The 1,123,291-nt window shown below is 46.1% G+C and overlaps 2 protein-coding genes across 4 annotated transcripts; one reads left to right on the top strand and one right to left on the bottom strand.

The window, feature by feature from the left end:
* The first annotated feature begins 15,258 nt into the window (after positions 1-15,258).
* On the top strand, positions 15,259-210,248 carry LOC138287471 (aldo-keto reductase family 1 member C1-like). Of its 3 annotated transcripts, none has more exons than XM_069227913.1 (10): positions 15,259-15,569; positions 103,543-103,657; positions 135,528-135,695; positions 135,832-135,948; positions 138,004-138,081; positions 145,807-145,929; positions 167,320-167,429; positions 200,085-200,250; positions 205,859-205,941; positions 209,654-210,248. In XM_069227913.1, exons 2-10 carry the CDS (start codon positions 103,571-103,573, stop codon positions 209,694-209,696), a joined length of 975 nt encoding a protein of 324 aa, XP_069084014.1. In that variant the 5' UTR covers positions 15,259-15,569; positions 103,543-103,570; the 3' UTR covers positions 209,697-210,248. The 3 variants fall into 3 exon arrangements, with proteins under 3 accessions (XP_069084014.1, XP_069084012.1, XP_069084013.1); XM_069227911.1 differs by having other exon boundaries at positions 103,540-103,657; XM_069227912.1 differs by having other exon boundaries at positions 103,522-103,657.
* Positions 210,249-521,305: 311,057 nt separating this feature from the next.
* TMEM178B (transmembrane protein 178B) lies at positions 521,306-1,088,505 on the bottom strand. The gene is made up of 4 exons (XM_069227910.1): positions 1,086,108-1,088,505; positions 851,047-851,160; positions 570,664-570,801; positions 521,306-528,724 (listed from the first exon to the last, which is right to left on the bottom strand). Exons 1-4 carry the CDS (start codon positions 1,086,487-1,086,489, stop codon positions 528,471-528,473), a joined length of 888 nt encoding a protein of 295 aa, XP_069084011.1. The 5' UTR covers positions 1,086,490-1,088,505; the 3' UTR covers positions 521,306-528,470.
* Positions 1,088,506-1,123,291: the final 34,786 nt, after the last annotated feature.

Genomic DNA, 1,123,291 nt, shown 5'->3' with positions numbered 1-1,123,291 from the left:
ATTTGGCTAACTTTTCTGCACAACAAAACACCGCATGTGTGCAAAATCAAATGGAAGCAATGTTGTTTTACATTTCTCATAGTCTCTACTAGTGACTGCATTTATAGAACATGACAGCTAGTGGTAGAAGTGGAGAATAGAATAAGAGAGAAACCACTTACATTGCCTTTTTCATGAATGATAGGTGTGCCGCACAAGAGGTATGTGATTCACTTGGTCAGCTCAGCTTTTAGTAAAATTACACCTTCTCTGAGATAAATAATAAGAGTAAAGGTCTATGGATAACATGACACACAAAATCACTTGTTCGGGGTAGTATTGCAACCAATCTTTCTTTTGCCTACCATGCCACCTTAGTTTGGAAGGAGCCACCTTTTGTTTGTTTGAAATAAAGCCATAAGTGGCAAGGGGGGCCAGATGTGGGTCCTGTGCTCACAGTACCACTGGAACCAAGCTTCACCTGATTGACGAACCTCAATCAGGGCAAAACCCATCTTGGGTTGGGGAGGACCGGGCCTAGCAGTTCGGGCTGGACTGTTCCTGTTGGAGTAAAGTCAAAACTGAAGTGGCATGCTGGCCAATAGAACAGTGGGTTTGAATGCTACCCCGAGCAATTGCAGGCATTCCTCCTATCGCCTTTTTTGTGTTTGATGTAACACCCTAAGTAGCAAGAATATGCCCAGATGTGGGGCCCGTGTTCACGTTACCACTAGAACCAGACTGCACCCGACTGACGACCCCCCTATCAGGGTGAAACCAGTCTTGAGTTGCTTGTGTTCCAGTGCAGGGAGGGGCTATCCTAGCAGTTCAAGGTAGATTTATAGGGGCAGGGTCAAAACTGATTTGCATATGGCTAGTTCCAAACTGGGATGGCCTGGTGGGCAAAAGAACAATGGGTTGGAATGCAATCCTGAGTGATTATTAATGGTTAGACTTATTGTAAGCATTCCACCCATCACCATTTGTGTTTTTGTGTGTCCTGTGTACAGGATTACTATGTTTATAACACACGTATCTGTGGCATTGCATGAGTGACACTTTGTCACGAGTTGAGCAAAGTGACCCCATTTCTAAAATATTGAGCTCTCTCCATTGACTAATATTTAAGTTCAAAACAATTCTTCACTTAAGCTCTCTCCTCCCATCACTCGGGTATTCACTGTCCACCGTACCCCTCAAGTACGTTCACTTGTGCCATTTCCTCACAGTGTCTACTGCATCCCTCCTCACATAATCCCTGCCCAACCTGTCTCCCATACATCTATCCTCAACTATCCTAAAGTATTGCTGTCACGTATGTTCTGTCCTGCCCATCCCTTGTACTCTCTCCTTCATTCCCTTTAGTCGCCCCGCTCAGGTACACTATCCTCCCTCCCTGATTAAGTCACCTCTGCCTGACCTATCTCCAAGTAACCTTTTGCCATTCTTCCCAGGTACTCTCTCTCTCTCCTCGATCTCCCTCTACCCCCCACACTCACTATAGTCTTTATCTGTTGTCTATCCCTCCTGGTGTCTTCTCAATACTTGTAAGATATTCCTTTCTTCACAGCCCTGCCAAGTGCCATGCATCTTGGGTTAGAGAAACACATGTTAAAGAATTTTGTGAAGCCTTGCGCACTCTTAGACTTTGCATGCTTTAGGAGATCAAGACTGACAATGTGTTTGTTTACAAAATCAATCTTTCTATTTGCCTCAGATGTTCACCCTGTTCTTCCTTGCACAAACAACCAATCGGGAGAGGTCTTACACTCATTACTATGATGCCCCAGCCAGGATCCACCCCACTCTGTGGTCCTGAGTGATCAGTATATAGTTGCAGCTCTTCCTCCATGTCAATGGGACAATCTCAGGATCATTTTCATATTTAAACATCCTTCACCACTGATGCCTAATCTTGTGCCATCAAATGGTGTGTAGGATTGCAAAGAATTGTCACTTTCATGGGTAGCACACTCCAGCCAAACAAACTGCCCACTGAGCTTTAGCTTAGCAGGCTCAGTTCCAAGATGCAACTGCAGTGCTGATGGTGTGCAGTGAACCTTAGTGCCCTTCTTCCACCTTTACTCCTATCCAATATCTTTAGATCAAGACAGGGCTGGTACTGAACCTATCAAAGAGCCCCAGGCCCTGGCATCCTGTGTTCATTATTAGTACTAGAAGGGTAGCTCTTCGTTGAATTCCTGCTCTCCTCGGACACTGTGAAGTCCAGTATACAGAGCTGCAACTCTCCAGACAAGACAGAATTAATTTCAGCTGTGAGTGCTTATGAAGGTGACCCTCTCCCTTTCACTTGCTCCAGCTGATTGTCTCCTCTGAGATAGACCCATGGCATGGTAAACCCAATCACTACCTACTTAGGCCTGCCTATGTACAGCTGTTGTGTTGCACTTAGCAGGTTTTCAGGGTGAGGTTGGCTATTAATACCTCTATCTTAAGCTGGGCCTGGTGGTGCCCCCACCTGCATTCTTCACAGGGCGTTATGTCTGTGTGTAGTCTGGACTCGAAACTGTGCTGGCCTGCTTCTCGCAGTCAAGGACCGGACAGGCAGCTACCAGGCCTCTGGTCCCTTCTACCACAACCCATGCCTACCTGCCACTTTTGGGTGCCAGCTGCTGTCTGTCACCACAGATTCCCCTGAGGTTGGAGGCCAGCTGGTAATAAATGCTGGTACGTCGGCAACACTTCAAGTCATGTGCCTTTCACAAATCACAAACGCCATGCCCAAGGACAGTATGCACAGCTCACTTGTATAATATTCTGAAATTAATATAGAAATGTATGCTAAACCTGCAGCAAGTTAACAAGTTTAGCTAAATATAAAGAACCTGCAAAATACAAAAGTATATATATATATCTATATATATATCCACAAAGAACGCGCTGAATTGCGGCCACTTAGTAGCGATGGGTTCCCGGCAGGGGAGCGACCCCTAAAAACATACCACCTATATCGTCGTCTCGTCGACCCCAGCGATCTCAGAAGAACAAAAACCGACGAGCCGTAACTCCTTGTGTGCACAAGCGCTTTAATTGAAGTGGCAACACACAGACAAAAGGAAAGAAACCTGACGCGTTTCGGAGCAAAAACCTCCTTGATCACAGGTTGACACAGTTGCGTCTTACATGGGTATTTAAATAGCAACTCGAACTATCTTATCCCATGGTAAACATAAACAAAGGACTTTCAAAACTTTACTCCGCTACTGGAAAACTGTCAGCCATCTTACAATGTCACACAGGTATTTTATCTTATTGGAAATACTTCTACTTTATCAACATCCGATGACAATTATCTTAATCTAATAAATTAATAAATTCTATAATTTCAAAACGAAACTACATATTAATATAACAGAATAACAATAATTTTTCTACCCAAATAAATCCTAAATAAATTAAATTAGACAAATACGTCTTAATTAATCAATCCTTGTTATACTAACCCACTTTTTGCCATCAGGTGTCAAAATCAAAAAAACAACTTTACCCATATTTTCATTCAAATTTAAACCATATCTTTCATTATAAATTGTTTAACCCCTTCGCTGCCTTTTCCCCTCCTGTGCCGAGCTTCTTTTTGGCTACTTGGGGCAGTTCACGCTTAGGCCCTCATAACTTTTTGTTCACATAAGCTACCCACGCCAAGTTTGCGTCCTTTTTTCCAACATCCTAGGGATTCTAGAGGTACCCAGACTTTGTGGGTTCCCCTGAAGGAAACCAAGAAATTAGCCAAAATACAGTGAAAATTTTGTTTTTTTCAAAGAAATGGGAAAAAAAGGCTGCAGAAGACGGCCCGTGGTTTTTTCCCTGAAAATGGCATCAACAAAGGGTTTGCGGTGGCAAGATCTCCATCTTCCCAGCTTTCAGGAACAGGCAGACTTGAATTAGAAAACCCAATTTTTCAATACAATTTTGACATTTTACTGGGACATGCCCCATTTTTACTATTTTTTGTGCTTTCAGCCTCCTTCCAGTTAGTGACCAAAATAGGTGAGAAACCAATGCTGGATCCCAGAAAGCTGAACATTTCTGAAAAGTAGACAAAAATCTGAATTCAGCAAGGGGTCATTTGTGTAGATCCTACAAGTGTTTCCTACAGAAAATAACAGCTGAAATAAAACAATATTGAAATTGAGGTGAAAAAAACAGCAATTTTTCTCCACGTTTTACTCTGTAACTTTTTCCTGCTATGTCAGATTTTTGAAAGCAATATACTGTTACATCAGCTGGAGATATATAGGACTTGTAGGTTCATCAAGAACCCTAGGTACCCAGAGCCAATAAATGAGCTGCACCTTGCAATGGGTTTTTATTCTATACCGGGTATACAGCAATTCATTTGCTGAAATATAAAAAGTGAAAAATAGGTATCAAGAAAACCTTTGTATTTCCAAAATGACCACAAGATAAGGTGTTGAGAAGCAGTGGTTATTTGCACATCTCTGAATTCCGGGGTGCCCATACTAGCATGTGAATTATAGGGCATTTCTCAAATAGACGTCTTTTTTATAAACTGTCTTACATTTGGAAGGAAAAAATGTAGAGAAAGACAAGGAGCAATAACACTTGTTTTGCTATTCTGTGTTCCCCCACGTCTCCTGATAAAAATAGTACCTCACTTGCGTGGATAGGCCTAGCACCCGCAACAGGAAATGCCCCAAAACACAACATGGACACATCACATTTTCACAAAGAAAACAGAGCTGTTTTTTGCAAAGTGCCAAGCTGTGGATTTTGGCCTCTAGCTCAGCCGGCACCTGGGGAAACCTAGTAAACCAGCGCATTTTTGAAAACTAGACACCTAGGGGAATCCAAGATGGGGTGACTTGTGGGGCTCTGACCAGGTTCTGTTACCCAGAATCGTTTGCAAACCTCAAAATGTGGCCAAAAAAACACTTTTTCCTCTCATTTCGGTGACATAAAGTTCTGGAATCTGAGAGGAGCCACAAATTTCCTTCCACCCAGCGTTCCCCCAAGTCTCCCGATAAAAATCTTACCTCACTTTTGTGGGTGGGCCTACTGCCCGTAAAAGAAAATGCCCCAAAACACTATCTGGACACATCAAAATTATCAAATACAAAACTACCTGTTTTTGCGGGGGCACCTGAGTTTTTGGTCCTGGGCTCAGCAACTTTCTAGGGAAACCTACCAAACCCAGACATTTCTGAAAACTAGACACCCGAGGGAGTCCAGTGAAGTGTGACTTGCGTGGATCCCCGAATGTTTTCTTACCCAGAATACTCAGCAAACTTCAAATTTAGCTAACAAAATCACATTTTCTCCCACATTTCTGTGTGGGCTCACCGCACTGGGACACATTTCATACCACACAATGTTCCCCTCAGTCTCCCGGTAAAAATGATACCCCATTTGTGTAGGTGGGCCAAGTGCTTGTGAAAGGGAAGAGCCAAAAACATATCGATATTGAGGGGGAACCAAAGGGGGTCCAAAAGGGCAGTTTGCAAAAAAACATTTTTAGGCTGACAAGTGCAGCAGAATTTTTATCGGTATAGATGAGACAATGCTGGGTGGTAAGAATTTTGTGGATTCCTGCAGATTCCGGAAGGCTCCATCACAAAAACGTGGGGAAAATGTGTGATTTCCAGGAAAGTTGGAGGTTTGCAGGGGATTGTGGGTACAAAAATGGTGCGGGTGCATGTGAAACACACCCCCCTGGAATCACCCAGATGTTTAGTTTTCAGATGTGTCTAGGTCTTGTGGATTTTTCTACATGGCAGCGTCCCAAAGTCCATAAAGTGCAGCCCTCACCATTCCAAGTGGTACAATTTTGAGAGTAAGCCAAGCTCTCACGGCCGAACTGTAAAACTAAAACCCAAAATAATCAAATGGCTTCTTGCTTGCTGTGGGATAAGATGTTTTAGAGTGCGGGGGAGAGCTGAAAGACTGTTACACCCTTCAGTTGAGGTGGGAGAGTAACCAGGCCCATACTGGTTGGTAGTCACCACCCCAATGTATATATATATATTTTTTTAATTCCCTGGCATTTAGTAGACTTTCTGCCTCCCGGGGTGTGGATCAGAGGTAATTGCCCCATCTGCCCACTGGTGGGCAGAACAACTTTGGCCCCATTTATTTGGGGTGGGGGTATGGCCATACCCCCACCCTCTTATTTAAAAAAAAAAAAACTTTCCTGGCCTCTGATGGGCTTTCTGCCCCCCCCTTGGGGACAGATGGGCCTTCCAAAAATAGGCCCATCTGCCCCCAATGGGGGGCAGATATGGCCAACAGTAATGTGCCCCCATGGGGAGCGACCCTTACACAAGAGGCTGCCCCCCTAAAGAAAACACACGCATACACACACACCAATCCCTGGTGCCTAAGTGGTTTCTGCTCACATAGGGGCAGATTAGGCCTAACAAAAATTGGCCGAATGTCTAAATACAATTTGCCCCCCAGAGGAGCGACCCTTGACTAAGGGGTCGCTCCCCACCTCTAAAAAACAAACAAAAAAAAAAAAACATATTTTTTTTATCCCTGGCGACTAGAGGCTTCTCTCCCCGCTGGGGGCAGATCGGCCTAATAACAATAGGCTGATCTGCCCTCGGGGCGGGGGGCAGAAATGGCCTAAAATATATTTGCCACCCTACCCCCCGTAAGCCCACTCCCCCGGGGAGTGACCCTTGCCTAAGGGGCCGCTCCCCTTGCGTGACATAGGCGCAAAAAAAAAGATCTCGGATGCCTAGTGGTTTCTGCCCTCCTTGGGGGCAGATTGACCTAAAATCAGCTGATCTGCCCCCAAGGGGAGCAGAAATGGTCTAAATACAATTTGCCCCCCAGGGGAGCGACCCTTGCCTAATGGGTCGCCCCCCATCTCTAAAAAAACAAACAAACAAAAAAAAACACACAAAAAAAATTACCCCTGGCGCCTAGAGGTTTCTGCCCCCGGGGGGGCAGAAATGGCCTAAAATAATTTGCCCCCCACCCCTCCGGGGAGCGACCCTTATCTACGGGGTTGCTCCCCTTGCGTGACATTGGCGCAAAAAATAGATCCCTGGTGCCTAGTGGTTTCTGCCCCCCTTGGGGGCATATTGATCTAAAATCGGCCGATCTGCCCCCAAAGGGAGCAGAAATGGCCTAAATACAATTTGCCCCTCCAGGGGAGCGACCCTTGCCTAAGGGGTCGCTCCCCATCTGTAAAACAACAACAACAAAAAAATAATCCCCGGTGCCTAGTGGTTTCTGCCCCCCTTGGGGGCAGATCGGCCTAATTAAAATAGGCAGATCTGCCCCCCAGGGGGGGCAGAAATGGCCTAAAATAAATTTGCCCCCCAGGGGAGCGACCCTTGCCTAAGGGGTCGCTCCCCTTGCGTGAAATTCACACAAAAAAAAACTCCCTTGTGTCAAGGGGTTTCTGTCCCCTTTGGGGGCAGATTGGCCTCATAAAAATAGGCCAATCTGCTCCCAAGGGGGCAGAAATGGCCTAAATATAATTTGCCTAAGGGGTCGCTCCCCACCTCTAAAAAAAAAAAAAAAAAAAAAAAATGAACCCTGGTGCCTAGAGGTTTCTGACCCCCCAGGGGGCAGATCAGCCTAATAACAATAGGCCGATCTGCCGCCATGGGGGGCAGAAAAGGCTTTAAAAAAAATGCCCCCCTGGGGAGCAACCCTTGCCCAAGGGGTCGCTCCCCTTATGCCAATTTCTTATATAAAATAAATCCCTGGTGTCTAGAGGGCATTTTAGCAGCCGGATCGCTTCGCAATCCGGCTGCTACAATGCTCAGAGAGACTTCAAAGGGAAGGAAATTCATTTCCTTCCCTTTGAAGCCTCTCAGACCTCCTCCACGTGATTGGAAGAGAAATGCTGAGCATTTCTCTTCCGATCGCGCTGGAACCTGAGCGATGTGAGGAGGCCTCTGTGATGGCCAGCGCGCGATCGCGCACTGACCTCACGGGGGGCTGGTGGGTTCAGGGGTGCTGTCGGGGGTGGAAGGGGAAGGGCTTCCCCTTCCATCCTTGCCTTTGGGGGGTGGGAGGGAAGAACGCAGCGCTCCCTCTGGGCTCTGTGCACTGTGCCGCAGGACGTAACCATTACCATTACCATAACGTCCGCGGCACAGAACCGGTTAAGATACACTAACCCAAGTAGACTATAATAGATCTTTTGCTTTTCATGTTATTGTCCAGATGTCGACACATCCGCCTGTAAATCATACAAAAAAAGAAACTTTTATTACAAACTTCACTGCCATGGTACATTATACATCATATATAACACAACTGTGCATTTTTTGAAAAAACAATTATATATACCCCCCATATATTTTCCCATTTTTCAACATGAATAAATACAAGTGTTGTGAAATGACTGAAGGACGCTCTACAATTCAATACTAATCCAATTGTACTGAGAGTTCCTCATAAAGGTTTAAACCTCCAGGAAAAGTTGTTGCATACTTTATTATAAATTTGGATTCTAATCTTCTTAACTCCTGTTCTCTATTACCTCCTCTAATACGGATTGGGATATTATGCAAAACACAAAATGTCAAAAGATTTGCATTCTTCTAGCAACCGGGTAGGTTCTATCCTCCTTAGAGATGGCCCTCATGTGTTCCAAAACACGCTTCTTGGCCTTGTGTATTGTGCTGCCAATATAGAATTTCTTACAAGGACAACTTAAAGCGTAAACACAAAAATCTGTGTTACATGTCAAATGTTTTTTTATAATAAACAGTTGTACCTGTAACGATAATTGAACTTGTTGACAGTTGTTGCTGCCTTTGCAAGCTTTGCACATACCACAGACAAAGAAGCCTTGTATTGATGACTGTCTCATTTTACCTGTAAATTGAATTATGCTTCCACACAAATTATCTTTTAGGGACCTACATCTTCTAAATGTTATTTGTGCTTTGGTCCCAATGGCGTCTGCTAAATGTTCTTCCATTCTTAAGATCCCCCAGTATTTACTTAAGCCTCGTCTTACTTCCCATGTTTTATTATGGAAGCTCGTAATAAATCTTACTGTTTGGTGTTCTTGAATTTTCTCTTTAGGCACTAATAATTTGTCTCGATTAATTGGTAACACTTTTTTACATGCATTGTCAATAAGTTTGCAAGAGTATCCTCATTCCAAAAATCTTTTCCTCATGGTTGCTACTTCCCAAAGGAAATCTTTCTCATCACTACAGTTTCTCTTCGCTCGCAGTAATTCCCCGTAAGGAATACTGAAATTAAGCTACTGGGGTGACAACTGTTTGCATGAAGCAAACTAGTTCCTGCTATTGCCTTACGATATACAGGGAGTGCAGAATTATTAGGCAAGTTGTATTTTTGACGATTAATTTTATTATTGAACAACAACCATGTTCTCAATGAACCCAAAAAACTCATTAATATCAAAGCTGAATATTTTTGGAAGTAGTTTTTAGTTTGTTTTTAGTTTTAGCTATGTTAGGGGGATATCTGTGTGTGCAGGTGACTATTACTGTGCATAATTATTAGGCAACTTAACAAAAAAAAATATATACCCATTTCAATTATTTATTATTACCAGTGAAACCAATATAACATCTCAACATTCACAAATATAGATTTCTGACATTCAAAAACAAAACAAAAACAAATCAGTGACCAATATAGCCACCTTTCTTTGCAAGGACACTCAAAAGCCTGCCATCCATGGATTCTGTCAGTGTTTTGATCTGTTCACCATCAACATTGCGTGCAGCAGCAACCACAGCCTCCCAGACACTGTTCAGAGAGGTGTACTGTTTTCCCTCCTTGTAAATCTCACATTTGATCATGGACCACAGGTTCTCAATGGGGTTCAGATCAGGTGAACAAGGAGGCCATGTCATTAGATTTCCTTCTTTTATACCCTTTCTTGCCAGCCACGCTGTGGAGTACTTGGACGCGTGTGATGGAGCATTGTCCTGCATGAAAACCATGTTTTTCTTGAAGGATGCAGACTTCTTCCTGTACCACTGCTTGAAGAAGGTGTCTTCCAGGAACTGGCAGTAGGACTGGGAGTTGAGCTTGACTCCATCCTCAACCCGAAAAGGCCCCACAAGCTCATCTTTGATGATACCAGCCCAAACCAGTACTCCACCTCCACCTTGCTGGCGTCTGAGTCAGACTGGAGCTCTCTGCCCTTTACCAATCCAGCCACGGGCCCATCCATCTGGCCCATCAAGACTCACTCTCATTTCATCAGTCCATAAAACCTTAGAAAAATCAGTCTTGAGATATTTCTTGGCCCAGTCTTGACGTTTCAGCTTGTGTGTCTTGTTCAGTGGTGGTCGTCTTTCAGCCTTTCTTACCTTGGCCATGTCTCTGAGTATTGCACACCTTGTGCTTTTGGGCACTCCAGTGATGTTGCAGCTCTGAAATATGGCCAAACTGGTGGCAAGTGGCATCGTGGCAGCTGCACGCTTGACTTTTCTCAGTTCATGGGCAGTTATTTTGTGCCTTGGTTTTTCCACACGCTTCTTGCGACCCTGTTGACTATTTTGAATGAAACGCTTGATTGTTCGATGATCACGCTTCAGAAGCTTTGCAATTTTAAGAGCATCCCTCTGCAAGATATCTCACTATTTTTGACTTTTCTGAGCCTGTCAAGTCCTTCTTTTGACCCATTTTGCCAAAGGAAAGGAAGTTGCCTAATAATTATGCACACCTGATATAGGGTGTTGATGTCATTAGACCACACCCCTTCTCATTACAGAGATGCACATCACCTAATATGCTTAATTGGTAGTAGGCTTTCGAGCCTATACAGCTTGGAGTAAGACAACATGCATAAAGAGGATGATGTGGTCAAAATACTCATTTGCCTAATAATTCTGCACTCCCTGTAGTGTGCTAACCAATCTTGTATCTCTGACCTGTAGTTTGAGATCTAGAAATATATACATATATATTTATATATATATATATATATATATATATATATACACTTAGACAACAAGTTGGGTAAGTTTACAAATCTACCAAATAGTTTGATGCACTTGATTTTTGCGGTCATCATTCTTGTTTTACAGACCTGCTAAGTATCTTGCATCTTGTGATAGAGTAATACATTATAGCACTGATGACCGCATCATTGCAGCAAAATGCGATGTCATGCATTACAGAACTAGCTCCGACCATGCCTAATGAGGTGCTTCAGCTGACTGAGTAACAGTGGTCATTCTCAATAGCAAGGTTCAAGTTCCCTTTTGTTGGGGAAACCTGAACCACCCTTGTTGTGGTCATTGTCAGGTACCTTTTTCCACGTCAGTGGGAGCTGGGACCAGGACAAGGAGAGGTGGGTTGCAATGGAGACCATCTCAGTCTGGGCCCTGATAAGTTGTTTACTGTAACAAGTACTACCAACTGAGGTGTTTATCTGAGGTCTCCAGGTCCAGCCTCCCCACTCTCCTCCCTTCAATTAGCTCAAGTGAAGAGAGTGAGGCTGCCTCAGATTCGAAAATTAAGCACTGACATACTTTAGTTGCCACAGGTCAGTGAGAAATTAGAGGGAGAGTCTCCTTTGGAGCCGCATCTTGGGTATTTTTTTCTAGTCAAAAAGGCATACACTACATGTGTGAGTTGGTCTTTTGCACTGCAACACGACTAAGAAATGTTCTTTCAACATTCTTTTTTTTGACTTACCCAACCTGCTTCCCTAGCGCAGTGTAGCAGATATTTGTAGATTTAAACTGCTTGAAAATTCACCTTATGTTAAAAAGAAGGGTTGTATTCTGCTTGAATGTTAGGGCTCTTAAAAGACCCAGATACAAATTGGGTGAATAGTTGAGGGTGGTAAGCACCCATGTTAAAAATGATGAATGTGCGTGTGGTGTCCCCTCAGAGTTTTATCTTCTGTTGCTGAACCTGTTTTTGTTGGCTGTAGGACTCTGCACACTTTACTCTTGCTAACTGTTGTTGAAGTGTTTGCACTCTCCTTTTTAACATGGTAAAATTGACATATCCCCAATTGTTACATTTCATTGACCTATAAATCTCTACTATATGGTACTGCATGTGCCCAGGACCTGTAAATTACATATTAGTGGACATCAGCACTCTTTTTGCCACGCACTACTGTACTACTATCAAATATAGCTCCAGGCCTGCCTCCTGCAGTCTGTGTGTGCAGTTTCTCAGCTGCCATTTCAATCTAGTAATATAAGCCGTTTTGTCAATTCTAGCGCTTCCTTTTTAATACTTATAAGTCACCCCTAAGTTAGGGCTATAGAGCTCATAGGGCAGGGTGCCTTGTATTTAAAAAGTAGGACATGTGTATTTAGATAATACATGTCCTGGTGGTGAAATAATCCTAAGGTCATTTGTCACCTTATTCCAGTTCATAAGTGCTCATTGTAGACTGGGAGCAGATAGAGAAAAGCTGTTTACACTCAAATGAATTGTAATTTAAAACCCTCACATTTTAAGTTGCAATTCTGAGATTTCCACTTTTAGAAAGTTGCCATTTTCTCATTACTACCAACTGTGTATTCTTGCCAGTGTTCTGGGTCACATGGTTGTGGGTGCTCTGCTGTTGGGGTTTGTATGGCTTCCATAAAGTGGCACAAAGGCACTTAGGTGTGCGCAGGATGGACCATTCTCGGTAGATGGCTGGAGCAGGAATTGTACTCAGCACTGTTTACACTTTAAAGAGCTTTGCCTGCAACGCCCACAAAGAAACCTGAGAGCAGGACTGCCCTGCCTTTTGTCACCCCAGAACTTTCCAGAACCAGCATTAGGTGTAGGATTAGGAGTCCTCACACACAAAGGCTGGCACAAGATATAATATTGGACCTCCAGAGCCACTCTTCAAAGCCCTCCTGGACCACTGGAAGATTCAGAAGAAGGACTGCTCTGCGTCTGAAAAATGAAAACTGGGTCTGCCTGCCTTTCCCCTGGCAACCCAGACCGACTCTGTTGTGAGGACCTCTAGGACCCTAGTTGCTCTCCTGTTTTAGCTTTGTTTTACAGCTTATATTTTATTCATTTTAGTAAAGCTCCTTTTAGCGATGATTTTTACATATTTTTATCAGCTTGCTTTTATTCTACGATAGTGAGGAACAAGCCGATTGTTTAGTTAGCCTTTGCACAACATATAACCTGTGCTTTCTGTCCAAGGGTAAAGAACACTGTACAGAATATGCTAGTTTGTGTTGCCCGTTCAGGAGACAGCTTCTAACATCTAGACACCGCATTGCATCGGAACTGTACTTCCAACACAGTATGGTTTGTTATATAAACAGTGCACTGACCAGAGGGGGCAGAGAGCACTCTGGCCACGACTGTTGCGAGACCCATGCTGTGTGACATGCAGCTTGGCAGGCCGACTCCTGACACTGTCTCCAGGGGCTAATCCCTTAGTTTGGGCCAAGCAGAAGGGTACACCCGCCATGCGGTAAGCGTAGATATAGGGTTAGGTAGGAACCTCTATAACATCTAAAACTACATACACCATGGTTGGATTCTTTTACCATGTTTGTAATGCAAATTACTTTGCTTTGTTTCATATTCCTAATTATCACAGCTCACTCTTTATTTGCAAGATTGCGAATGCTTAATTTTTTTTATTGAAAACATAGCTTGCATCTTTTGTTTCTTGCCTTGGCACGCATGAGTAACAACGCGAAAGGTCTGTTTCCACGGCTTCCCTAGGGAGTGTAGTGTAATGTTCAGGTTGCCATAATCACCTTTTACCCCACTGGGTTTGAGGGTTCAGGTGAGATACTGTGAGCTAACCAGTAGTTAGGCTGACAGTTACTAATGGTGTGGATGGACTCTGTCTCCCACACTCTGCTGTCCTAAACTTGCAATCCTATTATCTAAGTAGGAACAGCATACAAACTCCAAGGGTCAGTTGGCCGACCTATTTAGGGAAAGTGGTTTCAGGTACAGTACGGGATGTGGCCCATATCGATAATTACTCAAAAAAGGCATCCTCACATGCACATGGTATACACACCTTTTATAAGGCAACGGGGCGACTGCATTTTATGCTCTTGCTCTCTGTCTTTAAGGGGAAAGTCCCCCGACTTTATTGTATGCTACAGAGTCTGTTAATCAGGATAGATGGGGCTTTCTAGAACAAATGGAGGGTCAAATTCTACGTAAGATTTGTGGTTTTAATTCCGTTTGTTCCTATACCAGCAATCAGGCTGGAATTCGGACTGATATTCTCCTTTGTACAAAGCATGGCCAGGGCGGTTCGGTGACGCTTTTAATTGAAGAATAGTGATAAGGAATCCATGTGAAGCCTCATGAACTGTGAGATCTTTGAGTCAGAGCCTGGGAAATACTTGTTTTTCACGAGATTTTGTCCTGGCATTGAGAAATTTAGACCTACTGGAAGAGATTATGACCTCTCTTTCCCATTCAGGATTTAAATCTTTGCTAAAAAAGCATTACTACTACTGTCAGCAGAGATACTTTATATATTGTGAGAGACAAAATAGGTTACAGGTGTTAACCAGGTACAGGGGGCTGAAAGTGGCCCAGAAGTATTTGTTTTGGAACGTGGACCATGCTCTTCGTCGCTTTCTGGCCTTATTTTGAATGAATTTACTTCCTTTAAATGATTTAATTGCAAATTGGTCTTCGCATGGAGAAATGGGGGATGGGGTTAATATCTGTTTCCACGGCTTCCCTGGGGAGTCAGAGTGTCATGTCAGGTTGCTATAATCACCTTTTACCCCACTGAGATTGGGGGTTCAGGTGAGGTACTGTGAGTTAACCAGGAGTTAGGCCAACAGTTACTAATGGTGTGGATAGACTCAGTCTCCCACACTCTGCCGTCCTGAACATGCAGTCCTATTATCTAAGTAGGAACCGCATAAAACTCCAAAGGTCAGTTGGCCGACGTCCTGTATGAGCTACGGAGGCCTCCCTCCAACTGACCAGCTGCAACGTGACCTGTCTGAGCCCTGCTGTTGGCCTCTGCTGGAGTGAGTCCTGATCCCCTAGAGATGCCCCCCTCCAGGTCCTGGAGCCTTGGCTGGCATCACTGGAAGCTCGCCCAAGAAGGATGGATAACAGTCCTGAGGTTTGGGCTCCTCGTGACTGAGAACAGACTTTCACAACAAAACCCTGTCATCCGTAACGTCGCTTAATATGAAACTTTGGTGATACTTCCTCTTCGTGGTTAAAGGCACATTTTAATTATGTTTGTTTATGCTTTTATTGTAAAACGTATTGTGCCAAGTATGATAGATATTTACATTTCAGGAACTCGGTACAGGAACACAGTATGGTTTGTTATATTAACAGTGCACTGACCAGAGGGGGCAGGGAGCACTCTGGCCACGACTGTTGCAAGACCCATGCTGTGTGACATGCGTGGGTCCCCAGGCGTAAACTCACTTAGCATGAAAGCCTAAACCAGTCATGCAGGCGGGAGGAACTTGTTTCCAGCTATGCCTGCTAGGAACGTGGCTGCAGTGGCAGCGTCTGTGGAAAGGGGCGGGTCTTGAAGAAGCAGAGCCTCCCTCTCCTGCCTCCTTCCACCAGTCCTGGCTGGTCGCTCCTCACAGTGGACAGTTCTTCATTTGAGGCTTTCACACGGGTCCAAGAGAAAGAGACGGAACCCCCTGGTGTGCCAACAGCAGGTAAGTGACTCATCTTCACCATAGTTTGTGTGCTAGATGTGTGCTGCAAGGACAGCTGAAAAGGTTAAAGGCACCTTTTCTGACATCTGTGTACACTGTCAACTTTCAGGGTAAATGACAGCTCCGAATCATCCCGCCCATAAAATGGTGCAGCGGGCCGCACGCGTGAGTAGATTGTTTAGGGGGTCACAGCTCCTTAGAAATGATAAAATAAAGGATGGAAATGTGTTTTGCATGTCGTCCATCTCTCTCACGCACCATCTTTCCTTAAGGACTCCCCATTTGCATGTCTGTCTGTAGAGGCTTTCCTCCCGTTTATCCATATGGGAATCTTCCTGGCTTTCTCCTCACTTTTTGCCAGATGTCACGACTTTCATTTTTGTATACGATGCCTGACACTACTTACCTAGCCAGCTAAGGTCAAATAGGTTGATAACCTACTGTTTGAAACTTTGGGCCACAAACTCTCAAATCCAACAGTTTCCTGTTTCAGAGGCTACAATAATGAGTGATATATCTGCTCAGTTACAGCTGACCAGCAGTTTTCAGTGCAATATGTCAACTCTGTTTACTCTCGTACGTTCTCAAGGCTTATTGTACAGAGCACCTGTCGCGATTACTGGAAAGTGATTTTCACTCAAAGTCTGGTCTTGCGTAAAAAGTTCAAAAGTCGGCGTGGCTTTGAGGCGCTATAGTTAGTGTTCTGAGCTCTGCTGAGACAGTTAGTCTTCTGGAGCCGAAGGAACCTGAAGTCTCCTGCACCAGCAATCCTCTCCACTGCTGATCAGGAGGGGGTCATGAAAGGACAGACAGCTGCGAGTCATAGCCAGTTACAGTGCATGTTGGCTAAGATCCCCGGGGGAGGGGAGGTCAGCATCTACCGTTCTCTGGTTACTGCTGTTGCTTCTGCCCGTGCCTATGCGGGAAGGAGAGATGGAATATAGAAGAATTAATTACCACCATTGGAGCATTTGCAAAATTGCATAGTGAAGCTACAAGCGTAAATAAGATGTACCCAGGTGCACTTTTTGTTTTTAGCATGCAAAGGGGAATTCTAGAAAGCTGGGAGAAAATGAAGGAATGGTGCATGGGAGGGCTGAGCAGCTATGGTGGCACGTTATTATAAAGAAATCACCTTATACAGCAGAGGTTTGGGATATGTGAGAGAAGATAATGGCAGTAAGTGGGCAAAGGCCAAAGGGAGATAAAGAGTAAAATGGAGAGTTTTCTCATACAGATTATGCATGAAGGATTAGTGTCAATCAAGCCCAGAATCAAAAATAGGATTCCACGGCCCCATCTTTTCTGCATAGATATAAAGTTACTGCAACAACTACTTAACCCCTTCGCTGCCAGGCCTTTTCCCCCTCCTGTGCCAGGCCTTTTTTTGGCTATTTGGGGCAGTTCGCGCTTAGGCCCTCATAACTTTTTGTCCACATAAGCTAGCCAAGCCAAATTTGCGTCCTTTTTTTCCAACATCCTATCGATTCTAGAGGTACCCAGACTTTGTGGGTTCCCCTGAAGGAGGCCAAGAAATTAGCCAAAATACAGTGAAAATTTCGTGTTTTTTTTTTAAATGGGAAAAAGTGGCTGCAGATGAAGGCTTGTGGTTTTTCCCCTGAAAATGGCATCAACAAAGGGTTTGTGGTGCTAAAAGCACCAGCTTCCCAGCTTTCAGGAAGAGGCAGACTTGAATCAGAAAACCCAACTTTTCAACACAAATTTGGCATTTTACTGGGACATACCCCATTTTTACAATTTTTTGTGCTTTCAGCCTCCTTCCAGTCAGTGACAGAAATGGGCGTGAAACCAATGCTGGATCCCAGAAACCTAAACATTTCTGAAAAGTAGACAAAATTCTGAATTCAGCAAGGGGTCATTTGTGTAGATCTTACAAGGGCTTCCTACAGAAAATAACAACTGAAAAAGAAAAATATTAAAATTGAGGTAAAAAAACATCAATTTTTCTCTACGTTTTACTCTGTAACTTTTTCCTGCAATGTCAGATTTTCGAAAGCAATATACCGTTACGGCTGCTGGACTCCTCTGGTTGCGGGGATATATAGGGCTTGTAGGTTCATCAAGAACCCTAGGTACCCAGAGCCAATAAATGAGCTGCACCCTGCAGTGCGTTTTCATTCTATACCGGGTATACAGCAATTCATTTGCTGAAATATAATGAGTGAAAAATAGCTATCTTGAAAACCTTTGTATTTCCAAAATGGGCACAAGATAAGGTGTTGAGGAGCAGTGGTTATTTGCACATCTCTGAATTCGGGGTGACCATACTAGCATGTGGATTACAGGGCATTTCTCAAATAGATGTCTTTTTTACACACTCTCTTATATTTGGAAGGAAAAAATGTAGAGAAAGACAAGGGGCAATAACACTTGTTTTGCTAATCTATGTTCCCCCAAGTCTCCCGATAAAAATGATACCTCACTTGTGTGGGTAGGCCTAGCGCCCGCAACAGGAAACGCCCCAAAACGCAACGTGGACACATCACATTTTTTTTAAAGAAAACAGAGGTGTTTTTTGCAAAGTGCCTACCTGTAGATTTTGGCCTCTAGCTCAGCCGGCACCTAGGGAAACCTACCAAACCTCTGCATTTTTGAAAACTAGAGACCTAGGGGAATCCAAGACGGGGTGACTTGTGGGGCTCTGACCAGGTTCTGTTACCCAGAATCCTTTGCAAACCTCAAAATTTAACAAAAAAACACGTTTTCCTAAAATTTTGGTGACAGAAAGTTCTGGCATCAGAGAGGATGTAAGGAAATGCCTCCTCAGCATGGTTACCCCCTGACTTTTTGCCTTTGCTGATGCCAAGTTATGATTTGAAAGTGTGCTGAGGCCCGCTAACCAGGCCCCAGCACCAGTGTTCTTTCCCTAACCTGTACCTTTGTTTCTACAATTGGCACACCCTGGCATCCAGATAAGTCCCTTGTAACTGGTACCCCTGATACCAAGGGCCCTGATGCCAGGGAAGGTCTCTAAGGGCTGCAGCATGTCTTATGCCACCCTGAGGACCCCTCACTCAGCACAGACACACTGCTTGCCAGATTGTGTGTGCTGGTGGGGATAAAATGACTAAGTCGACATGGCACTCCCCTCAGGGTGCCATGCCAACCTCACACTGCCTATGGCATAGATAAGTCACCCTTCTAGTATGCCTTACAACCCTAAGGCAGGGTGCACTATACCATAGGTGAGGGCATAAGTGCATGAGCGCTATGCCCCTACAGTGTCCAAGCAAAACCTTAGACATTGTAAGTGCAGGGTAGCCATAAGAGTATATGGTCTGGGAGTCTGTCATGCACGAACTCCACAGCACCATAATGGCTACACTGAAAACTGTGAAGTTTGGTATCAAACTTCTCAGCACAATAAATGCACACTGATGCCAGTGTACATTTTATTGTAAAATACACCCCAGAGGGCATCTTAGAGATGCCCCCTGAAACCATACCGACTACCAGTGTGGGCTGACTAGTTTTAGCCGCCTGCCACACACCAGACATGTTGCTGGCCACATGGGGAGAGTGCCTTTGTCACTCTGTGGCTAGTAACAAAGCCTGTACTGGGTGGAGGTGCTTCTCACCTCCCCCTGCAGCAACTGTAACACCTGGCGGTGAGCCTCAAAGGCTCACCCCCTTTGTTACAGCACCCCAGGGCACTCCAGCTAGTGGAGTTGCCCGCCCCCTCCGGCCACGGCCCCACTTTTGGCGGCAAGGCCGGAGGAGATAATGAGAAAAACAAGGAGGAGTCACTGGCCAGTCAGAACAGCCCCTAAGGTGTCCTGAGCGGAGGTGACTCTGACTTTTAGAAATCCTCCATCTTGCAGATGGAGGATTCCCCTAATAGGATTAGGGATGTGCCCCTCTCCCCTCAGGGAGGAGGCACAAAGAGGGTGTAGCCACCCTCAGGGCTAGTACCATTGGCTACTAACCCCCCAGACCTAAACCCACCCCTAAATTGAGTATTTAGGGGCTCCCAGAACCAAGCAAGATAGATTCCTGCAATCTAAGACGAAGAAGGACTGCTGAGCTGAAAAACCTGCAGAGAAGACGGAGACACCAACTGCTTTGGCCCCAGCTCTACCGGCCTGTCTCCCCACTTCACAAGAACTGCTCCAGCGACCCGTTCCACAGGGTCCAGCGACCTCTGAAGCCTCAGAGGACTACCCTGCATCTAAAAGGACCAAGAACTCCCGAGGACAGTGGCTCTGCTCCAAGAAAGAAGCATCTTTGCAACAAAGAAGCAACTTTGAAAAAATACACGTTTCCCGCCGGAAGCGTGAGACTTTGCACTCTGCACCCGACGCCCCCGGCTCGACTTGTGGAGAACAAACACTACAGGGAGGACTCCCCGGCGACTGCGAGCCCGTGAGTAGCCAGAGTTGACCCCCCTGAGCCCCTACAGCGACGCCTGCAGAGGGAATCCAGAGGCTCCCCCTGACCGCGACTGCCTGCTTCAAAGACCTGACGCCTGGTAAGGACACTGCACCCGCAGCCCCCAGGACCTGAAGGATCCGACCTCCAGTGCAGGAGTGACCCCCAGGTGGCCCTCTCCCTTGTTCAGGTGGTGGCTACCCCGAGGAGCCCCCCCTTGCCTGCCTGCATCGCTGAACAGACCCCTTGGTCTCCCATTGAACTCCATTGCAAACCCAACGCCTGTTTGCACACTGCACCCAGCTGCCCACGTGCCGCTGAAGGTGTACTTTTTGTGCTGACTTATGTCCCTTCTCGGTGCCCTACAAAACCCCCCTGGTCTGCCCTCCGAAGACGCGGGTACTTACCTGCTGGCAGACTGGAACCGGGGCACCCCCTTCTCCATTGAAGCCTATGCGTTTTGGGCACCACTTTGACCTCTGCACCTGACCGGCTCTGAGCTGCTGATGTGGTAACTTTGGGGTTGCTCTGAACCCCCAACGGTGGGCTACCTTGGACCCAACTTTGAACCCTGTACGTGATTTACTTACCTGCAAAACTAACAAACACTTACCTCTCCCAGGAACTGTTGAAAATTGCAGTGTCCAGTTTTAAAATAGCTTATTGCCATTTGTGTGAAAACTGTTTATGCTATTTTGCTAATTCAAAGTTCCTAAAGTTCCTAAGTGAAGTACTTTTAAATTAAAGTATTGTTTGTAAATCTTGAACCTGTGGTTCTTAAAATAAACTAAGAAAAGATATTTTTCTATATAAAAACCTATTGGCCTGGAATTGGCTTTGAGTGTGTGTTCCTCATTTATTGCCTGTGTGTGTACAACAAATGCTTAACACTACCCTCTGATAAGCCTACCGCTCGACCACACTACCACAAAATAGAGCATTAGAATTATCTCTTTTTGCCACTATCTTACCTCTAAGGGGAACCCTTGGACTCTGTGCATGCTATTGCTTACTTTGTAATAGTACATACAGAGCCAACTTCCTACATTGGTGGATCAGCGGTGGGGTACAAGACTTTGCATTTGCTGGACTACTCAGCCAATACCTGATCACACGACTAAATTCCAAAAATTGTCATTAGAAACAGATTTTTGAAATTAGAGCTATTTTTCTAAATGTTTAAAAGTTCTGCTAGGGCCTTGTGTTAGTCCCTGTCAGCATTTCTTTTAGAGTTTAAAAGTTTTGTAAAAGTTTGAATTAAGTTCTAGAGATAGTTTTAGATTCTTAAAAAGTATTCCAACTTTTAGAAACATAGGGGGTGATTCTGACCCTGGCGGTCGGTGATAAAGCGGCGGCCAAGCCGCCAACAGGCTGGCGTTCGGAAAAATGGAATTCTGACCCTGGCGGGAACCGCCAACAGAGACCGCCAACTTAACACTCCGACCGCCACGGCGGGACAAACAAACAGCGCGGCGGTCACCGCCAACAGGCAGGCGGCAGACAATGTACCGCCCACCCTATCACAACTCACCAATCCGCCACCTTTTCCGGGGCGGGAGCACCGCCGATAAAAACACGGCGGAAACAGACTACGAACGGGAAAACGCTCACCTCTACGCACTCCACGAGGACGGAGGACAGCATGGAACCCGAATTGAACATCATACCTGCTCTCGTCTACCTGCTCATCTACCACGAGTACGAACTCCGCCGCAGACGTCAACGGTGAGTACTGCACCTACGACACACGGGAGGGGAGGAGGAGGAAAGGTTACGGGCACACACATATGCGACCCCCCCCCCCAAGATGTACACACCAATGCAGAGCAACAAGTCACAGTGACACCACCCAAACACCCGTAAAAAATACAATCACATAACCAAATTGCGAATAAATATTTATGAACAAAATAGTCTCAGAAAAGTATTATCATCCATCAAAACGTTCTTCTGATAAACAAATTATTTACACAGCAGTGGATAACTGAAGCAAGTAGTCCTGCACATCTTACGAATCCATCATGTCCGTGGGCCAAAGTGTAGCGAAACAAGGGCAAAGCCCACACAGGAGACCTGAGTCCTTTGGAGTGAACACTGCAGGGGCATCTGGTGACAAAACTACAGGCACCTCAGGGGGAAGGGAAGGGGGGGGCACCACAGCCACATGAGTCCACAACGCCAGATCCACGAGGGGCCCACCATGGCCACTGTGCCATCCTGGGGAGTGCAAAGCCACAGTCTCTCAAGTCTCTACAGTGGGTGGCTTGCCCACTTTGCCATCCTGGGGAGTGCAAAGCCACAGTCCATCAGGTGGATAAATGTCCCCACTGGACAAGGAGGATGCATGGTGGGCACAGTGAACCCTGAACAGTGCCTGACAGGAAGGGCCCAGCGGAGCGGTGCTTGAGACGGCGGGGCCCAGCGGAGCGGTGCTTGAGACGGCGGGGCCCAGCGGAGCGGTGCTTGACAGGAAAGGCCCAGCGGAGCGGTGCTTGAGACGGCGGGGCCCAGCGGAGCGGTCCTTGACAGGAAAGGCCCAGCGGAGCGGTGCTTGACAGGAAGGGCCCAGCGGAGCGGTGCTTGAGACGGCGGGGCCCAGCGGAGCGGTGCTTGAGACGGCGGGGCCCAGCGGAGCAGTGCTTGACAGGAAAGGCCCAGCGGAGCGGTGCTTGAGACGGCGGGGCCCAGCGGAGCGGTGCTTGACAGGAAGGGCCCAGCGGAGCGGTGCTTGAGACGGCGGGGCCCTCTTCAGCGGTGCTCTTCTGCACGGCGGGGCCCTGTTCAGCGGTGCTTGTCTTCACGGCGGGGCCCTGTTCAGCGGTGCTTGTCTTCACGGCGGGGCCCTCTTCAGCGGTGCTCTTCTGCACGGCGGGGCCCTCTTCAGCGGTGCTCTTCTGCACAGCGGGGCCCTGTTCAGCGGTGCTTGTCTTCACGGCGGGGCCCTGTTCAGCGGTGCTTGTCTTCACGGCGGGGCCCTCTTCAGCGGTGCTCTTCTGCACGGCGGGGCCCTCTTCAGCGGTGCTCTTCTGCACGGCGGGGCCCTGTTCAGCGGTGCTTGTCTTCACGGCGGGGCCCTCTTCAGCGGTGCTTGTCTTCACGGCGGGGCCCTGTTCAGCGGTGCTCTTCTGCACGGCGGGGCCCTGTTCAGCGGTGCTTGTCGTCACAGCGGGGCCCTCTTCAGCGGTGCTCTTCTGCACGGCGGGGCCCTGTTCAGCGGTGCTTGTCTTCACGGCGGGGCCCTCTTCAGCGGTGCTTGTCTTCACGGCGGGGCCCTGTTCAGCGGTGCTCTTCTGCACGGCGGGGCCCTGTTCAGCGGTGCTTGTCTTCACGGCGGGGCCCTGTTCAGCGGTGCTTGTCTTCACGGCGGGGCCCTCTTCAGCAGTGATCTTCTGCACGGCGGGGCCCTCTTCAGCGGTGCTCTTCTGCACGGCGGGGCCCTGTTCAGCGGTGCTTGTCTTCACGGCGGGGCCCTCTTCAGCGGTGCTTATCTTCACGGCGGGGCCCTGTTCAGCGGTGCTCTTCTGCACGGCGGGGCCCTGTTCAGCGGTGCTTGTCTTCACGGCGGGGCCCTCTTCAGCGGTGCTTGTCTTCACGGCGGGGCCCTGTTCAGCGGTGCTCTTCTGCACGGCGGGGCCCTGTTCAGCGGTGCTTGTCGTCACGGCGGGGCCCTCTTCAGCGGTGCTCTTCTGCACGGCGGGGCCCTGTTCAGCGGTGCTTGTCTTCACGGCGGGGCCCTCTTCAGCGGTGCTTGTCTTCACGGCGGGGCCCTGTTCAGCGGTGCTCTTCTGCACGGCGGGGCCCTGTTCAGCGGTGCTTGTCTTCACGGCGGGGCCCTGTTCAGCGGTGCTTGTCTTCACGGCGGGGCCCTCTTCAGCAGTGATCTTCTGCACGGCGGGGCCCTCTTCAGCGGTGCTCTTCTGCACGGCGGGGCCCTGTTCAGCGGTGCTTGTCTTCACGGCGGGGCCCTCTTCAGCGGTGCTTATCTTCACGGTGGGGCCCTGTTCAGCGGTGCTCTTCTGCACGGCGGGGCCCTGTTCAGCGGTGCTTGTCTTCACGGCGGGGCCCTCTTCAGCGGTGCTTGTCTTCACGGCGGGGCCCTGTTCAGCGGTGCTCTTCTGCACGGCGGGGCCCTGTTCAGCGGTGCTTGTCGTCACGGCGGGGCCCTCTTCAGCGGTGCTCTTCTGCACGGCGGGGCCCTGTTCAGCGGTGCTTGTCTTCACGGCGGGGCCCTCTTCAGCGGTGCTTGTCTTCACGGCGGGGCCCTTTTCAGCGGTGCTCTTCTGCACGGCGGGGCCCTGTTCAGCGGTGCTTGTCTTCACGGCGGGGCCCTCTTCAGCGGTGCTCTTCTGCACGGCGGGGCCCTGTTCAGCGGTGCTTGTCTTCACGGCGGGCCCTCTTCAGCGGTGCTTGTCTTCACGGCGGGGACCTCTTCAGCGGTGCTCTTCTGCATGGCGGGGCCCTGTTCAGCGGTGCTCTTCCAGTCAGTGTAGGGAGTCAGACCTGGCCTGGACAACCTGCTCACTCGCCCTCCGAACGTGCAGTGTCAGGCCCCTTCGGAGACGGAGTCCTGGGCCCTTTGGTGTCGTCCCTTGCAGCCGGGATGGGGCGTGTGGGGCCCTCCTGCTCCGCGCTCCTGCTGGCTGGCCTCTCCGCCCTGCTGCCCTTCCGCTCCTTAGATGGGGCTCTCGGGCCCTTGCCTCCCCTGGCTGTTGTGGCAGGTGAAGTGGCCTGAGTCACCTCCTTGGGGGCAGCCGTCTCAGTCTGCTCACGGCGGCCCTTCACTTTCCGGGTCCTCTTGCCTGGGGGGGGGCTGCCAGTCCCCTTGCTGCTCAGTGAAGTGTCACTGCCGCCAAAGGGTGGACTCCATATTCCATGCACCACTTGTACCTTGGAAGCTGGGCTGGTGGTGGCTGAGGTGCCTTTGGGACTTTTCCCAGATGGAGGGGGTGGGTCAGGGGAGGGAAAGAGGTCAACATTTGTGAGGTAATATTTCTTTGGACCAGGGTAAAGGGTAGGAGTAGTGGAGATAGAAGTGGAGGAAGAGGATGTGGTTGTAGGAGAGTCAGGTGTGCTGTCCTTGGGTGCAGGTGACTGAGACGTAGGCTGTCGTGAGGTGGTTGGCTGTTGTTTGGGTGTCTGCCTGCGTTTATGTGTCTTGGAAGAGGGGGTGACAGACACAGTGGGAGAGCACACAGGGGACGTGTACATGGCAGTGGGGGTGGTGACTGCACGTGTGAGGACTGTAGTGGAGGGTGTGCTGGTGATGGAAGAACTGGCTGATGTTGGTGTGCATGCAGGTGTGAGTGTAGACGTCACAGGGAGGGAGGAGGGAGACGAGGAGGAGGGGGACACAGAGGTGGCAGTGACTGTTGGTATGTCTGCAACTGGGTGTTGCTTGGGTGAATGCTTGTGTGTTCTGTGGTGCTTATTTTTGGATGAGCTGGCCTTGGGTGTTGAGGTGTGTGCAGGCTGGTCAGATGGTGTGGATGGGATAGGCTGAGGAACAGGAGACAGAGAAAGGCTGGAGGCAGTTAGAAGAGGGAGACTGGAGACAGGGACAATGGCTGCCGTCAGTGCTGAGGCCAGAGAAGTGAAAGCTCGTTGATGGGCAGCCTGACCCGAATGAATGCCCTCCAGGTAGGCATTGCTCTGTTGCACCTCCCTTTGCACCCCCTGGATGGCATTCAAAAGGGTAGTCTGCCCAACAATGAGCGTCCTCACGAGGTCAATGAGCTCCGCACTGAGGGCAGCAGGGGTAACAGAGGCAGGGGCTGAGGTGCCTGGGGCGAAGGAGACGCGCGCCTTCCTGGGCGAACGGGCACGGAGCGAAGACTGAGGGGCTGCTGAGAGGGCGGTGCTGGTGCGCTGGGTGGCGGCTGTACCTGTTGTTGCTGGGGGCACAGATGTTGCCGCCCCCGCTAGGGAGCTCCCAAACGAGGACGTGTCCGTGTCGCTGGTGTCTCCACCGGCCCCCGTTGTGGTGCTCCCCTCGCCCTCCGGATCACTGGTGCCCTCGGTGTCTGTGTCAGTGCCCACCGGGGCCTGGTGACCTGCAGCTCCCTCGTGCTCCGACGCCAATTCTCCTCCGCCTGATGATGCTAATGCACAAGAAACAAAGAATAAGGGTGGGGGGAGAAAGAAAACAAAGTTGAGTGCATGCCTTGTCAATAGCCTTGGCGGAGAGGACAGACACAGGTGCCTCATGCACTAAGCCGCGAACTTGGGGTACACTACTCTGTACTTCTGACTAGGCCAACAGGTCTAGGGACAACAGACGCGCTCATGGGTGATGTTGGACCATGGATAGCTGCACTTGGCACCCTACAGAGGTGGTGGGCGGGGGCACAGGGCCATGTCTAAGAGAGGGGACTACACTACAGAAAGCGCCCTGGCCTACTGTCACCCACAGCCCTCCTCCCCCACCCAGACGCCTCCACTGCGCGTATAGATAGGAGAATGTGCTGATACTCACCCCCTTGTGTCTGCTGTGATGTCCTCAAGCGCCCATTCAAATCAGGGTAGGCCACCGCCAGGATCCGGGACATCAGGGGGGTCAGGGTACGACTGGCACCCCTCCTAGGTCGGGAGGCCATCCCCAGCAGTGACTCGGCGGTCTTTCGGGTTCCGCGGCGGATGTCCTCCCACCTCTTCCGACAGTGGGTGCCCTGTCTGGTGTAGACCCCCAGGGCCCGGACTTCCTTGGCGATGGCACGCCAAATATCGATTTTCTGATGGGCGCTCACCTGTTTGACATGTACAGGGTGGGAAAGAGAAAACGTCACATTTCTGCATGTTTGGAGTACATGCCCCCCCTCCCCACCCTTGCCATGTGGCCCATACTCTCATCATTCGTGCGTTGCATTCCTCATTTTCTCCCCACCCCACCAACTGACAGCCACCCCACTCCACACAGGCATTACCCATTCAATGTGCACTCAGTGTACTCACCTGTTGGTCTGGAGGACCGTAGAGTAGCGCATACTGGGGGAGGACCCCGTCCACGAGTTTCTCCAACTCTTCAGACGTGAAGGCAGGGGCCCTTTCCCCAGTCGCAGCAGCCATTGTCACTTCCAGACCGAGTTCACAGCAGCACTTGCAGTATAGGTCCTCTCCTGTGGATGATCAGGTCTCGAGTGATTAATCAGATAGAAAATGGCGGTCACGCCCGCGGCGGTGCGTACCGCGGCGGTGCGTACCGCGACCGCCGGCGCACATCGTCATTGGCTCCTGAATCCCATAGGGTTCAATGTTAACCAATGCGACTTCGTACAGCGGTCTTCGACCGCCTACCGCCACGGTGTGCCACGCCAGCGCATTGACCTCACATCCCATTGTCCCAGTTTAGAGGTCAGGCTGCTGCCATTTCAAGGGCCCACATGGCTTAAATTCTACTGCATCACACAGGCCTAGGCCTTGCATTTGCACACATACAAACATAGCAGTCAAAACATTTTCGTGTACTGTGCAAGCTGTCTTGTACGTACCTGTGAGTTGATTGACTCAGTGCTCCATGTTGTCCTTCCTAGGCACCGTCCGCAGGGACTTGCGAGGAGAAGGAGGAATCCTCCCGTGTACCGGCCGCTGGTTGACCTGTCGACAATGGAAGAACGCCATATAATACTCCGATACCGACTTGACCGAGCCACTATACATGAACTGTGTGCCCAGCTGGAGCCAGACCTGATGTCACCCATCCGCCAACCCACAGGGATTCCCCCTCTAGTGCAGGTTCTATCAGTCCTCCATTTCTTTGCAAGTGGCTCATTCCAGACAACAGTGGCCATGTCATCTGGAATGTCTCAGCCTATGTTTTCAAAGATTCTGTCCAGAGTGTTGTCTGCCCTGATGAAACTCATGAGGAGCTACATCATATTCCCAGAAGAGGCTGATTTGGCCACAGTGAAGGGTGATTTCTATGCCCTTGGACATATCCCCAACATCATTGGTGCCATTGATGGGACCCATGTGGCATTAGTACCCCCAAATGACGATGAACAGGTGTACAGAAATCGGAAAAATTACCATTCTATGAATGTGCAGGTTGTCTGTTTGGCAGACCAGTACATCTCCCATGTAAATGCCAAGTTCCCTGGGTCAGTGCATGACTCGTATGTTATGCGTAATAGCAGCGTCCCCTATGTGATGGAACAGCTACAGAGACAGCGTGTGTGGCTAATTGGTGACTCTGGTTACCCCAACCTGCCGTGGCTATTGACCCCAGTGAGGAATCCCAGGACCAGGGCAGAGGAACGGTACAATGAGGCCCATGGGCGTACTAGGAGGGTCATTGAAAGGACCTTCGGCCTCCTGAAGGCCAGGTTTAGGTGCCTGCATATGACAGGTGGATCCCTAATGTACTCACCAAAGAAGGTGTGCCACATCATCGTGGCCTGCTGTATGCTTCACAACCTGGCTTTGCGACGCCAGGTGCCTTTCCTGCAGGAGGATGGTCCAGATGGTGGTGTCGTAGAAGCCGTGGAGCCTGTGGAGAGTGAAGAGGAGGAAGACGACGGTGAGGAAACAGACAACAGGGAAGCTGTCATACAACAGTATTTTCAGTAGCACACAGGTAAGATTCAGCCACGCCATTTCCCAGTTACTTAGAGCCTCATGCATCTCAACTTTATGTATTTCCCCCCAGCTCTTTTAAATAACATATTCTTTTTCCCTTCCCTTCTCAGTGCTTAATGACTCATAGCCCGACTTCTGCTTGGTTTGGCCATGTACTACAGCGTATTGACATTGGTATGTTGTCATCACTAACTGACATCACATATTGTGAACTGTTATGTGTTGTACGATTTTTTGAGAATACAGCATGACTCCAAACGGTTTTGTGTGCAATAATTGTTTTATTTTGTGTGCTCAGATAATGGTACATTATATGATGACGGTGATGGGTGGGGGTGGAGTGATGTCCATGGCAGAGTCCAGTTCTCAGTCTGACAGGTCTATTGTCCATATGCCTGTGGAAGGACGGAGCAGGGGCTGTTTGAGTTTGGACAGGGTGGCAATGTGGGACAGTGGGATGACTTCTGGGGGTATCTCATGCTGGCGGTGGTCTTGGCATCCTACTCTGGTTTTTTTTTGGGTCTTAGGCTCCTCTTGCGGGGTGGTTGTTCTTCAGCAGGAGGTGGGGTTCTTGTGGCCTGTCGTTGTGTGTGGGCCTCCTGTCCACTAGCACCGGCGGAGGTGGTAGGCTGTTCCTGGCTAGTGACAGTGGCCCTGTGTGGTGCCACATGGTCCCGCAACGTGTCTTCTATCCTGTTGAGGGCCTGGACCATGCTCCCCATGGCGGTAGCGATGGTGGTGAGTTGGTTGCTGAACCCCATGTAGCGTTCTTCCTGCTGTGCCTGTATCTCGGTGAACCTGGCCAGTACCGTCACCATCGTCTCTTGGGAGTGGTGGTATGCTCCCATGATGGTAGTGAGGGCCTCTTGGAGAGTGGGTTCCCTGGGCCTCTCCTCCACCCCCTGTCGCACGGCAGCCCTCCGAGTTGCCCTGTTTGCCTGGGCCTCTGTCCCCTGGACGGTGTGCCCACTACCACTGCCCCCAGGTCCCTGTTGTTGTTGGGGTGTTGGGTTAGCCTGGGGGCCCTGTAGTGGCAGACACACCGCTGCTTGACCTGTCCTAGAGACAGAGGCATGGGCCCGCTGGGTGGGAGCTGTGCTGTTGTTCCCAGGGGGGTTTGGGTCTGCTGTGGCCTGTGTCTGTGTTTGGGGAACCCACTGCCCAGAGGTCCCCGATGGTCCGGGCTGGTCATCAGGTTCCAGGTCGCCAGAGCTGCTGTCCTCACTGGGGGCCTGTTCCAGGGGTGGGATGGACATTTGAGGACCCTCCTGACCGGTGTGTTGGCGTTCGGGTCCTGCATGGGGTGAGAGAGTATGGTTATTGTTTCTGTGTGTGAAAAAGCGTGCAAATTATGGGTGCCCTTGTCCCCCAGTGCAGGCATTCCCTTGTGGGTGGTGTTGTGAGGGTGGTTTGTGGGGGGGATGGGTATGTGCAGTGGTCATGCTTAGGTAATGGGTGTCCAATGTTTGTGGTGGCATGCAAGGGTTGGTGAGGGGTTGGGTGGGTTGTGCTAGGGATACATTCTCAGGGATGATGTGTGATGGTGGGTTGGGGGTGAGGGTGGGGGTGTGGGTTGGCATGCTGGTGGGGTGGGGGGGATGACGTATATGAGATAGGACTTACCAGAGTCCATTCCTCCGTGTACTCCAGCGAGGCCCTCAGGATGCAGGATGTTTAATACTTCTTGCTCCCATGATGTGAATTCTGGTGGGGTGGGTGGGGGTCCTCCGCCAGTCTTCTGCACCGCGATGTTGTGTCGCGACACCATCGAGCGCACCTTCCCCCGTAGGTCGTTCCATCGTTTGCGGATGTCGTCCCTATTTCTGGGATGCTGTCCCACCACGTTGACCCTGTCCACGATCCGCTGCCATAGCTCCGCCTTCCTTGCTATGGTGGTGTGCTGCACCTGAGAGCCGAAGAGCTGGGGTTCCACTCTTAGGATTTCCTCCACCATCACCCTGAGTTCTTGGTCCGTGAAGCGTGGGTGTCTTTGTGGTGCCATGGGGTGGTGTGGATGAGGTGTGGGGTGGTGTATGTGGTGATGAGTGTGTTGGTGTGTGGTGCTTTGTGCTACTATGTGGTGTGTGTGATGTTGTAGTGTGCCTCTGTGTGTCTGGCTCTCTATTCTCTGATGTGTCTCTCTCTCCTTCGTCTCGGATTTTTGGTCGTAGGGGTTTGTGGGTGATGTGGGTGTGTGTTTTATATTGTATTGGATGTGTGGGAGTGTTGTTTGTATGTGTATCAGGTGTGTGTATTTCAAATTGTCCAATGTGGTAGTGTTTTGTAAAGGTGTGGGTATTTTGACCGCGGCGGTGTGTACCGCCAATAGACTACCGCGTTTGAAAGACCGCCGCGTGGATTTGTGGATCGTAATGGCATGGGCGTATTTCTGTTGGCGTGGCGGTGGAGGTTTGGCCATCTCCAGTTTATCGCGGGCCGCTGATGTGGCGGACTGCAATGGCGGTCGGATTTTTGGAGGTTTGGCAGTTGTGGGTCAGAATGACCGTGGTGGCTGACCGCGGCCGCGGCGGTATTGTGGCGGTCTTCTGACCGGCGGTAAGCGGCTTTTACCGCCGAGGTCAGAATGACCCCCATAATGTCTAATGCAGAAGAGATAGTGATGGAACTCAACGTCACCCCTTACCTGCACTTTAGGATGTCAGAGTTAAGGTCTCTCTGCAAAATCAAAAAGATTAAAACTGGTTCAAACCCTACCAAAGTACAGCTCCAGGAGCTTTTGGCAGAGTTTGCTAAAAACAACCCCTCTGATGATGGCCTCACAGAGGGGGACCCTAGTGACCTGGAGGATTTCCCACCTCCAGTCCTAGATAGGGAGCCCAGGGTCTCTCAAACCCTGACTCCAAATGTGATAGTCAGAGATGCTGCTTCTCTCACAGGAGAGTCCAGGAACTCTGGAAGCATTGAGGGCAGCCTCAATGAAGATGACCTCCTGTTAGCCAGTATGGTCAAAAGATTGGCTTTAGAGAGACAGCTCCTAGCCATAGAAAGGGAAAGACAAGAGATGGGTTTTGGTCCCATCAATGGTGGCAGCAACATAAATAGGGTCAGAGATTCTCCTGACATGTTGAAAATCCCAAAAGGGATTGTAACTAAATATGAAGATGGTGATGACATCACCAAATGGTTCACAGCTTTTGAGAGGGCTTGTGCAACCAGAAAAGTAAACAGATCTCACTGGGGTGCTCTCCTTTGGGAAATGTTCACTGGAAAGTGTAGGGATTGACTCCTCACACTCTCTGGAAAAGATGCAGAATCCTATGACCTCATGAAGGCTACCCTGATTGAGGGCTTTGGATTCTCCACTGAGGAGTATAGAATTAGGTTCAGGAGGGCTCAAAAATCCTCGAGCCAGACCTGGGTTGATTTTGTTGACTACTCAGTAAAAATATTGGATGGTTGGATTCAAGGCAGTGGTGTAAATGATTATGATGGGCTGTACAATGTATTTGTGAAAGAACACCTGTTAAGTAATTGTTTCAGTGATAAACTGCATCAGCATCTGGTAGACCTAGGACCAATTTCTCCCCAAGAATTGGGAAAGAAGGCGGACCCTTGGGTCAAGACTAGGGTGACCAAGACTTCCACAGGGGGTGACCAAAAGAAAGGGGTCACAAAGACTCCCCAGGGGAAGAGTGTTGAGACATCCAAGGGAAAAAGTAAAGAGTCTTCTATAGGGCCCCAAAAACCTGCTCAGGAGGGAGGGTCCAGAGCCTCTTCACAATCCAATTTTGGGTACAAGGGTAAAAACTTTGATCCCAAAAAGGCCTGGTGTCGTAGCTGTAATCAGCAAGGACACCAAACTGGAGACAAGGCCTGTCCCAAGAAAGGTTCCACTTCTAACTCTACTCCAGCTAACACTGGAATGGCCAGTCTCCAAGTGGGATCAACAGTGTGCCCAGAGCAAATCAGGGTTCACACTGAAGCTACACTAGTCTCTGAGGGTGGGGTGGATTTAGCCACACTGGCTGCCTGGCCCCCTAATATGCAAAAATACAGGCAGCAACTCTTAATTAATGGGCAAAGTGTAGAAGGCCTGAGGGATACAGATGCCAGTGTTACCATGGTGACAGAGAAACTGATTTCCCCTGGTCAATACCTGGCTGGACAAACTTATCCAGTCACCAACGCTGACAATCAGACTAAAGTACATCCCATGGCTATGGTAACTTTAGAGTGGGGAGGGGTCAATGGCCTGAAACAGGTGGTGGTCTCCTCAAATATCCCTGTAGACTGTTTGCTTGGAAATGACCTGGAGTGCTCTGCATGGGCTGAGGTAGAACTCAAAACCCATGCAGCCATGCTGGGTATCCCTGAAGTGGTGTATGTCAAGACAAGGGCACAGTGCAAGGCTCAGGGTGAAAAAGTGGCGTTGGAGCCTGGAAAAAGGGCTCAACCCTCCAAGAGAAAAGGAAAGAAAACTGGGGAACCAGTTTCAACACAACAAGAAAAAGAGAACCTCTCTTCCCAGGAAGAAGTTCTGCCCTCTGAGGGAACTGAGCCAATGGAGTTAGAACCTTATCAGGTTGAGCTCCTAGGCCCAAGGGGACCCTCAAGGGAGCAGTTGTGTAAGGGGCAAGAAACCTGTCCCTCTCTTGAAGGCCTAGGCAGCAAGCTGCTGAAGAGTCCAAAGGAAAAGTAACAGGAACACATAGAGTCTATTGGGGAGATGAACTCCTTTACACTGAGGCAAGAGATCCCAAACCTGGTGCCACTAGGAGAGTGGTAGTGCCTCAGGAGTTTAGGAAGTTCATTCTGACCTTAGCTCATGATATTCCTCCTGCTGGGCATTTGGGACAGACCAAGACATGGGAGAGATTAGTCACCCACTTCTATTGGCCCAACATGTCCCAGAAGGTCAAGGAGTTTTGTGTCTCCTGTGCCACCTGTCAAGCCAGTGGTAAGACAGGTGGACACCCAAAGGCCCCCCTCATTCCACTTCCAGTGGTGGGGGTCCCCTTTGAAAGAGTGGGTGTGGACATAGTGGGTCCACTTGAACCTCCCACAGCCTCAGGGAACCAATACATACTAGTAGTAGTGGATCATGCTACTAGATACCCTGAAGCAATTCCCCTTAGGTCGACTACTGCCCCTGAAATAGCCAAAGCACTCATTGGTATTGTTACCAGAATGGGATTTCCTAAGGAGGTGGTGTCTGACAGAGGTACCAACTTCATGTCAGCATACCTGAAACACATGTGGAATGAGTGTGGGGTGACTTATAAATTCACCACACCATACCATCCACAAACCAATGGTCTTGTAGAAAGATTTAACAAGACATTGAAAGGCATGATCATGGGGCTCCCTGAAAAACTCAAAAGGAGATGGGATGTCCTCTTGCCATGTCTGCTTTTCGCCTACAGAGAGGTGCCTCAGAAGGGAGTAGGGTTTTCCCCCTTTGAACTTCTGTTTGGCCATCCTGTAAGGGGACCACTAGCTCTTTTAAAAGAAGGCTGGGAGAGACCTCTTCATGAGCCTAAACAAAATATAGTGGACTATGTACTAGGCCTACGTTCAAGGATGGCAGAGTATATGGAAAAGGCAAGTAAAAAACTTGAGGCCGGCCAACAACTCCAGAAGTTGTGGTATGACCAAAAGGCTGCTATGGTTGAGTTTCAGCCAGGGCAGAAAGTATGGGTTCTGGAGCTTGTGGCTCCCAGGGCACTTCAGGACAGATGGAGTGGCCCTTACCCAGTGCTAGAGAGGAAGAGTCAGGTCACCTACCTGGTAGACCTAGGCACTAGCAGGACCCCCAAAAGGGTGATCCATGTGAACCGCCTCAAACTCTTCCATGACAGGGCAGATGTTAATCTGTTGATGGTAACAGATGAGGACCAGGAAGCTGAGAGTGAACCTCTCCCTGATCTCCTCTCCACAGACCCAAAAGATGGCTCAGTTGGTGGAGTGATCTATTCAGACACCCTCTCTGGCCAACAGCAATCTGACTGTAGGAAAGTCCTGCAACAGTTTGCTGAGCTCTTTTCCCTAACCCCTGGTCAGACACACCTGTGTACCCATGATGTGGACACGGGAGACAGCATGCCTGTCAAAAACTAAATTTTCAGACAGTCTGACCAAGTTAAGGAAAGCATCAAGGTGGAAGTCCACAAGATGCTGGAATTGGGAGTCATTGAGCACTCTGACAGCCCCTGGGCTAGCCCAGTGGTCTTAGTCCCCAAACCTCACACCAAAGATGGAAAGAGAGAGATGAGGTTTTGTGTGGACTACAGAGGACTTAATTCTGTCACCAAGACAGATGCCCATCCCATTCCAAGGGCAGATGAATTGATAGACAAACTAGGTGCTGCCAAATACTTAAGTACCTTTGACTTGACAGCAGGGTACTGGCAAATCAAAATGGCACCAGGAGCAAAAGAAAAGACAGCATTCTCCACACCTGATGGGCATTATCAGTTTACTGTTATGCCCTTTGGTTTAAAGAATGCCCCTGCCACCTTCCAAAGGTTGGTGAATCAAGTCCTTGCTGGCTTGGAGTCCTTTAGTGCAGCTTATATTGACAATATTGCTGTCTTTAGCTCCAGCTGGCAGGATCACCTGGTCCACCTGAACTGGACTGTAGAATGCCAACAGGCCTTTGACACCCTGAAACAAGCTATGTGCACAGCACCAGTTCTCAAAGCTCCAGATTACTCCAAGCAGTTCATTGTGCAGACTGATGCCTCTGAACATGGGATAGGGGCAGTTTTGTCCCAAACAAATGATGATGGCCTTGACCAGCCTGTTGCTTTCATTAGCAGGAGGTTACTCCCCAGGGAGCAGCGTTGGAGTGCCATTGAGAGGGAGGCCTTTGCTGTGGTTTGGTCCCTGAAGAAGCTGAGACCATACCTCTTTGGTACTCACTTTGTAGTTCAGACTCACCACAGACCTCTCAAATGGCTAATGCAAATGAAAGGTGAAAATCCAAAACTGTTGAGGTGGTCCATCTCCCTACAGGGAATGGACTTTATAGTGGAACACAGACCTGGGACTGCCCATGCCAATGCAGATGGCCCTTCCAGGTTCTTCCACTTAGAAAATGAAGACTCTCTTGGGAAAGGTTAGTCTCATCCTCTTTCGTTTGGTGGGGGGGGGGGGTTGTGTAAGGAAATGCCTCCTTGGCATGGTTACCCCCTGACTTTTTGCCTTTGCTGATGCCAAGTTATGATTTGAAAGTGTGCTGAGGCCTGCTAACCAGGCCCCAGCACCAGTGTCCTTTCCCTAACCTGTACTTTTGTTTCCACAATTGGCACACCCTGGCATCCAGATAAGTCCCTTGTAACTGGTACCCCTAGTACCAAGGGCCCTTATGCCAGGGAAGGTCTCTAAGGGCTGCAGCATGTCTTATGCCACCCTGGGGACCCCTCACTCAGCACAGACACACTGCTTGCCAGATTGTGTGTGCTGGTGGGGATAAAATGACTAAGTCGACATGGCACTCCCCTCAGGGTGCCATGCCAACCCCACACTGCCTATGGCATAGATAAGTCACCCCTCTAGTAGGCCTTACAGCCCTAAGGCAGGGTGCACTATACCATAGGTGAGGGCATAAGTGCATGAGCACTATGCCCCTACAGTTTCTAAGCAAAACCTTAGACATTGTAAGTGCCGGGTAGCCATAAGAGTATATGGTCTGGGAGTCTGTCATGCACGAACTCCACAGCACCATAATGGCTACACTGAAAACTGTGAAGTTTGGTATCAAACTTCTCAGCACAATAAATGCACACTGATGCCAGTGTACATTTTATTGTAAAATACACCCCAGAGGGCATCTTAGAGATGCCCCCTGAAACCTTACCGAATACTAGTGTGTGCTGACTAGTTTTAGCCGCCTGCCACACACCAGACATGTTGCTGGCCACATGGGGAGAGTGCCTTTGTCACTCTGTGGCTAGTAACAAAGCCTGTACTGGGTGGAGGTGCTTCTCACCTCCCCCTGCAGGAACTGTAACACCTGGCGGTGAGCCTCAAAGGCTCACCCCCTTTGTTACAGCACCCCAGGGCACTCCAGCTAGTGGAGTTGCCCGCCCCCTCCGGCCACGGCCCCACTTTTGGCGGCAAGGCCGGAGGAGATAATGAGAAAAACAAGGAGGAGTCACTGGCCAGTCAGAACAGCCCCTAAGGTGTCCTGAGCTGAGGTGACTCTGACTTTTAGAAATCCTCCATCTTGCAGATGGAGGATTCCCCCAATAGGATTAGGGATGTGCCCCCCTCCCCTCAGGGAGGAGGCACAAAGAGGGTGTAGCCACCCTCAGGGCTAGTAGCCATTGGCTACTAACCCCCCAGACCTAAACCCACCCCTAAATTGAGTTTTTAGGGGCTCCCAGAACCAAGCAAGATAGATTCCTGCAACCTAAGATGAAGAAGGACTGCTGAGCTGAAAAACCTGCAGAGAAGACAGAGACACCAACTGCTTTGGCCCCAGCTCTACCGGCCTGTCTCTCCACTTCACAAGAACTGCTCCAGCGACACGTTCCACAGGGTCCAGCGACCTCTGAAGCCTCAGAGGACTACCCTGCATCTAAAAGAACCAAGAACTCCCTAGGACAGCGGCTCTGCTCCAAGAAAGAATTATCTTTGCAACAAAGAAGCAACTTTGAAAGAATACACGTTTCCCGCCGGAAGAGTGAGACTTTGCACTCTGCACCCGACGCCCCCGGCTCGGCTTGTGGAGAACAAACACTACAGGGAGGACTCCCCGGCGACTGCGAGCCCGTGAGTATCCAGAGTTGACCCCACTGAGCCCCACAGCGACGCCTGCAGAGGGAATCCAGAGGCTCCCCCTGACCGCGACTGCCTGCTTTAAAGACCCGACGCCTGGTAAGGACACTGCACCCGCAGCCCCCAGGACCTGAAGGATCCTACCTCCAGTGCAGGAGCGACCCCAGGGTGGCCTTCTCCCTTGCCCAGGTGGTGGCTACCCCGAGGAGCCCCCCTCTTGCCTGCCTGCATCGCTGAAGAGACCCCTTGGTCTCCCATTGAACTCCATTGCAAACCCGACGCCTGTTTGCACACTGCACCCGGCCGCCCCCGTGCCGCTGAAGGTGTACTTTTTGTGCTGACTTGTGTCCCCCCGGTGCCCTACAAAACCCCCCTGGTCTGCCCTCCGAAGACGCGGGTACTTACCTGCTGGCAGACTGGAACCAGGGCACCCCCTTCTCCATTGAAGCCTCTGTGTTTTGGGCACCACTTTGACCTCTGCACCTGACCGGCCCTGAGCTGCTGGTGTGGTAACTTTGGGGTTGCTCTGAACCCCCAACGGTGGGCTACCTTGGACCCAACTTTGAACCCTTTAGGTGATTTACCTACCTGCAGAACTAACAAACACTTACCTCCCCCAGGAACTGTTGAAAATTGCACTGTGTCCAGTTTTAAAATAGCTTATTGCCATTTGTGTGAAAACTGTTTATGCTATTTTGCTAATTCAAAGTTCCTAAAGTTCCTAAGTGAAGTACCTTTCACTTAAAGTATTGTTTGTAAATCTTGAACCGTTGGTTCTTAAAATAAACTAAGAAAATATATTTTTCTATATAAAAACCTATTGGCCTGGAATTGTCTTTGAGTGTGTGTTCCTCATTTATTGCCTGTGTGTGTACAACAAATGCTTAATGCTACCCTCTGATAAGCCTACTGCTCGACCACACTACCACAAAATAGAGCATTAGAATTATCTCTTTCTGCCACTATCTTACCTCTAAGGGGAACCCTTGGACTCTGTGCATGCTATTTCTTACTTTGAAATAGCACATACAGAGCCAACTTCCTACAGAGGAGCCACAAATTTCCTTCCAGCCAGCGCTCCCCCAAGTCTCCCGATAAAAATGATACCTCACTTGTGTGGGTAGGCCTAGCGCCCGCGACAGGAAATGCCCCAAAACGCAACGTGGACACATCACATTTTTTTAAAGAAAACAGAGGTGTTTTTTACAATGTGCCTACCTGTAGATTTTGGCCTCTAGCTCAGCCGGCACCGAGGGAAACCTACCAAACCTGTGCATTTTTTGAAACTAGAGACCTAGGGGAATCCAAGATGGGGTGACTTGTGGGGCTCTGACTAGGTTCTGTTACCCAGAATCCTTTGCAAACCTCAAAATCTGGCTAAAAAAACACGTTTTCCTCACATTTCGGTGACAGAAAGTTCTGGAATCTGAGAGGAGCCACAAATTTCCTTCCACCCAGCGTTCCCCCAAGTCTCCCGACAAAAATGATACCTCACTTGTGTGGGTAGGCCTAGCGCCCGTGACAGGAAATGCCCCAAAACGCAACGTGGACACATCACATTTTTTTAAAGAAAACAGAGGTGTTTTTTGCAAAGTGCCTACCTGTAGATTTTGGCCTCTAGCTCAGCCGGCACCTAGGGAAACCTACCAAACCTGCGCATTTTTGAAAAACAGAGACCTAGGGGAATCCAAGATGGGGTGACTTGTGGGGCTCTGACCAGGTTCTGTTACCCAGAATCCTTTGCAAACCTCAAAATTTGGCTAAAAAAACACGTTTTCCTCACATTTCGGTGACAGAAAGTTCTGGAATCTGAGAGGAGCCACAAATTTCCTTCCACCCAGCGTTCCTCCAAGTCTCCCGATAAAAATGATACCTCACTTGTGTGGGTAGGCCTAGCGCCCGTGACAGGATATGCCCCAAAACGCAACGTGGACACATCACATTTTTTTAAAGAAAACAGAGGTGTTTTTTGCAAAGTACCTTCCTGTAGATTTTGGCCTCTAGCTCAGCCGGCACCTAGGGAAACCTACCAAACCTGTGCATTTTTTAAAACTAGAGACCTAGGGGAATCCAAGATGGGGTGAATTGTGGGGCTCTGACCAGGTTCTGTTACCCAGAATCCTTTGCAAACCTCACAATTTGGCTAAAAAAACACATTTTCCTCACAATTTGGTGACAGAAAGTTCTGGAATCAGAGAGGAGCCACAAATTTCCTTCCACCCAGAGTTCCCCCAAGTCTCCCGATAAAAATGATACCTCACTTGTGTGGGTAGGCATAGCGCCCGCGACAGGAAATGCCCCAAAACAGAACGTGGACACATCACGTTTTTTGAAAGAAAACAGAGGTGTTTTTTGCAAAGTTCCTACCTGTAGATTTTGGCCTCTAGCTCAGCCGGCACCTAGGGAAACCTACCAAACCTGTGCATTTTTGAAAACTAGAGACCTTGGGGAATCCAAGATGGGGTGACTTGTGGGGCTCTGACCAGGTTCTGTTACCCAGAATCCTTTGCAAATCTCAAAATTTGGCTAAAAAAACACGTTTTCCTCACATTTGGTGACAGAAAGTTCTGGAATCTGAGAGGAGCAACAAATTTCCTTCCACCCAGCGTTCCCCCAAGTCTCCAGATAAAAATATTACCTCACTTGTGTGGGTAGGCCTAGCGCCCGCATCAGGAAATGCTCCAAAACGCAACGTGGACACATCACATTTTTTGAAAGAAAACAGAGGTGTTTTTTGCTAAGTGCCTATATGTAGATTTTGGTCTCTAGCTCAGCCGGCACCTAGGGAAACCTACCAAACCTGTGCATTTTTGAAAAGTAGAGACCTTGGGGAATCCAGGATGGGGTGACTTCTGGGGCTCTGACCAGGTTCTGTTACCCAGAATCCTTTGCAAACCTCAAAATCTGGCAAAAAAACACGTTTTCCTCATATTTCGGTGACAGAAAGTTCTGGAATCTGAGAGGAGCCACAAATTTCCTTCCACCCAGCGTTCCTCCAAGTCTCCCGATAAAAATGATACCTCACTTGTGTGGGTAGGCATAGCGCCCGCGACAGGAAATGCCCCAAAACAGAACGTGGACACATCACGTTTTTTGAAAGAAAACAGAGGTGTTTTTTGCAAAGTTCCTACCTGTAGATTTTGGCCTCTAGCTCAGCCGGCACCTAGGGAAACCTACCAAACCTGTGCATTTTTGAAAACTAGAGACCTTGGGGAATCCAAGATGGGGTGACTTGTGGGGCTCTGACCAGGTTCTGTTACCCAGAATCCTTTGCAAATCTCAAAATTTGGCTAAAAAAACACGTTTTCCTCACATTTGGTGACAGAAAGTTCTGGAATCTGAGAGGAGCAACAAATTTCCTTCCACCCAGCGTTCCCCCAAGTCTCCAGATAAAAATATTACCTCACTTGTGTGGGTAGGCCTAGCGCCCGCGACAGGAAATGCCCCAAAACACAACGTGGAGACATCACATTTTTTGAAAGAAAACAGGTGTTTTTTGCAAAGTGCCTAGCTGTAGATTTTGGCCTCTAGGTCAGCCAGCACCTAGAGAAACCTACCAAACCTGTGCATTTTTGAAAACTGGAGACCTAGGGGAATCCAGGATGGGGTGACTTGTGGGGATCTGACCAAGTTCTGTTACCCAGAATCCTTTGCAAACCTCAGAATTTGGCTAATAAAACACTTTTTCCTCACATTTGGTGACAGAAAGTTCTGGAATCTGAGAGGAGCCACAAATTTCCTTCCACCCAGCGTTCCCCCAAGTCTCCAGATAAAAATATTACCTCACTTTTGTGGGTAGGCCTAGCGCCCGCATCAGGAAATGCTCCAAAACGCAACGTGGACACATCACATTTTTTGAAAGAAAACAGAGGTGTTTTTTGCTAAGTGCCTACCTGTAGATTTTGGCCTCTAGCTCAGCCGGCACCTAGGGAAACCTAGCAAACCTGTGCATTTTTGAAAAGTAGAGACCTAGGGGAATCCAAGATGGGGTGACTTCTGGGGCTCTGACCAGGTCCTGTTACCCAGAATCCTTTGCAAACCTCAAAATCTGGCTAAAAATACACATTTTCCTCACATTTCGGTGACAGAAAGTTCTGGAATCTGAGAGGAGACACAAATTTCCTTCCACCCAGCGTTCCCCCAAGTCTCCCGATAATAATGATATCTGTGTGGGTAGGCCTAGCGCCCGTGAGAGGAAATGCCCCAAAACACAACGTGGACACATCACATTTTTTGAAAGAAAACAGCAAAGTGCCTACCTGTAGATTTTGGCCTCTAGGTCAGCCGGCAGCTAGGGAAACCTACCAAACCTGTGCATTTTTAAAAACTGGAGACCTAGGGGAATCCAGGATGGGGTGACTTGTGGGGCTCTGACCAGGTTCTGTTACCCAGAATCCTTTGCAAACCTCAAAATTTTGTTAAAAAAACAAGTTTTCCTCACATTTGGTGACAGAAAGTTCTGGAATCTGAGAGGAGCCACAAATTTCCTTCCACCCAGCGTTCCCCCAAGTCTCCAGATAAAAATATTACCTCACTTGTGTGGGTAGGCCTAGCGCCCGCATCAGGAAATGCCCCAAAACGCAACGTGGACACATCACATTTTTTGAAAGAAAACAGAGGTGTTTTTTGCTAAGTGCCTACCTGTAGATTTTGGCCTCTAGCTCAGCCGGCACCTAGGGAAACCTACCAAACCTGTGCATTTTTGAAAAGTAGAGACCTTGGGGAATCCAAGATGGGGTGACTTCTGGGGCTCTGACCAGGTCCTGTTACCCAGAATCCTTTGCAAACCTCAAAATCTGGCTAAAAATACACATTTTCCTCACATTTCGGTGACAGAAAGTTCTGGAATCTGAGAGGAGCCACAAATTTCCTTCCACCCAGCGTTCCCCCAAGTCTCCCGATAAAAATGATACCTGTGTGGGTAGGCCTAGCGCCCGTGACAGGAAATGCCCCAAAACACAACGTGGACACATGACATTTTTTTAAAGAAAACAACAAAGTACCTACCTGTAGATTTTGGCCTCTAGCTCAGCCGGCACCTAGGGAAACCTACCAAACCTGTGCATTTTTGAAAACTAGAGACCAAGGGGAATCTAAGATGGGGTGACTTGTGGGGCTCTGACCAGTTTCTGTTACCCAGAATCCTTTGCAAACCTCAAAATTTGGCTAAAAAAACACGTTTTCCTCACATTTCGGTGACAGAAAGTTCTGGAATCTGAGAGGAGCCACAAATTTCCTTCCACCCAGCGTTCCCCCAAGTCTCCCGACAAAAATGATACCTCACTTGTGTGGGTAGGCCTAGCGCCCGTGACAGGAAATGCCCCAAAATGTAACGTGGACACATCACATTTTTTGAAAGAAAACAGAGGTGTTTTTTGCAAAGTGCCTACCTGTAGATTTTGGCCTCTAGCTCAGCCGGCACCTAGGGAAACCTACCAAACCTGCGCATTTGTGAAAACCAGAGACCTAGGGGAATCCAAGATGGGGTGACTTGTGGGGCTCTGACCAGGTTCTGTTACCCAGAATCCTTTGCAAACCTCAAAATCTGGCTAAAAAAACACGTTTTCCTCACATTTCGGTGACAGAAAGTTCTGGAATCAGAGAGGAGCCACAAATTTCCTTCCACCCAGCGTTCCCCCAAGTCTCCTGATAATAATGATACCTCACTTGTGTGGGTAGGCCTAGCGCCCGCGACAGGAAATGCTCCAAAACGCAACGTGGACACATCACATTTTTTGAAAGAAAACAGAGGTGTTTTTTGCTAAGTGCCTACCTGTAGATTTTGGCCTCTAGCTCAGCCGGCACCTAGGGAAACCTACCAAACCTGTGCATTTTTGAAAAGTAGAGACCTTGGGGAATCCAAGATGGGGTGACTTCTGGGGCTCTGACCAGGTCCTGTTACCCAGAATCCTTTGCAAACCTCAAAATCTGGCTAAAAATACACATTTTCCTCACATTTCGGTGACAGAAAGTTGTGGAATCTGAGAGGAGCCACAAATTTCCTTCCACCCAGCGTTCCCCCAAGTCTCCCGATAAAAATGATACCTGTGTGGGTAGGCCTAGCGCCCGTGACAGGAAATGCCCCAAAACACAACGTGGAGACATCACATTTTTTGAAAGAAAACAGCAAAGTGCCTACCTGTAGATTTTGGCCTCTAGCTCAGCCGGCACCTAGGGAAACCTACCAAACCTGTGCATTTTTGAAAACTAGAGACCAAGGGGAATCTAAGATGGGGTGACATGTGGGGCTCTGACCAGTTTCTGTTACCCAGAATCCTTTGCAAACCTCAAAATTTGGCTAAAAAAACACATTTTTCTCACATTTCGGTGACAGAAAGTTCTAGAATCAGAGAGGAGCCACAAATATCCTTCCACCCAGCGTTCCCCCAAGTCTCCTGATAAAAATGATACCTCACTTGTGTGGGTAGGCCTAGCGCCCGCGACAGGAAATGCCCCAAAACACAACGTGGACACATCACATTTTTTGAAAGAAAACAGGTGTTTTTTGCAAAGTGCCTACCTGTAGATTTTGGCCTCTAGCTCAGCCGGCACCTAGGGAAACCTACCAAACCTGTGCATTTTTGAAAACTAGAGACCTTGGGGAATCCAAGATGGGGTGACTTGTGGGGCTCTGACCAGGTTCTGTTACCCAGAATCCTTTGCAAACCTCAAAATCTGGCTAAAAAAACACGTTTTCCTCACATTTCGGTGACAGAAAGTTCAGGAATCAGAGAGGGGCCACAAATTTCCTTCCACCCAGCGTTCCCCCAAGTCTCCCGACAAAAATGATACCTCACTTGTGTGGGTAGGCCTAGCGCCCGTGACAGGAAATGCCCCAAAACGCAACGTGGACACATCACATTTTTTGAAAGAAAACAGAGGTGTTTTTTGCAAAGTGCCTACCTGTAGATTTTGGCCTCTAGCTCAGCCGGCATCTAGGGAAACCTACCAAACCTGCGCATTTTTGAAAACCAGAGACCTAGGGGAATCCAAGATGGGGTGACTTGTGGGGCTCTGACCAGGTTCTGTTACCCAGAATCCTTTGCAAACCTCAAAATCTGGCTAAAAAAACAAGTTTTCCTCACATTTCGGTGACAGAAAGTTCTGGAATCAGAGAGGAGCCACAAATTTCCTTCCACCCAGTGTTCCCCCAAGTCTCCTGATAATAATGATACCTCACTTGTGTGGGTAGGCCTAGCGCCCGCGACAGGAAATGCCCCAAAACACAACGTGGACACATCACATTTTTTGAAAGAAAACAGGTGTTTTTTGCAAAGTGCCTATATGTAGATTTTGGCCTCTAGCTCAGCCGGCACCTAGGGAAACCTACCAAACCTGTGCAGTTTTGAAAACTGGAGACCTAGGGGAATCCAGGATGGGGTGACTTGTGGGGCTCTGACCAGGTCCTGTTACCCAGAATCCTTTGCAAACCTCAAAATCTGGCTAAAACTACACATTTTCCTCACATTTCGGTGACAGAAAGTTCTGGAATCTGAGAGGAGCCACAAATTTCCTTCCACCCAGCGTTCCCCCAAGTCTCCCGATAAAAATGATACCTGTGTGGGTAGGCCTAGCGCCCGTGACAGGAAATGCCCCAAAACACAACGAGGACACATCACATTTTTTTAAAGAAAACAGCAAAGTGCCTACCTGTAGATTTTGGCCTCTAGCTCAGCCGGCACCTAGGGAAACATACCAAACCTGTGCATTTTTGAAAACTAGAGACCAAGGGGAATCTAAGATGGGGTGACTTGTGGGGCTCTGACCAGTTTCTGTTACCCAGAATCCTTTGCAAACCTCAAAATTTGGCTAAAAAAACACATTTTCCTCACATTTCGGTGACAGAAAGTTCTGGAATCAGAGAGGAGCCACAAATATCCTTCCACCCAGCGTTCCCCCAAGTCTCCTGATAAAAATGATACCTCACTTGTGTGGGTAGGCCTAGCGCCCGCGACAGGAAATGCCCCAAAACACAACGTGGACACATCACATTTTTTGAAAGAAAACAGAGGTGTTTTTTGCAAAGTGCCTACCTGTAGATTTTGGCCTCTAGCTCAGCCGGCATCTAGGGAAACCTACCAAACCTGCGCATTTTTGAAAACCAGAGACCTAGGGGAATCCAAGATGGGGTGACTTGTGGGGCTCTGACCAGGTTCTGTTACCCAGAATCCTTTGCAAACCTCAAAATCTGGCTAAAAATACACATTTTCCTCACATTGCGGTGACAGAAAGTTCAGGAATCTGAGAGGAGCCACAAATTTCCTTCCACCCAGCGTTCCCCCAAGTCTCCCGATAAAAATGATACCTGTGTGGGTAGGCCTAGCGCCCGTGACAGGAAATGCCCCAAAACACAACGTGGACACATCCCATTTTTTGAAAGAAAACAGCAAAGTGCCTACCTGTAGATTTTGGCCTCTAGCTCAGCCGGCACCTAGGGAAACCTACCAAACCTGTGCATTTTTGAAAACTAGAGACCAAGGGGAATTTAAGATGGGGTGACTTGTGGGGCTCTGACCAGTTTCTGTTACCCAGAATCCTTTGCAAACCTCAAAATTTGGCTAAAAAAACACATTTTCCTCACATTTCGGTGACAGAAAGTTCTGGAATCAGAGAGGAGCCACAAATATCCTTCCACCCAGCGTTCCCCCAAGTCTCCCGACAAAAATGATACCTCACTTGTGTGGGTAGGCCTAGCGCCCGTGACAGGAAATGCCCCAAAACGCAACGTGGACACATCACATTTTTTTAAAAGAAAACAGAGGTGTTTTTTGCAAAGTGCCTACCTGTAGATTTTGGCTTCTAGCTCAGCCGGCATCTAGGGAAACCTACCAAACCTGCGCATTTTTGAAAACCAGAGACCTAGGGGAATCCAAGATGGGGTGACTTGTGGGGCTCTGACCAGGTTCTGTTACCCAGAATCCTTTGCAAACCTCAAAATCTGGCTAAAAGAACATGTTTTCCTCACATTTCGGTGACAGAAAGTTCTGGAATCAGAGCGGAGCCACAAATTTCCTTCCACCCAGCTTTCCCCCAAGTCTCCTGATAATAATGATACCTCACTTGTGTGGGTAGGCCTAGCGCCCGCGACAGGAAATGCTCCAAAATGCAACGTGGACACATCACATTTTTTTAAAGAAAACAGAGGTGTTTTTTGCTAAGTGCCTACCTGTAGATTTTGGCCTCTAGCTCAGCCGGCACCTAGGGAAACCTACCAAACCTGTGCATTTTTGAAAAGTAGAGACCTTGGGGAATCCAAGATGGGGTGACTTATGGGGCTCTGACTAGGTCCTGTTACCCAGAATCCTTTGCAAACCTCAAAATCTGGCTAAAAATATACATTTTCCTCACATTTCGGTGACAGAAAGTTCTGGAATCTGAGAGGAGCCACAAATTTCCTTCCACCCAGCGTTCCCCCAAGTCTCCCGATAAAAATGATACCTGTGTGGGTAGGCCTAGCGCCCGTGACAGGAAATGCCCAAAACACAACTTGGACACATCACATTTTTTGAAAGAAAACAGCAAAGTGCCTACCTGTAGATTTTGGCCTCTAGCTCAGCCGGCACCTAGGGAAACCTACCAAACCTGTGCATTTTTGAAAAGTAGAGACCAAGGGGAATCTAAGATGGGGTGACTTGTGGGGCTCTGACCAGTTTCTGTTACCCAGAATCCTTTGCAAACCTCACAATTTGGCTAAAAAAACACATTTTCCTCACATTTCGGTGACAGAAAGTTCTGGAGTCAGAGAGGAGCCACAAATATCCTTCCACCCAGCGTTCCCCCAAGTCTCCTGATAAAAATGATACCTCACTTGTGTGGGTAGTCTTAGCGCCCGCGACAGGAAATGCCCCAAAACACAACGTGGACACATCACATTTTTTGAAAGAAAACAGGTGTTTTTTGCAAAGTGCCTACCTGTGGATTTTGGCCTCTAGCTCAGTCGGCACCTAGGGAAACCTACCAAACCTGTGCATTTTTGAAAACTAGAGACCTTGGCGAATCCAAGATGGGGTGACTTGTGGGGTCTGACCAGGTTCTGTTACCCAGAATCCTTTGCAAACCTCAAAATCTGGCTAAAAAAACACGTTTTCCTCACATTTCGGTGACAGAAAGTTCTGGAATCTGAGAGGAGCCACAAATTTCCTTACACCCAGCGTTCCCCCAAGTCTCCCGACAAAAATGATACCTCACTTGTGTGGGTAGGCCTAGCGCCCGTGACAGGAAATGCCCCAAAACGCAACGTGGACACATCACATTTTTTGAAAGAAAACAGAGGTGTTTTTTGCAAAGTGCCTACCTGTAGATTTTGGCCTCTAGCTCAGCCGGCATCTAGGGAAACCTACCAAACCTGCGCATTTTTGAAAACCAGAGACCTAGGTGAATCCAAGATGGGCTGACTTGTGGGGCTCTGGCCAGGTTCTGTTACCCAGAATCCTTTGCAAACCTCAAAATCTGGCTAAAAAAACAAGTTTTCCTCACATTTCGGTGACAGAAAGTTCTGGAATCAGAGAGGAGCCACAAATTTCCTTCCACCCAGCGTTCCCCCAAGTCTCCTGATAATAATGATACCTCACTTGTGTGGGTAGGCCTATCGCCCGCAACAGGAAATGCCCCAAAACACAACGTGGACACATCACATTTTTTGAAAGAAAACAGGTGTTTTTTTGCAAAGTGCCTACCTGTAGATTTTGGCCTCTAGGTCAGCCGGCACCGAGGGAAACCTACCAAACATGTGCATTTTTTAAAACTGGAGACCTAGGGGAATCCAGGATGGGGTGACTTGTGGGGCTCTGACCAGGTTCTGTTACCCAGAATCCTTTGCAAATCTCAAAATTTGGCTAAAAAAACACGTTTTCCTCACATTTGGTGACAGAAAGTTCTGGAATCAGAGAGGAGCCACAAATATCCTTCCACCCAGCGTTCCCCCAAGTCTCCTGATAAAAATGATACCTCACTTGTGTGGGTAGGCCTAGCGCCCGCGACAGTAAAAGCCCCAAAACACAACGTGGACACATCACATTTTTTGAAAGAAAACAGAGGTGTTTTTTGCAAAGTGCCTACCTGTAGATTTTGGCCTCTAGCTCAGCCGGCATCTAGGGAAACCTACCAAACCTGCGCATTTTTGAAAACCAGAGACCTAGGGGAATCCAAGATGGGGTGACTTGTGGGGCTCTGACCAGGTTCTGTTACCCAGAATCCTTTGCAAACCTCAAAATCTGGCTAAAAATACACATTTTCCTCACATTTCGGTGACAGAAAGTTCAGGAATCTGAGAGGAGCCACAAATTTCCTTCCACCCAGCGTTCCCCCAAGTCTCCCGATAAAAATGATACCTGTGTGGGTAGGCCTAGCGCCCATGACAGGAAATGCCCCAAAACACAACGTGGACACATCACATTTTTTGAAAGAAAACAGCAAAGTGCCTACCTGTAGATTTTGGCCTCTAGCTCAGCCGGCACCTAGGGAAACCTACCAAACCTGTGCATTTTTGAAAACTAGAGACCAAGGGGAATTTAAGATGGGGTGACTTGTGGGGCTCTGACCAGTTTCTGTTACCCAGAATCCTTTGCAAACCTCAAAATTTGGCTAAAAAAACACATTTTCCTCACATTTCGGTGACAGAAAGTTCTGGAATCAGAGAGGAGCCACAAATATCCTTCCACCCAGCGTTCCCCCAAGTCTCCTGATAAAAATGATACCTCACTTGTGTGGGTAGGCCTAGCGCCCGCGACAGGAAATGCCCCAAAACACAACGTGGACACATCACATTTTTTGAAAGAAAACAGGTGTTTTTTGCAAAGTGCCTACCTGTAGATTTTGGCCTCTAGCTCAGCCGGCACCTAGGGAAACCTACCAAACCTGTGCATTTTTGAAAACTAGAGACCTTGGGGAATCCAAGATGGGGTGACTTGTGGGGCTCTGACCAGGTTCTGTTACCCAGAATCCTTTGCAAACCTCAAAATCTGGCTAAAAAAACAAGTTTTCCTCACATTTCGGTGACAGAAAGTTCTGGAATCAGAGCGGAGCCACAAATTTCCTTCCACCCAGCGTTCCCCCAAGTCTCCTGATAATAATGATACCTCACTTGTGTGGGTAGGCCTAGCGCCCGCGACAGGAAATGCTCCAAAACGCAACGTGGACACATCAAATTTTTTTAAAGAAAACAGAGGTGTTTTTTGCTAAGTGCCTACCTGTAGATTTTGGCCTCTAGCTCAGCCGGCACCTAGGGAAACCTACCAAACCTGTGCATTTTTGAAAAGTAGAGACCTTGGGGAATCCAAGATGGGGTGACTTATGGGGCTCTGACTAGGTCCTGTTACCCAGAATCCTTTGCAAACCTCAAAATCTGGCTAAAAATATACATTTTCCTCACATTTCGGTGACAGAAAGTTCTGGAATCTGAGAGGAGCCACAAATTTCCTTCCACCCAGCGTTCCCCCAAGTCTCCCGATAAAAATGATACCTGTGTGGGTAGGCCTAGCGCCCGTGACAGGAAATGCCCAAAACACAACGTGGACACATCACATTTTTTGAAAGAAAACAGCAAAGTGCCTACCTGTAGATTTTGGCCTCTAGCTCAGCCGGCACCTAGGGAAACCTACCAAACCTGTGCATTTTTGAAAAGTAGAGACCAAGGGGAATCTAAGATGGGGTGACTTGTGGGGCTCTGACCAGTTTCTGTTACCCAGAATCCTTTGCAAACCTCAAAATTTGGCTAAAAAAACACATTTTCCTCACATTTCGGTGACAGAAAGTTCTGGAGTCAGAGAGGAGCCACAAATATCCTTCCACCCAGCGTTCCCCCAAGTCTCCTGATAAAAATGATACCTCACTTGTGTGGGTAGTCTTAGCGCCCGCGACAGGAAATGCCCCAAAACACAACGTGGACACATCACATTTTTTGAAAGAAAACAGGTGTTTTTTGCAAAGTGCCTACCTGTGGATTTTGGCCTCTAGCTCAGTCGGCACCTAGGGAAACCTACCAAACCTGTGCATTTTTGAAAACTAGAGACCTTGGCGAATCCAAGATGGGGTGACTTGTGGGGCTCTGACCAGGTTCTGTTACCCAGAATCCTTTGCAAACCTCAAAATCTGGCTAAAAAAACACGTTTTCCTCACATTTCGGTCACAGAAAGTTCTGGAATCTGAGAGGAGCCACAAATTTCCTTACACGCAGCGTTCCCCCAAGTCTCCCGACAAAAATGATACCTCACTTGTGTGGGTAGGCCTAGCGCCCGTGACAGGAAATGCCCCAAAACGCAACATGGACACATCACATTTTTTGAAAGAAAACAGAGGTGTTTTTTGCAAAGTGCCTACCTGTAGATTTTGGCCTCTAGCTCAGCCGGCATCTAGGGAAACCTACCAAACCTGCGCATTTTTGAAAACCAGAGACCTAGGTGAATCCAAGATGGGCTGACTTGTGGGGCTCTGGCCAGGTTCTGTTACCCAGAATCCTTTGCAAACCTCAAAATCTGGCTAAAAAAACAAGTTTTCCTCACATTTCGGTGACAGAAAGTTCTGGAATCAGAGAGGAGCCACAAATTTCCTTCCACCCAGCGTTCCCCCAAGTCTCCTGATAATAATGATACCTCACTTGTGTGGGTAGGCCTATCGCCCGCAACAGGAAATGCCCCAAAACACAACGTGGACACATCACATTTTTTGAAAGAAAACAGGTGTTTTTTTGCAAAGTGCCTACCTGTAGATTTTGGCCTCTAGGTCAGCCGGCACCGAGGGAAACCTACCAAACATGTGCATTTTTTAAAACTGGAGACCTAGGGGAATCCAGGATGGGGTGACTTGTGGGGCTCTGACCAGGTTCTGTTACCCAGAATCCTTTGCAAATCTCAAAATTTGGCTAAAAAAACACGTTTTCCTCACATTTGGTGACAGAAAGTTCTGGAATCAGAGAGGAGCCACAAATATCCTTCCACCCAGCGTTCCCCCAAGTCTCCTGATAAAAATGATACCTCACTTGTGTGGGTAGGCCTAGCGCCCGCGACAGTAAAAGCCCCAAAACACAACGTGGACACATCACATTTTTTGAAAGAAAACAGAGGTGTTTTTTGCAAAGTGCCTACCTGTAGATTTTGGCCTCTAGCTCAGCCGGCATCTAGGGAAACCTACCAAACCTGCGCATTTTTGAAAACCAGAGACCTAGGGGAATCCAAGATGGGGTGACTTGTGGGGCTCTGACCAGGTTCTGTTACCCAGAATCCTTTGCAAACCTCAAAATCTGGCTAAAAATACACATTTTCCTCACATTTCGGTGACAGAAAGTTCAGGAATCTGAGAGGAGCCACAAATTTCCTTCCACCCAGCGTTCCCCCAAGTCTCCCGATAAAAATGATACCTGTGTGGGTAGGCCTAGCGCCCGTGACAGGAAATGCCCCAAAACACAACGTGGACACATCACATTTTTTGAAAGAAAACAGCAAAGTGCCTACCTGTAGATTTTGGCCTCTAGCTCAGCCGGCACCTAGGGAAACCTACCAAACCTGTGCATTTTTTAAAACTAGAGACCTTGGGGAATCCAAGATGGGGTGACTTGTGGGGCTCTGACCAGGTTCTGTTACCCAGAATCCTTTGCAAACCTCAAAATCTGTCTAAAAAAACACGTTTTCCTCACATTTCGGTGACAGAAAGTTCTGGAATCTGAGAGGAGCCACAAATTTCCTTCCACCCAGCGTTCCCCCAAGTCTCCCGACAAAAATGATACCTCACTTGTGTGGGTAGGCCTAGCGCCCGTGACAGGAAATGCCCCAAAACGCAACGTGGACACATCACATTTTTTTAAAAGAAAACAGAGGTGTTTTTTGCAAAGTGCCTACCTGTAGATTTTGGCTTCTAGCTCAGCCGGCATCTAGGGAAACCTACCAAACCTGCGCATTTTTGAAAACCAGAGACCTAGGGGAATCCAAGATGGGGTGACTTGTGGGGCTCTGACCAGGTTCTGTTACCCAGAATCCTTTGCAAACCTCAAAATCTGGCTAAAAGAACATGTTTTCCTCACATTTCGGTGACAGAAAGTTCTGGAATCAGAGCGGAGCCACAAATTTCCTTCCACCCAGCTTTCCCCCAAGTCTCCTGATAATAATGATACCTCACTTGTGTGGGTAGGCCTAGCGCCCGCGACAGGAAATGCTCCAAAATGCAACGTGGACACATCACATTTTTTTAAAGAAAACAGAGGTGTTTTTTGCTAAGTGCCTACCTGTAGATTTTGGCCTCTAGCTCAGCCGGCACCTAGGGAAACCTACCAAACCTGTGCATTTTTGAAAAGTAGAGACCTTGGGGAATCCAAGATGGGGTGACTTATGGGGCTCTGACTAGGTCCTGTTACCCAGAATCCTTTGCAAACCTCAAAATCTGGCTAAAAATATACATTTTCCTCACATTTCGGTGACAGAAAGTTCTGGAATCTGAGAGGAGCCACAAATTTCCTTCCACCCAGCGTTCCCCCAAGTCTCCCGATAAAAATGATACCTGTGTGGGTAGGCCTAGCGCCCGTGACAGGAAATGCCCAAAACACAACGTGGACACATCACATTTTTTGAAAGAAAACAGCAAAGTGCCTACCTGTAGATTTTGGCCTCTAGCTCAGCCGGCACCTAGGGAAACCTACCAAACCTGTGCATTTTTGAAAAGTAGAGACCAAGGGGAATCTAAGATGGGGTGACTTGTGGGGCTCTGACCAGTTTCTGTTACCCAGAATCCTTTGCAAACCTCAAAATTTGGCTAAAAAAACACATTTTCCTCACATTTCGGTGACAGAAAGTTCTGGAGTCAGAGAGGAGCCACAAATATCCTTCCACCCAGCGTTCCCCCAAGTCTCCTGATAAAAATGATACCTCACTTGTGTGGGTAGTCTTAGCGCCCGCGACAGGAAATGCCCCAAAACACAACGTGGACACATCACATTTTTTGAAAGAAAACAGGTGTTTTTTGCAAAGTGCCTACCTGTGGATTTTGGCCTCTAGCTCAGTCGGCACCTAGGGAAACCTACCAAACCTGTGCATTTTTGAAAACTAGAGACCTTGGCGAATCCAAGATGGGGTGACTTGTGGGGTCTGACCAGGTTCTGTTACCCAGAATCCTTTGCAAACCTCAAAATCTGGCTAAAAAAACACGTTTTCCTCACATTTCGGTGACAGAAAGTTCTGGAATCTGAGAGGAGCCACAAATTTCCTTACACCCAGCGTTCCCCCAAGTCTCCCGACAAAAATGATACCTCACTTGTGTGGGTAGGCCTAGCGCCCGTGACAGGAAATGCCCCAAAACGCAACGTGGACACATCACATTTTTTTAAAGAAAACAGAGGTGTTTTTTGCAAAGTGCCTACCTGTAGATTTTGGCCTCTAGCTCAGCCGGCATCTAGGGAAACCTACCAAACCTGCGCATTTTTGAAAACCAGAGACCTAGGTGAATCCAAGATGGGCTGACTTGTGGGGCTCTGGCCAGGTTCTGTTACCCAGAATCCTTTGCAAACCTCAAAATCTGGCTAAAAAAACAAGTTTTCCTCACATTTCGGTGACAGAAAGTTCTGGAATCAGAGAGGAGCCACAAATTTCCTTCCACCCAGCGTTCCCCCAAGTCTCCTGATAATAATGATACCTCACTTGTGTGGGTAGGCCTATCGCCCGCAACAGGAAATGCCCCAAAACACAACGTGGACACATCACATTTTTTGAAAGAAAACAGGTGTTTTTTTGCAAAGTGCCTACCTGTAGATTTTGGCCTCTAGGTCAGCCGGCACCGAGGGAAACCTACCAAACATGTGCATTTTTTAAAACTGGAGACCTAGGGGAATCCAGGATGGGGTGACTTGTGGGGCTCTGACCAGGTTCTGTTACCCAGAATCCTTTGCAAATCTCAAAATTTGGCTAAAAAAACACGTTTTCCTCACATTTGGTGACAGAAAGTTCTGGAATCAGAGAGGAGCCACAAATATCCTTCCACCCAGCGTTCCCCCAAGTCTCCTGATAAAAATGATACCTCACTTGTGTGGGTAGGCCTAGCGCCCGCGACAGTAAAAGCCCCAAAACACAACGTGGACACATCACATTTTTTGAAAGAAAACAGAGGTGTTTTTTGCAAAGTGCCTACCTGTAGATTTTGGCCTCTAGCTCAGCCGGCATCTAGGGAAACCTACCAAACCTGCGCATTTTTGAAAACCAGAGACCTAGGGGAATCCAAGATGGGGTGACTTGTGGGGCTCTGACCAGGTTCTGTTACCCAGAATCCTTTGCAAACCTCAAAATCTGGCTAAAAATACACATTTTCCTCACATTTCGGTGACAGAAAGTTCAGGAATCTGAGAGGAGCCACAAATTTCCTTCCACCCAGCGTTCCCCCAAGTCTCCCGATAAAAATGATACCTGTGTGGGTAGGCCTAGCGCCCGTGACAGGAAATGCCCCAAAACACAACGTGGACACATCACATTTTTTGAAAGAAAACAGCAAAGTGCCTACCTGTAGATTTTGGCCTCTAGCTCAGCCGGCACCTAGGGAAACCTACCAAACCTGTGCATTTTTGAAAACTAGAGACCAAGGGGAATTTAAGATGGGGTGACTTGTGGGGCTCTGACCAGTTTCTGTTACCCAGAATCCTTTGCAAACCTCAAAATTTGGCTAAAAAAACACATTTTCCTCACATTTCGGTGACAGAAAGTTCTGGAATCAGAGAGGAGCCACAAATATCCTTCCACCCAGCGTTCCCCCAAGTCTCCTGATAAAAATGATACCTCACTTGTGTGGGTAGGCCTAGCGCCCGCGACAGGAAATGCCCCAAAACACAACGTGGACACATCACATTTTTTGAAAGAAAACAGGTGTTTTTTGCAAAGTGCCTACCTGTAGAATTTGGCCTCTAGCTCAGCCGGCACCTAGGGAAACCTACCAAACCTGTGCATTTTTGAAAACTAGAGACCTTGGGGAATCCAAGATGGGGTGACTTGTGGGGCTCTGACCAGGTTCTGTTACCCAGAATCCTTTGCAAACCTCAAAATCTGGCTAAAAAAACAAGTTTTCCTCACATTTCGGTGACAGAAAGTTCTGGAATCAGAGCGGAGCCACAAATTTCCTTCCACCCAGCGTTCCCCCAAGTCTCCTGATAATAATGATACCTCACTTGTGTGGGTAGGCCTAGCGCCCGCGACAGGAAATGCTCCAAAACGCAACGTGGACACATCAATTTTTTTTAAAGAAAACAGAGGTGTTTTTTGCTAAGTGCCTACCTGTAGATTTTGGCCTCTAGCTCAGCCGGCACCTAGGGAAACCTACCAAACCTGTGCATTTTTGAAAAGTAGAGACCTTGGGGAATCCAAGATGGGGTGACTTATGGGGCTCTGACTAGGTCCTGTTACCCAGAATCCTTTGCAAACCTCAAAATCTGGCTAAAAATATACATTTTCCTCACATTTCGGTGACAGAAAGTTCTGGAATCTGAGAGGAGCCACAAATTTCCTTCCACCCAGCGTTCCCCCAAGTCTCCCGATAAAAATGATACCTGTGTGGGTAGGCCTAGCGCCCGTGACAGGAAATGCCCAAAACAAAACGTGGACACATCACATTTTTTGAAAGAAAACAGCAAAGTGCCTACCTGTAGATTTTGGCCTCTAGCTCAGCCGGCACCTAGGGAAACCTACAAAACCTGTGCATTTTTGAAAAGTAGAGACCAAGGGGAATCTAAGATGGGGTGACTTGTGGGGCTCTGACCAGTTTCTGTTACCCAGAATCCTTTGCAAACCTCAAAATTTGGCTAAAAAAACACATTTTCCTCACATTTCGGTGACAGAAAGTTCTGGAGTCAGAGAGGAGCCACAAATATCCTTCCACCCAGCGTTCCCCCAAGTCTCCTGATAAAAATGATACCTCACTTGTGTGGGTAGTCTTAGCGCCCGCGACAGGAAATGCCCCAAAACACAACGTGGACACATCACATTTTTTGAAAGAAAACAGGTGTTTTTTGCAAAGTGCCTACCTGTGGATTTTGGCCTCTAGCTCAGTCGGCACCTAGGGAAACCTACCAAACCTGTGCATATTTGAAAACTAGAGACCTTGGCGAATCCAAGATGGGGTGACTTGTGGGGCTCTGACCAGGTTCTGTTACCCAGAATCCTTTGCAAACCTCAAAATCTGGCTAAAAAAACACGTTTTCCTCACATTTCGGTCACAGAAAGTTCTGGAATCTGAGAGGAGCCACAAATTTCCTTACACGCAGCGTTCCCCCAAGTCTCCCGACAAAAATGATACCTCACTTGTGTGGGTAGGCCTAGCGCCCGTGACAGGAAATGCCCCAAAACGCAACATGGACACATCACATTTTTTGAAAGAAAACAGAGGTGTTTTTTGCAAAGTGCCTACCTGTAGATTTTGGCCTCTAGCTCAGCCGGCATCTAGGGAAACCTACCAAACCTGCGCATTTTTGAAAACCAGAGACCTAGGTGAATCCAAGATGGGCTGACTTGTGGGGCTCTGGCCAGGTTCTGTTACCCAGAATCCTTTGCAAACCTCAAAATCTGGCTAAAAAAACAAGTTTTCCTCACATTTCGGTGACAGAAAGTTCTGGAATCAGAGAGGAGCCACAAATTTCCTTCCACCCAGCGTTCCCCCAAGTCTCCTGATAATAATGATACCTCACTTGTGTGGGTAGGCCTATCGCCCGCAACAGGAAATGCCCCAAAACACAACGTGGACACATCACATTTTTTGAAAGAAAACAGGTGTTTTTTTGCAAAGTGCCTACCTGTAGATTTTGGCCTCTAGGTCAGCCGGCACCGAGGGAAACCTACCAAACATGTGCATTTTTTAAAACTGGAGACCTAGGGGAATCCAGGATGGGGTGACTTGTGGGGCTCTGACCAGGTTCTGTTACCCAGAATCCTTTGCAAATCTCAAAATTTGGCTAAAAAAACACGTTTTCCTCACATTTGGTGACAGAAAGTTCTGGAATCAGAGAGGAGCCACAAATATCCTTCCACCCAGCGTTCCCCCAAGTCTCCTGATAAAAATGATACCTCACTTGTGTGGGTAGGCCTAGCGCCCGCGACAGTAAAAGCCCCAAAACACAACGTGGACACATCACATTTTTTGAAAGAAAACAGAGGTGTTTTTTGCAAAGTGCCTACCTGTAGATTTTGGCCTCTAGCTCAGCCGGCATCTAGGGAAACCTACCAAACCTGCGCATTTTTGAAAACCAGAGACCTAGGGGAATCCAAGATGGGGTGACTTGTGGGGCTCTGACCAGGTTCTGTTACCCAGAATCCTTTGCAAACCTCAAAATCTGGCTAAAAATACACATTTTCCTCACATTTCGGTGACAGAAAGTTCAGGAATCTGAGAGGAGACACAAATTTCCTTCCACCCAGCGTTCCCCCAAGTCTCCCGATAAAAATGATACCTGTGTGGGTAGGCCTAGCGCCCGTGACAGGAAATGCCCCAAAACACAACGTGGACACATCACATTTTTTGAAAGAAAACAGCAAAGTGCCTACCTGTAGATTTTGGCCTCTAGCTCAGCCGGCACCTAGGGAAACCTACCAAACCTGTGCATTTTTGAAAACTAGAGACCAAGGGGAATTTAAGATGGGGTGACTTGTGGGGCTCTGACCAGTTTCTGTTACCCAGAATCCTTTGCAAACCTCAAAATTTGGCTAAAAAAACACATTTTCCTCACATTTCGGTGACAGAAAGTTCTGGAATCAGAGAGGAGCCACAAATATCCTTCCACCCAGCGTTCCCCCAAGTCTCCTGATAAAAATGATACCTCACTTGTGTGGGTAGGCCTAGCGCCCGCGACAGGAAATGCCCCAAAACACAACGTGGACACATCACATTTTTTGAAAGAAAACAGGTGTTTTTTGCAAAGTGCCTACCTGTAGATTTTGGCCTCTAGCTCAGCCGGCACCTAGGGAAACCTACCAAACCTGTGCATTTTTGAAAACTAGAGACCTTGGGGAATCCAAGATGGGGTGACTTGTGGGGCTCTGACCAGGTTCTGTTACCCAGAATCCTTTGCAAACCTCAAAATCTGGCTAAAAAAACACGTTTTCCTCACATTTCGGTGACAGAAAGTTCTGGAATCAGAGCGGAGCCACAAATTTCCTTCCACCCAGCGTTCCCCCAAGTCTCCTGATAATAATGATACCTCACTTGTGTGGGTAGGCCTAGCGCCCGCGACAGGAAATGCTCCAAAACGCAACGTGGACACATCACATTTTTTTAAAGAAAACAGAGGTGTTTTTTGCTAAGTGCCTACCTGTAGATTTTGGCCTCTAGCTCAGCCGGCACCTAGGGAAACCTACCAAACCTGTGCATTTTTGAAAAGTAGAGACCTTGGGGAATCCAAGATGGGGTGACTTATGGGGCTCTGACTAGGTCCTGTTACCCAGAATCCTTTGCAAACCTCAAAATCTGGCTAAAAATATTCATTTTCCTCACATTTCGGTGACAGAAAGTTCTGGAATCTGAGAGGAGCCACAAATTTCCTTCCACCCAGCGTTCCCCCAAGTCTCCCGATAAAAATGATACCTGTGTGGGTAGGCCTAGCGCCCGTGACAGGAAATGCCCAAAACACAACGTGGACACATCACATTTTTTGAAAGAAAACAGCAAAGTGCCTACCTGTAGATTTTGGCCTCTAGCTCAGCCGGCACCTAGGGAAACCTACCAAACCTGTGCATTTTTGAAAAGTAGAGACCAAGGGGAATCTAAGATGGGGTGACTTGTGGGGCTCTGACCAGTTTCTGTTACCCAGAATCCTTTGCAAACCTCAAAATTTGGCTAAAAAAACACATTTTCCTCACATTTCGGTGACAGAAAGTTCTGGAGTCAGAGAGGAGCCACAAATATCCTTCCACCCAGCGTTCCCCCAAGTCTCCTGATAAAAATGATACCTCACTTGTGTGGGTAGTCCTAGCGCCCGCGACAGGAAATGCCCCAAAACACAACGTGGACACATCACATTTTTTGAAAGAAAACAGGTGTTTTTTGCAAAGTGCCTACCTGTGGATTTTGGCCTCTAGCTCAGCCGGCACCTAGGGAAACCTACCAAACCTGTGCATTTTTGAAAACTAGAGACCTTGGCGAATCCAAGATGGGGTGACTTGTGGGGCTCTGACCAGGTTCTGTTACCCAGAATCCTTTGCAAACCTCAAAATCTGGCTAAAAAAACACGTTTTCCTCACATTTCGGTCACAGAAAGTTCTGGAATCTGAGAGGAGCCACAAATTTCCTTACACCCAGCGTTCCCCCAAGTCTCCCGACAAAAATGATACCTCACTTGTGTGGGTAGGCCTAGCGCCCGTGACAGGAAATGCCCCAAAACGCAACGTGGACACATCACATTTTTTGAAAGAAAACAGAGGTGTTTTTTGCAAAGTGCCTACCTGTAGATTTTGGCCTCTAGCTCAGCCGGCATCTAGGGAAACCTACCAAACCTGCGCATTTTTGAAAACCAGAGACCTAGGTGAATCCAAGATGGGCTGACTTGTGGGGCTCTGACCAGGTTCTGTTACCCAGAATCCTTTGCAAACCTCAAAATCTGGCTAAAAAAACAAGTTTTCCTCACATTTCGGTGACAGAAAGTTCTGGAATCAGAGAGGAGCCACAAATTTCCTTCCACCCAGCGTTCCCCCAAGTCTCCTGATAATAATGATACCTCACTTGTGTGGGTAGGCCTATCGCCCGCAACAGGAAATGCCCCAAAACACAACGTGGACACATCACATTTTTTTAAAGAAAACAGGTGTTTTTTTGCAAAGTGCCTACCTGTAGATTTTGGCCTCTAGGTCAGCCGGCACCGAGGGAAACCTACCAAACATGTGCATTTTTTAAAACTGGAGACCTAGGGGAATCCAGGATGGGGTGACTTGTGGGGCTCTGACCAGGTTCTGTTACCCAGAATCCTTTGCAAATCTCAAAATTTGGCTAAAAAAACACGTTTTCCTCACATTTGGTGACAGAAAGTTCTGGAATCAGAGAGGAGCCACAAATATCCTTCCACCCAGCGTTCCCCCAAGTCTCCTGATAAAAATGATACCTCACTTGTGTGGGTAGGCCTAGCGCCCGCGACAGTAAAAGCCCCAAAACACAACGTGGACACATCACATTTTTTGAAAGAAAACAGAGGTGTTTTTTGCAAAGTGCCTACCTGTAGATTTTGGCCTCTAGCTCAGCCTGCATCTAGGGAAACCTACCAAACCTGCGCATTTTTGAAAACCAGAGACCTAGGGGAATCCAAGATGGGGTGACTTGTGGGGCTCTGACCAGGTTCTGTTACCCAGAATCCTTTGCAAACCTCAAAATCTGGCTAAAAATACACATTTTCCTCACATTTCGGTGACAGAAAGTTCAGGAATCTGAGAGGAGCCACAAATTTCCTTCCACCCAGCGTTCCCCCAAGTCTCCCGATAAAAATGATACCTGTGTGGGTAGGCCTAGCGCCCGTGACAGGAAATGCCCCAAAACACAACGTGGACACATCACATTTTTTGAAAGAAAACAGCAAAGTGCCTACCTGTAGATTTTGGCCTCTAGCTCAGCCGGCACCTAGGGAAACCTACCAAACCTGTGCATTTTTGAAAACTAGAGACCAAGGGGAATTTAAGATGGGGTGACTTGTGGGGCTCTGACCAGTTTCTGTTACCCAGAATCCTTTGCAAACCTCAAAATTTGGCTAAAAAAACACATTTTCCTCACATTTCGGTGACAGAAAGTTCTGGAATCAGAGAGGAGCCACAAATATCCTTCCACCCAGCGTTCCCCCAAGTCTCCTGATAAAAATGATACCTCACTTGTGTGGGTAGGCCTAGCGCCCGCGACAGGAAATGCCCCAAAACACAACGTGGACACATCACATTTTTTGAAAGAAAACAGGTGTTTTTTGCAAAGTGCCTACCTGTAGATTTTGGCCTCTAGCTCAGCCGGCACCTAGGGAAACCTACCAAACCTGTGCATTTTTGAAAACTAGACACCTTGGGGAATCCAAGATGGGGTGACTTGTGGGGCTCTGACCAGGTTCTGTTACCCAGAATCCTTTGCAAACCTCAAAATCTGGCTAAAAAAACACGTTTTCCTCACATTTCGGTGACAGAAAGTTCTGGAATCAGAGCGGAGCCACAAATTTCCTTCCACCCAGCGTTCCCCCAAGTCTCCTGATAATAATGATACCTCACTTGTGTGGGTAGGCCTAGCGCCCGCGACAGGAAATGCTCCAAAACGCAACGTGGACACATCACATTTTTTTAAAGAAAACAGAGGTGTTTTTTGCTAAGTGCCTACCTGTAGATTTTGGCCTCTAGCTCAGCCGGCACCTAGGGAAACCTACCAAACCTGTGCATTTTTGAAAAGTAGAGACCTTGGGGAATCCAAGATGGGGTGACTTATGGGGCTCTGACTAGGTCCTGTTACCCAGAATCCTTTGCAAACCTCAAAATCTGGCTAAAAATATACATTTTCCTCACATTTCGGTGACAGAAAGTTCTGGAATCTGAGAGGAGCCACAAATTTCCTTCCACCCAGCGTTCCCCCAAGTCTCCCGATAAAAATGATACCTGTGTGGGTAGGCCTAGCGCCCGTGACAGGAAATGCCCAAAACACAACGTGGACACATCACATTTTTTGAAAGAAAACAGAGGTGTTTTTTGCAAAGTGCCTACCTGTAGATTTTGGCCTCTAGCTCAGCCGGCATCTAGGGAAACCTACCAAACCTGTGCATTTTTGAAAACTAGAGACCTTGGCGAATCCAAGATGGGGTGACTTGTGGGGCTCTGACCAGGTTCTGTTACCCAGAATCCTTTGCAAACCTCAAAATCTGGCTAAAAAAACACGTTTTCCTCACATTTCGGTCACAGAAAGTTCTGGAATCTGAGAGGAGCCACAAATTTCCTTACACCCAGCGTTCCCCCAAGTCTCCCGACAAAAATGATACCTCACTTGTGTGGTTAGGCCTAGCGCCCGTGACAGGAAATGCCCCAAAACGCAACGTGGACACATCACATTTTTTGAAAGAAAACAGAGGTGTTTTTTGCAAAGTGCCTACCTGTAGATTTTGGCCTCTAGCTCAGCCGGCATCTAGGGAAACCTACCAAACCTGCGCATTTTTGAAAACCAGAGACCTAGGTGAATCCAAGATGGGCTGACTTGTGGGGCTCTGACCAGGTTCTGTTACCCAGAATCCTTTGCAAACCTCAAAATCTGGCTAAAAAAACAAGTTTTCCTCACATTTCGGTGACAGAAAGTTCTGGAATCAGAGAGGAGCCACAAATTTCCTTCCACCCAGCGTTCCCCCAAGTCTCCTGATAATAATGATACCTCACTTGTGTGGGTAGGCCTATCGCCCGCAACAGGAAATGCCCCAAAACACAACGTGGACACATCACATTTTTTGAAAGAAAACAGGTGTTTTTTTGCAAAGTGCCTACCTGTAGATTTTGGCCTCTAGGTCAGCCGGCACCGAGGGAAACCTACCAAACATGTGCATTTTTTAAAACTGGAGACCTAGGGGAATCCAGGATGGGGTGACTTGTGGGGCTCTGACCAGGTTCTGTTACCCAGAATCCTTTGCAAATCTCAAAATTTGGCTAAAAAAACACGTTTTCCTCACATTTGGTGACAGAAAGTTCTGGAATCAGAGAGGAGCCACAAATATCCTTCCACCCAGCGTTCCCCCAAGTCTCCCGACAAAAATGATACCTCACTTGTGTGGGTAGGCCTAGCGCCCGTGACAGGAAATGCCCCAAAACGCAACGTGGACACATCACATTTTTTTAAAGAAAATAGAGGTGTTTTTTGCAAAGTGCCTACCTGTAGATTTTGGCCTCTAGCTCAGCCGGCATCTAGGGAAACCTACCAAACCTGCGCATTTTTTGAAAACCAGAGACCTAGGGGAATCCAAGATGGGGTGACTTGTGGGGCTCTGACCAGGTTCTGTTACCCAGAATCCTTTGCAAACCTCAAAATCTGGCTAAAAAAACACGTTTTCCTCACATTTCGGTGACAGAAAGTTCTGGAATCAGAGCGGAGCCACAAATTTCCTTCCACCCAGCGTTCCCCCAAGTCTCCTGATAATAATGATACCTCACTTGTGTGGGTAGGCCTAGCGCCCGCGACAGGAAATGCTCCAAAACGCAACGTGGACACATCACATTTTTTTAAAGAAAACAGAGGTGTTTTTTGCTAAGTGCCTACCTGTAGATTTTGGCCTCTAGCTCAGCCGGCACCTAGGGAAACCTACCAAACCTGTGCATTTTTTAAAAGTAGACACCTTGGGGAATCCAAGATGGGGTGACTTATGGGGCTCTGACTAGGTCCTGTTACCCAGAATCCTTTGCAAACCTCAAAATCTGGCTAAAAATATACATTTTCCTCACATTTCGGTGACAGAAAGTTCTGGAATCTGAGAGGAGCCACAAATTTCCTTCCACCCAGCGTTCCCCCAAGTCTCCCGATAAAAATGATGCCTGTGTGGGTAGGCCTAGCGCCCGTGACAGGAAATGCCCAAAACACAACGTGGACACATCACATTTTTTGAAAGAAAACAGCAAAGTGCCTACCTGTAGATTTTGGCCTCTAGCTCAGCCGGCACCTAGGGAAACCTACCAAACCTGTGCATTTTTGAAAAGTAGAGACCAAGGGGAATCTAAGATGGGGTGACTTGTGGGGCTCTGACCAGTTTCTGTTACCCAGAATCCTTTGCAAACCTCAAAATTTTGCTAAAAAAACACATTTTCCTCACATTTCGGTGACAGAAAGTTCTGGAGTCAGAGAGGAGCCACAAATATCCTTCCACCCAGCGTTCCCCCAAGTCTCCTGATAAAAATGATACCTCACTTGTGTGGGTAGTCCTAGCGCCCGCGACAGGAAATGCCCCAAAACACAACGTGGACACATCACATTTTTTGAAAGAAAACAGGTGTTTTTTGCAAAGTGCCTACCTGTGGATTTTGGCCTCTAGCTCAGCCGGCACCTAGGGAAACCTACCAAACCTGTGCATTTGTGAAAACTAGAGACCTTGGGGAATCCAAGATGGGGTGACTTGTGGGGCTCTGACCAGGTTCTGTTACCCAGAATCCTTTGCAAACCTCAAAATCTGGCTAAAAAAACACGTTTTCCTCACATTTCGGTGACAGAAAGTTCTGGAATCTGAGAGGAGCCACAAATTTCCTTACACCCAGCGTTCCCCCAAGTCTCCCGACAAAAATGATACCTTACTTGTGTGGGTAGGCCTAGCGCCCGTGACAGGAAATGCTCCAAAACGCAACATGGACACATCACATTTTTTGAAAGAAAACAGAGGTGTTTTTTGCAAAGTGCCTACCTGTAGATTTTGGCCTCTAGCTCAGCCGGCATCTAGGGAAACCTACCAAACCTGCGCATTTTTGAAAACCAGAGACCTAGGTGAATCCAAGATGGGCTGACTTGTGGGGCTCTGACCAGGTTCTGTTACCCAGAATCCTTTGCAAACCTCAAAATCTGGCTAAAAAAACACGTTTTCCTCACATTTCGGTGACAGAAAGTTCTGGAATCAGAGAGGAGCCACAAATTTCCTTCCACCCAGCGTTCCCCCAAGTCTCCTGATAATAATGATACCTCACTTGTGTGGGTAGCCCTACCGCCCGCGACAGGAAATGCTCCAAAACGCAACGTGGACACATCACATTTTTTGAAAGAAAACAGAGGTGTTTTTTGCTAAGTGCCTACCTGTAGATTTTGGCCTCTAGCTCAGCCGGCACCTAGGGAAACCTACCAAACCTGTGCATTTGTGAAAAGTAGAGACCTTGGGGAATCCAAGATGGGGTGACTTCTGGGGCTCTGACCAGGTCCTGTTACCCAGAATCCTTTGCAAACCTCAAAATCTGGCTAAAAATACACATTTTCCTCACATTTGGTGACAGAAAGTTCTGGAATCTGAGAGGAGCAACAAATTTCCTTCCACCCAGCGTTCCCCCAAGTCTCCAGATAAAAATATTACCTCACTTGTGTGGGTAGGCCTAGCGCCCGCATCAGGAAATGCTCCAAAACGCAACGTGGACACATCACATTTTTTGAAAGAAAACAGAGGTGTTTTTTGCTAAGTGCCTATATGTAGATTTTGGCCTCTAGCTCAGCCGGCACCTAGGGAAACCTACCCAACCTGTGCATTTTTGAAAAGTAGAGACCTTGGGGAATCCAAGATGGGGTGACTTCTGGGGCTCTGACCAGGTCCTGTTACCCAGAATCCTTTGCAAACCTCAAAATCTGGCTAAAAATACACATTTTCCTCACATTTCGGTGACAGAAAGTTCTGGAATCTGAGAGGAGCCACAAATTTCCTTCCACCCAGCGTTCCCCCAAGTCTCCCGATAAAAATGATACCTGTGTGGGTAGGCCTAGCGCCCGTGACAGGAAATGCCCCAAAACACAACGTGGACACATCACATTTTTTGAAAGAAAACAGCAAAGTGCCTACCTGTAGATTTTGGCCTCTAGCTCAGCCGGCACCTAGGGAAACCTATCAAACCTGTGCATTTTTGAAATTTAGAGACCAAGGGGAATCTAAGATGGGGTGACTTGTGGGGCTCTGACCAGTTTCAGTTACCCAGAATCCTTTGCAAACCTCAAAATTTGGCTAAAAAAACAAATTTTCCTCACATTTCGGTGACAGAAAGTTCTGGAATCAGAGAGGAGCCACAAATATCCTTCCACCCAGCGTTCCCCCAAGTCTCCTGATAAAAATGATACCTCACTTGTGTGGGTAGGCCTAGCACCCGCGACAGGAAATGCCCCAAAACACAACGTGGACACATCACATTTTTTGAAAGAAAACAGGTGTTTTTTGCAAAGTGCCTACCTGTAGATTTTGGCCTCTAGCTCAGCCGGCACCTAGGGAAACCTACCAAACCTGTGCATTTTTTAAAACTAGAGACCTTGGGGAATCCAAGATGGGGTGACTTGTGGGCCTCTGACCAGGTTCTGTTACCCAGAATCCTTTGCAAACCTCAAAATCTGGCTAAAAAAACACGTTTTCCTCACATTTCGGTGACAGAAAGTTCTGGAATCAGAGAGGAGCCACAAATTTCCTTCCACCCAGCGTTCCCCCAAGTCTCCCGGAAAAAATGATACCTCACTTGTGTGGGTAGGCCTAGCGCCCGTGACAGGAAATGCCCCAAAACGCAACGTGGATACATCACATTTTTTTAAAGAAAACAGAGGTGTTTTTTGCAAAGTGCCTACCTGTAGATTTTGGCCTCTAGCTCAGCCGGCATCTAGGGAAACCTACCAAACCTGCACATTTTTGAAAACCAGAGACCTAGGGGAATCCAAGATGGGGTGACTTGTGGGGCTCTGACCAGGTTCTGTTACCCAGAATCCTTTGCAAACCTCAAAATCTGGCTAAAAAAACACGTTTTCCGCACATTTCGGTGACAGAAAGTTCTGGAATCTGAGAGGAGCCACAAATTTCCTTCCACCCAGCATTCCCCCAAGTCTCCTGATAAAAATGATACCTCACTTGTGTGGGTAGGCCTAGCGCCCGTGACAGGAAATGCCCCAAAACACAAGGTGGACACATCACATTTTTTTAAAGAAAACAGGTGTTTTTTGCAAAGTGCCTACCTGTAGATTTTGGCCTCTAGCTCAGCCGGCACCTAGAGAAACCTACCAAACCTGTGCATTTTTGAAAACTAGAGACCTTGGGGAATCCAAGATGGGGTGACTTGTGGGGCTCTGATCAGGTTCTGTTACCCAGAATCCTTTGCAAACCTCAAAATCTGGCTAAAAAAACACGTTTTCCTCACATTTCGGTGACAAAAAGTTCTGGAATCTGAGAGGAGCCACAAATTTCCTTCCACCCAGCGTTCCCCCAAGTCTCCCGACAAAAATGATACCTCACTTGTGTGGGTAGGCCTAGCGCCCGTGACAGGAAATGCCCCAAAACGCAACGTGGACACATCACATTTTTTGAAAGAAAACAGAGGTGTTTTTTGCAAAGTGCCTACCTGTAGATTTTGGCCTCTAGCTCAGCCGGCATCTAGGGAAACCTACCAAACCTGCGCATTTGTGAAAACCAGAGACCTAGGGGAATCCAGGATGGGGTGACTTGTGGGGCTCTGACCAGGTTCTGTTACCCAGAATCCTTTGCAAACCTCAAAATCTGGCTAAAAAAACACGTTTTCCTCACATTTCGGTGACAGAAAGTTCTGGAATCAGAGAGGAGCCACAAATTTCCTTCCACCCAGCGTTCCCCCAAGTCTCCTGATAATAATGATACCTCACTTGTGTGGGTAGCCCTACCGCCCGCGACAGGAAATGCTCCAAAACGCAACGTGGACACATCACATTTTTTGAAAGAAAACAGAGGTGTTTTTTGCTAAGTGCCTACCTGTAGATTTTGGCCTCTAGCTCAGCCGGCACCTAGGGAAACCTACCAAACCTGTGCATTTTTGAAAAGTAGAGACCTTGGGGAATCCAAGATGGGGTGACTTCTGGGGCTCTGACCAGGTCCTGTTACCCAGAATCCTTTGCAAACCTCAAAATCTGGCTAAAAATACACATTTTCCTCTCATTTCGGTGACAGAAAGTTCTGGAATCTGAGAGGAGCCACAAATTTCCTTCCACCCAGCGTTCCCCCAAGTCTCCCGATAAAAATATTACCTCACTTGTGTGGGTAGGCCTTGCGCCCGCATCAGGAAATGCTCCAAAACGCAACGTGGACACATCACATTTTTTTAAAGAAAACAGAGGTGTTTTTTGCTAAGTGCCTATATGTAGATTTTGGCCTCTAGCTCAGCCGGCACCTAGGGAAACCTACCAAACCTGTGCATTTTTGAAAAGTAGAGACCTAGGGGAATCCAAGATGGGGTGACTTCTGGGGCTCTGACCAGGTCCTGTTACCCAGAATCCTTTGTAAACCTCAAAATCTGGCTAAAAATACACATTTTCCTCACATTTCGGTGACAGAAAGTTCTGGAATCTGAGAGGAGCCACAAATTTCCTTCCACCCAGCGTTCCCCCAAGTCTCCCGATAAAAATGATACCTGTGTGGGTAGGCCTAGCGCCTGTGACAGGAAATGCCCCAAAACACAACGTGGACACATCACATTTTTTTAAAGAAAACAGCAAAGTGCCTACCTGTAGATTTTGGCCTCTAGCTCAGCCGGCACCTAGGGAAACCTACCAAACCTGTGCATTTTTTAAAACTAGAGACCAAGGGGAATCAAAGATGGGGTGACTTCTGGGGCTCTGACCAGTTTCTGTTACCCAGAATCCTTTGTAAACCTCAAAATCTGGCTAAAAATACACATTTTCCTCACATTTCGGTGACAGAAAGTTCTGGAATCTGAGAGGAGCCACAAATTTCCTTCCACCCAGCGTTCCCCCAAGTCTCCCAATAAAAATGATACCTCACTTGTGTGGGTAGGCCTAGCGCCCGCGACAGGAAATGGCCCAAAACACAACGTGGACACATCACATTTTTTCACAGAAAATAGAGGTGTTTTTTGCAAAGTGCCTACCTGTGGATTTTGGCCTCTAGCTCAGCCGTTCCCAGGGGGGGGCAGAAAGGGCCTAAAATAAATGTGTCCCCCCCATGGGAGCGACCCTTGCCTACGGGGTCGCTCCCCCTGCGTGACATTGGCGCCCAAAAAAAAATCCCCGGTGCCTAGTGGTTTCTGCCCCCTTGGGGGCAGATTGACCTAAAATCGGCGAATCTGCCCCCAAGGGGGGCAGAAATGGTCTAAGTACAATTTTCCCCCCAGGGGAGCGACCCTTCCCTAATGGGTCGCTCCCCATCTCTAAAAAAACAAACAAACAAAAAAAAAAAGAAAAAACAAATTTGCCCTGCCGCCTAGAGGTTTTTGCCCCCCCTGGGCCAGATCGGCCTAATAACAATAGGCCGATCTGCCCCCAGGGGGGGCAGAAATGGCCTAAAATAAATTTGCCCCACCACCCCCCCAACTCCCCCCCGGGAGCGACCCTTGCCTACAGGGTCGCTCCCCCTGCGTGACATTGGCGCCAAAAAAGAAATCCCCGGTGCCTAGTGGTTTCTGCCCCCTTGGGGGCAGATTGACCTCAAATCTGGAAATCTGCCCCCAAGGGGGGCAGAAATGGTCTAAATACAATTTCCCCCCCAGGGGAGCGACCCTTGCCTAATGGGTCACTCCCCATCTCTAAAAAAACAAACAAAGAAAAAAAAAACATTTTTTTTTTTTTAGCCCTGGTGCCTAGAGGTTTCTGCCCCCCCTGCGGGCAGATCGGCCTAATAACAATAGGCCGATCTGCCCTGGGGGGGCAGAAATGGTCTAAAATAAATTTGCCCCCCCCCAACCTCCTCTGGGAGCGACCCTTGCCTACGGGGTCGCTCCCCCTGCGTGACATTGGCGCAAAAAAAAAAATCCCCGGTGCCTAGTGGTTTTTGCCCCCTTGGGGGCAGATTGATCTAAAATCGCCCAATCTGCCCCCAAGGGGGGCAGAAATTATCTAAATACAATTTGCCCCCCAGGGGAGCGACCCTTGCCTAATGGGTTGCTCCCCATCTCTAAAAAAACAAACAAAACAAAACACCAAAAAAAAATTTGCCCTGGCGCCTAGAGGTTTCTGCCCCCCGGGGGCAGATCGGCCTAATAACAATAGGCCGATCTGCCCAGGGGGGGCAGAAATGGCCTAAAATAAATTTGCCCCACCACCCCCACAAACCCCCTCCGGGAGCGACCCTTGCCGACGGGGTCGCTCCCCCTGCGTGACATTGGCGCCAAAAAAAAAATCCCCGGTGCCTAGTGGTTTCTGCCCCCCTTGGGGGCAGATTGGCGGAGCAAAAATCGGCCGATCTGCCCCCAAAGGGGGCAGAAATGGCCTAAATACTATTTCCCCCCACCTGGGAGCGACCCTTGCCCAAGGGGTCGCTCCCTTATGACAATTAAAAAAAAAAAAAAACATCCCTGGTGTCTAGTGGGCGTTTTAAAAGCCGGATTGCAAGCAATCCGGCTTTTGAGACGCTTGGAGAGACTTCAACGGGAAGGAAATACATTTCCTTCCTTTGAAGCCTCTCTGGGCCTCCCCTACGTGATCGAAAATCGCACTGGAAGCTGAGCTTCCAGCGTGATGGGGGAGGGTCTGTGATTGTCAGCCCGCGCTCGCGCGCTGACGTCACAGGAGGGGCGGTGGGGTGGGGTGGAAGGGGAAGGGCTTCCCCTTCCATCCCTGACTTGGGGGGTGCGCTAGCGCTCCCTCTGTGCTGTGTGCCTAGGACGTAATGGTAACGTCCTGGGCACAGCAGCACTGTGCCTCAGGACGTAACCATTACGTCCTGGGCACAGAACCGGTTAACCCACCATCTACTGTATAAATTGCATATTTTAAGATGAAACTATTTAAATGGTAATAAACTAGCTCCACAAAGTGTGCAACGTTCCTACAGGTACAATTGTGCCTAGATAACATAAACATCCCCAAGTAATGGATGATGGGAAGCACCCTCACACTTGCAGTAGGAGCTGTGTAACAGGAATATGCCTAAGGGATACATATACTGACTATGGCCTGAGCTTGTAAAGATTTGAGTCACCTAATGAGTAGCTGCACTCTCTGAACTTTGTACCTTAAACATCTAAGTAGACTGAGAGATAACTCTTCTGTCCATTGTCAAGGCTCTATGTCATTTGATGGATCACTCTGGCCTGGGTCACTACATACGTCTTTGCTATTTTCAATTAAAACCTGTGCATTCTATATCATTTCAGGGAAAGCTCTGCTATGCTTGGCCATTTCCCTATACAGAAATAATGAACTGCAAGAGTAGCAGTCATCACTAGATGCAGCACCTGAACACCGCAGCGCTCCAAATTTTGTCAATGATTGCATGATTACTTCATCCAGTCCAGCTTCTTTGTTGCAGTCTGGTATTTATAGACTTGAATTTATATATCTGATAAAATACCCCTGCCATGCATTATAAGGATATTGCAAGTCACTGAGGATTTCTTTGACCACCTAGAGAGGTAAGGCCAAAAGCATAGTTCCTTTATACGATGAGGGATCTTCAAAGTGACTTCCAATATCCTTCTAACAAACGACAGAGGGTATTTTATGCCTTTTAATACACAGTCAGACCATCAATCTTCCCACAAACTGCTTAACTTCTTGGTGGCATGTTCTTTAATATGAATGAGAAAGTATGGTTTCACACTTGAAGAGCAAAAGCGCAGTCTGTAGTGCGAACTTCAACACACCAAAAAGCAGTTCATAATTTGTTGAAAAACATACTAGAATCTGTTAGAAATGGAGTCTCTAGTTGGCAGTCAGTTTGCACACTGTCCAAGTAGGGACCCTCAATCTAGTCAGGATAAGAGAGATACCGGCTCAGATAACCCCTGCTCACTCCCTTGGTAGCTTGGCACGAGCAGTCAGGCTTATCTCAGAAGCAATGTGTAAAGCACTTGCACATAACACACAGTAATACAGTACAAACACTACAAAAGGACACCACACCAGTTTTAGAAAAATAGCCAATATTTATCTGGTAAAACAAGACCAAAACGAGAAAAATCCAACATACAGTGCTAAAGATATTAATTTTGTAAGGTTTAACTAAAAAATACAGTTCCTTGAAGTCAATAGCTCCACCTGGGGCTATCACGGCGTCATAATCAATAAAACCAACCGTTCAGGCGACTGCAGCGTCGCAGGCCAGCTACGGTGTCAGGGAGACCCGCAAACAGTACCTTGGATTTGCGGGGTGTTGTTATCCTCACGGTGAGCTACAGAGAGCGGCCTCACTGGCGTCAAAGTGTAGGACTCGAAGTCGATGCGGGAGTCGTCTGGCCCTTGAAGTCAAATGCGTTGCAGATCGAACGCCAGACTGATGAAGTCAGGAGCGCTGACGTGGATGGCGTTGGGGTTGCGGTGCGAAGCGGGACGGTGTGATGTGCAGTGCCCACAGCTCACGGTGCAGGCAGCGACATCATCGTTGCAAAAGGGCTGTTGTCAGTAGGGCCAAGCCAGCGGTGCAGGACGGGACAGTGCTTCATGACCCTTACGAGCGGTGTCCACAGTCCAAGGTGCAGGCAGGTATGCCTGGTGACGACACTGGAGTCGATGGTGCTGGCACGGTGTCATCAGCAGGAGCGGCATCATCGGGGATGCCCATGCTGTGGTGTGAGCAGACGATGCTGGAGTGCGGGCCCACAGGTCACGGTGCCAGTAGTGGCTCAGTGAAGTCGTCCGATGACGGTGTCGGTGGGACCAGGGTTGCGGTGTGAAGCTGGGCAATGCGACTCCGTGCGGCCTCTGCAGGTCACGATGCAGGCCAGCCGCATCGCAGTGGTTTTTCTTCTTGTACAGCACAGAACACACAGTTCCCAGTGCTGCAGGTCAAGGAAAATGAAATCGTTGGTGTCCCTGAGACTTACAACAGGAGGCAAGCTCTACTCCAAGCCCTTGGAGAACTTTCTCAAGCAGGATATAAATCAATCAATCAATCATAGTATTTGTAAAGCGCACTACTCACCTGGGTGCTGCTTCTGCTCGAACAGCCATGTCTTGAAGTGTCTCCTGAAAGTTAGCAGGTCCTGTGTCTGTCGAAGGTGGATAGGAAGAGTGTTCCACGTCTTGGCGGCGAGGTGGGAGAACAATCTGCCACCGTTGGTCGTTCGGTGGATGTGTGGAATGGAGGTGAAGTCAGCGGAGCAAAGCTGTCAGGTCGGGGTGTAGAAGGAGAGCCGTCTGTTGAGGTACTCTGATCTGGTGTTTATGCATTGCTTTGTGACCGTGGATGAGGAGTTGAACGTGATTCTCTTGTTGACGATACACAGCAAAGTTCCCCCTTTGCACTCTTTTCAGGCAGAAGAAGCAACTGCAGGCCAGTCCAGCAAAGCAACACAGCAAAGGGACAGTACTCCTCCAGCTCTTCAGCTCTTCTCCTTGCAGAGGTTCCTCTTGATTCCAGAAAAATTCTAAAAATCTGGGGTTTTGGGTCTTCTTCTTATACCCCTTTCTGCCTTTGAAGTTGGCAAATTTCAAAGCAAAGTCTCAAGTGTTTGCAAGATCCTCCCTTGTCCAGGCCAGGACGGCCACCAGGAGGTTGGAGTCTGCATTGTGTGAGGGCAGGCACAGTCCTTTCAGGTGCGAATGACCACTCCTCCCTCCCCTCTAGCTCAGATGGCTCATCAGAAAATGCTGGCTACACCCCCACCTTCTTTGTGTCACTGTCTAGAGAGAGGTGCAAAACAGCCCAACTGTCAAACTGACCCAGACAGACAATCCACAAACAGACAGAGTCACAGAATGGTTTAAGCAAGAAAATGCCTACTTTCTAAAATTGGCATTTTCAAACGGACAAGTTAAAAACCAACTTCACTAAAAGATGTATTTTTAAGTTGTGAGTTCAGATACCCTAAAATCCACATTCATATCTGCTCTCAAAGGGAATCTGCGCTTTGAGGATATTCAAAGGCAGTCCCCATGTTCACCTATGAGAGAGATAGGCCTTGCACAGTGAAAACCGAATTTGGCAGTAGTTCACTGTTAGGACATATAAAATGCACTAGTATATGTCCTACCTTTTTTAAATACACTGCACCCTGCCCATGGGGCTACCTACGGCCTATCTTAGGGGTGCCTTACATGTACCAAAAGGGAAGGTTTGGGCCTGGCAAGTGGGTACACTTGCCAGGTCGAATTGGCAGTTTAAAACTGCACACACAGACACTGCAGTGGCTGGTCTGAGCTATGTTTACAGGGCTACTAATGGGGGTGGCACAATCAGCGCTGCAGGCCCACTAGTTGCATTTGATTTACAGGCCCTGGGCACCTCTGGTGCACCTTACTAGGACTTACCAGTAAATCAAATATGTCAATCATGGATAAACCAATCAACAGTACAATTTGCACAGAGAGCATATGCACTTTAGCACTGTTTAGCAGTGGTAAATTGCCCAGAGTCCTAAAGGCAACATAAACTGGTCAGAACAAATAGGAGGAAGGAGCCAAAAGATTGGGGATGAAAGTGCAAAAAGTGCCAGGTGCAACAGAATTAGTTTAACTGAAGTCACATTTAAATAATGTAGTAGCTCAGGATGGGTAGAAACAGACAGAGAGATTGTATCTTTCCTGTAATGTAGCATGCAAAAAATAAACTTGGTTCCATAAGTATCTCCTTTCTGGTGATCATTTTAGAAAAGCAGACAGAAGAAAGGCAAACATTTACAATGCAATGGGTCTCGTGTTTGCTCCAGTTAGAGCTATTGGCGTTGTAAATTCCTAAATGGACTTTTCTTGCCACAAAAAGTGAAAATGAAAAGTACAACAGTTTCATATAAGCGAGCCGACGGCTGCCAGCGCGAAGCAGACACACAAAGGGAAACAGAAGTTTGCTTGCAGTGAAACATATCGGCAAAAGTGCAATTATCCATGTAACCGGCAAAAGTGCAATTATCCATGTAACTGGCAAAAGTGCAATTATCCATGTAACAGGGTCGATGTCATTCAAAGCACTCAACTACTGCCCAGCGAGATCGCGCTGCCTACGAAATATAGAGAAAAAGTAGTCCAGAAATCATACGGAAAACATGGAGCCGCGTATGTTTTCAGTAGTTGGCCAGCGTGCTCGAGGAGGGCTAAACACCATAAAAGGCATGATATATGCATGCCTTTCACCAATTAAACCAAGCTAATTTTTGAAAGGCAAGCCCACGAACCAACCTAACTGATGGGTGTGACATCGCATGCTTAAATGCCCACAGAGAGATTACACCAGGGACAGAGCGCTTTACGCACTCAACCGCAAAATACCGGTCCCTGTTTTCATTGCTTGACCTGCAGATGATATTATGCCCTAGGATCTCTTTCACCTTGGCTGTTGGCTCTGGCAATAAGCATTACAATGTCACTCCTCTAACATATTAGAGATGAGCATCTGTGTCATTTTATTATTACAGGTGACTAGAGAGACCACAACTCGATTGTAATAAGGAAATGAGACAGGCTTTTATACACGGAATACAGGCTCCCTCGTGTAATAATGGGACGAAGAGCACTAGAAGCTAATTATCTATGGAATTATGACTAAGGTATGGAATTATGATTTGTCAAAGCAATGACCTGTGAGAGGATGCTGTGCTGTGATCTGCCACAGCATGCCTTGCTCCAGTGGTCTCATGGACTAGCTGCATTCCTTACTGGTAAAAAGGCACGTTCTACCCATCAAATCAAACTTCAGCTTCTCTGCACTGCTAAGGCATAGTGCAGGACATGAATCTTTAGTTCTCAAGTGCTTGAGCAATAGCGCAATGCAGGAGCAAGCACTCTCACCTTCACCATTCCCCATCAGTAAGTGCTACAGAGCATTTCCTATATCCATTCCCAACCTCACTTACCATTTCAGCACAGGCTGAGGGACCAGCTCTGTGCACAACACCTTGGCATGCTGAACAGGAAAGATTCATTACCATACAGTTGTTCTAGTACAAGCTGAAATCTTAATATCTTTCAGTTTTCCCTAGAAACTATAATCTTTCTTCATTTCTCTGAGGCTCTTCCTTTTCTTTCTCTCCTCTATATCTACCAAAACAGGCTCTCGTTTCTTTTGAGAGTCACCTTATCTGCGGCACCAATATGCAGCCTCCTTTAGCTTCTCTTGACAGGTCAGCAGGTGCTCGTCAGGATGGGTCTGCTGCATGTCTCTGGGTATTATATGTAATTTCCTTACTCCTTCTGGGTAGGAACATACGTGTACCTTGTGTAAGTAGAGCTAGGTGAGTCACTGAAAGCTTGCAAACTTGAAATACATGTCCATCACCAGAGGTTTGCATGGATTCTTGAGCCAATAACCAGCCAAGTTGTTTTTGGCTTCTGCTTGTTTCCCATGATCTCACTTCATTTACCAAGCCAACCTCACCATCCACTCCATTCCTGCTGTACAGAGATGCTCAGCACCACAGGCTTTTGCACAGATTTGTTTACTGTCTGTGGGGCGGGGGAGGGGCAGTTTAAATGGACTGATCATTATGCCCCAGTGGAGCACATGAAAGTGCTCAGAAAGAGACTTTATCACATTGGTTTTCAAACTTTTTAACCACAAAACAGCTACTGCTTTACAACTGCTTCACAGATTGTGTTTTTCACCAATGCAGAAATTCGTCAAGCACGTAAAAAGTTTGGCTTTCTCTGAAATTATTTCCTCAATAGTCATTTGGTAAAACTAAAATTTCAAGCCAAGGTTAAAAAAAATTACAACACAGCATTTATTGACAGTGCTAAACACTGTGGGGTATATTTATCAGAGGCTTGCACCGCCGTTGCGTCACTTTTTATGCTGCATCATGTGGTGCAAAAACAACACAGGAACATTCTTACTTGTTTTCAGTGAATTAATAAAACAAGCTCACTTGATACCAATGATATGTAAAGTAAAGGCCTAGGACAGTGGCGTAACGAAACTTGAGTGGACCCCCTGCAAAGTCCCTGGAGGGGACCCTCTCCCCTCTGGGCCCAATCAGAGGCCTGAAGCCTGTGCACATTGTACTATGCTGAGGGGGACCCCCGCATTGTGGGGGCCTCAGGGGCCTTTGTTACATTACTGGCCTAGGACATGAAACAGGGACTCCAGTGCGGATGTTGGTGGTAACTCTCCCTCTCAAAAGTGAGGGATTGTATTTACAATTATTGCCTCCTCATCCGTCTTCCTCACCACAGTCCCTAAAGAGTAAGGGTTCGCTCCTCTCTGGCGGAAGATTACCAGACAAAAAACTGTCACTCCACCCACGCTTGATAGCTTCCATTTTCAAACTTCTTCACGTGCAATAGGAAAGGAAGTCTTCATATGACCACTTCCTGCTTCTTCTTTCTGGAAGACGCGAGCAAAAACAAGTAAGAATGTTCCTGTGTTTTCTTTCATGTACAAATGCTAAGCTTGCTCATGCGGAAAGGTCTGCTGTAGCACTTTAGAGAAAGGTAGACAGTGCATGATGTCCGCTTAATCGCCCTTTGTGCTTGGCAACATGCAAGGTCCAACTGGAGCAGACTCAGTTCACTATTCATTAAGTCCTGCTAAACTGATGGCTGGCCCCATTGCATTATATTAAGTGTTCCAATCTGATTATCTAGGAGGAGGGTCAGCAACATAATAACATAAACAGCACCTTCCAATCCTTACTAATTCATGATTAAGCTGGAGGGGAATAACTTCCAGTGGGAGCCAGACTGTCTGCTTCCACGGCAAGTGGAGAGAAATGATTTTGAATCGGTGGGTCCTGAGTATTGTTTAACTGGGAAACCAGATTCAATTGCAATCAGATACGGGCAATTATTTTCGAGCAACACCTCTGTTTTATTAGATAGACTACAGGACAGAGCAATATTTCCTGTGCTGCCTTCACAGAGAGGAGAAAGCTTCTACTCTCTCCTCTTTTAGGTTCAGAAGGCATCCGGGAGCTTCAGACAAGTATTAGATCTGAAAACAGTGGACACCTTTATTGCCCATGCCAGAATCAAAATTATATCATTACAGAGATTGGTGCACTATGGGAAACCAGAGACTTATTGGTATCACTGGATCTAATGGACCGCATACCTGCACATTCCGATACATCAGGCATAGCAAAAGTACCATCGTGTTATCATTCAAAAAGATCATTATCAGTTCCAGGTACTACCTTTCGGCTGACCACCTCTCTCCGAGAGTCTTTACCAAGATATTGGCACAGATTGTTGGGATTTTACATGCAAAATGCATTTGGGTATTCCTGTATTTGCATGACTGGCTGATCTGTTCCTCTTGTGTTCTTAGGGCTCAACAACAGGAGGAATACCTGTGATTCTTAACACTGGCTAAGAATCCCCCAGTACAAAGTTCAATTCAGAACAAACCTGGGGAAGTTGTTCTTGCTGATCACCCAGAAACAGAGACTGATGGCAAACATTTCAAATCTGCTAACTCAAACAAACCTGATGGCCACGGACTGGTTAAGACTGTTGACTTTAATGGCACCATCAGTGATAATCCGACAATGGGATCCCAAGTCACAGCAATTCAAGCACAGAGTTCCTGTTTTGACAGAAATATCTTAAGGACTACAGCGGTGGATAAACCCAGGGAACTTGCACAGAGGGTTTTCTCTGGAGTGGTTCCCCCAAAGATCATGATCACAGATGAGAATGGGATGGGATGGGGAGCGATACCGGACAACCAGTTATATAAAAGTAAGGATGAAGTACATAAAACTTAAGGTCCAACTATAATGAAGTATGCTTATTTCTGTAACATAAAGGGTGTTGAAGCCGAGCGATCATCTTTGGTATCATCTCACTGTTTAAGGACTGTGCTAAAGAAGATGGAGAAGGAAGTAATGGCTGGGTTACAAAACTGGTAATCTTCCTTACTCTGAGTCCAGGACTTCTTCGTCACAGTCCAAGTTTTCCTACCTAACCACCATGATGGGTTGATGTTCAGCAAACGGTTCAACAAACAAGGTAAGCTTGGAAGCAACAGGAAGTGGTCATAGGAGGGCTTCCTTTTCTATTGCATGTCAGGAAGTGGAAGGAAGAAAGGCATCCAGGGCAGGTGGAATCTAAGCGGAATATTTACAATGTTTTGGTGCAGGGCAGCACCGCAAGCCATTCCTGTCCTCTTCCACAGCGCTGGCACCCAATTGACTATGCTAGGTATGATTGTTTTTGTGCAGGAAGGGCCACTTTCCAGCACAAGAACAATCCATGGAGGTGATTTCCTCTTACTATGTGTGGTACAATGCAGCACAAAAAACTGTGAGAAATAATGTTATTTCTCCTCGTTGTGCCTCCCTTACGCCTCCCTTGGGGAGGTGTAGGCTTTTGACACATTCCCAGGTTTACAGCATGTTGTAAATCTGGGAATGTGACACATGCCATGGGTGTTACGTCCACACCCACAATAATGCCTCCCTATCACAGTGTGAGGTAACGCAGCTACTTGCGCTGCATTGCCTCACTTCATATCTACAAAGCCATGAAAAGGCTCACATGGTGGGTTCAAGTGGCCTTGTAGATATGGCTCAGCAGTGTGCTCCTCAGAAGTGACAACAAAAATAATGAACTGGTGGCGCACTAGGGCTTGTAAATAAGCCCCTCAGTTTTTTGGCTTGGTGATATTCTGCCAAAGAGGAGCAAACTCTCACTCTTGAATGTCTGTGACGAGGAAGACCTGGACTCAGAGTAAGCACTACTTCAAGAAAGAAACCTTCACATGCACTAGTACTAACCTTGATGCAGCACACCATGATGACCCTTGCAAAATGTATTGTGGCTCGTGTTCCAGCTGCAGACAACCCTAAAGAAAACACACACAGGGCACTAGTTTTACCAGGCCATGCTAACGGCAGATGTCTGCTACATATATGCTGGTAACATCACATGAAACCAGGCTTACTTTTGCTGCTTTATGGGGTGAAATCATTTTTGAAACGTTTAAAAAGCATGTTCCCATCGATTCTGAAAGTGGCAGCAATTAGGTCTGTGGCCTTTACCAGGAACTCACACCACCCAATAAATAACAAGAGTTTGCAAAGCATTGGGAGTGTGGGAGTGGATATCCAAGGCATGAGGAAGGACAGAATCTAGCATGTCAATGAGGGGCATAGAGAAGGCTGGAGGAAGAGGCGAAGGATTGAAGTGTAGAGTGTGAACGTGCTGTGAAACAAGTATTGGAAATGGCAATAGGTCTGGCTTATAAGTGAAGGGCCTTCTACACTCACTATGATTTAGGCAGTAACAAGTGAGCATGTATTTATTTATGCATTAGATTGAGGGGCATAATTATACTCTGTTTGCACCGAATTAACATAATTTTTTGTTACTCTAATGCGGTGCAAAATGAACTCCATATTTATACTTTGGCGCTACACCTGTCTAGTGCCAAATTTATGGAGTTAAAGTCATTTTGGGACGTGGGAACCTACCTTGCCTTAATGAGATGCAAGGTAGGTGTTCCCGTGCAAAAAATGACTCTATGCCCTAAACACCATATTTTTACCCCCATACAAAAATGCTGCATGGGAGGGAGGAGCGGTCAAAAAATGGTGCAAAGCTTGCTTTGCCCCATTTTTTAACGCCAGGGTCACGACAGGTGTTAGGGGACCTGGGGGCCTATTTCCATGGTGGAACACCATGGAATAAGGCCACAGGTGCCCTCCCCATGCCCCAGGAACACCCACACCAGAGGGACAGCGGAGGATGGGGGACCCCATCCCAGGTAAGTACAGGTAAGTATTTTATTTTATTTTTTAAAGTGCCATAGGGGGCCCTCAAATGGGTCCCCATACATGGCCCAGGGTACAATGGCCATGCCCAGGGGACCCTGGTCCCCTGTGCTGGCCATTGGGGTGGTGGGCATGACTCCTGTCTTTTCTAAGACAGGCGTCATGTGGTATGTATGGTTTAGCGTAAGAAAATGACTCTCGGCAGGTTAGACTTATTTTTTTACTTTAACCTGCCTAACGTCATTTTTTGGTGCAAAACCCCTTTCCTCCATTCCGCCTGCCCCACTCGACTAACGTCATTTTTTTTTACGCTAGCCTACCCTTTGCACCGGCTTGCACCATTCCATAAATATGGTGCCCAGCTGGTGCACAGAAATGGTGCAAGCCAGTGCTAAACTTTTTGGTGCAAAACTACGTTAGTGCAGTTTTGCCCCAAAAAGTATAAATCAGGGCCTAATTTTATTTGCAAGGCAAGGCACCTAAAGACCAGAGTCTTTAGGTGCAAGCATAGTAGTGCACATCCATGGAAATGGTGGAGTCCTTAGTAAACTAGCCATGTCTAAAGAGGTTTTGTTAACCTTTTTCATTCATCATTCAAATTTCCTTTTCTTACAGAACTTTCTGAACCTTAGGAACTGTTCCAGCTCTCTCAAGGACTAAGGAAGAGAGTTCCAGAGTTTAGACAGGCGGTAGAGGAGGCTCTACCTCCCCATTTCTCAAGTCTGTATTCGGATATGGAGACATCAAACTTATGAGGGTGGTTTCCCATGATGCATCTTATGTAGCAAGGACGCTGCATTAAATTGAATTTGCCTAGTGATTCGGAGCCAATAAAACTCTCATGTAGCTTGATACATAATACATTTTCTCTGTTTGAAAAGTGTTCTGATAACAGCTGGAGCCAGACAATATTCTTTTTTTGACAGGCTTACGTATATTGAATTTACCCTAGTCTAACTTTACCTGAATGTAAGTGTTAGTCAGGGATACTTTGTGAGTGAAAGTTTGTAAAGGGAAAATATGTTTCAACTTTTTTAATTTAAAAAGTAAGGTGTATCTACAGAGGCAATTTGGACTTTCAGGGTCAAATTAGTGTCCAGAAAAGTGCCCAGGCTGTAAGCTTGAGTGGCCGGCGCTGGGCATGGGCCCACTACAAAGGCCATAGGGAGCTAATCCACTAGAACGTTTGTTATGTATGGGGAGTATTTTAGTTTCATGTTTTGCCAGAGAATTTCTGCAACAGCGATGCCAATGGGCAGAGATAAAGATTAACACGCGTTGGCAAAGTCATAGTTCCCACCTATTGCCTTTGTCAATTTCTGTGGGTGTGGGGATGGAGCGGGTGATGGGGAGAACTGTCAAAGAGGCGAAGGTGCCAGCCAAACATATTAAAAGGCATAAAACAACCAATAATACCCCAAAACATTTCTTTCCAGCCTTTACTTTGCAATCTTTACCATGCAGGGCCTTTAACATGTAGTCTTTACCACTCAGATAAGTATCACACAGACCTTTACCATGCAGTACTTTACCAGGTAGGTAAGTATTTTTTTTTAGATAACATACTTTTTATGTTATTTAAAAAAGTTATCTTAGAGTTCAGGGGTGATTATAGATAAAGGGAGGAAAGGGTGACTGAGGGTTCGGGGTGGGTCGAGGAATGGGAAGGCGAGGATGACTTAAGGGTTCAGAGGTGGGTAAAAGTAAAGGAAGGTGAGGGTAACTGGAGGGCTTAGGCATTGGTAGAGGTAATGGGAGGTGAGGGTGACTTGAAGGTTCAGGGTGTGCAGAGGTAAAAGGAGGTGAGGGTGACTCAATTGCACAGTTTGATATAGCACAACCTGTCATTGGTCATTTTACGGTACTGTACAGTACCGTACGGTATGGTATGCACTGTTATTGTATGGTATGTTAAGGCATGGCCTGTTATTGTATAGTGTGATATAATATGAAATAATATTAGATGATTTGGTATGAACTGTCATTGTATTGTATTGTATGGTATGGCCTGTTAATGTATAGTATGATATGGCATGCCATGGTATGATATGGTTTGTTATTAGATAATATGGTATGTTATGCTTCATTATTTTATAGGATGGAATGGTGTGGTATGTCATGGGCCGTTTTGTATAGTATATTATGGTATGAATGTGGTATGGAGTACAACCTGTGAACTGCTAACAGCACATGGACACATTTAGTAAAGCACCAATATCACCACTTGGCACAATTTGAAAACATGTAACTTATGGTTGCTTTTCCAGATTGGATAGGAAGTTGGCACCCTTAGCGAATGCTGCAACATATAACTTAATTAAAATGTATTAAATTGTGTTGTTATGCGTCTCACAAAAATCTGACTGGAGGAAAGTGGCTTACTGGAAAGTGAAGTTTTGAAAAATCTGGAAAGCAAACAACAAACGAAGGGCTGGTGGGCACAAGGAGAAAAAGCAAACGCCAAGGGACATAAAAGCAACAAAGAAACGTGTAGAGTGGCATAGGAGTGTGTAAAAAGAACATACAAACAATACACACACAAAAAACAAAGTACCACAATCTGAGTGCAAGCAGCGCACAAGAACACCAATCAAAAATTAATTAGTATTTGGTCCATGCTCCAGGGAAGACACAAAAACACGGAGAGAAAGTGGAGGTGGTATGTGTAGACACGCTCACCAGTGAAAAGGACTGAAAAGGAGGGGAGATAAGATGGATCTTTCAAGAGACGTATACTTACACAAGAGCAGCGTGCAACCACTGGGTGCCTGCACTTTGAAACATCTTCTGATTTCTAAATAACACCATCAGACTGTGGCAGTTTGAGGTGGTGGGGAGTTAGGGATGGAGCAGCAGGAATCCAGTTGATTAAAAGAATTGTACCCATCAATCTAGGCAGTCAGATGTCAGTTTCTCTGAAATAACAGGGTGTGAATTCTGATTATTTTTTATACATTAAAGTTGAGATTCATACAATTACTGCTACTTGGCAAAGGCTTTGTCTAATAGTATGTTCCTCTACACCTTTGGAGGTCCACTCCCTGGTAGGAATATCAGGACTTGGTGGTGCTTGAATAGGATGGTAGACAGCCACTTGAAATGATAGCACATTGAATAGTTAGAGGTACATTTTAGATTAGTTTTTTCTAACATCTTACTCTTCAAATAACCTCTCTGTTAAAAAGTACACACATTGATCAAAGGGAATATGGTCTGGTCACTGTTCTCCAAATCATGATCTAAGCCAGTATTTATGGGCTTTGTGGCGGAGGGCAGTGCAGCAAGTCACCTTGCTGTGCCACCCTGCGTCATAAGGAAAGGGCAGGAATGCTCTGTTTTTTATCCAATATGACGCATTCTTGTCCTTTCCCTCTGTACTGGCACCCTTGTGGCAGCCTAGCGCCAATGCACGTACCCTTGCACCATGGTGTAAGCCTGCCTGCGTTCCATGCAGGATTTTTGTGTGCAGGAAGGGGCACTTTTTTGCACAAAACCAATACTGGGAGACTTTCTCCTCTTTCTGTGTGGATGCAGCACACATAGAAGGAGGAAAAACGAGGAGAAATAAACCTATTTCTCCTCGTCACACCTCTCCTGGGGAGGTGTATCTTTTTGGGGCATTCCCAGGTTTACAAGTTCTTGTAAATCTGGAAATATGTCAAAATCCATGGATGTTGAGTGGGAACAACCACGCCTCCCTTGCGCAGGCTAATGTAACACAGTGATTTGCGCTGCATTACATTACTCGAGATTTAAAAAGCCACGCAGGGCAATGCAAGGTGGCTGTGCGTGGTTTCATAAATCTCATCTAAGGTTTGTGTCACTTTTGCACCACATTGTGTGGTGCAAGAGAGCTGCAAACCATGCCATAAATATGGCCCCTAGTCTCACAGCTGTTTCCCTGTTTTGTCAGCGACTGCTCCAACAAGAGTGGTAGGAAATATATGTTCCCCAAAACTTATTGTGTCCAAATGCTCTCTAAGAAAAAGCTTTCACCAAATACCTCTGTGCGTAGTTGCTAATTTAATCTGTCAGGAATCAGAGATGTGCCTTAGAAACAACTGAGAGGGAGCCTTGGTCAAGGGAAAAAATATTTTGAAGTCTTCTTTTAAAAAATAGGTACTTTGTACTAAATATTTGTTATGATTAATGTTCCATACCTGAATTTTGTATTACATAGTTAGGTTATGATTATTGTACATTATATTACTTAACCTGTATTGGCATTGCCCATCAAGTATTCTTTCTTTTGGCACTCTGAAACTCCCACGTAAGGAGGGTTCCAGCAACGGCTTCCAGTGGCAGTTGCTTCGGGACTGTCGTGCTGATGGATGCATTTCAGTGGACTCCTCATTAGAGGCAAAATTAAACTTCTTGAAACCTATCTTCGGTTTCCTGGTAATTCTTATCGTAACACTTTGGGCCTCATTACGAGTTTGGTGGAGCGGATTACTAAATCACAAATATGACAGATATCCCGCCCGCTGTATTACAATTTCCATGATATCCTATGGAACTTGCAATACTGCGGACAGGCGCACAGGATATCCAAACTCGTAATGACGCCCTTTGTCATACAGACTTGCTATGTGATTTAATTTGTAATTATCTCACATGGTTTGAAAGCTGTAATGTGCATTTGGTTATGAAATCTTAACCTTCCAGGCATCTCTTAAATACCGACAAAGCACACATCAAAACCTGAGGTAACTCAAACAGTATTTTATAAAATGCTTGTGTCCCACCTTTGTGTGTCTAGTGTCTTGGTAGTAACTTGCCTCAGAATTTGGGACACCCCTTCCTTGATGGTGGTACTAGGAACTCTTCATGCTGTGTTTCCTCGACAAAATGCTTTTAATAACTGACAACAGCCAGTAGGTGGGTCTGTATTTATGCCTGGACCCTGCCCTGGATGGCCATGAGAACACACAAGATCTTAGCTATTCCTGCGAGATATCCCCAGGCCTTACATCCATAAGCAACAGCATACTAGGGGTCATATTTATACTCTGTTTGCACTGAATTAGTGTCATTTTTTTAATGCTAATTCAGTGCAAACTTAGCGCCATATTTATATTTTGACGCTAGACACGTCTAGCGTAAAAATATTGGAGTTAACATGATTTTTTGGATGCGTGAAACCTCCTTGCATCAATGAGATGCAAGGTAGGCATTCCCATCCAAAAAATGACTCTAAGCCTCTAGCGCCATATTTATCCACCCAGGCAAAAATGGCGTTAACTCCGATTTGCATCACATTTTAACGCCTGGGTCAGACCAGGCGTTAAAATGAGGCAAACTCACCACCACTTAAGGAAAACACACAGAAGCAAAATTACCAACCAATAAGAGAAGATGGAAGTGCTAATGCTCCAGCTTGCGAGACGAAGCAGAGGACAGCAACAACTACAGCAACCACCACAACGCTGCCCACAAAGGCAACGCAGATGGGAGGAGAGGGTATTTAGAAACAGGACAGCCCTCCTTGGCCTCAGGGACCAGGACACCATAAAGACCTACAGACTGAACTGGCAAGCCATACTACACCTGCTGCAACACATTCAGCCACAAATTACAGCCAGCCTGCAGACCACACACAATATTCCACCTGTGACAAAGCTGCTAGCTGTTCTGCACATGCTGGCAAGTGGCTCATTTCAAACAACTGGTGCCCTGGTTGCTGGTGTCTCATAGCCATCATTCTCTGTGTTCCTGTCATAGGTGTTAGACACTATAATCTCCCTGACACCCACCACATCAGCTTCCCCAACACCCAGCAAAAGCAGCAGGAGATAAAACAGGGGTTCTACCAAATCCTTGGCTTTCTGCATGTGCTTGGTGCATTTGACTGCACCCATGTCCGGTTCATTTCACCTACAGCAACAGAGCACTTATACTGGAATCGCAAGGACACACATTCCATTAATGTGCAGGCCATAGTGGACCACCGGGGACTATTCATAAGCATTTTGGCCAAGTATCCTGGGAGTGTCCATGACGCCTTCATATTCCGGCACAGAAGGATCAACGAACACTTCCAGAATGGCCAATATGGAAATGGCCTACTTGTGGGTAAGTCAACAAACCTAGCAATATACACACAACACACCAACCCTGTAGGACACACAAGACATACACCACTACAAAAACACATGGCCAAGGTAACACAGATGTGTTGGTAACAACACATTTGCACCATGCTGCAGTACAGCACAATCAGTGCACAGCACAAACACATACACCCACATGTACGTAGCACACACACAACTAGACAGGCACACCACCTGAAGGACAGGTGCAGATATGTACCCTTTGCTAGCAGAAGCACTACACAGACCACTACAAGTGTCCACAGGTTGCCTACTATGTACACTTCACACACAGTACACCAAACAAAGATTAGCACAGCCAAGTCAATGGCATACACCATGCTCATGTTACGTAAGTCTCACATAGGCAGAGATCCCTCAAATCATGCAGAGCAAGTCACTGCCAGAACAAACATCAAATGCCAGACAACTGGTGCCAATACCAACTACTTCTCATCAACACATACCTGACTTACCTGTAGTGCGCATAGACATCTGCCTGACGCATTGGGTCACACAAATAGCGATACAAAATCAATGCCCTTCACATACCATGTGCCAGATTTGTGAGAAGTGGCACCACACCTACTATAGTGCCACCTCACATGCACCACTCACTGACCCACAACACCATCATGTCTGTACCACGAACAAGAAATGGCCCATCATGGGGCAGAGACAGTGTTAAATAGTGCAGATAATGGATGCCATTGTGGGAACCTGTAGGAGAATGTAGGACATCACTGACCTCACATGCACTGTGCCAAGGGACACATTTGCTAAGTAGCTGAGCACGATCCCATGGCCTGCACTATGCATGTGTTGACAGTATAAATATAGAATCATGGGCCTGATTCCGAGTGAGGCGGGCGGCGGTAGCCGCCCGCCTCGCGGGAACCGCCATATGGCCGCTCCGCGGTCGAAAGACCGCGGAGGCCATTCAGGCTCTCCCGCTGGGCTGGCGGGCGACCGCCAGAAGGCCGCCCGCCAGCCCAGCGGGAAACCCCTCCCCACGAGGAAGCCGGCTCCGAATGGAGCCGGCGGAGTGAGTATGTGCGACGGGTGCAGTTTGCACCCGTCGCGTATTTCAGTGTCTGCATTGTAGACACTGAAATACACAGTGGGGCCCTCTTACGGGGGCCCCTGCAGTGCCCATGCCATTGGCATGGGCACTGCAGGGGCCCCCAGGGGCCCCGCGGCACCCCCTACCGCCATCCTGTTCCTGGCGGGCGAACCGCCAGGAACAGGATGGCGGTAGGGGGTGTCAGAATGAATCCCCCATGGCGGCGCAGCAAGCTGCGCCGCCATGGGGGATTCCAAGGGCAGTGGAAAACCGGCGGGAGACCGCCGGTTTTCCTTGTCTGACCGCGGCCAAACCGCCGCGGTCAGAATGCCCGGCGGGGCACCGCCAGCCTGTTGGCGGTGCTCCCGCATCCCCGGCCCCGGCGGTCCTTGACCGCCGGGGTCGGAATGACCCCCCATGTGTCGGAAGATAGGAGAGACACTGGTAGTAATGTTGATCATCCAGAAACAATGGGATACACACCCTTGGCCACCTGATGGCTGGCACAAACATAAGCTGCCACTCAGGGTCACTATGGGACCTATGTAAGAGCCTCCAGTGCCGTTATCATGGCCTGCACTGTATGTACAACTTGACAGATGACAACTCTTTTGTGACTTGAAGCCACATTGTAAATCGGCCACCCTCCCATGAAGTAAGTAGCGTGGAAGAGGCGTGCAATGTGGGTTGCTGCAGGTCAGTCACCGCAAGATACATAGCATGATGATGCTCACTCAGATGTAGGTGTCACCCATAACTTGAGGCACTGCCAAAATCAAGCACCACCCCAGGGGTGCCGTTTGCGGGTTGCAATAAAGAATTAGACTATGATTTGAACTCATATGAATGTGCCACCATTATGCATGCTGCATACTGCTGAACACACAGAAAGAGCCAATTGTCCAACTAAACAGCATATGTACAGGGAGGTGTCCCTTCCTGCACAGATAAATCCACCTCCACAGGGCAGCTAGCCTAGCACCAAGGTGCAAGGTTGGTAGTGTAGGTGCAGGGCTGCATATTAGCCACTGGCGGTGGGGTCAACAAAGCGTTGCCTAGTAACATGTCACACATGGGGCATTCTTGCATAGTCAAAATGTTGCAGGACAGTGCTGCCAATGTTGGAGACGTGTTGTGCATTGTCACTTCCTCATTTAAATGGGCCTAGGTGTCACACTTCATCTGTAATGACACATGTCAAAATGGATGGGATGTCCAGGCTCTGTAGTGCTACCATGTTGCCACCAATCTGACCCTATTGAGGTGTGAGGATATGTCATGTACCCTATAGTGATAGCACACTGATACAAAGGTGCATTACACAACGCACGGTACATACATACTGACCATCAATTAGGATTCCAAATCATATGTCCCAGGGCCTTGAGCCAATACTCAAGATTGTCATGTCCACCAACACAGTGCTGAGAAAACATTGCACAAGGGCAGGAACTCACACCATACCACAAACATGTATGAGTCACAACCAACTCAAAATATCAACTGCCATGCTTCATGACAAACCTGTTGCAAGCCTTAACAACAACTTACTTCTTTTATCTTTTGCAGCGGATCAGGGTTATGGCATACAGCCATGGATCATGACCCCGTTTTCCAACCCAAGCACAGCAGCATAGTGTGCATATAATGAGGGACATTGGAAGAAATGGAATATCTTGGAGAGGACATTTCGCATCCTGAAGTCAAGATTCAGGTGCCTGGACCTCACAGGAGGCAGCCTCCTATACGCCCCACACATTGTCTGCAAGTTCATCATGACATGTGCTATCCTGCACAAACATATGTGTGCGGATGAACGTCCCTATGTATGAGCAGGTTGATGACCTGCCTGAGGAGGAGGAGGAGGATGGTGGTGAAGAAATGGACGGAGAACAGCACAACACAGGTGCTGGGATACACGGCAGACAGCACATAGTTGATAACGTCTCCACTTAAAAATCACTTAACTCACCTTGTACATTATGTAAATAAACACTTCACTTATTAAACCAATCCTGCTTCGGTCTCTTCAGTCTCCACAACATATACCATAGGATTGTGAGTCTAACCTCAGGGAGCATGTTACAAATATGAATCTGAAAAGTACTATTGCAACATCACATGTGATGCGTAAGATTGTACTGCCATCATCACACACTTCACTAATAGCCTCATCACTGGTATGTGACAACTGAAGGACACGATCTATGTACCACAGCATGTATTTTACAGGCACGTTGCCAACTTGTTCATCAATTCAATACACACAACTACAAGTTGTCCAAATAGGAAGTATGCAAGGGACCCACACCTGAGGTAGTGGATGTCCAAAATTAGAAAGACAGTCATGTTGGAACAGAACACTGTCACTGCTCAGTGTGAGATTTGCAATGGCTACATGGAACATGTGTGACAAGGGGGGGTCATCATTGGCAACAATGGTCATCATGATTAGCCCAGGTATGACAAGCAATGGAAGAAGTTGGGCCTACGCCGTTCATCGATGGTAATCTGTCCTGCCACTGCCATGAGGCCCAATCCTGACACAGGGTACACATGAGCTCACACATTGCACGGACAAGTCTGTGGAATGCACTTCAGTATGGATGAGAACATATGCAGCTAGGGCTGCAGGTACACCACACAAAACCAACAACCATTGCTAAATGTAATGAGTTTAATCAAACATTTGTACTCAAAACATAATTAGGGTGGAATGTAGGCAGAGATTGTCATACACAGTATGTACCAAAGATGTACACTTGTGAGACATATGTGTAGGCCACACACAAGTCACCATAAACTCCAAATCTACATACAGAGACAGTTGTCAGGTAACATTTCCTAGGTTGCATTGGTTCAGCCATCATCAACAATGCCTGAGCCGTGTATGTCGTCTTAAATATTATGCTCTGTATGACAACATCACACATCACATATGAAAACACAATTCACAATCACAAACCAGAACTATTGCATTGTACTGACTGCCATTCATATGTTGATCCACCGTTGTCACACATGCATACATATACACAATGTGTAACTATTTGCAAGCTGTTGACTCTGTAACACTGGTGTAACAGACCAATCACACCCTCATCACACTGTTGCATGGACTACCACATGTGGCCATACACAATATGCCACACTGCAGCACACCCCATGTCATTTGTATGTTGATACAGAGTGCACCTAAAGACAATGGAACAAAAACACGCAATCAGTAATTGAGTCATAAAGATTGACACAAATGCGTCAAAAACATCCGCAAATGCAAAGTATATGACACATGGGCCCTTCGCGTGAATTCCATCTTCGCACTCTTCTCAATGCTGATTTTCAGTGAATTTGATGGCATGACGGTAATGCGTTAATAAAAACAATGCACGTGCGTCACGCGTCTAAAATACCCATGCAAATGTCAAATGCGTCATATAAATACACGCATAACAGAAATCGTGACGCACAGGGACAGGAAGTGATGTAATAGGAAATCCTGTTTACAAGCATGGTACAGTGGGTGTATTTTCACTTTCTCTTTACAGTCTGTGCCTTTTTTGACTGTGTGGTCGTGTTCTGGAGTTGGTGCTTGTGATTTCCTCGCATATTGTATCTAGTGGTGTCCCTCCTATCGTGTTTTGTTAATTATTGTCTGTATTTTGTCCAAGTGTTTGTAAATTTGTGTGTTTTTTGTGTATATTAGTATTTGTACTGTGGGGTGTCTGTTCGGGATAGTTGTTAAATTGGGTTAGGTGGGATTAGGTATTGGGCTTAAGTTTCTGTTATTTTCATTTAATTTTTTTTTTCAAAGTAGGTTTCGTCAACCTTTCCTGTTATAATATGGCTGGTAGGGGAAGGTTGACCAGGATGGGAGGAGAAGAGTTGGGTGGCTTTGTGTGGCCGGTACCCCACTACCTACCGATGATGTTGGAGATGGGGGGGGCCGGGTCATATAGGCAGATCGGACTGAGGAGAGGCGGCTGCGGTGGGGCAAGGTGCTCCACCACCTGAAGAGGGTCTTTCCGTGCACCAGGAATGAGCACCAGCTGAAGGCATCGCTGGGCAGATCTGGTGGCCAGGGAGCAGGATCTGCTCGATCATTTTGGTGTCGAGATCGGTGGCCCTGTTGGTTAGTTTCCCATTGGCATACTATCTACTGTTCATTGCTTTTGAATGACAAAAGCAGATGTGTTGGAGTGCTGCATGCAATGCTTGTGGACAGGTTGCATGCAACCAGAATGAAGTGTAACTGTGCCAGTCTAGACATGGATTTCACATGTCCTACCATTATACCAGTGCAGGTCAGATGTCTGGTGAGTCATGCACAACCATCACTAAGTCACATATTTCAGCGGCCATGGCGGCACCTGTGCCCCGGCATAGTGTAATATATGATACGCCAAGACACCGCCAGCCTACCATATTTACCTGGATTGTGTCAACAAAGTTGGGCAATGCATGTATAGTGCTACTTTGTCATCATTTCATGCACATGCACATGATCCCTGTCATTATGTCAGCAAAGGGGGCTTACCCGCCTTAAGGGGCAATGTAAATGGGGCATTTGATACCATAAGACAACTTTGCCATATCAGTCCTGGGCTACTCAACGCATGATCATTGCAGACTTATAATTGAGCTGCATGTCCATCCCAAAGTGCCTCTGGGTGCCTTGCAGGACAAGCTTGAGTACCTGAGTCAATTGTCTAGCAAAGCACCAAGGTAGTGTCATGTATTTGTTAAACAACTCCCCCTTATACCATGGATATCTATCTTCTATAGATTGCCCACACATGGTTGTTGCAGGGTGCAGCACTACATGAGTCTCTGGCCTAGCTCTTTACCACCTGAGTGTCTATGTCATCGTGTGTTTGTAGTGGTGTGTTTGTTGCACTGTTTTACACTAGGATAACTAGCTCACTCCTCTAAAATAGTACACACTTACATTTGTGGCCATTAGTGGTGACAATGATATGACACTAAGCATGGTTTTCCATTCATATCTTACAGGTGAACCTGCCCCATACACAATTGGCGAAGTGGCGATGTTTGAGGACCCAGATGTTTCCAGTAAGTATGATAATGTGTATCCTGTTAAGTAATCCACAGTTTTATGTGAGTGAGTCATGTGTGTTGCCCACAATGCTAGATGTGATAAGCTGTCAATTGATCAGATATCAAAGTAGACTGGATGGTGATATTGTGTCCCATTGAAAGGTTCCCCATACACCGCTAGAGGGTCATATCTTGTGAGGCTCATGGTGCTCAATGGGCAGCATTGTGTAAACAAGGTGATGACAAACCACTTATAGGGCCATGTGTGACTTAGCTGTGACTAAGTAGTGCAATGCTGTGAGAATATTGGCAGTGGGGCACTCCATCATTCTCACAACAAAGGGATGCATCATTTTGAACCCAATTTGGTGCATCCCTGTATTGTCATGAATATGGAGGACTGGGCTGGCAACTGTCCCCAGCATGGCGCTCCATATTTTGCATTCCATGTATTTAACACTTATGTGGAATGTAATAGGCGTGCATGCAGGTCAAGGCCAAACGTGTGCCGGCATGGAAATGGGTGTGTAAGGAATAGTATTGGCAGATCAGGTATTGATGGGTGTCTACTCCTGGACACGTGAATGTAGATGTGATAGACCTATGGATACCAGCTTCCTAGTTGGCAGCCCTCCTAACATGTAGTCCACTCCCTGTCTCCATGTATGAGTGGGCATGCCTTGGTGGATGACCAGGACAGTTGAGATGATGGATTGCATGGCCATCCTCCCTTAGCCACAGGGGGAGAGGAATACCAAATTTGTAGGTAGATGTGATGCTCACAGTGTAGGTGACAGTCATATTGATCAGGCTTGCATGTGTACCTATCAGCACTGACCCTTTATGGGTACCAACTGCATCGATCCACCCAATAACATGTTCAAGTTACTGGTGAAGTATGGTTGAAAATTGACACAGATGATGAGAAAATATGGGCCTCATCTATGTGAAGCTTACACTGCCTTTGCATGATTATATTTTGCACAAAAGCAATGCACACCTCATTTAGTTTGGTTCCTAATCTTGTTGTGTGTCGCTATGATGTCAATGAAATGATGCTATGGCAGCGTTGTCGTTGCATTTATCAGGGCCATTGTCTTTTCCGGAATGTGAGTTGGAGTGCATGTGTAATAAGATGTAGAGTGTAAGCCAATAATTTGTATATACTCCACACAATGCTGACACTGATGATTGCCTGTCTCAATTTAACAGCTGCCAACATGAGCAATGAGGAACTGCGAGCATTCCAGAAGAGGGCAATCTGCTACCGACATATCCTGGCAGTGGAATCTTTGTTCCGGAGGATGGCTCGCCGCTATCGCTCTGAGAGATCAACCGGGGAAAGGTGGGCATTCACCCAAGGGGGCCCCACACTGGCAGTGGCCACACAGAGGAGACCCAGTTCCACAGCAGTTCAGGGGTGGCACAGCTGCCACCACGACTACAACCCAGCTGCAACACCTTCGACATCTGTGCTTCAGCCCACACCACCTGCTGCCATGGACCGGAAAAACCTGCAGGATCTGCAGAGGGACGTAACACTTGTCTTGAAAAGGTTGGACAGTTTGGAGAAGGAGGTGGCAGCCAACATGAAGAGACTGAAGTACATCAAGAAAAACCCTCAAGAAGGCAAAGCTATGATTATCTTCGGTACTCTCACCTCCATGTTCTGTCCCCTCCCTCCTCATTTGCATTCATGTTTTATAGTGGGTTTTAGGGGGTTGGTGTTAGGTTAGAGTAGGTATGTAGTTTAGTTAGGATAAGTGGGTTTGGGGGTAGGTTTTCTACTTTTTACATGTTACTTTGTTGGGTAATTTTGGGGTAATTATATGTTTTAAAAATACAAAAAATACAAAATAAAATACCAAAATAATATATATTTGTTTAGATATAGTTAGTATATGTGTAGTTTAGTATATGTTGTCCTGCATGTGTCTTGTAACATAAGGGGGGCCAATGTTTAGAGTGTGTTGTTAAATGTGTTAGGTAAGTTTAGCATAGGGTAGTTATGTTTAGTTGTTGGTTAAGTATAGTTAAAATAGATTAGGTTAGGATAGGTTTTCTTGATTTTTTTAGATTAGTTTCATTGTTAATAAAAAAGGTTGGGGTACTCCCTTACTTTATGTTTCATATGTTTGTGTCTCAGTGTCGTCCCATGAGTGCACAGTGAAAATTGTGTGTTGGCCTAGGGATTCTGTCCTGCCTCCAAATCCCTCTCTTGACATGTTCATCACCTGTTTACAACTGAGCTGTCACATTGGCAGCAACAACACATCTACTTGTCTATGCATCTGCCATCCAGTGTACCCACCACTCAAGGTGACTATCTTTACATTGTATTGGACAGGTAGGTGTGGTAATTCAGCTGTCAGTGTTAGGGTCCTGTGTAGGAATGTTGGGCACTGTGGCACATCTGACAACAGCCTACATTTAATATCTATCCTGCAAAACTGACCAGTGGCAATTACGGATGAGGTTAAGTACCTCTGTTTCACACCCATAAGACGATATTGCCAGAGAACTGTTTCACAGCCATTCCTACCGTATGTAGGGGGGGTAGCGTACATGTTTTCTACATTTTTGACATACTCAGTGAATTGCTTGTAGGGGATGAGATCATCATTGTCATTCATCATGTAGGAACCTTGTGTGTAGATATGTGCACCCATATTCCTGCACTCCTGTACTGACACTCTGTGACTAAAGACATGGTTACACAGATCACAATTCCTAAGCATAGTAGATGTATTACACTACACAAAGACATGCTGGTTGTGTAGGAGGGGTTTATTTACAAGTGTTGTAGTACAATATATACAATGTCCAGGTCTGTGACCCCATCAGTGAAATCCATACAATTGTGACACAAGTCCAGGTTTGAAGGACATGTCATGGGACATGCTTGGGGGAAGTGTTAAGTACGGAGGAACATGATTTGCCAGTTTGTAGGTGGGAGACAATGACAGTCCACAGCACACTAGTCAACAGTATGTCTTTGAAAAGTGCACATATCCAACTGTGCTAAAACTGGCATGACCTCAAGCACAGGACAAAGGAAAACACTGCCCATGTGGTACATATTTTCTGTAGTGGCACATTTCTGTTAAACATCAAGATGTGTGGTTCCACACTACACCAGTTTAGTTGGTCTGGGTGGTGGCATGTTTCCAGTGATACAGAACCAGCCTGCTATTCCCCCAGCGCCTGCCCAGATTATTGTTACACCCAACGGGCATCCTCACTGCATGATGGAGTGGTGGCTGCCTTATGTGTTGTCAATATGCAGGGTGGTGGTGCTACCGGCACATGTCTGGGACAGTTGCAATGAATTGTGTGCTATAAGATGCAGCACACATGTGTTGGGGCAAGAAAGCACGGCAGTTGCAAAGTGTTACTGCAAGGGACACCACCATGACGTGACCCCAGGTATAGCATTGACTGACTACCTAGTCTCTGAAGTCTTGGTCATGCTGGTAGGGTTAATATGTATATATGCAAGGGATGGTGTGATGACACAACCAGAGGCACAGTCATTATACCTACCATCCATCCCATGTGCTGCATATGTGCATGTAAGTATTTAGGCCTGGTGATTGACATATGGCCAGGTTGTGTATGTGTTATGGTGCATGGCACTACCAAGGAGTAGGTACATGTGTAGCTTACGTCAGTATGGTGCAAATTTCTTAATGTGCAATGTGTCCCTCTTCGCTCCTTTGGCATGCATTGTGTGAGTCCTATGTGCCTTCCCCTTCCAGCATTTGACAATTTGACATTAATTTCCCCCATCCCCCATGAAACTTACCCTGCATTTGTGGGGGAAGCATCCCGAACAACGAGTCCTGAACCACGAAGTTGTGGAAAACGAAAGCGAAACAACGCTTTCATTTTCCATGACTTCCTTGTTTTAGGGCCTTAACCACGCATGTGTGAACCACGTACATGTGTGGTTAAGGCACAGAAAAAGGGAGTCAACGCGATCAAGGAGGAGGTAAGTTGGGCTGGGACTGGGGCTGTTTTTTTGGGGGTGGAGGGGTCCGGGTGAGTAGGGTTTAAGGGGGGGGGTCAGGGTTTAGGTTTTAGGGGTGAATTGGGGGGTTGTGGTGCTTTAGGTTTTAGGGGCGGGGTGGGGAGTCAGGGTATTTTTTGGTTTTGGGGGTGGGGTGGGGGCTCGGTTGATTAGGGTTTAGGGGCGGGGGAGGGGGGTCAGGGTTTAGGTTTTAGGGGTGGGGTGGGGGCTGGGGTGCTTTAGGTTTTCGGGGAGGGGGGTTGGGGTTGTGGTAATTTTAGAGGTGGGGGGTTGGGGTGGTTGTGGGGGTGGTGGGGTTGCGGTAATTTATAGGGGTGGGGGGCCAGGTGGGACGCATGCTGGAACCATGCATGCTGATCACTAATGCCTTTACCAGGAATGCCTTTACAGTGAAAAATTATTGTTAAGACATTCGTGGTAAAGGCGTTAGTGATAACAACAAGGTTGTTTTCCGATCTCGTTGTTCAGGCATGGGTGGTTGAAGCACTTGTTGTTTCGACATATAACCCATTTGTGGTGTTTACTGGTAGTCTGCACTGTCTTGCGATTTCACTGACCAGTTCTTCCGGGATGACCGCTGCAACCATCTCCTCCATCTCGTACAGGTCCTCTTGTGGTGCTGGACTACCATTTTTAGTTTGCAGTGCTGCCTTCCTGTTCCTTGGCATTTTTTCCTTTGTCCTTCGCGTTACAATCATGCCAGTGTTTCTTGCACTCTGTTATGGTTCTCCTGTACTCTGCCATACTGTTAATCTTGTCTACTGTCTGCTCCCAAATTGCCTCTCTCCTGCCAATTGGCAATTTTGAGGTGATGAAGAGTTGACCTTGGTGGATGGGATACTCCATCACAAATGTGACGAACATCCTCTCCGCATTTTTACAAGTTCCATAGGATATAATATTATGACAATGGACTCCAAAGGATCTTGGGCAGCCGCATCAGTGAAGTAGAGGCGACTCAATTAACTTGAATCCATTCAAATAAACATCCCCCAGTTCAAGACAGCAGAACGAGCAAAAAGCTTACATTCAAAGTGGATCACAACCGTAGAGAGACGTCTCCAGAAGGATGCCACTATGATCTTGCAAGCACAGTGTTTTCACACACAACTACAGTCTTGAGCTCTAATTGTATTCCTACTTCTACTTCCCAGTGATCAAATAACTTACATTGCTAATACCTATACCCTGATTCCTAAGGAAATATCAGATGCAATTTAATTAATTAAATTTGAACTTCAAATACTTTGTGTGACTTTTGAAGGCATACTCAAGCTTTCAATGGCTTGGGAACATAACCAAAAGGATCCATCTTCTTTTCCTACAATCCTCACCTCAGACCTGTCGTACCTATAAGGATACTACTTGTGCAGTGATTGGCCCTCTGCCGTGAAGAGGAGGGCCCAATGCTCCCCAGTGTTTGAGGCAGCACATTCTGGTTGGCTGAGGTAAGGCCCTAGCCAGGCAGAATCTGTCACTCCCATCAGGGGTGGGTGATTAACCTCACTGTATAAACTGCACTCACCCTTGAGTAGCTTGGCACAGAGCAGTCACGCTTATCACTGAGCCAATGTGTTAAGCAGGGCATATCACTTCCACATAAGTACACTGAGCGTCACAAGAGACTTCACACGAGGTGTGTGTCAACAAAATTAGTATTCAACACACACATTATTAACACATCATGATCACCATGTAAATCCGTGCATAGATCACTTTGAGAAATATTACTTACAGTATGACGTACAACTGTGTTAACTACCATAACGAGTATGTACGTGTGAGAAAAATAACACTTTCCCTCCCATTACCCTCATGCAGTGCCAAACATTGTCAGCAAGAGGCCAACCCTAGAGATGACCCCAGTCCAATAACACACTGTTGCAGGGCGTACACAGATTCACAACGTTAACAGCAATTTGTACATACAAAGACTTGCTGCACTTTGAGTTAGCTCTGCGACCTTGGTCGCATAAGTAAAACTCAATGTCAACCATTAGAGACGTGTATGGTAACACAACTTTGTTGTTTCCACAATCACCGCACACACTCCCTGACATTCACTGTGAACCGCTATGCAGTGCCACATATATCAGGCTGATCGTACACACGCACTTGCATGCACTTGATCCTAGCACCCTAGTGTGTTGCACTGATATCCAGCCTGTTAATGTCACGGTGCTCGCAGACCCCTGAGGCCCCAAACCACTCTCTACTCACCAACCGGTTCCTGGTACCCCACCCTGGGAGCTGAAAGTAACCTTTTCCCTGGATACTATGGCGCTCCTGGCTGAAGTCACACTTCTCTGGATCCCGGGTCGGAATAACAGCTGATCAGGCAACAGTTGACATTTGGAGGTTCGGACACCAATCTGGGCGTTCATTCAGAGGTCTGCAAAGCACAGGGGAGGGTCGCTGGGGCCACACACTAGTCACAGCGGTACCCATCCTAGTTAGGCACTCCAAAACACCAATAGTTACCAATTCCACACCTCCCCGGAAGGAGGCACATGTCGGGCTTGATGACTTGGGCCTCTCTGACAATTTTGGTAGTACTCAAACAGTTACGAGGTCCTCATCTCCTGGTAAGGGGGCACAACATCTGGTGTGCAATGACTTGAGTCGCACCAGACGATTACGATCCCACATGCAAAGTGCTAAGTGCCGTGCCTTCCAGGAATGATGCACAACCAGTTGAGGCTTGCAGTGATTCCTGGGGGCGGGGTGGGGCGGCACACAGGGGGAGGCATGGGGGAATTAATAACAATATATTTATTTTTAAAAACTTACCTCTGCTCCTACGCCGCGGCTGCTCCTCCCCTTCGTGCAGGATGCTGCAGGCACAGGCTCCCGGCCTGCCCTGTGCCAATCCTGACGCTACTCAAAGCTCAAAGCAGCATCAGGATTTGCTGGGAGTGCCCAGCCAGGCAGACAGGGAGCCTGTTCAGGGTCTTTCGAGCCCAGCAACTGGGTTGCTGGGCTGGAGAGACCTTCTGCGCATGTGTGTTTGGCCGGCTGTGCACTCACCCTCAGTGTAGGTCACCCCGTTGCCCCCACCCCTTTCAAAGAAAAGGATAATAAACAAAGTTTATTATCCTTTTCTTTGAAATGTTTTGCAGCTGCCGCTGCTGGCGGGGTGGCAACGCTCCACGGCCCTTATGGAGGAGCCACCCCGATGCATAACAACTGGGGCTCAATGATTTGAGTCACCGCAGACAATTCGATCACACACGAAAAAGGTTTCAAATGCAGTACCTCCCCAGAATGAGACACAAGTCTGGTGCGCGATGGCTTGAGTCGCACCAGACAATTACAGACCATCACGAAGAACTCCAGTGCTGTACCTCCCTGGAATGAGGCACAACGCCTGGTGCACAATAACTTGAGTTGCACCAGACAATGTGGTAACACACGAAGAATTCCATTCCTGTATCTCTGTTGAATGGGGCACAACGTATAGTGTGTGATGACTTGAGTCGTACCAGACAATTCGGTCACACACAAAGATGCAAGTTCATTGTTGCCACACTAGGTAGAATGCAGCACTGCTCCAGATGCACCCCCACCTCCGAGGGCCACAACCTATGAGTTGGGTACTGGACACAATGAGCATGCAGTTGGGTGTTGCATGAGAGAAATGCAACACACTCGACAACAGTGGGCCATGCGGGGTCCCGCAAACAGTGACCCTTCTAACAACAAACAAGACGTTAAGGCATGCAGTTGCCCTACGATTAAGGGCTACACTCTGTAACTCCGTAACTCTTGAAGGGTTTGCACTAGGTAATTCCAGTCTCCAGGCGCAATACTTATTCTCCGCTCACACTGCTGCCACCAAGTGGAGTCCGGCAGACTATGTAGGTGTGGAGGAGGGCAACGATCTCCAGATGACACCAGTAGGCAGTGTAGGTCCCTTGCAGAAGGTCTTTGATGTCCCTGAGACCTCTAGACAGAACAGGGGGCAAGCCAACAAGCTCTTGGAGAGCACACTTCATAGTGCCACATAGCAGCAGGCAATCTGCCCAGGCGAGCCACGATGCAGGAAAGGTGTGTGAATTCCTCAGTGTGTACCACATATTCCAGCGGTACTGGTCCTACGTCCCTGCCAGTGTATTTCTAAGTTGCTGAAGTGTGGTACTATCAGTTATGCTCAGGTGTGCCTTTGAAGATGTGGGTGGTTCAAAGGGTTCCCCTTTGAACCAGAGACGTCTCCTCTAAATTTCGGCCCTGTCTGTCATGGGGCCGTGGAATGCAGATCCTTATCTTTAGTGGTGGCATTATCTGGCTTTGAGAGGCCAAGTGTCAGCATCTTTCCAGCCAAGCCCTCAAATGACAGAGTTCTGTCTTTCCAGTTTTATAGCTGTCGCAGGGAAATCCACAGATGTGCTTCCCCCTGCTTCCAGTGGAATGAAGCTAAATAAAAAAACACATCCAAACAGATTTTAGAACACAGGGATGCCCACTTTCTAGAAGTGGCATGTCTAGTGTATTATTGAGAAAACCACCTTTACCATGAGAAGGGGTTTGTCATTGTGAATCCAATGATAGTAAATATCATAAGGCTGCTCCACTGCAATCCACTTTTGCAACCAGGATTAATTATAAACTTTACCCCATGTTAACCTATGGGCAGAGCAGCTCTCATGTGCAGTGAGAACACACATGGGTATTCTGCACTCCCTGGGCACATGTGTCCTGGCGCATGCACAATCCTGCAGGGGCAGGCTGGACACAAGTTTAGGATCACCAAAAGGTGCAAGTGTGCCCATACCGGCCTGCTGTGACAGGCTCAGTGTATATATAAAAACACCATTGCGCAAGTGTGCATATATTGGCTATTGCCAACTACTAGTGGCTGCAGGGCAGGCGTGTGCACTTTCACCCTGTACTTTTATAGTGGGAAAGTGCTCAGTGCCTGTAGGCCATTTAGAGAGAATCAGCAAAACCTCCCAGAAAAAAAACAAAAATGTTTGGGAAACGAATACCTCAGTGTAACACGTCTAACACCCAGCCATAACGATACATGTTCTGTTTGAGAATGGCTTGCACTGGTGATAGCCCAGTTGGTACTTGGTCTGTTTCTTCCATGATGGCTATTCTGTCTAAGCAAGAAAACCTCCATTGCTGCTGGCCTTGCTGATACCTGTTTTCTCTAAGTAGCAGAAGCATACAGAAAAGATATAGGGACAGATTTGCTAACATTTTGCGTCATGGTTGCACCACTTTTGTGGTGCATCCATGACGCAAAATGCTAGTAGATATTTACAAAGGCACGCAAGAGGTGATTTGCGCCGCCATGCATAACTTTGTAAAAAAAAAAGGAAAACAATGCAGCAGCTTCTGCTGCTTCGTGTTACACTTTATTCTGGAAGGCGTTCCATGGGTGGAACATGGGCATTCCCATGCATCCACCCATGGATTTCACACAATATCATATTTACAAAGGTTTGTAAACCTTGGATTGCATGAGATTGCTGCGCCTCCCAAAGCATGGGGTAACAAGGAGAAAAGTATTTTTTTCTCCTTATTTCCTTTTTCTATGTGTGCTGCATTAATGTTTTGTGAACATGTGTATTAGTATGCCCCTCCCCAAACTTAAACCCCTCGTATTTTTTTCTAAACTCCTTCCATTTAGTAGTACTAATTCCCCGTTTTTCTACCACTGCCCCAATCCCTCCCACATATATTTCAAATCCGTATACCTAGGTGTGTGAAGATCTCTGTCTCTTTGGTGTAATTCTCCACAAAGAAAAGATAGGGGAGGTAGAGGCAAAGGGCTCTGACCATAGGTTTGTCAATTACATTTTGTAGTATGTGAGTAGTAATACTTTAAGTACTGTAAAATGTTGTTTGTTCATAAAGCTCTTAGCAAGTTTAGCTCAAGCTTGTTTTTTCTTCACTTATTAAGTTCAATAACCAAGTTATCAAATGTTAGGTGGTTGGATTTGTGTAAATCTATATAATTTCCTTGTGTTCTTTTGTGAACATTAACACTATTCTTTTCACATGTTCTTCTATGGACATAAAACATAGGATGATCTCTGATTTTTATGAAAAACTACTCATGTGTCACACTGTCTGTGGTGTGTCATGAACCTTTGGTTTTCTCTTTCATTCACAATATCAGTGTGTTATACTTCAAATATAAAACGTAACCACCTAAGCTTATGTTGTGTAATTGAATCTGTCTAGATGAATTTATTCATTTGAAAGTAGGATTCTGTATATTCAGCTGTACATCAAGTCCTTCGTTTGATGCAAGTAGAAATGTTTATATGGTTTGTTTTTAAAGTATACTGTATTATTAAAACACATAACGCCAGATGTACTATTACACCGGTCATAAAAATAGATTGCACATTACAACCATTATTTTTGTGATGAGTGAGAAATTTTAAGAACTTTAGGTCCATTCCTAAACTTTTTGAATCAGAGTGGGTCATCATACAACCTGCCTTATTAATATTCATGAGGAAGGTCACAAATTGTGACTCAACACTGAATAGACGCAAACACAGGGATGGTGGCTGGCAAGGGTCAAGAGACCATCATGTCTGTTTAAATGAAGGAAACTGTTTTGTTTTTTTGTACAACCCATTTCCTTAATGGAAACTGGACTGCATTTAAAAATAAAATGTTTAAAAAAAGTTTTATTGAAAGTTTGCAGTTGGCAAATAGTGGTTTAGCTGCCTTTTTATTAAACAGACAGGGTAGTTTGTGTATGGTTTCTTTCACTTTCACGTAAATAAAACGTGTATCACCATTCTTTTCTGTGTCAATGTTTATTAATCAAGCATTGCCACAGCTTCTATTTCTAACCCAGCAGAGCATCCAGGAATCCTGTTGGAGAGACCATGGAGCTCAACAAAGATTCCTGTATCACAATGAATGACGGAAACCGGATACCGGTCCTGGGCTTCGGCACCTATGCCCCGGAAGAGGTAAGTCCTCGTTGTAAAGATGCGACGTAGAGACTTGGTGTATTTCATCTGTATTTATTATATTTGTATAAGGAGACGTGCAGTGCTAGCCAACGGGCTAACTGCCGATCTCTTCATCTAACCGCCGATAACTTCATCCTCGAATGCCACCCCATCATCCTCACATCCGCGAGAAGACCATAGCATGAGGCATTCGAGAATGTGGAAACCGTCACTACATATCTTCCCCTTTTACAATATATAAAAAAAAAAAAACAATACAACCAATAAAACCAAACAAATCATACATATGAAAATACTTCACTTCAAACAATAAAATTAAAGATCATTTGAAACATAAGTTATTAAAACATATCTTTAAGAATAATAATCTTCCAATCTTTTAGGTTTAAAGATTCTTCTGCCAGAACTACTCCATTTCACATTCCTACTAAGAACACCCTGTGATCCACATGCATTATGAGAAGACGTAGACGCAGGCAAGTCGTCTGCATTACTAGGACCACTAGGAACGTTCCTATGTTGATTCAAACATTCCTGCTCACTCCTCTCATCTTGACTCAAACATTCCTCCTCATTCCTCTCATCTTCCAACCATTCCTTACAATTCTGACCATCCCGAACACTCCCTTTTCTCGTGTTGACACTTGTCCTTTTACACAACGACAACACGGCCATGTGCCGTATTTTGCCATTGCTTAACCTTACAGAATTATCATACACTGCCTCTACTCTGAGGGGAGATGAAAATCTACTTTGACATTTACCTGTGTGCTTACCAGTTTTAACCCTCACTACATCTCCCACACATAATTTGATTTCTTTACAATTGTGGACGTCATCAAAATATCTTTTGTATTTATCCTGAGCCCTTTCAATATTCTTCTTCACCTCTTCCGGACTCCATTCCACTCTTTTAGCAACTTTTAGCCATCCCACATTGTCCTTCGACATAGGTGTCCTTCCTCTCATGAGCTCAAATCGACTAACATTATTACTCACACATGTGGTAACCCTAAATGCCCATAAGGTTTTTCACAATTCTGTTTCCCATACTAATTGGTTACAACTAGACAATTGAATCATACCTTTAAGTACTTGGTTGAATCTCTCCACAGACCCATTACCCGCGGGATGATATAACGAGGTAGTTCTATGCTGAAAACCATTCCTTATAATATAATCTTGGAAAATAGAAGATACGAATTGCGAACCATTGTCTGACACAATACATTTCGGTAAGCCTTCTCTCACAAATATTTCATCCATAAATCTAATGATACTAACTGCATCAGCTTTTTGTACAATACTCGCCTCCGGCCATTTTGAAAAATGATCCACCATAACCAGCAGAAACCATTCATTCTCACCAATAGGCCCCATGATATCAATACCTACTCTTTCCCAAGCCATATTGGAACAAGGAATGGGATGTAAAGATGGTCTCAAAACTACTTGCGTCTTATCAACATTCACACAAGCAAGTTAGTTTCTAACAATTTTCTCTGTATCCTTATCTATACCAGGCCACCAGTACCAAAACTTTACCCTGTTCTTAGTTTTTCCTATGCCAAGGTGGCCTTCATGACATATTTCGAGGATTTTCTCTCTTAATGCAACAGGAGGTATAACTTTCCCACTTCTGAGAATCAACCCATCTTCCGTGGACAACTCATCCCTTACTTCCCAGAAAGGTAGCAAGGTTGCCTTAATCATTCTTTTTAATGGCCATCCCTTCGTAATTGCAACACTCAAATCACTTAGCACCTCATCACCCTGTTGTGCTAATTTCCAATCATTGCGTGTAATGCCTCGACACACACCTTCTTCCACAATAGCCACCCACACATCCTCATTTATGTCATCTTCCTTATTTTTGGTTGGTAAAGGCATGCGACTTAGAAAATCTGCAACAATGTTTTTAACACCAGGCAAATATTGTACAATGTAATTATATTCAAACAAACAAACTGATAATCTTGCCAGCCTAGGAGAAGCTTTGTACAACCCCTTCGTGGTTAAAACCTTCACTAACGGATTGTGGTCACAACTTAAAGTGACCGTAGTGCCCCACACATACTGTCTGAAATATTCCAACGCCCACACACAAGCCAGTGCCTCACGCTAAATAACTGAATACTTCTCTTCAGTCGGAGTCAATGAGCGTGACGCAAAAGCATAGTATCTTCATTACCTTCCATGTTTACCTGTGTCAGAACTGCTCCTGTGCCTTTACAGCTAGCATCTGTAGTGATAATACACTTAAGATTCACATCAAAACCTTGTAATGGAGGTGCAGTACAAATATCATTTTTTAACACCTCAAAAGCATTCTGACACACTTCCGTCCACACAAATTTGTTCCTTATTTTGAGCAATTGTCTCAAACAATACGTTTTAGTCAAGAAATTTTTAACAAATTTTGAGTAGAATTCTACTAACCCTAGAAAAGCACGAACCTCATCCTTGTTTTGGGGATTGGGCGCCTTACTTATTGCTGATACTAACGCCTCCTTATGTTTAATGCCGTCAGCAGATACTACATGCCCCAAATAATTGACATGGTCACATGCAAATTTGCACTTGCTGAATTCCGCAGTCAAACCTTTCTCATCTAAAACATTTAAAACCTGTAATAACGTTTGATCATGATTTTCCTTCAATTTTTCCATTATGAGAATATCATCTTGAAACACCATGACATTATCAATTCCTTCCAAAATTGAGCTCATTAGTCTTTGGAACATTGCAGCCGCTGACGCCAAACCAAATGGCACCCGTCTGAACCTATAACACCCGAAGGGTGTAACAAAAGCAGTCAAATTCCTGCTGTTTGGATGCAATGGTACCTGATGATAGGCCGCTTTCAAATCAATGGAAGAAAACCATTTCATGCCCCTTGTGCGAGACAGCATCTCATTAATATGAGGCAAAGGAAATTGATCTACTAGTATATTCTTATTGAGCTCCCTCAAATCTATGCATAGTCGTAAATTTCCATTAGCTTTTCTTACCACCACCAATGGAGCAACCCACTGAGACGATTCTATGGGTTCTATGATTTTCTCTTCCTGTAGTTTATCTAATTGCACCTTAACACTCTCTTTCAGAGGAATAGGGATGTTTCTCACTTTGTGCACCTGTGGCTCAACATTGTCCTTCAAATGAATGAGGTGCATGAACCCCTTCATCTTACCAATTTGCCCAGAAAATACTCTCGGAAATGTTTTCAAAACTAACTTGCTAATATCCACTTCCGTTTGCACAGTTAAAACTGGTTCCGGATTGTTAGGATCTAAAACAATGCCTAATTTACCTTGGTCAATCCAACCCAAAACAGAGGGACCTGTTGCTGCCACATACAATTTCCCTACTGTCACTCTATCTTTGTATTGAAATTTCAACTCCTTGAACCCCAACAATTCAATGACTTCGCTAGTAAATGTCTTAATTGTTATGTCTGGCGCACACAACTGCTCTCCCACAATGTGTTTAAAATTCTTTTCCCAAACATTCCTATTAACAATAGTGTAGGGAGACCCTGAATCTACAACAATACATAAGGTCACCCCCCAAAAATTTATTTCACACTTTGGTCTTTTATTCCTTTTCTTTTCTTCTTCTCTTGTGCACAAAACAGTGTGTTCATTTGTGTGTTCATCAGCAGTGTCTACACATAAAACACACATATTCAAAACTTCTTCATCAGATGAGTTGGAGTCTTCCAATTCTAACACCCTGCTGTTGCTTGCCATTTTCTTCTGACAAACTCTTTGAAAATGTCCAATAACACCGCATCTTGAACACTTCTGCTTCTTAGCTGGGCATAACTTGTCGTTTGCCAAATGGTCATAACTGCTGCATCTGTAACACTTCTTTCTTTCATACGGTTTATGATTCTTCTGTTCTGCTTCTGGTTTCCCTAGCCATTTCTTTTTGTGCTCAAAAGATGTTCTTATCCCCTTCACTCTTGCAACGATACTCTCATCACTCTTATTTTCATTTAGAACTTACTTGGCACACCTTCCAGTCAATTCTGCCCTTTTCACAATATCAATAATTTCTTGCAACAAGCTCTCTCCTTTAGCCCATAGGTTGTCTTGAATACTCGAGTTGGACGCCTGCATGACAATCTGATCTCGAATTAGCTCATTGTGCAAAATACCAAATTTGCAGTTGATTGCTAAATGTTTTAAGGCAGCAACATAATCATCCACAGGTTCGTCCTTCCCTTATTTATGATGGAAGAATTTATAATGATCCACTGCCACGCAGACCCTGGGCCTGTAATAATTATCAAAATCCTCAAGCGCGTTGCTATACAAGTCTCCTTGACCTTCTTGTCTTGGTTTTTTATTGATGTTTTTAAAAACCTTCAGACCTCCAGGCCCTAAACAATGTAAAAGAATTTTGTACTTTTTCTCCGCAGAAAGTTCCTCTTCGTCGTCAATCACAGAAATATAATTCTTGAAGTATTCACACCACTCCTCCCATTTCAAAGTAGGTGTGCCAGAAACAGATATAAATGGTTGGGGAGGTGTAAGATTCCATGGATTGCCCGAAGCCATGTTGTCACTGCACAGTCTCCTTAAAAAAAAAAATATATATATATATATATATATATATATTTATATGGTTTTTTTTTTAGTAGGTACTCAATAATAGAAAATGTCGAGTTTCCAAGATACAGTGTTTGAGATTCACAAATGGCGAATCAACGTGCCTTTTTGCCCTATCCAAAATGGCGGCGCGATGCCCAATCCAAAATGGCGGCGCGATGCACGTCAGATTGACGTAGCAATACTGGGTGTTAAGGAACGCATACACAACAATTCTTGTGAAAAGTTTTCAGGATGTTGTGTTGTCCCAAAGCTCACCACAAGGTGTCCCCACCAGTTGGATTCCCGGTACTTCGGAAGCCTCGTACATCGGAAGCCGATCAACGCCGAAAGCTGATCCTCGTCAGAAGGCGATCTTAAAATCAGCGTCCACATTGTTTCTCCAACGTCGCAGGTGAGTCCAAGCTCGTCGCCAATTCTGTAAAGATGCGAAGTAGAGACTTGGTGTATTTCATCTGTATTTATTACATTTGTATAAGGAGACGCGCAGTGCTAGCCAATGGGCTAACCGCCGATCTCTTCATATAACCGCCGATCTCTTCATCCTCGAATGCCACCCCGTCATCCTCACATCCGCGAGAAGACCATAGCGTGAGGCATTCGAGAATGTGGAAACCGTCACTACACTCATCTCTCCTCCGTTTATTGTCTGTCAGGGCATTTCCTCAGAAATTTAATTTAACATATCAGTCCGAATCAGTGTTGTGAGCAGTAAAACAATGTGAAGGATATACAATTGGATGCAGAGTGTGCAGAGTGCAGATAGAAGTGTAATCAATATGTTCTATGTGCGTCATGACTCCCAGGAAACAAGTGATGATGTTGAGAAAACAAGATAACAGCTACCAAATGACCCATATCACCTGTGACACTTACAGCCAATTCTGATGCTTTAGTAAGGAGAAACGTGGATACTAGAACTTGTATTTGGACCATTTAGATTCTACGCTTGCGCTCAAAAACACCATGATACAAAATGCTGTTGGCCAAAAGGCCAGGACTTGCTGATAGTGCAACGGATGGCCTGGGACCACTTGGCTGCAGTGAAATTCCTATATTTTATAAATGCCTGTATCATGATTCATACCAGAAATGTGTGTACTTGTTGAGATACACCATATTTGTAATTGATGTATGAAAGCATAACTACAAAAGTTCTGCCTGTCTTTAGGCGAGCAGTGCAAGTACTTCAGCACTGATGAGTGTCTAGTGTCCCCAGCTCAGTTACACCAGCACCCAAAGGCTTATCAAGTTTTGTGCCACTGGGAAAAGCAATCTGTCCAGTGCAGGAATCCAGAAGGGATGCCATGCTGTGAGCAGTACAAGGATAATGATTCAGTAGCAGGCAATGCACTTGTACACTTTTAAAGGTCCTGCACATGCTTGCACCATTTGTGATTTGAGGAGGAACCAGCATTTATGACATAAAAGGGTGCCCCTCCCTCTCACACAGTGCCCATGTACTACTTTGCTGTAGATGCTGTATACAGGAAGGCCTTGGTTAGCATTCATGTCCTTGCTCCTGCTGCTTCTACTCGTGCACTCTCTGATTAGCTCGACATTGGCATAAAACAACTGCAGGTCCTGACTCCTTTATTCATTTGATTTATGTAGCGCTACATGGTGTATTAACCACTTCAAAAAAGCTGAAAGAAAGTATTTTGACATCTGTATTTTCTGTAACTTTATATGATGCAATATTTTAGGGCTTGCTCATTGATGAGTCATACATGCTGTTATGGAACGTACTTTGTCATATCATGATCCTAAAACAGTTATTGAGAGCTACCTGGGCTCGTTGAAGCAGCTCCATCTTATCTCAAATTTATCATTAAAGTATTTGTTGGACAACTTCGGGAGTGGATTAATGACTACAATTGTGGTGACAGGATCTAAAGGACAAAGTACTCATTAACTTCAAGTTGAGACAAGGTACTGCACAGTGGCATTTTAATATTTGGGACTTAGGAGTGAGTGTCCCACCCAACATCCCTAAATCTTTCGCTTTCATGGTCCGCCCAAGTTCACCAGACCACCTGCTGCTCTGAAAAAATTAAACTGACACGTTTAATTTTTTCCTTTTGTAATGCATCTCGTTTTCCTTTAAGGAAAACGGGCTGAATTACACCAAAAACCTTTATTTAAAAGCAGTCACAGACATGGTGGTCTGCTGTCTCCAGCAGGCCACCATCCCTGTGAGTGCTGCAAGTCGCAAGGGGGTCGCAAATTGCGATCCACCTCATTATTAATGAGGTGGGCCTTTGCGACCCCCTTGCGACTCGCAGATGGTGTCAGGGACACCATCCTGCATCCTGCATTGCGACTTGCTCCAGCTGGTTCATTTTCCTTTCAGAATCCATGCCAGTGCCATAGACTCGCTGATTGGAATATTTGACCACATGTTCAAGGGGTTAAGCTGCCTAAAAGACCTAGAGGTACATCTAAACATCAACCAATCTGTTCAGCCCATCACTGTACGCCACAGACGGATAGCTTTCTACCTTTGTCCAAAAGTGGAAGCCGAACTTGGCAAGCTGGAAGCGGACGACATTATTGAAAGGGTGGAGGAGCCAACCCTGTGGGTCTCCTCTATTGGTCTCACAAAGGAGCCACAACAGCGAGGGGAAATGTGGATATCCATAGACATGCACCTCCCAAACACCTCAATCAAACAAGAGAGACTTTACCCCCACAGTCAATGACATTGTGGGAGAATTATCAGGCTCCCGTGGTTTTCAAAGATGGACCTGAGGTCAGGCTATCACCAAATCCTCTTGGCACTGGAGTCTCAACACATCACAGCATTCTCAACTCGCTTCTGTTTGTGGAGTTATCAATTCCTCAAATTCAGCATTCCCAGTGTAGCAGAAGTCTTTCCGAGGGGTATTGGCTGGTCTCCATGGGGCTTTGAATGTCAGTGATGACATTTTGGTGCATGGCCTCACTATCGAGGAACACCTCCGTAGGCTAAAAGCAGTGTTCAAGCACCTCCAAGACAGCGGACTCACCCTTCATCTAGAAAAATCTGAGCACCTCAAGGAAGACATCTGTTTCTTTTTTCAGCAAAATGCGTCACTCCAGACCCACTGAGGGTCCAGGACATGCAATCAGCACTGGCCCCCACCACAGTCACTGGAGTCAGGGACTTTTTAGGTATGGTGACCTATGCGGTTGCTTTATACACAATCTTTCACTTAGAAAACTCACTAAAGCATTGGCTCCCTGACAGTGTGGTGTAGAGCAGGACCAGGCATTCCAGGCCATGAAAAAAGCTCTCTTGGAGGAAACTACCCCCACATCCTTTGACTCTACTAAGGACATTGACTCTCCATAGACACCAGCCCTACTGGCCTCGGAGCTGTACTGTCCCAGCAACAGTCATGCGGAGAGTGGGCTCCCATCGCCTTTGCCAGCGGGGCACTAACCCCAACCGAGCATAGATACTCACACATTAAGAAAGAGGCAATTGCGATCCATTGGGGTGCGCCATTTTAATGTGTACGTGTATGGTTACCCGTTCCAGGTGAACACTGAACACATACCACTCATACCCCTGTTCAGAAGGTCTGCGGATTGAGAAATGGATACTCCAGTTACAGGTGTACAACATTTCTATAGAGCACAAGCCAGGTTCCAACAATCCGGCAGACTATCTGTCATGTCATGCCTGCCCCACTACTCTCTAATAAGAGCAAGATGCAGCAGACACAGAAGAGTACATCAAGTTCGTGGTAGAACGATCTTGCTCTGTTCCCATCTCCCTGGCAGACATCTCGGCAATGGCAGGAACTGATGACTGCCTCCAGTTTGCCATTTACTGCAACATGGTCAGGCAAGTGGGCCGATGTCGTGTCCGAGCTGACACAAAACATTTTTTGAGGCCTGTCACATCTTACAGTCCCTACACAATTTGAGAGGTGAATTCTTATTCACCGAAGAGGGTAGCCTTTTAAGGGGACCCCAGCTGGTATTACCCACCCATCTGACATAGCAAATAGTAGACCTCGCCTATGGGTCCCACCAAGGTATTTTCAGGACCAAGAACAGACTACAAGGTAAGGTGTGTTTCCCTGGTCTGGACGAGCTAGCTGAACGCACCAACTGGCTGTACGATTTGTGCCAAGCCACTGGAAACCCAGGCCCCCTGCCTCCCATTATTACTGAGCAGATCCCAGAAGTCCCATAGCACCACACCAGCACAGATTTTGGTAGTCTACCCGAGGGCCGTCACCTATTTGTCATCTTCGGTGATTTCTCCAAGTACCCAGAAGTAGAAATTGTGTGCTGCACGTCAGCAGACGAAACAATACCAAAGCCTGAAAAAGTAATGGCCACCCATGACCTCATTAAAGAATTGCGCACAGACAATGGGCCCTCTTTCAGTGCCCAGGAATTTGTTGGCTACCTGCTGTCACTGAATAGTAAACATCACCGGATCACCCCGCGTTGGTCTCAAGCCAGTGGGGAGGCTGAGAGGTTCATGCGAACCATCAACAAGGTTATTCACATTGCCCAGTTGGAACAACAAAATGTTGAGACAGTGATATACATGTTTCTAAAAGACTACCATTTAACACCTCACACCACAATATGTGTAACCCTCAGCATCCTCTGTTTCGGGAGGAGAGTGAAAGATGCAATACCATACCACTCCCAGTGGGAGAATACCCCAATCCACAACAGCCTGGCCCTGTCCCGAAGGCATGCCCATAACCAAAAGATGTCACAATGCAGACAAGCCGCCGTTCCAAACATCCAAATAGGCGACTGGGTCCTGGTACAAGATGGTCATCCTGGAACCAAGTTTCAGTTGCCTTTAGAGCACTCACCGTGGAAAGTCACTAACAGCAAAGGGACAATGGTGTCAGCAACACAGGGTCTGTAGACTGTCACCAGAAATGTTTCACACTTCAAGAACTTCCAGATGGCACATACAATGTTTCACACTTCAAGAACTTCCAGATGGCACATACAAACGCATGAAGAGGTGATGTCAGTCCTGCTAGATAAGGAGGGAGCCTCTCTCAATCAGAATCAACAAAAGAGGAGTGCAAACTAGTAGAGTGTACCCTCTCTACTCTAGAGGGGCCCCAAGCATTCTGCCACGATCCCAAATTGCAACTGCAAGACTTCCCAGCAGTGGAAGTGTTAAGACAAGGCCTGCCACAATCCAACCTCAGGAAGAATCCCACTCCATTTCAACAGTTCTAGGACTATGTAAGAGACTGACCGCCAAACTGGATTCAACATCAAATTGCCCCTCCAGCGTGACCTTTTTGAGGACTGAATAAAAGTGCATGTTTGGGTGTTTGTGTTTTGCTGAACATGGTTAGTTTTTCCTTTTGTTCTAAGTTAAGGAGGAATGTAATATTTAGGGCTGAGGGGTGTTCTACCCGACACCCCTAACTGTTTCACTTTCATGGTACCTCCCAAGGTCATCTGGCCATGGAAGTATTAATAAAGAGGGTGGGGCCGCAAAACAGGGAGTCCCCACACCAAGGGCCAGATGTACGACGCATTTTACTGGTTGCAAACAGCCCATTGGGCCGTTTGCTACCGGTAAAAAGCATTTTGGCATGTACCAGAGTCAAAATGCGAGTCTGTAACTTGTTACTGACTCACATTTTGCTTTTGCGATTCAGTATTAGGAAGGGGTGTGTAAACAGCGTCCCTTTCAAATAGCGAGTTGCACTGGTATGTATGAATGTTTTGCGACTAGGAATGCAGTTGCAATATATTCATAATTTAGCGACTCCTTGAAGGAGGCGGTAACCCATTTGCAACTGGAAAGGGGTCTGTAGTATTCTTGGACAGGCCACAACAGGAACAAATGTAGAAACAGCAGAGTTGTAATATGATGAAGATTTATTTCAAATATAATCCACCATGAAGATCAAGTGCATCCACTCCACTCCCAGGTCCTCGCTAGACTCAACATTCAACATTCCGAAGAGTCTAAAAGGACAAGAGATAGAAGGGAGAGAGGTGGAAGCAACCAACTAGGGAGAACCTAAAACTAAGGGAGACACAATAATGACATAGATAGATACAACATGTAATAAACATACAAATTACAATAGAGAATATGTATAACACACCACACTATCTTCCCCCTTTAAATTAAAAAGACGAGAGAAGATTTTCATTTACACTTTGACCACTCTGTTCAAATTCCAAATGCGCCCATCATCCACTTTGACAGCCCCCTTAAACACTTTGATAACTTTAAAGATTTTACTGTAGTGAGAGAAACTTGTGTGAATTCCTTTCTGTAGCTTAATCTTGACAGAATCTCCAACTGCAACAATAAGAGGCTTAACAGCTTTACAAAGATCATGTGTTAATTTCCTCTTCTCTTGCAGAATTTTCTCTTTGGCTACAGCTAGTTCCTTAACATTCTCGTGATTCAACTCCTTTCCAATTTACTTATTCACCCAGGGGGGACTTATCTTGGTGTTGGGCACTCTTTTCCTGAACAATACAAAAGGAGACTGACCAGTACTGGTATGTGGTGTGTACCTATAACTTTCAACTTTGGATTTGACTGCGTCCACCCAACTATGCCCTGTCAATTTGGCTACTTGAATGGCTTCCTTTAACGTCCTATTAAATCGCTCAACCATCCCATTGGTTTCAGGATGGTATAGGGCACTTCTCTTATGTACAATATCTCTAGACGCTAAGAACTCACACATGTGCTTTGAGGTAAATTGATCCCCATTGTCTGGTACACTTGGGCTTTCCTTCCCTAGCAAATACCCCTGTAAGGAAGTTTGTTATTGACTGAGATGTTATATCAGAGGTAATCAAGATTTCAGGCCAACGAGACATCATATCCATTAATACAACAATATACTTAGAAGCAGAACCACAGACTACAGGTCCCATAATGTCTAATGCAACGTCCTCCCACACCTCCTTCAGAATTTTCCTAATCACCAAGGGACGGAACTTCCACTTAGGCGTTTTATCAGCAAATCCTCATTCTACACAGTCACGAACAGCTCTCTCTAACGCTAAATCCATTCCCGGCCAACCAATATAATCCTCTTAAACTTTCTTTGGTTTTGCAAATACCATGGTGACCCAAATGTGCAAGGCGTAACAACCTATCTCGTAAGCCAGACAGAGGCACTAGCCTCCCACAACTCACGACAACACCGTTCTCAACAGACAGCTCATTCCAAACACTTTTATACACATTATCCTTGTCACAATTAGCTGGAATGCGATTAGACTGTATCAAATCCTTTGCACGTCCTAAAATTTGATCATTACTTAACTCCATTAACCATTCCTCCTCAGTGATACAACCATCAGTCAACGCGCACACTTTGACATCCTCATCAACCCACCATGTACTACAATCTGTATCTTCACCCCAACAAAGTGATCTCAGCCTTGACAAACAGTCTGCTGTACGGTTCTCACACCCTGGGACATATCTAACAGAGAATTGGAAATCTTGGAGACCAACAATCTACTTGCAGATACGTGTGGAAATGCTGTCTAGCCCTTTTTTATCATGAAGAGGTTTGTGATCGGATTGCACTACAAACTGAGAACCCCAAAGAAATTGTTTAAATTTCTTTATCGCCCAATAAATTGCTAGTGCCACTTTCTGAATGGTGGAATTCCTGGATTCCGCCCCCCCTCAACGCTCTGGAAGCAAATGCAATCGTGACATCCTTACCGTCGTACTTTTGCTTAAGAACGCCTCCTAAACCTTTATCTGATGCATGTGTTATAACACAGCATGGAAACCCTGGACGAAAGCTGCTTAGGCATTGGGCAGAAGATAACGCATTCTTTAAATCTTCAAATTCCTTCTTGCATTTCTCTGACCACACAAATTCAACACCCTTCTTCAGTAACTCTCCAATGCAGCTGGATCTACTAGCAAAATTGGGAACATATTTAGAGTAAAACTCAGCCATACCTAAGAACACTTGCCCATCTTCCCTTCTTACAGGATCAGCTAAGTCAACAATAGTTTTAACCAAATCTTCCTTCGGTTTCACACCATCAGCAGAAATAACATGACCCAAGTAAGTGATCTCTGAACATGCAAACTTACATTTCTCTCCCTTTAGTGTGATACCCTTACTACGGAAAATCTGCAAGACTTCCCTAACTTTAAAGAGATGTTGTTCAAGAGTGTCGGAGAAAATAAGAACATCATCCTGAAAGAAACTTACACCTTTTGTCTTACCAAGGATCTTGTACATAAGTCTTTGAAACACGGAAGCTGCTGAGCACAACCCGAAGGGCATCCTATTAAATTCAAACACACCAAAGAGAGTGATGAATGAAGTAAGCAATTTGGATTCTTCACACAATTGAACCTGGTGGTAGGCTGAACTCAAATCTAATGTTGTGAAGTACTTAGCATCTCCTAGAAGACTGACCATTTCACTGATGTTGGTTACTGGAAATTTGCCTTCAATTACAGCTTTGTTTAGATGCCTAAGGTCCACGCAGAGTCTGATATCACCAGATTTTTTCACAGCAACAACAATGGGGGCAACCCATTGTGCAGCCTCCACCCCCTCAATTATTCCTTCTGATTGTAACCTTTGTAACTCAGACTTTACTTTGTCCTGCAACGTGAAAGGGATTTTCCTGACCTTACACGCAACTGCTTGAACAGCCTCCTTAAGACAAATACGATGTTTGTACCCTGCAAAACATCCAACTTTTGAAGTAAATACATCAGGAAATTCCCCCATAATGTCATCTTTGATACTGCACACATTCTGAACCAACACTTGAGGAATAGAGTTGGGATTCAATATAATGCCCAGCATCTTCTGATGTGGCCAATTTAGAATTGTGTCACCAACCACTGGAACATATATTTTCCCAGTAATTGTGTTCCCTGTGAAAGTTATGGTGGCTTCAAAGTATCCTTTCAGCTCAATGGGTTTGCCGCCATAACTGTAAGGAACGATATCAGGATCCAGTAACAAAACTTTCTCCTTGAAGTGCTTCACAAAATCTGACACTGAGACTAGAGAAAGTTTGGCATCTGAATCCATCATCATTGAGATCGATGTGCCATTGACCTCCACATTATCCGAAGGGTACTGACAACGCTCGTCAGTGACACAATTGACATCGTTAATAATCTGAAGAACAAACTCTCGATCGTCATCACATTCAACTTCCTGAATCTTGACTCTAGATTTAGCTAACGACCTACAGTATTTGGCAAAATGACCTTTCTTGGAACATTTGTTACATGTAGCATGAATTGCAGGACAATCTTTACTATTAGCAAGATGGGTTGTAGAACCACATCTAAAACATGAGAGTCTTGCTCTGTTCCCCCAGAGGTCACCCCTCAAAAAAGGGTTCCTTTCGGAGTTTTCCCCTTTCTCTACTCCTGACCCCGTGAGACCCCTAAATGTTTTGCTTCCCTCCCCAAGTCCGTCCCTTCCACCTCCAAGGCCTCCCTTGCCCCACCTGCAAGGACCCATGCCCCTTCCCGTGCCAAGAAGTCTACTGCTCCCAAACTGAGCCAACCCTCCCCTAAGCCTAAACCTAACACCCTGCAGCCACATCCCACATATTTTGTTGAGTGGTGTTTGTGTTGACATGTGTTTGTTGCTGTGTTGTGTTGCTTGGTGTGTTTTGACAGTGTGTGTGTGCATGCTGTAGGAAAGTACCATCTTGCCTGGCATGTTACCCCCATTTTCACTGTATGTATGTTTGTTTTTGCCCATGTGTCACTGGGATCCTGCCAGGGAGGACCCCAGTGCTCATAATGTATGCCCTGTATGTGTTCCCTGTGTGGTGCCTAACTGTATCACTGAGGCTCTGCTAACCAGAACCACAGTGATTATGCTCTCTCTGCTTTCTAAAATTGTCACTGCAGGCTAGTGACTAATTTTACCAATTCTCATTGGCACACTGGAACACCCATATAATTCCCTTGTATATGGTACATATGTACCCAGGGTATTGGGGGGACAATTCCATGATCCCCTGGGTCTCTAGCACAGAACCCGGGTACTGCCAAACTGCCTTTCCGGGGTTTCCACTGCAGCTGCTGCTGCTGCCAATCCCTCAGACAGGTTTCTGCACCCCTGGGGTCTGGCCAGCCCAGTCCCAGGAAGGCAGAACAAAGGATTTCCTCTGAGAGAGGGTGTTACACCCTCTCCCTTTTGAAATAGTTGTGAAAGGCTGGGGAGGAGTAGCCTCCCCCAGCCTCTGGAAATGCTTTGATGGGCACAGATGGTGCCCATCTCTGAATAAGCCAGTCTACACCAGTTCAGGGATCCCCCAGTCCTGCTCTGGCACGAAACTGGACAAAGGAAAGGGGAGTGACCACTCCCCTGACCTGCACCTCCCAGGGGAGGTGCCCAGAGCTCCTCCAGTGTGTCCCAGACCTCTTGGATTCAGAGGTGTTGGGGGCACAATGGACTGCTCTGAGTGGCCAGTGCCAGCAGGTGACGTTAGAGACCCCTCTTGGTAGCCAAACCTCCATTCTTAGTAGCCAAACCTCCTTTTCTGGCTATTCAGGGTCTCTCCTCTGGGCTATTCCTCAGATAACAAATGCAAGAGCTCACCAGAGTTCCTCTGCACTTCCCTCTTCGACTTCTGCCAAGGATCGAACGCTGACTGCTCCAGGACACCTGCAAAACCGCAACAAAGTAGCAAGGCAACTACCAGCAACATTGTAGCGCTGGGTTTCCCGACTATTTCCTGCTGGTGCATGCTCTGAGGGCTGTCTACCTTAACCCTGCACTGGAAGCCAAGAAGAAATCTCCCGTGGGTCGATGGAATCTTCCCCCTGCTAACGCAGGCACCAAACTTCTGCATCACTGGTCCTCTGGGTCCCCTCTCATCCTGACGAGCGTGGTCCCTGGAACACAGGAGCTGGGTCCCAGTGTTCCCACAGTCCAGTGGCCCTTCTGTCCAAATTTGGTGGAGGTAAGTCCTTGCCTCCCCACGCCAGACAGTAATCCTGTTTACTGCGTGATCTGCAGCTGCTCCGACTTCTGTGCACTTTTCCAAGGATTCCTATGTGCACAGCCTCGCCTGGGTCCCCAGCACTCCATCCTGCATTGCCCAACTCGCTGAGTTGGACTCCGACGTCGTGGGACCCTCCTTTTGTGACTGAGTTCACAGATCTTCTAAGTGCCTGTTCCGGTACTTCTGCGGGGGCTGCCTGCTTCTTCAGGGGCTCTCTGGGTTGCTGAGCGCCACCTCTGTCTCCTCCTTCAAGGGGCGACATCCTGGTCCTTCCTGGTCCCCAGCAGCACCCAAAATCTTCAACTGCGACTCTTGCAGCTAGCAAGGCTTCCTTGCGGTATTTCTGCCTGGAAACACTTCTGCAACCTCCAGCACGCCGTGGGACATCTTCCTTCCAAAGGAGAAGTTCCTAGCCCTTTCGTTGTTGCAGAACCTTCAGCTTCTTCCACCCGGAGGCAGCCCTTTTGCACCTTCATCCGGGGTTTAGTGGGCTCCTGCCCCCCCGGACACTTTTGTGACTCTTGGACTTGGTCCCTTTCATTTACAGGTCCTTAGGTCCAGGAATCCATCTTCAGTGTTTTGCTGGTCCCTGTGGTTCTTGCAGCATTCCCTATCATGACTATTCTGTCTTTCTGGGGTAGTAGGATAACTTTACACCTACTTTTCAGGGTCTTGGGGTGGGGTATCTTGGACACCCTTACTGTTTTCTTACAGTCCCAGCGACCCTCTTCAACCTACACCAGGCCTGGGGTCCATTTGTGGTTCGCATTCCAAATTTGGAGTATATGGTTTGTGTTGCCCCTAGGCCTATTTCTACCTATTGCATCCAATTGTGATTCTACATTGTTTGCACTACTTTTCTTACTGTTACTTACCTGTTTTGGGTTTGTGTACATATAATTTGTGAATATTACTTACCTCCTAAGTGAGGGTATCCTCTGATATGCTTTTGGCATATTGTCACTAAAATAAAGTACCTTTATTTTTAGTAACTCTGAGTATTGTGTTTTTTTATGATATTGTGCTATATGATATAAGTGGTATAGTAGGAGCTTTGCATATCTCCTAGTTCAGCCTAAGCTGCTCTGCTATAGCTACCTCTATCAGCCTAAGCTGCTAGAAACACCTCTATTCTACTAATAAGGGATAACTGGACCTGGCACAAGGTGTAAGTACCACAAGGTACCCACTATAAGCCAGGCCAGCCTCCTACACATGCTTAGTGTATGTCTGATAGTTACGAAGTGCTATGTATGATGTGTTTGTCGATTGGTCAGTTGTGTGTTGTATTGTGTTGTATATGTGATGTGTCCGTGGATAGTGTCTATAGTGAGTGCTTGTCAGCATATTGATGGTGGTATGGTTGTGGTGTTGTTATGTGTAACTGGGACTGTGCTGTGCTTCCATGTGTGTTTGTTTTTGACGTGTATGTGTTGGCCTTGGTGTGTGTACTGTGTATGGCATCCTGAAGATGAGTGTCTCCTTTTATGCAGTTTGTTTCCACCTGGTTTTCCGCGGTGGTGCGACCGCGGTGGAAATGCTGGCGGTGTGCTGCCTCGTAATCTGTCCGGTGGTAAGAGGGTATCCACCGACCTGCAAGTGTCTTCCGTCGTCTGTTGTGGTCTTACCGCAGTGGCCGTGCCGGCGGTGCTTTAGCTGTATTTTGTTGGGAATCCCACCATGGTCATAATTTGGCGGTCTTCTCCACCAGCCTGTTAGCGGTACGACTGCCACCGCCGACATAGCAGTCCTGAGACCGCCAAACTCATAATGAGCCTCTCATTCTTCCTTCGCAGCTGGTGAGCTAGCGATCGGTGTGCCCACGCCTGAGAATGGTACACACTAGCTCGATTTAGCTGTCAGAGCACTGAAAGACCAAGCTCCCCCTAGCGTGACAGTGCCCCCATATGGGTTTCGTGTCTTGCATTTGTTCACTGCAACTCATCTAACCTGGTTACTCTGTTCTGTATTCCGTTCTGATGTTTATTTTGTTAGTCTCTCGATTACTGACACACGTGACATCACTTCTGGAAGTAAGTATTACACATGGTTCTGAAAACTGTAATACAAAAAGCAGTATCTAGTGGATATTTTGATTAAGGCAATTTACTGGCATTTTCTTCAACAATTAGCACACGTGTTAATGAACTCATTAAACATTGGAGCATGTTTTACATACACCACAGAGATCTGCGTGCTTGCACTGATCACACAAGAGATCTCAACCACGATTAGCAGGCTTCTTTCTTTTTAGCATTTTGGTTCCAATTCAATATATAAATATTATTATCGTTGACTACTTGGTGGAATTATGCAAGCAGTAGCCCCTCCTGCCTCTTTTCTTCAAGAAGCGGGAGAACAACCTTTGAAATGGCCTCTTTGATTCTGTTAAATTAACACTTCTCTGGATTGTGTATAGATGGTCTGTGGTTCAAGGCGGACTGTAACAGAATCCTATTTCACTCCTACTTACGAACAGAAGGTCAAAATAATTTTAATCACTTGGCTGAATACAGGCCAACAGGTGATAATCAGGATGTTGTGAAACCATTTGAAATTTATTGTGAAGGAAAGTTACACTTAGTGGTGCATTCATTTTTCAAGAGGGCATAGGGACCAAATGAATCGATTTATTCTTCCGTCACATCATTAAATGTATTAGCTGCATATTGTAAATTTAAAGGGTTCTCATTGCAACTACTTTGTGATCAAGTTGTTTCCACGGGACATTCTCAGAAAGCTCCACAAGTGATTCTGGGTTGTAATAATCCTTCATTAGACTAAGCTGTGGTTTTATCAAAAGTATTGCATCTTCACAAAAAGGTACCAAGCAGTTAGAAAGGTATTATTCTATTTTGCATATGGCTATAGTAGGTGCTAACATCAAAGCTCAGCCATGGAACGGAAGCAAAGGAAGAGGTGCTGTACGCGTCTCAGCCAGAACACAGTGTTATAGGTGTGAATCCTTTTCTCATGTGTCCAATTTTCCCGCTATAGCTAATGAATGTTAGAAGTGCAGTAAATAAAAACATTTCAGTAAAGTTTGCAGAGGGACAAGCATGTTATTGTCAAGAATAATCAAAAACCAGGGCTTTCTGAAGAATCTGACATGGTAGAAAGCAAAATAAATGAATTGGTACTTCCCATAGAGGTTGTGGAAGTAGGATGTGTTCAGAACAATAGATAGTACAGTGATTGGAATTCTTGTGGGTCTAGATATTCAACTACTTTTATATTCTGGTGAAAGCATCATAATTATTTTTATAGAAAAGTACAAAGAACATTGGTCTAAAAAAATATTATTACATCCTTATGTAGTGACTACTGCATTGAAAGGTGGCAACATTTTTCTTTTAGGTAAGTATATGTGGCTCACAAGAAAAGCAATATGTTAGGATGCTGACATGAACATCAGACCTGGAGAAAAATATCCTGTTTTAATAGTAAATACTGATATTGACCACAACTGGATAGAACAGTGTAGCTAGGTTTTCCATGAGAAAAGATGTGGAAGTAAGACATTTTTTTCACTATCAAAGTAAGATTTGGGTGTGTTCTAGTTAAACACAGAGACCCTCATTACGACTTTGGCTGTCTTTTCGTGATACCGCTGAAGCCGCGGGTGCCGAAAAACCACCAGTCCTGGTGGTTTTAAGACCGCCCTATTACGACTGATTTCAGAATTTTGCCCGAAATCGGGTGCAATTTCGACACCAGTAGTGCTGGTGGTTGGCGGTGAAGAGGCGGTTCCACTGCCGGCACTGCCACACCAAATGATGCTGCACGCCCTATTACAACCCGTAATACAGCGTGGCGGTGTCCTCGTGGCAGGGCGCTACTGGCGGTGGAAGCGCGAGGACCCGTCCCCTCCCAGACGACCTCCTCGATGGACAAGGTAAGTGGATCGTCCGACAGGGGAGAGGGGGGTGTTTTTGAGTGTGTGAGTGCATGTGTGAATGTTGTGAATGCGGGGAGAGGGGGAGTGTTTGTGGGTGCGTGTCTCCTTGTGTGAGTGATTGTTTGTGAATGGGGTGAAGGGGGTGTGAGTGTTTGTGGTTGGGGTGAGGGTGTGTGACTGAGTGCGGGTGTGAGCGATTGAGTGCTTGAGTGTGATTGAGCGGATGGAAGGGGTGAGTGAGTGTGCATGTGTATGTAAGTGGACGGCGGAGGGGGATGCGTGTTTGTGTGAGTGAACAGGGAAAGTCAGTGCGTGTGTGTCAGTGGATGGGGTCAGCAGGTGAGTGCGTGAATGCGGTGAAGGGGGAAGAGAGTGTGAATGTATGTATGCGCTGGAGGGGGGAGTGAATGCGTGCGTGAGTGCAGTGTTTGGGTATGTATTTTAGTGTGAATGGAGGTGTATGACGCGAGTGCGTAGGTGAGTGGGGATGTGTTTGTGTGTGGGAGTATGTGGGTTCATGTGTGAAGGTATGTGGACGTGTGTGCAAGTGTATCTGGCAACATGAATGCTTATTTGTGTCGCCAGGATGCAAGACTGCCAGAAAATGCTGGTGGTCTCCCGTGTCGTAATACCGCTAGCAGTATTACGGCGTCTGCCATGCTGGAGGTGTTGACCTCCAGCCTGGCGGACCATCGAAAAGTGCTGGGACAGGCAGAGTATCAGCGGTTTGGTTTCCACCAAACTCGTAATTTGTCAGTCTTCACCGCCGACCCGTCTTCGGACCGCCAGGTTTGTAATGAGGGAGAGAGTCCCACAGAGTGTAAGGGGGCAATTGTCCCTTATTCTCTAGAAAAATTCAAGAACACAGTATAATTATGCCATTGGAAGCTACACTTTGGCTTTCTATGGTAATTTTGGCAAAAAAAGAAATCAGGGCTACTGGAATTATACGATTGTGTGGCCGTGTTGATTTTCGCTTAGTTATAGATTTGCCACATTTGCCACATAATCCATCATGTCCCTCATAATCTGTAGATATTAACAGAAAAATGTGTTTCCAGCTCCAATGGTTCAAAAGTTACAAAACATGTTCTGACATGTGTTGTTCCGCTTTGGAAGGCCCTTTAGAAAGCTGGACTGGTCACCCTTTTGCTGCTTATTGCTATATCTGGGTGTTAAGTAGGCACTAATGAGATGCAACCACCACCCAGACAGTGTTACCAAGTCTAAAAATGATAAAATAATGAAGAAATACTATTTCAAACTGTGCTGCATTATGCCACAACATTTTCCCTTTCTTGGCACATAAATTACTCAACCCTGCCACATAATTTGGTCCTCTCCTGCCACATAATTCCAGTGGCCCTGAATATGCCTCAATAATGTTATTTAAGCAGAGAACCATCTGGTAGAGTACTTTCTAACTATGGGAAAGTTCAAATGGTTTGCCATATTAGGTTTTTGAGCAATATACCACCATGTGGAACTAGATCTTTTGTAACACACAAAGGTACTTTTCAGTTCTGCCATTTGCCATTCGGACTGTCCTCCACAGCTTCTGTCACTACAGAAGGTTATGTCTGGAATGCTTAAAGGTGTATCAAATGTGGTCATATTTCAGGATAATATATTGAAATTTGCTGAAACGAAAGTTGAACATGAGACAATTCTTGATAACCTACTCAGAAATTTGCAAGGACATGGAGACATGTTAAAAAGAGACAAGTGCATTTTTTGGATGAACAAGGTGGAATACTTAGGTCATCTGCTATCTAGTAAAGGGTTAGTTGATGGAATTTTAAAGGTTCCTCATCCTTGTGATAGAGATCAACTACGCTTAGTCTTTAGCTTAAATTAATTTTAATCGAAGTTCATAAGACATTATTTTAATTTTACAGAATGTTTCAGAAACTTACTGAAACTAAACACTGAATTAATATGGTCTCCATTATGTCAGGAGAATTTTGAGATGATTAAGTGGGGCATTTTTTTAGTTCCTGCTCTGCAACCATACCTTGAGAGTCATGAAACATTTGTGACATTCGATGTAAGTGCGTATGGAATAGGGTCTGTTTTATCTCAATTGGATGAGACTAAAAAGGACACAATAGGTTTTCATCAAGAAGAGCAGTTGTATGAGCCTGTACTGTCTTAACTGGATGAGGCTAAATAGGTTCATGATGGTGTTTGCATCAAGAAGAATGAGAGATGTGGAAAGTCATTATTCTCTCAAGGGAAAATGAGATGTTAGGCTGAAGTTCTTGTGGTCTCTCGTCTAAAGATTGTAAAATTTGCAAACACCCAATTGGCTCATTTCACTTACTTCTGTCTCTAGTAAAGTTGTACTACATTTACCCAGGCCCTGTAAAGTAAATGCCTCTTGTAGGCCTACACTAGTAGCCCTGCAGATCACTTATAGACCTGTGGATACTACAGAAGGGCACCCTGCTGCCCTGTTGGTTAAGGCCTGCTTTGCTTACTGAGAAGAGTGACTGAACCTGCTCTCTTCCTCCCATGCTGAGTGACTCCAAGGGTCTGCTGACTGGCCTCCTGTTCTGAGCTACAGGGTCACAACGAGCTCCAGAGGCTTGCCTGCAACTATCTAGCTGGTCCAGTTCTAGCTGACCTGCTGCACCTGGACCTACCTGAGCCCTGCTGGTCTCCGCTAGACTGTGTTCCTGATCCTCAAGAGGGGCCTCCCAGGTCCTGACCCTTAGTGTGGCATTAGTTGAGTTCCTCCATAAAGAAGCAATTCTGAACTTTTGAGCTGTCTGTGATCACAAATGGGCCTGTTCTTGCCAAGCTCTTGAAAACTGGTGCTGACTGCAAATGCAAAGCTCTGGTGAACCTGACTCTTCAAGCTACAACGACAACCAGTGATGACCGCCAACGCGAGATCTGTGCTACGGCATCAACAACCCGCAGTGGCTGCCAACGCAAATCTCCAGCAACGACCATCTGCAACGCCTGACAGGGTCTTCGCTGGTGTGATGACTGTCTGGAACACTCTCCCTGCTCCTTTGGCCCTCTCACCATGCACGGAACCCTGCTTGATGGACTTTATAAAGTAACTTTAACAGCTGGACTACGCTATTCCGTGCATCAGGCCCATACTCCATCTCACTCAGCCTGAACTTTCACCCTGTCTCACACGACCAAATAACTGTGAGTGGTGCTTGGTAGTTTTAGAGACTGTAGTTACCTTTAATATTTGAAATTGCATACCTCCCGTTCTACTGATTGGAGTTTTTTTCATTTTGGTGTCAAATAACTTACTACATTTTACTTTACTTTTCTACATTTTTTATGGGATTTTTCTTGTGTTGTGTTTTAACTTAATTGCTGTTTGTGTGCTGCATAAATACTCTACACATTGCCTCTGTTAGCGCATCTGACCTTAATAAGTAAACTTCCAAGGGGACGCAAACAGGTCGATGAACCTTTGGACTCACAGTTAAGATGATCCCACCATAACCCCAGTACATGCAGACCAATAATCAATAATTAATCAAAAATAACATCAATAATCAATTACATTAGTAATCAATAGAGTCAGTAATTGTCACACACCATGACCTGTCAGTCATGAATAACCACACCTTTTAGTAAAGGTTAGAATATTTATTCCCCTGTATTAACAATGCTAATGCCAAGTAAGTTAATCGCAAAATCAAATGATACACATACATAAACCATCTTAATCACAAAGAGAGAGGAGGGGAGTGAAAAAAAAAGAACACCCATATAGTGTCTCCTCTGGAAACAGAAACAAATACATAAGAAGTATGGGATATCTTATAGGTGCAAAGTACATTTAATTTTCCCTATGCTATTTAAGTCTCCCGAACTACGGGACCTCTTCGTGTGACGGGGATGGTGAGGAGAATTTTTCTTTACGGACCAGGTGGTCTCACACACTATATAGTGTCATGCTTCATCATATGACCACCTAGCCCCATCCAGGTAGGATAATACCACCTGGACGGACTCAACCTTGTAGTTAAAAGAACTTAGAGGGAGTGCAGAGATAAAGATTATCTGGATAGTGATGGGATCCAGTTGTGCTAAAGACAGACTAAAACATCTAATCAATCACCTGTGATTGGAGGGTAAGTGGCCCCTGGTCTAGGGGAGAGGGAGTGTCCCCTTATAGTCACACTTCCGTCAAAGGGTGGCGCTCACTGGCGCACCTAGTTCGATCCCTCCCCGGCCGTCAATGAAATCACAGGGCCACCCGTGTTTAGTACACCACAGGTAGGCCCATCTTCATTATATCATTCAAGCCACCTCCTACTGAGGTAGGCCACATTTTCTTCTTTTTAGTACATGATCCTTTAGTGCATGACTCTAGGGATCCTGAGGCCCTGACGGATGCCCCGAGACCTCCATTAGCTTGAGTTTAGTGGGCAGAAACATGTTGGCCGTATAAATAGTAGGTGACTCTTCGAGCCATTACTCTCTAGAAGCGTCCCACTTTGTCTTTTTAATCTCACCAGCAATCACCTTTAATAAAGGTGAGCTATCACACATGTGACACAAACTCTAATCAAAGCTTGAACTATTACACATTCTAAGGTTACGGTGTAAATTAATTACAAGAACAATTGCGCAGATGAGATCACATGCATTTAAATTCAGCAGAGAAATTCATCAAGCATTATTCCCTGTTTCAGTTGTTGTGTTCCTGCAGTGCCATAGAGTGATTTGTGTAACACAAAAATCCCATTATAAATAATTTGATATGTTTCAACCTCCTTTTAAATTCTCCTTTTTCTCTCACGTTGGCCATTTTTCCCAATTTAATTCTTATCTTACCTTCATACACTTGGGACTTTTTTCTGTTGATATACCTGTGATACCTTGCCAGAAAGGAAATGGATCCCAACTTCCTACCAGACTACAACATGAGGGAGCTGGTCCAGATTGATAACTTTAGCAAGGCAGAGACGAAGAAGTTCTGCAAGGGGAGGGGACTGGTCGTGAAGAAGGAGTCCACTAAGCAGGACCTTCGGCATGCACTGTATGATTTCGAGGTAGCACACTGGTGAAAGACTTCCATATATGGCCATGAGAGTGATGGCCTGAGAAGGATAATGAGGAGGAAGAGGGCAATTACATGGCAATGTCCTCAGGGGGAAGATGAGATTCCACAGAGATGGAGTTCAATGCTGGATCCAGTGCAGGAAGCAGTGTATCCTACCACACCATGTATCATAAAGAGTTGAAGGACAGACAGGCTGACAGGGACCTGAAGCTGCAGCTAGCCAGACTCTCTGTAGAAAAGAGAAAAACTGAAACAGAAAGGGCCTTACATAGGAGAGGACTGAGGCTGAAAGGGCCTTGTCTGAAAAAATGAATGTTGTGGGCTCATGAACTGAGTTTAAAAGAGCTGGAATTGAAGGCCAAACAGCTGTCACAGTCCACCTGAAATGGCAGCAACATCACAGTGCCCAGTGGAGACCAAGACGTCCACATACTCAAAGACCTGGTGACCAGCTTTGCGCTGGGAGATGACATTGATAGGTTGTTTGCAGCCTGTGAGGTAGCCCTGAGAATACATATGGCCCCAGAGGAATTTTGGTAGGCCATTCGGTGGAGGCACATGCAAACAGTAGGTAGGGATACCCGGTTGGCATTGGAGTTGACTGACCAGATATCCTACACCTCCATGAAAGCAGCCCTTTTCACTAAATTTAGTCTCACCCCAGGGGGATACAGCTTAAGGTTTAAGAACTGACCAGCCAGTCTTTGGTAGATTTTCTGGGCTTCTCCAGTAAGACACAGAATGGTTGGGTGAAGGGCAGCCAAGTGAGTAGTTATGAAGGGCTGTATGAACTAATTTTGAGAGAGCATATGCTCAGTAACTGTTTCACAGAGTTGCGCCAACAACTGGTTTACTACAAGCTCACTGATCCTAGGGAGCTTGCATATAAGGCAGACTTCTGGGTTAGTACCAGAGTGTCTTGAAAGGTACCTCGGAGTGATCCTGAGGAGGGTGGATCAGGTCCCCCCCAGCAGAGTGAGGGTGAGGTACACCGTGAACCAGGTCTAAAAATAGTGTGTGGGAGGGAAGGGTTTTGTGCCCCTTCCTGGGATAGGAGGGGAGCTTTTTATGGATGATGGCCCAGGGCACCCCCTTTGCAAACCTGGTGCTTTGATTGCTAACTCCTGGGGCACAAGCGAGGGGATCTGGTCTGTACCAAAAGACCACCCACCTGTAGGAGCTTTTCAGGGGTAGGGCGTCCCCAGGTGCCCATTGACCTCATTCTGGGTACTACATTACCACCTATGTTAAGAGAGCTGGGAGAGGGGCCTCTCCGCGTGCCCGGAAAGCTCATTTTACTAGGAATACTACTCTCACTGAAAAAGTACTCATCTGTAGTGAGTTCCTGATTCCTCCTGGGTCCTGCACCCTTGGGGTGGCATCAGTTGATCTCCTCCTTGAGGAAAAGGAGATATCCTGAAGTTGGGGGCTCTCCAAGATCACAAATGGGCCTGTTCATACCAAGATCTTGCCACCTGCACTGACTGCCAATGCAAAGCTCCAGTAAACCTGACTCGTTATGCTACAGCTAACCAGCGACGACCACCAACGCAAGGTCTGCACTTCACGCTACAGTAATAAGAGCCCATGTTGACCACCAATGTGAATCTCGAGCAAGGACTGTCGATGATACTAGGCAGGATCTCTGCGCTACAGTGATAACCGTCTGCGATGCCTTGCCTGCTCTTCGCTCTACAGCGACGATCCACTGTGAATGGAACTCTACGCACTGGATTTTATAAGGTAACATATTCAGTGAGAGTAACCTGATCCCTGTATCCGGCCCACACTCTATTACGTTTGGCCTCTAGTTGTGACTTTCACTTGGTCTTACACAACCAGAGAACCGTGAGTGGTGCTTGGTGCTTTTAGGCGCTATACTTACCTTTAATCTTTGAAATTATATATATCTCAAGTTCTAGTCATTGGATTTTTGTCATTTTGGTGCCAAAAAATGTATTACGTTTTACCCTATATTTCTACATTGGTGTGGGAGTTTTCTTGTGCTATGTTTTCACTTTATTCCTGTTTGTGTGCTGCTCAAATAATTTACACGTTGCCTCTAAGTTAAGCTTGACTGCTTTTGTGCCAAGCTACTAGAAGGTCAAGCACAAGTTAATTTGGTGGCTTTTTGTAGTTCACTCAGATGTGGTTGGTGGCTATTCATTGAGAAGGGCTCACACCCCCCTCAACCAATTACCCAATTTCTCACAATGTGCAAAACTGATGAAGGACATGGAATTGAATAAGGTCATGAATTTCATTACAATAGGATGGTGTTAGAAATGAGGGCTTTGGTAGGCAGTCAGGTTACCCCCTAGCCAAGCAAGGACCCTCATACTAGTCAGGGTAAAGGAGAATCACCCTCAGTTAATCCCCGCTCACCCTCTTGGTAGTTTGGCACGAGCAGGCAGGCTTAACTTCAGAAGCAATGTATAAAGTATTTGTACCAACACACACAATAATACAGTGAAAACACAACAAAATGGACACCACACTAGTTTGATAAAATAGGTAATATTTATCTAAATCAAACAAGACCAGAACGACTAAAATCCAACATACACAAGTCAAGATATGAATTTTAAAAAGAATAAGAGTCTTAATCCTTAGAAAACAGTGAGACTGCTGCTGTTACACAAAGTACCTGGTTAGCGTAAAAAATAAAGCCGCACGGGCGAGCGTGCGTCGAAAAAAGGCCCGTGATGCGTCGATTTCTCACTCCAAGTGAGACCGTGTGTCGTTCCTTCTCCGGTCTTGTCAGTGTGCATCGTTTCTTCTCTCCTGCAAGAGAGAGATGCGTTGATTCCCAGACGGGCACCTCGGGTCCGAGCAGGCTTTGCGTTGATTTTTCACACCCAGCGATGTTGCATTCGAAATCCGGTCATACAGTGTCAGGAAACCGTGCTACATGGGGCTTGTGTCGTTATCAGCAACCGCAGGTGTTGTGAGTTGTTTCGCCAGCCGCAATGCATCGATCTCACAGTCACGATGCTGGTGGAGCGTCGATTTTAGCCACGAGGCCGGCAGCGCATCGTTTATCGGCTGCATTGCGGATAGTGCGTCGAAAGTTTTCCCGCAAGGCGGTCTGTGCGTGATTTCTGTCCTTTTCCAGCAGCTTAACCTTTCAAGTGCCCAGAGACAGGTTAGGGCACCATTAGGCAGGGCAAGAGTCTCAGCAGAGAGTCCAGGTGCTGGCAGAGAAAAGTCTTTGATGTCCCTGAGACTTCAACAACAGGAGGCAAGCATAGTTCAAGCCCTTGGAGATTCTTCACCAGCGGGAATTCACACAAAAGTCAATCTTTGTCCTCTTTCAGGCAGAAGCAGCTACTTCAGGCCAACCTAGCAAAGCACAGTCACAGGCAAAGGGGCAGTACTCCTCCTCAGCTCTCCTCCTTGGCAGAGGCTCCTCTTGGTTCCTGAAGTAATCTCATTTTCAGGGGTTTTGGGTCCAATACTTATACCCTTTACTACCTTTGAAGTAGGCCTACTTCAAAGAAAAGTCTTTGTTGTTTAGAAGATCCTGCCTTGTTCTGGCCAGGCACCAGACACACACCAGGGGGTTGGAGACTGCATTGTGTGAGGGCAGGCACAGCCCATTCGGGTGTAAGTGACCACTCTTCCTGTCCCCTCCAGTCCAGATGGCTCATCAGGATATGCAGGCTACACCCCAGCTCCCTTTGTGTCACTGTCTAGAGGAGATTCACAAACAGCCCAACTGTCATACTGACCCAGACAGGCAATCCACAAAGAGGCAGAGTCACAGAATGGTTTAAGCAAGAAAATGCCTACTTTCTAAAAGTGGCATTTCAAACTAACAATCTAAAAGTCAACGTCACTAAAAGATGTATTTTTAAATTGTGAGTTCAGAGACCCTAAACTCCACATTTCTATCTGCTCCCAGAGGGAATCTACACTTTAACAATATTTAAAGGCAGCCTCCATGTTAACCTATGAGAGAGATAGGCCTTGCAACAGTGAAAACTGAATTTAGCAGTATTTCACTGTTAGGAGATGTAAAACACATCAGTACAAGTCCCACATTTAAGATACACTGCACCCTGCCCATGGGGCTACCTAGGGCCTACCTCGGGGTGCCTTACATGTAGAAAAAGGGAAGGTTTAGTCCTGGCAAGTCGAATTGGCAGTTTAAAACCACTCACACAGAGTGTCCAGAGCAAAGAAAAGAGCAAAAACAGAGTCCAGCACACAGAAACAACCTGGGAAGCAGAGCCAAAAGTTAGGGGATACCATGCCAAGGTTGCCAAGTCTAACAGATGGCCTAAAGAAAAGTCTGTAAGCATACATCTTCACTCTTTTTGCAAGAGGGCAGATGAATTATCTTTGAAAAATGGTTTACTTGTGAGAGGTGATATGTTAGTTCTGCCTTCCTGTTTGAGGCAGAATTTTTGAATCTGCACACATGGGGTATGAGTGCTACTAAATGGGATTAGATGTAATTTTTGATGGCCTGGTGGTGATGGAGAGGTGGAAAGATTGGTATGTGGCTGTGTATAATGCAGTTGTAGTGATAACCATTTTGTCACATCAGCTCCCATTCCAATTCCCACTAGATGTAGTAATGTGACAGAGAGTGGCAAATGATTTTCTGAATTAATTAATTGTTTCTCTAAATCACATGAAATGCACGATAGTTATGATGGACGATTTGTCGAGGTGGGTAGAGGGGAAAGGTGTGGCTGAATCCACCACCACTAGGGCCATCATTCTTTCAAGTAGTTTTTACTAGCGAGGGAGTTCTTAATAAAGTGTTGACACTAAGGCGGTCATTCCGACCCTGGCGGTCAAGGACCGCCAGGGCCGGGGACCGCAGGGGCACCGCCAAAAGGCCGGCGGTGCTCCCAAGGGCATTCTGACCGCGGCGGTACAGCCGCAGTCAGAAACGGAAAACCGGCGGTGTACCGCCGGTTTTCCGCTGCCCTGGGGAATCCTTCATGACGGCGCAGCTTGCTGCGCCGCCATGGGGATTCCGACCCCCATACCGCCATCCTGTTCCTGGCGGTTTTGGCCGCCAGGAACAGGATGGCGGTATGGGGTGTCGTGGGGCCCCTGGGGGCCCCTGCAGTGCCCATGCCAATGCACTGCACTGCAGGGGCCCCCGTAACAGGGCCCCACCATGATTTTCAGTGTCTGCCATGCAGACACTGAAAATCGCGACGGGTGCAACTGCACCCGTCGCACCCCTTCCACTCCGCCGGCTCCATTCGGAGCCGGCATCCTTGTGGAAGGGTGTTTCCCGCTGGGCTGGCGGGCGGCCTTCTGGTCTTGTGACCGCGCAGCGGTATTCTGGCGGCTCCCGCCGGCCCTGCGGATACCGCGGCCGGCGGGAGTCAGAATGACCCCCTAAGAGTCTAATTTACGTCATCTGACACTAAAGAGTTTTTTGACAGTTGTGGAATTAAATACCTCCTGCAACATTATATCACTATCACGCCAGTGTAGAGAGTGGATGTGCAGATGTCATTAGTGACCACGTTTGGTCTACAGGACCATACCACATTTGATTACTGTGGAAACTGACCATTCTGGATGGTCAAGGCTCTGAACCAGAAGTGTTATGTGCATGTCTCTAGCTGTTGTGCCAAGCCAAATAATGTAGTCATGCCTTTAATGTGCTGTGATGAAAGAAGGAAGAGGAAGGAAGTGATGCTGAATCCCAAGGTTGTAGCAGGTGATTCAGTTTGATGATCCTTTGTTGCTGAGGTAAGGCTTGTGCAAATTTAGAGGCGCTGTTCAGATATTGAAGGTACGACATAACGCTGTGGAATGGCAGAGCAAAAAATTGATGTGAATGACAGGAGGCATTGTATTGAAATTGATAAGATGAACAAACTTAGTAAGAGTGTGAATGATGATGAGATGACCACGCCAAGCAAATATTTAAACAGTCAGAGACAGAACATACCAAATAAAGGGGGTCATTCTGACCCCGGCGGTCTAAGGCCTGGGCTTAAACCTGAAGCGCCCAGGCCGAAGTCAATGGGTGATGCTTCCCCTCGTCACGGAGGGAAGGGCCTTGAGGCACCTTTGCTGAGCTGAGGAGGTCGCGCCCATAGGAGCTGTGACCTCCTCAGCCCAGCAAAGTTCAGCTCAGGCAGCCAGGAGTGTGCGCAAATCGCGCATGTCTGCTCCTGTCTGCCTGACCTGAACATGAAGAGTGTCTGTCAGGCTGACCTTTTCTCAGCCTGACAGACACTCTTCATGAGGGGCAAAAGGTGGGAGGGCTTGGCCCCTGCGCCCTAAAGGACGGGCCACGGCTGTCTGATTTTTCTTCTAAGGTGCCGAACACAGTAAATGCCCTGTGGGTACTTGAAGTAATGAGTGATATGCATGACCATGTCTTTGCAGCAGTGTATAGCAGTATATATAAGGGGGAATATTGGGTGGTCGGCAACTGTGAGGATAAATACTTTGAAAAAAGCCAGAGCCTTGGCGGCGTAAGAGTGATGCTAAAAACATGCAAACAAATAGCAGACATTTGAAATGAGTGGATTTCATTAGTGTTGTAGTTCTGCTTCATGAAGAACGAACTATACTCCACCTAAAGACAGGAAACAACACAGGGTTCCTTCACCCATGCTGACCATGAGCAAGGTATGTTACCCATTCTAATAACAGTGAGGCAACATTTACTGTTGAACTGAATAATAAGTGGGGCACATTTACAAGCTGGGCAAAGACTGGTAGACACACACATTCATGCATGTCTGTGCTCACGTGTTCTGTTGCTCCTCCTTGCCCCCCCCCCACCTCCCTTCCCAAGATCTCTACACAGAAAATTGAAATGGTAACTAGCCATTCAAGCTCCTGATTTAATTTTTAGGTACCACCCACTTTTTACAACTCACCAGTGCTATGATTTGAATGTTAGTTACTGGCTAGCTCAATAAAATACTAATCAATAGAAAAAGTGGGCACCAGACATGGTGCGTTACTGGTGCCACTACAGGCAACTGTTTAGACACTCAGGACAAGTCCCAGTGTTAGCTTATCACAGTCAGGTATCTCTACCAGGCCAACCCACAGCCACAGAATAGTGATGTTGGAAGGAGATCTACAGACTTTTTTCATACCATGTCCAACACAGCATCTCCTACCTGTTGTAAAATAGCATAGCAAGAGAAACATGTCCTATAGCACATTTTACAAGCATGTTATCCTGAAGTTATCCAACAGCCAGCCTTTCTTAAGGAGTTGTCCATCTGGTAATAAGCATTTTGGTGGGTTTGACACAGTCCCATGTACTGTTTTACTTTCAGTGAATGAAACACAGTCTCACAACCCCAACTTCATTGTTGACTGATGCTTTAGGTGCTGAAAAGTCAAGCCAAGGATGCAACAAAACTGGCCATCGAGCTTGGCTTCCGCCACATTGATTCAGCCCAGTCGTATCAAAATGAGGTAGAGGTTGGCCAAGCCATTCGTGAGATGATCGCAAAAGGCGTGGTGACGAGAGAAGAGATATTCTATACTGGAAAGGTAATGTCTGAAAAAAGAGAACATTCAGATGGGAGTTTCGAGTTACAAGATGTTTGTTTCTAAACGTAAAATGTGACCAGCATATTAATTTACATGAGAATTAGGCTTAATTTATTTTATGGTTTCATTGCTACAGCTGTTGCCAAATAAAAACTCCTCAGAGATGGTCCGCCTGTGCTTGCAGGAATCACTAAAGGATCTTCAACTGGACTATATGGATCTGTTTCTCATTCATTTCCCCGTGCGCCTTCCGGTAAGCTTCACCAGGAGGGACAATAGACAACATTTTGTAATGAACAACATACTTGGTTCAGTTAAGTATTTAGATTGTAGACTAATTTAATAAACAGGCTGTTAGACAGATGGATGAACAGATTATGCAAAATCTATTTCAAAGAAGATAGAGTGACATTTGTAAATTAAACTTCAATAAAGTTTTATAGATTTTGTATGACATTTTTGGGTCTGGCTAAAGTAAGATTTGCAAGTGCTAGTGTGACCAATAGGGCTGCAGCGTGTTGTGGATAGATTTTCTCTGCCACTGATATCACAGTATAGGCTTTTGTAATGTGGAGGAGTAGTGTCTTACTCCATATAGCCACTGTAGATCTGTCAGCAGGAGAAGCACCTTCTCCTCTGTCCCAGTCCTGGCACTTGCTTCACACCAAAGGCTCACAGCCCTGGTATGTGCACTCACCAAGCCCCCTTCTGCTCCCTTTATGGTGACTGTCCATGGCTACCTCTAAAAATATGTTCACACAGTGCTAGCCACAACACGTTGGCCTTGTTGATCCCTTATAAAATTTAACTTGAAAGCACTGCACATTATTTTTTTAAATTCTACGTATGTATGTCTGTATTTGATATTCGTTTTTCTAAATTTGTCATTGATTAATTTATTGAATTTTTAAAAAAAACACTTTGAAGTATTATGGACAACGCTGAAGAAGGAAAGTAACAGAAAAGATATACAAATATTGCTTTCACCAAAACATCTTTGTATGCTGTGCATTCAGTATCCTACTGCTTAGATTTTTTTCTAATCAGAGAAGCAACAGACTCCCTCCAGGTTTCACCTAACAACATGGATATTAAATAGTTTAAAGATTGTCAGTCAATACAATCACAGAAAAATAAATGTCAATATAGACCTAGGTCCAGTACCTAAGCTGTTTATATATAAAAGGTATCAAGAGATGCAAACTCATATACTGTGCGGCAAGGATCAACAATAAACAGCATTGGTGCCTAGTGAAGAAGTGAGCACACAGTGCAAAGAGGTGCAAAAATAGAGCGAAATAGATAAAAGGTGAGCAGATGAGCAAAAGACAATATAGTGGCACACCATTGTTGTTTATTGTTGCTCCTTGTCATATGGTGTATGAATTTTAATCTCTTGATACATTCTATTTATAAAGGACTTATGTACTGGATACAGGTCTATATTGATATTTATTGTAGTGACTGACAATCTGTAAACTATTTAAGGTCCAGGAGGTTAAGTGAAACCTATGGGGAATCTCATATATCAAGTATGTCGTGTCATTTAAGAAGATCTGGCTGTGTCTTCAGTGCCAAGAGAGTCTACTTTGCCTAAACATTCTGGCCAAACAAAAATAGGTGGCGGCTGGAAACTCAATCAAATTAGTCTAGTCACAAGGGCAGGGTCTTCTTTGGAAATCAGACCAAACTGCTGGAAATTGGATTGCTGCTGACTTCAGAAGCAGCATCCATGCTGGACATTGGAAATAATTAAGAACTCAAGAGCAAGTATGATGTAAGGTAGTCTTTAGAATGCACCACCAGAGAAGTTGGGAGCATGGTCTGTTGAGTTAATGGTGATCAGAAATGTGACATGCCTTTGCAAACGTAGGGTCCATCCAAAGGGTGAATTTGCATACTGCCTACGATAATGGCAAGTTGGATTGCTGTTTATTCTGAACGCTTCATGCAGACCACTTCCAGGTCCATACTCAGAGCTTTCATCAATTCTCCTGTAACCATAATCAACATTCTCCATACTAACACAAGGAAACTTCAAACAAACCCCCACGCACAGAGAGCAGATGACAATACATCCTACATGCATGCAGCACAACATAAACAGAACACACACATACACACAGCACAAGACATAACGCACACCTTGAAAACCCAGATGGAGCAGCGGTAGATGGCTACGTTCTGAAATGAAGGATATGTTCACAATTTAGAGAGTTGTGATTTTCTGCACCACTGCGCCTTAAAAACACAAGTGGCATGGATCTGCAGTTGTGCTTTTACCTCATTCTTCTGTTTCTTTTTTCAGCCTAGAGACAGCTTTTCTCCAATGGATGAAGCTGGAAAAACCATGTGCTTGAATACTGACCTGTGCGCCATGTGGGAGGTATGGAATAATGAGATGAGGATTGCAAAGAGGAGCAAGTTTCAGACAGTGGATGGTCTGAGATAGCTCCATCGATGATGGTCTATACCTGTTTCTATAAAACGTAAGGGAAAGCCAGCATTTGATTAAGGCTTGTTATATCTTGGCAGCAGTGACATACCACATAAGAGAAGAAGTGCCTGCTGAGTGTGCTTATGTTTTAAAAAAATATATTCTTTAGAAGATTCCAGGATTACTCAGCAGGAACAGACTAAGGTCCATAGTTATGACAAAATGGCGCAACGCGGTGTTGTGGCAAAAATAGTGGCACCGCGCTGTGCCACTTTTGAAAAGCAAGGATGCGTCCTATTTACAGGAATACGGTGAACCCCTGCGTGTCTCCCAGCGCCGGTGCTGAATCTGGCTGCCTGTTGCAACGCAGGCATCCTTGCACCATAGTGGCCTAAGGCATGCCACTTTAGAATGATGCTCAGGGACTAGCAAGATGACCAATTGGGTATCATCTGTATATTACACAAATGAAAGTCCAAAGGACTGAACTATGTCTGAAAAGGGGCAGATATAAACAATGAATAATGTGGAGCTCAAAGATTAGCACTGGAGATCTCCCTATCCAAGGATACGTTCTGAATAATAAGAATTATACCATACCTGGAAGCTTCGATCCTGAAAAAAGGCCGACTACCATTTCAAAGCCTGGAGTTCCAAACCAGCAAGATAGTATGGGAAACCGTGTCGAAAGCCGAACTGAAGTCTAATAAGATTAAGACTGACTTACTCTGCCCAGACCCAGAGCGCATTTGAGGTCCCCAGTTCCCGCCAGAAGGACTGATTCGGTGCTATGGAAACCTGTCTGGGATGAGTGGAGCAGATGATTAAGTCGTAAAATCTCAGATACATGAGTATTGACATGCTTCTCCAACACTTCTAGTAAGGGAAGGAGTAAGTCCAGCCTCTAATTTTATGAATGGCCGAGGTCAAAGAATGGGTCTTTTAATAGAGGCTACAGACTGTGTCTAGGCCTTAGGTACAATTCCACTCAAAAGAAATTTATTCAAAATCACCCTTACCACAGGGAAAATAGATTATGCTGCAAGGTTGAGAATATAAGTTGGAGCCAGGTCTAATAGAGAACCAGATTTGACTTTCCTGACCAGATCTAAATTGTTCATCTCAATAGGTCAAAAAGCATACAAAGAGGTGCTCATGCCCTCATATTGAGAGACCATGCGATCTAGTAGGAGGCCTTTCTCAGAGTAGGGAAGGAAGCATAAATGTTGAGTATTTTCCTGGGGAAAAAAGCGGCTAAGTCACTGTATCGAGAGTCTGACGGAACTGACACTGGGTTCTTTGCTGCAGGGTCAGTGAAAGACTTCACTATCAGGAACCCTTCTTTTGCTGAGTTGGCATCATTATCAATTTTCATACGGAAAAACTTGCCCGAGCTTTCCTAGTGCCATAGTGATAGGTGTTAATAACCTTTAAAATCCTTCTTATTTTCCTGTTTGTTATCAGCATCATAAGTCTTTCTCTACTTTTGCTCCAAAATGTTGCATTTCTTTTTCAGGTCTTGTAACTGTGAATCGAGATAAGGGGCAGACATCTTTGCCCCAGGACCAGTGCATTCTTGCCAAGGGCCGCTGTTAAGCTCCATGGTAATCTGATCACCCTCAGTCACAGACTCCTTAATTTCTAGTTTTGTAGATGATAGAAGAGAATTCAGTTCTGTTGGATCACATTTAAACCAACATCTGTTCCTACTTATATTCTTAGATGGAGAGCAACAGTTCAAAGGAAAAAAAGCTAGTATTGGAAATACCAAGTGACCGGACCACAGTACTAGAAATGGCAAATTTACTGATAGATCATAGATATTAGAAAACACCGAGCCAAGAAGGTGGCCTTCTTATGTGCAGAGGAATTAGCTAATTGTGTGAGTCGGATTGCAGCTGAGTCCTGTATCAGGTTGTTGGCTTGTGGACAATGCAGCTCCTCGAGATGCATATTAAGGTCACCTTATAGTGTGAAATTTGCTGATTTAAGAGCTTCTATAGCTAATGCTTAAGGTAAAGTTTGTAGGAAGTGAGTAGGAGAGAGAGCAGGGCAATAGATAAGGGGCCTTGAAAGGACATATGTGGCCGAATATTTGATAGAAAAAGGGGCACTTTCACAATCCTGTAGCTCTGGGTGATTTTCATTGAACATAAGTAGCTTTCTACCCACCTGGTCCTATTTGATGATGTCATAGCCTGCGGGGACGATCTGCACTACATCCGGCACTGTACTTTCATCAAGCCATGTTTCATTTAACAATGTTACATCGGGCGCTCTTCATCTGTGAAGACAAATAAATTCAGATGCCTGGTTGCCTTATTGCTATGGTGAGTGCCTTTGCAATGTTCACGAAAAGGTATGATTTTTACAAGTCAGAACAGCTACATTAGTCCTCAGCTGAAGTAGTCGCACAGCTAAGTAAGTAAGAACATCTCTTTGAAAAGATGCAAGGTCCCTGGTCCCCGGCAGCGTAGGGGCAAAGACAGGCTTGCCAGTGGCACCCTTAGTGCACCAGCAGTGTGCCCGCTGTGGGCATCCGTGGCTCAGGCTTCATGAAATAGGTCAGAAGGCAAAAAGACTAGAGCGCCAACAAAGATGGCATCCATATATGTGTAAACCAATATCCACAATTGAAGCATGGTGAGGGAGCGGTGAGGAAGAGAGGCTACTCTTCTAAAAGTGTAGTCTGACAATGATGTGCAATAATAGAATGTTTAAATAAACTCACAATCACAAGTAAAAATCATAATCCCATTGCCTCTGTCTAAAGCAATTCAAATCCAGTGCAGATTCAGTTCATAAGCATGTAACCCAATTCAGATGAAAAACATCTTAAAAGAAGTGGCGTTCAAATCTGTCTTCTTACTTCAGAAAGCCACTTCCTGCAAACCAAGTGGCAGGTCCAGCCCAGGTCTTGTATAATGTCAGCAGAAACTTCCCAAATTCCTTGGTCTTTCCAATTACCCATGAAACCTCCAGGCCATCAGTCTGAGGCAACCCTCTGTAATCCTCTAGAGAGTGAGACTGATCCCTGGAATCCATCAGAATATCTGAGACTACTGAAAGTGCTTTTGGAGTTTACAAAGATAGCTACGTTAGACTTGGGAATAGTGCTTAAATTGAGTCTCTAGTTGCCAGTGAGGGACACCGGCAATTATTTTTACAAATCAGATATTTGCTGAGAGGAAGGGAGGGAAAGACACACTTATCTGAAAGACAGAGGAAGAGAATGACAGTAAAACCATCACAAAGGGAGAAAGGAGGAACCTGCAGTAGCGAGATAAAGGGACAGGGAGTGTCGGGTAGTGGAATAAAGAGGCATGAGTTGGATTCAAGACTACAAACCCTTGGTATTCTGTGCACCATCGTTTATCTACACCCACTGTGGGCTTCTGAGCAGAGCATGAGCGTCAGCACTCTTCCATTCACAAATTAAGCCTGGGACCCATGCTTTTGATATTCAAATGGGAGTGCCCAGTAGCAGATCTGCTAACTGTCATCTCACTTGGGCTGATACTCTGTCAATCATGACAGATTACAAAAATGCATAATTCTGAGTGCCCAACCAATTCGCTCATTGATCCAGTTTCCATCTGAAGTAATCCCGAAGTTGACTGTTTATCCTAGATGTGAAAAGTTCTGTTTTGCAATGTCTTGCCATCAGTGTCTCGAAGACGAAGCTTCAGTTTCCATCCACTTGAGTCCCATCTGTATCTTGAGTTCCCGTCTGTTGCTTCATTTTATTCTCCTGTTAAGAGTTCCACTGTTACTGATATTTTTTACTCTCCCGACAGAAGTGGCAGAAATCTTTAGATAGTTCTGGCAGGTTCCTGGACTTTGATGATGTATCTCATTGCCAACACATTGGCCATTTTCAGGAGTATGCAGCAAGACAAGAAGGCTCTGATTACAAAGTTGGGCGGTTAATTCTGTCCCATGCATGAACCCCTGTTTACGCATGGGATGGAATTACGAGTTTGGTTTTGTTTAACACATTGAATAATTAGCAGATAAGTTAGATAACCCAACATTTGTTAAATTTCAGCAGGTCACACCCGGTGAAATTTAACAGGGGAAATGTTCACAGTATTTACCCTACCATCCAGACTATGGTGTATTAAACACCAAAATATATATGCTATTCCCCAATAACTTGTAATAGGTGCAATTTATTGTACCTGATAAATATTGAACCCCAGGATTTAGTTATTTACCAGGTGTGATAAATAGCACCTTCACTTGTAATCAGGCTCCTTGTCTTTCATGAGGGATTTGATAGTGAACTTGCCTGGCAGAAGCTCCAGGCAATTTATGTGGAATTTCAGCTCGTCTTCCGTCCCTTTTCCTCCCATAGAGATATCTCCACACCTAGTTCTCTAGCCCCATCACCTGCCATCTGATCTGCAAGCATGTCTGGGAAGACTCCGAATATCGCTCTTCTGTTCCACACTTCCCTATGATACAGCCACCACTGGATCTCCATTTGGGCCTTCAACAATAGCTATATGATCTCCAGGAAAGTCATCTCTCTTCTAAGATGATTTGCCTTCAGTCTCTGTAGGGCAGTGTAGTGAAGGCATTCCGGGATGGCCTGAATCAGCACTGACAGAAGACCTGCGACTCTAGCCAGTTGCCTTAAGCACAACCTGTCCCTTTGAATGGCGGTCCACAATTCCTTCTCTATTGTCATCTTCTTCTCTAGAAGACTAAGCAATGTCATTGTTTGATAAAGGGCAGATCTGACTTCTCCTTGTTTATGATGAAGTCCAGAAGCAGAGCAATAGTTGTGTTCGGATTGGACAACAATTTCTGTCTGCAATGATCCATCAGTAGGATATTGTCCTGAAGTATTCTGCCACTTGGTAATGCACTAGGGGCTGAGGACAGTTTAAACAGTAGTGCTCGAAGCTCATACACCTGGCTCAGTCACCAGAATTGAAGAAATATCATCTGATGGTCAAAGATGGGAACCATTAGACAAGGGTCCTCCATAATGAGCCTGACCATCCAGTCCCCTATAATGAGCATATTTCTCATCTTCTTCATCTTGAAGGGGTGGTAATCTAGCAACTCATTGAATTGTTTAGTTTTTTTTACTAGTTGGAAGATTTGCTTAGAAACCCTCTTGGGTGTCATCTCCTTGACCTCTTTGTCAATGAGGCTCATTTTTTGGTTTGAGAATCTCAAGGGTTGGGGCAGAGAAGCCTAAATTGAGGTACCATAACATTCTGCATGGAAACCTTAAATCTTTAATAAGACCTATTGGTTAGTGATTAGCTGCTCCTATCTGTGCCTAAACCACCTTAATCGCCCTCCTATCTCTAGAAAGAAAGAATGTATAATCTTTACCAGAAAATCCCCCTGGGGTATTGGCTCCCATAAACGATCCTTTTCTGCACCTGCTCTAGCCTCATGAAGGGAAAAAGGATCTTGCTTGGCATGTATTTTGCTATCCACTGTTCCTCATCTTAAGCTATCTACAGAAACCTTGATTAACAGGATGGAAGGAGGAGCAGCCCCTGACTTTTTCCACCCCCAGCGAAGGCCTCCAGAGGGAAAATTCTTGTAAATGATGTCTGAGCCTTATCAAGAGCTGAGAAAATTGCCACAAACTTCCCCAGCAGCGAGACTCCAGATTAACATTAAGAGGTTTGACAGGCTTCCGGACTTCAGAAACTTGTTTGTGAAACAGTTTTGCTCAAATCCTTAGGCAGACTCATCCCAGAAGAGGACCACTCCACCTCTGTGCCTTCACAATTTTGTCAGTATTCATGGTCATAAAAAGACCTGCATACTTTGTGTTGATTTAGTGTGAATAATAACTCTCTATAAATAATGTGAAGAAAGTTGCATCTTAAATGCATCCTTTATGTCTTGTTGGGCCACACTGCTCACTGTTACCTCTTAATAATTTCTTCCATTACTGAGCGGGGTTCCCCTACCACCTCCGGAAGTGTTCTGTGAACAGGTGAGGGTAGTTGATGAAGGGCGGCCTAATAGAGCTAATCTATGAAGATGTGTCTTTCCTTACGTCGACAGGCCCCATGGGAGATTTACACCCATCCAGTCAGTCTGAGCACAATTGCTAACAGCGAAAAAGGCTTGACCACATCTGCCGATCACCCTCTAGCTGCAACCTTGGTCATGGGTTTTGAGTCCACTGTGCTCATGGGTCCTGGTTAGGGATGCCTACAGCCCAACATGACAAATGTAAAAAGGCTGCAAGGACAGTCAACAGCCAACAGCGTTTGGCTGTGTGCTGCTTGGGGTTGGCCCCTGGTACTTTCCTGCAGCCAGGCCCTGTCACCAACCCCCCAAAGGCAGGCAGTCCTTGTCAGGGGCACCCAGCCCACAACCCGGGCCAATTTCGCCCCATGGACCCCATCTCCCATTGCCTGCCACCTTTTTTAGGGGAGGGAGATCATGGCCCCTGGTTGTATTTGGCCCTGGGAGCCCATTCCTTGCAACATTGCCATTATGTAAAAAGGATCTCACAATTTTTTCAAAGTCCACCCCCAGAGGACAGGAGCATTTTTACTGCTCCTGCATGCTGGAAGCAGAATTACTATTTACTCTTGCTTGGCAGGACCTTTCAAATGGCTCCCACCAAATTAGAGCAAACAGAAGTTTCCCTGCCTGCACTAGTGCAGGCAGATAAACTACTATGTCCCAGGGTAAGCCCCCTTCCGTTTGAAAGTGCAAGGCCAGGCTCTGGGGGATGGTGTCCATGGGGCCGATCGCAGCCAAGGGAGCAGCCCCTTCCCTATTTGTGAAATTAGTCTTGGCCTGGGGAGGTGGTGGTCCCAAGGCTACATAGACATGACTACAGCCCAAACCGCCAGTGGCAGCTGCCGCAAATCTCAAGGAGAAGGGCAGGCAGGGGTATGGTACGGGGGATAAAATAATAATTTAAAAAAAAACCTTACCATGCCGACTCCGCTGGCCGCCACATCGTTCCTCTTCTCTCCTGATGTCCCAGCAGGCCCTGTGATAACAGGACAGACTCCCCATGCAATCCTGGTGCTGCTCTCATATTATCTCTTGCATGCGAGCAGCATCGGGATTGGTCTGAGTGGCTTCGTATGCCACTTAGACAGTGCACTGGGGTCTCTGGGAAAACTGCTCCTACTTGCTGGGAGTGGAATTTTCATCTGTTTTCCTGCTCACTGTCAGAAGAACAAAAGGCAAGGCGTCTCACTCCTTAGTTCAGTTTCCTCCAAGTCCCACCATTAGTCTATGGAAGGTTCTATTACTTGATTCTCAGAGTAAGCAATATATGTGTAGCCTGGGTATAGAGATGTGGGCAGTTAACTGTTCTCTAACAATACATTGTTGGACAATGTGTACTCTTTGGCTGTGCCTGGAAACGTTTATGTTCATAGTGTTTGGTAGGTTTTGTTCATTTTTAAAACCTTCACATGAGGTGCAGTGAGTCCCTTAACATTATGAATGCAGCACCAGGCAAACTTTACATGAAATCAGAGGGCAGAGTCATATGTAGATTCTTGAAACAGCCTTCTTGTGTGAACTGTCCTAGTGGATTTTTGATGTTCTTTCATACTTTGATTTAATCTATCAAATATTTCACTTTACTGGTATCTTCCTCTGAGTTATAATACTTCAGGCGTATGTAAGTCTTGCTAATAGGTTTCTTGCGTTTTTGCCGAGCAGGTCATGGAGGCTTGCAAGGACGCTGGTCTTGTGAAGTCCATTGGGGTCTCAAATTTCAACCGCAGACAACTGGAGCTCATCCTTAACAAACCAGGACTCAAGTACAAACCAGTCTGTAACCAGGTAAGCAACTGTAATTCCAAACTACACCCCTGTATTCTCTCTGGTTGTAAAACCTTTGGTGGATTCTATTCTGCTTCAGTGTTATCCCCTGTTTAAATTGATTATTGTAATCCAAGTGGTGCAGATTTGTAGAGCACACTATCACCAACGAGGGTATCCTGGCGCTGAGTTGGGCCACACCTATGGACTAGTGGGACTATTCCGAAAGCCATGTCTTCAGCGTCTTGTAAGAAATGGGGGGATGCTCTTATGTGTGGTGGCAGGTCGTTCAATGCATTAGGAGCGATGTAGGAATCTGGTTTTCCATATGCATGGGATGACTGCAAGTAGGGGTCCAGACTAGCGGAGGTGTCTGGTTCTTCTTGTCTTGTCTGAGTCACTGTATCATCCCAGAAGAGTTCTCCATGAAATAGCATTGTTGAGTTGTCAAGAATGAACAATTTATTTGAATAGTGGCATAGTCATCATTCCTTTTCAGGTTGTGTCTGGAAGTGTTCTGGGTCAAATACCAGAAAAGGAAGCTTTGCCGTGGGGTGAAAGTGCATGCATTTGGTCCCATGCAGGATGGAAGAAAACCATTTTGACAAACATGATTATGTCTCATACTGGGCCCTTCCAACAAAGAAACAAACAAAAACCATAGAATTGTTGCAAAGCACTATATTTGTTCAGGCTGGATTGCTAATTCCAATCAAGCTACGAATCACCTCTGAAGATAGCAGTATCCCTTTTGAGACCCTTTAGGAGACAAAGCCTTTCTGAAAATTGTTACAGTGCCTGATCCAAGGGAGTTTACTAAACTAGAAGGCATCTAGGTCTCTGCTTTGCTGTGCCAAACTGGAGGGAGGAATTATGCCTACTTTTAAACAAAGTTAAACATGCATGCCATTGGCCACGTTGGAGAAGTTAGTTAAAAAAGACTAAACGCCTACTGGTGTAATGTGATGGATATGCTTACATGTGTACACATTGGCAGCAAACATGAAATAGCGAATCTGTAAAGCAAACATTCCAAGATAGCAGCTGACTTGCTTGTGCATGTGTCTGGATGACAGATTGTGCTTCAGCACATCATTGCTTGACTTTCACTCTTTAAATTAAAGCTGTTGTTTCTTCTGCCTAGTAGCAATCTGTTGATATATTTTCTTTGTGCCATCGTTTGAGAAAAAGTTGCTTTCACCTCTTATGTGCCGATGCTGGGCAGCACATGTCTAAAAGGAAGAGTGCATTTTGCAGCACAGCACATATCAGCAGGAATTCTAGGAGCATGGTATTAAAACAATGTGATATGTATTCATTGAATTCCAACTACTGTAATAAGCAAAACAATGTATTTACATTTCATTACACACCACTTATCATCAAACTGAGACAGCACTGAGACTGACATGATAAGAAGCTTGTAAATATTATTTATCTAATGTCAACTAGTTCATCTATGAGTATTAAATTGGCACATCCTATACCTGGTTTACCCGTAAGTGTTTGTTCTAGATCTCTTACAAAGACTTTATTACAATACAGTAATATTTTTCCCACCCATTATGCACCTACTTTGTCAGTCCCTACTCTGGAATGTAAGGGTGATCTTAGTCTTCTAGTATTATGCTTGTTGTCACTGGTATTAACAATCCTAACAAGGCTAACACTAGTCTGGAATTGCTTGTGTTCCCAGCTGGTGGGGGCTTGCCTGGCAGGTTGGGATGGACTGTTCCCATGAGGAGCAAACAGTATTGATTTGCATAAGGTGGGCCTTTGTCTAGAATGGCACAGTGGGTGAAAAGCGATGGGCTGGAATGCTACCACAAGAGATTGCTAATGGTTAGTCTTTTTGCAAGCATTTCTCCCACCACCTTGTGTGTGATTGATGGTTACCTTGATTAACTTTTCTGCTGAAAATTTAGCATTCTACTTATGTGTTCTTCATGTGGCCTGAGTGTAAACAAGTCCAAAACTAGGACAGAAACTTTGTCTTTCTGTCTCAAAGACTGAACAAATTGTTGAAGTGTAGCTAGGCTGTTCTTTTTGGCCAAGGTGGGTTGTGACTGCTGTAGGAGTGCCAGTCTTCAGATCTGTATGCTTATACGTAATCTTGTCTGGGTCTGTGTTCTGCGATGTATGTGACTGTTTCTGGAAACCACAATGTCTTCACACACTGGAATATGTAGCAGGCAAGTGCCCTTGAGACACTGACACCTTCTCGGGAGCAAAAAGCCAAAGGCATAAAAAAACTCCTTGCTTGACGAAGAATTCTGAAGGCTGAAGAAACCTAGGAGTCCGGAATCCAATAGGGAAATTCTTCAGGAGCGAACAGTGTGGCAGCCACATCAGCACAACTTGGCCTCAACGTCCATAGGAGAAACACCAAGATTCTGAAGGCTAACACGGCCAGCACAAATGCAGCCGCTCTGGCAGTCGATGCACTGAAGGAGGTTGAGGCCTTCACCTACCTGGGCAGTGCCAATAACAAGCAGGGCAGCACAGATGCCAACATCAATGCAGGAATCAGCAAAGCAAGAGTTTCCTTCATTCAGCTAAAGAAGCTCTGGAGCTCCAAGGACCTAAAGCTGCAAAACAAGATCAGACTTTTTAACACCAGTGTAAAACCAGTCCTGTATGAAGCAGAAACGTGGAGGACAATAGTAATCACCACCAACAAAGTCCAGATCTCCATCAATACCTGTGTGAGAAAAATACTCCTCATGTGCTGGCCAAACACTATCAGCAACACCAACCTATGGCAGCAGACTTTCCAACTCCCTGCTCATGGAGAAATTCTGAATGACGCTGGGGCTAGATGGGTCACACCCTCCGCAAGCCTGCATCAAACACCACCAGGAAAGCCCTGACCTGGAATCCTCAATAGAAAAGGAAAAGAGGAGGCCAAGTAACACCTGCCACTGAGGCTGACTGAGAGTAGATGGTTCACACCTGGAGTCCCATTGAAAGAAAACCCAAGACTGAGATGGCTGGAGAGTCCTGGTTGATGGTCTATACCCAGGAGGGGTAGTCGGCATAAGTCATTAGGTAAGAACAGTCAAGATCAGCAAATGGAGAGTGTGAGAAAATAAGCCAAGGAAAACAGCTTTGTTGCAACACACATTCAATCAAACTAAAGCCTTTGGATGGTTAAAGAACAGGAAAAGGAAATTACATCAAACATGACACTACAGGAAACAGAAACATTTGCGAAAAACCAGAAAGGAATCAAGGAAGAAACAGCCATGATGAAAAATGAAAAGAAAAGACAATGAAAACCTTAAAAATGCAGCTGCACTCTCAGACAAGCAGTTGCCATCTTGGAGCTGGAGGAGCAAGGGGCAATAGCTAAGAGCCCAGGGGCACGAGGGAAGGCCGCTCTAGGTGACTGGAATGCACAGCCAGCAGCTGCTGTCTTCATGTGGTGTCTAGTGAGTCCTGGGAACAACAGTACCATGGGTGGCGGTTGCTGCTGGCTTTTGGGTTTTTTGAAAAGATGAAAGCAAGCGGTGCTGATGGAACTATATGACTCAGAGTTTGAATAGAAGTGATCTGCACTCCATACTCTCCTCTCTAACAATCACTGGTTCATCCTCATCTTCTACCCTTCGAACACTTCAGGGAAACTTCCTTTTCCCTCGTCTCTCATGGTGGGTATTGGTTGGGTTGTCAACTGTGTTAAGATTATCAGAAGGGGGGCTTGGAGAAGATGGGTTAATGCTTTCTTTCCCTTGTCAGTGAATGTGAAGCTAATGTGTCCAGTGGAAGAGCAGGCGTAAGAACATCCTGCTCTGGAGCATGCTTAGTGTCTTGATCTGCTACTACTTCCGGAAGATCAGGGATTGCAGACTGTGATTCTTATTGTTGACTTTACTATGAGGATTGGTTTTTACTGCTAGAACAATTCAATTTCAGACTCACTGCTTTCCATGACTTCAGTCACTGCAGCACTGGGAGGCACAGGCTTTGGTTTGATAGTTGTGCCATTCATCAATGGGTGATCCTTCTCACAGTCCCTTCCTGCCCAGAGGACAGTGTAGCAGGTACATCATGTCTCTGGAAAAAGGATGAGGGCTTGATGCCATTAGCCACTTTCTTGACAGCACCTTCTTTAGGGCCAGCTTCACTACTTCTTGTATGAGTATCACTCAGCATGAGGGGAAGCCCCTAACAGAGGATTCTAGGGTCTCAGTCAGGTAGTTTGCTGCCTTCTCTCTGAACCAGAGTCATGCTTGATGTCTTATGCACTTCCATGCTATATAAATGACGGAGGAAGTCAGAGGGACTTGAGCAATTCAGTCAATGTAATACAAGTCATCATCATTGTCACAAATGCTTAAGAATAGTGTGCCCATGTATAAACTAACTAACTACACATTTCATGGTAAAAGCTAATGTGGTGTCCCTCCAGGGCCCATGGGACAAGGAAGGCAAGGGCAGTCAGGCAAAACTCTAATAAAAAATAAATAATTAAATAAAAATGTAATAAAAAATAAATAATTATATAACAGCCGAAGCCCTTCCGGGTCCAAAGTACCCCTAGGGATGCAAGGGGAGACAGGCAAAATACAAGTAAATTAATTAAATAATAGCTGGCGGACTCATGGGACTCCAATTTGGGGAGGGGAGGTAGGCAAAAATAGCAACCGTGTACTATAGAGTACTACTATCAGCCAGTATACAGATATCAGGAAACTATATTAGGAGAAAAACAAACAACTAGCTGAAATGACATAGACTTCTTCTAATATTGATGTTCCTAAAAAATTGATTAAAATGAAGAATAATCAGAAATATGAAACCAGCCCTATACCAAAAATGAGCACACATTGGCCCTCATTCTGATATTGGCGGGCCGCGGTCGCCGCCTGCCAATATCTGGCCGCCGAATGACCGCCCCGCGGTCAAAAGACCGCGGTGGCCATTCCAAGGAAAGCCCCTGCAACAATGAAGCCGGCTCCGAATGGAGCCGGCGGAGTTGCAGGGGTGCGACGGGTGCAGTGGCACCCGTCGCGATTTTCACTGTCTGCTAAGCAGACAGTGAAAATCTTTGTGGGGCCCTGTTAGGGGGTCCCTGCACTGCCCATGCCAGTGGCATGGGCAGTGCAGGGGCCCCCAGGGGCCCCACGACACCCGTTCCTGCCATCCTGTTCCTGGCGGTAAAAACCGCCAGGAACAGGCTGGCGGGAAGGGGGTCGGAATCCCCATGGCGGCGCTGCAAGCAGCGCCGCCATGGAGGATTCCCTGGGCCAGGGGAAAACCGGCGGGAAACCGCCGGTTCCCCTTTTCTGACCGCGGCTTTACTGCCGCGGTCAGAATGGCCCTGGAAGCACCGCCAGCCTGTTGGCGGTGCTTCCGTGGTCCCCGGCCCTGGCAGTTTGAAACCGCCAGGGTCGGAATGACCCCCATTATCCTTTGAAAATGTAGATCCCACAAAGGCCTCTACTCCAAAACTCATTTTCATCCAGCAACAAACAAAGAGAAAAAAAGGAATCAAAATAGTGGTGCCTGCCCTCTCCCATACATTTTATAATTGACTGCATTGAACGTAGTTGATTTTTCCCTAAAAGTAAAAATTTATGTATTTAAAAAAGTGTAGATGCAGCAGAGATTACAGGCAAAAAGAGAGTGATGCTTCAAAAATCCAAATCCAAAATGAGCAAGGACACAACAAAGCAGAGGGAGGAGCCTTCAGGACAGGAAGAGAAATTTGCTAATGCACTACTGTAGCCTCCCAGTCTGCATGACACCTTTCCTTGGCTAAAAAAAAGAAAGCAAAATGTATTTTCTGCTAAAAGGTTACCTGAACTAGCAAAAGTTCAACCTGAAATGTATGTTTTCCGACTCAGTAAAAAACTGCTTCTTGTGTTTGAAAGCTGCTGTTCACACTAGTGCTGGTCATGGTGTTACTGTGCTTTTTGTGTAAGGATTTGTCTTCAAATAGAATTCTTATTCTGTGACATTCCATAATGGCATAATATTGGGCTTTACATGCAAAGTTGTTACATGACATCACAGAGCATACCCTAAATTACACTGACTGAATGAAAATTATGCCCAGGCTGAGTTCACTTCAACCTCTTTTAAGTCTTGTTCCCTGTGCACATTTTGTGATGAGGGGAAGCATAACAACTGTAGAGGTACAGCAGTGAAAAATATGCTAAAAACAATTCCTATTGTTATTGCCATGCTGGGTACTTTGACAGAGATGAGCTATTAAGACTTTAACAAAAATTATTTTAGTTGCTGTGGTGTTATAAGTTAATTCTGACTGCATAGATATTGTGGAGTGCCGCCTTCATCGCTTTAATTATCAAAATGGGAGTGGTTTCCCTAAGAGGCTGGGCACGAACATTAACAGTTGAGTGTTGCTGTAAAACAAAATGCTTTGTGAATGAAAACATTGTTTCATTGCCTTATGACTTAGGTGCCGTTTGAGGAATCTTCACAAAACTTTCTGAAAAAACGACTCATCCACCTCAGCTACTTCCTGGAAAGTTTTGGGCTGATCCGTTAAACATGGGTTGAGACAATGGTGGTGGGGGGGTCCCAAAACTAATTTTCCAATTCATTTCTTCATGGGAAACTTGGACAGCAAACTGCTCAACAGAATTGCAGCAAACTTGGCAGAAAGCTAGGCCTTGGCTCAGAAAGCATGCTTTGTGTTTTTGGGATATTAAGTCTCAAAAACTTGTATGTTTCATGCCAACAGAGGATCTGTGGAGCCAATAGATATGATATCTGATTGGCTGCCACAAAATCAACAATGATGCCACAGCATTGGCAGGGGTACCTTCAGGGCCGGTATCCCCCTGCAGCACTGAACAAAAGTAAGGATCTTGGTGTCTCAAGTGGTCATTGGGACATTCAAAATAAATTAAAAAATATATAAGTATAGTGAATGAGCACCCCATAATGCTCTTCGAGGGCTCCTCAAAGGTTTGTTTTGTGGAACTTGGTGATGTCTCTAGAAAGGGTAGGATTACCAGAAAGTATTTTTTCTTATGTTATGAGGTGCTGCAGGGAGTGCAGCAGCCCCTCAGCAACATTAAAAAAACAGTAAGTCTCCTGGGTCACTAAATCCATGACCACATGAGAGCTTATTATATTTTTGAAACATTTGTAGCTGGAGCTCCATGCTTTTCAGCTGGAGTGCAGAACCCCCTATGACTGCACTTTGCTGCTTAAAAACTGTTGAAAAAAACATTTTCGTATTTTTTAAATTAGACTTTATTGTATTTTTTATGCCTGTCACTTTTATTAAATATTGCTTTGCGGGAATTCCTAAAATATGCATGGCATTGTAATTATTGGCCATTTGTTTAAATAAAAGACAATATATGGGCTTTATGCATGTTGATATCCTGATCCCTTCATAAAGCAAAATAGGCCTACTTTTTGTATTTTGTTATACTGATCCTTTGGGGAAGTCAGTAGGTCTGCCTTCCTTAAAATGACACATACTCTGCGCTCATCCCCACCAGTTGCCCATGGCTGTGGTGGGGGTGTTTGAGCATTAGATGGGAGTTTGGCACAGGGCCTGGCCTGTGGTCAACCCCATGCTGAGCATGACCGAAGGCCGTGTGCGGTGTGGAGTTGGCTGCCAGTGAGGGGTTGGATATAGGCCAGGACCTGAGTACAACCCCGCGCCGCTTAAAGGCGCTACAGATGGTAATGTCAAAAATATAAGATGCACTGTTCCAAATGGAGAGAAAGGAAACTGTGGCGGGGGTCCTCAAATTTAGGAGCAAGAAACCTCACACATCCAAAAGGATGTCATGCTTCATCATCGGAGTGGTGCCCGTCAGACATTGCAGTGCCGGTCTGACGAGGAGCAACTCCGATGATGCTATCAGCTGATGCAAAGTATTTAATGATTACATAGTCAGTGATGTTTGTATTGATATCAAGAAGCGCAACCGAAACGCATTGATATTCTTTAGAAGGAATGGAGCAGGTGATATGTATGTATGTGTGTGTATATACATGTATCCCCTAGTGGTGGTCGCCACTAGGTAGTTATAGTTAGGACCTAGTTTCTATATAAAAAGTGTTTTTTACTTGCCTATATCTTTGGCATGGCTTGATGAATCTTCACAAAACTTTCTAAAAAAAACTACCAGTCCCATCATTTGCTGCCTGGAAAGTTTCTGGGTGATCCGTCCCAAATCACATTTTCCCATTCATTTTCCATAGGGATTTTGAACAGCAATAGCGCAAAAACTACTAGACGGAATTACACCAAATTTGGCAGGAAAGTAGGTCCTAGTCCATAAAGCAACAATTTTTTTGTTTTGGTATAATTCTGTTCAGTAGTTTTTGAGAAAGTAAGGGGAAAACAAATTTGTATAAATAGGGAAGCGAAGGATTTGCGACCCCTCCCGATCTCGTGCAGAGATCTGATAGGCTGATAACACTTCAGAAGTCGTTGACGTGTTGTCAGCCATCCTGGGACTCGCCTAAAGCGGAGTACCAAAAAAAGAAAAAAAAAGGGGCCAGGGTACGAACACTCTGACCCCTTAGCTCTGGTGGTGGGGTCCCAGAGAGACCCTCCCAGGGCTAAAAAAAATTTTTTTTTTTTTTTACAAGTGGAGACGCGGTGGAGCCATGAATCTACCGTAAAATTTTAAAAAATGAAGCATGGTCTCACGTGCTTCATTACTGTAAAGCCCCCAGGTGGCCCAAGTCCCTGGGGCTGTGTTGCTCTGCTTTAAACTAGGGTGAAACGGTGCCAAAGAATGGAACACTCTTAGTCTGAGTAATGAATTTATTTAGGCACTTCTCAGATATCAAATAAAAGCACACGAAAATATAGAGACATAGCTATTTACTGTGGCTTGGCTGCAGCTCTGCAGATGCAGCCAAGCCACAACAAACACTCCGTTTTTTGACAGCAGTTATCCCATGAGGGGTTTTGATTTATTTAAAAAAAAAAAAAAAACATAGCTCAGTGTGAAGTTCGCAGACCTTCACTCTGAGCTTTGGGAGTTTGAGTCCAGCTGGACTCATTTCCCTCTTTATTTATTTTTTTTATTTTTTTTATGAATTTATTTTTTTAATTTTAAATCAAACACAAATATCTCATTCTAATTATATGAGATATTGAAGCTTAAAAAACTCTGGCCCTCATTACAACATTGGCGGTAAAAGCCGCTTACCGCCGTGCAGAAGACCGCCAACGTACCGCCGCGGCCGCGGAATTCCGCCACAGCTATTATGACCCACAGCACGGAATCTGCCAAAATTCAGACACCCACACAAGTCCGCCACACCAAAGGTCAGTGATAAACTGGCGAAAACAAAACCGACACCGTCACGCCAACAGAAATACGCCCACACTATCACGACACATGAATCCACGCAGCGGTCTTTCAACCGCGGTATTCCATTGGCGGTACACACCGCTGCGCTCAAAATACACACACACATACAAAACACAGCCACATTAGACAAATCAAAATACACACACCTGATACACATACACACACCACTCCCACACACCCATTACAATATAAAACACAAACCCACATCACCCACAAACCCCTACGACCACAATTACTGAGAGAAGGCCAGAGAGAGACACCACCATCAACAAAACTAGCATCCACAGGCACACAACACCATCACCCACATAACTTCTACGCACCTCACACTACACACCACTACATATCAGCACACTTATCACCCCACACACCACCCCACACATCACCTACACCACCCCATGGCATGGCAAAGACACCCCAGGTTCTCTGACAAGGAGCTCAGGGTCATGGTGGAGGAGATCGTCCGGGTAGAGCCACAGCTATTCGGATCACAGATGCAGCACACCTCCATTGCAAGGAAGATGGAGCTATGGTGAAGAATAGTGGACAGGGTCAACGCAGTGGGACAGCACCCAAGAAATCGGGAGGACATCAGGAAGAGGTGGAATGACCTACGGGGGAAGGTGCGTTCCGTGGTCTCAAGATACCACCTTGCAGTTCAGCGGACTGGCGGCAGACCCCACCTCCTCCCCCACAACTAACAACATGGGAGGAGCAGGTGTTGGCAATTCTGCATCCTGACGGCCTCGCAGGAATAGATGGAGGAATGGACTCTGGTAAATTACATCTTAACTATTACATCCCCCACCCTACCTGCATGCCAGCACATACCCCCACCCTCACCCTCACCCCCATCACTCTAACTCCTCACAAATGTCCCAACATCACAAACCACACATCCTAACACCAAGCCCTGCATGCAACAACAAAGCATGGACACCCATCACTAAAGCATGGCCACTGCACATACCCATACTCCCCCAAACCATCATCACACAAGGTCTCACACAGGAATGCAAGCACTGGGGTACACGGTCACCCACCCATTGCACACCACAGCACACACAGATGTAATGAATATCCTTTTATACCCCTGCAGGACCCCTACCCAACGTCACTGGACAGGAGGGTCCACACATGTCCACACCACCAACAGAAGAGGCCCACAATGATGACAGTAGCTCTGTCCAACTAGATCTAGATGACCAGCCCGGCCCATCGGGGACCTCTGGACAGTCGGCTCCCCTCACCCAGTCACAGGCCACTACAGAGCCTCCCCCCTCTGGAAACACCAGCACAGCACCCACCCAGCGGGCCCATACCTCCATCCCCAGGACACGTCAAGCAGCAGTGTGTCCACCACTACAGGGAACCCAGGCTAACCCACCACCCCAACAACAACAGGGACCTGGGGGCAGTGGTAGTGGGCACACGGTCCAGGGGACGGAGGCCCAGGAACACAGGGGAACTGGGAGGGCTGCTGTGCGACAGGGGGAGGACAGGCCCATGGAACCCACTCTCCATGAGGCCCTCTCCAACATCATGGGAGCCTACCACCACTACCAGGAGACGATGGCAACAGTACTGGCCAAGTTTCAGGAGACCCAGCGCCTGCAGGAGGGACACTGTGGCACTACAATGAGCCCCTGACACTAGCCTGGATGATGAACTGCCCACCACCTCCGCCGGCGCTAGTGGACAGGAGGCACCGCCACAGGAGCACCACACCAGCACCCCACCCCCTGCAGAGGGAGAACCACCTCACAAACGGTCCCTGAGATCCAGGACAAAGACAGAGAACAATGCCAAGACCCCCGCCAAGAAATGAGACCACCCTGAATGTCATCCCACTGTCCCACTTTGTCACCATGTCCATCCTTAAACTACCCCAGCTCCACTTCCTATGCCCATTTGGGCAATGCACCTGTGTGACTAATAGACTGGACTCTGCCATGGACATTCCTCCGCCATCACCCCTCACCATTCTGCTACCCCCTCCAATATTGAGCAAAATAAACACCCTTAAAGCACAAAACAATCTGGAGTCAGTCTGTGATTTTGGAATACTGTATTAGCAATTACTGTGGCAAAAAGCTCTTTCATTTGTAATGTCCACATACCTATGTCACACAGCTCTAGTCCATGAGGAATCAAAGGAGATGTCACACATTGGGACCCACATCTTTGAAATCGTAAAGGAAAGTGACAACTCAGTGACCATACACTGGGTGAAAACGACAGACAGTAGAGAGGCAGTAGTGTTTAAGTACATGTATTAGGCAGGTTTGTATTCTTACCTGTGTTTCACTGGAAATATTGCTGGATCACTGAGACCCTATTGTCCGTGTCTTCTTCTTCTGCTTCCTCGTCTTCACTGTTCACAGGCTCCACAGCTGCAACAACACCGCCATCTGGACCATCCTCCTGCAGAAAAGGCACCTGTCGTCGCAAAGCCAGGTTGTGAAGCATACAGCAGGCCACGATGATCTGGCACACCTTCTTTGGTGAGTAGAATAGGGATCCACCTGTCATATGGAGGCACCTGAACCTGGCCTTCAGGAGGCCGAAGGTCCGTTCGATCACCCTCCTAGTTCGCCCATGGGCCTCATTGTAGCGTTCCTCTGCCCTTGTCCTGGGATTCCTCACTGGGGTCAGTAACCAGGACAGGTTGGGGTAACCAGAGTCACCTGCAAATGGCGAGGGACAACTGTTAGACACACACAACCTGTAGGGATATCCCCAGACAACCATTCCCACTGACATGCTTCCAGGTGCTCACCTATTAGCCACACACGGTGCCTGTGTAGTTGCCCCATCACATAAGGGATGCTGCTATTACGCAGGATGTAGGTATCATGCACTGAGCCAGGGAACTTGGCTTTCACATGGGAGATGTACTGGTCGGCCAAACATACCATCTGTACATTCATCGAATGATAACTCTTCCGGTTTCTGTACACCTGTTCACTCCTGTGGGGGGGACCAAAGCCACATGTGTCCTATCAATGGCCCCTATGATGTTGGGGATATGTCCCAGGGCATAGAAATCACCTTTCACTGTAGGCAAATCCTTCACCTGAGGGAAAACGATGTAGCTCCGCATGTGTTTCATCAGGGCAGACAACACTCTGGCATCCCTGCTGCTATGGCCACTGTTGTTTGAAATGACCCACTTGCAAGGAAATGGAGTACTGACAGCACCTGCACTAGAGGGGGGATTCCAGTGGGATGGCGGATAGCTGACATCAGGTCTGGCTCCAGCTGGGTACACAGTTCCTGGATTGTGGCATGGTCAAGCCTGTAGATGATGATCACGTCTTTCCTCCATTGTCGACAGGTCCACCAACGGTCGGTACACCGGAGGATGCCGCCATCTCCTCACATGTCCCAGCGGACGGTGCCTATGAAGGACAACAGCGAGCACAGAGTCAAACAACTCAGAGGTACGTAAACACAGTTTACACAGAACACCAATCATAATCCAAAAAGTGGCCTGTATGTGTGTTGAGTCTAGGCCTAGGTATGTGTGACGCAATTAAAAATGAAGCCATGTGGGCCCCTGAAATGGTGGCTGCCTGACCTGTAAAGTGGGACAATTGGATGTGAGGTAACTGCGCTGGCGTTGTACACCGTCGCAGTAGGCGGTCGAAGACCGCGGCGCAATGCTGCATTGGTTAACATTGGACCCTATGGGTCCCAGGACCCAATGACAATGTACGCCGGCGGTGACGGTACGCACCGCCGCGGACGTGACCGCCATTTTCTATCTGTTCAATCACTCGATACCTGATCTTCGACAGGAGAGGACCTACACTGCAAGTGCTGCTGTGACCTCAGTCTGGAAGAGACAATGGCTCGTGTGTCTGGGGAAAGGGCCCCTGCCTTCACATCGGAGGAGTTGGAGAAACTCGTGGATGGGGTCCTCCCACAGTACACGCTACTCTACGGTCCTCCAGACAAACAGGTAAGTACACTGGGAGCATGCTGTATGGGCTATGCCTGTGTGGAGAGGGGTGGATGTAAGAAGGAAGGGGGGAGAGTGCGGCGTGCATGAAATCACGGTGAGTGCATGTGCCACATGCCAAGGGTAGGGATGGGGGCCAATGACTGTGACGGTGCAGTTGGTAATAAGTTTATCTTCCCCCTGTACAAATCATGTAGGTCAGCGCCCACCAGAAAAAAGATATTTGGCGTGCCATCGCCAAGGACGTCCGGACCCTGGGGGTCTACCACAGACGGAGCACCCACTGCCGGAAAAGATGGGAGGACATTCGCTGCTGGAGCAAGAAGACAGCAGAGGCTCAGCTGGGGATGGCCTCCCAACGTGGGAGGGGTGCCCGTCGCACCATGACCCCCCTGATGTCCAGGATCGTGGCGGTGGCGTACCCGGAGTTGGATGAGCGCTTGAGGGCATCACAGCAGCCACAAGGGGGTGAGTACACTCTCATCCTGCTGAGTTTGCGTGCAGTAGAGGGGTCTGGGTGGGGGAAGTGCGCTGTGGGTTTCCCTAGGCCAGGGCGATTTTAGTAGGCAAGGTCCCTCCGTAAGGCAGGCCATGTGGCACCCCACCTCACCTCTGTAGAGTGCCAAGTACACCTAGTCATGCCCCTGTGTCATCCATGTGTGCAGATGTCATCCATAGCCTAGTAGGCCATTTCCCAGGAATTGAACAGTGGAGCCCAAGAGCGAGGCGTAGTGCAGGGGGCTTCTGTGTCTGTCGTGTCCGCCAACGGTAGCGGTAATGCATGCACTCAACATGTCTTGTCGTTCCCCCCCTTTTTGTGGTCTCCCTGTTCTTGTGTGCATTAGCAGCATCAGGCGGTGGAGCAGTGGCACCGGAGCAGGATGGAGCTGCATCCCACATGGCCCTGGAGTGCGAAACTACGGACTCGGAGTTCACCAGTGGGACGGAGGGCGAGGGGAGCTCCACGGCGGGGACAGGAGCTGAAACCAGCGACACGGACTCGTCGTCTGATGGGAGCTCCCTTGTGGTGGCGGCAACATCTGTGCCCCCCGCATCTACAGGTACCTCAGGCCCTGCCCCAGTCACCCCCGCTGCCCTCAGTGAGGAGGCCATTGACCTCCTCAGGTCCCTCACTGTTGGGCAGTCTACCATTTTGAATGCCATCCAGAGTGTAGAAAGGCAGTTGCAACAAACTAATGCATTCCTGGAGGGCATTCATTCTGGTCAGGCGGCCCTTCAGCGAGCTTTTCAGACTCTGGCCTCAGCACTGATGGCAGCCATTGTCCCCGTCTCTAGCCTCCCCCCTCCAACTTCCTCCACCCAGACCCAATTCCCTGTACCCCAGCATATCCCAAGCACACCTTCAGACCAGCATGCACACACGTCAACACACAAGGGAAGCTCTGGCAAACATAAGCACCACACATCACACAGGCATCACACACATGCAGACACACCAACATCCACTGCCTCCACTGTGTCCCCCTCCTCCTCGTCTCCCTCCTCCCTCCCTGTCTCGTCTCCACTCACACCTGCATGCACTACATCTACAGCCACTACTGCCATCACCAGCACACACACCACCACACCCCGCTCACGTGCAGTCACCACCCCCACTACCATTCACACACCCCCTGTGTCCTCTCCAGTGTGTCTGTGACGCCACCTCCCAAGATACACAAACGCAGGCACACACCCACCCAACAGCCATCCACCTCACGACAGCCTCCAGCGCATGCACCTTCACCCAAAGTCACCAAACGCACACCTCCTACAACCACAACTTCTTCCTCCACTCCCAAACCCCCTCCAGCTACCTGTCCCAGTGTCTCCCAAAAACATTTCCTGTCCAACCTTTGCCTCTTTCCCACACCTCCCCCACCCCGTCCGTCTCCTAGGTCCCGAACTAGCACCTCAGCCACAACATCTCCTGGACCAGTGGTGCCTGTAGTCACCGGAATCTGGAGTGCACCGGCCACCAGGGCAGCCAGTGTGGCACGGAGCCACAGCACAGACAGTCCCCCACCTGTGAAGCATCAGAAGTTGGCCAGTGCCCGGCGGGAGAGGGGGAAGACTCCAGCCACCAAAGCCGCTCCCAGGGGTCCGGTGGGAGTGTGGAGTCAGCTGCAACACCTTCCAAGGTGGGGAAGGGCCACAAGAAAGCAGGAAAGTCTGGAAGAGCAGCACGGCGGAGGAGACCGCCATCATCCCCGCTGCCCAGGAGGCCACAGCCATCATCCACGCTGCCCAGGAGGCCACAGCCATCATCCCCGCTGGGCCAGAGAGGACCGCCAGCACAAGCCCCATTGGGCTAGAGAGGACCGCCAGCACAAGCCCCGCTGGGCCAGAGAGGACCGCCAGCACAAGCCCCGCTGGGCTAGAGAGGACCACCAGCACAAGCCCCGCTGGGCTACAGAGGACCGCCAGCACAAGCCCCGCTGGGCCAGAGAGGACCGCCAGCACAGGCCCCGCTGGGCTAGAGAGGACCGCCAGCAGCTGAGTCACTGCAAAGGAGCCCGCCGCTCCAATCACCGCTGAACAGGGCACCGCCGTGTCAAGCACCTCTGAACAGGGCACCGGCGTCTCAAGCACCGCTGAATAGGGCACCGCCGTCTCAAGCACCGCTGAACAGGGCACCGCCGTCTTAAGCACCGCTGAACAGGGCACCGCCGTCTCAAGCACCGCTGAACAGGGCACCGCCGTCTCAAGCACCGCTGAACAGGGCACCGCCGTCTCACGCACCGCTGAAGAGGGCACCGCCGTCTCACGCACCGCTGAACAGGGCAGCGCTGTCTCAAGCACCGCTAAACAGGGCACCGCTGCTCCAAGCACCGCTGGCCCATGAGCGCCAAGGGCACTGACGCTACTGAGTCCGTCACGGGCAGACTGAAGCACTCTGGGCACAAAGCCCCCTCCAGAACCAGTGGAGAGATCCATCCACTACCTCTGTCCTTAGCAGGATGAAGCACTCTGGGCACAAAGCCCCCTCCAGAACCAGTGGAGAGATCCATCCACTACCTCTGACCTTAGCAGGATGAAGCACTCTGGGCACAAAGCCCCCTCCAGAACCAGTGGAGAGATCCATCCACTACCTCTGTCCTTAGCAGGATGAAGCTCTCTGGGCACAAAGCCCCCTCCAGAACCAGTGGAGACTGTTATCCACTTGAGAGACGGTGGCTTTGCACTCCCCAGGATGGAACAGTGGGCAACCCACCCACTGTAGAGACTTGAGAGACTGTGGCTTTGCACTCCCCAGGATGGAACAGTGGGCAACCCACCCACTGTAGAGACTTGAGAGACTGTGGCTTTGCACTCCCCAGGATGGAACAGTGGGCAACCCACCCACTGCAGAGACTTGAGAAACTGTGGCTTTGCACTCCCCAGGATTGAACAGTGGGCATGTGGCCCTCTCGTGTATTTGGCGTCGTGCACTCAACCGGCTGAGGTGCCCCCCCTTTCCCTCCCCCTGAGGTGCCTGTTTTCTTGCTCTCTGATGCCCCTGCAGTGTTCTCTCCGTCATGGTCGGGGATCTTGTGTGGGCCTCTCCCATACCGTGTGGGCCGAGTGTTTCACAGTCTTGATTGGAGCACTACCTGGACTACTATGCTTGGTGTATATTTTGTTAATGGTGTATATATATATTTTTGCATACTTGATTTTAATATATTTCTATGGTTACACTCATTTCCTTTTGTCTTTGCATTCTTCCAGGGGGTTTGGGGGGTGTAACTATCATGTATAAATATGTATTAGTGTGTGTGTTGTAGTGGGTGGGGGTGTTGCATGTGTGTCCCTGTTTTTTCTCTCCCCCCTCCCCTGTGTCGTAGGTGCAGCACTCACCGTGGTCTTCTCCGCCGGCGTTCGTGCTCCTGGTAGAGGAGCAGGAAGACTATCGCAGGGAGAATTTGGAGTTCCGGATCCATGGTGTCCTAGTTCCTCGTGGGGTGTGTAGAGGTGAGCGTTTTCCCTTCGGAATCCTGTTTCCGCCGCGGTTTTATCCGCGGTGAATCCGCCCAGGAAAAGGTGGCGGATTGGCCTGTTGTGATACTGTGGGCGGTACTTTGTCCTCCGCCTGTCTGTTGGCGGTGACCGCCGCGCTGTTTGTTTGTACCGCCGTGGAGGTCGGAGTGTTAAAGTGGCTGTCTTTGTTGGCGGTTTTCCGCCACGGTCGTAATTGCAAATTGTTTACCGCCGGCCTGTTGTCGGTCTTACCGCCACTTTAACACCGACCGCCAGGGTTGTAATGACCACCTCTATCTCTTTCCCTGTCACTTTCTTTCTCTCTTACTCTCTTTCAATCAATTTCTCTCACTCACACACCCACTCAGACACTTAGGTACCCACTCACAGACCTACTCAGACACTCATGCACCCACTCACAGACCCACTCAGACACTCACGAACCCACTCACAAATCCACTGAGCCCCTCATGCACCCACTCACAGACCCATGCACACACTGATGCGTCCACTAAAACACTGATGAACGCACTTTCACACCTAGACAGACACTCTGACAGCCACTCTCACCCCCAGATACACCCTCTCACACCCAGAGAAGCCGTGGCCAACTTCCACCGCGCAAGACCAAAGGGCTATGCACAGTTTGGGTTTGGGTGGTTAGTAGGTGTTGGCTGCAGGGTTTGGCTGCAGGCTAGGTACTACAGGCAACACCCCCTACGCATGGGTGAAGGCCGTGCACGGTGCAAGGTTGGGCGCTTATAGGGGATTGGCCTCAGGGCCTGGCTGGAGGCCAAACCTTGTGGCCAAGCCATGCGCAGCTGTGGTTGGTTTAACGTATAGTAATTAAAATGACTGTACATAAAAAAAAAATAGAAAATAGACATTCATTGAAAAAACAAAGGTTACAGGGACGTTGTAGTTAGGAAATAGAATTTAAAAAAAACATAGAAATTCACTTAAAAACCAAAGGTTGCAAGGACTTTGTAGTTAGGCTCACATTTTAAACATACAAAACCATCGAAAATCTCCAGTTATAATTAGAGTTCACTCAAGTAATTATAACTCGTACCCTAGGGTAATATTTGCAGTAAAATGTTTGCAGAAAAAAATTGTGCATGGCGGTGGCATGAGCTATAGTTACCTTAGTTTCGGAATGTGAGCTTAACTATAACGTCCCTGTAACCTTTGTTTTTTTTTAAGTGAATTTCTAGGTTTTTTAAATCGTATTTCCTAACTATAACGTCCCTGTAACCTTTGTTTTTTTCAGTGATATTTATATTGTTTTATATATATATATATATATATATATATATATATATATATATATATATATATATATAAAAAACACTCGGCTCAGCATAACTCATCTGCTCCCAAACGAGGGTGGTGCCGATGTCGGACGCACGCCACTGCACCAAAAATCTCCACTCTCCTTCAATATTAAAAAAGGAATGTGGCACTCCACAGCTGCTGAAAAATTATTTATTGACACGCTAAGTAACGCGTTTCGGCGTTTATGCCTTTGTCAACCTTGCGGTCGCCATCTTGGATTCTCTTTTTATACCATACGATCTATTTGACACATCTAATCATTTCTTGAATCTCATTCAATTTTAGTTATTATGTCATAAGGCCAGTACCAATTCATTTCTCACATAATAATATTTCAATAAAAGTGATTTTACCTTATCTCAAATTCTACAATTGTGCTACCTTATAAAAAAATCACTTAATTCTACTAATACAGGTATGATAATTTTTCCTTACAAAATTTAGAAACAGATGCAGCCCAAACTGCTAAACGTATTTTCACCAAATTAGGCAGAAAACTAAATCTTGTTCCAGAAAGTGTGTGTCAAATGGCTTGCATGTAGTCTCAGTTTTGGATTCAACGCCTTAAGTTGACATCTGCTTTCAATGGTAATCTTTTCCACACTTTACTGCATTAATGTCCTGTATGTGAATTTCTGATAGGTCCTGATGCCCCACAGTCTGTACAGCTAGTTCCAGGATCATGCATTTCGGAACACAATGACATTGTTTTGCTTTCTTGCTATGCTCATTAGGAGACACTTCTTTGTAGTTAGACGAAAAGAATGAGCTGCTCTGTGTCTCTCTCACAGTGTGATAAGAATGCTACTTTATTATATAACCCGCTTCATTGCTATGGCTCAGCGAGAAGAACACTTATATGCTGGGATTAACACGGAACCTCTGCGAGCTGTGACTGAGATGCAGTCCTGTTGACTCTGACCTCCATCCTGCCAAGAAGGAAAAACAGCACTGGCTTCATGACACCTAATACCAAGGTTTTGGGGTTAGACTATCCCAACTTATCTGGCAATGGGGTCCCTGCTATGCTCTCTTCAGTATAATATAGTATTAGAAGCATATAGGATTAGGAAAACATTAGCAACAATTACCATTGTTGTTTACCATTCTAATAATGCTGATTACAGTAGTATGTCTAATCTTTCTAATAATCGCAGCACATGCTTTTTTATAGAAGATCTGATTGGCTGCCACCCAGTGCTTAATTTGTGCTTATTGTTTCCGGTGCTGAGCACCGGCACTTATTTTTGAGGGCCGGGGCTTATTCTTCTGCCTCAAGCATTTGCTGGGAGCAAAAGACACATATGGGACAGACGGAGGAAGGGAAATACGAAAAAGCATCACAAATTGAGAAAGTAGAAAGCTGCAAGAGTGAGCTGAAGGGGCAGGGATTTATATGGATTGAAGAGGCCCGAGATAGCTTCAGGATTACGCCGCCTCAGTATTCCGTGTTCAAACATTTAATTGCTGCAGCCGCGAGTTTAAGAGGAGGGCTTTGGGCACCGGCACCAGCACCTTTTTATTTAAAAATTAAGCACTGCTGCCACCACATCAACAACAATGGCGGGCAGCCAAATTAGCACTTAGGGCACAGTCCTGAGTCCTAGACAAAAGGTAAAAAAAGATATAAGGGACCGGGCGGATACCCTGCCCCTCAGGTCTCTGGGCCAATATTTTTTTTTGTCATATTTTGCTGCAAATTTGGGAAGGATCTGTGCTACTAAAAAAGATACCACCCAAGCTGGGCCAGGGCCCAGAGAGTGGCACAGTAACATGTTTTAACCGATAAAAAGCACTGACGTTTACCAAGCGGCCAGAGCTGCCGACCTTGGAGCTGGGGAACAAAGGTTCGAGGCTCTCGGTGTTGACTCAACATCCTGTGATTCTAGGCAAATCACTTAATCTCCCCGTACCTACCAAAAAAAAAAAATGAACGTGTCCTTATGTAATGTAACTGGTGCTCATGTAAAGCGCTCCAAAACCTTTGGGTTGAATTTGCGCTATATAAAACTGCTAAAAAAAAAACTAATCTAACTATAACTTGTACCCTCATCATGCACTGGTTATGACATCCCAAATATTATCACTGATGTCTTCTGAAATTACATTATTGATGACTACACTGTTCATGGAGGGGCATGGTTACAGTTTCTTCAGTTAACCATAATGGGTGAATTTCAGTAGTTTTTATAGTTAAAAATGTTTTGTTTTAAATGACATTTGAAATCCGAAAAACATCTGAAATTCTCCAGCTATAGATTACTGAGCTAACTGATAATTAATAAGACACCCTGGTTGGTTTCATATTATATGGGGAGTTCAACCACCCCACCAACACTCGAAACATGCTCACATCAAATGCCTGCTTTTCCAGCACAATTTTTAAGCATACCATAAGCCTTTTGTATCTTCTGTCTTAGACCCACCATTTGCATAAATGTCGCTTGCGATCCTCTGTATGTTACCATATTGTAAGGAGTCTTCTCTTGCAAATGTTCTAGAGCCCATCATCATTTATGCGAGTGTAATCCATATGATGATCAGGGTGGCTTCACATACCTCTCATGATATGTGACCTCTTCCAGATATTGAAGTGGACAACATCTACTTCTTATGTAGATTGGGGTGCTGTGAAGAAAGGTGGTATATATGCTGTTCCAATTGTAGGTCCAAAGGTAACATTAGTATGATTGTATGCTGTTTTACAAAAGCTTATACATACCAGCACTCATTAATTTATTTTTGTTATTTCCCATTCCTTTTCAGAATTATAATTGTTATTCTTGTATATCTGTTCACTTACATTTGAACTTGTGCTTGGTTCTACAGGTGGAGTGCCACATATATTTGAACCAGAGTAAATTATTGGAATTCTGCAAGTCCAAAGATATTGTGTTGGTGGCGTACGGTGTTCTTGGATCAACTAGAGACAAGGCCTGGTAGGGCGAAAGATACTTGGGATGGCTGAATATATTGGTGGGCAGGTGCATTGGGCTTGCTTCACTAAGTCTAAGGAAATATTTAGAATAGTGTGCTGTGAGGCTCTGCCACTTAGCAGACAACAACAAGCCTTTGCAAAGAGATTTCATTGCTGTTGATGCTTTTGGAGTTTTGTATTTATTTGTGGATGTGAGTCCTAAATGGGTTAAGATGGAGATGAAGGTATGTGCCTTAAATTATATTAGGATCATTAGAAATGACATTTAACGTTCCCACTCCTGACTAAAATTCTGGATGGTCATATGTAATTCCATTTACATTGACCACTAAAGATTTTCTTCATCTTTCAGTAGGTAAAGATTGATCTATCATTAGGGTCAGCTTCATAAGGAAATATTTGAATGTTTGCTTTCCTAGCAATGTCAATTATCACCTCATACTTTGTGGAATTTGGAGTCTGTTGTTTTCATTTGCCCAAATCAACTAACCCTAGTTTTGCATTGTTCTTTAAAGCAGACACTTGTGCTCCAGGCTTTTCCTCTGGAAGGGTCTATTTTATCTCTCACCCAGAACCTTTTTGTGTTTATTTGAAAAATTCAAGGTGGCGAAATGAAATGACAGATTTCATCTTCAGCCCGAGAAGTTAATAAAATCAACACTAAAACACACTGTTGGCAAGTTGCAATGACAACACATTTTGCATGAGGGAGAAGAAAGGTTTGATGCAAACAACATACCTATCCATGTGCAAGTCTTAACCACTAAGAATGCTGCCTCTCGCTGAACTTTTGCTGTATTACAAAGAAATCTTCATCTATCATTTTCAGGGCTTGAAGTACTAAAGTTTGACTGAAAGCTCAGAAAACCGAAAGAACTTCTCAAAACCTGCCTGCTATATTTCATACTTAAGCTACATCTCTGTACCACCGAGGGAGGAAATTTGAGCTTTATTATGAACAATGTAGTGGGAAGTGCTCTTTCTCAAGTGTAGGAAGCTGGCCTGGTGTGTGGTGGGTACCTATGGTACTTCCACCTTATACCAGGTCCAAGTATCCCCTCTTAATGAAGTGCAGGCAGTGTCTAGAAGCCAGGCTCTCTAGAGGCAGCTGTGGATGAGCAGCCAAGGCTTATCTAGGAGACTTGCAACGCTCATGCAATACCACTGTAGTCACACAGCACTTACACACAAGAAAAAAGACACTCTGTTGTACAAGAATAAAGGTACTTTATTTTTGGTCACACACTACCACAAAATACAAGAAGGGCTACCCTTCAATATGAGGTAAGTAATACACTAGATATGTACACAGTACACAGAAATAGGCAGAGAAGATGTTAGAAAACAGTGCAAATGTAGATAACCAATAGTGACCCCAGGGGGAGCCCAAACCATTTACTAAAAAATGGAATGTGAACACAGGACCCCCATCTAGGTAAGTGGAATGTGCAGAGGAGAGCTGGGGGTATTAGAAAACCACAGAGGTAAATAGCACAGTATCACCCAGCGACCAGGAAAGCAGGAGTAAGTCACTGGAATTTCTCAAAACCACCCAAAAGGAGGAAAAAAAAGAAAAGAAGACACCCAGACAAGACTGCAAGAAATCAGCAGTGGATTCCTGGACAGGAAGACCTGTGGAGAGAAGAGACCAAGTCCAAGAGTCATAGTGGAGTCCAGGAGTAGGAGCTACTACCCACCCAGCTGTACTTGCAGGAGTTAGTCGACAGTGATGAAGATCAGGTCAGCACTGGAACGGGAAAAGAGTTCCTGAAGGATGCAGGACATGTCCCATGCTTGATTGAAGATTACAGACGCATGTCGGTGCAGGAATTCCACCAACAAGCCTTGGCAAAGGCAAATTCACGGTTAATGGAAAAGTAGAGCTGCCGGGGACCAGCAAGGCTCAGGAGGACTCAACCCAGCAGGGGGAGCCAGAGGGGACCCTCAGCGATACAGAGAGCCCACAGGAGCAAAGGCAGCACCCACAGGACCCCCACAGGACGGGGACATAGAAGTCGCAGAAGGAGCCCACACAGCACAACAGAAAGGGATCCCGTGTCACAGGAGAATAATGTAGAGGGCTGTGCATCACACGAATGAGTGCTGGGGGCTGGAGCTACATGTTGCCTGAGGATCCCTTGGAGGAGATGCAAACAAGCCTTGGCAGCTGCAGAGATGTGGTGCACGGGGGTACCATCCTGCATGGGAAGGCAAAGGCTTATATCCACCAAAGTTGGACAGCTGGCAAAGAGGACGAAGAGGACTACTCTGGACCACCACCCGTGATGCAGGACCCACGCAGCTCAAGATGAGGGGAGATCCACGCAGCCAGTTGTCGTCGCAGCAGGTGCCTGTGGATGCAGGGGAGTGACTCCAAGGGAGATTCCTTCTTTCTTCTAGTGCAGACTGGCGACACAACACCCTCAGTGGATGCACAGTCAGTGGAAATGTTGCAGTTGGGGCAGGAGCCCTGGAAACAATGTTGCAGAAGAGTTCTTCTTCTTGGAGGCAGATTGTCGAGTCCTGGAGGGTCCAGTCGCAATTCCGGAGGCCAGAAGTCGAAGTGAAGGTTGCAGAGGAATCCTGCTGGAATCCTGCAAGCCGAATGTGAAGACCCACCCGAGAGAGAGACCCATAAAGGGGGATTGGTCACCTAGCCAGGTAAGCACCTATCAGGAGGGAGCTCTGACATCACCTGCGTGGTCTGGCCACTCAGATGCTTCCAGAGTTCCCTGCCAACATTGGAAACAAGACGGCAGAACCCAGGGATGCTCTGGAGGAGCTCTGAGCACCACCCCAGGGGTGGTGATGGTCAGGGGAGTGGTCATTCCCCTTTCTATTGTCCAGTTTCATGCCAGAGCAGGGATTGGGATCCCTGAACTGGTGTGGACTGTTTTATGCATGGAGGGCACCAAATGTGCCCATCAAAGCATACCAGAGGCTTGGGGAGGCTACCCCCCCCCCAAGCCAGTCACACCTAGTTCCAAAGGGAGCAGGTGTTACCTTCCTCTCCCAAAGGAAATCCTTTGTTCTGCCTTACTGGGCTTGATTATATCAAGCAGCAGGAGAGCAGAAACCTGTCTGAAGGGTGGCAGCAGCTTGGGCTGCCTGTAAAACCCTGTAAGACTGGTGGTAGCAATGCTGGGGGTCCTCTAAGGAGCCCCCAGAGTGCATGGAATCATACTTCCAATACTTGCAACTGTATTGGGGTATGATTCTGACATGTTTGATACCAAACATGACCACGTTTGGAGTTACCATTATGTAGCTGGACATATGTAGTGACCGTGTCGCGTAAGTTCTCAGTATCCTAATGAGACTAATGGAGTCGGGTGACAGAATCACCTGTACTGCGGGGGACTGAGTCTGATCCCGCAGCATGTGACACCTGTCGGCCTAATCCTGGTTTGTTCCGGCTAGCTAGCAGTGCCTCATCTCCATCCAAGAGGTGGAATGATTGGGGCAACCGGATGCATGACGTAAATTACTCCTCAGAGGAATTGTGGTCACTCAGATCTCATCCGTTTCTCTCAATTATATTAGTCTCACGTATGCAAGGACAATCAGAGGCAGAGTATAGCTCAATAACGTTTTATTGAAGAAACTTAATTTTAGATAATAAGGCATGTATCGCAATAACTAGGACGATGGAGCACAATAGGATTAAAATTGTGACAAGGAGAGTAAAACACAAGAATAACGCTACCATGTTGTCACTAAGGTTTTTAAGGATAGTTCCTACCTAAGCTATGTTAGAGCACAGCATGTTAAGCTCTAATTCTGCCCTTTAAGTTCCCCCCTAAGAAGACATCATCCCTCATACCTGAGCAAGAGGCCTGTAGTCTACATAGCAGCTGCAGCGAAGCAATCAGCAATCGGCATGCAGTCGTAGTCATCTGGCTGGAATCTCCCTCTAACATACATGGGTCAAAGTAGTGTTTTTATAATAAAACAGCTGATGTTCCAAGAAAGGATCGCCACATAAGAGTCTGTATGTTTCTGTGAACATTGGGAGACAAAGCGTACCACTTTTGCCGGCAACCTAGCTTACTGCAGCCTTGAGAAAATCACAGAGCGAAAGAAATGTCTTGTTTAAGAACATAGTGCTGACCTAGGCAAAGAACAGCTAGATAGAGAAAATGAAACAAGACCGCAAATGTGGCTACTGTTAAAATAATATAACCAAGCTAAAATAAAACATATCTAGATTAAAATGCACAGCAGCAGGCTTGGTTTGCTAACATAATGGCCCGTATTTATACTTTTTGACGCTAAACTGCGCCAACACAGTTTAGCGTCAAAAAAATTAGCGCCGGCTAACGCCATTCTGAAGCGCCATGTGGGCGCCGTATTTATTCAATGACGTTAGCCGGCGTTAGCCGACCGGCGCTGCCTGGTGTGCGTGAAAAAAAACCACATACACCAGGCAGCGCCGGCGTTGGGGAAAATGGCGTATGGGCGTCTTAGAATGGGGCAAGTCAGGTTGAGTCCAAAAAATCGACTTAACCTGATTTGCGCCATTTTTTTACGACGCCCATCCCCCATTAACATGACTCCTGTCTTAGTAAAGACAGGAGTCATGCCCCCTTGCCCAATGGCCATGCCCAGGGGACTTCTGTCCCCTGGGCATGGTCATTGGGCATTGTGGCATGTAGGGGGGCACAAATCAGGCCCCCCTATGCCAAAAAAAAAAAAAAAAAAAAAAAATATATACTTACCTGAATGTCCCTGGGATGGGTCCCTCCATCCTTGGGTGTCCTCCTGGGGTGGGCAAGGGTGGCAGGGGGGGTCCCTGGGGGCATGGGGGGCACCTCTGGGCCCACAGGTCCCTTAACGCCTGCCCTGACCCAGGCGTTAAAATCCGGCGCTAAAGCGGGTTTTTTAGACTTGCCCAATCCCGGGCGTGATTTCTGCCCGGGAGTATAAATCCCACGCACCTGCCTCGGAGTCGATTTTTTAGACGGGAACGCCTCCCTTGCATCTCATTAACGCAAGGAAGGTGTTCACGCCAAAAAATGACGCTAACTCCATGAACTTTGGCGCTAGACGCGTCTAACGCCAAAGTATAAATATGGAGTTAGTTTTGCGTCGAAATTGCGTCGATAAAAACAACGCAATTTCGGCGCAAACGGAGTATAAATATGCCCCAATATGTATAAACTATGGCTAAAATGGCTACACTACAACCTATGGCCAGTAGATGCGTAAAATGGCATCCCCACACTCACGAAGTCCAGGAAAATGGAGCTGGAGTTCGTGGGGCACCTCTGCTAGTGCAGGGGTGCCCTCACACACAGGTTCCTGCACCCTGCCCTCGGGGCTGAGAGGGCCTACCATAGGATGACTTACAATGACCTGGTGCAGTGACTTGTAGTGAAAGCGGGTGCATGCACCTGTTTCACGCAGACTGCAATGGCAGGCCTGCAGAAACTTTTGCATCGGCTCCCTCTGGGTGGTAGAATAACTGCTTCAGCCCATAGGGATCTCCTTGTACCCCAATGCCCTGAGTACCTGGGTACTATATACTAAGGACTTACATGGGGGGACCAGTATGCCAAATGTGGGAAGAAAAAGGTACAGTTACCAAAATTTACAGGAGAGAGCATAACCGCTGGGGTCCTGGTTAGCAGGATCCCTGTGGACACAGTCAAACACACTGACAAATGGGCCAAAAAGTGGGGGTAACCATGCTAGAAAGAGGCTACTGTCTTACATAACCCCTCCCCCCCAAATGAAGGACAATAAGGCTAACCTTTGCCAGTTGAGACTCTATTGTCTAAGTGGTGATAAGTGGAGAGTAGCTCTGCAGTAGAGTGGTTACTTCCATTATCATCCACTATGTGGGGAGGTGGAACATTCTGTTTGGTTACTTTTCCCTGGAGTACATTTAAACTGTGGGCCCTGTAATTCCCTATGTTTAAGGTGCGGAAAAAGGGACAGAGCGGGGCAGGATGACTGTCCCTGGGGCTCTATGTTAGTACAGAGTTGCTGTCCTAGTGGTTGTAAAGCTAGACAGTGGTGCTGTCTTAGCAGGGCTAAAGCAGTACAAAATAAGGGTCCTAGAGGCTGTAAGAGAGGACAAGGTTGCTGTTCTACAGGCTCTACAAAAGGACAGGTTTGCTGTCCTAAGGGGTGGTGCTGGGTTGCTGCAACGAAGTTTTCCCTGGAAGGGCAGGAGGGCTGCTCCAAGTTCTCTAAGACAGGGCAGGTTTACTGTTCTGTTTTAGGTTCCTTCCGGAGGCGTTCCTTTACCCCTGGGAGCTCAGCTGTGATAGCTTTTGGCTTCTGTGGTACAGACTCCAACCTGGGGGTGGTGTCCTCCCTCAGAGGAGTGGGTTTCTTAGTGGGAGAGTGGGCAGGGTATAATTTTGTATCCTGCTTGCCTGTGTTTGTAGGACTGTCCTGTGCCATCATTTTAGGCCCCATTTTGCTCTTTAGTCTGCTTAGGGAGGACAGGAAGCAAATATTTGGGGATGCGCATCATGGCTGCATGGGCAAGAAACTCTACCTCAGCCGAATCTGAGGTCTCCAGGTCATTCCCTAAGAGACACTCAACAGGTAGTTTAGGTGAGACTGCCACCTGTTTAGGGCCAGTATCTCCGCCCCAGCTAAAGTGCACTACAGCCAAGGGTAAGGACTAAGTGGAGTTATTCACATCAGTGACTTGGTACTTGTAACCAGGTAGGTGTTGGCAGGTGACACTAACTTTTCAGTAATTATGGTGACACTGGCACATGTGTCCCTGTAGGCCTCAACCTCAGCCTCAACACCATTTACCTGGATGTGCTGCTTGAACTTACCCATGGTTGAGGAGGTAAGCAGCTTGGGTGGCAAGGCAAGTACCACCCTGGGAGAGCCTGGGAGACAGAAACTGTCTTAGGGGTCTCTACTCCTACCCCAGATTCCACTATGAACCCAAATGTGAACCCAACTACACTTTTGGGTTGACTACTGCCGGTAGTTCCACCACAAACTACTACTACTAGGGCCACTAGGAGTGGAAGTGGATGTGGTAGTGGTGGAAGGCACAGGGCCTTTACCAGGACAGGAGCTGTCCCCTGGCCTATGGCCTTTATTTCTGCACACATAGCACCAAGGATTTTTAATATGTGCAGAAGAGGAAGAGGTTTTAGTCCCACTCGCAGAGGAGTTTTGTAAGCCTAATGGGGAATCCTTACTCTTGTCTTTGTCCCCACCCTTGTCCTGAGACTTTTATCTTTTTTTATTCTTATCTTTGTCACCCCCTGTGTGAGATTTTCTGCTCACCCTTGTTCTGACCCATTTGTCTGCCTTCTTTCCCAATTCTTGGGGAGAGGTCAGATCTGAGTCAACCACGTACTGGTGCAACAAATCCGACACGCAACTGTTAAGTATATGCACTCTCAGAATAAGATTGTATAAGCCCTCATAATCATTGACTTTGCTACCATGTCACCAGCCTTCCAAAGACTTCACAGAACAATCCACAAAATCAACCCAATCTGGAAGGGTTCTTTCCTGGTCTCCCTGAACTTATCCTGTACTGTTTAGTGGTAAGAACAAACCCACCCCAAAGAGCAGACTTCAACACAGTTTAATTATCAGTACCTTCCTCTCTGACAGAAAGGAGTCCCCTTCCCTTGTCAGAGAAGGAGAGCCAAAGGATAGCAGCCCACTGCCTCTGGGTGACCTGCGGTACTTTACAGGCCGTCTCCAGAGCAGAGAACCAATTATGAATGTTGTCCCCACCTTGTATGGGGGAAAAAACCTGACTGAGGTTTCTGGAATCAAAAGAGTCCTCCCTGACCCTAGGCTCCCTCAAACCAAAGTTGCTGCTGCCACCATGGGGTGCTAACCCCAACCCCTGCCTCTCTCCCTCCACTGCCAAGTCTCCTCTGTCTAGGGTTAGCTGTTTCTTCTGCAGCCTCAGCTTGGCCTCCTCCAGTCTCAGTTGCCTGAGTTCCCTATCTAGAGAATCTTCCCCTGGAGTTGTGCAGTGAGTCCCCTCAGATACTGAGGAGATGTAAGAGTGGGCAGAAGAGGATCTATTCCTATTCTGGGGCACCAACTGAACCAGCCCTTTAGGGACAAAGGTGGAACTACTGTTATACCCCCCTTTACACTACTGACAGTGCTCCTAGCAGGACTATGGGTTCACCTAAGCTTTGCCTGATCCTCCCTGAGTATATCCTGACCCACCTCAGTGGCTAAATTCTCTTTTTCTAGCACTGGGGTGTCAGAGTCTACTTCATCTGCCACCTCCTCTAGGCTACCAGCATGATCCTAGTCATCCTGTAGGAGCAGGCCCAGAAGTAGAGTTGGGGATTTCTCCCAGCCTTCAGCTTTCTTTCTGCACACAACTTCTTAAGGTCTTGGAAGGACATTGCTCATAAGGAGACCCCATGACCTGAGTTGTGTGCTCTGCCGAAGACATGCCAGCTAGCTAGAGTGGTGTAGTATCCCTAACTACGCTAACTAAGTCCCCAAAAAGATGTTTGGAGTAAGGGCTATGCCTAGACCCTTCACTTACCCAAACCCAAGAGACTGTTTCCTGAAACTAGGTATAAGTGTAGACCCCGAGCTAGTAAGTGGTCTTTCCTTTGGAAAGTACTAAGTGACAGAGTGATAGAGCAATTGCAAGTGCTTATCCCACCGCTGCCACCAATGTAGGAAGCTGGCCTGGTGTGTGGTGGATACCTAAGGTACTTACACCTTACACCAGGTCCAGATATCCCCTCTTAGTGAAGTATAGGCAGTGTCTAGAAGCCAGGCTCTCTAGAGGCAGCTGTGGATGAGCATCCAAGGCTTAACTAGGAGACATGCAAAGCTCATGCAGTTAGCCCCTAGCTTGGCGGAAATGTACGCGGAGGCAGTGCGGCGCGGAGAGTTACCAGGCACGATGCGCGAGGCACTAGTAGTGCCACTCCCTAAGTCCACTAACAGGGAGGCCTCGGTGACCGACTTCCACCCACTGTCAATGCTGAACAGCGACTTTAAGATCCTTAGTAGGATCCTGGCCAACCGCCTGCTCCCTCATATGCCCACGCTGATACACGCAGATCAAAAGGGTTTCATTCCGGGTCGCAGCACCTCCCTGAACCTTAGGCGTCTTTTCTCTATCATGTATATGCCCCAAGAGTCGATTCCACCGACCAGGCTCCTGTTGGCGTTGGACTTCGAGAAGGCTTTCGATTCAATTAGGTAGGACTACCTGAGGTCGGTGATGATGGGGATGGGCCTGGGTGAGAACTGGGTGAGGTGGGTTGACCTACTATACTCGTCCCCACTGGCAAGAGTGAAGACGGGTAGAACTATATCTAGAACATACCCGGTGTTTCGGGGGACCAGACAGGGATGCCCCCTCTCCCCACTGCTGTTTGCCATGGCGATTGAGCCCCTCGCGAACCGACTGCGGAAGGAGGGAGCGGGAAGGGGGGTAGTATGTGGACCAACTGAACATATTGTCTCCCTGTATGCTGACGACATATTAATATACCTCGGGGACGGCAACAGCAGCCTCCCCTGGGCCCTTAGGGTTTTGGAGAACTTTGGTGAGATTTCCGGACTTCACCTAAACCGTGGCAAAACATATGTGTTCCCTCTGACTCCTGGTAGTGAGCGTCCTGCAACATGCCCGACAGACGTGAACTGGGCCCCTCGAACCTTCAGGTATCTGGGTATCCAGATATTCCACGAGTTGGGAGATCTCAGGGAGGGTAATCTGGGCAATGCGCTGCGATCCCTGAGGTTCTCGGTAGGGTTCTGGCGCTCTCTGAAACTTACAGTAATGGCCAGAGTGGCACTGTCCAAAATGATTATGCTTCCCCGACTCCTCTATTACTTCACAAACCTACCGTTGCTGATCCCCCCCATTGTGGTTTCGCGACCTGAACATGCTGCTAAGAGAACTAATTTGGGACGATGGTCGTAGGCGCACCGCACTTACAACCCTCTGCAGGCCGACTCATATGGGAGGACTGGGCGCCCCCGACTTTGAGGCTTATTACCTGGCATCCCAACTACAATGGGTGTCTGGTTGGATGAAGGGCAGAGGCCTTCTGGACTTGTGCACACCGCAGGGGAGAATAGAAGCAACATGGATTGTGGCACGAATGATAGGTAGGAAGATAGCCCTACCTGGTAGCAACATAATGATGAATGTCGCACTGGCATGCTGGAAGAGGTGCATGAAAAGAGTGGGAGTGGGCCCCCCCTATTCTCCGGCTTTGCCGATCTCAGTGCTGGTTCTGGGAGCTGGGGGCTTGGGCCCGGGAAGCCTTGGACTTGGCCCATGGACAAGAGCAGGGATCGATACTGTGAGCGACCTCTTTAACGGGAGGTACTGAGGGAATTCTCTGCTCTAACGGAAGTTTGTGTTCCGCGGGGCCAGTTCCTACTCTTCGGGAGGCTGATCCACACCCTGAAAGATCATTGGTGCACGATAAATGTAGAGCCCTCAGTCCATGGGGTGCTGCATCTCCTGTTGACATCGGGGTAGGAACCCCACCTGATAGCTAATATTTACCGAGCCCAGGCTGTATTAGACCCATTGCAGTCCCTGAGGGAGCGATGGGGAGGCACTATTGGGCGGGAATTGACTGAATCAGAATGGAACAAAGCACTGGCATACCCCCAGGTGGTCTCACGTAACATGCGATTACGATACATCCAATATAATTACCTACACAGAACGTACCTCACACCACACCGACTATTCCGAATATACGGAGGGACCCCCAGGACATGCCCAAGATGCCGGGGGGGCGAAGCGGATTTTGACCATATGGTGTGGGGGTGCTTGGTGCTTCAAATCGGTTGGAGGGAGGCACTGGCTGCCCTCTCTCGGCTATTCGGAGTGGAGTTACGGCCCACCCCGGACCTGTGCTTGCTGGGACTCAGGCCGACTGAGATAAAGGGGAAAGTAAGAGGTCGTTTCCTAGACCTAACGCTGGCCCTTTACAAAAGGCTGATCTCAAAAGGCTGGAAGGCCTCGGTCCACCCCTCGCTTGCTGATTGGAAAAGAGATGTCACGAAATGGTCCAGGGCTGAACTACAGGTCCTGAAGGCAGAGGAAGCCAAGGGCATCCAACAGGTTCTCACCGCCCCGACCTGGGAAGAACTGGTGAAGACATGGGATGAGCTAACCAAGAGAACATCAAACACCGAAGTAGTGGTGGTAGAGGGTCAGCATACACCAGGGGGTGGTCCTGAGCAGGAAGTTACCCAAGAGATGCCTTGAGGTCCCCGTACTGACACTCGGACCGCATGGAGAAACGGGTAAAAAAAAAAAAAAGCCACACGAATCGCCATCAGCCACAGTGCCACGGGAGCCGGGGGTGGAAGGGACGGAAAGAGTGGATTCCTGCCCCATTCACACACTGGTGCGTCCCATGCATGGCCCTCACATTTGTGTCACTGTGCCCCAGCTCCTTAAAGATTATTAGCCACAAGTCTCACCCACACAATGCTGTAAAGTTGACCTTTTGTTCAGTTTATTTACCCTTCCTACCCCCTCCTAGTCCCCCTTTTTCCTCCTACCTCTCCCTCTCCCTCTCCCTCCTCTTAATTCCGATCTTCACTCCCTATGATCTCTCCTCCAAGTTGCAAATAGGAACGGGCTTTTTCTCCATAAATTTGTTACGTATAATAATGACATAAAGCCAAAACTACAAGATCAACGGTGAGCTCGGCGCAGATGTTCAATGGGCTTAAAGCACTAGAGTCAGGACCCGACAAATGCATAAATAATACTATTAGCGCCATAGGAATATACGATGAAACACAAGTAATGCATGCCATAATTGTGACCAGTTTATATGCTCATGTACAACTAGTGCAAGTGATTACTTTGAACAGACTTACAAATGTATAATAACAAAATGTTAATAAAATATATTTAAAAAAAAAAAAGCTCATGCAATACCACTGTAGTCACACAGCACTTACACACAAGAAAAAAGACACTCTGTTGTACAAAAATAAAGGTACTTTATTTTTGGTCACACACTACCACAAAATACAAGAAGGGCTACCCTCCAATAGGAGGTAAGTAATACACTAGATATATACACAGTACACAGCAATTGGCATAGAAAAGATTAGAAAACAGTGCAAATGTAGATAACCAATAGTGACCCCAGAGGGAGCCCAAACCATATACTAAAAAATGGAATGCGAAGACAGGACCCCCACCTAGGTAAGTGGAATTTGCAGAGGGGAGTTGGGAGTACTGGAAAACCACAGAGGTAAGTAGCACAGTACCCCCCCCCCCCAACGACCAGGAAAGCAGGAGTAAATCACTGGAGTTTCCCAAAAGGAACAAAAAGAAGAAAAGAAGACACCCGCATAAGACTGCAAGAAACCAGCGGTGGATTCCTGGAGAGGAAGACCAGTGGAGAGAGGGGACCAATTCTGAGAGTCACAATGTAGTCCAGGAGGGGCAGGAGCTACTACCCACTCAGCTGTACTTGCAGGAGTTGGTTAACGATGATGAAGATCAGGTCAGCACTGCAACTCTGGAGCCAGAGAAGAGTTCCTGAAGGAAGCAGGAGATATCCCACACTGGAGTGAAGATTGCAGATGGGTGTTGGTGCAGGAATTCCACCAACAAGCCTTGGCAAAGGCAAATTATCATTTAGTGGAAAAGTGGAGCTGCTGGGGACCAGCAAGGCCCAGGAGGACTCAACCCAGGAGATGTAGTCAGAGGGGACCCTCTGCGCCACAGAGAGCCCAAAGGAGCAAAGGCAGCAACCACCGGAGTCCCACAGGACGGGGACACAGAAGTCGCAGAAGGAGCCCACACAGCACTACAGAAAGGGATCATACAGCGCAGGAGAACCACGCAGAGGGCTGTGCATCACAGGAAGAAGTGCTGGGGGCAGGAGCTACACATCGCCTGAAGATCCCTTGGAGGAGATAAAAACAAGCCTTGACAGCTGCAGGAGACGCGGTGCACAGGGGTACTGTCCTGCATGGGAAGGCAAAGGCTTACCTCCACCAAAGATGGACAGCTGGTAGAGAGTACCAAGAGGACTACTCTGGACCACCACCCGTGATGCAGGATCCATGCAGCTCAAGATGAGGGAAGATCCACGCAGCTGGTCGCTAGTGCAGCAGGTGCCTGCAGATGCAGGGGAATCACTCCTTCACTCCAAGGGAGATTCCTTCTTTCTTCTAGTGCAGACTGAAGACACACCACCCTCAGTGGATGCATAGCCAGTGGAAATGTGGCAGTTGCTGGCAGGAGCCCTGGAAACAATGTTGCAGAAGAGTTCTTCTTTTGGAGTCAGATTGTTGGGTCCTGGAGGGTCCAGTCACAGTTCCGGAGGCCAGAAGTCGAAGTGAATGTTGCAGGGGAACCCTGCTGGAATCTTGAAAGCCGAGTCTGAGGACTCACCTGAGAGAGAGTCCCTAAATAGCCCTGAAAGGATGATTGGTCACCTAGCCAGTTAAGCACGTATCAGGAGGGGGCTCTGGCGTCACCTGCCAACCTTGGGAAAAAGATGGCAGAACCCAGAGACCATCTGGAGGAGCTCTGAGAACCACCCCTGGTGTGGTGATGGACATGGGAGTGGTCACTCCCCTTTTAATTGTCCAGTTTTATGCCAGAGCAGTGATTGGGGGTTCCTGAATCGGTGTGGACTAGTTTATGCACGGAGGGCACCAAATGTGACCTTCAAAGCATACCATTGGGTTGGGGAGGCTACCCCTTCCAAGCTAGTAACACCTATTTCCAAAGGGAAATGTTACCTCCCTCTCCCAAAGGAAATCCTTTGTTCTGTCTTCCTTGGCTTGAATAGATCAAGCAGCAGGAGTGCAGAAACCTGTCTGAGGGGTGGAAGCAGCTTGGGCTGCTTCCAAAGCCCTGTAAGACTGATGGTAGCAATGCTGAGGGTCCTCTAAGGAGCCCCCAGAGTGCATGGAATCCTACTTCCAATATTTGCAACAGTATTGGGGTATGATTCCGACATGTTTGATACCAAACATGTCCAGGTTCGGAGTTACCATTATGTAGGTGGATATAGGTAGTGACCTCTGTCCATTACACGCATAAAATGGCGTCCCACACTCGAAGTCCAAAAGAATGGAGCTGAGTTCATGGGGCACCTCTGCTAGTGCAGGAGTCCCCTCACACACAGGTACCTGCACCCTGTCCCCTGGGCTGAGAGGGCCTACCATAGGAGTGACTTACAGTGACCTGGTGCAGAGACTTGTAGTGAAATAACTGCAGCAGCCCATAGAGATGCCCTGGGTACCTTGGTACCATACACTAGGGACTTACATGGGGGGACCAGTATGCCAAATGGTGGAAGAAAAAGGTACAGTTACCAAAATTTACAGAAAAGAGCATAACCACTAAGGTCCTGGTTAGCAGGATCCCAGTGGACACAGTCAAACACACTGACAGGCCAAAAAGTAGGGGTAACCATGCTAGAAAGTGGCTATTTTCCTACATCAAGGTGCTCCTTATGTTTCGTAGGAAGGATCCCATCTCTATGATATCTTTTAAAGAGAGGTTTCACTGATATGGCGAGATGGACCCCACTCAACTACAACTTAAATCCACCAGGGTAATTGGGATTTGATGACCTAGACCTGAATTATGAGATGCAAGGCCATAGCAAAAGAGGCAACCTGCCTGAAAATAATGTCTTAAACCTGTTTGAAAAAAGAACTGAAAGTTGAATTAGAAGATGAGTTCGCATGAGTAGCTAGACCTCCGTTTTTAATCAGTTGCTGCTGTTATTCAAGAGACAACCGTATCCATGAAAGAAGTCAAGGGAAAAACAAAGATTGTGTCTACTTCCTCAGTTGGTATTAAGAGCACCTTTTGAAGAAAGCTGAAAACCCATGTGTTTGGTCCTAGTCTACCTGTCTACCTGTACTCACCGTCGCATGACGTAGATCAGTATCAGAAAGACTTGCAGTCCCGATGCTCATCTATACCATGCTCCACTTGGAACACCAACGCCGATGAAGACGATGACGGTGAGTACAGCCGCCTAGTACACAAGGGAGGGAGGGAGGAAAATGAGAGTGACACACACATACACGACACACAGCAAGCACACACCATACACACAACCAGCTGCAGACAAAAAACAATGGCACACAATACATGGCAGAATAATTCAAGGACAACAAGGATGCAGTAATGAGAATGTATTGATATAAACAGATACCAAATGAACCAACTGTACGAACAGATATGTACAAATGTACACAAAGGGCCAATGCCCAGTCCATTTTACTTAGGGTCCACATGGCCACAGGGCACAGTCCAAGGCCCAACTCGAATCCTCCCTTCATCCGGATAGAACTCTGCAGGGGCATCAGTTTGCAAGTGGGCAGGCACCTCAGGGGGATGGGGTGGGGGGCACCTCAGCCGAATATGGGAACAAGCCCACTGGTTCTGTAGGGGGCTCCATGCCCATTTCTCTTTGCTGGGGAGTGCAAGGCCACAGTCTCTGAGGTGGGTGACTTTCCCACTGGTTCTGGAGGGGGTTCCATGCCCATTTCTCCGTGCTGGGGAGTGGAAGTCCACAGTCGCTCAGTTGGGTGACTTTCCCACTGGTTCTGGAGGGGGCTCCATGCCCATTTCTCTTTACTGGGGAGTGCAAGGCCACAGTTTCTCAGGTGGGGAACATGCCCACTGCTCCTGGAGGGGGCCCCTTGTACAGTAGTCCCTGGAGGGTGGCCTAGTTGGCTACCGCTGGTGGTGATGGCTGCACCGTGTCATCTGGAGGTGAGGGCAGCCCAGTGTCAGCAGGTGAAGGTGCCTCCTGGTCAGCCTCAGCTGGAGGTGAGGGATGCACTTCCTCAGCTGGCGGTGAGGGCATCGTGACCACTGGTGGTGGCAGTGGTGGTGTCACCCTGACAGCCTCCGCTGGAGGTGAGGGTAAACTGTGTTGGCAGGTGGTGGTGCCTCCTGGGCAGCCTGTGCTGCAGGTGAGGGCTGCACAGTGTTGGCAGGTGGAGGTGCCTCCTGGGCAGCCTCTGCTGGAGGTGAGGAATGCACTTCCTCAGCTGGCGGTAGGGGCCCCGTGACCAGTGGTGGTGTCACCCTGACACCCTCCGCTGGAGTCGAGGGCTTCTTCCTCTTGATGGCAGGAGGCGTTGGATCTCTACCCTTCCTGGCAGGGGTTGAGGGCTTCTTCTCCTTCATGGCAGGAGGTGCAGGCTCTTTCCCCTTTATAGCAGGAGGTGCGGGATCCTTAACCTTCCTGGCTGGTGGAGTGAGATCCTTCCTTGACTTGCCACCATGACTAGGTGGTGCCACCACTCTCTGCGTGGACTGTTTGACTGAGGTGCTGGGCTGGGTCATTGGGACCCTGCTCTTATGGGCAGGACTGGGGGAGGGGAAAGGAAGAGGTCAAGTTGGGCAAGGAAAAGCTTCTTAGGGACGGTGGGGCGGGATGAGGGAGGAGGGACGGGAGTAGAGGTTGAGGGAGTGGTTGTTGGAGGTGTATGTCTGCTAGACTTAGGTGCAGGTGCATGGGCAGTGTGCTGATGTGAGGTGGATGGCTGGTGGGTGTGCGAGTGCTTGAGTTTGTGTCCTTTAGGAGGGGGGTACAGACAGGGTGGGAGAGGACACAGGGGAAATGTGCATGGATGTAGTGGAGGTGTCTGCTAGTGAGGTGTGTGTGCTGCTTGGTGTGGTGATGCTTGTGGTGGATTTTGATGCAGTACATGCAGGTGTGAGTGTGGACGAGACTGTGAGGGAGGTAGAGGAGGAGACAGTGGAGGCAGTGGATGCGGTTGTGTCTGCAACTGTCTGGTGTTTGCGTGAGTGCTTGTGGGATGAAGTGTGGTGCCTGTGTTTGACTGTGCCACTCTTGTGTGTTGTCTGGTGTGCATGCTTGTCTGTATGTGTGCATGGGATGGGTTGGGGTTGAGGAGACTGGGACTGGGAAGTGGTAGTTGGAGGGGGGATGGTAGGAACAGGGACAATGGCTGCCATCAGAGAGGAGGCCAGAGCCTGAATCGATCTCTGTTGGGCCACCAATCCACCTTGGATGCCCTCCAGGAATGCATTGCATTGCTGCATCTGGGATGCCAGCCCCTGGATGGCATTCACAATGGTTGACTGCCCTACAGAGATGGATCTCAGGAGGTCAATAGCCTCCTCACTCAGGGCAGCAGGGCTCACTGGGGCAGGGCCTGAGGTGCCTTGGGTGAAGGAGATGCCCAACCTCCTTGGTGAACGGGCACAGGTAACTCGCTGAGGGGCTACTGGGAGTGCGGTGCTGGTACGGGGGTGGAGGCTGTACCTGCAGCTGGGATGGTCACAGAGGTGTCCACCACCACCAGGGAGCTTCTGTCGGAGGAGGTATCTGAATCTGTGTTGTCGCCTGCTGTCTCCGCCGTAGTGCTCCCCTCGTCCTCCGTTCTATTGGTTTCCTCGGCGTCGGTGGACTCTGCATCCAGGGTCCTGTGGGATGCAGCTCCCTCTGTCGCTGGTGCCCCTGCTCCTCCGCCAGATGATGCTAATGCACACATGGACAGGATGACAGAAGAAAAAGGAGGGGGAGAGAAAAAAGTAACACTGGGTACTGCACCAACACTACAGTTGGCATATAGAGCACCGTCACACACAGGGATCAGGCTTGAGCGCTATGCCTTGCACTAGCATTGATTTGGCTAGATGCGACTCCATGATGAGGGCAACACACAGCCAACTGCACCCCTCCTGGTACCCTCAGAGCCCTGACTGACATGGACTGCTAACAAGCTAGGTTTCCTGCATTTGCCATACACCCATTACCCTTGAGCTGGATCATGCTGTAATGTCTGGCCTGGCCTCAGGGACACTCACTAAGTCACACCCACCACCCGGATCCCATGCCACCTGCCAATTATTGTAGTAATGCCCATTGTACTCACCCCCTTGTGGCTGCTGTGATGCCCTCAAGCGCCCATCCAGCTCTGGGGAGGCCACCGCCAGTATGCAGGCCATCAGGGGGGTCAGGTTCCGACGGGCACCCCTTCCTCGTTGGGAGGCCATCCTCAGCTGGGCCTCCTCAGTCTTCCATGCCCAGTGTCTCAGGTCCTCCCACCGTTTCTGATAGTGGATGCTCCATCTGCCATAGACCTCCAGGGTCCGCACGTTGTTAGGTTACCCCCTGTTCAAGCAAGGACCCTCACTCTAGTCAGGGTAAAAGAGAATCACCCTCAGCTAACCCCTGCCTACCCCCTTGGTAGCTTGGCAGAGCAGTAGGCTTAATTTCAGAGTGCTAGGTTTAAAGTATTTGTGCCAACACACACGGTAACTTAATGAAAACACTACAAAATGACACAACAACAGTTTAGAAAAATAGGAAATATTTATCTAAACAAAACAAGACCAAAACGACAAAAATCCAACATAAACAAGTCAAGTTATGAATTTGTAAAGAATAAATTCAAAAATAGCGCTTAGAAACACAAAATGCTTTGATGAGGTGTTAACACGGCGTCGTGACTGAGTTGTTCCCAACAATCCAACACCAGCAGCGCTGGCCACAGAGTCACACGGACCCCCAGGTACAGTACCTTTGTGAAGAGTGAAAACAAGCTGATGCGCGAAGTAGGGGATTGCGGCGTCCGTGCGAAACGTTGAATTCGTGCACTTCGAGCGGCATTGGTCACGACCTGGTGCGGCGACTTCCACGGAGTCGCAGGCTTCGGCGGGTGTGCAGTGGTGTTGGGCCTGTGAAGGTCGTCACGTTCCAGCGAAGATCACGGAGTCGGTTGCAGGCGGCGTCACCAGATTCAGCAGCGGCCAAAGTCGATTTCCTTTGGGTTTTTTCCAGCTTTTACCAGCTTTTCCTTTCAAGGGCCCAGGGACTGGATAGGGCACCACTTGTCAGGGTAGGAGTCTCAGCAGAGAGTCCAGGTGCTGGTAAGGGAGCAGTCTCTGCTGTCCCTGAGACTTCAAACGACAGAAGGCAAGCTCTAAATCAAGCCCTTGGAGATTTCTTCTCAAGATGGAAGGTACACAAAGTCCAGTCTTTGCCCTCTTACTCTGGCAGAAGCAGAACTGCAGGACAGCTCCACAAAGCACAGTCACAGGCAGGGCAGCTCTTTCTCAGCTCTTCAGCTCTTCTCCAAGCAGAGGTTTCCAGAAGTGTTCCTAAATTCTGTGGTTTTGGGTGCCCTTCTTACACCCAATTTCTCCTTTGAAGTAGGCCTACTTCAAAGTGAAGTCTCTTTTGAATGTGAAATCCTGCCTTGCCCAGGCCAGGCCCCAAACACTCACCAGGGGGTTGGAGACTGCATTGTGTGAGCGCAGGCACAGCCCTTTCATGTGTGATTGACCACTCCTACCCTCCCACCTAGCACAGATGGCTCATCAGGATATGCAGGCTACACCCCAGCTCCCTTTGTGTCACTGTCTACTGTGAGGTGCAACCAGCACAACTGTCAAACTGACCCAGACAGGGAATCCACAAACAGGCAGAGTCACAGAAATGGTATAAGCAAGAAAATGCTCACTTTCTAAAAGTGGAATTTTCAAACATACAATCTCAAAATCAACTTTACTAAAAGATGTATTTTTAAATTGTGCGCTCAGAGACACCAAACTCCACATGTCCATCCGCTCCCAAAGGGAATCTACACTTTAATCAGATTTAAAGGTAGCCCCATGTTAACCTATGAGAGGGACAGGCCTTGCAACAGTGAAAAACGAATTTAGCAATATTTCACTGTCAGGACATATAAAACACATTACTATGGCGGTCATTCCAACCCTGGCGTCATGGACCGCCAGGGCCGTGGACCGCGGATGCACCGCCAACAGGCTGGCGGTGCATCCATGGGCATTCTGACCGCGGCGGTACAGCCGCGGTCAGAAACGGGAAACCGGCGGTGTCCCGCCGGTTTCCCGCTGCCCTGGGGAATCCTCCATGGCAGCGCTGCAGGCAGCGCCGCCATGGGGATTCCGACCCCCTTACCACCAGCCTGGTTCTGGCGGTCAACCTGGCTGGCGGTAACGGGTGTCATGGGGCACCCTAACAGGGCCCCACTAAGATTTTCAGTGTCTGCATAGCAGACACTGAAAATCGCGACGGATGCAACTGCACCCGTCGCACCCTTCCCACTCCGCCGGCTCCATTCGGAGCCGGCATCCTCGTGGGAAGGGGTTTCCCGCTGGGCGGGCGGGCGGCCTTCTGGCGGTCGCCCGCCCGCCCAGCGGGAAACTCAGAATAACCGCGGCGGTCTTATGACCGCGCAGCGGTATTCTGGCGGTTCCCGTTTGGCTGGCGGCGCCCGCCGCCAGCAAAACTTGGAATCACCCCCTATATGTCCTACCTTAACCATACCTTAACCATACACTGCACCCTGCCCTTGGGGCTACCTAGGGCCTACCTTAGGGGTGCCTTACATGTAAGAAAAGGGAGGGTTTAGGCCTGGCAAGTGGGTACACTTGCCAAGTCGAATTTACAGTTAAAACTGCACACACAGACACTGCAATGGCAGGTCTGAGACATGTTTACAGTGCTACTTATGTGGGTGGCACAACCAGTGCTGCAGGCCCACTAGTAGCATTTGATGTACAGGCCCTGGCACCTCCAGTGCACTTTACTAGGGACTTACTAGTAAATCAAATATGCCAATCATGGATAAGCCAACTACATACACATTTTGTAAAGGAGTACTTGCACTTTAGCACTGGTTAGCAGTGGTAAAGGTGCCCAGAGTAACAGTAAAATCAGAGTCCAGCACACATCAACAACCTGGGGAACAGACGCAAAAAGTTAAGGGAGACCACGCCAAGGATGAAAAGTCTAACACATGTCCTTGGCGATGGCACGCCATAATCCCTTCTTTTGATGGGCGCTGACCTGCAGAGGTAATACAGACAGGAGGACACCATTACGCATACAATCCAGCCTGTCACACATATGGTCCACCAATCCCGTTTCCGTCACCATTGGCACACACTTCGGCCGGCGCACAACATGTACACCACCACAAGACATTCCCCCCGATGACACGATGCTCGCACACACATCTCCATGCATCCTTCCCACATGCATCGTGCCCAAGGTGTACTCACCTGTTGGCCTGGAGGCCCATACAGCAGTCCGTACTGGGCTAGGACTCCATCCACCAAACGCTTCAACTCCTCCAAAGTGAAGGCAGGGGCCCTTTCCTCGGTCACACGGGCCATGGTAGGTTCCAGACACAGGTCACAGCAGCACACGAAGTGTAGGTGTTCTCCTGTTGAAGGTCAGGAAACAAGTGAGGAATCAGATAGAAAATGGCGGTCACGTCTGTGACGGTGTACACCATCAACGCCGGCGCAGATCCCCATTGGCCACTGTACTCCATAGAGCCCCATATTGTCCACTGAGGAATTGCACGGCGGTGCAAGACTGCTTTCTGCCACGACACACAACGTTGGCGGAGTAACCTCACTTCCACCTATCCCTACATACAGGACAAGAGGTCCCCATTTCATGGTGGGAGACAACAGTCATATAAACCTTAACTGCGTCACAGCCTAGATTAGCACATACCTCGCCATTTCCACTGTCCCATCACATAAATGCACTATCTACACTGAGGTGGTGGTTCCGTTGTTCAAATTGTGACAGCCTACTCACTCTTGTGTCCCTTAGATACCTACCACTGTGGATAAATAGGAGGAGGAGACATACCCCCATATACAGACCCCTCGTGGACTTGGCTACACTGGAGGACAGGCACATTATGCTCACCTATAGACTGGACAGGGCCACAGTCACAGAGCTGTGTGCCAATTGGAGCCTGACCTGATATCTGCTATCCGTCATCCGACTGGGATCCCCCCTCTTGTGAAAGTGCTATCAGTGCTCCATTTCCTGGCAACTGGTTCTTTCCAAGTGACAGTGGGCTTGGCAGCAGGAATGTCACAGCCAGTGTTCTCAATTGTGCTGGCAAGGGTTTTGTTTGCCCTTGGGAAACAGATGTGCAGCTACATAGCTTTCCCCCAGGTGGAAGATCTGGCCACTGTGAAGGCCGGATTATATGCAATGGGACATCTCACCAATATTGTCGGGCAATTGATGGGACATATATTGCGTTATTCCCCCGGCCAGAATGAACAGGTGTTCCGGCATTGGAAGAGTTTCCACTCACTGAATGTGCAAATGGTGTGCCTGGCGGACCAGTATATCTCCCATGTCAATGCTAAGTATCCTGGGTCAGTGCATGATACCTTTGTTCTGAGGAATAGTAGCATCCCAAATGTGATGGCCCAACTACAGAGGCACAGGGTGAGGCTAATAGGTGAGCCATGGTCCCCACCCACTGTATGTTAGTGTATGCCTTCAGGTGTCATCCCCAAATCATTGTGTGAGGCTAAATGTTGTCCCTCAATACTTGCAGGTGACTCTGGCAACCCAACCTATCGTGGCTGCTGACCCCTGCGAGGAATGCCAGGACAGGGGCTGAGGAACGTTATAATGAAGCACATAAGTGAACCAGAGGGATAATCGAGAGGATCTTCGGGCTCCTGAAGGCCAGGTTCAGGTGCCTCCATCTGACAGGTGGATCCCTGTGCTACTGACCCAGGAAGGTCTGCCAGATAGTAGTGGCATGCTACATGTGGCACAACCTGGCCCTCAGACGGTATGTGCCTTTTCTGCAAGTGGAGGATACTCTACATGCCCCTGTGGCAGCAGTGGACCCTGAGGACAGTGAGGATGAGGAGGCAGAGGATGAGGATAAGGACAACAGAACATCAGTTATCCGTCAATACTTCCAGAGACACACAGGTGAGACAGTGCAACTGACCATTCCTCTGACTATTGATGTTTTCTGTGTGGTTGTAGCATGATGGCATTAACGTCTATTGCATCCCAACTTACTGTCACCTATGGCTTGTCATTTTACAGATGTTGGTGAGATCACAACTGTGTACTGATGTGATGACTGCAGACAGCTACAGGTCATTCTTTCTATGCTCTCACAGTGTTCAGATCATTTGCACTAGATGTGACTGTTTCCATTAATACACATTTTCAACACATAAAATACTAGTAGTCAAGTTGTGTTCCAGGGTGCTTATTGTAGTGCTATGAAATTGAGTGAAGTGCTATGGAGGAAAGTCCAGGGCATTGTTCCAGTCTATTTGTAGCACAGGTGCAGTGTCCAAGAGGCCATAGGAAGGGGAGCAAAGGCAGCTCAAAGTGGACAAGGTGACAGGGTGGGACACAAGGGGGACAATCAGGAGAGTCTCATTTCCTGGCAGTGGTCTTGGCAGGTGTCTCTCTTTTCTGTCTGGGTTGCAGGGGGCGTTTGCGAGGTGGTTCACCTTCTGCAGGGGGAAGGGTGCTGGTGGGCTGTGGGTCCTGTGGCGGGCCTCCTGCCCACTAGCTGCAGAGGAAGTGGTGGGCTGGTCAATGGACTGGCTAGTGGTAGGGGCCAGCTGCTGTGCTATTGCTTCCTTCATGATGTTGGCCATATCTGCCAGCACCCCTGCTATGGAGATCAAGGTGGTGTTGATGTCCTCCCTGATCCCTTGATACTGTTCCTCCTGCAGCCGCCTGTTCTCCTCCACGTTGTCAAGGATCTGGCCCATCTTGTCCTGGGAATGTTGGTAGGCTCCCAGGATCTCAGTTAGTGCCTCCTGAAGAGTCGGTTCCCTGGGCCTGTCCTCCTCCTGTCGCACAGCGGTCCTCCTAGTATCCCTGTTGGCCTGTGCCTCTATCCCCTGAACGGTATACCCACTGCCACTGACCCCAGGTCCCTCACTGTCTTGGGTATGAGGTGTGGACTGGGGTCCCTGTACAGGTGGGCACACTGCTGATTGATGTGTCCTGGGGACAGAGGTGTGGGTATGCTGGGTGGGTGCTGTGGTGTTGGATACTGATGGGGGAGGCTCTGTGGTGGACTGTGAGTGGGCTTGGGTGACCAACTGCCCAATGGTCCCTGATGGGCCAGGTTGTTGGTCCAGATCCTGAAGTCCAGAGTTACTGTCATCACTGGGAGCATCTTCTGTTGGGGTACTGGATAGTCGTGGCACCTCCTCTCCGCTGACATTGGCTGGGGCACCTGTAGGGATGTAAGTGATGTATTATGCTTCACGTTTGTGACATATTGTACATCCCTGGCTTCCCCTCTATCATTGCTGCTGCCCTTCCACCTTTGTTTATGTAGGGTGATGTATTGTGTGATTGTTAGTTTCCCTATGCTGTGCATGCTTAAGTGATTGGTGTCCATGCAGGGCTGGGAGGGCTGTCCATGCATTGGTATGGCATGCAGGGCTAAGTACTGGGGTTAATCATATGTGTAGGTACAGTGTGTGGGATGGAGTGGAGTGATGGGAGTGAGGGTGAGGGGGTGTGATGGCATGCAGGTATGGGGGGTGATAAGTGATAAATGTTGACTTACCAGTGTCCAGTCCTCCAGTCCTCTGGCTACTCCAGCGAGTCCCTCAGGATGCAGTATCGCCAAGACTTGCTCCTCCCATGCTGTGAGCTGTGTGTGAGGAGCTGGGGGTCCACCTCCAGTCCTCTGTATAGCGAGCTGGTGCCTTGCTGCTATGGAACGTACCTTCCCCCGTAGGTCGTTCCACCTCTTCCTGATGTCGTCCCTTGTTCTTGGATGCTGTCTCATGGCGTTCACCCTGTCCACGTTTCTCCGCCATAGCTCCATCTTCCTGGCAATGGATATCTGCTGTACCTGTGCTCCAAACAGCTGTGGTTCTACCCTGACTATTTCCTCCACCATGACCCTTAACTCCTCATCAGTGAAATGGGGGTGCCTTTGTGGGGACATGGGTGTTGTGTGGTGTGTGTTGGTGTTGGTGACAGTGTATTGAGTAATATGGTGGGTGTGTGATGTGGGGTGTGTGAGGGATGTATGGGTGTATGTGGTGTGTGTGTCTAGTTGTCTCTGTGCTGTTCTTGTCAATCTCCTGGCAGTAATTGTTGTTTGTAAAAGGTTGTGGGTGATGTGGTTGTGTGTTTTATTGTGCTGTGGATGGGTGTGTGTATGAGTGTCAGGTGTGTGTTTTTGCTATTGGCCAATGTAGTGTTGTTTTGTATGTGGGTGTCCATTCTGAGCGCGGTGGTATGTAACGCCAATGGGTTACTGCCATTGAATGTCCGCCGTGGTGATTTGTGGGTCATAATGGGGTGGGCGTTGTTCTGTTGGCGTAACGGTATAGGTGTTGGGACCGACAGTTTACCACTGACCTTTAGGCTGGCAGATTTGTGTATTTGGCTTTATTCTGTCGGATTGGTGTGTGTGTCATAATATTGCAAACGGATATTTGCCACTACGGCGGTATGCTGGTGCCCGTCACTGTGGCAGTAAGCGGGATTTACCGCCAATGTCATAATGAGGGCCATATTCTTTATCATCTTGGTGATAAAATAATTTTACTATATACCAATTTTACCCCTTCTATCAAAATGCCTACGTTTGGTATCACCACCAGCATTGACGTTGTCTAAACCAGGACAGTATTCCACCGTAAAGTCCATTGCATGTAGGGAGATTTGCCACCTCAACAGTTTGGGATTTTCACTCCTCATTTGCGTGAGGCATCTGAGGAGCCTGTGCTCTGTCTAAATCTACCTGGAAGTAAGTCCCAAATTGGTACAGCTGCTTCAGTGCCCAGACCACAGCAAAGGCCTTCTTTTCAATAGCTCTACTCCTCTGTTCCTGGGGAAGTAACCTCCTACTAATGAAGGCTACAGGTTGGTCTAGGCCCTCCTCATTTAACTGTGCTAAGACAGCCACTATGCCATGTTTTGAAGCGTCTGTCTGCCCAATAGAATCCTAAGAAAACTCAGGGCCCCTGAGTACAGGTGCTGTACACATGGCTTCCTTTGAGGGCGTCAATGGCTTTCTGGCAGGCCTCTGTCCAATTTCCCCTTCTGGGCTGCCTCTTAGAAGTCAGCCTTGTCATGGGGGCAACACTGCTGACATATCCATAAACAAACCTCATGTAGTATCCTGTGAGGCCCAGGAAGGCCCTCACACCAGTCTGTGTTTTAGGGAGTTGCCATGCTAGGTCAGTCTCAATCTTGGCCTGGAGGGTATGCACCTTCTCTTCACTCCCTATGTGCCTTGATAGTCAGGCCGACCTGTTGCAGGGCCTGATGCACCTCCTGGAGATAGTACAGGTGTTCCTCCCAGCTGGGGCTGAATACAGCTATGTGGTCTAGATAGGTGGCATACAATGCCTCCTTCCCAGCTGGGACCCTGTTTACCAACCTCTGAAAGGTAGCAGGGACATTCTTTAAGCCAAAGGGCATCACCCTAAAGTGGAAATGGGCCTCTGGGGTTGAGAATGCAAGACTCTCTTTTGCCCTCTTGGCCAGAACAATATGCCAGTACCCTGATGTGAGATCAGAAGTACTGAGAAACTTGACAGTGCCCAGCCTGTCTATCAACACATCAGCTTTGGGAATGAGGTGTGCGTCAATCTTAGTGACTGAATTGAGTCCTCGGCACTCCACACCGAACCTCAGTTCTGTGGTGGTGCCCAGTGGGGCAGTCTTGGGGACCAGCACCACAGGGCTGGACCACGGACTGTTTGAGGGCTCAGTCATCCCTAATGCCAGCATCTTGGAGACCTCCTCCTTGATACTGGCCCTCACCTTATCTGACAGCCTGTAAATTTTGTTTTTGCCAAGCATACTGTCCTAAGTATCTATGCCATGGGTACTCAAATGTGTTAGTCCAAGGGTGAGGGAGAACAGAGAGGCGAACTGCCCCAATAATTGGTGACATTCACTCTGCTGCTCTGGGATCAGACTATGGCAGAGTTTAACACCCTCTACTGACTCACATTAATCTTGGGTTGACAGGAGGTCAGGGAGAGGTTCCCTTTCCTCTTCCACCCCTTCAAATGCCACCAGGAGCATGTTGACTTCAGACCTCCCAGAGTGGGGTTTGAGGTGGTTTGTTTGGAGCACCCTCAAGGGGTTTCTAGGAGGCTTGAGATCCACTAGGTAGGTGGAATCCCCGTTTCACTCCTTCATCTTGTATGGGCCTGCCCAGCAATCCTGGAGATGTCTGGGCTCCACAGGCTCCATACCCACACCTTTTGGGCAGGCTGAAACTCTACCAGAGTGACCTTCTGGTCCTACCAGAGATTCATCACTTCCTGACTGCCTCAAGATTATCCTTCGTCTTTTCCCCAAAGAGCTGCAACTGGTTTCAGAATGCCAGCACTTAGCTGACCACACTCTGAGGGGGTTTCCTGGAAGTTTGGTCCCACCCCTCTATCATAAGGCTGAAAAGTCCCCTAAAAGAGTGGCCATAGGGGACCTCAATGGGCTAAGCCAATCCTCTTCTGTGGCACATCTCTGTAGGCAAGTAGTAGGTAGGGCAGGAGGACGGTCCACTTATGCCTCATTGGCTCAAGTATGCCCATTATCATGCCTTTCAGGGTCTAGTTCAATCCCTTCACAAGCTTGTTGGTTTGGAGGTGATAGGGTGTGTAGAACTTGTAAGTCACTCCACACTCATTCTACATAGATTCAATGTACACCTCCTGGTTCCAAGTGGTATGGTTCTCTAAAACCAGGATGAACCTGTTGCTTAAAGCTGGCTTGGGGTCCAAGGGACCAACAATGTTGACGCCAAGCCTCTTAAAGGGAGTACCAACAACCAGTAAGGGCCTCAGGAGAGCCTTGAACTTTTTCCCTGATCCCCCTCTGGCCTGGCAGGTGGGACCTAAAGAATACACTAGAGGCCAGATTCACTTATTGCCAATAGAAGTGGGGGACAAGTATGTTGAAGATCCCTTCTTGCTCCAAATGTCCTGCTAGGGAGATATCATGAGCCAACCCCAATAGGAAGGTCCTGTAACACTGAGGGACCGCCAGCACATTGGCTATCCCAGATCCAGGAACCTTAGGCTCACTGAATAGGAGGTCATTCTCCCAATAGATAAGGTGATCTCCAGAGGTACCTGCTGCCTGGGCCTTAGCTTGCTCCCTCAAGCTCTCTAGAGTGGGACACTCCTTTTGTGCTTGGCAAAATTCTTCCCCGGTGGGCCTACCCTCAATTTGACAACCAGCCAGCTCAGGCAGGTCTCCCACTGGTGCAATGTCCTCCCTGGTAGGCTCAAGCGCATCCACCTCAGGTGCCCCATCAACATGTACCATGGGAACTTCAGGTGCTGGTTTACCACACACCTTTCCTTACCCTTCTTGACAGCTGCCTGGGCAGCCATGAACCTTGTGCTCATACAGACCAGTTTAGGCAACCCTCCCCATCTCCAAGTGTGACCTGACTCCAACTCTTTCCAGATAGTGTGCTCTACCTATAGGCACGGCAGGGCTCACAGAGACCTTTAGAGCTCCTGAGACACCCCCACTCAAGGGAAACCAGAGTCACCGATAAGTGACTTTTGCAGTTGTCTGCAACTATAGCTTGGTGGAAGGTGTTAGGGAGAACCTGCTCTAAGGACACCAGCTGACATCTCACAGTAGTGATGCCGGCTATTATGGCCCTCAGAGCCTACTGATGGTGACCCACTACCTATACTTAGAGGTATTTGCCGGCATATGGGCTTGTGGTCACTATCTCCATATCCCTCAGGGACACCAGGGTAACCTCTGTCCCTACTGCTAACTGGGACCACTTCCTGCTCAAGTGCTACACTTGCCAACCCAGGGATCTGCCCACTGGTGGGGGACTATGCCCTCCTCGGCACATGGTGTCTCCCTTGGCGTCCCTATTCTTGTAGCTCTCTACACTGGGGACAAACCTCCCTATTTGTCAAAGAACACTTTTTTCTTTGGCTCAGATTTGGACTGGTTACAGCTGTTCGCTTCGGAATTATATTGGGGGTCTTTTGAGAATTCCTTTAAGTTCATCTCACCCTGCTTTCTTCTGGTGGGACCCTTGACCACCCTTTTGGGAGTCCCTTCCGGATGTCTTTTAGGACACTCTGGTACTGGCCCAGAAGTCCACCTCGTCAGTCATCTTGATCTCCACTAGGTGCTGGCACAGCTCTGTAAAACAAATATTGAACATGTGGTCCCTGAGAATCAAGTTGTACAGCCCATTATAAATATTAACCTTGCTTTCCCGCACCCAGCCCTTCAGTCCCTTGCTGGACTAATCCAAGAAATCCACCTAAGACTGATTGGGGAGCTTCTGGCTATCCCAGAACCCCTGTCAGTACTTCTCAGGTTCTGCCCAAATTTAGGTGGTCATTACGACCCTGGCGGTCAGAGACCGCCAGGGGTAATGTAGCGTCCGTACCGCCAACAGGCTGGCGGTACGGAGGCCCTTATTACGACCGCGGTGGTAGCGCCGCGGTCGCACTGCCGGGGCCGGCAGTTTCCCACCGTTTTAGCCCCGGCGGTGATAATCCGCCAGGGCAGCGCTGCAAGCAGCGCTTCCCTGGGGATTATGACACCCCTGCCGCCAGCCTGTTTCTGGCGGTTTGCACCGCCAGGAAGAGGCTGGCGGTAAGGGGTGTCCTGGGGCCCCTGGGGGCCCCTGCACTGACCATGCCACTGGCATGGGCAGTGCAGGGGCCCCCTAACAGGGCCCCGGCCAGCTTTTCACTGTCTGCATAGACAGCTACTGCACCCGTCGCACGGCTGCAACACCGCCGGCTCCATTAGGAGCCGGCTCCTATGTTGCGGCCTCATCCCCGCTGGGCCGGCAAGCGCAAACTTGGTTTGCGCCCGCGGGCCCAGCGGGGATGTCATAATGGGGGCCACGGGGGTGCGGCCGCATTGGCGGCCGCACGGCGGTTACCGATTGGCGGGCGGCAGTAGCCGCCCGCCAAGGTCGTAATGACCCCCTTAGTGATGTATGGCTTTCACAGGGGTATACCTGGTTTGGCCCTCTACTTCAAGTGTGAGTAAGGTGTCGCTACCCACTGGAGGCAAAGATTTCCACATTAACCCCACCTCCGCCAAGTGCTCCACTGGGATCTTGTGTACCCTCAGGGTCACCTTGTAAGTAGAATACTATTTATCTATGTAATCTCCCACCAAATAATTGGGCATACGGACCTTCTTGTCTCCTTCAGGCACTGTGTGTATGCTGCCACCAGTGTCACTCCCCTGTCCACTTCTGATACTACCTAGTTGACTTTACTATCATTCCTGCCTGAAAGATAAAACTTTGCCAAATGATCTCTCTTGTTGTATATCCTGCACAATATTCAGGGAAGAACTTTCCTTATAGGTGGTTATGTGTCCAGCAAGCCACATATTTATCAAGATTCCTTGAACTTAATATTTAAATGAACGGAATGCGCAATTGATCACAAAATGGCCCCAGATTATGCCCAAAACATCTACGGCAAGCCCAAATAACCAAACAAAACACTCTCAAATGAAGATGGTTGCTCCCAGTTGTCTATAATCAAAATAAAGTACCAACGACCCAACACTCTAGATTTTGTACCATGGCTGTCTGTCTACGACGTGTGAGTATTATCAAACTCAGTGAGTGACGGGGCTACGACACAGGTGATCCGCTCTAACCATCTCCACCTGGCTATGTTGAGTGAGGGTATTCAGCCCGCGAGCATGTCGGAGCCCCCGCTATCTCTAAAGTCAAGCACAGCACCCTAACACATTGAGATTACAGGTGCCCTTGTAAAGGCCTATTTTTCCCATCCTTGTTGCCACTGTGAAATATGAAAGGTAGATCCAATTTGTAGGTTCAGAAGTTGTCCTTACTAATAAAATTCTCTCCACAGTTTGAGAGATGTCTTCTTCAAGCTCCAACTGTTCCCAAGGGAATAGGAGTCCTGCTGTATAATCTAGAGGACACAGGTGGCAGAATATTCCACCAGTTAAATGTACCTGGTGTTACAACAGAGTACATCAGAGACAATAGCACAGTGGGGCTTCTGGACTGTATGTGCTCCTTAAGCCTCTCCCATCTCAAACTATGTTAATCGTACAAAAAAGGCAGTTCTAGAGTCTGCATGTGTTTGCACTGCTGCTGCGCTAGCCTGGCTTCAACAAAGCGCCCTGCAGAGTGAGCGTCATCAAGTGGGCATGGGATGAGATAGAGTCACTTCTCTGGAAGATGGAGCTGGGCAGCTCCATGTCAGTGGTGAATGAACTGTTTCTTTAAGAGATGTGATTGAAGCAAGATACTTGTCTTCCCTTTTTCAAAGCAAAAGACAAACAGACATTTTGAAAAGCCAACATTTTGAAACAGTAACATCTAAAGCACAACATCAAAAATGTATAACAGCAGTACTGTGAATTCGAAAATTACAGATATCTTGAAGCACAGAGTAAACATTTTCCAAAGCCAGGAGCAAGGAGACCACAGCAATGAAAGTAATGTTTTCATATCCAATTCAAATAATATACCAGGAGTTTTCTCAAGAGCAGGGAGGCCTTTATGCTCACTATATTGAGATAGTGGGGACTAAGGGGAGGGGAAAATAAGATTTAAAAAGGTGCTAAGGCAGGAGTTTGCTAGAAATGAAAGGTGATCCACAAATGCATTGAAAGAAGTACAGTTTTGTGCTGGGTGATTCTAGAAAGGCAATGAAGGGGGCAATCCTGGGATAGAAGCGTAGCAAGGAGATGGCTGGAAGCTAGGGTACTGGATCCTACCTCTGCACAGTGTGAATTCTGATGTCTGTCTTGGCGTTTGTGTGTGTGTGTTTTCCATTTTGACAATTCATGAATAGGCCAGTGCTGTTAAAGTAGCATGTTATTGGAGTCCCGGCGCTAGGATTCCAAAACTACAGTAGCCCACACTCTTGACTAAGGCCTAACAAGGTTGTTTGAAAAAAAACAGCTACAAGCAAAACAAAGGCAGGGATCAGCCAGGGCCACTCACAGTAGTTCATCAAGATGAAGCATAACAGCACACCTTGAGGTGAGGTCCTGCATATTTCAGATGTATCACACTAGCAAATGAGTTCCCATGCCTGGTACAAGGGCACCTTAGCTTTTCAATGTTTGTCAGTCAGAAGAACGCACTGCTTCAAGTTCTGTTGACTTCTGTTCTTAGTTGTCCGCTCATGGCAACATCACACGTTCAGTGTGTATTTTTAAGGCAAGTTGAGGCTGTATTCTGTGTTGGCGAGAAGGGCTAGTGTTGGGAGGTTTATAATAGATGGATACCACATAAAAACAAACCCTACCAGAGGAGATACTGTACTCGGAGGGACTGCTACATTGTGGATTCAGTTTACCATACATACAATGTTGTTCGCTAGGTGACACTGTTGTTTGTGGCCGATCTCAGTCTCTCACTCCAAAGCTTGCTTTGTCACAGCAGGGCCTGTGCAAGGATCTTTGGGCCAGATTTAAGAAAAGTGGCGCTACATTACATGTAGCTCCACTTTCCTTTCGGCCCCTTGTGCCCCCCTACCCCCACCATGGGTGCGCCGTATTTAAAATACAGTGCACCATGGCACAGAGTAGGGGGAAATAGTGTCAGAATTTCTGATGCTATTGATGTACTATTCAGGGTTAGCACCAAAAGTTTGGCGCTAAGCCTGAACAGTACATAGGGCCCATTGAAAACAATGGCAGGCCCCCTTTTAACGCCTGCTCTGAGCAAGCGTTAAAAATGACGCAAAAAATGACGCACAGAAATCTTTTAGATTTCTTTGCACCATTTTGTTGGCCCCCTAACACCGGATATAGATCTTGCTCAAGTCATGTTATATTAAAGTTTTTTAAGACGCTATGCATACCAGTCTGTTGCAGCAAGTGGGTATCGATTATTGCGTTTTCTCTTGCAGGATTGATCAAAATTCTCCAGTTCTCCTGGAAGACCCTGTACTTTTGCAGATCGGAAAAAAATACAATAAGTCACCAGCCCAGATCGCCTTGCGCCACCAGCTCCAGAGGGGCATTGTGGCCCTGGCTAAGAGCTTCAATGCAGAGCGCATTAAGCAAAACCTCCAGGTGAGAAACAAAGTGTGGGTTTGGGAAATGTGGACCATTGTGTGTGATTCTGGAAGGTTAGCAGCATAGCAGCTACATGGTAGTCATAAAATAACCATTGTGTATTACTGGCAACTTGTATGAATGAATGAAGAATCTTTATAACTAAAACCATAAACAGTCTTTCATTAAAAATGTTTGAATAATTGACATTCATTTTTATTACAAGAGGCTTGGTAAGTTCTAGTAACCTCCCTGCAGTAGCTTCAGGGCACTTTGGGATAGCACGCTTAAGAGAGAGTGGTGAGCGGCAAAATACAGCATTTGCGAGAATCCATTGGTCGTGACCTGGTTGATCGTCCAGCAGGGATGAACAGTGGTCGGAGATTCTAGCTGCTGTCTGGATCCAACATGATCACAAAGCTTTGAAGAAGAGGAACAGTCCAGGGTCTTGGAGTCCAGGAGAACTTGGGGATCCAGCTGGAGAGGGCAATCAATGGAAGCTATGATTAGCCAAACAGTGTGATGTAAGGCTGGGATTTTTTTTTACTAATCTTATGGATTTGCAGTCTTCATTTTCCAATTTCCAGTTAGAGGTTGGGATTTTCACATTCATTCACCTTAGACCTGATGCAATCCACTGCCATAGGTCTTATATCTAAACAATAATTATCAGGACTGAGGATCCTGGTCAGTTATTGAGGGCCAGTTTTGTAAGATAGTTTGATGAATGAGTTCTACAAGGCAAAGTATTTCAAAGGTTAGTATTTAACTGGGAGCAAATGGTGGGTTTTCAGGGTCAGTATGATGCAATCATGCTTTTTTCAGACCGAACAACTAGCAAGCTGCATAGTTTTCACACTCTGTGGAGCTGTGAAGGAGATATATCCAGGAGATCATTTTATACACTGTTGCAATATACCAAGTATGACAACAACAAGGATTAGGATGTTTCTTTGAGAGCAGTGGAGTATCAGCAGAACCCCTTTTAGTAGACGTAGATTGGGGGAATGCTCCTTTGAGACCCCATTTATTTAGAGAAAATTAATGTTGCATTACTGTCAAAGATCACGCCTAATTTTTGGGCTTATCAATATAGGCTGAAGGAGAGATCAATTCCCTTGGACACACTAGATTGAATGGGGCTGAAATGACTGGGCAGAATTTCATTTTTTGTTGTTTAGGCAGAATACAACACAGTACAATCAAATCTAGAAATCCTATCTATAAATCAAATAAGATATCTGTTTTACTTATAAAAATTGTTCTTTGCGAGATTTAAAGCACAGAATATACAATATTGCTATTCAGTTGAATAGTCGTTCAAAATAAATTCAAGATGCCTAAAATAATCATATGTAATGATTAGCTACTTCACTTAACATTCTCAGAATACGGAGTATTAAAGCTCTTTCATCTCCAGTTATCATGTCACACAAGTCTGCAAATTAGGTATGATTTACACAAACTGAACAGTTAGTCAGTTGGTCCTCTATACAAAAATATGCAACACTTTTAGCAGTATTGTAAAACCAAACGTTACAGTTCAGTAAATACCTTAACCTTCAATGATCTGGCAACACAACAAAGATTATTATTTTGTTCTTTAAATGTATCTCTCTATCAAGGTTGGAGGATTTAGCAACCTTAACAGAACAGTCACTACCTCCAGACAGATGAGTAAAGATTCTGTGACACATTTATTCCATTGACCAGTAAACAAATATTTCTAATGATGGGGTCTATAATTTGCAAAACTGATGCAAGAGGCCTATTACATGAGAGATCCTTCCTTCGTCAGGATTGTTCTGTTGATAGGTTTGGTGTGATATTGGAAAATTGGAATATGTTCCAACTCCTTGTTATACTCAACAAAACAAGGTGATTGTGAGGAAATGGATTGCTGGTTGAGAGGGTGAGCCTTTCTAAAGCAACAGCCACAATCCTTGTCAGGGAGAACCAGAAAAGTCACAAAATTAACCTTTGCTTAACATTTTGGTCACTTGGCACAAACGCAGTCAATGAACAAAGAGGTACAAAGAGGTAATGTGTAAAGTATTATTGCAGCACACAAAGAGTAATAAAGTAAAAAGACAACACAATAAATATCCCACACCAATTAAGAAAAATAGAGTAAACTGCAATTCTTTATTTTACATCAAAACAACAAAAATTCAAACAGTAGAACCAGAGATATGCCATTTTAACGATTGAAGGTAAGCATAGCGCCTATAAGCACAAAGTGCCACTTGCAGTTATCTGGTCGTGGAAGACTGGCTGAAAGTGACAAGTTCAGGCCTACAGCTATGGAGAGCAAGCCAGATACAGGTTAGTTCCATTCAAAAAGTTACCCTTTCAAAGTCCGGCACAAAGAGTCCAGTTCACGGTGAAGGCGGCTGCGAAGAGCAGGAAAAGAAGTAGGGTGAGGAGCATCCCAGGCTTCACGGATGGTCGTCGCTGGAGCAAGAAGATCTTGTTGGGCGTTGCGGAGGGTCAATGCTTGCGCTTCACGTTGCCGGTCACCGCAGGCTGTCGATGCTGTAGCACAAATTGCAATCTTGTGCTGCTGCTCGTTGCTGGGGGTCAATGTAGCGTGAAGAGTCGGAGCTTCGCTTTTATGGTCGTCACGGGCAGCAAGATCTTCGTGCGTACAGACCTTTTTTGTCGCAAAGAGCCCATAACTTTCCCTTTTCTTCTAGGAGGAGCTCAACTGAAGCCACACCAAGGTTCCAGGACCTGGGAGGTACCTCTTGTAGATCAGGAACTCACTCCAGCTGAGGCCAGCAGGACTGAGGCAGGTACAGCCAGGTCAAGTGTAACAGGTCAGCTGGGCAGTGCTGGGAGACCTCTGGAGGCTACTTTGTCCCTGAGCTCAAGACAGGTAGCCTGAGATTTAGGGAGCAGGCCCAGTCTTCCTACTCAGACAGCAGGGCAGTACTTTGGCCGTAGGACACTCCTTCCTCTGTAGTATCCATAGGTACATAAGTACACTGAAGAGTGGGTCTGATAGTCCTAGCTTTAAACCTGGTGCTTGTGGAAGAAACATCTAGAATTTTCCCCTCACAGAGGTGTCTGAAATGTCCTGCTTCCCTGTCCTGGCTCCACTGGGCAAGGGTCACAAAAGGCTAGTGTGACTTTCTTTGTGTGAGTGTTGAGGGGTGCCTTTGAAAAGCAAGTGTGGTAAATGACAGCCCCATCCCTCCCATTAAGTCAGGATGGCCATCCTGCCAACACCCAGTGCCTCTTTTGTGACACTATCTGGGAGGAATACACAAAGTCCAACTGCCAATTACACCTAGTCATGGGCCTAAGGAACAGGCTACAGGGACCAAATGGGTAGGACAAGAGAATGCCAGCTTTCTAAAAGTGGCATTTTCAGAAATTTCAGTTAAAATCTGACTTTACCATCAGGGAGGGTGTTTCAAATTACAATTCATTTCAGTGTAAACGTGACATTTCTACCATTTCCCAATCAAAGGTTACCTCTTGTAAAATGTAATAAGGTAACTCAATCACATCCTACAGGGGAGGTAGGCCATGCAGTAGGGAAAAACAAATTTAAGAGTTTTGTTCTACCAGGACATGTAAAACCTAAAAGTACATGTACAACTTTTCAAATACACTGTACCCTGCCCTATTGGATTTTTAGGGCCTACTATAGGGGTAACATATTATTGGAGTTGCTAGCTTATAATTTACCTTGCACTCAAGCATTGTCAAGGGATATTAGTTTTGACTTTTGATTGAGAGCTCTTTTTAAGTTTGATGCAATGGTGAATGTTCCATGCAATAAAAAATATTGCATACCAAATAGAACAATGGCTCAAGGGACTGGTCTGCAGACCTACTTTGCGATTCTTTTTATTTTTGGATAAACCAATTTTTATTGGTATAATTTATACAAAAACATAAATATCAAGATTGTGACACAGATACACCCCAACATGCCCCTGGAAAGGAAGAGCAATCACTGTTAACCTTCTTATCAAAATGCTCACAATATAACAGCCGTTGATACGTACGATCTCCCACTATCCTCACAACCTTAACCCAGTTGACTCAGCCATTTGCCCCAAATTCTGTCATGTTTCCATGGGCACCCGGGCCTTATTTTGCGATTCTTAAGAGAGAGGTATACAAGCGCTACAGATCAGGAATGGACGAGAGATCTGTTACATGCTAATTCATTATTGGTGCCTCGCTGGTACTGGTAGAAATCTAGTGCCTGATTTATTGTTTGGCAGATGGAGTGCAGTCCTTCAGGGTGGGGAGGCCATTATCTCCACCAAAGTGACGGACCGCCATCACCAAATTTAGAGATAACAGCCGGCCCAGTGGCCCTGCAGTCATGGAGGTTCACTTCATAGTGCAAAAAGTTTGTCGGTTGGCCGCGTTGCTTTTGGCAGCTGACCACAAAGTTTTTAAACTTTTCCTTATTTCTTAAAAACAAAAACAAAAAAAACTAATGACCCTCACACCCTGGGAGTTTTGGGTCTTTATTTGTTTGTTCTATCTGTGACAGACATAAAGATATTACATTACACCGCCCACCCTATTTAGGTAAAAAATTAATGTTTTGCAACTGTAATTCGGTGACAAAACACTCATTCATACCACTGTGATTCTGTATTTGGAAGAGATGCCCTAAAGACATGCCCCTTCCAAATACTGAATCATTAAACACAAATTGTGACACAATTCTGACTGCAAAAATACCTTCTCATATGTACAAATCTCAAATTGCGATTTGATAACGTTACTGAATCGTAATTTATTCATTTTAGATATGATAACGCATTGCTGCAATTAGAAATGGCCTGATTCTGTGATTGGGGCCTTTTCCAAAAGCAAAAATGCTTATAGATATGACCCAAAATGTAGAAATCTAATAATGGAAACTGGAGATATGCATTTTTGAAGAATTATGGAAAAAAGGACCAAGAAAAATATATCACTGAATGTAAGTAAATGGTCGTGATAGACTTGAACTAACGCGCAATTTCACATATACTCACCAGTGCTCTCCCACAGCTAACACTGAAATCCAGTTTGAAGCAGGCCCTGGACCCACAACAAATTCTGCTGCTCTCAGACGGGCCATCTCTGTCCATTCAGGTAGCCCTGTCAATTAAATTGACCTATTGTGTGCTTCCTGGAAGGAATTTCTTGTATCATTAATGGTTGAGTACAGGCTGACCGGCTGTCAGAAACTATTGCTAAATAGACTCCCAAAGGCTAAGGTAAGTAGAGCGTAACCTTGCCAAAGTGACATTCACTTAATATGTATTAAAACACAACTACATCATTGATATGATTTTTAATAATTATAAAAATAGTAGATCAATTATTTGTCTAGCTGGTACCAGTCCCAAGATAGCAATATTAATATTTGGATATGTTTTCAAGTTTTCAACATAGGAGAGTTGGAGCCTGCAACACTGAAATTGGCTTTTGGGGCCTTGTGATAGTACATCTATTAGTTCATGAAGCAGTGGCTCCCCTAGTGGAATGTTTTCATCTATGGTTTTCACTCATTCACTGAAGGATTGATCTTGCACATGTGCTGTACCTTATACTAGTTCTCTTCTGCATTATGTCACTTAGAATTAACTATTTTTTTCCACAACAGATCTTTGACTTCCATTTAGTACCTGAAGATATGAAAATCATTGATCGACTCAACAGAAACATGCGCTATGTTTGTATGAAAATGTAAGTCATTATTTGGGGGCAAATAGTTAATGAATCAATCAAATGGCTCGATGTTTTGATAAGTGGACTGTATTTAACAAATTAGGAAAGACTACATGAAAATAAGGAATGTACCATGAATATCAGTGGTTAGCCTTCCGAACATGTGAGATTCATCTCATGAAATACCTCTTGTTATTGATCTTGTCCAATTTGGGCTTGTACTTTGCTGATTACTCTTGCAGTAGAGTACAACAAAGAAAGCACAGCAAATCAATATGCCACTAATTATGTCTCATGTGCTCAAAATAAAGAAGGTGGTAAGTGCACCAGAGGTCCAGCAAAAGGAACTACTGTCAAGTACCCGAGAAGAGGGATCCATCTGGATCCTCTTTTGCTCTGCAGCATGTCCACTGGTAGGAAATGTGACTAGCACTGGTGTAGCTTGGCCAGTAAGATTGGTGGGGTGTGAGCTTCAGATTTCCCAACAATCACGCTGGCACATAATGTTAAAATTAATTATACGACAAGCAGGGGGCACAAGGAGGACATTAGGGACAGCGGAAAAGGTGAGGAATGTGGATTGGTAAGGGTACTAAGTGAGAGAAAGCTCATTATTTTGTGATGTAACCAACATTTTGTAAGTATTTCCAAACAGAGAGAGGAAGACTGTGTGTGTTTTTGTCTGTGTTTGAAAAAATTCCTGGTGAAATCCGACAGACACCGTACAATACCCAACTGAAAGCACCTGTACCCAACTAATTATAAGAAAATACATTTATTAGGGGGGTATGACACTCCAAACACCCCCTCTGAAGCTATGCCCCTGGTGACTAGCATCCACGTAAGGCCCACCAAGATCAGAGCCTAATCTGTAGTTCTTACTACTCAATCCATCCTCATTCACCAATTGACTACATTTCGTATGAGCAACGTTAGTGGAAACAACTGCCAGTGAGTAGCTGGCCAGTGTATGTTGGGAAATCGGTTCTTCCACGTTCCTCAAGAAATTGAGTTTATTGAGGTCAGTGGGTCAAGCCATCCATGTAGGTTCAGCTAACTCCTTCTTTAGGAGTTATTCAAACCCTGCTAAAAAATCAAATCAAGCACAATTAATGATTTCACTGTGTTTCGACTGAGTTGTTGCTCCAGATCCAACGTTTTGAACAACAAAAGGACAGAATTACATCCTCAACCCATATTTATACTCGTATTGCTACCAAAAGTCCAACACTTTGGGCCTTATTTTGAGTGGGCAGACAGGAAAGCCTGTCTGCCAAACTCCCGACAGGGTGGCTTCGGCCTTAGGGGTGACCTATTAGGAGTTTCCCAGCCTAGCAGTAAACAGGTTACAGCAATCCCCCTGCTCTTACTCGAGCCAGTGGCAGTGCTGTAGCTAGCAGGGTGCACCAGAACCCTTGCAATGTTCACTGTCTGCAAAGACAGACAGTAAACATGGCGAGGGTGCTGGGCAGGGGGACCCATGCACTCCCCATGCCAAGTGCATGGGCAGTGCAGGGACCCCCTCTGGCCCCTTGCACCTGTTCTCCACCAGTCTTTTCATGGCAGTGAACCTTCCATGAAAAGGCTGGCGGAGAACAAGGTCGTAATCCGCAGCGCTGCATGTAGCGCTACCCTGGTGGATTACGAACTCCGCCACCTCCATGGATCCTGGCGGTGCTGGCAGAACCCTGCTTTATGTGGCGGTCGGACTGACACAGCAGCAGTGGTCCTGACCGCCAGCCTTGTAATGAGGCCCTTTGTGTTAACTTTTTTCACCAGTAACATGCTTTTGCTAACATTAAAGGTGAAATCCAGGCAATAGTAATGTGCACTCAGCTCTGAGTTACTGCTAGCGCAAAAATGCGTGCACCCATTTCTGTACGAGCACCATGGTTGCCAAGATCTCCAATTCATCTCATGAGCCAGTCAGGAGACAAAACTCACAGCTGACCAATGCACTGTTTGAGCAGCGTTCTGTCTGGATGTACGTAACCAGTTAGAGAATTTTAAAGCACTTATTTGTTTGCCATGGATGAATGAATGAATAAAAAACAGTTCCAAGGGGCGTCCCAATGCTAGAGACATTGCAAGCTTAACAGTGGAATACTGATTAAAATGAAAAATTCAGGTTTTTATTTTTTTCGGAACATTATAATGGTAAGTGCCGTATGCAGGTCAACTGGGAGAAGATTCTAGTGTTTGGCAGCAGTAAAAAGAAAGGACTCCCACCCACTCATGCTAAGACCGGGTACAGTGAGGAACATATTTCGCATTGACTGTAAAGCTCTCTATGCATTGTACTTCTGTGCTGGCCTTTGGCAGTATTTAGGACCTGTTCAGGTATTGGCCCAGTGAATAGAAGGTTATTAAAAAGAACCCTCTTATGGATGGAGAACCAGTGTACGTCATGTAGGTGACTCTGAACAGAAAGATGGCCCAGTCGTTTTAAGGATTTTACAATTTGAGCCAAAGGTGTTAAGTGCAAACTCAATACGGTAGGGCTAAGGGAAAAGCCCCGAAGAACTCCCCCTCTTTAAGCTGGGAAGGGTTGGATTTGTAAGGGCCGCGGCTGACTTTCTGAGACCGAGTTGGGAGGAAAGAGTGTATCCACCTTGGTGCCGAGTCACAAATACCCTAACTGTCCAATAGAATGGAGTGTGACACGGTGTTAAATGCCGCTGATAGATCTAATAGCATTGAAGGAGCACAACCTCCGTTGTCTAGGGTGGGACAAAGCTGTCCGAGACTGCTAGAGGAGCAGTGTCTGTACTGTTACCAGAAACCCCACTGCGCGTCATCCAGGAGAGAGTTTGCTTCAGGAACGCTTGACGGCAGCCTATTTACTACTTTTGAAAGATTTTAGTTTAGTACATGCAAGGGAGAAACAGGCCTAAAATTCACCAAAATGGCGGGCTTTGTGTCCGGATTCTTTATCACAGGGACTACTGTTACAGATTTCCAGGAGGAGGATGGGTCCTCAGAAAAGGTCACAAGCAGCTCCAGGTCCACTGTCATGAGGCTAGATGAGTAATAACTGATTACTGTAACAAAAACCCTTGTTTATGTCACAGAGAATGTAGGAGTGACTCGGAAGAAAATGAAAAGCATAGGCTTCCTGACGTAAATTCTCAGTAACTTCCTGCAGAGATTGTATGCTGTATTGAACAATTTACAGATGATTAGGCCACTGCCTCGTTCCTTTTCATCTGGAAACTGCTTGCAGTCCCAAGCGTTGTGACGTACATGGCTGAGTCACCCAGAAGTCCATCTTCAGATGTAAGCAGAAATGGCAGCCATTTTGTAAATCGAAATAACTTCAATGGCTGCTATTTTAAAACACTACTGACCGGTGTGATGGGCGTCTGCAGAGCAGCCCCATTGCATATGCAATAAGCTACATGACCTCATTTACCAAAAGGCACATTTTACCACAGACACCTGGGTCTGTGGGGATCGGTGGTTTGGAGACAGAGTTAGTCTGAAGTAGAGCCATTTCTCAAAAATGGTCTTATTGTAAATGTCAATGTTGTTCCCAAGCTCGGGGATTTATATCTGTTGGTGGGTGGCTTAGGTTTAGAGCTGGTCAAAAATGCAGTACTTCAATTACACCCAGTTCCCATATGGATCGACTGTTCCTCGTCTAACCTATTCCTTACTTATATTCAGTTAACACTTTTTTTGCCCAGAATGACCACTGAAAGAATGTAAATACTTGTTTTGTATTTTCTAGGTGCGTTGATCACCCTGAATATCCGTTCCACGATGAATATTAGCAAAACCATGCAGTGATGCGAAAGGTGTCTTGACCTCGGCGATTAACTCTACTAGTGACCACAACTACATAAAACATGAGTGGCAGTGGGAGAATAAATAAGAGAAAAAGGAGAAACATTGCCTTTTTCATGAATGACGTGTGCTGCACAAGAGGGATGAGCTTCCCTTGGTCAATTCAGTTTTTAGTAAACTTACACCTTGCCTAAAATAAACACTAAAGTTAAAGATCTGCATAGATAATCTGGTAAACCAAGGAACAAATGATGAGATTGTACTCAAATGTTTTGCAATTTATTGCCAAACTAAATAAACAAATTTCCATAAACTAGGATCCGTGTTTTAATTGTTTTCTACCATGTGGTAAATGTGGAAAAGAAGCTCTGTGTGGAAATATGTAAAAATTCAACATCACAAAGTACAACATCTCACCTCTCTTGCAGTTCTGAAGCAGAAACAGCATCTTCGTCACCTCCCTCATACATACAACAGGCACAAGCAGATCTGGCCTCCTCTAAATGCATACAAGGTGATTGGTACCAGGGACACAGACAGAATTGTTGCAAGGTCTGTAAATTGCAATGAAGGTGAGAGAGCGTAGTTTAAATATCGTATATTATAGACGTGAAATGTTTACATTAACAAAGCAACATTAATAAATAATAATTAAAATGTATTAATAAACGTAAAGATTTACTCATTTATGAACACTAATGTTGAATAATTAATAATCTTTCAAATATACACATTATTACGATCATAAATGTATGCATTAGAACTTGTATGTCTTAAGTTAGCATGAGTCGCGAACTAGCTGTGTAACTCTCATTTAAAGCGTATTTTTCTGCTTCTTCTGTGTGCGGACTTGCAAATGACCATGACCTAGCTATTGTTCTTTTTTGTATTAGTTCGAAACATGAAGGAATCTTCTCATCCGCATGCTAGCAGCTTTTAGTATAAAGTTATGTGCTTCGAAACATTAATGGACACTCTCAAGGACAATGAGACGAGGGGAAGAGAACTTCTGACCTGAGACGTGTGCCAAGACGGGGAAGTAACCCCGGACGTACCACCTACGAAAATGCTGATTATGAAGACCAATTGAAAGACAAACTAATATCAAGAAATGACACATGCATTACTTAATGTATAATTTGATTGGTTACCAATGATGGGGTGTAGTCACTAACCAATAGAATTTTGGGGGAATGTATTACGAAAAGGGGATAAAAACTCATGACACAAGAGACAAGACGCATTAGGTAGGGAATGATACCGATTGCATCCAGAAACTCTGTCACTCTATTTGGTGATTTGAGACTTAGACAAACTATCCTAGCCCATAGACTGCCCTATTACACTTTCCTCCTTATGAGGAGAGTGTCCCTTGCTTCTAATTTAGATAGATTGACGGTGAACTATCTGATGTCCTGAAGACGAAGACTGATCCTGTAAGCTGACCTAACTCGAGGAGGGTAATTATTAATGCTAACAAAATCTATATGCCTTTCTTTCTAGGTACCAACTGCTGTATGTTTAATTAGGTATCTTAGTTAGATGTTTTCCAAATTGATGTTCTAAATTGTTTTGCATGAAGCCCAACATGCTAATGCTAATTTGAGGTTAGATGAGGTATTCATTTGACGGACGTTACTGACGTGACTGACATGTAGCTATGCTGAACTGATATTCTATTGTTTATCATGCACTATGGTCTATTCTCCATTTTCGTATCTATCCTATGATTCTGATCATCGCATTGTTGAAAGTTCATCATAATTGCCACTTTGTGATTATGCTTTTATGCTTCTTGGTTTTGAGATTAATATGTTTATTATTATTAGATTGTAATCAATAGGGAATAAATTCACAAATCTACCTTTAAGGTGTGGTTATTTGAGTCTAAGAACAACTGAATGCGCCGAAGATTTATTAATGGTTATTGTGAAATATATTTTGATGTTTGGTAATCTCGTTTTACGGAGACTCACCACTGGGTCCAAAGGTTCATCGACCTAAAACGTGTCCTGATGTGTATAAATTGACATAGACGGACGCGTTAACAGTTCTGGTAGCAGAGTTCGGTTTGGCCCTTGGGGGCCCTAGGACGGAGTTTTCATTGTTAATTTTGTTTTCTGTGATAATGAAATTTGGCAAAACGATGAGTGGCTAGGTTCACCATGGGCTCTCCTGGGATCTCGGAGCCTGCCTAAGATGAGTTGGGAATGTTCTCGGCGCCACAGTATGTGTGGTTAGGGTCTTTGCGCTTGCTCAAAGCTTATGCATCTTGCAGGAGATTGTGAGATTGTGTGTATTTAGGCCAAGATAAGTGTCGTTTAGCAGGAGTGGGCGTACTCCACAGTATGAGAGTAGGGAAGTCGGCGTACTTCATGTGAATGCAGCGCTTATTGTTCAAAATTATCCACGTGGTTGGTTAAGGTACGGACCTGTTGAGGTCTAAGACTCCGGAGTAGGATGAGAATTATGGTTTATGTTGTAATCTGTGTGGTTTAATAGGTCAATCGGGCGTGGTTGACAAGTCAAGTTTGAGTCACAACGTATGTAAGAAACCTTCGATGGAGATTTGACAAGCTCTAAAGTGCACTAGAGGGAGTCATTGACAAGTCGAGAGTAGGATTTGCGGGTCGAATTCTGCTTGCGCATGTGGGATCTGAGAAGGAGAGAGTAGCGGCCGAGGCTTCAAGTGAAATCTCTGTAAAGTTCTGAAGCGAATGTGTTACCCTTCCTGTAGTAAATTGGTAGATTTGTGTTGTCATTTTAAATTGTTTGCAATAGATCGCATTAGTTTGTATGAGTTGTAAGGAGTTAGCGAGGTGTGGACAAGCCGCAAGACTTTGTCAGCTGCAGAGTGTGTATGGGTGTGACGTCAGTGGTGCCGCGCTGGGATAGGTCAGATGTTAAGAGGGGTCGCGCACGGATTGGCTGCCGTTCGTGAGAGACAATAGGGTGAGCAAAGGGCAGGTGAAGAGTGTCTTGGGAACTAAGCCGTTTCTTGATTAAATATAAAATAAAATGAATTTTGTTAAGGCATTCAAAAGCGCTTTGAGGGGAGATGTGTACATTGTCGCAACTGACAGGGAACCTACACCGCCTGAGGGTACTCCAGCTTATACAGTTATGGAGGAAAAGGGTGTTGCACCTTGTTTATGGATAAAACAATGGCGCAAGTTGACAGAAAAAGAAGGGTGTCTAGCGTTTCCGGAACATGGGACATTCAATCAAAAGGTATTAGAAAACTTGAGGTGGATTTTAAGTACACAGAAACCACCCCGAGACCGGCACAATATGAGGCTCTAGCGATCTGGGATCTGATGGCTCTTAAACATAGGCAGGAAAGGTTTCACAGGAGATTGACGAGGGCAGAAAAATCCTATGCAGAAGCAAGATGGGACAACGAGAATAAGATGTGGAGACGGGGAATAGTAGATGGGTTAAAGCTGTTTCCAGCGATAACACAGGGAGAAGAGACACAGGGAAAGAAAGCTTCTTGCAAAACTAACAAAGACTCAGGCAAAGATAAAGAACAAAAAAGGTCCTGGGAAGAAGAGGATGATTCAGAGGATGAGGAGTTTATGGATAGATTGCTGCATGATCGACCACCACCTTATGCGGTGAGTGACGATGTTCCGAGCACTAGCTTGGATCCTGGGAACCAGACGCGGGAGAAGGGAGTTACTGATACGGTACAGACTAGCGATACAGCTTTGATACAGAATGGTGACAGTGTACCTACTGCACCAGACGTACCGATACAGTTGCAACCTCCACCACAGATAAAAAGAATTTATCCCGATGTTCCAGTGCTCGAGACTACTACGAACTTGGTGGTGCCGCCAGACCCGATATATGCAAAACCAAGATTGGTTCAGATTGAGTCAACCCCACAGTTAGTGTCACAACCACCACAACTGATACCAGGGTATAACCCAGTAGCGGGTCCTTTGAAAGAACCTGCACCAGGATTATTAGAGCAGACCTATGGTGTTGCAGCTCCTAGAAGCCTGGGATCAGGTCAGACACCTGCCGCAATATCACTACCTATCACTGTTGGTCCCCCAGTACCGTTATATGCCCAAGGCAGAACAAGGACATGTGAACAGGGAGTTATGACTAATGAAATGATAAGAGGAGGGCCTAGTAGAACTCCACAGATAATGGTCCAAGGAGGACAGGTTTCCGAACAATCAAGACCCTTAATGGACCTTAGTCCAATAGGGGCACCTCTTGAGGCAATGCGACAAGCAGGGTTGGGAGTCCTGACTCCCCAAACCATGAGTACAAATACTTCATATACTCCAATGATACATGCAGGGAACATTTCACTGCAGGGTTTTACAGTACAACAGTTAAATGAGTGGTTAGAGAAAACTTGCACATCACAAAAGACTACAGCGACTACAGTATCCGAAGCCAATCCTGAAAAAGAAAAACAAGATGTATACCTGAATCTAGTACGACTAGGAGCAGAAGCTTCTTAGTTGGTGGAAGGAACAATGGGGGTGAACAGGTTAGAATCCTACACTGAGGCAGAACTGAGATACTTATGCCCTAAGATTACCAAAGAAGTAGGGAAAATACACCAGAGATTAACGAATTTGGCAGACAAATACAATATCGACATTGGGAACACGAAACATTTGAAACGAAGCTACAGATTAGACTTCGACACAAAAGATTTTGAACACATGAGATCCGCAGGCATGAAGACACACCTGAAAGAATTGCTGCAGAGTGCGCAAATCTGGGGAGCATTAGAAAAATGGGAAAACCGATGGGCAAAGAAAAAGGACAAAGGGAAGAGGGATAGCCCAGGGTCTATTGAAATAGCGACTACACCTAATCTGGATTCAGTAAAAATCCTGCCCATGAGAGAAACAGCTGGTGGTGTTTTAGTCCATGTGCCATGGTCCAGGGGAGATATTTTGTCCTTTACAAATGATTACCCGAGGTTGAGAGAAAAACCGATCGAGTGGTATCAGCAGACAGACAGATTTGTGAAGCTTGCAAAATGTCTTTGGGAGGACTTAAATACCTTGTTTGAGATTATTGTTCCACCGGATTTGTGGCTTGAGTGCAAAAGAGGGGTAGATTGGCCCACAAAGGAACCGGCAAGGGATAAGGCGACGGGAGCACCTTCTGAAGAGGTGATGAAATATTATCATAAAGTCATTGAGTTTTTTAAACAAAAGGTGTCACCGAAGGTGACCGATTGGCAGAAAATCGACCGGACTTTGCAAGAGGTTAAGGAGTCAATACATGCCTAATATGAGAGATTGTTAAAAGCATTTAAACATTACAGTGGTACTGAAACGATCGAGCCGAAGGACATGAATCATCTTGTGTTCAGATTTGTTGAAGGGCTGAGACCAGAGGTTGGTCAGATGATTAAGAACCATTTGATTTGTTGGCAAGCTAAACCGATTGATGAGGTGTTGCAGTATGCGAAATACTGTAGTGACGAAATTGAGTTAAAACAGAAAAAGCTGAAAGAAAAGGTGATGGTGATGCAGATAAGAGCTGCACAAGCTGGAATTCAGGGAAATGGTGTTCAGCAGATGATGCACCAGCAACCGCAAATGAACGGTGGGTTTCAGGTACAGCCGAAAGGTAGAGGTCGAGGTTTTGTGAATCGTAGTTTGGACATGAATAATGTTGTCGTTCAAAACAATGGGCAAGTGGTGAAGAGGATGTCACCATGCCATGCGTGCGGGGGCATGGGACATTGGAAGCGGGATTGTCCAAATATGGTGCATGATGGTACAGTTCAGCAGAGTATGAGTGTCGGTGCACAGCAGAATCCACGAGGTCCAAGGATGAGACAACAGAATCAGAACTATCAGAATAATTTGGTGCAAATGTCAGGTGTGCAACCCATGCAGCAAATGCAAATGCCACGTTTCCAAAATGTGCCAGTACAACCAATGCAACAGCAGATTCCTATGGTGCCTAGACAGCAAATGCAGTTACCCCTAGCCCCGATGGGTTAGCAACAGGTGATGCTTCCTCAGCAGGTCACAGGTCAGGTGACGAGTCAAAACAATACTGTACAACAATTCCCATTACGAGGTGAAAAAGAGATGAATGACGAATGCTCAGATGACAGTTCAGATAGCGAAGAGTGCAGGCTTGCAGCCTCATTAGAAGTAGATCAGAGAGGCCCATATGTAGAGGGAAAAGTAATGGGCTATAAAGTTTCATTTTTGGTTGACACTGGAGCTACACGCTCTACAGTCCGTAGCGTGGAAGTACCAAGGTTACCCTTATCGGGACGCACCATACGAGTGGTTGGTGTGGCTAATCAGTACTTGACAAATCCAATTACTGACCCAGTACAGGTTGAAATTGGAAACTTCCAAGGCCTGCATAGGTTTGTCGTATGTGACTCAAGTCCAGTATCCCTACTGGGAAGGGACTTATTATGTAAAACTAAATGTTCAATTACCTGTTCCAACGATGGAATAGAAGTTCAGACAAACAGTGATGATGAAGGGGATGAGGGCCAGCTCATAGAAGGAGGGGAGACGAGCGAAGATTACCCTCTAATTACTTTATTCCCAGTGTTCACTCTAATCGACTTACCTGCTGACCTACAAGGGTCCGTAACAGAGAGAGTGTGGGACTTGACAGGAAAGGAAGTTGGATTAATTAAAGGAGTTAAACCAGTCAAGGTGCAGATAAGACCAAATGCAGTATTCCCACAAGTACCACAATATCACATGACTCAAGACGTGCTCATTGAAGTGACACAGATAATTGCAGATTTTCTCAGGCAAGGAGTTTTGAAAGAAGTTTTGAGCAGTCCGTGTAACTCACCTATTATGGGTTTGAAAAAGCCCTGTGGGAAAGTCCGAATTGTGCAAGATTTGAGAAAAATAAACAAAATTGTGATAAAATGTTGCCCTGTGGTACCTAATCCAGCGGTAATAATGTTCCAAGTTCCTTGCGATGCTGAATGGTTTACCGTAGTAGACCTATCACAGGCATTTTTCTCAATACCGCTGCATGAGGATAGCCAATTTTTGTTCAGTTTCAAATTCCTGGATATGGTGTACAATTGGTGCAGAATCCCTCACGGATTTTCTGAGTCGCCATCCATCTTTAATCAGATATTAAAGAAGGATTTGGAACCTCTTGTACTGCCTTTTAATTCAACTCTTGTGCAGTACATTGATGATTTGTTGATTGCATCCAAAACCAGAGACAGTTGCAAATATGATACCATTGCATTGTTGAACCATTTGGGAAAGAATGGGCATAAGGTGTCACCTAAGAAACTGCAATACTGTCAGAAAGAAGTAAAATATTTGGGACATCTAATTGAGAAAGGATCCCGAAGGATATCAAAAGAGAGAATAACAGCTGTCATACAAATGAATCCCCCAACAACAAAAAGAGATGTCAGGATGTTTTTGGGAATGGTGGGTTATTGCCGCCAATGGATACCCAATTTCTCAATCATTGCAAAGCCCCTAATAAAATTGACAGGGAAAGATGTCAAAGATGAACCATATACAATCACTTTGACAAAAGAAGAACTTGAGTCATTCTTAGAGCTGAAGGAATGCATGTGCAGGGCCCCAGCATTAGGAATGCCTGATTATGAGAAACCTTTTCTGTTGTTTTGTCATGAACGTGATGATTGTTCTTTGTCTGTTTTAACACAGGTCCACGGAGATGCAAATCGCCCTGTAGCATATTTTTCAGCTACTTTGGACCCTGTCGCAGCAGCCCTACCGGGTTGTTTGCGAGCAGTTGCAGCAGTTGGTCAAAGCCTTTCCCAATGTGAGGGCATAGTCATGGGATACCCTTTGACAGTTTTGGTTCCACATTCTGTTGAAATTTTGTTGACAAGAACAAAAACACAACACATGACAAATGCACGACTTACCAAATATGAGACGATTATTTTGGGATCACCAAATGTTACACTGAAAAGATGCACAGTACTGAACCCGGCAACTCTACTTCCCAATGAAAATACAGAAATCAAAGAGGGGGAAGAATTTGAGCATGATTGTCTTGAGGTGACTGACCTCTGTACCAAACCTCACCCAGACATACAGGACACCCAATTACAGGAAAACGATTGCATTATGTTCGTGGATGGGTCCTGTTTAAGAGATTCAGCAGGGACATTGAGAGCTGGCTATGCAGTATGTACAATGTCTGGCATAGTTGAGGCCTCTTGGCTTGAAAAGGTATTTTCAGCACAAGTGGCAGAGTTAATAGCTCTTACAAAGGCCTGCCATGCTGCTGTGAATTTGAAAGTTACGATCTATACTGACAGCAGATACGGATTTGGAATTGTACATGATTTTGGTCAGATCTGGTCACAAAGGGGTTTTATGACCTCCTCCGGATCACCTGTGAAAAATGGAGAACAAATAAGAGATTTGTTACATGCAGTTCAGTTACCTCTTGAAATCGCCGTGGTAAATTGCAGTGCTCACACCAGATCACAAGACTTTGTGTCAATGGGGAATGATTATGCAGATCAGGTATCAAGATTTTGTGCATTAAATTGTATATCATTCAAAGAGCAGTGGGAATTTCTACCTCAGCCTGAAAATGACACAACTTTGAATCTAGCATTACAAGTGGTTGATACCTTAGATGAGTTAAAGACACTACAAAGCCGTGCTAACAAAGAAGAAAAACGTTCCTGGCAGAAAATGCAATGTACACAAAGAGCAGATGATATATGGGTCTCAGATGATGGAAAGTTGGTTTTACCTAATAGTCTTCTGTCACAATTTGCCCGATTATATCATGGGCAAGCACATTTAGGAAGAGACGCCATGATCAGATCTTTTAAAGTTGATTGGTTTAATCCAAAATTCAGACATGCCGCAGAAATTACTTGTCACAGATGCATCATCTGTCAACAGATGAATGCTGGAAAAGGAACAGTGGTAAATCTGAGCCACATTGGAAGAGCTGGAGGTCCATTTAATAGAATACAAATGGATTTCATTGAAATGCCTGTTTGTGGAGGATTGAAGTACGTGTTGGTGATTGTGTGTGTTTTCAGTCATTGGATTGAGGCATACCCTACACGTAGAAATGACAGTCTCACAGTTGCAAAACTATTACTGAGGGAATTAATACCACGATTCGGGTTCCCGGTGTCTATAGAATCAGATAGGGGAAGACACTTCGACAATGAGGTGATCAAGCTTCTGTGTGCAGCACTCAACATCGAGCAGAAGTTACACTGTAGCTATCGCCCTGAAGCATCAGGACTAGTTGAACAGATGAATGGTACCTTAAAATCAAGAATAGCGAAAATGTGTGCAGCAACAAACATGAAGTGGCCAGATGCATTACCGCTAGTATTGATGTCCATGAGAAACACACCAGATAAGAAAACAGGATTGTCCCCCCATGAAATCCTCATGGGTAGAGCAATGAGGTTACCAGCGGTACCTGCAAATGCACTAGTGAATATTACAGATGATATGGTGTTGGATTACTGCAAAAGTTTAGCTGACGTGATACGCTCTTTCTCTCACCAGGTGGAAGCTAACACGTTACCACCAATCGGCGAACCAGGACACTCTCTGCAAGCTGGAGATTGGGTGGTTGTCAAGAAGCACGTAAGAAAATCGTGTCTTGAGCCACGTTGGAAAGGGCCATATCAAGTGATATTGACGACCACTACTGCTGTGAAGTGTGCCGGGGTTCCCAACTGGATACATGCCAGCCACACAAAGAAGGTAACGTGTCCTGTTGAAGAGGAACTTGAAAATTCCGGTACATCAACTTCGAGAGGAGAAGTCTCAGAGTCAGAGATCAGTCAAGAAAGATCTGAGACTACAGGAGAGCCCGCTGAGAACAGCCGCGTCCCTCACACTATCAGAGAGTTCGAGAGAGGTGACGGAGTGCCAATCTCAGTGGAGGCAGCAGGAGAACAAAGACAAGGAGAGGTTCTCCCAGAAGCAGACGAATATAATTCAGAACTTGAATACAGTATTGAACAAGAAGGAGAGAGAGACAGAGAAGTGGTAAATTCAAACCAGAACGAGTCAGACTCTTCTGATCAAATTCCAAGCCTATCAAGAGAAAACACCATATCACAAGAGGAGGGTGCTGTCCAGCGTCCTGAAGGAAATCACCGAAACAAGACATATAGAGGTGATACATGGCCAGAAAAGTCGCCTTTTAGAATAAGAAAATTAACAAACGAGACAATAATAGAAGAGTGTGATACCTCACAAGCAGATGATCTGAGTGAAGGGGAACAGCAAGGCGAACGAAGATTAAAAAGAAAGAGAATAGCAAATCGAAGGTACACAGGTCCTGAATGGGCATATGCTACAACCTCTGAATGGCAACAAGAATTCTTAGCATTCTGTTTTGATCGAGAAGTACCTGGCCAATACTACGGTACCTGAAGAAAGACCACAACAGGAAACCTCGGAAAAATATATTAAAAGGAAAGAGACTTTATAAACCCACCGGAAAGAGACAATTAAACCTGGATTTGACATCAAGAAACCTGATTATGACAAGCTGCTAACCTGAACTGACAAAAAGGGTCCTGGAGTGAGAGAAGACGCTGTAAATACGCAGAAAAGAGTTTGCCATCTTAAGTTGATTGTTGATCTGCTATTCTGATTCTATACAAACATGGCTTATAGCAACAAAGGAAGTAAAGTGTGTGGTTGGTTAGGACTTATGATAGGTGTTGTATGTGCAATAATGATCGTGGGAGTGATTGTAGGAATGCCGTGGAGAGAGAGTGAAACTATTAATGCAACTTCAAAACCTGAGACTACCACTGCAACTAATAAATTATCACCGTGGGAGAAATTTGAGCAGGATGCTAGACATCTACATGAGGGAACTAATACAAAAGGGGAACTTTCTACTAATGTCTTCTATCGCTTATTAAATGAGTATGTGGAAACTATGGATACGAAAGATTGTTATGTGTGTACTAAAATTCCTTCATCTGTGCAGGAGGGGGTTACCTATCATAGCCTCCCTCTTACTTATGGGATTAGCTGCAGTTTGCTACTAACAAGATTTTATAATCAAGAGCATGTACAATACTTTTATTCAAATCTGGATGTTGTGTTTTCTTTTGTGCCTGTAATTGAATTCTTAAATAAGCTAGCTAAAGAACATGATATAAAATTAGTTAGAGGATTCTTTGAGCCAACACTAACATTTGGAACTGCTTATGCACACCGCAACAATTTAACATGCTTCCTGTCTCCTGTGGAGAAAAGCTTTTTAGATCACACAGATGATAGACGGAAAGCATTAAAAGAGAAGTTAGAAAAAGGCTTAGAAAAACGTACTTATGCAAATGATTATGCTTACACAGCGATTAAAACACAAGGCAAGTTAGCTATAGATGCATTACACGTAGGTAGGCTATGTATATACAGACCAAAATCCGATCAAGACAATTTGTTTGTGGGTACGAGTGAATGTAGGCATGTGTTCTTGTTTCAGAGTAAATGGACCTTCATGTTAAATGGACAAGACCTAGCGATTCCTGGAATCTATTACATCTGTGGGTTAAATGCATATTATCGTCTCCCAAGGGGATGGTATGGGACATGTTATTTGGGAATAGTCTTCCCAAAGATATACCAGATTGATGACTTAAAACAAATACCTAAATCTTCTGAAATACAACATTCTAGACAAAAACGAGAATCAGTGGCTGCTGTCATTGGTGACATATTTGGAGCAATAATCCCTTCAGTGGGGGTTATCTTAAATTCTATGAAAATTCAAAAGTTGTCTACTATTGTGGATAACATGCTGACAAATTTTACAGGAGCAATATTATTAATGGATACTGAACTTGCTGCAGAAAGAGCTCTGACTCTTCAAAATCGGCTTGCTTTAGACATTCTTTTAGCAAAGAATGGGGGTGTGTGCAAAATGCTTAATGAACGTCACTGCTGCTCATATATACCCGATAACAGTAAGAAAATTAGGAACATGCTTACTAACCTGACTAGAGATAGTACAGATTTGAAGGATCTGAAAGAACCTGGAGTCTGGGAAAAATTTGGAAAAGGAATTGCCCGGGTAGGAAACTAGTTTACCAACATTTGGAATGGGGTGCTTGCTAAAATCATGCTGGGCCTACTAATTGTTTTGATCTGTCTATTAGGATTATGGGGAGCATGCAAAATTAATGACAAAATTAAAAGAAACTTGTCAAAAAGAGCCAGACGGAATGAAGAAAGTGAAAGAGAGAAAATGTTCAATGAAATATGGGAAAGTTCACACAAAGGGCAAGATGTCGAAATGCGCATTAGGCGCAAGGTGAAAAATTGAAGATCAAGAATTGTGTGATGACGTTCGTCATCAGAGGAGGGACTGAGAGAGCGTAGTTTAAATATCGTATATTATAGACGTGAAATGTTTACATTAACAAAGCAACATTAATAAATAATAATTAAAATGTATTAATAAACGTAAAGATTTACTCATTTATGAACACTAATGTTGAATAATTAATAATCTTTCAAATATACACATTATTACGATCATAAATGTATGCATTAGAACTTGTATGTCTTAAGTTAGCATGAGTCGCGAACTAGCTGTGTAACTCTCATTTAAAGCGTATTTTTCTGCTTCTTCTGTGTGCGGACTTGCAAATGACCATGACCCAGCTATTGTTCTTTTTTGTATTAGTTCGAAACATGAAGGAATCTTCTCATCCGCATGCTAGCAGCTTTTAGTATAAAGTTATGTGCTTCGAAACATTAATGGACACTCTCAAGGACAATGAGACGAGGGGAAGAGAACTTCTGACCTGAGACGTGTGCCAAGATGGTGAAGTAACCCCGGACGTACCACCTACGAAAATGCTGATTATGAAGACCAATTGAAAGACAAACTAATATCAAGAAATGACACATGCATTACTTAATGTATAATTTGATTGGTTACCAATGATGGGGTGTAGTTACTAACCAATAGAATTTTGGGGGAATGTATTACGAAAAGGGGATAAAAACTCATGACACAAGAGACAAGACGCATTAGGTAGGGAATGATACCGATTGCATCCAGAAACTCTGTCATTCTATTTGGTGATTTGAGACTTAGACAAACTATCCTAGCCCATAGACTGCCCTATTACACTTTCCTCCTTATGAGGAGAGTGTCCCTTGCTTCTAATTTAGATAGATTGACGGTGAACTATCTGATGTCCTGAAGACGAAGACTGATCCTGTAAGCTGACCTAACTCGAGGAGGGTAATTATTAATGCTAATAAAATCTATATGCCTTTCTTTCTAGGTACCAACTGCTGTATGTTTAATTAGGTATCTTAGTTAGATGTTTTCCAAATTGATGTTCTAAATTGTTTTGCATGAAGCCCAACATGCTAATGCTAATTTGAGGTTAGATGAGGTATTCATTTGACGGACGGAACTGACGTGACTGACATGTAGCTACGCTGAACTGATATTCTATTGTTTATCATGCACTATGGTCTATTCTCCATTTTCGTATCTATCCTATGATTCTGATCATCGCATTGTTGAAAGTTCATCATAATTGCCACTTTGTGATTATGCTTTTATGCTTCTTGGTTTTGAGATTAATACTTTTATTATTATTAGATTGTAATCAATAGGGAATAAATTCACAAATCTACCTTTAAGGTGTGGTTATTTGAGTCTAAGAACAACTGAATGCGCCGAAGATTTATTAATGGTTATTGTGAAATATATTTTGATGTTTGGTAATTTCGTCTTACGGAGACTCACCACTGGGTCCAAAGGTTCATCGACCTAAAACGAGTCCTGATGTGTATAAATTGACATAGACGGACGTGTTAACAAAGGCATCTGAAAGGATGAACGTTCCAAGGTCTGGGAATTCTTAGTTTCATTAATGTGGGCTTAAACACCTGAGAATATTTAAAGGATCAATAAACAGATGCTGCTATTTCTTAGGAGGCGCAGGGAAATGCATTATTTCCAACCTAGTATTATAGGTCCGGTTTCTTATTTGGGTACGCAGGTGAAAATGTTTTGTTACCTATTGATGCAGTTTTGGAAGACAATCCGACAATGACAATCACTAATACAACATTACCTTTGGAAATATATACGTGCATGCGGACATTTAAAAGGAGGGACACAGTTGGCCAAGTAATGGTATTTAAACTAAGTTGGGGATGGCTGCCAAAATTCTAGATCAAGGCAGATTTCAGAATTGATAGCAAGAATATCGAGAAGGAATGTGGGTAGGCTCATCAGGCTGCATTTTAGGTCTGATGTTAGCTAAGTACTTTAAAAAAAAAAAAAACTCTTACAAAATACATACATACATATAGGTGCTCTCACTCAGCCCTATTCATTCATTGGTCTGTTATAGTGCAATTAACATGTTGCTTCCTCCTACTACAGCATGGGGCAGTGGGTCACCCTACTTCACCTCTTGGCTGTCCTCAGAGTGAGTGACAGCATCTGCTTCTTGCACATGTGCACATCCGTCTTAAGCAGTTGGCGCCAGAGAGATGATGTGCCAATGTGACAATTATTTGTGCAGCAGCCAGCATGCAACAGATGATTGTGTAGAGGGTTCAACAACCATTCCATTATTCTTAAATTGTGTGGAATATTTTGTTTTCACTAGCAGCTGCCAATACACCATCGCCAGTACAGATTCTCCCCACTCCTTTGTGTATCTGCCAGCAGGAAACAGATGCTAAAATAAAGCTTCAGCTGAGTGTTTTGCAAGCCTTTCACCTTTTTTTTAACTGAGAGTTATTTTGAATGCATTCATTCCCCTTCATGCGGATGATAACACAGTTCATCATTAAAAATACATCTCTGCATTTCTTTTTGACACACTTTTGGTCTCAGTACTATCTAATACAATTGAGATCTTGTTGTTAAGGGACGAATGCAGAGGCTCCTCACCTTGGCAGGGTTGTGCTGCCCTATATGGCAATCAGGCAGTGCCCGAAGGTCTGTCTGACAGGCCAGTGTGTGAGCCATTATTTTCGGCTGTTTGTGGGACTGTTTTATGGTCTGCTGGGCTGGATTTTACTGCTAATCTACCTGCTATTAATACAAACATTGCCTGCAGCAATCACAAATCTATGCAAGTTAATAACTGCCCCAATTTGCAAACAAGGGCCACTTTTTTAGCTTTCTAATTCACTAATAGGGGCCACTTTTATTTTGATGCCTGGACCTATTTTCCATCCCAGTCCGACACTGTAGCTTGGACTACTGAATCCAAGAGACTCAAGTGAGTGCTCATAAGGTACACGAGCCCCAACTTCAAATGCTCCACTGAGATTAAAAAAAACAACTTCAAAATTAAATCCATATTTTTGGAAATTCCGTTTAAAGGAATGGTGTGGGGCAGAGCCTACAGAAACCTTATGCTCTCTTTTGCCAAGATTTGGAGCAGACAGGCATGCATTCAGAGACCAAAGAAGGGTTTAGTGGGGAAAGGTGTGCACCTAACATAGAATCAAGGAGCAAAGTATGGCATCTGAGTGTAATGTTGAAGAGAACGGTTTGCGGTTAAACCCTGGGTACTTCAGGCTACCGAAGATGCTAAGGGGCGTATTTATACTCCATTTGCTCTGAATTTGCGTCATTTTTTTAACGCAAATTCTGCGCAAAACTAACTCCATATTTATATGTTGATATTAGACACATCTAACGTCAAAATGTTGGAGTTTGCACCATTTTTTCAATGTGTGAACCTACCTTGAGTCAATTAGATGCAAGGTAGGTGTTCCCATCTAAAAAAATTGTGCTAACCCCATAGCCCCATATTTATCCCACCATGCTAAAATGACGCACGGGTGGTAGTAGGGGCTAAATAATGGTGCACAGCTTGCTTTGCACCATTATTTAATGCCTGTGTCAGACCAGGCTTTAGGGAACCTGTGGACCCATTTCCATAGTTGAACACTATGGAAATGGGTCCACAGGTGCCTTCCTCAAGCCCCAAGGAACACCCCCACCCACACAAGATGGACACCGGAGGATGAGCAACCCCATCCCAGGTATGTAGGGTAAGTATAGATAAGTATTATTTTTTTTTGGTGCCATCACAGGGTGCAATGGCCATGCACAGGGGACACTGGTCCATTGGGGTGGTGGGCATGACTCCTGTCTCTTCTGTTTTGCGTCAGAAAATGACACTAGGCTGGTTAGAGACTTTTTTTTTCCTCTAACCAGCCTAACTTAATTTTTTGGTGCAAACCCCCCTTCTCCCATACTGTCACCCCACCCGGCTAAAGTCATTTTTTTACGCTAGCTCACCCTTTGCACTAGCTTTTGCCATTCCATAAATATGGTGCCCAGCTGGCGCTCAGGAATGGTGCCAGCCGGTGCTAAACATTTTGATGCAAAACTGCGTTAGTGCAGTTTTGCCTCAAGAAGTACAAATATGCCCCTTCCTTCAGATGGTGGGTTTATAGGAGGGATATGAGAGGGATTATCAGAGAGTGGCAGAAAAAAAGGTCTTAGAGAAAGCAGGGAACCTGAGCTGAACAATGGAAAAGAATACAGTACTCTAAATATAGAAACGCTCCTTAAAGAGAAGGTGAACAAAAGTGCCTGAGTGGGACAGAAGGAATCGAAGAGTGGTAAAGAATGTCTAAATGCTATGGTTGAAGGGAACCTAGGTGGTGGAGGATGCCTTATTGAGAAGGTATACAAAAAAAAGCCTCATAGACACAATGGTGCCAGAGGGGATGACAAATTGCGTGGCAAGATGGGTGTGAGAGATAGAGTGTGGATAGGGGGCATAAAGCAAAAATATCTGGAAAGAATAGAAGAGATAATCCTGGCATATGGGGTTACCAAATATTACCTGTACATGAATGGATCAGTTGGGAGCTAAGTGAGGATGAAGAAAGGATTACCTGACAAGTATTGAGAAGACACCACGAGGGATAGGCAACAGAAAAAGAATATAGTGGGTGTGGAGGATAGACCAAGGTATTCAGAGAGTACCATTGGAAGAATAGAGGACTTGGAGATAGGCAGGCAGCAGTGACTTTATCATGGATGGAGCAGAGAGTAACTGGAGAAGAAACTATGGGGAATGAAGACAAGAGCTCAAGGGATGGGCAAGAAGGAATGTACCTGAGAGGTATGCTTTGGGATAATGTAGTATAGATTTCTGGGAGATGGGTTAGGCAGGGATTATGCGAGTAGGGATGCAGTAGGCAGCATGAGGACAGACATGAGAGAAAGTGCCTGAGGAGTATGGTGGACAGAAAGTGCCAGAGTGACAGAGGAGGATTTTATTTGATCTTAAATATTATCTCTGGGAGAGGAGTGGTGATAACAGACCTCCCATAATCTGTACATTTGTCAGACTAAGAGCAATCTGTGCTCACCCGGCCATTTTGGTGATGCTAGAAAACCTGGGCTTGATCGCACATCCCTGTGAGTGTGATGATACATTTGGATGTTTGCCTTATCAACTTTCAATGGTACTTTCTGTGCATCTCTTGGTGACCACTGGTAAGGGATCAATGGCAGAGAAGGAGCACGAGAAAGGCTACCATATCCGAAGAAGGCAGCAGGTGCACAAACTCACCCACAACCAACTCGGGGAGGTAGTAACAAAAAATAACATTATGTAGCTCTTTCAAGGCCCTGTAATTGGAATGAGTACATTTTAAATCTTTTAACATGGCTCCATTGGATGGCATGTCTGTTTGCAGCAGCCACAATAAATTCCAGCTTCAATGGTGTATATTAAAGTTGCTGCAGTAAAATAACTCCTGGAACTTGGGATCCAACTGTCGGACCTCCGCTAGGCAAGCTATCACTTACCTCTCAGCACCCTTGATGTTGTTAATTGAGTATCCTGGGGGTACAAAGCGTTTTAAAGAGTTAAAGTGTTCAAAGCAGGCCTGTCACCTGAATACTTCAGCCAGGACTAATGGAATAGGACTACTGTTTTTTGTTGGTTTTCAGAACTGGGGCCATGATTAGGCCGGGTAGCCAGGGGCATTCATATTGTGCTGCTAAAGATGAAATTCTTGGACCGAGCAAGACGAACCAAAAGGAAAGTATTTGCCAAGAATGTTTACATTAATATAGCATGATAGTTGGAGGTTCGAAGATGATCAGGTAATGTTGTATCATCGACCATAAAGAATGCTTGTGTACTTCTTTTCCTCTGCTGCACTCCGTGTGTTGCTCTTTCCCTTCCTTTGTGCTTTTTTCCCCACCCTTGTGATGCCCTTGTCTGCTCACCCTGCTGCATTGCATTTTGCCTGTGTGCTTCTCCCCAGCCTCGTGTTATGCTCTCTTTTGTCTGTTTGCTCCCCTCTCTCTGTTTTCTTCCTTCTAACCGGACCCTCCATGTTGATTTCCCCGACATATGCCCGTGTGCTGCTTCACCCTGCACCCTAATGTTGCCTCCCCAGACCTCTGTGATGTGGCACTACCCCTTGCTATAATTTCACACACCCCCTGTTCTTTTTGCTACCCCCCAACCACGCTTCTTTTTTTTCTTTTTATTTACAGATCCAACTCGGATCAGCAAACAAAAAGAAAAAAAAGCACGTGCATCATTTTGTAGGCATGCACATACTTGGTGCTCATGCCCACAAATGGACACAACAAGCCACATAAACTTTTCTTTACTTTTTAAAAAGCAATGCTGTGAAGTTTCGGGGATGCTGCACATTGTGGCTATAACCATTGGCAATGCCTATGGATCCCAAAGGAGAGATCTATTTACTTTACCAATGCTTGTTTTCACACATCTCGCCACAGTCAACAGTCGTAATAACTTCGACCTATAATATCATTGTTTATTAACAGGTTTTTAGCTTTCTGTTTGTAGAAGGCTATTTTATTGTGTGCTTCTTAATCTGCTGCTTGGTTAAAGGCTCATTTTAATGATGTATGTTATGCTTTTCTTGTAAAACATATCGTGCCAAGTAAGCTGGATATTTCCATTTCAGAAACTCGTGTTGACTGAACGCCCCGGCCTAATCTTGCTTCACATTACAGATTAATATATAAACTGCAACCTCTTGCCAAGCCCATCGTGCAGGCAGGAAATGCTTGTTTTCAGCTTTGCCTGCTATGAATGTGGCTGAAGGGGCAGCATCTGTAGAAAGGGGAGTGAGGAGGACAGTGATGCAGATGTAGCACATCCTTCTCCCTCCTCCTTCCCCCAATCTTGGCTGGTCGCTCCTCGACCGGACGTTTCTTCATTTGAGGCTTTCAACACAATCCAAGAGTAAGTGAAGGAACACACCCAGTGTGCCAGCAGCAAGTAAGTCACTTATCTTCTCCCAATTTAATTTGGTAGATGTGTGTTGTGCGACAGCTCAGCAGGTTAAAGCACCTCTTTCTGACATCCGAGTCAACTCACAGTCAGAATGACAACTCTGGATCACTCTGACCATAAAATGGGCACAGGCGTCGAGTTTGGTGGTGAAGTAATTACCCAACTCATTGGGATTCATTTTATACACCTCAGAAGAAGGAACAGCAGAATCAACCCTGCCTGAATTCAGATATGTGCCCTGCAGGTTTTCTTAAGTCTCAGAAGCATAATCCACAAAGAACCCCATTCACAAAGCAATTTACACATCTCAATTGGATTAAATTGTGGAAATCTCTTGCATGAAGTTTCAGGGGTGTAGCTTGTTCAGTGAGATTCAGAGGGTGAGAATGTTAAATTTCCAAAAAAAAAAAAAAAAAACAATAGCAGTGAGCTGCAGAGTGGAGGGGTGAGATGACCAAGGGTTGGAATGGACTATTTCTACGAGAAACAGGGTCAGTACTGATTTGCATTAGGTGGGAATCTGTCTCGAGTGGCACATTGGGTAAAAAAACGTAGGTTGGGATTCTACCGAGAGTGACTGCCACCGACTAGACTCACCTTTTAGTGCTTAATTGTCAGTAGTATGCCTGGAAACTTGAGACTGCCAATGTTTGTGAATTATAAAAAAAGTAGTAAATTTGCTCCCATCCAGGCAGCACTTCTATAGGTGCATATTTACACCTTTATAGAAAACCGGTCACTATATATATTTAAGATACCAATCCAAAAAATAAACCAGGTAAAACTTTTTAGTAGAATGAGAACAAGAAAAACGGACACAGACATAGCAGACCTGACTTCAGGCCCATAGAGCCAAATAACAAACCAAGAATGCGTTTGAGGGATGTTACACTCCAAGCACCCCCGCTGAAGCTATGCCACTGCTCATCCTACCTGTACCAGGTAGTTCTCCCTGGGATCTCATGACTACTGTGACATACAACACAACTGTCTTAAGTACCTGCCATGGAATCACTTATTTTAAATGTATTTTCACTACACCCACTCTTTATTTGTCTCCACTACAAAAGGCCTTGAGGGTAGATTTGTTAAATCGGAGCCTGTGGGCCGGACGCCATGTTTCATGTCCTCACCTTTTACAAATCATTTTATCAAGTGAGTGACGACCCTGTGTACTAAGCCCAAGTCAAAAATTGAGGAGGGTGCGTGGAGCCACAGCTGAGCAATGCGTTTGTCTTGGCTTTGAGATACTATCTGTGGGCCGGGCCACAAAAACGTTTGGCATGTATATTGTGCAAACATAATGTACAAATATGATAAAATATCTTAAAAATTTTAAAAGTGAATTTTTTTAACACGAGGAAGCATTTGACTTTAGTACATCAGATTATATTACTGCAAAGAGAGACATTTATTAAAAGTAATAGTTTTTAGAAACATTCATTGCTCGCCACCCAAAGACAATGGCATTGGTGAACTAAGAGGCAGGCCAGTAGTCATGTAAACCCTAAATGTGCCCTATCTTTATCTTATAGATGGAGCAACATTATAGTCTACTAAATCAAACATAAGAGGTGCTTGTACAGTGCACATCCTGAACTCAAGTATTTAAAAGTCTGCTCATACGTGATAATAAAGAAAAAGGAAGGTCTGTGGGAAAAAAAATATTTGTGTAGGATCACACAATGTGGACATGGAGGTTAACAGGTATTGATTCCAGGTCACCTAGTTTCACATTTTGAAATACAGCCACCAGAACGGTCTCTCTCTAGCTCTCTTCCTGTTTATATCAAACATCACTGTTTTGTGTTTCATTTTTGACACAGGACAAGAGGCATTGACACAGAGATAGCAAACCTGACTCATGGGGTCCCAAACCCAATTGCCAAACCAATAATTCATTTATTTGGGGGGAATAGGAGGTCACATCTCATACACTCTCTCTGAAGCTATGCCCCTGTGAAGTCTGTGAATTTATAATTTATGTGTCACAAAACATAAATTTACACTTACAGTAAGACATAGGGGGTCATTCCAACCCTGGCGGTCGGTGTTAAAGCGGCGGCTAACCCGCCAAAAGTCTGGCGGTTAAAAAAATTGAATTCTGACCCTGGCGGAAACCGCCAACAGAGACCGCCACATTAACACTCCGCCCGCCACGGCGGGACAAACAAACAGCACGGCGGTCACCGCCAACAGACAGGCGGGAGTCAATGTACCGCCCACCCTATCACAACCCACCAATCCGCCACCTTTTCCGGGGCGGTAGCCCCGCTGATAAAAACACGGTGGAAACAGACATTTCAAATGGAAAACGCTCACCTCCATACACCCCACGAGGAATCTGGACAGCATGGAACCTGAACTACACATCCTACCAGCTATTGTATTCCTGCTCCTCTACCAGGAGCACGAACGCCGGCGCAGAAGACTACGGTGAGTACTGCACCTACGACACAGGGGAGGGGGGAGGAGAAAATATTACGGGCACACATACGCTACACACCCACCACCACCCTCACCCACTACAACACACACATAATGCATAGCAATACATCACTGTTAAAACCCCCAAACCCCCCGGAAGAATGCAAAGACAAAATGAAATGATCATAAACAGTCGAATATATTGTATTATTGGCATATAAAAATATCACACATTTAAAACTAATATATACATAAATATTAAAAGTCCAATACTTTTAGCAATCATTGTCCGTGGATCACTGGGCCCAAATCACATGGGCAAGGCCCACACAGGATACCTGACACCAACGGAGAGAACACTGCAGGGGCATCAGATAGAAAAACTACAGGCACCTCAGGGGGAAGGGAAGGGGGGGCACCTCAGCCACATGAGTACATGACGCCAGATCCACGAGGGGCCTCCATGGCCACTGTCCCATCCTGGGGAGTGCAAAGCCACAGTCTCTCAAGTCCATACAGTGGGTGGATTGCCCACTGTACCATCCTGGGGAGTGCAAAGCTACAGTCTCTCAAGTCCATACACTGGGTGGCTTGCCCACTGTACCATCCTGGGGAGTGCAAAGCCACAGTCTCTCAAGTCCATACAGTGGGTGGCTTGCCCACTGTACCATCCTGGGGAGTGCAAAGCCACAGTCTCTCAAGTGGATGACAGTGTCCACTGGTTCTGGAGGGGGACTGGTGCCCAGAGTGCTTCGTGCAGCCCTGCCTGACACAGATGCGGCACTGCCCCTTCCGCCAATGGGCCAGCGGTGCTTGTGATGAAGGGCCCAGTTCAGCGGTGCTTGAGACGGCGGTGCCCTGTTCAGCGGTGCTTGAGACTGCGGTGCCCAGCGGAGCGGTGCTTGAGATGAAGGGCCCAGTGCAGCGGTGCTTGAGATGAGTGTCCAGTGCAGCGGTTCCGGCCCAGGCATGGATGTCACTCGCCACCTGACATGTGGCTGGCGGGGCCTTCCTGCCCATCTGTCTGTTGGCTTGCAGGGCCCTCCTGGCCTGCCGTTCCGGGCCTCTGGGTGTCCTCCTGCACACCTGGGATGGGGCTGGTGGGGCCCTCCTGGGCAGCTGGCCTGCTGCCGGACTTGTCGGGCGTGCTGCCCTTCCCACCCTTCCCTGGTCGTATGTGGCCCTTTCCCACCTTTGGCGGTGTGCCAGGTGGCACCCCACTTCCAGCCGGAGCCAGGGTAGGGATTTTGGTCCCTGGTGTCCTTGGCCTCTCGCGCCGGGCACTGGTAATCTTTGGGTGTTTTTCCAGGGGTGGGCTGGCCGTGCCTTGGCTCCTAGCAGAACTAGTTGCCCTTGAGGGTGGGGGACTCCACAGTCCTTGGACAACAGTCTTGATAGGTCCTGGTTTGGTGGTGGCTGAGGTGCTGATTGCAGTCTTATGAGATGGACGGGGTGGGGGAGTTGTTGGAAAGAGGTCAAGTTTGGAAAGGAAAATCAATTTGGAAAGAGAGGGACGGCTAGGTGTAGTGGGTATGGGAGTGGAGGAAGAGGATGTGGTTGTTGGAGTGTGAAGTCTGGTGTCTTTGGGTGCAGGTGCTTGGGCTGGAGGCTGTCGTGAGGTGGATGGCTGTTGGGTGGGTGGCTGCCTGCGTTTGTGTGGTTTGGAAGAGGGGGTGACAGACACACTGGGAGAGGACACAGGGGACGTGTAAATGGGAGTGAGGGTGGTGACTGCATGTGTGCAGAGTGTTCTGGTGGGTGTGCTGGTGATGGACATAGTGGCTGAAGATGTTGTGCATGCAAGTGTGAGTGGAGACGTCACAGGGAGGGAGGAGGGAGACGAGGAGGAGGGGGACACAGTGGAGGCAGTGGGTGTTGGTGTGTCTGCATGTGGATGTTGCTTGTGTGAATGCTTGTGTGATGTGTGGTGCTTATGTCTGGATGAGCTTCCCTTGGGTGTTGAGGTGTGTGCAGGCTGGTCTGTAGGTGTGTCTGGGATAGGCAGAGGTACAGGGGATTGGGTCTGGGTGGAGGAAGTTGAAGGGGGGAGGCTAGAGACAGGGACAATTACTGCCGTCAGTGCTGAGGCCAGAGCGTTGAACGATTGCTGATGGGCAGCCTGACCCGAATGAATGCCCTCCAGGTATGCATTACTCCGGTGCACCTCCCTTTCTACACCCTGGATGGCATTCAAAAGGGTAGACTGCCCAACAATGATGGTCCTCAGGAGGTCAATGACCTCCTCACTGAGGGCAGCAGGGGTGACAGGGGCAGGGCCTGAGGTGCCTGGGGCGAAGGAGATGCCCCCCTTCCTGGGTGAGCGGGCACGGGGCAAACGCTGAGGGGCTGCTGGGAGGGCAGTGCTGGTGCGCTGGGTGGCGGCTGTACCTGTTGTTGCGGGGGGCACGGATGTTGCCACCACCACAAGGGAGCTCCCTTCAGAGGACGAGTCGCTGCCACTGACATCAGCACGAGTCCCCGCTGTGGAGCTCCCCTCGCCCTCCGTCCCACTGGTGTACTCAGAGTCCGTTGCATGGCCCTCCAGGGCCATGTGGGATGCAGCTCCCTCGTGCTCTGATGCCACTTCTCCTCCGCCTGATGATGCTAATGCACACATGAACAGGAAGACCACAAAAAAGGGGGGGGGGGAGAAAGAAAGACATGTTGAGTGCATGGATTACCGCTATGGCGGAGAGGACAGACACAGAAGCCCCCTGCACTACGCTGCGCACTTGGGGTCCACTACTCAATCAGTGGGACATGGCCTACAAGCCTATGGACGACAACTGCACACATAGATGACACAGGGCCATGAATAGCTGTACTTGGCACCCTACAGAGGTGGGGGGCGGGGGCACAGGGCCATGCCTTACGGAGGGGCATAGCCTACAGAAATCGCCCTGGCCTAGGGATACCCACAGCCCACCTCCCCCACCCAGACACCTCCACTGCGCGCAAAGTCACCAGAATGAGAGTGTACTCACCCCCTTGTGTCTGCTGTGATGTCCTCACGCGCCCATCCAAATCGGGGTAGGCCAACGCCAGGATCCGGGACATCAGGGGGGTCAATTGATGACTAGCACCCCTCCTACGTTGGGAGGCCATCCCCAGCAGAGCCTCCGCCGTCTTCCTGCTCCCGCGTCGGATGTCCTCCCACCTCTTCCGGCAGTGGGTGCCCCGTCTGTTGTGGACCCCCAGGGTCCGGACGTCCTTGGCGATGGCACGCCAAATAGCGATTTTCTGGTGGGCGCTGACCTATGTGACATGTACAGGGGGAGAAAAAAAATCATCACCTTCTGCATGCTTGATGTGAGTGGCCCCCCATCCCCACCCTTGCCATGTGGCCAATGCTCTCATCTGTCGTCTGATGCATGCCTCAATCGCTCCCCTCCCCACCATCTTTCATCCACCCGACTCAACCCAGGCATTGCCCACAAAGCATGGTCCCAGTGTACTTACCTGTGGGTCTGGAGGACCGTAGAGTAGCGCATACTGGGGGAGGACCCCATCCACGAGTTTCTCCAATTCTTCAGAAGTGAAGGCAGGGGCCCTTTCCCCAGTCGCAGCAGCCATTGTCTCTTCCAGACCGACACAGCACAGGTCACAGCAGCACTTGCAGTGTAGGTCCTCTCCTGTGGAAGATCAGGTATCGAGTGATTAAGTAGATAGAAAATGGCGGTCACGCCCGCGGCGGTGCGTAAAGTGGCGGTGCGTACCGTGACCGCCGGCGCACATCGTCATTGGCTCGTGAAACCCATAGGGTTCTATGTTAACCAATGCGGCTTTGCGCCGCGGTCTTCGACTGCCACGGTGTGCCACGCCAGCGCATTGACCTCACATCCCATTGTCACACTTCACAGGTCAGGCAGCCGCCATTTCAAGGACCCACATGGCTTAATTTCTACTGCGTCACACATACCTAGGCCTTTCCTCAACACTCATACAAACCATTCAATCCATAGTGAATCGTGTTGTGTGCAAGCTGTGGGAACGTACCTGTGGGTTGATTGACTCTGTGCTCGCTGTTGTCCTTCCTAGGCACCGTCCGCTGGGCAATGCGAGGAGATGGAGGAATCTTCCCGTGTACAGACCGCTGGTGGACCTGTCGACAATGGAGGAAAGACATGTCATACTGACATACAGGCTTGACCGAGCCACTATTCATGAACTGTGTGCCCAGCTGGAGGCAGACCTGATGTCACCCATCCGCCAACCCACAGGGATCCCCCCCTCTAGTGCAGGTGCTGTCAGTACTCCATTTCTTAGCAAGTGGGTCATTTCAAACAACAGTGGCCATATCATCAGGGATGTCTCAACCTATGTTTTCCAAGGTGTTGTCCAGAGTGTTGTCTGCCCTGCTGAATCACATGCGGAGCTACATCGTTTTCCCTGAGGTGGGGAATTTGCCTACAGTGAAGGGTGATTTCTAAGCCCTTGGACATATCCCCAACATCATAGGTGCCATTGATGGGACACATGTGGCTTTGGTACCCCCCAGCAGGAGTGAACAGGTGTACAGGAACAGGAAAAGTTATCATTCGATGAATGTACAGATGGTCTGTTTGGCAGACCAGTACATCTCCCATGTTAATGCCAAGTTCCCTGGGTCAGTGCATGACGCCTACATCCTGCGGAATAGCATTATCCTGTATGTGATGGGTCAACTCCAGAGGCACCGGGTGTGGCTATTAGGGGACTCTGGTTACCCCAACCTGTCCTGGCTACTGACCCCAGTGAGGAATCCCAGGACCAGGGCAGAGGAACGCTACAATGAGGCCCATGGGTGGACTAGGAGGGTGATCAAACGCACCTTTGGCCTCCTGAAGGCCAGGTTCAGGTGCCTCCATATGACAGGTGGATCCCTAATGTACTCACCAAAGAAGGTGTGCCAGATCATCGTGGCCTGCTGTATGCTTCACAACCTGGCTTTGCGCCGCCAGGTGCCTTTTCTGCACGAGGATGGTCCAGATGGTGGTGTTGTAGCAGCTGTGGAGCCTGTGGAGAGTGAAGAAGAGGAAGCCGAAGAGGACGACAAAGACAACAGGAACACAGTAATAGAGCAATATTTTCATTGACACACAGGTAAGAGTACACACCGGCATATTACATTTACTTAAAGACTCCTACCTCTCTACTGTCTGACTTTTTCCCCCAGTGTATGGTAACTGTGTTGTGACTTTCCCTTCCGTTTTCAGAGCTGTGGGCCCCACTGCGTGACATCTTCTTTGTTTCCCCATGGCCTACAGCTGTGTGACAGCGGTTTGTTGGCATCACAATGTGAATAAAAAGTTTGGCACTGTCATGTCTAATACATTTGTTAAAATCACAGACAGACTCAAAATGGTTTATGTGCAATAAGTGTGTTTATTCAAATGCTCTAATTTGGATGGGTGGTTGCAAATCAGTGAGTGGTGATGGTGGAGGATTGTCCATGGCAGAGTCCAGACTATCAGGTTCACAGGTGCATTGTCCAAATGCCTGTGGGAAGTGGAGCAGGGGCAGTTTAAGGTTGGACAGGGTGACAATGTGGGACAGTGGGATGACAATCAGGGCGGTATCCTTTGCTGGCGGGGGTCTTGACATGTTACTCTGTCTTCTTCCTGGATCTCAGGGCCCGCTTGCGGGGTGGTTCTCCTTCTGCAGGGGGTGGGGTTCTGGTGGCCTGTTGGTCTTGTGTCAGGGCCTCCTGTCCACTAGCGCCGGCGGAGGTGGTAGCCAGTTCTTGGTCCATGCTAGTGACAGGGGCCCTTTGAGGTGCCACAGTGTTCCGCAATGTGGTGATTAATTCATTCAGGGCCACTATGATGGTACCCATGGCGGAACTGATGTTTCTTAGTTCCTCCCTGAACCCCATATACTGTTGCTCCTGCAGAAGCTGGATTTCCTGAAACCTGTCCAGGACCGTCGCCATCGTTTCCTGGGAGCGGTGGTATGCTCCCATGATGGAGGAGAGGGCCTCGTGGAGAGTGGGTTCCCTTGGCCTGTCCCCCCCCGTCGCACAGCAGCCCTCCCAGTTCCCCTGTTTCCCTGGGCCTCCGTCCCCTGGACCGTGTGCCCACTACCACTGCCCCCAGGTCCCTGTTGTTGTTGGGGTGGTGGGTTACCCTGGGTTCCCTGTAGTGGTGGACACACCGCTGATTGACATGTCCTGGGGACAGAGGTATGGGGCCACTGGGTGGGTGCTGTGCTGGTGTTCCCAGAGGGGGGAAGGTCTGCTGTGGCCTGTGACTGACTGAGGGGAACCGACTGTCCCGAGGTCCCCGATGGACCGGGCTGGTCATCTAGATCCAGGGAGACAGAGCTGCTGTCATCACTGTGGGCCTCTTTTGGGGGTGGAGTGGACATTTGTGGACCCTCCTGCGCGGTGACCTGGCGTTCGGGTCCTGCAGAGGTAAAAGTATGGTTATTGCTTCTGTGTGTGCCAATGGCGTGCAATGGGTGGGTGCCCGTGTACCCCAGTGCTGGCATTCCTTTGTGGGGGCTGTTGTGACGGTGTTTTGGGGGGAAGGGGGTGATGGGTATGTGCATTGGGCATGCTTTGGTGATGGGTGTCCATGCTTTGGGGCCGCATGCAGGGCTACGTTTTGGGATGGGTGGGTTGTGATGGTGAGACATTTGCAAGGGGTAGTTGTGATGGGGGTGGGGGTGAGGGTGGGGGTATGAGTTGGCATGCAGGTGGGGTGGGGGGGATGAAGTAGTGAAGATGAGACTTACCAGAGTCCATTCCTCCACCGACTCCTGCGATGCCCTCAGGATGCAGGATGTTCAAGACTTGCTCCTCCCATGTTGTAAATTCTGGGGGAGGAGGTGGGGGTCCGCCGCCAGTCCGCTGTACCGCGATGTTGTGCCTTGATACCATGGAACGCACCTTCCCCCGTAGGTCGTTCCACCTCTTCCTGATGTCGTCCCTATTTCTTGGGTGCTGTCCCACAGCGTTGACCCTGTCGACTATTCTGCTCCATAGCTCCATCTTCCTGGCAATGGTGGTGTGCTGCACCTGTGTCCGGAACAGCTGGGGCTCTACTTGTACGATTTCCTCCACCATGACCCTGAGTTCATCATCTGAGAACCTGGGGTGTCTTTGAGGTGCCATGGGGTGGTGTGGATGATGTGTGGGGTGGAGTGTGTAGTGATAGGTGGGGTGCTATTTAGTGGTGTGTTGTGTGAGGTGCGTGGAAGTTCTGTGGGTATTGGTATTGTGTGCCTGTGGATGCTTGGTAGTTGACTGTGGTGTCTCTCTCTGGCCTTCTCTCAGAATTTCTTGTCGTAGGGGTTTGTGGGTGATGTGGGTGTGTGTTTTATATTGTATTGGGTGTGTGGGAGTGGTGTGTGTATGTGTATCAGGTGTGTGTATTTCGAATTGGCCAATGTGGTAGTGTTTTGTACGAGTATGTGTATTTCGACCGCGGTGGTGTGTACCGCCAATAGAATACCGCGGTTGAAAGACCGCCGCGTGGATTCGTGGGTCGTAACAGCATGGGCGTATTTCTGTTGGCGTGACGGTGGTGGTTTGGTCATCGCCAGGTTATCGCTGACCTTTGGTGTGGCGGACTTTTGTGGATGTTGGTATTTTGGCGGTTTGCCTGTTGTGGGTCAGAATGACCGTGGCGGTTTATCGCGACCGCGGCGGTGTTATGGCGGTCTTCTGTCTGGCGGTAAGCGCCTTTTACCGCCGAGGTCGGAATGACCCCCATAATCCCTTGCAATATCACACCACTATGGTGCAGTTCTTAATTTGGGCTCACAGGCAATCATTTTTGAGGACCGCAGCTTATTTTTTATCAGATTTTGAGGCAGATCAAAAGACAAAAAGCAGAAATGGGAGAATGAAGGAAAAAAGATAATGATATGAAGATGAATCAAGCTTAGATAGCATTCGAATTTGACAAAGTTAGAACAGCATTAAGCAGTGTGTGTGTCTGCAACTAGTGTTTGACACATGAAGCACTGCTAGAGTTTAATGTTATGGGTTATCAAATCTGCCTATTGAGTCATTGGAAAGTTGATGAACATCCCCACACATATGGACATCCTAAAATCCTGCAATGCACACCCCCACCCTCAAAGTCGTTGAAGACTTTCTCCTGCTAGTGCCAAGAGTAAACTTGCACCCAGAGTTGGAATGGGGAGAGTGCATCCCTAAATTTGTTGAGGTGTAGACCAATGGTTTTCCCCACAGTGAAAGTATTTTCTATACCACTCACAAAACACACAAACAAAAACAAAAGTATTTTATATACCACTCACAAAACATACAACATCATGATAGGGCACCCCAGAAATAAGACACCACAATTCATCACCCATCACAACATCTCTTCTAAGAACACGTAGCCTTATACATTAATAATGGCACACCTTTATGCACTACAGAACACCACACAAACACATAACTATTTATCAGGATTTGCATTAACCTTGTATGGAAGATCCAGTGGAAGCCATGTTGTTTTCCATCTCTCACGGTCTCTACCAGTGACCACAACTACATAAAACATGAGAGCCAGTGGGAAGAGAAAAAGGAGTCACATTGCCTTTTTCATGAATGGTAGGTGTGATGCACAAGAGGGATCTCTTTCTCTTGTTCAATTCAGTTTTTAATAAACTTACACCTTGTTTACAAGAAAGTATAAAGTTGAGTATAAACTTGAAGACGAATAAACTTGAGTATATTTAAAGGGTCAATAAACATATGCTGCTATTTCTTAGGAGCCCTAGGGAAATGCATTATTAGTGTCTGTTTGCTCCCATACACTTTCCTCTCTCTCTGTCTGCTTCTCCCCTTCCCCTAACCGGACCACTCCGTGTTGCCTCCACCCACATTTACCCCCATGCGGTTTCTCCCCGTCGGCCTCCTGTTGCTTCCCCTGATCTGTGTGATTTTTTAGCAACCCTTGTGGTGATTCCAAACACCCCCTGTCTTTGTTGCCTCCCTCCCACGTTTTTATTTTTTTACGATCCAACTCCATACAGGTCCCAAAGGACACATCTATTGGCTTTGTAAATGCTTGTTTTTACAAATCTCGCCACAGTCAATACAATAGTTGTAAATAACTTTTCCATATAATATCTATTTTATTAACAGATTTAGCTTTCTGTTTGTAGAACATTTTATTCTGTGCTTGTTAACCTGCTGCTAGTTAAAGGTATATTTTAAGTATTATTTTATGCTTTTTTTTTTTGGTACCAAGTAAGCCAAATATTTCTGTTTAGGAAACCCAAGTCTATTGAGTGACCCCGGGCCTAATCTCTCCTGGCATTAAAGATGAATATATAACCTATGGTCTCTTCCCAAACCATCATACAGCCAGAAAAAGCTTGATTACGTCTTTGTCTGCTAGGAATGTGTGGCTGAAGGGGCATGAGGAGGCTAGTCTTGCAGAGGTAGAGCTGCCCTCTCCCGCCGCACTTCATGAGTCCTGGCTGGTCACTCCTTACCCTGGGAATTTCTTCATTTAAGGTTTCAACATTGTCTAAGAGCAGGGCCGGACTGGGAGCCCAAAGCAGCCCTGGCAAATGTTTTCAGACCAGCCCCCATGGGGTCATAGCGAACAGGCCTGACCACTACAATAGGACTTAGTTCACCCCACAAGAAAAGTTGGGAAAAAATGGGAAAACAGTGCATTCTACAACACACTTTTATTATTATATATACAAATGTGTTCGTTTTTAAAGCATAGTAAATGATGACCATGCAGTGCACCAGGATACAGTAACCTTTATATGGGTTCTTCAATAATTCCCTCACCAGCTCCCTTTAACAGTGCCTCTCATCTCCCCATGGCCCCTCTCTCACATGGAGCACTTTCCATCAAACACACATACAGAAACAATGAATCATACCTGTTCCAATCAGGGTATAGAAAATGTTACATAAGACAAAGGGGACTACAAGATGTAGTTTTCTCATGTTATCCATATTGAAAGGCATGTTTTAAGAGTGTTCGGTCTGGGGAAGCATAAACTGAGGTTTCAGAATGTAACACAGTGGTTACAGTTGACTTTCCTAATAATTTATTTCTAACCGAACACTTTTCAAGCAAGAATAGGATAATCGAAGACTGAGAAAAAACATAACTTTCTAACCTGTCCCATGCAGTTTACATGTAGCTCTGTGGTGGCAGTTCATAGCTCACTGTGACAGATTATGATTTTAACGTATGAAGTGCACAGAAACAAAAGGATCTTAGCAGTGCTTCCTATAAATCTTTGTGTATACAAGTGGCACATGGTGCTCTCAGAGGACAACAGGGCAACAACACTTCTGTTCCACTAGCCTTCTGCTGACTCAATAATTATATTTAGTTGTTCATTTTTAGATGCAAAGTTCTTGCTATTACAAGAAAGACAACATATCCATAGACCTGCAACTCCATTAAGCATATTGAATTATAATCCATAGTTCACAGGATCTAAAAAAAAGAAGAATTACATTAGAAAACAGAAAATTAACACAGTAGATTTCTGGAAAAGCTAACATTTCAAGCCAAGGTTACGAAAAACTAGCACCACCTAGCATTTATAGAAAGGACTAACCACCCACTTTGTAGCCTAAGGAAAAAACACTTAAATTAGTGAAGTTTGAAAATGCAAATGAGTTATGCCTGAACAACAAATAAACTGCCACATTACATCTTAAGTGACAGACGCTTAGGGACATATTTATACTTTTCAACGCACAACTGCGCCAATGCAGTTGTGCGTCAAAAAATCTAACGCCGGCTACCGCCATTCTGAAGCGCCATGCGGGCGCCGTATTTATTCAATGACGTTAGCCGGCGTTAGCCGGCGGAGCTGCCTGGTGTGCGTAAAAAAAAATGACGTACACCAGGCAGCGCCGGCGTAGGGGAATATGGAGCTTGGGCGCCAAAAAATGGGGCAAGTCAGGCTGAGGCAAAATTTTCGCCTCAACCCGATTTGTGCCATTTTTTTTTACTCCCAACCCCCATTTAAATGACTCCTGTCTTAGCAAAGACAGGAGTCATGCCCCCTTGCCCAATGGCCATGCCCAGGGGACTTATGTCCCCTGGGCATGGTCATTGGTCATAGTGTCATGTCATTTTTGCCCAGGAGTGTAAATACGGAGCACATGCCTCGGAGTCACTTTTTTAGACGGGAACGCCTACCTTGCATATCATTAACGCAAAGTAGGTGTCCACGCTAAAAAATGACGCAAACTCCATGGACTTTGGCGCTAGACGCGTCTAACGCCAGAGTATAAATATGGAGTTCGTTTTGCGTCGAATTTGCGTTAAAAAAAACGACGCAAATCCGGCGCAAACGGAGTATAAATATGCCCCTTAGTTTACATGTACCTAAGTATCCATGTACTGCATTACACACTAGAAAAACAACATAGACAGAGAGGACTGGAACAGACCACCGACAGCCAACTCCTCTAAAACAACAGAATTGACCCTTATCATCCCCAAAGCAGGGTATTTACAAAACCTTTCCTCTACTCAAACATGTCTGCCTCCACCATAAGCACCTTCTGATGGCAGCCATCAGCCACGGGTGATGACTGGTCAGTCTAGAGACGAGGGTAGGCTATGGGTCCTTCTACGAGCTCACCCCTGCACACGTGGCTGTGTGTAATATTGGACCGAGTCACCAAAAACACAGATCATAATGGGTCTTAAACCGAGGATTTACAGTGCAATTCTATGCAGTCACAAATGTGTATGAGATCAAGTGTGCCAAAACACATGTGTGGCATATTTCTTATAATCTGAAAAGTCATCTCTTTATAGCAGGATAGCCACCTCACTCGCTATGACCAGTAAATCAAGCCCTAAAATTTGAAGGATAACTTAATGCAGTCTGTGAGTTGGAGTCTTAGGTGGTCATTACAACCCTGGCGGACGGTGTTAAAGGTGCGGCAATACCGCAAACAGGCCGGCGGACAAAAAAAGGGAATTATGACCCTGGCGGAAACCGCCAACAAAGACAGCCACTTTAACACACCGCCCGCCACGGCGGTACAGACAAGCAGCGCGGCGGTCACCGCCAACAGACAGGCGGAAGACAATGTACCGCCCATAGTATCACAACCCACCACCTTTTCCGGGGCGGATTCACCGTGGATAAAAACACAGCGGAAACAGTTACTGCAATGGGAAAACGCTCACCTCAACACATCCCACGAGGAACGAGGACTCCATGGAGCCCGAATTACACATTCTTCCGGCCCTTGTATTCCTACTCATCTACGAAGACCAACAGCGGCGCGGCCGAAGACAACGGTGAGCACAGCACCTACGACATGGGGAGGGGAGAGGCAAAAGTTAGGGGGACACCTACGAAACACTCCCACCCCACCCCAACCCTCACATATTACAACATACACACCAATGCATCCAAACAAATCACAGTAACAACCCACAATCCCACCGGAAGAATGCAAAGACAAAGCGAAATCTGTTCAAACATTGTAATGTATCAATATACATGTCTGTCAAAAATATACAGATATATAAGAAAATCAGCCAGAAATATATACATTACGAGAAGTAGTGCAGATATGCACATAGCAATGTCCGTGCACCACTAGTCCAAAAAAGCATGGGCGAGGCCCACATAAGATACCTGTCCTCAATCGGAGAGAACACTGCCGGGGCATCAGATAGAAATACTACAGGCACCTCAGGGGGAAGGGAAGGGGGGGCCCCTCAGCCGGATGACTGCAAAGCCAGATCCACGACGGGGCTCCATGCCCATTGATGTATCCTGGGGAGTGCAAAGCCACAGTCTCTCAAGTCTCTACACTGGGTGGGTTGCCCACTGTACCATCCTGGGGAGTGCAAAGCCGCAGTCTTTCAAGTCTCTACAGTGGGTGGGTTGCCCACTGTACCATCCTGGGGAGTGCAAAGCCACAGTCTCTCAAGTCTCTACAGTGGGTGGGTTGCCCACTGCCATATCCTGGGGAGTGCAAAGCCACAGTCTCTCAAGTAGATAACATCCGCCAGTGGCTCTGGAGGGGGACTGGTGGCCAGACTGGATCAGTCTCCCCGTGAAAGCTCCTGTCCCGTCACTGTCCCAGATGCACATGGGATAAGGATGCTTGATGTGGCGGTCTTTACATTCTTACCCGGTGCATGCCCTGTTCAGCGGTGCTTTGCCATGGCGGTGCTTGCCCTGTTCAGCGGTGCTGTGCCATGGCGGTGCTTGCCCTGGTCAGCGGTGCTTTGCCATTGCGGTGCTTGCCCTGTTCAGCGGTGCTTTGCCATGGCGATCTCTGGACTGTTCAGCGGTGCTTTGCCATGGCAGTTCTGGACTGTTCAGCGGTGCTTTGCCATGGCGGTCTCTGGACTGTTCAGCGGTGCTTTGCCATGGCGGTCTCTGGAACGGGCATTGGTGTGTGGCATGACGATCCCTAGACTGGGCATTGGTGTGTGGCATGACGTTCCATGGACTGGGCATTGGTGTGTGGCATGACGATACCCAGACTGGGCATTGGTGTGTGGCATGACGTTCCCTCATAGCGCACCGGGGCTGTGGCAGCCGGGTCCCTCCTGGGCACTGACTCCGGTGGTTGTCTCCTGACCAGTGACGATACTTGGGCCTCCTGGGCACTGACTCCGGCGGTTGTCTCCTGACCAGTGACGATACTTGGGCCCTCCTGGGCAATGACTCCGGCGGTTGTCTCCTGACCAGTGACGATACTTGGGCCCTCCTGGGCAATGACTCCGGCGGTTGTCTCCTGACCAGTGACGATACTTGGGCCCTCCTGGGCAATGACTCCGGCGGTTGTCTCCTGACCAGTGACGATACTTGGGCCCTCCTGGGCAATGACTCCGGCGGTTGTCTCCTGACCAGTGACGATACTTGGGCCCTCCTGGGCAATGACTCCTGCGGTTGTCTCCTGACCAGTGACGATACTTGGGCCCTCCTGGGCACTGACTCCGGCGGTGGTCTCCTGACCAGTGACGATACTTGGGCCCTCCTGGGCAATGACTTGGGCGGTTGTCTCCTGACCAGTGACGATACTTGGGCCCTCCTGGGCACTGACTCCGGCGGTTGTCTCCTGACCAGTGATGATACTTGGGCCCTCCTGGGCACTGACTCCGGTGGTGGTCTCCTGACCAGTGACGATACTTGGGCCCTCCTGGGCACTGACTCCGGCGGTGGCGGTGGTCTCCTGACCAGTGACGATACTTGGGCCCTCCTGGGCAATGACTCCGGCAGTGGTCTCCTGACCAGTGACGATACTTGGGCCCTCCTGGGCAATGACTTGGGCGGTGGTCTCCTGACCAGTGACGATAATTGGGCCCTCCTGGCCACTGACTCCGGCAGTGGTCTCCTGACCAGTGACGACGGTGGTGGCAGTGGCGCCTCGACCGCCGGGAATGATGCCACCCTTCTCCGCCGTGAGACTCACAACAGGGTGGGCAGACTTCCTCTGGCCCTTCCCCACCTTTGGTGGAGTCACAGCTGACTCTCCAATCCCCTTGGGACCCCTGTGAGTTGTTTTCCCACCAGGAGTCTTCACACGGTCCCGTCGTCCACCTTCCAATTTCAGAGCCTTTACAGGGGGTGGGCTGCCAGTGCCTTGGCTCCGGGTCATACTGCCTGCCCTGGTGGCCGGTGCACTCCACATACCTTCAACAGGCACCACTGGTATTGGAGGCTTTTTGACTGAGGCGCTACGACGGGACTGATGAATTGGAGGGGGGGGGGCAAAAAGTTCAACTTTACACAGGGACAGTTTCTGACGAACACTGGGATGGGTAGTTGGAGGGGGTCTGGGAGTGGAGGAAGAGGAGGTGGTTGTAGGAGGTGTCACTTTAGGTGTTTTGGGTGCAGGTGAAGGTACTGGAGGCTGTTGTGAGGTGGATGGATGTTGGGTGTGTGGGTGCCCGCATTTGTGTACTTTGGGAGGGGGCGTCACAGACACACTGGGAGAGGACACAGGGGACGTGTAATTGGCAGTGGAGGTGGTGAGTGCAGGTGAGCGGCTTGTGGTGCTGGGTGTCCTGGTGTGATTCCTGGTGCCTGTAGATGTGGTGCATGCAGGTGTGTGTGTAGACGAGACTGGGAGGGAGAAGAGGAGGAGGAGGACACAGTGGAGGCAGTGGATATTGCTGTGTCTGTATGTGTGTGATGCTTGCGTGAGTGCCTGTGGGTTGTGTGGTGCCTATGTTTGCTTGAGCTACTTGTGTGTGCTGACTTGTGTGCATGCTGGTCTGTAGGTGTGCTTGGGATGGGCTGGGGTACAGGGGATTGGGTCTGGGTGGAGGAGGTTGGAGGGGGGAGGCTAGACACAGGGACAATGGCTGCCATCAGTGCTGAGGCCAGAGATTGCAGGGTTCGCTGAAGGACAGCCTGACCAGAATGAATGCCCTCCAGGAATGCATTACCGTCTTGCAACTCTCGTTCTACACCCTGGATGGCATTCACAATGGTAGACTGCCCAACAGTGAGTGACCTGAGGAGGTCAATGGCCTCCTCACTGAGGGCAGCAGGGGTGACAGGGGCAGGGCCTGAGGTGCCTGGGGCAAAGGTGATGCCCACCCTCCTGGGTGAGCGGGCACGGGGCGAACGCTGAGGGGCTGCTGGGAGGGCGGTGCTGGTAGGGGAGGTGGCGGCTGTACCTGTAGAAGTGGGGCGCACAGATGGTGCCGCCACCACAAGGGAGCCCCCATCAGCGGACGAGTCCGTGTCGCTGCTTGGTGATCCGGTGGCCGACGTGAAGCTCCCCTCGCCCTCCGTCCCACTGGTGCATTCTGAGTCTGTGGTGTGGCCCTCCATGGCCATGTGGGATGCAGCTCCCTCGTGCTCTGGTGCCACTGTACCTCCGCCTGATGATGCTGATGCACAAAAGAACAGGGAGAGCACAAAAAGGGGGGAAAGACAGAAGAAGAACAGGTTGAGTGCATGGCATACCGCTACCGTTGGCGGACAAGACAGACACAGCAGCCCCCTGCATTACGCCGTGCTCCTGGCCTCTGCATATGCAATTCCTGGGATGTGGCCTACATCGCTATGGTGGACATCTGCACACATGGATGCCACAGGGGCAACTATACCTGTACTTGGCACTGTACTGAGGTGGGGTAGAGTGCCACATGGGCTGCATTACAGAGGGGCCTAGTCTACGCATTTCTGGCTGGCCTAGGTACACCCACAGCCCTACTCCCCCACCCAGACCCCTCTACGGCGGGCAAACTCCGCAGAATGAGGTTGTACTCACCCCCTTGTGTCTGCTGTGATGCCCTCAAGCGCCCATCCAACTCCGGGTAGGCCACCGCCAGGATCCGGAACATCAGGGGGGTCATAGTGCGACGGGCACCCCTCCCACGTTGGGAGGCCATCCCCAGCTGAGCCTCCGCCGTCTTCTTGCTGCAGCGGCGAATGTCCTCCCATCTTTTACGGCAGTGGGTGCCCCGTCTCTGGTGGGCCCTCAGGTTCCGGACGTCCTTGGCGATGGCACGCCAAATGTCCCTCTTCTGGTGGGCGCTGACCTACATGACATGCACAAGGGAAGAAGATAAGTCATTACCAACTGCACCGTCGATGTGAGTGGCCCCCCTCCCTACTCTAGCCATGTGGCCCATTCATTGACATGCATTAATGTTCCCTGAACTCTGCACCCTTCCCTCTTCCACCCAGCCCTCTCCACCCAGGCCTAGCCCATACAACGTGCTCCCTGTGTACTAACCTATTGGTCTGGAGGACCGTAGAGTAGCGTGTACTGGGGGAGGACACCGTCTACCAGTTTCTCCAACTCCTGAGCAGTAAAGGCAGGGGCCCTTTCCCCAGACGCAGCAGCCATCGTCGCTTCCAGACCGAGGTCACAGCAGCACTTGCAGTGGAGGTCCTCTCCTGTCGAAGGTCAGGTATCTAGTGATTGAACAGATAGAAAATGGCGGTGACGTCCGCGGCGGTGCGCATCATCACCGCCGGCGCACCTGTTCATTGGCTCCTGGGACCCATAGGGTCCTATGTGAACCAATGCAGCATTGCGCCGCGGTCTACGACCGCCTACCGCGACTGTGTGCAACGCCAGCGCAGTTACCCCACAATCCCATTGTCCCAGTGTAGAGGTCAGGCAGCCGCCATTTCAGGGGCCCACATGACTTCATTTGATTCTGCGTCACACATAGCTAGGCCTACACTCAACACACATACAGGAAGGGTTTTGTGTGTGGTGTCGTGTTCTGTGTAACTGTGGGTACATACCTGGATGAAAATTTACTTTATCTTCGCTCTTGTCCTTCGTAGGCGCCGTCAGCTGGGACATGGGAGAAGATGGCGGAATCCTCTGGTGTACCGACGGCTGGTGGACCTGTTGACAATGGAAGAGCGACATGTCATTGTCACCTACAGGTTTGACCGTGCCACAATCCAGGAACTATGTACCCAGTTGGAGCCAGACCTGACGTCACCAATCCGCCATCCCACTGGAATTCCCCCTGACGTGCAGGTGCTGTAAGTGCTCCATTTCCTTGCAAGTGGCTCTTTTCAGACAACAGTGGCCATGGCATCAGGGATGTCCCAGCCTATGTTTTCCAACGTCTTGTCCAGAGTGTTGTCTGCCCTGCTGAAACACGTAAGGAGATACATCATTTTCCCTGAGGTGGAGGATTTGCCTACAATTAAAGGTGACTTCTATGCCCTTGGACATATCCCCAACGTCATAGGTGCCATTGATGGGACCCATGTAGCTCTGGTCCCCCCCACAGGAGTGAACAGGTGTACAGAAACAGGAAGAGTTATCATTCTATTAATGTACAGATGGTATGTTTGGCAGACCAGTACATCTCCCAGGTTAATGCTATGTTCCCTGGCTCTGTGCATGACGCCTACATCCTGCGGAATAGCAGCATCCCTAATATGATGGGTCAACTCCAGAGGCACCGTGTATGGCTATTAGGGGACTCTGGTTACCCCAACCTTTCCTGGCTACTGACCCCAGTGAGGAATCCCAGGACCAGGGCAGAGGAACGCTACAATAAGGCCCATGGGTGGACTAGGAGGGTGATCGAACGCACCTTTGGCCTCCATAAGGCCAGGTTCAGGTGCCGCCAAATGACAGGTGGTTCCCTATTCTACTCACCGAAGAAGGTGTGCCAGATCATCATCGCCTGCTCGATGCTTCATAATTTGGCTTTACGACGCCAGGTGCCTTTTCTGCAGGAGGATGGTCCAGATGACGGTGTTGCGGCAGCTGTGGAGCCTGTGGAGCCTGGCGACAGTGATGAGGAGGAAGCTGAGGAAGAAGACAACGACAACAGGGAGTCAGTCATACAGCAATATTTCCAGTGACACACAGGTGAGAACATTTTCAGATTTTACATTACATTCACTGTCACACGTCTTCCTCTATCCTGTGTGTAATTACTTGGGATTATTTGGTAATTGAGTTGTTTCTTTACATTACGGTTTCACAGGTGTGGTTATCAACGTGTGTCATCTACTTGCATCCCTCAAGGACTTTTGATGTGTGACATTGGTATGTTGTTTTTACATCTCACGATGCATTTTTACACTGTCATTGATATTACATTTTAACAAATCATAGACTGACTCCAGATTGTTTTGTGTTTCAAGGGTGTTTATTGCAGTGCTCAGAATTGGGAGGGGGTTGTTACATGGTGATGGGTGATGGCGGAGGAATGTCCATGGCAGAGTCCAGTCTATTAGTCTCACAGGTGCACTGCCCATCTGGGCATAGGAAGAGGAGCTGGGGCAGTTCAAGTATGGACAGGGTAACAAAGTGGGGCAGTGGGGGGACAATCAGGGTGGTCTCATTTCCTGGCGGGGTCTTGTCATCTTGCTCTGTCCTGTTCCTGGATCTCAGGGACCGCTTGCGGGGTGGTTGTCCGTCTGCAGGGGGTGGGGTGCTGGTGTGGTGGTCCTGTGGTGGGGCATCCTGTCCACTAGCGCCGGCGGAGGTGGTGGGCAGTTCATCGTCCTGGCTAGTGTCAGGGGCCCCTTGGAGTGCCACGGTGTCCCTCAGGGTCTGCTGTATGTCCTTCAGCACCCCTACGATGGTGCCCAGGGCGGAGCTGATGGTCCTGAGCTCCTCCCTGAACCCCAAATACTGGTCCTCCTTCAGGCGCTGGGTCTCCTGAAACTTGACCAGGACCGTGGCCATTGTCTCCTGGGAGTGGTGATATGCTCCCATGATGGAGGAGAGGGCCTCGTGGAGAGTGGGTTCCCTTGGCCTGTCCGCCCCCTGTCGCACAGCAGCCCTCCCAGTTCCCCTGTGTTCCTGTGCCTCCGTCCCCTGGACCGTGTGCCCACTACCACTGCCCTCAGGTCCCTGTTGTTGTTGGGGTGTTGGGTTAGCCTGGGTTCCCTGTAGTGGTGGACACACCGCTGATTGACCTGTCCTGGGTAGGGAGGTTTGGGTCCGCTTGGTGGGTGCTGTGCTGGTGTTACCAGAGGGTGGAAGGTCAGTGTTGGGCTGTGCCTGTGCGAGGGGAACCGACTGTCCCGAGGCCCACGATGGTCCGGCCTGGTCATCAGGCTCCAGTAGGGCAGAGCTGCTATCGTCACTGTGGGCCTCTTCTGGGGGTGGAGTGGTGTTGTCTGGACGCTCTGGTGTGGCGACGGTCCATCGTGTTCCTGCAGGGGCATAAGAGCATGATTATTGCATGTGTGTGTGTCATGGTGTGCAATGGGTGGGTGACCGTGTACCCCAGTGCTAGCATTCCTGTGTGGGGGCTTGTGTGATGATGGTTAGGGGGTTGTTCTGGGTATGTGCAGTGGGCATGCTTAGGTGATAGGTGTCCATGCTTCCTTGTGTCATGCAGGGCTTGGTGTTGGGATGTGTAGTTTGTGTTATTAGTACATTAGTGAGGATTTGGGGTGATAGGGGAGGGTGTGAGGGTGGGGGTGTGTGATAGCATGCAGGTAGGGTGGGGGATATGTTAGTTAAGATTTGACTTACCAGTGTCCCATCCTCCACCGACTCCTCCGAGGCTCTCTGGATGCATGATGGTCAAGACTTGCTCCTCCCATGTTGTTAGTTGTGGGGGAGGAGGTGGGGGTCCGCCGCCAGTCCGCTGAACCGCGATGTTGTGCCTGGAGACCGTTGAACGCACCTTCCCCGTAGGTCGTTCCACCTCTGCCTGATGTCCTCCCTATTTCTTGGGTGCTGTCCCACAGCGTTGACCCTGTCCACTATTCTTCGCCATAGCTCCATCTTCCTGGCTATTGATGTGTGCTGTACCTGTGAGCCAAATAGCTGTGGCTCTACCCGGACAATTTCCTCCACCATGACCCTGAGCTCCTCCTCGGAAAAGCGGGGGTGTCTTTGGCGTGCCATGGGGTGGTGTGTGTGATGTGTGGGGCAGTGTGAGTGTTGATGTGTCGTGGTGTGTGGTGTTTTGTGCGTGGATGTTGTGTTGGTGATGGTGTTGTGTGCCTCTGCGTGGTGGGATTGTCTGATCTGTGCTGTGTCTCTGGCCTCCGTGATAAGTTTTTGGTCGTAGGGGTTTGTGGGTGATGTGGGTGTGTGTTTTATATTGCGTTGGGTGTGTGGGAGTGTTGTTTGTATGTGTGTCAGGTGTGTGTATTTCGAATTGTCAAATGTGGCGGTGTTTTGGAGATGTGTGTGTATTTTGAGCGCGACGGTGTGTACCGCCAATGGAATACCGCGGTTGAAAGACCGTCGAGTGGATTCGTGGGTCATAATAGCATGGGCGTGTTTCTGTTGGCGTGGAGGTGGAGGTTTTGTGATCTCCAGTTTATCACTGACCTTTGGTGTGGCGGACTTGTGTGGGTGTCTGAATTTCGGCGGTTTCCGAGATGTGTGTCATAATAGCTGTGGCGGAATTCCGCCGCCGCCGCGGTGTATTGGTGGTCTTCTGCACGGCGGTAAGCGCCTTTTACCGCCAATGTTGTAATGACCCCCTTAGTTTGTTTCCAGTGAATTAATTAGGCAAGCTTACCCTATACCCAGGGGTGTAGCTTCGGGGTTCAGGGGTTGCTTGGGGTGCTATATCCCCATAATAAATGTATTGTGTGATAAATATGTAGGTACTGGTGCTTTCAGTTGAGTGTCTGTAGGTTTTTATCAGGACTTTTTACGCACGCAGACAAAAACGCACACACACTCTTTTTCTCTCTCTGTTTGGAAAGACTTAAAAAATGTTGGGTATTTCACTAAATAATTATCTTTCTCTCACTTAGTACTAGCAGTATTGCCCCAGGGAGTGGTGTAATTTTGGAGATCAGTGGTGGACTTGTTTGCGGCCAGGGAGAATGCTCTTCCTCAGTTCTGTGCAAGAGCTCCCTGTCGTAGTTTGGAGGGTTGATCAACTATATTTTCCACTGCCCAGAATGCTCCTTTACACCTTTCCTCCTATTCATCTAGTGTTGAGGGTATTGAAAAAAGTGTAGAAGGATCAGGCAGATGTTATGCTGGTAGTCCCCTTGTTGCTGAAAGCATTGTCCATGGTTCCTCCTGAATCTCCACTTGGCAGTTCGGGGCCCATGGATGTACCCCAGTCCTCTGAGAGGCACCCACATGTGTGAGTTGGCTCTGACCAGGCAACAAATGGGGCTCTGGCAGTTGAAAGTGAGAACCTAAGGAGTATGGAAGGCTCTCTGAAAGTAGCAGAGCTGATACAAAAATCTAGTCTCCCGTCTACACTTAGGCCCGTATTTATACTTTTTTAGTGCCACGTTTGCATCATTTTTTTATGTAAAAGCAGCGCAAACTTGCAAAATTCAATTGTATTTTGTACGTTTGCTCTGCTTTTGCGTCAAAAAGCGGCGCAAATGCAGCACTAAAAAAGTATAAATACGGGCCTTAGATCTTATTTAATGCAATAGTGGAATTTTGGAATGTAGTGTCAACCGGGGATCTGAACCCAGTCTCCTGTGATCCATTCATAGTTGTGGAGTTTTTGAAGGATGGATTTCGGTTTGATCTTGTGGTCTCAGTGCAAAGAGCACAGTCAGCAGCTGTAAGAGCATCCACACCTTGAGGTCTCAAAACCTTTAATATCTAGATTGTTAAGATGTTTTTTCTTACAAGACCAGAAATTCATTCTTCCTCACTATCCTAGGATTTGCAATTAATATTAGAAGCACTCCAGAAAGCACCATTGGGGTCTGTAGACATGAAATATATTATGTTATGTGTATTTGTGTAGTAGATAACTCACCCAGGAGGGTATCCTGGCAGTGAAGCAGGTGCCGTATGGTCAGAGCCAGCGCAGGGACTAGGTGAATAGTCGGTCTGAAATATGAAATATGTCCAAGTTTGCCTACCCACCCACCTTGATGGGTTGGTGGTTGGTTTGGCTTCAACCAACAGGGAAGCTCGGAAGCAGTTGTTGAAATGCTTTATTTTCTGCTGCATTTCAGCAAGTGGAAGAAAGAAAGCTATTCAGGATGTTTCAGGTTTTTCTGTTTGGCGATTTTCTGCAATAGAGGAGCGGACAGTTACTCTTCGATGACTATGACAAGGAAGACCTGGACCCAGAGTAATGAAGATTACCATTAAATAAAGAGGCCACTAATTAGCAAGCTACAGGTTGCTAACAATATTTGTGTGGATCTTCATTTAACAGTTTAAAAGGTTTGTTTTCCTCCTCGTCATAAAAGGATGAGATTGAAGCTAAGTTGAAAGTTCCCTCCAATTTCCTTGTTCCGTAGTTTGAGTTCAAGAAAGAAACCCTCATGTGCACAAGCACCAACCTCAATGCAACTAACCAGGATAACCTTTACAAACTGTATTGTCTCTCATATACGAGCTGCAGACAACCTTAATGAAAACACCTTGCAATGTTAGTTTTACAAGGCTATACTAATAGCAGAAGTCCGCTATTAACTGGTTGAAAACATCTGAAGCATTTAAAAACATGTTCCCTTCAATTCTGTAGGAGGCAGCCTTTAGGTCTGTGTCCTTCAATAAGAACTCAAGCCGCCCAAACATGAATTTGAGTAGCATTGGCAGTGTGAGAAGGGACATCCAAGGCATCAGAAAGGCCACCACTGGGCATATCGATGAGGGACATAAAGATGGCTGGAGGGAAGGAACAGGGGAAGACAGAGAATTGAAGAGTAGAGTGTGAACATGCTATGAAACACGTCTGGCTTATTAGTGAAAGTGCTTCTTCACTCACCAGTCACCACTGAGGTAGGCCCTAAATGCCCTTAGGGCAGAGTGCATGGTAGGAAAAATGTAGAACATATGTACTTCGGTTTTACATCTCCTAGCTGTCAGAAACCTCCAAAGTTGTTTTTCGCTGTGGTAAGACTAGCTCTCCCATAGAAAAGCACTGGGTTACATCTTAACTAGGCCTGGGTGGAAATCGCAGAGTTTCACCCCGCGGAATTGTGTGAAGTTACATAAAAACTCAACGAGATTCTGTGGAGTTCCGCAAGCGGGTTGAATTCAGGAGTGTTGGGCTGCTCAAGCTGATTTTTAGACCGGGAAGCTTGTTTAGCACAAACTGCACCACGCAGCGTGCCAGACGGTGCTGCTTCTTTCTGCCGCTTAAGTACATTATCTGGTGGAGCAGCAGCTTTATCAATGCGAACGGTCACAACCTGCCATCACTGCCTGCGTCAAGAAATCTTGCCAGGATGCGCTCTTGCACCTGAAATTTGTGCTAGGGGATGCAAATTCTTGCTCGCCAACTTTACATTGGTGAGCCGCGTGTGAGAAAAAACTCTGCCACTCGTTTTGCCCGAACTCTGTGCTCCAAGCTGAACGCAGAGTGGACAAAACTCCATGAACTCCGCCAAATTGTTTGCCTGCCCCTAATTTCAACACCTTATAATGCATAACTTCAGGTAGGGAATAGCCAGAACCTTGATTCAATGACTCAAATGAATAGTCATTTAAAATACAAATTAATGGTCATGTTTAATTTTAAAGGACTATTTTAGAAGTGCCACTTTAGAAAGCTGACATTTTCCAACCTAAAGTCTTTAGTGGCTTTTCAGAGTTAATCCCCAACTGTCACCTGGCAGCCTGATGGCCTCCTGTAAGGAGGTGTGAATGGCTCCCAGGAAAGGGAACAAAAGGGCCTTGGCTGGGAGGAAGTATGTCCTCCTCCTGACAGGTTAGCCTGAGGGGGTGTGTCCACCAACTGCGCAAGCTTCAAAAGGGCATCCCCTATCACAGGCAGATGTAACTCACACCTAAAGCTACCCCTGCCATTGTTGAAGTAGCCACAGTGGCACCAATTCCATTTGAAGGAATGCCTGTTTCAGAACTGATTTGCAGGAGGAGTTCTCCATTTTCCTAGTCACACCTTGTGGGAGTCCACAGAGCTTTGTACGGGTGCAAGAAAGTTTCTGCCACATTGATTTTAGGTTTAGAGGGGCCCTGTGCGACAGGTTACAGTAAAACATACAGGAAGTGCTGCACAAGTATGTAGGGGCACCAGGGAAACTTTTACGCCATTGTTTAGGGAGTGGCCAGGAGTTTTGCCCCACCTACAGGTTGGCACTGGGCATAAAAGTGGCACCCTCGGTACCCTCTTCAGAACACCTCCGGACCTGTAGAGGGTAGAAGAAGGATTGCAATTGCTATTGAACCTGTAGAGAGAAACTCTAAGGGCTGGACCTGCTCTGAACTTGTACAGGACAGAAGAATGGAACCCAAGGGCTAATCGCTCGCCTTCTGTTCTGCTCTAAGAATACAATAGCTGCATGAAGCCCAAATCTCTGCTGAGCCCAGCTGCCCGGTTCCAACTGGATTCGCCCTGGACTGCGCACGTGGCTCCTGGGAGAATGAGCCGTAACCCCCAAGTGGTGCCCAAAAGATCCTGGACCCTCAGCTGGTGTTAGGGAGGAGGTGGGTACTCATTCCCCCCCCTCCAAATTTGCAAGACTGGACACTACTTTTATGAACTTTCTGTAAAAGGAACCAGGGGCTACCACTGGACTGCTGCCGAGCCTCAACTGCCAACGTTGAACTTATTCAACTTGCTAGTTTGCCCTTCAGGAAGTGTCCTTAATTTGTGACTTTCACCTGGTCTACCACGGTCAGATAACCGTAGTTGGTGTTTTTTTTTGCTTTTTGGAGCAAGAAACATCTAAAACTTTTTTTTAAATCATATCTACGCTCACTACTTCAGATTTTTGTCATGTTGGTGACTGTTTGTTCATTGAAATGTTCTCTATTTTAATTAGTTGGAGGTGAATTTTTATTGCGTAGCGTTTTCTACTTTTAACTGTTGAGGTTCTAATAAATGTTTTACACATTTCTCCTGATCTAAGCCTGCCTGCTCTGTTCTATTGCTAGCAAGGGCTCAGCTCATGTTTACATTATTGGGGTTCAGCTCAGGTTTAAATTATTGCGACCTTACTGGACCTAATAAGGAATAGTGTCATTATTACTTGACAAGGAGTGTCATCCACTCAGACTAGAGTGTCTAGGTGCAAGCAGACTACTGCACATCCTAGTAAAAAGTGGAATCCTTAATCAAGGAGCCAGGTCTTAAGAAGCTTTCTGAGCCTTTCTGAGTCCTTACGCAAATAGCCTGTTCTTAAAGAACTTTCTGAACATATGGAAATTTTCCAGCTCTCTTAAGGATTAGGAAAAAGATTTCTAAAGAGTAGTCCATATTTGCAAGTGAACAAGTCTAGCTTATTAGTGGGTCTCAACAGCCTTGTAAGGGTGTATTTCCGTAATTTCTGACGGTTGCTCCCCATGATAAATCTAATTTAGTAAGCAAGCCACTTTAAATGGAATTTGCTTAGTGACTGGGAGACAGTAAAGCTGTCTCCTGTAGGTGGATACATTTTCTCAGCTTGAAAAGTGTTCAGATAAATGGGTCCGATTCACAAAGGCAAACCTAGACCTAAAGTCTTACTTTATTTGGTCTAAGTTTGGATTTTTTGTCTTACTTTAGACAAAAAGTCTAAACTTAGACTAAAAGTCTAACTTTACTGCAAGTAAAGTTAGACTTTTGGTTCAAGTTTAGACTTTTTGTTTCAACTTAGGCCAAAAGTGTAAATGTAGCCCAAAAGCCTAACTTTACTACTAGTAACATTGGACTTTTGATCTAAGTTTACACCATTGGTCTAAACTTAGACTTTTGGTCTAAGTTTACCTTTGTGAATCTGACACACAGGGCCTGATTCTGACCTTGGCGGTCGGCGGAGAGGCGGCGGTCGGACCGCGAACAGACCGGCGGTCAAAAAAATGGCATTCTGACCGCGGCGGTCACCGCCGCGACCGACCGCCACTTCCCCACTCCGACCGCCATGGCGGTCATGACCGCCGGGCTGGAGTTTGCGCACTCCGGCCCGGCGGTCGTCCCAAGACCGCCAACGGTATCATGACCCTGCTTACCGCCGCGGTTTCTGGCGGTCGGGAACCGCCATGCGAACCATGGCGGTAGGCACTATCGGGGTCAGGGAATTCCTTCCCTGGCACTGATAGGGGTCTCCCCACCCCCCACTACCCCCCCGAGTCCTCCCCCCACACCCTCCACCCCCCTGCCACCCCCCAGAGGTGGTACGAACCCCCTCCCCACCCCCACCCCGACATGCACATACATGCACCCGACATGCACACACCCCCAACATACACATATACACACCCCCTACACACACACATACACAACGGGGACACATACCCGCACACATACATGCCGACATGCGCACCCGCCGAACTACACACATTGCCCATAGGCACAGCAGCAACCCCCGCCCGCATACACGCACTCACACACCCCCTCTACACACTCACACGCACACCCCCATGCACGCACACATCACACAACACCCCCCCACCCCCTCCCCTCACGGACGGTCAACTTACCTTGTGCGTTGGTCCTCCGGGAGGCGACGGGAGCCATGGGGAGGTGACCGCCAACAGAAGACCGCCAACAGAAGACCGCCACACAGATATGTGGGTCGTAATTCTGTGGGCGGTGTTCTGCTGGCGTGGCGGTGGAGGTTGACCAGTCTCCACTTTCCCGCCGACCGCCAGTGTGGCTGCTGGCGGTTTCCCGGCGGAACGCCCCCAGCGGTCAGAATGCGCACAGCGGCATACCGCCGCGGTCGGCGGTCTTCACCGCGGCGGTAACTCAGCGGTCTTGCGAAAAAACCGCCAAGGTCAGAATGAGGGCCACAGTGTTTTGGACATGCTGGAGCTGGTCTAAGCTCTTTTTGGCAGGTTCGGGTTTGTAGAATTAGCTTAGTCGAACTTTGTTTTGATCAAAGTATTAGCTACAACTACTTTGTGAGTGAAAGTCTAAAATACATTTTAAAGTTTTTAATTTAAAAAGTAAGACGTAGCTACAGAAGCAATTTGGGCTTCCAGGGTGAAATTAATGTTATGTTATACAGGGAGTGCAGAATTATTAGGCAAATGAGTATTTTGACCACATCATCCTCTTTATGCATGTTGTCTTACTCCAAGCTGTATAGGCTCGAAAGCCTACTACCAATTAAGCATATTAGGTGATGTGCATCTCTGTAATGAGAAGGGGTGTGGTCTAATGACATCAACACCCTATATCAGGTGTGCATAATTATTAGGCAACTTCCTTTCCTTTGGCAAAATGGGTCAAAAGAAGGACTTGACAGGCTCAGAAAAGTCAAAAATAGTGAGATATCTTGCAGAGGGATGCAGCACTGTTAAAATTGCAAAGCTTCTGAAGCGTGATCATCGAACAATCAAGCGTTTCATTCAAAATAGTCAACAGGGTCGCAAGAAGCGTGTGGAAAAACCAAGGCGCAAAATAACTGCCCATGAACTGAGAAAAGTCAAGCGTGCAGCTGCCACGATGCCACTTGCCACCAGTTTGGCCATATTTCAGAGCTGCAACATCACTGGAGTGCCCAAAAGCACAAGGTGTGCAATACTCAGAGACATGGCCAAGGTAAGAAAGGCTGAAAGACGACCACCACTGAACAAGACACACAAGCTGAAACGTCAAGACTGGGTCAAGAAATATCTCAAGACTGATTTTTCTAAGGTTTTATGGACTGATGAAATGAGAGTGAGTCTTGATGGGCCAGATGGATGGGCCGTGGCTGGATTGGTAAAGGGCAGAGAGCTCCAGTCCGACTCAGACGCCAGCAAGGTGGAGGTGGAGTACTGGTTTGGGCTGGTATCATCAAAGATGAGCTTGTGGGGCCTTTTCGGGTTGAGGATGGAGTCAAGCTCAACTCCCAGTCCTACTGCCAGTTCCTGGAAGACACCTTCTTCAAGCAGTGGTACAGGAAGAAGTCTGCATCCTTCAAGAAAAACATGATTTTCATGCAGGGCAATGCTCCATCACACGCGTCCAAGTACTCCACAGCGTGGCTGGCAAGAAAGGGTATAAAAGAAGGAAATCTAATGACATGGCCTCCTTGTTCACCTGATCTGAACCCCATTGAGAACCTGTGGTCCATCATCAAATGTGAGATTTACAAGGAGGGAAAACAGTACACCTCTCTGAACAGTGTCTGGGAGGCTGTGGTTGCTGCTGCACGCATTGTTGATGGTGAACAGATCAAAACACTGACAGAATCCATGGATGGCAGGCTTTTGAGTGTCCTTGCAAAGAAAGGTGGCTATATTGGTCACTGATTTGTTTTTGTTTTGTTTTTGAATGTCAGAAATGTATATTTGTGAATGTTGAGATGTTATATTGGTTTCACTGGTAATAATAAATAATTGAAATGGGTATATATTTTTTTTTTGTTAAGTTGCCTAATAATTATGCACAGTAATAGTCACCTGCACACACAGATATCCCCCTAACATAGCTAAAACTAAAAACAAACTAAAAACTACTTCCAAAAATATTCAGCTTTGATATTAATTAGTTTTTTGGGTTCATTGAGAACATGGTTGTTGTTCAATAATAAAATTAATCCTCAAAAATACAACTTGCCTAATAATTCTGCACTCCCTGTATGTGTTTATAAAGTGCACTATCACACCTGAAGACATCCTGGTGCATGCTTCCAGGCTTCGGGAAGATGGCTGTGTTGATGGAGGTGTTAAGTATGTGGAAGAGGGCTTTGTTGATGTGGAGATTCCATTGTTGCAGCCATGATGGGGGCAAGGTTCTGATGATGCCTCAGAGTGGATAGAATACATGATTATGGCACGTTTCATGGTGAATGTGTACATGTGGTCATGGTGCATTCATCGTTCGAGAGTGGCCGACTGGCTGCAAGGTGGCTGGGTCAGCTTTAGCATCAAAGTTGTTGTATATAACTGTGATCTTGTCACTGGAAAAGTTTGAGAGCTTGTTGTACAGATTTTGAGAGGTGGTGATGTTGCTGACGATGGCCGTGAGTGTGGTGAAGTCCTTGTTAATGGGGAAATGTATTTGCTGCTGTTGGAGCTGGCATTCAGGAGGTCTGCTAGAGCCTTCTGTTTGAAGTTCCAGATTTGCTGGTGACAAGGCGGATTTGAAGGTGCTCCTGTGTGTGGCTTCGCAGCTCAGTCTCCATTTGCGTTGTTCTTTCAACAAAACAGGGCCGGGTCTGTAGTGGTTGGTCTTCTTTGGTGTGGGATGCTGATTTTGAAGCTGACAATGGAGTGGTTGGTCCAAGTGATGGTGTTGATTTGCTGATCCTAATGTCTTTAAATGAGGAGAAAATGTGGTCTGGAATTGGATGGGTGTGGTTTAATACATGTTGGGTACGACCGAGGTATTTGAGAAGGGTGGCAAAGTAATGCCTGGGCGTGAGCATGAATGACCAGCTCCAGGCAATATCCCATTACAAGGGGCCATAAGTGCTATTTCATCTAGAAATGTTGTTTTGTGTGTGGAGTATCAAAGTTCATGTCTTAATAGGGAATGTCTGAATTCCTGTAACTGTGAGGTCAATGGGCAGGGATCAATATTTTTTTAAAGTAGGGAGATAAGGTGGATCTGTCAGGACCTGCATAGTTGTTTTTTTTTCAGTTTTCCCAGGATCCACAGATAAGAAAGAAGAAAAAAAATTGGGCATTTTTTTTGCCCATGAGGAGTATCCTATGGGATCAGGATACCTGTATCCTGACCCCTTATGTGTTATTTCCCCACCTCCAGCTGATGCGACAAACAAAATGGTGGCGGCAACGTTTTGTGAGGTCACAGACAGCCAATCAGGGCCATGCTTTTCCCCCGATCCCCGGATTTAAGTCAGGATCCATGAATTCGGATCTGTGGATCCTCTGCGACCCTGGATATCTTTATTTTATGACAAGATCGGAGGCTCCTATTATGCGTTTCTTCTCTTGCTTTATTTATACAGCAGCAGTCAAGAAGAACTACAAATCCCATGAGGCTAAGACAGACAGCCAATGGGATTGAAAAAGTAGTATGCTAATATGACAACCAATAGGAACAACCCCATACCATTATGACGTCACTTGACTGCAAGCAGCCCTCTTTTCTTGCTGCTGCAGTCAAGATAAGTTCAAAAAAATAATTCTCTCATGACCTTACTTTATTTTAACATGTTTATCTATAATTCTTGATGCAATTGTGTTCCGCTATTATATTTTGTTTGACGGCATGTTGCCGCATTGATTTCAGCGCGCTACTTTGCGCTCGCGTACCCTTCCCGGGTTGAACGTCGGTTGCTCCCGGGCCGCGAAGCACAACCGTTCACTGCGCGCCTCGCGCGCGACATTCTAAATGAGCTTCCCTCGCGTCTGGGAATTAACCGTTACTCTGGTTTTTCCCTGACGCGAGGAATAATCCTTCACTTGCCGCTCCTACCTGGACTGCTTTCTCCGACGCCTTCAGCTATTCCCCAGCTTCTGGCAGCCCCGTGCAACTTGTTCCTCGGCCCGCCCTCGAGTAGGAGGAGTTTTTCTGCTCCAACTCGGTTTATTTTTCCATTAACCCCCGGTTGCCTGGGTTTTAACCCTTTTGACTATTTACACATATTCCTTTCTATTTTTTCATTGAGATTTTTTTCCTTACAGTTAAATACTATATTTTCCTTTATAATGGAGCCCAATTCCTCACCAATGGAACACAGTGTTTCCAGTGTAGAGGAAATAAGGAATGAACTGCGTAATTTTATTAAAACTTCTGTTAAGCAGGCAATGGAGTCATCCATTCAAAAACTTGGAATCAAATTTTGCTAACTTATTGTCTAAATCTTCGGCCCAGACTGCGGGGGAATGTAGTCAACGCCTGCCTGTCAACCCCTCGGGTTTGACTCAAAAGGAGAGTGAGTTTAACTCACACATGACAGAGGACGCGGTTCCTCCCACGGCTCCTGCCAAGGAGTATAATAATATGGCTTCCAGACCCTCTTTAAAAAGAAAATCCAAACAACATAATATACTTCCTTCTATTCCCACGGCCTCTGCTCCAGATACTGATGAGGACATGCCAGACGCTGATTCAGACTACTACATTTCTGATAAAGACCATGATGATTCTTTTAACCCTCCCCCTCCAAAGAAACCCAAAGTTTCCTCGGTCCCCCGCCTCTTGGATGCAGAAGGCTTACCTATGTTCGATCCCTCCCACATTTTACATCCCAACTCTACAGAATGGTTTCCAGCTGAACATGTTGGTGGTTATGTGGCTCAAAAGTTATTCTCCCCCCTTGATAAACAAACTAGAGCCAAACTGAAATCAGAATGTCCACGTCCTGTGCTTCCGCACAAGGCAACAACTACCTCTGCCATTGACCAGCAGATGTTAACCTTCTTTACTAAGCAAGGCAAGGACCCTCGCAAAGGGGTAGACAAAGTGTGGTCGTCCTGCCAGGACAAACTCCTCGATGTAATTGGCCCATTAACAAGAATCTTTGACATGGTGGAGGCGGCCAGACTGGAGGGTACCTTTTTAGACCCAGAGGAGCTTTCCTTGTGGGTTCAACGTTGTTTTTGCCTTTTAGGGAATGCTAATTCCACTTTCATTCACGAGAGACGTAAAGGCCTCCTGATCAAATTGGACCCTAAATTAATTAATTTGGCGACTGTACATCCTCAGATCCATACTGAGGGACAACTGTTCGGGGATTCCTTCATAAAGGACCTCGGCAAGTATGTAGCCACTTTTACCTCACTGGATAAAGCCCAACAATCCATGAGGAAGATGTTTAACCAACGGGTTTTTGCCAGGGCCGGTAGAGGCAGGGGCCGCTTTACCGGCCGTGGTTTCTCCAATCAAGGCTCCAGAGCGTACTATAATTCCTACCAACAAGACTTCAGACCTCAATTCTACCCCCAACGTGGCAGAGGTTATCGTGGCAGGTCCTTCAGACATACTAGAGCCTCCAACCCTACAGGTAAGCCCTCAAGTTGCTCTCCTTCCAACAGGGGGTCGTATTTTCCATTTTCTTTCAAATTGGTTAACAATTACAGCAGATGTGTGGGTTCTAAACATGGTACAGGGTTACAGCATAGAGCTTTACTCTACTCCGGTGCAAACATTTTTTCCCCCTCTTCCCCATTTCTCTGCAGAAATGAACGAGTTGATATCTGCCGAGGTAAGCTCTCTCTTACAAAAACAAGCGATTTCAATCACTCGCCCTCATCCCTTGGGATTTACCAGCCCAATTTTCCTAGTACAACAGAAAAACAAAAAGATGCGTCCGGTCATCAACTTAAAACATTTAAATCGGTTTGTGGTATACCGACATTTCAAAATGGAGACAATTCTTCATCTCAGAGATATACTTCTCCAATACGATTGGATGGTCAGACTGGACCTTCAGGACGCTTACCTAGTGGTTCCTGTACATCCAGATTCCAGAAAATGTCTGCAGTTCCTATGGTTAGATCAAACGTATCACTTTACCTCTCTACCCTTCGGTCTATCGTCTGCCCCTTGGTGTTTCACCAAGCTTCTCAAGCCCGTAGTTGCTCATCTAAGGGCTCAGGGTATAAGGCTCCTAATCTACTTAGACGATATCCTCATCATGAATCAGTCTCCCCAAACTCTGCTACTCCATTTGCAGATCACTTGTTCTCTCTTAGAGGACCTCAGTTTCATAATAAACAGAGAAAAATCTCTCCTAACTCCCTTCCAAGTCCTAGAATTCCTGGGTTTCCAGATCAATTCCATTTCCGCTACTCTTCTTCTTCCTACAACGAAAATAAAATCCATAAAGTCGGAAATTCTTCAGATTCTTCGCACTTCTCTCATCTCTCTCAGAACTTTAGCTCGAATAGTAGGTCTGCTTTCCTCTTCCATCCAAGCGATATTTCCAGGTCCCCTCCATTACCGATCACTCCAAAGGCTAAAGATCCAGCACTTAAGGAAAGGGCTGTCTTATTCCGACCTCGTGCCCTTAGATCTCGAATCTCGCACAGAGCTTCAGTGGTGGATAGACCATTTAGATGCTTGGAACGGAAAAAGTATATTTCCGTCAGCCCCAGATCTTGTGTTAGAATCCGATGCAAGCCATCTAGGCTGGGGGGCCCGGTGTGGTCCCATCTCGACTGGGGGTACATGGTCTATCGAGGAGTCCAAATTGCACATCAATTGTTTAGAGATGCTTGCCGGCTCCTTTGCAATCAGAAGCCTGGCAAAACACAAGGTACATTGTGCAATCCTTCTCAGAATGGACAATATATCCACAGTCGGGTACATAAATCATCTCGGAGGCACAAGGTCCAAACCTCTGGCGGATTTGGCCAAGAGTTTTTGGGAATTTTGCCTTACAAACCATCTTTCGGTTCATGCAGAATATCTTCCAGGATCCCTCAATTCAGTGGCAGACTGGCATTCTCGTCATCTTCGAGATTCCAGCGATTGGAAACTTCATCCTTCAGTTTTCCACAGGATACAATCCTTATGGGGTCCGCTCTCCATAGACCTTTTTGCATCCCGTCTCAACACACAGCTTCCTCGATTTTACAGTTGGCGCCCAGATCCATTAGCCTTAGCATCAGATGCTTTCTTGCAAGATTGGTCTCATGCGCTCAATTACGCCTTTCCCCCTTTTATCATGATCAACAGAGTCTTAGCACAAGCCAGACGTCAACAGGCCTCTCTTATTCTCATAGTTCCGTTTTGGCAATCCCAGGTATGGTACCCTATCTTACTGGAACTTTCAGTGGATTTTCCCCTGCTAATCCAGCCCTTCCCAGATTTACTCCTAGACCCTCTTCATCGTCCTCACCCCCTCATTTCGGATAATCTCCTTATTCTATCCGCCTGGAAGATTTCAGGAATTCCCAACCTTTCCCTTTCATTTTGTCAGAAGCTTCTCAATACATCGCAAATTCCTGGGCCCCTGGCACCAAGAAAGCATACAAGGCAGCCTGGTCTTTATGGGACGGCTGGTGTTTGGGAAGGCACATTAATCCCTTTTCAACAGATATAATATTTATAGTCAATTTCTTGGCCGCAGAAGCCAGCAAAGGCAAAGCTTTCCGTACTATCAACCTTTACAGATCAGCTATTTCCTCTAACCATACACACGTCAATGGGAAACCGGTCGGCGAACACCCGCTGGTATGCAGATTACTAAAGGGAGCAAAATTTTCCAAACCTCCTCTACCGAAGTACAATAACTTGTGGGATGTTAATGTTGTTCTAAAGTATTTGAACTCTTTACCAGACAACTCAATCTTATCACTAAAAATGTTATCTGCCAAACTTACAATGTTATTATGTTTAATTTCTATTAAACGTCTATCGGATGTCAAAGCATTGGACGTCTCCAACCGCCAATTCACTCCTTCGGGGGTGTTGTTCTCGGTTGTTCGAGGTACCAAGACCAACTTATCGTCAGTTTTCTATCCTTATTTCCCTCAACATCCGAAGTTATGTGTAGGCCAATGTCTCAAAGTTTATGAACAAAGAACTGCAGAGTTGAGAACATCCTCTTCCCAACTTCTTATTTCTTTCAGGAAACCTCTTAACCCGGTTTCATCAGCCACTTTAGCGCGTTGGGTTAGATTGATCATGTCTTTAGCGGGCATAGATATTTCCAGATTTGGAGCTCACAAGGCCTTCTGGGCAGGTTCTCGTTTGGAGGATATTCTCAAGTCTGCAGACTGGTCCAATGATAATACCTTTCGAGTTTTTTATTGCAAGCCTGTTGATAATGTTTAGTTAAATGTAATTAATATGCTTTAAACCCGCATAATAGGAGCCTCCGGTCTTGTCATAAAATGTAGATTTTCCTAGTTTATGACGGAAAGTCTTAATTTTATTAAAGACACGGAGGCGAGTATTATCCCACCTCTGGATTAACTTCGTTTTCTCTCCCTCCCTTCTTTCCAGCGCCAGCTACAACTACGCAACCAGCATCCTAATTGGACCTCCTGGCATCACGTGGAGCTCCCACTCACTTCAAGTTTGGAATCGTATCCCTCGGATTTAAGGAAACATCCCTTCCTTTACAGGATACTTGACTTTTGTTCTGACGTTTTTGCTTTCCTCATGGCATTGTTTATACTTTGTTCTCTATTCCCATTATTTTTCAATGATTGACTATTCGCAAGAAAAGAGGGCTGCTTGCAGTCAAGTGACGTCATAATGGTATGGGGTCGTTCCTATTGGTTGTCATATTAGCATACTACTTTTTCAATCCCATTGGCTGTCTGTCTTAGCCTCATGGGATTTGTAGTTCTTCTTGACTGCTGCTGTATAAATAAAGCAAGAGAAGAAACGCATAATACTCGCCTCTGTGTCTTTAATAAAATTAAGACTTTCCGTCATAAACTAGGAAAATCTACATTTCTTAACCTTAAATAACCACAGAGCTACTGAACAGATTTACACCAAATCACAAAAAGCACAATCTGTGCACCAAGAACTAGCACCAAGATCCTGCCAATTCTGGTGTCCTTCTGTTCAGAGGGATGGGCTGTGGGCGTGTCTAAAGACCCTATGGAAAATGAATGGAGAACACGTGTTCCAAATCAATATATAAAACTTGTCATATATGACTATTTGTTACAATTATGCAAGAGGTCGCCCCTTGTTAGAAATGGGGTCTTTGGTTGGCAGTCAGGTTTCTACCTGTCCAAGCAAGGACCCTCACTCTAGTCAGGGTTAAGGAGAATCACACTCAGTTAACCCCCTTGGTAGCTTGGCATGAGCAGGCAGGCTTAACTTTAGAAGCAATGTGTAAAGTATTTGTACCAACACACACAGTAATACAGTGAACCACTACAAAATAACACAAAACAGGTTTAAAAAAATAGGTAATATTTATCTGAAGAAAACAAGACCAAAACAACAAAAATCCAACATACACAAGTCGAGATTTGAATTTTCAAATGAATAAGAGTCTTAAGCCCTCATTATGACATTAGTGGTAAATCCCGCTTACCGCCACGCTGACGGCCGCCAACTTATCGCTGCGGCGGCGGATATCCGTTCACCATATTATGACACACACACACCAGTCCGACAGAATTCAGCCACATACACAAATCCGCCAGGTCAAAGGTCAGTGATAAAGTGGCGGTATCAAAACCCACACCGTTACGCCAACAAAACAACGCCCATCACATTATGACCCACGAATCACCACAGCGGATATTCAACGGCGGTAACATTGGTGGTACATACCGCCGCACTCACAATGGACACCCACAGACAAAACAACACCACATTGGACAATTCAAATAACAAACACCTGACAACCATACACAGACCCCCCCTTTTTCTCAGCCCCCTCTTGACAGATCACACTGAAACTTTCAAGACAGCAGCTAAACTGGCGGAAGTATAAGTTGTGAAAAATTCATGAAGATTCGTCCAACAGCACCAAAGTTATTGGCAAAACAAAAAAAAGCTCTTCCTATGGAAACTATGACCTAACTATAACTACCTACTGGCGCCTGCCAGTAGGTAATATATTTATGTGAGTGTATATATATATATATATATACACACACACACACATCATTACAGTTGGTTAAACAATATTCAGCCCTTCCTACTCAGATCTATCAGGATCGTTAAAATGCAGAGCTTCTACTGCAGGGTTTGTTAGAAGGGGAAGCCTGAGGGAATCTATGTAATACACTGCCTGACTACAGGGTTTAACACAGTGTAATAACAACCTACTTGAAGGCCTATTGCCTTCAATATATTTTTCTGACAAAAAGTCAGGGCTATGGTGTCTGTTTAACTTTTCATAATATATTGATTTGACCTATGGCCCCGGGAGAACTTTTTCCAGTGAATCTATCGGCCAATGGCTTTTAGCAATGGCTTGTCACCATAACCACCTCAGGCCTTCTGTATTACGCATAAGCTTACCAACAAAGCAACTGGTATACAGTCATAAAATTTCACACGTACAAAAGTACAGTTTGCCAAACAATATACACCCTAAAATGTGGATTCTCTGATTGTAACTCTTCTACTCCTGCGGTTTGTCATAGATCACAACCAACATCAAACTCTTTATCAACTCTGGGAGTCTGTGAGAGTCCCTGTGACACAATACCTCTCACCCAGTGGGCCTGATGCACAAAGGGAAGCTTACACTTTTGCGTGCGCTTACTACCTTTAGGTATTCACAAACTATGTGCGGAGTTTTACGTCTCTGTACTCCCTATACTTATATGTGCTGTGTTTTCCACTCTGGATGCTGAGTCTCCGGGTGCAATGACAATCATCCCTTTAAAGGCCTATCGGCGTTTACTTATGATTTTTATAATAATTAAAACAAACCGATGCTTTTGTCGTAACTTTTCATAATAAACATATTAGGCCTGCAGCCTTGATCAGTACATGGGATGTATGGAGACAGGCATAAGACCTCATGCACAGCCAGGCAGTGAGAGCTTTGGCGCGGCCACAGGAAGGCACCTCCTCTCGGATTGTTCCTAACTTTATATCGCTGTTTGGTATTAAAAAAAGTGATATTTTTCATAGGAAGTCTAAAAAGTATCACCAAAGCTGAGTGGCCTCTTAAGGATTGGGAGTTATTGTATTATTATTCTAATATTTTTCATTCATATGTGTCTTGTGGTTCAGAGCAAAAGCTAAGATACCATAGTTATTCCTGCTTTGGACACACATTTTGAGTACCCTAAAGGCAGCAGGGTTTTGTTTTCAAGACTTTTCTTTTTTATTGTGTATAATATACAGACCATGAATTGGCAGGAGTACATAAAGTGACTCCACATGCTGAGCACATGATAGGTAGCCTCTCACACCAAGCCTGGGTGTATTATTGAGTCATAGACGAAGGGAACAGCTGATAAACAAACCAGTGCTTAATTTGTGCTTATTGTTTCCGGTGCTGAGCACCGACACTTATGTTTAAAGGCCGGTGCTTATTCTTCTGCCTCGGGCATTTGCTGCGAGCAAAAGACACACATGGGAAAGACGGAGGAAGGGAACAACGAAAACGCGTCACAAAGGGAGAAATCAGAAAGCTGTAAGAGTGAGCAGAAGGGGCAGGGAGTGGCTTTAAATGGATAGAGGAGGCCCGAAATGGGTTCAGGATTAAGCTGCCTCAGTTTTCCGTGCTCATACATTTAAATGGAGCAGCCGCGGGTTTATGAGGAGAGCTTTGGGCACCGGCACGTTTTTTTTTTACAAATGAAGCACTAAAACAAACATGATTAAGGCCCATATTTATACTTTTTGACGCAAAACTGCGCCAACGCAGTTTTGCGTCAAAAAAATTAGCGCCGGCTAACGCCATTCTGAAGCACCATGCGGGCGCCGTATTTATTGAATGACGTTAGCCGGCGTTAGCCGCCGGCGCCGTCTGGTGTGCGTTAAAAAAAATGACGTACACCAGGCAGCGCCGGCGTAGGGGGATATGGAGCTTGGGCGTTAAGAAATGGGGCAAGTCAGGTTGAGGCATGCCCCCTTGCCCAATGGCCATGCCCAGGGGACTTCTGTCCCCTGGGCATGGTCATTGGGCATAGTGGCATGTAGGGGGGCACAAATCAGGCCCCCCTATGCCACAAAAAAAATAAAAAAAAAACACTTACCTGAACTTACCTTAATGTCCCTGGGATGGGTCCCTCCAGCCTTGGGTGTCCTCCTGGGGTGGGCATGGGTGACAGGGGGTGTCCCTGGGGGAATGGGGGGGCACCTCTGGGCTACTTCAGAGCCCACAGGTCCCTTAACGCCTGCCTTTTGCAGGCGCTAAAAAACGGCGCAAAAGCGGCCGTACGTCATTTGTTTTGACCCGCCCACTCCCGGGCGTGATTTTTGCCCGGGAGTATAAATCCCACGCACATGCCTCGGAGTCGATTTTTTAGACGGGAACGCCTACCTTGCATATAATTAACGCAAAGTAGGTGTCCACGCTAAAAAATGACGCTAACTCCATGGACTTTGGCGCTAGACGCGTCTAACGCCAAAGTATAAATATGGAGTTAGTTTTGCGTCGAAATTGCGTCATAAAAAACGACGCAATTTCGGCGCAAACGGAGTATAAATATGCCCCTAAGTGTTCAGTATGAAACAGAATGGGTGTAGCGAGAAAAGGGAATGCACTTTGTATGGATGGAGACGAAGAATGAATCAGGCGTAGTATTTCAGCGCTGGAGCAGGAAAGCTGAGACAAGGATAGATAATCATCTATTCCCAGCAGCATGAAACCGATTTATTAATAGATCTGTCGCCCCAGCAAGGATAAAACGAACTAGTAATGCACAAGCGGTGACTCCAGTGACCCCGTACTGCGTTTGGATATAAATCTAACTAGGAAGACCCCTTCATACAGGGTGAGAAGTACACAGAGTACGGTGAGATCCTGGAGACATTTCGGGGCCCCGGTAAACAAGACCTGCAGGGGGGTCCTGCTAGAAATAGATAAATGTGTACGCAGACCGTGCAAGGAAGCATGCAGACCCATGGCGGGTGATACAGAGCAGGGCCTTAAGTGGGGCGGGTCCCTCTAGGTTGCAGGCCCGGCAGTCATTTAAAACTGGCAATAAAAGAGGTCCCTATATTCTTGGCCTTAACACACGGACTGTAAAAACAGTTACACTAATCTGTATCAGTAATGTAATTCCTGTTTACTTTTCTCATGGTTTACTTAATCTTGTAGTCCCTAACAGTGTTTGCTTTTCCCAGTAACTTGTGTTTTGGTGTTTTTTCCCTGCACCGTGTTACTCTTGTACAGTGCCCTGGTGTGAGTTGAGCTCCTGAGTGACTGTTCATAGTGGGCCACATTTGGGAGCTCTGGAGTTGAGGCTCGATGCAGTGTGAGTTTCTCACAGTGCCCGTCAGTGGATCATAAAAGTGTTTAAAATATGTGCACATCCAATCCTTGGCCTCTCTGCAGTTCTCACAGAGCAATGGTCATGTCTGCCAAATGTAATAGTGATTCTGTGTGAAAGTCAACGAAGGAGGTGGGCAGCTGTCTAAATATTGATGGGCAAAAGTAAAAGACCACGCAGCGCTTTGGAGCAGCATTACATACTCCACAGCAATCTGCCCGCTTCTGCGGATTAAATAAGAGATCTCAGCAGAGATTAGCAGGCTTCTTTTGTTTAGCATTTTCTTCCCAAATCAATATATAAAACTTGTCATATATGACTATTTGTTACAATTATGCAAGAGGTCGCCCCTTGTTAGAAATGGGGTCTTTGGTTGGCAGTCAGGTTTCCACCTGTCCAAGCAAGGACCCTCACTCTAGTCAGGGTTAAGGAGAATCACACTCAGTTAACCCCCTTGGTAGCTTGGCATGAGCAGGCAGGCTTAACTTTAGAAGCAATGTGTAAAGTATTTGTACCAACACACACAGTAATACAGTGAACCACTACAAAATAACACAAAACAGGTTTAGAAAAATAGGTAATATTTATCTGAAGAAAACAAGACCAAAACAACAAAAATCCAACATACACAAGTCGAGATATGAATTTTCAAATGAATAAGAGTCTTAAACCCTCATTATGACATTAGTGGTAAATCCCGCTTACCGCCACGCTGACGGCCGCCAACTTATCGCTGCGGCGGCGGATATCCGTTCACCATATTATGACACACACACACCAGTCCGACAGACTTCAGCCACATACACAAATCCGCCAGCTCAAAGGTCAGTAATAAAGTGGCGGTATCAAAACCCACACCGTTACCCCAACAAAACAACGCCCATCACATTATGACCCACGAATCACCACAGCGGATATTCAACGGCGGTAACATTGGTGGTACATACCGCCGCACTCACAATGGACACCCACAGGCAAAACAACACCACATTGGACAATTCAAATAACAAACACCTGACAACCATACACAGACCACACCCACACCACTTTAAAACACACACCCACATTAACCACAACCCTTTACAATTACAAATCATTGCACCAGATAGACACCAAGACCACTGAGACAACTAGAGCCACACACTACTCAGACCTATACACCCCTCACGCACTACACATCACACACCCAAACACATTACCCAACACACCCTCACCAACACACCTCACATAACACCCATAGCACCACAAAGACACCCCCGTTTCACAGAGGAGGAGCGAAGGGTCATGGTGGAGGAAATTGTCAGGGTAGAGCTGCAGCTATTTGGAGCACAGGTGCAGCAGATATCAATAGCCAGGAAGATGGAGCTATAGTGGAGAATCGTGGACAGGGTCAACGCCGTGGGACAGCACCCCAGAACTAGGGATGACATCAGGAAGAGGTGGAACGACCTACAAGGGAAGGTACATTCCATAGCAGCAAGACACCATCTCGCTATCCAGAGGACTGGCAGTAGACCCCCACTTCCTCCCCCACAACTCACAGCATGGGAGGAGCAAGTCTTGGCAATACTGCATCCTGAGGGCCTGGCCGGAGTCGGAGGAGGACTGGACTCTGGTAAGTCAACTCTGTACTATTATCACCCCCCTACCTGCATGCCATCACATACCCTCACACTCACTCCCATCACTCCACTACATCCCACACACTCCACCATCACATCTCACTTATCCCAATGCCAAGCCCTGCAAGCTGTACCAATGCATGGACACCCCTCACAGCCCTGCATGGACACTCATCACTAAAGCATGCACAGCATAGAGAACTAACAATCCCACCATACACTAACATACAAAAGTGAAAGCTAGCTGGGCAAATCAAACCATAGAGGGGAAGCCAGGGATGTATAATATGTCATACACATCAACCATAACACATCATTTACATCCCCACAGGTACCCCAGCCAATGTCAGTGGAGAGGAGGTGCCAGCATTATACAGGCCCCCAACGGAAGAGGTCCACAGTGATGACAGTAACTCTGGTCTTCAGGATCTGGATGATCTACCTGGCCCATCAGGGACCACTGGACAGCCGGTTACCCAAGCCCAGTCACAGACCACCACAGAGCCTCCCCCATCAGGAAACAGCACCACAGCACCCACCCAGCGTACCCACACCTCTGTCCCCCGAACACATCAATCAGCAGTGTGTCCACCTCTACAGGGACCCCAAGACACACCTCGCACACAAGACAATCAGGGACCTGGGGTCAGTGTCAGTCAGTCAGTCAAAGAACTTTATTCGGCAATTGCCATAAAAGTGCATGCAAAAAACACGTATTATGAATCAATAAATATTATAAAACACAATAAAAGCTATAAAACAAGTTCTAAAAGCACCGTGTAAACATCTGGTCTAAATCCCCTTGGCATGTAACAAATAAATAAACTATAACATAATTAAAAATCGCAAAGCACAGGTTTACAGATATTGTCTCAAAATAGAAATCTCTCACAAACATATAAAGATTAGAATAAAATAGTCCTATTCCTAATACTTAAAGAAACTGTAACAAAATGTAATACAAGGTGACAGGTTTGAATATCTGACAATCTCTGAAAATATAATAGAGCTTCCTTATAGTGGATAGGTCTAAGATGACATAAAATGGGTAAGATAAAAGTCTTTCTAGGAGCAGCATATAAAGAGCAAAATAGAAAAAAATGTAAAGTGCTCTGCTTTGACTTGGAATCACAGGGACAGGGTGGTAGATCCTTTTTCCAGATACATGGTTCGGGAAAGGCTACATTAAAATGAATCAAATTAAATCTAAAAAAAGTTAAGAGAAAGGATTTTTTAGTACTAGAAAACCAGATCAAATAAGGTTCAAGGTTTGGAACAGTTATAATCCGGGTATATGAGTCAAAAGTTTTCAAATTCAGGGAGCTATGAAATCTCAACTCTGATATATGCTCACAATAGATTGACTTCAGGACAGACCTAGAGTTTGTGGTTAACAGATGAGGTTCCTCGAACATATACCTAAGCCCTAGCTTCTCAAAGGAGTTTCGCAAAAACACAAGCCAGGGGATCCTCTTTGAGTTGTCCAAATGTAAATAATCAGAGATACAGTCTTGGACAAGTTTTGCAGCAGGATTCAGCCAGCATCTAATCCAGAGCAGTAGAGGAGCAATAGAGACCCTATCCTCCAAAAAGCGTTGAGCAGTTTCCTCATGGCTGATGATGTTTGCTATACATTTTGGAACCGTCAGTAGTCTACGCAGGAATTTATTTTCGACCCTTTGGAGAGAGGGTATTTTATTGTAGCCCCATACTCCTGCCCCGTATAAGACTGCTGCAGCACACTTGGAATTATAGAGTGTTTTCATCTGTGCAAGGGGTCTGTGACCTAATTTACTGGTAAAGCGAAATATTGCTTCGTTGTTCCTGGTCAACTGTTGGAGATTAAAATTAATGTGTGTCTTCCAGGACAAAGAGGAACTCATATACATACCTAAATAACATAAATCTTTTACCTTATTTAAAGTATGTCCTCCCATAATGAATTGTTTAGACTTTGTATTACTTGGGCCACATGTCATAACAAAAGTCTTAGGGTAGTTTACTTTCAGATCAAGGTTCAACATAAAATTATAAAATAGGTCCAAAAGTCCCTGTAAGCCATTTGCAGTACGGGCGATTAAGACTGCATCATCAGCATATAACAAAACTGGAATCTGTCTCTGGCCCATCTTTGGTACATCCTTTCCATGTTTTACCAGCGAATCGTAAAGCCCATTGATATATATCAGAAAAAGAAATGGCGCTAAGATACATCCCTGTCTTACGCCCCTTTTTGATGGAATAGATGAAGTTCTCTGACCATATGAGCCAGTCTGAACTGAAATCGTTAAATCTGAATGTAGGCTTTTAATAAGCTCCAAAAGGGACGTATCGCAACCTAAAGCTCCCACAATTTGCCATAGCTTGGACCTATTAACCATATCGAAAGCAATAGTAAGATTAATGAATGCCATATGAATAGACTCTTTTTTGGCTGTCACGTATTTACTAAGTATCAGATTCAGATTTAGAACTTGCTCAGTTGTGCCAAAGCCGGGTCTAAAACCAAATTGAATTAGGGATAAGATCTGGGCCTCAGTCACCCAATATTCTAGCCGGGATAAAATCACACTGGGGTCAGTGGCAGTGGGCACACGGTTCAGGGGACAGAGGCACAGGCCAACAGGGAAAATGGGAGGAGTGCTGTGCGCCAGGGGGAGGACAGGCCCAGGGAACCAACTCTCCAAGAGGCACTCTCTGAGATCCTGGGAGCCTACCAACATTCCCAGGACACGATGGGCCAGATCCTGGACAACGTGCAGGAGAACAGGCGGCTGCAGGAGGGACAGAACCAGGGGATCAGGGAGGACTTGCAGGCCATCAACAACACCCTGCTCTCCATAGCAGGGGTGCTGGCAGACATGGCCAACATTATGAGGGAGGCAACAGCACACCAGCGGGCCACTGCCAATAGCCAGACATCTGAACAGCCTTCCACTTCCGCTGACGCTAGTGGCCAGGAGGCCCCTCCACAGGACTCACAGGCCACCAGCACCCCTCCCCCTGCAGAAGTTGAACCACCCTGCAAACATTCCCTGCGATCCAGACAGAAGACAGAGACACATGCCAAGACCCCGCCAGGAAATGAGACTCTCCTGATTGTCCCTCTTGTGTCCCACTCAGTCACCCTGTCCACCTTGAACTGACATTGCTCCCCTTCCTATGTCCCCTTGGACAATGCACCTGTGCTACAAACAGACTGGAACAATACCCTGGACTTTCCTACATCATCACCACATCCCAATGCACTTTCCCCTTATATGTTAGCACTTCAATAAACACTTTTGACAAAAATCCATTTGGAGTATGTCATGTATATCAAATATCTATTTTTTGAAACAGGTACAAACATTGCAAATGAACTGTACATAGAATGAGCATAGATTAATGACCTGTAGCTATCACACCAGGAGTATTTGTCAAATCACCAACATCTGCAAAATGAATTGCCAGAGGGAACAGTAAGTGGGCATAGAAGTGGGAAATATCAGCATGCCATTGCCACACATATCACAACCAAAGTCATTGAAATGTAAAGTTACACTGGCTTACCTGTGTGTCATTGGAAGTACTGACGGATCACAGATGTTCTGTTGTCCTCATCCTCATCCTCTGCCTCATCATCCTCACTGTCCACAGGGTCTACTGCTGCCACAGGGCATCTCCAGTCTCCTCCTCCTGCAGAAAAGGTACATGGCGTCTTAGGGCCAGGTTGTGCAACATGCAGCATGCCACTACTATCTGGCAGACCTTCTTGGGTGAGTAGCACAGGGATCAACCTGTTAGATGGAGGCACTGGAACCTGGCCTTCAGGAGGCCAAAGGTGCTCTCAATTATCCTTCTGGTTTGCCCATATGCCTCATTATAACGTTCTTCTGCCCTTGTCTTGGTATTCCTCACAGGGGTCAGCAGCCATGATAGGTTTGGGTAACCAGAGTCACCTGCAAATATTGAGGGACAACATTTAGCCATACACTATCCTATATGGCCAACACCACAGGCATACACCAACATATACTGGGTGGGAACCAGGGCTCACCTATTAGCCACACCCTGTGCCTCTTTAGATGGCCCATCACATTTGGGATGCTGCTATTCCTTAGGACAAAGGCATCATGCACCGACCCAGGATACTTAGTCTTAGCATTGACATGGGAGATGTACTGGTCCACCAAACACACCATCTGAACATTCATGGAGTGCAAACTCTTACGATTCCTGAACACCTATTCATTCTGCTGGGGGGGAGGGGAACAAATGCAATATGTGTACCATCAATCGCCCCAAGTTTGCATTCTGTAAACCTGTAATGGGTCAGTGTGATTTGTCCAGTATGTGCCTATTTCTCCTGTGATGCAGCATGATTCCATAGGGATGCACCCCCCATGAAATGGCATCCGCCTGTCCTGTGTGGAGGGACAGGAGGAAGTGAGGTAATTCCGCTGACGTTGTGTGCCGTGGCGGGAGGCGGTCGGGAACCGCCGTGCAATTCCTTATTGGCTAAAATTGGGCCCTATGGGGTACAGTGGCCAATGGTGATCTACGCCGGCGGTGACAGTATGCACCGCCGCGGACGTGACTGCCATTTTCTATCTGATTCCTCACTTGCTACCTGACCTTCCATAGGAGAGGACCTACACTGCATGTGCTGCTGTGACCTGTGTCTGGAACCTACCATGGCCCGTGTGACTGGGAAAAGGGCCCCAGCCTTCACTTCAGAGGAGTTGGAGAGACTGGTGGATGGGGTCCTACCCCAGAACGGACTGCTGTATGGGCCTCCAGACCACCAGGTGAGTACACTGTGGGCACAATGCATGTGGCATGAATGCATGGAGTTGTGTGTTTGAAGGCCTCATGTAAGGGGGGTGAGTGGATGTCCTCTTTGCAATGTACACACCTTGTGTGCTGGGCTATGTGTTTGCCAATGGTGATGGAAACGGGTATGGTGGGCCATATGTGTAACTGGCTGGACTGTTTGTCTAATGGTGTTTTCCTGTGTGTATTGCCTCTGCACGTCAGCGCCCATCAAAAGAAGGGTATATGGCGTGCCATCTCCAAGGACGTGCAGACCTTGGGGGTCTATGGTAGGCGGAGCACCCACTGTCGCAAACGGTGGGAGGACCTGAGACGCTGGGCACCGAAGACAGCGGAGGCCCAGCTGGGGATGGCCTCCCAATGAGGAAGGGGTGCCCGTCGGACCCTAACCCCCCCGAATGGCCCGCATACTGGCGGTGACCTATCCAGAGCTCGATGGGTGCTTGAGGGCATCACAGCAGCCACAAGAGGATGAGTACAGTGGCTATCATTACAACTTACGGCTGGTGGGGTGGTATCCGGGTGGTGGTTGTGTGTCAGTGGGTGCCCCTAGGCCAGGCCTGACATAGCAGCATAGGTCATCTGGTGGCTAGAGTTCTGAAGGGATAATCTGCCTACCTAGCTTGTAAGCATCCACTACTGGTCAGTGCTGCATGGGTCCCAGATGTGCTGCAGTTGGCGGTGTGTGCTCCTCCTCATGCCTTGGTGGCTAGCAATATCAGTGGTGGTGCAATGCATAGTGCGTAGGCCTGTTCCCTGCGTGTGAAGGTGCTGTGTACGCCAACTGTGGTGTTGGTGCAGTCATTTACCCTGTGTATCCTTTGTCTCTCTCCCCCCCTTTCTTGTTTTGTCATCCTGTCCTTATGTGCATTAGCATCATCTGGCGGAGGAGCAGAGGCACCGGCGACGGAGGGAACTGCATCCCACAGGACCAAGGAGGCAGAGTCCACCGACACTGAGGGCACCAGTGGGACGGAGGGCGAGGGGAGCACCACGGCAGGGCCTGGAGGGGGCAATTCAGACTTAGATACCCCATCCGATGGAAGTTCCCTGGTGGTGGTGGACACTTCTGTGACCACCCCAGCTACAGGTACAGCTGCCACCCCGTACCAGCACCGCCCTCCCAGCAGCCCCTCAGCGAGTTGCCCGTGCCCGCTCAACCAGGAGGGTGGGCATCTCCTTCGCCCTAGGCACCTCAGGCCCTGCCCCAGTGAGCCCTGCTGCCCTGAGTGAGGAAGCTATTGATCTCCTGAGATTCATCTCTGTAGGGCAGTCAACCATTGTGAATGCCATCCAGGGGCTGGCAGCCCAAATGCAACAATCTAATGCATTCCCGGAGGGCATTCACACTGGGTTGGCGGCCCAACAGAGATCGATCCAGGCTCTGGCCTCCTCTCTGATGGCAGCCATTGTCCCTGTTACTACCGTCCCACCTCCATCTACCACTTCCCAGTCCCATTCCCCTCAACCCCAACCCATCCCAACCACACAGCCAGATGAGCATGCACACAGGATAACACCCAAGAGTGTCACGGGCAAACACAAGCACCACACTACATCCCACAGGCACTCACACAAATACCATCCAGTTGCAGACACAACAACATCTACAATTTCCACTGTCTCCCCATCTTCCTCCTCCTCCACCTCCCACCCAGTTACGTCCACACTCACACCTGCATGCACTACATCATCATTCACTACCTGCATCATCACCACAAACAGAACACACACCTCACTGGCAGACACCTCAACAACAGTCATGCACACGTCCCCTGTATCCTCTCCCACTGTGTCTGTCCCCCCTCCTCTGAAAGTACACAAATGCAAGCACTCAGACACCCAACAGCCATCCACCTCACAACAGCATACAGCCCATGCACCTACACCCAAATCCAGCAGACAGACACCTTGAACGACCACTCCCTCATCCTCCACTCCCATTACTTCTCCCTCTTCCCACCCCAATGTCCCTAAAAAGCTTTTCCTTTCCACCATTGGCCTCTTCCCTATGCCTCCACCCCGTCCTGCCCGTATGGCCAGGGTATCAAGAACCCAGCCAAGCACCTCAGCCACACAGTCCTCAGGCCCAGTTCCATCCGCATTTATTTGTGGTGGAAAGGATTCCAGCCCACATATACTGAAGGGGAAGGAGCCTGCACCAGCCAGCCGAAACGGAAAGGAGCCTGCACCTACTATCCGAAAGGGAAAGGAGCCTGCACCAGCAGGCAAGAAGGGCAAGGAGCCTGCACCTGCCACCCGAAAGGGGAAGAAGCCTGCACCAGCAGGCAAGAAGGGCAAGGAGCCTGCACCAACAGGCAAGAAGGGCAAGGAGCCTGCACCAGCAGATGTCACAGAGCCCCCACCACCAACCGTGGTTGTGCAGCCATCCGAGGGTGCAGGGGCTGTGCAGGAGCCTCCCACCACCACCACCACCACCACCACAGTGCAGCCGTCACCGCCAGTGGACGCAATGTGATCCTGCCTCCATGGGCTGCTGTGCAGCCTGTCCACTCCAGAACCAGTGTGGGAGACACTCATTTGAGAGACTGTGGACTTCCACTCCCCAGGACCGAGCACAGGGCATGTTGCCCCCTCTAGAACCAGTGGGGAAGACACCCACTCGAGAGACTGTGACCTTGCACTCCCCAGGACCAAGCACAGGGCATGTTGCCCCCTCCAGAACCAATGGGGTAGACACCCACTCGAGAGACTGTGGCCTTGCACTCCCCAGGACCAAGCACAGGGCATGTTGCCCCCCTCCAGAACCAGTGTGGAAGACACCCACTCGAGAGACTGTGGCATTGCACTCCCCAGGACCAGGAGGGCATGTTTCCCCCTCCAGAACCAGTGGTCTTGTTTCTGCTTCCGGCTGAGGTGCCATCCCCCCGAGGTGCCTGCCTATTTGCCAATAGATACCCCTGCAGTGTTCTCTCCGTATTGATGCAGGTGACAAGTGGGGCCTTGGACTTTGCCCTGTGGCCATGTGGCCCATGCGAACTGAGGACTGGGCAGTGTCCCTTTTTCTGCTCATTTGTATATATCTGTAGCATTGGCTAAATTATTATTTATACTGTGTTGATCTAATTATAATCACTTTAGTACATTCCTGTTGTCCTTGCATTATTCAGCCAATTTAGTGGGATTAACTTGTTTTCTTGGGCAGCTGGTTGTGTGTATGGTATGTGTGTGTGGGGTATGTATGGTGTGTGTGTGTGTCACTGTCGTTTTCCTCCCCCCCCTTGTGTGCTAGGTGGCTGTATTCACCGTCGTCGTCTTCGCTGGTGTTGGTGTTCGTGGTGGAGCATAACGTAGAATATCATTGTAAATACTAGCAGTTCGGGTTCCATGGCGGCGAGGTTCTTCCCTGTATCTCCAATGGTGAGTCCTTTCACTTCTGTGCAGTGTTTCCGCCAGGCTTTTCATGTCGTTAGTACCGCCCCGGAAAAGGTAGCGGATTGTGTTGTCATAATATGGTGGGCGGAACTTTGTCTTCCGCTTGGCTGTAGGTGGCTACTGCCGTGGTGCCTATCATTTCCACCCTGGCGGTCGGTGTGGTAGATCTTTCCGCCATAGTCATAATTTGGCAGTAGTTAGCGATGGGCTGTTAGCGGTATTACCGCCACTTTATCACTGACCGCCAGGGTCGTAATGAGGGCCTTAATCTTTAGAAAACAGTGAGAATGCTGTTGTTACACAAAGTACCTGGTTAGCGTAAAAAATAAAGCTGCACGAGCGAGCGTGTGTCGGAAAAGAGTAGCGATGCGTCGATTACTTACTCGCAATTGAGGCTGTGCATCGTTTCCTTCTACGGTCGGGTTTCTCCCTTGCAAGAGAGTGATGCATCAATTTTCGGACGGGCACTTCGGATATGCGCAGAGTCGGCTTGACTTGGACGCCCAGGGACCATGCGTGGAAAATCCGGTCGCACGGTACTAGGAAACCGCACTGCGTGGGGTTGAGTTGTTATAAGCCTCCGTTAGGGGGTGTTGCGTGTCATTTCTCCAGCCGTGTTGTGTCGATCCACCAGCCGCGATGCAGGTGGAGAGGTGATTTCAGCTGCGAAGCCGGTGGCGCGTTGTTTATCAGCCGCGTCTCGGAAGGTGCGTCGTAAATTTCCCTGCAGGCCGGTCTGTGCATGGATTTTTGGTTCTTGTCTGCCAACTTCACCTTTAAAGGGCACAGGGACTAGATAGAGCACTACTTGGGAGGGCAGGAGTCTCCACAGAGAGTCCAGGTGCTGGCAGGGAAAGTCTTTGATGGCCCTGAGACTTCAACAACAGGAGGCAAGTTCAGCTCAAGCCCTTGGAGATTCTTCCCAAGCAGGAATGCACAACAAAGTCCAGTATTTGTCCTCTTTCACAGGCAGAAGCAGCAACTGCAGGATAGCCCAACAAAGCACAGTCACGGGCAGGGGCAGCACTTCTCCTCAGCTCTTCAGTTCTTCTCCCTGGCATAGGTTCCCCTTGGTTCCAGAAGTGATCTAATCTTCAGGGGTTTTGGTTGCTCTTCTTATACACCTTTCTGCCTTTGAAGTAGGCCTACTTCAAAGGAAAGTCTCTCTTGTTTGTGAGATCCTGCTTTGCCCAGGTCAGGCCCCAGACACACACCAGGAGGTTGGAGACTGCATTGTGTGAGGGCAGGCACAGCCCTTTCAGGTGTAAGGGACCACTCCTCCCATCCCTCCCAGCACAGATCGCTCATCAGGATATATAGTCTACACCCCAGCTCCCTTTGTGTCACTGTCTAGAGAGAGGTGCAAACAGCCCAACTGTCAAACAGCCCAACTGTCAAACTAACCCAGACAAGGAATCCACAAACAGGCAGAGTCACAGAATGGTTTAAGCAAGAAAATGCCTACTTCCTAAAAGTGGCATTTTTAAACACACAATCTCAAAACCAACTTCACTAAAAGATGTATTTTTAAATTGTGAGTTCAGAGACCCCAAACTTCATATGTCATCTACTCCCAAAGGCAACCTGCACTTTAATAATATTTAAAGGCAGCCCCCATGTTAACCTATGAGAGAGATAGGCCTTGCACAGTGAAAACCGAGTTTGGCAGTATTTCAGGACATATAAAACACATTAGTATATGTCCTACCTTAAACATACACTGCACACTGCCCATGGGGATACCTAGGGCCTACCTTAGTGGTGCCTTACATGTATAAAAATGGAAGGTTTAGGCCTGGCAAGTGTGTACACTTGCCAAGTCGAATTGGCAGTTTAAAACTGCACACACAGACACTGCAGTGGCAGGTCTGAGCCATGTTAATAGGGCTACTCATGTGGGTGGCACAACCAGTGCTGTAGGCCCACTAGTAGCATTTGACTTACAGGCCCTGGGCACCTCTAGTGCACCTTACTAGGGACTTACCAGTAAATCAGATATGCCAATCATGGAAAGCCAATTACGCATGCATTTTACATAGGAGCACTTGCACTATAGCACTGGATAGCAGTGGTAAAGTGCTCAGAGTAACCAAAACAGCAAAAACAACACACATCAACAACCTGGGAAACCAAGGCAAAAAGTTAGAGGAGACCACACCAAGGATGCCAAGTCTAACACCCCTCCTGCCTCTTTTCTCCAAGAACCAAGAGAAGATGGTGTATATATGGTCTGAAGTTCAAAACTTATATTAGTACTTAGGAGTAGAAGGTGAAAATGTTTTAATCACTTGGCTGAATACACGTCAGCAGAAGGTGAAACATTAGATGAAAATCATGATGCTGTTAAACAATTTGAAATTTATTTTGAAGAAAAGATAAACAGTGGTGCATCACAATAAATTTTTCATTAGTGCTCACAGGGCATGAGTTTAGTCCTACACACTTGCGTAATTGATTCTTAGGATCGTATTTGTGTTGTGTCACAGCATTATTGGTATTAGCTAAATATTGTGAATTTGAAGGATTCACGTCACACCTTATTTGTGATCATGTTGTTTCCAGGTGTCATTCTAGAAATCGTCCCAAGGGCTTCTGGGTGGTAAAACCCCTATATTAGAAGATGCTGTGGAAATAACCAAAAGTATTACGTTTCCAGAAGAAGATACCAATCAGTTAGAAACTTCTCATCCTAATATGTTTATGGCTAAAGTCGGTGCCAACAACAAAGATCAACCATCCAATGGAAGTAAATGAAGAAGTGCTGAATGATTCTCTCCCAGAACACAGTGCTATAGGCGAGGATCTTTTTCCCATTTTTCCAATTTTAAGAATTGTCCCAACATAGCTCAAGAATGTTGGAGGTGTGCTAAAGTAGGGCACTTTTGTAAAGTTTATAGAGGACCAATCATGTTATTGTCGGGAGTGTTCAAACCTTGGGTATTTTTGAAGAATCTGACATGGTAGAAAGCAAAATAAATGAATTGGTACTTCCCATAGAGGTTGCGGAAGTAGGATGTGTTCAGAACAATAGCTACCACAGTGATCCTCATGTACCCATAACTCTTGTGGGTATAGATATTCACCTACTTCTAGATTCTGGTGCAAGCATCACAATTATTTTTTTATAGAAAAGTACAATGAACATTGAGCTAAGAAATTATTATTACCTCCGGATGTAATAACTTCTGCATTCAAAGGAAGCAACATCAATCTTCTGGGTTATTTCTGACTTTCTCAACAGAAGGATAAAAGGGTAGGCATATGTGCCTCACAAGGGAATGTGTTAGGATGGTGGCGCCCGGCTGCCATTGATATGGTCATCAGGTCTGGAGAGAAATACCCTGCCTCATCAATAAATACTGTAATGGACCACAATTGGATGTTAACGTTTAGCCAAGTTTTCCATGAGAAAATGGGAAGAGTCAATAACCTTTTTTGTGCATCACCAAAGTAAAATATGCGCGTGTTCGGTTAGACACAGGCTATATCTATACATATTTATATTATATATATATATATATATATATATATATATATATATATATATATATATATATAAATATATATATATATATATTACATAGTTTAAATGGAGGGAATTGTTCCAGATTCTCAAAGAAATTGCAAGAAGATAGTATAATTGAGCAAGTAGAAGGTACACTCTTGCTTTAATCTGAGGAATCAATGAATCAACCTACAGTGCCTCAATAATGCTGTTTAGGTTGAGAATTTTCAGCTGCATTGCATAGAAGATTTGATCATGACTGTAGAGAAGGTCAAATGATTTACCAAATTGAGTCTTCGGGCAGCGTTTCATCAAGTAAAACTAGATGTGAATTCCTGCTATTTTACATTGTTTGTAACACCTGATGGTGCTTTTCATTTCTGCCTCACGACATTTAGACTTGCCTTAGTGGCTTCTGTTACTTCAGAAGGTTATGAACAGAATGCTAAAAGGTATGTCAAATGCAGTCGTATTTCAGGACAATACATTTGTATTTGCTGAAACGATGGTTGAACATGCTGCAATTCTTGATTTTGTACTCAAAGGTCTGCAAGAACATGGAGTCACGTTAATGTGAGACAAACGCATGTTTTGTGAAACTTTTCAATACTTGAGGCATGTGCTGTCTAGTGAGGGGGTAGTTGATAGAATTGTTAAGGCTCCGCTTCCCTCTGACAGATCAACTATGCTCATTCTTTGGCTTTTGTGAATTTTATTTGAAGTTCGTTATACATTTTTCAGACCTCAGAGATTATTTCAGAGGTTCAGAGGTTACTGAAACAATACTTTGAATTTATTGGTTATGTCAGGAGAATTTTTAGATGATGAAGCAGAGCATTGTTTCAGTTCCTGACCTGCAAGCGTACTTGGAGGGTCATGAGACATTTGTGACAGTGGATCTCAGTCCGTGTGTTATGGGGGATTTAGGCCCATATTTATAGGAAAGTGATGGAGCTCAACGCTGCGTCCAAATTGGCAGTGCTGCGCTCCGTCATTTTCACAATGCAGGGATGCGCTGTATTTAACTGAATATGGCTCACCCCTTTATTGTCCCCTGCACTGATGCTAACTTTAGCTGCCAACGTCAACACAGGCATCCTTGCACCATTGTGTAAGGATGTCTGCATTGAGGGTATGATTGTTTATGTGCGAGAAGGTGTCCCTTCCTGCACATAAACAATCACTAATGGCGATTTGGCACTTCTGTGTGTGCTGCAGAATGCAGCACACATACAAAAAGCAAAAAGCGAGGAGGAATAAAAGTATTCCTCCTCATTTCACCCTGCTTACGCCACCCCTAGATTTTGGCACTGCCTCAGGTTTACGAAAACTCGAAAATCTGAGGCATCCTCAAAATCCAATGGGTGTTGCTGTGACACACCCACAGCAACACCCATTGCACGCCCTTTCCACGTAAAGGGCTGCATGTGAAACGCTCGAATTTACATGGTGGCGTTAAGCCACAAAAAGTGTCTTAACGCCACCTTGTAAATACGGCGTAAGGCATAGTGCCACCGGAGCGTCACAAAAAGTGACGCTGCTGTGGTGCTAGAGGCTCATAAATATGCCCCTTAGTGTCACAACTGGATGACGCTAAAGAGGTCATGATTGTGTTTGTTTCATGAAGACTGATGGACTGGGGGCTGCAAGGTTTTAAATGGATGGGGCTAAATAGGTCACGATTGGGTTTTCATTAAGAAGAATGAGAGACGTGGAAATTAATTATTCTCTCACAGAGGAGAGGTTCTCCTGTGTGCAAGAAACTGAAAAATGCAGTCCTTATTTGAGAAAAAGGATGTTTCTGCTGGAGAACAAATAATCATATACTAGTGAACATTAGGAAAAAATTTAACAAAACACAGCAGGCCTGGCAAGATTAGCCACAAAATGACTTAAGTTCAACTTCAAGGTGAAATATATCGCAGGTGGAAAGAATGTTAAGGCAGATTTTTTATTGTAGGTTGCCTCGGAGTGGAGCCATGCAGGAAGATGGCTTGGAAAGAGAAACCGAGGAATGCATTGCTGTTAAAATGGAAGACTGTGTGATTTGGCTGAACATGGGGGAGTGGCGTGCAAAACTGATGGAGTATGCAGAATGTTAAGGTCCCCCGTTGGGGGGCGGGCAGGGCGACGCAGGGAAACTGGTGCATCAGAGCCACTGGCCAGTTCCTTGTAAATATGCCCCTGTGTATGTGGGTCATTTAGGAGCCACTAAGCTGAATTAGATGTAATTGTTGGTGGCTTGATATTGTCATAGAGGTGGAAAGACTGGTACATGCCTGTTTACATTGTAATTGTATCTACAAGCATCTTGTCACATCAGCTTCCATTCCAATTCTTGTTGAATGTCCCAAAAGAGTGTGGCATAGACTAGCCGTTCATTTTCTGAGTCCATTCCATGTTCTTCTGAATCAAATGACATGCATGATAGTTTTGATGGACCATGTGTCAATGTGGGTAGAGGTGAAAGGAGTGTCAAGTTTTTTCAAGAGGTTTTTGCTAATCAAGAAGTTCTTACTGACCTGGAGTCCAATTTATGACATTTGCTGTGAAATAGTTGTTGGACATGTGTGGAATCAAACACCTCTACAAACCACTCTATCACCCTCAAGCCAATGGCAAAGTCAAAAGGTTTAATGGGGTGTTGGTGGAAAGCATCCAGAGTGCTCCAAATCGCGAGTGGATGGTGAAGATGCCATTAGGTACTTACTTGTACTTGTCGCTAGCTGTGCTGTAAAGTCAAACTCTGTAGTCATGCCTTTAATTTTCGTGATGTGAACATGAAAGAAGGATGATGAGGAAGGAGGTGGTGCTGAAGCCCATAAATGTAGCAGGTGATTTGGTTCGCAGCAAAGATTCTTTGTTGTTTAGGTAGGGCTTGTCCGTATTCAGAGGCCCTTTTCAGACAGTGAAGGTATGAGGTAACGCTGTGCATATAGTAAATGGTCAAAGTGGGAATGTGTCTGTGTAGCTAAAGCTTAGTGTGATAGAGCAATAAAACTGATGTGAGTGATATGAAGGCAGTAGGCGTTGTAGTGAGAATGGTAAGATGAATAAACTCAGTAAGCATATGGATGATGATGAGATGCACAAGCAAAGCAAGGATTTGAACAGTGGGAGACAGGACACACTAATTTGAATGAGTTCTTTTGTCAAAAGAATTCCTTGCAAATTCTTGAATTGAATGGGACAACAGTCAGTCAGTGGTAGTTGAATTCTTTGTTAGTTTTTTTACTCAAATGCTGTTCTACTATCTGGTGAAAGGATTCAAGGTGTTTCTTCTAATGTTTTCTTTTCTGGTTGTTTAAGGTGAGCGGAGCATGGCATCTGCATTATCTGTAACTTTATATCAAACTTATGGTGAAATATATTAGGGCTTGTTCATTGGGGGGTCATACGTTCTATTATGGAATTTACTTTTATGATCCAGGACAGTTATAGGGAGCTACCTGGGCTCTTTGCAGCAGCTACTCTATTCTATTGTTGGCACTTATACAGTGTATGACTACCCAACTGGCCTCCCAGCACTAGATCAACCAAACCAAACCTCAGCACTTAGGCGAATAATACTGTCTTAAGCTGTTTCCTGAAGCTTAATTCGTCCTTGTTCTGTCTTAGGGTTACAGGTAAAGTATTCCATAATTTATGAGCTAGATAGGCAAAAGATTGTCCTCCACACCTTGATTTCTTGATCTTAAGAACTTTTAGAAGCCCTAGGGTGGTGCAAAGTAATATTCTTCTTAGACTGTAAGAACAGACCAAATGCTATAGTATCTGGAGGCCTTACTTATGCACCAACTGAAGGGCTATGCATAGATTCTTAAACGGAATCCTTTTGGAAATAGATAACCAATGAAAAGATTCCAATCCACAGGAAACACCACGATGTTTAGGTAATTTCAGCAGTAGCCGTGCGGTTGCACTTTGTATCACTTGTCTTTTGATCACAATTTGAAGACTACCCAGGTAGAGTGCGTTGCCATAGCCCAATCTTGATAAAACAAATCTTTGCACCACCACTCTACGCGTTGAGCTAGGTAACATGTTCAACATTTTTCTGAGTGTCCTTAATAGCCCAAAGCAGCTTGGGCTAATTTATTGGTCTGAAACTTCAATGAAAGCATGCTATTCATCCAGATCCCCAAACTTTTTACAGTTGGTTTAGGGATTGGATGATCTGCTAGTAAGTCCGGCCAGTTTAGTTCAGACCAGATAGTGGGATTGATACGAACTACTAGCACTTCAATTTTATCACCATTTCATTTTAAACAGCCGGCAGACATCCATACTGCTAATCTTTTAGGCATGCATTGCAGACTGCCACCACATCAGGAGTAAGTGAAATGTCAATCTGCTTGTCATCTGAATTTTACACCAGTGAAAGATACAATCTCCGTTAGCGGGCGTACATACAGGTTGACTAGCGTTGGGCTTAGTGCGGATCCCTTTGGCATCCCACACTTTAAAGAGTATGATTTTGAATAGAAAGGTTCCTCGTCAACCTAGAAGATTCTGTCATTCAAAAAAGAGGCAAGTAATTTAAAGGCTGACACGCAATTCCCGCCTCTTCTAATCATTGTAGTAGAATCAGGTGAGACATGGTATGAAACGCTGTGCTGAGATCCAGTAATATAACTGCAGCTGACCCGCCTTAATCAAGGATTTTTTTCCAGCCCTCCCATAACTGCTAGCAATGCAGTTTCCATACTGCATCCAGGATGAAATCCTGTTTGGGTGGGATGTGATATCTTATTTTCCAAAAATAATGAAAGGTGTCTAATAACAATTTGTTTTCAATATTTTACTCAGACCTAGAACTACGGATATTGGTCTGTAATTTTCGGTTAAAGCAGGATCTAACAATATTTATTTTAAATTAGGGGTGTTGTGCCCATGTGTTTCCAGGAAGGTGATATAGTGCCGCTCTTGAGTGACGGATTAAAAATGTCAGTCAGCACAGGGAATATTATATTTTCCCCTTTCATCAGCAAGGCAGGTGAGGCCAGTTCCAGGAGGGAGCCAGATTTTACATTTTGTATGATACCTTGAATATCTTCCTTCTTGGTGTCAGGGAAGGCTGAGAATTCCTTCTTGACGATGAAGTTATTGACATTGACCATACGGACCTGGGGGATACCATTGACCAGGTCACTTAGCTCTACATTTTCTACCAAGGTGGCATAGATATTATTAACTTTTCCAAGAAAGTAGTTGGCCAGCATGTTAAATTGAGATGGCAGGTTTCATAGGAGCATTAACTATTTTAATTAGTTATTTTGCCGAGTTTGACGCACCGTCAATCCTCATTCCAAGGTAGATGGCCCAAGCTTCTCATATAGCATAGTGAAATATCTTCACTGATTTTTTGTAGTATGATTTACTATTGCATCCTAACTTTTTCTCCACTTCCTTTTCATTCATTTGCATTTTTTTAAGTTCTGCTAATTCCATATTGACATAGAGGGCATTCCTCTTTGGTCTACCAATCTTGTGCGATCTCAACGGAATGAGTTAATTGAGCGAGTCCTTTATCCAACCCCCAAACTTTAAGATAATGTCTGGTATTGCATTGTTTACTTTGGGGATGAAGTTTAGGAGGGTGGGTTCCCAACTAGCTTCAGTCACTTTTGACCTACAATGCCCTAATCTTGACAAATTGAACAGGTATATTTTTCAACCTTCTCTATCAAGGGAGAAAGGAATGATGTAATGATCTGAAAAGCATAATGGAATAGGGGCTTCCGACCTTATATTAAAAATGTTAGTGAAAATAAGGCCAATGAGATGCCCTGTTTTGTCTGTGGGACACCTTACAAATTGGGTAAGCTGAGTAGCAAAAATATCCTGAATTAAGTTCCTTATCCTGTATATTGTTTCTTATGCTCCATCATATCTCACTTTTCTTATTAAAAGGATTCGTTTGACAACTTCTGGAGTGGACCCATTACTACAGTCACCTACAACTGGAGTAAAAAGAGGTCCAAGGAGTGGTATTGAGTGGGTGAAATAAAGAAAATGGCAAAGGACAGAAAATTAGATGATTGTTTCAAAGCTTCAGATTTCACAACCTAGACAAGAATAGAGAAGAAAAACAACATAATCAGCAGCTTCTTGCAAGTGTCCAGTGGCACATCTAGCTGAGGGACAGAGTCTTCTAGCCTCAGATGCCTGCACTGAAGTCACTCCGTCTCCAAATCTGCCATTCTCAATATGAGTCTGGTAGACTGAAACAGAGTACTGCTGCTTTCAGCCTGTACCTAGTAGGAGGATTGGTTTGATTTTTCTTCCAAGGTACTGAACAAAGTAAATGCCCAAAGAGTATTTATAGTAATGAATGATGTATATGACCTTGTCTGTCTGACTGTGGTTATTAAGAGGAACGACCGGTAGGCAACAATTGTTAAAAGAAATATTGTGATACAAAGGCAGAACCTTGAAAGCATGGAGTGATGCTTAAATTATGCAAAAATGGCAGACATTTGAAGTGGGTGGATTTAATTAGTGTTGTAGATCTGTTCCATGATAAAGTGCAGCTCTCCATCTAAAGGCAGGACGCAACTCAGAGTTTGCCCATCTGTGGATACTATGAGTTAGATATTTTACCCATTCTAAGAAACGGTGAGGCAAAGGCAGCGCTTGAAAACATGATAAGTGAAGATCATTAACAAGATTGGTTCTTGCTATAAAGCAGGTAGGCAAAGACTGGTAGACACACATACTCAGACATGTGGATGCTCACACACTCTCTCGCTCCGCCTCACCCTCAGTCCCCTCATGAACTCTACACGGAAGCTAGAAATGGTAACTAGCCATTCAAGCACCTACTTATATTCTTAGGTACCAAACTTTTTTAATAACTCACCCTTGTTTTGAAGTGGATCTTAGTCACTAGCTAGCACAAAAAACTAATAAATAAATAGATAAGCACCAGACATGCTGTGTTACTGGTGACAATAATGGCCAGTATTTACGCACGGATAGCTGGAAAAGTACCAGCGTTACTACATCACAGTTAGGTGTCTCTACTAGACCTTCTCACAGCCATAGAGTGGTGGTGGTGGAAGGAATTCTACAGATTTTCTTATTCATGGAATGTGCCCAACACAGCAACCTGTAACTGTTGTATGAGTTTGCAAGAGAAACACATTCCTTTACAGGCATCCTATACTTCTCCTGAAGATACCCAACAATCAGCCTTTTTAAAAATAATCAATATATGAAGGGTAAGAAAGTTTTACAATTTAACACGAACACTTGTAGATTTGCCATCTGGTAATGCACGTCTTGGCGAGTTTGGCACAGACCTATGCACAGGTTTGACTTTCAGTATAGGAGACACATTCCCACAGCCCAAACTTCTTGGTTGACTGATGCCTTAGGTGCCAAAAAGTAACAAGAAGGAGCTATTAAAGTGGCCATTGAGCTTGGCTTCCGTCACATCGATAATGCACACCCGCACAAAATGGAGGTAGAGTTTTGGCGCAGCCATTTGTGAGAAGATCACAGATGGCACGGTTAAGAGAGCAGAGCTATTCTAAACTGGAAAGGTAATGTAGGGGAAAAAGAAGCAGATCAGATTTTCCAGTTATAAGATGTAGGAGTGTTTGTTTCTACTAGTAAAATGTGACCAGCATCTTGAATTCCATGAAAATTAGAACTGATTTTTTTGTGGTTTTATTGCTACCGCTGTCATTAACTTATGAGTCCCCAGAGATGGTTTGACGGTGCCTGGAAATATCACTAAAGGATTTTCAAATGGACTATATGGACCTGTTTATCAAGTACTATCCTATGAGCTTTGTGGTAAGCTCCAGAAGGAGTGGCAATGGGCAGCATTTTATAATGAGCAACCTACTTGATTTAGTAAATTTGTTTAGATTGTTGCTAGTTGGATGAACAGATGATCAAAAATTGACTGGTGGGCAGATTAAAGAGCATCCAGTGGATAGATTGTTTTATTAAACAGTTATTAGAGAACTGTATGCATAAATGCATTGATGAGTGTGGTGATCAATCAACTAATGGGTAGAGTCTAATAAGTAGATTGCCACATATAGGAATGAGGTGACACAACAGTTTTAAATAGCTAACCCAAATGTTGAATGTTAAGAGAATATGTAGTAGATGCATAGATAAATGGATTTGCAGCTTCCTGACTATTGAGTAACAAGGGTAACTAGACTCTGATCATCCGTTTAAGGTCCAGAGATTAAAGTATCAGGAGGCATGCTAAGGAACCTGCAGGGTGATGAGATGTTTCTCGATAAATGCTTGAGAACTAAGGTCTGGCTATCATGTTGCTCACAGAGTAGATTCTAATATATTCCATATTTGTAGACCTGTACTTAGAAGTCCATCTGTAGGGATGTTAAAAGGTCACTTCACTGGCTGGGCTTGGCTCTACAGTAGATCGAAATATTGGCTTCTATGTCACTGCCTAATGGGTTTACTGGCAACAATCCTCTAAGGTTAAAACTAGACCAGTGGCCTTAGTACAGTAATAAGTATTTAATTTTACTAATCTAGAGAACAGTAATCGTTTTACCGAAAGAAACCCCTAACATGCAACTGATGTCCTTCTATGGTGGTTGATGCTGAAGATAGATACCTGTTAAATGAATTCCCAGATTAAACAGGATACCCTTAAAGTAGTTTCATCAAGGTAAAATCTAGGTATTAATAGACAATCAATCTATTATCACTGGCATGGTGCTAGCCAGACCAAGAATTGGAATTAGCTAATTGAAGAGGAGTCTCATATTACAAGGTCAGTGCAACTGGTAAGGTATTCTCCTTTTATAAGGACTGCTACATGTAAAACGCCATGGAGAACTGCTGGAGCTTTGAGAGCAGGTAATGCACTATCCAGGTTTCTGAGTATTCTCCACACAACACCAGTACTGCCCTGAGGTTGTTTCATCAAAGCAGAAACATACACCTGGCATGATCTAAAGGCTTTGTTTCAATATAATATTGGACTGCTGACATATCACCATTATTTGGTCACAGCAGCTCTTCCCAGTACTCTCTTTATGAAAGTGGATCAATGAACAAACCTTTACTCCACAAGGAAGTCTTCTTCCTTACCACAGACTTCCCTGCAAATATAGGTGCCTCAGATATGACTCCACTAATGGGAATCTATTACTGGTGATGGTCTACTGCCCTTTTTCCAGCAAACACGTGAAATCTGGGCTGAGTAATTCCCATATTTATCCTGTTAGTCTATCTCCCGACTTCAGTAAAGAAAAGTCTTGTTTTGGACATTTTCTAAAGTAGACAGCAATCCAGGATGGTTTCTATCATGTCTTATTGAAATTGTGTATTCAGTTGAGATGGCAAATTGATTTAATTTTTTCAGTAAGTTTCTATTGAAATTTTCACAAAATGAAACAAAAAATAGTAATCATGAAACGTATACATTGTGGTACATAATTGGGAATCAGAAGATGAGAAAATATCAACAATTATAACATGAAGTTGAGTAATGCCACTTATATTATGGTTTTGTGTGATGTTATAAACATAGCAATTAGTAACAATGGGTTACTCTTGGGCAATGGGTGAGATTGACCTTAGAAGATAGAGAAAGCAATCAGTGTAAACAAGTACCAATTTTTTGGAAGGGGGGGAATGAAAAGTAGTAGGAGATTAGATTAAGGATGTGCTCAGTAAGGGAAAGTATGTCATTGCCATGTGATCAGATTGAGATATGAAGTTTGAATGATGTGTCAACACCACCTATTGGAGATGTAAAAAGAACTGGCTTGTATATATAAAAGTGTCTGGCATTTTCCACATTTTCTGAGAAATATTAGGCTGTCATGGGAACCTATCTTGATTGCTGCGAGTGCTTCTTAAATAGGTGACCCAAGCCGCCATGGAAAAATAGGAGATTAGCAGACTTCCAGTCTATCAGGATAACTTTGACCAACTTGTCTAACAAGGCAAGATTTGAATCTGATAAGGTTAAGCTGGTACAGGCAACACGTGGCCCTAGTAAAATTGTTGGGAAATCTAAAACTAGCTTTTTGTAATAAATACAACTACGATGGTTTGTCATTTTCTCCCAGAACGGAACAATTCATTTACCCATAAAAGAGATATAATATACATTCCCTCGAGCTTCTTTGCAGGTCCAGCATAGGCCAATATCATTTAGTTTGAATTTAAACAATTTAGCTTGAGTCCAAAACAATAACTTTATTGCAATACATTTGTTTTTTGTAAGCAACAGGACAATCAAGGCCCAAGCTGTTGTCGAATGGGGTCTCTCCCCAAATCCTGACAGTATTTCATCCATTTAATTTGGATGGGGGTTGGGGTTTTGCTGTTTTTTTCCAAATGAAATTAGCATTTTTTGGAACAGTGTGGCTTGCTGGAAGCCACTTTGTCAGAGGGGCCAGCAGGGTGGGGATATTCAAAGGATCTAATTTGGTGAGTTGTGCTTTGCTTTTCAGAAAATCATGAAAGTTTAAATTGGATAATGAGAAGTTAGACTGCAAATTGGCAAAAGTTAGGGATTGGGAGGCTTAATATAAGTCTTTAACAAGGCATGTACCTTTTTAGGCCAAAAAAAATGTGTTGTTAGTTTTGTTTGTGTTGCTCCATAGAGACAAAAATTAGATTTGTGTATGGGAGAAGATAGGTTTTTGTCTATTAGATTTAGGCCCTCATTACAACATTGGCGATAAATCCCGCTTACCGCCACGGTGACGGCCACCAACATACAACCGCGGTGGTGAATATCCGTTCCTCATATTATGAAACACACACCAACTTGACAGAATACTGCCACATACACAAATCCGTCAGCCCAAAGGTCAATGGTAAACTGTTGGTACCAACACCCATACCATTACGCCAACAAAACAACGCCCACCGCATAATGACCCACAAATCACTACGGCGGGCATTCAATGGCGGTAAAACACTGATGGTACATACCGCCGTGCTCAGAATGGACACCCAAATACAAAACACCACCACATTGGCCAATTCCAAAAACACACACCTACTGCACCCTGAGGGACTCGCTGGAGTAGCCGGAGGACTGGACACTGGTTAGTCAATATTTACTACTTATCACCCCCATACCTGCATGCCATCACACCCCCTCACCCTCACTCACATCACTCCACTCCATCCCACACACTGCACCTACACATTTGACTAACCCCAATGCCAAATCCTGCATTCCTTACCAATGCATGGACAGCCCTCCCAGCTCTGCATGAACACCCATCACTAAAGCATACACAGCATAGAGAAACTAACAATCCCACAATACATCACCATACACAAACAAAGGTGGTAGGGCAACGATAGAGGGGAAGCCAGGGATGTACAGTATGTCACAGACATGAATCATAATACATCACTTACATTCCCACAGGTGCCCCAGCCAATCTCAGCGGAGAGGAGGTGCCACGAGTATCCAGTCCCCCAACAGAAGATGCCCCCAGTGATGACGGTAACTCTGGACTTCAGGATCTGGATCAACAACCTGGCCCATCAGGGACCACTGGACAGTCGGTCACCCAAGGCCACTCACAGTCCACCACAGAGCCACCCCCATCAGTATCCATCAACACTGCACCCACCCAGCGTACCCACACCTCTGTCCCCAGGACACATCAATCAGCAGTGTGCTCACCTGTACAGGGACCCCAGTCCACACCTTGCCTCCGACACAATCAGGGACCTGGGGTCAGTGGCAGAGGGCACACCATTCAGGGGACAGAGGCACAGGGAAACAGGGACATCGGGAGGACCGCTCTGTGCCAGGGGGAGGACAGACATAGGGAACCGACTCTCAAGGAGGCACTCACCGAGATCCTGGAAGCCTACCAACATTCCCAGGACACGATGGGCCAGATCCTTGACAATGTGCAGGAGGACAGGCTGCTGCAGGAGAAACAGTATCAGGGGATCAGGGAGGACTTGCAGGCCATCAACACCACCTTAATCTCCATAGCAGGGGTGCTGGCAGACATGGCCAACATCATGAGGGAAGCAACAGCACAGCAGCCGGCCCCTATCACTAGCCAATCCATTGACCAGCCCTCCACTTCCGCTGCAGCTAGTAGGCAGGAAGCCCCGCCACAGGACCCACCGGCCACCAGCACCTCTCCCCCTTCAGAAGGTGAACCACCCCACAAACATTCCCTGTCACCCTGACAGAAGCCAGAGACACTTGCCAAGACCACCACCAGGAAATGAGACTCTACTGATTGTCCCCCGTGTGTCCCACACAGCCACCTTGCATACTTTGAACTGCCTTTTCTCCCCTTCCTACGCCCCTTGGACACCGGACCTGTGCTGCAAGCAGACTGGAACAATTCCCCGGACTTTCCTCCACCATCACCCCATTCCATTGCACTTTTCCCTCAATTCCATAGCACTACAATAAACACCCTTCAACACAACTTGACTACTAGTATTTTATGTGCTGAAAATGTGCATTTATGGAACAGTCGCATCTAGTGCAAATGATCTGAACACTGTGAGAGCATAAAAATAATGACCTGTAGCTGTCTGCAGTCATTGCATCAGTACACAGTTGTTATATTACCAACATCTGTAAAATGACAAGCCATAGGTGACAGTAAGTTGAGATGCAAAGGAAGTTAATGCCTTCATGCTACAGCCACACAGAAAACATCAGTAGTCAGAGGACTGGTCAGTTGAACTGTCTCACCTTTGTGTCATTGGACGTATTGACGTATAACTGCTGTTCTGTTGTCCTCATCCTCAGCCTCCTCATCCTCACTGTCCTAAGGGTTCACTGCTGCCACAGGGGCATCTCCAGTCTTCTCCTCCTGCAGAAAAGGGACAAGCTGTCTGAGGGCCAGGTTGTGCAACATGCAGCACGCCACTACTATCTGGCAGACCTTCCTGGGTGAGTAGCACAGGGATACACCTGTCAGATGGAGGCACCTGAACCTGGCCTTCAGGAGGCCAAAGGTCCTCTTGATGATCCTTCTGGTTCGCCCATGTACCTCATTGTAACGATTACCAGACCCTGTCCTGGCATTCCTCCCAGGGGTCAGGAGCCACAATAGGTTTGGGTAGCCAAAGTCACCTGCAAGTATTGAGGGACAACATTTAGCCTCACACAATGCTATGGGGATGACATGAAGGCATACACTAACATACAGCGGGTGGGGACCCTGGCTCACCTATTAGCCACACCCTGTGCCTCTTCAGTTGGGCCATCTGATTTGGGGTGCTGCTACTGCTCAGGACAAAGGCGTCATGCACCGACCCAGAATACTTGGCAGTGACATGGGAGATGTACTGGTCCGCGAAGGCACACCATTTGCACATTCATTGAGTGGAAACTCTTACAATTCCTGAACACCTGTTCATTCTGGCGAGGGGGGGGGGACAAACACTATGGCGGTCATTCTGACCGCAGCGGGCGGTGGTCGCCGCCCGCCATGCGGTCACCACCGAATGGCCGCTCCGCGGTCAAGAGACCACGGATGCCATTCTGGCTTTCCCGCTGGGCCGGCGGGCCACCGCCAAAAGGCCGCCCGCCGGCCCAGCGGGAAAGCCCCTGCAACGAGGAAGCCGGCTCCGAATGGAGCCGGCGGAGTTGCAGGGGTGCGACGTGTGCAGTGGCACCCGTCGCGATTTTCACTGTCTGCAGAGCAGACAGTGAAAATCTGTATGGGGCCCTGTTAGGGGGCCCCACGACACCCGTTCCCGCCATCCTGGTTCTGGCGGTGAAAACCGCCAGGAACAGGCTGGCGGGAAGGGGGTCGGAATCCCCATGGAGGATTCCCTGGGCCAGGGGAAAACCGGCGGGAAACCACCGGTTCCCCTTTTCTGACCGCGGCTTTACCGCCGCAGTCAGAATAGCCCTGGAAGCACCGCCAGCCTGTTGGCGGTGCTTCCGCTGCCCTCCGCCCTGGCGGTCAGAGACCGCAAGGGTTGGAATGAGGGCCTATATCTGTTCCGTCAATCGCCCAAACAATTTTGGGTATATGTCCTATTGCATAGAATCTGGCCTCCACAGTGGCCAAATCTTCCACCTGGGGGAAAGCTATCTAGCTGCACATGTGTTTCACCAGGGCAGACAAAACTCTGGCAGCATGATTGAAAACATTGGCTGAGACATTCCTACTGTCAAGCCCACTGTCACTTGGAAAGAACCAGTTGCCATGAAATGGAGCACTGATAGCACTTGCACAAGACTGGGGATCCCAGTTGGATGACAGATATCTGAAATCAGGTCAGGCTCCAATTGGGCACACAGCTCTGTGATTGTGGTCCTGTCCAGTCTATAGGTGAGTATAATTTACCTGTCCTCCAGTGTAGCCAAGTCCACAAGGGGTCTGTACACGGGGTTGTCTCCTCCTCCTATTCATCCGCAGCGGTAGGTATCTAAGGGACACAAAAGTGAGTAGGCTGTCACAATTTGAACAATGGAACCACCACCTTAGTGTACATAGTGCATTTATGTGATGCGACAGTGGGAATGGCGAGGTATGTGCAAATCTGGGCTGTGACACAGTTAAGGTTGATATGATCGTTGTCCACCACCATGAAATGGCGACCTCCTGTCCTGTATGTAGGGACAGGTGGAAGTGAGGTAACTCCGCCGACGCTGGGCATCGTGGCAGAAGGCGGTCTTCTACCGCCATGCAATTCCTCATTGGATAATATGGGGCTCTGGGGCCAATGGAGATCAGCGCTGGTGGTGACGGTGTACGCCGCAGCGGACATGACTGCTATTTTCCATCAGATTCCTCACTTGTTTCCTGACCTTAAACAGGAGAACACCTACACTGTGTGTGCTGCTGTGACCTGTGTCTGGAACCTACCATGGCCCATGTGACCGAAGAAAGGGTCCCTGCCCTCACCGTGGAGGAGTTGGAGCGATTGGTGGGTGGGATCCTACCCCATTATGGACTGCTGTATGGGCCTCTAGACCAACAGGTGAGTACACCTTGGACACGATGCATGTGTGTGCAAGCATCATGTCATCGGGGGTGTCTTGTGGTGGTGTACATGGTGTGTGCCGGGCGATCTGTGTGCCAATGGTGATGGTAACGGGATAGTTGGGCCATATGTGTGACAGGCTGGATTGTATGTGTAATGGTGTCCTCCTGTCTGTATTACCTCTGCAGGTTAGCGCCCATCAAAAGAAGGGATTATGGTGTGCCATCGCCAAGGACATGGGACCCTGGGGGTCTATGGCAGGCGGAGCACCCACTGTCGGAAATGGTGGGAGGTCCTGAGACACTGGGCACGGAAGACTGCGGAGGCCCAGCTGGGGATGGCCTACCAACATGGAAGGGGTGCCCGTCGGAACCTGACCCCCCCCTGATGGCTCGCATACTGGCAGTGGTCTACCCAGAGCTGGATGGGCACTTGAGGGCATCACAGCAGCCACAAGGGGGTGAGTACAGTCAGCGTTACAACTATAATTGGTAGGTGGCATGGGATCCGGGTGGTGGGTGTGAGTTAGTGGGTGCCCCTTAATGCCAGGTCAGACATTGCAGCTTGATCCAGCTCAAGGGTAATGGGTGCATGGCAAATGCAGGTAACCTAGCTTGTTAGCATTCCATGTCAGTCAGGGCTTTGTGGGTACCAGGAGGGGTGCAGTTGGCATTGTGTGGCCCTCATCTTGCCTAGCCAAATCACTGGCAGTCCAATGCACAGTGCTCAATCCTGATCCCTGTGCGTGATAGTGCTGTGTATGCCAACTGTGGTGGTGTTGCAGTAATTGACCCAGTGTCCTTTCTCCTCCCCCTTTCTTCTTCTGTCATCCTGTCCATGTGTGCATTAGCATCATCTGGCAGAGGAGCAGGGGCACTGGCAACCGAGGGAGCTGCAGCCCACAGGACCCGGGAGGCAGAGTCCACCGATGCCGGGAGAACCAGTGGGACGCAGGGCGAGGGGTGCACCACGGTGGAGACAGGAGGTGACAACACAGACTCAGATACCTCCTCCGATGGAAGCTTCCTGGTGGTGGTAGACACCTCTGTGACCACCACAGCTGCAGGAACAGCCGCCACCCCCGTACCAGCACCGCCCTCCCAGTAGCCCTTCAGCGAGTTGCCCGTGCCCACTCACCCAGGAGGGTGGCATCTCCTTCCCCCCAGGCACCTCAGACCCTGCCCTGAGTGAGGAGGCTATTGACCTTCTGATATCCATCTCTGTAGGGCAGTCAACCATTGTGAATGCAATCCAGGGGCTGGCATCCCAGATGCAGCAATGCAATACATTCCTGGGGGGCATCCACGGTGGACTGGCGGCCCAACAGAGATCGATTCAGGCTCTGGCCTTCTCTCTGATGGCAGCCATTGTCCCTGTTCCTACCGTCCCCCCTCCAACTACCACTTCCCAGTCCTGTCTCCTCAACCTAAACCCTTCCCATGCACACATACAGACGAGCATGCACACAAGACAGCACACATGAGTGGCACAGTCAAACACAGGCACCACACTTCATCCCACAAGCACTCATGCAAACACAGACAGCTGCAGACACAACCACATCCACTGCCTCCACTGTCTTGCCCTCCTCCCCCTCCTCCATCTCCCTCACTTTCATGTCCACACTCACACTTGCATGCACTACATCAACATCCACCAACAGCATCACTACACCAAGCAGCATACACACCTCACTAACAGACACCTCCACTACATCCATCCACGCGTCCCCTGTGTCCTCTCCCACCCTGTCTGTCCCCCCCTCCTAAAGGACACAAACGCAAGCACTCAGACACCCAACAGCCATCCACCTCACATCAGCACACTGCCCATGCACCCAAGTTCAGCAGACACACACCTCCAACAACCACTCCCTCAACCTCCACTCTCATCCCTCCTCCCTCATCCCTCCCCACCGTCCCTAAGAAGGTTTTCTTTGCCCAACCTGACCTCTTCCCTCTCCCATGTCCTGCCCATTAGAGCAGGGTCCTAACGACCCAGCCCAGCACCTCCGCCAAACTGTCCACGCGGACAGTGGAGGCACCTCCTAGTCGTGGTGGCAAGACAGTGAAGGATCCCTCTCCACCAGCCAGGAAGGTTAAGGAGCCCACACCTCCTGCCATGAATGGGACGAAGCCCTCGACTCCTGCCAGGAAGGCTAAGGGGCCAGCACATCCTGCCATGAAGGGGAAGAAGCCCTCAACCCCTGCCAGGAAGGGTAAGGACCCCACACCTGCTGCCATGAATGGGAAGAAGCTCTTGACTTCAGCAGAGGCTGTCAGGGTGACACCATCCACAACCACCACCAGTGGTCACAGAGCCCTCACCTCCAGCTGAGGAAGTGCAGCCCACTCCTCCTGCCGAGGCTGCCCAGGAGGCACCTTCACCTGCTGACACAGTGCAGCCCTCACCTCCAGCAGCGGCTGCCCAGGAGGCACCTTCACCTGCTGACAAAGTGCAGCCCTCACCTCCAGCAGAGGCTGTCAGGGTGACACCACCACCACCAGTGGTCACAGAGCCTGTCACCGCCAGCTGAGGAAATGCAGCCCACTCCTCCTACAGAGACTGCCAGGAGGCCCCTTCACCTACTGACACTGCAGTCCTCACCTCCAGCAGAGGCTGCCCAGGCGGCACCTTCACCTGCTGAGACAGTGCAGCCCTCACCTCCAGATGACACAGTGCAGCCCTCACCACCAGCGGAGGGCATGTAGGCCACCCTCCAGGGAGTGCAGTACAAGGGCCCCCCTCTAGAAGCAGTGGGCATGTTCCCCACCTGAGGGACTGTGACCTTGCACTCCCCAGCCGAGTGAAATGGGCATGGAGCCCCCTCCAGAAGCAGTGGGCATGTTCTCCACCTGAGAGACTGTGACCTTGCACTCCCCAGCGGAGAGAAACGGGCATGAAGCCCCCTCCAGAAGCAGTAGGCATGTTCCCCACCAGACAGACTGTGACCTAGCACTCCCCAGCAGAGAGAAATGGGCATGGAGCCCCCCCCAGAACCAGTGGGCATGTTCCCGTATTCGGCTGAGGTGCCCCCCACCCTCCATCCCCCTGAGGTGCCTGTCCTCTTGCAAACTGATGTCACTGCAGAGTTCTATCCAGATGATGTCAGGATTCGAGTTGGGCCTTGGACTGTGCCCTGTGGCCATGTGGGCCCTTAGTACTTTGGATTGAGCATAGGCCCTTTGTGTACATTTGTACATATCTGTGTTTTGTATAATTGGTTAATTTGGTAGCTGTTCACAATCAATACATTCTCATTACTGCATTCTTGTTGTCCTTGCATTATTATGATGCGTGTCGTGTGCCATTGTTTTTCGTCTGCAGCTGGTTGTGTGTATGGTGTGTGTGGGTATGGTGTGTGTTGTGCATGTGTGTGTCACTCTCCTTTTCCTCCCTCTCTCCCTTGTGTGCTAGGCAGCTGGACTCCCCATTGTCGTCTTCGTCGGCATTGGTGTTCCAGGTGGAGCATGGCGTACATGAGCATGGGGAAGACTTGCAGTTACGGTTCCATGGCGGCTTTGTCCTTCTCTTTGTCTCTGATGGTGAGTCTTTCGTCTTCTGTGATGTGTTTCCGCCAGGCATTTGATGGCGTTGGTACCACCCCGTAAATCCTGGAGGTTTCTTGTGTCATGATATGGTGGGCGATACTTTGTCTTCCGCCTGGCTGTTGACAGCTACCGCTGTGGAGAGTGCTGTTAACGCCCTGGCGGTTGGTGTGGTACATTAGCTGCCTATTGGAGTTATCTCCGCCATGGTCATAATTTGGCTGTAATTACCACCAGCCTGTTGGCAGTATTACCGCCACTTTATCACTCACCGCCAATGTCATAACAAGGGCCTTAGTGCTTTGGCTGTTTCTAGTAGAATCCACTAAGAGTGGGTAGTATTGCATTGATTCATGGTTAAGACTGGCGTAATAGGAAAAGGAGAGCCGAGGTCTTGTTCAATATGAAACCATGTGGTTTCACCACTGAGTTGTCAGAAAACCAGCACAAGTATGGTAACCTGCATCACAGTAATCCAAAACTTTTTTTGTATGAGTTTCTGACTTTCTTATTATTCCGTAAGAATTCAAAAGTGATCTGTTTAATTGAGGAAAACGTGACTGAGAAAGGTGCATTGGAAGCATACAGGAGAGGAAGTTAACTGGGAGTGGGGGGATCATAATTTTTACTACATCCAATCTACCCCACCAAGATTTAGTTTTGGGAGAGCACAAGGACAAAAGATTTTTAACTTTGCCAATTGCTTGTTGTTTATTACAATTTACTGATTCAAGGTGGTTACTTCAAAACCAAACACCTAAGCATTTCATGTATTTTGTTTGCCAATGAAGGCCTGTCACATTTATATAAGAGGAAAGGCAAATAGGGGTGGGGCAGAAGCCCAGTTTTTCCTTTATCTAAGGTGTACTCAATGATTTGGAAAAATCATGAATGATGTTTATGATTGTTGGGATAGTAAATCAGGTATCTACCAAGAAAACGTAGGCCCAGATTTAAGAGGGCCTAGCGCCTCCTTGAACCCCATTAGTGTCATTTTGTTATGCTACTGTGGCCCAATGAGGCCAAAATCACCGTGCCAGATTTACCCCCGTGGCACAATGCATGCATTGCGCCACTTTGTAACCCCTTGCACCACATTATGCCTTTGCCAGGCATAATGTCTGCAAGGGGGCGTTCCCCTGTTAGGGAGGGGGGCGAGAAAATGGCACAAACAATCTAAAATATTTATTTGCTGCATTTTTGCGGCATTTCTAACACCTGCTCAGAGCAGGCATTAAAAGGGGGCACACCGTTATTTATAATGGGCTCCTATGTACTGTTCAGGGTTAGCGCCAAAACCTGAACAGTACATCAATAGCGTCAAAAGTGTTGACACTATTGCCCCCTACCCTGCGCCATGGTGCACCGTATTTTAAATAGGGCGCACACATGATGGCAGTAGGGGGGGTGCTAAGGAGCACCAGAAAAGAGCCACGTTTCTTAAATCTGCCCCTTAGAATGTCAACAGCATAATCTGCAGTTCTAAGTTGGTTACTGTCATAATGTAATAGTTGTAAGAGTGGGTCTTTTGTGATAGGAAGCAAGGTGGGGTGATAAAGGACAACCCTGCCATTTACTGTGTTGTAAAGGAATTGGATCTGATGTGTCACAGTTAATTTTAGTTCTTGCAGATGGGTTTGCATAAAAGGTCATGGTCATCTTAATGAAAGAATCCCTAAGGCTGTACTGAGGGAGAGCCACTTGCAGGTAACACATGATTAAGCATGATTTTGTGAACTTTTGGGATTCTGAATTTAAAGCCTGATTGTGTATATAAGATTATGTCCATATGTGGACTGTAGTACCCTCCTAAAATAAGCTGAGCTGACTGGGGAAGTAGGGATAATTTTGAGTTCAATGATGACCAGTTTTGAGGTACATCCCTATTTGAGACATAAAGTTAACAGCAACTGCATTGACTTCAGCCTCACCACATTTAAGTCTATTGATCCACCACATTCCCCTCATTGTCCTGCTCAGAGGCAATAATGAAGAGACCAGAGTTTGTCGAGCTTAGGGTGATAACTCCATTGTTTTTGGCTATCACTGAAGAGTAGGTCAAGTCACTGATTCGAGCGCTATGCATCAAAATTATTTGTAACACAAATTTGTTTCTTGAGAAATTCTGAATCACAGAATTTTTTTAATCTTTTCACAAGGTGATTAAGAACTACATTGTTAGGAGAAATTACCATCAAGGTGGTCATGATATTGTGATCAAGGCTTAGTACATCCGGTTGGGCAGACAATGTTGTCTAAATGTATGATAGTACAGGCAAAGATGGGTGGAGCGATACATGTATTGCAAGGCATGGGGCAACATCTGGAGAGAGGGACATATTTAAATGTTAATGATAAGCGATGGACTAAGAAAGAGCACCTTCTGGAATGGGTAGGCTAGGGTAATAACTGTATCTGAACACTACAAAAGGAAGAAATGAAACTTAATTAAAAAACTACCCCATGGCCCAGAGTGGGGCTGTCCTGAAGACATGTGGTTTACAATATAGGACAATGAGGAGACCCATGCAAGGGGATCCAGCCCAATTCCACCAAAGGATACTTCAGAGAAGGTCAAAACATGGTAGATGGGAACATTTCTTCAGATTATCAAGACTAATATGACCTATCTATATGGCATAGTAGATTTTACAATAAAAGCAATGGATGAGTATGACTCCAAAATCTGGTGTCCTGAAGAGTAGGCAAACTTCACATAACATTGGGTACCTGTGTAAGAGCAATATGTCTAAATATGCAGAGATGATTAATGAATGCAAATTACATAAAATCAGATGCAACAGGTGATACAATAAACTTGGTAATGCATAGACCTTTCTATATCCAAAGGACAGACCAAGAGATACACATAAGTCAAACAGATCAATAAAGACAAACTATCCCCATTCAGTTTTAAGAAACCTGTTAGAGAACTTAGTAGAACCAGGGGAATGATTGGTATAGGCGTTTTTTGAATTAAAGCATGTGAAATTAATTTGCTATTGTGATGTGTGTAAAGCAAACAAATGTATGTAGAGTTTGCAACCAATATGAATGAGTGTACAGACAAAAGATGCAAAAAGAAAAGGGTCAAATTTGTCCCCAAAAAGATCAGGACAAACATCTTTAATTGGCAATTTAGTACTGGTTTGGGATATGGGGTCTAAGCAGTGTTTTTAGAAATGGGGTCTTTGGTTGGCAGTCAGGTTACCCCCTGTCCAAGCAAGGACCCTCACTCTAGTCAGGGTAAAGGCGAATCACCTTTAGTTAACCCCCGCTCACCTCCTTGGTAGCTTGGCACAAGCAGGCAGGCTTAACGTCAGAGTCTAGGTATAAAGTATTTGTACCAACACACACATTAACTTAGTGAAAACACTACAAAATGACACAACACAGGTTTAGAAAAATATGTAATATTTATTTTAACAAAACAAGACCAAAATGTCAAAAGTCCAACATACACAAATCAAGTTATTAATTTTAAAAGCAAAAGAGTCTTGAATCCTTTAGTAAACAGTAAAAACACTGTTAGCAGTGAAAAGTACCTGGGTAGCGTCAAAATAACACGCACGGGTGCGGGTGCCTCGAAAAAGGTTAGCGATGCGTCGATTTCTCACCCGCAAGTGAGACCGTGTGTCGTTTCTCCTCCTCATGTCGGGTCGGCTTGCATCGTTTTTCCTCTCCGCAGGAGAGTGATGCGTTGATCCGGGCAAGCACTCGGGTCCGGGCAGGCGTTGCCTCGTTCTTCCTCACCCAGCAGGGTTTACATCGAAAATCCTGCCGCACTGTATCAGCAAAACCGCGCAATGTGGGTTGCGACGTTACCAGTCTCTGTCAGCGGGTGTTGCACGTCATTTCTCCAGCTGCGTGCGTCAATCTTCCAGCTGTGATGCCGGTGGAGCATCGATTTCTGACGCGTAGCCGGTGACGTGTCGTTTTCCAGCCGCGTCTCAGAAGGTCCGCCAATATTTTCCCCGCACGGCGGTCTGTGCATGGATTTTCAGTCCTTGTCTGCCAGCTTCACCTGTGAAGGCCCCAGGAACTGGATAGGGCACCACTTGGCAGGGCAGGAGTCTCAGTAGTGAGTCCAGGTGCTGGCAGGAGAAGTCTTTGATGGCCCTGAGACTTCAACAAAAGGAGGCAAGCTCAGGACAAGCCCTTGGAGATTTATCCACAAGCAGGAATGCACAACAAAGTCCAGTCTTTGTCCCCTTGCACAGGCAGAAGCAGCAACTCCAGGATGCTCCACAAAGCACAGTCACAGGCAGGGCAGCACTTTCCTCAGCTCTTCTACAAGCAGAGGTTCCTCTTGATGTCCAGAAGTGATCTAAAGGCCTTGCAACAGTATTTGGCAGTATTTCACTGTCAGGACATATAAAACACATCAGCATATGTCCTACCTTAAACATACACTGCACCCTGCCCATGGGGCTACCTAGGGTCTACTTTAGGTGTGTCTTACATGTAAGAAAAGGGAAGGTTTATGCCTGGCAAGTGGGTACACTTGCCAAGTCGAATTGGCAGTTAAAATCTGCACACACAGACACTGCAGTGGCAGGTCTCAGCCATGTTTACAGCGCTGCTCATGTGGGTGGCACAACCAGTGCTGCAGGCCCACTAGTAGCATTTGATTTACAGGCCCTGGGCACCTCTAGTGCACTGTACTAGGGACTTACCAGTAAATCAAATATGCCAATCATGGAAAGACAATTGCATACACATTTTATACAGGAGCACTTGCACTTTAGCACTGGATAGCAGTGGTAAAGTTCCCAGTGTAACAAAAACAGCAAAAACAGATTCCAGCACACATCAACAACCTGGGAAACAGAGGCAAAAAGTTAGGGGAGACCACGCCAAGGATGCCAAGTCTAACAAGTGTGTATGAAATGTAGTAAGGATACATGCATTAGAAAGATTGGGTGTGAGTGTGAGCAAGTTATGTTAGGTACTGACATATGTAATCATATGTGAGATCACAGAACATCTTGGAGTATTTTGAAATCTTCTGCTATCCGTGTTTCAGACTTGTTATCTAGAAAGGTCTCTACGTCAGGGGGCTCAGTGAAAACCACTGCCTTGCCCTTAAAAACAAGTTTGGAGTTGGAAGGACCCATAAAGAAATGTTGAATCGATGTCTCAAAGAGACATTCAACCCCCACTCCCCTATCTTTTCTCCCCTCTACCTGACCCCCCCACCCTCCGCTTTCCCGCCGCCACCACCTGCTCGCCCCCGCCCCCCCCGCTCCCATTCGTCACCCCACTCCCGCCCCCCACCCCCAGCTGACCACTCCTCCCCCCCTCCTCCCTCTTATGGCGGCCGCTGCGCGACAGAGTTTGCGACCCTTGACCCAAGGGTAGGTCGCTCCCCCTGCCGCTGCAGCTCCACCAGCCCAGGCTCCTGAACCCTCCAAGCAAGTCCTGCAAAACCACAGTAAGTACTCCCCCCGCCCAGCCCCTCGCCCTGCCCCGCGCTACTCACCTCTTCTCCTGCTTCCCTCTTCATCTTTGATCTTCCTCTTTGCTCTCCATCTGTATTCTTCATCTGTGTTCTTCTTTCTTCCCTGCACCCCGCCCTGCGTGTTCTTTCTTCTGTCTTCATCTGTGTTCTTCTTCTGTGCTCTTCTTTCTTCCCTGCACCCCGTCCTGCTTGTTCTCTCTTCTGTCTTCATCTGTGTTCTTCTTCTGTGCTCTCCTTCTGTGTATTTCATCTGTGTTTCTTCCCTCTCTTCTGCACCGCGACCTGCGTGTGCTTTCTTCTGTCTTCATCTGTTTTCTTCTTCTTTGTACTTCATCTGTGTTTCTTCCTTCTCTTCTGCACCGCAACCTGCGTGTGCTTTCTTCTTCTTTGTCCTTCTTCTGTGTTCTTCATCTGTACTCTTTTTCTGTGTTCTTCTTTACCTTCTCCTTGGCTCTTCTCTCTTCTGCTCCTCGCTCCTCTTCTTCTTTACCTTCTTCTGGGCTCTTCTCTCTTCTGCTCCTCGCTCCTCTTCTTCTTTACCTTCTTCTTGGCTCTTCTCTCTTCTGTTCTTCTGCTCCTCGCTCCTCTTCTTCTTTACCTTCTTCCTGGCTCTTCTCTCCTCTCTCTTCTGCTCTTCTGCTCCTGACTCCTCTCTCTGATCTTCCTCACTCCCCTCCACCTCTGTAACCCCCCTCCCCTATCTTCCTATCTTTTCTTCCTAACTCCCCGCCACCTTTAAACCCCCCCTCCCCTATCTTCCTATCTTTTCTTCCTAACTCCCCGCCACCTTTAAACCCCCCTCCCCTATCTTTTCTCCCCTCTACCTGACCCCCCCACCCTCCGCTTTCCCGCCGCCACCACCTGCTCGCCCCGCCCCCCCTGCTCCCATTCGTCACCCCACTCCCACCCCCCACCCCCAGCTGACCCCTCCTCCCCACCTCCTCCCTCTTATGGCGGCCGCTGCGCGACAGAGTTAGCGACCCTTGACCCAAGGGTAGGTCGCTCCCCCTGCCGCTGCAGCTCCACCAGCCCAGGCTCCTGAACCCTCCAAGCAAGTCCTGCGAAACCACAGTAAGTACTCCCCCCGCCCAGCCCCTCGCCCTGCCCAGCGCTACTCACCTCTTCTCCTGCTTCCCTCTTCATCTTTGATCTTCCTCTTTGCTCTCCATCTGTATTCTTCATCTGTGTTCTTCTTTCTTCCCTGCACCCTGTCCTGCGTGTTCTTTCTTCTGTCTTCATCTGTGTTCTTCTTCTGTGCTCTTTTTTCTTCCCTTCACCCCGTCCTGTGTGTTCTCTCTTCTGTCTTCATCTGTGTTCTTCTTCTGTGCTCTCCTTCTGTGTATTTCATCTGTGTTTCTTCCCTCTCTTCTGCACCGCGATCTGCGTGTGCTTTCTTCTGTCTTCATCTGTATTCTTCTTCTTTGTACTTCATCTGTGTTTCTTCCTTCTCTTCTGCACCGCGACCTGCGTGTGCTTTCTTCTTCTTTGTCCTTCTTCTGTGTTCTTCATCTGTACTCTTCTTCTGTGTTCTTCTTTACCTTCTCCTTGGCTCTTCTCTCTTCTGCTCCTCGCTCCTCTTCTTCTTTACCTTCTTCTGGGCTCTTCTCTCTTCTGCTCCTCGCTCCTCTTCTTCTTTACCTTCTTCTTGGCTCTTCTCTCTTCTGTTCTTCTGCTCCTCGCTCCTCTTCTTCTTTACCTTCTTCCTGGCTCTTCTCTCCTCTCTCTTCTGCTCCTGACTCCTCTCTCTGACCTTCCTCACTCCCCTCCACCTCTGTAACCCCCCCTCCCCTATCTTCCTATCTTTTCTTCCTAACTCCCGCCACCTTTAAACCCCCCCTCCCCTATCTTCCTGTCTTTTCTTCCTAACTCCCCGCCACCTTTAAACCCCCCCTCCCCTATCTTTTCTCCCCTCTACCTGACCCCCCCACCCTCCGCTTTCCCGCCGGCACCACCTGCTCGCCCCCGCCCCCCCTGCTCCCATTCGTCGCCCCACTCCTGCTCCCCGCCCCCAGCTGACCCCTCCTCCCTCTTATGGCGGCCGCTGCGCGACAGAGTTAGCGACCCTTGACCCAAGGGTAGGTCGCTCCCCCTGCCGCTGCAGCTCCACCAGCCCAGGCTCCTGAACCCTCCAAGCAAGTCCTGCGAAACTACAGTAAGTACTCCCCCCCGCCCAGCCCCTCTCCCTGCCCAGCGCTACTCACCTCTTCTCCTGCTTCCCTCTTCATCTTTGATCTTCCTCTTTGCTCTCCATCTGTATTCTTCATCTGTGTTCTTCTTTCTTCCCTGCACCCCGTCCTGCGTGTTCTTTCTTCTGTCTTCATCTGTGTTCTTCTTCTGTGCTCTTCTTTCTTCCCTGCACCCCGTCCTGCGTGTTCTCTCTTCTGTCTTCATCTGTGTTCTTCTTCTGTGCTCTCCTTCTGTGTATTTCATCTGTGTTTCTTCCCTCTCTTCTGAACCGCGACCTGCGTGTGCTTTCTTCTGTCTTCATCTGTATTCTTCTTCTTTGTACCTCATCTGTGTTTCTTCCTTCTCTTCTGCACTGCGACCTAAGTGTGCTTTCTTCTTCTTTGTACTTCTTCTGTGTTCTTCATCTGTACTCTTCTTCTGTGTTCTTCTTTACCTTCTCCTTGGCTCTTCTCTCTTCTGCTCCTCGCTCCTCTTCTTCTTTACCTTCTTCTGGGCTCTTCTCTCTTCTGCTCCTCGCTCCTCTTCTTCTTTACCTTCTTCTTGGCTCTTCTCTCTTCTGTTCTTCTGCTCCTCGCTCGTCTTCTTCTTTACCTTCTTCCTGGCTCTTCTCTCCTCTCTCTTCTGCTCTTCTGCTCCTGACTCCTCTCTCTGACCTTCCTCACTCCCCTCCACCTCTGTAACCCCCCCCTCCCCTATCTTCCTATCTTTTCTTCCTAACTCCCCACCACCTTTAAACCCCCCCTCCCCTATCTTCCTATCTTTTCTTCCTAACTCCCGCCACCTTTAAACCCCCCCTCCTCTATCTTTTCTCCCCTCTACCTGACCCCCCCACCCTCCGCTTTCCCGCCGCCTCCACCTGCTCGCCCCCGCCCCCCCTGCTCCCATTCGTCGCCCCACTCCCGCCCCCCGCCCACAGCTGACCCCTCCTCCCCCCCTCCTCCCTCTTATGGCGGCCGCGCCGCTGGCGCGCCAAAGGCAAGCCCATCTGCGCCTGGACCGCGCCCAGCGCCACGACCCCTGGCCACCAGCACTCCCAAACCCCGCAGCATTGCTACGACCCCGTCACCCTCCACGCCCTCAACCCGGGGCGCCCCAGCACCTGCTTCCAAGCCAACCCGACACGCACCCACGGACCCTTCGTATGTCACACCTGCAAACTCACCTTCCACTGCGAAAACACCACGCCCGCCAACCCACGCGCCAACAACCACCTCAAATGCATCCTGATCAACGCACGCTCCGTCCACAAGCACGCCGTTGAACTATGGGACCTCCTGGACTCCACCGCACCGGACGTCGCCTTCATCACTGAGACCTGGATGAACGCCTCCTCGGCCCCCGACATCACCATAGCCATCCCCGACGGCTACAAGATTTCAAGGAGAGACCGCACCAACCAAGTAGGTGGAGGAATCGCCATCGTCTTCAAGGACTCCATCAACGTCACCACCTCCACCGAAGACACCCCCCTCGCCGCCGAACACCTGCACTTCCAGATCCACACCGACCCCAGGACCACACTCAGAGGAACTCTCATCTACCGACCCCCTGGACCACGTGCCCTCTTCAGCGACTCCATCACTGACTTCATCTCCCCGCACGCCCTTGCCTCGCCGGACTACATCCTCCTCGGTGACCTCAACTTCCACCTGGAACAGAACAACGACCCCAACACCACCGCCCTGCTCGACAACCTCTCCAACCTCGGCCTCAAGCAACTGGTGAACACCCCCACCCACATCGCCGGACACACGCTAGACCCCATCTTCTCCGCCAGCAACCACATATCCTTCAGCCACTCCTCAGCTATACACTGGACCGACCACAGATGTGTCCACTTCACCTACCGACGCGAGACTCGCCACCTCCGCACACAACCCATCCCACGTCGACAGTGGAACAAAATCCCCGAGGAACAGCTTCTCTCCACTCTCAACGACAACCAACCCACCTTCTCCTCCGACCCCAACGACGCAGCCCTCAGCCTCACGAATTGGATCACCACCTGCGCAGACAACCTCGCTCCCCTCAGACGCCTCCCAAGACAGACCAACACCAAAAAACCTCTCTGGTTCACCGACACCCTTAAGGAATCAAAGAAAACCTGCCGCACCCTCGAGAAAGCCTGGCGCAAGGACCATACCGCAGACAACATGACTGCCCTCAAGAACGCTACCCGCGAACACCACCAACTGATCCGCGCCGCCAAAAGAAATTTCTTCACAGAAAGACTGGACAAAAACAGCCACAACAGCAGAGAACTCTTCAACATTGTCAAAGAGCTCTCCAACCCTAACGCCAACGCCATCACGTCAACACAAGACCTCTGCAACTCCCTCGCCACCTTCTTCCATCGTAAGATCACCGACCTACACGACAGCTTCGGACACCAGACCCAGCCAACCACCACAGAACCTACAACCCCAGCCATCACCCTCAACGTCTGGACTCACATCAACACGGAATAGACCAAAGCCACCATGAACTCCATCCACTCCGGTGCCCCCTCGGACCCCTGCCCACACTTCATCTTCAACAAAGCCGACGACATCATCGCCCCGCACCTCCAGACCATCATCAACAGCTCGTTTTCGTCTGCTACCTTCCCCGAGAGCTGGAAACACGCTGAAGTCAACGCCCTACTGAAAAAACCTACGGCGGACCCAAGCGACCTGAAGAACTTCCGCCCCATCTCGCTCCTCCCATTCCCCGCCAAAGTCATAGAGAAGACCGTCAACAAGCAACTTACCAACTTCCTTGAAGACAACAGCCTACTCGACCCCTCTCAGTCCGGATTTCGAGCCAATCACAGAAACCGCCCTCATCTCAGTCACAGACTACATCAGAACCCTGATGGACAACGGAGAATCAGTCACCCTCATCCTCCTCGACCTCTCGGCTGCCTTCGACACCGTCTGCCACCGAACCCTAATATCCCGCCTCTGCTCCACCGGATCCAAGGACAGGCCCTGGACTGGATCACATCCTTCCTCTCCAACCGCTCCCAAAGAGTCTACCTCCCACCTTTTCGCTCAGACCCCACCGAGATCATCTGCGGCGTCCCACAAGGCTCCTCGCTCAGCCCGACACTCTTCAACGTCTACATGAGCCCCCTCGCCGACATCGTACGCAAACACAGCATCATCATCACCTCCTACGCCGACGACACTCAACTGATACTTTCCCTCACCAAGGACCCCACCAGCGCCAAGACCAACCTGCAAGATGGAATGAAAGACGTCGCAGATTGGATGAAACTCAGCCGTCTGAAACTGAACTCAGACAGTCCTCATCCTCGGAAACACCCCGACCGCCTGGGACGACTCCTGGTGGCCCACGGCCCTTGGCACTGCACCGACCCCCTCAGACCACGCATGCAACCTCGGTTTCATCTTGGACCCACTTCTCACCGTGACCAAACAAGTCAACGCCGTATCATCCTCCTGCTTCCTCACCCTCCGCATGCTCCGAAAGATCTTCCGTTGGATTCCCGCCGACACCAGAAAGACCGTGACCCACGCCCTCGTCACGAGCCGCCTGGACTACGGCAACACACTATACGCAGGAACCACCGCTAAACTCCAGAAACGTCTGCAACGAATTCAAAACGCCTACGCCCGCCTCATCCTCAACATACCCCGCAACAGCCACATCTCCGCCCACCTGAGACACCTGCACTGGCTTCCCGTCAACAAAAGGATCACCTTCCGACTCCTCACCCACGCACACAAAGCCCTCCACAACAAGGGACCCGAACTCCTCAACCGCCGCCTCAGCTTCTACACTCCCACCTGTCCTCTTCGCTCCTCCAACCTCGCTCACGCCGCCGTCCCTCCCATCCGCCGCACCACAGCGGGTGGGAGGTCCTTCTCCTACCTGGCGGCCAAGACATGGAACTCCCTCCCCACCATCCTCAGGACCACCCAGGACCACTCTGCTTTCCGGAGACTACTCAAGACCTGGCTCTTCGAGCAGCAGTAACCCCTTCCCCCTGGCGCCTTGAGACCCGCACGGGTGAGTAGCGCGCTTTATAAATATTTATGATTTGATTTGATTTGACATATGGTATGAAAACCTTTCCTTCTGGTGACCATTTCTTTGGGAAATGCATATTCTAGTGCTGTGTCTTCTGATTAATTTGACTTTCCTCATATGTGCTAGAATAAGTTCATAATGTTGGTGTCTCAAGGGATTGAATATTAACATTCTAGGGGAGGTTGATTTCTTGGATGTGAGAGTCAGGGCACGCTGGGTCGTTCAATTTCACAGTCTTTTGTCAAGTTAATGCTCAACAAAGCTGGAATAGCAGTCTCAATGAAATATATCATTTAGAGGGCTCCATCTTCGAAACCCCCTAGAACAGCGGTTCCCAACCTTTTGAATTCTGTGGACCCCCACTTTATCATTACTGGAACACAGGGACCCCCACTGAATCATTAATGGAATCCGGGGCCACCCCACTGAGCCATTACTAAAAGCTGGGGACCTAATCTGTTAAGATTATTTATTTTGTAAGCAGTCGCACACCCCCTGAGGAGGCTTTGCGGCCCCCCAAAGGTCCCCGGACCACAGGTTGGGAACCACTGCCCTAGAAAATCAACAATCCTAGGATTGCGCCTTCTGCTACAAACTTCCAGATATGTAATTTCACATTTAAGCCAAGCAAGCATATTATTGAATTTGTGCATATGTTTTTGTATCTAGATGATTATCTTCTATAGCATGATCCTGCCCTCAACACTGGTAATTCTATTATTAGGGTCTTTCAGGTCTTTTCTGTTTTCGGCCACCTCCACCTATAGCAAATCTGTGTTACTCGTAGTGCTTTGAGCAATATCATGCAGTGTTCAGCTTATTTAAGATAGTGTCCAATGTAGGAGAGCTGTCTTTTCTTTTCAGGTGACTCTGGCATCAGTATTTCTTGTTTTGTTTTTTTCAGGTCACCTTCCATGTCTTTTTCCTTGTGCTCTTTGTAGTCTTTGTGCTTCGTAAGGTCCCTTATGATGAAAAGACAGCCAAAAGAGGAAGCCCAGTGTCCAGTTCATCAAGATCCCAGGAATCAGTATAGCGCTGCAGAATAAGGTGGTAAATATAAAGACAAAGCATATAAGTGTGGCATAGAGTGCAGTAATGGTCGGGATAGGAATTAAAAGAAGAAAAAAAGGTAAGAGGGGATGAGTGGGACATCGGTGCGCCCAAACTGTTAACACGGTTAAGAAAGGTGTCCAGTTCTGTAACACAGGCCCACTCTTGCCGAATTATGGTCAAGGGTCATGTTCAGGTCAAAAGGAGCATCTTTTTTAGGATGCACAGATCGTCAACCACGTAGGTGGCATGCTTCATTATCAGGTTGTCCTCTTCATTGGAGGGGTGCTGCAATACCCAATGAACCCCTCAAGAGGTCGCTTTGTCAGAGATCTTTTTGCTCTAGGTGGTCTGGAAAATCTCTAGACCATAGATTATGGCCCTTACTATTTTTGAGGGTATTCTAGTCAGGAAGATTGGACAGACAAATGGCGATTTAAAATTAACTAAGAGTATCCAAGGTGCCCTTTAATCAGGTTGCGTGTCCCTGTTAAGGGTTAGAAGCAGCAGGAACTCATTGGATAATAATGGTTATTAAATTCATTTAAAGGTAACATATTTCTTGCCATGTGTCCCCTGTAGAGGGCCAGTGGAAATTCTTCAGGACCAATTATAAGGATGCCTAATCTACTCATGTGGGCACTTCACAAGTGTATGATTGGAGTCCAATCTTCCTGACTAATAGGTTTGCTCACTTAGGGCCTCTGCCAAACTATTTTGGATGGAAAACCGCTACTCCGGTTTTCCACCCGCCGGCCCTATTATGAGTTTTCCGCGGGGCCAGCCCTGTTGGCCCAGTGGAATTCTCACCACAACATTGAGGCCAGCTCATAATCAAGCCGGTGGCAATCTTGCAGTGCGTCAGGTGTAGCAGCGATGGGGCTGTCCAGGTTGGCCCCTGCAAAGTGCATGGGCAGTGCAGGGGCCCCCATGGGGCCTCCGGGACCCCCTTTCCACCAGCCTTTGCATAGTGGTGGGACCGCCATTAAAAGGCTGGCGGAAAGGGGACTCGTAATCCGGAGGATTGAGACCGCCGACACCACCAGGCTGTTGGCTGGCGGCAACCTGGCGGTGCCGGCGGTCATACCATGGAGGCTCTGCCACAGTCGGAATGTGGAGGCCGGACCTCTGCTTTGGCGGCGGTCAGACCTCTACCGCGGCCTGTCGTAATGAGGGCCTTAGTCTCGAATTAGGAGGTAGCATTCTACAACTGTATGAACTGAAGGATGAAAATCAACAAACAGGCAAACAACATATTTGTTAAATTGTCCTTGGAACATTTTATCTCATTGGTGTTAATGTAAACAAATCATTTGTGCACCAAAACACTCCTGAACTCATTGTATGCTTGATTATCACGGTGACACACAGTGATACTACACACAGTGATAGAGCAGCAGGTAATATCATAAATAAAATAAGTTGATCTGTTAAGAGGCAGCTCACCCTAGCCCTTAGTTGGTAGGACTTCATAGGAAGTCATGGGAGGGAGATCTGTGAATAGCTATTTAGGAGCACAATTTAACCATTTTTGTGCATTTGTCGACCAATGGCCGACACACCCACACCCTCACCGGGGCATCTGTTGGTCACTGGCCGACACCTGGGAGGGCTCAAAAGGATCACCCAGTTCCTTTTTATTTGTTTAGCTGGGGGAATCCTGGTCAGCCCCCAGGGAAACCCCACATTTAAAAAAAAAAAGTAATGTAGGCAAGGCTGGCTTCAGTGCTGGTGCAGCAATCTTTTTTGGCGACCCCCACCCATGATCTCTTGCATAGATTCTCTCACTAGCACCCAGCAAAGTGCTCTTAATTTCTCCATAACCCTTCTCTCTCATACGTTTCATTTGTTTTAAAGCGCTGGTAAAGGCTGGCTTTACTAACCCACTCAGCTTTCCACATAAAATACATATCTGTTCTTTGCAGCAGGCATATTAACCTTCAGAGCTACTTTATGTGGAGTCAAAACAGCCACTAGGCAAATGATCACTCTCTCTCTAGCAGGAACATTAATCACAGGAGTTATCTTGGGATTGTTATTGCTGCCTAAAAGCTTAATGCACAAGGAACTCTGCAGCAGGTGCATTTAAACCATAAGTAATGCTAAACACAGCGCCCCGCCTGAGGTCAGTGACCCCCTCCAGGTCCGCTCCCAGTGCGGATGCACCGGTCACACTTCCCTAAAGCCATCCCTGAATGTAGGTAGGGGGTTGACCCCCAGCCAATGGGTCGACCCCTTTTGAGGAGGGCCATATTGAATATATTATATATACATATAGATATCTTTTGATCTTGAGATCAAAAGGTAGATTTGGAGTTTTGCATAAGCGATGTTAAAAGTTTGCTGTGATATTGAGTATGTGGCAAGGTGAAGTAATACTGTGGTTTTTTTTGTGTCTTTGAAGAAGCTGCTTATTGTAGGAAAGAAGATAAGGTAAGGTCCCTTTTTCTTTATTAACTGTTGCATACATCTCACACTCACACACCCACCGACTGCTTTAGAACAACGAATCTGCCTTTTACATAGGACAGTGTTTTAGAAGGACTATTTTAGCCAGTAGCAGAGGTGGTGTCTTGTTGGATGGCTGCTGCCCAAGCCCAAACGTGGGTTGTAGAGGACAGTTCTGAGGCAGGATCAGAGATAGATACAGCAGATACTGAGACCGCATTGTAAAGTCTGCTCTATGCAGGGAAAGAGGCAGTAGAGTTGTGTTTACTGTTCCCAGTGCCCTTCTCAACCAGCCATGTGTTTTACTACTTGTTGAATGTTGTTGATACAAGTTAGTAATTGATTTTCACACTTTCAGAGCAAAAGTAGAAGTGTCTGCGAATGAGACTCACAGGACATTTGTTTGGCTTATTACTTTAGGGAACTTAAGCAGTACTCCCCAGCATGTTTGCCTTAGTTTCAATGGTAGATATGCTCACTCAGTTCGAGGATTGAAGCCTCGGAGGGCATACTAGGACAGCCCCAACTAGTAGCCACAAACTGGAATTAGTTGGATTTAGCACACTTTGAGGCAGATTTACAAGCCCATAGCACCACCTAAACACCGCCTTAGCGTCATTAATATGATGCTAAGGTGGCGTTAAAGTGGCCATTCCCCTGTGCCATATTTATAAAGTGATGCAATGCATGCATTGCACCGCTTTGCAACACCTTGCACAACATTATGCCTGCGTCAGGCATAATGTATGCAAGGGGGACGTTCCCATGCAGGGAGGCCCGAAAATATGGCACAGTGAAATTTACTGCACAATTCTTTCCATCATTTTTAACGCCTGCTCAGGGCAGTCGTTAAAGTGATGCACCCATAATAATCTATGGGCCTCCTTGTGTGTTGCTGCACTAGCGTCAACATTTTTGATGCTAGTGCAGCAAAGCGCCACAACAACGTCCAAAGTTTTGACACTGTTGTGGTAACGACTGCCATGGTGTGCCGTATTGTAAATACGATGTAACCATGGTGTTGTTAGGGTGGGCAAAGAGGACGCAAGAAAAGTGGGGCATTAGGACCGATGTGCCACTTTCTTGTAAATCTGCCCCTAAGTGTGCTGAAGGCGCATGAAAGACATGTTTTGTTGAGCTTCAGGTAGCTACAGACGGAAGGCATTAGTATAGGTTCACTTGGCAAGTATAATGGACTAGTCAGGACTCTGATGAGGACAGAGCCATGAATAGGTAAGAAAAGCTTATGGTAGGTGTGCTTTCACAGGTATATTGAATAGGTAGAAGGCAGATAGTAAAGGTAGTACAGATACACATGCCATGAATTCATCTTGACCTACGGATTCAAACCCATTAACAACGCACTCACCCTGATACTGAATTACTATGGCACGTATGGGTAAATGCTTGACTTACTTGCCATGTTCATCCTCCGTCAGAACTAAGTAGCTGTTCAGTTTGCTGTAAAATAAGTGCATTACAGCCACAGCACTGCACATAACGGTGGATGGGACATATGCTACGTTCTAACGGACTACCCGGTGTGCCAAAAACTACCGTTCTTGATAGTTTATGACGTTCATTTTATGGAACTTTGGGAGTAATCCCCAGCATGTTTGCTTTAGTTTCAAAGATAGATGTGCTCACTCACTTTGAGGAATGACGCCTTTGAGGCATACTCGGACGCCCCCAACTTGCATCCACAAACTTGAAGGAGTTGGATCTTCCACACTGAGTGCGCTAAAGACGCATGTAACACATGTCTTCCTGAGCCTCATGTGGCCCTCATGGGAGCCATTAGTAAAGGTTCACTAGGCATGCATTCAGTAATGTTCAGAAAGAAGAAGGTAGCTACTTGACAGGTGGTAAAATGGAGTCAAACTGATTCTGCCCTATGGTGTATGGATGTTATGGGCCCTTGCATGGCGTCAGTATGTTGATGTAAGTGCACTGATCAGTTGGATTAGGCCCATGGCCGATGGTATGAAAGTCTTGTGTGTGTGTGTGTTCGTAAATGGCATATGAATGGACCATAAAGCAGTTGATGCCTTGACGTGGCTTTGTGGCTCACCTTCAGAAGTCTTGGTTTCAGTATTCTGATACTTTGATAAGCATTTGTGCTTTGAAGCCATCATTTCTTGATGTGCTAAAACCAACCAGTGTAAATGATGGATTAACTTTAAAAATTAAAACATTTGTACCAGATTTATATCTGGGGTGGTAAGATGGCTTTTACTAAGAACATTTTTTTCTCATTATGTGTAGCTGTGGATTCCAGGCCCTAGCTCAGCCAGCACCTACGCAAACCTGCATATTTTTGAAAAGTAGGCAACCAGGGAAGTCCAAGTGTGCATGACTTGCGTGGTTCTCACTAGGTAATATTCCCCAGAAGCCCTTGCAAATGTCAAAATTTGGTAAGAAACGTAAATTGTCATCACATTCATGTGATGGAAAGACATGGAATCTGCATGGAGCCACAAGTGTCCTACCCCCCAGAGTTCCCACACATCTCTCCAATAAGAACGGTAGATCACCTGTGTGGATGACGCAAGAGAAAAAAGACACAAAAGACCCTAAATCGCTATGTTGAGAGACAAGCAAAAGGGTTAGGTGTGGTATTTGGGGCTGTGCTGTGATGCCACCTATGCAAACCTAGGAACAAGGGTGTCTGGAGTAGTGTGTCTTCTGTGGATCCCACAAGGTTTACTTACTCACAATGCTCTACAAACCTCAAACTCGGACTGAATTTACAGATTTACCTTCCATTTCTGTGATGGAAAGTTCTGGAATCCACAGGAATCCACAAAATTCCTACCACTCTGCATTACCACACTTGTGCCGATAAAAATGCTGCCCCACCTGTGTAGCTGGAATATGTGACAGAACAACTAGGTCCTAAACAACTACTTGCCTAAACCACTACTGCTAAACAACTAAAAAGTCTCTACAACTAAGTACTGAACAACTACTGTCTAAACAACAATTGTGCCTGAATTACAATTGCCTGAACAACTAATATATATATATATATATATATATATATATATATATATATATTCTAAACAACTAATAAACCATAAAAACCAAAAACCTTATCTTTAAATTAGTTGTTCAGGCAATTGTTATTCAGGCACAATTGTTGTTTAGACAGTAGTTGTTCAGTACTTAGTTGTAGAGACTTTTTAGTTGTTTAGCAGTAGTGGTTCAGGCAAGTAGTGGTTTAGACCTAGTTGTTCAGGATGTTTCCCGTGTAGCTGGGCCTAGTGGCCACTTCAGTAATGGCTCAAACCAAGGTGAATGGGAACCCTCGCCAGGTTACTCCCTTTGACCATGGTTTGATCCGTTTCGGTCACGGCCACTGGGCCTATCCACACAAGTGAGGTAGCATTTTGATCTGGAGACTTAAGGGAATGCCTGGTAGATGGAAGCCTGTGACTCACCACAGGTTCCAGAATGCTCCATCACAGATATTTGAGGAAAATGTGTTTTTTTAGTCAAAGTTTGAGGCTTGCAAGGGAATCTGGGTTGAAACACAACGTGAGACCCATACAAGTCAGCCCAAATTGGATGCCCCTAGGTGTCTAGTTTTCAAAAATGCACTGGTTGGTTAGGTTTCCCTAGGTGCCGGCTGAGCAAGGGTCCAATATCAAGAGCTACCCACATTGGAAAAAAGGTCAGTTTTCAGTGGAAAAATGTGATGCGTACAGGTTGCATTTTGGGCCCTTTCCTGTTGCGGCCACTAGGACTACCCACACAAGTAGGGTCCCATTTTTATTGAGAGACTTTGGGGAGCGCAGAACAGTACAACATTTGTTATTACCAATTGCATTTCACTGCATTTTGCCTTTCAAATGTAAACTATTGCACAAGAAAGATGACATTTTTAAAAATACCCTCCAAATCATAAGCTAACACAGATACCCACAAATTAAGGGATGCACAAATAACCACTGCTCTTAAACTCCAGAGCCCATATTTATGCTTTTTTAGTGCTGCATTTACATAATTTTTTTACTCAAAAGAGGCGCAAACTTACAAAATACAATTATATTTTGTTAGTTTGCGCCGCTTTTGCGTAAAGAAATGACACAAATGCGGCGCTAAAAAAGTATAAATATGGGCCCATATTGTGTGTCCATTTCAGAAATACATAATTTTCTTTGATACCCATTTTCACTCTGCCTATTTCGCTATATGGACTCCACATAAAAACTGATGAACGGTGCTGCTCATCTGTTGGCTCTGGGTACCTGGCATTTTTTGACAACCTACAAACCCTATATATCCCCACCACCAGAAGGGTCTAGTGGAAGTAATGGTGTATTGCTTTTGTTTATTGGTTATTGTGGCAAAAAGTCACACATGAAAAGGTTGTCACAAATGCCAATTTTTTCCTATTCATTTTCAATATTTCAACAATTATTTTCCTTGGTTAAACCTTGAGGGACTTACATATATGACACCTTGCTGAATTCGGATGTTTGTCTAATTGAAAAGCAAGCATCTTTGTTCTTTACCAATATCAGAAATGCTAGCCGTGGTCCCAAGGAGAGCAGAAAGCCAGAATCAGAGATTGTGGGTATCTGCAACACAATTGGAGCAGAATAACAGACGCTCACTCCTACCAAACTCAAGAATTATTATTTTATTGACCTCTGGAGGATAAATGGATGAATGAACCTGCCAGGATTCGAACCAACGACCATAGATTGAAACACAGATCCCTGGAGTGGGGGCATTAGTCCACTCAGCTGTCAGCCCAGTCGATAGGGAAGAGGCTTTGACAGAGCAGATTCCCTTTATAAGTTCACCATTACCATTTTTGGCCCACTCGATCACCCAACCTTGCGCTCTCATTCATCCATCTTCCCACTGATTTTCTTAAATCACATTCATCTACTCACTGTTGCATTTGTATTTAAGAGAAGTTATTGTTGGTTGTGTGTTGCTTTTCAGTCACTTCATAAGGCTTGAACTCACCTTTGCAGACACACCTAGACCCTCCCACATTCACCCACCCAACTACTCGCACTCGCCTACCCACTTCCTATCATTCACCCACATACTGACACCCGCCTGCCTGCATTCACCTATTCACTCATGTGCTGCACTAGTTTACCGTCCCACTCACATGTATGCATCCACATTACGCTTCCCCCTGCCACTCAGCCATTTAATTAACACACCCACTCAGTAAACCATCAATATCACTCACTAACACATTCACACACAAATACAGACAATATGACCCAGCAAGCATCCAATTACGCATTGATTGCCGAAATCTGGTTTTCTTCAGTGCCGCATTTGGATGAGGTTTGAAATTCTCGAGTTTGCGCCAGTCTTTCCCAATCAGTTTGGATTTGCTCCCATCTGCTGTTCAGATGTTGTACTGCACAATGACTCGGTTAGAATGCACATACCCTTTATTAAATACCCAGAAGTGAATCTTGAGCTGATCATCCAAGAGATCATTAGATATGGAACATTACCATCCATAAATATAAACTGGTCTAAATCTGAGATGTTCCCGCTCACAGAGGCTGCCCGACAACCACAAACCACCTACCCATCGCGATGGAGTGAAGGCTTAGTCAATTACCTGGGGATTATGATAAATAGAGATAAACAAATGGGAACATGCAATAATTATGAACTGATAATGAAGAAAGTAAGCGGACAGATTGAGCGTTAGGTAACTCTAAAGCTCTCAATGACAGTCAGAGTCTCATTGATTAAAACGCCCAAATTTCTCTCTCTCTTTAAAACAACCCTTATTCCTATGAATAAATCCTTTTTTTGGCAGACTGAAGACACTGTGGGTGAAATTACAATCCGCAGCAAGTGCCGTGCCCCGCATCTCTGGATCAGAAGTGGCTCAGATTGAGGAGGGAGAGCTAAGTCTCCAGACTATAAGGACTTTACACTGATATTTGTAAAGTGCCTTGTGATAGAGTGATTGACCAATGGAAGGTAGTTCTGGATATCAGTGCTAACAGAGACATTTGGAAATATTGCTGCCATCAGACTAAATTGGTGTCTATGAACTACAGATATAAATTATTATATTATAGGCCCATATTTATACTTTTTTTGCGCCGCATTTGCGTCATTTTTTGACGCAAAAGCGGCGCAAACTTCCAAATACAATTGTATTTCGTAAGTTTGCGCCGTTTTTGCGTCAAAGAGCAGCATAAATGCGGCGCTAAAAAGGTATAAATAGGAGCCTAGGTTTTTAAATAGACCTTAATGCTCACCCAAATTATTGTATAGAATGGACCTCAATAGACCCTTTCACTGCGAGAGACACAGGGTAGACCTGGCGGGCTTCATCCATTTAGTGTGGGAATGTCCACCAATTAAGAAGTATTGGGAGACAGGAGCACAAACATTAAAAGATATGACTGTTGATGTTCACTATAATAGGATTTCTTTGTATATGAACGATATTTTGTATATGAACAATGCATTCTCATACTAAAACGAAATCGCATCGTCACTGATACATTCTACTATTCTGAACTCTCCATCAACCTCAGGACAAAGGTATTTGGTCAAGCAGGCTCTGCAACCCAGGCCTGAAGTTTAATAACGGACAGGTCACAGGTGGGACAACAATTAGCCAACAGCCAAAAACGCACACAGGACAACGTAGATTCAGATCCCACAATAGGCAGCTACACTACAATAGTCCTAGGAGATTGGCTCAATAAGGCAAACATGGCCAGAGTGACACGGGCATTCCAAAACACCATGAAGTTAGATGCCACATGTAGTTAGGTACACCTAGCCAATCAGTAAACACCACACACAGCACACGAGGTGACCACGTGTCCCTCAGGCCGGACATCTGGACAAGAGCCCGCTGACCCACATTGTGTATAGGCCAGGCCAAGGCCCATCTGCATTCTCTCTCTGGAATTTATATCCATGCCTCCATAACAACCATTCCTATTTTATGGTCCTCAAGAATGGTGTAAAATGTGTTCCATAACTAATGTACTCTGAGAGACAGTTTTCAGACCTGATTCTTGAACTGCTCCCCAGGCTGTAATGTTTCATTAAACAAACTGTTTCCTCTCTGCTAGACGTCTCCTGCCTTTTGTGTTAAAGGTAAATCTCATTTCGAGCAACATAATGAATACACAGCTAGAATACAAACCCCCCCATGATGTGGCTAGGACGTCTAAAACAACTTCCCAAGAGAACATGGTGACCGATGGTGATACTGGTATTGCTGGCCAAGCACCTACTTTTATAGACATGGAGGAAAGGCCCAGTTCCAAAAGTTGAAGGACTATGTTAGCAGGGAAATATTTGCAACAGACGATGCAGAGCTACAAGCACAGCAGGCGCATCTGTGGGATATCTTGGGCCTGCTTACACAACAGATAAGGGTACGTGAGAGCCAGAAAGCTGATGGACAATAAGCAACAAAGAAGATCAAAGAGACACTAGTTAGAAACTGATGCATGAAGTATCTCACCCTAATTCTGTATATATAATCGTGATATTATACTATGCATACATTACTCTGATCTGTATGCCACGTTCACTGCACAAACAGGTCTGTAAATGATATATATACATTACAGACTAAAGTCTGTGCATCACTTGCATATGAGTTGGTGTCTATACCTTTTCCAATGTTATGTTTAGATATGAGTTGGTGTCTATACCTTTTCCAATGTTATGATTAGATATGAGTTGGTGTCTATACCTTTTTTAATGCTATGATTAGATTTCTTGTGTATGATATTCCTGTCTATTCCTGTCTGAGAAAGTTTTTATTTGATGTTTAGTATAGCAAAACTAATTACAAATATTAAAATAAAAAGAAAGAAGGAACCTTACCTCTGGCTGCTTGGAATAATAGTCAATAAGAACCCGCAGTACATCTGTGACCAGCTTCTAGAGAATTCATATGACCAACCTACTTTAACCCATTGTCCAGTTGGCAGTTCAATTGATTGCATAGGCGGTACCTGTGTGGTAAATTACTTTTTCACAAATAGCACACATCAAACAATTCTTAACAACATTCTCCACATCTTTATCCATGCCAGGCCATCAGTGATGTCATCCACAATGTTGTTTGAGATGTCACCAGTGAAGTCACCAATGATATCATTTAATATGTCATGAGTGATGTAATATCTGAAATCACAGGCAGTGCCTGCTTGTGACTCGGTATTTAGTTCAGTAAACTACAAAGGGTGAATTTCAGTATTTTTTTCATTTTTAAATGTGAGGTGTATATGTTTATAAGTATTCTGATCACTGATGCCGTGTATGTAGGGATGTAGAAGACACTACATTTTTTGGGGGACAGCCTTGGAGGCTTTTCATTGACCCTATGGAAAGTGCCCATCGTCTGAGTGCCTGCAGGCTTCGATAAATGTATACAGCTGCATAGTTCTGAAGTGAAATAGCAAGAAAGGAGTCTATGTTGTCACAGTCTATAATTTATGCTTTGATAAAATTCTGTATAGCAATTAGAAAATCTTAATGCACCAGACCAATCAAAGGTGGGAGAGAAAAAATTAAAATTAAACAAAATCTTCTTAGCGACATTTAAAAACCTTGAAAAGCAAGTGGACTAATCAGGAACCATTCTTTTTACTGCAGGTATTTAAAATAAAATCCTGAACTTTTGTTTGAAAAAAACAAATATTTTCATGCGCCGTTCAGTGTGGAGGACAAATTGCTATTGTCGGTATGTCAAATGATTCCATCGTCTCTTTATATGTGTTGCATATCTCTTCTGTGACATCATTGACCTTAACCACATTTTCAGTTTGTGAAGTTTATCTCAGTCTCAAGGAAGATACTGGTATAACTATTGTAGCTTTTCAACCTATGTAAAAAGCTCTCTCTGTTGGAAGCATTTTTTCTAAGTATGCTTGCAATTTTGACCCTGAAGAGTACGTGAACAAACTTGATAATTCAGTTAACCAAGGTGAGGGTAGCAAATGGTAAACTTCTTGATTTTGAACAATGGTGTCTTCTGTGTGTCTCTGTGCCCAGTTTTGAGGTTTCAGTCCATACCATCATTCTCCACAGTAAGCCCTGAGTCTTTTTCAAAGATAAAGTTGTAATCACTCATTGAAATTTAATGGGTGTCAATGTATCATGTTTATTACTTCGACTAAACCCTGACTGCCCACTGTTGCCACTCTTTGAGAGTTAGTTGTATCAAGGCTTATTGATTTGGAATTTAATGGTATCTTAGGCAATAGTTCACCAATAATAAAAGCAGTATCTTTTGGACTTGGCCCTCTATGCAGGGTCACCCCCAATCTTTTTGCTTTCTCCCCATTTCTGTTCCAGTAGTAAAGTGTTTGTGCTCTCTCCTTTAAACATGGTAAAATTGACTTATATCCAATCAGCACATTTAAATTACTTCTAAGTCCCAAGTAAAGTGGTACTACATGTCCCCAGGGCCCTGTAAAGGAAATGCTACCAGTGGGCCTGCAGCATGTATTGTGCCATCCCCTAAAGTAGCCCGTTAGAACATGTCTAACGCCTGCCATTGTAGACTATAGTGCCGTTGTTAAACTGCCATTTCGACCTGGCAAAATAAATGTTTTGCCAGGCTTAAACCTTCCTTTCTAATTCAAACAGGTCACCCCTAGGGCAGGCCCTAAACAGCCCATAGAACAGGCCCAGTGTATTTAAAAAGGTGGCCATGTGCTTTTAAATTGTACATGTCCTGGTAGTGAAAAACTCTAAAATTCATTTTTCACTACTGCAAGGCCTGACTTTACCATAATAACACTGGGTTGCCTTGTTTCATTTATATGTGATGACTTTCAATTGAGAACAAGTAGGAAGGTTGAGTTTACTGTCTAAAGATTTGTATTTTAAAACCTTTGTTAATGGTAAAGTTGAATTTTAAGTCACAATTCTGAGAATACCACTTTTAGAAAGTTAGAATTATCTTGTCCTAACAATTCGGTGCCTGTGTCCTTGGTCACATGACTAGCTGTAGGTGGAAGTTGGCCATTGTGTATTCCTCCCAGACACTGAGACAAAGTGGGGTTAGGTTTTGGAATGATGGGAGGAGCGGAGCTGTTCCCTGGCCCGATTACAGTGAAAAGGGGCTGCTTTAGCACACTTACAAAGAACTTTACAGCAGTCTATTGTCACCCCAGATCCCTTGGAGGCTGGGAAGGGGAGAAAGAAAATCACATAACCAGATGTGGGGGAGGTCTACAAGTTTTTCCCACTTCAAAGGCTAGCACCAGGTCTCAATATTGGAAACTCGGACCAGCTCTTCAGTACACTCCTGAACCCGTGGAAGACTATAGAATAACTGCCTTGTACTCCAGGGCACTACTCTGCTGCGTGAGGCCTACCTTGTTTCTCAGAGGACTTCCCTGCTGCTATCAGAGGAATACTCTGCTGCTTGAGGCCTGGCTTGTTCTCCAGAGGCCTGGCATGTTGCTTGAGGCTGCCTCGTTCTTTGAAGAACTGACCTGCTTCTTAAGGCCTGACTTGTTGCTTCAAAGAGAGAGGACAATCTCTTTGAACCTATGACTACCAGAGTGACTCTAAGGGGCAGGTGACTGACCTCTTGTTCTGAACTCGAGGGACACAGCAAACTCCAGAAGCCTCCTTGCAACTGCCCAGCTGACCTGCTGCAACTGGCCTGCCTGGACCACAACTGGACCTGCCTGAAACCGTAACTGGACCTGCCTGAGCCCTGCTGGCCTTTACTGGAGTGAGTTCCTAAACCCCAAGAGGTGCCTCCCCAAGTCGTGACCCTTGGCTGGCATCAGTTGAGCTCCTCTTATGAAACCCTGAAGTTTTGAGCTCCGTGTGCAGGACTTTGAGAAGGTAATCTTTTTCAGGTGGACTAACCTGGTCTCTGAGTCTGGCCAGCACTCCTTCATGGTTGGCCTGAACTTAGGTCTGGAGACCAGGTACCCACTGTTATAGATTTCTGCTTCTTGGTGCTGTTTTTCTTAAACCTTTAACATTGCTTTTTCCTGATTCTACCAATTGGATTTTTGACATTTTGGTCTCATTTTATTTATTTATAACATTTTACTCTATTTTTTGAAGTAGTGTGTGATTTTTTTCTGTGTTATGTTTTCACTTTATTAATGTTTGTGTGCTGCATATATACTTACCACAGTGCCTACACGTTTAGCCTGACTGCTGTTATGCCATGCCAACAGAGGGTTAGGCACAGATTAATTTATAGGGGTGGGCATAGTTCACGGAGTTTCGCTCCACGAATTCTGCAGAGTTAATTAAAATCTCTGTGGGATTCCTCAGAGTTCCGCCTACTCCTAATTATAATACTTAACAACAACAAAAAAGTGATTTAATAGGAACACCATCAGAGCTGTAAACAATCCACGCTGAAATAACCTCCTCTTTACGTCAATGTTGTGACAATGTGGAAGTGGCGGATTCCGATGCAAAGCATTTTTTTAGTGAAAGAAATGGAAAGTGTCAGAGTAGGCCCTAGGACTCCCCCACCAGTTCACTTTTGCCTTCCTGTGTCTGTAAAGGAGTCTTTCAGTTAGAGAAAATGTTTACCCCTTACAGCAGCTGGCACAGCTGGTATCTCACTCTGTGGAAGGAAAGGGTCCTATTGTCACTGTTTCAACTTTACCATCTGTTTGTCACAATAGCCAAGCATCATGAAGCTGCCTGACAGAGGCACTATCAACAATCTGCCGCTCATTCAATACACCACGGAGTCAACAAAACCACCTACCAGTGATGTTTTTAGGTCGAGCGTTAGCGTTTGACCTCTTGTATACTTTTAGTATACTTATACTGTGGTTCAAAGCTATTTGATTTGTTAGTTGCAGTGTCCTTCAAAAATCCTTGCTTGCTAGTGGCCAGTTCTGTCTCTTTGTCCTGCCTTTTTCTCTTTGGGAGCAGCACCAAGTACTGTATAATTACGCAATGTTCTGTTTATCTCTTCTGTAAGGGACTTTTTTTTAGCATTTGCCTGTTTCTGTACACTGTGGGTGCTTGTTCAGTCCCTCCTCCCCACCAGCTCCCTCTGCAAACATAAGAAAAACAGAGGGGGGCTTTTCCAGGGCCAGCTTGCACTCCCTCCGCTTTTTATTTTGTGTAAACATGATTCCATTTCGCATGCATATTTTTTAAAGGTGTAAGTTTGAATTTTTTCAAGATGGCTTGCCCGTAAATGATTTTCTGTGCTCTCAGCTTTGACTTAAAATATGTGTATGATTGATCTTGCGAATCAGCACAGTGTTCGTTTTTTAGGAGCAGGATTATAGCTAGTGTTATCCAGTTCGTAATGAAAACATTATAATGATCCATCCTTTAAAAGCTGTAAAGCTGCTCGTAAATGTACCAAATGCTTTTTTTTCGTGCATTCCTTTGCTCTGATCGAGCGTGCACTTTACAGTGCCCCCGGAGCACAAGCATGGACTGACTATAGTGTTTGTTTATTATTGGCAAAACCCATGTGCTGAGGGGTTTTCCAGAGATCGGCGTGCCTCTTAGAGGACTCAGGCTGTACAGATGGTTAGGGCTAAGTCCTCCAAGCTGCCCCCTGCTCTGACATCAGTGCTGCATCAGAGAAAAGGTATTTCCCCGATCCGAGTGGTGAGGATGCCCCCTAGTTTTTGTATTGCTAAGGATACTAATGACTCTCTGCTGATAAGTAACTCTCAGAGCTGGAGAGCCTGTCACCCTTCATGCCAAATAAGCAGCAGCCTTTCCACGACATTTTCATCCTTTTTTATTTTAAAATTATTAAGAGTCACATCAGAATGATTTGTTGGCAAAGATAATAGTTTTGGTTAAATTTAGATGTGAGTTGTTTGTTGTAAGCCCTACGATGACATATGCTGCAGATACTAGGCCTAATTCGGTGATCTAATGTTGCACCAATGTAAAGATTCTACGTAGGATCATGTCACGCGAGGCATCGTCAGCCAGTTGTTTCAAACATGCACGGTCACCTCACCGGCCATAGATTGCAGTGGAAGCACTGCCCCAGCGAACACATACTCCTAATCGAACAATGTATGTTTTTAACGAGGACATGCTCCATTTATCATGAAAGGAAGTTACAACAAATGATGCCTGCAATGTTTGCTCATTAAACTCACAACAACCTGTAGACGAGGGCCTCTCTCTTTGCGATTCTCTTTGTATTGTTGGTGTAAGCCAAGCAAGAAACCTAAAGTAACATGTTTGCAGCGTTTAAAATAGTTCTCTGTTAGTAAAGACATTGCTTTAGTGATTTCAAGTACTGCTGAGATCAGTAAGAGCATTAAAGATCCTGTTTCATTGTAACTATTGTTTTCTGGTCCCCACACAGTACATGTGTTAATTAGCTGAATATCGGGTATTAGCGGCCAGACAGTGCAAACATCAGTGACCTAAGAAGGAGTGTTAGTGGCTCCACACAGTCCATGCATCAATAAGCTAATAAGGAGTGTATGTGACCCTGCACTGTGCATGCATCAATGACCTAATAATGAGTGTTAGTGCCCCTGCACTGTGCATGCATCAATGACCTAATAATGAGTGTTAGTGCCCCTGCACTGTGCATGCATGAATGACCTAATAATGAGTGTTAGTGGCCCTGCACGGTGCATGCATGAATGACCTAATAAGGAGTGTTAGTGGCCCTGCACTGTGCATGCATGAATGACCTAATAATGAGTGTTAGTGGCCCTACACTGTGCATGCATGAATAACCTAATAATGAGTGTTAGTGGCCCTACACTGTGCATGCATGAATGACCTAATAATGAGTGTTAGTGGCCCTACACTGTGCATGCATGAATGACCTAATAAAGAGTGTATATAGACCTAAACACTACCTGCATCAATAGGCTTACTAAGGAGTGTAAGTGGCCCCGTCAGTGCCTCTGGGTGAAAAGCTGCAGAGGCCCCACACAGGACTTATGTCAGTGGACCTGTGAACCAGCATCAGTAGCCCCACACAGTGAATGCACCAGAGGGCCTACTTAGAATAATCAGTAGCCTGACAATTTGTACATACAAAAAATGACCTAATAATACGTATTTATAGCTTCACAGGGTGCATGCATCAATGGGCTTAGTAATTAGCAGTAGTGTCTCAACAAAGTGCATGAAACAATGAGCCTTACAACTCACATCAGTAACCCTGCGCAGAACATGCATCAATAGGTCTTCTAAAGAACATCAGTGGCCCCTCACAATGCATGCATTAGTGAGCCTGGTAATGAGGGTCATTGGCATCATACATTACAAGCATCAGTGGGCATAGTAACTAATGTCAGTGCCCTGCACAGTAAATGTGCAACGTAGCTGAATAATGAGCGTCAGTGGCATTACACAGTACATGCATCAATGAACCCAGCAAAGGGAGACAGTGGCTCCACACAATCCATGCAGTAAAGGGTCTATTAACAAGAGTCAGTGCCTTAGACCTGTGCATGTAATAAATTCTATTTTCTTAGTACAATTTAGTTATGACAATATTAAACAATTGTAATAAGAATGCACTACAGCTCTACAGTAAAAATGATGCAGTAGAGTAGTGTCATTATAATGTCAGTTACTAGAGACAATAAACAAGCGCAAAAGACAGACCATTGATCAGAATTATAACTGATCAAACTATGAAAAATATCAAAATGTTCAGCTTTTTCTTCTGAACTATTTTCTGTGAAAAGCTGTCATGAGCTAACAAGGACACATTATCCTCTGTCGTTTATTAGTGCACTGCAGGAATTCATTATAAGAGATTAAGAATTTACCCACAAGTTAGTCTCCATTCTTAACTTTAAGTAACATTTAAACTCCTTAATATGCAACTGGAAGTTGGATATTGATGTGTCAGTTTCATAGTACAGAGCTACACACAGGCAAATATAGGATATCTTTCAAAACAGGGAGGAAGAGAACAAGGATATAAAACAGGTCTTAAGTATTCTAGTTGGTGTGCAAGTTTGTTTTGTTTTGTACTGTATGTCTGTTGAGCATGTTCTGCACTGAGGTCTCTCTCTATTACAATCATGACCATAATTCAGGCCAATTTAACATCCGTATTACACTATGAGTGTTTCAACACTCTTGATATGTTTTGGTGACCCTTCTAGTTTATTTCTCCTCTGTGGCCGTCTTGTGTCTTTTTTGGTGGAACCAGCAACTCTGAGGGTGGGGTGGTGAAAGTGGTATTTTATTGGAATTAGCATGGCATATTTAAATTAGGATGCTCAATGGCAACATTTTCAAATTTTGCTGCAGAAGGAAGAAGGTAAATGGAAGTGCTTTAGTCATATGCGGGGACACTGGAATAATATGGCAGGAAAAGACAACATTATGAAGCAGTGTTGACGAATTCATGTGGCAAGAAAAGTCCAGTTATGAATCCACAATGCAAATGGCTCTAACTCAAGCAAATGCGAGACCTATTGCATTGCAAATGCTTGTTTATTCTGGAGCAGTGAAATCCCAGTGCACTAGTGAGGCACACACGTGATACTGAATTTCACAGCTGGGAAACACATCTCCAATAAAGGCGCCAATTAAAGATATTAGCATCCAGTGTCTTGTTACCCTTCTTTACATCACACATGCCCACACATTTTCATTTCTCTTCTGCTCCAAAAAGAAAAATGATCAAATAAAAATATGCACATTTATATTGCTTGCTGTAAGTTGTTTTTGCGCAGGTGTGTTTACATAAATCCTCAAATAATAATATCTAGAAGCAATTAATTTTGTTGTAAAATATCGACAATTATATATGTCTAATCGGACAGCCGAGCGGAATGTGAACATTAGAAGCATTGTTAATACTCTTTACTCGCTAGATTTCTTAAACACATTGACGGTCCTGTTTCCAGTTTCGCAAAGCTCAGACTGTGTGTGGGTTGCGTAATTGCCCGATTAAAAATTCTCTGCTCTAGTGGTATTTTAGAACAAAATAAATATTACGGTCTTTACTCGTCATAACAAATTAGGGCATATTTTTTCATATTTCAGTCCTCAGAAGCAATAAGTTTGAGATAATAGATCAGGACCAGTGCTTAATTTGTAAATAAAAACGTGCCGGTGCCCAAAACCCTCCTCTTAAATGAGCGGCTGCTGCAATTAAATGTACGAGCACAGAATACTGAGGCAGGGTAATCCTGAAGCCATCTCGGGCCTCTTCAATCCATTTACAGCCACTTCCTGGCTCTTCAGATCACTCTTGCAGCTTTCTACTTTCTCCCTTTGTGACGCTTTTTTTGTTTTTCTCTTCCTACGTCTTTCCTATATGTGTCTTTTGCTCGCAGCAAATGCTTGAGGCAGAAGAGTAAGCGCCGGCCCTCAAAAATAAGTGCCTGTGCTCAGCACCGGAAACAACAAGCACAAATTAAGCACTGCATAAGGTGGAACTAGAGGGTGCACTGGAAGTAAAATCAGAAATGTTTAAAGATCAGGGGGTAGGCTGCACAGTGTGCAAAATAGAAGTCAGGCGGTGCACACTCATGAACAAGCTAAGTAGGGAATTGGAGGGTGCAAGAGTGACGGTGCATGTGACGGACTGTGTGGAGATTAGGATAGTCTTAACTTTCTGTGGAGCTCAGGTGTGGCTAGACTATTTCGGGCTCACACCCCAGGATCTCTGCTCCCCACCTCGTCCTGCATGCTCAGCTCATGGGGAGGAAGAACTGGTAGGTGGGCACAGAGGGCTTGGAATCGTCCCTTCATCAGGGCCCCTATTCAGCAACGGAACTCGCAAAGCCAGACGGGATACAAAGTCTACTGTCCCTTGGCTCCACATTGAATAGGAAGACCAGAAACTTCAGTGGAGGATGAATAACTTTTGTAGAGCAATTGACTGAACGGTTGTCGCCACAATGTTGGAACAGGTCAGCTAGTCCTTACTTTTACCCACATAACCAACGCTGAATAATGAATTCCACCGGTGGAGCAGAGCCACGGAATTTATAAGTAATTCTGCTTTACAAGAGTAATGCGGAATTACTAAATTCCTCTGATTCCGTTGGCGGAATTTGGTAGAATTAAGAAATTCCACCCACCCCTATTAATTTAGTGACTATTGTGGTTCACCCTGACCAGGAATGTGGTTTTTGCTTGAGAAGGGTTTAACCTCAGTCAATCAAAAACCCAGTTTCTTACAGTATCCATCATTCAGTAACCACCTACTACCCCAGGCCTCTAGAAGAAGTTAAACAAACTGCTTGTCAAAGAATGGAAGTGCTTAGAAAGAATGCTGTTAAAAAAACCTTGGCCAGACCTCCAGTTGGCAATTCATTGGCATTAGCAGACAGCACCACTCATGGTCCTGTTTGTAAGTTTTAGTCAAAAAACTATACATTTCTAATCCCAGCTTCTTCTTTTTTAATAAAAGTATGATGTAATAAGCACTGCATTAAAATCTTCACAGGGCTCCCAACAGTGGCATTTGTCCATGAGGACAACCTCTGGGCGTTTTCATCAGAACCTACCCCACCTTAACTGCAATGCTGTGGACAATGTGGAACAGGGAAAATGATTATTATTTCCAGCCTCCCCGTTCTACTATGTACTCATGGTGAAATATATGGTCAAATATATTTTCAACATATAACTCTGCTGCCATTTGCTATAGCATTGCACAGGAGGGGGAGAGGGAGTGAGGATACTACCACAGACAGTAGAAGTGTAGTGCATGCTCTCCTGTGGCTGGAAGGTCAATGAATCAGGATTTACAAAGCACTGCTAATCACCCGATAGGGTGTCCAGGCACTTGCAGGTCACAGAGGCTTATTCGAACAGCCAGGTCTTGAGGGCCATTTGGAATTCCAGAAGTGAGGTGATGGTCCAGAGGTGCGTTGGAAAGCTGTTCCAGGTTTTTGCTGTGTTGTGAGAGAAGGAGCGTCTTCCACTTTTGCTCCAGTAGATGCGAGGAGCATGAGCAAGTGAAAGGGAGGCAGAGCATAGTCTTCTCAATGGTTAGTGGAAGTTCAGGTGGTGTTAATGTATGAGGGTCCTTGGTTGTGTAGAGCCTTGTGTGCGTGGGTCAGCAGCTTGAATTGGCATCTCTTCTGTATGGGGAGACAGTGGAGTTGCCTGAGGTGGGGTGTGATGTGGGTTCATCAAGAAAGGCCAAGGATGAGTCCTGCTGCAGCGTTCTGTATGGTCTAAAGTCTCTCTAGGAGGTGTGCAGCAATTCCTACATAGAGGGCATTGCCATAGTCCAGTCAGCTGCCGATGAGGTCCTGTGTCACAGTGTGTTCTGTGTGCAGGGGCAGCCACTTGAAGATCTTACGTAGCATGCGCAAAGTGAGGAAGCAGGTGGAGGAGACAGCATTGATCTGTGATTTCTTGGTGAGTGTTGGACTTTTTGCCTTACGCAGGGTCATCCCCAGTCTTTTTGCCTCCTTCCTCCTGGTTTTTCTGACCTCTCGCTGTTGGCTCTAGGACTCTGAGCACTTTATCACTGCTGACCAGTGCTAAAGTGCAGGTGCTCTCCCATCTAAAGTTGGTATGATTAGTTTATACCTAATTGGCATATTTAATTTACCTATAAGTCCCTTATACAGTGGTATCTCTATACCCAGGGCCTGTAAATTAAATACTACTAGTGGGCCTGCAGCGCTGCTTGCACCACCCAGTGAAGTAGACTTTCAAACCTGTCTCAGGCCTGCTAGCGCAGGGCCTGTGTGCGCAGTTCCTGCCACAGGGACCTGGCATCTAAACTTACTTGCCAGGCCCAGAACTCCCCTTTTACTACATGTAAGTCACCCCTAAGGTACGCCCTAGCTAGCCCTATGGGCAGGGTGCCATGTATGTAGAAAGGCAGGACATGTGCCATATTGCATGGCCTGTCCTAGTAGTGACAAACAGCCTAACTTGGTGTCTCACTGCTGTGAGTGCTGCCTTCTCATAGGATTGCATTAGAAATGCCCTGCCTTATGTGTAAAGGGTATTGTCTGATTTATGAGGGGTAGCGTAGGCGTGTTTGGTATGGTTGTGATGGTGATAATAAATGCTGCTTACTGGTGTGGGTGTATTTTTTATTACTATCACAGAAATGCCACTTCTAGAAAGTGCGCATTTATCTGTGCTTATGACTGGTGTTTTGCAGCTTGACTCCAATCCACGTCTGGGCAGAGTGACAGTTGGGGCTTTGTGCATACTTTTGAGACAGCCTGTACACAGGGAGGGTGGAGGTGTCACAGAGGTTCATCTGCATACTGAATAGTCTTCCTGGGCTGAGAGAAGGGAGAGGCGGGGCACACCTGCATTTGTAAAGACTGTGCCCTGGCCTCACACAATAGGGTCGTTAACCCCCCACTGATGTTTGGAGACTGTGCTGAAAGGAGAGAGGGGGCACTCCCAGAACCAGTTGTAACTGGCTGGAACCTCTTCTCCCTACCATTGTAAAACACTGTAAGAACTGACTATAAGTACAGGGGAATTTTCCCCACAATTTGGAGACTCTTGGAATCATCTTGGAACTGGACACCAAAGGCTGAAAGGACTCACCAGGAACCGACATGGACTGCTGCTGCTGTGCTGACCTGTGACCTGCCTGGTCACTGTGAAGGACTTGCCACTTGCTGCCTTTCCCTTGTGCTGGCCTGTAGCTGGGCCCTCCACCTGAGGACCTTGTCTTAAGATTCTGCTCCCCAGGGGCCGGGTGCTGTGGCCCCTGACCCCTGCATCCATTTCTTCACGAGGGGTGCTTCTCCGTGGTTGAGGCTGCCATAGCGCTGATTGCAGCGCGCTTATGGAGCCTTGGGAGCTCGTAGGCTCCTTGCTGCATTGTGCCCCTTTAAATAAGATCACCGCAGCGGCCCGGGAAGCTGGAAGAATACTCGCGCACCACATCAGGTGCAGGCGAGTGTCTGCTCGGGCCCCAGGAGGGGTCTGATCTTCTTGTGGCTTCACGGCAGGACCAGGGGAAGGCGCGGGGAGTGCCCCCTTCCCCCTGGCCTCTGCGTTAGGAGCAGGACGCTCCTTTTCTGCTGTTAGGTAAAACGGGCATTATTGTGCCCCCCCCTTGGTGGAAGGGCCAGTGGAGGCCCGGGGGGGCCCCCAGAAATCGCGGGTCCAGGGAGGGGCCTGTCATTAAACCAGAGGGGGTGCGTGGTGCCCCCCTCCTGCCCTAAGTTGTTTTTGCTGGCTTTGGCCCCCCTCGTGAGGGCCGTTTAAGGCCCTGGGGGGCCCCCAGTAATCACGGTCCCCGGAGGGGCCTGTCTATAAAAGAGAGGAGGTGCATGTCGCCCTCCTCTGACCCCAGAGTATAAGGGAGGCCCACGTTTTGCGCATAGGAGCGCCGGGGGCCCCATTGTTCGCCTTCTAGGCACTGGAGGTGCCTTCATCCAACCAGGTACTGTTTAAAGGACCAATATAGTTGCAATCCAAAGTTCTTTCTACAGACTTTTGTTTGATTCATATATTACCTACCTGCGTTTGATGTTTTTACATATGTGTATGCAAATGTTCCTTTTATGGACATGCTTGCTAATATGTTTTTCTAACTTGCCATATGTTTTCTAATGTTCCTACTATGGGCATTTTATGATATTCTTATGACAAGTGCAGTGATGTAATAACGTGTTTTCCTGACTACTGCTTATGTTGCAGAATACTGAGTAACCTGTGTGTTATGTGTGACTACTGCTAGGTTGCAGAGTAACTAATGTGTAACGTTCTGACAACTGCTAAGGTAGCAGGATAGTACTGATATGTGATGTTTGGTCTGATAATTGCCTTGTGTACAATACAGTATATTTTCATATAATGTGGTGTTGTGTTTCCTTTGTGGTGGGGATATTGCGTCACATGTGTGTGTGTGTTGTGCAAACGCTTTACACATTGCCTCTGGGTTAAGCCTGACTGCTCGTGCCAAGCTACCAAGGGGGTGAGCAGGGGTTATCTTGGACGTGTAACTCCCTCGCCCTGACTAGAGTGGGTAAGTTCTGCCTGGCTGAGGTGCATACCCTAGCCAACCAGAAACCCAGTTTCTAACAGTGAGCTGTTTGTGAATGATGATTCTGAGGTTTCTGATATGGTCGGAGGGAGTGGGTGCAGGTCCTAAGTCTGATGGCCACCAGGAGTTGGTCCATGTGTTGCTGCTGTTGCCAAAGATCAGTACTTTTGGCTTGTCTGTTGTCATCTGCAGGAAGTTGTTCTTCATCCAATCAATGATGCTTGTCATGCATCTGTGGAAGTTGGTTTTGTTGATGGAGGGGTCATTGGTGAGTGAGAGGATGAGGTGGAGATTGAGGCACTGTATGCACTCAACACAGCACAAAATATAAAACACAATAAAAAACTTTAAACTTTTGCTGTGTAATCTGTGGCAAGAATTAGTGCAGATAGAAAATTACATGAAATATGCCTTCTGTATAAGATGCTTGCAGAATGAGATGCACTTTGTGTGTGTACTGGAGACAGATGCTTTGCAAGTGTGAAAAACCTGATGTGAAAGAAACAGATACATAAAGCCTAGTATGTGAGATACCTTAAAACAACAAGTTGTATGTGTGTGTGTATGTGTGTGTGTGTGTGTAAAATGTTAGCAATAACAAAATACAATGTGCATGAACGTCAATTCAATTAAATGCCGGGGGTAGTGGAGGTGACATAACATGCCATTTAGCCTTTACAACATACATGAAAAGCCATTCTTACTTACTTCAGCTGCAAGGGGTGGTCATATTCCAGCTAATTGTAATACATTCTTAATTACACTAATAGTGAATAATAAAATATTATTCATGATTAGTGTTATAAAAAATTGACAGAAAAAAAGAAAGTGGAACCCCAACTGATGTCCATAAGATGAAGCTGTCCTCGAGTTCCTGGCACTGATTTTACAACCTCTGAGCCCAGGGGTTGCACAGGCAGTGCCAGGGGTTGCAATGGGAAAGCCAGGGCCTACTGCTGCGACCCTTGGCAACCCCTAAATGACTTCCATGAGAGTGTGTGTGAGAGACAGTTCATTCAAAACCATAAAGCTTGCTCTGTGAGACACAGAGTACCTACGTTGTGAGATGCTTGAAGCAATGAGAAATGTTTGACCGGCTTGTGAGATGGTCACAGAAATTCAATATAGTGAAATATGCTAAATGAGATGAGTGTAGGTGATGCTTGGTTAATTAGAAAATCTAAGGTCTTCTTCAGAGACAGTACAGTCTAATTCACAGAATCATTTGAAGCTTCCCAGAGTCAGAGAGTTATTCTTTTTTTGAAAGGCATTCTAATGTAGTTACCAGTCCTAGAAAGGATTGCAATGGGTACTAACCAAACAAAACAAAATTGAAAGCAATGTAAGCATTTAAACATTGAGGGCTAATTTGTAACTTTTGATAGAACGTAGCACAGTAGCCAACCAAAGTTGCTTTCCTGTATCAATAGGAGAGATTAGAACAGCACCAAATCTACTAAGGTGTGACGTCGGTTTTGTCTCTCCCTGCGCTGGTGCACATTTGGTTGCCCTTCACTAATGCCCAAAGCCATGCACTTTAGTGCATGGGTGTGTGTGTGTGTGTGTGATGTCAAGCATGAGTTTTTGTAGTGGAAAGACACTCTTCGGTACAAAAACTATGCTTTAACATAGTTTAATATTTGTACCACTCTATGCATGCTGTAAAGTGCTGTACACGTGTGAAGGTTCACAAGTTTCTTGAAAAGAAAACTTTACTAATTTTTTATGCCTGTCTTGTTGAGGTGTACATTTTCACCTTTTTTTGTTAGGAAATAAGGCTTTGCATCAAAAACCGTGGATGGGTGTATGTGATTTAGAGGTGGAGAAGCCACTGAAAGCTTGAGCCAGGCTTGTGTTTGAAGCCTGACTCTGGCTCAGCTCGAGGTCCTGTTAGAACCTCAAGTCCGTAATGAGCTGAGCTTTGGCCTCTGCCTGCCACCCTCCCTCTATCCAGGATGCAGAGTCATGGTCAAAGCTGCTGACTGTGGAACTGGGGAACGAGGTTTGAGTCTCAACTCAACATCCTGTGATTCTGGGCCAATCACAGAGTGTATCCATGCCAATGAACAATGCATGTGATATTGTGTAATGTAACTGGTGCTCATACAAAGCGCTCCAATACCTTCGGGTTGAGTTTGCGCCATACTTCAAAAACTGTAGAAACATGCACTAAGAGGTAAAAATAAAGCTTTAACATAAGGAAAGACCAATAGATATCCTTTTACTGGCTAATTTGTGCAAAGGGAAAGCAGAAAACCTGAATAAATTGTGGCTTCTCCGCTTAAATTGTGTGGTCTTTGGCAAATATTTTATTTCAGCAAAACTCTTTTTGCTTCATTATTGTCAATGAAATACATTAAAATGTGAGTTCAGACTACCAGTGGTAGAAAACTATCACTTTTAACACGTGTTTCTTGGTGGAGTGCTATAATGGGCCCTGTTAATGTCAAAGCTTCAACATCTTAATGAATTACAATTTTTTTTTATTTTGAAGAGACTTTATCAAATTTTATGTGATGATTGTTGTATGATTTACAAAGTAAATATTTTCGGGCTTGGCTTGTGCATGGGATCTAACATTCAAGCCAGACCCTTCACTCAGCTCTGACTCGGCTCCCCCTGTTAATTTGTTGGCTGGCCCACCTCTAATTGGAATACCCGTATACAACCCATGGAATGTACTGTTGCCCCAAAGTAGTGCTTAGCTCTGCTTTACATTATGTTAGGTAACTTTCCAATGCACATCAGGATGTAAGTTGGAAAGTAAATTCCAGCACACCACTTTGTCCAGGATTTGAGACATTTATTTTGTGACGGAAAACCGGGGAAAAATGTTTCCCCTTGAGTCTTTCTGCACATTTTCTGGCAGTCAGTCTTATACTGCTTGCAGTCTGTAATACATTTTAAATTGTCACAGTGCTTTCACTCCCAGGCTGGGAACTCATAGTTCTATAAACATACAAGTCACTAGTCCCCAGAGCACCAACCAGGTATACATACAGATATCAGAAGTAATCATATTAACCTAGAGGTGGAGGAACCTCTGAAATCTCAAGCAAGCTCAAGCCTGAAGCCTGGCCCTGGCTCGGGTTTGTATCCTGTTGGAACCTCAAGCCCATAATAAGCTGAGCTTTCACTTGGCATCGGCCTGCCTTACTCACTCTACCCTCATGCACAAAAAGATAAAAACAAAACATTAACATTTGAGGGAAAAGGAGAGACAAATAAATACCAATTTAGTGGCTAAATTGTACAAAGTTAAACCAGAAAACGTGGATAAATCATGGCTTCCCCGCTTAACCAAATTGTGTGATCTTGGGCAAATATTTTATTTTACCCATCTTCCTTTTTCTTCACTATTGCAAATGAAAGTACCTTAAAATACATGAGTTCAGAACTGTACAAAAGCTACTGTGTTTCATTGAATAGGCTATAATGTTGCTCCGTTTGTAAGAATGTGGACTGCAAAAAGGATTCACATGACAACTGTCAAGAGATGATAGGAATGGTTCTAAGTTCAAGTTTAAAAACTATCGCTTTTAATAAATACTTCTCAGTGCAGTGCTATACTGTGAAGTATTAATGTCAAAACGTCCACATGTTAAAGAAAAACACTTTTTTCATTTTGAAGAGACTTTATCATATATTAAGTGATGTTTGGTGTATGATTTTCATGACAAACATTTTCTGGGCTCAGTTCATGCGCAGGCTCTAAGAGCTGAGCCCTACCTTTGGCTCGTTTCTGACTCAGCTCGCCCTGCTAATTTGTTGACTCGCCTACCTCCAATGGATTTGCAACAGATCAATGAGAACCAAATTATGTGACAGCATTGACTAAATTATACAGCAGTAAAATAAAAATCATGCTGCATAATGTAACACCTTTTGATGGATTACTTCATTATATAGCCATTTTTACAAATCCTTACACTGTATGAGCAAAGGTTTCAGCTTTTTAGTACTGTTTTAACACCCAAAGTTTGCATATATGTTGTATGTGGTGATCAGAGTTGTATCCCTACCATGTGGTTTTACAGCTCTTATGCATGATTTTGAGGTGAAAAGGAGTGAGAGACAGGTGGCTCTCGACTTATTCTAACATTGTGGCCTATGTTTTGACTTTTTTGGCATGAGGTGACGGGTACCAACCTTCAGAGGTGCAAACCCTGTGTTTCAGCAGGTAAAAAGGGCCATAGATTCACCCAATCACCGTCAAAGCAGGTTTCCATAGAAGGAAAATGCGACATCCACTTTGCAGTCAAACTTGAAATTTTGCTAAACGCACCAATGACCTAGAATGAGAAGAATAAATGAGCATGGAAGGCTGGGTCATTAAATGAAATCATTTATAGAACCTGATGACAAAATATACAATTTTCCTTAATTGAAGATTCTGTTTGATTAGTGTCTTATGTTAAGAATAGTTTCAAGGTCTAAGAAAATAAAAAGAGTCATTAACATTTATATTCTATCATAGATATTTATGTTACAGCTCCCTGGGACTCACAAGGGTTAGGAAAGTGCTATAGAAATGCCAATATAACACATAGTAGCTGTTTTGCTCATTTATATTTTAAAGGAAACTCGCATAACCTCTCCTTTGCAGCAGAGTGTGACAAGGTACAACTGCAGTGTATTTGTTAATGGGGAGAGAGATGCTAATGGAGCCTTCTGTTTATCTGACCCCACCAAGTCTTTAATTGACACCTTGCAAGTGGGCTGAAGAGAGCACAGGGAGCACAACAAGCAATTAAAACAAAGCCTCCATTACTTTTAAAAGGCTTTTGAATGATCTGTAAAGTAGTAGAGTCCAGCACACACATCAGATGAGAATCCCCTGTGTCATGGAAGCTCTCCATCCCGGCTGCAGCACACCTTTTAGTGCAATGGGCATTGCTGCTTGGACTCAGGAAAAGAGACATGCTGAATTTAAGTCAGCAGCCTGAATAAACAACATTTGTGTTTCAGTCCCCATGCTTTTAATGCACTGAAAAATGAATTAAGTTTAAAAAGGGACTGCATCGCTGTCTCTTTTTAAACTTCATGATCGTGTGTCCCCCTCGTTCCTCCTACCTTCGTCCCCTGTTTCCCCCACCTCCAGGATCTGGGTGGGGGACTAAATCTCCTCTGTGCACTTCAGTTCCTGCACCCATGCGACGTATAGTAATTTAATGAGACCCAAATTATTAAGGCTAAATTCCCACTCCTCAGAGTATGTCCACTCCAGGGAGTCAAAAGCCGGCTAGGCATCCAAAAAACTGCAGGGCATCAACCTCAGGTCACATGTGGTGCATTGTGCCAAATAGCGTTGTTAAGTTATAATATGCCACTCTTTCAAGGATAAAGCCGGACGTTTCAATAGGACTAAACTTTTCATCAACGAGCATAATCGGCTTGCAACAATCCGCACAAGTATTACATTTCCAAGGGTTGATGAATATAGGGCTACAGGAATAGCTTTGTCTGCCACTTTTGGCATGACTATTGCCATAAAGGTTTAATAGAACTCGTCAGTCAGGTCATCAGAGCAGGGGCCGTGCTTACAGCCAACCCCTCTAGGGCTAATATGAACCATCTGTCGGTTCCTGTACGTATCTCCTAGGGCCACCTTCAACCCAGGCTAGCGCTATCCCATTTTGATATTCTTTAATATGGGCAGGTGTGTGTCAATCATTCTGCTGGACTTTACCGTCTTATAATGTGTATGAAATTCTCATAGGATGCTAGCTTTCCCTCCAGATATTTCCCCAGTGTCTGATTTGAGTGAATGTATCATATTATTTGAATGTGCTTTCTTCAGTAACCAGGATAGTGTTTTGCTGGGCCTCTCCCCTAACCGAGAGCCCTCATATCTTTATCCAGGTGGTGACTCTCCCTACTGATAATTTCTTTATATTCTTGTAATGTTTCATGTAGCTCAAGGAGTGTCTGTGAGCTTTGGTGCAGTTCATATGTCTTTTCCAATTCATCAAGCTCCTTTTCTTTCATTTGTAGGTGCCTACCAATGGATTGAAGGACACTTACATGTTTACCCATAACATACCCTCTAACACACACTTTGAAGGCTTTCCATACTGTGGTGAATTATTTCTCAGCCGACTTATCATTTATATGACAGCATTCAGTGACAGCCGCCTGCAAGTCACACAGGCCCTCATTACAACCCTGGCGGTCGGTGTTAAAGCGGCGGTAATACCGCAAACAGTCCAGCGTAAAAAAAAATGGCATCATGACCATGGTGGAAACCGCCACTTTAACACTCGGTAGAAACAAACACCGCAGTGGTAACCGCCAACAGACAGGTGGAAGACAAAGTACCGCCCACCGTATCACAACAGGCCTATCCGCCACCTTTTCCGGGGCGGAACCAACGCGAACAAAAACACGGTGGAAACAGTACACAGAAGGGAAAACACTCACCTCTCCACACCCCACGAGGAACCAGGATACCATGGAGCCCGAATTGCAGATACTGCCGATGCTGGTCTTCCTTCTCTTCTATCAGGAGCACCAAAGACGGCGGCGACGACCACGGTGAGTACTGCACCTACAACACAGGGGAGGTGGGAGGGAAAAGAGAGTGACAAACACACGCAACATGCAACACCCCCACCCTCACCCACAACACCATACACACAAATATATGCGTAAAAAAAAATGGAATCATGACCATGGCGGAAACCGCCACTTTAACACTCGGTAGAAACAAACACAGCAGTGGTAACCGCCAACAGACAGGTGGAAGACAAAGTACCGCCCACCGTATCACAACAGGCCTATCCGCCACCTTTTCCGGGGCGGAACCAACGCGAACAAAAACACGGTGGAAACAGTACACAGAAGGGAAAACACTCACCTCTCCACACCCCACGAGGAACCAGGACGCCATGGAGCCCGAATTGCAGATACTGCCGATGCTGGTCTTCCTTCTCTTCTATCAGGAGCACCAAAGACGGCGGCGATGACCACGGTGACTACTGCACCTACAACACAGGGGAGGGGGAGGGAAAAGAGAGTGACAAACACACGCAACATGCAACACCCTCACCCTCACCCACAACACCATACACACAAATATATGCAGCAACATTACATATACACCCCCCCTGCTCCTGGAAGAATGCAAGGACAAAAGAAAATGATTTGAACGAATGTAATCATGTGAAAGCTCATTATCAAAGTTCAAAATCCAGTAACTACAATCATGTACACCAACTACATAAGTCCGGATAGTGCACCAATCATTGTCCGTGGACCACTGGGCCCAAAATGCATGGGCGAAGCCCACACTAGATACCAGACTGGAAACAGAGAGAACACTGCAGGGGCATCAGATCAAAATGAAACAGGCACCTCAAGGGGGGGGGGGGGGCACCTCAGCCAGATGAACGCATGACGCCACTGCTGAACGAGGGGGCTCTATGCCCATTGCTGTATCCTGGGGAGTGCAAAGCCACAGTCTCTCAAGTCTCTCCAGTGGGTGGTTTGCCCACTGCTTTATCCTGGGGAGTGCAAAGCCACAGTCTCTCAAGTCTCTCCAGTGGGTGGGTTGCCCACTGCTTTATCCTGGGGAGTGCAAAGCCACAGTCTCTCAAGTCTCTCCAGTGGGTGGTTTGCCCACTGCTTTTTCCTGTGGAGTGCAAAGCCACAGTCTCTCAAGTCTCTCCAGTGGGTGGGTTGCCCACTGCTTTATCCTGGGGAGTGCAAAGTCTCTCAAGTGGATAACAGTCTCCACTGGTTCTGGAGGAGGCCTGGTGCCCAGAGTGCTTCATCCTGCCAAGGACTGAAGTAGTGGATGTGATATTCCACTGGTTCTGGAGGGGGTCTGGTGCCCAGAGTGCTTCATCCTGCCAAGGACTGAGGTAGTGGATGCGATACTCCACTGGTTCTGGAGGGGGCATGGTGCCCAGAGTGCTCCACGTGCAGTGTGGCCGGTACAATTCCCTCACCTGGGTGTGCGTGCCACGACATTGGCGAGGTACAGGTAGCATGATACGCCATGGAGGCAGCAACATTCCCCACACTGCTGTGGCTTCGCCTTCCACCTGCAGGTGCCAACAGTGATGACAGTAATGCGTCATGGAAGCTGCCCTCCAGCCTCGGACGACTGACAACTGGGGATGGTAGGCATGTCAGCAGTGGTGCCACTGTCCGAGGACGTCGCGGGGCTGCTGGCGGTGCTGGCAGCAGTGTTTGTGGTGGTGGTGCTTGCGGCGGTGCTGGCGGCGGGGTCTGTGGCGGCGGGGCTGGCAGCGGTGCATGGGTCAGCACCTGCTGTGGGAAAAAACAGGATGTCTCCTGCAGCCTCGGATGGCTGCCCACCGGAGAAGAGGCTGGGGACTGTTGCAGAGGCTGCAGAAGTGCCGGAGGCGATACAGGTGGCGGTGCAGGTGGCGGTGCAGCTCGCGGCGTTCGCCGCCGTACAGGTTGGCATGGACTTGGACAGAAGGTGGGACACTGGTCCCTCAGTCGGTGCCAACATGCCCTCTCCTGACCTGCCCTTCTGTTTTTGGCCCTTCCCCACCTTTGATGGTGGTGCAGTTGTCTTGCCACTATCCCCTTTCGTTTTCGCTGAGCCTTTGGTGGCTGTCAGTTTCGGCTTCTCCCTCCGGGATGTGGGCACCTTTTTCACCTTGGCAGGTGGCGGAATGTCCTTGCCCTCGCTACGTGGCACACTGGCAGCCCTGATGGGTGGTGCACTCCATGATCCCGCAGTTGCTGGCACCACTGTGCCTGGGGATGTGGTGGCTGAGGTGCTGGCCTGGGACCTGGAAAGCCTGGCCCTAGGGGAAGGACAGGGGGGGAGGTGAAGGGAAGAGTTCAAGGTTTGCCAGGAAAAGTTTTTTAGACACACTGGGACGGGTAGATGGAGGGGGTTTGGGAGTGGAGGAAGAAGTAGTGGTTGTAGGAGGTGTACGTCTGCTGAATTTGGGTGAAGGTGCATGGGCTGGAGGCTGTTGTGAGGTGGATGGCTGTTGGGTGGGTGGGTGTCTGCGTTTGTGTACTTTGGGAGGAGGGCTCACAGACATACTGGTAGAGGACACTGGGGATGTGTGAATGGTAATGGGGGTGGTGATTGCACGTGAGCGGTGTGTGGTGGTGGGCGTGCTGGTGATGGAGGTAGTGGCTGAGTATGTAGTGCATGCAGGTGTGAGTGGAGACGAGACTGGGAGGGAGGAGGGAGACGTGGAGGAGGGGGACGCAGTGGAGGAAGTGGATGTTGGTATGTGTGCATGGGTGTGAGTGCCTGTGGGATGGGTTGTGCTTATGTTTGCCTGAGCTACTCTTCTCTGTTGATGTGTGTGCATGCTGGTCTAATGGTGTGCTTGTTATAGGCAGAGGTACAGGGGATTGGGTCTCGGTGGAGGAGGTTGAAGGGGGGAGGCTGGACACAGGGACAATGGCTGCCCTCAGTGCTGAGGCCAGAGCCTGAAATGCTCTCTGTTGGGCTGCTGGCCAGAATGAATGCCCTCCAGGTATGCATTTGTTTGTTGCAAATGCCTCTCAACACCCTGGATGGCATTCACAATGGTAGACTGCCCAACAGTGAGGGATCTCAGGAGGTCAATAGCCTCCTCACGGAGGGTAGCAGGGCTGACTGGGACAGGGCCTGAGGTGCCTGGGGCAAAGTAGATTCCCACCCTCCCGGGTGAGCGGGCACGGGACACACGCTGAGGGGCTGCTGGGAGGGCGGTGCTGGTAGGGTGGGTGGCGTCTGTCCCTGTTGATGCGGTGTTTCGCTGTTGCTGGTCTCTGCTCCTGTCCCCGTCGTGGAGCTCCCCTCGCCCTCCGTCCCACTGGTGACTTCAGACTCCGTAGCTTCATCCTCTAGGGCCAAGAGGGATGCAGCTCCCTCCTGCCCGGTGCCAATGCTCCTCCACCTGATGATGCTATTGCACACAAGAACAGGGAGACAACAAAAAGGGGGGGGGAGACAGAAGAAAGACATGTTCAGTGCATGCAACACCACTACCGTTGGCGGACACAACAGACAGTGAGCAGCCCTCTGCACTACGCCATGCACTTATAATTCCTAGATTTTTCACATGGCCATGGGGTACGAGGCCTAAGCCCAATTGCTGCACACCTGCAAGTCACAGGAGCCTGACTAGGTGTAGATGGCTCTTACCACTAGTGGGATTGGGGTGCCACATAGCCTGCCTCACAAGGGACCTTGCCTACCAAGATCGCCCTGGCCTAGGAGAACCCACTGCCCACCTCCCCGTCCAGACACCTCATAATGCGCGCAGAGTCAGTTGAAGGAGAGTGTACTCACCCCCTTGTGGCAGCTGTGATGCCCTCAAGCGCCCATCCAACTCCGGATAGGCCCCTGACAGGATCCTGAACATCAGGGGGGTTATGGTGCGACGGGCACCCCTTCCACATTGGGAGGCCATCCCCAGCTGGGCCTCCGCTGTCTTCTTGCTCCAGCGGCGCAGGTCCTCCCATCTTTTACGGCAGTGGGTGCTCCGTCTGTGGTAGACCCCCAGGGTCCGGACATCCTTGGCAATGGCACGCCAAATAGCCTTCTTCTGGTGGGTGCTGACATAGAGGAATGGTACAGGGGGAAAGGACATTACTCACCCGGCCGGACCATCATACTCATTGCCCACCAGTTTCCACCCATGCCATGACCCAGATACACTCAGCATCCGCACATGCAGGCCTCAGCCTCCCCCATGTTACTTCCAGCCACACCACTCAAAGCAGACATTGCCCATTCAGCATGCTCACAGTGTACTCACCTGTTTGTCTGGACAACCGTACAGTTGCGTGTACTGGGGGAGGACCCATCCACTAGTTTCTCCAACTCCTCTGAAGTGAAGGCAGGGGCCCTTTACCCAGAGACTGTAGCCATCGTCGCTTCCAGACACAGGTCACAGCAGAACTTGCAGTGTAGGTCCTCTCCTGTTGAAGGTCAGGTATCAAGTGAGTGAACAGACAGAAAATGGCGGTCACGTCCGCGGCGGTGCGTACTGTCACCGCCAGCGTACATCGTCATTGGCTATTCGGACCCATAGGGCCCAATGTTAACCAATGCTTAATTGCGCCACGGTCTTCGACCGCCCACCTCGACGGTGTACAACACCAGCACAGTTACCTCATATCCCCTTGTCCCACCTTACAGGTCAGGCAGCCACCATTTCAGGGGGCCACATGGCATTATTAATAACTGTGTCACACCTATCTAGGCCTGGAATACACACAGTTACAGGCACATTGCGGATTAATATATTTTGTGATACCTCAGTGTTGGCTGACTCTCTGCTCACTGTTCTCCTCCGTAGGGCACGTCTGCTGGGGCAGGTGATGAGATGGCGGCATCCTCCGGTGTACAGACCCCTGGTGGACCTGTCGACAATGGAAGAGAGACACATCATAGTCACATACAGACTTGATCGTGCAACAATCCAGGAACTGTGTGCCCAGTTGGAGCCAGACCTGATGTCAGCTATCCGCCATCCCACAGGGATACCCCCTCTAGTGCAGGTCCTGTCAGTACTCCATTTCCTGGCAAGTGGTTCCTTTCAAACAACAGTGGCCATTGCATCAGGGATGTCCCAGCCAATGTTCTCTAACGTGTTGTCCAGAGTGTTGTCTGCCCTGCTGAAACACATGTGCAGCTACATCGTGTTCCCTCCGGTGGAGGATTTGCCCACAGTGAAAGGTGACTTCTATGCCCTGGGACATATACCCAACATCATTGGTGCCATTGATGGGACACATGTGGCATTAGTACCCCCACGCAGGAGTGAACAGGTGTACAGAATCCAGAAGAGCTACCATTCGATGAATGTGCAGATGGTGTGTTTGGCAGACCAGTACATCTCCCATGTGAACACCAAGTTTCCTGGCTCAGTGCATGACGCTTACATTTTGAGGAATAGCAGCATCCCTTATGTGATGGGGCAACTCCAGCGGCACCGTGTGTGGCTAATAGGTGAGGCCAAGGACCCAATACAGTGTGAATAGGTGTCTGGGTCTGGGGTTGTCCCTACGGGTTAGTGTGTGTCTAACAGTTGTCCCTCGATATTTGCAGGTGACTGGTTACCTCAACCTGTCATGGCTACTGACCCCAGTGAGGAATCCCAGGACAAGGGCAGAGGAACGCTACAATGAGGCACATGGGCGAACTAGGAGGGTGATCGAACGCACCTTCGGCCTCCTGAAGGCCAGATTCCGGTGCCTCCATATGACAGGTGGTTCCTTATACTACTCCCCAAAGAAGGTGTGCCAGATCATCGTGGCCTGCTGTATGCTGCACAACCTGGCTTTGTGACGGCAGGTGCCTTTTTTGCAGGAGGATGGGCCAGATGGTGGTCTTGTGGACAGTGAAGAAGAGGAGGCAGAAGAAGAGGATATCGACAACCGAACCAACATAATCATGCAATACTTCCAGTGAGACACAGGTAAGAAGATGTCACTGCCTCCCACATCTCATACTAATGATTGAGCTAGCATAAGTCTGTAATTTTCACTCAGTGTATGGACCCTGACTTGTCACTTTGCCTTTCCATTTCATAGATGTGGCTCACACTTTGTGCCCTCTGCTATGTTTCCTCCTGGCCTACAGCTGTGTTACATTGGTATGTGCACAAGTAAATTGACATTACTATATTCCATGGTTATTGCAATAACACATTTGTGAAAGCACAGACTGACTCCAGATTGTTTTGTGATTGAAGTGTGTTTATTTCTGTGCTAATAAGTGGAGGGGGTATTAAAATGGGCTGGGGGGATGGTGGAGGAATGTCCATGGCAGAGAACAGTCTATTTGTTTCACATATGCATTGTCCAAAGGGGCATAGGAAGTGGAGCAATGGCAGTTGAAGGATGGACAGGGTGACAAAGTGGGACAGAAGGGTGACATTCAGGGGGGTCTCATTTCCTGGTGGGGGTCTTGGCAATGTTCTCTGTTTTGTTCCTGGATCTCAGGGACCGTTTGCGGGGTGGTTCTCCATCTGCAGGGGATGGGGTGCTGGTGTCGTGTTCCTGTGGTGGTGCCTCCTGTCCACTAGCGCCGGCAGAGGTGGAGGGCTGTTCATCATCCAGGCTAATGTCAGGGGCCCCTTGTTGTGCCACTGTGTCCCTCCTGGTGTTGATAAGGTCTTGCAGCACCCCTGCAATGGGGACCAGGGTGTTGTTAATGGACTTCAAGTACTCCCTGATCCCAAGGTAGTGTTCCTCCTGCAGCCGCTGGGTCTCCTGAAACTTGGCCAGTACCGTTGCCATAGTCTCCTGGGAATGATGGTAAGCTCCTATGGTGTTGGAGAGGGCCTCATGGAGAGTGGGTTCCCTGGGCCTGTCCTCCCCCTGTCGCACAGCAGTCCTCCCAGCTTCCCTGTTGTCCTGTGCCTCTGTCCCCTGAACCGTGTGCTCACTGCCACTGCCCCCAGGTCCCTGATCGTCCTGTGTTAGTGGGGTTGCCTGGGTTCCCTGTAGTGGTGGACACACTGCTGATTGACGTGTCCTGGAGACAGAGGGATGGGCCCGCTGGGTGGGTGCTGTGCTGGTGTTTCCTGAGGGGGGAGGCTCTGTGGTGGCTTGTGACTGTGTCAGGGGAACCGACTGTCCTGAGGTCCCTGATGGATCGGGCTGGTCATCTTGATCCAGGCGTGCAGAGCTGCTGTCATCACTGTGGGTCTCTTCTGTGGGGGGACTGGATATGTCTGGCAATTCCTGTCCCGTGACCGGTGACGTTGGCTAGTGGTCCCGTAGGGGTGTAAAAGCATATTTATTGCATCTGTGTGTGCCATTGTGTGCAATGGGTGAGTGACCCTCTACTCCAGTGCTTGCATTCTTGGCTTGGTCCTTGTGTGATAGTTGGTTTGGGGTCTGTGTGGGTATCTGTACTGGACATGCTTTGGTGATATGTGCCCATGCATTGGTGTTACATGCAGGGCTTGTTTTGGGGATGTGTGGGTTGTGTTGGTGGGGTATCTGTGGGTTGTTTGGGTGATGGGTGTGAGGGTAAGGGTGGGGTATGTGATGGCATGCAGGTAGGGTGGGGGATGAAGTAGTAAAGATTTGCCTTACCAGAGTCCAGTCCTCCTGCTACTCCTGCGAGGCCCTCAGGATGCAGAATTGTCAAGACTTGCTCCTCCCATGTTGTTAGTTGTGGGGGAGGAGATGGGGGTCCACCGCCAGTCCTCTGTACTGCAATCTGGTGTCTGGAGACCACGGAACGCACCTTCCCCCGTAGGGCGTTACACCTCTTCCGGATGTCATCCCTAGTTCTTGGATGCTGTCCCACTGCGTTGATCCTGTCGACAATTATCCACCATAGCTCCATCTTTCTTGCAATGGAGGTCTGCTGCACCTGTAATCCGAATAGCTGTGGCTCTACCCGGACGATTTCCTCCACCATGACCCTGAGCTCCTCCTCAGAGAACCTGGGGCGTTGAGGTGTCATGATGTGGTGTAGGTGATGTGTGAGGTGGTGCCTGTTGTGATGTGTGAGGGGATGTGTTAGTGTGTGTTGTTTGAGGTGAGTGGATGTTGTGTAAGTGATGGTGTTGTGTGTCTGTGGATGCTGCTGTTGTTTAAGGTAGTGTATCTCTCTGGCCTGCTTTAAATTTCTGGTTGTAAGGGTATGTGGGTAGTGTGGGTGTGTGTTTTATATTGGATTGGGTGTGTGGGTGTGGTGTGTGCATGTGTATCAGGTGTGTGTATTTCGAATTGACCAATGTGGTGTAGTTTTGTAAGTGTATGTGTATTTTGAGCACGACAGTGTGTACCGCCAATAGTTTACTGCAGTTGAAAGTCCACTGCGTTGATTCGTGGGTCATGATAGTGTGGGCGTATTCTTGTTGGCGTGACAGTGTCGGTTTTGTTATCGCCAGTTTATCACTGACATTTGGTGTGGCGGACTTGTGTTGGTGTCTGTCTTGTGGCGGATTCCGAGCTGTGGGTCGTAATACCTGTAGCGGAATTCCGCGGCTGCAGCGGTATGTTGGTGGTCTTCTGCTTGGCAGTAAGCTGGATTTACCGCCAGGGTTGTAATGAGGGCCAGAGTCTCTAAGGCAGATGTCTCCAACGAGTAGCTCGTGAGTTACCAGTAGCTCTCCAGCTCCCTCTGAGTAACTCTTCTGTGTGCACCCAGGCTGCAACCATAGAAACTGTTTGCTTGGGCAAAGTTGTATATGTATGCATACATTAAAAAACATATATTGTATATGCAAATGTTTGTATTTTCAGTACCCAAAAGGTGTTGTTTAGAGAAAAGTATCAGAATTTTCAAAATATATTGAAGGCCTTTATTTGAGTAAGAGAGATGTATTTCTTACATTATCAGCTTGATGCCAGGGGAGTTGCAGTGGGCTGTTGTATTTTACACATTTAAAGGCATTCCAAAATGAAAATGCTTTTTTTAGTTTACCGCTGGCAACTCAGCCTAATGCCCCGATGTGATCAATGCTGACAATCTTGGATAGGGTGATTACTATTACATCACTAATTGTAATAGCTGGATGATTTTCATTGAACATAAGTAGCTATTGTTGCAGAAAAGGTTGGGGAACCCTGTTCTAGAGATCCCATTGGAAAATGACAATTTTGTTGTGTCATGCCTATATCTGGAATCTCAATTATAAGGACCACTGGTGAATGATCCTAGAATGTTGTGGGTAAGTGAACAATGTCAATAATTCAGCACACTACTACTTATTATTATTAATATTATTATTGTTATTATTACTATTAAATAGATGTATATAGCGCATGGCTACCCAAAAAGCTTTCCCAGCACTAAGCTACACTATGGAACCCAGAGTTTCATCAAAGGTTACTCCCATTGCCAGAGTTAAAATAAGCAGGTTCTTAGGTTCTTGCGGAAGACTGATAGCCAGGGACAAGCTCTCAGATCACGGGGTAGGGAATTCCACAACTTCTGGCCTAAAAAGGAAAAGGCACAGCCTCCTTGCTGGGATCTCCTAATGTTAGGAATTGCAGCAGGATCCAGGTTACTTTAGCACAAGGACCGGATGTGATTGCATGATGACATCAGAGAACTAAGATAGATGGGGCGAAGTTGGAAAGAGGTTTATGCAAAGACAAAGGTCGGAATATCATCAGCATATTAGAGGAGGGTACAGCCACAGTTTTCCGTAAGTGGCCTTAAGTACAGGTTGAACAGGGTTGGACTGAGAGTGGATCCTTGAGGGACCCCAGAACCTAAAAAGTGTGGATTTTGATGATTGTGGACTTGAAAAACCCAATCTTGCAAGAAGGAACACAACCAAGACAGGGCCATGTCCTTCACATCCATGACCTCTAGTCTTTGAAATAGAGTGTTGTGGTTTACTGTGTCAAAGCAGCACTGAGGTCTAAAAGTATCAGTGCGGCAGGGCCACCATTGTCTAATTGTTGCCTTAGATATTCCGTCATGGCAAAGAGAGCGGACTCCTTGCTATGACCTGCTCTGAAGCCTGATTGGGAGTGGTGGAGCAGACCATTAACTTTCTGTGTACATCGTGAGCTGTTTATTAACATGCTTTTCCAGAAATCTAGGTAGAGTAGGGAAGAGAGAATTGACCTCTAGTTTGACCAGTTAAAGGGATCTAGATTATATTTTTTAATAAAGGCATGACTATTGCATGTTTCAATGCCTTTGGAACAATGCCATCCAAAAGTGAAGCATTTAGGAGCTGAGCGAGTAAGTCCATAGATTTTGATTCAAGTTTCCCAAAAACCAAGGGAGGACATGGATCACGAAGTGAACCTTACTTGATCGTGAGGAGACATAAGTACGTTGGAAGATCTGGGAGATGAGATGTGCTCAGTGAGCAGGGTCGAACAAGGTGTCACTGTTGAGAAATACATTTTGGTGTGGGGGTAAAAGAGGCCTGAATATCTGCCACTTTTTTTGAGGAACAAAGTAGCTACTCCTCACATTGAGTTTGTGAGTGAGGGACACCTGAGGTCGTATTTGCAGGGTCAGATAATGTCTTTACAACTTGAAAGAGAGTTTTTGAACAGTTTTTGGCTGAGCTGATTTGCAACGAAGGAGGCTCTAGCTGTTCAACATTTTTTTTGATAATCTTTTAAGGCCAACTTATATTTGGCTTTGTCCTGGGTCCAGTATGATTTGCTGCATATCCTTTCAATAGATTTTTTTTTATTTTTTTCTGCAGAGTATCATTGAACCAGGGGGCCGGTGGGAGGGTCCTTTGATGCTTTCTGATTCTGACGGGAGACAGTAGAGTGCAGACCTAATCCAACTATCAAGTGATGGGTGCATCCGAAGCTACCGAGTTACAGATGTGGTAAGCCAAAAATCTATTCGGGAGTGTTTATCATGTACAGAGGAGTAATAAGCAAGTGTACTCCCTTTCAGAGCCTCTCTTTTCTCTCCATGTATCTTTCAGCTCATCCATCCTCAATATGTAGCATAAAGGTAGGGCAGACCTAGGGAGGTTAATCCTTCTGGAATTGTCACTCTCTAACTGCAAGATGCATAGTTAGATTAAAATCTGCCCCAGATCACCCGCAACGCAAAGGCAGAGCATGTTGCGACCGTGGCAAGATCGCGGCCCAACTCAGGGTCCGACCCCGCCACCGCGCACGAGTTGGACACTGTGGGCGAACAGATGTCCTGTGGCAGGCCCGACGTGCAGAATGAAAATGGGACATCGCAGGCGGATTACCGACCCATGACGTAACAGTAGGTCCCCCTTCCACCCCAGAGCCCCAGGCGTAGCAGAAAAAACCCATAATTCTTTTCCAAATAAGAAGGGGAGCATGAACAGAAGAAGCATCTTCCCAAGAACAGTCACAAAGAGGGTAACCCTTCCAATGTATAAAAAATTGAAGACGGTTCCGAAAAAACGTGAATCACATATTTCTTGTACCTCATACTCAGGCTCATTATCCACTAACAGCGAAGGGAGACAAGCATGGTGTCAATGAAAAGGATCAGAATCATATGGTTTCAGTTGTAAAACATGAAATACTGAGTGTACCTTCCATGTCCGAGGCAACTGCAGACGGAAGGACACCGGATTCACCATATGTACTATCTTTAAAAGGGCCATAATATTGAGGTTTAAATTTGTTTGTGGACAAACAAAAAGGCAAAAATTTAGATGAAAGCAGATCTTATCCTGAACCTGATACAAGGGAGAAGGACTTCGTCTTACATCAGTAGCTTTCTTCATAAGTTGTTTGGCAGCCAGCAAATTAGAACGTATCTTTTTTAAGACACTACAAAGACAACGGGAAAAAGAGGTCACAGCTGTAACAGAGGAAGACTCGATATTCTCTGTAGGAAAGGCCCAGGGATGATATCCATACATACAAAAAAAGGAGTGGCCTTCGATGCAGTATGCAACATATTGTTGTATGAAAACTCTGCCCAAGATAGATATTGGACCCGTCGCTTTGAGTTGCACTACAAAAACAACGGAGATACTGCTTAAGTCCCTGATTTAAACATTCTGTCTGTCCATTCGATTGAGGATAGAACCCAGAGGATAAGGTTACCTCAATGTGCAATAATTTACAAAATTGTTTCCAAAAATGTGAAACATACTCGGCCTTGGTCTGAAATAATGACTTGCGGGAGACCGTGAAGATGAAAAATCTCCTGTAAAAAGATGTGGCTCAACTTTTGAGCAGCAGGTAATTTCTTTAAAGCTGTAAAGTAAGCCATCTTTGAAAAAGAATCTACAGTAACCATGATCACAGTATTCCCTACAGAGGATAGTAGTGAACATAAACAATCAGCAGATGTTGTATTCCATGGGAATGGTGGAACAGGCAAAGGTTGTAATAATCCCGCAAATTTGGTACAAGGTATCTTACCTTGTGCACACACTGGACAAGAATAAACATAGGTCTTAACGTCTTTTACAACTGTGGGCCACCAAAAAGATCGAAGAATTAATTCTTGTTTTGCCTTGACTCCACGGTGACCCGCAACAGGTGAATCGTGACACATCTGTAATGCTTCTATTTGCACTTTTTTGGAAGGAAGGAATAATGTTTTTTCATGATGATAATATCCCTTGATTTTCCTCAATTGGGGATTCAATGTCTACCATTCCTCTTCTTTTGTAAGTACAGCGTATTCAGATAACATCCGATCCATAAAGGATTGTACCACTCCAATGATCTGGTGGGGTTCTATAATATGCTGTTAAGGAATAGTCCCACCCTCCAGATAGCGTTGGGATAAAACATGTGCTACGATATTCTGTGATCCAGGGATGTAAGTAATGAAAAAATCATATTGACTGAAGAAGAAAGGCCCTCTTGCCTGTCGACTATTCCGACATTGAAAATGCCAAAGGCATAGTAGATTCTGATGATCAGTTCTGACCTCAAAAGGTTCTTTGGTTCCCATTAGGAATTTTCTCCATTCAGTTCAAGCCTCCTTTAAAGCAAGTAATTCTCACTCCAGTACAGAGCAGTTACATTCACAATCTATCCAAATATGGGATAGATAGAAAACTGGGTGTTCTAATCCATCTTCATCATGTCTTTGTAGAATTACAGCCCCTATTGCTCTATCAGATGTATCAGTTTCAACTATAAATGTTTTCATGGTATCAGGATGCCGTCAAATTGGAGCCTGTGTAAAAGTTTGTTTCAGATCCTGAAAGGCTGTCTCAGCAGATTCAGTCCAACAGAATCCATTCCAAAGATTTTCTTTCTTTAAAGTGTCTGTGAGAAAACTTGTTTGCTAAGCAAAGTCTTTAACGAATTGCCAATACAAATTGGCTAATCCTATGAAACACCTTGTCTCTTTAATCATGGAAGGAGATGGCCAATCCAGGATGGCTTGAACATTTCCAGGATCCATGGCAATACCAGTCCTGTTAGTACGATAACCCAGATACTCCACTTCAGCCTTATCAAACTCATACTTTTCAGGTTTACAAAATAACTGATGCCTCCGGAGTCTTTCAAGGACTTGAATGACATGTGACATATGTTGTTCTGGTTGCATGGAATACACTAAGATGTCATCTAGAGATTTAAAAGATCTGAAAATACAGAATCCATGACTCTTTGAAATATAGAAGGAGCGTTCATTAGGCCAAAAGGCATCACTCAATATTCAAAATAGCCTAAGGGGGTCCTAAAAGCCGTCTTCCACTCATCTTCTTACTTTATTCGGAGAAGGTGATAAGCACCCCGTAAATCCAACTTAGTGAATCTCTCTGCTCCTTTGATGGCTTCCAATATATCCTTTTTAAGGGGTAAAGGAGATTTATCTTTTATAGTTATCTTATTGAGACCACGAAAGTCTATGCAGGGATGTAAATCTTTAGTCTTCTTTGATACAAAGAAAAGAGGAGCCCCTGCAGGTGAAGAAAACCGTGTTTCTTTTTCAGGTTCAGAAAGAGAATACATTCACCCAAAAGGAACAACTGTTCGGGGGTCCAGTGGAATGGCACAATCATATTCTGGATGTCGTGGTAAAACTGGACTTATTGGCTTTTGGAATACATCTATATATGCAGTATATTGTTTGGGTACCCCTTGAATGAAATTATTAGAACAACCTGCCTCTTTGTTTTCAAATGGTATGGATCTAGGAGACCAATACGTATCTGAAGAATAACAGTTATGTTCACAAAACTGAGAAGATAAGGAAATGGTTCTAGTTACCCAATTAATGTAAGGATTGTGTCGTCTCAGCCAAGGTATGCCTAATATGATCGCATGATTAGGAGAAGCAATCAGATCAAAAATAAGATATTCCTGGTGTTTTCTAAACTTAAAACACAAAGAAGGAGTAGTTTCTGTTACAGGTCCTGATGAAAGAAGTGTACCATCTACAGTATGAACCTGTTCAGGCGCTTCCTTGAGTACCCCAGGTATCTTATTTTCCTTGGCCCATTCCTTATCAAGATAGATACCACTGGCACCACAATCCAATAAGGCAAGGACTCTTTCTTTGCTTCTATCCGTTAATTGTAACAACTTGGGCATTAGAAAAAGAGATGATGTGTCCATCTTAGAAGTACATATAGAAGGGATCTCTAACCGTCCCGTCCTCTCCCTTCCCACAGATTATGTGAATTGGCATTGGTTCTTTTCCAGAGACAATGGGTGCAGCAGCTTGGGTATCCTCTATACATTGAGTCACTGTACGTTAAGTTACCATTTAGGATTGAATACAACCTTTCCGTTTTACCAAACGACATTCCAGAAGGCGGCATTCTATAGCTAATGCTATATCCATAAGTTCTTACATGTTGTAAATTCGAGCAGAATGCACCAATGAATCCTTTATTTCATCACTTAACCCTCTACGAAAAAGGGTAACAAGGGTGCGTTCTACGCAAGTAGTCTTTGCCGCAAAATTACGAAACCTGGTTATATATTGAAAGACATCCTGATTACCCTGCTGAATATTACATAAGGCTTCCTCTGCTGAAGACTCTAATCCAGGATGCTCAAACATTTGTTTAAAGGCTTCACGAATTCAGGATAATTAGACAACAGGGAATCATTTACGGTCACCAGTGGAGTCTCCTATGCTAAAGCCAGACCTGACCAGGCACTTATAGAGTAACCAAACTTGGTCTTCTCCTGAAGAAATTGTGATGGACAAAATGCAAAAAATGCTGTCAAGGAATCAAGGAATTCTTTCAACATTATTGGCATCCCCAAAAAAAAGTGGAGTAGTAATGGAAACGGAAGGAACATCCTTTTTCTTAGAGGACAAGGCTTGTGGTAATGTTGTATTTTCAAAACCTAATTGTTGCAGCACTTGAGCCTGTTGTTGCATAGAATGTACTAATGATTGAGATGTCTCTACCATCCCACCCAGACAATCCTCCATTATCTTTTGGCCACAACAGGTTTTTGGGTGTTGCAATCTGTCATGATTTGCTTTTCCCTTACTGCCTCTGTTGGATGTAGATGGAGTATGGCTTTGAATCTTGTACGCCCTGGTCTGGCCAAAATAAGGACGACCCCTCCCAGTAGCTACGGTGCTGCTGTCAAGATGAAAGACCAAGCAGTCTGTGCCCTCCAGAAGGAGCTCCAGAGGAAAAACCACCAAGGGAAAAAACTCCAGAAAGGAGCTCCAGAAAATCAGAAAAGGCACAGTAGAACTCAGGACTCCAATAACTGGAACATCAGGAAGCTGCAAGGAAAACCAAGCAGAAAGCAATCCACAGCAGAAACAAACAGGAGCCAGGATCACAAAACCAGAGTGTTGCAACACAAAGAAGAAAGAAACTCGAGCCCCTTATATACCAGTAAAACAGGAAGTGAACAAACAAGAAAGGGAAAAATGCCATATGAAGTTGGGAAAGTATCATAAGACAAAATAGGAGAAACACCATCTTGGAAAGGTACTAGTAAAAGGAAAGAGCAGTGCATATTGGAATTGACAAGCATTCTGGGACGAAGAAAGCATGGGCCCCTTGACCAAAAGGGCGAACAGCCAAAAGTGAAGAAAACAGATAAGTATTATATATGCGTTGCGGGGTCACCCATGATGCAAAGGCAGAGCATGCTGCAATCACTGCAAGATCCGCGGCCCAACCCGGGGCCGGCTGACCCCGCTGCTGCGCAAGAGTTGGACACTGAGGGCAAGCAAACATCCCGCGACTGGCCCGATGTGCCAAAAAGTGGACCACGGGCCTCCCCACAGGACAAAAATGGGGCGCCGCGGGTCAGTAACTTGCCCATTTCCGTCCTGCGGGGAGGCCAGTGGTCCACTTTTCAGCACGTCGGCGTAACAGGTATATGTACTTGAATAAAGCCATTGTTTTGGAGTTCCAGTGATGTCCTTGGCTCATGTTCTTTGATGGGACACCATACATGTCACCTGGTTTCCTCTAGTTACCCTTTTCTGTTCCCAATCCAGTGATATTTTTAGTAGTGTGGTCATGTCTGCCTGACGTAGTTCACTTCTCAAACAGGTATGCCAGAGTGTTGTGTTAACAGGACTTGTAAATTATGCAACTATTGCTGAAGATGATGTAGGATTGGAGGGGGAGCCATTGTAGGTACATCAGGGTCAGGATGAGATGGTCAAAACTATTTAGCCTCTGATAAAACATGTTACAACCAGCAGAGTGCCTTTCGGGGAAAAGGAGAGAGGTGAACACGGAGACATTATGACATGGTGTTGCCTCCTACCTGTGAAAGGGCTAGTGCTTGGACTCTGAAGTCAGCTTCGGGGATGGAGTTGTATATCTTGCTAGTCTTACTTGACTATTAATCCAGATGATTTTGCATTGGGTGCCAGCTGAGGCTTGAAGTTATCCAGTGCAATTTTGTATAGCCAGTTAGTTGTTGCCTAGAACAGCAGTATTCTTTATTAGCTCGACTGAGTTTTAGCGATGGACGGCTATCCCTATCTCTATGGCATGGAGGGAGGATTAGTGTACTTGAATTTCATGAGAAGTGGATATTTTCAAGCAGAATTGCAAGTAAAAAAATTGATGGGTTTTGATGCTGCTGTTGGCAAGTAGCATCTTCAAGGAGTTTTAGATAGAGGTTGAAAATGGTGTAGAGCAGAGTAAAGTGCTTGGAAACTCTGCAGACCCATGCTGGAGTAGCCCAAGTATGTTTCCACTGTATGGATCGGTGCTTGGTGGACGATTGTGTCAACCGTGATGGAGAGATAAAGTAGGATCTGAAGGCATGGGTGAATCTTGTCAGTGATCAGGAGGGTGTAAATGGCTATCTGAAGTGGAGTGGTCTTTGTTCTGCAGCACGCTCCATAGCTAGATTTTTCGACTTGAAGAAAGTTGATCTTACTGATCTGTTTTTCCGTCAATCAAGCCCACTTTCTCAATAATTTTCCTAGTGAATGAAAAGTGGGTGATGGGGTGAAATTGTATGGGCCAAGGGTGGACCTATTGCCCTCAGATCTATTCTGTTTTGAGGCCATATATGAAGGTTCCCTGTTTGAGAAAGCATTGAGGCAGAGTTTCAGGGCATTTCCTTGTAGGGTATTTTAATGGATGAGGATAGGATGTCACCTTCATTTGTAATCACTTAGAGGGAGTTAAGGATGTCTCTGATTTGTGAGAGGTATTTATAAGCTCACCATCTGCAATCGGTTGAGTGAGGATGATGGATGTCTGGTTAGTGTTGATGATATGGGTTCTGCTATTACCTGCTTGAAAAATAAGTGATTAATGGTGTTGAAGTTGTCAACTGTGTGTAGGTCTGTATGGTCTGGAAAGGGACTGATGTGATGTTTGATTTCCACAAATAAAGATTTGCTTTTACTGGAGGCTTTGTTGATTGTGGCTTTGAGCAGGACCCATGTGAACTGAACTTTTGTGATGGCAGTGAAATTGCCAGGGGCTTTGATTTGTCTCAAGGTGTGGACAGCCTAAGTTTGATCATGTTTTTAGTGGTTCTTCTGTGTTCAATACTTGTTCAGGGCAGTGTTGTATACACAGAGGAGTATTTTGAAGTATGCTGTTGATTGGCGGCTGGTTCAGGGTCAACTGAGCTTGGTGTAATCTTCAAAGTTAGCAGTGGAAGGTGGACCTTCATATGTTGGTGAGATAGAAAGGAGGAAGAAGGAGATGGTGAGATGGCCTGTTCAGTCCAAGGGTAATGGGACAATGTGCGGGATTATTGCAGTGGTCTTTATGATTAAAGAGAGGACATGGCCTTTGGGAGTGGTTAGACTCAGTGTTGCATTGCTTAGGGTGTTGATGAGTGTGGTTAGGGAGTCTTTCAATGTTATGGTGTTTGAACCTCTAGGAGGTGAAGTCTCCAAGCAAAATGGGTTTAGTGTGTTGAATGAAAGCAGTTGTGTTGAGGTTTGAGTTTTTAGTCAGTGAAGTCCTCGCTCTGTCTGAGAAAACTGCGGATCACGTTGAAGGTGACTGAGTGGGCTGGTGAGAATGGGATGTGACTTAAATATTGCAGAACTGTTTAGCATACATGCAAGATAGACTTGTGGCTGATGGCAGGTCCTCTTGTCTTGAATGTGAAGTCTACATATTAGAGACTGCTGGAGTGAAGACATCTAGCATGTTTAATGATGTAATTTTGAGCCATGTCTTAATGATGAAGAGTTCATCCAAGTTGAATTGTACAATAATGTCTGTCATCTTGTGCTGAAGACAGACAGCAGTCTATGTGTCATTGAGCACGAAGTGAAAGATGTGTTCTTTGTAGGAATGACTGTGTTAGTGAGAGGGATATGCATAGGATTCTTGGTGTTTTCTGTGCAGATGTGGTAAAAGTGAATGAGTGTGTGGTCTGGGTACAAATAGAGGCTAACAGGTGTGGTATTGGGAATGTGAGCCACATTGTGTGGATGGCTTACCTCAGAGGCAGCGGTCATGGCCCTCTACCCTGCCTAGCCTTAGCAGATGCAAAAAGATGAAACCTTTGTCCACTTTTGTGTGTATCCTGGATGATGAGACACCCCAAAGAAGGTGGGGAAAAGGTTACTACTGCTAAACTGAAGCCCTCTGGGCTTCCGTTAGGCTAGGACAGATGGTGACATTAGGACACATGATCGTGGTGAGGCCTTCAGTAATTCAGTGTGGCAGGGGAACATAGGTCTGTCAGTTTAAGTTGCTTCAGTGGTAGGAACAAAATCCTCCTCAAAGAATCTTATAGGCTAGATCCAGGGCATGTGTTGAGTACACAAAGTGATGGGTGGAGTGCTTGAAATATTCTCAGCCACAGGTAATTACTCTGGGCTGCATTCCAGTCCATTGTATTTTGCCTACCATGCCACTTCAGACAGGAACCAGCCATGTGGAAAGCAGTCTTGATCCTCTTTCTACTGGAACAGTCCAGCCAAAGTGCCAGGCCACGCCTCCTCTGAACAAGAATACAAAGAAACCAAGATCAGTTTTGACCTATTTGTGGACGGGGTGACTTGGGATCATTTTGCCCAGGTTCTCAATTGGAAGTCATTTTCTTGCTGTGCTATTTACATTATGTTTTGATTTCATTGCAGTTTTGCAATGTTCTTTTGATACGCTGTAGTCTGATGAGATGTTTTGCTGTGCTAGTGCTGTACTGCTGTCTTTTGTGTTGTTGGTGCTGTTCTTTTGCTTTGGTGTGTTATGTCATGTTGTGTTGTGCTTTTGCTGAGTTGGTGTTAATGTTAAAGTTTATGTAGGGTTTTAATACCCTTACTCCTACCCAGTCAGAGACCAGGGAAATTTCTAAGGGCTAATTAAACCCATACATTTTTCTAGTTTTTGAAGTATACCTCGTTCATAAATCTTTTCATCTTTCAGTCAATTTGTGAATTAAGCATAGTATATCATTATAGGGATGTTACAGCATCCACAAATGGGTGGAGTGCTTGAAATATTCTCACCGGAACTTGCGACTGACCCATCCCCCCAGAACCTGCCCAGACCATCCACACCTGGTCCACACTCACCACAGAGGAAACAGTCAACAGCATGAACAGCACCCACTCTGGAGCCCCCTCAGACTGCTGCCCGCACCACATATACATCAGAGCCAGCGCATCCATCGCCCACGAGCTTCATAACACTATCAACTGCTCCATCAGGAAACTAATGTCCTATATAAATTTCAATCCTGTTTTAGGCCTTCATTTAGCTCAGAAACAGTGCTTATGGCTTCTGTTTATGGTATATGTATGATCTTGGATTGTGAGAGCTCTGCGGCTGTCATCTTTCTTGATCTGTTGCCAGCTTTTGACACAGTCATGCACACCATTCTCTTGGAAAGACCAAGGGCCTAAAGGCCTGATTACGACCTTGGCAGAGGGGATTACTCTGTCACAAACGTGATGGATAGCCCGTCCACCATATTACAAGTTCCATAGGATATAATGAAACTTGTAGAATGGTGGGCGGGATGTCATCACGTTTGTGACGGAGGAATCCCCTCCGCCAAGGTCGTAATCAGGCCCTAAGTGTTATTGGTTTACAGGGCAGGTGGTTCAGATGGCTTCGCTCTGCTCTGTTTTTAAAGATATTCCTTTTGGGGTCCCTCTGGGATCTGCTCTTAATCCTAATCTTTTTAATATATATGTTGCCTCACTGGTGGACCTGATTTCTTCGTTTCGGTTTCAGTTTTATGGCTATGCGGATGACACTCAGATTATCCTTTGATCAGAAGGCAATTTTAGCCAACTACAAGGCCAGCTTAAAAGCTGCCTGGTGAAGGTGATCAGTTGGATGAATGTCAGTTCCCTATGGCTAAATTCTGACAAAACTGAGGTGTTGGTGTTTGGCAGTAGTTCAGATTCGCCCTCTTCATGGTGGCCTCAGGGACTAGGATCCTGTCTTAAATTGACAGATACCGTCCACAATCTGGGTGTCCTTGTTGACACTAAGGGGGTCATTCTGACCCTGGCGGCCGGTGATAAATCGGCGGCCAACCCGCCAACAGGCAGGCGGTCAAAAAAAAGGTATTCTGATCCCGGCGGGAACCGCCAACACAGCCCGCCACTTTAACACTCCGACCGCCACGGCGGGACAGACAAACAGCTCGGCGGTCACTGCCAACAGCCAGGCGGCAGACAATGTACCGCCCACCCTATCACGACCCACCAATCCGCCACCTTTTCCGGGGCGGGAGCCCCGCCGATAAAAACACGGCGGAAACAGACTACGAACGGGAAAACGCTCACCTATACACACTCCACGAGGAAGGAGGACAGCATGGAGCCCGAATTACACATCCTACCGGCTATTGTCTACCTGCTCATCTACCACGAGTACGAACGCCGGCGCAGATGACAACGGTGAGTACTGCACCTACGACACAGGGGAGGGGGGAGGAGGAAAGCTTACGGGCACACACATATGCGACCCCACCCCCAACTATCTACACACCAATGCAGAGCACCAAGTCACAGTGACACCACCCAAACCTACCGGAATAATGCAAAGACATAATTAAAGTGAGAAACAACATTTATGTATATAAGAGGTTCTTTGAAGTCATGGTAAAATAGCAATATGAATAGTAAAAAAACAAGTAAGAAAATAACGAAATCGATATACATAGGCAATAAGTCCTGCACAGTCACCTAAATTTCCACTGTCCGTGGGCCAAAGTGGATCAACACATGGGCAAAGCCCACACAGGAGACCTGAGTCCGTTGGAGAGAACACTGCTGGGGCATCAGATGACAAAACAACAGGCACCTCAGGGGGAAGAGAAGGGGGGGCACCTCAGCCACATGAGTCCACGACGCCAGATCCACGAAGGCTCCACCATGCCCACTGTGCCATCCTGGGGAGTGCAAAGCCACAGTCTCACAAGTCTCTACAGTGGGTGGGTTGCCCACCGTGCCATCCTGGGGAGTGCAAAGCCACAGCCTCACAAGTCTCTACAGTGGGTGGGTTGCCCACCGTGCCATCCTGGGGAGTGCCAAGCCACAGTCTCACAAGTCTCTACAGTGGGTGGGTTGCCCACCGTGCCATCCTGGGGAGTGCCAAGCCACAGTCTCACAAGTCTCTACAGTGGGTGGGTTGCCCACCGTGCCATCCTGGGGAGTGCCAAGCCACAGTCTCACAAGTCTCTACAGTGGGTGGGTTGCCCACCGTGCCATCCTGGGGAGTGCAAAGCCACAGTCCATCAGGTGGATTACAGAGACCACTGGTCATGGAGGAGCCATGGTGGGCAGAGTGCGGCGTGAAGGCCTGCCCGACACAGAACCGGGACTGCCAATGGGCCAGCGGTGCTTGAGACGGCGGGCCCAGCGGAGCGGTGCTTGACAGGAAGGGCCCAGCGGAGCGGTGCTTGACAGGAAGGGCCCAACGGAGCGGTGCCTGAGACGGCGGGGCCCAGCGGAGCGGTGCTTGACAGGAAGGGCCCAGCGGAGCGGTGCTTGAGACGGCGGGGCCCAGCGGAGCGGTGCTTGACAGGAAGGGCCCAGCGGAGCGGTGCCTGAGACGGCGGGGCCCAGCGGAGCGGTGCTTGACAGGAAGGGCCTAGCGGAGCGGTGCTTGAGACGGCGGCGCCCAGCGGAGCGGTGCTTGACAGGAAGGGCCCAGCGGAGCGGTGCTTGAGACGGCGGGGCCCAGCGGAGCGGTGCTTGAGACGGCGGGGCCCAGCGGAGCGGTGCTTGACAGGAAGGGCCCAGCGGAGCGGTGCCTGAGACGGCGGGGCCCAGCGGAGCGGTGCTTGACAGGAAGGGCCCAGCGGAGCGGTGCCTGAGACGGCGGGGCCCAGCGGAGCGGTGCTTGACAGGAAGGGCCCAGCGGAGCGGTGCTTGACAGGAAGGGCCCAGCGGAGCGGTCCCTGAGACGGCGGGGCCCAGGGAAGCGGTGCTTGACAGGAAGGGCCCAGCGGAGCGGTGCTTGACAGGAAGGGCCCAGCGGAGCGGTGCTTGAGACGGCGGGGCCCAGCGGAGCGGTGCTTGAGACGGCGTGGCCCAGCGGAGCGATGTCTTTCTGCACGGCGGGGCCCTCTTCAGCGGTGTCTTTCTGCACGGCGGGGCCCTCTTCAGCGGTGTCTTTCTGCACGGCGGGGCCCTCTTCAGCGGTGTCTTTCTGCACGGCGGGGCCCTCTTCAGCGGTGCCTTTCTGCACGGCGGGGCCCTCTTCAGCGGTGTCTTTCTGCACGGCGGGGCCCTCTTCAGCGGTGTCTTTCTGCACGGCGGGGCCCTCTTCAGCGGTGTCTTTCTGCACGGCGGGCCCTCTTCAGCGGTGTCTTTCTGCACGGCGGGGCCCTCTTCAGCGGTGCCTCTCTGCACGGCAGGGCCCTCTTCAGCGGTGTCTTTCTGCACGGCGGGGCCCTCTTCAGCAGTGCCTCTCTGCACGGCGGGGCCCTCTTCAGCGGTGCTTGTCCAGTCATCCAAGGGAGCCAGACCTGGCCAGGACTCCCTGCTTAGTCGCCCTCCGACCGTGCAGTTGCTGGACCCTTCTGTGACAGAGTCCTGGGCCCGTGGGTGTCCTCCCTCACACCTGGAATGGGGCTTGTGGGGCCCTCCTGGTCCGCGCCCCTGCTGGCTGACCTCTCCGCCCTGCTGCCCTTGCCCTCCTTGGATGCGGCTCTCTGGCCCTTGCCTCCCCTGGATGTTGTGGCAGGTGAGGGCCCAGGACTTCGCTCCTTGGGGGCACCCGTGTCAGTCTTCTCGCGGCGGCCCCTGATTTTACGGGTCCTCTTCCCAGGGGGGGGCTGGCTGTTCCCTTGCTGCTGGCCGACGTATCTGTGCTGGGGAAGGGTGGACTCCAAAACCCCTGCACAACGGTGACACTTGAAGCAGGGCTGGTGGTGGCTGAGGTGCTCTTGGGACTCTTAGCAGATGGAGGGGGTGGGTCAGGTGGGGCAAAGAGGTTAAGTTTGGAGAGGTAAAGTTTTTTAGGACCAATGTAAAGGGTAGGTGTAGTGGGTATGGGAGTGGAGGAAGAGGATGTGGTTGTAGGAGAGTCAGGTGTGCTGTCTTTGGGTGCAGGTGCTTGTGACATAGGCTGTCGTGAGGTGGTTGGCTGTTGGGTGGGTGGCTGCCTGCGTTTGTGTGTCTTGGAAGAGGGGGTGACAGACACAGTGGGAGAGGACACAGGGGACGTGTAAATGGCAGTGTGGGTGGTGACTGCACGTGTGCGGACTGTATTGGAGGGTGTGCTGGTGATGGAAGTACTGGCTGATGGTGGTGTGCATGCAGGTGTGAGTGGAGACGTCACAGGGAGGGAGGAGGGAGACGAGGAGGTGGGGGACACAGGGGTGGTAGTGACTGTTGGCATGTCTGCATCTGGGTGTTGCTTGGGTGAATGCTTGTGTGATCTGTGGTGCTTATGTCTGGATGAGCTGCCCTTGGGTGTTGAGGTGTGTGCAGGCTGGTCTGATGGTGTGGAGGGGATAGGCTGAGGAACAGGAGACAGAGACAGGGTGGAGGCAGATAGTAGAGGGAGGCTGGAAACAGGGACAATGGCTGCCGTCAGTGCTGAGGCCAGAGCATTGAACGATCGTTGATGGGCAGCCTGACCCGAATGAATGCCCTCCAGGTATGCATTGCTCCGATGCACCTCCCTCTCTACCCCCTGGATGGCATTCAAAAGGGTAGACTGCCCAACAATGAGCGTCCTGAGGAGGTCAATGACCTCCGCACTGAGGGCAGCAGGGGTAACGGGGGCAGGGCCTTAGGTGCCTGGGGCGAAGGAGATGCCCGCCTTCTTGGGCGAGCGGGCACGGAGCGAAGGCTGAGGGGCTGCTGGGAGGGCGGAGCTGGTGCGCTGGGTGGCGGATGTTGCCGCCACCGCTAGGGAGCTCCCTTCCGTGGACGTGTCGGTGTCGCTGGTGTCACCACGGGTCCCCGTTGTGGTGCTCCCCTCGCCCTCCGTATCACTGGTGACCTCGGTGTCTGTACCATGCCCACCGGGGCCTTGTGAGTTGCAGCTCCCTCGTGCTCCGATGCCAATTCTCCTCCGCCTGATGATGCTAATGCACACATGCACAAGAAGACAAAGAAAAAGGGTGGGGGGAGAAATAAAAACAGGTTTAGTGCATGCATTGTCAACACCGTTGGCGGAGAGGACAGACACAGGAGCCTCCAGCACTACGCCGCGCAATCGGGGTACACTACTCAGTACTTGTGACTAGGCCAACAGGTCTGTGGACAACATATGCGCACATGGGTGATGCAGGACCATGGATTGCTGTACTTGGCACCCTACAGAGGTGGGGGGCGGGGGCACAGGGCCATGCCTAAAGGAGGGGACTACACTACAGAAAGCGCCCTGGCCTAATGTCACCCACAGCCCTCCTCCCCCACCCAGAAACCTCCACTGCGCGTAAAGATAGCAGTATGTGCTGGTACTCACCCCCTTGTGTCTGCTGTGATGTCCTCACGCGCCCATCCAAATCGGGGTAGGCCACCGCCAGGATCCGGGACATCAGGGGGGTCAAGGTACGACTGGCACCCCTCCTACGTTGGGAGGCCATCCCCAGCAGTGACTCGGCGGTCTTCCTGGTCCCGCGGCGGATGTCCTCCCACCTCTTTCGGCAGTGGGTGCCCCATCTTGTGTGGACCCCCAGGGCCCAGACTTCCTTGGCGATGGCACGCCAAATGTCGACTTTCTGATGGGCGCTGACCTAGTTGACATGTACGGGGTGGGAAAGGAATTTTCAACATTTTCCTGGATGTTACATGTGATTGCCCTCCCCTCCCCAACCCTGCCATGTGGCACATGCTCTCATCTGTCGTGCCTTGCACTCCTCATTCGCTCCCCACCCCACCATCTTACATCCACCATACACGACCCAGGCATAGCCCATTCAACGTGCACCTAGTGTACTTACCTGTTGGTCTGGAGGACCGTAGAGTAACGCATACTGGGGTAGGACCCCGTCCACAAGTTTCTCCAACTCTTCTGAAGTGAAGGCAGGGGCCCTTTCCCCAGTCGCAGCAGCCATTGTCTCTTCCAGACCGAGGTCACAGCAGCACTTGCAGTATAGGTCCTCTCCTGTGGATGATCAGGTCTCGAGTGATTAAGCAGATAGAAAATGGCGGTCACGCCCGCGGCGGTGCGTACCGCGGCGGTGCGTACCGCGACCGCCGGCGCACATCGTCATTGGCTCCTGAGACAGATAGGGTTCAATGTTAACCAATGCTGCTTTGCGCCGCGGTCTTCGACCGCCTACCGCCACGGTGAGCCACGCCAGCGCAGTGACCTCACATCCCACTGTCACACTTCACAGGTCAGGCAGCCGCCATTTCAAGGGCCCACATGGCCTGATTTCTACTGCGTCACACAGGCCTAGGCCTTGCATTACCACTCATACAAGCCATTCAATGCATAGCGAATCGTGTAATGTGCAAGCTGTGGGAACGAACCTGAGGGTTGCTTGACTCTGTGCTCCATGTTGTCCTTCCTAGGCACCGTCCGCTGGGACTTGCGAGGAGAAGGATGAATCCTCCCGTGTATCGACCGCTGGTGGACCTGTCGACAATGGAAGAACGACATATTATACTTCGATACCGACTTGACCGAGCCACTATACATGAACTGTGTGTCCAGCTGGAGCCAGACCTGATGTCCCCCATCCGCCAACCCACAGGGATTCCCCCTCTGGTGCAGGTTCTGTCAGTACTCCATTTTTTGGCTAGTGGCTCTTTTCAGACAACAGTGGCCATGTCATCAGGGATGTCTCAGCCTATGTTTTCTAAGGTTTTGTCCAGAGTGTTGTCTGCCCTGATGAAATACATGCGGAGATACATTGTTTTCCCTGAGGAGGCTGATTTGGCCACTGTGAAGGGTGATTTCTATGCCCTTGGACATATCCCCAACATCATTGGTGCCATTGATGGGACCCATGTGGCTTTAGTACCCCCAAAAGACAATGAGCAGGTGTACAGAAATAGAAAAAGTTACCATTCGATGAATGTCCAGGTGGTCTGTTTGGCTGACCAGTACATCTCCCATGTAAATGCCAAGTTCCCTGGGTCAGTGCATGACGCGTATGTCATGCGAAATAGCAGCATCCCTTATGTGATGGAACAGCTACAGAGACACCGTGTGTGGCTAATAGGTGACTCTGGTTACCCCAACCTGCCTTGGCTATTGACCCCAGTGAGGAATCCCCGGACCAGGGCAGAGGAACGGTACAATGAGGCCCATGGGCGAACTAGGAGGATCATAGAAAGGACCTTCGGGGTCCTGAAGGCCAGGTTTAGGTGCCTGCATATGACAGGGGGATCCCTCATGTACTCACCAAAGAAGGTGTGTCATATCGTCGTGGCCTGCTGTATGCTTCACAATCTTGCATTGCGACGCCAGGTGCCTTTCCTGCAGGAGGATGGTCCAGATGGTGGTGTTGTAGCAGCTGTGGAGCCTGTGGAGAGTGAAGAAGAGGAAGACGACGGGGACGACACGGACAACAGGGACACAGTTATACAACAGTATTTTCAGTAGCACCCAGGTAAGAATCACCCACGCCATTTTACATTTACTTCTGGCCTCCTGCATCTCTACTTTCTGTGTTTCCCCCCAGTTCCTTTTAACTGATTCTTGACTTTCCCTTCCCTTTTCAGAGCTGTATGACCCACAGCGTGACTTCTGCTTTGTTTGCCCATGGACTAATGCTTCTTGACACTGGTATGTTGTCATCACAATGTAAAAGAACATTATTGCACCGTTATGTGTAATACATTTGTAAAGAATACAAGCAGACTCCTGACATTTGAAGTGCAATTGGTGATTTATTTTAAGTGCTGCGTATAGGTCTGTGATAGTAAAACGGTGATGGGTGGGGGTGGAGTCATGTCCATGGCAGAGTCCAGTTCTCAGTAGCACAGGTGCGATGTCCATATGCCTGTGGAAGGATGGAGCAGGGGCAGTTCAAGGTTGGACAGGGTGCCAATGTGGGACAGTGGGATGACATCAGGGGGTATCTTAGGCTGGCGGGGGTCTTGGCATCCTACTCTGTCTTCTTGTGTGATCTCAGGTTCCGCTTGCGGGGTGGTTGATCTTCAGCAGGAGGTGGGGTTCTGGTGGCCTGTCGGGGTGTAGGGGCCTTCTGTCCACTTGCGCCGGCGGAGGTGGTAGGCTGTTCGTCGTCCGGGCTGGTGACAGGGGCCCTTTGGGGTGCCACATGGTCCCGCAATGTGGTGACTATCTGGTTGAGGGCCAGGACGATGGTCCCCATTGCGGTCCCGATGTGCCGGAGTTCTTCTCTGAACCCCATGTACCGTTCCTCCTGCTGTGCCTGGATCTCCTGGAACCTGGCCAGTACCGTCGCCATCGTCTCCTGGGAGCGGTGGTATGCTCCCATGATGGTGGTGAGGGCCTCTTGGAGAGTGGGTTCCCTGGGCCGGTCAACCCCCTCTGGCACAGCAGCCCTCCCAGTTGCCCTGTTTCCCCGGGCCTCTGTCCCCTGGACGGTGTGCCCACTACCACTGCCCCCAGGTCCCTGTTGTTGTTGGGGTGGTGGGTCAGCCTGGGTGCCCTGTAGTGGCGGACACACCGCTGATTGACGCGTCCTGGAGACAGTGGCATGGGCCCGCTGGGTGGGAGCTGTGCTGGTATTCCCAGAGGGGGTTGGGTCTGCTGCGGCCTGTGTCTGTGTGTGGGGAACCGACTGTCCAGAGGTCCCCGATGGTCCGGGCTGGTCATCAGGTTCCAGGTCGACAGAGCTGCTGTCATCACTGGGGGCCTGTTCTGGGGGCGGGATGGACAAATCTGGACCCTCCTGGCCGGTGTGTTGGCGTTCGGGCCCTGCAGGGGTAAAAGAGTATGGTTATTGCTTCTGTGTGTGCCATGGCGTGCGATTTGTGGGTGCCCTTGTCCCCCAGTGCTGGCATTCCCTTGTGGGAGGAGTTGTGAGGGTAGTTTGGGGGGGGGGTTGGGTCTGTGCAGTGGTCATGCTTGGGTGATGGGTGTCCATGGTTTGTGTTGGCATTCAGGGATTGGGGTTGTGTTGGGTGGGTTGTGCTGGTGAGACATTGGCAGGGTGGAAGTGTGCTGGGGGGTTGGGGGTGAGGGTGGGGGTGCGGGTTGGCATGCTGGTGGTTGGGGGGGGTGAAGTATTTGGGATTAGACTTACCAGAGTCCATTCCTCCGCCTACTCCAGTGAGGCCCGCAGGATGCAGGATGTTCAAGACCTCTTGCTCCCATGATGTGAATTCGGGTGGAGTGGGTGGGGGTCCGCCGCCAGTCTTCTGCACAGCGATGTTGTGTCTTGACACCATCGACCGCACCTTCCCCCGTAGGTCGTTCCACCGCTTTCGGATGTCTTCCCGGTTTCTGGGATGCTGTCCCACAGCGTTGACCCTGTCGACGATCCTTTGCCATAGCTCAGCCTTCCTGGCTATTGTGGTGTGCTGCACCTGTGTGCCGAATAGCTGGGGCTCTACCCTGATTATTTCCTCCACCATTACCCTGAGTTCTTGGTCCGAGAACCTGGGGTGTCTTTGGGGTGCCATGGGGTGGTGTTTGTGGTGATGAGTGTGGTGTGTGTGGTGGTGTGTGGTGTTTTGTGCGTGGATGTGGTGTGGGTGATGATGTTGTGTTCCTCTGTGTGTTGGGGTTTGCGTTAGCTGTGCTCTCTCTCTCTCTCTCTCTCTCTCTCTCGCCTTCTCTCCGAATTTCTAGTAGTGGGGGTTTGTGGGTGATGTGGGTGTGTGTTTTATAGTTGATTGGATGTGTGGGTGTGGTGTGTGTATGTGTATCAGGTGTGTGTATTTCGAATTGTCCAATGTGGCTGTGTTTTGTAAAGGTGTGTGTATTTTGACCGCGGCAGTGTGTACCGCCAATGGAATACCACGGTTGAAAGACCGCCGCGTGGATTCGTGGGTCGTAATGGCATGGGCGTGTTCGTGTTGGCGTGACGGTGGAGGTTTGGTCATCTCCAGTTTATCGCTGACCGCTGATGAGGCGGCCTTCCGTGGATGTCGGGTTTTTGGCGCTTTTGAAGTTGTGGGTCAGAATGAAAGTGGCGGTTTGCCGCGGCCGCGGCGGTAGAATGGCAGACTTCTGACCGGCGGTAAGGGCCTTTTACCGCCAGGGTCAGAATGACCCCCTAACTGTCTAACTGACTGTAATTTGAATCTCACAGAGGAAAGATAATTACTACTTGCTTCTTAATCATGCAAGACTGAAAAAATATGTTGTTGTTTATTCCTCAAAACTCTAGGCAGCTATCAAGGCAAGCCTTGATTATTAGCAGGCTTGACTATTGTAATGATCTGTGCCTCCCTGCCTAAAGATTGCAGTTAATCCAGCTGCAGCTGTCAGATTGATATTTGGTGTTTGAAAATTTGACAGTGTTTCCACTCAACTTGGAAAACTTCATTGGCCCTCTGCACAAAAGAAATGTTGGTTTAAGGCCCTCTGTTTGTGCCACAAGGCCTTCTATCCAATGTCCTGGAGCAACTACATTTCTAGTATATTCAAAAAGTACAACCCGTCCGGATTGCTTCATTCTGTCTCCACCTATTTAATAACTCCATCTAAGTTCTGCAGGTCAGGGTTGGAAGGATGTGCCCTTTCAATGGGCACAAGCATGGAATAAACTGCTTATTAAGTTATGCTCTACATCAATATCTGAATATTTTTCAGTTCTCTAAAAAGTACCTTTCCACTGAATATCATATTTAGACTATTTAGACACTTACAGGCTCCAACTCATCATTAGGACATTTTTTGTTACTGCACTAAAAAGTAAGATGCCTTAACTTAATGCCAGGACACTTTCAGGTAATTGCACACTCTATAAACTAATACATATGTAAAATGTCCATCTCTCCATGAGAACACATACTGCAGCATCACTAACAATACTACTATAGACTGTGATACAAAGTCAGCCACTCACACAGCCTCAGACATTCAAATCCCACTTCATAGCCAACTTAACACATAACTAAATAAGAGAGGTGTCGTGGTTCAACAATTGCCTCTCCAAAAACGTATGCAGGCAAGATATACCTGCACCCTAACCATTGATGGAAGATCCCATAGCTCAACAAAAAAAAGCTAATGAGAGACACCAGGACAAAGATGGATACAAAATGAATCAACCATGATGAGAAGCGTTTCACTAATCCTACAGCAGGTGCTACCAATCATCCATCAAGAAGGTAAAAAGGATCCACTGTTCTTGGCAAATGTCCAAAGTCAACAGACCTTCCTTCTAAGGGACTATTGTACAAAGGATCCTCTCAGAATTCTTCATCCTAGGATGCACCTGTTTCACGATCCCACCCTAGAAAAGCTTCTGTGATGCCATGACAAATTACCTTGTGTCAAAAATAAATATCCTGAAACAACATCTTAGGAACAAGGTCCCATCAATCCACCTACAAAGACCATCAACAAGAAAACTTCAAGAGGCAGATATGTGCCTTGCATCCTTCACACAACTCTCCAACTCCCAAGACATGGAACTGGTCAGTTGAATGATCCAACTGAACCCCCATTAGAACCCCTGCCCTACTGGAGGCTTCATGACATTTAACTTTTCAAACTGTTATCAGTCCAGCTAGACCCATTGTAAACATGGCTCTGTCCTCAGAGACGTAGGCCTCTGTTATAAGCAGTGAATGTCAAGAGAACATCGTCTGCCAATGTAAATATGTATATAATTACGTGTATATCAGCTTAACATAGGAACATAGAGTATAGGTTAAATTTGTACATAATTTATGTCTCAAGTAGTAACAGTAGTACATTCCGTTCACCCTAGAATGTTGAGACTTTGGAATTACCGGGAGCTTGCTATAGAATGTTGAAGTGGATTGTGTTTGAGTGGCTTGTGAGGAGTTGAGAAATAAACATCTTTCCTTGAGTTATCTGCGTGATTACTACAGATAACTTAAATTGGCAACGAGGATGGGATGCCTTGACTACAAGTAAGAACTGCGCAGTGGCAGTGTGACTCCTCACCCCTGTACCTGTTAGTTGACCACTCTTCCCCCCGGGTGATGGTGTATCGAGATGCCCACATGTGAGCAGATGAATCATCTTCCTTCAATCAACAGTCAATGTGGGGTAAATCCTAGATCGTCTCACCGTAGTGAAGGTTTTGAAGTAGACCAGTCTCCAAGTTACTGGACGTGCACCGTCAGGACTATTGCTTGTGAAGGGTAAGGAAGGCGATCATCGCAGCAGCACGACTGGAGCAGCGTTTCCTTGCCGATAATCGCAAGTAAAAGGAAGAGAAGCAATAAGTGCGGTAGCGCCTCTTTATAGCTAGCAAATAAGTTGGCGCTAATTAGGCGTTCCTGGTTCAGCGGGAGGCGTTCTACCTGAGAGAAAAAAAAAAAAAAGAAGAAGGGCGTGGAGACGCGGCTGAACCGGAGCACCTCCAAGTGCTTAGGAGGCGCTCCTTTGCGCATAGGAAGTCCGTCCGGGCAGAACGGTAGACCACAGCACTTCACAAGACCGAACTGCAGTTCGGAGATAGTGAACTAGTCTGGAAGTTTTCCTGTTGGCGCTTTGAGGGCGTCATTTGGAGGAGTTCCTGAACGGCCAGAGACGCGTCGAATCGTAGTTCAAAGTCTCGGCAGGAAAACACGTCAGGAAGCTTTCGGACGTGGCGCGACTTGAGGGCGTCATTGGAAGGCAGTTCCTAAGCGGCCAACACCTCGGCAGCATCTTGTTCCTTTGTTTTTGTGTATGTTAGCAAAGCTTCCGGATCGCGGCAAGAACTGAAAACTAAAACTCCCAGTAGGTTTTGATGTGTTATCTAATGTCATTAGGAAACGAGTCATATGCTGTCAGCATCTCAGTCGTTTTATTATCTTAGTGTTGTGGGAACTTCATATTTTCCAAGTGTTGTCGGAAGAATTCATTAGTTCTTCAAGAGGATATAATGTACTTCTCAACAGAACAGCGTTGTAGTTAAGCAATATTTAACTAACTGTTTATAATCTATTGAGAACACAAAGTAAAATATTGCGATAGGTGTGAATGATATGTGCTCATAAGACTTAATGTTACAATCCCTGCAAGTATAATACACTGTGAGGACATTGAGGCAAATAGAGAAAAAAAAAAGAAAAGAAAATCTGAGGGAACATGGCTGCAGCTAGCATGACTCAACCTCCTCCTTTCCTAAATGATGCAGGAGAACCAAGCCTATTGTGGAAGGACTGGAGAAGATTATTTGAATCCTACTTAATAGCGATCAGTGGAGAAAAGTTTTCCCCACTAAGGAAACAGCATATTTTACTGCACAATTTAGGTGTACATGGGCGTAAAGTGTATGACAATTTAACAGATTTTGGGGAGGAGGAGGAGGAGGATGAGGATGAAGAACTTCATGTATACGATAAGACTCTTAAAAAATTAGAAGGACATTTTGGAGTAAAAGTAAATATCGTATTAGAAAGACATAAGTTTTTCAGTAGAGTCCAAGGGAGGGAAGAGAGAGTCTCGAGTTACATAGCTTGTCTGAGAGGTCTGGCTGCGACCTGTGACTTTGGACACCTTGAAGACTCTCTTATTAGAGACCAACTAGTGAGATGCACTAATAATAGTAAAGTACAGGAAAGACTATTAACTACAAGCCCTTCCTTGAAGGAAGCTATTGAGGTAGCTAAGAGCATTGAGCAAACAGCAGAATGTATAAAGCCTTTTAAAAATTCTTCCATTAAGGAGGAAGTAATGGAAGTGAAACCTACACCCAACCAAGATAGTAACGAACATAGTGGATTTGAGGAACACAAGATTCAAGAAATCACTAATAAGAAAAGTATAGTGGGGAACTGTAGGAATAAGTGTTTCAGGTGTGGTAGTGTGAAACACTTGGCTAACAGCCCGGAGTGCCAAGCTCAAAATTGTATATGCAGGAAGTGTGGAAACAAGGGGCACTATGCAAGAGCTTGTAAGGGAGAGAAAAATTAGAATTATGGTAGAAAAATTGTACATAAAGTGGAAGAGACCCAAGATAATCATAACAAATTCGTACTGCAAGTGATAGAGAGTAAGGAGATCACAGGCATGAGGACCAGGTATCCATCAAAATAGATCTCGATGGAGAACGAATAAAAGTGTATGCGGATTCGTGCTCACCATACACGTTTATAAACTTTGACACTTACGTGAGTAAATTCAAAGATAAAGGGTATGAGTTGCAACCGGCGGACCTCAGTCCAGGAGGGTACAATAGTGATCCAATACCCCTGAAGGGAATGATGTCTATGCAGATAACTTTTAAGGGTAGTTCGACTAAGGGTAAAGTGTACTTCACCAGCAAGGGCTCTAATTTATTAGGATGGGAACACCAACGTGATCTAAGGATACGTTTAGACCCTAACAGGAAAGAACCAGTTTGGTTAGTGGGAAATTCAGAGAATGATTACATTGTATGTGATGAATTTCCTAGTCTCTTCAAAGATAAACTGGGCCGATTAATAAATTATCAGCACAAAATCATATTTAAAGAAGGTGCAGTCCCCGTCGCACATAGGGCCAGGCCGGTGCCACTAATGATGAGAGAGCCTCTTAAACAAGAGCTGATTCGGTTAGAACGGTTAGGAGTCATAGAACCAATTGACAGTGCATTATGGGTTGCTCCAGTCGTGATCACCAAGAAATCAGGTGGTCATGGATTGCATGTGTGCATCGATCTCAGGGATTTAAATGCAAACATTTGGGTAGAGAGGTTTCCACTGCCAAAAATTAATGAAATGCTAAGCACAATGGGTCCAGCCAAAATTTTTAGCGTGCTGGATCTTTCGTCAGCGTATCATCAAGTGGAGCTTCATCCATCATCACGCTCCCTCACTTCATTTATTACACCTTTTGGAGCTTACTGGTATCGCAGGATGCCTTTTGGGTTGGCCTCGGCGGCAGCGGTATTTCAACGCATCATGCAAAATATTTGGAGAAATGTGGAACATGTGCTGTGCTTCCAAGATGATGTGTTGATCTATGGGAATAGCAAATCTGAGCATGACAACACTCTAAGGAGTGTCCTCCAAGCTTTAGATAAGGCTGGTATGACAATTAAGAAAGATAAATGTCGGTTGGGGGTGTCATCAGTAGAATACCTGGGTCATGATATTTCGGAGGAAGAGATCAAACCTAAAAATGATCTGGTGAGAGCAGTCAAGGAAGCCTTAGCCCCCTCAAACAAACAGGAACTCAGATCCTTTTTAGGCCTAGCTGAGTACATGGCGAAATTTGTAAGGAACTTTGCTATGATTACTACCCCTCTGAGATCACTTTTGAAAAAAAACACTCAATTTGAATGGAATGATGAATGTCAACAAGCATTCTGTGATATAAAAGAAGCCATAATTAATTCACCTCATCTTGGAAAATTTGATCCTAAACTAAAAACTTATGTATCAACAGATGCTAGCGGACAAGGGTTGGGGGCCATGATATGTCAGAAGGCTAATGGGCAAGAAAGAATTGTAGCCTTTGCATCAAAAGCATTAAATGATGCAGAAAAAAAATACTCAACCATCGAGAGGGAAACATTAGCTTGTTTCTGGGCCATAACACATTTTAAATTCTTTTTATGGGGTCTACCCTTTGTAATCAAAACTGACCACAAACCCTTAATTAATGTATTCACTACACAAGGCAGAGAACGTGCCACCCCACGTATAGCCAAATGGTTATTAGGCTTGGAGGGGTATAATTTTAGTGTGGAATATGTACCAGGAAATAAAAACAACATAGCTGATTTTTTGTCCAGATCCACAGGAGATAACAAAATAGAGGGGAAGGTAGAGGAACAGGAAGAGGATTTACAAGCAGCTGAATCCATATTTTGGGTAGATCTCTCTTGTCTCACTAAGAAGGAATGGATTGAAGAAACAGGGAAAGATCAAATATTGCAATTAATCAAGAGCAAGATTACAAATGGTTGGCCTGATAGGGCAAGGGAAATAGAAGAACATTTAAAAAGTTACTGGAATGTCAGATTTGAACTTCACATTTCAAATGATTTAGTTATGAGAGGCGAAAGGATAATACCTCCTAGTGCACTGAGGACCAAACTAGTTGAATTGGCACATGAGGGACATTTAGGGCGCAGTCTCACAAAAAATAAATTGCGTGCTACGTACTGGTTCCCCCAGATGGATAACGAAGTAGAAAGAGTAGTGAAGGATTGTTGGGCATGTGCGGCAAGTGATAAGTCTCATGCAATACGTAGAGTTCCACTGTCTCCAGTGGAAATTCCTTTGAAGCCATGGGATAAACTTGGTCTTGACATCTTGGGTCCTATGAATCATCTGGGGAACAAAGGTCAGTATGTGTTCGTACTAGTGGACTATCACTCACGCTGGACTATGTTCAAGATAGTTAACCAAATAACCACAAGTGAAACCATTAAATTCCTGACAGAAGCTTTCATGAGAGAGGGTATCCCAAGTACCTTGGTGACGGACAATGGAGTTCAGTTCACATCGGATAACATGAAGGAATTCCTTAAGAATTGGGGAGTACAACATTTCAGAACAGCATTATACAATCTGAAAGCTAATGGGTTAGTGGAAGAATGAATAGAGTAATAAAAGAATGTGTTCAAAGGGCTAAAATATCAGGTGTGCAAGGAGATCAAGCACTCAATGAGATGCTTTGGTCATATCATAACACACCGAACTTGGTCACGGGTCTGTCACCTTTCCAATCGTTGAAGGGCAGGCAGCCCGGTACTAAATTGAATCCCAATTGGCTGAAAGGTGGAGAACAAGTACGTGAACAAAGAAATGTATCTGCAGATTGCTTCAAGCGTAAACAGAGCAAGTATGCAGAGTGGTACAATAGGAAATTTGGAGTCAAGGACAAACAATTGTGTGCAGGTCAATGGATAAGAATCCGACTCCCCAGATACAATCAAAGTGACGGAAGCAAATTTTCTGATCCCATTAAAATAAAGGAAGTGTATCGGAACGTAGTTAGACTACAGAACGGTAAAGTATGGAGCATGGATCGTATTGTACCTTGCTATGAAGGAGAAAACAGGCCTGAAGAAGAGACCGGAACCATGAACAATGTTGGACAAGCTCCAAATACTCCTCGAAGAAGGATAAGCTCACGTGACTGAAGAGTTCCAAGGTGGCAAAGAGACTATGTTTTCTTTCCGTGAGGAAAGGAGATATGTGTTATAAGCAGTGAATGTCAAGAGAACATCGTCTGCCAATGTAAATATGTATATAATTACGTGTATATCAGCTTAACATGGGAACATAGAGTATAGGTTAAATTTGTACATAGTTTATGTCTCAAGTAGTAACAGTAGTACATTCCGTTCACCCTAGAATGTTGAGACTTTGGAATTACCGGGAGCTTGCTATAGAATGTTGAAGTGGATTGTGAGGAGTTGAGAAATAAACATCTTTCCTTGAGTTATCTGCGTGATTACTACAGCCTCTCACTTCAAGGTCTGTTACATCAGACTGACCAACAAGAACTTCTATCCAGCAGGTCCATCCAGCTACTGACTGATTTTCAATGGCCCATTCTTACGAATTTCAATAAAAGATCTCCCTTCACTTTACTGAGATCTCAACATTCATGAAAAAAGAAACCTATTATCTATCCATCAAATAAGTTCCACTCTGACATAGGTACTGGATTTATCCTGATCTCTATCTTGGATGAAGTAAAGCCTTCGGTGAAATGGAGTTGCTACACTAGTTCTGATGGACCTAGCAATCTCTCTCTTGAGACAATCCACCACTATGCCCTCCTGCTAGAACAAGTAAGCATTCAAGGAACCATCCTAAAATGGATATCCTATATATCCTATTACCTTTCTGATAGGTCTACTATCATCTCACTCATCTTTTCACATCTTCTCCCCCTGCACTGACATTGTGTAGAAGAGAACCTGTTTCTGAACACATTTATTTAAAATGCAAATAGTTTGTGAATCACAGAGCAATGCAAGGAGAGTATCACCTAATGAGTATAAATGCTAAATGCTCACATGTACAAAGAACAATTCATTTTTTTAACCCCAAAATGATATGGAAATCAGATGGGCGAAAATATAACAATACGATAATTGCACGTGGAGACAGAAAACATGGGACAAGACATTTTTAACTTTTCGGATGATACCAAAATGTAAACACTTGCAGCGCTTAGCAAGCTACTTTCTTGCTTACTCTTGCAAGAGAAAGAGTGAGGCTGTACAAGTGAGAAGTGGCACAGTCTGATCCTACAGTTAGCGCTGTGAAGTGAAATGGCAGCGGTGACCACAGTAGCACTAAGGCAAATCAAAACAATTTCACCATCCATCCCTTCTGTTTCATCTTGTTCAGTCTTGTTCAATCCTTCACATGAAATCAATCGACACAAGTCCGGTTATTTCATGGGTCGTTTTGTCCTCAGCACACTTCAAAGATCCATATTCAGAGGTATTGTCAGCACCGTCTTCGCTCTCTGGCAATCTAAAGGGAAAGAATAGAGAAGAATGTTTAATTCTGCTGAGGCGATGAGTGGTTGATATACACATTTTTTATATAACCAATTTTATTGCGTTCAACAGCAATAACGTAAACCACTTAGATAGCACAAAAGGGTACACCTCGGATACATGACATGACAAACAAGAACTTCACACATCGGTCGAGGGCTGTTGATCAAAAGGAGACAGTGACGGCGAGACCTGGACGCTCACTGCAGTCAGCGGATCATTCCTCGTGCCCCAACCATCTTCCTTGTAGTGTCGCGCTTGTGACGCAACAAGCGCGGGCACTACCAGTGACAAGTAAACGCGAGGGGTTAAGGAGCGTGCACCCCTACCATATTCTGTCATGTGTAAGTGACCCTCGGGTCACGTGAGTTAACCAAATAAAAAGGGCGTGGACGGCGGGCGCGGTCTCTGGGGAACACGAGTGATATGCAGAGAGCGCGACGGCCATCATCGCCCCAAACCATCAGCGTGTTTCAGAGTCTTTAATGCGTGCACATGCAGAATGAATAGCGTGACATTACATTCCCCACACATGCTCATGCTTTGAAGGGCATCCTCTAGCCTCATATACAGGTTTCTCCTGCATTGCACACCAGTCCACTCCTTTTTGCCACTATGTTATCGTTGGAAAAGTAGGATTTTTCCATTTGACTCCTAAATCTCGTTTTGACACCATTGTGGCTGTGTCAGGAAGGTCTTGTCCACTTGAAAACCCCTGGATCCCTCCACAACCCTCAGCAGCAACACTAGAGGTGAGAGTAGGACCTCCCAACCCAGCACATCAGTGAGTTCTCTCATTAGGTTTGTATCTGTGGATCACGGGACACACCCACGACACATGGTAGAACTCGGTCAGGGCATCGGAGCAGCGGGGGCAAGTAGGGTCCGGGAGGAAGCCTGCTTGGTGCAGTCTCGCCAGTGTGAGATAGTAGACACAGTAGAGGTGGTAGGTTTGAATCAAGCGCAGCTTGAAGGAGATGGTTATGACCCAGGGCCCATCATAGCATCCTGTCAATCATTGTCTTCCAGGGGGCCCACCATCAGGAGGTCGATGGGGTTGTGTTTTTTAGATGACCACAATCATGGCCGTATCGATGTAGAAAATCCATCAAGGCAAGTAGTTTTGCCAGAGGCCACAGCGATATGGCCGCTCCCACCTCCTCAATTGATAGTGGTTGGTCCAGCTGTTGGATTTCGGGTTGGGACAATCATGGAAGGGGCACTTCTTGTGAGAAGTGTGGGTCTGACTCTGCTTTCTCAGTTGAGGTTGTCATTTTGAGGTGGCAGTAATAATCGATGAAAGTCTGTGCAATACCTTGGAGAGTGCGGTGACTACATCCTTGGGCATCTCTAATCTCTGGTATTATTCGGTTTGCCAGAGGGTGGAAGACAAGCCAATAAAGCAATTTGCTGTTTTTGTCTCCCCATCTATAAATTCTGGCCATTGAGGCTCGCCATAGCTGCTTTGCAGTTTCAAGCAACAAAAGATGGATTTTTTTGCTTATGAGCCTAAGTTGCCGGGAGACATCATCCTGGTGTTGTGATGCTATTTCTTCTTCTAGTCGAAGGGCACAGGCCTCCAGCTGAGTGAGGTGTTGGGACTGGGCTCGCTCCTTCTCTCTTAGATATCCCTTGGGATGCCCTCTAAAGGTGGCTTTTCCATAAACTAACCCGACCACCAGACCCCTGCCCTGAGCCCTAAAACTGAGTCTTACCCCTGAAAACTGCTCCTTCATTCCTTGAGCCCTAAATCCCTGCCCCAGCTCTTAAAACTACTCCTACACCGAGCCCTGAAACCGACCCCACCCTGCCCTTAAAACTACCTCTTCCCCGCCCCTCATCCTGAGGCCTAAAACCCTGTCCCCTGAAAAAAATTACCCGGACCCAAAACCCCCCACCCCTCCAGCCTGAGCCCTAAAACTGGCCCCCACCCCTAAAAAACTGTCTCTCCCCCCCACCCTGGCCACGTCCAGAGCTTTCTCTCCCAATCCTTCCTGTTCCTCCTCCCGCCCATCTGCACAGCTAGACCGCTGTCTGCCTTAACCACCCATATGTGTGGTTAAGGCATATGTGTGGTTTAGGTAAGCGTTGTTCTGCTTGTGTGAAAATGACACAAGTGGCTCAGCCCACATTGTAAAGGCCGTTTCCTACCTTCATTGAATTGGAAATAGGCTTTAAGTTCTCTGTTCAATGCCTGTTTGTAGGTCTTGTCCTGGAGAAACCAGGCATTGAGATGCAACGAGGATCCCTTGTGGAAGAGCCAAGATGAAGGAGAAGAGGTGCGTGATCAGATATACCAGAGGAGAGAATCTGGATTTGTGAGACCGCTCAACAATCTGGGACGGGCATGAATATAAGGTCTCTGCAGGAATGGGTGTGATGTGCTGCAGAATTATGGGCGTATTGACGTTGTCAGGGGTTCCATGTCTTCCATATGTCACAGAGACCAAGAGAAGGGGTCCAGTCCGAAAGGCGTTGGCGCCTGCCCAACAAGAAGTGTACGGGGCACCCGTGGCGTCCAATTACCGGACCTGCAGCTGCATTGAAATTGCCTCTGATCACCATCAGCCCTTGGAGAAGGGCCAATAACATTTTAGAGAGGTCTCCAAGGAGGGCTTCCAGGGCAGCTGGGGGCACATAAGTAGACACAAGATTAACAGTGCATCTTCCCATCATCCCCATGAGGGCGAGGAAGCAGCCCTGATGGTCTCTGATTTCCCAAGTCACCGTGAGAGGGAAGGAGCGTCAAAGAGGGATCGGGCTCTTCGAGAGCCACGGACATACCCAGAATTGAAAACTCTGTTGTATCCCTGGCATGGTATAAATGGCCAGTGGTTCCCCAATAGGTGTGTCTCCTGCAACAACAAGGCGGCAGGGAGAAATCCATGTGTGTGTATTTGAGGACTGTTGGGCGCTTCACCCGGTCCAGAAGCCCATTGACATTCCAGGAGAGCACTCGCATGGGCTCTAATTCAGTGGGTGTGGAGGTCATACTGGTGGGTAAAAGAAGGAGCAGCCAAGTCTATATGTGACGCATACCATGGCATCCATTTATCGTGTGTAGAGAGTGTACCCAGTGGGTAGGTAGTGCTGGATCGGAGCAGTACTGAGTATAGCCCAGAACGGACATTTACATGAAAACACAAAGAAAAACAACAACAACATAACTGTTTCCCTCCCCTTTTTCCCAACAATTCCCCATCCCCTACTTCAACCCCAGAAGCATCTGTCACCCAGAAATTGAGAAAAAAAATTCAACACAACTTGGACACGGGAGTGGAGTGGTGGACTCCTCTATTTTGTAGGATCAAGGGCAAATCTCAGGGCATAGGGTAGATAAGTCGGTCATTACATCACCCGGGCAATGCCAGTGATTGGATGGTTCATCCGGTCAGATTGTGGGACTTTGTAACAGTCTCTGCCTGGGCAGATGAAGGTGTAAAAGTCAGCGCACAGGGAGTGTCATGTTCCAGAGAGGAGCCTGTCACGGTAGGAGGTAAGGAGGAAGGTTGAATCTGCACAGTCAAGTCTCATGTCGCCGGAGTCAGTGACTGTGAAGTTGCTCGCTTCGTGCCATGTCCCCTGCGCGAGCGAATGTGAGTTGTCTTTGGGTTGGGAGCTGCATCTGGCCTGGCCAGTCCAGAGGGCCCTGAACAAACTTTTATTAAAACATATAGGAGAATCAGTATAACATTTTTGCATTTTATATATATATAATGCAAAAATGTTATACTGATTCTCCTATATGTGTATATACATTCACTTAAAAGCAAAGGTTAAAAGTTAAAATACCAATATAGTTATGTGCTGAAATAAGAAAGAAAACTAACATTTAAGAACCAAAAAACACTGAAATTCACAAATTGATTGCAATAACTTGCCCCTCTGTCATGCACTGCTTATGGCCTCACATATTACGTCACTCATGACATGTTAAATTATATCACAGATGACATGTCATATAACGTAACTTGTGATGTAACATACCCTAAGATCTTATTACCATACCTAACAATAATTTTACATTCACCTTTGTGTTTTTTTCAGTGGAGGTCTGTTTTTTTTTTTTACATAAGGTAAGATCTTATTACCATACCTAATTATAACTGCACTTTAAACTTTGTTTTTTCAATTAACTTGTTTTTTTTTTAAATTATATTCAGGCAACTTTGGTTTAATTCTGTTCAGCCATATTTGTTTTTTTTTTTGTATCGGAAATCAAAGTTTCCTATGGGAGTTAACACAGGAATTCAGCGTTTTTGGTCCTCCCCATTTTCTTGGTCCCTACTTGAAGGAGCGGCATGAAAATTTCAAGAAAAGAGCTGAGGTGAATAAATTGTTTAGCTGGTTTTGTGCAGATTTGTCAAATAGCGCCGAAGTTATTAGCAAAATGAAAACACTATTCCTATGCAAACTCTGACCTAACTGTAACTACACAGTAGCAACTGCCATTTGTATACATGTGTGTGTATCTATATATATCTATACATATATATATATATATATATATATATATATATATATATATATATATATATATATATATATATATATATATATGTATAGATATATATACATACATACTTAAAAAAACAAAGGTTACAGGGACATTATAGTTAGGCTCACATTTAAAACGTACATAACCATAGAAATTCACCTGTTATTGTTAGAGTTATCTCAGGTAACTATAACTCGTGCCCTAAGGTAACTATAGCTGGAGCCCCCACCAGGCACAATTTTTTCGTCAAACATTTTACTGCAAATATCACATTGATATTATTAATGATGTTATCAAAGATGTCATGAGTGCCGTAATTTGTGGGGTAATTAGCAGTGCATGGCGAGGGTGCGATTTATAGTTATAATTTCTATGGTTTTCTACGTTTCAAATGTGAGTCTAAACGTCCCTGTAACCTTTAGTTTTTTTATGTGAATTTGTATGTTTTTCCAATTCTACTTCCTAACTATTATGCCCCCGTAACCTTTGTTTTTTTTCAGTGAATTTGTATGTTGTTTTTACCTAAAGTAATTTTCATTAGTAATCATTATTCCGACCACTGTCAAGCCTGGCGTTCGTCCGTGTCCTGTGGCCAAGCTCTGCAGTCAACCCCTTATAACCACCCAACCTTGCACTGCAGGGCCTCCCCCATAACCACCCAATCCCATGCTGCACACGGCCTTTGTTCATGCACAGCTGGAGTTGGCCACAGGTCCTTGTGCCCCCCCCCACATCTGATTTCAGACCCGGGGATCCCATCCTCTTGGGCCTAGCCTTCTAAATTATTTTTGGGGAGGGGGAGGGCACATGGCCATGGGCACCCCATCCCCTGGAGCCTGGTGTTAATATATGTACTTTTTGTTTTAGGGAGGGTGCCTGAATAGACCCCTCCCCCTGGGGACTCCATCCCCCAGAGCCCGGCCTTCGAAAAAACAATTTCGGGGGCGGGAGAGGCAGGCCACGTGCCCCCCCCCCCCCCGGCCAATATTGGCCCGGGGACCCCATCCCCAGGGCTCTGCGTTAATATTTTTGTTTTTTGGCTAGGGGTGCCACGTAGCCCCTCTACCTGGGCCAATCTTGGCCCTGGGAACCCCATCCCCTGGGGCTCGGACTAAACATTTTTTCTTTTTTTTTTGGGAGGGGGGCCTTGTGGCCCCTCTCCCCACACCGATGTCAACCCCAGAGACCCCATTCTGGGGGCCAGGCCATGTCACCCGGGTGCCCACCATCCACTCAGTCACCACCGTTGGAGACCACGGGGGAGCCGAAAGGCCCCTGTGGTCCCAGCCAGCTCACTGCCTCCTGTGGGAGCCAGCATTTCTGTAACAGACAGGGAGTGGGCGGCCCCCCGTATTTCATCACAGATTGTGTCCCAGGGAGGTAACGGTCCCCGAGGCTGGCGGACCAGGTGCCCCTCACTCATTATGAATAAAGCCCTGGGGAGGAAGCGGTTCCCGGGCCTGTGGGTGGGGGCCGCGTGGACCTTTGGACTCATTATGAATAAAGCCCCAAGGCTGCTGGGGAGCCCCCCTGCATTTTATCTCAAATTGTGCCCTGAGGTGGTGGTCCCCGGGGCTGTGGGTGGGCCGGACAGCCTCACTGAATTTCATCTCAAATTGTGCCACAGGGAAGTGATGGTCCCCGGGTCTATGGGGGGGCGGACGCCCCCCCCCACATTTAATCTCAAATTGTGCCTCAGGAAGGTGGTAGTCCCTGTGGCTGCAGGGGGGCCAGGTGGCCCCCCCCATGTCATCTCAAATTATGCCCCGGGGAGGTGGTGAGCCCTTGGGCTGCGGGGGGCAGGCAGCCCCTCCACATTTCTTCACAAATGGTGCCCAGGGGAGACTGCATTCAAAGTTTCAATGACCCCGGGGCCTGGCCCACCAACACATCTCCCTCCAAAACTTAAAAAAAAATGCTATTTTGCTCTGGGGAGACCCCAGCACCACAGCTAAGGGGTCAGGGTGTCTCTACCCTGGCCCCTTTTCTTTTTTAAATATTTTTTTCTGGAACTTAGCTGAAGCTACACCCCAACATGGCTGCCAACACTTTCTTGTTGAATTGATGGCAGCCAATTAGATCTCAGCACGAGATCAGGAGGTTTCACGGAGTCCTTGCATCACTATCTATGCGAATATGGTTTGTCTTTCATTTCTCAAAATCTACTGAACAGATTTACACCAAATAACAGAAAGGGCTCTTTCTGGACTAAGAGCTACCTTTCTGGCAAATTTGATGTAATCCCCTTCAGTGGTTCAGGCGCTATTCCTGTTGAAAATCCCTATGGGAAAATGCATGGGGAAAAAGCGTTTTGGGACCTCCCCTTTTTCTCAGCCCCCACTTCAGAAAGATACTGAAGTGAGCATCATATTTTTGGGGGAAATTTCATAGATTCATCAAATGGTACCAAAGTTATTAGCAAAACAAAAAAACGCTTTTTCTATAGAAACTAGGTCCTAACTATAGCGACTGCCACTAATTAATTTAGATATGCATATAATAATACTGAAAAAAATCAAAGGCTAAAGTAAAGTTATAGTTAGGTGTGATGAAAAGATCATTTTTTTTTTTTTTTTTTAAAGCTTAAAAGAAACTAATGTTTTAATTAGGTAAATATGTTGGTGACAACATTAACGTTTTGAGCTAAAAAAAACACACAGAAATTCACTTGTTATAGTTACCAGAATGCCCTCATGACATGTTCTATGACATCATTCATTACATCAATAATGACATCTCAAATTACATCATTGATGACGTCACTGATGACATAATCCAAGCTTCTTTAGCACACATTGCTTATTAAACTAGTATCGCATTAGAGGCCTGAAAGTAAGTGCAAAATAGCTCAGCAGGGGCAGAGAATAAAGGGGTGTAAAAAAAAGCAAATTTCCCAATACATTTTCCGTAGACTTCTTTAGGCAGCGCTATCACAAAAACTGCTGAATGGAATTTACTTAAATTTGGCAGGAAGATAGATTACAGATTGTGCTTTTTGTGATTAGGTGTAAATCCCTTAAGTAGCTTTTGAGAATGTAAGTTAAATATATATTTGTATATCTGAACAGTTTGATTCAAGAGACTCTTGCAAGAGTCCCTTCAAACCAATTTTAACAAATAGGGCATTCTGATTAGACCAGGTAGCTTTTTTCCTTTGGGTCACTTTGAGCCCACAGAAGACACGCTCCCCCAGGAGTGAGCACTCTAATTGGCTGCCAGCAATATTATCATTGTAATTGTATTTATACAGCACTTACTATCATTGACGAGGCATTGAAATGTTTTATGGCGAGTAGCACGTGACTCCGGAACCCAAGTTTAGAAGTTAATACAGTAGTTAAATATTGGTTATTGTGATTAGTCATGCGCTCTCAAGAAAAAAATAAAATTGAATGCATTTTACTCCAGTTATTTTGTGATAGATTACATTGATACCAGTTAGGTGTGATCATTAGTGTGAGCTATGTGGTTTCAGGTGAACGGCTGGTTAGAAAGGCAGGCTGGTGGAGATTAGGTAATGTTAGATTGCAGGGAGGAGGTTTTAAAACAGGAGAGGTTGTGATCTATCAAATGAGGTGAAGCCTTTTGAAAATTACAATAAGAGATTAAGACTGACAGGCATGAGACTGAGAGGAGACTATATTCAGAAATAGCAGTCATGCAGAGGATCATGGATCCTCCCTAGGTCCCATGGAGGGGACCTAGAAGGACCCCGCCTGGGGCCAATCTTTAAAAAATCTGCAAATTTTGCCACAATCCTGCAGGATAGCAGCATATATATAGAGGAGCGCATGAGTAGGGCCCTCTTGGCCAGACCAGTTAGGGGCCTGGGAACACGATCCCCTGGGGCTGGTTATATTTAAGAGGTGGGGGACAAAAAGCCCCCCTCCCCTGGCCAATGGTAGTCTTGGAGACCCCAACCCCCAAGGACAATTTTATAAGAGCCTGTGAAAGCCCCAGTAACCCCATCCCCCAGAGACATTTGTTTTTAAAATATGGGTGGGGGGGGCACACAGCCCCCCTCACTGAGCCTAGTAGGCCCTGGGCACCACATCTCCTGGGGCTGAAATGTAAAAAAAGGGGGTAGTGTGCGGCCCGAGCCTTAAAAGGCACAGGGTCCCCATCCCCCAAGGTGGTAATTTCAATCAAAAGAAATTGTCCAGTCGGCCCCCTTACTTAAGCCTTTCATGGCCCCATGGACAACCTCCTGCGGTCTGGCTCACTTACTGTGTCCTGAGGAGCCCACCCCAGGACAAAGTAGTTTCCCTGGCCACATTACTGTGGGCAGAGAAACATGTGTTTGCTCCAGTCTGGCGGGAGCATTTTTAAATCTCCTGCCAAAAGGAGCAAACACTAAGAGCCTGATTATGATTTCAGTGGACGGAAAAGCCAATCTGCCGAAATTCAGACGGGTAGGTTGCTGCCATTGTGGCAGCCTCTCTGCCGGGCCCATTATGAGTTTCCCGCTGGGTCAGCAGGTGGAAACCTCAGTTTCTGTCCGCTGGCCCAGCGGGAAACAGTGTACAGCATTGTCACTGTCTCGTAATAGAGCCAGCTGCAATGCTGTAGTGTGCAGGGTGCACCAGCACCTTTGCAATGTTTTCCTTCTAAGTCTTATGTAATAATGCTTCTCTGTTGATCTTTTGTACTTTCTCTATCAAGCGTGATACCACTACTTCTGGATATCCTCGTTTTTGATATTTTTCTCTGCACAATAGAGTTTTGGCAGATAGACGACCGGAAGGACGACTGTACGACGGGGGACATTGGTGGAAGCCATGTGCAGTCCAGATGAATGTGCAGCTTTGGGCTATATCTGTTGAAGGATGTAGCCCAAGGACTTTATAGGGGGCCATTTTGTTCTGCCTGCCACCACTCTGTGCTGGGTACACCTGGTGGCAGCATGTTAGTTAGTCGTTAGCGAGCTTTTCGCTTTGGGTGGTAAACGTTATTATGAATTTAGTGGAACCAGTTTAGTGAGCGAGCTACCAGTGTCCGCTTTCTGCAGTTATTCCTGTCCGCTTAGCTTCAACGATGCCAGAAGAGAGGGGTTGGCAGGCGATCTGACTTCTAGAGGAAGCCAGATGTCTAGATTTATTGGTGCAAGAAGGTGTGCATGCCTGGCGGTCTCGCCCCATGGCATAGGTACGTGCATGGAGCTGCACGCGAAAATGCAGATGAATGTGCGAGAGGGACTGAGGTTTATGAGTGGCATGGAGGGGAGTTTTAATGGAAAGGCCCCCATTAAGAATGCAGCCAGAGGGCGGGGCACTAGAGGTGGCCATGCTCGCCATGTGAGAAGGCCTGTGGCTGAAGGGGAGGGACCCACAGTGCATCTGGGAGGCATGATTTACCAGGATAAGGCGGGGAACCAAGAGGGGAGTAGCAACAGCATTAGCTGTGTGGCAGGGGGGTGCCTTGCTAGCCCCACACAGGACATGCATGAGGGTTCCTTCGGGGAGAGGGAGGTGTCTGGAAGGGGAGGTCTAAGTGGGCCTGATTAATGCAGGGGGATCAGGTTTGGCGGCAGCATTGGTCAGAGAGGCCCTGGGTGTCACAGGGAGCTTCGGACTGGCTCCAGACAGCGCCCAAAGGAATGCAGGAGAGCAAGGTTTATCCAGGTAGATAAGGACCAGAAGGAGTTGGGGGTTTGAGGGAGGGGCACGCCTTCGCCCCTAGACATTGCAGAGGCAGTGCAGAGGGGCCTAGAATCAGCATTCTTAGCCGAGATGATGGTATGGAGGGATGATGAAGGTCAGGATCAGGAGGAAGAATTACAGTTTTCCAGGCATAGGCCCCTTTGAGTTTACGCTAGGTAGGTGAGGAGTACACAGGCACAGGTGGTAGGGGGCCCAGGGGCTGGGAGGAGCATGGGAGGTTTCCCTCCCCTCTCTGTGGTGAGGAAGAGTCTACAGTTAAAGGTAAAGCCCCAGGAGTTTCTAGGCGCTGCACACTGGGCCTATCCTCTGTTTTCCATGCAGCAGGTTCCCATCAGGCAGCAGATTCGGAAGAGCACAATGCGTCTCATCACCCCGAGGTGAAGAGAAGGCATTGTGCAGAACAGCCGTCCAGACAGCATTGTGGAATCCTGCCACAATGGATGCACAAAAGTCCAGTGAGGACTTGTCCAGGCGATCAGCAGATGAGTGGAGAGTATCGTTAACTGGATGGATTCATGGGTCACCACTGCCTGCATTAGGAGAGCCCCAGGAAACGTTTGGTATGGTCCCCAAGGGTGAGGTACACGGTGTGCCATGTAGTGGCTGGAGTTAAACGTGGTGTGACGGAGGACATATGGTCCAACTATGTGGTATTGGACAATGAGGAGGACAGTCTCGAAGAGTGAAAGACTGTGCATAGTGATGTGCTGGGTGACATGGAACACAGGTGGTGGCCCAATGGTGCTGAGAGAGCGGACAAGGGTCCCTCTAATTAATGTTCCAGTAATATTTTTCAGGCACCACAGGAGGCCCAGCAAAACACGTTGCTAAATGTATGGAGACACGGAGGCTTTCACTGACAAGGTGGCAGGCTTTGGAACGGGTACCAACTTTAGCCCAAGGTAAGAGTGGGCAGGCTGCAAGGACGACCCCAGTGATGGTATCCACAGGCATGGACGCTGGGTACGAGAGGGGACGCGATGAAGCGAGGTTGCAGAAGGGCATGTATGTGAGGGACACAGGAGTGGGGATACACAACAAAGGGCTACATGCAACACAGGCAATAAAAAAGACAGAGATAAATTGCACAGAGGGTGAGACCTCAGCAGGGATACTGTCAGACGAACTCATTAAGGCCCCCAGTGTTCGTAGCAAGCATTTAAAGATGAAGAGTGCAACAAAACAGAGGGGGCAGAAGGTGAGGAGAGCAAGAAATTTAAAATAAAGACACTTTACTGACACAGGCATCACCAAACTGTTGGGGGCATATCTGATGTCCTCTACACAAGAGGAAATGTGGAAAGGGGAGTGCATAGAAATGTTTAAGCTTTTACATAGAGAATTGAGGGCTAAGGAGGGATCCAAAGAGAAGGAATACAAATTGGCCAAATGCCTACATGTGAAAATGAATATAGAGAAGTGGACAGCGGGCTTTTTAATTTATACCAGGGTATACTGTGAAAAATACCCTGAGCAGAGTGTGGTCCTCTTCAAATACATAGATGTCATACATAAGGCGCAAATATAATTTGGGCAACGCTTAGGCATAGTATGATGATGAATTTCATGCCCTGATAGCTCCAGATCTGGAGCCAAAATGGGGGGAAATCAATGCTGACCCTGTCAGCATGCAATGGGTCCTGCAAAGTTTGGGAAGGCTATTTTTACTGGAAGTGGTTTGCCAATAGTTTACAGGCCCTTTCAGGCCTGTCCCACTGGGGGAGGGGTGGGTACAACAGTCAAGAGCCAGGAAGGAATGAGTGGGGCTTGTTGGAATTTCAATAAAGGATTATGCACAAGAGATTATTGTAAGTTTAGACACACACGTTCCACATGCTTGGGAATGGATGCATTTGTGCATTGCTATAGTAACACCGGAGGAACGCAGGGCAGCTACAAAGGGCCAACTCCAATCAGTGGAAACAGACATGGGGAGGCTCGGGTGGGGCAAATGCCATGTCAGGCAACTACAGGGGAGGGTGGGGCACATGGACTTGGGGGAAAGGTTTGTACGCTGGTTAAGTTGGACAGGCTTATATTTTGGTTGCAGTCCTACCTGAATAGAGAAGATGCAGTGATACTAAAAAAAGGGTTTTCAAAGGGGTTTTCATCTAGGGTACAAAGGAAAATCTGAAGTCAATCAAGGCACACCCACAGGTTGCACAGGAAAAGTTGATGAAAGAAGTTAGTGAGGGTCGGATTGCTGGCACATTTGATCAATGACCTATTAGGAATTTGATTGTCTCCCTAATAGGGGTAGTTTCCAAGAAGGAATGTGGTCAGTTCCAATTGATCCAGCACTTATCCTGACCAGAAGGTCAATCGGTGAATTACTTTATTGCCGATGAGCTGTTGTCAGTGTCATATTCATCACTGGACATGACAATGGCATTTGTTGAAAAAGCTGGGATAGGCACTCAAATGGCAAAATGTCATTAAATTGGCTTTCTGATTTCTACCCTTGCATGGAGAGGATTTTCAGTTACTGGGTATTCAATTTTCATCAGCTTTTGCTGGTAAGTTTTCAGGAGCTCATGGAGGATGTGGAGGTCTCCTTGGCACCTGAAAAGATGGTGGGACCACAGACAATGCTGTCATTCTTCAGAATTGAACTGGACTCTAAAGTCATGGAGGCTCACTTGCCTCAAGACAAAAAATTGGGGATGCTGCTGCTGCTGGACATGGTGCTGAAAAAACCTAAGGTCTGGGCAGGAAGGTCCAAGTATTTCTGGGACATCTCAACTTTGCATGGTAGGTAGTACGAGCAGGTAGATTATTTTGTAGGAGACGTGGACTGGCACTCTCAGGGCTCTCATTGCCACACCATCACATGCGCCTCGTGGCGAAGGTATGGGAGGATTTGCAAATGAGGCAATTCTTTTTAGAATCCTTCAATGGCATCCCAGTTGCTGTGCCAGAGGAGTTTGAATGGGATGTACAGACCTAGCCAGATGCTGCAGGGGGTAGTGGTTTTGGATTGTACTGGCAGGGTCGTTGTTGTGCCGGGGAATGGCTGTAAAGTTGTAAGAACGAGGGACGCAGTATTGCCTTCCTCTAGTTATTCCCATTGGTGGTGGCAGTCACTATGTGGGGAGAGATGTTGGCACACAGGAAGGTGCTGTTTCAAGTGGACAAAATGACACTGGTACAGGTGGTCAAAAGACAGCAAAGGAAACACAGGTAATAAAATTGCTCCAGTGGGGAGTCGGTACAATGGTTTTTAGGGCAGGGTGGAGGTAGGGGTTATTTTGTTTTTAGTGGGGGAGTGGAGGGTTGTGGTAAATTTGTATTAGGTGGTGGGGGGGTCGGATTTTTAGTGGCGGGGGTCGGGTAATTTTGTATATAGGGGATGGGGGAGTCAGGTTTTTAGGGGCGGAGTGGGGGTCAGGGTAATTTTGTATTTGGGGGTTGGGGTAATGTTTATAGGGCGGTTGGGGAACAGGTGTTTTTAGGGGTGGGGTCAGGGTAACTTTGTATTTAGGGTGGGTAGGAGGTCGGGTTTTTAGGGGCGAGGGTGGGAGGTTGGGGTAATTTTATATTTAGGGAGGGTGGAGGCGGGCTTTTAGGGGTGAGGGGTCGGGTCATTTTGTATTTAGGGCAGGTGGTAGGGTTGGGGTAGTTTTGTATTTAGGGCAGGTGGAGAGTTGGGTTTTTAGGGGCAGGGTGGGGGGTTGGGGTAATTTTGCATTCAGGGCAGGTGGGGTCGTTTTTAGGGGCAGGGTGGGGGATTAAGGTAATTTTGTATTCAGGGCAGGTGGGGCGGCTTATTAGGGGTGGGGTAGGGGGTCGGGGTAATTTTGTTTTTAGGGGTTGGGTTGTTTTATTTTTGGGGGTGAGGGTCGGTTTTAAGGCTCAGGGTGGGTGGAGGGTATTGGGGTAATTTTTAAGGGTGGGGGGCAGGGTACTTCTGTTTTTAGGGCGGGGTGGCATGTAACAACTACACATGCCGTTTCCACACATGCCTTTACTAGGCATGCCTTTACAACGAAAAATCATTGTAAAGGCATGCGTGGAAACAACACAGTCGCTGTTCCGACCGCGTTGTTCAGGCATGCGTGGTTGCCGCATGCATGGTTCCATCATACAACCCTTATGGACAGTAGGAGATAAAGGATGTTCCAGTTGGTGGTAGGGTATAGAGTTTACGGCTTCAGGGGCTCACCGGAGAGAGACAGAATGGGAACGAGTCGAGGATGTGGTGCAGTTTATCTTGCCATTGATTGAAAAGGGCTTCCTTGGGTCACGATTGCTGGGAAATTGGCCGGTATAGCTTTCATGGGCAAGGTGTTCTGGGGTTACGCACCATTGGCAGGAGAATTAGACAGGAGGATTTTGAGGTTTGGGTAAGGGAGCATGGTTCGGCAGCGAGGAAGTGGAAACCTCTAATGTTGCAGGTTTTTTACAAGGTTGTTGCTATTTTGCCATATGTTTGTTTGAATGCACATCAAACAACCTTGTTCAGCACACTGATGACATGGATGGATTTTGGAGCATTTAGGGTGTCACAATCGGTGGGAGGCAGAGGTTGCAGGAGGGTACTGTGGGAAGACAATAGCTTTCAACAGACAGATGTAGCATTCGTCTACGCAGTCCCGAGACACATCAGGGATCGAGAGAAGCAAAAGTACTTCTTACACCCATCTATTGGTGGTTTTTGCCTGCTAGCATGGGGTGCGAAACTTTGAGGGAGGTGGCTAGCCCCTACAGGTGCAGTTTTTAAGCGCACGCAAGGTGATTCAGTAACAGTGTTTCAGTTCTGTAGCTTGGCGTGGCAAAGGGGGATGTGGTGGAAAGAACTTTACCTACGTTGAACAAGTTGTGGAGGGGAAAAGTGTGTCCTGACATTTTGGTGATTCATTTGGGCGTAAATTATATGGTTGTTTAGAGGAGGCAGTCTTTACTACGAACAATGAAGAAAAATCTCAGGGCGATAAAGGATCAGTGGGCATAGTGTTTTGTAGCTTGGACTGCTTTCATCCCTCGAAAATGTTGGAGAGGTGCTAGCAAGCCGGCAGCAATGGACAAAGCAAGGAGAAAGGTGAAGAGGGAGATGAGGCGTTTTTGCAGGGATGAAGAAATAGGTCGAGTGGAACATTGTGACTTGTCATGAGGAGGTTGAGTTTTTTGGAGATCGAGTGAATTTGTCCCAGTTCGGGATGGAACTATATCTGTTAGACATGAAGGAGTTCTTTTCCCAAATACTGAGATTACAAGGGTGAGTTGATCCAGAGCAGGCGAAGAGAAATGTGGGGGAGAAGGGAGAGAAAAAGTCAAGCTAGTGCCTTTTTCTGGTGGTAGTTGTCTCACACGTTTGCAGGGCTTTAGATAAGGTTATTGTTGTGGCCATAGGCGAATCAGGTTGAGAGAGAGGGTGTGAACAAGCTCCCACCGGAACCAGGCAGGAAATTAAAGGGGATGTAGTAGATGTTAAGAGATTCACTGTTAAATGGGAGGGGACGTTAAAGGGTTACAATAGCAGGAGTTCAGGAGGTCATGATGTAGAAAATTGCAGAAAATGCTATGTGAGGGGTGGGACTTTAAGGTTGGGAAGAGTAGGTGACAAAATTGTATAGTGATGTTTTAGTTTTGTAAGTCGGTGTTCCACGCTAGGTTTTTGTGATGCGCATCGGATTCAATAAAGCAGCCTTTTTCACATGCACTTGAGCGTCAGTGTCTGCGTCTCCTTTCATCGGAATGAAAGATGTGCATTTGTTTATGTTTTTCATGTCTCGTAATACAGAGCTGAGTTTTCGTAAGCGGTTGGTTTTGCAAGTCGAAATCCAGGTATTGGAAGTTTTTCAAACTTTGCAAGCAGATTGAATGGGCATTTCAGAGTTTTAGTGGCTTCAGTACAACAGGATGGGTTGAGCACAGTACTTCAGCTAGATTGATGGAGTGGGATGTTGGTGTTTGGAGGCACTCATGCAGGCGTGCATGTTTTGTTGTAATGCATGGATTTTTGTTTGCTTTGTTTAAATGCATGAATTTTGGCACCCTAGAAACTGACTATTATTGGTGTGAAGTAAAGAGGTCTAGTGTGTTAACAGTGGTCAACTCACATCATCACCTTTGTAAATGGAGATTAATCATATTGCATATCTTTTTTCAATAAGTTTTAAAGGCAAATTTATTTGTTTTACAGTTTGTGCCTAATGAAGTGTCCGCGACCCAAAATGCATGGGTTTCCATGTAAAGATTCATATGATTGCAGTATTCCTGACTGTGTATATTTATGGCATTTAATGATCTAACACATACATACACATCAATCAACGGACAATAATGAACTTTTCATTAAAAAGAATATAAAAAAAACATGAAAAAGTATCAAGTAGGAAAAGTGAGATAAAAAAATGTATGAAATTGTGAAAGAGTGATTAAGTCTATGGGTGAATTAAAAATGTCAGTGCGCCTTAGAATTTATAGGCATGTATTGCTATCAGCAAGTTGAATTAATTGTTTCTTTTGTTCAGGGGACAGAGGGCACACCAAGACAGCACGGCATGGTTTAATCTGATTTTTTTAACTTATTCTTTTATTTTCATTATTTGCATTTCAACAAATACAACATTACGCTTTGACAACCATCCATCCCCTTCCAACGTCTTATGTTGTACCTCTAACTAAGGAATTGCTATTTCTCCCTCCTGCACAAAAAGTATATTCGATGCCTCCCCAATGTTCATTTCCCTCCCCCCCCATATTTTTTCAAATGTCTTCATGCTCCCTCTGTCTTTGTAGATGTATTTTTCCATTATTCTACTGAATTCTATTCCCATTTCCCAATGTTGGTGTGTAGAAAGATTCCCAGACCCCCATCAATTTGCAATGTCTCATTTTGCTACTATACATCCCAGGTTCACTAGTAGCTTTTGATACCATGAGTGATCCCATATGCCCAATATTGTCAATTTAGGCTGTAAATCCAGTGGTAGCCCTGTTACCTTCTCCAATGAGTTCCTCACCACTTCCCAGAAAATACGCATGTGAGAACAGTCCCTTATTGTATACATAAGAGTACCCTCCAAACCACACACCCTCAGACAATTCGCATCTCCTGTCCTAGCAATCCCATAAAGTAGGGTGCGTGTGTAGTATGCTGTGTACATATTCTTGAGCTGAATCAATCCGAAGCTATCTTTTATTGCTTCCAATAGCAGATAATTCCACTGCTTCTTGCGAATCTTCTTCATCTAGCTCGCCTAAGCCTTGCTCCCATTTATCCTGTAGCCGTTGCAAGGGGGTCTGTGTGTTCCTCATCACTGTACCATATGTGAGGGATCTTAGGGCCTGATTAATACTTTTTTAGTGCCGAATTTGCGTCATTTTTTACACAAAAGCAGCGCAAACTTACAAAATTCAATTATATTTTGTACATTTGCACCGTTTTTGCGTCAAAAAATGACGCAAATGCGGCGCTAAAAGAGTATAAATCAGGCCCTTCATTTTTTATTTATCCTTCCATTCAGTAATCTAGTTTCGAACTGGATTTCTCTTGCGTTTCTTCTTCTAAGGCTATACATTCACTTGGTGCATGTGACACCTGGCCATAGCGTAACCATTGCTTTCATGACATTTGGTCTTCTTGTTGAAGGTATGAGAAAGGGACCACCCCATTTGCATCCGATATATCTATTCCAATCATATGCTTTCCCACAGATCCCAATCTGGATCCATCCCATAATGGAGTTTTGGGAGTCAATCGGCTACTCCCTCCCATTTCTTTGGTCAGTTTCCTCCAAGTTTTCACTTCCGTCTTTGTCACCAGGCATGCTTCGGGTATCACTTTCCCCCCATACAACACATGCAGATAGCTGTTCCTCTCAGTTTGTGTATGCCCATTCATTCACCACACTTATCTGTGCTGCTTCATAGTATTTCCGTGCGTTTGGTAATGCAGTTCTGTATTTCGACCTCTGAAGGAATCTCATAGCTATCCAAGGTTGTTTCCCCGCCCACGGTAGTGTTTGCACCAGTGCGTCGACCTTAGCAAAAAATCCATCCGCAACTTTCTAGTGGCTGTTCTGAAGTATATACAGGAATCATGATAGTGTCACCAATTTAAACATTGCATCCTTTCCTGACAGAGAGAGTGGCAGAACATCTCGCACCAGACGTCGAAGCAAAGGTGTGAGGTTTGCCTCGTGGTATAAGTCTGGATGATTTGTTATTCACATCCCTAGGTATTCAAACTTTATTTCCTCTATCCTAGGTGGAAGTGCAGCTGTTTCTCCCTGTTTACATTCTTCCAATTGGAATAACAACGACTTGTCCCAGTTTATGGCAAAGCCTGAATGGTCTCCGAACACGCCGGAAGATATCCTTCAGTCTGCCCAGTGATGGAGCTACATTTGACAAGTATAATTAGATATAATCCGCGTATAGTGATATGCATTCTTCTTCACCTCTGCCATTGGACCAGCCCCACACCTCTGCACCCACCCGTATCCATGCTGCCAGTAACTCTAATCTTATGTATTTTTTATTTAAAAGTTTGAAAAGAGGTGTGCACAGTCTGGACAATTACTTTTTTGTATTGGTATAGATGACATAATATACACACACTTAATATATCAGCTGTGGATTAATGACAGTTCTGCTTTGTCAAATGCTGCCATCAAAAAAATATCCATGCATTAGAATCAGTCTCTGTAGTCAGCATTTTTGGGTTCATAAAGAGCATAGGTGCATCGTATATTTATAGGTGTATATGTTATATATAGAACATAAATGTGAGTCCAAGGTAACCATGTGCCGTACAAGGATTCCGAGTCAGGGACGATTTGAAATTGTGCACAATAGAAGGGGGTGGGGATTTTTCCTCCTCTTTAAATTCTGCCAATGTCACGAGCAAAATACCACTGACAGTATTTTCAGAATGAGTTTAGCCTCGCTAGGGTTTGGTTATGTCCACCCAATGAGATCAGTTGGTGTTTGCACACTCAACACACATGCTGGATAACTTATTTTTTCTGTTCTGCTCATTGCCTCTCACGTATTCCAAAGCAGGGATGAGTTTTGCACAAATAGGTTCCTGGGTGAAACCACCTGTCATGAAAAACTATTCCACACCTACTCTACATTTGGAAGGTGAGACTTCTATACATCTTCCTTACTACCCAAATCTTCAGTGCTGTGCTGTTTCATCCACAAATGACTGCCAGCCACAGTGCACAGACTGTAAAGCAGTCTACCAGCAAATAATATCCTTTTCTAGGGGCATCTGACATTGACTGCACTGGTGTGGTTGCCGTATAAAGCAAGCCTCTGTCTGTAGTGACCTAGTAGGAGAAAAACGAATAGTTTGCAGGTGGTTTACACTATTTCATCCCTCCCATCACCTTTTGTGTCTTTGATGTAATCCCCTAAGTGGCCAAAGGCATGCCAGGGTATACTGATGAGGCCTGATGAAGCCTGACAAGACCAAAACGTGACTAAGGTTGATTGAGTTCCCTTACGAAAGGTTACATATTATTGTTATCCTTCAAAAAACACTGCACCTTTCGACCAACTAACAGGCTTTTCCTTCACCTTAAGGGACTTCTGTTTCATCAGCTGCAATGTATATTATATAGTATTAGCAATGACTAGCCCAATGCTGTTGTAGGCATCTGCAACACCAGTGAATTAACCAATTAACTGCTTTAGATGTAAGATCTTAACATTTTCGTAGTTTTATTATGTTCCAGTACTTGATTGTTTACATTCTGATGCCTTACTTTTCCAAGCAAGGTACACTATCTTGTGATTGGGTGTCAAAGGTGTTGCAGTCTCACTTTCAGTTGTATCATCTTGGGTCAAAGGCTACATGATGTCATTTCCACTACTACACCCATAATGTAGCTCTGGCGCTTCTAGGACCGGACCTGCTGGTTATGGAGTATATGGCAAGTTTAAGTGTTTCTCTGAATATTGGTCCTCGAAATTTATGAAGATTTCTTCAAAACTCATAAAGTTTACATCTTGAGAAATTGATTCTGCAAAATTTACTTTTGTGAAACAAAAAAACACATATAAACGTTCTTTTATTGGTAATTTATATTACAAAAATAGGCTTTGCAGAGAACACTCGCGCAACTGAAGTTTTACGTAGTATGCAAAACTGTGTAATCTTTGCAGAGTGAAAAGTTTGTAAAATTCTCATGTGAAAGTTAAATTACTTCATCTCCTTCAAATTGGATAATATTACTCCTATAGATACATGAGAGAGCAAGAGAGAGGGAGATTGTGAGGGCGAGATGGAAACAGGCTTTTCAGAAGCTTTTGTAGGGCCCGGATCCATGATACCATGTGGTGCTCTTGCAGGGCCTCTCTCTGGTGCATGAAGGCCTCCTTCAAAAGGAAAACAAGCCCCTTGCAAATTTTTCAAGTCAATGCTAGTATATGTTGCCATCTAGTGGCAGCTGTTGTAACCTGCCTCTTTATTAATATATCAGAAAAGCCGACAAATAAACATATTTAGCACTGGCAGAGTTGGTTGGGCATTCCAAAGAAGTTGGTAGGTGTGGGGCAGAGACCTTGTGAGGCCCTGGAGGGAGGGGGTGCCAGCTAAGAGTCTGAAGAGTGTTAATCTGCTGTTCACAAGTTTGAATTCGGAAAGGGCTGATTCAACCTTTCACCCCAAGTTTTTTTTTTTTTTTAAGAACTAGCGTGGCAAAGCCAGTAACCCTCCGCTGGCCACCAGCCGCTTTGCTTTTTCTTTTCTTGTTTGCTTTGTCATGGTTTTTGCAAAACTTTGTTGAGGAAGCTGCTAGGCTCTCATCGATCTAAAAATAAAAATGGCTAAAAGCAAAAATATGCTTTGTTTTCAAAATGCACACCTTGCCATAGTAACCCTTTTTCACTAAGGGGGCCTATTCTGGTGTGATTGTGCCCTCGGATAGGGCATAATGCCTTCACTTGAGTGAAGTTAGCCAATGGTTGAAGTGGGCTGAACCACTGCCCCATGCCGCGGTAGGCTAAAGAAAATTGCGAATGACACAAAAAAAAGACGAATGGGTGTGGAAGACTAGCTGAAAGCCCCTTATGTAAATATAATAGACTTTTAATTTTAATAAAAATCAAAAGGCCATGTCCACGCCAGACCTAATTAAATTTGTATGCCTGAGCTGGATAGTAGGAAGACCTATTTTTGGAATACCCAGTCCGAGATATTTGGAGGTGTAATATGTATTCTACTATTATTATTATTATTATTATTATTATAATGATATGAGGAGATGAATAGGTAAAAAGGGCCAGTAAATAAAATGGTGAAATAAGGAGAGGAGGAAAGAAGAACAGAGAGAAAGGGAAACCGGAGTGAGAAATATGAAATGATAAAGAGAAGGCTACATAGAAGGAAGGTTAAGGTACGATACAGAAAATAAAAGTGATGACAAGTGGGGGACACAGAATGGCCGGCGCCGAGGAGGGAGGCGGAAGAGCACTACGGAAGTGCACTACGGGCTGAATGGAAACAAGCGTTGTGAGCTCCTATTGGCTACCTTAGGAACAGCGTGGTTGTTACTACCCGTGCGCAGGGTTCCGATTGGCTATCCACGGGGCAGCAGCCCTGGAAGATACGGCTGCAGCTCCTGTACAGTGCCCTGTCTTTTTTTTCGCCTCTCTCTCAGTGACACCCCCCTTCCCTGCCTCTTATTTGCTTACATTATCGCACCTTTATTCACTTCTCGCCTCTACACCCTCCCGTTTTTCTCCCGCCCCACTTCCCATCTCTCCCTTTCAACTGTCACTGCTTATACTCGCTTTCGCCGCCGTCTGCCTTTCTCAGTTTCCACCTTGTCTCCCTCTTTTTCCTAATTTTCTGTTACTCCCTTATTTATTTAACCACTGATCTCTTCCCATATTTCCTATTTGTTTCTCCTCTTTTCTGCCCAGCCCCATCCATTCCCCGCTTAATCTCTCTTTTTTTATGCCAACCCTTCACTTCGTTCGCTTCCCATCTGTTTCCATCTCACACCCACGACACCTCTTTCCTGTAACATCTGATTCACCCCCACCGCTGTGCCTCAGCCTGTTTGCTCCTCACTCAGAATCTTTCTTCCTCGCCCCCTTTCTCTTCCCTTCTCCCCACAGTACATCACTGTGTTTCTTACTTTTCATTTCGTTCCTCTCCACCCTGCATCTCTGTCCTCCTCATTGCCTATGTATTTCCTTCTCACTCCCATGTAGTTCTAACTTACTTCACCATCTATTTCCTCTTCAACCCTAACTCTTCCTGCCTCAGCCACTCTGCCCTTCTTTCGCTCCTGACTCATGATTTTCCTCTGCCCTATTTTTCACCTTTTTTTCACCTCTGAAATGTACTTCCTGGGGGTGGGGGCAGCTTCAGGGGGAAGGGGGTGTTAAGGCACCCCTAATAAATGCATTTTGGATAAGTAGTTGGGCGCAGGTGCTTCCAGTCGGGTATGGTGAGCTGTCTATCAGTATTTAGCAGAAATATTTACTTACACACAGACGAAAATATTCACACACACTTCCTCTCTCTGTTTTGAAAATGCTCAAGAATGTTGGTTATTTTACAAAATATTGTGTTTTCTCTCACTTGGTTACTAATGCGCATTCCCCTCCCTGTCTGCTGCCTTTTAAGCCTCTCTCATGTACCCTGCTTGTTGTATAAGGTGTTTTAACATTATGTGCCACCATGATTGTTAGAAAATTGGAAGCTCACACTCCCCTAATCTTTCTGACCAAGCTATGCTCCTGTTTCTTCCCACTCTCCTATCTCTTTCCATTTCACCTCATATTTATGCCTTTGGCCCACTTCTTTCCACTTCATCTTTTCCTTTTTCTCTCGTTTCTTATCTGTTTCTTCCTCACTTCTCCAAAAGTTTCTTTTTGACCAACTATTTTTCTTTCTCCCCCCCAAACTCTACTTCTTTGATCCTCACTCCCCCTCTCTTTCTTACACATTTACTATCTTTCTTTTCCACTTCCTTTTAGTCATTGAGTCTCCCAGGTCTTTCTTACGAGTCATTCTCCTCCTCGCCCCCTCTTCTCTTTCCTCCTTACTCCCAGTATTCACCTGTCTACTCCTCTGTCTTTTCTCTCCAGTTCACGCAGTATCTTCCCTCACTACTCCTTCATCTCCTTCTCTTCCCATCTCTTTCTTCCTCGCTCACTGTCTTCCTCACTCCATTGCCTAGTTCGTTCTGAATCCTATCTCCTTCCAACTGTTTAAAATAGCTTACTCCTTGAATCCATTCTTTTCCCTGACACCCTTATCTTTTTCCCACCGACTTCCACATGACTTACCTCATCACACCTCATTTCTTTCCTCCTCACTCCAAAGTTCTTTTCTTCTCTTCTGCTTTCTTTTCCTTTGTTGTTCTCCCTAACATCTCTTTTCTTCTCACCTCCACCACGTCTTTACTTCTTCCATTCCCGCAACAAGGCTCTTGCCCCAACTCATGTTCAAGACTTTGTTCCCACAATATTATTTATCATAATAGGTTCTGATGAAGATCCCAGGAGGTATGGAAGTTGGCTGAAACAGTGAGTCTATGGAGGCCTGTGGATTGATTATTGAATTATGGACAATTGTGCAAACAGTAAATAAAACGTAACTGCTCAAAAACAACCATCAATCACAGCTTTATTTTATGAAACAGATGTTTTGTCACTTGTCATTGGCACACGTTTTTACTTTAAACTGAGCATTCAACTGCTGGTTCACAAATGTTTTTACGTGACTTTACTTGTTTCTAAAGCTGTACTAGCCTCCTATATACACAATGGGATAAGTTATTTCACTGGGAGCAAGTATTCTTTTGCTCTGCTGTTTTCAGTGGAAGAATGTTTTGAATTTCAAAATAACTATTGGAACATTAATATAATTGTTTCATTCCTATTTTCCCAATGATCAGTAATCTTTAATTTCCCTTTAAAATGCGCCACAACATTTGCTGCCCGAGTCTGGCATCCTCTGCTGTATGGCCCTGTCATACACACAGGGCACCGGTGAGGACTGGTACAGTGGGATTCATGACTGATGCCAGCCTCTTGGCTTGCACAACTTGGCTTGTGGTGCCTGCAGCTGCCCCATTCTGCCCTTACTGGTGACCAGCTGTCCCCACTCACTGATCACACAGAAGGGCAGTCCTCCCAAGGCAAGGATTCCATGTAGGGTCGAGACAAACAGGGGTGCAGAAAACCTGCTGTAGAGCCTCTAGACTGGAATGGTATACTGACACAATGACACATAGAGAACAGATCACAAATGATCTCTGAGGAAGGATAGAGATAAAAGAGTAAGATTACCCGATGACCCCATGTGTCGCCAACGGTGCAGTGCTCCACTCTTGTGGTTCAGTTTAAGAATTTAGGGACTGATTTAGATCTTGGCGGAGCGGAATACTCTGTCACAAATGTGATGAATATCCTGTTCGCCTTATTACAATCCCATGATATCTCACGTTTGTGACGGAGTATTCCCTCCGCCAAGGTCTAAATCAGGCCACTTATGACTATAGCCTTATAAGCTGCAGACAAGGGCTGTACTGGTTGTTAAAGGCCATGAGCCCGAGTTATTGCTACAAGGGCCTATAATGAGGGAGAGGGTCTATAACAACCAGTAATAGCCCAAGGCAGAAGGGCTATGAGGCAATTAGAGCATTCCACCCGCTATAGCTAGAATGTTCTAAAGTAAAAAGAAATAAACATGAAGAAAAACATCGGAATGTTGGAGCTTCTGGTTTATACCAGCCATTCTAAGCCTAGAGCTATTCAATTGTCTTCAATGGAGCTCTGAACATGCCGTTGTCCTTACTATAACATTAACTAGAACATTAGAATGTTGCAAGCATCATTGAAGACAGTGGAGAAGTTCCAGGATTATATCGGCTGGTATGAGCCTGGAGCTCAAACATTCCAATGTTTGTTTTAATGTTTCTCCCTTCTTTATTTAGAACATTTTACCGTTAGTGAGTGGAATGTTCCAATAGCCTTATAGCCCTTCTGCCTCAGCCCATACCAGTTGTTAAAGACACTCTCTCCCTTATAGGCCCTAATCTGTGCCTCAGGTTCAGGGCATTTAACAGCCTGTATAGCCCTCAGCAGTGGGCTCTAGGCTATATTATAGTCCTGAATCACTTCATCTGGTCCAATTCAACTAAGACACCTAGAAAGATATTTTAGAAAGACCAGTCCCAGACTGGACCACTATGAAGTTGTAACCCACAATCATCTGGTAACTATATTCAAGAGGACATTATGGCCCTCATTACAACCCTGGTGATAAATCCCGCTTACCGCCGTGACGATGGCTGCCAACATACCGTGACCGCGGCGGAAATCTGCTACAGGTATTATGACCCACACTGAGAAATCCGCCACTATACAGACACTCACACAAGTCCGCCACTCCAAAGGTCAGTGATAAACTGGTGATAGCAAAACCCACACCGTCACGCCAACAGGAATACGCCCACAGTATCACGACCCACGAATCAACACAGCGGTCTTTCAACCGCGGTAAACCATTGGCGATACACACTGCCGCGCTCAAAATACACACACACTTACAAAACACAATCACATTGGACAATTCAAAATACACACACCTGACACACATACACACACCACACCCTCACACTCACACCACTATAAAACACACACCCACATTACCCACAACCCCTTATGTGCAACAATTTTGAAGAAGCAAAGAGAGAGAAAAGCAAAGACCACACCATCATCCAGAGGCACTGAACACCATCACACATACACCATCCACGCACCTCACACCACACACCCCAACACATCACGCCACACATCAAATCACACATCACCTCACACCACATCATGGCACCTCAAAGACACCCCAGGTTTTCTGAGGAGGAGCTCAGGGTCATGATGGAGGAAATCATCCGGGTAGAGCCACAGCTATTCGGATCACAGGTGCAGCAGACCTCCATTGCAAGGAAGTTGGAGCTATGGCGGAGAATTGTGGACAGGGTCAACGCAGTGGGACAGCATCCAAGAACAAGGGATGACATCAGGAAGTGTTGGAACGACCTACGGGGTAAGGTACGTTCCGTAGTTGCAAGACACCAGGTAGCCGTACAGAGGACTGGCAGTGGACCCACACCTTCTCCCCCACAACTAACAACATGGGAGGAGCAAGGCTTGGCAATCGTGCATCCTGAGGGCCTCGCAGGAGTAGCAGGAGGACTGGACTCTGGTAAGTCAAATCTTTACTACTATATCCCCCCACCCTACCTGCATGCCATCACATACTCCCACCCTCACCCTCACTCCCATGACTCCACCACCTCCCACACACCCCACCATCACAACCCACCACTCCCACAACCAAGCCCTGCATGCAACAACAATGCATGGACACCCATCACAGACATGCATGGACACCCATCTCCAAAGCATGTCCAATCGAGAGACTCACCCAGGCCACAAAATCAACACTCACACAAGGGCCAAGGCGATAGTGCAAGCACATTAAGACAGGGAAACACACCCATTGCACAAGATGGCACGCACAGATGCAATAACAATGCATTTACATCCCAACAGGACCCCTAACCAGCGTCACTGGACAGGAGGTGCCAGCCATATCCAGTCCCCCCCACAGAAGAGGCCCACAGTGATGACAGCAGCTCTGCACGCTTGGATCAAGATAACCAGCCTGGCCCATCAGGGACCTCTGGACAGTCGGTTCCCCTGCCACAGTCCCAAACCACCACAGAACCTCCCCCTCAGGAAACACCACCACAGCACCTACCCAGCGGGCCCATGCCACTGTCCCCAGGACATGTCAATCAGCAGTGTGTCCACCACTACAGGGACCCCAGGCAACCCCACTAACCCAGGACCACCAGGGGTCAGTGGCAGTGGCAGTGGGCACACGGTTCAGGGGGCCAAGGCACAGGACAACAGGGAAGCTAGGAGGACTGCTGTGCGACAGGGGGAGGACAGGCCCAGGGAACCGACCCTCCACAAGGCACGCTCCAACATCATGGGAGTATACCACCATTCCCAGGAGACCATGGGCACGGTACTGGCCAAGTTTCAGGAGACCCAGCGGCTGCAGAAGGGACAATACATGGGCATCAGGGAGGACCTCACCAACATATACACCATCCTGGTCACCATAGCAGGGGTGCTGGCTGCCATAGGCAAGACCATGAGGGAGGCAGTGGCACAACAAAGGGTCCCAGACACTAGCCAAATCGAGGAACAGCCCTCCACCTCTGCCGGCGCTAGTGGACAGGAGGTCTACTACAGGACCAACAGGCCACCAGCACCCCACCCCCTGCAGAAGGAGAACCACCCCGCAAACGGTCCCTGCGATCCAGGCAGAAGACAGAGAACATTCCCAAGACCCCCACCAGGAAATAAGACTCTCCTGATTGTCACCCTTCTGTCCCACTATGTCATCCTGTCCAAACTGAACTGCCATTACTCCCCTTCCTATGCCCCATTGGACACTGCACCTGTGATACCAAGAGGCTGGTCTCTATCCTGGACATTTCTCCACCATCACCCCAGCCCCATGCACATACCCCAATACTCATTAGCCCCTAAATCACCCTTTAAGCACAAATCAATCTGGAGTCTGTCTGATCTTTCACAAATGTATAATGACAACATTAGTAACAAATAGCAATATAAATGTTCATTTACTCATACCAATGTATGACAGTTGTTGGGCAGCAGTACATATAGCAGAAGGCAGAATGGGGTACCCAGATCTGAAAAATGGAAATCCAAAGTGAACTGTCAGTGTCCATTGACAGAGGTTAAGAGGCTGACTTATACAGTGTCCTACAGTATTCTGAAATGTGAGGAGGAGTTACAGTCTCTTACCTGTGTGTCACTGGAAGTACTGCATGATGATGCTGGTTCGGTTGTCAATATCTTTTTCCTCTTCCTCACTGTCCACAGGCTCCACCGCTGCCACATGACCATCACCATGCTCATCCTCCTGCAGAAAAGGCACTTGGCGTTGCAATGCCAGGTTGTGCAACATGCAGCATGCCACGATTATCTGGCACACCTTCTTCAGTGAGTAGTATAGAGAGCCACCTGTTAGATGAAGGCACCGGAATCTGGCCTTTAGGAGGCCGAACGTCCTCTCAATAATACGCCTTGTTTGCCCATGTGCCTCATTGTAGTGGTCCTCTGCCCTTGTCCTGGCATTCCTCACTGGCCAGTGTATGTGCGTCAGGGCATGGGTGGGAACTGGTGAGCAATGAGTCTGGCGGTCCGGACGGGTAAGTAATGTCCTTTCCTCCTGTACCTTTCCTCTAGGTCAGCGCCCACCAGAAGAAGGCTATTTGGTGTGCCATTGCTGAGGAAGTGCAGACCCTGGGGGTCTATCATAGAAGGAGCACCCACTGCCGCAAGAGATGGGAGGACCTGCGCCGCTGGAGCAAGAAGACAGTGGAGGCCCAGCTGGCTGGCCTCCCAACGTGGAAGGGGTGCCCGTCGCACCATGACCCCCCCTGATGTTCCGCATCCTGGCTGTGGCCTATCCGGAATTGGATGGACGCTTGAGGGCATCACAGCAGCCACAAGGGGGTGAGTACAGTGTCATAAAGCTGACTCTGCGTGGTTTGGGAAGTATCTGGGTAGGGGATGTGGGCTGTGGGTGCCCCTAGGCCAGGGCAAACATGGCAGTGTAGGTCCCTTGTTGGGCAGGCTCTGAGGCACTCTAAACCCAATAGTGTTAGTGGGCATCTACTACTGGGCAGGCTCCTGTGGGTTTCAGGTGTGCAGCTAATGGCGTTAGGTATTGTACCCCATGGGCTGTTGACTTTCCTACTAACTGGTAGTGCATGGCCTAGTGCATAGGGCATCTCCCTGTGTGTTGTGTCCGCCAACGGTAGTGGTATTGCTGGCATTGACCATGTGTGTTTTCTGTCTCCCCCCCCCTTCTTGTTTTGTCACCCTGTCCTTGTGTGCATTAGCATCATCTGGCGGAGGAGCAGAGGCACCGGCGACGGAGGGAGCTGCATCCCACATGGCCCAGGAGGGTGAATCCACGGAGGGTGAAGGCACCAGTGGGACGGAGGGCGAGGGGAGCACCACGACGGGGACAGGAGGGGATACCAGCGACAGCGACTCCTCCTCTGATGGAAGCTCCCTGGCGGTGGCGGACACCTCTGTGCCCACCCCAACAACAGGTACAGCTGCCACCCCCCCTACCAGCACCGCCCTCCCAGCAGCCCCTCAGCGAGTTTCCCGTGCCCGCTCACCCAGGAGCGTGGGTATCTCCTTCGCCCCAGGCACCTCAGGCCCTGCCCTAGTCAACCCGCTGCCCTCAGTGAGGAGGCTATTAAGATCCCTCACTGTTGGGCAGTCAACCGTTCTGAATGCCATCCAGGGTATCGAGAGGCATTTGCAACAAACAAATGCTTACCTGGAGGGCATTCACTCTGGCGTGGCGGCCCAACAGAGAGCATTTCAGGCTCTGGCCTCAGCACTGATGGCAGCCATTGTCCCTGTGTCCAGCCTCCCCCTCCAACTTCCACTACCCAGACCCAATCCCCTCTACCTCAGCCTATCCCAAGCACACCATCAGACCAGCATGCACACACATCAACACACAAAAGTGTCTCAGGAAAACATAAGCACCACACATCCCACAGGCACTCACACTAGCACCATACCCATGCACACATACCAACACCCACTTCCTCCACTGTGTCTCCCTCCTCCACGTCCTCCACCTCCCTCCCTGTCTCGTCTCCACTCACACTTGCATGCACTACATCAGCCACTGCCTCCATCACCAGCACGCCCATCACAACACACCGCTCACGTGCAATCACCACCCCCACTACCATTCACACGTCCCCTGTGTCCTCTCCCAGTGTGTCTGTGAGCCCTCCTCCCAAAGTACACAAACTCAGGCACACACCCACTCAACAGCCATCCACCTCACAACAGTCTCCAGCCCATGCACCTTCACCCAAACTCAGCAGACGTACACCTCCTACAACCACTACCTCTTCCTCCACTCCCACACCCCCTCCATCTTCCCGTCCCAGTGTGTCTAAAAAACTTTTCCTAGCTAACATTAACCTCTTCCCTACACCTCCCCCCGTCCTTCCCCTAGGGCCAGGATGTCTAGATCCCAGCATCTCAGCTACCAAATCTGCATCCGCTGTGGTCTCTGCTAGTCCGGTACGATTGAAGGGGGCACCCGTCAGAGCTGCCAGTGTGCTACCGACAGTGATGAAGGACCACCCTATTCCGCCACCTGCAAAGGTAAAAAAGGGGCCAGCTTCCAGCAGGGAAAGTCATACCACCCACCCAGCAAGGCCTCCCCCAAACACAGAGAGGACAGTGCCAAGGTCCCTGCAGCGACTGCCAAGATGGGGAAGGGCCACAAGCCAAAGGGCAAGTCACCTCAGGGCACGATGTCTCCTGGTGAGGGGCTGGTGACCACCATATCATCAGGGATGGCAGCCACCTGCACCACAGTCATCACTGCCGCTCCGACCGCCACCTGCACCGCCACTTGCACCGCCACCTGCACCTCCGCTGCCACAACGTCAGGCTGCAACATCCTCCCCAAGGATCAGCCATCCGAGGCTGCCGGAGGCGGTATGGTGTCTCCATCCACCACGACACTTACACCACGGCCAGCACTGGCAGCATCTATGCCGCAGCCACCGCCACCTGCATCGCCACATGCACAGCCGATACCACTCTGTCAGACGTCAGCACGATCCCCAGTGGGCAGCCGTCGGAGTCTGCAGGTGACGTCCTGGACCCTGGACACGCCACTTGAGACACCACCTCCAGAACTGACACAAATCAGCAATTGGCAGCCTAAGTTGCCGCAAGATGGAGTGTGGCTTTACCTCCTTGGCAGGATGAAGCACTCTGGGCACAAAGCTCCCCCCAGAACCAGTGGAGAAATGCATCCACTCACCCAATCCTTGGCAGGATGAAGCACTCTGGGCACAAAGCCCCCTCCAGAACCAGTGGAGAAATACATCCACTCCCCCAATCCTTGGCAGGATGAAGAACTCTGGGCACAAAGCCCCCTCCAGAGCATGTGGGCAACCTACCCACTTGAGAGACTTGAGATACTGTGGCTTTGCACTCCCCAGGACCAGGCAGAGGGCAACCCACCCACTTGAGAGACTTGAGAGACTGTGGCTTTGCACTCCCCAGGACCAGACAGTGGGCAACCCATCCACTTGAGAGACTTGAGAGACTATGCCTTTGCTCTTCCCAGGACCAGGCAGTGGGCAACCTACCCACTTGAGAGACTTGAGAGACTGGCTTTGCACTCCCCAGGACCAGGCAGTGGGCAACCCACCCACTTGAGAGACTTGAGAGACTGTGGCTTTGCACTCCCCAGGACCAGGCAGTGGGCAACCCACCCACTTGAGAGACTTGAGAGACTGTGGCTTTGCACTCCCCAGGACCAGACAGTGGGCAACCCATCCACTTGAGAGACTTGAGAGACTGTGCCTTTGCATTTCCCAGGACCAGGCAGTGGGTAACCTACCCACTTGAGAGACTTGAGAGACTGTTGCTTTGCACTCCCCAGGACCAGACAGTGGGCAACCCACCCACTTGAGAGACTTGAGAGACTGTGGCTTTGCACTTCCCAGGACCAAGCAGTTGGCATGGAGCCCCCTCGAGAAGCAGTGACGTTGTACCATCATCCGGCTGAGGTGCAACCCCTCCCCTTCCCCCTGAGGTGCCTGTTTTTTTTCCGACCTGATGCCCCTGCAGTGTTCTCCCTGTTTTGAGGCAGGTTTCATGTGTGGGCTTCGCCCATGCTTTTTGGGACCACTGGTCCATGGACATTTACATGGGACAGTGTACGGACTTGTGTACTTGATGTAAATATTTGTGTATACTGATTATTTGGTTTTCTCTTGATCTATCTGATTGTTCCAATATAACACTAGATAAACTCATTTTGTTTTGTCCTTGCGTTCTTCCAGGGGGTAATGGGGTGTTTCTGTGATGTTGCTGGATATGTGTGTGTGTATGTTGTTGTGGGTGGGGGGTGGGGGTGTTGCGTGCCGCGTGTGTGTGTGTCACTCTCTTTTCCCTCCTCCCCTCCCCTGTGTGCTAGGTGCAGTACTCACCGTCACCGCGTTCTTTCTACTTCGTGGTGTATTAGTAGATACACCAACATGGGTAAGATCTGCAATTCGGGCACCATAGCGTCCTGGTTCTTCGTGGAGTGTCGAGAGGTGAGTGGTTCCCCTTCGTTGTTCAGTTTCCGCCGAGCTTTTGATGGCGTTGGCACCGCCCCGGAAAAGCTGGCGGATTGGTGCCTTGTAATAGTGTGGGCGGTACATTTTCTTCCGCCTGTCTGTTGGCGGTTACCGCCGCGGTGTTTGTTGCTACCGCCCTGGCGGTCGGAGTGTTAAAGTGGCTGTCTGTGTTGGCGGTTTCTGCCATGGTCACGATCCCATTTTTTTTTACCGCCGGCCTGTTGCCGGTATTACTGCCACTTTAACACTGACCGCCAAGGTTGTAATGAGGGTCTATATGTTTACACCCGGATCCTCCCAGCACCACCTTCTAGAGGTGAAGGGGGTGGGCCTACAGAGAAAGAAGCCCTGGGGATGCTTTTTGCCACAACAGTAGACTGGTACGATTCATAGATAACTGATGAGAATTTAAGAAACGGAAGAGAAAGTTAGAAGCTTCTGTCATTGTTCCAAAGATACCCGCAGCCCTTGTGAGACTTGAAAGCCATAAGTACATCCACACACTGGGGATAGTCAAGAGTGATACTTTACGCAAAAGTTACATGCAGGGCTGCTCCTGACAAACAACAAAGTAGCATCAACTAGTCTACCTAAGAAAGACAACACTGTAGACAAACTCTGGAAACATTTTAACAGCTGGACTTTTATTCACATGGTGTATTTTAGAGCCAACATGGCAGCTGTCAGTTTATACTGGGTCACATTGGGAAGTTACAATTAGGCAATTCCAGGTTAATTTTAAATGTGGCCCAAAAAGTGAATTTTTGTCATGAAATGGAACATTTCGTTAGAGGTTATTTAACCCATAAAGTATCAAAACTAATTTTAAAAGAGTTGAGGTACAAAACTTATTTTTGCTATGAAGACTGATGCGTGTGCAATGGTTGTGGCCATGGCGAAATATTACAAGTAGTGACAAAGTCAATAAGGCATGGATTCAAAAGGTGAACAATGGCTTGTAAGCTTTACTTTTGCTTTTTTTCTAATGGTGCTCCCATGCAATTTATATTTTATTTTTACTTTACAATTTTGAAATGGCCTTCAGTCATGTTTGAAAAGCAGAGTTAAGCAGCCCAAATCGCTGTTGGTGCATCATGACTCACACGCGTGCGCAAGAAGGTGTACTCCTGCGAGCAGCTTGGAATGCATTTTATTTTAAGAAACAAAAAAATTTGGGGTATAAGAAGAAACATTCATGTGGGCACACCATTGTGACATACACGTGGCCATTTCGGCTTTTTTACTTTACTGATCCAACATGGCTGATTGCCATTTCATATCAGTAAAGTAATAAGAAAAAATTTAATTGTGTGGAATAACCAAAAAGACAAGCGAGCAGCCCCATAGCACTTGCAGTTGATAGGGATCTTGTAAAAAAATAAACAATAAACTGGAAGTGGGATGGGGAGGGGCAGGGAACACCGGGTAGCAATGGGTTAGCAGGGAGAGGGGAGCAGACAAGTGATGGTGAAAGCTTAAAAAGAGAGTGGGGTGTGGTTGTGCGGGCTGGCACCGAACTCAAAAGAATCAGGCGGGAAAGAGAATGAGAAACAAAGGCACGCACTTTCATGGATTGCTGAATAAAAATAAACAAGCATTGGCTATCCCAATTGGTCTGACTTTAAAAGAATGTTTTATGGTAATGTGAAGAATTGCAAGTAAATAGCTTAGGAATGGATATGTATTTGTGTGCAAGCAAATAACTGTACAATAATATAGGTAAGTTTAAAAGGTCGGATGACAGTTGCACTCAAGCCAGACCTGCCCTACTCCCATTTGTGCTGCAGCCAGAGGAAAATTCCTACAATTATCTAGTTATCTAAGACACTTTAATAGCATTACAGTGTCATGTGTGTGCCCCTGAAATTTCAAGCTCAGATAGCTGGTTAAATAAACAAAATGATCACATCTCTGTGGAGGTCAAGCACGTTTTTATGGAAGCAGACAACTTCTGCCCAATCAGAACATGTACTCCTGACTTCTAACATGTGGGCGGGGCCAAAGCACCTCTCTAGTGAGACTGACAAGCACTGTCAAGCCAGACCATAAAAATAGTCCCTAAAAGTTTCTAGTGCAAAGATAGATATCATCCAATCACAAACAAGTAAAGAAAAAAGTGCTCTGCAGGGCGGGGCAAACACAAGAATAGAGAATAAAGTAATCAAGGAAAAGGGAACAGAGATAGACAAGGAAGCCACCCCATCATCAACAAGGCCTGACACAAAGTCCAGTCTATTTATTGCTTTGTGGAAAATAACATTTACAGCAGGTGCCACAACACTTTGGCCAGCTCCATGGGACAGTCAGAACAAATAGCAATTACAATCTACTGGTTTGATATAATTTTTTAATTTGTTTTGTTTCATGAATGCCTCTCACTGAGTGAAACAATTCAAAAGAATGTGTGTACCTTCACTTTTTTCACCTAGTTTATTTACTGCAACTTGCCAAAAATATTTGATAGCTTTGGAAGCAGGAAAAACAAAAATAAAAACTTGTCAGCATGTAGAGACCTGTATTGGTGGTGGAGCAATTAGAAAATGTGTTTTGATCAAGCTATATCAGGGGAAGCAGCTTAAACAACGTCGGCTGTACAACGACAGGCATTGTCCACAAAAGCGGAACAACGCTTTCCTGAACAATGACCCTGTTTTCCTCTGCCTTTACCACGCATGTCTGAACAACAAACATGCGTGGTGAAGGCAGAGGAAAACAGATTTGGGATCGGAGAGGACGCGGTCAGGTAAGTGGGGCTGGGGTAGGGTTGGGGTAGTTTTAGGGGTGGGGATGGGGTAGTTTTAGTTTTTAAGGGTGGGGGTTGGGGTAATTTAAGGTTTTAATGGTGGGGTGGGGGGTCAGGTATTTTTAGTTTTTAGTGGTGGTAGTTTTAGGGGTGGGGTAGTTTTAGGGGCGGGGTGGGGGTTGGGGTAGTTTTAGGTGCAGGGTACCTTTAGGTTTTAGGGGCGGGTGAGGTGTTGGGGTAGTTTAGGTTTTTGGGCCGGGGTGAGGGGGTCGGGGTAGTTTTAGGTTTTGGGGGCAGGGTGAGGGGTTGCGTAGTTTTAGGTTTTAGGGGCGGGGTTGGGGGTCGGGGTAGTTTTAGTGGTGGGGGTTGGGGTAGTTTTGGTTTTAGGGGTGGAGGGTCGGGATAGTTTAGATTTTAGGGGCGGGGTGGGGGTCGGGGTAATTTTAGTTTTTTGGGGCAGGGTGGGGGGTCGGGTAGTTTTAGGGGCAGTGGTGTGGGGTTGGGGTAGTTTAGGTTTTTATGGACGGGGTGGGGGTTGGGGTGATTTTAGTTTTTAGGGGCGGGTGTAGGGGGTTGGGGTAGTTTAGGTTTTGGGGTGGGGTGGTTTTAGGGGCAGGGTGGGGGGGTCGATGTAGTTTTAGGGGTGGGGGATCGGGGTAATTTTAGTTTTTAGGGCGGGGGTCACAATGGTTTTAGGTTTTAGGGGCAGGGTGGGGGTCTGGTAGTTTTGGGGGTGGGGTGGTTTTAGGGGTGGGGGTGGGGGTCAGGGTAGTTTTAGGGGCAGAGGTGGGGAGTCTGGGGGGGTTGCATGCTGGAACCATGCATGCCTTTATCGGGAATGCCTTTACAACAAAAACTCGTTCAGGCATTCGTGGTAGAGGCATTAGTGGTAACAACACAGTTGTTGTTCCGACCGCGTTGTTCAGGCATGCGTGGTTCCAGCATGCATTGTTCTGACGTATATTCTATATCAGTCTATGTCCACTTAAGAGCCTTCTCGAGGCACAGGAAACAATTTGCCGGGGATGGTTCAGATAGGACCTTTTGTGGTGGGGGAGCCCCAGTGAGAGTGTGCCAACCTTTATATAATACAGCTTTGAAGGCATCTATTTAAGGATACTTCTGACTCTACTAGACCCAACACCTCCCTGTGGGGTCCGGTCTCTTTCAGTGGTGATCAGGAATTCATACATCATGTCATCCTAACCAGATCTGTCAGACACTGAAGAAAGATTTTTTTTCTAGTGCTGAATTTGTGCCGGTGTATGCTGGGCAGAGGGCTTCATTTTTATTGAGTCTTGGGACTTAATCCGCATGTTCTGTTCATGTTTATTTATACACAGCATGCACAAATTTGTAGTTTGTTGCATTCAGTTTTGCAAAAGAACACGCCATGCACAAATTTGTACACAGCATGCACAAATGTGTAGTTCGTCGCGTTCAGTTTTGCAAAAGAACCGTGGTGCATGCTGGCACATGTTCCAGGATTATTACTACATGAAGCATTCCAATGGCACCATGTTAGCCTGCAGTCAAGCAAGAAGAGCTGCTTACCCTTGGTTGATTTGAAGCCAGTGGTCAGGCAGTAATCTTTTTCCTATAACCGTGAGTGCCGCACTGGTGTGGTGCTTGCCGTAAAATAGCCATTGGCTCTCAGGGGGTTCCCCAGTGATGCTCTTGCTTGCACCCCTACTAATATCTTAAAGCCTATTGAGAACAGGTAATTATTAGGCCTCGAACATGGCAACAATGGTCTGCTTGCTGCACATCTCGCTTTGTATCAATACTATTATAACAATGGTGCTCAACACACTACAACACACCTGTTGCCTAAATGACCAGGAACATACATCAGTATGATCAATACCAATGTCTAGTATGTGCACTGCAAATAATTAATACAAGGAATCCAAAGATTGTACTAGAAAAACATTCTTTACTTAACTCCCCAATGAACCATGAACATATTTAAATGGTCTTTTTAACAGCATAAACAAAATAACAAACGCGTTGATGATCGAGATCAAATAAAGAATTCAGCCGACACGTGTTTTGTCCCTGCTTGTGTACTTCTTCAAGGCTCCAGACAAACCAAGTAGTAGCAAAATTAAGTCTTTATGTAAGCCAGATGTCAGCCAGAAGTCCATAAAGAGCATCAGCCCAAAGCTAAATCCGAGCAGCTTCAAAATCCACTACTTGTTTGTCCTGTCAGGACCTTTCACAAAATGATCTCCATACTGTTTTAATGATTCACATAGCATCTGGTTTTAATGTTACACGTTTGAGTTGTAAAGTCATCGCAATGATCAAGCTGCAGAGTGCTGGAAATATTACAGCAATCATGATATAGGGTCTCAATACGAGTGTCAGAGTTCCGCCGTCTGGAACGGTGATCCAGATGGGTTGACGGCACGTGGAGGTCCCAATCAGCCAGTGCAGCGCTGCATGCAGCGTCGCCCGCCTGATTATGAACTCGTTCTCCGCCAGCCTTTTTATGGCGGTTTTATGTGCGTACAGTTACATTGCGAAGGTGCTGGTGCACCCTGCAGGCGACAGCATTGCAGTGACTTTACAGCTCAAACGTTTTGAGATGGAGACAATGCTGCACCAGTTTCCCGCTAGGCTGGCAGGCGGTCAGCCGAGCAGGAGGCTTGTAATGGGTCCGACGGGGAGGTAGCCAGTGTGGCAGCAGCCTCCCCATTAGAAGGTCGGCAGACAGGTCTTTCCCTTCACCAAACTCCTAATCAGGCCCATAGTCTGTAGAAGGTAATCAATCTTGATTCATCTTTAAAAAGTATCTTCATCACGGACGTGCCGTCCAGCCACACAAACATATTAAACGTTTCAGCTGTGAGGCAGAGCAACCTTTGTCAGTATCACTGACGTTAAGATCCACCTGAATCACTTATAAGATACAAGATCTGGTTGCAATCCCAAAGTCCAGACCTACTTCAGACCTACTCCCACCTGTACTACTCTGAGCCACTGCCAGCAAGAGATGTTAAAATTCTGGTACTCTGCGTTTAGTTTGAGTCAAAACGTGTTTAATAAAAAATAATTTGGCATCATAGGAAGGTCAGTATAAAATCTCCCTGTTCTTCGTACAGGTGAGTAGCTTCCCAAGGGATGCGTGGCACATACATTTATAACCCACCAGAGAAGTTTCTAGTGTGAGATCACATGGGTCTCATTTTCGTTCTTAAAACGCAGGTGCAAGTTTGATATCACTGGACGAATAGAAACTTAGAAAAACTGAAGAAATGAAATCTGACAAATAAAGCAGATTTAAAAAAAATACAATTTATGCTTTAGGTGCCAAGATTGAAACCCTCTCTCACTATGTAATGACTGCTTCACGGGTAACTGACTAACAGAGATGGCAACATTAAGTACATGTTTGCATGATTACGGTTTGACACCCATAATAAGTGTGGCACAGTTGGGTGGCATGTGGGAGTGATGGCCTTTGTTTCGCACAGGACCGGCTGGCATTATTAGAGGTGGATTTGCAAAACTCTCCATCAGAAAATCGAACCCCTGAGCACCACGTATATGGAATGCCTTAAAGAAATTGAAACAGATGTCACATTCTAGTGATGAGCGCTGGCTGTAACAGATGAGGACTTCAAATTGTAGGTGCTACTTTACGTCTGATAATACCAAAGTTGTGGCTGTGTGTGGACTGGGGGAGAGGCGTTTCAAAGTCTGCACCAGATAAATCACATATGTTGGAATACCTGGTTTGCAATGGAAGTCATGCCGATTCATGTCTAAAATTAAAGCTGTGTTCTTTGTTTCGACTGCATAGTTCTTATTTTTAGGTATTAGCCAGGAGCTGTACACTTATTTGTTATATTCATTATTTACAGCTGCGAATGCTTTTCTTTCAATATATGTGTGTCTGAAAGATATCCTGGAACAGATGGGAAAGGATGGAAGTCTGAGTTGTCCCTGTGAGATGCATCAAAGAAAATCTGCTCACAAGCCAATCGGATTCTGAAAGGGTTTATTGACAAAATAAAAAATAATAATATTGTGAGAGTCCTATTCAGCCAACCAGTTTCCCCGAGGAACAGTTGTGAAACAAGCTCGTAACCAGAAGTCAGGACAAAAATGTACACCCTAAGGTACACCAGTTTCGATTATAGTCACATATAAGTTTCATTTCATAAGCACCAGCAGGCTCTTGTCCTGGGACCATGGCAAAGACAAGAGATGTCCTACAAATAGTAGCCGAAATGTCAACAGTTTTGGCCGAGCAAGTTCTTCTCAGTTTTTCACGCTTGAGAGCCAAGATGGAAGAGCGGTCACAGGAGAGAGGCAGGCACTTCCTGTGGGCAGTGTTATCTTAGCCTGAGTTAGTAAACATGGCTGAAGCAGGTCACGATGACACAAATGAAAATAAATATGAATTTTTGTTTTCACATCTACATGTTACATAGAGATCTCTTCCACAGGCACTCGACCCACTGATCTACTTCCCCGTATTTTGCCAAGTTCCAAGAGTAATCTTATGTTATTCTTTTATTTTTTTATCTGTTTAAATTGTTAATGAGATTTTTAGAAGTATACCAGTGTAAATCATTTATTTTAATGAGAAATCATTGCTTTAAAACGTGCATCAATATAAGTGAAAGTTTCTACTTATATGTTTTGTAGCATAGTCACTTTGGAAACACTAAGAAGAAATTGATTTGAATGAAATCTGTCAGGCTTTTTTGTCAGTTTATGATGTCAGTCTATTATGTCTTATGGGGAAGCATAGCAACATTCTGCACTATAAATAAATCAGTAACATATGTAAACAGAAATCATGGGTCCTCTTCAGCAGATCAAAGTGTGGTTTGAGGTTTCACAAAACTTCCAAGGTGGGAAGAGGAATGGACCACTTGCAAACCTGGATTGGCTGGAGGGGAATGGGTTTCTCTACACGAAAACATGTTCCGTCTGTGGAGAGAAAAAAAAAAAAAAAAGTTCATTGTTTAGCAAGCTACATTTACATTTCTCCAGGACAGAAATGTACAAAAAGTATAATTCTGCATTGGAGACCTGAGAGGCCAGAAACATGCCACATACAATTCTGGGTAGTGTATCTGGAAAGCTGTGACTGGTGTAGATTTCCCACTGTCCTACTGGGAATATCTGTGACAGCCTACAAGTATGAAATCTGCACCTTTTCACAGAACTGCTGCTACAGGTGCAGATTTCCTACTTTTGTTTATGATTCAGGCCCTTTCTGCGTTTGCAGTATTACAATGAGAAGGGCCTGTAAGTACAGGCTCCAAGGGCCGTATTTATACTCCGTTTGCGCCGAATTAGCGTCGTTTTTTTCGACGCAAATTCGGCGCAAAACTAACGCCATATTTATACTTTGGCGTTAGACGCGTCTAGCGCCAAAGTATAGGCAAATAGCGTCATTTTTTTGCGTGAACGCCTTCCTTGCGTTAATGAGATGCAAGGAAGGCGTTCCCGTCTAAAAAAATGACGGCGACGCAAATGCGTCGTATTTATACTCCCGGGCAAAAATCACGCCCGGGAGTTGGCGGGTCAAAAAACCCCGCATTTGCGCCACTATTTAACGCCTGGGTCAGGGTAGGCGTTAAGGGGCCTGTGGGCTCAAAATGAGCCCACAGGTGCCCTCCCCTGCCCCCAGGGACCCCCCCTGCCACCCCTGCCCACCCCAGGAGGACACCCAAGGATGGAGGGACCCACCCCAGGGACATTCAGGTAAGTTCAGGTAAGTATAATTTTGTATATTTTTAAATTTTTTTTGGTGGCATAGGGGGGCCTTATTTGTGCCCCCCTACATGCCACTATGCCCAATGACCATGCCCAGGGGACATAAGTCCCCTGGGCATGGCCATTGGGCAAGGGGGCATGACTCCTGTCTTTACTAAGACAGGAGTCATTTAAATGGCGTCTGGGCGTCGAAAAAAATGGCGCAAATCGGGTTGAGGCGATTTTTTTGCCTCAACCTGACTTGCCCCATTTTTAGACGCCCTAACGCCATTTTCCCCCTACGCCGGCGCTGCCTGGTCTACGTGGTTTTTTTCCACGCACACCAGGCAGCGCCGGTCTGCTAGCGCCGGCTAACGCCATTCCATAAATACGGCACCCGCATGGCGCTTCAGAATGGCGTTAGACGGCGCTAAATTTTTTGACGCTAAACTGCGTTAGCGCAGTTTAGCGTCAAAAAGTATAAATATGGGCCCAAGTACCTTTAGTCACTATGATGCCCAAGGATCTCAATACCCTTACTGTGGCAGGCTCGGCAGCTCTTGGGGAAACATACAGGTTTATTGGGGCACAGCCTGCAGTTGCCTGTAGGGTTACTATAGACTTACACTGGGAAGGCCAGGTATTCTCAGCAGAGCTGGTATATTTGTACAATCACATATGGGTCAAGCCTATAATAAGGGGGACCACATAGTCCCCCCCCCCAGGCTAGAGTACAGAGTGACAAGACAGGGTGCAGCGTCATGACTACTGGTTTGTGATCTCAGTGGCGTAACGAAACTTGAGGGTGCCCCCCTTGCAAAGTACCTGGAGTACCTAGAAGGGGCCACTCCCCCCCGGACTCAGTCGGGGGCATGCCTCCCATGCACAGTGTACTGTGCTGAGGGGGGCCCCACTGGAGCCCGGCCGACCCCCCCCCAGCACCACGGGGGCTGGAGGGGCCTTCGTTACGCCACTGAGTGATCTAGTGGATCTGTTTGGATGCTCTGGTAAGGAGGGTTTTCCTCTGCAGATCCTCTGAGCAGACGCCCCAGAAATAGCAGATGTATATGATGTATATGATAATTTGTGTGTTTATTACACAAACTACTTCACTCTAATTCTCCTCACTGTGTGTCCAGGAAGCCAAAGATTTCATGTGGGATCTCTCCCCATGCGGACACTCTTCTCCTCAAGAGTCACTTTAGCAAAGCCATTAAATCTTGATTGCAATTTGAGTCTTGATTAAAACATTAAAAACAGCCTTTTGCAGTGCAAAAAAAATGCTTCTGTATGCAACACATGTAGGAGATGGCAAATATGATTTGTAATGATTCAAAGTGCGTATGAGAAGTAAAATAATCCCTCATGGTGAGGGGTGATGCTCCTCTGGATTGAGCCAAAGTCCATTCTATGTGTATTTTAATTAATTAATGGCAATAGCTTAAGCAGACAGCTGAGCTGTCAAGCCAGGCCTAACAACATATGTGGAATCCAATAGTCTCTAGTTGCGCACCCAAAGTATGGACCTCCAGACCACCTTCCTTCCGCACCATTCTATCCCTTCCCAAAAAGCTGAAGCAGATGCTTCACAACCTACGTATTCTTACCGCCTCCATTCAGTCACTGTTTGGCCACTCATATCCATGAGTGGCCTCCAAATTGCACATGGATTAGCCCTCAGGTATTGTATCCTGAGAGGTTGTTTTTCTTCCCTCTGATCGCTTTGAAAGTAAAGGAGCTGAAATAAATGCTTCTCAGCCAGCACTGACCTCCTCTCCTGAGCCCCCTGTGCAACTCTGTGAGTTCCTTGAACGGGTTCCAGATTGCACCTGGATAAATCTCTGGCTGTTCACCAGGTTGTTTTTAGGTCTCACCTAAGAGACAGCTTGTAGCTGTCTAGTAGGTGAAATCTTCTTGTGCACCATTACCCAAAACGTACTGTGGGCTTAGAGCACTTAGACCCAATTGTTTACTATTGCTTGGCTTTAGTATGACTTCCCTTTGCTTACTTCCTATTTAGTAGCTCGCCTTCCTCTTCTGTTTGTCCCTCCTCTGGAGCAGAGACTCTTTACTATCCTTTTAATTGGCTGATCCACTGTTCACATCTAGGGCAGTTCTTTTTTCTTTGATCTCTACATGAGAGTGCACATGTTTTCTAGCTCTCTCCCGCATGTGCTGCTCCCCAACACCAAAAGCCACACTGATCCTCCCCAGGTGGCTCTCTGATCGCTCCCCCATGCTGTTCACTGGCCCTTTATTGCTTTTTTTCTGGCCTCCTATGGCCTAGCCTCAAGTGCCTCCTGCCCCCTAGCTCCTGACCCCAGCCCATTGCTTCCCCCTTCCACCAGCTGCCCCTACCCACTTGTTCGTTGCTCCGCAAACCCCTTGTAGTGTCGCTGATTGGTGATGTAACCGATCAGCCGACACCTCTGACTAGGAGGGGTTACCCACGTCTACGAGACTTGAGTAATACCTGGATGTTGGAGGCGGGTTCCCCCCTCCTGGTGTATGTGATTTTGGTTTACCCCGCGGCCTCCGGCCCGGGGGTATCAAAATAAAGGGCGTGGTCATTGCGGCATTGAGGCAGCGGCACGGCGATATGACAAACAGGCGCCGGATCGCCGGTGCACTGTGCAGGGCCGCAGCTGACCACGCGGTCAGAAACACAAAACTGGTGTCTGCATTATTATTAAAGCACGCGCGCTACGCGCTACCGTGTCGGGACCGGCTGCACGCAGTTCTGACACAACACTGGTGACGAGGGAGACGGCTCCACATGTGCAGGATCGCCCCGCAGCAGCCGCACTCCACGCGGTGCTCGTGCCGTTTCCATGGTTCCCTGCCCAGCACACGCTCCAAATATCCCAGTTTAAGCCAGGCAACAGAAGGAATCAAGGACTTTGATAACTGAAGTGGGATCCTGACGTCTAACCACAGGATCCCACCCACAAGACTGCACCTGAAAAAAAAAAAAAATGTGAGTACAATAAACCCCCCCACGCCCTGCACTCACAACAAAAAAAAAAAATCATAAAAGGGGAAAATCAACACCCGCCTGACTTTACAATAGCACCAGGGCCCACCCAGCCACCATGTCTGCCATCCCCCCAGTAGAGCCATTCATAGTTGAAGGGGCCCCCTCTGCTCAAGCCCCTAGGTGGAAGGAGTGGGTGGAAAGAGTACTACTCTTCTTTGAAGCCACCAAAGTAGCAAATGACCAGAAGCGTGCCATGCTCATCCACATAGGAGGGAGAGACATATACAAAATATCCAAGAACCTCGTAGGAGACGCCCCAAAAACGTATACAACGCTAATAGTTGCATTAAACAGGCACTTCGAGCCAATGGTCAACATTGACTACGAGAGGTTCATATTCAGGCAGGCCAGACAACAAACAGAAGAATCACTGGATGCATTCCATATAATCCATAACGGACCTGCTGGCAAAATATTCGGGGATTTTCGAAGGGATTGGCTGCCTCCGAGACCGTGAGATCAAACTCCATATCGACGAGACAGTGCAGCCAGTAGCCCTCCGGCATCGACGAGTCGCTTTTCACCTCCGACCACAGGTAGAAAGAGAACTAGACTACCTCAAAAAAGCAGGCATCATTGAAAAGGTTTCAGGACCCACACCGTGGGTCTCACCCATTGTGGTAGCCCGTAAGCCCAAGCAACCAGGGGAGGTCCGCATATGTGTGGACAGGCACCTGTCCAATGCTGCCATCAAACGAGAAAGACATCTGACCCCCACCATCGATGACATCTTAGGAGAGCTCAGTGAGTCTCTGTGGTTTTCAAAGCTTGATCTCCGGTCAGGGTACCACCAGCTGGTCTTAGCAAAGGACTCCAGATACATCACCACTTTCTCCACGCACGTCGGGCTAAGAAGGTACAAGCGGCTGAATTTTGGGATATCTAGTGCTGCAGAAGTGTTTCAGAATGTCATCCAGGAACTGGTCCCGACCTACCCGGGACCATCAATGTCAGCGGCAATATTCTCGTCCACGCACCCACTATTGCGGAACATCACTCTCGCCTCCAAAGTGTCCTGCAGTGCATCCAGGATTCTGGACTCACCTTACACCGCCATAAGTGCGAATTCCTCAAAGACAGGATACAGTTTTTTGACTACACCTTCTCGGCAGACGGCGTTGCTCCAGATCCGGCCAAGGTAGAGGACATCAAAGACGCGTCTCCTCCCACGAACATCACAGAGGTCCGGAGTTTTCTCGGCATGGTCAATTATTGCGGCCGTTTCATCAAAGACCTGTCTAATCTCTCCCAACCCATACAAAGATTAACAAAAGCTGCTGAACTCTGGAAGTGGGAAGCCGAGGAGCAAGCAGCTTTTGAAGCTATTAAGGCGGCCCTGTCCACCAAGACCACCCTGAGGTACTTTGACCCAAAAAGGAACACGAAGATCGCCGTCGACGCAGGACCAAAAGGGTTAGGTGCCGTGTTACTCCAAGAGCAAACAGAGGGGATGTGGTCCCTGGTCGCATATGCCAGCCGGTCCTTTACCGAGATGGAACAGCGATACTCTCAGATAGAGAAGGAGGCCATTGCTGTGCACTGGGGTTGCAAACACAATCACATCTATGTCTATGGCCATCCGTTCATCGTGACCACCGACCACAAGCCTTTGCCACCCTTTTTTAATGGCACCGCCTCTAAGCCTCCACCGAGAATAGAGAAGTGGATGTTGCAACTGCAAAATTACCGTTGCCAACTAGAATACCGTCCGGGATCTGAGAACCCGGCGGATTACTTGTCAAGGCATCCCGAGCAGTGTCGGATGCCGAGGTTGATGAGGCCCGAGAGACTGAAGAATACGTGAGGTACATCATGGATAGGTCCCGACCAGTGCCCATGTCCATGGACGAAATTGTGCAGGCCACTCAAGACGGCGAATGCCTACAAAAGGTCCTTGCAGCCATGAGAAACAACGAATGGCATGTACTGAAGAAGCAGTTACCGTTGTTGACCCGAGAGTCCCAACGTGTGGTCGGGAGTCTGCACAGCATCAGGAATGAACTCACCGCTGGTGCAGAGAGGTGTTTACTGAGGGGTACTCGACTAGTCATCCCGTCGGCCCTCACAGCCCGGGCCGTCGAGTTGGCACACAACGGCCATCAGGGTATAGTCAAGACCAAAGGACGGCTGCGATCAAAGATGTGGTTCCCCCTCATGGACGAACATGTTAAGAAACTGGTGAGATCGTGTGTGTGGTGTCAGGCCACTGGAGAGCCAAGCCGGCCTGCCCCTATTGAAACTGAACCTTCTCCAGCGGGGCCCTGTGTGTTTGCCAGCCTCGACTTCGGGAGCCTACCTGATGGCCGCCATACAATGGTCCTAATAGATGATTTCTCCAAGTACCCGGAAGTGGAGATCATTCCAACCCTCACGGTGGATGTTGTGGTATCGGGTCTGGAGAAGGCCATGGCCACTCATGGTTTGATATCCGAAATCAAGTCAGACAATGGCCCGCCCTTCCAAAGCCGGGAGTTAGCAGAGTATCTGAACGTTACTGGCACCCGTCATCGACGAATCACTCCCCGGTGGCCTCAGGCCAATGGCGAAGTGGAGAGGTTCACTCTCAACAAGGTAATCCGCATTGCTGTTGCTGGTGGCCAGGCTGTGGACTACGCCATCTTCTCGTTTCTACGCAACTATCGACAAACACCCCATTCCACCACAAACAGAGCACCGAGTCACGCTGCATTTGGGAGGGCCTTTGCAGATACCATCCCTCATCACCCCCTGTGGGGCCCCCCTGAATTGGACTGTGGTCACACTCAAGAAAAGAGGCGTAGAACCAATCAGCGGACCAGCCTGAGGCGGAAGGCTGCTCCGTCTGACCTCGCTGTTGGGGATCAGGTGTTGTTGAAACACATTTTGCCAGGAAGTAAGTTCCGCACACCTTTCGACACTGTCCCATGGACCATCATTCATCGAAAGGGATCTGCTGTTGTAGCTCAGCAGGGAAGTGAGACTGCCGCCGCAATGTATCTTTCTTTAAGAGGTACTGTCAGATAGGCGAGGTTCCCAGGGATGAGATGCATGGCGAGGATGATGATTTGCCGTTGTTGCCGGCAGACGAGGACGGTTGTAATTCATCACCCACTTTTCGCCGAGGCGATTTGCCAGACCAGACGCTGGGCGGCCCGCAGAGCGCCATTTCTGATTTGGGTTCGACTCAGGGCCGATCCGAGGCGACCAGATATAACTTACGTAACAACCCTTGCCCCTCCACTCGTCTGCGTGACCATTTCTGCGAAGTGTAAATTTGTATCAAGCCATAGTTTGTTGTTGTTGTTTATAAATTTTTGGAGGAATGTAGTGTTGCTGATTGGTGATGTAACCGATCAGCCGACACCTCTGACTAGGAGGGGTTCCCCAGGTCTACGAGACTTGGGTAATACCCGGATGTTGGAGGTGGGTTCCCCCCTCCTGGTGTATGTGATTTTGGTTTACCCTGCGGCCTCCGGCCCGGGGCTATAAAAATAAAGGGCGTGGTCATTGCGGCATTGAGGCAGCGGCACATCGATACAACGAACAGGCGCCTGTGCAGGGCCGGGCCGCAGCTGACCACGCGGTCAGAAACACAAAACTGATGTCTGCATTATTATTAAAGCACGTGCGCTACGCGCTACCGTGTCGGGACCGGCTGCACTCAGTTCCGACACAACCCCCTCATGGTCCCTAACACTTCATTTATTTTTGTATTTATTTTTGGAATGGAAGCCGCCATTTGTTGCGAGGCTATTCCACAATGCAGAACTCAATTTTGGTCTAAAAAACATTTCTTTTTTTTCAGATCCGAGCGGCTTCAGCCATCTTGGATCATAAACAAAAAAAAAAACACAACGAAAATGGAACCCTTGTCATTCTTGTGGCACGTGCATGCTCATCCTCTTTTGTTTTTGCAGATGGTGCAGAGCAAGAGGAGAATTGCCACTGAACACTGACCTCAACGGCAATACCTCATAGTGCCTGGAGATGTTTTGTCTGTTTATCCTAGGCGCATATACACTGCTAGAATGCACTCACTCAGGCATATGTTGTGCGATGTACACACAAGTGGGCAAGGAGCGTCAGTGGGTCAGGTCTGCACTGCAGTGCAATGCTCGGAGGGTGGGCTGCCCCCAGTGACTCACAGCGCCTTCCTTGAACGTTTCTTGGCGCGCGGTGAGACACAAGAACCACCACCACTGACAACCATAGAGAAGGCGCGCTGGAAGCGAGAGCACAGACTGTGCTGATAAAGTAAGTTTAACAGAGAATGAAGGGAAACAAGAGAATCAAAGAAAAAATTCCCTTGACTGACGAGTAGGAACAAAAGTTCAGACTATAATAGCATCTTTTTCTGTCACACTCTTCTCACTCCTCCAAGCCATCTGTTCATTCTCCAAACCTTGTTTTCACTCTTTTAATAATGCTCTGTTCTCTTCTTCGTCACTTTCATTCCTACGCATTATCTTTTCACCTCCCTCTCTCACCTTATTTTTAGGTGGAGCGTGCAAGCGCTTTCACCTGCTGTAAGTATTGTGGGCTTTTAACCACACCCACCGCACGCCCACTACTATCACTCGTTCACAGGCTTGCCTTTCAAAAATACTTTGTTATCATTGGTAAATGTTTTGTTTGTCCCTCCTTGGGGCAGCTTTGTTACCTCCTTGGTCATCAAACCAGTTACATGGATAATTGCACATTTGCCAATACGTTTCACTGCGAGCTAACTTCTTTTTCCTTTTGTGTCTCTCCTTCGTGCTCAAGGCGGCCGTGATGCTCTGAATCGACTTGCTTATGTCAACTGTTTTACTTTTCATTTTCAATTTATGTGGCAAGAAAAGTCCAGTTAGGAATTTACAATGCTAATAGCTCTAACTTGAGAAACGGTAGACCCATTGCATTGCAAATGCTTGTTATACTTTCCTCCAGGTGCGGCTCTTCCATTAGGGTGGAGGAGGGTTGCTCCCTGCCATCAGCTGCAAAATCTTTACAAGAAAACAATAATAAACTGTGTTTATTATTGTTTTCTTGTAAAGGGGCAGGGCCATGGGGGTGACGAGCAGTGAGGGGGAGTGCACAGCACTCCCCCTCAGAACACCTGTGTTTTTGGCTGGCCGTCTCCGGAGGGCCAGACACACATGTGCATTAGGCGCTTTCCAGCCCAGCAACACGGTTGCCGGGCTGGAGAGAGCATGCACAGGCTCCCAGTCTGCCTGGGAGCACCCTGGCTGGGCGCTCCCAGCCAATCCTGACGCTGCTCTGAGCAGCGTCAGGATTGGCCACAGTGCAGGCTGGGAGCCTGTGCCTGCAGCGACGAAGCAGAGGAGACAGAGGAGCGGAGCGGTGCTGCAGCATGCAGGTAAGTGTTTAACAAAATAATAATTTCATGTTTAATCCCCCTTCCGCGCGCCGCCCCGCTCCTTCAGCGCCCTGCGAGCCGCAACTGCTTTCCTCCTGTCTGCCTCTCAGCAGTAAATATGGGGTGTGTTCTCATCTCCAACTTATTTTATAGTAGAGTTAACTGACGACAACAGTGGTGTAGGAAACAAGGGTACCTGGGTTCAAATTTGAGGAGAACAGGAACGTTCCACACGTTAAACCCTTAAACTGACCACTCTCTGACAAACTAAGAGAGCGCATCTTGTGATCCTGTGCACAGGTATTCACGGAGAGGTCACTAGTGGTTCAAGATGTGAGAGTAGACTTTCATAATGGGAATTGTTCAGATTAATGTTGTTCTTCTTATAGTGGTATGACGTGTCCCCTGGTGACATATTGTAATTGAACAATGCTACACATGAGTTGTGAACTAAACTCCCATTGAATAAATGAAGCATAGTCTTACAGAGCTGAAGTGGACTTATTACATGACGGCAGGAATGGACAGGTATATTCTCACCCATTCAGGGCTGGAAAAGATGTTTATTCATTTGTGAGGTTGCAGTCACTATTGGATAAAATAGTGGATAATGGTGCAAACGGCTCGTGAGACTACATTCCAGTGCTTGTGAACAGTAATAGGGGAGGCACTAAGAGGATTAATACTGTAATGCACTGTTCTGCAGGAATACTCTGATCAAGGTCTTGAGTACCTGCCCTCACCAAGACACCCTGGCCAGATTCTCCTGTTCAGAAATCTGCTCCCATAAGACCATGCCTGCATTTGGAACAAATTTAGAAATGTATTACAATTGTCAAAACGTTCAGGATCACTGCTAGTAGGGTGTGACAGGAACATCACTTCAAGAACACTGATACACACAAACATACAGATAACTGCAAATGTGCAGTTATCTGTATGTGTAAATGCTGCAGAAAATTGCATTTGCACCTGCTCTTTTTTCCTCGTGTTCACACACCCTGCAATTTTGAGGATTGATCCCTCCATTTCCCCACCTGCGATAAGGATTCACTCTTGTCCTTGGCAGGAGAAAATCTGTGACCCTCTCCAGAATGGGAATAATCCATGAAAAAAAACATTGTAAAAATTCACACACCTGTGGTTTTCTTGTGTTCATCAGCTTTGCTAGATACTCCTGTTGGGGAACTCCCATTGGTCTAACCTTACATGCGAGTAAATCAATTTACCAGAGTCACATTTCGTGAACTGCAAATGCATATTTTCACTCATAAATCCGACTATTTACAGATCTAAACCCAATGGACTATGAAAAGAGTATACACTTCTGACATTATGCAGAAGGATTATTTTCAACTTGAATTATTAATTCTGATATCTTCAGTTTTAGTAAGTAGTTCCTTAAATTCCTGTAAAGGGAATAAAGAACACACTGTCAAGGGTTATCCAGATTTCTCCAGGAAATGGCAAGTTTCCATCTAGTTTTCCCAAAACAGAAGATATACTATATTAAGATACAGCTTATGACACACAACAATAATAGCTCAATAATAACATAGAACAGTGAAGCAATCAAATGTATTGTCCTGCAAAATAATGCTACTGCTATTTGCTATTGCCTGCTTCATGGTGGAATTCTGTCATGATGCCTGACATTTCATTCAAGTAAGGAGACCGAGAAGTCGACATGATTTGTGGATATTGAATAAGTGACACAGTGGTCTCTTCTAAGGTGAAATTTGGAACATAATATATATGTTGACCAACTACTCACATATATTTCATCTTACTGGACCATCTTACGTTGCTGCTTAGATTGCAAATAAAATGTTACTTTATAGTTTTAGTTGTTCTGAAGTAAATTATTGCTTATTAAGTCATATCTTTTATCCACATATCATCCACAATTTGATGAGCACACATATGATGAAACACTTCCTAAATCAATATATTGCATGCTATGTTTAACAATATTATGACTGCTGGGTCCCCTTGTTATGATATTTACAACTACAACTGATCTGAAGCTCATTCTTTTATCTATGCCCCCTCACCCATCTAACTACTTCACCCTCCTATTTCTTATCTTTTTTACACCATTTTTTTGTTCTGATCATTGCTTTGGTGCTCCCTTATCTTCCTTATCACTCCATCACATCATACATTTTTTCATTTACTTCTTGACACAATCTCTTTTTACTTGTTATTACTCTATAATCAATGAATATTTGTAAAGCGCGGCTACTCACCCGTGAGGGTCTCATGGCGCTGGGGGGGAGGGGCCTCATCCGAAGAGCCACGTCTTGAGGTTCTTCCAGAAGATGGTGAGCTACGTGCTTTGTCTGAGGTGCAGGGGGAGGTTGTTCCAGCTCTTTGCTGCAGTGTAGGTGAAAGATCGTCCTTCGGAAGTGGTTTTGCGGATGCGAGGGACAGTGGCCAGGGCCATCTGGGCAAAGCGGAGGGTTCTGGCAGGGGTGTGGAAGGAGACGCGGTGGTTCAGGTAGGCTGGTCCTGCGTTGTGTATGGCCTTGTAAGTGTGGGTGAGAAGTTTGAAGTTGATTCGCTTATCGACCAGTAGCCAGTGGCAGGTCCTCATGTGTTGGGAGATGTGTTCTCAGCGAGGGAGGTCCAGAATGAGTCTGGAGGTGGCGTTCTGGATGAGTTGAAGTTTTTTGATGTTCCTAGTTGAGGTGCCGGCGTAGAGGGCGTTGCTGTAGTCAAGCTTGCTAGTGACTAAGGCGTGGGTGACTGTCCTGCGACAGTCTGCTGGGATCCATCTGAAGATCTTCCGAAGTTTGTGGAGTGTGTGCCAGCAGGAGGAGGCAACAGAGTTAACCTGGCGGGTCATGGATAGGGAGGAGTTGATGATGACTCCTAAGTTGTGGGGGTGCTCGGTCAGTGCAAGGGGGGCGCTGAGGGATGTGGGCCACCATGAGTCGTCCCAAGCTGAGGTGGCGTTTCCAAAGATGATGCGCTCCGTCTTGTCGGAGTTCAGCTTGAGGTAGCTTTCTCTCATCCAGGTGGTGACTGCTTCTATTCCTGATTGAAAGTTCCTTTTGCCCGTGTTTCGGTCTTCGGTGAGGGAAATGATGAGTTGTGTGTCATCGGCATATGACATGATGTTCATACCGTGGCTTCTGATGATGGTAGCAAGAGGGGCCATGTATATGTTGAACAGTGTGGGACTCAGTGAGGATCCTTGGGGGGACTCCGCAGTTGACTCCTATGCGTCTGGAAGTGTAGGGCTAGAGTCTGACCCTCTGCGTCCTCCCGGAGAGAAAGGAGTGAAAGCATTCCAGGGCTCTTCCGCGGATTCCTATGTTGCGGAGTACGGTGCGCAGAGTGCTGTGTGAGACTGTGTCGAAAGCAGCTGAGAGGTCGAGGAGTATGAGTGCTGCAGTCGAGGAGTAATCGGATGTTGTCTGTGGCTGCCAGTAGTGCTGTGATTGCTGCAGGAGCCGAACTGGGTGCTGTCCAGGGAGTTGTTGGTCTCGATGAAATTCTGTAGTTCTGCATTGATTGCTTTCTCTAGTACTTTGGCAGGGTAGGGTAGTAGCGAGATGGGCTGGAAATTCTTTAGTTCTGATGGGTCAGCCAAAGGTTTCTTCAGGAGAGGGCGTGTTTCCAGTCCTCGGGGAAGGTGCCCGTGCTGATGGAGCAGTTCTCCATCAGCATGGGTACATCTCTAGATTTCCCTCCTGTCAGAAAAAATAACTAGGGTTCTGCAAAAGGCGTCTGTGGACAAAAGAGAGAAAGGACTAAGCTGGGCACAGGGGGACACACAGTGAAAGTGCTGAACTGTGAACAGAAGGCTGTAAGAAAGCAATAGATAATGTTTTGAAGGCCATCACCAACAGCAACACAGCTTTGGGTAGAGCAGTAGTTTTTTAATTCACATATTTCTCTAACTGAAACGTTTTCTTTACTGTGTATGGCCACAACAACAGTCTATAAATTTGGAACAGTGCAGGACTTGGAGAGCTCCATGTTTAGCAACTGTTAGGAGAACTCCCCCGTCAGTGAGGCTTCTCATGTATACATTCATATTCGTCCTATACAGAAAAGTACAGAGGTATTTTTATTCAACATTCCCAAACACCCAACAGGAGTTATAGAACACAAAGGTGCACATTTGTTGTATAGTACAATTTCTTGAACTCATTTGATGTGTCCATGGAACACACATACTGCTATTAGAGCCACAGAGTACCCGCACCGCAATAGTAAAAGTCAACATTTGCTTGACCTACTGGCTGTGTGCAGTTCACTCTGCCTCCTCACCAGTGCTTTAAATGGGCAGGTACTGCCCGTTACTGAGTACCTGCACTTCTCAGCACTGTTGCAAAACATTACAATGGATGAGTACCAACACATTTCAGAAGCAGACATCCACTCTAAATAGAGATTATCTGCACTCTGTATTTCCATTTAAAGCATTACTCATCACATAAGTCACTTTACAATATCCTGGCAGAAACCATGATTCTTTCAAGTTCCACTATTGTGGCCTGTATGATAAGAAGAGAAATTGGAAAGAGGTGCCTCCTAGGCGCATTTTACCGCAATTCCTCATGTACATAAAGCATGCCTGTTGTGTTTTAATTCTGCAAGTTATGCGCTGACAGAGTTTTACAGAGAGGCTGGAGGTTCCAGAGCCCTGAAGAAGTGGACGCCCTGTCAATGGTTGGACAGTTGTAACTGAATAGTGGAAATAAATACATTTATTTTCACCAAGTGTACTGGATAACTTCACAAAATTGGTGAAGGAATGGGATTTGTGACTTCTAAAGCAAATCTGTTGATCCAATCCCTTAGGGTTGCCTGTATTTACTTCGCGTCAATGGTCACCATAAAAACTTAAGGGACTAGCAGGTATTGCGGTGTCTATGATTTGGAGGGAATGTGTTTTGACTTGGGTGTTCTCTGGCCAGGTATTCCTTTCCCCTTTTGGGATGAAAAAACATTGAAAGAATATTTGAAATTTACTCTATGTCATGTGACAGAACAACAACACGAGTATGCGTACCTCAAGCATTCTCTGTACGAGCAACAGGCCATACACGTATGTGTGTTTAAGTGTGCCTATGCTGCCATTCATTGGAGAGGTGTTTCTGTTGGTGCACTAGAGGTATCAGTTCCCTTGTAATATCAAAAACTGTACGTCGTTGCCATGGTCTGGAAGCAGGAAGTTCTTACTTCTCCTTCTGACTCCGCCCACTGAATTTGAATTTGAAATCAGGAAGTTCTTATTGAGCCCACTGAAGATGCAAGGTCATAGAAAGAAGACTGAAAAAGCCATGCATGCTCCAGCAAGAGATAAAATGGAAACTGGCCTAGGTTTTATTTGGAGCAATTTTGTACTTGAAACTCTTAGTTGATGCAGTAAATTGAAGTAATCATTCTGGTGCTAGGTGCAACATACCTACAAGATTGGCCTGCACGTTGCCTTTGACAACACTGACTACTTTATTTATTTTAGTCTGTTGTTTTCTAGGATATTCAGTCATGGATGTCATGGATGTTCATTGGATGCCAATTGCAGCACCTCGCATGTTTTTGCACTTCCAATTATTGCATGGGAGGATTGGAGAAAGTCATTTGAAACCTATCTGTAAGCAGTGGTTTAGATGTGTTTGTTGTGAAACATAAACTGATCATGTTAAAACATAATTTGAGGGTTGAGAGGGAAGAAGGTACTAAAAACACTACCTATTCTAGCGAATCAAGATGGTGATAGAGATAATGTGTGAGATGCAGATGAAGTATCTGCTGATGAATATGAATGCTATGAAAGCTTCGGAGGACGTTTTGGCAGAAAAATTAGCATTGTGGTAGAGAGACATAAATTCTTTACCGCATTCCCAGTTACCTGGTGAAAGTATAGTGCAATATGTTTTGATTCTCAGAACTCTGGGAGTGTCATGTAAATTTAAAGATCTACATGGAGAAGTTATAAGGGACCAATAAATTAATACAAGAAATAACATGAGAATTCAAGAAAAACTATTGGAATTAAAAGATCCTTCCCTTGAAAAGACTATTAGTATGCACGTCACATGGAAAGCACTTCTAGGTATGTAAAAGAGCTTAACAAGAGCCAGGGGAAAAAGGGTGATTCAGACAGTGTACAGGTAGTACACAAAACACAAAAAGAAACCAATTCAAAAATGTTAGCAAAAGCTCAATTTGTAAAGTAAAAACATTTGTGCTACACATAACAAAACACATAGTAGAGTCCGGTTCTTGTCCAGCTACAAAGGCAAGATGTTTTAAGCGCAAGAAAGTATACCACTTTTCTAGAGTATGTAAGTCTGAAAGACAGGTGGAAACAAACATGATGTCAATACAGTAAGAGATGTGAAAATGAGTATAGTGAAGATGAAGATCACACAGATAATGAAAGGGTGAAGGATTTGGTTGTGAACGAACTTGAAACTAAGAATGCAAAATGTGATGTGGATGAAATAAGTACGAAGTATCTTCCCCCGAGATGTTTTATAAAGATTAATGGGAGTGAGTTTACGTATGATCTGACTTTTGCTCACCATAAACCTGGTGGATAAATCCATCTGGGGAAAATCGAGGGCTGTGAGTTGAGTACAACAGAAGTGGGGCCTGAAGGTTACTGTGGGATAAAGCTGCCCATAGCAGCTTATTTCAAAGGAACGTTAGAATATAACAATAGGTCAGCAGTAAAGTGTATGTTGTAGAAAAGGTAAAGGCATTGTTAGGATGGAAAGAACAAGGAGCTTTGAGTATAATACTGAGTCTGCATCACCCCGAGTGATAAGAGCAAGTGGAGTTGTAAGTATCCCAAATTGTTTGCAGAGGAGTTGGAATACTTGAAAAAATTTGAACATTGCATTGTATTAAAAAAGGATAGCTCTCCCCAGGTACAGAAAATGAGTAGTGTTCCTTTAGACCTACATGAACAATTGAAGGGAAAACTTGACCGTCTGTGTGCTTCTGGTGTCTAACTGAGTCATCTGAATGGTTTAGTTCAATTGTATTGGCTAGAAAGACTAAAGGGAAAGTACACATGTGTGTGAATCTGAGATATTTAAATTAGTGCATCTGGGTTGACCACCACCCCTCCCGCACATTAATATAATGCTCATTGGTGTAAGAGATGCAAAGTCTTTCACAGCTCTAGATCTGTCAAGTGTGTCCCACCAAGTGCGCTTTCATCCTGAATCTCAACATCTAAAATCTTTCATAATGCCTGAAGGAGCTTTCCAATTTGTGCAAATGCTGTTTGATTTAGCGTCAGCATCTGCAGTTTTCCAGGCAGTAATATAAAGTTTGTTGAAGGATCTTACAAATGTACTGTTGTTCCACAATGGCACTTTGGTGTGGGGTTCTGATAAGGAACAGCATGATTGCACTCTACAGTAAATGTTGAAAAGGTTGAAAAGAGCAGGATTGGTGGTTGCCATTTGAGAAGTACACGTTTGTAATAAGCAAAGTGAAAATGTAGGGTACACATTGCCAGGGGATGGAAATAAAACCCAAAATATAAACAAGAAGAGGCAATCAAAAAAGCACCTTTCCTTAGTGACAAAGATCAACTCTCTTCTTTTCTTGGTCTTCCTGAATACTACTCCAAGTCTGTGGAGCATTTTTTCTGAAAAAGTGGATGTATTGCGTTTGTTAATAAAAAAGGGCCAAAAATATGAGTGATTGAGTGAGTGCCAGTCATCTTTTGAAAGCATCAAACAACCTATTGTTGAAGCTGTGGTCTTAAACCTAAAACCTTTTCATCCCCAAAATAAGATCATAGTTGTAGTGGATGCAAGTGCATATGGTCTGAGAGTGGTGTTGGTGCAAAGGATTAAGAGAGGGTGGTTGCATTTGTGTCACAGATGCTGAAGGGAGATGAAAGCATATACTCTACAATGAAGAAGGAAGTGTTGGTGTGTTGGTGGGGTGTGCAACATTTTAGGACTTCTGTGTGGGGAACTGTATTTGAGTTGCATACTGACCACAACCCACTTATAGAATTACTTTCCATCGAGTGGCAAGAGCAGCTCCTCGAATTGCCAGATGGCTGTATCAATTGCAGGAATACACCTTTGACGTTATGTATGTGCTAGGTATCAAGAATGTAAATGCAGATTGTTTGTCCCATCTACATGTAATTGACGAAGGACGGGCAGACGATGATGAGTGGGTAGTGGCTGTTATTGTGGAATCATGTAAAGGTGCTATTTCTGAGGATAGGTGGAGACAAATGCTGGTGAAGGACAACACTTTGCAAATACTCATGCCATGCTTGTCTTAGACTACTGGGCAAGCAAGACTAGATACATCGAAATTGTGTAGTTATAAAGCGGTGTGGACTGACTTGTCTGTTTTGGAGGGAATTGTCAGGAGATGTGGAAAGTAGTGGTTCCTACAAGTATAGATCAAAGATTATTGGAACTGTTGTATGAGGGAATTGGTAGAATGTCAGCCATGGAGAGGAGAGCCGGTGTAGATTTCTGGTGGCCAGGTATGAACAAAGAAATTGAAAGGTATGTGTGTGATTGTATCATTTGTACATGCAGTGACAAATGTCATGCTGATACTGAGATTCCTATGGGGTTAACAGAATTTCCCAAGAAAGCATGGCAAAGGGTGGGAATTGATATATGTGGGCCATTCATATGTAGAGGTTTGGAAGAAAGGCATGCTGTGATGCTGGTTAATTACACTCTCAAGTGGACAAAAGTGGCTTTCTTGAAAGATATCAAAGAATTGAATATACCTGCCTTTTGTGACAAAAACTTGAGAAGAGTAAGGTGTCCTCAAATGATCATTTCTGACAATGGTCCACAACTTGTCACTGAAGAATTTCAACAGTTCTTGAGGTTATAAAACATCACAGAACTGCAGTTTATCAACTCTGTGAAAATAGTCTGGTTGAGCATTTCAACCATGCTTTAAAAAGGTGTATTCAATTGGCAGCGGAAAGTGATCTTGATTGTAAGAGTGAAGTCAAAAACATGTTTTGGAGCTATAGAAACACACCACATTCTGCCACAGGAGAAACTCCATTTCCAATGCATAAGAGCAATGTAGCTTGCAATAAGCTTACTCCTGCGTGAGTGAATAGACCGATTCATTCAGAAATAGACAGAGGAAAACTGGAAGAAAGAGTGGCAAGGTATCAAAAACATTATGTGAAGAGACGCAATGACAATTTAAACAAGAAACAGCGTGCTTTCAGGATTGTGATTTTGTAGGGGGCGTATATGGGTTGGAATGGAAGAAAGGGTTTTTCCAAGTGGTCAAGTCCAAAAGACAATGGGACAGATTTAAGCAGCGTCACTATCCTTGTGCCCCTTAGCACTCCACTACCACCACCATGTGTGTGCTGTATTTAAAATACGGCGCACCATGGTGCAGGGTAGGGAGCAATAGCATCAGAATTTCTGATGCTATTGATGGACTGTTCAGGGTTAGCCATCATTTTGGCGCTAACCCTGAACACTACATAGGGGCCCATTGTAACCAATGGTTTGCCCTCTTTTAACGCCTGCTCTGAGCAGGCGTTAAAAATGCTAAAAAAAATGACACAAAGAAATCTTTTACATTTCTTTGTGGCATTTTTTCTGTAAATCTGATGCAGCGTTTTTGCCATGATATCGCCACATTAGCATAAAGAAATGATGCTAATGCGGCGATATTATGGCGCAAGGGGCTCTAAAATCTGCCTCAATATGTGAATCGAAGTGGTTGGAAGATGGAAGAAGGTGGAATACGAGGAAGGTGACTAAATGGAATGGCTTAGAAAGTCGCATATGGTTGGAGAAGGGCAATGGAGACACTAATGTGACAATTGATAGTGAAAAGAAAGTTGATGCATCAGTCAGTAATAAGAAATATTTTGAATTACGCATAAGGAGGAGTCCTTATAAATCCAAGGACTATATATATATATATATATAAAAATATTTGAGTGTGACTGTGTGTGCACTAGGTAATTTGTATTAATTTGCATTTTCCTACAGTTGTTGTTTAGTTTAACAACTTTCTTGTCAATTTAAAAAAAGGGGAAAATGTTGTGTTTTAGTACCGTAAATTATATGTTGAAATAATTCCATGAAGACGATTGCCGTTCCAGAAACTTGAGGAAGTGGATGGCCTGCCAGGCATTGGATGGTTGTAATTGAACTGTAGAATTTTCAATAAATGGACTGGATTACTTCACAAGAATGACCATATTCCAGACATGCCTAACAGCATTGAAACTCTAGCAGATGAGAGTGCATACGCTATCAGACCATCTGACCACGGATTGTGACGTTATACCTGGATTCCCAAACCTCAAGGTGTTGCGAGCATGCTAAAACTGGACCACTGGCAGGCAGATTCGGGCACCTACACAAAAGTGGGAAATCTAGGGCTTTAAGTGCTATATATAAACTGGGGGTTCTCTAAACCTTTCAAAGGGGTGTGACCTTTGCAATTAAGGACGTTGCCTAAACTACGTGAACTCAAATGTCTGCCAAATGTATACATTTTAATTAAAAAAAGTATATGGAAATATCAAGCAAGAATACATTTATTCATCATAAGCAATATAACATTTACAAGGGGTATGCAGAAAGGAGTGTTGTAATGCAAATCATTTATATTAATTGTGAGCATGAAAATCCTTAGACATATATTGCTGAATTTCTCAAGACCCTAAGAGCTGTTCACTGTGCTTAATTTGCTCATATTTCTCACAACATTGTTACTCAGCAGTTTGTCTCCCTGTTTTAGCCAACCCTCTACATACATCTTTGTATGAAATGCTTCAAGTGGAGGACCACTGAGTTTTAACCACAATCATGAACAAAATGAACTTACTAGATACCCTTGTTGGAGAAGCAATCCGGTTTATTGTGATGGAAACCCCACTAAGTCTGCATCACTTGCTGGCAGCCTTTCCACCCAAGCAACTATTGTTTTCAGTGCTTCACAGGACCTCTCGCCACTAAGGGGGTCATTCCGACCCTGGCGGTCCATGACCGCCAGGGCCGGGGACCGCGGAAGCACCGCCAACAGGCTGGCGGTGCTTCCTGGGCCATTCTGACCGCGGCGGTAAAGCCGCGGTCAGAAAAGGGGAACCGCGGTTTCCCGCCGGTTTACCCCTGGCCCAGGGAATCCTCCATGGCGGCGCTGCTTGCAGCGCCGCGATGGGGTTTCCGACCCCCTTCCCGCCATCCTGTTCCAAACAGGATGGCGGGAACGGGTGTCGTGGGGCCCCTGGGGGCCCCTGCACTGCCCATGCCACTGCATGGGCAGTGCAGGGGCCCCCTAACAGGGCCTCATAAAGATTTTCAGTGTCTGCTTTGCAGACACTGAAAATCGCGATGGGTGCCACTGCACCCGTCGCACCCCTGCAACTCCGCCGGCTCCATTCGGAGCCGGCATCCTCGTTGCAGGGTCTTTCCCGCTGGGCCGGTGGGCGGCCTTTTGGCGGTCGACCGCCGGCCCAGCGGGAAAGCCAGAATGGCCGCCGCGGTGCGGTCATTCGGCGGTGACCGCATGGCGGGCGGCGACCGCTGCCCGCCGCGGTCAGAATGACCGCCTAAATCTCTGAACAGTTTGAAAGTTTGAATTGTCTCTCTTGCTGGCAGCTGAAACTTTAAACATAGCTTCTGGATTTTTGGTTCATCATGAAGATTACATCCATTACCAGCAGGCAGATTTTGTACATCTACCACAAAGAAGCTGGCTATAAGTTCCTTCTCAGAATGCAAGGCACATATTTGCAGCCATACTGATCAATTGTCTTTGATTGAATGCAACAGGTGCCTCTTCCCTGGGAAAGGGGTATATTCTTCAATTTCAACTGCTCTCTCAGCTGCAGAAGCAAACTTACCTTGTGAATCCTTAATTGATATAAATATTTGTGCTCAAATTAGCAAAATCTGTGGGCATTAGCAACTGTGATGTCCCTCCACCTTAAAGAATGTGATGTTTTTGAATTCCTGCAAGGTATCACACATTACCCTCCAAACATTTATCAAATGGGCAAGATGTGAGTATCTTTAAGAAATACTTACTCTAGTTTCTTATACATCTGGAACTGTCTTTGGAAGCATAATCAAAATGTTTATACAAGGTAGGAAAGGAGTTCCAAACAGCTTTCTGTAACTTGATGCTACCCATCTGCTATCAAGATTTTTCCACATGTTCTGTACCTGTACACCCAGGTCTCTGACAGCTAGCTTAAGCTCCTTTTGTTTTAGGTGGCATGCCGTATGTGGCATACAATGATTCTGAGACTTCTGAAATGGTTGGCCCCTGTCACCTCATCAATTATATCAGCCACAGCAAGTTCTAAACTGTGGGTCAGACAGTGCCATGACAATAGAGGATTTGGAAATTGTGTTTTCAGCATTGCTACTGCTTCTCCTTTTTACCCAAACACTACTGCTGCTCCTTCGCAAAACTGTTGCAACCTCCTAATTTAGGAGGGCAGGGGGAAGCACACCAGGTTACCTCTCATCATCCTCAAGGATTAATGCATATTGCATCCCCTTCAGAGAAATGGAGAACAGACAGGTGTCTCTCACTCTTCTCTGTGACGGGTTATGCTCATCCAGATTAGGACAGTGTTGTGAGTCAGGTAACCCAGGCAGTTAAACTTCTATCCGCAGGGATTATATGTACACGTGTGAATCCTCACCCTGGCTCCTAGAAATAGTAGACACACACAGTTATTAGTATTTTACAGTAAACTTTATCTCAGGAGATGCCTTATAGAATAAGATGTATATTAGGAAAATCCAAAATTATCTTATATCGTACATTCATACATCCCAACTAGTTGTAATAAATCCCTATATAACACCAGAAGGTAGTTACAGATAGGACCTAGTTTCCATTGGAAGAACGTTTTTTGTTTTGCCAATAACTTTAGCGCCACTTGACGAATCATCCTGAACATTTCAAAACTTACACATTGCTCAGTTCAGCTGCTGTTTTGAAAGTTTCGGGGTGATCCATCAAGTTGGGGCCGAGAAAAAGGGGGGGGCCGAAAACACATTTTCATATAGGGATTTTGAACATGACTACAGCACAAACTGCTGGAAGGAATTACACCAAATTTGGCAGAAAGCTAGCCCTTGGTCCAGAAAGCATGCTTTTCATGAGTTGGTGTAAATCAATTCAGTGGTTTAGGAGAAATTAGAGTTTAAAAAATATAGATATCTAAAGATGTGTATTGTCCGCAGGTCCCTGTGCTGATATCTGATTGGCTGCCAACACTTCAAGAAGGTAGTGTTGGCAGCCATCTTGGGAATCTGCTTCAGCCGAGTCTGGGGAAAAAGTAAGAAAAGGGGCCAGGGTAGAGTCACTCTGACCCCTTAGCTCTGGTGCTGGGGTCCTAGAGAGACCTCTCCAGGGCTAGAAAGCTTTTTTTTTTTAAAATCTCTGAAAAATCAGCGGACCTGAATCTGTGGATTTTTTTGGGATTTAAAAAAAAAAGAGAGTGGTCTCCCTCCTTTTTGTTTTAGCTGACCCCTGGGTGGGCCAGGTCCGGGGACATTCAGAAAGGAGGGGGGTGCTCACAGCCCCTCATTGGACTTAAAGTAGCCCCGGGGACCACCACCTCCCTGTGGCGTTTTATGTTACAGATGCGGGGGCCGTGCAGCCCACCTGCGACCCAGAGGCCACCACCTCCCTGGGGAAAATGCTTTATTTCTGTAGGGGAGGTCCGATGGACTCCCCTACAGCCCCAGGGACCACCACCTCCCTGAGGCGATAGATAACATATGTGCGGGGAATTACCACCTCCCTGAGGCAAAAAGCTTTATTTGTGTGGGGGAGGCCTAATGGCCCCATCACAGCCCCAGACACCACCACCTCCCTGGGGTGCTTGATAAAATATGTGCAGGGGCTGTGCAGCCCCCCATGCTCCAAGGACTGTCACCTCCCCAGGGCTTGAACTTAATGTGATGCGGAGGCTGCCCAGCATCCCCACAGCCCCATGACCACCACCTCTCCAGGGCTATTTCTTGTTGGAGAAGGGGCCATTTGCCCCCCCTCAAGGAGCCACTAATAGCCCTGGAGACCACTACCCCCAGGGCTGGTGCCTGCCATGTCCTCGGGTCCCCACCCCCGGGACATAGCTGTTTACTGTGACTAAGTCACCACAAACACTCCACTCTGAGTAAGCGAGAGCTGTCAAACAGCTCCTACTTAGTTAAAGCGGAGGTTACCTCTGTTTCCCTGCCTATGGGCAGTTAAACAGATGAAACAATTGCTTTTGCAGACAGGGAGCTGCATGTTTTCCAGCTTCCTGTGAACAAATGCAATGCCAGCTCCACGGGAAGCGGGGAGCCAGCTGGGACCGTTGGGGCCCTGAGGATCCCCCCATGGTCCTCAGCGCGCACTGGGTGCATTGATGGTGGGGCCCAGGGGATGGGGTCCCTGGGGCCAAAATAGGCTGGGAGAAGGGGCCACCCTCCCAACCCAAAAAATTAATTAGGTTGGCCACAGGAGATTGGTCCCCGGGGGGCATGCAGACCTGCAGCCAGCTACTGCTGTACATGGCCAAAGGCTGTGTGCAGGGTGAGGTTGGGTGGTTTGGGGTGTTTGCCACAGGGACTGATGAACTTCTATGGTTTTGTACATTTAAAATGTGAGCCTAACTATAACGTCCCTGTAACCTTTTTTTCTTAATTGAATATATATATTATATATATTCAATTAAAAAAAAGGTTACAGGGATATATATATATATATATATATATATATATATATATATATACATTTATATATATATATATATATATATATATTTTTTTTTTTTTTTTTTTTTTTAATTGGCTGCATAGTTATTGTATTAGCTGATCAGTAAGTAATCTCCCTAGCTATTTTATACCAAGCCATGAATCTATCCTGGCATCCTAGCATATATTTGAAAACTCTCATGCCTGAAGTCAGATAGTTGCCCTGTGGTATCTCGTCTCCTGCAATCAGCCTCCATGTCTGCTTCTCCCAGATTTTGGGGTTCGCTTTTTACCCTTCTTCTCAGTGATTCTCTGTTGAGATGGGATGTTGAGTAGCTTTGCTGTCTTTCGTATGTGCACTGTGAGGAATAAACAATGTATTAGAGAGATCTTGAAAAGGAAAGCAAATGCATCTAACTGTTCTTCTTTCTTCCAGATTCTTTCTTTCTGAGGCTGTCTGGACTTGTAATGTTATTCACTCACACATAGCTTACTGGACAACAGAATGGAGGATTCCTCTCTGCTGCATTCTGTTATTTTTGTTAGTGCAACTAATGTCACCCCATTGCTAAAATATTATGGAAACTGCACACTCTGTTAGTTACCATGTTTATTAGTTATCTAGGTCCTAATTCTTGTACGTATACACTCTACAAGTAAATTATACAATTAGGCTTGGATTGTAAGGGACATGTATGGATTATCAGGAAAGCCCTGCCACACACATCAACACAGCACAATCAAGATATCATGTAATAATCTTATTGAAATACCCAATTTTAAGCAAGCACTAGCTCAGGAGAGCTGTCTTTACAACATGGCCAGTTGTTTCTTACAACTCAAGAAGACCAAAATGGATTATTACTAGTGTATTTTAATTGTCAGAAATACCACAAAGGAAGCTGAATAATTTTGAGGAATTACTAATGGTTGTGCTCTCATCAAGAAACCCTGCACATTTTGGTTTGTTTTGTCTGATATAACAGGCCAATATTTTTGCATTTCTACTGCAGTGTGTTTAATTATTTCAGTTGCTGTCACATCTCTATGCATCACACAGCACATTGCCTTGCCAGTCTTTGTCTGAAAGTGTATTAAATTATAGTGGACTGTGACTGGGCTATTCTTTTCTCTCAGGTAATAGGCAGTGTCAAATACCCTGCATGTGGTCTCCTGATGTTTGGCATTGCTTTCATGTATTGTTCCCACCAATGCATTGTTCTGTTTTCTTTTAAGAATTTCTTCAACAACCAAGTAAGCAGCACTCACCTTATGCACCATCATCTTCTTCTGGAGCTGTTTCTGTCTCAAAGCTTGACTTTCACCAGAGGAACCAACCTTTTCATTTGCCCGCTTAGGAATCATGACTGGGGTGTTATTGTGCACAGTAGATCAACTGTTATTTATATCCTGAAGAACAACCATCATGGCCTGATGTCAGGTGCAGCCATATATATTCCTCTTGAAAGTAGTGCTACTGTTTTGTGTACCAGGAATTAGGGACTTAGAGAACTTCTGCCCCTCGTACGTGTTAAAATCCTTGTGAATGTGGATAGTTGTCGGCAGGCCCTAGACCTAGAATGTTCTCACTCTGCAGAGTTGTGCTAGCTTCTTCACTAGTTTGCTGACCTGGACAGCCTCCTCTGTAATACATTGTCGCTCCAGTGGTGGTAGGAAGTGAAACACTGAAGACTGTAGACTTAAGTTCTGTTAGAAATGGGGTCTCTGGCTGGCAGTCAGTTTGCACTCTGTCCAAGCAGGGACCCTCACTCTAGTCAGGGCATTGGAGATACACACTTAGATAACCCCTGCTCACCCACTTGGTAGCTTGGCACAAGGAGTCAGGCTTATCCCAAAGGGAATGTGTGAAGTATTTGTATCAACACACAGTAATGGAGGGAAAACACTACAAAATGGACACCACGTCAGTTTAGAATAATTGCCAATATTTCTCTAAATCAAACAAGATCAAAACAACAAAAATCCAACATATACAATTCAAGATATGAATTTTTAAAATAAAAAGAGTCTTATTTCATAGAAAACAATGGCAACGTTTTTTACACAAAGTACCTGGATTGCGTCAAAAATAAAGCTGCATGGGCGAGCGTGCATCGAAAAAGTCAGCAATGCGTTGATTCGCAACTGAGGCCATGCATCGATTCTTCTCTGGTCGGGTAGGTGATGTGTAATTTTTCTCTCCTGCAAGACAGCGATGCGTTGATTTCCGGACGTGGCACCTCGGATCCACACAGGTTCACGATGATGCGTGTGTGGCCGCATGGTGATTGAAAAACCTCGCTGTAAGGGGTTGCGTCGTTTTTACCGCCGCAATGCAGGTGATGCATAGAAATTTTCCGGCCTGTGTGTGGATTTCAGTCCTTTTTCTACCAGGTTCACCTTTCAATGGCCCAGGGACTGTATAGGGCACCACTTGGCAGGCAGGAGTCTCAGCAGAGCGTCCAAGTGCTGGCAGAGGAAGTCTTTGATGGTCTTGAGACTTCAAAACAGGAGGCAAGCTCAGTCTAAGCCCTTTGAGATTCTTCACAAGCAGAAATATACCACAAAGTCCAGTCTTTGTCCTCTTTCAGGCAGAAGCAGCAACTGCAGGCCAACCCAGAAAATCACAGTCACAGGCAAAGGGGCAATACTCCTGGTACTTCTCCTCCAGGTCTTCATCTCTTCTCTTTGGCAGAGGTTCCTCTTGGTTCCAGAAGTAATCTGAAAATCTGGGGTTTTGAGTCCGCTACTTATACCCCTTTATGCCTTTGAAGTAGGCAAACCTCAAAGGAAAGTCTCTGTTGTTCACAAGATCCTGCCTTGCCCAGGCCTGGCTACAGACTCACACCAGGGGGTTGGAGACTGCATTGTGTGAGGGCAGACACAACCCATTCAGGTGTAAGTGACCACTCCTCCCTCCACTCTAGCCCAGATGGCCTATCAGGATATACAGGCTACACCCCAGCTCCCTCTGCCTCACTGTCTAGTGGAGATTCACAAACAGCCAAACTGTCAGTCTGAGCCAGACAGGGAATACACAAGCAGGCAGAGTCACAGAATAGTTTAAGTAAGAAAATGCCCACGTTCTAAGAGTGGCATTTTCAAACTGACAATTTAAACATAAACTTTACCAAAATATGTATTTTTAAAGTGTGAGTTCAGAGACCCTAAACTCCACATCTCTATCTGATCCCAGAGGGAAACTGCACTTAAAAGATATTTAAAGGCAGCCCCCATGTTAACCTATGAGAGAGATAGCGCTTGCAATAGTGAAAACCGAATTTGGCAGTATTTCACTTTTAGGACATGTAAAATACATCAGTACATGTCCCACATTTAACCATACACTGCACCCTGTCCACGAGGCTACCTCGGGCCTACCTTAGGGGTGCCTAACATGTATAAAAAGGGAAGGTTTGGGCCTGGAAAGTGGATACACATGCCAGATCGAATTGGCAGGTTAAACTGCACACACAGACACTGCAGTGGCAGGTCTGAGCCATGTTGACAGGGCTACTCAGGTGGGTGGCACAACCAGTGCCGTTTGATTTACAGGCCCTGGGTACCTCTAGTGCACTTTACTAGGCACTTAAGAGTAAATCACCTTTGCCAATCATGGAAAAGCCAATTACACATACACTTTACACTGGGAGCACATACACTTTAGCACTGGTAAGCAGTGGTAAAGCGCACAGAGTAGCAAAACCAGCAAAAATAGAGTCCAGCACAGTCAAAACATGGGAAGCAGATGCAAAAAAGACAGGGGCGACCACGCCAAGGATGCCAGGTTTAACAAGTTCAATCCAGGAAAATTACTAGAGCCACATTAAATTTAGATATTCCTTCTCGAAGGTTGGGGTGATGTATCTGAAAAGGAAATAAACATCTTCTTCTTTACCAAGACAATCAGGCCTTGCATCTCACACTGAGAAAATGTAGCTTCCTATCTGCAGCCAAAAGGGAATAATATATTCCAGTGATCGATTAAACATGGGTAAGGTAACATATGGCAAGCAGATGTTCCTCTTGATATTGCACTGCTCCTGGAAGGATCTCCCATTTTGCAGTATGTTTTATTACAACATTATTTCACCAATTCAATATTTCAATTTGAAATAATCTCAAGAAAATACTGTTCATCCAGATTTAGGTCTATGTACTGCTCATTGCTATTGTTCCATGGTTTTATGCACTGACAATTGTGGCCCATATGGGAAATGTGGCATAAAGAGATAAAGTAGCTAAGAGGGTTACATACACTTTAAAAGCCCTGCCGAGCAGACAGCACAATTCATCATGGAGCCTTAAACCACACTGCTTATTACAATCTCAAATAATGGCCTGCGGTAACAAGTGTAAAGAAATTACAATTGCAAATTCACAATGGGCCAATGGTAGCATGTTTCCAGTTGAAGCTGCCTATACCTTTTCCTCAGTATCCCAAGCCTGTAAGGAGGACAAGAAAAATACCAGGAAAAGGAATTATGTATAGACATTTATTTATTAATGTTTTGGATCTACTTTACAGGCAAACAAAAGTGAGGAGAAAAGGGAGATTTGGGAGGGGGAAAAGAGAGAAGAGAACTAGGGAGGCAGAGAGAGAGCTAGAGAGAGAAAAATAAGCAGCAGGCTCTGATGACCTGGCCCATACAGGATCTTGAATGGCAACAGGCAGGGACACAGTAACTCGAAGAGGAGGTAGCAGGCATATGTATCCCAATAGGGCCCAGGATGCTGGTCAGCAGGCACAGAAAGTGGTCCTACATCTGTCTGACAATAGAAGCAGCAGGCTAGCAAAGACTGACCCCTACAGGATCTTGAAGAGAGGCAGCAGACAGAGGGCCTGATTTAGATCTTGGCGGTAACGGTCCCACCTTCAAGTTTTCAACTGAAAACCCACCCGCTGTCATGACGGTCCACCCACCACATTTAGATGTTGGCGGTCACATAGGCAAGACCTGCCATCTCTGCCAAGAAAAACTGCCTACGTCAATGGCACTATTGGGAATAGTGGCTGATGGCGGGACTCCAGCCATCTTTCCCACCGTGCAAATTTAGATGTGCCTTAGCGGCAAGCTAAAACTGGCAGTCGGACCGCCAAATGTGAGTTGGCGGATTGGGGATGGGAGGTTGGGGAATGAGGTAGAAACACCTTTTTCCCCAAATCAACTTCCGCTTTTGACTGGACAGGACTAGACAACACCTCCCATCGCTAATTCCCTGGACTCATGGAAAAAACATGACCCTCCTCCTCCCACGTCGACTGACTTGAAGGTAGGGACACCGCATTGCCAGGTTACATTGGGTGGGTACTGCACGAGAGATGAGGACAACTGCAGGCATATACTTGTCACAGTAATTTTTATAAATCACTACGTCATGCATATGTCGAGTACACAATTGGACATACATGGATGGGGACACACTGGCACAACATGCATATTGCACACATACGCAACTGTCATTGTGATGTCACCATTCATTGCCAAATGAATGGTGGCACCACAATGATGGTACAATCACACTTGTCATCTGTGTCCCTGTGTGCGCATTGCAAGGGGACCTGTACTGGTAAGGTTGTGCTACCTGTTGTGTATGTGAGACAGTATGTGTATGTTTGTGTGCGGTTGGATTGGCAGGTTAAGGTGGCGGGAGCTAGAGGGGTAATGTGTTTGTGTCTGTATGTGTGCAACTTGCATGTGCGATCGATGTTGTATATGCTGTGTTGCTGTGTGCAACATTCAGGTGAGTGTTGTGTGGCAGACATTGTCAAGATGTGTGTAGTTGTGCCTTGTGTGAGTGTGTTTGTGTAGCTGAGTGTGTAGTTGTGTTGGTTGCTGTGGTTGTGTCATGTGTGGGTGTAGTGTCAATAGTGTGTGTTGTGTCATGGATGTATGGCAATGTGTTATCTCAGTATATACGGGTTGTGTGGTGTTAGAATTCCACTGTATGATGGTGTGTATATGGTGTGTTGAGTCGTGTGTTGTGCATGGGGACACAAATGGCTGAGGTAGAGTATGTGTATGTGACTTTCCTGTATTCCATAGCCACTGCCATTGTCCATTGAGTCCAGTGAGGGTCTCCCACCATCAGCAATCTGCCGGTATGACACCGCCTGCACAGCTGACACATCTAAATCTGAGGCCGCCTGTCTGACTGCTAGGAAGGGCGCTCCGTTGTGGCGGTTTTCGGCTCAACAGCGGTACATCTCAATTCAATGGGGGAGACACTGTGACTTGATGGTGTTTTTGGGTCCGCCACTGACGCAGCTTGGTGGTAGTACTGTGAAGATCTAAATAAGGCCCAGAGATATAAGCAACAAGCCCTCACAGTGCCTCGAAGAGGGGGCAGCAGACAGAAATAGTGGACCTAGACAGCACCTCCAAGGGGCGGCAGAAAATAAAGTTCAAGTATACATAGAGCCTTTAAGGGGTGCAGCAGAAACATGCAGTGGGTCCCTACAAGGCACACAGCAGGATTAGGAGGCACAGAAAGCACACCTCAGGAGGGTCCAGAATGCTTCTGAATCCTGGACCACATAGAACTTCAAAGGGAGTGGGGTGCAAACAAACAGTGGGCAAACACAACTCCTCCAATAAGGATAGCAGAAACAAACAGCAGGCCCACACTGGGCCTTGACATGGGTCAGCAAAAGCAGACATCAAAACAAAGTCCATCACCCAAGTGCCATCCAACTCTGCAACTCTCTTCACTCCACAGTTGATTCTACTGAACTGTGCACACCCTTGCAAAGCAGGTGTTCCCGGGGAGGAAGGCCTTGCTGCATGGCAGGTACACCCTATGCTGGTGAATTCCAGGTCTGTCGACGTTGCTGAAAGATAGCAAAAAGAGGAGCACCCTAGGCTCTCCTCCTCCTGTTACAGTACCTCTTTCGAGGGGCTTAGGGTGGTTTGATAGTGGCAGAAGTGTAATATTACGTGAGCCAGGAACCCACCTCCTGACCCCCAGGGATGTTTTTTTGCTCGGCCAGTATTGGTTGCTGTGTGTGGAAATGATGGGCAGAGAGCTCAGCTGTTTAATGAAGGTATGAATACAGAGCCTTTTAAGCTGCCTGGTTGCCAAAGGCATATTGTGGGCTTATCAAGAATACTGCAGAGTCTTGCAGCCCTCTCATTGCTTACCATTGCTGACTATTGGTTGGCTTTAATGTTATTCTCATTTTCCTGCTTTTTACTCGTGTCCTAGGTTGACAATTCTGTGTATGACCTTCCCATGGAGCATTTCCTATCTACCATCTCTTTGATTGGCTAGGTCCTATGCTTCCACTGCATGCTTTTAGGGAACTACATTTTAGGTCTCACCTGCAGACAGCACATGCGCTTTCGCTGTGAGTGGTATGGTTTACTATGAGCGGCTTGCCCATTTCTCATTGGTTATTGACCTCTTTGTCACCCTTCTTTGCTGCCTCATACTTGGCAAGCGCATGCCAGTGATAGAGCGGTCCGTACTAATAATTTACCTGTGTCCGGACGCTCTTTAGGCCGATGAATCTTTTGACTAAGTGGGAACTCTCTGTACTCTTAATCAATCAATTTCATTAAAATCAATAATCAATAACGAACATAAGCAATACCTTGTTCGACATAACACTTAACAATTAATCCAGAATACATTTCGGCGAACCCTGACCTTTCAGCCAGGAATAACCACACCAGTTTATTGCAAAGTTAGTGAATTTTATTTCCCTATATTAGCAAAGCTAGCACTATATAAATGTGTCTCAACACCAAATGATAAACATATATGAACATTAATAGCTGTCCATAACGGCGAAACAAGTGCAATCTATGTAGCATTTGAATCACAAGGCATTCGATAATAGCAATGCAAATCACTAATACGATAATCTGTAATGAACTAATCGCATACATTTAGTCAGCATAACAAGATCTCAAATTGCATCGTGCAACATATGGAATCCTCGTCTAACCTCAAATTAGCATCGGCATGTGGGACTTCATGCAAAAACAATTTAGCAACATTAATTTAGAAAACTCCTAGCTAGGGATCTTACCAAAATCAGCAGTTGGTTACCTAAAAGAAACACAATGCAATTTTACAATTTCCTTTCATATTTACCAATTACGATCAGCATACAAGGAAGTCTTCGTCTCACAGGTACCGTACTTCGGTCAGCATGGGTACCGTTTCGATCAGCATAGGACGGGCTAAGGGGCAGGGGTGGACGGGGCAGTTGCCTCACGGCGGCAAGGTAAAACTACTACTTCATGCAAAGGGATCAAATCAAAGTTAAAGTCTCTAGGGCCAGAATCATTTTAAAGTCTCTTTCTCTCGATTAGAGAAAGAATCAAAGTCTCTCAAAATGGCGTCGCAGCAAAGTGGGCCATAATAGCTACGAAGTCAAAATGGCGGGCATGGGCGATGTCCAATAATGGCTGTAGTGGCGCAATGGCTGGTAATGGCGGTAATGAATCTGATTTCTTCTCGTGCACCTGGTTTTTATAGACAACAGTTCGAATCCAGTAGGGTCTCCATTGGAGGGTTCATAGGTTAGCTTCAAATTAACCAATCAAAAACGACAGTTCTCAAGCTTTTACTTAAGCATACATTATCCTTGGAGATGGGTACGCAAGTTGCAACATTGTCTACCAATTAGCTCACTTTCAGAGCCTCCATTGTCCGCACCTGCAAATCGACCTTGAAGTAAGGAGAAAATATGCCAGGCTGGCACGAAACCTTAAGATAAGCATGTGAACAGTTTCTGTGGAAAAGTACAGCTTCAAGCAAAAATACACGTTTATTAGCACAGTGGAAAAATACGAGCACCTAAACCGTGAGACCGGGCAACTAGGCCAGAGCCTCCGCTAAAGTCATGCTAAGCTAAAGCAATTCAAACAAGCAAATCGTAGCACACGTTTATGATTATGTCGGATTAGTGTAATTCGAATACACCACGTTATATAAAGCTCGCGTATAAATGATGGCAAACTACTCTGAGGGCACATTTTGTCCCCGTACAATCTTTATTAGTTCGGTTAAAGTCACACATGATTATTTCACATTACGTTTACGCTTTAATAAATCAAAACCTTCATTTTCTGCTTCATCAATCCCTCCTCTGATGACTACTTGTCATCATACCAAACCATGCCCACAAATTTGATTACATTAAAATTCTGTCAGTTCTCTTTTCCTCTTAGTTCCCCTAGTTTGCGCTTTGTATTCTTCTGCCATTCTTTTCATAATTTTCTCTTCTTTTCTTCTTTTAATTCTTTCCATAATCATTATTATTCCCCTTTTTATTCCCCAAATTCCAAATACACAAATTATTATTATTAATATCCCCTCTATTATTTTTAGCAATATTCCATTCCAAATTCCCCCAATCCAATGACCCACTGAAGCAAGTCCCTTTCCAACCTTCTCCCACACTCCTGGTTCTTTCAATTCCTTTAAATCTGCACTTTCTTTTGTTAGATTAGCAAGCATAGTTGTAATCTTCACACTATTGTCAGGTATATATGTACAACAGTGTCGTGCACCAAGCATTTTGCAAACGCCTCCATCCTTTGCTAAAAGAATGTCTAAAGCAAGCCTATTTTGAAGAGTCATAGCTCTTTCCGCTGCAAGTTCAGCATCTATCAGGATTATAGCACCTGAAAACTTTGTCAACATGTTATCCACTATAGTAGACAACTTTCTTATCTTGATGGAATTCAACACAACTCCCAATGAAGGAATCATGGCTCCAAATATATCTCCTACCACAGCAGCCGCGGTCTCTCTTTTCTGGATACGATGGGATCCAGATGTCTTTTGAATCATCGATACGTCATCCAGCTGATAAACCTTTGGGAATACTATACCCAAATAACATCTCCCCCACCATCCCTTTGGAAGACGATAATAGGCATTATACCCACAAATGTAATATACACCTGGAATGACAGGGTCAAGTCCGTTCATCATGAATGTCCATTTGGCCTTAAAGATAAAGGTATGTTTACACTCACTTGCTCCTACAAAAATATTGTCATAATAGGATTCACCTCGATATATACAAAATTTCCCTACATGCCAAGCATCTAAAGCTATTTTCCCTTGTGTCTTTATCGCAGCAAAATCATAATTATCTACTGAAGTCCTCTCATGTAACTCTTTTTCTAATTTCGCCTTCATTTGTGCCCTTCTATCATCTGTGCGATCTAAAAAGCTTATTTCTACTGCAGAGACTGAGCAAGTTAAGTTCTCCCTATGAGCATGAGCCGTTTCAAAAGGTTGCATTGGCTCGAAAAATTCCCTCATTATCTTAGCATCCCAATCTTTAGCAATCTGGCTTAGCTGCGCTATTATAGGAACATAAGCAAAAGTAACATCATAATTCGAGTAAAAATACTGTATGTTAGTTTGACCATAAAACCTAGACATTACTATACTACATGTAATCCCGTATGTAAGAGGCATGTGGTGATAAGTTACCCCTTCCTTTACTGATGTCGGTATCTGTGTACACACATAACAATCCTTCGCATCCATAGTCTCAACATACTCTGTTAGCAAGCGATAGAAAACGTTATACGAAAGCTCTTTCTTATCGTGCAAGAGCCTCTCATCCAATGCTAGTCTTTTCAATGGTGTTAGTTCAGTGACAGTAACAGGAGCAAAAGTAGAAGTCTCAATATTCTCACTCTCACCCTTTCCATGCATTCCAAGCACGATTGCCATTATTATTAGTACACATGTAATTACCAAGCCTATACACACATATTTACAATATTTCTTTCTATTTTTTTGCGTAGCGTACCTAGTCATGATCTGTATAGAATCAGAGAGCTAGAAGCACCTATAAATGAAACTATTTAGCGATTCAGTTACAAAGCTGAACGAGCGCAAGGTTCACACCGTCTTCTTCAAAAGGTCAGTCACTTATCGGTTAGCAGCATTTGTCTCAATTCGGCAATAACTCAGTCTTTATCTGTTTAGCAAGTCTCATCCGGTTTAGCAATGTCTCAGCTGGTTGTTTCTTTCACGTTAGATTGGAGCAAGCAATATCATTTACTATTCTTTCAATCGACAGAGTCTATGAAATTTTTATTTTCTATTGGTATCTCTTCTTCTTCTTCGTTCTCGATGCTTAGAGATACAAACTCGTCAGTCCAATCGTCATTGACTGCATATGCCCATTCAGGACCGGAATATCTCCTGTTTGGTATCCTTTTCCTTTTCAATTTTGCTTCTCTTTTCGACTCTGCCTCGCTGGCACTTTCCTCTTTTGTCAAGTCTTTTTCCTCACTTGACAATTGTTCCACGACAGTCACTTCCTTTCTTTTCTCTTTCACTTTTGGCCTTCCTCCTTCGTTCAAACTTTCTTTACCCCTGTCTTTTATTGGTGAGATACTTAGTCTTCTCTTTGCACCGTGTCCATTCGATGGACCTGCAGTCTTTTCTGTGGAAGCTTGAACCTTTTCCTTTTGTTCTGCCTCGTTCCCTCCTTCTGGGGAATCAATCACGTTCTCTTTTTCCTTTTCTGTATCGTCTGCTTCTGGGAAAGCCCTCCTCTGACCAGGCTCTCCTGCCTTTTCACCTTTTTCGAGCCCTTCGTCACTGTTATTTTCTTCAGGCTCTTTATCACTCTCAGCTGCTTCAGGCTCCTTGTCACCTTCAGCTGCTTCAGGCTTTTTGCTACCCTCAGCTGCTTCAGGTTCTTTGTCACCTTCAGCTTCTTCGTCGCTGTCTGAACTTTCTCCTTGGTCTTCCCCAAGTGAGTCGGACTCTTCGCCCTCCAATAATATCTCTCTCTCTCCTGCTTCTGCCTGTTCGCCTTCAGTTCGGTTTTGTTCTGTCTCAGCACTCAGCACTGTTTTATCAGGCACTGGCAGTTTCAGCGCTTCAACTTCCTCATCTGTGGGACACAACACCTTCTTTGTGTGACTGGCGTGAATCCAGTTGGGAACCCCCGCACACTTCACAGCGGTAGTTGTCGTCAGGATCACTTGGAAAGGGCCTTTCCAACGGGGTTCCAGACACGACTTTCTCACGTGCTTCTTTACCACGACCCAGTCACCTGCTTTCAGTGCGTGTCCTGGACCATGGATCGGTGGCAAGGTGGTCGCTTCCACCTGGTGAGAGAAAGAGCGAACCACGTCAGCCAGACCCTTGCAGTAGTCTAACACCATATCATCTGTAATATTCAAAAGCGCGTTTGCGGGAACTGCAGGAAGTCTCATAGCCCTGCCCATGAGAATTTCATGCAGAGACAATCCAGTCTTTCTATCAGGGGTGTTTCTCATTGACATTAGCACTAAGGGCAATGCGTCAGGCCATTTCAAATTTGTCGATGCACATATTTTCGCCATTCTTGATTTCAGCGTACCATTCATCTGCTCCACCAGTCCTGATGCTTCAGGGCGATAGCTACAATGCAGCTTTTGCTCAATGTTCAGCGCTTTGCAGAGTAACTTTATCACCTCGTTATTGAAGTGACTTCCCCTATCTGATTCTAAAGAGATCGGGAATCCGAAACGTGGTATCAACTCCCTCAACAATAGCTTCGCAACTGTAAGGCTGTCATTTCTACGTGTGGGGTATGCCTCAATCCAGTGACTAAAAATGCACACAATCACCAACACATATTTCAGACCTCCATGAACAGGCATCTCAATGAAGTCCATCTGCATTCGACTAAAAGGCCCGCTTGCCCTACCAATGTGGCTCGCGTTCACAACTGTTCCCTTTCCTGGGTTCATCTGCTGGCAAGTGACACATCGATGGCAAACTGCTTCTGCAGCTTGACGAAATCTGGGGTTGAACCAATCAGTTTTGAACAATCTTATCATGGCATCTCTCCCTAGGTGAGCCTGCCCATGATAGAACCGTGCAAGCTGTGATAAGAGACCATCTGGCAAAACAAATTGTCCCTCATGTGAAACCCATAACTCGTCTTGTCTCTTTATACATTGTGATTTAATCCAGGAATCTCTTTCATCCTCCCTGACATTATTTTGTAATGCTTTTAATTCATCTATTGTATCTACGACCTTCAAGGCAAATGCTTCAGCTGGTTCGAGTTCTGGCTCATTTATCGTATTCCAATCATCCCTGAGTAATATACAGTTCAAGGCACAAAATCTTGCGACTTGATCCGCATATGCATTTCCCAGAGAAACATAGTCCTGTCCTTTCGTATGAGCACTACACTTTACCACTGCAACTTCGGCTGGCACTTGAATGGCGTGTAACAATTCCCTTATCCTCTCCCCGTTCTTCACTGGGGATCCTGAAGAAGTCAGGAAACCTCTCTGTGACCATAGTTGTCCAAAGTCATGCACAATCCCAAACCCATATTGACTATCAGTGTAAATGGTGACTTTCATCAAGGCAGACAGTTGACATGCTCTGGTAAGGGCTACGAGTTCTGCTACTTGTGCAGAATAGACTCCTTGAAGCCATCCCGCTTCCAAGACACCTGTTACAGTACATACAGCGTATCCTGCTTTCAAAATCCCCATCCCGTCTCTTAGACATGAACCATCAACAAAAAGAATTTGGTCATTTTCATCAAGCTTAGTATCCTTAATGTCCGGTCGGGGTTTTGTGCAAAATTCAGTCACCTGAAGGCAGTCGTGCTCGACGTCTTCAGCGTTCTCAATTTCAGCATTTTCTCCAGGAAGCAAGGTTGCTGGATTCAACGTAGTGCACCTTTTCAGCTGCACGTTCGGTGAGCCCAGAATTATCGTTTCATACCTTGTGAGTCTGGCTCCAGTCATGTGCTGCGTTCGGGAGCGGGTCAAAAGTATCTCAACTGAGTGAGGGACCATGACTGTTACTGGGTGTCCCATCACTATTCCTTCACTCTGAGTGAGGCTGATACCAACTGCTGCTACGGCGCGCAAACACCCTGGAAGTGCTGCTGCGACCGGATCCAAAGTAGCTGAAAAATACGCTACTGGTCTGTTTACGCCACCATGGGCTTGGGTCAGGACAGACAGAGAACATGCATCACGTTCATGACAAAACAATGTGAAAGGCTTCGTGTAATCAGGCATACCTAAAGCTGGAGCCCTGCACATGCATTCTTTCAATGCAACAAAAGCATCCATCTCATCTCCTTTCAACTCAATTTGATCCAAAGCATCCTTCTGGGTCAGTTTCAGTAGAGGCTTCGCTAGAGTCGAGAAGTTGGGAATCCACTGGCGACAGTAACCCACCATTCCCAAAAACTTCCTCACCTCCCTCCTTGTCTTTGGTGGACTCATTTGAAGTACGCTTCTTATTCTTTCCTTCATTATTCTCCGTGACCCTTTCTCTATCTGGTGACCCAAGTATTTCACTTTCTTCTGGCAGAACTGCAATTTGGAAGGAGACACCTTATGTCCATTCCTTCCCAAATGATTCAACAGAGTAATGGTGTCGGCTGTGCAGCCACTTTCTGTCTTTGATGCAACCAATAAATCATCAATGTACTGTACTAGAGTTGACTCGAATGGCAATTCTAATGCTTCCAAATCTTTCTTTAGAATCTGATTGAAGATTGATGGTGACTCAGAAAACCCTTGAGGAATTCGACACCAACTGTATACTCGGTCTAGGAATTTGAAACAAAAGAGGAATTGGCTGTCCTCATGAAGAGGCACAGAAAAGAATGCTTGTGACAAATCGATGACTGAGAACCATTCGGCATCGCAAGGAATTTGAAACATTATCACAGCTGGATTCGGTACGACAGGGCAGCACTTGACTATGATGTCATTTATTTTCCTCAAATCCTGCACGAGTCGGACCTTTCCACTCGGCTTTATTAGTCCCATTATTGGTGAATTACATGGACTGCTTAACACTTCTTTCAGTACCCCCTGCTTTACAAATTCGTCAATGAGTTGAGCAACTTTCATGAGGGTGTCTTGTGGCATGTGGTATTGTGGGGTCTGGGGAAAGATTGCATTGGGCTTTACAGCCACTTTCACTGGTTCCACTCCTTTCATCAATCCCACCTCTTTCCCTGTCATATCCCACACTTCCCTTCCGACTGTTTCCCGTAATTCAGCTGGGATGTCCTCTTCAGTTATCATCGGGAAAAGACAAATCAGAGGATACTCTTCATCGACAGTTTCCACCTCATCCCCCTCTACACTGTCCTCTTCTTCCCCATCACTGCTCGTCTGGATTGTTATTCCTTCGTTCGAACACATGATCGAACAACCCAATTTGCACAATAGGTCTCTCCCTAACAGTGCTATCAGGCTTGAGTCACATACCACAAACTGATGTACCCCTTGATAGTTACCGATGCTGACTGGTACCGGATCTGTAATTGGGTTCGTCAGATGTCTGTTTGCTACTCCCACCACTTGAACTGTCCTCCCTGAGAGTGGCAAATTTGGTACTTCACTGCTCTTAACTGTTGAACGGGTGGCTCCCGTGTCAACCAAGAACGAGACACGATGACCCATTACTCTTCCTTCTACGTACGGACCCCTTTGATCAACTTCCAAGGATGCCGCAAGCACACAATCTCCTTCTTCTCCTGAACTTTCACTCTCCCATACGTTGTTTATTCCACTCTCACTGTGTAATGGGAACTGTTGTACGGTGCCATTTGTGCTCATTACCTGACCCGAGACCTGTGGAGGAACCATCACTTGCTGCTGACTCATTGGTGCCAAGGGTATTTGCATTTGCTGATTAGGTACCATAGGTAACTGCTGTTGTATTGGCTGCATTTGCGTCATCTGCATACGAGGCATCTGCATCTGCTGCGGCTGCATAGGTTGTAATCCCTGCAATTGATTTACGGTCTGAAAATTTGGGCTTGGACCCCTCAGTTTCGGTCCCCTCATTGTCTGAAATGCATTGACATCATTGTTTTGCTGACCAACACCTGCACCTGCACCTTCCTGCACCACCATCGGGCACTCGCGTTTCCAATGACCTACAATTCCGCACACGTGACACGGCATCACCTTCTTCATTGCCTGCACACCCGTCACAACGGTGTTCAAATCCGGACCATTATTCACAAAACCTCCTCTGCCTCTGCCTCTGGCCTGTGGCTGAAACATCATGTTTCCCTGCAACTGCGGCTGCAGTTGCGGTACCTGCTGTTGTAACCCTTGCATCCCTTGCAAACCCTGCAAACCTTGTAAACCTGTTTGAGCTGCCTTAAGCTGCATCATCATCACCTTCTCTTTCAACCTTTTCTGTTTTACTTCAATTTCATCGCTACAGTATTTCGCATAATTCAACACCTCATCAATCGGTTTCGATTGCCAACAAATCAAATGCGACTTTATCATCTGACTTATCTCTGGCCTCAGCCCTTCCACAAATCTGAAGACAAAGTGGAGCATGTCCTTTGCCTCTATTGTTTCCGTGCCACTGTAATTCTTGAACGCCTTCAACAACCTCTCATAGTAACTATGAATCGATTCTTTAGTCTCTTGGGCAGTTCGATCAATCTTCTGCCAATCCACGTTTTTCGCGGGTACCTTCGTCTTCAAATGCTCAATCACCTTATAGTACAAGCTCATCACCATAGGTGATGGTGCGCCCGTCTCCCTGTCTCTCTCTGGTTCACTTGTCGGCCAACCTACAGCTCTTTTGCAATCCTCCCACAAATCTGCCGGAACCACAATCTCAAAGAGAGTGTTCAGGTCCTCCCAGAGACACTTTGCAAGCTTCACAAACCTATCAGTCTGCTGATACCATTCGATCGGCTTCTCTCTCAGTTTGGGAAAATCATCCGTAAAAGACTGAATGTCGCTTCTGTGCCATGGTACATGTACTAATTTTCCCCCTGCTGTCTCCCTCATTGGTAACATAGTTACTGTATCACTACTCTGCGGTCTTTTCTCATTGTGCTCTGTAGCACTGTCCCTCCTCTTTTCCTTTCTCTTTACCCACCTGCTTTCCCATTTGTCTAAGCACCTCCACACTTGTGCACTCTGCAGCAATTCTCTAAGGTGTGTCTTCATGCCTGCTGACCTCATGTGTTCAAAATCTGTGGTCCCAAAATCTAACCTATAGCTTCTGCTCAAGTGTTTTGTCTTGTCTATGTCAACCCCGTTTCTGTCAGCTGCTTCTTGCAGACTCTTATGTACCTTGTTCACTTCCTTCGTAATCCTGGGACATAGATACCTCAGCTCTTCTTCTGTGTAGGACTCTAACCTGTTCACACCCATGGTCCCTTCCACCAATTCTTGTGCTTCCATGTTCAACCTGACCCTATTCATATAGTCTTCTCCTTTCCCACTGGCTGAATTTTGTGTGGAATTCAGACTGTTGAACCACTGTGTCAGCTGTTGCGCATTCAACCCCATCAACGTAGCATTTACATCGACTGCCATCGACGGTTGCGGCAACTTTTCAGTATTCGATGTTAGAGGTATTATCAATGGGGGGCTCGACCTCACCAGTGTTGACTGAGCACATATGGGACTAAACTCCATCAGGGACCCAGACCCAGTTGGCTGAGCCGCTATCGGAGTTATCCCTGGAGTGTTTTCTATGCACCTCCTTTCGGTCCCATTCTGCAGCATTGATCCCTGACTGCTCGGACCCAAGTTAGGCTGACTATACAGAGGTACCGGTGGACCTACAGTAATGGGTAGTGATATCGCATCTGGGTTCTGTCCATTTCCCATGTTCTGTGGCATGTTCATGCCCACACCATGGGTCATCATTGCCGGCATGCCCATCTGACTCCCCGTCATCTGAGCATGTGCAGTTCCTCCCTGCATCTGCTTTTGGGGCATCAAAAACTGAGTTGATTCAGCTTGTCCCATTGTTTGGTTGTAACCATTCTGTCCTCCCATTGCGGCTGGGTCTACAATCATTCCCGTACTATTATCGCTGCTGTAATACCTTGGGACCTGCGGCTGATAATTTTCTGCTGGTTTCAACACGAGCACATCTGGATATATTCTCCTAACCTGCGGTATCTGCGGGGTGAACAATAAACTCGGGTCCTTAGATCCCGAAGACGCTCCTGAACTCTGTGTTTCACTGTTCTGGACCGATGCCGCAGGGCCAGAACTGGTACTTGGACCTTGCCCATTCTCTGCATAAGGCGGTGGACGGTCGTTCAGCAATTGCATTATTAACTCCTCATCCTCTAACTCCTCTTCTCTTCTCAACTTTTCCTCGTCCTCTCTATCCTTGGAACACTTCCTGTCCGTCTTACAGGTAGCTTTCTTCCCTGTCTCCTCTTCTTCCTTAGTAATTGCGGGAAACAGTTTTATCCCCTGCAATACATCTGACCTCCACACCTTCTGTGCATTATCCCACCTAGCGTCCGCTAGTGTCTTTTCTACCTTTCTCATCCTGGTCTCGAACTTCTTCTGCTGTTGCTGTCTGGCCATTAGTTCCCAAATCGCTAGAGCCTCAAACTGGGCTGGCCTTGGAGGCACCTTCATGTCGTACATCGTGAATCTCAAATTCTCTAGAATCCTTATATTGAATGTCCCATGTATCGGGAACGCTACGCTCCCATGTTTCTCTGTCAGTTTGTGCCATTGCTTTAGCCAAAGGCACGGAGCTACTCCCTTCTCTTCAATTACAATGTAAGCTGGTGTACCTTCGGGCGGCGTCTCCTCTCCTACGCTCGCTTTAATGTAAGACTCCCCCTTCATCGCACTCCTAAATGCTTTAAAGAATTTCATTTTCTCGTCTTTTATTTCACAAAGTTTGTAATCAATAGGTGACTTTAATTCCCGGAATACTCTTCGCTTGCCTTTCCCCTTCCAATCCAGTCCCACGGACTGCGTCCAGTCCGTGCGCGACCCTTCTCTACAACCAACCTATCCCAGCGCGGCTCCTAGTGACGTCACACTCACACACACTGCGGCTGACAAAGCCTCGCGGCTAGTCCTCCTTCACTCACCTCTTTTCGTAACAACTTTTTGCATGTATCGCGAGCTACCAAAAAATAAAACAGATCTGTCGGTTTACTACAGGAAGGGTAACACAATCGCTTCAGGACCTTAGGGACCTTTCACTAGCCTCGGCCGCTATTCCGTCTTTCTCAGTCCCCACGTTCGCAAGCAAATCTGACCTGCAGACCTACTCTCAACTTGTCAATGATCTATTCTAGTGCACTTAGAATCTTGTCAAAGCTCGAAGTCGAAGTTCCTTTCACTCCCTAACACACGTACCGACTCGTTGACCACGCCCGATCAACCTACTAAACCGCCCAGACCACAACATAGATCAACATACTCCGGAGTCTCTTGACCTCGCAGGGCCCGTCTCAACAACAACAACCACGTGGACCTTTTTATGCACAAAGCGCCACACGCACATGAAGTTCGACGACTTCCCTACTCTCACACTCGGAGCCGCACCTCCGCTATTTCTATGAAGTTCGACGACTTCTCTACTTCTACACTCGGAGTCGCACCTCCGCTATTCCCTAAAAAGAAAAATCCTCGCAGCCTTTTCACACACCCTGCGGCAATAAGCTGTGCAAGCGCAAAACCCTAACTTCACTCACACCATCACTAGTATCGCCAACGCTGTTTCCACGCCTCCGTTCTCTCCATTCGCAAGCTCCGAGATCCCGGGAAAGTCGCGGTGGACCTAGCCCATCATCATTCCGTCAATCTGTTTTACTCAAGAAAAATCTAATTCAACTTCTCGAATGGGGTCTCAAAATGCGTAACCGTTAATTCAACACCATGTACTTTAAGAGTACAAGGTCCCAAAAGACGAAACCGTCCTCTGCTACCATCTACTGATAGAGCGGTCCGTACTAATAATTTACCTGTGTCCGGACGCTCTTTAGGCCGATGAATCTTTTGACTAAGTGGGAACTCTCTGTACTCTTAATCAATCAATTTCATTAAAATCAATAATCAATAACGAACATAAGCAATACCTTGTTCGACATAACACTTAACAATTAATCCAGAATACATTTCGGCGAACCCTGACCTTTCAGCCAGGAATAACCACACCAGTTTATTGCAAAGTTAGTGAATTTTATTTCCCTATATTAGCAAAGCTAGCACTATATAAATGTGTCTCAACACCAAATGATAAACATATATGAACATTAATAGCTGTCCATAACGGCGAAACAAGTGCAATCTATGTAGCATTTGAATCACAAGGCATTCGATAATAGCAATGCAAATCACTAATACGATAATCTGTAATGAACTAATCGCATACATTTAGTCAGCATAACAAGATCTCAAATTGCATCGTGCAACATATGGAATCCTCGTCTAACCTCAAATTAGCATCGGCATGTGGGACTTCATGCAAAAACTATTTAGCAACATTAATTTAGAAAACTCCTAGCTAGGGATCTTACCAAAATCAGCAGTTGGTTACCTAAAAGAAACACAATGCAATTTTACAATTTCCTTTCATATTTACCAATTACGATCAGCATACAAGGAAGTCTTCGTCTCACAGGTACCGTTCTTCGGTCAGCATGGGTACCGTTTCGATCAGCATAGGACGGGGCTAAGGGGCAGGGGTGGACGGGGCAGTTGCCTCACGGCGGCAAGGTAAAACTACTACTTCATGCAAAGGGATCAAATCAAAGTTAAAGTCTCTAGGGCCAGAATCATTTTAAAGTCTCTTTCTCTCGATTAGAGAAAGAATCAAAGTCTCTCAAAATGGCGTCGCAGCAAAGTGGGCCATAATAGCTACGAAGTCAAAATGGCGGGCATGGGCGATGTCCAATAATGGCTGTAGTGGCGCAATGGCTGGTAATGGCGGTAATGAATCTGATTTCTTCTCGTGCACCTGGTTTTTATAGACAACAGTTCGAATCCAGTAGGGTCTCCATTGGAGGGTTCATAGGTTAGCTTCAAATTAACCAATCAAAAACGACAGTTCTCAAGCTTTTACTTAAGCATACATTATCCTTGGAGATGGGTACGCAAGTTGCAACATTGTCTACCAATTAGCTCACTTTCAGAGCCTCCATTGTCCGCACCTGCAAATCGACCTTGAAGTAAGGAGAAAATATGCCAGGCTGGCACGAAACCTTAAGATAAGCATGTGAACAGTTTCTGTGGAAAAGTACAGCTTCAAGCAAAAATACACGTTTATTAGCACAGTGGAAAAATACGAGCACCTAAACCGTGAGACCGGGCAACTAGGCCAGAGCCTCCGCTAAAGTCATGCTAAGCTAAAGCAATTCAAACAAGCAAATCGTAGCACACGTTTATGATTATGTCGGATTAGTGCAATTCTAATACACCACGTTATATAAAGCTCGCGTATAAATGATGGCAAACTACTCTGAGGGCACATTTTGTCCCCGTACAATCTTTATTAGTTCGGTTAAAGTCACACATGATTATTTTACATTACGTTTACGCTTTAATAAATCAAAACCTTCATTTTCTGCTTCATCACCAGCTTCACTTCCTCCTTTGTGGGGATTCTATCAACCAATGATTGATTTAGCTTGATTAATGTCCTACCACTGTTCATCCACTGCTCATGCTGTGATTCAGGTGATATTTTCTTCCCTTTCCAGCCTCCACTCGTTATCTGTGTTGCTTCTTCCCCTCCCACCCTGTGCTTCTTCTGCCAGAAGAAAAAAAGCCATATGACGTGACCTGTACTGTCTGCGTCACCCTTTTTTAGCCATGATGTACAGCCACGCTGCTGTACAACACGGCTAACAACATGGGAAAGCCAATAGGTCTTGCAAAGGCGAGACCCACTGGCTTTGCCAAAGCCTGTTTCTTTCACTTTCAGCAATCCTTGGGAGAGCATGGGTTTTCCAGCTATCTCTCCCTTGCTTTTCTCCACCTCTCCAGGTTACTCTGCCTCGTCCATGGGCTTCTCTCCCCCCAACTGCACTTGTGTTGGGCTCTCTTGCCTCTGAGTGCTTCTCACTCCTGCAGTCCACGTCGCTCTTTCGCTCATGTTGCTTCTTCTCCTTCTTGTCATGTTGCTTCTCCCCATCACACCATATTACTTCTCCCAGCCTATCCAACCCTCTTCCATAACACGGTCACCCTTTAAAAAAAAATTCAAAAACTTTTGAGCACTTTCTCAATTCATTTCAAAGCAGCACTTTTGCTCTTCTTTTTAATTTCATTTACCAATCCATCTGCACTCAGTAAATAAAGATATGAAGACTATAACATTTTGTAGGCATGCACATGATTGCTGAACATGTGTGCGCCTACAAAATCACCAGAAGGTCATGTCATGGGCCACGTCATTGAACTTTTATTTTTTTTAATTGCCATGCTTCACAGCAGCCATAATCCTGTACAACATGGCTAAAAAAGATTGCCAAAGTCAATAGTTCTAATAGACGATACCTGTTGGCTTTGTCAGTGCTTGTTTAAAACTTCTGGTGCTCAGCACCAGCAGGACCAGGCCCACTTAAGGCACTGGGGATAGCCTTTCCGTATGCACCTCAGTCCTGCTGCAAGATCATTGCATGTTGTGGGAGAGGCCTCTCTGTAGCCCCAGACAAGGAAGGCTCTGACAATGAACATCCCCAGTCCTTTTGTGCTGTGAGAAGCTGTGGATGGAAGGGCAGAGGACTGAATTAACGATCAACACTGCTATAGTAATTGCCATACGCATCATGCACACATAGGGGGTCATTCCGACCCCGGCGGGCGGCGGGCACCGCCCGCCGGGCAGAAACCGCCCAAAGACCGCACCGCGGTCAAATGACCGCGGGGGTCATTTTAACTTTCCCGCTGGGCCGGCGGGCGATCTCCAGAAGATCGCCCGCGGATTTGCAGGGGTGCGACGGGTGCAGTAGCACCCGTCGCGATTTTCACTGTCTGCTAAGCAGACAGTGAAAATCTTTGTGGGGCTCTGTTAGGGGGCCCCTGCACTGCCCATGCCACTGGCATGGGCAGTGCAGGGGCCCCCAGGGGCCCCACGACACCCGTTCCCGCCAGCCTCTTCCTGGCGGTGTAAACCGCCAGGAACAGGCTGGCGGGAAGGGGGGCGGAATCCTCATGGCGGCGCTGCATGGAGGATTCCCTGGGCCAGGGGAAAACCGGCGGGAAACCGCTGGTTCCCCTTTTCTGACCGCGGCTTTACCGCCGCGGTCAGAATGGCCCGGGAAGCACCGCCAGCCTGTTAGCGGTGCTTCCTCTGCCCTCCACCCTGGCGGTTTGAAACCTCCAGGGTCGGAATGAGGGCCATAGTAGTGTACAGTTTATCAGGTACCAACATGAAACCTGTTTCTCTTCACAAGCTGGTACCCAATGATGACTTTTCTGAGTAAACACAAAAAAACACAATGCTTTTTAAATGGCAATGCTAAGGTAGTTCTCAAAACTACCTACTAAGGCCCAAATTTAAGAAGGCCTAGTGCCACATTAGCATCATTGTTTTGACGCTAATGTGGCGATAGGCTTGCAAAATCGCCGCACCATATCTACAAAGTGGCGCAATGCATGCATTGCACTACTTTGCTGCCCTTTTCTCCACATTATGCATGTGCCATGCATAATGTATGCAAAGAGGACGTTCCGGCGCAAAGAGGCCTGCAAAAATGGTGCAATGAAATCTACAAGATTTCATTGCGCCATTTTTGGCGTCATTTTTAACGTCTGATGAAAGCATTGTAATCAACGGGCCTCCTTGTGCTTTGCTCCACTAGTGTCAGAATTTTTGACACTAGTGGAGCAAAGAACCACAATAGCGGCAAAAATGTTGATGCTGTTGTTCCTAATACCACCATGGTGCGCTGTATCTTAATTAGGGGTGTGCAGGGGGGTGCAAAAATAGGGGGCTGCATCCAATGCAGCGTCACTTTTCTTTAATTCGGTCCTAAGTCTCCTCTCCCCTCTGTCTATAATGGTCCTTTCAGATACACAGCCTCGACCACCCCCTTCTGCCTCTGTATCCCAGCTGCGTGTGCAGTGTGTGAAGTGCATCTACAACAGAGCTGAGGCCTGAGGCCTCCTCACTCTCTGTTGGCTGTGCTTGCTCCCTTAAGTGGCCAGTTTCCAAAAGAGAATTTGCAATCTTGTTTGTCAAAACTCCATTGGCACTCATCAACCGACCAACAAACCTATCAAAATCCATTAGGCTGTTTAGAAGATGTCTCTGTGTATGTCTGTGGGTCAGAGATTCCTCATTCAGAAAGGCACATACTACTATAACTGACTCAGTCAGCTCCCGCATCCGTCTAGTCCTGCCTTTCTGGTCTTCACTCCCCCTTTCCTAGGCTTAGAACTATTTTCTCCATGACATGGAATGACTTCAGCATTCCTTGCTGAACCAAAAATTACCCTTGTATCCAGAAATGTATGGGGTTTGGAATGGGGCCCTGTTCTTCTTGGTCTGCTGCCGGCTCTATGCTCTCTCATCTGTTTCATGTACTGCAGATAGATGTCACAAGTGCTGAATGTTTTGTAGGAATGGTAGATGGGGGCGCCTCGGTTGTTGTGGATGAAGATGAAACAGTGTTGGTCTCCCCCAGCTCAGCTCCCTCATCCTTGTGACCTAAGACACACCCCTTCCTCTTCCTCTTGCTATTATGTTATCTCTCAGGCAAAAGACAGGACTCAGTTTGATTTCTGTGTCACATGATTTATCCAATTTTTGGGGTTTGAAGATGCCGGTGCAAAGGTGAGATGGGGAGGCTTATTCTTTTTGGAGCGCTTTATATATATATATATGTATACATATATACAGATTGTCTAGGCCCACTACTGCACCCCATTTTCTACCTTAAGTCATACTATAATTCTCATTATGCACTTCTACCGTGTCATCGAATGCTGATCTAGATTATGTGGTAACAAAGTGGTGTTTGGGCAGTATGGCTGTGTGAAGCCTTTATCCATGGTCCTGCTTTGGGAATGGGACCCTACTTTCAAAAAGCAGAGGTGGGGTCATGCACTGACCAGTGCCTCTAAGATGATGCTCTTACCTATTGATGTTACTGACTTCTCCCAGGCCTCCTGGTGTGAACTCCTCGGTGGATGTTGGTGGTGTTGCATTAGATGGTCTTCCTGTGCCAGCTACTTCTTGAAGCGTTGCAGCTAACTTCTCACTTCTTAATCTCCACTATACTGCAATTGGCCCAACAGGATTTATTTTTTCATGAATCCCCTGTCATATTTTTCTTTTTTGTTGACTCTGACACAGATAGGTATTGCTTCCCAATTATATGGCATTGTTCAGGGCACGTGCCTCTGCCAGGATCTCCAGCTCAACATCATAAAACGTTTCTTTACACTTTGTGCTCTATCCAATTTTTTTGTTTCCTGTGTTTCAGTTCTGCTTTTATTACTCCTGGAGACCTCCTTTCACACCTTTCTAAGCCAGCCATTTGGTCCATGGGTAGGATTCCCTGGCTCTGATGTCATCAATCACTTCTGATGTGACATTTGCAATATGCGACTAAGGATTTGCATTTTGCATCTATTGGCAGTTTCTAATTTGTGAATAGTACATTTGCGAACCCAGCTTCATGTAAATCACTAGCTTGTAAAAAGAAGGCTTCATACATACAGTAAGGGCATGTGATTCAAACACCGTTTTAATACATTCTTTCCTATCATAGGGATCCAGCCTTATTGCTCCCCTGTTGTAAGGCTCAGAGGCTCGAGATTCTGTCTCTGTCACATGTAAAAAGCATCTGGCACCTACAGATGTCCAGTTGGGCTATCCAGTCCTACATCCTTCTGCTTCCTCCCTCCATTCTCTCCATGGACCCCGAATCCCAAACTGCAATTTTATAAATTGTGCAATTTCAGAATCACAATTTTAGATATTCATTCAATAGGACATTAGCTCCCTCTTCCTACCGTTTATTTTATTCTCACTGACCAATCTTGTTTTTATTTCTTTCACCTCATAATGCAACATCTATTTCCACCCCGTCGGTCATTTGTTTCTTCTTGCAACACCAGCAATTTGACCTCCATTCTCCAAACCTTTTGTATTTGCTTTGGACATCTTTTTTATCCACATTTCATATCACTTGTGTCCTCCCTATCACATTGTTTCTTTATTGAATTTTCACCTGGTCACTCTCCAACCCCATTCCCATTCCCTAAAGGGAAACCTCACTTACAACGCAGGAAATACAACGCAACGCATTTACCACAATGCCTTTACCACGCATGTGCGTTCATCATGCATGGTTTTACCACCCATGCCTTTACCAATAATATACCTTTACCACGCATGCAGTAACAACAAATTTCATTGTAAAGGCATGAATGGTAAAGGTGTATGCGTGGTAAAGGTTTTAAGGGTAAGTATATTTTTTAATTTTGTAAAGGTATGAATAGTAAAAGTGGATGCGGGGTAAAGGAAAGGTTTTAAAAGTAAGTACAGGTAAATATTAAGGAGGTCATTACAAGCTTGGCGGGCGGCTACCAGCCGCCCGCCAAGCTGTAACCGCCGTGCGGCCGGCAATGCGGCCGCACTCCCGCGGTCCCCATTACAATATCCCGCTGGCCCGGCGGGCGCAAACCTAGTTTACGCCCGCCGGCCCAGCGGGGATACGGCCGCAACATAGGAGCCGGCTCATGGTGTTGCGGCCGTGAGGCGGGTGCAGTAGCACCCGTCGCGCTTTTCACTGTCTGCTGTGCAAACAGTGAAAAGCTGCACGGGGCCCTGTTAGGGGGCCCCTGCACTGCCCATGCCAGTGGCATTGGCAGTGCAGGGGCCCCCAGGGGCCCCAGGACTCCCCTTACCGCCATCCTCTTCCTGGCGGTGCAAACCGCCAGAAACAGGCTGGCGGTAGGGGAGTCATAATCCCCAGGGCAGCGCTGCCCTGGCAGATTATCACCGCCGGGGCTAAAACGGCGGGAAACCGCCGCGGTCGAAATATGGGTCTCCGTACCGCCAGCCTGTTGGCGGTACGGACGCCACTTTAGCCCTTGAGGGTTTAGGGAGGGTAATGGTTACATTTTTTTAGGTTTTAGGGTGGATATGGGTTTTGGGGTGGTAAGGCCATTTTTAGGTTTTATGGTGGGTTTGACTTTTGGGGTGGTAAGGCCATTTTTAGGGTATATGGTGGGTAGGGTTTTTGGTAGTAAAGGTGTGCATATATATATATATATATATATATATATAGATATATATATATATATATATATATAACATATTTGCTTAAAAAAAACAAAGGTTACAGGGACATTATAATTAGGCTCACATTTTATATGTACAAAACCATAGAAATTCACCAGTTATAGTTAGAGTTACCTCAAGTAACTATAACTTGCGCCGTAAGGTAACTAGAACTCGCACCCCGCCATGCACAGTTTTATTGCCAAAAATGTTACTGTAAACATTATATTGATTTTATCAAAGATGTCATGAGTGCCGAAATTTGTGTGGTAATTAGCAGTGCATGACAAGGGCGCGAGGTATAGTTACCTTAGTGCACAAGTTATAGTTACTTGAGGTAATCTTTGTTTTTTTAAGTGAATTTCTATGGTTTTTTTTAACATATAGTCATTTTCGTTACATTACATCTGGGTCTGACTAGGGCTGTGAGTGGGTGCATGAGGGACTGAGTGGGTCTGTGAGTAGGTGCATGAGTGTCTGAGTGGGTGTGTGAATAGGAGAAAGATTGATAGAGAGAGAGAGAGAAAGAGAGTGACAGGAAAAAATAGTTATTTAGGCTTTGATATATGACATACTTAGAATGAGATATTTCTGGGCAAATTAAAAAGAAAAATGCATTTGTCATTTAAAAAAAGTAAGATTACCTTTTGGTATAATCCTTAAACATTTGTAGTAAAAAAAAAAAAGAGTCTGTGACCTTAACACTGAGCCATTCATTTATTTTTGCCTTTTTCACTCTTTTTTTTAGCCCTTTATGTTCTTTCTGGGACCGCAGGGGAGCCCTCCCCCATGGTCCCTACATGTTCTTTTTTATTATCATTTTTTATTTTTAAGCAAGCCCTTTACAGGCTTTCTGGGACTGCGGGGAAAGCCTCAAGGCACCCCCTGCGGCCTCATTGCATCAGCAACCAAAGAGCTGCTTTGCAGGGGACAGTTTTTGACAGCAGGATCTGCTCAACAGGTCCCGGTGTAAAAAAACTGTGTTTGCTGTGGCTTGGCTGCAGCTTTAAGGCTACAGCCAAGCCACAGCAAACATCTATGTCCCAGGGGTGGGCACTTGCAGGCCCTCCTATGATATTATGATTTAGGTACTATTTTTAAAGCATAATATCACAATCCTACTCTGAGTGTCTCCCGCACACCATTGGGACACTGAGATTATTGCTGCTGGACTTTAGGAGGTTTGGCTGGGAGTTGATACAAATGACAAACAAGAAACATTGTTGACTGTTGTAAACTGTTATTTCTTGCGGGGTGCAGGAACGTTGCTGTGGGATGTGGGGATGCGCTTGAAAGTACAACACAAGGTGTTTAATTGGCAAGTGTAAGGAAATGCCTCTGTTTGCATGTTTACACACACATTTTTGGACTGATGCTGCAGTTTTTTGACACTGAGAGCGCACTGAGACCTGCAAACCAAACTTCAGTGCCAGTTACCCAATTAACAAGTGCTGACTTACTTATAAGTCCTTAGTATATGGTGCTCAGGGTACCCAGAGCATGTAAGCCAGAGTGTCCACCCAGGGCTGCAGCACTGTTTGTACTACCCTGAGTGTGACAAAGGACAAGATGTTTACACTCCTAGTTCGACTTTGCTATTTAAACCAATAGCCAAGCCTCCACTTCCCTAAACCTTACATGTAAGTTTCCCCTAAGGAAGGCCCATGGAGCCCTATGAGAGGGAGTCATATACTTAACAGCAACACTTCTAAATTGTCATTTGCTGGGGAAAAGTTAGTAGCCCCGTTGGCTAACACTGGGTTACCGTCTGGCACCCCAGCCTGGCTAACTCCTGAATGGAACTATGTAAGGTATCACATTAATTGTGGCATTAAAGCCGATCTGAAGCCCAGGTCGAATTTAATGTCACAAATAAACTTTTGCAACATTTAGAAAGTTGCCACTCTGTGCCAGCTTTCTGCCCGCCTGAGGAGACATGTGAATGACTTCCAGGCTTAGGAACACAGGCAGTTGCCACAGAGTGAGGTGTGATCTCCTCTCTCAGGTTTGCCACTCGGTGTGCTAGCCCGAAAAGCGAGCTTCAAAGGGGAAGCCACCTTTGTTGGGCAAATGGTGATAACACTCCTGGGGCAAGCTGCCTTTTATTCTTGTAGACAAGTTGGAAACAGGAGCAGAGGGAAACCCAGTACCCATACCAGTTTTTCCATGGGTGTGTAGGCATCGGATAGCCACACCTCTAGGTTGGGGTAGCAAGCTCCTGATGACCAAAGAGGGGTCCTGACATCTTGAATGTGGCTAGAATAGTGCATTCAGAGATAGCCAGATGCCACATATTGCAGGTAACATCACCAGAAGGGAGGAGACTTAGAAGCCCATTTTCTAGGGACAACATGGTCCCGTCAAGGCACTTTCCTGCCTTAAATATGGCACCCACTGGCACCCTGCCCCTCAGATCATGTTGGATGTGCAGAAAGGGCCAAACAAGAACTGCTAGGCTGCCTTTGAATCTGTATGAAGAAAGGCTATACCATCAGAAGGACTGCACATACTGCACTTTGGGCTAGTGCAGTTTGGACTGTGTATGTGGCTCCTGGCTCTGGAAAATGTTGATTCCCGGCCCCATATCACAGGGGACACCAAGGATCAGTTGGCTGATCCCCTGAACCCAGCTCCAGGGACACAAGAGCTGAAGAAGCCCAAATCAACAAGTTGGGAGCAACCATAGAATTATTGCCACTACCAGTCACCGGGCACGCCAAAGGACAAATCCAATAGCCAAAAGTTGCAGCCAGACCTGGGAGTGCTATCAGAATCCAGATTTGTCACCCACAAGTGATACTAGCCCCCACTTATGGATTTCATTCCGGTGTAAGGAGTCCAGTAGTCCAGCATCGGCCAACCAGCTACTGCAACAAAGAGGACTTCAAGGGACCCTAAACTCCATGGCCAAAGTCTCGCCACTTCACCAAATCAGCCCGTTGACCGCACCTTAACCAAAGCATCCTTGGCCATCTATTCACCTATGTCCCCAGCATCAGGACCACTGAATTGAAGTCTATGGCAGTCGTCCTGTAAAGTTTGGAATTTGCCTTAAAGATACTCTGGTGGCCAGGTAACTGCCCAAAGTATCCTTCCTGGCCCCCTAGACTTCCATCCTGTCAGAATTTGTTGCCTAATCCGGGCCAGAGTAGGCAAACTAACTCTCTCAAACTTTTCAGAAGTATACAAACTTTTTGTTGACCAATGCTTGTTTGCAGTTGCATTTAAAAGTGATAATATCTTCTAAAATCAGTATCTCTGGAATCCTCCTGTATATTTTGTTCACCAGGGTCTCTAAAAATTCATACAATCATACTCTAGTTTTACAAATTGGTGTCCTGATTCGTTCCTGTTGTGTGCCTTTCTTAATTCATTGTTTGGTACTGTTAAATGCTTTACACTAAGGACTGGATATAAAAGAAACTGGCGCAGAGCAGTGCTGTGCCAAAAATAGCAGCACAGCACTGCACCAGTTTTGAAATGCAGGGATTTGCCATATTTACAAGAATACGGTGCACCCCTGCGTTTACCCCTGCGTGGGCTCTATATGAAGCAGCCTGCACCAACGCAGGCATCCTTGCACCATAGTGCAAGGGTGTCTGCTTGAGGAAAGTGATTGTTTATGTGCATGAAGGTATCCCAATGGCAATTTGTCACTTCTATGTGTGCTGCAGAATGCAAATCGTCATTTTTAAATGAGTGTTTATGTGCAGGAAGGGACACCTTCCTGCACATAAACAACCATTCATGGCCTTTTGCTCTTTCTATGTGTGCTGCAGAACGCGGCACACATGGAAAAAGCAAAAAACAAGGAGGAATAAAGTTAGTTTTTGGTGTTGCCACAGATTTACGCCTTCTAGTAAATCTGTAGCAGCATCAAAAGGAATGGGTGTTGCTGTGGAACTTCCACAGCAACACCCATTGCACGCCCCTCTGATGCAGAAAACTGCATCGGAGGGGTCCACATTTACAAGGCGGTGTTAAGCCACAAAAAGTGGCTTAGCGTCACCTTGTAAATGGGCTGCATTGCACACCGCCACCTAAAAGTGACACTACGGTGGTGCTAGGGCCTTGTAAATCTGGCCCTAAGTTCCTTTGTTAAGCCTTGCTGCGTAAATCCACAGATACCCAGGGTTGAGCTAAAGGTGATAACAATGAGCCTGACTAGACCCAAACCCATTTTTGCGAGTGTATACCACAATAACGTCCCACAGCCATATCATATAATGTAGCCAAAGCCTCACAGCAAGGCTTGATAGACGGGTTTGCCGGTGCACAATTGATGGCATGTAAAATTGCACGGGCCTTGATAATTGATGGGCTTAGATGCTATATAAATTGATCTGGATATGTGATTTGAAAGGATGTATGCAACACGCAGTGTCACAGTCCCTCTAGCAGTGATTTCGGTGTCCAGATTGTTTGAGTCTGTGTGGTGTTATGCACTAGCATCTCTTATTGATATGCAGTTGCAGACATGGGTTACAACTCTATGCAGTTTCTGCTGGGTCTCTGACTCTCCTGAGAACTGGTTCTCCAGAGGGACATCAGAAAGGGCTGAGAGAGAAAGATCCTACTGTTCACGTTTCAGAGGACCTTGTTCACAGCCCCGAGGACACCTGAATCACAGCAGTGCTGCAGGGAGTGCACAGAAAGTCCTAGTGCTAGCTCTCCCTGGGCCCCATACCTCAGCCAGATGCAGTGATGCTGATAATATGTATTTATATAGCACCCACAGCTACCCTAATAAGAGAGAGGGCTGAATTCTATTGGTCATGCCAATGAAAAAACAGCCTTCTCATTGCACATGCTGGTTGAGGACAGAGGAGAGGAAATACAACTACATGTTTACTTCCGGTGAATCCAAGGCTGTAGAGCATCTAATTTTATTCAAGCAAGTGATTTTCTGTTTACACAGGCCTCTGCAGAAAGCTCTGATGGCTTGGGAAAGATAAGTGGCTTTGCCTGGCCCATAAATAAACATTTGGAAGGAGGGCTGTATGGGTCATCAGGCTCCTTTTCAGGTTTCACTTTTATATGTATCATCTCTGTCTGGGCCATGCTTTTCTTGGTTTCGTCCACAACTGAAGCCAAAATCTGCAAACTGCAAGGTAAGAAAAAAACAGCTCTCACAGCCAAAGGCAACCTCACACTAAAACATTTTCTTTGTTTAAATTGAAGCCAAAAATGAATTCCCCATGACTTGAATAACCCTGCCCCCAAGTGTTAATTTATGGCTCAAGTGAAGGTCCCTTGTCTTCCCCACATCATCAGAGGTTTATGCAGAGGCCTGTGTAAATAGAAAAGCACGTACATAAAATGAAAAGTTGCCCCTGGAAGCAAACTGCACAGTGTGCAATGAGATGGATGTTTTTTTCAGTGCTAGACCAATAGAATTGAGCTCTCTCTCTCCTTCTGATTGGCTGTTGCCAGCCAAATGGTGTAAAGGTGTATTTCACTGCATTGAAAGTGTGCTGGTATGACTGAAGAATGGGGATTGAGAAGCAAGGGTGATGGATGAGTTATGAGATGTAGGAGTGATGGATGATGGATTAGAAGTGGGGATGAGAAGTGGGGATGATGGATGTTTCATGAGAAGTAGAGTTGAGCAATAGGGATGATGCATGATGGATGAGAAGTAGGGATGAGAAGCAACGATGATGCATGAGAAGTAAGGAAGATGGAAGATAGACAAGAAGGAGAGATGAGAAGTAGGATTGATGGATAAGAAGTAAGGATGGTGGATGAGAAGTAGAGATGAGAGGTGGGGTGATGGATGAGAAGTAGGAATGATGAATGAGAAGCAGGAATGAGAAATAAGGGCGATGGGCAAGAAGTAGGAATGGTAAATAAGAAGTTGGGATGATGGATGAGTAGTTGGGGTGAGAATGTGGGGTGATGGATGAGACATAGAGTTGATAGATGAGAAGAAGGCATGAGCAGTAGAGATGATGGGTGAGAAGTAGGGGTTATGGACGAGAACTAAGAATGATGGATGAGAAGTGGGGATGATGGATGAGAAGGAGGGATGAGAAGCTGGTATGATGGATCAGAAGTAGGGATAAAAAGTAGGATTGATGGATGAGAAATATGGATGATGGATGAAAAGGAGAGATAATGAGTGAGAAGTAGAGATGAGAAGCAAGGATGAGAAATAGGGATGAGAATTAGACATGATTGATAAAAAAGGAAGGATGAGAAGTAGTTCTAATGGGTGAGAAGTAGGAATGAGAAGTCGGAATGATGTATGAGAACTAGGGAAGAGACGTATGGGTAATGTATGAGATGTAGGGATGATGGATGGAAAATAGGGGTGAGAAAAAGGGACGAGGAGTAAGGATTGAGAACATCCTAAAATGGATGTTGTACACCTGGCAAGTCTATAGGCAACAGTACTGCAGGGTGGCAGATGGTAGGTCTCTAGATCCTCTGCTGTGCCTAGCTACTAAAGCCATATTGCCACTTTGTTATCTGTGACTTCAGGTGTGGCCAGCTTCAGGAAGGAAGGATGTCAGTGGCCAGGTTGAAGAAACAGTTCTATAAAACGAGACGTGTAAGGTAGGTCTAGCTGAACAGAAGTGGGGAGGAATGGAGAGGAACCACACCCACAAAGGAGTTAAGATGGCACCACAACTAAACTAAGGCAGTGGATATTGGTGGGGAAGGGATATCAATGTCACTCTTTAGAGAGGGAGAGGATAAAAGGGGGGCCATTACAGAGGATGGAGGTATGCAAAGAGGTGGAGAAACCTGGATTGGGCTATACAAAGCAAGGGTGAAGATGATCAACATGGGGGCAGAGCTTTTTGAAGCTTACCAGAATAGAGGCAGTGGAAGAGAGCATCATCAAAGTAGGAAATCCCAATATAAGGACAGAGGGGAAGGACATTGGCAAGGGACGGATTTTGGTGGTTGGCATGAGGACAGAAGGCTAAGACAGAGGGTACCAGTATGGGAGCAAAGGAATATATTGTCATGGAGGAGACTCCAGTAATGGATATAAGAGGAGGCATCAGCATGGATAGATGTTATAGGATGGAATGGCCTGGGTGAATGGGTACCAGCATGATGGCAGAGTCTGGGCACAATGACAACATAAAAAAACTTTCAGTTGTTTCCTCTTTCCTTCAAATGGCCTCTACTCGCCTTCTATCCTCTACATACTCTACAAGTCGTTCCCAACAAGCCGACACCAGCGGCGCCTGACACGGAGTCATGTAGACTCCCAAGTACAGTACCTTTGGTGAAGAGTGAAAACAAGCCGATGCACAAAGTCGGGGATCGTGGCGTCTGTGCGAAACGTTGAATCCACGCACTTCGAGCGGCGTCGGTCACAACGTGGTGCAGCGACTTCCACGGAGTCGCAGACTTCAGCGGGGCTGCAGAGGCGTCGGGCCTGTGAAGAGCGTTGCGTTCCAGCGAAGGTCACGGCGTCGGGTGCAGGCGGAGTTCCTTGATTCAGCAGCGGCATCGGTCCGGAGTCGTCCGAAGTCGATTTTCTTGGATTTCCACCAGCTTTCCTTTCAAGGGCCCAGGGACTGGATAGGGCACCACTTGTCAGAGCATGAGTCTCTCCAGAGACTCCAGGTGCTGGCAGAGAGAAATCTTTGCTGTCCCTGAGACTTCAAACAACAGGAGGCAAGTTCTAAATCAAGCCCTTGGAGATGTCTTCACAAGATGGAAGGCACACAAATTCCAGTCTTTGCCCTCTTACTCTGGCAGAAGCAGCACTGCAGGAAAGCTCCACAAAGCACAGTCACAGGCAGAGCAGCACTTCTTCCTCAGCTATCAGCTCTTCTCCAGGCAGAGGTTCCTCTTGGTTCCAGAAGTGTTTCTAAAGACTGTAGATTTGGGTGACCTTCTTATACCCATTTTAGTCTTTGAAGTCACCTTTCTTCAAAGGGGACTCACACCTACTTGTGAAATCCTGCCTTGCCCAGGCAAGGCCTCAGACACACACCAGGGGGTTGGAGTCTGCATTGTCAGAGGCAGGCACAGTCCTTTCAGATGAGAGTACCCACTCCACCCCTCCCTCCTAGCAGAGATGGCTAATCAGGAAATGCATGTCACACCCCAGCTCCCTTTGTGTCACTGTGTAGTGTGAGGTGAAAAACAACCCAACTGTCAAACCGACCCAGACAGGGAATCCACAAACAAGGCAGAGTCACAGAATGGTTTAAGCAAGAAAATGCCCACTTTCTAAAATTAGCATTTTCAAACTAACAATCTAAAAACCAACTTCACTAAAATATATATTTTTAAATTGTGAGTTCAGAGACCCCAACTTCCATATTTCTATCTGCTCTCAAGGCAAATTGCACTTTAAGGATGTTAAAGGTCAGTCCCCATGTTAACCTATGAGAGAGATGGGCCTTGCAACAGTGAAAAAAGAAGTTGGCAGTATTTCACTGTTAGGGCATGTAAAACTCATCAGTACATGTCCCACCTTTAACATACACTGCACCCTGCCCTTGGGGCTACCTAGGGCCTGCCTTAGGAGTGCCTTACATGTACTAAAAGGGAAGATTTAGGCCTGCCAAGTGGGTACACTTGCAAGGTCGAATTGGCAGTGCAAGACTGCACACACAGACACTGCAGTGGCAGGTCTGAGACATGTTTACAGGGCTACTGATGTGGGTGGCACAACCAGTGCTGCAGGCCTACTAGTAGTATTTGATTTACAGGTCCTGGGCACACATAATACACTTGAATCATGGACAAACCAATCACCAATACAATTTACATAGGGAGCACTTGCACTTTAGCACTGATCAGCAGTGGTAAAGTGCACAGAGACACTAAAACCAGCAAAAACAGAGTCCAGTATACCAAAAATACAGGAGGTAAAAAGGCAATAAGACAGGGGAGACACGCCAAAAGGTGCCAGGTCTAACACATGTCCCCTCCCGCTAAGAGTGGGGGGAACTACCCAACCCCTGGGGAGTCCTCCTCACTAAGGCGGAAGAACCTGGACAGACCATCAACGTTGGCGTGTTCTGTGCCAGGACAGTATTCCACCGCAAAGTCCATCCCCTGCAGGGAAATGGACCACCTCAACACAAGTGAGACCCAAACAAGTAGGTTTTTAGCTTCTTCAGCACCCTAACCACAGCACAAGCTTCCCTTTCAATTGCACTCCACCTCTGTTCCTCGGGAGTAGTCTCCTGTTAAGGAAGACTGCAGGCTGGTCTAGGCCCTCCTCGTTAAGCTGTGAAAGAACCGCTCCCACACCATGCTCTGAATCATCTTTCTGTACCACAAACTCCTTAGAGAAGTCAGGGACTAGCAGCACGGGCACAGTGCACATGGCCTCCTTCAGGGTGTCAAATGCAGTCTGGCACGCCTCCGTCCAGATCACCTGTCTAGGCTGCTTCTTAGAAGTGAGCTCTGTCAAAGGGGCAACAATGGTACCATACCCCTTGACAAATCTCCTGTTGTACCGGTTCTGGTCTAGGAAGTCTCTCACCTCTGTCTGGGTCTTGGGGGGTGCCCAAGCCCGAATGGCATCAATCTTGGGTTGTGGGGGAGCTACCCAGCCGCTTCCTACCTGGTGTCCCAAGTAAACCACTGACCCCTGCCCTATCTGACACTTACTGGCCTTGATAGTAAGGCCTGCGGCTTGCAATGCCTTCAACACTTTCCAGAGGTGAAACAAGTGGTCCTCTCAACTCAAGCTGATCACAGCAATGTTGTCAAGGAAGGAGGCACTGAAGTTTTCATACCAAACCAGGACCAACCTCTGGAAGGTGGGAGGGGCGTTCTTCAACCCAAAGGGCATGACCTGGAACTGGAAGTGACCCTCTGGTGTTGAGAACGCTGACCTCTCCTTGGCCCCATCAGTTAAGGCAATTTGCCAGGACCCAGGCATTAAATCAAGTGTGCTGAGGAACTTGGCTGCCCCCAACCGTCAATGAGGTCATCAGCTCTGGGGATAGGGTATGTGTCAGACTTGGTGACGGCATTGAGCCTCTGGTAGTCCACATAGAACCGAAGTTCTGGTGTGCCACCAGGTGCAGCAGCCTTTGGTACCAAAACCACTGGGCAGGACCAAGGCATGCTGGAGCGCTCAATCACCCATAAAGCCAACATCTTGGAGACCTCCTCCTTGATGCTGGCCTTCACTCTGTCAGCCAGCCTGTAAACCTTGTTTTTCCCAGGTAGGCTGTCCCCAGTGTCCCCATCATGCATATAGGGTGACACCTAGAGTGAGTGAAAACAGAGTTGCAAAGTGTCCCAGTAACTGGCTACACTCACTCTACTGCTCTAGAGTCCGAGAAGGGAGAGGACCATGCCTTCTACTGACCCATCCTGCTACTTGGCAGACAGGAGGTCAGGAAGAGGTTCACTCTTTGCTTCCGCCCCATCATCTGTAGCCAGAAGCATGGTTAACTCAGACCTATCATAGTGGGGTTTGAGGCAGTTCACATGTAGAACCCTCAAGGGGTTCCTTGGAGTCCTCAAGTCCACAAGTAGGTGACATCACTCTTGCAGTCCTTCACCTCAAATGGCCCTGATCACCAGTCCTACAGAGCACAAGGCTCTACGGGGGCCATGACCCACACTTTCTGGCCAGGCTGAAACCCAGCCAGGGTGGTATTCTGGTCGCACCGGAGTTACGTGTCCTCCTTGCTTGCCTCTAGGTTCTCTTGTGCAAGCTTCCTGAAGCGTGCAGTTTGATTTCTTAATGCTAGCATGTAACTGAATACATTCTAGGGTAGCTTGCTCCCAGCCCTCTTTCACCAGAGTTAGTGGTCCTCAGAACGAGTGCTGATACAACAGCTCAAAGTGGCTAAAGCCAACCCCCTTCTGTGGTACTTCCCGGTAGGCAAAGAGAAGGCATGGTAAGAGGACATCCCACTTATGCCTCATGGAGTTTGACAGACCCCCAATCATGCCTTTCAGGGTTCGCTTGAATCTCTCAACCAACCCGTTACTTTGGGGGTGGTAAGGAGTGGTGAACTTGTAGTTCACTCCACATACCTTCCGCATGGCCTTTAGGTACATGGACATAAAGTTGGTACCCCTGTCAGATACCACCTCCTTAGGGAAACCCACACGGGTAAAGATTCCCATCAGTGCCTGGGCCACAATGGGCGCCATCACTGTCCTCAGAATAATAGCTTCAGGGTACCAGGTGGCATGGTCCACCAAGATCAGGATGAACCTGTTGCCCAGGGATGTCTTGGGGTCCAGAGGCCCTACTATGTCACTGCCCACCCGTTCAAAAGGAGTGCTCACAACAGGAAAGGGTTAGAGGGGAGCTTTACATCTCCCTCCTCTTATGCCACTTGCTTGGCAAGTCTGGCAGGTTCTATAGAACGCTTCTGTATTTTTCCTCATTTGGGGCCAATAAAAGTGGGTGACAAGCCTGTCAAAGGTATTGCCTTTCCCCAAATGTCCTGCGAGAGGCACATCATAAGCCAAACCCAGTAGGAATGCTCTGAAGCACTGGGGTACCACCAGCACATGGGCTGCCACAGGCTCAGCAGCCTTATACTCACTATACAGGAGACCATTCTCCCAATAGATCAGGTCAGTCTTGGCTTCAGCGCCACATGCCTGGTCCTCGGCCTGCTGCCTAAGACCTTCTGTTGTGCACAGAACTCCTCCCTGGTGGGACCCCCTTCTAGCTGCCAATGGGTCAGCTCAGTTAAGTCTCCCAGTTCAGCCACTTGTTCCCCTGTAGGTGCCGGGGCGTCCCCCTCAGGGTCAGCCTCCTCCCAGACCGTCGGAGCTTCAGGGGTGGGTTTCCCATTTCCCTTGCCTTTCTCTTGGCAGGCACCTGGCCCAATGTTTCAGACTCCAGGTCCGTCTGATCACCCTGTCTGGCTGCCATTGGGCTACCACTCGGTCACGTATGCCCACTCTGGCAACCCCAGCATCCCCAAGTGCGACCTGAGCTCCACCTTCTTCCAGGCGGAAGTCTCCAGGCCGTTGCCCAGCAGACAATCAACTGGCATGGTGGGACTCACTGCTACCCTTTGCTTATTTGCTTTTCAGACACCAGGTGACACCGGACCGTGGTCACACTGGCTCCAGTATCTCTGAGAGCTTCTACCCTCTGCCCATTGATGGTCACCCACTGCTTGTATTTTTTGTGTTATCGGGCATGACCATCTCACTGTACCCTAGTGAGACAAGGTGTGAGAAAGTAGCCTCTTTCTAGCCTTGTTACCCCCACTTTGGGCCTGTTTGTGAGTGTATGTCAGGGTGTTTTCACTGTCTCACTGGTATCCTGCTTGCCAGGGCCCAGTGCTCATAGTGAAAACCCTATGTTTTCAGTATGTTTGTTATGTGTCACTGGGTCCCTGCTAGTCAGGACCTCAGTGTTCATAAGTTTGTGGCCTATATGTATGTGTTCCCTGTGTGGTGCCTAACTGTCTCACTGAGGCTCTGCTAACCAGAACCTCAGTGGTTATGCTCTCTCATTTCTTTCCAAATTGTCACTAACAGGCTAGTGACCATTTTTACCAATTTACATGGGCTTACTGGAACACCCTTATAATTCCCTAGTATATGGTACTGAGGTACCCAGGGTATTGGGGTTCCAGGAGATCCCTATGGGCTGCAGCATTTCTTTTGCCACCCATAGGGAGCTCTGACAATTCTTACACAGGCCTGCCACTGCAGCCTGAGTGAAATAACGTCCACGTTATTTAACAGCCATTTTACACTGCACTTAAGTAACTTATAAGTCACCTATATGTCTAACCTTTACCTGGTAAAGGTTAGGTGCAAAGTTACTTAATGTGAGGGCACCCTGGCACTAGCCAAGGTGCCCCCACATTGTTCAGAGCCAATTCCCTGAACTTTGTGAGTGTGGGGACACCATTACACGCGTGCACTACATATAGGTCACTACCTATATGTGGCTTCACAATGGTAACTCCGAATATGGCCATGTAACATGTCTATGATCATGGAATTGCCCCCTCTATGCCATCCTGGCATAGTTGGCACAATCCCATGATCCCAGTGGTCTGTAGCACAGACCCTGGTACTGCCAAACTGCCCTTCCTGGGGTTTCACTGCAGCTGCTGCTGCTGCCAACCCCTCAGACAGGCATCTGCCCTCCTGGGGTCCAGCCAGGCCTGGCCCAGGATGGCAGAACAAAGAACTTCCTCTGAGGAAAATGGTGTGAAGGCAGGGGAGGAGTAGCCTCCCCCAGCCTCTGGAAATGCTTTGTTGGGCACACATGTGCCCAATTCTGCATAAGCCAGTCTACACCGGTTCAGGGGACCCCTTAGCCCTGCTCTGGCGCGAAACTGGACAAAGGAAAGGGTAGTGACCACTCCCCTGACCTGCACCTCCCCTTGGAGGTGTCCAGAGCTCCTCCAGTGTGCTCCAGACCTCTGCCATCTTGGAAACAGAGGTGCTGCTGGCACACTGGACTGCTCTGAGTGGCCAGTGCCACCAGGTGACGTCAGAGACTCCTTCTGATAGGCTCCTTCAGGTGTTAGTAGCCTATCCTCTCTCCTAGGTAGCCAAACCCTCTTTTCTGGCTATTTAGGGTCTCTGTCTCTGGGGAAACTTTAGATAACGAATGCAAGAGCTCATCCGAGTTCCTCTGCATCTCTCTCTTCACCTTCTGATAAGGAATCGACTGCTGACCGCGCTGGAAGCCTGCAAACCTGCAACATAGTAGCAAAGACGACTACTGCAACTCTGTAACGCTGATCCTGCCGCCTTCTCAACTGTTTTCCTGCTTGTGCATGCTGTGGGGGTAGCCTGCCTCCTCTCTGCACCAGAAGTTCCGAAGAAATCTCCCGTGGGTCAACGGAATCTTCCCCCTGCAACCGCAGGCACCAAAAAGCTGCATTACCGGTCCCTTGGGTCTCCTCTCAGCACGACGAGCGAGGTCCCTCAAATCCAGCGACTCTGTCCAAGTGACCCCCACAGTCCAGTGACTCTTCAGTCCAAGTTTGGTGGAGGTAAGTCCTTGCCTCACCTCGCTGGGCTGCATTGCTGGGAACCGCGACTTTGCAGCTACTCCGGCGCCTGTGCACTTCCGGCGGAAATCCTTTGTGCACATCCAAGCCTGGGTCCACGGCACTCTAACCTGCATTGCACGACTTTCTAAGTTGGTCTCCGGCGACGTGGGACTCCTTTGTGCAACTTCGGCGAGCACCATTTCACGCATCCTTGTAGTGCCTGTTTTTGGCACTTCTCTGGGTGCTACCTGCTTCAGTGAGGGCTCTTTGTCTTGCTCGACGTCCCCTCTCTCTTCAGGTCCAATTTGCGACCTCCTGGTCCCTCCTTGGCCCCAGCAGCATCCAAAAACGCCAAACGCCCGATTTGCGACTAGCAAGGCTTGTTGGCGTCCTTTCGGCGGGAAAACACTTCTGCACGACTTTCCAAGGCGAGAGGGATCCGTCTACCAAAGGGGAAGTCTCTAGCCCTTTTCGTTCTTGCAGAAACCTCAGCTTCTTCTGTCCAGTAGAAGCTTCTTTGCACCCGCAGCTGGCATTTCCTGGGCATCTGCCCATCTCCGACTTGCTTGTGACTTTTGGACTTGGTCCCCTTGTTCCACAGGTACCCTAGGTTGGAAATCCACAGTTGTTGCATTGCTGGTTTGTGTCTTTCCTGCATTATTCCTCTAACACGACTACTTTGTCCTTAGGGGAACTTTAGTGTACTTTGCACTCACTTTTCAGGGTCTTGGGGAGGGTTATTTTTCTAACTCTCACTATTTTCTAATAGTCCCAGCGACCCTCTACAAGGTCACATAGGTTTGGGGTCCATTTGTGGTTCGCATTCCACTTTTGGAGTATATGGTTTGTGTTGCCCCTATCCCTATGTTTCCCCATTGCATCCTATTGTAACTATACATTGTTTGCACTGTTTTCTAAGACTATACTGCATATTTTTGCTATTGTGTATATATATCTTGTGTATATTTCCTATCCTCTCACTGAGGGTACACTCTAAGATACTTTGGCATATTGTCATAAAAATAAAGTACCTTTATTTTTAGTATAACTGTGTATTGTGTTTTCTTATGATATTGTGCATATGACACTAAGTGGTACTGTAGTAGCTTCACACGTCTCCTAGTTCAGCCTAAGCTGCTCTGCTAAGCTACCATTATCTATCAGCCTAAGCTGCTAGACACCCTATACACTAATAAGGGATAACTGGGCCTGGTGCAAGGTGCAAGTACCCCTTGGTACTCACTACAAGCCAGTCCAGCCTCCTACATTGGTTGTGCAGTGGTGGGATAAGTGCTTTGAGACTGCTTACCACTCTTGTCATTGTACTTTTCATAAGAGAAAAATATACAAAACAAGGTCAGTGTATATACACGTAGCCAAAAAGTTTTGCATTTCCTCTTTTCACTCTTTTCTAAGTGCTGAAAAGTACTTCTAACTTTCTAAAAAGTTCTAAAAAGTTTAAAAAGTTTTTCTCACACAAGGGTCATGTCTGTGGGCTCCCCACACACCCCTGGGGCCAACTCCTCCCCAAGCGCTACACTGGCCAACCCCTTGGTCTGCCCCCCGCTGGGTGGCTGTGTCCACTTGGGACAATTGGGGTCCCCCTTAATGTGACCCACCTCATCACAAGCAAAGCGCTTACGGGGTCCCACCTCTGCAGGCTTTCCTGAAGAGGCCCATGGCTTCTTATCTTACCCTTGTTACTAGATTGGGGCCCTTTGGAAGACTTCTTTTGTTTACCCTTGCCCCCCCACTCTGCTGCTGGGAATGCTGCCCACCCTTGGCAGAATCTCCCCCATATGCCTTTTTGTGGACTCTGGTACTCATGCAGCGGTCCGCCTCCATAGCAAGCTTTCTGGGATCAGTCAGCTTACTATCAGTCAAGTGCTAATGCAGCTCTGAAAAACACAGACTAGACAAGTGCTCCCACGCAATTAAGTTGTACAGCCCCTGCAAATCTGTGACATTACTGCCCTTCACCCAATCATCCAGTGCTCTACTGAAAGGATCTACACATTCTAACCATGTCTAGGAATCAGTTTTCTTACTCTGTTTAAACTGATCCCTGTACTTGTCAGGAGTGAGACCGTACCTGATGAGAAGGGCCTCTTTCATGTCAGCATAGGTGAGGTTGTACCCCTTACCCAAAGTTAGTAAAGTGTCCCTCCCCTCCTCTGTGAAGTGGTTCCATAAACCTGCTCCCTAATTATTCTCAGGGACTCCATTCATATGGATAGATGCCTCATATCCCTGAATCCATCTCTGGATATCATCTCCCTTCTTGTACTCTCTTCCTACATTCTTGGGAATGTGTACTATTCTCTCTGAGTGCCCTGAGGTATTGCTGCCACCATCGCTGCTGGATCTACTCCTTGATCCAGCTCCTTCACTCTGAGCTCATGGTCTAAGAGTATCTTCCTTTCCTCCATCTTCAACCTTTCCAACTCTATCTCGTGCCTCCTAGCTTATCTCAGGTCCTCCAGCTCCTCTGGAGTCAGGCCTTTTGATCCACCAATGCTGCTTGGCCCGGAGGGTCCCTCCCCCCCAGAGCAGCTCCTGCACCCTCAGCACATCTTCCCTTGGGTTTGGCTCCACGGTCTCCCCCTGTGGATCCTCAGGCTGCCCACTGGCAGCTCTGGTTGGTACCCAGGCCCTCAGCGCCTTTTGTAGTTCCTCCTTTTTGGTGGGGCCTCTGACTTGGACTTTGAGGTTTTTGCAAACTGCTTTCACTTCCTTTACAGTGTAGGTCAAAGGAAAAAAAAAAAAAACATCAGTATGTGGCACGTAATGCTCTGCAATATGGTAGTAGTGTACACCAATCACTATATCAAGTGCAAAAGCAAGTTCTATCCTCACCGCAGACAACCAATGTTAGAAATGGGGTCTCTAGTTGGCAGTCGGTTTGCACCCTGTAAAAGTAGGGACCCTCACTCTAGTCAGGATAAGGAAGATACCCACTCAGATAACCCCTGCTCACCCTCTTGGTAGCTTGGCACGAGCAGTCAGGCTTATCTCAGAAGCAATGTGTAAAGGATTTGCACATAACACACAGTAATACAGTGAAGACACTACAAAAGGACACTACACCAGTTTTATAAAAATAGACAATATTTATCCATGTAAAACAAGACCAAAATGAGAACAAATCCAACATACAGTAATAAGGATATGAATTTTGCAAGAATTAACTTAAAAATACACTTCCTTGAAGTCGATAGCTTCGTCTGTGGCTATCATGGCGTTGTGAACAACAAATCCAAGAGTTTAGGCTGGCCATGGCATCGCCAGCCAGCTACGGTGTTGGGAAGAGCCACAAACAGTGCCTTGGAAATGCAGGGCGTCGTGATCCTCGCAATGAGGTCTGGAGTGCGGCATCGGTGGCGTTGCATGCGTCGGTTCCGGGGGTTGGTTCAGGGGTCGTCGGACCCTTGAAGTCACACGAGTTGCAGATTGCCCTCTGGGCTGATGAGGAAATCAGGAGCGCTGCCGTGGATGGCGTCGGGCCGTGGTGTGAAGCGGGCGGTGGAACGTGAGGGGCCCACAGGTCATCGTGGAGGCAGCTGCTCGGTGACAGCGTCCTGCGGCATCGGTGAGACCAGGGCTGTGGTGTGAAGCGAGGCAATGTGATGTGCAGTGTCCACAGCTCCCAGTGCAGGCAGGGGCGTCTATTGATGACACTGGAGTTGATGGTGCTGGCGTCGGTGGACCAGGGCTGCAGTGCAGGACAAGACGGTGCTTCATGTACCTCACGAGTGGTGTCCTCAGGCCACGGTGCAAGCAGCGGCACCGATGTCAGCAGGAGCGTCGTCGTCGGGGATGCCCAAGCTGCGGTGTGAGCAAGGCGATGCCAGAGTGCGGGCCCACAGGTCACGGTGCAAGCAGCGGCTCGGTGTCGACGTCAGATGGCAGCAGTGGTGAGACCAAGGTTGCGGTGTGAAGCGGGGCAGTGCGGCTCCGTGCAGCCTCGGCAGGTCACGGTGCAGGCCAGCGGTTTCGTTGGCAATGTCGCAGTGGTTTTTCTTGTTGAACGGCACAGAACACACAGTTCCCAGTGCTGTGAAGATGAAACTGAAGTCTTTGATTTCCCTGAGACTTCCAACAGGAGGCAAGCTCTTCTCCAAACCCATGGAGAACTTTCTCAAGCAGGATACACAGCAAAGGTCACCCGTGGCTCTCTTTTCAGGCAGAAGCAGCAACTTCAGGCCAACCCAGCAAAGCAACACAGCAATGGGGCAGTACTCCTCCTCCAGCTCTTCAGCTCTTGTCCTTGGCAGAGATTCCTCTTGATCCAGAAAGATTCTAAAAGTCTGGGGTTTTGGGTCCTCTACTTATACCCCTTTCCGCCTTTGACGTAGACCTACTTTAAAGGTCTCTATTGTTCACAAGATCCTGCCTTGCCCAGGCCCGGCCCCAGACACACTCCAGGGGGTTGAAAACTACATTGTGTGAGGGCGGGCACAGCCCTTTCAGGGGTAAGTGGCCACTCCTCCCTCCACTCTAGCCCAGATGGCTTATCAGGATATACAGGCTACACCCCAGCTCCCTTTGTGTCACTGTCTAGAGGGGCTTCACAGCAGCCCAACTGTCACTCTGAGCCAGACGTGGAATACACGAGCAGGCAGAGTCACAGAATGGTTTAAGCAAGAAAATGCCCACTTTCTAAAAGTGGCATTTTCAAACTAACAATTTAAAAAACAACTTCACTAAAAGATATATTTTTAAATTGTGAGTTCAGAGCCCCCCAAACTCCATATGTCTATCTGCTCTCGAAGGGAAACTGCACTTTAAGGATATTTAAAGGCAGCCTCATGTTAACCTATGAGAGAGCTAGGCCTTGCAACAGTGAAAATTGAATTTAGCAACAGTTCACTGTTAGGACATGTAGAATACATCAGTACATGTCCCAACTTTAACATACACTGCACCCTATCCATGGGGCAGCCTAGGGCCTGCCTTAGGGGTGCCTTACATATACTGAAAGGGAAGGTTTGGGTCTGGCAAGTGGGTACAATTGCAAGGTCGAATTGGCAGTGCAAGACTGCACACACAGACACTGCAGTGTCAGGCCTGAGACATGTTTACAGGGCTACACATATGGGTGGCACAACCAGTGCTGCAGGCCCACTAGTAGTATTTGATTTACAGGCCCTGGTCACATGTAGTGCACTTTACTAGGGACCTACCAGTAAATTAAATATGCCAATCATGGATAAGCCAATCACCAATACAATTTACCTAGAGAGCACTTGCACTTTAGCACAGATCAGCAGTGGTAAAGTGCCCAGAGACAATAAACCAGCAAAAACAGAGTCCAGTATACCATAAAAACAGGAGGTAAAAAGGCAAAAAGACAGGGGAGACACGCCAAAAGCTGCCAGGTCTAGCAATGATGCATAATTAAGCAAAATGTAAACCCCACATTTGGCACTATATTTTAGCTCAAAAGGAATCAGGGTGTGTGGAAGCATTTCATGTTAAAAATAGAGCAAAAATAACAAGCTGTGCAAATAGCAGCCTCTCACATTCTGGTCATTTGTGTTGTTACTGTGAAATGAAGCAAAGGTGTTTGTAGGATGCTGGCTCTCTATATAGTGCACTAAAATGAAGTACATTGTGCAGAGAGTCCAGTGGATCCCCAAAGATGTGCAGAGGCAGACATAGATAGGACTAGAGCTCTATTTGTGGTATTGTGGGTGTGTGGGTGAGCAGCTAGGCTTATCAAGTCGTGTTAAGCATTTGTTGGACTCACAGAGGCAATAAATGAGACACACACACAAAGAATAAATCTGAGACCAATGTAGAAAAATAACAGTTGCTTTTATATATGCTTTGAACCAAAGAACTTCATTATAAGTTAAGCAGTTTTCAAATTAAAAATACTTTGCTTTTTCAAAAATTGGTAAGTACCAGCGGTGGCAGAGGTCGGTCTCCAGGGGTTAAGGTGAGCACCGGGGGGGGGGCACAAGTTAGCACCAAACTTACACCCTCAGCGGCACAGGGACAGACAGGTGCAGCGTGTCAACATGATGTTGGGCTGCTAATGCTTTCCAATGGAGATGGGGGGTATCTGTTGCAGCGCATCACTGCTTACAAGTTAGTAAAGCCGGGTCAGAGTTCGATCTCCTGGTGTTGAGGTAAGTACAAGGGGGGACCACAACTTAGCACCAAACTCACAACCTCAGCGGCTTAGGGGCAGCCGGCTGCAGAGTGCCAACACAGCGTTGGGCGCCCAATGTAGTTCAATGAAGGAGATAGCTTCCAGAAACGGGCTGCAGGCTCTGGCCTGGCGGCTGGGAGGGGTCAACCTACAGCTGCTCCGGTAAGATGAGATGCCTAGGAGTCATAGTGACACTGTCGGTTCAGCTCCCTAAAGCCAGGGGCTCCGGCTGCGGGGTGTCTTTAGACTTCGGAATCAGCTTACCAGGCAGGTCATGGTCAGGGGGATCTCTCAGATTTAGGCAGCAGGCGTCACTGGGGAGTCCGGCAGGGGTTAGCCGATGGTGGACTATTGGTCAGAAGTGCTAGGGGACCGTCACTGGACAGGTGTGCCACTTGGACTCAGCCAGGGGCATCGGGTGCAGTGGTCGCGTTCTTGCATCGGATTCCATGATTCCTCAGACAGGCTTCCTTTTCTTTATACTTGGTTTCTTCTGGACAGGTACGCTATCCACTGGAGCTCTTGGTCTTTATCGAAGGCAGGTAGTCCTTCCAAGGCTTTGGCGGTCACTGGGCTGCACGACGGTCGTCTTTGGACTGCTAGTTTCTATAAAGGCTGCAGACAGGACGGTTGGGCCGGGGCCAAGTCAGTAGATGTCTCAATTTTTCTCTGCTGGTGATGGGTCCGGTTCTTATTAGGTTGCAGGAATCTGAATCTAGGGTTCAGGGGTGACACCTAAATACTGATTTTAGGGGCATTACAGGGAGTGCCAGGTGGTAGCCAATGGGCCACTCACCTTTATGGTGACTACACCCTTTCTATGAACACTTCCTTTGGGAATTGGCATAGCCCTAAACCTATTGGCCTAATTCCTTCCATGCAAGACGGAGGCGTTTAAAAAGTAGAGTCCACCTTAGGGGTGGGCCTGGAATGAAGTGGGCCCTCCTACCAATTTACTTAATTTTCCTTCCAGTCATGCTGCCGAAAGTAGAGTCTGGATTTGGGGGTCGACCTCCTCCATCATTTGGAGAGGCCTGGGTTGCATTTCAAAGGAGGCAAGGCCTTCGAAGCTCCCTACCCTGGAATGTCCATCCTGCCTGGGAGAGGAGGTCACACTTCTGCCCAGAGAAGGACTTTGTTCTGAGCCCTCGAGAGCACTTGATGGGGACAGAACTTTGTCTAAGGTGGCTGTACTGGTTTTGATATCTGGAGTTGGTAGGTTTTGCAAAGGGCACTTCTAAGGTGCCCTCTGAGTGAATGTATTAATAAATCCATCACTGGATTCAGTGAGGGTTTATTAATACGAGATGCTTGATACCAAACATCCCTATCTTCGGGGAAGCCATCGTGTAGCTGTGGAACTCGTAATGACCAGTGTCCAAGACATGTAATTAAAATGGCTTTGCTTTTCACTTACTATGTCTGAGAATCGACAAAGAAATAGCAGGGGCATATCTGCTCATGCAGGTGTGCCCTCACATGTAATATAATGCACCATGACTTTAGGGCTGGAAGGCCTGCCAGAGGGGAGACTTACATATGTTACATGCAGTGTAACTGGACAGGGCACACAGGCTATGTGCCACATCATGTTTTCATTTTGGGTCTGCACCATGACATGCAGTCTGCAGAGGCAGCACTGGGTGCACTTAGGTGAGAGGGTCCCTGAGGGTGGCACCTTCCTTTAGTACCTCGTGTACTAGATACCAGGGGTACCATTTACTAGGTATTTAGAGTGTCAACTAAACGCTTGTGAATTGGTTAAAATGACTATGAAGTTTTAGGGAAAGAAATATGGCACTGGGACTTGTTTGGCAGGGGCACAGTGCACTTTCAGTCAAATTTACACCAGAAACCAGGCAAAATGTGGGTGGGGAACCATGTCAAAAGAGGCTCTCAACTACAGTTTTGATGTGACTGGCGAGTAATTATGTGACATGGCATAATAGCATAATTTTACAATTTTGTATAACGAGAATTAAACAAAATTACCCAAGTTATGCAATATTATACCTCCATAATGGATATTCTGTCCAACATTTCCTTATTTAAAACCAATTCCCTTCAAGCTAACAATAACTAATCTCCTCTACCCTATTCATTCGTCCCACTCACCATTTCAGTGAACTCACACAGCCTCCGCTAATTATCTAACTAATTTAATCTACCAAAAACGAACTGGAGTAAATTCATGGTATGATTACCTTGGGAGCATAAGACGGATGCCAAATAACCAACAATAATCAATAACCACTGACTTAACCACTAATGCTTGGTTTCAGAGCAGCATGCTACTCTTTAATACCTCATCATAGGTAGTAAGGACAATATAAATGCATTGGCTTTACTCATGTTTTTTGGCCCTCAAATTAGTCATTTTCTTACTGGTTGGTAGTCTGCGTAGAATATTAGAGATGGAAGAGTACCTCAACTGGTACTAGTTCTCACTCATGGATATCCTTCTCCTATTCATAACCACCTGTTCATTATTCATGATTCTTTCTGTCATGCACTTGACTAATTTCTTTAAACACCAAATATAATCACCTGTATTCCACTATAGCTATCATCTAGAACTGACCATCCGATGGAGAGCACATGGCTATGGGAGCCTTTTTATTTGTATCTTTATGCTTTTATCATTTGGATCCACTCTGTGGATTTATCTTGCTTACCCAGATCCTCACACAACAGCATTGCTCAAGATGTACCTTGCTTCTTTCCAAAACATTTGTGGATGCAGCTAAAGTGGCGAAAAATGCAAAGGATTTAATTATTGTCTTTGTTGAAGAATGTGGGTTCAAGCTTTAACACAGCTTTTTCTGGCTGATCAGAGCAATGCCATTTTAGGTGCATGCTACTTCCAAACACTGCTCCCCTGTTCTTCCCTTATCAGGTCCCTGTCATCAAGACTGTAGTTTCCTTTTAGTTGGACTATTGTCTCTACATCTGCTGACATTTTACAACACCTCCAGTCAACTGTTTACGCTCAATTATTTACTGGCTCCTAAAAAACAGACTATGCAAAACATGTGGAAATTAGAGGCTGTTGATTCTCTTGCTTAAATATGTTGCATCAATTAGAGATGAAATGGGACTATTTCTTTCTCAAGAGCATGAGATATCCATTCAATGCTCATTTAAGGTCTACTGTTAGGACATTATGGCATTCTCAATGAATAACTTACTATACCTCATCTTAGAGAGAAGTGTTTTGAGCTTTCACAGCATATTCGGAAACTGTATTGAGTGCAGGCCATCGTTATGCAAAAATATTGATTCCAGTATATCAGCTGCTACCGTATAGTCAAGGTAAGTTGTAGGATATCTGCATTTTCTGAGTGGTTACCCCGGATACTTCGCCTTTTGCTGGACGTTGTATTGTTGCTGGCTTTAGAACTCTGTGCAGTTTAACCCTGTTTTCCAGTGGTAAAGTGCCTGTGCCCTCCCCTTTATGCATTTTTTAAATTAATACTCCTAATTGGCATATTCAACTTGCCTATAAGTGCCCCTTATATGGGTCCAAATCTACCAAAGGGCCTGGAAGTTAAATGCCAAGAGTGGACTACAGCGTCTATTGTATCCACTGTAGTGGCAGTGCAAACCACTGTACTGGCCTACCACTGTAGCCTGACTGTAACAATGCAAAAACCACATGCACTTCAACCTGTCAAAGTTAACCTTTATTGCAGGTAAAAACCACTCTCTTAAATATTAGTAAATCACCCATATGTGGGCCAGAAGGCAGGGTGGGTGCTATTTAAAAGTAGGACATGTAGAAATGTAATGTTAACACATTCTTACAGTGACTCCCCCCCAGAAGCTATATTCAGTGTGGCAAACCTGTCTGTCCGATGAAGAAAACCAGATTGCATATTAAAATACTAATACTGTATCTCGGGAAAGGGCCCAGTGACAACAATATTAAACAGCTATTTTTAATAGTTATTAAAAATCCAATTCAATGCTGGTGAAGGAAGTTTTAGAAAGCAGTGATTAAATACATCAGCTGGCAAGGTAGGGTCACTGCTGAAACCCTACTATGACATGGTACCCTCCTCAAGCAAGTGTCTACACTACAGGGCTTCAGGGCTTGGAATCTTGTTGCTATATATAATATATATAGTATATATATATATATATACCAGTGGATTTGGCCCAGCTGGAATAGCTGCAATGGTACATTGTAGCATTTACTTTGTTGACTGTATGTTCTACTGAGCTCTGTTTCTTGAAGGGACTCTTGGGCATGTTCTTAAGGCCTCTGACCTCTTCGGGGGGTTGCATATGTGTGGGATGCAAAGTGTGCACACTATACCTGAAATGATGTGGATTGTATGTATACTGTCCATTATTTGAAATGGAAATAAAAAGCTGTATGAAAAAAAAGCCTGTATGCTCTGTACCAAAGCTTAGAAGAATACTGCTTGTATCCTACCATATTTCTGTGTCTGGGTTTACATGTAACACTTGGGGCACTCTTGAAAGGGAGAGAACAGAATGGCAAGACAAATCTTGTGTATCCATTGTCATCTTGCTTGGGGACCCTGCTTTTATTCTACCAGACTTCTGTCTCTGGCTTGTTGTGGATACAGTACCTGCTCCAAACTGGATTTTAGTGTTAGATGTGGGAGGACACTATGATTACAATAGTACACTCCTCACACATTCGCATGGCTATCAGAGCCCTTGTTTAGTGTAGCAGAAGACATTTGCTGTCTTTAAAATTTCTTGACACATTGCATTTTGACCCTGTTTACAGTAAGGTAAACAGGAAAGTCTTGAAAAATTGAGTAAGGTTGGCACTGGGAATTTTTACCCCGTTAGTTAGGGAGGCAGTAGCATAGCAAGGATGTCATGGGCCCTGGTGCAAGAAAGAAAATGCCCCCTTTACTGCTGCTACCGTAAAACTATACAGCAATTATTAAGGTTCATGTGACCCCTTAGGGCTCTGGCTCAGTGCCACTGCACCTGCTGCACCAATCCTAGCTACACCCCTGTAGGGAGGGGCTGGGACTCACCCCAGCCACTAACTAACTCATGTTAGTCATAAATGTGGCATCGCCAGTCACCCACTTCACAACATTTTCGGGACTTGCAGAAGACTGAAAGAGGTCTGGACCTGCTAAGTGTGACCTAAGAGGATCCCTGAAGGACTGGACCTGCTTCCTCTCATACCTTGGGCAAAGGAATGGACTCTGTGGGTCAGCTGACTGACATTCTGTGTGAGTACAGAGACACAGCAAGCTGAAAGAGGCCTTTTCCTGGAAGCACACAGCGGACCACTTGCAATTGGACCTGAACAGGACTTTCCTGTTAGCCTCTGCCCTGTGAGTCTCTAAGTGCCTCGCTTGAGGTCCTGGGTGGATTTTAGAAGTGAACTCCTGTGGTGGATTGAGACTTAAAAGACTAAGGTCTTGATTTCTTGATTTATATATTGGCGGAAAGGGTACTCCGTTGCCATGGCATTCCCTTCCTGCCAATAAAGTGGTCCACCTTCCAAATTTAATTGTGGGTGGACCTTAAGTTTGGCCAAGGCAGAGACTATTCTGTCTCCACTGTGGTCAAACTTCTCTGATGGCTCTGGGGAGTAAGGACCGTCGGAGAAATGGCTACATGTCTGCCCGCCGAATTTAGAGAGGCAGACATGTACTCATTTGTTTACTGCTTCTTACCACCAGGTAAAACTTGACTGTAAGGAACAGTAAAAACATTATAATGCTCCACCCACCATGGAAGAAGACTTTCATGGTGCTGGAGCATTACTTTTTATCTTTCCAAAAAGAAAATAGAGTTTTAGGATTTTCTTTGAAAAGAAAAAAAGAATATTGCTTGTTACACAGCTGCGTCCTTTTGACGCAGCCCTGTTGCACACAGTGAAATACATTGCCAGGAACCACTGTGACTGTGGTTCTTGCTAATCGCTTTATAAGTCAGGTGGGCAGCCTATCCACCATGGTGACTGAGACATTTACTCCGTCCCCATGGCAGACTCAGAGGCCGTCTGCCTAACCTTAAATCGGGCCCTAAGTCAGAAGGTAAACTCTTTGACCAGGATGAACCTGTTTGGTGTAATCAATCTACATTCTATGACAGTCAGCCTCAAATTGTGCTTAGGTCCGGCTCTACAACAACTATAGACAACTATTGGTGCTTTGCGCTTTGTGGAGCTAATATTAAAACTTCATATCTCCGGTTCAACTTATTGTATTTTTGTCATTTGGTGTCAGTTTGTTTATTAAACTTTAGTTATTTTTCTTATTCAATTTATAAACTTTTATTTTTTTGTCTTTTGACTTGTAACTGGTACTTCTAGTACCAAGGGCCCTGATGCCAAGGAAGGTCTCTAAGGGCTGCAGCATGTCTTATGCCACCCTGGAGACCTCTCACTCAGCACAGACACACTGCTTACCAGCTTGTGTGTGCTAGTGAGGACAAAACGAGTAAGTCGACATGGCACTCCCCTCAGGGTGCCATGCCAGCCTCTCACTGCCTATGCAGTATAGGTAAGACACCCCTCTAGCAGGCCTTACAGCCCTAAGGCAGGGTGCACTATACCATAGGTGAGGGTACCAGTGCATGAGCATGGTACCCCTACAGTGTCTAAACAAAACCTTAGACATTGTAAGTGCAGGGTAGCCATAAGAGTATATGGTCTGGGAGTCTGTCAAACACGAACTCCACAGCACCATAATGGCTACACTGAAAACTGGGAAGTTTGGTATCAAACTTCTCAGCACAATAAATGCACACTGATGCCAGTGTACATTTTATTGTAAAATACACCACAGAGGGCACCTTAGAGGTGCCCCCTGAAACTTAACCGACTATCTGTGTAGGCTGACTAGTTTTAGCAGCCTGCCACAAACCGAGACATGTTGCTGGCCCCATGGGGAGAGTGCCTTTGTCACTCTGAGGCCAGTAACAAAGCCTGCACTGGGTGGAGATGCTAACACCTCTCCCAGGCAGGAATTGTCACACCTGGCGGTGAGCCTCAAAGGCTCACCTCCTTTGTGCCAACCCAGCAGGACACTCCAGCTAGTGGAGTTGCCCGCCCCCTCCGGCCAGGCCCCACTTTTGGCGGCAAGGCCGGAGAAAATAATGAGAATAACAAGGAGGAGTCACTGGCCAGTCAGGACAGCCCCTAAGGTGTCCTGAGCTGAGGTGACTCTAACTTTTAGAAATCCTCCATCTTGCAGATGGAGGATTCCCCCAATAGGGTTAGGATTGTGACCCCCTCCCCTTGGGAGGAGGCACAAAGAGGGTGTACCCACCCTCAGGGCTAGTAGCCATTGGCTACTAACCCCCCAGACCTAAACACGCCCTTAAATTTAGTATTTAAGGGCTACCCTGAACCCTAGAAAATTAGATTCCTGCAACAAGAAGAAGGACTGCCCAGCTGAAAACCCCTGCAGCGGAAGACCAGAAGACGACAACTGCCTTGGCTCCAGAAACTCACCGGCCTGTCTCCTGCCTTCCAAAGATCCTGCTCCAGCGACGCCTTCCGAAGGGACCAGCGACCTCGACATCCTCTGAGGACTGCCCCTGCTTCGAAAAGACAAGAAACTCCCGAGGACAGCGGACCTGCTCCAAGAAAAGCTGCAACTTTGTTTCCAGCAACTTTAAAGATCCCTGCAAGCTCCCCGCAAGAAGCGTGAGACTTGCAACACTGCACCCGGCGACCCCGACTCGACTGGTGGCGATCCAACACCTCAGGAGGGACCCCAGGACTACTCTGATACTGTGAGTACCAAAACCTGTCCCCCCTGAGCCCCCACAGCGCCGCCTGCAGAGGGAATCCCGAGGCTTCCCCTGACCGCGACTCTTTCGAACCTAAAGTCCCGACACCTGGGAGAGACCCTGCACCCGCAGCCCCCAGGACCTGAAGGACCGGACTTTCACTGGAGAAGTGACCCCCAGGAGTCCCTCTCCCTTGCCCAAGTGGAGGTTTCCCCGAGGAACCCCCCCTTGCCTGCCTGCAGCGCTGAAGAGATCCCGAGATCTCTCATAGACTAACATTGCAAACCCGACGCTTGTTTCTACACTGCACCCGGCCGCCCCCGCGCCGCTGAGGGTGAAATTTCTGTGTGGACTTGTGTCCCCCCCGGTGCCCTACAAAACCCCCCTGGTCTGCCCTCCGAAGACGCGGGTACTTACCTGCAAGCAGACCGGAACCGGGGCACCCCCTCCTCTCCATTCTAGCCTATGTGTTTTGGGCACCACTTTGGACTCTGCACCTGACCGGCCCTGAGCTGCTGGTGTGGTGACTTTGGGGTTGCTCTGAACCCCCAACGGTGGGCTACCTTGGACCAAGAACTGAGCCCTGTAAGTGTCTTACTTACCTGGTTAATCTAACAAATACTTACCTCCCCTAGGAACTGTGAAAATTGCACTAAGTGTCCACTTTTAAAACAGCTATTTGTCAATAACTTGAAAAGTATACATGCAATTTTGATGATTTGAAGTTCCTAAAGTACTTACCTGCAATACCTTTCGAATGAGATATTACATGTAGAATTTGAACCTGTGGTTCTTAAAATAAACTAAGAAAAGATATTTTTCTATATAAAAACCTATTGGCTGGATTTGTCTCTGAGTGTGTGTACCTCATTTATTGTCTTGTGTATGTACAACAAATGCTTAACACTACTCCTTGGATAAGCCTACTGCTCGACCACACTACCACAAAATAGAGCATTAGGATTATCTATTTTTACCCCTATTTTACCTCTAAGGGGAACCCTTGGACTCTGTGCATGCTATTCCTCACTTTGAAATAGCACATACAGAGCCAACTTCCTACATTGGTGGATCAGCGGTGGGGTACAAGACTTTGCATTTGCTGGACTACTCAGCCAATACCTGATCACACGACAAATTCCAAAATTGTCATTAGAAATTGATTTTTGCAATTTGAAAAGTTTTCTAAATTCTTAAAAGACCTGCTAGGGCCTTGTGTTAGATCCTGTTTAGCATTTCTTTTAGAGTTTAAAAGTTTGTAAAAGTTTGAATTAGATTCTAGAACCAGTTTTAGTTTCTTAAAAAGTATTCCAACTTTTAGAAGCATAATGTCTAGCACAGATGTGAATGTGGTGGAACTCGACACCACACCTTACCTCCATCTACAGATGAGAGAGCTAAGGTCACTCTGTAAACTAAAGAAAATAGCAATGGGCCCCAAACCTACCAAAGTACAGCTCCAGGAGCTTTTGGCAGAGTTTGAAAAGGCCAACCCCTCTGAGGATGGCAACTCAGAGGAAGAGGATAGTGACTTGGAGGACAATTCCCCCCTACCAGTCCTATCTAGGGAGAACAGGGTCCCTCAAACCCTGACTCCAAAAATAATAGTCAGAGATGCTGGTTCCCTCACAGGAGAGACCAACACCTCTGAAATCACTGAGGATAACTCCAGTGAAGAGGACATCCAGTTAGCCAGGATGGCCAAAAGATTGGCTTTGGAAAGACAGATCCTAGCCATAGAGAGGGAAAGACAAGAGATGGGCCTAGGACCCATCAATGGTGGCAGCAACATAAATAGGGTCAGAGATTCTCCTGACATGTTGAAAATCCCCAAAGGGATTGTAACTAAATATGAAGATGGTGATGACATCACCAAATGGTTCACAGCTTTTGAGAGGGCTTGTGTAACCAGAAAAGTGAACAGATCTCACTGGGGTGCTCTCCTTTGGGAAATGTTCACAGGAAAGTGTAGGGATAGACTCCTCACACTCTCTGGACAAGATGCAGAATCTTATGACCTCATGAAGGGTACCCTGATTGAGGGCTTTGGATTCTCCACTGAGGAGTACAGGATTAGGTTCAGGGGGGCTCAAAAATCCTCGAGCCAGACCTGGGTTGACTTTGTTGACTACTCAGTGAAAACACTAGATGGTTGGATTCAAGGCAGTGGTGTAAGTAATTATGATGGGCTGTACAATTTATTTGTGAAAGAACACCTGTTAAGTAATTGTTTCAATGATAAACTGCATCAGCATCTGGTAGACCTAGGACCAATTTCTCCCCAAGAATTGGGAAAGAAGGCGGACCATTGGGTCAAGACAAGGGTGTCCAAGACTTCAACAGGGGGTGACCAAAAGAAAGGGGTCACAAAGACTCCCCAGGGGAAGGGTGATGAGACAACCAAAACTAAAAATAGTAAAGAGTCTTCTACAGGCCCCCAAAAACCTGCACAGGAGGGTGGGCCCAGAGCCTCTTCACAAAACAATGGGTACAAGGGTAAAAACTTTGATCCCAAAAAGGCCTGGTGTCATAGCTGTAAACAGCATGGACACCAAACTGGAGACAAGGCCTGTCCCAAGAAAGGTTCCACTCCAAACTCCCATCCAGGTAACACTGGTATGGCTAGTCTCCAAGTGGGATCAACAGTGTGCCCAGAGCAAATCAGGGTCCACACTGAAGCTACTCTAGTTTCTGAGGGTGGGGTGGATTTAGCCACACTAGCTGTCTGGCCGCCTAACATGCAAAAATACAGACAGCAACTCTTAATTAATGGGACTAGAATAGAGAGCCTGAGGGATACAGGTGCCAGTGTCACCATGGTGACAGAGAAACTGGTTTCCCCTGGCCAATACCTGACTGGAAAAACTTACACAGTCACCAACGCGGACAATCAGAGAAAAGTACATCCCATGGCAATGGTTACTTTAGAATGGGGAGGGGTCAATGGCCTGAAACAGGTGGTGGTCTCCTCAAATATCCCAGTGGACTGTCTGCTTGGAAATGACCTGGAGTCCTCAGCATGGGCTGAGGTAGAACTAAAAACCCATGCAGCAATGCTGGGTATCCCTGAACTGGTGTGTGTGAAAACCAGAGCACAATGCAAGGCACAGGGTGAAAAAGTAGGGCTGGAGTCTGGAAAAATGGCCCAGCCTACCAAGAGAACAGGAAAGTCAGTTGGGAAACCAACTGCAACACAGCAAAAGAAAGGGAACCTCTCTTCTCAGGAAGAAGTTCTGCCCTCTGAGGGAACTGAGCCTTTGGAACTTGAACCTTACCAGGTTGAGCTCTTAGGCCCAGGGGGACCCTCAAGGGAAGAGCTGTGTAAGGGACAAGAAACCTGTCCCTCTCTTGAAGGCCTTAGGCAGCAAGCTGCTGAAGAGTCCAAAGGCAAGAAAAATGGAACACATAGGGTCTATTGGGAAGATGGGCTCCTGTACACTGAGGCCAGAGACCCCAAACCTGGTACCACTAGGAGAGTGGTAGTGCCTCAGCTGTTCAGAGAGTTCATCCTAACATTGGCCCATGACATTCCCCTTGCTGGACATTTGGGACAAACCAAGACGTGGGAGAGGTTAGTCAACCACTTCTACTGGCCCAATATGTCCAACATGGTTAAGGAGTTTTGCCTCTCCTGCCCCACCTGTCAAGCCAGTGGTAAGACAGGTGGGCACCCAAAGGCCCCCCTCATTCCACTTCCAGTGGTGGGGGTGCCCTTTGAAAGAGTGGGTGTGGACATAGTTGGTCCACTGGAACCTCCCACAGCCTCAGGAAATATGTATATCCTGGTAGTAGTGGATCATGCTACCAGGTATCCTGAAGCTATTCCCCTTAGGTCGACTACTGCCCCTGCAGTAGCCAAGGCCCTCATTGGTATCTTTACCAGAGTGGGTTTCCCTAAGGAAGTGGTGTCTGACAGAGGTACCAACTTCATGTCAGCATACCTAAAGCACATGTGGAATGAGTGTGGAGTGACTTATAAATTCACTACACCTTACCATCCACAAACTAATGGCTTAGTTGAGAGATTCAACAAGACATTAAAAGGCATGATCATGGGGCTCCCAGAAAAACTCAAAAGGAGATGGGATGTCCTCCTGCCATGTCTGCTTTTCGCTTACAGGGAGGTACCACAGAAGGGAGTAGGGTTCTCACCCTTTGAACTTCTGTTTGGTCATCCTGTAAGGGGACCACTTGCCCTTGTTAAAGAAGGCTGGGAGAGACCTCTCCATGAGCCTAAACAGGACATAGTGGACTATGTACTTGGCCTTCGCTCTAGAATGGCAGAGTACATGGAAAAGGCAACCAAAAACCTTGAGGCCAGCCAACAGCTCCAGAAGTTTTGGTATGACCAAAAGGCTGCACTGGTTGAGTTCCAACCAGGGCAGAAAGTCTGGGTTCTGGAGCCTGTGGCTCCCAGGGCACTCCAGGACAAATGGAGTGGCCCTTACCCAGTACTAGAGAGGAAGAGTCAGGTCACCTACTTGGTGGACCTGGGCACAAGCAGGAGCCCCAAAAGGGTGATCCATGTAAACCGCCTTAAGCTCTTCCACGACAGGGCTGATGTCAATCTGTTGATGGTAACAGATGAGGATCAGGAGGCAGAGAGTGAACCTCTCCCTGATCTTCTGTCATCAGACCCAAAAGATGGTACAGTAGATGGAGTGATCTACTCAGACACCCTCTCTGGCCAACAGCAAGCTGATTGTAGGAGAGTCCTACAACAGTTTCCTGAACTCTTCTCCTTAACCCCTGGTCAGACACACCTGTGTACCCATGATGTGGACACAGGAGACAGCATGCCTGTCAAGAACAAAATCTTTAGACAGTCTGACCATGTTAAGGAAAGCATCAAGGTGGAAGTCCACAAGATGCTGGAATTGGGAGTCATTGAGCGCTCTGACAGCCCCTGGGCTAGCCCAGTGGTCTTAGTCCCCAAACCTCACACCACAGATGGAAAGAAAGAGATGAGGTTTTGTGTGGACTACAGAGGGCTCAATTCTGTCACCAAGACAGATGCTCATCCAATTCCAAGAGCTGATGAGCTCATTGATAAATTAGGTGCTGCCAAATTTCTAAGTACCTTTGACTTGACAGCAGGGTACTGGCAAATAAAAATGGCACCTGGAGCAAAAGAAAAGACAGCATTCTCCACCCCTGATGGGCATTATCAGTTTACTGTTATGCCCTTTGGTTTAAAGAATGCCCCTGCCACCTTCCAAAGGTTGGTGAATCAAGTCCTTGCTGGCTTGGAGTCCTTTAGCACAGCTTATCTTGATGATATTGCTGTCTTTAGCTCCACCTGGCAGGATCACCTGGTCCACCTGAGGAAGGTTTTGAAGGCTCTGCAATCTGCAGGCCTCTCTATCAAGGCATCCAAATGCCAGATAGGGCAGGGAACTGTGGTTTACTTGGGACACCTTGTAGGTGGAGGCCAAGTTCAGCCACTCCAACCCAAGATCCAGACTATTCTGGACTGGGTAGCTCCAAAAACCCAGACTCAAGTCAGGGCATTCCTTGGCTTGACTGGGTACTACAGGAGGTTTGTGAAGGGATATGGATCCATTGTGACAGCCCTCACTGAGCTCACCTCCAAGAAAATGCCCAAGAAAGTGAACTGGACTGTGGACTGCCAACAGGCCTTTGACACCCTGAAACAGGCAATGTGCTCAGCACCAGTTCTCAAAGCTCCAGATTATTCTAAGCAGTTCATTGTGCAGACTGATGCCTCTGAACATGGGATAGGGGCAGTTTTGTCCCAAACAAATGATGATGGCCTTGACCAGCCTGTTGCTTTCATTAGCAGGAGGTTACTCCCCAGGGAGCAGCGTTGGAGTGCCATTGAGAGGGAGGCCTTTGCTGTGGTCTGGTCCCTGAAGAAGCTGAGACCATACCTCTTTGGGACTCACTTCCTAGTTCAAACTGACCACAGACCTCTCAAATGGCTGATGCAAATGAAAGGTGAAAATCCTAAACTGTTGAGGTGGTCCATCTCCCTACAGGGAATGGACTTTATAGTGGAACACAGACCTGGGACTGCCCATGCCAATGCAGATGGCCTTTCCAGGTTCTTCCACTTAGAAAATGAAGACTCTCTTGGGAAAGGTTAGTCTCATCCTCTTTCGTTTGGGGGGGGGTTGTGTAAGGAAATGCCTCCTTGGCATGGTTGCCCCCTGACTTTTTGCCTTTGCTGATGCTATGTTTACAATTGAAAGTGTGCTGAGGCCTGCTAACCAGGCCCCAGCACCAGTGTTCTTTCCCTAACCTGTACTTTTGTATCCACAATTGGCAGACCCTGGCATCCAGATAAGTCCCTTGTAACTGGTACTTCTAGTACCAAGGGCCCTGATGCCAAGGAAGGTCTCTAAGGGCTGCAGCATGTCTTATGCCACCCTGGAGACCTCTCACTCAGCACAGACACACTGCTTACCAGCTTGTGTGTGCTAGTGAGGACAAAACGAGTAAGTCGACATGGCACTCCCCTCAGGGTGCCATGCCAGCCTCTCACTGCCTATGCAGTATAGGTAAGACACCCCTCTAGCAGGCCTTACAGCCCTAAGGCAGGGTGCACTATACCATAGGTGAGGGTACCAGTGCATGAGCATGGTACCCCTACAGTGTCTAAACAAAACCTTAGACATTGTAAGTGCAGGGTAGCCATAAGAGTATATGGTCTGGGAGTCTGTCAAACACGAACTCCACAGCACCATAATGGCTACACTGAAAACTGGGAAGTTTGGTATCAAACTTCTCAGCACAATAAATGCACACTGATGCCAGTGTACATTTTATTGTAAAATACACCACAGAGGGCACCTTAGAGGTGCCCCCTGAAACTTAACCGACTATCTGTGTAGGCTGACTAGTTTTAGCAGCCTGCCACAAACCGAGACATGTTGCTGGCCCCATGGGGAGAGTGCCTTTGTCACTCTGAGGCCAGTAACAAAGCCTGCACTGGGTGGAGATGCTAACACCTCTCCCAGGCAGGAATTGTCACACCTGGCGGTGAGCCTCAAAGGCTCACCTCCTTTGTGCCAACCCAGCAGGACACTCCAGCTAGTGGAGTTGCCCGCCCCCTCCGGCCAGGCCCCACTTTTGGCGGCAAGGCCGGAGAAAATAATGAGAATAACAAGGAGGAGTCACTGGCCAGTCAGGACAGCCCCTAAGGTGTCCTGAGCTGAGGTGACTCTAACTTTTAGAAATCCTCCATCTTGCAGATGGAGGATTCCCCCAATAGGGTTAGGATTGTGACCCCCTCCCCTTGGGAGGAGGCACAAAGAGGGTGTACCCACCCTCAGGGCTAGTAGCCATTGGCTACTAACCCCCCAGACCTAAACACGCCCTTAAATTTAGTATTTAAGGGCTACCCTGAACCCTAGAAAATTAGATTCCTGCAACAAGAAGAAGGACTGCCCAGCTGAAAACCCCTGCAGCGGAAGACCAGAAGACGACAACTGCCTTGGCTCCAGAAACTCACCGGCCTGTCTCCTGCCTTCCAAAGATCCTGCTCCAGCGACGCCTTCCGAAGGGACCAGCGACCTCGACATCCTCTGAGGACTGCCCCTGCTTCGAAAAGACAAGAAACTCCCGAGGACAGCGGACCTGCTCCAAGAAAAGCTGCAACTTTGTTTCCAGCAACTTTAAAGATCCCTGCAAGCTCCCCGCAAGAAGCGTGAGACTTGCAACACTGCACCCGGCGACCCCGACTCGACTGGTGGCGATCCAACACCTCAGGAGGGACCCCAGGACTACTCTGATACTGTGAGTACCAAAACCTGTCCCCCCTGAGCCCCCACAGCGCCGCCTGCAGAGGGAATCCCGAGGCTTCCCCTGACCGCGACTCTTTCGAACCTAAAGTCCCGACACCTGGGAGAGACCCTGCACCCGCAGCCCCCAGGACCTGAAGGACCGGACTTTCACTGGAGAAGTGACCCCCAGGAGTCCCTCTCCCTTGCCCAAGTGGAGGTTTCCCCGAGGAACCCCCCCCTTGCCTGCCTGCAGCGCTGAAGAGATCCCGAGATCTCTCATAGACTAACATTGCAAACCCGACGCTTGTTTCTACACTGCACCCGGCCGCCCCCGCGCCGCTGAGGGTGAAATTTCTGTGTGGACTTGTGTCCCCCCCGGTGCCCTACAAAACCCCCCTGGTCTGCCCTCCGAAGACGCGGGTACTTACCTGCAAGCAGACCGGAACCGGGGCACCCCCTCCTCTCCATTCTAGCCTATGTGTTTTGGGCACCACTTTGGACTCTGCACCTGACCGGCCCTGAGCTGCTGGTGTGGTGACTTTGGGGTTGCTCTGAACCCCCAACGGTGGGCTACCTTGGACCAAGAACTGAGCCCTGTAAGTGTCTTACTTACCTGGTTAATCTAACAAATACTTACCTCCCCTAGGAACTGTGAAAATTGCACTGTGTCCACTTTTAAAACAGCTATTTGTCAATAACTTGAAAAGTATACATGCAATTTTGATGATTTGAAGTTCCTAAAGTACTTACCTGCAATACCTTTCGAATGAGATATTACATGTAGAATTTGAACCTGTGGTTCTTAAAATAAACTAAGAAAAGATATTTTTCTATATAAAAACCTATTGGCTGGATTTGTCTCTGAGTGTGTGTACCTCATTTATTGTCTTGTGTATGTACAACAAATGCTTAACACTACTCCTTGGATAAGCCTACTGCTCGACCACACTACCACAAAATAGAGCATTAGGATTATCTATTTTTACCCCTATTTTACCTCTAAGGGGAACCCTTGGACTCTGTGCATGCTATTCCTCACTTTGAAATAGCACATACAGAGCCAACTTCCTACAGTCCGGCTCTACAACAACTATAGACAACTATTGGTGCTTTGCGCTTTGTGGAGCTAATATTAAAACTTCATATCTCGGTTCAACTTATTGTATTTTTGTCATTTGGTGTCAGTTTGTTTATTAAACTTTAGTTATTTTTCTTATTCAATTTATAAACTTTTATTTTTTTGTCTTTTGACTTTATCACTGTTTTAGTACTGTATAAATAGTTTAAACATTGCCATATCTGCTCTGTGCCGTAGCCACCATTGGGTTGAACTCAGGTTAATTTAGTGACTTTTAGAGTTCACCATAACAAGGGCTGTGATTATTACTTGTGATTAATAATCCAAGGGTTGTGATTATTACTTGTGATTATTAATCTAAATTCCTATATAAATATGTATGGGAAAGTATAAATTTACTATTTTTAATTTGGCATTGATATATAATAATGATATATATACCGGGCTATATTTTTTCACTCAATATTGTGAGATACAACCACTCAAAGACATCAATATTCCTTTCTTTCCTTATACCTGTAGCAGTTGATAAAGTACTACTTAGCCATCTTTTCCACAAATGGGCTCTATTAGAAAGTAAAGTATCCTGTCTACTGCTACTTCTGTACAACCTCTTTATGAATCTATAGATAATAACAATTATGACACTACACAAGTTCCTACCTTCCCCAAGCCTTATCGCTGTCCCCTCTTTGATTAGAAAAGGTAACTTGCCAGGATCTCTGGGCTATGCCTGTTCACAATGAATATCTCATCCTACTTGAAAATTAAGTCTTCCCAGGTTCTAACTACTATCAATTTATCTTTAGTATCTAGGGCCATCTTAAAGTATTTTTTTAGTAGACTACTCTAGACCCACTTCGAAAAAACTTATTCTTAACACAACGGAGCCATCTAAATTTGAATGAATTCCTCTCATACTTTCTGCTGCAGATGCTACTGAAAATTGTGGTTTCTCAGCAGCTGTAGTCAATGACACAATATCTAATGTATTGGAATCTTTCTTGGTTGGTCTTCATTGGCGCAGTGCCCTAGAATGCATCACTGTTTCTCTAATTGAATGACCTATGAATGGTGGCTGAGGGTAACGATGTCTAATATGTATGGGCTGTCAGTAACAAAATCATCAATGAGGTTCTTCCCACTAGAAAGAAATTGGATTGAGAGGCCAATTCCTTGATTGAGTAGCTTCTCTTCTAGTTGTTGCTCGTCTGATTGTGTTCTTTCACTTTCTGTTCTCCGTTTGTTTGGCCATCCCCACTGAGACCACCAACTAAGTTATTGGCGTTTGCAATACCTTTTTAAATTGCATCTACATCCTTTATCCTTTTGGCCTTCTGATTCGTCAGCTTGATTATACTTCTGTATGGAAGTTGATGATACTGAGAGTCACCTCACATTGATAACATGGACCATTTCATTCATAGATGGAGCTACTGTAAGATAACATAAAATGTAGATGAACGTTATTACCCAGGATGACCAGCATCATCTTTGGAGTTATTTCCACCAACCACCTAATGCCTGCCCAACTTTCTAAGAAATCAGGATTTCAGTTTTAACTTTCAGTCTTTGGTGGTCATCTAGATCCACCCTATTGGAAGAGTTTGATGGTGCCATTTTAAGATGCCCTAGATGTATTGTTACTACTGTCATTCCCTCACCAGGTCTCTGTCATCCATACAGGTGTCTACTTGAGATGGATTATGGCAACACAGCACAGCTATAGAACACTGTCTACATAGCTATTACTGTCTCCTCTTCTATTCTATAATATGGTTAGAAGAAGCTATTGTATGTACCAATATAATCATTCACAACCAGCTTAGGGGTTATAAAGCTGCCAAGACCTGTTGTTTCCTATAAAAGCTTAAATACTAGTGGCTTCATTTTCTTTCTACTCCTTCTGTGTGTGTGTTGTGATTTTCTTAAGTGATACTCTTTGTGTCATCCGTTAGCACTTTATAAACACACTTAAGATAACAGGCTTTATTGAAATGCTACATTTTACTCTGTTTCAGTTTTATATTGTAAGGGTATTACCATTTTTGCAACCTGTGGCTGCTTTTCCTCCTAAAAGTGTAATTTTAAAAGTTAAAAAATAATTGTTAGGTCTATCCAAGAGACCACGTTAGCTATATCACCAGCCTCCTGTAATAACATTTAAATATTTTTTTTTTTTGTATATCTACATACAGAGAGGGGCTTTACGACAGCCCTTTTCATCAACTGGACTGTTCAGCTGTTATTCAGATTGTGCTTTTACCCACCACAGCTTGACACATGAAGCAATAGATCGGTCCACTTCAGCCATTCGTCACCGTGAGTGAGATTTTTGGCTTGTTATCATGCGCATACTTCAGTGTAAGGACTCGTAGGCCAATACTTTACCATTGAATTCTGTCATTTTTGTTACCTATTTTTGCCTTTGCCAATGCTTTTTTCCTTCTATTATTTATAACTTTCAATGTGTTTATTAGCTCCCAGCAGCTTCCTACACGGTGCTACCAGGTTGCTTGCCTGCCACTTCGTTAATGTGCAATATCTGCATCCGGGGCCTCATTACGGGCCCTAGCAGCACACTGCGCCACTGGAGCCTAATTTATTTTGACGCTCCAGTGGCGCAGTGTGCGGGCCCATATTTACAAGGCCACGCTAAGCCTAGCGTGGCTTTTCATGGCCTTGTAAATATGGACAGCTTTCCTGCAATACACTGAGTGAAAAGGGAGTTCAATGGGTGTTGCTGTGGGTGTCCCCAAAGCAACACCCATGAACTCTGACGGAATGTGACGCATTCCTAGATTTACAAGTCTGGGAATGCATCAGATTCCTCCGCCACCTCAGGGTGATTTCTCCCCATTTCTTCCAAGAGGAAAACTCCATTAATGATTGTTTATGTAATGGAAGGTGTCCCTTCCTGCACATAAACAACCGTCCCTGCAATGCAGGCACTTTGGTACCATGGTGCAAGGGCGCCTGCATTGGTGCTAGGCAGCAATTTGTGCTCCAGCACAGGGGAGAAGGACAGGAATGCGCCTTATCTTATAGGTACGGTGCATTCCTGCCCTTTTGTTTTGATGCAGGACTGCACAGCAAAATGGTTAGCGGTGCTGCCCGGTGCCACAACTTAGTGAATGAGGCCCCCTGTGTGTCCACTGATCCTATGGCAAGTAGCCATGTTGGCATGGTATTCTGCATCCTGTATTATTGTTTTTCCATTCTAAGATGGAAGCCATGTTACTTCTAAAAACATAGCAGAATATAATTGTAGGGAGCTGGCTTGGTGTGTGTTGGGGTATCTAAGGTACTTACAACTTATACCAGGTCCTTACAACTTATACCAGGTCCAGGTATCCCCTGTTAGTGTAGTGTAGGAAGTGTCTAGAAGCCATGCTCTCTATAGGTAGCTGTGGATCAGCAGCCAATGCTTATCTAGGAGACATGCAAAGCTCATGCAATACCACTGTAGTCACGCTGCACTTACACACATGAAAGAAAACACTTGGGCCCTGATTTATACTTTTTTTGCACAGCATTAGCGTCATTTTATGACGCAAAAGTGGTGCAAACTTACAAAATACAATAGGTGACCACCTATCAGGGTGGGGCTCTGATGTCACCTGCCTCATCTGGCCACTCAGATGCTCTCAGAGGCCTCTGCCCACATTGGATTCAAGATGGCAAATTCAAGGTACCCTCTCTCTGGAGGAGCTCTGGGCACCACCGCTGGGGTGGTGATGGACAGGGGAGTGGTCACTCCCCATTCCATTGTCAAGTTTCACGCCAGAGCGGGGACTGCAGGTCCCTGAACCAGTGCAGACTGGTTTATGCAAGGAGGGCACCAAATGTGCTCTTCAAAGCATACCAGTGGCTTGCGGAGGCTACCTCTCCCTAGCCATGTAACACCTATTTCCAAAGGGAGAGGGTGTTACCCCCTTCTCCTGAAGGAAATCTTTTGTTCTGACTTCCTGGGCTTAGGCTGATCAAGCAGCAGGAGGGCAGAAAACTGTCTGAGGGGTGGCAGCAGCTTGGACTGCCCGGTCAACCGCAGAAAGCTGGTAGGAGCAATGCTGGGGGTCCTCTAAGGAGCCCCCAGAGTGCATGGAATCATACTTCCAATGCTGGCAACAGTATTGGGGTATGATTACGACATGTTTGATACCAAACATGCCTAGGTTCGGAGTTACTATTATGTAGCTGGACATAGGTAGTGACCTATGTCCAGTACGCTCGTAAATTGGTGTCCCCGCACTCAAGAAGTCTATGAAAATGGAGCTGGAGTGTGTGGGGGCACCTCTGCTCATGCAGGGGATCCCTCACACACAGGTACCTGCACCCTGTCCTCTGGTTGAGAGGGCCTACCATAGGGGTGACTTACAGTGACCTGGTGCAGTGACCTGTAGTGAAAAGGGTGCATGCACCCTTTCACGCAGGCTGCAACGGCAGGCCTGCAGATACACTTTGCATGGGTCCCCCATGGGTGGCATAATACAACAATTGCAAGGTGACCATTACCCATACAAGAAATGTGGCACTCATCTTATAATTTTTCGCTGTTGCTTTCACCTTTCCCTTTTATGTCTATCGTTGTGTTCCCATTTATCAAACAGCAGCACTTGAGGTGCATTGCTCACTGTGTGCCACCCAAACGGTACTTGAATCACTGGCACTGGAAGTGCCACTAAGGCTGATAGGCAGACCAAGTTAGGGTGCCCCCTAACTCCCTGCAATCACGGTCACGTGCTCCAGACCTGGTCTTTTATATTACAAATTACTGCCACCAGGTGTGCTGGTCCAATTTTCTTAATGGAAACAAACTAAGACTGCAACGCCCAGAATGCATTAGGTTTTCACATTAAAGTCCAAAAATGGTGACACTGCTCATGGGAGGGATGGTCACCGTATTTCTTACCTCTTGGATTCCTTGTCAATCCACCTGCGTGTCACATCAGTATTGCACCAGGCTACAGTGAGAGCCTGAGCTGCCAGCAGGGCTCATCAAGCAAGAGACTAAGGGCCAGATGTAGGTAAGTATAATTTTGCGACTTGCAATTTGCGAGTCACAGCGACTCGCAAATTGCAACTCGCAAAACCAAATGCAGAAAGGTGTCTCAGACACCTTCTGCGACTCGCTATGGGGTCGCAAAGACCCACCTCATTAATATTAATGAGGTGGGTCGCAGTTTGCGACCCCATAGCGAGTCCATGCACTCACAGGGATGGTGGCCTGCTGGAGACAGCAGACCTCCAAGTCTGTGATTGCTTTATTAATAAAGCAGTTTTTTTTTTCTTTTTGCAGCCCGTTTTCCTTAATGGAAAACGAGCTGCAAAAAGAAAAAACTTCTGAAACCATTTGGTTTCGGTTTTTGTCAACATTCACAAAGGGGAAGTGGTCCCATGGGGACCCCTTCCCTTTTACGAATGCGTTACCACCCACTTCAAGTGGATGGTAACTGCGAGTTGGTTTGCGACCGCATTTGCGGTCACAAAGCAACTCAGCATGGCGATGCGGTCGCAAATAGGAAGGGAACACCCCTTCCTATTTGCGAGTCGCAGCCTCAAATTGCGAGTCGGTACCGACTCGCAATTTGAGGTTGTGCATCGCGTTAGGCCTTTTGCACGTCGCAAACTGCGTTTTTCGCAGTTTGCGACGTGAAAAAGGCTTCCTACATGTGGCCCTTATTCCCACACACCAGAAAGCATGAGAAGTCAGATACAGACTCCAGAGTTGTGACATTTATCATTCGTTGTACAATGTAACCCTGAACGCTTTTTCATAGAAGCAAAATAGAAATATATTTGGTTAAAACCAACATTCGTAAAGGCAGGGCGTGGTCCCTAGAATGCTGTTTATATTTCACTCTGCAATCGGTAGTCGATCTGTTAGACTCAGTAGGGACTTCGGAGCTGAATCCCAACGCTGCACGGATAGTGCTTAAAAATAAAATTCTCTTTTCTAGTTGTTTTTGGATAATCTCCTGAGGAAGGATTTTTAATGAACAGAGACGCGTCGGGTTCTATTAGGAGACTCCACTGATATACTTGTTTTAAACCCAAGGCTGCCCTGATGCGCGTGATTAGTTCTTCTGATATATGAATTACAAATATATATATTTTTAACGTGTATATTTGGATAAAAACACGGACTCTCGACGAGAGGCCTGACTCCTTTCCCTCGAAAGGTTAAGAAAAGTGAGTCCAAAAGTCCCAAAGTTTGAGACCTCCAATCTGTACTGCTGACAATAAAAACATGCAAACTATTCTCTCTGCTGCTAACACGACCGTGCTTTTGAATAGGGAATGCAATTTTTCAGTATGATTTAATAAAGTTATTTTATCCAAATGTGTGTTTATATTTACATTTTGAATGGCCCTTAAGCCTTGCTGAAAGTCCGCACTCTGCTGCCCAGGTTCTCAATCTCTTGATTAAAACTATATACGACATCGTGCCTAGTATACTGTTTGCTCATGAGTAACGTTTTTTCTTAAATGTGCCAAAAAGAGGCAGAGACACCGCCCACTTTGCGAATCGCAAAACCAAATGCACAACTGTGTCAATGACACTGTTTGCGATTCCCAATGGTGTCGCAAATGACCTACCTCATTAATATTCATGAGGTAGTTTGCAATTTGTGACCCCATTGGGAATGGCTGCACTCACAGGGATGGTGGCCCGCTGGGGACACCATGTCTGTGACTGCTTTTAAACTAAAGCTTTTTTTTTTTTTTTTTGTAGATGCAGGCCATTTTCCATAAAAAAACAGGATGCATTTCAAAAAGAAAAATGATTTTTTTTTCAGAGCAAGCACTGGTCCTGGTCTGAAAAATATTTTCGCACCCATTCACAAAGGGGAAGGGGTCCTGTGGGGACTCCTTCCCGTTTGCAAATGGGTTACCACTGCTAATGCAGATGTCCTTATTAGAAGTTTTTTAATGAATGTTTATGTATTTTGAATAATGACATGTGGAAAAATGAATAACGTAGAAAATAATGTGCACATTTGAAATTGTGACCTCGGAGATTGGCCACCAGTGTTCACGAAATGTACTAATTAATGATTAATCTATATGAAATATTGAAAATATATTAGATTAATGTAGTAATATGTCATATTAAGGGTTGTGAATAATGCTCATGCTTATTAATTGTAGGCCTTAACTTAGAGAGTAACTTTGCCTAGACTGCCAGGCCTCATGCAGCAGCTGTATTTCTTAGCGTTCAATGAAAAATGCTGACAGAGTGAACTAACTGTGAAATGCTCATTGTTGTAATAAAATGCTTAAAAGAAGTTTTTTTTTCTGTGAGAACTGACGGACAGGAGATGGTGTCTCTAGCAATGTAACTAATAATGTGTAACATGCATGAGATGTACTTTCCCAGGACGTGAACAATGAAGACACTGACGGGAGATGAAAATGCAACAATTTCGATACCTGACGAGCCGGATGATGAGAACAACGTAAAGCTGACCAATCAACGACATGTGAACTGTGAAAAATTAGATTTCACAGATTTGGTGAAAGGAACTTATTGGGTAGAGTAATAACATATGATTAATTGACCAATTGGAAATTGGGAGGAAGGTTTGGGGAACTTTGATATAACAACGTGACAGAGGGAAAAGACTTCAGATGATGTTCGGAGAATTGCTGCGATATTAAGATTCGAGATTCTGTCATTGGGCTCATACTGTCTGAGTGAGAGCTTGATGATCGACTGATGACCAGGGGACAAAGACTAATTCTGCTTGCTGACCCTTAACGTGGATAGGTAGATATGACAATGACTGAATTATATTTTTATGCCTTTTCTTTCTAGGTACCAACTGCGTTGAATTTTAGTTTTTCTTTCCTTTAGGTAGATGTTTTCCAAATTTGTGTTCTAAATTGTTTTGCATGAAGCCCCACATGCTGATGCTAACTGGAGTTAGTTGAGGTTACCTACATGATGACTGACAAATTACAGGGACAAATGGTTGACGGACTATCTTGCTGAACATAATGAATGCCATTAATTTCTTGAAGTGGGTTTTGTTAAGGTTTTATGTTGATGCCTTAGAATGTCTTTTGATTCAAGCTTTGATTAGGTCACGTCTTCTGCGACTTGCTGATTAACGAGAGTTAGAAATTGTCGATTAAAGTTAATGATTAAAATTCATGACTTAGTATTGTTAATGAATAGGGAATAAACTTACTAAACTTATACCTAAAGGTGTGGTTATTCATGACCGAAAAGTCATGGTGTGTGAAAATTATTGACTCCTTTGATTGTTGAATTGATTAATGGTTATTGACTATTGTGTATTGATTTCTGATTCTGTGTCGAAACTATGGTAAGAACACCCTAAACTAATCAAAAGGTTAATCAACCTATACGCGTCCCCTTGTAAGTTTATTTATCAAGGACCGGCGCGCCAACACCACCAATTCGGAATTGGTTGTAACTGTGATTGTTTTGCGACCGCAATTGCAGTCACAAAACAATCATATATACCCTCTTGCGACTCGCAATAAGGAAGGGATGCCCTCGGGATGCCCCTTCCTAATTGCGAGTCACAAATCCCTATTTTGCAAGTCGGTAATTGTGACCGACTCGCAAATTAGGGATGGTACATCGTACTACCCCATTTTGCAGTTCCACACGGCGATTTTCGATGTTTGCGACCGCGTTAGGCCATCGTACATCTGGCCCTTGGAGAACTATCTTTAGAGAGAGAGAACTGACTACCCTTTTTTCTTTCATTTGGGTGACCCTATGTTTGTACTCTAGATTATATGATTAACTGAACTGAATATTATCTGAGGCATACACATTCTGAATATTGACAAATGCTAATCTTATTTTTGGATTCTGTAAACAATGAACTTTTAATAAACCTTAACAGTTTGAAAACTTAAATATTCTCTGTTATTCTTGTGGAGTGTAATGTGCTTCACATTTTTTTAAACTATTTCATTGTTGACCAGGCTTAGCTGCCAGCCTTTATCCATCCGATAGCCCTGTACAGTCTGGGAATTTACATACAGAAAACGTGCAAACAGCTATAATACATTGGCTGCACTGCGTGATTTCTTAGTTCCCTAATGGCAGGAGGTAGAAGAGGACAGGTCTTAGGGGCTTAGGCCGAGAAGAGTGGGATTCAATAGTGAACTAGCAAGATGGGTTCCAGGTCAGAATTAAGATGCTCTGGCAGATTTATTGGGGAAGTAGACTAGAACTGGGAGCTGAAGATCCAACAAATCCCCCATCTGTGTTTGATGTTGCATGGATACTATGGATAAGGATGCTGATGTTTAGAATGCAGGTGTGCAAACCTGTGTTTGGATCCTTGCCCAAAAGCAATCTAGAAAGCAGGTGCAGGTCATGATGCTGGCAACATTCCCACATATCTTCTGATATAGCCATAAAGCAAACATTCCTCCCCAGAAAATGTGAATGGCATGAAACTTGCAAAGTAATTGTGTACTGCAGGATGTTGTCTTACCTGGGAGAGAAGACAGCGGTCCCTGGAAGAGAGCAATCTGGTATACACACACGCAGACACACATACACTGACGCGGAATGGCGAACACACAACATGGACTTTATTGAATATTTTTCATCAGTTTACATTCCACAACTGACAGTTTTGTTTTTCTGTTTTATACTCCATGGGTAAAACAGTTTTTATTCATTCACCAGACGGGCTTTCTGGACAGCAGACATGAATAGAGGAAGCGTTGGCAGCCAAGTATTTCAGAATGTTCTTTGACTGCTTGGATGTTTTTGCAAGATAAATTCTTCCTTTCACATTGTCTTTACTGAGTCCCACTGGGGTTTCCATCTTTTGTAGTCTTTTACTGGCTGGAAACCCTGTGAGTGTAGCCCCTCTAGGTATGTGGCTCACATGATGGTGCTGGAGGAGGGGAAATAGGGATGAAACCCTAAACATGGCTATTGTTCTTGTAGGCTATCGCTTACAGAGATGCTTCTGACAGAGAGGAGACAGTGAGAATAATCCACAAAGGGGTGGTTAATCCTTGGTGATTATTGGTACCTCCATTGCTCCACAGCAGAAGATGAAGAGCTGAACCCTCATGAATGGCAGTTGTTGCTATGTGTTTTTTGGCTCCTGGTATTGTGCTATAGAGGGCATACAGTGGGCAAGTGTTGTACCCTTGGGTGACTGGTTCCTGTGATGATTCTAGGGCACGAAGCTAGGAAGGAAATCCAATAGCTGGTCCCCTGGGTGACTGACACATGTGCGGGAGAGAAAATATAACTAGGAATCCCCTTAGACATAGGACTGTCCCTCTAGGTGCTTGGCTTCTATGGTGGTGGCAGCGGAAGGGCACAGAGTAAGAGAAAGCCCCCTAGCTAGGTGCTCTTTCTCTAGGTGCTTGACTCCTATGATGGTAGTAGGGAGCAGGCATAGAAAGCAACTCACTGGATGGGCAGTGTTTACCTGTACATACTTGACCCCTAAAATAACATTGTGGAAAAGGCTTGAAAAGGAATTTCCAATGAGATGTGACAGAGAAATCTCCATGGGTGGGTGATGTTCTCAAAGATGATTAGACCCTACAGTCATCCTGGGGAGATTTCAAAGAGAGGTATCCATGGATGGTCCTCTCCAAATGGGTGGCTGGATCTTCCTGTGGTGCTAAGGAGTTGTCAAAAAAATCTCCATGAATCAGTACTCTCACCAAAGGTGGTTGGTTCCTAGAGTAGGTCATAGAGAAGAAACCCCATGGATATGGATGAATGAATCTTCCAAGTGTTCTATGGAGTGATAATAGAAATTCCCTTGGTGAGGGATCTCCCTATGGATGCTTGGATCATTGGATAGTGCAACAGAGCAGTCCTAGAGTGGACTCACCATGGAAGGTCCTCTCATTATGTGGTTGGTTGCTACAGAGGTGTTCGGAGGTAGTTGTACATAGTAATCTCCATGGATGGACATCTCCCTTTTTGACGCTCTGATAGTGCTGAGGAGCTTTTGTACAGAAAAATCCTCATGGAAGCCCCACATCTTTTCGGTGCTTTGATCCTCCAAGAATGCTCAGGACAGTGCGGTCATTGATAGATTTCCCCATGGATAGACCTTTTTTAGATGGTTGGCTCCTACAATGGAGTTAGGAAACACATATGGGGAGTTAGGTTTCCTGAAGGACCCAACCTATCCTTGTAGTTGCATGGCCCCAATAATGATGCCTTGGAGTTTAAGGAGGGAATTCTTAGGGATGGCTGTGCTCCCTCAGTGCTTGTCTCATGCATCCATGCTAAAGGAGAGAACAGCAGAAAGATGACCCTTGCTTGGAAGCTGTCCTTCTACAGCTTGGCTTCTGCAGTGGTAACAGAGGATGAACAGAGGGATGAGAGTACATGGATGGATGCTGGCTGTGAGAGCCTAGCTCCTGCAGGGATAATAGGAAGAGAAGAGCTAGGGTAGCCCTCATGTTTGGGTGCCATCTCCCAGGTTCACAAGTTGTGAGGTGAGAACAGAAAACACACAGAAACCTAAAGGATGGCCTCTTTTAGCTTAGTGGCTCTCATACAGGTGTTACAGGAGAGAGGCGAAAGAGGAAGCCACAAAGGCGCTGTAACTCTGAACCAGCGCTTGAGTTGATGGTGTGACATTGAGGTCAGTCAGAATGAACCTCATTGACTGTCACCGGCTCTCAAGTTTGTGATGTTTTTAATGGAGAGTGAAATGCAAAGCATTAAGACTCATGATCATCCTCTGAAATTTGCTACTAATTTGCCTAAAGGTAGGGCAGAAGATATTTGATGCTCATTTGGGCAGGGTCAATAAGTTGACTGGTCAATTTCATGAAGATGTCTTATTACCTCAGTGTACATCTCCCTGATTGGCCTTACCTGATCCAACTATTCTGCAAACATACCTGATAAGGCTCCATAAAATTTTACAAATTCAGACTATTTTCCAAAATTTCTCTTTCTACCAAGAATGAAGCAGTGTCAGAGTAAGGTAAGTCCCTAGTTAACTATACAAGTTCAGTTCATAGTAGTTCTTGATCTGCTTTAGTCATGTAGGTCCAGAAGCCTAATACACAGTCATATGGAGCAATAAACGGTAATGAGATGTTGACATCTATGTAATAGTTTTGAAAGGGGTCCCCAGGATTCAGATTGTATCTAGAAGTAGGGCTGTCAAACATCTTGAGACTTAATGAGTGGTCTTTGTAATTCACTGCAAGAAAGAATTTTAGACATCAAGCAGAACACTGTGTTGACATTTCACTCGTAAATTGAAGGTGGTCTAGTGGGCATTAAAAATGTAACCAGTGGATGGTCCTTGGACATCTTGATCATAAACTGCTGTAGTGGTGTTGTGGCATGCAGGCCATGCAAGCTGATCCGAATGTTGGGCAAGAACTTCTCTTTTGTGAACTGAGCATTTTAGGTGATTGTAATTTGTAGGTGTCGGAACAACTGTGGCCATGAAGTATCTGTGTCTTTGATCAAAAGGGAGCTGTAGTATCAGTTTCATTGTTAGCAGCTGAAGTGTCCTTCTTTTATGGTTGTATGTTCTGTATGATGATTACGATAAGGTGCAGCAGGATCTGTAGCCTGGTTGGTATTTTGTTTCTGCTGCATAGTTAGTACAAGGTGCTGAAGTGTCTAAATCTTGCTTGGTACGGGGTGCTGAATTATTTATATGTTGGTATGATACATTTTCTGTGAGTCTATGCTATAGTTGGTATGGCAGCTGGTGTGTCTGTCTCAATGTAGGAGTGCAGTACCTGAGCAAACTTAGGGGGTGAACACAAGAACGATCATGACCTTGGCATGATAATTTGCTGTAGCACATTTCTGATGGTTGGTGAATGGTGTTGAAGAATTTGGGAACTGTGGAATCATGATTAGTCTTGGCTTTGGTTAGTGATCTTTTGCTCTGATGTCTATTGCTTGATTTACAAACAGTGCTATAGATTTAGAGAAATAATCAGCTTTGGCCAAAAGAGAAATCTTGCTTTGATGAGGTACAGTGGTGTTGCTTGTATAAATGTGAAGAGAGCCTAGGATGTAATAGCCACTGATAATGAAATTGTGTGGCTACACAAGGTTGCCGGTGTGTTCCTCATCATGAGTTATCACTTTTCTAAAGGAAGTCTCCTCAGCACAAGGGTAACAAGATTCACAGGAGGAAGAAGTTAGATTTGCAAAAGCCTGGGTTATACTTATGGCTCCTTACCCCGTGTAACTGGAGATCCAAGGTAGATCTCAGCACATTAAAGTATTCATTTGAACCCGAGTTAATGTTAATGTCTGTCTGCTTCAGTGCATAGCCTGAACCAGTGGCAAACAAAAAATATTTCAGTAGTTTTTAAAACGTTTTCAAAAGTACAGAGAAGTTACCTCCCCTGCACAAAACCTTTTAAATGTACATTATTTAATAAAATAACTACTGGAAAAGTTTAAAAAGTATAAGAAACTGCATCACCATATGAGTTCTCTTCCTATGAACAACTAACTGATTTGCATAGGGCAGCACCAAAGACTGGAACTGCCAAAGGATGCCCTGGTTTTGATGAAGCTAGATCCACCCAAGGTCAAGACTGAAAGAGAACTAAAGGGATATCAAAGCTCCTAACATCTGGTCCTCAAGGGTAACTTTTGTTGACGCACCTGACCACCCTTTTAGTGCTTTGTTGACGTACCTAGAGAGGTTTGTAATATGGTCACTTGAAACTGGCCACATCATGGTGGACTCCGATATGGACAATCGGCCTTACCATGGACAACACAGAAGTCTCTACATGGCTACCTCAGAAACTTTCATACACTTTGCATTCCAGAAATTGAAATTGATTCTGCTGTACTGTTCTTGAAATCCATGATGACTGACAGTTTAGACACAACAGAGCATCACTATAATACCACAATAATAACTTTGACATTCATTGATATGCATGTGGTGTCAAATTGATTAGATTATTTAGCCTTAAGATAGAAATGCAAAGTCTGTGATACCTGTGTTGGCTGGAACAATATATTGGTACTGATGTGGCTCATCAATCAATTGACTTTACGGATGGAACTCACTGTCAACAGTCACTTGTTGACTAAGATAAGGAAACACAGGTCAGATTAAAAAGCCATATTGAAAATCTTGTTGTAGATGATGCTCGGATCCCACTGGCCGAGTATATATCTAATTTCAAAATTCATTTGGAACAGCCGTGTTAGCTGCCTTCTTCTTCACCCTGCTCACCATAGTACAATGGTGGCCAGAGGTTCGGTACTTGAGATAACGTCATCTTCTGTATCCCCTGTTCAACACAGCTCCGACAATTACTATGCCTTTAGGATGAGTTGTGACAAGCTTTACCACTAATGTTTCATTTACAGGGAACAGTGTCTTAGAAACAAAGTGGGTCTTGCAGGGACAACTGCTAATGGTCTGTGAGCACTGGAATTTCCTGTTTTTTAAAGAGTGAGAAATACTGGGGTCTAAAACATGGACCAGGAGGGGGAACTGGCCACGGCCTCAACCCCAAATGGATCTTCAAAAATAGAGACATGCCAATTTCTGGACATTTCTTAAAGGCAGAAATAAGGCTGGGATGTCAAACATGTTCTGGGACTCTCTTGGCCCCTCAGATGACTGAGACTCTTTCCGAGGGAATGTATAGTCATTTCTCTGAAAGAAGCAGGTATTTTGAGAGGGAGGACTTATACTTCTGTTGTTCTATTTGAAACCATCCTAAAGAGTCCTATAACAGCTGGGCCTGAGACAATAGAACATCCATGTAAGGATATGGTGTACAAAGGCATGTAAGGCACAGTACCTTACAATGCTGAAAACGTACCCATTGTCTACTGGGATCTGAATGGTGAAATCTGTGCTAGAAGAGTTGGTGTGTTACAGAAAGGATGCAAACAAGAACACTGATTGTTGCTAGTGACATAAAAGGAAGAAGGACAAGATGGTGAAGTTGGGGTGCACAGAGGTAGGCCTCACTGCAATATTTCTGATGGTTGAGGATTTACTGAAGTTGGTTGTGTGCTAGCTGTAGGTAATTCCCTGAATATTGTTCCAGTCTGTGTGATGAACGTGCAGTTAACTGCGGCGTAGGTATCTCACCTGGCCACCACCCCTCGATGCCTGCACAGCCTTCTCCAAGTAACACTGGCAATGGACAGTAGCAAGAGAGAAACATTGTGCACTGGGACAGTCAACCTACCAGAGTCTTGCAACATAGTTCCACAGTGGATCGTAAATCTGCCCTCCCCTGTGATTTTTATTTCTAACTTATTCAATTCGAATAGTAGACATCCATAAAAATTCAGACTTTTGTTCTAAAATGTTTTGATGCAGCAGGGTAGAAGCCTAGGCCATGGGAGAAAACTGGCAAATAGACTCTTCTCATTACATTTCTTTTCAAACCTTTGTTAAAGACTGAGGAAGATGGAACCTTCAAAGCAGTCACATGTGTCTCACAAACATTTGCCAAAATCACAACTTCCCCGGACATACTGACCTCATCTCCTTCACAGTCACACTTGCCCTCCACATCTCTGTATAGTCATACCTCATTCATAGTCCAGCCTAACCCACAAACACATCAGCCAACAGTATACCAGCTCTCCACAAACCAACTCACACCTAAATCACAAGTGCACCTGTCTCCACACTTGACTTTTCCGGCACCCTATCGGGTGTAAAGCCATATCAGTTCTTAGTCATACTTACCACACAAGCCCAACAGCTTCATATGCCACGCAGTGATACCAGGCCACAGGCCACAATCCCTGTGGTAAGGGCTGTATCACAGCCACAGTTGCTCCACAGAACCGCGCAAATGCTACACAGCCTCACCCACCGCACGGCTATATATACATTCTATATGTATACATACCCCATAGTCATACTTATCCAATAATTAGTTCTGCCTTAAACCCACACCAAGTCTAAACCTATATATTCCCTGTGGTCACACTTCCCTCTGGCCCCATTTATTCTGCAAACACACGTGCTCCACAGTCACACACCCCATGACAACACCTGACACTAATTACCAATGTCCCATCGCCACACTAGCCACAGTTTTATCTGTCTTACAACACCACCTACTCACAGGCACGCCATCCCCACAGCTACAACTGCCCCTCATCCCACCTACAGCTGGCAGATGGGGTCCTCCACGGCCCACCAAATTTCTAGAGGGTATCCACATCTTCCCTGAATAGGAATTCTCCTCAGCACATTGAACTCTGGAGGCTGTCCTCTGCATGCCTTGAGATGAAGGGTAACCTTGGCATGCCTCAACTCTGAGAGGTATCCTCAGTATATCTATGCACTGGAGGTATACTCAGCATGTCTGAGCTCTGGCAGGTTTCCTTAGCACCTCTAAGTCTGGGGTTATCCACAACTCTGAAATTATCATCAAGTTGTCTGAACTCTGGAGGTAACCCTTAGATTTCTCCTTTCTCCCCCTTCTTGGCAGTCAGGCTGCTCGGTGTGGGCAACACCAGGGTCTTTAGAGCCGCTGTCCATATACAAAGGTCTTTGTTCATATTTTTCATCATTGTTATGAACTGGGTTTTATGTAGAAGTCTTGGAAAGATGAAGTCAACATCTCCAGGAGATGGGCGACATAGTACAGGAGGCGAGAGAGGATCCTGGGAGCTCCCACGCACATGAGTATCCTGGATTATTCACAGCACTCATTTCAGGTTGCAATCCAGTCTCCTTTTGTTTCTTGCTTGTTTTTCTAGTCCTCAGCACACTGTCCCATTCTCGGGCCGCGCTTTGTTGGGGCAGTTGGTCCGCGGCACAGGATGGATGGAAGGGGCAAGAGTGCAGAAGAAGCCCGAGATAAGGGTCAGGCCTAACCCACCCCATGCACTGAACATGGACCACCCATAGCCGTGGCTGATGTCATCCGGGAGTTCGTACAGATACCTAGGAAAGCGTGACAGGTCGAAGTTGATTCCCGCCACACAGGTGCACAGTGAGATGATGCAGAACGTACCTGCAGACAAAAAGAACAAAGTAACAATTAGAAAATGTTCCTGTGGCCATTTCCTTGCCTCCTCCCCCAGCAAACACGGTGAATAAATAGCATGTCCAGGCAAAGGTGCATATCTTGTTGGTTGTAGCAAATATTCATGGGATAACTTTTGATGCAAAAAAGAGACATATCTCTATGACTACTCATGGCCTCACATCTGTTCAGCCCTCCACACTGTTCCCCACTTCACCTCCACCTCAGTCATCTGGCCCCAGGTGTAGGAAAGTACCATCTTGCCTGGCATGTTACCCCCATATTTCACTGTACATATGTTGTTTTAGTCTATGTGTCACTGGGACCCTGCCAGACAGGGCCCCCGTGCTCATAAGTATGTGTCCTATATGTGTTCCCTGTGTGATGCCTAACTGTCTCACTGAGGCTCTGCCAACCAGAACCTCAGTGGTTACGCTCTCTCTGCTTTACAAATTTGTCACTAACAGGCTAGTGACTAAATTTACCAATTCACATTGGCATACTGGTACAGCCATATAATTCCCTAGTATATGGTACTGAGGTACCCAGGGTATTGGGGGTCCAGGAGATCCCTATGGGCTGCAGCATTTCTTTTGCCACCCATAGGGAGCTCTGACAATTCTTACAGAGGGCTGCCAGTGCAGCCTGAGTGAACTAACGTCCACGTTATTTCACAGCCATTTACCACTGCACTTAAGTAACTTATAAGTCACCTATATGTCTAACCCTCACCTGGTGAAGGTTGGGTGCAAAGTTACTTAGCGTGTGGGCACCCTGGCACTAGCCAAGGTACCCCTACATCGTTCAGGGCAAATTCCCCTGACTTTGTGAGTGCGGGGACACCATTACACACGTGCACTATACATAGGTCACTACCTATGTATAGCGTCACAATGGTAACTCTGAACATGGCCATGTAACATGTCTAAGATCATGGAATTGTCACCCCAATGCCATTCTGGCATTGGGGTGACAATTCCATGATCCCCTGGGTCTCTCGCATAGTACCCGGGTACTGCCAAACTGCCTTTCCGGGGTCTCCACTGCAGCTGCTGCTGCTGCCAACCCCTCAGATGGGTTTCTGCCCTCCTGGGGTCCAGGCAGCCCTGGCCCAGGAAGGCAGAACAAAGGACTTCCTCTGAGAGAGGGTGTAACACCCTCTCCCTTTGGAAATAGGTGTGAGGGCTGGGGAGGAGTAGCCTCCCCCAGCCTCTGGAAATGCTTTGATGGGCACAGATGGTGGCCATCTCTGCATAAGCCAGTCTACTCCGGGTTCAGGGATCCCCCAGCCCTTGTCTGGCGCGAAACTGGACAAAGGAAAGGGGAGTGACCACTCCCCTGACCAGCACCTCCCAGGGGAGGTGCTCAGAGCTCCTCCAGTGTGTCCCAGACCTCTGCCATCTTGGAAACAGAGGTGTTGGGGGCACACTGGACTGCTCTGAATGGCCAGTGCTAGCAGGTGACGTCAGAGGCTCCTTCTGATAGGCTCTTACCTCTCTTGGTAGCCAATCCTCCTTCCTTGGTAGCCAAACCTCCTTTTCTGGCTATTTAGGGGCTCTGCTTTGGGGAATTCTTCAGAGAACGAATGCAAGAGCTCACCAGAGTTCCTCTGCATCTCCCTCTTCACCTTCTGCCAAAGGATCGACCGCTGACTGCTCAGGACGCCTGCAAAACCGCAACAAAGTATCAAGACAACTACTAGCAACCTTGTATCGCCTCATCCTGCTGGCTTTATCAACTGTTTCCAGGTGGTGCATGCTCTGGGGGTAGCCTTCCTCCTCTCTGCACCAGGATCTATGAAGAAATCTCCTGTGGGTCGACGGAATCTTCCCCCTGCTAACGCAGGCACCAAATGACTGCAACACTGGTCCTCTGGTTCCCCTCTCATCCTGACGAGCGTGGTCCCTGGAACTCAGCAACACTGTCCAAGTGGCTCCCACAGTCCAGTGACTCTTCAGTCCAAGTTTGGTGGAGGTAAGTCCTTGCCTCCCCACGCTAGACTGCATTGCTGGGTACTGCGTGATTTGCAGCTGCCCCGGCTCCTGTGTACTCTTCCAGGATTTCCTTTGTGCACAGCCAAGCCTGGGTCCCTGACACTCCTTACTGCAGTGCACAATCTTCTGAGTTGTCCTCCGGCATCGTGGGACTCCCTTTTGTGACTTTGTGTGGACTCCGGTTCACTTTCCTTCTAAGTGCCTGTTCAGGTACTTTTGCGGGTGCTGCCTACTTCTGTGAGGGCTCCCTGAGTTGCTGGGCGCCCCCTCTGTCTCCTCCTCCAAGTGGCGGCATCCTGGTCCTTCCTGGGCCACAGCAGCACCCAAAAACCTCTACCGTGACCCTTGCAGCTAGCAAGGCTTGTTTGCGGTCTTTCTGCGTGGGAAAACCTTTGCAAGCTTCATCGCGATGTGGGACATCCGTCTTCCAAAGGAGAAGTCCCTAGCTCTCTTCTTTCTTGCAGAACTCCAAGCTTCTTCCATCCGGTGGCAGCTTCCTTGCACCCTCAGCTGGCATTTCCTGGGCTCCTGCCCACTCTCGACACTGTCGCGACTATTGGACTTGGTCCCCTTGTCTTACAGGTACTCAGGTCCGGAAATCCACTGTTGTTGCATTGCTGGGGTTTGTTCTTCCTGCAGAATCCCCCTATCACGACTTCTGTGCTCTCTGGGGGTAGTAGGTGCACTTTACACCTACCTTTCAGGGTCTTGGGGTGGGCTATTTTTCTAACCCTCACTGTTTTCTTACAGTCCCAGCGACCCTCTACAAGCTCACATAGGTTTGGGGTCCATTCGTGGTTCACATTCCACTTTTGGAGTATATGTTTTGTGTTGCCCCTATACCTATGTGCTCCTATTGCAATCTATTGTAATTCTACACTGTTTGCATTACCTTTCTTGCTATTACTTACCTAGTTTTGGTTTGTGTGCATATATCTTGTGTATATAACTTATCCTCATACTGAGGGTACTCACTGAGATACTTTTGGCATATTGTCATAAAAATAAAGTACCTTTATTTTTAGTAACTCTGTGTATTGTGCTTTCTTATGATATTGTGCATATGACACCAGTGGTATAGTAGGAGCTTTACATGTCTCCTAGTTCAGCCTAAGCTGCTTTGCCATAGCTACCTTCTATCAGCCTAAGTTGCTAGAAACACCTCTTCTACACTAATAAGGGATAACTGGACCGAGCACAAGGTGTAAGTACCCCTGGTACCCACTACAAGCCAGGCCAGCCTCCTACACCAGGTAATGAAGACCTCTTTCGTATATTCACCGAGTAGAGGAGATACGCAAATAAAAGTAAAATTGCTGACAGAAGGGTCAAGGAAAATAAATACATAGTAGGCAACCAGTCACTGGGAAGAGGGAACACTATCCCAGTGTCCTGCCCTGTGATAGACTGGACATAGCACTTGATACCAGAGATCCTCAATGAGCCGGACTGTAATACAGAAGGCTAAGGGATCCATTGAATCTATCAGAGACCAGCACAGACTAAGGGGGCATGGGGTTCCCTGTTTGTGGTACTTGGCAAACTTTTCAATGCAGTATTCACAATTGCGGAGCACGGGGAGAGGCCAGATGTAATAACCATGGGGTGGAGTCATGGGAAGAGGGGTGATCCCTGTAGCCAACTGGATTGGGATCATCTGCAGCATTATTCTGAGTGCACCAAGTCATATCTTGATGAAGTCATGTGCTATCCTATTCCTAAAGGGGTGGAGACTCTGCGCAAATAGCCTTTTTTCTAGTTTTTTAGATTTTTTGTGGGGGTTTCTTGTGTCCTATTTAGAAGATCTAGACAGTCCGGACAGAATCACTGAAATCTACAGTATGGCACAGAGCTTCTGTGTCATACAACTATCTTTTTCACATTAGAGGAACATGAATTATGGCCCTCCCTTACTTTGGAAATATGAGAGGTATTTATGTTTGCTCCAACAGTCTCAATATTGCTTGGCCTCTCCCTTGAATCTCATCTCAATTATATTTCCAGATGTGTCAATTTGTGGCTTGGTAAGGTGGGATGATGTGGCATGAATATCCCAACAGTTATAGGACATGCACAGGTCACGTGACTCCTAAGCACACACCACAAAGTAGTTGTAGGTCTACTGTTGAGGGAATTAAAGCTGTTTATGCTTCTAATAAGTCCCGTAACGGTACTAATGATTGGTTCCAATCCATCTGCTCTTAAAACTTGGAGTTTTTTACATGTTTTGTTTTTAGATATGGCTTGAAAGGGCTAATATTAGAAAATTTAGCGTAGAGCTGATCTGATGGGGCCTAAAACTACACCCGGGTAGTGGATGGAACTGACGCAGTCGGGGCAGGGCCTGGTTCTACACATAATCCAGTATGAGTGTGTGTGACTTTTTGCTCTCCCATTACCATAAAAGGTAAGTCAGGCATGTCTAAGAGTTGCGGGTGGGGGGGAGAGGGTGCTTTGTGCAGGCCTGTATTGCTAATCTGACTGTGGACTCCATCCCGGGCTGATTGCTTAGTTAGCCGGTGTGACTTGGTTGGGTGCCATTTTGATAGGTCCACTCAACAATAAAGTCACCTCAACTGACAGCTTTTGTGGAGTCCATCCTCAGTCAGGTCTGTGAATTTCTAAGACATAGGCTGCTGACACAGACTGCTGCGTTGCTTCATTCCTGTTTATGGCACCTTTCCTCAAGCATCTCTCCCTTCACTCAGTGATGTGTCCGGAGAGCAGCACAGAATGTCTATGGTTGTACTCCACCAGTGCCTAGAAGGGGCATGTAGGAGACAGAGATGGGTCTACCAGTAGTCTCCACCTCATCAAAGGCGCTTTTGGTGGGTCTGTGCTTGGAGTTTGGAGGCACTGGTAGCTGCAAGAAAAGCAAATTTCCTGCCTGACTCAGGTGCAGTGGTCCTGGCAAGGAGCGTGATATAGGAGCAGACCTGCGTGGCAGTCAGACACCGCGCCAGGTGGTGGGGCGTGAGGTGCTGGCTTCTATGGACTCATTGGCCTGCATGGTGAGGCGTGGGTTAGCGGTCTCTGCTAGAAGAAAGGTGCGTGAAACCGGATGTGGTGCATGGAACCCAAAGATTGCCAGTGGCATAGGTAGTGTTCCCTCCCACACTATGCCAGTGTTGAAGGTGGGTGGAGTCGGGCTAGCAGCGGTCTCTTGCAGGGCACGAGCTGCACAAGGCAGGGGCTCGGTGAACCCCCAGCCCGGATGGAAGCAGCAGCACCTCGGCAGACTTTCTGCTCCGCAGCCTTTAACGGAGGCCTGAAGACGCACGGCGCATGCAAATGCCCTCATTAAAGCACACAGTGCTGTCCCCAAGGAAACAGCCGGCAGAGGCGGGCGGGCACCGGAACCGACGCGGCCATCAACACAGAGCCTCGAGAACCACACACACTCAGAGCTAAACACACACATGCACAGGCAGGGCCTAAAACACACACACACGGAACGGACACGCGCGCACACATGTATACAGCTTAGAGGCGCACAGCCATGCAAACCCTGTGCACTTTCTCTCAACTCAATCACGCCGAAAAAGACACAACCATACACGAGCACTTAAGACACAACAAACATGGGCAGGCATCAACACAAACACATATTGAAGGCCGGACGCATAGTCATCATCAAGTACATTTATCGAAATACACGTAATGAAAAAAAACTGTTTCCTTCACATCACACATACACGCATAGGCAGGGCACACACAGACACGTAAGCAGACACGCGTGCACATATGTATGCAGTTTCAGGCCGACACCCATGCAGAAACGATGCACTTGATGTCAATCACGCGTAAAGAGAGCCGAAAAGACACAACCATACACACACACGAAAGAGACAACATGGACAGGCATCAACACAAAAACATATCGAAGGCCTGCACACACAGTCATCAACAGGTACAAGGAAAGCATGGTTCCCTTCACTTCACCGCACTCATTGCTGCACCTGCCCCTTCAGTATTTGCTTTTTTGGGGTGCATGATTTATTAATGGTCATGCACAGACTGCAGGACATATCACACTGGGCCTATGCAACCTCTGCTACATTTCATCCTAGGGTGTTACCAACATGCCTATAAGACCTGGCAATCTGAGCTTGGCTAACCTGCAGTAGGCTCCTTCCTTCTCGGCAAGAACCAGCCTGGCCTTAAATCCCCTCTGGTGTCCATGCACTCGCCTCTTCTGTCCATGCACACTAATGCTACCAGAATCCATGCTGAATGTGTGAGGTTCCATCTATTACTGGTGCGTGTCCGCTCCTGGTGCCTGAGAACACAACCTTAGTGTCATTATTTGCCGCCGTTCCAGTGGGAGTTCAAGAAACACTACTCTTCAACCACGGCCTTTTCCTGAGCCAAGGCATTTGGCAGCTTCAGGACTTTGCCACTGGTTTCCACTTGACTATGGGAATGGCTGGTGAATCATTGGGCTCCGCGATGTGGAGAACACGCAGAGGGTAATACAAGTCACACAGGGCCATATTTATCTTTATTTGATGCAGTGCAACGCAGCAAGACAACTTGCTGCGCTTCTTCAACTTGATAGGGCAGAAATGCATCATAATTACAAGATATTCGTGCTCTCTTCCATTGCACTGGCGTACTTTGTGCTGCCTAGCGCCAACGTAGGCATCCTTGCATTATGGTGACAGGGTGACTGTATTGCAGGCAGGATTGTTTTTGTACAGGATGCAGCACAATTAGAAAGTGGAAATAACGAGGAAAAATAAAGTTATTTATCTTGTTGTGCCTCTATCCAAAACACAACTTTGACACATTCCTAGGTTTACTAGTCTTAGTAAATCTAGGAATGCACCAAAAATCATTTTTGGATGCGTGGGAACACCCACGCTTAACCCACTCCTTCCTGGTTCAGAGTAATGCAAGACTGTGACTTGCGCTGCCTTGCGTTATTCCAGCTTTAACAATCAGCATAGGGCCACACAAGGTGGCCTTTCACAGCTTCGTAAATCTGACTCAAGAATTGCATTACCCTTGCAATACCCATTGTGATGCCAGGGCAATACAATTGTTTGATAAATCTGGGCCAAAATCTTTAACAACTTGACCAAACTGAATTAGCTCGCTTTGATCTTCTTAGTATGGATCAAGTGATGATTATTGTGCCTGATGCTTTGCAGGGCTCTGACCACGAGATTTGCATGGGTGTTTATAAAGGGCTAGAAGCTCCTCAGCTAGCGTTGCTGCACTCAGGCTCTACTGACTACCGTTCTACCCATGTGATTTGACTTATCTGTTGAACTTTGAAAAGTAAGTGTAACTTTAGCCTTTGCAAACCAACTGATACGTCAGAGGTGGAGATCTGCAGTTCTGCACCCAGAGCACATCCATCTAAACTGATCAAAGGTGTTGTAACTCACAACGTATGGTCACTCATTTTCAAGAAGCATTAGCAAAGCCAGTAGGCATGATGACTCGTCACTGTTGCTGGTCACATCATTCTATAGGTGTCCGCATGCGTAATGACATATGCATGCATGTGTCACCATGCCTACAGCATGAGGCAGGCACCATTTTATTTTTTGTATTGACTGATGTAAGATAATGGATGCTACTTAGATCAGTAAATCAAAAAATGAAATTTGAAGTGCGCAAAAGTGCTTTTCTTGTAGTGGAGCACCCAGCAGCTAATAGCAGGGCTCTTCAAACAAAAAGCAACTTAAAGCAATGTAAATTCCAGCAAGGGGTGTGTAAGCAATGAAGGAGGAAGAGCCATGAAGCAACAGGAAATGGAGGAGGGTAAAATAAAAATAAAGTCGAGAAGGGGAGATGGGCAAAAGCAGAAGAAGAGGGAGAGAGCAACTTGGAGCATGGGGATGGGGGAAGTTTGGAGGGAAGACGCACACCAGAAAGAGAGAACATCGCATGAGGTAGAGAGTAACATAAACAATGAGGCACAGATGTTTGACAGGGGAGAAGCACACGAGGGAAAAATTTAGAAAACACATGCTGTCTCATGGAGGGCTTAACGAAAAAGAAAAAAGTAGTTCCCTACAAGGGAGGAGTAGAAGGATACAAGACAGCCAAAACTTGCTGTTTAAAACTGTACCCCGGGGTGCAATAGCAGGGCTGAGACATGTTTAAAAGGCTACTTAAGTGGGTGGTACAAGGAATGCTGCAGGTCCACTAGCAGCGTTTAATTTACAGGCCCGGTGTACAGGTGGTACCACTTTACTAGACTTACAATTAAATTAAATGTGCCAATTGGGTGTAAACCAATTTCACGATGTTTAAAGGAGAGAGCACAAGCACATTAGTATTGGTCAGCATTAGTAAAGTGCACGGAGACTTCAGGCCAACAAAGACAACATCAGCAAAAATGGGATGATGAAGGCAAAATGTTTGGAGGAAGATGCCCCTAAGGCTCACAGGTCTGACAGTCTGGTTTTATTCCAGTCCCTGTCTAGCTTTATTTCTGTTTCTGTCTTCTTTTCTAGCCTACTGTCCGCCCACACATTCCTTTACACATACCTTCATCAACAGTGTCACTGAAATACTTGCACCAACAAATCCATGAAACACAGGTGACCAACACACATGCAGTGTCATCATAGACAGCAGTCAGAAAACCACGCTGCTGGACACATTGTTGTCAACACAAAGCAGTCTTCGACAAACACACATGCACAGTTACACGGATAGACTGACACATACAGTTATAGCCCAAAACACACAAACACACACACACACACACGCACACACACACACACACACACAAGCACCCATGCACACAATTAGTGACTGACACATAGAGGCATGGACAAATCCAAAGGAATGTGCAGCATGAAAACAAACAGCAATCTCCAAATACAGGATCGCACACACACAATGTTGTTGACACACACCACAGCCTTCAAAATATAGAGTAAAAAACACACATAGCCAGCAAACATAAACCATCTGGATTAAAAGGTTACACATGGTGACATGTAGAGACACACATACATGCACAGGTACACACATGCATAGACGCATGCATGCACAAATTTAGAGTCATAGAAGGAGACTGAAAGGCAAACACAAAGACAGACACACATGAACAGTCACATGCTGATTCAGACACAAACATACAGAGCTTGTAATACATGTACAGTTATACTAAGGCAGAGAAATATAATGGGAGAGTCATGGCAGGCGCATGACAACACATGGTACAAAATGCATGGGCACAGATCTATTCACTGTTCACACAATGGAGTGCAGCATTCAAGGCTGCTGTGCTGAATGGCTCAAAGGGAACAATAGGATATATCTGCCTTGCATGAAGCATAACCTAGTATCACAGTGCAGATGTGATTGTGCACTCTGTAGCACAGGACTTGTACGAGAAGCATACTCTTCCAATAAAATACACAAACTCAGAAGAACCCCAGGCCTTTGATGCATGTGAGTTGTGCTTTCCAGCACACATGCAGTAAGCCCGTTGTTTTCATCTTTTGTATTAAAAAAATACATTTCTCCTTGTTTGCACCTGCTTCAAGTAAGAAATAGATTTTGATGGAAAACTTTCTAAATATATCCAGCTTCCTATCAAAACCTATAGAGGTTTGCGCTGATCTGCCTAAGTAACGCCCCCATGGTGCAAAAGGAATCCAAGCAACACAAAGCATTGTTTACACTGAGGAAAGGGCTCTTTCCTAGTGCAAAACATGATATTTTACACTTTATCGTAAATAGCAAGTACTGTTTTGTGTCTCTTTGCGGTGGCACAAAGCCTTGGTAAATCTGGTCCACTGTTTCAAAATACATAGTCACAAAACTCACAAACATAAAGTGAGAGAGACTTACATCATACATGCATAGGCCCACAAGGCTACAGACAAATGCACTAAACCTGGAAACCACACCTATACATAGAGAGACGGACAGAAAGTGAATGTCAGATTCTAAAGCGAATCAGTGCTTAATTTGTCCTTGTTGTTTCCGGTGCAGAGCACCGGCACTTATTTTTGAGGGCTGGCACTTATTTATCTGCATCAAGCATTTACTGCGAGAAAAAGACACATATTGGAAAGTCAGAGGAAAAGAAAGACGGAAAAGTGTCACAAAGGGAGAAAGCAGAAAGCTGTAAGAGTGAGCTGAAGGGGCAGTGAGCAGCTGTATATGGATTAAAGAGGCCCGAGATGGCTTCAGGTTTGCGCTGCCTCAGTATTCCGTGCTCGCACATTTAATTGCAGCAGCCATGTTTTTAAGATGAGAGCTTTGGGTACAGGCACGTTTTTATTTACAAATTAAGCAATGAAGCGGAGGCACAAGTTTTTGATTCTAAACAAAGAGTTCTGAGCACTAGCACGTAGACAAAGGCATTCAAAGACTGAAAGAGAGAGAGAGAGAGAGAGAGAGAGAGAGAGAGAGATAGAGTCATAAATATAGAAACTCACACAAGAACAGGCTTGAAGAGAGGCAGGTACATCCAAAAAGACTTTACAAAAATCATATGCATGCACAAGCAAACATATGGACTAAAGGCACAAACAGCACAGATTTGTACAAATACTAAGATACAGAACTATAAAAACAAATGCATGCAAACGCACAAACATACACACAAACACGTCCATATGCAGACACCAGCGTGGATATGAGCATGTGTGCGCACACCCACATAAAACATGGGCACGTTCTGAAATGTCTCAAGAATTCACCCGAAAGAGGAGTGCCTTCCAACATTCACAAGGCAAGCTTTGTGGGACTGGCCAATCATGAGATAGCGACAAGCCTTAAATTATTATGAAATATTCAATTTCACTGACTTTCATCTCTTGTGTAGATCTCATCTTGTCAGAGCTTCACTGCTAGTGCCTTAATTAAAGAAACCAATCTGGGCACATCAATGGCTCCTCTCCTTTGTGCTTATTCTGAAGGGCCCAAGCCTTCATCAATGACCAGACTAACACATCATTGAATATCAGGCCTTCTCAGAGGTCCAGACCTGCCGGGGCCACCTCCAGCCATAATTCTAGTTTAATCAAATAACCAAAAGTAACAAGCATCTAAATTATGTCCCTCTTTGTTTTGAGGTCTAGGATAAGCTTCCCCTCCTGACCCAACCATCGGGGCTTACAGTTCACTACTAGCCCAATGGTAAGATACTGACACTTAACTTGTTTCTCCCTCCATCTGCCGGCTGGTATTAAAAATCCCTCTTCTACTAAAGATTATGGAGACGTAAATGTCCAATTGCAATCACGTTTAGAGGCTTCTCTGAGACAGGACACTGAGTGCCATCCTATACATTTAGCACACACAGCAAAGTCCGCAATGTAATCACAGTCACAAAATGCCCATGGAAGATTGTAAGGTTGATGCCATTTATTGGTGTGCGTTGGCTGTTGCTGTGGCTACTTCTTCATTGCGTTGCTTACGGAAGATCTGATTTTGCACACCAGTAAATGGCATCAACCTTACAATCTTCTATGGACATTTCGTGGATGTGATTACATTGTGGACTTCGCTGAGTGTGCTGCAGTGTCTTCTTTTATCTATGTGAGTGCAATGCAATCCTTGGGGTTGCAACATTATGCATGTTGGTAGTGGGGCATATATCACTATTCAGCACCATTTCTCCAATATTAGTTTTGAACACTTGTTTCTGGCATTTACTTTCTGATACTTATGAGGATGTGCACCCTCTGCTACCACCACTAACATTTTTCTTTGTAACAGCATCCTGTACATGGTAGGGACAACTAGTTTCTCTATTTGGGTGCTCTTGAAGCTGGTCTCTAGGTTGACTCTGATGTACCTGTAGCCCTCCACGCCTTTAAGTGCTGTGTCTTGGAAGAAGGGGAGGGGCAAGAACCTTTTCGAGCCTGGGACTGGAACTTTCTGGCCACCACTGACCAATCTCATCCTCCAATAGAAAAGGTCTGGTGGTGGCCTCGGTGACCCACAACATCACACTTTATGTTATGTCAGGGACATTTATATAGCACAGTATTGTTATTCCTATGGCCTCGCATCACTGTTGCAGTTCGGGTACCTTCACTGCCTGATCTTGAGGATTCCATCACAGACCAGGCTCTGTTTTCTAATAGTCTGAGTGGGTCATCAGTGTGAATGGGGTTAATATGATGCTTTGTGTATATGTTTGGTTGTATATTATTTGTGGATAGTGTTATTTTGTTGGCATAGCCTCTTCGAAAAGATTTGAATGTGCCTTCCCCCAGGTGCTGTCAATTTCCAGTCGCGTGCTACACCTGTTGAATATGTTCAGGACGCCAGTGGTCAGCCATATTCCCCTTCGTAGGACACTGTTTTCTGCAGAAGTTTTGGACCACACACCAACTCCTCTTTCACATGAGTGAAAAAAATCATTCTTGATGATGAGGAGGAAAGAAACTGCCATGCTTCTGATTGGCAGTGTGTACTGCCGCACATTTTATTCTGGTTGTTTTGTTCAGAATACTCATCAAATGAAAAAGCAGGTTCCGCATCGCCCAGAAGTTCGGCGCTCGTCTAGGTCCTGGAATCAGGCATCACTGTGGTACCTCAGACTGGCGTGGTGCTGTGCGGGGGCGCTCTGCGCATGCGTCTTGCGGCTGCGTCGTCTGACTAGCCTTCAGTAACGTCGGTGTAAATTAGCCACTTGGGATGTCGGCTTCAAGTGTTTGCAACTGTCAGAGATTGCCTCGCTCCTCCGGCCCCCTGGGTAATCAAGGTATTTAACAGGATAAATATTGACATGTTGCTATGAATTCAGATATTCTCCGTGATGGGTAAAGATTAATCTGCCCACAGCCGAGGTGACCCTGCGAGCGCACTCACGGAGCCTCCTTCCATAACTCTCTGCCTTAATCCGGTCTCCTCCTTTCCTCCCCTTCACCTTGGTGTTTGCACCGTTTCAGGGATCGGTCGTGTGCGTGACCCCTATGAGATACACCCAAAAAGTATGACTGTCAGGATCCCCCTCTTCATATGGCGCAACAATCATCAGCGGTTTCAAAATAGAATACGCTTTATTCTTTACACTGGCCACATTTTGTTATTAAAGAGACCTACAAATATATTACCATAACAAACCCCTACACATTTTCTTCCTGGCGTTTAATTAGTTTTCTGTCCTACCAAAGAGCGGGCGCCATTGAGCATTCTGAGAGACAAGGAAGTGGGCCCTATTGTGTCCTTCCTTTGTATCCATGCCAGCTTTCAAATCCTGTGCTTATTTCTTACACATGCGGCGCTCTTTCAAGTAAAATCTCACATGCATGTTTGGGAAGAGTGAATTCAGTGACATTCACCCCCCTCTTCCAGCCAATGGTGTAAGGAAACTTGAGGGCCCCCCTGCAAAATACATGCATGCCCACCCTCCCCTGGCCCACCACCTTACACCTCCCAGACCCAGTCAAAGTACTGTGCTGAGGGGGTTCACTGGAGCTAGAGGGCCAGCCCACACCACGGGGGATGTGGGGGCTAATGTTCCACCAGTGATTCCGAACTAAATTTACTCTCAGGAGCCACCCAGGTGCAGTGAGATCCCTGTTGTGGTGTGTGGTTCCATCTGTGGCACAACTGCATCCGTAGACACTTCTCTCCATTGGAGCGGTGGATGAGAAGATGATGCGTGTGATGACCGATTTCCCAGACCATACATTCCTTTTCCCTGCATCTGGGTTTAGGCAGTCCAGGAACAGCTACTATCCTGTCCCCTAAAGAACTACAGGCACTACATACTGCAATGACAAGCGCCGTCATTTGGGACACACATAATGAGTGTGAGTTGCTCTCTTAGGGGTTAAGTATAGAGAGCCCTTTCCAAGGATGAAACTTACCTATGTATTATAGAGTCACGTAGTGGTCATGACATTTCACTCCGGGTCTAGCCAAGAGGTGTGTGTGGCCATCTTGGATCAGATGACGTGTTCACTCCAGGTTTAGCCAAGAGGAGTGTGTGGCCATCTTGGGATCAGGTGACGTCCTCACTCCAAGTTTAGCCAAGAGGTGTGTGTGGCCATATTGGGATCAGGTGACGTCCTCACTCCAGGTTTAGCCCAGAGGTATGCGGCCATCTTCAGATCAGGTGACGTCCTCACTCCCGGTTTAGCCAAGAGGTATGCGGCCATCTTGGGATCAGGTGACGTCCTCACTCCAGGTTTAGCCAAGAGGTGTGTGTGGCCATATTGGGATCAGGTGACGTCCTCACTCCAGGTTTAGCGCAGAGGTATGCGGCCATCTTCAGATCAGGTGACGTCCTCACTCCAGGTTTAGCCAAGAGGTATGCGGCCATCTTGGGATTAGGTGATGTCCTAACTCCAGATCTAGTCAAGAGGTGTGTGTGGCCAACTTGAGATCGGGTGACGTCCTCACTCCAGTTGTAGCCAAGAGGTGTCTGGCTATTTTGGGATCACGTTATGCTGTTTGTGTTCTGCCGAAATGCAGGTGTTTATTCGATCAATAAACAGTCTAATGTGGCTTTGTGTTCAAAACTGAACATTCTGAAAAGGACTGAGAAAGGTTTGGCTCATTATTGGGTAGTTGCAAAAAAGACAGCAAGGCTTGGTATTAATTGGTCTTAGTCACCCGACTTCTGGACTCCGTAGAAGCAAATAGCGGAACTATTTTTATGTTGCCAAGTGAATTGCTCAAAGATGATAGGATGAAATCATCTTTCTTAATACCAATTCTATTTACTGCAGGCCACCTGCCAAATGGAACAAAACGGCCCGTTTCATGGCACAATCTTTCTGCCTATATTAGCTCCTGGCTTCCTATAGAGAGCCAGTGCATAAAGGTGATCGCAAAGCTCTTGTGCATCAAACCTGAAGCTCTCCGGACAAAAGCTCTAAGATCAATTTTCCACCCATTTCTCTAGCTGTAAAAACAGTAGTTGATATAAATCGATCACAATAAATGCATTTGAAAATCTTTTTTTTATTTTTTTTATTTCGTTCCCTAATTTAAAGGAAATAAGTTAAGTAAACCTCTGTAGCAGGTTCCAATGCAGTAAATGGTACTCACCAGCGAAGACTTATTTCATCTGGGCTGATCGACTACGTCCATCTTCTAAACAAACCAATTTCACACTTCAAACTTTGGATGTATTCTCCCATTTGTGCTACATAAAAGGTTTGAAACCCATATCTCGTTCCCTTGATTGTTGCAACTAGATGCTAGAGTAGCCTGCGGACACACTCCAGCATCTTATGGATGACACAGACCAGACTTAGATGAATGTCCGACAACTGACATGGGGGGCAGTCAGATGCTGCAAGCTTACGCACATTCACAATCTAGCCATTCACCATCTCGCATTCCTTTTCTGCGTCCATTTCCTTTGGTGTAGTTTTGGGGTTCCCATTGTTGCCATGGAACTGGAATTGGTTAGTCTCCTCTCTCATCCATACCTGACGTGTTTAGACCAAGCATGCGACAAAGACTTAAACACCAGGTGCTTCAATCTTACACTCAGAGCCACACCACTCTTTTGCCCTGGATTCTCACGCCTAAAGGGGCGTCTATCTAGAAGGACGGCTTAGGTCAGCAGATAGGGTAAGTGCCCATCCTTGAATATCCCATCCAGGTGATAACCCCTGTTTCTGCAGAAATATAGCAGGTTAGAAGGTACAAAGAGAGAAGAACCAGGAATTACTTCTGAGTCCTGCTGGGAGTGGTGGGCCTGGAAAAGAGGAGGTCATTCCATGAGACAGTGGGCACGTCTACCTTGAGACTGATGTGAGATCCCGGACGGGTGCATGTCGACAACTAGGGTTTGAGAATAGAGGAAATAGATCTTGTATCACAGCCACAGCTTTAGCATGGGGGAGTATCACAGTTAAGTGTTATTGCTGGCACCTGTGGGCAATAATGGCTGTTAATATCCTCACAACAATTATAGGCCCTTGCTAAAGGTGAGTGCCCATAATATGGGGAATAAGTCAAAAACTGTAATTACCCTGCAGGAAGGGCCAATAAGGGGATTAGCAGCCACCAGTCCCCAGATGGTAAATTCACATCGCCATGGTTAAGGAACAAACAGCTCTTCCTATCTGTCAGAGGAGAAGATACTCTCGTTTTAGAAGCCACTATGACTGCCACTCCTTGGTGGTCCATGCCTTTCAGTTGGTTTATTTGTTTCTATATTTTAGAAGTATTTGGGCTTACATTTCGCCTTTGATGAGGAAGAGCTAATGTCAGATGCTGAGTACCACGAAGTCCCACAAGTGCAGCACACCTACATGTCTTTAGTCCCTTTTCTATTTCACGCTGCAGGGCCTTGTTAAACATCTGCTGGAGCTACCCTCTACTTCACTCCTCACTGCTGGAGTGTCAGGACAATAACCAATACTGGTGTGTTATAAACAGGGGCTTTGAGAGGGACTTCTCACATTGATGCTGAACTCTAAAGCAGTCATTCCCCTGTACACATTAGAACTGTGTGTAGCCAATTTGGAGTACTCTGCCACACACAGGGGCATACTTAAGAGCCCCGAGCGCCACCTTCGCACCACCATAACATCATTTTGTTGACGCTAAGGCGGTGCTTAAGTGGCATTTTCCCCGCGCCATATTTACAAAGTAGCGCAATGTACGCATTGCGCCACTTTGTAAACCCTTACGCCACATTATGCCTGCAAAGGGGGCGTTCCCCCGTAAGGGGGGCTAAAAATATGGCACAAAGATATCTTAAACATTTACTTGTGCCATTTATTTCAGCACTTTTAACGTCTGCTCAGAGCAGGAGTCAAAAGGGGGTATACCATTATTTATAATGGGCCCCTATGTACTCTGCAGGAGAAGCACCAAAATGTTGGCGCTACTCCTGCAGAGTACATCAGTAAAAATACCCCTACCCTGCGTCACAGTGCGCCATATTTTAAATAAGGCGCACACATGGTGGCGTTAGGGGGGCACTAGGGGCGCAAGGAAAGTGGCGGTGCACTGGGTGCTCCACTGCTCCTGCACATGGAGTATAGTGGTCCAATGAGCAGGGGCGGCAGGGTCACCGTACTGACGGTAATTGGGAGGCCATAAGGCAGATCAGAGAGTTTGAGAGGACGATCTGAGTGCTGTTTGTGAGCGGCAAATCATAATAGTCTACGAGGGTGGACCCTCTGTGTGCTCTTGTAGGAGGAAACTCAGGGGCGTCTGTGCGAGAGCTAGATCAATGGTCTCCTCGTGAGAAACAGAACTGAATATTCATAGACACATCATAAGTCTGTTCATCATCATCATCACTCTTATAGCACAATGGGCCAGATGTATCATTCTTCACAATAGCGATTACCTAATTGCGATGTTTTGCGAATCGCAATTAAGTAATCGCTATTGGAATGTATGAAACTCCTTGAGTTTCATACTGCGATTCACAAGGGCTCGCAAATGGACCTACCTCATTAATATTCATGAGGTAGGTCGTAATTTGCGAGCCTTTGCAAATGGCTACAATCACAGGGATGGTGGCCGTCTGGGCTCAGCAGACCACCATGTCTTTGACTGCTTTTCAATAAAGCAATCTCTTTTTTCTTAAATGCAGCCCGTTTTCCTTAAAGGAAAACGGAATGCGTTAAAAATGAAAAGTGAAAACTTTTCTTTTCATTTTTTAAGAGTAGGTAGTGGTCCGTGGGACAACTGTCTGCTCTTAAAAAAGGTTTTCGCATGCATTCACAAAGGTGAAGGGGTTCCTTGGGGACTCCTTCCACTTTACGAATGGGTTACCACCAATTTGAAATTGGTGGTAACTGCAATTGTTTTGCGACCGCATTCACGGTCACAAAACAATCATACATACCTCTGCGATTCGGTATCAGGAAGAGACGCCCTTGACACACCCCTTCCTAATACCGAATCGGTTTGTAGTCGCAAATCCAATTTGCGATTTGGTAACAAGTTACCGAATTGCAAATTGGACTTGTTACATACCAAAATGCATTTTTGCAATCGCAAATGGCCCAACTTGTTTTGCAACTGCATTCACGGTCACAAAACAATCATGCATACCTCTGAGATTCTGTATCAGGAATGGACGCCCTTGACACACCCCTTCCTAATACCGAATCAGTATGTAGTCGCAAATCCAATTTGCGATTCGGTAACAAGTTACCAAATAGCAGATTGGACTTGTTACATACCAAAATGCATTTTTGAGATCGCAAACGGACCAACTTGTTTTGCGACCTCATTCACGGTTACAAAACAATCAAACATGCCTCTGGGATTCAGTATCAGGAAGGGACACCCTTGACACACCCCTTTTTTAACACCGAATTGGTATGCAGTCTCAAATCCAATTTGCGATTCAGTAACAAGTTACCGCATTGCAAATTGGAGTTGTTACATACCAAAATGCATTTTTGCGATCGCGAATGGCCCAACTTGTTTTGCGACCGCATTCACGGTCACAAAACAATCATACATACCTCTGGGATTCGGTATCAGGAAGGGACGCCCTTGACACACCCCTTCCTAACACTGAATCGGTATGTAGTCGCAAATCCAATTTGCTATTCCGTAACAAGTTACTGCATTGCAAATTGGACTTGTTACATACCAAAATGCATTTAGGCAGGAGTGTAGGGCTTGAAGCTGCAGCAGCTCAATGCACTGACCTATGAGTCAACATCTTAAACGTTCTTCTTGCTTCGGGGGCAGCCAGTACCATTAGTGTCATCAATTTTTGAGCCTATTATCAATTTCTTTCATTCTTCTAGAGAAAGTTCTGAGCATGTAGGACATTTAGTATGGTAGTTTGAGAAGTCAACCACAGAATTTATCTCTATCGTATACACGTCATATATGGACATATACATTTGAGGTCACCACCTTCTCAGTCAGAAAGGCCATAGAAAGGGCATCTTGTTGCAAGATACCTCGATTTCAGGAAGTTCACCTTTGAACTTTGGTAAACACTAGTGGAGTTTTTAATATTCCCCTAGAGAGCTGCTGAGTGTAAATTCTATTTGTTTACCATCTGCGTGGCGATTGAATTTAACACCCATGTGCAGAAGATGGGGGGCGACTGGATATCATCATTAAACAACAGTGGGTGCAGGCATGACCCCACAAGTCGCCAACGTTTGCACTGAAAATAATTATCTCAATTAACCACAGACCCCTTACTCGGAAAGGAGAAGGATCCGCACTGCTCCTTAGGTTTTCAGATGGCCAAGATGGCTGTTCTAGGGTCTCCAGATCATGAGCAGGGCAGCAGAGTTGACAACACCACATAGCAAATGGAATTGTGGGCGTCAATGAGAGTCGACTCTGTATCTCTATAGGGTTGGACCATGAACTGCTAATTGTGCAGAACCTGGTAAAGGTTAGTGCAAGGCTTGTAGCCAAAAACTGGGGGGTCAAAAGATGGCTTCTTCATCGGTGGTGGTGCCCTGGCCTGCTTGGCTGTGCCTATGGAGGACCTTGGCCTAAAAACAAAATTGATAAAGTTTCTGATCATAGGCAGCAAGTCTATGTTCCTTTAGAAGAATAGAGAACAATTTGTGATTTTTAGAGCGCTGCCTATGCTCATGGTGCCTTGAAACGTTATTTCTTGAACCCAGGCACATGTTGCCAGCTATGCCAATGCCTGGCTCTCAGATAGCAGTGCCACTGTTCATAGACCCCACTTCAGTAACCGAAGAAGGGTGCGCCAAATAGCCGCTTGAATGTTAGGACTCGGCTGTGCTACTAGATCTTGAAGATCGTTCATTTGAAATCAAACCTCATTGTCAAAGATTCTCGAAGAGCCGTAATGCAGAGGGGCGGACGCAGCTTCTGCTGACAACGGGAACTACTCATCTCAAACTGGTGGACCAGATAAAAGTGCATTATTGATTAAAGAGATTGTGAGTACCAGTCGGAAATAGCTTTGGGATATTTCCTCAAATCTTTGCCAGACGTTTAACTGAAATCCTTAACTCCGTTTGTCGTCAAGTACTAACATATTTATGAGATGAATGGAATCCAAAATCTTAGTACAGCGAAAAACTTAATTTATGTGTCCCTCGCCTGAAGTATTGGAGGTGTATTACCTCCCAGGAAGTGTAGGAACAGCTTCACTCCAGCTCAGGAACTTTCCCTGTTATGGTCTCCCCATGTGGTCCTTGGAGTGCTGAACCCTGATGTGCTGCGTGTTCTGGTAGGAAGTAGCTTTTCCACTTATCCACACCGTGTGATCCTCGACAGATAACCATATCTCTGTGCGAATCATTTTCCATATATTCCTCTATTGAGAGTGCTTAAAAGAGGGCTAGCTGCTTGTACAAAGAGCATTATAAGTACTTGGCCATTCATATACTTCGGAGTGACTGTAATTTTCACACCCGATACATCCCGGTTGGACCTCCAATATTGAGAAATGGAGATTAATGTTTATTCACTGTCACTTAGCAGTCATTGAGGGCCACTAAATGCTGCTCAATAGCACACGATGGAACCATAACAAATGAGAGAATGACGGTCACCATGCCCGGGACTCACTGGAACAGAGTTGGGATAAGAGTTCTGCATATCCCACGTAAGTGTGCCATCCCCCCATTTAAGCCATCGTAAAACATCATACTGTAGCAGTAAAAAGAAACAACCACTGGCAAAGCCAATAGGTTTTGTCTATGCGAAATGTATTGGTTTGTCAATGTTTTTTTATACTTGTTGCACCCCAGCACAAGCTACTTTGCAACATAGTTTAACATTTTTAAAAATTGATATGATGCGGCCAGTGGTGATTGCATCATAGCGCTTTTTTTTACTTTAGGCCATGTTGCACAGCAGCCAGCGGTGCTGTGCAACATGTGTAAAACAGTGCAGGGAGCTGGAGGGGCAAGCAACACGAGGGAGGTGGGTGGGTGGTAGTGAAAAAGTGGAAAGCGGTATGAGGGTGGGGATGAGAGGGGAACCACAGACAGCGGGAGGAATGTTGGGGTCGGGAGAAACTAGCAACAGACAGCGGGAGGAGGGAAGATGGATTAAACAAACAACAGACAGCAGGAGGAGGGTGAGGGAACAAACAGTGGGAGAAGGGTGTTGAGGAGTAACACAAGTGTGCTGGAGGGGAGGGAGGGAGAAGGGAATGGTGGGGAGACCGTACAGTGCCATGCTCTCTTATAAAGTGCATCACCAATAGTAAAACAAAAAAGTTCCTGGAGCAGCACGAGGCCAGTGGAAGGACACTGGCTGCAAACAGGGGTTGTGCTGGGTCCATGGCAGGGACAGAAGCCTTGGGAACAATACAGGAGGAGGTGAGCAGCCAACAAGAAGCAAGAGGCAAGGTCAGTAGTGATGTGAAAACCAACCAATAATAAATATGGGTAAGTTATGGGCAGGATCTAAGTCCATTTTTTATTTTATAAACAAAAGTTTCTAATGTGTAAAATGTTTATGCAGTACCAAAACAATAATAAAGGTAAAACACAACATAATAAAAATTCCACACCTGTTTAAAAAATAGAGTATATTGTAATAACTGAAATGATGACAAAAAGCCAATAAGGGGAACCAGAGATATGAATTTGTTAAGTTATAAATAAAAAAAAGTGTTAAGCCGACTACAGTCAACTGGTCACTGTAAACTGGGACCTAGACAGGATCTGAGGCCGACTGCAAAGGAGTGCAGGTTGGATACAGAAACCAGGCTCATCCCAGTCAGAGGTTTCACTTTGGGAATTAGTTTAAAAAACGGAAGGTAAAAATCCTCAGTGAGGCAAGGCAGCAGGCTGTAGCCAAAGAGGTTTCCACAAGGCCAAATAGCTGTTGGACAAAGTATCAATGAAGCTGTTGGTATTTTTTGGGAAAGCTCCGAGCAGGAAAAATTTGATGTTCGTGCCCAGTAAAGGTACTTCGTCGGTCAAATACTTTTGACAAATTTGTCCAGTCAGGATTACTTCATTCACACTTAGTTACTATTTGGAGCACTGACTCCTCCAGTGGGGCAATGCTGCAAGCTGTAGCCAAAGAGGGCTCCACAAGGCCGAATACTGTCTCCGCAAGGTCCCCCCCATGAGGATTTGCTGTGGTGCAAATCTCTGAGTGGGGGAAACCTGTATCTTCAGCCTAGTAGCAATGCAATTTTGTCTGATCGGCATGGTAGGTTTGTCCCGGTCCTTCGGCGAGATCTGGAGCCAAAATGATTTCAAGTCCCAGGTTCTCAGGGCAATTGTAGCCCAACCAGTCACAGCCAAAAGTTCCAGGACCTCCTCAGCAACAGCACTTAGGAGCTAGGACTCCCTCCAGCAGAGGTCAACAACAGAGTCCAGGGCAGGTCCAGTTGGAGCTGATCACCTGGGTAGTTCCAGGAGAGCCCTCTTGTAGCTTGTGCCCATGTAGCTTGAATAGGTCAGCCTTATAACTTGTGGAGTCCACTTTGTCCTAGACACAAGAGGGACCAGGCCATGTCCTCTCTGGTCTCAGACATCAGGATCAGTCTTCCTCTCATGTATCTCAGGTTCATTAGTGTTCTGAGGAAGGAACTGGGGACGCCACATTTATGCTGAAAATATACAAAAAGTGATGGATGGAGTGCTTGAATTAATCTCAGCCACTGCTAATTACTTGGGCCACATCCCAGTATATTGTTATTTTGCACACCATGCCACCTCAGTTTGGACCCAGCCATATGCACATCAGTCTTGACCCTGCTCCAATGGGAACAATCCAGCCTGAACTGCCAAGCCAGGTCCTCCCTGAACCAGAACACAAACAACCCAGACCCAGTTTTGCCCTTGGTATTGGCTCATCAGCCGGGTATAGCTTGGTTCCAATGACACAGTGTGCACGGGACCCACATCGGGGGCCTTTGTCTCTTCTCTTGCAGCAGTTTTCACACCTCATTTAGGGCTTTAGCTGCGGCAGCTGAAGGCTGATGCTAATTAGCCTCCATAGGCTATAGGCAGCGAGCGTGTAACTTTCTAAAAGTCCCCTTTTCTTAAGATTTATTAAAAATATGACTTTACCATTAAATTAGGCTTTTAATAAATACTTCAAAGAGTTCTCGAATGACGTTTCCTAGCCACAAATAGCATTATTAAATGTAATAGTGAATCCCAGTGTTTCTGTATAGAAGAGCCAGTCTTGCTACAGTGAAAATGGCTTTTGGGTGCTGGTTACTTTAAGGCTATTTTTAACATTAAGTTTCTACATGTCCTGCTTTATATATACGGTAAACCCTGCCTTATGGGCAATAAGGTCTACATAGGGGTGACACATTAATATTTAAAAGGAAAGCTTTAATCTGCCGAAATGGTTTGCAGTTTTCATACTGCTATAGTCAGGCTACAATGGTAGGCCTGGAGTGTTGTTTACATAGCCATTGCAGTGGATGGCTCAATAGGTGCTACAGTCCAATAGTGGCATTTAACTTACAGGCCCTGGGCATACCTTTGACCCTATATTAGGGACGTATGGATAAGTTAAATATGCTAATTAGAAGTATACCAATTCAACCATGTTTGAAGGGTTAGCAGAGGTCCTTTCCTACTTATAAGCAGTGGTAAACTGCACATAATTTTACAGCCAGCAAAAACAGGTAGAGGAAAAAAATTGGGGGTATAGCATGAAAAATATGATCATTTTCTAAACATAGCCCTCACCACACTGAATAATTATATTTTTTCCTGACTTGTTCTCTTATTTTTTCTATTTCGGTATACGCTTTAGGAGTTCTCTTTTGAGGTTTATTTTAAAGTACTGGTAACAATAGGTAGTACACACAGCAAAGCTGTTGAGCCAGACTTAAAATTGGCAGATCCGCTAAGGCGATGGGAGCACCATTGTGACTCTGGCTTGCAGTGCCCATAAGCTTTTTTTAGTCCCTGACAACCTGCAAGCTTGCAGTGTAAAGCCTTCTCTTAAGATTGGAACTAATTAATACGATTGTTAATTATGTGGGATTTGAAGATACACAAAGAACTCCAATAAGGCCTCTGGCAGATGGATTTGCTGAATAGTTTAAGGCAGCATAGAGAATTTAATGCAAATTCCACAACAGCTGTCTCAAGACTAGAGGAGATCTCGCTGGAGAAGCAAAGAGGATATAGGAGTCTCATTGACTAGCCAAGCACCACTGGACCACAGCAAGCTGGTGAGGTCAATTATGAAAGTAGCAAAGCAAGGAGTGCCCATATGTTGTGTATGGAGTGGACACTCAACTTCAGTGAAGATGAAGCTGTCCTTCTCACACAACTTAGTGAAAAGGACATCTCTTAGGAAAACATCAGTACGAGGTGTGTAAACTATTCCACAGCCTCCTGGGCTTCTCATGACTAGTGTCACCTTTATATGAAGAAGTGCGAATAAGGGAAAGATGGCTATCAAGCTACATTTTAGAGGTGCATACGGGCACAGCTATAAAGCCCCTCTCTCTAGTTGGGTCAGACATGAATCACAAATGAGTTTCAACCTGGTGTCTATATTTAAAGAAAATGTAAACTGAGTGTAAACCTACACAAACACATCTGGTATACTATGTGTGCCAACATGCAGATAAAAGTGCTTTGTTTACATGTGAACACCCTATTAAGATAGGCAGTGAACCCCTCCAATAAGGGAGCAACTACAAGAAGAGAATCACAATTTGTTTGGTCCATGCATCTGAGGGAAGAGCTCCACGAGCCCCCTTCTAGAGATAGAGACGAATAGGAATCGAGCATTGCCTTCTACCTCCTCCGGTGACGTGTGTTGAAGGAGAAGGAAGCTGAAGAGAGCGCCACAAGGCAACTAAAACTGTGAAGATAGGTTGACCATCTTTAGGTGATCTACAATGGATGCTTGCTGGTCACTTGACGTGACATCCTGCTCAGCAGACATACATAGAGAGTCGGACAAGAGGAGCGGTCCATCAAAGGAAACCGTGGTCAGCTAGAAGTAACCATCATTGAATCAAGGCACAAGACTCAGGGCACAGGAAGTGGGGGTGCCCCCTTCAAAGCCGGCGTCTAAAATGCCACATCAGGCTCCATTCCCTCCTTGCCCACCTCTCTGCCTTTCAGTTCTTTACTTTTGCTCCCACCTTCTTGCTTCCTTCATGGATGGCATTTAAGAGATGCCAGGGGTCACAGCTGCGACCCTTGGCTTGCCCCTTGTGACTCCTGACATTGCCTTTATGACTCCTTGCCTCAGAGGTGGCAAAATCAGTGCCAAGAACACAAGGGTGACAGTGAGCTCTTTATTTTCTGTCCATTGTTCGTTACGCTAAGTGAATAATACTGCATTATTCAGTATTAATGTAAATACAAAATGGAGCACAATTAAATGGCACCTTTGGTGACAGCTAAGGGAAGAATTTTTTTTTTTTAATGTGGGTTGTGTGTGTGCTTGTGGGCGAGTGTGTGAGAAGGTGTGTGTATGTTTGAGCAAGTGTGAATGTGTGTGTGTAAACGTGTGTGGGAGAGAGATTCCGTGACAAGTAGTGAGTGAGAATGTATGAGACTGAGTGTTAGTAAATATGAGTGAGTTCTAAAGATTGAAAATGGGTGACTGCAAGTGAGCGAATACGGATAAGAATCAGTGTAAGGGACTATCATAGAGTTTGATTGATAATAAATGAATGACTAAGTTAGTGAATGCAAGAATGAGTAACAATGTGGTGTTATGCTGGCTAGTCTGTTGTTGGCCCTGGCCTCCTGAAGGTAATTCTGGTCTTATAGAGACACCTATGGTAAAATACCGGTGTTGGCGTTCTTGAGGCATTTCTTGGCATGACAGACACCTGTGACAAAACACTGGCAGACTGGAGGAAATTGTTGACGTAATGGACACCCATAGTAAAATACAGGTAATGGAATACTAAGGGTAATTATTGGCAAATTGCACTATTTGACAATATTCTTTTCAAAACGTTCGCAGAGGGGAAAAGCCCCCTAGGAGTGCCCTGGCTGTCTCACGTCACTTGCTCACTACAATTTGGAGCAAGTATCCCAGAAGTTTCAAAGATCAAGTCAACAGAATAATAAAGACTGTTTAAAACAGACCTTTGTCTTTTTAAACATGCAGTTATAGTGGAGCTTCAGCAGTGTCAATTATTATGATGTCACCAGTGATAAGGTCATGTGACATGACTTCCTGGAAAAATCTGGGTCAAGGGTCAAATGATGTCACTTCCTGTGATGTCATCAAGGTTAAAGGATATATGGTGTCTCTTCCACTACCACTGCCATTTTGGTGACTCCACACCTATGGCTAACTGACCCTCCGTGTTTCTCTCAGTCCAAGTTGTGTCCTCATCTCCCTCTCCGTATTCTCTGTCGTGCTCTCACTGCCTGTCCATCCTTTTCTTCAGCTGATGTTGTAGCCTCCTCTCCCTCTGGCTTCAATCCTCTCTCGACCCTTTCACCCTCTCGATACCTGACCATCTCTTCCTACCTAGACTCTCATTCGGTATCGTCTCTCGCTCCCACCCCATCTAGGCCTGTCCTCTGCTAGTGTGCCCTCCCTTCACTCCCTCTTGTCTCTTTCTAACGCCTTTCTCTTATTTTCTGTGTGCCATCTTCTCCTCTCCCTTTCTCACTCTCACGGGCATCCCTGGTACCCCTCTTCTATCTTTCTTCAGCTGTGTCTTCTTTTGCTGTTCTTCCTCACGCTCTTAGCGCCCTGCTCCTATGCATATGGGCAGACAATGGGGCCCATATTTATACTTTTTTTTGCGGCGCATTTGCGTAATTTCTTTTACGCAACAGCTGCACAAACTTAGAAAATACAATTATGGCCCATATTTATACTTTTTTAGCACCGCATTTGCGCCACTTTTTGATGCAAAAACGGCACAAACGTACAAAATAAAATTGTATTTTGTAAGTTTGCGCCGCTTTTGCATCACAAAATGACGCACATGCGGCGCTAAAAAAGTATAAAAATGGGCCTATATTCTGTAAGTTTGTGCCACTTGTGCGTCAAAAAATGACGTAAATGCGGTGCTAAAAAAGTATAAATATGGGCCTTGGTATCTTTGGCTTACACAAGACCACCCAGGGGTGACCATTGTGTGGCCTTGTTTTGACCACTCTCACGTGTCACATCACGTGTATTTTCCTGAGATATCTCAGCAGGTTGAGTACCTGCTGTGGAGACCCGTGTACAACCTGCAGGTCACTGGTAGTAAAACGAGTGTCGTACACTCACAATAGTATGCCACAAGATTTCAATTCAGTAAGTTCATGAGTGTGTTTCTTTACCTGACCATCTTTTCGCTTCATATTTCCATTTCACATCCCTCACTTCCTCTCTCTTTTCCTTCCCTGGCTGTCACCGCTCTGCCCTGTCTCCCTTCCCTCCACCCATCATATGACTTGGAGCTGTGACTTTGAAGTTGCGTCTTTGAAGCTAGCTGACAGGGTCTCTCTGGTGATCGGAGATCTGTCTGAACGGCCCTCTCCCTGCTGGAGGGGCGAGATTAACAAAATCCATGTTATCAGAATCAGCAATACCAACAGCCCTCTCCTCGTGGGGAGAGGGCGGGACTGGCAAGGGTGGGTAGGATAATTAAAGTCCCTCCCCCAGTGTGCGCTACTGCTGGAACGTGGAGGGGCTCCCTCGGTCTCAGGCACTGGAAGGAAAGTGGAACTTCCCCATCAGTCATTGCTGCTGCCTTGACCCTGGAGGTGCTCCCTCAGTCTGCTAGTGCAAGGGAACAGGAGGTGGTCCCTCACTCTTCTAGTGCAAGAGAACAGGAAGTGCTCCCTCAGTCTTCTAGTGCAAGAGAACAGGAGGTGGTCCCTCGGCGTAACTGCCTGGGCCCTGGATGTGCTCCCTCAGTCTGCGCATGTACAAGAGGACAGGAGGTGGTCCCTCAGTCTTCTAGTGCAAGAGAACTGGACGTGGTCCCTCAGTCTTCTAGTGCAAGAGAACAGGAGGTGGTCCCACGACGCTACTGTCTGGGCCCTGGATGTGCTCCCTCAGTCTGCGCATGTACAAAAGGACAGGAGGTGCTCCCTCAGTCCGCTAGTGCAAGAGAACAGGAGGTGGTCCCTCAGTCTTCTAGTGCAAGAGAACAGGAGGTGGTTCCTCAGCGCTACTGCCTGTGCCCTGTATGTGCTCCCTCAATCTGCTAGTGCAAGAGAGCAGGAAGTGGTCCCTCGGCACTACTGCCTAGGCCCTGGATGTGCTCCCTCAGTCTGCGCTTGTACAAGAGAACAGGACGTGGTCCCTCAGTCTTCTAGTGCAAGAGAACAGGAAGTGGTCACTCAGCGCTACTGCCAGGGCCCTGGATGTGCTCCCTCAGTCTGCGTGTGTACAAGAGGACAGGAGGTGGTCCCTCAGTCTTCTAGTGCAAGAGAACAGGACGTGGTCCCTCAGTCTTCTAGTGCAAGAGAACAGGATGTGGTCCCTCAGCGCTAATGCCAGGGCCCTAGATGTGCTCCCTCAGTATGTGCTTGTACAAGAGAACAGGATGTGGTCCCTCACTCTGCTAGTGCAAGAGAACAGGAGGTGGTCCCTCAGTCTTCTAGTGCAAGAGAACAGGAGGTGGTCCCTCAGTGCTACTGTCTGGGCCCTGGATGTGCTCCCTCAATCTGCTAGTGGAAGAGAGCAGGAGGTGGTCCCTCGGCGCTACTGCCTAGGCCCTGGATGTGCTCCCTCAGTCTGCGCATGTACAAAAGGACAGGAGGTGCTCCCTCAGTCCGCTAGTGCAAGAGAACAGGAGGTGGTCCCTCAGTCTTCTAGTGCAAGAGAACAGGAGGTGGTTCCTCAGCGCTACTACCTGTGCCCTGTATGTGCTCCCTCAATCTGCTAGTGCAAGAGAGCAGGAAGTGGTCCCTCGGCACTACTGCCTAGGCCCTGGATGTGCTCCCTCAGTCTGCGCTTGTACAAGAGAACAGGACGTGGTCCCTCAGTCTTCTAGTGCAAGAGAACAGGAAGTGGTCACTCAGCGCTACTGCCAGGGCCCTGGATGTGCTCCCTCAGTCTGCGTGTGTACAAGAGGACAGGAGGTGGTCCCTCAGTCTTCTAGTGCAAGAGAACAGGACGTGGTCCCTCAGTCTTCTAGTGCAAGAGAACAGGATGTGGTCCCTCAGCGCTAATGCCAGGGCCCTAGATGTGCTCCCTCAGTATGCGCTTGTACAAGAGAACAGGATGTGGTCCCTCAGTCTGCTAGTGCAAGAGAACAGGAGGTGGTCCCTCAGTCTTCTAGTGCAAGAGAACAAGAGGTGGTCCCTCAGTGCTACTGTCTGGGCCCTGGATGTGCTCCCTCAATCTGCTAGTGGAAGAGAGCAGGAGGTGGTCCCTCGGCGCTACTGCCTAGGCCCTGGATGTGCTCCCTCAGTCTGCGCTTGTACAAGAGAACAGGAGGTGTTCCCTCAGTCTTCTAGTGCAAGGTGATTGGAGGTGCGCTCTCAGTGTCCGCTTGTGCAAGGGAACAGTAGGTGGTGGCCCGTCAGTGCTACTGCCAGGACCTGGAGGTACTCCTTCATTCTACACATGTGCAAGGGAGCAAGTGTTCCTTCAGTCCACTAGTGCAAGAGAACTGGAGTTGGTCCCTTAATGTGTGTGCACTTGTGCCAGGGAAGAGAAGGTGTTCCCTCAATCTTCTTGCAAGGGAGCCGGAAAGGATCTCTCAGTCTGTACTTGTGCAAACATCTGGAAAAGGATCCCTCAGTTTAATCTAGTAAAGGGGCCTGTAGGTACTCCCTCAGCCTGTGCTTGCACGAGAGAACTGGGGGACTCCCTCAGTCTGCTATTGCAAGGGAACTGGATGTGTTCCTTCAGCCTGCTAGTGTAAGGTGATGGCGCAGAAAAAGAAGGTCCGACATATATTCATGTATACCGTGTAATCAATACATATAATGAAGTGTGATTTTAATAAAGAAATAATGTACGAGGGAAATTGTGCCCTCGGGGTAGTTCGCCATCATTATAAACGAGCTTTATTAATCACAAAGTATTGAAAATGTAGTAATCCGTCATAATCGCAAATGGATGCCATGATTTCTTGTTTGAAAACTGTTTTGCTTAGCTTAAATTTAGTACAGGCTTTGGCCTAGTTGCTTGGTTTCAAATTCTAACTGCGTGATTTTTTTCCTTGAACTAATGAAACATATATTCTTGCTTGAAGTTGTATTTTTCCAGTAGAAACTGGCTGGTACACTTATCTCCAAGGTTTCGTGCTAGGCCGGTTACATCCCCTTTGATACAAGGTCAGTCTCTGCAGGTGCGGACAATGAAGGTACAGATAGTAAAATAATTGGCAAACCATGATACAATTTGTGTTCCAAGGCTCCAAGGACAGTGTATGCATAAATGGGCGCTAGTAAAAGACAATTTTTGATTGGACAATTTGAAGCCAACCTATGAACCCTCCAATGGAAGACCCTGCAGAATTTGGAATGTTTCTTACTTAAACCCACCGGACAAAGAGAAGTCAGCCATTTTCCTCGACGCCAGTTTGAAGCCTGATGCCAGACTCCATTTTGGACGACACCCTGATGCCCTTTTCTCTATCTGAGAGAAAGAGACTTTAAGAATTCTCACCCTAGAGACTTTAACTTTGATTTGCCCCCGTCTTGCCCATGCAGTAACTTTGCCCTATTCTCCTTGCCGTTGCAAGGAAGCTTGCCCTTAACTTTGCCCCTTTGAAATTTGCCCCATGCTGATCAACCGGTACCTGAAGGACGAAGACTTTTCTTGAATGCTGATTGTATTTGGTAAATATGAAAGGATAAATGTATTATGCATTGTGATTTTCCTTTTAGGTACCAACTGCTAATTTTGATAGAGTCCTAGCTAGAAGTTTTCCAAATTGGTGTTGACTAAATTCGTTTTGCATGAAGTCCCACATGCCAATGCTAATTAGAGGTTAGTCGAGGTATTCGTTCAATGTATCATGAAGAATTGAAATCTTGTTATGCTGACCGAATGTATGCAATTAGTCAAATACAGTTAGTCACATTGGTGATTTGCATTGCTATAACAGAGTGTATCATCATTCAGATTTTGCGTAGATTGCGTTTCTTCCGCCGTTATGGACAGCTAGTAATGTTCATATACATATATCAATTGGTTTTGAGACATATATATATTGTGCTAGCTTTGTTAATATAGGGAAATAAATTCACTAACTCTTAATAAACTGGTGTGGTTATTCATGACTGAAAGGTCATGGTGCGCCGAAATACCAACTGTTATTGATTTCTGATGTGTTGTATTGATCTATTAATTGAGTACTGATTACCGATTACAACAGTTATTGATTATTGATCTGAGTGACTCGACTATTGAGGATGAGGAGAGCCCGACTCGGTTAAAAGATTCACCGACCTCCAACGTGTCCAGGTACAGGTAATTTATAAGAGCTGGACGCGTTATCAGTAGATGGTAGCAGAGGTACAGATTGTAAAATAATTGGCAAACCATGATACAACTTGTGTTCCAAGGCTCCAAGGACAGTGTATGCATAAATGGGCACTAGTAAAAGAAAATTTTTGATTGGACAATTTGAAGCCAACCTATGAACCCTCCAATGGAAGACCCTGCAGAATTTGGTATGTTTCTTACTTAAACCCACCGGACAAAGAGAAGTCAGCCATTTTCCTTGATGCCAGTTTGAAGCCTGATGCCAGACTCCATTTTGGACGACACCCTGATGCCCTTTTCTCTATCTGAGAGAAAGAGACTTTAAGAATTCTCACCCTAGAGACTTTAACTTTGATTTGCCCCCATCTTGCCCATGCAGTAACTTTGCCCTATTCTCCTTGCCGTTGCAAGGAAGCTTGCCCTTAACTTTGCCCCTTTGAAATTTGCCCCATGCTGATCAACCGTTACCTGAAGGACGAAGACTTTTCTTGAATGCTGATTGTATTTGGTAAATATGAAAGGATAAATGTATTATGCACTGTGTTTTTCCTTTTAGGTACCAACTGCTAATTTTGATAGAGTCCTAGCTAGAAGTTTTCCAAATTTGTGTTGACTAAATTCGTTTTGCATGAAGTCCCACATGCCAATGCTAATTAGAGGTTAGTCGAGGTATTCGTTCAATGTATCATGAAGAATTGAAATCTTGTTATGCTGACCGAATGTATGCAATTAGTCAAATACAGTTAGTCACATTGGTGATTTGCATTGTGTATCATCATTCAGATTTTGCGTAGATTGCGTTTCTTCCGCCGTTATGGACAGCTAGTAATGTTCATATACATATATCAATTGGTTTTGAGACATATATATATTGTGCTAGCTTTGTTAATATAGGGAAATAAATTCACTAACTCTTAATAAACTGGTGTGGTTATTCATGACTGAAAGGTCATGGTGCGCCGAAATACCAACTGTTATTGATTTCTGATGTGTTGTATTGATCTATTAATTAAGTACTGATTACCGATTACAACAGTTATTGATTATTGATCTGAGTGACTCGACTATTGAGGATGAGGAGAGCCCGACTCGGTTAAAAGATTCACCGACCTCCAACGTGTCCAGGTACAGGTAATTTATAAGGGCTGGACGTGTTATCAAAGGCAATAGAAGATATTCACTCTACTGTTGCAAGGGGACTGGAGGTGCTCGATGAGCCTGTGCTTGTGCACGGCAACTGAAGGTGTTCCCTTAGTCTTCACTTATGCAAAGGAACTGGAGATGGTCCCTGAATCCATGCTCTGCACTTGAAGGGGATTCCTCAGTCTATGCTTATGCAAGTGAATTAAGATTGCTATCTCAGTCTAAGCTGCTGCGAGGAAACTGGAGAGCATCCCTCAGTATGTGCTTATGCAAGTGAACATAAGCTGCTCCTTCAGTAAATGCTACTCCCAGGACACTGGAGGTGCCCCCTCAGTCTAAACTACTGGAGTCACTCCCCCAGTCAGTGCTTCAGTTAAGAAACTGGATGCACTCCCTCAGTTTGTGCTACTGGAAGGGAAATAGAGAGGTTCTATCAGTCTGCACTAGTGCAAGGGAACTGGAGGTGCTCCCCCAGTCTGCACTCGTGGAAGGTAATTAGAGGGGCTTACACAATCTATACATGTGCAAAAAAGAAGAGAAGCTCAGTTAGAGGTAGATTCACTAATATTTGGTCCAACCCAATTGCGCAAGACAACTTGCTGTGCTGTGAAATGGAGAGGGCAGGAATGTGCCATATCTACTATAAGCGCTGCCCAGCACCAAAGTAAGCACCTCCGTTACAGCCAAGATTGTTTTTGAGCAGAAAGGGACATCTTCCTGCACAAAAGTAATCCTCTGAGACTTTTCCCTCTTTCTCCTTGTTATGTCTTCCTTTGGAAGGAGTACCATTTTCGATGCATTTCTGGGTTTACTAGCCTTAGTAAATCTGGGAATGTGCCAAAAACCATGGGTGGATGGGTGGATTATGGGAACATCCACTCTCCACCCATGGCACTCCTTCCCAGGGCAGAGTAACCCAAGGCAGCAACTTGCACTGCCTTGCATAACTCCAGATTTACTATGCCACGAAGAGCCACGTAAGGTAGTGCTGCATGGCCTAGTAAATCTCACATATGTCTGATTATTCTGGCCCTCAATCAGTACCAGTGCAAGTGAACTGAAGGGACTTCCTCTTTCTAAGCTAATGCAAAGGAACTGGACCATTCCTCCACTTAAGTTAATGCATCGGGGCTGAGGTGCGGGAGTGAGCTAACTCAAATTGTACTAGTGAAAGGGAACTGGAGGGTCTTCTGTCTAAGCTAATGCAAAGGAACTGGACCATTCCTCCACATAAGTTAATGAATCGGGCTGAGGTGCGGGAGTGAGCTAACTCAAATTGTACTAGTGAAAGGGAACTGAAGGGTCTTCTGTCTAAGCTAATGCAAAGGAACTGGACCATTCCTCCACATAAGTTCATGCATCGGGGCTGAAGTGCGGGGGTAAGCTAACTCAAATTGTACTAGTGAAAGGGAACTGGAGGTTATCACACAATTTGTAGTGGTGCAGTGGACCTGGCAGGGCTCAGACAATGTGCACAGGTGCAAAGGAACAGACTCAAATCCCACAATGTGTGCCAGTGCAGGTGAACTGGAGAAGATTAGACCATCTGTACCAGTGCAGGGAAGCTGGAAGGGTTCACACAATCCCCATCAATGCAGGGACTCACGCAATGTGTACCAGTGCAAGGGAACTGTGTGCAGAGGTTGCGGGGGTCACACAATTTATACCACAGCAAGAGAGCTGGGTGGATAAGGCAAGGGGATTTGGAGCACCACAAATTCAATCACATAGAGTTGGGGGATTGGAACCTTGGAACTGAACCACTTGTTAAATAAGAAATATTATATGGCTCTCTACACGGCAATAAGGTTTTCAGATGTTTCTCCAGCGAATAGGGACGTAGTAAAGGCTTAGATTGTGTTAGAGCAACAAAGCTCACACTTGGGAATGGATAGAGGCTTTCTCAATACCCTGAAGTGCAAGGGGACTAGTACCAATGCAAAGGAATTTTAGAGACTCCCTCTCTGTGTGCTGGTGCGAGTAGACTGATGTTAGTGGAAGAGAGACTCTCATTCTGTGTTAGGAAACCAGTGTTAGTGCAAAGTGCCTAAAGAAGTTCCCTCAGTCCATGCTAGAGCAACAAAACTAGAAAGGCTCCATGGGTCTATGTAGTGCAGGCAAACCTGTGTCTATAAAAGGGAACTGGAGAGGGCCACTCGGACCATGGTAGTGTAAGAAGACTAGAGTTGGGGCGAAGCTCAAAGATACTCTCATTGCTAACAAATATTAAACATTAAATCTGGACCCCAATGAAACAAAAGTTTGGACTAGCATCTTCCACAACTTTTTCACCATTTCCAAGACACCCAAAGCCTCATATGGCAGCAAAATACAAGTCAAAGGCTATTCATGCCAACCATGTGTTACTCATGACAGTGGTGCACGTATGATGCAATCATTTAACATCAACTTACATATCTTCACCATGTCTTCAGCTCCCTGAGTCTCCTTTACACTGATTTGCCCATTCAAAGCACCCCTCACACATCTCCCAGAAACACTTGATGCTGTACTTAAAATGACCTTACTTCGGAGATCACCACACCTCCCCTGTTATGCGTCTCCTAACCTTCCTCCCATCCCTTCTAACCCCACGTGTTTGCATCTGAGATCCTACAAGGTGCTCCTGAACCTCTCATTCTCCCGCTGAACCCATCTCCGAGGATGCTCACATACACATGCCTGCACCCGTGATGTCAGAGTACAATAATGTCATCCCTGACCACATGGTTACATGCTCTCTATTTTATGCAACAGCACAGTGAGACCTCGATATCTACTGTTCTCTCTCAGTGATGCTCCCACGCCCATGTCTGTCCCAGTCATGCTGAGGTCCAAAGAGCTGCCAAATGCTCCATGAGTCCCCGAATGCACCCCTTCCTTAAACATGCTCATACCTACTCACACCTAACAGCTTCCACAGCCTCCTACAGATGAGTTTTACTCTAATCTTACTAGTCAGATCACTCACCTCCAAAAGGCATTGCTGACTTTGGCCACACTCATGATTAATTCCTCTACATCTCACTCCAATGACACCTTGAAGAAGGCACCTTCAGGACTGACCTTTTCAAATAGCATTGTGTCCCTTGACTTACTATGACTATTATCAGCAAGCACACACATGCATACCCTTCTCTCTATTGTAGTTCATATCTCATGCAGGAGAGCTCACAGCAAATCTAATCTTCAAGATGAACCATACACTGCACACAAGATATCTCCTAAAACCTCTGGAACTCCTGAAGCTCTTCATGCCTCCTCTTTCCGTCATGAAAGTCATAATGCTCCACTGTGACATATTCAATCTCTGCTAAGGATGAGACACAATAGACTCAACAAAGGTTCAGCTTGCCATCATTTTCACCTTCACAACAGGACAAAGATCACACAAATTGCACTCTTAATAAATTAAAGATCAGCTACTGCTAACAATGATGTCCTCTCAGCAGTAATATACAGACATGACCTACACATTCTTACACTCTTGGAAACATAGATCATTTAGACTTTTCAAACCATAAGAAGCGCCTAGCTAACTTCTCAAACCATAATAAACACACTGCCATTTAGTGGGTATAAAATACAGTGTAAGGAGAGAACATCTAAGAATGGTGGGGGAGCTCCCTATGTTCACAAATAACACCATCATTGCACCATGATCTAAATGTAATCACTTTCCTTCTTTGAATAGCTCACAAATGATATGCTGACCAACACAGCCATTCTCTAAAGATTATACATAATCTACTGACCTCCTGGAAAATGCATCTCTATCTTTGCAGAGATGACTGAATTCATTGTGGACCAAGTTCTACCCCAGATGGAACATATATTTATTGAAGATTTCAATCTTCATCGGAGCACTACTAATGACAAAAAGCCTCAATATGCCTGAGTATCTTTCTGGGTGACAACAACTTCTTCCAACACCACATGCTTTCTTCTCAGTTGCATGGGTCCATATTGGGTATCATCACCACCCGGCTTGAAATTATCCAATCTTCCAACCCTCTCCCTGTTGACAGGTCTGACCATTCAACCCCTCCCCAGATTTTCAAAAAACTCAACCTTTGAAGCTGTGACAACCAGTAGAGATTTTAAGTTCATCATCACCAATGACGCCCATGACATGGACACGCGCTTTGCAAGCCCTCAACATGATTTCTCAGCTCCTTCTCCTCTCTCTTACAGGATTACAATAACAACCTCACAAATGTACTGAATAAAATACTATACCAAAATAAAAATGTAATGAATAAACTGAATAAACTTCCTCCATTCACACAAGCCTAAAGCGGATCAGAAAAAGTCCCATTGCTGCACTTCTAAGGTTAACAGCCACAGGAAAATATTGAGAGCCTTAGATTGCATCCGAACGTAACCTAAAGCAACTCAAATCTGAAGTGAAAAATCCTTTGAAAGCACCTTCACAAAGCAAAATACACTTTATTCACAGCAAGATTAAACAGAGTTTAGTTGTCTGAAGGAGCTTTTCAGCATCCTCAAACAACAATCCACCTAGCCTACGCTCCAAACCAATGACTCTTGATGAAATTAATTTGCCAACTATTTTAAAAGCAAAATTATACCTTCCAAAAATGACTGACTCTTCCCTCCCACAAACGAAGCCCACATTGACCTTTTCCACTAAGAACGAGAAGGACATAATGAATTTCCCTAGCCCATCATTCCTCAGAACATCAGGCGATGTATCAACAAGACCGAGTCCTCTACTTCCTCCTCTGACACAACTGCTACATGCCTGACCAAGGAGCACATGGATGTCTTTATCCCCATACGGCTCAATTGCATCACTGCCTCTCTTTAATGTCGGCTTATCCCAGTACATCTCAAGGGGATTTATCCTGCTCTTATTCAAACATTCTGATGCTGACTCAACCTCCCCAAAATTTCAGACCCATTCCATTCTTGAGAAATACAAATAATTCAGGACAACAATGGCAATCATCAGCTCCTTTGTCTCCTACAGCAAAGTAACTAGGCTCCCGAAGATAGAGGATGGCACTCTACGGATCTTCGATAAGGGTAGCACCTGCTTAATAATAGGGCTAGATCTTGCATCAGCTTTTGACCTGAACAATCAAACATACATCTCTCCCTCTTACATGAAAGTCTGGGATTCATGGGCACTGTTTATTAACTGGTTTTGATTGTATCTTTCAAACAGAGACTATTGTGTGAAAATCGGACACATTACCAATCTTTTACCATCACTGTTTTGAGTACCTCAAGATTTGAAGCTAGTCCCAATCCTTTTAAATCATTACTTTAAACCACTTGGTGGTCTTCTACAGACACACTGAATTTGATTTTACCACTATGTGGACAGCATCCATCTATACTTAGGAACAGATAGCAATAGCCATCTGAAAACCTTGACCTCCTGCTCTCTGATGAAAAAACATGGATAAAACAAAAACTCACAATTGAGAAAACTGAATCCCTAATCCTCCTCCACTTCAAACCAAGAACTCCACAAAATGTAGGCTGATCATCTACAGAGCAGCAAGATCTCACCCAAACTAGTTACCATGACTAAGGCCGTCATTTCGACCTCGGCGGTCTTTTTCAAAGACCGCCGAGAAACCACCGTGCTGAAGACCACCAGTGCAGGTGGTTTTCCACGCGGTGTATTATGACTGCTGGCAGCCCTCTGTCCTTTTTCGGATGGAGAGCCGCCAGCAGCCATACTAGCGATCGGCGGGGAAGTGGGGGCTGCTCCACCTCCACCGCCCCGTCATCAGAACACCACCCACCGAATCACATTCCATGTGGTGGTGTTCTGGTGACGGGGAGCTGGCGGCGGAGCAGCCCCCATGGATCCCGTCCCCTCCCAGAGGATCAATGGACAAGGTAAGTTGATTGTCTGTTAGGGGAGGGGGGGGGGATGTGGTGTGTTGTGTGCGTGCATGGGGGTGTGCGTGTGAGTATGTAGAGGGGGTGTGTGAGCACGTGTATGCATGCTGAGGGTGTGTTGTGTGTATGGGAAATGTGTGCGGGTCGGTCTGTGTGCATGTCTGTTTGAATGTGTGCGGGTATGTGTTGTTGCAGTGTATGTATGCGTGTAGGGGTGTGTGTCTGTGCATGTTGGGGGTAGGGGTGGGGAGGGATGTGTGTGTCTGTGCATGTTGGAGGTAGGGTGGGGAGGGGGTGTGTGGTTGTGCATGTTGGGGGTAGGGGTGGGGAGGGGGGTCCTGCCACATTTGGGGGGTGGCAGGGGGACAGGGGTGTGGGGGGAGGACTTGGGGGTGGGGTAGGGGGGGGAGGGAGACCCCTATCAGTGCCAGGGAAGGGATTCCCTGGCACTGATAGTGCCTACCACCATGGATTTCGTGGCGGTTCCAAACCACCCGTAATCCATGGCGGTATGCAGGGTCCTGATACCGCCGGCGGTCTGGTGACGGCCGCCTGGCTGGAGACCAAAGTCTCCAGCCCAGCGGTCGTCACCGCCCTGGCGGTCAGAGTGGAGAAGTGGCGGATGACCATGGCGGTAACCGCCATGGTCAGAATTAAAATTTGTTTTCCGCCGGCCTGTTGGCGGTATTACCGCCACTTCTCCCCCATCCGCCAGGGTTGTAATGAGGGCCTAAATGCTTACATCTTACCTTGGGTACCAAACTCCGCCTTGATGTACATATCATGTCCATTGATTAAATTGTCAACTTTCACTTATGACGCAAAAGAACGTTAGATGCTTTCTCTCCAGGAAGGATCTAAAGACACTAGTGACAGTGGTGTTCATTTCCAGTTTTATATATGGGAATGAGTTACTTTCAGGCTTGCCTAAGGTTCAAACTGCATCTGTTTCAGCACATGCTAGGTGCTACGGCAATGGACTCTGGAACTGTGCACACCTTTTCAGAAAGTGCAAGGCTGCACTACCCAACAAGCCTTGGCGATGACAACTTTAAATAAGAGCTGGATGACATGCAGGGAAAGAGAGATTTGACAATGTATATTGGGGTAAATGTAAGAGGAAAGGGTGCATTGATAATTGAAATGAAGGAGGGGAGCAGGTGGATTTCGTGATGGGGAGTTGGTGGTGACAGGGACTCCTCACCCCATTGCTATAAAGGTAAACAATATAAACTATTCGCAGCTGGCAAGACAAAGATGGGTGCATATAGCTACCTTCCAGCCAAGGTGAGCCTTAGAAAGCCGACAGAGGGAACACGAGTCATAGATGACGGTGGCCAGGTCAGGACACGGCCCTCACCCCCATCTCCTTTGATACCCCAGAAGAAAGGGGGGTGCACAAGAAGGGCAGAGACAAGCAAGGGGGGCTAGGGCCTTCAAAACAAAGGATGGGACTAGAGAGGGAGCAGGAAGGATGAAAAGCAGGTGGGCAATGTCAATGAGCAAAGGTGTAAGGAGCATCATTGCGTCAGCAGAGGAATGGGGTGTAATGGGAAGGTCCAAGGGAGAGGTGGGCAAGGAGAATGATGATGAGGAAGCTGAGTTTCGGGTGAAATATAAAGATTAATTCAGTGGCAAAGACACATTTGCAAGTTTTCAGTATGTATACATGTGAAATATCCATGTCTGCTGTGTGTCCACACGTGATACTTACATGCTCTAGGTGTAAGCCTTTGATTGACACTATCACCAGTGGACAGCGCCGCCTTATTATACTCTATGAAATTAGTGTCTGGAGTTCAGTTAATACAGTGAATGGTAAAAATAAAAGTACTGAACACAGTATTAGATAAAGTACTCACTCTTAACATGGTGTATATATAAATGTATTACGTTGTCCCATGCTCCCACCGTACTTTCCTCTTGGTGGCCTATGTCAGAGGTCTCAACTTTTCAGAATTGTTAGGAATGAGTTATATTTTGCATACTACCATAGGAATTGACGTCACATGGAATCTGACTACACTTTCATCACATGAGGTGGCATCGTTAAAATTGGTGAAATGACTGAACAATTTCCACTAGTGCAAACACATTACCAACAATGTCACTAAATGTGTTATACATGACAGTTTCCACATTAAATGTGCACAACATGTTACTTCCTTGCAGCTAACATTCAGTACAAAGGCAAGAGTCACAGGAGCTCCTCGGTGGTGTCAGATGTTGCAGAGGCTTCCTTAGTGGTATCAAGTAACACAGGACCTCTTGTATAGTATTCAGTGTCACAAGAGTCCCTCGTCTATGTCACACGTCAAAGGAACCCCGCATTGCTGTCCTATGTCACCTGAGCCCATCGAGAGGAATCAAATGACCCAGAACCTCCTACAAATTGTCCGATATCAGAAGAGTCTCTTAGGTGTGGGACTCAGCAGGAGCCACCTTGGAGGTGTGTCTCCTTGGTTACGTCATAGATCACTGGAGCCCTTTTAAGGGTGTCACAGAAAACCCTCAGTGGTGTCTGATTTCCCAAGAGCATCTCATTGTTGTGTAATATCACAGATGCTGGCACACAAATCTCAAATGCTGACAGATTGCATCAATGGTGTAAAATGTCATACACGCTCCCTTAATTATGGTGCCTGTCACACGAATATCTGTCTTATGTCACATGACTGTCTCAGTAGCGTCAGTTTCACAGACACCCCCTCAGTTGTATCTCACGTTACAGAAGCCCTTCGCTGGTGTCAAATATTGCAAGTGCCACCCCAGTAATGACAAATGTCTAAAGAGCCCCTTGATGGTTTCAGAGACCACAGGAACTCACCCAGCGGTACCCAGCATCACAGGAAGACAGTCGGGTGTAACAGGAAACAGATAGAAGTGCAGGATGTCACATGATTCAAAGGTAGGTCCAGAAGAGCTAGGTCCATGCCACATTTTCATGACAACCACAAATAAGTAATCAATTCAGTTTAGATTCAATGGGCCCAATTCACAAAGCCATTTTGCTCATTAAAAGTTGTTTTACGAACAACACTGGCGGGATCAGAGCCTGCGAGTCATTCACAAAAGCTGACTTCTCAGGCATAGATCCATTTACTCCTGCCTAATATTACCCCCATGGTCATGTCAAGTAATGCAAAAGTGAATCCTATGCCTATTATGATGCGGTTTGCCTGTTAGTTTGAAAACGCCCACAAAACAACATCTGTGATGATTACAGATACATAACAGTCAACGGCTGGGGTAAAGCCTACTCAAGGGTGGGAAGGGAAATGCACACCCCCAAACTAAGAAGTGTAAAGGAAGGGGTTTCTTCATGGACCAAAGTGCCATCCAGGAAAAACACGGAACAGAAAAAAAAAGCTGTTCCTCAGAGGACCGTCTTTCCACAACGTGATCTTGGACTAGGCGTACAATTCTGCATTGGTAAAAGCCACTGTGACAGCTTTCCTGTTATTCTACTGGGAAGTTTTTATGATTTTCCAGCATTTGTAAACCTCCACCTTTTGTTGGCAGGAGTACGTGAACAGATGCAGCATTATAAGTTTTATTTGTGAAGCAGCCCCACTGTATGTGGACTCACTGACAGTAGAGTCTTGGAGGAGAGGTCACCCAATTAAACTCTTCTTGGAAAAATTGCATTTGTCAATGTGATTGTAATCTTACCTCCCATGAGGAATAGAAGTCCAGCCACGTACTGCATGAGTCCCCGGTCCCAGCAGCACCCCAGCACCCCGATGATCCATCCGAAGAGGATGATTGCCACAGCCATGCCCATGAAGCCAGCGGTCATCCTTCGCAGATCTGCAGTGGAGATACAAGAGGGAGGCAAGGCAGAGAGTTACTAGAAACAGCCGAAAGAATGGCATACTAGTTAGATCTCCTAAGAACTCCCATCTGCTCTTGTGGGGCTTCTAAGGATAGCCAGGAACCCATAACCATAACACAATGGGATGAGAGGAACCGGGACACAATAGGCCATATGTACGAACACTTTTTCCCATAGACACAGAATGGGTAAAAACCTTTGCTACATCTGGCCAAAGAAGTCATAAAGATTGACATCAAACACCCACGCATTCTAGCTGGCAGCCTGGGCACACCAGCCTGAAAGTGCTTCAGTGCCCGGACTAACCAAGATGCATCCAATGCAACTCAACCCTATGAAGATATCTACAAAGCTCAATTGCAAAAAATTATGCAGCACCATATGTACTACACACTAACTAGCTCATCGGTTGGGCTTGTACTAAAAATAAGGTGTTTATGCGCCACCTGGACAGCGGTAAATCATGGAATATGTGTAATTTCATGGAAATGTAAAATGTTACACATGGAAATATCACACAGTATTCCCTTTACCTACTGTTTGCGCCGGTTTTATTTGGTACTAGGATATTAAGCATAGCAAGGTTGCCCTACTTTGCGGGACTTTAGTTTTGCATGGAATCCTACCGCTGTTTTTGTTTTGTTCCCACCTCATTATACCCACTTGGCACAGATTATCAGAATTTTTGCGCTATACCTGGCAATAGTGTTTAGTGTTGGACTCATGTCAAGTTTCAGTGCAAAAATATTCCTTGTGCCCCAAAGCTGGTTGTGCTATTGTTTGCTCTGCTTTGCGTTGTTTTGCACTTAAAGGAGACTCTCAGTTGTCATGCGGGAACCAACAACATCAGGGAAGAGAGACGTGCATGCAGACACGTTGGCCAGGTAAGTCTATATCAGCCCAGGAATTACTATGTCGGCAGCAACGTGGTCTCAACACACATCAGCATTATAAAAAACTCAAGCAACACCAATTCTCAACACTGTCATCCACATCCCTCGCTCCACCATACATATAACTAACATGACACTTTACGCTCCCTAACATTCATTTACTCGGCCAAGACACCATCACTTTTCACAACCTTGATTCACTCATCATCTATGATACTTGCCTGACCTCACCTCGTTACACATCCTAGACTCCCTTGTGCCAAAAGGGGGCGTTCCCGCAGGAAGGTGGGCCGAAAAAATGGTGCAAAGAAATCTATGCGTCTTTTTGCGTCAGTGTTTTTGGCACTTTTAACGCCTGCTCGGAGCAGGCGTTAAAAGTTGTCACACCATTGTTTACAAAGGGCTCCTATGTACTGTTCAGGGTTAGTGTCAAAGTTACGGCTCACACATGGTGACGGTAAGGGGTGCAAGGGAAGCGGCACTGCACTTTCCTTTAATCTGCCCCTTACTTTCTACACAATGCCTAGAAATAGCAACACCTTCATTCAGAACATCACCAATAGCAAATACATTCATCAGTAACACCAATAACATCTTGTTGAAAGTTTACAGCTGCCTAACTCCATCACCTCAAAACTGCAATCCATCTTCAGTGACCTTTTAAATACTCATGATATGAAGCACTGGATCTGCCAACAACCAATTAAACATTCTCAGCCTTATCAACATCTCTGCCGCGTCCTTGGGTTGTTTCCATTATATGGGACTGTGCCATTCAATTTATTAACCCCCACACACACCAATTACCCAGCCCCCCAAACCAAACAAGCCGGTCGTGCTCTTTTATACTCATTCAAACAAGACGTATCCGCCATATTCCATCCCACGTAACCTACAGACAACATAAATGTACTTCTTTATTCGCTCTGTGATACCTCCAAAGCTACTGGTAACATATGATCCCCGGAAATCATGGGCCATAAAAACGAGGCCACCACTCTCCCTGGCACAAGCCACAATTCTCCCAGACAGTAAACGCTCCATCTACCAACAAAAAATGTGGCATGAAACTCAATCATAGGGCAATCTAATATAACTAAGATCAGTTCAAAGAAACCTCATCTCCTCAGCCAAATCTTCTTACTACACTTCTACCAATACGCTCGCTTTTAATAGAAGCAAACCATTTTCAGAGCCAACAAGCACTGTGTCAACCTTTGATGGACCACCAACTCCACAATCAACACACTGTTGCCATGCGATCAACAAGTTCTTCATGGAAGTATTAATAAGGTCAAATAGCACATCAAGAATGTGACATGTATCATCACCAAGGCACCCACCTCACCACACAACATATTGAGATGGACTAACTTAAAGATACTTAACTGTAGATCTCACAGCCATCCTCATGTGCTCAAAACAACCACCCGTGAAGATACCCTTTCCTCGCTGATCGTGGGAGCCCTCTCCAGGAAAGCACACCACGCAAGATATCGTTATAGACATTCTCAAGGACGTCGTATCCTCCTGGTTTGAAAGAAAGCCAACCTAGACAATGAACAACCTACCCAAGTACGAACCCACCACCCATTCATCCAAAACTTTACAGAAAAGGTGTTTCCATTCAGCTGCAAGAGAAAAATAACAAAGTACCCATATGACTAGCAATGGCTGCAGAACACACTTCAGTACATAAATGGATGCAATACAAGTGGTAGATGCCACACTCGCATTTAGACGATAGGGAATCTCTACCTCCCTGGCCTACTTGACTGATCAACTACCGTCACCAGTGTTCACCATCAAGCCTTCTTCAATATGTTCGCAGGTATTCGCCGGCCCTGTTTTTCATTTGCACTGTCCTCCACTTGTTCCAGATCTACAGCTCTGCTCTCTCTCAAGTTGTGTTGATCGGGTGTTTGAGTTCTAAACAGTAACTAGTGTCCCACAATGATCCATCCTCTCTCTCCAGAGTGACATTCAAACTCTCAAGGGAATCATCAGTTGGCCAGTGATGCCCAATTCTACCCTAAATCTCCACTGCCAAAGATATCAGCAGTTTTTAAGATTTCCCTTCCATGATCAAAGCATGGACAAGCTGCTACCTAAAACTGGCAATAAAAAAACAGCCTTACTGCCAGTGGCACAAAACAAGCTTAGATCACAGTGACTCAGATATAAACCCTGAATGGTTCACACCGCAAGTGAGCACAATGTAAAATCACTTGACTCTGACCTTTCAGCAAATGTTGACTTCACCAGTAAACCACAATCTGTCTTTTTTTAGGGAAAGTTAAGCTTTCCATCCCTGTTGCTGGCCTTAAAAGCACAACTGAATCCCTCGCACCCAGGCATGTGAAATGGGCAGCTTTATTTACCATGGACCACCCTGAAAGCATCCTTCATGCCACAGCAGACCATAATAAATGGCTGAAACAAAGCAACTCTATATATTCCAATGTGACAGATCCACACTGGCTACCCCTCAGTGGCTGCATCTCCTTCAAGACTGCCTGCATCCCATAAAAAGCAATTACAAACGCCACCCTATCTGCTGTAAAAACCGAACATCCCACGGAGCGATTGCAACCCACGAGCCATGACATCAGTCATCTGGAAGTAAACTTTTAAGAAATAGAAAAACTCTGAAGCAAGACTTTCCCAGATTCCAAAAGGATTTTACATCATCCCTCGCACATCAGACTCACACCTTTGCTGCTTTAAATCCAGTACTTAATATGTGCTTGTTGTTTCTGGTGCGGAGCAACGGCACTTCTTTCTGAGGGCCGGCGCTTATTCTTCTGCCTCAAGCATTTACTGCGAGCAAAACACATATGGGAAATACGGAGGAAGAGAAAAACGAAAAAACGTCACAAAGGGGGAAAGCAGAAAGGTGCAAGAGTGATCTAAAGGGGCAGGGAGTGGCTGTAAATGGATTGAGAGGCCCGAGATGGCTTCAGGATTACACCGTCTCAGTATCCAGTGTTCGCACATTTAATTGCAGCATCTGCATGTTTAAAAGGAGGGCTTTGGGCACCGGTACCTTTTTATTTACAAATTAAGCACTTTATAAACCATAGTAGAATTGAACATGCATCTCTTGAAATAGTAGCTAATCCTACCCATCAGGTCGCTTCCCGAAGAGTTCATCACTGCCCACCCACTATAATATCAGCATGCTGGCCATCACACAACGGACCCCCAGCAAGGGCACGCTGCCTAGATGCCACTATGTACATACACACACATAAAACAACTGGGTCAGACTCAGCCAAGTACTGTAATGCAGTAATTCTAATTGATGTCCAAAATGCAAGGCAGCTGCGCCATGAACTATGACTGCAGATATTACATCTGTAGCACAGTTTTTTTGTAAAAATTGCAGATTTTCATACAGGCAGAAATTGTGGAATTTACCTGCAATTTTGGGAAATTATAGCATATGTTCTCGTCGTGCCATGGATTCTCTATCTCCGTGTCTGTCATTGCAGGTGCTGGGGAAGTGCAATGACGCATCAGAAAGGGACTGGGTGCAATTTAATGAACAGTTCGTATATGTACAAAGTAATTTAGAAAGTTGATCTTATCATCTGATGAGATCTATGTCATTTCTTCCAGCTATTTCCACCACAGTGTAAAGCCAGTGAAGTATTCTGGGCAGTGCTTAATTTGTAAATATAAACGTTCCGGTGCCCAAAGCTCTCCTCTTAAACACGCAGCTGCTGCAATTAAATGTACGAGCACGGAATACTGAGGCAGGGTAATCCTGAAGCCATCTCGGGCCTTTTTAATCCATTTACAGCCACTCCCTGCCTTTCAGCTCACTCTTGCAGCTTCCTGCTTTCTCCCTTTGTGACGCTTTTTCATTTTTCTCTTCCTCCATCTTTCATATATGTGTCTTTTGCTGGCAGCAAATGCTTGAGGCAGAAGAATAAGCCCTGGCCCTCAAAAATTAATGCCGGTGCTCAGCACCGGAAACAACAAGCACAAATTAAGCACTGGTTCTGGGTCCTTACCTCGTTGTGATACAGGGTGCAGCACTGTTCCAAGAAAGCAGGGATTATTCCTGGAAGGCAGGCAGCGCTTTCTAACCTCCCCACCCCCCAAGCTTCAACAGCCGGAAGCCACACACCTACAGGACAGAGCAGGTCAGCAGCATCCGCCTTCTGTCCTGTGACCTGGGAGCAAAAGGACACAGAGGTGTGTTTTTGCAATCTTTGCAAAGGTCTGTGGAAAATGGTGGCAGACAGTTTTCGCTTTGTGATATGATGTCCACAATATCCCGACTTTTATGGCAATTTATGGTGCATACATCCATGTTTAAAGCAAATAAGATGGTTCTGTAAAAGATATCCTTTGCATAGAAAAAGTTAGGGAGCGTCCGATGTGCCCTATTTAGAGTGTAAACATGCCTTTACACTCAATCAATCAATCAATCAATCAATCAATCATAGTACTTGTAAAGCGCGACTAGTCACCCGCTAGGGTCTCAAGGCGCTGGTGGGTGGGGGCAGTAAGTGAGAGGCCATCGATGAACAGAGGGGGTCAGGTAAAAAGCCAAGTTTACCAGACTACAATCCAAAGGATGTCACATACCCCACATCCCCCAAACTTTAAATTCCCCCTTATCTGTAATATTCGTAGAAAAGCTCAGCAAAAAGCAAATTTGTAGAGAAAAATTCCTCATACATTTTTCAGTGTAGATTTATGATGGAGGCGTGCGAGCAGCAGAAATGGCACTCAGGGAGTTGTGTCTACCCTGACTTGGTAGTGTTAGCGTGAAAAGCATCTCACAGTGTGGAGTAAAACTCTGCGCACACAAAGCCAGAACACAAACAGGTAAGTGGGTAAAGCAGTGGCTCCTAACCTGTGGTCTGCGGACCCCTGGGGGTCCGCGAAGCCTCTTCAGGGGGGCCGCGACATTTTAGAAAATTAAATAAGATTAACAGATTAGGTCCCCAGTTTTCAGTACTGACTCAGTGGGGGATCCCCAGATTCCAATAATGATTCAGTGGGGGTCCCCGGGATCCAGTAATGATAACATGGGGGTCCACAGAAGTCAAAAGGTTGGGACCCACTGTGTAAAAAGGATGAAAATGGAGAACTTCCAAAAACTTCACAGGCAAAATAAAACTAATTTGCTCACAACACATACTCAGTCGTAGGCTTAACAAACGTAAAGTATGCAGTCGGCTTCAGCAGGGTATTGTACTGTGGCTCCAGTACCTAATGTGCAAAGTAGGCTGCAGATGGGACAAATTCTGGTACTGTGAATCCCGTACCCAATAGGCAGAGCACACAGCTACAGCTAGACTCCCACTGTGGCACCAGTACCACAAGCACGAAGTGCATAGCTGATGTGGGGTTCACCTGCTGTGACACCAGAAACTGAATAGATAAAGCACGCAGTCACCTGAGGCAGGCCATCTGCTGTGCTATCAGTATCGAGCCGACACAGCACGCCGTCAGCTGTCACTGGGACACAAAACCAGTACCAAAGAGAACAAGTTAATCGTCATCTTTTGACAACAGGGCCCACGAGCAAAAACAAAAGAAAACATGAGAAAAAACTGAGAATGGACGACTTGGCAAAAAAAATAAAGTTAGCTCTAAAAAATAAAACTTTGCAATTTTGTGTCTGCTGGGCACATTTTTGTCAGTCACAAGCCTTCTGTTTGCTGGGCACTGAAAGTTAAACACAACAGATAGTAACTCGATCATGTCGGGCATCAGTTAGTGCTTGATCTCTGTCCCACACATGGAAGTGATGCCAGACATGCCTTGATGTCACACAAACCAACAAATGGTGAGTGACAGGCGGGCTTCAAGCCCTTTACTACACACAACAGAGTCTTGCATACGAGACGCATGCGCTAGCACATGCACTCGCAGGCTCGACCCTAAAAACAAACATTTGCAATGCAATGGGTCTCACGTTTGCTCGAGTTAGAGCTATTAGCATTGTAAATTCCTAACTGGACTTTTCTTGCTGCATAAATTGAAAATGAAAGTAAAACAGTTGACATAAGCGAGCCGATTCAAAGCGCCATGGCTGCCATGAGCGCGAAAGAGAGATACAAAAGGAAAAAGAAGTTCGCTCGCAGTCAAACCTATCAGCAAATGTACAATTATCCATGTAACAGGGTCGGTGTTCAAGGCGGTAACAAAACCTCCCCAAGGAGTGACAAACGTAAAGCTTTTACCAATTATGATAAAGGATTTTTGAAAGGCAAGCCCATGAACGAGTGATGGTGATGGGTGTGTGGTGGGAGCTTTTAAAAGCCCTCAATACTTACAAGGGGTCAAAGCGCTTGCGCGCTCGACCTAAAAAGCCTGCAGTCATCTGTGCTTGGTCCACATACTGTGACACCAGCACCAAAGAGAGAAAGCCTGCAGTCAGCTGTAACAGGTCCACGTGCTGTGACACCAGTACCAAAGATACACAGCTTACAGTACACCTACTCCTGGGCTACCAACTGTGACACCAATACCAAGGAGACAACACAGGCAGTCAGCTGTGACTGGTCCACCTACTGCTGGGCTCCACCTGGGACACCAATACCAAGAAGACAAAACATACAGTCAGCTCTGACTGTTCCACGTACTGTGACACCAGTACCAAAGAGACAAAGATTGCAGTCAGCTGTGACTTGTCCACGTGCTGTGACACCAGTACCGAAGAGACACAGCTTGCAGATCACCTACTGCTGGGCCACCAACTCTGACACCTATACCAAAGAGAAAAGGCCTACATTCAGCTGCTGCTGTGGTACATGCACAGATAAAATACAAGCTAGACAACGTATGCAGTCACCTGAGGCAGGCCATCTGCTGTGCCATCAGTATCGAGCCGACACAGCATGCCGTCAGCTGTCACTGGGGCACAAAACCAGTACCAAAGAGGAAGAGCCTGCTGTCAGCTGTGACTGGTCCACATACTGTGACACCAGTACCGAAGAGACACAACTTGCAGATCACCTACTGCTGGGCCACCAGCTCTGACCAATACCAAAGAGCCGGCCGAGGCTGGTCTTCATACCATGAATCCAGTAACAAGCCACTGACACAAGAATCACTCCCGTGAGCAGAGTCCCACATGTCAGAGTTCACACTGGGCTCACAGCCTGCAGCAGGCCCGTCTGACCGTGCTGCCTGCTACTCCCCTTGTCTAGTGTCAACTGGTGATCCAGTCTCCCACATTCCAGCAACTGAACCCCCACATAAACCACAACACAAAATATCCTCAGTCTCAAGGTGTCCTGATCTAGCTTCATCTTCTCTCCTCTGCAATCTCAACTCGTCCAACACTTTTATCTCTTTCCTGTTTTTAAATACTCATTCTTCTGCCCTTCCTCTGAGTGTCTCCCTTCTTCCTTGTTAAAGCTGTTGCAACTTAGCTTTACAATGAGTGCATTATGTGTAAGGCAGTGGATGGTCACCAGGGAGTGTCTACAGGTCAGCAGTCCAGCTTTATGATGTGCACAGGGGCTTTAGTGGCAGCTGCGTTGCATGGTGTCAGTGTGTTAGTGTACTCTTACGCATGGATCCTACACTGAAAACTACTTTTAGGTCCACTTATAGGTTGGAGAATATGGTGCAATGACTGTGTATGGAATGAATCTAAGTGTGGCTGGAGAAGAGTGTGGGTGACAAAACTGTGTGTTCGTGTGCTCGGATTTGGCTGTGGAGGATACATGGGTGAATGTGGTGACGCCACATGAATCGATGCTGTGTTATGAGCCTCCCTTCCATGAGCAGGCAGATCTCCACTGCTCATTAATCCTTGTGTATGTGTGAAATTAATTTTGAGGTGTCGGTGTGGCTCCCACTATGTGCATTGTGTCTGTTTGTGCATCACACAAACCATCCTGCTATTTTAGCACACCTGCACACTAACTTGCTTGTTCTTTAGGGGAGAGGCTTGGGAATGCTGGGACATGTACAGAACTTAAATCTCCCAGTCCTTTGTATGGCAGCTCTTCCCTTCCTCCATCTTCAAATGTGTCAACAAGTAAGGAGATACCTGCCTTCGCTACCTAGGATTCGAGAAAAGTGTGTATCAGTTTCCACTGGGGAAAGTTTAATCGTTTCTAATCCTCCCTTTCTGACATCTCTTCACTGTATACACCAATCTCTTGCAAAACACACAAACACCTAAGAACAAAGATGAATGATATGTTATTTAAGGTTTGTTTGTAAAGCCCATTTCTACCATGTGTATAGTTCTGTAGTGTTTTGGATTCTGGGCGCTGTTTGGAAATGCGTTATTCTCATTGACAACAAGTGGTGTGTAGATGTTGTATTTGGTGGTGAATTGGGATGTTTAGAATGCGGTGGCCTATTGTAACAAACAGCGATGACAGTGCAAACATACTCTGACAAAGGAGGATCACTAGCAGTTTGGAATGTGTGACTGATGTATAGGGTTCAGAGACTGGCCTTTGAGCTATGGGGATTTTGTGTGTGGGAATGTGTTCCTGTAGGAATGCTTCCATGCCTTTTAGGAACATGTTATTCTTTGAGGGAGGCTGGTCATAGATTTGACAGTGTTTTTATGGTCTGGCTTGACAGAGAAGCAGTCGCCAGGCAATTATGTGAGCATCACCAGAAAGGGGCTTTCTCTCCACCCACATGTTGGGAGCCAGGAGTACATGTTTTGATTGAGCAGAGGATGTGTGCTTCCACATAAAAAGTGCTTGCCTTCCACCAGCTGTGATCATTTTGTTTACTTATCTAGCTGTCTAAACGTAAACTTTCAGGGTCACAACACATGACATTGGAATGCTATTAAAGTGTCTTGGATAGCTAGATAATTTATGTTGATTTTCTCTGGCAGCTGCACAGATGGTAGGAGGGCAGTCATTAACCCACGTGGATTTTTAGGTCTTGCTTGACAGTGCAACTGTCACGGGACCTTTTAACCTACACTAATATTATTCCATATTTATTTGCTTACACATTAATACACACATATCTATTCCCATGATTTTCACCTGCAGTGCTTCACTTTACCAATCAACATTCCTTTAAAAACAGCGCTATGGGCATTGCCAACGCTTGTTGATGAGTGTACTTAATTAGCTGCACTCAAAGGTGGCATAGCTGCCAGACACCAGGGAGGTGAAAAGGATGGTGGCATTGGTGGCACTAGTGCTTTGGATCAGTTCTGGGAGTTTTATGACATTCTCTTTGTAAAATGACAGCACCTACATTGCTTCATGTTGCAGAGAGGAGAGAGGGTGGTGGTGTGGGAGGTGTGGAGGGGGCATGCTGGACGAGATGGAACATTTTTCTTGATTGGTTATTGGCATTTCGGATTTCTTGTAGGTGGTAGCTTGCCTTGACTGTAATGATGTTTTTCTTTATATTGTTTCTACAGTGCGTGAAGGATGTCGAGGAGGTGGCGGGCTGCGTTTTTTCTGCCATCGCCTTTCTGCTGTGTCTATGACAGGCAGTATGCACTAAGGGACTCTTTGTACCGGAGGGTGGAGCATTTTTGTTTGCAGTATTTGAAAACATATTCATACTTTATATACCCACTCCCTTAGAAAACTGACCCATGCATCAGGTTAAGAACAGTTCCCCTCCACTCTTCTTAGGCAGCAAAGATAGCTCTCAGTTTGCACCCAGTTTTCCCGAACATGGTCTAGGTGATGGAACAGTCACTCTAGTGACCTTGGGCATCCTTTGCGATATTGCTGACAGAGGGCAGGTCAAAATGGCTTATTTCATCACACTAGATGAGGACACTGAGAAATAATCTTATGCAGGATACACAATGTGGGCTCCTCGGCATGGACTTTAGGCAACAATCTTAAGCATGGCCCAGAATGTAGCCTGTATAGTAGTGGCCACTAGGAAATAATCCTAAAAAGAACTCAAAATGTGGCCTGTTCAGCAGCAGATACTAGAATGTAATCCTAAACAGGGCTAGTTAGCTGTCAGCACTAGGGAATAGTCCTAGGCAGGATACAAAAGGTGGCCAGTTCAGTATCAGACACAAGGCAAAAGTCCTAAGCAGAACATTGAATGCGGGTTTGTCAGTAGAAGACACTATAAAACAATCCTAAACTGGACACAAAATGTGACCTATTCAACAATGGGCTCAGGAAAGCAATCCTAAGCAAGGCACAAAATATGCCCTGTTCAACAGTGGACACAGGATAATATTCCTAAACAGGACACAAAATGTGGCCTGTTCAACAGTGGACACAGGATAATATTCCTAAACAGGACACAAAATGTGGCCTGTTCAGCAGTGTACACTGGCAGCAATCCTACTCTGACATAGTGTAGTTCTCAGGAATACTCAGACATTGCATAATGTTTAGGGGTTTAGAAGTAAAACATGTGAGCATAGTTCTTAGTAGGAAGAGAGGGAGAAAATAGCCAAGGAGACGGAGATACATGCATCATTGTATCAGGCATATTTATAGAGTGAACAGAGGGAAAAATCAGAGATGCGCTGGACATGGTTTAACACAAGAATGCAGTGGATTGAACAGAAATCCATTCATCGGTGATCATCATCTGAAATTTACACCATGGTTCCATGAAGAGAGAGTTCATCTCTGGACAACAACAAAGTTTGTTTCTTGTTTGCATACTACCTGTCCTTTGTGCACCCACCAGTGTGGATGATTCATACCTAAATCTCACAGATATTGAGGAGAGGTGCAAGGCCCTGCCCAGAATAGAGGAAAATGGAGGAAATAGACCATGTGAGGCAAAAAGAGATTCTCATACTCTGAAACTACTTAGGGTGATTCATCAGCACTTACCTTTGCTAACAGTCTTGCCAAATGAGGCAGAAAGACATAGGAATTGTAAATGTTGGAAACCATAGGAACAGAACTTATGAGCTTCTAGCAGTTAAAACCCTTGTGAGTTGCACAAATACTGATTACCCAGTGAGCTGCACAGTGCAACTGTAATCATTCAATTAACTATTGCTGTTTTCATCCGGAAAACTACTGAGCAAGAATTAAAAATTGGTGTGTCTGTCTTTGCGTCCTCTGACGGCATTACCCTAGGCAGTCAGGCCCTCGGTGTACTGATAGGCTCAGGTGAGTTTCATTAAGGCATCAAGTAACCTCATGAGTAGGCAAAGACTTAGGCCCATATTTATACTTTTTGATGCAAAAAAGCGCTAGCTCAAATTTGCGTCAAAATGTTTACCGCCGGCTAACGCCATTCCAACTGGGCACCTTATTTATGGAATGACGTTAGCCGGTGCTGCGGCCAGGTTAGCGTCAAAATAAATGACTCTAACCGGGCAGCGGAGGACTAGGGAAGAATGGGGGTTGTGCGACAAAGAATGGTGAAAGTCAGGTTAGAGTCAAAAATATTGACTCTAACCTGCCTAACGTCATTTTGTGACGCACAACCCCATTGGAAATTACCCCTGTCTTATCAAAGACAGGAGTCATGCCCTCCTGCCCAATGGCCATGCCCAGGGGAATTATGTCCCCTGGGCATGGCCATTGGGCACAATGGCATGTAGGGAGGCCTAGGTTAGGCCCCCCTATGACACTTTAAAAAATAAAAAATAAATACTTACCTCTACTTAACCTAGATGGGTCCCCCCATCCATGGGTGTCCTCCAGGGGTGGGCGAGGGTGGCAGGGGGTGTCCCTGGGGGAAGAGAAGGGCAACTGTGGACTGCTTCCATGGTCAGTGACCAAGGAAATGAGCCCACAGGTCCCTTAACGCCTGCCCTGACCCAGGAGTTAAAAAATTACTCTAAACTGGTTTAGAGTCATTTTTTAAGGCCCTCCCCCTCCTGTGCTTCATTTTTGCACTGGAGTATAAATAAGGTGCAAAGACCTTAGAGTCATTTTTTGCCCTGGAACGCCTACCTTGCATCTCATTAACGCAAGGTAGGTTTCCACGGTAAAAAAATGACTCAAACTCCATAAATTTGTCTAGCGCCAAAGTATAAATATGGAGTTAAGTTTGCGCTGGGTTAGCGTAAAAAAAAAAGACCCAAATCCAGCGCAAATAGAGTATAAATATGCCCATTAGCGTGTTATGTTTTACTAAACCATTCCACATCACCGGTTGTGAAACCCAAGGTTACACATAGGATACACAAGTCTACAAGTTTACACCCTGGCTATCAAGAGAGTCCATCACCATGCACAGCATTGACATTCTCACACCTGCAGAGCAGACCTGCAGGCTAATGTCTGCTGTGCTTGTGGTCATGGCCTACATACAAACAATGCCTTTGAATGCAAGAGACAGCTATATTCATCAGGACTTTACAGGTTGATGCATCATGCGGCAGAGCTAACCTTTAAAGATTAATGCTTCATATCTATGTTTAATGTGTATGTACCCCCACTGGAGAATTCGGGCAACATTTTGAAATGATTGAGAAAGAAAAGGTGCATTATGTCGCCTGTTACTGCCAGAAGAAGACAGAGAAGACAACAGGCAGGACCCTTGTAGATAGCAAAACTTCTCTACTTCCACCATCCCCATATTCCTACAACGTTAAATTAAGGTAGCAACGTAGCCATTCCTAGCAGAAATCAATGTGTCATGGAAAGATGGAGTCCTGAGTCCTGCTGGATTGCCTAGAAAGGGTCATGAAAAGTGATCCAGGGTCAATTGTCCAATCTGCTAGGTTGTATCTCCCCCCTGTCCTATTTGGTCTGCCCCCGGGATGAATACTTCGGCTCTCCTTGTTAATCTGCCAAAGCCAAGGGGTCAAGTTGCTCAGAGAGTGCTCCACTGAAAGAAGAAAATTATTTTCTGCTCAATTAGGATGCCATGAGAAAATAGTCAAGGAAATGCAATCTTTACCTGATATGACAAATATCGAAAAACAAAAACAGCCTCCTCATGAATTTCTATTATGTAGAAATCTCAGCAAAATATCACTGTAAAAAATACCATTATGGCCAAAAACCTACAGTAACCTTAAATGTATTAACTGAAAAACTTATTGAAACATAGGGTTTCAATAAATGTTAAAAAATAAAATTATGAAAGCAATGACAGATAAGCTATTTTCAATATTTAAGCGAAATGATAATGGAGCATAAATATGTAAATAAGGCAGAATTTAATAAATCACAACTCCCATTAAATCCATTTTAATTATGTTATCAACAAGCATAGCTTTATAGCATAGCATTATAGCTGCACAAGCACTAACCACACTAATAAATTGCAATCACCTCTGCTAATTCTCAATCGTTAATTAATTCCTAATAGTTAATTCTTTTTTCAATTTTAAGACCTTAGGAATCCCTAAACGGCTGACTTTAACTGGCAAAGAGGTAGGTACTAGATTAAAAGTGTTTGAAATGAATGGTTGATTAGATGGCTTTATGAACTAAAGTCGTTTTTTAAATTCAGGAGCAAATTTACGAATATGGCGTGAGGAACAGCAACCAAAATTTCAGCGCTGGTTTGTGTGAGCAGGACCGCTCCGTATCTACAAAGATAAGCCACTGCTGCTTTAAACCCAAGTGCTGGTACACAATCAGGCTGCCTAATGCCACACACACACCTTTGTGTGTCCTTGAGTCAACCATCATGTCAGTGCTTAATTTGTAAATTAAGTGGTGCCGGTGCTCAAAGCCCTTTACGAGGCTGCTGTAATTAAATCTGCCAGCACTGAATTCTGAGGCAGCGTAATCCTGAAGCCATCTCGGGACTCTTCAATCCATTTACGGCCACTCCCTGCCCCTTCAGCTCATCCTGCAACTTTCTACTTTCTCCCTTTATGACGCTTTTTAGTTTTTCCTTCTTCCGTCTTTCCCAACTGTGTCTTTTTCTCGCAGCAAATGCTTGAGGCAGAAGACTAAGCCCCGGCCCTCACAAATAAGTGCCGGTGCTCAGCACCGGAAACAACAAGCACAAATTAAGTACTGGGTTTTGTACTAGAAAATAACCCTTCCAGTAAAAAAACACTATACTTTGACTAACTTTAAAAGTTTACCAATTTTTGTACTAATGATGTACAGTGCAGCTAATGTTCACAATTCGAAAAAGTTTTGAGGCATAAAAACATTTCTCCTATTTGTCCGAGGCATAATTTTTTGCTGAAAAGCCCTGTCTACAATTGCTAGTAAATATGTCTTTATATCCAAAACCATGGATGGGAAGACCCCTGTACCATCCGCGGGACATGCCCTTGACGCGGAGTGATAGAAAGCAGAGGAAACTGCTACTTTGTGGTACTTTTAGGCAACTTTCCAGAGGAAGACAGGTGGTCTCTCAGGATAGTAAATAACAAATCAACATTATGCATTGGTTTCACTTTTGGTGACTTTGGGCAGGCACAAAGTGTTGATAAATCTGCCCTTGGTTTGTTTACTGACCACCAGTCAGAATAATCTTTGGAGCATCTGAGAGATGGGGTTGCTTTGAACACTCTTCACACATTTCTTTTAGCTGAGATTGGGGTTGTTGAATTTAACTTTGAAGTGTATACCTACACCCTTTTCAGAGTCCCATAAAAAACGTTTTACAGTCCTCCAAACCGGCACCAAGAATTGTCCTATGAGGGAAGCCCTCTACCTTTCACAGAGTAAAAGAGGATCCTTGGAAATAGCTTTGAACATTGGGGACACCTGCGGTTCCAAGAGATCTTACGGAGAAACCTACCTAACAGGTGTTTGTGGTGGCATTTACAACCCCCCCTCCTTACATACAGAGATAGTCAAATTCTGTTTACTTTGAGCTGTCAATCAAGAGGCGCCTCCTTTGTTTGCACCCCTCAAACTCATCATGATTCATTAATTATGGGTTACTCATATCTGAAGAGTAGAGGGGTTGAAGTAGATATTAACCCCCAACAGAAGATCTTTCCTGCACCTGTAAGCAGTAATGGGCCCCAATGCATTTGGTTCCTATGATTTGTAGTTTCCTTTTGAAAAATGTCAATTTCTAACATTGGGTCATTATTTCTGTTTATGTCACTGGTATTTATAGAGTACAGACTGTTCCTCCCGTTGGGATATCCTAGTGTTAACAACAGCAAGAACACGGTCGCCTACTCCCTGGAGGGCACAGGGTGCTGCCCCTGGCTTCAGCAAACATTTGAGGACATGGCCAAGGTTCCCAGGCTTTTCTGAAGTTAAGAAGATTTGCATTTATTTGTTTAGACTATTGGGGCTAATTTGAGGAGATCGTTAATGTCAAGAACCCAGTGAGGCTTATTTGAAGACTTTGTTTCAAATGTTTACTTTTTAATAGAAAAACACTGACCAAGTGTGAGGCTCTTTTAAAGCCAATAAGGCCTTTGAGCCTGGGGGCAGGTCGTGGGCGTGACACTTAACCTAGCAAGATTTCAACTGTGTGACTTTTCACATGATGTGCTTTTCAAAAGTCTTTCTCTCAAATCTCTACTGCATCTGGTCGCGCTCACGAATTGGGGACTTTTTCCTTTGTCTTTCGGTCAAAGTCAAATAAGTGCTGGTGCCCACCGCAAGCAACCACTGGCACAAATTAAGTACTGGGCTTCATCCCGAGGGTCTTTTTAATTGCAAGTTAAAGTGCAAAGGGTGTCTTCTCCAATCTTCTGTCTCATGCAAACTGTGCCTAGTCCCAGTCGTAGTCCCAGACGTTCTGTTTGCAAAATGTTGTCCCGGGTCTAGATGGGACAATTGCTGAAGCAAACCAGTGTGGCAAGAGCCAGGCCATGAGGAAAACACAGTTGCAAAGACCGTTTCGGCAAAATATTGCACACTGCAAGGTGGAAAACTTGGAATTAGCAAAAAACAAACTGATAACCTGAGAAAAACATATTCATCCGGGCAGTTTTGTGCCCAACTCCAATACAGCAATCAGAAGAAAGAAATAACTGTTTGAGAGTCTGGAGCCCTGCTAAGATAAGGATAATTTTCTGTTCCTAAACCTTTTTGTTGCAGTCAATCATGCATAAGGCTTCAGATTCTTCGGGAGGCATGCATGGAGGAAAGGACCCTGCTGTGATAAAAAGGATTGTGTTTTCTTCCCACAGCGAAGGCCTAGAGAAATAAAGACCTCACTTTTCCCGGAAAAAGGTTTAAAATATAACTACATTTCGGAGTTCTGCCACTGTGGAGTTCTACTGCTGTCTTTTTTTTTTAAAGGGAAAGATATTGAATCTCTCTTTTGCGTAGTAGACAGAGTGTATGGGGAGGGAGTGGGAGAAATTCTCTTAGAACCAGTGATATAGTACATTGTATCAGGTCCTTATTCGCATAGCTCTTTCCTACGTCCGCCACACTTGAGTAAGAGCCTTTTTCTGTCACTCTATGGAATGTAAATATATGCGGCCCAGCGTTGGCAGCTGGGGATAGGCAACATGTCTTCATATACTGTGTTACTGGAATAAAAAAACATTGCAAAAGCTGATAGGTCTAGGCTTTAATGTACTAACACATACAGATTGGTACGCAGTTGTAAAGTACTCCCTTGTGCAGTTTAAAGAAAACATTTGAGTGGCGACGGAAAAATAGTCAACAGCATTAGGTGAGAGATGAATACTCTTGTGAGCGGAGCCAGGACGTGATTGACAAAAACTCAAACCAATTGCTGAAAGAGGCTGGTCGAAGAAAGTCAGTGGTTGAAAGGGGTGGACCCAAAACCTGCTCGATGTACATGGTAAACAGTATGTCTCTGAGACCAATGGGTCCCAATCTTTTGACTTCTGTGAACCCCCACTTTATCATTACTGGAATTCGGGGACCCCCACTGAATCATTATTGGAATCCGGGGACCCCACTAAGTCATTACTGAAAGCTGGGGACCTAAACTATTAATAGTATTTAATTTTCTGACAGCCGCAGACCCCCTGAGGAGGCTTTGCAGACCCCCAGAGGTCCCCGGACCACAGGTTGGGAACCGCTGTCTTAGACGGCAGCACATTGAAAGCCGAGACCCACAACAGAGCTGTATATTTTAAAATCATTGCAGGTCCATGCTGTGAACAGACAAATAAATGACTTTGTACATTGAAATTCCCAATACAAAAGGAAACACAGGAATCCGAAATTACTCTCAGTTAAATGTCAGTACTCTCAGTCGGGCACAAATTGTATTTAAGTTGGTACAAGTGCTTCCCAAGAGATTGTAAATGCTCTTACAGAAGTGCATGTGTTTGCCTTTTCTAACCCGTGAACCCAAAAATGCAGATTTCACTATCACCCGAAACACATGTAGATGATCTTTGCTGGATACCAACATGATGACAGAAGCAGTGTAGCAGACCTGCATCAGTCAGAAAAGCATATGGCTAACAGAGCCCAAGAGGGGATCCCAAAAACAAAACAAAATCGCCAGCAATTACAGACTAGGGCACACCCTTATACAGATCCGTCAGGATACATACCATCACATCATGCCCACAAACATTGCACCCTTAATGGCTATTGGTGTGCAGAAAGGACATCAGCCATGAAACAGACTGTTATTGACCTGAAGTGTGAAAAGACACCAATACAGGTATACACTGTTCTCACAGGTCAAAGGCAGAAGAAACATGCACTCTGTTCAAAGATATACACGTCACGCGAACATGTGCACATGTCAACCAAGAACACAACTGATTAGCGGCCCACAAATGGCGAGCAAGGAAAGCCATAGTAAATTTGATCAAGCACGTCTCACACATTGCGTGGTTGACTTTTTGAAAGACATCACAAATATCAAGTAACACAGACACCATGCATCATGTGGTGCCCTCAGAGCACACAGGTCTACAGGAATCACTCTGAGTTCACACTGTAAAATGCAACCATTCACACATGCATGACACACACAATCATGATTAGGTCAATCACCACATTCAGAACTAGGGAACAATGGACCCCACACCTCATCATGCATGCAGGTGGTCACCGTGCAAATACCCCGACTACGAATCAAGCCAACGTAACCAGCATTCAAACAGATAAACTAATGCCACTGCCCATTGTACCGCATCACCAGACCTACAAAGTGACACCCTTCCACACAGTGCAACTTGAAAACGACAACATAAAGAAGTGCCACGAACAGCACCCCTGGACAGCACCCGCAATAAATCCTGCCTCAATAGTCTAACTAAGCTGAAAACCCCTCCGTCCAATCAGAATTGAGAAAGGCACATCTGGTTGGGAAGATGGAGGGATCCTCTTTTGCCCCCCCCCCCCAGTGGCCTCTAAATGAGGTGAGATCTTTCAAAAGCAATAGTGACATACAAGATACCAGTCTATTGGTTCCATCTGCGCAATAGAGCTCCATCTGCTGTGCACCTGCCTTTTGACTGTCAAGCCCAGCACACGCCGGACCTGCAGCCCACCATCACTGCCTTGTATGAAACCTGTTTCTCCAGCGTTCTTTAGCGTTGATGGCGCACGGTGCAACAGGCTTTTTTGGTGCCTCCCCTCCATGACCTCCTTTCTCCATTAATTCCCTCACTACCCCCCTCCAGCAGCGCCCCACATGTTTCCATAGCCCCTCTCAGACATACATTTCATTTATTTATAATGCTACTCATAGTTCACTCAGGTCTGTGATCTGCATGTTGCACGTTCTTTGCCACAGGCACATTATCTCTCTGTGCTACCATGATGTGTCAAAACTGGCTCTAGGCAAATGTCTGATCTCTAGCAGGAACATTAATCACCAGAGTTATTTTGACATTTTTATTGTTGCCTGAAAACTGCTGGACACACATGGAAGTTCATGTACTTTTAAACCCATTCCTTATTTTTAAACACAGCGCTCCCCCACCAAAGTCAGCGCCCCAGGGCCGGCCCTGAGTGCCTCCATCCATAAAAGCCTCGCAAGGGTATGTGCTCCAATGATTCCTAATGCACCAGTGTCCTGGGCTAACCCAGAAAGCAGGCAGGGATCTCTTCCAGCAGTAAAGATCCTCCGCTGAGGGCAGCTCAGAGGGCAAAGAGCAGGATCAGGGCCACGTGGATCAGAGCATTCGGACTACACCTCCTGGGGTCTCAAACATGCTGGATGCCTGTGGGTACCAGCTCTACAAACAAGCAACTGCCCTTGCGCCATTTTGCATGTGTGCCGCCTTTCATTAGTGCTCTTTTTTTCTTCCATTGTAAATTTGTTTGTGTTTTTGTTTCCTTTGCTTTGCATACATTTTGAACACTGTTTTTGGTTTTTCTGTGTGAGTTGTGGGTGTTTGCCTTTTGGTGCATGCTCTGATGCAGTTTAGCTTTTGCAGGTGTTGTGTTACGCGAGTCAAAGGGGCGCTCTCCCGGCAATGGCTGGACTTGATATCCTGTGGCAGAGATGGCGCAATCGACCCTTTTGCTCAATGTGGTGATCAATTTTCAATAGTGAATACAGAGAATTTTTGTAGTGTGTTACGACCCTACCTTTGCTGTTGTTGGTGCTTTAGACTTTTCTTGCAGGGCCCATCGTGTTTATGTCGCCATGGAAGACATCATGGCTAGAAACCTTCCGTGAAGGCCAAGGGCCCCTTAGACTACGCCTGCTCGAGTAGGTCCATCAGAGGTAAACTGTCCTTTTCATCAACTGGCATTCAACCTGATGAAATACACTTGTTTCCATACTATGGGCCTGATTTAGATATTGGCGGATGGGATACTTCGTCACAACGGTGACGCATATACCGAAATCTAAATCCCATTATTTCCTATGGGATTTAGATTTCGACTGACGGAGTATCCGTCACCGTTTGGATATATTCACCAATATCTAAATCAGGCCCTAGGTCTGCCGAGCCATGTCATCCTTGTCAACCACCTCCCGCATTGATAAGGTCTAACAGAGCTGAGCTATCCCACTCCATACGCAGATCCAAAGGCACGCGTCTGTCACCGGTCTCTCCCTCTTTCCTTCCCCTCTCTTACCTTTTATTTACCACTTGATTCCTTTTCCCCACTCTCTTGTCACGCCCTCTTCTATAATTATATAATGTACTTACTCTTGGGACTTTCAGCCAGCCCTCTTCATTGTCTGCTATTGAGTGACTCACAATTTGTTTCTGCAAACTATAGCATAGGACAGAGGGTCAGTCTGCTTCTGTCATTGGCTAACTTTACTGTGAGTGACAGTAATCTTCGATTTCACAAGTGACACATCCAAAGATAATGTAATTTCCGTCACTGCCAGAGACTTCTATGGAAATATGGCAGTATTTGCTTATTTAAACCAAAAAAATGTTTTTGCTCTTAGACAATGTTTTTTTTTATTTTTATTATTGATAAGCACCCGGCTCCTTTTCATCAATAAGGTTCTGCAAAAATATAACAAGACAAAAGAATCATTGGCAAAGACAAGAGGCGGGCCCCCATCACCCAACCTATTAACTTTGCCAGTGCTTGTCTACTTTTTACTTTCAGATCAGAGGAAACAATAGGGGCTTCTCCAAGCTGCTAATGGTTTTCAAGCTATGACATTGCGCACGCTCATGATGCGTGGGAGGTGGGGTTGAAAGGTACATCCAAGATTGGGAAGCCTGGGGTGTTCTGCACTTCGGGGAAGGTGGGGGGGCTGTCATACTTCGCTGTGGAGAACATAAGAAGTGTCACTTAATGTTTGCTAACAGACTGGGTGCACTCTGCAAAGATGTGACAAAGTTAACATAGCAAAATGTTAGCATTAATTTGGCTGCGATTATTTAATCGTAAATTCTCTATACCCAACTTTTTAGATTGCATGTCAACTGCAAGTCCAAAGTGCAAACATGCAGGTGTTTTTTCCATGTGTAACAAAGTGACATGCAGAGGCAGCTTTGCACCTTTACATTCTCCATAATGTGTAAAAAGGGTCTCAGGCACTCTAAAAGCTGATGCATTGGCACACTGTTGCATTTTATTTTCAGTTTATCGAACAAAGGGTATCATAGCCTAGAGTGTTTGGATGTTTGCACTGGGCAAACACATCTACATTTCTTTGGTTGAACCTAGATATAACAGTTCACTGGTATTAAACAAGATCCACAGTACCAAGTATTAGACTATGAATGGCTGACCTTAGTGCCAAGAGAATCATAGAGACGTAGGAAGGCAGCTGGAAGGTTCCCTCGGACCATAGAGTGAATTCAGTCACGCCTCTTGCCTTGCAGCAGGGGCACTTGCAGCATGGGTGTGTACCTGGCCCTTCCTTCGCTGTGTTTGAAAGCCCGCTGGGAGGCGCTCCTGAACAGCACACTTGGAAAGCTATACCAACAGTTCCCTGCCTCCTTAGCAAGAATTTGGAAGGGGTCCAAGCAGGTATGTTCTCTTGCTTAAGGAAGGAAAGTTCAAGGAGTTACTAGAGCTTTCCCAATACTTCCATATTTTCTTGAACCGAGAATGCTCACAGGCTAACCCTTAGGTTAGCCTGTGAAACTGAAATATGGGAGGCAAGTAGATGAAGTCGTGAGAGGATACTGCCCTCTATGAAGATGTAAATGATAGCCCAATGGTTTTGTTTCCTGAAGGTATTTGACGTGGATAATTCCAGGGGTGCATGCACCATGTTCAGACTCAAAAGAGCAACGTGACAAGTGAAAGTCAAATTTTGAGATTCTCCAACAAATGAGGGATTAGTCGCAGATAGGGGGGAGGGTGCATGCGTACCAGCGGAATGAAGGACGGTCAGGTCCCTCACATGCAGAGGCTTGGTCAGATCGAATCCAGTAGGCTAGATTCATTCAAATATAACGTACTAAGGCCCAGATTAATGAAAAGCAGCGCTACACCTAGTGCAGCACCACTTTTCATGCGCCGCTTAGCACCCACCTAACGCCACCATGTGTGCGTCATATCTACAATACGACGCACCATGGTGGTAATCTGATAGATTAGCGCCATAATTTTTTACGCTAGTCCGGCGCGTTGCAGGACTAGCGTAAAAAAAAATGACGCCAATCCTGCAAAGCACCCAGAGGCCCATTGAACACTGTTTAATGCATGCTCTTAGCAGGCATTAAAGACTTCAGATAAAAATGGCGCAATGGAATCTTATAGATGCCTTTGCCCTTTTTACGGCACTCCTAGTGCCAGAATGCCCTCCCCTTGCACACATTATACCTGGCGCAGGCATAATGTGGCACAAGAGGTTACAAAGTGGAGCAATGTAAGCATTGCGCCACTTTGTAAATATGGAGCGGCATATTTGCCCTTCCAACGCCACATTAGCGTCATAAAAATTGCACTAATGTGGCGTTGGAATGGCGCTAGGCTACCATAAATCTGGGACACAAGCCATATATGGCATCTGTCCCTCTTAAGTGTGCCTTTCACATTTAGATGTCTGAATTGGAGGTAAGTCAGGGTAGGGGGAGCAGAAGAATGACTCCCACAGTCAGTGCCTCCATCACTCCTTTAATTATGTCATCGCTTGTGTCCACCCTGTACTATCTGAGCTCTTGAATCCCCTCACCTACTTCCCCTCCTCAGCAGCTCCTCTTTCCCCTCCAAGCCATTTTAATTTGGCCTTTTAGCAGCAGTGACACCTCAGCGATGAGTAAAACCTTGAATGGTTTATGACTCGCTTGACCCTCACGAGGGAGCTTTATGACTGCTGCCTTGACACCCGCCATTTCAGGAAATTCCTGAAAGAAGGGAAGTGAGGGCAGGATAAAGCCTTGAAAGGCTCCTTAGGACCTGAAAACGCTTTGACCTCCAGCAGGACTGAAAGTAAAAAAAATACAAGGGCAGCAACATTGCTCTCAGGGCCCCTCCTCCAGGTCCGCCTCCCCCTTACATCCTTGGGCTGCACCACCCGGCATATTAGAGCCTGGGCTCCTTGGCGAGCAGTGGCTGCCAGCGAGATAAGGCTAGGAAGGGGAAATCAATCACGGCTCTGTGATTGCGCCGACCTCTGGAATAATTACTGTGGGCGGCCTGGATTAGGATCACTTGCTGCCGCGCGCTCGGGCGCTGAAGGTTGCAGCTTCTTCGAGGGCCGGCCTGCACCTTCATTGTGTCGGCTTCTCCACCCCATCTGCATTCTGTATCCGGACCGTAACCCACCTGTGCGCCAGAGAGGGCTTGGTACCGTTGTGTGCAGTTGATAAGATTTAAGAGAGAGTGTTGGGAACACTGCAGGGCAATAGTTCTTCACCTGTTGACTTCTGTGGACCCCGACTTAATCATTACTAGAACCTGAACCACCGCTGGAATCCGGGCTCCCCATCCCCCGAGCCATTACTGGAACCCCGGCCTAAGCATCTTCGATGATATGAACCCGCAAAACAATACGCAAAAAATCCAGAAACAAGCATTCATCAATCAAATACGTATTGATTAAATATCTTATTTAATTCACAAATATAAAAAAATCTAAATGTTAATATGAAAAGAGCTATTTAAAATTAAATTGAGACCACTCATTGCCCATACTATATTTTATTTGATACACTTGGACCGCTCTCACACATCAGTCTGCAGGATGTTGCCTTCATTTTTAGCCTCCAATTTCAAATTTCTTTGCGTGTACAGAACTGTTGTACATTTTCAATTCTACATTTTGCTCCTTTATTTATACACACTTTATTATTCTGTTACTATTATTTCATTTTCTATGCAGCCAGTCGTGGACCTCCTAAATACGCTTTGCGGACCCCTAGGGGTCCCCGGACCGCAGGTTAAGAACCACTGCTATAGACAAATTAGAGTAGCTTAGATCAGGATAGAAGGTGCAGGAGGCCTTTAGGACAGCACAATTTCCTATAAGAGGGGCTTATACTGCTCCCTTATGTAGGTCTACATAGGAGGCAATTAGTTAAACATTTATAGGCTGCCTCCGACAATCATATGACACAAAAAAGATGCTGTTAACAGTCGGTCACTTTGTCTGAAAGAACTAACAAAGGCTGATCCAAGATGTGGCACTAAGGTAAGTATATGAGTTTTTCCTGGTGCCTCGCTGTAGGAGGCTGGACTGGCTTGTAGTGAGTACCAAGGGGTACTTGCACCTTGCACCAGGCCCAGTTATCCCTTATTAGTGTATAGGGTGTCTAGCAGCTTAGGCTGATAGATAATGGTAGCTTAGCAAAGCAGCTCAGGCTGAACTAGGAGACGTGTGAAGCTACTACAGTACCACTTAGTGTCATATGCACAATATCATAAGAAAACACAATACACAGTTATACTAAAAATAAAGGTACTTTATTTTTATGACAATATGCCAAAGTATCTTAGAGTGTACCCTCAGTGAGAGGATAGGAAATATACACAAGATATATATACACAATAGCAAAAATATGCAGTATAGTCTTAGAAAACAGTGCAAACAATGTATAGTTACAATAGGATGCAATGGGGAAACATAGGGATAGGGGCAACACAAACCATATACTCCAAAAGTGGAATGTGAACCACGAATGGACCCCAAACCTATGTGACCTTGTAGAGGGTCGCTGGGACTATTAGAAAATAGTGAGAGTTAGAAAAATAACCCTCCCCAAGACCCTGAAAAGTGAGTGCAAAGTGCACTAAAGTTCCCCTAAGGACAAAATAGTCGTGTTAGAGGGAGAATGCAAGGAAAACACAAATCAGCAATGCAACAACGATGGATTCCTGTCTGAAGGTACCTGTGGAGCAAGGGGACCAAGTCCAAAAGTCACAAGCAGCTCGGAGATGGGCAGATGCCCAAGAAATGCCAGCGGTTGGTGCAAAGAAGCTCTTACTAGGCTGAAGAACTGTGAATACTGCAGGAACGACAAGGGCTAGAGACTTCCCCTTTGGAGGATGGATCCCCCACGCCTTGGAGAGTCGTGCAGAAGTGTTTTCCCGCCGGATGGACGCCAACAAGCCTTGCTACACGCAAATCGTGCGTTTGGCGTTTTTGGACGCTGCTGGGGCCCAGGAGGGACCAGGAGGTCGCAAATTGGACCTGCAGAGAGAGGGGACGTCGAGCAAGACAAAGAGCCCTCACTGAAGCAGGTAGCACCCGGAGAAGTGCCAGAAACAGGCACTACGAGGATGCGTGAAACGGTGCTCGCCGAAGTTGCACAAAGGAGTCCCACGTCGCCGGAGACCAACTTAGAAAGTCGTGCAATGCAGGTTAGAGTGCCGTGGACCCAGGCTTGGCTGTGCACGAAGGATTTCCGCCGGAAGTGCACAGGGGCCGGAGTAGCTTGCAAAGTCGCGGTTCCCAGCAATGCAGCCCAGCGAGGTGAGGCAAGGACTTACCTCCACCAAACTTGGGCTGAAGAGTCACTGGACTGTGGGGGTCACTTGGACGGTGTCGCTGGATTCGAGGGACCTCGCTCGTCGTGCTGAGAGGAGACCCAAGGGACCGGAGATGCAGCTTTTTGGTGCCTGCGGTTGCAGGGGGAAGATTCCGTCGACCCACGGGAGATTTCTTCGGAGCTTCTGGTGCAGAGAGGAGGCAGACTACCCCCACAGCATGCACAAGCAGGAAAACAGTCGAGAAGGCGGCAGGATCAGCGTTACAGAGTTGCAGTAGTCGTCTTTGCTACTATGTTGCAGGGTTGCAGGCTTCCAGCGCGGTCAGCGGTCGATTCCTTATCAGAAGGTGAAGAGGGAGATGCAGAGGAACTCGGCTGAGCTCATGCATTCGTTATCTAAAGTTTCCCCAGAGACAGAGACCCTAAATAGCCAGGAAAGAGGGTTTGGCTACCTAGGAGAGAGGAAAGGCTACTAACACCTGAAGGAGCCTATCAGCAGGAGTCTCTGACGTCACCTGGTGGCACTGGCCACTCAGAGCAGTCCAGTGTGCCAGCAGCACCTCTGTTTCCAAGATGGCAGAGGTCTGGAGCACACTGGAGGAGCTCTGGACACCTCCCAGGGGAGGTGCAGGTCAGGGGAGTGGTCACTCCCCTTTCCTTTGTCCAGTTTCGCGCCAGAGCAGGGGCTAAGGGGTCCCTGAACCGGTGTAGACTGGCTTATGCAGAATTGGGCACATCTGTGCCCAACAAAGCATTTCCAGAGGCTGGGGGAGGCTACTCCTCCCCTGCCTTCACACCATTTTCCAAAGGGAGAGGGTGTCACACCCTCTCTCAGAGGAAGTTCTTTGTTCTGCCATCCTGGGCCAGGCCTGGCTGGACCCCAGGAGGGCAGCTGCCTGTCTGAGGGGTTGGCAGCAGCAGCAGCTGCAGTGAAACCCCAGGAAGGGCAGTCTGGCAGTACCAGGGTCTGTGCTACAGACCACTGGGATCATGGAATTGTACCAACAATGCCAGGATGGCATAGAGGGGGCAATTCCATGATCATAGACATGTTACATGGCCATATTCGGAGTTACCATGGTGAAGCTACATATAGGTAGTGACCTATATGTAGTGCACGCGTGTAATGGTGTCCCCGCACTCACAAAGTCCAGTGAATTGGCTCTGAACAATGTGGGGGCACCTTGGCTAGTGCCAGGGTGCCCTCACACTAAGTAACTTTGCACCTAACCTTTACCAGGTAAAGGTTAGACATATAGGTGACTTATAAGTTACTTAAGTGCAGTGTAAAATGGCTGTGAAATAACGTGGACGTTATTTCACTCAGGCTGCAGTGGCAGGCCTGTGTAAGAATTGTCAGAGCTCCCTATGGGTGGCAAAAGAAATGCTGCAGCCCATAGGGATCTCCTGGAACCCCAATACCCTGGGTACCTCAGTACCATATACTAGGGAATTATAAGGGTGTTCCAGTAAGCCAATGTAAATTGGTAAAATTGGTCACTAGCCTGTTAGTGACAATTTGAAAGTAATGAGAGAGCATAACCACTGAGGTTCTGGTTAGCAGAGCCTCATTGAGACAGTTAGGCACCACACAGGGAACATATACATGCACACCTATGAGCACTGGGGCCCTGTGTGACAGGGTCCCAGTGACACATACATATAGGCCATAAACCTATGAGCACTGGGGTCCTGACCAGCAGGATCCCAGTGACACATAACAAACATACTGAAAACATAGTGTTTTCACTATGAGCACTGAGAACTGGCTATCAGGATCCCAGTGAGACAGTGAAAACAGTGACAAACACCCTGACATACACTCACAAACAGGCCAAAAGTGGGGGTAACAAGGCTAGAAAGAGGCTACCTTCTCACACAACCCCCCCCCAAACGAAGGACAATAAGGCTAACCTTGGCCAGTTGAGACTTTATTGTCTAAGTGGTGATAAGTAGAGAGTAGCTCTGCAATAGACTGGTTACTCCCTTTATCATCCACTATATGGTTACTTCCCTATGGGGATGTAAACCACCCTGTTTGAAGTTTTTTAGCTAACCAACAATGCGAAGATGTATTTTCAGAGTTTCTATCAGTAAGTTTTAGTTTAGAGCAGTGGGAATTATCCACTGAACCTATTTGTAATGATGGAAATGCCAGACAGGGATGCTGTCTCAGTAAAGCCATAGCTGGGCAAAAACTTTGTCCATTTGGCTGGAAGAGAGAACAGGGATGCTGTTTCTCTTGAGTTGGAGCAGGGCAGGGATGCTGTCCTATGAGCTCCACACTAGGGCAGGGATGCTGTCCTAAGTGTTGTGAGGCAGTACAGGGTTTCTGCACTAAAGTTTCTCTGGGAGGGTTGGAGGGATGCTCCATGTTAACTAAAATGGTGCTCTTTTTGTCACCAATGTTAGTTATTCCACAGAGAGGTACTTCTACCTCAGGGAGTCCAGCTATGCCCGCTGATGATTCCCTTGGAACAGGTGCCACCCCAGGAGAGGTTTCTCCCACCACAGGAATGGTATCCTGAATGGTAGGGTGGTTAGGGGATACTGTGATACCCTTTTTACCTGTTGATGGAGAGGGATCCTGAGTTTTCAGGCCTTCTCTCCTTTGCTTTTTCATTTCACTTGAAATGAGAGGGAACAATTCCTCAGGGATGCCCAGCATGGCTGCATGGGCATAAAACTCTACATCAGCCCAACCTGAGGCCTCTAGGTCATTACCTAAGAGACAGTCTACAGGTAAGCTAGGTGATACCACCACCTGCTTAGGGCCAGTAACTCCACCCCAACTAAACTGAATTATAGCTAAGGGAAGAAACTTAGTGGAGTTATGGACATCAATAATCTTATACTGTTGTCCAATGATGTGTTGTTCAGGAGGCACTAGGTTTTCAGTCACCAAAGTGAAACTGGCACCTGTGTCCCTGTAGGCCAAGGCCTCAACACCATTTATTGAAACTGTCTGCCTGTACTTATCCATTGTAAGGGGACAAGCAGCCAGTGTGGCAAGGCCAATGCCACTAGGTGTGACAGAAACTGTCTTGGGACTGATTACATCAGTTTCCACTATGGACCCATAAGTGAACCCAACTACACCCTTTGCTTGACTGTTGCCAGCAGTCCCACCACTAGTACCACTACTGCTAGGGGCACTAGAGCTTGATGTATTAGTGGTGGTAGGCTCAGGGGGTTTACCTGGACAGGACTTATCCCCTGGCCTATGGCCTCTGTTTTTACACACAAAGCACCAAGGCTTTTTAATGTGTGCAGGTTGGGAAGAAGAGGAAGAATTTGTTTTATCCCCACCCTCTGAAGAGTGTTTAAGATTTGAAGTGGGATCTTTGGTTTTACCCTTATCCCCATGCTTATCTTGAGATTTTTCACCATCTTTCTTCTTATTGCCATCTTTGTCACCCCCTGTATGAACTTTTCTGTTCACCCTTGTTCTGACCCATTTGTCTGCCTTCTTTCCCAATTCTTGGGGAGAGGTCAGATCAGAGTCTACCAGGTACTGGTGCAACAAATCAGACACACAATTATTAAGTATATGCTCTCTCAGGATTGTGTTATACAGGCTTTCATAATCAGTAACTTTACTGCCATGTAACCACCCCTCCAAGGCCTTCACTGAATGGTCAATGAAATCAACCCAGTCTTGTGAAGACTCCTTTTTGGTCTCTCTGAACTTTATCCTGTACTGTTCAGTGGTTAAGCCATAACCATCCAGGAGTGCATTCTTAAGAACTGTAAAATTATTGGCATCACTTTCTTTCACAGTAAGGAGCCTATCCCTACCTTTTCCACTAAATGATAGCCATAGGATAGCAGCCCACTGCCTTTGAGGGACATCCTGTACAGCACAGGCCCTCTCAAGTGCAGCAAACCAGTTGTTAATGTCATCCCCCTCCTTGTAAGGGGGAACTATCTTGTGCAGATTCCTGGAATCATGCTCTTTTGCAGGATGACTATGGGGAATACTGCTGCTGCCACCATGGGTTTCTAAACCCAACTTCTGTCTTTCCCTCTCTACTTCTAAAGACTGTCTATCCAAATCCAGCTGTTGCTTCTTGAGCTTCAGTCTGGTTTGTTCCACTCTCAATCTATTGAGCTCCCTTTCTAACAATCTGTCATCAGGGTGGGTGGGAGGGACATTTCTAGATACAGAGGTATGATGGGAATGAACAGAAGGAGACCTGTCCCTTACAGAGGGCACCCTAACAGCTTGGCTATCAGTATAATGTGAGAGCACATCATCAGTATGATGTGATTCAACCTCTGTACCAACTATGCTAGACTGTCTAGTAATGGGCAGGCTGAGAAGTTTCTTTCCTGAACCTTTTCCTGGGGGAGTCCCTGGATCAGATTGAGAACCATTAGCTACTTTTTCTACAGATTGGGCACTTATGGCCTTATCCTGTACTCTAAGCATATTAATTAACAGTTCTAAAGAAGGATTCTTCCCTACACTCAAACCTCTCTCTATGCAGAGACTCCTTGCTCCTTTCCAGCTAAGGTGATCATATGCAAGTTTGGACAGTTCAACTTTTTGGCCTGTGCCAGACATTTTTTAGAGAGAGTTAAAGTGATAGACAAAGAGAAAAAAGTTTTCAGAACTTTTTGGAAAGACAGAAAAAACTTTTTAAACTTTTAAGAACTTTTTGAAAGTTTAGAAGTACTTTTCAGCATTTAGAAAAGAGTGAAAAGAGGAAATGCAAAACTTTTTGGCTATGTGTATATACACTGACCTTGTTTTGTATATTTTTCTCTTATGAAAAGTACAATGACAAGAGTGGTAAGTAGTCTCAAAGCACTTATCCCACCACTGCACAACCAATGTAGGAGGCTGGACTGGCTTGTAGTGAGTACCAAGGGGTACTTGCACCTTGCACCAGGCCCAGTTATCCCTTATTAGTGTATAGGGTGTCTAGCAGCTTAGGCTGATAGATAATGGTAGCTTAGCAAAGCAGCTCAGGCTGAACTAGGAGACGTGTGAAGCTACTACAGTACCACTTAGTGTCATATGCACAATATCATAAGAAAACACAATACACAGTTATACTAAAAATAAAGGTACTTTATTTTTATGACAATATGCCAAAGTATCTTAGAGTGTACCCTCAGTGAGAGGATAGGAAATATACACAAGATATATATACACAATAGCAAAAATATGCAGTATAGTCTTAGAAAACAGTGCAAACAATGTATAGTTACAATAGGATGCAATGGGGAAACATAGGGATAGGGGCAACACAAACCATATACTCCAAAAGTGGAATGTGAACCACGAATGGACCCCAAACCTATGTGACCTTGTAGAGGGTCGCTGGGACTATTAGAAAATAGTGAGAGTTAGAAAAATAACCCTCCCCAAGACCCTGAAAAGTGAGTGCAAAGTGCACTAAAGTTCCCCTAAGGACAAAATAGTCGTGTTAGAGGGAGAATGCAAGGAAAACACAAATCAGCAATGCAACAACGATGGATTCCTGTCTGAAGGTACCTGTGGAGCAAGGGGACCAAGTCCAAAAGTCACAAGCAGCTCGGAGATGGGCAGATGCCCAAGAAATGCCAGCGGTTGGTGCAAAGAAGCTCTTACTAGGCTGAAGAACTGTGAATACTGCAGGAACGACAAGGGCTAGAGACTTCCCCTTTGGAGGATGGATCCCCCACGCCTTGGAGAGTCGTGCAGAAGTGTTTTCCCGCCGGATGGACGCCAACAAGCCTTGCTACACGCAAATCGTGCGTTTGGCGTTTTTGGACGCTGCTGGGGCCCAGGAGGGACCAGGAGGTCGCAAATTGGACCTGCAGAGAGAGGGGACGTCGAGCAAGACAAAGAGCCCTCACTGAAGCAGGTAGCACCCGGAGAAGTGCCAGAAACAGGCACTACGAGGATGCGTGAAACGGTGCTCGCCGAAGTTGCACAAAGGAGTCCCACGTCGCCGGAGACCAACTTAGAAAGTCGTGCAATGCAGGTTAGAGTGCCGTGGACCCAGGCTTGGCTGTGCACGAAGGATTTCCGCCGGAAGTGCACAGGGGCCGGAGTAGCTTGCAAAGTCGCGGTTCCCAGCAATGCAGCCCAGCGAGGTGAGGCAAGGACTTACCTCCACCAAACTTGGGCTGAAGAGTCACTGGACTGTGGGGGTCACTTGGACGGTGTCGCTGGATTCGAGGGACCTCGCTCGTCGTGCTGAGAGGAGACCCAAGGGACCGGAGATGCAGCTTTTTGGTGCCTGCGGTTGCAGGGGGAAGATTCCGTCGACCCACGGGAGATTTCTTCGGAGCTTCTGGTGCAGAGAGGAGGCAGACTACCCCCACAGCATGCACAAGCAGGAAAACAGTCGAGAAGGCGGCAGGATCAGCGTTACAGAGTTGCAGTAGTCGTCTTTGCTACTATGTTGCAGGGTTGCAGGCTTCCAGCGCGGTCAGCGGTCGATTCCTTATCAGAAGGTGAAGAGGGAGATGCAGAGGAACTCGGCTGAGCTCATGCATTCGTTATCTAAAGTTTCCCCAGAGACAGAGACCCTAAATAGCCAGGAAAGAGGGTTTGGCTACCTAGGAGAGAGGAAAGGCTACTAACACCTGAAGGAGCCTATCAGCAGGAGTCTCTGACGTCACCTGGTGGCACTGGCCACTCAGAGCAGTCCAGTGTGCCAGCAGCACCTCTGTTTCCAAGATGGCAGAGGTCTGGAGCACACTGGAGGAGCTCTGGACACCTCCCAGGGGAGGTGCAGGTCAGGGGAGTGGTCACTCCCCTTTCCTTTGTCCAGTTTCGCGCCAGAGCAGGGGCTAAGGGGTCCCTGAACCGGTGTAGACTGGCTTATGCAGAATTGGGCACATCTGTGCCCAACAAAGCATTTCCAGAGGCTGGGGGAGGCTACTCCTCCCCTGCCTTCACACCATTTTCCAAAGGGAGAGGGTGTCACACCCTCTCTCAGAGGAAGTTCTTTGTTCTGCCATCCTGGGCCAGGCCTGGCTGGACCCCAGGAGGGCAGCTGCCTGTCTGAGGGGTTGGCAGCAGCAGCAGCTGCAGTGAAACCCCAGGAAGGGCAGTCTGGCAGTACCAGGGTCTGTGCTACAGACCACTGGGATCATGGAATTGTACCAACAATGCCAGGATGGCATAGAGGGGGCAATTCCATGATCATAGACATGTTACATGGCCATATTCGGAGTTACCATGGTGAAGCTACATATAGGTAGTGACCTATATGTAGTGCACGCGTGTAATGGTGTCCCCGCACTCACAAAGTCCAGTGAATTGGCTCTGAACAATGTGGGGGCACCTTGGCTAGTGCCAGGGTGCCCTCACACTAAGTAACTTTGCACCTAACCTTTACCAGGTAAAGGTTAGACATATAGGTGACTTATAAGTTACTTAAGTGCAGTGTAAAATGGCTGTGAAATAACGTGGACGTTATTTCACTCAGGCTGCAGTGGCAGGCCTGTGTAAGAATTGTCAGAGCTCCCTATGGGTGGCAAAAGAAATGCTGCAGCCCATAGGGATCTCCTGGAACCCCAATACCCTGGGTACCTCAGTACCATATACTAGGGAATTATAAGGGTGTTCCAGTAAGCCAATGTAAATTGGTAAAATTGGTCACTAGCCTGTTAGTGACAATTTGAAAGTAATGAGAGAGCATAACCACTGAGGTTCTGGTTAGCAGAGCCTCATTGAGACAGTTAGGCACCACACAGGGAACATATACATGCACACCTATGAGCACTGGGGCCCTGTGTGACAGGGTCCCAGTGACACATACATATAGGCCATAAACCTATGAGCACTGGGGTCCTGACCAGCAGGATCCCAGTGACACATAACAAACATACTGAAAACATAGTGTTTTCACTATGAGCACTGAGAACTGGCTATCAGGATCCCAGTGAGACAGTGAAAACAGTGACAAACACCCTGACATACACTCACAAACAGGCCAAAAGTGGGGGTAACAAGGCTAGAAAGAGGCTACCTTCTCACACTCGCGCAACCCAGTATGCTGTCAGCAGGATATTCTAATGTGCAAGAAACACAGTGGGTTGGGTTAAGAGGTCTCATTAGGAAAATGGACACTATTATGTACTAAGCTGTGCTCCTTCCTTGGCTGGAAGGTATGGACCAATAAAGAACTGGTGGTGGTGATGGGCGGTGATACCAGATGGTGGGCATGCGCCACTAGGAAAATCCCCTGCATTGCCATCATTGGCTACCTATGCCTGGTGCAAAGTAGGACCGGCCACTTATGGCAATCAGTGCTAATATTGCAGGTGGGACCGGCACATCTTCCTTCAAACTATCAGCGTGTGTGGGACGGGAATCCTGCCTGTCCTCTGGACTGGGACAGTAGATACCCTTTCCACCAGGAAGGATGCCACATGGCTACAGTCACCAAGTGGAGAAAAGGCATGGCTTGGGAGAAAATGACTCCCTCTGACCTTTTTTTACGCTCACACGTGTAGAAGGATCACTGTCTGTAATGTCGTTTTGCACATGCATTGCCACCCGGAAGCAAGAATGCTGTCCACCCAGGGGGGTCATTTGTAGAGAGCATTTCTAATTAAATTGTGTTATGTTAGTAAAATTTTAAGATTTTATAAAGATAGATGTTACATAGGAAATATGGTGCAACAGTGCCATCTTTGATACCCATGCAATCAGGTTAATGCAAGTGGCGAGCGCACTGCCTTATCTGGGTAACATGGTGCACAGCCTGATGGGCAATAGGCATCAGAGAGGGAAAGTGTGGCGTACAACAAAGACCAGCTTGGGAAGAGCTATTCCTTCAAACCAATGGATGGGAAGCCTTGAATTATCTAGTGGAAGTCACTATCTTGAACACAAGGCAGATAAGTGAGGAAAACAGTTCAGGTACTTTATGCCCAGAGACCAGCCCCTTCATAATTTATGCAAATCCAACTTATCTCCTCAGGACCCAAAACATCCACACTGCTCGACTCAGCAGCCTCATGAGAAATGAACCAATAAAATCAGGCAACACAATTAACCTTGAGAGCGACTGTGAGATAAATCGCTTCACGCAGCCAAACCAGGCCTCTTTCTTGCAGCTCCTCAGGACACGATTGTTGTACTTTTTAGATAAATCGTTAGAAAATATGATGATGTATTTTGTAGTATTAGTTTATTAGCATGTGTTAAAGCAGAAGTGTCCAATGTGGATTTAAATTCATAGAAGAATTTCTGGATATACATATACAAATGTATTGTATTTATTTATTTTTTGGGATTTATAAAATACGATGCATACTCCCGAGCAGTCTCTTGGTGCTGATAATAATATAGCTAAGCAGAGACGACTACACTAACTTAGATTGTGAACAATCAGCTTTCTTAAACTTAACAGCAGGGCAGCTCTGATTTTCTATGTGTTTGAACCCTAAAAGCCCACTAATCCAATTTTTGATGATGAAATTCAAGAACTTCAATCAGTAGCTGGCCATCAGAGCAAAGGACCCGGCTGGCTTTATATGTCCTACATTTCCTAGGTAAGACAGAAAATATACATTAATATTCACTCAATCACAATCTAAATGAGTTGCATAGTCAGTGATTATCATGAAATTCTGGTGTGGCTGGTGCTCTCCTGTACACACGATGGACACCCAATTCGTAAAGTTATGCATTTTCTTTAGAAATTGTTTTCTTAGGTGTGTTGCATATCACTTTTTCTCCTTTCCACCAGGCCCCGTCATGTTGCAGGACCCATGGGGCTATCTTTGACTCCGCAGCAGCACCACCAATTCCTAGCCAAGGATTAATTTTTAGTAAATGCCATATATAACCAATGAAGTTAACTTAGGTCCTCTAATCCAGGAACTTCAGCTTGTGATGTATCAACTAGAGCACAGATGCCCAGCATTCGTCCATGAGGGCTGGTCCATACCAGCTTTTACAGAATATCCACATAAATAAAATGTACGTGCAATAATCTACATATAAATCACTTACATAGTCAGTCACTAGCATAAACATCTGGCATGTATTTGGCCCTCGTTGGCCAACACTGCACACCTTTGACTAGAGGATGGAGCTTTTTTTAACCACAAGGTGTGTAGCTACCTGAGCCCACTAACACTGTGGTACCTCTGGACCTGGTCCTTACACTAGGAGCACTACCACAAATTTTAAGATATCGGGACTTCTGCGTTCTTTCTAGTAGCCACTGTGTTGGCAAAATCACTGTACTTTAGGAGAACCACCTTTCTAAAGATGGCACGTCCTATTGTAGAGCCCTTGTACCTCTGTTATGGATCTAAACAGAATCACAAGGCAAATGGTTCAGTGTTATCCTCAAGGTCGATGAATAAAATAGACAAATTGAAATTGTTTGCTATACTGGGGGTGCAAGGAATCATATCACCAGGTGGATACTGACCTAAAATACTTTTAAAATGAGAGAAGTGGTGAATGCAACTGGAGAATAGCATAACTGAAGAAGAACCCGGACCTTTGTTCCGATAAGAAACTAGGACACTGACTATGTGTAATTTATAGATGGATGACCAAAAGACTATGATATCAAAGAACGATTTTCTGTTCCTAGATAAGCTGGTTCAGTTCATCGCCTTGAAGCAGCTACCCCACTCTATTAGTCTGGTCAAAAACGTGTTGGCTCCCGTAGGAATGGGAGCCACGGAAAACAACTGAATTTAAAGCACAAATTAGATGAAAATCAATAGAAATCTGTTGGATTTCAAATTAATAAAATGGTTATAAATTGACGTATCATGCCATGATAAGATCAATGGCTGTGTTAACTTGTCACAAGATGTAGCAACCCTCTGCATAGAATTAAACCACTTTTGTTTAAAAAAAATCCAAGAGACGGCACACAATGCATTCTACGTCACATAATTTTGTGCTGTTTATGCTTCTATATTTTGATTCATGAAATTCTGAGTAGGAGGATTTCAGCTGAGAGGGGCATAGCACCTTTGGCTATACAAATACATCAACTCACTGTCAAGCTGTTCGATCTGATGAGGCTCAAACAAACCTAAGCCTTTTTTCTGCTGAAGACACAATACCTCACTAGCAGCAACCTTCAATTGGACTTCCAATAAATTAATTTCACTAAGATGGCACTCACTCAAGTCTCAAATTTACAACCGGTAGTACTTCTTCATCATCCTCCCTGATCTCACCACCGCATTCGATACTGTTGATCACAGCATCCTCTTGTCAACTGTGCCAAATTTATCCATCACCTCGGTTCCCAAGGCAGCCTTGTCTGTGCTCTGTTACCCTTCTAGCTCCATAACCATCTCAGTGCTTCTGCTCTCCTCATTTTTTCTCACTAACAAGCTCACTCAGTGACACCCCCTGCTCGCTCATCTTCTCTTCCTGCTTGTTTATGGAAGAAGTTCAAATATTCTGATTCCCATCTTTCTCAGACTAACATCATGAGACTACAACCAAGGTACATGCTACTTGAAACTCAACCCCAGCAAAACCCATTTCCTCTACTTTCCAAAATCTATTCCATCATCTTCTTGCCCAACATTATTTTCCTTCCCATCTCTCCGCCGGCAACAGCAGGCTCCATTTTGACAGCAAAAGAAAACTTTATCACCTTCATCACTACTTCTTCTTGCTACCTAACCAACATCCAAAAATCCACACTCACAGTGTTCTTCTTATGACAGGACCCTGCTGAACACAGTTATCCTTATATAATTGGGATCCAGCATCAGATTCTTCATGGGTCGTTCCCATCCCTTAGTAAACCGTTTACTGCACCATCTATGGCGAACACCCTGAGATCGACCTTCCCCTCTCCCAAAAGACTGGAAGCATGACCTAAAGTTAAAGGTTTAACTTTTGTGAATTGTTTGCAGCCTTTCCATGATCATTGCCTTAGTGGGAAATGCTCCCTTGATTCCAGATGATTTTAAGATGTCTCATCTAGAGGTGTCCCATCTAGAAGTAAAGAAGATGCCATTACTGTAGTCTTACTCCTTTCTTGACTTCAAGCCACTATGTGCTCTTGAGCGGCACTCAACGCCAGCAAAAGCGATGGTTAAATGCAATGCAGGCCCGGACAGGGCCAGTAGGCGCAAACTAGGAGTCACAGCACGGAGCTGTGTTGTCATCACTTCTAGAAAATGAAACTTCTTTTATGGCCCACAAAAAAAACCTTTCTTCTTGTCATAACTCTACCTAGGCACTCCCAACTTCTTAATTGCTTCTTTGTTTACCATCCTACAATTTGGGTGTCCAGAATACAGCCACATCAACTGTTCCGTCACAATGACCAAGGAACTTCACAGTAGTGCACATGACCTGTCGGAATTCATGACTTGTGAGGCATAAAATTGACAACTTCGGTATTACCATGTTGTATGGTAATATATACGTTGATGGGGGCACTCTTGCAGTATCATTTTTGTCCTTAAAGATTGAACTTCAGTGAGATTAGAAGATCATACGGATGAGATTTCCTATAGCTCCTTAGTCATTAATACTTCATTTCATACTTCACTTTGAAGATGAAACTTCCATCTGACGTATTCCGACTGCGGAAGACATTGTAAAAGGTCTGCAAGTAGCCTCCTGGTAGATGTGTAAGAGGGACTAAACATGCTCCGGTCATACACACAGACCTCTGCAGTTTACAGAACTGCTTTTCCCAGATCCCATCAAGGATGCAGCTCAAACTTCCAGGCTTTCTGTCCCACACTCCGCCCATCCTAGCTGTGTCTGCTCCGCCAGAAACCACCAGACCTATAGTACAATGAGAGAACTCTGTACACGCATGGAGAAGTGACCAAGGTTGGTAGGAAAAAGTTCTACACACTGAACCTGCAAAACCTGCCCATCTTTCCAACAGTATTCCCGTTTATGAAGTGTTCTTTAACTGCTCTGAGAAATTAAGATTAATCCTAAAATTTCAGAGAAAAGGGAGGTGTTAAATGGGAAAACTTTACCAGAAAATGTTCTCTAGAAAAAAATTGATTTTGATGATTAGCTGCTCAGGAAACATGGCACTAGGTTGTGAGTTGGCGTTCATGAAAGGAGATGTTTGGGGTATTCTGCCAGCAAAGCAACCTCCTCCTCCCCCAGCCTTCTGTCATTCCTTTGATCCAAATGCTTCCCTTTTAGAAGAATGGTGCTTTATCCAGGGAAGTGAAATACCTGGCAAACTTTACATTAAGCCCGTCTCCCTTCTGTTTGCAGATGACCCAGCTTTCTTTGAGCCAATTCAGCAACTTTTGGAGCTATATTTTTCTGAGCTCCCCTGAGTTGTTTGTGAAATGGCTGTACCCGGAAGACAGATATCCCGCTGGGACAGTCCACTGAGGGCCAGCTGCTTAACTGTTGCATGAAAGGGGGTGGCGTACGCCAGTAAATTTAATAATTGTACTAGCTGTCTTACCGTGGAAGGAATGCACTGAGCTGTCCAGATTCCAATAGTTTGCAGTGTGTCCTTCCATACCTTATCTATATAACCTGTAAGCTCCAGACCTAATCAGAACCATCACAAGATGGATCCAGGCCACACTCTTTTCAGGGCCTGCTACTCATACAGCAAAACGTATTCATTGATTTTTAATTTAAAGCAAGACCACTGTCATTATTAATAAGGAAACTGCTTGCATTGACATACACTAGACAGCGTCAGACACCAAACTTACTGTGTGTTCTCTTTCCCTGAAGGATTTAGGGGCCAGATGTAGGAAGGAAGGAAGCAATTTGCGAGTTGCAAATTGCGAGTCCTTCCGACTCGCAATTTGCAACTCGCAAATTGCTATGCAGTACGGTGTCTCAGACACCGACTGCAACTCGCTATGGGGTCGCAATGACCCACCTCATGAATATTCATGAGGTGGGTCGCAAATTGCGGCCCCATAGCGAGTATAGGCACTCGCTAACATGGAGGCCTGCTGTAGTCAGCAGGCCTCCATGTTAGCGACCTGCTTTTCAATAAAGCAGTTTTTTTTTTTTTTAAATGTAGCCCGTTTTCCCTAAGGGAAAACGAGCTGCATTTCAAAAAATCCGAAACCTTTTGTTTCGGTTTTTTCAGGGCAGGGAGTGGTCCCTTGGACCACTCCCTGCCCTGAAAAAATATTTTGGGGTCCATTCACAAAGGGGAAGGGGTCCCATGGGGACCCCTTCCCGTTTGCGAATGGGTTACCATCCACTTCAAGTGGATGGTAACTGCGACTCCATTTGCGACCGCATAAGCGGTCACAAATGGAATTGCATACCATTGCGAATCGCAAATAGGAAGGGAACACCCCTTCCTATTTGCGATTCGGAAATGCATTTTGCGAGTCGGTAACGACTCGCAAAATGCATTTCTGCATAGGAAACACGCATTTGCGAGTCGCAAACGGCAAATTTTGCCGTTTGCGACTCGCAAAGTGCTTCCTACATCTGGCCCTAGGTTTTTTTATACTTACAATTAGGTAATTATGACCCCTTCCGAAAATGGACGAAGCTTCCAATAGACCCGCATCAGGATGTGGATGTCAGAAGGCAGGGCTTAGTACTGGCTATGGGACGGATGTGAAGGCACCATACTGCAGACTTGCCATATAGAGCGTATTTCCCAGGTAGAGCAGCTGTCAGTATGCAACAGGTGTCAGTGCTGCCTGGAGTAAGGTTTCATGTTGGTGGAGGCTGCATTACGCAACGTTGGACAACGAACTGCGTTCTCCAGAGACCTCTAAATCATCATGAGAGTTGGAAATGGTGGCAACCATCTTGGATTGCCAAGTGGAACTTTCCATGTGTTCCACAGCATCCTTGCAAGACAACTGAACTCAATGTTGCTGCAGCTTGGACCCTCTCTTCGAATAGAAAACAAAGTTGAATTATTTTTTAACTTGAGCTTACTAGGTCAAAGGCTTTAGAACTTGCATTCCTTATGAACTTTCGAATTCTTTGCTAAGTAACAGAGGATTTCTAGTAATGAACACCCATAATTTTGATGTGTATGTATTATGTACATTTCAGAAACAAATAATATTTTAGTAGTGATATAAATATATGTAGGTTAGAGCAAGAAACACAGACTTAAGCAAATCATTAGTTATCTTGCCAGTTGGGAGGAAGTTCAGTAAGCGTTCCTGAGACTACTTATGACTTCCTACGTTTCAGTTTCAGGAAGTCGGCTTCATATCAAACATGAAGAGAGGTGGCCACACAGTGATAGTTTCTAGGTATGTAACTCTCACTGCGAGAAAGTTGTACACTGAACATTCCCTACAGAATTCTAAGGATCTCTTATTTGCCTTTAGATACCGACCTGCAGAGGTCAGGGCTCAGCAGTGGCGAGATAGCGGACTGATATTCGGTTCTTCTCTTTTCTCCCTTATCCTAGTGCCTTTTCCCGACTGCCGCCATTTGTCTTGTGTTCTGTACTGCGTGTGGCCAATGTTGGCTGTCGTGAGGGGTGGAAGGGTGCATTGCTCCCATAGCATTCAACAAAGTTAGTGCCTTCTGACAGTAGACCTTACAAAATATTCTGGCAACCCTGGATCCATTTGCACAATTCAGCTGGCACACTATCTAGAGTGGGGGAGGATGCTACACTTGCAATGGCCCATTTCAATCAAAGGCACATCAAAGGCCTTCGTGGCTTCAGACGGCTTCACCCTAACCCCTTGCAATCCAGTTCACTCACAGACACACTGTATCCCTTCAGGTCACTTTGTTTCCCCTTCCAGATCACTCCCTCTGACTTTACCTACCTCAGCAGAGTGCCATACTGTGTTCTTTCAGGGTACCTAAGTGAGTGCTCCATAGAAGAACAGGCCTGTGTGGCTGACCCATTTTAGTCAGTGACACACTGTACACCTTTAGAGTAACTCAGTGAGCACTCCCTTCCCTGACTGGTTCCTGTGAGCAGGCTAGTTCAGTCAGCAGTTCTAGGAAAACTTGCAGATAAATTGGCAAGGATTCCCCAATTAAACCGACTCCTCTGCCCTGGCCCAGTTTAATCCGAGCCACAGTGTATTCCTTCCAGCACAAATTATGGGATCACCCAGATATATCCCTATTAGTCTTGGTAAGCATCAAATGGGTATAGATATATTTTTGCAGTGATGATCTTGTATTATGTAGGAATTCAGATCCTCTCTTTAGAATAACAGGAAAATGCACCAGGCCTTCTGTGCCAGTGAAGTAAACCATGCAGAAGGGAACAAGGCACCAAAGAGTTGGGTAAAGTTGTGCAAGATTTGGCGTCTTCAGGTTGGAAGAGAATCAGAAACGTAACATCTTTCCTGACCTGTGCCTACGGAGAAGCTGACGAGCATAGGTCTTGCATGTCAATTTCACTTGGTTGTCGGCATGCTAGAATGTTACTTCATCGCCTTTGAAGGATGCATCATGGGCTCTGATTGGTCCTGACTGAGGAACAGTCATTTAGCCACATCCACTTGGATAATGCCTTTCTCTGGCCATCTGGTACCCAATGCCTCTAGGAGTGAGAAAAAATGGGAAACTGTATTCCTCCCTCTCTGCCAAAGGCAGAAAGAAATCTAGGGCTTCTGCCACAGGCAAAGTGGGATCTAGGGGCCTCATGATTGTAATCTGTTTTACGCACCTGTGACAGCTCCAATTGAGGTTACTCTTTCAAACCCTCAAACTATGTGGACTACCTCGCTTAGTTTGCCTGCTTTGAGGTCTTGACTTTTTAAGACAGTGTCTTACCCCTAAATATGGGCAGGGGTCCAAATATTTCAGTAGGTGGTTGCCTCTGGTGCTGCCAATTGCCACATCCAGTGCCAATGATATCATTCCATCCTTTCCCTTAACCTAGTTCTTTTTTGTCAGCCATATTGCTTTTTACAGCGCTCCATAACTAGGTTTGCATAGCGGTATAGAGACACCAATACAAACATTGCATTTTGCCATTTATTTCAAATATGTGGCAATATGTGGCAATGCGCATGTATAAAGAGATGGATTCATTCACGTTGCTCCACGTCTGCAGTGAGTAGTTACACTGGTGCTGTGTTTTCCTTTGCATTTAGGTATTTCTATTAAAGTATCTATAATAGAAAATAATCAGCAGATGCCATGATTTTAAGTGGGAACTATAGGTTACTAAGGGCCTGATTTAGAGGTTGGATGAGGTGTACTTCATCACAAGCGTGATGGATTTTCTCTCTGCCTTATTACAAGTGTATCAGGACATAATTTACTTGCAATAAGTCAGTTGGGATATCGCCATGTTTGTGACGGAGAACCTTGTCCATCAAACTCTGAATCAGGCCCAGATCACCTCCCTCCAAGTCATTACGAACAATGTTTCGAGCCCTGTACTTTTGTGTGATAGCCTAATGCATTCTGTGTGATGTAGTCTTGTTTGGCTTCCATTGAGTTAATTAGGCTATACAACTGACATTAATGATTTCTAGATGAAAAGTTCAGCACTACAAACAGTATCCTTAATGGCCTAAAGTGAGGTGGTCACCCTACGACTAGCAAGGCCAATGCCAGACCACTAAGCCTGTCACATTTTGCAGGATAGTTCAGATGGAGGTAAGTAGAAATTACTGCAACACCAAGTGCCAATGGGAGGTGGCACGAGGCACACTCTTCTTCGGGCTTTGTTAAGCCTTTTGGCAGGCCTTGTGTCCTAATGTGCCCCACCACTCTTCCATTGTGAATGCAGCGCCATTGTTCGATAAAATATACATCTGCCATCTACTACTAGGAACGCTCCTGGGACAGTAATGTATAACTGACTGGCCACTTTCAAAAGGTTGTGAAAACAAGAATTCATTTAGATTTCAAGAGAAAAGGCAAAGGACCCGATCAACAGAAATACAAATCTGATTTAGAAGCAATTTATTTGGGGATTTACACACGTGCATTGCACACATATTTACAATTTTAGGCACAGTGAGATCAAGTGATATGACAATAACAACACTATACACAGACACATGCCAGAGCTATTAGAACCCGGGTTGAATCAAACACGGGTCCCCAGGCTCCAACTCAGCAGCTTAGCCAATGCTGGAGGTTGGTGTCAGCTCTCGGGTATCTTGAGTCTTTCAAACCCAGAAAGGAGGACAAAGGGGACATTTGCTACAGACACATGGATGTTTGGCTGCTGCAGAAAAATAATGCTTGAGGGTACTTTGATGGGTTAGTTTGTAAAAAAAAAAAAAAAATGTAAGTGCCAGTGCCTGCATTACTTACTAATCATCCACTTGAATAAGTGGGAAATTTTGGACAATTCCAGGTCACTCCGAGCATTAGGGAAGCCCTGGATATGCCAGTTTATTTGTTTTTAGTGTATTGAATTGTTAAACACTAGTCTAGCATACATTACTCAACACAGAGACCGCCACATTCTGGAGCAGTCTCATAAATATTGATGTTTAGAAATAAGTGCCGGTACCCAGCATCGCAAACTTCGGCACAAAATAAGCACTGGTAGTATAATAGGACGTAAAGAATTTGAATATGTCATGAGGTTCTTCTCAGAAATGCCACAGTTTTTTGGCCAACGCATGTGGGAAGTTGTTTTGTAAAAATGAACATTTGTTCCTATAAAAGTTTTCCCAGTCCAGTCTATGCATTAGGATCAGTAAAGTACAAGAGCTTTACCCCAGCACTCAAGCCAATGTAATACCTGAACGATCATTTTGGTATCCTAGCAACTTTCATCATCCTCAATCAGTGCGTGGAGAACAATACACAAGGGAAGCGTTTTGCCATCGCAGACCACTACACGCCCCGGTTGCAGGGGCGGACGGCGTGGTAATTTTGCCATACTAAATCACGTGGAGGTTTAGTAAGTCTTCTCTTGAAAAGCACCTACATTTGATACGGTTTCGGACAATATGCAGTGCTTAATTTGTAAATAAAAACGTGCCCGTGCCCAAAGCTCTCCTCTGAAACACGCGGCTGTGGCAATTAAAATGTGCGAGCACGGAATACTGATGTAGAGTAATCCTGAAATCATCTAGGGCCTCTTTAATCCATTTATAAGCACTCCCTGCCCCTTCACCTCACTCTTGCAGCTTTCTCCATTTGTAACGCTTTTTCGTTTTTCTCTTCCATCATCTTTCCCATTTATGTCCTTTGCTTGCAGTAAATGGTTGAGGCAGAAAAATAAGTGCCGGTGCCCCGCACCGGAAACAACCGGCTCAAATTAAGCATTGACAACAGGGCACCCCTCATCTGGTGGCGCCCACATATCGCTGCCTGGACCTGGAGCACACAGCTTGCTCCATCCTCCTTCTCTGCCCTCCTGGCTCCTCATGTTGTTTGTTTCACAACCGTGAGCACACCTCCGAGGCACGACTACAGGGTGCCCGTGTTTACCTTCACCACCGCCCCCACCCCCGCCTGCTAAATATACGACGGGCGCCCAACAGCTGCCGGCACGTCTTTGTGAAAAAAGGCCTCATTAACCCCACACCGCCTTCTGGCGGAAATCAGCTTATTTTTAGAGCGTGGCTTTGATTGACGGCCGCAGAGTCCCCAGAGTGTGGAAGCGCGCGGATGGGCGCGAGCCCTGCCAGCATTTTCTGCACGCACGCGCGCACAGAAACGTGCACAGGGCCTCCGCAGTGCACAAGAACTCTCGTGCTGGTGGCATGATGCCAGGGCGACGTGGCACGAACTGAAACCACCGTCAGAATCAGAATTTCAGCGACTCCTTAGGGGTAGTAAGCGCTATATAAAATACACCGGGGCGTTGGGTTTTATGGAGGGCACGAAATACACGTATGGATATTTGGTCTGAATTTCGAAATAAAAGTGAAAACTACAATATTTAAATAAATACAAGTCAGAAAAGCAAGACTAAGATAGAAAACAGTGGCTACAAATTACAAATGCCAAATACATTTAAAATAAGTAAGAGGATTCGAAAAAGCTTTCTGGCACGGTAGTGTTAGCGCTTTACAGTAAAAGGTATGGTTACTGTGGGATAATGGATACTGTTACTTTTGGGATTAGTATAGTGTCACAGATTGGGTTGGGGTTAGGCCACGTGTTAAATTTAGGAGCAATTCATTATAGGTAAATTAGGTTAGAGGTTGTGGGCCGTGTTTAGGTACATTACAGTAAATGGTAATTAACGGAATCAGCATTAGGGGTTATGGGTGGAGATTATTGGTGAGGTACCTTAGAGCAAGAGTTTGAATCTACCTGCCAAAATCCCATGAAGCCACTGAAAGCCAAAATTCTGCTTTCTCGTTTTTTTATTTTCAAAATGTTAGTGTTCTCACTTTTTAATCTTGGAATTTGAACTTAGATGTACATGTGGGCAGTGTTCTTGTACCACAGAGCTGTGGGCTCCACCCAGCATCTCTGCTGATAGTCTTACACATCAATCACCTGTCCTTGGGCCATCCATGGCAGATGTGGTGGATGGCATACAACATGCTACTGGAGTGATGCAAAAGCAGTTTCTACACTACGGACAATCTTGAAGTTGTTCATGGTGGCATCATCTCAGTTGGCCACTATGAGGTCTTGTTGCACATCAATGCCATGGGTGCATTTACTACACTCTTAATGTGAACTCTTGATAGGTCATGAATGAGCAGACGTAAAAGGGATTAAATATGCCAAGTGAAATAAACTCTAATTATACCAATTCACCTGTACTTGGAATAGCCCTCAGTTTCTAATATGGCAAACCTCTGCTCATCCATTTTGTCTAATAACCTATGGGAAACCCTAGGAAAGTCAAGCATCTTGGCATGAAACAATGAGCAATCATTATGCCATGCTGTGTCATTGGGCACACGCAGGGATATGGATTGCAGTCTCCATCTTTCCTTAAAAAGATTGCTGGTGAGCTTCTTCACTATAACACCAAGCCATCTAGAATCTGTAGTAGGTAGTGGGACATTCAAACTCGACTTCAATGAGGCCGTTGGCACTGACTTTACGAATGAAGTCCCCTCGCCCCCAACTTCTCGGTATCCACCCAAACTTTAGAACACACAGCAGGAAAGTATAAATCTGAGTGCCTTTCCAAGTTTTATGACTTCTCAAACACGAGAGCTTTCTGGCCACACTTAGATAAGGCAGCCGGCACACCCCTGCATTTGTGATTGCAATGGCTCAGCCCAGTGTGTATGAAACGTCATTAGTAGGGTGGTCCGTGAACGGAACTGGCTACCACAGTGCGGAGGCGGGCCCCCGAGCTCCAGGAGGACCCCTCAGCCCAGTACCCAGGTCTGAGAACACCTGTGTAAGACCAGAGGGGGCCCCTCCATGTATTTTGCAGGGGAGGGGGCTCAAGTTTCCTTACACCACTGTTTTGTGGGGGGAAATCCCATCCTTCAAAGATCCTCCAGGCCCCATGTAAGTACATCACAGGACTGGCACACAAATAAGCAGGGCTTTAAGTGGGATGAAAAAAATAGAGGGTCTCTCAAAGGGGGCACGGCTGATGTAATTAAGGGCGTGGCTTAAAACACATAAGCTAAAAATCTGTGTTTAGCAAAGTGAGCCACCCAACTGGTATTTTGCTGCTTCTTTCTGTCGTTGCATCCAGATATATAATACAACAACTAACATTACGCCTACAACAAGCCAGGACTATGGCTTTGTCAATAGTTATTAGTTGCAGAAGGTAAATAAGCAACAACAATGACTTCGCTGTTTAAAATGCTTTAGTTCTGAAAAGATGAGACTGTGAAAGAACTATAACGAGTCTTCTTGAGATTACATCGAAGGCAGAGCAGGGTGGTTCTGCTGCACAGTTTCTGTTTTCGTCCTGATGATGGAGAGACGATAGGGACCCATCTCCGCTCCTGCTTTTTAGAACTACCAGTGCGAAGCACCGGCAGGACCCGGCCCACTTGAAGCCCTGCAAAGAAGCAACCACTATTACACCCCTGCTGTACGGAGACCCCGCTCCGTGTATCTTTGCGCTCTTTCTTCCTGCTCAGGGGGCGCCTCCTTGCAGGCCCGGCGCGTGCTCAGCTGCAGTGTATGAAGCCAGGCGCGCGCTGTCACTTCTCCCATCAGGCACCAGGAGCCGACGGCCACTTGCAAGCGAGGAGCTTCCAAGCAGGAAGTGCTGACCTCAACGGATGTCACACCTGACTAGACTGAGAAACGATGACAGAACACAATATATAAAGAAAGGGGCGGAGTCTGAGAGATAGAAAGCGGCCGAATAGAGAGGGGCCATGGACCTGTGCTAACACTGCCAGCGTGGCTGAGAGAGTGCAGGGTTACTTGGTTTGGAGTCATTAAATAAATGCATTTTAGCTACTTCTCTGGTTACACTAGGATATCAACTCCCTGGTTTGAGGAACTGCGATTTAGTGCCTAAGTTGCTAGCAGTAGGTCCTGGAGACATATGTTGCAGCTCTGGCTCCTTTATGACATTACCAAATTGTGTGATCTTGGGCAAATCACTTCAGTTCCCCCATGTGCTAAATTTGGTCACGGTGCAATGGAGTACATATAGGAGCTGCATCAAGGGTGCCGCTGCCACTCACGCCATTACTTAACTTTTCCCGCCAAACTATAGCAGGGTCCCCTTAATCCGCAGGTCCCCTTAAATAATGTGTGAAACGCGCGTTTTCAAGGGCGCTGGAGTTGATGCTTACAACTCTTTTAGAAATGACCAGTGTTCTATGAGTAAAAGCTAGGAAAAAACACCCACTTCGATGTATTTTTGAATGTAAAGTCCTTCGCGATCTCACACTCTGCATCAGTAGAGTTTTAGTAATTGTTTTCCTCAGGCATCAAATCATTAACAAAGTGTCCCGATACCACAAGCAAGGAAAATGGACCACGGTCCCAGTGACATTCAAGAAAATGTCTCCCACCCTCTGGGTTGGTGGTAAAAACAGCTATAATTGGCGGCAAGTGTACCCTTTTGGACCCTGCGCTGCGGTGCCACTGCACCTGCTGCACTATTGATAGCTACACACCGTGGATAGCTACGAAACGCACATTGAGAAAAACTCACTTTAGTACTAGGGTACACCTAAACAGAAGAACCAGTGCTTAGTTTGGGGGGGGGGGGGGGGGGGGGCGCCTAGAGGAACTGACACCTATTTTTCCTTACGAGACTTTGACCTAAAGGAACAGACAAAAACACAAAGGGTGGAAAGAAGCAGGAAAAGAAGGACAGAAAAATAGCGACAAAGAAAGCGTATGGATGAAAAGAACTTAAAAGAATGAGATATGGGCAAAAGGTGGAATCAAGCCTTGGTATTCAGCAGCCTGTAAATCCAAAAGCACCGGCCACGGGCATTTGAGCCACACCTTGGGCCCCTCATTCTTACTTCTGTAGGCATTAATGACAGACAACTATGCATCTTTAAACGCAGGTTTGTGACCTGAGATGGTCAACACACTCACAGACGCATTTGTTCATGTTTAGGGCTCCTCAGTATCCTTGCATCCAGCATACTTTGCGATTAAACAATGCTCACTGGCAGCTACCGCGAAAACAATTAAAATTATGGGGTGGGTAGAAAAATAGAACAACTCACTTTTCTGGCCCTGTGTCACGAGAGTGAATTTATGACATTATTATTTTTCAGCAAAAACATTAAGCAAGCTGGGCTTGGAGTTTGGAATGCCCCATTAAAGGTCTGTGCCTAGAAAGCCTAGCATACTTAGGGCCTGATTTAGAGTTTGTGCCGGGCACTATGTCACAAACCTGACAGATATCCCATCTGCCTTATTACAAGTGCATTATATCAATTCAGTTGCCTGAGGTACCAAAACAGCCTGAAAGTGTGACGTGGGTCCTGTTGGCACCTAAACTGTAGTGCACTGAAGGGATCGCTCTTCAAGATTATTTTACCTCCTGCTCTTCACATAATGAGAAAGGTGAAAGTAACTGCCGCGGCATGCTTAGTGTAGTTGGCTGAAAAATAGGAAAAATTAGGTTTTCGCTGAATATTGGATGGCACAGCCCTTGGAAACTTCGTGCCTACAAATTTTATGAATTTAAAATTTTAAGGATTTTTGTGTGTAGAAGGCTTCATCCTGTTTGGTACACATCCCTAGATTTTCACTGGGGTGAATTAGTCTACATGACTCTATACAGAGGTTCCTTAGGAGGGTGGAAAAAAGCTTACAATTCCCATCACTGCCTTAACATTTAAAATATTCTCGAAAGAGCAAATTAATACATCTGGATTGTTGTACTTCCACCTAACAACAAATCAAGCTACCCTAGGTGGAACCATGACCAACCCCTCCTGGCTTTACACTCATTCCCAGAATTTCCCAGGCTCGTCCTCTTCCTCCTTCGCCTCACATTCGCAAATCAGGCCTTGTGCCCCCATTTTATTTTGGCCTCACTTTTCTATTTCCATCCCAACTTGACCCAAAGTCATCTGCCCATCCAAAAATCCGACCTCCTTGTCTAACCCCCGGACGATCTTACTTTGTTTCATTATTAACATGAAGACATTTAAGTAAGTGAAATACTCCCGCAGACCAGTGGTGTAACAAAGGCCCCTGCAGCTCCTGCGGTGCAGGGGGGCCCGAGCTCCAGGGAGCGCCCTCATTACACTACACTGTACACTGGCAGCAGGCCCCTGACTAGATCCAGGGGTTAGGGGAGCCCTCCCAGGGACTTCACAGGGCCACCCCCTCAAGTTTCTTTGCGCCATGATGGGGACAATTAAGGTTACCCGTAGTGTCCACTAATGAAACAGCCAACTCAACAGCCATTTTAACTCAGTGGACCAGCCTTTGATAGAACCACAATTAACATAAGCCCCGCCCCTGTCCGTCTTGCACTCCACTAAACGCCTTATCCCGCACGCTGTGATGCAGCTCTTCGGAAATGAAAGATGCCACCAGCCTGTCTGGGTATGGAACCCCTGCCCGGGAAGGGAAGTGTAAAAACAGGACTATAAACTGAAAATTTCAATAATTGAAACTCACATTTATTTTACACATCTTTACAAGTCAAAACATGATTTGCCTCCAACACAATAGCCCCAAAAGTACTATTTATAAAAAAAAAAACCATTATATTATAAATCCATTACTTAAATTATCCAAAAACACCATTTAGTAAACAAATTCATAAAAATAGCAAAACTCTCCCCTTTAAAGTGTAATGAAGAGACATTGATACACACTCACATTCCATCTAAAAATGATCTCGGGTCCGAGATAGGATTATAATCCGTAGAGTGGAGAGAGGGTTATTTTCTTGCAAATGAAGTCCCATTCATCACTGCTGTCTACATTATGCTGAATCAACATTAGCTGCCTGATGGCGGCCTGTCACACACCAGATGCTTATATGTCACAATATCGTAACAAAAATGTTAATAACCAAAGTATTCAGATGGTAAGACTATATAGCTAAGAAAAGATAATTTTTTGTAACTACATTTCTACATACCTGGAAAATATACTTATCATACAGTGGCAGTCAACACTCCTTAGTTACAGTAGGGTCAAAGTTTCCATAGGAAGAACATTTTTTGTTTTGCTGATAACTGGTGCAGTTTGACAAATTTTCACAAAACTTTCCAGAAAAAAGTTCACCCACCTCAGCTCTTTCCTGGAAAGTTTTGGGGTGATCTATCAAGCATGGGCTGAGAAAGCAGGATGTCCCAACCACGTTTTTCTATCCAGTTTCCCATAGGATCTTTAAGAAGTGTTTTAGAGAAAACTATTGAAGTGAATTACACCAAATATGCTAGAACTCTGGATTTTTACACAGAAAGTATGTTTTTTAGGTCGAGCATAGGAGGGAGCAAGAGCGTCTTTTCCGATGTGTTGCTATGTATCTGGGCTTTCAACCACGCCCACTGCACGCCCATCACTATCACTCGTTCATGGGCTTACCTTTCAAAAATCCGTTTTAGTTGGTAAATGCTTTATGTTTGTCCCTCCTTAGGACAGTTTTGTTACCACCTTGGACACCAACTCTTTTACATGAATAATTGCACTTCTGCAGATAACTTTGACTGCGGGCGAACTTCTTTTTCCTTTTGTGTCTATCCCTGGCGCTCATGCTCATGGCGGCAGTGGCGCTTTGAATTAGCTCGCCTATGTCTTTTTACTTTTTATTTCAGTTTGTGTGGCAACAAAAGTCCAGTTAGGAACTTGCAACGCTAAGAGCTCTAACTCGAGCAAACGCAAGACCCATTGCATTGCATTGCAGATGCTTGTTGTGTGATTTATTCGCATCTGGGGTGCAGGGCTCCAGTGGCTCTATATCCTGGGGGCAGGGCTCCCCTTGTGTGTTGTTCTGGAGGTAGAGCAGTGATGGTGGAGGCGGGACGCAGCAACAGACTGTTGTAGCTCTTGAGGTTTAAAAAAGCATAAGGTGGCTGAGGTTCTTAGGAACTCCTCCTCCATTCCCCTGTCCTTCCTCAGTGGGGAATTACAGAATGTCTTCAGTGCTTTGAGGGGGCAGGGAGTGCACAGCCTGATGGAGAGTAACAGCTTCGAAACATCTCAGCTGCAACAAACAACATGTGAGCCCTGGTGGGTGAGTGTCTTATTATTACTGGTTGTGTTGTTTACTCTTGGAGGAGTAGGTGTCTGTTTTGTTTCTGGAGGTATTGTGTGGGTGTGTTTGGAAGTATTTGTGTAGGCGACAGAGTATTTTGTAAGTCGGGGTTTAAAGTATGTATGGTCTGAGCGTGCAGGGGTGAAAGTATATGTATTGTGTAGGTGGATGTGTTTATAGCTGTACATATGGTGGATGTGTGTGTGTTTGACTGTATGTTGGGTGCGTTTGTGTCATATGAGTGGGAGTTTTGGGCTGTCTTTGTGATGTAAATGTCAATAACAATGTGTTTTATAATGGTGTGCCGATGCATCTATGGATGTGTCCGAGTTGTGTAGGCGATGGGTATTGTTTTAAGGTGTGTTATTTTTTGGTATTTTTTTTAGGGGTCTCCTAATACAGCTATGATTGATCAACGAGTACAAATCGCACTGTACTGCTTTTGGACAGTTGAGACTTATCAGGTCTGGCTGTAGACAGCTTTAGCTTTTTCCTAGAACTTTTGTCTACACAACTTATAACATAAAATACCAGCACATGGGGGCTTTAGGTCATAGGACCGCTCTTTCAGACACACTCGTCTGGTTGGACCTCCTTGGGGGACTGATTTACTGGAGTGTCATTCATGTTTTGGGACCCTGCCATAATATTTTGTGGTTGTTTACATTTTTTAAGTTTGCTTTGGTCTTGGGTCCAAAATTAGTTTGTCTAGGATGCCATTACATTTTGGTGCACACTTGGGCTACTGAGGTACCCTTTAGCATCCTGAACTTCGTGCATTGACCTTGCAGACGCCCTGGACAGGCAAAGGTCGTCCATTAATATCTGATGTACACCTGCAGAGGCGGAGAGGCACGAGCTTCTTGTCCAACAATGGTTCACATTAATCTGCACTTTACTTCTGAACTGCACGATGTCGTAGACCTGACAACTTTTCAAAGCCTTGACTGATGGAGTGCAGCTTTTGAGGAGCCTCACACAGTGCGTGACTCTCCATCCCGTCTTGCCTTTTAGACGGGTCTCTTACATTCTAGGGCTATGGTTTTCCTTGCTAGTATAACTGAATGAGAGCCACGCCTAAATTCATGTAACAAAAATATTTTTTTTTACATTTGTCTGAGAAACCTTGTATATTTTCATTGAAAATATGTGCAAGCCACATAGCCGGGACCAACAACATAAGGCTATTACAACAAAGAATAGTTACACCTCCAAACCAGTCCTCATGGCAGTGCAACTGAATATTTAAGAATCCCTCGCTGTTCCCTTCTCTTAACAACTCGTTGAGCTCAGTCACTTTCTGCCTACATTCCGGTAGTGTTACTTGTCTATGCTCCCTCTTGAGCACTGCCCAGATGTGATTGCAGGCTTCTTTAAACCTATAGACATAATGGGGGTCATTTTGACCCTGGTGGTACCAACAGGCTGGCAGTGCAGATGCCACATTATGAGTGTGGCGGGTTTGCTCTGTCAACCTGCCACATCTCCACTCATACCACCATCGCGGTTTGACAGCCGGAGATGATCATCTCAGATCCGGCAGTCCACAGAAGACCGCTGGCGGTATTATGAGCCGGCCTTCTGATGTGGTTTCCGTGGCGGTAGCACTGCCACAAAAACCATGGTGTAAGGGCTACCGGTGACAGGGAATTTCTTTCTCGTCCCCGGTAGACGGCTTCCCCGTACCTACCCCAGCAAGCACTAGACCCCCCTCCAGCCACAGCACCCCCTCCCCCACCTTTACCCTCCTTCAGGCATAGCCCCGACCCCCCCGTCTGACACAGCACCCCCCTCCCTGCATACATGCACACAGACACCCACACGCACCACGCATGCACCCAGTTACCCACACTTACATACATGCATCCTCTCACACACATCCAAGCACGCATTCACAACTCCTTCGATTCACACATTCTCAACTCCATTCATACATGCATTCACAACTCCATTCATACACGCATTCATACGCGCATACTCACACCCATCCAAACATGCATACTCACACACTGACATACAGGCACACATACAACCACACACACACACATTCATACACACATGCAGACACCACACACACATACACGCGCACACAACACCGCCCCACCCTCCCGCCCTCTCACCCCCTCCTCTGTCGGACGATCACCTTACCTGGTCCAGGGAAAAGGTCTTCCGGCAGGGAACGGGGTGCGGTAGTTCCACCACGCCAGCGCCCCACCAGCAGGACACTGCCAGGCCGTATTATGGCCCATAATATGTCAGATGGTGTCCTACTGGCACGGCGGGGCCAGTGGTGGAACCGCCAGAGCGCCTCCGCCCATCAGCATGACTACTGCCGAATTTCCACCCAAAGTGTGGCGGAAATCCAGAAGTATCCGTGATATGACTGGCGGTCTCCTGGCACCCATGGCTTTGGCGGTCTTCAAGGTACATTGGTTTGCCAACTGCAGTTTTTTTTCTGTGCCTGATGATTATACAGGATGCTTCAGTTTTCATGGTGATGTAATTAATGAAGGCTATAGGGTGGACTGGTTCATGTCAAATGCCATATATATGATCTGTTTATTATTAAATGTTACAAGGGTAGTAGGCCTGGCTTGCTAATTTTGAAATGCTTTTAGCAAAGCCAGTAGAATTTTAAGGGTGCATTGTATATACATTGTGTTAAAACCTGCAGACAGGTAACATGTTAAATGGAATCTCACTGATTACTCTAGTAGCCAAGGATTTTTGAGTTGGTTAGTTTGACAAACCAGGAGAGAGTGCATATTTGCACTGTAACAGTCCTTGATAGACTCATAGGTGGGCGAGCTAGATCTAGTTTCTGTCAGACCCTTGTAAAAAGAAAATAATAGATTAAAAACATAAAAACCCTTGCATAGATACATCTCCCTACATAAAGAGTCTTTGGATGCCCCCTTTCAATTGTTTGTTTGCCATTCTCATTTTCCCTCTCCTTTTTAGGTCCAGCGCGCTCGCACTTTGACCTGTTGTAAGGCTTGTGGACTTTTAACCAACCCACTGCACGCCCATCACTTCTACTGGTTCGTCGGCCTGCCTTTCAAAAATCATTTGTTATCATTGGTAAATGCTTTACGTTTGTCCCTCCTCAGGGTGGTTTTGTTACCGCCTTGCTGACTGACCCTGTTACATGGATAATTGCATGATTGCTGATACGTTTGACTGCACGCAAACTTCTTTTTCTTTTTGCGTCTCTCCTGCGTGCTCATGGCGGCCATGGCACTTTGAATCGGCTCGCTTGTGTCCACTGTTTTACTTTTCATTTACAATTTAAGTGGCAAGAAAGTCCAGTTAGGAATTTGCAACGCTGATAGCTCTAACTCTAGCAAATGTGAGACCCATTGCATTGCAAATGCTTGTTGTGATTTGGTGTAAATCTTTATAGCCATTTTTGAGAAATTAAGGTTCAGGTGTTTGTGATATCTGGCTCTTTTATCCCACTGGAGTGCTCCAGTACTCCTACAATATTCTAAATTAAAAACTAGAGAGGTCTGATTTATCAAGAGGGCTTTTTTCCCATCAGCCACTTCTGTACTGGTGAGCCACGGGTCCTGTGGTACTAAGAAATCTGAGTAGCTGGCCGTAACACGAAACATCAACAGAAGTGTTGTGGCCACCATTTTAGGAAACAGGGATTTAGTCATTTTGCCCTGAAGTTAAGGAAAAAAAGCCATAGTGGGTCAGGGTAGGAGGACTCTGACACCCAGAAGACCCTTGCATCCACCACCCGAGCCACATAATAGCTAGCAACCATTCTTTGAATCATGCCCTGTGTTTTTTCATGGAGAATTACAGGTTCAGTTATACTCTGGTGGGCCTCAAGTCAGCCTGCCAGTTTAGCGAGGCTTTGGACAGGGCCACTGGAATTATGCTGCCGGGAAGGGCTAAATTATGAGGCACAACATGGCACACTTTATGATTGTAATACTTAATTGTATTGTAATTTTTACACTTCTTATCAATGCCTGGGCATTTGTTGCACCTCATTAGTGCCAGTTTAATACCCAAATCTAGCAATAAGCAACAGAAAGGTCACCAGTCAAGCTTTGCAAGTGGCCTTTAACTGTTTGGCAACACATGTCGCTGCACTGTTAGTAACTCCTGAACCATTTGAGCTAGAAACAAAATATTTGTTTGTTTAAATCTGCAGATTAAGCAGCAGAAGATGGATTATGTGGAAATGTATAATTATGTGGAAAAACTCCACATCCGCACAGTTGCATAATTTGGATGGGCCTGGATTTATACTTCCAGGAAGATGGGGATCTCGTTGCCTTCAGTGGAGCCGCTGGTGTGGCAGCTCTCCTGAAGGCACTGATCTTTGCCCAGGCAGATACCATATTTGTTCTGACCAATTGTTAATTTCTTTTGTGTTTTCTGCAAACAAAACCCCTAGTTAGGAGTTTGTTTGCTGAAAACAAAAAACGGTGATGGGCCGGGCTTTATCTTCTTGCTTGTCAAGTTTAGTGTTGATTTCACTGCTGGAGTTCACCAGGCCTTGTATGGAAATCTAGTTAAAGTGGCCTCACCCTGAGTAGGCCGGGCCAACCCTTACGATGACTTGGCAGCCCAGTGGCAGGTGGTCCTCTTGGTCAAGTTTGTCTGCCGGCTCCACCAGTGCAAACCCAGAGGTGTGCCACCTCTTAAATGGGGTGGAGATCTTTGAATTTTGCTTGGTTGGGGCGCCGCCAATTTACAGAAACGCTGAATCTCTGCCAAACTCTAAATCACGCCATAGTAAAGGCTCCCAAAATTCCATACCAATGTCTAGGCATCCTTTAGGAAACGGAAGTCCAAACTTAGGGCCTGATTTAGAGTTATGCGGGGGCGGGGAGTTGCTCCGTCACAAACGTGATGGCAATCCCGCCCGCTGTATTAAAATTCCATTATAGCCTATGAAACTTGTAATACGGCCGACGGGATATCCGTCACGTTTGTGATGGACTAACTCATCCGCCAAAAGATGGCTGCCTAGACGGTAAAGGCGGGATTTGCTGTGAGAATCGCCTCGTGCTCTGGCCTAATGCAGCGCTGCTGAGGGCCCATTTTTCGCTCCCTGTCAGCCATCTTCTCCTCATTGTTGCGCTGCCTGGGCAATGATGCCAGGCCTATCTATCAGCGCCAGCTCCCACGAGAGCCCCTCTGCTGGCATGCCAGCGAGCGGCAGATGGCATCTCTGTCAGGAGCGACCTGGCATGAAATGGAAACAGCCGGGAGAGGGGGTGAGTTGGAGGGAGGCGCGGGTGAGAGAAGAAGAAATTTGGGGAGGGCTGACAGCCACCCACCCTGATCCTCGGTTTCCTGGAGAGAAAGCACGAACAAACGGGCGCAGAGGGCCACGGGGAAGGGAGATGTGAAAACAGCGCAAGGAAGAGAAATGCCAATCAGGTAACAGAAGGGGAATGCAAACGAGATTAAGGCGAGAAGACAGCAAAGTAAAGTATTGGGAGAAGTAAACTGACAAGATAGAAAGAGAATAAAAGAGTAGTACAGTGAGAAGCAAATGACGTACGAGGAGGATAATACACTCTGAATGATGAAGAACAGTACACGTAGGTGTTGGCAAAGCCAATACATCTCGTTTTGGGGGCCTATTGGCTTTGTCAATGGGTTGTAGTCGTGCTGCACAGATTCCCTCATGCTGTGCAGCATGGTTGAGGAATTTAAAAAAAACAGATGCAGACGGTTGTGTCATGTTTTAGCCATGTGCACCGCACATGTGCGCGCTTACAAAATGATGAAACACCTTTTCATTTTTAGTTACCGATCCGAGTGGGATCGAAAACTAAAAAGAAAAAAACAAGGAAGGACATTGAAGAAAAACAGGAGACATGGCGGGGGGAAGCAAAAAGCGAAATAGGGAACGCGGGCAGGTAGGAAGCAATACAGTGGAAGGAAACAACATGGGAGGGTCAGAGAAGCATACACAGAATCAAAGCAACATGGGGGGGGGGGGGTGAGGACAGAAGCCCAATGCGAGACCGACCAACACAGAGACCAAGGGTGGGAGGGCAAAGAAGCAGACGGCTAGACAGAACAAAATGGAGACGGGGGGCACAGAATTACATGGTGAGAGAAAACAACACGGAGATGGGGGGACAGAGAAGCGCAAAAGGGAGACAGCTGGAAAACACATGCACTCTCATAGAGTGCTTAACTAAAACTAAAAATGTAGCACTAAAAAAAACGAACAGTGTAAGGACCCAATATTGTGTTCATGTTCCAGGGAAGGAGCCGACTCACAACGGGGAAGTAAAGCCCACATAAGCCATTAAATAAGAAACAAGCAAAAGGTAATGGGGCCAACCAGTGGTACGGAATGGGAGGGCTCTAAGCCCACTGTTAGCTAACAAAATGCCTCAGAACAGACAACATATGTGCTGTGTTAAGCAAGCCCTAAAAAGAAGAGGGGAGTGTGAGAAAAGGGGTCAGTGAAGAAGAGTAAATGAGATAATATAAAAAGGAGAGGAGAGGAAGATGGAGGGAAGATATGTAAATGAGTACAGTAGGATACTGGGTTTCAGTCTAGAGTGGCATTTAAAACCAGTAGCTGGAGTTATCTAGCCAGCAAAGGCCAACACTCAAATGAGTACAAGATGAATTTGGTTTCACTACAGAGTGATAGTACATTAGTGCAGAATCAACGTGAAATTGGTGCAAGAAGACAATGGAACTGATACTGGATGACTAAAATCAGTACTGGATGACATTAGACAGTACAGGATGCTATTAGTACAGAATGGCATTAAAAATAGTGCAGTGTAACACGAAATCAGCATAGGATAACAGTCAAATCAGAAGAGGGTGGCAGTTGAATCGATATAGGATGACACTGAAAACGTTACACGTTGTCATTAAACTCAGTACAAAATTACATTGATATCAGCACAGGATGACAGTGCAATCACTTTAGGAGGGCTTTGGAACTGGAGCAAGTTAAAAGTGAAATCAGTACAGGATGATACTGGAATCAGTACAGGGTTAGTGGCATAACATAGGCCCCTGCAGCCCCCTCAGTGCAGGGAGGGGGTAGTCGGAGCACCAGAGGCCCCCCTCAGCATAGTACCTTCAATCAATCAATCAATCACACGTGAGGGTCTCAAGGCGCTGAGGTGGGGGGGGGGAGGGCAGGTGCTACTACTGCTAGAACAGCCATGTCTTGGCCTGACAGCTCCTGATTGAGTCTGGATGGGGTCACTTCCATGTACTTTTCAGGGGAGCCCCCAAAAGTTTTGTTAGGCTTGTGTACAGAGTGACATCAGAACTGGTACAGGGTGACACTGGAATTAGTACAGAATGTTATAGAAATGGGTCCAGGATGACCTGGAATCTGTAAAGGATGAAACTGGAATTGATACAGGTTGACACTGGAACCACTGAAGGACGAAACTGAAATCAGTACAGGATGACATGGGAATCAGTTAACCATTACACTGGACTCTGTGTAGGATGACTGAAAATGGTACAGACTGACATTAAAACCAGCACTCCAAGACACTGATGTCAGTACATGATGGCATTCCAATCACTGCAAGATGAATCTAGAATTGATGCAGGATGAAACTGAAATTTGTGCAAAATGACATTGAAACCAGTGCAATATGAAAACTGGAGTTGGTACATGACGATATTGAAACTGGTACATGAGGATGTTGGAATTGACAAATGATGGTATTCGAATTTGAATTGGCCACATCAGTGAGCATCACAGTTTAAGTCGTTGCTGGCACTGCAACCATGTATAATGCCATTAGGCATTACAGGCGAAGATATCAGTGATATCAGGAGAAATTAACCATTGTGATAAATGCAGCAAGGTGAATGTTGACAGATGACTGATGGTGATAAGAGAGCAGGAATGTCCAGCGTCATTCGGGTGTCTAGCTTGACAGGACATCCATGGCATAATGGAGTACCAAGTCCACCGGTTCATAGGGTGGCCACTATGACCAGGGCTTAGTTTTCTGTGACATGTGCTACTGATGGGGTCAGGAATTCCTGTAAACCTACCCCTAAGAATAATCCCTCTCTTAAACCAGCCACTTGTCTTCTCAGTAGCAGATGTCAAGTAATTCAGGTGGCCTTCTTTCAAGAGGAAATAACCACAGCATTAGACACAGCTGAGTTAGGTGGCAGCTGGTGGCAATAGAAGAGCAGTGTCTAATGAAGGTCCAAGCAGACCTAACCATGCCAGATTTTCAGAATTACCATTGACCATATAAGAGTTTCATTTGGATTAGCTGAGAGCCACGTGGCTCTCGTGGAAGCCTGTGACTTCAGGTGACTCTAATAAAATGTTGACTGTGTGTGAAGCAAGAATTAAAGTGATGTTGTTTATAGTTTAAAATATTAGTCCCAGTTTTTGCTTGCAGTCAGTCCAGCTAAAAGTGAGCGTGGTCCACTGAACATCTGCATATCAGCATCTTCTACACATGAGATGACCATGCCTACCGATGATGCCACAGATGGTGGATGGAGTCCCAAGCACAGTCTAGTCTACATCCAGACTCACTGCTAGTAGATCAGATTTGGGTCAGTTTAGTCTTCCAAGAAAGAGGTAGCACGCAAGGTGTCTTTGTGAGGTTCCCCCTCCTTGATCCCTTAGCACAGGTACTTGACCAGCCTCATCCTCAATCCCAGATGTATGCCAGTGGCACAACTGTACATCTCTGCCCTGATTCTGGTTAATTCCAACAAATGGCATTTACAGATATTTACACCTGTCAGAAATCTCAGACTGTCCGTGTGTAGGAAAGTACCCTCTTTCTTGGCATGGTTATCCCTATTTTCTGCCTGTTGCTAGTGTGTTTGACTGTGTCTACTGGGATCCTGCTAACCAGGTCCCCAGTAGTTTTGCTTTCTCCTGTAAATTGTTCCATTTTCTTCCCATAATTGGTATACTGGTCCCCCCATGTAAGTCCCTGGTATATGGTACCTAGGTACCCAGGGCATTGGGGTTCCAGGAGATCCCTATGGGCTGCAGCACTTATTCGCCCACCCATAGGGAGCCCATGCAAAGGGTTCTGCAGGCCTGCCATTGCAGCCTGCGTGAAACAGGTGCATGCACCCGTTTTCACTATAGGTCACTGCACCAGTTCACTGTAAGTCACCCCTATGGTAGGCCCTCTCAGCCCAGATGGCAGGGTGAAGGTACCTGTATGTGAAGGCACCCCTGCACTAGCAGGGGTGTCCCCACAAACTCCAGATCAATTTCCCTGGACTTTGTGAGTGCGGGGATGCCATTTTATATGTGTACTGGACATAGGTCACTACCTATGTCCAGCTACATATTGGTAACTCTGAACCTAGGCATGTTTAGTATCAAACATGTCGGAATCATACCCAATACTGATGCAAGTATTGGAAATATGATTCCATGCACTCTGGGGGCTCCTTAGAGGACCCCCAGTATTGCTACCACCAGTCTTACAGGGTTTTCCGGGCAGCCCAGCTGCTGCAACCCCTCAGACAGGTTTCTGCCCTCCTTCTGCTTAATCTGATCAAGCCCAGGAAGGCAGAACAAAGAATTTCGTTTGGGAGAGGGAGGTAACACCCTCTCCCTTTGGAAATAGGTGTGACTGGCTTGGGAGAGGTAGCCTCCCCAAGCCACTAGTTTGCTTTGAAGGGCACATTTGGTGCCCTCCGTGCATAAACCAGTCCACACCAGTTCAGGGATCCCCAGTCCCTGCTCTGGCGCGAAACTGGACAATGGAAAGGGGAGTGACCACTCCCCTGTCCATCATCACCCCACGGGTGGTGCTCAGAACTCCTCCAGAGGGTCCCTGGGTTCTGCCATCTTGTTTCCAAGGTTGGCAGGGAACTCTGGGAGCATCTGAGTGGCCAGGCCAGGCAGGTGACGTCAGAGCCCCCTCGTGATAGGTGCTTACCTGGTTAGGTGACCCATCCCCCTTTCAGGGCTATTTAGGGTCTCTCTCTTGGGTGGGTCCTCAGATTCGGCTTGCAAGATTCCAGCAGGACTCCTCTGCAACCTTACTTCAACTTCTGCCCACTGGAACTGAAACTGGACATGCCAGGAACCGACAACGCTGCAAACAACAAAGAAGATTCTTCTGCAACTTTGTTTCCACAAAACCTGCCTGCTTTGCAACATTACCCTGGCCGTGCATCCTCAGAAGAGAGCAACTCTTCAGCCTGCCCAAGAAGAAGAAGGAATCTCCCTTGAAGTGAAGGAGTCACTCCCCTGCAAACGCAGGCACCTACAGCAAGCGACGACTGGCTGCGTGGATTTCCCCTCATCTTGAGCGGCGTGAATCATGCTTCACGGGTGGTGGTCTGGAGTAGTCCTCTTGGTCCTCTCTGCCAGCTGTCCAACTTTGGAGGAGGTAAGCCTTTGCCTTCCCACGCAGGACAGTACCCCCGTGCACCATGTCTTTTGCAGCTGCCAAGGCTTTTTGGCATCTCCTCCAAGGGATCTTTAGGCAACGGGCAGCTCTAGCTCCCACCACTCCTTCCTGTAAAGCACAGCCTCCTGCGTGGTTCTCTGGCGGCATGGCATCCTCTTTTGTAGTGCTGCATGGGCTCCTTCTGCAACTTCTGTATTCCTATCCTGTGGGACTCCTGTGGGTGCTGCCTCTGCTCCTGTGGACTCTCTGCAATGCTGACGGTCCCCTGTGACTCCCCCTCCTGGGCTGAGTCGTCCTGGGCCTTGCTGGTCCACGGCAGCACCACTTTTCCACTAACTGCAAATTTGCCTTTGGCAAGGCTTGTTGTTGAAATTCCTGCACTGACACCCATCTGCAATCTTCACTCTAGAGTGGGACATCATCTGCATCCGTCAGCAACTCTTCTCCAGCTCCAGGGCTGCAGTGCTGACCTGTTGTTCGTCACAGTCGACCAACTCCTGCAAGTACAGCGGGTGGGTAGTAGCTCCTACTCCTTCTGGACTCCACTGTGACTCTTGGACTTAGTCCCCTCTCTCCACAGGCCTTCTTTCTTCAGGAATCCACCACGATTTTCTTGCAGACTTGTCTGGGTGTCTTCTTTTTTTCTTTTCCTCCTTTTGGGTGGTTTGGGGAAAATCCAGTGATTTTCTCCTGCTTTCCTGGTTGTTGGGGGGTGTTGTGTTACTTATCTCTATGGTTTTCTAGTACCCACAGCTCCCCTCTACACATTCCACTTACCTACGTGGGGGTCCTGTGTTTGCATTCCATTTATTTAGTGTATGGTTTGTGCTCCCCCTAGGGTCACAATTGGTTAATGCTATTTGCACTTCATGAAACACTTAAAACGTAGAGTTCAGAAGTCGGCCTTCAAGACAACCTGACCTGCATGCCACACATCTTCACCACTGGATGGTGTTCAGAACCATGCCTTGTGCAAGAGAATAAGGTTCCAGCTCAATGACGCCACTGCCACAACCCATGTGCCAGAACAACATGGCAGAGATCATTGCCTGTCGTGGTCCTGTTCTAATCCACAAGCCCTCTGTACAATTCTGCACACTCTAGTATGCAAACCACAATTTCACCTACTCACCTTAAGTGATTGAGACCCTAAACTTGAATGCTGCATCTATTTCCCAACCCAAGCCTCAACCCTGCTTCCACCCAAGGCCCCCCACAACCTACCACAACACACTGAGCTATAACACTACAGAGAACCAAACACTTCTCCACACAAGACCACAGACCTGCATCCTGCTACACTGCGGTGAGACCAATCAATACTCAGTTGTAAAGCTGCTTGAAAAAATGTGTTAACGCAATGACAGACTGAACATAGCTGTCGAAATATTACTCTTCGGGGAGAGGGACTAATCCAAATCCTTCCAGAAATAACACATGCGCATGCTGGACGTCACAGCAACCGGGGTGTGAGGACGGCGTAGAGAGTGAGATGTAGCGAAGCAATTATGATGCGCAGCTCGGAGCAATCTTCATCAAGGCTTTAATGAGGGGCATGGGACCCATAAAGCTGCATAAAAGGTCCTCTTTGTACCAAGAGATCTTAAATATCACAATGATGAAAAATGGACATTTGTCACCTATACTCTTGCGATACACAGTCATTCGATTCTAATAGGACCACTAGAGGCCATTGTGGTGCCCTCCATAGATAATGTAAAAATACCATTATGCTTGCCTTGAGGGAAACAGCAGCCCACTTTGGTATGTTTCCTATAATATGCAGGCTAAGAGGCTGCTAGTAGAGGACGAAGGGCTGCTATGAGGCATCTGTGCCTCTATGGGCCAATTCTAGTCGTGTCCTCCAGCAGTGTAGGACTGGTTTGAACATTTTTGCCAGGGCTGACTTGGTTTCACGGTCCAGCCTTGATCACTGTGGACAGTCCTTTGAAGACACCCTGCTTCACCCAGCTGTAAAGGCTAAAATCAACCAATTATTTTATCCTGCCACTGGGTCCGCTGAAGAGGCCCCCTAGGAGTGAGGAGTGCTTCCCATAAAGCCATGATAATTTGGGTCACTCCCCTGATGCAGTACAGTAAAGGAACCATGATTGTGGAGGGAATCTTTGCCACTGACCACATAGCTTCACGGCCACTATGGGGTAAAGAGGAGCTATTTACTTACAGATATTTTATAAGGGGACCAGCTGATCAAACCCTTCTAGGAAAGATGTACAGCAAGCAATGGAGCAGAAAAGAATTTAGCAACCTCTCCTTAATTTGTAACAGTGGTTGCAGGTGGTGGGCACAGGCACTCATTTTTAGGGATGGAAATTTATTTTTCATCATTAGACTTTGACAGAGCAATAGAGAGCTACGCATATAAGGGAGAAAGGAGGAGGAAGGAAGATAAATATAGGAACATAGTGACAAAGTGAGAAAGCCTGGATAAAAAAAGAACATACGAGTGTGATACAGAGACAGGAAGTGAAGAGTGTTGGAAAAAACTGGCATGAAGTGGAATCAAATTAGACAGCATTGGTGTTGGGCATCCAGGCATTCAGGAACGTCAGTGGCTGGCTCTTAAGAAAAACCGTGGGCCTCTACACTTATTTCTTTCCTTTTTTAATAAATTAACAGTTGCCAATGACATTCTAGAAGCACTAGAAGCATTCAGGACCCTCCACACATACAGTCTTCATACATCAAATGTATCAGCACCAGTAGTGTTGACCTAGTAGAGAATGGATCTAACTTAAATCAGGGCGTGGGCTTTCTACAACTGTGGAAGAGGCAGAAACATATGAGTTGATGAATGAGGGAGATAGGCCACCACCAGAGCCATCCAAGGTTAGTGCTAAAATATCCCTAAAGGACAACTGAAAAATAATTTGCACAAAAAGTGAAAGAAATATTAAATAAGGGGGCAAAATCCAACAGATTTACCTACAAAGTTCCAAAGGGTTTTTAGTGATTACACTTGCTTCCAGTGGGGGTAGGATCGGGAACATCCCATGTGTATCAGGACCACACCAACCCTGCTCCAGCTTAGGAAAGAGTTGATGAAACATCTCCTTATTGAACACTACATCATGATGCAGTAACAGTCCACCAATCAGCAAACTCTCAAATCACTGGATGACTACATATCTGCCATTGACCCTATAGAGAACTCAGTGCCTTGGCTAGTTTCACACTCTGCAAATAACACACACATATATACACAGTTCAAGCGAGCAATGGTGTGTGACGTCATATTTCACAAAAGGTCAGCACATAGAAAAGGATCTTGCTTACTCTCCACAACATGCAACACAGTCGGTCGTGCCTTACTTTTATTCCCACTTCCTTCATCACTACTGCACACCATTGATCCTCTTTGGTCACCCGGCAAAATTGTCCTGAGCAGGAATGTAGATTGGTTTATGATTATGAATGGCCATAGAAATGCCATGAGACAACAATATTATTTTTGTTATTGCCCAATTTAGGACAATTCTTCCTTCCACCCTACTCAATTTGCACTATGTGGTATTCCAAACCAGACTCGGGATGCTCGTATTGCATCTGGGGGTTCTGAAATAAGAATTCAATCAGCAAGGCTGAACATTTAAAAATTATGTGAGGTTGCAAAATTTCTGTTCACAACTAGGCCTGCAGGCTAAATGTTCTGCTCAAAAATGTTTTCCGCTCTAGTGGTAATTCAGTTTGCAGTGTATTTATTACTAGTAGTAATTCAGTTTGCAGTGTATTTATTACAAATCCCATAAACAAAAAATAGCATTTTTGTGTGAAACCATGGGAGTTTAGCTGCATACTCCTACTTCACTTACTTCCTTCACCATGCAGATAACACTGAAATCCTCCCCACCCACAGGTGGGTATTACCGCAACAGCTGTGGTGCTCAAGTCCAGGCCGGTCAGTAATTGGATGTTCTTCTGAAAATTTATTTTCAATCTGAAGAAGTCTTACATTCACCAACTTACAATTATAATGCAAAGATGAGTCTCAGGTTTTGCCCCAAAGCTTCACACAACCACCAAAACCGACTTCCAATTGTCGGTAATCTAGGTGTCTGGGTGTTTTACTCCACACAAGCTAAACATTGATGCATAAGCCAGCTCTGGTTCTAAGTCAGAATATCAAGGACAGAAATATTGTTATACAAAAACTACACTCACATATATACATATATATGTATATATGTATATACATATATACATGTCTGTGTTTGTGTGTATACATATTTATATGTGTGTGTTTTGTGTGTGTGTGTGTTTGTATAAGTACAGACTAACTTTTCTTAGCTGCAAATTCATAAATCCATATACCCTGAAGCTATACATTCATCACCAGGAACAAATACAGGGAGTGCAGAATTATTAGGCAAATGAGTATTTTGACCACATCATCCTCTTTATGCATGTTGTCTTACTCCAAGCTGTATAGGCTCGAAAGCCTACTACCAATTAAGCATATTAGGTGATGTGCATCTCTGTAATGAGAAGGGGTGTGGTCTAATGACATCAACACCCTATATCAGGTGTGCATAATTATTAGGCAACTTCCTTTCCTTTGGCAAATGGGTCAAAAGAAGGACTTGACAGGCTCAGAAAAGTCAAAAATAGTGAGATATCTTGCAGAGGGATGCAGCACTCTTAAAATTGCAAAGCTTCTGAAGCGTGATCATCGAACAATCAAGCGTTTCATTCAAAATAGTCAACAGGGTCGCAAGAAGCGTGTGGAAAAACCAAGGCGCAAAATAACTGCCCATGAACTGAGAAAAGTCAAGCGTGCAGCTGCCACAATGCCACTTGCCACCAGTTTGGCCATATTTCATAGCTGCAACATCACTGGAGTGCCCAAAAGCACAAGGTGTGCAATATTCAGAGACATGGCCAAGGTAAGAAAGGCTGAAAGACGACCACCACTGAACAAGACACACAAGCTGAAACGTCAAGACTGGGCCAATAAATATCTCAAGACTGATTTTTCGAAGGTTTTATGGACTGATGAAATGAGAGTGAGTCTTGATGGGCCAGATGGATGGGCCCGTGGCTGGATTGGTAAAGGGCAGAGAGCTCCAGTCTGACTCAGACGCCAGCAAGGTGGAGGTGGAGTACTGGTTTGGGCTGGTATCATCAAAGATGAGCTTGTGGGGCCTTTTCGGGTTGAGGATGGAGTCAAGCTCAACTCCCAGTCCTACTGCCAGTTCCTGGAAGACACCTTCTTCAAGCAGTGGTACAGGAAGAAGTCTGCATCCTTCAAGAAAAACATGATTTTCATGCAGGACAATGCTCCATCACACGTGTCCAAGTACTCCACAGCGTGGCTGGCAAGAAAGGGTATAAAAGAAGGAAATCTAATGACATGGCCTCCTTGTTCACCTGATCTGAACCCCATTGAGAACCTGTGGTCCATCATCAAATGTGAGATTTACAAGGAGGGAAAACAGTACACCTCTCTGAACAGTGTCTGGGAGGCTGTGGTTGCTGCTGCACGCAATGTTGATGGTGAACAGATCAAAACACTGACAGAATCCATGGATGGCAGGCTTTTGAGTGTCCTTGCAAAGAAAGGTGGCTATATTGGTCACTGATTTGTTTTTGTTTTGTTTTTGAATGTCAGAAATGTATATTTGTGAATGTTGAGATGTTATATTGGTTTCACTGGTAATAATAAATAATTGAAATGGGTATATATTTTTTTTTTGTTAAGTTGCCTAATAATTATGCACAGTAATAGTCACCTGCACACACAGATATCCCCCTAACATAGATAAAACTAAAAACAAACTAAAAACTACTTCCAAAAATATTCAGCTTTGATATTAATGAGTTTTTTGGGTTCATTGAGAACATGGTTGTTGTTCAATAATAAAATTAATCCTCAAAAATACAACTTGCCTAATAATTCTGCACTCCCTGTATGTAGAGTTGAGTAGAAGAAGTCTAAACTTACCTATGTAGAATGTAGACTGATCTTCAGGATGAGTTGCCACTCTATGTTTGGCCACAATATTTTTGTATCAGGAGTATTTTCTCAATAACATTCTGGTAGATTATCAACAACGCTTGCTACTTCTGACAAATTGTATTACTCATTTCTTGACCTTCTCTCATCCACACCTCTCACGCACCCTTGGGTCATGAATGCAGTTTGACCACCAGACTGACAATAGTGATATTATTCATCCAAAATAATCACAGAAATCGATCCTTAAACTGCAGTGAGTCGAAAATGCAGAAGCAAATTAGTTTGCTAAAACTCTAACACCCTGAAGATATTTCACCACCAACTCTAGAAGAATCTAACTCTAAAACCTCATAGGACACTCAACGAGTCCTCTTTAGGTCAGGTCTTTGGAGTATAGCTCAACAAGCTCTGTTCAGGCAGACACAATGATGTAGGGCTTGACAATCCCTCTTTTGTTGGGTCCATAGTATATGGCTCAACATAGCCTCTTTAGGTGGGCACAGTAGACTGGAGTATGGCCTAATGAGCTCTCTTTAGCTGGGTCCTGCATTTCTTCCAGAGAGTTGATAACATTACAGATCAGGAAGGAATCTTTGTTCCAATTTTGCCTTCAAGAGCCCTGCTGTCAGACAGAAACTACTTCGAGGAACAGCCTTTTCTGCATAGGATGTAATAATATGGAGCTCTGTTCCAGAACAGTCACAAGTACTCCAGAACAGTCCCCAATTCAGAAAAGTAATGAGAACATGGCTGATACGGGTATGAGAAGATGAGAAGAAAGCTGTGTCTCTTTCCCACACTCTGTAATGTCCCACTCTTGTATTTCTCTGCCTCAGCAGCAAAAGACCTCAGCAAGAGGAAATGGCTTGTTTCATTTCAATAACCTTACCAAGAAGAGGGCTGGAATAACCACGGGCGCACGTGTAGTAGATCATATCAATCTTGGAGGTGACAAAGTAAAGGCTGGCACAGAAGTCCAACTCCTGCCAGTGACTAATGCATCCATGAGTGAGGATAAGCGAGAACTGAGTCAGGACTGGAGAAGCGGCAAGACCACAGATTGATGAAAGCATAAGAACACTTAACGGAGAGGTGTTTATGTACTTGATCAGAGGGGGTCATGACAGCCTTGACACGCCACGCCTGGCTGCGTACTTCTGTTTTTTCGGGGGATATCCAACAGTCTCTAATAAAGATGCCCTTTGATGGCTCCCGTCTCTTTGTCAAGAGAGCTGCTTGGATTCTCTGGTTTTGAAAGAGAGGGAGGACTCACATGGTGGTGAGCTCGTCCTATATGTTCGTTCTAGACCAGTGGTTCCCAACCTTTTGACTTCTGTGGATCCCCACTTTATCATTACTGGAGCCCGAGCACCACAATTAATCTTTATTGGAAACCAGGGACTCCCACCGAGTCATTAATGAAAGCTGGGGACCTAATCTATCAATATTATTACATTTTCTAAGTAGTTGCGGATCCCCTGAGGAGGCTTTACGGACCCCCAGGGGTCCCCAGACAACAGGCTGGGAACCACTGTTCTAGACAGCCCAATTCTGCCTGAGTTCCAAGGACTAAGAAATTACCTTTTTCCTGATACTGATACTCAAACTGCCCTCAAACAGTAGCAATAACAGAAGTTCTCTGTAGTATAAATAAGTCGACTGCCAGAATCTCTCTCAAGCGAACAAACAGAATAAGCTTGAGGTCAAGCACGTTTGTCTTGTTGCATTTACCTAAAATGCCACGTAGCTCCAATTCAAGTGGACATCACGCTTCCCCTCCTGAGCTTTCATTTGACAACCTAATGTACTCTGGGAGTTATAGTCATAGCAAAAGGCGAGCACAGCAATGTCTTCATGGGAGCTTTATTGTCAAAATGTCAGGAGAACATCCTACCCCATCCACTTTCCCAGTCCACCCACCAATAGTCTCATCATCCACTGTTCCATAGCGAAAGATGGCGTTCCACTCCGAACGAGGCACTTAGGGGAAAGACAGGCAGGAACTTCAGAAAACAAATCACCTAAACAATATAATATATGCTAATATGGTGTTGAGACCACATGAATTCAGGCGGCAACCCTTGATAAAGAACATATATAGGATTCTCAGGTGATTTAAGGGTAACCTGTCTTGAGCAGAGTCCCCCTGAAATCCAGTTCCAGAGTTTGGTTTCTGACAATTCCATGTGTGGGCTAGTTTTTTGTAGTTTCCATTCCATGTACTTCTGTAGTTCGTTAGCAACCAACAGGAGGCTGTTGAGGGTCCGAGGATTGGAGGGAAGGGTCAACTCTGTGATGTCAGCAGGTGGCAAAAAGCATTTACAACAAGATACACAAAGAGCTTTGTGTTGGGTTTGTGTTGCTTTTTTAATGTAGAACCAATGCAAAGTCTACTGGTGGGATTTGCAATCCACACAAATCATGATTTGCATTGAATTGTAACCCAAAGTTATGCAACACAGTGCAATGCACTTCATTACGTTACTTTGTATTGAGGGGATGTACCGTGGGTGTTGCATGGGCATTCCCATGCCACCGCCCATGGGCTTTGAAGCAAATTCCTATCTACAAAGAACTGCAGACAGTGATTTGCTCCAAAATCCTGTGTCTCCCTGATGCGGGAATAACAAAGACTAATTTTTTCATTTCTCCATTTTTTAGGGTCGAGCCTACGAGTGTATGCAGTTGCGCATGCGTCTGGCATGCGAGATTCTGTTGTGTTCAGTAAAGGGCTTGGAGCCCGCCTGTCGCTCACCATTTGTTGGTTTGCGTGGCACTCTTCCTTTGAACCTCGTAATTCATCAAGGCAGGCCTGGCATCACTTCTGTTTGTCTGTGTGGAGCAGGGATCAAGCACTAATTCCTTTCAGCTTAATTAGTGCCCGCCCACTGCTCCCACATGATCGAGGTATTATTTTGTTCATTTAAACTTCCATTGCTCTGCAAACCAAAGGCTTGTGAGTGCCAGAAACGTACCCAGTAGGACAAAGAAAATTGCAAAGTTTTATTTTTATCTGCCGATTTTCTTTTATTTTGTTAAGTCGTCTTTTCTCAGTTTTCACTCATGTTTTCTTTTTCTCATGGGTGCTGTTGTCAAAAGATGACAATTAACTGGTTCAAAATATGCGAGACCTATTGCATTGCAAATGCTTGTTCTTCTTTGCACAAACTGCAATCTACAGCCCACATACCAAGAGGAAAATTCCTTAAAGCACAGATTTTGTACAGTGAGGGACTCCTTCCTGACAAAAACTATGCTGACCGCCACACAGACACCCTTGCATTATGGGCCAAAGGTCCTGCTTTGGTGCATGGCTGCAAAAAGTGCGCCAGCGCAGGGAGAGCAGAAATGCACCACTTCTAAGTAGATATGGCGCAGTTCTGGTTTGTCCCATTCATGCAACGCGGAGCAGCAACTTTACTTGCTATTCTGTGTTGCATGAACTCTTTGTAGATCTATGTGTCAGTTTCACTACCTTTCACGATTTGGATCAACATCAGTTTTCTGCTTGTGATTCTCTGAAAGAAGCTTCCCAAGTTATCTCTCTTTCTTTAGAGTATGGACTCTAATCTCAAAGCCGCAGCTCTCGCTGTCTCCTTAAATAAAATTAATACTGTCCAAAAGCAACGTTTTTGAAACTTTGGAGACTAAACCAATAGTACATCTTAAAATTTCCTTCTTCGTGTCTAATTATATTGAATCATTATGGAGTTTATAATGTATACTGCATATAAATATCACATTTACGTCAGAAGTATCTTTGAAGAGGTGCGTGTGCTGGGAAAGACATATTCCTTATGACATCTTCTCCACCACATTTCTAGTGCGCTGTGACTCTTAAGAACATTTTGTGTCCATGTTCAATGAAATATGGGCCATCTTGGACCAATGGGATTTTTATCCATCTAACAAACCGCCCAGTGCTGAGGGGATGCTGTTTATATACAGTAAAACCAAAGTAGCTCATCATACCCGTGTACGTTTAAAGACAGCCACACACACACACACAGACACACACACCCATCCAACCCCCCCCCCACGCATACAAGCCCCTTCTTCCTTGAGCAAGCATCCTGCAGTATGACACACAGTAAATACACTTTGAATCAGAACTAAACACTCAAGTGTAATTCACAATGCACACAACGGCAAGACACAACCACTTACAGAAAAAAAGCGATATGCATTGGGCCCAGAGCCTCAAATATGAGGGCAAATGATTAATGAAAATGAGACTATAATTTTAAATTCTGCCATCCCTTTTTTAAAGAGGTGAATCACACAAGTCAAACATACAGCCATAAGATGACGAATCAACAAAGTCAACTAAATAGCTAAAAACATGCTACCACACAAAGGAGACTCTCAGCCAACTTAATAGCCACAATACGCCACTATACAAGGGTGATTCGATGTTCCACTACAATACCTAGGCCCTCATATACAGGCATCTGGCGTAGGGTAGCGCCACGAGTCACCTTGCTGCGCTGCCCTACGCCAAAGTGAAAGGGCAGGAATACACCGTATTCATGCAATACGGTGCATTCCTGTCCTTTCCTCCTGCAACGGCGCCGTTTTGGCAGCCTAGCACCAATGCAGGAACCCTTGCACCATGGTGGAAGGGTGCCTGTGTTGTCGGCAGGATTTTGTAGTCTGTGTCGCCACAAAAAGTGAAACTCCAGCAGCGCAAGGAACTCATAAATATGCCCCCAATATTGAGTACCACTATATCTTTAAGTTATGTTATGTGGATTTGTAAAAGCTCACTCTCATCTAGGAGGGTATCCTGGCGCTGAAAGAGGATGCTGGACTAGCTTGACCAGTGGCTGGTGAGAGGGGGTCTATTAGAAGAGCAATGTCTTCATCTTCTTCAGCCTTGAGACCCTCACGGGTGGGTAGTGTGCTCTACAAATGTATTGATTGATTGATTGATTAAACTCGAGAATTGAAGAGGCGGCTCTGATGTGTAACGGCAAGTCGGGCCAGGTTTTAGAAGCAATGTAGGAAAAGGCACGACCACCGTCTCTGGTTATGCATTTGCGTGGAATGTATGCAGGTAGCAGTCCCGTCAAGCGAAGGTGTCTGGTAAGTTTGTGAAATGAGATTTGGGGCCAGATGTAGAAACCGTTTTGCATGGTGCAAACTGCGAAATTCGCAGTTTGCGCCTTGCTAAACGCGCATCGCGATGCACATTCCCATTTTGCGAGTCGGTACCGATTTGCAAAATGGGAATGCGACTCGCAAATATGTTCCCTTCCTATTTGCGATTTGCACCGCGATGCAGAATTGCTTTGTGACCGCGAACGCGGTCGCAAAGCAATTTGCAGTTAGCACCCATGTCAAGTGGTTGCTAACTCATTCGCAAAAGGGAAGGGGTCCCTATGGGACCCCTTCCCCTTTGTGAATGTCGCCAAAAATATTTTTTCAGAGCAGGCAGTGGTCAGTGGACCACCGCCTACTCTGAAAATCCAAAACCAAATGGCTTCATTTTTTATTTTGTATTGCAACTCGTTTTCCTTTAAGGAAAACGGGCTGCAATACAAAAAAAAATGCTTTATTGAAAAAGCAGTCACAGACATGGAGGTCTGCTGTCTCCAGCAGGCCACCATCCCTGTGAGTGCATGGAATCGCAAGGGGGTCACAAATTGCGACCCACCTCATTAATATTAATGAGGTGGGTCTTTGCGACCCCCTTGCGATTTGCAGAAGGTGTCGGAGACACCATTCTGCATACGATTTTGCGACTCGGAAATTGCGAGTCGCACCGACTCGCAATTTCCGAGTCGCACAATCGTATCTTGCTACATCTGCCCCTTAGTCCTTGAGTTAAGCTGGACTATATATATATATATATATGTATATATATGTATATAGAGTCACAAAAAAAACAGAGGTTAAAGTGATGTCATCAGTGATGTCATAAATTATGTCATAGAACATGTAATGAGTGACGTAATATGTAGGGTCAAAAACAGTGCATGGCAGGGGCGCAAGTTAAAGTTAGCTCTGCAAGCTACAAATGGTGAATTGCTCTCTTTTTTGAGTTCAAATGGTTAAGTTGGCAGTGAAATTTTCACCTAACTGTAACATCACTTTAACCTTTGTCTTTTTCAGTGAATATATATATATGCATACATATATAAATATTCATATACAGCACAGAATTACTTTGTGTACATGTGCGGGTACATAGAATGGAAATAGCGGAGCTCCTGGTGCTTAGTCTAGCTGTAGATGGCAAAAGTTATATGGTACACGATTTACCCTCCAGTAAAGTTTTAGGTGCAAGCATTAACAAGTTAATGGCTGAACGCATCTGATATGGGTTGCACAGATGTGATTCAAAGTAGGTTGTGGCTTAAAATCAAAGACTGTTGCCAAAAATCTATAAGAATAGCCAACGTTTCTGTTTGCAATAGATTATTCACTTGTGGATGTCTGGGTATGTGAACATGCCAAATAGGTGCCTTACAGTGGTATAGTCTATGTAAAGTGGAGGGTCATAAGTTATGGATGTTTATTTGCAGATGGTCCCTGAAGATTTCGATGTATTGCACATTGTTCAATAATGTAGAATATAAAGATGATCCAATTAGAAATTTGTTACCTCATACGATGATTGAAAGCATAGATGCATGCCATTCTGCTCAATTCAGGAATGTTTGTAGTGTATTTGACCAAACTACATAGGGTTGTCCATTGGGCCTCGCTGAAAGTGTCTTACCAGTGGCTAAAGCATACCAATCAACCTCTTGATTCTAACTTGCAGGTACTTGGATTGGGCATCTGGCCAGGCCCTACATCCACACACCCCCACCCCACCCCCGCTGGCAGTCAACCTATCTGCTGTGCATGGCCAACCCCCCGCTGCCTATGGCCTTCAGCCATGCGCGGGGTGGAGCTGGCCCTGTGCCCAGCCCACTGCAGATGGCCAACCCCTATTACACACGGCCTACGGCCTGCACAATAGCAGATGACTGCAGGATGTGGCCTATGGTACCACAGTACCACGTTGGTATCACACAGCAGGGTGTCGCTGGGTGCCATGAATGCAGTCGATGGAACTGTGGTTATCACAACTGAAAATATATTTTTCAAAAGGACCACAACACATGGGATAGGGATCATTGTGTGGTTACCTGCCCCCTTTATGCCTTTTCTAAACCATTTGCAGGGCTTGGGGACCAAATCCCTGAGTCCTGCAGTGGTGGCTGCAACATTTTCTCTGATGTGGCCAGCCAATCAAATCCTTTCAGTACCTGTTCCTTCTCCAGCTCTACAGTATCGAAATGGTGCAGGATGATAATTTGTACCTCAGTATTGTGGTGCATAACTGGCTGATTTATTCAGTGAGCCTGACAGCCACAAACACACCACCACACAAAGGTGAAACACTCCACCAACCTAATACCCGCATACCTACCCATCCCTACAAGAGTCCTATGCCTATTGCATATTAATGAGGCTATCATGCATATGTTTCATAATATCATCCATAGTTCTATGCCACTGACTGTACCAGTTGTACTTCTGTGTGTAAAGGAGGTGGCTACTGCTACATTATATCGACTCATATGTAATTTATAAGAACATTTTTATAGCAAAGCAGGGAGTGACTTTCTCTAAAGAGTTTGGTGTTCACAAATTACAACATGAAACAGTATTCCCAACAAAGGAGCTTTGTACCACAAGCTCAGGACTTCCAAACACCCACTCCTGGGCGGTCAGACACCACCATCATGGAAGTACCAGGCTGGTACTGAGGGGCTGCCAAACACCCACTCCTGGGCGGTCAGACACCGCCATCATGGAAGTACCAGGCTGGTACTGAGGGGCTGCCAAACACCCACTCCTGGGCGGTCAGACACCGCCATGATGGAAGTACCAGGCTGGTACTGAGGGGCTGCCAAACACCCACTCCTGGGCGGTCAGACACCGCCATGATGGAAGTACCAGGCTGGTACTGAGGGGCTGCCAAACACCCACTCCTGCGCGGTCAGACACCGCCATGATGGAAGTACCAGGCTGGTACTGAGGGGCTGCCAAACACCCACTCCTGGGCGGTCAGACACCACCATGGAAGTACCAGGCTGGTACTGAGGGGCTGCCAAAGCTTCTGGTGCTCAGCTCCGAGACTTACCAACTCCCTGCCTGCCGCATTACTTTGATTGCGTTTTAGAGTGTTGCCAGCATATGCTTAAAGGTTAAATACTTCTTCTCAAAACCAAACGGTTATAAACATTTACTTTATTCTTCAGATCATTGGTTGCAGCATGAAAGGGGATCTTCAATCAGGATAGGGAGTCGTGTGTGGAAGATGTGGGAATCTCTGTTACTGTTGCGTCTTAGATTCTAAAACTTTACAGCCATGCTGGTTCTGTCTCCCCTTATCAAGCATTTTTTTTCCAAATATTCCAGAATAGGAAGTTACCATGTATACTGGGTTGTGCAGGCCATTTGCAGCCGGTCATTCTCGTTGAACTCTTTCTTAAAGCTTACACATTTTTCTGATCACATGACATGAAATTCAGTCATCTAAGGATGTGTAAAAAGTTCTTTCAGGTTCCACCCCTTCTCATTAAACCTCATGTTAGCTTGTAGAGAGAAGTGCTGGCTTTCAGGTGCCACTCTTTCAGTGCCAGAGCCTCCTAGTTCACACACTGTAACCAGATACCCCAAGCCCAGAAACTAGATTTATTCTGTCTGGTCAGCAGCAGCCAAGCTTTGGGACAGGGACGGTGTTCAGTGTGAACTGAACCACTATCCAGGGAAAATGTCTATGCTAGTTGTGTCAAAGGACTATGACACAACATTATTAATGAGCCCTTCTTTCTAAGAACAAGGCCCTATAGTCTTTGGATGTGAGTTGCAAAATGCAGCAAAGCTCCTTGGGGATACCTTGTCTGAAGTGACAAACGTTTTATGGATTGGGGTTCAAAGGATGGATCTTTTAATGCAAAGCTAAAGACTTTGCTTCGTGAGATGTATTTCATCTTAGCCATTTTAGCAGAGGCGATGTTTTGAGTCAAGAAAAACATTGTCGATATCATCCCTTGCTGGATAAGTCTCTGTACATCACATCTTTCCTCTGAAGGCCTCCGAAAGCATCAAATTCAGTCTTTAGGATTTCAGTTCAAATGTTGGCACGTGCTTAACCTTAATATTGCCCTGCCAAAGTAATGTGATATGCACAGGTACCACACTTTGGTTAAGATGGCCATGTTCAAGGGGTAAATTCCACAGTGATTGACAGTAGCAAGACTTCCCTCTCTTGCTATTTGGATGAAAAATATTTTTTAGACTCTTTCTTGTTACACTTTTTAGGACTGTGCCATGTTGTTGTGGCCTTAAAAGACACAGAAAAAAATTGTTAGGTATATCCACAGATTTATAATATTTGTATTGTGTGTGCAATTAGTGCCAATCCCATAAAACATACCCCGTTCACCAGTTTGTTGCAGCTCTGCGGGCCCCACACAAGAGATATTCCTGAGGTGTGTAGGATCCCATTGTGTGCAGAGTCTGCACAGCAAATATTGTGAGGAAAGGAATAGACAATCTAAAGGGGAAAGAACCTCCTAAAGCCTCCCAGAGGATTTCTCCATCACCACTGAGTTCTCACCAAGAATATTCTACCTAAACAGCTTTAGCATGTAGCACCCACGCCTTGTAGCTGCCACTTGTTGTGATGTGCGATTCTCTCCGTCGCAGCTTTCCTATCGACTGCTCGAAGCGGCCAAAAACTATTATCTTTAACCCAGCTTACCGCCAACCTTCTTGGTGTGTTTGTGGCTTGCTGTGGGTGATATTAACACAGCCTCAATCCTGACTGGCAAAAAGTCATTAATTAGCCTCAATCAATTTACAAATCTGTTGTGGAACAAAAGCCTTGATCCTGTGACCAGTGTGGACCTTGGTGGTCAGAAAGAGTGGCCAGTCCACGTGCTCAGAGGAGGAGGTTAAAAGCCACAGCAGAGCAGAAGGAATAGGCAGAAGCAATGAAGTAAACAGGGTGGCAGGCCAAGGTGAGGTAGGATCCCCAGGAAGCAACAAGAGGAAGCATTTTTGCAAGGAATGCAAGTAACAGAGGTTGGGAGCAGGCAGAAAAGCCGCTGCTGGACGATTCAAGGACTTGCCAAAATAAATTGGGAAGGCCAAGTGAAGAAGCAAGGAAAGGGTAGCGGGCTAGAAAGCTGACAAGATGGATAAAGAACACCAGTCAGAGTAGAGAAAATACTACTTTCATGTCTGGAGGAATGGAAAGGTTTAGAGAATGTGGTTTTGCCAAGCGGACAGATAAAGTGGGTCCAGTGCACAAACCTAGGTGTGCAGAACAGCAAGGAGCAGTTGCGGGAGTACCTGTTTGCTGCAGGAAGGTGCTGGTTCGCTCACAGAAGGGCCAGACTGACCGCACGAGCCCGGCGCTCCATGGCCACTATGCAAAAGCTTCTTCAGTACTCATGAGTTCTCATCAGCTGTATGGGGGACTGGAAGGGGTGTGTTACCAGTGGAGGGCCACAGTCTATCCACTCATGTCAGAGGGTGCAATAAAGGAACCATCTAGGTAAATGTGAAGCAATCCTAACCCTCATTTAGGAGTACAAATGACATTCTGTACATCTATACTTGTGGCCTGCATCAGTAATATTGCACGTGGAGTTCAGAATTCATATGGGGATGTTTCTTATCCCTTGTGTGCACTGTGGCGACCCCTGCACAAGCCCTGCATCAGGCCGGTACTTGTGCACGGGGAGGCAATCCTGTGCAGGGCGTGCAGCCCTCAGCAATACTCTTCTGGCCACTCCGAATGACAGATGCAGTGGTCAGTGCTCGGCCTGTGCATGTGAATTTGCGATCATGCAACACATTTTGTACAGCTGCATTTGTATCTCGTGACTTTGTCCAAATGCTAAATGTCCCCTCCCCCCTTTCATTTGCTCACACTTAGTAGCAGGTGGAGAGTCAAGACTCTAGTCAGACCTTCATTTTGAAATCATGTTACTGGATATCATTACACAGTGGTGGGACCTTGGAGTATAAGGTGATGATCAATATGCTTACAGTTTGCAATGGATTTGAAAAAATATATAGACAAGGCAAGATCTCCCGAAGCCTTCCTGTATAATAAAATCAGAGACTTGTTGGGTCCAAAACCTGTGTCCTGGGGTGTGGTGGGATGTGTACACGATATTGTGGGATTATCCACATGTCCACAACATTAATCTCGGCCTTAAATGTAACTTTAATTATCAGTGAAAACCTTTAAGAAAATTTGCAGATGGAAAACCAACATATCCACTGAAAGATTGATTGGACCCAACATACTCAATACCACTCCAAGATGGTCGACATATTTTATTTAAGATGTCATCCCAGTAGAACTTTTCTTTAATGCTTTAGATGGTGTAACGGTGGGAGTCCAGTATTAACACATTTTATTTCATGTTGTTCAATGAGTATTCTATAATAGTATTTCTTTCCTGTATTTCGACGCAGATACTGTACATGAATATAAGTAAATGCATTAATTTAAAAAGAAAATAATTGACAAAGGATGCTCTGTTTTCAACTCCCAACTGAAAATGCAGGGAACCCTTTGGAGTTGTATGAAAGAACAAATGTGCAGAAAGTGTTAAGTTCTAGAGCCCAAAATGTGAGGTAATTTCTGTACATTATCTATTTGAATGTTTTATAAAATCTCACTTTTTGAGGAAGAAAATACGGGTGATTTACAGGTTAGAGGGTATGACCAGTTAGACGCCCTAATGTTACAAAGTTTTTCTTAAACAATTGCCATAGATGTGATTTCACTGAAGGAGATGAGAATTTATATCTATTGTATGTGATAATATGAATTAGTCACTATATGCATACGCGTAGCAAAGCGTCCACTTGTTGCCCCTTAGCTGTCTTCGGCTGTGTGTGCTATCACTTCTCCCATAGAAATCAGAGGCATTGAGTCAGCCAAAGACAAATCATGGTTCACTCTCTGTTCTCCATTAAAAAATGCATTGTGATGCACTCTAATAGAGGAAAATCTGTCTCGGCATTCTCCCATACAATTTGAGAGGTTCACATTCCTCTATATTCTTTCATAGCAATGAATAGAGTACAGTGCAAGCCAATGGTGGATTTCCTCCAACCACATTATTCCCTAGAAATGGATGGAGTTCCACTTAAGTCAATTTAGGATCACCTTTTACCAGACTGTCCCATATAAATTAATAGAGTATAGTGCAAGTCAATTAAGGGTGACCCTTCAGCACCACCCTCCCATGTATTAAGTACAGTATAAGTCAATGAGGATCGCCTTTCACCAGATTCTCCCATATACAGTAATGATGTACACTGTAACTCAATGGAACCTCACATTTCCCCAGATTCTTCCATATAAATTAATGGAGTACACTAAGTGAATGGAGGCTCATCTTTCACCAGATTCTCCCATATAAATTAATGAATTACATAGAAATCAGAGGCATTGAGTCAGCCAAAGACAAATCATCGTTCACTCTCTGTTCTCCATTAAAAAATGATTTGTGATGCACTCTAATGGAGGAAAATCTGTCTCGGCATTCTCCCATACAATTTGAGAGGTTCACATTCCTCTATATTCTTTCATAGCAATGAATAGAGTACAGTGCAAGCCAATAGTGGATTTCCTTCAACCACATTATACCCTAGAAATGGATGGAGTTCCACTTAAGTCAATTGAGGATCACCTTTCACCAGACTGTCCCATATAAATTAATAGAGTATAGTGCAAGTCAATTAAGGGTGACCCTTCAGCAAAACCCTCCCATGTATTAAGTACAGTATAAGTCAATGAGGATCACCTTTCACCAGATTCTCCCATATAAAGTAATGAAGTACACTGTAACTCAATGGAACCTCACCTTTCCCCAGACTCTTCCATATAAATTAATTGAGTACACTACGTGAATGGAGGCTCATTTTTCACCAGATTCTCCCATATAAATTAATGAATTACAGTAATTCCATGAAGGCTCCTCTTTCACCAGATTCTCCCTTATAAATTAATGAAGTACAGTAAGTCAATGGAGGCTCATCTTTCACCAAATTATCCCATATAAAGAAATAGAGTATAATGCAAGTCGATTAAGGATGACCTTTCAGCACACTATCCCACGTATTAATCAATGTGGATTGCCTTCTGCATATACTTCCATAAACATTAATAGAGTACATTTCTTATCAACAGAATTACCTTTTCTCATATCCCCCACAGAGTACAGTGCAGTATAATCAAGGATCAATTTCCACAGACTAATAGAGAGTGGTGCAAGCCAAAAGAAGATCACAAATCACCACACTCTCCGATAGGTATTAATAGAGACAGTGCAAGTTAATATAAGATGACTTTTCACCACAATCTCACACAGACATTAACGGAGCACATTACTAGTCAATGGAAGATAACCTTTCAGCACACTCTCCCATAAACATTAATAGAGTAGAGTGTAAGTCAGTGGAGGAACACCTTTCACCACACTCTATCACAGACATTGATAGTGTAGAGTGTACGTCAACGGAGGACCACCTTTCACCGCACTCTATCACAGACATTGATAGAGTAGAGTGTACGTCAATGGAGGACCACCTTTCACTGCACTCTATCACAGACATTGATAGAGTAGAGTGTACGTCAACAGAGGACCATCTTTCACCACACTCTATCACAGACATTGATAGTGTAGCATGTACTTCAATGGAGGACCACCTTTCACTGCACTCTATCACAGACATTGATAGAGTAGAGTGTAACCCAACAGAGGACTACCCTTCACCACACTCAATCACAGTTATTAATAGAGTGCATTGCAAGTCAATGCAATCTCATTATTAACCACATTCACCCATAAACATTAATAGAGTGCAGGGTAAGTCAATGGCAATCTTACCACTGTGCCATAAATGCTGTCCTTTAAGCATTAATAAAGTACAATGCAGAGCAATGGAGGACATACTACTCTGACATAAACACTCTCCCTTGAACATTACTAGAGTACAGTGCAAGGCAATGGAGGTCTTACTGCTGTTGAATAAACATTGACCAAAGAGTACACCTTTCACCGCATTCTCCCCTAGACATTATTAGAGTATAGTGTAAATCAACTCAGGGCCACCTCTACCTACATTCTCCCATAGACGTCAATGGAGAAATGGAGAAAAGTTTGAGTCAACGGAGGACCTCGTTTCAACACAGTTTACTATAGAAATTAATGCAGTACAATGTAAGTGAATAGAAGATCCTCATCTGCTCTTTTGCCCCATTTCAGCGCACAATTTGAAAAAATGTAGGGCACACACTTTTCACCACCAAGGCTCCATGTAGCTTACAGTCTTCATCAACCTCTATACTCATTATCAAAAAATGCCACTTACACATCAAGGTAGTCAAAATATAAACACACACAAGTCAAAGAACAAAACCAAAATAAGTGACCAATGAGAACATGTAAAAAGTGTCAAAACCAGAAAGGCAAACACAAATCAAGTAATGAGCAAGTGAAAGCACTCAAAAACTACACCCTCATCCTCCTTAATCTAGCGTACACCTGCCACTATCCGAATAAATATCCTGTATTTTAAGACCTGGGTGAAAACTATAATTGGTAGCAAGTTTTCATGGCAAGAAGAAGCATTGGCAGAATCCTGAGTGGATTTCCTAGAAGATGAACCGTTACCTGAATGGGCCAGCATTTTACAATAACATCTGCAGGACAACACCACCATCATTTATTTCAACATTCACCCATCTCTACATGTTGAAATTCCTTCCTTCGGTACTTACACCTCAGATGGAAGCAGATTGTTAAGTCCCGGAAGGGCTTAAAAGTCACTTTCCAGTTCCATCATGAACAGAGACTGTACCCAGCTAAGTTCCTCACTACCTGAGAAGCTACAAACTGTCTTCCTAGTCTACAACGATTGCCCAATTCCATTCCACACGATCTCGCCACCTCCTCTGCAATGGCTGGAAAGTGGCCACCTGAATGCAGAAGGGTTATCCAAAAACAATTATTGAAACAAAATAAAATTTGAAAAATGATTTCCAGATGAAACCAGTGCGAGAACAGTGGCCACAGGAGGTCTGGTTTGTTGCAAGGGCTGAGAAGCTAGAAAGTAAAATTGCATGAAGGAGAAAGTTCTGTAAAAAGTCTAGACTTAAGTAGTATCAGAACTGTTAAAATTTCTTGCAGCTAACTGTTGGACCTACTAATTATAAGTTAATAGCCTGAATCTCATTAATCCCTCTGTGTACGGTCCTATGGGTAAGTAGGGGCAGTTTTGCACAGTTGGCATATTTGAGAAGTCTGCCAAAACGTCAACTTGACAAAACTTTGCCTTTAGGTGGAAGTTCCCAAAAGTTTGCTTGCAGAAGTGTTTCCCCACACTTTTTTAATCAAACGAGGATTTGTGATGGGGTTTCTACCTGCAAATCTACCTTTGCAGGATTCCCACACAAGCCCCTAAACCCTTTTTTTTGCAACACTCCATCAATCATGTTTTTTAAAGATTTCCTATTGTTTATAAAGTAAACGCTTTCCAACTTTGCACCCTGCTAAATAAAACCGACTCAGGTGCTCTCCAAAGTCTTTGCAATGTTTGCAAGATCTCATGGAATGCTCCAGTCTCACCTTTTCACTCCTTGGCACATATAGCATTCACTTAATTACTTTAGGTGGGATCGAAACAAAACTAAGGCATCTTGTACCTAACTCAAAATTAAGATCACAAACTTTTAGCTCCTAAAGCTGGAAAGGTTTTGCCATAGCTTGCAAATATTAATGTCTTTTACTGCGCTGTTGTTCCAAAGCAGGGTTGTGTAACCAAGGTCCATACGGACAGAATCCGGGCCAGGTTTCCAAGATATTCACACATTTGTTTATGTAGGCAGCAGATATCCTGACAATCTGGCAGAGGTCTGGCCCTCTTGTAACTATGTTGGACTAAAGCATCCCCGAAAATCTCCTGAACAGCTCATTCTTCTTTCTGTCTCTTTGGGCCTGATTACAACTTTGGAGGAGGGTGTTAATCTGTCCCAAATGTGATGGATATACCACCCGCCGTATTACGAGTCCATTATATCCCATGGAACTCGTAATACGGTGTGCAGGATATCCGTCACATTTAGGACGGGTTAACACCCTCCTCCAAAGTTGTAATCAGGCCCTCTGTCTTTACCAGACTCAACACGATTTCAATGCTATCCCTTCTATTCCTCTCTACACGAAACATGTATGAAATCTTTGGTGACAAATATACTTTCAGTGTTTTCTGATAGCCTTTCTGGAATTTATACTGTCTCTGGATATTATCTACTTCAAAAAACCTATCTGCTCATGGGCTTATGCCAGTGACATTTTCCTTTAGCTTTTTTAAAAGAACTAATTAGCCTGTCCTTGCCCGGTCTTCTTTTTATAGCATCGCCTCATCTGAAGGCCAGCACATTTCGCCTCGTGTTATAAACGCTAATTTGAATCCTCAACACTTTCAGACTGTCAGGGCTCTGCCCCGGCTGTGAAATGTTCTTGATCCTATCGTGCATGCATAATCTTGAGCTGGGTTGGCTCCAGTCTCATGAATGGTTTTCTGCTTTATTTGCGGCCCAAAGATGGCGGCTCCCTGCATTTTGGACACGTGCTCCACCATGCTGCACGTTGTACTGGCTGCATCTCTGCACGTCTCATTGTATCCCTCGCCGGCGTTGGATCCAGTGAAGCATGCTGGTGATCCTGTCTGCCAGGTTTGTGTGGTTGAGGGTCAGGTATTTCAATATTCAGATACTATTATGATCAAATCGAAGTCAAGAAACTTGAATTTTCTAAACCTCTTCTGTCACATTGCGATCTTTTGCCTAGTGGCCCTAAGACCCTCTTTTGCGCTCTATTTAGCATTTTTGGGCCAGATGTAGCAAGATACGATTTTGCGAATCGGAAATTGCGAGTCGGTGCGACTCGCAATATCCGATTCGCAAAATCATATGCAGAATGGTGTCTCAGACACCTTCTGCGAATCGCAAGGGGGTCGCAAAGACCCACCTCATTAATATTAATGAGGTGGGTCGCAATTTGCGACCCCCTTGCGATTCCCTGCACTCACTGGGATGGTGGCCTGCTGGAGACAGCAGATCTCCATGTCTGTGACTGCTTTTTCAATAAATCAGTTTTTTTTTGTGTTGCAGCCCATTTTCCTTAAAGGAAAACGAGTTGCAATACAAAATAAAAAATGAAACCATTTGGTTTCTTTTTTTCACAGTAGGCAGTGGTCCAGTGGACCACTGCCTACTCTGAAAAAACATTTTGTGCGACATTCACAAAGGGGAAGGGGTCCGCTGGGGACCCCTTCCCTTTTGCGAATGAGTTAGCACCCACTTCACGTGTGTGCTAACTGCGAATTGCTTTGCGACCGCTTTCGCGGTCACAAAGCAATTCTGCATCGCGGTGCGAGTCGCAAATAGGAAGGGAACACCCCTTCCTATTTGCGAGTCGCAATCCCATTTTGCGAGTCAGTACCGACTTGCAAAATGGGAATGTGCATCGCGATGCCCATTTTGCATGGCGCAAACTGCGAAAATCGCAGTTTGCGCCATGCAAAACGGTGTGTACATCTGGCCCTTGGTCCCTGAGAGTTCTGCTTACTAGGAGCGATATCTTGCTCCACCAGGCTGCCTGTGATATTAGGTTGTGTCTCAAAGTGGCATCTCTTCCTGAAATTCAGTGTATGGGCGACTGTCTCAAGCCCATTGAGATCTGGTAGCCTCTTTTCATTTAGAACTTTAATTAACCAAAGCGGATCAGTTCCGTTCTCTTCTTCTTCCCTTGCCGCACTGGTTCATTCTTGGTTGAGGTCTTTGCATTGTTCAGTATTGGTCCCCTGTGGTTCCAGGGATCACACATTTTGATTTCTGTCTTGATCCCAAACTGATCTTTGAAGCAGCTACAGTTAAACTGAGCATGTGCAGACACTTAAGTATTTCATCCTTCCAAATCAATTTCAGTGCATTGGAGGCTTTTAGGCAGCTCATTATTATAGGGACGATGCTCTGTTCATTGGAAATCCCAGACCTCCTTGTGTCCTCTCAGCACCGCATGTCACTCTGCTGTGTGCATGATGTGCAGATGTTTTATCATCTATTACCTGTATCTATTTTTCAGGAGCAGAAGTGGTTGTTTCCTCCATTAATAATTTGAGGTTGGTTGCCCAGTTTACAAGGACGCTAGTCTGGTTTGCCTCTTCCACCTACGTAAAATACTCGGTTTAGTGTTCCAAATTTCCCCACCCAAGATGGAAACACTTAGTAGGAGATTTTACAGTCTCTGTTCCTCATTAAACCTGAGATTGCTATTTTCGCAGGTGTGTGTCCACCTTTGTTGGGGCTTAAACAATATCTGGTTGGACTGTAGCTGATTATAATTTGGGTGCCTTTATTATACGTTTTGTAGTGAATCCTATTTTGCTTTAATGGGATACAGGAGTTAGCTTAGCCTTTGGCTTGCAGACTCGAGCCCCCGTTACCTAGTGACTTTTACCATAATTAGCTTGCACTGTTTTAGCACAGTTATTTAATTATATATTTTAAGATGGCTGCTTTATTTCTAGTTAGACCAATGTTTTAATTTCACGTTATCAGTGCCACTGCGCTAAGGCGTCAATATCAAGCGACAAAGATAAACAAACTGTAGGTGTTCACATTTGGTACTTTCCCTCTTCACGCCTTTAAGGGAATTGTTTACATAAATTGCCATCCCAAGCATGTCTTGTTATCTATTGTTTGGGAACAGACCTACGTCAGGGGTCCAAGCGGATCTGTATAAATGCACCTCACTTAGACAGATAGTCAGAGGGATTCCGACCAGATGCCATAGCTGCTATTGATGCTGCACGTCGCCTTGACGCTGACCCAGTCTTCGTGTCCCAACGGAGTCTGAACTAGAGACCTCATTCAAAGGTAACGAGGGTTGGGGGGCTCTTCTGTTGGACATGGCATTGGCAGACTAGGTTTAACACACCTAGCTCTCTTCTAGGTTAGAGATTAGGTACATGACATTGCGATATTAGGACATATTTCATATCTCATCTCATTTTATGTTATTGCAAGATGGTGGGGGGCTTTGTATTGATGACGTTTGTCTTTACCATTCTGTTTCTTACATTATTCATTATCCTAATCATTGCAGCCCAGGCAACTTATCGTAGATTGCAGTTTTGTTAAATAAAGCCTGTTGAAAACTTTACTGTATCTCTTTCATTGCCTGTGTTTGATTGAGACATGTTCTTAATGTGAGAAAGGGGTAATCTCTGTTTAACCACGACACTCCCTGAGAAGTCACACTCTTGAGTCCATGCGTAAAGGCTGCCACAAATCACCTTTTACTGTTTGGGTTTTTGGTGAGGTACTGCAAGTGAGCCGGGAAGGTTGGGACGACAGTTGCGACTTGTTGTACGATTGGTATAGCCGCCTACAAACATAACTACTGCCATCCTTAAACCAGCAGTCTTGCCTAGAGCAAGAGTGTAACTGCGACATGGCGCCACCAACGATGGTGTTTAGGCAACAATGTACGGATACCCCGACTATCACTGTCTCACGTACAACAGGTTCCCTAAGTACCATTATACGGAGACGTCTGTGGTCTTGGGGAAGATCCTCCTCAGCTGAACCGGGAGCACCTAACTAGGCTGTAGGTTGTTTAAGCTTGAACTATTAAAAGGACTTTGCTCCCCATTTGGTGTTGCATCTCTTTTACTTATTTTTACAATATGGCTAATGCCATACACATTCCTGAGAATGCTAGACAAGCATTAACACTACACCTAGTAGCGCATGGCTTAACAGATGAGGGCGAGGATGTCACATTCATCGTAGAAGCTAGTGAAGCTTACGAAACAGAAACATTCTACTCCTGGATCACCTTTCCTGAGGAAGACCATAGATCATTCACATTCTACACATACAGAACTGCTAATGTACCTCAACGGTACCAAGCATACCAGTATCTTGAAATACAGATTACTTATCAAGAACACCTGAACTGGTTTAATGGTGCCCTACCACACGTAATACAACCCGTGAGATTAGGTCCCTTAGGTAATGAAGGACCAACATGGCCTATGTTTGCCACATACACACCTCACCCAGGTATACAAAATATACAGGCAGCAGACCTGCGAAATTCATACATTGAGCTAGTAACACTTTACAGGCGACTTGTTGAGGTTGTAATGCAAACTCTGAACACTACACCAGCACGTCCAGCAACACCAGCACCTGCTGGATAACAATTAGCTACTGGGATTAATCCACAAACAGTACATACTATCATGGGTAACGTACCCACAAAATGAGACAAAATTCCAACCTGGATTGCACCGAAAACAAACCAGCTGGAAGCTGTGTTTCCACAAATGGGACAATAGGAAAAACATAGAATTCTCACAATGTGCTTGCCTTTCAGGATGGTTCCCTCGGTGGATGACTGTGCCACATGGGGTAGAATCTTCGGTGCAATTTATATTACCACAAATGGTACCCCGACACTTGCCAATTTACCGGAAGTGTTAAAACAAATTCAGAATGAGCATGGGGCTGCTCCAGCCCTAGATTTGGGGATTAAATTAATGCGTAATTTTGACGCAATCTCCGTAATAATACTCCAGTAATATTAAAAGGGAAGCGGTAGCACTGGCAATACGCCAGCGCCTCCGGGAGATTCCACACTTGGACCAGGAGAAACAGCTACCAAAAATTATTTCTGACACCTATACCAGTAAAGCACGGGATAGTCTGGGAGCCAAACTGAAGAAGCTTGAAATACAGAGTACCACCCCTAAGGAGGGTACTAAACAAGCACAGGAGGGTTCTAAGAAGTGTTGGGATAAACATTTTTTTTTTAAAGATAGACGAAATCAGAGCTGATTCTCTACACTCAGAGAACTCCGATAGGAGATATACTCTCAGAAATAGAGAAAATATAAAAGCTCCAGACAGATACACTGATTCAAGTCCCTCTCGTTCCTTTCAGGACGTACCGGATAGACGTAGCAAAAGGGAGGGGTGTCATGATCAACGTCCTGAATACGCGAAACAGAAAAAAGACTCACCACAGTCTTCAGACAAAAAAGAAGACAAGTCCCCACAACAAAAGCCACAGTTTAAAAAGAAAAAGGTGGCAGGACTATCAATTAAAAATGCCAGTACACTTGACAACATTGCTGAAGAACAAGACGTGGGCAGTGACATTGTTAGACAGAGCAGCAGAGGTCACGATATTTTGTCAGAGTCTAAAAGATCATCTGGATGTGACAGCAACTAGCGATTTCATTACAGTTGAGACTGCAGATAGAAGTCTTCTCCCACCCGACAGGATTTATGATTAAAATATCCAAATTGAGGGAGATGTGAGCGCACCATTGGTGTGATATTCTGGGATGAATTTAGGTGTGATATCTTGCTGGCCGAAAGGGACTGCCCACCCAAATACGTCCGTAAGCTCTCACATGGGGAAGATGTAATTTTGCCTTCTTCCTCTGATCTTGTTCCAGAAGCGGTAAAACAAGCCTATGCTGTCAACTGGGCTTTAGCGCAGGCTCCTGCACTACACCGCAATCATGTAGGCTGGGACAAGGATTCTCCTTGCCATGTAATACCTCTCAGGTCTACACCCCAACCTCAGCCACAATATCCTGTTAAACACGAAGCAAAAGCTCCAGTGAGGGAGATCCTCGCCCAGCTTGAGTACCGAAGAGTTACTGAGCCCTGTGTCTCTGCAATGAATTACTCATTATTCCCCATTGCAAAGCCAGACCATTCCTATAGAATAGTGTTAGATTACGGACATTCAAACAGTCATACACACACATACGCTATACAAAATTCACATAGCACAGCACTAATTAACAATAAAAGTGCACATGAAAGTTGGGACCTGAGTGAATTCTCATTTGGCTCACAAAAACGCTTCTGTTGTTTGCCTCAAGGCTACAAGAACAGCCCAGGGCTGTTCTCAGCCCGTGTAACATCAATACTGCATTATATTGATTCTGAGGCGTTGTCTTATGTGGATGATATCTATCTCACAGAGGACGACCTCATCATTCATCTTGCCAGGGTCGATTGAATCGTTTTAGGATTCACAGCCTACAAATTCAACTTTAGGAAAACTAAAATAGCCTTTCTCAGTGTATTGTTTCTGGGATACGAGCTATCAAACGAGGGAAAGAGCTTGGCCCTGCGCTTTCTGGAGAAATGTGCTCAACTCCACCCACCTAACACTCTCAAGAAACTACAGTCTTTACTTGGTTTCTTTAGTTTTGGCAGAACATACATTCCTGACTATGCACAACGTATCAAGCCACTTTATGACTTAATACGGCCTGATTTTTCTAGCAGACACTGGACAGTTGAACACACACACATCCTAAGGGAATTGCAACAGGACATGCTAGAAGCAAAACACTTGCACACCTGTGACAACAAAACAAATTTGGTCATCAGAATAATTGCTGGTGCCATTGGATTCACTTATATTACCTTTAACGAGGGCAATACAGTGCCCATAGCATATAAATCGCATTTATACTCCAATGCAGAACAACGTTTTGCACCCACGTAAAAATTCTAATTGCAGTTCAGATGGCTGTCATTAAGGAGAGACCACTTGGGGTCGCAAGGGAAACGCATCATCGTCGTTACCCCGGTACCAGCCTTGGAGGCTGTCACCAAAGCAAGCGTTCCAAATGCTAAAGCATTACATACACGCTGGATTCAGTGGGCGACCCCCCTGACTCCACTGATGTTGACTACATCTTTGATCCAAAACTTCAGACACAAGAATTTTTCCAATATGAACAGGAGTAACCCCGCACCTCTAGATATTTTACCACTTGACAGATACGATACTGTCATTTATACTGATGGTTCAGCACAACCAGCCGTAGGTCCCGAACATCAATACTCAGCCGCTTGCGCAGCCCTGAGCGGAGTGATGAAGGATGGTGTTTTCCACACACAGACCTTAGGGGACTGCACAGCTCAGCTGGCTGAACCTAAAGCCCTTATTCTGGCACTAGAACACACAGAGCCAGGATTACTGACTTTAATTGTCTGTGACTCATACTACTGCGTCCAGTCCTACAGTGATTATCTTAATCATTGGCAAATGAACGGTTTAGAGATTCTAAGGGGAACACCATAAAACACAGAACTCTGTGGGTGAGGGTGGCTGACTTTAAGGATAAGCTACCTTGTGTCCGTGTAGCATATACTTTGGGCCACCAACGTGTAGGAGTACACGTTATTGGCAACACTTTGGCTGATGAAGCAGCCAAATCTGCAGTAGCTACGGCTTCTGTGGATGCAGTGACTCGTTCTCAGATGAGATTGGATAATGACATTTTGACTGCCGTGAAAGCTTCAGCTGAAGGCAAGCCCCTTCCAAAAGCATACCCTACAAAATACTCTTACCACATCAGTGCACAGAATGTTGCCTACACAACAATTCCTGGGGTTGGAGATCGAGCGATCCCCAACCAAGACCAGAGATTAGACCTAATAAAAGCAGTGCATGAGGGCACAGTAACACTCTTACAGAAACGCTTCTGGTGACCAGGTCTGTACAAACAGACAAAACAGTACGTCCTTTGTTGTGACATTTGCCAGCAAATTAAGGGCTCCAACATCAAACGCCCACCGCAGACATCCCTCTTAGTGTCTAGCAGGCCACTACAATATGTGTACTTGGACCATTGCTGTCCGTTCCGACGTGATGGTGCATACAAATACATCTTAGCCACTATAGATTATTGTTCTAGATTCCTGTGGGTATGGCCTCAGTGGTCGGCTGATACTCGAACTGTTAAAAAAGAATTGCTGATCTTTATCGGTACATATGCGGTTGCAGCATTCCATTCGGACCAGGGCCCTACCTTTGCCTCTAAGGCATTCAGGGACACCATGGGGACGAAGGGTGTTGAACTCCATTAATCCTCACCCTACCATCCCAAGGGAAATTTGTCAGTGGAGAGAAGGAATTGTGATCTAAAGCAGTCCTTAACAGCTATAGTATTAGGTTCTGGCTGCAGCTGGCTTCATTACCTATATGGGGTCCAGAGAGCACTGAATAATCTGCCAAGACGGTCCTTGGGGGGGGGTCGCACTCCCTATGAGGTTCTCTTTGGGATACCTATGTATGTTCCAGATCTTGATGGCCCTGGTTTGGTGGCAGCAGACACACCTTTTGACATAAATGAACGTCTCACTGTTTTACAGGAGCTTCAGCAATTTTGTGATGATAAATCATCCACCAGTGCTGCCAGCTTAAGAATAAGGGATTTACCAACAACCTCCACTGGCTGGATTTCTAAAGTCGGGGATCTGGTTTGGGAGAAGATCGCTGTAAAGAAGGAATTCGGTCCATCCTACAGAGCACCAATCCTAGTCCTGGGAGTACAAGGTACCAGAACTGTAATATTACCACAGCTGCCTGGTTCCAAAGCAAACAGATTCATTTCCATTGATGACGTCAAACTTCTCCATGTGGCCGATCCTGCACAGTACACCCAGAGGTCCCCTCTCACTACCCAACAGGACATACCTCTTCAAAGCAGAAATAACAACATTACTTCTGACTACACAAGCTTGTCCAATGATGCTACAAATACCTCCTCACCTGTGGGGAGGGCGGAAAATGAGCTCTTGCTGATTCCAGTTACCACTTCAACTACAGCACCTGTCCAAGATTTGGCTACACCAACACAACACAGACTGACGACACTGTCTACTCTGAGCCTCCACGTGAAGTGGATCCATCCACCAGTAATGCACCTGCTCCTGCTCCTGCATTTGCAGAGACTGCTTCTGGTTACTTCATCAACATTGATGACTTTTCTTCAGACTCATCCACTCCTGTGATTGAAAATGCCGCACCTATGGCTTAAAAATAACTATTTAATTTACCCATGGAACTATTTATGGTTCTGCTTGACATTTTTTGCATTGTTTCTATGGATTGGTTTCATGATTGTTTTCTTTTTACTTATAAGTGGTCATTACCTTCCTGAACCCTCCTCTGTTGAGCCTGTGGATGAACTCTTAACTCCATATCATTCCTCACATAAGGTCCGAAGAGACTTGTCACTTGTGAACATTTCAGCTGCACCTATTCCTGATCGGATTGTGTGGGACAACGTTCCATTTGATATATAGGGGCCTACTGAGGTCATTCAAATTCCATATGTCTTAAAAATGTCTATGACTGATGTAATTACACCTGGTGTTGTATCTGATGATTGGGATGTCCAGACAGTTGATTCTATGTTAACTGAAATGAAGGACTATTCAGTATTTGAAAGTGATGATGTATTCACAAATACAATGAATTATGGGGAAATATTCTGCTATAACAACTGGGGACATTACTAACTGCACCATGCCACTAGACATAGACCAGTACTGTAACTACACACAGCGGGAACACTGATCAACACCACCTGTGGGGAGCCCAAAACGTTATTCAGATAAATGTACTTATTTTTCTGGGCATGACACACAACATCCAGGTTCATATTATTTCAAATTACCTCCTTCAGAAATTAGGAACATTTTGCTACCTGACACAAATGTGATTTAGTCAGACTCCTTGTACTGAAAGAACACTATTGATTTAAAGAGTGTATGGGGAACACAAGATTGGCAAATACATGGTAGGGAAGCTTCATTTGGAGCATGCCTTATTCTTATTCAAATGATCTTTTTGAATGACACCGTTCAACAGACATCCTGTCTGGGGTTAGCAAAAATAAAGGAAATGAACACGCCCAGTATCCCCACACTGGCAAAGTTTAATATTGGCAATCCTTCCTGAATGTTACTGAGGAAGAACTAGATGCAAAATGAAAAAGGTTCAGGCTGGTACCTATAACTCTTCACTTTCCAGTCCTGGCGGGTGGTTGCTTTGGCCAATAGACACAAATGGGTGTCAGGCACATTTTGTGAATTCCCCAGGGGGTTTCAAGATTAGCCAGCCAGACCCTCGCTTTGTCTTGGGTCAACACACGGGTATAGTTACAATATACGGTGTTAGTAAACTGTGCCAACAATGGGTACAGTTTAACATGTTAGCCACAGTTAAAGAACATCTTAACACTCTTTCTGAAGATGTAGACTTGCAGGGCTTCTTGTTAGGTCCTAGAAAGCCACACTCCAAGAGATTAATCTATGCTACGTTTAATGAGATCTGGAAGCTTTCTCAGATAGAAGCTGCTATGTGTTTAAGGCAAATACATAAGGAAAACTTAGAAAAGGCTTTATCTGTTGTCGATAACGACATGAACACTCTGTCCAACAGGATTTATTCCCTGACAAACATAGTCTCATCTGCGATATATATCATCCAGACAGACATGTCCCATTTATATCATGGGCAAAGTCAGCTGCGTTCCATCGTGCAGTTAGGTTGGACTTTACAGACTTTGAAAAATGGCCGAGTTCCATGGAAGTACATTAATGTTAGTGAATTGTTCACTGCTATTAATTTATCCAGGGAACAACAGACAATGGCTAAAAGGGAAGCGAGTTTCACCATGCTTCACATAGAGAAGTTAGAGAAGTTGCCTTTCACAGTTGCAGAGAGTCCTTCAACATGGCATCATTAATCTGCCCATTTCCACTTTTTGTTTTTCGAAATGTCTGAAACATCTTGCCGTGGGCAGGTACAGGTGACTGGGCAATAGCTATATTAAAGAAGAGTGGGAGTTGCCCTTTGAATACAAATGTCTGAATGGCGAAACAGAGGTCTTTCTCAGCAGCATGGAATGCGAGACTACTGTTAGTCATTCAATGATCTGCAAGCAGGTGTCCCTTCACGGCCTTTGCAATGCGAGGGTTGTGAACTTGGCCTGTTTTCTGATGGGTACTCCCATATCTTTGATTCGACCAGCATTTCATGTACTTTCGAATGGAAGTTTGTGGTGCTGAGCGACCAAAGTTGTTGCGCTATGCAACCAGGAATTGCCTACGCAACTCCAGTCTCTAAGGTCGTTACATGTTATGGACAAGTTTTATTCCACCCCATACGAGAGGTAAAAGTATCAGAAATGTGGCCTCTCATTTATACTGCTAATGTAAATGATGACAAGCTGAGCAGACTAAAGGCGGCACTGTTCCAAAAACAAGTCACGTTGACATCAGCTAGAGACACATGCTCTCCAGATTGCAAGATCATCAACCGAGATACAATCCCTATTAAATACCAACTTCCCCAAGCACTTTGGAGAGCTGGTATCCAGAATTTTCAATGCTTCAAGTACTACGGGTATTGTCCATTTCTTTAAGGCTGTTGGGTCTGGATTTATATCCGTCTTTCAGACTGTCTTCGGAGTTATTCCATCAGCCATCCATTCACTCTTTTCAAGTGTGTTTGGTGGCTTTCCTATAATTTTGGCATTGATTGTCAGAATACTGCTGCTATTTCTTCTGATTCGCAGTGGTTGTGTCTTTCCAGCTACGCGAAGCAATGGAGCCACTGCCACCAGCTCAACTGTGCCGTGAACTCATGGTTCAGGTCTTTAATGCTCCGTTGCTGGAGGAATTGGAGCGTGATTGGTCATTGTTATTCTGACCACTCCTATGGTGCATGCAACCAGTCTTTCGTTGCGTATGGTGCCCCTTTGAACACTTGCCTACAGTGTGTCTTGCTGTTACACCAGTGCCTCCTGTGGACCAAGCACTGCTGATGTCCCCGATGAGGGTTCATTCACGGTCGTGCCCCTTGAGACTAAGGCTGATTCGCGAGGCCATTTATGAGTTGCCGTGGGTGAACGATCTGGCTCTTTTTTGCACTATGGAGAGTGGCACTCCAGTAGGTGAACCTGCACAAGAGACTACTACACACTACTGCTCCGTGGATCCGTCTGCCTATCCTGTGATCGATCTAATATCTGACGATGTGGCCTCTTTTCTGAGGTCCTTTCCATTCGTTGGCTTCGAAGATGCTCTTCAAGATCATGACTACTGTTAGAAAGATTTGATGATTGGCTTATAATACCAAAGTCAAAGTTTGCATTTATTGCCCTTACTTTGGCCTGCTGTACTTGTCATGGTCGACATTATGGGCCTGATTATGACCCTGGCGGATGGCGGAGGCCGTCCGCCAAGGTACCGCCGCTGAATGACCGCACCGCGGTCAAAAGACCGCGGCGGGCATTTAGACATTTCCTCTGGGCCGGCGGGTGCTCTCCAAAAGAGCGCCCGCCGGCCCAGAGGAAATGCCCCTGCAACGAGGACGCCGGCTCAGAATTGAGCCGGCGGAGTTGCAGGGGTGCGACGGGTGCAGTTGCACCCGTTGCGTATTTCAGTGTCTGCTTAGCAGACACTGAAATACTTTGCGGGGCCCTCTTACGGGGGCCCCTGCCGTGCCCATGCCATTGGCATGGGCACGGCAGGGGCCCCCAGGGGCCCCGCGGCACCCCCTACCGCCATCCTGTTCCTGGCGGGCGAACCGCCAGGAACAGGATGGCGGTAGGGGGTGTCAGAATCCCCCATGGCGGCGCAGCAAGCTGCGCCGCCATGGGGGATTCTAAGGGCAGCGGTAAACCGGCGGGAGACCGCCGGTTTGCCTCTTCTAACCGCGGCCGAACCGCCGCGGTCAGAATGCCCTGCGGGGCACCGCCGGCCTGTCGGCGGTGCTCCCGCCGACCCTGGCCCCGGCGGTCTTAGACCGCCGGGGTCAGAATGACCCCCTATATCTCTTTGTATGTTTTTTACCAATTTGGTTTTTAACATGTTTTAAATGTGATTTTTTGCTAGTTTTTATGCTTTTAGCTTTTAGTCCTGAGCACTTTTTAGCATTCGATTCATTCACCTTCGGTGGCGTCTACTTATGGTGTCATATTTGTTACGGCAATGGGGAAGGTGTAGTGAATCCTAGTTTGTTTAAATGGAAAACAGGAGTTCGCTTAGCCTTTGGCTTGCAGGCTCGTGCCCCCGTCACCTTGTGACTTTTATCCTACTTAGCCTGCTCTGTTTTAGCACATTTATTTAATTATATCTTTTAAGATGGATGCCTTATTTCTAGTTAGGCCAATGTTTTAATTTCACGTTATCAGTGACACAGCGCTAAATCGTCAATATCAAGCGACAAAGATAAACAAACTGTAGGTGTTCACATTAGGTACTTTCCCTCTTCACGCCTTTGAGGGAATTGTTTACATAAATTGCCGTCCCAAGCATGTCTTGTTATCTAATGTTTGGGAACAGACCTACGTCAGGGGTCCAAGCGGATCTGTATAAATGCACCTCACTTAGACAGGTAGTCAGAGGGATTCCGACCAGATGCCATCGCTGCTATTAATGCTGCACATCGCCTTGACGCTGACCCAGTCTTCGTGTCCCTACGGAGTCTGAACTAGAGACCTCATTCCAAAGTAACTAGGGTTGGGGGCTCTTACCTTGGACATGGCATTGGCAGATTAGGTTTAACACACCTAGCTCTCTTCTAGGTTAGAGATTAGGTACATGACATTAGGGTATTAGGACATATTTCTTATCTCATGTCATTTTATGTTATTGCAAGATGGTGGGGGTCTTTGTATTGATGACTCTTGTCTTTACCATTCGGTTTCTTGCATTATTCATTATCCTAATCTTTATCCTAATCATTGCAGTCCATGCAACTTATCGTGGATTGCAGTTATGTTAACTAAAACCTTTTGAAAACTTTACTATATCTCTTTCATAGCCTGTCTTTGATTGAGACATGTTAATGTGAGAAAGGGGTAATCTCCGTTTAACCACAACACTCCCTGAGATGTCACACTCTTGAGTCCATGCATGAAGGCTGCCACAAATCACCTTTTACTGTTTTGAGTTTTTGGTGAGGTTCTGCTACTGACCTGGAAAGGTTGGGACGACAGTTGCGACTTGTTGTAGGATTGGCTTAGCTGCCTACAAACATAAGTACTGTCATCCTTAAACAAGCAGTCTTGCCTACAGCAAGAGTCAAACTGCAACAGTTTTACAATTAATTTAATGGAAATTGATGGTTGCATGCACATGTATTTTTCTACAATGAATGAGTGATCACCTCTGCTCACCTGCAACTCTAATAGCTACGTTGTTTCCCCAATCGCAAGTATGCTACTCATCCAGTCCAGTTTTTTTTTGTTGTGTAAAAATAACATTTTGTACTACAATTTTTAGCCCATTCTCAGAATGTTAAAGATGAAAGTACAAGTCCCAAATTGCAACCTGCTATTTGATAAAAAAAAATCCAGAACTGGCGAAAGAGGGTGGTCACACAATGTATGTGGCAAGGTGAGCTGCCGACTATGGAGCTGGGGAATCAGGTTTGAGTCTCGGCATTGGCTCGATATCCTGTGATTCTGGGCAAGTCAATTCATCTCCTTGTGCCTACCAAAAAATGAATGTGTCCTTGTGTAACATAACTGGTGCTCCAATACTTTTGGGTTGAGTTTGCGCTATACAAAACTGGAATGAAAGCCTATTGGTAATGTGCATACTTCAAAAACAGGCATGCCAAGAGAACAGGGTTTGGAGAGGGGTGGGGCATTGACTTCATTATGGACCTGCTTGACATGGAGGGGCTGTGATGGGGCGGAGCTAAGGAGAGGGGGCGGGTCATTGACACCATGACTGCATTTCAAGTCATAGACAGTGTTTCCAGATTGGGCTATTACCTGCACACATGGGCAATATTTCCTATTTGTGCAGGAAAAAACACCCATAGCAGGTTGGGTGTATTTGGGCCTTTGCTTGCCCCTTTGTGCATAATATGAGGAGAATCTTACGATGCTGACATACGCTTTGCATTTACCATGCAGTCTCAAAGGCTGAGCACAGCCCACTATCTCAGACTAGGATTGTTAATCACTCATAGATTGAAAGCGCTACCTATGACTGCCCGGAGTGGGTGGAGCAGTGTTGTTAAGATGCGCAGGCCGGTAGTCATTTTTTTCTTAAAGTTTGATTCATTGCCTTTCAGTGCAGACTTTGAAGGAGGAGGTGTCGTTGAGTGTCAAGGATTGGTTGGCCTACCCCCTGCGGCAAGTCCCAATGTGCCCAACAGTTTTAATAACATAGCAAAATAAGGTTAATGACCTTGCTACAGTGATCTGTTTTGTCTAGTCAAAAATAACACGCAGCATAGTCCCTGTCTATTGTGAGGCCCTCGCCCTTATGTGTTGGGGCAAGGTCCATGCTATGTAAAACTACCAAAAATATAATGTGGCGTCCACAGGTCCCACAAACTCAAATCACATCCTCCATGTGTTAAAAACAGTGTGTTAACATTTGATGTTAGAAAGAGATACCCATCTAATGGCTTCAGTTCACAGTGTAAAACTGGAAAATTTGGGATCAGTCCGAGCTGCCCTGCATGACCAAATTGTGTGATCCTGGACAAATAATTTATTTCACTGGGCCTTCTTTTTGTTCACTGTCACAGGTGAAAGCACCTTCAAATATGTAAGTACAAAACGTGCGCTGTTCAAAAAACTCTTTTGTGTTTGATTTCATAGCCTATGTAGAATCGATGCCATATATAGGGTACACGAAACACCTGACTCCACTTGCCTCTTAGTTCACTAACAGCATTGTCTTTGGGGTAGATGAAGAAACGTTTCTCAGTTCATGTTTAAAAGCTCACACTTTTAATAAACACTTCTCACTTTGATGTGCTAAGGTGAAACGCTTCTGCACAGGGCCGGCTTTAGCACTGGTGATGCCCTGTGCGACAGTCTTTTTTGGCCCCCCCCCACCCCTTGAGCACCTCCTCAGATTCACTTGCTACCACCCGGCAAATGTGCCCCTCATCTCTCCATAGCCCACTTTCACATATATTTATTTGTTTTAAAGCGCTTGTAAAGGCTGGCTCTACTAATACACTCAGCTGTCCACATCAAATATAGTTATGCTATTTGCAGCAGGCATATTAACCCTCTAAGCTACTTTATGGCGAGCCAAGGCTGCCGCTAGACCAAACTCCCATCTCTCTCCCTAGAAGGACCATTAATCACAAGAGGTATCTTGACATTTGAATTGCTTCCTGAAGGCTGGACACACAAGGAACTTTTCAGCAGGTGCTTTTAAATCACAAGTTTCGTACTTCATTGCTAAACACAGCGCCCTCCTGAGGTCAGCGCCCCCCCGAATCCAGGTCAGCACCCGGTGCGGCAGCACCACCCTAAAGCTGGCCCTGCTTCTGCATGATAAAAAATACAATATTTTGAATTGTCAAGATCCCTTATCTAACATGATATATGTGTTGCATGATGTACATGTCAGATATTTTCATGGCTTTGGGTCGAGACAGGGTTCGGTTCTGGCTAGGCTCTCCCTGTATATGTGTTGGGCCACCCCCATCCATTCTATTGTGAGATACAACGTTTATAAAAGATCATTTTGTTACTTGCAGGTAATAAGTCACAATCTTTCTAATATAACAAAATAAGGTATGAACCAGCATCAGGCAGCTGCATGCAAACTGAAAGGCATAGTTTTAGAACCTTTTTTTAATCCTAATTGTGTGTTATTCCAAGCTTGTTAATAAGAAGGGTCCCCCTGGATAGTAAAACAGTTGTATTAGCACAGAAACCGCTGCATTACATTTTAAATCCTGACTTTGTGTTTCTTCAGACCAAGTGCTCTTTACATATAATGCCCACAGTTTAGATGATATGTGACTCCCACACCTTGTAGCCCTCATTGTGCACACACGTAGTAGTGCTTTCATTGACATTTATATAATCACCACTATGTGTGCTCTCCAGTGAGGCAAGGATTGGATGTGCATTTAGTCTCAACAGCGTAACTGACCCACTGGCAGGCACTGTGAGACACTCGAACTGCCTTCAGCCTCAGCGCTTTCAAGCATGCCCACCATAAACACCCACCCAGAATCTGAATCCACCCAGACACGAAGGTGACTCAGTTCACAGTGTGTACTATATTGAAGTAATATGCTGTACGAAAATAAAACTACAGAAACACATCATCTGCAAAAAGCAAACACCCTTAGGAAAGGCAGGATGAAGGAAAACGTGAAATGTAAACAGGGGCTGCTTTGCTGATATGAGTTACCTGATGGTTTTTACACTCTGCGTTGATAAATCAATCATCCCTTTTGCCTTTAAAGTTAAGAACGTGAACACGTCATGCCCTGCGTGGGCTGCAGGTGTAAAGGTAGCTGCACATCCTCATATGAGATTGACCTGGTTGATGGTGGTATGATAGTGGAACAGAGCTAATGATGAAGGCGAGTGGCGAGGGATGGGGCGAGAGGAGAGATCACAATACCAGCAGCGTTGAGGGAGCGTCAGTGTTGCAGGAACCACTATACCGCATTTTAAAATGGCGCCGGATATAGTGTCAGAAGTTAAATGCTGAGAAACGTGTAACAACGCTCCGACTGCACCCCGACAGCCCTGCTGGGGAGGCCTCCGCGCCACCCAGGGCTGCTGAACCGGCACTGATTGCCACAGCTGAGATGGCGGTCACATCTGCTGGGAGTGACCTGCTGCGGCGAGGCGCAGGCTCCGGGGGGGACCGGAGATTAAACCGTGCTTGGAACAGCTGGGAGGTGGCGCCGAGGGTGCTGACGGGGAGAGAATTAGCACCGATTGTGCCCAGGCCTGGGAGAGGACGTGGAAGCCAGAGCCAGGGCCGACGCCGGAGTATCTGCAGGCATGTTTGAGCATCCAGTTGAGAAATCTGGGCAGGGAGCTTTGAGGCAGATGTTTGGTTTTAACCTCCTGGTGCTCAGATTCTGCTGGGCCGTGCCTACCCCCACCTCCTGCCCAAGCTGCAGACAGATACACGTTGACGTCAATTCACCAAAGTGCCAGAGGTAGCAGAAGTGACATCACGTGCCCTCTGACCTCCACTTTCACTCACAGGCACATACTTACACATGCACACAAATTCACACTTAAACACACACTCCCTCTCGTAAATACACTCACAGCCGCAAGCAGAATAAACAGGGTTTATTATCATTTCCTTATGAAGCGGAGGGGCCACGAGGTGACTAGGAGGGAGGGGGAGTGCTCAGCACTCCCCCTCAGAGCGCATGTGTGTTTGGCCAAACTCACATGCGCAGTAAGCTCTCTCCAGCCCAGCAACACAGTTGACGGGCTGGAGAGAACCTGCACAGGCTCCCAGTCTGCCTCGAAGCACCCTAGCTGGGCGCTCCCAGCCAATCCTGACACTGCTCTGAGCAGCGTTAGGATTGGCCACAGGGTAGGTTGGGAGCCTGTGCCTACCTGCAGCGACAGAGGAGAGGAACGGCCCGGCGTATAACATTTTAATTTTTATACTCACCGGACCCCCCCCTTTGTGCCCCAGCGCCACCATGCCCCTTTCACGCGGTCGGTGCCGTGACTGATTTTTACATTCCTCAGCTGCCATGGAAGGGGATATTTAAGCTAATTGTCCCTTTTTAGTACACTGATAGTTAATAATAATAATTTATTCACTATCAGTGTAATAAAAAATTAACAGAAAACAGAGAGAGAGTCCCAACTGACCTCCACAAAGACGAGCTGTCACTGTGTTGCTAGCACAGATTTTGCCACCTCGGAGACCAGGGGTCGCAAAGGGCAAGCCAGGGGTCGCAACTGCGACCCCTGGCGACCCCTAAATGACTGTCCATGCTGATAGTGCGAGGATGCGTTGCTGGAGACAAATGCTTCTGCCCTCCCCCGCAGGTAAACCCCTACACTGAGCACACCGCAAGGCAGGCCAGACCTCATAGACATGGTATACCGCCTACTGGCATCATAACCCCCCCCCCGCAGGAGTGGGTAAGTCCCTGACCTCATCAGTTTACAGGCCACATGAGGTCCATCACTTTGACCAGGCCAAAGGACACAATTGTTTTGAGTGGCAGAGTTTCTCAAGTGCCAATGCAGTGATTAATTTCTGCACCAATGCTCTTTTATTTTTCATTAATACACTTTGATCCACAGCATGGGAAGGAAAGGACGAGAGGAAGTGAAAGACAGAAAAACAGTGAGAAAGGGAGAAAGTAGGGATGAAAAGTACAAATACACAAAAGGAGAGCACTGGGAGTGTTGCTAGCCCACACCGCCTCCCTAAAGAAATCTATATAATCACTAAAGGTGTGGGGTAGTAGGGAACCGAAAGTAAGACTGGGTCAGTCTTAAATCGGTGTTGGTTAGGTGGCTTTGGATCCTAACGCGGGGGAATCATTGTTGGAGAATATCCAGACAGGGGGGGTGCTGTGTAGTCCCACAGGGGAAGGGGGAGTCTCCCTTATGGACTAGGTGGTCTCACACACATAATTGCGTGTGCTCCGACCCTGACGAATGCCCCTGACCTACCAGCACCTAGTGAGGGCAGAAACATGTTGGTCATCCATTTTTTATTTTAGACTCCAGGAGACATTACTCTCCAACGAGCCTTTTCCCCTTGCTTTTAGTCTTACCAGCATGCACCTATATTAAAACTAGCAGCAACTATCAGTGACATGCTTGGTAATTTTATTACTCACCTCAGCTGGATCTAAGTAACTATCCAGTAAGTTTAATTTCAGTACTCCCTCCGGTTCTTTTAACCAAGAGGTTGAGTCCGCCCAAGCAGTATCATCTTGCTTGGGTGGGGCTAGGTGGTCATATGATGAAGCATGACACTATTATGTGTGTGAGACCACCTAGTCCGTAAGGGAGACTCCCCCTTCCCCTGTGGGACTACACAGCACCCCCCCTGTCTGGATATTCTCCAACAATGATTCCCCCGCGTTAGGATCCAAAGCCACCTAACCAACACCGATTTAAGACTGACCCAGTCTTACTTTCGGTTCCCTACTACCCCACACCTGTAGTGATTATAGGGATGAAAAGTAACCCGCATGAGTGAAATACAGAGACAGGGAGAGTAGGGTGATGGAAGGATAGGGTGGTGGATGCAGGATGTGGAAGCAAAATTATACAGTCTCGGCATTCAGCAACCCCTCACCAGTCACCTGCTCCTAACAACAACTTTACGTCCGTAAACATCTTTCGGTTGTTGTTTTTTAACAAATAGAAGCACAGTACTCAAGTGCATCCTTCCATGCTTGTCAAAGGGCGGTGGGAGTCCACAGCTGGAGTCTAAGTCATCATGGACCAATCCACCAGAAAATGACGCAGAGGGTTGTGCTTTTTTTCAGTAGCGTGCCACTGTTGTTAGTTTTTGAAACAGCGATATTTTTAACCACTGAAGTATGTTATCTTTTTAAGAGAAGATGTGACGCAATAGCCAGAGCTGCCGACTTTGGAGCTGGGGAACCAGATTCAAGTCTTGGTGTCGGCTCAACACCCTGTGATTCTGGGCAAATCACTTAGGCCCTCATTCTGACCTTGGCGGTCTTTTCGCAAGACCGCTGAGTTACCGCCGCGGTGAAGACCGCCGACCGCGGCGGTGTGCCGCTGTGCGCATTCTGACCGCTGGGAGCGTTCCGCCGGAAAACCGCCAGCAGCCACACTGGCGGTCGGCGGGAAAGTGGAGACTGGTCAACCTCCACCGCCACGCCAGCAGAACACCGCCCACAGAATTACGACCCACATTTCTGTGTGGCGGTCTTCTGTTGGCGGTCTTCTGTTGGCGGTCACGTCCCTATGGCTCCCGTCGCCTCCCGGAGGACCAACGCACAAGGTAAGTTGATCGTCCGTGAGGGGAGGGGGTGGGGGGGTGTTGTGTGATGTGGGCGTGCATGGGGGTGTGCGTGTGAGTGTGTAGAGGGGGTGTGTGAGTGCGTGTATGTGGGCGGGGGGTGCTGCTGTGTCTATGGGTAATGTGTGCTGTTCGGCAGGTGCGCATGTCGGCATGTATGTGTGCGGGTATGTGTCCCCGTTGTGTATGTGTGTGTAGGGGGTGTGTATATGTGCATGTTGGGGGTGTGTGCATGTCGGGGTACATATATGTGCATGTCGGGGTGGGGGTGGGGAGGGGGTTCGTACCACCTCTGGGGGGTGGCAGGGGGGTGGAGGGTGTGGGGGGAGGACTCGGGTGGGTAGTGGGGGGTGGGGGAGACCCCTATCAGTGCCAGGGAAGGAATTCCCTGGCCCCGATAGTGCTTACCGCCATGGTTCGCACGGCGGTTCCCGCCCGCAAGAAACCGCGGCGGTAGGCAGGGTCATAATACCCTTGGCGGTCTTGGGACGACCGCCGGGCCGGAGTGCGCAAACTCAAGCCCCGCGGTCATGACCGCCGTGGCGGTCGGAGTGGAGAAGTAGCGGTCGGTCGCGGCGGGGACCGCCGCGGTCAGAATGCCATTTTTAATACCGCCGGTCTGTTCGCGGTCCGACCGCCGTCTCTCCGCCGACCGCCAGGGTCAGAATGAGGGCCTTAATCTCCCCTGTCTACCAAAAATGAATGTGTCCTTTTGTAACGTAACTGGTGCTCATGTAAAGCGCTCCACTATCTTTGGGTCGAGTTCGCTCTATATAAAAACGCAAAAAAAGTAATGGCACCATGCAGATTCAGATATCGATATAGGGTTAGGAGACAACCTTGTCATGCCCACTGTCAGGCCTCCCCATATGGATGGAACTGCCTTTGGATGTTTAGCTGCTCGCTCTGCAGATCACCCAACCCCAACAGGACTGACTTACCACTTCCTGTGTAAGTTGAGCATCTGGGTCTATAACAGGCATTGACAGCCCTTTACTGCCTCACTTGATGAATAAGCACATGTTGCGTGGAAGGCCCAGAGAAAGTGTCCACGAGAGGAACTGACGTCACAGGACATGATTATTCATGTGATGCTGGCTCGGGTGCAGTATGGAGGATGCTGCCTGTCCCAGAAAAGCAGCACCTGATGTAATGGGCAGGTTTGGCTTCATAAAGTGATACCAGGCAAATGCAGGCAATGGAACATTTGTCAGATGGACATGCTTGTGATGTGATCTTAAACAGAGGGACAGTCAGAGGTAGAATGAGTCACTGGGGGCCAACGATGGCTACAGTAAGACACCAAATCCACCCAATATGCAGAGCTGACAAACACACACCCGCCCCCAACCGCTAGGGCTGCTGGCTACAATCGGCACCCGTTTCCCGCGTAGTTGTCATAATAGTGTTTAGAGCAGAGTACTCCAAAAAGGCTGAACCTGTCCATTCTGAAATCAAGTTGGTTCCAAGGCTATATGATCTTGAGGGCCAATATGTGCCCTTTGCCTTCAAGACAGAATACTGTAGTGTAGCTAAAGTAATTTGGCACAAAAGAAAACAATTGCAGGATAAAAACTACAGCCATACACACACGCTGCACTACCGTCAACAGAGTCATGCGTAGGCAGTCTGGCCAAACCCATGAAAAATAAATTAAAACAATTAACATAGTTAAGAGAGTGCCTTGGGTGATTATCTTCCTGGTTGGTAAATCACGGTCGATGCCTCACCAACCTCTGGATCAATAAAGTCAATTGGCTCCTAGAAAATCAAATGAAAATTGACCCACTCAGTCAAAACAAATAACCGCCCCCCCCCCCCGGTACTGTCCTTCAGATCCTCTAATGCACAGGAAGCCCCTAACTGAGGAAATAGAACTCCAGGGGGGTGACGGCTGGTGGGAGAAAAGCACAGATGGGCCCACTGGTAAACAACACAGAGAGCCTCTCTGCCCCTCAGAACAACTCTGTGCTCCCTCCCCGCCGTCTTACAAACCTCCCTCCCATAGGATCCTCAAAACAGAAGAATAACGGGAGCAAAGCAGCTACTGGGCCGCCGAGGCACCCGCGGGCTGACATTTCACAGACACTAATCAAACTCTGCAGGGTCTTTGCACTGCACCAAGACATGGCGATACCCTTCCGCAGAGCTGGTGGCAGGGAGCTTCTTCGTGAAGAGGTAGAGCTGTGGGGATCCGGAGAGGTATCATTTTGCTGCAGTGTGTGCTTCCTGTCCTTACCCCGGAAGGAGTTCCTTAAAGGCTGGGTTTTAGTGAAGACGTCTTCTCCGGGGGCTACCAGTAGGTCGCTGACACTTTCAGAGTAGCTTGCAGCCTTGAGTTCATTTTTAATTAAGCACCAAGTTACATTTCCCTTCCAAACTTCCAAAACTAAGGGAAGACTGTTTAATTTACATTATTATCATCCACCTGCAGATTGCAGGGCCTGATAATGAGCAGTAATCAGTCAGATTTATGACCCAGGCTGGGGCACAGAGGTGAAAAACTGTAGCACTGAGGTATGTAACTCTTCAACAAAATTCCTAGTCAACTCCTTATTGGCACGTGAGAGTAAAATTATGTTCCTGAATGCTTTTAAATGGGAGAAATGTAAAATGAAAAGTTACCTTAATGATTAAGTTAGATCTTCCTTTTAATTATCTCCCATTTTAAAGAGTCACATTTACAAACAGCAGGCCTCTTGCTCCCAGCGGCCAGTAGACACTGTGTCATATCTATAACTGAATAATACAGTTATTTTTTTAAAGGGAGAACTTTAAAGCAAAGAAAAATCTTTCTATGACTCATTCTCAATGTTTTTCTCCACTTTGAATTAAACTAATTACACCTTAAGGTATTATGAAGCATGCTTCTTCACTTTAAAGTCCTCCCATTTAAAAAAAAAGGCTGTATTTTTCTGTGATAGATGGGGCGATGTGTCTACAGGCCTCTTTAGAGCAAGATGCCTGTTGTTTGTAAATGTGACACTTGGAAATGGGAGAAAAGGTAAATGGTGTGTTTTATGTAATCCATATTAACATAAAGTTAACTCTTTAGTTTAATGTTCTCCCATTTCAGTGTTGTCTTTGCACACGCCAGGGATTTTGCTCCCATTGGCTGGTAGACATGCTGCGATATTCATAAATGAAAAATACAGCCATTATTTTAAGTGGGAGGAATTTAAAGTGCATGTTTGTGATATACATGTAATGGTGCCACATATGGCAAAAGGAATGACCTGAGCCACAAGTACATACAACACAGGCTCTCATTCACCCATACACACGCACACATGTTCATACATCCCCAAAGGCGATTCTCTCACTGACACGCATGGCAACCCTGTCACAGTGCCTCTAGTCAAAGTATTTTGTTCAAACCATAGTCTCTGGCTCTGTGGACATTAGGATTAAAGTCAATGAAGCTGGGCATGGGGGTGTCTAGTAACAAAGTGCTAGTTGCTTGGCCTCAATTTATTTTCACTGATCAGAAATAGCTCTCACTGCAGAAAAGGTTGGAGACCCTGCCTTAGACCCTACTTGCCTCTCTCCAAACAGAGCCCACCTGCACCTGGCCCTACGCTCTTGTTATCACACTACAGACTGCACCTGCGTTTGTTCTATCGTTTCTCTCACTACAGACCCCTCCTGCAGCTGCCCCGCTCTCTCACAACAGACCCCTTCTGCATGTGCCCCTGCTCTTTCACAACAGACCCCTCGTGTACCTGCACATGCTGTCTGACTAGACCCCTCCAGCACCTGCTCTCACAACAGACCCCTCATGTACCTGCCCATGCTGTCTCACTACAGACCCCTCCAGCACCTGCTCTCACAACAGATCCATCCTGTATCTGTCCCTGTTCTCTCACTACAGACCCCTTCTGCGCCTGCTCTCACAACAGATCCCTCCTGTACCTGCCTCGCTTTTTCATTACAGACCCCTGTGCACCTGTCCCTGTTCTCACAACAGATCCCTCCTGTATCTGTCCCTGGTTTCTCACTACAGACCCTGCCTGTACCTGCCCCTGCTCTCACAACAGACCCTGCCTGCACCTGCCCCTCTCTCTCACTACAGACCCTCCTGCACCTGCCCCTGCTCTCACAACAGACCCTGCCTGCACCTGCCCCTCTCTCTCACTACAGACCCTCCTGCACCTGCCCCTGCTCTCTGGTTATCCCACTATAACCCCCTCCTGCAGCGGTATCTGTTTTCTTGCACTGCTCCAGCAGACCTCTCCTTCATCCGTCCCTGCGCCCCTGTACACTCACCACAGACCCCTCCTTGGTCTGCGTCTTCCCTCTCGTCCTCTTACCGCATACCCCTGCAAAGGCCCTACTCTGGCTCTCACCACAGATCCCTCTGGAACCAATTCTGGTCTCTCACACAGGCCCATCCTTAGCCGTTTTATTTTTATTATCTTTTTAATGTGGTGTTATATAGTATGAACATGACCCAAGAGTGTCAGAGCACTGTATATGCAACCAGTTATCCTATGACGAGTAGAGGCAATAATATGGTGTAACATCGTAAAAGGAGCCAAGCAAAATGTTAGCATACATTAAAATTAGAACACCGGGGAGTTATAAAGAAAATAAATACAAATACAAGAAAAGAAGGTAGCAAGGGCACTGTGATCAGTAGAAGGCCTATCAGGCCACAGCATAACAATGTCTCTGAAACAAGAGGACTCTCAGTTCCTGTTTTAATGCAGTTAGGCAAGAGGCAGCACACAGGGAGGGAGCAGGAAGTGAATTTGCCAGAGAAGGATGGAGACACCATGTCTTCTGGTTTCAGTGCAATGGGTTTAAGTAGCAATGAGTTAGAGCAGGGCTTTCAAACTTTTTAGAACCAGGGCCCAGTTTTCAGAAGGACACATTTTCTCGACCCGCCAAGCTTTAATGGACATGAGACAGTATACTTTTCAGTGTGATTAAAGCATGGTGTGATAGTGCACTGCCATTTACAGAAAGCAGGGTTTCCTTTGAAATGACCACTAAATCTGCAGACATGCAGTTGTACTGATAAAACTGCATTGTACACTAATGATAATGTGTGGAAATCATGTTTCAGTAAATATTTATCCTTTGGGCATCACCAGGTAAAGCCTTGACCTTTTTTGATCCTATTAAAATCGTCGTTTCTATTGCTCTTTGGAATTACAAAAAAGTGCTTTAGTTTTGCTTTCTTAGCTGTTGAATGTGTACAGTTATTTTACAGGATATTTATATTTTCTTGTGTGTTAGAAAAAACTAGCATCCAACAGCCTCTCCTTTCACATTCCCACAAGATTGTCACATAATTCACTTTTCTTACTCTCACTGCAAAGATAGAGAAGTTTATAAACACCAATCCCCGTGTTAAAAAACACATAAACAGCACTTTGTCAGAAGATGTAGCCTGATATTTGACTTCTGTCTTTGAAGGGCTGCAAATGGGACAAGATAAATACATAATTTTAAGGCATCTTTACTTATTGCTTGGACTTTCGTGACCCCCCCGAAATCAGCTCGAGACCCACTGCATTGGGAAACCCTGAGAGACATAGCCCAACAGGGCGTTTCAGCTGTTCAGCCAGATACCTGGGGGTTTGGGGGTCCCTGTGGGTAGGGCTCTGTGGGTGAATTATTCTGCCCTAAACTGAGCTCTGGCTTCAACGAGAAGACATTGTAGAAAAAAGTAGAGACCTACAGTGGTTGAATTTCTCACTTTGTGAGACATTTCATCCAGCTGCAGCATCCAACACTCTACTGAAAGGGGTAAGGAGGGCTCTAGATACACCTGTGGGGAGAGAGCTGCAGTAATCAAGCCTAGAGTGAGCAAGGTCTTGAAAAAGAGACTTCAGATCCTCCTCAGCAGTAAGCTGCCTGGAACTCCAGATTGATCTGAACAGGAAGTGGGCACTTTTGGCCAGGGCATTGAGTGAGTTTGCTGTCAAAAGGGACTTCCAGCGATTCGCCTCTGCCAACTATAGTGGGGTGGCAGTCTCAGAGGGGGAAGGGTTGACCCAGGGCTGCACCGGTGAGCTGGACTAGGTGAGATTAGGAGAAATTCTGTTGAGCTTTGGCTGGTCGGTGGACACCCATCTTTGGAAGGTTCCACTGATTTAGAGAGGAGAGAAGGAAACCTTTAGGTACCACTGAGTGTCACCAGGTTTTGGTGATAGAGGGCACCAGAGGTGTTGAGGCTTCCCAAGAGGTCCCGCCTCTCTACCCAGTTCCTGCAGACCACTCATGCTCCTGCCCTCAGCGACCCCTCCTGCACCTGCCCTCTCCTCTCATTATCATCAATGCCCCCTCCTGCCCTCGTCCCTCCTTTCCCGCAGTGTTCATGAACACCCTTCACACCTGCTCTCACCACAGACCCCTCCGGGACCTTCCCCTGCTCGCTGAATCATGCTACAGACCCTCCTGCTCCTATCCTCGCATTATGAGTGACCGCCCTGCACCGGTCCCACCTCTCCAGTACTGCGCATGACGACCCCTCCTGTATCCGTACCGGCTCTCACCACAGACCCCTCATGTATCCGGCTCTCACTACAGACCCCTCCTGGACCCGTACCGGCTCTCACTACAGACCCCTCCTGTATCTGCTCCCACCACAGACCCCTCCTGTATCTGCTCCCACCACAGACCCGTTTGTATCTGTGCCTGCTCTCACCACAGACCCCTCCTGTATCGGTACCGGCTCTCACTACTGGCCCTCCTGTATCCGGCTCTCACTACAGACCCCTCCTGTATTCGTACTGGCTCTCACCACAGACCCCTCCTGTATCCGTACCGCCTCTCACTACAGACCCCTCCAGTATCTGGCTCTCACTACAGACCCCTCCTGTATTTGTACCTGCTCCCACCTGAGACCACTTTGTATCTGTACCTGCTCTCACCACAGACCCCTTCTGTATCTGTACCAGCTCTCACCACAGACCCCTCCTGTATCTGTACTGGCTCTCACTACAGATCCCTCCTGTATCTGTACTGGCTCTCACTACAGACCCCTCCTGTATCCGTACCGGCTCTCACCACAGACCCCTCCTGTATCTGTACCGGCTCTCACCACAGACCACTCCTATATCCGGCTCTTACTACAGACCCCTCCTGTATCCGACACTCACTACAGACCCCTCCTGTATCTGTACCGGCTCTCACCACAGACCCCTCCTGTATCTGTACTGGCTTTCACCATATACCCCTCCTGTTTCCGTACCGGCTCTCACTACAGACCCCTCCTGTATCCGTACCGGCTCTCACTACAGACCCCTCCTGTATCCGTACCGGCTCTCACTACAGACCCCTCCTGTATCTGCTCCCACCACAGACCCGTTTGTATCTGTGCCTGCCCTCACTACAGACCCCTCCGGTATTTGTACCTGCTCCCACCTGAGACCACTTTGTATTTGTACCTGCTCCCACCTGAGACCACTTTGTATTTGTACCTGCTCTCACCACAGACCCCTCCTGTATCCGTGCCGGCTCTCACTAGAGACCCCTTTGTATCTGTACCTGCTCTCACCACAGACCCCTCCTGTATCTGTACCCGCTCTCACTACAGACCCCTTTGTATCTGTACCTTCTTTCACTACAGACCCCTCTTGTCCCTGCGCGTGTCCCGTCCTATCATTAGTGACACCCCTCCAACCTCCCCCACACTGTCCTGTAATACCCCCCGCACCTGTACTTGCTCTCACCACAGACCCCTCCTGCACCTGCCTCTGCTCACTCGTTGTCTCTCAAACCCACCCTGCACGTGCCCCGTCTCGCAGTATCACTACAGACCTACCCTGCACCTGGACAGGCTCACTCAGACTTCTTGCAGACCCCTCGTGCCAGTTCCTGCTCTCCTGCACTGTTCATAATACCTCTGCAACACCTGACCCTGCTCTCACCACAGACCCCGGTCCCCTTCCCCAGCTCTTCTTCGCCTGTTGCTGAGGTCTCGCTCTTTCACCACAGACCCTGTTGCACAAGGGCAGGTTTTTTGACATGGGCAAGCTGGGCCGAGACCAGGGCCACTGGAATTACGCAGCAGAAGAGGGCCAATTTGTGTGACAGCGTTGTGTAAGTTATACGTAAAGAAAAGGCAAATTATGCGGCATAACGGGGCACATTTTGTAATAGTATTATTTCATTATGTCATCATTTTCAAGCTTGGTAACACTTTTTGGGCACTGGTTGCGCTTGTTAGTACCTGTTTAACACCAAAATAGCACTAAGCAATAGAAGGGTGACTACTCCAGTTTTGCAGAAGGCCTTTCACAGCGGCAACACGTGTCGGCGCATTACGTAGTAGGGTTTGACCCGTTTGAGCTAGAAACAAAAGTTATTTTTGTTTAATTCTTCAAATTGTGAGACAAATGATGGATTATGTGGCAAATGCGTCAAAACTATAATTATGCGAAAATCGCCACAGCCGCACAGTCACATAATTCCAGTGGCCCTGGCCCAGAGAGTGGTCCTCAGAGGGGGGCGCAGAGATGTCTGTATTCAGGTCATGCAAGCAGCAGTGCCCCTCTCACTGGGCACCAGTTATACGGTTTAACCGGATTTTAATCCATGATTAACATGGCACAGCCCGATTTTTGACCACTCCATCAGCCTCCTCCACTGCCCTCCCATGGGCGTAGGAAGTGTGGGGGACGCGGGGGATATGTCCCCCCCAGATTTTGAAGTGGGGGGGACACGGGGGACAAGGGTGGGGGGGACGAGGGGACAGAAGAATTTTCCCTTCTCCTGTAATTCGCAGGGCCATTAGCGCTGGTGAAAGCGCTACCTATACTGGCCCTGCACTTGACCTGTGACCTGCCTCCAGGACACTCGCCTTCTGCCCTTTTGTTGTACTGCAGCACACAAGGGATTCCTTCTCACCTTGCCGCCACAGCTGGCTGCAGTCTGCACTTCTGAGAACAAAGGGAGATGAGAGGCCTTTTGTTGATTGCTGTCTGCATCCCGTCCCTCCTGAGCCCGACCCTTCATGTCCCTTGAAGATCGAACCCTGAAGACAGCAGCAAGATTTGAGAAGGTAAAGAGGTTTGGGTAATTAAATAAAGTATTGCCAAATAACTCCCTTTCTTTTTAAATTCAGTGCTGTGTTGCAGAGTATTTCCCTTTCTAAAAACAGTGTTGTTGAGTTACTGTGAGATATGAGCCGGGCAGGCTTTAGCGCGCTGGTGGCACCCTGTGCGGCAGTGTTTGTTAGGGCACCCGTTTCTGTCACCTCTCTCTCACTCTCTTCTCTCCTCTGTCTCCAGCTTGCCTTCCCCAGAGCTAATTATTGTCCCCTAAGTTGACATCCTGCCTCCCCAACATTTCGGTCCCCTGTCTCTCCCTCAGCCTTCCTGGTATTTGTGAAAGCCCGCTCTGAAGGCCAAGGGCTGTCTGTAAATCTCATTTCCTGCCAATGGCCTGTGGATGGAAGCCAGCACTGGGGCAGCTCACAGGCTTTGCAGGACTTCACAGGCTGTGGTGGTACAGAGCCTGGCACTGCTGGATAGACGGCAGAGAGACTAGCACACAGCATGTGTCCCAGGAAGAACCAGATGACCTGAGAGATGGACAGGGCTAGGTAAGGCAGCAGGGCCGGCTCTAGGGCGATGCAACCGGTGCTGCTGCACCGGGTGCTGACTTAGGATGGGGGTGCTGTGATTGCAAGTATATTCTGACTTTAAAAGCACCTGCTGGGTGTTCCTTGCCATCAACAGTTTTCAGGCAACAATAAAAATCTCAAGATAATTCCGGTGATTAATGGTCTTCCTGAAGAGAGATTGAAGTTTTGTCTAGTCGGAGTTTTGATTCATCATAACGTACAGGGTTAGTATGCCCGCTACAAAGAACATCTACATGCAGATCACAAAGTCTATATAATGTGAATAGGTCAGTGGGTTACTGCTTTTGTCAGATGCAGGAAAGTACCCTCTTTTTGGCATGGTTACCCCACTTTTGACTGTGTTCACTGGGATCCTGCTAACCAGGACCCCAGTGCTCTCTCCCATTAAATTTAATTTGATTGTTTGGACCACACACACCCCACATTTGGCGTACTGGTGCCCCTTATAAGTCCCTAGTATATGGTACCCAGGGCATTGGGGGATCAGGGGTTCCCCATGGGCTGCAGCATGTATTATGCCATCCATAGGAGCCCATGTAAACCATGTCTGGAGGCCTGCCATTGCAGCCTGCGTGAAAAGGTGCTTGCACCCTTTCACTACAGGTCACTGCACCAGGTCACTCTAAGTCACCTCTATGGCAGGCCATCCTAGCCAGAGGGCAGGGTGCAAGTACCTGTGTGTGAGGGCACCTCTGGAGGAGCAGAGGTGCCCCCACGAACTCCAGCTACATTTTCCTGGACCTCGTGAGTGCAGAGACGCCATTTTACGAGTGTACTGGACATAGGTCACTCCCTCTGTCCAGCTACATAATGGCAACTCAGAACCTGGGCATGTTTGGTAACAAACATGTCAGAATCATACCCCAATCCTATTGTCAGTATTGTTTGTATGATTCCATGCACTTTGGGGGCTCCTTAGAGGATCCCCAGCATTGCTCCTATCAGCTTTCTAGGGTTTTCCAGGCAGCCCATGCTGCTGCCACCCCTCACACAGATTTCTGCCCTCCTTCTGCTGCTTGAGCAGCTAATGCTCAGGAAGGCAGAACAAAGGATTTCCTTTGGAAGAGGGAGGTAACACCCTCTCCATTTGGAAATAGGTGTTACAAGGGTTGGGAGGGGTACCCTCGCCAAGCTAATGGTATGCTCTGAAGGGCCTCCTTGCATAAACCAGTCTGTACCAGTTCAGGGACCTCAGCACCTACTCTGGTGCGAAACTGGACAATGGAAATGAGTGTAACCACTCCCCTGTCCATCACCACCCCAGGGGTGGTGCCTGGAGCTCCTCCAGGTGGCCACTTGATTCTGCCATCTTGAATCCAAGGTGGGCAGAGGCCTCTGTGAGCATCTGAGTGGCCAGGTCAGGTAGGTGACGTCACAGCCCCCTCCTAGGTGGTCACCCTGCTAGGTGACCAATCCCCCTTTCTGGGCTATTTAGGGTTTGCCTCTTGGGTGGGTCCTCAGATTCAATGTGCAAGATTCCAGCAGGACTCCTCTGCAACGTTTACTTTGACTTCTGGCCACTGGAACCACAACTGGACTTCACAGGAACCTACAATCTGCAGCTCCAGCAGCGACTTCACCCTGCAGCAGTGTTTCTCCCGCTCCTTCCAGCAACTGCAAGATTAGCCCGGCTGTGCTTCCTCTGAGGGCAGCAAGTCTTCAGTCTGCATGAAAAGAAAGAAGTAAAATTCCTTGGAGTGAAGGAGGCACCAACTGCAACAACGACCGGCTGCGTGGATCACCTCTCCTCCTGAGCTGCGTGGATCCTGCATCAGGGGGTGATAGTCTGGAGTGCTCTCCTTGGTCCTCTCTACCAGCTTTCCAACTTTGGAGTAGGTAGGTCCTTGCCTTCCCATGCAGGACAGTACCCCCATGCACTGTGTCTCTTGCAGCTACCAAGGCCTGTTTTTATCTCCTCCAAGGGATCTTCAGGCTCCATGTATCCACAGTCCCCAGCACTCTTCTCTGTGAAGCACAGCCCTCAATGTGCTTCGCCTGCGAAATGGGACCTCTCTTCAGGTGTGCTGCGTGGGCCTCTCTGCCGCTCCTGGGCTTCTTGCCTGTAGGTCTTCTGTGGGGGCTGCCTCTCCTTCTCCAGACTCTCTGCCTTGCTGAGGGTCACCTGGGACTCCCCTCCATGGGTTAAGTCCCCCTGGACCTTGCTGGTCCCCGGCAGCTCCACTTTTGTCCTACTGCGACATTTGCCTTTGCTAAGGCTTGCTGGTTGGTTTTCCACACCACACACTGCCACGACCGGACACTCCTACGTAAACTGGGCTTGGTCCCCTTCTTTTCCAAGTCTTCCTCTTCCAGGATCCACCTCTAGCTTCTTGCAGTCTTGCCTGCGTTTTGCAATATCCTTCTCTGAAGTCCTTTTGGTGGGTTGGGGAAAAACCAGTAACTTACCTCTTTTCTCCTGGTCACTGGAGGGCACTCTGGTACTTACCTTTGCCAACAGGCAGCACAGTGCATGGCAGGCAGCACAGGAATCGGCAGGAAGAACTGCGCCCAGCAGGCAGTACAGGCCTCTTAGGACTTTACACAGACGAACTGCAGCACAGAGCTTGTCGCTTCCTAATAGGCAGCCAAGGGCCCAGCAGACAAGGAATTGCCGGTCTCACAGGACTCGACCCCCCCCCCTGACCCCCCCTCCCCCTCCACGGCAACCCTTCTGGGTGCAAGCTTTGTGCAGGAGGCCCACCTCAAGGTTGTCCCTGTCCCCCCCAGAAATTTTGTGTCTCCTACGCCCCTGTGCCCTCCCATGTCCCTCCTACCCCTGCCGTCACACATCAACAAACCCTCCAGCCCACAACAACCTAGACACCAGCATGAAGAGCCGTGGGAGTGACTCAGGTGGGATGTTTGTGTCCGGAGGCCACTCACTGCTCTGCTGTAACCAGCCAGGGACTGACCTGCAAACACAACAGCAGCACCCTAGCGCCTCGTGTTATTCACCATCAGCAGCCAGGACCCCAGGCCTTTCTGTCCTAGGCGCTATCCGAGAGAGGGCCGGCTCTGGGTGTACCTGCCCCTGCTGCCTCACTGACCTGCCCCTGCTCTCTCACGTAAATGCCCCTGCTCTCACTTACCTGCCCCTGCTCCCTCACGTAAGTGCCCTTGCTCTCTCACTTATCTGCCCCTCCTGTGTCACTTACCTGCCCCTGCTGCCTCACTGGCCCGCCCCTGCTCTCTCACGTAAGTGCCCCTGCTCTCTCACTTACCTGCCCCTGCTCCGTCATGTAAGTGACCCTGCTCTCTCACCTACCTGCCCCTGCTGTCTCAAGTAAGTGCCCTCGCTGTGTCACTTCCATGTCCCTGCTCTCTCACTGCAGACCCCGGTCACCTGCTCCGTCTCTCCTTGTCACTCTCCAGATACCTCCTGCCCCTCCTCTCTTGCACTATTCATCCAGACCCCCTGCAACTGCCCCCCTCTCATCACCCCTCCATGCTGTCTCTCCACAGACCCCCTGCACCTGTCCCTGCTGTCTCATCACAAACCCCTCTTCCACCTGTCCCTGCTGTCTCACTACAGAGCCCAGTCACCGGCCCCGTCTCTAGTGCTCTATAGCTCACTCCTTTACCTGTCCTCGGTGTCATCACCACAGACCCCTCCTGCACCTGCCCCTGCTGCCTCATCACAGACCCCTCCTCCACCTGCCCGTGCTGTCTCATCACCGACCCTCTCATACCTGTCCCTGCTGTCTCATCACATACCTCTCCTGCACCTGTCCCTGCTGCCTCATCACAGACCCCTCCTCCGCCCGACCCTGCTGTCTCATCACAGACCCCTCCTGCACCTGTCCCTGCTGTCTCATCACATATCTCTCCTACACCTGTCCATGCTGTCTCATCACTAACCCCTGCTCCACGTTCCCCTGCTGTCTCATCACAGACCCTCTCATACCTGTCCCTGCTGCCTCATCACAGACCCCTCCTCCACCTGACCCTTCTGTCTCATCACAGACCCTCTCATACCTGTCCCTGCTGTCTCATCACATATCTCTCCTGCAGCTGTCCCTGCTGCCTCATCACAGACCCCTCCTCCGCCCGACCCTTCTGTCTGATCACAGACCCCTCCTGCACCTGCCCGTGCTGTCTCATCACAGACCCTCTCATACCTGGCCCTGCTGTCTCATCACATACCTCTCCTGCACCTGTCCCTGCTGCCTCATCACAGACCCCTCCTCCGCCCGACCCTGCTGTCTCATCACAGACCCCTCCTGCACCTGTCCCTACTGTCTCATCACATATCTCTCCTACACCTCTCCATGCTGTCTCATCACTAACCCCTGCTCCACCTTCCCCTGCTGTCTCATCACAGACCCTCTCATACCTGTCCCTGCTGCCTCATCACAGACCCCTCCTCCACCTGACCCTGCTGTCTCATCATAGACCCTCTCATACCTGTCCCTGCTGTCTCATCACATATCTCTCCTGCACCTGTCCCTGCTGTCTCATCACATATCTCTCCTACACCTGTCCATGCTGTCTCATCACATTTCTCTCCTGCACCTGTCCATGCTGTCTCATCACTAACCCCTGCTCCACCTTCCCCTGCTGTCTCATCACAGACCCTTTCATACCTGTCCCTGCTGTCTCATCACACACCACCCTGCACCCATGGCTGCTGTCTCATCACACACCCATCCTGCACCTGTCCTTGCTGTCTCACCACAGACCCTCTCATACCTGTCCCTGCTGTCTCATCAAAGACCTCTCCTCCACCTGCCCCTGCTTCTCATCACAGACCCCCACATGCACATGACCCTGATGTCTCATCCCAGACCCTCTTGCACCTGTCCCTGCTGCCTCACCACAGACCCTCTCATACCTGTCCCTGCTGTCTAATCACAGACCTCTCCTCCACCTTCCCCTGCTGTCTCATCACAGACCCTCTCATACCTGTCCCTGCTGTCTCATCACACACCCCTCCTGCACCCATGGCTGCTGTCTCATCACACACCCATCCTGCACCTGTCCCTTCCGTCTCATCACAGACCCCTTCTGCACCTGTCCCACATCTCTCGCGCTGTTCCTGCACAGCCCACCTGGACCCATTCCTGCAGTCTCACGCGCACGTCCTGTGCCTCTCTCTGGAGTCTCGAGCTGCAGTCTCTCAGCCTTTCCCTCAGAACATCTCTTCACAGACATCTTCATTCCCATTTGACAGCTGAGAGAGATTCACAGACTAAAGAGCTGCTTCAGCAATTTCTATGAATTGCAGAGAAATATTCAAATCAGGCGAAAAACATGATGACTGCTCGCAACACTTGGAAAGACAAATTCATTCCGAGGCAGGCAGGGCGCGCTAGCAATGGTGCTTGAACAATTTTCAGAATGGGGGGGGAGTGCCATCAGTTTTACGTCTCTGACGTCATGGGGGTTGTCACACAAAGTACAAGTGCAGCAAATAATCCACGCCTGTACAGCAGGAGAGTGGTAAGAGAGTGTAGTTCATGGCTACTGGTGCATTTTGGCGCCATATGTGATTAAAACATGGTATTTAGTGCACTGTCATTTACAAACAGCACATTTTACATTGAAATGACCACTACATTTGTAAAGACATGACATTTTACTGACAAAGCAATTTAGCACCCAAACGGTAACGTTTGGAAACTGGGTTTCAGCAAATATTCATCGTTTATGTAAAGTATCTTGATTTGTTTTGATCCTATTAAATGTTTGTTTCCATCACTCTTCAGAATTGCAAAAAAAAACATTTTTTTTAATTCTGTTTCATTTGTTTCATTTGTTCTTTCCTACCTGCTGAACGGTTAATTTACAAATATTTACATTTTGTTGTATGTTAAAAAACCTTGACGTCCTGCACCGTATCTTATCAAACTCCCTGCTACCCAGCAAGATTGTCACTTGTTTCTCGCTACACAATCCTCTCAATCTGCAATCAAAGAAAGTCAAACCCGATCCCCCTGTTAGAAGAATAAACAATTTATGAGTAGACATAGGCCCTCATTCTGACCCTGGCGGTTTCAAACCGCCAGGGACGGGGACCACGGAAGCACTGCCAACAGGCTGGCGGTGCTTCCAGGGCCATTCTGACCGCGGCGGTAAATCTGCGGTCAGAAAAGGGGATCCGGCGGTTTCCCGACGGATTTCCCCTGGCCCAGGGAACGCCATGGGGATTCCGACCCCCTTCCCGCCAGCCTGTTCCTGGCGGTAAAACCCGCCAGGAACAGGATGGCGGGAACGGGTGTCGTGGGGCCCCCTAACAGGGCCCCACAATGATTTTCACTGTCTGCTATGCAGACAGTGAAAATCGCGACGGGTGCTACTGCACCCATCGCACCCCTGCAACTCCGCCGGCTCCATTTGGAGCCGGCTTCCTCGTTGCAGGGGCTTTCCCGCTGGGCCAGCGGGCGCTCCTTTGGCGGGCGCCCGCCGGCCCAGCGGGAAAGCCAGAATGGACGCCGCGGTCTTTTGACCGCGGAGCGGTCATTCGGCGGTGACCGCATGGAGGGCGGTGACTGCCGCCCGCCGCGGTCAGAATGATCGCCATAGTCTACTATTTGACCTCTATCTTTGAACGCCGAGCAAATGTGACCTGATATAAACGAAAATCGAAAAGCATTGTTATTGCTCATTTGCATCTTAATTGCCACATGGTTATTTTGGGCGTACTGCAGCACCCCCAACCCCGTACACCTACTTCCAGAGTCTGTGTGCAGTAGGGACAGCACCCTAAGAAGAGACACCCCCACATTCACACAGAACACTTGAGGAAGGAACATGTTTTCACCCTCACCAGTCAAGCACAACTTTCAAGAAACTAAGACCCTCTTAAAATTACACACAGCACCAGGAATCATGCATTTGTTCACTCACACGATTCACTGCCCACAACATCACTGAAACAGACACTCTTCCTCTCACTCTCAGACAGAAGACCCGAGTGTGCACTCTCACACTGAGCACCTGAGAAACAGACACCCTTCACACACCACTCACGTAGAGCATTCCTAAACAGACATCATTTCTCTCTCAAACCGAACACCCATTCCTTTACAGCCACTGCTCACTTATAATCCTGATACAGACACCCTCTTACATTTGAGCAGAACCACCAGACTTCTTGCCACACTCATGCAAAACACCCCCGGGAGAAAAAATATTGTTTCCTACTCCTGCAGAAGTTTGTCGTTTTAGGGGCAGTGGGGAGTCTTGCAGAGGGAGAATGCTTCCTTCCACATTCTTTGCTTGGTCAGCGGTGCAACTGATTGGATGACAGAGGCGGCTCCCCCACTGCCCATGTAGTCTGGCCTTTTCAGGTAAGGAGCTTTGCCAATGACACACTAAGGGCCTGATTACGACCTTGGCGGAGGGGATTACATTATATCCTATGGAACTTGTAACACGACAAACGTGAAATTCGTCACATTTGAGACAGAGTAATCCCCTCCGCCAAGGTCGTAATCAGACCCTAAGTCTTCTACAATGTTAATATTGTAATTGCATTTATATAAGGCTTCCTACCCCTGACGAGGCATTAAAGCGCTTTATGCAGGTAGAACATTACTCCATCACCCAAAGTGAGTCTGAGGTTATTTTAGATTTGTTGGTTATTGGGTTGGGTTAGGCCAGTGTTGTAAACAAGCTGAAGAGCTGCCTCTATTCTAAAGTGGTGATGTATTGTGTGAATAGGAGTTAGGTGAAGTTATTAGAATGGGTTTTTATAAGTGGAAAAAGAGATGCATGGAAATAGGGTGGCATAGGTTAGACTTTGTGAGAAAGCAAGGAAAGGTTAAACAGAAAGAGGCAGTGATTTATGGGCGTGGGATGATAGGCAGGTTTTGGTGTTGCAGTAACAGTTATTCTGAAGGAAAGCGTATGCTTTATAAGGGGGTTCTGGTTATTTTGCTGCAATTTAGTAGATAATAAGTCAGCAGGCATGTGCAAGCGTAGGGTAAACACACAGGCACTGAGGCGTGCAGACGATAGAGTGTATCATTCAAATAGAAAGGCAGGAGAGAGAACAATCCCTAGGAATAAATCAGGTTATTTTCATGCAGGGTTTTTTAATGTTGAGGTAGGCTGCAATCTGAGGAAGTATAAAGAGTACAAAGAAACCCTGAAAGATGATTACCTGTGGACAGGTGCTATAAGTTGTACCAGCTTGGGTTGTTCCACCTGAACATCAAAGACACCAACAGCGTCTGTTCTCTTACTCAGACATTGAACATCACTGAAACTGTCATATGGGATAAGTATGTTCTGATATCTGCTTATCTGTCTTTGGTATGTCTTTTTGTTCTTTTTAGAAAACAATAAAAGGTTTAAGGTAAAAAAAAAATATGGTTATGTCTGGATAGTGGTCATGTCTCTTGAGATTTTGAGAACTGGACAAACAGTGCTTTTTCATTGCTAATAGAGTTATGTTTGAGAACGATCCATGGGTGTGGAGTTTTTACGGGTATATTTTTCTCCCTGATATTAGGGGTTGTTTGGTTAGCGATTCTACTAATTTAGTACTTCCTGAATCTTAAAGAATCCTGGATGGTATCTATCTGGGAGAATGTGTAGATTCTTTGTTAATTCACATCGGGAATAACCGGGTCTTAACCATCCTTCTGAACTCTAAGTAATTCCAAGTGTCGCAGAGCTTTGTAAGTAGGGCATTCCAAAGCTTTACTGCTTGCATGGAGAAATTAGTGCCACCAATGGGTTTCTTCCTGTTGAGTGCAGCACCTGTCTGAAATAGAAGTTCCCAGGTTTGGAAAATTTCATGATTTTTGCTTGAATGAATTTTGGTTCTTTGCCATGAATAACTCTGAGTGATGCATAGCAGTTCTTGCTATTGGAAGCCTGTGTAGAGCCTTCAAGACCAGAGGAATGCATTGTTCGGCCTTGAGGCAAGTTATCAGTTTTGATGTTCCTAGATCCTTAGGGGCATATTTATACTCTGTTTGCGCCAAATGTGCATCAAAAATTTTGACGCACAATCAGCGCAAACCCTGCCCCATATTTATACTTTGACATCCAACCCAGCGGGCGTCACAATTCCACCATGTGCGTCATTTTTTGGAAGGGGGAACCAGCCTTGCGTTAATTATATGCAAGGTAGGCGTTCCCTTCCAAAAAATGACTTTAAGGCCTGTGCCCCATATTTATACTCTGACATCATTTTGACGCACAGGAGGGGGTGGGCCTTAAAAAACTACGCACAGCCTGATGGGCGCCGTTTTTTAACGCCTAGGTCAGGGCAGGCGTTAAGGGACCTTTGGGCTCGGAAGGAGCCCAGAGGTGCCCTCCCCTGCTCCCAGGGACACCCCCTGCCACCCTTGCCTACCCCAGGAGGACACCCAAGGATGGAGGGACCCATCCCAGGGAAGTAAAGGTAAGTTCTGGTAAGTATTTTTTTCAGATTTTTTCTGTGGCATAGGGGGGCCTGATTTGGGCCCCCCTACATGCCACTATGCCCAATGACCATGCCCAGGGGACATAAGTCCCCTGGGCATGGCCATTGGGCAAGGGGGCATGACTCCTGTCTTTGCTAAGACAGGAGTCATGCCAATGGAGGTTGGGTGTAAAAAAAAATGGCGCAAATCCGGTTTGAGGCCTGAATTTTGCCTCAGACCTGACCTGCCCTATTTTTTGACGCACAACCCCCATTTTCCCATACGCCGGCGCTGCCTGGTGTGAGTCATTCTTTTTGACGCACACCAGTCCGCAGCGCCGGCTAACGTCATTCCATAAATAAGGCGCCCGCATGGCGCTGTTGTGCGTCAAAAAGTATAAAAATGGGCCCAAGGGTTTTCCAGACTGAGCACTATCTGTGTGTCACCTGCACTGTTGTCGCAGGTGAGTTTGCAACTGTTGAGCATGTTTAGTAGTGGTTTCATGCATATGTTAAAGAGGCGAGGTGAGATGATAGAGCCTGTGGAACTCATGCTTTTATGCAGCAATGATCGCAAGAGAAATGTGAGGTGTGAATCAGAAAAGATGTGTTCAGGGAAGAGGAAATCCAGCTCAGGGCTATGTCTTCTATACCAAGTTCTTTCAGTGTATGAAGTAATGTGTCATGGTGTACTGTATCAAGAGCTGCTGGGTGGTCCAGGAGCGTTAACGCTGCAGCTCCATTTATTTTTGTCTACTTTGTTTTCAGGTTGTCTCTAAATGTGATCAGGGCATATCCAGTACCTCTCTCTCGGTGGAGTCCTGTTTGCCGTCTGAGAGAAGTTAATTTCCTTTTATAAATTCGGAGATCTGAAGAAAGGCTGTTCTTTCCGCATGTTTCCTAAAGAAAGGCACACTGGTCTCTAGTTGTTGTAAGTTTTGTTCTAATAATATTGTTGGAGTGACCTGCAAAGTGTGATCCTGTCACAGGCAGCACTATAGAAACTGACATGCTCTTACAGTCACAGCACCCTCTTCCGCATCACAGGCATGGCCCAAGGAACAAGAGCCATCCAATAAAATGTCCCTGCCAGAGACTAGTATTGTTCCATTCTGGCACCCAACACTTCGAAATCAAACCTCATTCCGGACTCTCGGACAATATATGCCACAAACAGAGATCACTGTGAAATTAAACACATCGCAGCCAGAGTAGCACTGCCTCACACTCACCTCCGATTCTACAAAAACAGAATTTCACACAAAAAGCAAGCATTTCAGAAATTGTTAGCACTTCACAATCGCACTCAAGTCCAAAGCACACACATCTTTTAACCATTTGAAGACTTCCGAGGAAAATGCACACACAAATGCACACACAGATGTACACACAAATGCACACACAGATGTACACACAAATGTACACACAAACACTCCCCCATTAAACACACGCAGGCAAACAGGTGCACGACTCGCAACTGACCGAACATCATTTTAAAGCCATTGCAGGCGCCATCGGCAGATGTCAAGCTACAGCTCATAGAGGCGTTCGCCATGCAGTGGTTTTCCGTGGACGGCTGTAGATGAATCACCTTTTCATAGTCAGAGGTCTCACATTATAGCCGAAGCTATTCACACACATTACTGTGTGCTCAGAGTGTACATGACCAGCCTCCATCCCTGACCCCACACATTATTCATCAGCCGCACACAGTCAATCACATGCAGCTCACACACCATGTCCCTGCACATTTCTGCTGGGATCAGCAGCGGCGGCTGCTGACTGGCATTGTGCCCAAATCAATACAATCTCATTAACTTTCCACCTTCCAAACATTATTTCTGCATATTACTGAACCTAATGTCCTCACAACCAGGCCAAGAAAAAAAGGCAAGCGGGTGAGGAAAGCAATCCTAGTAGAAAACCACCTTGAGTAGCTCGGCACTCCCAGATAGGCAAGTGCAAGGAGGGGTAAAGCGTTCCTGGCTACAGAGCTGACAGGAGGTGCAGTGTTCCTAGGTACAGAACTGCCTTGTGGGGCAGTATTCCTGGCTACAGAGCTGCCAGGTAGTGCAGTGTCCCTGGCTACAGAGCTGCCATGGAGTGCAGTGTTCCTGGCTACAGAGCTGCCATGAAGTGCAGTATTCCTGGCTACAGAGCTGCCATGAAGTTCAGGGTTCCTGGCTACAGAGCTGCTATTAGGTTCTGTGTTTCCTGCTAAAAAGCTGCCATGAGGCACAGTGTGCCCACCTACAGAGCTGCCAGGAGGTGCAGTGTCCCTGGCTACAGAGCTGCCATGGAGTGCAGTGTCCCTGGCTACAGAGCTGCCATGGAGTGCAGTATTCCTGGCTACAGAGCTGCCATGAAGTTCAGGGTTCCTGGCTACAGAGCTGCTATGAGGTTTTGTGTTTTCCTTGCTAAAAAGCTGCCATGAGGCACAGTGTTCCCACCTACAGAGCTGCCAGGAGGTGCAGTGTTCCTGGCTACAGAGCTGCTATGAGATGCAGTGTTTCCGGTTACAGTGCTGCATTGAGGTTCAGTGTTCCTGGCTACAGAGCTGACAGGAGGTTCAGTGTTCCTGGCTACAGAGCTGCTATGAGATGCAGTGTTTCCGGCTACAGTGCTGCATTGAGGTTCAGTGTTCCTGGCTACAGAGCTGCCAAGAGGTTCAGTGTTCCTGGCTACAGAGCTGACAGGAGGTGCAATGTTCTCGGTTACAGAGGTTCCATGAGGTGCTGTGTTCCTAGGTACAAAGCTGCTTTAGGGGGCAGTATTCCAGGCCACAGAGCTGTCATGAAGTGCAGCGCTCCTGGCCACAGAGCTGCCACGAGGTGCAGTGTTCCTGGCAATAGAGCTGCTATGAGATGCAGTGTTTCCGGCTACAGAGCTGCTTTGAGACACAGTATTCCAGGCTACAGAGCTGCCATGAAGTGCAGTGTTCTCAGCTACAGTGCTACATTGAGGTTCAGTGTTCCTGGCTACAGAGCTGCCAGGAGGTTCAGTGTTCCTGGCTACAGAGCTGCCAGGAGGTGCAATGTTCTCGGCCACAGAGCTGCCACGAGGTGCAGTGTTCCTGGCAACAGAGCTGCTATGAGGTGCAGTGTTCTCGGCTACAGAGCTGCTATGAGGTATTGTGTTTCATGCTAAAAAGCTGCCATGAGACACAGTGTTCCCACCTACAGAGCTGCCATGAGGTGCAGTGTTCCTGGCTACAGAGCTGCTATGAAGTGCTGGCTACATAGCTGCTATGAGGTATTGTGTTCCATGCTAAAAAGCTGCCATGAGACACAGTGTTCCCACCTACAGAGCTGCCTTGAGGCGCAGTATTCCAGGCTACAAAGCTGCCATGAAGTGCTGGCTACATAGCTGCCATGAGGTGCAGTGTTCTTGGCTACAGAATTACAGTGAGGTGCAATGTTTTCAGCTACAGAGCTGCCATGAGGTGTAGTGTTCCTGGCTACAGGGCTGCCATGAGGTGTAGTGTTCCTGGCTATAGGGATGCAATAAGGTGCAGTGTTGCTGCTACAGAGCTGTCGTGAGGTGCAGTGTTGCCAGTACAGAGCTCCAATGAGGTACAGTGTTGCTGCTACAGAGCTGCTATGAGGTTGCCATGAGGTTCTGGGCTACAGACCTCCCATGAGGTGCAGTGTTCTCGGCTACAGAGCTGACATGAGGTGCAGTGCTCCTGGCTACAGAACTGCAGTGAGGTGCAGTATTTCTGGCTACAGAGCTGCAGGAGTTGCAGTGTTGCCACTACAGAGCTCCAATGAGGTACAGTGTTGCTGCTACAGAGCTGCCGTGAGGTGCATTGTTCCCGACTCCAGAGCTGCAGTGTTGCCACTACAGAGCTGCGGGTGGTGCAGTGTTGCCGCTACAGGGCTGCCATGACATGCAGTGTTCCCGGCTACAGAGCTTCCATGAGGTGCAGTGTTCCTGGCTACAGAGCAGCTATGAGGTTCTTGGCTACAGAGCTCCCATGAGGTGCAGTGTTCTCGGCTACGGGACTGACATGAGGTGCAGTGCTCCCAGCTACAGAATTGCAGTGAGGTGCAATGTTTCTGGCTACAGAGCTGCAGGAGTTGCAGTGTTGCCACTACAGAGCTCCAATGAGGTGCAGTGTTCTCGGTTACAGAGCTGCAGTGAGGTGCAGTGTTCCTGGTTACAGAGCTGCAGTGAGGTGCAGTGTTCCTGGTTACAGAGCTGCAGTGAGGTGCAGTGTTGTCGGCTACAGAGCTCACATGAAGTGCTGTGTTCCCGACTACAGAGCTTCCATGAGGTGCAGTGTTCCTGGCTACAGAGCTGCAGTGAGGTGCAGTGTTCTCTGCTACAGAGCTTCCATGAGGTGCAGTGTTCCGGGCTACAGCACTGCAGTGAGGTGCAGTGTTCCTAGCTACAGAGCTGCAGTGAGGTGCAGTGTTGCTGGTTACAGAGCTGCAGTGAGGTGCAGTGTTCCTGGTTACAGAGCTGCAGTGAGGTGCAGTGTTCCTGGCTACAGAGCTGCAGTGAGGTGCAGTGTTCCTGGCTACAGAGCTGCTATGAGGTGCAGTGTTCTTGGCTACAGAGCTGTCATGGGGTGCAGTGTTATCAGCTACAGAGCTGCAGTGAGGTGCAGTGCTCCCGGCTACAGAGCTCCAGTGAGGTGCAGTGTCCCTGGCTACAGAGCTGCAGTGAGGTGCAGTGTTCTCTGCTACAGAGCTTCCATGAGGTGCAGTGTTCCGGGCTACAGCACTGCAGTGAGGTGCAGTGTTCCTAGCTACAGAGCTGCAGTGAGGTGCAGTGTTGTCGGCTACAGAGCTCACATGAAGTGCTGTGTTCCCGACTACAGAGCCTGTCCGAGGTCAGAGATGCTGTGAGGTGCAGAGGTTCAGCCACTATGATGCACAGAGTAAAGTGGTAAAGAGCGGTACAGGGGAAACCTCGCCATTAGATACAGAGGTTTCACAGCTGGTAGGATGCAGAGAGAGTTGCAGAAGGAAAGCTGAGCCGAGGAACAGAAGTTTCACAACTAGAAGATGCAATAGGAAACTGGTCCCTCAAAAGCAAAGCTGCCCTGGGGTACAGAGGATTCACAGGTTCAGAGTTGCTGTAAGGCAAAGAGGTTATATGTACAAAGCTGCCACGATGTGCACAGGACTCACAGGTAGAAAACTGCTGGAAGGAACTGTGGTTTCACACATGGAAGATTGCCATGAGGTACACAGGACTCACAAGTACAGAGCCGATAGGAGGCACAGAGTTGGTATGTAGAAGGCTGCCATGAGGTACAGATCATTCACAGGTTCAGAGCTGCTGTGAGGCACAGAGTTTGTATATAGAATGATGCCATGAGGTACAGAGGACTCACAGGTTCAGAGTTGCTGTGAGGCACATAGTTTGAATGGAGAAAGCTGCCATGAGGTACAGAGGACTCACAAGTACAGAGCCGCTAGGAGGCACAGAGTTGGTATGTAGAAGGCTGCCATGAGGTACAGAGGACCCACAGGTTCAGAGCTGCTGTGAGGCACAGCGTTTGTATGTAGAAAGTTGCCATGAGGTACAGGTGATTCACAGGTTCAGAGCATCTAGGAGGCACACAGTTTGTATACAGAAAGTTGCCATGAGGTACAGGTGATTCACAGGTTCAGATCTGCCATGAGGCACACAGTTTGTATATAGAAAGTTGCCATGATGTACAGGTGATTCACAGGTTCAGAGCATCTAGGAGGCACACAGTTTGTATATAGAAAGTTGCCATGAGGTACAGGTGATTCACAGGTTCAGATCTGCCATGAGGCACACAGTTTGTATATAGAAAGTTGCCATGATGTACAGGTGATTCACAGGTTCAGAGCTGCCACGAGGCACAGAGTTCGTATGTAGAAAGCTGCATGAGGTACAGGTGATTCACAGAGAGAAAGTTGCCTTGAGGAATCGACGTTTTACTGCTATAGACAGTGATGTAATGCAGGCCTCTGTAGCTTCTGCTGGGGGGGGGGGTTCGGGGGGCGGGGGTAACAGCCCGTCAGTGGGCACCCAACCCATCCAGCCCAATGTCAATGAATATCTGTGACTTATGGAAATCTCAATGGCCCCCTGCCACATTCTACGGGGGTGGGGGTGGTGGGGGTGCAGTTGATGTCATTTTGCGTTACGCTGCTGTTTGTAGGTTTCTTGAGGTACGTGAATCCGGGTATTACCCAGGGTAAACTGGGTCTAAGGTAGGGCACAGCCATGGACGTCCTTTAGGGGTCGCCAGGGGTCGACCTATGGCCTCAGAGGTGTCAAATGCAGCGCCAGAGTTGCTCTAACCATATAGTAATATGGGAAGCCAATGCTTATAGGTTGGGATACTCAGAGGTGTGGGTGCAAACCGAGGAGTGCAGCACGTGGCCTAGTGCAGTATGACGGAACTTGCGTCTAGTGTGTTCATCCGGAGTGAGAGTCCAGTACGGCTAAGGTCATAGCAAACTGGACAGTGTACCTCAATCCAGAGGGGTACGGGAAAACAGGAGTTCGTTGGAACACCTTTTCGCCTCAGGGAACCTCTAGTCATCGTATCCCTGAGTAGTGTCCTCTGTTTTGTGGAGACATTGCACTGAGCACTTTCTATGTTGGATTGAACCTGTCTGGGGTGCCAGTGGAGGTTCCTGGGTAACAAACAGGGTGACTCCAGTCCAGAGGCACGACCTGATAACGTGTGTACAATCTGAACTGTCTGGGGTGGGTCGAGACAACACGCCCTAACAGCGTCTCTCCATTCCGGAGGTTCTGAACTTGGTTACTATGTTGCAACATTGGATCGTCTGGCGGGGCTGGGCACCTCCGAGTCTGTCGGCTTTCCCCGAGGACCCTCCCACTGTGACCTCTGAATGAACATCCTAGTTGGAGTCTAATCGTCTCCGCCTTATTTGTCGGCTGGCCTTTGTTTTTCCTGTCTCCAACCTTAACCCTACCCCTGGGGAGTGTGACCTGGCCGGGAGTGGCTAGGTGCCCAAGGGAAAGTACATCCCTCTGGGGGTTCAGTGGGGTGAGGGCAACTGGAGTGCTGGGTGGCAGGTGGAGGGCAGATTGGGACAAATGAGTCTGAAAGCAGAAGTGCATCCATTTACTAGTTATCAGGACACTCCATGAGGGTGCAGGAAGCAAGTGCGTATGAGAGTGTGTGCATGTGCGCCTGTGCCAACTGATACCCATGCCCAGTGCCTGGGCACAGGGTGGATGTGAGGGAGTGAGTCCGAGTGAGAACCAGTGAGTGCTGGGGCAGCACCGTGGTGTTGCTGGGTACTCGGGTTCTGCCAGGAAGGTCCTAGGATTGACAATGCACTTTACTAGTGTGGTGAGGCTGTGGGTCTGGGTGGGAGAGTGTGAGGACTGTGATGTGCATTTTTTGCTACTATTGCCAGACCCGGGGCACACCCTGATTTACATGTGTTTCACTGATTGTGGGGGCGTGAGGGTGGGCCAAATGCTGACAGTGGGTGGGTACCTTATGCAGGTGCGAGGAGGAAAGGTGTGTTTTCTCCAAATGTATATACAGTGATTAATGTTTGACACAGTGGGGCCTATTATCATGGGTAGAAATGCTGCACCACCCAGGGCCCATGCTTGATTCTGTGGCACAGAAACATTATAAGGAACACAGAGTTTTATAGTTAAGCTCAGTAACCCCCTCATTAGCGCAGCTATCAGCCTTGATATTGATTATTGATAGTGCAGTGTGGGCAGTAGCAAAGGGCCTAGTGATGGTATGGGTCCGCTTCATCCCAATTAGTGACTCTTTTTCACTACATGCTAGAGAATAGGGAGGAGTGCAGTGTCCTTGCTCACTTTAGATCCCACATTGCCTCTGCTACCACACTATACTTTGTGGTGACTTCCTACCATGGATGGCTTTGGTGCTTTACGTAGGGACCGGTGACATTGTTTGCCTATTCATATGATGCAGGTGGTAGTCCAGAAATAACTTGCTACATGTGTGGTCAGAAGATAGTGGTCGGGATAGTTTCCACGTGTCCAGCCCCAATATGTTTGGAGAGGACCATGGTTTAATCTTAGGTACCACGGTTTTCAATTTTTACATGGATTGGTTAGAGCAGTGGTTCCCAACCTGTGGTCCGGGGACCCCTGGGGGTCCGCGAAGCCTCCTCAGGGGGTCCGCGACTGCTTAGATAATTACAAAATATTAAAAGATTAGGTCCCCAGCTTTCAGTAATGGCCTAGTGGGGGGTCCCCGGACTCCAAGAACGAGTCAGTGGCGGTCCCAGGGTTCCAGTAATCCTAAAGTAGGGGTCCACAGAAGTCAAAAGGTTGGGAACCACTGGGTTAGAGGATCTTCTGATGAGGCAGGTAACCTCCATCCATCTGTACACCAAGGACACCCAATGTACAACTCTTAAGGTACCATCAAAGGCTGACATTCACTGCTTTTCAAACATTGAATTTTGGTTGTCATACCATTCTTGAACATGAGCCATTAATGTTCTTTTCTCATTATCAGTCAGAAGTTCCGTCTTGTTCTGTGACATTTAGTTATCCTCACAACTCCTACATCTGCTAAATCACTCATCTTCCCATTTGATTCTCACCTTCCTGTAAATATTGATATAAGCAAGCGAGCGCAATTAGCTCAGTACCAACTCCATCATGTGAGACACATTTGTCTTTAAGTTCTGCCTCAGTATCTCCATCTGTGCTAAAAGTACATGTAGTCTCTTTCTTCAATGTACATGCGTGGGAGTGGGATGAGGCAACATAATAAGTGTGACTCAAATTTAGCATCACTGTAGGCACTCTTGCTCATAAAACGCTAGTGTATTGTATAGACTCACTTAAGGAAGTCTTCGAGCCGTTGGTCGGAGGAGGGAGGGAGTGAAGCAGCCCTCTATTGGTGACCCTGGAGTCTTTTATGCTTACCGTCAACACACCTTCGCAAGATGAGGTCAACATGTATTTTTATTTCATTGTTTTGAAAAGCTGGAATGTTGTCACTTCACAGCACTAATGGGTGTGGTGAGACAGTTGTTGCCAAGGCAACCTCTTTATGGGTCACTGAAGATCTGTGTATGTGGTGGACCTGGGATCCCATAGTGATGCTCGGTTCCTAGCATTGGCGAAGGTCAAGATGACTGCCTTCACTGGAGACATGTCCCTCCTTGGTTGTCTCACGGTAGGATTGGAAAGTCTCATCGACGAGGCTTATCTTCAGTTTTCTGTTGATAACTACAACATCCGGGAGCTTTCTGTGACTTGGGTACAAAGATGTACAGAGTTGTAATTTTGGCCTGCATGATCATTTATGCCTTGCTGGAGCTCAGCGTGCAGTTCCACTCCATCTCTATATAATTTTTTATCTTCGCCTCTGTATTTTTCTTTTTATATTGCCCGTCTCATTGTAGCCCAAATATAGCCCACCATCGTGTTTTTTTCTTTTTCACATTTGGGATTGCCCCTCTATCTGTACCTCTTTTCATGTTTCCCCCTACTTTACGCTTCACAGTTAACCCTCCATCTTGCTGTCCTCCAGCTCTCTCTCCCCAACAGTATACACTTCACATGGGCCCCCCTACCCTCGTCTTTTCTTTTTTACCTTCTAGTTAGATTTCTTATTTGACTGCCCCCTTCTTCTTCATAGTTCATATTTGCTCCTTTCGTCTCTTTACATTTACCTCTCCACTTTTCTCTCTCCATTTATTCACATTTTAGATTTCCCCGCATCCTTTCTTCCTTTTTCTATCCCCCTCTCTTTGCATTTCACATTTGTCCATCTTGGTCTGGTTTCATTTCACGTGTACCCTTCCACCTATCTCACGTTTTATACTTCCTCTTCTTATATTTCACATTTGCCCCTCTTCTTTTCTCCTTTTTGTATTCTCACTCTCTTTGTATTTCCTATGTGCCCCTCCACCTTTCTCTTGTTACACTCCCTTCCTTTACATTTCCCATTCGTCTCTCTTCTCTTTTTTATATATTCTCTCTCTTTATAGTTCACATTTGCCCCCTTATTTTCTCCTTTTTGTATTAACTATTCTTTACATTTTATATTTGCCCCTCCATCTATCTGTCTTCTTACACCCCCTTTCTTAACATTTCACATTTGCCCTTCTCCTTTTTCAACACTCTCTTTGCATATCACATTTGCTCTTTTTTGTCTTTTTTATAGCCCCCTCTCCTTTTTATATTCCTCCTCTTCATATTTTCAATTTCCCCCTTTTCTTTCTCCCGTTTAAATCTCCTTTACATTTCGCACGTGTCCATCCGCCTTTCTCCCGTTCGTTTATACCACCCTCCTCTCCTCTCAGTGGACGTCCCTCCGCCTCTCTTCCTGTTTACATTTCCTCTCTTGCCCTCCCTCTCGTCACCTGTACCCTCTTCCCTCCTCTACCCCCTTCCCACACGCTCCCCTCCCTCCCCCGGCCGCCCCCTCCTCCTCATACATTATCAGGCTCCCCACATTGTCTGGCTGGCTCGGATCCCAGCAAGCCCTTTCTGTTTCCATGGTTACCGCTCGGTCCCCGGCTCTCTTCCGAGCCTCTCCTCGCATCCTGCAATCTTAAGCCTTTCTGCAAAATCCCCCAAAAGGAATGAGGGGAAACGTTTAGCGAAATAAGCAATCAACGAATACAAAAATAACCGGCGATGGGTGCTGCTGACGTGGATGTGCGGGGTGGGGGGAGCTGGCGGCTCTCAGTGAACCTTGGACACGCCGGGAGACTGCACAGGCCGGGATGGCAGTCAGTCTGCAGACCAGGCAAAGCGGACACGCATGTGCGCAGCGTTTCGGTTTGACGGGGCCTGCTGTTTTTCTCGTGTGTGCTGTTTCATACATGTCAACATTTTAGATCAGAAAAGTGGGAGATTAAAAAAATAATCGAGAGAGTGTGCGTGCTCCGTTGACTTCCATTGATGCAAAGACCGCCAAAATAAAACAATTTTTTGCTCCAGAAATCTGGGATCGGGTCTATTGACATGTATGCTATTGGTGTGCAGGCGGGTACGAGGTTTGTTTGATTGTTTATTTATGCATATTTATGTAGCACAGACATTACCCACAGGTGTTAGAGCACTTTACAAGAGCAATATTTTGTTACATGGAAGTTCTAGGTGGTTTAAGCTACATACACCATGCAGCTATGACTAATTACACAGGTTAAAGGTACAAGGTAGATCATGACATGAAACAGCTACAATAGCTGTAAAAAGTTTGAGGTGGTACACAGAGTGTGCAAAGGTACATATGGCCGTACAAAAGGTTAAGGTTGTATAGAATGTATCTATGCCTTCTAAAATCTCCCGCCCCCACTCCAGTGTACATATGATATATACTGGTATGTATTGCTTCTTTGTAGAATAATGTGGCATGTAATCAACGTGTGTTAACATGTATGTACTTGTTGGGCAGAGGATACAATTGTCTTTATTCCTTCTGAGTTTCATAAACTCTACTCTGTTGAGTGCATCTTAAATCTACACAGTGCCCTGGATTTGGTGTCTATGACATATTCTACTCTGTATTCACTGTGGACAGACTGATGCGGCATGTACACCTTGTGTGCGTTATTGATGGGTGCACATACACTGCGCATGGGGTCGAGTTTTCTGTGTTCCTTGTGCATAGCGTACGACTTTGCATCTCTGTGTTTTTATAAGAAGTTGACTTATTAGTTGAGTGGAGCGAGTACCCACAGCAAACAATAAACACAATCTGTGCCAAGGTGAACCACTAAGAGCCTGATTACGACCTTAGCGGTTGGCATACTCCGTCACAGATGTGACGGATATCCCACCCGCCCTGTTACAAGTTCCATAGGATATAATGGAGCTTGTAATACGGCGGGTGGGATATCCGTCATGTTTGTGATGGACTATCCCATCCGCCAAGGTCGTAATCAGGCCCCAAGTCACTGATTAAGCCTGAGCTCAAACCCCGTGGTAGCTATGGCACAGAGCAGACAGGTTTAACCGAAGTGTAAGGTGATGTGTAAAGTATGCAGTAATGAAGAGAAAACCACCACAAGAAACATAACAAAGCAATAGTGAAGAAATGAACAATATTTTAATCTGTAAAATGACATCAAAGCAACAAAAATGTAATTAGCAGAAATAGAGTTATGAGTTTTTATAGTTTGTATTTAAAAATAGCAGCAAAAAGCTCTAAATACCAATTGTGGGTAGCTGCTCAAGCTGGACCACAACAGTAATATGATTTAAGGCCAAACTGGCAGCATTGACGCTCAGGTCGGATACAAGAACCATGTCTGTCCCAGTTGCAAACTTACCTTCTCACTGAGAAAAGTTTATGAAGGTAGAAAGTCTTCAACAGGGCCAGGCCACCGAATGGATCTGAGGAAGGGATCGACAACGATTGTGACCCACTCCACAAGGTCTCAGAGACAATTGGAGGCTGCTTGGTGTCAGGACCAGTGAAGCTGTCGAAGTGAAGATTGTAAATGTGGCTCGGATGCTGCTCTGGGTTGAGTCCAGTGAGGCCGCCAAGTGGATCAAGAGCTGATAGGGGTCAAATCTGGTGAACCCGCCGACAAAGGTTGTCAGCGTTGATGGTCGGCGGCAAGTCGGGTGAAGCTTTCATGTAGGCAGGGAAGAGTTCACCCTGACCACAGTCAAGGGTCCAGGACCTTGGGGGCAGGGCTTAGAGATCAGGATTCACTCTCACAGAGGCCAGCAGAGGGGACCAGATGGGAGCAGAAAGCTAGAAAATTTATAGCCCTGTAGCTTACAGAGGAGGTCAGCCAACTGACCTTTGGAGTCACTTCTGGGGTCCTAGGTTCAAGGCTTCCTTCCTGTTTTTCAGACAGCAGACCAGTCCTTTTGATTCTTCTCAGGTCCAGTAGTGTTTTGAGGAGGGCACAGGGATGTCACATTTATGCCCAATGCCAGCCTATGGGTGAGGGCAACCACTGGTCACACCCTAGCCAATGCGGTGAGAATTTCCATAGGCCACCAAAACCACTTTTACAGCACGTCCTATGTGTTTTACTGTAAGCTATCCCACAGTGCCCCTCTCTACTTGAATCCATGATGGCAGGACATTTCATCCTTTAGTCTCAGCTCTTTGGACACACCCATAGGTGTGGCTATGCTAATGGCCAAACACTCTCTTGTGCTCACTCCAAATGAGTTCTGGGGCGGTTCCCTCTCCCACTGAGTTCAGAGCCAAGTTGGCTTGAGGCACAAAGGAAGGGGGCAGGCCTGGTGTCATGTTCCTCTGCTGGTGACAGGGGAGGCCTCTTTGAAATATAACTAGTACTTAAGCACAGCCCCAAGACATTCTATCAAGGGATGGTCAACACCACTTCACACCCACGTCCTTTGTCCTCCGTCTGGGACCAAGCAGCATCCCGCCACCGAGGAGCCATCAGCAGTCAGGCGACAGCTGAATACTGGCAGAAAGGTTTCCGGAGGTTTAGGCAACCAGAGGTAATTTTTCTAAAAGTGCCTTCTCCCATTTAATTAGTCAACATTCTAGTTTAACATTAAATTGCATCATGAATAACTATTAAAATGAGTTCCTGAATGATATCTCTAGCTGTTATCAATCCAAAATCATCATTTTAAGGCGTTATAATGAAATCCAGTGGTTTTCCTATGGGGCAGCTAACCTTGCTATAATGAAATGGGCTTTAGGTCCCTTTTCACTGCCAGTACATGTGTAACATTAATTTCTACACATCCTACTTTTAAATACCATGCACCCTGCCTTATTGGACAATAAGGCCTGTCTGAGCAGTGACTTATAAATATTTGAAATGAAGGTTGATGCCTGCCAAAAGGGTGATTCTAACAGATCGAAATGGCAGTGTAAAAAACGTACAGCCAGGCTGCAGTGGCGCAGAGACATGTTTTACATCGGTCCTGTTATAGGTAGCACAATGAGGGCTGCTGCCCACTAGTAACATCTCATTTACAGGCCGTGAACATATGTAGTACCCTACTAGGGAATACAAATACATGTTCCAATGAGGTATGTTCCAAATTCAACACATTTTAAGGGAGAGCACAGCAATTTACTACAGGGGTTACCAGGAATTTAAGTGTACGGAGTCCTAAAGGCAACAGAAAAGTTCAGGCATAAAATCTGGAAGAATATCACTCAAAAAATGGTACATCTCCAACAGCTTGGGTTGTGTGTGACGAAGCTTCACCTGCATGTATTCCTTGTGTACTGCATGTATGATTGTGACTGCACTCAGTATGAATGATATTGTGCTCTATGTATTTAATATATATCGTGCTGACTAGCAGGTAATCAGTTTGCTTAGTATAGGTTGGTGTGAGAGTACTGTTGATTGCATAGATATCTAGTCGGTGTGTTTGGTAAAGACAAGTGATCTGCATTCTTTGTGTCGTTTGGTCTGTTCTCTATATGAATGTGCGTGTACATGTGTGTGTGTGTGAACCCTTTAATAGGCTATGCACAGTCAATACATGCATATATGGTGTGTAATATTGATTGATCCGAAGCATTGTGTGTGCAATGAGTCCAGTGGTAATCAGTGTCCTACCATTACAAAACGGAGAGTCTGCCAGCAGTAACGGGGTGATAACGCAGCTTTACCATGCTGTCGATGACGCAATGAAAGAAAGTACTGTGAGTGTCAGTATTTTGCCCCATAATTCTGGGAGAGAACATGTCCTTACTCGTAAACCAAGCCACTTCCCCTTTCACCTTCCAGGATTACTCACAGACACAGGCGATTGAGTACTGGCAAAGGTAAACCGAGCCGAGGATCCGTTCTTGTGGTCTTCCATCAGTGGAACACGTCCTACTGGCTCTCTTACAGGCAGGGCAGGTGATACTCGTCTTACCCAGTGGTAGAACTCTGGATCGGCCTGCTCTACCTTGTGCGGTCTCCTCCACTGCTTCCTAAAAGCCTTAAAGGGACCAATGAAGGTTGCACCATGGCAGAATGCTAATCTATCTAACGGGGTTCCGTTTGTTTTTGACTGCTTTGTGTTGCATGAGAGAGTTGCTGGCTGGTGGATTTGTCTTAGTATATATGGTGCCTAGAAGTGTGTGTATTATATGACATGTGGATAGGTCTCTCTTTAGAATCACACCTGAATTTCCAGGCCTGATTCATAGAGCATTTCCTATGGGCAGCTGTATCTTACTCCAGGATTAGGTCTAACTGACTACTGGGAAAAAGAAAGTTTTGTGAATTGAGCACTCAGTGTTTATGGGAGACGCTAGTCTGTATTTAGAGACTTCATACAAAAAGTTCCAAGACCTGGCTTTCCACATGGTAGCATGCTAATTTGGTTGTATATGCTAACCGTTTTTTCCTGATAAGTAAAAAAGTAAATATTATAAGGGCAACTACACAGTCTGGGCCAACTTACAAAGGCGTTCATGAGTACGCGAACTAGTACTCCTGTTGTACTACTTAACATATGAGGTAGTACTCGTGGTGTATGTATGTAGCAGCACTCCTGTAGTACTACTTCATGTATGAAGCATTACTCCTGAAGTACGATTTCACATATGAAGTATTACTCAAAAAGTACTGCTTCACGTATGAAGTAGTACTCCTATAGTGTGTATGAAGAAATACTCCTGTAGTACTATTTCACCTATGAAGTAGTATTCCTGTAGTAGTACTTCACATGAGAAACAGTACTCCTGTGGTACATATAAAGTAATTCTCTTGTAGTACTTCTTCATATATGAAGTAGTACTATTGTAGTACTACTTCACAAATGAAATAGTACTCCTATAGTAATATGAAGTAGTTCGCCTGTAGTACTAAGTATACTTCACATATGAAGGTGTATTTCTCTAGTACTACTTAAGTTATAAAGCAATACTCCTGTAGTAATACTTCACACTACTCCTGTAGTATATATGAAATAGTACTCCTGTAATTCTACTTCACGTATGAAGTAGTACTCCTGTAGTACATATAAATTAGTTCTCCTGTAGTACTACGTATACTTCACATAGTAAGTAGTACTCCTGTAGTATTACTTCACGTATAAAGTACTACTCCTGTCGTACTACTTCATATTAGAAATAGAACTCCTGTAGTACGTATAAAATAGTACTCCTGTAATACTACTTCAAGTATGAAGTACTACGTCTGTAGTAGTACATCATGTATGAAGTAGTACTACTGTAGTACATATGAAGTAGTACTCTTGTAGTACTACATATACTTTACATAGGAAGTAGCACTTTTGTAGTTCTATTTCATGTATGAAGTAGTACCCCTATAAGGAATTTATACAATGTTAATGATGTACACTGGCCTTCATTCAGTGAATGGGGGTAAACCGGTATGCTCTCAGTGTCTAAGGTGTACTCACCCTTACTCATTCTATGTGGCATGAGTTAAGAAAACCTACTGATGCAGAAGTGGGGTAGGGATGTAATTTAGTGGGTCGTACACATTCATGTGTAATTTGCAGGCAGACTGAAGGTTTTGGTCCTGTCACAACTGACTCAGCATTTCCTCTTTCAAAAGTGGGTGCAAAACATGTTTTTGATAAATTAAGGAACTGCTTTGTGCTGTGCAAATGGTGGCTGTTAGCACCTTTAGATTCCCCGTGTGTCGAACTACTGCTACAGGAAGACTGACTGACAAACAGATGCAAGATCCCACGCTTCACTGTGCCTGTGGTGCTGGTGCTCCTGCTTGGAGACAGCCTCAGTGCTACCTGCCCTGTGAAGCATCACTTTACACAAATTCATTCAACACACTTGGGTCTCCCTCACCTACCCTGAGCATGAGGGAAAGGGTAGCACCAGTTCCTGCACAAGCATTTAAAATACTACATTACTGTTTTTTCTGGTTTCTTTCAATTGGGTTAGCAGAAAAATGAAACTATATTTATTTAATTGTATTTACCCATGGGTGATGGTGTGCACGCTTGGATTCTCATGGTGTACAGTGGTATTGTAACGTATGCAAATAATGTTGTTTACTTCTACAGTTTTGTATGCAATCCTTTAGAACCTCCAGGATATTTCTAAAAACCATACATGGAAACTGACCTTGACTTAACCTTTCCATTGCCCACTTGGCTTTTTGTTTCCAATGAATGTCTCCTTCCTTTCCATCCGCTGTACGCCTCCTCTCTCTGAGCGCTACTGTGGGTCACATGCGCGCCTCATTGCAAAAACCGCAACTTCTGCTTTAAAAGTCATTCCCCCATTCCAACAATACCTACTCACCTCTATTAAAACTGCCAAGCAATATATGAATTTACATATCCCACCCTCCACTAAAGATCTCAGCTAGCCCCTATTAATTTAATCTACCACATAGAAGCTGGAGAAGCATGACATTGTTTCCCTTAGAGGTGCAAGATAAATCCCAATGAAAACCAGAAAACCCACTAACCTTGGGGTCAGTGCAGCGTCCTGTCCGTTATAACGCAATGCAACACCTCATGTGCGGTAGTGAGTGCTATATAAGGGCAATTACACTACAAATACAATACATAACTCCCATTATTAGTAATATCATAGCACTCAGTGGTTGGGTAGCTGATTGTATTTCATACATGCTGTGTAATTCCCTTTTACTGCTTAATGCTCTTACATTCACATAAGACAAAACTGCCAAGGGTCTGACCATCACCCAGTCCACAGCAAATCAACCACCCACCACCAGCTGAATAGGTGAAGAGATATGCCCATGCCGCTGGCCAACATAGGACTTTAATTTTAGTCCACTACTGCAGATCTCAACAGACTACCACAGCTTCTTGACATCTCACGATGAAAATCATGTATGGGATACTATCAAGGATGTCCATCCCAGCAGATCTCTCCACCATTTCTCCCTTTAACTTATGCTTGTTCAGGCTCCTTAACTTTAAACAAAATTTCTCAGAATGGACAGCTCTGTGCAGAACCAGCTAAGCATACTGTGAGCGGAGGAAATAAAATACAGGGACCTGCAGAGCTTGTCAAAGCTGCTGGCTCACTGAAAACCATGAACTGGGTGCCCGTCTCTCACACTTCTTCACCCATCACACTGCTCAGCACAGTGTTCTATTACCTTGGTGGTGTTCACACACAGCACAGAAACATTTCCCACACAGGATCAAAACAAAGACAATACACTTCCAACCACACACCCTACACAGTGCATCCTGCTACCCATGTAGGCAAGTGCTTCAGCGCCCCCTAATGGGTAGTAAGTGCTATATAAATATTACAGAACAATTCAATACATTGTCCCATGGCTACACGTGTGGTCATGTGATTTTACAAATGCCCCATACCCTTGAATTTTACCTACTCAGTTGAGTTTAGTTTGCATTTTAAAGGAAAGAACATGCACATGCAACAAGGATAAGTGTAAGCAGTAAATTTGCTGGGACGAATGTAAGTTGTGTGAGAGGCCCGTATGTGCATGCATGCTGGTTACATCCCTCATCATGGCATCATTATTGAGTCTTGACCTGTTGGTGCCTTTCACACAGAACAAACATATTACCAGGTTCAGAGTCAGATCTCAGATAGTGGAGCCTTTTCATTGCTGGCAAAGCTCTGCATTCATCTCCCTCTGAGGCAACCTTTGATGTAGCCACCAGAACAGACAGGGAGGGACGATGATTGTTCCTTAAGCTCATGGAAGAATCGCAGCAACAGCGCCTTAAGAAAGCACTGACTCCTACTGAATAAGGGCAGAACCAAGCACTTCAGCAGCTCAAGGCCAACCCCCCAGAGCCAGCAGAACACACAGGAATGGACTCTGTTGGTTTCCCAAGACCATGACTCAAGGCAGCAGAAGCAACACAATCAGAGAGAATAGTGACTCCTGCAGAGGTAAGTGCAGGTCCTGACACACCTCATCAACTAGAGAACAAACCCTCCAACCTAACACAACAGAGAGGAATGACATTTGTTTATCACGCTCATACGTCAAAACAGCAGAAACAACACAATTAGAGAGAGAGCAGTGACTCCTACAAAACTAAGTGCAGATCCTGACACACCTCCCCAACTAGAAAACAACCCCTCCAACCAACAGAAAAGAGCGGAATGGACCTCGTTTCTCCATCTCATAAGTCAAAACAGCAGAAACAACACAATTAGAGAGCGAGCAGTGACTCCTACAGGACTACCAGCAAACCCAGATACACCGCCCCTATTCTCAGGTAGCCCTCCACAGCCAACAGAACAGCCAGGGATGAACTGTCGTTGTTTCCCAATATTTTAGCGCAAAACCACAACAGCATATAAAGAGCAGTGACTCCTAAGAACCGAGAGCAGACATTCCTCACCTACTTAAAATCACTTCACAGTCAATTGAAGAGACAACAATGGACTGTGTTTATTTCCCAAGCTTTTGGCACAAAGCAACAGCAGCACATCTACAGAGAGCGGTGACTAAATCTTACAGGACCCAGAGCAGACACACCTCACTAGCTCAAAGATATCCCTTCGCAGTCAACAAAAGAGACAACAATGCAGAAGGCCTATTTCCCAGGCTTATGGCAGAAAGCTAGAACAGCAGCACATTCACAGAGACCAGAGATTAACTCCTGCAGGACTGAGAGCAGGCACACCCCTCCATCTCAGGCAGCCTGTCACAGTCAATAGAAGAGACAAAGGAGGGGGTGTTTTCCAAGCCTATGGCACAAAGCGACAGCAGCAGCACATTCACAGAAATCAATGATGCCTTCCAAACTAAGAAGAGACAAACATCACAGACCACCCCTACCCCATGACACCCATCACTAGACAACAATGTGCTCGGCCTAGTTCCAAGGCTGGCACAAAGCTACAGCAGCGGCACATTCAAAGGGACTGGTGAGTAACTCTTCCAGAGCTGAGAGCAGACACACCTCTCTCATGCAAAAACAGTATTTCACAGTAAACAGAGAAGGATGTAATGAACTGGACCTTCTGTCCAACCCTCATGGTATAAAGCGGGGGCAGCAGCATATTTACAGAGAGCAGTGACTCCTACAGGCATAAAAGCAGACACCCGCGCCAGCTCAAGGACACCACTGTTAGACCCCAAACAAGATAGCCCTTTGCTGGGCCTAGCTTTATGACTTAAAGAAGGAGCAGGGCCTCAGTCACAGTCAGCAGTGGATCTTACTCATCTAACGCAGATCCTGGCACACCAGTCCAACCCATAGAGAGAATGCCGCAGCAGACACCCATGTACTTGGCGTGTTTCTGAGGCTCATGCATAAAGAGGCTGCACTATATCAGTCACAGAGAGCAGTGACTCCAAAACAGCTAATTGCACACATTGACAGCCCACACCAACTGACAGACAGCCCACCAAAGCCACCAGAACAGGCAGCAATGAGCTCGGCATCTTTCTGATGCTCATGGGGTAAAGAGGTGGCACATTCACTGAGAGCACTGACTGCTATAGAAGGAAGAGCAGATACACTTTACTAACTCAAAAACAGTCCCCACAGACACCATAAAGACACCTATGTGCTGGGCCTGTTTCTGGGGCTCATGGAATAAAGAGGTAACAGATTCTCATTTACAGGGAGCAGTGACTCGTAGAATGCTGGCAGTAGACCCTGATAGACCTCACAAAGTCACAGACAACACACCACAGTCACCACAACAGACTGCTATATCTGTCTCCTAATCATAGGGCACAAAGCAGCAGCAGAAGAGCACCAACAGACCAATCACCCCAGAGAACTAAGTGTAGACACACTTCACCACCTCAAAGATAACCCTACACACAAGCTTATGTTTCCCAAGTTATAGGATCAGCAGTAGCACATTCACAGAGGAAAGGTGCCAACTCCCACAGACCTAAGAGAAGACACAGCTCACCAAGTCAAAGCTAGCCCTACAAAGAATGCAGAATAGACAACCATGAAACTGGGAGAATCCTTACGATGTTGTCACACTGCATTCTTTGAGGTTAGTGACTGGCTCCCACAGACCTAAGAGCAAATCCAAACATACCTGACCCACTCAAGGCTAATAACCAACAGAGCACACGACAATAGAAATGGCATGTTGTTCAAGTGTTAAAATGAGTAGCCATAAAACTTTATCAAGAGATATTTATTTCAGGGTGTGGTCTAAGAAGTGTTCAGCACAGGCTGAGAGTCGTGTGTAAATCATGGCATATGTAACCAAGCGAAGGGCCCAAAAGATGTGGAAAAGTGATGTGTAATTTTCTGAAAAACCTAATTAAACACAGAAACTAGCAAAGTAGTAAGTTGTTTCCCTAACATAATTCACCACTAACCAGGGACATTAGCAATTCCACATTTGGTAAAGTACATATGGAATGCATAGCTTTTTACGAGAGAGCAACCTCAGTAGACAGTACAACCAAAACCGACATTACCCTGGCCGATCTGCCTTCCACCAGCACTCGCTTAGGCCAACGATTTAACATCATATTACTGCTGTAGGAGGCTGGGCTGGCTTGTAGTGAGTACCAAGGGGTACTTGCACCTTGCACCAGGCCCAGTTATCCCTTATTAGTGTATAGGGTGTCTAGCAGCTTAGGCTGATAGATAATGGTAGCTTAGCAGAGCAGCTTAGGCTGAACTAGGAGACGTGTGAAGCTACTACAGTACCACTTAGTGTCATATGCACAATATCATAAGAAAACACAATACACAGTTATACTAAAAATAAAGGTACTTTATTTTTATGACAATATGCCAAAGTATCTTAGAGTGTACCCTCAGTGAGAGGATAGGAAATATACACAAGATATATATACACAATAGCAAAAATATGCAGTATAGTCTTAGAAAACAGTGCAAACAATGTATAGTTACAATAGGATGCCATGGGGAAACATAGGGATAGGGGCAACACAAACCATATACTCCAGAAGTGGAATGCGAACCACGAATGGACCCCAAACCTATGTGACCTTGTAGAGGGTCGCTGGGACTATTAGAAAATAGTGAGAGTTAGAAAAATAACCCTCCCCAAGACCCTGAAAAGTGAGTGCAAAGTGCACTAAAGTTCCCCTAAGGACAAAATAGTCGTGTTAGAGGGAGAATGTAAGGAAAACACAAATCAGCAATGCAACAACGATGGATTCCTGACTGAGGGTACCTGTGGAACAAGGGGACCAAGTCCAAAAGTCACAAGCAGCTCGGAGATGGGCAGATGCCCAAGAAATGCCAGCGGTTGGTGCAAAGAAGCTCTTACTAGGCTGAAGAACTGTGAATACTGCAGGAACGACAAGGGCTAGAGACTTCCCCTTTGGAGGATGGATCCCCCACGCCTTGGAGAGTCGTGCAGAAGTGTTTTCCCGCCGGATGGACGCCAACAAGCCTTGCTACACGCAAATCGTGCGTTTGGCGTTTTTGGACGCTGCTGGGGCCCAGGAGGGACCAGGAGGTCGCAAATTGGACCTGCAGAGAGAGGGGACGTCGAGCAAGACAAAGAGCCCTCACTGAAGCAGGTAGCACCCGGAGAAGTGCCAGAAACAGGCACTACGAGGATGCGTGAAACGGTGCTCGCCGAAGTTGCACAAAGGAGTCCCACGTCGCCGGAGACCAACTTAGAAAGTCGTGCAATGCAGGTTAGAGTGCCGTGGACCCAGGCTTGGCTGTGCACGAAGGATTTCCGCCGGAAGTGCACAGGGGCCGGAGTAGCTTGCAAAGTCGCGGTTCCCAGCAATGCAGCCCAGCGAGGTGAGGCAAGGACTTACCTCCACCAAACTTGGGCTGAAGAGTCACTGGACTGTGGGGGTCACTTGGACAGTGTCGCTGGATTCGAGGGACCTCGCTCGTCGTGCTGAGAGGAGACCCAAGGGACCGGTAATGCAGCTTTTTGGTGCCTGCGGTTGCAGGGGGAAGATTCCGTCGACCCACGGGAGATTTCTTCGGAGCTTCTGGTGCAGAGAGGAGGCAGGCTACCCCCACAGCATGCACAAGCAGGAAAACAGTCGAGAAGGCGGCAGGATCAGCGTTACAGAGTTGCAGTAGTCGTCTTTGCTACTATGTTGCAGGTTTGCAGGCTTCCAGCGCGGTCAGCGGTCGATTCCTTATCAGAAGGTGAAGAGGGAGATGCAGAGGAACTCGGCTGAGCTCATGCATTCGTTATCTAAAGTTTCCCCAGAGACAGAGACCCTAAATAGCCAGAAAAGAGGGTTTGGCTACCTAGGAGAGAGGAAAGGCTACTAACACCTGAAGGAGCCTATCAGCAGGAGTCTCTGACGTCACCTGGTGGCACTGGCCACTCAGAGCAGTCCAGTGTGCCAGAAGCACCTCTGTTTCCAAGATGGCAGAGGTCTGGAGCACACTGGAGGAGCTCTGGACACCTCCCAGGGGAGGTGCAGGTCAGGGGAGTGGTCACTCCCCTTTCCTTTGTCCAGTTTCGCGCCAGAGCAGGGGCTAAGGGGTCCCTGAACCGGTGTAGACTGGCTTATGCAGAATTGGGCACATTTGTGCCCCACAAAGCATTTCCAGAGGCTGGGGGAGGCTACTCCTCCCCTGCCTTCACACCATTTTCCAAAGGGAGAGGGTGTCACACCCTCTCTCAGAGGAAGTTCTTTGTTCTGCCATCCTGGGCCAGGCCTGGCTGTACCCCAGGAGGGCAGCTGCCTGTCTGAGGGGTTGGCAGCAGCAGCAGCTGCAGAGAAACCCCAGGAAGGGCAGTCTGGCAGTACCAGGGTCTGTGCTACAGACCACTGGGATCATGGAATTGTACCAACAATGCCAGGATGGCATAGAGGGGGCAATTCCATGATCATAGACATGTTACATGGCCATATTCGGAGTTACCATGGTGAAGCTACATATAGGTAGTGACCTATATGTAGTGCACGCGTGTAATGGTGTCCCCGCACTCACAAAGTTCAGTGAATTGGCTCTGAACAATGTGGGGGCACCTTGGCTAGTGCCAGGGTGCCCTCACACTAAGTAACTTTGCACCTAACCTTTACCAGGTAAAGGTTAGACATATAGGTGACTTATAAGTTACTTAAGTGCAGTGTAAAATGGCTGTGAAATAACGTGGAAGTTATTTCACTCAGGCTGCAGTGGCAGGCCTGTGTAAGAATTGTCAGAGCTCCCTATGGGTGGCAAAAGAAATGCTGCAGCCCATAGGGATCTCCTGGAACCCCAATACCCTGGGTACCTCAGTACCATATACTAGGGAATTATAAGGGTGTTCCAGTAAGCCAATGTAAATTGGTAAAATTGGTCACTAGCCTGTTAGTGACAATTTGAAAGTAATGAGAGAGCATAACCACTGAGGTTCTGGTTAGCAGAGCCTCAGTGAGACAGTTAGGCACCACACAGGGAACATATACATGCACACCTATGAGCACTGGGGCCCTGTGTGACAGGGTCCCAGTGACACATACATATAGGCCACAAACCTATGAGCACTGGGGTCCTGACCAGCAGGATCCCAGTGACACATAACAACCATACTGAAAACATAGTGTTTTCACTATGAGCACTGAGGCCTGGCTATCAGGATCCCAGTGAGACAGTGAAAACAGTGACAAACACCCTGACATACACTCACAAACAGGCCAAAAGTGGGGGTAACAAGGCTAGAAAGAGGCTACCTTCTCACACAACCCCCCCCCAAACGAAGGACAATAAGGCTAACCTTGGCCAGTTGAGACTTTATTGTCTAAGTGGTGATAAGTAGAGAGTAGCTCTGCAATAGACTGGTTACTCCCTTTATCATCCACTATATGGTTACTTCCCTGTGGGGATGTAAACCACCCTGTTTGAAGTTTTTTAGCTAACCAACAATGTGAAGATGTATTTTCAGAGTTTCTATCAGTAAGTTTTAGTTTAGAGCAGTGGGAATTATCCACTGAACCTATTTGTAATGATGGAAATGCCAGACAGGGATGCTGTCTCAGTAAAGCCATAGCTGGGCAAAAACTTTGTCCATATGGCTGGAAGAGAGAACAGGGATGCTGTTTCTCTTGGGTTGGAGCAGGGCAGGGATGCTGTCCTATCAGCTCCACACTAGGGCAGGGATGCTGTCCTAAGTGTTGTGAGGCAGTGCAGGGTTTCTGCACTAAAGTTTCTCTGGGAGGGTTGGAGGGATGCTCCATGTTAACTAAAATGGTGCTCTTTTTGTCACCAATGTTAGTTATCCCACAGAGAGGTACTTCTACCTCAGGGAGTCCAGCTTTGCCAGCTGATGATTCCCTTGGAACAGGTGCCACCCCAGGAGAGGTTTCTCCCACCACAGGAATGGTATCCTGAATGGTAGGGTGGTTAGGGGATACTGTGATACCCTTTTTACCTGTTGATGGAGAGGGATCCTGAGTTTTCAGGCCTTCTCTCCTTTGCTTTTTCATTTCAGTAGAAATGAGAGGGAACAATTCCTCAGGGATGCCCAGCATGGCTGCATGGGCATAAAACTCTACATCAGCCCAACCTGAGGCCTCTAGGTCATTACCTAAGAGACAGTCTACAGGTAAGCTAGGTGATACCACCACCTGCTTAGGGCCAGTAACTCCACCCCAACTAAACTGAATTATAGCTAAGGGAAGAAACTTAGTGGAGTTATGGACATCAATAATCTTATACTGTTGTCCAATGATGTGTTGTTCAGGAGGCACTAGGTTTTCAGTCACCAAAGTGAAACTGGCACCTGTGTCCCTGTAGGCCAAGGCCTCAACACCATTTATTGAAACTGTCTGCCTGTACTTATCCATTGTAAGGGGACAAGCAGCCAGTGTGGCAAGGCCAATGCCACTAGGTGTGACAGAAACTGTCTTGGGACTGATGACATCAGTTTTCACTATGGACCCATAAGTGAACCCAACTACACCCTTTGCTTGACTGTTGCCAGCAGTCCCACCACTAGTACCACTACTGCTAGGGGCACTAGAGCTTGATGTATTAGTGGTGGTAGGCTCAGGGGGTTTACCTGGACAGGACTTATCCCCTGGCCTATGGCCTCTGTTTTTACACACAAAGCACCAAGGCTTTTTAATGTGTGCAGGTTGGGAAGAAGAGGAAGAATTTGTTTTATCCCCACCCTCTGAAGAGTGTTTAAGATTTGAAGTGGGATCTTTGGTTTTACCCTTATCCCCATGCTTATCTTGAGATTTTTCACCATCTTTCTTCTTATTGCCATCTTTGTCACCCCCTGTATGAACTTTTCTGTTCACCCTTGTTCTGACCCATTTGTCTGCCTTCTTTCCCAATTCTTGGGGAGAGGTCAGATCAGAGTCTACCAGGTACTGGTGCAACAAATCAGACACACAATTATTAAGTATATGCTCTCTCAGGATTAAGTTATACAGGCTGTCATAATCAGTAACTTTACTGCCATGTAACCACCCCTCCAAGGCTTTCACTGCCTGGTCAATGAAATCAACCCAGTCTTGTGAAGACTCCTTTTTGGTCTCTCTGAACTTTATCCTGTACTGTTCAGTGGTTAAGCCATAACCATCCAGGAGTGCATTCTTAAGAACTTGGAAATTATTAGCATCATTTTCTTTTACAGTAAGGAGCCTATCCCTACCTTTTCCAGTAAATGATAGCCATAGGATAGCAGCCCACTGCTTTTGAGGGACATCCTGTACAGCACAGGCCCTCTCAAGTGCAGCAAACCACTTGTTAATGTCATCCCCATCCTTATAAGGGGGAACTATCTTGTGCAGATTCCTGGAATCATGCTCTTTTGCAGGATGACTATGGGGAATACTGCTGCTGCCACCATGGGTATCTAAACCCAACTTCTGTCTTTCCTTCTCTAATTCTAAAGACTGTCTATCCAAATCCAGCTGTTGCTTCTTGAGCTTCAGTCTGGTTTGTTCCACTCTCAATCTATTGAGCTCCCTTTCTAACAATCTGTCATCAGGGTGGGTGGGAGGGACATTTCTAGATACAGAGGTATGATGGGAATGAACAGAAGGAGACCTGTCCCTTACAGAGGGCACCCTAACAGCTTGGCTACCAGTATAATGTGAGAGCACACCATCAGTATGGTGTGATTCAACCTCTGTACCAACTATGCTAGACTGTCTAGTAATGGGCAGGCTGAGAAGTTTCTTTCCTGAACCTTTTCCTGGGGGAGTCCCTGGATCAGATTGAGAACCATTAGCTACTTTTTCACCAGATTGGGCACTTATGGCCTTATCCTGTACTCTAAGCATATTAATTAACAGTTCTAAGGAAGGATTCTTCCCTACACTCAAACCTCTCTCTATGCAGAGACTCCTTGCTCCTTTCCAGCTAAGGTGATCATATGCAAGTTTGGTCAGTTCAACATTTTTGCCTGTGCCAGACATTTTTTAGAGAGAGTTAAAGTGATAGAAAAAGAAAAAAAGTTTTCAGAACTTTTTGGAAAGACAGAAAAAACTTTTTAAACTTTTAAGAACTTTTTGAAAGTTTTAGAAGTACTTTTCAGCACTTAGAAAAGAGTGAAAAGAGGAAATGCAAAACTTTTTGGCTATGTGTATATACACTGACCTTGTTTTGTATATTTTTCTCTTATGAAAAGTACAATGACAAGAGTGGTAAGTAGTCTCAAGCACTTATCCCACCACTGCACAACCAATGTAGGAGGCTGGGCTGGCTTGTAGTGAGTACCAAGGGGTACTTGCACCTTGCACCAGGCCCAGTTATCCCTTATTAGTGTATAGGGTGTCTAGCAGCTTAGGCTGATAGATAATGGTAGCTTAGCAGAGCAGCTTAGGCTGAACTAGGAGACGTGTGAAGCTACTACAGTACCACTTAGTGTCATATGCACAATATCATAAGAAAACACAATACACAGTTATACTAAAAATAAAGGTACTTTATTTTTATGACAATATGCCAAAGTATCTTAGAGTGTACCCTCAGTGAGAGGATAGGAAATATACACAAGATATATATACACAATAGCAAAAATATGCAGTATAGTCTTAGAAAACAGTGCAAACAATGTATAGTTACAATAGGATGCCATGGGGAAACATAGGGATAGGGGCAACACAAACCATATACTCCAGAAGTGGAATGCGAACCACGAATGGACCCCAAACCTATGTGACCTTGTAGAGGGTCGCTGGGACTATTAGAAAATAGTGAGAGTTAGAAAAATAACCCTCCCCAAGACCCTGAAAAGTGAGTGCAAAGTGCACTAAAGTTCCCCTAAGGACAAAATAGTCGTGTTAGAGGGAGAATGTAAGGAAAACACAAATCAGCAATGCAACAACGATGGATTCCTGACTGAGGGTACCTGTGGAACAAGGGGACCAAGTCCAAAAGTCACAAGCAGCTCGGAGATGGGCAGATGCCCAAGAAATGCCAGCGGTTGGTGCAAAGAAGCTCTTACTAGGCTGAAGAACTGTGAATACTGCAGGAACGACAAGGGCTAGAGACTTCCCCTTTGGAGGATGGATCCCCCACGCCTTGGAGAGTCGTGCAGAAGTGTTTTCCCGCCGGATGGACGCCAACAAGCCTTGCTACACGCAAATCGTGCGTTTGGCGTTTTTGGACGCTGCTGGGGCCCAGGAGGGACCAGGAGGTCGCAAATTGGACCTGCAGAGAGAGGGGACGTCGAGCAAGACAAAGAGCCCTCACTGAAGCAGGTAGCACCCGGAGAAGTGCCAGAAACAGGCACTACGAGGATGCGTGAAACAGTGCTCGCCGAAGTTGCACAAAGGAGTCCCACGTCGCCGGAGACCAACTTAGAAAGTCGTGCAATGCAGGTTAGAGTGCCGTGGACCCAGGCTTGGCTGTGCACGAAGGATTTCCGCCGGAAGTGCACAGGGGCCGGAGTAGCTTGCAAAGTCGCGGTTCCCAGCAATGCAGCCCAGCGAGGTGAGGCAAGGACTTACCTCCACCAAACTTGGGCTGAAGAGTCACTGGACTGTGGGGGTCACTTGGACAGTGTCGCTGGATTCGAGGGACCTCGCTCGTCGTGCTGAGAGGAGACCCAAGGGACCGGTAATGCAGCTTTTTGGTGCCTGCGGTTGCAGGGGGAAGATTCCGTCGACCCACGGGAGATTTCTTCGGAGCTTCTGGTGCAGAGAGGAGGCAGGCTACCCCCACAGCATGCACAAGCAGGAAAACAGTCGAGAAGGCGGCAGGATCAGCGTTACAGAGTTGCAGTAGTCGTCTTTGCTACTATGTTGCAGGTTTGCAGGCTTCCAGCGCGGTCAGCGGTCGATTCCTTATCAGAAGGTGAAGAGGGAGATGCAGAGGAACTCGGCTGAGCTCATGCATTCGTTATCTAAAGTTTCCCCAGAGACAGAGACCCTAAATAGCCAGAAAAGAGGGTTTGGCTACCTAGGAGAGAGGAAAGGCTACTAACACCTGAAGGAGCCTATCAGCAGGAGTCTCTGACGTCACCTGGTGGCACTGGCCACTCAGAGCAGTCCAGTGTGCCAGCAGCACCTCTGTTTCCAAGATGGCAGAGGTCTGGAGCACACTGGAGGAGCTCTGGACACCTCCCAGGGGAGGTGCAGGTCAGGGGAGTGGTCACTCCCCTTTCCTTTGTCCAGTTTCGCGCCAGAGCAGGGGCTAAGGGGTCCCTGAACCGGTGTAGACTGGCTTATGCAGAATTGGGCACATTTGTGCCCCACAAAGCATTTCCAGAGGCTGGGGGAGGCTACTCCTCCCCTGCCTTCACACCATTTTCCAAAGGGAGAGGGTGTCACACCCTCTCTCAGAGGAAGTTCTTTGTTCTGCCATCCTGGGCCAGTCCTGGCTGGACCCCAGGAGGGCAGCTGCCTGTCTGAGGGGTTGGCAGCAGCAGCAGCTGCAGAGAAACCCCAGGAAGGGCAGTCTGGCAGTACCAGGGTCTGTGCTACAGACCACTGGGATCATGGAATTGTACCAACAATGCCAGGATGGCATAGAGGGGGCAATTCCATGATCATAGACATGTTACATGGCCATATTCGGAGTTACCATGGTGAAGCTACATATAGGTAGTGACCTATATGTAGTGCACGCGTGTAATGGTGTCCCCGCACTCACAAAGTTCAGTGAATTGGCTCTGAACAATGTGGGGGCACCTTGGCTAGTGCCAGGGTGCCCTCACACTAAGTAACTTTGCACCTAACCTTTACCAGGTAAAGGTTAGACATATAGGTGACTTATAAGTTACTTAAGTGCAGTGTAAAATGGCTGTGAAATAACGTGGACGTTATTTCACTCAGGCTGCAGTGGCAGGCCTGTGTAAGAATTGTCAGAGCTCCCTATGGGTGGCAAAAGAAATGCTGCAGCCCATAGGGATCTCCTGGAACCCCAATACCCTGGGTACCTCAGTACCATATACTAGGGAATTATAAGGGTGTTCCAGTAAGCCAATGTAAATTGGTAAAATTGGTCACTAGCCTGTTAGTGACAATTTGAAAGTAATGAGAGAGCATAACCACTGAGGTTCTGGTTAGCAGAGCCTCAGTGAGACAGTTAGGCACCACACAGGGAACATATACATGCACACCTATGAGCACTGGGGCCCTGTGTGACAGGGTCCCAGTGACACATACATATAGGCCACAAACCTATGAGCACTGGGGTCCTGACCAGCAGGATCCCAGTGACACATAACAACCATACTGAAAACATAGTGTTTTCACTATGAGCACTGAGGCCTGGCTATCAGGATCCCAGTGAGACAGTGAAAACAGTGACAAACACCCTGACATACACTCACAAACAGGCCAAAAGTGGGGGTAACAAGGCTAGAAAGAGGCTACCTTCTCACAACTGCCTCAACCCTCTTCCCACGTCGCTTTCTGCCGTATGACTTTCCTAAGCTGTATCGTGGATCTTCTGCTTTGACATTAGAGTTCTGGTTGTATAAGAACTTTCCCTTGAAATGAATTGGACTGAAGACATAATTTGGTGGGTCACAGAAGTAAAATGGTCAGTTTTTACTGGAATTGAGTTGAAAAAGATGGCCAGACCCAGAAATCCACATCAGTTTTCTTTAAAGAAATTCCCTTTCCTGCTGTGACCGCCTAAATTATCCATTCATGCCAATGTATTTCAATGGCTATGGTGTTGGTTAGATCTTCCAAATAAGGTTTACAATTATTTTATCTATTTACGTACAGTTTTATAAAGCATGTACTAGACCCACTGGTTGTCTTGCGAATGCTCTACATAGGAAAAGTTTAACAAAAGTTAGTGTCAAATCTTCACCGAAAATTCCAAAGGCGGTTTGGCCAGGGTTTTCACTCATAGCTATAAAGAAACATCTTCAATGCCAATACATCTTACCTTAGTTACCTATTGGCTTTGCCAATGTTTTTAGTCACACTGCCCAGCATTCCGGTTGCTGCGCAGCATGGCTAAAGGAAAAAAAAAAAAGTTTTTGACATGGCCACCTGTGACATTTTGTAGGCATGCGCACCATGCGAGTGGAAGCAAATGGAAAACAGGAGTTGGGGGAAGGCTACACAGAAGGTGCGGTTGGGAGATGCTTTGAGAAGAAGCACACCGGTGACGGCAAGAGGGGAGGGGGCGGGGAAGAGCAGTCGGGCAACAAAGAGCAACATGGAATGCAGTGGAAGAAACATACATGAGAGAGACAACTCAAAAAAAGCATGTACTGCCTCATAAAAAAGAAAAAGGTAGTGCTTGTAAAGCAAGTAAGTGAAGCAGTGATACCAGCCAGTCAAAGTGATTGTAAGGAGGCAGTGCTCCATGGGAGGGCCAAACATTAGATTGACAAGCTGGAACATGAATAAGAAACAGAAAAATATGAGTGACAAGAAATGGTAAGCAACAGACAGACCCTGTGCATCTCTATGCTCTTTGTAAGCCACAATATGCCTTGCAACAGACAGCAAATGCGCTGTCTAAAAGGTCAACGTTACCCACCTCAATTAGAGGGGGGACTAGAGGGTTTTAATGGGAGGGCTCTGTTGGCTCTCCTTTTGCAAACCCTTGACCGTGTGGCCCGTCGGCCACAGGGCTGCCAGGTCGTAGTGATGGTCACCCCATCCTATTTCGAGCATAGGGACAGTGACTAGATTTCCCTGTCTGGGAATGCCACGATAGGCATACCACTTCCAAGCAAGAAGATCAAACAATGAACCCAACACAGAGGGAAAAGACTCCCTACATGTCAGGGCAGCTTTGGGAATTCAAAAAAATAAACAAAAGCTTCCAGAGTGGGGCGAAACATGGCATGCACTCAACAAACGATTCAGCCTTCCGCGCAATCACCACACCAGCAGTTGCTGTGAAGACCGCGAGTGGACTCTAACAGACAGGGAGTAGATTGTGATGTTTTCCACAACCAAACTGCAGCACTTGAAGAATGCAAGCGACTGTGTCAGAAAAATGAGCAGAACCAGGCACACCTCACCAAGTCAAACAAGATCAACCTTCAGACAGTAACAGAAGAGACAAACATGGAAGGAGTATGTTTCCCCAGCTCAGGCCGGAGCAGCAGCAACATAGTGTCTCATAACGATGAGCAGAAACAAGGTAGACTGCCAGCCACCAAGAGGAATCAATGGACTGTCTATTTCCACAGCTTATCAATGGAGCATTGCCTGTGCTGCTTTGAGTGCTTCAACAGTGCACAGTAACAAGCTCACCTCAACAATTCAACGCCTACATTGCACAAAGATCGAAGCAAAAGCACATAGCCGTTGAGATTATAAAGGATAAATTCTAAGAAAAACACACCGGCCAACAAATAACAAAGCATGCAGTATGACATTGCCAACGGCCAATCACACATTCCATTATGACCTTTGTTGTGTTTTTAGAAAATAATGTCTGAATGTTCCCTATTTTTTTCAACGTTCTTGTCGATCGCAGCATCCTGGGACCCTAGTAGTACAGCGGCTTTGACCTGGCTGCGCATAGCTTGTGTTCTACCTTTGGAGTGGTAGGCTCTTTAAAATTCATTTCCTCACTCCCTACCACTTTTCTTTATTCCCCCATCACTGTAGAACAGTAAATTGAATAAACAGCCAGGTTCACAGGCAACAATCAATGAAAGCCAATGGGCTGCTAGCCAAACTACATTGTGCCTGGTGCACAACCAAGGAAATCCCATCAATATAATCATGCCTTCGCCTCGAGAAGCAAATGAGGAGCAGAGACAATCGATAACGAAGAGATAGCTTCGAGGGGAGGCAAGACCGGAGTAACTTCTGGTGGGAAGTACTAGAAACAGACAGGGATGTTCTTGCAGGGCTTTATGACTAGTGCTGACTTAAAGCAGTGCTGGGGCTACCATTAGTGCTGCAGAGGCATCGGACCCCAAAGATTTGGGGAGCCCACTGCTTTCCAATCATGGCTGTCCTTTACTTCCCAAATGAAGGCCGGGGTGGCATTTTCCCAGTGCCAGACTGGATACCCAAAGCAGCCCTGGCAAATTTTGTCAGACCAGCCCCCATACAGTACATAGCTAGCAAGCCTGACCACTACAGTGGGGCTTTGGGGGGGAGGGGCGGAGGTTTTGTCCCACCCAAAACAATTTGGGGAAAAATGGCAAAAACAATGCATTCTACAACGCATTTTTCATTATATATTCAATTATATTAGTTTTTAAAGCATAGTAAATGATGACCTTACAGAGGACCAGGATGCAGCAATCTTTATTGGGGCTCTTCAATGATTCCCTCACCATCACCCTCTAACAGTGCTTCTCACCTCTCCATTGCCCCTCTCTCACATGTATTTCATTTCTTTTTTAGCACCTTTCTTACTAGCGTAGGTTGTTGGAGCACTTTACATCACACACATATATAAAGACAACGAATCATACATGTGCAAATCAGTGTATAGAAAATAAATGTTATATAAGACAAAGGGGACTGCAAGGCTTAGGATTCACATGTCATCCATTCTGGTAGGCATTTTCGAATGCTTGGTCAGGGGAAGCATAGATTCTCACTTCAGAACGTAACACAGTGGTTAGAGTTGACTTTACTAATAACAATTTATTTCTACCAAAACACACCCTTTTTAGCAAAATTAGGATAATTAACGACTGGAAAAGACATCTTTCTAACCTGCACCATGCAGTTTGCTTGCAGCTCTTTGGTGGCAGTTCATAGCTCACTGTGACAGATTATGATTGTTACTTATGAACTGCACAGTAACAAATGGATCCCTGTGACAAAAGCAGCATCCTCCTGAACTTTGCAGATAAAATACTGTTCTGTGATCGGCATAGTACATGTTCTTTGCAGCAGGCATATTAACCCACTGAGCTCCCTCAGATGAGACAAAACTACCACTAGGCAAATCTCCCACTGCCTCCAGCAGGTACATTAATCACCAGAGTTATCTTGGCACTTGTATTGTTGCCTGAAAACTGTTGGATATACAAGGAACTCTGCAACGCTTTTAAAACTGCTGCACTGCTACAAAACTGCCCCCAGTAACAAAAGCGCTCCCCACCCTTCCAGCCTCCCGGGGAAGTCTCTTCTCCATGAGATGCGCATGTAGTCTGGGCCATGGCAGGCGAACTCCGCACCCTTTGGTTCTGCACGTTTTGTGAACATTTTATAAAAACTTGAGAGGTTTTTTTAAACAAATCGCATAAAAATGGTAATGCTACTTCTGAAAAGTCCAAAGAAAACTAATTTTCAGCAGGAGAATACCCTGCAAAAGATGGGCATTTGTGTCAAAACACTCCTTCAAACTTTTTATTGTGTGAAACTTCTTCCACAGGCAATCTGATACAAGGCAACTCGCTTTACAACTCCATGGTGCGCAAAATTTGCAGTTTGTGCTGAACTTTGATAGTGAAAATTGAATCCTTCATGCCCTTAGTTGAGCACGGAGTTATTCCCTTCCTTTAACTAAGAGATTAGTTGATATGCACAGTGATAAGAGACCATTCTCATTCAGTTAGACCTCATTCACAGCCTACAAGATATATTTTCAGATAGAAAAAGAGGTGTGATTAGAATAAAGAGTCATAACCAATCTGAATATCCCCAGCGTGTGATCGTGAACAATGAATTCATAAATTCTGATGAATTGCCTGGTTCCAGCTGATATATGTAATTCAGTGCTCTATAATACATCAAAAAAGAAACTCTAGAATTCACCCTGCACCACTAATTCCTTTACATAATTAGGAGTTCGAGGTTTGCAAATTAAAATTTGAAAGACAAAGTTTTGTGAAGGTCACAGATTCACAAGTTTATCAAGTTATGAAGTTTGTGAACTTTAAGCAAGTGTCACCTGAACTGAATTCTCTAACAAGAAACGTTTTTTCAATATATTTTTTTTTAATTTTTCCATTAGTGCAGATTTTGAAAGACTACTTTGTGCATGCCACCTACCATTTTTAACATTAGTTACGTGTATAAAAAGACAGGCAATGAGATTAGCAGGACGTGTTAACTTCACTCACATCTACTTGAGTCTCCAGGACTACCCGTCAAATACAAAAGTGGTAGCCGATTCATAGTGGCAGACACAGGCCTACATTTACAGGTCTCACAGGGGTATTTGCCGTCCAGCACAAAAGGTGTTTTGCACTAGAAAGATGCCTTTTTCCGAGCTTAACAAACACTTTGCACTGCTTTGTGTCAAAGGGGCATTACTGGGGTGTTACCGCAGTGGATCAGCTCAAATACCTATAGGTTTTGATGAAAGCACAACCTATTAAAACAGCCTGATTCGACTTTATGTCAAAAACTAACACCTCCTTGAAGGAAGCTTTAACCAGGGAAAGTGTGTTTATTTCTAAAAAAAAAAAAAAGTACTGCACGTTAAATGTGTGCTGAAGTGCTCAGTATGTATCTAATACATTGGGATGCTTCTGAGGTTGTCTAAGCATAGGAATTTGTACTAGAAAGATTGAATGAATTAAAAATCATAGGCTAATCAGTGCAGACTCACCTGTGCTATGGTACAAGGCTGTGCTTTGTGCAAGACAGTGCTTGGAAAGACCGCAGCCGCATGACAATGTTCACTGATATGGTTTTGTGCTTCACAGAGTTGGAATTTTGGTTTCTGCACTGCACTGCATAAAAAATTAGTAAATCTGGCCCCTTATTTTAATACCCAAAATGAGATATAAAGAGTCTACATCCAATGCTACATCAGATCCTCACAACCTGAGGACTGTAAGGAAAGACAATTGTTAAAATTTAGTATTTCCCAGAAGTCAATTTATTTGAGATTAGATTGATACACAAAATCATCAACAAAAGAAATAGATGCATAAATAGAATATTCTATATGCTCCACAAGAATATGGCAATTACACTGTGATTTATATGAAGCACGCTACTTTTGTTTAACTGGACTAGCTTGTTTATTAAACTATGCCATAAGAACACATTTGTACGATACCTAGGGCTGGAGGTAGTCAATGACAAGGAGTAAAAAAGCCTTTGACATGTAAAGCCTTGGTTTCATAAAAGAAAATCGTTACGCAAATATTTTTGAGGAGGCGCCAAGAATATTAAATTTGCTTCCTTGTACTCCAGAGAATACAGCGCTCTCTAAAATCCACTTGTTTAAATACCTTTTGACAGGCACAAAGAAGATTAAAATTGATTCTTTCGCTTTTGTAAGGTTGATAAAAACAGAATATTGCAATTTGCTCTGTCTGCCTGCAGTTTTATTTTTACAAGTTTTGATGTAGCCTCATCTTACATTTATATCATTTTGAGGTACATAGTTATCATTTCATAAACAGCGATCCAATGCCCAGTAGGGTATGGTTTGTGCTCTATAAAACTCAAATTCAATAATGAATAGAGTGTGACTGCAAGGCTCTGGGTGAGCGAGGCCACAGTTCTAGCATGAGCTGTGCTGAGTTCCAGCAAGGTCATATATGAGGGTCACAGTGGTAAAGAAGCATCAATGGGGGCAGCCTTGGAGTGTAAAGACCAAACTGTAATGAAAAAAGTTTAAAAAACAACAAACAATGAACGAGAGGTAAACAAGTTAAATTATCGGGAAAGACAAAATGTTGCCAATACAACTACATTGGGAAATACTGTTGCAAAAAAAAATTGCAAATTTAGAAATAGTCAAAATAATGCATCTAACCTTCATGCAGGTGGTTTATCAGGATACTCCTTGTGGCTGACCTGCACGAATATATAGTCAGATGCAAGTTAAATATGGTTGAATGTCAGAATATCTGTCATGATCCACATCCCATACTTACCTCTTGTGGCACGCTTTGCATTGAGGTGTGATACATCTAACTATCAGAATGTACATAACTTCAGAATCAGGAGAGGATAGTAGTATGCCTGGTGAGTGGGTGCTGCTTGGAAACAGGCTTTGCATCTCTGATGAAAGCGCTGTGTGTGACACACGAGTGAAGCCAATGAAGACTACATGTCCCATGTAGAAACAGGACTCTCACTGGACTTGCAGATGATGGCCGCCATCTTGAACTCTTAGGGTTTAGGTCCTTGTGGCCCATAGCACCTATACTAGCCAATCAAGATACATAGTTGCTGCAGGAGGGACCTCATTGTTAGAGTTTGCAGACTGATATTTTCTTTGGAAGTCAACGAAAGACTGAACTGGATAAAGATACGCATTCTAGTACAATAATAGTGTTAAGATATAGATTTAGCGATTGAATACTATTTTCTGAAGTTATTCCCTGAAGATTATGAATTTCTACATTTGCCCTTGTTTGTTTCTACAAGCGTATCCTTGTCTTTGAACAAACCTAGATAACCTCCTTTTGAGACACTTATTGTATTAAGATAATTGTCTTACATAGCAAGGAAACTGCTTGTTAGGTGAATTCCATAATACTGGTGTGCATTAATTGTTTTACAGTTTACGAACATGTGACATTGAAAATAATTTAAATGACAGAACATATTTGTATAACATTGAAGGTAGCTGTCTATAATCAGTAGCACATACATCTCAGAGTACTCCTTGCATACATTATTTATATTATGATAGTGTTTCAGCTCTAGGAAGACACAGAGTTTTACTAAATCATAGAGAGTTGGAAATGAAGGGACTCTTACCAGGAATATCACATACAGTATTAGAAATTAGGTGCAGGATTCAGAATGATAATAACACCAAAGGCTTCCTCTTGTCCTCAGAGATCATTGCTCCTGCAGTGAAGACTGTGCCCAGCTGTGAGATCAGACAGAAGGATGTTTCTCTTGCTTATCAATTCCCCTTTCTTGAGGTGTACTTCTAGCAAACTTTGTGAGTATATAGCTGGATGCGGAGAAGTGTGGAAGCACACATCACTCATGCTGGATCAAGATAGCAAAGTTAAATCATTCTGGTAATATTGTCAGAAATATTGTTTGGCATGAATAATGTCGCAAATATCGTTAACAAAAGTATTGTACCATCAGGCGTAGATTTCCTGTTCCAAAGGGGAACATTTTTGTAAACCATGTTTATGACGCACTATTTTTTTCAAGCAGTATTCTGACAATGGTATTCTTGTACCACACCTTAGGTGTTTGTCTCAGTGAAGAATTCTACCTTTGTACTTAAAAAATATAGATGAAAAAAAGTCCTCCTCGAGGCTCGAGCATCTTGATACAAAATGTTTAAGTGGGTCCAGGTAACAAAGCCAAACTGTGGATGTATGCACCTGGCTTGATGTTGGTGGTTCCTCTTGATCACACATTCCGTATTCGTACTTATAAGAAATTTTTGTTCAACCAACTTGGAGACGGTATCTAAACAGGAATTCAGAAGTAGGAAGTGGGCTGTGAAATCCCTCAGTGAACTCTGGTATATAAGGATCCCAATATGAAAACATTGCAGGGTGCCATCAGAAATATTTCCATTGAAGCTTGACCATTTTCAGGAGCTCAGGAAAACCCTATGGTTCAAGCCAGTGGGATGTAATCAGTGTGTTCCTCTTTATATCACCTGGAGCTAAAACTACACTGTTTTTTCATCTAGGGTGTGTACATTGCCATGTGATTTGCATTCTTGTGATGTCATCACCCAGTCAAATTTCACAGGACATCACTTATAGCAGGGTTCTGCAAAGTTGGTATTGGACAGCAGGGCCAATGCCAGATTTTTTGCATATCCACATTTAGAAAAAAGATGTTTCAGAAATCTACATTATTCTAAATGTGGATATGCTAAAAATCTGGCATGGACCCGGCTCTCCAAGACCGACTTTGCAGAACACTGACTTATAGTAATGTCTTCATTTCCCCAATGTATTTCCCAATGTCTCTCCAAGATGTGCCCAAATGTTGTCATGTGCGAAATCATCTAAATGTGGTTCCTGTTATTTGAATTCTTCAAAGACTAGAAAGTCATTAGTGCTGCAGTGAATTTGGGCAGTGCCTAGTGAGAAAATGGTCTGTGGACCCAGATGAATATACATCAATGTTTTATGTTTGGAGAGCACCTCAAACATGAATGTGCACATGTGAATGTAATACAGTCTGGGTCTATACCATGGACACTTACCCCACACTACACCATTGACCCTATCTCCATCCTGATCAGCAAAACCAACTGTTCAGGCCGGCCGTGGCGTCGCAGGCCAGCTACGGTGTCGGGAAGACCCGCAAACAGTACCTTGGATTTGCAGGGCGTCATGATCCTCGCGGTGAGCTCCGGAGAACGCCGTCGCTGACATTGCGGTGTCGGTTCCGGAGTCGGTGCAGGGGTTGTCAGGCCCTCGAGGTCACATGCATTGTGGATCGAACTCCAGGCTGATGAAGTCAGGTGCGCCGGCGTGGATGGCGTTAGGGCTGCGGTGCGAAGCGGGACGATGCGACGTGCGGTGCCCACAGTTCACGGTGCAGGCAGCGGCTTGGAGATGGCGTCCAGTGGCGTCGGTGAGACCAGGGCTGCGATGTGGAGCGGGCGGTGCAACGTGTGGTGTCCACAGGTCACGGTGCAGGCAGCGGCGCCATCGTTGCTGAAGCGCTGATGGATGCCTGGTGACGACACAGGAGCCGATGATGCTAGCGTCGGTGGATCGGGGCTGCGGTGTGGGACAGGACAGTGCTTCGTGTACCTCATGAGCGGTGTCCAAAGGCCACGGTGCAGGCAGCGGCACCGGTGTCAGCAGGAGCGGCGGCGTCGGGAATCCCCAGGGTGCTGTGTGAGCAGGCGATGCCAGAGTGCACGGGCCACAGGTCGCGGTGCGAGCATAGGCTTGGTGAAGTCATCCGATGACGGCGTCGGGGAGACCAGGGTCTCGGTGCAAAGCGGGGCAATGCTACTCCGTGTGGCGTCGGCAGGTCACGGTGCAGGCCAGTGGCATCATTGGCGGCGGCACAGTGGTTTCTCCTCTTGAACAGCACAAAACACACAGTTCCCAGTGCTGCAGGTTGAGGAAACTGAAGTCTTTGGTGTCCCTGAGACTTCCAACAGGAGGCAAGCTCCACTCCAAGCCCATGGAAAATTTTCTCAAGCAGGTCACACAGCAAAGTTCACCCTTTGCACACTTTTCAGGCAGAAGCAGCTACTGCAGGCCAGTCCAGCAAAACAACATAGCAAAGGGACAGTACTCCTCCTCCAGCTCTTCAGCTCTTCTCCTTGCAGAGGTTCCTCTTGATTCAAGAAAGATTCTACAAGTCTGGGGTTTTGGGTCTTTTTCTTATACCCAGTTCTGCCTTTGAAATTGGCAAACTTCAAAGCAAAGTCTTAAGTGTTTGCAAGATCCTTCCTCGTCCAGGCCAGGCACCAGACACTCACCATGGGGTCGGAGACGGCATTGTGTGAGGGCAGGCACAGTCCTTTCAGGTGTGAGTGACCACTCCTCCCATCCCCTCTAGCACAGATGGCTAATCAAGATATGCAGGCTACACCCCAGCCCCCTTTGTGTCACTGTCTAGAGGAGAGGTATGAACAGCCCAACTATCAAACTGAACCATACGGGGAATCCACAAGCAGGTAGAGTCACAGAATGGATTAAGCACTTTCTAAAAGTGGCATTTTCAAACTAACAATCTAAAAAACAACTTCACTAAAAGATGTATTTTTAAATTGTGAGCTCAGAGACCCTAAGCTCCACATTTTTATCTGTTCTCAAAGAGAATCTTCGCCTTAAGGATCTTTAAAGGCAGCCCCCATGTTAACCTATGAGAGAGATAGGCCTTGCACAGTGAAAACCGAATTTGGCAGTGTTTCACTGTTAGGACGTATAAAACACACTAGTATATGCAGTGGCAGGTCTGAGCCATGTTTACAGGGCACTAATGTGGGTGGCACAAACAGTGTTGCAGGCCCACTAGTAGCATTTGATTTACAGGCCCTGGGCACCTCTAGTACACCTTACTAGGGACTTACCAGTAAATCAAACATGCCAATCATGGATAAACCAATCACCAATACAACTTAAAAGAGAGCATATGCACTTTAGCACTGGTTAGCAGTGGTAAAGTGCTCATAGTCCTAAAGCCAACAAAAACAGGTCAGAAAAAATAGGAGGAAGGAGGAAAAAAGACTGCGGATGACCCCGCAAAAGAGGCCATTTCCAACAGTGGGTACCTACCAACCCCTGTTAATAAGCTACCTTCCAGCAATAGCGTGGTAGCGCACTGCCATTAAAGATAACACATTTTCAATTGAAATTAGCATTACTTTTACACATCATACAGTTTTACTGATAAACGTATACAGCGCCCAAACTATATTGTGTGGAAATGTGTGGAAATCGCATCACCTAGTGTACTGATTTGTTTTGATCGTATTAAAATACTCTTTTCCACCACAATTTCAGAATTACAAAATAATTGCTCCATTTGTGCTTTCCTAATTCTTATATATTCTAAAATATGTGCATTGAAGGCTTCTACCTAAACAGTATCCCTGTTGTAACCTCAAAAACCCTCCTCTTCAACTCCCAACAGGTAATGTTTTTTTAACTGTTAAGCTTTTCAAAATTCATGTGATGAAATGTTTTGCCATAAAATGTTATTTTATTTTACAAGAGTAATGATTCTGTTTGAACATGACGTGAAACTGGTTGGAAAGCAAACCACATGGTGCAGGAGTTTTTCTTGATTTTCACCACACTTCAAAAGCTGGGATCGCATGTTTAAGCAAATATTGTAGGAAGAGAAGAGATAGTGAGTGCTGGGTGAAAAAAAAGGAGAGAGTGCTTTGGAGTGAATACGGTAAATGCTCTGATCCTCATGACTTAGTGCTCCTATTGAACAATAATTAGCTTCTCAGCCAAGTAGAAGCGCCATATTCAGAGTTAATGTGCTAAATTCTCTCCAAGTTGTTGTCCTCGTCTCAATTTTGAAATACTTTCTTTTGCCCTCCGAATTCATTAAGATTTAATGAATTCTCAACACACTCTCGAACGCCTATCCTTCCACAGTGACATGTGGTTTGGAGGCGATCATCTTGGATATTTTTCTTGCGTTTCTCACGTTCTCCCTTGGCTCATTTCAAGAATAAAAAAAAGACTGATCACCCAATGGATTCACGCCACAACCGGATGCTTTCCTGTTGCCAGTAACAATACGAAAAACAGGGACTTGCAGATACCTCTGGAAGCAGTGACTTGAAATACTCTTAGGTCAAGGCCGGACTGGCCCTACCGGGCATCGGGTGTTTCCCCGGGTGGCTGAAAGGGTGTAGAGCCACTTTTGTTACTGGGGCTGCTTTTGTAGCTGTTCAGCAGTTTTATTAGCACTGTAGAGTTCCTTTTATATCCAACAGTTTTCAGGCGCCAATAAAAATGCCAAGATATCTCTGGTGATTAATGTACCTGCTGGAAAGAGATCGGAGTTTTGTCTAGTGGCAGTTTTGACTCATCTAAGGTAGTGTATAGGGTTAATATACCTGCTGCAAAGAACGTGTACTATGTAGATCACAGAACAGTATTTTATGTGCAGTCCTCAGTGGGATACTGCTTTTGTCATAGAGATCCATTTGTTACCTTGCAGTACATAACTTTAAATGATAATCTAGCACAGCGAGCTATGAACTGCTATCAAGGAGCTGCATGCAAACTGTATGGTACAAGTTAGAAAGTTATGTTTTTTCCCCCAGTCTTTGATTATCCTAATTTGCTCAAAAGGGTTTCTTTGGGTAGAATTTTTTTTTTATTAGTAAGGTCATCCCTAACTACTGTTTTATGTTCTGAATCCTGAGTTTATTCTTCCCCAGATCAAGCACTCTTAAAAAATGCCTATCAGTATTGATGACATGTGAATCCTACACCTTGTAGTCCCCTTTGTCTTATGTAATATTTTCTATACACTGATTTACACATGTATGATTCATTGTCTGTGTATGTCTGTATGTGTGTGTAATGGAGTGCCCCCACACCCTTTGTTGAGAGGAGAGGCGCTATAAAACAAATGAAATACATGTGAGAGTGGGGCTATGGAGAGATGAGAGGCCCTGTCAGAGGGTGATGGTGAGGGAATCACTGAAGAGCCCCAATAAGAATTGCTGCATCCTTGTGCACTGAAAGGTTATCATTTACTATGCTTTAAAACCAAATACAATTGAATAGCTGATGAAAAATGTGTTGTCATTTTTGACCAAATTTGCTTAGGGTGGAACTCCCCAACCCCCATTGCAGTGGTTAGCTCGTTTGCTAGGTACCCTATAGGGACTAGTATGACAGGCCAGCTCGCTATGTACCCTATGGGGGCTTGTCTGACAAAATTTGCCAGGGATGCTTTGGGTTCCCAGTCCGGTCGTGTCTTAGGTTACAATGACACTTTGGGGTGGTAATATTTATTTAAGTTAGGTACAAAAAGGACTGAAAAAGCAAAGACCTTACCTGGCTTCAAGAAGACGCAAGGAAAAAAGCAGGTCAGTGTTAAGTTTTCTACAAAGGGGCCTGATTACAAGTTTCATGGTACTGGCGTAACGTAAAATGGAAAGCGATTTTACCGCTACTGCGCAGTAAATCTGCCCCAGTACCATGCATTTACAATTGGAACCCCATGGAATAGGAAATGACTGCCTGGGGTTGATTTCTTCGGGACAAAACAACACAGAATTTCAATTCCATGTGGTTTTCATGCATACAGTTACCACCTGCATGGGTGTCGCAAGAGGTGAGGGGGGAGGCAGTGGCAGCGCGGGAATGTGAATGTTTTTTTTCTGGCAGGGGGAGCACTGGGTGCTCTCTCTCGTTAAAAAATGCTGCATCTGCAGCCAAAGCTACATGTGTTTTTTTTTTTAGGACAAAAGAAGCACTTCTGCTCATTCTCTCTCCACCACCAGCTCTCTTTTTGACACCCCCTATCCTGCCCTCAAACAATGTCCCTCCTTTCCCTCTTCCTTTACTTAATTGCTCTCCCTCCTCACCTGCCTCCTTGTTTTTCCCTTCTGCCTTTATACATATTTCTCCATCCTCTTCTTCATCAGCTCTGCCCCGTCTCCTATATTTCTTCCACCCCTCTCTTCTACTCTCCACTCACTCTCACTATATCCCCCAACTCACTATATCCCTTCCCTCCATCTGCCTACTTGCTTTTTACCATCTGTTCGCTTCAACCCTCTGCTTGACTTGATGCCTCTCTTTCTTCTCCTTTTTCTAGCCTCCCCCTCTCTCCATCTGCACCCCTATCTCTGTGCCGCCCCTCTCCCCCTCTGCGCTTCCTTAGTCACACTACTGGCATTCTTTCAGCGTTTGCTGCTGCTTGATGGTAAGCTCTACATTTGACTGAGGTCCTACAGCCATGCCATTATGGATTCTGTCCATTCAATGCCCACCTTACTGATGAGGCCCAGTAAGGCTGAAACATGTCTGAGGGGTTTTGTGTTTGCTGCACCCAGAAGGTGTGGCATAGTGGTGTGGGCTGGACTTTCTGTTTTGGGGCTGCTGAAGTGTGATTTTCATACGGTTGGCTACTATCGCAAATGGCACGAGCATAATAAGATGGAATGGAATGCTAGCCAGAACAACTGGAAAGGATGTGGTAATTCAAGCATTCATCCGCCACATTTTGATGTACACCATTCGGTTTTCTTGTGCCCTCAATTGTCATTGCACTGGGTCGAAAAATGTGAATCTGTTCTTGCCATGAGGTTACAGACCCTACATAAGCTAGCGACCTAGTATTATTTCTCAGCATATCGTTAAGCATCAGGCTGCAAAAAAAAATCAGCTAGAATTCTATATGTGTTTCAATGATTGAGGCCTTTACCAACATTTCAGAAAATCTGGTTCCCGCCACTATGAACATCAATTCACCAAAATGCAAGGCGTGTGGAAGTGACATCACACACTATTTGACCTTCAATTTCATTCATACCCACAGGCTTTCACATACACACATTAACACTGACACACACTCTCACGCAAACACACACTCACCCTCAAGCAAACACACAACATGCATTTAAAAGCATTTTTTACTTACCTCAGCTGCAAGAGAGGGCCATAGTCCAGCTAATTGTATTTTTATTACAGTACTAGAGAGTAATTAAACATTATTTACTATTAGTGTAATAAAATGAGAGAAAACAACGAGAAAGGAGCCTCAACCGATGTCCCTAAGGACGCACTGTCATTGTGCTCCTGGCACCTCTGAAGCCAGGGGTCTCAAAAGCAGGGCGAGGGGTCACAATGGACAAGCCAGGGGTCGCAGCTGCGACTTTTGGCGGCCACTAAATAACGTCCATGCCCGCCACCCTTATGAATCAATTGAATCAGTAGAGCTGTACTCTGGTGTTGGTGAGGCTTGCCTTCCTGTGGGGCGCTTCTCTGTCACTACTGGGCTTACCCTACTGCTCCACACTCGAGTGGTGTAAGTTGCATGAAACAAACCACTCCTCGTGCACCTCTCTGTTTATTGTGACAGTCGAGTAATCAGATACAAATTCACTGCACTGTGATTGGGGTACGTCTACCACTCACTCGGCCAACCCAACATCTCCTGTGTAGGCCACACTACATCCAACACCCTTTAAACAGAGAAGTTTTTAAGGCATGGGCAAAGTGGGCAGTTGCCCAGGGCCCCCACCTTCAAAGGGGTCCCTTGAAAAGTGAACTTCTTATCTTACTTATATTTCTCTAGCTCAACCCTTAACATATAATTGAACATTGTTTGGCGTCATGTGACTCGAATTAGTGGAAAATTGGTGATAAAATTCAAAACTGTTTCCAACAGGGCCGCCTGAAGTATTTCTTGGCCCGGACCCCAAAATCCTGAAGATGACACTGCCTACGAACACTACACTGCAAAAGGCGCCCTGAACCATTGGCGCATCAGAGCACTTCATGGCCTCAGTGTAATAAAGTGAGTCCACACCAGATGAAGATATGTGGTAGGAGGTATTTATTACAGCCTCAACCAACAGCCAGCATATCAACTGTCATGCAGAGAACCCTGCATGACAGAACCTCAGAACAAGCTGGTTCCATGCCCAGTGTTCTGGCATGGAGCCATGTTACATCATTACACTTCTTCCTCTTTACATTAGAACAGAAATAACATGAGAACAAAAAACACATTTGAACAGAAAGAAAAAGAGGGTAGAAAGAACTACACAAAATCACGCAAATGTAAAGGAAACCTGCGTGTTCTGACACTCCTACGAGTATTATCAGACCTTAAATCAATGTCAGAGGGAAAACGATAAGAAGTATCATCTCTCCTGTCGGCCACACCACACCCCCCAAAATGTGCTACACGACTATGATTCCAGATGCGACCATCATCCGTCTTGACAGCATTTTTAAACAGCTTAATGATAGTTTTTGGAGAGGTATATTTTTACCAATTTTGACACCCAACAGGAGCTTTGACCTTTACTTTATCTCCAACCTTAAAATTTGTAACTTTCGCATTATTCCTTTTATCAACATAAATCTTCCTTTTGCTTTGCAGAGACACTTCTTTGTCTCTCCATTCCCCAATACCATTGTTTTTCAAACCCTTCCCAGCAACCATCCAGCCAGGACACAAACAAGTATTTGGAGACCTTCCCCTGAGCAGTTCAAAAGGAGTCTTCCCCGTTGATGCATGAGGAGTGTACCTGTAAGCTGTTATACGACCCTGCAGTTCTTTTCTCCAATCTAAACAGTTTACCTTTGCTAATTGTATACTCTCCTTTAAAGTCCTGTTAAATCTCTCCAAAGCACCATTCGCCTCTGGATGGTATAACGCAATTTTTTTATGTACAATTCCACATTTTACAAAATACTCCTCCATCTGAGCAGAACAGAACTGCGGACCATTGTCGGAAAGAATAGAGTTAGGAAAACTCTCGCGTTTGAACACAGATTCTAAAAAACTGATCACAGATTGAGAAGTGATCTCTCTCACCAAACTCACCTCCACCCATCGTGAATACAAATCCAGCAACACCAACAGGTAAGGAGTCTGATGTTCTCCATGCAATGGCCCCACAATATCGATAGCTAATTCATCCCATGGACTTTTTGGTAAACTTCTACAAACCATAGGTGAACATCTTGGTTTGAGTACCTTATCACTAGCTTGACAAGGTGTACACTCCCTAACAGTACGTTCCACCATCAAATCTAATCCAGGCCACCAGAAATCCTGACGGATGCGCTCTTTGGTTTTAGAAATGCCCATATGCCCTTCATGAGCCATGTTCACGATGACTTCTCTCAAACTCAATGGGGGAATCATTCTTGTGCCCCTCATCAGAACACCATCAACAACGGCTAACTCATTCGCAACTAACGACCAAGGTTTAACCAGACTTCGAGACTTATGCTGATCCAAAAGAGACATCACAGAACACAATTCACTATCCTTTTGCAACTCATCCCTCCATTCATCTTCCTTTACAGCCCCCAGCGTAACATCACAAACTCTTATGCCACACTCAGCATCACATTGATCATTTTCATCCTGAGATTTATCATTCTCTACCACCTCCACCAATCTCGACAGACAGTCTGCCGTTACATTTGTCTTTCCCGGAATGTATTCAAACATGAAGTTATACTCCTGTAAGGAAATGACCCATCTCCTGATCCTCGAGGAAATCGAGTCCAAACCCTTCTTCTCAAACATTTCTTTCAGGGGTTTATGATCAGACCTGCCTACGAAAGAAGATCCCCACACAAATTTTCTGAACTTGTTTATGGCCCAGAATATTGCCAACGCTTCCTTCTCTATAACAGAATAACATATCTCTGCCCCTTTCAAGCATCTTGAAGCACAAGCTATTAGCACCTCTTGGCCCTTCCTGATCTGAAAAAGAAGAGCACCCAGCCCATTTATACTCGCATCAGTAACAATGAAAGTGGGATTCCGAGGTACAAAAGCTTGTATGTTTGGTGCATTCCTGAGATCATTTTTTACTTGTTTAAATTCTGTACCACACTCTTCCGTCCAAACAAACTCTGCATTCTTACACATCAACTTCCTTAGATTTACTGTCTTATCTGCAAAATTTCGTATAAATTTGTTATAAAATTCTGCCATACCTAAGAATGAAGAAACCTCATCTTTTGTACACGGTTCTTTTAACATTTCGATAGTGTCCACCAAATCCTTTTTAGGACTCACCCCCTGCCGTGAAATATGATGACCCAAATAGTCCAGTTCAGTGACTCCAAATTTACATTTGCTTCGCCTAAGAGATAACCCAGCATCAAGCATCCTTTTAAGCACAGCATGCACCCTCTCATCATGTTCTCTCACGTTTCTCCCACATATTAATACATCATCCTGGTAGCACTTTACGCCTGAAATGCCTTTAAAAAGATCTTCCATAATCCTCTGGAATACTGAGGCCGCAGAAACCAGCCCAAACGGCATACGCAAAAACTTGAAGGCCCCCATTGGCGTAATAAAAGCCGTTAATTCTTGACACTCTTTACTCAACGGAACCTGATGGTATGCTGATGCCATATCCAGAGTGGTAAAATAGCAAGCACCATCCAACGATGATACTAATTCCTCAATATTGGGAAGTGGGAACTTGTCAACCACCACTTCTTTATTTAAGGCACGAAGATCCACACATAGACGGATTTCATTATTTGGTTTACGTGCCACAACAATGGGAGCTAACCACTCCGTTGCCTCTACAGGCTGTATAACACCAGTGGACAACAATTTATCTATCTCTTTTTGTACAGCGTCTTGGACACAAATGGGAATGCGTCTAACTTTTGCCACAACTGGTACTGCGCCCTGTTTCAACTTAATATGGTGATTGTACCCCTTTAAACACCCCAAGGTGTCACTGAACAATTCACCAAAAGCTCTCACAAACTTGTTTTCGTCACCCTCAATAGATTGTACCTGAACAGATGGATGTGCATTAGGATTGAGAATGACACCCAAGCGTGCTTGATGACTCCAGCTCAACAAATGATCACCCCTCTCAGCAACATAAATCCTAGCATCTATGAACCTACCATTGTACTCAATGCAGTCATCAAAATAACCTAATAACTTAATTGGCAACCCACCATAATCCGTAGGTTTAATATTAGGTTTGAACAGTTTCTTCCTTCCTTGAAAATTCTTCATAAAAAAATCCTTTGAGAGAAACGTGATGTGAGAGCACGAATCAAATTTCATTTTGACTCTAACATCCCCCACCAAAACCCACTCAGAGGGATGTTCCACCTCACTCTCACTAACTTGAAAACTGACTTCCTTTATTTCTGATCTAGAATCTCTCCTATTCCTCATCCTACAATTTTTTCCAAAATGTCCTCTTTTTCCGCAAACATTACAAGTAATCCTATTAGCAGGACACTCACTTGCATTAGCCATGTGTCCAAATCTTCCACATCTGTAGCAATTTCCTTGAAAAGGTGTTGCAAACCTCCTATTCCCCTGTGTCTTTCCTGCACTATTTTCTATTACAACACCTTTCTCACGGACACCCTCATACTTTTTTTCCTTCTCATCTTTTTGTATGACTTGACACTCCACTTCTTGTGCTTTTACACTGACCTTGTCTTCTTTATGTGCTTTACTTAGTTCTCCAACACACTTTAACATATGCTCTACCCTTTTTGCAATACTAACAACCTCATCCAACGGTGGCTCGTCCTTTAGCCAGAGTTCTTCCCTCACTTTATCACTGCAACACCTCAGCACAAACTGATCTCTAATCCTTTCTTCTACCAACGCCCCAAATTTACAACTTGAAGCTAACTTCCGTAAAGCCGTAATATATTCTTCAACACTCTCCTCTTTCCCTTGCTCCCGCAAACCAAAATGGTACCTTTCCATAATAGTACTAATCTTTGGCAAGTAATGTAAATCTAGTTGTCTTGCACATATTTCATATTCATTCAACCCCCTCTGATCAGCTTGCGACAATGGAGGTAGATTTTCCAACACCTCCTGTCCTTCACCCCCTAAACAATGTAACAAAAGTGCCTGCTTCCTTTCACCACTCAAATTCGTACCACACACCCTGGCATAATTCTCAAAAATCTTTTTCCATTTCTTCCACTTAATAACCGGTTCTCCTGGATCTGACAAGAAAAACGGCGGCGCCGTAACATTCTGCATACTCACAAGAGGTGTAAAACACTTCTTCCCCACAATATATTCCAAACCCTACTAGTTGCTAAAAGTACTTAAAGTCCAAAAGGTGTGCCAGTCACTGTATGTCCCAGCACGATGCCGCTATATCAAACACGGGTCTTCAGGTGTGTTTGTCACCGCAGAGACGACCTTTTCAGTTTAATTCATTTTACAACGCCCAATACTTGTATTCCACAAGTGCAATAAAGTTTCCAAAGAAATGTATATTCCCGTGACCACAAACCAATATAGTGATCCTTATCCAGTCTCCGTCTAAGTTTCAACTTCCAATAGACCGTTGATGTTCTTCTTCGATGTCCTCCAACAATTGCGCTGTAAAAAAAAATGTTTAAAAAAAAAAAAAAAAAAAATCCTTCTTCCTCATCTAAGATGGCCGCCACGAAACATTTGGTCCGTTTTCTTCAGGCAGTTGGGCTTGCTTTCTCTTTGAGCAATCTCGGATCGTTTTCCTCACTCAAAATGGCCGCAACCAAACATCCAGTCTATTTTCTTCAGTCAATCTGGCTTGTTTTTCTCCTTTCACCACACTCAAGATGGCCGCCAACAATTCCCACAGCTTTCAGTCCTTTTCCAATTGCTCACTGACCTTCTGATGTCGTGAAGCATACAGAGACCACTTTGATCCTCAGTAAACGCTCAAACAGCTTTCCACAAAGCCCCTACAACCGCAATTTCACACTTTTCTCCGCTAGAACATGCTGCAAGACGCTCGATCCTCTCCCAGCACGTCTCTGTAAGTTATCTCCGTTTTTCTCTTAAATAATCCAAGCTCTTCCTTCTTTGTTGTTGTTGAGGCTGTCCCTTCCTCTGTGTTCCTTTCTCCGCCCAAGCGTCGCCAGTGTAATAAAGTGAGTCCACACCAGATGAAGATATGTGGTAGGAGGTATTTATTACAGCCTCAACCAACAGCCAGCATATCGACTGTCATGCAGAGAACCCTGCATGACAGAACCTCAGAACAAGCTGGTTCCATGCCCAGTGTTCTGGCATGGAGCCATGTTACATCATTACACTCAGCAATGCTATGAAATGCGTAAAAAACATTAAGGGCCTGATTTAGAGTTTGGCAGACGAGTTAGTGTCTCAAAAATGTGATGGATATCCCGTCGGCCATCTTACGATGTCCATCATATAACGGACTCGTAATATGGCGGACGGGATATCCGTTGGAGAAACCCCATCCACCAAACTCTAAATCAGGCCCTAAAACTTACACTTCAGTTTCAGAAGATCCTAGGGATGAAGAACAGTTGAGTCCGACAAACTTGGAAAACTTCGGAAAACCTTTTATACAGACATACTTGCAGTATAGAAGTCGCTGTTATCTATATGTATCCTTGTCAATAATGATCCATATTTATTAATATACATAACAACCATAGGGTTGTGCCTGAGTGTAGGAGGCTGGACTGGCTTATAGTGAGTACCTAGGGGTACTTGCACCTTGCACCAGGCCCAGTTATCCCTTATTAGTGTATAGGGTGTCTAGCATCATAGGCTAATAGATAATGGTAGCTTAGCAGAGCAGCTTAGGCTGAACTAGGAGACGAGTGAAGCTCCTACAGTACCACTTAGTGTCATATGCACAATATCATAAGAAAACACAATACACAGTTATACTAAAAATAAAGGTACTTTATTTTTATGACTATATGCCAAAGTATCTCAGAGTGTACCCTCAGTGAGAGGATAGGAAATATACACAAGATATATATACACAATACCAAAATATGCAGTAATAGTCTTAGAAAACAGTGCAAACAATGTATAGTTACAATAGGATGCAATGGGGACACATAGGGATAGGGGCAACACAAACCATATACTCCAAAAGTGGAATGCGAACCACGAATGGACCCCAAACCTATGTGACCTTGTAGAGGGTCGCTGGGACTATTAGAAAATAGTGAGGGTTAGAAAAATAGCTCACCCCAAGACCCTGAAAAGTGAGTGCAAAGTGCACTAAAGTTCCCCAAAGGACAAAGAAGTCGTGATAGGGGAATACTGCAGGAAAGACACAAACCAGCAAGGCAACAACAATGGATTTCCAGTCGAGGGTACCTGTGGAACAAGGGGACCAAGTCCAAAAGTCACAAGCAAGTCGGAGATGGGCAGATGCCCAGGAAATGTCAGTTGCGGGTGCAAAGAAGCTGCTACTGGACTGTAGAAGCTTAGGTTTCTGCAGGAACGACAAGGGCTAGAGACTTCCCCTTTGGAGGACGGATCCCTCACGCCGTGGAGAGTTGTGCAGAAGTGTTTTCCCGCCGAAAGACTGCCAACAAGCCTTGCTAGCTGCAAATCGTGCTCTAAATGTTTTTGGATGCTGCTGTGGCCCAGGAGGGACCAGGATGTCGCAAATTGCGTCAGGAGACAGAGGGGACGTCGAGCAAGACAAGGAGCCCTCTCAGCAGCAGGTAGCACCCGGAGAAGTGCCAGAAACAGGCACTACGAGGATGCGTGAAACGGTGCTCACCCGAAGTCGCACAAAGGAGTCCCACGTCGCCGGAAAACAACTTAGGAGGTCGTGCAATGCAGGTTAGAGTGCCGTGGACCCAGGCTGGACTGTGCACAAAGGATTTCCGCCGGAAGTGCACGGAGGCCGGAGTAGCTGCAAAAGTCGCGGTTTCCAGCAATGCAGTCTGGCGTGGGGAGGCAAGGACTTACCTCCACCAAACTTGGACTGAAGAGTCACTGGACTGTGGGAGTCACTTGGACAGAGTTGCTGGATTCAAGGGACCTCGCTCGTCGTGCTGAGAGGAGACCCAAGGTACAGGTGATGCAGTTCTTTGGTGCCTGCGGTTGCAGGGGGAAGATTCCGTCGACCCACGGGAGATTTCTTCGGAGCTTCTAGTGCAGAGAGGAGGCAGACTACCCCCACAGCATGCACCACCAGGAAAGCAGTCGAGAAGGCGGCTGGATCAGCGTTACAGAGTTGCAGTAGTCGTCTTTGCTACTATGTTGCAGTTTTGCAGGCTTCCAGCGCGGTCAGCAGTCGATTCCTTGGCAGAAGGTGAAGAGAGAGATGCAGAGGAACTCGGATGAGCTCTTGCATTCGTTATCTAAGGAATCCCAAGAGAGAGAGACCCTAAATAGCCAGAAAAGAGGGTTTGGCTACCTAGGAGAGAGGATAGGCTAGCAACACCTGAAGGAGCCTATCAGGAGGAGTCTCTGACGTCACCTGGTGGCACTGGCCACTCAGAGCAGTCCAGTGTGCCAGCAGCACCTCTGTTTCCAAGATGGCAGAGGTCTGGAGCACACTGGAGGAGCTCTGGGCACCTCCCAGGGGAGGTACAGGTCAGGGGAGTGGTCACTCCCCTTTCCTTTGTCCAGTTTTGCGCCAGAGCAGGGCTAAGGGGTCCCTGAACCGGTGTAGACTGGCTTATGCAGAAATGGGCACCAAATGTGCCCATGAAAGCATTTCCAGAGGCTGGGGGAAGCTACTCCTCCCCTGCCTTCACACCATTTTCCAAAGGGAGATGGTGTAACACCCTCTCTCAGAGGAAGTCCTTTGTTCTGCCATCCTGGGCCAGGCCTGGCTGGACCCCAGGAGGGCAGATGCCTGTCTGAGGGGTTGGCAGCAGCAGCAGCTGCAGTGAAACCCCGGGAAAGGCAGTTTGGCAGTACCAGGGTCTGTGCTACAGACCACTGGGATCATGGGATTGTGCCAACTATGCCAGGATGGTATAGAGGGGGCAATTCCATGATCATAGACATATTACATGGCCATATTCGGAGTTACCATTGTGAAGCTACATATAGGTAGTGACCTATATGTAGTGCACGCGTGTAATGGTGTCCCCGCACTCACAAAGTCCGGGGAATTGGCCCTGAACAATGTGGGGGCACCTTGGCTAGTGCCAGGGTGCCCACACACTAAGTAACTTAGCACCCAACCTTTACCAGGTAAAGGTTAGACATATAGGTGACTTATAAGTTACTTAAGTGCAATGTAAAATGGCTGTGAAATAACGTGGGCGTTATTTCACTCAGGCTGCAGTGGCAGGCCTGTGTAAGAATTGTCAGAGCTCCCTATGGGTGGCAAAAGAAATGCTGCAGCCCATAGGGATCTCCTGGAACCCCAATACCCTGGGTACCTCAGTACCATATACTAGGGAATTATAAGGGTGTTCCAGTATGCCAATGTAAATTGGTAAAATTGGTCACTAGCCTGTTAGTGACAATTTGTAAAGAGAGAGCATAACCACTGAGGTTCTGGTTAGCAGAGCCTCAGTGAGACAGTTAGGCATCACACAGGGAACACATACATATAGGCCACAACCTTATGAGCACTGGGGTCCTGGCTAGCAGGGTCCCAGTAACACATAACAAACATACTGAAAACATAGGGTTTTCACTATGAGCACTGGGCCCTGGCAAGCAGGATACCAGTGAGACAGTGAAAACACCCTGACATACACTCACAAACAGGCCGAAAAGTGGGGGTAACAAGGCTAGAAAGAGGCTACTTTCTCACACTGAGGACTTAAATGACTTTGTATTAGAACTACGATGCACGAATATTTGAAAATGTACCTGAATCGTACCTTGAGGTTCCCGCCCTTCCTCTGTGCTCTGTCGCTTTAGCTAGTTTTGCTCTCTACAAAATCCTAGACATACATAAAATTAACCTAGGCCGACTGATAGCATATTCGATTTGTCCATTATTTAGCGTACATTTAAAAGTTATCACTAGCAAATGCAAACATTAGCGGGCAGCTACTTATTTGGCTGTCCACAAGTTCTGTCATGTTTTTGTATTTATCGTGCCATTTTCCATTGTATCATTGGTGGTTTTGCAGTGGATGATATTGGCATTTTTTGTTATTTGTTAAATGTTTATTTCTCAGGATTGTAACTCATACATGGAGGAGCTTGGGTGCAAAAGGGCGCGCTTGGGTCCTCTACACTGGAAGTGATTTGGCCAATAGTTGGGTTCTTACTACATAAAATGAGGTTCTGCTGTCTCTGTCGGTACCTGTTGCCACAGATGCACTGACTGCACGCTGGCTAATTAGCACCTTGTGTCTTTCACTCACTTCTGCTCCTTCATTCAATGGATCATCAGATCTATGCGGCTGCTGGGGCGCAGTCACAGTTGGTGCACTGGTGGACTTATTATATCATCTCATTATGTCATCAGGGCTGTGCGATTCCACTTTCCTCACATTACAGGATATTCATCAGATTGACTGCTCTGATGAGTACAGGATTTGCCTTTAATTCTGCATGGCTGAAGAGACAGAGCTTCCATAACACATCGTAAAGCAGAAGGTGTAGGTCTTGCTGTGTTGTGTTGCTTGAAAAAATGTATAAGATTATAAATCTGCCTCTAACTCTTTCTTCAGTGTTTAGTGCAAAATTACTGAAAAAAATGCCCGAAACCCACCTTTTTATGGGAGAGGAATACTCCATCTGGCAAAATTCGATTTTTCCTGGAAAGCAAAAAATCTTTGCACCATTCCAAATTTGGACAAACTGTGCCATCCTTGGCCATCCATCAGCAAAACCACATCTGCAGGATGCTAAACACAGGTATAGTTACTGGCTTATAATTTGATAATTTTGTTAAAAAATAAAAAATAATGATGAGCTTCCCTTACATGGGTCTAGTCCTTTGCAGTTTCTCTCTATAATTGGAAGCACAGGATAGGATGAGGTTTATTCTTCAGAAACAGAGGTGCATCTGGGTTTAGGGGTGCAGAATGGCCCACCACCTAGACATCACACCACACCTCTTTTTGGTACAGTAGTATAGTGTAGACACTTTTAACCCTCCTTACTGTTCTTGGAGAGGTGAATGTTGAAGTGACCTAGGGGTGGACAAGAGACAGGCTCTAAGATGTGCACCATTTTGAGCCACCCCACACACACATCTTTGAGTATGAGGTGTTTCAAGTTGTTGCTAGCGCATTGCTCAGGTGACTTTCTCCAAAGACCCGCCTCGCACCACGATGCCAACTGGGAATGGGTGAGGGGACACAAGTTCCATTTGGGCAGAGGATGCCCGAGGATAGAAAGCCACCATTTTAGGGATGGAGGTATCTGGTGAGCTTCACTCACAGGTGGTGTAACTAAAAACAAACTGGGGTCATCCTTTGTTAGAGGACGGTTCTGACCATCAGGTCTGCCCTGATTTTTTTATTTTTGACCACCTGGGTTTTGACTTTTTACTGTGAAGAAGCCTCCTATGAGGTGGCTCACGCACAGTAAACACATGGTAAAATGGACTGCGCGTGTTTACCGCCGGTGTCGCCGTGCTAAGGAAAGGCTGCTGTGGCGCAGCAAGGGCAGCAGGCCCCGGGCAGGTTACATGTGATCATGGGTGCGCCTGGATGTGCTCCCATGTGAGGGCTTTGAGAGGAGGATTCCTGGTGTGCGCAGCACAAGAACTGCGCTTGGGTAATCCTGGTGCAGGAGGAACTATGCAGAGTGGGTGGTGACCTGGAGTAGGTCTCATGAGAGGGGTGTACACATGTGAGGGAGAGTCAGTGTGCTTACTGTCTTTTCACTGTAGGGACACTCAGTTCAATGCCAATGTCAGTGTGCTGAAGGTATTTGCATTGTAGGGATACACCATTAAATGTCAATGGGAAAGGAGGGCCTAGGGTGCAACTCCAGTTGGGAGTCTGGGGTCCACCAAGACCAGAGTCACACCGAAGTACACTGTAACCTGTAAGAAAAGAATGATGCAGTAGGTTACAAGAGCCTAGTTGTACAACTTATGGGTCATCCATGGATGTCGTCTTTCTCTGACTCAGCTCAGGATTAGGGCCAATTACTCCTCTGTCCAGTTGCTTGAGCAGGGCCCTGCATCAATCAGCCAGCTGTCATTCCGTGCCAGGAGCAGGCTGGAGAGGCCCTGCGAGGAATGTCAGTAAGGAGGGGGTGAGACTTTCAGAGCACATGTGGCAACTAACTCCTGGAGAATGCCATTTTGAGCTATCCCAGAAGACTGTGCAAGAAGGAGGGGATGGGGGCAAGGAAGTGGTGTGGCACATCTGGATAGGCCAGAGGTGCAGACCTGCTGGACACTTCCGCCCCACTTAAAAGGTCCTGCACAGGGGAGAGCTCTCTCTCTTGGCTGTGCTTCACTGCTGGACCCTAGGACTGCAGAAGGGTGTTATGGATAACTGGAAGGAAGAACCTCCTGACCGCCCTTGGGGCAGGGACTCTGCCCCTGAAGGATTCCAGGCCAGCGAGGCGAATGCCAGGGCCAGGCAGGCTGGCCCCCTTACCTCCCCAGAGGACTAGTTGGGGGAAGGACTGGGCTAGCGCAAGGAGAGCACGCTGCCCAGAAGGAAAAGAGGGAACCCAGAGGAAAGGTTGGCGCAGGGAGTCAGTGGGACTGGCTCCCTGTGATCTGGGACCCTTTGGGGCCAGGAGGCCTGAGGAGAGTGCTCCTGGTGGCAAGGGCTTGTCACCAGGAGCGAAATGACACAAAATGATGAAAATCGGCCCTTGGGGCCCGAGATATCCCAGGAAAAAGGATGGCGACCTTTGGAAAAGCAGCTACGAAGCGCGTGGGGCTCCGCAGCTGCTCGAGACTGTGCCCCCGGGGTGGGCCAGGGCCCGGGAGCTGCCCCAGGAGGAAGAGGAGCGAGGGGAGTGCATTGCACTCCTCCTCTGGATGAGAAAGGGGCCCCAGACCCCATCCTGGGGCCCAGTGAAGCCTGGCCCGAAGTGAGTTGATGGGGGGGTGCCGTCGCGCACCCCCCTGCCGCGGTGGGTAGGGACCCCAGACCCCATCCCGGGTCCCCATGCGGCGAAGCAAAGCCAGGGAGTGTTCAAATTTCACAGGGTTGTTTTGCCATGTGGGTTGTTGGATTATATTCTCCCTTGAGGAGACATGAGAGATTACAAAATGATTTCCCAGAGTGATTCCATCACTTTGTGTATATTTGTAGATTGTTGCATAGTATTGAGTAGTGTGTGTGAGTCATAAATGTACTTTTACTTTATCAAAAGAAAAGCACAGACTGGACAATCATTTATTGAGAGTCATGCTTGTGTGCTCGTGAATGGGGATTACTAGCCCACACCACCTCCCTTGAGTAAGCATTGGACTGCTCTGCAACGCTACCCTATGAGAGTCAAGCGCTACAATGGGGTGTTTGGTTCCCAGTGGCGGTCGTGTGTGGACCCGTTACTTGTGCAGGCGACACAACTAATGACCCACCTTCCAACATCCTTGATGTGACCCAATTTACAAGTGAGCAGCCCGAAGATGAAGAACTGATATAAAACATTACTTTCACTGCAATGAAAACATCGTGTCTGCCCATCCGTTCGGGTTTTTACCCACATTATTTTCAAATAATGTAATATGGAGTGCACCCTGAATATCGACACCAGAATATCGATGGGACACAATTTTGAGGACAAAATATTGAAAATCGAATATTGGCAAGTATGTAAGTGTAAATTTTCTATACCTACTTCCCACATATATGATGTACCTTGGTGATCAAAATCTTCAATGTACATGGGTGTGGAGTTAGTAACAGTGAATCTATACTTCCCTATAAACACTTACCTTTCAATACTATGCCCCCCGATAATCTGTCCTCGATATTGTTGCACCACTGCATGCTGGCGGGTATTTAGTAGTACATCCACGAAATTGCAATTTTGCTTAAACTGTGAGGTCAATCTGGGGAATTAAGTTTGGACTCTCTAAACTGATTACTGCAATCATGTGTTCAATAAAAATGCAGTGTGTATTCCTTTGATACCGTTTATTGTTGTGTTTGATTACAGAAACTAATGTTCATATTTCTCAAGGGTCAGGAACTGAGATGAACCAGCAAAAGGCTGATCTTCTTCTACTGCTTGGGCCGTGATTGCCTTGCTTAGTCTCTTGGGTGTACAAAAATGTAACCTTGTACCACTGAATGTAAATACTAATTCCTCAGCCTCAGGTACCGATGAATTGGTCTATTTTCTCATGCCTAGATCATTTGGAATAAAGAAGAGAGAGAGAGAGAACAAGAGAGAGACTGAAACGAAAGAGAGCGAGAGAAAGCCAGGGAGAGCTTGAATTTTAAACTGTAGGGTGGTCCATGCTACACTACAAAGGAACAAAACGAGGCCACCATCTATCACTGCTGTCAGGACGTGCTCAACCCACAAACCCTATATGGCAGTGCGCCTCCCTTCTGGATGACTGCCTCCAGATGGTCAGCAAGTAAGCTGGGCAGTAATAGGAGAGCTGCTGCTGTGGCCTCACTGCAACAACACCACCTCACACATCAGTACATTGTACCATCGACACGCAAGGTCCATCATTGTAGACAATACAAGAACAACCACTGTTTGAATCCTTACACGCAACAATCTAGAACATACATCCACACAAGTGGACCCTGCAGAGGGGACAGAAGCACAGAGTACAATTTCCTAGAGCTCCACAAATTCAAACCTACAGAGGAAGAGCAAGATTGTTTGGATGTCGTCACCAGAGATGATATTGGAAGGTACTGGAGAAGATGATATCTCCATAGGACATTCTGTAAACAGAAGCTAGAGGCGAAAACTGAGCTTCTGGGGACACCCATCCAGAGTCAGGCAGATGGTAAGATGGAGCAGCACCAGAGTGCTGAGTATTATTGGTCAGAGCAGTAGGAGTAGAGCCAGGACAGCACAGTGTTCCTGTTGACCAGATCACTCATAGTAGAGGTTGTCTGGTTTAACAGTGTTGGAAGTGCCTCATAGGTTATTGGGACTTAGTATGGATGACAGATGAGAAATGTCACTATAGTGATGGCGGTGGGGAAGTAAGCACACACTCTGTGTTGGACATGGCCTTGTTAGGGGGATTTCCCTAAAACTTTTTGGTTTTTCTTCCCAGGTTTTTTTTGTATTCTCTTGGTGTGGCCCTAGGACTCTGGGCACTTTCCCACTGCACTGCAGTGGGGAAGTGCACACGCTCTTCCTACATAGTGCAGGAAGGGGCGCTTTTGTGGTCGGTTGAGGTGCTGTACCCAGGGGTGCCCTGTAAAAAAGTACACCACATACCCAGGGCAGGTACCACCCTGGCTACTGGTGGTGTGCTCTACTAAGTGTAACACCCACCAGAATAGCCTAACCCACATATATCAGTCCTGATAGTGCAGGCCTGTGGAGGCGCAGGTGGGTCTCCACCCAGGGTTGCATGTCTCAAGCCTTGACCAACCCTAGATACGCCTTACACTACCAGTGGGTCACCTTCTGAAGGGCAGCAAGGGTGGTAGGCATAAGGCAGGGCAGGGACACAAGGGTGTACCCTGCCCAGGCAGGGAAGAACCCTCACGCAGGTTCTCCCTCCCATAGGTTTAGCCTATTCCCTGTAAGTGGCCTTAGGGCCCGGGCCCTGTCTCACTGTGAGGACACTGTGGAAGTGCCAGTGCCCTTACAATGCATGGTGGGAAGTGGTGCTAACCAGTGTGTACTGGACCTGCCACTGTGGGCCGGAGTGGGCACACTTGCAATGGTATTCTGACATGTGCTGAACCTGACCTGGCGGGTCAGTAGGTGCGCACTTGCCCCATGGTGTCCAATAAGGGACTGGGCCTGCCATTGATTACCAGTGTGTGCACACTTGCACAATGGTGTTGCAATGTACACTCAGCCTGACACAGCAGGCCAGTGGGTGTGCACTAGCACAATGATGTTTAAAGTGCCTTTGGGGCCCAAAGGGCTTTCCCACAGTGAATACAGGGTGAAAGCGCAACCGTCTTCCTACCTTTATCAGGAAAGTGGCGCTGAGCAGTATGTGCACATATGCACACTGGTGTGCCCCTATGTACTTGGGCTGTCACAGCAGGACTGAATGGGCGAACTTGCACCTTTGTGGTGTCCTGTAACTTGTTTCCAGCCTGCCCCTGCATGCTTGTGTGTGCGCCAGGGTACATGAGCCCATGTAGTGAAAGAATACCCATGAGTGTTTTCAGAACACGAGAGCTGCTGTGCCTATAGGCTAACATGGGGATTGCTTACAATTGATCCTGAACTGCAAGAGTGGTTTGCAGTGGAGCAGCCTCCTGGTGTTTACTATTATTAGATTCACAAGGACAAACCCCTTCCCTTGATAAGGGCGGTTATGTCAGTGATGCTCTAGAAATGCCAATTCCAAGAAGTTGGCATTTCTCTGTTCTACAAACTCTCTTTTGGTGCTTTTTAATTCTAACTCCATTTCACAGGAGGCTGGGGAAGCACATCTGTGCATTCCCCAGGGACAGCCATAAAACTTGGGTACCCAGAGCGACAGGCATCTGCCAGTTGAGGCCTGGGCTTGACAGATTGGAGGGAGAGTTTTTCACACTTGGCCACTAAGAGCCAGATCATGGTCTCACTAAAGGTAACAATCTGCATTCCATGGCCCCAGTGGCAGACACAACTAAAATTTAGAGGAATCTTTTGAACCACCCACAACTTCAGTATATCTTCTGGTACCACACTTCAGCAACTTAGAGCTATGCTTGCAGGAACATGGGACGGAGATGCTGGGGGTTCATGGTGCCCTTCCCGAGGTATCTGTTGTACACAAGGAGGTGGAAGGGACCACACACCCTTCTGACATTGTGGTTGGACTGGTCGCTGCAGTGTGGCACTCTGATATGTGTCTCCAAGGGAACAACAGAGTGTCCCCTGTTCTCTTGTGGAGGTCTCAGGGACATCAAAGACCCGTGAGGGACCTTTACCTTTTACCGGTGTCATCTGGAGTGTGGTGCCCTCGTAAATACTCGTATCATTGGCTGGATTTCATTAGACAGCAGCGGTGCGAACGCTGAAGTAAGTATATTATCTGGAGACCAGTTTTGCCTGGTGAAGGGCTTTCAAAGTATTGCCCGCATTTCAAGCAGTATGGCCCTTCATCGTGGGGCTGCGACATGCTTAAGCGGCTAGTTGGTTGTGAGGGGATTCACCGATGTGGGGACCTGCGCGGCCCGCCTTTGTCGAGTGCATCGCATTTCTCTCATGCGACTCCTGACTGCATGCTCATTGTGTGTGGTGTCTGTGTCATAGGTGATGACCCTCGGAAGTGTGGAGCAGTGCCATTTCCTACCTCGTGCGGCCCACTGAATTTGCGTCTTTTATGTGTGTAGCCAGATCGTCTAGTGCGACTCAAGTCATTGAACGTTGTGCCTTCCAGGGAGTCATGGAATTAGAATCCTTTGTATGCATGCTCACAGATTGTGAGGTGCGACTCAGGTCATCGCACACCAGACATTGTCCTTCATTCCAGGGAGGCACAACATTGAACATGCATTTGCGATCAGAAATGACTGGTGCAACTCAAGTCATCATGCACCTGACATTGTTCCTCATTTCAGGGAGGTATGGGAGTGGAATCCTTTTTGTGTGTTTAACTGGATTGTCTGATGTAACTCAAGTCATTGTGCACCAGACATTGTGCCTCATTTCAGGGAGGTACAGCATTGAGCATTTTGTATTTGTGATCCTAATCCCCTGGTGCTACTGAAGTCATCGCGCACCCGACATAGTGCCTCCATCCAGGAAGGTGCGGATTGGTATCTCTTCGTGTGCAAATGGGACCGTCTGGAGCTTCTTATGTCATCGTGCCCTACAGGTTTTGCCTCCTCCCAGGGAGGTGTGCGATTTGGTAACTATTGTATATTAGAGTGTCTGGCTCAACTGGGCACCACTGTGACTAGCTGTGTCCCCCAACAACCTCCTCCCCATGCTTTGCAGACCTGGGCCTACGCCAGAAGGCATGGTGTGGAGACCTCTAACTGAACTTCCAGAGTGGTGGCCAAACTTTCATCTGTTGACTATTATCTGCTCCACTGGTGTCTCTTCTTTCCCCCCCATATTGTCCCCGAGTGATTGAACAAGAGTGACTCAGGCCGTTCCCCGAGAAAGGCTGTTCACATATTCAGCTAGGCTAAGGGGACATAGGGTAGCAGGGCAAGTTGGAGGCTGGAGGAAGGGTTTGGGGCCCAAGGGGGACTATGCGAGCACAGTGACAGCTAACTTGCTGAATAACAGTGCACCGCATTAAGGTGCTGGGAGTAAATGTATGTAAGAGAGTAATTTACGAGCCGCCTTGATATCCGTGCACTTCTTGGAATGAGTGTATGGGAGCGATTGCGGGTGATTGTTACACCATACAACGGTGTTGCCAGACATGTAATTCTTGCCAGAGGACTCATACAGTTGACCTTAGATTTTCCCTTTGGGGCCCAGGTAACATAGCTAATTTAAAGTGCTGCATTGCTCTGTATATTGCTGCTATTGCTGTGAACCGGGGTGCACCCTAGGACTGTTTATAATTGAGATGGGGAAATCACTAGGGTGATGTCGGTGCTGGGAGGGAATGTATTATTTTTCTCATATGTGCATACTGCAAATGTTGTTTTAACACATTTGGGCCTAGTACTGCAAGTGTTGTTTCAAATGGTGATTCCTGCTCAGAGTTATGTTATTCATTCTGTGTTAAATAATGTGTGTTGAATACAAAACCTATTTACAGACACCTCATGTGAAGTCTCCTTTGTGACGCTCAGCATAATTGTTGTGTGGTATTGCGTGCAATTGTTTTACACAAGGCCCCTGTGATAAGCCTGACTGCTCTGTGCCAAGCTACTCAAAAGTGAGTGCAGGTTATACAGAGAGTGTAATCACCCACCTCTGACAGGAGTGGTATGTTCTGCCTGGCTAGGGCCTCTCCTCAGCCAACCAGAATGCTGCACCGCCTCCAACACTCTGCAACGTGCATCCTGAGATAATGAGGGGGTGAGTACATCGAATGGTGTCCTTTGAAGAATTTTGCATCAGGTCAGGAGGAGGTTAAACATTAGCTGGACTGTAGCCAAGAGAGAGGTGGTTAATTATGAGAGAACTAGTTCTCTTTTAGAACCACAAGAAGGCTTTGCCTGTCTACAGAGGTAGGCTGATTACTCCAATCAGACACTGGGGTGAGTGAACCAGGGTTTTGCTTGTCTTAGGGTGAAGAGGGGACTAGGAAGAACTAGCCAGTGAAAGAAGAGAGACATGCTTTTCTGAGTGTGAGAAAATTCTGAACGAAAAATCTAGCCAGTGAGGAGACAAGAGCAGAAAGAAAGAGGAGAGAGATGTCTAGAGGAAGATGGAGGAGGGTTTTCATGATACAGCAAGGGGAGAGGTGTGAGCCAAGGAAGGGTTGACAGGGCTCCAGAGTCTAACCCAGTAGGACACTTTCCAATTGGTATTTAAGACAGAACAGTCCTGCCCCTTTCCACCCTCTCTGCTAATGAGGAACCTTTCCGGATGCAAGCACTTTAGGGTTTGCGTGTATTGATTCATGCACAGACCCCAAGTAAATATGGCCACGCATTTGAGACGCTTCCTAGGGACGAATGCATGATCAGTTTCTGTTGTGAAAATAAAACATGTTTAGCAAGCTATTATAAATGTGCCAGGAGAGCTAGGTAATGTCCGCATTCCGACAGCAGCGTAACTATTATTTAAAAGTTGTACTATCTTATGACAAACGTAGAAATGTCCAAAAACACAGTACTTCTTGGTCTATTATCAGGTCATGGGTGACTATTAATAGTAATTACAACTCTCAATGGGACATGAATTAAATTACTACTAGGATCCTAGCTTGGCTCCCATTTTCTACAAAAATATATACAAAATGTCAAAATAATCTTGGGATATTAAAGCCACACACATAGTTCTATAAAAAAATGAACTAAGGTGCTAATATGAGATTGATAATGAATTAAATTCATTTCTGAAGAAATTGCTTGCGCTTAATCATATTAGACTTTTCATATGTAACCCGGATATAATGCTAGTGCACAATAAATCCTATATTATATTTGAAAGGAGATTTGTTTGCCCTCTCTGCTTCCTGGGACGTGTTCAGGCTGCAGCTTGCAAATCCCCGCTATTAACCTGATTATTTTGCCCTGGGGTTCGTTGTTAAGCACGTCCGTGAACTCAGGGCACCGGGGTCTTGTTATTGGTGTATGAATATGTGAGCTCTCGCTGAACTGCCTCCACTGAAACTGCGGTCCCGGCGCTGTTTCCTGTTTCCATATTGATCGTTATAGCGAACACTAAATAGAAGATAATTGACCTTCTGGGAAGCTTTCAAAGCCATTTTAATAGGTGAAAAAATATCAAAACGTCTTAAGACAGTGAACAGCAAAGGGCCAATTTGTTATAACCTCAGACTCCAAGAGGTAAAATTGCACTACATATCAGAAGCTAGAGGAAAAGAAGGGAAAGATATAGAAAGAGAAAATTACCCCTCCCCCCTCTGTAACTCAAGTGTAGTGTTTGCTGGTGTCCTGGATTTTTTGTGCCCAGGGCGCACAACATTCATACACGTGCTCTGAGGTCGAGGCTGTGTGAAAGGTCCTGAGACAGAAAGCATGGCTTTGTGGTCAGGAGAGCACCAAGAGTGCCCTCCTATGACACGGGACTGTGGTCCATGTCCTGGACGTATCATCAATCAGTGATAGCAGTACACAGTTTTTCTGATCTTCAGGACAAGCCTTTTAACTCTCCTTGAAGAGTGAGATGCCTAATAGCCTCATCCCAGGTACATTTCTGCTCCCATGAGGTGCACCGACTCTAAGCTAACGTCTCTGAGTGAGTAGTATTTGCATGGGAAATTTATATGGTGATTGATGGTCAACACCATATAGATAGCAACTGTGTGACTGTGAGGCCAGTGGGGTACAGTTTGGAGCCCAGTGGTAAAGCTTGGCACATGAGACAGGCGGAAGGACAACCTCCTCAGAGTGGCAAAGGGTATTGCCGACATTACTGAGCTCTGGGCTCTGCACTCTATGAGTATGGAGACAGGCCACCTTTATTAATGAACCATTGATGTTTTTAGCAGAGGTATGCTGATTGTCTCTTCCTGAGTTCCACCATTTGGCTCAAAGTTGTGTGGGGGTGGAGACAGAGGTCTACTTTCTTGTGCAAAGGAGGTCATCCAGGCAGGGCCTTCTCCTTTGTCTCTTCCAGAGGCGCTACTCCTAAAGGTTGGCGCTGCTTGTGCAAGTTCTACACACATGCTAATTTTGGGCCCTCTGTCACCTAACAAAACTATTAGCTGAACCAATGACTCGGTCAGCTCTGCAGAGAAAAGATGCACTAAGAAACTGGTTCCAAGACCCTGATAGTAGAATCAACATTTCCTCTGGGCAAAGTGGGACTGAAACCTCTCCACTTGGTCAATGATGAACAGACCCCAGAGGTGCAGGAATATCATCTGGAAATCTGCAAGGAGTTCCTTTAGAAGCTGTGGGACTGCCTTGGTACCTGAGCTACCTGCTGAGAGAGGACAGCCGGAGTCCCCCCCACAAGGAGACTGCTCAGCAGAATCCAGCCGCTGTGCCCGAATGGAAGGAACTCCAGAAGTGCAGATTTGCATGAGAGCAGTCCAGATGCTGCGCCGACTGGGTGTCCCTGCCTCTTGATCGTTCTTTAAAACATAATCAACCACCGACCAAGGACAAAGAAAGAACAAAAGAACATAGCTGCATTTGTGGCCTCCAAAGACTGCACCCAACACCTGACTTGCTCAGCTAACTGTCAGCAAGTGGAGAATAGCCAAACACAGAAGAATCACCAGCACTAGAGGATGGGCTCTTCATTTGTTTGAATTGGGGTTCTGCTTTGGCCCTGTACCTGCACTGGAGCCTGCACACCTGCTGGCTAGTTGCCGTCTGCATGGAGCTCTAAAACAACAAAGGAGAAAGGAGAGAAGGCCTCAGAGCAAGGACTTTTCTCCTACTACACTCAGGTAGCCCTGCACTTTTTGGCTTAAGCCACGTGTGTATATAGCTCTTTGTAGTTTCCAATAAGAGATTGGCCTGGTGAATGCTTGGCTTAAGCTCAAAGCGTCAGATCCTGGCTATACGTATTATTCGAACCCTTGTGGCTCTCTGGCTTGGTTGGACTACTTCTTTTTGACACTGGATTTACTAAAGGGTGCTCAAACAGAGTTCTCCCCCCTACTAAAGTCAGACCATAACCCTTTGGTAATTGAACTATCCTTGGAAGTGCTTACAAAGAATTGTCGAAGCTGGTCTTTCGCGAGAGGTCTTCTGTCTGATCCGGCTTATGTCCAAAGAAAGAATTCCTGGATCCCAGAGTTTTTAACTTAAATGTAGGAAGTGACCCATTAGGGGTGATCTGGGACGCTTTCAAAACAGGTGTGCAGGGCAAAACACTTGGGTGAAGTTTTAACCACCAGAAAGAGAGCCAACTACTCAATAAGGAACTCTATCAGAATCTCAGTAAGGAAGAAACCCTCCTTGTCATCGCCATCACTGAAGGGTCTGATCCTGTCATAGCCCAGCAGCAGATTGCATTTGCTAAGGCTGCGATCAATGAGATAACAGCTAAAAAGTCAGCAGAAAAATTATTTGCCAGGTGGCAGGAATATTATGAGTCCAATGAACTGGTGGGGCACCTCTTAGCAGTATGTGCACACCAGAAGGTTGCAGTAGGCTATTTTAGCAAAGCCAAAGACTCATGTGCCGGCCTGGTCTCGGATCCTGAAGGTATTACAAAAATGTTCAGGGGTTACTATGAAAGACTTTACTGAGCTCAATCTCTGGGAGGGGGAGCTGGCGGGGGAGCAGAATAAGGAGCAGTTTCTGGGCAGTGTGGCCTCAGTGAGAATTACACAGGAGGAGCGAGATTTTTTAGGGTCTAATTTTACCTCTGATGATTTACAAACAGCTCTTCTTGAATTGGCTTCAGGGAAGGCTGCAGGGACCAATCAAATCCCGCTAGAATGTTATAAGACCTTTTGCACAGTACTCCTTCCGGTTATGCTAGAGCTCTTTCTGCAAGTACAACAGGGTTGAAGGCCCCCAGAGTCTTGGTCGGCTAATCTTACTGCCCAATAAGCTTAATAAAAAGTGATTCAAGATCTGTTCTAAATTTTGGCCCGCCAGTCTGTGCAATATTATCACCAAACTAGTGTCCACTAATCAGCATGGCTTTATCCCTGGGAGGGACACCACTGATCATACTCGCCAGACTATAATGCTTTTCGATGCAGCTGAAGACACAAACGAGCCCATGGCAATGGCCCTGTTGGATGGAGAAAAATCATTCAACAGGATCAACTGGCAATATCTGGGGAAGGTCGTAGGATTGTTTGGATTAGTTATCCATTACATCAAGGCAGTACAGGCTATCTATTTTAAACCAGTGGCCCTTCTGCAGTTGATGGGAGGACAATCTGGGCTTATACATATAGAAAGAGGAACTCAGCAGGGGTGCCCCAGTTCCCCCCTGCTTTTTGCGTTATTCATCGATCTTTTCATCTGTAAGCTGGAGGCTAATTCAGCTATATTTACAGTAGAATGATGTGGCAGACGATGTGGCAGTCATAACAATTGACCCAATGCAGCTCTGCGGGCAATAGAGGAGGAAGCCATTAAATGTGGGGAGTTCTCAGCTAGTAGTGAATAGTCAAATTAACACTCAAGATGCTCGGGTGGTCGAGCATGCAGTTTATTTGGGAATTCAAATAAGTGCTAAGGTAGATCAGGCAGTTAAGCTTAATTTAGCCCCAATAGTCGGGAAGGCAATGCAGGATTTCGAGAGATGAATTAACTTACACCTATATGGGTCGATGCAATATGGTTAAAATGTTATTTTTGCTGAAGGTTCTTTATGTCTTCCGGGCTGTTCCTTTAGAATTTGAAAGCACATGGTTTAAAACGACAGATGCTATAAGTTCCAGATTCAATTGGTCATATAGTAAAACGAGGAGAGCAATTAAGTATCTGATATTACCTAGGGAGACGGGTTGCTGGGCACTTCTGTATTTAAAGCTGGATCACCTGGCCGCCGCCCTTCAATATATGAGACCTCTCATGGATAATAAATACGATGGCCAAGGGCTTAATGAGTACACAGCATTTATTGATCAGTTGTCAATCCGACCAGAGGCTAAGGGTTGTTTGTCAAGAGTTGTGGAACCTAGCTACTACAGGAAGGTCTGATTCAAAGTGTCAGGGGCAGCTTTTAGGAGCTGGGCTACTTGGTGGAAAAAAGTTGGTTTAGGTAGATATAATTGGTATACACCAGTCCATTTGAACCCGTTGTTACCAGACATATTTCCTGATGTCTGTCTGAAGATGGGTGAAGCAGGGACTGTTAAAATTAGGAGATTTCTATCAAGGATCCAGTTTAGCATCATTTGAGGAACTCTGGGAGAGATCTGAATTAAACCGTAAAGACTTTTTCAAAGATCTGCAAATGTGCGATTTCTTAGTTAGGAAAACCAGCGGGGTTGCCAGCGGGGTTGACCGATTCTCTAAGAACTTGCTTTTGGTTATTATTATCACTGGGTCTTGAAGAGTGCTCAATTTGTCAGATCTATGCAATCCTCAGTTCTGACCTTCTGGATGACCTTGAGAAACACAATGGCAAGTGGCAACAGAAACTGGATTCTGGTGATCTCTGCTTTTACGAGTCTCTAGAGCAGCCACGTTATATTGTGCTCCTCAAGTCTTCAGTGACAGCATTATAGAACAATTTTTGACTTATATATTACCCTTGCAAAAATTGGCAAATGCAGTGGCACAGAGAGGATTTGTTGTCCAGGCTGCCAAGATAGGGAAGAGAATTTGATACATATGTTCTCCACTTGCTCTAAATTGCATCCGCTTAAGTCAGAGATCTCCATATTTCAGGGGGATATTTTAGATACTACTTTGGTCTTAACTCTACAAATCATGCTCCTGGGGGTATTGGAGGCAACAGGTACCACCAGTGGGGAGCCTTTAATATTTATTGCTATGGTTGTGTTCCGTATTTGTATTGCTGCCGCCTGGCTTGATTCCCAGGCCCCATCCTTTCATCAATGGCTAGGGTGCTTTCTATCAGTATTTAATCTAGAGATTGCGCTTTACGGGTGCTTTATGAGTGCAAGTCAAAGAAGGCCAGGTGGAAGGGGAATTAGAATATGAGGGGACCACTTATAGCCTGGGTAAATCTCCAATCTGGACGACTTATGCCTAACTTGCCGCTACTGTTTAGACTCTTTAGGATGGGCTAAATACTATGTTATATGATGGCTGGCTGTCACCCTGAGCACTTTTCTGTTTGAAGTAAGTATATGTTTGTGGTATTTTGGGCACTTTAAGCACCTTAATTACGATAAGCACTTTAAGGTATGAAGGTCTGTAAAATTAATTGGCGGTTGCATAGGTGTTGTATTCTTATTTGATATTGAACATACTCGAATAGAGACCTATCGCTTTTGGTTTTTCTTTAATCCAATTATTTTATCTTGATATGCTCATATGGAATCTCATGCTTAGAAAGTGATGAATTTAATTCATCCGCATCAGGGGTTCCTCCAAGCACTTTAATAGTTATGCAAATGTGGGTATCCTGTATTTTAAGACTGCCTCTCATACATGAGTTATGTAATTATGATCTGCTCATCTTATTGTCTTGGCTGGCTTCCGGGAAGCTGATCTGACGATGAGTAATTGATGTATGGTGGAGAGATTTGAGATCTGCTACAATAGCTTTAGCAACCGTACAGAAAGTACAGAAAGTTAGATGGGGTGGGTCCTCATGTTTTTAGGAGCCAAACTGTGGAACTTGCTGCCCCTTAAACTTCGGTTGATGGATCAAGAACTGGAGTTTCGAAAGGCTTTGAAAAAATGGTTATTTTAGGTCTGCTTTTATTTTGTCTTCTTCATCCATTCTGTGGTTAGAGTCCATTAGCGTTGGGAAACCCGAGGGTATCCATGCGCTCTATAAACTGTGTAACATAACATACCATAACATATTCTAACCTTGCCATGATTGTTTTATCCTCTAGTACCATTTATTCTTTCTCTATGTTTGTGTTGTTATTTATACGGCATATTTAAAAAGCATCTATAAAACCTTTTTTTTTTTTTAAAGGACTCTTTTGGCTTTACAAAGAAATATGGTGGGAGTTGCCAGCGACTGTAGCATCGAAGTACTGGCCTAGAGACCACCCACAGCAGTCCGTGTAGGCTAATAACAAGGAGCCTGTGCCTGCCAGATAATTCTAAGCCTGAAACACTTTTCTCTATTTTCTCTGTAGCACCTGTTATAGAACCCAGTGCCCATGTATATATTCCTTTCTGGGGTATTTCAATTTTGTATAATAAAGTACTTATCTTTTATCAAAGTAAAGCACTGGATTGGACAATCATTATTGCATGCTGCATAGTAACTGTTGAGCTCTAAGGCTCCACCACCCTCATCCTTCCACACTAACTCCCTGAGAAGCCTTGGACTGCTCGCCCCCTTACCCGGATGGTCAGGTACTGAAAGGGTGCACTTGGTGTTCAGTTTGCAAAGTTGTGGTAGGTCAGGCCATGGCACTACAGTGGAAAAAGACATCAACCACCACAGTTGGGACCCAGAAACCCTGGCTTGCCCCATGGACCTCAAACTGGTTCTGCCAAAGGCCTACCAGATTAAGAACTGATAAACCAGGTGTATGCCAGGTATTAGGCACGTTGAAGAATATAGTTTCTAAAGTATACAGTTTGATAAACATTTATTTCAGAAATATTTTGTTTGATATAAAGTTTGAAACTGGGATTTTGACCAATGCCACAAGTTAAAATGACCACCAATTTATTATAGTGCTTACATTTCCAAGAGGAGAAGTTTCAAAAATGTATCCAGCTTGAGTACATACAAGGCTACATATTGGCAAAGGCTGAAGATATGAGCAGGCCGAGGTTTTGAAAGCTTTTCAAACAACATGTTTTCCAACTAAATACACAATTCATAAACAGATATTTTCGATCTAAACCTTTCTCACTAAATGTTTCAAATGAAAACGTTCCTTGGATTTGCATTCCATGTTATTTAGGCGGTCCAGCTCATTCAAGATTTTCATAATACCACATATGATAAATGTCTAGGCAATGATTCTAAATAGAATACACAGTCAGTGGTGACCATGAGAATCTGGCATGGATCCAATCAACAGCCCACCTGAAGCAGCTACACGGGGCAACATTTACACTATTTTTAGAGTCGAGCCTGCGAATGCATGCACTAGCGCATGCGTCTCGCTTGTGAGACTCTGTTGTGTTCAGTGTACAGCTTGGAGCCCGCCTGTCACTCACCATTTGTTGGTTTGCGTGGCACTCTTATTTACTGCCTCATAATTCATCAAGGCATACCTCTTATCACTTCCGTTTCTCTATGTGGAGCAGGGATCATGCACTAATTGATGCAACTTAATTAGTGACCATCCACTGCTCCCGACATGATCAAGGTACTATTTGTCCTTTTTAACTTTCAGTGCCCCGCAAACAGAAGGCTTGTGACTGGGAAAAATGTGCCCAGCAGGCACAAAATGGGAAAGTTTTATTTTTTAAAGTAACTTTCTGTTATTTTGCCAAGTCGTCTTTTCTCAATTTCTTCTCATGTTTTTCTTTTGTTTTTTGCTGTTGGGGGCTGTTGTCAAAAGATGACAATTAATTTGTTTGAAATATGCAAGACCTATTGCATTGCAAATGCTTGTTAATTATGGATCATCATCCTCGTGCTACTTAAGGACGAATCCCTGCCTCTTGTCCTGGGAACATTCACCTGACATACAACGATCTCTAAAGGATGCTAAATGTTGCATCTCAGGTCCATAAATGTTACTTGAACGCTCTAAGTGTAGGCTCCGAGGACTGGAAATTTAACCTTCTCATGGACTAGAGGGATGTTATTTGTCCTCAACTCTAGCATGGGCTAGTTTGTGTTCTGGCTGTCCCCTTGACTCACACTGGCTTCTCTCCACTGCCCAGCTTTTGGATTCTAAGAGCCATAATGGAGACTCCAATAATTTATACTAACATTGCGAATGTGGCAAGACTAATTAATACCATGCGCAGTTGAAAATTGTGGGCTACAGAGCTCTCAAGTTTCCCAGGTCTATGCCTAAGTAACTCATCCAGTACTGTTGATTTTACAATGTGATAAAACAGAACAAGAAGTCTCAGATTGCAAGGCAAAAGCCTGGACTGGGTGAGTTACTCACACTAGGACTTGGGAAACTGGAGAACTCTTGGCCTAACACCTGACCCCTAAGTCAACTCATTGCCATCTCACCAATAATATCAGCTATGGAAGCTGGTGAATTACCCTCCTTCAATATATTTGAAGGACAATTGTACTTTTCTGTGCTAGATTCATAATTACGGAATAAACCCCTGTAAACCTGAAAGTGGAACTTTATCATAAGAAAGCAATAATGTGTTATTCTAATAGTTCCAAATTACAAACCTTTCCTGACCAAAGCACTTAGAAATGCCAAGGTGAGACCAGGGTATGAATAACTTAACATAGGCATAGTACTGAAAGGAATCAATCAAGTGTTATGGTTGCTATCAATACTGTTAGATCTGCCATCCTTGGCGTACATTCAGACCTCCTGTTTTTGCAGACTTCTGTTTTTTCCTGGCCTTAGGAGTCTGGGCACTTCACCACTGATAACCAGTGCTAGCATGTGCTCTCTGTTTAAAACATGGTAACATTTGTTTATACCCAATTTGTATATTTTATTTACTTATAAGTCAATAGTAAAGTGCATGTACCTGTAAATTAAATGCTACTAGTATGCATGCAGCACTGATTGTGCCACCCACTTAAGAAGCCCTTTAAACATGTCTCCGGCCATTACAAAGGCTCTGTGTGCAGTTTTAACCTGCCATGCCGACCTATCAAAATAAACATTTTGCCACACCTTCCTTTTTAAAACATATGTCACTCCTAAGGTAGGCCCTAGGCAGCCCCAAGGGCAGAGTGTAGTGTATTTAAAAAGTTGGACATGTACTTTTGAGTGTTACATGTCCTGGTAGTGAAAACCTTGCTTTTCACTACTACAAAGCATCTCTCTCCTACAGGATAACATTGGAGTTGCCTTATTACATTATAAAAGTGTAATTTTCAAGTGGGAAGAGATGATCCCTTCAAGTTCGGTGTTTATGTCGAAGTCAGATTTTACATTACAATTCTGAAAATGCCACTTTTAAAAAGTTGGCATTTTCTTGCCTTGGCCATTTGGTGCCTCCTGCCTGTCTCTGGTCACATGACTGGGTGTAGCTGGCAGTTAGGCCTTGTGTATTCCTCCTACACAGCTACACACAATGGGATCTTAGGAGTGACTGGATGGGCCGTCACTGGCAGGATGGGAGGGAGGAACTAGGCCTATCCTCACTTACATCTGAATAGGCTGTGTCCTTTCACCATGCAAAGGACTTAACAACTCTGCATTGTCACTTCAGCCAGTTTGGAGCCAGGGCAGGGGTGGCAGGGAATTCCATGCACTTTAAAGACACTGTCTAGAACTTTCTCCCATGTTCCAGAACCAGGACACCAGTGTGTAAGAGAAGGACCTCAGACTCCACCACTTCAGTACACTTCTGGACCTGTGGATACTCTCCCAGGAAGAAGTACTTCTGTAATGCTACAAGGACTACCACTCTGCTGGACTGCTACTCTGAAGGAGCTCCTGTGTTGACCTGCTGACCCTCTTACCTTGGGAAGAAGAACTGGACCTGTAACTCCATCTTGAACCCAGAACCAAAGAGTGACTCAAAGGGCCAGTCTGCTAGCCTACTTATTTGAGCTTCAGGGACATACCAGGCTCCCCCACAGCACCTCGACCCATCATTAGCGAGTTCCTGACCATCAAGAGCTGCCTCTCAGATATTGGGCTCTTGGTGTGGCTCTCAGGGTCTTAAATTAAATCTTTTGGGCACTCCAGGACCGCAAACAGGTGCTTGTTTGCACCGGAACTGTGCAGGCTTACTGGAAAAGCTACTACAAGTCTGTCTCTTCTCACATCAAGCATCAATCATTCACGTGGACTGCAAACACAAGGCTCCAGCCCACCTGTCTGCGATGTCTGGCCTGCTCCTTGCTCCACGCAGATCACCGCCGGCAATGCTTTCCTTCCTCCCAGTAAACTTATCTCACACAACCAGGACTCTTGCCACAAAAACTTGAGAAGGTAATACTTTGACGGGACTAATAAGGGAATATATCCGACCCACGCTCCTTCGCGGTCGACCCGAACTTTTGAATTTGACTTGGTCTAGTGCAACTACATAGCTGCAGTTGGCACTTTCTGTTTCTAGGCACTATTTTACAGTTTATTCTTGAAAAATTCATAGCCCTGGTTCTACTTATTGGATTTTTGTCATTTTTGTCTTGTTTTATTTATTACACCAAGCATTAGTTCTTAGCCTGGTGTGGGATCCTTTTTGTGTGGTGTTTTCACTGTTTTACTGTTTGAAGTGTTGCACAAATACTTTACACATTGCCTCTAAGTTAGGCATGACTGCTCTGTGCCAAACTTCCATGGGACTGAGCACAGGTTAATTTGGAGTTTGCTTGTGCCTTGCCCTAACTAAGAGTGTGGTTGCTACTCGACCACGGCTCACATCTCAGTCTACCAGTAACCCAATTTCTAACAGATATGAAAAAGGTTAATATAATCAAAACAATAGGAAGACAATGCTCATTTGGGGGGAACCATCTTGCCCCACAGGACAGTATAATATGGCAGCAGTGGACAGTTAGCAATAGAATTGTGGCATGACTTTGTGGGGCCAGAGGTGCATCTTTTCTCAAAGGGGCAATCCATTTGAAAAAAAACTGTTCATTTTAGCCAGGCCTTCATCTCTAATAATCACCAGCAGACGGCTTAATGGAATATTGTTTTATTTGATGGTGTTGGCTGGGGTTTTGTGACCTATTGTGACAACATCCACTAGATGGCCCATTCAAGAATTGCAGCGTGAGAGCCATCGTTCATCAGTTTCCAAAGCTATACCCCACCTTTTGCATGACAGTCCTCCCTTGGATATTGTTAAGGTTTTGGGTACATTGAATTGTACAAGCAAATGTTACTGGGCACTGTGATTAGCATTACTAATTGTGTCAAAAATATTTTACACTGAACTCTCCAGCCCCTACCTACATGCTGTTGGAGGGAGTGTTGGCTGAAATCTTCTCTCCCCACTGCCTTCATGCTGACAAGGTTATGAAGCTTTGTTCTACTACAGTTCAGAACACACCTACCTCCCAGTGCTGTTCCTGTTGATTGATGGGAGGTGGACCTAGACCTCAGACCATGACAAACTGCTGGATGATCGAAGGGTCTTTGGTCCTACCATACCCTGGGGAATGGCCACTTTTATGTGCAGTCTTCTGTTGAGTAGTGGAAGTTGTTGGTGTTTACTTAAAGAAAAGTGGCACATACTACCCCATATTTCGTTTTTTCTCTGTAAAAGAAGTGGGGTCAAATATGATTCAAAAGACACTCACGCTCTGTGTCCTTCCCGACAAGAGACGTTAAAGTCTCCTACCCCTCCTTATCCTATGACTGATCACAGCAATTAGTTTTGGGTCATTTGCAATTTCAGGGCTAGTAAGTAGAGAATGTCTGGGTTCTCCTGAACTAGGAACAGACATGCACTTCATCTTGTTGAGTGATTTAAAGGGATGAGACGAGTGTAGAGTAGTATGATCACATGAAACCGGCTCATTCGGGCTTGTTCCAATTTGATTCGAGGCTAAGACCCCATTACTCATACACTTCCTAAATTGAAGCCCAGAGCTGGAATCATGGTGTCCCGAAGACAGTATAGTGACACCGAGGGGAAGTGTTGTACAATCCTTTTGATTTATGGCATCATAAATCAAAAGGGTTGCACAACTCCTTCCCTCACGGCCAACAACAGTTCACAACATGCAACAGTATGGTTTTATTTGAAGAAGAGAAATCATGTTTAATCATGTGTAGATTGAGTATAGCTAATATAGACCTGAATTTCAAAATAGCTAATGTTTGGTGCCATTATTGTTTTGTGACACATGAACATTTTATTTCTAGGCGAGCTGGAGTTCACATTGTTGAACATGATGTTCTTTTTCCTTCTTCCCATGTGAAGAAATGTTTTCTTTTTGTTGTGATAATTGTGGAATGTTTTATTGAATGGCGCTTTTGAGAAGAGTCCGGCAGTGTGCAGCATAGCACATATATCTTATCCAGTTACTGATAATGTAGGTTGAAGGGTGCAGTGGGAAGCTTGTTAGTGAGAAAACCTTGAGAACCTGTTGAGTATGTAATTGCATTATCGTGCTTTAATCTAACTGGACAGCCTTTTTAGAACTGCTTGTAGATGTGTAAAATGTTAGACTTGTGTTTTTAAGACAATGCATAGCTGAATTGTCTAAACTTCTCTTTTGAAAGTCTTAAAAAAAGCTGGTTAGTTTACAAAATATAGTGCTTTCCCTCCTTCAGTACCCCTACCAATCCGCATTCCTCTCCCATTCCACTGCCCGTTAAGCCCTTATGCGCCCTGATTGTCGTACAACGTATTTGAACATTATATGCTTGCGTTATTGTTGGAAAACCCGAAGCTTACTTCCTGCCTCCCCCCCAGTCTTACTGACCAAGCTACGACCCTGCATCCTGCTTGATCACAGAACCTTGAAAGACCTTCAAAGATCTCTTTTACATAATCAGTGAGAGAAAAACAAATGTGTCATCTCCTACAGAGAGACCCTACAGGGTTCATGCACTTAATTTACAAAGGGATAAGTAGCTACTGCGGTGCTAGTTGGAAGCAGAACAAACAGACTTTTCAGTAGTTTCAAGACCAGAAGTCCCCTCGGATGAGGGAAGCGTGAAGAGCGGTTGCTAAAGCTGCTGTTATCTCTGGATTCCCAGCAGCAGAAGCGGAGGTATGAGTCGCTTCTCTATTCCCACTTTTGCTGCACAAGTCAGGTGCCGCCTGCTGTCTTCAAGCCCTGTGCATGGTGGAGAAATCTGCTTAATTGCCTTCTGTTGGCGGTTAGCCTTGCAGGAGACGCTGGCTTCCCCAGACCAGTGGTACGGAGTAGATAAGGCAGCGTAGTGTGAGTCTCGCGTGATTTGCTCTTGCAAGGGGTGGGATGCTGACTGCTCATGGGGCATCTCCACATCCCTGCTAGTGGCTCCTTCTCCATTAGCATTAGGCTGAGGAACGTTTCTCTCCTTGCAATGCTCTTTTTGGCTTGCTACTGCCTTGCAGGTTTCATATTTAGGCCCTGACTCTTGAGCGGTAATACCTCTTGAACATGATCTGTCAGCCATTTTGAACACCGATGCATCTGTTCCACGTCTGATCACAGTAAGGAGGACTGTTGTACCTGTTCTTTCTGCACGAGTTGAGTGCGTACAAGCCTCAGCTCTTACTTATACACCTTTGCACTCTGCATCTACCTGATGTGTGCCAGCTACTAGCCTCTTCTTGCAACATGATCTGGCAGTCATTTTGAACACTGATCAATCAAACAATCAATCAGGCTTTATAAAGCACAGCAACTCCCCGGTGAGGGCCTTCAGGCACTGGTGTAGCTAGCGGCTTGGCGGTGCTCTGTTCATTCGAACAGCCATGTCTTGAGTCCTTTTATGAATTCCTGGAGCGATGCGGCGTCCCTGAGGTGCAGGGGAAGGGTGTTCCAGACTTTGGCCGCCAGGTGACAGAAGCAGCGACCTCTGCTTTTCGATCGGCAGATGCTGGGGTGTCTGCAAGGAAAAGGGAAGCAGATCGCAGTGTCTGGTTGGTTGGTGCAAAGTCATTCGTCTGCTGAAGTATGCTAGACCTTCGTTATGCAGGGCTTTGTATGTGTGGGTCATCATCTTGAACTGGCATCTCTTATGGATCGGGAGACAGTGGACCTTCTTGAGGTGCGGGGTGATGCAAGTCCATCTAGGTAGGTCAAGGATGAGTCTTGCCACTGAGTTTTGTATTGTAGCCTCTTCAAGAGCCGTGCAGGGATTCCTACGTAAAGAGTGTTAGTGTAGTCCAGTACACGCCGAGAGCCACCTGAAAGATCCATCTGTTCCATGCTTGATCACTGTAAGGAGACATGTTGTACCTGTTCTTTCTGCATGAGCTGAGTGCGTAGAAGCCTCAGCTCTCACTTATATACCTTTGCACTCTCTGCACCTACTTGATGTGTGCCATCCACTAGCCTCTTCTTCCTCGCTCCCTGAAAGTGGGCAGTCTATATCTCTTGCACCCCTGCTCTCTGAATTACGCACTGTCCATCTTTTCCACATCAAGATGTTGCGCACCACCAGCATCCTTTCTGTTGAGACTGGATTACTATACGGGCACTAAGCACCCGCCCCAGCCCGGGTCCTAAATAGAAGGCGCCACGGAGTGGTATGTAGTAGTATTGTTCAATCACTGGAATGGGTTTGCAGCGCTGGGAGTCCTCATAAAAAATGGCACAAGGAACACTCATTAGAAGCATGAGCCATGCAAGCTAACTGGTGGCAATCTCACACTCACCTTTGTCAGCTATCGCCTTGGGGGTTGTCCCATGCTTAGCCTGAGAAAGTTCTACCACAATGTGGGTGATGGTCCATACGACTGAACATTTGCAATAGAAGATTATTTTACTCCATTTAGAATGTGTAGGATTATGCATAAACAAGATTCTATACATATAAATAAACCTTTCACTCAATTGTTCGTCTCCTGCTTCCTCTAAATGACCAATTGGGACACCTTACTGGGCCTAACTCAATTTTTCATGGGGACAGCACAGAGAAGGGCACCTGTGTCACATCTCTGTATAGAATGCACCGAAGCTCTGGGTAACACATTCTGGCATATTGTATTGTTTAGATACCCAATATCAAAGACCCTGGCTCTGTTCCTGTTGTCAATATTTACCCCCAAGCAATGCAACATGCACCATTCTCATCACTTGTATGGATATAAACAAACAACTCTGGGACCATTACTTATCTGCCTCATAGATCTTAGAACACTGAGAAGGTTTACGGACAAACATAAGCAATAGACAATAGTGCTCAACATGTATGTTACAAGATAAAGTTCCTGCCTATGGGCCATGGACTCACTTTAGGGGAAAGATTGTTTCTCGCATTCACACAAGGCATAGTCCCATACACCCAGCCATCCATGCCCCAGTGGGACAAACATAAGCTGTTCATATCATAATATGGACTCCATCATCTCAACTAAAGAACTGGATAACTACAAATCAAAATATTCAGATCATCCGTGCAGAAAAAGAGCTACAACCAGCCTGTGGGCAAGTGAGACAGTGGACATGCAGAAAAGGAGGGGAAGAAGAGGAACCTTGGTATTTACCTCCAAACTTGCCTTAAGCCTCTGTCTGGGGATCCAAAGTGGTGATGGACACTGCCTGCCTATCCCAGTGGTGCCTATACAAGTGTCGTCTGCTTATGCCCTCTCCACCCATGTATTTGGTAAACCCTTTGGCTCCCACTTCTCCTCCATGGAAGCGGTGCAGGTATGCTTCGCCTTAGGGCCGTCTGCCAGTAACTCCGACAACTCTAAAGATTTTCAGTTCAGCTCAAGGCACAAGGTGCCTGTTCAAGCCGTGTGGGGGTCTCCAAGGGCTGCACTCTACATGAAGTAATCAGTGCCCTGCAACTATCAGCAAGTACCAGACACACTCTCTTAGCTAAGATACTTTAGCCACTCACCAGGTCTACCTGACCAATCAGAGACATTTATTAGCTAATTGACTATAGACAAGGTAACCTTATATTGCTGCTAAATCTTCTCTGCTGACCCCACTTCTGATAAAGTTCTTTCTCACCTCCCAGCTGCATGTCTGCAACACTACCACCCACCTAATGTGCCTGCGGCAGGTAGCGCTGATACTTTACACACACAAACAGTGATGGCAGGAAGGCTTGCAAATAGTCTAAACCACTGGCAATCTATCTGGATAACATTCCAATCCACTGTTTTACCCACGGTACCACTGTAGACAGAGGCCTACTTATGCAATTCAGTACTGACCCTGCTCCTCATGGGATCAGCTCGCCCGAACTGCCAGGTGAGTCTCTCCCCAGAAGGGAACATGAGAAACCCCAGACTATTTTTGGCCTTATTAGGCCTTGTCAGTGAAGTATAGCTTGGAGCCTGTGCACAGCGAGCAAGGGAGCCATGTCTTGGCATACTCTTGGCCACTTAGGGCCTTATACTGGACGCACATATAGTGATGGGAGGAATGCTTCCATATAGTCTAAATCGATGGTGATCGCTACGGGCGTCCCTCACAGGTGACATTGGTAGGGGATGATTAAATTGACAGCTGGTGGGATGCTTCAGTTTTTAACTGGTAATCACTGAAACTGACAGAGAAGCATTAGACTGACAGAGCTAGAGAGATGCTCCCCTAGTGGCTGCAGAGCAATGGCAGGTAACATTGAAAGAGAAGTAATAGACTGACAAAATCAGTGGAATGCTTAAAGGGTGACTGAGGACCATCTTCACAGGAGTTTTACAGGGACAGGATTAGACTGACTTGGATGTGGTAAACCTTCCATATTGCCTGCTTTTATTGTTTAGAGAAGCAGCTGCTTTCTTCTCATGTGTTCGTTCCCGCCACTTATAAACCATCACATTTCCTATGTGGTTTTGGAAAGTCAATAGAAATAGCAGGGTTTTTGTGTCTGCCTTTCTGGTTACTGTTCTCATGTTTAATAGCATTCGGCCTTGGGGAGCTTTACTCCATGGAAACGGGAGTCCCTAGCTACCCACAGGCGCAACAACGCAATCCCACGACAGTTCATCCACATATAGAAATAGAAACATATGAGTCGGGCGGACACACACTAACACAGGGAGACGTAAATATGGATAAGCAAAGACCAAAAAATATACACACATAAAAGGAGATAGACTGACAGACACAAACATAAGCAGACATGTTCACAACAGCATGCATCTCTAAGCACACATCACAGTACATTTTACGCAAGACATCTCAGATTGACGGCCTGGAACTTGAGAGAGTGAATTTACAATAGTTGGAATGCTTTGCTGAATTTGCAAAAGCAATTCAGGAGTCCCAGAAGCCATCAACTTTAGCATCTTATAAGATGTATTGGGGTTCTTTCCAGATGTGATGTGGTCTGAAAGGTATTCACCCCTTAACACTAGATATTATTCACGTCCTGGAGTTCATTAGAGAGTATTTCTTGTATTGTTTGACTCCTCCACTGTTTTGGCCCGGGCCATGGGTGGCCATAAAAGCTCTTAAGGAGGACCAGGTATGCAAAAGTATCACTCTGTTGGTGGGCTGCCTTTTGAAAAGTTTTCATCTTAAACAACCAACAGCTCCTGTACCTTCTCCGACTTGGAATCTGTTGCTTCCTTGGAAGGTTTACAGTTAGCATCTTTTATACCTCTCGAAAAAGCGGATTTGTTTTGCTTTTCTATTAAAATGGTCTTCTTAATAGCCACGTTGGGTGAACTGAGTGTGTTAATCATATCCTTTCCTTGTTTGCGTTTCTTTCCAGAGTAACTTTGCACCTAGATCCTAAATGTTTTCCAAAAATTCCATCATCCTCCCATTTTTCCCAGGAAATTGTTCTCCCTGTTTCACAGTCTGACAGTGATGTGAGCATTCCTTCCCCTAAGAGATTTGTTAATCTATTTAGACCGCACACAAGCATTTTGATGCACCAGGTCCCTGTTTGTATCTCACAGCACTGTGAATAAGGGTAGCAAGGTCTCTTATCAGACACATGCAAAATGGGTTTGTCAGGCAATCTTGCAGACTTACAATGTGTTGAATGTAGCACCACCTTCTTCTATTCAAGGTCGTTCCATCAGAGTAATTTCTGTAACATGGGCTAAAGTGGCGGGTTGGGGGCTAGAGGGTGGTGGCATCCTTGCAGGAAATCTGTAGGGCCGCCACGTGGTCTTCCCGTCACACATTTATAACACACTACAAATTTTCTCTATACAATTCAGATGATAGCAACTTCGCTTCTACGGTATTACTCACAGGAATAAAGTAATTATGCGTTTTATAATGAAATTGATGTGTGCATAGATTGATGATGCCTGTATTTCAGCATGGTGTATCCTTTTACTTATGGACTTTGATGAGGAGGACAAGATGAGGAGGTAATGTTACAATTACTTACAGGTAATCTTCATTACCCGATTCGTAGTCCTCTTCACCCCAATCCACAACTCTCTCTACCTCCATTTAGCACCTCCAATCCTGGATCATGTTACATACTGGAGGCAACTACTGTGGATGTAGAAAGAGGACAGAAAGAAGATTTGAGTGCTCTGTTTTGAGGTGGGACACATGATAATGTATGGATTGGGACGAGGAGGACTACGAAGCGATGAAGATTACCGGTAAGTAACTGTAACACTAAAGTGCTCTGAACTGCATTTACCAGGACATACCATACTGCTCATTATTGACTAGCCCCAATATGGCTCTAGTGCCAATATTATAAATACTGTATGGGGCCGTTCCTGTTCAATACTATAAGAAATTAGAAAGAAAATAAGCAAACCCAGTAACCCCTGGACCTTGGTATATAAATACATATCAAAATTGTGTCGGCCCCAAGGAGAAAGTATAACCCTTGACTTCCACGGCAATCGTTTTAAAAATAGCTCAAAAACTTTTTTTGTAGCAATGAACCTATCTTATCCTTTCGCCTTTTATTTACTAAACAATTTCAAATTCATTATGCAAGAATGATAAAAATAATTACACCTTCTAAATACAAATGATAGATACAGTATGTGCTCCTAGAGTGATGATGCAGTGTAGGTGAATAATGTGATTAAGGTGCCACAGTTGTTATATACAATCAAAATGTGGTTAAAAAAGTTTATGATCTTCACAGAGACCCCTATAATGCAGGTATCTAGAAGTCACTATTCGTTTAACCCAGTATATGAGAACAAATCATTAATGGATCATTATCAGGGCAGATAATCTTAACTCTTGAAGGTATTGTCCTCCGGCTCACCACAACAAAGTGAAAATAAGGGACCTACTAAAAAGAAGAGTTGTCTCAGAGGATTCGAACTTGTGAAACATAGAGCCAGGAGTGAAGAGGATTCATGAAAATTAAGTGGACATCAAAATAAAAAAGCTTGGTTTTATGATGAAATGACCCACCATCCCAAGAGAGACAATTTAAACATGCGATTAATCATGAAAATTTCTGTGGTGCTTCCTTTTAAAAGATTATCTATCCTGATGATGCCCCATTAATGATTTGTTCTCATATGCTGGGTTGAAACGTCGAGAAGATTGGATGTGGATTCATGTCTAAACGAATAGTGACTTCTAGACACCTGCATTATGGGGGTCTCTGTGAAGATCATAAACTTTTTTAACCACATTTTGACTATATATAACACTGTGGCACCTTAATCACATTATTCACCTACACTGCGTCGTCACTCTAGGAGCACCTACTGTATCTATAATTTGTATTTAGAATTTGTAATTATTTTTATCATTCTTGCATATTGAATTTGAAATTCTTTATTAAATTAAAGGAGAAAGAATAAGATAGGTTCATTGCTACAAAAAAAAATTGTGAGCTATTTTTTAACTATTGCTGTGTAAGTCAAGCCTTGTACTTCCCCCTTGGGGTCAACGCAGTACTATCAGAGCCCATTCCCATTTACTAGGGTTTGGGGCAATAGTGCTCACAGTCTCTGTGACCAGCACAGCTTATTACTCTGTGGGCCTATGCACATCTAGAATAATAAAGGCATATTTGTTAGATAAGTTTAGGCAATGGATATTTTTAGTCATGTACATATTGTTTTCTAAATGAATTTGTTTTGGAAGGTTCTTGCTCCTTCTAGTACCACAAGCTGTGACACCGTCGGTGAAATCATGAGCGGCAAAGGCTACGTGATTTCACTTCATGTGATGTCATTATATATGCATCAGACAGATAGAGAGAAAAACATGTATGCATACACAGACACGCAGAGACCAACACAGTTATGCACCCTGAGTCATAGACACAAGCATAATGCACAAAGAAGCGGTCACACGCATCCCCAGTCACAATGACATCACTCACATTTAGGTGCAGACAATGACAGGCAAAGAAATAACCAAATAGCCACTCACAAGCAGCCACAGACAGACACAGACCGCGTGCATGTTTCCTATGGCATGTTCTGTTTTTTGTTAATAACTAATGCCTGTCATGCTGTGTTGCTTTTATTCTCTGACCAGTCGTGTCTTTCCCGCAGCAGTGTGTGCAGAATCCTATGAGGGCACAGGCCGACGTACTTAAGCACCACTTAATGAGACTATCTTAGTTTGTTTACGCATCTGACCATCCATTTTATGACAAGACCGGAGGCTCCTATTATGCGTTTCTCTTCTCGCTTTATTAACACAGCAGTCAAGAAAGAAACTACAAAACTACAAATCCCATGTGGCTAACCCAGAGAGCCAATGGGATTAAAAACGTAGTACATCATATGTTAACCAATAGGAACACCCCCGTGCCATTATGATGTCACTTGACTGCAAGCAGCCCTCTTTTCTTGCTGCAGCAGTCAAGGATAAGTTCTCCTTTTATTTCCTCTGATATTCTAAACGTTTTATGAGGATATGTGGTATTTATGATATTATTTTTCTATAATCTGTGTTTTCCTATGTAGACGGCAAGTTTGCCGCATTGTTTATTTAGCTTTGCCTCGCGCTAGCGTCCGTTTCTTTTCCTGCTCTCGGGCGGCGACTAAACCGTTTCCCGAGGCAGGAGATTCGGCGGTTGCAGGCGCGCTGCGCGCGCGACGCGCTCAGGCTCTTCCTCGCGTCTGGAGAATAACCGTCATTCGGTTTTTCTTCCTGACGCGAGGAAGCCACAAATTTCTACGCGCCGGCTTCAATTTACCTGCCTCAGCCGTTCCTCTTACGCAAGTCGCTTTTCCCCTTTGCTGTCAACACCTTCTTTGGGCCCGCCCTCCGATAGGAGGGGTTTTGGTTTCATAGCTTAATTGATGTTTCCTGCTCTGTTAACCCCCGGTTGTCTGCATTCTTTTCAAGTCAATTCCTATTAACTTCAATTGTTTTTTCTCAGGAGTTGTTTTCCTTATTTGAATTTAAAGAAGATAAATATTAATATGGAATCTAATACTTCCTCTGGGGAACAAGGTGTGCCCAATGATATTGAGGATATTAGAAATGAACTTCGAAATTTTATAAAAAGTTCTGTTCAACAGGCTATGGCGTCATCCATGCAAAAACTATCAAAAAATTTAGAATCAAATTTTTCTAATTTATTATCAAAATCTTCGGCCCAGTCTGCGGGGGAATGCAGTCAACGCCAGCCTGTCAACCCTACGGGTTCGACTCAAATGGAGAGTGAGTCTACCTCACATATGACAGAGGACGCGGTTCCTCACAAGGCTCCTGCCAAGGAGTATAATAATATGGTTCCTAAACTTTCCCTAAAACGAACAGCAAAACAACGCAATATTTCCTTACCTGTACCCTCTGCATCTACTCCTGACTCAGACGATGATATCCCTGATGCGGATTCCGATTACGTGGTATCTGATAAAGATGATACCGATTCTTTTTCTCCTCCCCCTCATAAGAAGCCTAAAGTTCCCTATGTTTCCCCTACTCTCTTTGATGCAGAAGGCTTTCCCATGTTTGACCCTTCCCACATACTCCGTCCCAATTCCACTGAATGGTTCCCTGACGACCATGTTGGTCGTTACGTGGCTCAAAAATTATTTTCTCCCCTTGACAAGCAAACCAGAGCTAAACTTAAATCAGAATGCCCTCACCCCGTGCTTCCACATAAGGCTACTTCTACCCCTTCCATCGACCAACAGATGCTGACCTTTTTCAACAAACAGGGCAAAGACCCTCGCAAAGGGGTAGACAAAGCATGGTCGTCCTGTCAGGACAAACTGTTGGACGTCATTGGTCCACTTACCAGAATTTTTGACATGGTTGAAACGGCTAGACTGGATGGTAGTTTCTTGGATCCAGAAGAACTTTCTTTGTGTATCCAACGTTGTTTTTGTTTGCTGGGCAATGCTAACGCTTCCCTAATACACGAGAGACGGAAGGGTCTCCTTATAAAACTAGACCCTAAATTAGTCAACTTGGCCACGGTTCAACCCCAGATTCACACTGAGGGACAACTTTTTGGGGACTCATTCATCAAAGACCTCAGCAAATATGTTGCCACCTTTACTTCTTTGGACAAAGCACAACAGTCCATGAGAAAAATGTTCAGCCAATGTGTTTTTGCCAGGGCCGGTAGAGGCAGGGGCCGCTTTACCGGCCGAGGTAACACCACCCAAGGCTCCAGAGGATACTACGGGTCTTACCAACAAGACTTCAGACCGCAATTCTATCCCCAGCGCGGCAGAGGTTATCGTGCCAGATCCTTTAGACACAATAAGACCGCCAATCCAACAGGTAAGCCCTCAAGTTGGTTCCTTTCCAACAGGGGGTCGCATTTTCCATTTTATTTCAAATTGGTTAACAATTACTGCGGATGTGTGGGTACTAAATACTGTACAGGGTTACATGATAGATCTTTATTCTACCCCAGTGCAAACGTTCTCCATTCCTCTTCCCCATTTTTCCACAGAAATGACCCACCTAATATCTCTCGAAGTAAGCTCTCTTTTGCAAAAACAAGCAATTTCTATTGCCCAACCCCATCCTTTGGGATTTACCAGCCCAATTTTCCTTGTTCAAAAGAAGAACAAAAAGATGCGTCCAGTCATCAATCTAAAACATTTCAATCGATTTGTAGTATACAGACATTTCAAAATGGAAACAATTCTCCACCTCAGAGATATACTCCTTCAAAACGACTGGATGGTCAGACTGGATCTGCAGGACGCCTATTTAGTGGTTCCTATTCATCCAGACTCCAGGAAATTCCTTCAGTTCCACTGGCTCGACCAAACTTATCACTTTACTTCTCTACCCTTCGGGCTATCTTCCGCCCCTTGGTGCTTCACCAAGCTCCTGAAGCCTGTCGTGGCTTTCCTAAGATCCCAGGGCATAAGGCTCTTAATTTACTTAGACGACATCCTAATTTTAAGTCAAGCTCCGCAGACTCTCCTTCTACACTTACAAACAACCAGCTCACTTCTAGAGAATCTGGGTTTCATAATAAACAGAGAAAAATCTCTCCTAATGCCTTCCCAAACCTTAGAGTTCTTGGGATTTCAAATCAATTCCATCTCAGCCACTCTGCTTCTTCCTTCCGCAAAAATAAGATCCATAAAGTCAGAGATTCTACAGGTCCTTCGCAGTTCTCTTATCTCTCTCAGGACTTTGGCTCGAATAGTAGGCCTTCTGTCCTCTTCCATACAGGCAATCTTTCCAGGTCCCCTTCACTATCGTTCCCTTCAAAGACTAAAGATTCAACACTTGAGGAAGGGTCTAGCATACTCCGACCTCATTCCCTTAGATATGGAGTCCCGCACAGAGCTTCAATGGTGGATAGACCATTTGGATGCCTGGAACGGGAAAAGTATCTTTCCATCAGCCCCAGATCTTGTGTTAGAATCCGATGCAAGTCGTCTAGGCTGGGGGGCCCAGTGTGGTCCCATCTCAACTGGAGGTACATGGTCTTCCGAGGAGTCCAAATTGCATATCAATTGTTTAGAGATGCTTGCCGGCTCCTTTGCAATCAAAAGCCTGGCAAAGCACAAAGTGCACTGTGCAATACTCCTCAGGATGGACAATATTTCTGCAGTAAGGTACATAAATCATCTTGGAGGCACAAAATCCAAACCTCTAGCGGATTTGGCCAAGAGTTTTTGGGAATATTGCCTTTCAAACCATCTTTCGGTACAGGCAGAATACCTTCCAGGAGCTCTCAATTCAGTCGCAGACTGGCATTCTCGTCACCTACGAGACTCCAGCGATTGGAGAATTCACCCTTCAATTTTTCACAAGATTCATTCCTTATGGGGTCCGTTCTCGATAGATCTCTTCGCATCTCGACTGAACACTCAACTTCCCCAATTTTACAGTTGGCACCCGGATCCCTTAGCCTTGGCATCAGATGCCTTCTTACAGGATTGGTCTCATTCCCTCAATTATGCCTTTCCCCCCTTTATCATGATCAACAGGGTCCTAGCTCATGCCAGACGTCAACACGCTTCTCTTATTCTCATTGTTCCGTTTTGGCAATCCCAAGTATGGTTTCCGTCCCTTCTGGAACTATCGGTGGATTTTCCATTGTTAATTCCGTCCTTCCCAGACTTACTGTTGGACCCTCTCCTGCGTCCTCATCCCCTCATTGTGGACAACATTCTTACTCTATCCGCTTGGAAGATCTCAGGAATTCCCAACCTTTCCCTATCATTTCGTCAGAAGCTTCCCAGTATATCTCAAACTCCTGGGCCCCTGGTACCAAAAAAGCCTACAAGTCAGCCTGGTCTTTATGGGACGGCTGGTGTTTGGGAAGGCAACTTGATCCCTTTTCAGCAGATGTAATCTTTGTTGTTAATTTCCTGGCCGCAGAAGCCAGTAAAGGTAAAGCTTTCCGTACTATCAACCTTTATAGGTCAGCTATCTCTTCTAACCATATCCATGTCAATGGGAAACCGATAGGCGAACATCCGCTGGTATCCAGATTATTAAAGGGAGTAAAATTTTCCAAACCTCCTTTACCTAAATATAACCAATTATGGGACGTTAATATTGTTCTAAAATTTTTGACTTCTTTACCGGATAATCCTTTTCTTTCTCTAAAGATGTTATCTGCTAAGTTAACAATGTTACTGTGTCTAGTTTCCATCAAACGTTTATCAGATGTAAAGGCTTTGGACGTCTCCAACCGACAGTTCACCCCTACAGGAGTGCTATTTTCGGTTGTACGACGTACAAAAACCAGTTTGTCGTCAGTTTTTTATCCATATTTCCCACAGCATCCCAAATTATGTGTGGGCCAATGTCTTAAAGTTTATGAACAGAAAACTGCAGATTTGAGAACATCCTCTTCCCAACTTCTTATCTCCTTTAGAAAACCCTATCACCCGGTTTCATCTGCCACCTTAGCTCGTTGGGTCAAGTGGATTATGTCCCTAGCGGGTATCGATATTTCCAGTTTTGGTGCCCATTCTACCAGAGGGGCTATGGCCTCCAAAGCCTTGTGGGCAGGCTCCCGTTTAGAGGATATTCTGAAATCTGCAGACTGGTCTAATGACAATACCTTTAGAGTATTTTATTGCAAACCTGTTGACGATGTTTCACTAAATGTAATTAATATGCTTTAAACTCGCATAATAGGAGCCTCCGGTCTTGTCATAAAATGTAGATTTTCCTAGTTTATGACGGAAAGTCTTAATTTTATTAAAGACACGGAGGCAAGTATTATCCCGCCTCTAGTTTAAACACTGTTTTTCTCTCTCCCTTTCTTCTAGCTACAGTTCCAGCCGCTCAACCAGGGTCCTAGTACGATTTCTTCACACCTTGGGAAGACTCCATTCATCACAAGCATGGGATCGTATTCTCCCGATTTATTGGAGCATTCCTTCCTTTGTAGGATTTTGGATTTTTCTTCGGACGTTTTTGCTTTCCTGATGGCTTTGTTTATTCTATGTTCTTTATTTCCGTTATTATTCAACAATTGACTTCATTCGCAAGAAAAGAGGGCTGCTTGCAGTCAAGTGACATCATAATGGCACGGGGGTGTTCCTATTGGTTAACATATGATGTACTACGTTTTTAATCCCATTGGCTCTCTGGGTTAGCCACATGGGATTTGTAGTTTTGTAGTTTCTTTCTTGACTGCTGTGTTAATAAAGCGAGAAGAGAAACGCATAATACTCGCCTCCGTGTCTTTAATAAAATTAAGACTTTCCGTCATAAACTAGGAAAATCTACATTGTTGACTCTGCACTGCGCTCTCATTACACACATAACTGCTCGCCTCTTCCCCGCCATTCAAAGTCTTTCTCTCCGCTCTGTCGAAGCACACAACTGAGGACGAGGCATTGTGCATTTGCTAAATATCAGGAAAACTCGTCCGAGTCTGGCCATAGCCAGTTCAACTCTTGGTGATGGTTTCTGGCGGCAGCCATTTTAACTCCAACTGAGTCCGGTTCGGACTGGGGTTTGCTGCAGACGGGGACCAAAGGAAGTCTGCGGCCGAGAACGTTGTGTCAACAGTTCAGAAGGGCAAAGTGGAAAATTTAAAAAATAAAGAATCGGGAGACTATATATTCCCCATTGACTTCTACTGAAGAAGATGCAATTTCGGGCGGGAGACAGCCAAAAAAAAGCAATTTTTTGGGGTTAGCAAATCGGGGGTCTCCCGTCTGATTCGGGTCTACTGGCACGCAGGGGCAACAAGTAGGAAGTCACGTTATAAGCAAAGACGAATTATTCGCCAGAAAAACTGAAATTATGCAGCACAATCGTGCAATTAAAAGCAAAGTATGTGGAATGGCTGTCTAGATATATGGAAACTGTAACAAACTAGTACAATTGACGGGTGTCACAAAACGTACCCTCCTCCAACCTCGCAAAGTATGAGGAATTTCCCCTCCCCCACCGCCACACCCAGACAAACCTTCAGATGACTGCCCCCTCACCCACCCGGACTAGGATCCCAAATGTACCCCTGCACACTGCACAGTGGGGCATGTGGTGCCCTGTGTTATACCCAAGCAAAAGGGGTTACAATACTATAAAAATGCATACCTTTATTAAGAAAGAATATTACATGCAATTAGCAGATACTACGAAAAGTGTTTTGTATTTGTATTTATTTATTATGTACAACTGAGACCTGCTAAGTCTACTCTTTAGGTGCGGAATAATTGACCAGAAATGTATTTTTAAATGTATTTTGTATTTAAATTTATGTTTACATTTATTTAGCAACACATTTGTTTACCAGCTATTAATAATGTTGCATTGCATATAAGCAGTAGCACACCATTCCAGGAACACTGTCCTTTCTACCACCCAGAGTAAAACAAATTGTGTAAAAATATACACAATGTTGCAGAAAACAGCGTTCATGTACACATTTATTTTAATAAAAAGATGTGCTTCTATTATTCAGCACACTCAGTTTACTGTATAAAATGAGTCCCTAGTTTTGAGGTGGTTCTGTGGTCACACTGGAAGAGCTCACCATGCAGAACAGCAGGGCTGTGTACATGTCTGACTAGGAGTCAGTTTAGGATTTTGAACTTTGAACCTTAAAAGAGATGCAATGTGTTGGAGGTGCTGCATGTTAAAGAAGCTTCTGAAGTTTAATTGCCTCCTCATGTAAACCTTAATTTGACAACTGTGTCTTTGATGTAAACAGACATTTGTGAGTGACTAGTGAGAAAAACATGATCAGGATGAAGAAAAAAAGCATTCTTCCTACCCTGTTTGAATTAAATGTAAGTATGTTAACATGTGTGCCTGCTGCTGCAGTCAAAATGTGTTTTTCTCCAGTCCATAAACCGGAGGATGTCTACACTATCAGGGCAAACCTCCTCCACTCTAAATACCTCTTTAAATGCCTGAATATAGCAGTTACTAGATGAACAATGTCTGTATAACTTCTGCAGGTTTGGTCAGAGTCCTTCATTTTTTGTGCAGCACTTTTAATAACTTTTGATGTGTTTCATTTACAGTTTATTTTTCATTAAATTATGTAGCAGGTGATGGGGTAATGTTGCAAATGGCAAGACATAATTTATATTACGCTCTTGTATTTCATATAATTGTGGAAATTTCGCTCTAGGTTTGATGTGTGAAATTTCCGAAATTACCACCTCACCACACTGCGGTTCATGTCAGAATTGTAGAGCGGGACTGCAGGAACAACCAGAACGCAAGTGGCTGTTGTTTGCGACAATTGTGCTTTTCCATTGTTTTTTAGCATGAAGTGTGTCATTGCATCATTGCATTTTACGCTAAAATGTCGCTTAACGTGACAGATTTGCAGATCACGTAATTATGCATAATTGTGCATATTGGTTAGAAAATTTCAGGTGACTACGAGAAAGCATATTGCACGAACTTCACACCCCACTAGTATTTAGGTAGGTAAAGCTGCAACAGCAGAACTGCAGTATTCGAGTGGCCCTGTCTGCAGCCCAAACTGCAGGGGACACTGACCATGGCCATAAACATTAGCAACAAAGAGCCCAAACACATGATGCAATCAAACAGTAAGACTTAATGGCAAATCCTGCAAGAGCCCAGCAGCTACAATGTTCAATTTGAAATGCTTGAGCTTTTTTCATCAGTTTCACATTTCAATGTAATGTTTTTTTCTTTCTTTCTTCTTATAAACGTTTCAATAGGTGCAATGGTTGGGTCTATTCCAACTCTGGTCACTCCTTACATTAATGTGCTGCTGATTTTGGATGTTTCGATTTTCTCCAGCCTTGCCCAGGACAGAAAAAATAATCTTTCTTAGATGCCATCAGGCATCACCATGTAAAGTATCCATATGTAGCAGGAGCAGACATGTTATTACAGCTTGCCCAACCAGTCTCCACTATGAAAAAGGTTGGAAATTTCTGCCTGTACAAGTTAGAAGGAAATTCATTTCCACAGCAATTCTGTACACAAATTGGTGTTGGTATAGAGGAGGGCATGTCCCCATAGGGAAAAATTATTTCCCAGTGGAGAAAAAGAAAAAACGTTAGTGATTGCATGTGCGCTGGCAATGTAAATTTTCTAAATTTGCGGGTTTTTATTCAAGACCACTTCTGGGATGTAAAGAATGACCTGGAAGAGGTAAATGAGTAAATCTACGCTCGTGCTAGGACGTAGACCTCCACGTGCAGATTTTATGCACCCTCTTTCCTTGATTGGGTTTCTCCGCTAGGTCAGCGGTCCTGCATGCCACCTCCCCATAACGTAGCTGGCTCGCCGAGAGCATGCGATGGACCTGTCCGCAGATGCACAATTACCCACAAACACCCAGCATGAGAGACGTTGCCGCAAGCACCCCTTTATCCATATATTAAACAGTGCTGGATGCTGCAGTCAGCAGTGTAGAGATTTACAAGTCCCCAGTTCTTCCAGAGGCAAAGTCAGAGTGATAAAGAGGTCATGACTGGTGCAGTGCTGTATCCCTTTTGTGACATGGCAGAATACTTGCTGCAGTTTGGTTGGTCAACAAGGACCTGTGTATCTACCACATACATGGACACAAATCACCAGCGTCGGTGTGGGGGATTGCAACACTTTCTCATCAGAGGTGACCTGCTCCCTGAAGGACCCAGGCCTCTTGATGGAGAGAGCTTGGAACCTGCTGCTTCACAACTGGCAAGCTGGCAGCATCCACATTGTATTTTGTCCACCCCCCCCAGGTGCTCAGACTATACTTGTAATTAAGGATGCATTCTGTAGTCTCTTCTTTTCTATTTTGTATGTTCTGTTACATAACATTGTCATTTACTACATCATTTCCAAAGCCTTCAGAAACAGGATCCCCACTTTTCTTGCAGGCAAGCTCACCATCGGTGGTCATTCTGGGCCCACCTACAGCCAGCACACCATACTAAGAAGTGTAACAAGCATTTGCAATGCAATGCGTATCACATATTTCAAACATATTAATTGTCATCTTCTGACAACAGCACCCCCCAGCAAAAACAAAAAAAATGAGTGAAAACTGAGAGAAGACGACTTAACCAAATAAAATAAAGTTACCTTTAACTTTGCAATATTGCAATATTGTTTGTCCTGGTGGGCACGTTTGTGCCAGTCACAAGCCATCTGTTTGCGGGGCACTCAAAGTTAGAACAAAATAGTACCTCGATCACGTTGGGAGCAGTGGATGGGCACCAATTAAGTTGAAATCGATTGGTGCTTGATCAGGGCCGGCTTTAGCACTGGTGGAGCCCTGTGTGACAGTTTTGTTTGGCGCCACCCCCATCCCATGTCCACCTCTTCGGATTCACGCACTATCACCCGGCAAATGTGCCCTCATCTCTCCACACCCCCCTTTCACTTAAATTAATTTGTTTCAAAGCCTCGTAAAGGCTGACTTTACTAATCCACTCGGCTGTCCACATAAAATATAGTTCTGTTCTTTGCAGCAGGCATATTAACCCTCTAAGCTACATTATGGCGAGTCAGAGATGCCACAAAACTCCCATCTCTCTCCCTAGCAAGAACATTAATCAAAAGAGGTATCTTGACATTTTAATTGTTTCCTGAAGGCTGAACGCACAAGGAACTTTAATCACAAGTTTCGTAAGTTATTGTCAAACACAGCGCCCCCCAATCCAGGTCAGCACCCGCTGCGGCCGCACCGCTCGCACCGCCCTAAAGCCAGCCTTGTGCTTGATCCCTGCTCCACACTGAAGAACTGAAATTATGCCAGACGTGCCTTGGTGAACTACGAGGCTGTAAAGAAGAGTGCCACGAAACCAACAAATGGTGAGTGACAGGCTGGCTCCAAGCCCTTTACTGATCACAGCGTCTCATATACGAGGTGCATGGGCAAGCGCATGCACTCTCAGGCTCGACCCTAAAAAAGGAAAAACAAGGCAGCAGACCATTTCCATCTATGCACCCTGGATCTGGAGCAACCTCCCTGTATCTACCAAGGGCACTCAAACAAAGCTCCAGTTTAGGAAAGAGTTGAAGATGCATCCCTGTCAAGAACACTACATTAAAATGCATTAAGCGTCTACAACCCAACGTCCTCTCTTATCACTCGTTGACTTTATACTAGATTGTGACCATGTACAGCGCTCCGCTCCCTTTTGGCTATGTTCGCACTATAGAAATATCATACACATACATATATAGTACATTATATTATGAAATTGGTATTTGCATACCACGTGCCTGCCAACGGATTGTGATCTTGTGTGTAGACAAGGGGACCCACACTTTCAATATAAAGTGCACCCTTGTTCATCCACATCCAGCCCTGTATATCAGTGTCAAATGCCCTCAAGTAAGAGGGTGACTTTCAGACAGTTTCGGGTCTTCAGCAGCAGTAATAAGCATGCTGGGAATTGTAGTTTTGCATGCTCCATTATTAGTTGGCTCCTACCAATTAAAACGTGTCTATTGCTGTTGGTTGAAACAGTAGGAGTGGTTCAAAGAAACCCTAATGACATGCCTCCCACCGATAGCCATGGGCAGAGTTACCAAGAAACATTCCCAGTTTCAGCCACCTGCATTCAGCACTATATATGTTCCTAGTGAGTAACTTTGGTGCCAAATTCCCACCTATAAACAACCATAAAATGACATAACACATATGTAGGCATGGGGGTGACATTGAGATGTGCCCACATTCACAACTGTATGATGAGTATTCTCAGTACTGTTCAACCTGGGTCCTCCTCAGCATAAGCGGCTCTTGTGATGCCCCTGCTCCAATGTAGTCATTTGGCACTAGGGGGTTCCGGGTCAGCTGGTTTTATGGGACAAAAGGAGCAAACTGATTGGCTGGAGCCAGTGGCGTAGCGTGGGTTGTCAGCACCCGGGGCAAGGCAAGTAATTTGCGCCCCCTAACCCGTGGATTTTAGCACTCGCGAGTGCGAGCGCGTCCCCCCCAGATGTTGCGCCCGGTGCGGCTGGCCCGCCCTGCCCCCGCCACGCTACGCCACTGGCTGGAGCGAGGGTGAGCTTCTGAAGGACGGATGAGTCTGGGGGATCCTATCCCTTGAATACAACTTGAATTTATGAAGCACACACTCTCCTTTTGGTATCCCAGCACTGAGTAATGGATGATTGGTGTCACCTAACACCAATAGTAATAATTGTATCCACGTGGATAGGATGAAAAGCCCTGTACCTTGTTAACCTGTCCCCTCCGATCACAACATACAGTGGTGTTGCCAACCAGCTGCTGGCTTAGCATGCGTAGTGCTGGTTTACTACTTGCTGTCCGGACAAAAGTAAAAAGGCGCCAAAACATCAACATGTTAGTGCTTTGCCTCCTTTGTTTACTTTGAACTACTACCCTGGTCTAGTAACATCCGCACTTTAATTCCCCTAACACTTCAGTGCATGTCCATGCGGTATTGAAATGATTTTAATGTTGGCACAGGAATGGGTCAAGATTTGGGTAACAGCTACAACATTAAGCTTAAGACATTGCTTCTAAAAACTGCTTTTCCGAGTCAAAATCGCAAGGAAAAAACAGAATTTGTTGAAGTGTATTCCTATCCACAAGCTACTGTAACTATTCATGGCAACTATTGTCTTGTCTAAAAAATGAAACGTGACTGTTTTACAAGATTGTGCATTGTGGAGAGATGGATATATTGTGTTGTGCTTCTAGTTGTTTTATTTCTGAAAATAATTATATTTACAAATAATGTGGTGCTCACATGTTAACTGGTGAAGAATGTAGACATCTCCTGGTTCTTTGAGCATAAAATGTCCTCTAGCGTCCATCCTAGAAGTCCTCGCCAAGAGATGCAGGAGGTATTGTGCGCATGAGTTAAGGTCCCTGAACCCTTCTCGAGAGCATGAACAGCAGACGGAATAGGCTGAGGGTTTCTCAAGGGACTTGAAGAAATGAAGATCAAGAGCGGTCAGTTGATCTCAAGATGTTTTCACTAAGACAATGGAGACCGCACACACATTCTTTGCAGGAAAATGCTGTTTTACAGTTTGTCAAAAAGTGCCTCAGGTTTCTTTTGTATTAGATACTGGCCAGGCTGGGCAAAGGGCTTGTACACTCTGCTAGGAAAGCAATCCTTAGTTCATCTCATCATGTTTTAGATGATCTCTTACTTGAGGTTTCATTTTCTGGTTTTTAATACCCACCAAAGAATGTCACACACAGTTTAATAATCTATCCACCCCTGGAGTGCTTCTAATGACCTCTGTATTGTAGGTTTGTGAGAGAGGTGGAGCATGACCCTGGCCAGGAAGCCTCTGAATGATCTGGCTATGGAATACTTGTCTTAAAGACCGAGGCCTTGACTCTAGCTTTATAGTGCTGGGCAGTATTGAGCATACTATGTTTGTTGCACTAGGGTTAGAAGCCAATGCCTTTGCTGGACATTAGGTTAGTGATAATATATAGAATTACATATCGATTTTTTATTCAAAATGTTTGCTACGCGCGATTCAGAAGAGTAATCCCTGGACCTACGCTCGAAGACCTAGGCATGCAGGGCAGTCAGTGTGTCCTGGTTAGCAGTCATTCTCAGGTGATCACCCCAGCAACCAAGTGTTTGTCAGCTGATGAGAAATGCCAAGTGGAAAGAAAAGGTGCATCTGATGTAGAACAGGACCAAGAGACACTGATGCTGCTGTCTGTGGGTCCGGTTGAAGAGACAAGGAAACTGCGGTATCACATAACAGGATTTAGGTGCATTAGGAGAACTGCTTGTCCATCCCTCTTCAAGAAGAGAAAGGGGGTACTGGAGACAGGGGCTGAGAACCACCGCCTGGGAAGAAAGCATAGCATGGAAAGGGCTGAGAGAGGTGTTTGTGTGACCTGTCTGTTGGTCTGTTCACTTGCAGAGCACATGGTGCTGCAGATAAAGTTTGAGGAACACTGGTAGAGATGTACATGGTTCCAAACGTAGAGAGAGGTAAGGGTGTGATGCAGATCAGGACTGAAATGCTTGAATGGAGTTGTCTGTAGGTCCCTTGCGGCTGGCTAACTGAAACACCATTTGGATCAGGCAATGCAGATAGGCCAGGAACCTGGGGACCGACCCTGCTTGAGCTCTGTAGCACATTCAAAGACATCGGTCTTCTTCCTAAACTTTAGTGGGTGTGCATGGGAGGGGACCTTGGTATCCACACATCCCATACACCATTGCCCACCTGTTAGCCTTGTAAAGGCTTCACTCTTCCGTTCCTGGACCGACCAGGGGACCTGAGGGGGTAAAACCCAAGAGGATCTCTCTAAACCAGGAGGACTAGATCAAGAGGATCTGCTCCAGTGAAATCTGATCATCTCCTGGGGAAGAGAAAGACTGAAGCCCATCAGGGTTGGCTTCTGCTTGTAGTGCTGAAGTAGGTGAGCAGTTGAATTATACTTTCATAAAAACTATTGTCGTGTCGTAGTTTCCTTCAGATGTGATATTGTAGCTGGATTTGTGCTCAGATGTGCAGTCATAGAATTGTTCATTCGTAGACTAGTGCAGTGGAAAGGTGTGCAGTTCAGTGCTTTATTTCCACCGTTGTACAGGGGTGTAGTTGTGTAATCATATATTAGTGCATGTGCAGCGGTAGAGATGCAGTTTATGTAAATGTGCATTTGCTGAATTGTAGTATTGTAGTTATTCGATGACTTTCTGCTTGGCTTTGACAAGTGCTTTGCTGCCTTTTGGCTGGGTTTATGCCACAGAAATACCAGATTCATACATACCTACCTACATACATACATATTGTTTTAAAAGTACATCGATATTTTTTGACTGTGTCCTCGTAGATGTGCAGTTGTGGTATCGTAGAGTTGTAGTGACACTTGCAGAGTTGCAAATGTGCAATTCTGTTTTGAAGCTGCATAGTTGAAGCGTTGTAATGTTGTGTGTGTGAAGTAGTAGTTACGTATTTGTGAATTTGCTGTGTTGCTGTATGTGTAGAGTTGTGAAGTTGCCTCGTAGTTATAGTTGTGCAGAATTATACCTGCACTGTTCTTGCAGCTTTACGTGTGGAGAGTGGTAATGTTATTTTAATTAAGCAGTTGGAAAATGTTAGTATTGTTGTGCATGTGCAGCGCTGGAATAATATTGTAAATGAACAGCCTCAGCTACTGAATTGTAGTTTGCTTGTGCATTTCTGGAGTTTTGCAAGTGCAGTGTGGTGAATTTGCGCAGTTTCGCAATTAGCGCGCTGTAGTGTTTTTGTAGCTGAGCAGACGTGCAGTTGCTGAACTGTGCATTTGTTGTGCTGTTGCAGAAGTCGAGTTTTAAAACTGTGGCTCCCAGTAGCTGTACAGTTGCTCGCCTGCAGCGGGCAGTTTTGTGCTGGTGCTCCATGGAGGAGCATGAGAGAGGGCAGATGGGCCTGGAGGACAGCAAGTGATTCTAAGAGATGAACGATTCTCCCGCACTCTTTTAATACTGCAGCGGAAGTAGACGTACCAAGCAGATCGGGCCATTAATTTGCCCTTGACAACGTCCTTGCCCCGCGGATGGCTTACCCTGGCCCATTTTATATAACATTAGACAGTTATGTCCTAAATGATGCTGAACCGCTGTTTCACCAAGTCTATTCAGGCAGGCGAGCGCCTCCTGATACTCCCATCCAGCCTGGAAATCAAACTCTGACTTAAATATAAATTAGAGTATTGACATTTATTTTTGGAAGTCCTTGGATTTTGTCTCGTTTGATGTTTGTGCTTCTCTGACTAATATGTTGTCGCTATGGCACCAAAGCCCACGTCCCTCCTCCCGAAGTGAACCCCTCTTGCCACTGAGAAGGTCGAGACTTATGGACTGGAAAATACCAATACAAGGCGGCCATGTCTGAAATTTATCATCCGTCAAAGGAGAGCGAGGGCGCGCGAGCAGGAGGCTGGGGGAGGGAGGGATTGCAGAAAATTGCTTCTCCTCGAATCCTGCACCAGCCTGTGATGTACTCAGACTAACAGCTAATACATGCAGTCCTTAGTTTCTGTATTTTCTGTGGTAGGTCTCTGTTATCACCAGTAGGCCAAACTAGGACTAATTCCTTCCCTACTCTCCCCCAAAGCTAAAACTGTTGACTGGGGCGACCATCAACACAAGATTGGACTACCCAATCACCACCTGCCAATCAAATCAGCCACTTGCAGACACTCCACAATTTAGTGGTTAGGCTCATTAGCGGTTTGGGTAGGAGGACGCCAGAGTCACAGATTAGAAAACTGATGTATTTGTTGCCAGTTTGTGACACATTTAGCTTGCTGGATGTGCACATGCGTAAGTAAGATAATACCACAGCAGCCTTCCAACAGCTTCTCTCCCTGCCTTCCTGGCCAGGGCACAAGGAGTCTGAGGCTAAAGCTAGAAGAGCGGCAGAGCTTTCTCCATCTTGGGCCTCAACCTGGAATTCTCACCATGAAGCTTCAAGGTCAGTGAGTAACTATCTGAGCTTTACTTAGGTCTCACCTGTTAAAGGCTTCGGTGCCAGACCAAGGGTCCCATGTATATATATATATATATATATATATATATATATATATATATATATATATCAAAAACGAAGTTGTCCTCATGTGAAAGCGCACTCCCAACAGGTTCATTAAACGGGAAGAAAAAGCAAAGCCAGCAACTCACAGTGAATTTCTTTAAGCTGTTTCATTATTCCAGGCCTTTGGTTATAAAATCATCTCTGGACACGTGTTTCTAGGTCAATCCTTTCTTCAGCAGAGAAAAATATAGAAGTGTTTCACCCTCGTAGGTGCAGCCAGTGCTGGAAGTGTTCCAGGCATTTCTTTCTTGTTGAAAAGACCGGCATGGCTTCAGCTTGTCTGATTGCAGGCACCTGATTAGTCTCTTTAAATACCAGTCCGCCCCAGTGGGCCTCTCAAGTGAGTACAGTGCATGCTGGTTATGGTGGTCCTGCAATTTTTTAATTTTGCCCCAAGTGGGTTGCTGGAGCCAAACGAAATAATGAACCCAAATGCAAAACCTATGTAGGCGAATCTTCCCGTTTAATTAACCTGTTGGGAGTGCGCTTTCACATGAGGACAACTTCGTTTTTGATATATATATATATATATATATATATATATATATATATATATATACACACACACACATATAATAATAATAATAATAATGATGTAAGATGTGGATATGAGTCCTTCGCACGCCCCATTTCATAAACTGATGCACATATGTTGAAAATGAGCTAGGCTATGGGGAACCAATTGCACTATTGTCACCATTGTCTCACATTTTTGGTCACTAGTATCTCATATTTTTATGCTTATTAATGTTTAGGGCAGTACATCCACCAGACAAGCATAAACATTACCCTACTAAGAGCAGCGGATCAAGACAACAACTTTGGTGCCCTTAGATTATTCGTAAGGCTTGAGGCCCCTTTGGGCTCACAGCATCCTGTGGCTATGACCGTCTTTAGGAACCTACTGAGCCCAAAAATATCAGGGTCTGGCTTTGTTCCCACATTCATGCACCTCACAAACTACCTATGGTATCAGCAATAAGGGCATGAACTCCCCCAAATGCTACATTCAGGAGGTGGTGCCATTCACCCAAAACTGTGTCCTTGCTGGCGGGTAAAGTCTTCCCAAATGATAGTATCGGTGGGAGGCAATCACTCCTAAAGGCAAAATGGTACAGGTGATAGCTTGGTGTAGACCAAGGGTGGGGCATGGTCTGGAAGGCATGTGATAAGTGAACGTGGAGGGCATCAGAAGGGGTGTATTGAGGAGCTCTACGTCCATCAGGGACAGGGCATAGACCAAAGTTGTGCGTGGCCACCTGTTCATTTTTCTGTGACATTGCTTTATGCCTTGATGAGAGTGGGCATGGGCGGAGATCCCTCATAAGTCATTTACGTCAGACCAGCAGATTGGCAACCAATCACACGTCATAAGATGTCGCGTTCTGAGATGTCATCAGCATGAAGGGATGAGTGATGTCACGACACCTATCACTAGGTTTCTCGTGGAGTTAGAAGTCTAGCAGGTACATCTGGCAAAGTGCTTGTGACTGCTGGATCTTTACTGAAAGAGAAGTAGACAGAGATTGAACAATGACAAACAGTGGCCTTTGGGAAGGTCTTCCTATAATTATTTCGCCCCTTTATTGCCCAACTTTGTGGTTCCAATTATATTCCTGACATAAAAATGAAATGTTGGCTCGCCTCCAGTGCGCTGTTAATGCACTCATTCAGCCCTGGGCGGGTGTCCGACGTGCATGGACGTTCCTTTGGACTAAATCAGATACATTTTATTGAATTATTTATGTGGCTGATACTTAATAAAGCACTAACTTGTTAGGAATTTAATTCTGGGTTATATTTTTTCACCAAAAGGACCCGCTGCTTCTTTGTGTCAACATTTTCCAGGATGAGAGTGACACAGTTTGAAGCAAATTCAAATTCCAATTTAAAAGTGATAAGCTGAAAAGATTTTTAAGAGAGGCAATGATGAAACACATGTAAACAGCAAATCGAGGTCTGATTGGGGCGCTAGTCTCTTCTAAATGGGGTGCATTCAAATTTATAGTAGGTAGTGACAGTTGTTTATTTAACGTATTTATTTATATTTATATATATTTATTTATGTGTGCAGGTTTGTATAGTGTGAGGGTGGCTCGGAGACTTCTGATCACATTACAGAGCTGATTAACAATTTACAGAGCATAATATAAACAAGCATTGGCAAAGCCAATAGGTCTCACCTATAGGTGAGCTATTGTCTTTGGCAGTAGGGTGGTGGTGGTGAATGGTGGAGGACAGTGGGGGGGGCGGTTTAGAAAGAGAGGGAGGATTAATTCATGATAAGTGTTCAAATAGTTCATGCCAGTTAGAAACACACCTCAATTTTCACTTTAATCCCCGCAGTCACTGCACAACATAAAAACTATGTCCGTGTCAAAAAGCCAGTGTGGGCAGAAGCAGCTTGTACTCCTTATGGATTTTGCCATCAGGTGGGGGGGGGAGGCGGGGTGGATAACAAGACGATTAAAATAAAATAAAGAAAGTGCTATGAAGCGGCCAGCGCTGGCCGCTGTATAATTCTTTTTTACCCCCTTTTGTTGGGATAAGGAAGAGACCTGGAACCGAACTAAGCTGTAGAGGGAACAAAGCAAATATGGAATGACACTGAAGAGAAAACATATAGGGCCGAGTCAGTCAAGAGGGGCTACAGAGACCTATTGTGTGCAACTGGAGTAGGTGTAAATGTTAAATGTGCATAATAGGAAATGTTGCAGTTCAGGGCAAGCATCGGAGAGACGAGTGGCAGCAACATTAAGAAGTGGTGGGTAGGGGAAAGAAGCAACACAGGCTGAAAAAGTAAAACACGCCTTTCACAGTTTAGGTTTTCTCTGTGCTGCATCAGTTGTACTGCCCCTGCACTGATCCACTGAATTGTGAGAGACAGTAATTCGGGCGAGGGACAGTCGCACAGGCAAGATGATGTTATGCTGGGCGGGGTGGGAGGAGTGCACAGCAGCACATGGTACAAGAGTGACTGGGAGCCGGAGGGTGCTGGGGTTGAGAGAAGCATACAATGGCCTACCCTAAAAGTTGGTTTGGAGGGAGGACAACAGCAGGCTCCCAGTTTACATACTCAGCAAGGGAAGCTGTGGTGAGCAAACTATGGCATCCCGCACACAGAGGCAGTCTGGGGCTTTTACAGTGGTCAGCTTGTCTCTTTACAGCAGACTCAAAGAACTGAGGGTGCGTCAGAGATTGCTGTGGTGAGCGACAGTGCAGACACAAAGAACTGAGGGTGCGTCAGAGATTGTTGTGACGAGCGACAGTGCACGAAGGATGGCAAGAAAAATCAACAATGTTTGCACGCTCAAAATCTAAAGGCAGGAACTCAGAGAGGAGGAGATGGAAACTGCAGCTGGCAACGGAGAGGGCAAGCAAACACAGCGCTGCAGGTTAGGGGACAGTGAAAAAAAGAAACATGAGAAACAATTTAAACATGCAACAATAAACATACGCAGGAAACAAAGAAAAAAATGGTCCCCAAAAATGAACACATAAACACAGGAGCCTAAACATACCACAGAGGAAACAAAACACAAAAAGGAAGGACAAAGAAGAATGATTAACCACTATCAAGCAAGCATTTTTGAACGACAATTGAAGAGACGAATAAAAAGGCAATGGAGGGGCAGTCAGCCCACAGAGTGGATACAGCATGTCTCGAAGTGGCAGCGCATGTGCTGCCTAGGCTCGACCTAAAAACTGAGGTGGAGGAAGAGTGCTGGATTAGTTTACAAGTAGGTACATACATAGGTTTACAATATGCCCATTAGTGTATCACATTTTTGGTCACTAGTATGTCCTATTTGTATGACCATTAAGGTTTGGGGGCAGTACATGCACCAGAAAAGCATAAACCTCCCATTACTAAGACCACTGGATCAAGACAACGACTATAAAGCCCCTTGGTGTGTGGATAAAACAACATGTTCATCTGTATACAGAAAAGATACAGGTGAAGTAATAAAACAATATGTTCATCATTATACAGAAAACATACATTGGAATCAGTAAATGCCAGTCTAAAAATTAAATAGATAGGGCATGTGAGAGAGAATCAAGTAAGAGAAAAAGCAAGAAAAAGTATCTTAGTGTGAGGGAGGTCCAGAGTAACAAAATGAATTGCAACAATATAAGAGTAGGGAACATAAGTGTCAGGAGTAAGTAAGGAATTTGGGCTTAAGGACTGCTATAAGAAGAACTACTAGGTGTGTTACTATTGTGATTAGCTGGGGCAACATGAGCAGCAGGACTGCCTGGGTCAAGGATGGAACGTCCGGGTCATGAAAGGCAGCAGCCCTGTTTAAACAGTATAAGAGCTTTAGGAAGCTGCTTTGCAAATTTCCGTGTTCATTGGTGTGTGCTTATGTGAAGTTTGTTCACTGTTTTGTGTCCATCATTTTTGTTATCTTTTCCCCCCTCTGAAGACCTATATTGACTTTGCTCCCTGGATTATGTTATGTCTTCATCTTGCCCTTCCCTCTCCCCTTCCCCAGATGAGTCCCAAATCAATACTTGATTGTGGACTTAACAGCTTCCTTCCCACTTGGCTTAGGTTTGCTGTGGCCTGCCATCTCAAAGCTGGTGAGTATGCTTGTTTGTTATTCTGTCATTTCAAAAGTTTAATGACTTTCATCAGTACTACAGCTCTATGTGTGCTCTCAGTCTAGTCAGTCATTTCATGACCAGAGACTTTCCATTAATAACCTAGCTACATGCAGAGGTGTAACAATGGAGAAAGCTGTGTTCATGAAGACCTGGGTGTGCTGTGTGTGTCTCTCTCAAACTCATCCCACTTTTCCCTTCAGTATTTGGTGTTGCCTCTTAAGTATTGCTTTGTACCGGAAGAGCTACATTGTGTGGAGAGCGACGGATTATAATCAGAACCTCTCGGATAACACTCACAAATCCTGGCAAGAAGAGATAACGGAGAAGAGGGGACAGGAGGGAAGGCAAAGTCAGGATGCCTTAAGAACAGATCAAAAGATACTTTTGGATGTAAGGTAGTTCAACTCCCTCTTCAAGTTGTCTAATGAGGAAGTGGTGTGACGGCTAGGAAGGACAGAGTTTCAGATTCTGGGGACACTTCCAGAAAAATCCTATGCCATCTTACCTTCCTTCTTAAAGACAGGGGTCCTCGGAGCAGCGTTCTGGTTCCACGAAACGATCTGACCCCTCCTGATGTTTTTAATATAGAGGCATGTGTCTGAGTTTTATGATGTTGCTGCTCCCTTAATGCCACCTGGGGTAAGCCTGCAGCATTTTGTAATGGTTTATCTGAGTTTCACAGCCCGTCTGTGATGCATAGATTCTTTTTCACAGCGATCTGTCACAATCTAATTCCAGTTTCTAAATTGTCTCCCCACCAGGTGGTATAGTGAAGCTCTCTGACCTGGTTTAGGCTCCCAGCTGGGGTCCTCCCTTGCTGGTCTAATGGGCCATGCTGTGTTCATAGCTGATGACAGGGCTGTGGTGCAAAACATCTGTGTATTGCTGATTTTGTATTTCCAGTTCATGAGAATCGAGGAGGTAGAAGAACCATCATTTAGGGCTAGGTAGGGCACAGGATAGTAATTGCTATTCATATGCTGCTCCTTGCAAGCCCTCTACACAGATTTCCACACTTTCTGATTTGGTTTATAAGACCACTCATGTTTTATATGTTAATACATTTTTAACTTTTGTCGCTAAACACATTAATTGATTATTTAGGCAATCTTTGTTTACTAGTTTCAAATAAACATTATAGTTGAAATGCTGAGTGCTCCACTGAAGACAATGGAGTGGTTCTGGGCTCATAATGGCCGGTATAATCTTTCTGCTTCAGTGTTTGTCTTCTAGTTTTCCCTGTTTAATTTAGAGCATCCTGCCCTCAGTGAATGCAATGTTCTAACAGCATTATAGCCCTTCTACCTCAGCTCACATATGGCATGGAAGCACCAAAGAACTCTGCCCCATAGGCTTGCTACAAGGGAAGAGCAAAGTTATCTGACAGTTTTTTTCTGTTACTTAGGAAAGTCTCCATTCATTTTTTATGCTAGATAAAAATAAACCAGCCTCTCCCATCTGTTATCAGATTCCACTGCAGGACAGTAAACATAAACATAAATCCTATACCTGTCAGTGGAAGCATGCCAGCAACAATCAGGTTTGACAGCAAGCTGTCTGCAGGATGTGATTAATGAAGATCAGTCTAGCAAACCATAGAAATGTAAAATAAATATCAGGGTTGACAAGTGGGGTCCAGTAAGGTCAAGATGCAAGAAAATGCTGGGCTTTGTGTAACATTTGTTTGTGAGTGACTTGCATAATTGTCAATTAGCTTATAATGGTGCCTTTCAGCAAGTCTGACTATTCAGCCAATAACACTAGATACTATGGGACTTGCAACTTCAGCGTTTCAACTGCATGTCTCACTATGCTAAGTGCTTTTGGACAAAACCAGGGCAGTCCAAAAGCCACGCTTATGACAAGGGGTCACTTGGCAGCAGTGGTGGGAGAAAGAAACTGCATACCTGTTAACACAGAATGTTATGCATTAGAAGGAGCAAGACACCAAGAATTTAAAAGACGTTTATGGGGAGGGCAATGGTGGGTGTGATCATGTATTATAAGGACTAGAGTAGCATTTATTATTTGTGAAAAACAGTTTGCAAGTTCCCTGGAGACTTGACCCTTTAAAGGAACTCAGCTCTCAAACCTTGTTCTTCTATATTGTTGCAGAGCTCCACTGTGACTTGCAATATCTTTCTCAGACTAGAAGAATGTTCTGGCCCCTAATCCTCACCACCAAAAGATGTCCCACCTTAGCTGTCATCTAAGTATCTTAAAAAGCCAATACCACACTTAGATTCCCCTGAAGGAAAAATCCCATATGCAGAGATCATGCAGTCACTGGTGTTGCAACTTTCTAAATAGTAAAATTATGAATGCATTGAATATGGTCCAGGAAAGTGACGTTCTCAAAAGATTTTTTTGAGGGAAGAATGCCCTCATGGAGAATTGTCTTTCGAAATAGAATCATAAATTCCAGGTTGGAGAGAGCAGTGGGTGTTGAAAGATAAATGGGCCAGAATGGTGATTTAGGGCCAGAATGGTGTTTTAGGTAGACAAGTGTTAGACCTGTCAGCCTTAGGGTGGTCTTACCCCGGACATTTTGCCTTACTCCTCCTGCTCGTGCTGATTATTCTGTTTGCTTTAGGACTCTGAGCACTTTATCACCGTTAACCAGTGCTAACGTGCTTGTGCTCTCTAATTTAAACATGTTAGAATTGGCTTCCATCCAATAGGTACATGTAATTTACTTGTAAGTGGTACTACGTGTACCCTGGGCCTGTAAATTAAATGCTAATAGTGAGCCTGCAATAATTATTGTGCCACCTACTTAAGTAGCCCTGGAAAAGATGCCCATGGCTTGCAAATGCAGCCTCTATGTGCAGTTTTAAATTGGCATTCTGACTTGGAAAAATAAACTTTTTGCGAGGTCTGAACCTTCTTTTTTACTACATATACGTCTTTCCTAGGGTAGGCCCTAAACAGCCCATAAGGCAGGGTACAGTGTATTTAAAAATTTCGCCATGTACTTTTCACTTTTTGCATGTCCTGGTAGTGAAAAACTCAAATTCTTTTTTCACTTCTGCAAGACCTGCCTCTCCCATAGCATAACATTGGGTTATCTTACTACATTTAATAAGTGATAACTTCTATTTGGGAGCAGGTATGGATGTTGAGTTTGGTGTGTAAAGAATAGTAAATTGAAATCCTCTTTAATAGTAAAGTTGTAAATTAAGTCACAATTCGGAAAATGCCCCTTTTGGGAAGTTGGCAACTATTTGGTGCCTGCAGCCTGTATCGTAGGTCACATGATATGGTGTAGCTGGCAGTTGTTCTTTGTTTATTACTTCCCAGCAGTGATTCAAAGGAGGAATAGGTGTTGGCAGGATGGGCCATCTCTGACCTGATAGGGTGGAGGAGCTGTCACCTACCACACTTACAGATTACGAAGGATGTGCCTCAGCACACTCACAAAGGGTTTCACATATGTATTTTGTGTCCCCAGTGAAGCTGGGGCCAGAGAAGGAAGGCAGGAAATTCCAAACATCTTTGGGGGTGGAAACCTCCGGAACTTTCCTCTACTTCATAGATGGCACCAGGTATAAAAATTAGACCCTCTGACCCACCGATCCAGTACTCTGGACCTATGGAACACTCTGGAAAACTGCTGTGCTGCTCTGCTGCAAGAAAGACTGCTACTCTGTTGCCCTGCTTCCTGCATGAGAAGGCCTGGACCTACATCTTGAACCCAGGACCACTAGAATGACTCAAGGGCTAGTTGGCATGTCTACTCATCAGAGCCTCAGGGACAGAAAAGGCACCAACCACCTTGCACCTAGTACCGGGACTCTGTCTGTTGTGAGTCTTGCCCCCGAGGTGGTGCCACCATAGTCCTGTATCCTTGGAAGCTCTGCCAGTGCAGCTGTGGTCCAAGAAAAAACAATGCAACGCCACGCATCGCCTCTCAGCCTCGCAGTGGAACTGCTGCCCGTGTTAACACATCCCGACACATGACCTTGCAGCTCCTCTGAACTACTGCTGCGCGACACATCCAGGATGCAGGACCCCATATTGCAGCCCCTCAGCTCCTTGGGACCACTGTGTGCAACACATCCTTGATGCAGGACCTCGAAATGCAGGCCCAAATCACCACTGATCAACACATCCCCGAGGCAGGACCTTACAACGCTGAGCAACCATAATTTAAAGTACTTTGTTCAGCAGGCCTAACGTAGTCACTGTATCCACCCGCGCTCCATCACAGTCGGCCTGAACTTGTGACTTTGGCCCATTCTAGCCCGACCAGATATCTACAGTTGGCACTTTGTGCTTTTATATACAATTTTTACCTAAATCTTTAAAACTGCATATCTATGGCTCTATTCTTTGGAGTTTTGTAATTTTGTGTCAAATATTTTTATTAAATATTGCTCTATTTTTCTGAATTGATGTGGGATTTTTCTTGTTTTGTGTTTTCACTTTTATTACTGCTTGAGGTGTGGCATAAATACTTTACACATTGTCTCCTGACTGCTTTGTGCCAAGCTACCAGAGGCTTAAGCACAAGTTAATCTGGGGTATGCTTATGTTTCATCCTGACAAGCGTTGTGGTGGCTGCTCGAGCAGGCCCCCTAACCCCACTCAAAGAGTAGCCCGATATCCTACAGCAAGCAAGTGGCAATGAGTTCCAGTGAGTAATTTGTGATAAAAAAAGTGCAAATAGAAAAGTGTTTGCTACAAATCCGCTGCTGGTGATGTCAGAGCTGGTGAATACCAAGGCTGCCTAATCTCGACTTTCCCTCTACCACTAGACACTGCCTGACTTTCTATCCGATGAATAGCAGGGCTGCCTAGTTCTCGTTACCAAGTCAAACCTTTTCTACCACCATCACACTGATTCCACCTCACACGTCTGTCTACCACCACCCACACGTCCTGGCTCTTTATCTCATGAATACCAGGGTTGCCTAGTCTTGATTCCACCTCACACATCTGACTACCACCACCCCACACTGTCTGACTCTCTTTCCTAGAGAGTCTCATCTTGACTGCACCTCACACTTTCTTCCACCACTCCACATTTCCTGGCCCTTTATCTCCTGAATACCAGGATTGCCTAGTCTTGATTCCACCTCACACCTCTTCCTACCACAACCCCTCACTTTCTGACCCTTTATCTTGCAGGGTCCTTTGCTGTTTCCTATCTTTCTTTTCTTCCTCTCCTCCTGTTCTGCATAAAAGTCTGATGATAAAAAATAAGCAGTAGTACCCAAAAATGAGTGCCAGTTCTTGCCACCAGCACTCGCCAAAACAAATTAACTAGCTGAAAAACAAGAAAAAAGATGTTCAGGCTTGCACAGCAATTTGTGCATTTGCACATTGCGTTAACCAACACTCACATCTGTTTGTCCTTCCAAAAATACAGTACTAATATGGCCTCATGTAGTGTAAAGTGCTTTTAGAGCAGAATGTTACAGTACTGACCAATACTGAAAGCCTGTTTTAACTGAGAGCTACACAGGGGCTTTGAAGCAGACTCAGCCTCCTCAATGCTCCCCCTCATCCTGCAACATAGCATCACTGATGCACTTCTTCAAGTCAAATCACTCACAGTGCAGTATGATAGACCAGTAATAATTAAAAACAGCTGTTTTCAGTCTTTGGTTTTTTTTTCGAAGGACATGTTTTTAGACTCAGAGGAGGACGTGAGAAAGTGTGCAATGGCTGTGGAAAAGAGGCAAAGAAAAGAGATAAAATGTGGGATGGAGAGATTCAAATTCTTGAAGGCTGCAATGTGTTCTAGAATAAGGGATCATAAGAAGGCATTATGAGCTGAGCTGAGGAGTAAGGATCTAAAGTTTCATGCAGAAGGTAAAAGAGTCACAGATCTGCATGTGTGAGATGAGTGGTTAAAGGATCCCAAAGGGGCTCAGGAAAGATACAAGGTACAGCAAGCAATAAGTAGGCAACAATAATGACTGAGACCAAATATGGCTCTTTGGTTAGGGTGACCTCCCTACGATATTCACAACTGAGGCCTATTGCCTAAATTGGTATTGCTGAAGAAACCTGTGTCCTAATCTCAGATTCTCCTGTTGTCTGAATCAAGCTATCCCTGTAACACAATTCATCTACACGCAAAAACATCAGGAGACATAAACAACAGGCTACCCTTCAGAAGGTATTTAAAAGTAAGATATAAACCATTGGTGGACATCACCTAATGCTAAAACTGTTGTGGCACACACTCATGTCACTACCACCCAAGAACCAGGTCACCTACAATTATGGATGATATGTGCATTTCACAGTGTACCGCTATTATAGATACCGCTATTGCCATCTATGTAATGTGCTTCTGTTTTTTAATATGCTATGCAAACACTATCATGGCCATCAGCTAGGAGTTGTCACGGGTAGCAGCAGCTGCTCCTGCCATAGGCATTGCTCCCTCTCTCACTGCCCCTTCATTCCTCATTGCAGCATCAACAGGGTAGTGACAGGAAGAGAAGGTATACAAGGATTCATTTCTGTATTTTCCATTCTTTGTCCCTTACCCAGGTCCCTTAGCCGCAAACTCTCAAGATGTTTTGGGGCTGAGGAAAACCCCGTCATCTTATATGGTGTCAAAGGTTGCCCGATGCCATATCCACAATACCTGGCATTTTGGTGAATTGAGATTGTGGGGCCAAATAATACAAAGTCTTCAAATGTAGAACCCCTGTATATCTCACTTTTCTGTATTTAATGTCTTCTTTTGGCTGCATCTTGTCCTAGCTCCCTCGTATAACTCGCTCTCACCTCGTCCACCCTGGCTAGTCTCCCGTCCTATTCCTCCCCTCAGCTAGGGTAACTATGCCCATGCTGTACTAGTTCATTATCCTTGTCTGAGAGATCTCAGGCAGGTCCCTTGGCAGCGGGAGGGATCCATGCTCTTTTCTGACACTGGAGTATGCTCTATTTTCAGAGATCGTGACTGTGAGCAGCTTGGAGTGCAAGGGTGCAGAAAGGGTCTGCTAGAGCTCAGCGGGCGTCTGATGCCAAACCACCTGCAAATAATTTATCACAAATGTCAACAGCATGGGTGGATCCTTCAGGGACTGGAAAAAAGGCCTCACCATGTCTGTCACTATAATATTTTCCCTGTAGAGCTCCTTCAGAACCTGCTGACCATCAATACACATGCATATTCAATGCAATCCTATGGTGTCATCTTAGAGGGAGACCAGGGCTGAGGCTCAGATGGGTGGCCGATGGTCAATAATAATGTTTCCATTAAGCACTTTGGGTAGCTCAGTTTTATAGTGCTTTATATATTGGGTTGGATTGGAATGGTGATGGGATCGGATCAGATAGGATTGTTTGTAGGGTAAGCCAGCAGCATATATTTTACCAATGTCATGAGACAGTAGGGATTCCCATATTAAGCAGGTATCGATAGAACTGATACCACAGCTCATTGTGTGAATACTATTTATGACAGACATAGGAACCAGTGCACAACAGATTATGGCAAGAGTGATGGAAGTTAAAGCAACTGTATCTATGTATCATTACATTTGAGGTTGTTTAGCCTAGGAGTTACAGAAATCGGACCCCATTTCTCCCACTTTTGGCTGTCCATGCAGGCTATATTATTTTGAAGACTTTTACCATACCTTGCAGTGGGATTAACCATTGTGGGAGGCCTCCACCAGACGAATGTCCATTCTTCACATTCCAAATGTATGCAAATCATTTCAAGATACACCCCCAGGATCTAGAACTGCAACCCACTCCATACCAGGCTTAATTAGTCCTGTATATAAGAAAATAACTGGTATCTCACACCCTTAAGGGATATCTGACCACCATCTTTATGGAACTGTTTCACTAGCCCTTTTGCTGCATGTGGAGTGGCCCAATGACCAAATACCAACAGCTGCCCCCTTTATTCTTCTAAAGTATACAACGGTACATCAAAAAAAACATTTCAGTTTTGTCTCCCATGGTTGTAGAGGCTTAGGCCTGTCTACTGATTTACAGACAGCTGTCTGGGAATTGATTTTGTTATACTTTGTGACAAAAAGCATTCAAAGATGGTTGCTGATGCATGAGGATGTGTAGACATATATGCAGCAATCTTTGAATGTTTTTGCGTACAGTATAACAAAAAGCAATTCAAGATGGCTGCCTGTGCATCAACACACACGCATGTGCATGGACGGTCATCTGGTGATGCTTTTGCCATACTTTACTCTTTCAAGTTGGCAAACACACCGTAAACTTCGTACTTGTATAGCGCACTACTCACCCGTTAGGGTCTCAAGGCGCTGTACGCATACCGCTGTGGAACCCCTCCTGGCTTTTCCCTGTGAGGTGCCCACTCATGGGCAACCTCCAAGGTAAAGCCAGGCATCCCAGCGCTGTTGGGGCCGTTGTGGAGATTAAGCAAGCTATTGCCCAGAGTTACAGAGTGGGACCCATGAATTAGATTAGGCACCGATGCAAGAATTATCAGGTCCGAGGAAATTGAGCCCAAGAACCGCCGAGGCAGGAATTGAACCCTGGTCCCGGGTCAGATTTCTGCATCAGGGTTTGCCACTCTAACCATTGAGCCACACTTCTCCACTAGCATGCTCAGAACTGTAACATTATAATAAACGATCGACAAACAATATAAGCATTTGCAAAGCTAATCCTCTGCAGCCAAAGTTTTGCTGATGACTATTAATCATGTTATAATGCATTATGAAGAGTAAAGAAAAATCAATTTTTACGTGGTTTAACACCATCGATAAACATCAGACATATCTCTTCCCGTCTGACATCCTACATCAGCGTAACTATAATCTCTGCTTTGTGCCTCAATTGAGTGGATCAATAGTTGCCCATAGATGCAGAAGCTTTAGATCCCATGGTCTACATATCATATGGAGATGATTTATTATCATTGGACGGGTATGGGAGAATCCGTGGTGTGGATTCTGAGACTATGAGCAGATGCCAGTGCTCCTACTTAAATCATCAACAGACAGAATGGATCTTTTCCCTTTGACTTGTAATAGGGATTTTCACCTTTTTGTCTTTGATCGCAGTGGGCTCTGAAATTGGGATTCATCTTCATTAGAATAACAAACGATTACATCTTTAGTATCTCAATGTTATATATAAATGCAAGTCCAACATCACTGTAAATGGTGAACGGGGTCTTGAATAGAACAGATATGGAAATTCACAGTGAGTAAGTGATAGATGCTGAAGTTCACATATGCTGATAAACAGGAAGGACGACTTACCCAGAATCCATAGAACGAGGATGCATATATGAATAATAAATATACTGAAGATGCATTTATTGAGAGTTCATATATCAAGAATGAGGTTTGGTGTTTGACCCAATTACACAAGCATGGTTTCCTTTCTATATACAGTACCTAAGGCACCTATTTTTGCTAATGGCTTAATTTCACCTTCCTTTTCATTACATAGGGGAGTTAGACAAGGTTTTCCTCTCTCCCCTCTGCTTTTCATTCTTGCAGTCAAACCTTTTCTTTAAAAAATAAGGCAAACCCTGATATTTTTGTTTTTTGTGTTGGAGATAAACAAGTTAAGATATTTGTCTATGCTGATGATATTCTACTATTTTTATCTCAACCTAACTCTTCAATCCCTGCATTGTTTATAGACATTACTAATTTGCTGCTCTCTCTGGCTATAAACTAAATCCAGATAAATGTGAAATTCTTCTTCTTAATGTTCTACTTATGTTTTAAAGAGTCAATCTCCCTGAACCTAAATGCAGTTCTTACCAAATTAACAACTTTAATAGCAACCTGGAATCCTTTAATTCTGTTCTGATGGGGCAGACTTGACTCCATTAAAATGATGCTTACTCCTATTGTTTTATTTATTTTATATGCAATTGTTCTTCCTATTTCAACCTATTTTCATACAAACATTTATTCCACTCTTACCACATTTCTGATCCTGTATGTCCTTACTTATACTTAAAAGAAATTAAAAAGAAGGTGGTGTAAAGTTTCTTCTTTTAAATCTTACCATATTGCCTTCTTTCTTAAACAGACCCCGTTGCTTACTGGTAACCTCTTTAGACTTTTCTCTGCTTTGGAAAGATACTGAACTATCTTTTATATCACTTTTCTACTTTGAAACTTTTTCATCTTTAACCTAGAAACCCCATTCTATATCTTTACCTATAAATAAAAATATTTGCAAGTTGTTATGCGCAACATTTTTCTCCCATCTCTCAGAGAGGGAGCAGTTTCTACAATCATCAATCTGGTATAACAAACTTCTAAAAATAAATAATAATCCTATTTTCCAGAAATCTTGGAGAAACAGAGGTCTACGGTGGGTACATCAACTTATCCTCAAAGCCTCTTTAGTACCTTTCATCAAGCACAACTTCTTTTTAATTTTGCAAACTTATTCCATACTAAATTCACCTCTTTAAATCAAGCTTTTGCATAGACCTTAACCACACTACTATCACACACCCGATTCCCACTTTTAACAAACAGATGAAATCTGTGTTACTGTCATCTTCTACCTCCTCTAATATTTACAAGTTCCTTCTTGCACTCCTACTCGATAGGGATAAATTGGAAATGTGATTGCAATGGGAAAAAGACTTTCAAATCTCATGGCCTACTGTATTATGGAAAAAACTCTGGTTAACGCTTCGCAAAACATCACGATCTGCCATAGCAACTCAAACCTTATTCTTTATTTATAATAGACTTACGATTTCTCCAGTCACTTTACACAAAATGTATCCTGATACCGTGACAAATTGTTTGTCATGTAATCATACTCGTGCTGACCATCACCATATTATCTTTTCCTGTCCACCTATACATGCATTTTGGTTTAAGGTGTGGAATCAAATGAATTCTATTTTCCAAACTAATGCCCTTTTCTCATTTACAAATATTTTTCTGGGAAGTCTTTCAGATGCATGGCTTACTTGTTCACTGAATATTAAAATAATTGATTTATTAATTTCAACAAATGACTAGGCATTGCAAAAACTCCTTTCAAGCCTGATGGTATAGTATTTGCTATAACCATAGACTTGATAGCACTATGTCACCTGTTGCTACCTTTAGAGATGACTCAGCAAGGAAGTTCGCTTCTCATCACCCATTTGAAAAAGTTCCTAAACCTCCATGAGCTGCCATGTATTAATTTTAAAGTTTTATCTTTAACGTTCATTGTTGCCATCCATGTTCGAAATGCATCTTTTATGCACCTCTTTCCAGTTATATTCTCCAATTCCTTACTCCCCATTTTCTTTAAATTCCTTTACGTTTCTTACCTCTCCTTTTCCCTCCACTCTTTTTCACTCCTACTATCTATTGCTTTTCATGTTTGCTTCCATATTAAGATTATGAATATATATCATATTCAATTTCATTGCTGTACTGTACTGCTGTTCCAATTGTAGTCTTTGACTTTTGTACCGTTATTCTACTTTATCTCCATTTAAACTTAAAAACTATATCAAGAATGAGATATGTTGAGAATCTACATACTGAGGATTCGTACAATGAGCACATGTATCCTGGGGATTGCATTAGTTAGACTATATATGCTGAGAATCCATTTGCCATGGACACATTAGCTGAGGATGCAAATACTCAGTGTACATGGAATGGGGATGCACAATCTGCTCATCCGTATACTGACGATATATTTATGCTGATGATACATATATTGAGAGTATAATTATTAAGTGACCATCTACTGAGGATACATTTGCTGATGATAAGTTTACTATGGAAATAAGTGCTGAGGCGGCATATGCTGAGGATACATTTACTAACAACGCATACAGTGAAGATACATAACAAGAGGATTTACACAAAAAGGATCCATCTGGCATTATGGTGAAGATGCATATGCTGAAGATACGTTAACTAGGAATATTTTTATTAAGAAAACATTTATTGATGATATGTATACTGAGAATATACATACTCAGCATATATTTATTCATGGTAGATTTACTCATGGGATGTTATGTTATTTTATGTGCATTTGTATGGCATGTATGTCTCCCAGGAGGGGGACTGTAAGTTGGCATCACCACACAGCTCACAAGAGACTCAAAGTTATCCAGAACACAGAACCACACTCATATAGCTAACTATCTATCTGTCTATCTACCACGCATATTATGTTGGCAGCTCAGTAAATGTGATGCAGTGAATGCTAACCTAGACATAAGCCATACATCACATCAGCATATAACACAGATCACAGTAGGAAAACATTGTAGACCCTAGAGGCACAGATAAATTGGATCCGAATTTTCAGACACAATAATGAAAGTCCCTGTGGGAAACTCAGAGTAGCATCAAATACAACAGGCATGAGGGAAACCAGTGCAGCTGTTGTCATGGAGCAGAATCACTGAGACTGAACATTCAATTGGTGCATCTTAGAAATACTAGCACCGAAGACTGAAAGAATCATGTGGTAAAAGAAACTGGAGACCCTCAGGAGCCAGGTATTGGAGGTCCGAACAGCTTATGGATCCACATTGGGCAGTTAATGTGGATACCTTTAGTTTAGCAGTGATGCCGCAGATCTGGGTTGCGGTGATTCAGGATACCGGAGATTCCAAGTACACAGATCCTCAGATCTCATTATCACTGAGATTGGAGATCGCAAAGGCAGTGATAATGGAGACCGCAGTGGAATCAGTACTAGAAATCATAGTGTGCTTTTACTGGAGCTCACATTGACACCGATACTGGAGACCATGGTGTCACTGACATTGAGGCTCCATCTGGCACTGACATTGGCGAGTGCCATGGCATGCTGATATTAGAGATCATGATATCACCAATATCACAGCAGCTGTGATACCTGAGATCACACTAGCACTGACATCAGAGATCTCAATGGGGATCACAATTCCACTGATATTGAAGATCGCAATGACAACGCTGGTGGGGAGATCAGTAGCACTGATATAGTGGACGGAAATTCCACTGGTCCCTGAGATCACAATGCCAAAGATACTTGCAACTACAATGGCACTGATAATGGAGACCCCGGTAGCAATGATACTGGAGATCATGATGGCACCAACACCTAGATCACAATGGCACAGACACCAGAGATCAGAAAAGCACTCATCAGGATTATCACAATGGCACTGATGACATTGGCTGTTATGCTGAGATCCCACTGGGTCTGATACTGGAGGTCACAATGACAATTATAATGGAGGAAGCAATGAAAGTGGCAATGGGGATCACATCAGCACTGATAATGGGGATAACAATGCCACTGACAGCGAAGATCACAATGGCACTGCGACTGGGAATCACAAAGAACTCCAGCCCTGACCTGCACACCTACTCCCAGTAGTCACAGGGTCTTTGGACATAACTATTGACCAAGAGCAGCAAGAGCTCACTTCCCGGTGGACAATGAGCAAAAGGTTGTTCTACTGAAAAAGTTAATTTGTATATGTGTGTGTGTGCGTGTATATATAGATATATATGCACACATACATATAAACATGTTTGTATTTGTATTTATATCTATATATAAATATCTACCTATCTATCTACCTATCCATATATATATATATATATATATATATATATATATATATATATATATAAATATATATATATATATATATATATATATATATATATATATCATAACCCGGTAGGCCCTGTGTTAGGATGCCATGGCACTCCTTCTCGGGGTGCAGCACTCACGCGACTGGGCCACATCGTCACAATTTTCTCTTTGGTGTTGGTGCACACAAGAAAAATGAATCTCAGTCATATCTGGCTGCAATTTCTTTATTCCAAAGGCTTACACTGTGAGAGAATGCCCAACGTGTTCCCTCTGTACCTTTATCACTGGTAAATCTCTTAGTCCTACTTTGCTTTTTGATGTACTTCGTCACTCTTAACCTGACTATTTCTACTTTCCTTCTCACCCGTAATTTGTAGTTTTTTTCATTAAGGCGCTCTCCGTGCATACAAGTGCTCATTAAGGAAAATGCATTAAGTGCTCATCATGCATAAAGTGACTAAGTGCAATGTGCTTAAAATATAACAATTAAAAAGAGGGAAAACAAGTGCATCTAAACAGCATTGAAGCAGGTCAATGGTTCCATGCTTTATCACTTCACCTGTTACATCCTATCTCCTCTCAGCGCAAGGCTCACACCGTGCATGCTGGTCTTTGTAGTGACACATTTTCCATACTACATCCTTCCTATTGTGAGTGTCTCTGTCTTTTCACTGTTGCATATCTGCGCACTCCGTGAACTTAATGCCAGTTATCGTGTGCCTCTTTCATTTATTATGGCTTCGCGTTGACAGTGTGTTATGTTGTTTCTTGTGGACCACAGTTATCCTGACTCTTGATCTAGATTCTAAAAATGCTTGGAGAGCTCCATGCCCCACGTATTCCTTTCATATGGAAGTATTAGTACCATCACTCTCTGCGTGCTCATAGTTCTCCTTAATTTACCCCACACTAACTATACCTCGCACCCTCGCCATGCACTGCTATGTACCAGAGATATTACAGCACTCATGACAACTTTTATAACATCAATAAAATATCAATGAAATATTAGAAGTCAAATTATTAAAGAAAAAACTGTGCATGGTGGGGGCACAAGTTATTGTTACCTTAGGCCGCGAGTTATATTTACTTGAAATAACCCTAACTATAACTGCTGAATTTCTCTGGTTTTGCGCGAGTAAATTCAGAAGCTAACTATAACGTCTCTGTAACCTTTGTTTTTTAACCAAATATATATATATGCAAAAAAGAAGAGAGAACTCTGGGTAGTTCCCAAGTTTAGGTGGAGATCAGCTCCTGTAAGGAGCACCCTGCAACACCAGCGACACTAGATTTGCTCACCTCAAATGTCTGCTTATCTAGCAAAGTTTTTAAGCATAGGATCAGCACAGTGCGTCCACGCCGAGCTAGATAATGACAAAGTCTTTTGCCATTTGTACAGCAAAATCTTTAAGCATAGGATTGACACAGTGTCATCCTCAACAAGCTGTAAAATTACAAAAGCCATTTACCACTCCAGGCATAGTATTACAGCTTTGGAAATACCATCCAAGCCAACCTGGAATGAGTAAAGCAACCCTTGACACGTGTTTCGCTCTTGTTAGAGCTCTTCAGAGGAGTTTAGCTCTGTGCAGACACAAGGGAGCACCCAGTATAAGTCAAAACAAAGCCCTTTCAGGGTTAGAGTGACGCATAAATTATGCAAAAAAATAAAGGAGAACTCTGGGAAGTTCCCGAATTTAGGTGGAGAGCAGCTCTTGTAAGGAGCACCCTGCAACACAAGTGACACTCTAGATTTGCTCACCTCAAATGTCTGCTTATCTAGCAAAGTTTTTAAGCAAAGGATCAGCACAGTGCTATCCACGCTGAGCTAGATAATTACAAATTATTTTGCAATTTGTACAGCAAAATCTTTAAGCATAGGATTGACACAGTGTCATCCTCGCCAAAAGCCATTTACCACTCCAGGCACAGTATTACTGCTTTGGACTGGTCAAATACCATCCAAGCCAACCTGGAATGAGTAAAGGAACCCCTGACACGTGTTTCGCTCTCATTAGAGCTCTTCAAAGGGGTTTAGCTTCGTCCAGACACAAGGGAGCACCCAGTATAAGTCAAAACAAGGCCCTTTCAGGGTTAGAGTGACACATACATTATGCAAAAAAACAAAGGAGAACTCTGGGAAGTTCCCACATTTAGGTGGAGAACAGCTCTAGTAAGGAGCACCCTGCAACACCAGCGACACTCTAGATTTGCTCACCTCAAATGTTTAGCAAAGTTTTTAAGCACAGGATCAGCACAGTGCTATCCACGCCAAGCTAGATAGGGACAAAATCTTTTGTCATTTGACCAGCAAAATCTTTAAGCATAAGATTGACACAGTGCCATCCTCGCCGAGCTGTAAAATATATATATACATACATATATATGTGTGTGTGTGTATACACTGAAACAGGTGAAGGTTAATTATGGTTCAGCAATTATAGTACATAGCACATCCTAACTGACAATAGCTATATTTTATCCTTGTTAGACAGGCTTTTATTTGCATGCCTTCGACAGAGTGGTGTACTGAGTATGGCGGCCAGCATTAGTTATGGTGTTTTGCCTACCATACGTGGGAATTTGTTTTAGGTATGTGTGCAATAAAGTAAAAGTAACCTTTATCTTTTTTCAGTGATTTTTCTTCAGTCAACTTCTGCTTTTCTGGGGCGTGTTTGTACAGCCTTACTTGCCATGTACCCCTCCTGCACTGCCGACGCCGACACATTCACATTCACATTCACACACTCTCTCTCTCTCTCTCTATATATATATATATATATATATATATATATATATATATATAGTACAGCAGCCACAGTAAGACAGTCAGTAACACAGGCAGTGATGGAGGGTATGGGGGGGTTGATCCAAGCATAGAGGCTGAAGTAATAGCTAATGCTCAGACATCCTTGTGAGCCCTCCCCCGCCTCTATCTACTTCTTCTATCTCCGCCCTTTCATCCAATATGGATGAAGCTTGGCTTCTGGGACGCTGGGCTGGTGCTGAATTATTCACATCCAAGGCCCTGGGCTGTGCTCCTGTCAGTAACTGATCCCTTTCATCGATCACCCCCGCTCTCCTGAACCTCAGGTGCATGGGCAGATCAGACAGGAACAGGCCCTGTCCTTACAGACTTGGTGGGGCAGGGAGTCATGTCTGGAGGGCACTGAGGCGGCCTATGTTGGATCTACAATCGAGAATCGGAGAGACCCAGGCCCTGTCCTTACAGACCTGGTGGGGCAGAGAGTCCGACGTCTGGAGGGCACTCCAGCAGCTTACACTTGGCCTACACTGGCACATCAGACAGAAAAAGGCCCTGTCCTTAAAGACCTGGTAGGACAAAGAGGTACACATCTGGCGGGCTCTGGAGCACTTATACTCAGGGCTACTGGATCATGCGGCTGGAGAGGGCCAAATCAAACGTCGGGATTCTGTAAATTTTGTGGCAAGAAAAGGGAAATTATGTGGCTTAATGCAGCACATTTTGTAATAGTATTACTTCATTATTTCATCATATTTAAACTTGGTAACACTGTATGTGCATTGGTTGCGCCTCATTAGTACCAGTTTGACACCCAAAATAGCAATAAGCACCAGAGAGGTGACTAGTCCAGATTTGCAAAGGGCCTTCCACTGCGTGGCAACAAGTGTCACTGCATTTTTAATAAATTTTAACAGTTTGAGCTACAATTTTTTTTTTATTAAAATCTGCAGATTATACTGCAGATGATGAACTATTTGGCAAATGCGGATAATCCAAAATTCCGCAAAATTTTCCACGGCCACACAATAACATAATTCCAGTGACCCTGCTTATACTGGGCCTGTAGCGGCACATTAGACAGACACAGGCCCTGTCCATGTAGACCTGATGGGGCACAGAGTCACATGTCAGAAGGGCAATGACTGATTGACAGACGGCTCCAACAAAATGACGGAGACATGTTTCAAACTTTCAACTTTTTATTTTTATTTTCAAAAACAAAATCCCTAAGTGGGATCATTCTCTTGCCATGGGAGTTTTCTCCCATTGTGTGGGGGTCATTTTGCAGTTCTCACATCCCCTTACCAAACAGGTGGTGACAAACAGTGAAATTTTGCCACTTGTCTGTCCATCCAATATAGGGTGGGCAGACAAATGGCGAAACCTCTGAAGGCCGTTACTCTATTGGGCCATCGGAGGTGTATGTCTGCCGAGGAGTCGAAGTAGTCTCCACTGCAGATACGCCTGACTCTCAATGAGGCAGGCAGACTGTCATTTTGGCGAAGAGGGTACTCTGTTGCTGTTGTATGTTTAGATGTCATGAGAGTAAAAGGTACTCCTTTACATTGTGCTAATTGTGAAATCTGATATGGATGTGGCCCACCTGCATTAACACTGGACACACCTGCTTTAGAGACGTACCTCTTGGAGGAGACAATCGTGACATGTCCTGTTTGTTTGGGGCAATTCTAGCAGCTGAAGATGAACATCCAGGCTTTGGAAGCCTTACAGTGTTTTTTTCATACTTTTTAGAGTTCTGGTCCGGAAGTGGCAGCTTTGAATGCCTGGTATCCTTGTTTCTCCATGCTCAGCTTGGAATCATCCTGAACTAATGGTGCTTTCACTTACTTAGTGGCTTCAAGGGGGTGTCGGTGATAGTGGTACGCAGGGAGATGTTTGTTTGGAAAGGGTATCTATAGAGCCAAGTTGGAGCTGTTTCTTGTGCTTTAAGTCTCAAACGGTTTGAACTACTCATATTTGGTCCTAGTTCAATGGCTTTTGAGGGTGCAGGAGAAGTAGTTTGAATTCCCTGTAATTCTGAAGCAAAGGTAAACAATCATTTGCAATGCAATGGGTCTGGACTTAGAGCTATTAGCGTGGTAAGGTCCTAACTGGACTTTTATTGCCACATAAAATGAAAATGAAAAGTAAAACAGTTTTTCATATACATAGCCGATTTAAAGCACCATGCCATGAGCGCGAACGAGCGCACAAAATGAAACAGAAGTTCACTCGCAGTCAAATGTATCAGCAAATGTGCAGTGAGATCGCGCTGCGTAGGAAATAAAAATAAAAAGTAGTCCAGGAACCATGCTGAAACATGGAGCCTCGTATGTTTTCAGTAGTTGGCCGGTGCACTTGAGGAGTGCTAAACACCAGAAAAGGCATGAAGTATGCATGCCTTTCACAAATAAAATCAAGCAATATTTAAAAGGCAAGCCCATGAACCAAGTAAACTGATGGGCGTGCGGTGGGCGTGGTTAAAAGCCCACAGAGAGATTACAGCAGGCTAGAGTACTTGTGCGCTTGACCCTAAAAAACCCATGTCCAGGTTAGCCTCAAGGTTGTGTAAAAGTTGGAGAGCACAGTAAAAGGATAGGTATGAACGGTTGCGTTGAAACAGCCGAGGTACAATTGTGAAACACTGTGGGACAGCAAGGAGTATTACCTGTACGGTTTGCTTACTGTAGTAAATTTGCCTCTTTAGGTTTATTGAGTAGCACGCTGTTATTTATGGTTCTGAATGCAAAGGACAATGACCGAGATGTCTATGTAGCTGTCATGTGCAAAATGGAGTAGCTTGTTAATTTTGTCCTTGAAGTGATCTTGCAACCACAGCTTGGTCAAAAACCTGACTAGCAATCACCATCTGTACATGACACTACGCTTGTTTGTGTTTGGTAATGTTAATTGTTACTTTTTCTGTGGTCTCAGTGGAGAAGGGTGTGTTGGACATTGGTTTATATTTGGTGGGGCTGCACAGGTCTGCTTTGTCTTTGTGATAATGACTTTGATCTGTGGTTGCCTCAGGTTAGTTGGGGAGTTGTTCGGTATCGAAGGATTTCTTAGCTAGGCCTGTGGTTGTGGCAGTACGTATTTTTTCACATTCTTATCTACTAGAGATTCTATTTCCTCAGTGTAAGGCTCATGTTTTTGGTTTCTTGAATAACCTCCTGATCTTGAGTGTGCAAATGTATTTGTGTTCTGTGTGATGTGCTGTGCTGTGATTGTGTGACAGGGCTGGTCCAGCCGTAGACCACTCTGTTATGTCTGTAGTGATCATTTTTGTATTTTGATGATCACTTAATAGTGGACAGTGTTGTTGGAGGCATCTGTGTTTTTACAGTTCTGGTATTATTGTTTTGGTTCACAAAAGTGCTTATAGCCAGCAAATGTGGGTGGCATTGCTTAATGGATATTTGCATTGGTGTTATTTTGTGTGTGTGATTCTGTGTGTGTGTGTGTGTAGTTCTGTGTGACTGTGTGGTTCTAGAATTTTCTTCCTGCACCTACCCTGTTCCCAGGATATCTGGAGTCACAAAAGGCTACTGTGAGTTATGTGTGTGTGTGTGTGCTGAGGCAGTTACTTTGAAGTACAAGTGTAGTGGGTGAGAGCTCCGCGCCTCCCATCAGGTCAGGACGGCCCCTTCTGCCAGCACTCAGCCACCTTTTGTGATACTATTTGGAGGAATACACAAAGGCCAACTGCCAACTATATCTAGACATGTGACCCAGGACACAAGCTGCAGGCATGTAGTGGTTAGGATACGAATACGCCAACTTTGTAAAAGTGACATTTTCAGAATTGTGACTTAAAATTTGACTTTACTGAGGCAGAATGTAAATTGCAATTTTTTGAGTCTAAACCTGACATTACTACTGGAACTGTAAAATGAATTTAGGAGTTTTTCACTACAAAGCTATGTAAAACTTAAAATTACATGTCCAACTTTTTTCAAGGCACCCTGCCCTAAGGACCGTCTACGGCCTATCTTAGGGGTGACATATGGATTAAATAGGAGGCTTGATGCCAGGCAAAATAGTTATTTAGCCAGGCCGAAAAGGCAGTTTAAAACTGCACACAGGCTGCAATGGCAGGCCTGAGACATGTTTAAAAAAGCTACTTAGGTGCAGGCCCACAAGTAGCGTTTAATTGACAGGCCTGGGGGACATGTAGTTCCACTTTACTGGGGGCCTACAGGTAAAATAATGTACCTAATAGGTGTAAGCCAATTGTACCACGTTTAGAGCAATAAGGACAAGCACGTTAGTACTGATTAGAAGTGGTAAAGTGCACAGAACACTAAAGCCGAAAAAAACAAATTTAGCAATATGGGGGTGGGGGAGGCAAAACATTTGGGGGGGCTACCAGCTAAGTGTGTCAGGTCTACCAACAACCAACTGTGCCTTGAGCAGAGGCATTGATGCAATGCACCAAACTGTATTATGAGATTAATACTGCCAGCCTGAACAGAGTCTGGTGTAATTTCTAACTTGTGTTAAGTGACAGCCAATGTGAGCCATTTTAGTACTGATAATTAATTTTGTTGTAAGTTTAATGGGTGTGACCAAACGTCCAGCCAAGATGCTTACATGATACCTGAGCCATATGACCTGTCCACTGCCTGGCAGGTACATATGTGTACATTTATTGGTAGCAAAGGTTGGCCATGCAGAATCTTCACATATGTCTGCCTGGTCATACTGACTGTCTGGTGTGTCTTTTATACCTGAGAAGGGATGAGTGTGTGTGAGTTGTTCTGCCTACTGCATTGTGGTGGAAGGTCGCAGTTAGCTCACATGCTGTGGGAAGATAGCTTTAGAGCTCTTGAGATGTCAAATAGAAGGGGACTAAGGGCCAGATGTACCAAAGGATTTTACCCATTCTGTGTCTATGGGAAAAAGCTTTCGCACATATGGCCCTAAGAATCCTGTTCAGGTTTGGAAAGCTATGTAAAGGAACTAGTGAGTCTCCAGCATCTTCTCAACCTTGTGCACTTGGTTTGAGGCAATGAGGTTGGGTGTTCCAGAGGAAGCAGCCTCTAGAGTGAAGTGCTCTCCACAGTTCTTAGTGCTTGGAGCACTTTAGTCTTGTCAGGTTTTTGGCTGCGATCCCGGCGTTTATTCCATCGCAGTGATTGAGAGGGGAGAGGACAGTTGCTATGATCTGGCTGTGATATTGGTAAATCACTGACGGCAATCATTGGGGAATGGTCATAAAATGAAACGCTATAGGACGACCCCTAACATTAAGAACTAGAACTCAAACCAGTGTTCAAATCCTCTCAATTTTCTTTAGTCTGAAGACAGATAGGATTGAACCCTGCCCGTCCATGCTGAGCCTAAAGCTGTGCTTGCTACCACCACCCATCGTTCTACCCACAAAGGCAACTAAAAATAATAAATCCAACCACTATGGGTACAAGATATTCTGTAGACACTATCCTTCAAGCTCCTCAATAACAACATACACTCAGGATCTGACATATAAGCCTTAAGCCCACTCCAGCCCACAAAATATGTATGTACTTGTTTATATACGCATACCTAAACATGTTCACCTTCAGCAAAGTGAGTATCTATAGCGATCACTAGGGAATCACTAAGCATCACTCATGACTGAGAGACAAACCATGAGCAGTAGTCTAAGTGTTGGTGCAACATAGGAGTCATGATACAAAATTACGTCACTGTCGCACTAGAGGCCACGTCACTCTGGGGTAACAATCACAGCCCCTTCATCTCAGCACTGACGTTCATTACTTATAGTGACAAAATGGGAAATGTCTACCTCTACACAGGACAAACTTAACACAGACCACCAGTCCAGGTCAAAGGTGGGGAGCGGTGCTTAGTTTGAAAAAGAATGAGTGTCGGTGCCCAAAGCTCTGCTCGGAAGCCCGCAGGTGGTGCACCAAATGCCAAGGATGCATAGACTTGAATCCACTTAATGACTCTTAATCCCCTGCCAGATACTCCCTGTCCCTTTATTTCACTCTTGCAGGTTTCTGCTTTCTCCCTCTGTGGCGGTTGTTTTATCTTTCTCTCCCTCCATCTTTCCACTTTTTTCTCCTTCTCTTTCTCTCTGTAAATGTCTGATGTGGAATAAAAAGTGCTGGTCCCCAAAAATGAGTGCCAACGGGCACCACCTGCAACCGCCGTCTCAAATTAAACTGGTGAGGAGATACTTCCTGCTCTGAAACAGTAAATGATGGCAATAAGCGGCACATGCGTAATGAGAGGAGTAATCATTGTAGGACCGGAGGGGCAATGGATTTGAAGAGAATCTATTACTTTTGAATTAACCAGGAACAAGTTTATGGTCTGCAACAGCATTGCATCATGGGAAAGTAAGCTTGGCTGATATTTTGACAAATCGTCTACAGAAAGGTGTCTGTTTATACAACTTCCACGCATCCCACTCTCCCTTTAAGCATTTATTTCTCTATGTTCTTTGCCTGAGGGTCCGGCTCACTCTCTTAATGCAGCCTCTAAATATTGCATGACCCGCGCTAAATCAGAGTGAGCACAGCTGCAATGGGGATTTAGTTCTCTTGAAGCCGCAATAGCTTTGCACTGTTGCCTAGAATAACGGCAAACAGCTGCTGCCTGCACTGAAACTGATCTCAGGTAGCGTGTCCCAGAGGTAAGGAATGAGACTAAAGAAACTGGGGCAGATGAGCTAAAAGTACAGACAGTTCTACTCTAGTTGAAGAGCTGGAAGGAACCATGCAGCAAGCTCTGTAAAGTCGTGCGATAGAGTGTGAGCTGAGAAGCAGAAGTTTAAGAAACTCAGAGGGTATTAAAATTACAGCCAAGATCAGCCTTACCTTGGTGAGAGGGTAATCAGCATAATGAGGTACACTTCAGCACAGACTGGAAGACTGCTGTCTGCTTGCCAAGAAACAGATGAGCACATCCTCATGAGATTTGTTATTGCTCTCCCAGACACAGAGCGGCGATGCCTCCTGAGCTGGAGTTTACGTGTGAAGTTATAGCATGATCATCTCTGATGAGTTGGAATTCACAAATGAAGCTATAGCATGAACATCTCTGATGAGTTTGAGTTCAAATGTGAAGATGTAGCATGAACATCTCTAATGAGTTGGAGTTCACATATGAAGATATAGCATGAACATCTCTGATGAGCTGGAGCTCACATATGAAGATATGGAATTAACATCTCTGATGAGTTGGAGTTCCCACGTAAAGATATAGCACGAACATCTCTGATGAGTTGGAGTTCTCAAGATACAACATGAGCATCTCTGAGTTGTGGTTCACATGTAAAGATATAGCATGAACATCTCTGGTGAGCTGGAGTTCACATGTAAAAATAGAGCATGAACATCTCTGATGAGTTGTGATTCACATGTAATGATATAGCATGAACATCTCTGATGAGTTGGAGTTCACATGTGAAGATACAGAATGAACATCTCTGATGAATTGGAGTTCACATGTGAAGATATAGCATGAACATCTCTGATAAGTTGGAGTTCACGTGTAAAGAAACAGCATGAACATCTCTGATGAGCTAGAGTTCACACATAAAGTCATAACATCAAAGTCTCGGAAGAGTTGGAGTTCAGATGTAAAAATATAGCATGCAAATGTCTGAATATTGTGTACCTAGAGACACAGTGGCAATTAATTATGAGTTGAATATATTTTTGAAAAGTCTGATTATTTGGAAGATTATAAGCTGAGATGTAAATTGGCAATGTCTGTTGTGTTAGGAAATTAAGGGGGTCATTCTGACCGCCAGGGCCGGGGTTGGAGGATGCACCGCCAACAGGCTGGCGGTGCATCAAGGGCAATTCTGACCGTGGCGGTAAAGCCGCAATCAGAAAGGGGAAGCCGGCGGTTTCCCGCCGGTTTCCCGCCGGTTTCCCGCTGGCCGTGTGAATCCTCCACGGCGGCGCTGCAAGCAGCGCCGCCATGGGGATTCCAACCCCCTTCCCGCCAGCCTGGTTCTGGCGGTTTTCACCGTCAGAACCAGGCTGGCGGGAACGGGTGTCGTGGGGCCCCTGGGGGCCCCTGCAGTGCCCATGCCACTGGCATGGGCACTGCAGGGGCCCCCTAACAGGGCCCCACATTGATTTTCAGTGTCTGCTTGGCAGACACTGAAAATCGCGACGGGTGCAACTGCACCCGTCGCACACCAGCAACTCCGCCGGCTCCATTCGGAGCCGGCATCCTCGTTGCTGGTGCTTTCCCGCTGGGTGGGCGGGCGGCCTTTTGGCGGTCGCCCGCCAGCCCAGCGGGAAAGCCAGAATGACCGCTGCGGTCTTTTGACCGCGGTGCGGTCTTCTGGCGGGGGAACTTTGGCGGGCGGCCTCCGCCGCCCGCCAAAGTTGGAATGACCCCCTAAGTGTTAAGATATAGAATAGCCATGTTCGATTGATTGGAGGATCATCAGCAACAATACTGAATGGCAATTTTTTGTTTTGGTGCAGGATCACATACTTAGGCTCTGATTGGTTGTAGGATCACATGTTTGTAAGTTGCATGGCACTGTTAGATGTGTTGGCAGATCACATACTTAGCTACAGCATGCGGTGTCTGAATGTTTGGAAGATTAAGTGTCTGTAAATACAATAGCACTGTTAGCTGTGTTAGAGTCTCCCACACTAAGTTAGAGCACGCAGTGTGGAATTGGTTGGGGGATTCCATGTTTGTAACTAAAATGGCACTGTTGTGTGTGTTGGAGTATCACACACTTTGGGGCTCATTATGAACACGGCGGTAAACCCCACCGTGTTAATGCTGGCGGTCTTTCCATAGACCTCCAGCCCCCTTGATACCCCGCCAGCCACATTACGAACATTCTGCTGGGCTGGGACATTGCCGACGGCTCCACATGGAGCCATCGTCAATGCCTCAGTGCGGCGGGTGCAGTAGCACCCATCGCGCAGATCACTGCCCGTAAATCGGGCAGTGACCTGTGCGACGGGGCACTGCATGGAGGCCCCTGCACTGCCCATGCCAAGTGCATGGGCAGTGCAGGGGCCCTCAGAGGGTCCCCAGACCACCCCTTCCACCAGCCTTTCCCTGGCGTGGGAACCCGCCAAGGAAAGGCTGGGGGAAACAGGGTTCATTATCTGGAGGCGAAGCCCTGTCGGATAATGTACTCTGCCATCATGAGGCTGTCTGTCGGCGGTAGCCTGGCGGTGGCGGAGGGCTGCCACAGGCGGCCCTCCCTGTGTTTGTTATATGGTGGTTCAGATCGCCATGCCGGTGGCGGTCTTTTCCGCCGCCGCCGGCATGGCGGTCTGAACCGCCGGGTTCATGATGAGCCCCTAAGTGTGACACAAGGTGTCCGGTAAGTATAATGGCATTGGTTGGTGTGTTGGAGGATCACATACAAAGTTACAGCACAAGGTGTCTGAGTGGTTGGGAATTCACATGTTTGTTGGTAGAATGACACTGTCTGATGTGTTGGAGGATCACATACTAAGTTACAACATGGGGTGTCTGACTTGTTGGAAGATCATGTTCTTATAAGTAGAATGGCACTGTTTATTGTCCTGGAGGATCACTTGCTATAGATACAGAGTAACATTAATGATATAGAATAAAATGTTTGATGTGTTGGTGGATCATATGCTCAGATATAGAATAAAGTGTTTGATGTGTTGGTGGATCATATGCTTAGATATAGAATAAAATGTCTGATGTGTTGGGGGATCACATGCTAAGATAAACAATGGCAAAGTCTGAGGTCAGTGACAGTCGCGATTTAAGATTTAGAGAGAAAGTGCCTGATGCTTTGGAGAATCACATGCTAAGGTATAGAATGTCTTGGAAGATCAAATGCTTAGATATAAAATGGCACTGTCACATGTGTGGAGGGTCATACACTAAAATATAGAATGCCAATGTCTAGTGTGTGGAGGATCACACGCTAAGATATTGAATAGAATGTCCGCGTGCCTGTTTAAAGTTAAAATGGCAATGTTCTATGCGGTGCATGATCACAGGATAAGATAAAGATAGTAATGTATATCTTGGAGGACCATATTAAAAAATACTGAATGCCAATATCTGATGTGTTGGAGAAATTAATAATAAGTTGAATAATGGTGGGAAACACACTGTACAGTCTGGTGATCGCACTGATATGTGTTGGAAGCACAACCTGGAGAGCTGAGTGATTTTACAGTTAGATACAGATTGCATAGTCTAGTGAGTACCGTGAAGGTATGGTGAGGTGCTAATAGTGCAGTGTGATGAGTTGGTCTTTGTGCTTTCAGTACCAGATGGTACTACACCGCGCCATCCTAACTGTATCACACGGTGCGTTAGAAATGGGGTCTTTGGTTGGCAGTCAGGTTGCCCCCTGTCAAAGCATGGACCCTCACTCTAGTCAGGGTAAGAGAGAATCACCCTCAGCTAACCCCGCTCACCCCCTTGGTAGCTTGGCACGAGCAGGCAGGCTTAACTTCAGAGTGCTAGGTGTAAAGTATTTGTACCAACACACACAGTAACTCAGTAAAAACACTACAAAATGACACAACACAGGTTTAGAAAAATAGAAAATATTTATCTAAACAAAACAAGACCAAAATGACAATAATCCACAATACACAAGTCAAGATATCAATTAAAAAACAAAAAGAGTATTCATGTAATTTTAAACACAACGCTAACGTTGTTAGCTTGGAAATGTACCTGGGTGCGTCAGAAATAACCCCGCACGGGCGAGTGTGCATCAAAAAGGGCTTGCGATGTGTGGATATCACTCACGAGCGAGAAAGTGTGTCGTTTCTCCTTCAGTCGAGTCGGCGTCCGTCGTTTCTTCTCTCCGCAGGAGAGCAATGCGTCAATTCGAACCACACTTTCAGATCCGGGCAGGCCTTGCGCCGTTTTTGCACGCCCAGCGATGTTTGTGTCAGAAATCCTGCTGAACGAAGAGAGAAGTCTTTGCTGTCCCTGAGACTTCAAACAACAGGAGGCAAGCTGTAAATCAAGCCCTTGGAGAGTTCTTCACAAGAAGGGAGGCACACAAAGTCCAGTCTTTGTCCTCTAGCACAGGCAGAAGCAGCAACTGCAGGATAGCTCCACAAAGCACAGTTACAGACAGGGCAGCTCTTCTTCCTCAGCTCTTCAGCTCTTCTCCAGGCAGAGGTTCCTCTTGGTTTCCAGAAGTATTGTAAAGTCTGTGGTTTTGGGTGCCCTTCTTATACCCATTTTGCCCTTTGAAGTAGGCTTACTTCAAAGAAAAGTCTCTCTTGTTTGTGAAATCCTGCCTTGCCCAGGCCCCAGACACACACCAGGGGGTTGGAAACTGAATTGTGTGAGGGCCGGCGCTGCACTTTCAGGTGTGAGTGACCACTCCTCCCCTCTCTCCTAGCACAGATGGCTCATCATGATATGCAGACTACACCCCAGCTCCCTTTGTGTCACTGTCTAGTGAGAGGTGCAACCAGCCCAACTGTCAAACTCACCCAGACAGGGAATCCACAAACAGGCAAAGTCACAGAAATGGTTTAAGCAAGAAATGCTCACTTTCTAAAAGTGGAATTTTCAAACACACAATCTTAAAATCAACTTTACTAAAAGATGTATTTTTAAAAAGTGAGCTCAGAGACCCCAAACTCCACATGTCTATCTGCTCCCAAAGGGAATCTACACTTTAATCATATTTAAAGGTAGCCCCCATGTTAACCTATGAGAGGGATAGGCCTTGCAACAGTGAAAACCAAATTTAGCAGTATTTCACTGTTAGGACATATAAAGCACATTACTATATGTCCTACCTTAACCATACAGTGCACCCTGCCCTTGGGGCTACCTAGGGCCTACCTTAGGAGTGTCTTTTATGTAAGAAAAGGGAAGGTTTGGGCCTGGAAAGTGGGTACGCTTGCCAAGTCGAATTTACAGTTTAAAACTGCACACAAAGACACTGCAGTGGCAGGCCTGAGACATGATTACAAAGCTACTAATGTGGGTGGCACTACCAGTGCCGCAGGCCCACTAGTAGCATTTGATTTACAGGCCTTGGGCAACTCTAGTGCACTTTACTAGGGGCTTACTAGTGAATCAAATATGGCAATCATGGAGAAACCAACCAACAATACAATTTACACAGAGAGCATATGCACTTGGGCACTGGTTAGCAGTGGTAAAGTGCTCAGAGTTCTAAAGCCAACAAAAACAGGTCAGGAAAAATAGGAGGAAGGAAGCAAAACGATTGGGGATGACCCTGCAAAAAGGGCAAATTCCAACATGGTGCAATCACCAAATTGTGCTATGTTTGTTTCATGGCACAACAACCAGACCCTACTGTGTTATCTATCTCTCAGTACGCAATTGCTAGACTGAGCTATCTGTATCTCACTGTATATTCGCCAGACTGTTTTATCATTTTTTCACAGTAAAATCACCAAACTGTGCAATGTGTATTTCATGGTCCATGGTGCAATCAGCAGAGGTACTGCTACCTGTACCTCATGGTACAATCACCAGGCTGGCTATCTGTATCCCAGGGTACAATCCCTAGACTGTGCTATCTCTATAATATGGTACAGTCACTAGACTGTGCTATCTCTATAAAATGGTGCAATCACCAGACTGTGCTATCTGTTTCCCAAGGTACAATCAGCAGATGTACAGCTATATGTGCCTCATGGTACAATCACCAGACTGGCTATCTGTATCCCATGATACAGTCACTAGACTGTGCTATCTCTATCATATGGTACAATCACCAGACTGCGCTGTCTGCATCTCACAATACAATCACTAGACTGCACTATCTCGATCATATGGTACAATCACCCGACTGTACACTCTGTATCTCACTATCTCGATCATATGGTACAATCACCCGACTGTGCACTCTGTATCTCATGGTATAGTCACCAGACTGCTGTATCTGTAACTCACAATGAAATTACCACACTCGCCTTTTTTTCTCTCATGGTGCACTGACCTGAGTGAACTCTCGCTATCTAACGGTACAACCACCAGACTGTTCTCTCTGTATCTTGCGATGCAATCACCAAACTGTGCTATCTCTGTCATAGTACAATCACCAGACTGTGCACTTTGTACCTCATGGTACAATCCCCAGACTGTGCTAGCTGTATCTCACAGTACAATCACCAGACTGTGCCATCTCTGTCATATGATGCATTCAACAGACTGTGCTATCTCTGTCATATGGTGCAATCACCAGCCTGTGCTATCTCTGTCATATAGTACAATCATCAGACTGTGCATTTTGCACCTCATGGTACAATACCCAGGCTGTGCTAGCTGTATCTCACAGTACAATCACCAGACTGTGCTATCTCTGTCATATGGTACAATCACCAGACTGTGCTATCTCTGTCATATGGTACAATGATCAGACTGTGATATGTGTATCTCAGCGTACAATCATTGGATTGTGCATTCTATATCTCATTGTACAATCAGCAGACTGTGCTATCTGTATCCCATGGTACAGTCACTAGACTGTGCAATCTGTATCTCAAGGTACAATCAGCAGAAGTAGGGCTAGCAGAGATACAGCTGTCTGTACCTCATGGTACAATCACTAGACTGTGCTACCGTATCCCATGGTATAATTGTAGGAGGCTGGACTGGCTTGTAGTGAGTACCAAGGGGGTACTTGCACCTTGCACCAGGCCCAGTTATCCCTTATTAGTGTATAGGGTGTCTAGCAGCTTAGGCTGATAGATAATGGTAGCTTAGCAGAGCAGCTTAGGCTGAACTAGGAGACGTGTGAAGCTACTACAGTACCACTTAGTGTCATATGCACAATATCATAAGAAAACACAATACACAGTTATACTAAAAATAAAGGTACTTTATTTTTATGACAATATGCCAAAGTATCTTAGAGTGTACCCTCAGTGAGAGGATAGGAAATATACACAAGATATATGTACACAATACCAAAAATGTGCAGTATAGTCTTAGAAAACAGTGCAAACAATGTATAGTTACAATAGGATGCAATGGGGACACATAGGGATAGGGGCAACACAAACCATATACTCCAAAAGTGGAATGCGAACCACGAATGGACCCCAAACCTATGTGACCTTGTAGAGGGTCGCTGGGACTATTAGAAAATAGTGAGGGTTAGAAAAATAGCCCACCCCAAGACCCTGGAAAGTGAGTGCAAAGTGCACTAAAGTTCCCCTAAGGACAAAGAAGTCGTGTTAGAGGAATAATGCAGGAAAGACACCAACCAACAATGCAACAACGATGGATTTCCAATCTAGGGTACCTGTGGAACAAGGGGACCAAGTCCAAAAGTCACAAGCAAGTCGGAGATGGGCATATGCCCAGGAAATGCCAGCTGTGGGTGCAAAGAAGCTTCTACTGGACAGAAGAAGCTGAGGTTTCTGCAGGAACGAAAAGGGCTAGAGACTTCCCCTTTGGTAGACGGATCCCTCTCGCCATGGAGAGTCGTGCAGAAGTGTTTTCCCGCCAAAAGAACGCCAACAAGCCTTGCTAGCTGCAAATCATGCGGTTAGCGTTTTTGGATGCTGCTGTGGCCCAGGAGGGACCAGGAGGTCGCAAATTGGACCAGGAGGTAGAGGGGACGTCGAGCAAGACAAAGAGCCCTCTTAGCAGCAGGTAGCACCCAGAGAAGTGCCAGAAACAGGCACTACAAGGATGCGTGAAACGGTGCTCACCCACGTCGCCGGAGACCAACTTAGAAAGTCGTGCAATGCAGGTTAGAGTGCCGTGGTCCCAGGCTTGGCTGTGCACAAAGGATTTCCGCCGGAAGTGCACAGGTGCCGGAGTAGCTGCAAAAGTCGCGGTTCCCAGCAATGCAGTCTAGCGAGGTGAGGCAAGGACTTACCTCCACCAAACTTGGACTGAAGAGTCACTGGACTGTGGGGGTCACTTGGACAGAGTTGCTGGATTCGAGGGACCTCGCTCGTCGTGTTGAGAGGAGACCCAAGGGACCGGTAATGCAGCTTTTTGGTGCCTGCGGTTGGAGGGGGAAGATTCCGTCGACCCACGGGAGATTTCTTCGGAGCTTCTAGTGCAGAGAGGAGGCAGACTACCCCCACAGCATGCACCACCAGGAAAACAGTCGAGAAGGCGGCAGGATCAGCGTTACAGAGTTGCAGTAGTCGTCTTTGCTACTATGTTGCAGTTTTGCAGGCTTCCAGCGCGGTCAGCAGTCGATTCCTTGGCAGAAGGTGAAGAGAGAGATGCAGAGGAACTCGGATGAGCTCTTGCATTCATTATCTAAAGTTTCCCCAGAGACAGAGACCCTAAATAGCCAGAAAAGAGGGTTTGGCTACCTAGGAGAGAGGATAGGCTAGCAACACCTGAAGGAGCCTATCAGAAGGAGTCTCTGACGTCACCTGGTGGCACTGGCCACTCAGAGCAGTCCAGTGTGCCAGCAGCACCTCTGTTTCCAAGATGGCAGAGGTCTGGAGCACACTGGAGGAGCTCTGGACACCTCCCAGGGGAGGTGCAGGTCAGGGGAGTGGTCACTCCCCTTTCCTTTGTCCAGTTTCGCGCCAGAGCAGGGCTAAGGGGTCCCTGAACCGGTGTAGACTGGCTTATGCAGAAATGGGCACCAAATGTGCCCATGAAAGCATTTCCAGAGGCTGGGGGAGGCTACTCCTCCCCTGCCTTCACACCATTTTCCAAAGGGAGAGGGTGTAACACCCTCTCTCAGAGGAAGTCCTTTGTTCTGCCATCCTGGGACAAGCCTGGCTTGACCCCAGGAGGGCAGAAACCTGTCTGAGGGGTTGGCAGCAGCAGCAGCTGCAGTGAAACCCCAGGAAAGGCAGTTTGGCAGTACCAGGGTCTGTGCTACAGACCACTGGGATCATGGGATTGTGCCAACTATGCCAGGATGGCATAGAGGGGGCAATTCCATGATCATAGACATGTTACATGGCCATATTCGGAGTTACCATTGTGAAGCTACATATAGGTAGTGACCTATATGTAGTGCACGCGTGTAATGGTGTCCCCGCACTCACAAAGTCCGGGGAATTGGCCCTGAACAATGTGGGGGCACCTTGGCTAGTGCTAGGGTGCCCTCACACTAAGTAACTTTGCACCTAACCTTTACCAGGTAAAGGTTAGACATATAGGTGACTTATAAGTTACTTAAGTGCAGTGTAAAATGGCTGTGAAATAACGTGGATTTTATTTCACTCAGGCTGCAGTGGCAGGCCTGTGTAAGAATTGTCAGAGCTCCCTATGGGTGGCAAAAGAAATGCTGCAGCCCATAGGGATCTCCTGGAACCCCAATACCCTGGGTACCTCAGTACCATATACTAGGGAATTATAAGGGTGTTCCACTAAGCCAATGTAATTGGTAAAATTGGTCACTAGCCTGTTAGTGACAATTTGTACAGAGAGAGCATAACCACTGAGGTTCTGGTTAGCAGAGCCTCAGTGAGACAGTTAGGCACCACACAGGGAACACATACATATAGGCCACAAACTTATGAGCACTGGGGTCCTGACTAGCAGGGTCCCAGTGACACATAACAAACATACTGAAAACCTATGGTTTTCACTATGAGCACTGGGCCCTGGCTAGCAGGATCCCAGTGAGACAGTGAAAACACCCTGACATACACTCACAAACAGGCCCAAAGTGGGGGTAACAAGGCTAGAAAGAGGCTACTTTCTCACAATAATCACCAGACTTTGCACTCTGTATCGCACAGCACAATCACAATACTGAGCTATTTCTATCATATGGTGCAATCACCAGACTGTGCTATCTCTGTCCTATGGTACAATCACCAGACTGTGCTATCTCTGTCCCATGGTACAATCACCAGACTGTGCACCCTGTATCTCACAGCACAATCACCAGAGTGTGTATCTCACGGTAAAATCACAATACTAAGCTATCTCAATCACATGGTGCAATCACCAGACTGTGCTATCTCTGTCCCATGTTACAATCTCCAGACTGTGCACCCTGTATCTCATGGTACAATCAGAAGACTCTACTATCTCTATCATTTGATAAAATTGCCAGACTGTGCTCTCTGCGTCTCACAGTACAATCACTAGACTGTGTTATCTCTATCATAATGTACAATCATCGGACTGTGCTTCCTCTGTCATACAGTACAATCACCAGTCTGTGCTTTTTTGCAACTCATAGTACAATCAACAGAATGCTCTCTGTATGTCAAATCACCAGATTAGGATGTATGTGACTGTGTCCCGCATGCAGCCTGGTGAGTTTGGGTGATTGTACGTTGAGGCAGAGTCAGCACATTCCAGTGAGCCTCCTGACTAAATAGTGAAGTACTGATTGTGGGTTGGTACTCTATCGAGTTGGGTGATTGTACTATCACTCCCTCACAGTATTAACGCCAGTCTGCACTGTCTGTATCTCAGAATGGAGTTTGGTGAACTGGTTGACTGCAATTTGAAATGCACGTAGTACAGTCTGGTTAGTATGGTGACTGTACAGAGGTATAGATAGCCCGGTGAGTCGATGTGCTCTAAGAACCTCATCAAACTGTGCTGTCTGTGTCTCACTATGCAGTCTGGTGAGCTAGACCACTCTGCTATCAGTTCCTAACCAGAGTCTGCTGCCCAAGTCTCAGCAAGGAGTCTGGTGAGTTGGGTCACTCTGCCATCAATACCTCATGGGACTGTTGGACTGGCATGCAGTCTGGGTACTTGGGTCACTGTCCCCTAAGTATTTCTCCAAACTGTATGGTCAGTACCGCAGTGTGCAGTCTAGTTTAAGTCAGTTCATTGTGCCATCATTACTACACCAGACTGCAGTGATGATTTCTCTGCATGCAGTCTGGTGAGGTTGGTCACTGTGCCATTAGTGCCTAACCAGACCCTGCTGCCTGTGTATCAGTATACAGTCCAGTAAGTCAGGCCACTGTGTTATCAGTACCTGTAAGTACCAAACCAGACTGTGCTGCCTATGTCTATGCAGTATGCCAAGTTGGGTGACTGCAAATTAAGACAGAGGTAGCACAGTCCTTTGCGCCTGTAGGCTGGATAATGAGATATTGATAGTGTGCTCATATGTGCTGTAAGTTCCTCACCAGACAGTGCTGCTGATGTCTAAGCATGCAGTCTGGTGAGTCAGATCACTATGCTATCAGTAACCCATGTGTCCCCCTGTTTTCAGTACCTCACGAGACGGTGCTTTGCTGACTATGTCTAAGCATGCAGTCTGGTGAGTCAGGTCATTGTGCGATCAGTACCTCACCTGACTGGGTCTCAGAATGCAGTATGCCTAGGTGGGTGACTGCGTGTTCAGAAAGAGGTAGCATAGTGTGGTGTGTCTTTGTTTGTGCAATGAGGTAATGATTTATAATATGTTGAGCCGGGTGATTGTCAGGCTCAGGCTGCCCACTTTTCAGGCTGCAGCCTACCAAGCAGCTCAGCTGGGGACTTTCAGAAAGTTGACCTCGGAATGCATTCTGCTCCTTGATTACCACTGGCTTTGTAGTTTGTAACTTACACTTTCTCGCTTTCCATTTGATGGCTTTATTTGCTTTAGGCTTTAAAGGTTCTGTTCATCCCTCTCGTTGCCTAAACATGTTTTCTGTATTCTTCCACAAACTCACTTTCTGTTAACGAGCCTTTAACTCTTGTTCTTATCTCGTCACATTTGCTGTGCATTCAAAGACTGAGGTCAAATGTCAGGCACTGTCTTCCAATGGCGCTTGTTTACTTTTCTTTCTCTCACTTTAAAGTGAGAGGATTTATGTGACAATCTTGGTGAATACTTGGGGTAGGAAAGACTTTTTTTCTAGCACACAACATTAACTGAAATGTGTAATTATTTCAGAATATATCAGAATTAAGATCGCACAAATAAATTACATATTTGTTATTTCTGAAGTGTGTTGGAAACAAATACTTTAATATGATCAAAACAAATCATTAGACTAGATGAGGCAATTTCCATACATTTTTTTCTGTGCACTGTATAGTTTTATTAGTAAAACTGTATGTCTGTGCAAATGTACTGGTCATTGCAATTGAAATGTGTTGTCTGTATTAGCAGTGTGCTACCACACCATAAATACTCCCCTCTATGCCACTCCACTCTACACTGCACCTCTCCACTCCACACTACTGCACTCTACCCTGCATCACACAACTTTATACCACTCTACGCCACTTCACTCAACGCCTCCCTACTGTACCCTGTACCACTCTACTCTATGCCAATGTACTCTTTGCCACTTTTCTCTATACTACTACATTCTACACAACTCTAGTCTAGGCCACACCAATCTACTCTGCACAGCTCCACTCTACACCACTGTACTCTACGCCACTCTACGCCACTCTCCAACACTGCACTCTATGCCAATACACTCTACGCCAATGCACTTTACTTTGTAACACTCAGCTCTATACCCCTGCAAACTAAGCTTAATCCACTGTACGCCACTCTAATCTACTCTGCATCACTGCACTCTATGTAACTGCATGCTACCCTACACCACTCCACTCTACACCACTTAACTCTACTCTGAAACAATCTACTCTACACCACTCGACTCCACTCTGCACCACTCCACTCTATGCGTCTGCACTTTACGCCAGCCTACTCTTAACCACTGTTCCTACGCCAATTCACTCTACACAACTGTACTCTATGACACTGCACTCTACACCTCTGCACTCTACTCTGCATCACTGTACTCTACGTCACTGCTCTACGCCACTCTACTCCATTGGACACCACAGCACTCTGACACTATACTCTGTGACACTGCACTCTCAGCCACTCAACTGTATGCCACTCTCCTCTGCACTACTCCACTGTACACCACTGCACCTTATGGAGCTATACTGTACTCTGCACCACTCTATGCTACTCTACTCTGCATCACTCTACGCCACTGCACTCTGTGCCACTCAAATCTACTCTGCACTCTACACCACTGCACACTATGCCACTCACCTTTACTCTGCGCCACTGCCCTCTGCATCACTCAGCTCTACACCACTCAATTCTGCACCACTACACCACTCTACGCTAATGCACTCTACACCACTGCTCTCTACGCCACTCTACTCTACTCTGTGCCACTCTACTCTGCGCCACTCTGCACCACTCCACGCCACAAACTGCACTTTACTATGCACCACTCTAATCTATGCCACTGCACTCTAGGATGGTGATTGTATGCAGCTAAATTCAATACCACTGCACTCAATGACACTGCACTCTATGCCACTATACTCTGCAAACCTCTATGCCTATGAACTCTACACTGGTCCACTCTACTGTATGCCACTCTAAGCAACTCCACACATGCCACTCTAATACACGCCAGTCTCCGCCATTCCACTCTTCAACACTCTACTCCACTCTTCGCCATTCCACTCTACGACGCTCCACGCCACTCTCCTCTATGCCACTAGCATCTAGCCATACTGAACTGCAACCACACAACATATTGGCAAAGCCAATAGCACTTGCATATGTGAGACTTATTGGCTTTGCCAATGCTTTTTTCACTGGGTATTTACCCGGTAGGCTGGAGCCTTTGGAGCCCAGTTTTTAGGGCCGGGACAGGGCATTGCTGGCTTCACTGTCACTTTCTCCAGCTTCTCCAGGTAATTACATCAGTCATAGGGGAGCTTCAGGGGAGAGAGAGAGAGACAGAGAGAGAGAAGAGAGGACAGAGCGAGGAGAAAGCAAGCTGGGCTGGGTTGAACATGTTTTTTTTGCTAGGGTAGCTTTTGCTTCCCAGTCCAGCCCTGGTGAGTGTTCTATCAGTTAGCCCTGCCAAGTGCCTTGCATCTCAGTCAGACTAACGCATTTCCTATTTTTTCTCCGCATCTCAGCAAGGCCCCGAGATTGTCATGCGTATTCTAAACTCTGCAGAAAATTAGATAGTACTGCAGCAGTGCGCAGCACCTGCTGTGACGTAGAAGTCATACATGGCTGCTCATTGCTGCCATCTGGTGTCATCAACGCTCAGGGCGCCACCTACTGGGCTGCAATGGCAGTGTTTTGCTGTTGCCTGCCTTGCAGGGCTGAGCTACCATCTTGGAGCTTCCTACAGTCACTGATCGGGTGATGGACTTCCACCCCAGGTGCGCAGTGTTACGATCCACCCAACACCCAGTCTGAGCACTGACTGCTTTAGATGCTCGGACATTCTACACCTGGGGACCATTACGAGCAGGCCAAGAGGAAAAGACACCAGAGGCTCTGAGAGTCAGTCTTCTGTTGCTTGCCTGAAGATTAGAGATTAGAGGCAAAATATCTGTGAAATATTTAAAAGTAGGGTTCTTGATGAACTCATAAAGTTTCTGTGGTGTCTCTAAGAGTTGGGCATACCTGCGTGATACACATTTTAAACTTCCCTTTCCCTTGCTGAGGCTTCAAATTGCCTCTTTACCCAGTTTCCACCCTCTGCCCAGTGCCTGAAATGGGCACCTTTGCTATTGTTATTGTTATATTAGACTTATAAAGCGCATGTACACCAAACAAGGTTTCATGGCGCTAAGGACACAAACAGCAGGAGGCCCGTAAGAGCTAAACATGTGCCTGTCTGAAAAGCCATGTCTTCAGCAAGGATCTGAAATTCGCATATGAGGTAGAGGCTCTGATGCTGGTAGGCAGAGAATTCCAGAAGCCGGGAGCAAGTACAGAAAACCTGGATCCCTCCGGTGTTTTTTGCTTCAATTGCGGGACTTCTAATACATTTTGACATCTGGACCTCAGGTTGTCTTTGGGGGTACAGTTCCTAATTCTGGAGCTCACAAAAGAAGGGCTTTTATCACAGCATGATTTCACAATAATGCAGCCAATTTTAAAAAGAGTTCTCTGGTCGACTGGAAGCCAATGTAATTTGGCCAGTAAGGTTTGATATGACAGAATATGGGCTGACTCCAGACTAGTCGTGCCACTTGATTTTGAACAAGTTGTAGTCACTGGCTCTGTCCCTTAGACAGGCTTAGGTAGAGGGAGTTCGCATGATGGATCCATGACATAAGAAGGGCAATAATAATCTGAATGAAGGTCTCAGTGGAAAAAAGTTTCTAATTTTTTTCACTTTACGGAGGAGGAAAAAAGAGGTCGAGGTAACTGTCCTGATCTGCGGCTTCAGAGAAAGATCCTCGTCGACTATAATCCCAAGGCTTTTGACTGCACTTTTTGTAGTGGGAAAGGCACCCATCTCCAGAGGCCAGAAGAAGGGATTCCAATTATACAACTTATTTCTTATCAAAACAATCTCAGTTTTATCTGAGTTCAACTTCAGATGCTGACAGTTCAATTACTGATGAGGAGCATGGTGCTCTGGAAGAGTCCGATAGATTCTAAGGAATCATCCACATCAAAAAGAAGCTGCAAGTCATCCGCATAGTTGTACACCTTCACTTTATGCTCTGTAAAGTATGGACGAATATATAGGCTGAATAGCAGAGGGAACAAAGAAGAGCCCTGTGGTACTCTACACTCCAGTCTAACCATAGGGGAGCAAAAAGGAGAAAGACTAACCAATTGATATCGATCAGATAAAAAGGATACCAGCCAGTCCAATGCAGACCCCTGCAATCCAGCGGCCCTGGCACAGGTAATTAGGATTTCATGATCCACTGTGTCAAATGCTGCTGATAAGTCCAACAGGACCAATGCGTGAGTCTGTCCCTTGTCTGCCTCTTCTCTCATATCTTCCAGTACAACTAGTATCACTGCATCACTGGAGTGGGCGGGACGAACACCTGCCTGGTCGGAATCCAAAAAAGAGCAGTCTTCTAAGAAAGCGCTGAAACGGCGTGAAACATGAGCTTCCAGTATCTTGGCCAGATGTGGTATTAAGGAGATGGGGCAATAATCTTTTAGGACCGAGGGATCATCCCTCACTTTTCTCAACAGTGGAATAACCACTGCTTCCTTAAATGCATAAGGAACCATGCCCTCAGTTAGAGCTAGATGAAGCTGCGAGGTGGCTGGATCAGGAAGCACAGAGAAGAAAGTTTTTTAAAATGTGAGAGGAGCAGATATCATTAGGTGATCCAGATTTGACCTTAATCATCAACTTCAGCAAATCATCTGCTGATCAATCATCTGCAAATTATCATGTGCAAATCAATTGCTGTAAGTTTTGTAGGCTTTATATCTTCCAAAAGGCCAGCACTAGTGGACAAGTTAGGAGGGATGCTATAGTTTATTGTCTGAATTTTTTCCAATAAAAAATGAATTTAGATCATTGCACAGTTTTTGAGTAGGGACCACCAGTATGTTTAAACAGTCAGGGTTGGCAAAATTGTTAACCGTGCCAAACATTACCCTTGTATTATTTTCTGCCCTTAAGATTTTATTAGAAAAATAAGAGTGTTTAGCTTCCCAAATCGTTTTCTTGCAGGCTTCACGCTGCCGTACAACACAGTCTTTTTGTCCTGCGAGTATGACTTCCACCAGAGCCGTTCAGATTGGCGTAGTGCGAGTTTCGCTTTCTTTAAATTATCAGTATACCATCTGGATGCTTCATTTTGTGCAATGGGGCATGCGTGTCGCTGGCTGCCTTGAGCCAGGTGGTGATGGCCCCGTCAAAGTCATTTGAACTCTTGCATTTAAACTATTGCAAATGGATGATGCACTGATGGTTTTGGGCAGTTGCCCATTTGTGAATGTGGCAAAACTTGGAAAAGGGGTTGACCATGAAAACGATATGATGATTGTGAAGAAGCCTAATAGGGGTACAGCCGGTGGTGTAATATAGACCCCACCAGCCAAGGTGGTGCGGGCCAGGTCCCAAGCTCAAGAGAGCCCAGTACCCTGGCCTGAGAGCACCTGACTGAGTCTGAAGGGGGGCACATCATGTAGTCTGCGGGGGCGGGGCTCAAGTTTTGTTGCACTCCTGGGTACAGAATTTATAGTTGGTCTAGGTTGGTAGTTTGAGGGGGGCAGGTATTTCAAATGTGTTATCGATTTTGTGAAAACCACAATATTCAGGAAAAATAAATGCTGAGCCCCTACTCCAGAATTTCATCCCGCTTCCACTACCTTGCTTGCATTAGCGACTATGACACAGCCACTACGCTTCACCACGGATAAGGGATAGGAAGGACAATACAAGACCCATGTTGAGAATCCAGCCTCCATTTGGAGGGACAGTGAAGGACAGACTGATAATTTCTAGAAGTTTATGGGTTATCAAGAGATCCCATGCAGCCCAGGTGTATATGGACAGCAGAGAGGGTGCTGCGTCCTCTGGGGGAGATTGTACGCAGACAACCCCCAGAGAACTAGAATGCAGTTGCACTTGTTTGTGGGCTCTGCCCGTATAAGTGCTTTTGGGAATATTATGTGTCCACTTTCAACCCCATCTTTATACAGGGCACCTCGCCTGGCTGTTGTGGCAGTACCTACAGCAACAGAAGTGGGTATATATAATCACTGAACTCTACCTCTCTTTTAGACGGGTAGAATTTTGTTGGCATACACAGCACTCTTTGCATATAGTCAATGTTCCAATGTTCCAGATTTCTCAACTGATTGATTACTTATTTGAGGCCAAGCACGGCTGCTGTGACACCCCCTGCACACCAGTAAACATTCTTCCTCATGTTGGATTGAGGTTTCAAACGTCAGAGTAAAGTACTGAACACTGAACCACGTTTCACCTCATGTAAGGTAGATCTGCTTTAGTGTGGTACATAATGCGTGTCTTTACTTCTTGGGCCTGTGCCCAAGATACAGAGACACACACTACAGTGCAACTGTTATGACTGTAATTGCTTCCGGAAGCAGGGTTGTGAGGGTTTCAGTGGCGTTGCTACAACTCTAAGATCATGTCTACTTTGAGCAAAAGGTGGTAATTTCTGGAACCTATCTCATTACATGGACGTGACAGCTTTCTTTAAATTTGCGATACTGGGTCACTCAAAGAGTCACACATAACCACAAAAATGTCACACATGTGCGCCCTGAATACATAAATATGTCAGCCATAAGCAAACTAAAAACCTGGCAGTTGTGTATCAGTATTTCAGAAGGCTGCGCAGCCAGTGCCTCCATTCTCAGCATGCAATCTTGTGAGTTGGCTGCTTGGACGCTAAAACACAGAACAGCAACAGGAGGTGAGTCACACTGCCACAGTTCTTGCATATTTGGAACAAGCCTCTCTACCCTGAACTCTCTCCTGATTGCCAGTATCTAGGCCACTTCCCGGTGGTGAGCCAATGGGCAGCTACCACTGTCCCCACGGTGACACGACGTCCAATCCCAAGGAAGGAAGGAACATACGTCACCCTAACCCCAAGGAGCCCATCACAACAATGGCCGCGTTAGCCCAGACCAGCACGTGCTCAGCCAGGACCACAGGCCCCCCGGAGACAGAGAATGGCGCCGACTCCGAGCAGATGCAGCTGGGGCGTCCTTCCCACTTCCTCAACAAGAGGCAATTATTTGTTCTTCTATTAACAGATTTTCGCGCGCCGGAACAATCAAGCACAAGAAAGGAGTCCAACAATGCCTCACCATTTCACACCAATTATTCTGTCCCACATGCCGCTCGGCTGTTGCCATGCCTTGGCCACTGTACAAACCGTGTTTCAGACACCCTGCCCCTTTTCAGATCTGGGGTGTTTTTTTTGTCTGCTTTCTGCTTTCGCAGGCAGTAGTTGTAGACCAAGTATCAGATGATGTTCAGGCTTTGCTGGGCGCTGAGCTCGCTCGATGAGAGGGACAGAACTGGCAGGAAAGGCATTCTTTTTACATCTGTGGCTCGTGATGTAACAAGCATCTGCACTCAGATCTCACACAATGTCCTCTAGAACCAGTGGTTCCCAACCTTTGATCTTCTGTGGACCTGCACTTTATCAATACTGGAGCCCGGGGACCCCCACTGAATCTTTATTGGAATCTGGGGACCACTCCAAAGAGTCTGGGGAACACAGATTGGGAACCACTGCTCTAGAACATTCTGAGTGCCATATTCTGTATGCTTCTCTATGAAGAGTCACAAGTCAGCTGCCACCTGGCCCCATGTTAGCAGAGTCGCTCACCTTCAGCCGGAAATGGCTTTTTACTCATGAGCACTATACTTTTGGGACTTCTACTTTTGCCGCTCCCAGCATGAGTTTTGGCCTTCAAGTCCCAGTATGGAATGTGCTAAAGTTTAAGACGACTTTTGTGTAAGGTGCCCTTCACGATACAGTACAAGTTTGGCATCCAAAGTTCGGGCTTATCTCACAGTACATTTCAAATGATCTCAGAATAGTAAGGTGGGTTCAACACAAGCAAGTCATCTGCGATAGGCCACCAATCGTTATTTCTTAATTTTACCAAAACTCCATTGTGACCCATTGAATTTTACAGCCTTGTTGCTATTAATTGACCTCTCCTTTTAATCGCTGTTCAATACCAACCCACAGCCTCCTCCCTCTGTGAATGTAAGAGCATCTTCAAATGAGGCCTACTGAATGCTGAAAAATAATGCAGTATGCAAATCTCAGCGCATTTTACGATACACCTGTATTAAAGTCTGGCACCGCCAGATGGGCCAGCCTTAAAGGACCTGTATGTTGGGCTATTTGTTTTGAATGTGTGGACTATCCCAAGCTCAAACAAAACATCCCGTACCCTGGTGCTTTCAAGCTGGTCGATCTGGCAGTACCAGACTGCTCGACAGGCCAGTCCAACACTGACTGCACGTCCTGCACCACCTAAGACAATGTAATTATGTTCATGCTGTAAAGAATGTTTACTTGAATGTAGTACGTACTTTTGTTGTTTTGTTTTCTTAATAATGATGTAAATGTCTTCTCAAACTCATCCTCTTTCTTCTCGACTCAACTTGTTTGCAGCTATATCATGACCATTTACCGACTCTTAATATCTCATCAAGGTAACTGACGATTTACCGAGAGCACCCTACTAATTTGAACTCCTTGAGTAGGCTATGGTGTAAGTCTTGCTCATTGAAACCTATTTTAGACTACACCTATCAGAAGGAGGCCTGAGTGTACACATGCATGGGCCTTCAGTACGCCTTTGTGTCCATAGGCTGGCAAACCATGGTGTTTCTCAAAGGGGGAATACTTCCTCAGATGAGCTTGAGAAGCTGTGGGTACAAATAATCATATTCCGTTCTCGGTTATGGCCCGGTAGATTTCAGGCTGGTGCCCATGCCATCCCCCTGACAGAGCCTCACCACCCGGGACAAACTCTCTTGTGCTTATGCCTAGAAGTGGGGCGAGGGTAGGTTTTCCATAAAGAATGCTCAGGTGCTGTAGGCGATAGCTGTAGGTGCTATTGCTTGGCATTACCCTTGGACAATTGGCTGCCATTGATGTAGGAAGAATAGGAACACATCACATACATCACATACAAACAAACATAAGTTCCCAAATCCCAATACAAACATTTTAGGCTAGGGATAGTTGTAAACTAATGTAAGTACTGAAAGGCTTAATACATGACATGCTAAAAAAAGACAGACTCTGGGTTCAATAGAAAAGGCAGGTCATATTTAGGACAAACAAACACTTATTACTTAGGAAACTTATACGCATGCTGCATTGTTAAGTTAGCTGTGCTGAAACACACAAGAGGCCCAAGCCACATTAGAATGAGAGTTTTTCTTTAAAGCTGCACCAACTGTTGCTTTCAAAATGTTCACTTAGCACGAACAGGGTGGAACAAAAAGGTGTATCCTGCTTTAGCACAAGGGTCCTAAAAACCACAAGTCATTCATATCTTGGTAAGGGGAACTGTGTAAGGGTCAGATAAGCATTAGCACAAGGCAGGGCTACTGTGTGCAAGAAAGATAGAGATGCTGAATGACGTCAATGTTACTTACCCACCCATGAGGTGACCAGTAATCGTGCATGTGCTCTTGTCAAGAGGTCCCTCTCCCCTATTATCTTATCTGTACTGCTTGTTCTTGCTTACGTCAATGCTGAACTTGTCAGCATAGTTTTTTGTGGTTTTTACAGTATAAATACCACTGCTTGTGAACTAGAACTTTGAACTTCAGTCATGGCCTCTCTGTTAAGACTGCCTGTTGTTCCCAGCTGAAAATCGATTAAACCTATATTATTGTGTCAAATTGATCTGTCTTATTTTATTAACAGATTTCCCTCTAACACCATCTTTGTAAGGGAAGCATGCAATGGACACCTCTACTTTGAATTCTTGCAGGTGAAACATGTCTCACTGAGGTAAGCTCGTCACGTGCCTCGCGTTCTGTTGTTGGCCCTGACATCTGCAGCAAAGAAACCCTATCGGTGTCAGTTTGTTTCCGGCCCCGGTGATCACGCCCCCGGAGACCAGAGGCTGCAATGGTGCTGCCAGGAGTGCCAAAGCCTAATTCAAGGGCTGCAGCTGCTACCTTCGGCTGACCATAATTTATGCACAAGGGGTGATGATTCCTCTCTCTTTAATGACCCCCTTTTGCATTCCTTACTCTATAATGTATTACATTAGAGCAGAGGTCTTCAAACTGGGGGGCGGGACCCCCTAGTGGGGCCTCAGGTGATCCAAGGTGGGACGCGAGGCTCTGGCCAAAAGAAGCTCTATACAGACAAAAGGGCTTTGTTTTAAGCAGAGGCATGTTACTGCATTTTAAAAAAGTTAACAGTACTTAACTACAATGTTTAAATAGGTCTAGACATATTTAAACATAGGCACCTTTATAAAATAATTGTGAAAAATTCTGAGGGGGGGCCCAATGATTTTTATTTTTCAACTGGGTGGGGCGCGGCATTGAAAAGTTTGGAGACCACTGCATTAGAGCCTCCCTTCCGACAGGAGGATGTGGAGAGAGTAAGGTTTTCAGGACAAGCACAGCTAAATTTGTAAATAATTATTTGCACAGGGACTCAAAGCTTCTCTTTCAAACCCTGGGCGCTGCCAAATGCCAGGGTTGACCAATGCCAAGGATGCCTAGTTTTTATTCCACCTCATGCCTCTTTCTATCTCTGCTTTATCTCTTTGTCACTGTTTTTCGTTTTTTTTTCTTCCTCCTTTTTATGGGCGAGCACAAAGTGCTCTGTCCATTCTGTAATCTCTCTTTGGGCTTGAAACCACGCCCATGCCACGTCAGTCACTTACATTGGTTCGCGGGCTTGCCTTTTAAAATCCGCTTGCTTTCATTTGTGAAAGGCATGCATACGTCATGCCTTTTCTGGTGTTTAGCCCACCTACACAGCACCAGTAAAGTACCAAAAACATACGAGGCTCGATATTTTCAGCCTGGAGTCCGGACTACTTTATCTGTTTATTTTCCACGCAGCGCGATCACGCTGCATTTTACATAGCATGATCGCGCTGCGTTTTTTTTTGCTTTACAGCGCTACTAGCTCTAACTTGAACAAAAGCGAGACCCGTTGCATTGAAAATGCTTTTTTCTCCAGTCTCTGCCTTTCTCTCTTTTGCTCTGGATCAAAGTCTGATGATGAAAAATAAGTCTTGGTCACCAAAAGTAAGTGGCAGTGCTGACCCCTTGCAACTACTAGCACAAATTAAGCATGACTGCCATTCAAGGCAAAATCTTAACACCAGCTGTATTCAGAGGTCGCTTTCAGAGAGGGTCAGCTTCTGTGGCTGCGCACTGACGCCGTGGACTTTAAATCCTCATTGCCTTGAGGCACTCGGATCATGTCTTCCCCTGTGTCCAGGCCATCAGCAGAGAGGTGTACAATGCCCCTCCCCTTTTACTAGCAGGTTATACAGAACTGCTGAGTGTCCTCTTCCTTGTCTCTTGAGGTCCGAAATGAGATACCAAACCTGCTGACATCGTCTCGTTCCTGCCTAGTATGTTTACTTGGTGGGGGCTTCTAAAGCTTCGCCCACCACCCAGACACACAACAAGACACAATATTAGCTGCATAAATCTCTCTGTCATAGTCACTTTCTTAGCCAAGTTGTTCCTTCTGCAATCAATTCTCTGTGGGAGTTCATGGATCCAGAATGTCATAGACTTTACCCTTTGCCATTTTCAAGGGATTCCTTACCACACCCTAGGAAAATCCAATACTAGCAATTAGATAGTTCCCTCAGGCCTGAAGTCCTCAAGGGGTTGGAATCGGGATGCTTCTCTAGGAGTGTCAACGTAAGCGATGGCAGTGAGACAAGTGCAAACTCCAGGAGGGATTGAATATTCGGGAGCAGGAGGTACTGTTCAAAGAAGCACAGCTACAATGTATGCCAGATGTGCCACTGCAAAAGTGCCCTGGAGCTGAGGGCACCCATCATAAAATGATCAGCAAACGATCGGCAGCCGCTGAGCATTGAATTTTACAATGTTATTAGAGCACCTACTTGGCTACAAATGGCCACTTTTCAAATTCTAGGTAGCTGAATGCTAAAGACATCTTTACTTCAGAGTAGGATGGTCATCTTTCCATTATCGGGACACTTTCTCTTGTGGAGACACACTACATGCGTGGAGACACCAGAAAATGTTTATTGGGAGCAAAGAGCAGCTATAAGTCAAGTAACAAATTTTTGGTGTTTCAATCTAAATTCCCCTTCTCTAATTTGGGCCATTTTAAAACATATAACCCGGGCAGAGATTGAATTTATGGGGTGTGATTACTGTTTGACTACGTTTGAGTTCAAATCCCTTTAACACGTCCTGGAGTAAGGCTGGGAGCACCGGGGCTCCTTGGTTGTTTTGCCAGATACATCTGGTTGGTGGCTTAGTGCACTTGGAGAGGTAAACAGGCAATCAGCCAAACATTCATCCATCGCTCCCAAAAGTATAACATGCAGAGAGTGGTATTTCTGTGCCTGCGGAAGCGGTCAGAGTTTGTCCCCTGTGCATGCATGGCTCTCCGGGAGAGTTAGCCAGTTTACAAAATGCAGATGCTTCAAGCGTTCATTGACCTCTCCCAAACACCGATCAAAGTGAAGCAAGGAGAGAGTGAGCCCAGTAGGTGCTGTGTTTACTGAAAACAAGGGATGCTAGGTTCTCTGCTTGTTCTATTAATGCAATAACCCAAAGCTAGACACTGCGGAGCTGTGAGTAGGTGTTTTATTCATTTTGTTGTACTAAGGGCTACTAGAACCAAGGAGAGTGAATGTTTCCAAACCTGGTAAGACTCTACACCAAGAAGCCTTTTTCCCACCAGACCGGATTTTGTGGCACAAAGGCCTCTGGACCACAAGTGCAAACAGGCCTGTATTTTCTCATTGCAGGAAATTCATCATTCTGTAGTATGTGAGGGTCAGGATTGGTGAGGGAGTTTCAGCATGGACGTATGGTAGCTTTTTAACAATGGTATGTATTTGCACCTTCCAATCACTCATGCCAGGGCTGCATCCAGAGAACTATATTGGAATTTGGAAGAAGGAAGACATTCGGCCTCTAGAATGGATCTTAAACTGATAATGTATTTATTTGTTTTAATAATTAGTATAATAATACACCCTCCTACTGGAAGTCTGCAAGCCTGCTGGAAGCTGGGAGCTGGTTAACTTGTCCACTGCCTACAAGATGCCTGTGGGGCTTCAGGACGGACGGTTCCTGAGGACCTGGCTCTCCTGTTTGAGGTTGTTTCATGCTCTCCTAAGGTACTGAAGGACCCTTCAGGACAGTGCGCTGAGAAGGTCCACCTAGAGATGTTCATCAAGTGATGACAGCCCGCTATACTGGCCTGGAGATGTGCAACAATTTAAGAATACATTTGAAACTTTTCAGACAGCTTGAAATATCTACAGCAACTGAAAACTCAACAGGAACTTCCCGAAGCCAACTTTTGACAAACTCAGTAGCTAGAAACACTGGATTCTCCTTCTGGTCATTTCTGCAATTGGACATAGTTTGCAGCAGATTAATGGCTTTTGAAGTTATTTGCCCGAGCATCCAACATCAGCTGGCCACTTTATTCCACACCAGAGCATCGACCATTGGTGCCCAGCTCCACCAAAGTTCACCATCTCCAGTAACTTTTTAAAAGGCAAACATACCCTCCAAACTAGCCATGTTGCACCTTCACTAACGCAAACCAATGAAACCTTGGTGGTAAAACTATGTTACCTTGGGAGAACGGACTGTGGGAGTAATTCCCTAATCTGTTTCCTGAAAATGTTTTGAGGTCTTTCATGACAGGAAAGAGGGATGTGGGCAGGCAGAGCCCAGTGGCCAGCACACTTATGGTTTCTCTAACACCTCCTCTGTCTTCAAACCCCCATCACCACCTCAGACCCTGTCCTGCTACAACAATTTCCAGACACTTACTAACCAATAGGGTAATTTACCATGAAGGAAATTAATAACTGGATTTAGCACTGGGCACATCAACATCCATTGTAGCTACAGCACACTTTGGGCACCAAGGTCTTCCATGCGCCATTCACGCAATGGGTTTGGTTCACGCTGTTCAAAACTACAAATACCCTAGGGTTGTGTAACTGGTTGTGTAACTGCTGCAGTATTGCTGGTTCTTAATAATGGATGAGGTCATCTCACACGATCTAACTTTTTTTAAATCAACATTTATCACACTACCAACCCTCACTTTAAACGTGTTGCCAGCCTTGCAATCAGTCACATACAGTCTTTCAAGCCAAAAGCTTTCCATAGACTACAATTGGATCCTGGCCACCCTTCAGACCTTCCTCAGCCTCCAAAAAGACTGTCACTCCCATTGACTTCAGTGTGATCACCCTCCACACACACCTGAGGGCACGCTCCTTGGAGGCACAGTAGGCTGAAATCTATGCCAATGATTCATAGTGGTTTCTAGACAGTGGAAGAACCCCAGCACGCACAAGACAGGGGGTCGGACATGACTGTGTCTTCCCATACCACTCGATTTGATATTGTGAGGGCCCTTTACTCACAGAGGTTCATGTGCTGTTAAATACAACTTGAGAACTTCAAGAAACACAAGCTGTGATTCTGGCATCTGTACCTAGGCCTATACCTCAGAAGCCCATGGAGGGAGCTGCCCCACCATAGATTACACCACTTAAGAAAGACTAATGCCCCAGCATGCATGACAACACATGAGTCTGCAGAGCTTTCCCATCTTTGGATTCAGGTGGTGACAAGCACATCCTGCCCATGACCTGACATTGCATTCTGGTACTTGTATCTCTCGCCAACCCATTTTAAGTTTAGGAATTCAAGTACCAGAATGCACAGCAAAAACCGGAACAGTACGAGTTATTTAGGCATGGATTGAGCATCTTGAGCTCTCTGACTGTGAGAGGCTTCTCAGCATGCTTTACCCCACCTTAGGAGAAGAGATGTCAGTTTAAAGAAGAGCACCAGAAAGACAGATACGTTGATACACACATTATTTCTGTGTAACATGGTCCCAACGCAAATACCTCAAAATGAAATCCCTCAAAAAAACAGAACGATGGCTGGCAAGTTCCCCAGGTCCATTGTAGTGCTGCTCCAGTCCAGGTTTTTTTTCCTTTGAATTGTGGGACTTGTAGTCATCTTTTATAATGCAATTACCAAGAGTGCCTGTGCCAGAATATAAATTAAAAACCTGGAATGAAGTAGCACATCACACATTGTCCCGGGAAACTTTGAAGAGCTGCCTAAACATTAGCCAAACTCTTATTAATCACAATAACCGATTTTCAAAGGTATTCACTAATCACAGACGGTTTTGGTGAATATAGATGATACAAAATATGAAGCTGGAAAGACTTACGTAGGGCATGCCACTCGTCCTGGCGGATGGTCTTGGCGATGGAGTAGGTGAGATTCTTGGGAATGGTGGCGGAGGAGTAGTGGTACTTGATGTAAACACATTGCTCAATTTCACCTAAAGGAGGCAGAACAAAGAAAACCTGTAATTCACCTCACAATACATGATATTGAAATTCACATAACACCATTTTACAAGACACTTAAAGAACTGCATAGGAGCCGAGTTTTCCTGGTGCAGGCGTCACTATAAAGGGCAGTACCGTTTATTTCTGACAAATCTGTGACTTGTAGTCCTGTTTTTATCCTGAGTTAAACAAGAGTACAAGTCCTAGAATTTTAAGAAAAAAAGAGGACTGGCCTAACTAGCCATGCAAGGACCTAGGAAATTTGCCAGCCACGAGTTTGGCTTAACGCAACATAGAGTAATTCCTTTTAAACTTCGCCTATTTTGCATTCCTCGATTCCAGCTGTGGGAGAAGTAAGGTGCAAAGCACTGCTCCCGAGAGGCTGCTATTGGACTGTTTACCTGGTGCCACTCATAAACAATGGCAGCCTTGATTGGTTGCAGAGAAAGCGTCCCCGCGTCCTGCACCCAGAAGACCCGCCCTATCAAGGTGGGACATCTTCTGAAGTGTGTAGTTCCTGCCTGGGGTAAAGGTAACCAAAATGTTAGTGGTAGCAGGAGTGACATCAAGCACTCTTTTTACACAAGATGGCATCACGTGGTTAACCCCTAGACCTCCCCTAGCCCCCCGACCCTCTCTTCTGCTGGAAACGGGGTGCGAGGGAAAAGCGTGAATCTACAGAAAACAAAGTTTTTGTAGCACTGTTTACTCTCTTTTTTTTACTTCCTGTTTGCGCTAGGTGGCTCCTCCGCTATGGCGGAGGAGCGTCGTTTCCCTCCAGCAGCTGCAAACCTTTCACTACAAAACTCTGTGCACTCTCCTCAGTGCGCATGTGTGTTTGGCCAGCCATCTCGGGCTGGCCAAACACACATGCGCATTGTGCTCTCTCCAGCCCGGCACTGATTGGCGCTCCCAGCCAATCCATCAGGAATGGCTGCAGGGCAGGCTGGGAGACTGTGCCTGCAGGAGAGGAGCGGCGTGGTGGTGGTGGCGGCAGCTGGGCGAGTGCCCCCCTCCCACACGCGCCACCCTGCCCCTTCAAAGCCCCGCGAGCCACTCCACAAGGGCGCGGTCAGAGCGAGGCACCAGAATGCAAGACAGGGATGCCCACTTCTGCCAGCTCCTGCATTTTGGTGAATTGACACCCACGAATCAGAGATAATAATCAGTGGAGTATCTAAAGGCTGAAGGAGCTCTTTGTCCAAGTGCCAAAAATCCAGTGGAAAAGTGTATGTATCTTGGTTATATATTTATTTTCAAGGTACATAGATATGGATTTAAGCCTCATAAATCTTTATTGAACAAGATACATAATTATCTTCACCATATATTAGTTGTCAATACTTTTACAACGTCGTGTAGCATAATGTTTCTGTAGTCGGCATTCTGATATAAAATTGTCATCAACTAAATGCCATTGAAACGCAACTGCCTTTTTAAAAAATATTTGTTTTGAGTTTAAAGACCAAATATTAATACACCCGTCGTATGCACTCCGGTATACACGATTCCTTAGCGGCCGTTCCCCTTTCTCCTCCTCCCACTATACAGCAGTTGGCATCCGAATGAACACCCCCAATTGTCTCGGGCCATTTGCCAGTGGAATGTCCCCGTCCTGGGCAACAGCATTTCGTTGGTATCTCATCACCTTGTAGGCCGCCAGCGCCCTCCGTTAGTCCATGGTGTGCCTTCCATTTTCCCCGGACCTTCTCAAATTACTTGGGGCAACCTCTACTTTTATAAACTACTCTCCCAGCCTCCAGGCAGCGATTCTTATCCACCCGCCACAGGTCTCTTGGGGGCACTCCACTCCCCCACCCAAAAAGTCTGGCCTGATCTCTTTCAGCCACAATGCCCAGCATGCAAAACAGTAATTGTTTACGTTGCAACTGCCTTCTTTACGAGGTACAATGCCCCTCCACAGAGAGGCCAATGATTGAAGGGGCAGAAACGCTGAGCAAGCATCAGATTTACAGAGAGTGAATATGAATATGACTGCATATTTATTTATAATCCATAAAGTGCCAAAGCTACCCACATAGGGTTTCCGGACACAACGCAGAAGGTAGGGAGACCGAAGCAGCAGCCTAAAATAGCCAGATTTTCAGACCTTTATGGAATGCAAGGAGTGAAGTACAATTTCTCGGAGGCTCTGGGAGAGCCTTCCACAGTCTTGGACCCAAAGATGCGAAGGAGCGCCCGCCCATACGGGCCAGTCGGAACCTAGGCGCAGTACCCGATTCATTGATCTCAAGATACGTGTGGGCTGATAAGGCACCACCAGATTCTGGATATACCTAGGACCCAATCCAGCTTTAGCTTTGTAACATACACAGGTCTTTGAATTGGATGTTCTTTGTAATCATAACCCATATACACAAAAAGTACGGGGAATCTAGCGAACAAACCGTCAGGGCCTGCTCAACTGGTAATGAGATCACTCATTTTGGGAATCTAATAAAAGATGAGGTATGGTTGTGGTGACCGTATCTTAGGGACCTTCTGGGGGGATTCCTCCTTACGGAAAGGTGGTCTCACACTCATTATAGTGTCATGCTTCATCACATTTGAACAGCTATCCCCACCCTGGTAGGATAATACCACCTGGGCGGACTCAACCTTGTGGTTAAATGAACCCTGAGGGAGTGCTGAAATGATATTTTTCTGGATAATATGGGGATTCAGTTGTAAAAATAAAATTACCTAACAGACCACCAGTGTAGCTCACACCTTTAATGATGGTGTCTGCTGGTATAATAAAAAAACAGTTGGGACACTATTGGGTATAATGACTCATAAATTCACTCTAATCCTACTGGCCAAGATGTTTCTGCCCACTCATCTAGCCATTACTGGTCTGGGGCATTCTTCAGGGCCTGGGATCCCTCCTAAATTTTGTGCGATAGGAGTGCCTCTCCTAAATTAAAGGTGAAAGGCTCATACATAATACACTCTGGGCCTACCTGAGAATTAGCACAGATAAGGGAGGCCTAAGGGAAGAAACAAAGGATACAATTATAACACGGCATGCACAGAGGCTATATATACGTGAGAATAATCACAGCAAACTACAGCCATAAGTGATATCACAACCATGCATTTACTCGTTGTGGATGTGGTGCCTAAAAGAATCAATTACTATATGCAGTCATTGCCGTGTGCCTGCTGTGCGAGTCGGGATGGGGTAACAACGCTATCCACAGCGAGGCTGGCTGCCCCTGCGCCGTGTACACGAATAAGTCAGGGTGGCTGTCAGCCTGGCTGCACACATTTGGGAATTCAGGGCTGGAGGAATGCAACGGACAACTGACTCCCATGCACCTGCGCCAAGGATCTCAGTGCCATGAGGAGTAGTACGTGCAGTGGCGTAACCAAACCTGAGGGGCCCCTCTGCAAAGCACCTGGAGGGGGCCTCCCAGCCCCTCTGACCCAGTTAGAAGCCCATGCACAGTGCCTGCCAGTGCACGGCGCGTGACTGCATGTTGCAGATGGGGCCGCCTGGAGCTCGGGGCCACACCAACACCGTGGGGCTGATGTTATGCCCCTGGGTACATGGTGAAATGAACAACAGTGCCAGCAGACTGCTGCCTCCTGCCTTGACGCGGGCAGCTGTTCATGCACATGGGAAGCAGCCAGGGCCATCCTCGCCCACAGGGGCCGGACAGGCCTTTTATTCCACTAGACATTTCCCCAGTGGGATGGGACTCTTGGGGTCCGGTTTTGGAATCCAAGGACCACTATAGATGCCTTTGTCAATGTGACCAGCATCCAACCTGAGGTCAATTGTAGTAAGTACAGACCAGGGATAGGTGAAGGTCAAGGGAAGGCGATCAGAGACTGGGAAGAGAGAGGCAAGAGAGAGAGGATGGGTGGCAAAAGAGACTGCATGATTAAACAAAGGGAGCAGCGCTAGGCCGACTGGCCTCTTTGCCAGTACTATGGATTCCGTACCATGTGCGTACGGCAGAACCATTAGCTCTAAATTACCACCCGCTTCAGGCAGCTGTAAAAAATCAATGCAGTAACAAACCACACCGCAACACATACATTTAAATAGCGCTTTGAGTCTCACGGTATCCGGGAGCTCGCGCAGCAGCTGTCCTGGGGGAGCTGGATATAGATGGCCGCTAGTTTAGTTCTGAGCAGAGCCACGTCATTAATTAGATTAATATCCAGTGGGATCTATTTTTGAGCCAAGAGCCGAAAAGGTTTTCCCGCTCGAAGGCTGAGAGCACAGAGATTGCTGTTAGAGGTTGGAGGGCAGCTTCGTGCTAGCCAATCACAGATGTTTGATTGGAGACAGTGTTTAATTTGTAAAAGAATGAGTGCAGGTGCCCAAAGCTCTTCATAAACCCACTGTCGATGCTTTTAAATGGAGCACAACTAATGCCAGGGCTGCGTAGACTTGAACCACCCCCATGGCGCTTCCTTCCACAGGCACTAGCTGCCCCTTCATCCTACTTGTGCAGGTGCCTGCTTTCTCCCTCTGGGACTGATTTTCCGTCTGTTTGTTTGTACCGCTTTCCCCTTTCTGTTTTTTTCCCCTCTCCTTCTCGTGGTCAATGTCTGATGAGGAAAAATAAATGCCAGTGCTGAGAAATGAGTTCCAGAGGGCCCCACCGTCAAGCACTGGTTGAAATTTAGCACCGGGTAGAGTGTACTGAACTTGCCCAATGAGATGAAACTGGTCCATGAAGGGATTTATGCCTGAGTAGCAGAGTACTGTAATATATTCTAGGGTTCATTGGACGCAGACCGGCGCATAGTTTGGTCAGAAGGCGAGGGGAGGGGGGAAGGTGAGCTTCAAATTGACGTATAAGGTTAAAATACATTATATGACAAGCAGTGGCGTAATGAAACTGGAACCCCCTCCCCCACTTCAAAGAACATGGAGGGGCCCCACTCCGGGCTCACTCAGGATCTCTCAGGCAAGAGTGCTGTGCTGAGGGGGGTCCCTGGTGCTCGCCCCCTCCGCCCCGGGGTGGGGGGGGACCTTTGTTACACTCCTGATGACAAACAGGGTGTATGAGAGAGGCTTAGAAGGCAGTGGAAAGGGAGAGGTATGCAAATTGCTAGTAGTAGTGAGAGAAACACAATATTTTGTAAAACAATGAACTTTTTTTAGTACTTTTAAAATAGAGATGAGGGAGCGTGTGTGTTTTTGTCAGTGTGCGCGTGCATAAATCCCAGTTGAAATCCGACAGACACATCACCATACCAGACTGAAAGCTACTGTACCCAACTGTTCATCAGAAAATACATTTATTAGAGCGGGGCTATCACCCAAACACCCCTCTATAGCTATGTCCCTGGACACAGAGATCTAATCATATAAGGCACATGAACAAATGCGGGTTCCACTTAGCACCCAGCGGCCTTGTTTCGTGTCTCCTGTTGTCTGTTTAGTAACCTGCCATGATGCACAGGTATGGAGACAACAGCCTGGTTCCTTTGCGCACTAAGTGCATATACGGTATGTTAATGTTCTTCCTGGTCACCATACAGAAACTTACAAACCACCAAGGAATCTTCATCATTTTATTCATTTTTTATAAGTAATCCTCCCTAGGCTCTAAGCATAATCTCATAAAGAAAACAGCTTCCACTCCCGTCATTGCCTACTTCCCATACAATTCCCTTTGCTATATCACTACTCCAACCTATCAAAACTTGTGATTTCTGAAACGTTTCAGTACATTTATATCACGTGTCTCTACCACGCGTTTCAGGAAGGTTTTTGATCCCTTTTTAAGTGGATGTTTCTTTACATTCCTAATAAAATAAACAACAAAACTCAGGCTGAATCTTCTAATGTTTAACGTCACTAGTGTCTGCAGAGCTCTCCCTGCTTTGGCACCATCACAAGTTGGTTGTACCATAGGTACGCTGATGATATAGCGCTTGGTGTTATCACTTCCACTACCTGTCACCATCCCAAGTACCAGTCGTTATTTTTTTGTGCTGGAAAGGGGAATAACATGTGGGTCGCAGAATTACCCACCCCTTCACCGCATGTGATTCCTGAAGTTCGGGCCCTTCTCAGCAACACTTACCACTTTTATAGGAGACGCAAGTCTGCACCTGCTAAAGTGTGTAATATTGTGGGATGGTAATTCTGCAAAACAAGTGTGGAATAACAACTCAGTACAACTCAGAGGGACAACCTAAGCCCCATTGCGCCTTGCATGCCCTGCATGTCCATCAAAATGTTGTCACCTTGAATGAGCTGCTGTTCATACCGTCTCAGCCGCCATTACACGCCACGTAACTGTGTTTCTTTTCTTGTTACATGTGGTTATCAGAAAACAGCAATCACATAACACACCAGGGAGTCTAAAGCTTCTAAATGGATATTGACTGCTCCACAAAACCAATAAAATGCACACGGCTACCAACAAAGTCCTTGGTCAGTTGTCAGGACTCAATCTCTCTCTTAATTGATGGCTTATGCGAAAAAAATGATGCTATGGTCAAGCAGGAGTATGTTGTGAAGGAGATACAGTTGATGCAATTCTTGTCAAAGATGATATCATCACCGTTGATCTTTCCTAGCGCAACATAAAGGGTGCATCCCTTTCATAAAGAGGCATCACCAAGAACCTTAAAATAGATTAAAGGATCACTCTGCTCCAAAAACCATTTTAGAACCACCATCCTTAGTATCCTTGGATTATCACAAGGCACACTGTAATAGAAAACGCAATAGAAAGTTGTATTTTAACACACCTAATTCTACTAAAATCTGATAACTTCAACTAATTGAGCACCAATCAAGCAACAGCTGAGGGTGCATCACAAAAACAGTGACACGACAGGTGGCAAACAGCTATCTCAGGGTTACAGGCAACGGAAACATCTGCATCTTAGTTCAACCTTAATATCACAGCAGCATTCAACACTATCAAAAGTAGGTTTCAGATCAGCGCCCCGAAGACCAGCATGGGCATAGTTAGTGATTTGAGATGGTGTGGTTCGGCAAAGGTCCAGCAAAATTAAAAGCTGTCACCTGGGCTACTAAGACCAGGAACATTGCAGAGCAGCAAAAGAGTCTCCTTATACTGTATACAACACGCTTAGCCAAGAACTGGAGCGGGTATTGCAGTTCTCCTGACCCCATATTAATCCATCTCCATCCTGCACATGATCATCCAGCGGTCTGTAGCTGGGTCACTCCTGAAACCTATCTGGCAATATCTTTGAAGGAAGCTTGGACTGAGCATCCGACAAAGACACTGGATGATATGAAACATGATCCTGGTGATATTCAGCACATCACCAATCCCTTTACAACAACACTGCATAGATGACCCAGCCCACACCCTCCACAATCAGCCTGATGGTTTTATATTACAAACATGGCATTTTGTACACACTCTTAATGGGTAAACATATCAGCCAATTTCCTCAAGATGAAAGCACGCACTCAGCTTTATCCAATTATACGTGACAAGCTATATGTGCTAATCTAACAGACCGCATATATACTATGTATGCTAGTTAGTATGCACGTCCAAGGACTAATGTGGTGATCCTGTTTGCAAGAAATGGCCAACACAGAGGGTCACCTATCTAACATTTTGTATGAGGGTTCCAGCAAACAGCTCCAACTCCAAACCTTTAACATTAATGTAATAGACTTCACTGTAAAGTGGTTCGATCTCCAGTAAAGTGGTTTCTTGGAACTCATGGCAGATATTTATCCTTACCCAAGCCAATGGTGCTTATTTTATCGGGCCTTCTAAATATGAAAGGCCGAAAGGGCTCGGCGGGATTGAAACCTCTGACTCCAGGGTTAAACACATGTGTCTACAGTCGATCAATGAGTCCATCGGCCTACCAACCATTAGTTATGTTCACTATTGATTTTCTGTAGGAGGCTGGACTGGCTTGTAGTGAGTACCAAGGGGTACTTGCACCTTGCACCAGGCCCAGTTATCCCTTATTAGTGTATAGGGTGTCTAGCAGCTTAGGCTGATAGATAATGGTAGCTTAGCAGAGCAGCTTAGGCTGAACTAGGAGACGTGTGAAGCTACTACAGTACCACTTAGTGTCATATGCACAATATCATAAGAAAACACAATACACAGTTATACTAAAAATAAAGGTACTTTATTTTTATGACAATATGCCAAAGTATCTTAGAGTGTACCCTCAGTGAGAGGATAGGAAATATACACAAGATATATATACACAATAGCAAAAATATGCAGTATAGTCTTAGAAAACAGTGCAAACAATGTATAGTTACAATAGGATGCAATGGGGAAACATAGGGATAGGGGCAACACAAACCATATACTCCAAAAGTGGAATGCGAACCACGAATGGACCCCAAACCTATGTGACCTTGTAGAGGGTCGCTGGGACTATTAGAAAATAGTGAGAGTTAGAAAAATAACCCTCCCCAAGACCCTGAAAAGTGAGTGCAAAGTGCACTAAAGTTCCCCTAAGGACAAAAGAGTCGTGTTAGAGGAATAATGCAGGAAAGACACAAACCAGCAATGCAACAACTGTGGATTTCCAATCTAGGGTACCTGTGGAACAAGGGGACCAAGTCCAAAAGTCACAAGCAAGTCGGAGATGGGCAGATGCCCAGGAAATGCCAGCTGCGGGTGCAAAGAAGCTTTGACTGGACAGAAGAAGCTGAGGTTTCTGCAGGAACGAAAAGGGCTAGAGACTTCCCCTTTGGTGGACGGATCCCTCTCGCCTTGGAGAGTCGTGCAGAAGTGTTTTCCCGCCGGAAGGACGCCAACAAGCCTTGCTACACGCAAATCGTGCGTTTGGCGTTTTTGGACTCTGCTGGGGCCCAGGAGGGACCAGGAGGTCGCAAATCGGACCTGCAGAGAGACGGGACGTCGAGCAAGACAAAGAGCCCTCAATGAAGCAGGTAGCACCCGGAGAAGTGCCAGAAACAGGCACTACAAAGATGCGTGAAACAGTGCTCGCCGAAGTTGCACAAAGGAGTCCCACGTCGCCGGAGACCAACTTAGAAAGTCGTGCAATGCAGGTTAGAGTGCCGTGGACCCAGGCTTGGCTGTGCACAAAGGATTTCCGCCGGAAGTGCACAGGGGCCGGAGTAGCTGCAAAGTCGCGGTTCCCAGCAATGCAGCCCAGCGAGGTGAGGCAAGGACTTACCTCCACCAAACTTGGGCTGAAGAGTCACTGGACTGTGGGGGTCACTTGGACAGCGTCGCTGGATTCGAGGGACCTCGCTCGTCGTGCTGAGAGGAGACCCAAGGGACCGGTAATGCAGCTTTTTGGTGCCTGCGGTTGCAGGGGGAAGATTCCGTCGACCCACGGGAGATTTCTTCGGAGCTTCTGGTGCAGAGAGGAGGCAGACTACCCCCACAGCATGCACAAGCAGGAAAACAGTCGAGAAGGCGGCAGGATCAGCGTTACAGAGTTGCAGTAGTCGTCTTTGCTACTATGTTGCAGTTTTGCAGGCTTCCAGCGCGGTCAGCGGTCGATTCCTTATCAGAAGGTGAAGAGAGAGATGCAGAGGAACTCGGCTGAGCTCATGCATTCGTTATCTAAAGTTTCCCCAGAGACAGAGACCCTAAATAGCCAGAAAAGAGGGTTTGGCTACCTAGGAGAGAGGAAAGGCTACTAACACCTGAAGGAGCCTATCAGCAGGAGTCTCTGACGTCACCTGGTGGCACTGGCCACTCAGAGCAGTCCAGTGTGCCAGCAGCACCTCTGTTTCCAAGATGGCAGAGGTCTGGAGCACACTGGAGGAGCTCTGGACACCTCCCAGGGGAGGTGCAGGTCAGGGGAGTGGTCACTCCCCTTTCCTTTGTCCAGTTTCGCTCCAGAGCAGGGGCTAAGGGGTCCCTGAACCGGTGTAGACTGGCTTATGCAGAATTGGGCACATCTGTGCCCAACAAAGCATTTCCAGAGGCTGGGGGAGGCTACTCCTCCCCTGCCTTCACACCATTTTCCAAAGGGAGAGGGTGTCACACCCTCTCTCAGAGGAAGTTCTTTGTTCTGCCATCCTGGGCCAGGCCTGGCTGGACCCCAGGAGGGCAGCTGCCTGTCTGAGGGGTTGGCAGCAGCAGCAGCTGCAGTGAAACCCCAGGAAGGGCAGTCTGGCAGTACCAGGGTCTGTGCTACAGACCACTGGGATCATGGAATTGTACCAACAATGCCAGGATGGCATAGAGGGGGCAATTCCATGATCATATACATGTTACATGGCCATATTCGGAGTTACCATGGTGAAGCTACATATAGGTAGTGACCTATATGTAGTGCACGCGTGTAATGGTGTCCCCGCACTCACAAAGTTCAGTGAATTGGCTCTGAACAATGTGGGGGCACCTTGGCTAGTGCCAGGGTGCCCTCACACTAAGTAACTTTGCACCTAACCTTTACCAGGTAAAGGTTAGACATATAGGTGACTTATAAGTTACTTAAGTGCAGTGTAAAATGGCTGTGAAATAACGTGGACGTTATTTCACTCAGGCTGCAGTGGCAGGCCTGTGTAAGAATTGTCAGAGCTCCCTATGGGTGGCAAAAGAAATGCTGCAGCCCATAGGGATCTCCTGGAACCCCAATACCCTGGGTACCTCAGTACCATATACTAGGGAATTATAAGGGTGTTCCAGTAAGCCAATGTAAATTGGTAAAAATGGTCACTAGCCTGTCAGTGACAATTTGGAAAGAAATGAGAGAGCATAACCACTGAGGTTCTGATTAGCAGAGCCTCAGTGAGACAGTTAGTCACTACACAGGTAACACATTCAGGCACACTTATGAGCACTGGGGCCCTGGGTTACCAGGGTCCCAGTGACACATACAACTAAAACAACATATATACAGTGAAAAATGGGGGTAACATGCCAGGCAAGATGGTACTTTCCTACACAACCCCCCCCCAAATGAAGGACAATAAGACTAGCCATGACCTGATGAGTCTTCATTGTCTAAGTGGAAATATCTGGAGAGTCCATCTGCATTGGAGTGGCTACTCCCAGGTCTATGTTCCACTGTATAGTCCATTCCCTGTAGGGATATGGACCACCTCAACAATTTAGGATTTTCACCTTTCATTTGTTTTAGCCAAAGTAGAGGTTTGTGGTCTGTCTGAACAATGAAGTGAGTGCCAAACAGGTATGGCCTCAACTTCTTCAGAGCCCAGACCACAGCAAAGGCCTCCCTCTCAATGGCAGACCAACGCTTTTCTCTAGGGGTCAACCTCCTACTAATAAAAGCAACAGGTTGATCCTGGCCCTCAGAATTAAGTTGTGATAGGACTGCCCCTACTCCTAATTCAGATGCATCAGTTTGGACATAGAATTTTTTAGAGTAACAAGGGCTTTTCAGGACAGGTGCAGAGCACATGGCCTGCTTCAGCTCCTCAAAAGCTTTCTGACAGCTTGCTGTCCATAATACCTTTTTAGGCATTTTCTTGGATGTGAGGTCATTAAGAGGGGCTGCAATGGAGCCATAGTTCTTAATGAACCTCCTGTAATACCCAGTGAGGCCTAGGAAGGCTCTCACCTGAGTCTGAGTGGTAGGGGGAACCCAATCAATAATAGTTTGGATTTTCCCCTGAAGTGGTGCAATCTGTTCCCCACCAACAAGGTGTCCCAGATAAACCACCTTACCCTGCCCTATCTGGCACTTTGAAGCCTTGATAGTGAGGCCTGCCTTTTGCAGGGCCTCCAAAACTTTCCAAAGGTGGACCAGGTGATCATCCCAGCTGGAGCTAAAGACAGCTATATCGTCCAAATATGCTGCACTGAAAGCTTCCAGCCCTTGCAGGACTGTGTTCACCAACCTCTGAAAAGTGGCAGGTGCATTTTTCAAACCAAAAGGCATTACAGTAAACTGGTAATGTCCTCCAATGGTCGAAAATGCAGTCTTAGGTTTAGCATCTTCTGACAATTTGATCTGCCAATACCCTGCAGTCAAATCAAAAGTGCTTAGATACTTGGCAGATGCCAGTGTATCTATGAGCTCATCTGCCCTGGGTATAGGGTGAGCATCAGTTTTGGTTACCAAGTTGAGACCTCTATAGTCTACACAAAACCTCATTTCCTTCTTTCCATCTTTAGAATTGGGTTTTGGTACCAGTACCACAGGAGAAGCCCATGGACTGTCAGAGTGCTCAACCACTCCTAGTTCCAACATTTTCTGAACTTCTTGCTTTATGCAGTCCCTGACATGGTCAGGCTGCCTATAGATCTTACTTTTGACAGGTAAACTGTCTCCAGTATCTATAGTGTGCTCACACTAAGAAGTGGTGCCTGGCACAGTAGAGAAGAGTTCTGAAAATTGTCCTAGGAGATTTATGCAATTGTCTTTCTGCTCAGCAGTAAGACAATCAGCCAAAACTACACCTTCCACCAGAGCATCTTGTTCTGTGGAAGAGAAGAGATCAGGTAGAGGATCACTGTCTTCTTCCTGTCCCTCATCTGTTGCCATGAGCAGGGTGAGATCAGCCCTGTCATAGTAGGGTTTCAGGCGGTTGACATGGAGCACCCTAAGGAGACTCCTGGCAGTGCCTAAGTCAACCAAGTAGGTGACTTCACCCTTCTTTTCAACAATTGTGTGGGGTCCACTCCATTTATCTTGGAGTGCTCTTGGGGCCACAGGCTCCAAGACCCACACTTTCTGCCCTGGTTGGTACTGAACCAAAACAGCCTTCTGATCATGCCATTGCTTCTGGAGCTCTTGGCTGGCCTGAAGGTTTTTACTGGCCTTTTTCATGTACTCAGCCATCCTTGATCTGAGGCCAAGTACATAGTCCACAATATCCTGCTTAGGAGCTTTTAAAGGTTGTTCCCAACCCTCCTTTACAAGTGTGAGTGGACCCCTAACAGGGTGTCCAAAAAGAAGTTCAAAGGGGCTGAAGCCCACTCCTTTCTGGGGTACCTCCCTGTAGGCAAAAAGGAGGCATGGTAGAAGGATATCCCATCTCCTGCGGAGTTTTTCAGGGAGTCCCATAATCATGCCTTTGAGAGTTTTATTAAATCTCTCCACCAGTCCATTTGTTTGTGGATGATAGGGTGTTGTGAACTTGTAAGTTACACCACACTCCTTCCTCATGGCCTTTAAGTATGCAGACATGAAATTGCTTCCTCTGTCTGATACTACTTCCTTTGGGAAGCCCACCCTGGAAAATATTCCCAGGAGGGCCTTTGCCACTGCAGGAGCTGTAGTGGTCCTTAAAGGAATAGCTTCAGGATATCTTGTGGCATGGTCCACTACCACTAAGATAAACCTATTGCCTGAAGCAGTAGGAGGGTCAAGGGGGCCAACTATGTCAACCCCTACCCTTTCAAAGGGAACCCCAACCACAGGCAGTGGGATAAGGGGTGCCTTTGGAGTGCCACCTGTCTTGCCACTGGCTTGACAGGTTTCACAGGACTTACAAAATTATTTTGTGTCCTCAGACATCCTAGGCCAATGAAACAATGGAACCAATCTGTCCAAAGTTTTCATTTGACCCAGGTGCCCAGCTAGGGGAATGTAATGTGCCAGTGTTAGGAGGAATTTTCTGTACTCCTGAGGAATCACTAATCTCCTGGCAGCTCCAGGTTTAGGATCCCTATGCTCAGTGTACAAGAGGTTGTCCTCCCAGTAAACTCTGTGAGAGTCACTGACATCCCCATTAGCCTGTTTGACAGCTTGCTGTCTGAGACCCTCTAATGTGGGACAGGTTTGCTGTGTCACACTCAGCTCCTCCCTGGCAGGCCCCCCTTCACCCAAAAGCTCAGCAGTGTCTGCTTCCAGCTCCTCTGGTGTAGGTTCTGCACAGGGAGGGAATTCTTCTTCCTCAGAATTAGAATCCACTGTAGAGGGAGGGATAGTAGGAAGTGGTTTGCTTCTACTAGCCCTAGCTTTAGGGAGCACTTGGTCCATTGTTCCAGGATCCAAGCTTCCCTGTCCTTTTTGCTTTTTGGCCTGAGCCCTTGTCAAAGCAAAAATATGCCCTGGGATGCCCAGCATTGCTGCATGGGCCTCCAACTCCACATCTGACCAAGCTGATGTCTCCAAATCATTCCCTAATAGACAGTCTACAGGTAAATCTGAAGCTACCACAACTTTCTTTGGACCAGTTACCCCCCCCCCTGTTGAGATTTACAACAGCCATGGGGTGGCTTTGTGTTATGTTGTGAGCATCGGTTACTTGGTACTGGTGTCCAAGTATGTGTTGTTCAGGGTGCACCAGTTTCTCAATCACCATTGTGACACTGGCACCTGTGTCCCTGTAGGCCTGGACCTCAACACCATTTATTAGGGTTAGTTGCTTGTACTTCTCCAAGTTATGGGGGCAAGCAACCAAAGTGGCTAAATCAATAGCCCCTTCAGAGACTAAAGTAGCCTCTGTGGTCTCCCTAATCAGACCAACCCCAACTAAATTACCAAAAGTGAGCCCAGCTACTCCCTTGGATTGGCTATTAGTAGGTTTGCTCCCACCACCACTGCTATTAGTAGGGATACTAGGTGTAGCAGTAGGGGTTGTAGTGGTAGGAGCTGTGGTGCCTTTCTTTGGACAACTGGGATCTGTTGTCCAATGGCCTTTTATTTTACATAAATAGCACCATGGTTTCTTTTCCTTGTTCTGATTAAAGGAGGATTTGGACCCACCACCCCCACCAGAGTGTTTTTGTGGGCCTGATGAAGACTCATTTTTAGATTTGTCCCCACCCTTGTCAGAAGACTTACCATCCTTCTTTTTGTTGCCATCTTTGTCACCCCCTGTATGAACTTTTCTGTTCACTCTTGTTCTGACCCATTTGTCTGCCTTCTTTCCCAATTCTTGGGGAGAGGTCAGATCAGAGTCCACCAAGTACTGGTGCAACAAATCAGACACACAATTATTAAGAATATGCTCACTCAGGATTAAGTTATACAGGCTGTCATAATCAGTAACTTTACTGCCATGTAACCACCCCTCCAAGGCCTTCACTGCCTGGTCAATGAAATCAACCCAGTCTTGTGAAGACTCCTTTTTGGTCTCTCTGAACTTTATCCTGTACTGTTCAGTGGTTAAGCCATAACCATCCAGGAGTGCATTCTTAAGAACTTGGAAATTATTAGCATCATTTTCTTTTACAGTAAGGAGCCTATCCCTACCTTTTCCAGTAAATGATAGCCATAGGATAGCAGCCCACTGCTTTTGAGGGACATCCTGTACAGCACAGGCCCTCTCAAGTGCAGCAAACCACTTGTTAATGTCATCCCCCTCCTTATAAGGGGGAACTATCTTGTGCAGATTCCTGGAATCATGCTCTTTTGCAGGATGACTATGGGGAATACTGCTGCTGCCACCATGGGTATCTAAACCCAACTTCTGTCTTTCCTTCTCTAATTCTAAAGACTGTCTATCCAAATCCAGCTGTTGCTTCTTGAGCTTCAGTCTGGTTTGTTCCACTCTCAATCTATTGAGCTCCCTTTCTAACAATCTGTCATCAGGGTGGGTGGGAGGGACATTTCTAGATACAGAGGTATGATGGGAATGAACAGAAGGAGACCTGTCCCTTACAGAGGGCACCCTAACAGCTTGGCTACCAGTATAATGTGAGAGCACACCATCAGAATGGTGTGATTCAACCTCTGTACCAACTATGCTAGACTGTCTAGTAATGGGCAGGCTGAGAAGTTTCTTTCCTGAACCTTTTCCTGGGGGAGTCCCTGGATCAGATTGAGAACCATTAGCTACTTTTTCACCAGATTGGGCACTTATGGCCTTATCCTGTACTCTAAGCATATTAATTAACAGTTCTAAGGAAGGATTCTTCCCTACACTCAAACCTCTCTCTATGCAGAGACTCCTTGCTCCTTTCCAGCTAAGGTGATCATATGCAAGTTTGGACAGTTCAACATTTTTTCCTGTGCCAGACATTTTTTAGAGAGAGTTAAAGTGATAGAAAAAGAGAAAAAAGTTTTCAGAACTTTTTGGAAAGACAGAAAAAAACTTTTTAAACTTTTAAGAACTTTTTGAAAGTTTTAGAAGTACTTTTCAGCACTTAGAAAAGAGTGAAAAGAGGAAATGCAAAACTTTTTGGCTATGTGTATATACACTGACCTTGTTTTGTATATTTTTCTCTTATGAAAAGTACAATGACAAGAGTGGTAAGTAGTCTCAAGCACTTATCCCACCACTGCACAACCAATGTAGGAGGCTGGACTGGCTTGTAGTGAGTACCAAGGGGTACTTGCACCTTGCACCAGGCCCAGTTATCCCTTATTAGTGTATAGGGTGTCTAGCAGCTTAGGCTGATAGATAATGGTAGCTTAGCAGAGCAGCTTAGGCTGAACTAGGAGACGTGTGAAGCTACTACAGTACCACTTAGTGTCATATGCACAATATCATAAGAAAACACAATACACAGTTATACTAAAAATAAAGGTACTTTATTTTTATGACAATATGCCAAAGTATCTTAGAGTGTACCCTCAGTGAGAGGATAGGAAATATACACAAGATATATATACACAATAGCAAAAATATGCAGTATAGTCTTAGAAAACAGTGCAAACAATGTATAGTTACAATAGGATGCAATGGGGAAACATAGGGATAGGGGCAACACAAACCATATACTCCAAAAGTGGAATGCGAACCACGAATGGACCCCAAACCTATGTGACCTTGTAGAGGGTCGCTGGGACTATTAGAAAATAGTGAGAGTTAGAAAAATAACCCTCCCCAAGACCCTGAAAAGTGAGTGCAAAGTGCACTAAAGTTCCCCTAAGGACAAAAGAGTTGTGTTAGAGGAATAATGCAGGAAAGACACAAACCAGCAATGCAACAACTGTGGATTTCCAATCTAGGGTACCTGTGGAACAAGGGGACCAAGTCCAAAAGTCACAAGCAAGTCGGAGATGGGCAGATGCCCAGGAAATGCCAGCTGCGGGTGCAAAGAAGCTTCGACTGGACAGAAGAAGCTGAGGTTTCTGCAGGAACGAAAAGGGCTAGAGACTTCCCCTTTGGTGGACGGATCCCTCTCGCCTTGGAGAGTCGTGCAGAAGTGTTTTCCCGCCGGAAGGATGCCAACAAGCCTTGCTACACGCAAATCGTGCGTTTGGCGTTTTTGGACGCTGCTGGGGCCCAGGAGGGACCAGGAGGTCGCAAATTGGACCTGCAGAGAGAGGGGACGTCGAGCAAGACAAAGAGCCCTCACTGAAGCAGGTAGCACCCGGAGAAGTGCCAGAAACAGGCACTACGAGGATGCGTGAAACGGTGCTCGCCGAAGTTGCACAAAGGAGTCCCACGTCGCCGGAGACCAACTTAGAAAGTCGTGCAATGCAGGTTAGAGTGCCGTGGACCCAGGCTTGGCTGTGCACGAAGGATTTCTGCCGGAAGAGCACAGGGGCCGGAGTAGCTGCAAAGTCGCGGTTCCCAGCAATGCAGCCCAGCGAGGTGAGGCAAGGACTTACCTCCACCAAACTTGGGCTGAAGAGTCACTGGACTGTGGGGGTCACTTGGACAGCGTCGCTGGATTCGAGGGACCTCGCTCGTCGTGCTGAGAGGAGACCCAAGGGACCGGTAATGCAGCTTTTTGGTGCCTGCGGTTGCAGGGGGAAGATTCCGTCGACCCACGGGAGATTTCTTCTGAGCTTCTGGTGCAGAGAGGAGGCAGACTACCCCCACAGCATGCACAAGCAGGAAAACAGTCGAGAAGGCGGCAGGATCAGCGTTACAGAGTTGCAGTAGTCGTCTTTGCTACTATGTTGCAGGTTTGCAGGCTTCCAGCGCGGTCAGCGGTCGATTCCTTATCAGAAGGTGAAGAGAGAGATGCAGAGGAACTCGGCTGAGCTCCTGCATTCGTTATCTAAAGTTTCCCCAGAGACAGAGACCCTAAATAGCCAGAAAAGAGGGTTTGGCTACCTAGGAGAGAGGAAAGGCTACTAACACCTGAAGGAGCCTATCAGCAGGAGTCTCTGACGTCACCTGGTGGCACTGGCCACTCAGAGCAGTCCAGTGTGCCAGCAGCACCTCTGTTTCCAAGATGGCAGAGGTCTGGAGCACACTGGAGGAGCTCTGGACACCTCCCAGGGGAGGTGCAGGTCAGGGGAGTGGTCACTCCCCTTTCCTTTGTCCAGTTTCGCGCCAGAGCAGGGGCTAAGGGGTCCCTGAACCGGTGTAGACTGGCTTATGCAGAATTGGGCACATCTGTGCCCAACAAAGCATTTCCAGAGGCTGGGGGAGGCTACTCCTCCCCTGCCTTCACACCATTTTCCAAAGGGAGAGGGTGTCACACCCTCTCTCAGAGGAAGTTCTTTGTTCTGCCATCCTGGGCCAGGCCTGGCTGGACCCCAGGAGGGCAGCTGCCTGTCTGAGGGGTTGGCAGCAGCAGCAGCTGCAGTGAAACCCCAGGAAGGGCAGTCTGGCAGTACCAGGGTCTGTGCTACAGACCACTGGGATCATGGAATTGTACCAACAATGCCAGGATGGCATAGAGGGGGCAATTCCATGATCATAGACATGTTACATGGCCATATTCGGAGTTACCATGGTGAAGCTACATATAGGTAGTGACCTATATGTAGTGCACGCGTGTAATGGTGTCCCCGCACTCACAAAGTTCAGTGAATTGGCTCTGAACAATGTGGGGGCACCTTGGCTAGTGCCAGGGTGCCCTCACACTAAGTAACTTTGCACCTAACCTTTACCAGGTAAAGGTTAGACATATAGGTGACTTATAAGTTACTTAAGTGCAGTGTAAAATGGCTGTGAAATAACGTGGACGTTATTTCACTCAGGCTGCAGTGGCAGGCCTGTGTAAGAATTGTCAGAGCTCCCTATGGGTGGCAAAAGAAATGCTGCAGCCCATAGGGATCTCCTGGAACCCCAATACCCTGGGTACCTCAGTACCATATACTAGGGAATTATAAGGGTGTTCCAGTAAGCCAATGTAAATTGGTAAAAATGGTCACTAGCCTGTCAGTGACAATTTGGAAAGAAATGAGAGAGCATAACCACTGAGGTTCTGATTAGCAGAGCCTCAGTGAGACAGTTAGTCACTACACAGGTAACACATTCAGGCACACTTATGAGCACTGGGGCCCTGGGTTACCAGGGTCCCAGTGACACATACAACTAAAACAACATATATACAGTGAAAAATGGGGGTAACATGCCAGGCAAGATGGTACTTTCCTACATTTTCTGCTTTGTAAATACAGGAAAAAGTTAATCGCAAAATGCTGTGCATAACACCAAGTTTGACGGATGCACCTATGTTGTCAGGAACATCAAGTTGGAATCCTTCATCCATTCTGTATAGTTTCTGGGACTTACAATGTACAGAAACTTCTATTGAACAACTTCACTTATTGAACATAAACTGCAGTTGAACCTTCTTGACTTAAAATTCTAGATTCCAGTGATCTGGTGATCTTACCGCCCACTGAAGAGATCTCGTTCACTTACGGCACTGAGACCTGGCCTGAACCAACCTAAACTCAATTCCAAACTAAAAGGGAAGAAAATGGGGGGTTGTTGGGGACAAGATACCAAATAAAGATCTCATAAAGGAACAGATACATCATAATACAAAAGTTTTTTGTTATCACTGTAGCAGATATTTGGGCATAAGAACAAGTTCCTGACAAACTGCTCAAATTGTGCCTCACTATTTTTAGGTTTTGCATACAGCGTGAATGCGCTGTCAGCGAAAGATGTTGTTATAATTTATTTTTTTTAAACAGGCTTAGGGTCCGCCCATTACTTTCCTATGCTACCCGTTGGTTGGCTTCCACTTCACTTTTGTGCCATGGTGCATGGATTTATCACAAGTTCTTGTTTAGGTTAGTGTTCTTCCACTGGCCGTGCTCTCCTCAAGGTAGGTATTTTTTTTAGGGTCGAGCGCAAAGTCTTCTCTCCCTGGTATAATCTCTCTGTGGCCTTTTAACCACACCTGTGTCACGTCCATCAGTTTGGTTTGTTCGTGGGCTTGCGTTTTAAAATTAGCTTGATTTAATTAGTGAAAGGCATGCATACGTCATGCCTTTTAAGGTGTTTAGCCCACCTCGGGCGCACCCGCCAAATACTGAAAACATACGAGGCTCCATGTTTTCCGTATGGTTTCTGCACTATTTTTTCTCTTTATTTCGTAGGCAGTGCAATCTCGCTGGGCAGTAGTAGAGCACTTTGCATGACATCGACCCTGTAACATGGATATTTGCACTTTTGCCAGTTACATGGATAATTGCACTTTTGCCGGTTACATGGATAATTGCACTTTTGCGGATACGTTTTACTGCGAGCAAAATTCTGTTTCCTTTTGTGTGTTTGCTTTGTGCTCATGGCGGCCGTCGGCTAGCTTATGTGAAACTGTTTGACTTTTCGGTTTATGCGGCAAGAAAAGTTAGGTGTTTACAGCACTAATAGCTTTAACTCGAGTAAACACAAGACCCATTGCATTGCAAATGCTTGTTACTTTTGGCCATGCACTCTATAGGAGTGTATGTCACTTCCCCCCGCCCACCCCTGTCTGTTTTCTCCCCCCCACCCTCTTGTTGCTTAACCACCCCGTCTTCCTGCACTGTTTTTATACCATATTGCACAGCAGCATGAGCTACCGTGCAACGTTTTAAAAGAAAAAAGCCCTATAACGTGGCCAACGCGTCATACCGCTTTGTTTCTTGTCATGGCAAAATTCATTCATTGGAGTTTTCCCATACTCTCTCTGGAACAGAAAGCATGCAAAATAGTTGCATTTTATCTACGAACAATTCGGAGTCTTTGCCCCATGTGTAGCTGATGAAAAGTGGATTGTTCTCTAGAAAAAGGTGGTCGTGCCAGTAATAAGTCAAGGCCATGGAAAAACTATTGGTTCTTCAGCATGCAAAAAAATTGTCTTCTGCGACAGGGGCAACACTCAGACACCACACAACCCCTTGCAAATAATGTTATTTTTTGTGTTGAACCCAATACCAGCGTTTTTTTGCTTTATCCTCCAGTCCATGTGAATCTTCTAGTGGTGCCCAGTGCTCATTTTTCAGTTTTAGGTCTGTCCGGGCTTTACAGTGGAGATCTATATGCGCAGGGTGCCCGTAATTAAAACCTGTCCCTGAGGCAAGCACTACGGGAAAACAACAAAAAGGGGGTCGAATCTTGGGTCCTTTCATGTAACAACCAAAGCGGCCTGAACAAATAGAACACACATTGAACCCCAAGAGAATTCGCAGAAACATACTCAAAGAGAATACGGATGCCACATAGCATCAAAGCACTTTTTTTTTCTTAGGACGTGTTGCACATCATGTTGCACAGAAGCTCATGCTGCAGTATAGTGCGTGTAAAAACATTGTAAGGGGAAGGTGGTGGTTAAGCAACAAGAGGGCAACAAGGCTTAAAGTAAAAAAAATGCTACAGCGCGGATAACGTTGGCACTGCTGTGCAACATGTCTAAAACAATTGACAAAAACAATAGATTTTGCAGAGGCAAAACCTATTGCCTTTGCCAATGCTCGTTCCTTTTGTCCCATAAACTGCCCCTGTTGTTTTTCACTTTAGACTACAGTTTTGGGGGGCAAAAGGGGCAGTAATTCCTAGGGAACCTCGAATTCCAGATCCGTGCCTTTGGAGTCACCCCATGGCTAAGCCCCTCTTAGGGAGTGGGACCCTCACCAGAGTGGGTAGACCAGACAGACCAGGGGGTAGCTCTCACATTTGGACTGGCTGATGCCAGCGGATACATAGCATATATGCCTGAGCGGATGTCCCTGGGTGGCATTCGGCACCCCTAATGTTGGTGTACCCCCACTGTACTTCCTACATGTACATGAACCAGATGTGAGGCCCTGCTCCTTTGCCTTGCCGGTTCCTGTGACACTGTTGTTGCAGTTGTGTTTATTATGTGCAGTATTCATACAATTTGTGAGAGTATTTAGGCTCGTGGGGATCTCTACATTAACACAAGCGTTACAGAGTATTCAGCTTTGGTGGAAAGATTGTGCTGCCCTCCATTTTGGTTAACCAAGTCCATTTCCATAGAGATTTGTGAAACAACCATGTGTAAACTCTGGATAATGTATCTGTACTGCATGGCATGGCCATTTAGTCTTTCCTGCTTGCAGGTTGCTCTAATCAGTTTCCAAAATTCACAATAAATAATGCTTAGTGACCATCAGAGCTTTGTTGACATTATCATTTCACAGTCATATGTAGTGAATTAAGCCAGGGGCCCTGGTTTGAGAACTGTATTGTGTTTTACATTTGCTCATTGAGTGTCCATTGACCTTGCAAGATAGTTTCTTTGGTTATACAGATGATTGAAGTAGTGTGTGTGGGACTGTGTAAGGTTGTGTTATGTGAGCTTTCTATTTGATCAGAGCTGTTTCTACTGTAAACAGTCTATTTACATGAGTTAATATTACAATTATTGTTTACACCCAAACTTTGAAGTTGATAATGTCATGTTGCTTGCGTTACTGTGTACCAAGACTAACCCACAAACCTTCTCTTGTATTGGACTTTTGACTGCCCACCCAAATCTACAAAGAGAGTTAACAACTCTTACTTGGTCTCCACTTTCTCTCGTCCACTGTGTACCTTGATTGCTGAATCCAAGAGACCCCCAAGCCGCCTCTTACCTAGATAATTCCATCGCCCCTGTAATTGCCCAGTCTGGGGTTCCAGGCCTGACCATGAGTTCCAAGGGAAAAAGGGTAACCTGACTTTGAATTATCTAGAAAATAGAATCCTGTCTGCCAGGCCCTCTCACCCCCTTTGCCTGGTTAACTTTATAAAAGGAGAGACTTCCATTTTACTATGCCACAGGCGTCTTCATCTTTCCGCGCAGAGGGCCAAAAGGGAAAAAAGCTGATAACTGCTGGCCAGGCTGTGGTTCTAACATATAGAAATCATAGGGAAGAACGTAGCTTCTACCTCTCTGGAAGGAAACAAACAAAAAAAATCTATCATCAACCCGTAGATACCTGAGGGGTGCCTTATTGCTCTTTGCAGCTAGTTTTGATTAAAAATATAAATTGAAGTTCTTCCATTCTGTGTATTTTTCTTCCGAGCTCTGTATCCCATACCTCAATAGTGTGTGCTTATCATAGAACAGGCCTTTTTTGGTTTGCTAATAACTTCAGTACCTTGTGACAGATCTGTGTGAAATATTCCTGGTAATTTGCACACCTACCTATGTCTCGTTTCATCGAGTTTCATGCTGGTCCGTGGAGCGAAGAGAAACTGGGGAGGGGGCTAAACATGTTTACAATTCAAAGTACCATATGTTTTTTTCTCCCCACTTCTGCAAACATTGCTGAATAGAATTCAATAAAAATTGCCATGAGACTAGATGTTTATTCAAAATCGGTCCGTTTTGTGGTTTGGTGTTAACCAGCTCAGTCGTTTTTAAGAGATTTTTTTATAGTAAGTGTCAAATGGGCTTCATATGGCTTCATTATCATGACATAGTGTCTGTTAATCTGCAGATCCTCTGAGCACAGGATCCACATACAAGGAAACTCTGATGACTCCCATTGGTGGACCCCAGGTCCAATTAGTGTATACCAACATAAGAAGACTTTGATGCAAAAAACAGCATCGGTAAGCATGGCAATTTAAATGTAACTTTGCTGTACCTTCAAGGTGGAACGATTATGAATGAAAAAAATATTATTATTTTATTGGATGGTCTAAGAATGCAAAGTTGTTCACCCTTCGGTTGACTTACAAGAATAATTTATGCAGATGTAAGAAAATCTACTTTGGTCATTAGGGATGGACCATAGGCCCACCCAGAGGCTGATAGCAGGCTCTGAGCTTACCCCCTGGATACATGGCCTAGCTATTATATTATATTATATTATATTACTTATATTGCGTTCATACTGGGAGTCAGTGCAGGGCCTGCCTGATATCATATTATATTATATTATATTATATTATATTATATTATATTATATTATATTATATCATGTTATATTATATTATATCATATTATATTATATTACTTATATTGTGTTCATACTGGGAGTCAGTGCAGGGCCTGACTGAAGGCCAGGCCCTGTGCTCAGCAGCAGCATGGCATGACCAAGGCGGTACTCAGTGAGCTTTGCCCAAATGAAGGCTGGGAACACACGACCTGTAGTCAACCCCTGCTATGCACAGTCAAAATCAGTGCAATGTGGGTTAAGCTTTTATGGAGGCGCAGGACAGGACTTGGCCATCCCCTTGTTCACGACTGAAGGCTGTGTGCAGTGGGTTAGGTGCATACAAGAGCTGGATGTAGGTCCCAGCCAGAGGCCGGGCCCTGTGCCAGCCAAGGCTGGTCTCTGATGAGAAAGCTCACCAGGGTGAAACCAGGTTTGGATCTCTTCCTGATCTTATTGCCCTCTGTTACCCACTCTTGGGCTTTACACTTCTGCTTTTTTCAGTGCTGTATAGAACAGGAGTTACTGTTATGCGACGAAATATTACCACTACTGTGCTCTGCTTTATCAGTGTGAATGAGCAGGGGCGTAGCTTCGGAGGGAGCGGGAGTGTTGGGGTGTTACACCCTCTTAATAAATATATTTTCAGATTAATAGTTGGGTACGGGTGCTTTCAGTCGGGTATGGTGAGGTGTCTGTCGGATTTCACCTGGGACCTTTGCACGCACACTGACAAAAACACACACACTCTTGTCTCTGTTTTGAAAGCCCTATAAATGTGGATTATTTTACAAAATATTGTGTTTCACTTAGAACCACTACCAATCTGCATTTCTCTCCCTTTCCGCTGCCTTTTAAGCCCCTATTACGCGCCCTGCTTGTCGTATAATGTATTTTAACATTATATGCTAGCGTGATTGTTTGAAAATCTGAAGCCACCTCCCACACAATCTACTGATCAAACTACGCCCTTGTGAATGAGAACAGCTTGGTCTTACTGCTGTGTGCCCTTTTCCCCCTGCTCCTGCTCACTTCAGCCACCTATGCCTTACCCCAGCTCTTTTCTGACATTGCCCATCTGGATGTGAGAGGCCAGTGGGGGGAGAAGGAAGGAGGGGCTAAAGAAAACAAGCATTTGCAACGCAATGGGTTCACATTAGCTCGAGTTAGAGCTATTAGCATTGTAAATTCCGAACTGGACTTTTCTTGCCACCTAAATTGAAAACAAAAAGTAAAACAGTTGACATAAGCGGCCCGATTCAAAGCGCCACGGCCGCCATGAGCATGAGCGGGAAAGAGAGACACAAAAAGAAAAAGTTCACTCGCAAACGTATCAGCAAACGTGCAATTATCCATGTAACAGGGTCGATGGCCGAGGCAGTTACAAAACTGTCCCAAGCAGGGACAAACGTAAATACCAATGATAACAAAGGATTTTTGAAAGGCAAGCCCACGAACGAGTGAAAGTGATGGGCGTGAGGTTGACGTGGTTAAAAGCCCACAGATAGATTACAGTACATCAGAGCGCTTGTGTACTTGACCTAAAAAGGAGATTTATAGAGAGCCTGAAATGACAAAAGTGAAAGTTGTTGGCCAGGTTCAGTAAGTGCACACCCGTGAAGCTGGGGCCCTGGGCATGGGTCCTGGGTCTAAGCCAGCCCAGTGCTGGTGGCACCTCCCACTCTGCACGTACAAAGAACATATGCCCGCTCTAGGTAGATGCCAGAGGTAAGCATAGTGGTTGACTAAAGATGGGATAAGTTGTTTTAACAAAAAAATAACTCCACACATTATGCATCACTGTCCTTATTTAATGTAACTGGTGTTTATTCAACTGCAAAAAAAATATCAATAATGAGACATGCTATAGCAATTCAGCATCAGAAGTGATGTAATTGATTATCGTTGGGTTATGTGTGCACTGCTGACCATGAACGGTGAAATTCAATGACTTTTTGATTGGCAAGCTATGCGTCACTTTACCTCCTGGAAAGCTGCTTGTAATTCCTATTTGGGTTCATGCGAAGGAATTTCTTTGTTGGACATTGTTCGTACAAGTGCACATGGTAAAATGCCTGTGGGCTTGTGAAAACGCATTTTTCACCTTTTTACTGCAATGGGGGAAGTAATGTTTATTTGCCAATTTTGGGGCTGTTTCCTCTTCGCTCCCACCGTGGAAAGAAATGTATTAACACTCCTGTAAAACGCCATTGGCACAGTTCACCTAAAAATCCACATGGAATTAGCTTGGTACATATGGTCCTTTGCGCCCTGATGGCGTGTCAGCTTGGAACCTCATTGTCGGGAAAAGGCGGGAAAGTGACGCAGAAACCGTTGACGAAGGCTCTAATATTGAATATTTTCTCGGTCCGCTGTGGGTTCTGTTCTCTCCCGAGCGCCGGGTGTGACGGAGCCGAGACCAGGACCGGCGTTACTTAAAGGGTTTATGAGCAGAGAGGTGATTGCAGAAGTCCGAGAGGAATAGATTATAATTAGCGTTAAGTGCATTTTCTTTAAGTGCGGCGTTTCAATGCACTTACCCCGGGCTGATTGCATTAAAAAAAGTGTTTGCCTTGGATTTGTTTGTGAAAGCGGTAATTGCTTTTAAAAGCGTTGGAAGACAGATGTTTATTGGAGGGTGGGAGTGTGACTTATTACTTCAATCCCTCCACAGCTTTCAAGGGCCACGTGTGTTATTCATCAGGACTCTCGAAGTACATGGCAGTGTTTGTGGTGCGCACTGAGACTGCTGTACACATATGCAGATTTATAAACGTGGTGCATTCTGGGATCCATAAAATGGAATCAGGTTAGGTAAGGAATAGCAAGCATAGAAAGGACTTGTCATGTGTTAGACAGACAGAACACAGTACACAAACCACATTATTACAAGTGGAATCAAACGTCGGTCTGCGGTGGAAGAACACACCAGACTAAGGAAAGAATGTGTTTCCTCACGGAAGCCCACAAGCATCCAAAAGAATTGATTCAATTGAACTTCTGGCACACACTCAATGCAGCCCAGTGTGGTCGTATCCTTGGCTATCAGCAGGCTATACCGAAGGCAGTGTGTGCATTTCTTTGTGGTGTTTAATGGGAGAGGCTATGGTGTGAAGTAAAACGATGGGGTCTACCCGCAGAATGTGATGAGGGGCTGCAACGTCTACCACATCTCATGTATATGCATTGGCTGTGGGCTGAAGGTTTGGGGGCCCCTGAATGGTTAAGCCCCCAGAATCGTTAATCCCTTGCCCCCCCCCCCCCATGTTGCAGGGGCCTGTGTTACACCTGTGGGGAGAGGATGTGGTATTATGGTCAGAGCTGCCGTTTGGAACTGGCGAACCAGGTTTGAGAATTGGCATTGACTCAACAAACTGTGATTCTGAGCAAATCACTTAATCTCCTCCACCTAAAATAAAAAAAAATGGTGTGTAGTAAATTCACAAAGCACAATATCTGGGCACATCAACCTTCCAAGAGCAATCTGGCAAAAAGTTGCTTGGTGGAAATGTTAGAGGCATTCTTAAAAACGGAGAAATTCTATGTACAGCAGTTTAGTCCATTGTTGAGCTCGTTTGTGTCTTAGCAGAGCGGAACCAGCCATACACAGAGCCGGACAGGTCTTTTATTCTATCAGGTATTTCCCCAGTGAGCTGGGGCCCTCAGAGGCAGGGTTTAAAAGCCCAGGGCCGCTCCTAGTGCATCTGTTAGTTTCCCCAGTTTTCCAATGTTAATTGCAGCAGGCACAAGGAGGGGAAAGGCAGCGAGAAAACAATCAGAGGGGGAGACACAAGAGAGGAGACGAGGAAAGAGAGAATGGATGGATGGAAGGAAAGAATTCCGTCCCTGCCCATATGCAAATCAGTCTCGCCCCACCCCCAAGAAGGACATTTCTACCTGAACTGCTGAGCCACTTTGTCACCTCTGAACAGGAGGCCAAAGAAGCCCAGATGTGTTTTCGCCTTGTTGGGCCTCATCTGTGAGGATCAACCTGAGTTCCTGTGGTATAGTAAATTTGGAACCCACATCTTTTCGTACACCCTCAGCTTAGAGAGACGCATTAAGAAAGCGTGCTGTGAAAGAGAAACCTTCACCCTACACAAGGCCAACAGGTTTCTGTGATTGCCTTTATTCCCATTCAGGCAGAATGTGGCATGACAGGTCAGACTGGACTGCTGTAATCAGACCTGACGATGGACAGAAAATCAAAGCAATCTCCATGGCAACATCAGAACAACATGCTGTTGTGTTTGGAACCTGGTGTGTGGTCTTTGAGAGTAGGATTGTGGAATGCGGGGCTCGTGGGAGTATGACGTCAAGCTGGAATGTTGGGGGATGACGGGGAGGACGGTTGACAAGAGCGAGAAGACGGCGGTTGGGGCGGATGTCAGCACTCTTTGGAGGTGGCTCTGTACTTGAAGAAATAAACGCATAGTGAACACTTTCATCGTGTGGAAAATTCTTCGTTGATCGTAACATATTTTGGCGACGAGCGGTACTTGAAGAGCCACCTCGGAACTCACGTTCGGATTCGGGCCATTTTCGGGCTGGACACTGCACCATCTGCTAGCGTTTTTTCTCCCATTAAGGTGAGAATCGTTCTGACGCAGCGATCGTCCTGGTGTCCTTATTTTCAGAAATTGGTTGTGCGGCCCCCAACTGAAGGCAGACTGCGCGCAAATAGAGATCTCCGTGTGTTCAGCGCTGGAATTGCCTCACGTCTCAGTACATCACGAGCAAGGTGTGCGCATGCACAATCTCTCTGTTGAAGATTTTCCGGATGAGTCTGTTCAAGCGCGTTACATAGTAACCTGGTTAACGAGGGTATGTGTGTGAAACACACTTTTAAGTGACTACTCCTCTGCGCCTGTACGTGTTTGTTATCTTTGATACAAATTTGTGATTGGCAGCAAGTTTTATCACTCTCCAATCCAGGGAATTTTTGGGATATTATTGTACTGAACGCTATGCAATCTGTGGCTGCTCCCCCTCCATTTCTTGACACACCTGGTGAACCACCGGTGTCTTGGCCTCAATGGTTTGATGCGTTTGAAACTTATTTAGGAGCTATTGGAGCATCACGTTTTAGACCAGAGAGGAAAAAGTTTCTATTACTACACTCATTGGGTTTTGAAGGAAGAGAGACTTTGAAACACCTTCCGGAAGTCGAAGTGGTGGATGGAGAGGAACTGGACGAATATCAAGAGACAGTAAAAAAACTTATTTTGAGATTTGATAAACTGCTGAGTATTGTAGTATTGCGCCACACATTTTTTAAGAGAGTTCAGCTACAGAGTGAACCAGTTGATGAATTTGTCAGCACTCTCCGTAAATTGTGTGCGCAATGTCAATTTGGTACATTCCGTGATCAATTGATAAGAGACCAGTTCATAGGGAATTGTTTTGATAAACACATCCAACAAAGACTTCTTACCATGGGTGATCCGTTGCTTGATGACGTAATTAAGCAAGCAAAGAGTATTGAACTGGCTCAAGCCTCTCTTAAGGAACTTTCGGCTCAACGCAAGGAAGAAGAGAAACCTTGTGTCAATGTTGTTTCTTCTCGCAAGGATCTTAGGACCAGCAATAATCAATTTTTCAAACGTAGCAATATATGTTTTAGATGTGGGAATTTTCCACATCCAAAAGACTCTAAAGGTTGTCCTGCCAAGAATGTGGTGTGTCACAAATGTGGCAGGACAGGACATTTCGCTAGGGTGTGTCAGAATCCTGGAAATAAGAATGCTAAAATCAGCAGTGTGTGTGATGACAAAGAAATGTCTGTTCAATGTTTGGAGAATGAATTTCGTGACATGATTGTGGTTGTCACAGATGAACAAGTGCTTTCGGGAGATTCGGAGGAGTGTGTGGATCCGTATGTGGATATTCGTGTGGGGGATAAAACACTCCATCTTCTGGTGGATTCTGGGGCACGCATCACAATGATAACCTCAGACCTGTTTAAGAAAACGTGGGGTACTAGGAAGTTGTTTCCTCCTGACAGAGCTCCAGTTTCCTATGAGGGAAGGAAGATTGAGTTGGAGGGTTTCATCGATGATGTGTTGGAGTTTAAGGGGCGCAAAATTTGTGGAAAGATATATGTGGCGGTCAAGGGTCTTAACATTTTAGGTTGGTTCCACCAAGGTCTATTTGGTATGGTACTGAGACCAGGTACTTCGGAACAAGTGATGGTAGTTAAAGACCATAGTGATTTTGATCTATCGACTCTTCATAAGAAGTTCCCTTGTGTTTTTGAGAAAAAATTAGGGTGTATCAAAGGTTTTAAACATAATATCAAAATCAAATGTGACGCCATACCCATTAAGCACAAATTAAGAGCGATACCTTTCAGTTTGAGGGATGACCTTAAGTCAGAAATAGAGAAATTACAAGTGTCAGGTGTAATTGAGCCGATTGAGTATAGCTTATGGTTATCTCCCATTGTCGTCGCACGCAAACGCAATGGCGAGATGCGTTTGTGTGTTGATTTGAGGAGTCTCAACAAAGAGATTTGGGTCGACTCCTTTCCGCTACCCAGAATCAATGATTTGCTTGAGAAATTGAATGGGGCAGTATGGTTTTCTAAAATTGATTTAGCGTCGGCTTATCACCAAGTTGTCCTTGATGAAGATTCCAGACACCTTACGGCCTTTAACACACCTTTTGGTACTTTTCAATTTCGTAGGATGCCTTTTGGTCTGGCCTCGGCGGCTGCAGTCTTCCAGCGTATCATGTCACATCTCCTTAGAGATATTGACGGGGTCCTGGTATTTCAGGACGATGTGTTGATTTTTGCCAAACAGTTATTTGAACATGACACAGTGCTTAAGTCTGTTTTACGGATTTTTGAGGAGAATGGGGTGGTTGTTAAAGAGGACAAGTGTGAATTTTGGAAAAAAGAGATTGAATTCTTGGGACATGTTGTTTCTGCGGAAGGGGTCAAACCGAGACCTGGGTTGGTGGATGCTATTCGAGAGTGTCCTCAGCCAAAGAACAAGGACGAGCTTCGCTCTTTTGTTGGGTTGTGCGAATTTTATTCTAGGTTTATTCCTAATTACGCCTCCAAAATGAAATCTTTATCCAATATGTTGAAGGAAAGGGTTGAATTTTTGTGGGATGCGGGGTGTCAGGACACGTTTGATTTGGTAAAATCTGAAATGATTAAGGCTAAGGCATTACGTCCATATGATCCAGCATTGAGGTGTAAAATAATGGTTGACGCTAGTAAGTACGGTTTGGGTGCTGTCCTTGTCCAGGACACTGAATGTGGTGAAGCTACCATCAGTTATGCCTCTAGAGTATTGAGAGAAGCTGAGTTGAACTACTCGGTAATAGAGAAAGAGTTATTGGCTAGTGTCTGGGCGAGTGAAAAGTTTAGGAGTTATATATGGGGCAGAAGGTTTGTCATTGTGACAGATCATAAACCTCTAATTTATATTATTAGTGGAGACAAAACCAACTATACTACACCACGCATCGCCCGCCTAACTACTAAATTGTTACAATATGATGTGGAGGTCAAATTTTTGCCTGGGAAATTCAATGTGAGAGCGGATTTTCTATCTAGGTTTCCTATAATGACTTTTGATGATTTTGACTCTGAAGATGATAGAGAGGATTGTTTTGTTGCCACTGTGGATCTTCCAGTGTCCAAATCCTTTAGCAAAGCTGATTGGGAAGAGGCTTTTCGGAAGGATCCAGTGTTGGTCCAAGTTAGAGAATTTGTCGTCAATGGATGGCCGAGAGAAAAGAATGTTGCTTTACCACTACAACCATTTTGTAAAGTTGCGAGTGAAATTTCAATAGAAGATCAGATTCTTTTGAGGGGTGAGAGGTGTATTCCTCCCTATGACATACGTTCGGGTCTGATAGAGTTGGCACATGAAGGACACTTTGGAGCGACTATGACCAAGAGGAGATTGAGGGAAAGTTATTGGTGGCCTTCCATGGATAAAGAGGTGGATGCTGTGGTCAAAAGGTGTGTGGTATGCAATTCTGCGGAAAAGGGTATGAAAGTACGTACACCACCTTTACATCCCATTGAAGGGCCTGAAAGACCGTGGTCTAAGGTGGGAATAGACATGGTTGGGCCGTTTAATTTTCTTCCCCACAACTTACAATATGCTTTTGTTCTTATGGATTATCACAGTAGATGGCCTGAAGTTCGCTTTTGTGCTGTACCTTCAACGTCCAATGCTGTTTTGTTTCTTAAAGAAGTGTTTATGCGGGAGGGCTTTCCAGAAACTATTATCTCAGACAATGGGGTACAGTTCGTGAGTTCTGAGATGGAAGATTTCTTAAGACAATCTGGTATTATACATTTGAAGAGTTCTTTATATCACCCCCAAACTAATGGTTTGGTTGAAAGGATGAATAGAGTGGTTGGTGACTGTATAAAATGGGCTAGATGCAATAATTATGATGTTACTAAGGCTGTGAGCACTATGTTGTGGGTATATCGTTCAACACCCCATTCATTGACTAATATTTCACCGTTTGAGGCACTAAGAGGTCGAAAACCAAATACTGTCCTGTTCCCGTCGTGGTTAGCGAGTAATTTGAAAAACAAAACATCAAGTGGAGGTATGAGTGTGGTTGAGTGGGAAAATGTGAGGTCAGGACAAGAGCGCATGAAAAGAAGATTTGATACCATTAAAGCCACCAAATTGTGTATGGTTAATCCTGGAGACTGGGTGCGTATAAAGAAAAGTGTAGCTGTTAAAAAAGGTGATGTTTGTTTCAGTAATCCAGTCAGAGTGAGAAAAGTTTATGGGAATGCAGTTATGGTTAGTGATGGTCGTTGGTGGAATCTATCCAAAGTTGTAAAACTTTCTGAAGGTTCGGATTCAGGTGCTTGTAGTGAGTGTGATAACAGTGTGGATGGAGTAAGGAGCTATGGTGGGAATTCTAATTTATATGCCCAAGATTCACATAAAACGGATTCTCATAAGGCTGCTTCAGATGGATTGGTAGATTTTCCACGCCGATCTTCCCGTGAAAGATTTTTACCATGGAAATTAAGACCTGAGCACTAGTTCCTTCAATTTTGTTGTATCTTTCGGGGTTGTTTGTTTTGGGGGAGTATTTTGTTTTATTATTCTCTGTATCTTTAAAAAAAAAAAAAAAAAAGGGGAAGATGATATGTTGTGTTTGGAACCTGGTGTGTGGTCTTTGAGAGTAGGATTGTGGAATGCGGGGCTCGTGGGAGTATGACGTCAAGCTGGAATGTTGGGGGATGACGGGGAGGACGGCTGACAAGAGCGAGAAGACGGCGGTTGGGGCGGATGTCAGCACTCTTTGGAGGTGGCTCTGTACTTGAAGAAATAAACGCATAGTGAACACTTTCATCGTGTGGAAAATTCTTCGTTGATCGTAACACATGCCAGTGAAAATAATCACAGGTTCTGGTTCTACTGTAGAAAGGTAAACACCTCATCCACAGTTTCCCCATCACTGTGCTGGCCGGTGGGCAGAAACAGTGCCAGGATTTTTATCGCTCAAAGCAAAATAGAGTTTTTTTTCTGGAGTACTCCTTATGCACTGAAACGCATATGTTCGTGCCTTGTGCAGTAATTTGCCTCCACAAGTAGGTGACCCCCAAAGCTTGCAACTTTGTTTCCCTTACAAAAGTACTTGCCTTGGGGGCAGACGTGTGAGAGGAGAGAGTTTATCCACTAACACCAGAGCAGTCAAGCTGATTCAGACGTTGATTTGAGGTCAGAGGACAGAGTCTTCATGCAAGAGGCTGGAGCCACTCAGGTAGGAGGTAGGTTCTTTATTTCAGGTTAAGCCATTGGTTACATCAACGGCAGGTGAGCCCAGTTAGGTCTCCATCCTCCCTCCTTCTGTCTCTATCTCCTTGCTTTCAGTCCACACCAACCTTCTATTACATCATTCACTCCGCATTACAGACATCAGCGCAAACATACTGGAGATGTTGACAAACAGGGCACTACCGTTTGTTTGTCGTTGGTATTCAAAGTATACATGAATTCAGGCTTTGTGGTTTTGATCTTCCTCAGCCACCACAGCACAAAGAGTTGCCAGAGAGATATCAGCTGCCAATTCCACCAAATTATAGAAGAACAGAGAAAAATGCACCAGTTTTGAGTTCTGCCTTGCTATTAGAAGACTGGTGATGCAAACTCTGCTGGTCCTGTTAGAACGTCTTATAGCACCATAAACAGTTATCATCATTGCTAAGAGGAAAGGCTTTCTCAACTCTGACAGAATTCTAACGTATTATACATTTCTGCAGCCATTACCTAATATACTGAGCAACCACACCCATGAAAACATCGTTCAATACATTTTAAGGTGGTTTTATATCTACCTTAGTGCTATTGACTGCTAAAATAATACAGTACACTAGTCAAAATGACATCAGTGCTGGCCAATGCCTCTGTCCTCAGGCGTCCCACAGCAGTGCCACATAAAGTGGAGAGTTATAGAAAACAATAACAGGCCTCTTTGTCCACTTTAATAAATTATTTTGAGTTTTCCTGTACCAGAGTTTGGTTGGAAAACATTTCCCAACCAAGCAAAGTTTTCGGTAAAACTGCCCTGGATACCGGTTTATGGATCTTTATCTGCAGGTAGTGTCAGCCATTCCCTGCATGTCATATATAAAGATAAGTCAGCTGTCATTCATAGTCCAAGCTTAAGAAACAGAAGCACATTTAGGGTATATATCATTTCCAAACAGTGATTCCTTTGAATAAGAAAAAAGAACTCAACAAACTATATTACTCAAGCACACACGCCATGCCTACAGCTCTGACTATAAGCAAGACACCCGAGCATATGTGAGATCCTCCTTTATACATGTGTACATGTGCATTAGGGTGATTGTGTCTGTGCAGATTTTGCATGGAGTGGACAAAGGCAAGATGTTGTTTGGCCCCACGTGGTACCTGTTCTGTGTGTGCGAGGGAGGCTTGCACTGCCCACATTGTACACTCGTGCTGTACCCATTTGGTACCTGTTCTGTGTGTGAGGGAAGCTTGCACTGCTGATGCCTACGTGATACTAGTTCTGAGTGTGCGATGGAAGCTAGCATATCTGAGGCCCTTGCTGTACTTGTTGAAAACCATGACCCGCCGGGGCCCACGTGGTACCTGTTCTGTGTGTGCGAGGGATGCTTGCACTGCCCACGTTGTACCTGATCTGTGTGTGTAATGGAAACTAGCCTTGCTGACACTCGTGCTGTACCCATTTGGTACCTGTTCTGTGTGAGGGAAGCTTGCACTGCTAATGCCTATGTGATACTAGTTCTGAGTGTGCGATGGAAGCTAGCATATCTGAGGCTCTTGCTGTACCTGTTGAAAACCATGACCCGCTGGGGCCCATGTGGTACCTGTTGCATGTGTGAGGGATGCTTGCACTGCTGATCTCTACATGGTACCTGTTCTGAGTATGTGATGGAAGATAGTTTTGCTGAGTCTGATGCTGAATATATTCTATGTGTGTGAAGGTATCTTTAATTTTGAGGACCGTGTTGTACCATGTGTGTGTGTGTGCGTGTGTGAAGCTTGACCTGCTGATGTTTACGCAGAACCTGATCTATGTTTACGCAGTACCTGATCTGTCTGTGGAGGGGTGTACCTCTTCTGTGTGTCTTAACTAAGCTAGAGAAACCTTTTCACTGTACAAAGGCCAACGCAATTGGCATTGAGAGTGCTTGTGTAAAATGGTACCCAGCATCCATCCCTTGTAGAATTTGATTTCACAAAGGCAATGTTTAAGAACCACTATGGTGAATTCCCAGTAGTATGCCACTCTAACCAGTTTTCCCTAGACAGCTCAGTATTAGTAACAATGCATGAAAGTCTTCTGCTGATGTCTACATATCTATTGTGACCAGTCTCCACGAACATAAGCTACGGCAGTTTGTGATTCACCTTTAGGAAATGTGAATCCTGCCTGTCCCACTGTATTTTTAGGGGTGAGAGCAAAGCTCTCCATCCCTCTTCTAATCTCTCTTTGAGGGGATTTTAGCCACACCCACGTTATGTCAGTCACTTTCAGTGGTTCATGGGCTTGCCTTTTATAATCCGCTTGTTTTCATTCGTGAAAGGCATGCAAACGTCATGCCTTTTCAGGTGTTTAGCCCGCCTCGAGAGCATCAGCCAACTACTGAAAACATACAAGGCTCCATGTTTTCCGTATGGTTTCTGGACTACTTTTTCTCTTTATTTTGCAGCACAATCGCTCTCTTTTTTTTTTTTCATTTAATGTGGCAAGAAAAGTTCGGTGAGGAGTTTGCAACGCTAATATCTCAAACTGGACGTAATGCGAGACCCTTTGCATTGCAAATGCTTGTTTTAGTTGCAGACAACTTCACTTGACGAGCTCAGGCGCCTGATTCTGCTAAGATCCTTTGTACCGTCTTACCCAGGTAAATTCAAGGATTGTGTTTAGACTGAGCTGCTTCATATTTAAAAGGTGAGCAGGCTGACAGCCCTTTCTTATTTCCCGCCCTTGAGTGCACCGAGGCGCCCCTCTCTCTGCCATCAGGAGTGCTGGCAAGCTTCTGTCTGAGGAGTTTACATTAGCTTCAAATGATAATATGTGTTTATTATTTCAAGGCAGACGGGTCTTGAATAACATCCCTCACGAAATCTGTCCAGCCGTCAAGGGCATCATCAGTGTATGAAGGTAACCACGGCTTATACCTCCGTCTCACCGACGCTCAGGCAGAGATCGGTGCATTGTGTGTTTACTGTGTGTGACTGTGTGACTGGGGAGGTGGGGCCAGCAGAGATAGCTGTAGTTTGTAGGTGGAATATCCTATTTCATATCTAGAGAGAGGGAAAGACGGGGGCAGTTCCCCAGCAGACACTGGTGTAGTGTGTTTGTGTGTCCTGTGTGATGGAGATGGCAGTGCCCCAGCAGAGACTGGTGTAGTGTGTTTGTGTGTCCTGTGTGATGGAGATGGCAGCGCCCCAGCAGAGACTGGTGTAGTGTGCTTGTGTATCCTGTGTGATGGCGGTGGCAGCGCCCCAGCAGAGACTGGTGTAGTGTGCTTGTGTATCCTGTGTGATGGCGGTGGCAGAGCCCCAGCAGAGACTGGTTTAGTGTGCTTGTGTATCCTGTGTGATGGAGATGGCAGTGCCCCAGCAGAGACTGGTGTAGTGTGTTTGCGTATCCTGTGTGATGGAGATGGCAGTGCCACAGCAGGGACTGGTGTAGTGTGTTTGTGTGTCCTGTGTGATGGAGGTGGCAGCGCCCCAGCAGAGACTGGTGTAGTGTGTGCTTGTGTATCCTGTGTGATGGCGGTGGCAGCGCCCCAGCAGAGACTGGTGTAGTGTGTTTGTGTATCCTCTGTGATGGAGATGGCAGAGCCCCAGCAGGGACTGGTGTAGTGTGCTTGTGTATCCTGTGTGATGGCGGTGGCAGAGCCCCAGCAGACACTGGTGTAGTGTGTTTGTGTGTTTTGTGTGATGGAGGTGGCAGCGCCCCAGCAGAGACTGGTGTAGTGTGTTTGTGTGTCCCTTGTGATGGAGATGGCAGCGCCCCAGCAGAGACTGGTGTAGTGTGTTTGTGTGTTCTGTGTGATGGAGATGGCAGCGCCCCAGCAGAGACTGGTGTAGTGTGTTTGTGTATCCTGTGTGATGGAGATGGCAGCGCCCCAGCAGAGACTGGTGTAGTGTGTTTGTGTATCCTGTGTGATGGAGATGGCAGCGCCCCAGCAGAGACTGGTGTAGTGTGTTTGTGTGTCCTGTGTGATGGAGATGGCAGTGCCCCAGCAGAGACTGGTGTAGTGTGTTTGTGTATCCTGTGTGATGGAGATGGCAGTGCCCCAGCAGACACTGGTGTAGTGTTTTTGTGTATCCTGTGTGATGGAGATGGCAGCGCCCCAGCAGAGACTGGTGTAGTGTGTTTGTGTGTTTTGTGTGATAGAAGTGGCAGTGCCCCAGCAGTGACTGGTGTGGTGTGTTTGTGTGTTTTGTGTGATGGAGATGGCAGCGCCCCAGAAGAGACTGGTGTAGTGTGTTTGTGTATTCTGTGTGATGGAGATGGCAGTGCCCCAGCAGAGACTGGTGTAGTGTGTTTGTGTGTTTTGTGTGATGGAGATGGCAGCGCCCCAGCAGAGACTGGTGTAGTGTGTTTGTGTATTCTGTGTGATGGAGATGGCAGTGCCCCAGCAGAGACTGGTGTAGTGTGTTTGTGTGTTCTGTGTGATGGAGATGGAAGTGCCCAAGCAGACTGGTGTAGTGTGTTTGTGTGTCCCTTGTGATAGAGATGTCAGTGCCACAGCAGGGACTGGTGTAGTGTGTTTGTGTGTTTTGTGAGATAGAAGTGGCAGTGCCCCAGCAGTGACTGGTGTGGTGTGTTTGTGTGTTTTGTGTGATGGAGATGGCAGTGCCCCAGCAGAGACTGGTGTAGTGTGTTTGTGTATCCTGTGTGATGGAGATGGCAGTGCCCCAGCAGAGACTGGTGTAGTGTGTTTGTGTGTTTTGTGTGATGGAGATGGCAGCGCCCCAGCAGAGACTGGTGTAGTGTGTTTGTGTATTCTGTGTGATGGAGATGGAAGTGCCCAAGCAGAGACTGGTGTAGTGTGTTTGTGTGTTCTGTGTGATGGAGATGGCAGCGCCCCAGCAGAGACTGGTGTAGTGTGTTTGTGTGTCCCTTGTGATGGAGATGGCAGCGCCCCAGCAGAGACTGGTGTAGTGTGTTTGTGTGTTCTGTGTGATGGAGATGGAAGTGCCCAAGCAGAGACTGGTGTAGTGTGTTTGTGTGTCCTGTGTGATGGAGATGGCAGCGCCCCAGCAGAGACTGGTGTAGTGTGTTTGTGTGTCCTGTGTGATGGAGATGGCAGTGCCACAGCAGGGACTGGTGTAGTGTGTTTGTGTGTCCTGTGTGATGGAGATGGCAGTGCCCCAGCAGAGACTGGTGTAGTGTGTTTGTGTATCCTGTGTGATGGAGATGGCAGCGCCCCAGCAGAGACTGGTATAGTGTGTTTGTGTGTCCCTTGTGATGGAGATGGCAGCGCCCCAGCAGAGACTGGTGTGGTGTGTTTGTGTGTTTTGTGTGATGGAGGTGGCAGAGCCCCAGCAGAGACTGGTGTAGTGTGTTTGTGTATCCTGTGTGATGGAGATGGCAGTGCCCCAGCAGAGACTGGTGTAGTGTGTTTGTGTGTCCTGTGTGATGGAGATGGCAGCGCCCCAGCAGAGACTGGTGTAGTGTGTTTGTGTGTCCTGTGTGATGGAGATGGCAGTGCCCGAGCAGAGACTGGTGTAGTGTGTTTGTGTGTCCTGTGTGATGGAGATGGCAGCACCCAAGCAGAGACTGGTGTAGTGTGTTTGTGTGTCCTGTGTGATGGAGATGGCAGTGCCCCAGCAGAAACTGGTGTAGTGTGTTTGTGTGTCCTGTGTGATAGAGGTGGCAGCGCCCCAGCAGAGACTCGTGTAGTGTGTTTGTGTGTTTTGTGTGATAGAGATGGCAGTGCCCCAGCAGAGACTGGTGTGGTGTGTTTGTGTGTTTTGTGTGATAGAGATGGCAGTGCCCCAGCAGAGACTGGTGTAGTGTGTTTGTGTGTTCTGTGTGATGGAGATGGCAGTGCCGCAGCAGAGACTGGTGTAGTGTGTTTGTGTGTTTTGTGTGATAGAGATGGCAGTGCCCCAGCAGAGACTGGTGTGGTATGTTTGTGTGTTTTGTGTGATAGAGGTGGCAGTGCCCCAGCAGAGACTGGTGTAGTGTGTTTGTGTGTTCTGTGTGATAGAGGTGGCAGTGCCCCAGCAGAGACTGGTATAGTGTGTGTGTTTTGTGTGATAGAGGTGGCAGTGCCCCAGCAGAGACTGGTGTGGTGTGTTTGTGTGTTTTGTGTGATAGAGATGTCAGTGCCCCAGCAGAGACTGGTGTAGTGTGTTTGTGTGTTCTGTGTGATGGAGATGGCAGTGCCCCAGCAGAGACTGGTGTAGTGTGTTTGTGTGTTCTGTGTGATGGAGATGGAAGTGCCCAAGCAGAGACTGGTGTAGTGTGTTTGTGTGTTTTGTGTGATAGAGATGTCAGTGCCCCAGCAGGGACTGGTGTAGTGTGTTTGTGTGTTTGTGTGATAGAGGTGGCAGCGCCCCAGCAGAGACTGGTGTAGTGTGTTTGTGTGTTTGTGTGATAGAGGTGGCAGCGCCCCAGCAGAGACTGGTGTAGTGTATACTTGTGTGTCCCTTGTGATGGAGATGGCAGTGCTCCAGCAGAGACTGGTATAGTGTGTTTGTGTGTTCTGTGTGATGGAGATGGCAGTGCCCCAGCAGGGACTGGTGTAGTGTGTTTGTGTGTTTTGTGTGATAGAGATGTCAGTGCCCCAGCAGAGACTGGTGTAGTGTGTTTGTGTGTTTTGTGTGATAGAGGTGGCAGCGCCCCAGCAGAGACTGGTGTAGTGTGTTTGTGTGTCCTGTGTGATGGAGATGGCAGCGCCCCAGCAGAGACTGGTATAGTGTGCTTGTGCATCCTGTGTGATGGCGGTGGCAGAGCCCCAGCAGACACTGGTGTAGTGTGTTTGTGTGTTTTGTGTGATGGAGGTGGCAGCGCCCCAGCAGAGACTGGTGTAGTGTGTTTGTGTGTCCTGTGTGATGGAGATGGCAGCGCCCCAGCAGAGACTGGTGTAGTGTGTTTGTGTGTCCTGTGTGATGGAGATGGCAGTGCCCCAGCAGACACTGGTGTAGTGTGTTTGTGTATCCTGTGTGATGGAGATGGCAGCGCCCCAGCAGAGACTGGTGTAGTGTGTTTGTGTGTTTTGTGTGATAGAAGTGGCAGTGCCCCAGCAGTGACTGGTGTGGTGTGTTTGTGTGTTTTGTGTGATGGAGATGGCAGCGCCCCAGCAGAGACTGGTGTAGTGTGTTTGTGTGTTCTGTGTGATGGAGATGGCAGTGCCCCAGCAGAGACTGGTGTAGTGTGTTTGTGTGTTCTGTGTGATGGAGATGGAAGTGCCCAAGCAGAGACTGGTGTAGTGTGTTTGTGTGTTCTTTGTGATAGAGATGTCAGTGCCACAGCAGGGACTGGTGTAGTGTGTGTGTGTGTTTTGTGAGATAGAAGTGGCAGTGCCCCAGCAGGACTGGTGTGGTGTGTTTGTGTGTTTTGTGTGATGGAGATGGCAGTGCCCCAGCAGAGACTGGTGTTGTGTGTTTGTGTGTCCTGTGTGATGGAGATGGCAGTGCCACAGCAGGGACTGGTGTAGTGTGTTTGTGTGTTCTGTGTGATGGAGATGGCAGCGCCCCAGCAGAGACTGGTGTAGTGTGTTTGTGTGTCCCTTGTGATGGAGATGGCAGCGCCCCAGCAGAGACTGGTGTGGTGTGTTTGTGTGTTTTGTGTGATGGAGGAGGCAGAGCCCCGGCAGAGACTGGTGTAGTGTGTTTGTGTATCCTGTGTGATGGAGATGGCAGTGCCCCAGCAGAGACTGGTGTAGTGTGTTTGTGTGTCCTGTGTGATGGAGATGGCAGCGCCCCAGCAGAGACTGGTGTAGTGTGTTTGTGTGTCCTGTGTGATGGAGATGGCAGCGCCCCAGCAGAGACTGGTGTAGTGTGTTTGTGTGTCCTGTGTGATGGAGATGGCAGCGCCCCAGCAGAGACTGGTGTAGTGTGTTTGTGTGTCCTCTGTGATGGAGATGGCAGCGCCCAAGCAGAGACTGGTGTAGTGTGTTTGTGTGTCCTGTGTGATGGAGATGGCAGTGCCTCAGCAGAGACTGGTGTAGTGTGTTTGTGTGTCCTGTGTGATAGAGGTGGCAGCGCCCCAGTAGAGACTGGTGTAGTGTGTTTGTGTGTTTTGTGTGATAGAGATGGCAGTGCCCCAGCAGAGACTGGTGTGGTGTGTTTGTGTGTTTTGTGTGATAGAGATGGCAGTGCCCCAGCAGAGACTGGTGTAGTGTGTTTGTGTGTTCTGTGTGATGGAGATGGCAGTGCCCCAGCAGAGACTGGTGTAGTGTGTTTGTGTGTTTTGTGTGATAGAGATGGCAGTGCCCCAGCAGAGACTGGTGTGGTATGTTTGTGTGTTTTGTGTGATAGAGGTGGCAGTGCCCCAGCAGAGACTGGTGTAGTGTGTTTGTGTGTTCTGTGTGATAGAGGTGGCAGTGCCCCAGCAGAGACTGGTATAGTGTGTGTGTTTTGTGTGATAGAGGTGGCAGTGCCCCAGCAGAGACTGGTGTGGTGTGTTTGTGTGTTTTGTGTGATAGAGATGTAAGTGCCCCAGCAGAGACTGGTGTAGTGTGTTTGTGTGTTCTGTGTGATGGAGATGGCAGTGCCCCAGCAGAGACTGGTGTAGTGTGTTTGTGTGTTCTGTGTGATGGAGATGGAAGTGCCCAAGCAGAGACTGGTGTAGTGTGTTTGTGTGTTTTGTGTGATAGAGATGTCAGTGCCCCAGCAGGGACTGGTGTAGTGTGTTTGTGTGTTTGTGTGATAGAGGTGGCAGCGCCCCAGCAGAGACTGGTGTAGTGTGTTTGTGTGTTCTGTGTGATGGGGATGGCAGTGCCCCAGCAGAGACTGGTGTAGTGTGTTTGTGTGTTCTGTGTGATGGAGATGGAAGTGCCCAAGCAGAGACTGGTGTAGTGTGTTTGTGTGTTTGTGTGATAGAGGTGGCAGCGCCCCAGCAGAGACTGGTGTAGTGTGTTTGTGTGTCCTGTGTGATAGAGGTGGCAGCGCCCCAGCAGAGACTGGTGTAGTGTGTTTGTGTGTTCTGTGTGATGGAGATGGCAGTGCCCCAGCAGGGACTGGTGTAGTGTGTTTGTGTGTTTTGTGTGATAGAGATGTCAGTGCCCCAGCAGAGACTGGTGTAGTGTGTTTGTGTGCTTTGTGTGATAGAGGTGGCAGCGCCCCAGCAGAGACTGGTGTAGTGTGTTTGTGTGTCCTGTGTGATGGAGATGGCAGCGCCCCAGCAGAGACTGGTATAGTGTGCTTGTGTATCCTGTGTGATGGCGGTGGCAGAGCCCCAGCAGACACTGGTGTAGTGTGTTTGTGTGTTTTGTGTGATGGAGGTGGCAGCGCCCCAGCAGAGACTGGTGTAGTGTGTTTGTGTGTCCTGTGTGATGGAGATGGCAGCGCCCCAGCAGAGACTGGTGTAGTGTGTTTGTGTGTCCTGTGTGATGGAGATGGCAGTGCCCCAGCAGAGACTGGTGTAGTGTGTTTGTGTATCCTGTGGGATGGAGATGGCAGTGCCCCAGCAGACACTGGTGTAGTGTGTTTGTGTATCCTGTGTGATGGAGATGGCAGCGCCCCAGCAGAGACTGGTGTAGTGTGTTTGTGTGTTTTGTGTGATAGAAGTGGCAGTGTCCCAGCAGTGACTGGTGTGGTGTGTTTGTGTGTTTTGTGTGATGGAGATGGCAGCGCCCCAGCAGAGACTGGTGTCGTGTGTTTGTGTGTTCTGTGTGATGGAGATGGCAGTGCCCCAGCAGAGACTGGTGTAGTGTGTTTGTGTGTTCTGTGTGATGGAGATGGAAGTGCCCAAGCAGAGACTGGTGTAGTGTGTTTGTGTGTCCCTTGTGATAGAGATGTCAGTGCCACAGCAGGGACTGGTGTAGTGTGTTTGTGTGTTTTGTGAGATAGAAGTGGCAGTGCCCCAGCAGTGACTGGTGTGGTGTGTTTGTGTGTTTTGTGTGATGGAGATGGCAGTGCCCCAGCAGAGACTGGTGTAGTGTGTTTGTGTATCCTGTGTGATGGAGATGGCAGTGCCCCAGCAGAGACTGGTGTACTGTGTTTGTGTGTTCTGTGTGATGGAGATGGCAGTGCCCCAGCAGAGACTGGTGTAGTGTGTTTGTGTGTCCCTTGTGATGGAGATGGCAGCGCCCCAGCAGAGACTGGTGTAGTGTGTTTGTGTGTTCTGTGTGATGGAGATGGAAGTGCCCAAGCAGAGACTGGTGTAGTGTGTTTGTGTGTCCTGTGTGATGGAGATGGCAGCGCCCCAGCAGAGACTGGTGTAGTGTGTTTGTGTGTCCTGTGTGATGGAGATGGCAGTGCCACAGCAGGGACTGGTGTAGTGTGTTTGTGTGTTCTGTGTGATGGAGATGGCAGCGCCCCAGCAGAGACTGGTGTAGTGTGTTTGTGTGTCCCTTGTGATGGAGATGGCAGCGCCCCAGCAGAGACTGGTTTGGTGTGTTTGTGTGTTTTGTGTGATGGAGGTGGCAGAGCCCCAGCAGAGACTGGTGTAGTGTGTTTGTGTATCCTGTGTGATGGAGATGGCAGTGCCCCAGCAGAGACTGGTGTAGTGTGTTTGTGTGTCCTGTGTGATGGAGATGGCAGCGCCCCAGCAGAGACTGGTGTAGTGTGTTTGTGTGTCCTGTGTGATGGAGATGGCAGTGCCCCAGCAGAGACTGGTGTAGTGTGTTTGTGTGTCCTGTGAGATGGAGATGGCAGCGCCCAAGCAGAGACTGGTGTAGTGTGTTTGTGTGTCCTGTGTGATGGAGATGGCAGTGCCCCAGCAGAAACTGGCGTAGTGTGTTTGTGTGTCCTGTGTGATAGAGGTGGCAGCGCCCCAGCAGAGACTGGTGTAGTGTGTTTGTGTGTTTTGTGTGATAGAGATGGCAGTGCCCCAGCAGAGACTGGTGTGGTGTGTTTGTGTGTTTTGTGTGATAGAGATGGCAGTGCCCCAGCAGAGACTGGTGTAGTGTGTTTGTGTGTTCTGTGTGATGGAGATGGCAGTGCCCCAGCAGAGACTGGTGTAGTGTGTTTGTGTGTTTTGTGTGATAGAGATGGCAGTGCCCCAGCAGAGACTGGTGTGGTATGTTTGTGTGTTTTGTGTGATAGAGGTGGCAGTGCCCCAGCAGAGACTGGTGTAGTGTGTTTGTGTGTTCTGTGTGATAGAGGTGGCAGTGCCCCAGCAGAGACTGGTATAGTGTGTGTGTTTTGTGTGATAGAGGTGGCAGTGCCCCAGCAGAGACTGGTGTGGTGTGTTTGTGTGTTTTGTGTGATAGAGATGTCAGTGCCCCAGCAGAGACTGGTGTAGTGTGTTTTTGTGTTCTGTGTGATGGAGATGGCAGTGCCCCAGCAGAGACTGGTGTAGTGTGTTTGTGTGTTTGTGTGATGGAGATGGCAGCGCCCAAGCAGAGACTGGTGTAGTGTGTTTGTGTGTCCTGTGTGATGGAGATGGCAGTGCCCCAGCAGAGACTGGTGTAGTGTGTTTGTGTGTCCTGTGTGATAGAGGTGGCAGCGCCCCAGCAGAGACTGGTGTAGTGTGTTTGTGTGTTTTGTGTGATAGAGATGGCAGTGCCCCAGCAGAGACTGGTGTGGTGTGTTTGTGTGTTTTGTGTGATAGAGATGGCAGTGCCCCAGCAGAGACTGGTGTAGTGTGTTTGTGTGTTCTGTGTGATGGAGATGGAAGTGCCCAAGCAGAGACTGGTGTAGTGTGTTTGTGTGTCCTGTGTGATGGAGATGGCAGCGCCCCAGCAGAGACTGGTGTAGTGTGTTTGTGTGTCCTGTGTGATGGAGATGGCAGTGCCACAGCAGGGACTGGTGTAGTGTGTTTGTGTGTTCTGTGTGATGGAGATGGCAGCGCCCCAGCAGAGACTGGTGTAGTGTGTTTGTGTGTCCCTTGTGATGGAGATGGCAGCGCCCCAGCAGAGACTGGTTTGGTGTGTTTGTGTGTTTTGTGTGATGGAGGTGGCAGAGCCCCAGCAGAGACTGGTGTAGTGTGTTTGTGTATCCTGTGTGATGGAGATGGCAGTGCCCCAGCAGAGACTGGTGTAGTGTGTTTGTGTGTCCTGTGTGATGGAGATGGCAGCGCCCCAGCAGAGACTGGTGTAGTGTGTTTGTGTGTCCTGTGTGATGGAGATGGCAGTGCCCCAGCAGAGACTGGTGTAGTGTGTTTGTGTGTCCTGTGTGATGGAGATGGCAGCGCCCAAGCAGAGACTGGTGTAGTGTGTTTGTGTGTCCTGTGTGATGGAGATGGCAGTGCCCCAGCAGAGACTGGTGTAGTGTGTTTGTGTGTCCTGTGTGATAGAGGTGGCAGCGCCCCAGCAGAGACTGGTGTAGTGTGTTTGTGTGTTTTGTGTGATAGAGATGGCAGTGCCCCAGCAGAGACTGGTGTAGTGTGTTTGTGTGTTTTGTGTGATAGAGATGGCAGTGCCCCAGCAGAGACTGGTGTAGTGTGTTTGTGTGTTCTGTGTGATGGAGATGGCAGTGCCCCAGCAGAGACTGGTGTAGTGTGTTTGTGTGTTTTGTGTGATAGAGATGGCAGTGCCCCAGCAGAGACTGGTGTGGTATTTTTGTGTGTTTTGTGTGATAGAGGTGGCAGTGCCCCAGCAGAGACTGATGTAGTGTGTTTGTGTGTTCTGTGTGATAGAGGTGGCAGTGCCCCAGCAGAGACTGGTATAGTGTGTGTGTTTTGTGTGATAGAGGTGGCAGTGCCCCAGCAGAGACTGGTGTGGTGTGTTTGTGTGTTTTGTGTGATAGAGATGTCAGTGCCCCAGCAGAGACTGGTGTAGTGTGTTTGTGTGTTCTGTGTGATGGAGATGCAGTGCCCCAGCAGAGACTGGTGTAGTGTGTTTGTGTGTTTGTGTGATGGAGATGGCAGCGCCCAAGCAGAGACTGGTGTAGTGTGTTTGTGTGTCCTGTGTGATGGAGATGGCAGTGCCCCAGCAGAGACTGGTGTAGTGTGTTTGTGTGTCCTGTTTGATAGAGGTGGCAGCGCCCCAGCAGAGACTGGTGTAGTGTGTTTGTGTGTTTTGTGTGATAGAGATGGCAGCGCCCCAGCAGAGACTGGTGTGGTGTGTTTGTGTGTTTTGTGTGATAGAGATGGCAGTGCCCCAGCAGAGACTGGTGTAGTGTGTTTGTGTGTTCTGTGTGATGGAGATGGCAGTGCCCCAGCAGAGACTGGTGTAGTGTGTTTGTGTGTTTTGTGTGATAGAGATGGCAGTGCCCCAGCAGAGACTGGTGTGGTATGTTTGTGTGTTTTGTGTGATAGAGGTGGCAGTGCCCCAGCAGAGACTGGTGTAGTGTGTTTGTGTGTTCTGTGTGATAGAGGTGGCAGTGCCACAGCAGAGACTGGTATAGTGTGTGTGTTTTGTGTGATAGAGGTGGCAGTGCCCCAGCAGAGACTGGTGTGGTGTGTTTGTGTGTTTTGTGTGATAGAGATGTCAGTGCCCCAGCAGAGACTGGTGTAGTGTGTTTGTGTGTTCTGTGTGATGGAGATGGCAGTGCCCCAGCAGAGACTGGTGTAGTGTGTTTGTGTGTTCTGTGTGATGGAGATGGAAGTGCCCAAGCAGAGACTGGTGTAGTGTGTTTGTGTGTTTTGTGTGATAGAGATGTCAGTGCTCCAGCAGGGACTGGTGTAGTGTGTTTGTGTGTTTGTGTGATAGAGGTGGCAGCGCCCCAGTAGAGACTGGTGTAGTGTGTTTGTGTGTTTGTGTGATAGAGGTGGCAGCGCCCCAGCAGAGACTGGTGTAGTGTATACTTGTGTGTCCCTTGTGATGGAGATGGCAGTGCTCCAGCAGAGACGGGTATAGTGTGTTTGTGTGTTCTGTGTGATGGAGATGGCAGTGCCCCAGCAGAGACTGGTGTAGTGTGTTTGTGTGTTTTGTGTGATAGAGATGTCAGTGCCCCAGCAGAGACTGGTGTGGTGTGTTTGTGTGTTTTGTGTGATAGAGGTGGCAGTGCCCCAGCAGAGACTGGTGTAGTGTGTTTGTGTGTTTTGTGTGATGGAGATGGCAGTGCCCCAGCAGAGACTGGTGTAGTGTGTGCTTGTGTGTCCCTTGTGATAGAGATGTCAGTGCCCCAGCAGGGACTGGTGTAGTGTGATTGTGTGTTTTGTGTGATAGAGGTGGCAGCGCCCCAGCAGAGACTGGTGTAGTGTGTTTGTGTGTCCTGTGTGATGGAGATGGCAGCGCCCCAGCAGAGACTGGTGTAGTGTGTTTGTGTATCCTGTGTGATGGAGGTGGCAGCGTGTAGGAGGCTGGACTGGCTTGTAGTGAGTACCAAGGGGTACTTGCACCTTGCACCAGGCCCAGTTATCCCTTATTAGTGTATAGGGTGTCTAGCAGCTTAGGCTGATAGATAATGGTAGCTTAGCAGAGCAGCTTAGGCTGAACTAGGAGACGTGTGAATCTACTACAGTACCACCTAGTGTCATATGCACAATATCATAAGAAAACACAATACACAGTTATACTAAAAATAAAGGTACTTTATTTTTATGACAATATGCCAAAGTATCTTAGAGTGTACCCTCAGTGAGAGGATAGGAAATATACACAAGATATATATACACAATAGCAAAAATATGCAGTATAGTCTTAGAAAACAGTGCAAACAATGTATAGTTACAATAGGATGCAATGGGGAAACATAGGGATAGGGGCAACACAAACCATATACTCCAAAAGTGGAATGCGAACCACGAATGGACCCCAAACCTATGTGACCTTGTAGAGGGTCGCTGGGACTATTAGAAAATAGTGAGAGTTAGCAAAATAACCCTCCCCAAGACCCTGAAAAGTGAGTGCAAAGTGCACCAAAGTTCCCCTAAGGACAAAGTAGTCGTGTTAGAAGAATAATGCAGGAAAGACACAAACCAGCAATGCAACAACTGTGGATTTCCAATCTAGGGTACCTGTGGAACAAGGGGACCAAGTCCAAAAGTCACAAGCAAGTCGTAGATGGGCAGATGCCCAGGAAATGCCAGCTGCGGGTGCGAAGAAGCTTCGACTGGACAGAAGAAGCTGAGGTTTCTGCAGGAACGAAAAGGGTTAGAGACTTCCCCTTTGGTGGACGGATCCCTCTCGCCTTGGAGAGTCGTGCAGAAGTGTTTTCCTGCCGGAGGGACGCGAACAAGCCTTGCTACACGCAAGTCGTACGTTTGGCGTTTTTGGACGCTGCTGGGGCCCAGGAGGGACCAGGAGGTCGCAAATTGGACCTGAAGAGAGAGGGGACGTCGAGCAAGACAAAGAGCCCTCACTGAAGCAGGTAGCACCCGGAGAAGTGCCAGAAACAGGCACTACGAGGATGCGTGAAACGGTGCTCGCCGAAGTTGCACAAAGGAGTCCCACGTCGCCGGAGACCAACTTAGAAAGTCGTGCAATGCAGGTTAGAGTGCCGTGGACCCAGGCTTGGCTGTGCACAAAGGATTTCCGCCGGAAGTGCACAGGGGCCGGAGTAGCTGCAAAGTCGCGGTTCCCAGCAATGCAGCCCAGCGAGGTGAGGCAAGGACTTACCTCCACCAAACTTGGGCTGAAGAGTTACTGGACTGTGGGGGTCACTTGGACAGCGTCGCTGGATTCGAGGGACCTCGCTCGTCGTGCTGAGAGGAGACCCAAGGGACCGGTAATGCAGCTTTTTGGTGCCTGCGGTTGCAGGGTGAAGATTCCGTCGACCCATGTAGGAGGCTGGACTGGCTTGTAGTGAGTACCAAGGGGTACTTGCACCTTGCACCAGGCCCAGTTATCCCTTATTAGTGTATAGGGTGTCTAGCAGCTTAGGCTGGTAGATAATGGTAGCTTAGCTGAGCAGCTTAGGCTGAACTAGGAGACGTGTGAAGCTACTACAGTACCACTTAGTGTCATATGCACAATATCATAAGAAAACACAATACACAGTTATACTAAAAATAAAGGTACTTTATTTTTATGACAATATGCCAAAGTATCTTAGAGTGTACCCTCAGTGAGAGGATAGGAAATATACACAAGATATATATACACAATAGCAAAAATATGCAGTATAGTCTTAGAAAACAGTGCAAACAATGTATAGTTACAATAGGATGCAATGGGGAAACATAGGGATAGGGGCAACACAAACCATATACTCCAAAAGTGGAATGCGAACCACGAATGGACCCCAAACCTATGTGACCTTGTAGAGGGTCGCTGGGACTATTAGAAAATAGTGAGAGTTAGAAAAATAACCCTCCCCAAGACCCTGAAAAGTGAGTGCAAAGTGCACTAAAGTTCCCCTAAGGACAAAAGAGTCGTGTTAGAGGAATAATGCAGGAAAGACACAAACCAGCAATGCAACAACTGTGGATTTCCAATCTAGGGTACCTGTGGAACAAGGGGACCAAGTCCAAAAGTCACAAGCAAGTCGTAGATGGGCAGATGCCCAGGAAATGCCAGCTGCAGGTGCAAAGAAGCTTAGACTGGACAGAAGAAGCTGAGGTTTCTGCAGGAACAAAAAGGGCTAGAGACTTCCCCTTTGGTGGACGGATCCCACTCGCCTTGGAGAGTCGTGCAGAAGTGTTTTCCCGCCGGAAGGACGCCAACAAGCCTTGCTACACGCAAATCGTGCGTTTGGCGTTTTTGGACGCTGCTGGGGCCCAGGAGGGACCAGGAGGTCGCAAATTGGACCTGCAGAGAGAGGGGACGTCGCGCAAGACAAAGAGCCCTCACTGAAGCAGGTAGCTCCCGGAGAAGTGCCAGAAACAGGCACTATGAGGATGCGTGAAACGGTGCTCGCCGAAGTTGCACAAAGGAGTCCCACGTCGCCGGAGACCAACTTAGAAAGTCGTGCAATGCAGGTTGGAGTGCCGTGGACCCAGGCTTGGCTGTGCACGAAGGATTTCCGCCGGAAGTGCACAGGGGCCGGAGTAGCTGCAAAGTCGCGGTTCCCAGCAATGCAGCCCAGCGAGGTGAGGCAAGGACTTACCTCCACCAAACTTGGGCTGACGAGTCACTGGACTGTGGGGGTCACTTGGACAGCGTCGCTGGATTCGAGGGACCTCGCTCGTCGTGCTGAGAGGAGACCCAAGGGACCGGTAATGCAGCTTTTTGGTGCCTGCGGTTGCAGGGGGAAGATTCCGTCGACCCACGGGAGATTTCTTCGGAGCTTCTGGTGCAGAGAGGAGGCAGGCTACCCCCACAGCATGCACAAGCAGGAAAACAGTCGAGAAGGCGGCAGGATCAGCGTTACAGAGTTGCAGTAGTCGTCTTTGCTACTATGTTGCAGGTTTGCAGGCTTCCAGCGCGGTCAGCGGTCGTTTCCTTATCAGAAGGTGAAGAGAGAGATGCAGAGGAACTCGGCTGAGCTCATGCATTCGTTATCTAAAGTTTCCCCAGAGACAGAGACCCTAAATAGCCAGAAAAGAGGGTTTGGCTACCTAGGAGAGAGGAAAGGCTACTAACACCTGAAGGAGCCTATCAGCAGGAGTCTCTGACGTCACCTGGTGGCACTGGCCACTCAGAGCAGTCCAGTGTGCCAGCAGCACCTCTGTTTCCAAGATGGCAGAGGTCTGGAGCACACTGGAGGAGCTCTGGACACCTCCCAGGGGAGGTGCAGGTCAGGGGAGTGGTCACTCCCCTTTCCTTTGTCCAGTTTCGTGCCAGAGCAGGGGCTAAGGGGTCCCTGAACCGGTGTAGACTGGCTTATGCAGAATTGGGCACATCTGTGCCCAACAAAGCATTTCCAGGGGCTGGGGGAGGCTACTCCTCCCCTGCCTTCACACCATTTTCCAAAGGGAGAGGGTGTCACACCCTCTCTCAGAGGAAGTTCTTTGTTCTGCCATCCTGGGCCAGGCCTGGCTGGACCCCAGGAGGGCAGCTGCCTGTTTGAGGGGTTGGCAGCAGCAGCAGCTGCAGTGAAACCCCAGGAAGGGCAGTCTGGCAGTACCAGGGTCTGTGCTACAGACCACTGGGATCATGGAATTGTACCAACAATGCCAGGATGGCATAGAGGGGGCAATTCCATGATCATAGACATGTTACATGGCCATATTCGGAGTTACCATGGTGAAGCTACATATAGGTAGTGACCTATATGTAGTGCACGCGTGTAATGGTGTCCCCGCACTAACAAAATTCAGTGAATTGGCTCTGAACAATGTGGGGGCACCTTGGCTAGTGCCAGGGTGCCCTCACACTAAGTAACTTTGCACCTAACCTTTACCAGGTAAAGGTTAGACATATAGGTGACTTATAAGTTACTTAAGTGCAGTGTAAAATGGCTGTGAAATAACGTGGACGTTATTTCACTCAGGCTGCAGTGGCAGGCCTGTGTAAGAATTGTCAGAGCTCCCTATGGGTGGCAAAAGAAATGCTGCAGCCCATAGGGATCTCCTGGAACCCCAATACCCTGGGTACCTCAGTACCATATACTAGGGAATTATAAGGGTGTTCCAGTAAGCCAATGTAAATTGGTAAAAATAGTCACTAGCCTGTCAGTGACAATTTGGAAAGAAATGAGAGAGCATAACCACTGAGGTTCTGATTAGCAGAGCCTCAGTGAGACAGTTAGTCACTACACAGGTAACACATTCAGGCACACTTATGAGCACTGGGGCCCTGGGTTACCAGGGTCCCAGTGACACATACAACTAAAACAACATATATACAGTGAAAAATGGGGGTAACATGCCAGGCAAGATGGTACTTTCCTACACAACCCCCCCCAAACGAAGGACAATAAGACTAGCCATTACCTGATGAGTCTTCATTGTCTAAGTGGAAATATCTGGAGAGTCCATCTGCATTGGAGTGGCTACTCCCAGGTCTATGTTCCACTGTATAGTCCATTCCCTGTAGGGATATGGACCACCTCAACAATTTAGGATTTTCACCTTTCATTTGTTTTAGCCAAAGTAGAGGTTTGTGGTCTGTCTGAACAATGAAGTGAGTGCCAAACAGGTATGGCCTCAACTTCTTCAGAGCCCAGACCACAGCAAAGGCCTCCCTCTCAATGGCAGACCAACGCTTTTCTCTAGGGGTCAACCTCCTACTAATAAAAGCAACAGGTTGATCCTGGCCCTCAGAATTAAGTTGTGATAGGACTGCCCCTACTCCTAATTCAGATGCATCAGTTTGGACATAGAATTTTTTAGAGTAACAAGGGCTTTTCAGGACAGGTGCAGAGCACATGGCCTGCTTCAGCTCCTCAAAAGCTTTCTGACAGCTTGCTGTCCATAATACCTTTTTAGGCATTTTCTTGGAAGTGAGGTCATTAAGAGGGGCTGCAATGGAGCCATAGTTCTTAATGAACCTCCTGTAATACCCAGTGAGGCCTAGGAAGGCTCTCACCTGAGTCTGAGTGGTAGGGGGAACCCAATCAATAATTGTTTGGATTTTCCCCTGAAGTGGTGCAATCTGTTCCCCACCAACAAGGTGTCCCAGATAAACCACCTTACCCTGCCCTATCTGGCACTTTGAAGCCTTGATAGTGAGGCCTGCCTTTTGCAGGGCCTCAAAAACTTTCCATAGGTGGACCAGGTGATCATCCCAGCTGGAGCTAAAGACAGCTATATCGTCCAAATATGCTGCACTGAAAGCTTCCAGCCCTTGCAGGACTGTGTTCACCAACCTCTGAAAAGTGGCAGGTGCATTTTTCAAACCAAAAGGCATTACAGTAAACTGGTAATGTCCTCCAATGGTCGAAAATGCAGTCTTAGGTTTAGCATCTTCTGACAATTTGATCTGCCAATACCCTGCAGTCAAATCAAAAGTGCTTAGATACTTGGCAGATGCCAGTGTATCTATGAGCTCATCTGCCCTGGGTATAGGGTGAGCATCAGTTTTGGTTACCAAGTTGAGACCTCTATAGTCTACACAAAACCGCATTTCTTTCTTTCCATCTTTAGTGTTGGGTTTTGGTACCAGTACCACAGGAGAAGCCCATGGACTGTCAGAGTGCTCAACCACTCCTAGTTCCAACATTTTCTGAACTTCTTGCTTTATGCAGTCCCTGACATGGTCAGGCTGCCTATAGATCTTACTTTTGACAGGTAAACTGTCTCCAGTATCTATAGTGTGCTCACACCAAGAAGTGGTGCCTGGCACAGTAGAGAAGAGTTCTGAAAATTGTCCTAGGAGATTTATGCAATTATCTTTCTGCTCAGCAGTAAGACAATCAGCCAAAACTACACCTTCCACAAGAGCATCTTGTTCTGTGGAAGAGAAGAGATCAGGTAGAGGATCACTGTCTTCTTCCTGTCCCTCATCTGTTGCCATGAGCAGGGTGAGATCAGCCCTGTCATAGTAGGGTTTCAGGCGGTTGACATGGAGCACCCTAAGGGGACTCCTGGCAGTGCCTAAGTCAACCAAGTAGGTGACTTCACCCTTCTTTTCAACAATTGTGTGGGGACCACTCCATTTATCTTGGAGTGCTCTTGGGGCCACAGGCTCCAAGACCCACACTTTCTGCCCTGGTTGGTACTGAACCAAAACAGCCTTCTGATCATGCCATTGCTTCAGGAGCTCTTGGCTGGCCTGAAGGTTTTTACTGGCCTTTTTCATGTACTCAGCCATCCTTGATCTGAGGCCAAGTACATAATCCACAATATCCTGCTTAGGAGCTTTTAAAGGTTGTTCCCAACCCTCCTTTACAAGTGTGAGTGGACCCCTAACAGGGTGTCCAAAAAGAAGTTCAAAGGGGCTGAAGCCCACTCCTTTCTGGGGTACCTCCCTGTAGGCAAAAAGGAGGCATGGTAGAAGGATATCCCATCTCCTGCGGAGTTTTTCAGGGAGACCCATAATCATGCCTTTGAGAGTTTTATTAAATCTCTCCACCAGTCCATTTGTTTGTGGATGATAGGGTGTTGTGAACTTGTAAGTTACACCACACTCCTTCCACATGGCCTTTAAGTATGCAGACATGAAATTGCTTTCCTCTGTCTGATACTACTTCCTTTGGGAAGCCCACCCTGGAAAATATTCCCAGGAGGGCCTTTGCCACTGCAGGAGCTGTAGTGGTCCTTAAAGGAATTGCTTCAGGATATCTTGTGGCATGGTCCACTACCACCAAGATAAACCTATTGCCTGAAGCAGTAGGAGGGTCAAGGGGGCCAACTATGTCAACCCCTACCCTTTCAAAGGGAACCCCAACCACAGGCAGTGGGATAAGGGGTGCCTTTGGGGTGCCACCTGTCTTGCCACTGGCTTGACAGGTTTCACAGGACTTACAAAATTCCTTTGTGTCCTCAGACATCCTAGGCCAATGAAACAATGGAACCAATCTGTCCCAAGTTTTCATTTGACCCAGGTGCCCAGCTAGGGGAATGTCATGTGCCAGTGTTAGGAGGAACTTTCTGTACTCCTGAGGAATCACTAATCTCCTGGCAGCTCCAGGTTTAGGATCCCTATGCTCAGTGTACAAGAGGTTGTCCTCCCAGTAAACTCTGTGAGAGTCACTGACATCCCCATTAGCCTGTTTGACAGCTTGCTGTCTGAGACCCTCTAATGTGGGACAGGTTTGCTGTGCCACACTCAGCTCCTCTCTGGCAGGCCCCCCTTCACCCAAAAGCTCAGCAGTGTCTGCTTCCAGCTCCTCTGGTGTAGGTTCTGCACAGGGAGGGAATTCTTCTTCCTCAGAGGTTGAATCCACTGTAGAGGGAGGGATAGTAGGAAGTGGTTTGCTTCTACTAGCCCTAGCTTTAGGGAGCACTTGGTCCATTGTTCCAGGATCCAAGCTTCCCTGTCCTTTTTGCTTTTTGGCCTGAGCCCTTGTCAAAGCAAAAATATGCCCTGGGATGCCCAGCATTGCTGCATGGGCCTCCAACTCCACATCTGACCAAGCTGATGTCTCCAAATCATTCCCTAATAGACAGTCTACAGGTAAATCTGAAGCTACCACAACTTTCTTTGGACCAGTTACCCCCCCCCCCAGTTGAGATTTACAACAGCCATGGGGTGGCTTTGTGTTATGTTGTGAGCATCGGTTACTTGGTACTGGTGTCCAAGTATGTGTTGTTCAGGGTGCACCAGTTTCTCAATCACCATTGTGACACTGGCACCTGTGTCCCTGTAGGCCTGGACCTCAACACCATTTATTAGGGTTAGTTGCTTGTACTTCTCCAAGTTATGGGGGCAAGCAACCAAAGTGGCTAAATCAATAGCCCCTTCAGAGACTAAAGTAGCCTCTGTGGTCTCCCTAATCAGACCAACCCCAACTAAATTACCAAAAGTGAGCCCAGCTACTCCCTTGGATTGGCTATTAGTAGGTTTGCTCCCACCACCACTGCTATTAGTAGGGACACTAGGTGTAGCAGTAGGGGTTGTAGTGGTAGGAGCTGTGGTGCCTTTCTTTGGACAACTGGGATCTGTTGTCCAATGGCCTTTTATTTTACATAAATAGCACCATGGTTTCTTTTCCTTGTTCTGATTAAAGGAGGATTTGGGCCCACCACCCCCACCAGAGTGTTTTTGTGGGCCTGATGAAGACTCATTTTTAGATTTGTCCCCACCCTTGTCAGAAGACTTACCATCCTTCTTTTTGTTGCCATCTTTGTCACCCCCTGTATGAACTTTTCTGTTCACTCTTGTTCTGACCCATTTGTCTGCCTTCTTTCCCAATTCTTGGGGAGAGGTCAGATCAGAGTCCACCAAGTACTGGTGCAACAAATCAGACACACAATTATTAAGAATATGCTCTCTCAGGATTAAGTTATACAGGCTGTCATAATCAGTAACTTTACTGCCATGTAACCACCCCTCCAAGGCCTTCACTGAATGGTCAATGAAATCAACCCAGTCTTGTGAAGACTCCTTTTTGGTCTCTCTGAACTTTATCCTGTACTGTTCAGTGGTTAAGCCATAACCATCCAGGAGTGCATTCTTAAGAACTTGGAAATTATTGGCATCATTTTCTTTCACTGTAAGGAGCCTATCCCTACCTTTTCCACTAAATGATAGCCATAGGATAGCAGCCCACTGCCTTTGAGGGACATCCTGTACAACACAGGCCCTCTCAAGTGCAGCAAACCACTTGTTAATGTCATCCCCCTCCTTATAAGGTGGAACTATCTTGTGCAGATTCCTGGAATCATGCTCTTTTGCAGGATGACTATGGGGAATACTGCTGCTGCCACCATGGGTATCTAAACCCAACTTCTGTCTTTCCTTCTCTAATTCAAAAGACTGTCTATCCAAATCCAGCTGTTGCTTTTTAAGCTTCAGTCTGGTTTGTTCCACCCTCAACTTATTGAGTTCCCTCTCTAACATTCTGTCATCAGGGTTGGTGGGAGGGACATTTCTTGAAACAGAGCTATGATGGGAATGAACAGAAGGAGACCTGTCCCTTACAGAAGCCAACTTAACAGCTTGGTTTACAGAAACATTACTACCAGTATGGTGAGAGTAAATGCTTTTGCTATGATGTGAGACAACACTATTTGTTTGGTGTGGCTCATCATCATTACCATCTATGCTAGATTGTCTAGTAATGGGCAGGCTAGAAAGTTTCTTTCCTGAATCTTTTCCTGGGGGAGTCCCTGAATCAGATTGGGAACTATTAGGTACTTTTTCAACAGATGGGCCACCTCTGGCCTTATCCTGTTCTCTAAGCATGTTAATTAACAGTTCCAAGGCAGGATTCTTCCCTACACTCAAACCTCTCTCTATACAGAGACTCCTTGCTCTTTTCCAGCTAAGGTTGTCATATGCAAGTTTGGACAGATCAACACTTTGGCCTGTGCCAGACATTTTTTTAGAGAGAGTTAAAGTGATAGAGAAAGAGACAAAAGTTTTCAGAACTTTTAGGAAAGACAGAAAAAAAACTTTTTAAACTTTTAAGAACTTTTAAGAACTTTTTGAAAGTTTAGGAGTACTTTTCAGCACTTAGAAAAGAGTGAAAAGAGGAAATGCAAAACTTTTTGGCTATGTGTATATACACTGACCTTGTTTTGTATATTTTTCTCTTATGAAAAGTACAATGACAAGAGTGGTAAGTAGTCTCAAGCACTTATCCCACCACTGCACAACCAATGTAGGAGGCTGGACTGGCTTGTAGTGAGTACCAAGGGGTACTTGCACCTTGCACCAGGCCCAGTTATCCCTTATTAGTGTATAGGGTGTCTAGCAGCTTAGGCTGGTAGATAATGGTAGCTTAGCTGAGCAGCTTAGGCTGAACTAGGAGACGTGTGAAGCTACTACAGTACCACTTAGTGTCATATGCACAATATCATAAGAAAACACAATACACAGTTATACTAAAAATAAAGGTACTTTATTTTTATGACAATATGCCAAAGTATCTTAGAGTGTACCCTCAGTGAGAGGATAGGAAATATACACAAGATATATATACACAATAGCAAAAATATGCAGTATAGTCTTAGAAAACAGTGCAAACAATGTATAGTTACAATAGGATGCAATGGGGAAACATAGGGATAGGGGCAACACAAACCATATACTCCAAAAGTGGAATGCGAACCACGAATGGACCCCAAACCTATGTGACCTTGTAGAGGGTCGCTGGGACTATTAGAAAATAGTGAGAGTTAGAAAAATAACCCTCCCCAAGACCCTGAAAAGTGAGTGCAAAATGCACTAAAGTTCCCCTAAGGACAAAAGAGTCGTGTTAGAGGAATAATGCAGGAAAGACACAAACCAGCAATGCAACAACTGTGGATTTCCAATCTAGGGTACCTGTGGAACAAGGGGACCAAGTCCAAAAGTCACAAGCAAGTCGTAGATGGGCAGATGCCCAGGAAATGCCAGCTGCGGGTGCAAAGAAGCTTCGACTGGACAGAAGAGGCTGAGGTTTCTGCAGGAACGAAAAGGGCTAGAGACTTCCCCTTTGGTGGACGGATCCCTCTCGCCTTGGAGAGTCGTGCAGAAGTATTTTCCCGCCGGAAGGATGCCAACAAGCCTTGCTACACGCAAATCATGCGTTTGGCGTTTTTGGACGCTGCTGGGGCCCAGGAGGGACCAGGAGGTCGCAAATTGGACCTGCAGAGAGAGGGGACGTCAAGCAAGACAAAGAGCCCTGACTGAAGCAGGTAGCACCCGGAGAAGTGCCAGAAACAAGCACTACGAGGATGCGTGAAACAGTGCTCGCTGAAGTTGCACAAAGGAGTCCCACGTCGCCGGAGACCAACTTAGAAAGTCGTGCAATGCAGGTTGGAGTGCCGTGGACCCAGGCTTGGCTGTGCACGAAGGATTTCCGCCGGAAGTGCACAGGGGCCGGAGTAGCTGCAAAGTCGCGGTTCCCAGCAATGCAGCCCAGCGAGGTGAGGCAAGGACCTACCTCCACCAAACTTGGGCTGACGAGTCACTGGACTGTGGGGGTCACTTGGACAGTGTCGCTGGATTCGAGGGACCTCGCTCGTCGTGCTGAGAGGAGACCCAAGGGACCGGTAATGCAGCTTTTTGGTGCCTGCGGTTGCAGGGGGAAGATTCCGTCGACCCACGGGAGATTTCTTCGGAGCTTCTGGTGCAGACAGGAGGCAGGCTACCCCCACAGCATGCACAAGCAGGAAAACAGTCGAGAAGGCGGCAGGATCAGCGTTACAGAGTTGCAGTAGTCGTCTTTGCTACTATGTTGCAGGTTTGCAGGCTTCCAGCGTGGTCAGCGGTCGTTTCCTTATCAGAAGGTGAAGAGAGAGATGCAGAGGAACTCGGCTGAGCTCATGCATTCGTTATCTAAAGTTTCCCCAGAGACAGAGACCCTAAATAGCCAGAAAAGAGGGTTTGGCTACCTAGGAGAGAGGAAAGGCTACTAACACCTGAAGGAGCCTATCAGCAGGAGTCTCTGACGTCACCTGGTGGCACTGGCCACTCAGAGCAGTCCAGTGTGCCAGCAGCACCTCTGTTTCCAAGATGGCAGAGGTCTGGAGCACACTGGAGGAGCTCTGGACACCTCCCAGGGGAGGTGCAGGTCAGGGGAGTGGTCACTCCCCTTTCCTTTGTCCAGTTTCGCGCCAGAGCAGGGGCTAAGGGGTCCCTGAACCGGTGTAGACTGGCTTATGCAGAATTGGGCACATCTGTGCCCAACAAAGCATTTCCAGGGGCTGGGGGAAGCTACTCCTCCCCTGCCTTCACACCATTTTCCAAAGGGAGAGGGTGTCACACCCTCTCTCAGAGGAAGTTCTTTGTTCTGCCATCCTGGGCCAGGCCTGGCTGGACCCCAGGAGGGCAGCTGCCTGTCTGAGGGGTTGGCAGCAGCAGCAGCTGCAGTGAAACCCCAGGAAGGGCAGTCTGGCAGTACCAGGGTCTGTGCTACAGACCACTGGGATCATGGAATTGTACCAACAATGCCAGGATGGCATAGAGGGGGCAATTCCATGATCATAGACATGTTACATGGCCATATTCGGAGTTACCATGGTGAAGCTACATATAGGTTGTGACGTATATGTAGTGCACGCGTGTAATGGTGTCCCCGCACTCACAAAGTTCAGTGAATTGGCTCTGAACAATGTGGGGGCACCTTGGCTAGTGCCAGGGTGCCCTCACACTAAGTAACTTTGCACCTAACCTTTACCAGGTAAAGGTTAGACATATAGGTGACTTATAAGTTACTTAAGTGCAGTGTAAAATGGCTGTGAAATAACGTGGACGTTATTTCACTCAGGCTGCAGTGGCAGGCCTGTGTAAGAATTGTCAGAGCTCCCTATGGGTGGCAAAAGAAATGCTGCAGCCCATAGGGATCTCCTGGAACCCCAATACTCTGGGTACCTCAGTACCATATACTAGGGAATTATAAGGGTGTTCCAGTAAGCCAATGTAAATTGGTAAAAATGGTCACTAGCCTGTCAGTGACAATTTGGAAAGAAATGAGAGAGCATAACCACTGAGGTTCTGATTAGCAGAGCCTCAGTGAGACAGTTAGTCACTACACAGGTAACACATTCAGGCACACTTATGAGCACTGGGGCCCTGGGTTACCAGGGTCCCAGTGACACATACAACTAAAACAACATATATGCAGTGAAAAATGGGGGTAACATGCCAGGCAAGATGGTACTTTCCTACAACCCACGGGAGATTTCTTCGGAGCTTCTGGTGCAGAGAGGAGGCAGGCTACCCCCACAGCATGCACAAGCAGGAAAACAGTCGAGAAGGCGGCAAGATCAGCGTTACAGAGTTGCAGTAGTCGTCTTTGCTACTATGTTGCAGGTTTGCAGGCTTCCAGCGCGGTCAGCGTTCGTTTCCTTATCAGAAGGTGAAGAGGGAGATGCAGAGGAACTCGGCTGAGCTCATGCATTCGTTATCTGAAGTTTCCCCAGAGACAGAGACCCTAAATAGCCAGAAAAGAGGGTTTGGCTACCTAGGAGAGAGGATAGGCTACTAACACCTGAAGGAGCCTATCAGCAGGAGTCTCTGACGTCACCTGGTGGCACTGGCCACTCAGAGCAGTCCAGTGTGCCAGCAGCACCTCTGTTTCCAAGATGGCAGAGGTCTGGAGCACACTGGAGGAGCTCTGGACACCTCCCAGGGGAGGTGCAGGTGAGGGGAGTGGTCACTCCCCTTTCCTTTGTCCAGTTTCGCGCCAGAGCAGGGGCTAAGGGGTCCCTGAACCGGTGTAGACTGGCTTATGCAGAATTGGGCACATCTGTGCCCAAGAAAGCATTTCCAGAGGCTGGGGGAGGCTACTCCTCCCCTGCCTTCACACCATTTTCCAAAGGGAGAGGGTGTCACACCCTCTCTCAGAGGAAGTTCTTTGTTCTGCCATCCTGGGCCAGGCCTGGCTGGACCCCAGGAGGGCAGATGCCTGTCTGAGGGGTTGGCAGCAGCAGCAGCTGCAGTGAAACCCCAGGAAGGGCAGTTTGGCAGTACCAGGGTCTGTGCTACAGACCACTGGGATCATGGGATTGTGCCAACTATGCCAGGATGGCATAGAGGGGGCAATTCCATGATCATAGACATGTTACATGGCCATATTCGGAGTTACCATTGTGAAGCTACATATAGGTAGTGACCTATATGTAGTGCACGCGTGTAATGGTGTCCCCGCACTCACAAAGTTCAGGGAATTGGCTCTGAACAATGTGGGGGCACCTTGGCTAGTGCCAGGGTGCCCTCACACTAAGTAACTTTGCACCTAACCTTTACCAGGTAAAGGTTAGACATATAGGTGACTTATAAGTTACTTAAGTGCAGTGTAAAAATGGCTGTGAAATAACGTGGACGTTATTTCACTCAGGCTGCAGTGGCAGGCCTGTGTAAGAATTGTCAGAGCTCCCTATGGGTGGCAAAAGAAATGCTGCAGCCCATAGGGATCTCCTGGAACCCCAATACCCTGGGTACCTCAGTACCATATACTAGGGAATTATAAGGGTGTTCCAGTAAGCCAATGTAAATTGGTAAAAATGGTCACTAGCCTGTCAGTGACAATTTGGAAGTAATGAGAGAGCATAACCACTGAGGTTCTGGTTAGCAGAGCCTCAGTGAGACAGTTAGGCACCACACAGGGAACATATACATGCACACCTATGAGCACTGGGGCCCTGTGTGACAGGGTCCCAGTGACACATACATATAGGCCACAAACTTATGAGCACTGGGGTCCTGACCAGCAGGATCCCAGTGACACATAACAAACATACTGAAAACATAGTGTTTTCACTATGAGCACTGTGGCCTGGCTATCAGGATCCCAGTGAGACAGTGAAAACAGTGACAAACACCCTGACATACACTCACAAACAGGCCAAAAGTGGGGGTAACAAGGCTAGAAAGAGGCTACCTTCTCACACAGCGCCCCAGCAGAGACTGGTGTAGTGTGCTTGTGTGTCCCTTGTGATGGAGGTGGCAGCGCCCCAGCAGAGACTGGTGTAGTGTGTTTGTGTGTTTTGTGTGATAGAGATGGCAGCGCCCCAGCAGAGACTGGTGTAGTGTGTGCTTGTGTGTCCCTTGTGATAGAGATGTCAGCGCCCCAGCAGGGACTGGTATAGTGTGTTTGTGTGTTCTGTGTGATGGAGATGGCAGTGCCCCAGCAGAGACTGGTGTAGTGTGTTTGTGTGTTTTGTGTGATAGAGATGTCAGTGCCCCAGCAGGGACTGGTGTAGTGTGTTTGTGTGTTTTGTGTGATAGAGGTGGCAGCGCCCCAGCAGAGACTGGTGTAGTGTGTGCTTGTGTGTCCCTTGTGATGGAGATGGAAGTGCCCAAGCAGAGACTGGTGTAGTGTGTTTGTGTGTTCTGTGTGATGGAGATGGAAGTGCCCAAGCAGAGACTGGTGTAGTGTGTTTGTGTGTTCTGTGTGATGGAGATGGAAGTGCCCAAGCAGAGACTGGTGTAGTGTGTTTGTGTGTTTGTGTAATAGAGGTGGCAGCGCCCCAGCAGAGACTGGTGTAGTGTGTTTGTGTGTTTTGTGTGATGGAGATGTCAGCGCCCCAGCAGAGACTGGTGTAGTGTGTTTGTGTGTTTTGTGTGATGGAAATGTCAGCGCCCCAGCAGAGACTAGTGTAGTGTGCTTGTGTATCCTGTGTGATGGAGATGGCAGCGCCCAAGCAGAGACTGGTGTAGTGTGTGCTTGTGTGTCCCTTGTGATGGAGGTGGCAGCGCCCCAGCAGAGACTGGTGTAGTGTGTTTGTGTGTTTTGTGTGATAGAGATGGCAGCGCCCCAGCAGAGACTGGTGTAGTGTGTTTGTGTGTTTTGTGTGATAGAGATGGCAGCGCCCCAGCAGAGACTGGTGTAGTGTGTGCTTGTGTGTCCCTTGTGATAGAGATGTCAGTGCCCCAGCAGAGACTGGTGTAGTGTGTTTGTGTGATGGAGATGTCAGTGCCCCAGCAGAGACTGGTGTAGTGTGTTTGTGTGATGGAGATGGCAGCGCCCCAGCAGAGACTGGTGTAGTGTGTTTGTGTGTTTTGTGTGATGGAGATGGCAGTGCTCCAGCAGAGACTGGTGTGGTGTGTTTGTGTGTTTTGTGTAGTGTGTTTTGTGTAATAGAGGTGGCAGTGCTCCAGCAGAGACTGGTATTGTGTGTGCTTGTGTGTCCTGTGTGATAGAGGGATCCAGGAAGACAAAGCTGCCTACATGTAGACTGTCCTTTAAGGTATTGATTCCGCCTCTGGCAGACATGATAGACGGAGGGACAAGGCAGATTTAGGCACAAATTGTGTAAAATGTCCTACACAACAGAGACAGAGTCCTACACAGATATCCGTGTTGTCCCACATAATAGTAGTTGTGTCCCAGGCTCACATAAAATGAGAATGTCTACTGAAGGGGTTGCATAATTCCAAGCTGAAGGGGCAGCAACTTGTATCTTACAATGTTTACAAAGACTTGCAATAGAGAGTAACACCACTACCGCCTCTCACTCCATTAGATAATGATAACTCAGCATTGCAAGGAGTAACAAAGGCACCAACACACTGATGAGTATTTATTGTGTCCCAGTCTGTCTAATCAGAGCTTACTTGCTACATTCTAGTAGCTCTTTCACCGAGGCTGTAAGCTGTTGGAGCTCTGCTCCTCCATTCATGAAGAAGTGGCAGCTCATAATAGGCATTTGTGCCAAGTGTACCCAGCAGTGTTTAAGAGATTGAGTGACTCACTTTATCTATTTGAGTCTAGTTCTTTGAGGAAAAGATCTTGCAAGATGCTCGAGACATGCTGTGTGCTTTCCACTTGCTCGAGGATGACCACGTGAGCTCATCCAGTCATCTAGGATTGTGTGCATACTAATTGTCTCAAGTATGCGTCTTCAACATGACTGTGGCAGGGGCGGCTCCTCTGTTAGGGCGGAGGAGTGTTGCCCCCCTGCCAGCAGCGGCAGCTGCAAAACCTTTAAAAGAAAACTATAATAAACTTTGTTTACTATTGTTTTCTTTTGAAGAAACAATAATAAACTTTGTTCATTATCGTTTTTTTTAAAGAAACAATATTAAACTTTGTTTATTATTGTTTTCTTTTAAAGGGGCGGGGCCATGAATGCATGTGTGTTTGGCCGGCCGTCATGCACAGGTGCAGTAGGCTCCCTCCAGCCCACCAACACAGTTGCGGGACTGGAGAGAGCATGCACAGGTTCCCAGTCTGCCTAGGGGTGTCCTGGCCGGGCACTGCCAGCCAATCCTGATGCTGCTCTGAGCAGCGTCAGGATTGGCTGCAGGGCAGACTGGGAGCCTGTGCCTGCCTGAAGCAGAGGAGTGGCGCAGTGGCAGAGAAGGTAAGTGTTTTTTTTATTTAATAAATGTAATGTTTATTCCCCCCTTACACCTGCTCACCACCCCGCCCCTTCCGCGCCTGCGAGCCGCTCCTGGACTTTGGGTTTGAACATGTGCCTTCTCCTTCTGTGCACAGTCCGTGTCCGGCAGACACTGCACTGCATTTAAAGCATACGTGGGTCCAGTAGAACACTGTGACTAGCAATAAAGGATCACATTAGTAAGTGCATTGTGCTTTCAGATACATTGGAATTTGTAATGGCTACAAAATCTATGCCCAGATTTACTAAGATTTTGGGGGTCATTCCGACCCCGGCGGGCGGCGGGCGCTGCCCGCCGGGCGGATACCTCTAAAAGACCGCACCGCGGTCAAATGACCGTGGGGGTCATTACAACTTTCTGTAGGAGGCTGGACTGGCTTGTAGTGAGTACCAAGGGGTACTTGCACCTTGCACCAGGCCCAGTTATCCCTTATTAGTGTATAGGGTGTCTAGCAGCTTAAGCTGATAGATAATGGTAGCTTAGCAGAGCAGCTTAGGCTGAACTAGGAGACGTGTGAAGCTACTACAGTACCACTTAGTGTCATATGCACAATATCATAAGAAAACACAATACACAGTTATACTAAAAATAAAGGTACTTTATTTTTATGACAATATGCCAAAGTATCTTAGAGTGTACCCTCAGTAAGAGGATAGGAAATATACACAAGATATATATACACAATAGCAAAAATATGCAGTATAGTCTTAGAAAACAGTGCAAACAATGTATAGTTACAATAGGATGCAATGGGGAAACATAGGGATAGGGGCAACACAAACCATATACTCCAGAAGTGGAATGTGAACCACGAATGGACCCCAAACCTATGTGACCTTGTAGAGGGTCGCTGGGACTATTAGAAAATAGTGAGAGTTAGCAAAATAACCCTCCCCAAGACCCTGAAAAGTGAGTGCAAAGTGCACTAAAGTTCCCCTAAGGACAAAAGAGTCGTGTTAGAGGAATAATGCAGGAAAGACACAAACCAGCAATGCAACAACTGTGGATTTCCAATCTAGGGTACCTGTGGAACAAGGGGACCAAGTCCAAAAGTCACAAGCAAGTCGGAGATGGGCAGATGCCCAGGAAATGCCAGCTGCGGGTGCAAAGAAGCTTCGACTGGACAGAAGAAGCTGAGGTTTCTGCAGGAACGAAAAGGGCTAGAGACTTCCCCTTTGGTGGACGGATCCCTCTCGCCTTGAAGAGTCGTGCAGAAGTGTTTTCCCGCCGGAAGGACGCCAACAAGCCTTGCTACACGCAAATCGTGCGTTTGGCGTTTTTGGACGCTGCTGGGGCCCAGGAGGGACCAGGAGGTCGCAAATTGGACCTGCAGAGAGAGGGGACGTCGAGCAAGACAAAGAGTCCTCACTGAAGCAGGTAGCACCCGGAGAAGTGCCAGAAACAGGCACTACAAGGATGCGTGAAACAGTGCTCGCCGAAGTTGCACAAAGGAGTCCCACGTCGCCGGAGACCAACTTAGAAAGTCGTGCAATGCAGGTTAGAGTGCCGTGGACCCAGGCTTGGCTGTGCACGAAGGATTTCCGCCGGAAGTGCACAGGGGCCGGAGTAGCTGCAAAGTCGCGGTTCCCAGCAATGCAGCCCAGCGAGGTGAGGCAAGGACTTACCTCCACCAAACTTGGGCTGAAGAGTCACTGGACTGTGGGGGTCACTTGGACAGCGTCGCTGGATTCGAGGGACCTCGCTCGTCGTGCTGAGAGGAGACCCAAGGGACCGGTGATGCAGCTTTTTGGTGCCTGCGGTTGCAGGGGGAAGATTCCGTCGACCCACGGGAGATTTCTTCGGAGCTTCTGGTGCAGAGAGGAGGCAGGCTACCCCCACAGCATGCACAAGCAGGAAAACAGTCGAGAAGGCGGCAGGATCAGCGTTACAGAGTTGCAGTAGTCGTCTTTGCTACTATGTTGCAGGTTTGCAGGCTTCCAGCGCGGTCAGCGGTCGATTCCTTATCAGAAGGTGAAGAGAGAGATGCAGAGGAACTTGGCTGAGCTCATGCATTCGTTATCTAAAGTTTCCCCAGAGACAGAGACCCTAAATAGCCAGAAAAGAGGGTTTGGCTACCTAGGAGAGAGGATAGGCTACTAACACCTGAAGGAGCCTATCAGCAGGAGTCTCTGACGTCACCTGGTGGCACTGGCCACTCAGAGCAGTCCAGTGTGCCAGCAGCACCTCTGTTTCCAAGATGGCAGAGGTCTGGAGCACACTGGAGGAGCTCTGGACACCTCCCAGGGGAGGTGCAGGTCAGGGGAGTGGTCACTCCCCTTTCCTTTGTCCAGTTTCGCGCCAGAGCAGGGGCTAAGGGGTCCCTGAACCGGTGTAGACTGGCTTATGCAGAATTGGGCACCTCTCTGCCCAACAAAGCATTTCCAGAGGCTGGGGGAGGCTACTCCTCCCCTGCCTTCACACCATTTTCCAAAGGGAGAGGGTGTCACACCCTCTCTCAGAGGAAGTTCTTTGTTCTGCCATCCTGGGCCAGGCCTGGCTGGACCCCAGGAGGGCAGATGCCTGTCTGAGGGGTTGGCAGCAGCAGCAGCTGCAGTGAAACCCCAGGAAGGGCAGTTTGGCAGTACCAGGGTCTGTGCTACAGACCACTGGGATCATGGGATTGTGCCAACTATGCCAGGATGGCATAGAGGGGGCAATTCCATGATCATAGACATGTTACATGGCCATATTCGGAGTTACCATTGTGAAGCTACATATAGGTAGTGACCTATATGTAGTGCACGCGTGTAATGGTGTCCCCGCACTCACAAAGTTCAGGGAATTGGCTCTGAACAATGTGGGGGCACCTTGGCTAGTGCCAGGGTGCCCTCACACTAAGTAACTTTGCACCTAACCTTTACCAGGTAAAGGTTAGACATATAGGTGACTTATAAGTTACTTAAGTGCAGTGTAAAATGGCTGTGAAATAACGTGGACGTTATTTCACTCAGGCTGCAGTGGCAGGCCTGTGTAAGAATTGTCAGAGCTCCCTATGGGTGGCAAAAGAAATGCTGCAGCCCATAGGGATCTCCTGGAACCCCAATACCCTGGGTACCTCAGTACCATATACTAGGGAATTATAAGGGTGTTCCAGTAAGCCAATGTAAATTGGTAAAATTGGTCACTAGCCTGTTAGTGACAATTTGAAAGTAATGAGAGAGCATAACCACTGAGGTTCTGGTTAGCAGAGCCTCAGTGAGACAGTTAGGCACCACACAGGGAACATATACATGCACACCTATGAGCACTGGGGCCCTGTGTGACAGGGTCTCAGTGACACATACATATAGGCCACAAACCTATGAGCACTGGGGTCCTGACCAGCAGGATCCCAGTGACCCATAACAAACATACTGAAAACATAGTGTTTTCACTATGAGCACTGAGGCCTGGCTATCAGGATCCCAGTGAGACAGTGAAAACAGTGACAAACACCCTGACATACACTCACAAACAGGCCAAAAGTGGGGGTAACAAGGCTAGAAAGAGGCTACCTTCTCACACTTTCCCGCTGGGCCGGCGGGCGATCTCCAAAAGATCGCCCGCCGGCCCAGCGGGAAAGCCCCTGCAAAGAGGAAGCCGGCTCCGGATGGAGCCGGCGGATTTGCAGGGGTGCGACGGGTGCAGTGGCACCCGTCACGATTTTCAGTGTCTGCAAAGCAGACACTGAAAATCTTTGTGGGGCCCTGTTAGGGGGCCCCTGCACTGCCCATGCCAGTGGCAGGGGCAGTGCAGGGGCCCCCAGGGGCCCCACGACACCCGTTCCCGCCAGCCTCTTCCTGGCGGTGTAAACCACCAGGAACAGGCTGGCGGGAAGGGGGTCGGAATCCCCATGGCGGCGCTGCAAGCAGCGCCGCCATGGAGGATTCCCTGGGCCAGGGGAAAACCGGCGGGAAACCGCTGGTTCCCCTTTTCTGACTGCGGCTTTACCGCCGCGGTCAGAATGGCCCGGGAAGCACCGCCAGCCTGTTGGTGGTGCTTCCTCTGCCCTCCACCCGCCAGGGTCGGAATGAGGGCCTTTGTGTTGGGGTTGTGCCACTTTAGTGGGACAGATCCTACACAAAATCCATGTTGGAATTTACCATGCCACATAAATGAACATTTGCATGGCTCTGTGTGGGATTTGATCCCAGGTGATGTTACCTTGGGTGGAGCAAGGGCATTCATGTCCATCTATCATGTATTTTGAGGCATAATTAGTGAAGACAGTAAACATGGGTTTGCACCAAAATGGTGCAGCTACCTGGTGCAACAAGGAGAAATATCCTTATATCTCATTGTTACTCCCTCTTTGCATGTGCGCTGCATTTTGCAGCACACATACAAAGAGGAATAAACCTGTAAGGATATTATTTTTTTGCAGGAAAGTATTACTTTGTACACAAAAACTATTCTAACCACAACACAGGCACCCTTGCATCAGGTGTTGACAAATCTTAGCAGATATGGCACATCTCTGCCCTCACCCTTTGGCACCAAATAGTGCAGCAATTTCCCTTGCTGCATTGCATCAAACTTTAATAAATCTGGGCCCTATCATATTTTATGTTATTTGATTATATTTATGGGTGTGCAGAATTGTAAACATGTTCTATTTATTTGTCCGGCTTTAGCCCCGGCCAGGAAAAAATGGCTAAAACCTCTTTACCTGCACTTTAATATTCACTCAGTAGGAGAAGCTTTGGAAGCCCTTTTTAATCCTCCCAATGAACTCTTTTGTTTTAGGATTTTAAAATTCTTTCAGTCTTTTTTAAATCTCTACTGAGTGTCCTGTATGGGTGATAAATATGAAGTTTGAAAATGTACTCTACAGGGAAGATTGGAGAACTTTGATAAGATCTCCTGGTGTTTTCTATTTGCATTTACTGTTAAAGGTCGTTCGTCTTGAACTTTTCTATTATTCCGGCTTGGAAGTATATGTTTCACAACTGTTTTATTGTAGCAAATGTTATGGTATGTGAGGGTTCTCTATGAGAAGTCTCATTATGGTTACATGTAGTACTTTCTGAAGTACTCTATGGTTTTCCTCCTCAGAAGATTTAGGGGGTCATTCTGACGCCACCGACCACGGGAGCACCGCCAACAGGCTGGCGGTGCTCCCACGAGCATTCTGACCGCGGCGGTTCAGCCGCGGTCAGAAGCGGAAAGTCGGCGGTGTGAGAAAGTAGCCTCTTTCTAGCCTTGTTACCCCCACTTTTGGCCTGTTTGTGAGTGTATGTCAGGGTGTTTTCACTGTCTCACTGGAATCCTGCTAGCCAGGGCCAGTGCTCATAGTGAAAACCCTATGTTTTCAGTGTGTTTGTTATGTGTCACTGGGACCCTGCTAGTCAGGACCCCAGTGCTCATAAGTTTGTGACCTATAGGTATGTGTTCCCTGTGTGGTGCCTAACTGTCTCACTGAGGCTCTGCTAACCAGAACCTCAGTGGTTATGCTCTCTCATTTCTTTCCAAATTGTCACTAACAGGCTAGTGACCATTTTTACCAATTTACATTGGCTTACTGGAACACCCTTATAATTCCCTAGTATATGGTACTGAGGTACCCAGGGTATTGGGGTTCCAGGAGATCCCTATGGGCTGCAGCATTTCTTTTGCCACCCATAGGGAGCTCTGACAATTCTTACACAGGCCTGCCACTGCAGCCTGAGTGAAATAACGTCCACGTTATTTCACAGCCATTTTACACTGCACTTAAGTAACTTATAAGTCACCTATATGTCTAACCTTTACCTGATAAAGGTTAAGTGCAAAGTTACTTAGTGTGAGGGCACCCTGGCACTAGCCAAGATGCCCCCACATTGTTCAGAGCCAATTCCCTGAACTTTGTGAGTGTGCGGGGACACCATTACACGCGTGCACTACATATAGGTCACTACCTATATGTAGCTTCACAATGGTAACTCCGAATATGGCCATGTAACATGTCTATGATCATGGAATTGCCCCCTCTATGCCATCCTGGCATAGTTGGCACAATCCCATGATCCCAGTGGTCTGTAGCACAGACCCTGGTACTGCCAAACTGCCCTTCCTGGGGTTTCACTGCAGCTGCTGCTGCTGCCAACCCCTCAGACAGGCATCTGCCCTCCTGGGGTCCAGCCAGGCCTGGCCCAGGATGGCAGAACAAAGAACTTTCTCTGAGAGAAAATTTCCCTTTGGAAAATGGTGTGAAGGCAGGGGAGGAGTAGCCTCACCCAGCCTCTGGAAATGCTTTCTTGGGCACAGATGTGCCCAATTCTGCATAAGCCAGTCTACACCGGTTCAGGGACCCCTTAGCCCCTGCTCTGGCGTGAAACTGGACAAAGGAAAGGGGAGTGACCACTCCCCTGACCTGCACCTCCCCTGGGAGGTGTCCAGAGCTCCTCCAGTGTGCTCCAGACCTCTGCCATCTTGGAAACAGAGGTGCTGCTGGCACACTGGACTGCTCTGAGTGGCCAGTGCCACCAGGTGACGTCAGAGACTCCTGCTGATAGGCTCCTTCAGGTGTTAGTAGCCTATCCTCTCTCCTAGGTAGCCAAACCCTCTTTTCTGGCTATTTAGGGTCTCTGTCTCTGGGGAAACTTCAGATAACGAATGCAAGAGCTCATCCGAGTTCCTCTGCATCTCTCTCTTCACCTTCTGATAAGGAATCGACTGCTGACCGCGCTGGAAGCCTGCAAACCTGCAACATAGTAGCAAAGACGACTACTGCAACTCTGTAACGCTGATCCTGCCGCCTTCTCGACTGTTTTCCTGCTTGTGCATGCTGTGGGGGTAGCCTGCCTCCTCTCTGCACCAGAAGCTCCGAAGAAATCTCCCGTGGGTCGACGGAATCTTCCCCCTGCAACCGCAGGCACCAAAAAGCTGCATTACCAGTCCCTTGGGTCTCCTCTCAGCACGACGAGCGAGGTCCCTCGAATCCAGCGACTCTGTCCAAGTGACCCCCACAGTCCAGTGACTCTTCAGTCCAAGTTTGGTGGAGGTAAGTCCTTGCCTCACCTCGCTGGGCTGCATTGCTGGGAACCGCGACTTTGCAGCTACTCCGGCCCCTGTGCACTTCCGGCAAAAATCCTTCGTGCACAGCCAAGCCTGGGTCCACGGCACTCTAACCTGCATTGCACGACTTTCTAAGTTGGTCTCCGGCGACATGGGACTCCTTTGTGCAACTTCGGCGAGCACCGTTTCACGCATCCTCGTAGTGCCTGTTTCTGGCACTTCTCCGGGTGCTACCTGCTTCAGTGAGGGCTCTTTGTCTTGCTCGACGTCCCCTCTCTCTGCAGGTCCAATTTGCGACCTCCTGGTCCCTCCTGGGCCCCAGCAGCGTCCAAAAACGCCAAACGCACGATTTGCGTGTAGCAAGGCTTGTTGGCGTCCTTCCGGCGGGAAAACACTTCTGCACGACTCTCCAAGGCGAGAGAGATCCGTCCACCAAAGGGGAAGTCTCTAGCCCTTTTTGTTCCTGCAGAAACCTCAGCTTCTTCTGTCCAGTAGAAGCTTCTTTGCACCCGCAGCTGGCCTTTCCTGGGCATCTGCCCATCTCCGACTTGCTTGTGACTTTTGGACTTGGTCCCCTTGTTCCACAGGTACCCTAGATTGGAAATCCACAGTTGTTGCATTGCTGGTTTGTGTCTTTCCTGCATTATTCCTCTAACACGACTTCTTTGTCCTTAGGGGAACTTTAGTGCACTTTGCACTCACTTTTCAGGGTCTTGGGGAGGGTTATTTTTCTAACTCTCACTATTTTCTAATAGTCCCAGCGACCCTCTACAAGGTCACATAGGTTTGGGGTCCATTCGTGGTTCGCATTCCACTTTTGGAGTATATGGTTTGTGTTGCCCCTATCCCTATGTTTCCCCATTGCATCCTATTGTAACTATACATTGTTTGCACTGTTTTCTAAGACTATACTGCATATTTTTGCTATTGTGTATATATATCTTGTGTATATTTCCTATCCTCTCACTGAGGGTACACTCTAAGATACTTTGGCATATTGTCATAAAAATAAAGTACCTTTATTTTTAGTATAACTGTGTATTGTGTTTTCTTATGATATTGTGCATATGACACTAAGTGGTACTGTAGTAGCTTCACACGTCTCCTAGTTCAGCCTAAGCTGCTCTGCTAAGCTACCATTATCTATCAGCCTAAGCTGCTAGACACCCTATACACTAATAGGGGATAACTGGGCCTGGTGCAAGGTGCAAGTACCCCTTGGTACTCACTACAAGCCAGTCCAGCCTCCTACAGGCGGTCCCCCGCCGACTTTCCGCTGCTCGGGGGAATCCTCCATGGCGGCGGAGCGCGCTCTGCCGCCATGGGGATTCTGACACCCCCTACCGCCATCCTGTTCATGGCGGGAAACCCGCCATGAACAGGATTGCGGTAGGGGGTGCCGCGGGGCCCCTGGGGGCCCCTGCAGTGCCCATGCCAAAGGCATGGGCACTGCAGGGGCCCCCGTAAGAGGGCCCCACAAAGTATTTCAGTGTCTACTTTGCAGACACTGAAATACGCGACGGGTGCAACTGCACCCGTCGCACCCTTGCAATTACGCCGGCTCAATTCTGAGCCGGCGTCCTCGTTGCAGGGGCATTCCCTCTGGGCCGGCGGGCGCTCTTTTGGAGAGCGCCCGCCGGCCCAGAGGGAAATGTTTGAATGGCCGCCGCGGTCATTTGGCGGCGGTACCTTGGCGGACGGCCTCCGCCGTCCGCCAAGGTCAGAATCAGGGCCTTAATGCTTTACTCTAGAGGCTAATTTGAATAACTAGAATAACTCGATCAATTTTAGACCCGCTACTATGATGTTTTATATGAGCTATGTATTTATATAATTATTGAGCTTTTCCTTGATCTTCTGTGGAATTTTTATATGATTGTTCTTAGGTTGTTTTTTTTTTTTTTTTAGGGATTGGTTTAGCATGTGGACCGCTTAGGAGTTCCAATTCATGAAATAAAAACTTGAAACTTGATTATATATATATATTTTTAAAGGGCCATCATGATTTTTAGGATTTCTATGGATGTTAACTGTCAAAATGGCACCTACCTGTTAACCACCCAATGATACTGTAAAAGGGTTCACCTGAGAGCACATCATGGTATAACTGTCACAGAACACTGTATTTTAACCTCTGTCCGGAGCAAGAATTTTTTTGATATATTATTATAGCTACTACTGTCTGAGACCCAAGCATGTACAAGCGGTGTGACTGGACTCGTCCTCTAAGCTCTGTGTAATTCAGCTGTATTGCTGTACGAGCCTGTGGGCTTGTGTGATCCTGGTGCCAGTGGTTCTCAGTGCCCTGCACCCATACTTAATTGTCAAAACTGGCACTTATAACAATCCACTACATGATAGCATGGTTTGGCTAATTTTGAAGTGTGCACGACCGTTGTTTGATAATTCAATATGCATTAAAATTACTAATACCTGCTAAACAAGCCATTCTTATAGCTTTAGTTGGCCTTGAATAGTCTGTACGAGTGTGAGGCTACTGTTGTATTGTGCTAGCGGGCAGTGGTGGCCACTTGTCAACGGGGGTTTCATTATTATTAAAAAAATAAAATTAAAAAAAACCTACCTTTATGCTAAGAGAGAGATGGTTCCATCTCTCCTTCCTCCTTGGACTCCGGGAAGCATAAGGCTTCCAGACTCCCCTCCAATCAAGACGCTGCTGTCAACAGCATGACAGCAGCGTCATGATTTGTCTGAGCGTCCTGCTTCGGCGCTCAGACAGGGAGTAGAGCCCTGTGCACTTTCTCCTCCTGGCTGTTCAATACAGCTGGGTGGAGAAATGCAAAGTGCGCATGACTGTTTGGTCAGCCCAACACGGCTGGCCAAAGCGTCATGCGCACTTCTGTGCACATAGCCCTCCTCCAGCCCAGCCCATCCTGCACTAACCCTGCTCCCGAGGAAAAATAAAATGATAAGAATGTTATGTTACTATCATTTTATGTTTCCCTTTCGTCCACTGCATAAAGCAGTGGGGTGACACTCCTCCGGCTTAGCAGAGGAGCAGCCACTGCTGGCAGGGGTGCAAGCTGCAATGACCTCCTGATGAGGGCCCTGGCACTTACTTTTGTTTCACAAATTAAGCACTGGAACCTGGTGCCTTTTGTTTATGATCATGAGATTTTCATACCTGTTGATGTTTCCACCCTTCCACTTCTAACTAACAATTTAGTTTAACATATGACTGAAACTCTACACCGAAGACACAGGTTTGGAAAAATGAAGCAAATAAAGATGGTATGTACTTTTTTGAAAAATGTGTTTTTTTGAAGGAAGACCTAGTCCATAGTTTAAAATTATGGGAATAGTTCATTTAAATCTAATCTGGATTTTAGCCCATGCATTTGAACTCTATGCTGTCAAATTCCCCACTTGGCCATGAGTTTACTCTCAAGTATCTTTAGAAGGACTGTGGCTCACTGCTTGCTTTGATTGCTCAGTCCTGTACCAGGTAGGTAGTTACACCCCACTGCTCCATGGCATGCCTGCAGTCACCACTTTTATTACTACTTCTGTCCTAGAAACCTGCCTTCCACCTGGGAAGTGCAGTTGGCTGCAAACTAAGCATTCATTCATCCACTTGAGAATGGCTCTTTTGACTTCAATGCAAAAACTACTTCTGATCACATGACAGAGGTGGCTGTACCTATACTCTGGGCCACTGGAATAGTGCGGCCACTGTGATTTCTGAATAGTTATAGATTTGCCGGATGTGCTACATAATCCATCATCTGCAGCATAATCTGCAGATATTAGCAAAAGAAAGCAAAAAAAATGTCCCTAGCTCAAACGGTTCAAAAGTTACTAAAAATATAGCAAAACGTGTTGCAGCACGGTGGAAGCCCTTTGCAGAGCTGGACTGGTCACCTTTCTGTTGCTTATCACTATATTTAGGTGTTCAACAGGCACTAATGGGGTGGAAACGATGCCCAGACAGTGTTAACGACTAAATAATGAAGTAATACTATTACAAAAATGCAGCGCATTATGCCACATAATTTGCCTTTTATTGCCGTCTATTTTACTCAACCCTGCCACATAATTTGGCCCTGTACTGTTGCACAATTCCAGTGGCCCTGACCCGCCTATACTCCGCTGCCCTGTAACAAACAGAAGGAGGTGGGACCTATGTACCGTACCAACATTGTACTCATTTAGCCGATCAAATTAAAAATCTCCCTACCTACACCAAACATAGACCACACTTTGCAATACTACTGATTTAGGAGGAAGGTTACTGTTTTTTGGAAACACTACAGCCGAGAGGTGTAAGTAAGTTAGTCTTTCTACTGCTTTTTGGGAAAGTTACAGATCAAACCTGTCAAGAGGTGAAAGTTAGCTCCCTGGGCATTAAGAGAATTACCTAATACCACAGAGAGCTACATTGTGCCTCAAAATGATGGCCTCACAGCACTTACTGAAGTTACCTACAATGCACAATGCATTTATGTTTGTATGTGAAAAGATGTGTTCATTGGAGTAACGCTGGCCAGAAAGTTCAAAGGTCACTCATTTTTATGTCATGCATTTATTGCTCGTGATCTCATCGGGCTCAAAATGTATGACAAATTTCTCCCGATATTGGGGCCAGATGTACAAAAGATTTTATCCATCGCAAAGGGCCCGGTAAATGCTTTTTGGCATGTACCAAAGGCAAAATACGACTCAGTTACCAAATTGCATTTTGGTGTTGTAATTCGGTATTTGGAATGGGCGTGTTTAGGGTGTCCCTTCCTAATATGGAATCGCACTGGCATGTATGAATGTTTTGCAACTGTAATGCGATTGCAAAACATTAATATTTCACCGACTCCGTGAAGGTGGTGGTAAGCTATTTGCAAACATTAAGGTCTCCCCAAAGGACCCCTTCCCTTTTTGCGCCAACATTTTTTAAGAGAAGGCAGTGGTCTCAACTTTTCAGGTTTTTTTATTTGAAATGCATCCCATTTTCCTTTAAGGAAAGCGGGCTGCATTTAAGAAAAACAGTTTCATTTAAAAAGCAGTCACAGACATGGTGCTGCTGAAATAAGCAGGACACCATCCCTATGATTTTGGCATTCCCAATGGGTCACCATTTGTGACCTGCCTCATGAATATTAATGAGGCAGGTCCCTTGCAACCCATTTGGGAATCGTAAACAATGTCTCAGACATTGCTGTACATCAGTGTCTGTAATTTTGCGAGTTGCTACAAATCGAGAGTCGCAAACACTGAACGTCGCACATGTGGTCTTTGGTCTTATGTTATCAGCAAGCCAATAGTCATGCGATTTCAGTGCATACAATGTGCGCTTTACCCTGATTAACTTTTTGTTTTTCTCCACGTGAGTAAATCTACCTCTTTCTGGCGACAGAAAGTCAACAAGTTTACTGTATGTGTTCAAAGTTTCAAAGTTTTCCTCTGAAAAACTCGTGAAGTTTCTTGTATAAAGTTATGCAAATCTCTCAAAAGTCGCAGCCCAATTTATCAGAATTACCCCCCTAAAACATTGCTGTAGAAAAATTCTTCTTCATTCGCAGGAAAGCAACCTTTCAACCGTCGCAAATGTTGTAAACTGTACAAAATTATGCAGGCCTCCCTTAAATTTCACCGACCCTGATTACGCAATCTGCAATTTATTCTGACGTCACCTCCACCCACAGTGTCCTGAGATGACGCAGCGCCACTTCGGCGAGGGACACGCGTGGGCCCTGGTGCAACTGCCCAGACTGAGTACTGTTCAACTGCCCCAAAGGTCTCTGCTTTCATCACCGTTCAGCTCAACCATCTAAAAACACGGAAGCAGCACCCCCCCCCCCCCCAGTCCCTCACAGTCCCCCCTTCATCAGCTGTTCGTGCTCTCCTTGCTTCCACCTTTCAGTTCATCTGTTTATCCTCTCCGGCTCCCCGAGCACCCCTCATCGAGTGTTCCCGTCTTCCTGCTGCTTCCCCATCACAGATCCCTTTGTCTGGCCATCTGGAAGGCATTTCAACAACATGGCCAGCAATTTCACCAGACCCGGCACACAAAGGAAAAAATCAGCACAAGTCGGAGTGTTCTTTACTTTTATAAAACTCGAAAACATTGTTGGACAATGACTTGTGTGGCCATCATTCTTTAATTCACTGCAGCCGCATTCATTCATCCATTCATCGTGCCTCGGTATCTCAACAGCTAAAGGCAAAGAAACCTACGTGCCTCTTATCTGTGAAAAACACTCTCCAAAAACTGGGTCAATTGGAATATAGCCAGAATCCCCATAATATTCAGTCATGTAAGGGATGTTTTTTCAGCATCTGTCACGCAACTACCAATAGTTGGTCCCACTAGCATCTTCAGATATGAACAAATGGACAGGATTTATTTCTTGGCAAAATACAGGCCCACTGCCCCGGCCTGGCGGTTGCCACTAGGTAGTTATAGTTAGGACCTAGTTTCTATAGAAAAAGCGTTGTTTTGCAAATAACTTTGGTTGACAAATCTTCACAAAAATTTTCAAGAAATGTTTACGCTCACTTAAGCTGTTGTCTGGAAAGTTTCAGGATGATCCATCAAACTGGGGCCCGAGAAAAAGAGGGGGCCCCAAAACGCATTTTCTCCATTCATTTATCCGTAGAGATTTTGAACAGCGGTAGTGCCCGTAACGCTGGACGGAATTACACCAGATTTAGCAGAAAGGTAGCTCTTGGGCCAGAAAGAGGCCTTTTTTAAATTTTGTATAAATCCGTTCAGTAGTTTTTGCGAAATTAGGGAAAATCCAAATTTGTATATATATAGGGATGGGAACAATTCGTGACCCTCCTGATCTTGTGCTGAGATCTGATTGGCTGTCAACATTTCAACAAGGAAGCGTTGGCAGACATCTTTTTTAAAAATAAAGGGGAGAGGGGGTGTGCGGCCCCCTCCTGGAGCCAATTTTTGCCCAAGGACCCCATTCCCTAGGGCTCAGCATGATTTTGAGGGGATGTGGGGAACATGGCTCCCCTCCCTGGTCTGGTTTCAGCCCCAGGGGCCCCTTCCCCCATTGCCCTTACATGTACTTGTTGGTGCCCTGGTGACCATCCAGGCCACCCACAAGAGTGTTGTTGGGGGGTGCAAGGGGAGCCCCAAAGCCCCTTGGCCCAAGCCAGCTCCCAGCATGCAATCTCTTGATCTGTTTGCCTGCCAGCTTCAGTGTGGCCAGGGTAACAAATCAAAAGTCTGCTCCAGGCGGGCAGGAGCATTTTTTAAGCTCCCACCTGCTGGGAGCAGAATTTGTGTTTGCTCCCACTTGGCAGGAGTTTTAAAAATGCTCCCACCAAGCAATAGCAAACACAGGCTTCGGGAAACCACTATGTGACCCCCAACCCCTTCAAAATGCTCCAGGCCCAGGGGAAGGGATCCCTGTGGCCTTAAACAGCCAGGGGAGGGGGGAGCACGTGCCCCCTACCTCTCCAAAAGACACCGGGCCATGGGAGAAGGTGTTCACGGAGCCAAAGGCAGCTAAGGGAGGGGGCCACATAGCCCTCTCCCCTTGAAAAATGCACTACGCCCCGGGAAATGGGGTCCCTGGGGCTGAAATCAGCCTGGTGAGGGGGCTGCCTTCCCCAAAAATATATGTTTTAACCCTCTTAGGCCCTGGCCCATCCTGGGGGGAGTGGTTGGAAAATAAATGAGGGAGCACATGCTTGTTTTTTTTTTGTTTTTTTAATTGATGCAGACTTGTGACAAAGTTTAAGTCAGGTTATTCCTGTCCTGCCCCCTTGAGCCTTCTTTTTGCTTTTTGCTTTTTTTAGGACCAAGTCCTATGATGGCTGCCACCACTTCCTGGATTGAGGTGGTGGCAGCCAATCAGATCTCATCTTCAGATCCGTGGCGGCTCCATGTTCATAGATATACAAGGTTTTTGAGCACTAATAGCTCACAAACGACTCTAAAGTTCCCATGGAAAAATGAATGGGGAAAATACGTTTTGGGATCATTCTTTTTTCTTGGCCCCCACTTCATGGATCACCCCCAAATTTTCCATACACAAACTAGTCGAAAACCAGCACTTTTTTTTAAGGTTTTGTGGAGATTTGTCAAGCGGCACCAAAGTTAGTAGCCGCCTACACACACAGACACACATATATATATATATATATATATATATATATATATATATATATATATATATATATATATGTAGATATCAAGCAGTTCATGGTTCAATGTTGCTGGGTAGGGTGAGCCCGTCCATAAGGCAGGGTAAAGCTGCAGCGTTTAGCTAGAATCACTAGGTGGTGCAAATTACAAGGGTGGGCCCAACACATATATGTTATTTTATATAGGGAAATGGAGCATTCTAACTTTACAAGCATTGACAAGGCCAACAGCAACTGCCTATGCAAGAGCTACTGCCTCTGTCAATGTGATTTAGCCATGTGATACATCTGCATGGCTGCTGTGCGTCTTAACTAAAAGTTAGGAAAAGAAGCGCTATGATGAAGCTAACACTGGCAGTGCCATTGTGCTTTTTTCCTGACAGGAGGGGATGGGGTAGGGGCAGGTAACAATGGGGGAGGTGGCAGGGGGTCGTGTTATTGTTCTTTAAGTGTGCACACAATACACTGTGATTGTTTGATATGTTGCTTGATATGTTAGTGCATGCACACGGACCAATTACAGATGTGTGCTGCTGTCCTATGTTAACACAGCTCCATCTCTGTATGGTAAACACCAGCCTGTTGCTGATCTCTGTTGGACTTTAGGCTATGACTGTACTGAATTCAGTTTTGTTTCTTTGCATGACACAGTGGCTCTTGGGCAAATCAGAGGAAAAAATATTGCCATGTGAGTGAGATTTTGAAAAAATAATCTAAGGATTCATTTACCCACAATACATCACGGCTCGCCTCAGACGTACAGTGTGCTCTTGATCGCAAAAGAGCATCTGAGAATCTATTCACTCATCAGCATGCGCATCTTTTCAAGAGAAAGTAGAGGGGATTAGTCTGTCTGTTTGGAATATATCTGATTAGAAAAAAGCAAAGCTTCTGCCCATCAATCACCCTCACAGAAACTTGCATACAAATGTTGTTACAGATGTGCCTTGTAGGTGAATGTTAACATTCATTAATGTGACAGGGAGCCACAGTGATGTTTTCTGCCCTCTTCTATGGTTTCTCCAGGGAAAGAGGAGGGATGTGGTGCTATGGCCAGAGCTGCCGACTTTGCTGTTTGTTGCTTGCGAGCCGATGCTCTGGTGTGACTGCCCCTGGAAGTTGACAGTCGGGTGGGGGTGTGTAACAGGGGTGGTGGTAACAGGAGGGGTCATGGAAGGGGAAACGAGACTGGTAAAAAAAACAATACGATGTGGCCAGCGCTTGCCGCTTCATAGGTATTTTTTATACTTCTATCAGTGGCAGGTAGTGAAGAATCAGGGGCTGCATTATGATGCGTCCAGCATTGAGCGTGTCAGAGTGTTTTGTGTTTTTTTTAAATAGTAGCCGAATTCACAGTAAGTGCAGCAGATGGCCCTCAGAGGGACAGTACTTAAAGTTAATTAATCTGTGCTTTGTCCATGCATCACCAAAAGAAAAAGGAAGCGACACATGGCAAGCACTACCCAATTACAAAGTAGCAAAGAAGAATGGCAAAACTCCAGGCGAATGGTAGCGATGGGTGGGTTCCAAGCCCATTACAGAACACAAGAGTCTCGCAAGCTAGAACACCAGCGAGCGCATGCTCATGCAGGCGAGAGCTAAAATGTGATTTTGTTTGGCATGCCGAAAACTGCTGAACCATTAATGTTGCTTGGTGATCACTCCATGAATAATAAGCATATGGTTGAAGATCTGAGTTGGGCTAAGCGGCCTTAATATAAAGGTTGGTTACAAAATGAACAATGGTTCACCATTGGAAATCAAAGGTTGTGTGATGTCACTTCCTGTGATTTCATCATGGAACCTAACATCACTGGGCCTGTGGTGTCACTTCTGCTACCACCCTCATTGTCTTGAAATCATGTCCTTAGTTGACAGCACCATCCCCAGAGTGTGAGCTTAGGGTTCATAAATGTTGGGAAGATCATACACTCATGACGTCAGACAATACAGGTTGACACGGACAGCTAAAAGATTCGATCGAGCTTCCGGACATCCTTGATCCGAAGGGAAGACTGCATTTAAGAAATGCACATTAGTCTGAGGTAAACCCACAAATGAGTACTGTCATGTTCTTGATGAATTGTACTACAGTGCCAAACATTGAAGCAGATATTCGAGCTACAATTAGGGGTGGGCAGAAGTCACAGTTTCACTCCGCTCAATTCTGTGAAGTTATACAAACTTCTGCGAGATTCTGCGGAGTTCCGCCAGCAGGTGAATTAGGTGCATTGCACTGGCCGCACTGATTTTTAGCGCTGGGAGCTTATTCTGCGCTGAGTAATCAGCATGAACGGCACCATGCGGTGCACCAGAGGGCACTGCTGCTACAGTTGGTTTTGCTGCACTTCAAGTAGATTTCCTATTTGAGCAGCAACTTTCCCAACGAATGGTCGCAACTTCCCACAACCGTCTAAGTTGGGAAAATCTTGTCTGCATCGCTTCTAGCACCCAAATATCCTTCTAGGGGATGCCAATTCTCGCTTGCACTCACCAATTTATGGCTGGTAAGCTGCGTGCGAGAAAAACTCCAATAGATGAAGGAGTGTGGAACTTGGTTAAAACTTTGCAAACTCCGCCAAATTTTTTACCCACAGTAGAATCATTTTAAGAGCCTCAAGTACATTGATAATTTCCATTTATGTGTGAAGCCTTGTTTTTGCACAAGACCACTTTTAACGCCGTTTGTAGCAATCTGGATTTTCTCTTGTGGCCATTTCTCGTGTAGATGTAAGGCAGCTGCCTACAGTGGATGTAATGTAGCATGTCCCTGTGCTTCCATTGTCAACCTCTGACATTACAGCACTCCCACTATGGTATCATTCGATGCGTGATGTTTGTGCTTAACCACAGTCAGATAACTGACAACATTGTGATTGGTGTCCCACAACTCCAGCAACACCAAATGCAACTCACTTGCGGCAAACAGGTCTCAACAACACACATACATTTCTATCATTCAAAGCCCATTTATGTCTCACGTATGTCTATCCCACTGCTTATGCTTGCATGAGTCTACCAATGCCACGATGCCAGAATTGCACCACGCCTAGCATGACACAACCCTGCTCAATCACCAAAGCATTCAACACTAGCCTTCTACAAGTGTTAGCAAAGTCAATAGTTCTTGCCTTTAGGACCTATCAGATTTGTGAATGGCTTTTTGCAATGCTGTACAACATTAGTAAAAAATAGCAATAAAGGCACAGCGAGGCAACTGTCACAAGCATGCAACATAAAATTTGCATCCACAGAATGGCACAGCCATCATTTTCTTTGTTTTTTATTTACAGATTTAAGGTGGTGTATGCCACGTGGAACTGTAAATAAAAACAAGAAGATTGATTTGTGTGAATGTGTAAAATAAAAAAAAGGACTATGAGTTGGAGGGGAAAGGAGGGACAAGTGTTGGGTGAATGAGGTGAAATGTGGCACACAAGAGAGTAACAATGGGAGTACACGATGGACTGGGGGTGGGTTAGAAGCACTCGAGCGAGCAAGCAGTACACAAGGGGGACAGCAACATAGGGAGTGGGGGGAGAATCACTCAAGGGACAGAACAATACACAGCACGGGGTAGGGGAAAAGTACATGAAAGAGAAATAAGGAGTGTTAGGTGGGTATTTGGGGGAATCACATCAGGAGGAGTGAGAGAGCTGAAAAACACAAGACTCGTGGTGTGCTCAAAACAAAAATCTAAAAGTAGTTCCCTAAAAGTGAGTAGTGGAAGGACACAAGTCAGCCAAATTAAGAGCATGGTAAAGAGGGTATGCTCCAGGGGATGGACAAACACAAGATGGAACAAGATCCACAAGTCAAGCCGTCAAATTAGAAGCAAGGAAATGAGAGTGACAATAAAGCCAACCAATGGTAAACGATGGGTGGGCTTTAAGCCCACTGTAAGATATTGGTAAGCCTTAATAGGTCTTTTTCAACCAGACAGTTGTGCTGTCTTGTAGGCTTGATGTAAAAAGCAGCGCACTGCAAAAGCTACCACCTTTACAAAGCACATCTGTGATCAATTACACCAAACATGCAAGCAACTGAGGTGTGCTGAGCACACACGTGCACAATACACACCAACACAAGCATAAATCACACATGCATTTAGCAAAAGCAATGTAAATATTTACACCAATCCCTTACTATTCCTCACTTCTTTAGACCTAGAGGAACGTGAGCTCTAAAGCTGTTTAGCAACACACACTGCAGCCAACCCAGAGCAGGAGTCTCCAACATTTTCTATAGTAACAGCCATGTTCAATGAAAATCGTCCAGAGCTACGAATATTATTAGTGTTGTAATAGTGAGCACATCAGACAAGATAACATTAGTGGCCATTTTATGTGCTATTACCAGCAGTAATCCCTTCAGGGTACTCGGCGAGGGTTGGCGAGCAGTAATGTACATATACTTTGTCACTATGGAATGCTGTTAGATAGGTAAGACATAACAGCTATAGCTGCAATGCTCATAGCACCAAGGTAGTAATAATATTAATACTGTTTCCCCAATGCCACATGATTTATCACTCAGATATCCATTTTAAAATATTTTCGAAATCCAACCATTTTATCCAAACATTAGTTAAAGAGTTCCGAAAATACACACATTTATGTCTCAAATACGCACTTTTCAATGTTGGTATCACTTTATTAATTCCGCCAAGCATAAGCTTCTAATGCAGTAGCTGCGCTGCACACAGGAGAGCTAGTTAAAGTTAGCTGAAGAGCTACCCGTAGCTCACGAGCTACTTGTTGGAGAAGCCTGGTTCAGTGCCACAAACCAATACTAACAGCAGGCAGTAGACAATGCTCAGAGGTCACAACAGTGGCAGAAATGAGCTTCGCAAATACCAATAAAATAACACAACTTCGGACCAATGCAATTAACAAAGAACTAGGCCTGGGCAGACACAGAAAAAGATGAGAATTGAAAAAAAACCTTGGTCTTAGGCTGCTTGAACTTGAAATGGAAATACACTCATCCACCAAAACCTGAAAACGCCTTAGACAGCCACCAAGACAGAGTATGTCATCAGCATACTGATGGATGGACATGTCCCACCAGGCAATGCATCACCCGGATGTTAGGAGGTTACACACCTAGTGCCGCCCTACTAACATGCAAGGGATCCATACACATGCTACGGCCAAAGGAGCCTGAAAATGCCTGTTTGGTCCCTTTTGTCATGTGAATTGTGTGGATACACTTTTCATGCCTACACATTGTGAAGGGGTGGTTTTTCATAAGTTTGGGGTCCTGTTCCATGCAGATGAGAAGATGCATTTGGTCGTTTGCCGATGCTGTACAACAAAGGCAGTTGCATGGCCAGCAGATGAAGTGAATGTGAATCACATGGGAGTGGTGGACAAGTGGTGCTTCTGACAAGGGGGTCTTTAGGGAGGGGGCACAGAAGGTCCGGGCCCCCTCCCCCAAGGAACCTCCTGCAGAGCTAAGCAGTCACAGGCGCAGTACAGCATGGAGCACAGCTTGGAACGCTTCAATGCATTTCACTGCGGCTCCCCCCACAGCGCAGGCGCGCAGAGAGTGTTGGCGCGTGCGCTGGGCTGAGCGCATTCATTAATTTACAGTCACAGACTGTGCATAGCGCATCTATTACATGTGTGCAACCACGCCGGAGACGTGCATCGGGCTTTGTGGCCCCGCACCTCAAATTCTTTATGAATCCCCAAAAAGTCAGACATCTACTCCAAAAAAAGGTGGAAACCCATAGAGGTAGATGTGGGACTTCTGTAAGCTGAGCTCTGTGAAGCGGCCACAGAGAAGGATTTAAGATGGCGTTTGAAAAAAATGCACCAAACTTCTAGCAAAACAAGGAGGCAGATTCAATGACATCAGCGAAGCACCCTGGGAATGTCCGCCCGGAGTGAGTGTCAACCCAGGGAGCTCTGGAGAGAGGCCTAAGCGAGCCCCTCCCGGGCACTTGTTTCAAACAATGTGAGTTGTGTAAAGCGGGGCATAATGAAGAGCAGATGAGACAAAACTGCAGAACAATCCAATTATTCATGTTTGTATTGAAGTACAGTGGGTCCACTTCAATAGCCGCTGAAACGCAAGCTCCGTGAATGAATGGATACGTAAAAATGGATCTATAAAGCGCCCAGTTACCCAACAGAGCCCGCGCAGGAGGCACACAGTGACAAGGGCAAGGAGAGGCTGGAGAAATAAATCAGAAGAAAGTCTGTAGGTCCAAAGGGTGAGTTATGTCACCAGCCATCCTAAGATGCGGGACTGTAGCCAGCTCCAGCTCCCACTCGATGGGTGTGCACTTAAGAGAGGTCTCAGATGTTTCATTAAGACTTTTATTTACGACATTGATTTTATTTTTTTAGAACCGTTTAGATACCCAAAAACGTTCCCAATGTATTAAATTCATCATCAGTTTACATAAAAATATTGATGATCACTACATTTTAAATTAATCAAAGTTTTCCAAAAACATCTGCCATGTTTCATTAAAGAAGTCCAACCTAGTTCTGGCAACATAAGGTACTCTTTCTATCAAGTTAGAGAGCTGATAGGCCCAGTGCTCCGTATTAGCATAAATTATTATATTTCGCTTATTGGCGATCAGTTTTTACTTGTCGTATTAGCTTTTGTACCTATAACTTTATTAGGCAGTGCTCAATTTGAACCGGTGCGGGGAGGTGGGTTGGGACAGCGGCACTTATTTTTGAGGGCCGGCACTCATGTTTTTGCATAAGACAATAATGGGAAAAAACGGAGAAAGAGAAAATCAGGAAAGCGCCACAAAGGTAGAAAGCAGTAAGCTGCAAGAGTGAGCTGAAGGGGCAGGGAGTGGCTGTAAATGGATTAAGGAGGCCCGAGATGGCCTCAGGATTACGCTGTCTCAGTAGTCGGTCGCACATTTAAATGCAGCAGCCGCATTTTTCTGAGGAGAGCTTTGGGCACCGCCCTTATTATTTACAAATGACCCACTGTTGTTAGGGGGTCTGCGAGTAGGCTCATCCTTAAATACTGACATTTTCCCACAATTATTTGCTTAATCAAACTGATCATTTCCAATACCCAGAAGCATAAAATTCTGGGAATGGACAACAACATATGTGGATACTTACCCCTTTACTTTCTGTATCTCCTGCCCACATCAGCAGCTAACAATTTCAGTTTTTTATTCACTCTGGAGGGCAGTGCAACATAGAACAAATTGCTTGTGTTCACCTTGCAGTGAATGTCAACGCATCTAACAAGGTAGGACTGAACCCACCTCTCTCGCACCTCTTGCCTATTTGCATCCTAAATATTCGCATTACAGGAATTAAGCATCCTTGTGAGCTGTAATGAGCACTAATTGGCAGGTCCGACTTGTCATAGAGCTGCATTGAGGGGAAGGAGATCCTTGAAGGTTAAACATCCACTTCCGGTGTTCTCAAGGAAGTGTCAATGCTGCTGCTGCTTCTCCACAGGGCTGCCATGACACAAACGGGACCGTTTGGCATTTTCACAAAGTCTGAATATCTGGGCTAGAACTGGCCCTGTCAGCAGGGTTGCTACATTTCTGATTAAACAGTACCAGCACTCTGCTCTACAACCAGGATTCTGTGACCGCAGTGTTTTCTACAACTTTATGGGTTTTTCCGCATTAACCACATAATCTATCATCTGTTGCATAACTGGCAGATTTTTACTTAAAATCTGCCCGTTTACTGGTCACCGCTCACTGGCTTATTGCTGGCATGAATGAGGTGCAACATTGGCCCGGGCAGTGTTAAAATGTGGAAACATGACAAAATAAAGAAGTAATGTTGTCACAAATGCCGAACTAACTGGAACGATTTGCCTTCTCTTGCTGCATAGTTTAGTGGATCCTGCCACATAATTCGGCCCTTCTCTGTCCCCTAATTCCAGTGGCCCGGTCCACAGTGTATATGCCTCTAAAGGGGACACAGCACAATTCTTCAGCAAGGGTTCTTTCTGCACCAGAGCGTCACTATGGGCAGATGTCTGCTACTTGTGAAACACACGACAAATAGCACTTTTCACAAGGATTGCTATGTTTATGGTGGGTGATTACTCAATCAATCAATCAAGAAATGTGTATAGCGCGCTACTCACCCGGAGGGTCTCAAGGCGCTGGGGGTTGGGGGACCACTACTGCTCGAACAGCCAGGTCTTGAGTTGCTTCCTGAAGGAGAGGTGGTCTTGGGTCAGGCGGAGGTGGATGGGGAGGGAGTTCCAAGTCTTGGCTGCCAGGTAGGAAAAGGATCTTCCTCCCATGGTGGCTTTTCTAATGCGTGGCACGGCGGCGAGGGCGTGGCTGGTCGATCGTAGCTGGCGGGTGGGAGTGTAGAAGGTCAGGCGGTTGTTGAGGTACCTGGGGCCCAGGTCGTGGAGGGCCTTGTATGCGTGGGTGAGGAGACGGAACGTGATTCTCTTGCTGACGGGGAGCCAGTGCAAGTCTCTCAGGTGTCCGGAGATGTGGCTGTGACGGGGGATGTCAAGGATGAGGCGTGCGGAGGCGTTCTGGATGCGTTGGAGTCTTTTCTGTAGTTTGACCGTGGTTCCGGTGTAGAGGGTGTTACTGTAGTCCAGTCGGCTGGTGACCAGTGCCTGGGTGACTGTCTTCCTGGTTTCGGTGGGGATCCATCGGAAGATCTTTCGGAGCATGCGTAGGATGTTGAAGCATGATGATGAGACGGCGTTGACTTGTCTGGTCATCGAGAGGGAGGAGTCCAGGATGAAGCCCAGGTTGCGTGCGTGGTCCGTTGGTTTGGGTGCGCTGCCCAGGGCAGGGGGCCACCAGGAGTCGTCCCAGGCAGAGGGTGATGATCCAAGGATGAGGACTTCCGTCTTGCCTGAGTTCAGTTACAGGCGGCTGTTCATCATCCACTCGGCTACGTCTTTCATCCCTTCGTGCAGGTTGGTTCTGGCGGTGGCTGGGTCGTTGGTGAGGGAGAGGATCAGCTGGGTGTCGTCGGTGTAGGAGATGATGTTGAGGTTGTGTTGGCATGCAATGGCTGCGAGGGGGCTCATGTAGACGTTGAAGAGGGTGGGGCTGAGTGATGATCCTTGTGGTACGCCGCAGCTGACTTCGGTGGCCTCGGATCTGAACGGGGGGAGGCGGACTCTCTGGGTTCTTCCGGCGAGGAACGAGATGATCCACTCTAGTGCCTTCTCTTGGATTCCGATGTTGCTGAGGCGCTGCACTAGGGTGCAGTGGCAGACAGTGTCGAATGCTTCGGAGAGGTCCAGGAGGATGAGGGCCGCTGTCTCCCCGTTGTCGAGCAGGGCTCGGATGTCGTCGGTGGCTGCGATGAGGGCGGTCTCGGTGCTGTCGTTGGCTCGGAAGCCGGACTGCGAGTGGTCAAGGGATCCATTAGTCTCGAGGAAGGCGGCTAGCTGTCTGTTGACGGTCACCTTTCACCAAGGCTCTTGTAATGGCACTGTTTAGTTCGAACTCTAAGCTTCTGTTGAGGGAGTAAATTAACTTTACTCCAAGGCACCTCTTCTTTAATGGGCTTCTCACAAGGGCTGCTATACTTATGTGGCAGTCTGTGTATGCTTTACTAGGGAGATTTCCACGGACGTCAATTCACCAAAATGCCGGGGGTAACGGAAGTGACGTCACACACACCATTTGACCTATACTTTCACTCATAAGCTTACACATACACACTCATTCAAACACACTCGCTCTCTCACATAAACACACTCTCACCCGCAAGCACGCACGCAACATACATTTAAAAGCATTTGTACTTACCTCAGTTGCCAGGGAGGGGCATAGTCCAGTTAATTGTACATTTTGTTTTACACTTATAGTGAATAATATAATATTATCCACTATTAAGTAGTAAAAAATTGACAGAATACAAAGAAAGTGGATCTCAACCAACGTTCACTAGGAAGTTCCTGGCACTGATTTTACCACCTCTCACGCCAGGAGTCGCAAAGGCAGTACCAGGGGTCGCAGGGGGCAAGCCAGGGGTCGCAGCTGCGACCTCTGGCAACCCCTGAATGACGTCGATGGATGTTTTCCTGCCAATGAGACACTGCACGCACTTTTCACCAGTGCTGCACCCACCTCCAGTGAGACAGTATGTTCACTTCACCAGCACTGCAAATACTCTACTGATGTACTTTCTCCTTGGAAGTGTACTCTCCGCGAGGGAGGACCAGCCCATAACAGGTACCCAGAGACTGATTCAGTCAGCAGCGCCTTGAAGCCCACTTCTTTCAGCTGCTCCCCCCGCATCTACCCTCGCTCTCTTTGCTTCAGTCCTAGGAGCCCCCTCAGTCCTGCAAGGCAAGTGGTCTGTAGACCTTTTCTGGTTTTCAAACTGACACAACCTGCATCATTGTGCCCCACACCACAGAGCTGTGTCCGCCTGGGGGGTGATGTCTGCCCCACATTAGTCCAAGCCTCGTAGCTCTATGGGACATCACCCCTTGCACCAGTGAGGTGCAGCCCAGCAGGACACCGCTCCTCTTTGTGCAGGAGGGCACCCCTGAGATCCTTTTCGTTGAGCACCATAGGCCCTGGATTGGTTATTGAAACTGCATATTGGTGGTGAGGTTCGTGTATTTTACGAGCGGGGGGTTGTGTTTACCTACCTCCTGCAAGGGCCCCCTTCACCCAGCCACTCCACAACTTCTGAACTCACAGGTGGGACCTGGATCTGCACACCAGTCTGCGGAGTACTGGTTCAGCCTTACAGCACTACACTTACGGATGCACCTCTGTGAAGGCGGGGTAGGTTGGGTGGTAAATCATTTAATATTGGTGCCAGGCAATCCCTGTTCAATGATATTTTATTCTCAGCGTCTTGTCCTTACACTCCGCCATATTTCCATCCTTGTACACTGCTTCTCTGCTTTGCAGCCGACTTTACACTTTATAAATCTCAATTCTTCCTAAAGATATTTTGAAATGCAACAATGTTGTCCACTAACATTAGCTTGCCAGTTCCTGTAACTATCAACATGTTGCTTGAAGAGTTGGGTCTTAAGTTTTTGCCTGAATTGGAAGATTGGTATCTAAAGAGAATATCTGAGTGACGATTCAAGCTGAATTTGGGCAACTGGCTGCTGAAATCTCCTTGGTGCCAGCTGACACTTGCTGCTGTGGCAGTTAATTTATATCTTGTGAGAAAATTCTTATTATATACATTGATGCACCTAATATACCTACTGCTTTATGAGGCCTGAACTGGTAAAACTGAAGTACTTTCCCTGCCACCCTAACCTGTACATTCTTTGTATCATGACTAGGCCTGGGCATAGTTCACAGAGTTCCACTCCGCGGAATTCCGCAGAGTTGATAAAAAACTCAGTGGAATTCCGCAGAGGTCCGTGTGCCGGTCTCGGAAGCGGTAAGTAGGTTTGGGGTTAGGCCCGACCCTGCTTAGCGCTTCCTGGATCAGGCGCATTCAGGAGAGGGCCGTAGGCAGTGAAAGCTGCACACTGCAGCCCAGTTACAGGTTACACAGCGCAGGTGCCGACAGTCTGCAGTGAGCACGCGCCGATCTCCGTACTGCTGCAGGGGCTAGCGGAGTTTTTGGCAAATAGCTCCGCCAGCGGAGCTCGCCGCCCACCCCTAATCATGATACTTCGACACTTATGACATGAGATGGCATTTATGCCATCAGAATGTCAGTTGAGGGTAACTTTTATTTTTTTGCACCTTTACCCTTCCAAATATATTTCAGTTCAGAATATATGACGTGCAATCAACTTGGAAGAGTCGAAATAAAAAAAATGAAGGGACGTGAATTTTAGAAGTGAAGAAAGATACTACATACGTTTTAAACAATCAGGCTGCAGGTGAAATTGCCTACCCAACTTTTTTAAACTACACCTGATATATATTTTATGAATTTGCGCTGAAAAATTTATATTTGTACCACCATTTAGTTAAAGCAGCCTTGGGAAGGGTGAACCCCCTACATCCCTGGATATGATCAGGTTTGTTTGGCACATGATGAAAGTATTGAAACATTTAATGGGTGCCTCTTCAGAACCTATAGCTATTATAGCCAATTTAGGTGAAGGAATATGGCATAACGTACCATCTGACCCCATGTTTTCAGATTTTCGTCGGGGGAGAACCACACAAACTCCCATTGATAAAAAAAACCACCCTGCCTTTCCAGCTTTGCTTGCTCTCCCAGTCCACCTGGCACCACTTTCACACTTCGCCAGCCTCCCCTGCCCACCGCAACAGTATAGCTCCATCACTGTGAAGGTTCAGAAGCAACCATTGCCCATGCCTACTATCTGGAGAGGCAGATCAGATTCTACCAATCCAGGCTTTCTCCTTCTCTGGTTTCCTTCCCATCAGAAGGGGCCATTTGAGACTTCCTCTAGTCAGGAGGTACTGCCCTACATATTCCAAGAGTATCACTCCAGCACCCCCCACTCTTCAGTCCCCCTTCTCGTAAACCCCTCCTTTCTCCAGAAACCCATGGTCTCATTGTGGGAGAGTTTCATAGTCCCAAAGAGCAAACATATGCTGCAAGCCTGGTCTGCTCTATGTAATGCCTCTGAATGCCACACTTTAGCTGAAAATCCCAAGAGGTGGCAGCAGCTGTTCAGTGGCAGGGCCAGAGGGTGGTAACTATGCCTTGATTTACTAGGAGGCAAAGCAGATGTGGCTTCACCTTGCGGATATGTGGTTCACAGTCCCACCACAATTACCCAGGAGTCACCATAATCGCTGGAGCTCTGCAGTGCTTACATCTGCATAGGGCAAGAGGAGGCACCACGCAGAGGTGGCGGCAGAGTGGTGGCACACTGGGCATGTGTCACAGTGGGAGTGCCCACCACACAGGTGCAGGTTCTGCCTATTATAGATGGGAAGGTACTCAGATTTCTGCCTACCTGAGCATGGCACAGCACCCCCAGGTCATTGCCAGAGCACTTTGTCACTGAGCCCAGGGCAAGCCGGCCATCCATAAAGCGCCTCTTTGAAAGAGGCGCTATTGCCATTGGCCAGGTCGAAGCTTCCTGGCCCTCACACCGACACTGAAGACCAAAGCAAACCATCACAGTGTGGCACACTGAGATTACCTGGGCAAATCACACCACCCCCTTAGAAAGCCACCTGCCACTGAGGTACAGCTCATCAAGCAGTCAGCAGGACTGAAGCCAAGGGTACTGTGCATGATGCCTACTCAGTCAGGCTCCAGGTGGGGGGTCCTATCTGAAGAAGAGGTGGTCCTGAGACCCTGGCTGCTCAGCACTGGGTGTTCACGTGTGTTGGGCTGGAGGTGGACTGCTGTGAATGGGCAACAGACATTAGTTAGTAAGTTGTCCCTCCCGACCACAAACATCCTCGCTGAGAGGGCGCATAAAAAACTCTGTGAGGACACAATCTCTTTGCATCTTGTCTCTTCACACAAATGTGTACAACATGCGGCGTGCACCGCCACACTGGAGATAGGTGATGGACTTTAAACAGTGGGCGCAGTACGTCAACAGGGAGTTGATTGTATATTCCTCGAAAACATGTATTCTTCATCTACATGACAAACCTTTGAGTATGTAGAGTGCCATGGGCTTGTGTGGTCGGTCATTAATTAATAATTTACTCCTGAAATCGTTGGACACAGGGAAAACAGTAACAGGGGCTTTTTTGCCTGCACCATTGTGGTCTCAATGTGAGAGAAGAGGGACGCTTTTACACCAAGAAATACGTGTGAAAAGTAAGGTAAACATGCTGGTGTCAGATTGTGATAGGGGCTGGGAGGGGAGGGCAGCGCACCCCCTTTTGAAAAAGATGTCCCAGTCCCAGGTGAGCAGTATTTGTGGCCTGGATGAGGAGAGGACTCAGGGGCAGGGTGACTGCAGTCACATAAAGTGAATGCCCGTCTGCACAACCTGCAAGCACCAGCACAAATTAAGCACCCTCAAGGACACAGTAAGCCACTTCTAGATTTTTCATTCAAGCACCCTTTGCATTCTGGGAGTTGTGGTCTTGCTTCAGTTCATTTGCTATATGTTAACTAACACTCCAGGAACCAAAGCCTTATACAAGAAGAGACCAGGACTGGAGCACTGTGTCCTTGGAGACAGGGGTTGGGGCATCCGATAACCTGGACCCTTTCTCCACGAGGCTCAATGGAGCAGGTTCAATGTGTTCCCTGTGGACGTGACATAACATTTGCCTTTCGTGGTGGCGGTGTGTGTGTTTGTGTGTGTGTGGGAGGGGTAGCGTGGGTGCCAGCATCCCTGTGCACGGGGAGGTCCAGGCGGAAGTGCGAGGAGGGGCCGGCCCCACGCTTCCTGCAGCACCGGTGCTCTCGACTAACTACCAACACTGACAGGAAACGTTCTGTTCAGAAATGCCAACTGGAGCCGCCCACACGCACCAGCAGAATGGGAACAGATTGGCGTTCGACACCCACAGACGCTGCCTTAATGGGATTTCTAATTTTAAGATACGTAGGGGGCTTTTTGCGCCTCGTCTGTGGGCCACAGGCTTGAATCGCAAGGAATTATTAATCCGTATAATATCGTTTTCTGTATTCGGGGAGGAGGGGGGTTATGTGCAAAGCACAAAACACGAAGCCACTGGAGCAGCACCGGAAGGAGGGGGCAGGGTGTTTAAAAAAAAAATATATATATCCGTGAAAATAAATCCCCTAGTGGCTCAGAAACCGCTTCAGGTCCTATTAAGTGGGAGGGAAAAAACAACCTGAGAAAAAAGGGGTTGGGGGAGGCAAATGTGTGGGAGATGTGCTGAGGGGCTGAGGGGCTTGAAATGAGATAAGAGGGAAGCAGAGGAGGGGGACTGGGGTGCGTGAGGGCATTTAATGAATTGGGTCTGGAGAAGGGGCATGTTGGACAATGTGGAGACGGGGGTTTAGGGTAGCTACTGGAGTACCATGAATCTATATTGAAGAGAAGGTGTTGTCATAGAAGTGGGCGTACATGAGCAAGATTGGGGGGTATGGCCCGGGAGACGGTTTGATTACTTACTGGTAATCTTCATACTCCTGGCTCTACTCTCCGCCCCCGTTTCTTATATTTATATTTTCTGATGTAATGTACGTCCAAGACAAGCCTCCCCAAATCACTATATATATATATATATATAGTGACTTAGGGAGGCTTATCTCGGGTGTACATTACATCAGAACATATGAATATATATATCTTCACTAAAAAAACAAAGGTTACAGGGACGCTATAGTTAGTTCAGAATTTACACACACACACACAAAACCAAGGAAAGTTCAGCAGTTATAGCTACAGTTATCTCAATAAACTATAACTTGTGCCCTAAGGTAACTGTAACTTGCGCCCGGCCATGCACAGCTTTATCATGAATAATTTTACTGCAAATGTTGCAGTGATATTATTAATTACTGGCATGTGGGGTAATTAGTAGTGCATGGTGAGGGCCGAGCTATAGTTACCTTGGGGCACAAGTTACAGTTACTTGAGATAACTCTAACTATAACTGCTGAATTTCTATTGTTTTGTGTGTGAATTCTGAACCTAACTATAATGTCCTTTTGACTTTTGTTTTTTTAGAGAATTTCTAAGGTTTTAAAAATTCTGTTTCTAACTATAACATCAATGTACCCTTCCATATTTTCAGTGATTTTCTCTTTTTTTTTTAACAACAACAGGCGGTTGACCACAGGACCTGGTGTGTGGGCAGACCCTGCAGCCAACCCTCTGCATGCAGCCAACCCAATGGCATGAACGGCCTTTGGCTGTGTGCAGGAGGGCGTGGGGATGGCCGCAAGGCCTGACTTGTGACCAATCCATCAGAGGCAGAAACCGTGGGAGGTGGGCACACATCCCCCCTCCCCAGGCCAAATTTGGCCTCGGGAACCCCATCCGCCTGCAAAAATAAGCTAAAAATGCTGCTCACTATGTGCGGGAGCAATTTCTTCATCTGTTTCCCTGCCCGCTGCATGCTCCCACCTGCTGGGCGGTGGACTTAGTATTTTCTTTCACTTGGTGGGAGCTTTGAAATTGCTCCCTCTAAGCAAGAGCAAGCACAGGTTTTCCTGCCCGCACCACTGCAGGCAGAGAAACAGCTATGTCCTGGAATGGGCACCCTGGGACATCGCTGGAGCCATCCCTGGGGTTGGAATCCCCAAAACAAATAATGGCACCAGGAGGGGGGGCATGCGGCCCTCTCTGTGTTATTAGCATGGCCAGTCCCAGAGTTTGGGGTCCCTTCGGCCAAAAACAGCCCAGGGGCACATTCCCCTCTTCCAGTATGTTAAGAGATCACCTGGCCCCTAGGGGTGGTGGTCCCTGGGGCCGAAATCAGCCCAGGAGGGGGGCTGCATGCTCCCCTCCCAATATATGAAGAGGCTGGGCTCCAGGGGATGGAGTCCCCAGAGCCAAAATCGGCCTGAGGAGAGGGCCAAGTACGCCTCCCTCCCCAAATTTATTTTAAAAAAATCACCCTGGACCTGACCCACCTCGGAGGGCAATTATATAGGGGTACATTATAAAATGTATCTGTGCTATTTATTATTCACAGGCTTGCAAACAAACCTTCTTAATTGTATGCAAGTTTAAAGTTATCCAACTATTGCTTGACTATTTAACTGACACAAGATCTAATTGTCGATGTTGCTTGGGCTCTTTATAAAAAATCAAGTGAAGTTATAACTCAACAATTAATTAAATTGTTTGAGGTTTTGCAAACAATTGTTTGAGTTTCTCAGCTCACTTTGTATATTTTAGAGGTCTATCAATATTAATGATAAAAATAGAACTTCTCAGTGATCAACATACTTCATTAAATACAATCTCCAAAAAATTAGATACATTTCTCCCTTAAGGATCTCTGATTATCTACAGTATATTTAATACATCTATATTCTTATTCTAAAAACTTTGCATTGTCTTCTACTACTGGAGTTTTGTGCTATCTTGTCTTGTATTTATTGCCCTTAATTTTGCCAGGAACAAGGTGCAACAAGCAGAGGTCAGGCGGAGTCATGTCACACATCACTATAGTTCAAGGATGCATGTTGGGAATACGAAATGTCTGTCTGCTTGTAAATGGTCTTCTACATTGTTCTTGTTCATGAGACCCTTGAGGTCCAGCTCACAGGAGTCCACCAATCAGAAGCCACATCATCACTCCCAGTGCCCTCGTGAGAAATAAACAAAGGAGTGTCATGGTCAGAATCAAGTATTTCTCCTAATGAGGAGCCCCAGTGTTTCCTTTTTCATGACTGTTTGTCCATCATGAAAGCACCAGTCCACCACCACCACAAGACGGTGGTGTGGAGGAATATCTTCAGTTAACAGGAGGAAGAGGAGCCTGAGAGAACTGGTTTCCTGACCAAAGACGTGCCCAAAACAACAGAAATACCCAGATTCAAGTTGCAGGATAGCCATATAAAGCAACATCTAACTGCCAGTAGAAAACAAAAACACAAAAGTTGCAAACCAAAGACACAACAGCAACAACAATGCAAAAAAAACCCTTCACCCAGAAACTCTGACTTAAAAAAGGTGTTGTAAATGGCCCTTTTTTGCAGGTATCTCCCCAACCTTTTTGCCTCTGACCTTCTGTTTTTGAATGTGTGCTACATTTGTTTTTTGCTGGCTTTAGGGCTCTGGGCACTTTACCATTGCCGACTAGTGCTAAAGTGCAAGTGCTCTCTGTATAAATTGTATTGGTGGTTTATCCATGATTGGCATATTTGATTTACTAGTAAGTCTCTAGTAGAGTGCACAATGTGGGCACAGGGCCTGTAAATCAAATGCAACTAGTGAGCCTGCAGCACTGATTGTGCCACCCATATGAGCAGCCATTTAAACATGTCTCAGATATGCCATTGCATGTCTGTGTGGGCAGTTTTAAACTGCCATTTCGACCTGGCAAGTGCACCCACTTGCCAGGCCCAAACCTTCCTTTTTACTACATGTAAGACACCCATAAGGTAGGCCCAAGACAGGCCCTTGGGAAGGGTGCAGTGCATTTAAAAGGTAGGACATGTTCTGGTTTGTTTTATATGTCCTGACAGTGAAATACTGCTAAATTCGTTTTTCATTATTGCAAGGCCTATCTCTCCCACAGGGTAACATGGGGATTGCCTTGAAATATCTTTTAAGTGTAATAGAGATATGGAGTTTGGGGTCTCTGAACTCACAATTCTAAAATACATATTTTGGTGAAGTTGGTTTTTGAATTGCAAGTTTGAAAATGCCACTTTTAGAAAGTGGGTATTTTCTTACACAACCATTCTCTGCCCCTGCCTGGCTGTCGAATACACACCAGGATGACACTTGGGCTGTTTGTGAATCCACTCTAGACAGTCACACAAATGAATCTGAGGTGTGCCCTGCATATCATGGTGGGTCTTCCTGAGCTAGAGTGTGGGAGGAGCTGACACTTGCACCCAAATAGGGCTGTGCTTGTCCTTACACAAAGCAGTCTCCAACTCCCTGGAGTGTGTCTGGGGCCTGGGCAGGTAAGATAGGGTTTTGTGCACTACAAAGACTTTACTTTGAAATTTGCCTACTTCAAAGACAGAAAAGGGTATACGTACTGGACCTCTGACCCCACAAAGTTAGAACACTTCTAGACTGAGGACATTCTGCCAGGAAGGAGAGCTGGATGCTGTAGAAAGGACTGCCATCCTGTCTGTTGCTTTGTTGTGCTGGCCTGCTGCTTCTGTCCTAAGAGTGAAAGGACTGGACTTTGCTTACTACATCCTGCTTCCCAAGGTTCTCCAAGGGCATGAGTTGAGCTTGCCTCCTGTTAAGAAGTCTCAGGGACATCAAAGACTTAGGGGGTCATTCTGACCCTGGCGGTCAACGACCACGAGAGCACCGCCAACAGGCTGGCGGTGCTCTCAAGGGCATTCTGACCGCGGCGGTTTGGCCGCGGTCAGAAAGGGAAAACCGGCGGTCTCCCGCCGGTTTTCCGCTGCCCTCAGGAATCCTCCAGCTGCGCCGCCATGGGGATTCCGACACCCCATACCGCCATCCTGTTCCTGGCGGTTCGCCCGCCAGGAACAGGAAGGCGGTATGGGGTGTCGTGTGGCCCCTGGGGGCCCCTGCAGTGCCCATGCCAATGGCATGGGCACTGCAGGGGCCCCCGTAAGAGGGCCCCACAAAGAATTTCAGTGTCTGCTTAGCAGACACTGAAATTCGCGACGGGTGCAACTGCACCCGTCGCACCTTCCCACTCCGCCGGCTCCATTCGGAGCCGGCTTCCTCGTGGGAAGGGGTTTCCCGCTGGGCTGGCGGGCGGCCTTCTGGCGGTCGCCCGCCAGCCCAGCGGGAAACACAGAATCACCGCGGCGGTCTTCAGACCGCGGAGCGGTGTTCTGTCGGGGGAACTCTGGCGGGCAGCCTCCGCCGCCCGCCAGAGTTAGAATGACCCCCTTAATCTGCTAGCACCTTGGCTCCTCTGCTGAGAGCCCTGTCCTGCCAAGTGGCGTCAAATCTAGTCTGGGCCCTTGAGGGAGGTTTTTGGTGCTGCAAGAAGAAAATCCATGCATTGACTCACTGCGTCTTTCCGAACTGACGCATCGCTGCAATAATTTGATGCATTGCCGCTGCCTGCACCGGAGCTTGGTCTCCGCTTGATGCAACAACCACAGTTTCCACGCAGGCCCCAGCTTTCCACCGTAGAACATCAGAAGAACCGCCATTGCATGAGTTTCGATCACTGCATCACTGAAGTCCGTGACACGCCACCTTGACTCTAACACAGCACCTGCTTCATCGCTGTGAGATCAACGCATCGCAGCTTTACTTCTGATGCATCACTGAAGCATCTTCCTGGGCGCCATTTTCTTCATCGACACCACCACAGTAAGGCACCAACGCTTCATGCAGCAAGTGACGCATCACCTCACCTGTGGCAGTAAGGAGCCAACGCATCACCTCCCCTGCCTAGCAGTAAGGAACCGACGTATCACCTCCCCGTCACAGTAAAGAACTGACGCATCTCTGTCTCTTTTGATGCATCACCTCCCCTGCAGCTCACATCATCTTTGTTTTTGATGCATCTGAGGTACTTTGCCTCAGTCAAGCGCTTCACTGATTTCAAGGAACAACAATTGCATTCAATCATTTTAAAGTGATATCTTTGCTTGAGTATGTTGGATTTTTGTTGTTTTGGTCTTGTGTTATTCAGCTAAATACTGGCCATTTTTCTAAACTGGTGTGGAGTGCTTTTGTGGTGTTTTCACTGTGTTACTGTGTATGTACAAATTCTTTACACATTGCCTCGGAGATAAGCCTGACTGCTTGAGCCAAGCTACCAAAGGGGTGAGCAGGGGTTATCTTAGGTGTGTGACTGCCTTACCCTGACTAGAGTGAGGGTCCCTACTTGGACAGGGGGCAAACCACTGGAAACTAGAGACCCCATTTCTAACAGGTCTGAAGAAAGACACCCTTTTATTGTTTTTAATTGATCAAAATGCTCCCCCTTCCTTCAGGTCTATTGAAGAGATACTAAAGGACCCCTCTGACAACTGCCCTGTAATGGTCGTAAGAATGTCTACAGATTATTGATCCATCAGCGGGAACAGTGCTGCTCCCAGAAGAAGTGGTATGAAGGAACCAGTTCAGTGATAAGGATCAGGTAAGCAAACCACCCACACTGCAGCATCCTAAACCCTGAGATAGGGAAGAGCACAAGAGCACCCTCCCCATCAACTCCATCCTGGAAGGGAGCTGAAGAGGTGGAAATATCCTGGGGGGCAACTGCAAGTCTGCAGCCTGCAGAGCCTATTCCACCCACCACCTCATATAAGGAGTTTCCCGCTAGGGAAAGTGATACCCACACCCATCACCTAATATAAGGAGCCCCTACACTGGGGAAAGTGACATTCACAGCTTTATCCTTCATTTCTGACAGATGCTGAGGTTCATATGCTGGAGCTCCCCTACAACCCCCACAGTCCTTTAGGAAATACAGTCTCCAGACAGAAACAAAACAAAAACTTCTTTTAAGGCTCCACATCAATAAAGGCAGGAATAAGATAGATGAAGGGGATAATATTTTTAAAATAAGACGATTCAGGCAGGTTTATTTTCGGAAGTACATTACCTAATAATTTAAGGAGTGGAGGCAGAAGATGGTTCCTGGAGGGAATAATAAATAAAGATGAGTGAGGGAAGGAAGGAAAGAGACAGATGAAGGGAGTAAAGGAGTTGGAAGCAGAAATTGAGAAAAACTGGAGATTCATCAAACAGCGCCTGGAAAACTGGACGACTGATGGGGAGTGAATGGCAGAAAGGGAAGGCAAGAAGCACGAATAATATTCAATATTCAAGTATTAAAGGAAAGAAATGAAGATATGTGGTTATGGTAAGGTGGAATAATGATTAAGGAGAAGAGAAGTAGTGAACAGATAGGCCCCGCAGGCAGCAAAGGGGGAGGCAGATGCGAGAGGTGGGCCCGGCTAGCAAGCGGAACATGTGCTGAATAGTCAGTGCTCTGTGGACTTAAGCACATTAAGAGATTTCAGATTATTCTCCTGTTCAATTTACCAAGTGTAATGCCAAATCCCCAGGTTCCTCCTCTCTGTCCCTTCCCTTCATCGACAAAATCCCATTACATTGGACAATGAAATATCATTTCCCTATCTTCTTTTGAAGTGAGTGGGTCTGGTCAGGGGATGCTGAATCTGCTGGTAGATTTGCCAGTGTTTGCAGCGCTGAATTTTCTTGGCCAAGCGCTGCTAAAGAAACCGGCACAGTATTCTGGTCCTCGCCTCCTGCCCTCTTTAACAAAGCCTGACAAGGTTGACAGACAAGTTTGCCAATGCAAAGGAGAAAGTCACGTGGGATGCATTGAGTGGAACAAAGTCAGAAGAGCAGCCATTGCAGCACTGACCAAGTTCTGCCTACCCTTTCCTTAACCTCATGTCCCCAGTGCCCTGCTCTGCCTGTCTCCTCTTCCCCCTCTGGTGGTCTTCTGCATGGCCCCTCGTCCAAGAGCCTGGGGGCAGGGCCCAGTGTTGCCTCGAGGGTCTAGAGGGACTCCCTGACACCTGTGGGCTCAAACCTCATATATTAAACCTCGTGGTCCTGGGATATGTGAGCTGTTCAGCACTGATATTGAGAAGCAGTTACGAAGAACATATGAGCACTGAACATTGGGCCTGGAACAATTGTTATTGCTTGCATGTGTGTATATGTTTGTGTATCTGTGGTCATGGCACAATGTTGGTCCATCGACGCACAGAATGATCATCTGCACCACATCACTTACATAGGATGCTCATTAGTGGCGCATAATAGACATTACTGAATTAGAATTATGATCTACCATGGTACAGGATGCTCCCAATCTGGTACAGGATGGGATACAGTCACCCTTGGCATAGGAAGACAATCCTAGAATTAGGAAGGCCATTAATGATACAATAAGTCCGATCCTTGGCTTACACTGCTCATTGCATGGAAAGGATGGACATCCTTGGCATAGGGTGTCCATTCCTAGCATACAATGGCATTTTCTGACAAGTGATGGCATTTGCGGGCATGTGATATCAAACCCTGGCCTAGGTTAGCTATTTCTAGCATGTGATGGATATAGCTAGCAGGTGATGGCCACCCCGACATGGGATGCTCATCCATAGCATAAGATGACTTTTCATATATGCTATGGCCGACTTTGGCATGCATTGGCAATCATTTGCATGCAATGGCCATACCTGGCATATGATACCCATCCTGGACATTTGATGACCATCGCTATTGTTTGATGACGTTCATTGGTATACAGTGGTGATTCCGGTCCTGTGAAGACATTCCTCACATGCTAGCTTTCTACCTCGTATATGATGACACTTATTGCCTTGTGATGATATTCCCTGACAAGTGATTATCTATTGCATTTAACGACCGCATTTTTGCCGGGTGCCGGGTAATCATCAACATGCAAATGGTATCATGTATGTATTGACCTATATAACATATATATAACACAATAAGTAACTAACAATCAATGGTGGATACACGACACATACAGAGCAGCACTCTGATACCCCTGGGTCATACACGCGCTCTACAAAACTCTCAAAATGTAATACATAAATACATATTTTGCGTGTGATGGCAACCTCTCGCATGGATGACCACTCCTTCCATGAGACGGCCATCTTTTCAATGTAACGACATGGGTACGACTCAAGTGATAGCATCCAGTGACCTTTGATGACTGCTTCTGCCATATGATGTTCATCACTGTCATGCGATGACCATCTCTCACGCGTGATGTCCACACTCCTGAATAGGATGAGCATATGAGGCTTTGCATGAGAATGTGCAACAGTGTATGTCCTGGAGAAACCCAGTCTTCTTTGTGAAAAGGTGCAACTGATATTTTGAGACAAAACTAATATATATGAAAATCTGTTTTGAGGGCAAAGTTGGTATATGTTTAGAAAAAAATCTGATGTCTGATGTTTGCAGGCAAAGTCTGCATACTAGCCACGTTCATTTATAACAAAAACAGTGTACAATTCATTACTAAAAACGACAAGAGAGTACGTGGAGAGAAAACGAATGTATTCAGAAAATAATAAGCTGATATTGGCGGAAACAGTACTTTTGTTTTCAGACTTACACTTGTTTTTAAGTTTTGAGTCATGTTATGTACTGTAGATTTATGGACTCATATGGATTTATGGACATATTCTTGTTGCACGATGACACTTAGGGGTATATTTATACTTGGTTTGCGCTGTTTTGACATAATTTATTTTGAGACTAAAACAGGGCAAACTTAACTCCATATTTATATTTTGACGCTAGACCTGTTTATCATCAAAATATAGGAGTTAGCGTCATATTGTGGATGCATCAAACTACCTTGCGCTAATTAGATGCAAAGTAGGCGTTCCCCGTCCACAATATCATGCTAACCCCCTATAGCCTTATTTATACTCCAGCGCAAAAATGACGTGCACGGACTAGGCGGACCCAAATAATGGTGCTAAGCCTCTTAGCGCCATTATTGAACGCCTGGGTCTGACCAGGCGTTAGGGGACCTGTGGACCCATTTCCATGGCTAGACACCATGGAATGGGCCCACGGATGCCCACCCCAAGCTCCAGAAACACCCCCCCCCCCCCCACACCAGAGGGACGCGAAAGGATGGGGGACCACTTCCTGGGTAAGTATAGGTAAGTATGATTTTTTTTTTCCTGTGCCATTGAGGCCCCCTTACATAGAATTGGGTAATATGGCCTTGCCCCAGGGGGCAGCGGTCCCCTGGGCTGGCCATTGGGGTGGTGGGCATGATTCCTGTCTTTACCAAGACAGGAGTTATTTTTGGGTGGTAGTGCGGCAGAAAATGATGCTAGGCTGGTTAGCGGCATATTTATTGCTGCTAACAAGCCTAGCGTCATTTCTAGCCCACTAGCGCCTTTTCCCCTCCCGCCATCCCCCCTCAGCTAGCGTCTTTTCTTTAGGCGCTAGCCTGTCCTTTGCGCTACCGTCACCATTCCATAAATATGGCACCCGGCTGGGCAAACTCCATAGCGCTAGCAGGCGCTATGGTTTTTATCGCAAAACTGCGTTAGCGCAGTTTTGCATCAAAATCCATAAATATGGGCCTTAATTGTTGTGATGGGGGCCATGTGGTACCATTCATGATTTATATTGATAGCTTTTGATATCCTTGTCTCAGATGTAACCTTGTAATTATAGCTTTATAAAGGAGTTATGCCAGCTATCTGAAGTAATAAAACGTCTGTGATCTAAGCCGTAGCACCGCTGGTTGGCTTTTTCTCAGGGTTAGATTTGACTTGCAAGGCCTGATACTGTGAGACCTGTGTATTTTTGAAGATTCTAACCCGAGCATTCCCAGTAGATTCTCAATCATTCTCAGATCAAGAGTCTACAATTACAAAATAAATGGAAATGGAAGGAAGAGGCTATACACATTTTGAAATCTATTACTAGGCCATACCACCTTTCAAATCAAGACTATTTGAACTGCCCCTAAAATACATGGCATTTATCAATTTTCAAGTGAAAATTGTATTAAAAAATCCACAGTATAGCCCAATTATTTTACGAGGTGGCCCCCCTGCTTTGTGTCAAAGCACCAGTTTTCTTTCTCTTTAGACACTTAGGGCCGGATTATGACCTTGGTGGAGGGGATTACTCTGTCACAAACGTGACAGATATCCTGCCCGCCGTATTACAAGATCCATTATATCTTATGGAACTTGTAATACGGCGGACAGGATATGCGTCATGTTTGTGACGGAGTAAACCCCCCCGCCAAGGTCGTAATCAGGCCCTTAGCACCATATTTATGAGGCCCTTGGGCCGCTGTTGTCTCACTTTTTGTAACGCAACTGTGGCACAAAACTTTAAATCATATTTATGAGGCCACGCAAAGCCACTTTGCATGGCTTTGAATTGCCTCATAGATATGGAGTAAGGCAAGGCAGAGCAAATCTCTGCTTTGCCTTACTCTGCGATAGAGAGGCGTCCCCTACGTGTTGTGGTGGGTGTTTCCACGTAGCACCCATGGATTTTGACGCATCCCCAGATTTACAAAACCTTGTAATCCTGGGGATGCGTCAAACCCCTAGGCCTCCCCAGGGGAGGCACAACTGGGAGAAATATCACTATTTCACCTCATTTTTAGGTGGAGGGTGCAAGCGCTATGACCTGTTGTATGTATTTTGGGCTTTTAAGCACGCCCACCATACGTCCATGATTTCCACTAATTCGTGGGCTTGCTTTTCAAAAATCCCTTGTCGTCATTGGTAATTGGTTTAAGTTGTCCCACCTTGGTGCGGTTTGGTTACTGCCTTAAAGACTGCCCCTGTTACATGGATAATTGCACGATTGCCGATATACTTCAGTGTGGGTGAACTATTTTTTTTATTTTGTCTCTCCCCTTCGTGTTCCATGGTGGCCATGGCACTCACAGCGTGAACAGGCTCAACAGTATGAAATTGATCGGCGGAATTGGAGCGCTGGTCACATTGTTCACAGTTACCTAATCAAAGTAATTTCTTGTGGCTCTCCCCTTAAAACACTTGAAATTGGTAAATGCTTTATGAAATACAGAAATCCTCAAAGCGAAAGCGGCTCTTCCGGCACAGTGGGAGAGCCGATACTACAATATTGACTCCACTTGGGAAATTCGCCCCATAATGCTTTACATGGCATTACCTTTACAAAACATTTTTGCTCATAACTCAGACTGATAATAGGACCACCACCAAAACGTTCACAACAATGTGATCTTTCTGTCTATATCATCTCTAGGTCCCCACACTAGGTTAATAGGGACCCCAAAATGAAAACCCCTCCCACCATTCAATTGTGAAGCGTTCTCATGGCAGTTGTTTTACAGTTGGGAATAGCTTGTGTTTTAAGGGCCTTGTTTGTAATATAGTTGCCATAGGCCTGCTAGTTCTAAACATATGTAATGCACTATGTCCTTTAGGGGCTAAATACATAGTTACACTGCATTATTTATTGCCATTTTCATTTTGTGTGGTTATCCTCTCTAGGGGCTTACTATAGAGATACATGACCATGTTTATTACAAATACTATTTTCATTGTGGTGTCCTCTTGGGGCTGTTCTAAGCATTACAGTCATATCAACATACTAAAATATTTGTGGCAATGAAACTTGCCCCATAATGCTTTGCAGGGCATTACTTTTACAAATCATTTTTGCTCATAACTCAGCCTGTGGTGGTCCTAAGACAACGGGACCATGGCCAAAGGGTTCACAACAACATGCTCTTTCTGTTTACCTCCTCTCTGGGTCTCCACACTAGGTTAGTGGGGACCCCAAAATAATAACCCCTCCCATCATTCAGTGTCTTCTTAAGTACTCTCATGGCTGGAACTTTTGTTTTGTAACAGGTTACAGTTATTTTTTATGGGCCTTGTTTATAATATTGTTGTAATAGGCCTGCTAGCTTTCAAAATGTGTAACTCACTACGCCTGCTGGGGACTAAATATAGGGTTACACTGCATTATTTTTTTCCATCACTGGGTCCCCACACTAGGTTAGTGGGGACCCCAAAATAATAATCCCTCCCACAATTAAGTGCATTTTTTAGCTTTCTTATAGCTACAACATTTGTTTTACAGCTGGGAGAAGTTGTGTTCTAAAGGCCTTGTTTGTAATATTGGATACATATTTATATGACAATTGTATATGTTTTAATCATCTCTCCTTATTACAATTATGACCATGATTCAGACCAACTTCACATCCTTATTACACTATGACTGTTCGAACACTCTTGATATGTATGGGTGACCCTTCTAGTTTATTTCTCCACTGTGGCTGTCTTGTGTCTTTTTGTGGGGAATTGTGTTAGCCAGCTGACAACTCTGATGGGGTGGTGAGTGCTAAATGGCAACATTTTAATTTTTGCTGCAGATATAGGAAGAAGGTAAATGGAAGTGCTTTAGTTATATGCAGGGATTCTGGAATTATAAGGCAGGAAAAGACAAAATTATGAGGCAGGTTTGACCAATTTATGTGGCAAGAAAGTTATGAATTTACAAAGCCAATAGCTCTAACTCAGGCAAATGCGAGACCTACTGCACTGCAAATGCTTGTTTCATCTTTGTATGTGTGCTGCATTCATTTTGCACCTCCCATAGAAAGAGGAAAAAGCCTTCCAGGATTGTTTTTGTGCAGGAAGGTGTCCCTTCCTCCACAAAACAGCCCTGCATGCAATGCAGGCACCCTTGTACCATGGTGCAAAGGTGCCTTTATTGGCACTAGGTTGCCAAAACCGTGCCAGCAGAGGGCGAAATGACAGGAATGCACCGTATGCCATATATACAGTGCATTTCTGTCCTTTCCCTTTGTCGCAGGACAGTGCAACAAGGTGACATGCTGTGCTGCCCTGTTCAAAAATACCATCAATATGCGGCTTCAATTCTGGATTATTTCTGTGTATTTTGACTCTGATGTCTATAAGGCCTACTGAATAAGCCACAGAGACAAATGTGCTCTGTTTTAAAGTGACAGGTAGACCTCTTGCGTGGGAATAGTCTAAAGTGTTTTGACAGGCCGGCGGCTCATAATTCATATTCATATATGAAACGTTATAACTTAGCAATGCGCAGGCGATTGGCATGGTTACCAAAGCAACAGTTGTGGCATGGAGAATAAATATAAAAATAGAAGATGCCTTGGATCCAGACTTCATGTGACAAGGCCGCATCTCATTTTGCATCATCTCTTCTTAAACTATACCATGTAGTTGTTACTTACAATTTATATTTCTGTGGTGGTGGCACTTGTTCAGGAATACTTTTCTGCACAGGGATTCTGAATTTGTAATCAGATGTTTGATAAGTCTCTCCTATCAAGAGTTGTGGGAGATATTAGAATTACATTTATTTAGCCCAACATGGACTAAGTTAAATTGCCATTACTGGCTTGGAGTTGAAGCTCAGTTATAAAATACAATTGATTCAAGTGAGCAACTTGGCATCTCCCACCAGAAGGGGTATGCCCATGAAGTGCTATGTTTACTCAAGGGGTGGCACTCTCCTATTGGTTCTGTTCATGGAGGGGAAGGTCAAGAATGGGCTGTCAGTCTTCACTGGCATGGACAGCATGGATTCTGTCAGTGTTGACAAAAAAGGATTAAAGTTCAATGAGAAGCTCTCGAGAAAGAAAACAATTGGTATTAACTTCAAAAACATACTTCCTTTTACCTAGCAGGTCTTCTTCTCTTCTCACAATATCTGCCTACTGAATTTTCTGTTATCTCAACTAGGGCCTGGCACACTAGTATATTTTGCAAATCATAGATTTGTAATTTGCACAAGGACTTATTTGCAAATAGGAATGCAGTTTGCAATGCAACATGTCTACTAATTGGTCACATTACAAATAGTACATTCGCACAGCATCACAAAACAGCCTGCATAATGCATAATAATGAGATAGGTCACAATTTGCATCCCGGTTGGATGTAAATGCAGGGCAGGAGGGCTGTAAAAGACAGTAGACCTCTGTCCTTAAATTTCCATTCGCATTAGAGCAGGGGTATTCAAATGGGGGGAGGGCAAGGCCCCCGAGGGCGCCCTCAAGTGATCTTGGGGTGGGAGTGAGGAGGGAGAGAGAGGAGGGGGGTAGGCTCTGGCCAAAAGAAACATAATGCAGATAAATCTGCTGTGTTTTAAGAAGAAAACAATTTATTGCATTATTAAAAAGGTAACAAAATGTAACTGCATTGTTTAAATAAGTCTAGACATGTTTAAACATTGCCATCGTAATAGAATAACTGTGAAAAGGAGGGCCCGGATGATTTTTATTTTTTCACGGGGGCATTAAAAAGTTTGAAAACCACTGCATTAGAGGCACCCTGTGCTGCTTTAAAAAAAAGAATTGACATCGGAGTAGACCGGTCAGTGGTGCTCTGAAACACTGTCTGCAAACCCCGAGGCTACCATCATGATTCCTAAAGGGAAAGATGTCCCAGATGGACATCATGCGGTTTGCACATTATATACCCCCTCGTTTGTGGTGTCGGTATGTGATCGATGATTTGCTACTACAATGGCGGTCACAAACCACTAGCAAATTCCTCTCCGAATCACAAGGTGAGCACCTTTTAGTCCTCTCTTATTTGAATTTAAAGCACACTGCAAAGAAACTTTTAAGAGTCAGAAAGACTTTTCAGACTCAAAAAAGGATTTTATAAATAGCCAAAAGTTATTTGAGGTCACAAACCCTATGAAGTTCTGATTTGCTGGCTTTGCAACCTGTAAAATTCCTTTGTACATCATACCCCTAATTTTTTCAGAATTAATGGTTTTATTTAGAGGTTGGCCGACAGGATACTATGTCAAAACGAGGTCAATATCCCGTCCGTCTAATTACAGGTGTGACGGAGTACCCCATTCACCAAACTCTGAATAAGGCCCTATGTGATGTTATATGTTCAAGCCTTCAAGCTGATCTCTGACTCTCTTGCCCACTTTTCAATACAATTTTAATGTATTCCATTTGCAAGCTTTACAAAGCATGTGTTACCTTCCCGTGGGTACTATTGTAATTACAAGCTGAACAAGAAATGTTATTACTTCCACTTTCTTACTGATTTGAGGACACATTCCTTTTTCATTCCTATTATGGTACTTATAGATGCTTTTGTGCTTCCTCTTATACTGTGGCTTTTGATGCACATATTAAAGCATTGCAGTCCCTTGTGGCCTCTTTCCACTTTTCTTTACTCACTTTTCTAGTTTTACTTATCTTTTTTGTAGCATCTTTTGCTGACCTTGGTAGTAGCATCTAAATGTGGCCCCTGTTTGCATTATCTATCTTTCTCTGTAGTCAGAGTTGATTGTTGGTGCTTCTACTGTGTGAGGTAAGTCACCCATCTTTCTTTATTTCCTTAAAGTGGTGACTCTAAGGACATATCTTAGCAGTTTAGATTTTCAAGATCTGCCTTTAGCCCAAATACTTTGGCTGTCTCTTCTTAGGACGCTTTTTCTCCCATCGTAGAAGCAGGTACGCGACTCAGTACGGCACAGATTGTGTTGTCCTAGTAAAGCCAAATGCAGAATTCCCTTGTGATGCATTCTCAACAGTTTTCTCTTAAAAGCTGGAGGAACCCTTGATTTGAATTGTATTTAAAACATTTTTTACAACAAATATCTGGATAATGGAAGCATCCATAACTGCTGCTTTCTGTTTTTTGCCATTGTTGGTCACTGCTTTGTAACTAATCACACACATCCGCCAGCCTCAGTACTTCTTGATCCTTCCATATTGGTTTACGTTTACTCTCCGTTGAGCTGCACTGTTAATTTTTGATTGTTGCTGTGGAGTTTATATCAATACACCTTTTTAGGTTCTGTGTTTCTATGTATTTAATATCCATATTTTGATATGTTTTGTTTGTGGGACGAGCCCTGGGGACCATCTATATTCTCCTGAACTAGGGTGGTGCCACAAAGCTCAGGTCTCTAGATTTTCAGGAAGTTGGACAACGGCGCTTCATTTGTTTAAAGTTATCAATAAAGTTTTGTAATACGTAGTCACTGCTCCAAAAATATGTGATAGAATAAATAATAATTCAACAAAAAAACATCTAAAAGTGGAGGCTTTACCCATCTTTTTGTGAGATCTTCTACAGACTTACTACCCTCAGATCTCTTTGCGCAGGCATGGTGCTAAAGCGGGGCCATGGGCGACATGTACAAAGCATTTGTGCAGTCGGAAACTTCCCGATTCTGTGAACCGGGCTATTTCAGACCACAAAAATGCTTTCACATAGGTACACAGCACAAACTGGGACTCAGTAACACTTTACCGAATTATAAATTGTATTTGCAATTCGGTATTTGGAAGTGTCGTGTTCAGGGCGACCCTTCCAAATACTGAATCTGAATGGGATGTATTAATGTTTTGCAACCTTATTTTGGGTGCAAAACATTAATACTTTATGACTCTTTGAAGGAGTTGGTAACCCATTCGCAAATGGAAAGAGGTCTAGTGCGACCCCTCTCCTTTTGAAAATGAAAAATATATTTTTTTTTTAAGAGCAGGCAGTAGTTCCATGAACCACTTCCTACTCTAAAAAATGAAACTTCAGAGTTTCATTTTTTTCTTTTTAAATGCATCCCGTTTTCCTTTCAGGTAAACAGGCTGCATTAACAAAAAATAGATGACTTTATTAAAAAGCAGTCACAGACATGGTGGTCTGCTGACCTCAGCAGGTTACCATCACTGTGATGTTTGCAATTCCTAACAGGTCGCAAATTGCAATCTGCGTCATTAATATTCATGAGGTAGGTCAATTTACGACCTACTAGGAATCGCTATTTAGAAATGAAAGGTTTTGTACATTAGGAATACCAATTTCCTACTTATAATTCAGATATAATTGCAATCAGGGAAACCGGTATCCGCAATGTTAGTACATCTGGCACCATATCATGAATAGTTGCGCTGGCTGCCAAGTACAGTGCCTGTTTCTATGTGTTTGGAGTGCCTAGAGCACACACATTTAACACAGAATTTCTCTGAGTTAACTAACCCATGGTTTTCAGACAGCACAGCACCTAACTAGTGAGGAGGCACTGCCCTTTTGTGTTTCCGAGCTGTATTTTCTTCTGAAATTCATGCATTAACTCAGAGAAATTCCTAGCATAAAATCATAAAAGCAGGCACTCGGCTCTGTGCTGAGCCAGCCCAGCAGTTCATGATGCGCCCCTGGTCCCACATCAACACAGGAATACCTAGTGAGGTCGATGCAACATCTTTGCCCCTCATCTCTGTCTCCGCACTTCTAACCTCTGCTGTTGTTTGCACTTAATAAATATAGAACTGCTTTCCCGCCACTCGAGTGATTGGATGTCACCGTGTCTCCTGCCTCAGTACACGTGAACTATGTAGGTTAGCGCCAGGAGCTGCTTATATAATTCCCTCTGAATTATTAACACAATACTTTGTCACAAGGTTTGCAATAACACCGTAGTCCCTCTGCACACGCTGCCTCTTTCTGGGAAATGCTTATTTTGGGTTTCTCCGCTGTTTGTTTCACTCTCTCGAGCTGTCGCGGGGGCGTCATTTGAGGGGAGCGGCTCGTGTCCCTATGTCGCTGCCGTGCACCCCCGTGATTTAACAGTTCCTACTGCAAGACTGCGTCCACCTTTGACTAGGTTTAATGGCTGTGTTTGTGACTGCTGTAAGCCCCTGCAATGTTTTGAAGGTCTGAATAGCAGGAGGTCTCAGCGTCCAAGAACCAGGTCAGCGAACCAGTCCTTCGACACCATTTTGGCACGTGGTCGACCGAAGAATGTGTTTGACAACGGGGTCTAAAGCTGCATTTTAAAACCCAGGGCCACATTTATGGAATTTTGGCACAAGGCAGCACAACAAGTCACCTTGCTGCTGTGTCATGCGTTAAAAGGAAAGGGCAGGAATGCGTCATATTTATGCGATACTGCGTTAACGCCGAGTTGGCTGCCTAGTGCCAACGCAGTCACCCTTGCACCATGCGCAAGGGTGTCTGCGTTGTCAGCAGGATTGTTTTTGTGCAGGCAGGGGCACCTTTAATCCCAGGAGGCTTTTTTTCCTGTTTCTATGTGTGTTACATAATGCGGCACACATAGAAAGAGGAAAAAACGAGTGGAAATGAAGATATTTCTCCTTGTTGCGCTTCCCCTGGGGAGGTGTATGTTTCTGGAGCATCCCCAGGTTTCCAGGCTCTCATAAGTCGTTGGATGCTTCAAAATCCATGGGTGTTGCGTGGGAAAAGCCAACACAACGCCCATGGAATGCCTCCCTAGCGCAGCGTAAGGTAATGCGGCGACTTGCGCTGCCTTGCCTTACTCCATACCTATGAGGCCGTTCAGAGTCACGCAAAGTAGCGTTGAGTGGCGTCATAGATATGGCTGAGAAGTTTGAGATGCTGCTACGTCACTTAAAGACCAAAATTGGACGATTAGCAATGCAAGCCTCTCATAAATATGCCCCCCAGTTTACACGTGTTTGGAGTAAAACTGGTAAGGTGTTAACGAAAGGTCAGCTCTCCAACCAGCCCAGACACCTTGCCGTGCTCGTCACACTCATCATAGGTAGTCTGAGCATCCCACATAATCTACCATAGTCAACTCTAAATCACAGGTGATGGGCACGATTCAGACGACATGGCATGGGTACAGATTTGGATCATCAGACATTTATAAAGATTTACAAGCTTACACATGGAACTTGCACAATCTCAGGTTTCCAGCAGCCCCCTTGTACAAAAGGTTTGAGAATTCCTAATACCATCATTGTGGAGATCCCTCTGTACGTCCGCATGCGTCACTGTACATAGCGTACAAGCAGGCATCTGAAAACACCACTGCAATTCTAAAAATGCATTTTTTTCTTTCTTTTTGTTCTTCGCGAGGAAAATATGTACCCCTATGGAGAAACAAACCTCTATCTTTACAACCCCAACATTTTTGTGGCTGTTCTGCTTCCATTCTCACCTTGGAAAAGTATTTACTCCTGCCCTTGGGAGGACAAAATCGCTGACTCTTTCCAGGGTAGGAATGGGAATATTCACAAACCAGAGTATGTGGATGCTCTGAAAGGTCATCCCTCCCTAGAATGCCCACGGGGCCTCCTTTGGCTTAACAACAGAGGAATATACCACCAGCCTAGACATATTCTGTACGAGTAAATCAATTTAGGATTGCAAGGTCACCTTCTGTGAATTACTTTTGCTTATAAATCTAACCATTTGCGCTTCCAAATTGAACTTAAACGCACAAATGGCTTTGTGAATTGCCCGGTTATCCTTGATAGTTTGTGGTGGGTGTAAACAAAGGTATAGGAAGATGTTCTGGATAATTTATTATTATTCAAAACTTGATTGCATCTTTTAAAAAAAACAAAGGCAAAAAAGTACACTTTAAATAAAGTACGTTGGCAAAACTTGATATGAATTTACTTTGGGCTGGTTGCTCACCACAAAGAGTTTTGAAGTCATTAAAGCACATTGAGCCAGTAATCTTTCAGGCTTTATTCCAACTTTCGATGAAGAATGCTCACCAGGCTCGAAAAGTATAGGGGCTCTGAAATAAATTACACCATAATCCATAGATGTTGAAGTATAAAATTATGAGAGATGGTATCAGTTTAATAAGGCAATAAAAAGAGGATAAATACATGATGTACTTCCAAAGAGGAGGTTTTTAGCAAATAATAATTGATAAAGCATTTTTGTTTATTGATGGAACTGCATTCAAGTTGTTTTGCTACAGTAAAACAGTAAAAAGTTTCTAGGGTACCCAGACAGTTGAAGAGCCACATAGCCTGTGATGGGACGGAAAATTCTTAAGCATGGTAAAGACATGCACCCTGGCCCGGAGTGCCCAACTGTAGTGTTGTCTGGATACCTAATGCTGATTTTTTATGTCATAGACGAACACAGATCATGCATGTGCGGTACGACACAGTCCTGTCTCACAGACTGCGGTCTTGTTGGACCAGGAGGAGAGGCGAGCACACTTCCCTCATAGTGGTGGAAGGCGACAGCCGTCACCAGGAGTTAAGTAGCAGGAGCGCGGTGGTGACAGCATACCGCGTAGTGATTAGTAGTAGTAAACAATAACTTTTTACCCTGTGCCACTGGAGTGAGGCTTACAGGCTCACTCACCTTCTTAACGTACCCTAGATCTACCTCAGGTGGGTGTGGAGTGCTGCATTGCGCAGGATTAGTGACTCTGTGTTTGTTGGTTGTGTGCCTGGGCAGGGGACAGTACAGAGATGGAGCAGTACTTTACAGTCCATGTGTGGCTGGTACATGTACTGGGTGTATGTGTGCCTGAGAGGAATGCATTACATAAGAGATGTAGTGCTATGCCGCGCAGGGCTGGATGATGCATGTGCTGAGTGTAGGCGTGCTTGAGTGGAGGCTGAAGAGTTATGCAGCGTGCACAATGAGTGTGGGCGCTGGTAGTGTGTGTGTTTGTGAAGAGCATACCTTGGTTAAAGATGGAAAAGTGTCAGTGCTGAACAGTGTGCATAGATGGGGTATGTGTACTGAATGCACATGTACATGTAAGGATACAAAGCATAGAGGTAACAGTACTTGATCCAAAGTGTTCTGTGGAAGTACACCGAGTGAGTGTGTCTGCAATGGTATGCTGAATGGAAGGCTATTGGTTCCATTTTCGGAAGCCCATGGCTGCATAAGGAAAAAACAGAAGGAGAAAAGGAGTTCACACCCCCCTCCTGACAGATTTGTGTTTTGCTGCATTCCTGTGAACTAGGTGGGGACCCACTGGAGGGGAAAATGACAAGAATCCCTTTATATCTCAAAGGACTGCTCTTTTATTCAGTGATGGTTCACAAGGAAGGGGCCTGGACAGATCTCAGAAAAGTAGAAGGGGCTGATAAGAGAATCATAACGAGTAGGGCTGGCAGACTGGGATTAACCTTTTGATGCACATATCACTGTGGCTGACATTCACGTGTGAACTCTGGTCAGTCCCATTGTTGGACCTGGCTTTTTGACGGGGACATCCCCAAACTTTTTGCCTCCTTCCTCCTATTTTTTCTGACCTGTTGTTGTTGGCTTTTGACCTCTGAGCACTTTACCACTGCTAACCAGTGCTAAAGTGCATATGCTCTCTGTGTAAATTGTACTATTGATTGGTTTATCCATGATTGACTATTTAATTTACCTGTAAGTCCCTATTAGAGTGCACTACATGTGCCTAGGGCATGTAGATTAAATGCTACTAGTGGGCCTGCAGCACTGGTTGTGCCACCCACCTCAGTAGCCCCTTAACCTTGTCTCAGTCCTGCCATTGCAAGGCCTGTGTGTGCAGTTTCACTGCCGCTTCGACTTGGCATTTAAAAGTACTTGCCAAGCCTAGAACTCCCCTTTTTCTACATATAAGTCATCCCTAATGTGTGCCCTAGGTATCCCCTAGAGAAGGGTGCTGTGTAGGTAAAAGGCAGGGCATGTACCTGTGTAGTTATATGTCCTGGTAGTGTAAAACTCCTAAATTCGTTTTTACACTACTGTGAGGCCTGCTCCCTTCATAGGCTAACATTGGGGCTGCCCTCCTACACTGTTGAAGTGGCAGCTGCTGATCTGAAAGGAGCAGGGAGGTCATATTTAGTATGGCCAGAATGGTAATACAAAATCCTGCTGACTGGTGAAGTCGGATTTAATATTACTATTCTAGAAATGCCACTTTTAGAAAGTGAGCATTTCTTTGCCCTAAAATCTTGTTGTGCCCTTCAATCCACGTCTGGCTAGGTTTAGTTGACAGCTCCTTGTGCATTCACTCAGACACACCCCAAACACAGGGTACTCAGCCTCACTTGCATACATCTGCATTTTGAATGGGTCTTCCTGGGCTGGGAGGGTGGAGGGCCTGCCCTCACACAAAGGACTGCCACACCCCCTACTGGGACTCTGGCAGACAGGATTGAGCTGAAAGGGAACTTGGTGCATTTCTTAGAGACTCTTTGAAGTCACCCCCACTTCAAAGGCACAACTTAGTATAAAACAGGGCCTCTGCCCTACCTCATCAGACACTTGCTGGAGAAGAAACCTGAACCAGAAACTACATCCTGCCAAGAAGAACTGCCTGGCTGCTCAAAGGACTCACCTGTCTGCTTTCTCCAAAGGACTGCTGTCTTGCTGTTGCCCTGCTGCCTTGCTGAACTCTTGTCTGGCTGTGAAACTGCTCTCCAAGGGCTTGGATAGAGCTTGCCTCCTGTTCCTTGAAGTCTCAGGACCAAAAAGACTTCTTCCTTTCACGTGGACGCTTCGTGCGCTGAAAATTTCGACGCACAGCTTGTTTCGCGGCGAGAAAAACGCCGCACACCGACGCTGATCAACGCGACGCCCTCGGGACGATCGAGACTTCGACGCACAACCTCGCAAGGACAAAGCCGCCCGACTTCCAAGGAGAAATCGACGCGACGCCTACCGTGAGTGCGAAACTTTGACGCACGGCCTCGCAAGGACAACGCCGCCCGACTTCCAAGGAGAAATCGACGCGACGCCTGCCGTGAGACCAAAATTTCGACGCACGGCCTCGCAAGGACAACGCCGCCCGACTTCCAAGGAGAAATCGACGCGACGCCTACCGTGAGATCGAAACTTCGACACGTAGCCCCGCAGAACAACGCGCAGCCGGAAAATAAGCAGGAGAATCCACGCACAGACCCGGGACATCTGGTAATCCCCGCGATCCACAAAAAGAGACTGTCTGCGCGCCGGAAAACGACGCCCGACTTCCCCGCGTGGAAAAGAACGACGCAAGTCTGTGTGTGCTGAGGAGAAATCGACGCACACACCCCTTTTTCCACGCATCTCTTCTCCTGTGGCCCTCTGAGGAGATTTCCCACCAGAAACCAGGTACTCTGTGCTTGAAAGACACTTTATTGCTTTTTAAAAGACTTAAAGACACTTAATATCACTTTTCAGTGATATCTTTACAAATTCGTATTGCAACTTTGATCGTTTTGACCTACAAGTACCCAGATAAATATTCTATATTTTTCTAAACACTGTGTGGTGTATTTTTGTGGTGTTATACTATGGTGTTGTATGATTTATTGCACAAATGCTTTACACATTGCCTTCTAAGTTAAGCCTGACTGCTCGTGCCAAGCTACCGGAGGGTGAGCACAGGCTGATTTTGGATTGTGTGTGACTTACCCTGACTAGAGTGAGGGTTCTTGCTTGGACAGAGGGCAACCTAACTGCCAACCAAAAACCCCATTTCTAACACCCATGAATTGTGTTGTGGACAATCAGCTTCGGAGTCCTGCCAGCTGTGGCAAGCCTCTTTTATGAAGGAAGAAAAAAGTGCCAACTTCAAAAGAAGCCGAACCCCAGCAAAAAAAAACTTCAAAGACCCAGACCCTAAATCATATTTGGTGTCTGGAAAATGGCTATAAGAAGGGGAGATGGAGCCCTGCAAGATGTCTTCCTGTTATCAGGACTGGTGGCCTGCTCGACTCTCCATGCTGGGTGAGGGGTGGGACATCACCCATGGAAACCAAGACCACATGTCCTGGAGAAGCAGCACTTGCCTGTTTGCCAAGACCAGAGTGCCCTTGAGGCGAGCACTGGAGGGAGAGAGGTCCAAGGGCAACCCTACCATGAGGACTCCCTGTGTGAAGTGTGAGGATCCGGTTGTGCAACAATTGGGCTGCAGCACGTGTGCAAGATTGTTTTCGGTGACCTCCGTATGCCAGGAGAGGGCCGTCGTACACTGCATCAAGTATCATGTGGAGGGCACCGAGCAAACATGACCTCATTGCGGTGACCCCATATGTCGGAAGGGGCCACAGGTGAAGAAGTTGTGTGACCAATTGTGCCAGGACTCCTGAACGCCTGAGCGGCAACCCCATGTGCCTGGACAGGCCACCATGGAACAAGCGATTGCGCAGAAGGAGTCTACATTTCATCCAGAAGGTACTGTGGCAACCCGATATGATGAGGGGTGCTGCCAGTACCAAATCATTAAAAACTTTGAGCCATCATCTGGGACTGAAATGAGGCTTTGAATGACAGGACAAGCCACACCAAAGGGTCTGCCCTGAATGACCCCCATGGACGAGGAGGAAGCCAAAGAGGATGATGCACCCTTACAGGACTCTAGTCAGGAGCCAAAGGACTGAATTCCCCTGCCGGGGAGAACTCGGCTCACTGCAGCGCTGTGGGCTGGACGCAGCACCAGTCACTGGGGAGAGCGGCTGACCACTCCAGAGAGTGAGCTTGCACCCATCTAATGCTGTGTATCGTGAGTAGTCTGACTTCTCCAAGCAGGATTGTCTCCAAGCAGGATTGGACCTGGGAAGTGCCCGTGTTGGTGGCACCTGCTGTAACGCTGAATGCTTCCGTGCTGCAGGAGCGAGTAAGACTTGAACCAGGGCCTTCTGGGTACTGAGGGAGTCACTGCTAAAAGTGCTGCAGCACCACAGGCACTTTTGATTGAAATCCTGAAGATTCAAAAGGGAACTCTTGAGTACGGCCTAATAGTTCGCATTCCCTGATGCGGCCACGAGGGAATGGGGAATGACCCTGAACATGTTACACGAAGGAGGGTGGAACAGGGATTCGCCTGACAACTAGTAGAGCCCTGACCTCAAAGGGTACTGTGTTGTTGCATTTGAATGTCATATTTCTTTGCCTGTGTAGAGTTAGAAGTAAAATACTGCTTTTTCTTATAAAAGCAAGTATTTGGCTGGACGTTGATTTATTGTTCATACTGTTTGCACTTTGAGTTGTGAGTTGTGTTCACTTACCTGTATCTACATCCCCCGAGGGAGCTTGCCCGACTACAGATACCACTGGGAGTCAAGTACAGAAGGGGTACTTGGCCAGGTTAAGCTGGATTCATAGCAGGCCGGGCCACGGGACATCGGGAGGAAAAGGCCTCAACCACCACAGGTGGGTCCAGTGACCCCTGCTTACCTCATGGTCCTCTGAAAGAGGCTCTGACAGCTTACGCTAAATCTACATACCATACTATTAGCTGATTTTCACATTAAATATTATTCAGGTTGGGTTGACAAAGTGACTTTTCTAGAATACATTACAAGAATCAAAGCTGGGATTAGATCTCCAGCCTGCAGGCCCCAAGCTCAGCAACTTAGGTCCTGCTTTAGATCTTGGCGGAGGGGAATACTCTGTCACAAATGTGTTGGAAATACTGTCCGTTGTATTACAGTTGCATTATATCCTATGGAGATTGTAATACGGCCGACGGGATATCCATCACGTTTGTGACGGAGTATTCCATCCGCCAAGATCTAAAACAGGCCCGTAGTCCCTTAACCAAATAAAAACCACACCAGGGAGATATTTTCTTCTTGAAGTAGTGACATGACTTTTGTAGGCAAGTATGCCCTTGTATACAATTTCCACATGAGATACTGGTAAGCCATATTTCACATAATTTCACAAAGTTTAGGAGAACTTTTGCTTAAAAGTACACAGTTTCAGACGCCATTATTTCTGACGTCTCAATCCTTTGACAGCATTCTGTAGTGTGTACAGCAACACTAGCTAAAATACTCTGAAACCTTGACGTTGTCTCTGATCACAGCCTATCCTTAGGAAATGAGAACACACGGCTATTTTCTTAGTCTGGATAGAACCGCCTGTCTGGATCATGGAAGCACTTTGTATAGCAGGCTCCCGCCAAGCACGGCCGAGCAAGGCAGAAAGGCCTGTTTGAAACAGGAACATGTGTGATCATGTCTAACCAATGTTGAAAGATCTTCATTAGCCGGCAGTATTTACAGACATCCATTTCTAAGTGTTTTTTGCTCATTCACGATGTAATCTAGCAGAAAAGGCCCCACAAAGCGTATTCTCATATCTACCTTCGGCACCAGGTTCCTCTAAGATTTAGATTTTCCTAATCTAGTAACGTTTGAAAAAAGTATGTAAGTACTGAGGGCAGAAGAGTTTTCATGACAGGCTTAAGGGTCTGGAATGGTTCTTCTGAACAGAGGTAGAAATCATCCAATCATCTGGTAGAACATGAAGGCACATGAAGTGTACATAATCTTAATCTGAAAAAGGTCAGAACCACTTTCACCATGTCTGTGGTCTTTCGATCCATGTCTCTACTAGTGCTTAATTTGTAAATAAAAATGTGCCGGTGCCCATAGCTCTCCTCTGAAACACACGGATGCTGTAATTAAATTTGCGAGCACGGAATAGAGAGGCCACTTAATCTCAGCTTCTTTAATCCATTTACAGCCACTCCCTGCCCCTGTAGCTCACTCTTGCAGCTTTCTGCTTTGCCCCTTTTTGACACTTTTTCGTTTTTCTCTTCCTCCGTCTTTCCCATATGTTTCTTCTGCTCGCAGTAAATGCTTGAGGCAGAAAAAAAAGTGTCAGCCCTCAAAAATAAGTGCCATTGCCCCACACCGGAAACCATCGGCTCAAATTAAGCACTGGTCTCTGCAGCTCTGACTGCTGAAATTTGAACTCTCGCCATACCCCATTTCTCCTTGAGGGACTATGTAGAGCATGTAACCAGTGCACTGCTGTGAGTTGCTCCTCTATCACTTGAGTCCACCCAAAAGGTGAAACCTATTACCACTCAAAGACGTTAGATAAGACCACATGTGATCCGTCTCGCACGCTACTTTATTCCACAGAAATAAGCATGCAATATAATCACAGTGACACGAGGAGCACATTGCTCTACCAATCAGATATGACACCAATAGTTCCTCATAAGTCACACACATAAGCCACACACTTCGAACCAGACATCACAAAAAAGTTATGAAAATTGCCTGTGTTCTGTCCCACCCTCCAACGCTCTCCACTTCATGCATAGGCACCGCAAATGATGTAAGGCTAAGAGCAACGCATCATGCAAGACATCCACATGCTTCCCGTGCAGGGCACACAGCAATTCAAATCAATTCTCTTTCACCCAAGTACTCCCCTTCAGTGTAGTGTGCTAACCGTCCACTAATGCACTTTGGCACCACACCAGGCATATGAAGTGCTATATTAATGAAACGACAATAAACTAAGACAGTGGTTCCTAACCTGTGGTATGTGGATCCCTAGGGGTCCACAAAGCCTTCTCAGGGGGTCCGCGACTGCTTAGAAAATGTAATGATTCTAACAGATTAGGTCCCCAGCTTTCAGTAGTGACTCATTAGGGGGGTCCCCAGATTGCAATAATGCTTTAGTGGGGGTCCCTGGATTCCAGTACTGATAAAATAGGGGTCCACAGAAGTCAAAAGGTTGGGAACCACTGAGGTAAGAGGAATGTATGACTTTACAATGCCTGCAACTGCCACACATGCCTTTTCCACACAGCCGTTACCACGCATATGTTTTTATCGCCCATGTCTTTACCATGCATGGTAAGTATATGTAAGGTAATTTTAAACAATGTATATTTGTTGGTATGGGGAACCACATACACACATTTATATATATATATATATATATATATATATATATATATATATATATATATATATATATACATATATATACATTTAATATATTTTCTTCTTTACTGGGGGAAACCCGCCAAAACCCCTCATGTTTTTTAATTTACTCCTAACCTCCCTTTACCACAAGCTGCCTCTAAACCCTAAAATTACCCTAACCTCCCTTTACCACAACCCACCCCTAAGCCCTAAAATTACCCTTAACTCCTTTTACCACTACCAGCTCCTTAAACCCCAAATTTACCCTTACCTCCCTTTAACACTACCCACTCCTAAACTCTAAAATTACCCTTACCTAAGGACGTTATTTAAGGGTTTCCCGAGGTCACAGCCGCAATCCCTGGCTTCACCTTTGCTACTCTTGGCACTGCCTTTGCGACCCCTGGCACCAGAGGTGGCAAATTCAGTGTCAGGAACATAGGGACAACTTGTCCTTATGGACATCACTTGGACTCCACTCTCTCTGTTTTTATCAATTTTTTATTACACTAATAGTGAATAATAATATATTATTCAATAGGGTAATTAAAATAGAGTACAATTAGTTGGAATGTGTCCTTCCATGGCAGCTGAGGTAAGTAAACAATGCTTTAAAATGTATGTTGTGTGTGTGGTTGCAGGTGAGTGTGTGTTTGTGTGAGATAGAGTGTATGTAAATGTGAATTTGTGTGTATGTAAAAGTGTGTGTGTGTGAAAGTGGAGGTCAAAGGGCCTGTGATGTCACTTTTGCTACCCCTGGCATTTCAGTGAATTACGTCCATGCCCTTAACTCCCTTTACAGTTGCCCAACCCAAACCATAAAATTACCTTTACCCTCCTTTACCACCACACACACCAAACCCTAATATTACCCTTACCTCTCTTTAAGACTAGCACCACAAAACCATTTTTTCATAACAGAATAATTATGTTTTTAAGAACAACTTACCTGCTTGGTAGAGGCATTACGTGGTAAAGACTGCGTTGTAAAGGTTTTCTCCCCTGTGAGACTCAGAAGCAACTGACTAGGTTCAAGAAGTTTGTTGAGCAAAATTCATGTGCATACTTACAAAATCTGCACTGAGAGTACTCAAAGCTTAAGAGGAAAGACGCACCGGGCCTCGCCATATATTGCACCAGGTGCAAACACCAGCACAAAACCTTCTTAGAATGTATTTATATTTTTCTCAGAGTTTTTGTAGGGTGCTGTACACTAGAACAATACCATCTGGGCTCACAAGGATGACAAGTTGGGTTGTGCCATGAAGGCATCAAAGGTGTAAGTAGTGTTCTTGGATGTCTTCTTAGGGCTTCTATTTAGGTGTCTCTAGAGGGTGAAACAAACGTCAATGGATATAAGCTGGCCTTATGCATTTGACCGGCTGGAATGTGGAGGATGTCCATGGATGTGAGCAAAGTGGCAAGAAAGTAAAGCTGAAAGTGAAGAGAGCAAACCAACCAGCACCACTAGCATGAGGGAGATATGTTAACCTGTTCACTTATTGTGTATTTATGCACCTATTTTTATATTATATATTTATTTTGGTGCTTCTTACTGTGGTATGTATTCCAGAGGCAGCTTGTTCATGATGGTTGTTGGGGCGTTGCCCTTCCAATTATAAACAAAGGCCAGCAGGTCCTGTGCAACTAAAAAAAGAAACGGGGCGTAGCGTTGAACCATTTGCTTAAGTGTAGAACCAAACCATGGTGACTCCTCCACCAGCTCGAAAACTATATATTATGCATTATGTGACGCAAAGGATTTACAAGGTGGCGCAAACCTGGTTTGCAAATATGGCGCTATGGTAGTAGCCCATTAGCGTCACATTTGCCGCAAAATTTTTGCCACAAACATGCCACTAAGGAGCGCAAGAGCCTTGTAAATCTGGCCCATAGTTTGCTCTGCTGGAGAAGGGGAAGGGCAAGCAACTAGGACTGAGCAGGTATGTTGCGGGCACTTCTTCTACAAGCCCAGCATGACACGTCATCCGTCAACCCACAGTTCCCGAAGCCTTGTTCTCCCTCCTTCAGCCATATATAGCAGGGGATCACCCGCGCATGCATTTAACTGTTTGTTTTATTTTCAGCAATGAAAGGACTAAACAGAGTCACACGGGTCCAACTGAGAATGACTCCCAAAGATCCTGAAATAATCCAACAACCATTTTCTTTCAATCCTATTTTCATAAAACAAATCATGATTTCCTAGCTTTGCTGGGGAAGTCTGCACTCCCAGTTTCAATGTGTCACCAGATTCACCCGTAACCTCTGTGGTTTCCCTTTCCACTAGCTGCCATACTTCTTTTCAGTTGTTCAAGGGTTTTGCTACGATTTTGAGGAATGTTATTAGTGATTGAGGGGTGCACTGCGCTGTGTGGTAGGGAAACAGCAGGAATGCGATGTGCCTAATACTTGGGGAGAGTCATTAATTTGGGGAAAGTGTCCTAAAAAAACCATTTTGGCTCATTTGTTCAAATATTGTCTCAGGTTAGAAACCCCTCCAATCCCTTGGCTTCCCCCTGACAGTCTGGGCTTGATGCTGCACTTGCTTTGTGCTACAACCTCAGGATTGTCAAGTCTCATTGCTTTCAAGTTTCACCAGCCTCCACTGTGTGGAACTCCTTTGTTATTGTAGAGCCCAAGGATGATAGGACAAAGTCCAATCTGAGGAAAAGCAGGAAAGGGGACAAATGCTGGTGAGAGCAAACCGATCAGCTGTGTACCCCTGATCTCACAATGCCAGTGGTATCAATACTACTCCGCCCCAGCAGGAACAAGTAGCCGCTTTAAATGAGGGCTACACTGAGGTAGTTTGTGGCCTTATTTTGAGCTTGGCAGAATGTGGCATACACAAAAAGTGGTGTGGGGCATGTTTCCCCCCATCTCTTTCCAAGGGCATTGCCATCTAGGAACAACCAACAATGCGGCTGAGACATCCACCCCTTTTGGCAGATGTTCTCCTGCAGCTCAACTCTAAATGAGTCCGGTTGTCATTGGCTCAATACCCCCTGAATGGAGATGCCTCATAGCTACAATGCTATGCAGCAGCACACCTTTAGTTTGCTACATAGCATTAATGGGTGTGCACTGCGGTCTACCTGCAGCATACACTGTCAGGCTGGGGATTGGCACATATAATCCATGGATGTTTCTCTATATAAATCCAGAAGTGTTATTGGTTTAAAAAAATATAAGCAGTGAAACTAATCAAACAGCGGCGTTGGAGGTACACTAAGAAATATTACTCTTAATGGACATAGTTTCTCTTTTAGGTTTTTGCCTAACAAAAGACATGTTACAATAGTTGGGCCAGGGTAAAATTACTGTCACACCAACATAGTCTTGTGTAGTTACTTCAATTTACAGCGTTACATTTGTTATGTAAAATTCCCATATTTAGGCTATTACACCACGTTCACGTAATTATGTGCTGTTCACAGTAAAAAACGTGTGTAATCACATGGGAATAACACGAACAACCAGAAAGCAAGTGGCTGCTGTTTTCAGCTCTTCTTTTTGTGCAACGTTTAGCAAAAAATGCGTCCTCGAATCTGAAATGCATATGAGAATGCATTTTGCATTATAATATAGCACCAAATGTCAGTTTTGCATTTCGCATAATTTTCCCAAAATTTCAAGTAATTATGAAAATGCAAATTATGCAAATTTCATACAACCTGAGTTTCGATGTCAAGTGATGAAAACAACAATTTACTTACCTCTTGAGATATCTAGTGTTTGTGTCTATGTAGGTAGTAACGTATGTGTTATTCCTATAGCGTAAGCCTAGCAAAAGGGCAGCGGAGCACTCCTGGTCACTACATGGTCAAAGACAAGCTTAAAGTCAGCAAGCAATAGAAAAGCTGGCTTGTGGACGGTTAATGTATTGTGATGTAGTGTTCTTTAAAGAGGTGAATGTTCATCTCATTCCTAAATTGGGGCAGTGTTTGGGCGGTCCTGATGGATACAGGATGCTGCTGATGAAACTATGAATATGATATCAAAAAGAAAATGATTTAGATCTCCAGTCCTCATCCAGACCTGTTGTACAGGGGCGTTTCTCTGTGAAAAAGAACAGGGCCAGAAGTCAGGTTGTTGGATCCATTCTCTGGGCGCTTGTTTGCTATTCTTTTGGCACTGCGTCCTGTTCAAATACAGGCTGACAGGTGCCAGTCCTCTTTCTATGAACATAGGCTACGCAACATGCTTGTTACGGACCCTACTCTCACTTCCGCCTTCTTGCAAGCCTAGGTATTGCTTTGTAGTGATTGGAGTTCCACCAACTTAAAACTACTAAGGGGGGAGTGAACATTAAGGGTCTCTAAGATTTCAGAGTGTGACATTTAGTAGATGTCCTTAATCAACATCCACTGTAAGGTAGAGGTGGGTGAGCCAAGGCGGGCTAAGCAAGGGCCTTGTCTCATAGGAATGGGCACTGCCTTCTCTCCCCCTTCATTGTTCAGTGTGTAACAAAAGAATACAGAAGCAGCATCCTGCAAATTGGAGGACCTGCTGCAAAACAGGAAGAGTAGAAATGTAATACAAATGTGCGTATTTTTCTTCCCACTAAATTTCTAGTCTTTTTTTTAGCATGTCATCAATTATGTCAATTTAACAATGCCCACTCTATTGTAACCAATATCATATTTCATAATAATTATTTCTAAAAAAATAGAAGCATAGGTCTGTCCACCATTTCAGCTCCACCATCATCACTCTTAAGGGATGCCTTCCGGCCAGGCCTCCGGAAGTCCAGGGACTAGCTAGAGAAGACTGTGACTAGAGTTCAGAGGATGAAGACTGTACAGTCAGCAACAACTCATCTTCCTTCATCCATATCCAATGGGCCTTGTCAGTCGAGGCCCTCGTTACCCCTGCCTCAGACATAGGCTCTCCCCAGCTGCTACCTTAGACTTCCCAGTGCCGGCCGTGCTGCTAATCCCTTTTTTGGATAATTCCATTGAGAGGGAGGAATTGCCAGCCCAATGAGGCCTATCTGGAATCTTTCTCTACGTTCCATTGCTTCCCACATTAGCTCGCCAAGGCACTGAAGACCAAGCTGTCTGACCACCTCACTTTTCCATCATCTTCCTTAATGTGCTTACCTGGTCTGTGAACGAGAGACCGTAGGGCGGCACGACATATGATGGCACAGCTTTTGAGGAGTTGGACTGGATGCAGTAAAATTGTATCAACAGTAGCAGTGTTATTGCCACTTTCTAAACACACAGAACTGAGGAAGTGTGAGGTAAGAGGGCTGTCGCAGTAATGTAAATGGGCACCTAAGAGTACTATTCCAAGAGTGCAGAAGACATTAAAATTATAGGGGAACAGGGAGAGGCTTGAGTACCACTGATACAACTCAAATTGGCAGTGCCCTGTTGTACGAATTTAGGTAATTAGTTGTGCAGGCTGTGAGGACTGCACAAGTAATAGCTCCACAATTATCTCCATTCTGGGAACAAAGCACCGCATTGTAGTATTTAACTCTCTCAGGATGGTGAAGTAAAGCGGTCCAAGGCCTACTCAGGGGAGGCGGTGTGGGCTAGTAATCACCATTCACTGGCACGCAGTACTAACACTCAATACATAACTGTCCAGTTAGTGCTTTTTCTTTGAAAAAAGAAAAGTACATTTAATACACACACTATTATATACTATGCATGAATTTACAAATGTATACATCAGACAGATTGAGATATCTTTGGTGACGTTCTGAAATCACACTTGATCCTTAAAGGATCATGTGTCTCAAAATGGAGCACCCCCATCCACCTATACCAGATAGAACATCACACTATAAGGGGTGTCACTTTGTCAAAAGTCACCATATCAACACATAAGACAAGCCTATTGGTTTTCTCAAAGATAACCACATCAATATATAAGGCAAGCCTGTTGGCTGTGTGAAGGATCATGACAAAATAATATAAGGCAAGCTTACTGGCTTTGTCAGGAGATCACCATTATCAGACCACTAATCCTATGGTATAAACCATCATCGAATCACTAGACTCACTATGTTTATGCAATCATTATTGTCAATAAAGTGTTACAATTTTCATCACAAATCACTGTCAGCAATGTATTATCGATAAGGCATGGAAATTAGCACAACATGTGTCTGTATTATTTTTACCCACCTTTAGGCTGCATAAAATGCAATGACAGAACTAACCACTAGAGCTCCCAGCAATCTCAAGCTGTAGAGCAAAAGCTGCAGCCCAAAGTGCCAACCCCCACCCCCACCTTTACTTTATGACCCAAGAAACTTAGGGTCAGTTTTTTTATTTCTTCTATGGGGCTCCTGAAACCCCTCACAGCTCTCATTTAGTTCTTTTGGTGGTGCCCCTTCCCAGATTGGGGCACCACAAGCAGCAGATACACATGCAAATTAATCCTTGCAAGGCATTATGGGGTGCTCCCTCAACCAGAGCTCCCCACAAGCGGGTGCACCGCATGTCTGGTGTGCGGATGCCAGCATTGATGCTACTGTTTGCGCCAAGCTGGGAGCAGCCCTTCTTGGGCCGATGTGGAGGGAGCACTCTGTTCAAAGGAACAGGCCCTCAGCCCCTCAAGCTTCTCCGTTTGGGTACCAAGAATGGGATCCCAAAACCATCATCACCATGCCGGCACAAGAGATAAGCTCCCTGGGCCAAGAATGAGTCTAGGGAGGAGGCCCCATACCAGTCCCCTCCTTGGGCAAAATAATTAATTAATTAATCTTGCGCTGACCCCTGGGCACTGGCCCACCCTGGGGTATTTGTTTAGATCATTTGGTGGAGTCCCACATGCTCCATTTTCTAGAAGGTCAAATGTCAAATCCTTTGCAGGTAAATATCTCTGGCCCTGCTGGGCCCGTTTCAGTGATCTTGGGCTCATTTAGCCCTGGTAGCCAGAAGCAGTTCCAGCGGGCCTCCTGGCCTCCAAAAGGCACCCTTTGCAGGGAGCTTGTTTCTCTGGCTCCCTCCACCAGCTTTTTCCTGTGCCTGGCTCCTTATACTCCTCTTGTCTTACTAGGGCACAGTACTCCAGCTCTTCCCCCAGCTGGTCCTCAGGGGATGTAAGCGGGCCAGCATTACTAGCCCTGTAGAGACCAACTAGTCCTGGGGGTCAGCTGCTGAGTCCTCCATCCATCAGGGCATCAAGGGGCTTGTACTTCCAGCTGTGTATGGCATTGCCATCATCACAGTCAAGGTCCAGGGTCTTTCCTTCATGTTTTGGGGATGCCACTTTAATGAACAATCCAGCATGTGGGTGGGGGGCAGTGCTTTGCTTCACCCTAAAACGAATTCTTGTTAGTTCTTTCCTCTTTCCTGGGTTTGGCTCTAGCCTTGCTAGTGACACAAAATGCTGGTGACATGTCTCTTTTGTGTGTGCTGGGAAAGTCTCTTTGAAGTGTAAACAGGGCAGGGCCCAAATCTTCCACAACCATTCTGTCAGGATGACACACTCCCTTCTACACCTAGGCCCTTTTATGCACTGTCTGGCTCCAATATGCATTTTCCAGGGAGAGAGCCATCACCAGCTGAAGCAGCTAGAAATTCCCAGACACTTTAGGCAGGATAATGCCGACCTTCTAAAAGTGAGATTTCTAAAATAATAATTTAAAATATGACGTCACTGTTGGACCTGGCCCTTTTTACAGGGTCATCTCCAAACTTTTTGCATCCTTCCTCCTATTTTTCCTGACCTGTTTTTTGTTGGCTTTTGTACCATGGGCCTTTTACCACTGCTAACCAGTGCTAAAGTGCATATGCTCTCTGTGTACATTGTACTGTTAATTGGTTTATCCATGATTGGCATATTCGATTTACTAGTAAGTCCCTAGTAAAGTGCACTAGAGGTGCCCGGGCCTGTAAATCAAATGCTACTAGTGGGCCTGCAGCACTGGTTGTGCCACCCACATGAGTAGCCCTGTAATGATGTCTCAGACCTGCCACTGCAGTGCCTGTGTGTGCAGTTTTAAACTGTAAATTCGACTTGGCAAGTGTACCCACTTGCCAGGCCTAACCCTTCCCTTTTCCTACATGTAAGACACCCCTAGGGCAGGCCATAGGTAGCCCCATGGGCAGTAAGAAGTGTATGGTTAAGGTAGGACATATACTAATGTGTTATATATGTCCTGACAGTGAAATACTGCCACATTCGGTTTTCACTGTTGCAAGGCCTATCTCTCTCATAGGTTTACCTGGGGGCTGCCTTTAAACATGATTAAAGCGTAGATTCCCTTTGGGAACACATAGACATGTGGAGTTTGGGACCTCTTAACTCACGATTTAAAAATACATCTTTTAGTAAAGTTGGTTTTAAGATTGTGTGTTTGAAAATGCCACTTTTAGAAAGTGGGCATTTTCTTGCTTAAACCATTCTTGTGACTTTGCCTGTTTGTGGATTCCCTGTCTGAGTTAGTTTGACAGTTGGGCTGTTTGCACCTCTCTCCAGACAGTGACACAAAGGGGGCTGGGGTGTAGCATGCATATTGTGATGAGCCATCTGTGCTAGGAGGGAGGGGACGAGTGGTCACTCGCACATAAAAGGGCTGTGCCTGCCCTTACACAATGCAGTGTGGGCAAGGCAGGATTTCACAAACAAGTGAGACTTTCCTTTGAAGTAAGCCTACTTCAAAGGCCAAAATGGGTACAAGAAGAGCACCGAAACCCACAGACTTTAGACACTTCTTGGGGTAGACACTCTACCTCACAGACACTTCCTGGAGAAGAAACTTGTAGCCAGAAACTGCATCCTGCCAAGAAGAACTGCCTGGCTGCCAGAAGGACTCACCTCACTGCTTTCTGTGAAGGGCTGCTGCCTTGCTGTTGCCCTGCTGCCTTGCTGCTCTCTGGCTGAGGTGAAGAAGTGCTCTCCAAGGGCTTGGATAGAGCTTGCCTCCTGTCCCTTGAAGTTTCAGGACCAAAAAGACTTCATCTCTTCAAGAAGGACTCCTTGTGCGGTGAATTTCGACGCACAGCCTGCCAGAAACGATGCACAGCCTGCACCACTGTGAAAATTTCACCGCACGCTGAACCGGAATGACGCAGCCCAACTTCGCAACGAGAAGACCGAAGCAGCGCCAGCGTAGCGACCGAAAATTTGACGCACAGCCCACTGGATCGACGCACAGCTGAGCCAGAACGACGCAGCCCGACTTCCAGAGAGGAATCGAAGCAGGGCCTGCCGTGCAGTAGAAAATTCAACACAATGCCCACTGGATTGACGCAACTTCTGTGACTTCGTCCTGCCAGCGGAGGAAATCCGCTCACCGTCCCCACGGTGTCTGAAAACCCCGCAACCCAAAAAGGATCCACGACCGAGCACCGGAAATCGGTGCACAACCGTCCCTGCGCGAAAATTAAATGACGCATCGCCGTGTGCGCCCCGAGAAATCGACGCACACCCCTTTGTTTCCACGCTTCTCCTCCTCTGTGGTTCTTTGCGGAGATTTTTCACGCGAACCAGGTACTTTGTGCTTGAAAGAGACTTTGTTTGCTTTAAAAAGACTTAGGACACTTTATATCACTTTTCAGTGATATCTCTACATTTACTTATTGCATCTTTGATCATTTTGACCTGCATTTAACCAGATAATATTATATATTTTTCTAAACACGGTGTGGTGTATTTTTGTGGTGCTATATGGTGGTATTGTATGATTTATTGCACAAATACTTTACACATTGCCTTCTAAGTTAAGCCTGACGCTCAGTGCTAAGCTACCAGAGGGTGGGCACAGGATAATTTGGATTGTGTGTGATTTACCCTGACTAGAGTGAGGGTCCTTGCTCGGACAGGGGGCAACCTGACTGCCAACCAAAGACCCCATTTCTAACACTCACCATTGAAGAGGACTTTAAATTACAATTCAAAAGAGTGCAAGGAGTACTTTTCTAGCTGCTACCATTCTGAATTTAGCATTTAACAAATGTACCAGTGTGAACCAATGATTCTCCATGGCACCAACCAGTCTTGCTACAATGGAGACATTTCACTGTAAGGACATGCTTAACCCCTTAGCTGCTGGGCCTTTTCCCCCCCAGTGCTGAGCCCTTTTTTGGCTATTTGGGGTAGTTCGCGCTTAGGGCTTCATAACTTTTTGTCCACATAAGCTAACCACGCCAAATTTGCGTCCTTTTTTTCCAACATCCTAGGGATTCTAATGGTACCCAGAGTTTGTGGTTTACCCTGGAGGAGACCAAGAAAATAGCCAAAATACAGTGAAAATTTAGTTTTTTCCAAAAAAATGGGAAAAAAGGGCCGCCGAAGAAGGCTTGTGGTTTTTTCCCTGAAAATGCCATCAACAAAGGGTTTCTGGTGCTGAAATCACTATCTCCCCACCTTTCAGGAACGGGCAGACTTGAATCAGAAAACCACATTTTCCAACACAAATTTGGCATTTTACTGGGACATACCGCATTTTTACTATTTTTGGTGCTTTCAACCTCCTTCCAGTTAGTGACAGGAATGGGTGTGAAACCAATGCTGGATCCCGGAAAGCTAAACATTTCTAAAAACTAGACAAAATTCTGAATTCAGCAAGGGGTCATTTGTGTAGATCCTACAAGGTTTTCCTACAGAAAATAACAGCTGAAATAAAAAAATATTGAAATTGAGCTGAAAACAACAGCCATTTTTCTTTATGTTTTACTCTGTAACTTTTTCCTGCGATGTCAGATTTCTGAAAGCAATATACCGTTTTGTCTGCTGGACTCTTCTGGTTGCGGGGATATAAAGGGCTTATAGGTTCATCAAGAACCCTAGGTACCCAGAGCCAATAAATGAGGTGTACCCTGCAGTTGGTTTTCATTCTATACTGGGTATACAGCAATTCATTTGCTGAAATATGAGGAGTGAAAAAGAGGTATCAAGAAAACCTTTGCATTTCCAAAATGGGATCAAGATAAGGTTTTGAGGAGCAGTGGTTATTTGCACATCTTTGAATTCCGAGGTGCCCATACTAGCATGTGAATTGCAGGGCATTTCTCAAATAGACGTCTTTTTTACACACTCTCTTATATTTGGAAGGAAAAAATGTAGAGAAAGATAAGGGGCAATAACACTTGTTTTGCTATTCTATGTTCCCCCAAGTCTCCCGAAAAAAATGATACCTCACTTGTGTGGGTAGGCCTAGCGCCCGCGACAGGAAATGCCCCAAAACACAACGTGGACACATCCCATTTTTTCACAAAATACAGAGCTGTTTTTTTGCAAAGTGCCTACCTGTGGATTATGGCCTCTAGCTCAGCCGGCACATAGGGAAACCTACCAAACCTGTACATTTTTGAAAACTAGAGACCTAGGGGAATCCAAGATGGGGTGACTCGCGGGGCTCTGACCAGGTTCTGTTACCCAGAATCCTTTGCAAACCTCAAAAAGTGGCTAAAAAAACAAGTTTTCCTCACATTTCGGTGACAGAAAGTTCTGGAATCTGAGAGGAGCCTCAAATTTCCTTCCACCCAGCGTCCCCCCAAGTCTCCCGATAAAAATGATACCTCACTTGTGTGGGTAGGCCTAGCGCCCGCGACAGGAAATGCCCCAAAACACAACGTGGACACATCACAGAAAACAGAGCTGTTTTTTGCAAAGTGCCTACCTGCAGATTTTGGCCTCTAGCTCAGCCGGCACCTAGGGAAACCTACCAAACCTGTGCATTTTTGAAAACTAGAGACCTAGGGGAATCCAAGATGGGGTGACTCGCGGGGCTCTGACCAGGTTCTGTTACCCAGAATCCTTTGCAAACCTCAAAAAGTGGCTAAAAAAACAAGTTTTCCTCACATTTCGGTGACAGAAAGTTCTGGAATCGGAGAGGAGCCTCAAATTTCCTTCCACCCAGCGTCCCCCCAAGTCTCCCGATAAAAATGATACCTCACTTGTGTGGGTAGGCCTAGCGCCCGCGACAGGAAATGCCCCAAAACACAACGTGGACACATCACAGAAAACAGAGCTGTTTTTTGCAAAGTGCCTACCTGTAGATTTTGGCCTCTAGCTCAGCCGGCACCTAGGGAAACCTACCAAACCTGTATATTTTTGAAAACTAGAGACCTAGGGGAATCCAAGATGGGGTGACTCGCGGGGCTCTGACCAGGTTCTGTTACCCAGAATCCTTTGCAAACCTCAAAAAGTGGCTAAAAAAACAAGTTTTCCTCACATTTCGGTGACAGAAAGTTCTGGAATCGGAGAGGAGCCTCAAATTTCCTTCCACCCAGCGTCCCCCCAAGTCTCCCGATAAAAATGATACCTCACTTGTGTGGGTAGGCCTAGCGCCCGCGACAGGAAATGCCCCAAAACACAACGTGGACACATCACAGAAAACAGAGCTGTTTTTTGCAAAGTGCCTACCTGTAGATTTTGGCCTCTAGCTCAGCCGGCACCTAGGGAAACCTACCAAACCTGTACATTTTTGAAAACTAGAGACCTAGGGGAATCCAAGATGGGGTGACTCGCGGGGCTCTGACCAGGTTCTGTTACCCAGAATCCTTTGCAAACCTCAAAAAGTGGCTAAAAAAACAAGTTTTCCTCACATTTCGGTGACAGAAAGTTCTGGAATCGGAGAGGAGCCTCAAATTTCCTTCCACCCAGCGTCCCCCCAAGTCTCCCGATAAAAATGATACCTCACTTGTGTGGGTAGGCCTAGCGCACGCGACAGGAAATGCCCCAAAACACAACGTGGACACATCACAGAAAACAGAGCTGTTTTTTGCAAAGTGCCTACCTGTAGATTTTGGCATCTAGCTCAGCCGGCACCTAGGGAAACCTACCAAACCTGTACATTTCTGAAAACTAGAGACCTAGGGGAATCCAAGATGGGGTGACTCGCGGGGCTCGGACCAGGTTCTGTTACCCAGAATCCTTTGCAAACCTCAAAAAGTGGCTAAAAAAACAAGTTTTCCTCACATTTCGGTGACAGAAAGTTCTGGAATCGGAGAGGAGCCTCAAATTTCCTTCCACCCAGCGTCCCCCCAAGTCTCCCGATAAAAATGATACCTCACTTGTGTGGGTAGGCCTAGCGCACGCGACAGGAAATGCCCCAAAACACAACGTGGACACATCACAGAAAACAGAGCTGTTTTTTGCAAAGTGCCTACCTGTAGATTTTGGCCTCTAGCTCAGCGGCACCTAGGGAAACCTACCAAACCTGTGCATTTCTGAAAACTAGAGACCTAGGGGAATCCAAGGAGGGGTGACTTGCGGGGCTCGGACCAGGTTCTGTTACCCAGAATCCTTTGCAAACCTCAAAAAGTGGCTAAAAAAACAAGTTTTCCTCACATTTCGGTGACAGAAAGTTCTGGAATCTGAGAGGAGCCACAAATTTCCTTCCACCCAGCGTTCCCCCAAGCCTCCCGATAAAAATGATACCTCACTTGTGTGGTTAGGCCTGGTGCCTGCGACAGGAATAGATCACACAACGGTCAATGTTGGTCCTTACATGAGGCAGCTGTTGACCCTGGGGTGATCCATTCCTGACACAGACACTAGGTGTAGGCACTCAAGTGGGGTAGTGTTTTTATCAGGACAGGTGAGGAGTCACTGGGTGGTAGGAATATTGTGGATCCCAGCATATTCCTGTAGTTTGTGTGACAGAAATGCGAGAAAAATTTAGGTTTTTTTCAACATTTCAGCTTTGCAGGGTATTCTGGGTAAGAAAACTTTGGGGAAGCCACACAAGTCACACCTCTGTGGACTCCCCTGAATGTCTAGTTTCCAGAAATGTTTGGGTTTAGTGTGTTTCTCTATATGGCCGCCGAATCCAGGACCAAAAACACAGGTGCCTGCCTTACAAAACCAGTTTGTTTTGCCATGGATAATTTTGATGTCTCCACAATATGATTTGGGTGGTGGAATTTGGGGCTGAACTAAATTGGGGAGCTCCCAAGAGAGCACTCTCTCTCTGCTTGCCGCCGCATTCACCTGCTCTCTGGGTTGACCTAACCCACTATTACCCAGTTGCACAAACAGCTTGCGAAGGGACAGCAGGACTGTCCTCATCACCTCCCTCATAATGTACTGGAAGAGGAGTTATCGAATGGGACTCCTCTGACTGAAAAATCACTCCTAGAGTCTGCGCCATTGTCCTATCCCTCAGATGCTGTCTCAGTATCTGATGTCTCAGTCTCTGATCCTATGTCAGAGCGGTCCTCTATAACCCGAGTGTAGGCAGCAGTCATCCATCAAGATGCCATCTCTGCTATTGGCTAAACTGTTGCTCTAAAACACTAGCCTACGTAGACAGTCACAAAATCGATGGTGTGTGAGATACGTGCAACAGTAGAGGCCACCTTACCTGCGCTTCTTCCCTCAATCAGCACGTACTTTCAAGACACTCAAAAAACACCTTGTCACATACCATTCGTCACAGTCTTTAGCACCTCCTGCGCCCAGTCCAACAATCATTATTGGTGCTCCCACTCCCTCCTCCTCGGATTCCCTCATTACCACCCAGCAAAAGTGCCCTTCATCTCTCCATAGACTTTGCTAATGTACTCAGCTATTTACATAAAATACAGATTTGCTCTTTGCAGTAGGCATATAAACCTTCTGCGCTTCTTTATGGCACTAAAACTGCCACTAGACAAGTCGGACCCTTTTCCCCCCAGGGAAACCACACACATATTGACAAAAGTAATATATATATGACAGCCAATCACCTGAAACTCAACTCAAGCAAAACCGAAATAATCCTCTTTGGCCCACACAAAAACACCTGGGACCCCTCATGGTGGCCCACCACGCTAGGCCCTGCACCCACCCCCGCCAACCACGCACGCAACCTCAGCATCATCCTAGACTCCTCCCTCTCGATGACCCAACAAATCAACGCTCTCACCTCCTCATGCTTCAACACACTCCGTATACTGAAAAACATTCAAATGGATCCCCACAGAGACCAGAAAAACTGTCACTCACGCACACATCAGCAGCAGGCTTGATTACGGAAACGCCCTCTACGCCGGCACCACTCTAAAACTCAAGCGCAAACTACACGCATCTAGAACTCAGCAGCACGACTCATCCTCGACCTCCGCCGACACGAACACATCTCTCCACACCTCAAATCCCTCCACTGGCTCCCCATTGACAAAAGGATCACCTTCAAGATCCTCATCCTCGCACACAAATCACTCCACAACACAGGCCCTGCCTACCTCAACGAGAGTCACCTTCCACACCCCCACACGAAACGTCCGCTCAGCTGACCTCTCTCTCGCCTCTGTCCCCCGCATCAAACACACCACCACCGGGGGCAGATCCTTCTCCTACCTTGCACCCAAAACCTGGAACGCCCTCACAACCCACCTTCGCAAGACCCAAAACCTACTTCTTTTCAGGAAGGGCCTCAAAACCTGGCTTTTCGAACAGTGAACCTCCCAGCCCCTTTCCCTCCCCCCACCCCCCCCCAAGCGCCTTGAGACCCTCACAGGTGAGTAGCACACTTTATAAATCTCTTTGGTATATATAGATCTACCTCTATATATATATATATATCTATGTACATAGATATATCTATAGATATATCCATGTACATAGATATATCTATCTACATAGATATATAAATATAGATCTATATATAGATCTATTTTTTTTAGTTGTTGTATGGTTTCCTTGGGGGCCAAAATGGCCCCCAGGGAAACCCTACAACATCTAAAAAAAAAATTGCCCCCACAGGGGGTCACCCTGCCCACGGGCGACCCCCTGTCATTTTTTAATTTTTTTAATTATTTTTTTAAAAAAAAAAAAACAATCCCCTGGGGGGGGGGGGGCGATCGCGCCCCCCCCCCCCCCCCCCCAGGGGGCACCTACCTTTTTTTATTTTTATTAATTATGCCCCCGGGGGGGGGCGGCCCGTTTTCCGAGGGGGCCGCCCCCCCAAAGTGAAATCCCTGGCGTCTAGTGGTGTTTCTTGGCCCCCGATCGCAGCTGTGCTGCGATCGGGGGCCAGGAAACACTTTGAGAAGGCCTCGTAAGAAAGGGGAGACTCTCCCCCTTTCTTACGAGGCCTTCTCAAACTGTTTCTGGCCCCCGATCGCAGCACAGCTGCGATCGGGGGCCAGAAACAGTTTGAGAAGGCCTCGTAAGAAAGGGGAGAGTCTCCCCTTTCTTACGAGGCCTTTTCAAAGTGTTTCCTGGCCCCCCGATCGCAGCTGTGCTGCGATCGGGGGGCCAGGAAACCTGAAAGTGTTTCCTGGCCCCCGATCGCAGCACAGCTGCGACCGGGGGGCCAGGAAACACTTTCAGGAAGGTGAGAAAGGCCGTTTCTGCTGTGCTGTGCTGCGATCGGGGGCCAGGAACACTTTCAGGAAGGCCTCGTAAGAAAGGGGAGACACTCCCCTTTCTTACGAGGCATTCCCGAACGTGAGAAAGGCCGTTTTCCCCATCAAAGCAGGAAGCGGCCGCAAGGCTGCTTCCTGCTTTGATGGGGAAAACACCTTTGCAACGTCAGCGCGCCGCGAGGCGCGCTGACGTCACAAAGGGGCGGGTGGGGGGGCGGGGGGAGACACGGAAGCTTCTGTGTCTCCCGGGGGGGGGTTTAAAAAAAATAATAAATCCTCGGGTGCAACGCACCCGAGGATTTATTGATACCCTTCCTGGTGTCGGCCACTGGTCGTGACCCGCACCAGGGAGGGTGTGTGGGCGTCGGCCAGTGGCCGACGCCCGCACCTAACAGGTTAACATCAATTTCTATATGTCCTATGTTTAAATAGCTGCACCCTGCATTTATAGACAATAAGACCTACACAGTGGTTACCTACTAATACTTAAAAGGAAGGATTGGGCTAATCAAAGGGAGTATTTTGACAGGTTGAATTTGCAGTTTAAAACTGCCACAGACAGGATACCAGTATGCAGCTACCACGCCGCACACAACTTCAACACACACCTGTGCACACATGTTCACGTGTAACCAGCCCAGTGCGCCTTACTCTAGCTGCATCGCAGAAGCCTGATCTTAAAGGGCAGACACTGATGGTAAACATGGACAGTCCAATTCACCATGAAATAACTGGGAATCATAGTCAGATAGGGATTATCACCCACAACTAAGGTCCAAAAACTGGGTGATGCAAAACAAAAATTCTGAGGTATAATCTGGACAGAACTCATTCGTAACACTTGGTACAGAAACCTGCAAGAATTCAACAAGTTCCTATTTACATGTGTAAAAGTGAACATTGACGAGGTTTTGTGTGAAATAGTGAAAAATAAACGTTTCAAAGCTGTAACAGTTTACTACTTCTTGTACTGCAAAAACAGAGAGCGGGCATTCCTAGAAGGCCTTCATGTACTCATAAAAAGCTTCTGAAAATATCACAGCTAGGCTCCTATTTATGTGATTCCCCATTGGTAGCACAGTTCTGTAAAACGGAGCATTCTAAAATGGTGCATTTTCAGAATTTCCCCAGCAATACTTTAAAACTTCAGCAGCCAAAATCTATCCCCAAGATTCGTTTTTATTATTTTTTTAGCGAGTGCTTCTGCCTCAAGTGGGTATAAAGAGACACAGAAATGTGAATACAGCCGCAAATTCCGAATTGTTTTCTGCTTTGCTTAGGGAGCATAATATTTAACCTAAAACTTGTTTTCCAGCATTTTCTGCAGTTCGCAGCCTGTGCTCCTCTGACAATAAGATTACACTTACAGCTGATAACACAACTTTCCTGTTTGCTCTGGGAGACGTCTGAGCAGCAGGGGCTAGATTTGTTTTTACCATGCTGCAAAAACACATCATTAAATCCTGGCTGGCTGGTGCTCAGTTCTTTGTCCCTTGTGTCCCCCAACTTAGGTGAAGAAATTCCAGAATTCAAAGAAAAAAACCTGGACTGGAGCAGCTAGTCATGCAAAGTGATAGTGATGGTAGCCTGTCCTTATTTAGGGCGGAACAACCGTCACTCATTTCCCTTACCAATGGCCACCATATAAGAGAGAGAAAATGCACAATGGTTGGGAGAAAACGTTTTTGATTTTTGTTTTTTGTTTTTATTAAACTCTTGCTTCAGGAGTTTGTTTCAAATGCAAAACAAAAACTTTGCAGAGCAGGTGCATCACACATGGTGCCCTCTCTGCAAACCTGCCCTCAGTGGCGCTATGGCTCCCCAGTGGGCAAACCTGTCTACCTAACAGGGATTTTTAAATGTGGTAGACAGTTCTTGGCCAGGCCAGGGGAGGGAAGCACCCTAGGGCCAATAGACTAGAGAACTATTCAGAGTCAAATAGAACTTACCAAAGCACACTTAAATTAAGAGATATCTTTAATATGATGTAAAAGGACATATGGGACACGCAGTTGTTATGGACTTGACCAACCGGTGATCATGGATTCAGAGTTATACTCACGGTTGCTCAGTTTTACTTACACCCACTCAATCCTCATCACTCACTCACTTACACATGCAGACCCTTTCGCACACACTCACTCACTCGCACTCTCTCACTCTTCTTCACCCTCATTCATTCTCACTTACTCTGTCACGCTCACTTGCTCTCAATCTTACTCTTGCGTGATCAGAAGGATAGGGTGTAACATTTCTTTGGGTTCGAAGTGTCCGCCTGGTTGGAGGTCACTCCCTTCATCTTGTTCTTCGCAGAGACATTGTGAATTCGGAAGTGCTTCTGGATTGCCTGACAGACCAGTGCCTCGGAGAGCAGAAATGTCTGTGGCTGAACCAGTCCCCAATTTTCTATACACATATCTATGCCCCCTTTCTCAGAGGTCCTTCTCTGCTTAACCACTAGATGTTACTATAACCCAACTAAATGTTATTTATTTAAAGTTTTAAAAAAACCACTTTATGCTGCTGAACAGGTGCTTTTACGCACTTTGGCTTGACAAGATTATTCACACTCGAGCCAAGGATAAGGTTACCTGAGGTCTCCTTGCATTAAAAACACCACATTCCATTCCATTGTTGTCCTTCTGCAAACTATTATGATCTGGAATTTTGGTCCAAGTGAGGTGAATTAGAACTACAACTCCCAGAATGCTGTGCGTTGTTAATTAAAACCCAGGGATGTAATTGAATCATCTGGTAATATTAGACTAAGCTGATTTAGCAGACAGGATGGGCTAGTCGCTGACCTTCTCTGTTAAAGAACCTTGGTGAGAACATCATGGTGGCGATAGAAAAGATTTGTTCAGGGGAAGACCACGTTAGAACACCTACACGTGCATATAGCAGGACCAGTCTTAAGCGTGCAGCCGGTTGCAGGGGTAGGAAAGGTCAAATTGACTCAGTGTCAAATTAGATGACACATAGAATGTCTCCACCTTGAAAGGAAGTAGGTATTTAGCGTTCGTCGAGGCATATAGTCTGCAGGCGGGAGTTCCACAGGGTAGAACATTGTACTGATGCAACTATTCTTCAACCAGTATGTATATAGATTGGTACATAACTGGAATATAGCATACAAAAGACAATGGGCTGGTTTACACAGGCAAAATAAGTTATGCTGGGAACCTGCCATGGACAGAGGACTTGTGTGCTTTGCACAAAGTAGTGAACGGTGACCTATATTTGAACCAATCAGAAGTCTTTAATGTGGTTATAACATAATCCAAGAGGTGAGAGGTGAATGTGAGCCCAGTGGGTTACTCATTATATTGACCCCATGAAGATGAATAGCTGAGTCAACCTGAACAAGATTTGAACAAGATTAAAGCAGGTAACCCACATATCTCTGAGAAGCAGCTGTACTCACTATCTAGACAGCGTAGAAAAAAATGTGAAGAAACGTGAATTAATATTCAGTCGCTTTAAGTAAGAGACGTAGGGTCGGTCATTCCAAAATATTGGTGTCTGGACAGAGAACATGCTGGCTCCTGAAGAAGATTAAGGGCCTTATTCAGGGTTTGGTGAAGCATCGGCAGCCCTCCAGCTACACCAAACCCTCAGGGCCTGATTTAAGGAAAGTGTCACTGAAACCAGCGCAGCGCCACTTTTCTTCCGCCCCTCAGCGCCCCCCTAACGCCACCATGTGTGCGCCATGTTTAAGATACTGTGCATCATGATGGTAGTTAGGGGAACTAGCGTAAAAAATGTTTACACTAGTTCGGAGCTTTGCAGGATTAGTGTAAAAAATGTTGACGCTGATCCTGCAAAGCCCATTGAGGCCCATTGTAACCAATAGAAGCCTCCTTTTACCGCCTACTCTGAGTAGGCATTAAAAGTGCCCAAAAAAATGACACAAGGAAATCTCTTTGAATTCTTTCTGCCATTTTTTCGTCCCCCCTAACGGGGGAACGCCCCCCTTGCATACATTATGCCTGGTGCAGGCATAATGTAGCACAAAGGTCTACAAAGTGGTGTAATGTATGCATTGCGCCACTGTAAATTTGGTGCGGCATTTTTGGCCTCAGGCCCCATTAGCGTAAAAAAAAATGATGGTAAAGTGGCGCAAGGAGGAGCTAGGGGCTCTTAAACCTGCCCGCACTATCTCCACTCTAGAGTCGGGACACCATTGGATTACTGTCAGCAAAGTCACTGCTAGTGACACTAGCGGTAACCCTTGAACTAGCGGTATGTCCACCACAGGTACGCTGAGTAAAGGGCAGGATCACTGTCACTCATTTACCCCGCACATGTCCTCCATGCAAGGAAAGGTGGAAACAGGTAATGGTACAGGAAAAAATTCCCTGACTTTTTATTTATTTCCTTAGTGCCTCCTCTGTGTTTATATAAAGAGTGCTGTCATTCTGTGTCCCTAGGGTTGATGTTGAATAAGTCCTTCTTCTATTTTTCGTGAAATGTCCTGATTTTTTATTGTCAAAATCTGGTCACTCCAAGCCTGGGATCTGTAAATAAAGCACGTGGGCCTTCGCCATTATGGCCCATATCTTGACCTCTTCCCCGCTAGTGGGACAGCAGACCATCCGCAGGGTATACATAAGGCCAAAGGACAGGAAACACATCTCAGTACCTGCCCTGGTAGCCAACATTCAGCCTAAAAAATTCTGTATCAAAGAAATACATTTGATGTATATAAAAGGGAATTGTGATGTCTTTGCCACTAAGCAGATCTTGCGTCTCTGTTCATAGCAAATTATCCATGAGGCAGGCTTTATGTCACAAAGGCAGCGTGTTCATTGAATTTATAGGCATTTGCCTTCTTCCCACCACAAGATTGAAAGCCCAGCCTGCTCCCCCAGCTCCAGGATTCCAACAAACAGCAGCTGGAGCCAGCGAGCCGGCGCCATTTTATGGAGATCGAGGAAACATGAAAAAGTGGAGGCATTAACTTCCTGAGAGACCAGGGAATAATTCAGATCGAGGAGGGGCTTCCCTGAGACTGAGAACTGTTACAGCGTCCAGGGAGAGGAAAGGCGCACCCTCCGCGCCAGATGCCACACAGCAGGGCAGAGGTGTGCGCCGTCCCCTGGATGAGATTGCGCTGGGCCTCGGGAGACCAGGCTCGGAATTACTTCAATCAGCGGCCCCAGAATACCGTCCTCTGGGGGACATCTACGCGGTAATAATTCTGTTAAGAGACCGTGAAAAACTGAGAGGTAATATTTCTGTTCAAAGACCGAAATGAGCAAAAAAACAGGTTTATTGTTCCGTTTGCGCTGGTGTTGTAGTTTGTGGGTAAAAAACAGAAGTGGCGCCATTTTATTGGCTCCACGCACGTGCTGCTTTCAGTTAATGTTCAAGTGACCACTGTGGGAAGGAAGGTTCGTAGAAAGCACTGGCAAGAAGAGGGCACCGTGCAATATTAACCTGTAAATGTGATTCAACGTGGTAGGTTGCTGTGGTGGATGGACAGGACAGACAAAGTTAGGTGTGTTAATCGCTAGTATTGTCATCTCCTCCATATCACCAGGACAACATGTTTCCAGCCCTGTTCTTTCATTCGACAACCTAACTGCGGTGGGTGGTTTCCTTTGGAAGGGTGATGCTAGACTAGCCATGATTTCAAGTGAATGAGTCAGACTTCTTGGTGCATTTGAGGTGATTTTTCTCCAAAGGAAGTTCGATAAAAAGTGTGGGCAAATAGTGTATTTTAAAGCACAATTTGTAAATTTTCACACATTTTTCAGGTAAATAAATTCATAAACTGTGAGAGGGTTTTTTCATGGATTACCAAACCAATGAAGCCTGATGCTCCATACAAATTGAGCCAATTTTTTCCAAAATGTGCAGTGGGTGCCCCCATATGTCAATAATTTGTGCCAGCATTTTGTCCTTGGTTCCTCCCATATGCTGACGGTGATTCCTTTGTGCTACAAATTGCACACCATATGCCAGTGCCAGAATTTTGTCATTGATGGTAGCATATACCAAGGGTGACCTATGTGTCAAAGATTATATCTAGTCTATTAGGGCCGGAATTTTGTCATGGGTGCCCCCCACCCTCTATACGCCATGGCTGCCCCCTTCTGCCAAGAATTACATATAATATGGCAGTGTTCGAATTTTTACTTGAATTTTGCCATTGATTGCATCACTATACCATGGTGACCAAAAAATACTTCTAGTAAGCCAGGGGCAGCATTTTGCCATAGTTTCCTGCACCCAATTCCCACAGGCCACGGGTGTCCTCCTAGTAATTATCTAAGCTATGCCATCACTATCACTTTAACATAGAAGTCAAATATGTCAAAAATTACTTCTACTGTACTAGCCTTAGCAATGTGCCACGTGTACCCCTTTTGTCAAAAATTAACTCAATATGAAAGCATGAGCATTTTGACATGGTTACCCCTTATGTCACGATGTACATCCCGTTTGCCAGCAGCCCCAACAGTGCCCACCTCCAGCGGCTTATTGCCCAATGCATTCTATAGCAGTCTTATGTATTAGTATAGGGCCCGGGGTCTGGAGTCCGTGGTAGTTTGTGTCCTGTGGTCTCAAACCACTATTCTTCTGGACGGCTAATGTTCGTTAGACCACTTATATTCTTTGTACCGACCGCAACCCGATCCGCTTGGGTGACCAGGCTGTGTTGCTGCTGTATTGTTCTTTTATTTTTCTTTCAATAAAGCATTGCAACACAAAAAGGGTCTGGTAACCAGAAATGTTCCAGTGGTGGGACAAACACACAAATGTCAAGGAAAGCCATTGAATCAGGAGCAGGGATTTAAAATGGACAAGAAAGCCATCCGGTTATGTGCAAAGGGCAGGCCTAAAGCCCTTTTCAGTACATGTTTAAGCATTGCTTACAATGCAGCCTGTCACAGACAATTAAAACTGCTGAAAGACCACAAGAGGGGCATTTCAAATGGCCCAGAATTAAGCAAAAGAATTGAGGAGGAAATGTACCTCATTCTGTAATATACTCAAGAAGTTTATATGAAAAGTACACACAGATTTCTGGTGAAGCAATTAGAAGACAAGTCTAACCTCTTGTGCGTGGAAAACTAAAATAGCTAATGACAAGGCCAGTAGTTCTGGCTTGTTATTGTGCCGGATTATCCAATGTAGGTTCAAGAGGCCAATTCTATGCAATATTTTCAATACATTCACTAACTATGCAAATGAGCTCCATTTAGAGGAATTTCATGTAAATGCATCTTATCTAGATATCCTCAGAATCTGACCTATAGCCAGCCATCCTGCAACAGCGTTGGACACCATTGTTAAGTGAAAATGCTGTGTGCGTTGAGAAAGAAAATATACTGTGTTAACAGCTGTGTAACTTTGAGTGTGAAGAAGTGTGAGAAAGTCACCCTTTTAGCATGTTCACCCCAATGTTTCTGACTGATACTGATGGTAACTGACCCTGACTGTGCCCTGGGCTCTGCAAGAAGATACTCTATTGCTAATCCAGCAAGACATACAGCGTACCATTATTCACAGCTATTCCAGGGGAAAACACAGGCAAAACTCCAAACTAAGGTCCATGTGGTCACATAAGAAAATAGAAAATTCTCATATATTCACTGGCTACAATATGTTTCCCCTAGTATCAGTCTCTGTGGTCCTCTTCCCTTCGGAGATGGTGAACATACAGGGATTTTCTATCTCCGTTTGTGACCACAGAAATCTTTTCATTTACCTACTTAGAACACAGCCTTGAAAAAGCCCTAGGCTTCCAGGCCTTGACAAGGTGAAACACGTGTTGGCTATATCAATGTTACTATGAAAAGCAATAAAAGAATTATAACAAAATATAAGAAACTGAGAAGATATTTTTGATCTGATTTCAACTAGTAATCCAATTCCATAATGGCATTAACTAATTTTTCGGAAGAACCATATTTGACTTTTTGGAGGAAACACTCATAATATTTCAAGACTCAACTTGACTCAGAGGTGTAGTTGGCCTTACTCTCATTGGAGTGAGCCCTATCCTCCACATCATAAAAGGAGCGTACAGAGGAGGGTATTGATTGGAAGGCCCAGAGTGCATCAGGCCTAAAGGGCAAATATGTCATCAACATGACTGGTCATGTTCAGTCTTTGCCGCGGGCTTCAACCACATCAGCCCTTATTAATGAAATACATTAGTACGGCCTCTGGGAGATCTGACGCTCTCTTCAACAAGACCTAAAATGGGCACAAACTAATGGAAGAAGATGAGAGCGTGAGCAGTGAAAGAAACACAGGAGCCAACGCAATCTACGAAAACATTCAGTGCCGCGAGCTGGGAGGAAATGGATTCACTCTCAGGCTTTTAATGTTAACCACAAGTGTCACTAATGAGCATCGTTAAAGGCCCTACTTCGTGGAAGGACACTCTTGCCAATTATACACGTGGGATATCCAATATTCGTTCTAAATGTAAGAGCCCGCCTCACAATGACTACTTCATACTACTCTGGCAATAGAGGAGATTCAGGACTATAGTTCGCTCATGTTTCTTGCCCACTAATATGTGGTGTGTGTTTGTGGGGCGCCTGCCCGGGGTGGATGCAACCATTCGAGTTAGCCTGAGAGTAGTAGAAGTGATGGGGGTGGGGTGTATTGAGATCGAAAGAGATGGGTAATTGTAGGGTGAGGACGGAGGGGGGATGGCGCAAAGTAGGCTAAATTAAGCGATGTTTACAAACATGGTGGCTTCACACGACTGTGGTGGGTCCAAGTATTACCTGCATCCCACTGCTGTGAACACCAATGTATGGACGGAGACTGAACAAAAACAGATTTCAGCTGTAAAGCAGTGGGATGCTCTATACAAGTAGAGGACAAGAGGGGGATGCAGGCAGGGAGATAGGATAAGACAAGGTATGGCATGGTAGCAAGTGGAGCATTTGCATTGTAACACATCGGTGTGTGGCTTGTCTGAAGTTAGTGCTAGACCTGGCCCAAAACTTAATGCAGCGCCCTCTGGATGCTTCTTCCATTTTGGACAGGTGCCATTTAGCAGTATGGCCACACATACTGCCTCAATTTTAATGAAGACAGCAAGTTTCCTCATAATTAAAAATCTACAAACAAGGGTTGCTGAATGAGAGCGGGCCATAAGAAGAATAGAGGCTGTGGTATAATGGCCCTTTACCTCAACACGTGACTGCCCTGCACAAGTGAGGTGTGGCATCAAGTGAAAAGTCTTCCTAAGTTCAGGGATGATGCAGTTTGCTTTAGTGGGGTCTGGTTGGGGAGCTGTTCCAGATTGTAGGTGCTCAGCAGAAGGCCTGTTGTGTTTTTCATCTTCCTGTCTCGAGCCTGATGATGTTGCTGTTGCAGGTGTTACAGTGTTCACCAGCCATGTTGATCTTTCTTGGTGGAAGTGATGGGTTCTTGAGTTTGTAGCTTTGTGTGTGATGCAGAGGTACCTAATGGTGATGTGGATAGTTAGAGAAACAAGAGTTCTCTGAGATTGACTGACAGAATGATTGACATCACTCTTATAGTGCGCACTGCCTGGCCTGGTCTCCTGGCTCTGAGGACTGGTCCTAATGTCCTCTGTCCTTTGGTCAGCCAGTTAGCCACAAGAAGAAAACGCTTCACGGTTGCAGGTGTGATTCTGTTATGCCTCTGCTGAGGTGGGAAAATACCAGGACTCATACTGCTTCTCTTAAATCTGACTATGTAAAACCTTTTTTGTATTGCATAGCATGACTAGTTGGTGACAGGGAGTCTTTTTTTAGAAGAATATTCTGAAGCTGAGGTTAATGTAGATATGGAGTTCTATCAGTCCTAAGTTTGTAAAAGAATAATTGCCGGTGCCCAAAGCTTTTCTCACAAGCCCTCGCCAGACAGCACTGCTGAATATCTAGGTTTCTGAACACCAAGGCTGTCTAGTCTTGATTTCACCTCATACCTCTTTCATCCACTACCATACTTTTCCTGACCCCTTATCTCATTCTTGTGGGTTTTTCATTGAGGATTTGTCCCTTTGTCAGTGATTTACAGTCTTTGTCTTCACCCTTCTTTCGTCTTTTGATGTCACACTCTCTTTTCCTCTTGGACAAAGAGTGTTGATGAAAGATAAGTCCTGGTCCCCAAAAAAGAGTGCTGGTGGGCCCTATCTGCAACCACTGGCTCACCGTAATCACTGAATCCTGGTGATTTGGAGCTACCTGTAAGTCGTGGAGTAAATAAATTGGGGTTTGTTGCCAAGCCACTGTCCATAACCTAATTTTGTTACTTGTTGTCAGATGTGCATGCACGGGTTTCGTTGTAAAGCTAATGGTCACTAAAGAGAGGACCTAGCCGTCAGTGACTCCACAGGTCACAGGTAGGGGTTCGGTATAAAATCTTGTTATGTAGGATGGCAACCACTGGAGAACAATGGTGTCAAAGGCCATCCTGGAAGAGAGGATGCTAAGTTGGGTTTTACAGTCTATAGCTTCAAAGCCTATAGTGACGACAAGCAGGCTGGACCTTTTTTACCTAATTTTAACTAACCACCTGCAGGTTCAATAAGGATCTCTGCAACAAACGCATTAACACACTGAGCCACCTTACATAAAACAGAAATCTGTGTCTTAATGGTACATGTAATTCTGTGCCAGAGCAGCAGCAACTGTTAGCACTATTGAATTATTGGCCAGATTTTTTACATAGATGTTTTCCAAGAAGTTCATTAACCTTTTGCCTTTAAAGTATACAGTACTATGCCCTGTAACATGTCCCTCTGCAGCAGGTGCCCCAACCTAATCAGCTCTTTTAACATAGTCTACCTGTTACTAGTTATGTAGACAGACTAGCTTTACTCTCACTTTTTTCCATGTTGCCTATTTCTTTGGGGTAAGAGTTTATTTGAAAGAAACAATGCACTGTTACTGAATAGCTCCTCGTGACCCCTGCTCCTTCCTGCTGCCAGACCTGCACCCACAGTCTCTGCATTACAGGGGTAAGCTTCAAGCAATCCATCCTCTTGAGTGCCAAAGCTCCCTGGATCATTATAAGGCAGTTCTTTAATCACAATAAATCAAGTTTATAGTTTGCTCTTTGTCCTAATAAATAAGCCTGCTCTGCAGTCCTGCGGGGAACTGTGCAATAAATTAATGAGAATCAAAGACTACAACATGAACTTGCGCCTCTCCCGAGTACCCTGCCTGCTGATGCAACTTTGTGTTGTGCTGTTGGGTCTGTTATTTGTATCTCTGCCATGTGGGGAAGCCAGTGCTTAACTTGTGCCGGTGGTTGCAGATGGTGGGCACTAGCACCGTTTTTATGAGGACCAGGGGTCCTATTAAATATAGGGTACACTTTCCCTTTTTGCCCAAACAGTGACTGTGTGCCCTACTATGTTCAATGCAGTGCCCTCTGGGCAGCAGCAAACCCGTGGTGCCCTGGGGGTAGCGCACTGAAGTGAAATTCGGAGCATCTGCTTCAAGCCACTCCACTTTTCACTGTCCAGGCAGCAACCCACCTGAACCTTTAAGAAGGGAGAGACATTACTTTGCAGGCGGGTGTAGTGAGTGACCCACCTTTGTGTGACGCACTGTCAGTGAGCCTCCTCAGACCTTCTTTGTGCCGGCGTCTATAATATGGCACTGGCGCAGAGGCAAAGAGATTTCCTCCGTTGAATGGGGCCACACCCCCATGCAAATGAGGGAATGCCGTCTCTGATGGTAGCGTTGGAGCGGCGTGTGCATCATCACTATCCGTATTACTGTGGTCCCTTCTGCAATACCAAAGTACCCCGGGGGCACGCAATGCAGGTGCACAAGCCTGTTGCGGCCCGGGATACTTTGTGTAATGAAGCATCAGGACGTATTTGTCATTTGACTCTGACCAGGTCAAAAAAGAGGGAGAAAGAGAGAGAGATAGAGAGAAAGAGAGAGAGGGAGAGACAAGAAAATGAGTAAGGAAGAGGAAGAGAAAGAGAAATGCTTGGAAAAAGTGACAAAGGGAGAAAGCGGAGTCTATAGGGAACCCGCAAGAGTGACCTAATCAGACAGCAAGTGAAGTCTATGGTGGGAGAAGAGAGAGGCATGTGATGGAATCACGACTAGGCTGCGTTGGTATTCAGCAACTATGGCATTTGGAAGTACCGGTGGGGACTTCCGAGAAAACTTTGGACCCCTTTGCTATAAGTTTTTCAAGTTCAGCATTTGCTGAGCCTACACTGCTTTGTGGAGATGAGAACGGTCTTTGCTTTGATGCCTTAATCTCAGTTTTGAAAGCTCCTATTCCATGATGTGTGGGGCATCTTGGTGTCTGGCCCTGCGTTTCGGCATTTGATCCTTTAACAAACACTTTTTTCTTTTAACGCCCAAGGCTCAGATGTTAAAGTAAGAGCTGGGTCCTTTCATGGGACTTCTCAGTGTCTGGGCTGAATTGAAGGAATTTTTCTAATTGTATGGGGATTTGGACCTTCGCAGCAATATTCTTAACAACGGGGCCCATAATATTGATAGATTCTGGCATATATTGTGGAAGCAGGCCAGGTTATTCCGATTTGCTTGCGAGACAGAATAACACCTCTACTATGTATATACATTTGCCTTGAGAGAATTGTGCACAATATTTCTTCGACGATTAAGGAAATGTAATGAGGTTGAGATATTGCAAGCCCGTTCAGTAGGAGATCCCTCAACCCACATTTGTTTAATCTAAAATGGAGCTATAACAGCCTCCTAAGTATTTAAAGGAGAATTGCTATTGTCCCCCCCTGGGATCATTATTGGCATTTAAATCAGTTGTGTGCCCTGATGAAGGTGAGTGTCCTGTTTAGGGCACTCTTCACCGAAACGTACGTCGGCACCTACACACCGGGACCAAGATTTTGGATTGGATGGATGTTCCACCATAATTATACAAGCAATTAATCTAAGAGACTTTACATCAATGTAGAAAAGGAATATTGTTTTTTTCGTCTCTTTACTAGATTTACAGTTCATAATTCTGATTAATATCACTAGGAGATTACATTGCTGTTTTTCGTTTTCTGTTTGAATTTTCTTGGTACTCAGGTGTATTTTTAGAGTGTGATTTAGTTAGTATGATTGTGAATTTTGGTTTTTAATATAAGGGGTGGCTTCAATCATGTTTTTTCAGCTAGTTTTTCTATTTTTTCATCAATTGATTAGATTTAACATATGTTACTTAGACATTATTCAATAAATTGTATTTGATTATTTGTTATTTATTTGTTGTTTGCTATTGTATTGTCTTTTGTCTGGTTTTGTCTTGTTTTCTGTGTTCAGCTCTGTATTCAGAGCTCAATGGGGAGTCTGGCCATCCTGGAACCCATAGCATGAAGTTGGGTTGTTTTATTTTACTGAATTGAAGGAATTCCTTGTTTTGTCCACATCTGAAGGATATAGCTCGGGCAGCCTTTATTTGCCACATCCGTGCCACGTCCATTGAAATGTGCTAACTTTATCCGGGTGCTCTTTGTGTACAGAGCAGCAAGATGGAGTGGTGATATAGGAAGGTCTCATTTATACGTCCAACTGAACCCATCCAGCGCTTGAAATGGAAGCACAAAAGTAGGGGCACTGTCTAGCCCAAAGTAACTGCTAACTACTGAGAAGTGCTGGTAAACTCCATTTCAACTCAAAGAAATGCAAGTACTCATTACCTAAGTAACAACCCTTTTTAACGATTGAGCTCAACACAAAAGTCTCACTTTAAGTGCCACCACCACCCCTTTTGTTTGAGTTTAATTCTGGCTGGGAGCTAGCCAAGGCAGCGCAAATCAGTGTTGCCTTACTCTGCACTCAGGAGGCGTTCCATGGGCGTTGCAGTGGGTGTAGCACACAACACCCGTGGATTCTCACGCTTCCTCAGATTTATAAAAACATGTAAACCTGGGGATGTGCCAAAAATGTACGCCTTCTAAGGTGAGGCATAAGTAGGAGAAATAACTTTATTTCTTCCTTTCTCTTCTTCTTCCTATGTGTGCTGCATTCTAACTGTTTTTGTGCAGGAAGGGGCCTCTTACTGCATAAAAACAATCTTGCTGACAACACGGGCTCCCTTGCACTATTGTACAAAGGTGCCTGCATTGGCACTAAGCTTCCAAAACAGCGCCAGCACATGGGGAACAGACACAAATGCACCGTACTGCATTAATACAGTGCAAACTACAATATCATATTAAGAGGCCATGCACTTTGCGTGGCTTTGAATGGCCTCATAGATATGGAGTAAGGCAAGGAAGAGCAAGCCACTGTGTTACCTAATTCTGTGCCAGCAAGGCATTCCAAGGGCGTTGCTGTGGGTGTTCCCACGCAACACCCATGGATTTTGACGCTTCCCCTGATTTACAAAACCATGTAAACCTGGGGATGCACCTCCCGAGGCGAGGCCTAACAAGGAGAAAAAAACATTTCTCCTAGTTTTTTCCTCTTTCCATGTGTGCTGCATTCCGTGGTATTTTATGACGGGCCAAACTTGTGGCTGCACAGCAAATGGCTCTACCCCACAAATGCATTAATAAACAGGACTGACTCACCGGTACTATGATGTAATGGATTTGCACCGCCAACAGTCAGATATTTAGTTCCTAGCAATGAAAGTGAGCCAACAAGTCCGATCAGGCTGAGAACAGAATACTACCTTCATTGGTGCCTGCTGGTCCAATCGCTCGGTAACACCTTTTGAGTAACTAGAAAAAACGCATATATGACATTAATTTAGACTGACGACTGGGAACATCATTCAATGTGAATCTCCCTTTATAGTGCATGATATTTGAGAGGGGGGTGTGGTAACCCCATGACGTGGCTGCCAGGTGGCTGTGTGATGTGACTGACACCTTTGGCCTGTCATGGCTTTTTAGCCAAAACAAGTTTCCACTCTGGGACATATTTTGCCAAGATCAAACAGCCCATTAATCTTTAACTTTAAAAGGTTGAGTTAAGGCTTTAGGGACGGTGCGCTGATTTGAGACCAGAGACAGTGTGACCACCTTCCTCGTATATGCATTATTACATTTAAAAATGTTTTGAAAGTTACATTTTCGCCGTTGGACCCCCTGCGGGTCTCCCATTAAAGCAGGTACGAGCGCTCTCTTGACATTTCCCAGTGTAATATGAACGTGGTCTCAAAGGCCCCAAATTGCAAGAGGAGCAAAGATTACATTAGAAAAGGGGCGTAGATCAGTTACTTTTTTAAGTACTTCGGAAGCATTGCGGCTGTATTAAGGACATTTCTAGATCATATTGCATAAGAGATAGCAGTAGCTGAAAATAACCTCATTTTGCAGCCATAACTGCCCAGGTTCAGGTGTTACTCATAAAGCACTGGAATACCACACATCGGCACCCGGAAAACCTAGAAATGTCACACATAAGGAAACTAAAAGCTTGGCAGCGTTGTTTTTCTAAAGCACTTTCTACCACCACATGCAAACGCCTCTTTACCAACTCTGTCAGCCTTTCAGATGCGTGACTGACTTCCTTCACAGAATTTTGAGACATCTTACACATACAAGACAACAGGCAAGTGGGAGATTTTTTTTTAAAATCGGCAGTGTATTTCTCCCATACACTTCTGTTAGGTGGGGGGAATTTAAGCCAGGAGATAGCCAAAGGAAAACCATTTTTGGCTCAAATAAATCGGGAGTCTCCCGGCGGAATCGGGTCCATTGGCATGTATGCTAAGACGCCCAGTCTTTGCCCATCAGCCTCTACAAAGCACACATTTGACATGTGAGTGATCCTGTCCCAGCCCTCTTGGGTTATCCAGGCATGTGCATGTCACAGGAATTCTCAGGGAGGGCCCCTCTAGACTGCCTTCATCGGTCCTGTCCCTATGTATCCTCACGCGGAAGTCACGCGCTGGCCTCTAGGGCTGTGAGTGCGCGTGACTGGAGAGCGAGACTTGGGCGGGAGACGGCGCGTGCCCGGCAGGGAGGCGGCCCAGAGGCCACTGCGCGGTGCCTGGATTTACAGCACTGCAGAGAGTACGGCAGAGCCGGAGGCCCATAAATATCCCACCGGCCGCCTACGGGAGGCAGGGCGAGCAGCAGAGGGAAACACCCCAGGAAGCAATCGTTAAAAAGTATAATCTCCCCCAATAAACACATCCACGGCCGCCGCGAGGCTCACCGCAGGCTTTGGGCACTCAAATGCTCTTTAAGCACACGCCTGTCTTCGTGTGATCACACGAGAAGCGTTCCTTGGTGTCATAGCCTTGTTTCACTCACAGCTGTGTGTATGTGGCAGCTAGAAGCTAGCAGGGATTGGCACAACCGCACTCACCCCCCTCGTTGACACGAATCTCGTCATAATGATGGTGAATAGAAGGGCTCTTATCTGCTTCATAGACAGTGCATTACATGGAAATATAGAAGTGTTGGGATTCTTTGTAATATCTGTTTGCTACTGAGAAGTGCCGGTACTCTACTATTAAATGTATTAAGAAGTTCAGGTACACTCACCCTTTCAAATTCAATAAGTGCAGATACTCCGTACCAGAGAGCACCTGCCCATTCAAATCATTGTTTATAGAACAGAGAAACAAAGCAGGGTGTTCAAAAAGGAAATGGGCTGTGAGCTACTTGGCATGGAAGAGGAGAGGCGGGGGTGTAGGGAGATGGGGGGCGGACTAGGCTCACCGACATCGGTGCAAATAGAGGCGAGTGCAAGGGGTGCCACTGTCTATAGTGCATGATTCAATCTACAAGTCCTCGCACAGCCTTTATTGTCTCTAAGGAGGTGGAAATCTTGGGGTAAAAGCACCTTACCAGCACCACACCACTACTGAGATAGGGTGATCAGATTTTTAGAAAAAATAACAAAGACAGTACTAGACACAGAAATAGGACCAATCTCTGACACATACCACTGACAAAGCAGCACAGTAACAACATATGAGACGCAGAAGTACACAGGCATAACCACAAATATATTTAAAAGTCAAACCTTCTACAATTCGATCAATTAAAAAAAAAGTCTAGCTCAAATCCAGTTCTGTTTTCTTTGCTTTCTGGGATTTGTGGTCCTGTATTTAAAATGGTAAAACAAAACTATACGTACCAGAAAGGAAATGAAAAAAAGCACTCGATAAGCTTCAGTTTCTGTTTCTGAAAAGGTGATGGTGAAGAGATGATAAATTCTCTCTAGGCTTCCGTGACCTGAGATGGCTCCAGCTCCACGTGACCCTCAGCCCCACAAATTGTCTGAGCCCTTCTGAGTGGACCAGATGGTACCATTTACGACCTTGCAGTTCTGTGAAAAGCCCCAGGGGCAAGCAGGTGATGCAGTGGATGCTGATTCACCCCTCTTTAGCACCTGCTGTGCCGCGTGCATGAGGCAGCACAGCAGGCGACTCTTTCACAGGTATTTTGACAGTATATGTGAAAAAGAAATGCCGTGGAGCAAAATATTGTGTCAAGAGTAGCGAGGACAAAAATATCGTGAAGGTAAGTTTCTGTAGGTAAGCAACGTTTTACTGTATATAACTCAGCATATATGTACTTTGATGATATATATATCTTCAAGGTACATAGATGTGGAGTTACAAATAGTAAATCTATACTTACCTATTTGCACTTCACTTCTCAATATTTTGTTCTTTGATATTTTTGACACAATATTATGTTCTCATGATCTTTCTGTTTCCAATGTTCTGCTGTGATCCCTTTCACACATAGAACGTGTTAGACCTGGCATCCTTGGTGTAGCCTTCCCTGCCTTTTTGCCTCTGATTCCTATGTTGTGATTGTGTGCTGGACTTTGTTTTTGCTGGTTTTGGTACTCCAGGCACTTTACCACTGCTCACCAGTGCTAAAGTGCAAGTGCTTTCTGTGCAAACTGTATGTGTAATTGGCTTTTCCATGATTGGCATATTTGATCTACTAGTAAGTCCCTAGTAAAGTGCCCTAGATGTGCCCAGGGCCTGTAGATCAAATGCTACTAGAAGGATAGCAGCACTGGTTGTGCCACCCACATGACTAGCCCTTTAAACATGGCTCAGACCTGCCACTGCATTGTCTGTGTATGCAGTTTTAAACTGCCAATTCGACCTGGCAAGTGCACCCACTTGCCAGGCCTAAACCTTCCCATATACATGTAAGGCACACCTAAGGTAGGCCCTAGGTAGCTCCATGGGCAGGGTGCAGTGTATGGTAAAGGTAGGACATGTACTGATGTGTTTTGCATGCCCTGACAGTGAAATACTGCCAAATTCGTTTTTCAGTGTTGCAAGGCCTATCTCTTTCATAGGTTAACAAGGGGGGGTACCTTTAAATAACTTTTAAGTGCAGTTTGCCTTTGGGTGCAGATCGAGATTTTGAGTTTGTGGTTTCTGAACTCACAATTTAAAAATACACATTTAGGCAAAGTTTGGTTTTAGATTGTCAGTTTGAAAATGCCACTTTTAGAAAGTGGGCATTTTCTTGCTTAACCATTCTGTGCCTCTGCCTGCTTGTGTATTCCAGGTCTGGGCCAGACGGACCGTTGGGCTATTGTAAATTCCCACTAGATAGTGACACAAAGGGAGCTGAGGTGTGGCCTGCATATCCCGATGAGTCTCCTAGGCGAGAGTGGGGAGGGAGGAGCTGACACACCTGAAAGGGCTGTGCCTGTCCTCACACAATGCAGTCTCCAACCCCCTGGTCTGTGTCTGAGGCCAGGTATGGGCAAGGCAGGATCTTGTCAACAACAGAGACTTTCCTTTGAAGTTTGCCTATTTCAAAGGCAAAAATCAGTATAGGTAGTGGACCCAAAACCCCAGAATTGTAGAACACTTCTGGATCAAGAGGAACCTCTGCCAAGGAGAAGAGCTGGGGGAGCAGTACTGCCCCTTTGCTGTGTGTGCTTTGCTGAGTTGGCCTCAGTTGCTCCTTCTGCCTTAGAGTGAGCAAATACTAGACTCTGCTGTGTATCCTGCTTGAGAAGATTCTCCAAGGGCTTGGACTGAGCTTGCCTCCTGAAGATCGTCCGGGTGACCCCGCCATCGATGTGAGCGATGTGAGCAACCGATGGTTTCTCACCGTGGGAGATAGGGAAATACAAAAAGTGGCCACTGTTGGCCCCTGCCTCTGACCGGTCCGATCCGGCCCACACCTGTCTTCGGTGCCTGTGGCCTGGCGGCTTGGCCCCTTGTCCAGTATGTACGGATTTTGTGTACCTAACTCCACATTATGTACTTTGACTATATGTATATTGTCAAGGTACACAGATGTGGAATTAAGAATAGTAAATCTGTCCTTTTCTATATACACTTACTTTTTGATATTTTGTCCCTCTTTATTTTGACCACTATATTAGAGTGCCACAATATTTTTGTTCTCGATATTCCAGAGTACAATCTACTTTTTGGAAGAACGGAGCCTAAATGTGCACAACCTCTCCAGTGACACATGTTTAGTGCATACTTCCATTGCATTTCTGTTTGCCTGCATACTTCAATGATCTGTAGTATGTGCACTAACAAATTGATTCCCTGGTTTGCCTAGGGCCCTATCCCTATGAAAATTAAATTATGTTTTTTTGCTACTGCACGGGCTCCAGCTTCATGCCCATACAACACAATTTAACAGAGTTAAACAGAATAAAATATTGGAAGCATAAAGACCAGAGTTCTAGATCAAAAATAAGGCAAAACGTGGATTTATTACAGAATAATCAAAATATGGTATAGAAAAATGTTTCAAATGCAATGAATGCCCAATTATTGAAGTACAGATAAATGCAGAATCTTTAACCTTAATAATCCCTATCTAGGCATAATCTAAGCAAAAAAGATAAGTAACAAATTCATAAAGAGCGCTGACATCATCCCAATAGCAAGTGTAAAGCTCAAAAAGGAGCATGACAAATCACCTGCAAGGAAAATGGTAAAAAGCAAAATCTCCTGAGAAAGACAGAAATCTAAGGGGCAGATTTAAGAGCCCCTTGCGCCATGAAATCACCACAATAGCATAATTTTTTTAATGCTAATGTGGCCCGAGCCAGGCATAATGTATGTAAGGGGGGTGTTCACTCGTTAGGGGGGCTGAAAAACTGGCACAAAGAAATCTAAATTATTTCTTTGCATCGTTTATTTTTGTCATTTTAAGCACCTGCTCAGAGCAGGCGTTAAAAGGGGGCACACCATTCGTTACAATGGGCCCCTATGTACTGTTCAGGGTTGGCTCAAAAATTTTGGCACTAACCCTTAACAGTACATCAATAGCGTAAAAAATTCTGCTGCTATTGCCCCCTACACCCTGTGCCATGGTGCGCCGTATTTTAAAGACAGCGCACACGTGGTGGCAGTAGTGGGGTGCAAGGAAAGTGGCGCTACACTGGGTGCAGTGCCACTTTTTTAAATCTGCACCTAAAGGTTTTACAGACAATCACATAAGTGATTAGTAGCTTCTGCAAGTCCAGCATGGTATGATGATGGTTAGGGTTGCGTTGTCAAATCAGAACCAACAATATAATTTTCTAAAACTCTTAGCACTAACCCATTTGTCAAGGTAAATATTCAGGTTGCTCCTTCATCAACTGCACTCCGGAGATGAACTGCACAAATGAAACATTTCTTAAACAATGGCTCATACAATTAGCACAACTACACTAGCACTTCAAGTAGAAGTCCTTGAAAATGATGCTTTGAGCATATAATGGAAGCTCCAGTCAAAATTCACGTTTTAAAAGAATGTTGTGTATCGCTCTTACATTGATGTCATTCACTTGATGCTCCATGGAAAACGGGGAGATATGTCTTTGCAGCGGGGCGCTGATTGGGATGGGGAATGAGCAGGAGAAAGTTGAGTAGAACACCAGAAACTGCATCCATTTTTAAGAGTAATGGCATATTACAAGAAAATGTGGCATAAAGATTTATAGCATTATTCACACTTCTAATTTACCTAGGCAACTAGTTCCAAGCGCAACAGCATTAGTTCATTGGTTACGCCTCTATGTATCATTAAAACGCCAATTGACAAAAACAATTTTTACACGACATTTGCACATTTTAGCATGCTTTGAAAATGCTACGCTGGGGCATTTTCAGCATGCATATGTGTGACATTGTTAGGTAGAGTACGCTATGAGTTAAATTTACATGGCTCATGTGACACATTTAGTGACAATGTAGCTCGAGCAGTAGAAAAAGAAAACTGTTGCAATTAAGACATTTCCAGTTGTGTTTAGTCTTTGAACTGTAGTCCTCGAAATACTGCATTTAGTCTGTGACATAAAATGGAAAGTGACAGAATTCATAGAGAAAAACATGACACAATTTATTACTTAAACATAAGTGGGACAACCAAAGGTCTATGGCGTTGTGCCATGATAGGCCCCAGCCTATTTTTTCTTTGTGCGTTAGGTTAGGGCTCCTAAAAGTTTAAAATTAGTGGGAGTAATAATTAATAAAGCGGTGGCATCACAGAGATTGACTTCACATACATTTCCACTCCAATGACATTATAGTGACATCAGTGAAAGTAGTAAAAATATTAAAGTAACACTCGATAACATGAGTATTGGCAGGCTATTAATAAATGGAGAAGGAAGGTGTATTCATTAAAAATCCAATATATATGATACCATAGAAGATTAAAATCACCACAAGCAGTATGCACGATAATGAACGGAGGGAATACATTTGCCAGTAGCCTCTTAAAATTAATTGTGCACATGTAAAGCGCACACATGCCCAAGGGGCATTTGTGCGTTACATAACACTTTGAAAAATGCATTTTTAAAAATTGCACATGGTTATCATCAACTTGGAGTTGATGGTAATAGCATTTCCTAAATGTCCATTTCGTATTTAGGAAATGCCTGTTACATGTGCTTAGGGAATCGCAAATAGGAAATCCCTATTTGCGATTTCCTATTTAAGGAACCGCAAATTGTGATTTCCTATTTGGAGCACAATTTTAGGGAACTGCAAAAAATTGCAATTCACTAAAATGGGACTGTCAATGCCTTTCATACATTTGGAAAGGCACTTCTGCATTCGCAAACGGTCGAATTTAGCAATTCGCACCGTTTGTGAATGCAAAAACTTTTGCTACATCAGGCCTTATATTTCCCTGGTCATGCCCATACTTTTATCCTTGACAGCACCATTAGTAAAGAGTGTAGGCTGTGGGGAGTCAGAGACCTCAAGGCCAGACCCGTGTCAGGGCAACACCTTCTATTGTCCTTGAGGTGTCAATCCCACTTCACAAATCTGTTTATTATTATTTTGTCATATCATAACATTGAACCATCAACAGCATCAGGATAACAGCTTTGTGCAATTACAATTCACTTGAATACGCACATCGAAGAAGAGGTAGGTATCCGATCACGTTATAACCAGACCTCCAGTCCACATATTGAGACATCTTGAGGTGTCAATCCCACAATGCGTAAGGCTGTTAGGACACTCCCTCCACCAACCCCGACTCCTGCTATCATCTGAACACAAAGAGAACGTCTGGCTTGACTAAGGAAGGACACACAAAGTGGCAAATCTGATCTGATCAAGTTCACAAGTGTACAAGGAATACACAATCCCTGATTTGAAAATGAGCAAAAGAGAAGGACTGAAGTATTCACTTAATGTTTCATGACTTCTCAAGATAGTGGAGGTGCGATCCCACAGAGTAGTGGAACAATCCCCAAGAACCAAGGAGATTATGTATGGGGATTTGGCTCAAGGCAGGGCAGCAAGTCACATTGCTGCGCTGCCTTGCGTCAAAGTGACACAGCATGTGGCACATTCCTGTCCTGCAGGAAGGGGAACCTTCCTGCACAAAACAATCCTGGGAGGTGTTTTCCTCTATGTGTGCTGTAGATTGCAGCACACATAGAAAGAGGAAAAAACTAGGAGAAATAAATATATTTCTCCTCGTTGCACCTCCTCTGGGGAGACATAAGGTTTTGGCGAATCCCCAGGTTTACAAGGTCTTGTAAATCTGGGGATGCATCAAAATTCATGGTGTTGCATGGGAACACCCACCACAACGCCCACTGAACACCTCCCTGGCACAGAATAAGGCAACAGAGCTGATTGCGCTGACTTTCCTTACTCCATATCTATGAGGTCATTCAAAGCTAGGCAAAGTGGCTTTGCATGGCCTCATAGATATGAGTTCAATGTTTGCGTCTCCGTTGCATCACAAAACGTGACACAACGGCAGGGAAAGGGGCTCATAAATATTTCACCAAGTCTAGCTCTCCAGGCAGAGGAGGGAACATCACCTGAAAAGCCTGCAACCAGCTTCTGAAGAGATTGAGGTCCTACCTTGGATGAGGGCTCACCCTGCTTGTTGAGAGAGGAGCACCGGATGTATCCCTGGCACAGACCCTGCCCAGAGGAGAGCCCAGCAGTCGCCTTGGTGAAGGTAGTGGACGGAATAAGGTTACCAGAGACGCCTACACAGTGGTGTCTTGGGGAAGAACGGATCTGCCGGAAGCATAGGTGAGCTATGCACCCAAGTCCACTAATGTGCATCCCTGGTTGCCCTCTGCAGGCATTGAGGTGATCTTCTGTCTCCACCCTGGCTTAGGAGTAATTGCAGGGCGGCTGATATGCAGTGCGCAAGGTCTCGAGTGTATAACCTCTCTGCCTCCTGTCATGGGTCCCAAGTGCACCCTGAAGCGCGCAGCGCCACAGCAACGCCAAACTGCATCACTGCATTCTCAGGTGGGTGATAAGACTGAATGGTGACAAGCGATCGCGACTACACCTGTGACCTTTGACTTTTTGTGGAATGATACAGTGATCACTCTTGCATTCCATATTATCCATTTGTGTAGCTTTAAATAGCAGTGTAAGAGCATACTTTTTCTCTATAAGTGAAAGCATTAACTGGACAACCCATTATAGAGGGCTCTTGTGTGCACGGTTTAGTCTGGGCCTCTATCCCCACACCATCTCCCGGAGCAAGGATTGGTCTGCTCACCTCGCTACCCTGAGAGTCAAGGACTAAAAAGGTGCACTTGGTGCTCAGTTTGTGGAAGACCAATAGGTCAGTCCACGGATAGGTAATCCAAGGATGCCAGAAACAAATGGACTCCTTCATCACGATTGAGGCCTAGAAACCCTGCGGAGCCTGCGGTTACCGAACCGGTTCTGAGAAGCTGACTACCCCGCTGAGCCAAAGGAGTCAATGCACTGAGCACAGTTCATTAATTAATAGTATTTATTATTAGCATTTGAGACTTTATTTCAGGTTTGAAAATGTCTGCAGAAATGTTCTCAGTAGGTAACAGAGCTTTTTTAAGGCACAATGGCATTAAAGAGGAGAACCAGTGGCAGCCGCCGCAAATGTCATGGAAGTGAGGGGGGTATATGGGGGAGGGGGGAAACAATGACAAAAAAAATCACTTACCTTTTCCGCCGCTGCCGACTCCTGCCACATCGCTTGTCGCTCCTCTTCTTGTGGGGTCCCAGCATTCACTGGAACACCAGCATAGGCTCCCCAGCAATCCTGGTGCTGCTTTCATGCTAAACCTAGCATGAAATCAGTGCCAGGATAGGTCTGAGTGGCTCGGACTGCCACTCAGACACACAGCCCTGGGGTCTGTGCAGTTTCTCCAGCCCAGCTGTTCAACACAGCTGGGCTGGGGAATCCTAAGGGCGAAAGTGTGTTTGGCCGGCCGTCTCAGGCCGGCCAAACACACATGCGCACTTAGGTGTACTCTCTCCCCCCTCCCACTTCCCATGACCCAGCCCCGCCCCTCTCTGCACTGCTGGCTGAGCCAGCAGATGAAAAATAAAACAATAGTAAGCTATTGTTTTATTTTTCATCTCCTTGCTCTTCGCCAGGGGGGCGACGCTCCTCCGCCATTGCAGAGGAGCCAATATATGGATTTAAAAGCACTTTTTTTTAGCATTAAACAAAGAACTATCTGACAGAAATTTTCGAAAAAGTCAACATTTTAATATACCAAAGCAAAAAGCCTTGCAAACTATGCAAGGTTCCAGAATTTTCCAGAGATCTTGAGGAAGACTGCAAGAGGAAAACAATAACACGAGGAGGGAAATAGATTCAATGCAATTAAATACAGATCCATTCCTTTTGGACGGAAAAGCCTCAAAGCAGAGAATAAGTGCACTATCAGAGTGAAAGGTGGCGCCTAGAAGCTTAACTCCCGCAGATTCCTGACCCTACGTTTCGAGTATATATCTTTTTTTTAATTCTCAAAGAATTCCAGGACTACTCCTGGGAGTCAGTGTCTGTCGCAGATTTCAAGATTAAACACACCCATAAACATTTCTGCTTGCATGTGCGCGTTTCCACAGGCGTAAATGCTCTGGCATTTGAACTCTTTCTTTGTTTCTCCACAAGGAAAATGTTGTATTAATTAGGCGGAGTTCACGGAGTTGTGAAGTGCCTAAAAAACTCCGCCGCGCTATGCAGAGTTCCGCAAGCAACAGAGTGTTGAGTTGCACCATTTGCGCTGATTTTTAGCACCAGGTTTGTCCTCCGCTGAAAAATCAGTGTGCAAGGCTCCCTGTGCAGCGCATAAGGGCGCTGCTTCTTTTCTGACACTCAAGTTGATTTGCTTCTCAGGCGGCAACTACCTCAACGGAATGTTTCTCAACGCGAGTGATCACAACCATACTGCGACCCTTCACATTGAGAAATCTCGCCGGGAGATGATCTTGAGTAAGATTCCATTGATGAGCGCGAACGAGAAAAAAACTCAGCTCAGCTCCACTACGCAGAGTTTTTCGGAACTTCGCACTCTACGTGGAGTGGGAAACACTCTGTAAACTAGGCGAGTGGAGCGGAGTTCATGGCCCACGCCTAGTATTAACACGGCAAAGCCCAATCCCCTGCCCATGCACCTATTCTGGGAATGTACCTCTGCATTTCCCCCCCGAAAATGAGAATTACACCTGCCTTTGAAAGGAGTAAATCTCCAGTGTAGAAAACAACGTGCAAAAGGCAATGTGAATGTCCTGAAACGTTTGGGTTTCGGGGTGTTCAGAACCTTTAACCAGCCTTTCCCTACACTGCAGTGCCCAGAAACCTACCCATGGGAATAGATCTACTCACAGGGGCGACAGCGCAACAGATCACGCAATCTTCCAAACTCGCTTAGAGTGCGCCACCTGTACAATGTGTGAAGTGAAACCTCCACCCCCTAACCGGGGCCCCAAAAACAAAGAGCCTGTTCACTTGATAATGGGCCTTAGTGGTGAAGTGGTTGGTTCTCTAGATAATGGGTCTTAGTGGTGAATAGCCTGTTCACTGGATGATGGGCCTTTGTGGTGAGGTGGTTGGTTCACTAGATGATGGGTCTTGGTGGAGAAGAGCCTGTTCACTTGGTGATAGGCCTTAGTGGTGAAGAGCCTGTTCACTAGATGATGGGCCTTAGTGGTGAAGTGGTTGGTTCTCTAGATGATGGCTCTTAGTGGTGAAGAGTCTGTTCACTGGATGAAGGTCCTTAGTGGTGAAGAGCCTGTTCACTTGCTGATGGGCCTTAGTGGTGAAGTGGGCAATGTGTTAGCTGATGATCGCTAGCTGAGGGACCTTAGTGGTGAAGTGACCAGTTCGCTTGCTGCTGAGCCTCAGCCTTCAAGTGGGCTATGTGTTAGCCGATGACGGATGTTGGTGCTGAATTGGCTGGTCCGTCGGCCAATGTGCCTCAGAAGTGAAGTGGCAGTTCACTAGCTGATGGGACTCATTTGTGAAGTGGCCAGCTCGCTGGCTGATGAGCATCAGTGGTGAGGTGGCCTTTCCCTGGGCACATATGCCTTCCGTGGTTAAATGGTTGGTTCCCTGGTGGATGATTCCTCAGTACTGAAGTGTCCGGGGTTCCCCATGAGCCCTGTGTAGTGTGAGTGCTCAGGGATAAGGAGACCACTGAGCCTCGGAGGAGGATTGCGCAGCTCACCAGACTAATAAACGGCTTTACAAAACTGTAATGAGGGTATGACCAGCTCCCCATGCTAATCAGCCATCAGCGGTTAAGTAGGCAAACACCTGGCTGACTAGTACTTGACGGGGAAGCAGCAGTCTCCTCATGCCGATGGGTCCTGACCTGTCAAGTGGCAAGTTTCATGGGTTAATTAGTCCTAAGTTGTGAAACAGCCCATTCCCTGGCTGATAAGTGATCGGTCGCGAAGTGGTCATCTCCCCAGGCTGATGAGTCCTCAGTGGAGAAGTTACGTATCAAATGGTTTAATTAACGCTAACTAATGAAGTGGCCAATGTTCCTGGCTTAGTGCCACCAGTAGAGAGGTGGCTCCCCCGCCCATGCTAATGAGTCCTCAGTCATAAAGTTGCTGTCATCCTGGAAAGATGAGTTATTGTTTTTAGGTCGAGCATAGCAGCGTGCATGCGTTGCTTTTTCCGACAAGTTGGTAAGTATCTGGGCTTTTAACTACGCCCACCTCACGCCCATCAATATCACTCATTCATGGGCTTGCCTTTCAAAAATCCTTTGTTATCATTGGTAAATGCTTTACATTTGTCCCTCCTTGAGACAGTTTTGTTACCGCCTTGGCCATCGACCCTGTTACATGGATAATTGCACTTTTGCCGATAACTTTGACTGCGAGCGAACTTCTTTTTCCTTTTGTGTCTCTCCTTCGCGCTCACGCTCATGGCGGCGGTGGCACTTTGAATCAGCTCGCTTATGTCAACTCTTGTACTTTTTATTTTCAGTTTATGTGGCAAGAAAAGTGCAATTAGGATTTACAACGCTAATAGCTCTAACTGGAGCAAACACAAGGCCCATTGCATTGCAAATGCTTGTTTCAACGGGTAGCTGTCTAAACTGATGAACACCCACTAGTGAAGTGGTCTGCTTTGTCAGGTGATGAGGCATCATTGGTGAAGTAGCCAGCTCCCACGCTGATGAATCCTAGATGGTGAGCTGTCTGGCTCCTTGAGTTAATGAGTCCTCAGTGGTGAAATTACCTTTTCTCCAGGCTGGTGAGACGCTCAGTGGTGAAGTGGCCATTTTCCAGGGCGATGAGTTTTTGAAGATGACGTGCTGGTCTCATTTGGCTGATAAGCCCCCGATGCTAAAAGTGAATGACTCCGGGAGCTGATGAGTTGATTGGTTGTGAAGCTGATGGGCTGTTGAGTTCTTAGTGGGAAAGTGGCCATATCCTTGGGCTAATGAGCCTTTGCTGATGAAGCGAGTCCATGTGCTGATGTGTCCTAGTGGTGAAATGGCCAGCACCCTGAGGTGATATGTCCCAAGAGTAAAGTCACTGCCTCCTAGAGCTGATGGGTTGATTGGTTCTGAAGTGCCACTCTCCCCGGGTTGACTATTCCTCATGGTGAATTTGCCATCTTTTCCGGCCAAGGAGTCCTGTGGAGAAGTAGCCACCTATCCGAGCTGATAAATCCTCCGTGGAGCTGTCCCTGGCTCCACGAACTGATGAGTTGCTTGGTTGTGAAGTGACTGTCTCTTCGGGCTGATGAGTCCTTCTATGGTGAACTACACTTCTCAAGCTAATGAGTGCTAGCTGAATAAATGGCTGACTTCTTGCACTTATGAGTCCTTAGTGTGCTCATTAGTTACATGGTTGTGAAGTGGCCGTCACCTCAGGTTGACGATTCTCCGTTGTGAACTATCAGTCTTCTCAGGATGATTAATTCTTGGTGGTGAAGTAACAGCCTCTCTTAGCTAACAAGTCTTTGGTGGTGATGTGGGTGACTCTCTGGCCTGATGAGTCCTTAGTGGTGAAATAACAGCCTCTCTGAGCTGATTAGTTCTTGGTGGTTAAGTGGCCGTCTCTCTGAGCTGATGAGTCCTCAACATGTGAAGCCACTAACTCTCAGACCTGATGAGTCTTCGACTGTGAAGACACTAGCTCTCTGACGTGATGAGTCCTCAGTGGTTAAACAGCCACCTATCAGAGCTGATGAATTCTCTGTGGTGATGTCACTGGCTTCATGAGCTGATGAGTTGCTTGGTCGTGAAGTGGCTGCCTCTCCGAACTGATGAGTCCCTCTGTGGTGAACTACACTTCTCCTCAAGGAGTGCTATCTGAATAAATGGCTGTGCTGATGAGTCCTCAGTGTGGAGTCACATGCTCGTTGGGCTGATCAGTTACTTGGCTTTGAAGTGGCCATCACTCTGGGCTGATTGCTCTGTCAACTGTCCATCTCCTTAGGCTGATGAGTTCTTGGTGGTGAAGTGGCACTCTCTCCCAGCTGATGAGTCCCTGGTGGTGAAACAGCTTCCTCTCTAACCCAGTGAGTCTTCAGCAGTGAAGTGGCAGTCTCTCAGACCTGATGAGTCCTCGGTGATGAAGTGCAGTCTCTGTGACCTAATAAGTCCTCAGTGGTGAAGTGGCCGTCTCTCTGACCTGATGAGTCCTCAGCGGTGAAGTGGCTTTCTCTCTGACCTGATGAGTCCTCAGTGGTGAAGTGGCCTGTTCTTTGACCTGATGAGTCCTCAGCAGTGAGGTGGCCGTCCCTCTGACCTGATGAGTTCTTGGCAGTGAAGTGGCCTCTCTCTGACCTGATGAGTCCTCAGCGGTGAAGTGGCCATCTCTCTGACCCGATGAGTCCTCGGTGGTGAAGTGGCCGTCCCTATAACCTGATGAATCCTCCGCGGTGAAGTGGCCATCTCTGTGACCTGATGAATCCTCAGCTGTAAAGTGGCCGTCTCTGTGACCTGATGAGTCCTCAGTGGTAAAGTGGCAATCTCTGTGACCTGATGAGTCCTCAGCGGTGAAGTGGCACCTCTCTGACCTGATGAGTCCCCAGAGGTGAAGTGGCAGCACTCTGACCTGATGAGTCCGCGGTGGTGAAGTGGCCGTCTCTGTAACCCGATGAGTCCTCAGCAGTGAAGTGTCCGTTTCTGTGACCTGATGAGTCCTGAACAGTGAAGTGGCCGGCTCTCTGAACTGATGAGTCCTTGGCGGTGAAGTGGCCATCTCTCTGACCTGATGAGTCCTCGGCGGTGAAGTGGCCATCTCTCTGACCTGATGAGTTCTCGGCGGTGAAATTACCATCTCTGTAACCCGATGAGTCCTCAGCGGTGAAGTGGCCGTCTCTGTGACCTGGTGAGTCCTTTGCGGTGAAGTGGTGGTCTCTGTGATATGATGAGTCCTCAGCGGTGAAGTGGTTGTCTCTGTGACCTGAAGAGTCCTTGGCGGTGAAGCGGCAATCTCTCTGACCTGATGAGTCCTCAGTGGTGAAGTGGCTGTCTCTGTAAACCAATGAGTCCTTAACGGTGAAGTTGCTATCTCTGTGACCTGATGAGTCCTCAGCAGTGAAGTGGCCGGCTCTGTGACCTGATGAGTCCTCGGCGGTGAAGTGGCCGTCTCTGTAACCCGATGAGTCCTCGGCGGTGAAGTGGCCGTCTCTCTGCCCTGATGAGTCCTCAGCAGTGAAGTGGCCATCTCTATGTCCTGATGAGTCCTCGGCAGTGAAGTGGCCGTCTCTGTGACCTGATGAGTCCTCAGCTGTGAAGTGGCTGTCTCTCTGACATGATGAGTCCTCAGCAGTGAAGTGGCCGTCTCTCTGACCTGATGAGTCCCTGGCGGTGAAGTGGCCTCTCTCTGACTTGATGAGTCCTCGGCGCTGAAGTGGCATCTCTCTGTGACCTGATGAGTCCTCAGCAGTGAAGTGCCCGTCTCTGTGACCTGATGAGTCCTCGACGGTGAAGTCCTGTCTCTCTGATCTGATGAGTCCTCGTCGGTGAAGTGGCCGTCTCTCTGACTTGATGAGTCCTCAGCGGTGAAGTGCCCATCTCTCTGACCTGATGAGTCCTCAGCGGTAAAGCGGCATATCTCTGTAACCCGATGAGTCCTCGGTGGTGAAGTGGCTGTCTCTGTGACCTGATGAGTCATCGGTGGTGAAGTCACGTCTCTCTGATCTGATGAGTCCTCGCGGTGAATTGGCCGTCTCTCTGACCTGATGAGTCCTCAGCAGTGAAGTGGCCGTCTCTGTAACCTGATGAGTCCTCGGCGTTGAAGCCCCGTCCCTCTGACCTGATGAGTCCTTGGCGGTGAAGTGGCCATCTCTTGGACCTGATGAGTCCTCGGCGGTGAAGTGGCCTCTCTCTGACCTGATGAGTCCTCGGCGGTGAAGTGGCCGTCTCTCTGTAACCCGGTGAGTCCTCAGCGGTGAAGTGGCCGGCTCTGTGACCTGATGAGTCTTCAGCAGTGAAGTGACCGTCTCTCTGCCCTGATGAGTCCTTTGCAGTGAAGTGGCCGTCTCTGTGATCTGATGAGTCCTTTGCGGTGAAGTGGCTGTGTCTGTGACCTGATGAGTCCTTGGCGGTGAAGCGGCCATCTTTCTGACCTGATGAGTCCTCCGTGGTGAAGTGGCCTTCTCTGTAAACCGATGAGTCCTTGGCGTTGAAGTGGCCTCTCTCTGACTTGATGAGTCCTCGGCGCTGAAGTGGCATCTCTCTGTGACCTGATGAGTACTCGGCGATGAAGTGGCCGTCTCTGTGACCTGATGAGTCCTCGGCGGTGAAGTCCTGTCTCTCTGATCTGATGAGTCCTCGGCGGTGAAGTGGCCGTCTCTCTGACTTGATGAGTCCTCAGCGGTGAAGTGGCCATCTCTCTGACCTGATGAGTCCTCAGCGGTGAAGCGGCATATCTCTGTAACCCGATGAGTCCTCGGTGGTGAAGTGGCTGTCTCTGTGACCTGATGAGTCATCGGTGGTGAAGTCACGTCTCTCTGATCTGATGAGTCCTCGCGGTGAATTGGCCGTCTCTCTGACCTGATGAGTCCTCAGCAGTGAAGTGGCAGTCTCTGTGACCTGATGAGTCCTCTGCGTTGAAGCCCCGTCCCTCTGACCCGATGAGTCCTTGGCGGTGAAGTGGCCATCTCTTGGACCTGATGAGTCCTCGGCGGTGAAGTGGCCTCTCTCTGACCCGGTGAGTCCTCGGCGGTGAAGTGGCCGTCTCTGTGACCTGATGAGTCTTCAGCAGTGAAGTGACCGTCTCTCTGCCCTGATGAGTCCTTTGCAGTGAAGTGGCCGTCTCTGTGATCTGATGAGTCCTTTGCGGTGAAGTGGCTGTGTCTGTGACCTGATGAGTCCTTGGCGGTGAAGCGGCCATCTTTCTGACCTGATGAGTCCTCCGTGGTGAAGTGGCCTTCTCTGTAAACCGATGAGTCCTTGGCGTTGAAGTGGCCTCTCTCTGACTTGATGAGTCCTCGGCGCTGAAGTGGCATCTCTCTGTGACCTGATGAGTCCTTGGCGGTGAAGTGGCAGTCTCTGTGACCTGATGAGTCCTCGGCGGTGAAGTCCTGTCTCTCTGATCTGATGAGTTCTCGCGGTGAAGTCCCGTCTCTCTGATCTGATGAGTCCTTGGTGGTGAAGTGGCCCTCTTTCTGACCTGATGAGTCCTCAGCGGTAGAGTGGCCGTCTCTCTGACCTGATGAGTCCTCAGCTGTGAAGCGGCATATCTCTGTAACCTGATGAGTCATCGATGGTGATGTGGCCGTCTCTCTGACCTGATGAGTCTTCAGCAGTGAAGTGGCCGTCCCTCTGACCTGATGAGTCCTCAGCGTCTGTGACCTGATGAGTCCTCAGCAGTGAAGTGGCCATCTCTCTGACCTGATGAGTCCTCGGCAGTGAAGTGGCTGTCTCTGTAACCCAATGAGTCCTCAGCGGTGAAGTTGCCATCTCTGTGACCTGATGAGTCCTCAGCGTTGAAGTGGCCGTCTCTGTGACCTGATGAGTCCTCGGTGGTGAACTAGCCATCTCTCTGACCTGATGAGTCCTTGGCGATAAAGTGGCCTCTCTCTGACCTGATGAGTCCTCGGCAGTGAAGTGGCCATCTCTGTAACCCGATGAGTCCTTGGCGATGAAGTGGCCGCCTCTGTGACTTGATGAGTCCTCGGCCATGAAGTGGCCGTCTCTGTGACCTGATGAGTCCTCGGCCATGAAGTGGCTGGGTCCCTGGGCTGTAATCCCCGGGGCTCTGATTATCCGCCTTTGGATCAGGGCTAGGCCTCCGCTGCTCACAGTCTCACCGAGGGCTGGCGGCGCACGGCTTACACTGCATTACTGCAATCCGTCCAAATCCCCAAAGCAGGCATGTTAGCGAGATCTTTATTAGACTAAATCAAAGAGTTTATTCCAAGCTTTTAAGAATCACTCAACCGCCTACTCTAGGTTAGTGAGCAAGAGCAACAGTAATTCTAGGCAGCAGAGGGAGGGGGTGGGTGAAGGTGAGAGGGGTCTGAGGAGCAGAGGTGAAGGAGGGGCTGGAGAGAGGCAGCGACAAAGAAAAGTGGGGAGGGGTCTGTCTGTGTAAATAAAGCACTGGAGTGGCTGCCAGTTCTGAGCGGCTAAAGGCGAATAGAAGGGGTGCTGCGGGGTAGAAAACAAGGCCCACATTTATGAGAATTTGGTGGAGGGCAGCGCAGTAAGTCACCTTCCTGCGCTGCCCTGAGTCAAATTAAAAGAGCAGGAATGTGCCGTATTAGCCACATACGACGCATCTCCTGTCCTTTCCCCTGCACGCTTCGGCAGCCTAGCGCCAACGCAGACACTCTTGCACCATGGTGTAATGGAGCCTGTGCTGTCGGTAGGGTTGTTTTTGTGCAGGAAGGGGCACCTTCCGGCACAAAAATAACCATGGGAGGCTTTTTCTTCATTGTGTGTTCTTAATTATGCAGCACACATAGAAAGAGGAAAAGAGGAGGAGAAATAAAGATATTTCTCCTCTCTGCACCTCCCATGGGGAGGCGTAAGGTTTTGGTGCATCCACAGGTTTATAGGCTCTGATAAATCTGGGGATGCGTAAAAAACCATGGATGTTGCATGGTACAACACACTGCAATTCCCATGCCTCCCTGGCGCAGAGTAGGGCAACGCAGCGATATACACTGCCTTGCTTTACTTCATATCTATGAGGCCATTCAAAGCCACGCAAAGTGGCTTTGCGTGGCCTCATAGATAAGGGTGAGAGGTTTGCACTGCATCAATAAAAGTGACGCAGCAGCACAAGCTTCTCATACATATGACCCCAAGAGTCCAAAGGCTAGGCCCTGCAGCCGACAACACTGCACATGGCCAAGCCCTAGAGTTCAAGCCTTGTTGGCAACCCTGATGCTCACAGCCATGCCCAGGGGGTGGGCCTCCCACGGAGTCTTGGGCACAGAGCCTGGAAAGAGGTCACAACACACGGCCAAAATCCATGCACTGCAGATGTTGGCTGCATGTGGAAAGTTGAGCACAGGAGATGGCCGAGCCCATCCATCCAGGCTTGGAAGCCCTGCAACCAAGCCCTTGGCGCAATGCTGTGTTTGGGGGCAGGTGTGTTTCGCCACATGGAGATTGTTGAGGATGGAACCTGACTGGAGGATTGTGGCCAACACCTAATGTAAATGGCTGAAGGCAATGCACTGTGGCTGTTGGCTGCCCGTGGAGGCGTGGCTATAGGGCTTGGCTGAACGCCAGGCCCTGCAGCCAAGCCCCTGGTGCATACCGGTGCAGGCAGTGCACTGCTGAGAGTGGGAGCAGGGAACTCTTGGATGCTGAAAGTTATACAAAAAAAGAATAAAGCACTGAAGAAGCAAAGATTAAAGATAAGACATGATTGCACTGTTCATAACACCTCAAAGTATGTTTTAAGAAATTTGGGAATTTCAGTTAAAGAACCATAGTTAAAGTGCAGTTATGGTTACACATTTAAACCAAAAACCATTGACATTCACAAGTTATAGCTAGGAGCACAATCCATAAATCGGGCAACCACCATGCATAGCTCGCACACAAAATGCAAAGAAAATGACCTCACAATATTTGTACCAATAAATAACACCTAACACCGAAATGTAATTTAACAGCAACACATAATCAAACCAATTAATGATACTACAGTCATAGTCATGTCTGTCAAAGTGGTAAGGATAATGTGGTATGCAATCTCATCTGTAAGATGATTTATAACATTTGCAATTCAATCTGTTGTGAGGTCATGAGTTTTGAGCTTGATGTGCTGTTATGCGAGTTACGGATTTCTGCATAACCATAACTGCACTTTAACTGGGCTTTTACAGGTGAATTGCTCAGTATTTGTTTAAACATACAGTGAGTTGTTACATTCAACACTAACTATAACCTTTGTTTTTATTCTTTCAGTGAATAACACACACACACACATATATATATATATATATATTTGGTTACTTTGGATACTTGAAAAAATATCAACATGAATTATAAAATTTGATCCACATATGAAGATGTAAGGAATGTTTCTTCAATGTTGATGCAGGATGTACCACCATCTGATACACTTTTTTCACTTCAAATCTTGGTGTGAGGAAAAACAGAGCTTAGCTATGATCAAGGCTGTTGCTAGCCGAAACGCGTTGACTAAGGTTTTTGGGTGTGTAATAGTCACAGCGTAGAATGGCTGCAATCATTCCACCACTCTGACCATAACATACCCAAGCAGCCTTGATCACAACTGAGCATCACCTAGTGGTACATCCTGCATCAACACTGAAGAAACATTCCTTGCATCTTCCATGTGTGGCTCAGATCTTATCATTCGTTTTAATATTTTTTCAAGTATCCAATTAAATATAGTACTTATACTTTTATACTTTTCAGTAGTTGTAGCAAACAAAGCAGAGAGGGATGGCAAGTTAAAGCCTTATTTGTCGTAGCCTTTAATTCAGTGACCAAATGACTTCATTGCGTAGAAACAATGATACGTCATTTGTACAAATGTGGAACAAAAAAGCAGCTTTTGGCTGGGAGTGGGAAGAAAAAGCCAAAAATCAGACAAGATTTTTTAGCTTACTAAGAATGCAGGTTTGAGAAGGTTTATGTGGGTTAGGAGGTGCACATAGACTGTTCTCTGTATTGCACACTGTTTAAAAGTTTAGCGCAATATTTCATTGGCTAGTCAGTATTAACAGGATCAGAGCAAGTTTTGTTTTCTCTGGACCCTTTCATCTTTGAGGAAGGAGGGCTGAGCTGGACAAATGTGAAATTGAATGCATAATTTTTAGCAAGTGACGCATACGTTTGGGGTTCCACTGGCTCGTGAAAAGACAGAATGACTCTCGCTCTTGATAGCTTTCTTGGCAATTGAGCTGGACTCAAAAAATTGAGTTCGGATTATGAAAAAAGTTTACAAGGTAGATTTTCTTGGAGGAAATGCTACGAATAGATACATTTCAATGTGGGCTCGAAGAGGCTGATGGACTATTTGCATTTAGCTTGTATGGTGGTGAGAAGGTCGGGTGTTCTGCAAGATGGCTGTCTCAATGGTAAAGGGTATTTTAGCAAAATGGCAAGCTTGGTAGGGTTTTCTGAGGGTTTTCAAGAGTATATTTATGTCGACATTGGCTAGATGCGGTTAAGCGAGGTGTGCACATTTCATCCGATGGAGCAGGAGTGGGATGATATGGTCTGTATTTGCAGGGTAGATTGGCAGTGAAAGGAAAGAGGGGGGTGAGGGGTGGTGGTAGAGCATTTTGTGTCTGTGAGTCCTACCTTCGTTGGTAGCATTGGTGTTGTGTGCACATGGTTTTGCAGACTTAGGGCCAGATTTAAGAAGCCCCTAGCGCCACATTAGCATCATATTTTGACACTAATGTGGCATTAGGTTGGCAAAAACGCTGTGCCATATTTACAAAGTGGTGCAATGCACGCATTGTGCCACTTTGTAAACCCTTGTGCCACTATATGTCTGCGCAGGTATATTGTATGCAAGGGGGGCATTCCGGTGTTAGGAGGCCCAGAAAAATGGCGCATCTATGAGATTGCACTGCGCCACCCTTAGCGTCATTTTCACGCCTAACCAAAGCAGGCGTTAAAATGCCGCTTCCATTGTTTCAACGAGCCTCCTTTCACTTTGCAGGATTAGTGTCAACATATTTGGCGCTAATCCTGCAAAGCACCAAACAAGCATCAACGTTTTTGACGCCAGTTCCCTAACGTGTGCCATGGTGTGCCACATCATAAATACAGCACAATTATGGTGGCATTAGGCGGGGCGCAATTGGACGCAAGAAAAGTGGCGCATCACGACATGATGTGCCACACTGCATAAATATGCGCCTTAGTTTTTCATCTTTCCATAGTGGATAAAATGAGTGCAATCTGTCTGTGATCGTCTGTTGCTAAAGTACCAAGCCAAGTGCCAAATCACTTTGGGATGTATTTGATATCAATTATACTTATATTATTGAAGTAACTTGAAAAGTTGACATCTATGACCTGGGCAAGGGCGTACATGCTCCTTCCATTAGGGCTTTCTCTCGTGCAGCATTGTTGCCCAGTGCACCTCCTTCCTCCAGTATGGAACACTCTACAAGCTAGCCTTTTATAAAGACATACTAGACAGTACCCCAACATGGCCCAACAACTGCCGAAACCACCCGGCCACGCCACAATCAACAATAATATCCTTCCTTAGAGTCTATACAGTGCTTCATCGTACACATGAGTTCCTCATTGTTTTTCACTCTCACTCCCCTAGAGTGCACACCCTTCACCTTTGACGGACCACACTCTTGAGCTCTGTAGTCTCCATCTACTTCTTTCCCTAGTTGGTGCATGAGCTGAATCCCTCCCGTGCCCACCATGCCATTGCCTTCACTCAAGAGAAACATTTCCCTTTAGTCAAACACCTTCCTTAACCCATCTTTCCACATTCCAGTAGCGTACGCTCTAGTGTACGTCCTTGTTGCAGTAAATGTTCACAGACCCTCTAATCATTGAACATTTGGAAAGATTCTTGATCGATAACTTCACTTTGATCACTCTGAATTGTCTGTCTTGTCATTGACCCCTTGGCATCAAGTCCTTCTAAGCCTTGCTCTTGTCTGGGGTTGCTTGCATTCTGACTCTTCGGGCAGCTTGGCAGGACCGTCACAGATCCCTTGATTACTCCAAATTACCCTCACAGATCTCCAACAGCCATCTTGGTAAACAAGAAGAAAACAAAGCGGAAAAGGAAGGGTAGAAGCAAACACATGCTGTCACAAGTGAAGCTGCAAGTCTCTCAGCTGTCTCTGTCTCTGTTATATGGCCAGTCAACTCTGTTCTCTCTTCTGCCCACTGGAGGACACACAGGCATACAATAAGACTTCTGTACTCCTGGGTCTTTGCCTACAATCTTCTGATACCGTCTGCTCATTGATACTTTAAATTATTCCGATCTTCTCCTCAGCTAGAGCTAGATGTACGTATCTGTCTGCAAAAGAGGTACCATTGTAACAACCATTCAAAAACAAAGGCATGCTACCTCCCGCCCACTGCCGCCTCCGTATCCTGCTAACCTCAAAGTATATATCTGTGAGTCAGCGATGACGTGTCTTCTGCTAGGTGTTACGCCACACAGAGCATCATTTAAGGAATATAGAAGGGTGTTGCTACTCACCCAGCTTCTCAATGTTTCTCAGGGTTCTCCTTTAGATGCAGGTTTGCAATGATTTACAATATTCCACAGAGTACAGGTGTTGTCCTGAAATAAACCAAGCCATCAAGTATAGAGTTCACCTTTGAATCGGTAGAACCAGAAAGTAGGATTTATGTTTCGGCAGGCAGGATATCCGTCACCGTTGTGACGAAGTAACTCGTCCTCCAAGATCTCAATCAGGCCTTCAATGTCTTTCTGTCTTTCCATGATAGCTGGACTTTGCCACCCATAAATGTTTGCCAAGGATGCAGCACAGAACAGAAGGAATATTTGTAGAATCCAAAGATGTCCACCACTGAGGTCCTTGTGATGCCGTCTCGTATACTGCAAGATTCCATAATCTGGTGTGTTAGTTTCGCTATCTGTCCCAGAGAATTAATACATCTGGTGGTACTCAGTGGAGCTCTGGCCTTTCCTAATCTTGACATACTGGGTGCAGAGTCTCCGTCCTTGTCGATTCCATTCTGGAGGATTCTGGAGACAATGACTGGAATGCTGACTTCTTGCTGCAACAACAACTTTATTCTGTCACCCAACGACCACCAGCTATTCCTCTTAGTATGTTGCCTACTGCACCGGCTGTGACATTTACTTCTGTAAGCCCATGCAACCAATCCCTTGACCTGAGTAATACGATGCATGCACCAGTCTATCAGAGTTTACGTTCGTGATATCCACTTTGGTTGGATTCGGCCTATCAGATCTGGCTGGGTTGTGCTTTTAGAGTGTGACCAGGGTTACGTTTTATTAGGTTTGTGCTTTCTGTAACTACACAGAAAGCTAGAGATACTGCCAGGTAATGTACAAAGATTAAGCAACAGTGTTTGAGATTGGCTCAAACATTTTTGAAATCTGAGTAGCCTCAGGTGGTGTGGGTGCGTGCCCAGGCAGGGCAGGCGTACAAAAGCTTGCTTTACCTAAGGGTCTTCAGATCTCCTCATCAATGAAGGACATTGATGCCTGTAACACGTGAGGCACTGTCTGTATTTCTCTTTGGAGGAAATGTGATTTAACAAATCAAACAGGACTAGATCTGATTAGCATCCGGCTGGTCCTTGTCTGCAACTGCAATCTAAAATCACTGGAATGGAATGCGCCCGCAGTGATAGATTCATGCAAACATTTCTGTTTATCGCCTTTGTGCTGACTATGGAGCCGAAGGTGATGCAGGTGCGATAGGTAAAGGAGTGAAACTGCACCTTACTGATCGGGCACAACAAGTTCCAATATGTCTGGGGTTGCTTTTGGCCCCATTCATTGGCAGTTTTGTCCCAGCAGGTCAAGCATAGCACTTCCTTTTAGGGCAGGCCCAAGTGTAATATGCAAATAATTTGTCCTCGTCTGTAAGGGCTCAGACTCAGATGAACTAAACACAATGGAATAGAATGGGAACATCCGAGTATTTCCATTAATCAGTCTGTGCTGTGCGAGCAGCCCTTCCTGATGTGGGTGTGGCAGGCCTCCTTTACCAGGTGCAACAGGGCAAAAACAGGCCTGGGGTGGCCTTCCCATTCAGAGAGTATATGGCAAAGTAGTTCAGGCTGGACTGGCCCTTTTCACTCAAAAACACGACAAGCCTAGAAGGTAACTAGCAAACACACAGAGGGTAAATTACCAATGCTTCGATATGTAAAAAACACAAGTCTCATTCCAGAAAGACATCAAATAGCACATAGACAGAGGCAAAGGCACCGATGCATCATCAAGCAAAACACAATACCAGAACAACAAAGGACAGAAAGTCACATTCAGAAGAACAAAGGACAGAGTCACATTCAGAATCTCTAGAGCAGAGTCCAAAGATCTGCTAATTTAACCCTTTGACTCTCCCAAACAAACACAGCTAAAAAATTGCATCGATCTCAACTCAGATCATTTCTAGTACAGAAGGAAATGTGGGAACTATCTCCCATCTGACAGCAAAGAGTATTTTTTAGATGAATGAAAACCCCTGCTGAAACACGGAACCTAACATTTTGACCTCGCTAACAGCGGATCTGCAATCCCATCAATAATCACCTATTGACCCGCATCTAATGGTAGATATACTCTCACATCCAGAAACTAACTATGACATCTACCACATCCACAGTAAAATGTATGCCACATCATTGAAGGTCAGCTGCAGCACACCAAAGAGACCCCAACACATTGCTGATCTCCTACTCCCCCGCGATTACTCAATTATTCAAGAGGTCAAGGAACCTAGAACAGAGTGTGACTGGCCCAAATTCATGAATCCTCACTGAATTTGGGAAGAGGATGTGGTGTAACGGCCACAGCTGCCGACCTTGGAGGTGGGAAACCAGGTTTGAGTCTTGGCATCGGCTCAACATCCTTGTGATTCTTGACAAATCACTTAATTTCCCCATGCTTACCAAAAAAGTGAATGTGTCCCTGTGTAATGTAACTGCTGCTCATGTAAGGTTCTCCAAAACCTTTGGGTCGAGTTTGTGCTATATAAAACTGCAAAAAAAAATTGTAATCTGGACCCAACTTAATTCTGATTTCCTAGAAGTGGAAATTGATCCCTCAACGTGATCTCTAATCTTCATGGATATTTTATTCCACCCCCATAACAGTAACAGCAGCTTCATGAAAGCTCTTTGCCTGTGCCATAGCAAAAAGAATCACAAGAACAAGCTACACTCTCCCTGGAGACTTCAACTTGCACTGGGGCAAACAGCTGGACTCCGACTTCCAAGCACTTCCTTCATCTTGAGCATAAAACAATCTCCCACAACACTGCCATGGGGCTGCTTATAAATTATAATAAAGGGTATTTACTTGGTCCAGTAATTCCCAAAGATGCATTGATTACTATTTTCAGATCCTATTTTGGTGAATTTACCCAACCACCTATAAATCCCCTGCACAATATCTAACATCTAGGCACCCACAAGAGATGAGCTGAAAATCACAAGATTCCCTATTTATTGACTCAAAGGCACTGGGAGAAAGTGTTGTGGCAACTCTACCAGTATTATCTTGTTCCACTTATTTCAATTAACTAACAAAAATACAGAGGCACATCAATCTCAACAGTAGATAACATTGTCCCCTGAAAGTCAACAACGAAAAGCAAAATATTCTGCACAGTGATTCTCTAAAGAACGTAATGGGGTAAGAAAGACAGCCAGGGAGTGAGAAAGAACAAGAGACAAGGCACCAGTGAAAAATCACACGCACATTAAAGCAACCCAGGAAGCCACACAACTAAAACGTCTTCAGAACTGACTGCCAAACACAGACTAACAAAGTTATTTGAGATGGTCAAAAACATCCCTAAATCTCCTCAAATTACCATATATCAGATGGAAAAATGTTCACACATTTCTTGTCCAATAAAACCCAGCAGACCTGGAATAACATTTATAAACTCACAAGCAAATTGGATAAATCTCTCTACTTTAACAAAATCATTAGTGAAAGGCATAGTAAATGTAAAACCCACTGCACATGCATGCAGCCTGCTCCTAGCTTTGTTAATCAGAACAATAACACAAAACATGGGTCCAAATGTACAAAAGGGCTCTGTGGCATCGCAAACTGCGATTTCCACCCAGTAGAAATCGCATTTTGTGATTACCAAAATACAAAATTGCAAATAGGGATTTCCTATTTGTGATTTCCTAACTACATGTAGATAGCATTTTCTAAATGCAAAAGGGGCATTTAGGAAATGCTGATACCATTGAATCTAATCCGATGGTAACCAGGTGCAATTTTTAAAACTGCACCCAAAATGCAGTTATTACACTGCCATGTAGAGCGCTCACTCGCCCGAGGGCACAGGAGCGCCGTAAATGAGCAGCACTTACTAGGGAAGTATGGTAAGGGTATGGTAAGGGGGGCTTAGGCCCATAGGTACGAAGGGACGTGCATTTCCAAAACTGCAATTTCCTATCAAGAATTTTGGAAATGCAAAACCATGCGTACCTATGACCTAAGGCCCGTTGGGACCAATGGTTTAGCATTTGCAAAATTGCCGTTTCCTAATAGGAAATGCGACTCCATAGGAATCGCTATTAAGAAATCGAAATTTTCTCACATTCCATTTTGCATTTCCTAAATAGTAATTTCTCAGGATTCGCTGTTTAGGAAATGCAAAATGGAACCTTTGTACACATGGGCCATAGTCTCTCAGTGGCTCTAAATTAAAAATAGCTTCCTATGAACAGATGCCTTCTTCGGCAGTCTGAAGGTAGGGTAACTCTTCTAATCTCCAAGCAAGCAGATACTGAAGATTTAAGCAAGTTCAGACCAATAACTGTCCAACCCTTCTTAGACCACATCATAGAAAGCCAGGTATATTCTCAACTGAAAGACTAGACTGACATGTACCCTTCTTGATGAGGGAGGATGCTGCATCCTCTTACTGTGTGACCCTTGAACTGTTGGCCATTCAATTCTAGTCAGTACCATGCCAGGAAGACAGAGCTTCAAGGACATGTCCTCCAATGCTGTTACCAGATTTGAAGAATAAAATGAACACAGTAGGAATGGGAGGTGTAGGAGGCTGGACTGGCTTGTAGTGAGTACCAAGGGGTACTTGCACCTTGCACCAGGCCCAGTTATCCCTTATTAGTGTATAGGGTGTCTAGCAGCTTAGGCTGATAGATAATGGTAGCTTAGCAGAGCAGCTTAGGCTGAACTAGGAGACGTGTGAAGCTACTACAGTACCACTTAGTGTCATATGCACAATATCATAAGAAAACACAATACACAGTTATACTAAAAATAAAGGTACTTTATTTTTATGACAATATGCCAAAGTATCTTAGAGTGTACCCTCAGTGAGAGGATAGGAAATATACACAAGATATATATACACAATAGCAAAAATATGCAGTATAGTCTTAGAAAACAGTGCAAACAATGTATAGTTACAATAGGATGCAATGGGGAAACATAGGGATAGGGGCAACACAAACCATATACTCCAAAAGTGGAATGTGAACCACGAATGGACCCCAAACCTATGTGACCTTGTAGAGGGTCGCTGGGACTATTAGAAAATAGTGAGAGTTAGAAAAATAACCCTCCCCAAGACCCTGAAAAGTGAGTGCAAAGTGCACCAAAGTTCCCCTAAGGACAAAATAGTCGTGTTAGAGGGAAAATGCAAGGAAAACACAAATCAGCAATGCAACAACGATGGATTCCTGACTGAGGGTACCTGTGGAACAAGGGGACCAAGTCCAAAAGTCACAAGCAACTCGGAGATGGGCAGATGCCCAAGAAATGCCAGCGGTTGGTGCAAAGAAGCTCTTACTAGGCTGAAGAACTGTGAATACTGCAGGAACGACAAGGGCTAGAGACTTCCCCTTTGGAGGATGGATCCCCCACCCCTTGGAGAGTCGTGCAGAAGTGTTTTCCCGCCGGATGGACGCCAACAAGCCTTGCTACACGCAAATCATGCGTTTGGCGTTTTTGGACGCTGCTGGGGCCCAGGAGGGACCAGGAGGTCGCAAATTGGACCTGCAGAGAGAGGGGACGTCGAGCAAGACAAAGAGCCCTCACTGAAGCAGGTAGCACCCGGAGAAGTGCCAGAAACAGGCACTACGAGGATGCGTGAAACGGTGCTCGCCGAAGTTGCACAAAGGAGTCCCACGTCGCCGGAGACCAACTTAGAAAGTCGTGCAATGCAGGTTAGAGTGCCGTGGACCCAGGCTTGGCTGTGCATGAAGGATTTCCGCCGGAAGTGCACAGGGGCCGGAGAAGCTTGCAAAGTCGCGGTTCCCAGCAATGCAGCCCAGCGAGGTGAGGCAAGGACTTACCTCCACCAAACTTGGGCTGAAGAGTCACTGGACTGTGGGGGTCACTTGGACGGTGTCGCTGGATTCGAGGGACCTCGCTCGTCGTGCTGAGAGGAGACCCAAGGGACCGGAGATGCAGCTTTTTGGTGCCTGCGGTTGCAGGGGGACGATTCCGTCGACCCACGGGAGATTTCTTCGGAGCTTCTGGTGCAGAGAGGAGGCAGGCTACCCCCACAGCATGCACAAGCAGGAAAACAGTCGAGAAGGCGGCAGGATCAGCGTTACAGAGTTGCAGTAGTCGTCTTTGCTACTATGTTGCAGGTTTGCAGGCTTCCAGCGCGGTCAGCGGTCGATTCCTTATCAGAAGGTGAAGAGGGAGATGCAGAGGAACTCGGCTGAGCTCATGCATTCGTTATCTAAAGTTTCCCCAGAGACAGAGACCCTAAATAGCCAGAAAAGAGGGTTTGGCTACCTAGGAGAGAGGAAAGGCTACTAACACCTGAAGGAGCCTATCACAAGGAGTCTCTGACGTCACCTGGTGGCACTGGCCACTCAGAGCAGTCCAGTGTGCCAGCAGCACCTCTGTTTCCAAGATGGCAGAGGTCTGGAGCACACTGGAGGAGCTCTGGACACCTCCCAGGGGAGGTGCAGGTCAGGGGAGTGGTCACTCCCCTTTCCTTTGTCCAGTTTCGCGCCAGAGCAGGGGCTAAGGGGTCCCTGAACCGGTGTAGACTGGCTTATGCAGAATTGGGCACATCTGTGCCCAACAAAGCATTTCCAGAGGCTGGGGGAGGCTACTCCTCCCCTGCCTTCACACCATTTTCCAAAGGGAGAGGGTGTCACACCCTCTCTCAGAGGAAGTTCTTTGTTCTGCCATCCTGGGCCAGGCCTGGCTGGACCCCAGGAGGGCAGCTGCCTGTCTGAGGGGTTGGCAGCAGCAGCAGCTGCAGAGAAACCCCAGGAAGGGCAGTATGGCAGTACCAGGGTCTGTGCTACAGACCACTGGGATCATGGAATTGTACCAACAATGCCAGGATGGCATAGAGGGGGCAATTCCATGATCATAGACATGTTACATGGCCATATTCGGAGTTACCATGGTGAAGCTACATATAGGTAGTGACCCATATGTAGTGCACGCGTGTAATGGTGTCCCCGCACTCACAAAGTTCAGTGAATTGGCTCTGAACAATGTGGGGGCACCTTGGCTAGTGCCAGGGTGCCCTCACACTAAGTAACTTTGCACCTAACCTTTACCAGGTAAAGGTTAGACATATAGGTGACTTATAAGTTACTTAAGTGCAGTGTAAAATGGCTGTGAAATAACGTGGACGTTATTTCACTCAGGCTGCAGTGGCAGGCCTGTGTAAGATTTGTCAGAGCTCCCTATGGGTGGCAAAAGAAATGCTGCAGCCCCTAGGGATCTCTTGGAACCCCAATACCCTGGGTACCTCAGTACCATATACTAGGGAATTATAAGGGTGTTCCAGTAAGCCAATGTAAATTGGTAAAAATGGTCACTAGCCTGTCAGTGACAATTTGAAAGTAATGAGAGAGCATAACCACTGAGGTTCTGGTTAGCAGAGCCTCAGTGAGACAGTTAGGCACCACACAGGGAACATATACATGCACACCTATGAGCACTGGGGCCCTGTGTGACAGGGTCCCAGTGACACATACATATAGGCCACAAACTTATGAGCACTGGGGTCCTGACTAGCAGGATCCCAGTGACACATAACAACCATACTGAAAACATGGTGTTTTCACTATGAGCACTGAGGCCTGGCTATCAGGATCCCAGTGAGACAGTGAAAACAGTGACAAACACCCTGACATACACTCACAAACAGGCCAAAAGTGGGGGTAACAAGGCTAGAAAGAGGCTACCTTCTCACACAACCCCCCCCCAAACGAAGGACAATAAGGCTAACCTTGGCCAGTTGAGACTTTATTGTCTAAGTGGTGATAAGTAGAGAGTAGCTCTGCAATAGACTGGTTACTCCCTTTATCATCCACTATATGGTTACTTCCCTGTGGGGATGTAAACCACCCTGTTTGAAGTTTTTTAGCTAAGCAACAATGTGAAGATGTATTTTCAGAGTTTCTATCAGTAAGTTTTAGTTTAGAGCAGTGGGAATTGTCCACTGAACCTATTTGTAGTGATGGAAATGCCAGACAGGGATGCTGTCTCAGAAAAGCCATAGCTGGGCAAAAACTTTGTCCATGTGGCTGGAAGAGAGAACAGGGATGCTGTTTCTCTTGGGTTGGAGCAGGGCAGGGATGCTGTCCTATGAGCTCCACACTAGGGCAGGGATGCTGTCCTAAGTGTTGTGAGGCAGTGCAGGGTTTCTGCACTAAAGTTTCTCTGGGAGGGTTGGAGGGATGCTCCATGTTAACTAAAATGGTGCTCTTTTTCTCACCAATGTTAGTTATCCCACAGAGAGGTACTTCCACCTCAGGGAGTCCAGCTTTGCCAGCTGATGATTCCCTTGGAACAGGTACCACCCCAGGAGAGGTTTCTCCCACCACAGGAATGGTATCCTGAATGGTAGGGTGGTTAGGGGATACTGTGATACCCTTTTTACCTGTTGATGGAGAGGGATCCTGAGTTTTCAGGCCTTCTCTCCTTTGCTTTTTCATTTCACTTGAAATGAGAGGGAACAATTCCTCAGGGATGCCCAGCATGGCTGCATGGGCATAAAACTCTACATCAGCCCAACCTGAGGCCTCTAGGTCATTACCTAAGAGACAGTCTACAGGTAAGCTAGGTGATACCACCACCTGCTTAGGGCCAGTAACTCCACCCCAACTAAACTGAATTATAGCTAAGGGAAGAAACTTAGTGGAGTTATGGACATCAATAATCTTATACTGTTGTCCAATGATGTGTTGTTCAGGAGGCACTAGGTTTTCAGTCACCAAAGTGAAACTGGCACCTGTGTCCCTGTAGGCCAAGGCCTCAACACCATTTATTGAAACTGTCTGCCTGTACTTATCCATTGTAAGGGGACAAGCAGCCAGTGTGGCAAGGCCAATGCCACTAGGTGTGACAGAAACTGTCTTGGGACTGATGACATCAGTTTCCACTATGGACCCATAAGTGAACCCAACTACACCCTTTGCTTGACTGTTGCCAGCAGTCCCACCACTAGTACCACTACTGCTAGGGGCACTAGAGCTTGATGTATTAGTGGTGGTAGGCTCAGGGGGTTTACCTGGACAGGACTTATCCCCTGGCCTATGGCCTCTGTTTTTACACACAAAGCACCAAGGCTTTTTAATGTGTGCAGGTTGGGAAGAAGAGGAAGAATTTGTTTTATCCCCACCCTCTGAAGAGTGTTTAAGATTTGAAGTGGGATCTTTGGTTTTACCCTTATCCCCATGCTTATCTTGAGATTTTTCACCATCTTTCTTCTTATTGCCATCTTTGTCACCCCCTGTATGAACTTTTTTGTTCACCCTTGTTCTGACCCATTTGTCTGCCTTCTTTCCCAATTCTTGGGGAGAGGTCAGATCAGAGTCTACCAGGTACTGGTGCAACAAATCAGACACACAATTATTAAGTATATGCTCTCTCAGGATTGTGTTATACAGGCTTTCATAATCAGTAACTTTACTGCCATGTAACCACCCCTCCAAGGCCTTCACTGAATGGTCAATGAAATCAACCCAGTCTTGTGAAGACTCCTTTTTGGTATCTCTGAACTTTATCCTGTACTGTTCAGTGGTTAAGCCATAACCATCCAGGAGTGCATTCTTAAGAACTTGGAAATTGTTAGCATCATTTTCTTTTACAGTAAGGAGCCTATCCCTACCTTTTCCAGTAAATGATAGCCATAGGATAGCAGCCCACTGCTTTTGAGGGACATCCTGTACAGCACAGGCCCTCTCAAGTGCAGCAAACCACTTGTTAATGTCATCCCCCTCCTTGTAAGGGGGAACTATCTTATGCAGATTCCTGGAATCATGCTCTTTTGCAGGATGACTATGGGGAATACTGCTGCTGCCACCATGGGTTTCTAAACCCAACTTCTGTCTTTCCCTCTCTACTTCTAAAGACTGTCTATCCAAATCCAGCTGTTGCTTCTTGAGCTTCAGTCTGGTTTGCTCCACTCTCAATCTATTGAGCTCCCTTTCTAACAATCTGTCATCAGGGTGGGTGGGAGGGACATTTCTAGATACAGAGGTATGATGGGAATGAACAGAAGGAGACCTGTCCCTTACCAAGGGCACCCTAACAGCTTGGCTACCAGCATAATGTGAGAGCACATCATCAGTATGATGTGATTCAACCTCTGTACCAACTATGCTAGACTGTCTAGTAATGGGCAGGCTGAGAAGTTTCTTTCCTGAACCTTTTCCTGGGGGAGTCCCTGGATCAGATTGAGAACCATTAGCTACTTTTTCTACAGATTGGGCACTTATGGCCTTATCCTGTACTCTAAGCATATTAATTAACAGTTCTAAGGAAGGATTCTTCCCTACACTCAAACCTCTCTCTATGCAGAGACTCCTTGCTCCTTTCCAGCTAAGGTGATCATATGCAAGTTTGGACAGTTCAACTTTTTGGCCTGTGCCAGACATTTTTTAGAGAGAGTTAAAGTGATAGACAAAGAGAAAAAAGTTTTCAGAACTTTTTGGAAAGACAGAAAAAACTTTTTAAACTTTTAAGAACTTTTTGAAAGTTTAGAAGTACTTTTCAGCACTTAGAAAAGAGTGAAAAGAGGAAATGCAAAACTTTTTGGCTATGTGTATATACACTGACCTTGTTTTGTATATTTTTCTCTTATGAAAAGTACAATGACAAGAGTGGTAAGTAGTCTCAAAGCACTTATCCCACCACTGCACAACCAATGTAGGAGGCTGGACTGGCTTGTAGTGAGTACCAAGGGGTACTTGCACCTTGCACCAGGCCCAGTTATCCCTTATTAGTGTATAGGGTGTCTAGCAGCTTAGGCTGATAGATAATGGTAGCTTAGCAGAGCAGCTTAGGCTGAACTAGGAGACGTGTGAAGCTACTACAGTACCACTTAGTGTCATATGCACAATATCATAAGAAAACACAATACACAGTTATACTAAAAATAAAGGTACTTTATTTTTATGACAATATGCCAAAGTATCTTAGAGTGTACCCTCAGTGAGAGGATAGGAAATATACACAAGATATATATACACAATAGCAAAAATATGCAGTATAGTCTTAGAAAACAGTGCAAACAATGTATAGTTACAATAGGATGCAATGGGGAAACATAGGGATAGGGGCAACACAAACCATATACTCCAAAAGTGGAATGTGAACCACGAATGGACCCCAAACCTATGTGACCTTGTAGAGGGTCGCTGGGACTATTAGAAAATAGTGAGAGTTAGAAAAATAACCCTCCCCAAGACCCTGAAAAGTGAGTGCAAAGTGCACCAAAGTTCCCCTAAGGACAAAATAGTCGTGTTAGAGGGAAAATGCAAGGAAAACACAAATCAGCAATGCAACAACGATGGATTCCTGACTGAGGGTACCTGTGGAACAAGGGGACCAAGTCCAAAAGTCACAAGCAACTCGGAGATGGGCAGATGCCCAAGAAATGCCAGCGGTTGGTGCAAAGAAGCTCTTACTAGGCTGAAGAACTGTGAATACTGCAGGAACGACAAGGGCTAGAGACTTCCCCTTTGGAGGATGGATCCCCCACCCCTTGGAGAGTCGTGCAGAAGTGTTTTCCCGCCGGATGGACGCCAACAAGCCTTGCTACACGCAAATCATGCGTTTGGCGTTTTTGGACGCTGCTGGGGCCCAGGAGGGACCAGGAGGTCGCAAATTGGACCTGCAGAGAGAGGGGACGTCGAGCAAGACAAAGAGCCCTCACTGAAGCAGGTAGCACCCGGAGAAGTGCCAGAAACAGGCACTACGAGGATGCGTGAAACGGTGCTCGCCGAAGTTGCACAAAGGAGTCCCACGTCGCCGGAGACCAACTTAGAAAGTCGTGCAATGCAGGTTAGAGTGCCGTGGACCCAGGCTTGGCTGTGCATGAAGGATTTCCGCCGGAAGTGCACAGGGGCCGGAGAAGCTTGCAAAGTCGCGGTTCCCAGCAATGCAGCCCAGCGAGGTGAGGCAAGGACTTACCTCCACCAAACTTGGGCTGAAGAGTCACTGGACTGTGGGGGTCACTTGGACGGTGTCGCTGGATTCGAGGGACCTCGCTCGTCGTGCTGAGAGGAGACCCAAGGGACCGGAGATGCAGCTTTTTGGTGCCTGCGGTTGCAGGGGGACGATTCCGTCGACCCACGGGAGATTTCTTCGGAGCTTCTGGTGCAGAGAGGAGGCAGGCTACCCCCACAGCATGCACAAGCAGGAAAACAGTCGAGAAGGCGGCAGGATCAGCGTTACAGAGTTGCAGTAGTCGTCTTTGCTACTATGTTGCAGGTTTGCAGGCTTCCAGCGCGGTCAGCGGTCGATTCCTTATCAGAAGGTGAAGAGGGAGATGCAGAGGAACTCGGCTGAGCTCATGCATTCGTTATCTAAAGTTTCCCCAGAGACAGAGACCCTAAATAGCCAGAAAAGAGGGTTTGGCTACCTAGGAGAGAGGAAAGGCTACTAACACCTGAAGGAGCCTATCACAAGGAGTCTCTGACGTCACCTGGTGGCACTGGCCACTCAGAGCAGTCCAGTGTGCCAGCAGCACCTCTGTTTCCAAGATGGCAGAGGTCTGGAGCACACTGGAGGAGCTCTGGACACCTCCCAGGGGAGGTGCAGGTCAGGGGAGTGGTCACTCCCCTTTCCTTTGTCCAGTTTCGCGCCAGAGCAGGGGCTAAGGGGTCCCTGAACCGGTGTAGACTGGCTTATGCAGAATTGGGCACATCTGTGCCCAACAAAGCATTTCCAGAGGCTGGGGGAGGCTACTCCTCCCCTGCCTTCACACCATTTTCCAAAGGGAGAGGGTGTCACACCCTCTCTCAGAGGAAGTTCTTTGTTCTGCCATCCTGGGCCAGGCCTGGCTGGACCCCAGGAGGGCAGCTGCCTGTCTGAGGGGTTGGCAGCAGCAGCAGCTGCAGAGAAACCCCAGGAAGGGCAGTATGGCAGTACCAGGGTCTGTGCTACAGACCACTGGGATCATGGAATTGTACCAACAATGCCAGGATGGCATAGAGGGGGCAATTCCATGATCATAGACATGTTACATGGCCATATTCGGAGTTACCATGGTGAAGCTACATATAGGTAGTGACCCATATGTAGTGCACGCGTGTAATGGTGTCCCCGCACTCACAAAGTTCAGTGAATTGGCTCTGAACAATGTGGGGGCACCTTGGCTAGTGCCAGGGTGCCCTCACACTAAGTAACTTTGCACCTAACCTTTACCAGGTAAAGGTTAGACATATAGGTGACTTATAAGTTACTTAAGTGCAGTGTAAAATGGCTGTGAAATAACGTGGACGTTATTTCACTCAGGCTGCAGTGGCAGGCCTGTGTAAGATTTGTCAGAGCTCCCTATGGGTGGCAAAAGAAATGCTGCAGCCCCTAGGGATCTCTTGGAACCCCAATACCCTGGGTACCTCAGTACCATATACTAGGGAATTATAAGGGTGTTCCAGTAAGCCAATGTAAATTGGTAAAAATGGTCACTAGCCTGTCAGTGACAATTTGAAAGTAATGAGAGAGCATAACCACTGAGGTTCTGGTTAGCAGAGCCTCAGTGAGACAGTTAGGCACCACACAGGGAACATATACATGCACACCTATGAGCACTGGGGCCCTGTGTGACAGGGTCCCAGTGACACATACATATAGGCCACAAACTTATGAGCACTGGGGTCCTGACTAGCAGGATCCCAGTGACACATAACAACCATACTGAAAACATGGTGTTTTCACTATGAGCACTGAGGCCTGGCTATCAGGATCCCAGTGAGACAGTGAAAACAGTGACAAACACCCTGACATACACTCACAAACAGGCCAAAAGTGGGGGTAACAAGGCTAGAAAGAGGCTACCTTCTCACAGGAGGTCACATTCTCCAATCCACGTATGTTCTCATGGTGATCCGATGGAGATCGACTCTGGGTGCAACCCTCTCAACCTTTACGTTGGAACCATGAATGAAGAGCTCATATGCATATCGGTACTCATGAACCAAAATACAGATGACCAACGACTATCCGCAACAATATCTGCAGAACACTATGCTCCAACCACCAAGAAAATGACCATAAAGAACACCTCTTGTTCCTCTCGCCAGCTGTAACCAGATGCAGGCACAAAACCGGATGTAAGTCAGTCTACTCCGGAAGTCACTCAGATCCTGCCATCAACCCAGCAGCACAGTTTACCTCCACCACCCAGAAATATGATCAGATTACCCAGAGTTCCTGCACTCTGTGGTTAGTCTGCATTGCTTATAAAGCTATGCACCACAGCATTCTTGAATTCCTGGTACTCAAATCCATGATTTGTGGGGGGATTTGCGGTGAGGGAGGCAAAGGGACTCTGGAAAGAAAAAAGTCAGACCAAGGTCATACTAACCCCGTGTATTTACAACTTCAATATAGGGGTGAAAACCCGCTAAACACTTTCTGACCGAGGGCGAATAAAAAAAAACAACAGGTACCAAAACAGAGCCCTCTGATACGAATGTACTTAATGCTAGATCAGACGTTAAAGGACATGTGCTTAACTGTAACTATCTATATCAACTGCTGTTAGTGGCAAGGCGATACAGTCGTCAATATAAAAAAATATCCATAACTAACTGACGAAGAGTGGACACACCGCCAATATTAGAAACAAGACACCTTATTTGAATATTAGACGCAAAAGAATATTGCATATAGAATAGAGGGATATCGAATATAAGCAATAGAACAGCACATATGGAATATAAGCGTATCGAATATAAGCATTAGAATATTGCATATAGAATATAAGCATATAGAATAGAAGCATACTCAATATAGAATACTGACATATACAATACAAGCATATCGAATATAAGCTATAGAATATCGCATATAGAATGTAAGCATATAGAATTTAAGTATATCAAATATATAAGCAATAGAATATTGTATTTAGAATATAAACATACAGAATATAAGCACGAGCAATATTGCATACAGAATATAAGCAATGAAATATAGGCATTTAGAATATTAGAAGAACTATTAGAAGCAAGACAGTGCACAAACTAGTAGTGGTCTAACGCGCTACGTGCCACCTGAAGTGGTTAGGCAATGTGCATGTATTTATAATCATTAGTTCTATACAATGTAGTCATTCTCTTTTAAGCACTCCCTATCCTGACTCATCTTAAAGACAAAGTAGCAATATAGAAAATCACAAATAAATGAATGAGTACTGATGCTGCTGGGCGGGAGGGGGCGAGCTCAGTGGGCCTACAAGGCAGACCACTGTGAACAACAATGTATTCTTCCACCAAATGCTCTGTTTTTCAGCTTTAAATGCTTCTGAAATGTGCAGTAGGCCATGTGATGTAGCTTGGTTGTCACTGCATGAGGTGTTCCATCAGATGTCATTTGCTGACACACTCAGGAAGAGAGGAGGGAGCAGAGTAAACACAGCGAGGAGGAGAGGGAGAAATAGTGGCAGATGTGAGAAGCAGGACCTGGTTGAGGCTTGTTTCCGAGAACGCGTGGGCGAGGACGCGGCTCAGAGATGGGTAGGGCACAGAAAGGAGACATTGTGAGAGACATCGACGATCCATGTTCGCAGAGTGAGGTTATTTCAAGATGATGTATTCTTTAAGATTAAATCAGTCACAGGTCCAAGTTAAATGTAAAGCATCCCTCCAGGTGCTGTGGTTTTATTTGCTCAGCCCAAACTTCTATGAGACTCCCAACACACAGTGGTGGAATTTTGATTGGCTTACATTTTAATTACGCCATACCTGGCCTAGCACATAAGAAACAAGACTTAACACACCTTTATGTGTTTTTTAATGGCTAAGAAAAAACATTGAAACATCTAACGAGAAGAATCCTGGAAACACCACTTTGAATGAGGACAAACCCACCACTGCTTAATTTGAGCAGGTGGTTTCCGGTGCTCAGCACCAAAACGTAATTGTCATCACTCACAATTAAAACAGTCTGCCACATGGTGGTGCTGTTTATCTAATTTAGAGATGAGCACAACCACAGTATAATTCAATGTACATTAAAAATTACTAATACTTGCCGCCCATGCCATTTTAATAACTTTGGTGGTCTGGAATAGTCTGGAGTGTCACACTGATATAAGTGTGATGGTTGGTAGTGTCATTGGCAGCACTGGCAATGGTAATGGGTGGTGCAAACTGCAATGGGCTTCTGAAGAGGACCCTGGCACAATTTCTGTTATTACAAATTAAGCATTGAAATCCACAGATCTACACACATACCTGACCTGGCCTAAACAGATCCAAACACTGAGATTGAAAGCAAAACCTTGTAGCCACCCACACCATAGCTATTGCGCACAACAAACCCAAAAACAAGAGTAAGGGCCAAACCCTTGCAGCTGCACCCAAATATACTGCACCCAATATCCCTACAAGGATCAATGTGGGGTGAACCCTCACAACCCAATACAACACCAAAACATCAGTATCCATGAAACACTTACCCATATTCATGAGGGCATCCTCATACCGTCGAACACATTCTAAGGTGCAATCAAAAATAGTTCACAAAACCACGCATCTCAAGTATGATTAACAAATGCAGGCTCCATAGTGTATAAAAATACACCCCAAACATTTAAATGTCTGCCATTGCCACACACAGCAAACAACTGTACAATAGCTGGCTTAATCTACTGTCCCTTGAAAACCAACAACAGTGGGTTGGGGTGTGGTAGGGGAGCATCCAACGATGAAACAGACGCGTGGTTCATGATTCTAAATAACATCTGACTTTACTTACTGCCCTTCATAACATCCTCGGTATAAAAACCGCCCGAATGATAAACTGGAGGATGACTTGCACCCATGGGGAATACTACTGAATAGTTTCGAGGGGAGGGATACCCAGATCTCAGGAGAAACAACGGATGAAGAGGGGTGAATAGTGGTACAAACGAAGGGTAAACACTGAAGCATTGGAAACAAGGGGCCATTTCAGAGGGGACATAAGGTTGATAATTGCATTGTCGGAGTACTATACTAAACTCCACTATGACTCAATGTGGAAATTGTATGATTTTAATTTGCACACATAAGGATGATCTCCACTGTATAAAAGTTGTTATCGAGTTGTTGCAGATGCAATGATGTAACTCTGAAAGAAGAAATCAATAAACAGATTCTTTAAAAAAAATATGAAAAGCACAATTATGTTTTTAAACATTTATCAATGGGTTAATTATTTTTGATCGTTATGAAACTGCCTTTTCCTGCTCTAGAAAACGATGAACCATCAAAGTCCCTCAACATTATCCCTTATGCACCTGTAGTGAGTTCCTTCTCAAACCTATACTTTTATGTCTTGGCTCTGACTGTATAGCTTATGTTCATTTGGAGTGAGGGAAGACCGCCTTGGTACTTGTCTCTGTGATTCACAGATATATATTTTTTTGTTTATAAACATATCCAGACCTCGGCAGACGTTTGGGAAGGTTTTCCTTTAAAACTACTTATATTAATTAATCTTAACGATATGCCAATAGACAGTATTCCGGTCACTCTATTATTGCTGGTCAATAAAAAAAATCAATATAGCTGTAGAACACGCAATAGGGAGAGGTAAAACAGAAGCCATTATGAACTGGTTCTGTCTTCTAAAATCATCCACATATCAATGGGAAATTGATATGTGAAGACAGAAGAAACAGGTCTGCTTCCTTGTGATATTTCTTAGAAAGGGGGAACATGTACACTATTTTACCAGACACTCCATAATAAATGGAAAAACACATACTGCCATCTGGGAAAACTCATAGGAGAAGGAAAAACAAGAACCAACACATTAAATATCCTATAGGAGAAGTATTTACCATTGTATGGGACAACCCATATGGAGAGAATAAGTGTGCACTAACAAATGGGACAAGCACAACTAAAGAAGAAACAGTACCTCTATTTGGAATACCAATGTAAACATAGCGAAACCTGTAGCATTATCTGAAATAAAAAAAGGGTATAAGTACTACTGTCTGGGACAACCAAAGGGAATGAAGAAACAGGATCCATTATGTAGGACTTCTAATAGGATGAAAATAAGTACTATCATTTAAAGCACTCCACCTCGAAAGGAGAAATGGAACCCGCCAGCTAGTTGAGAAGCAGGTACCAAAGTCAGGGACACCCTTAGGAGGAGGGAACTCATGCAGCATTATCTGTGATGACCTATCTGGAGGAGAGAATTCATCACAGCCAACTAGGACAGCTCACAGGAAGAGGGGAAACAGATTCTATCAACATAGGTATGATTGAGGATTGTATATACTTCTAGGATTCTATAGATAAGTGGCTTCCAGAGCAGTATCATGAATCCTGGTCCCATAGATGGTAATACAAAGATGTAAGACAGTGACACCGCTGATAAAGAGGAGCCTCAGTTTACACAACCGGTTATGTGTGCTCAAACAGTATGTATCATCATTTGTCCTTCAAGAATTAGCTAATTCAATCACTGTTATGTCTTTCAGCCCCACCATTAAAATCATCTGTTATCTGCATGTACTGCATGTTGCAATAGGCATGCATTGCATTTAGAGCAAGCAGAACTACACTACTTCACCAGCTACACAGTCCCTGTCTAAGAACATGCGGAGAACAGCATGCGAAGACCTCTATGGAGATTATTACATCTGCTGCGGTCCTCTCAGTGTAATAGTATTTGTTCAGTAACTAGTTTTGTCTTCTTCAGTAGGAACAGGGGCAGCTCCTATGTTAGGGCGGAGGAGCGTCACCCCCCAGCCAGCAGCAGGAGCTGCAAACCTTTTAAAGTAAAAACATAATAATCTCTGTTTACTATGTTTTTACTATAAAGGTGAGCGAGCCACAGGCATGACAGGGACGGAGGGGGAGTGCACAGCACTTCTCCTCAATGCCCATGTATTTTTGGCCGGCCGTCTCGGGCCGGCCAAACATACATGCGCAGTAGGGTCTCTCCAGCCCAGCATTGCAGCATCAGGATTGGCCGCAGGGCAGGCTGAGAGCCTGTGCCTGCAGCTACGGAGGAGGGGACCGGATGGAGCAACGCGGGAAAAAGGTACGTTTTATTTACTTATTTATTTTTTGTTCCACGCCACATGCAGCCCTGCCCCTTTTCCCTCCCGCGCGCCGCGCCTGAGTAGGAACATCTCGTTCCATATTTGTCTCTAACAGGCAGCCATGATTTTGGTCAACTTGTGTTTCTTGAGTAGGATTAACATGGATCTAGAACAAATCAAGAGCAAACTCACTTAAAGATAAAGTGACAACACATGGAGCAGATCCTTTCCACCAAAATAAATACTTTTATTCATTCATATGATGTCTCTGTTGGTCTTGAGAAAGTTATAAACATAGCCAGAATCCTTTAGTGATTGTGAGGTTTCTCATTGGATATTTAGTAGTGCAAATACAGTTCTACAGAAGCCAATACATGCAACAAGCAAAGCTATTGCACAGACATGCAAAAGCCTAACACACAAAATCTCATTTGTGGAGTCTGCCTTTGTAAAGGCAAGCTTCTTTGAATTTTTCATGTGTGGCAGGTGAAGCACAGCAACGTCATAAACCTGTCGACAGTCCCCGCTGCCATGCATGCATCTTTATATTCACAGTACTGTAATACTTTATGATCCTGAATTTCCAGTTGACAGCGTTGTAAAGTGTCTCGTTAAAAATTTACAGTCCTATAAATTTTTGTGTAGGTCCTATAATGTGTAATGTTTACAGACTTCTAAAGGTTTGTTTATATTTCTGTGAAGATTTCGGTTCATGGTTGTCCATATTTATATATCTATATCTGTATTATATAGTCACTGAAAAAAACAAAGGTTGCAGGGACGTTATAGCTAGGTTCTGAATTTACTCGCACAAAACTATAGAAATTCAGCAGGTATATTTAGAGTTATTTCAAGTAACTATAACTCCTCATTTTGGGACCCCCCCTTTTTCTCAGCCCCCACTGGAGGTACCACACCAAAACATTCCAGACAACAGCTGAAGTGAGTGGTGTACTAGTTTTGAAAAATTTGTGGAGCTTAGTCAAATGGCACCAAAGTTATTGGCAAAACAAAAAACGCTTTTCCTATGGAAATTAGGTCCAACCTATAACCTATATATAACCACCCATAGGTTATATATATATATATATATATATATATATATATATATAAAACAAAGCTTAAAATAAAGTTACAGCCAGGTGAATATGCCAGTGACAACATTTTGAACTATAAAATACAAAACCTCACCAGTTATAATTAGCAGAGCTAACTGTATGTTGCGCCCCAACATGAACTACTTATTACCTCACATATTACATCACGTTTGGCATGTTCTATGACATCATTTATGACATCACTAAAGACATCTCAACTTACATCACTGCTGACATCCTTTTAAACAAAAACAGATCTTTTTTATCACATGTAACTATAATGCTACTTTAATCTTTGTTTTTTTCATTGAATTTCTAGGTTTTTTTAAATGTAAATTAATATTCTATTACTGCGCAGGTGATTGGCCACAGGGCCTGGCACCAGGCCCTGCAGCAAACCCCCAGAGCAGCCAACCGTGGTTGTGCCTGGCCCGGTGTTAGCTATAGGGCCTGTCTTGTAGTCAGGCCCTGCTTCCAAGTATCTGCAGCCTCTGGTGTGCGCAGCATAGGGTTGACCTTCGGGCCCCGAAGACTCCACCCCCAGAGCCAAAAGATATATATTAAGGGGCAGGGCATGCAGAGCCCCTCCCCGATCCTTAATTGGCCCTGGGAACCCCAACCCAGTGCCAGTTCCAATAACAAGGGGAGCAGGCCTTAAAAGGCCTGGGGGACCCCATCCCTCTGGGATAAATGCAATTAAACAGGGAAGGAGGGCATACAGCCCCCTCCCCAAACCTTATAGGCCCTGGGGCCACATCACCTGGGCCAAATACAATAAAAAAAGGAGGGGGTCTGCGGCCCTCTACCCCAAACTTCCAGGAACCCCAGAACATGGGTTCAAACTCTAAGGGCAGGGTAGAGTGCAACCGTTCCATGAGCCTTATTAGGCCCCAGGGACCCCTTCCCCCAAGGCTGATTTTAACAGAAAAGGAGAGAAGGGCTCTGCGACCCCCTCTCCGAGCATTCAAAGGCTGCTGGAACCCCATTCTCTGGGGTGTTGTGTTTTTTTTAATTGGAGTGGGGCGCGCATTCCCTCCCCCCAAGTGTGTTTTGGCCATGAGGACCCCATAATCAGTGGGTGCCCACCAAGGGCACCCACTAAGCACCACGTTGGGGACTGTTGAGGGGTGGGGTTGTACCAGGGACCCCGTGGCTCCACCTGGCTGCTTGCATAGTGTGGGAGCTGGCATGGCTCCCGCCTGGAGGGAGCAGCTGCTTTTTGCATGCTCCCTTTGAGCGGGTCCAATATGTGTTTTGTTTCCCTACCCGTAGGAGTGCAGACAGAGAAACAGAGCACAAGTCTGCTCCAAGCCGGTGGGAGCATTTTTAAAGCTCCCTGCAGCCGGCAGTAGACTAAGGGCCTGATTTAGATTTTGGCGGACGGGTTACTCCGTCAGAGCGGTAACAGATACCTTGTCCGCCGAAATGTAAATCCCATTATTGCCTGTGGGATTTATATTGCGGCAGATGAGATATCTGTCATCGTTGTGGCATAATAACCCATCCACCAAAATCTAAATCAGGCCCTTAGTGTTTTCTCCAGTCCAGTGAGAGATTTTTAAAAAAAATGCTCACGCTAGACGGTAGCAAACACATGGTTTCCCCAGTAGTGTGGGCAGGGAAACTACTGTGTCCCGGGATGGGCTCCCCGGGACACGGTAACTGAGCTGGCCCCAGGACGTCAGGTTCCTGGGTCCATTTAAGGCTCATGGAGCGGGGCCATGGGCCCCTCCTCTTATGAAATGCAGCACAAGGGCATAGGCACCCTATAGATGCTTGGGGGGGGGTCACGCCCCTCACTTTAATAAAGAATGCAACCGGTGGGGTTGGTTTCCACAGGACCTATCATGCCTCAGTGAGGGGGCTACGTGCCCCCTCCCCATATTTAAAGAATGCGGTTCTGGAGAATGGGCTCCCCAGGGCCTATAATGGCTTGGGAGGGTGGCCACACGCTCCCCTCCCCTCATGGGATATATCCCGGGGGATGGGCTCACTGGGGCCACCTTCAGCTCAGAAGACCCCTCCCCTCATTTAAAGAATGCATATATATATATATATATATATATATATATATATATATATATATATTAGTAATATTAATATGCTACACAACATATGTCGGAAAATTACTTATATACTGATATTTGATTAAAAAAAATAAAACCTAGATTTTGTTGAGAAAATACAACGCAATTGTAAAAAGTGAGCTACTCTAGGGTGCAGAATATTACTGTTGGTCACCTAAAGATACTAACCTAGCACACGGAACATAAATGTTACCTTGATCATTATTATCATCCATCTAAAGAGATTTTTTGTGGGTTTTTTAAATCCAATATTATCAAAAGTAGTTTTCCAATAAAATTGGCCTGTTTCACCTTATTTGAAGCACATTTTGAGAAATATATTTAATGTGTAATCATGAGTTATAGGTCTTCAAAGTTCTTCCAATATCCTTCTAATATTGGTGGAAAGCAAGGAGGGGAAGGTGCACTAGATGTCTATCTCTCTGCTGGTTTTGACCCCCCCCCTCCATCCAGTGTAGAAGTGCCAGGCGGGTGCTGTAGCATCCACGGTCAGTGCAGCGACCGTGTTTCACATGCTGCTTCCATGCCCTACAACTCTTTCATGTAGTCCAACTATCTGCTTTTTCCCATTCACCACATTGTTACTCCAACTCTCTCCACCATGTGTGTTTCCTGCAATTTGTGTTTGCAAGATGCACCGTAGAAGAGAAGGCACACCCAGACTCTATGACAGGCCGGCATCGTTACTCGGGTGGTCAATGGGCGGGTCTAGGAACCAAAAGCAGCAATGGCAAAAATGTTCAACATAGCCCTGCTTCCCTTAACCCCTTTCCTTCTAGCCATCAACCCATCCCCCTACTTCTCTCTCCCTCTCTCTGAACTCTTGCTTTCCCTTTTTCTCTCCTTCCTCTCTCCGCTGGATCCTCTCTCATTCCTTGTGCCTGTCCTCATGCCAGCGAGGTGGAGAAAGCAACAGAAGGACCAGCAGAGGCTTTGGACTTCAAAAAATGGCCTCCAATGAATCCAGCCTCCTGGGGAAATGCCTGATGAGATAATTTGTGAATCCGTCTTTGGGTGGACGCACAATGTCACTTTAACTAGAACAACAGAAATCTTTGCAATTACACTGATTCCAGGTCCCCTGTGAGCTTACTGCCAGGAGGAATGTTGGGGGCATAGCACTGTAGAGGCTTTACAGAACAGCCTCTCCGTGACCCCAAAATCCATCTATAGGCATTTCCTTACTGGCTATGCCACCATGGAAGTATTTACCCATCATTCCCTCTGTACCGTCTCAGTTTGTCCCCTATGGCTTGGCAAACAGAATGTGATTGAGCATAACTATGTGTGGTTCTTTGTGGTCTGTTATGTTACCTGTATTTGTACAGCACACGTTCACAGTTTGTATGTTCGTATAACAACTTTCCCATGTTAAGGCGGAATTTTTGGACATCTCATTGACCAGCGTCACAGTGGTCATGTGTTGCGTTTGGTCAGTGAATATTGGCGTGTTCACCGCAGGCAGGAACAGTCCTGGCCAAGATGATCACCTACTTCCTAGAAATGTCAACATCCACATGACAGCACGTTATACAAAGGACCTGCTTGTGAGTCATCTGCTGCTTTGTTGAGTGAATAGAGACTGAACTGGCAGGAAAGAGGGAGATTCTACTCTGCAAGAGGGATCTGCGCCTCCCTCGACACAACCAGATCCATCACATGGTGCACCAGCTGCAGCTGATTAAGAGGCTTCTTGAGGACCGTCAAGCTGCAAGCCCACATGGCGCGGTGTGTGTATAATCAACCCAATGCCATTTTATTATTTTAAATCCAGGCTTCTTAAATTAGCTAATTAAGCTGCAGCAATGATTTTATCAGCAGCAAGTAGGAAGCTCTGAAACATACAACATGAAGGGCTTCTCTTATTCTTTCAGTTCCAGAGTGCATGAGAGTTGGCTGAAAGGTGTCGAATTCTGCCTCAGTTACTCAATCTTGCTATGCGATGTAGTTCATACAGACTGAATTCCCTTTCCCTTATACTGCTTGACAGGCGACAAAACTGCTACTGGTCACGTCTATCATCCAGTGCTGTTCTAGTCCTCAGCAGTAAACAACCCATCCTCAACTGAACAGGCATGGAATAACTGAAAAGAGCTGCCACGTGTCGCCAGCCAACAGAGGACTTTAAGGCCTATATTTATACTTTTTTAGTGCCGCATTTGTGTCATTTCACGACGCAAAAGCGGTGCAAACTTACAAAATACAATTATATTTTGTAAGTTTGCGCCGCTTTTGCGTCAAAAAATTACGCGAATGCGGCGCTAAAAAGGTATAAATATGGGCCTAAGTTAGTCCACCACTGGGGTCCCAGCTAGCTACGTACTCGGAGTGCTTCGTGGCATCTCACAATGGCAATCGGGTATAGGACGATAGTAACAAAGTCCTTCCCAGCAGATCTCTGATGCATGTTTTCCTCCAACCTATGCCTGCTCAGGACCACAAACTTTAAACAAGATATCTCAGAATGGACAACCCAGTGCAGTAAACAGCTAGGGAGACTATGAAAATAAGGAATACCCTTGAAAGAACCTGAAGAGCAGCTCAAATTTGGCAGCTTACCATAAACCAGAAATTGCATTCTTGTCTCTAACACTTCTTCTTCCATCACACTGCTAAGTGCTGCGTCCCATAACATGATAACCACACCTCAGTGTTCATCACGCACAACATGGAAAGACTTCCACCATAGGATCAAAATAAAGACAACAACCTTCAAGCCACACACCCTTCACGGTGTAGCGTGCTACCCATGTAGGTGTTTCAGTACTCGACTTAGTGGTAGTAAGCACCATATAAAGGTTGCAACACAATTCAATGCAATCTATTCTTTACAGAAAGGAACCAATGTTTTGCTAATCAGACCATCACTTCCCATATGAAGAAATCTCTTCCTCTCAACTAGACAACGTCATATCTGAGAGAAGTAATACGCAACCATCGACATGTTTTAGCTAAATTGGGCCTTATTACATTGCCTGGGTCACTAGTTACAGCCATGCTATGTGTTGACACTTGTGGTCTGTACATTTTCATTATATCTGATTTGCAAGATAGGATGAGAAGGCAACATCCTTGTGTAAAAGAAGTGCCATTAAAGTGTTGCACAAGAGGCACATTCCCCACAGGTATTTTTGCATCTACATGGCAAGGCAAAGCAGCATTGTAGTTGCAGTTACTTCCATTGTCAGTAGTAGATGAGCCCATGTTCATGTCACTGCTGGGTAACAGAAAAGATCCTCACTGTAGAGGCTTTACTATTTAGGCTAGCCAGGCGTAATTGTTGCAAGTGAATGATTTGATCTCTGTAATATTATTGTTGCAAATAGGAAAGTTCTTATTTAGCACAGGGTGACTTTTAAGTACATGCAAGAATTACAAAACCCAGTCTTTCACTCACTCAGTGCATGTGTCTCTAAAAAGGTACTATCTTCACACCATCTTGGACTTGGATCCTCAAAACTTGTCTGGTCTCTGCTTGTGTTCACCTAGAATTGTGCTTGTTTCAAGGGATTCAGTTCTAAGATTGCATGGGCAGGGTATTTTAAAAATCTGCTTCGCTTTGTAAACACCCAACATTCTAAAGGTATTTCTATGTCTGCAAGGCTGAGCGAGGAAAGAACTCCTGGAACTGTTGATTGGCCCTGTGCAGTCCTCTTTCTGTGACCATGATCGATGTGTTCCTGCATGGAACTGCTCTTAAAAACAAGAGCCTGAAAGACTTAGTTCCTGCTCTAATTGCTGTGCTGTGTGTTCTAAAAGCTGATATGTTTCGGCCCTTCTGTCCTTGCGCCTGCTGCCAGGGTCTGTTCTCGTCTCCCATGCTGGGACATCTGTCCTTCCCAGTCATGTCTTGGCAGTGCCCCGCTCCAGCCTGTTCCTACTATAAAAGAAATCTTGCCAGGGCGCTACTCTACTCCCCCTGCTAGTAGCTCTTTCTCTGATCCCTGCTGTCTTCAGCTGGTCGATACAGTTTTCAGCTCTTGTTTCCTGCAGTTATCACCCTTTCTTCTTCCCTGTGTGTCTGTGAACTTGCCTACTCATTTTTAGTAGTGTTCCTGATTCTCCCCCGGTTCAGCTCCTTTGTTGCTTCTAAATTGTTTGTGTCTCAACAGCCTGTTTGCTTCATCTATCCTGACTTTTCTGTTTCTATTTTTTTACTTGTTACTTGCTTACTTTGCTGTTATACTTTGCAAAACTTGTGTTCCCTGTTATTTGCCTTTGTACTGAGCGGGGCTTCAAGGTTCCCAACTTTGCGCATCGGTGTGTCTTGACTTGTTTTTAGCCCCTACTAGCTTCACAGTTCACAGGGTTTGGTGTCGCCTTGATTGGATATCTCTTGTTTATTGTAGATAGTCAGTTCCTGCTAGACACATATAGGGCCTGATTCTAACTTTGGAGGACGGTGTTAAACCGTCCCAAAAGTGGCGGATATACCACCTACCGTATTACGAGTTCCATAGGATATAATGGACTCGTAATACGGTAGGTGGTATATCCGCCACTTTTGGGACGGTTTAACACCGTCCTCCAAAGTTAGAATCAGGCCCATAGTATTGTCTTCTGCAAAGATATCTACTATTTGGGACTTAAGGCCTAGGCACATAAGTCACTTCTGCTACCCATTACTAGGTCAGCAGAGAGAGTATATGTGATTCCATAAATTGAGTGCCACAATCAAATGCTGTTGTCTACATTTTACATTGATGTGACCTCTATCAATGCTCAACAGATAATAAATGTCCACATAAATATAGTCTTCCACAGAAACTAAGCTTTGAAAGGTCACTAAGGGAATTTATAAAAGTCTAATGGTGACCCCACATGGATTCCACTGGGCCTGAGCAAAATGTTTAAGTGAAGCCTTGACTAGACAAATTATCTAAATATCAAAATATTGAAATATTGCTAAACCCAGAATTGCATTTCTCCGTCAAATGATGAAATTCTTAGCCAATCATCTATTAGCTTGACTAAACTAATCTTTTAACAAGTGAGTAGAACGTCCTGAAGAAGCCCGTCTTAAAGAGGTAAAAGGACCAAAACGTTTGTGGCCATCACATACATCCGCCTTGTTACGTTGTCTGGATAGTTTTATGTGTACAGTGCTGATTGAAAACCCATGCTACTTTCATTTACGGGAATAAAATCTCTCTGTTATCATTTTGAGAATGTTAAAAATGAGACACATGAATTCTGCACAAAATAAGCTCAACCACTTTTTATTAGTATGCAAATGAATGCACAAAGGGGGTTTGGGGAGACCTTTATTATGTAAATTTTTGAATCGTTATTTCCAGGTGCTTTTGGGTTGAATTGTTGCCATACTAATCTATAATGACTGCACATATGCATGTACGTATGTGGTATGTATTTAGCACAAACCTAGCAAAAAAGGCGGCAATAAGCAATAAAGGCTCAATAGCAAAGATTAATCATTGATGGGAGTGGAAGGCGGGTCTGAGACCGGAGATGGACTGGTGCATTGTCATAATGTAGTGGTCTTTAAGGGGGTTAGTCGTCAGCTCTTTCCTACATTTAGTTAGGGTTGAGGTAGTCCTGATGGATTCAGGCCTAAAATATTGAGTTGTAGAGTGTGTTTAAAGAAAAGAAGGGTATTTGAATCACACACTTTTGTTGTAAGATAATCTACCCAAAGATATGCTTTTTTTCATTGATAGAAGTGGAAACCAGCAAGAAGAGACAGAGAAAGGTCTGAGATTAGAGGTTCAGAAACCTGCATCATAGGAGGTAAAGTTACAAAGCTGAATAAAGAAGAGGCCATTATAGGTCATTTAGAGGCAGAAGAAAGGGGAATCCACTCATCTAAAGATGGCTGGGCTGCTTGATTTCCAACAATGGAGCACCATCTGGCACTGCTGTGGAAAGTATGTCCCAGCTGGCCCATCTGCCACAGGGCAGCAGATACCCAGTGCCATATTCAGGACAGGCCTTCACACATTCTGACATTAGATATTTCTGTCTGGGACTGCTATGATGGGCACTGTGGTTGAAACCAGGAAAACTTCGCCCCTGTTGCAAGAGTTCATTTCTAAATCCTTGTTGGTCAAAGTGCTTTTGACAAAACTTAACTGCCACAGTGGCAGAAAATTCCACATTTGGCAGGCAAGTTACCAATGGGCAGAGGAGGAGTTTCCATCTCTCTTGGAGTTTTAGGACCTGGTCATCAAGATTTAAATGAGCCCTAAGTCCCAACGTTTCCATGGGAGAGAAACATTGAGTTTAATGGTTACTTGATCTGCGGCTGTCCTATCTCATGGTTGCGGGGTTGAATCCTCGCAAAGTTGGATTACATTTCCAACTGTGTGAGGTTGATGAATTGGGTGTAAGTTCAGTATTTGTAATTACATGTGTAAGAGGGATTCAAACAAGTGCAGGCTTTGTATTGTCATAAATATCATATTCTAGCACCTTAAACCTGCACAAAGCCTTCTAAAGCACTGTGGAGTGCCGCCGACAACGTGGGTCGATGCCAGAAGATCGAGGCAGACGCTGTCATGGGATGACAGATGGGCATGTTTTGATGTCATACCCAGTACCGGAGCCAAGACAGACATCCTTGCCAGAGGAAAATTCTGTCGCCCACATTAGAGGGAGTCAGTACCTGGCAATGCCCACATAGTGGGATGCAGCTGCGGAGCGCAGTGCATGGACCACACTCGAGTCAGCAGACTCACAAGGATAGTGGAACAGAGAGGGTGAAGTCACAAGCCTAGCAAGTTTTTTGGGCCAATGGGGAGCCTGACTCAGGAGAACTGTGCTAAATTCATGGCTTCAGGGGGAGGTAGGGACACTGGTTGCACCTACCTTTCAAAGCCTACAGCAAGAAAGAAGCAGCAGCTTAAGTGTGCACTGAAAAAGCTGCAGAGCAAACCTTAGGGCTGACCTACAGAAGCATGACAAATAACAACAATTTTCAAAACACAGAGGTAGCCGATAACTATATCATAACATACAATTATCCACCTGGCCATAGGCAGGGCTAGGCACACAAACCTGTGAAGCTTCAAGATAAACTCGTGGGTGATACTACTCTTCACAAATACACATGACAACATTCGAGAATCCAGCACCCTGGATGGAGATAGCCCAGCCACCCAGATATTAGAAATGTGTCCACAGCAGAGCTGCAGGACTTGGTGGCTACACCTCTTTCTGGAAACATTAATTCCATTGTGCCTGAGGAACTCCTTAGCTTGGTATCTAGGCATATACACTTTAGCACAGTGGTTCCCAACCTGTGGTCCGGGGACCCCTGGGGGTCCGAGAAGCCTTCTCAGGGGGTCCGCCAGAGCCTAGAAAATTCAAAAATATTAAAAAAATATTGACAGATTAGGTCCCCAGCTTCCAGTAATGACTCAGGTGGGGGTCCCCGGATTCCCATGATGATTCAGTAGGGGTCCCTGGGTTCCATTAATGTTAAAGTGGGGGTCCATAGAAATCAAAAGGTTGGGAACCACTGCTTTAGCAGATTAAACAGAGAGGGTCTTCCCAAGTGAGCTTCATTCTGCAGGTATACCAAGCTACAATCAATGCACCAGCAGTCCATTGATAACTTAGGACCTGATTTAGATCTGACGGATGGAATAATCTGTCACAAACGTTACGGAAATCCTGTGCGCCATAACATGGACATAAATAAATTGTGCGCCATAATATGATCCCCATAAAATACTATGTGATCGTAATACGTCAGAGAGGATATCCATCACATAGGTGAAGGAGTATTCCCTCCGCCAAGACCTAAATCGGCCATTAGTACATATGCCATTTGTTTACACTGAGAGTGATTCTTGCCTCATGCAGGTTCCTCGGTGTGGCTGGCATTTTGTATTTCCTACGTCAGCAACATCATCAGATTTGCAGAAGATAAACCACTGCTAAAGGATTCCTCCCATACACTGCCCACATTATGGAGCTTTCGCCATAAGGTGCCCCTACACAATAATACCTTGTATTGTATGGTTTATATGCAAAAAAGTTGTCAATGAGATTGTAGTGATTGCATGGAGATGTTAAATCGGTTTAATCACTCATATATTGCTTCGTCCTATACATTAGTCAGGATATGTTAATATCGTATGTGAGATTCAATTTTATTCAAGGATATTTTTAACCTGACGTATGCATTATTCAGTGATAAATTAATGCATATATATTTTATGCCGATATATTTTTAATGTGCTGATGTTCTATGCAGTATTATATTTTACTCAACTTATGTTTTATGCCACGAGAGTCTACATTTAATTAATTGTCTATAAATTGAAATATTTTCTTTTAATTAAGGCTACTTGTTAAGCCGGGCGGCTGTACTAGGCGTACAAATGCATGCCTTTGGTAGCCCAGCGTAACTCTAGGGCCTTTCAGACCCTGAAGGCAGATGTGGAGAGGAGGGGGTGGAGGCTAGAGCAGAAAAAAACTAATTGAAAAATCACCAGAAATGGCTTTTGGGCTCATTTAAACAAACGTTCCAGTAGGGCCTGATGCCATATTTAAGGCCAGAGCCAGCAGTTTGTGGTTTGAGGTCTCTGTGAGCATTCGGCTGCTATTCCACCACAATATTAACTACAAAATATAGTGGGCCCAAAATATCGGGGTCAAATTTTGAGGACTAAAATATCATAAAGATAAGGATATAAATAAATTATCTATCTATCTATCTATCTATCTATCTATCTATCTATCTATCTATCTATCTATCTATCTATACGAACAGGTTTAGTACACTTACTTTCACATATATGTACCTTGACAGGACATACACATACACACACACACACACACATATATATGTGTTGAGTACAGTAAATCTATATGCACTTTCCTTCAATACATTTTGACCCTCGATAGTTAAGCCTCGATATTTTGGCAGCGATTGTGTTGGAATGTTATATACTCATTTACCCGTAAATGTATTACACTTTTTTTTAGGTATTTTGTATTGAATTGTTCTTAAAATTGTAATCTTACTAAATCACTGTTTTCCTTGTTATATTTCATATATTCATGGTAATTGTGACTTTGACGTAATGATCCGGTTGAGGGGTCTGCGTCAAACTCACAGATTTCATTTACATCTTTTTGCATCAGGATTTGGGGGGGGGGGTTACTTCATTATCTTCTTTACCCTTTAGGCAAAGAAGATCTAGGATTACTGAACAGGAAGTGATAATATAAACTGGTTGGGTTGTGGCAATGAATGACGTTGCTCAGTGAGCTTGACTTATTTGGCCAGCATCACCCTGGTCCAGGAAAAGATGTCCACTAACCTTACGTGTCTTACGTGTTACAGATAAGGTACAAACCATGTAACCTTGTTCTGCATCTCGCTTGCACATCAGACACACCAATCTACGTTGCAACCATTCGAAAGAATCCCATGTGAAACATGAGGCAGCCACCTGCACACAACATTGTTCTCAACAACAAAGTCAACAAAACCCTTCTAAACTGAGCAACTATGCAAAGCAGAGCAACAGACAAACCTGAACCCCACCAGAGTGCTTCGGCAGACACATCCATACACATAATGTTCCACACACATACATAACAGGTGTTAGTTGGCCAATATCCAATATAAATAATTATGTCACCTTTCTAGTCATGTTGGCACCACCCAATATGATTACTGTTCTGTATTACGAAGAACAACCAAAGGTCCTCAGATGGTTTTGACACTGGCCAATGAGAATCTTAGAATTGTAAGGCAAGCCCTGTTTATGAACGTGCCACAGGACCACGCAAATGGTAGAAATGCGCCATGCAAATGAACTCAATATGACTAAGAGATGGGAAACAGCTTTTAACATGCAGCCTTTACCACCCAGTGCCTTTACACTCAGTTTTACCAAACATGCCTTTACCACGCAGGTGCTTTTACCATGTATGGCAAGTGTATAAGATGCGTATATATATATATTTATATACATATATCTATATACACACACACACATGTATACAGAAACGCAGACACATACATATTAATTATATATATATATATATATATATATATATATATATATATATATATAAATGTGTATATATGGGTAAGGATTATTTTGGGGTTTGGGGAGGGTAGTGGGAAAGGGTGGTAGGGTAATTTTACGGTTTAGGTTTAAGGGTGGATAGTTATATAGAGGGTTAAGGATAGTTTTAGGGTTTAAGGGTAGGTAGTGGTGTAAGGGAGTAAGGGTAACTTTTGGGTTTAGGGGTAGGTAGTCGTAAAGGGTGGTAAGGATGATTTAACAAAGGTGGGGTTGAGCCCCCCCAAACTAAATCAAAATTACATTACTTTAAATTATATATATATATATATATATATATATATATATATATATATATATATATATATATATATATATATACACATATATATATATATATATATATATATGAATTTTACTTACTTTAAACCTACTTACCATGCATGGTAAAGGCATGCTTGGTAATGTCATATATTTCTAAGTGAAGTTTGTAAAAGTTCTGCTCCATACGGACATTCAGTGCAGTTGTATAGCTGATCCAGAGCCAAAAAGGCTACACCTAGACACATTTACTTATGAATATATTCAAAAGATAACTTACTTTTATGATATTGCACTGCACATATGGGGGCGCCACAATAATTTGTAAACATTTTCAATCCTGAAAATATTGCATGAGGTTCATGATCTAGGGCCCTCATTACGAGTTTTGCAGACGGGAACACCAGTCCTTCAAACTCCCGACAGTGTTGCCGTCACTGTAGTGGCAATCTCCCCACCAGACCCATTATGACTGTCCTGCAGGGCTGATGGGCAGAAACCAAGGTTGCTGGGCAGGGGGACCCCTGCACTGAGCATGCCACAGGCATGGGCAGTACTGGGCCCCCTGTACCTGTTCTCTGCCAGCCTTTTCATGGCAGTGAAACCACTATGAACAGGCAGGCAGGGAACCATGTTGTAATCAGTAGGGCGGCGCAGCATGTAGCGCCTCTCTGGCTGATTGCAACCTGCATCCACCGTCAAGCCATCAGGATCCCGGATCCCGGCAGAGACGGCAGTACAGGGTTGTAATGTGGCAGTTGGATTGCCACAGCAGCGGCGGTCCAGACCGCCACCACAAGTCTTGCAGTCTAGTGACCACGTGGTGCATCTTCACGTCTAGTTCCCACACTTGACAGTTGTAGTTCAATCAATCAATCAGTTTTTGAAGAGCACAACTACTCACCTGTGAGGGTCTCAAGGCACTTGGGGGACACGGGGGCAGACAGAGCCTTATTCGAAGAACCACGTCTTGAGGTTCTTCCTGAAGGGAGTGAGTGATGGGCTTTGTCTGAGGTGCAGGGGTAGGTTGTTCACAATATTGTGTACGATAGCAAGTCCTCTGCCTGGACAGGAGGGCTGGTCCTTCCTTAGGATGATGTAGCTGTCCGCTATAGCAATGGAGATGTCTGGTCCATAGCTGATGTTGGTCCAGGTCTCAGTAAGGAAAGCGATATCTGGTCTGGTGGAGTCGATCAGGTCCCAGAGTTCGGTGGCGTGCTTATGGAGGGAGCATAAATTCAGAAGGAGGATGTGGTGGGTGTTGGTGTTTCTGGGTGTGCGGTGTTTGTTTTGACTATTGTGGTTGCAACTGAAGTTGCAGTTCCGGCAGGAGAGAGGTCCGTGGGTGTCCTTGGGAGATGCCGTGCAGCAGAAGCTGAGACCTTTGGTGTTGAGGCCGTGGAGGGTCTAGGCGTCGTAATGGAGCGTGGCCTGTGGATGGCTCATTGGAGATCCATGGTTTGTAGGCGCTGGGTGCAGTCCAGGCATGGACTGGCACAGACAGGCTTGCTTTTGGTGCGCCTTTTGCTGCGGCCACCATTAAGAAGGGGGAGAGGCGGGGGCTCAGTCAGCTGGGAGGCGGGAGGGCAGGAAAGGCGCTTCGCAGTGGGAGGGGATGGGGGTGGGGGCGCACGGGCAGCAGCGGCATGGGAGGAGAAGGGCAGGAGAAAAGGAGTAAAAGGAGTAAAGGAGAAAAGGAGTCAAAAAGGAGTAAAAAGAGGAGCGAAAGAGCGGAGATACTTACTAGTGGATGGCCACTGGGCAACCAGGGATGAGGTGCAGGTGGAGCCCGCGGGTGGAGGAGGGCCTCGGACTGAGAAGACGCTCTGTCCAATCCAGGAGTCAAAGGAGCAGCAGCAGCAGGAGGAGCTGGGGAGGGCAACAGATGCTGACCAGAGGTATTATTCAGTATTATGACCAGGTAGAGGTTCAGGGTGCGTGCGGCATGTATTCAATTACTCATGTAATTCAGTTTTAAAAGATGAGCTCTGCATGTGCCCCACTTTCTAACATTTACAGCCTTGTTTCTGTGAACCGATTGAGTTTTAAGCTTCGAGTTACAGAAATATCAGGAAAAAATATTGTGATACAAAAATATTGTGATGGAGAAATATCTTTCTCAAGAATATCTCTTTTTTAGGTAACTAATATCATTGTCAAGAACATATTTGTTGTTAATATCATTTTCAATAATACTGTTGTAAAAATATCGATTTTTACTTATCTTTATGTGTTTTATTTCATACCTTAATTTATGTTATTATTGTTGTACAATTGTTGATAATATTATGAAATATATTTTATAATTTTTAGTAATTTATAATTTTTAATTTAATTACTAATAGTAATTTATAGTATCATAGTGGGTTGCTACGTTTTTATGGGTAATGGGTGGGAAGTTTATTAAGTGATTAATAATTATTATTTAGTAATTTATGATTAATCATTCAATTGATGGATAATTATCTACATTGTGTAATAATTACATTTTTTAAGTTATATATTAGGTGCAGGCTGCTGGCTTTTTAGAGCTTGAGGGTGGGAAGTAATTAGGTAATAATTAATAATCCATCAATTATTAATTGATTATTAATTATTTAATTGATTATTAACTATGCAAATCGTGTAATAATGATATATTTTAAGTTATATATTAGGTTTGGGCTGCTGGGTGTCTTCTGGGTTCCTAGAGGTATAAGGTGGGAAGTTAATTAAGTAATACTTAACAATTAATTGTTAATTGATTAATACTTATTTAATTGATCATTATTTATGTTAATTGTGTTATACCTATTTATTTAAATTATTTTTAGGTGTGGATTGCTAGGTTTGTTGGGGCCTAGTTTGGGAAGGTAATTAAGTAATAACATTTTTTTATTATAAATAATTAATTAATACATTGTTTAATAATAATGTATTAGTTTAATCGTTTTTTTATTGTTATCTGTATATTTTATTGGTTAATTATTAAAGTTCCTATTAAGTGATTTATATTTTTTGTAAAATAATAGGGTTAATCAAATATGTTATGTGCTTGAAGTGAAGAACTTAACCTACTACTGCACAGACTGAAGTGAGAATAGTAAATATCACTCATTTGAAGTCCAACTCTTTTCCTACAGTTGCACAGGCTGGAGTAAGAATAGTAAATGTAACCTCTCTCAAAGTATACGTTTTCACTACTGTTGCATAAACTGGAGTGGAAGTAGTATATCTTTTATTCCTTGACTTTATTAATTTTCTTTATAGTGTTTAAATTCATATATTTCATTATTATTTGTTGAATTTTATATTATTTGTTTGTATAGTTTTAAAAATATTTTTTGTAAATGTCTTATTTGGATTTTATCGTTTTTTACATTTAATTAATTTGGTAATTTATTTAATGTCTTTCAGTTGATTTATTAATATTTTCTATTTACATATATGTGTGTATATGCTGTTTATTGTAGTAAATAAAAACATATAGAGTAAAATATATATATATTTACAATATATATATGTATATATGAACAGACACACATGTGTGTTTATATAACTATTTATTTATATACAGTTTTAAGTATTATTTACATTTCTATTTACCTTATATTAATGTTATATATTTGATGTTATAAAATTTTTTGAAGGTTTACTTTTTAAATTGTATATATTAAAAAACAATATTTTTGTATGCTTTTTAACAATATTAGTGTAAAATGACATACTTTCCAGTATTTATGTACCTTCCATTATAAGTATAGGAAAACAATATTTTTTTAATCAATATTTTTGACGCAATATCTTTGTTCCAAGATATTGTTGGTTCCAAAATTATGTCAGTGATCCCATGGCTGAATGTTAGTACAATAGGATCGTGTGTCAACATCAACATTTAGACTATGGTTATTGCAGAGTGCAACCACAATCTAAACTCACGAGTAGATCTTCCTAGACAATTGCGCCACTTTTCTAAAGAGCTCACAGTATTGCTGACATTGAAGATAGATACCTTATAGAGACTTCTCTGACAACACTGCCGTGGAGCACAATTGAGGTACTTACCTGCATGTCCTGTGGAGTTTGAATCTGGTTTTAGTGGGATGCAGTGTAGGGTTTTATTGTTTGTGGTGTTCTGAATGCTATGAAGTACATTAGGAAATATTTCCTGTGTGTGCCTCTCTTCATTGGCATTGGGTACAAAGGGTAGAAAAAGTTGTCTGTGTTCACTTTGCCTTGTAGTGGGAGCAACAAACAGTCTTTTTTGTCTGTGTTGATATTTCCTGGTGTGGCATACAAAAAGGTTTTTCTGCTTGTGTTGACTTTGGTTGGCTTGGAGTGCCGATACTGACCTTGCTTATCTGTGGCTAAAAGTGTGAGAATCATTAGAGGTCACGATCCTTGTTTTGCTCTACCTAAGTGTGTTGTACAAGGTAGTAATTGTCATTCATAGATTGACCTTGCTTGACAAGGGGTAATCAGAGTAAGCTGGTGGCATGATGTACAACAGATAGCCCTTCATGATGGTGTTGAACTTGCTTGGAGTAGTGCACAAGGGATGATCTTAATTCTGGGCTAGCCTTGCAAACCGTGGGGTATGAAGTACAGTCTTTAATATCTTGCTGGATGTAGAATACAATGGAGTGTCTTTCATGTACATCAGTCCTGCATGGTGAGGGGCACAAACGAGCATTTCTGAAGCCAGAATGTACCATCAGGGTCTGTAAAACACAACACTGGATGTTTATTACGTTGGTTTAAGCATCACTCAGAGAGGTATAGAGAGGGGGGTCTTCCTTTCTCAGCAAGTTCTAGTTTTGTTAGTGTGCGGTATAGTGGTTGAGTGTATCACATTTTCTTGTTCTGAATGGCATAGGGAGCAGTTGTTGACCGTTTGTGTCAGTGTTGCCATTAGCTGGTCTTTCCTGCCCGTGTTTCTCTGTTTATAGTGCAGTGTGCTAGATTGCCTTTTCCACCTGTATCATTTTGTTTAGTTAAGTAGGGATGCTGGCACGTAGAAGTCCTGTAGAGTGGAGGTATTTGAATGGCTGGGATGTACTCCCTCTGATGCAGAATGTAGCATAGAGTACAGTACATGGCTTTCATTCCAGCCTGTGTCTACTTTTTTTTCTGGGGAGCACAGTGCATGGTGTTACCTCTCTGTATTCCTCTATTTGATGTGAGATACTGTGAAGGATATGTCCTACCTTTGTTGCTCCATTTGATGTAGGGCACAATGGATGGTCATTTAACCTTAGCTACTCAATTTGATGTGAGGTACAATCAGGCTTTGCTGCTCTATTAGATTCAGGAAACAATGGAAAGTCTCTCCCACATTTGTTCCATCCTTCGTGTGGAGTAGAGTGAAAAGACTTTCCCACCTTTGTGGCTCCAATTGATGTGTGATAAATATATGTTCTTTTCCATCTGGGTTGATCAGTTCTGTGTAGGGGTGCACCTGAAGTCCTTTCTGTCGGGAGTGTATTTGTTTTGCATAGGCTGCATTTGATCACTACTTGCCTACATTGACCTTTTTGGTGATGGGCACAATAGGCAGTCCTGTTTTGCCTGTGTTGCTGTGCATAGCATACAGTACAGTAAATGGCCTCTGTTCCTTGTTGCTTAGTTTTGCATGTAGTGCACTGCCTGTGTAGATCTAGTTTGGTAGTACTGGTCTACAAATACCACAAATGGCCTTTCTTGCCTGCATTGTTATGCTGTTATGGTAAGTGTATTTGTAGAGCACGCTATCACCCACAAGGGTATTCTGGCACTGAGTAGGGCTGTGTGCCAAGACCTAGTCATGGTAGGTTGATGAATGGAAAAGCCGGGAAGAGGAGGAAGCTCTGATGTGGAGAAGAAGGTTGTTCCACATTTTAGGAACTGTATAGGAGACCCCTTGTTCTCTTGATCTAATTCTGTGTACGAGCGGGATGTTGGTGAGAATGAGTCCTGCAGAGGGGAGGTGTCTGGATGGTTGGTGGAAGGGGATGTGACAGTTCAGGTAGGTGGGACCTTAGTTGTGGAGTGCCATGAATGTGTGCTTGAGGAATTTGAGTTGAGTGCGTTTGTGTATTGGAAGCCAGTAGTTCCTGAGGTGTGGTGTAATGTGAGTTCTGTGTGGGAGGTTGAAGATGAGTCTGGCTGCGGAGTTCTTGATGGTCTGTAGTCTTCTAGTGAGCTGCTTGGTGATCCCAGCATAGAAGGTGTTCCTTTAGTCCAGCTTGTTGGTGACTAGGGTGTGAGTGACAATTTTTCTTGTGTTGCTTGAGAGCCATTGAAGATCTTCCGCAGCATCTTCAGGGTGTGGAAGCAGGATGCAGTGACTTCTGCAATCAAGTCCAGTTTGCTGTTGATCATTACTCTGAGGTTCCCTTGATGGTTTCTATGTGTGGGGCCTAGTTTGGCTGACCACCATTTGGAGTCCCATGGTGAGGTGTTCTTGCTGTAGATCACTACTTCTGCTTGTTCGTATTGAGCTTGAGACAGTTGGTTTCCATCCAGTTCGCAATTTTGGTAATGCAGGTGGTGAACTTGTTTCTTGGGTTGGGGTTCTTGTCTGAGAGGAAGAGTTAGAGTTACATGTTGTCTGCGTAGGAGAGGAGGACTTTGATGTCATGTGCACAGATGGCATTGGCCACAGGGATCATGTATACATTAAAGAGGGTGGGGCTGAGCGATGAACCTTGAGGTACTCTACAGATCAGTTTGTGGGCTTCTGAGAAGTGAGATGCCAGGCTAACAACTTGTGTTCTATCCATTAAGAAGGAGCACATCCAACGTAGAGTGGGTCCTTGGACGCGAATCTCGTGCAGGTGCCTGATGAGGATGGGATGTGAGGCCATCTGCATTGCTCCATATGATGCGGGGTGCAAAGTGCTTCCATGTCTCTTCTGTGTTACTCTGCTTGACATGGAGGACAATGGACAGCCTTTCATTCCTGCACCCTTTCTTTGGTATAGGGCACAATAAGTACCCTTATGTGTCTCTGTCGCTCTCTTTGGCATGTTGTACAGCAGGCTGTTATTCCTGTGTTTGTAGTTCTGTGTGTCACAAAGAATAGTCAACTGGGAAAACCATTTTCATCATTGTGGAAGCATTCAACTTTGTGTATTACCATTTGTCATCCACTAAGAGCATCATGTTTCTTAGTGATAATCTTGACAGGTGCAGGGTAAAAATTACCTTCCGATGAAGGACCACAGGTCCGAAATGCATTGAGGTTTTGTTTGAACTTTCATTGTTGGAAGTGAATTCATATACATTAAAAAAAATGACAAAGAAGTATTGAATTTCAAGAAATCAATGTGAATGAAAAATGCTTGCATGAGCTGTTTTACGCAAAAATTGTATTTAAAAAAATGTTTTTGTAACCTGCCTGGGTACACATAAGGTGTGCGGAGGGAGACACTGTGCCAGGCTGACACTATGCGTACATTGAGTTTGAATCTATATCCCTGATCAATCAATCATGGAGTTGTAAAGCGCAGCTAATCACCCATAGGGTCTCGAGGCGCTGATCAGGGGATGATACCCCCAGCACCTAAACGTTAGAGAATTGATGACATATCGTTGAACTGCGGTGTGCACTGAAACAACCAAACTATATTGAACTGCAGTTGGACGTAAGGCAGAGTGGGCTGGAATTCTTGCCTGTGTGGATCTGTTGTTGCTGGGAGGCATCAGGAATATTTGCTCCCTTGCTAACTCGCATAATGCAGTATCTGGAGATTCTGCTCGGTCTTACTGGAGGACTGTAGCTGGTATCAGTTGCTGCCAGTTTGGGCCTCCGTAGCAGATTCTGGGAAGAGTTGCAGATTAAAATGCACTCACAGCACGATCAGTGCCAGCAAGTTAAGCCATTTCTAAGACAGACAAAGCGAGTCAGAATAAATCTATTGTCGGGGTGATCCGTCTTCCTCCGACGGGACATTCTGTCTTTCAGGCAGTTCCCGATGAGCCAATTTAGCACGCAATGACATTTAAATCTAGGGGAAATTTTCCAAGAATCAGCAAACAACCTGATTTCTCTGCTGTTTCACCGTGGTTAGCAAGCAGCCATGCTAAGGGAACAAAGACCACAAAACACAAAAAAGAAGCGCTGTAAAAATTATATCCAAGGAAAATTAGCAAATCTAATGGGATTCAGATAAATTAGATGATAGGGCTAAATATGTGCCAAATTGCACATGTGTGTAGGCCTGGGTATGTCGAAGCTTTGACATGGGTCTTGTAGTCTCTGTGTATGTGCATCATAAACCCCGCCTTGCAAAATAATAACTCTTCAATGATGCTTCAATTTCCACTTTCTTTAGGGCACTTTTTCTAAAACAACTGATCTAGTAATTTCATGGTGGCTGATTTCTTACGGCTGTCATATTAATGTTCCAGTAGGTCTTACTACTTACATGTCATAACTAAAAACCTATTAAACTAACCTATAGGAACCCCAGTAATGGTCCTGATTCAGAGGTGTTATGTAAATCCGTACTGTGTGCAAACAGAGGTAGTCCTAAAATCTGGGTTACAAGTTGTGTAGTCATTTTGCATCCCTATGATTGTCTGCACAAAGTTTACCCAAGGTGCAACAGAAGCACTGCTTCTGGTGGTGCTGGTAATCGACCAGAGAATCCCATGTTTAGTCTATCGAGGTGCCACAGAAGCACTGCTTCTGGCGGTGCTATTAATCGACCATAGACTCCCATGTGTAGTCTACCCAGGTGCCACAGAAGCACTGCTGCTGGCGGTGCTGTTAATCAACCATAGAATCCCATGTGCAATCTACCCAGGTGCCACAGAAGCACTGCTGCTGGCGGTGCTGTTATTCGACCAGAGAATCCCATGTGTAGTCTACCCAGGTGCAACAAAAGCACTGCTTCTGGCGGTGCTGTTAATCGACCGTAGAATCCCATGTGTAGTCTACCCAGGTGCAACGGAAGCACTGCTTCTGGCGGTGCTGTTAATCGACCGTAGAATCCCATGTGTAGTCTACCCAGGTGCAACGGAAGCACTGCTTCTGGCGGTGCTGTTAATCGACCGTAGAATCCCATGTGTAGTCTACCCAGGTGCAACGGAAGCACTGCTTCTGGCGGTGCTGTTAATCGACCGTAGAATCCCATGTGTAGTCTACCCAGGTGCAACGGAAGCACTGCTGCTGGCTGTGCTGTTAATCGACCAGAGAATCCCATGTGTAGTCTACCCAGTGCAACGGAAGCACTGCTGCTGGCGGTGTTGTTATTCGACCAGAGAATCCCATGTGCAGTCTACCCAGTGCAACGGAAGCACTGCTGCTGGCGGTGCTATTAATCGACCGGAGAATCCCATGTGTAGTCTACCCAGGTGCAACGAAGCACTGCTGCTGGCGGTGCTGTTAATCAACCAGAGAATCCCACATGTATTCTAGCCAGGTGCAATAGAAGCACTGTTTCTGGTGGTGCTGTTAATTGAACAGAAAATCCCATGGTAGTCTACCCAGATGCAACAGAAGCACTGCTTCTGGCGGTGCTCGTAATCGCCCAGAGAATCCCATGTGTGATCTACCTAGGTTAAACACTGGTGGTGCAATTAATCGATGAGAGAATCCCATGTGTATTTCACCTTGGTGCAGAGGAAGCACTGCTTCTGGTGGTGCTGGTAATCGACTAGAGAATCCCATGTGTAGTCTACCAAAGTGCAACAGAAGCACTACTTCTGGTGGTGCTGTTAATCGACTAGAGAATTCAATGTGTAGTCTACCCAGATGCAACAGATGCACTGCTTCTGGTGTTGCTGTTAACCAACTGGAGAATCCCCTGTGTGGTCTACCCAGGTGCAACAGAAGCACTGCTTCTGGTGGTGCAGTTAATCAACCAGAGAATCGCATGTGTAGTGTACTCAGGTGTAACGGGAGCACTGCTTCTGGTGGTGCCGTTAATCAACTGGAGAATCCCATGTGTAGTCTACCCTTGTGCAATGGAAGCACTGCTTCTGGTGGTGCCGTTAATCAACTGGAGAATCCCATGTGTAGTCTACCCAGGTGCAACAGAAGCACTGCTTCTGGTGGTGCTGTTAATCAACTGGAGAATCCCATGTGTAGTCTACCCAGGTGCAATGGAAGTACTTCTCCACCAGTGAAAATCACACAGAGGCCACCCAGGATCAGTAGAGGACAGCAACCGATGTAAAGCACATCATAGTAAACACCAAGAGTCTGTTCATGAGCACAGAGGCACCTCGCGGGAATGTTCATTATATATTCAGCAGAGCTACAGCACTTAAGGGGCTGATTTAGACTTCGGTGGATAGGTCACTTTCTCACAAACATGATGGATATCCCGCCCACTGTATTATAAGTGCGATTGGGTATAATGGAGTTGCAGTATGGCAGACAGAATATCAGTCACATTTGTGATGGAGTAACCCATCTGCCAAACTCTAAATGTGGTCCTCAGGGGCATAGTTACAAGCCCCTTGCGCCACGTTACCACCACTATACCATAATTGTTTTGATGCTAAGGTGGCTTTTCTGCTGCGTCATATTTACAAAGTGGCGCAATGCCTGCATTGTGCCACTTTGTAACCCCTTGTGCCACACTATGCCTGCATCAGGCATAATCCATGCAAGGGGGTGTGCTGGGGCAGAGAGTCCCAAAATAATGGTGCAGTGAAATTTACATTTCTTGGCACCATTTTTCCCAAAATATTTAACGTCTGCTCAGGGCAGGCATTATTATGATACAGCCATTATATTCAAAGCGCCACAATAGGGTCAAACATTTTTAGGCTATTATGCTAACGACAACCATGGTTCATCTTATTGTAATTACAGTACAAACATGGTGTCATTAGGTGCCAGTATGGGGGTGCAAGAAAAGTGGTGGATCATCTATGATACTCCACTTTCTTGTAAATATGCCCCTATGTGTCATATGCTCTTGAATCATCACTTCTAGTTGCTAATATGTCTGCCTTCTTTGTTTACAAGCTGTCAAAATAACAAAGAATTGGAAAAAATCTAGAAATCTTCAGACCACTTTTAATTGTATTTTGAGTTTTCATTTTACTACCCCCTCCTTTCCCACTAACCCGACCTGTTTTTCCTTACATGAGAGTAGCAGAAAGGGGAGAAGAGAGCTAGCGTAAACCTCCTTACCCACTCGTCTTTCTCTCCTTGCCCATTCTTGTTTCCCTCCTCTTTCCCTCTGTGCCCACTTTTATTCCTCCCACCCACTCTTGTTTCCCTTTCATCCAATCCTCTTTACCTCCTCTTTCCCTCCTTACCCACTCCTCTTTCTCTCGTTACCCACTCCTTATTCCCTCCTTAACCACTGCTCTTTCTCTCCTTACCCTCTCCTCTTTCTCTTCTTACCCTCTCCTATTTCCCTCCTTATCCACTCCGCTTTCTCTCCTTACCCACTCCTCTTTCCCTCCTTACCCATTTTTCATTCTCTCCTTACCCACTCCTCTTTCTCTCCTTACCCATTTTCCATTCTCTGCTTACCCACTCCTCTTTCCCTCCTTACACACACACACCTCTTTCTCTCCTTAGCCACTCCTCTTTCCCTCCTTACCCACTCCTCTTTCTCTCCTTACCCATTTTCATTCTCTCCTTACCCACTCCTCTTTCTCTCCTTACCCACTCCTCTTTCCCTCCTCACCCACTCCTCTTTTCCTCCTTACCCATTTTTCATTCTCTCCTTACCCACTCCTCTTTCTCTCCTTACCCATTTTTCATTATCTCCTTACCCACTCCTCTTTCTCTCCTTACCCACTCCTTTTCCCCTCCTCTTTTCCTCCTTACCCATTTTTCATTCTCTCCTTACCCACTCCTCTTTCTCTCCTTAGCCATTCCTCTTTCCATTCCTTACCTACACATCTTTCTCTCCTTAGTCACTCCTCTTTCCTTCCTTACCCACTCCTTTTCCCCTCCTTACCCACTCCTCTTTCTCTCCTTACCCAGTTTTCATTCTCTCCTTACCCACTCCTCTTTCCCTCTTTATCCACTCCTCTTCCCCCTTACCCACTCCTCTTTCCCTCCTTACTCACACCTCTTTCTCTCCTTAGCCACTCCTCTTTCCCTCCTTACCTCCTCCTCTTTCCCTCTTTAACTACACCTCGTTCTCTCCTTAGCCACTCCTCTTTCCCTCCTTACCCACTCCTCTTCCCCAAGTTTCCTTTTCTTAAACTTTTAATTTTATTGTTTGTTTCTCCTGCCAAAAAGATTCAATTTTTGCTTCTACTCCGAATATTGACAGATATTAGATGTTAATAATTCAATGTTTCCTTTTTTCAGGGTTTTACTTCATGGGTTGCAACATTTCAGATAAGTGCAATTTCATCTCAAGCAACTAGCTTTCAATTTTGTATAACAGGTATTGCATGAACGAGGAAGTATTTTCTCCGTGTTACTGTTATTGTTAATTGTTAGTATGTTGTCCATGTGTTTCCGACATTGAAGTATCCCTTCTATTCGACCAGAATAAGGGGGTCATTACGACCCTGGCGGTCATGGACCGCCAGGGCCGGGGACCGCAGATGCACCGCCAACAGGCTGGCGGTGCATCCAGGCCAATTCTGACCGCGGCGGTAAAGCCGCGGTCAGAAAAGGGAAACCGGCGGTTTCCCGACGGTTTTCCCCTGGCCTGAGGAATCCTCCATGGCAGCGCTGCCATGGGGATTCCGACCCCCTTACCGCCAGCCTGGTTCTGGCGGTTTTGACTGCCAGAACCTGGTTGGCGGTAACGGGTGTCGTGGGGCCCCTGGGGGCCCCTGCAGTGCCCATGCCAATGGGCATGGGCACTGCAGGGGCCCCCTAACAGGGCCCCACCAAGATTTTCAGTGTCTGCATAGCAGACACTGAAAATCGCGACGTGTGCAACTGCACCCGTCGCACCCTTTCCACTCCGCCGGCTCCATTCGGAGCCGGCATCCTCGTGGAAGGGGGTTTCCCGCTGGGCTGGCGGGCGGCCTTCTGGCGGTTGCCCGCCAGCCCAGCGGGAAACTCAGAATTACTGCGGCGGTCTTTTGACCGCGCAGCGGTATTCTGACGGCGGTACTTTGGCGGGCGGAATGAGGCCCTAAATGTCTTAAACATTTGAGGACATGTAATGATTGTGCTCGCTATTGTCACCAGGTAAAATGTCACCAGTGCTTCTGTGATTCTCTCGGGGGCGCCCCCCTTTCCCCACTCCCCCGTCCATAAGATGCGCGGTTGTTGCACACTGTTTCAGTGATGACGCAACAGTCCCCGCTCCTACAGTCTATTCTTGTGTTGATGTGACGTTGCTGTGCATTTTAGTTTGAACGGAACTCTCACGGCGAACCATATTCCTGCGTTTTAGATTGTGTGAGGCGCAATATAAAGATTAATTAACAATTGCCCTATTTTTATGAAGACACATTTTTTTTATTTGGGCACCGGACGCCACATATGGTGTCATGTTTTAGAGAAATAACCAAACAAGACACTGGTGTCATCGTGCACTGGCAAGAAATAGGCGCGACGGCACGTTGGACATGATGCCAGCATTATATCACATGGGACAGGAAGCAGTCATCAGGGCAATTGCTACAGGAAGCGGATGCGAGTGCACGCAGGGAAAGATGCAGGCATAAGGCTACGTGCAACAGGAAGCAGACATGGGGGCACGCAGGGAAAGATGCAGGCATAGTACCATGTGCAACAGAAAGCAGACATACGGGATGCAGGGAAAGATGCAGGCATAAGGCCACGTGCAACAGGAAGCAGACATGGGGACATAGGGAAAGATGCAAACATAAGGCCATGTGCTATAGGAAGTGGACATGGGGCCCACAGGAAAAGATGCAGACATAAGGCCATGTGCGACAGGAAGCAGACATGGGGCACACAGAAAAATATGCAAACATAAGGCCATGTGCTATAGGAAGCAGACATGGGGCACACAGGAAAAGATGAAGACATAAGGCCATGTGCTATAGGAAGCAGACATGGGACACAGGAAAAGATGCAGACATAAGGCCATGTGCTATAGGAAGTAGACATGGGGCACACAGAAAAAGATGCAAACATAAGGCCATGTGCGACAGGAAGCAGACATGGGGCACACAGGAAAAGATACAAACATAAGGCCATGTGCTATAGGAAGCAGACATGGGGCACACAGGAAAAGATGCAGACATAAGGCCATGTGCGACAGGAAGCAGACATGGGGCACACAGGAAAAGATATAAACACAAGGCCATGTGCTATAGGAAGCAGACATGGGGCACACAGGAACAGATAAAGGCATAAGGCCATGTGCTATAGGAAGCAGACGTGGGGCACACAGGAAAAGATGAAGACATAAGGCCATGTGCGACAGGAAGCAGACATAGGGGATGCAGGGAAAGATGAAGACATCCACGTGCAACAGAAAGCAGACATACGGGATCCAGGGAAAGATGCAGACATAAGGCCATGTGCAACAGGAAGCAGACATGGGGTATGCAGGGAAAGATAAGGACATATGGCCAAGTGCAACAGGAAGCAGACATGGGGGACACAGGGAAAGATGCAGACATAAGGCTATGTGCTATAGGAAGCAAACATAGGGCACACAGGGAAAGATAAAGGCATAAGGCCATGTGCAACAGGAAGCAGACATGGGGGACAGAGGGAAAGATGCAGACATAAGGCCATGTGCTATAGGAAACAAACATGGGGCACACAGGAAAAGAGGCAGGCATAAGTCCATGTGCAACAGGGAGCAGACATGGGGGATACGATGGTGTAACAAAGGCCACAGCAGCCCCCGGAGTGCATGAGGACCCCTGAGCTCCAGGGGGCCATGTCAGCACAGTACACTGTGCACGGGCAGCAGGCCCCAGTCTGGTTCCAGGGGGAGGTGCCCCCTCCAGATACTTTGCAGGGGGGCCCTCAAGTTTCGTTACGCCACTGGGGGGACGTAGGATAAGATGCAGACATAAGCCCATGTGCAACAGGAAGCAGACATGGGGGCACACAGGAAAATATGCACACATAAGGCCATGTGCAACAGGAAATAGACATGGGCAATGCAATGCAAGATGCAAAGACAAAGCCATGTGTAACAGGAAGAAGACATAGGAGGCACAGGGAAAGATGCAGACATAAGGCCATATGCAAGAGGAAGCAGACACGGGGAACGCAGGGAAAGATGAAGACATACATAAAAAGAGGAAAAAGCCATTAATGATTATTTATGTACAGGTAGCTTTCCCTTCCTGCATATAAACAATCATCCCTGCAACACAGGCAGCCTTGCGCCATGGCGCAAGGTTGCCTGCATTGGTTCTGGGCAGCAGTTTGTGCACCAGTGCAGAGGAAAGTACAGGGAAAGTACATTGGTAAATATGACGTATCCCTGCACTTTTTAAATTTAGCAGTTGATTTAGATATTGGTGGATAAGTTACTCTGTCATAATGGAGATCGATATCCCTTCCGCCAATATCTCAATCAAATTATATCCTGTGGGATTTAGATCATGGTGGACGGGATATCCATCACCGTTGTGACGGAGTAACTCGTCCGCCAATATCTTAATTAGACCCTGAGTTTCTAACATATGCAACGGAGGCCGTGAGGATCGGCCCTGATACTGATACGAGTTGTCAATGCTGTCACTGTCAGTCCTGTCACTGCTGGTGACTGAATTTCTAATCTATGCAGTGGGGGCGGTGAGGCCCTGATATTAATCTGGCTTATCAGTGCCATCTCTGGCAGTACTGTCACTGATGGAGACTGAGTTTCTTACGGTTGGCATGGGAGCAACGAGGACTTGAAGATGATATGAGTTATCAGTGCTATCAGGGGCAGTACTGTCACTGATGGCGACTGAGTTCCCCGTGCTTCATGTTGGGGCAGTGGGACACTGATGGTTTTAGCAGTTGAAACGACTTGCATTTGCTAAACTTGTACTGGTGGTGACTGTGTTTCAAAGGATTCCACTGGTGCTAACACTGATAGTGACTAGTTGAAATGACACTGATAGACTGTGTGTCACCAAGGGTTACATACACATACTGCAACACTGACAGTAATCGTATATGAAAAGCACTGTGATACTATCACTGGTAGAAAATGAATAGGTAAGGCTTGGTCTGGGGTACTAATGGTAACTGAAATACTAAAACTTTCAGTGGTGCTACTGGCAATGGCCGTCGCTGGATTGCTAAGGTTTGCACTAGCGTAGTAACACTGTCAGTGACTGGGTTAAAACCCTTGCATTATTGGTACTGGCCCTGAGGTAGCTGATGTATTAAGACGTTCACTGTTGGTACTGCCACTGATGGCGACTAAGTTACTAAGGATGAGATCTGTAGTACTAAGACTTATGACAGAGCAACAAAGGTTTGCACGGGTGGCACTGAGAACTACTGGTGTCTGAGATCCAGAGGCTTGCACTAGTGGTACTGCACATTGATAATTACAGAGCCTCTGAGGCTTGTGATGGTGGTACTTAAAAAACATTAACGACTGGTGAGACAAGGTAGGTACTCTGGCACCTGGGCACTGATTGAGACCCATAGACCACATCTGCAATGGTGACATGGCCACTGATGGTGACTGCGCTGCTAGGGCTGATATTCTACTATTGGCACTGACAGTCGCTGGTGTAGGACTGCATGCATTGATTGTGAGTTAGTTACTTTGGCTTCCTTTGGTAGCTCTAGTACTGATGGTTGCTGTGTTACTATGGATTACACTTCCAGTACTGAAGCTGATAGTGACTGGATGTCTATGCCTTACCCTGGTGGAATTTGTACTGTTGATGGCCAAGGGACTGATTTAGAGGTTGATGGAGAGCAGCAGTGATGGAGTCCCCTCTCTGCCAAACTCTTGGTCAGCCCACCCGACTGTTTGGACCAACAGTATGTCCATGACATAGCCTACACCGACTTCATCACCAACATACTCCTCCGGTAGTCAAACAGAGTGCAGCCTGGCAGAGATAAGCCATCCGACCGTCTGCCCAATGTACAATGAGCCACCATCACCACCAGGTTTTGAGACAGTAAAATTACAAAAATTCCCCCACACCACAGAAGAAACCTCCCATGGTGTGAAAGTATTAATTTGACATTTTTCAAAAACATACAAATTTGGAGAAGTTTGTTGGCTGGCCGTCATGTTTAGCGGAGCTATCCATCAAACTTTTCCAGCATTGACAGGAACCACTTGGAGGGAGGCTCCTGCAAATGCATAGAGATGTCCGTGGGCTCAACAGCCATCTTTACAATTTTTGGACCGGATCTCTGTCAGGGTGCTGTAGTAAAGTACTCAGTTGCCCTGATGGACATTAAACCATCCTCCAAGCTGTAGATCAGGCCCTTAGTGCCCAATTCACAAATCTTTTCCTGCAAGTAAGAATATCTTACTCCTGGAAATTCCAGTGTAAGTCAAACTAAAGCCAGCACTATGCTATGACTATTCACTGAAAAACCTTTGTGCGTCAGGCCGTAAGTTGCTAAGGGCTGCACCGCTGACTCAGTGGTAGCATTAGCAGTACTAATTATGAGTATTGTCATAATGTCAAACCTACCACTTAAACTCCCTAAGACTGGGTAAGTACTGCTTTGGTTAATGCCTGTTCAATTTGAAGGCAGTGATGTTGTTTAAGAATAGCAGACACGGTCACTGTAATTGTTGTTTACAGTTGGATTACTTGTAAGACTCCCTCTAACATCCATCCTGCAATCATCCCTTGAGCCTTGAAAGAATGTATAAGCAAACATTATTTCCACTGCTCAGGCTTGGGTTTTGCTTCTATCATGGTGTAACTTCCAAAACACAACTAGGGGCCAAAACCAAGGCCACATTGTCCAGCACAGATGTCATAATTTATCTTTATTTTAATGTATGTTGTCTAATAGCAAAATGCTTGTCCAATAAACTTACATAAAATGTGAGCAAAATGAACCTTCTATTTCACAAAAGATGATCAAAGAAGAGAAGTGGGCCCTCTCCACTGGTGCAAATAACTGACAACATTACCCGTAACAAATCCTCTAGAATGCTTTTTTAGTACTGAACTCACTGAACCCTATTAAAAAAACATTTTATGAGTACTAGAAGTAGTACTTCTCGAGTATTCTTCTACATACTCACATGTATTTGTAGATCTGGATGAAATAACCAGCTCCTTATTCATAAAAGTGCAAAGAGGGCAGAGTCTTTTCTGTTTATATGTATTACCTTTCCTGATTAGTCCCATTTTACCTCCATTTTTAGGTCGAGCGTGCAAGCACTTTGACCTGTTGTAAGTATTGTGGGCTTTTAACCACACCCATCTTATGCCCATCACTTTCACTCGTTCGTGGGCTTGCCTTTAAAAATCACTTGATGTCATTTATAAATGCTTTAAGTTTGTCCCTCCTTAAGTCTATTTTTGTCATGCCTTGCAGACTGCCCCTGTTACATTGATCATTGCACGATTGGCATTAGACTTCAGCGTGGGCAAACAATTTTTTTCTTCTGTCTCTCCCTTTCGTGCTGCATGGCTGCCATGGCGCTCACAGTGCGAATAGGCACAAAAGCGTGAACTTGATCGGCGGTATTGAAGCACTGGTCACATTGTTCACCGTTAACTAATCAGAGTCATTTCTTGTGGCTCTTCCCTTAAAACACTTGAAATTGGTAAATGCTTTACGTAAAACTGAAATTCTCAAAGCCAAAGCCACTCCCAGCACAGCAGGAGAGCTGATACTACAATATTCACTGCACTCAGTAAACTTGCCCCATAGTGCTTTGCAGGGTGTTACTTTTGCAAAACATTTTGGCTCATAACTCAACCTGTGGTGGTCTTAGGACAAAAGGACCACCTACAAAACATTCAACACAATGTGCTCTTTCTGTCTTGGTCATCTCTGGGTCTCCACAATACAGTTATTGGGGACTCCTAAATAATAATCCCTCCCACCAGTCAGTGTCTTTTTAAGCTCTCATGGTTGGAGCTTTTGTTTTACAGGTGGGAGTAGGTAATATTTTAAGAGCCTTGTTTCTATTATTGTTGCAGTAGGCCTGCCAGCCCCGACAATGTGCAATGCACTATGTACTCTAGAGGCTAAATATAGGGCTACAGTGTATTATTTTCTGTCTTTTTCTTTTTGTGTGGTTTTGCTCTTTAGGGGCTAACTATATAGTTTTGTGGCCATGTTTTCTGCATATTCTATTTTCATTGTGGTGTCCTTTAGGGGCTGTTCTAGGCATTACAGTCATATCAACATAGTAAAATATTTGTGGCACAGACACTTGCCCCATAATGCTTTGCAGGGCATTACTTTACAAAACATTTTTGCTCGTAATTCAGCCTGCGATGACCCTAGGACAATGGGATCATTTTAAAAACATTGACCATAATGTGCTCTTTCTGTCTACATTATCTCTGGGTCCCCACACTATGTTAGTGGGGACTCCAAAATACTAACCACTACTAGCATTTCTTATCTTTTCTTATGGTTGGAGCTTTTGTTGTATAGCTGAGTGAAGTTATGGTTTATGGGCTTTGTTTGTACTATCATTGCAATGTGGCTGTTGGCCTTGAAAATGTGTAATGCACTATGTTTGTAGGGGCTACATATATAGCTGCACTACCTTATTTTCACCCAATCTCTTTTTATGTGGTTATGCCCTCTAAGGACTGACTGTATGGTTACATGCCCATGGTTTTTCCAAATGCTGTTTTATATTGCTGTGTTTTCTAGGGGCTGTTGTGAGCATTGCAGTCAATATACTACAATATTTGCAGCATGGAGACTTGCCCCATAATGCTTTGCAGGGTATTACTTTTACAACAAAGTTTTGCTCATAACTCAGCCTGTGGTGGTCCTAGGACAATAGTGCCACATTCACAACACTCTTTCTGTCTACATCATCTCTGGATCCCCACACTAGGTTAGTGGGGACCCCAAAATAATAACCCCTCCCACCATTCAGTGTCTTTTAAGCTTTCTCATAGTTAGAACTTTTGTTTTATAGCTGGGAGTAGTTTTGTTTTAATGGCCTTGTCTGTAATATCATTGTAGTAGGCCTGCTAGTCCTAAAAATGTCCTCTAGGGGCTAAGTATATGGTTAGACTGCATTACTTTTTTCTGTTTTTTTCATGGGGTTATGCCCTTTAGGGGCTAACAATATGGTTACATGACCATGTTTCTTACAAAGGATATTTTTGTTATGGTGTTCTCTAGGGGCTGTTTTCAGCATTACAGTCTAATGCCAAAAGTGTATTTCTAATAAAGGTTTATATAATAATTGTATATGTTTTAATAATCTCTCCTTATTGCAATTATGAACATGATTCAGGCCAACTTAACATCCTTATTACACTCTGACTGAACACTGTTGCTATGTTTGGGTGACCCTTCTAGTGTATTTCTCCTCTGTGTCTGTTTCTGTGTCTTTTTGGGGAGAATCGTCTTAGCCAGCCAGTAACTCTGAGGGTGGGGTGGTGACAGTGGTATTCTGTTGGAATTAGCATGGCAGATTTAAATTAGGATGCTAAATGGCAACATTTTAATTTTTTGCTGCAGATAGAGGAAGAAGGTAAATGGAAGTGCTTTAGTTATATCCAGGGCCACTGGAATTATATGGCAGGAAAAGAGAAATTATGAGGCAGGGTTGACTAATTTATGTGGCAAGAAAAGTCCAGTTATGAATTTACAATGCCAATAGCTCTAACTAAAGCAAATATGAGACCTATTGCATTGCAAATGCTTGTTTATTTTTTGATGCCAAGACACAAATGCACGTGAGAGTATGTAAAATAGTACTCCAAAATGTCTTTGTGAATAGGCCCCCTTTTTTATTTTGCTCAGACTTAAAGATCAAATTGGAGGAATTCAATTGTACATCTGAAGGTTTCCATGATAGTGTGCCAATGGCCAAATAACATAACTGGGACATAGTAAGTGAAATATATCTCCAGATCAATGATCTATATCTGTACTCATGGCATTAGTTTCTACCCTTCAACCTGCCTAACTTCAATGGGCATGTTCTTGACAGACAGATGTGGCTGGTCAGCAGGTTTACCACAATGAATCAAAGGGGGAAGTAGGACAGACTAATCCTTCTTTCCTTCCTATAAAAGACTTCTCTCCAGACTGAACAAGTGTCTAGTGGCTGGATACCGATAGAAATGGGCACAAGACAGAATGCAACCATCAAAATTTGCAGGACAAGAAGTGTATTTCAGGAACCAGGAAGCCTTTATCGGGGCACATGGTGCAGAAAACCAATAAGAAGGAATTTACAGGAAGAAGGAGGCAATAGACATCAAGTCACAGGGAGCCAGAAATTGGTACCTGGGCATGTGACAAAGGCTGTTACTGTCAGGGCACATAAGACATGAAGTCACTATGAAGGTTTATGTTATAGGCCTCATTTTTTAACACAAAAGCGTCGCAAACTTACAAAATATAATTGTATTTCGTAAGTTTGCACCGCTTTTGTATAAACAAATGATGCAAATGTGGCGCTAAAAAAGAAAAAATATGGACTTTAAAGACTTGGAAAGTGGTAACCTGAGAATTTGTCACGTGGGAGTGGTAAGGTTAGACTGAGCCATAAGGAACATTCTGAACTGACCCTGGACATAAGTGGACGAGAAGACAGAACTAAGGTAAATGTTGAGTATTGAGCTGACAGTGATGTGCTTTAGGAGTGGCAAACTGACACTGCGAACAATATGAGTGGTCATTTCATGTTGGGTGAGATGGGTAGCAGTAAGCCACCACTGACTCACACAGGGATTGCAAAATTGTCATTAGAGCATGTAAGGGCGCTAAAGTGGTAGAGCAGGACATTGGGCGTGAGACAAGGGGGTAGGTCAGTTGACAGTGGAGCAGGAAGCTGGATCTCAAGCCTAGTAGGCTAACACTATGGTATATTGTCATGGGGCAAACATGGAGTAATATGTTAACATTGAAGCAGGTGGTAAGTTGTAGGTTGATGGTGTTGGACATGGGCAGAGGCAAGTTCCAAATGAGTGACCATTTGCTCAGAGGAGCCAATTAAGATAACATTATACAAAACAGGAATCCAATAGCAGGGTATTGACAGGAAGCAGAGAACTTGGCAATGAATGGTCTGTGAATTGAGTATGGGTCAGGGAAGCGGGTCTCCACTAAACACTGCCTATTTTTCCAAAAGATGGTTTTGTTTTGAAATGGGGGACATTTTACAGTGACTTTGTATTGGACGTACTGCTGCACAGTTTGCAAAGCACATGATTCCTCCAGAAGCTTTCAGGCTCCTGAGTCGGGGAGAAACCACCAGTGGAGTTGAAACAGAAGTCAGAAACCAAGAGAGAAGGCAGATGTTGCTAACTTTATAATGTGAATCACTACAAAGAGCAGTCGCATGTTTAATGACTGACAAAACAATGATGGCGACATCAACAAACTTGCTTTGAATGATTCTGCATGATGAAGAATGTTCTACAGAGACAAGATGGTGAGGACAGCACTGACTACCATATTGTCCATCTTATCTTATCTTATCGTAGAACCCAACCCAACCAACAGGTCTTGTTCCAAGATGCAGACGTCCAATTTTTCTTCTGCAGTCTCTCCTGCCAGAGGCCAAAATGTATTACTGCTGAATGTGGTTACTTTAATTTCTACTGGGAGACGCCTTATCTGGGAATTCCCCGCAAGTGGTTCAGGTGGGATTGCTTTATGAAATTTTGAAATTGTTTCATCACAGGCCACATTTAGCCGGAAAACCACATCGAGACTAGGGATAGCTTTCTACGAGAACAGCTGGATTGCCAGGTAAAATGTGGGATAAATAGCTCCTGGCAATCCACTGAATCTTCCTTCTATTGAAGACCACAGTAAGCCAGTTCAAGTGCCTGTCTCCTTTTTTTTTTAAATACTGTATTTGATTTCGCTTAATTGAAATGCAATAGATGGAATTGAAATAGCAATCATAACTTTAAGAGTAAGAATAACTAATTGCATTTAAATCAACTTTCTGTCAAGAAATAGTTTTGCATACTGGATCATCAAAAGCCTTGAAACATCGTATCTGATCGGGTTGAGTAGATTAAAAAAGAAAGAGTGTTTTGCAAACTTTAAATACCGGATCTGAATCGGTTCAGCACTTACAAAGGGAACCAGAGTTTTGCAAAAAGATACAATGCACATTAAAACTATTGTAAGACCACATTCTCTCATACTTGGTTACTGAAGGGAAACTTGACAGACCTCGAGTGCTAAGATTGTTACATTATGTTGCAATTTACCTTAAACTCAACTGGCATGGGATAGTATGGCGAGTTCGAGCTTTGGTGATACCTATGAAACATGTGTCAGATGTATCATCCATTTTTCTGGTCACAGATACTCCAAATTGGTGTTTGCGACCGCAAAAATGTGTTGTGAATCCCATTTTAGGCGGTTGGTAAACAGGGGCATGTTGTAGGTGCCCCTTACAAATGCAGAATATTTATTTCTATAGCGCTAACCTAGCCAAAAAAGCAGCGCAGCACTCTACAGGGCCAAAGATAAGCATAAAGTCAATGAGCAGTAGGAGAGGAAGCTGGATTGGGGATGGTTATTACACTGTGATGTAGTGTTTTTTAAAGAGGCACATCTTCAACCCTTTTCTAAATTGGAACAGAGTTGGGGTGGTCCTGATGGATACGGATATGTTGTTGATTATATCTGTCATCTGATCTCTGTTCACCCTTTGGGAGTGCACCATGCCCCCCATCTCTCTCAGTCATCGTTAGACCTTCTCCCTTGCAAAGGATTGAGGCACCTGCTTTGTTTGCATTGCTCAAGTATTTAAATGTCCCTCGTGCCATCAGACTATCCTATTGAAATTGCTACACTCTTCCTCATTTGGCTTCTGCAGTTGTTGTTACATCTCAGAGGTAGCCCATCACTTGACTGTGCCTTCATCCTTCTGAAGAAGCCCTCTAGAGCAGAAGTGCTGCTCCAGAGAGGGAATGGTGTACATGTCCAGGGGCACTGTGTCAATGCACATGGGCATTAAAGCCACATAGTCGAACAGTGGGTGGGAATGGATGCAATGACCTCTTACTAAACTACCCTAGCTGCACTGAAGCGCTAATCCGAATGGAACATTTGAGGGTAAGGATACCCATCAACAGAGGAATCAATCATTGTGCAATCAAATTAATACTGATTCCAAACAAAAGCCTCTGGGTAACATGTGATGCTAGCACCTCCCAGATTAATATCTGGGCCACCATCCTGTTTGTACCTGATCTTAATGTTCTATTGGACACTTAAGATTCATGAAGCAGCAAAGGAGTTTCAATATATTTTAAAAGCAGAGCACTCGAATGTAGGTGAGACAAAATAATAATTCCCCATTAAAACACACTGGAACATTTCAATTTAGGAATATTATCAAAGAATCTAGCTGAGTTGTGTTGCCATATTATAGCCAATCAGAAACTCTTTAGCATGGCCAACAATGTGTTCATTCATCTAAGTGGATGGATGGCTGGATGGATGGATTGATGGGTGGATGGATGGGCTTTAGAGAGATGGCAGGGAGGAATGGTTGGATGGGTAGGTGAATGGATTTAAGGATGAATCTATAAATGGGTGGTTGGCTAGAGGAACAAGTAGATGTGTGAATAAACGAATACCCATCCCTCTGCGTTTATCACGTATTAAATACTTAATCTGTGCCGGTGTTTCCATGTGAAGTGCACCCGCACTCCTTTTTGAGGACAGGGAATTATTTTTAATCATCAGACTTTGACCCAGCACAAACGAGACAAAGGATGAAAAGGGAGAAAGGCGATGGAAGAGAATGATTCGAAGACAGTAGTAAAGGGAAAACGCAATGAATGAAAAAGAACCTAAAGAAGTGAAATACCGAGACAGGAAATATACGGTGGTGAAAACAAAAGGCGTGAGCTGAAACCAGGACAAGACAGCCTTGGTATTCGGGAAACCTGGCGTTCGGGAATACTGCTGGGGGTTCCTAAGAAAACCTTTCAGCAACTGCATTTTTTGTTTTTTTACAAATTAGGTACTGTCATTTTTTATTATGGATGGACGGGTAATTGGATTGCTTTGGTGTGTGGATGGATAGATGGCAATGGAAACAATAGCATTGGATAGATAGATAGATAGATAGATAGATAGATAGATAGATAGATAGATAGATAGATAGATAGATAGATAGATAGATAGATAGATAGATAGATAGATAGATAGATAGATAGATCTGTATTACAACAAAAGGGGTTTGCATACAATTTAGTGTGTTTGCTGGCTCATATGAGGCAGACCAAAAAATATAACTCCGGTGGAAAAGGAAATAGAACAAAAATATTTTTGAAGAAGCAGAAATAAATAATAATGTAGGAAAAACAGCAAAGGTTGGGGCGATATCTGTTGGGATGTCATTTTATGTTGTTTTTACCTTGCACTATATAAAACTCTTTCACAGTATTCAAATTCCTGTGCATTATGAATGCAAAAACAACTGCGTGCATGCATTAGACAGCGCTGCAATACCACGTGTATTTTGGATGTTGAATCTCTATGCATGTGAGGGCGAGGGGCACACGAGTGCATTGTGAGAGGTATGGGAAACAGTGTTAAGAAGCCTCCTTCGTGCACCAACGAGAAGGAATATGATATTACACTGCCCGTTTATGCATGTGTTGTTTACACACCACAAACAAACAATCACTCAGAATACACAATGGACACAGTCCTTTTCATTGACACACCTTGGTGCTCAATCTCATGGTATTGCTATGATCCATATGCAACAATGATACCAGGTAGACGTCGAGGTCATTATGCAAGTAAGATCTCTTACCTTTTTCAATCAGGTCTTCAATGTCTTGGTCAAAGCCTTGCCGGTGGCATTTCCTCCAGAGCCCCATGTTGGTGGAGTTGTACTGTCTGTTGCATTTATCCACCGCGCTCATTGCAAAGAGCTGCCGCCTGTTCCTGGCTAGCAGCAGCTTCCCTTCCCAGTGGTCCAGCCGGGCTCTGCTGGCTCGCAGGGGTAGGTTGTTGTTGTTGTTATAAATGAAGCCCGGGTCACTCCGCCGGTTGGTGAGGCTCTTGCACCTCTCCCGGTGTCTCCGGGCATCGGTTTCGTACCAGTGGTCCGAGCAGATGGCCACGGCCAGCATGCCCAAGGCACAGAGGGCTAGCGAGAGGCCCGCGTAAAGCAGCAACCTTCCAGCAGCCATACTCAGACTCACACCATCACCATGGGCATCCTCACCATTGAAGAAGGCACAGCACCCAAGACGCCTCTCCACCTGTGATGTTGTGATCCACGGGTTACATCCAGTAAAGTTCCACAGCTAAGAACATCTGAATTTCAGAAAGTGTAGACCACGCACCTCTATCTATGGGGATTTTAGTTCTTTACCACTTTGGCACTCCAAATAGGACAATCCTATCACCAACAGAAGCAAATTATCTCAGAATGGAGCCATATTAAGGGGGGGAGCACTGATGGCCACTGACATTCTTTGGACTCATGCAGGGTGCTTCGCAAGCTGGGAGACTGGGTCAATGGACTGCAGCAGTGTCTCTTCAACTAGATACTGGAGCAAATACCCAACAGTGATGCGTAGAACCCATTGTAGTGATTGAGTTCCTGTGTCCCAAACCCTATTCAAGGCCTTCTCTGAACAACCAGATCCTCGGGTGCCTTACTGGCCCAGGCTGGGCTACAAGCGGCCCACCTCCTTTGTAGGCGCTCAAGCTTCCAAGGTCTCCTGTAATGGCAGCGTGCTTCCTGCAGCTGCTCAGGCAGAGGGATGAAGGTTTCAAAACATGCATATGAATCTATTCTTTTCCTTCCCCCGCTGCCACGCCACAGTGTGGGTGTTTGTTGTGTGCCCTGTCTGTAAGGCAACGCAGCGCAAAGATGTGTTCACGACTTGACTGACAGGGGCTCTTGGGGACGCAATAATTGGCATCTCTGGTCTACTGGTCCCAGGAGTGGTAATGCTCGGAGCAATAACGTGGCAGCCAGAAATGTGAAGTGGGGCAAGGTGTCCCTGCCGATGGAGCTAAAGTACAACTAGGATAGCCAGCTGGTGTAAAGGGGCAAAAAGGATGACTCCTGTGGATGTAAAACCAGGCCGTGAATAATATTCTGTACAGGAGAACAGCCCAAAAGAAACCTGGAAGGCTCCCTGCCTTGGCTTTGTCAACAGTCTGCGCAAGAAAGGGGCTTTTATGAGAAAAAAAGGCAGATTAAAACAGCCACCGAGGAATCAGGCGTCAGGAAGATGGTCCTTGAACTCTGGATAGCAACGGGGCAGGAGGGTAGCAGGTACATGCACTCAGCGCTCTGGATAACAGGTCATTTGCAGCACGCTGGAAAAAAGCCGCCAGAAAAGGGAATAGATGCATTCAGGACCATGGACAGCAGCGCGGGAAAGAACAATGCATCCTGGAGGGTGTGGAGCGGGCCGGGCTGCTCAATTCAGCACCCAGGACAGCGGAGCTGCAGCGGGCAGTGTGGTTCAGCACCCAGGACAGCGGTGCTGGCAGCGCTGTTCAGCACCATGGAGAGGTGTCTAGGCAGCGAGATGGGATCTTTGCACCGAGTGGACACAAGCGTCTGCGGAGCTGGGGCGGAGAGCTCTGCGCCTGGACAGGAAGGGGTACAGCAGCCTTTGCAGGAAGGGGCACAGCAGCTCTGCAGGAAGGGGTATATTCATCTGCCCGTGCAGGGCAGGAAGCAGGGATGGGAGCAGGGCTGTTCAGCAGCGGCTGTCTAGAGCGCGGGGCGGCCGTGGACAGCCCGCAGCAGCGAGTCCTGCACCTCAGGGCTGGGCCGTGGGGCAGCGGTCCGCGCACAGGTGCCCTGGGCCTGCCCGCAGCAGAGAGGCGCGGGTGGGAGACGGGATCCGAGGATGCTGGTGGTGCACAGAGCGAGGCGGAGGCGAAGCAGGAGCCTGCAGCATCCCTGGAAAAGGGGCCCCTTCCGCTCTGCTCCCCTCGAGCTCAGCAGCTGCCCGGGAGCCGGACTCGCAGCATAATCAGCACTTCCGGGCGCAGGCACGTCTGTGGGGGCATCACAGCCCCTGCCTCCAGGATCCAGCATCCATCTCCTTCAAGCAGCAGGGTCCCTGGCAGGAGCTGGAATGCAGGCCAAGGGGGAGGGGTCAGAGGAGAGCCGAGCCGCCCCCTGCACCTGGATTGGTCCTGTGCCTTTTTGTGCGTGCCTGTGTGCAGCTCTCTCTCTCCCCACTCTCTCCAGTTCTCTCTCCTCTCTCTGGTTCTCGCTTTCTCTTATTGCCGCCTCTCCCTCTCTTGCTCTGCCTTTCCTGCCCTCTCAATCTTCCTCTCCCTCTCCCCTCTCCCTGCTGCCACAGACACACACAGCTGCAGCCAGTGAGCTCACCCGGGCAACGTGAGCTCCATATCTGATTCTCCCAGGCTCCTTAAAGGTAACCGGCTGCATCACTCAGTCCCTCCCAACCCAGTTCCTGCTCCAGACAGCAGCCGGAGACTCAGGCCCCGCCTCCCCCCAACCACCCCCCAACTCCACAGACAAGCAAGGCTGGGTCAGACTGCATCTCCCTGTCAAAGCCCCTGACATCAGACAAGCCCACAATTCCCTTTAATCTCTTTTCATGGTGTTGAGCGAGAAATTAAATTCCCTTTAAACACAGGATTGGTGTGACTGCTCGCCCCCCTCTCGGGGTGGGGAGGGGCGCATCCAGTCAGCCGGTGCTCTGGAGGTGCCCGTGCACCCGGAAAGGGGGGGAGGGTCAACCGTGCTTATCTGCTGGAAAATTCGAAAAACCTGGTTTCCGGGGAGATATTTTCATTACCACAACACCTCCAGCCCCACCCATGCAAGCAAACAATGTCGCTTCAGTGTACAAGAAGTAGATACTGATTGATTATGGTTTAATCTCCTTTCAGTTATCCTTCACGGCTTTGCTGCTGTTGTATACCTCAATGCCATGCATTGGCAAAGCAGAGGGGCCTGGCATTGTCTGCCAGCCGTTTCGATTTGTCAGATTTTGTTTTGTTTTGTCACAGTTTTTGCAAACCTTTATGGTTAGAGAAACTGCCAAGCCCTTGTAGAGCTAAAAAATAAAGACGAAAAATAAAAACATTTCTTAAAAGCATTTCTTTTTTGAGTCTCAAAAAAGCACACTTTGTATTAATATTTGCTGGTACTATAGGGAACTACTTTTATGTGAATGTTGTCCATATGAAAGGGCGGAATGCCGTCATTTGCAGCCAAGTTAGTCAATGGCTAACGTGGTCTGTCCCCGTCTCCTGCTCCATGCTTTAGTCGTCAGAAGTGTGTGAATGACACTGGAACAGACCAATGGATGAAGAGGCTTGGCTGGTGGTATAGTTAGGTTAGTACACATATAACTTTTGTAAAATCTAAAGGTCTTGGCTAATGCCAGATATAAAAAAGACAAGTTTAACTTCATAGGCAACCCTGCCAGCACTCCAGGCTAATCCCGGGTAGACAAACTGAGAAAGCACCATGCAACCTACCTCTCATCAGTGCCCAGTGTCTCTCCCGAAGCACGCACCCTACCCTACACTAGTGGAGAGGTCCAATCAGCTACTCGTGTGAAAAGACAAGTTGTTTTTCGATAGAATGTTATTTTGTTGCTTGCCTGAGGCCTGTTACTTCAAGCGTTTTAAAGCTCTAGTACAATGATTTATTTGCTATGTACAGCTTACATGAAGTCTGTGATTATCCCACATGATAGACATCCTGCTAGACATCCTGCAATGCCACCTATAACCTTAAGTGGGCTTTTTATTATCGCCTGAGGCACCCAGTGGTGTTATTTACAGCCATCGCTTAGTGATGCAGCATACTGAATTCAGTGTAACAGCTACATTGTCTAGATCAACTTACATTGAGGTGCCTGAATTAATCTCTACGCACAGCATGATTACTTTTTTGTTTTGTTTTATATATATTACCAGAAGGTAAGAGCGTCAAGACAAGGCTTTAGGTGGCTGAGTCATGTACCCAACAGTACAAGTGGACATTACAAGTGGACTTTGAAACTGGATCCTATTGGGCCCTATTCGTGCCCTTAACTTCACAGGCAAAAACACTTCAACTCTAATGACTAATATCTCTTAAAATAATCTGTATCAGTGGTGGAGCCCCTGTTTGCATTTCACGTTGTACCTCATTTTACGTTCTCTGAAAGATTTTCTTTTTTCCAGATTTTTAAAAAATATTTTTTGATGCAACATATGACTGTGGTGTGCTGCATTTTGTGAAGTGTTTCACCTCTAAGTGCCTCGGTGACTTTGTGTTGTGGATTGTTGTTTACGATAGCAGAAAAATATCACTGGTAGAGCTGAGGTTATGCGTTTCTCACAGCGCCTGGCACTGGTCATGAAGGTGGTACTAGGCCTTGAGCCAACCATGTTATTGGTACCACTTGCGGGATGGGTTCTAATATGATTTATTGGCAAGGTATGGGTGCCTAGAGATGGAAATATGTGATAGCAAGTCATTACCCTTTGCCTTTTGTGAGTCACCACCCCACTCCCAAGGTACCTTGATGTAAATGGAAATTTTTTCATGCTTTTTAAGATTGTACATTTTATTATTAATAATTACAATTACAGTAAATGTGATTATATAAAGTGATGATAATTATAACAGTGATTATGATTATATTAGGTACACCAAGTAAATTGCATACATTTTTAAATTAATTTCTTTTTCCAGAGCTAGTGGTGAATGAACGTGCAGCATTATGAAGGTCTATTGCAAAAGACAAACAAAGCTGTTTTAGCATTATACTTGCAGAAAAACGTTACTCCTGCTGAGGAAATGCCTGGAAATTCAGCCACGCTGATTGTTGGTTCTTGTTCAGAGAGTAAAAGGAGAGGAATCAAACTTTGGTGAGATGGCTATGTCTGTCTTGTCCATTGCTTTACAGGAAGGAAAAGGAGTCAAAGAATCTCTTGTGTTCGATACGTACAATGAGACGTCTATTAAGAACAGCGAAAGGACAATCAGAGGGGAATAACTCAGGCACCAGATACAGAGCATCTCACCTTCCCAGATTGTCAGACAGTGGAGGAAATTCCTAAGCCACGTAAGGAACAAACCAACTCTCATTGCATTTTTTTGTTAACAAATGGAGGAAACCAGAGTATTTCATAAAACTTGAGAATAAAACAGTGTTCGCAAACTGTGAAAATAAATGCTACAAAATCACATCTGAAGGGAGACACTAAGCGCCCGATCTCAACAGTACACACAAATAATCAGATGGTCACTTGTTGCTGCATGCTGCACACATTGCTAATGAAGGTTATGAGGCAGTAATGATAAGCTCAGATGACACTGATGTATTTTTTATGTTTTTGGAATTCCATGACAGAATCATGGCTAAATTGTTTCTGAATTGTGGTACTAAAATACACATGCAAGTCCTTGACATTGGGAAAATAGCTTCAGCTCTTAGTGAAAATGTTTGTCGAGCTATGATGTGACACAATAAGCACATTTATAGGAAAAGGAAGTGCATTCAAAATCCTGTCTGCCAACAGACATACACAGGAAACATTTTCGTAGCTCATAGATGAATGGGATCTCTCTGAAGAACTAATGGAGAAATTGGAGCAATTCTCAGGCTTGCTGTACGCAACAAATCTTTAGTAAATGACTTGAGATATCACCTACTCTGGCCAAAGACGGGTCAGATAAGTAGTCATCAACTTCCAACCTTGCAGGGGCTGTCTAAAGAAACCTGTAGATCGTGCAAATTATCAACCTGCTATAAGCAAGAGATGTCTTCTGAATGATCCACAGACACCTAGTTCAATTGGAAGAAGGTGGAAGTTGGAAGAACACGAGGGGGCAGAGCAACTGGTAGTGGACTGGATAGAGGGGCAGCCAGCACCTCAGGCTGTGTTAGATCTACTAGCTTGCAACTGCATTAGGAACTTCAAACTGCCAACATGCATCTGCTGTCTAAATAACCTCAAATGCACTGACATGTGCAGACTTCCCACCTGTGAAAATCAAACAGACGCAGAGAATGATGACACCTATTCAGAAGAAGAAGATGATGACGACAAATGTGAATGATAAAATTGTGTTTATGTTCACTCATGACATACATTGCCCTTGTAAGATGTGACAACTATTATTATTTGAAATTGTAAGTAAAAAATATGCATATAATCTATATCAAAATATGAGGAATACAATGATGATTTATTGTTATTACTGTAAGGACTATAGTGTTATTATTACAATTGATAATCATAATTGTGTTTAAATTATATTGAATTTAACCAATCTGGTGAAATTAGATTGCATTTTCCACATATTATGGTGAATTTGTATGCTATTTATAAAAAATATGAAAACCATTTTTTTCGGCTATGGTTGTTAATCAAATAATATTAGACAAAAGGCACAGAGTGATGACTTGCTATCACAAATTCTCCATCTCTAGGCATCCATAACTTGCAAAAAAATAATGTTAGAACCCAGCTCTCCCAGTGGTACCAATGGCCTAAATTTGGGGCCTTCAAGAAATCATGCACATTCATTGATACCTGTAACTGTGATTCTACAAAAAGATGCTTGAAGGAGGTACACAGCTACTGAACATCTGACAATGCCAAAGGATATGAAAATGTATTGACTGCAAGTGAGTGTGTGGGTTTTGTATTAGGGGGATGGTGAAGTGGAAAAGATGAATGGAAGTACATGTAGAAGAAGAGAGAAGACAGTACTCAAGGGGAAAGAGATGAAACGTGAGATATGCAGATGGGGAATTACAGAAAGATGGGGGGGAAGACGGTGAATAAGTATCTAGGAGTGAGAGCGAGAGACTGGAGAGGAAAGGGGTGTGAAGAGAAGAGAAGTGATTGAGGCACTTCAAAGATTATTACCCCATCCACATATCTTAGCAATGTTTAAATCAGTCTCATATTTTCAGAATTGAATGAATTCAATTCTGATTATGAACAACAAAATCATTGTTATTCATTTAATTGATACTGCTAACAAACATCAGGAAAGCCCATAGGTGTGGCTTGTTTCAGGCATCCAAATAATGGTGAGGGGAACACTGTGTGAAGACAGGGTTTCAAGCCACACCCTTATTTACCTAGGCCACACCTCTTAGCACGCTTCTTTGGGCATGCTCCGTTTAGAGAAGATAATCTTTTCCATTCAATAGGAAGCACTGGTCATGGGGGAGGATCCACACAGCTGGATTTGGATTCTGATTCCACATGAATGGAATAATTTTCAACTCACCCAAGAGTTTACTTTATGTGCTCAATAATCAGTAACATTGTAAAAGAAAGGGTCACTAATATGGAAACTGCCAGTAGCAAGCAGTTTATGATGGGTATCATCGTGCAAATTAGATGGAGTGGAATTATTTTATTGCATTGATTGTGTGTTGACTTGGGTGTCATGCTGTCCAATCTTTTGTTGAATAACAAGGTGCTGCTATGTACGTCCTAAGGTGAAGCAGAGGAAAGCAAACTATAATACTTCTTATGAAACAATATAAACCCACCTTTCCTTGCTGCTATCCCTCCCTTTCATATTGACCTCCTTCCCTGACTTGTATCCCATTTAACATTTTGAAAAAGCCTTGGAGATAAGAATCCTACAAGCAAACAACCCCTCATCTCTTTACCTGCTGCCCCTTCCCTATTTTATTTCTTTGCAGCTCTTTCAAGCAGCATTAGAAAGGCATATGCTCTATACAGACATCCAAAATGTCATAATGTTCCTGTTTCAACAAAATGTGGTACTGTAAGCAGATTTATGATTAAACCATCCAAATGAGTGATGGATCCTGGGAGATCCAGGCAGCCTCTGTCGGTCTGCAAAATGCAGTCATCGCATCTCAACACTGCTTAAGGCCACAGCCAATAAAAGCAGCCATGCAGTTTTTCACCTCACCTGGCGAGTACGTACAGTATTGGGACTGATGAACGAGTGCAAGGACATTATGTAATGTCTATTTTGTCTGAGAAAACTGTGACTCTCTCGTTGACTGCGTTCTTGCAATGGCAAAATCAGTTTTCTCTTGAACAAAAGCCCTGTGTTTCCCTACTTCGGTGATGGCTGTCTGGTCAATGAGGTGCCTTCCAAAACTTAAAATGTGTATAACAGCACAGAGATGTCCGAATTATAAATCTCTAGTAGTTGAGGTGGAATCCTTGTAGAAAGAGGAGTGTGCTGTAATTCTCTTGATTTCAGTGAGTTTATATTGCACACCATGAATGGCAATGGTGGTGCTTTTTGAGGGACTAGAAAGATCGCTGTAAGAGGTGGCAGGCTGTTGCCCGGCCAACATGTTGGTTGTTAGCGGTGATTGGAGGTGAGAGGTGAATTTGTTGGCCATGGACCACCGGAAGTCGAATCCTTCCATGCTCTGAGCCTGATAGCTGTGACTAGTGAATGATAGGAGACTAACCCTGCTTGATAGAATGGATGCATGCAACCTGTGAATGGGACGGCGTGAGGCGATAGCCCAGTCCAAATGAACAAATACTCGGATTCTTCATGTGTGTTGTTTGCAGTCACATATTCCAACCTGAGCATTTGTCCAGGAGTCGACTAGAAAGTGGCAACTCGCCTCAGCATCTTTTATACTGGTGGGATGGGAAAAGGTTTGTGATAGAAACTAATGAATGTCTTTCAAATGATCCATGTCAGGCAGGTGACTTTCAGCCAACACTGGCTTGAAAGTCACCTTCATGACTTACAACAGTTGACAGCCATGCTAAAGGTAGACTTTTTATATTTAAAGCAGAGATTTCTTGGCTTGGCTTGAGGTATCATTATGAGCTTCAATTCAATTAGTGACCAGGAGATTGTAAATGTATGCTCAGTTGTGTCTCAACACAGGTCAGAAAAAAACGGGGCATGCCAAATTTTTCAAATAAACAGCGACTAGATAAATTATTTTATTTTAGCATCAATTTGTATAAAATCTGGCATCCGAGTGGTAGTCTTGTAGCTTTCCTAGACAACACCATCTTAAAAAGACAATTAGGCCCCTGAAGTTTCTTTAGGTCATTTGTAACACATTCCTTCTGCTGTCATTTCGTCATAGGTGACCACAAAGTGCAAACATTTGTGCCTGTCATTTCTACATCTGTGGGACAAAGCTGCCGCGGCAGTAAATAACCAATGTTGTCATGGGGCACTGATGTGACTATTTTAGTTTGTCATGCAATTAAATGAAATCAGTTGCCTCAAAAGTTACTTGTTCACACTGGTGAAATGAATCAAAATGCACCATCTTGCACTGATTTCCAAACAAACCTTTATCAGGGAATGCACTGCGCTTACTTGCCTAGTGGATTTTCACTAGTCTTCCAAGCACATTTCCGTGGTCACATTGCTGTACACAAAGGAAAACCTGCCTCCGCGTATACATTATCTGCATCCGGGTGCTTCATGGAAATAGCTCCCTAGATTGAGTCCTCTACCCAACCATTTTTGTTTGAAGATGGACAGGGCGCCTCTCACCGAAAGCTGGCACAGTCCAGTGACAGAAGAACGAGCAAATAAGGTGAATTTTAAACTTCCAGAAGACCCAGCAAATCATATTCCGTTTTACAAATCAGCGGGTGAACTATCCTATACATACCTCAAATCAATATCACAGACGTGTCCTGTTTCATTCACAGGCCAGCAGCAGGGCACCATAAAGCTGAACAATCCTACATTCATCCAAAATCTATATCACAGGAATGTCATGTTTCACTCACAGGCAGGAGTTGGACTCGATGGTGGTGAGCTAACATATGCACATCCCAGATCAATGTCACGGGTATGTGTTTTTCACTGTTCAACAGTGATAGGCATTGATTGTAAAGCCTCCTACACAAATCCTTGACCAGTACCATAGGAATGCAAAGCTTAATTCACAGGACAGCAACGGGACACCACGTTGGTGATCCGACAACAGGCACCACGGATCAATACCATAGACATGTCATAGTTCATTCACAGAGGGCCAGTGAGATATCATGACGGCGAACCCCGCTAACATACACTCTCGATCAACATCACAGGAATGTCTTTCACGCAGTAACAGTGGGACACTGCGATGGGGAACTCTCCTACATAGGTCCTGTGTCAGTATCACAGGAGCGTCATGTTTTATTCACATAGGAGCAGTGGGACACTACAATTCACTATGATGGGATACTGTCCTACATACTTATGGATCAATATAACAGAAATGCCATGCTCCGTTCATAGGACAGCAATGGAACCAAAAAATGCTGAACTGCCCTAGATACTTCCCAGATCAATATCACAGAATTGTCGTATTTTGCTCAGTGACACGTAGTGTTGGTGACATCCCTTGCATACATCCCAGATCAATGTTACAGGAATGCAATACTTCAGTCACTGGACAGCAATGGGTCACCACATTGGTGAACTGACCAACTTACATTCCAGATCATCAATACCACAGTAGTGACATGTTATGTTCACATGACAGCTGTAGGGCACCTTGATGGTGAATCACGCTAAGTACACCCCAGATCAAGTCACAGGAACATAAAGGGGCATATTTATACTCCGTTTGCGCTGAATTTGCGTCGTTTTTTTCGACGCAAATTCGACGCAAAACTAACTCCATATTTATACTTTGGCGTTAGACGCGTCTAGCGCCAAAGTTCATGGAGTTAGCGTCATTTTTTTGCGTGAACACCTTCCTTGCGTTAATGATATGCAAGGTAGGCGTTCCCGTCTTAAAAAATGACTCCGATGCATATGCGTCGTATTTATACTCCCGGGCAAAAATGACGCCCGGGAGTGGGCGGGTCTAAAAAACCCGCATTAGCGCCGGATTTTAGCGCCTGGGTCAGGGCAGGCGTTAAGGGACCTGTGGGCTCAGAATGAGCCCAGAGGTGCCCTCCCCTGCCCCCAGGGACACCCCCTGCCACCTTTGCCCACCCCAGGAGGACACCCAAGGATGGAGGGACCCACCCCAGGGACATTAAGGTAAGTTCAGGTAAGTATTTTTTTTAAAAAAAAATTGTGGCATGGGGGGCCTGATTTGTGCCCCCCTACATGCCACTATGCCCAAAGGTCTTGCAATTTCACTGAGCCGAAGACTAGCGTACTCGCCTCTCCGGTTTCTGCGTAGTAGTTTTTGGAGCTTATTTCTGCTCATATTGTCGATACGATCTGGAGGCGTAATAAAGGCTACTGTATTGGATATTCACTGATTTATGGACTAATTACCAACATTGATGGTTCAAAACCGTACATTGGAGTATAGAAATCCTGTGATGATAGATAATCATCACTTACTTTTTGTGTGATATTTCGTGGATTGTGCTTGATGATGGTTGAAGTTGGGTCAACCTTTTGAAAAATTAAGAGCCCTGAAGAAGTCGTTTGGGATCGATTTGAAGTGTTCCCAAGACGAAACACGTGTTGGCTTGAATTGTACCATTTTGGAGATATGTTTATACCTATGAGGAGCAAATATGTAAAGCATTGAATGGACTTTTTGAATTTGTATTAAAAGTTGATACTCGAATTTGTAGAATTTTCTACGGACCATTTTTTATTAGTGTCTTTAGGTGTGCCACACCATGTAACACTATGCCCAATGACCATGCCCAGGGGACAGATGTCCCCTGGGCATGGCCATTGGGCAAGGGGGCATGACTCCTGTCTTTGCTAAGACAGGAGTCATTTCAATGGGGGTTGGGCGTCGTAAAAAAATGGCGCAAATCGGGTTGAGGCGATTTTTTTGCCTCAGCCTGACTTGCACCATTTGTGGACGCCCATACGCCATTTTCCCCCTACGCCGCCGCTGCCTGGTGTACGTCGTTTTTTTTAACGCACACCAGACAGCGCCGGCGGCTAACGCCGGCTAACGTCATTGAATAAATACGGCGCCCGAATGGCGCTTCAGAATGGCGTTAGCCGGCGCTAATTTTTTTGGCGCAAAACTGCGTTAGCGCAGTTTTGTGTCAAAAAGTATAAATATGGCCCAAAGTTTCCTTCACAGTGCCCCACGTGAACAATATTAAGGTGAAACATCACGTATGCAGCCTGGATCCATACCAGAGGAATGCCAGGTTTCCTCCACGGAAGACCTGAGTGACACAGTGATAATTTATCATCTTACATAAATCACATATCAATAGCAGGTGGCTGACATGTTTGATTCACAGGGCTGTTGCCTATATGCCCAGACGGCTAAGCATGTACTGCTCATATACACGTGTGTGTTACTTTTCATTCATATATCTAACTGCTGTGGTGGAGTCTTTTATTCACCCACAGCCATTCTTTGCATATCACAGGTTTATAAGAATTATCGTGATATTCTTCACACGCTGCATCAGTGTCACAAGGACAGTTTCTCAGACGTCTCGTGCAAATCGAGGGCACCCCATTATGCATCAGGCACGCAGGGCATTAACTCGCTCCAAGGACATCTGGTCGGACATGGCCTGCCATATACCGTGGACTGTGCTAGCTGATGGGGGTTCATACCTGGCATCAGGGATGCGACTGCTGCATTCCACCTCTTACAAGGAAAACCTTTTAGCTGCTCACAATTAGTGGCACTTGCGTCGTAAGAGAGAGAAACGCAAATATCGTTTCGGGTGATTCACAAATGGGTTTCATATTCCAGTTTTTTCAGTTCTCTTCGGCCCACATTTCCGCTTGTTCGGCTGCTGTGGATATGTGCTTGGCGTTGCACTTCTTAAAAGTTAATCCTGAAAACTCGGAAGTTATTTTAGCTCTCGTTGTCCACGAGTACTACTCCTTCTGTTCCCAGTTCCTGTACTCGCGTTCCTTTCTCTAGCTCTGCTAGAAATATTGGATTTGTGTGTGACTCTTTCTTGAATATTATTTATCAGCTTTCCACTGTGGTGCCTTCAGCTGCATAATATTGAAAATATCAATACTTTTTCCCATTTTCTTCTTTAAAACCTGTGCTGCCGAGCATGGTTCTTTTTTTGCATTTAATGTTGCTCTTCATTAATGGTGGGTCTTCCCAAGCACTTATATTTTCCAGTTCAAATGATCTTGAATCGAGGTGTGTGTCTCCTTTTCTCTCAGACCTTTCCAGGACAGGGATGTCATCTTACCGAGCTTCACTCCAGCGACGTCTGCTATCTCATCAGTTTGGGCTGTAATTTCTACTATTTTTAAAAGGCCCCATTTCCTGGCTTCACCTTATCTGTGTTGTCTGATTTCTTTGTATGCTCCTGCCCACTCCCTTCGTTATGCTTCGCAATTTCCTATTTGTGTTCCTCTTCCTTCTTCTGGTGCTTCACATTTTTCCTCACTCACATTCTTGGACCCTAAACTATGGAACAATCTTCTAGCTGCAATACACTCTGTTCCTTCATTTTTTATACTTAAGAAACAACTTAAGGTTCACTATTTCTCCATGTAGAAGTTCACTTGTATCTATTCACTGCTTTCACACTTAGGACCTGATTTATGAAAAGTTAGTGCCGCCTTTACATCATTTTTTGAGGCGAAAGCAGCACAAACGTACACATTTTTTTTTTAAGTTTGCACCGCTTTTGCTTAAAAAAATGACGTAAAGGCGGTGCTAGATTTTCATAAATCAGGCCCTAAATGTTATGTGCAAGCTCACTTGTACCTATTTACTGTTTTCGCATTTAATGTACTACTTTACCTCTTTCTTTCTTTGTCAAGCACTTTGTGTAAAATTAATAATAATATTGGTATTTACTGCTAGCCCTTCCTCACTAATGGAAACTTTTCACTTATGGGTAAGGTTATATAGACATATACAAGCTACTGAAAGAAAGCAACATATGGGAATTTGGATATATCAATCCATTTGTAAGAAAATATGCAGTTGATTGGTACTATAGGCTAGTGACTTCATTTACCAAAATCAATTGTCACACTGGACCCCCTTATACATCCCTAGTATATGGTACCTAGGTACCCAGGGCATTGGGGTTCCAGGAGATCCCTATGGGCTGCAGCATTTCTTTTGCCACCCATAAGGAGCTCAGACAAACCCTTTCACAGGACTGCCACTGTGACAGCCTGTGTGAAATAGTGCACACATTATTTCACAGCCATTTTCACTGCATTTAAGTCACCTATATGTCTAACCTTCATTTAATGAAGGCTAGGTGCAAAGTTACTAAGTGTGAGGGCACCCTTGCACTAGCAAAGGTGCCCCCACATAGTTCAGGGCCAATTCCCGGGACCTTGTGAGTGCGGGGACGCCATTACACATGTGCACTACATATAGGTCAATACCGATATGTAGCATCACAATGGTAACTCCGAATATGGCCATGTAAGGTGTCTGAGATCATGGAATTGTCCCCCCATTCCGAATCTGGTATTGAGGAGCCAATTCCATGCATCCTGGGGGCTCCACCATGGACCCTCAGTACTGCCAAACCAGCTCTCTGAGGCTTGCAATGCAGCTACAGCTGCCACCTCACCTTTCCTTTAGGAGCAGGGTGTTACACCCGCTCCTTTTGGAAACAGGTGTTACAGGCTGGGGAGAGGTAGCCTCTCCCAGCCTCTGGAAATGCTTTGAAGGACACAGATGGTGTCCTCCTTGCATAAGCCAGTCTACACCAGTTCAGGGACCTCCAGTCCCTGCTCTGGGGCGAAACTGGACAAAGGAAAGGGGGGTGAGCACTCCCCGGTCCATCACCCCCCCAGGGATGGTGCCCAGAGCTCCTCCAGTGTGTCCCAGACCTCAGCCATCTTGTTTTCCAAGGTGTGGGGGCACTCTGGAGGCCTCTGAGTGGCCAGTGCCAGCAGGTGACGTCAGAGACCCTTCCTGATAGGTCCATACCTGATAAGGTAGCCAATCCCCCTCTCAAGGCTATTTAGGGTCTCTCCCGTGGGTTATCTTCAGATCCTACTTGGAGGTTTCCTGCAAGAATCCTCTGCAACTACTACTTCATCCTCTGACCTCGGATCAACCGCAGACTGCTCCAAGAACCGCTGTGACACCAACAAAGTATCCAGAAGGGCTACTTTTCCTCTGCAACTTCAGCTCTAGCCAGCAACTGCAACAGTTTTCATGGTGTGCACGCTCTGAGAACTCCCTGTCTTCACCCTCCACCAGAAGGACCGAAGAAATCTCCCGTGGAGTGGCGGAGTCACTCCCCTGCTCAAGCAGGCACCTTCTAAGTCGACGACCTGTTCTCTTGGACTCCTCTCCTGGTGATGAGCATGCTCCTTTGAACACAGAGGGTGGACCCCTTCGACACAGACTGTTCTCAGGTCCTGCTGTCTCAATTTGGAGGAGGTAAGACCTGGCCTTCCCCAAGAATGACAGTACCCCTGTGCACCGCGTCTTCTTCACCTTCTGAGGCCTCTGTGCACTATTTGCAAGATTCCTTAGTGCACAGCCTGGCCCAGGTCCCCAGCCTTCTATCCTGCAACGTTCAACTCTCTGAGTTGACGTCCGGCGGCGTGGGACCCTGCTTTGTAGTGCTGCACCAACTGTATTTTGCACCTCCTTTGTCCCTGTGTCCAGGGACTCCTGTGGGTGCTGTCTGATCTTCTGAGGGCTCTCTGAAGTGCTGAGAGCCCCCTCTTCCTCCTCACACAGAGTTGAGGCCCGCAGGTCCCTCCTGGGACTAGACAGCACCACTTTGACGCAAAATGCAACTTTGCCGGAACCAAAGCTTGTTGGAGGAATCCAGCGCCAAAACTCGCCTGCATCCAACTTCTCTTCGTTGGACATCCAGTGCATCATGCAGAAACCCACTGACATCTTCCTTGGGGGCATTTCTGCAGTCTTCATCCAACCAGGACTCTTCTTTTGCACCCTCTTCTGGGTGGGCAGGGGCTCCTGTCCTTCCTGGAACTTCTTTCGACTTCTGGACTTGGTCTCCTTCCTTTGCAGGTCTTCAGGTCCAGGAATCCACCATTTGTTGTTTGCAGTCTTGCTTGGTTCTTGCAATAACTCTAATCACCACTTGTAGTGTGTCCTAAGGAAACTTGCAGTATTTTACTCTTGCTTTTCTGGGCTCTGGGGTGGTGTATTTTACTTGCCTTTGCTGTATTCTTACTCTCCCAGCGATTCTCTACACACTACACCTACCTAGGGGGGAATTTGTGATTCGCATTCCACTTTCTTAGTATATGGTTTGTGTTGCCCCTAGACCTATTTTCTCACATTACAAACTATAGCATTTCCTATTGTTTGCACTATCCTATGTCTATTTACTTACATTATTTTGGTGTCTAGTGTATATATTGAGTATAATACTTACCTCCAGAAGGAGTATTACCTCTAAGATATTTTTGGCCTTGTGTCACCCAAATAAACTACCATTAGTTTTGGTAACACTGAGTATTGTCTTTACTTGTGTATAAGTATTGTGTAACTATACTTGATATTGCAGGAGCTTTGCATGTCTCCTAGTTCAGCCTAAGCTGCTCTGCTATAGCTACCTCTATCAGCCTAAGCTGCTAGAACACTACTACATTTCACTAATAAGGGATAACTGGACCTGGTGAAAGGTGTAAGTACCCAAGGTACCTACTACAAACCAGGCCAGCCTCCTACAGTAAGACCACATAAACACAGCCCATGAAGACTTGACATTTGCACATGCAAGTTTAAGTGCAACGTTCTGTGTGCTACAGGGTTGATTTTGGTAGCCACAGATGCCCAAAGCTACTGGCAAATATATGTACTATTTGTCAACAAATAAAACCTTCAACATCTTCAAGGCCCACTCTGACACCTCTTCCAAATTTCACATTACTTATTTCATATTGCTCGTCTCAACCATATCAGATCTTTGCCTTCCATCAATCAATAAAAGTACATTAGGGTTGTGCGTGATTCATGTTTGTGAGTCCCGTGAATGTGGTTGCTAAAAACTCCCACTGCTTTCGCAGTTATAAAATACTTATAGTGCCTTGTAGCTCAAGCAGTAGTTTGGATCTTTCAAATGGACAATGGTCCAATGCTGACTACAAGGGCATTTGCTGATGCGCTATCTGCTCTGGGACTGGAACTGCTATTCTCGTACCCCTTTCATTCCATCTGAAATCAAATGGCATTGTAAAGAGAACTAACAGTATTTTCAAATCAGCCACAACAGTTATGTTATTTGCTATAATGTTGTCATGGTACCACGATTTATATCAGGGGCAAATAGCATTAAACAATTTGTTAAGAAGGTGATTTGCAGAATCGTATCTATTATGAAGCTTGTATTTATACTTGGACTTGTGAAGCACACCTACACCAAAGGCACTATGGAAATAACAGGACAGCAAAGACAGAGAAGCAAAAACAACATATCTCAAGGTGCTAATTAAAGGGAAAAAACAGGCCTTTAAAAACTTCCTATTCTTCATCAAAATGTAATGTTCACTTATATTTGGTAGATGATGGTTCCAGTAGGTAACAGCTGCCAAGGAAAAAAAAACTCTAGATCTTCTTCTATCTGGGGTGGCAGGGCCATAACTTGATTCATGTGTGGATTATTACAGTCTGTTTGAATGCACTAACCGTTTTGCTTTTAGTCCAATAGGGGAGTTATACTTTTCCATTTCTCTCTACCTCCACTAGTGGCCACATACACTGGAATATGAGAACCAGCAGAGCGAGTGTGGAAAGAATAATGAGATAGGAGTCCAAACAAAGACACAGGACTCTACCACTCTGACTCATCGATTCTGTAGGTCAAGGGTGTCTGCAGGATTAGTGGATATCTACAGAACAAAGAAGAACATGTCAATAAGAGTTATATGCTTAACTGTAAATGTGAATGGATATACCTTAATAATATCTTTGTATAAGTAGATCTGGCACTATTTACGCAAGCATTTCTACCTCATTAAGCACTCTCTGATGGAAGAAGTGCAGTAGTTTCACCTTGACTTCTGCAGAACTGCAAACTAACCAACAATGTCAATATTCTTTTGTTCCCTATTCTTAGGAATTCACATACGCATGCTAGAACTCACTCTAATATCTTGTGCATGACATTCATATATATACATGTACTCCAGCGTCCAGTCTAAGAATCATTCCTGTTCTGTGACAGAATGTCAGGATCCTCCTACAGGTGGTGCTACTTCAATACCACACATGACCTTGCCCCAACCACGAACCCTAGCTCAGAACCAGAAGAATACTCCAATGTTACTTTACAAACTTTCCTAATCCTCTAGGAAACCAGATCCAGTCCATTTCTGTTCTAGAGGCTACGTACCAAGTACTGATGTGTTGGTGATTCTAAGGCTAAGAAATGGAAAGAAGCTTTTTAGTGAATATTATTGCAATTTGAACACCATTCTACTATGTCCATAATGCCCCTGTGCTTCCTTGCATAAATACTTGCCATGTTTACAAACTCGATGCAATCCATTCCAGAGTTTCGTTCTGGGCAACTGTTGCTTCCTGGATTCTCCATGCACTCAGGCAGAGAGCTGGAGGAGGGACTTTGACTTACCTCACCTGCGTTGTGCTGCAGTTAGCTCACACCTATTCTGAGTTCCAATCACTCTGTTTGGGTGAGCTAGAAGGAGGGATTTAAGACTGGCATCTTCATTCAGAATTCATGCATTTTTTCACTGTCTGTCACCGCCAGGTGAAACCTAGCTGTAAGGGGTAGTGAAAATTATTGTAAAATGACCCTCACACCATCTTAAAAAACTCTCATAGAAAGGTTACATTGCTTTTTTACTGTCAAAAATAAAATTCTGCCTTGTGATTTTGTTTTTGAATATAACAAAAAATTGAAAGTTTGCTGTCAAATGGATGATGGTGGTTTCTGCCAATGCCAGAGATGTCACCTGGACTGGTGGACATCTCTGAATGGGGTGGGTGCATACTTCCTCTGGGAGACGGAGTACTTTACTCCAATGTCCTGACAGAGTTAATCCCACCTACCAAAGTTTAAATTCGGCCCCACATGTCAGCAAACCATGGGCTCTATTTTCCTGAACACTCATTTCTACATCCTGTGCCACCACATTTATTCTCACATTATGTGGCCCAGCAATACCACTTAGTCAACATAACTGCATATCCATTGCTTAATAGAATATTTGGAGATACAGTTCCTTGCCAAATGTTGGGACTAATGGAAATGGTTCAGATTCCACATGCCCCGCATATTTCTTTAAAATGTTTTGCCACAATAGGTACATTTGCAAATTTAAGGGATAGTAATGCAGGGAAACAACTATTGCTCAGTGTGATTTTTTTAAATTTCATGTAATGGGGAGAATGTTTCACTGTTCATTGATAGTTCAGAGACATTTTAGGAAAACTGTGTGTATTTTGAAATTGAACACAGGCATGATTCTAGCATTTATCTTTATTTGCATGATCTTGAATTGTTGCCATTAGCCCTGTGAGGCATTGTAAGGCTATATATATATGGATCTCAGGTTCCTTAATTCTTTCTAGAGTAGGGTAACAAGTACTGAGCTGCTAGAATCCCACTGTCTAGTGTCTGGGTGAATGAACCATGGCAAAATAAACATTCTGACACATTTTCTGCATATCTTCACGCTAAGTAATGAAGGAACGAGCACAATCCGATGTATGCTGCTGTTAATATTACTAACAACAATGTGGGTAAGTTGTGTCAACTCTGGTTGTCTAGATTTGATCATCCTTCTGTTAACCTGCACATACAAGTAATATGTGACAATGTGAATCTGACTTATTTCCTTCTACATGCATATCCTGCACAGATCAAGCAAGATACAATCTCTGTTCTAATATATAGTTTGGTACAATATAAGGCAGCGCACTGTTAAAAAAAGTTGCGAAAGATATTGGGTTCTCAACAGGGAAACACGCAGTCGCGGCTCCCGGCAAGCAGAAGGGGTGGGGCGGCACACAGGGGGGTGGGGGGAAATAAAAATTCAATTAAAAATTGTTAGAAATGGGGTCTTTGGTTGACAGTCAGGTTACCCCCTGTTCAAGCAAGGACCCTCACTCTAGTCAGGGTAAAAGAGAATCACCCTCAGCTAATCCCTGCTTACCCCCTTGGTAGCTTGGCAGAGCAGTAGGTTTAACCTCAGAGTGCTAGGTGTAAAGTATTTGTACCAACACACACAGTAACTTCATGAAAAACACCACAAAATGACACAACACCAGTTTAGAAAAATAGGAAATATTTATCTAAACAAAACAAGACCAAAACGACAAAAATCAAACATACACAAGTCAAGTTATGAATTTTTAAAGACTAAACTCCAAAAATAGCGCTTAGAAACAAAAATGCTTCGATGAGATGTTAACACGGGGTCGTGATGGAGTCGTTCCCAACAAGCCGACACCAGCGGCAACGAACACGGAGTCGTGTAGACCCCCAAGTACAGTACCTTTAGTGAAGAGTGAAAACAAGCTGATGCGCAAAGTCGGGGATCGCGGCGTCTGTGCGAAACGTTGAATCCGTGCACTTCGAGCGGCGTCGGTCACGACGTGGTGTGGCAACTTCCACGGAGTCGCGGACTTCAGCGGGGCTGCAGCGGCTTCAGGCCGCGAAGGTCACGGCGTCGGGTGCAGGTGGCGTTACCGGATTCAGCAGCGGCGTCGGTCCGGAGTCGTCCGAAGTCGATTTCCTTGGATTTCCACCAGCTTTCCTTTCAAGGGCCCAGGGACTGGATAGGGCACCACTTGTCAGAGCAGGAGTCTCTCCAGAGACTCCTGGTGCTGGCAGAGCGAAGCCTTTGCTGTCCCTGAGACTTCAAACAACAGGAGGGAAGCACTAACTCAAGCCCTTGGAGATTTATTCACAAGATGGAAGGCACACAAAGTCCAGTCTTTGCCCTCTTACTCTGTCAGAAGCAGCACTGCAGGAAAGCTCCACAAAGCACAGTCACAGGCAGGGCAGCACTTCTTCCTCAGCTATCAGCTCTTCTCCAGGCAGAGGTTCCTCTTGGTTCCAGAAGTGTTTCTAAAGTCTGTAGATTTGGGTGCCCTTCTTATACCCATTTTAGTCTTTGAAGTCACCTTTCTTCAAAGGGAACTCACACCTACTTGTGAAATCCTGCCTTGCCCAGGCAAGGCCTCAGACACACACCAGGGGGTCGGAGTCTGCATTGTCAGAGGCAGGCACAGTCCTTTCAGATGAGAGTGACCACTCCACCCCTCCCTCCTAGCAGAGATGGCTAATCAGGAAATGCAGGTTACGCCCCAGCTCCCTTTGTGTCACTGTCTAGTGTGAGGTGAAAAACAACCCAACTGTCAAACTGACCCAGACAGAGAATACACAAACACGGCAGAGTCACAGAATGGTTTAAGCAAGAAAATGCTCACTTTCTAAAAGTGGCATTTTCAAACGCACAATCTCAAAATCAACTTTACTAAAAGATGTATAAATTGTGAGTTCAGGGACCCCAAACTCCACATGTCCATCTACTCTCTAGGGGAATCTACACTTTAATCATATTTAAAGGTAGCCCCCATGTTATCCTATGAGAGAGACAGACCTTGCAACAGTGAAAAACGAAATTGGCAGTATTTCACTGTCAGGACATATAAACCACATTATTATATGTCCTACCTTATGATTACCGGGTTACTTGTGTGGGTGGCACAACCAGTGCTGCAGGCCCACTAGTAACATTTGATTTACAGGCCCTGGGCACCTCTAGTGCACTTTACTAGGGACTTAACAGTAAAACAAATATGCCAATCATGGATAAACCAATTACATACAATTTACACCGAGAACATATGCACTTTAGCACTGGTTAGCAGTGGTAAAGTGCTCAGAGTTCAAAAGCCAACAGCAACAGGTCAGAAAAAATAGGAGGCAGGAGGCAAAAAGATTGGGGATGACCCTGCATAAGCAAAAAAGTCCAACAAAAATCATTTAAAAAACCCATTTACCTCCATTGCCGCTGCACCACGCCACGCAGCACCGCTCTATCCGCTCCTCTCCTGCAGGCACAGGCTCCCAGCCTGCCCTGCAGCCAATCCTGACGCTGCTCAAAGCAGTATCAGGATTGGCTGGGAGTGCCCAGCCAGGGTGCTCCCAGGCTGACTGGGAGCCTGTGCAGGCTCTCTCAAGCCCGGCATCTGTGTTGCTGGGCTGGAGAGAGCCTACTGCACATGTGTTTGGCCGGCCCAAACATACATGCACACTGAGGGGGGTGATGTGCACTCCTCCTTAGTGCTCGTCACAGCCAGTTTATTATTGTTTTTTGGTAAAAGGTTTGCAGCTGCTGGGGGTAGGCAACGCTCCTCTGCCTTAATGGAGAAGCCGCCCCTGGAAACACGTCATCATGTTTTAACCCTAATGGACAATAATGTGCATGTATTCTTGAGGAGGGAAGGGAGGAAGTAAGGTTAAGAAGCTTGTTTTTGATTCTTTTCAGAATGGTGACTTTATTAGGGTTACAGTCTTAGGTGAGAAAAAATAATATCAATCCTTGTATGTGCCCCCTTCAATCCCATCCAGGCTTGGTGTCAAAGATTGAGGCATAGAAGAGGAACAAACGTAAGAGATAAAATCACACACATAAAAATATATAGCCAGCACATGCCTCCCAGTTACTCAACCAGACAGCCACCACCCTCCTGAGGGCAGTACGGCCAACATTGGTGGCAGCCACTACTCCTCAGTCAAGGTGCCTTCCTTGACCTGGCCATCCACATCTCCTCCTCCTTTTGGGTGGTCAGCATCTGGGTCCTCCTCCTCCTCCTGGGGCCTTGTCACCTGTGGGCCACAAGTGACTCATATGGGACCTTGTCTCCACTCCTCCTTTCGTCCACCTTCTCTCCTGGTTCCTTTCTGTGCGTCCTTGGGCTTCCTTTTCCTCTATATTATAGGCCTTGCAGCATTTTCTCTCCTCCTCGGCTCCTTCCTGTGTGACTGAGTCATTCTTTACTTTCCACCTTTCTTTCCATATCCTCCCTCTCCCCTCTCTCCAACAATTGTCCTTTCTCTTTTTCTAGGTTCTCCTGATGGTTGGGACTTAGTGCTGTGCAATCCATCTTCCTTCTCGCAGGTAAGTATTTTAGGGTTTCTCCAGTTCCTTCACACCATCTGTCTCTTTCTCTTTTTTACCGGTCTCTCTCACCACAGGACGAGGCAAGGGTTAATATCCCTAAGTGAGAATAGTGCAATAAAACCAAGAGAAAGACCTAAGATACCCCTACATTTTTCCTTTATAAAAAGTGACACACCGGCAGCGCAAGGGGCTTGTAAATATGTCCCTCAGGGGCTTCTTTACAAGCCCTTAGTGTCACCAGAGTGTCGCTTTTACCAACATTCCGGTGGCACAATGCCCTGCCCCTTATTTACGAAGCAGCGTTCAGCCACTTTTTGTGGCTGAACGCTGTACTGTAAATACGGCCCCTTACACGCATCACTTTGTGTGAAAGGGGCTTGCAAGGGGTGTTGGTGTGGGCGTTCCGCTGCAACACCCATTGCATTTTTACACTGCCCCAGATTTACGAGGATTCGTAAACCTGAGGCAGCGGAAAAAACTAAAGCCATCCCAGGGGTGGCGTTAAAGTGGCACAATGAGGAGAAATTATTTTATTTCTCCTCGTTTTTGCTTTTCCTATGTGTACTGCATTGTGCACAACACATAGGAAGAGCAAAACGCCATTAATGGTTGTTTATGTGCAGGAAGGTGTCCCTTCCAGCACATAAACAATCATTTAATAATGATGATTTGCTAGTCCTATGTGTGCTGCATTCTGCAGCACACATGTGACTAGCAAATCACCATTATTGATTGTTTATGTGCAGGAAGAGACACCTTCCTGCACATAAGCAATCATTCCCTGCAACGCAGGCACCTAATTTTAGCACCAAGCGCTAGGGAAAACACATGGGTGCGCCATTTTGGATTAAATACAGCACATCCCTGTTTCTGAAGTGATGCACCACTTCTTAGTAAATTAGAGCCTCGATGCGTACATTTGCCCTCCCTCCTCCCGTCTTCTGGAATCCCTCAAACTCACCCAGGGTTGCCAAACGCCTCCACGACTGGTAATCGCCTCCTCACTTTTATTGGCCGCCTCCACCAGTCTTCTGTCCAGACATCCCTGTCCTGTCCTCAGCTCAGAGTCGGTCTGGCTGTAGTCAGCATTGGGCATTTTCCTGGGAGGCTGGAAGGGTCCAGTTCTACAGTGTTGGGGGCCAGTTTTGTGACTGGGCACCCGTTTTGCAGAGGTGCTGCAATATTGCCCCCTAGTAACAAAAGCAGCAGTGCTTCGCACTTGCAAACCCCACTACACACTCAGGGGCAGGACCAACAATTTTGCCAGGACTGCTTTGGGTTCCCAGTACAGCCCTGCCTCAGCTTCCTCCTCTCCGACCTGGTCCCCTCCAGACTGGATTTGTTTTAGTTTCTTCTCTTGTTTAGGTGCACTGTCAGTCCTGCTAGGCTCCTCCCAAGATGTTTTCGGCTCTGAGGTTCTGCATACTTCTTGGCTTCCTCCTCTGTTGGTGTTTCCTGACTCAAACTCCCCCTCCTTCTGCCAAATGTGGTCCTTTGGGTGAGAGGAGAGCAGCTCAGGACACATACGCATTTTTGTGTGTGAAAAAGGGCGCTTTATTAAAACAGGTGCACATTTCATTAAAATCGCCTGACCTTTGCCATACAAAACTAAACCTCACTATACAACATTTCACCTACATTCGCTACCCCCTCATCCCTAAAAATCCCCCCCCAACATGTTTATACTGCAAATGTCTAATTCCTACCTACTGCATTAGGGAACTATTGAGCTTTCTAAACTATTCCTAACCCCTAACCTAGATCTATCAACATCTAACTATCTAACCTTCCTACAGTGTACTTTAAATTTCTGTCTCCTCTATGTGTCCTTTGTTATCGCCTTTCCATTTTTCCTGATTCCCCTATGGCAACAAACACCAAACTTTAATTCAAAACATAATAATTTATAGGCCAACCACCACTCAGAAAAAGAACCTGCCCTGCATGCTCTGATCCCCCCCACTAGGGCCACTTCCTTCAACCACCCATATTCAATGTTCTTGCCAGGACCTCCCTCAATTGCAACAAGTACAACTCCATCCGGAAGCGTGACAAGTGTACCCCATCACCCAGGAAAAATTCTATGGCATCATACTTCAGCTCGGGTGCTCAACCCTGCCCATACCTTCATCCCCTCATTGAAATCACATCTCTCCGTTTATCTTCCTCTTTGCCTTCTCTATGGCCGAAGGCCTCTTTGCCCCCCTCCACGTTCTCCTTGGAGCAAATTCCACCTGTGTGACGTGATGTCCTGCTCATAGTCTTTTGACCTCCCTCAAATCTTTCTTCATCTCGTTTGGTAGGGCAAAATCCTTGCAAACCACCATGTTGTTCTCGCTTAAATTGAAAACTAGCACATCCCGGCATCTATGTCTCCTTAACAAAGTATCAAACAATGCAATAACTCCCCCCAGTGCATGCCCCCGTTACCACACCATGTAACTTTGAACAAACTGCGTCAAAAACCGAGGTTAGTGCCATGACCAGTCTGCACCTCTCTGCCCATTTTACAAACAAATGTCCCACAATCCAAATGGAAAGATCAGCAAACTCTGGGCCTGCCACAGCACCTGAAAGAACAACAAATATGAGAAACACAGAATACTACAGTCCATTAGTACTCACCTCCCTCTATTCTCACGTATCTCTGGAAGCAATCAGAAGACCACCTCCCCAGACCCATGATCCGTTCTCTGTCCCAAATCCTGCTCCCCACTTCTGTGGCCACCCCAATTTGAAATGAGTGAGTGTCATACACTGCCGGGTCTTCCCCCACACTCATCAGTGCTTTCTGCAACACTGCTAGTAGCTGGAATGGAGTCACACACGCCCCATTCTTGTGCACAAAAACCCATCTGCCACTCACTGTATTGTGCCATAGCTTCTCACTCCAATGAACAGGGCACAAGTTCACAGCCCGGTATTCCTGCAAGATCACTGTCTTACTGTTAAATCTCTGACCTGCCTTAGACCATCTCAAGTATAGTTCCCATCTTCCCCTCCCTCTTTCAACATCATCCCATAACAAGCCTCTGATTCCCTTTCCCCCCTACAGTTCCGACACCCGGAAGGCCCCAGAGAACATCCACGACATCAATGGGGCAAACAACATTTGGTCCTCCTCTCCATCACAGATCGACAGCAAAGCCTCTATGACTTTACCAAACAAATTCCTTGTCATCTGCTTCCTCTTTGTACCCCCTCCCCCCTTTTCTCTACCCCATCCATTCAAGAATCCTCTTCCCCAATTCCACTGCCGATGGGGCACAGTCCCACAGAAATTTACCCATGAAAGCAATGCCTGCCAGCTTCCCTGTTATTGTATCCCTGGATAAACCCCTTTCAGTCAGCAACAGGATAAACTGAAACACATCCCCAACCCTGCTCCAGCCAGCAGGTCTCCACCGCACACCACTGTTCCTGAACTCCTCCCATGCCTGTTCATAAGAATGCAATGTGAACACCGCCAATGACCTTACCACCAGCTGGAGCATCCTTTGTCACCTACATTCCACAGCTCCGCCGGCAGTGGTGTCTTGTCGCTGTCCGCCTCCGTAGCCAGCCCATGGAACCTCTCCCACTGTGAATGAGACAAAACATCCTCAATGTCATTGTCCACCCTGGGTACATGTCACGCTTTGAATAAGATATCATATCTCAAGCAAGTCATCACGAAAACCCGTACCAGCTTAAGCACCTGGGCATCCCTGGCTGACTGCCTGTTAATGATGTGGGCCACTGCCATGTTGTCCACTCTAAACAGTACTTTTCTGTGAGCCAGTTCCTGACCCTAGAGCATCACTGCCACCACCAGGAGAAAACAATCCAGAAATGCGAGGCTCCTTTCCCCTCGCTTCCATCACTCGGGCCACTCTTTCGTGTACTACTTTCCTTGCCAGTACAAACCAAAGCCCACACCCCCAGCTGCGTCAGAATATATTTGGACATTCCAGTCACATTCCATCTGTATCACCATCGAGATACCATTGAATTCCTTTCAGAAACCTTCGCCACATCTGCAAATCCTCCCTCACCCCTGTCAGCAATCTCAGATGATGATGGGGTTGTGAAAGACCTGCTAGTGACATCCCCAAGTCTCTTACAAAAAGTCCTGCCTGCTCTGACTACCTTGCACACAAAGTTCAATTGCCCCAGCAACACCTGAACGTCCTTCACCATCACTTTGCCTTTTGCCAGCATAGTATCCAAGGGTAATTGCATATTCACTTTCTTATCGAGTGGTAACTGTGCTTCCATGGGCTTTGAAACCAGTTCAATGTCCAAGATAGTGATTATTGTGCTAGGTCCTACAGTTTTTTTTTCCTGCACCAACTGTGCCCATAGGTCCCTCAGGAGCTCTTAAAAACTTGCCAGTTTCTGCTGACAGTCTGCAGAATTGGGGTAACCTACAAAGAAGAATTAATTGAGGTAAATGTGTCACTTATGTATGCTCTGTGAACAACCACTGCAATAAAGAGCTGAAATGCTCAAACAATACACATGAAATCGAGCACCATATCAGCAATGACTTGTCTACGAACCACTGGCCGCCAAAATGTATGCCCAGTAACTGAAAATCCTCAGGGTGTGCTGGTAGCAGCCAAAAGGCGGACTTAATGTTGCTATTTGCTATGTTTGCTCCCCTACTCATCCGATGTACCAGTGACATAGCCACGTCCACGGACGAATAGGAAACCAAAGCCACATCCTTTGCAATGTAGTCATTAACTGAGTTTCCCTCTTGCTGCTCGTCTATCACGTACTCCTCACCATCGCCCTGGCCAGCCTAGCTGCCCTCGTATAACTTCCCAAACCCCACCCGCCCTCCCCTGACCACATCACCCTCAACCCCTGAGGTGCCCGGTCCACCCTGCCCTTTTGGACCAGTGACACAGCAGGCCATCCCCATTCACTCGCCTCCCCCAATGTCAACCCCCTCTCCATCTTGCATGTCCTGAGCCTGCCTCTTGGTCCCCCTTTTCCCTGGGGACCTCCCCCAAGCATCAGTCATCATCAGGGCCCTGTTCCCTACCATGTGGATGGATCTGCATTTTTATATTTGCCCTCATCGGAGACACCTCTTCAGGTGCTACAACGGACTACGTAGTCATCACCGGGCTGGCTGCAGCGGCCTTCTACATTATAGACCTAACCCCACCAGCCTTCAATGAATTCAAGCGCAGACTGCCTGGCGGCACCACATACACTGCCCAACCCATGTGCTTTAATAATGGGCTGTCTCCTTACTCTAGAGTGGCCCCGAGAACATACCTGCAGTGAACCTGGTTGCCCATGCACGAGCGAACACACCATGACTGCAGTGGCAAACCCAGTGGAGGTCTGGCAAGTCGGATGGGTCATGCCCCTCACCCCCCTGGGCCAATAATTCTGTGCTCCCTACCTCCTGCAGCAGGACATCATCCATGTCTCCCTCAGATCACCAAACAATACGCTAACTAGAAATAACTAATTGCTCACTACCCTACTGGCTACTGTGTCACTTTCCCAAAAATGGGCGGGTATGCCTAAAGTGGCCTTATTTATACTTTGGGCTACCCCTTATATTGGCCTAGCCAAACAATAGCTAATTTGTAGCTCGGGCTGCACCACTCCCCGTACCCTCCTGGGGGCACACCTCCCTGGGGTCGCCTGCCCCCCAAGACCTAGTTTAATGTCTCCTCATGTGTTTGCTCCTACTCACTCCCTGCACTCTTTTGTAGTTGCCCTTCCTTTTTTCCCCTCTTTGTCCACTGACTCTGTCCTCTTTTTATTTTTAGGTTGTTGTGAAAAGGAGGAGACTGCATCATGGAGTTCAGCTACTGGACAACTAATTCTGGTAAGTTTAATTATCTTCTCTTACCCCACGTTCTATTCAAATTATTTAAACAGAAATATTCTATTCCAACCATTACCTCTTCGTCTCTTACCATTCTTAAGGAAAAAATATCATCACTTCACCAGGAACAGGTCCAACTGTGACCACTCACTCATCTTTGCTGGGCCCTACAGATTCTCAAGTCGCATTAAAGGTAAGTGTTTTTTTTATATATATTTGAATATACATCAATACACATATATTTACTGAAAAGGGAAAATGAGGGTATGGTTGACATCTGAACATATGTTTAAAAAATAAGCTCAGAAAGTTCCCTATAAAACACACCATAATCCTCAAAACTCGCACACCAAATATAATGCTGATGACCACACCCTTAATGAAACAGGAGACATTACAAATTTTGTAAGTCATTGTACAGATGAGATTACATATCACGCTATGTTTACCACCAGTGGCATAGCTAGGTTGCAATGGGCCCTAGTGCAAGCAAAGTACGTGGGTCCCCTCACTAGAGTGCTATTTCAGTCTGTTACCTGCCCCAACACTCCTCAACCTCCTTTGACAGAGTCTACATCTGTGATAGCAAAACTCACTTCTATTCTCTTAAACACACTACTGTATTTTCACTTCCAGTGCTGCTTTTCTGCAATTCAAAGTCATAACTCTAAAAAGATTTACCAAAGCCAATAGGATTGGTCGTTGTAAAGTTCATGCACACTGAGACATAACAGGCAGGAACACCACACTCACCTGCTGCCCTCCCATAGGCACATCCCTCACACTGAACTCACACAGGCACAACTTTCAACCTGTAGACCACTTACCCTGCACTCTCAAAAGACAATGTTAATCTTATTTTCACAGTGGCACATTCCTCACAATGCACTCACAAAACCTGGTGATATACTGCACCCATTCCAGCACACTGCTCACACACAGGTACACTGCTTTCTCTAGGAAGTAGCAGAGTTTGGACAGATGGTGGCATAGGTGACACAGCTAAGTTTATGGTGCATTGGTCCACTAGTGTAATTCAAAGATCTTGAAGTAAGCTACACTGAATCTTAAATACCCACTCAGGTTAACTGATGTCCCATAAACCACCCTTGGACCAGCACTGCAAACTATGTCAGTCTGATCTTTGTGGACTTTTGTGGGGATGAGACTTGGCATCAAAACGTTCCACTTGCCATTTTAAAACAAGGCAGTGTTTTTTTTTGTGGTGCAATCATGTGCTAAAATAATGGAAAATAAAAAGTAAAACTTCACACTGGTCTGCCATCTCGGAACAGTAAAGAATGATGGGGTATGCAGAATACTGTTTCAAGATAGTGGCATTGTTTTGAAGCTTGCAGAAGTGATGCCTAGTGCTCTGCATAAGAAAGGTGTGGTCCAGTAGCAATGGCAGAACACGGGTCTGCATTTGCAGGTCAGCTGCTGGGGGATAAACTAAAGAACATATCTCATGAGGATGGACGGCTCTGGATGCAGAGTAGCACAGAGTAAGCAGGCAAAATACTGTTTCTTAGACTACCGGACATCCTAAAGACCAGTGGTTATCTAATAGGCAGAACCAAACATTGACCACAAAGCCAATGGCTGAAGTGGTCTGATCCATTGCCCAATAGTATGTGTGCTGTTCTGAAAGGCTGAACTAATAGAATGACACTCTGTTTTCTCTATGCAACATTGTGTATTATTTTTGAGACAACATCAGGCTGGTGACACAGCTAAAGCAGTCTTTTGCTCAGACCTAAAACACAGAAATAGATAGAAAGGGAGCAGAAGCACAAGGAACTTTGGCTGACACACATAAGACATTCAGCATATGTCAAGAGCATCCCAATCTTCCCTGAAAGACATGGAACAACTGAGGAACTGCAGGACCAGTGAAAGTTTATTGTGAACTTGGAACAAGTGCGGTACTGCAGCACCAGATGGTGCAAGCTTCCTTCGAAGACATGGAACACATGTACTGCAGGGCTAGTGCAAGATTCATTCAAATAAATGGAACAAATGTTGTACTCAGGGACAGTTTAAGCTTGCTTCAAAGACATGGAACAAGTTTGGTACTGCAGGGCCAGCCACTACAAGCTTCCGTCAAAGACATGGAAGATGTTTTGCACTGGGTGGAACCATTTAACCCCTCTCATAGATGCAACGAACAAGCAGCATTTCATATTTGGTACAGGTATGAGGAACAGCACTGGGGTATATGAGTGTATGTTTGACTCACACACATAGCAAGATTTTCACACACAAAACAGGTACAGTACCTGCAAGTAGACAGTTCCCTCACACCCATAGAACACATGCCGATCTGATCGGAAACAATACAAGCTTCCCTCTCATGCACAGAACATGGACAGTATCTGCAGCAGCTGTCCAAGTCTGGGTGTATACACACACACGCACACACATACACACACACACACACACACAATGTACAGCATATATCAGCAGTGTAAGTTCCTCTCACACACATCACAAGTACCAATGGTAATCAACAGTGGAAGCTAAGATATTCTCACACACAAATCAGGTATCACACTGGCAGCAGCACCTAAGCTTTTTTCCAGCACAGAATACCAGAGTAAAGTATAGAGTGGGTGAGCGACTGAAGGTCCTCTTGAGCACTCAAGCTCAAAATGAGCTGGGTTTCCTGTAGCTTATGCCTGCTCATCACGCTCAAACCTCATGCACCAAAAATGAGAGACAAACCATTAAACATTGATGTCAAACCGGAGAGAGAAAGTGCTACCAATCTAGTGACTGAATTGTACAGTGTAAGACCAGAAATTCTGGGAGCAATCCCTGCTTGCCCACTTCACTAAGTTGTGTGATCATAGTCAAATATTTTATTTTATCCTGCTTCCTATATTGCTGCATTTAGGAAAACCTTGAAATACGTGTGGATGATGGCTGTAGAAAAACCTCTCTTGTGTTTGACTTAATGGTCGACAATATTGCTCCTGGTAAAATATGATCAGAGTACACAAATAGAGTGCCTATGACAGCTCTTAGATGCAGATTTAAGGAAAGTGTCCTTGTGCCCCTTACCCCCCCCCCCCCCCCACCGCCACCATGTGTGCCGTATCTAAGATACGGCGCACCATGGTGCAGGGTAGGGGACAATATCCTCAACATTTTTAACGCTATTGAAGTACTGTTCAGGGTTAGCACCAAAATGTTAGCGCTAACCGTGAACAGCACGTATGGGTCCCTTGTAAACAATGGTGTGCCCCCTTTTAACGCCTGCTCTGATCAGGCGTTAAAAGTGCTAAAAAAAATGATGCAAAGAAATCTCATAGAATTCTTTGCAACATTTTTTGGTCCCCCCTAATGGGGGAATGCCCCCTTTGCATACATTATGCCTGGCACAGGCATAATGTAGCGCAAAGGGTTACAAAGTGGCACAATGCGTGCATTGCACCACTTGTAAGTATGGCACTGGTAAAAAAAAAAAACTTAGCGTAAAAAAAGTGACGCTAAGGCAGCTCTAAAGTGGCGGTAGGCCCTCTTAAATCAGGGCCTTAGTTCACAAATTTTATTGTCATTGGAGGGGGGTGGAGGCATGAATGTTTCTAAGTTCATGTTCAAAAATTCTTAATAAACCCCTCTCAATGCAGTGTAATAATCTAAGGTACTAAGGTGAAACGCTTGTCAAAGAAATATACTTTTTGAACTTTAAAGACACTTTATCATATTTTAACATATTTGTTGGACAACTTCAATGTCAAATGTACCCTTGGCTCAGCTTGTGCCTAGGCTCTTAGAGCCAACACAGACTGTAATAGTCAACATAGGCACTTAACTTGGCTCGTCCTGTTAATTTGTTGGCTGGCCCGCAATACTGTCTATACAGTTACTCAATATCTCATCCTGGACAGCAACATCTTGGTTTCCAAGATTCTGACCAGTTTCTGAGTCTCAGAAGGATAACTATTTTCCTATATGGTTTCAATATGAAGAATAGTGCTTAAGCAACCCCAATAAGTTGGTTAAAGTGACCTATGCTATTTGTTGCACAAAATGAAACAAACAACCCTCAAATCAATCATTTGCCCAGTTTTCACACTCTGTCCTAAGTAAGCAATGCTCTTTTATGAACTGCTATTGTCTGCCCTCCACCATTAAGGCTGAATGTAGTGATTGTTGCAACTGTCTTGTCTTCAGAAGCCACCTAGCTGCTTTGGCATAACTTCTTCTCTGACCTCTGATGGTGCCAGGCAGCCAGGGTCGAATGGCGCACTCTGCATATACAAAAGTAAGCATGCGCACTGCTTGTCCAGTCAGTGTGCACACAACGAGGCCTTCGCAGTGCCCCCACAAGTGCTTCAGTAGATTCTGCTGCTCAAAGTCTAACTCCTGCAGCAGAATTAGCTGAGGGAATCGGACTGTAGTAATAGCAAGTTTCCAGTGCTCTAGGAGCTTCTGTGACTGTAGTAGGCAGTGGTGCTTGAACAATTTCCAGACTGGTGGTCCTGCCAACAATGGGGCATCACTGAACTCACAGGGATTTTGAAAAATCCAAGCGTCACACAAAGATCAAGTGAAATGAGCCATGCCAGCAGGAGAATGGAAAGGGTGTGGTAGCCACAGTTATTTACAGACAGCATAGTTTCCGTTGTAATTCCCACTAAATTTGCACAGACATACAATTTTACTGTTAAACTATATAACGTACAAACAATAATGTGTGGAAATTGTGTTTCATTGAATATTTGTAATTTGCATAACATCAAGTAAAGGTTCTTTATTTGTCTTGACCCTATTACAATCTTTGTTTCTGTCACTTTTTAGAATTAGAAAAAATGCTTCATTTGTGCTTTGATGCTTGTTAGACCTGACAGCCTTAGGGTGGTCTTCGCTAAACTTTTAACCTACCTCCTTCACTTTTCTGACCTCGTTTTTGCTGGTATTAGAACTCTGCACTTTACCACTGCTAACCAGTGCTAAAGTGCTTGTACTCTCTCCCATAGACATTGTAATCATGGTTTATCTCCAACTGGCATATTTAATTTTCTTATACGTCCCTAGTAAAGTGCTAGTACATGTACAGGGCCTGTAAATTAAATGCAAGCAGTGGGCCTGCAGCACTGATTGTCCCACCCCCTTTAGTAGCTCTGCGACCATGTTCAGGCGTGCCATTGCAGAGTCTGTTTGTGCAGTTTTACACTGCCATGTCGGCCTGGCAATATGACCCTTTAGCCAGGCCCAAAACATCCCTTTTAATACAGGTAGGCCCAACTGAGTGGCCAGGGTGCAATGTATTTAAAAGGCAGGACTACATGCACACTTCAGGGTCCCACCACATTCACACACGCACAGGGGTAGAGATTCTTCACAGAGGAACCTCCGATCATCCTCCGTGCTGCTGCACCTCGGTTCGAGGGCTCCCTACCATCGACCCAACTGGTGCCTCAACGCATGGCACCTTAAAGATGGGAACTGCTCTCAAGCACACTCTGATTATCTGACTGCATACTTTCAGACTAACTGAGACTGGGTAGAGTCGGCTAGCATCCTGTAGGCGGTGTGGAAAGCCACCATCAGAGGATGCACCAAAAGTTTTATATTAAAGAAAGTAAAATACAGGCTTCAATAAGTGACCCTGCTGGAAGCTCAGATGCTGCCCTTAGAGATACAACTTACAGGCGACCCCCAAGTTGAGGCCTCCCGTTAACTTGCTATGGCCTGTGCCAAGATATGGCAAATATCGCTGGAGGAGGCACGTCACGTTATGAACACGGAGAAAAAAATGGCAAACCTGGCCCCTATGCCCATGGCATCCCACGTAATCCATGAAACTCTGGACGCTGAGGGTCTATCCCTCCGTACCACTCCAGCCACAGTACAAGCCTTCCCTGACTTCTACTGACAACTGTACGCAGGAATCATGATGCCGGAGGATGAACGAGCCTCCCCCCTGTCAAACAATATCTCTTTACTCAAGGTGTCTCGGGGCAACAGCACGAGTTAAACCAAAGATTGCAACCGAAGAGATACTGTCAGCCATCTCTGATGTGCCCACTAGGAAAACACCTGGCCCGATGGCTATCCTATAGAGTATTGCTGGGCATATAGAGGCATCCTGTCTCCATACCTACCTGCACTTTATGATGAAACTGCTAAAACAGGCCATTTCCCGGCTGAAGACATGGCCACCATAGTGGTCTTTCCCAAAACGAGCCCTGCATCCAACACCTGTGTTGCCTACTAGCGTATCTTCTTTATCAACGCAGAAATAAAAGTATTCACTAAAATACTGGCTGCTCGGTTGAAGACTGCCCAGACCACCCCTATCCATCCAGACCAATGAGGCTTTATGCCTGCTGGAGGTGCGAGGCACTGTCTCAGGAGGCTATACGTAGTCTTAGCATGCCAAAACCCATTGACACCACCCAATACCCTATTGCTAATTGATTTTGAAAAACAATTTAATACTGTAGACTGATCTTTTCTGTTCCACGTCCTTTGCAAGTCGGGACAGGGCCCCGCTTCTGCAGCTATGTCCAGTTGCTATATTCAGAACCCTCTGCACGAGTACAAATTAATGCTATGGTCTTCAACCCAATCCCTAGTCTGAGGGGAATGAGACAGGGCTGTCCCCTATCTCCCCTCCTCTTCACCCTCATTATCAAGCCACTGGTGAGACTCATCCGTTGCGATGCACAAGTTCAGTGCTGGAGGTGAGAGGCGGGCCATGAAGACTGCATTGCCCTGCATGCAGATGACGTTCTCTTATATCTGTCTAATCGGTCAGTGACTGGCCCGCACTGCCTCAACAGTCTTCCACTCTATGAGAAGGCCTGTGTGGTCTATGGGTTAACTATGCTAAGTCGATGTTTGTTCCACTCCATCCTTCTTGGGAATGTATTGAGTGGCAGATGTCCATTCCTTAGTGGCACTTGAGCTTTCACTACCTGTGGACCCACATTGCTCTCCTTCCCGAGCTGGAGTGAAACCTTAACTTCACACCACTGGTCCTGAAGGTGAAAACTGACTTGAAGAAGTGGGGGGCCCTCCCGCTTAATGTCATGAGAAGGGTCACACTCTATATAATGATGATTCTACCTTGCTTTCTCTACCTTTTTCATAATTTCCCGTGAGTGGTACCCCGTCATTGGTTTAAGGAGATGGACTCCTTGGTGAAAACATTTCTCTGGCACGATCCAGACAAAGAATTGCCTTAGCCAAATGCTAACAGGCCTTGTGCGATGAGGGCTTGGGTATGACCAATCTTCACTTGGACTACTTGGCGTTGCAGACCCTGGTCATCAATGATTGGTTTCGCGAGGGCTGATCATACCCCGCATACAGAGTGGAGCAGACCTCAATACTAGGGATGCTCTACAGCACCCCTATTACCCGAATGCTCTCTGAAGTAACCAAATTGGTCCTTCTTTGCTGGTGTGCAGCTCTTTACTATACAGTTTGGGACTCTAAGCTTACGATGCAGACCCCCTTATGGAGAGGGGCCTGCCTGCGTGAGACAGCTGTCCTGGAAGGCTTTACCCAGTGGGACTTAATAAGCATTTTCCTGCTGTGGGACATCTAGTCTGGCGGCCATTTACATTCTTCTCAAGAGCTCCAATTGACTTATGCTTCATCATCCACACAGTTTCACAAATACCTTCAATTGCAGCATGCATTAAGGGTGCACATCTCTCCAGGCACGGAACTTCCTGAACATAATCCCCTTCAAGCTAAGTTCCTAATGGATGCACTGCATAAGGGGGGGGGAATCTCACAATACTATTGCTCCTTGATCATTAACGCCCCAGACAAATTTGCGCTGCAGTAATCTCAATGTGAGGAATCAGTCGGACCCTTGGAGGATGAGGACTGGAGAGACGCTAGGATGGGCCCTCGCATCACAACCATCTCATCTCAGTTAAGATTAGTGCATACATATAATCTTTCCTGCACCTATCTCACTCCTAATTATCTGAAAGGGCACGTCTCTTCCCAAGCCCCACATGTTTCAGACCAGCATACTTCTACCATGTGATGTGGACATGCACCTTAACTGCCAGCTACAGGGTGAAGTGACTTACACACTGTCAAGAGTCGTAGGTTTGGAGTTGGAGTTTCCTTGAGGATTGCTGCATTGGGAATTTTTTAAGGGATTGGGGGCACGAAGGCTGACTAGGTACTAGTTGGAGTGGCCACAATGGTCACAACG

The sequence above is a fragment of the Pleurodeles waltl genome, chromosome 4_1 (genome assembly GCF_031143425.1).
Source record: "Pleurodeles waltl isolate 20211129_DDA chromosome 4_1, aPleWal1.hap1.20221129, whole genome shotgun sequence".
NCBI classification, from domain to species: Eukaryota; Metazoa; Chordata; class Amphibia; order Caudata; family Salamandridae; genus Pleurodeles; species Pleurodeles waltl.
The sequence above is the reverse complement of the archived record's forward strand: the minus strand, read 5'-3'. Positions and strand labels throughout refer to the sequence as shown.

What these genes read in the sequence shown, in the direction of transcription:
- LOC138287471 (XM_069227913.1), top strand. Translation starts at nt 103,571, where the DNA reads ATGGAGCTCAACAAAGATTCCTGTATCACAATGAATGACGGAAACCGG. An exon ending in ACCTGTGCGCCATGTGGGAG is followed by an intron (nt 138,082 to 145,806) that starts GTATGGAATAAT and finishes TTTGCCGAGCAG; the next exon opens with GTCATGGAGGCTTGCAAGGA. An exon ending in GCATTAAGCAAAACCTCCAG is followed by an intron (nt 200,251 to 205,858) that starts GTGAGAAACAAA and finishes TTTCCACAACAG; the next exon opens with ATCTTTGACTTCCATTTAGT.
- TMEM178B (XM_069227910.1), bottom strand. Translation starts at nt 1,086,489, where the DNA reads ATGGCTGCTGGAAGGTTGCTGCTTTACGCGGGCCTCTCGCTAGCCCTC. An exon ending in TGAAGACCTGATTGAAAAAG is followed by an intron (nt 851,161 to 1,086,107) that starts GTAAGAGATCTT and finishes TGCCTCCTTTAG; the next exon opens with GTGAAATTGAGCAATGTGTT. An exon ending in GGACGAGTGGCATGCCCTAC is followed by an intron (nt 570,802 to 851,046) that starts GTAAGTCTTTCC and finishes TCTCCACTGCAG; the next exon opens with ATCTGCGAAGGATGACCGCT.